Below are 1046761 nucleotides of genomic sequence, written 5' to 3' on the forward strand. Positions count from 1 at the left end.
ATTTCCTGTGAGATTTCTGTATGAAGTTATATTATTAGACAGTGCTCAATATGAGATTGGGACGCGCACGCAGAAGGTAACTAGGAACCTTGCTGTAATGACGTCATAGTGATGTACTAACTACTAACTGCTTAAAAAATTCATGTTATATATTTTCAATAGCAATCGTGAGTTTCGACCTCTTTACAATGTTTATTTATTATTATTATTATTAATGTTGGTTTAGTTCACTCGGTAGAGTAAATGTACGCAGGGTACTACTAATATACTGCTTTTAGCATTTACAGAGAAACAGCGTTGGGTGTGGTATAAAATAATGACTGACACAAAATAAAACACAAAATATAAATATATAATTTATTAAACTACAGGGATATAATGTATCAATGACAAAAATATACTCTCCCGACACATATTGTAAGTTATTTCCTTGACGAGTGACATTAAAAAAAAAACAAAATTTAAATTTTGACATTTGACGGTGTGATTAACACACCAAAAGTGTCAAAGTCATAAAGTCTAGACTATGCTTTACGGTCTGGTATTATGGTAGAAAGCCTGAAAGGTCTTTGGGGATTTAGTCAATTTAGGCTTCAGATTTAATTTAAGCTTAAGATATATTATGTCAGTTTAAGCTTCATAGGACGTTCATTTCGCAAAATTATTTTGTTTAGAATGGTTTAATTGGAATTGAGAAAAGTAAAGCAATTGTTTAATAGTAATAAAAAATGGCCGCTATTAGTAGGCTGACAAATGTGTCACTTGTCATTGGTCTAATTGAACTACAGTATTCTTTCGTCTCTTTCTGTTATATGCTATTACACTGTGATAAAAAGAGATGACTAACGATATCCGATTAACAAACCTTTATGAATCGTATATATATCTAACTCTATTGGCAAGAATCGTTAGTTTGTACGTATAACGCTAACGTGCTATCTTAGTTGTGGGTGGGAATATAGGCATTCATTTCATTACATCATTAAAATATTTTAAATCAGTAGTCCCTAAGCCCATTCTAGCTTTGTAATTTTTTTTTTGTATCGGCAAGAAGCTCATCTTATGTTAAGTTATATAGATAGATAGATAGTCAGAAGTGCATAACTGACCTTTAAATAGATAGATATATACAGATATAGATTAAAAAATACTAAAAGTTTGAACAAATTTTCACTTCACACAGTAATAAGTTATAATTTACGAACGAAAAGGAAAAAATCTATATAAATTTAATTTATGGTTTGATGGGTCAAAAATATATTTCATTTCGAAATATGGTGAATTCCGAACCACGATTAGATGCCTTAATATATAAGAAATAATTAGGAGACTTTTTACGTAATAATAAGAGAATACAGGAACCATTACAGTACATTTGGTTTGTATGTTTCCAAATAATACAAAAACTGCGGGTTTTAACCGCTATATTTAATACCAATAAAGACTATATATGTGGAATAACTGGAGTCCAAAATGTAGAGAAAGCAAATTTATTTAAAAATAACTTCATGAAATAACAATTGTAAATTAAAAATAGACCTATGTGTACACACGAAAAGCAATAGTATAACTCATTTTCGTATAACGCGATTCACATCACCAATATAACGCGAAGATTTCTGAGTAAATTTAAATTGTATTATTAAACAAAAGAACTTTATTAAATTCGTGTATCTCGTTTTTAAATTATTCAAAAATAATTACAAGAACTCTTACAACGCGATTTCTAATAACGCCGGTCCGTGTTATAGAGAGGATTACTGTATATGGAGACTAAAGTGTTACGATATAGGATTTTTTTTCATTTCAAGCGGGTTTTTCACTGCGGGTTTTTTGCGGTTAAATACTATGAAGGCATCATGCCCTGACTACGTTTCCATTGCGCTCCTTGTCGTCTATTATGGTTAGCTCTGGAAGACTTGTGTTTTTCTTTCCGATCTCTATTGTTGAGGACGTCCTTCGTCTGCCCTTGGCCTTTAGGAGCGCCTGCGACGTCAACGTTTCTGAAAAAAAAAAAATAGTTCGCTCCAGTTTAGGTAACATTATGTTTAGGTCCAGTTTTCCAATCCCAAGTAGTTCTCAATGGCAAATTACAAAAAAAAATTAACACACACTAACACTATACTAAATACACAATTATATTATTTCGAGCGATCTCTTACAGGCAATCAATATGTACTTATACATATTTAATAAATAAGTATATTTATTGTTATAATTATACGTGTGTTATAAAATTAATAAATTAAAGTGGAAGTGGGCGGGGTACATGACAAGAGAAATTGGCGTTGATTAGACCAAGTTGAAATGAACCCGCTGATGATGCATGGCAGAGTGGCACAGTGCAGACAGGAATGGTGGAATCTGAGGCGTTTTACCAAAGGGCATACAGAAACCAAAAGAAGATTGAAAAAGTAACGTGTTTAAATGTTAATATACATATAAATTAAATGCTATTGTCATATAAAATAATAATAGAACATTTTATAAATATTTAAATGTTATTTTCTGGGACACGAACGTACAACCCCAAAGAAAACTTGAAAATCACCTGGCAGGCACGGGTTTTCTCCTTCCCCTGGCATTGTTAGCCTCTCGCCTAGCTCTCATCTCTTCAGGATTGACACAGAAATCTCTTCTATCACTCTTCTCCTGACTTGGTTTCTCGTCTTCACTCTCCGATTCATCGTATTCCTGTTTTTGGGCCAAAATATGATTAAAATGCAAATGTAAATGATAATTTGGATTAATAATAAAACCCCAAAATTCCAAAATTAATTAATATATGGAAAGCTCATCTCTTGTTAAGTGATACCGCCGCCCATGGACAGCTTTTTAAGAAATGATTTTCTTTATCTTTTTTATTTTTTAAGGAAGTAAATAAAACATTAATTACATACATTTAAAGATTATATACTTCCTATCAATAAAGTATTATTAAACTTCTTACCTCAACATCCTTTTTCGTGTTGAGCAAAGCACGAGGGGTCACAAATGGTCTCCTAGTGTCATCTGTCATATCTTTAGTTGGGGCTATGCCATCTGAGTCATATGTGTCGTCATACTCATCGGAGTATAGTGCTTCTTCGTCACATACCAGACTGGAAAATATGTTTTTAAAACATTAAAAAGATGAAGTTAAATCTACAACAAAAAGGAAACTGCGAAGCAATTGGCCAGTGTCAGGCACACGAGGCTGACAAAGACGGAAACAGTTGACAAGTGTCAGGCACATGAGGTTGACATGAAGAATAAAAAGACATCAAATGCAGTAATAAACTTTTAAATAAATGATAAAAAAATATAAAAAAAAATTATAATTAATAATATTGATTTGTCACGTGACATAGCGATCACAGGTTAGTCGAAGTCGATGACGTAGCTTGCTGGTAAATCATAGCTTGAAACTGTTTTTGATTGAATACATATCAACACTTGACGTTTATTTACAAGCATTCTACGTCATGTGATGCGTCGCCATCTTGACTAAAGAAGCCTTATGGCGGGTCATTTAGATTATCAATATTTAATTTGAATTTTTAATATTGAAGACAACCAAAATAAAATCTATAGATTTTAGGATTACAGATAATTAATCTAAAGGTGAACAAGTAGTATACTCACTTGTATTTGCTGTATATATCAACCCTGGTTTTCACGTCCGTCTTGTCATTTAACATATCCTTAAGGTCTTTGTACTTCGATTTCCTCTTCCCAATATGAATCTTACTCAGGTCCACATCATCACGGGTCATTATATCAAACTGGTCTCCATCAAACACGTTAAGTCTTTCCACTCCAGTTTCTAGGAACTTTCTGTCGACTGGATCTTCTGGGATTATTGGTAGGTCTTTGTCCAATTCTGAAAAAAATTTAAATTATATATAAAATAAATTAATATATTCGAATACATACGGAATAAATATATTGTTCTCTTTGACATATTTGCCTAAGGCAGGTATTATAAATCGTCACTGTCATAATCATGAGTGCCGTCAATGTCAACATCATACAGAAAAAAAAAGTTCCACAGTTTAACAATTCCTAATTCAAATATCATACACATAACAATAAAAAATAAATCAGTGGCGGTACAACCTCTTTAAGTCTTGGCTTCAGATTTCTGAATCTGTTTCATATCATTTTTAAATCTAAATTTAGATCAGCCTCTAGTGCCTGACACACGCCGTCAACTTTTTGGGTCTAAGACATATCGGTTTCCTCACGATGTTTTCCTTCACCGTTCGAGCCAATGTTAAATGCGCACATAGAAAGAAATTCCATTGGTGCACAGCCGGTGATCGAACCTACGACCTCAGGTATGTGAGCAGTGTTGGCCTAGTGGCTCCATCGTGCGACAGATAACAATTACTGCGTTATTAAATATCATTACTTACATTACTTTAAGTCGTAGGCGATTTACAATAAATCATTTTGGTGCACATTCGTGATTCAAAAGCACAGCCTCATGGTTAAGACGTGCACACTCAAGCCCGTAGAAATAAGGCCAAACCTATATCTTAAGGAGAAAAGAACCTTCTAAAACTATACTCATACTTACTTCTTAATGGTTCCGCCAACGTATCCTCCAAAACACTATTTACAACCCTATCAACCTGAAATCCGTAGTATTCCAGACATTTCAAAACAAATCCATCTCCAAGATGCGGCAATATGTCCTTAACCTCACTAATTAAAGATTGCTCTCTAACGTTATCTGGTATGTCAATGTCTCTGGATGATGAGGGTATATCTATGGTTTCAAGATGGCCGTTCAAATGGATTCCATGCTGACATTGTCTTTGGTCACGTTCCGGTATTTCTTCGTCTAGGTTGGAGTATATCGCTTGTAATATAAAATCTGTTTTTACTGTATCACTGGATTTCAATAGGAAAAAATATTTATTTTCAAAGGCCATTTGAAAAATTATTCAAATAATCATAAATATATTTTATGTCGATAGCACAAACCATTCATTTATTGTAATAACACAATTTAAAATTAATGTAATTATTAATATCAAGTTCACATTTGACAGATTGAGCTGTCATGTAAATTTTTACGATATCTATGTATTAACGATATGATAATTTTCTTCTGGAACAAACTATCATATTTTATAGGGGCTATTATAATGTGTTCTCTTTAGAAGTCTCTGAATAAAAAAAAATTAATAGCTTTATGTGTATAAAGGATACATAGCAGGATAGGCTTGTCGCAGCATATCAATATCTTCATGTACTGGGTGGCACGAATGGTAGTCTTTTATTAGAAGTCGTTCAGACAGTGCGTCCATCATGACAGACAGATAGGCTTCAACATTGTTTGATATATTGCTTCTGTGGAAATACATAGAAGTTTTTAAATATAGAAATGTATTGAATTTTTTTGGTATGGCCTATGGGGCCGTTAAAGTATTATTATGTAAACAGATTGACTACATTTATGCCCTTCCCTCTTGTCAGCAAAAGTTAGCAAAGCTCTCAAAAATAATAGTACCTAAACATCCTAATTATTTGTAGGAATCCTCGAAAATGTGTAAAATTTGTCTTTTATTAAGGCTTGAACAGTGCTCAAATCGGTCAACTAGCCCTAGTTTAAATTAAATTGTTGGAAGAACTGTCGCTCATATGCATTTGAAAAAAATATATATTGTGGGTTGAAGCCTACTGTATCGATTGATAAAATCAAAAAAGATAAAAGCAATACCAATTTCCCAAAAAAAAATTTACCATCGAACCGTAGATTAGACATAAATTACAAATTCGCTCCAAAACGGTTTATGCGATTTATTTTAATCTTACACGTATTATTAGATATAGCATATATTATTATTTTGATAAAAAAAAATTTGTATTAATTTGTTTTCTGGGCATGGAAAGTAATAAAAGGTAAATAAACTCAAGCGCAATGGGCTTCCCTCCGCAATTTCACACCCGCGAGCCCTGCATGCGGCTTGTCTTCAGTCCACCTCAACGCTTTGCGACGGGAGGACTACGCTTGTGTGTCGAAGCCAATAATAATTAAATATTTGCGTATTTTAGTTTTTACCCGCGGATTTTTTTAGAAATGCCAAAATATAAAAAGAAATATCAAGTGAGGCGAGGACATGAACTTCGGAAATTATTGTATGTTATAAGTATATGTATATAAGTACCTACCCAAACAAAACTCAAATTTAGAGTTGTCAAGTTTCAAGTGCAACTTGTACAACCAAGTAAAATAAGTTGCTGAACCTGATACCTGATGGAATCTGAAAGTGAGTACTGGATCTCGAGGATGGTAAGCAGTAGACATACCGTCATTGAGCTCGTTGTAATCAGCTCAGCGAGACGATACTAGAAATGTGACTAAATGAACCTGATGATGGACTCCGAAGGTGGATACTGAGTCTCGAGGATGGTAAACAGTAGACATACCGTCATTGAGCTCATTGTAATCAGCTCAGCGAAACGATACTAGAAATGTGACTATATGAACCTGATGATGGACTCCGAAGGTGGATACTGAGTCTCGAGGATGGTAAACAGTAGACATACCGTCATTGAGCTCGTTGTAATCAGCTCAGCGAGACGATACAAGAAATTTTACTATATGAACCTGATAATGGTCTCCGAAGGTGGGGACCGGATCTCGAGGATGGTAAACAGTAGACATACCGTCATTGAGCTCGTTGTAATCAGCTCAGCGAGACGATACAAGAAATTTGACTATATGAACCTGATGATGAACTCCGAAGGTGGGTACTGGATCTCGAGGATGGTAAGCAGTAGATATACCGTCATTGAGCTCGTTGTAATCAGCTTAGCGAAACGATACTAGAAATGTGACTATATGAACCTGATGATGGACTCCGAAGGTGAGTAGTGGATCTCGAGGATGGTAAGCAGCAGACATACCGTCATTGAGCTCGTTGTAATCAGCTCAGCGAGACGATACAAGAAATGTGACTATATGAACCTGATGATGGACTCCGAAGGTGGGTACTAGGTCTCGAGGATGGTAAGCAGTAGACATACCGTCATTGCGCTCGTTGTAATCAGCTTAGCGAAACGATACTAGAAATGTGAGTATATGAACCTGATGATGGACTCCGAAGGTGGGTACTCGGTCTCGAGGATGGTAAGCAGTAGACATACCGTCATTGAGCTCCTTGTAATCAGCTCAGCGAGACGATACTAGAAATGTGTTATATGAACCTGATGGTGGACTCCGAAGGTGGGTACTGGGTCTGATTGACTCTGATTTCATTTTAGGGCTTAGATATAACATGCTGCACTCGTAGGTTTCAGAACCAAGAAAAATATTTAAAATTTCAACTGGAAGACGAATCGTTGAAATTGATTATTTTTTCAATAAACTCAAAGAAATATAGTGGTATTATAGTAAATATTACCTAATATTTATTTAATATTAAATATTAATAAGTTCATATAGTCACATTTCTAGTATCGTCTCGCTGAGCTGATTACAACGAGCTCAATGATGGTATGTCTACTGCTTACCATCCTCGAGATCCAGTACCCACCTTCGGAGTCCATTATCAGGTTCATATAACACATTTCTAGTATCGTCTCGCTAAGCTGATTACAACGAGCTCAATGATTGTATGTCTACTGCTTACCATCCTCGAGATCCAGTACCCACCTTCGGAGTCCATTATCAGGTTCATATAACACATTTCTAGTATCGTCTCGCTAAGCTGATTACAACGAGCGCAATGACGGTATGTCTACTGCTTACCATCCTCGAGACCTAGTACCCACCTTCGGAGTCCATCATCAGGTTCATATAGTCACATTTCTTGTATCGTCTCGCTGAGCTGATTACAACGAGCTCAATGACGGTATGTCTGCTGCTTACCATCCTCGAGATCCACTACTCACCTTCGGAGTCCATCATCAGGTTCATATAGTCACATTTCTTGTATCGTCTCGCTGAGCTGATTACAACGAGCTCAATGACGGTATGTCTGCTGCTTACCATCCTCGAGATCCACTACTCACCTTCGGAGTCCATCATCAGGTTCATATAGTCACATTTCTAGTATCGTTTCGCTGAGCTGATTACAACGAGCTCAATGACGGTATGTCTACTGCTTACGATCCTCGAGATCCAGTACCAACCATCAGAGTCCATCGTCAGCTGATGATGATGACTCGGTTTCGGTATTTTAGCAATACTGACATTAAAAAGTTTTAACCACAGAACGAATTAAACATGTAAAAAAATCATGTATGTACTAGTTAAATAATTGGCAGCCACCATTTTTTCTAGACCAATATTTATTTATAAACTAGCTGACCCGGCGAACTTTGTTCCGCCTTAATGGCAATAAATAAGCAGTTTGGGTTTTTTTATTGGAAAATATACAAAAAAATTAAATACCTACATTAATCATTCATTATTATTTCTGTATTTTAGTACATAGGTTGCTCTTCACTTAAGTACCTTGTGATACACATTTTTTCATTTTTTGTTTTATTATCAGGCGCAAAAACAAACAACGCTGATGGTCTTCCGACCCGTGAACATGCCACGTATAATTGACCATGGGAAAAACATGAATGTTCTAGATTTAAACCACAAACTTTTAAGGATTGGCCTTGTGATTTGTTGATGGTCATGGCAAATGCAAGACGTATCGGAAATTGAAGTCTTTTAAATTCAAACGGCATATCGGTTGGGATCATCGGGATCCTCGGAATAAGAACTTCCTCACCTTTGAATTTTCCTATCATTATCGTAGCGTAAATTACATTGTTCTTCAATTTTCTAACCACCAAACGCATACCATTATGTAGTTCAGGTCATCTACATCTTTATTCTTTTTCTTCTTTTTTATCAGTAAGCAATGTAACTCTCATGTTTGTTGTCAGCTGCAGTTTCGTCACATAGCGCCATAGATTTGACGATTTGAGGCAAGCGTTTATTTCGTCGACAGCCGTAGATCTTGGAATTACTGGCAGTATTTGGCGGAAATCGCCAGACAGTAAAATCATTGCTCCTCCAAAACATCTCGATTCATTGCGTAAATCTTTTAATGTTCGGTTAAGTGCTTCCAATGCACGTTTATGCGCCATTGTGCATTCGTCCCAGATGATGATTTTCGATGCCGCTAAAACTTTGGCCATTGCTGAGTGTTTTGCAATATTACACGTTGGTTCTCCAATAGTTTGAAGATTTAACGGTAATTTTAATTCTGAATGAGCCGTACGGCATCCTTCTAACAATGTGGCTGCTATTTCAGAAGAAGCAACTGCAACCGCTATGTTGGATCTCGCCCGAACAGTTGCTAAAACTAATGACATGAGGAATGTCTTGCCAGTTCCACCAAGGGCATCTAGGAAATATAAACCACCATTTTCATCATCGTTTGCCTTCATTAAAGTATCATAAACTTCCTTTTGTTGGTATTTCAACAGGGGTACATTCGTTTGAACTACTAAATCTAATTCCTGGTGATCATATTCACGTTCCCGTTCCAATACTCGATTAAATGCGTCATTCGACAACAACAACAAATAGAAACATTCATCATTCTTTGGATGAACTGTATACATACGACAATACCGAGTTTTATAGTTCTCTTCACTGTTTATACGAATGGGCAATAGCACTATCATTATAATTAAATTGTAAATTGTAAAAATAATTAAACGTATTTATTTAATAGAAATATTTTGAATATTGATTTCTTACAAATATCAAATTGTCATATATACGTCATTACACAGCTGTCATTATACGTCAATTACATAGCTATCATTTGCGTTTTATTATTCCAAGTCTGATTCTTATTTGTTATACCACTTTTTATAGTGACTGACGTTTCATGTCAAGTCCCACGGGAACGCTGTCGAACGGGATAAAAAGTATCCTATGTCCGTCTCCTGGCTCTAAGCTACCTCCATACCAATTTTCACTCAAATCTGTTCTTTCGTTCTTGAGTTATAAGTGGTGTAACTAACACGACTTTCTTTTATATATATAGATATTTATATTTAGCTAATAATTGGTTTCGTATTCACGTAGTTTTGTTAGACTATTCACTATTTTGTTAGACTAGATGGCGTTAGTAAATTATTGTTTGTAGTAGAGGTCAAATCCTCAAAGTCATCGGCGTATGTTAGAGTCTTAACATAACTTTTACACATTTAAAGAAAACACTTTTTTAAGGGATTGAAGCCATGTATAATAATAAACTTATAGTTATTGTACATAATATACATCCGCGAAACATTGGTAAAATTTAGAATTATGTAAATTAATTCTAAGTTTATAATAATATATAGCTTCAATCGGTTGTAAACGTGTTTTCTTTAAATACTATTGATATAGTCACCAAATAAGGAAATCAAAGACCTCTCTTTCCATTATGCTTACGTAGTTCTTGAACGGCCCCTAATTGAAAACAGACTACCTTTTATTGATGTTAATAATAATAATAACAAAAATCCAGTGATGCCAAAACCCTAATTGCTTCTTGGCCTAAGAGTGCATTCGTTACTTTGATCATTTTTATTTCATAGACGAGATTAACTGCAAATTTTTGGATTTGAAGCAATTTGGTTTATAAAAAGCATTCAATTATAAATGGTTCTTGTTCAATACTCACTCTCCGCTGAAAATAGCGTTCTTGTAAACAGCCAGCACCTCTCTGAATATATCAATGAGTTCTGATCTGGTGAGGTCAATGAACTCTTCGACCTCTGTGTAACTAACACGGGTGGGGTCACCGACCTCCTCTAACTTCTCATATAGATGTGGTATTCCATACTCATACACTTGAACTATACTGAAAATATTGGTTTCCTTACTTACCTTAGTGGAAAACGAGATAGCTTTTATTTTATTTTTACAAATTAACATGAAATTTACTAGGATTTTCTAAGTGCTATTTCTAAGGTCAAAATGTCTAGGTCTAATGTTAAAAAAATTGTTCAGAGTGAAGTTCAATAGGCAGTTAAAAAACCTCACCTTAAAATAAAGTTTGTACTCTTCAATATATGAACACCCTTTGAGTAGACTTCTACATATATTCTTAAGGTCATGGCAGAATCAAGCATATGGACAACCAGATCCCGAAGTGTATCAAATGTGAGTTTCTCTTGCCCTTTGGAATTTGTTGGTCGTCTTATTTCCCCAAAACCTTTAAATGTTTCAGGTAAATTTGGTGGATCCTCACAATCATAGTCTTTATTTACTTGTAAAATTATGTATTTGAAGGCCTGCAATAGATGATGTTGAAATTAAAAAGAGAATATGTGTAACATATACAGAATAAATATATAATTTGGTAGTTTTTTGCTACATCAGTGATCATTGTACTCATTGCATATTGTATCTCTATAAGGTATATATATCCAATAATATACAAAATGTCATATTTAAAACAAATTACCTCATGTACAAAAACTAGCGCTTGTGCAGTATCCCCTTCATACCTAGGCTGCAGTGTATACACAGCGTCTACCAGCCTCGAGACATGTCGGCTATTATCTACACCATATGTTAAACATATATCCCATAATACCGGTATTGTAAATATAAAATTGTCATATATTAAACTTGCCATATGTTCCTTAGTCATCCATTGTGTCTGTAATACAGTTTTTTAAACAAGTGAATATTTTAATGGTTATTATCATGATTATAGTATATTAGGAAATAAAGCTTTTTAGAACAAACAGATAATAATTAGAACAAAGAAATGTAAAAAATGATATATTGAATCATAGACTGAATAAAAAAATTCACTAAGAGTGTTTGAAAATTAAATAATGTTTAAAAGCACCTTACTCTCCTTATTCGTAATCAGTCTACTAAATGCAACAAAAACTAGCCTTCTGATTTCTTCATATAAATTTTGAATTTCTTTACATTCATGTGGTCGAATGTATGGCGGAGAGGATTCTTGAAGGAATGAAATAAGAGAATCCATACACTGGGAATGATAGAGAACTGTGCTCCAAAATCTGTAAGTGAAATGTAGGTAAATCAGTAAAGAAGACTTACTATACTAAAAATATTTATAATAAATTATTATGAACATATTTCAATGCTAGAAATCACAATTATACCCATACTTTATAACATTAACCAGGGTAAGCATCTTGGTGGATATGGTATGTAGTATATCAGATGGTTGGATATCTACTATTTATGTCATACTATTTATTGCGCTACAGGCTACTAAATAAATAGTATGACATCATATTACTATTTGCAGGTGTCACTACAAATTGAATTATAATTATAAAACTTGTTCTTTACTAAATTAACAATTAAAGCTAGTGCTTCAAGTTTATATAACTATATTACTAACTAACTAACCTATGGTGCTCTAAACTTAACAGCCATTTTAAGTTCTCTAGATACAGTGACATTTTCGATCTCCATGAGTCCAGAGCTCCTATAATCATCCCACTGCCTGTTGGCGGCTTCTCATACAGTATTAGATTCTTTTTCTCAACCCAGTATGGGTCCTATATATAAAAAAGCATAACAGTTACTTTGACAAATATTTATATGAAATTAAATGTATATATTTATGTTATAGTTTTAAACAGTTACAACAATTTTCACAATGTTTTGAAATTTTGAAATGTCAAGAAAACTATTATTGAATGTTTACAAACCAAAGCCTTTATTATCTGAACCACACCGTCGTTTGCAGCTGAAATCGTAACATTCTCAACAGGTAAATTCTCAGGATTCTGAAATAAGTTTAAACCTTTGATTATGTGGCACATTTCTGAGTTCAGAACATTCATATTATTTTATCTTAAAAACTCACCGAATACATTGTATTCATTTTTATAAAGTGAAATACACTAGGTACAAAAATGTTCTACAAACGTTTCTTGGTGATTAAAATAAATAGGAAATAATTTTAAGTATTTAATAAATATAAATTCAGATTTTTCAATTCTCAATAGTTAGTATGGTCCATCACCGTCCATCGACTATCACATTCGCACGACACACATGACACAGCTGTGAGTTGTGACCTGACACACTATAGTTAGATTTTGATTTTTGAAGTTGTCAGTTCAGAAGCCAAGGAATCTTGACATTCAAGTAAAAACTCTTGAACGACAAATGACAATTACCGCTTAACATTGAATCAAATGGCAGTAACAGTAATAAGTTAATAATCACTCTTGTTTATTCTACAGTTGAGTTTAAAATTTAAATTGAGCATTTAATTTTGTTTGATATTTCGGAGTTCAAAACAAACAATTGCTCATTGTTATGATGTAAACAGTCAATTGCGGAGTACACATTAATTACGATGAGGAAAGCTTCAGCTGACTCCAAGGTGAAAAAAACTTTTGTGCGACATGCTGAGCAAAAAATTAATAAAAGTAAGCATAAAGTTATTAGAGATCCTGGTGCGGGATCATCTAAATCGTCTATCCATAATATAGAAACGACACAGGATTTATCTCATCCCACTTTATGCTCCAGTGAGGTGTTAGCCACGTATTTATCTGAAGTTAAAAATTCCGCGCCACCGCGACTTTTACACGAAGATTTTCAAGCAGATAAAGCTGCACTCAGTGCTAAGGTAAAACGAAATAAAAACTTGCTTATTTTTTTTTATTTATACAACTTTTACTAGTAAAAGTAGTTTGAAAACCAGAACTTCTATTGTTACATTTTTTAATGGAATGTTGCAGCACACATTTATTCATTGAATAAGTATGATGATACAGAAATGTTTAATGTATTTTGCAACAAAGTGTAATTATTTTCACATATCTTCTAATAATAAACGTTTTTGTAGGTAACAAGAAAATTGAATTTCCATTTCAATGATAGAATCTACAATAATTTAGTTGAACTGAACGCAGATGCAGCTGACTTAAAGAAGAAGGACCGGAAAACAAAAATGACAACAATAAAAAAGGATCTTGAACCCAATATTGATGATTTTTGTCACAACGATAAAGCAAAAGATGTCATACCTATTATCCCTATAATTAAACCAAAATTAAAACCTTTAAAATATGTTGATACCGGAAAATTACATAAATTAGTAGGAATGTTTGAAGTTTTATGACAATAAAGGATTATTTTATAAATTAAAACATGTTTTTCACTTTTCTCATTAAATTTTTTGAAAATAACTTAATCAAAATTTCTAACATTTCAAGTGCAAACATAGTAATAGATATACTCATGGTCAGTCATTATCTACAGTAACAATGGAAAATATTCACAATAAAAGTGTTCTAATATCTTGATAGGAATGTTCTGTGATATTTTTGTCTGCTATCATGATTGGTTTTTCTTGTTTAAAAATAAATAGTATATATTTTAGTATTATCTTTTATTAACAAAGCTCTTACACATTTAAAGAATTAGTATATATTTAATTAACTGTCTGACACACAGTGCAGACTCTTTAGAGTGACGCTAAAAGGATTGCATATGTTATTTGAAAAGAAACATAACATTGTCTGCACAGCAAAAGAATCTAAGTAAAGTTGAGTGAATTGTTAAAAATTTTAGGCAGATTGATGTTACATTGTGTGATCTTTCATCGAGTTCACACATAATATGAGTTAACATATTGAGGGATAACATTATAACAAATAATCAAGAATTAATGTATATTTTAGGTGTTCTAAAGAAATATTACAAACAGCACAGTAGTATTCAATATAACTTGTATGATAGATTATTATAAATAGGTTGTGTACCAAGTAATAGACGTGTTTTAAAATATAGCTGAGCCGAAACCAATTTTAAAATTCGCGCGTCTTTGATAACATTGAAAACTATTGGTGGGGTTAACCGTGAAAGAAAACTACTTTGCTTCCTTCCTCTTGTTCACAACCTAATCATTCTTTCTCCTTCGTCAATATTACTATACTATACTGAGTGCGACAAAGATAGATGCCAGCTCTGCGACAGGCATGAACAAGTAAAGACGAATTGTAATTCACCGTCGTCGATCAGTCAATTTTCGACGCCTCTTCGAAGTGGTTGTGACCTTTATTTCAATATATTTTTGAAGATAATAATTTATTCTGACAATAAAATTATTATAAACTGAAAAACATTCGCCATGGCTGAAACGGAAATAATATCGAATAGTGATAATAATGAGCAATTTTTTGAAGGTGTCGAAAAGTTAATTGAAATATGGTTTACACCGGTCCAGCACGCTGATTTAAGAAAAATCACCCGGTAATTATTAAAATATGATATAGTAATATTATATTATTTGAGAAATTGTTATCTATGAACTATATGTAAAAGAATTAAGGTTACCGGCTCATACTAACCTATAAATTTTTATCTGGGCATACAATAGTCTCGCTTAATTTATTACTTACGTTAGTTTTACTCCACTTTTTTGTCTATGTTGCAATGTACCTAATTCCTTCCTAATAGATATCAAGGTTAAATTCAATGTTGTTTTTGTTATGGAAGCTTCTGGAATCAGCTGTTTCAGCGGAGCGCCGGCTTTTCAGCGCCCTAGCCTCTAGTAGATCCTCCTATTGGGCATAGTCATTGATTTTAATTTTGGGCGCGCGATTTAACACGTGAAAAGTAATTTCTGAAATCCTTGATTTTTTTAGTACTTTCGTACTTTCTTTTATTTATCTTAAGATAATTTTATGTTCGTGACGGGTTTGCCTTATTTCTTGCAATATCTAAGAATATTGAACAATATACTTTGGGAGTACAAACTGTATGAAATTTGTGTCATTATATTCTGAAACAGGTTGTGAGGAGTAAAAACTCCTCAAGCCTGTCCCAAATTACAGAACATGTTTCATAATAAGGCAATCCAAAAAGTATGACAGTTGTTCTTGGAAAATCTGGTAAAAAGTTCAAGATATTAACAGGTTCATTTTGTGAATATGTTATATAATAATCCATGTTATTTTGAAATTATTCAAAATGAAAATATTATAATACATAGAATCTATGTAACACATTTTTTTTAAATTAACTCACTCACACAAAATAATTTACAATTTTATTTACAGGCAACAATGGGAGAATGTTTTGAAAATAGTCCGTTGTGAGATCATATCTTTTACACAGAGTGATCAAGTTGATGCATATGTGTTGAGGTATGTTTTTAAAAATATTTTTATACTATAAAAAGCATAAAGAATATTTTTTACATGATTATCTATTACTTGCTATTTATATTTTAATACTAACAATTTGAACTATAAAAGTGCTAACCAAAAGTTTACATAAAATATTAGATGTCTCATTGATTTATAACCATTTTGAAATATGGGTTTGAATCTTTAAGTTTGACACTTAATGCAATGTTTATTGACATTCACTAAAGAAAGACTAATGCCTAATATAAGGGGTGGAAAAATTGATGAAAAAATATTATGATGGTTTTTACAATTAAAAGCAATTCTATAAAGATAATTCCAGTAAATTTTTTAAACATAACGCGTCCGCCATTACATGAATACTTGGCAGCTAAAAAATTGTGAAGAGAAGTGTTTTTTAGTTAGCTTAATGATGGTAGAAAATTTAGTTAGGTAATGATTTCTGTATAGGAAACACGAAACATACAAGTCTAAAGTAGCCATGTAGCGTGAATCTTTTATATCAAATCCATGACGTGTTTTAAAGAATGATTTGTATAAAAATCTTGATTGATATTGTAGTGTATGATAATTTATCAATGGAATTTGAGATAAAGTTAATTTTAGTTAAATATTAACTCATGTCTGCTACTCGTGCTTGATAATAATTGACCTTAGGGTCTGTAATTATCTTAAATACGATATAATTTTGAGCGTAATCGACCTTTACCCCGGAATTTGTGCAAATAGATAATGTCTTGTTAAGTCAATAGATAAAGTCCTATGAAATTAGTGTAATTTATTTTCAATTAAGGGACAAATAAGATATTGAAAATATATTATATGATACTTCAAGCGATTGCTTATTAAAGTATGAAACTACCGATTGCAGCGCAATCTGCCGGGCTGATTTGTAAATCTAAATCCAGGGCTCCACCTAAACGCATGCAAAAATCACTCAAATCGGTTCAGCTGTTTAAGAGGAGATTAGTGACATACACACATAAAGTAGAATTATATACATGTTAGCTATCCTATCCTTTAATTTGAATCAAACTGCGTGAAAATTTGATTGAAATCGGTTTAGCAGTTTAGGAATCTATAGCGGACAAATGACGTGACGCGTAATTTATTAAGATAATAATGATAATCCAGTGGCGCTCCGACTCCTTGATGGGTTTTGGTCTTTGGTCTAAGCATCTGCTAGATAATCAAAACTTTCTGAGTGTTATGCTGTACTGTACCAAAGTGCGGTAATTATTCTATTAGACCATTTAACGAAGTTGGTCTAGTAGTCTGAGATCTTCATCACTGAGATCGTATGTTCGAACCGGCTAAACACCTTTTCTTCGTGCGCATTTAACACTCGCTCGTAGGGTTAAGGAAAAAGTCACGAAAAAATCGGCGCGTGCGAGTTTTGACAGAAAAATCGACGGCGTGTGTCAGATTCAGTAGGTTCACTTACTTGTCTATTGGTGGATGGCAATGATCATGAAACATACAGAAATGTAAGGCTTGAACCGCTAAGTTTCTTTCTAAACTGTCATGCACAGATTATCTCCATTTCGCTGTTACTAAACACATGTTCATGTTCATTCATATAACGCGTTTTCGTTTAACGCGATTTCTATCGCCCTTATAACGCGGATATTCATTAAGTTATATTTATGGTGTTTGTATTTTTATTATGATTTGTCATGTCCATAAGATTTGCGTACCGTTAAAATTTTTACAATAACTTTATGAAATTCGTTTAGTCATTGAATTGTCCAAAAAGGCGTTTTACGATAATACTGCTATAACGTTGCCCTAGTCTATCGCGTTATAGGGGTGATTACTTTACTTCGTATTTATTTAAAGAATAATAATAATAATCTTTATTTATTTTCTCACAAAAACTTACAAAACTTCATACATGATATGTTACAACTATTTATTAATGTAATTAGAATTTAGAATCTCCGAAGTTTCATTGTATAAGTTTTTAAAATAAAACTTGTTGTTGAAGCATGTTACCTAATCGAAAATCATCGGACCAATTTATTTTTTCAAGTGAATAAACGTTGCATATTGTTCGGAATTGCTTCGTTGATACGCCATTATATGTAACTGGATAGGCATGTACCAACGGCTATTATATTGTGTACGCCCAAACCCATGTCATGTTTGCCTCTAAGTGTAGTGTTTGCCTCTCACATTAAAAATTGTATTTTGTGTTTGTTTGTACCAATGTGTGCCTAGCGTTATCACAATCCATTTTTGATCATTTGAGATAGACTATCTATTACATGCCAATAACCAATCGACGGATTGTAATAGCCATCTGTCGATACAATCTATCGATGGTAGGTCGGATCGGTGTATAGACCTTTGTATGAAAATGACAGTTCAACTATGCCAATAGTTTTTAAAATATTTAAAAGCTATTTCATATGTTTTAAACATAGACATGTATATTTTAATATTATTTGTACGGTTTTATTTACTTTATCTGGTTTATATTGATTATCAAATATGCGTGTAAAGAGCGAAGAGATTGCGCTCTATTCGTCACCAAAAATGGATTGTCTGCCTAGTGTTTGGTTATTGGGATGCAGATAGGAAATCGATCGACTGTCACGGTCTGATCTCAGACTGTTTTCAATCTTAGATTGTGGATTAATTATTGGATTCAGGCCTAGTATGGCATTTTTTAACTATCTACAATCAGCCTCTTGGCTTTTATCATATTTTGTGATGTGTCATATTGACGTTTTGTTTCTTTACTAGCTGCAAAATGAGACCCAGGTCAATCGGGGTTTTCTCTCTATGTTTTTTTTGTATTATCTGTTAAAGCCCGCCAAATTGTATTGTCCATCGGCTTGATCCATTGGCGTTGATTTAAGTGGAGTCTTTGCGGCCCCTTTGCCCCCCCTATAAAAACTCCTTCGGGATATATCGTAGAATAAATTTCTAAGCATATTTCATCGTTTAATCACATGATTGGATTGTAACATTGACCTGGGACCATCGTTGATAAAGATGAGTAACTAACTATTATGTAATCTTTATGAGACATTTTATGTATATAGCGATCGTAATTTGTAAATCGTGTAACTCAGCGTTTAATAATTTAATATACATTTAATGGGCATGTAATGTCTCTTGTTTTACAAGACGATTTGATAGAGATAGATTTGTTTGATAGAATGGAAATACTGGTATCTAGTTTATTTTTGAATAAGGCCGTTCAAGTGTTACATAAGTGCTATAAGACCGGAGTCCTTTGATTTTCTTATTTGGTGATTACGTCAACAGTAATGATTTACACTGATGTATTTCCGAACCAATTTGACTTAGAGTCTTTCAAGAAAAGAGCGTTGGGATTCCTAAAAGGCCGACAGCGAGTGCGAGTGGGCGGTGGTATCACTTAACATCAGGTGAGCCTCCTACTCGTCTGCGTCATGAAACATAAAAAAAAAACTTTTTGACACATATTACCCATACATTGTCTATGCTTGAAAACGAAATGCATTTTCGAGGATTCCTACAAAACGTTTCTGTACTATTCTTTTTGAGAGCTTTGCTATCTTTTCCTGACAGGGGCGGGGCAGGGAGGCGGGGGGTGATAAATTTCAGTAAATCTGCTTACGTAATAGCTGGACGGCCCCTAAGAATGGTTATTATTACTGATTTTATAAAGTGATTTGTATTCGTCACCCATCATTGTTGGCCTAGTGGCTTCAGCGTGCGACTCTTATCCTTGATATCGTAGCTTCGTAGGCTGTGTACCAATAAACTCTTTACCATGTGGGCATTTAACATTCGTTGGCACTGTGCAGGAAAACATCATGAGTAACTTCCCTTAGTCCCAGAAAACGACGGCGTGTATCAGGCACGGGTTAGAAATCTGAAGCCTAGACCTCAAAACGTTCAAGGCTCAAGGGCAGCCTCACCGCTATTACCGCTTTTACCGCCACCATGCTGTTGGAACACACCCGCCTCACCAGAGATAATGGTCGCACCAGCGCTAAGTTGAATTTCTAAGTCTAACCCTGAATGTGCTTTTCATTTCAAACTTAAATCTATCTTTGCAATAAAGTAGTGCCTCATGTCGATTTGTCATCGATCTAATGCGAACAGTTTATCTGTAGGTTATCGTACATAGTACTATGTTGCTAAGTTAAATTCGTTTTAACGCTAATTTGATAACGTTGTACATTGAGGACACGGGTTATCTTAAAAGTAATTAAATCTACGATTTTTGACCTCTACTACGTATAAGAACAGTTTAGGTATTATCACAGTCATCCTTCCCTATAACGCGGTAGATCCGGACCGTGTTATAGGAAATCGCGTTTTAGGAGTATTCTCGTTAAAAAAATTAAATACAAGAAAAAGACGTGTAAGACATGTTTCTAAATTTTTTCCTACCTTCCTCCCTCAGAATTTTCATACAAAATATGTAACGTTCCGAGACTTATTTATTTGTAATAATATGTATGTGTATATATTATATTTACAAGCACGATTGCATCGTGTTAAAGTACTAACTTCTTATCACGGCGTACTTTTGTTTTGTATGTTAATGTTAATATTTTTAATTTGTTAATATTCCATCGAAAACATAACTAGTGAAAACACGAAGTATCCAACGCAGTTCTCCACCATGAAAAGTATTGAGATCCAAGTACATACGTTAATTAATTCTTTAAATTAAGGAACTTTAAAGGGAGCGAAGTGTTTTCCTTGTTTTATACACTAACTAATAAACACTAATAGTATTCTAAATTTGAAGTTTCTGTCTACTAGAATGGCGTTAGTTTTGATGATTGGTATGTCAGCGAGTGAGTGGCAAAACTAAGAAATTTGATTAGTTATTATTCTTAAACTACTGGGTCAATTTGAATGCTGGATAACTGAAATCTCCAGGCTTCTACTTATATTTGTGCTTAAATCAGAGATTTAATTGAATTTCTAGACAGTTAATAATATATGTATCGATATTCAATCAAGTGACATATCAACAACAGAGATATTGCGGGTCGAAAATGTTAGGAACTTGCGTTGAGAAAAGAATTGAACGGCCGTGCCGCAGTTTTGTTCGACTTGGCGCACTGCCGCACCCCCAGATTTTATAAATGCATTGTTATACTCAATAAAACTGTTTTTAGAGCAGTGTTTCCAAATATTTTTAGTCCCATACCCCACTTTGAGATCTTTTAGAACATCAAATTCATTGCTTTCGCGCACCACTCCCATGTGGAACCAGGTCAAGTACTTCCGAACCAATTTGACTCTGGTCAAAGAGAAGAGAGTACCAAGTCTTAGAAAGCCGGCAACGCACTCGAACCCTTTGACATGGAGTGTCCATATCACTTAACATCAGTTGAGCCCGTTTGCCCCCTGTTTTATAAAAGAAATACGCAAAGACTGACGCCATAGAATATGCCCAAACTCGAATAGAATATAGCCACATGCTTATAAGTCTGTATCATACATATTTCAATTATCCGTTTTAAGTTATAAATTGGAAAAATAATTAGCTTGTCAAATGAAAAACAGCGTAATTAGTTGTCAAATTGATTTTTTTCACGTTTATTGTTTTAGAAAAACAATTTTATTTTTTTATATTACAACGCGTTTTCTTATGGAGTAAGCGACCACGGATCCTATCTTGCTAGGACCTCGCAATTTTAACCCCATATTAAAATGTATCAAAGATTTGGTATATGGTAACGTGGACGCCATAAAAAATTAATCATACGGCAAAAAAATCATATGACGTGACTGCTGCTGCCGAGACAGTTGCATGACCAACCAGTGACCTATTTACATACTCTGCCCACATCCTGGCTGTGTTTTTGGATTAAGCTTGTATCACGCTGTTTCATGAAGGAAACAGACAGCATTTTTATGTACATACTTGGCTGCAAGAACTCTGATCCTCTACCAAATACATGCCAGTTTCCTCACGATGTTCTTCATAGAGTTAAAGCTGTATTTACATTGAGTTCATCGTAATTTTTAACGTATGCTCGCGTGTTCATTATAAACTACGCAAAATTATCCGCATTGCAGGTTCACAGTATAGCGTTAAATTTATTTCTACATTATTTAGAAAGTGTCTTTTTCTTTCATTATGCAACTAAATATATCTCTATCTTTTTCTGTCAAATTGTGTTTACGTTGTGCTGAAAAAGGACAAAGACGGCAATGATACTGTTTTGTCCCTTGCGTTGACAAATGATTTTATAAAAATTAATTTATTGGTCTTCTGTATATTATTAAATTATCCTGCTAGTTTGTGTTGACCGAGTTGAAGGCACCGAGAGGAAATTACGAATTTCGAGTTTTAGGATGCGTGTAAACGTGACCTTATAGTAATGAAGAACATGTTTAAAGATATATGCAGTATACGCGACCTTTATATACAGTATATCTTCAAATAACAGGGGACATTTTTCAATACTCCAAAAGAACATCGAAGAACTGGAAGCGGCGGCGCACGCTCGGCCGTTTTGTTTTTTATTTCCTTGATGAACGGATGTTTTGCTTGTAAGCTCACATTGAACTGCTACTGAAATGTTCACGCGGTTTCTGAGGCATTTGCCGCAGCAGACGTTTAGTGTGGACATGCCTAGGCCGAGACAAGCCTACGAGCGCCCGAGCCATCAGCTGTCGGCTTTTTGATTTTCTCAAAGGCCGCGTACTCTGTAGGCTCGGGCTTACCGCGCGCGACCGTCTCGCGAGAAGTTTCCTCGCGCGGCAAATGCCTCGCGAGTATACTCGGTCTGTGTGGACGCGCCTATTGTCAAATAGGGGCAGTCCCGTACGAAACGTGGCGTCTGGTCACATAGATATACACATTGTAACAATACGTAACTCGATAACGAAGCGTTTAGTCTACGTATTGATAACGCTGGGCTTTAAATAGCCGTCCTACAATAGAATGCACTTACGGCCTAGTAAACTAAATACGTAAAGTGACTAACTCATTGAGTTTTGTACTGTTTTTTCGCAAACCGTACTCATTTCAAATCAAAGGATTTGTTTTCAATTTCCTAAAACCTACCAATTCAGGAGTAAAGACTCCTGAATTGGTAGGTTTTAGGAAATTGATAACGAAACAGTAACTAAATTTTCAAAACCATGATAAACCGAAATTTAAATTCCAAATATATTTAATAAATTATTAAATGGCTAACAAAACAAAACACAGTTTTAGAGCAATCATCTCGCATAGAACGTGAGTGGCAGGAGTGATAAGCCATGGCTCCTTCCAGAGTTTCCCTGACGTAAACTGTTGTATATACGCAGTTAGACACCGCGTCTTCTCCAAGGTCATTTCAATGTTTACTAATATCTAATACTGGTTATGTACTACGCGTTTGACGCGGTTACAGAATGGGCGACGCGCCAAGAGATAGTGAAAGCGTCTCGAAATATGGCAACGGACAATTTTTCGTGATGAACTCATAAAAACCGTCAACTCTGCTAAAAGGCGCTTGATTCCGATGTATTACTGCGTTATACATTTTAATCGATATCGGAAGAATTAAAATAATTTATAGTTACATAATGTTTTGAACTGCTTCCTAATGTGGGGCCCATGCCCCACAGGGTCTTGGGGCATTTGATTGTTATAATAATAATAATAATAGCCTTTTTTATCGGACATTTCGGCATATTCTTTATTTTTATTTTTCGTAGATTGATTCTTTCTTCCATTTCTGCTTGTCCGCTTGCCAGGTGGCAAAGGCTTCCTCCAATCTACTCCATTCTGGCCTTTCTAAGGCCACTCTACCCCATGTTGTTCCCTAACCTGGGTAGAGTTTGTTTACTGTTTTCTTTATAATGTTGTTTTTTATTTATTTTTGGAGGGTTTCGGTCTAATTCCCCACGGGGACCAGCCGGGTTGGGGCTTTTGTTGTTGTTTTCTCTGTTACTATTTATCTTAATCTTAATCTCGTCTTACCGGTGTCTGCTAATTTCTATAATTTATGTTGCTCAGATGGTTTTTCAGTCAAAGATGAGGATCTTGCCCTCATATACTCAAATTTGATTGTTATACCATTCGAAAATGTATTAAAATTATTTGGATTATGAATTTCGGTTTTTCATTGTTTTGAAAAATAGTTACTGTTTCGATATCAATTTCCTAGTGATTTGTTCCTAGAGCTACTAATTGAGTTTCTTAAGTCAATAATCCATTTTTTAAAATTAAATATTATGTATAACATAAGCCAATTTTAGAAGTGGTGGCATGACACAAAAAGGTTGAAAACACTGGTTTAAAGAATCTGTAAGATTAGATTATGTTACATACATATCCTTAAGAAATATATACATATATGTTACTAAGACTACAAAATATTGGGAGCTTCCCAATGGGGCATGCGTCGAAATTTTGCATCTGTTTCATTGCGTAGTCTTCTGACATTAGTTGTATAGCGATATTCTTATACATATACGGAAAAGTTGCGTACATGGAAAGAAAAATCCATCCAGTCAAGGCGGAAGCGCCTGGTCTGGAGACAGTTTATTTATTTATTTATTTATTGTTGACTATGCTTACACAATATATGTATGAGTTAATATCAGAAGAACTCATATTAGATATCAGTAATTAAATAATTTTACAACTCATTAGCAATATATTACTTCTATTTAATTTTACAAAGCAAACTAATTGTCTTTTACTGTAAATTTTTAGAAGTTTTTATATCTTAATACGTAGATAATGAGGACAATGTACCATTTCAAAGACAACAAACTCTACACGAGCATATCATTCTCCATGGTCAACACGCGTGATGCATTGGCACGTGCCATAGATTATATTAATTATTCATATAAGTGCCCTTTGTTTTTATCTATACACATCTAATGTTTTAAATTAAAAAAACTAGAAGGAAAAACTATATAACATTGAGTGCACTAGACCTCATACTAGGAATCGACACCGGGAATCGGAGATAGTCGGTTCCATTTGAAATATTATTTTAGATACACTATTATTATTGCGTATCTAATAGTTCGTATTTCTGAACCAAGTCGACTTAAGAGTCCTTCAAGGAATGAGCGGCCCAATTCTTGAAAGGCCGGCAACGCAATTGCCTTCTATTACATAAATTCTACATAGCATAAAAAACGTCTAATTAAACTACAGTTGCAAAAGAATAGTTTCGGTTTGGATAGGTTTTTTTTTTTTTTTTTTTTTATTGATAAAGATTGCCAACGCTCGGCACACTGATACATTGGTAAAAACAAACACAAAATACAATTTTGAATGTGATGAGCAATTAGAGGCAAACATGACATTCATTTAGAGCACATACAAAAATCAATCGTAACAATTTTTAAACAAAACAAACATTACAAAAAAGAAACAATTACAAAAAACTAAACCAAAATCGATTTTAAAGTGTGAGGGGAGCAACTCTGGATATCCAGACCTAACTTGTTTATCAGAATGCTTAATCTGGACACCGGAGAGCTTTGACCAAAACGCGTCCTACGGAAAGGAGGGACAAATGAAATAACGGGATGCCTAGGGGATCGAGAGGGTACATGAATCTTAAATTTAGAAAGAAGGTTCGGACAATCAATCTTATTATTGAATATCTTTGCTGCAAATGATATATCAATAATTTTTCTGCGATTCTCCAATGACATCATATTAAAGTGTGCCAGCCTGGTTTCGTACGTTGGCAACTTTTTTTTCGAGATGCCACTGGAGAAAAGCAGATGCCACAGTAACCTCTTTTGTAATCTCTCGAGTCGTAGCATGTGCGTCGCATAATGCGGCCTCCATACAACTGAACCATATTCTAGAATGCTCCGCACGAGGCTATTGTATAATAGTATTTTTGATTTGATGCTACGAAATCCTTTAGTATTTCTTATGACAAAACCAAGCATTCTAGAAGCTTTCTTAACTATAAAGTCTTGGTGTTCTGAGAACGTTAGCTTATTGTCATAAATTACCCCCAAGTCACGAATCACTCTTTCCTCTCGAAGTACTACGCTACCTATATGATAGTTGTGGATTAAAATATCCCTTTTTCTTGCAAAACGAATAAAGTGACACTTTTGGACATTTAGCTCCATACCATTAGAGACACACCATGAGGTCACTTCATTCAGATCAGATTGGAGCATCGAGCAATCATCGGAGCTACTGATAACACGGCAAAACTTGAGATCATCTGCGTACATGTACTCCTTAGAATGCTTAAAACAAGTTGTTAAATCATTTACAAATATATTAAATAGTATTGGCCCTAAATGAGAGCCCTGTGGTACACCGGAGGATATTTTATGTATTGTGGAGCTAAAGCCGTTAACGACAACGAAAAATTCGCGATTACTTAAATAAGATTCAATCCATTTAAGAAAACGCGGTGATACGCCATAGCTAGACAACTTATTTAAAAGTATAGAGTGAGGAACTCGATCGAAAGCCTTGCTGAGGTCTGTATAAATCGTATCAACTTGGAGACCACGATCCAAAGCATCACTTAGGAATTCAGTATACTCAACTAGGTTAGTTGTGGTTGATCTACGTTGCATAAACCCATGTTGTGATAAAGCAATTAACTGTTCAAAGTGTTTATAAAGATAGGGACATACTAGAGACTCAAGTATTTTAGCAAAGGAGGAAAGAATAGAAATGGGTCTATAATTAGCAACTAGCTCTTTTTCCCCCGACTTATAGATAGGTACCACTTTAGCCATTTTCCATTTGTCCGGAAAAACTCCTAAGTTAAGAGATTTATTATAAATTGTAAGTAGAGGTTCCACCAAATACTTAGCACATTTGCGTATAAAAATGGGCGGAATATCGTCTGGGCCAGCGCCCTTATACTCGTCCAAGTGTGTTAGTTTCTTAAGAAGATTTTCATAATTCAAAGCCGGCGGACACAAGTAAAGAGCACTATTATCAAGTTTAGAAAAAAAGGATTTCTGTTCCTTGTTATGCCTAAAATTAATGTTATTACTAGGAGTATATACAGTTTTAAAATGAGTGGAAAATAGTTCGCAGACTCGGTAACCGTCAGAGGCAGAAGTGTATCCATCTGACATAGCCAAGGGGTAAGAACTATTGCCGCAGCGTTTGCTTTTTACATATGACCAAAAATATTTAGGGTTTGCGTCTATTTTATTTTCTATATCGGAGATATACCGCTTATAGTAATCACTGGCCATTTTCTTGCATCTTTTACTAAGTAAAGTCAATTCTAGCCCGTCCCTTGCGTTTTTATATTTTTTATAACGTAGTCTTATTTTATTCTTCTCTTTTAAAGTTCGAATTAAATTCCGATCAAACCATGGGGGATAGCGGTTATTACTAGGTTTGCTTAAAGGAACGTAATTATTGATTATATCTCGTATCTTCAAATAAAAAACATTTACAATCAAGTTTATGTCGTCAATCCCAGCGAAAAGTTTCTCCCAATCACATTTTGTTAGCTCAATAAAGATATTGTCATAGTTAGCTTTACGGAAATTACGCTTAGTCGTGACTATGTTAAAAGGTAATTCAGGATTTCTGGACAGGGAAATTTCAATATCCAAGGGAGGATGTAGTTTATCTATAACGCTTAAAACACCACACGAATTGCTCACCTCACACGATGGCAGATTTGTAAGTACAAGGTCTAGAATTCTGTTACAATTATTAAGGATAGAATTATGTTGCTTTAGATTATTAGTGTCTATGAAATCGACAAATGGTTGACATGAAGGAGGGACATAAAATTCACCACTAGAATTGCTCCAGCGTATATCTCTTAAATTGAAGTCACCAACAATACAATGATGTACAGAGTGTTCGAAAATTTTATTGCAATTTGTGGTGAATTTTTTTAACATAGAATAGTTGACGGGCGGAGGAAAGTAAACTACACAGAAATCAATTTGATGAAGGCAACGTGGCGCCGGCAGTTCCACTCGAACCCAGATTTCTTCTAAATCAGATTCCCAACTAATCATTCTTTTGGATTTAAGTTTCTTTGAGATCGCAATAATGGTGCCACCTCCATCTTTTTTGTGGGAGTTTAAGGTCTCAGACCGATCCCGCCTGTAAACCACATACCGTCCATCAAACAGCTCTGAGCTATATATCGAGTCTTTTAACCATGATTCAGTTAAAATTATAATATCATAAGTGTTACAAAGTAATTGGGTGTAGAAAGAATGCGTTTTAGTTCTTAAACCTCTAGCATTTTGGTAATATATACTTAGATTAAATACACTTGTTATATTCGGTTTTTGGTAGTTACAATCGATTTTGTTTACATTGTGTGGGGTGCCCACTGTTCAACATATATTTATAAAACAAGCTTAGCGTACTTATGATAAGCGACTTAATATGTCTACGCTTTTAACATGGAGGAAGTTTGATTCTGCGTTTTTTCGCATGAAAACACGGCCGTTGCGCACCCATACGTAGCTGTACTTTAGTTCCTTTGCTTTCTGCCTAGCAGCGGCATGTAATACCTTATTTTCAGGCGTTAAGTGCTCCACCACATAGACAGCAGACTTCGCAATGCCACCAATGCCCAAGTGACTAGAGTTTAGTTTATTGTCCTTATTCGCTTTGTTGAACTTTATGGAAGCCGCGATAAACTCGTCGCGTAGACGCGGGCTACTAAACTTAGCTAGAATGGAGCGAGGACGATTCGATTTGCTGTCTAGTTTAGCGACTCTGGAGCAGTAGTGGATATCTTGTTCATTGACAGGGCACTCGATGACATTCCCAACTTGCTGGATAATTTTGGTTAGGTTTTCACCTCTGTGTTCCGGGACACATTGAATTTCTATATTTGCTGCGCGGGAAAGTTGGTCAAATTGGGCAAGTTTCGCAGTCAGCGTCATGTTCTCAGCTCGCAGGGATTCATTATCCCTTTTGAACTCTTGCAACATATTATTAGCCTGTGAAGCGCATTCGGACTTAATTTTCTCTAACGTGTTGGTCGTGTTGGTCACCTGTTCTTCCACTTGCAAAAGTTGGCCCTCCCAGGTACTCATACGATTTTCAAGAGATACTATGTCATCCCTGAGTTTCCGCGTCACCTCGAAAATAGCGGCGTTGAGGTCGTCCCGCCATTGCTGCCTCAGATCTGCGAGTTTACCATCCATATATTTAGTCAGCATATCAGTATCGACGTTTAATGAGGATGCTAAACTTGTTTTTGGTGACACTGATGAAGTAGGAGTAATCTTCTTGCTCTTGCAGGCCGAGCACTTCCACTTTTTCCTATTCATCGGAAGAATTCTTTTAAAATCAGATTCCGATAGATCAGCGCAGAAGAAATGCAACACAGTGAGGCAAGATGTGCATTTAATCATTTCAGCATCAGAGACATGTTTTAAGCATTTGCCACAATCCATCTTGTATTATTTAAAAAAAAAAATTAAATAATACCAAAAAAAATAAAATATAATAATGTTACAATGGTCGACGAACAGTTTTGATCTCACGTCGTATTGATTTGAGTACCACGACTTGAACGCTGCGCCACTACGGCGTTGACTTTACAGGTGAATATATAGTACAATTTCTTGAGATACTATAACACTATATAGTGACTAATGCAAGATTTATCGCAAGTCACGTTTACACTTTACATCAAGTCCCACAAGTTTTGGCAATTGCATTTATTATGTATTATTATTTGTTATGCATTTAACTAACTGTCGTAAAGTTTGAATGTTATCCTTTCTCGATATTATGATCTCAAAATACCTTTAAGGTCATTTCAAAAATGTTAGTTAGTTAAATTGAAATCACTTAGGCACAGCACAAACTTTAAACTAAGGTTTTAAAAATAACTAGAAAAACATCGCACATTCACCGTATCACAAGTCACTCACTGTTTACTTGTTTTACAAACTTAGGTTAGTTTATATTATGTCGCACGAATTACATACGCGCTCACGCGTGAACGGTTGCGAATCAACTCTGCGATAGGTTAAGATGTTGCTGAAGATTGTTAGTGTATAAAATTGTATCGATACTGAAAAGTGTGGTTTTGGAAAGTTTTTAGTATAAAGCTTATATTAATGTATTCATTTATTGCAATCATTAAGACGTAATAAACGTAATCGTTATACGTATGCTTGCGCGTCATGCGTTTAACAAAATTACGATGAATGCAGTGTATGTAGCTTTAACTCTATGAGGAACATCGTGAGGAAACTGGCATGTTTTTGGTAGAGGATCAGAGTTCTTATAGCTAAGTATGGAGATATATAAAAATGCTGTCTGTTTCCTTCATGAAACAGCGTGATACAAGCTTAATCCAAGAACACAGCCAGAATGTGATGTGGGCAGAGTATGTAAATAGGTCACTGGTGCTACCACCGCTTGTTCATGTAATTGTCTCGGCAGCAGCAATCACGTCATATGATTTTTTGCCGTATGATTAATTTTTTATGGCGTGTGTAAGATACGAACCCATGCTTAATTACTATATACTAAAAGTTTGATAGATTTTAATATGGGGTTAAAATGAGAGGAGCAAGTGGAGATCCGTCATCGCCTACTCTTTCAGAAAAAGGTGTGGTAATAAATAAACTAAAAAGAAAATAGTTTAATCAGAGAATTATATTTTTCCAAAACGATAACAATATTGGTGGAATAATTTCAATTTGACAATTAATTACTTTGGTTTTCATATGACAAGTTAATTATTTTTCCAATTTAAAATTCAATTTCTGTCATGAATACAGATAGTAATTGAAATTTGTGTGATACAGACTTATAAGCATGTGGCCATATTCTATTCGAGTTTGGGCATATTCTATGACGTCAGTCTGCCTTGTTGGCCAGACAACAGATCAGAGAGATAATTAGGGGATTTTTTTTATAAAACAAACGTTCTCAACTGATATTAAGTGATATTAATGAACAATGCCAAGGGGTTCGAGTGCGTTGTCGGCTTTCTTAGACTTGGTACCCTCTTATTTTGGAGCACCATAGTCAAATTGGTTCGGAAGTACTTGAGCTGGTTCCACATGGCAGTGGTGCTCGGCAGCAAAAAAGTTGTTCAAAAAGATCTGGCCAGACTATGGGTTGACCTACTTGCTGTGAACTGCATGAAACGTGACTGTATTTATTCGATATTGCCTGCCAAAGGGAATTTGCAGGAGGCCTTAACTCTGTCGGAGTTATGGCGTGCACTGACGTTAAATATAATAAACTTAGTGTAAGCCTTATAACAGCAATCGAATATATATATTTATTTTAATGACTGCGCTAAAATTGTGTTTCATCATTTTAATATGCCCAATAATTTGAACCATAGCCACTTCAAACGTACTGTCATTGTTGCCATGGTTACCATTTCACCAAGCATCGTAACCATGGTAACAAACACGGTTCTATTTTTGGCCTACGTCTTGTATTGGCTGATGTTTTGTCTTATTTTTTCCTGGACGATGTTCAGCTGCGTAGTACGTTATGTAATTGGGACGTGCTCGCGTCTATCGATCAATGATAAAGGTTCATTGACACTATCCCAGATTTAAAATCGTTGGGGAATTGAAATGGAAATCTTTAAATTGTGGATTTTTTGTACGGACATGAGCCTAGGAGCTTTGCGGAATTGGAATCCTCGGAACTGCGGCCGTTACTTGAAGCTTGCGAAGTGCCCAGGAAACTTCTGAGCTTCCGAAAGGAGGTATCAGGTAGGCTGTCTTTAGCCACTTTAAGCACATCGAAATTGTGGTACCACACCACATCTAGCCCATAAAGAGCCGATAAAAAGATTTTGAGGATAAACGCAAGCGCAATTTTTTAATATAACCAAAATATAGATAGTACACGAATCATCCTTACAAAACCTATGAATAGATATATTAAAAAAAAACCATACTGAACACATACAAACACAAAATACACCTATATACAATGCATATGCATCAATAAATAACAATTAGTGTGCACAACATTCAGAAGGAAGTATCCCAATGATAAAGAGAAAGTCAAAATCTTTTCATTTAAGTAACACAATGTACACTTATGAACCTCAATAAAGAAAAACATGTTAAATGCTCCTAATTTTATTTTTATTGCCAGTTCTCAAAAAGGCGTAGAACGGATAAGAAGAATGGAAAAAAAATCTCCGACACTCTTTTTTTAAAGAAATAAATAAATTATATATAAAATGTTAAATTATAAGTAGGATTTAAGTGCTTAAGAATAAATCTACGTCCAAATAGAATTATAAAAACGTTACAAAAGAATATGTTTTGTTTAAGAGTCACGTGTTTGTTCATATGATTGCGAAACATATCGCGAGAGCCCTTATAAATATCACAAGTAAAAATAGACTCACTCAAACTAAAACGGCAATGTGAAATTTTCGTCTCGAGTGCTAGCGTGTCTAAGTGCGGTGTAAGGTCAAGGTTTCGCGCATGCGTTGTTGGGTTATATCCCCACAAAATGTGCGACTCTGCATCTTCTAACGCATTTACTACGGATAGTGATAATAGTTGTTCGGATATATCCTGCAGATGAGATTTATCTGAGGAGGCTGAATAGGAAATTCTCGTATCACCTTGAAAAAACACAACGGTGTACGTCGAGATGATACGGACTATGTTGAACCAACTGCCCATTGAAGTATTTCAGAACCAAGTTTTTTTTACTCCCTTTCAAAGAGAGTAAAAAAAATAAAAAATGCCATCAATTTGTGAGCATGGGTATCATTTAACATCAGATGCCCGTTTGCCCACAGTTCTGTATAAAAAAGACTTCTGAATCTATTTCTTGATAATCATTTGTCAATATAATAGGCGATCAGCGTCCTGTGATTGACAGATGCGTTGACTTTTTGGTTCAAAAGCATGCCTCATGATGTTATCACCGTTCGAGCGAAGGTAAATGGGCGCATGGTAAGTCTATTGGTGCACAGCCGGGTATCGAACCTCGCCGATTCGCACGTTGAAACCACTAGGACAACACTGCTCGTAATAATAAATGTATCCATGACCGATACAGATGTTGCATCGAACATAAGCAGCTGTTAGGAAATTTAGCCCTGACGAAAGATTCGCATGACAACTGGCATTGCCAAGGTGAGCTAGATAACATCTTTCTAAAATAGATAATAATATTCATGGGCTTATATGGCTATGAGAAGATTACATATTTCTAGCGAAAATTTACGTATTTTATAATAATAATTAATTTGCAAGAAAATATAGAGATCGATTAGGTATAAATCCGCTCAATCAGTCATATAAAACTAGGCATGCAGATGTCATATTAATTGCATAAAAAAATTAATGGTAATAGTTGACAAAACTCATAGTCTCAATTTCTCCCTTTAAAAGGCACTTTGCTTTTACAAATTTCATCGCCTTCCACTTGAAGCACTAAACGTCAATCTATTCTGTCTGTGTATCAATTCTGAGAATTGTAATAATTCTATAATATTAACGATATAATAAATTTTCTTCAAGGAAAATATCGTTTCCGTTTTCACATCTTTACCAGACTTATCAATTCACATTCTAACAAATTCGTTACAGATCAAAATGATGCTGATTGTTTAAAAGCACTACTTTTAATTTTGTAAATAAGGCAATAAAGCAAAGTCGATATATATGATTTAGTATATTCAATAGTCTACATACAAGCATTGTAAGTGCTTCAAAGAATTATTTCTTATGTAACATTCCTTATGCAATATCGTTATAACGCGGAATAGATTTGGGAGAACGTTGATCGGATTGGTTATTTGACTCTATTTGTGAACTTAATTTCGTTTTGTTGTGCGTTTTATTGAAGCCAGGAGCTGAGAGGTTTCCTGGCCTTTACAGAGCGACCTTACTTCTCCGACGATTTCTTTTCGCACCTATATCACCGTTTACTTTATGAAGTTTGATGTCTTCTTGTAATATCTTATTTTCATTTAGTACGATAATTTAACATGACGCGGTAAGGTTGTTATCTGTTTTAAACAAAACTGTAATTACTGGTAAATTTAAATAAATAATTAGTTTTTCAATTATATGCTTTTGAAATTTTGCAAATACAAAGAGATTGCTATGTTGACGATTATTCCTACCTCTTGTGTTATCTTATGTTCATTTAGTACGCTCATTTATCATGACGTGTCAAGTTTTTTGTTATCTATTTTACATAAACTAATTATTAATTAATTATATGCTTTTGAAATTTTGCAAATACAAAGAAATTGCAATTTTAACGATTATCAATGTTCAATTGTCAATCAACATTTTATGAATTTTATATTGCAAATAAACGAACGACAAAAAAGTTCCTATACGAAAGTACTAGTAACTCTTCTGTGTAGTTCCATATAAAGTCTTATGCATCATGGCTCCTGTTTGGACCTGTGGTCTTTTGCTCGTTGATGATGCTATATAAAAACCTGGGATTGATGGGCTATCCACCAAGGATTTTCAGTTTTTTTATTATGAAATTTTATTTAAAGCCTGACTAATATCATGAAATTGCGGAAAACTGTTGGAAGTAATTTGTTTAAATGGAAATAATATTTTATTAAAATTTTATGTTTCCCAAAAAAATTTACCTTACAGGAGTTGAATATTCTGTGTGAGTTTTGCCTTGGAATTGGTTTGGGCTGAGGTCAAAGCATTCTAGATGCTTGGCTAGTTTAAGAACTTCAAGGCCGATTCAACCAAATATCCCTGTCTGTTAAAATACTACAAGATCTAATGTTTAACAGCGAAAAACCGTTCAGGCGTATTGATATCTTAAGAGATTGATGTTCGAATTGAAGAATTATTTGTGTTAGATAGAGCAGTGTTAGACGCGTGTTAAACCCGGAAATATTATCTCTGTTATATACACTCGCTCGTACAGTATAGAAAGAATGTGCAGGATTTTAAGATTATTATACCCAATACACATAATTATTACAGAACTTAGCACAAATAAAAAAGGTTGTAAGCGCCATTGGTTTTTATGCGTTAGATCTTTATCGAAGACTTGTAAATTTAATACACAGCAACTGTCTCCTTGACCACGATTGTTCAGCGGTCTATGTAAATACTATAAATATATAAAAGAAAGTCGTGTTAGTTACACCACTTATAACTCAAGAACGAAAGAACAGATTTGAGTGAAAATTGGTATGGAGGTAGCTTAGAGCCAGGAGACGGACATAGGATACTTTTTATCCCGTTCGACAGCGTTCCCGTGGGACTTGACATGAAACGTCAGTCACTATAAAAAGTGGTATAACAAATAAGAATCAGACTTGGAATAATAAAACGCAAATGATAGCTATGTAATTGACGTATAATGACAGCTATGTAATGACGTATATATGACAATTTGATATTTGTAAGAAATCAATATTCAAAATATTTCTATTAAATAAATACGTTTAATTATTTTTACAATTTACAATTTAATTATAATGATAGTGCTATTGCCCATTCGTATAAACAGTGAAGAGAACTATAAAACTCGGTATGGTCGTATGTATACAGTTCATCCAAAGAATGATGAATGTTTCTATTTGTTGTTGTTGTCGAATGACGCATTTAATCGAGTAAAGGAAGTTTATGATACTTTAATGAAGGCAAACGATGATGAAAATGGTGGTTTATATTTCCTAGATGCCCTTGGTGGAACTGGCAAGACATTCCTCATGTCATTAGTTTTAGCAACTGTTCGGGCGAGATCCAACATAGCGGTTGCAGTTGCTTCTTCTGAAATAGCAGCCACATTGTTAGAAGGATGCCGTACGGCTCATTCAGAATTAAAATTACCGTTAAATCTTCAAACTATTGGAGAACCAACGTGTAATATTGCAAAACACTCAGCAATGGCCAAAGTTTTAGCGGCATCGAAAATCATCATCTGGGACGAATGCACAATGGCGCATAAACGTGCATTGGAAGCACTTAACCGAACATTAAAAGATTTACGCAATGAATCGAGATGTTTTGGAGGAGCAATGATTTTACTGTCTGGCGATTTCCGCCAAATACTGCCAGTAATTCCAAGATCTACGGCTGTCGACGAAATAAACGCTTGCCTCAAATCGTCAAATCTATGGCGCTATGTGACGAAACTGCAGCTGACAACAAACATGAGAGTTACATTGCTTACTGATAAAAAAGAAGAAAAAGAATAAAGATGTAGATGACCTGAACTACATAATGGTATGCGTTTGGTGGTTAGAAAATTGAAGAACAATGTAATTTACGCTACGATAATGATAGGAAAATTCAAAGGTGAGGAAGTTCTTATTCCGAGGATCCCGATGATCCCAACCGATATGCCGTTTGAATTTAAAAGACTTCAATTTCCGATACGTCTTGCATTTGCCATGACCATCAACAAATCACAAGGCCAATCCTTAAAAGTTTGTGGTTTAAATCTAGAACATTCATGTTTTTCCCATGGTCAATTATACGTGGCATGTTCACGGGTCGGAAGACCATCAGCGTTGTTTGTTTTTGCGCCTGATAATAAAACAAAAAATATCGTGTATGACAAGGTACTTACGTGAAGAGCAACCTATGTACTAAAATACAGAAATAATAATGAATGATTAATGTAGGTATTTAATTTTTTTGTATTTTTTCCAATAAAAAAACCCAAACTGCTTATTTATTGCCATTAAGGCGGAACAAAGTTCGCCGGGTCAGCTAGTACTATAATGAATTCACGTCTACATCCGTTGAAGAAATTGTTTATATGTGTATTGTGTCGTTCGCGATATTATGATATTCGTATTTTTTAGTAAAAGCTACCTGTTACTGTCAATACATTCAAGTTTACGTCATATGTATAAACATGTTTCTAGAATATTATTGTATATAAGAAAAATAAATCGCAAAATGTAGACAAACTCATAAATAGCAGACGACTGGACTGATCTGAGTCCTTCTAAGTGATATGCCACCGCCCATGGAGACACACTGCTAGAAGGTTCGCAAATGCGTTGCCAGGCTTTTAAGAATAGGTATGCTCTTTTGAATAGCATGATATTTTATCTATAAATTTTTAAACATGCTTAAAACTATTTTACCTAATAGAATATAAAAATTAAAAGACATCTGTAAATCGTTGATTATGAAATAGCAGTGATGGCCCAGTGGCTACAGCGTGCCACTCTCATCTCTGAGGCCGTAGGTTCGATCTCCGGCTGTGAAGGAATGGACTCGAACGGTGAAGGAAAACATCGTGAGTAAACCGGCTTACCTTAGGACCCGACGGCAAGTGTCAGACACAGGCGGCTGACCTACATGTCTATTAGATTGAAAAATGATCATGAAACAGTTACAAAAATCTTATCTTTATGAATAGGTTTATATAAAATTTTTGTATTTATTTCCCAAATACATTTTGATTACAGGTAAATAGCCTCACCGGAAAATGTTTCTGTATTGGTATTATTATATACAAGTCTTATTCATAAAGCAACATTAGTCACTAGAGCAAATATAAATAACAAACGAGCGTTGCCAATTTCTCACCTTCCTCATTATGGGTTCCAACGTGACTGACTTAGGGTTTTTGAGAAATATACGGTATATAACGTCCCGTTTTGAACGGGACTGTCCCTTTTTCCAATTACGTATCCCGGTAGAGATTGACTTTTAGTGATAAGGCCGCCTAAATTCAAATATTTTCACCTATGCAAAGAAATTTGATTTAAATGATGTGTTCGACGGGGATCGAATAAAGACCGCGTGACTCATTGAGCTAGAGACCACATACACTTGATCTTGGCCTGAGAATGTATATTTTGTGATAAAATTTTGTAGCTATTGTTAGTATAAACCGTGACGATCGCTTTACGATACACTGAGATTACATATATATGATTGATTTCATGTCGTTGTCAGAATTTTTATTACACCGAAGTACCCTATTTAAGTATTATTTAATGATACGGTGTATTAAGCATCATCATGAATCCGTAACCTGGGGTTTTGCGCCAATATGAAAATATTGTATAAGGATCTGTTATTTTTGACTTTGTTTAAAAGAAAGGATGTTAACGCATCCCTGTATGCATTGTACCCGGCTTCCCCCAGCTTTATAAAACAGGGCGAATTGGCCGATGTGAATGGCTCTTGTTGGGCCAAGGTCCAATCGACATCATTCGTGGCTGAGGACCGTGAGTTTTAACGGCTGATCGCGTGGTTCGATGCGGAGAAGGCTAAGCTGTTAGCGTGTCCTACCTCGGGGTATTGTTGGTGGCGCCGTGGGGTTTTAGTGGGTATGCACAGTAGGCTTCCCACATAACCCTTTACCACAACCTAGCCGCGGGAGGGGTATACGTAACGCATTTTCCACGGAAAAAAAAATAATTTGACTTTCCAAAATATCTTGCATATGTACATAAATTATTACTACTGTTTCACAATGTCCGGATAAGTTCCAAATAAGCTATTTATTACTTATTGGTGGGATAAATAGTATTTTTGCGTTTCACGACTGTCAGGTAGCGCTATACGTCATGAAATGCGAAGTATCTTATTTGGAACTTTTATCTTTCGAATAATTTATGTGTCGGATAGCTATTTAGCACTTTATCCATACATTGTGAAACAGGCCCTTAATGTGTAGTAAATGGCATACATTATAATTTTAATGTTGCTGTTGTGTTGTCATTATGTCACCTGGAATATAAATATAACTATTATAGACTATTATCAACTCTGTGGTTATCGTAGCGATTCGATTTCTATCGATAGCTATGGGCTGTGGTACTTGAATCAGTATTTATTGTGTGTGGAGTTAGTAATGTAGCTGTAGGTTACACGATCGATTGGAGCCTGCGCGTCTGTCGCCTGCTACGCACTTACGCAGTTGTTTTTTTACATATTACACACCGTACAGTAGCACCATGCCTTACGCCCAAACCCAATAACCTATCTCAATCCATTTTTGAACATCTGATATAGACATCTTAATATTGATAAAAGTGTGCAAACTAACCTAACCAATTGACGGATTGTAATAGTCATCTGTCGATACAAGCAGTATGAAAATGACAGTTCATCCGTACCAATATCCTATCTTAAGGTTTTAACTTACACCAGTTTTTAAAATAATTAAAAGGCTATTTTATAGGATTGTTTAAATCCTATAAAATAGCCTTTTTATACATGTATATGATTGTGTTTCTCTGAGACAATTCAGTTGTTAAAACATTTGGTAAATGTTTCTTTATTATTATTTTATTATATTTATGACATTTTCCTTTGAATTATTGTTATGTAGAGGGAGGGTAAAACTTGCTGAGTTTCTTTCCCGTTCTTCTCAGAACAAGGCCCGTGGTAGTTTTGCGAAAGGATGGCGTAGTTTTGCTCTTTCGTGAATTTTGTAAACGTTTTTGACATTAGTAAGCATGCCCTAAGACGCATCTAAATTGAATAAATGAATTTTGATTTTGAATAGCAATATAATTATGAGTACCATTTTTCATGTCGATATAGGTGACTATTCCATTGTAACGATGTTTAACCCAGTAACACGTTCTTATCATAACAATGTTAAATCAAACATCGACAAAACGTCGCGAAGACGGTAAACAATTTTATCGTATAATGATGTTTGTTTTATGGCAGATAATTCCAGGCCTTGACTTTATACATATTAGTTCCCCTTCATACGAAATCGGCGTATTGTCGTACTGGCCACTTTGACCTCAATATCTCCTCTTTGGTTAGGAATTTCAAATTCAATCTTTACTAATTTGTTTTTTGCTGAGGGAGAGAGAGTTGAATGGTTTTTTTTATAGAACAGGGGGCAAACGGGCAGGAGGCTCACTTGACGTTAAGTAGTTTAAGAATTGGTACGCTCTTTGAGGACCCTAAGTCGAATTGGTTCTAAATTGCTTTAAATATCTAGACATATTTAAAGTAATTAAGTCGATTAACTTACAACCTAAGGAAATTCGTAGGGTTGGGGGAAGAGAGATGAATTGTTCGCTTTACGATTGGCACAGCTAGGGTTTAAGACGGGATTTTTATCTGGTATAATAAATGGCTACAACTCGGCGCCATCCTCCCAGTATTTTCTCCATACCTTGCTTTCAGTTTTGTGTGTCAAAATCGTGTCCTTTTAATATAAATAGATCTATCAAAAGTTAAACAAACTATAATTGGAATGAATACAATGATTTAATCATGTACAAATAATACGTGCTTTGTGTGATATTGCACAACGTGAATGCGGTTGAAATAAAGTAGTGTGTGAATATTTGTATTATAAACGAGTGAAGTTATTTAATTACATATGAAAAAACACGTATATATTAAATTGCAAGTGTTGAAAAACGTTCTTCATTATTGTCGTGCTAGTCTTGAAAAACCCTTATCAATACGTCGACTGCCTCTACACCGCTCTATCCTCAGCTTGTCTCTGGGCATTCGGGATGTTGAGGGTAATTGTCTTAATTTGATCAGACCAGCGGGTAGGCGATCGAGCCCGACCTCTTCTGCCATCACTCCTTCCTAACATTAATCTCTCCTGGCAAGGCCAAAGTAGCTAAGCACTCATTTGTAAACGATAGTGGTAGAAGGTGATTAGTTGGTTGAAAATGGACTTATTGCAGTCTATGGCATGTGCATGCAAAATTTACACAAATCTGTATCTAAGAGCTTTTAAGTAATAATTAAATATTGTTACAGCGAAAGCAGCATGTTTGTATCGCGTCGCCGCTGGATCTTAAAGACGTGTGGAAGGACGACACCGCTTCGGTGCGTACGAGCAGTGCTGGCACTGGCGTATGAAACTGCGGGCCATACTAGAGTGCAGAATGTGTTCTACTCTAGACGCGAGTTCGCTAGGCCTGAGGCCCAGTTGAAGCCGCACGACAATTTTGATTCTGAGGTAAGAGAGATTCCAAAATATTTATTTATTTCAGCTCAGAAACGAGACGACAAAAATGTCAAAAATGTTAACACTCAAAACCTAAGCGAAAATAAGATACTTTATATCGCCACTCTGTCTATCATTGAAAACACTGAAAAAAGGGAAAGAGGCTGACGACATAGAGTTGATAATCATTAAATCCTCACATCCTCTTCAGTAAGATGGAAATTTTTTTCTTAAATTGTATTGTAGTTGGAAGTTGCATGGGTCTGGCAAGCTATGCGCCATCTTAAGTTTTCATGTTACATATTTTCACATGTGCAAATCCTATCTATGACATAGTTTCATAAGTATCTGATTGTCCTCATTTTAACATGTGATGTTCAGTTAATGTTCATCGTACTTAAAAACGAAGGTTGATAAACTACTTGTCGTTTTTTATAGAGCAGGGAACAAATGGTCAGGTGGCTTAATGATGTTAAGTGATGCAGCTGCCCATGGACACTGTTACTAATCAGTTATAAATCAGAACAACTCCTCTGAACACTCCAAGATGCAGATGCAAAGTCATGCCACATCTTGACGCAACGCCAAGAGAAAAATGCCATTTCCCTATTAGTAAGACTAAACAAGACCGATCATTGGAGCGCCTTTTTTACTTATTCCACTTTTATTTATTATTACGATTGGGATTGGTAGCAGTGCAGGCGGAAGTGACGTCATTGTTTTGCTTCTAAGGTTTCATTTATGATTTAACAGTGGTTGCAACAAATTGGTTACAAAATTGAATTGTATAGCGCTGCTATTAAATAAAGTTATCCTCAATTAAGGCATATAGACGTTTGTGTTTTATTAAATATTTGGGGATGTTTTGGACTTAGAAATAATGTTGAAATATATAATACTAAATACATAGAGAGAGTATTTTCCTTAAGGAAAAATATTAAAAAAACATTACTAATTACTTGTAATTATGATTTTATTAGTTAGCGTATGTTTTAGGAGTTCCATACCAACATATGGAACATTTTGCTATGCTACCCTTATAAAAATTTATATATTTTTGTCATTTTATAAGTTTATCTAGAATAAATAGTTCTGATTGTAATAATATATGCTTGCACTACTGCTACAGCTCTTTCGAAAATTAATAGAAAAATTTGTGCAATTAAAAAAAAGAAATATTTTTTTTACAGAACAGTATAGTGCTGTGATACGCTTTGTGGACAAATCTTGGCGTTTCTAAGTTTTTAATGATAGTCTCATAATCATCATCTCCCTCTATCTTCTTTGCCGATGAGTAGAGATGCCTACAGGTTCGAATTTCATAACGCGGAATAAGTTATACCTGTCTATCTTTTGTTTCATAATAAACGTATTTTTGTATTATCTCTTATAAATTTAGAAGCAATCATTCTTCATGAATAAATGATAATTTGATTTCATAATTACAAACGTACAAATGAAATCTAATAACAAATTTTACACTGTAACTCAATGTTACTGTTTACTACTGTTTCTTGATTCGCAGAAGTGTCAATAACACGATTCTATGAAGAGATTAACTGGGTGTAAATAAAGGAAGTCATTATTATCACCATTAGCAAATTGTCTTCATATGTATATACTGAACACGTAACATATTTATATAATAAATAGGTGTTAGTTTATTATTCACATAGTCTATGTTAGTTATTGTAATTTCTTTTGTTGTGGTCCAATTTTGGGTAAAGGCCTACTGAACTTTCCATTTAGATGTGATTTGCTTCTACCATCCATTTCTCCCCAAAACCTTTAAGATGTCGTCAGTCTATCGCTTTTGTCTTCTTGTAATTGTATTTGAGGGTAGTCCATCCATTCATTTGGCGGTAGGTATATCTTTTCTACACACTGCAATATCCTACCCATTTTGATGGCAGTTGTCAGACGTGGTTTTACAACGTCGGTGATCTTCGCCGTGGTCACTTCGTATTTTGCGAATCTTTTCTTTTACCGCTACTCCATTGCTCTCTAGTCACTTTCCACTTCACTCTTTCCGTAACCTAATAGTTTAGCATATATTTTATATAACACCTTGTAGATTGCGCGTGCGACTCTGAACCAGTCTTATATAAATTCCATTGGATGCACATTTAACATTCGCTTGGTAAAGGGAAATATTGTGCGGAAACCGGCATACCTTAGAACTAAGTCCACAGCTTGTAAGGCATAGAAGGCTGATCGTACTTGCCTATGAGAAAAGATGATCATGTGACGGATATATAGGATAAAGGATTGTTGCTTTTCTAATACGGGCACAAATTCGTTTAGATAAATACCTGTGTGTGTGTTACATCATCGGACGTCGAAACAATACGAAATTCCATCCGTATCAGTCGAGTATTTTGACCAGGCTACATTGCGTAAATGTATGTACAATTTTCTCGGCAACTGAAAGCCTTTGATTCTTATCAGATATATCCTGCCTGTAGCCTGTTAAAGTTTAATCATTGCAGTAGCAAATTAATTAGTATTTTATCATTTCAGGTCGAACTTCTGGATTCGTTCTTCGGTGACGGACGAGCTTACATCATGGGCCCTGAGAAGGACTGTTGGTACCTTTACACGCTTCTGCCGCTTGAAGGTAAATTGGGGCATTGCATTTTATATAGAACAGAGCAAACGGGCAGGAGGCATTTGATAAGTGATATCGCCCATGGTCACTCTCAACGCTAAAGGCTTGCGCATTTCTCCTTTTCTCCTCTCGAAGAAACATTAGTCAAAGTGGTTCAGAAATACTTCAATAGACGCTCAGGGGTGGAAAGACGGACTGGGGGCAAAAGGGCAGTAGGCTCACCTGATGTTAAGTGATACCGCGACATGGACACTCTTAATGCCAGAGGGCTCGAGACTGCGTTGCCGGCCTTTTAAGAATTTGTACGCTCTCTTATTGAAGGACACTAAGTCGAATTATTGGAATTGTGGAATTTTGTATTCTACCTCGACGTCTGATGATGAAATTCAGCTGCCGGTATAAATCAGAGAAGCGACTAATACACTCGCCCTGGTAAATGCGGATCCAGTGTCAAGGTCCATAACGATGTAATAGTTTGTTGCTGAAACCAATTTTACGTGATCCTTCTCTGCCTGACTTCCGAAAGTATATAAAGAGAAGTTTTGCACAGCAGTGGTTTGAATGAACTACTTCATCAGACCAGATTACCACTTTCTAGTAGATAAGCTAAGTCTTTTACGATGTTTTACATCCTGTAATATTCTTCTTCATTTATAGGAACAGTAGACGCGCTTGAAAAGGAGCAGCGAGAAGTGACTGATCGAGAAATTCCCGAACCAGACCAAACCATAGAGATACTGATGTCGGAGTTGGACCCCGCCGTCATGGATATATTCACACGGGCTAATTCCGCTGATTCCGCGCAGGCGACTAAGGTATAATCATAAAGTCTTCAATTATATATTTTTTGTACATAGGAAAACATTCAAAGCAAACATGAAACTTTATTTATTTATACTTCACTGCCATTATTTCTCAAAAAGTAAGTAGGTAACATAAGTTTTTAGGCAAGGGGCTGCCTTATCGCTAACAAGTGATTTCTTCCAGGCAACCCTAATTTGGAACAATAAGATAACCTTTAATTTATATTATTTATTTATATGTTGCCTTAGATTATTTAGACCAACACCAGTGGTTATGGTCTAAATAATCTAAGGCACAAATTATTGACAACAATTAAAAATATCGTTACTGTTCTTATTATTATGACATTATGATAATTATTATGACATTATGATAATTATTATGACATGAATGCCTAGTTTTATATTAATCTAATTGAACCACTTTCTTAACAAATTAACGATTATTTAATATACTACAAAACAATTGTGTCAACATTCTTAGTGCGCTACTTATGGCAGATTCTTTGATTTTATTTTAAATAAAAGTGAAACATTAATTTAGAATTAAAACATGTGTAAATGTTCTTACGTTTTTCAGTTCATTTAAATTTTTTCTACAAGACAAAATCCGCAATAATATAATAATAACTTTTTTCATAATAATAGGCCCTCTGGCAAAGGCCTCCTCAAAACTCACTTCTGTCTGGATTGTGTCAATCTGCCATGTACCACCTGCTATTTCCTTTATCTGGTCTTTCCACCTTCTAAATTGTCTTTCTCAGTTGCATTCATTGAATCTTGGCCACCAGTTTAGTTCTTTATATATCATATGTCAAAATATACAGTTTCAATTGTTTATATATATGTATTGCTAATTATTGATTAACATTCGTAGTCGCACGCGTTTGTGATTTTTCATTGTATGTATAATTAAATATTTTCTAAATAAGTTGATATGCTCGGCTAGATATTCTTTTACGAACTGTGGAATATTCTCGTTACTCGTACCTTAAAGGCCGACAACGCATCAACTAAAACTGGGTGTCCGTGGGCGTTTTTGGGGTTCCCGTAGGCTTGTTTACCCGTACTATAAAAAGCGTTTATAAGTAATGTTTTGTTAACAGGCGTCGGGAATTGACCAAATAATCCCAGGAATGGTGATCGACGACTATCTCTTTGATCCCTGCGGGTATTCTATGAATGGAGTTGCTAAGGATGTAAGTTATTATTCAAATGTAATTTTTATAATAATCAATGTTCGCAAAATTATATTTTTAAAAGGCTCAATTGAATTTATAATTGAAAATATTGAAATCTAATTAACTAATCGAATGAGTCTTGGTGCAGTTTAGTACTTAATAGTGGCGAGTGAATTAGTACACAAGACTACTTCCCTATAAAAAATATTAAAAATATAAAAAAATTGCCCGCTCTACGCCCTTAACGGGTAGTAAATGTAAATCTACAATTTAATTTTTTTTGACGTTCATAAGTGTCCATGCATATTGGGCGCACCATTATTGCGTCATAGTGTGTTAGGTTATTTTCGTTACGGAATTTCTTGATTCGGTCGCCGCGCTCAATGCCCGCGATAAAATTTATGCATTAGCTTAATAAAGATATTTTGAGTTTGAGTTATAAAGATAGTAACCAAAGTCAAAATTTTGACGGTTTTTATAATCACCTGACAAATTCCAGGGCTACTACATGACCATCCATATAACACCCGAGCGGTCGTGTTCGTACGTCTCGTTCGAGTCGAACGTACCGGTCGAGCGCTACGATCGCGTATTACGGGCTGTGCTCGCCGCTTTCAGACCGGCCAAGTTTATTCTCACCATATTCCATACGCCGGTAAGTTAAAGATATCTTGGCTATTGTTTATTTATTTATCCTTTATCGCCTTATACAAAAACAAGTTTAAAAATTAAAAAATTAAAAAAAAACAGTTACAAAAGTTATAAGGCAAAGGGCGGCCTTGTCGCTTACAAGCGATTTCTTCCAGGCAACCCTAATGAGAGACAACGATAAAGAAACACTAATAGAGGGTAGAGTACAAAAAATGAAAAACAATTAACAAAAGAAATTTTATTTATTTATTTATAGCCTTATAACAGAATAAATATTATATACATTATATCTATTGTTTTTGTTTTCTATGATAACTGATTCTGTGTGCCCACTGGCAAAGGCCTCCCCCATTTACATTGAAGGTTTTATATTTTTATAAAAAAAAAAGCATTCCCCAACCCGGTTGGTCCCCGTGGGGAATTAGACCACAACCCCCCAAATGTACAATCTTGACTATTAAAGAGATACAAGTCTAGGCTTATACCATTTATACTTTATTAATATATTTATTGAAGTAATACTTTTGGCACGTTAGGGAAAAATAATGAGTATTACGATGCGCACACTGTCACAAAAAACCGACACCCTGAAGTTAGCTATAGTCCACATTTTAGATTTTTCTATAGTTGTTGACGTTTTTTCTGCAAACGTAGAATAATATTTTCGGAGAGATTTCTTTTTCCCTTGTTACGCCAAAGAAGTATAATAATATATAACTTCCAACTTTTTTTTTTAAATACGCTCATTTATAATATGTTAGGAATCTAAATTAATTTTGAGTAGACTAGCATTTCTATGTTTGCAGGACGCTCCTGGCACCGAACCACTGCCCGAGCTGAAGGCCTACCACTCCCTGAGCGGCTTCGAGCAGAAGGAAGCCCAGCACTGCCGCTTCTCGGGCTACGAGCTCCACTACGCGCTCTACAACAAGTTCCCGAGCTGAGGGCGCGCTCCACGCCGCCCCGCCCCAGCCCCGCCGCGCTTTCGCCCCAAAACCCCCGCTCGGGACATTCACACGATACTCGCCTGTACCGCGCCGCGTGTCTACGACGACCCGCCCTGCCGATTCCGCCCCACCCTGCTGAGGCGGATCGTGTCTGCGATATTGGCCTGCAAGTGCCGGGCCAGTGGGGCATGACGCCCAGAGACGACTCTTAGGAGTAGCTCTTAACAACCCTTAACATAGATGTCGTAGTGTATGGCGAGGGCAGACCTGGAATTCGTCTGGATCTGTAAATCTAGATTAAAAGGCCTAGAGTTCTATACGTGCGCTTCAATTTGCTTATCTTTCAGTTTCAGGTGTATAAAGCGATTATGAAGGATTTAAATAAAGTTTGCATCTCAGAATTGTCGCTATGACTATCGCTAACGCTTACGCTATTGGTGCTTTAGATAGTGCATTAGATTTCAAGTACCGTAGAAAGGAACGTATTATAGTTAGAATTCTGTGAGTTATTTAAGGCAAAATGTTCTATGAAAAACAATTATTCATCGCCTAGAATCAAACCTAGATTTACTATAAAAACCTCAAAATTCGTAATACCAATAGCGCTTTCTCGATAGTGTATATAGTTATGGCAGCTGACAGGCCGGTTTGACATTGACGTTTCGAGATACGACAGCTGTCAAAATGCACCCAGCTTCGCTTCGTCACTCAGCTTTCTTCAAATTCATTTGCGACAAATTACGTTGCTCAAGAGTTTTAAATAGAATAACTTTTTTTGTAGTCTTAAATTTAACCCTGCTGTGAATTTTGTAACAGGGTGCCATATTTAGGGTTCAAAATCCGATATAGTCTGATATTTGTAAAGTGATATTGACAATTCAGATTTCGTTAATTCTGCTTTTATAGATGACATTACACTAAGTCTGCGCTTAGAGTACTTTAATTATTGATAGGACAAGTACATTGTCAACTTTGCTTATTTAAAAATGCATTTAAAAATTGAATTTTTTTTTATATAATAGGGGGGCATCTACGGGACGCCAAAAAGGCAGCCGTCGCAGCCCATAGACACCCATTTTTAGTGGGTGCGTTGCCGGCCTTTAAAAAGTACGCTCGTATTTTGAATTGTTGGAGGTCGTACCGCAGACTTAGCGTAAAAGTGACAAGTTATAACGTGAAACGGAACGCATCATCCGTATTTGAAACTTGACATTGACATATGACAACGTATTAAAAAAAATATTTTACCATTCCATTGTGTTAGTGATATTGTATTAATTCGTGTTTTCGAAATTGACATACGAAAAGATGTTTCTAGAATATTTAGATATTAGAGAAATATGAATTTATATGATAATAAAAGTTATTGACGTAGCTGTGACGTTAAAGTAGTGATAGATTTGGCACAAATGTACAATATATTGTAAATAATAAGAGTAAGAGATAGATTAAGTCCATTTGTTGCGGTAAGTGATGGTGGGGAGCGTCCGAGACGCTGGCGAGCTTGGGGTGTGTTTATTTCAATAAATCATTTTCTCTCAATTAATTTTTTTCATTTATCAAACCTGCTACCCCTTTCCTACATGTCAATAGACACTTTTACGTCTGTGCAAATAATATATTGCTTTAGAAGCTCAAAATTTATTCTTCCATGTATTTTAGAAATATCCTTATTCGTGCACAGAAACATACATATTTTTAAGTCAAGAAAATATTGGCTATGCCAAGAATCAATCTAGAACTGTTTCGGAAAAATACCTTTTGTATGGCAATTAAACTTTACAATAAATTACCAAAAGAATTAAAAGATCTTACGACTAGAGTTTTTAAAAAGCGACTAGTGCATTACTTTTGGAAAAAATGTACTATTCAATGAATGATTATTTGCGTGAGACATTGTAATTGATAGATTTTATAAAGTATGATATGTACGATACAGATAATATAAGAATTGACTTTGACTAATAATGTAAATTAAGATAAATTTGCGCGCCACTGTGTGTGATAAAATATGCGAACGACTTACGATTGTAACACCTTAACATTTTGTACCATATTCTTGCAATAAATAAATTATTATTATTATAATTCGACTTCTGGCATTGGGAGTGTCCATGGGCGGCGGTATTACTTAACATCAGGTGAGCCTCCTGCCCGTTTGCCCCCTGTTCTATAAAGAAAAAACCTTCTGTGCATATTTACAAGTATTTATAATCTCGGTTCTCCATAATAATGGAAATCATATCAACGGCAAGCTCCTGGGGTATTCAGAGGGCCACCAGCTGATTTATGATGTTACGACTTTCGCTCAGCTCCCTGCACAGAGAAAGATAGCGGCAATCCCAACGTAGAGGCGCAACCGGTTAGTTCGGTTTTAGAAAAAGCCTTCGACCTGGTGAGGCATAAAGCGCTTTATTTATTTTTGAATACAGTTGCCGAAAAAGTGCGTATTGCAGGGACGTATTGCGTTCGGGATGAGGGCTATTACATACTCGTGCTTTTTATTTATCTTTCCGCACTATTAAAAAGAAAAAACCAACCACAAAGTATTTACTAAAAAAAAACAACAGAAGTTTTTATGATTCATGCAAATATTGTAAAAAGAAGCTACTAATTTGTTTTAATATCAGATTTAGTGATTGGATTCAATGAGTTAGGTTGGGTTTCTTTTTATTTCATCTCATAAATTCCATTTCATATCAATTAAAATTCTAACGAAGAATACTATGCCCAATAGTTCCCTTTGTCTACCCAGAATGGGTGAAGAAATAAAAACTGCTTATATTCTATTACGGTTGGCGCCTTTTTCCAAAAATGTTTTTGCGAGTTGAGTTGTTTGTAGCACAAACTGAGTAATATAACGATATTTGAATTAACACCACCTCACACTGTGCTTATGAAAGCTAGGTGTCGCGTAAAAGATCTTTAAATACTTTCAGCGCTTGTCTCAATGCTTCCAGCTTTTGGGTTCCTCGAGAAATTAACTTTGAGTTTTTGAGAGTAATTATTTATTTTTATACAAATATATGCATTTCCGAGGATTCTTGCACAAAATAAATACGTTTGTGTATTTTTTATGGCTTGTTTATTATTCTATCTAAAATTTAAAGATAGATGAAAAAAAAAGTGTGTTTGTTATGTACACGCGTTAGAAGTTATACTTCTTTGGCGTTTGGAAAAAAAGAAACTAAGACGCAGTTTTATTAATAATAGTATTAACGATATTATAATTAATCAAAAAGATTTAAATAAATAAATTATTAGTAACTTATTAATTACTATCACCGTCGTATATGAAATTGATTTAAAAACACCAAAATAATATTTATTTATTCACACTGTTTAATTGTACTGTTGCGAAACATATGTACTTACTAAATATAAAAATACTAGAATATACAACTTGAACATAGTTATCGATTTCCATGCCACCTAGACCTAACTTTACGATGTCGAATTCGGGTGTCGGTGTGCGCGCACATCGTAAATTTCACTCTTACATTTTTCTCCATCGCGCCAAAATAAGTAGCCAAAAAGTTGAAGGGACAACAAAGACTGACTCAAATAAAACAAAATATTAAAAAAAAAACAGTTTATTAAAATATCCAACATTACCTTCACCTCAACAGTATAAAATATATCACCAATTAGAGTATAACAAATCAATGGAGTATTGTTTAATTCATACAATTTAAAGTATTTTTACAATATAACATTTTTAATATATTTAAAATCCATTAAAAAAATATTGTTTTCGTACAAAGACTACTAGATGGCGCTGTAAACATTTTATTAAAATATAATCCTTGGCGTTACAACCTTTTAGGTCTGGGCATCAGATATATACATGTAAAATCATTATATATCTAATATGCAAATAGGGCTCACACGCCATCGACTTTTTTGGGTGTACAAACCATTTTTTCGAGGGAATTTTACACACAGAACGAGAGTCCATTGGTGTACAGTCGGGAATCGAAACTACGACCTTAAGGATAAGATTCGCACGCTGAAGCGTCAATAAATGCAGCAATAACCTTTAACCATAAGCCAAATCCAAGCCCCAATATATGCATACTATATTTTAATCATGAATAGTACAAGGCGGCACATATCCACCGAACATAGTCTGCAAATGTTTGGCAACTGTCAGGCAGAGAGTTTCTTGCCGCGGACCAGCCACCACCTGGATTCCAAGCGGAACGCCTTCCGCGTTGAGGCCCAGAGGGATCTGGAATTGGAAATATATATAGTTGTCAAAATCTATACAAAAGAAATCACTACATATTATAAAACAAAGTCGCTTTCTCTGTCCCTATGTCCCTTTGTATGCTTAAATCTTTGAAACTACGCAACGGATTTTGATGCGGTTTTTTTTTTAATAGATAGGAAGAAATAGGAGGAAGGGTCATATGTATAATAATATCCATTAAATAGTGGAGAAGTACTGTTATTTTTGAGGTTTCTAATGTGATGTCGTAAATAATTACATTTTTTCCGCATACATTGCAAACGCAGGCTGAACCCTACGAGTTTTATCAAAATAATGTACTAAGTATTGTACACATTGAAAAGGTCTACAGAAAAGTCCGTGGTATGTGTCTATCTCTTATGGATAACCCACATTTTTATATACAACGTTCACAGATTTTCTGTAGTGTATTTAGTATCAGCATTGCACCCGTGCGAAACCGGGGCGGGTCCCTAGTCTATACTAATATTATAAAGAGGAAAGGTTTGATTTTTTGTTTGTTTGTATGAATTGAATAGGCTCCGAAACTACTTGGCAGATTTGAAAAATTCTTTCACTGTTGGAAAGCTACATCATTCCTGAGTGACATAGGCTATATTTCATTTTCAAAAAAAAATAGGCATCCTTACTAAAATTACGATAACATTAACATTTGTTTATTATTTGATACAATTCTAACAGATGGCGCTGAGTTAAAGGTAGTTTAGTTTAGGTCCGTGTCGTGGTACCAACGTTTCACATAAGTTCTCCTACGGTTTCCCTTGATTAATTTACTACTATGTAATATAACAAAAACCTTAGCCACAGCAACGCTTGGCCGAGTCTGCTAGTATAATATAATTTTCAAGTCTGTGACGTGTAAAATCATCTTTCTATATACATTAAGGATTATTGCTAAAAACATTTTTTACAGATTAGTCTTGATATATATTAATTTTATTTATTTAATAGCAACATTTCGGATAAGGATTTTTTTCGAAATTACTGGAAAAATTTAAATAAAACAGATACCTGAATGGAAGGCAAATGCAGAACGTTGAATATCCCCCAGTATGAGAAATTAAATGGCCGAAGATACAGGCTGTAGTGGTATGGCGCAGGCTGAGGTGCCGATGGGAATATTAACACACCATTTGTACCAAGGGTGTTCTGAAAATAAAATATTAATTTAAGTTTCCAGAATTCGAAAAGATTCTAGAATTCGAAATACAACACATAAAAAATAGTAAGACATTTTTTAGACAAGAAGAGAAGAAGAGGGAAGTACGTTCTTTGCGCACGTATGTATACGTAAATGACGGAGTACGTCTCTGTATCAAATAATACCAAATTCCTATAATCGAACATTATAAAATTATATTTTTTTAATATACAATACGTACATTGTACATATATTTATTATCTTCAAAAAAAAAACATACCACAAGATCTTTCTTCAATTCCTCTGTAAGTTTGTCTCCCCATTCTTTGCTAACAGGTGGCAACACTTGGTCATCCAACAATTTAATAATAGCTGCAGCTGTAAATTCAGATTTTCCAAGCAACTGCAAAAATATGAAAATGTAGTGATGGGGGAAAAATCGGCATACGTTAGGAACATATGGGCTGTTTATCTAAATATCTCAAAAATTCAAATTCAAAAATCATTTATTCATCAAAAAATTCATTAAATGCTTCTAATATTACATTAATTTCCAATTCTCAAACCAAGTAAGTAGAACTGAAGAGAAGAACTGGCAATAAACTCTCCGCCACTCTTTTTAATCATCATGTTTTTTCTTTTACACAACATTCGTAAGTTTCATATGACATCTTGAGTAATAAAGAATAATAAAATAAATTAAAATTGTCCTCTATCAGCAGGAGGCATGGTGAAATAGGAGCACGCACTTACATACTCGTGAGAACATCACGCAAATACGTAGTATAAACACGAAAATAAATTTATCTAAGAAACAAAACCGAGGCAATGATTTAATTTAAATCTAAATTAAGCAGGGGCTTGAAACAAAACACTTGACCGACTTATGTATGGAAAAAAACGCCTCTGATGGCGTGACAATATTCATATAAAATTGCCTGTTGTAGAAAACTTGTCTGAAGCCCCAAATGTTAATAATTAAAATCCTATTTAATGTATCCATTGCATAAAACTCAATTTTAATAACATATTATAATAAAGAATTGCCAAATAAGAGTCTTTGCCACTACAAGTCTTAGAATGTAAAGAAAATTGTATTAAAATGTAAGTTTTGTAAAATAAATTGAAGAATTAAAAATACGTTCCGATTCAAATCGTGTTTAATTTACTAAATTTGGAAAATAGTCTCGAATACAGACATGCAATTTTTTTATATAACAGGAGGCAAACAGGCAAAAGGCTCAGCTGATGTTAAGTAATACCGCCGCCCATGGACACTCAATAGTTTCAGTGCGTTGCCGGCCTTTGTTACGCTCTTTTCATGAAGGATCTAAGTCGAATTGGTTCGGAAATGCTTGAGTAGGTGGTTCCACATAGCGGTGATTTGCAGCAAAAACTACCATAGTTTCAATGCTCAAATATACTTGGACATCCTACCTTCTTCCCCAACTCTGTTAACCCGTGAACCTCTCCCGCATTGTCGAGAAGAAGACTTGCAAAGCGTTCGTTCTCTTTGGTCATAGCATGCCTCCACAAGGAGTACATATAGTTAAACCCAGTGTGATAGTACGGTGTTGGGGAATTGGGGCTCTCGTCAGCAAGACGCTTTATTACTCTGCAATATGAGATTGAGTCTTATTCTCAATCTCATGTGTGTGAGAATATTACTCTCACACACATGAGATTGAGAATAAGTGCAAAAATATATTCGAAGCCATGAATATTACAAGATAGTTATCGTCCGACGTTTCGATTTTATTTATTTATTTATTTTATTATATTTATTTGATCTATTGAATAACAAGACTAGTTATTTAATCTTACATTTAGAAAAATGACAGCGCAGAGTTAGTTAGACACCAATATTTGTAAAAATTCTTATCTAAAAAATACAACGATTTAATCGTTAGGCTTCTTTTCTTGTATTTAATAACATCTGAAGTGATGTTCCTCGCGTTAATTTCAAACTTATGATCTAGGTAGTTGCCCACGCTATAAAAACACCTTGCCTTTAAGAACCCAATCACCTATAATAAACACTATTATATGATTATAAAAAGCACGATGAAAGAGAAACTGTACTCAATGACCGATACAATGTGTGTAAAATTTGTGTAGGCATATTTCTTGTATAATTTAACTATACATGTTCTTTTAGACTTATAAATTAACTAGCGGATTCCACAGACGTTGTGCTATCGTCTTATATACAAAAAAATATCTAATAATGTAAATCAGTCTCGACTTCAACACACAAAAAAATTCATCAAAAGTGAAACCAGCTGTTTAGAAGTTTAAGTTACCAACACATGCACAAAAGATATATATGTTCATATCAGCTGTATTTGTATTTGCTGTAACAATAAATAACCTAGATACCAACGAAGTCTACTTTAATAAAACGTTGAAATTAATTAATTCGTTTAAGTTGGAATGTTTATTTTTTATTTGCCTACACAAATTGTAATTAAACAAAACGAGTAGGGTAAATTACGATTACGAATAACTTTATTTCTCATATGAATTACAAAATTCGCTTACTGAGAAAACATTACAAGACTAAATAATTATTACTAGAACGCACAGAAGGTACCTATACAAAAATTCACAAAACAAAAGCAGCAACAAAAATGCAGGTAGACAAAAAACTCGAAACGGTCAACCAAGCAAAAACATAGGTTTAGGATTGAATTTATTACTAGATGTGGCATTGATGATATAACAGGTTTATATTAATTACTTTTTATATTTATACATTATTTAAATTTAAAAAAACACTATTATATGATTCGAAAAACTGAATAAAAATACCTTCTCATAGCTTTCCTCAGTTCAGAACAAACAGGACTCACGCGCAGATCCTTGGCACACTCCGTGAAGAAATATTTCACGTCCTACAAATGTACAAAAGATCAGTGTTGGCCTAGTGGCTTCAGGGTGCGACTCTCATACCTGAGGTCGTAGGTTCGATCCCCGCCTGTGCACCAATCGACTTTCTTTCAAAGTCAAAATTTATTTATTCATATAGGTGCCATAATGTACAATTATGAACGTCAAAAGAAGAAAAGAAATATAAAATGATTCTAATTTTACATTTACTGCCAGTTCTCAAATCAAGGGCGTAGAACGGAAGAGAAGAACTGGCAATAAACTCTCCGCCACTCTTTTTAATCGTAATAGTTTTTTTTTACACAATGTTTGTATGGAGCTGCAACCATTACACCATGTTCCATCCACCTTTCTATGTGCGCAATTAACATTTACTCGAACGGTGAAGGAAAACATCGTGAGGAAACTGACATGTCTTACACCCAAAAAGTCGACCACATGTGTCAGGCACTGGAGGCTGATCACCTACTTGCCTATTAGATTTAAAAAATGATCATGAAACAGATTCAAAAATCTGAGGCCAAGAACTAAAAGAGGTTGTAACGCCATGTCAAAAAATGATAGCTGTCAAAATTCTACGGAATTAAAAATCAGAGTATAGTATTAATGTATTAGAATATAAAATTGCAGACAAAGTACGTTCATAAGCGTATACGTTCGTATATTTACGTACAATTTATTGATTGTAATCTGCAATTCTACTAATTTATTGCGTACTGTCAATGTATATTTATAAAATTTACCTTAATTTCAATTTTCTTATCCAGGTCGAGTAGATCCGCTTTTTCTGCGGCTACGACTTTAGTGAGAGGCGCCAGATCTTCCAGGTGTTTACTTACAAAGCCAATGGATGCCATTGTAGGGTTCAGACCCGTTCGGAGTACCGATCCTTTGAATAAAAATATTCTTTAAGGAAACTTTGACCTTGGCTAAACCACTACTTTTTAACCAGTGTTGCCAGCCTAAAAACATACCTTTAAGACTAGTGTGACCAGCTGTAGGATTGAGACCATAAAGTCCAGAGAAAAATGCAGGCATACGAGTCGAACCACCGATATCGGAACCTGAATTATAAGATACAATTGTATTTCCAATGATATAATAAAATATTTCTACAATATATGAAAAAATTAAGTTATGTGGTATGCTTGCAGGTCGATAAAATAGTCTGAACAAATAAACTATTTTAAGATACTCACACAGCGATATAGGACTAGCTAGGGCTGCGCAAAGAAACTATTTTATGATACTCACACAGCGATATAGGACTAGCTAGGGCTGCGCAAAGAAACTATTTTATGATACTCACACAGCGATATAGGACTAGCTAGGGCTGCGCAAAGAAACTATTTTATGATACTCACACAGCGATATAGGACTAGCTAGGGCTGCGCAAAGAAACTATTTTATGATACTCACACAGCGATATAGGACTAGCTAGGGCTGCGCAAAGAAACTATTTTATGATACTCACACAGCGATATAGGACTAGCTAGGGCTGCGCAAAGAAACTATTTTATGATACTCACACAGCGATATAGGACTAGCTAGGGCTGCGCAAAGAAACTATTTTATGATACTCACACAGCGATATAGGACTAGCTAGGGCTGCGCAAAGAAACTATTTTATGATACTCACACAGCGATATAGGACTAGCTAGGGCTGCGCAAAGAAACTATTTTATGATACTCACACAGCGATATAGGACTAGCTAGGGCTGCGCAAAGAAACTATTTTATGATACTCACACAGCGATATAGGACTAGCTAGGGCTGCGCAAAGAAACTATTTTATGATACTCACACAGCGATATAGGACTAGCTAGGGCTGCGCAAAGAAACTATTTTATGATACTCACACAGCGATATAGGACTAGCTAGGGCTGCGCAAAGAAACTATTTTATGATACTCACACAGCGATATAGGACTAGCTAGGGCTGCGCAAAGAAACTATTTTATGATACTCACACAGCGATATAGGACTAGCTAGGGCTGCGCAAAGAAACTATTTTATGATACTCACACAGCGATATAGGACTAGCTAGGGCTGCGCAAAGAAACTATTTTATGATACTCACACAGCGATATAGGACTAGCTAGGGCTGCGCAAAGAAACTATTTTATGATACTCACACAGCGATATAGGACTAGCTAGGGCTGCGCAAAGAAACTATTTTATGATACTCACACAGCGATATAGGACTAGCTAGGGCTGCGCAAAGAAACTATTTTATGATACTCACACAGCGATATAGGACTAGCTAGGGCTGCGCAAAGAAACTATTTTATGATACTCACACAGCGATATAGGACTAGCTAGGGCTGCGCAAAGAAACTATTTTATGATACTCACACAGCGATATAGGACTAGCTAGGGCTGCGCAAAGAAACTATTTTATGATACTCACACAGCGATATAGGACTAGCTAGGGCTGCGCAAAGAGCGGCTTCACCCCCACTAGAGCCTCCGACAGTTCGGCCTGTGTGGTATGGATTGTTAGTCTGTCCGAACAACATATTGCGTGTTTCTTGCCTAAAACACATTGAAATAAAATCGTTTATTCGCTATGATAGTGTTACAATGAAATATTATAATTATAAAAATACGCAAAATCCGCCACATATATGGGCATGCAAATTTCATGTTAATTTTAAAATGTCATATAATACAAACATTAACATAATGTCATAATTTAACTAACATAATAGCTAAGTACCTGGATGGCCGAGCTTTGCTCGGTATTTTTATTTTTTTATAAATTGTGTTTTTGAAAATTATATATAAATACGAATTACATACTAATAAAATGATGAAATATGAACAATATAGATTATATATGCTGGAATAGCTTTAGTGTTGTTGCGTCATAGATGTCAGGAAGATACATTTTTCAGTTTAAATTGGGACTACTCGAACACCACCTTCTTGTTATTTTCTATCATTTAATCCTAGCTAGATCGATTTATCGCCCCCGAAACCCCCCGTATACTAAATTTCATGAAAATCGTTGGAGCTGATCCCGAGATTCCAATTATATATATATACACAAGAATTGCTCGTTTAAAGATATAAGATAAGACAAGATTTAAGTTGCATTATACAATGCCAGACTATTAATTTAGTATGTTGCGTTGACTTGAAATTACAACACTGAATAAATATTTGTGAAATTACAGAAATCAGATGATTGGACTGACTGACGCCATTACATTAATGTAGGAATAGCCCCATTATTCGGCGAAACGGCGGCATAATAACAATTCCCAAATAGGCCCACTATTCTTAGAATTGTAGATGGTAAAACGTAAAATTGATTTAATCTCGATTAACTTACGATTTATTCCAAGATTAAGATTTACTCTTGTTTGGTCGAATCCAAACCCTTAGAATTATTGACAAATTTATAATCTAGATACTCGCCCAGGCTATAAAAGCATCACGCCTTTAAAAATTTTATCACTTTCCCCTTGAAATAATTGCATGTCACTGATCTATAACTTCTAGAAAGGTGATTAAATAGTTTAATAGTCATAAATTAAATTCTTCTGTTATTACCAGAATTGGGAAATCGTTCGTGGGTTTTTGTGTTGGCATATAAACAGATATTCAGTCAATTTTTATCTCAGCTCACCATTTATTAATCTCCGGTACGTTGGTGACGGCTACGGGTATCGCACCGGCATTTCGCAATAGACGTACGCATTCCGCGTCCTCAGTTGCGCGTGCGCCGCTTCTAGCGGTCACACCGAGTGTATGTAACATACCAAGCACACCATGACTCTCTTTCGCCGTGAATGGAACACCTTAACAATAATATTATATTTATTTACTACTAAATTTATTTTTATTTATTTTCTAGACTTATAATCTATTCTGTTCTGTTATTATATTTATTCAATTATCACACTGTTCATATTTCATTTAAACATTCGTGTTTTTCTAAATATTAACAGCTGAAGATTGCACCAATAGGTTTCAAGAATAATATTATGTATATGTGAATAGATGTAAGTAGTCTGTAGTATTTAGTATTGATGTGTAACAATAAATCATATTTGAATATTGATCTGTCATATTCATTTCTTGCTTCCTGTCAAAGTGGCATAGACTTTGATAGATGATAATCTTCAATGATCTCAATTTCCATGGAGAACACAGGTCATATATGGGTTCAGATTCGGACAAAAAATTAATAACATTTGTATAGGAATAGGATGCTTTCCATCTTATAAAACTTGTAACATAAAATGACTAAATGTTAAATAATCTACACAGACAACAACTTATCACTCATAATTAATAGTTTTTAATTGTTATAGTATATTACCATATTTTAAAATGGTTTGCTTCTAGATACAAATTCTCTTCTGCTTGTACAGTTTTAATTGTCACTCACCTAGGAAGGGTTTCTTCTCGAATTCCTCGTCTGACAAGCCCTTTTCTATTATTTTATCCACCTCTTCTGCATCTTTTAAAGCATCCTCAAATCTCTCATCAGTTATTGCGTTTAAATATGGATTTACCTATAAAGTAATTACGATAATTTGTTACAAATAATTTTTTAAACAATAAACCTGATTAACTTGAAAACTTTTTCAATTACTAGCTGTCGAGGTAATTTAGGTCCAGCTAGTTAACTGGAAACTAGTTAAAAGTACTTATTATAACAATTTTACACTTTTAAAAATGTCTGTGGAACTCATGTATACATCAATTACATAAGAATGTAATTGATGTTTTATAACTTTAAAGATGTCGCTAAGTAGATATTAATTTAGAAATAAAAAACTGATAAAACTTACAATTTTAATCCTTTCAATGCAAGCGGCCACTAAATCTCTTGATTTTAATTCCTTATTTCTTATCTTTGCGGCCAAAGTCACAGCACTTTCTTTAAGCAAATTATGTTTTTTCTCCAATGATGGTATTGTTCTACGCTGTCCATCCCAGTATAATGAAAATAGAAAATCTATGAACATGTCCAGATACAAGCGAAAGCAGAAAAATAATTGCTTCAATAAGCTCATGGTGACACCTTTCAAAATCTTACTTGTTTTATTATTGCTACACTGAAAATAATACAAATTATATTAATAATTTGAGAATTACAAAGTAATGTTTGCCGCTTTGAGATATTAAATAGAAAGGAGAATATAATATTAAGTACATACAATTTCTTATTAGGAAGTTGTGTGGCTTGAATTATAAAACAAAATGGGTTCATCAAAGTTAAACTAGTAACAATAGTAACAATACTATTCACATGAGAGTACTAAACTAATCCACTTTACAACTTTTTTTAATATCAAATAATCTTTATGATATTAGCAAATATGTAGTTTCATCTTACCTCTTTCTTATTATCTGTCCTTATAGATTTATCTTTTACTAATGACATAGTACAATATATGGAATTACCTAATGAAAACAATATACCGAAGACCGGATTTAGTAGACAATAATAAAATCTAATTAAAGCAGAAATATATTCATACTAGTATGTGAACACTACAAGAAACAAAGTCCAATCGTACGACGAACAGCAGCCTTTTTAATTAATTCGTGTCTGTATTGGCCATTTGGTTAAACTCATTTACTGTAAAACTGTATATATATACGTGTTCAAAAATTTGTTTCAAAAATTCTGTTGAAAGTTAAAACTTTCCATTGGAACATCGGAATTGGAAATTATTTAAATAAACACAATCGCAATCCACAGAACCCGAAAATATAACATCACAGAATAAAATACTTTGAACCATAGTATATAAAAAATCTTCTGTATTGGGTAAAAACGTCGTGAAATAGCTGCAGTTACTATCTTACAAAGCAAGCCTACTAAACTCTACTTTATTCATCTGGGAATTTCAACGCGAAAAATTACCCCTCGCTATTCACGCCATGTTTTACAGGACAAAATATGGAGCCTTTTACTGGACCATATGGTTCATACGCCACTGCTTAAGTGCATTATTGTGTCCAATGTGGTAATTATTTAAGATTGTCAAGCGTTATAACTATGGCCAGGGTCGCTATTTTGTACCTGTTAATAACAATCTTTTTCGAGTGCCCCTTAACGGGCACGTCACATTACGTTGAACTTCACAATAGTACGCACATCTGGCATTCTAAAATTAAAAAATATATACATATATCACTGTACGATCGGAGAATATTAGCCGTGTTACCTTCATGAATTGCTAATGAATCATATACAGAGCAGTGACCTCTTACAGGATATTAAAATAATTGTCGTCCCTTACTCATTCCCTAGGTCTAAAATCAGCAATATTTTCCAAATTCTTTCTGCCAAAACCAACAAACCTAGGAGTCCAGGCACCTTTCCTTCGAATTCTTCGCGATTTTAACGGATTGAAAACTGATTTGAAAACTTGAAAACTGAGCAGGTTCACACATCACAGGTTTTAGAGAAAGCACTTTCTCGAACCTAATTCGCTGTTTTGCTGATGATTTCTGTCTGCTTGACCTAAAATTTCAGTACTTTTATTTTATTGTGTGTTTATCTTATATAATATGTTTTAATTTTTGTTTTTTTGTAACACTTATGTTTACTTTAATTGTCATACATTTTAGATGGAAGATTTTGTAAAATATGCGGTAGATTTAGTACCTACTATGTATGTTGTAGTAAACTTAATAAATATAAAAAACATGGTATGCCATCTAGTCTTCTTTAAAATGTGAGGTATTAACTTTTTCATCGATACGTCATAAATACAGTAATATTAACAGATGACGTTAAGTTCTTTTATAGGCAAAGAAAATATATGGACATATATTCCTGTATTTATGTAAAATAATAATAATAAAAGCCTTTTATTTCAATCACTCAACCACATTTATATTTCATCATCTGTGTTCCCTTTTTTGGCAAATGCCTCGTCTTAATCCCACCATTCCTGTTTGCGATGGCCCATGTACCGGTCTATCAACCTTCTAAATTGTATTCCTCTTAGACGGTTATTGTACAATGGGCACCAGTTTAGTACTTCCTTACTCCACTTTTATGTCGCTCTTATCAAGTGCTCAGCCCAATTCCACTTAATTTTATTTATTTATGTAAGTATGTGTCAAATGTGGTTTTTAAAGTATGTTTTCAAAAAGGGAAGAAAATTAGTTTAAATAATAGCCATCAATACTTTTAGAATAATTTTAAATATTTACAGCCAGATCAGATTATTTCACGAAATATACCCCTTTAACCTTACCTTAAAATCTAAGTAACAATCGACAATCACATGACATTAGATACATTTATGGCTTGCCAGAAATAATAGATAAACTAACATAAAAAAATGTTATTGACGTTTATCTATTACCTCTGGAACACAAAAAGTATCGCCTACGCTTTGTTTTTAACTGCACAAGGCATTATGGCGCCGCCAAATTCTTTTTCTAGATATTTCGCTACTTCAAGGCACACCGCATCGTTGTATGGCGTTGAGAGGACTTGAAGTCCCAATGGTAATCCTTTGCTATTGGTGCCCAGGGGAACCTGTTAAAATATTAAATTATTTTATTTATTTATTTAATTATAAGTAATCTAACAGCTTACTTAATATACATATTATTATACAAAATACTAATACAATACAGAAAACCAAAACAGATTACATAGATTAACAAATTATGTATAAAAAACAGAAAACAAGCAAGCGCATTAAAAGACAAAGATACATTTAAAAAAAAAACAAAAGAATAAAATTAAAAAACTGAAATTTGACATTTAAAAGCAACCAATAATACTAAGAATTTAAAACTACCACTTAAAAAAAAATCAGAGTCTTCCCGCTTCTCCAAGTACTTCTTGACATCTCTGTGGTGGAATAGATCTATGTCCTGACAATGGTAGTCATTTTATGAGTTTAACTTTTTTTTCATTATAACGGAGCGCCCAAAAAGGGCAGGCTACCCTTTTTACCTCCTTACCTCCAAGATTATAAATTAATACCTGAGTTGCTGGATGTTTGAGCGCATTGACGATACCAAAGTAGGCAAAGTTATAGGGTCGAAGGTAGAATGAGTAATGGTAGGGCGCCGCGTGGGGCGCGCTCGGCATCAGAAGAACTCCATTGTCGCCAAGTTTGTTCTAAATAAATAACGAATAATAAATTAACTACAATTTATTATATAACCAAAAGTTCAATCTCTATATTTATTAAGAATTAAAAAAAATAATTATAACATTAGCTCCCAAAACATCGACGTAAATATTGTAATAATCAACCCGTACATATCTAGAAAATCTAGGATATGACAATTGTAGAGGCAAAGGCGGAAAAACTTCACATCCTATACTTTGAAAATATATAAATGCTCCAAAGTTACCCTGTATGCCTACGAAATTTTTTTATATTATGTTTATGACGCAGCCAACTAGCTTAACTAGCCGTTCAATTAACAGCCTGGCCTTTTAACTAAAAGGCGCCGTTTAACTAACGGCCTGATAGATATTCAGCCGTAGCGTTTGTTACAACATTTAATAAACTGGCTGGCCAAACCCATTATTTGGCAGAAATAACAAAGATATTGCTTTTCAAATTAAATTGCTTGAGTTAAATTCACATTAGTATAGTCACTACACTCTTCCATTGTAGTTGTTATTTTTCATGATCCTTTGGAAAACACCATCAAATTGGTTTGCCGACGCCATATTGACAGTATGAAGAGTTTCGTTTCGGGTTTGAGAGTGGCAGAAAGTGTAATTAAATTAAAATTAACCGTCAACAGGCTAGGCAAGTAATGAAACGTTATTGATCCAAGTCATTTGCCTAGCTGTTTGATCAACTGGCTGAACATCTTTCAGGCCGCTAGTTAAACGGCTAGACTGTTAATTAAACGGCTAATTAAGCTAGTTGGCTGCGTCATATACACGTCTGGGTATACTCAGTATAATAATGCTAAAGCTGATAAGAGATAACTGAGAGTTTAGCACTCAGTAAAAGTGTTCGATTTAAAAGAGCATAACAAGCCTTACAGCCAGATCATCTTTCAGCTCCTGCGTGATTTTCTCCGCCCACACGCTGTCCAGTTGAGGGAACGCTCTGAGCTCCAGACACCGCAGTATCAGGAAAAGACAGTGCTTGCTCATTCCTATGAGCTGAAAAAAAACCCTTATCTTAATATATAACACGTGTCATGTTGTTTGTCCGCGATGGACTCCTAAACTACTTAACCGATTTTAAATTAAATTGGCACACCGTGAGCGGTCTTGTCCAGCTTAAGAGATAGGATAGTTCACATCTCAATTTGTACCCGCAATTATTTTATTGCAAATAATTTGTTTATTATTTGATACAATTCTAACAGATGGCGCTGTGTTAAAAGTACCAACGTTTCACATAAGTTCTCCTACCGTTTCCCTTGAATAATATTCTACTATGTAATATAACAAAAACCTTAGCCATAGCAACTCTTGGCCGAGTATGCTAGTATAATAATAATTTTTCCCAAAAGTTGTACATTAATTCTAGTTTTAACAATTCCAGATCTTGTAATGTTTTTGATTAATGGTTTTTGTCATCATCATAAATGGCTAAATCTATGTACCACAGGACTTGTTTAATATGACACAATATGTAGATACTGAAATATTTGTAATATATCTTACCTTTTTACCCATTTCAACCCAGGCATTAAGTTCTACGTCACTGTTGGTTGCCAGCTTGAAATAGTTCCCAGGCTCCTTGCTCATCCAGTAACTCCATAAACGGTACATGTAGTCAAAACCCTGGTGATGGTACGGCTGAACTTCCACTTTAAGGTTCCCTCTGAGATTCTCAACCACCCTGGAAACGAAAATCACTTAAATTAGTTTTATTTAAAAAACAACTAATCTCTCTGACAACAATTACTTCTAATGAAACCTTTTTTATGGTATGGAATATATCAACAACATATCTTAATTTATAAGTATTAGGGCCTGTTTCACAATGTCCGGATAAGTTCCAAATAAGCTATTTGTTACTTATTTGTAGGATAAACAGTATTTTTGCGTTTCACGACGGTAAAGAACAATAATACTCACTTCATTATCGCCTGTGTCATTTCAGATCGCAATGGACTGACCAGACAATCGCTGCTCGAATCCAAATAATAAAACTTTACAGTCCTTAAATTAATTTTTCTGTCCAAATTTAATTTGTCAGACTTATGGGCTGTTATTATCTTGGTGAGAGGAACTAAATCTTCCACATGCTTGGAGATGAAGCCCAGACAGAACATGGATTCTTCGTTGCCTTCACGGAAGAGGACGCCTATAATAATATTATCTTTGATTACTGTACAAACCACAAAATTACTGGTTATATCACAAAGTCACAAGGAATAGTAATAGTAAAGTTAACGAATCGAATTTACTAAACGCCATTTTAACTATTATCTTTCTGTCTCTTTTCATCTCTTAACAAAAAGTTATTAATACAGATCTTATTACCATATTTTTATCATTTTAAATTAATATTACCTCTCATACATGTTGTGTTGGCGGTGGGATGATGTCCAAACATTCCACAGTAGAAGGCCGGCATTCGGGTTGAACCTCCAATATCAGAACCTATACAATAAAACATTTTGAGTATGTACTCGAAATTATTTATGCTATTGCATAGATTTTATTGCAGGCTCTGAGCATGACGACCGAATCAAGAAATTCCGTAACGAAAATAACCTAACACACGATGACGTAATATAGATGTGACTAATACGCTTTAGAGCTGGACAGAACGCATACTGCGTCTCACATCGGTCTGGATCGATGTAGCGCAGGTGCGCTAGAGTGGGACAGAATGCGTACTGCGTATATACTTCTCTCTGACGAGATCGGTGAGCGTAAGCGCGGAGAGTGATACAGACTATATAGGCGTGTTATTTTGAGTATGGTAGAGTGGTAAATTATATTAATATTGTTACGAAGACGGGTCGACTGTAATGTTTTTAGATTTTTCCACTACTTAGAGTACTTTTTGTATGATACGCGAAAGAGAGGGAAGATCAGAACCTTCTTGAAGCTAGACCGAGAACTCTAGAACGCCGCACGACAAGCTCGTAGCAGTGTGCGAAAGAGATAGCAAGTACGCCCGTTCTAGAATTGTGCGATCGCTACTCAGTAGGCATCGAGAATTCTGGTAATATGAGTGTCCATGGTCCATGTCCATATTAAAAAAAACATGTTCTTACAAAGACTAATAGAAGTTGCGTAGGTAGCAGTGAGGGCCGCTTCAGCACCGCTGGAACCACCAGGAGTTCTGCCTGTGTGTTGGGGGTTAAGTGTCATACCGTACACTGGGTTACGTGTTTCTTGCCTGTAAATATTAATTCAATTTCTGTATTCTTAATCTGAGTTTTGAGAGTTATCTTTCGAAGTCCAAAGTGTTGGCTTAGTCAAATTCAAACTCATAATATCTTTATTCATATAGGTAAACAAGAATAAAAATTAATTGTTAATTTACATTTACTACCAGTTCGCAAGATCGTAACTACCTGCTCTACGTCAGGGGCGTAAGAAGAACTGGCAAGAAACTCTTAGCCACTCTTTTTAATCGCTAAGTTATGAGTCAATAATTGTTTGAACTGGAGCAAATCCCAAGGATTAGAATTATTTAAATAATAGCGTACCAAAAAAGGCCAGCAACTCACTTGCAAGCTTTCAAAACGTGAGTGTCCATGGGCGGAGGTATCACTTAACATCAACTTTGATTACACGTGAAATTTTCCTTGCTTTATTAATATAGGATTATCAATTAAATATAAGTACATATGTATAAATATAAACTATAGCACACATAAAATTCATACAACTAAATATTTCCTCAATACACAAATATACCTGTAAAAATTTAAATCTAAAACCACGAGTCATATTACACAAAAGAACAAATACACGTTTTTCAACATTCGTGTCGTAATCAAAACCACATAGTATGTATTGAGCAAGTTAAAAATTAGTTAAATATTGGAGCTGGCGACTGGTAGAGAATACTGGTAGATCTGATGCTTTCCTCCTTAGAGTATTAAGCCAGAAAGGAGTCGCCTTTACGCGCGTCCCCCTCTGTCAAAGTACGAACCCGCTGGACATACCCGTTATATAAAACTGTTTCTCGACCCTTCCGCGCCATTCCGGTACGACGCTTGTTAGTGTAAAGAGCTCCGACAAAAATGACTGGATGCAGTGTATTCGGCTGTAAAAAAAGGTCTGACACATCGAGTGTACAAAAAGACAACGTGACATTTCATCTGTAAGTATTTTCTTAAGTAATATTATCGTATATTATAAGAATACGTGAAAATCAAATAAATATTCATTGCCGAGTAATGCCGAGTCAATGTTGCCAGTTTATTGCAAAGTTCCGCACTATGACGTTTTTTGTGGCTTAATTTTTTATTTGCATAATTTTTTTACTAACAGATGGTACTTACATAGGGATCATATTGTTCAATGACTTAAGTAAATATGCTTTACTATTGATTATTAGTTGTCCTGTTCGTGGATTCGCTCACAAGTACTTTGAAGGTTTACCCGACACTTCAAATTTTCTTATTATACTAATGTCTTTAATTAATGAAGAAAGGGCGTGAAAAATTATAAAAATTTATCACATGAATTTATCCTAATAATGGTTATTTTCCTAAGTTGGTAGTTAGCCACACCAACGCCGGTTTACGTCATTTTAGAGAGGGGACACATTCTATTTTTTATCGATAAATTATTGAACGAATGAACAATATACTGTAATTATGGATACATTTTTTTAGTTTGAAATAAAACAGTTTTATTTTTATTATAGTATAGTAGCAATAAAAATAAATTGTTTTAATGTCAAATGATTATACAGTTACATGATGTTTTCATATTAATAAATACTTTGATTGACAATGTGTTTAGAAACCCCCTGTTGTACTTTTTAACCTCTTTGTAATAAATATTTAAGTACGTAACGTAAAACGTTAAAATATTTAAAACGTAACAACTGAATGATTGAATGAATAAATTTTATCGACATTCCTTATCGACATGGTGGTAGCTCTAATTATCTCGGGATTGTTGCGTATGTGTGCTGTACATGTAACGTGTAAAGATACGATTTCTTTAAATGTGTGCGTTGCGGTTACTCTTGTGTAAGCAAATTAGGTTTGTGTGCGTGTGTACAAACATTGTGCAATTTGTTTCTGTAGTAAAATTTTGTCTGTGTGAGTGCCTCGTCCCCCGCCGATGTTTTGGCAGAAAAATTAATTAGCATCGTTCGAGTGATGGCGTCTCCTTTCTGGCTTAATACTCTAAGCTTTCCTCGGAACAAATGCGGGCATTATGGATATGTACTCAACAAAAAAAAAATAGTTTGTAATTTTAAGCAATTATTTTTCTGTATATGTATATATAACTATGTAGTTAAGATTAAATTTCTCTGTTCGTTATTATTTTTAGTAAATAAAATTATTATTAATTTAATTTGTGGAATACTCAAACGTGTGTCATATAGGCGCAACAGGAATTGTAGCTAAAAATATCACAAAATTAAAATAATTAAAATTCCGCTATAGACATTACCATTCTCCTATAACAGGTCTTCTCACTTCAACCATAACCAACGAAAAGGCTTGGAGATACAGTATTCTTACATCGAACATACCACAGGATACGACCAATACATAAACAATAATTATAAACATGTAGTGACCTGAGTGGCTTTTTTAGGTTCAGACACGGATGACTGACGGATGCTCCGTCTGTACGCTGTGCACGTTAAATTGTGTAGAATAAAGCAGATAATATTTTGTATTAAATAAAACTTACCAAATTAAAAGTTCTGGTAGGTTAGTTGCGGCTAGAGGAATGGCACCTGCTTCCCTCAACCTTATGATGGCTTCACTGTCTTCTACAGCTCTTTCGTTCCTACGACTCCAGAGCCCAAGGGTCAAAGGCATGCCTTTCCATGCTTGACTCTCTTTCATTGTGAATGGTACACCTGTAAAAAAATCATATGACAATGATATCACTGGAACATTTTTACATGAATCCTTGTTGTTGGTGATTTTGAAGATTTCATTGAGTAGTTCAGGGATTAGGTAAGTGGCTCTGTGGTTGTAGTTTCGAAACCTAGTTATGCACTTATATATTTTCTTAATAATACTAGTCTTTTAATTATTATTTTTTTTAAATTTTATATTTAAACACGTTTCTATTTAAATCTTCTTTTCTTCGTATGTGTGTGCCATTTTTTGCCAAAGGCCTCTTCTAAATCCCGCTATTCCTCTCTGCCACGTACCACCTTCTGATATTTTAATACGACCTTTTTCATTTGCTGTATCTGGAGCCAGTTCAGTACTTGTTTGGTCCACTTTTTTGTTCGTCACGTGTTAGTTGTTTTTCTTAGGAAATGGCTTGTATTCTTTTTTTCCCTATGTTATAACTGTAGCTTTGTATGCTACTCTTTAGTTGCCGCCAAGTTTGTGATCCATATGTTAGTACAGGTAGTATACAAGAATTGAAGACCTTTCTTTTAATTAATAGATTTTTTTACAATGGCACAAATTGGTAAAACCTTTACGATATGCGAGTTAGGAAAATACCATATCCAGAACAAGAGATGACGTATGTCAGGCACAAAAGGCTTATCACCTAAAGGTACCTAAAGACCATGAAATAAAAAAGAGTATGCCTCTCATACCATTGCGAGAATTGTGGCCTAATCTATGTAAAACTACCTACCCAGAAACGGTTTCTTTGCCATGTGTTCGGAAAGGCCAGCGCTGACCTGCCGGTCTACTTCTCTAGCCTCATTTAAGGCGTCTTCATATCTTTCTGTTACAATTGCATTTAAAATTGGATTCACCTAAAAAAAGAGTTTTCGGACATGTTAGATTCTTTTTCCATTTTAATTTATGATTCATATCGGTGTAATTTGAAGAGTTTGTTTTGTCTGAAGCGAATATCGAGAGAAATTAAAAATTTATGTACATATGTACTGTGGGCTCCTAACGAGATGTTATAAAGCCCATGATAATAGCTGATAATGTCACTATGTTGGTTAAATCCTTTTTAATTTTTTCAGAATTTTTTAATATAATAGGAGGCAAACGGCCTAGAAGCTCATCGAATACTGACTTAAAGACGCTCAATTGTGAAACGACGGATGGTAATTTGTAATAATAATATTAATCCAGCTGTTTATGTACCTGCTTTATCCTCTCAATAAGGGCTTTAACCAGGTCTTCAGATTTCAATTGCTTCGATTTAATCCTCTGTGCTAAGGATACAGCACTGTCTGCGAGAAATGCATGCTTTTCATCCAAGTCTGGTAACTGTTTATTGTGGCATTCCCAGTATAAGGAGAATATAAAATCTATTATCGTATCCAGGAAGAGTCGTATACGGGAGCATAACGCTCGGAGAATTGACATTTTGATGATCTGAAAAAGTTTTAAAAACAAAGAATTTTTAAAAACTTCTTCGTCTCATTACAATACTGCATTATACAGGATTCTACAGATGCTCAGATATAGGACCATTGAAGTTATATTGATCACCAGCCTTCCATCGAGTACAGAAAAAAATGAAAAAGATTACTCACATATTATGACTAAACTAACGTAATAAACACAATAAAACTAAAGCATGTATGGTTGAGGGTTTGTGAATATGTGTATGGGTGTGTAAATTAAACGTATGTGAAAGATTTTAATTTTAAGTCGAAAATGAGCATTGGTACTCTGTAACTTTTGATAGCGATTCTTCAACGATTTATTTTATTTATTAACACTTCGTTGCATTACATAAAAGAAAAAAATAAACATAATAAAAAGCAACTGGCCGCCTTATCGCTTTCGAGCGATTTCTTCCAGAAAACCACTTAGTTTAGTTTTTGTATTGCGCGATTCCAAAGTTACGACAGCGCAACGGAATTTTAGAGAAATACATCGTTATACGTCGGGATTGGTAGACGTGGAAGTAAAATAGTATAACTGCCCGTTCTTAACAGTCAAAAAAAGTTATCAGTATATGTGCAGACTTTTTTTGAAACTAGCTACCCACGAGCATTTTCTCTTTTAACTAAATATTATTTTTTTATTAGAAAGTAACTTAATCCTAATGTAATAAACTTCAATAAAATAATAAATAGAATATTAAAATAGTTAAACAGTTTGGTCTCTGTGACATACCTTTAATGCTGGCATTTCCTCGCTGTATTTCGATAATTATTCTTTGAGCAGCTCTGGGGTCATCGGTACAACCAGGCGCAAACTTAAATATTTAATTAGCTGTGCACCATAACCCCCGGGAAGGGAACCAAATCAATGTTGGCGGAAAGACAGATTGTGATTAAACTGTCTTGTAGAACAGTCGAGCGTCAAAAGTATAACAAGTTTGTCAACTTACGCCATTGATTGACCGCTTCACCTTCACTTCAAGGAGATCAAGTTTTAACTAACTAGTCAAAACACTGAATTTAATTATCGTAAACATATCTCAGTTATAATGTGCTCGATTTGTGGGGTAATGCCAGCATTAAAGGTACATTGAAACAGGGACCAAACTTGTGTTTTAATTTTCAATTTTTATTATTACTACGTAGATTTAGACTTTAGTAAATCCTGTATATTAATAAAATTATTGCTACTGTGGTTTAGTTGATAACGAACAACGCCTAATATTATATTATTTTTTTGCGTATTACCGTGTTACGGTAATTGAATTTAAATACAACCTCTTTAGGTCCTGGCCTCAGATTTCTGAATCTGTTTCATGATCATTTTTAAATCTAATAGGCAAGTAGGTGATCAGCCTCTAGTGCCTGACACACCGTCGACTTTTTCCTTCACCGTTCGAGCAAATGTTAAATGCGCACATAGAAAGAAAGTCCATTGGTGCACAGCCCGGGATCGAACCTACTACCTCAGGTATGAGAGTCGCACGCTGAAGCCACTACTGGCTGCTTTTCAATTGAATTAAACGTTGGCGATTTTTATGAAAATTTGTGTATCTTAAAGCGGATTCAATTGGAATGGAAATATCTATTTGGTGTCCCTAATATTCCATAGAAGAACTTTTAGTACATTAAAAGGAAGAGTTTCTCGTCTTATCTACGAGCTTGATGCCATAATTACAATATTAAATTTCCTTTCTACCAATAATAACATAACCAATATATAATACATTACTTACTTACATTTTTTTATTTTAAAACTAGATTTGTTTCACAAAACTAAAGCAAGTTTAGGTAATTGCATAATCTGTGGTTGCATCGACTGCAACTAGGAGAACGTTTCTTAAGTAACGTATTAGTTCATTAACCTCGTATACTATGTAATAAGTTTCATATAAATCTATATTTTTTATAAGTAATCTTTTTTTTATATTATAAACAGTATCAAAAATATCAAATAATATCAAATTTATTCCCTACTTAGTAAAAATTTGTTTTGTTATTAAAAGGTTTAAATATTAATTAACTTTCGTAAATATTAGTAAATATCTAACTATCAATCGAAAATTAGTACGATTTGTTTTGATTCTGTCGGTTTTTAGTTATTTCTGTAGATATAGGTTTAAATGTTAATATATTTAATAATAGCTTGTCCTTGGTTTTTTTATATGTATAATCTAATCAGTTTATAAATAAATAACATTTAATCATTTAAAACACTTAATATAAAACCTAATTTATTTTTAATTATAACGATTAATTATTCAATGTAGACTACATGCTGTTGTCCCATACTTACCTATTATAACTATTAATCACTAGTTTTCTTTAAAACAATTAAGTAAGAATCATGAATAAATTAAGTCTTCAGACTATGCAAACTAAATAATTATTATGCGAACAATGTGCACAAATAAAATATCCAATGATATGTTTTTATTTAAATCTATTAATTAAGAAGTAACAACTCACTTATATTTTATGTACACTATTAATTAATATGTCATTTAACGATTTTATTCGCGGTAAAATCCTATGTACATTTATTACGTATTACACCAGCGGAATATGTAACCTGACTGACGAGAAACGGAAAGGTAAGAATATGTATGTATGACTGTCGGTATTTAACTAATATGCATAATTTCTAATAGGTAAATATTATTATTTACATATTTATTTTTATCTTTAGACAGAAAATGATGTTATGACTTTTGTGGGAGCAGAGTATAAAGGCCGTTCTGGAAATGGAAATGTAAAAGGGTACATCTGATATCGGTTTTATTTATTGACTTGATGTTGATCAAAAGTCACTACATATTTATAATCCAAGCGATGCTTGACATAACGCCACACGATTATGTCATTCCGTTTAATCGATCAAAATTCAAGTTTAATCTCGTGTTTTATTTAACATCCTGGAGACAAAAATTATAGACTTATTAGGAGGATATTAGGGAACTAATATCCACGGAGACTTAAAAAAAATGTAATACTTAAACGCAACTCCTGCAGCGAAAATAACTTGGAGGTGTTCCAATCAAGATCCCCAACAAACCAGTATTTAGACAATATTAAGTAAAAATCCCTCTCACGGCTCACCCTCACTTATTAAACAGACTTTGTGTCTGAAAGAGATTTTAAGTTACCTACTTGTATGACTCAAATGATATATTATATAATAAATAAGTACATAAAGAAATTAACGGCTGATTTATTTTTTTGACATATTTTCCTATCTTAGAAACCCGATGTATAACAATATTCTTCGTACAAATATCGAATATACTACTTAATGTTCATTATAACTAGACATAAATAAAAATTAAATAGTATCAATATCATATTTTAATCTGATTTCCCCAGTATTGTCATCAACAAATTTTTATTTCCCTATTTGGCATTTCATTCCGATAGAACTTTAACACTTTATTTTTCATACAGTCAAACAACATAGGTTATTGACAAATGACAATAGTGATTGGACAGTAAACACTTTAATACTTGATAGTGGTCTATAGATATACATAATACATAGTTCACAAATGGCAGTTGCGCCTTTGAGCCCGACCGGCGACCTTGTTTGACATTGTCCTAACAGCTGAGTGTTCTTCAACAACAACAATTATTCTTGACCTCACGAACTCAGTTATCAGATTACAACCTACGTGTAACTACTAGAACATTTAGCCGTGAAGCCACTGTAGTTGTACAAAATGTCTAGCGTTGTAACAATTAATACGAACCCTTACGAGGGCCAAAAGCCGGGCACAAGTGGTTTGCGTAAAAAGGTAAAGGTTTTTGTACAAGACAACTACACAGAAAACTTTGTTCAAAGTATACTGGATGCAAACAAGGATTCTATAATAGGTTCCACTCTTGTAGTGGGTGGTGATGGTCGCTACCTTGTCAAGGAAGTCGTTGATAAGATCATAAAGATTGCTGCTGGAAATGGGGTAAGACTTTTGCTTGGTACTTTTTCCTTCGAGAAATATTCATCTATGGTCACATGAGAATTCTCACCAAAAATTAAAGAAATATAGACATAAAATTCATAAATGTTTATTAATCCATGTATTTTAAAATAAGAAATATAAATGGATTGTGATTCGGTTATCTTGGCAATTAATAAAACCTTTACTGATTTACCATCTATTCACTTTATTAATTACAGGTTGGAAGGCTGATTGTTGGACAAAATGGTATATTATCTACCCCAGCTGTTTCTCATATCATCAGGAAGTTTAAAACTTTAGGTATATTACAAGATAATTAATGTAATTAAATTTTAACCAAAAATCACTTAATTAAATTGTTATGTATATATTAATGAAATCAGAGTATAATTTTTGTCAACAGATACTCAATAATTTAGTATAGAGATTTTTATAAATTATCTTTTTGTACTGTTCGAAAATCATTCTATTAATGATTACTTGTGTGAGATATTATAATTAATATTAAATTGATAACTAACAAATATAGTTTAATAATGTGATCATGAAGTGATAAAATAATATAAAAATTGATTGTAATGATATGACTCATAATGAAACTGTAACTTATATTCTACATATTTTACATAAATTTGCATGTCATTATGAGCGGCAGTTTGTACCACTATAGATTTTTGTACCATATTTTTGCAAGTAAATTACATATAATTAATTTAATTAATACTTTAAAATCTTGCTTACATTACAAAAAGGTTCTTAAGAACAATTTTTTAAAACAAATATATTTACTAATGAGAATGAATCAAGCTACTTTAATAAACCTACAATATTATACATAAATCTCAGATCTCTCCTACTTTCAATTTATATTAATTCTGGTTTAATGTTTCAGGTGGAATTGTTCTCACAGCTTCCCACAACCCCGGTGGCATAGACAATGACTTTGGAATTAAATTCAACTGCAGTAATGGCGGCCCAGCACCTGATCACACCACAAATGAAATATATAAACTTAGTACAGCCATCAAACAATACAAAATTGTGCCGGATATACAGTGCAATATTGATAAAATTGCTGTACAGAAATTCAAGGTAGACATTAGCTTCTAAATTAACCACTTTCATATTTATGCTTAAAAACTGTAAGAAAAATAGTTCTTCCATGTAAGGTTTTGTCTACTATTCCAAAGTTGTATTCTTCATAACGTTACTCACTGCCTTTGTGACCCAGTCTTATAAAAAATAGAAGTTGCCATCTGACAATATTATTGATGGTATATGACTCGGTTTTTGTACTTAGACGCTCAATAGGTCCGTTGTACGTAAGAGAATATTATTTTATATACTTTTAATTATAAAGACTCTTATAATGGATACTTTCCTTGAAAATATCAGTAGTGTATAACTTTATAAGTTTTTATTTTAGGTTGAAGATAGAGAATTTATTGTTGAAATAATAGATTCTGTTAAGGATTATGTTGATTATATGAAGGAGATATTTGACTTTCCAAAAATTAAGGCTCTATTGCAAGGATCAGAGCGCAGAAAGGCTTTTAATGTACTTATTGATTCCATGAATGGAGGTTAGTAAATGTTTATGTGTAGGACGTTTCTTATTATTTTCTATTCATTAACAATATTTCATTAAACACTGTTTTCAGTAACTGGTCCCTATGTGAAACGTATCTTCATAGATGAGTTAGGAGCCACAGGAAATAATGTTCGTAGAATTGTACCTTTAGAAGACTTTGGTGGTGCTCATCCTGATCCCAATCTTACATATGCGGCTGACCTTGTGAATGCGGTCAAGGGTGGGGACTATGATTTTGGTGCTGCGTTTGATGGTGATGGTAAGTACTAAGCCATTGCCAAGTATGTTCGTATGAGTGTTTATACCTCGTAGCCTTGGAATAAATGTTGTAATATAAAATATATTTTTATATTATATTAAATTATATTGATAATTTTTTATTACCTTTAGAACTAACTTTTTGTATTAAATTATTCTTTTAATAGCTAGAAACAGATAGGATTTTTATTGTATATTTATAACTGAGAATTATGTTTTAGATTTATTACTATATTATACTGTTTTTTCTCTCTCTTGTAACCGTTTCAAATTATTCCGGCAATAGACAATTTGTTAGGCCATCGTAATAATTTTATACTGATTTCTCCAGGTGACCGCAACATGATAATTGGTCGAGATGCGTTCTTCGTTACACCGTCAGACTCCCTGGCAGTGCTGGCAAATAACCTCCACCACATCCCGTACTTCCAGAAGACAGGTGTGAAGGGCTTCGCCAGGAGCATGCCCACAGCTGCAGCCGTAGATAGAGTTGCTGCTGCAACAGGAAAGGAGTTCTTCCAGGTGCCAACTGGTGAGTCAATACATTTGATTAAGGACTTTTAATTTCTGTACAGATTCTCAAATATATCCTAGTGAGTTTTTATCAGGGCAGGTAAAAATGATTTTTTTTAGGTTGGAAATATTTCGGCAACCTCATGGATGCTGGGCGTCTCTCTCTTTGTGGAGAGGAGAGTTTTGGCACAGGGTCTGACCACGTGAGAGAGAAAGATGGGCTTTGGGCGGCACTGGCTTGGCTCTCCGTTCTGGCGGCTACGGGACTCTCTGTGGAAGAGATTTTGACGAAGCACTGGCAACAATTCGGCAGAAACTACTTTACCAGGTGATTTGTCATTGTTAAATGTACATGATATAAAATTCCTATCAATGTATTATAAAAGACAGTCAGTAATAATTATATAACAAAGAATGTTTAAGTCTGTTATTAATTAATTGATTGAATATTGATCTTTAATTAACTGTCTAGAAATTCAATTAACTCTCTCACTGAACCACTTTACTGCGACATATATAAGGGGTTTGTTAACGCCAACTTTAAGAGGAAGCTAGAAATAAATATGACAGCAATATTCAAATTTAGTTTATTAAGACAATATCTTTACTACTAACATTCACATAGATAATATTATTCTTGTAAGTTGTTGCTGCATCGCATCTTCATAAGTATTACGTAAATAATTTTTTAGTTGGCGTAAAATGTTACAATGCGGGGCGGGGATTGAATTATGTGTTACTGTTAATATTATTTACGACTTTCCGATACTTTACACAACATAAATGGCAACTTTTAGGTTTAATGAGTCACTGGGTGGTATTAAAACGTTTTACTGTTGGGTCAGAAAATTATTGACACAAACCTTCTTTGTATTATGAATTTCTAATTTCCAAAGTATTCGCTATTTTTTTTATCGCTACAGGCCCCAACCGAACTATAAACATACTATTACAGGTATGATTACGAGGAGTGCCCCAGCGATCCCTGCAACGAGATGATGCAAGAACTGGAGAAGAAGATGACGGCCCCTGGCTTTGTGGGCTCCCGTTACTCTGCTAATGGGAAGGAATATAAAGTTTCTGTAGCTGATAACTTCTCCTACATGGATCCAGTCGATCAGAGCGTCGCTATGATGCAGGTATTACATGTTGTTTTAAATAGTTGTTGAAAACACTTGGATTTACTGGAAATTGTATTATATATTGATATAGGAAATAAAGTCGCAAAAGCAAAATCTATTTTATATTTGTGTTACTGTTTAGAACATTAATAACATTACGATGGTTATTTTGACAAATGTCTAGAACGTTATAATTTAAAACCTTACCAGAAATACTAGGTTTGGTGAAATAGACATATTAAGACTCATTCTTTTCTAAATTTGACTATTTGATAGAATTACAATCTAAACTAAAACTTTATATTTGTTGTTAGCTCTTAAAATGAAATTAGGGAAACGACTATTATTGACATTGTATACTAACTTATTTCCGCAGTATTATGATATCCTCATATTTTTTTTAGAACACGAATGTTTTTAAAAAGTTCTGAACGAATATTACAGTTATAGTAAATCACTCAAATAGGTCAAAAATGACAAAGCATTAAAATAGTCGTAATAGTGCTTTACGACATTCCCCGGGGCAGGCGACATATTGTACTAAATGAAGTATTTGTAATATTTTTATTAATTTCAGGGTCTCCGTATAGTGTTTGAGGACGGATCCCGGATTGTGATGCGTCTCAGTGGTACAGGCAGCTCTGGAGCAACTGTGAGGTTAGTGTACTGTGTGTAATGTGTATTCTAAATTCCTTGACACAGATAAATAAAGACAGTTATAATAATTTGACAGTTATAATTTGACATTGACAGTTTGCTTTAACTTACAATATGTTGTGCCTATTACTTACATTGTACGGCATTTGCCTATATTACTATTACAGTTATATCACATAACGTATGTCCCAGGTTCGATTGCCAGCGAAATAATTATTTATATATTTCTTTTAGATTATACATAGATTCCTATGAAGCTAAAGATGTCCTCGGCTCGGCTCAAGAAAAACTAGCGCCACTTATTAGTGTTGCGCTGCAAATATCAGAATTACAGAAGTACATCGGCCGCGACAAACCTACCGTTATTACATAAGTCTTAAATGGTCGAATCAATAAAGATAGTAACCAATTTTTTAATTAAAATAAAACCAAATTTTAATTTATTAAATTTAAAAAATAGTTTAAGTTTTATTTTTTTTTAATTTTACTAAAATTTCAGTGGTTTGTGAGTGTAAACTCAAAAAAATAGGATTTTTTTATAAGATTTGTATAATTATCTGAAATATTTTTTAATTATTTTTGGCAATAGCGCAATATAATAGTTTAGGAAGCTAATCCTATCTTGACGCATTAAATGCCTCTTTCTAATTATTAAAAAAATCATTGTTATATAGTTGGTTATGGTCTATTGTTTATTTGTTTTTAATGTGCAATGAATTACGTAATTTTAAACTAAAAATATATTTTAAATCTATACCCAAATTTTTGATCAGCCTTTAATTGTATAAATACTTTAAAAGGATTTTTGATATTTAATATAAAATATTTACTAGTTATTTCATACATCCGAATTGTTATTTTAAAACTGAATTTATAATAATAATTTATTTTTTGTACAAATTCATTTGTCGATGGAATGTTATTTAGATAATTAAGCGAAAGATTTTTATAAATGTTGTTATATCCAAAGAGAAATAAAACACAAAATTAAAAATATAGTTTTATTTATGTAATCTATGACTAGATGTTTATACAATTATATCTTAATAACATTTGAGTCCCATAAACGGGCATGGGACATACATTTAATTCAAGCTTACCAATTAACAAAGCAACACAATTAATCCCTCACTAAACCACAAGTTCTTAATATAAGCTTTCAAAAATTGTGTGGTTTCAATTTATAATTATGATATAAAGAACTGCATGCCGAGGTTGCAAACCCCAAAAACGATAATTGCCGAGTAAAATAGCCCCTTAAAGAAAGTGAGTTCTCCTCTCAGCTGAAGAGATCTCATGTACAAGAGAGATGGAAGAGTGAATACGTGCACCAAGCCGCTGACGGCACCAGTGTACCTAGAATATATTTTTATTAATTGTTATTAGTTTCGGCTTAGCAGGCAAGGTCAAACATGTATTTGTCAGTGTCAATGTCATGACCTTCAATCAGGGATGTGAAAAAGTTATCGGTTTTTATATTAACCGATAATTGTTTTCTTTTCATCGATTTACTAAATATTAAAAAAATGATATCTTTAAATGTTGAAGTATGCATGTTGGAAAACAATGTTACCAAACTACACATTTTAATAGAATTGTGGAAACAGCGTTAAATGAAATGACGCATGGACAATCGTAAAAATGAATATCACTTGTCGTTAGATATACTTTATCAGGCGTTAGATATACCTTATGATAGTCCCAACATTAGGACAAAGGCAGGCCACAAGTATGCTGACGCTAATCACCAGGAGATTGATTAATATGGTGACCTTTCCCGAATCCTTTATTGGAAGAAGGAGAACAGCTTCGGTTCGCAACATATACACCACTAGAGGATATACTGTTATTACCTGGAATTATATAACATTCAATTATATTACATAAAAAATTATATAACATTATGGAATTATGGGAATTTTTAATTGGATAAAATGTACCATAAAATCATCAAAATATTAAACACAATTTTAAAGCAACAGACGAAAAATATAATTTAAGTCCAAAAGAGTGCATTAATTTTGATTTTTTGAAAAAGGGGCAAAATTCTATTACACCGAACAGCCGGTACAAAGTTCTAATACAAATATAATATTACAAACGCATTCATCGCGATTATAACGGATTTAACAGTATTTATCAGGGGCTGGATTCGCTAAAGAGATGAGCGATTTTAATGAAAGCATTGTGCCTATTTCCTAGCTAATCCGCTGTTTGGTAGGATTATTGTTGGATTCAAAAATTTACCATTAGTTTAATTTTATTTTTTGTACCATTTATGTTTACCAAAATTGTCATATATTTTAGAAAAGGTAGCTTGAAACATAGTACATATAGTATTATGTATGTGTAACTAAAATTTAATATATTTTTACACTGGCAACAATATCATATAAAGGATGCCAAAGAAATGAAAGTACAATAGCAAATATTAAGTATTATTAGTTGATAAAAAAAAGTTTAATAATTTCACTAATTTCATTCAATTACTCACTCAGAGTTGAAATGATTATTAATTACGAAATATTAAAAGAGTCGATACAAATTCTGTTATCCTAGAGCGTAGTGAAATCTTTCAGAAATAACTTACTTGGAAAAGCAGCAATGCTCTCGCGACGACGGTCATTACATCGTGCATTTCAAAATTATTTAATATGTTCTGAAAAAAAATCTCAGTGAAAAAGTAATTGCAGAAATTTTCTTATTCATAATAGATAGTAATTTGAACAATATAAGTTAGTAAAAAAATCTACATAATAATTAAGTTATCTGCTGCATTGGTGTTTAAAATACCATGCACCTATTTTATTTAAGAATGGCAGTTTTTTTTCCCGGCCATTTATAAGTCGCATCGTACTTCAGAAAGAGATACTCGGCTAGCTTCGGCTTCGTTTAGCGCCGTCTCTGTCACCTTTATCACCCTAATAGATAACGGCCTGTTATGTACTGTTGTGTGTTTCATGTGACAGAGATGACGCTCTACAAAGCGAGTATCTCTTTCTAAAGCACGATGCGACTTATAAATGGCCTGGTACTGTATGGAGTTTGTTTCCCATTCTTCTCCATATCAAGCTACGTTTGGGAAGTGACAATTAGAGTATTTTTCTTTGACTTTGTAGTGCCCTTTTAGTAGGTCTTATTAAAATAAATGACTTGACTTTGACTTTTTGTAAAATTAATTTAGTTACTTATTGTATGTTACTTACATCTTCTATACAGCTTTTGGCCAACGGAAAACACACATAGAATACTGCCCCCACAACCGTATAAGTAATAGTTACCAGTAGGAATGCTATGGTTAAATCCCGACCCTAAAATGAAAAAAAAAAATTTAATGATGGAATTTTTTAATTACTTTTACAATGAATTGCTGCAAATGACATACTTAGGAAGATACCACATACATATTTAAAAACATACGAAAAACAAAAATTCTGGTAAATCTGATCTGCTTTTAAACCCGGAATTACTGGGTAGTAGTGGAATTAGTGATTTAATGGGTATTTTAATATGATAAGTTGACCGTAAAGATTCCGGATCGAAGGACCAATTTTAAGATTTCACTTACATTTCTATCCTGACGTTCATTATTGCTCATAATAGTAATAATAATATTGTGTATGTAGAAGGATAGTGCCAACATCCCGCTTAGTACGGCCGCGTCTGTCCCACCCCGTGGGCCAATGGGCATATTAAGGTTTATACCCCAAGATGCACCTTTAACTAGGACGAATATCAGTAAATACAGTACTGAAAGTGTACCTGGAATATTAAATATAAAATATAAATTCATTTAAGGAATCGTTTTCAGTTATTTTTATGTGATATACCTACAATATGGCGACTAAAAATGTTTTTCTTCGGTTTTGCTTTGTTTAACATTAACCATCAATATTAATAAGGTTCTTCCTCCATTACTTGTTTTAAAAAAAACTTACGATAGCAAGGCTTGTAGTTGTACCCAACAAAACAAAAATGTTATTTTAACAAAACAAAACCAAACCACGGTAGATTATATACAAAGGTTCATATATAATCACACTGCACACATGTTACAAGACAATCAAATGCTGATTGTATGTTATTGAATGGATATATAATAAAATAACATGAGAACTTAAAAAGGCGCTAATCAGATCCATGCAACTTCCTCACAATCGAGTTGCTTGCAATGTTTTACACAATTTACGAGGCAACCGCGATTTACAATGTAAATATTCAATTATGTAGGAATAAAGAACATAATAAACACGACAAGGTATGTAAAACCGCTCGGCGAAACATTCCATGGGGTTTTAAATATAAAATACTGCTAAGCCAATACTTAAATTTTAATATTAGGTTACATTCAGTAATAACACAATTTTAATGAAAACGAAACTCACCCAACGAATTAAACTTGGTAAAAAAGGTGACATTTCTAAAGTTGAGTAGTGGGAATACTAAAACAGCTACGTAAATTGGTACAGTAGTGTGCAGGCCCCAGAAGGGGGATGGATCATGAGCTTCACTTGCGGACCTGGGGATCAGCTCATGTTTGGGGCACAGCAGCACAGATGAGTTATGACTGGTTGCGTTGACAGGAGGTTCCTCTGAAAAGTTTGTTTATATATTTATATTTGTATGTTAACTCCAAAACTAATGGAACGAGATCTGTTATTATTTATTCAGTACTTTATCCATATTCCTGAGTATATTTATTTTATATTTAAAGACGCCGCTAAAGAGTGTTCTATACTCTAGCGTGCTTACTATTTATATATTTATTTAGTAAATAAAACTGTAGATATTAGTTTTTTTATTAAGTAATATTCATTTTTACGGCCCTTACACAATTTAATTTTTATGAAAATTTGGTGTTTTAAATAGCAAAGTTGTCTTTGGCAGTGATGGCTTCTTACTACCAATTGTGGTCGTGCGTTCAATCACGGCTAGACACGAATTAATTTTTCGGAAGTTAAAAGACCATGTATGTCACAGAAGGCTGATAACCTAAAAGGTTGTACCTACCACCAAATAAATATTAGAGGATTACATATGGAATGATGAAAATAAGTTGGCTAATTATATTAGTTCAAATAACTTTGGCTTCGACAACAAGAAAGGGCATTTAAGAACATTTACTTGTTAAAGCTATCGCGGAATATTCTTAAAGAAGCATCAAGAATATCCATAGCGCTGAATGATCTGCATCATGGACAAACCCCCCACACACCCAAGCTATCACACCATCACACAACACATTCAAGTCAGGTATTACGTATTTATACGTAATATTTTTTATTATTATTTTCCTTTGCTAAATATTTGAACCTTTTTGTTTCATGTAATCCATCTTTGGCTATAAGTTTAGTAGAATTATTTATCCACATAAGCGTAAATATAACCATTTTTGTATGACGAAATAAATAAATGCGTTCTCACCAATAAAGTAATTGACTGTATAATACAGAAAGTTCGTGATGAGTATCCAATACACGACGTTAGCGCCTGTTAATACGAGTAAGCTGAAGGCGTGGGCAACAGCTTCAGCCCTGGGACCAAGTAAAAGGCGGCATAGAGATGGAACCTCGAATGTATCGCCACCTATTTGTATTGTAAGTCATTGTAAGTCGTGATTTCAAGGTTATAGGTGCTGCAGATAAAAGATATATTGAAACAGAATACGAAATCCCACCAGTGGAACCTCCAAATCCTACAAGTGAGTATTTCTTGAACTATTTCCGAACCAATTTAACTAAGCGTACCAATTCTTGAAAGGATGGCAGCGCACATGCCAGCGCTCTGGCAATGAGTGTTTTTAGGCGGCTGTATCAGTTAATATCAGATAAGCCATCTTCAATAAAATGATTTTCAAAAATTTTGATAAAATTACAGTTATCACTCAAGGAAGTCAAAAATAAGAAAACATTAAAACAGTCGTAATAGTGCTTTACGACTTTGTCCCCCGGGGCATGTGATAAGTGCGTCGTACGTCGATCATATACAGGTCAAATTGATAACCTTTTTTTTAAATCGGTTAAACATAGGGATATTACAGATAATACACAAACCATGATAAGCGTTGACCCGAATTAAGAGGTAAGCTGTGAATAAGCAGAGGGCTGCCATAAACGCCACCAAGGTAAGGGCAGCTGGGAGACCAGCCCTCTCAACGCCCCACGCCATTGTGAGAAGGGATGACCCCATTATTGTGTTCCATATTGAAAAACTAGAATGTTTTGACATATGTTAATCTGTGCCAGAAAATCTATTGTCTATGAATCACATTGACAGTTTGCTATTGCATTATAGATTTGAAATTTAAATTTTGACAGTTAAATAGACACATATTCATACATTTCGATATGTTATTGGTTAAACGAGTTCGATTCCCGGTATAATACATAGCAAGCTAGGAATATGTTTTAGTTGTGCTTACATAGTAACGAGGGAGCTCTGTTTCTTCTTGTTTTGTTTATCTGGTTTCTCATGTGTTCGTTTGTATGTCTCGATAATATCTCTGTCCGATAATTCACCTGGACCCTGGAAATTTAAGAATCATAATTTAAAAGAATTACATTTATGTGGTAAAATGATTCCCGGTACTAACATCATGAAATTAACATACCTATGTTATTTACCACTTGACATATGATTCGTTAGTATTTAACGAATTAGCGAAAAAAGGAAAAACAGTCGTATTGTTTACGAGATACTCGTTGAAATTTAAATTTGTATTTGGATATAGAAAGGGATGATTTTTGATTTTGTTTGAGATCCCGCTTACTTTCGTTTCGTGCCCATGGACACTCTCAATGCCTCCAGGGTGTTGCCGGCCTTTCAAGATTTACGCTTTTTTCATGAAGGATTTAAGTCAGCAGTCCACATAGGGGTGGTCTGTGGTGCGCCGAAAAAACTGCTTTAAAAACGATGAGTGCGGAATGACGAAAGTTAAGCTCGCATGATTTTAGCAGCCTTCTATCCGGGCAAAGTATCGCAACAACACCATGACCAACTAACCCATAGAAGTAGACTTATCACAGATTTAATTACGATAAAAAAATATCTATATTATTTTTTTAAAGTCTATAGTCAGATTATATCTCTATATAGACTTTATATCTAAGCCAAATATACAAATAATTTAAGTACTAAAAATATAATAATATCTAAGTTATATATAAGCGTCTTTCCTCCAAACTTTGTTCCCTTTGGAGTTGATTCTTGGACTGTGTGGTTCAAGTGCACAGGCGCTAATTAAAGATTTAAATTATCACCTTGATAGCACAGGTGACCCCAGACCTGGTGCCTTCGTCGCATAAGGTACACTGCCACAGGAATCGAACTTTTTAAATTTGTTTTAATTTTTTATTTAAGAATATGGTAACCACTGCATATTGCAACTTTGAGTTCGTTATAATTTTGTAAATATTATTGTCAATCTTTCATCACATACCAGGGTATCAGAACTGGTGAAGCGTGTGCTTTTGTATCCTGGCATATAGGATGGGGAAAGCAGCAACGGTGCAGTCTCTCGCTCCATAACACTTTGGAAACTGGCGACGCTCGTTGACAGGGAGGGAATTTGACTGGAAAAGATTTTTAAAGGTGTGTGGTGAGATCTATATGAGTACTTGTAAGTAGGGCCGACTCATGTAATCTCTGATATAGATATGTGTTACTAACACATTACTACATTATAATATACCTACATTATAATTATAACTACCAATAAGGCTGAAATTTTTTGCGTATGTTTCAGTGATTGCTTCGGATTTCGGATCTATTTTTCGCCGGTTTTGTCAAAAAGTTAAACTTCACTAGAAAGTGCCCCCTAATTGACAGTGGCCCTCGCAAATAATTGAAAAAAAAAGCTATATCAAATTTTTTTTTAATAAATAATTAAGAACCATCAGACTTAATTCATCATACATACGATGTGTAAAACGTAAATAAAAGATAAACTAAAGTATGTCTTACTTGTATTTATACGATCCTTTCTGCCTCTCCTCGCCTTCTTCGCATTCTGAGAAGTCCGAGCAGGCACTGCCAAAAACTCTGTTCCAGATTAACACTTAATAACAAATCACAAACTTACTATTTACTTTACTATCGGATACAGCAGATAAGAAAACTCGATAAAGTCCTATTTATACCATCTCAAAATCCTTCTTACAACGTATTTAGATACGCGGGTTACTGAACTACTCGTAAAATTATCAAATGAAAGGTAGGAATACACCTACCTACTTACCTAATACAACGGTTTTGTTTGTAGCAAAAAATACATAGATTATTTAGAACATTCTCTATGGCAAGAAAAACCTTCGTGGATCAATCTTTTTGATTACCTTATTAATCTCTGATATTGGGAATAGACAATTTAAATATCCAAAATTGACAAGCCAAAAGATTAATTGGAAGGAAAATATGTCTTACATAAATGCAAAGTTAGCTCACGAATTGTTTGCAGTTCAAATATGATAGGTTAGATGTAATATGTGATTGGTTGATAAGTTTTACGTGTCATATCTTAGACCTTGGTCTGTGTTATCTAGTTAGGTATATTTATTTTGTACCCAAAGTCACTTACGTCCGGTTAAACTCTCGTTTATATAGGAGCAAAATGCACTTACTAAATAAACATTACAACTGTTACGAGTCGACCTTGATTTTTCTAATTTATCGACTTATCCGCAAAAACAAGGTGGTCTAAAAGAGCAGAAATATTTGTTTGACCCTGCTCCTATCCGCACAGAAAGATAAACGCAGCCCCAAATAACTAATGACCTACATATATATAATAAATGTATATAACTAGCAGACAAGATATATTTTGTTCCGCATAATATTTCAAGCGATTATGATATTAAACAAAGTATGAAAGTACCAACTGCATCGCCATGTGCTGAGATAAAAAAAAACTAATTTGAATCTAAACCATCCAGGGCTCCACCAAAACTCATACAAAAAACATTCAAATCAAATATGTATAATGTATATGATATATAAACGTAAGCTATCATATCTTCAAGTTAGATCAAACTGCACACGGTGTGCAAATTTGACGGATATCGGTTAAGTAGCTTGGCGTCTATAGCGGACAAACGACGTTACGCGTAATTTATATATATTAAGACTAGCGACCCGCCCCGGCTTCGCACGGGTGCAATGCCAATACTAAATACACTACAGAAAATCTGTGAACGTTGTATATAAAAATGTGGGTTATCCATAAGAGATAGACATATACCATCACGGACTTTTCTGTAGACCTTTTCAATGTGTACAATACTTAGTACATTATTTTGATAAAACTCGTAGGGTTCAGCCTGCGTTTGCAATGTAAGCGGAAAAAATGTAATTATTTACGATATCACATTAGAAACCTCAAAAATAACAGTACTTCTCCACTATTTAATGGATATTATTATACATATAAACCTTCCTCTTGAATCACTCTTTCTATTAAAGAAAACCGAATCAAAATCCGTTGCGTAGTTTCAATGATTTAAGCATACAAAGGGACATAGGGACAGAGAAAACGACTTTGTTTTATAATATGTAGTGATATGTAGTTCATTAGATTTTTTGAAGTGAAACTTCTTTAGGCGCACGAGGAGAAACTGATAACTGAAATAAAAACAACAATAGAAATGCAATTTTGTCCCGAACCCTTGTTCAAGACACATTCGGTCCAAAGATTACAATCAATTAACTCTTATCTCACAATCACTGGTCACTTATTAAGTAGTATCGGTAACTGTTTTCATAAAATATTTTAGGATTTGTACGGGTTTATTTAAACCACATTCTTCTTAGTTACATATGGCCAATTGTTCTATACGGCTGTGAAGCTTGGACAATTAAAGAAGATACCCGCCGGCGCTTAAAAGCATTTGAGATGTGGTGCTATCGTCGCATGCTTCGTATCAGCTGGATCCAGAAGGTCACTAACGAGGAGGTTCTGAGATGAGTTGGAATGGGGAAAAAACTTATGCGGAACATTAAGCAGCAAAAAGTTGCTTACCTGGGCCACGTGTTGCGCCATGACCGCTACCACCTCCTTCAACTAATAATAATGGGTAAAATCCAGGGAAAACGGCGTGTTGGTCGAAGGAAGAAGTCATGGCTTCGCAACGTCAGGGAGTGGACAGGTATTGCGAGTGCGGAGGGGTTGTTGCATCTGGTGCAGGATAATACGCGGTTCAGAGGCGGCCAACCTCCAGTAATGGAGTGGCACTTGAAGAAGAAGATTTAAACCACATAATTTGTATTGCCGAGTTGATGTAGAATTCGAAGCGCTGAATCTCATAAGCTATGAGGTATGTTGATTTTCCTACACTCCTTGAAATGAAATGAAATCGTTTATTTGCTAAGATAGTGGTACAATTAGATTACTATTATATATACATTACTTTTATGTATGTATATAGCTTCAACCAGTGTGGTTTTGTGTCTCTTGTCAAGATTTTTGGCTACCTTCTTTTTTAAATAGGTGACCGCAATATACACAACACAAATTTAATAAATGAATAGTCCAGATCGGATTTTTTTAGTTTTTCAGATATACGCATTAAAATAAACTTCCGCTTTATACATTTTATATGCATTCCTGCAATCAATCTTTATGACGAGTCAATGAAATAATCACTTTCCACTCCACAGAGACCTTGATCTGAAGATAATTAACATTACTTTGAGTTATTTTATAAACATGTCAATTAATCAGTGTTTTTAATGTCATATATTTTATTATATACGAATACTACATATTCCTTATTAAAATTTGTAGCCGAGTCGTTTATATCTTATGATTGATTACAAATATACATAAACACTGGCGTGGCTCAGCTCGCATTAATCTTTTTAATTTAATTGGAAGCATTGGATGATAAGTGATACCGCCGCCACCTATGGACATTGAATTGCCAGAAGGCGCGCAAGTGCGTTGCAAGCCTTTTAAGAATTGGTACGCTCTTTTCTTAAATAACATCAGTTGTACGGACGTCGAGGCGATACGGATGGTATTTTTTCTTGACGTAAGATAATCACACTCTGCTGCAGGTAATCCGAACAACTCCTCTCCACTCTCTCCATAGTAAATGAGGTAGAAGATACATAGAGACCCCCATATATCTACGCAAAGACAAGGGATATATAGATAGATAGCACAGAAAAAGACGTATCAATTTAGCGAACACACAATCTCTGGGTTGAATATGGCACGGTTAAGTAGGCTAAATAGTTTTGGTGTTACCACGAAAATCACTAATTATACATTACATTTAAGTATGTATATAGCTTCAACCAGTGTGGTTTTGTGTGTCTTGTCAAGATTTTTGGCTACCTTCTTTTTTATACAGAACTGGACAGATATTTGGCCATCCTACCTGATGTTAAGTGTGATGTGGCCAATTGGAGGACACGCATATCCACGCCTATTTAACCATCAAAATTGTATATTATACTGTCTAGGGAAGATAAGGCGATTAAGGCGGCAAGGAATTCCACTCTTTTCCTGTTTTTACGAACGACGAAGCAAATCATGCAGTGTTGAGATGTCTACACTGAAGAGGGAAGAACTCTAGTGCTTCTGGAGTGTTGTTTGAAATGGAATAGTGGAATCAGACTGTGCGGTTCTATAAATAATTATCTGGAGTGTAATCTATAGAAGACTGAAAAGCAGGAAGCTGACCGGCGATCGTCAAGAGTTAAGTTGATCGTTAAGAGTGGTTACCTGGAAGAGAGAAGGCTGCCAGTTGCCCACCTTTTCATTTAATGTTGTCAACTTTAATGCTTTTGCAACAAAGTATTAAAAAATAAATAAAATAAGATTCAGTGAATCGTGGTCCTCAACGTCGTCATAGACGTCTTTCGCGTATTATTACGGATATAATAATATGAGATAGACGTCGACATCAGACGTCCTAATTTTAGTCTACTAGGCTCATTCTGATTAAACGCACTAATACTTATTACGAATTCAATATCTAATAATAATTATTATTGAATTCGTAATAAGTATTACAGTTGCAAATATGTACGAACATTGCAGTGTTTTATACTAAGATATCTTTAAAAAGATAATTAGATATTAATTCCGTGCATTGCAAAAAACGTGCGTATGCTACGTATTGACATTAAGATAAATATTAAGTCATTGACCCAAACAAAAAGACTGGTCTAATTGGTAATACAATCGAATCGATGAAATTATTGTTAATTATTTCATCATACAATTCTGCCCTTTAACTTTGACCCAAACAGCTAAATTTAGAATAGGAAGTTATTTAGGTACCTTATCAGATAATATTATGTAGGTATATATGTATATATTATGTGTAACCATTGCTTAAATGGGGATTATTGTTAAAAGGATCACGATTGAAACAGAAAATATGCCGCTATACTTTATTTACCGCTTAAAAACACCGCACTCCGAATGTATGCGAGGACTTTTAGTATAATCCCAGCCCCACAGTACCAGCGTCATACACGAATGTATGCGTTATATCGGTAATATATTGGTCAATTACATAAAAATTAGAAACTAATTTTAAAATTGTTCAACCCTAATTTACAATTTAAAGTCAAAAGTCTGCATACTTTCAAGGGATTTCGAGCAACGCCTAATTAAACACATAGTGTGTATGCAGTTTGAAAGAAAATAAGAATTCCAATTTTTAAAACTTAATTTTTGTTAAAACCTCAACAAAACATAATTTTTATTCAAAAGAAATACAAAGTATTTCTAGGCTCCCATACCATCCAGATTAAATTATTTACACTAATATAATATTTAAATCCTAATTGTTCACCCCAATATATTAATTTAAGAAAAATACCGTAATTAAAAACTTACCCATAGCTATCAGCTGATTGAAAAGAACTTGCAGCAGATTCTATTCCACATTTGTTTGTATTATTTCTTTTGGAACGCATCTTACGTCCCTATACACATATCTTAATGTCTCGAACAGAGCACTGCCGGTGGCAGCTAAATCACAATTGATTATCATTTGGTTATGTTTCTCATAACGTAAGCCATGTGATAGTACATGAACTCGAACAACTGATAAAACATTTTTATTGTTACCAAGTTCACTTAACATCAATTACAGATTTTAAATTATGTAATAGTTTTGCTAAACTTATATTGCTTTTGTTTAACTAAGTAATTTTAATTATTAACATTTTTTTGAGTTTAAGACAGACACAATGTTTTATTAAAATAATGCATATATTTCTTACTTTAAATATTTATAATCTTAAGTAATTTGCTTATTTACTAGAAAATGAAAAAATGTTTATAAGAAACTAACTTTTTATTTACATAAAATACAACAAAATAAATAAGTGCAAATCACAATTCACATAGATCTTACATGAAAAAAAACTTAACTATTTTAAAACTACAATTATAATTAAACAATTTTCTTTGGCCTAATAAATAAGATTTTAAATTTAAGATGATATCAAATGAAGAATTGATAACTTTCACAATTCAAATAACTTAGGCATTCAGTACAAATGAAATATATGGCCATTTCTATTTCACTCGTACTGTAAAAATATTTATAAATTAGTATACATAAAAGAGGATTCAATACCTCTTTTTGTAACAAAAGTCTAAGGGTATGACTAGCACTCAGCAGAGAATATGGCTACCGTATGTGGAATGCATATTACATTTTAACATAGGAAAGTCATAGTCATGCTAAGTCTCAAGTCTAAATCTAACCCTAGGATATTCCATTTATAAAATTAAGTAATTTAAGTATCATACCTTGAAGTATTATACTATAAAAGAGCAATAAATATTATGGGTATGTTAAAAGACCTAGATGTTAAATCCCATTTTCCTCATGCAAGCTTTGTGTTCTTCTATTAGTGATCCACATTCTTCTTCGCCTCTTTCAATAATGCTAAAAATATAATGTCTTATTATATGATTTCATAATACAGAAATAAGTAGATTTATTCTTGTATTAATTATCATTTAATTAAATTAATCAAAACAACTAGAATTAATATGAAGGAGAGCATATAAGGTTTTGTTTAACAATCTCATTAAAAACTTGATGAAAAAGCATGTTACTTACATTACAAAAATTTAATTGAAAAATTACATATAAGCCTAGATTTTGAACTTAACAATATCAATTATATAGGGTTAATTGTTATAGTAGATCATATAATGCATAGGCCATACACATTACATAAGGATTTCGTCCAAAACTAATAACCTTACCAGGCATCTCTTGCTCTTTTGGTTTCAGGACAAGCGCAGCATGGTTTTAGCTTTGGTTTTTCAACATTAGCTGGTGCCGGCAGCTCCGGAATCTCTGCTGATTTTGCACTAGCATTACCCATTCTTATTAATTTTTCAAGACTTCTCTGCTCACTAATGATCACAATTCACAAAATATTACGAAATTTTTTAAAGGACATTTTTTTTTTTTTTTTTTTTTTTTTTTTATTATTATGGCCCGCACGGTTTGTGCATTGTGGCCCAGGGTCAAAACAGGGAAACGGGTAAAATAAATGTATCGGATGAAACGGAATTAAGGAAAGGAAAATAATCTATAAAATAAAAGATCAATTCTTATAGAGATAGATATAAAAGGAGTGTAAGAAAAGATATTTACATATATACATTCATAAGATCTAAATTTTTATATCATTACTTAAGATAAAAGCTGCTAAAAGTTTATATATATGTGGGTTCATTGTTGAAAGTAAACAGGATATGGATGAAGGGAAAGGAATTTGAAGGGAAATGAGACCGTCGATAAGAGCCGACCGTTCGCGCCGAGAACAAACAAAAATGATGTGATTCAAATCAGCTTCAGCATATCCACATTCGCACGTAGGGTTGTCAATAATATTAAACTTAGCAAGGTGAGCTGGGGTGCAGACGTGTCCCAGACGCATACGAGACAGTATTGTTGTAACTCTTTTACCGAATCTCAGTCTCCAAAACCAGGGCTTAATGGGTATAGAAGGTTGAATAGCACGATAATGGCGACCTTTTGAACGATCTTGATTCCAGGATTCAGTCCAGGAATTCCGGAGATAAATCCCAGAAAGAGCCATCAAGTCATGCGCATAGTTTCCAAAAATATCCACATCTCCACTATCCACTGCCTCATTGGCAATACGGTCGGCTTTTTCGTTTCCAGATATTCCACAGTGACCAGGAATCCATGCAAACGATACGGAATAGTTTTCTTTCAAACATTTCAATAGTAAGTTTCTAATTTCGGAAATGACAGGGAATTGATAATGTGATCCAAATGGGAACCGGGCTAGGGCATTTAAAGAACTAAGTGAATCTGTAAAAATTACAGTTTTTTGAAGTTTCAGTAGAAGGATGTATTCTAAAGCTTTGAATAGGCCAATACATTCGCCAGTGAACACGGAGGATTCAGGAGGGAGTTTAGTTTTTTGGACAATATTGTAGTTAGAATGTATTACACCTACACCTACACATCCATCACTGGAATGTTTAGATGCATCTGTAAATATTCGATGCCATTGTGGCCACTTAGTGTCAACAATATAATTAAATGTAAACTTTTGGTTTTTCTCAATTTTAACAAGACCTATGCTTGTATGTATATCAGGAGAGATTATAAGGGAATCGTAACTATATTTGAACAAAGGATTGGAAGTCGCTTGGTGAGTAGGAGCCTTAAGAGAAGTAAATCTTGTGTAACTTGTAACCAAACATGGTGTGCGTTTGTTTTTCCAAAATTGAGAAGTGTGGATTATATATGTCAGGGATGTCAGTTTAGGTGTAAGGATATGGTTACTAAATTGCATACAGCGGAAAAGGAATTTATCAGATAGAAATTGTCGGCGTAAGTTTAATGGTGGCTCTACACATTCGGTTCTCATACAATTGATTGGGCTTGACTTCATAGCTCCTAAGACTATTCTCATTGCTTTTGCTTGAATACTATCCAATTTTTTGAAAGCAGAAACATTTCCTGGTTCTAACAGGAAAGTACCGTAATCCATTACACTTCTGATTATGGCGTTGTAAATCAGTTTTAAGGAGTGTGAATGCGCTCCCCACCAGATGCCCGATAAACATCTAAGAATATTTAAATTTCGTTCACATCTCGCTGTTACATACTCACAGTGGGATACACCGGTGAGCTTAGAATCTAGAATTACCCCCAAGAATTTGACATTATTAGTTGAGGGAATCAAAACATTATCAAACTTTACCTGGATCGGGGGAGGCTTACGCATTCTGGAAAACAACACAACCCTGCTCTTGGATACAGATATGTCTAGACCATTCGAAGTCAGCCATGAGTTTAAAATTGAAAGGGAAGATGTTAGAATTTGACAATTATTTTCAATTGATTTGCCCGATTTGTATATAAGAAGATCGTCTGCATATTGTAGTACATTTGTTGATGCCTGCAATGATGTTTCTAAATCATACGTATAGATGTTATAGAGCAAAGGACTGAGTACAGAACCCTGTGGTAATCCTTTCCATACGGTCCGAGATAGTTTGACATCTTCAATAAATAAATTTATGTATCTTTCACTGAGCATATCTATAATAAAGTTTGTTAGAATTGGTGGTACGTTTAAGCATAGCAGTTTTTCCCTGAGAACCGATATAAGAACATTGTCATAAGCTGAGCTTATATCTAAGAAAGTAGCTACTACTGACTCATTATTTGAAAATGCTAATCTTATGTCTGTAGTGAATATTGCTAAGCTATCCATTGTGCTTCTACTTTTTCTAAAACCGAATTGGGTCGTTGCTAATAGATTTTTACTCTCTAAAAACCATTCTAAACGGATTTTTACTAGGTGTTCTGCTATTTTCATTAAAACAGAAGAAAGGACAATGGGTCTGTAAGAAGAAGGATCATCGGTTGTTGGCTTATTGTCTTTTAAAATAGGTATAATTGATTGAGTGATCCAAGATTTGGGAATGCACCCAGAAATCATAATGGAATTTATAATATTTAAGTACAGAATCAGCACACGGTCCGAAAGATTTTTCAAAAAAGAATATGGAATCCCATCTTCTCCTGGAGTAGAGTCTTTTACCTTATTAAGCACACCTTTAAGTTCGATCAAAGAAAACGGAGCGTTTATTCCACTTAGGTCATCAAAAATGTAAGCAGGAATAGATAATGGAGGAAATCTCTGTTCCGGTACAGAAGGGGGAGCAAGATGATCCATAAACTGATCAGCTAGAGTTTTCGGTAATTTAGAAGAAGGAGAATTATTATATGCAGATCTAAATCTACGAATATTACGCCAGACCTCTGACGGGCTGACATCTGGACTAATGGAGGCACAAAATGATTGCCAACCATCGTATTTCTTTTTCTTAAACAATTTTTTAGTTCTACGGGCAGATTCTAAATATAACTCGAAATTTTCTTCTGACATATGCTCGCAGTACTTTTTTTCGGCCTGTTTTCTTTCTTTTATTGCAGCTGTACATTCATGATCCCACCAGGGAGGTGAAGGAATTTGCGATCGGATCTTAGTTTTAGTGCAAAAAGATTCATCGGCAGCTTCAATCAAAACCTGAGAAAGAATTTCTGCGGAGATCTGGCTACCTTCTTGAGAATAAGTATTCGTTTTCTGCTCTACTATTTGGTTGAATAATTTCCAATCTGCGTTGTTTAATCTGTATTTAAAACGAGGAGAGCGATTGGTTTTGATAGGTTTGTATGAAGGAAAAGTAATAACAAGTGGAAAGTGGTCACTACCATACGAAGATGCAAGAGGGTGCCAGTCCAAAGTTGAAGCTAAATCAGGTGAACATAAAGATAGATCAGGCGCACTTGCACCTTCGCGTGGACCAGTAACACGAGTTGGCAGCCCAGTGTTTAAAATACATATACCATGAGAATCTATAATATCTAATAATTGATCTCCATAATAGTTGGAAGAAGTGCTTCCCCAAGATTGATGTTGGCAATTAAAATCACCTAGGACTAAGAAAGGCCTTGGGAGGATGGAGAACAGTTGATTAAGATGAGAAAAAATATTTACATTAGGACGAGAAAAATAAATAGATACTATACAAATTTTATTTACAATAGCAGCAATGACTGACAAGTCATCACCGAATGAGGGAAGTGGAAATAAGGAATAGGGGAGATTATTTTTAATGACTATGGCAACACCGCCATAGCCGTCAGGTCTGTCCTGTCGGAGAATAACATAACCTGGAATTCGAAATGTCAATTCCGGGCGAAGCCATGTTTCCGACAGAGTTGAGACAAAAGGTTCAAATTTATTATGCAAATAGATTAAATCGTTTTTATTGCAGATTGCGCTTCTGCAATTCCACTGGATTATTTGTTCGCGTTCGGGACGCATAAGTGGATTTTAATTGAGTTAAGGAAGCAAGTGTTGGGCGGCGTTGTTCGGTTACATTGTTGTCAGAGTTAGAAATGGATTTTATTTCAGTCAAAAGTTGGATAACATCAGAGATTGAGAACATTGTTTCATTATTGTTGTCGTTACTGTTTATTAAAGCGACCCCGTTAGGAGAAGCTGGAGCATCATAGTCCTTTATTAAACTGAAGTGTTCTGTTTTGTTATACCCCAGTCGTTTTAGTTTGGGGGTTGTTGGTTTAACAAATATGTTTTTCTTATAAGATCTACTATACGACGGAATCGAGGAAGAGGAAGGCGATACAGATGGCACAGGAGAATTAGGAGAATTATGCATGTTTGAAAACTTTACTATTTCAGCAAAAGATTTTGACACAGGATCATACACTTTGTTTGCTTCCGCATAAGATACACATTTCTGAGCCATATATAATTTAATTTTAGTCTGTCGTTCATATTCTAGACATTTCCTATTTGTAGCAAAGTGTAGACCTGAACACAGACAGCAAGATGCTGCATCATCTTGTATGTTGCATGTGTCCCCAGTATGGCCTTGGCCACACTTGAAACATCGGGGTCGAGAGTTACAATTGGACTTAGTATGACCAAATCGGCAACAAGAATAACACTGAATAGTGGGGTATGAATAAAGTTCCACGGGTAGGGCATTGTAGCATACAAACACATGTTTTGGTAGAGCTTGGCCATCAAAAGTTATAACAACAGTCTGTGATGGCTTCCACTCAGGTGGGGAGCTGTTACGCACTTTATAATTTAGGCGTCTAATTTTTATTATTCCTCCGCTGCCTACAGGTAAGGAGATATTGTCTAATATATCTTCAGGAGACCATTCTGCGGGAATACCTCGCACAAGCCCCATTCGAGTCACATTAAATGAAGGAATAAAAGCTTTAAAATTATTAATTGTCAGGCAAGGGTTATTAACAAATTCATTTGCAAATTTGTGGTCTGAAAATGATAGGGAAATTCGGTTTCTGCCTATCCTTTTAATGCTACCATTAATAATGTTTTTAAATGAATTTTTCTTTAGGAAATACCCAAATTGGACTGGGTGCAGGGAGGCGATGCCAGTATCTGAAGAAACTTTTTGCACATGAACTACAAACGGCCCTATGTCATAGGCCTCATAAAACGATCTGCCTGTAGGATTTTTTGGAGACTGAGAACTATCTGATGGGGGGTGTTGTTGGATATTAACAGTTACACTTGTTTTATGTGCTGGGTCATGTTTTTGCTGAAAACTATCTATATCGTTAGCGTTCTTAATCTCAGTACATAATGAGGGAAATTCAATATCCGGTATTTGGCACGAACAATCAGTCTCTTTTTGCTTGTTACGACGCGTCGGGTCAAATCTTTTTTTCCTCTTATTACAATGTTTGCAAATTTTACCTAATCTCATTCTTTTACGGTCACTCCGTTGATCCACATCTGTGTCTACACTGGACTCGTCCAGTTTAGAAAATCTATTTTCTACTACAATATTACATGCAACCTCGGGGGGCGAGCCCCCGATATCCGGGGGCTCGTTCATTTTTTCGCCTGATTCCAGGCCTTGAGGAAAAAGTATAAAAACTTACCAAATATTGAAGAATATATACACAAATTAAAAAAATAAACAATTAAGTTAAACTACTACATACAATTATATACAAATTGATCTTTTATATCAATTAAATTAAATTTATAAATTTTACTAAAAAACAAAACTCCCGCCACGACCAACGTTTCCCGCCTTTTTTAAAAAAAAAAAAAAAATCTAAAGGACATTCGTAATCAGGCGTGACTATGACAGTTTACAATAAAACTTCATAATTCACAGTTTGATACTTTGACTCTTTGGTGATTTTGACAACTTTACATATAGAATGGCCAAATGTCAAATATCTTGAAATATCTCTCGAAATATCTCTTATGACTATGAAATAGTTAACACTTAACTAATATAAGACATTCAGTTTTTAATTACTGATTACTACTACTAACGATAACAACACAATTTAACATGTAGTATGGCTGACGCACAAACCGTGCAAGCCATGGAATGGGAAAGAAGACGACATATAAAATTTAAAAACAGTCTGTTACCTGTAAAAAAATCCTATTGTAAAATGTATGATTTCGGCTAGTAATGGTCATAATAAAGTAATGCTATCATTACCTTCCAGTAATGGATTTCTCAGACACCAAAACCCAAGTATTGGCCCACGTATTATTTATATATCGCTTGCAGACAAATAGGCAAAGCTCATATGACCGCGTGGTAAGATAAAGTTAGTTAAGAAATAAACAACAAGTATCGTCTACATCACCGCGCGATACTGCGCGCCGCGCTCCAACTCGCGCGCTAGTTCTTGAACCGCAAGAAACCGCTCGGCACAGCGCGGTTGAAGTTCTACAAACCTATTCAGTATTCCGATGATATGCGCGCAGACGGATAGACTGAATCTATGCATTCAGAAAATAATTACCATCGAAGACAACATGGTATCTATCGATTTGCTTGCGAGATTGAAGAAAGAGATGCTATCTGGAAAATTAACTCCAAGGGATATTCGAATAAAATAAAAGATCTTGGGAACAATTAGTTTTATTTGGTGGATTTGTCGTCCAGTCTGAGTAGGATTTATCTATACTAATATTATAAAGAGGAAAGGTTTGATTTTTTGTTTGTTTGTATGAATTGAATAGGCTCCGAAACTACTTGGCAGATTTGAAAAATTCTTTCACTGTTGGAAAGCTACATCATTCCTGAGTGACATAGGCTATGTTTCATTTTCAAAAAAAATAGGCATCCTTACTAAAATTACGATAACATTAACATTTGTTTATTATTTGATACAATTCTAACAGATGGCGCTGAGTTAAAGGTAGTTTAGTTTAGGTCCGTGTCGTGGTACCAACGTTTCACATAAGTTCTCCTACGGTTTCCCTTGATTAATTTACTACTATGTAATATAACAAAAACCTTAGCCACAGCAACGCTTGGCCGAGTCTGCTAGTATCAAATAAAGACGCTGGAAAATTCTTGTCTTAGGACTTCAAACCATCTCTTGTCCAAACACTTGGTTAAATACAAATGACTTTGACAATATCATTGGCTAAATCTAGATATTTATTGGCCGGTGCAAAATTCGCCAATTGCTACACATTCCTTTGCATTCAATATACCATCGTAATTTTTTTTTTCATAAAGTCTTACACTTAAAATGGAATGCACCCAGTATCGTTTGTCTAGGGCGTGTCAGCCTTTGGTATAAAATCCGTTAGCTAATTGCCTCCTTCAGTTAGTTCCATTCTTAAGTAATGTTGAAGCTAGACTGCCGCATGTATTAGTCGTAGGGAAGCGAGGATAAAAAGGCACATGATAGTAATGTTTTTTTTATTTGGACCACAAAATTAGGATAAATACATGTCAACATTAACATATATACGAAAATATAAAAAGCGGTGTCGTCCCTAAAACTTGTGGACACAACCAGCGAAGATGAAGATGGAGCTGGTTGGAGACTTTTAAGGACTTTTTTTTTATGTTTTTAATAAATATGGCTTTGTATTATAACTGAAGTAATTTCCAACAGAATCATTTTTTCAAATAACATTTCAACACTACAATGTGGGGAAAAAATGAAACTAGCATTATAGACCTCAAAATTTAATGCATAATTTATTCAAGCAAAACTTTCAAAAAAACAAGAAAACTTAAAAAAACATCGGCCATTTCAAATCATTTCCAATCAACCAGCGATGAAATAATTCAAAATTTCGTTGATACAATAATCATTTAAACCATTCCATAATCAGTTGTTAAAATGGCGAAAAAGCTCATGATTAAAATGTGAACTTAAAATATAAAAAAAAAATGTAAATGGAATGGTGCATAATATCGTGGTATTAAAAGAAATAATTAAATGGACGCAGATATTATGCGCCAAAACATTACCACAATACTCAGATTAGATTAGTATGTTAAACTTTGTTAAAATCAAAAATGCACTTACAACTAAAAAAAATATGTTATCTGATTAAAATACGGCTCAAAGAAAAAAGATGCCGGAATATTCGGTGGTCATGTGATACAATCCAAATGTGACTTATGATTACCAAATGTCATTGATTCGCCATCAATTTGTTATTTTTAAAAGCGAGTATCTCGTAAAATCCCTCGATTATGAGAAAAGGCCAAAAATAGTCTCGAAATATTCACTTGTAAAAATAACGTTTTCCGTCCCTTAGATGAACATATTTCAATACAATATGTAATCAAAAGAGCTGATTGGCTGCAATTCGATGTTGGTGTATAATCAAAGTTTAAAAACGTGATTACAATTGTCGCAGATGAACAAAAGAAAAAAAAAATCATAATCAAAAGATAAAACATGCTATTAAAAACTTAAACTACACTTAACTATGGCCCAAGGCCCGTATTTACTTCAACAATTATTGTCTATTCGAGACTAATACACGTCTAATGCGCTCTTAGAGCTACGATTAAAAAATTCTATAAAATAACAACAATCATAGACTACAACGATGACAGTTACACGGCCATAAATCAAACTGTCAAATACTTCATCAGTCTTGAGCATTGAGGCCCGATTCCATTTTCAAATTTAAATCCATTCATACATTCAAATGGAACCGGGATTGAGATCGACGGATCGCTATTCGTTCAGCAGTGGTATCGGATTCGTAACTGAAAGGATTCCGATACGGCTTCTGGACGATAGAGAAATACTTATACATAAACGCTTATGGGATATTGTAGTCTTGCTTTAATTTAGGAAGTCTATGTATTTAAAGGTCACAATATAAATATGAAACCAGCTCATAAGTCTCATAAGCGTTTTGGGATATGATTTTACCAATTGTCCTTGGAAATAGCGTTTGTATTGTACTGTGGAGGGGAATTCATTAAGTTGCGATTGGGAGTAACGCTTCCGGATGTACTCGCCTGTTTTTGCAGCTCTGAAACAAAATTTACATTTAATACACGCTAACAATAAATCATTTTAATAATTCAATCCACAATCCATTACACAAGTTGGAGATGGGCAGGTCACTGAGCTCGTTGAACAGGAGTTGTCAAAAATTTACCAAATGGCCCAAAAGGACAAAAAAAGGCCAGAACAAAAGAGCGAGGCCATTCGTACGAAGTATGTCGCAGTAAAGATCTCAGAAGTAGTAAGAATCTCTAGAGAGTTAATTAAAAATCGATATTCAATAAAATCCCTATGTATGTATCCCTAATAAAGTTATCTATGAGTTTCAAGAATATTTTCAAATTAAAATATTAACAGTTAGGATAAAAGGTTTACTAACTTGCAATGGTTAGCAGCATCTTCCTGCGAGCGCCGAAAGCAGTTACTCCGATCTCAATCAAATCCGCGTCGTTCAGTGAAGCAAACGTCTGCATATCCAACTCGTGGGTTTTAAACAAATCTATAAAATAAAACAAATATAAATCAGTGTAACAGACAGCCATCACTGTTACTTCAAATACTAATGAGCATTCCGCATTTCGACATCGACAAGGCGTCATCAGGATATTGAGAGAACTAAATTGAACTTCCAAAAACGTTGGAATCGGAATCGCTGTTAAGTTACAGAGTAAATGAGTGGAGACTGACAGGCCTCATATTTTTCCAAATCAATAATAGTAACCATAAGTTGTGCACTAGTTGGGATTTAAAACATTTTTTCCGAAGTCTTAGTACAAAAGTACCTACAGAAATTAGTTTTGTTTTGTTAACGTTTTAAAATGCAATAAAAATATACATATATAGGCGCTATATTGTTTAAGCTTACGACAATTTTTCTACGTGGTAATTATTTTTTTTTTAATTTAATTGTTTATTTCGGAAAAAAAGTTTCCATAGCAAAGTTAGTAAATACAACTTAATAACTTAAATCTAAGTGTTAGTAGGTTTACATTATATTCCTACCGGAATCATTCATTATGAATACATATATATTTTTTAGATGGAAAACAGTAACTGACTAAATCAAACCCCAAGAAGTATCAGGATTAGATTGGCATATACATTTTACTTATTAAAGTTCACCCCATCATATAATGCTATTCTAAAATACACGACAAAAATGGTGAGCATAGAAAAGATGCAATAAATTTTAATTCCAACTGGAAATTTAAAACCCTAATTTTTTTCATCTGTTTTGTGTCACATGCAGTTGCAGATTTACCAGCAGGTATGAGAAAAACTGGATCCTAGGTGAGCAGATTTAGGGCGACAATATTTGGGTACCAATTTTTTGTTTACCACCAAATAAAAAAAAGTAATTTAAGCCTACTTACCTATATACTTCTGCAGGCCAATGTCTTGAAGCATGTCGTAGAGCTGTTGGTATCGGCATGGCTTGGCCTTGGGTGGGGTCGCGCAATTATCAACTATGCTCATTCTCTTCAGATCCAAAATGTTGCACTGTTTGTCGGGCTAAAATAATTTAGTAGTCAAAAGCCTGTTATTACAGGACGTCAGTTCTCTTACGCCACTCTTTTTAATCGCCAAGTTTTTACATAATGTTTGTAAGGAACTGCAAGCATTACACCATGTTCCATATGACATCTTGAGTAATAAATAATAAAATAAATTAAAAACAAATATTTGTCCTCTATCAGCAGGGGGCATGGTGAAATAGGAGCACGCACTTACATACTCGTGAGAACAACACGCAAATACGTAGTATAAACAACTAATATCACCGCATACACCAATTCAAGTACGACCAGTCACCACAAATAGCACCCGTTCACGAGTATGACGCATGGTCAGCCATCGGCCCCCTCGCCATATTTTAGGGAGAGAGACAACCCGACGCATATCGGCTTAATACTGTTAGGATAAAGTATTTAATAAATAAACTTACAGTGCTATGAGAACTGCCAGGTTCGGGTTCGTTCGTAGCGGGCATAGTGTTGCTGAAATAATGCCCGGACCATCTCGTTGTGGGTACGCGATACCCGCTGCCTATATTTTCGCGCATTGCCTGTGATAAACAATCAATAAAATATCCGTCTGTTGACATATTTAAGATATATTTCGTGTGCGCTTTCAGATTAGGTGATCACGTCATTGTTTTATTGGTAGAGTGCTCAAATTTTCATCATGGTAAATAGATTTAACCGACTCCAAATAAGAGTTTGATCATATAAGATATTGTCAAAATTAGACAATATTAAGGCTTCTAAATCTTCGAAATGTATGTTTGTTACATCAGCTATAAATATAATATAAATAAAGGTTTAAATAAATATATATATATGTCGGAGCCAACTAGCTTATTCAGCCGTTCAATTAAGAGCCTAGCGGTTTAACTAACGGCCTGAAAGATATTCAGCCGTAGCGTTTGTTACATATTTTAATAAACTGGCTTAGGTCATTATTTGGCAGAAATAAAAAAATATTTGATAATGAATTTGATGAAATATTGATTTATTTGATATAATAATTTTAAATTTAATATCATTATTATTGTCACAACAATCTTCCATTGTACCTACTTGTTGTTTTTCATGAAACTTTGTAAAACACCATCAAAGTTGTATTTTACAACGCAGACACAGTTAGAATAGTTTCTAATTATGTTTAAATAAACAGTCAACAGGCTAGGCAAGTAATGAAACGTCATCGATCCAAGTTATTTGCCTAGCGGTTTGATCAACTGGCTGAACATCTTTCAGTTGTTTACATAATATTACAATGCAGCGAAAATGACTTGGAGGTGTTCCAGTGTTCCAATCAAGGTCCACGCCCATTACTACATAATCAGTATCATCAAATTCGCGTATATGATTTCATACTCCAACCCGTTATTTCGTCGATTTCTTACTTTTTATTATCTTAAAATATATAAAATATTTGCTCATAGGAGTTAAATTAAAAAAAAAAAATCCATCTTAACTTCACCTTATTAGCCTCCTGCTGCAGTTTCTTGTACTCTGACAGCGGTGAGAGCTGTTTTATGGTCTCCAAAGTCTTCTTCTCGCATCCTGGAGCACGACGGTCGCTGTTCTTCAGCTCCAGTATCAGGTTCGCCAGCTCTGCCATGAATAAAATATGAATTTTAAAGTTCTGACACATTTTTCTTCTTTTTTGATAGCTTTGACAGTATTGATAGAAGAGTATCTTCAAAGGAGGTATTTGTTTTAAAATATAACAGACATTTTCTATAGAGGATTTTTTTTGTATGTTGAAGTGTAAATTTAAAAATAATTAAATCCGGTTATTCCGGCTCGAGTATGTGGTCTCGATATTCTTTATATTATTTAAGTATACTAAAATCTAACCAAGCCAGCTAATATTACAATAAAATAATGTAATAGTAAATATTATCTAGTAGTAAATAGGATATATATAGTTGCAAATAGTATATAAGTAGTATATAAATAACAATAAATAAAAATAGGATGGTATTAATTTTAATTAGATAAGTAGGCCTATGTAAAAAGTTATATTTGTAGGAAATAAAAAGGCTTTTATATTTTTTTATTTTATTTATTTTTTATTCCGGCTCGAAGGACCAAAATGGTCAGGGTTTCTGGATCAGTTTTTAATAATTATAAAATATAATATAAATTTTATATTATCAACATATTACGTTAAACAAATAATATAAAATAATTCAAAATTGAAGGGAGTGATGTAATCGGCATACTTTAAAAAGCCTGAATGAACAAAAGTACTGTTGGGTCGTTCATTCTGCTTTGATTTAAATCTAACTATCTCTTTTCAATAAAATAGTGTAATAACATAATAGTATAATTAATAAAATATATTATAGTATAATTTCATAGTGTAAAAACATGACAGGAAGAAAGTAGGCTTTACTTAAAGTTCGCAATTAAGTAGAAATTACTACTTTAATCAACAAAAGCATTACCTTGTTGTTGTGACTGATCATTTTCTGATGACTGGGCTGGACTGACCGCAGATTTGCTGATGGGAGACACCGAAGGAGACACCACACTATTCTCAGCCCCGGCTGAATAAAATATTAACGACTTAGTGATGATAGTCGCACGTAGAAACTGTTAGGCCAACACTTCTCCTAACTTATTATAGTTTTATCTAAATTGAAGGAAATCTAACCAAAATACCTCTTTAATGCAGTGGCAGACACATTTCCACGACAGTTTTATTACAAGACAAGCAGATCCACCTATGCCATCTATCTGTGGAAGTGGACATGTAACATAAATTAAATATAGGCATACCGGAGATATTCTGAGCATCTATGGAGACAGAGCTGCCGGTGAAGTTGCTCTGGTATCCACTGCTGCAGGCGGAACTGCTGTTTAACAGCTGAGTTAGAGATATCTACAAAAATACGAAAATGATGAAAATATTTAATAAACTTATACTTTAGTATATGATGAAAGTATATCGTCGAAATCCCCAACTAAATGTTTTCTATGTTACAGTTCTATAAAAAAAGGCAAACGGGCGCAAATAGAAACTCACAGTACCTCGCTTGCAAGCGCACAACCGGTCTTTTAAGAATTGGTACGTACTTTTCTTATAAGAGCCTTATTCGAATTGCCTGAATGTTAAAGAATAATGGAGTTAATTGTAACATTATTTAAATTTGATAACCGCGTACGTTATTGTTAAAATGGCCGAAGTTATAATTTAATATAAAAAAATAATGTAGTAAATAAAAAAGGGACCTTTCGCATTAAAAATCTTACTTCTACATTAAAAATCTAATAACTTTATGAAAAACTGTAGCTATTAAAAATCATAGTACATATTAATTAGTATTGCAATACAGCGAGTTATGGCAGAGTACAGGCGTAAAGCTTACTTCAGTGACCAAACATTTTAAATTTGGTTTAATTTTTATTATTCATGTGTAGGTTAAAAAAGTTTTAAATCATGAATATTTGATTGTTATGTTTAGGTATTTTTAAATTAATACAAAATAAATTATGGATATTGATATGAAAATTTTGTAGAATCGTAAGACTGCTTTATCTCGCCAAATACATAAATAGTAATCTAAAAAAACTAAAATATCACCGCGTACATGTGGCGGACACATTTCTTGTTAGTAACCACATCTTTTCTTAATCATTAGCAAACTATTCATAAATAACATAACTTAAATCGAGTTATAGTATAGGTATTATATCGGATAGTTTTCAATAGGTAATAAATGGATGTGTAATATAAATGTATAATATATTATATTATTATTATTAAATACAAATGGTAAATCTACGTAAATACAAATTATTCGAAATATAAAAGAAAGCTTTCAAAGCTCAAAACTCGAAGTTTCGAGTTCTTTTAAAGAGGGGTTTTCGGATAGTAAAATTGTAAAAAAAAATCTCTATGGGGTAGCATAGCAAAATATTCCATGTCAATAAAAAAGTATTTTTTTTTATATAAAAGGGGAGCAAACGTGCCTGCGGGTCGCCTAAAAGGGGCAGTCATCGCAGCCCATAGACACCCATTTTTAGTGGATCCGTTGCTGGCCTTTGAGGAATGAGTACGCTCGAATTTTGACTAGGTGGAGGTCGTATCTCTCAGGACAGACCCCCACCGGGAATCGACTCCACATCTTGCTAGTTCGCAAAAGAAAATGCCATCAAGGTTAACGAAAACAAACTAAGAACACTAATAATGCGGACGGAAATTAAACTTGAATTGGAATTTCAGATATTTCAGTATGTTCTAGATTTTAATATATCACCCGTTGCGATATAAATACACCCTGGAATGTCACCAGCATAATCTCACTTTAGTATATAGTTGTTGTTAAACGATTTTTTATGGATAAGTTAAAATCTATAGTGGAAATATTTGTGAATATGTTAGAATATATACATAATCTTTTAGTTATCTGGTTTGGTTTCGATATTTTTATTTTAATATAGTTTTTTTTGTTAATATAATCAAATAAAAAAAAAACAATGTATACAAAATATAGTAAAAACTATTTTTAGTTTACTTATTTTTTAGTTTCTTGTCCAGTCTTCTCCATATCTTTTGAAAGGGGCCACTAGGCATTTTTAACTTGTAATTTCACTTTCAAAAGGCCCAAACGCCAAAAGGCCTAACGGTCAAAAGGCCAAAAGGCCAAAATTCCTAATTTAATGATAAAATACTTTTTATTAGGAATAAAGGGAAAAGCTACCATTGAATTAACTATGCACTATTAATGTAACATAATGATATGCCCCACTCGCATAATATACTTATATTACCAATAATAATATAAATGAGGAAATATCTTTATGTATATAAGTGTGTATAAAGTACAGTAATCGGAAATACAATTAGGAAATTTATATATTAAAATATAATATTAAAAGTTAGTAAAAAACTTTTAACGAATTTTGATTAAAACGTATACCTATTATTAAAAATAAATCTTTCGGATCCGAGTGGTCGGCACCGCTATTATGACCCTGTTCCACTCGGATCCGAGAAGAGCACTTAATGTGTTAATTAGTACTTCAGAACTCACCCATCACGTGGAAGATGACTTCGTTTATTCGTTTTCGATATTCGTAAATGAGATCATGAACAATGTCTAAGCATTTGAGGAGCGCGACGGCTTCGCGCGGCTTTTATAGGCCCGGGAGATCGCGGTTATATATAGAAGCAAATATGCGCCCGCGCACATTGGTAACGACGAGACACGACAAAGGAACATATTTTAGTTATAATAATAAATAAGCAAAGAAAGTGAATCAGCTATGTATGTAATTTCTATGTAAAACAAAACAAATTTGCACGCCATTATGTGCCATATTAAATATGATGATAGAAAAACATTATCATATCAAATAAGTTATTACTTATTAACATTAGATTGAATTACTCAATACTAAGACTCACAAAAATTATAGTTTTTTGGAAGAAAGTTCCATAGCGGAAGTAGATTTTAAAATATAATGAAAAACTGATATACCAATTACAATATATTTTCAAATAGCCCCCCTTAAGTATCAAATTATCCCCCTCCCCCCCCCCTCTGGGTCGTGGGCTCTTCGTTGGAAAACACTGGTTTAAATTAAATACTCTCCCACGTACTATATCTTTTTGAATTGAACCCTACACTTTTGAAAACAGTTAAATGCTTTCAAAGAATCACGAAACAATGTTCTTTTTTTTTTTAATTTTTAAACCTTGGTACAGCGACTTCATAAATTTACTAAATCAAATCTAATAAAACAGTTGTCCTAAATCAAAATCACATATTTCCTTCCTCTTCAGGCCTCCACTAAGCTCTACGCCAAGAGGCATTTCCCTTTGCCCGTACTTTCGGCTTAACAGTCAAAATTTCATCAAAATCGGTTCAGTGGTTTATGAGATATCCACGCGATTTTGGTTTATATGATGGTGTAAGTAATCTAAATGGGGACATACCGGTCTGCTCTCACAGTTGGGTGGGTGGGAGTTGCCAGGATACTGCTGCATCATGTTGTTACTGGAAACGTTGCTCTCGCCGTTGCCCGATATAGCTGATTTAAATATTTCATTTTTATTATAAGCTTATCGGGTGGTAGGTTCGATTTTGGACAAAAAATTATGAAAATTGTTAAGTTTATATTATATCGGTTAGATTAGGAATTAAAAGTTGGGTTTTTCTAATATATATGCCCCATACCCCTGAGCGATCAGGATCAAATACACAATCTACAAAACATTAAAATCGATATTTGTAATTTTTTTTATAGAACAGGGCAAACGGGCAGGAGGCTCACCTGATCTTAAGTGGTACCAATGAACACTCTCCATGCCAGAGGGCTCGCGAGTACGTTGACGGCCTTTTAAGAATTGGTACGCTTTTTTCTTGAAGGATAAAAGGATTGTTTGTTTTGTTAAATAATTTAGTTTAATATTTGTATGATCTTTTCGTGTATGTCATGTTTGCCTTTAAATTAAAAAATAAAAATAAAAATGCCCCACAAATGAATAAACAACTAAGTCTTACAGTTCCAAGGTCCCTGATAAGGCGCAGAGGTGCCCGGCATGGGGTAATGGAATTGGCTGGTGCTGGGCTGCGGGGACGGGATGAGCCAGTTGCCGTACACCGGGATAGCTGGAGACATGGGTGCCGGGAACCCGCCCGGCGTGGGTGGGTGCTGCCCGTACATCGGACTGCCGTAGGATGAGAAATCCTGGAACAACTACAGTAAAGTAATTTTGGCCGATGGATTTCTTATCATTATCGAGAAGAGATTCACGAGTCCTCAACAAGTCCAGTCAGAAAGATAAATAATCAGGCAGGAGCCTGATCTGATGATAAGTGATACTGTCGCCAATGGACACTCATACCAGAGGGCTAGCGAGTGCGTTGTCGGCCTTTTTACACTCTTTTCTAGTACCCTAAGTCGAATTGGTTCGGTTATACTTCAGTGGCCATCTAGCCCCACATAGTAGTGGTGCGCGACAAAAACTGCCTTAAAAACGACGAAATGGTATTTTGGAACTCCTCTAAACTCTTTCCATGGTAAATGCGGTAGAAGATGAAGAGAGATCCCACATCGAATCACTCTTCGTTGATTACGCTCATACAGTTTAGCATCAATTAGAAGTTATCCAACATGTAAGGGTTATAATACAAAAATCACTCAAAAAGCCACACAAAAAGAGTGGCGGAGAGTTTACTACCAGTTCTTCTCTTCCGTTCTACGCCCTTGATTTGAGAACTGGCAGTTAATGTAAAATTAGATTCATTTAATATTTCTGTAAGAGTACATTATGTTACCTATATTAATAAATTATTTTTGACTTTTTCAACAAAAATCGACATGAGTGGCGACTGGAGACACTTACCCTCAAAAACGGCGAAGATGGAGAATTGGTGGCGACACTGGAGTGCGACGGCGAGAACGGATTGAAGGGCGGGAAGTTGGGCATCACGTTCGTCAGACTGGGGATGTTGTAGCTCTCCGGAATCTCGGCGTTCAGAGACGCCTCGCGCTTGCCGAGCAACTCGCGACGGGCTTCGTAGATGTCGCCTAGAAGATCACAGATGGCGCTTTAATCAATTTCTTCAAGAAATCCTTTTTGATTTGAAAGTATACCTAAAAAGGTATACTTATATATATATATATACTATATTATATACTATATGTATCTATATATATATATACTATCATTTCTGATTCATTAAATTTAAGTATTATTAATGTTTATTGTATGTAAATGTCAAAAACGTTTCATAAGAGATCGGAACAGTGGCGTAACAAAAGGGGGGCAGTGGGGGCGGTCCGCATCGGGTGTCAAATTTTTTGGGATGACATCAACCCGGTTAGTCAACTTTAAGAACAATAAACAAAAAAAATCGCTAGCATAAAAATTTCTTTTACAGGGATTCCTCCACTCATAGCTCAGATTTATGTAAAAAAAACTAAATATACATTCTGAAATATATTATATAGTTTTTTGTAAATTCATTAGCTAATTTTTACAGAATTAGAATTTAATTAATTGTAATAGAATTATTACTATCATTGTATTGTTATTATATAGTTAATAGTAATGCCTTCAAATCGAATCAACCGTGGTAGTGACAAGAAAAATATAGCGCGTAATGGAAAAATGTGACGCGTAACCGAAACATGTGACGCGTAACCAAAGGCTGTGACGGTATTTTTTTTCCAAAAATGATAAAGAAGTTTCACAAAAAAAAATATTACTTACCAGCACATCTCTCAATTCCCTTGATGACGATAGAAGCAATCCCTTGCTTCAGCTTCCTGCGCACACTGATGTAGACGTTAAACTTATTCATCAGCTCCGTCACGTTATCGTTCTCGAATCGTTGCGACATATCGTCTGGGACATCGAATATCACCACCAGGGGAAGGCTTCCCTGTAAGAAAATATATATATATACATTTCATAAAACAATTATTTGTACTCTATCAGTAAGAAGTGAGAAGATTAATTGTCCTCTATAATAAAAAAATAATAATAAAAAGTTTCTTTATTTGACCCAAAACAAATACCACATTACACATATTACAACATTCATTGTGGTCAACCTTATCTATCTATCAGAAGAAAGTTGCAGTAAATATGCTTACGTAATTACTCAAACTTCACTACTTCGGCCCTTTAGTAGTAGTGAAGTTTGAGTAAGGGATTCTAGTTGAATTAAATCCAATTAATAAAGATTCTTACCATTTATTTCTCGATATTTCCAAACTTGTAATTTAGACGTACGCATTTTGATAAATTACACAGAATACTGACTTTCTGATCCGTTATCATTGTATGAGATGTTATCTTATTTGGTATAAGATTAAAAATTCAGGTCAAATTAAAATTACGCTGTATTCTGTCTGTGTGTAGATGAAAAATATATTTAACATGGAGTGAGGAGCAAACGTTTTGTAAAACCCTTAGCGAATTAAAAGTGATGGAGAGATTTATCCTACTTCTCGTCTGTTCTACGCCATTGATTAGAGAACTGGCATTAAATGTAAATTTAGAAGCATTTTTTATAAGCGTACAGGTACATTAATAAAAATATTAAGATCTAATTTGGAGTAACTTCGTAACCACATTTCAGGGTATGACGTCATTGCACTAATTTGCAGCCGATGACAGATGACACACCTAGTATTTATTATGAATTGAAAACCATGCAACTCGAAAACTGGAGGGTAGACATACATGGGCACTTTAAAAATAAAGAGGGTAGACCAAAAAAGCTCACCACCAACTGCTGCCTAGCGGCGTACACATTCTGTATAGCCCCAGTGATGGTGACACAACTCTTGCGCAATGTGGGTATATTCGGATCTTCAGCGTCAGGGAACATTATTTGTGCGCCAGTTGTACGCATGATCACTTTCAATTGTTCAGACGAACGGCCCACCACCACCGGATGGTGCATTGGTGATATCTCCAACGTCATTTGGACGTGAGTTTGTTTCTACGTAGCATAAAAAATTATATATTTAAAATTGAGGGTAGACATAAAAAACAGTGGAACTAAAACACTCAAATTTCTTTATCTGTTTTGTAATCATTTGTGTCCTTATATAGACAAGTAAGTCAGCCTAATGCGCCTGATATTAATGCATGCCGGTTTCCTCACAATGTTTTTCTTTATACGGGCAAGTGTTTTTTTATGTAAAGGAGGCAAATGGGCCTAGAAACAGAAACATCATATAATAAGAATAATATAATAGTATAAATGTTATATAACGCAAAAATGTTTGATACCCATATATTTTAGTACCTTAATATATCCTTGATTGCGTGAAATAAAATAACGCCTTATGAAAAATTTAAGCAAATTTGTTTATTTTAGTTTTTGCCTTTGACATTAATAAATTCATTTTTTTTTTGAAGAACGCTGCTCATCACGCAAATTATGTACTGAGTAGCCGAAAGTGAAAATTGCAACAAAAAAATTATATAACAGTGGAATACACCATTTTCTGTCCATTGCTTCAACTTATATGTTGCTAAAATACGAAACTTATGTATTTTTCTATTGTCAAGTGAATCACACCAATTGCATAATTCCCACATTAGTATATGTTTATTTACGAAAACAAAAAATTACAGCAAAAATGTATGACAATGGAACATACCAAATTACTTTACAGTATTTTAAGAATTGTTACGCTGTTTTCACATAGAAGGACGGACGTCAAAAGCGGTCAGATGTAGACATATACTTACTGCATGTTGTCCACACAAGTAATTTAGCAGCAGAGTGGTAGCCTCCATGGTGGCCTGCACTTCCCATTGGACTCCCTTCACCACGACGAGATTCGCGTGTAACTTGGGACGGTTGCGAAGCATCACCTATTAATGTATCACATTAACTGCTGATATAAATAAATAAAATAATGCCTCTGACGTCCTCGCTAGAAATAATCCGTTTTTTTTTATAGAACCGGGGGCAAACGGGCAGGAGGCTCACCTGATGTTAAGTGATACCGCCGCCCATGGACACTCTCAATGCCAGAGGGCTCGCGAGTGCGTTACCGACCTTTTAAGAATTGGTACGCTGTTTTCTTGAAGGACCCTAAGTCGAATTGGATTATGGGAGTTGACTCTGCGCTGTCATTTTTCTAAATGTAAGATTTAATAACTAGTCTTGTTATTCATTATTATTACTTGTCTACGGCATCCCTTACATAATTTATAAGTGTGTCATAATTAATAAAACCAATGAATAAACACAGGTAGAAAATAAGAACTAGAACAGAATACATGTCTGAAAGGATAATAAATGTATTTATATAAATAAATAAATAAAAAATAAGATGACATTTGCATGCCTATTTATATGTGGCGGATTTTTGTAATTTATGTAACTAATTGTTAGACTATTCTAGCAAATAAACGATTTGATTTGATTTGATTTTGATTCTTACCTAGTTTCATAGGCCAGGTCAAAATCATGGGTCAGACAAAAGTCTGACACATGTCAAATCATTTATTTCAATAAAATAGTTGGCCCTTCCAAATGATAGTTTCGCGTGGAGAGGAATAGGCAAGAAACTCCACACTTACTCTTTTAAAATAGAATTTACAATATTTGTATACATTAGTTAAATATGTGAAGACAATGTACTCCTAGAATAAAAATACTACTGTCCATTTTTTTATCCGAAGCACGAATTCCCTTCACCGTACGAGCGACTGTCATACACATATAGAATGAAATTACAATAAAATAAATATATTATCAATGAATTACTACCTCTAATTTTCATTCCGTAGAATGCTGATTTTTATAATTCTATGAAATATAGATGTTTTTACTAAAAAAGTGAAAAAAATGATCCATTTGAGGACAATAAAATTAAAATGCTATGTATTTGTTATTTTTTACGTACAAACAGATAAATCTAAATTACTTACTCAAGTGACGTAATAATATCCAAATATTTCTATATCACGGCCATTTTATTGAATTAATTTTAATTAATTTTTTTTTAGCTGGCATCACTGCCTACCAATTCCGGGGTTATCTTTACTTGTTCTTACTGTTAGTGATGAAAAGGGACTTAATTATCACTCGTCGTAAAACCACTATAATTTTGGAGCACCGCACTTAATAAAATGGATACTAACAAATACTATGTATAAATAGAGACAGACGTTCATCGTATTAAAATTGAAAAATGTGCCCGGCTAATAGATTTACAATCTGTGACATGTCAAAAAATGACAGCTGTCAGAATTCTACGGAATTAAAAATACAAAATCATCATCAGACAGTCCATTAGTTGGGGATCGAACCTCTGAGGTTGAGGTCGCATGCTTAACACTGTCATATAAGTCATGAATATTAGAAAATATCAAATAGATAATAAAACTATTGAAATATGAACCAACTTGAACATTAAATTTGTCCTGTATCTGTTGGACGTAGGGCGAGGTTATTTCTGGAAGTGGGTTCGAAGCTCCTACAACTGGCAGCTCGAATGTGAAGATCAGTGGGGTTAAAGCCTGGAAAAGAAATAAATTTTACCCCTGTATACAGATTTTTTTTACGTATTTTGCTACTATTTGAACCTTACTACATCAGAGGCAAGATCTTTACGAAGTACAACTCAGTTATTTACACAAATGTAAGACAACATTGGCTGGGTACACTCAATTATAACAAAACACAAGCATTGTTAAATCCATTAAGATAAATTTGTATCGCTTAGATTTCTTTTTTTTCTGTTTCATCTTCCACACACATACACAAGTAAACTTTCATTATAATTTATTACTTTTACAGTACCCTCGTTTTTTTTTTAATTTAAAACAATTGTTTTGATTACGACTTGAAACTTTATAAATTTAAAGAAGAGCGATTATACATTTTGCTAAACAAATAAAGAATTTTATTTTTTATTATTGGTTATATTTATAGACTATAAATATATTGGGAAGATATATATATATAATAGTAATATAATTTATTAAAATTGTATATATTCTTATTATTGTTTGGCATTTATGCTATAAATAAATAAAACCAGCCAATGGATGGAAATAAAATTACGTATTCTTTAAAGAGAACTTACCCGAACCCTGGCGCGAGCTCGCTCAACCCTCTCCATGTCACCAGCGATGGACACCTGGTTGCTCTTCTCCACTGCGCTGGTCCTGTTCGAATCCGGAAAATGTATGTGGCATCCTGTCTCCTCCATTACACGCTTTATTGTGAGACCGCCCTATAATTAAATGTTCAAGATTTTTGAATGTTTAGTCCAGTCCAGCTTCAAACAAAGTGTTACATTTAACATATATCTGAACACACAACACACAACCACACACAACCGCGACCAAACTTAATTCGCGTGATGACTTTTTGAATTCGAATGTGAATGATGATCGCCACTAACATCGAACAACCGAACTGACGTTAGCTTTTTTTTTTACTTGGGGAAATGCATTGCGCATACCCTTCCGCGGCGCAACTGCTTGGTGCAGAAGGGTTATATGGGACTCGCTATTGTGCATACCCACTAAAACCCCAAGGTTCCACCAACAATCGCCTTATGCGGGATGCGGTAACAGCAGAGCCTTATCCTACGTTAGCTACGTTAACATAATCTATCTATTTTCGATTAATTTATTCATAACTTAATCTATGCCTACTATATTTTATTAACATAACTTTTACACATTTAAAGAAAACACTTTTTCAACGGATTGAAGCTATGAATAAAGGATTGAAACGTCGGGAAAGATTTAAAATTATGTAAAATAATTATAAGTTTATAATAATATATAGCTTCAATCCGTTGAACAAGTGTTTTCTTTAAAGTAAATAATCTATGTATATATTTTTATTTATTCTACATCTGCAACATAATCTCCAAGCATGGCAAGAGCACCCAAGGGCAGACTACTGTATGCGCGGGTCATCTTGGAAATATATTGGGGTATTTTTAATTTTCGGCTCCACCCACATTCGAATCCTGCCTAACTGCATGACATGCTCAAAGTCACGAGTTATTTACTAGTAATAATTCCGTTAGTAACTTGTGTATCGAGTGACCTCAAACCCCCATTAAATAAAATGTATATTAAAATCAAATGCCCGCATTACAACTTGTCGCATTACTGTCTAATGGCTGAGTGAATTTTGAATTCATATAACTGTCATGAATGACACTTTCAATACAAATATGTTATAGTTTTTAAGATGACATTGATTCCATTTGAATTAGTCTAGCTATTCAAAGGGGGAACGCTGCCAGTATCTTCGAAACCTTGCCTAAAGGGACTCCTTTTAATAATATTTTATAATTATTTAATTTTAAGGTTAGGTTATTTAAAGTAGAGACTAAAGTTAGACTATATTAGTCGAAAATATGTCGATGGGTTGTTGGGTCTAAATAGTAGCGACATTGTTATCTTTGTTGAAAGATTAATTCATAACCCGCACTAGTGAGTAGTGTTTGTACGTTGCGTTTGTGATTTATGACATTGCAGCTACCAACATCACGGCATTGAGTATTTGCATGACAATGACAGGTGTGTATTGATTTAAAAACCTTATAATGTAAATTTCATTCTGATAAATTGCTCCTTGACTTGGGGGTTACGCATATATGACTTGGAGATCGCTCATATGCCATACATAATACCTAAATATTTTGAAATTGTCAACAGGTCCAAGATTAGCCTATTTGTATACGAAATAAACTATAATATAAGCCTTTATTCCGACAAAATTTCACATAAGTTTCACTGGACATTTTGGAGTAGTTGTCGCTCAGGCCTTAAAATTTAATAATTAAAAAATATTATTAAAAGGAGTCCCTTTAGGCAAGGTTCCGAAGATACTAGCAGCGTTCCCTCTTTGAATAGCTAGACTAATTCTTTGTGCGAGGTAGCTGTGAGCTCTTCGTTCTCCTGTGATGTCGACTAACTTGTTTTATAATTCCCTAAAAAATAACGTGCTAAGACCCCACAGAACAAGGGTCTTGACACCGAATGGGACAAAGTCATATTCAGAGCCTAGACCCCTGTATTATTTTGTTGTCATAGATGATCAGTCTTTTGTGCTTGATACAAAATTTTTGGGTCTAATTTGTCGGATTCACGATCACCTCACAGTAACGGTGAGTGTGAAATGCGCAAACTGGTTCGAACCGAAGGAATCAGACTTCGCTGAAACCTATAAAGCCAATACTAACTCTTTCAGTGGTCTCAATATATATACTAATATTTCGATATCTAGCCCGTCAAATGAGTTTCTATAATCTTAATTGTATTGTGCAGTTGGACTGGCGTTACAAACAAACATATGCTAAATTAATAACTAACGGCCCCTGCCGGCTTTGTAAGGAAATACATTTTTTTAATTATTGTAGATATTGATTATATGTTCTTTAATATTGTGAAACATTTTTTTTTCTATCGTCAATAGTTTCATACAAATCTTTCCTCTTTATAATATTATTAAGTATAGATTTACAAAATTAATATAACAGACACGCTGCTTTAATACGTTCAGAGACTAAAATTCGAAATACAGTCAAAATCTATTACAACGACATCGAAGGGACTATTAATTAGCAGTTTTCAAAATTCTGTCTGCAAAAACCAACCAACTTCAGGTACCACTCACTCGAATTCTTCGCGATTATAATTTTAAATAAGATTACTCTGGCTGATCCATTTCATAACTGTATTTTGATTGTATTTTTTATAATAGCAAATTTAATGTTTATATTTTTTTGTAACATTTATGTTTACCAAAATATATCTATATTTCGATAACTGTAGATTTATGTATACTGTGGTAAACTTAAATAAATATATATCTAGAACCCTGGACGCTCTGGAACAATAGAGGCGGTAATAATAATGTTTAGACGTAATATTTTTGTGTGTCTTACCTTTCCGATGATATGCGAATGGTCTGTGTAGCTGACGTCAATTTTCATTGTAACACGGTTACTCTGAAATATGAAATATATATCAATCTATTAGAAGTAATTATCTTTGATTGTTTAGTGACTAATAATTTTTTTGTATTTATTTCATATTAAAAGTATGACGGCTATCTTTATATTCCGCATGTAATCTATGTAACGATATAATAAAGATGACTTATGTATTTTATTAACTTGACTTAAAAAATATATAATGCTCCTAAATAGGCTTTTTTTTATTCAAAACGAATTTGGGCGAATTCAGGAATTTTTAATTTATTAAGATTTATTCTAAGCACTTTGTAGATTTACTTATTTTATCTATTACTCGTATAGAGAGGCTTCAAAGAGAGATAGCATTCAAGATGCTATTAAAAACTAAATTAAGTACATGTTATAAATTGACGTGCACAAGCATTTCGCATTCAATCAGCATATAATTTATCCTTAATATAAAAGGCTAAATATTTGAGAAAGGACACAATACTATTTAGTATTCAATAAGCATTTAATACTTAAAATTGCCGTGCCAATTGCATGTCCCTTCAACCTTGATTTTCTTAAACAAATACCATGACATCGGTACATGTAAGGTTAGCCAGCGAAGGGCTTTTTTATATCTTATTTATTGATAATATATTCTATGTAATGAAAAATTATAATAATACTCTCCTACGCATATGTACCTTTACATAAAATTGGCTAAAATTACTACAAGAATTTATATAATAGAAGTTTTTAGTATTACTCACTCTAGTGTCTAGTAACTGCATTATTTTCTCTCTAGCCAGCTTCACATCTTCAGAGAGACCAGATATTCTCACGTGCGGGTCTAAAATTAATACTTCTTATAAATAATACCACTCTATTATTAACAAACACAATACCTACACGTTTAATTAAATTTTACCTAATAGATCTCTAAAATTATTATCACGCAGGTGTGTTAAAATACTATACACGATTTCATCATTATTATTTACAAAAACCATCTTAAATTAATATTGTAAACACTTAATTAAAAAAAAGCATAATTTTAACAAAGAAAATTAAAATTCATTTCAATTTCATTCGTCCCATACGACGCGCGAACGTAAAATACTCAAAATATCCAAAAAAATAATAATTCTCGAAATATAACCGCCTAGCTGGCGCCGGCTATAGACATTTTGGCGCCTATTTTAACGTTTCATTTCACGCCAATTAAAACATATTTTTTTTATAAAGGTAAACTATTAGTAAATAGTCTAATATAGGAAAGTTATAGCAAAATTAGTTAAATAAATTCATATTTTCTTAAGTAAACGTTTATAAATTAATTTTATAGGAAACGTTTTTAACGGAATTATTTGAATTTCAAGCGATTAACCGAAGTTTTTATTATTTGACTTTTTCAACTTTTAAATCCTATAAGAATATTTTAACGGTTTTTTATTTAAACTTTGTTTGGGTGTAAGTTGTATAGGTAAATGATAAGTTTTAATGCATTTGTTTAAAAAATCTTTAAGAAATAATAGAGCTTCTGGATTCTTAGTTAAACAAATATTATTTCAGCTTTGAAGGCACAGTAGGCTGATCGCCTGCTGGTTGTCTCCACTTTATTCATATTACCTTTTTTTGATCTAGCTCCAATTTTAAGGCGAGCAGGCCAGTTGATCACCGTGCGGGTCTCATCCATAACCTAAAATAATAAAAAATACTTTCACAATCGCTTATTGTAGTTATTAAGATTAATATAACTAAAATATGTATGTAGGTACAAATTTACTTTAAAAATTTGATAAAATACAGGGCCAGATTTAGGGAAAGGCAACCAGGGGCTCCAAAAAGAGTACTAACACGTAAAAAAAACCGTAAACACTTAAAAAAAATTTTCATTATCTTCACCTTTGTACATACATGTACATGTTATTTTTCTTAAATATTAATAGAAATCATTTATCTGTATTTATATGTTTGTTAAAGACTAAAATAATCTACATATTTAGTTTCATAATAAAAATATTAATTGAAAAACTCGACTGAAATATTTTTTTTATTTTATTTAGAAAATAAATTGGGGCTAGGGGAAATCCACTGAATTAAATAAAACTTACCTTTTGAAAGAACGCCTGCGCAGTCTGGGACACATCCAAATTATCTAAACATATTAAGAAAATTAAATGGCATCGCATAAATAACCTTTATTTTTTTTTATTTAGATCGTAGCTACAGATGTATAGATAATAAAAAAATACGTATACTTTTGATTGGTTTTGCCTTATTAAAGAAGCAAAGCAATTGCTTCTTTCCTTTTCTGGCAATAGCACTGGGTTGAAACCATGCTAACCTAACTTTGTACTTCTGGATTATTGTAATCTAAATCCAGTCCTATTAAACATACCAGCAAGCATACCCTCCAAACGCCGTCTGTCGACTCGAAATCTTTCTTGATGAACATCCTCAGCATTCGCAAGCCCCAATATCAATGCGACATTCTGTAGGTCTTCAGCTGACGTCACAGAATTACTTGTTCCACTTTCAGAAGCCTACGAAAACGAAAAGAATATATATAATAGCCTATACAGATTAATATTTTTTTTATTGATTAAAAATATAGATACAGGCCACTGGTATCCAGTGTCTGAAAAGTTATCTTTGAAAAAGGAAAACAAGATATACGAAAACATTGTTAAATTTAATAACAATAAAAAATCGGAAGCATGATCAAAATGGCGTTGCACACTTTCAAGCAAGGTTAATCACGAAAAAGATTATCTTTCTTTACATGAATAAGTTACACCTCCAATAGATTTTATCAAAATATCATAGATAATTTAATTTAAAAAGGTTTTACCTCACTTACTGAGTCCTTGTCGGCATTTCTTAGTTCAGACACGTGCGTTTTTACATTTAAAAAATTACTAGATTCCATTTTTATACATAAGGGATGAAATAAAATATTATCTTATTGAAACTGTCTTAAAATAAATTACTTCCACGATGAATAATTTAAAATAGCTAAAATAACGTTAATTTAAGATTAAAATTAAAACAGCTTTACTACGCCCCAACTTGTGCCCGACTATTAAAGTCATCATGGCATCTAAATTAACAAAATTATATGCTTTATGAGGGTAGTTGTAAAAAAAAATGTGCATTTAATAAAATTTACGGTACTAATTGCCTTTTGAAATTTGATCTTACGTTTTTTTAGATTAGGAGTATTTATAAAAATTTAATTTATTTGTATATTTGTACCTACAAATTATATTCATATAAACTACGCATTAAAATTTTATTAAAAAACCTATCGTTATGTCACATAGTCTGTAGATTAATGAGAAATATATAAAGTTAAATGGCCTGGTGGTATATGCTGTGGAGGCCCGTCTAGTAACAGCCAATAGGAACGCTGAATGCATCGCGCCAACCGCATTATTCGGCGAGAGCGCCACTTAAAATAATTTCAGGAAACACGTACTTGAATAAATAATATGCCACATAATAATGCCACGTTTTACCATCTTAAAATGTTGTATATATGTTAATTTAAAATTCTTGAATTAACTGTCAGTCAAATTATCAAATAATACATTACTGCAAATAGAAAAGAATATAAAATAGAGTCTGTGGTTGCTAGGTCTAAGGCCACTCGCCGTTTATATTTTTCATCTATACTAATATTATAAAGAGGAAAGGTTTGATTTTTTGTTTGTTTGTTTGTATGAATTGAATAGGCTCCGAAACTACTTGGCAGATTTGAAAAATTCTTTCACTGTTGGAAAGCTACATCATTCCTGAGTGACATAGGCTATATTTCATTTTCAAAAAAATAGGCATCCTTACTAAAATTACGATAACATTAACATTTGTTTATTATTTGATACAATTCTAACAGATGGCGCTGGGTTAAAGGTAGTAGTTTGGCAAGACGACGTTTGCCAGGTCAGCTAGTTATTTATAATAAGCTTTTCGTTATAGTAATGAATATAGAAGTCAATCTTATAATAATTGCTTATGAATGAAACCATTATTTGGCAGGAATGTACGTCTACGGATTACGGACCATATTTCATTGGCCAGACATTGAAAAGTATTTTGAGAATGCGAATACAATTTTGTAGAATCGTCGCGTGAGGGCGCATTAGTCGGGTTTCTGCGCTTGTCGGAGACGGGTGCGCGCTTATTTCCATTCGCGTTTCGATTAATTACTTTAAGCTTGATATTTATTACTAAAAACTTTACTTAAGGTTTATTTTAAGTTGTAATTTTGTGTGTTTTTAAGTTTTGTGAATTTATTTAAGTGTTTTAAATTAACGGTGAGTAATTTAAGTCTGCCTAACTTTCCCTGACTAATTTTTTTAACCGTAAAATGATCAATAAGTGTCCATACGAATCTTTAATTAAAGAATATTAGTATTTTCATAACTTAGATTTAGGCCATTTTAAACAGTAAGTAATTGTCTGAAAAATTACGTCTTAGTTATTTTGTCAGTATTTTTAACTAAGCAGTGCAAATCAATTGCGTGGCTCATACACCGTTTCTGGAATAGTATTGTATTAGAATTCTACAATTTAATTTTTAAAATCGAACTTTATATTTAAATACTTAAAGGCTAAAATTCTGTGAAATACCGAACAGCTGTCGAAAGCACCGAGCTATCAACATGAGGGTGACTACGGCACATAAAAGAGATTAAAAACTTATTTGATCTGTGAATTAACATGCTAAGTCTAGATTACAGTTAGTTGCAATCGAAAATGATAAGTTTATAAAAAACGTGAAAATATAAAACTAAAATATTTTCTATCAAATTACAGCGGTATTATACTTAATATAATAATTAGCTAGTTATATTAAGTACATTGTTGCATATTGTTTTTTTATGTAATTAAACGGCTGAAACGATTCCCGCACACATTCGTTGTCAGCTAATAAAATCCTTCAATATCCTACAAAATGTTCATAATTCATATAATTTCTTGGACCAAGGTGGATAGAATGGCGAGTTCTACGGAAGTTCCACGGTTGCTTATCTTTGGTTTTCAATATTACATTACAATTATCACAAAAGTGCCCAGTCACTAACTCATGTCCAGGTCGTTACCGGCTTGCGCTGACGCATAAATTAGATTCTGTTTTACGCGTTTGTAATAATAATGTGATTGATTTATCGCCGTAATATAAACTTAACTAAGTGTACTAAAAAGGAATTCCATCAGGGAAAGTAACTGGTTATATTGGCAGTTAAATACTAAATCAATATTTAGTAGTAGTAAACGTTAGTCCGATATAAAACTTATGTTTTTTTAAGCTACTAAAGTATATATTTAAAAATAATAAAAATATATGGCAATTAATTGAAGCAACATACATACTTAAATAGTGCAATATAGATAGATACAATTTTGTAGCAAATAGCTGTACGACAGTAGTACGTATGTATGTGCCATGCACTGGCCTGTCGTGGTTTTTTCATTTTTCTTACGTCGTTGGGGGCTTGGCTATTTGGGCGAATCCTTACAATCCGAGCACCTTATTCGCTTTTTTATGTCAACTTTGAAATGTTTTCCATAGGAAGTACCCTTTAGAGATCGATTGGTGACGATAACAATGACCTTGGTGTACGAAAATAGCGGTATTCGCAACGAATTACGCTTGGGATTTTTTCAGCCATTTTGCATGTTTATTTAATTAATATCGTCAAGCCAACACACAAATTCATACAAGATTTTAAACATTTATGATTCTCTGTGTATTCTTAGAAATAAAGAAGTAAAGATAGGTTAAAATTAATTATTAAAAAATAAATAAGACAAGTATCAAATAAATATTTTAGACGATACCTTAAAATGCACTATATACATATACTATACAAACATTACCTGTCCATAATATGGTATCCCTAAATTTCGTACTGATGTGAAACTGATCTGAAATTATCGAGATTTTTTCTCTTTCATGTGTTTTTTTAAATATTGTCATGTTAACTGTTTACATATTGACCTCCTTTTCATTTAATTATGTCAACTGTATATTTCTGTAAGCAACGAAGTACGTAAAACGTATTAATAAATACATATATTATGTATTCGTAGGTACTGATTAAGCGTTTGTTAATATAATATATAAATCTAAAAAAATATTAAAATATAATCTTAAATATAATAATAAAAACCTGAAACAAATATATGTCAAGTTCTTAATAACAATTTTTTGTGTTCTGTTCTTCAACTTCAAAGGAGGTTTTACTCCAAATAAATTTTTATTGTATTCGACGCGCTCCAATTTTAAGCATAGATAATATCAAACATCTTTAGTTATAATTCGTAACCTCAATCCAAGATTTACACATGAGTGAGTAATTAGAATTATTTGATTGTAAGGGGCCGTTATGGCGGACTGACAGTCCCGACAAGACAACGGTACGATAACCAGTTTGCAGTTTTACATGTTAGCTTTGGCGCCGCTGTATTTAATATCTGCAATGTGTACGAGAGGTTTTACTTTCTACGCAATTAACACTTGTCTAAGGAAATCATTGCGATGTAATTCGCCATGTCTTCTATTACTTGTCTATGTATTGCTTTTTGTTTGAGTGGCTCTCGTATTGTACCTATTAGACTACCAAATGCCTTCTACAAAGAGTTGTGCCCATGGGCAATTGAGTTTTGGCCTATACTGAGTCGGGACTCCAAAACATGGTTTTTTGCTGCCACAAAACAAAACAAATGTTGTGCACAGGGAAGTTATAAGAAGTTCTACAAATTAATCTTATCTCTGCATTTTGAATGGTTGTTGTTATTTTGAATACATGATAATCAAGTTTTTTCTTGGATTGATTAAAAAAATTCTTTCATTACCTACTTGAAATCAAAAATTTTTCATTAAAGTATTTTTAAATTTACTAATATCGGACATTTTCTAAATTTTGTTACGAATTTAAAATGTATTAGATAAATCGTAGATTAATATTCGTTGTAAAGTAAAATATTTAAGTGTGTGTCTAATAATCTGAAAGGATGTAATTAAAATATAAAAAATCTAAGTGAAATAAAACTTCTATTGTCCGATCAGTAGATGTTCCACTCATCACAGGATCAGAACCTATGCGAGTGAAATCGCGGGGCATTGCTAGTACATATAAAGAGAAAACTGTCCATGTTTAGGTTATGTGGAAATTCAACATAATCTATTAAAACATTGAAATACTATAGAAAGTAGTTTGTTTTAAATGTATAATTTAAAAATTAAATTTGCGTGCGTCACTTGCTAATAATTTGAATTTTCTTTAGAAATGCCTGAATAGTTAATGTGCTTTAATAATCAATATTATAATCAGTATTAGTAAATTGTCAAGTCACGGCTACTCATCAAAAGAGCTTCAAATTCTTTTCCATCGTTCTTTACGACGTGCATGCCAAAGTAATATTTAGGACGCTTAGGTGCAAATTAAATAGGGCTCTATTGGTCGTAAAAACCGATAGTCGTAACAGCCAGATGACGTTGTTATTAAGAACCTAATACCATAGAATTCAGCCGGGACCTTTGATTCTGGTAAATATAATATATTATGTTGTTCTTAAGGATGTCGTCGTTTGGCCTTATATATATTTATGGGGATTACTACATATAAAGTTTGTTATGCCATATAAATAAAGGGTTTCTAAATCTTACGGATTAAAATGAATTGGAGTCAAATGAATAAAGACTTTTTTATTTTAAAGACAAAGTGTCAAACGGCTGGATATTTTTTTAAATAAATAAAACCTAGATAATATATATTTTAAAATATATTATTATGATATAGATAATAATCTAGTCGTTTTTTTTATTTTTTATTTATGTATATTTTCTCCAAGTATCCGTCGCTTTGTGAGACGAAATGATTAAAATAACAGCGATAATTTGATACTGTCTTACTAATTAGCATGTTAGTTATTGAGGTGACCAAGTTTTTTGCACCTGGCAACAATTTGACGTTCACTTGTTTTGTTACAGACTCATTCCATACAACATGGCTAAAACAGAGAAGTCATTTACGAGAAATATTACAGGTAAGCGTTATTCTTTTGTCTATGCTAATAATTTATGGATTGGTCGTTATTTTAGTATAGTTGTTAAGTTATATTATGTTGTTGGACTCAAAATCAGACTCAATTTAAATGCATGTTGTGTGAAAAATAATGGTTGTTAATGCTATTAAAATTTTAAATAATTTGGAAATTGAATTTCAGTATTAATTACTTATATGTTTTGTTTCGTTAACATTAATTGCTTCTTCACTTATCATTTAATTCTTTCTATATTTTTGTTAAAAATAACGTATGTTACATTATTAAGGGGGAGTTTAAGAAAGGCTAAGGTAGAAGTAAAAAGCCATACTCCCTAAAAGACTGGCTATATATTTTAAAGACCATCCATGGGTTGCGGTAGCTGACTTTTGTCTCCCTATCAGATCAAAAATATATTCAATTAAAATATAAAACTAAATCTCTTTTGTTATTGATAATCGCTTTAAATAAATCAGCACAGATTTTATACAATGGCTATTAAATATTACACCTCATTATTTTATTATAGAATGTCATAAATTAAAATTTCGAACTCTCTCGAAACAATAATCTGAAAAACAATATGGCGTTATATCAATTTGAAAACCGTTCAAAATGTTTAAGTTAAGTACTACAAAAAGAAACTAAGTTTAACTTCATATACGTGAAGTGCTGAGCAAGGTTGTTAATAATCCCGCCTTATCCTCATTTAATTCTAACCATGACTTGAAGTCACGCATTTTAAAATCTCGTGACTTCCGATCTATAGGGGCTTGCCATAATCGTCATAATAAGGCCCTTATATGCAGCAATTATTTTCAATTCACTATAATTTCATATTAAGATACCTTAGTACAATCTACCACAGACCAAAGACGCCTAAACCACAATTTAGTAAGCTGTGCGGAATTTACATTTTTCGTTATTTCGACAATTGATAAGTAATTATTTTAAAAACATTTTAAGGATTAAGAAATGTAATGTCGCTAGTTAAGTTCGATGGCGGTTTTTGTATCAAATACATATATGTAAATAAAACTCTTTGTTTGAACCTGGGTGTCGACCGACTTAAATCGTTTGAAAAATCACTTATAACTAACATAAGATTAGGGGTAGTGGAGTTGCGCTGGATCAACAAAGAACTAACTTACGGGTTCTTAAGTCTGACACTTGAATATAAGTGTAGTTGGACTATATATAGGAAAATATATATGTAATTGTGTGTAACTTAAATAAATGTTACATTACATAACTCGAGCAAATAATAATATTCACACAATTATAGACTTTAGTGTGTAATTTAGATTCGAATATCTAACCAAGTATTTTTCCCTGTCATCTTGAATTGTTCTAGAATCTTTGTAGTTATTAAAGAGTTGTTGACTTCTACCCAAAGACTCAGGCAACCCCATAGTTTAAAGTGTTGACGGCCTTTAAGAAGGTGGTCGCAAGGGCTCTGTCATATCGATTTGCGAATATCTCACCATTATTCTGTTAATGTTAAACTTTTAGTTTAGCAAAGTTACGAAAATGCAATAGACTGAGTCATAGTGCCAAAAGACTATATCACAATAGACTTGATAGAATATATTAACGATGGCAACAGAAATCGGCGCGCCCACTGCACGTGTGACGTCACATTTGGCACGCGGCCATTTTGAAAATAACCGCAACTATCATGCGTCTGTAATAGTTTCCGCTGTTTGTTATATATTTTTGGATTAACTTGATAACGAAGATAGGCTTTGGGCTAGGTCTTGTGTTATGGCGGTTTTTACATTTAAGTAGTAGGCACGTTTTGATTGTATAAATTTTGTTTTAGTATTTATTTTTATAGAATTACTATATTTATGTGACAGTTAATGAACTTAATTTATACATAATTTATAATAGATTATGAACATATATTAAAAATAATTATAGTATATTTATAACAAAAAAAAGTAGGTTATGTTAATTTTGTTATAATAAAATCAGTAACATTACAGAAAGATTTGGAAGCAAGGCCTATTGATATTCTAAACGAGACTAAGTAAGACTTAGTAAAACTAAATAAGGCTTTCGTTCGCCAAAAATGTAGTGGATTTTGAAATAGTCACGCTCAATCTCAAAATAATTTTATTCATATAGATAATCAAGTACGCTTGAACGTCAACAGAAAAGATTGTAAATGGATTCTAAATTTACATTTAATACCAGTTCGCAAGCCAAGGGCGTAGGGCGGGCAAGAAACTCTCTGCCACTCTTAAATCGCCAAGTTTTGAGTCATACAAATTGTTTGAACTGGAAATCAAGCTTAAGGTTTAAAAAATGGTTGATTTATTTACGTTATAAAAGTGTTTTAAATTTATTCAGTAATAATTATTTAAGTTCGCTTGTAAGTTTGTTATAAAAACGAATACAATTTCCATATAAGGAGTGGTTTATCTTCTCGTACTCCCGTATGTCATGGACGAGTTTGATTATCTGGAATGCATAGTATACGCTTACAGTTGAGTCTGATACTCTTAAACTATGCCAGCCACAAACAGCAATTATGTTAACGGCTAGTAATGTTTGTAAACAAAATATTGCGTTTGGCCAAATCATTTGTGCCAAGGTGGACGTGTCATTACTTCCGAACATACCTTTACATAGTAGATTAATGACGTCACTTACAAAAACAATGGCTGTGAGTGCCACTTAATTTTATAGAATTTAATCATGTCAATTACGAATGTTCTGCCACTTTACGACAGCCGCTGCTAAATGTTTTGTAACTAATGACAATATAAACCCGTTATTAAAATTGAATAAATATGTTTTCATACGTCAGTCACGTGACACAAAATGGTCACAGATTAATCAAATCGAAGATGACGTAAGCACGGTTATAAATTATATGTCTATCCCAATTCATTTATAATTATAATTTTTCACATGTAACAACATCTTCTCTCATGTTTTATGTTATATATAAGTATTTGAATAAATAATCTTATGATTTGATTATAATATACAGTATTTTTTTTAATATTCTGTATATTAAATATTGTTTTTTTTTCATTTAAGTATTTATTTTATCTATTGATTTGACTGGTGGAATATCTGATTTAGTTTCATGATTATTATAAATACAGTAAATGTTAAAATAAAAATAGGTGTTGGTTATTAGATTATGTCGACGCTATAAATGAATATATTGGGTCAATGCCAACCGGGGCATAAAGATGACATTATTATATTTGCAAAACAACTCGGACATTGACATTCGAATGTTGGTCAATTTTATTTAAATGACAGCTGTCAAATTGAAAATGCAGGCTACATTTTTTATATGTTTACGACCCGTACATGTTCTATATTAGCTATGAGCTATCTCCAGTTATCTGCTATTTTATTTGTATTTATAAGTTTGCCAATGTTCGGCACACTGATATATTAAAAAATAAAATTCAAGATCTAATGGGACAGTTATAAACGAAAGAAACACGTCGATAAATAATAAATACTAAGATAAATTTGAATTTCAGCTATAAGTCGTTCACCAGAATGTCCATATTGAGCATTCTGATGAATGACTGGTTAGGTTAGGTTGTGGGCAAAACGCGTTCGATTATTTACGGAACAAGGGGCAAACCGGCAGGAGTCTCGCCTGATGTTAAGTGATACCGCCCGCCAATGAATACTCAATGCCACGCCTTTAAAAAATTGGTATTGGTCTTGAAGGACCCTAAGTCGAGGATAAACAAATAGGATGATGGGATAGATAAGAAATTTAGTTTAAAATAAATCTGAAATATATAATCTAAAGTATAGAATTCTCGTTTCACGCCGTTTGAAATAGATAATATAAACTACTCCGAAATAGCTGAACAGATTTTCGTGAAATTTTGTGTGCATATCGGTTAGGTTTGCGAATCAGACATCTGCTTTTCATCCTCCTGAATGTTTTGGGTGGGTCCACCGCAAATTTTTTATTTTTATGTTTTTAGACCAAAATAAAAATGTTGTTATTTTTATGATACAACATAAAAATACATACAATCCTTAATTTTCACCCGTCTGCGATCAACCCTTTTTTTATCATAGTAGATAGTTAATTTTATTGTATGTACTAAAAAATGTTTCCTAATAATAATATACCTGGTAAAAATTCGTTTGCCGGGTCAGGTTTTAAAATACAGACCTTATAAAAATATATATAATTTTTATTGTATTTTTTCTTTCGTACTTAAATGTTCATTATTTATAATTTTAGTTAGCATTATAAGTAAATCTGTTAAATGAATGGTCATTCAATATTTACTCAATAGCAAGGAAATAATTTACTCAATGACCAGCAAATTGACTATAAATGTAATTCAAACCGGAAATCGGCTTTAAATCAAAGTACAATAGACAAATCCTTGTGCTCCCACGCTCTTAGTGAAAGTGTAGAAATCGAACTAGTACTGAAATTATATCTAGAATGCTATCAGACACTGGACTGTATCTTTATAGGGAAACTCACAAATATGTAGCGTTTAAACATACTTAGATAATGGCAATTTTAAATAAATTCTTACACATACCTTTACACATTAACACACTACTTTTTTAGCATTTTTTTGTTTATTACTTCAGTGTCGCCATAGGAGAGCAGCTGGCCACATAGCCGTAGAGCGTCAAAAAATCGGTTGTCTGTAAAGTCGGTTTACTGATGATAGTTGAACGTGACAACGTCATAAGAAAATACTGATGGAATGGTTGCATTTTTCAAAAGAAAATTTAAATTTAATTTGTTTGATAGATATTTTGTATGGATACAGAGAAGGAGGTAAATAGAAATCACATTTGAATTGATCAAGTTACATTCATTTGTACGCATAAATACAATTATGTCAATAATTAAATTATTTTTTAACAAAGTGCCTCTTTGTCGCTCGTTCCGCGCTCTCACTTGCACTTCAAGCCTTAAATGGAACGCCTCAGAGCGAAGTAACACCGCATGCGTCAAGAGTTCCATCGAATTATAAGACGTTGTCACGTCAAAACTGCCTTCAGAAGCGCTCAATCGTCGTTGTCATCTCGACGTCCGATGATAAAACGTCTGACCTGACACCTTTCACTATTTAAATACATTCCTGAGTTTATTATATTTTTCCAAATAAAGAGAAATAATAAGATTTATTATTTATTAATTCCCCGGACAGGCGACTAAAATAATAAGATTGCCAACCCTAATGCCTCCTTTGGTCACTGGAATACCCGGAACTCTGAAGCTTTGCATTGTGTAACAGATTAACGGTGTCTAATGGCTTGCTTACCTGCACACAATGCTCTGTTTGACCGTACCTAGTCTATACGGAACGAAACGTGGGATTTGAGGTCGCCATATGTCATATGTTACATTACGACAGTAATCTTAGTTCTGCTTCTGTACTGTAAATTACTTAAAAAATCTACTTCAAAATATATTAAAAGTATTAAATTGGTAAAATTATATACAATGTGTACTTAAGTAAATAGTGTAAACTGTTAACTGCATGTGTGTGTAGTGTTTTATAATAAGCGCTATTAAATCACATTGATTGCTCACAAGAGCAATAAATTCAAATATCTCGTTTTACGTAAATAAATAAATAATAAAGCTTTTTATAAATTTGACTATTGACGAATATTAAAATGATCCTAATCCTTGGGATTGTTTTTCTCCCGTTGCAACAATTTGTATTACTCAAAACGTAGCGATTAAAAAGACTGGCGGAGAGTCGCTAGGCAGTTCTTCTTGCCCGTTCTACGCTGTAAGACTTGCGAACTCATAGTAAATGTAAATTTAGAATGAATTTTCTTTTCTGACGTTCATAAGTGTACTTGTTTTGTTTACCTATTTGAATAAAGTTATTTTGAGTTTGACTTCGATTGGTATTTTTAAATCTTCTATTGCCTCTTATAGCTTTTCTTATCTGGTTGTTGGTAGAAGGGTTAAATATATTTTCAATGCCAAATAAATTTACGATCTATTCTCGGACCCAGAGACTCGTAATACAAAAAAAAAATCATGAAATTTTGTTTTACCGTTTCGATAGATCTGATAAAATATAGTAATATTACTTCTTGATAAATACTCCACGGATTATTTACGACAAAGGCCAGTGTAAGGCCAAGTAAGATCTCATTTCTAAGAACTGCACGTTTCCGGTTACGACTCAAAATTACATGAACGTGTATTATGTGAACTATTTCAAGATTATCAGTAATATTCCATATTTCCTGTTTTAATTAGTTTTATGACGTTTATTGATCCAATTTAATCCTTTCTGAACACTGTAGACATATTTACTCAAAGATCCTAAAATCATTTCGCTACTTAACGGTTCCTGTCTTCACCGGAACTGGATTTCGACATGTTTGGGAAGACGAGACTTGAGAAAAAAAAATATAAATCGCTATTAGCTATGAAAAAGTTAAAATTTTTGTTAATAGGTGACTTGTAGTTCAAGGAAATATAGACATTTTATATGTAAATAATAAAAACAATAAGTAAATTAAGTAAACCTATATTGAAGAAATGATATAATGGTCATTATGAAGATAAACTAACCATAACTTTAGAATCACGTCACAAAATATTAGAAACTACTCTCAAAATCTCATTACAACTAATTTAATTTAACAATGGTACCCGCATTTTAGCATTACTCCTAATCTATATGAACTGTCATCACAGGAATTGTACGATTTAAATACTAAGATGAATTTAGTTTTGGACTAGAAAATAAAAATATATGTGTGTGGGTAGTTGTCGCGGCGCCAAATGTTAATGAAAAATTGACCTCGAAATGTAATGTTTGCAAGTAAGACAAGGACACGTGAAAAGTGAAAATACATATTTTATTTATACCTCTTTCAAGAGAAATAGTGCCTAACAGCGTACAACTCTCATATCTGTGGTAGTAGGTTCGAACCTTGACTATGCACTAACGGACATTCTTTCTACGTGCGCATTTAACATTCGCTTGAACGATGAAGGAGTACATAGTGAGCAACCTTAGACTGAAAAAGTCGAAGGCCTGTATCAGGCACAGAAGGCTGTTCTTTCGAATAAGTATTGCAAAAGGAAACGCCAGCATTAAAGGTATGCCACAGGGACCAAATTTTGGTCCCTGTGTTCATTTGGTTAATATGTCATATTTTTACAATAAGAATGTTTGTCCACAAATGTCTCTCAAACTCTTGTAAAGATTGAACCCGGACTGGACGGGAACCGTCGTTTTTCAAAATTGGGCACGTACAGAAGATTGATGATTAGGAATCATGGAACAATGTTAGAATTTTGATGTTATAGTCAAGTTATATAACGTCACCGATAACGCGGCGACGTTGTAGTGATACGAGATAAATGATGTAAGACTGTTTATTAAGTTATAAATAGATGATAAAAATGCGGAACATTTTTTAAAGGTTCAAGGTAGTCCTTATGTATACGGAAATACTTTAAACGTGACTGTGACAACTCTTAGCTTTTTGTTATCTCCTAAGGAGCCCTCGATTGCTTAAAGATTTCAACAAGTGCTGAATAATGACGTAGTTCTTGAAATCAATTTCTCCAAACGCAAAACCTTCCTCATTTGTTTTATTGCTTTTGTATGATTAACAAAATGAGTTGTTACTAAAAGCCAGCTATCCATTAATTTGGTCCTTCGGGAAATTGTGTTAACTCTAACCTCTTACCTGACCAAAATATCTCTTTAAAAAATTGAAGCCCAGACATCCACTCTTAGCCCTAGTAAATATATAGACAATATTTCTACCGACCCGACCAAAAAAACTAAAAAACCTGTCTTGGAAGCGCTAAATCAACTATGATAAGTAATGAAATATGCAAATTGGCATAATATTTGACACAACGCAAAACGCTCTTTTCTTGAAGGACCCTTAGAGCGCGGCCACGCGATGCGATAACAGCGCCGGAGCGGTGCCGCAACGTCATCTTACATACAAATTACTATACCATGTCACACGACGCGTTGCGCCGCCGCGCCACGTCGCACCGCAAGCGGGCCGGACTAGTGACATGCGAGACGTGGCGGGGAGGGGTAAAATATATTTCCACACCGCGACGCCCGTGTGGCACCCTATTTCCTGAAACAATTGCGGTGCGGCGCCGCATCGTTATCTGCATCGTGTGGCTGCGCTCTTAGTCGAATTGGTTTAGAAATACTTATGTGAGCAGCTGGTTTCACATAGTGGTTGTGCGGGGCAGAAACTGTCTTAAAAACGCTCAGTTGTGGAACGACATATTGACATACAAGGTTATCATTCTAGTGACGATACATTTTGCTTAATAGTCTCAACTGTATGTGATTCATGCAACCTACATTTAATCAGTCGTCTTGTTCGAATTAAATTTTGTATAATGTTTGTCAATCTACTATACAATTATACAGAGACAATTATGGGTCTTTATCGTAGACAACCTGAAGAGTGGTGTGAAGGAAAGGAAAGTCGACGTATTGGTTATGGCTTTTCAATACAGGTACAACCTTAAGTCTTATACACTCTTAGCATATTTATGATTGAAGTCTCATTACAAATTATTCACACATACCAAAACGAATATTTGACTACATATTTTAATGGTTCTTATCGCATTTCCTTGTGATAACATTGAAATTTAACTGGACGTGTTGTATCAACATTTATAGTATACTTTTCTATTATTTTTGTGGTGACATGATTATATAATCACCGTTGTTCTGGCTGTAGTCTACTTCTTTATATAGGAATGGTAGTGAACGAAGATTATTGGAGAAAATTGTGTATTAAATAAGGACCCACATCACAATCAGAGATTATAGATTTCATTTTAAAAAATGCTAATCAAGCCAGGAATACAAAAATAATTTATATCTACTTTTTATGTAGACAGATTGCGCGTAGATGACAGAAATCACTACTATATGTTCATCGTTTCATTATCTTATATACAAAGACTCAGTCTTTTTTAGTCTGCCAATGCGGTCGAGAGCCCTCTTGCATTAATAGTGTCCATGGGCGGCGGTATCGCTGAACATCAGATGAAGTCTCCTGTCTTGTTTGTAAAAAAATCTCAGTTTTTGGTATTCAATATATAATAGCCTTTTTTCGGACATAACATTATTATTATTTTTTTATTGGTTTTGGTATTCAATACTTTATTAAAAATAGTTTTAAAAAGTTGAGTTTATAACAGCTGTAAGTTTATATTCCATAAAGATAATGAAACCATTAATATTACCAAATATATAAAAAAAACTATAATGTATGTATACGAATTTGCGCATCAGATTGATAAGGAAGTTTAACAACGTTCTTTAATATTTTAATTCGAGAATTAATTAGCGTTGCGATTCTGAAGTCGTAGGTTCGATACCCATGTGCATCAATGTACTTTCTATGTGCGCTACGAGGACACCGGCATGCCTTAGACCCAAATTACGACACGTATCAGATTACTTAATTGTCTATGAAATAAAAAATATCAATGAAACTATTGCAACGTTTATTCATCATAAATCTAGCGAAGTGGTGTTGCCAGGCAGGAGAAATTTCTCACGATAGTTTTGTCCTTGACCAATACGAACTAAAATAGATAAGACAGGAGTGAATCCAATCGTAAATTCTTCTGCAATGAGTCAGGTTTATCATCTCCAAGTCACAATCTAAGTAAGATTATATATTTGCCTTTCTACATATTTCCATCACTCGGCAACGATTGACCATACCATAATTAATTAATTAATTAATTTATAAAAAAAAATATTAATGTGGCGCTACAACCTCTTCAGGTCTTGGCCTCATCATGGCATCACTTATTCCACGTCATTAAATTCGAGCCGGTTGGCATCCCTATTCATCGGCAAAGAAGACAGAGGATGTTGGCCGAGAGAAAAAGCCGGCGTAAAAAACTCTCGGTACTCTTTTTTTTAAAAAAAGCAAATCACAAACAATTCTACAATATTTAAAACAAATATAGCAAATTAATTAGAAGTAGTCTACCTAGCACTAGTCCGAGGCCCTTTTATCAACTAGATAATCACTAACTTTATAGTAAGCCTTTTTACACAGCTATACATATAATACATTTCTTAAATTTAATAAAAGGCAGAGATAAAAGAGCCTCTGGGATTTTGACAATTTGTAAAATGAAAGACACTGAGAATAAAAAGCATAAAAATTGGAGCTGTTTCAAGGTGGATCCGTGATTCGACATTACATACCCAAAAATTATATCTGATCTGTCAAACTTTGTTTTGCCATATAAAAGGCTGTTTGAAGGGTTAAAGGTTTTTGCTGTAATTGAATACATACCAAAATTTAGGTTATCACAGAATACCTCACCGACATTTATATTATTCATAAATTAATATAATAATTAAGTATGATTATATAATAATAACTATTTAGCGTTACCTGTCCACATCGCATGCTTAACTTTCGTACTAACTTATCTGAAATTATTCTGATTCATGTGCATTTTTTGTGTTTGATGTGTCCTTTTTTGTTATTGTTCTGTTGAGCGTATGTGTGTGTATTATATATCTGTATAAAAATGTACCTTTTTATTATCTAAGACAAATTTGCACGCCATTATGTTTATATGCGAAGTTAAGATTGTACCACCATAGTTTTTATATGCAAGTAAATATATAGTAAAAACAGCAGTTAACTTCTAATAACAAAATAAGTATCGTAAAATCATTTTATTTTGTTTACAACAAATCGTAAATTTAAAGAACACGTTTCGCAAATCGCCGTTATGCGCGAGAAAAATGATTTTGCGTAAAACGACCTTGGAGATGTTGTAATATTATAATTATGTTTGATTATATGACGCATTAACAGGTTATATATAGGTCATGTCAAGTTAATCAAAATATATTAAAAAACTGTTTCATACGGGAGTTAGTTGTTTAGTTTCTAAATATCAGTGTTATTTCCTAGATGTGCTCTTTAGGGTCTATTATCTATTACCATAGCTCTTTTCTTGGGGTGCCCTCTTCTTCCTTTTGGTCCAGAACGACTATTATATTTGCTGACATTTTCAAAAAATCTTCATTTGTATAATTATATTTCTTCTTTCAGATTGCCTGACATGCGTCCAAGTTTTGAACATAATGGTGCTTCTCGGGTTCATGTTGAACTACGCACTGCGCGTGAACCTCACAATTGCCATAGTGCAGATGATATACGACGAGAAGAATACACAGGTGGTGGCCAATCTCACCGAATCACTTAACGTTACAGAGGTAGGTACCGCTTTTAAACCAGAGATAAGAAAGTGAAATAAGCGTCTCGTTAAGCACGCTTAGGTAGGTTCAGAGATTTTGCATTTGTCATCAAGCTTCTATACTGTTTTTAGTACTTAGCCTACTTAGAGGGCGTCCACAATGAGTCTCCAAGCTGTTCCAGCTTTCTTTACCTCTTGGCACCTGCTTGAGACGGCCCGCTTTCGCTTTCCGCCTGCTGTATTGGAACCCGCAATCTCTTTGGAATGTATTGCCTTTTCTTCTTCTTATTCGGCATACTCTTGACAGAGTGGTCTTGATCGCTATGTGGTAATAGAAGGCGCAGATGTGATGCGCTTTTCGACGTTCCGCCATCGTTGCCTATTGGAGGTCATCCTGCTGCACTGATTCAGTGATTCTCCTACGGCAGACTTAATCTGATCAGTCCAACGTGCAGGTGACCTGCCGCGCGGTCTAGTGGCGTAATGTATTGCCCATGCATTTCCAATTGCGTCTCTTGATGTACTGGCTACGGGGTTCATTAAGAGATCCATTCCAAAATTCTATTGTACCCAGAATTTATAATAAAATAATTAAAATCGCATTAAATCTTAATAAAAAATTTAAAAAAAACTGGGCTTCTACGGAAATTTCCGATCTTATTATTGATTTAATTGAAATTGAATTTATTTGTCTGTATACTTAAATTCGTGAAACTTAATTTGCATGAAGAGTATTCTGGCAATTATTTATTAAATTTTGTTTTAATCTTTACGACCCAACAATAAAAGGCGGTCAGCAATAAAGAAAAAGAACCTTACCTAAATAACACATGTAAAAACAGCTGCCAAAAACACAGCTTCAAGCCCCCTCGGCATGCCTACCACCGATTTTAAAAACGTTTTGTGGAATACGTTCCCACCATAGACTTAGTATGGTGGCGTATATACTAAGTCTATGGTTCCCACTCTTCTGCACTGGCTCTTTTTAGCTGGTGTTTTGTGCATCAGGTCGCATTTATCTTACGTCTTATAATGAGACATTTTTTTAAAGAGTACCGAGAGTTTTTTACGCCGGCTTTTTCTTTCAGCCAACACCCTCTGTCTTCTTTGCCGATGAGTTAGGGTTGCCAACAAATTCGAATATAATGACGAGGAATAAGTGATACCATGATGATCTTATGTTCCAAATAAACGTATTTCATTTCATTTCATCTGACTGTTATCTACGTAGAAACAAGAGTACAAATTTGAATGATTCGGTACTCGCGCGTCCTTTGACATTAAGCGTGTCCATGGGCAACGGTATCACTTAATATCAGATGAGCCTCCGTTTGCCCACTGTTCATTAAAAATACAACATACTGGATCCAAATCCTACCAAATAGATCGAAGTTTAATTCGTATAACAAGATTTTTATTCTTAGAATTCTCTCGTTTCGTTAAGCATCGCCTCGCAAAACAATATTCCAAGAAAAGGCGTTGACGCAAACTACCGTGGCTAATTTGCCTTTTTGCGGTTCGTTTACCTGATATTTAAACTACAAAACATTTTCATCATACAATATGCCACTTCTCAGTGGTCGTAACAAAAAATACCAAATGTGTATGACGAAATGAAGTATTTTATTATTATTTAAAATAAACAGTGGCGGTTTTGGCCTGGGCCTCGAATGTATTGGTTTCACGATCATCTGTCAATGTAATGGGCAAGTAGGTGATCAGCGTCCTGTGTTTTCCTACACTGTTCGAGCGAATGTTTAATGCGCACCTAGACAGAAAGTCTTTTGGTGCATAGTCGGGGATCGAACCTACTATCTCAGGGATACTACAACTTTTTTGGTTCTGGGTTAGGAAGCTTCTATGCTTTTGGAAGGAGTTAGGCTGGCTTAGTTAGGCAGGACTTCACGCACAACGGACCTATTAAGAGTCTAAGTGCGGAAACTAAGTCCCCACATACATACATACATACATACATAGGTTCTGGGTTATGTGCCCCAGATTTCTGCATCTGCTTAATGATTGTTTGTCAATGTAATAGCAAAGTAACAAACTAGGAGATGATAGTCGCTGAATCCACTACTGCTACTAGAAATTAATATATAGAAAAAGAGAGGTCTTTAAATTTATTTGCACATAAACAAACCATATATCTAGAGACTAGTCACATGAAACATGTATTGTTTAGATCCATTTTTGCAACGTCTCTCACGCCTTAGACATCCGATCTCTTATTATTTAACAACTATGTACCACAGCATAAATAAACATTTAATTATAAACAATTTTATTAAATTTCTGATTGTATAAAAGCATGATCCTCTTCAAGGAATAATGTTTTATGGGGTATACCTAAAAAATAACATACCTATAAAATACCTATCAAACATGAATTTATTACAGTATTCTCAAGTTAAATTTCTGTAGTATGAAATTTATAATGATTTAAGTCCATAATTAGTTTTGCGTACCTTCACACCTGTTTTAATAACTTTATTAGATTTTGTATTACGCCCTTCGCTGCGGCGGTTATCGGTGGTCAACTGAACATCTAAAACTGTACTAAAAAAAGTAACAGAAAAATGACAAGCTTTTTTATATAAAATATATAAAAAAGCTTGTCATTGCGAGATGATACTTATATTAATATAGGGAATGATTTCTATTTCATAAATGAGAACACATACATACATGTTCCTATTTTTTCAGCACCCAGAGCATATAACACAGACCCGCTATCATTGGGATACAAAGCAGAAGAACCATCTGCTTGGTTGCTTCTTCTGGGGCTATGTTCTCACAGAGGTTCCAGGAGGTCGACTTGCAGAGGTTATAGGAGCAAGGTATGTAAAAATACAGAAAAAAAAAGTAAAAAGTATTTTAAAAGTAAAAAGTATTTTATTGAATCACAAACATTAACATACATGTAAAATTGAGGTAGCCCCAGTAAGTTAAATAATACTTGTGATGGAGCAACCTCGCAACTTCCCTTAAATTATAGATTACAATGTTTGGACCAAAACAACTGAAATATGACTTGACAAACTTAGTTACAAAATATATTATTTTTCTATTTATTTATTTTTGAATTAAAAACTAACTAAATTAAACAAATAATAACGCACGGTCTTTGCGTGCGTGCGTGTGAGTGCGTGCATGTGTGTTTGTGTGTGTGTGTGTGTGTGTGTGTGTGTGTGTGTGTTTGTGTTTGTGTGTTTGTGTGTGCGTGCGTGCGTGTGTGTGTGTGTGTGCGTGCGTGTGTGTGTGTGTGTGTGTGTGTGTGTTTATCTGATTCTCGTCAAAATTAATTCTGTTTCTTCATATGTGATAGTTTTCAACCACCCAGTTACGGTATTCTTACAATTATATAATAACATCGGATATATATTTAATTTCTGATTCAGTTTATTATAGATGTAGGCAGCCTGTGTAGTATATTGACGTTGAGCAAAAACTGTGTGCACGCGTGGGGCGTATGCTACAATATCTTTACGTCTCTTCTTTAGTTTACCTGGACTAAATGGTAGTGTTTTGTGCATACGTAGGGTGATATGCAAAATGTATAATTTTCTAACGCTCAATAAGCCACTATTTCTGTAAAGGTCATCGGTAGAGTATCTATATGGTTTGTAGTTCATTACTTTAATAAGGGCCCTTTGAGATCTCTCTAAATCTAAAAACTTAGTTTTAGTTGCTCCTCCCCATACGGGAATGCAGTATATTATAATAGATTGAGCCAGGGCTAGATAAACTTTATTAAGCAATGACGCGGGCATGACGTAGCGTAAGTTTTTAAATATCCAAATAAGTTTTCTAACCCGGGCCATAATTGTTTCGATGTGTAAGTGCCATGATAACCTTTGGTCCACTGTAACTCCAAGATATTTGGTAGAGTTGACACGTTCTATGGTCTGACAGCTACAATTCTGGGCAATCGGATCACCACACCTATGAATCCTAACTCCAAAGTCGTAACCCGGCTGAGATCTTTGATTCGCAGTAAAACATATAAAATTTGTTTTATTAACATTAAGTGAAAGTAAGTTGGTATTAAGCCAGCCAGCTACTTCAGCCAGACCTAGTTCAGCTGCGGATTTCACAGCCATCCAAGTCGCTCCCGTGTACACAATCGCGGTATCATCCGCGTATGAGTAGATCCGTCCGCCATTGCTCCGAATATTACAAAGGTCATTTATATATATCAGGAACAATGTCGGGCCAAGCACGCTTCCCTGCGGGACGCCATATTCCACGGTTTCTTCTTCACTTATCAAATTATTAATTTTAACTTGTTGTTTTCGACCTTGTAGATAACTTCTAAAAAGGGAGAGAGCTGTATCACGAATTCCTATGGCTTCCAGCCTGCGCAGAAGAATGGGAACGGAAACGGTATCAAATGCCTTTTTAAGGTCCAAGAATATTGTTACGCATTTAATACCTCTGTCTACATTATCAATTATGTCATTAGTAAGTGCAGTCACGGCATCTTGTGTAGACAGGCCCTTCCTAAATCCGTATTGTGTGTTGGATAAAATTTTGAATTTATTTAAGTAATTGACCAGTCTATTGTTCAGTAACTTTTCTAATATTTTAGAGATACATGGCAGTACGGATATAGGACGGTAGTTATTGACGTCGTTCAGGTCCCCACTCTTATGCACAGGCGTAATCAACGATCTCTTAAATACGGCTGGAAATATTCCTGTTTTGAAGCAGGAATTAGCCAGCTGGCTAATGAGCGGGACAATAAAGTCTCTGGACATTTTCAAAAACTTTGTGGGTATACCATCCCAACCAGGTGCGCTCCCAGAATCGAGACCCATGAGTATAGCATCCACCTCACGAGGACTAGTCTCAAGAAGAACAAACGAAGACACCCGAGAACAAATGTCTGTAGTTGTTGGGTTACCGAAGTTAAGTAAAATGTCCTCAGCTAAAGTTGACCCTATTTTAACAAAGAATTGGTTGATACGGTTTAGTGAGTCAAGCGGATTCGGAGTAATATTCAGTAGACATGTATTTGAGGATTTGGGGGTTTTAAATTGAGTTACTTCATTAATTTTTATCCAAAGCTGTTTAGGATTTTTAACTGAGTTAGCTATTTGAGTTTTATGAAATTGTCGTTTAAGTTTTTTAATTAAGTTTGAACAGAAGTTACGAAAGCGTCTAAATGTTATTTTTAAGATTACGTTAAAAGGATTTTTCTTTAGTTTAAGTTGCATTTTATTGCGAAGTTTAATACAGCGTAGGGCTCCTAGTGATATCCAAGGTTTAAGAATTCGCTTGCTATTAGAGATTGTCTTAGTTTTAGTGTTACAAAGTAATATGGTTTTTATTTCATGGATAAATTTATTAGCCAAGGTCTCCGGATCATTGTAAATATTGAAAAATGACATGTCTGAGTTAAATAAGTCTTTACACGCGTTTTCAAAGTCAATGGAAGTTGAATACCTATGGCAGTTTCTAGTTACAGTTTTTTGTGCTAGGTTTAATACTACCATGGCATGGTCCGTGATAGTTGTAGTCAAGACAGCCACAAAAGCAGAGCTCTTAAGTTTATCGAATTTCAGAAAAACATGGTCGAGGCAGTTCGACTCTCTAGTAGGTAGACAGTGCCCGGGAAGCAGCCCATGTCCTGCCAGCATGTTTAAATAATTTAATCTATTGTGACGCTGTTGTAAGGATTCAGACTCTCTACCTATTAGGTTGATGTTTATATCCCCAGTTATTATAATATTTTTAGGTGTAGTAATAGTATCGAGATAACTATTTAGGGAAGTTATGAAATTATCTGCACAGGCGTGTGATGGGGAACGATATATACCTATAATAACGTATTCGGCGATAATTAGCTGTATAGCCGAGGCGTGCGAGAGTGAAACTTCTGTTACCCGACAGAGATGGTTGTTTTTTATGTATGCTACAACGCCATCATTTTGATTGAGCTGATTTGTAGTATGATATGAAGAGTAATTACGGAGGAGTGGTAAGCGTTTACTATTATTTAGTCTGCACTCTGTAAGGATCATGACATCCACATCATGATTCATTTGCTGTAAATTTACCTGAAGGTCGTCAAAATTACTGTAAATACTTCTAATATTTTGTGTCAAGACAGTGAAATTATTTTGCTCAACGTAGTTACTAAATTCTTCGATGTCAATTATTTTTGAGTTACTAATTTCTGTATTATCTAGTTCCCATAAGGTGTTTAAATGATTATCCATATTCAGTTACGCGTGCAGAATGGCGTAGCTTGCCCTTTACTCTATTGAATAATTGCATGTAAGTACCGTTGCAGGATAACGATGTTTTGAGAGTACATATAGTGCTATTGAGACAGTTAAACTTATTGTGTAAGAGTGTGTATGATTTTGTGTATGTGTGTTTAAGTGTGTATGTATGTCCGTAAAAAAGGGATTTTACATTGAATAATACTTTTAGATACCGTAGATTACAACTTTTTGAACTACTGTTACTTGGTTTATCAAAACAATGTAGGTTAATTATAAATGCTAAAACTTTAAGTATGAATAGACTAATAATTATTTTCTTAATACTAATACATGCACAAAAAATAAGCGATAAGAATAGTAAGAAATAAAAAGAAGTTTCACAGAATAGTCACGTTTCCTGTAGCAAAAGGTGTACCTGGGCTTCGCTGTTAATGAGGATAACCCGAGAATTTTCATCTTTCTTGACGAAGACTCGGCCATGTTTAGTCCAGCAGAATTTGTACTCTTTTGATTTTGTAAGGTCTCGGGCCAGGAAAAATAGTCGGGCTCCTTTTGATGTTAACTGTTCCGATATAAAGACAGGGGTTTCTTCATTTTTGGTAAATCCGAGATGTTTAGCCTGTATCTTTGATTTATTTTTAATATTGTAGCTCTTGACTTTCAGAAGTAAATCCATTTTAAGAATCGATGAGGCTAGTTCGACAATTATGGGGGTGTTATTTACCCCAGACTTTCTACTCTGGATTCTGTAAATATCTTTTATGTCTTGCTGGCTCATATTAAAATTTACAGATTTTGAGAGACACAATACCATATTAATTAAGTCGTCTCTATTTTCGTATCCGTTCTTTGGCACATTTTTAATTTCAATACATGTCTTCCGAGTTGTCCTTTGCAGATCCTCTATTTTATCTTCTAGGATATTAATATACTCCCTATCTTTCTTAGTCTGTACCTCTAGTGATTCTATCTTCTTCTGAAACTCTTCTTGTTGAGCAAACAAACGCGTGATTGATGTTTCTATGTTACTGTTAGTTAATTGCATTTCCTTGAGATTGTTATTAATTTCTCTAAGTTCTTGTTGCTGAGTCTTCGTAAATGACGAAGAAAATCAATTATTATTTTTGTTTTTTGTGTAAAAGAATTAGTATTGTTTCTGAAGTGACACAAACCTTCATATACATGACAGCTGGAATTTATATTTATGCTCTGTGATTGTATTCTTTAAATAGTATATTTAAAGTAGCTTGAAAAAGTGTAATAGAATTAAAAAACTCTAACAATAAATAATCAACCAATAATTTATCACAAAAATCGATAATTTTAAACGTTGAGTTTTATAAGTCACGTGACACAAAATGGTCGGGATTAGTTGAATCGACTATGACGTAGCATGCTTGTAAATAATGTCTAGTTTCAATACCGTCGAAGACCGTTTTTGATCGGAAATGAAAGTGGTCTAAGTTTTTAAGGAAATTCTGAGTAATCCTAGTATTCAGCAAGAACTCAGTTTAATTGTACAAATTACGCTTTTGAGACGGCGGGAACGAAGGTTATTTGCAGGCATCGAATGAAATTCTAGCACTAGGCCCCCTTTACAAAGGCGAGTGCTTAAAAGTCTCCCAAGGATCGACATTTTTATATGTTCTTTATACTATGTTACGCTTATATTGTTATACAAGTATCGCATTGGCTAGTGCATATACAGTTGCCCCTTGGTTAGAATGCCTGGCGAATCCTGTGGCCTGTCTTAAGGGCGTATGAACGTATGACGGGCTGAGGTGTTTTCAGTAGGTGGGATCTTGCTCTGAATAACAGAAGGCTTTGAGTGTATACCCAGCCCCACAGTACCTATATATAAGAGCATATAAACATCATTAAATAAGTTTTATAAATAATAATCAATATAAGTATTTTACTAAATTTTGTAGATTATTCTCAGTCGTACAAAGGTATACAATTTAAACCAAAAACAATAAATTGTTAACAAATCACGACATGATATTCGATTCAATACACAATTTCCGGTGTGAACTATGCGACCGGAAACTGCTAAATGAATATCTGTATATGGCGAGAATATTGGCAGTCACGGTTAAGGATAATATGACCATCGGGTCGAGGTTTTTACTTATCGAAATTTCTCGTCACTTAAAATAAATAACCAGCTTCGAACTGGATATTTTTTTAATTAGATCCATCCAACTAAAATTAGCCATGTAATGGTCGGTTACATACTTCAAGTATTCATTATACAAGCATAACGAAAATGTGTATGACGAAGTTGACTTCAACAGTTCTGATAAAGCGTACCTTTTGGCAATAAAATTTGTTCATTAAATTCTTAATGTTTCAAAAAATAATATAATTCTTATTAAAAAACTACATACATTTAATTATGCATTTGATTACAAGAGATCATTTTCGGCTAAAACACCGCGATATACACATATTCGTGACGATAGTCATTGGGGCCTTCGGAGCAGTTATTGGCTAGACAGAAGGTCAGCAACACACCTGCGACGCCAGGGGCTAGAACTATCTGCTCGTTTACCTTCAGTCAGAAAAAAAATTGGAGGAACTCTTCTACTTCTACTATTCTAACTAGAATAGCTTCCACAGAGATATCCGTTGTAAAATGACGCCCCAAAATAACGCCTATTTGTTAGCAGTTAGTAGGATTTCAAACCAGTAGAGTTCCTGATAACACAATCAATGAGGACATACCTAATTCATGAATTTTAATGGAACCGGTTTATGAGTAAGCCGTTATCTGGGTCGTACCAAGTTCAAATGTATTATTTGAATGAAACGAGACTTCAGTCCAACATAGTATGCCTACTATCTAAAATAAAATATGTTTATTATGGAATTTTTGGTCAATTCTATTCCGCTGCTAAGATAAACTCGATGTTTGGAATCGTGATAATGCAGGCACTGCTCTATTAGCCCTAGGTGTGGAAGGCGAGATGGGATGGAGCTAAATGCTGCTTTCTGCCCCTATAGTATCGCCAGCCGTGTTATTGGCGATCCTATAATGGTAATACCCCAAGTATATAGTTAGGCGAGGCTAGAACATGGCGATTAAAAAAACTGGCGGGGAGTTCATTGCCAGTTCTTATCTTCCGTCCTACGCCCTTGATTTGATAAATGTAAAATTAAAATTTCTTTATTGACGTTCATAAGTGTAGGTACATTGTCTTGAAATAAATGATTTTGAATTAGATTTTTAAATTGAATTTGAATTAAGGTTTAACTTCTTCAACAGAACTCCATATTTTTGTGCCCTATCAAGATCTAGATCGTTGGAGATCCTTTAAGCTGGTCTTCACCTGCGAAAGGGTTCTTGCTAAATAATTAGGAAATATGTAGATATAAAAAAGTGTAATATATTTTTTAACATATATTATATAGAATTGAAAAGTTGAGGAAAGTTCTTTAGAAAGAAATATAAAGGCTTTTTATTTATTTATCCTTATGGATTAAAACATTTGATAACTTGCACAGATAAACCATAAAACCAGTTTATATGATAAGAGATAAGAGAAGAGTTTATTAAATATTATCATAGCAAAATGTCATGTTTCATATGCTAGTATGTAGCTACTCGAAGTTCTCGGAGGCAGCCAGTTAATAATTTTGTTATGAATCCATTTAATTGGACTAATAAAAATTGATTAATATAGGTTCATACTAATTAATACCGCTAAAAATAGCTGATTACTATTAAGATTTAATTACTATTATTATACACGTGTATGCTTATTGTATAAGTGTAACCTATTGTGGATGCATCTAGTGTGTTTGTTTTGTGTTTTATTTTTGACTTTGTTTTTATTATAAGGATGTTTCTGTTTGGTTTCCGAATAAATAAATAAATAACATTTATAAAACAATGTCTTCAAAAACGTAAGGTTTTTCGACCATTCAACGATTTGTATGTCTGTTTAGATTTGGCTGTTTTAAACGTTTATTAACTGTAGGTAAAAACTATTAGTTATTAGTGAATAAAAGCCTTAATGGCCAATGGCTGATGGTGAAAGAGGATAACAAGAGGAATTAGTCCAGTAATTCTTAACATTAATTAGACTGTTAAATTGTTAGCGAAATTTTTATTTTCAACATACAATAATTTTGTAATTTTTCACCGCAAATATAGATTTAAATGAATATGAAAGATATCTTAATATAAAGTTAAAATTATGAAAAGTATTTAATTAAATGAAGCCTTGCCTTGCTTAGCATTTCTCTAAATTAATTGTCGTTATAAATATTTAGTTAAATTATTAAATATATTAAGTATAGTGTCCAGTAAGACTCGGATATTATTTTATAATTAAAGTATTAAATATAGTTTAGTATCATCCCTTAGCTAATTATCAATGAATATGAATTATTTATGAATATTTTACGTGCCTACTCCTCCCTAAACTACTTAAGCGATTTTCATCTCAATTTGACTGTTTCCCATAAATTTGTGGTCAAGAAGTATACTACGCAACGCTTGGAAGCCGATATATCTTACTGTAGTACAATTGTTTACTTACTTTTTAAGTCGGTTAAAATATTTATACAAATGTTTTTTGTGTCTTGATAAATAGATCATAACTTACTATTAAATACTTCAAGGAACATTCTAGAAGCCAATGCGGGCTGAATACGCCTGCGTATGCGCAATCATGCTGCAAATATGCGTGTTTGTTTTCGCAAACAATGTGGGCGTAGCATGATATCACCAATTAACTAAACATGACTTTCTTCAGTTATTATTGAGATAATGGTATAATTACACGGTCATATTCATTAATTGCATACTCAGTCTTCAATTATCTCTATGTAAAACTGCCCTATTGAGATGTTACAACACGTCAAATAAACTTAAACACAACTGAATCCTTATCAACTTGTTTTATAGGCGAGTCTTCGGCTACAGCACTCTTCTTGCCAGCATCCTCACCCTTCTCTCCCCTGGTGCTGCCGCTCTTGGCTTCGGCTGGATAGTGGCGTTACGAGTAGTTCTCGGCTTCCTCTTGGGAGCAACATGGCCGGCCATTCTTCCCATGGCCTCCAAATGGATTCCTCCAATGGACAGATCGAAGTTCATGTCAAACATGATGGGTAAGTCATATCTCTAGAACTGTAATAACTAATAAAGTCCCTATCTCAGCATTCTTGCAGCATCAGAAAAAAATTCAGAGAAAGAAATGACAGGGACTGAATAGAGCCAAAATTATTTGTATGATAACCCGATTAAATCAAAATCAATATGCTTTACCAATGCTAACCCATTCAAGTACATAATATAATAATATTAATTTATCCACATCTAATTTACATTACACTAATATTCGGCCCGTGTCGAAAGCCTTCTCGATCCCTACAGTCTATTTTTTTAATTTTATTATATTATTAAGGTATACCAATTTGCAAAGAAATGGTTCTAGAACGTAGTAGTAATTGTAGACGTCTCATTCATATTTATTACTCCACCGCAGTATACTAACAGTAATTTAATTCCGACAATTTCGCTACTTAAAAACAATAAAGGCGTCCTTGTCACCAAATATGATCGACAATTACGGAAGAGTTACGCTTTGAACCCGCGAATATCAATCTGGAACTGCGTCATTGTTATTCAACATTATCTAAATAAAATGGCGTCGGAGGCGCGCGCAGGCGTGGTATCTGACGTCAGCAGTGTATGCTGTTGTGATTGGTCGGTCATCTGACCGCGCGAGTTAACCTTGCGCAACGGTTGCTATGCGCGCGCATGTTAATGCAACGGTATTTTAGGTCACTCTGGAACAAGGCGAACCTAATCCGATATCGAAGTTTATTTTATATTTTTGTGCTTGTGTATTATGTCAAAATGAATAATAATGGTAATAATTATACAAAACCGTTTAGCCACACAAAGACGTTTTTTTAAAACGAAGCGGGAGTTATGTTCGGCGGCGGTATGGATACGTTGAGATGTATTGTGATTTAATAAAATCTTTGTTTGGACTTGGTGTCAATTGACTTTAATGGTTTAAAACATGAGCTCAACTAACATAAAATTAGGATTAGTGGGTTTGCGACGATAACAAAAAACATAGTTGAGTTATTGTAGAGTTATCAGAAACGAGAATGTTAAATTACAATTTATGAGTGTAGTAAAAACTAAGCTAAGGCTTCAAGTGTTCGATGTTTGTTTACTATTTTTTTAAATATTTTCAATAACAATAGAGCAATCAATAGGTTATAACCTAACATTTGTTATGTTGGCCTTTAGGGTCAACCGTTTTCCTATTTTTTTTTCATCAAAAAAAAATTGCGTTATATTTGCCGAGACCCCCAACTCTCTCTAAAGTAAGATTACATGAAATTTGACTCGACCCCCCTATCTTGCAAATATTTAAAAACCCTTATACTAATATTAGGGGGGTCTTATAGGTACTTAAAAGAGAAACACGGCGTATTGTTGGCCAGTTAGCTCCAGCGTGCGAATCTCATGAAGTAGTTTCAGTCCGCGGCTTTCTATCTATGTGCGAATTTAACATTCGCTCGAACGGTGAACTGTGAAGGAAAAACATCGTGAGGAAACAGTCTTGCTTAACACCCAAAAGATGGCGCATGTCAGGTATATTAGGCTGATCATCTACGTGCGTTTTTAAAATGTAGGGAATCCCCTAATTTCATTTAATTTATTCTATTTTTATTATTCAAAAATCTCTGAGAGATAAATTAAAGGAAATTAATATTCCCTCGCAATATATTTATGAAAAAATTATGTATTTATACAAAAATAGTGATAAGTTTATTAGAATAGAACATACACACAAACAATTCCTCCGTACTGGAGTATCTAAAGTTAGTCATTATTTTTTTGGGAAAAGGGATACTGTTCTTTAATAAAATCCCAGAGGCTCTTTTATTAAATTTAAGAAATGTATTAAATTAAATTTGAACCTGTAGGCATCCCTACTCATCGTCAAAGAAGGCAGAGGGTGTAGGCCGAGGGAAAAAGCCGGCGTAAAAAACTCGGTACTCCTTTAAAAAGCAAATCAGTATACAATATACATAAATTAAACTCAATGAGAACTTAAGTTCTTCAGGTTGCAAGTCGCAACCGCGAATAAACTTTTTAAATTCATAAATACTATTGTAAAAAATATCAACGTGATTCTTTCTTTTCTCTTCTTAATAGTATTATTGCACTCAGTCGCGAAGGTGATTTCCCTCCAACTATTAGGACTCAACCGAGATTGGTTAGATTACCAATTTAGATTTGCTAACAGCATAGCACAATGTGTAACACTCCCACTGAAATATCTCCGAACCAATTCGACTTAGGGTCAAGGAAAGTACCAATTCTTAAAAGGCAATGTTAATCTCTGGCAATGTGCGTGTCTATGGGCGGCTATCACTTAACATCAGATGAGCCTCCTGCCCTTATATATAAGCCAGCACGGAGATATTTAATTCAGTTATAAATACTTTAAAGATATCACATGTGCATTTGGCAGACGATAAGAATAAAATTACGACTCAAATCTGAATGAGGTTAATAATAGAACGAATGTAACTTACACACACACACACACGATCTGCGACCCAAAAAGAGTATTGGTCTCCCATACACCAGTCCCAACAATTGCTGGTCTGTTGGTGAAGGAACCTTAAAATTTTGGGAAGGAGTCTGCCTTCGGCCTATGTATTGATAGAGTGGCTGATGACTTAAATGACTTGACTTAAATATACATGATGAACTAAATTGCCATGTATTTTATAAAGAAATCTTATCACATATACTGTAGATGTAGCATTATATATGATGTGATGAACTTTGACAAATAAATTATAAGCATTAATAATTTTTTGGTCAATAAATTTTCAAATATTATAAGGCTGCTGTAAAAATTTATAAACACGATCAGTATTGGCCTAGATGGTGGCTTCAGTGTGTGACTCTTATCCATGAGGACAAACAAAAGCTGTGAATCTATGTGCGTATTTAACAGTTGCTCAAACGGTGAAGGAAAACATCGGCAGGAAACCGGCATGCCTTCAAAACGTCGACGGGTGGCAGATACAGAAGCTCGATCACCTTGCTTATTAAAAATGATCACGATATAGACTTGAGGCCCGGACCTAAAAAGCTGTAGCGCCACTGGTTAGTAATAAATTAACAGTTTAATTAATTTTAGTCTTTTAAAGCCTGGAGTTAAAATGGTTACTATGACAACCACATTGATTATACCTACTAGTTATAAAGATTTTACATAAAAAACATACGTTTAATAGTGAAAAATTTTACCATTTATACGAATAAAAAATATTATAAAAATTTACTTGATCATTAATTCTTGCATTACTGTAATACTGAGTATAATACGGTGATATATATATTTTATTTTATTATATTTTTAAATAAAACTATTAGTAATGTTACTAGGGACTTATGAACCAACACAAAGAACACATCGTCCTAAAGGATATTTACTTTATCATTAATTCTTGCATTAAATACTATAATACTAAGTCACATAGACATAAGTATATACGTTTTTTTACATAAAGCTTATGTGAGGCGGAAATTATGAACTATCGCAAAGAACTTATTGTCCTATAGGTCGACTACACCCGCGAGCTTCTTGGAATGGCAGGGAAAGGCACTAGTTTCTATCCGAATATCCGTTTGTCATATAAAATGTTTCCTGTATGTAAAGTTCTGGTGAAGTTTGTGTATAGTTAGTTAGTTATAGAGAGCTAGCAACGGTTTCGAGAAGGAATTTCAGGGCAGCTGATTTTGTGATATGTCGTACCTTCTTGCACTTTCGGTTAGTCTGGGCTATCTGGCTGGCGGTAGCAGTTGCGTTTATTAGTGAGCATCCTATCTTAGTAATAATCCTGGATTTTAATTACATTTTAAAAAGCGATTTTTTTATTAGGTGTATAATTTTTTGTAATAATTTTTAATTTATTTAAACAAAATAAGTGTACCTGACATACTTTTCTATTGCCAGACATTTTGGACAATGTGCAATACGCGATTTTTTTTATAAAAAATTCAAAGTATTTTATAATGTCTGTAATTTTAATATTATGTTATTTAAAGATAAAAAAAAACTTAAAATACATTTTCCAGATATTAACTCGAGTGTTAAGTATTGAATTAAAATGAAAAAGTAATGAAAAGTATTGCAGTATAATGCTAGTAGTCCGAGAGAGACAGAACTGCAGAATAAGTCGAGAATGAGACAGACTCATTACTTTGTTTCGTTTTTTGGTTTGTATTTTACACAGATTTCACGTTTGAGATACGTAATACATTTTATCAGAGAGTAACAAATATTGACGTAATATTACAATAATATTTATGACGATATGTTGTAAACAGTCATGCGCAAATCAGTACAGTAACATTAGGGGTCAAGAGGGGGGCAGTTGTTGTAGGGAAGCCATGCTTCATTAAATTACTGGGACATTATAAAATAGTAGTGGCTTCAGCGTTTTACTCTCATCCTGAAGTCGTTGGTTCGATCCCTGGCTGTACATCAGTGGACTTTCTTTCTATTAGCGCAGTCGACAGTCTAACAGTCGACGGCGTGTGTCAGGCACATGAGGCAGATCACCTACTTGCCTTTTCAACTTTAATATCATGAAATGGATATAGAAATCTGAGGCCGAGACCTAATAAGGTGGTAGCGCCACTGATTTATTTAATCCATTTAATTTTTATAAAAGCACGATTTTAATAGGCTGGGGAAAAAGTTTCTTCGCATTTTTTAAAGAAAATGTATAATATTTTTTATACAGTTTACATTTGAGTAAAGTATGTAGGTACCATTTTATTAGGTAACTTCTTGCCATTTTCTACAGCATGGTTCCATAGCTATATACATTTAGGGGCTTCTGATCAGAATACCGTGAAAATTGGTTTTAGCAGTCTTCTCGTAATGTTAGGCAGTGTCAGGCCTTAAGAATTCCAGAAAGCAAGCAAGCAAAGCAAGTAGAATTCTTTATACCAGACACATTTTGGCGTCTGCAATCTATACCTGAACCTAGGACCATCATATTAAGTAACGACGGAAATCCACACAATCATTGCGATAAATTGCTATATTTTGCGTTGAAACTTATGAAAGATCAATAGAGATTGTGTCAAAAGTTAAAAGCAATATTGGTCATGTCTGAGACAAGAAGGCGATTGTGCTAATGGAAGAGTACCAGAAAATTATTAAATATTGGTCACCCTCTGACCTAAACAGCCGACGGAATCCTACTGTTCATTGATTGATATCATCGCTAAATAGGAGCAAAAGTTCACGTAAATTCATAAATCATTAGATAAATCATTAGACCTAATTATTAGGAAAATTAAATGTATATATGTATGTGTATATATAAAGAGGAAAGATTTGAAGATAAGAGGAAAAAATATTTGTTATGAATTAGCTCAAAAAGTACTAGGCTGATTTTAAAAATTATTTCACCTTTTGAATGCTAATCACTGGTTAAAATAAACTATATTAATTGCAAGAAAAAAATTAGGATCCCTAACTACAAAAATGTTAGTGAAAATATGTTTAATATCGCATGCGTTGCGAAAAGCTCTGATGATAGAATATAAAAATGTTCCACTATATAAAACATATCTACAAATATGTTTAAAATAATAAAAAAAATCCACTCGTGCATCCGGGACGGGCCCCTAGTCATATATACTTAAAGCTTTAAACATTTGTAAAACTTAGATAATAAAAATACATATGTAAACATTGAAGAATGAAAGAATTGAGCTATAAAATTTTGAGATATTATTATAGATTTTGAGAGAAGTGGGCTGGTCATATTTATTGAGATCCGATTTATTGACCGGCTAAAAATCTCCGATTTTACAGTGATATCATATAAAATTTCTAAAGTGTTTTTTAATATGTACAACTGTGTTAAAACCCACAAAGGAATCTATTAAAATAAAATATACAGATAAACAGTATGTTTATTCTGGTACTAAAACAAACTAATAATGTGATATTTTCATCCTATTCATATCAATGAGAAAATAGCTCTTATTGGAATTTATTACTTTTAAACCTATGTACCTCTTACTTTATACGTCATGTAACAAAATACTTTGGTCAAGGGTGATTGAGCAAGTACAATATAATATAAGGTTTATATAACACTAGCGAATCCGACAGACGTTGTCCTATATACGTCTTGCATTCTCGACTCTACATGAACACAAAAAAATTCATCAAAATCTGTCCATTTAGCAGTTTAATTAATAACACATCCACATAAGATTTATAGATATAAAGTAGTTAAATCAGAGAGTTAATTGAATCTCTAGACAGTTAATTAAAGATCGATATTCAATCAAGTCAGTAGCATTCTGATTTAAATATAGCAGCGTTTAAAACGTTTAACTATCCGTCTGACTGAAAGCCAGCGCGTTGATTAATAATGTAAAACAAGATGGCGGTCACGACAACAGCTGATTACTTTTAGAGTTTTTGTTTCAAATTGTGGTCTTTGTTGCACGATATACCAGCTGTTTATTTGCTGTATTAAATAATAAATAATCTAGGTACCAAATGCAGCCTGTTGCCGGGCTGATTTGTGAATCTAAACCTTCCAGGGCGCCACCCATACACAAAAAAAAATCAAATCGCTTTAAGAGTTCAGTGACACACGTTCAGTAGAATTATAAATATAAATAAATATATACTCTTTTATTTCGTAACCCTACAGATGGCTTAAACTAAAAGCTGCAGATGGAATATATGATTTACTTAAAGATGTCATGTGGAACATGGTGTAATTGTTGCAGCTCCTTACAAGAATTTTGTAAAACAAAAAACTTTAGCGATTAAAAGGAGTGGCGAAGAGTATTTTTCCAGTTCTTTTCGTTCGTTCTACACCCTGTTTCAGAACTGGCAGTAAATGTAAAATAGAAACCTTTAAATTTCTATATAAGTGTACATTGTGGTGAATGAAGGAAACCAGTCAAAGCTTAAATAGTGGTTGTTCTATGTCCGGGCTGCGCGAAATTTGAGTTTTTGGCATTGTTGATGTGAGGAACGTGAAACAAACTATGATTATGAGTCTGCTAGGCAGGAATATTATTAAAAATTCTCGTTACAATTCTTTTTTTGATTTTTTGTCTATGGTCTACCATAGATAATAGATCCTAAGTTCTTCATATTTGATTTGAAGGGGCTCAAATGTTTGTGAGAACTGAAAATATGTTCAAAAATAAAAGTTAAAATTTTCATAATTAATATGTAGTAACATTTCCTCGTGTTGACATTGGCAAAATTTTAAGGTCAAAATGTTCCTTCCTTCCTCGTCACTGCCTAGACCCAGTTCAGCAGCCAAGGGCAAGGGTGATTCGCACATCAAGGAGATGTCGTTTACCAGTTGATTTTTATAGGAACTAAAAATATATTATGACTCACAAGAATAGACAATGGCTGATAAAGATTTATTTATTGAAACAATTATCTGTTACATAAAAGGTGCAGTGCAGTGTTGGCCTAGTGGCTTCAGCGTGCGACTCTCATACCTGAGGTCGTAGGTTCGATCCCCGCTATGCAGTAATGGACTTTCTGTCTATGTGCGCATTTACCAATCGTTCGAAGAGTGAAGGAAAACGATTGACAAATTACATCTTAGGCCAAGACCTAAAAATGTGGCGCCACTGATTTATTTTTATGTGTGAACACAAGAATGGTCTCAATCACTGTTTTCTTTCAACAACGATGCTAATAATTATTATAATATTAATAACATTGTCATTAAGTTATTCAGAATGATGCTTAAAATTATACATTCCAATTTCAAAAATATTGTGTCACCATGGCGTTTCTTTGTTTTTCGCCAAAAGGCGCGAAATTTGTGACAAATTGCTGTTATCTGTGCCTTTGTTTCGCGCGTTCGATGTTAATTTATACATTACGTTACGTCATTTATAAATCGTAATTTAATATATTAAATAGTTCTACTAATAAATATTTATAAAACAGTAATTGCATGAGTTGCATAATATTATTTCTAGTAATTCTGATTTTGATATAATTTTCATTTATGTTTTATCAACAGCGTCGTCCCTAGGAGCAGCGGTTACGATGCCCATCTGCGGCTTTCTCATCGCGCACTTCGGATGGGAATCAGCCTTTTACTTTACTGGTACGTACCTAATTATGTAAATTAGTGGGCTGAGGTTAAAGATTTAAGATGGCGCCTGGTAGATAGTACCGGTGACTTCAGAGCTGGTCAGGTATCGCAATACAGCGAGGAACTGCCAGCATTATAGGCATACTCTTATAAGAACCAATGCTTTTAAATGTGTTTTAAATTTCTATTTCTTAATTATTTGTGTGGGGACTTAAGATGAACATGAGAGTAACAAGGACAAAACATTTAATAGACACGAGGCATAATTTGAGGGCGTGAGTTTATAATCTATGTTAAAGTTATGTTGAAAGAGTGATCTTAAGGTTGTGCGTTCGAATCGCCGTTGGCTACACCTTAATATCGTTATCACAGCTGATCACCTACTTACCTATTTAAAAAACTTTACCAAAACATAATATAGAGCCTTAAAGAGGGAAATAAGAAGAAAAGTATAAAACTAATATATTCCAGGTATTATCGGTATTATGTGGTCTGTCGCATGGTTCGCGGTTGTATACGATTCACCTGCCCAGCATCCACGCATATCTGATGCAGAGAGGAACCATCTCATGAAGGCACTGCCACAGGACACCAACAAAGGCGTAAGTATCAAAATATTAAATTCATTTTATTCATTTCTTATTTGGATTTCTTACTCTCTTTTTATCACTGTGTAAATACAACTGGACAGAAAGAGACGAAGGAATACTTTCAACTTTCAAAGACTAATTTGTTTTTATTATGAAAATAAGGTTTTATTACTATTTTAATTACCTCAAACAAAGATTATCATCTCAGCTGAATTTTCTGCTTCAATTTTATATAACACAGATACATATACAATGTGTACACTATATACGACACAATACAAATAAACAACAACAAAGTATGATTAACAGAATAATTAAACAATAACACACAAATCAATAATTTATTGTCAGACAAAGCACGCCACATTTCTTAAAGGCGCCAACTTATATTATATATAACAACTTACTGGTATTTTTGTTTTGTTATTGCTATTTTTTCTCCAACTTTCAAGGAGAACAGTCAGATAGTTATGGTAATACATATGTTATAGAAATACTATACTTATGAAGCCGCAGAACTAACCAGTTTCATACAACCGTTTTTGTATTGAAGAAATCGTATCGCCAAACAGCCGCATATCATGTCATAATATATTTTAGATAATGAATATTAATATAATTTAATACTATGTATTAAACAGTCAAAACCGTTTACGATGACATACCGTTTATATTAACTAAAATCAAAGGTCCCGGCGGGTAAAAGTATTAGGTACTTGATAACAACGTCATCGGCTGCTAACGGCTATCGGTTCTTACGACGTTCTTACAGAAACAAATTAACTATAAATTATCTTTTGTTATAAATTATTAAAGTCAGTCACAGAACATTCAATTATACAATAATCTATGGTACGTGTATTGATATTTTTTTATGGATCGTCATATTTACATATCGTCGACTCTAAGTCGATTTATTAAAAAAAAACTTCACAATTTTTCAAGCTATTGTAATAATTAATAAAATATTTAGCAGTAAGAAATAGTGAAGTCACGCTAAAAAATGAAAAAAAAAATTCAGTTCCAACATATTTATCATGGCTTATGCATAATTCGTCGGATGTTGTGTCTTCTATATATCAAATTTGGCAATCATTTCAAGGTGAAAAATTTACATATGGCAACAAAGAATTCAAGGTATTTCAAACAGTTGAACAAATATAAAAGATCAATAGTTTTTTTACAGTTTTCTGTGATTCTATACATTTATATTTATATATATATTATCTATATATTTATATAATTCAAAAATATTATCGTTAAGGGATTTGATTTTTGTGATTTATTTCAACTAGCCTATCCTTTTGACGAAACAGCGTCTAACTAGAGGCCTGAAAGATATTCAGAATAAAGATTTTATTAAATACATGCTATTAATTTACTGATATATATATATATATTTGATGGATTTAATGTCTTTTTAAATGATATAAAGAATCATTTAAAAAGTTTTATACCTAATTCGTATATACTACTAGTATAGAAGGTCGCTTCATTTCTAAGGTATTCTAGAACCACAATCAAACTAAAATTCTAAAGGTATTACAGTATTTGTTTTCTGTTTATTGACTGCGCTTAATAGTGACTTTTTTTCACAAGATCTTAATAGTAACAATTGAAACACTACCTTATGTACAATAGTAACATTATTAATTCAAGATTTTAACTTAAAAAAAAACATCAAATCTTTTTACAACAAATTTAAAATAAAACACACACACACAAACACACAAATTTAAAATAAACAAATTTGAAATATTTCAATTCTTTTTGCAACAAATTATGAATATTGCAATTCTTTTTACAACAAATTATGAATATCTGTGTATTATGTAATAGAGGCTGATGTTAATTATAATATATAAACTTTTCAGCACAACCCAGTACCATGGCGCAGTTTGCTGACGTCAGCACCCGTCTGGGCCATCGTGTTAACCCACGGAGCCTCTGTCTTCGGCTACTTCACCGTCGTCAATCAACTGCCTACTTACATTGAGAGCATACTCAACTATAGTATTAAGCAAGTGAGTAACATTTGTTTGACAGTTTATTTGTATGTTCAATCTGTGGGCCGGTCAAGTATGGACTTTGATTTTCCTGTTTAGTGTAAGGAATTTTATATTATTAGTCATATAGACTTATTAGTCTAAATTAAATGATTTTTATTTTTAAAAGTAATCAGCTGTTGTCGTGACCGCCATCTTGTTTTCCATTATTAATCAACACGCTGGCTTTCGGTCAGACACATAGTTAAACGTTTTCGACGCTGCTTTATTTCAATCAAAATGCTAGCGACTTGATTGAAAATGGATCTTTAATTAACTTTCTAGAGATTCAATTAACTCTCTGTTTTAAATAATTTACTGCGATGTAGGCATTACATTAAATTAGCATTAAATTAATATTTTAATGTGTGTAAGTCGATGACTTTGGAAATATAGATTTTGTTCGCTTAGACTGACTAGCTTTATGGGATAACTATTAAAGTTCTAAGTAGAAGCCAGACTTTGCCATCGCTTTGGCTAATCAAAAACATATATCGAAATTGAAAACGGCGAACCGAACTCTAATGAATGTCATAGCTTCACTCGCATAGAGTTGATCGCTTCCTGTATGAATTATTTTCAAAACTGGGATGATTTTAAATACAGCGCCATGTGCAGGTGAGATTTAATCACCTGGATTGTGCCTTGGTAGTATGCGTTACTCCTGGAAAAGCATGTTACAGCTAGCATTAGCAACCTTTGTTTTTGTTTAACAGATGAAATATGATTATCTAACAAACAATTACATAACAATAACTATATGCAATGTTAAGGAAAATTGCATACTTTGAAGTAAACAACGTAGTTAATTAGTATTATAATACGCTTTCGAGATAATCAAAAGTTAATTTAATGGATGCACACGTGTTAGGAAAAACCGTCATTATTTCTACCAAAGACAAACTAAGTAACAACTATTTTTATTGTATTTAAGGGAAAGCAAAGGATGCTGACGGCTAACGGCCGAAGCTAATAATTAATCCACAATCTCAGATTGTTTTCAACCTTAAATCAGACCATGACAGTCGATAGGAGATCTATCTGCATCCCAATAACTAAACCCTACGAATACAACCATTTTTGGAGACGGATAGAATGCAATCTCTTCGCTTTTTGTCGTTCCATTTTACCGAGTGCAGGTACATATATACATATCATATTTGATAATCAATATAAACCAAATAAAGTAAATAAAACAGTACAAATAATATTAAAATATACATGTCTATGTGTAAAACATGTCAAATAGTTCTCTAATCTAAGACAGTTTGAATAAAAATATAGAACAACTAAATAAGCGCAAGTCGATAAAAACCCTTAAAGCTCATTCCATGTAAGTTCAATGTCCATCCGTACGTTATCAAGATAATATAGTACTTCCGACTCTATTTTCATCCTTAACTCGATTCGATAAGATATTTTTAATGTCGCGTAAATCGAGAATTTCGTAGGGTAACCATGATATTGAGTTTAGCTAATATTTCCAAATCATTTAAAAAAAAACCTAGTCTGTTTTTTTAAATATCTATTAAACTATTTTATCAATATTTAATTGAGAACAAACTATGAATTTATTATTCAAGTATTACAAAAGCAATATTTGGAGGAATTGGCTGTGTAATTTTTTTTTATTTTAACTTTCTTATTTAGTGTTTATGTCAACATAATTATTTACTTTTTAACGCATATTAACCACACATTGTCTATTCTTGATAACAAAATGCATGTTCAAGGATTCCTACAAATAAATATGTTTATGCATTTTTGAGAGCTTTGTTTACTTTTGCTGATAAGAGTAAGATGGGATAGATTGAACTGCCCCAAGGACGGGTTTTAAAGCAAAGATATTTAATTAAATAAACCTCTGCTTTACAAATTAAATAAAAATGAAGGCGATGGCTTTGATTAGGTCACCTATAAATAACAGGATATATAATTATCTTTGCCTCTTCAGATTTAATCATCAGTGGCGTTTTCATAGTTATTACTGTGAATTACCTGGTATCTGATAAGATTACTGTAGTGATAATATAATTGAAGTTGTAATCGTATGTAACATAATGGCAATTATTTTTTATATAGAAATGACGTCCTCACATCTGAATAAAGAATCCTCGGATAAAGATAGGAATATGTTTTCACCATACATACATTGCATTCTAACTATTTAAGATACATGTAATATGTATTATGATAAGATATGCAAACGTTTTTTTTCTCTTTTATAATGATTCGTTTCAGTTTTTGTATTATTATAATTTTTGTATGTGGAATTTAAATTAAATTTGTTTTTTGTATTTTCAGTTTAAATATATCAAAGAATGATGCTCATCAATCTCTTTACGTCACAGACAAACTATTTGACAGGAGAGACCTAAAAATTGGTTTAAACCTTTTTCTTGGTAAATTTTATCTTTTACTTTCAAACATTTAGTGACTTTCTGTCTTGCTAAAGGTAGCTAGGTAGGTAGAGGTAAATAAAAGCTTACCAAAATGTTGTCATAAGAAAGGTCTTATGACAACATTTTGGTAAGCTTTCATTAACCTTAGATCATTAAACAAACAAATTTCATAATACGGTTTTGTAATTAAAATAATATTGTATATTTTACATGTCGTGGTTTTAAATATTTTATAGTTCCAACTCTGCGTCTTAGACGCTTAAATTGAATTTTCTTTGGCAATTCTTGAAATTGTAAGAGTAAACAAATCTCATGTAAGCATCCAGTCCTATTGCATCAGCCAAGAAGTGGTCAGCCTCAGGTATTAGTTGAAGGCAGGTTTCTACACGGTTTCCGTTATTTTAGATAGGTCGTAAAATAAGCAGATCTATTAACATTGATGATTAAATGAGTATTTTTATTAGATAATCCTCATAAGTTATCTACATTATGTTTTGATATAAATTATTTTTTATGTTTGTCTGAAAGTAATACGCAATGCAAGTTTTAACTTAGAATAGAAAAAAATACTATATTCATACTTAATAGTCTATTTTATCGCTTTAACACTACCATGTGTAGTTATAAAATTAAATATTTATCACTAGTGTTATAAAGAAGACATGTTTGTGATGAATATACATAAACAACTGAACCAGGTGTGATTTCACTATATTTTTTAAAATATTTTTTTTTGATAAAAGCTTGCCAAAGCTTGACATACTGTTCATCGGTAAAAAAATCACAAAATACAATTTTTAATATGACAAGCACTTATAGGCAAACATGACATAAACGAAGAGTAATACAAAATCAATAATCATACAAATATTAAACAAAAAATTACTAATAAAAAGAAAGAAAATACAAAAAACTAAACAAAAATCGATTTTATTATGTGAGATGAGCAGTTATGGATATCCAGACCTAGCCCGTTCATCAAAATGCTTAATCTGGATATCGGTGAGCTTAGACCAAAACGCTATCAATATAAAACAAAACTGAGTATTATTTGGGTATATAAAAAAACTTCACAATGCCAAAAATGTCAGACAGGTACCCAATTTATCCAAGGTTTAAAATAACTTACCATTAGACATATCAAAAATGTAAAATGGTATCAAACTTAAATAAATACACTATAACAAATGCAATCCGCTCCAAATGGAGGACACCGTGAGCAATTTCTGCAGAAACCTTTCATTTTTTAGTCGATACCAACCCCGGTAAATAAATACAGATAATACACTTTACAGCTGTTATACTTTTTTGACATTCAACGCCTTTTGTCTTTGGTCACCGTGACCACGCACGCTATAAAGCACGCAAAACGTCGGATAAATTTAAAATTATGTTAAATAATTATAAGTTTACATAGCTTCAATCCGGTAAAAAAGTGTTTTCTTTAAATACACTTCTGATTAATTTTCTTTAATAAGTTTTCGTCCATACCATGTTTGGATAGTTACGAAATATAATCTAAAATAAAAATCAATGGACTGGGCCTGGTACCAGTCAGCTGGTGATTTTGCGCTCGACGAATAATTATCGCAATACAGCGAGGAAACGCCAGCATTAAAGGCACATTGCTACATGGACCAAACTTCATAAAATTGTTTTAATTTTCTATCTATGCATTTTATTATATATGTTAGATGTTATGTAGGTTATGAATATGGTATATTTTTGTGTTATGCATTAAAAAAATTGCAGATTCAACTATAACAGAAAATTAAAAACAATTATTACATCAATACAAAATTAAAGCTCTCAAATATTTAAAAAGTGATTATTTTCATACATTGTGTCAGCGAGACTTTCTTATGTTTAATTTCCTAAGTGATACAAATAAATCAAAGAAAAAAATGTAAGTAACGCAATATGCGCTTGCGCATATCCCGTTTCTCTAACTAAGATGGATACCCTACGTTTGTGCAAACAGCAAACCTTTAATGGTTTTATTAGTTTGAAACGCGCCTTGGTCAACAATCTATTTGTCACATTGTGCTATTTACGGAATTGCAAGCTGATTTAAACGCTTTTTCAGTTATTAAATAAAAATGCCTTGCGTATTACTAGTTATATTTTTGGATCATAAATAAATTATAGGGAAGTAATAAAGGGTTCAAATGTAAGAATCTTCCCACTTTCCACATTTCGATTTTTTTCGAGATAGGGCCTTAAATATACACTGCCACAGGGAACCAAAGATTTTAAATTTGTTTCTTTTTTCTATGTAAGTTAAGAAGTAAATACTGTAAAAACTTTAAAGAATTTAATCTTGATTCTAGCCTTAAATTATGCGGCTAATACTAAACATTTCCTTAGTTTAATCAATAGCTTTAAATTCTAGTGAATACACTATAAAAATTTATTTATTCATGTAGGTACATTTACGAACGTCAAAAAAAGAAATGTACATTAAATGCTTCTAATTTTACATTAACTGCCAGTTCTCAAATCAAGGGCGTAGAACGGAAGAGAAGAACTGGCAATAAACTCTCCGCCACTCAATATTACTATGTGGCCATAATTATTGCATAGACTAGATTATAACTCATTTAGTCACTCTCTCTTGAACGTTATTCTAGGAAAACAAATACATCTCGTTTAAGAATACACTCAATTGAATCTACTGAAACCAGTCAACAGGAAATGGTGACAAATGACAGGATGTGTTTCGCAATTGCATTTGCATTAAGGCCTAATGCAAGCGTCCTCATTGTTAGATTATTACATATTGAGTAATGCTGTTCTCATTCGATCTCTTAAGACGTATCAGAGTCAGTTTTATTAAAGTGTAATAATAATAAACAGTATTTCATAATGTCACAAAACAAAGAATTATATGGATGGTATTATTAAAACCATTTCTTTGCAGCTTTTCAGAGATAATTTAAACATAAAAATACTATACAGAAATAGTAGTAGTATATGTGTATAGTAGCTGGCCCCGCGAATTTCGTTTCGTAAATTATTTTTTAGTAACTTCATACATATAACATATGGGATATATTTCTATGCCAGCCCAAAGAGATTCGCTTTTCCGTAATATAAACCTAAGTTCATGTAGGTATGTCGTTTATTAAAACTCAAACAAGTCGGTTTACTCACGATGTTTTCTGTGTGTAATGTTAAATACGCACCTATAAAATCCATTGGAGCACAGCCGAGGATCGAACCTATGAGAGTCACACGCTGTAGCCACTAGACCAACACTGCTTGGTAAAGTAAAGCATTTATAAGAATTAAAAAAAAGGAATACAATACAAATTAAAACAATTCTTTTTTTTCCATTTCTTGGCCTGCACGCTTTGTCAGCCATGCAAAGTTAGGAAGAGCGTTGTTAGATCTATTTTATTGTATTTGAAATTGAAGCGGAATTTAAAAAAAAACAATAAATCAAAAAAGAATTAAATTCTATTTTATAGCGGTGTGACAGGATGTTCAGGGTGACATTGTGACGATGAGAAGTCAAAATCATTTGACGTAGGATTCTTTCTTTCTGAATAACCCTAGCTATCTTTGAAAACAAAATATAACATTTTCTCAGTAACACATTTATAACTAGATTTTCTCGTTATTTTAAATGCAAATATTAATCGCCAAATACAAGCGACTTAAAAACGACGTGTGAATTACGTGTATTATCCTATACTAACACTTGGTAACTGTTTAAATTGGTTTTCAAGGTCTTAATATTTTTTTCAACATTTACGTATTAGCGTTTGAAATAATAGCATAATATGTCACTGTTATATGATTTAGTCAGAAGTGTTTTTACAAAGCACCCGAATGGAAAGAAAAAAGACGCCACCTATTGAATGTGTTGGAACATAATAGTACCTTCATCAACTTCATACGCATAAATATCGATAAAAACCCGATAAAGATTTTGTTGTGCACTCGGTTTGAGGTAATTTTAAATTCAAAAATACATTCAAAACATATAAAATGTTGCCTTTGGATATTTCATTTATAGCTACAGTTAGTTGAAGTTGGTTGATATTAGCTGCTGTGTTCTCTGGCAGAATGACCAGCGCTGTGGAACACTCTGCTCCTCAGCATAATGCTGAGTCAGGGCCATTTACAGCCACAGCACACACGCATTACACATTTAAAACGAGCCGAATAGATGATGATAGAATGAGATAGAATGAGAGAAGAAATTGTATTATTATTATTTTTTATATCTTTTTGATATCATTTTTTTTTTTATTATTGTTATTTTGTGTGGTTATATGTGTGTGTCTGTGTTTTGTTGTTATAATATTAAAGTATCCCTACAGCTACTCATTAAACAATATTGAGACAATTATATTATACACAAGAGACAAAAACGGAATACACATGCAAACATAAATCCCAGTTTTACCTCTTTATACAATAAATATAACAAAGCACGAATTCTAAATTCTAACATATAAATAATATAAATGTTATGTCTGTCTGTTATATTTGGTTAATAGGGTTCTAGGCTTAGCTATCGAGCTACCTTAGCTACTTAGATACCGCCATCACCAAAACCTTTTTGTTATTACTGAAAAGACAACTTATACACAGAACATAACCGTTGTTACTGTGACTACTGTCTGGCATATTAAAAAATAATAAAAAATCATCTTGATACATGCTGCATATCGCCAATTCAGGCTTTCAGCTACAGAATCTTTTGTCTCTGGTCACCAACCTCCCGGCTCGAGTAAGCTTCCTTCATCACCCAATTTCGTTGTAGTTTTTCCATTGTCACGCAAGGAATGGTTACTTTATTGCTAATGAAGTTGCGTGGTAACGTGCTGACAGTCATTATTTAAGCTTAATAGTTTACGACAAGGTTAACGAACAGAGTAATTCCAATAAAAAAACTAGCCCCATAATACGGCGCCGGGCGGGATTCCAGCCTAGGCTATTTATAGTCTACTATGATAACTGAGTTAAATTTAAACTTTTAAAACATTTTCCTTTAAGCTAATTTGTACATAGACTTTATTGGATTATATAGGAATTATCCACTGTGATGTTTAACCAATTTATAACTGTTTTAAATTTTGGATTGTTTTAGCATTTTTTTATTTCAATCCAATACAATGAGAACACTTGGTAGCGTAGTTAACCCATATCGTTCTCAAGCGATATCTTCCAGGCATTTTATAGTTAATTAAATAAAAATTGTCAGTCTTGGTCCCCCTTAACCCCTAGGTTAGTGCCTTTGAGCCCGAATACAATAATCTTGGCTCAGCGTTCAAAAAATCTACATTAATCAAGTTGTAAGATATAATATTCTCACATAAAGACCTTGCAAGTGATGCTACGATTCAAAATTGACTGAATGAAGAAAACCTTTATTTATTTATTAAAGCTTAACACATCATACATAGTATACATACATAGTAATATTACTAAATAGTACTAAATATACGGTATATGTTACAATCAGTATCCAATATATGACAATTTACGAAAACATACCTGTTATAAAAATACAGTTAGGTATATACAGAAATGTTTTTTTACCAAAAAACATACCAACAAAGCAAATTAGGTTCGAGGTAGATACTTAACGATGCTTTCTTTAAAATACCGAATATATAAGTAACTTTATAAGTTTTTTAATGCATGTTTAAACCGAACATGCATGGATGTCAAGAGGCGAGAGGGATATGCAAAGATCGAGGCTATGTCCTCGAAAAAAAGCCGTAAAGGTATATAAAAAATGATGCGAAGTTTTGTTAACAGATGGCACCACATGCATTCGTAAAACTAATATACACATTTATTTATTGGTATTCGATAATTTATACGATATTTGATTACTTATTCTGGTATTCGGAGCGGAGAAAAAGATAATTAACATAGGTCCAGCCAATCTTCAGTTACAAATATTGTAACTAACTCTACTTTGTTTTATATATTTAGATAGTATTGACTACCGTTCCAGAAGAATACTGTCGTCGAATTGTATAAAAAGTTATTCGTCTATAGTAAAAAAAATTGTATAAAAGTGGTTAAAGAAAGTGATAGTTTTGTAAAAATATTTCATTTAATCTTTTCAGAATGGCCTCCTGTCTTCTTTGCCGTATCTGGGTAAATACCTGTGCGCCTTAGCATCATCAGTGCTGGCTGATTCACTACGACGCACTGGCAGTCTGTCTACCACAACAGCCAGGAAACTCTTCACCGCATTGGCTGTTGGCTTACCAGGTAATTTAGTTAAGGCTTATGTATTAATCATATGGAACTTCGGAACTGGTAGAAATTGAACCATTTTTTTGTGGCTAACACACACACAATAAATTTCATAGACCACAGCTTAGTTAAATGTGTTAATAATAAATCAGTGGCACTAAAACTTTTTTAGGTCTGGGCCTCAGATTTCTGAATCTGTTTCATAATAATTTGTCAATCTAGGCAAATAGGTGATCAGCCTCCTGAGCTTGACACACGCCGTCGACTGTTCTTCACCGTTCGAGCGAATATTAAATTAATGAAGAAAGTCCATTGGTGCACAGCCGGGGAACAAACCTACGATTTCAGATATGCAGTTTACATACAGTGTAATGTAAAATGAAATATATGACAAACTGAAATGATGCCTATAGAAGGTAGAGGAGGAAATTTAACAAAAGATTTTCCACTTGAATTGCGATGTGACGTCATGGATGTAGTGTATGTATGGATGTAGATGCTTTCTTTTGCGAACTGCGGAATCGACCCGCGGTAGGCATTCATAGTTAAAGTGTACTCATCCCTCAAAGACCGACAACGTACCCACTAAAGATGGGCTGTGATGGCTGCCCTTTTTGCGCGTAACCTCGTTTGCCTCTAAATAAAAAAAAACAATTCAAATGAATCACAAGAGAAATTCCTGATGAAGACGTGCATTTCAGGTATACTTATGATCGCGCAAGCGTTCTTCGGTCACGATCGCATCTGGTCCATTGCTATCTTCACACTGGCGTTGACAATCAACGGAGCCGTCACTGCTGGTTACCTTGGCAACGGGCTGGATATTGCACCTAACTTCAGTGGTAAGTGTCTTAACATTCGTAGTATATGTCGCAGCCAACTAGCTTAATTCAATTAACAGCCTAGCGGTTTAACTGACGGCCTGAAAGTTTAGCCAGTTGATCAAACAGCTAGGCAAATGACTTGGATCGATGACGTTTCATTACTTGCCTAGCCTGTTGACTGTTAATTTAAACATAATTAGAAACTATTCAAACTGTGTCTGCGTCGGAAAACACAACTTTGATGGTGTTTTACAAAGTTTCCAAATAATGACAGCAATAAATATATTTACTTAATGAATTGAAATTAGACCCACTGCTCCAACATTTTTAGGTCCTGGCCTCAACTTTCTGTTTTGTTTCATGATCAAATAGGCAATAAAATTAGAAGGTAATCAGCCTCCAGTGCCTGACACACACACAGGCAAGCCGGTTTCTTCACCTCACTTGCACTTTACCAGTGTGGACATAGAAAGTTCATTGGTGTGCGAGGATCGAACCTACGACCTCAGAGATGAGAGTCATTTAATGTTTTTATAAGAAATTTTAAATTCTTCATCATTTTCCAGGCACCATATTTGGTATTGCCAACACGCTGTCTTCCATTGGCGGCTGGCTTTCTACTTTCATGGTTGGAGAACTTACTAAACACGAAGTAAGTTGTATTATGTTTGTCTGTATTTTACTGATAAGACAACCAAAATGGAAAAATTAAAGTAATGTTGTAAGATTCACCACATTGTATATAAAATATATGTTACAAACAATATTTTCTAAAATTATAATTGTTAATAATTAATAAAACCTAAACATATCAATCGAAATACAGTATTAACAATTTTCTTAACCTACATAGTAATAATTAAAATAATTAAAAGAAAAATACAAAATATTTTTTTTTTCAGAACACATACTCCCAATGGCAAATAGTATTCTTCATATTATCTGGGACGTATATTTTCGGCGCCTTAGTGTTTACTTTCCTTGGGTCAGGCGAACTTCAACCGTGGAACTCGCCACCGAGCGACAACGATAAGCGTGAGGAACAACCGCTCAATGAGCAGAAAGCCTAAATAATCCATAGACAATAGAAATCATAGACTATAATTGTATAACACTATTGTCAGCTTATAGTCTGTGGCTCCTAGCTAATGAATATAGTCTATGAAATCTATGCTTCAAAGATTATAGCAGTATTTAATTTATAATAGATGCAGATTCCAAATTTGAATTTAGGTGTTACAAAATGGCTGATTAAACAAATTAAAAAAGAGTCCATATAGAAAAAAATTAAATTATGCTATATCTTTGATTTTTAATTAATTAAAATGGTTGCTTAACTTGAATCCATCAAAATCTATTATAGTGCATTTAAAACAGTTTAATATGTAATATTAAACTAACCACAGATTAAACAAATTACCATCAAGTTGAGCGTCATTTTCGTAGAATAACTCGAATATCTGTTATGTACAAACAAGACAAAACTTTAGTGAAATTATTTATTTATCAAATTTCATGTTTAATCTAGTTCCAATATGTTACGACTGCTGGCATACAGGTTTTACACAATTACTACATTATCCAAATTCATTCAAATTGGTTCAAGCCTAATATAAAGCACTAACCAAATCCTGCGTCATATGTCAAACTTGACATTTGACGGCGATCAATACAAATTAAACAGATTACAAATCTCAGTTGTAAACAGATACGCAATGACTGTCAAACTTTCTCATTGACAATTGACAGAACGCAGTTTATAAAATCCAAAATAATAGACATTCCTAATTACATATACATATACCTGTATGTTTTTTAATCGTAACGTCTCCTACTTACCATATTGGTATACTTCGGTTATTTCCTTAAGGCACTGTACAGTTTAGCAGCTTTTAAGTGTAGATTTACAGACCTATGTTGTTTTTTTTACGTGACGTCTTATTAATCGATGCACGCACGAAAAAGCGTAACTCATTGTCCCGTTACGCTCATTGTACGCTTGCGCCGCATCTATCTCTCTTCCACTCGGAGACTTTTGCGATCAATGTTTTTTTTAAATTTTATGGCAATAGTTGTATTTTATCAATATTTGTCACGATAAACTAGCGTCCGTAAACCGACTTTACAGAGAGGCATTTTTTTAGTTTAACTATTTTTTTCAAGAAAAAAATTGTTAATACATCGATTTTATAATTAAATATTTCCGTTTAAATATTTTGTAAAGTTATTAAAAACGTGTCAACGCCATAAATATCAAAATTTAGTGATAATCAATTAATATTTGCTACATAGGTCTGGTATTGAAAATTCCGACTGAATTATCGAAATGGTTGATTTTAATTTTAAGTACAAGAAATTGATTTTACATTCGTAAAAATGATTCCTTGTTTGCGTCTGCCGCGCACATAAGTGAGACTTCTTAAATTACAGACAAATATTTTTTATAATTTCTCAAAATAACTTATTTCGAATCTAAGCAAATATTAAAAAAATATTTACTAAAAAGAAATATTGAAAAATATTATTTCGTTAAATCAAAACCAACGTCCGCACAGCTCGGCGGTCAAAGATAAAGTGAGAACGCGCCAATAGCTTCTACATGTTAGCTCACCTACCCTCCATTTAAAAAAAAAACGAGGATTTACTAAAACATTTTGTATAGTAATAAGAAGTTTCACTTAAATTAGGCAATATCGATCAACGTCCCGGCGCGTTACGGACTCGATTGTCTCGTGATTGGAGAAACCCGACTCAATGGCAAGTAGTTTAAGTTGGAGTAAGTGGCCCTTACTTGAAAATTATTTCAATATTAATTCAAAGGATTTATTGAAAAATACTTTCACAAAAATCAGTTTAAAATTCAGAATTCTTAACGCTTAGTATACTTTCGTTTGTCAAATCTAATACGTTTTTGACATATGGGAATCATAGCGCTAAATAGACTTTGAATTACATCTCTAGATTACGTCTAGATGCATGGCATTTAGTTTTTTGTATAGTGTATAATTAAAAATTTGATAATTCTGAATAAATTTTATTAATTATTAAGTCAGTCACTGTCTTGAGCTCTGTCAAACATGTCACACGTCACAATTTGACAGATAAGCTTGGGCGCAATTTCCGGGACCAGCGGGTCACTTACTCCATAAGTATTCATAAGTATCAATTATTTATTTTTTCTATTTCAAGTATTTAGGAATTCTACAGCCATTCATCTTATCAATGGAGTCGATTTGCGTTTGAAACATTTGTGTTATTTATGTATTAAAAAAATAGTTCGTTCAAATCTTGTCCATTCTACGCATTGTATCTTTTATAGCGGTATTTGAAAATTATATCATTTTACATAATCTGTATTCCGACCACATCGACTCCAAACCATAGACAAGTCTCGTCTAACGTAAGACATAGATATTAAGAGGAAGCCATTTTTCGCACTTAACTTTATTACAATGAAGAATGCATTGCGTTTGCATTTCAACAACTGTGATAAAGAGGTTTGTCTATGGCGTTTTGCTTAGTCTATGATATTCCCTCGAATTTAATGGCTAAAGTTCCTAAATTTCGATCAGTATTTTCGTATGTTTTTGCTAACAATCAATTGCAAACAATTATAATTTATATTTAATTCATTTTGCATTAATGTATGTATTTTATAAGTAGGTAAAATATCATTAATTAATTAAACATGTATAATTTGTAGTTTTGAAAGCTCTTTATTCGCCACACATCTATACAATAAAGATCGAAAAACTTTCGATTGTATGTAAAATAATATTAAATGGCTAGATTAAGTTTTGTAATTTTTCGATGTCTTTACCTTCAGCTAAATTTGTAAGCATTTTAATGCGTATTCTCTTGTAGTCTCAATGACATATTTGTAATTTTTTTTCAATAAAGTTTTCACAAAATGAAATGTTGTTATTATTAATAATTTTTTGACTATGCATAGTCAAATCTGATGCAGGGTGGGATCACTTCTTGCTCCTTCTTCTTTTTCTTCTTTATGTCCTATAACCCCTAGGTGGGGCAGAGGGCGTCCACAGCGAGCCTCCATCCCGTTCGGTCTTGCGCCTCGTGCTTCACCTCGCTCCAAGTCCTACCAGCTCTCTTTACCTCGTCCGCTACTGTACGGCGCCAGGTTTGTTTGGGACGGCCACGCCTTCGCTTTCCTTGCGGGTTCCAATCAAGCGCCTGTTTGGGAATATGACTGGGATCCCTTCGAAGTGTATGGCCTATCCAATTCCACTTGCGCCTCTTGATCTGCTGACTGATCGGGGTTTCTCGGCAGCGTTCCCAAAGTTGCTCGTTGGAGATTTTTTCAGGCCAGTAGATACCCAGAATATGGCGAAGACAGCGGTTGACGAAGATTTGGAGTCGGTGCGAGATGTCCCTGGTGACCTTCCACGTTTCACATCCATAAAGCAGCACAGACTTGACGTTGGATCCGAATATTTTAAACTTGATTCGACGCGTCAGCATCCGTGACTGCCATACAGGCCGAAGTTGTGCAAAGGTTGCTCGGGCCTTGGCAATGCGTGAGGCGATATCCTCCTCTGTACCTCCATTTTCAGACACGACGCTTCCGAGGTAAACAAAGTTTTTAACAATCTCCACGCTCTCCCCTCCCATCCGCAATGGGGTGCGGTTATCAACTCCAACACGCATTTCTTTAGTTTTCCGGGTGTTGATTTTGAGTCCCGCCAGTCCCGCCTCGCGTTCCAGGTCGTCTAACTTGGATTGCATGTCACGGTGCGTGTGACTTAGCAGACATAGGTCATCGGCATAATCCAGATCTTCCAATATGTTGGTTAATCCCCACTCTATGCCGCGGCGCTTGCTCTGATGTGTGCGATGCATAATCCCGTCGAGAACAACCAGGAAAAGTAGTGGCGAGAGTAAGCAGCCTTGTCGGACGCCCGCGTGTACTTGAATATCGTCTGAGACGAGGCCATTGTGAGTCACTCTACAAGAATAGTTCTGATAGCTGGCCTTTACTAAGTTGATTATCTTTGGCGGGACACCAATGACAGAGAGTCGCGACCATATGCTGTTCCAACTCAGCGTATCGAAAGCTTTTTCAAAGTCAACAAAGGTAAGATAAATCCCCCTCTGCCATTCTGATGCCTGTTCGAGGATGATACGAAGAGTATTAATTTGGTCAGTACATGAGCGATTAGGCCGGAAGCCAGCTTGTTCAATGCGGAGGAGGGGCTCGACGGCTCCAGACAGCCTGTCCAAGATAATTCTGCAAAAAACCTTGGAAGGGACTGAGAGCAAAGTGATACCTCTCCAATTGCTACAGTGGCTAAGATCACCTTTTTTGGGCACAGTTATAAGTAGGCCCCTATTCCATTCTTCCGGAAGCTTCTCGCTTGTCCAGATTTTGCCAATCAAAGGTGTCAGCGCGTCGACGGTGGTAGCCAAGTCCGCTTTTAGCATTTCTGCCGCTATCAAGTCAAGACCTGGTGCTTTACCAGTCTTAAGCCCCATGACCGCTCTCGCTACTTCATCACGTGTGGGTGTTTCGATATCGATGTGAAGTAGCCTGGGTGGTGGAGATGTGTCTTGCGGGACACCAGGAGTGGGCAATTCTGTGGGACGAAACGTTTCCTGAAAGTGCTCACGCCAGCGTCGCAGTTGCCCTTCTGATGTTACAATGAGCTGACCGCCTTTTGATTTTAGAGGCTTCTTACGCTGACTTCTCTTTCCTGCCAAAATTTTAGTTGCCTTATATAGGTCTCTCATGTTGCCGGTGTTAGCTGCAATTTGCGCTTGGTCAGCAATACCGTCAACCCACAACCTTCTGTCATTTCGCGAGCTGCGATAGATTTTCTTACGAATCTGTCGATACTGCTGCCTGAGGTCGGCTTGTAGTAGCTCGTCGTTGGTTCCTAGCAGTCTTAGGTGGAGTTCCCTACGGTCGTTTATCAGCTGCCAAGTGGCTTGTGAAATCCATTCCTCGCGCGAGTGTTTAGTGTGACCTAATACGAAAGAGCTGGTCTCTGTGTAGGCCACTTTGATGCGTTTCCACTCTTCGTCTATTGAGTCATCGTCACTGTGAAGTCCGGCGAAGCGGTTACGGAGCTCAAGCCTGAACTTGTTCATAGTTTCAGGATCTCGCAGTTTAGTGACGTCAAACCTTCTTCCAGCCCTACCAAGATCACCAGCTGGTCGCGCAATCGAAACCTTAAGTCGCATTTCGGCAACAACGAGATGGTGGTCGCTGTCAATATCAGCGCCTCTTCGGTTGCGAACATCAAGGAGCGACGAGCGCCAGGTCGAACTGATAGCAAGGTGGTCAATTTGGTTTTTCGTGGTGCCATCCGGGGAGTTCCATGTGTATTTATGTACATCTCGATGAATGAAAAGTGTCCCACCGATGGTCAGGTCATGTTGTTGGCAGAACTCTATAAACCGTTCACCATTCTCGTTTCGTGCTCCAAGTCCGTGTTTGCCCATGCTACGCTCACAGTTGCTGTTTTCGCTTCCAACCTTTGCGTTAAGGTCCCCCATGACGATCACAATGTCTTGCTTCTTAATACATTTAAGTGTGGCATTTAGAGTGTTGTAAAAATCATCCTTGGTGTCCTCCGCAGACGTGTTGGTGGGAGCGTAACACTGTACAATGGAGATCTTACGGGCTCTTGAGTTGAAACGGGCCCAAATGATTCGGTCTGAGATCGGTTTCCAGTCCAAAAGACTCCTCTTTGCGGAGTTAGAGAGGAGAAAAGCGACGCCATATTCAAGGTCATCATCCTCATTTTCCTTCCCGGAGTATAGGAGAGTTAGGCCTTTGGACGTTCTCAATTCACCAAAACCATTTCTGCGCACTTCGCTTAAACCAAGTATTTGCAGATTGTATCTAATCATTTCTGTCTCTGCTTGTGCTAGTCGAGCGTCGGTGCTAAGCGTTTTTACATTCCAAAAAGCAATTCGTGTCCGTGATTTTATGCCAAAGGTCGTCGGTAAAAGATCGGTCCGGTTTCTTCTCGCTGTTTCAGTTTCTTGAATCGTTGTTTTTCAGGCAAGCAGGAGATTAGCCCACTGTGCCCTAATCGTTGTTTTTCAGGCAAGCAGGAGATTAGCCCACTGTGCCCTAATCGTTGTTTTTCAGGCAAGCAGGAGATTAGCCCACTGTGCCCTAATCGTTGTTTTTCAGGCAAGCAGGAGATTAGCCCACTGTGCCGTTGCTCCTTCGTCCTGTCCAAATGCCGAACATATAAACAAGTTTAGATATCAGTTAGTGATCAAATTTTTGTAACCGCGAAAGCTGCAGAACTAAGTCTCTTCGCCAATCCGTCAATATGAGAGGACCACAGTTCTATCATCCAGATTCAGTTCCTTCCATCATTTATAATTGGCCTAGTATCCATAAATTAAATAGAAGGTTATTCATACTTAACCAATGGACAATCGAAGGGAGAGCATTGTTCACACCGTCAAAATTTGTTGTCTGTAGTTTGATTTAAAAATCAAGGACGTATTATCAGGAATCAAAACTGTGATGTTTTTTCTCTACTATAAAGATCATTTATAAAAACAAGAAAGAAAAAAGGTCTAAGAACCCTGTGGTACTCCCATATCTACTGCCGACCCAAAGGACCTATTACCATTCACTTCAACCTTCTGAGTTCTACCGTGTAAGTGGGAAGTCAGAAGATTCAGTGCGGTATTCTTGATGCCATACTGTGGGAGCTTTCCGATTAGCTTCGTGTTGGACACAATCAAACGCTTTGGATAAGTCGCAGGAAACAACTATGTAACTCAACACCGGCATCGGCTGTCGATCGACCCGAAAACCGAAAGAGTAAGTCAGGGCTTACAACCTAGTATACACAAAATGATGCACGTCTTCGATGTTGCCAGTGGCTAAACGTCGATTAGTCAAAATATAGAAGCCTTATTAGCATCATAATCGTTGATGATGCGTAAACAATATAATTCTTTGTAAATACAATTTTTTGATATTGAAAACACTTATTTACAAGTAAAAGTAATTATGTATACAAATTATATACATTTAAGTTTGTCATGTCATTTGTCTATTTGTATTCAATTAGTGTGTTAACAAACACAGTACGAACACATCAAAAATTGGATTGTAAATAAAAGGAGGAAATAAAACGAAACATAACTTATGATACTTTATTGAAGAAACAGTTTAGCACAGCCTAGCTGTTCCTACGAAGCTACCGTTCCCTACACAAGGCAAGTGACTTAACACATCTCGATCACTTCAAAAGCTGCAACATCTTACAGATTTGTATCTCATCGCTTGAACTATCACAGTAGTACTAATATTATTTCTGTGAATTAAGCCTTACAGTTTTAAAATACATTTTGATATAGGTTAATGAAGACAGATAACCATATTTCTATGAGCGTATTTTTAATTATAATGTTTCCCTTATATCAAAATGCAATTCAAAATGGCGAATCCATAAATATCACATGAGTGCAATATATATTATTGACATCGCTAAGCATAGTCTAAATGTGATCAAAACTTAATTATTTTTACATTTCTGCTTAAAAGCACCAATTCGCTTATACTGTTAAATGAAAAAATATATTTCGATTAATAATTGCAGTTAATACGGGTTCTTCACTTTAACTACATTTTAGGAAACTGAGAATCTTATCTTGTCTAGGAAATGTAAAAGTATGTATAGCGCAAACGCCAAAAATGAGATAAATTTAAGTTTAAAATAATGCCATAATTTGTAATTCATGTGTTCTACAGTGCCACATACTTTTCTTGGTCGGCGACTGAAATTGGAACTACCGTCGAAATTTTGAAATATTTCTGTTTTTTTTCAGTAATTTCTTGGTGCTTTCAGTAAACAATATCTAATAAAAATCGAACTAAAATGTATTTATTATTAAAGTTTTAATTATCGAACCTTTCTGGCCAGGATTCTAAAAGATATTATATTAATAGTGCAGGTAACAAAACCTAACATAATATTAGTTGTGCCTAAGTTTGTGTGTATACAGTAAACATTTATTTAAGCCTAGAACTGTATTTTCTCGATGAGTATCTAGTAAATATTGTTTTATTAAAACATTTTAAAATATAATTTTTATTTACTGGCAATACTTATCCATGACAGCGACGCCTTTACCGAAAAAAGTATGTGGCGTAACTGGATAGATAATATATAAAAATAGCTTCTGTTAATTTTAACTCAATGTCAAAATCAGATGAGATTTTCTTCTGAAACCTGTTTTTTGTAATTTAACCATTCATGATAACACCAACAATTACTTTTAATTAAACACAGTTTTAATTTACGTAAATAAAAAAGAATAAATCAGAATTTGATTGGTTTGAGAACGGTTTGAAATTTAAGAGACACTTAAGCATGAGCATTTATTTTCACACCATATACATCGTGTCTGTCTGTGCCTTACGCCAATAGACTACAAACAATTAACAATTTACTAAAACAATTTGGTCAACGCTATAATTACACAACAATTATTACATAGTTTAGCTGATTTAAACATATATCGCTTTTAAAGCAAACGCTGGGTTCATATAATTCCAAATAAAACTGTTTTACATTAACTATCAGCGATTTATTTTAATTATTAAAAAAAATTAATCCACTAAATAAATGCCTTCTCCAAAACATTTTAAAGTCAAACATCGAACAATGGATAAACAATTTGTCTTAGAAAACGAAACCAACCCAAAAAAAAACTGTAAAATGTAATAATTTAAGCTTTTCCTGATAGCACGTTAACAATGTTACTTCAATAAGTTTTTAAATTGAACTAATCTTACCTAAAGGAGCAGTTTTCACTTCAAAAAGTAAATTTATAAGTATACTGGGTATAAAGACCAAAAAGAAAATGAAGCCACAAAAATATTTTTTGGTTTAAACTTAACGATATGTATATATGTATATGTTGAAAAGGAAAAGAGAGCTAGTAGAATGACGCCTTTTTACAGATTTCCGAGTTCAAGGAAAAATAAACCTTTCCAGAACAATCCAATTCAGTCCACTTTTTCCTGTTCTCCTGTATTTAGCAGATTGAGCCCAATTATATATGCAACAGATTCCATCTATAAGATGATTCATAACGTTCCCTTCACAGTATGGACAACTTATTTCAGGTATAAAGAAATTTCTACGAGCAAGTCTGGATATGAAATACCCTGAATTAAACGTGGCCTTTATCTCTATACCCAGTATTAATTAAGCGAAAAGTATCACCAAACCTGTATAACAGGAATCTAAGCGAGAAATGCTCGGATTTCATTTATTTATTCGAAATTGCAAAAAACGAGGTAATAAGTGCATTGTATGCGTAAGGACTAGATTAAAATAAGGTGCGCGTGATTCAAATTCATGACAATTTTTCTATAATTTTTTTTTGTATATTTCTGTGAAGTGCATTCGTCGATTGAAGTTAGTATGGAAATAAAAAAATTGTCACGAATTCTTTAATATTAAATATATTTAAATAGGCACCATTTCATTTGATCCATCTTCAACCTTCCATTTTACACCGAGATTTTTTCTATAACTTTTGTTATAACTTGAAAACAAAATATATAAAAAAATTACCTGTTTCACGGCGCCTGGTTTCAAAAATGGGCTCGACGATTTTATTATTATATATTTTGATAATGTATAATATGTTCGTTTCTAGTGATTTCTTATCGGGGAAGAATTATATTTTTAATTTTAATAATTATATTCGTTTTACTCTCTCGGGTAAATTCCAAGCCGCCAATTCCTTTAGGAACTAAGTGCAAATAATCAAAAAAAGCTCAGTGCTTTAGTACCTAAACCTATACTATTCAAGGCAATGACAAGCATTTATTGTATTACTCACTATATTATATTGAAAACGTTTTTAATATTAAATTATAATATTGTACGAAGGTTTTATGATACTGACATTTTCGATTATATTCTGTCAAAACGATTTTTTCGTAAAAAATATTTTTGACATAAACTTTACTGACATTTGCCGCTTATTTTTTGACATTCTGGTATCAGCTTCTATTGTCAAAAAATCTTATAGGTATCGTAAATTATGGCAACAATTTATATGGTATTTCTGATATCTATGGAATTGACTTAAAATAATTGACAAAGGATATGAGGTAGAAAATATTACTAAATTATAAATACTTAATACAGGGTGTGACCTCAATTATATGATTCTGTTAATTCGTCTACTTTACGGGTATTCTCAATGAAATATAGATAAATAATATTTTCAAGCAAAACCATATATATTGCAAGTAAGATGTTTTTTTACATAATAATAATAAAAAATCATTTTGAAATTTCAGAAACGTATTTAACATGTACACAAAAACGTCATTTTCATACACAAAAGAAATAATTTAAAAATAATTAACAAAATATTTTTGACATTTTCATACACAGAAATAACAAATTTAAAAAATAATTAACAATATATTTTTGACATTTTGAACTCATAATTTTCATACACAAAAAAGATATAGAAGAAAAAGTTTAAAAAGTTAACAAACACCCTGTGTATCAAATCACACACTATATTCACTTTGATCACACCCTGTATAACTGAAGCTCCAACAAACCATAATGAACTTATTACAATTCGACATTATTTAAAGTGATTTAATGAATAAATATTAATAATCTAACTTTATTGAACCTGTAGACATCGGGCGGGAGAATCCGTAAATTACGGTATACGAACCGACTGAAGTACTTTACTTGCCTGGAAATATATAAGCCTTATAAACAGTAGTTAGTTAATCAAAAAAATTAAAAAGAGATAAAAAATGAAAAAGATTAAAAAGTGTGGCGGAGAGTTTATTGCCAGTTCTTCTCTTCCGTTCTACGCCCTTGATTTGAGAACTGACAGTAAATGAAAAATTAGATTCATTTAATATTTCTTTTTTTTTGACGTTCATAAGTGTACATTATGTTATCTATATGAATAAATAAATTTTGAATTTGAATTCAATGATTATTCATATGAACCTTACAACATATTTCTGTTGTATGATCATTTGTCAGTCTCCAGTGCCTGACACACACAGACAAGCCGGTCTCTTCACGATGTTTTCCTTCACCGTTCGAGCAAATGTAAAATGGGCATATAGAAAGTCCATTGGTGCACAGCCGGGATCGAACCTACGACCTCAGGCTGAAACGGCTGGTATCTATATCTAATATATTTATATAAATATTCGGTGTGTGTCACTAAACGGCTGGACTGATTCTGATGATTAATTTCTGAAATATTCTGTCTGTTAGGTCCGCTATTATTATTATTTTATAGAACAGGGGGCAAACGGGCAGGAGGATCACCTGATGTTAAGTGATACCGCCGCCCACGGACACTCTCGATGCTAGAGGGCTCGAGAGTGCGTTGCCGGCCTTTTAAAAATTTTGTACGCTCTTATATATTTATATATTTAATTCGCTATTTTGTTATATACCAAACGCAAATTTACATTTACGTACTTTTCAGCAATCATAGAGAAACGTCAAATTGACAGCTTACAATGTATTAGTAAAAAAAAAATTGATACCACATTTGCCTGACATAAAAATAGGTGATAAAGTCAGTTTTTTTTTACCTTACCTCATACTCCCGGTCATTAGAAATAAGACCGGTGACACACAAAAGCTGGTACTGTCTAGCTCTAAGTGCACTGGAGCCGCGCCTTAATAATCTCAATGCACCGGCGCACGCGCTCACACTTCCACACACTACTTGACGCACCTGTAATGGAGTGGAGTTAAAACTGCAGTTAAAATTACGGTTAAACCGCTTACACTAATATTACCTATAAAGAAAAATATTCTTTTTTTTTCTTCTAATTTTTTTTTGTTTTTTTTTTAATATTTCTAACAAATATTTTTTATTGAATTTATTTTTGTTTCATCAAATTTTAATTGAATTTATTTATCTATTTTAATTACAAATATGTATCTAAATTTTTGTTACTATTTTTTTTAATTACCTGTGCTTTTTTGTTTTGAAGTTTTAATTATTGTTGTGTTTTTACATATATAATAAATATTTTTTATTTAATTTATTTTTGTTTCATCAAATTTTTATTGAATTTATTTATCTATTTTAATTACAAATATATCTATTTTTTTTGTAAATATTTTTTTTAAATTACCTGTGCTGGCGAATGCGATGGGTCTAACACTAGTAATGTCGCCTTGCCGTCCTTGTGTTTCTCATAGCCAATTATGGTTCGCGAATGACCTAGAATTATTATAGAAAAATATATTTAATTTTATTATATATGTTTTTTTTAATAATAAATCTTTTTATACTTTAGTTTACGAAATTATCTGACTCTAATAAGTAAGAATTAATGAAAAGCGATTTGCGTTTGATTTTAGCGATTTCGAGCGATTTCTTCCAGATAACCACTGTGAGTAAAAGAAAAAAAACATGGATTAAATTACATAAGGTAGGCAAGAAGTGCAATACTTAAGTATCAAAATACCTTGATGCTGTAAGTACAAAGGCGGTTTAAATGCTTGGGGTTCATCATGGAAGTACTTGTGGACCCACTCGAAAAGGGCTGGGTGGCTTCCGTCAGCTGATGTCGGCTTATGGAAGTCTATTAGTGAACACCTGGAAAACATTTTCTTTGTTTTCTTTTATAGAACAGAGGTGGAGGGCTCATCTGGTAAAGTGTCTTTCATAGACAAGTCGGTGATCAGCCATCTGTTGTCTTTGAATTGATAAATAAATATATATATATACAGTGTAAGTTCTATATAACGACACTGAAGGGACTGCATTTTATAACGTTATAGAGAGGTGTCGTTAAATGGAGAGAAGAAAAATCCAAAGCGATTGCCAACATCACTTATCTTTTCCCCCGTTTTTTGACTGATTTTCTTTTACTAGCTATGTTTACAGTTTGACCCCAAACACCCCCAAAATTTGTTATGTAATACTTATGTTACGCTCCCCAAGTAGATGTTCATGCTTTTGTGTCTGCACAATTAGGACTTAGGGGAGAATTTCTGAGTACAGTGAAGTAAGACTTACTTTATCCTGAGTGAGGAGAGTACAGTGACCACTTCGCAAGCCCCAATCCATTTCCTCGTGTTGTGCAGCTTCGAACCCAACTGTTCGGAACCCTGTTGAAGGCTTTTAATGTAATGACGTCACAAATTTGCAATTCAATTGCGATCAAGCACTTCGTTATGAAATAAATAACCATATCGTTAGTTGTTAGTGACAGCATGGTCAACTACTGTTAGATGAAAGATATAAAAAATAAAGATCATAAGTCCTATGCAACACCTGGAATGAACTAGAAGCATTCAGTTGACCGACCATGCAAAACTATATATGACCATGCATGACCATGCAGACGTATCCGGTTTAAATAAGAGCAATATCATATGATTATTTATTAAAATGATTATATATCTAACCTGGGTATCGAAGCCGAGACTCCAAGCCCTCTCGACGAGTCGTTGTAAAGTGGGTATTGAAGGTACGCAGTCGCACTCACGTTCAGTGACCCCGCTGAGCAAAGCCGCAAATGGGGGGTGACGGAGGAGAGACGAGAGTACCATTTGCATGTTCCTGTTAAATAAGTCCAAATTTTATAAAATATAAATACAATCTAACTAAGATCCCTCTTGGGGCTTGAGTTGCAACGGCCCCCTGGCCCCTAGAAGGTCGCCATTTTTTTCTGTATTTAAAAAATAATAATCCTTATAATTACTATGTTTATATGTTTTATGTATAGCACAATCTAAACCACTGTGAACCTTTCAATTGTGTATATGTACTCTTCGACCATAGGCCGGCTATGCACTAGACACCAGTCAGATGTAGTTATATAAATTTAATTCAAACAGAAATAAGCAACAAAATCTTTTAAAAATTAAAAATTTTAAAAATTAACTCACCTATAACCACACCCCCAGCCCCTATCCCCATAAGTACTGGCATAGTGGTCCACCGCACTGCACAGATAGGTCTTCACAATACTCGGGTTCTGAGCATTTAGTTGCACTATCCTTTCCAATATTCCTAGAACATATAATTAGTGTAATCTATATGTTATTTGTATTAATTCCAAAATACACACAAAAGTTCGGATAAACTCCATCTCTTTATCATAAAAAATATATCTATACTATGTTTGTATAGTATGCATCTGTCTCTTTTTATTATAGGTTAATAACAATATAACAGAAAGAGACAAAAGAATAATAATGCGTACAGAACTATCATCAAGTTAATTATAACAAAAATATGGCAAAATTATTTTTCATCGAAAATATTATAATGTGCAATGGCTGAATCACCACAGATGAAACCGTCAAAGCTAGTTTTGAATAATAAAAGAAATCATCTACTTTTTATACTGTTGTTAAAACCAATTAACATATCTCTGGACACAATTTTTGTAAAGTAATAAACATTTAAAAAGCACAGAATTTACAGAAGGATGGCCCTCTAACAAAATAAATATTTTGCCAAATTAACTTACCACTAGTTTTAGAACACCCTGTGTCCAAGCCAGAAGCAGAGGCCCGACGAAGACCTACACTGCGTTCATAATAGCCAGCTACTGATAGGGCTCCACTGTACACCGCTCGCTTGAGACTGCTAGCTGCTCGACTACTGTAGCCTTCTTCATCTTCTTCCATACCATATTGAGCCTACAGTTAATTTATTATTTGGAATAATCAAATAATTCCATACTAGGCTTATTATATTTTTACATCTTAGCTGATTAATTATGTAGGTAACACTTTTATTTCTTCTTTTATTAAATACTTACACAGTAAAATTTAACAAATTAATTTGTTGTGTAATTCAATTTTTTATGGGCTTTATAATACTTGCCCTGATTGAATTAAAGCAAAATCAGGCATAAGTTATAGGTAAGTTTGTGTTTTTTTTTTTCAAGGAATTTATATTGTTATATGTGTTTTAATTAAAGTCAACTACTGAAATTATAGTGTCAAGTATCACATACTTAGATAAAATCAAATCTACAATGAGTGCTTTTGGTAGTACCAGGTGTTATTCCATATCTGAGTCTGATAATAATGTGGTTTTGTTAGGTTTTACTTAAATATAAACACATTGCAAGCCTACCACTAAAAATCTTCTTATTTTTATCAAAACAATAATAATTATAAAATCATATACAGACCCTAAGTAACTGAAACTCTTGTTCTTCCCGTGTCTTCTGAGCTTCTCTTTCAGCTTCTGACAATGATGAAGCACCCATATCTTCGCCTCTTTCAAAATGTTCCTCTATGTGCTGAATCTAGAGCAAAATATTTAATTTATAAACTTTATATGTATAGCAGCAGTTAAGTCTACAAATCAAAAACCTTGTATATATTACTTGTTTGGTACAGGTTACAGTAAAGTTTTAATTACTCAAGTCAATATACATGTATTTGTGAGATATGCATACCCAAAATTAATTAAGATTAAGAAAGATATTTTCCACTGCCTAGTATTTCACTCTAGTTTTAGTTGGCTAATTATTTCTTATTAGATAAAATTACCAATTCATGCTGCGAGATTGGTAATGGCTGACAACATATTGGACAATTGCTGACAGGACTCTCTTCCATCATAATCACATCATCGCAAGATGCATTGTCTACTTGCTCCTGAAATTTTAAAATTACACTTTCCCAACATATTATGATTATTAAGACTGAAATATCAAATATAAGTGAATTAACTAAAATTAAAAACAATGATAGGTACCCCAATAGCTGGGATATTTATTAAAAATTTATAATATTGCTACCAACAACTATTCTTTAACAGAAATTGATTTGTAAATAAAATACTAACTGGTTTTTGGGGACTCAAGATGTCCCGATGTTCCACATTCACATGAAGTTCCACGTCAGATCCATTCGCGAATTCTTTCTCACAAATTGGACACTGGAATGACGAGCTATGTGGTCCAGGTGACAACGCCATGGCACTCAACGCCAACGTAGGATTATCTAAGTTTATTGTAGGATTTGCGAGACCTAATGTAGGGTTCGTTAGACTTAATGTGGCATTATCTAAATTATCATAAGAATTTTCATTTCCCATAACAGAAGGAGACGTTAAATCGAAGTGTGCACGATTTATATGTTCTTCCAATTTCCTCGGACATGATGACGTAAAATCACAAAGAAGACACTGTAAGTAAATATATTATTCGATATAATGTAACGAATGTTAAGCTCAATGAATAAGTATATTTAATATAACATTAGAATTTAAAGTAGTAAAAACTAGTAAATTTAAAAAATTATGACAAGTGTACACTTTCAAATTTCAATTCCCGCCAACTATTTCAGATTTTTGACAGTTATATACAGTCGATTTACTAAAGTTTATCTGTGTGTTTTAAACACAGGCCAAAAATAATATAATTTTTGCACTTACTTGGACAGTTGGACTTGGAGTCGGTGCCAATTTTTTTGGTGTATTCGACTTTAGTTTTAAAGCTAACTGTGATCTCAAGGGTGAACCCTGTCCAGCACTTGCCATAGCTAACTTGTTATTTTTTGGTGAACCATCATAGTTATTTACGTTATTGTGCGTTGGGCTTGAATTAACACCTGCGGAAAAAGTTTAAATATAAAATTAGTATTATCTGTCGTATTGATTTATGATAACAATTATTCGATTATTCCCCTATTTTCTATACCCACTTTTCTTATCAAGGCCATTCATCAATTCCTTTTCGTTTGCAGTTTCTTTATTTTTCTTTTTAATAACTCCATTACTTATATTGTTATTTTTCACACCATTAGCTAGATTAAGATTTTTAGGCGACCTTGAGAATCTATCTTCGTCTTTTTCGCTTCTATGATTACAGTTCTCCTTTTCCTGATATCCGTTGTGATAGTAACTATTATTCTTGGATATTGCGCCATTGTGAAAAGACGTGGAGACCTCAACAGGGCTATGCCATCCGTTAATTGAACCCGGAGTGTTGTAACTGCAGCTATCTGTAGTTGTCATTTTTGAGTCTTCGTCGTAACTGAAATTATACTTTTATTATAAAAATAATTCGACATTTCTTCAAATGTCACGTGGCGAAAAAACCCACAAAACGCATTACGATTGAGATCGACGCAAAACATTCAGCTAAAACAAAATTCATTTACATGTTTTTAATTTAAAAAGTATTAATTAATTTGTGGTGTAGGTACTAATATTTTAACAAAACTGTCGATTTGAAAGAATGAATCCGAAGAAAATCACATTTATTCATTTTACTAACCCTGGACTTTGATCATCTATGAACGCCATTAGCTCTCTTTCTGGCGTGAGATAGTGTAGATGGACTCTTTGCACATGGCCTACTAGTTGTGGCTGTGGTACCGTGCAGTCACAGAAGGGGCAATCTGGTCTTCCTGCCACGTGGGCCTCCAATGTATGTGAACGCATCCCCTCATCTGTCAGGCCCTCTGCCCCGCATAGTTCACAGGTATATGGAAAAGGGCTACTTGACATTGTGCTGTAAATTTTTGCTTATGTCACAAAAAACAACATTTATTTGTTGGCGTTTTAGAAACGGATGGATAGTGAGTGTGTTAACGTTCTATGCAGTCTGTGGAATGAGAACTGATAGTAACGCGCTATTTTTTAGCTATTTAATTGAATCACGTAAAGTAAGAAGGTCGTGGAACTGTACAAAAAAGTACCATCAACATAATAAAAAAAGTTATTAAGCTTTTGGTTTACATTCCGCACCCTATAAAGTGATATGTGGAACACGATTTGAACTAGAGTGAAAGAAGGTTTTTTTAGAATGCGCCAAATACATTAAATAATTAGGTTTTTGGACAATATTGAGGGACCATAGTCTAGAAATGTCTTTTACTTTTAAAAAAATGTGAAGCCATTTAACATAACTTTAAAATATCTCGACTGCCATTATATTAAAAAATATATTTATATATCTCGATACAATAATTGTTAATTACAGTGATACAAAGTACGGATAACTAAATGTACCTACAATTAGTAGTTACGTATGCGGCAGTTTCTTGTCATGCAAATGCATATAATATACAATAATATGTAATAAATCAATCAATTGTTATACAGTCTACATTGATGATTACATTTACCTGTACCTACTGCTTGTTAGTAAATATTATACATCAGTTAAGTCTTTTTCTGCTTTGACTCAGTCAGACCTTTTACAATAAAAAATGTGTGCGTGTACTAGTGTACACACGTAAGAAGTGAAACTTCTTTAAATTACCTTATTTTCTGAAATATATTATAAATTTTTGTTAATTAGTTAACTAATTTTTACAGAATTAGAATTATAATTTCATTAAATGTAATGTAATTATTAGTATCATTGTAATCGTTATTGTATATTTTTGTTATTAATGGCTTCGAATCTCTCGAATGTTTGCATGAAGCATCCGTAATGACAAGAAAAAGATGGCGCGTTACGGAAAAATGTGACAGTTTTTTTTTCCAACGCCCGCGCCGATAAAGAAGTTTCACTTCAAAAACTATATTAACATTTGTAATAAAAGGCTTTCACAAAATACGAAAAAACATCTAGATAGGCTCCTGTAGGTGACCAAATTAGCTGTTTACGTTATGTCGTTTGATACGCGAATAAATTGTTCTGAAAAGAACAGTTGTACGTTTGCGTAAGATACAAGTGTGTTCTGAAAAGAACAGTTTTATCAGTGTTGTCGCATAGGCTGTAGGCATATCGAAGTGAGCTCAAGAGAGCACATCCGAACGCTTCAGCCGCTGCGCGCAGAAAAGGGTCAAATTTTTGCCGCGCCTCGCTTTTGTTGAAACACGAGTCAGGTAGCGAGGCGCGGCAAAAATTTGACCCTTTTCTGCGCGCAGCGGCTGAAGCGTTCGGATGTGCTCTCTTGAGCTCACCACCACTTTCGGAAGTATTTCCACTTTAGGAATAATTTCACTTTAGGAGCTGGTTGGTTGTAGATAAAATAAAACTCCCTAATAACTTGCCGAGAAGAGGTTGAAAATGGAACTGAGTATATAAGCGTGTATATTGAATCTTGAATATGGAATGAATAATATTTTACAAAAATAGATACATTTGTATAAAAAACTTAAACTATCCTTAAAAGTAGTAATGACATGTTAACTTAAAACGTTCAGCCAATACGCGCAGGGTGTGGTCGAAAGGGATCTTTCGCTACCTGACTCGTGTTTCAACAAAAGCGAGGCGCGGCAAAAATTTGACCCTTTTCTGCGCGCAGCGGCTGAAGCGTTCGGATGTGCTCTCTTGAGCTCACTTCGATATGCCTACAGCCTATGCGACAACACTGATAAAACTGTTCTTTTCAGAACACACTTGTATCTTACGCAAACGTACAACTGTTCTTTTCAGAACAATTTATTCGCGTATCAAACGACATAACGTAAACAGCTAATTTGGTCACCTACACTACTTTTGGCTACCTAGCATCTAAAATTACATAAAAGGTTTTATTAACATTTTATTACACGTGATCGTATACAGAATGTGAACCGAAAATGAGTATTAGCGCGAACTATAACTCTAGTGTGACAAAATTTATGACGTTTTTGACATTTTAAATCATATTTAGTGCTATATCTCGACACCTGCCTTTAGACTTGTTATAAAGAATATTAATTTACATTATATATAAAATAAATAAAATAAAAATAGCCTTTATTACTGATTAACCTGATACAAATATACATTAGATTTATTTCAATTTTCGGTATCAGTTTGCCTTTTGGCATAGGCCTCCCCTAGGCTTTCCCATCCATGTCTATCTGCGGCTTTTCTTTGCCATGTTGTTCCAGCTATCTTCCTAATATCATCCTCCCATCTTGTTTTTTGCCTTCCTTTCTTTCTTTTCCCATCCCGAGGATACCAGTCAGTAACATCTTTTGTCCATTTTCCCTTCTTGTTTCTTACCATATGGCCACAGTATATATAACACTTACTAAAAGTTCAATTTAAACGTAAGCACTGCTATAAATTTAAGGAAAACAGACAAAACATTTTATTTTAATATAATGTATGTTTAACATCTTACGCCACATTACGCTTGTCTTCATATAAAATTTGTTTGGCAGACAGAACACTTGACCTAAAAACCTAGACAATTCTCGAGTCTCGACTGTTTAAAGCAATAAAATTATCCTTCCTAAGCTCATGATTTATCAGTATCGATCTTTTACAAATTGCAATATGACATGCTTTTATTTCTGGCGCCAATTGTTTATTAAAAGATTAGTAGCTAATTTCTCAATGAGGTAACCTAAAGATAAAAGTATAATTTAAAATTTGACTAATTTCTTTTGACAAGTGACCATAAATTTTGTCTGTTTAAAATTTTCGTTTTTAATTTAATCTGTAATATTCATTTGTTTATTGTTTTTTAAACCCCACAAATAATTGAATAATCTCTGGTCCTACATTGCTTATAAATGAAATACCAAAATGTACAGCATGTAAACAGTATTCGTATCTTAAACCTAAGACTCAGGTTGAATATATTTATATTATTATATACAGAATAACTGTAATAGCTTTATATTATATACTACAAAAATATGTTTAACTAAAGAGATAATATGATAGAAAATATTGACATATTGTGTTGAATGATTAAAAGTACTAATACAATCAGTTACAAAATTCATCTATAATCTGGGAATAAATGAATTAATAAAAATAATTAGCGTATTTAAAGGAATACAAAAAAGTTCGCATAGTGACGATTCACAACATTGAATTGAGCGAAGTGTCAAATCAATAAAATTACCGCAGTTTTGTTTTCAAGGAAAAAGTGCCGCTAGAAAATATTTAATCTACATTTACTTTAAATATAATTATCTGATTAATATTTTAAACATATAATTTACCTTCTTAATTTTCATTCCTATAATAGATTAAGCAAAAGGAAAGATTACTTACAATTATTTATTGTCAAATTTTAGCGGGAAACCCAACGTCTTCTGTTCACAACACTATCTAATCGGTTTTTTCTTGATAATATGAGCTATTTGTTCTGACATTTTCTGACATTTAAATAATATACATTTTATTATTGTTCTATCGACTGTGAACGAGCGCCATTCATGAAATTCACGGGCATTGAAAAAAAAACAGGAAAACAACTACGCATGCGGAACTACAAAAGCGCCCCTAGTGACAGGAAAATGAACTAAATTTAAATGAATAAATTATTCGAATTACTACGAATATCGAAGGACAACTTAAGTGTAATAATTACATAAATATTGCTTGAATTTCAACTAATGTATTTACTTTTATTTTGTTTATACATATATAATTACTACGTTTTGTTATTTTCTGACATATTGTATTACATTGTTTACTCCATCTGTCGGCGGCTCAGTTAAGCACGATGTTGAGTTTCAGGCACTAGGTAATAGATACTGTATTAAAGAATGCAGTTTTCAGAGATGCAATCCAGATGGGTGTTAATTACAGGAATTAAGAAAATTGCTTGATCTAGAATTTTTTCGTGGGCGTAAAGATGTAAGATGTACACAAATATTGATATATTAGGTATGTATATGTAGGTATTAGTACAATATTTTGATAATGCATTTAATAAAGTTTATAACCAGTTAATTGATAACTTTGGTCCCGTTAGCTGATAAGATTTTTTTTAATTTTTCGATTATTTTTTGTACTACCTACCTGAGCGTATCTATACCTATTTGAGGGAAAAATGTTTTAATTTCTTGAATAAATATCTTTAAGAACTAAGTATTCGTATATTATTAATATCAGTATATTACATATTTTCAATCTGCAATATCGCGCACTGCTGGTGTAGTGGTATCATGCAAGATTCCCATTCTTGCGACCCGGGTTCGATTCCCGGGCAGTGCATTAAGTTTTTGGATGACTTTAAGGAAATATTTTTTCAAAATATTTTTGTCTATATGACATTGTTTTTGACTCAAAAATAAATTGAATACTGATAAACTTTATAGTCTAAATAAGTGTATTTATCAAATCTTATTAAATAGTTAATTCAGACATTTCTTCAAGACATTATAAAAATTGCAATAACATAGCAACAAAACACTAATTTAATGTGTGATATTATTCATAAATGATAAATTAACTTTACGATAACCAAGTCATATGAATTGCACCATGAAATAAAACGTCACTCCGGGAACACTCCCGCTCCCGAGTCTCGTAATATTTTAATATGGCAATGACAATTGACAAATGACAGCACGTACGTGAAATGGCGGGCAATATCATTAGCTTTATAGTCTGTGCATAATAGAATCCTATTTCATGCAACAAAGCTTTCTTTAACTTAGCGTACAGTTTTCCCGTCTTTTCGCCACAAAGGAGGTTTTTAAAGTCCTGGAAGTGCTTTTTAATAATAATGCAAATATATTTAATGCAGTGTGTCTTTAAAAGTCAGTTTTCTGACGGCATTATGCTTAAAGTATAAGTTTTATGTTATGTATTATCATATTGGTCCTGTATAACGCGGTATATGCCCCTATAACGTGGAGATTTCTCAAGTTATATTTCTGTAGTGTGAAATGTGTAATGATTAGTCAAGTCCATCATTAGTTTGGCGTACCTTTGCACCATAGCATTTAAATAAATAGTAATCTTGGCGATGATTTCAAAACTTCCTACATTTTAGTATAGGCATTTAGATGCATAAGTTACAGATATATACTGTCTTCGCAGTCGCGGACACATTATGATTTATAGCAATAAAATATAGTAAAGTTTGACTCTTTGAAATAAGACAGGAATAAAACGGCTTACAAATCGCTTGCCCCGGGGAACAAACTCGTAAACGGTAAATATGCTATTACTAGTAAGTATTACTGGGATACTATGTACATTACATATACAAATATATGTATATACTATTTTTTTTATTTAACGATTTAAACATTGTTATGTTTTAATATAAATAGTTAAAGAGTAACGAATGTATATTACTGTATTTTACCTAATTAGAGTAAAGAGCGTTTTACGACTTTTACACTATTTTAAAATATAATTACAGAAGACACAGTAACTGGACATTACGACGGTGATTTTAGTATAATAATTTTTACCATAGTATTCGATCGAAATATAATGAAACATAGGTATATTACCGCTCTTGATCCGTTTTTAATCTGTCACATAAATTTTATGATTATGTGGTAGAATTACAATCTAAACTAAAACTGTGATTATGGTTGCTGCTATCTATTTCAGGTAAGTTTAATTAAGTAAAAGAGTATTACTAACATTCTCCAGAAAATAATTTTAATTATAAAGACATCCTCATTCCTCGTGTTTTTTAAGTAAAATGTTTTATAACTTTTCTTGACAAAAAAAATTCCGAATTCCATAATGAGAAAACACAGTCGTAATAGTGTTTCAAAACATTGTTCTCTTGGGCAAGCGAAATTTCGATTAATTATTAAATAACCAAACAGATAAATACGCTGTACCTAGTATAATACATGGATCGAGGGCTCAAATGGAGAAAGTTAAATTGGTCAAAACAATTAAAAATAACGAACTTGCCTACTTCTAGCCCGGAATAATTTTAACGAGTTTGACGCCTCATGAATTTTCATCAAGTCCTGTTTGGATTATTCATTCGTTTTCAGTTAAGATGCAGCAATGTTGGAATTCTTAGTACATACATGGTCCAGTTCAATGTCCCGTAGGATCTTTTGAAGGTTAGGAAGAAATGTTCACGTGGAAGTGATAACTTCCGTCTTCGGTTTTACCTGATATACATAATAATGTATATTTGGGAACTTTAAAATAGGTTACATTTTTAGTAATCGTCCTGTTGATCTATGTCAGAAATAAAATGGAGAAAATAGTTGAAAAATGGTTTATTATATTAAGTTATTTTATTTTTTTATATGGCAATTAATAGTTTTAACTTATTGCCAGTGCAAGTAAAAGGGACACTTCACCCGAGAAAAATAAAGACATCCAGAGGAATATTTGTGGTTTAAATCGTATGTTTTTTTATATCAGTATTTTTTTTTAAATACTATGCAAATTTAATTTTCTTATCGCTATTATTCGTTTACTATGCAGTTTCAGAAAATTGTGAATACTGTATATATATATATATAAATAGTATTCTAAGAAAAGGTGTTAGTACATATTTAATGATATACCAGAATGAACTATTTATTAGGCCATTCTTTATTTATTTTATAACACGTTTTCTTTGCCTTGTAAAAATATAAAATTCATATAGAATTTGTAAGCTTCTCATTGGCGTACCCCAAATTGATTTTATGATTAAAAAATATATATTACCGTTATTACACTGTCACTAACCCGAAAACTACTAAAATGGAAATTGACCATCTATATATATAAAAGAAAGTCGTGTTAGTTACACCACTTATAACTCAAGAACGGCAGAACAGATTTGGCTGAAAATTGGTATGGAGGTAGCTTAGAGCCAGGAGACGGACATAGGATACTTTTTATCCCGTTCGAAAGCGTTCCCGTGTGACTTGACATGAAACGTCAGTCACTATAAAACGTGGTATAACAAAAAGGAATCAAACTTGGAATAAGAAAACGCAAATGATAGCTATTGACGTATAATGACAGCTATGTAATGACAATTTGATATTTGTAAGAAATCAATATTCAAACTATTTCTATTAAATAAATAATTAACAATTATAATGTAATGATAGTGCCATTGCCCATTCGTATAAACAGTGAACTATAAAACTCGGTATGGTTGAAAATTTGAGTTTTCAAAGACGATCGAATCTTTCCCGACAAAGCCGTAATGCAAGAAGAATTCGAAATACTGCAAATGAAAGGACTGAAGAAGAACAACAAATTGCACGTGAACAGCGCCGCGATAGTATGGCTCGACTTCGTGCTTCTCAATCACGAGAGCAAATATGCAACCTATGTACTAAAATACAGAAATAATAATGAATGATTAATGTAGGTATTTAATTTTTTTGTATTTTTTCCAATAAAAAAAACCTGCTTATTTAATACCATTAAGGCGGAACAAAGTTCGCCGGGTCAGCTTGTTTTTCTAATATAAGGAAAAACTTCTACCGGGTCAACAACTTTAAAGAAAATCCAAAAATTTTATTACAATATATTTTCGTTCAGCGTCCTTTTTCACACTGGAATAGTTTGAAAATTTTTGACTACAGTTTCAGAGTACTGATGTAATCTATATTATATTTAAATCTCTTTGTATGAACCCCTTTGTGAAGTTTCATTCGGTATTCTGGAACGCAGAGTGAATTTGAGCGGGAAGCGAGCCTTGGGGGAAATAACAAGAGTTATTGTAAGCGCGCCGAATGCATAATCTACGTTATAATGTATGTACTTGGTGCTTTTCGCACCATATACAAAACTTAACGCAACTCGCCTATCTACCGATCCAACACGGCTGTGGGTATTGTACCATGGTGTATTAAAAAAAAAATGCGTGCGTACAAAGTACACATGTCAGAAGTGAAACTTCTTTGTGAATTAATAATTACTAAGGTAAGCCGTTGGCAAGCTTTTTTATCAATAAATAAATAAAAAAAGGTAAAAGCCCTAATACTCCATGTTTGTATTTGTATATCTCTATTCACTGTACGTATAAGTGCTAAATGAAATTAAATAGTAAACGAATACACAAACTAATATAGCATGTATTATTTCTCAATATCCCTTATTCTCTCTCTCGTTCAATCTTTCTCACTATAGCTCTCTCCCACCTTTCGCTTCATGGCACTGTGCGTGATACGACAATCGCTCTATCTCACTTTTTCTCTCGATCTTTCTCACTTGCTCCCTACTCTCACTCCATCGCTAGTTGCTTCATGCTACGTTCGTCCTGTCTTACTCTCTCTCAATCGGTCTCGATCGCTCTCTCTCTCTTTTTCGACACTTCCGTTGCATACTTGCGTGAAGTTACATTTGTAAAAATTTTACCCTCATGCGCCTTAAGAAGTTTGACTTCAAAACCTGTTACGCCGTGGCTATCTAACTATTTAATCACCTTCCTAGAAGTTTACATGACTGCCGTGTAATGCTCTCATTAAATTTTTAAAGTCAGGGTGCCTTTAATGCGAGAATATTTAGACCATAAGTTTTGACATAATTAAAATATCCCAAATATCTTTACTGTAGGTACATTATGACATTATGATAATTAATATGTCATTTGCATGCCTAGTTTAATGTAGCTTGTGGGTTATTTATACTAAATCAATCTGAATGTACCACTTTCTTTGCAAATAAACGATTTGTTATTATAATTGTTAGGTCAAAATATACGTTCTTAAATGTTGAATTGCGTCTTTATGTGTATTGTACAAAGCGTACTACGGAAAGAGTTAGGAAGAGTTGTTTTATCTTACCTGCTTCGTTTCATCACCATTACGAGGAGAATTCATGAGAAGTCTTCCACGGTCCGCTTCTAAAGACAGCATCTCTTTACAAACGTTGTGTTAAACAAAAGAAAATGATGATTAAAAAAGTGGTAGAAAGTTTATTGCCAGTTCTTCTCTCCCATTCTACGGCCTTGATTTGAGAACTGGCAGTAAGTGTAAAATTTGTATTAGTAGCATTTAATGTACGTTTCTTTTTTTAACATTCATAAGTGTATATTGTGTTACCTATATTAATAAATAATTTTTGACTTTCACTTTTGATTTTGAGAATTGGCAAACTGAGGAATCGACTCCCAGTGGGGGGATCTTGCCTGATCTCCAATTGTTTAAAGAAGTATACTCTACAGTCCTCCCTCAAAGGCTGCTATGACTGCTCCTCTCGTAGGCTTATTTGCCCCCCCCCCACCCCTTAAAAAATATCTTATTCGTACTAAACACAAGTACCTAAGCTATGTAAATTATGTTTCATTTTGTGAGGGTTGTCATAATGCAGAAACAATGACTACATTTACGAGTAAATGAACAGTTTAAGTATTAGACTTAATTAATATTACCGACTTTTGGCGTCTAAGATTGCTTTCTTAACGATAGTTTCTTTCACACATTCTCTTCTTCCTAAACAGCCAACCTTTATTTATAAAGTGGCCCAGACGCCACATACTAACTACCAACTTAAGTTTCCGGGTAATTTGCACTAGAATAATAAGCACCTGGTGGATGTAATGCCGGTCCACTCCCTTACGTTCTGCAGCCACTTCTTTCTCCTACCAGCCTCTCTCTTACCTAGAATTTTGCCCATCATTAAAAACTGGAACAAGTCGTATCGAAGATGACGCAAATCATATCCGAGATATGTGCTACTGTGCTGTACTTTCCGTTTACAGTCTGCATAAACTTGTGTCGTCCCGATCGTTAAAGAACTTTTTTCTTCCCACATAATTCTTAAATGTATAAAAATAGTGATATGAATATTTTTATTTATCATTTTATTAAAGCTTTCCACATCATACATAGTGCTGAATCTACGGTATATGTTATAAAAATTTTTTTTAAAATATATACAACATATACCAGACAGAGAGAAAAGAAAGTACCAACAAAACAGAGGAACTTAGCAATGATTTCTTTAAAACCAATCACCCACTACCGTATAAGTTCTTCACAAACTTCAAATTCTTGCTGACAATTTTAATATCCTGAAGGAGGTCACTGCTTTGTATTTGATTATTTATCAATTTCTACAAAAACGTAACACCAGTTAAAGATCTCCGATCCGTGATATAATAGAGAAAAACTGTTCCCCTTTTGGATGCTACATACTTATGTTTATTATCAAAATATCAATGCCAAAGGACACCTAGTAAATTACTGATACAAGCGACATATTTTTATTGTATATTAAACCAGTTATACCTGCAATATACATAAGTTCTTTTTTTACTGCAGTGGCGATGTACCATTGAATCAAGTTTCAAACCAGATACAATAACAATATTTATAATTTAGTCCTTATTTCGTTGCATACATTGGCCGACGTCGCTTCGCTGCCTTACATAAATTTATTGTTTTTTGTGCGAAACTCCAAGGTAAGTTCAAGTTTGTATGTATTTACAAGTATCACAATTACAATTAATTAGAATTGAATTGATTAAAACGTAATGTTGGGAACTGTTTATATTAAAGGTTTTACTACGTAAATGCTAGACTTTATTTAAATTTTTTGGTCTGATATATTTTGAAAATTAACAGAAATTATTGTTAATTAATATCTGGCTGTAGTTCGATTATAAATTAGTATACGCAAAAAAATATTGGCTTCGATTAGCGGTGAATGTTTCATTATGTTTGCATAAAATTAAAATAATTATATTTACTGCATGCAAATACATACGAGACATTATGTATTTAGTCAATAAAATCATATTAATTTAATGAATGTTGTATACATATATACATTTTAATTGTTTTAAGTGATACAAAGTGTAGCTATTGAACTACAAAATGGAACATATGTGGAGTACAACCGAGTTACAGGAACGGTCTAATTTTCTCCGTCCTATCTCGAACCAATCCGTTCTGTAATTGTGTCATTAATTACTACGTAATTGAAGTAGTTGCTTCCTAGTACATATAATATGGTTAATATCGATTACAAGCGTTTTTTATAGAATAAACGCAAGGCCAACTGCATATTGTGTTCTTGGTTGACTCATCATCACTATAGAAAGTGCTTTACTAACTGTCAAACCTGTCATTGTCAAAGAACATATAATTATGACGTTTAAGTAGATAATGGCCTCTAAAATATGAATACTAGGCTATTCGGAAGCATTGTTTTGCTAGTACTATATAATTTTTTTGATTGTATAAAACGTTTATTTTGTAGACGCTTACGTCCATAAAGTGTCAATAGTTTGACGTAACATGATATGAATTATATCTAATTTTTAGGATCAAATGTCAATGTCAGAATCATTCAAGCGAATGTCAGAATAACGTCAGAATGTCAGAATACGTTACGAATAAACTTTGTCCGTAATATTATGTTTTTTTACTAGCTTATCGCTTTGTTTTTTTGAATTGTTTATTTATTTTTTCTCGCGTTTAGTTTCCCTAGCTTTTACTTGAAACTGGCATAAAGTTATAACTATTACCATATTAATAAAAAAAAAACTTTGTCCGAAGATGGGCTGATGATAAATGTAAGGCAAAAAGCAAGTATGTGTTCTGTATAGAAATGCCTATTTACATTTAAAGAAAACACTTTTTAACGGATTGACGTTATGTATTATTGTAAACTTATTTAAACATAATTTTAAATTTATTCGACGTTTCGCGTGCTTTTTACATATTTTGACTTATATTTAGATCGGAATACCTCTCTTTTCGCCTAAATATTATTACGTTGGTGAAACACGGATATATTATTATCATTCTTTATTCGTTTTTAAGCTGTCCATTGAACTTTTATTATTATTTGTTAGAATTACAAGCTAAACTAAATCAATCTTTATGGATGTTGCCATCTATTTCTGGGGAGATAAACGAGTATTACTAATACAGTGTATATGAGTATTAAAAAATGTATTTTTTAGTAATAATTAATTCACAAAAAAGTTTCACTTCTGACATGAGTACTTTGTACGCACGCACTTTTTTATCTTTAAAAAATTAGAGTTATAGTTTCTCACTCATGGAAGTCAAAATGAGAAAATATTAAAACAGTCGTAACAGTGCGAATTTGATACAAGAGATCTAGTTACCTACAACGCAGCTACCTAGTGATAGATGAATTTTGTCACAGCTTATTTCTGTGACTAATAAAGTTTATATTATTATTTTTATCTTTTGCAGGCGGCAAAGCTTCCATAACGAATATTAAGTCAAATAATGTTCAGAAAAGTCATTTCAATCGTTAGCATTGGCTTCGTTTTTTCATTTTGGACCAGTTCAATTGGTAAGCTGACCTTTTGGTTTTTGTATTAAGCATGAGTAATTCCATAATTAGATAAATATAAGGAAAACTTATCACATAGTTATTAAGAGGAAAAGTTTGTATTAATAATGGGATAACATTTTGCGGATTTTTTTTCTGCCATAATTTGCAATCAGCTCTAAGGCTATGAGCGAATTTTTTCTGTGGTGCTGTCATGTACGTGTACATATACATATACTTCTAATGGGAAGTCACTCACTTCCCATTAGAAGTGAATGTTATAGAACATATATATGTTCTTACCATCTTACGTATATACGTATACATTAGAGAGTAAGGGAGAGTTTAATACAAGTTCTTCTCTTCCGTTTTATGTCCCTGATTTAAGAACTCTGTTACTTGCATTAGCGATTCCGATTTAGTTTTATTAATATCCGTAGCACTGGTGTCACCTTGAGATCGCGGAATAAAAACTCTTTTTTTTGAACGGTTTGTATCATTAGAGTAAGGGCCCAATTAAAGTGTAAATGTTGAAGCATTTCTTAATAAAATTTATTTATTTACATTTCGTTGCGTATACAGAAATATAGTGCAAATAAAATAATTAAAGAAAATGGAGAGCAACTTGTTTCTTTTACCGGTTTAAGGTTTGATGCGATCTCTTGTGAACCACTGTGAGGATATAAAACTAGAAAAGATGAGCGCAAGAAGTGCAAACTGTATAAGTTATATGATGGTATTTTAATTGAATCATAATTTTATTCTGAATGCAATTAACGCAACCATGTGCGCACATAAATTATCCATAATACTTTGAAATAGCTTATAAATCAATTCTATCTATTATATTATTCAGATTATTGTAAATAGCTTAGGATTTCTTAGTTAATATCGAGAACTCAAAAGAATCTTCAGGTGAAATGCCCTTAAGGATGCACATAAGAATTTACGCCCAAACGGTTACGGTGTGCCAATAGCCAATCGACGGATTGTAATATCCATCAGTCGATTCAAGCTACTTTTGATACTAACCTTTGTTGAAAATTGACGGGCGAAACAATATTCAAACAAATTGTGCAAAAAAAACAATGCACAAACAACAAAACTCGGTAAAAGGAACGACAAATTTTCGCCAAAAATGGATTGTCTTCGTATTAAACTTGCGAGAAACATTATTTTTTGTTATAAAAATACTTTTTCATTCCTGTTATGTTGTAAACGACTTTTAAGCAGTATTACAGTTAAAATGAGAAAGGCGTTTATATAAAATATTTAAAAATAAAATTTTCAGGTGTTTTCATCCCGAACCTCTCAAGTGAATGCTTCAACTGTCTCTGTTATGTGTCAACGAAATGTGACACATCACATGAGTGTACGGCGGGCTACTGTGGTCCCTTCAATATATCAAGAGTGTACTGGGTCGATGCTGGAAGAGTTACCCTACCAGAAGACGACGCTGATAGGAACCATTGTAACTATTAAATTTTTATAAAAATATAAACATTAATTATCTTACGCCGTAAACGCTAAAACACAACACGTAAATCTTAGATTAATAGATTTTAATTATGAATCAAAATTAGTCGTCAATACATATTGTAAACATATTGAAACCTATATTTTTAAATAATTTGCTAAAGGCGCAAAATATAATCTATGGCATGTTACTCTTTTGTCTGTGACAGCTCACGTTTTCAAAGTCTATACCTGTCAATAATTTATTCAATTGCTATTCAATTTAGTTTTTGTTTCCGCTAATATTTATAGATTAAATTTACTACACATTTATTATTTAATTTGATATTGAAATAAATTCCGATACAGCTCTGTTATGAGGACTTAGAAAATGAAAAACTAAATTTATATGAATATTTGCATACATGAACTGTCATTTTAATACAAAATTAGTTTTTGACTCTCTACAATCTACATGCACAACCGTCATGTCATGTTGTACTATTATACAACAGTGACGAACTGTCAAATTGAATCAAGATTTTTGTTTATTATTTTCGTGTAAATTGTCAAAATTTATTAATTATTAACTTTAATTACGAGGGAGCGTAGATTAAATCATCAATCATTTTAATATTGACATTCCGAAATATGTAGCTATTCCATGTCTGTAGTAATTACAGTGATGCTGCGTATTCGGCCAATTCTAATATAATCTTGGCAAACATTACAACCGCAATTAGATCCTTTGATACCCTAACATGAAAAATTCCGATTGTCTATTATGTCTTGCGTTTGTTAACGACCTAAGATGCTCCTAAATTATTTTAATTCTATATGATATATAGAATATATATACGTGCGGCTTGTGATGCGGCTGAAAAAGCTAAAGTCTGCAAATACAGGGGTCTAGGCTCTGAATATGATTTTGTCCCATTCGGTGTCGAGACCCTTGGTCCGTGGGGTCCTAGCGCGTTAAGGCTTTTTAGGGAATTATCAAAAAGGTTAGTCGACATCACAGGAGAACGAAGAGCTGGCAGCTACCTCGCACAAAGAATTAGTCTAGCTATTCAAAGGGGGAACGCTGCTAGTATCTTCGGAACCTTGCCTAAAGGGACTCCTTTTAATAATATTTTTTAATAATTAAATTTTAAGGTTAGTTATTAGATATATTTTTATGTATTATGTTATTTGTTTTGAATTATATCTAAATATTCTATATGTATTTACATGTATATTCGAGGATGCTCGGAACCATGCAACCTTGGTCCATACAAAGTCTGTTGTGAGTTGTGTGAGATATAGCGGGCTTAGCGATTGTGAGAAAGTTGCATGGATCTGGTTAGCGATGTGGCTAACGTTCTCATGTCATTCACAAGTGTATATCTTTTCTATAACATATTTTTATGTCTCTGATTGTCCTCTTTTTAACATATAAGAGAATTCATATTTATGAAATACTATATGGATATTTAAATCAGCCACTCCACAGATTAATATTTCATTTATTTCAACATGTTGCATTTATTCTTTCACATTCGGCATGGGTAATTTTTTAGTGGCGTTTATACATAAACACTTAAAAACAATAAATAAAAATATATTCAAGAACTGTTGAGTCATGTTGACTAAATTCAATCTTAGACTTATTATTAATTATGAAATATATTTATTCTCAACCCACAAACATACAGTATTTACAATATACCTACATAGTAATATTAATAATATTAATATTATTATTATTATTAGTAATACTAAGAAACAATAAATTAACAATTGAAATAAATTTAAAAAGTTTGGTCCACAGCAGTGTACATTTAAACTTTAAAGCTCGCGCCTGGTAGATAGTACCGGTTAACCCAGAGATGATGCTTTTCTCGATCAACGAATAAATATCGCAAACAGCGATGAAACGCCGGCATTAAAATCGCACTGCCGAAGGAATCGAATTTTTTTTTTAAATTTTGTATCTATCAATTTTCAATTAACATGCATTAATTATTACAGCATGGGAAGATTGCGCCCGCGAATTCAGCTGTGCAAAACGCATCATCGAAGGATATCTATCAAAATTTGGCCAAGTGAGTGAACTATCAAGTTTTATTCCCTCATTTACTTGTTATTTGGTGGAAGGCTCCACAATATACTTTCTTTTGGGAACTAGCGAACTGTGGAATCAATTTCCGGTGGAGATCATCCCTGGGTTACGATCTCCAATTCTCATCAAAGGCTGGCAACGCACCAACTGAAATGGGTGTCCATGGAGGATTGCCCCCCCAATACTATAATAAACCATTTCTCCTCGGCTAATAAAAAAATACTTCCATATTGCTCTATTTGGAAGCAATAGCTTCTTGCTAAAAATTTTCACTGTTTATTAAAGATTTTCGATGAGTTATATGTTTTATGGACGACACCGTGAGCATTTCTGCAGAAACCCTTCATCTTTTAGTCGATACTAACTCCGGGGAAATAAATACAGATAATACAACATTTTCTACAGCTGTGATAATTTTTGACATGTAACACTTTTTGTCTTCAGTCACCGTGACCACGCACGCTGTAAAGCACGCGAAACGTCGGATAAATTTAAAATTATGTTAAATAATTTTAAGCTTACAATAATACATAGCTTCAATCCGGTAAAAAGTGTTTTCTTGATATATTTTTAATGTTTTAAACAGGACTGCAATGGCGACGGGGTCACCAACTGCTACGACTACATGATGATAAATGGGAATGGCGGCTACAACTGCCGACCTTCTTTGAACAGATCAGCCAATGGCCGACGCTGGCTGAAGAGGTTCGAAGAATGTCGGCGGTCCATACCATCACTTCAATAAATTTTGTTACATAAACGTTTTTTATTTTTACCTTTAACATTTACAATACAGATTGCTATAAAGTTATATCTCTTGTGAAAGGTTGAAACGGACATTTTTTTACAGAGTTTCCACGTGATGGAAATAGGAAAAGAGGAAGACAGAGGTAAAGATGTTCCGATAATGTAAAGATAATAGAAGGCAAAACTTAAACCAAAAGACACATTACAATATAATAGAAGCTGGAAGAGGCCTATGTGTTCAAGATTCAGTTAGGTTATGTATCTAATAAAAATGTTTATATATATTACACTGGGAGTCAGCAATAAACGCTTAATTATAATTAAATCCTTATACATATATCGGGCGGGCTTATCGCTAACAAGCGATTTTTAAAGGCAACTCTAGTAAGATATACCTACTGTAAATTGCAAGAGCATAATTAACTAAAAAATATATTTAATTTATGTCAAACAAGAATAAGGCTCGCCTATTTATTATTATTTACAGGGAAAGCGGGCAGAGGATAAAACTGGTAAAAACTCTTGGTATTTTAAGAATTGGTGCGCACATTTATTTAACAATACATAAGCAAGTTATTAATTTGAATATCTTAATAAAGGAACCCAATAATTCAATTTGTTTCTATCCCTGGGGTGTGTTTCAGCCTAAACCATGATTTACTTGAGACTGCCTAAGACTTGGTTTAGTAAATGGAACCGTTGGGAATGAAATATACGATAGGATCTTACAAGTTAATGGTATTTGTAAGGACTAAACTTAAAAATTTATTAGATTGAACACACTATGAGGGTTCGAAGCCCGGCTCAATATCAATTACCTATCAATTACTAATCTAACTCCTATGTGCACATTTGACACTCGTTTTGCTTTATCTACTTTTTAAATAAGAAAAAAATTGAAAAAAGCTGGCTTCCCGCTTTTTTAATTGTGCGTTTCTATGAAATAATAAATAAATGTCAAATCAAATCAAAATATCTTTATTCATATAGGTAAACATGTACACTTATGAATGTCAAGAAAAACAAATTAAAATTAATCAAATACATGTACCTCCATTAAAACCCCTCAAGACATCTTGGTTCCCCCTAAATTTAAGGGGAATACCCACAAGTTGGCATAATTAGCCGCTATGTACTTAGCAGAACAAAAAACACATAATACACACAAACACAGAACAGGGGAGACGGGCAGGAGTCTTACCTGATGTTAAGTGATACCGCCGCCCATGGACACTCTCAATACCAGAGGGCTCGCGCGTTGCCGGCCTTTTAAGAATTGGTACGCTCTTTTCTTGAAGGCCCCAAATTTAGTATTACTTGTCTAATCACACGTGATGATTAAAAAGTACATCTAACAGAATGTCCAAAGTATTTGCATTTTAAATATTGAATTGCTAATACTCAAGCTTAAACCGCCATTAACGAGATCTTTTAGGTGTAAAATACCTTTCTGAATGAGAATCGTTAATTATAGAAACCCAGTTCTCTAGGGTTATTCCAAATGAAATTTTAAGTCGCACAATTTGCAGCTTACTTGACTTCAACCGAATTCTTGCAGTTTTAGTGTAGTATTGTCATTTATATAATATAAAGCTGTAAACTTATATAAATAATTATAAGTTTACAATAATACATAATTTTAATCCGTTAAAAAAGTATTTTTTTTAGTGTATTTTTAAATATATATATATAATCTGTATCTAGCAATTACCACGAAGACCTGACCTGAAATACCTAACGAAGTTATTGCGGCTGCAATGTATACAACTCGACCTTAGCCACTGGGGGCAGCCACAAACTTAACGCACTAGATGATCCAATCACAGTATCGTATGATAGACCAAAGCTGCGTGGCAAAGCAAAATCACAACCAGATTAGGGCAAAAATCCTCCTTCACCAGGGAAGGCGTCCTTCACTTCGTTCTTCGCTCCAGTGAGCTTCTATTCCGCCATTCAGCGTTTGACCATACCGCGACGGCCCAAAACGAGGTCCGACCCAAGGGCATACGACGCCCTTGTGCGGGAAAATCCCCATGAGGGGCCCAGCAACGCTAGGCAAGACAGCCCGTTGGGAAGTCTGCTGTCTGCTACTGCGGTCTTCCTTCCGCTAGGAGCTCACCTCCCTAGTTCCTCTATATATATATATATACTCCTCGGCTAAATGAAATATCTGTGTTGAATTTTATACACATAAGCATTCTGTACATATATCATAGATTCTACTTGATACCCGCTCAGGTATAGACTATAGACCCAATACTAAAGGGTCTATAGTCTATAGCTGTGGTAAAAATATGTTTAAATAAGTGCAAAACTATTTTCCTAGTACTATTTTTTTGGTTAGTCTAACTAGTCGTAAATTTTACGATTAGTTCGTTCTTCGTAATAACCCTGCAGAGCTTTCAAAGGCCGGCGCCGTGTAATCTCATTAGTGTGAATGGGAAATCCACAAAAAATAATGAGACTTCAGAGAGCTGCTGTAATCTTAATGCCTGAGTGAAATAGCTTTTGGAGGATGTTTTAAAAGTATGATAATTTGTATTTAATTTAGATGTTTCGTTAAGAACTAAAGATAGCTTTCTTTTATACTTTAAATACGAATTTCGAAGAGTCTGACATTAGTGTGTTGTAAGAGACAAACACAACACAAAGTAGACAAGTAGACACATATAAAACTAGTTTTAACGCTTAAGTGCTCATAGATGTATATTATGTTTAAGATTAACCATAGTGAATATTGTATACAGAATGTAATGTTTGTTTTGAGTCAAATAAAGAAATTTTTTATATAACAGATATTGCAACGTCGAAACAGCTGTTATAATTAAGTTATTCCTTCCATGTTTGGTCTAGTTAATAAATAATTAAAAACGACCAACGGGACGGATCAGATGTTAATAGATGACGGTGCATTGTCATCACAGATTCAGACTTAATCAAAATGCTGCCTGTCCATGCAACAATACAGCAGAAGTGGCGATATTACATGTCCTTATTGTCCAATGTGCCATACATTACGTCAAATCTCAAAGTAAAAAATACAATACAATCAATACATCTTACAATTGATGTATTCATATTTTATTTATTTTTGTACACACACACAAACATAAACATAAAGCACGGTGAAACTGTGCTATTTATACACAAAATATAACAAAGCACAAATTCATACTAAATTCTAAATTATAAGTTCTTAGATTAATTGATTATTGTAATAAATATTTAATATAAAGGAAGAATAACATAGATATTATTAATAAAAGATACCAGAGTTTTTGACAGCATTTTAGTCACATTAAATATATCTATTTGCTAGTAATTTATGTTGTAATCTGAAGCTATACATACATAACATATTGCTATTAACATTTATATAATTGAAGCAATTTGGCACATTTTAGAAATATTTATTCGTAACTAGCTCTCAAGTTTGAACGAGCATACGGGTCTTGCCAACTGCTCTTTGCTAATCATATACTTGGCTCGTATCATGTTCAATTAAATATCATATTCACACATTTATATAAAAAATTTATAAATTCGGTAGATGTGAATAAAGTTTTTATTACTTAGAAAAAATGTTTTGGGCGTTCGATCTCTTGTACCTTTCAATTTCAAAGCATTTATTACAACTAATACAAGAGAAAGTTTACAAAAATATATATGTTTTTAAGAAAGTTCTTTAAGGTTTTGTTGCATAGCTGCCCTATTGTACAGCTTGCCTTTATGGCACAAAGGCCTCCTCCAGGTGTTTCCAGTGCTTCCTATCCAAGTCTTCGCCACAGAGGACCGGTAGCTTTTATAAAGTCATCAGCCCACCACGCACATGGTCTTCCTCTCCTTGTGTCCATTGAGTTACTTTTTTCGACCATTTTGCTCTCTGACCTCTGAGCAGGTGTCCTGTCCATCTCCATTAAAGCCTTTTGGCTCTCGTCATTACATCTTCCCAGTTGGTGATCCTTCGGGGATCTACAGGTCTTTTACTAAGATTCCGTGTCTAACCTACAACCTCTTGTGGGTTACAAGATATGAACTCGGTAGTTTGACAGTACCAAGTTTATATATCCTTGAAGCATTTATGACTGTAAAGTCTGAACATTAGAGAAAGTTACCCAGTGATCCAAAATGTCGGTGCCTGCGTGTGTGCACCATGTATTTAAAAACGTACGCCATGGCTATCAAACTATTCAATCACCTTCCTAGAAGTTTACATCACTACCGTATAATGCTTTCAAGGGGTAGGTGATTAAATTTTAAAAGTCAAGGTGCCTTTAATGGGAGAGTCTTTAGACATGCTTTGAGAACAATAATTATAACTTAACTGTTCTTATGATTGTGGTTAATACAACATTTGCATACATTTTTATATGGCTGATTGTGCGGATTTTTATAAATAATCGATCTAAATGTAACCAGTTTCTATGCGAATAACGACTTATTATCATTAAAAGAAAAGATACTGCACCATCATATGGGTAGCTTCAAAATTTAGATCACTCCATCGGTCTCAATTGATTAACTTGCTTACATACCACGTACTGCCCCTACGAACTAGTAGTGCGCGCAAAACAATCGCGTGACTTCCAGAATTATATGTACATATGTCGGCTGTAACTCAAGGAATGTGACTTTTGGGTTAAGGGCAAAAGGACCGCATATGCCTTGCCGCATGGTCAACGTGAATTCAACCACTATACAACAAAAATCAAGTCGCAATGTTTATGTCAAGAAAATGGCGTCATTTCCCGATAAAATAGTTTCCTTTTTCATTGACTTATGTGCATTCTGCCAATATCAGGAAATGCTTGAAACGCCTTTTTCTCTTACAATTGTTTTTCGAGAGATTTATGTTTACGAATTGTTCTGTAGGCGCGGAATTTTGTATCAGCTTTTCGTGGATTTACGTATACAGTATTAATGAAATAAAATATCGTAGTGTTTAGAACCTTTTTTGTGCCATTTCCCATCTTAGCTCTAAAATACTTAGATGAAATGAAACACATTTTTTTTATTAAAAAAAAAATATTTACTTAAGAAACTCAAATGATAGGTTTTAGAAATCACTAAGAAATTGTTAACGAACACACAGTACATTTTCAAACATATAAATGATATTCAATTAAATATTTTTAATAAAGATCATTCTATATTAATTTAGTGAGATCCTTGCATCACAGGGATTTGTATAAGGTTCCAATTTGGTTAGCTTCGTTTCAAGTCTCCACGTTGTTATACCCAGCCGATATCATTTGCCGTGTGGGTCGTCAGGCCCACGTTGGAAGACACTGATCAGTTGCTTTTAAAGTATGTTATTTAACTACTACTTGAATTTTTTTTAATTTCCATACAAAAACGAGACGTTAAATCTTTTACATTCCCTACAGATTAATAAAAGCAATACATTGTTTTGTCCGCTGTCTGTCGGACAGAATATGCCTGAATTTCCAAATGGTCCGGTATGGAGAATGCTATTTGGAAATGTCACCTGTCAACAAATGAAAAATAAAAAGGATTTCACATAATAAACAAGGATAAATACCAGGAGAACATCAATGACAGAGCAGTTTGAAATCGTCACACATGACGACCGCAGACCGCAGAAATTAAATACGCGAAACAAAATATATTCAATTGTTTGAACTAAATGAATTGTGACAAGCAATGTTTTTATTTAATTTATTCTATTTCGGAACTGGTTTGAATGTAAGATCAGGTATTAAGTGACCTCTTTATAAACCCTTATTAGGTAAATAATGTATTATTGTATTAGTCATAAATTGCGTGTAAGATTATAATTAATATTAATTTGATAACGTTATAATATATTTTAATAATGTAATATTTTCTTAATACACATCATATAAGAATTGACTATAACGATATGACTCATAATGTATGTAATGTATAATTAATTTTAAGACAAATGAACGCCCCATTATGTGTGGCAAAATATGCGATCTTTAGATTGTACCATAACATTTTCATACAATATTCTGTCAAATAAATTATTATTTGAAAGTATATTGGACAAGCAAAAAAAATGGGTGCGGCTACTGATCAGGCGGAAAATAATACAAGCTAATTTTTTTAAATTTACATTAAAAAACCGCTGTGGTTTTTATTAATGTAAATGTAAAAGTCTTTTTTCCAACTTTTGTTAACTTCAATTTTGTTTCCTGTGGAGCCTCCAGTGCCTGACACACGTCGTCGACTTTTTGGATCTAAGACGGTTTCCTCACGATGTTTTCCTTCACCATTCGAGCAAATGTTAAATGCGCACATAGAAAGAAAGATTGATGCACAGCCGGGGTTCGAACCTACGGTATGAGAGTCTCACGCTGAAGCCACTAGGCCAACATTGCTCAAAAAACAAAAAAACTCTTAAAATCTAGATAAAAATTTCAATACGTTTTGTTAAGATTTATAAATCTGTGCGAAAAGTTAGAAAGAACCTACATTATATAAAAATTTAACGTTAGTATAAATGGTATATAATATTCAGGTATTACGACAAATTGCTCAGTTATTGAAGCTAATATTCCGTTGTTTTCCTTTATTGAACTCGTAAAATTATATGAGGTAAGTTATTGTTTAGGGAGAGCTAAGTGCCTCTGTTTTTCCATTTTCCAATAACATTATTTTTATGGCGTAGAATCATAACTATGAACTACCCTCGAAATTGGACCACAATTTTATTAGATTTTTAAAAACGCCTCAAACTTATTAACACGCTTTACTACGAAAGAGAAGTGTCTCTAGCGTGCGACTGATCCCTGAGATCCTCCATCATTAAACAGGTAAAGAAATCTGAGGCTTAGACTTAAAGATGTTGAAGCCCTCACTGATTTATTTTATTTACTAAGAAAATTGGTTAAATATATATTTTACATAGTAATAATATGCAGACTTTGATGAAACAAACACCGACCACACCACATCATAAATTCAAATTCAAAATCATTTATTAATTTTTGTAACATAATGTACACTTATGAACGTCAAAAAAGAAATGTAATGTATTTAAATGCTTCTAATTTTACATTTACTGCCAGTTCTCAAATCAAGGGCGTAGAACGGAAGATAAGAACTGGCTATAAACTCTCCGCCACTCGTTTTAATCGCCAAACTCAATCAAAAGTAATAAAAAAAAATTAAAAGCTAATCATACGGATTCATGAATATCCGATACAATACAAAAGAAAAGAAAATACTAGAATGAACTGTTATTGTGTATGATAAACGATTTTTTTCTTTCTTTCTTAATAATTTTTATAATATCACGACACAAAAAAACATTAAATGAAATTTCCAGGATTTAAAAAACGAACAATAATTTTGAATTTGGAATGAATTTTGATAAAACGTTTCGTATACGTTGTGATAGATTATAAAAAAGTAAACGGGCTTTCGACATTATTACTTAAAATAAAATAAAAAATAAAATACGTTTATTTTGGAACATAAGATCATCTAGGTATCACTTATTCCACGTCAATCAATTCGAACTTGTAGGCATCCCTACTCATCGGCAAAGACAGAGGGTGTAGGCCGAGAGAAAAAGCCGGCGTAAAAAACTCTCGGTACTCTTTTAAAAAAGCAAATCATCAAACAATATTTAAAACAAATATATCAAATTAATTTTAACACAAATATATTAAATAAATCTTAACAGTATATAACAGCTGTATACATAAGTATACAGCTTGTTATAACATTATTATATTCTTATTACAAACTGTATACTTATGTAACTTATTGAAAAGCGCGTCTCTGTAAGACGGTTTAAATTAATTGTGGGGGCGCAAGACCTTTAGTGGCTGCCAATTTCACACTGAAGGCATGTGAGTAAATTCGTTGTCGCATTTGGTAGTTCAAGATGTGGTTCGTCAATATTCGTTTCTATTAGAAACAAACTATGTTCGTTCATTAAATTCGGTGGTTGTCTGGAAGAAATCGCTCTAAAGCGATAAGGCCGCCAGTTGCTTGTCATTAAATTATGTTTAATATTTTCCTTTTATGTAATGCAACGAAGTGTTAATAAATAAATAAATGATTTTTCCGTAAATGACTAAGTATTTTTTCATTGTATCGTCTTGTTACTAATTAAAAACCCTAGGTGTGTCTTTAAGTACTTTCTCCTCGTACAAAGTCGAAGTACCTGCATAATTCGCCAATGTTTCCGGTTTTATCGAACTATGACAACCATTGTCAGGACATTGATCTTTTCCACCTCAAAGAGAGAGATCAAGAAGTACTTGGAGAAGCGGGAAGACTTTAATTTTGTTAAGAAGTAGTTTTAAATTCTTAGTATTATTTGTTGCTTTTAGATGTCAAATTTCAGTTTTTTTCATTTTATTCTTTTGTTTTTTTTAAAGTATCTTTGTCTTGTTTTCTGTTTTTTATACATAAATTGTTTATCTATGTAATCTGTTTTGGCTTTCTGTATTGTCTTAGTATTTTGTATGTATAAGCTTTTAGATTACTTATAATAAAATAAATCAATTCAATTAATAAGAAACACTTGGTGCTTTTTTATTATCTTTTTGTTCGAATTATTTTTCGGATTATAGACATTTATTACGATAATTATATCGTGACATGACAGCAGTATCATTGTGTGTGCATATTTATTACATTATCTAGTAAATACCGAGTGAGTCTCAACAAAAAGTGCATCCGTTACTTTATAAAGGTACTGTAAACCATATATATTGAAGATTCTTCTGACACATCCGGAACTGCTGAATTAACAAGAAAAACCTTTGCGATACATCACATAAATAATTTTTTAAATACCCTCATATTGTTTTGTCCACAATAAATACATACATCCAAACACGTCAGTCAACGCCATTGGTTAATTTTATTATTGGCGTTTGACATCTGACACCGGCATTATTGCCATCTTAGTGGACCTGTCGGCTGGATACAAGGATTTTGGACCTAATTATTATAACATACTCTTTCGATTATTCCTACATAGGGTTTTGAGCAGAAAGAATAATAATGGATTGCCGTAAGTGTTTAAAAATTGCGCCTGATGCAGAGAGTATCAAATGTACCTCCTGCCTAGCATGGTTACATTTCTATTGTGCGGAACTGTCGGAATCAGACTTTAAAAAGATTTTACCTATGAACAGAATAAAATGGAAGTGTTCTGCATGTAAGTCTAAGAAGAAAACAACGCTCTCGACGACCAACTCACCTACCCTTAGCTCGGCTTCGCCCTTGAACGTGGACACGGAGGTGTTAACTAAATATATGGACTCAAAGTTTGCGAACTTAAGTCAACAGTGGCGCGATGATCTCAACTCGGCAATCTTAGAGGTTTCGCGAACATTTCGGAATGATATAATTGCCTTAGAAAATCGCATAAACACATGCGAAGAAAGAGTTGCTCAAGTGGAATCAGCGGCAGCGACAAACTCCTCTTCCCTGCCGTCCAACCTCATAGAAGAAAATGCGTCACTACGTCACGAGCTTGAAACCTTGAGTAACAGGCTCGACAACTTCGATCAAGCCTCTAGAAACTGCAATGTCGAGATTCAAAATGTGCCCGAAATTAAAGGTGAAAACCTTATGCAACTCTCTTTTACACTAAGCAACATTTTAAACGTCGAATTAAAAGACTCAGACATAAAAACTGTTCACCGCGTTAAGCCAGGAGTACCTACGGGTCGCCCGAGAAATATTATACTGCAGTTGACAACTCGCAGAAAACGTGATGATTTTATCGCTGCTGCACGTGTGCGTGGCTCTCTAACAGTTGATAAATTGCTGGTTGGATCTGTGGCTGCCTCTGGCAACAATCGATTCTACGTCAATGAACACCTTACCTTGAAAAACAAAATACTCTTCAGTAAGGTCAGGCAACTTGCAAGGGAAAGAGGGTATAAGTATGTTTGGATAAAAAACTGTTGTATTTTTGTTAGAAAAACTGATGAAGCTAAAGCCATCCAAGTGCGATCCAGTGATGATCTAGCCAAATTAATATGACTATATTCCCCTATTTACATTTTGTATATTTTTTGTATTGTGTTCGAGTGTTCTATATGTTTAGTTGGTATCTTCCTCTTTTTTTGTTCTTTTATTGCGGTGCGGAGTGCGAAACTGGATTTTTTTATAATCTTCATTTTCTTCCTTCATATTTTTGAGTATGGGTAATGGCTCTTAATGCCTTATCAATTTACTATCAGAACTGTGGAGGCATAAAGAGTAAAATAAATAAACTCAAAAATAGTATTCTTCTTAGCAACTTTGATATTATTGTTTTGGTAGAGACTTGGTTAGTGGATTCTGTCTTTGATGGAGAGTTGCACTCGGGCGGTTATGATATATTTCGACGGGACAGAAACCTCCAGCTCTCTCATAAAAAGAGTGGCGGCGGTGTCTTGGTCATGGTGAAAAGAGGAATTAAATCTATCAGATTGACTGAGTTTGAGGCCCCGGATTTGGAGGAAATATACATTCACCTGCCATCTCACGCTCGTCTCCTCCTCAATGCTTGTTACTTTCCCCCCGTAACTCATACTTCTGCATACATAAAATTCTTTCAAAAACTGCATGACATACACGCTAGTGCTCGATTTTCTAATTACATAATTACAGGTGACTTTAATTTACCTCATCTCATCTGGTCATCCTCTCCAGATACCCTACTACAATCTGCAAATACTGAGTCATCAAAATTATTGTTGCATACTATATCTTTTATGAATTTAAAACAAATTAATGTAGTCTACAATAACAATGCGCGGCTCTTAGACCTAGTCCTAACAACACTTCCTGGGCGTGTTGATTGCTCTGATGATCCGTTGCTTAATCCTGTTCCTCATCATCCGCCTTTAGATATACTTAGCACTGTTGATGGGTCAACTGTCATGACATCAATTATTTTCAATCAAAGAAATTTCTTTAATGCAGATTATGACTTAATAAATACTGCTATTGATCGGGTAGATTGGGTGACACTACTAGCCTCGCCCCATTCTAAAGATGCTGTTGCCATCTTTTACTCAAAAATAAATGAAATTATTGCTACTTGCGTGCCATTCTCTAGACCTAAATCCCGTAAGCATCCAGTTTGGTTTAGCAGAGGGCTGATAAGAGCTCTTAATCGTAAGAAGAAACTTTGGTGTCGTTGGAAGACCTACAAAAACTTGCTCGACTATCAAGAATTTTCTTTATTAAGGGCGCGCGTTAAGGGTCTTATGAAACTCTGCTATAATCGTTACATACAAGGAATTGAACTATCGTTAAAAACAAATATCAAATATTTTTGGAAGTACACGTCTACGCTAAAACAGACTAACTTAGGATACCCTAAACTGATAAAATATGGCAGTATTTCATCTGACGACCCTAAACAAATAGTTGAGCTATTTTCAAACTATTTTCAGTCAGTATTTGAATCTCAAACTGACTTAGGTGGAGGCACTATGTACACCGTTGATGAGAGCCTTTCCAGTAACTCTCAGATCCTTCTGAATAATTTATTTTTCGACAAAGATGAAATCAGCAAAGAATTATTTTTGCTTGATCCAAATAAAGGTCCTGGTCCAGATCAAATTAGACCAGTTTTTCTTAAGCGTACATATCGGTCATTATGTGCCCCCTTACAGATTATTTTCAATAAGTGTATGTCCAGTGGCACATTCCCTGACTGCTGGAAATTATCTTACATAACGCCTATCTTTAAGAGTGGTGAAAGGAGCGATGTCGAAAATTACCGACCGATTTCAATACTCTCTGCAATCCCTAAAGTTCTGGAAAGATTAGTTCACCAACGCATTTATTCCAGTCTAAGGCATGTTATTATAGACCAACAGCACGGATTTGCAGCTGGTAAATCTACTCTCTCAAACCTCCTTGTTTTCAGTAATTATATTTTTAACGGTTTAGATAATAACCACCAGATAGACACAATCTACACAGACTTTCAGAAGGCATTTGATAAAGTTGACCATATGATGCTTTTACAAAAGCTGTCTTTTAATGGTATTAAGGGCAATCTTTTAAGATGGTTTACAGCATACCTGCATAATCGTGTTCAATCGGTGGTTATAAATGGGTTTACTTCTTCTCAAATAGTAGTGACATCCGGCGTCCCCCAGGGCTCCATTCTTGGGCCGTTGCTCTTTTCCTTATATATTAATGACATATCCAAATGTTTCTTACACTGCAATTACTTGCTCTACGCAGACGATTTAAAGTTATACAGAAAGGTAGTTACACTTTCTGACGTGAAACTTATCCAAGAGGATCTCGATAGGCTTGATGACTACTGCCAAATAAACAAATTATTCTTGAAATATAGTAAGTGTCAGCATATCGTGTTTACAAGAAAAACACATAACACAATCACCGCCAACTTCACCCTTGGATACCATGCCCTCGAACGTGTGCGGTCTGTAAGGGATCTTGGTGTCCTTTTTGACTCCAAATTAACCCTAGATAAGCACATAGGCTTAATTATTAATAAAGCCTACCGCATGTTAGGTTTCATAACACGAGTCACCAGACCCTTCAAAGACAAAACCACATATATCCACCTTTATAAGACGTTCGTGCAATCCCAGTTGGAGTACGCCTGTCCAATCTGGAATCCGCATTACGCTATATATGTCGCATAACTGGAGGCTGTACAAAAGAAATTTTTACGCATTTTAAATTATCGGATGAATAGTGGTAGGGCTAATTACAAGGAACTTTTAAAAAGATATAAATTACCTTCTCTGAGTACTAGGCGTAATCTAATAGATTGTGTCACAGTGAGAAAAATATGCGTAAATGAAATAAGTTGTTCAGATCTTCTTGAACTCATACCATTTAATGTTCCTGCCAGGTCTCTACGCTTACATAGAACTTTTAATTTTCAGACTCCCAGAACCAACATTGGGTTCCGCGAGCCTCTTCACAGGATGTGTTCTTCCTTAGATTCAATCAAAAACATTGACCCTTTTTCGCACTCCACTACTGCTTTGTTTAAGAATAAAATAAAGAAACTCTTAATGTCTTAACTTTATATTACTATTAGTGTGTTGTTGTCATGTATTATTTTGTGTATCATATATAATTGTAACCTGATGTGGATGCATCCAGTGTGTTTGTATTTGTTTTATTTTTGACTTTGTTTTTATTAAGGATGTCTCTGTTTGGTTTCCCAATAAATAAATAAATAAATAAATAAATATTCTAAAAGTCTGAGAATTTGCCTGTCACTTCATTAATATCCGCTAGTAGCCAAACTAGTTTCATAGAGATTTCTAGTGTGCTAGTGCATTTTTTTTAACTCTACATACTTTTTATCATCTGTACTAATATTGTAAAGAGGAAAGATTTGTATGTAAGTATGATTGTAACGAATTCTTCTCCGATTTTTATAAATTCTTTCATCTTTGAATGCCACATTATCACCGATTAATATAGGTTATTTTATTTGCAATAGAAAGTAAGGATCACTAAAAAATTATAATTACGTTACCCAAGGTTTGAAAAAAAAATGTCTTTATATCTTTAATCGCAAGTAATAGAATATATCTACAAAAAATGTTTAAAAAATAAATGTCCACCATTACGAAGCTGGGGCAGGCCGCTAGTTGGTAAAGATTTTTTAAAGTGTTTAGGTAAATAAAAAACAAATATACAAAAACATCGAACTCTATATTTCAAAGTCTAGAAACAACATCAATTAATGATCGGCTTAATACAAAAACATGCATTGTGCTAAGTTCCAAGTTTTGATAAATAGAAAACAGAATTTACAAAAAAGTTCGAATGGATTTATCAATACTTTAACAAAAATCATATACGGGAATTCAAAAAATCTTAAATATATGATATGTCTCATACAATATATATTATCGTAAATAAACTCTTTTGTACGATTTTTTTAAGGAAAATATAAGTTTTTTAGGATGTAATATAATTTAACGTACTGTAATTAAAGCTAACAATCAATTTAAAGCTTATAGACTTAACTTTTAAACTAAAAACATTAAACATTATTTGTTACAAATGGTTTGTCAGAAAGGGTTCAAGTAATCATTTTAAATTCGATTTAATTTCGTGAGATTGTAGCAATATTCGAAACACGTCTATACCATGACTTATATTTCGATTCCACATTTGACATTACCTACTGTCATTTTATCAAATAATGATACCACATATAATAGTGTAGTGTTGTACACAAAAAAAATTATAAACCATCGCGATTTATGTTTATGTAATCATAATATTTTTGTGCCAATTAAAGAGTAAAATATTGATTTTTATTTAAATAAATACATAATTATTCATAATAACTATTTATTAATTAGTATTAAAGTAGTAGTTTTTTAATTATACTACTATAAACCAGAGGAATCGATCCGGAAATATTCAATTTCTGTATCGAATAATTTCGCAACGTCACTATTTTTATACTTTTCATAATATTGCAAAACTGAAATTGTCAAATCTGGAATCGAATTGAAAGTGTTAGTATAATTTGAAACACGAGTATAATTATCAACAGTTTTAAAATAGTTTGTGTTTGGGTTTGACATACCAATGACAGATTTGAATTGTGAATTCATCTTATAACTGAAACAGTGACAATTCATTAGAGTTGATTAAATAATTATGATTATACTCGCGTGAACAAATCATACAATTATTACTACACAACAGAAAGTTCTTACAAAAGCTTTTGATAACGTTACTAACCTCAACACTGTTCTTGAGCCTCTAGGCAATAAATACAATACCTAAAACATGTAACAATTACACATGAAAATGATGATACTAAAAGCAACATCAATTCACATGTACTAAATGTACAAAATCTATTCTAAAGTAGCAAAATTGGACGTGGAACTAACGATCGAGTGGACCTCCGTAATACAACAAATATTGTCCAAAATTGTGCATATTCGTTCAAATACTTACGTATTTTTATCACACAAATTATATGCTCTCGCTAAAGTAAAACAGAGCATTGGTTTTACCATTATTACATCTTAAATGCATTAATATAGAAAAACATCGATTTTTATGTATATGAAAAACACGTACTCCTCTACATAATTTCTTTAAGATTAAGTATACTTTATATTTATGCTTTTATCAAGTTTTGGGAGTGTAGAGCGTATCCTTTCTATATCATAAATTATACCAAATGCATCAGTCCTTTAACCAAATTACAATTTTTGTTATGTTTTAAAACCATAATTTATATACTTAAAATTGGCCATATTTGGTATAATTTATCTTGCCTCTATCGAACCGTATGTCATTTGCATATCACAGTCTCACGCTCTAACCCTGGGGGTTATCGACATTGCACCTTCGCTTATTATTAAAAATTAACCGAACTCTGTTCCAATAATCTAGAAACGCCTATTTCCCATTATAAAAATTTAGCACTCATCACGTTAGGAGTTCCACAAGGCTTAACGTTAGGCCCGCAATCTTTTCTTGAGTGTATAATTGGCAAATTGCTCAATTTCAAGTTTCGTCTGAAGGATGGAAGGGCGGTGGTCACCTAGCAGTCGTGCGGCCACCTCGAAGGGTGGCCGGCTACGGATCACATGACACAGCAACTCTTCGCCCGGCCCTTTAGCTCAGCCTTCAGGTCCCGTTTGCTTTTGCTGCGTCCGACTTGCTTCTGGCGAGAAAAAAAACTATACAATTATCTGGCAATATACATACATGTGCACTGACTTGATTGAAATAATACCATTTTAATATTTTACCAATTGTTAAAATCCTAACACCGTTTTAATCTCAGCGGTTTAGAGGATTATGTAAATTCACAAATTTGTTCTGAGGCTATTTCAAATTGAAAATAAAAATATATATAATAATAGTCACCTGTTGTTTAATTTGTTGTTTGTTAAGTTTTCCTAAAGCCGCTAGTGCTGCTACTTCGAATGCATCTTTCACGCCTTTACTGGAAGCCCTCGCTGATGTTTCCACGTACGTTGTGGCACCAAGCTGTCTAGCGACTGATAAGGCCTGTAAATATACGAAATAACATGTAGTCATTATATAGAAACCAGATTGAAATATACTGTTTCTGTAAAAAAAACTTCAATGTTAAAATGATCAAATAATGACCAGTGGCGCTAATCTCGTGATGCGTTATTTTTCTAATAGACAAGTGGAAGCCTTCTGTCCCTGTCAAACGCCGTAGACCTTCTTTTGTCTTATTTTCTATTTTTTCCAATTATTTCCTTTATCGTACGTCTTGAGATGAGAGTCACATTTTCAAGCCACGGCTAACCTATCTATAATCCTCTACTATGCACAGTTAAATTACTTAACTAAATTTCATTTACGTTAAAGAAGTACCCAATAAGACTTAAAATCTATACAAAAAATTGTACTACACAAAGAAACCACTATAGCTGCCGCAGAAATAATATTAGTGTACGATACCTATGTGTGATACATTATGTCAGCTCGTCTAACCACAAAAGTTCATGTTTCATTGTTACGTATAAATTCTTCTTATATTATAGTTTTAATTTAAGGTAATCTATTTGCCCTAGCTATTTCTATTTCAGCAATGCAAAATCCTTAACAATCCTCGTACGAAATACGGCAATATAAACTCCTTGTAACGACATCGAGTATCAAATGTGTACTGGAAATAATTGGATGGACATTGGGAATTACTGTTTACGACGGATTCTCACATAAACTCGATGGATGTGAGACGTACTATGCCCGAAATTGGATTGGAAGTTTTAAACTAAGTTAGTGCTCTGAATTGAATGCGTAACGGCGGAAAAGTTTTCAGTTATGCCGCGTTTATTGGTTTTGTTATTAATATTTATTTTTGCTTTCAAAATCACATGTGTTGAGGATAATTATACACTTATTAAAATATACATGTGTGAATGATATGAGAACGTAAGGTACATCGCTAACCAGTTCCATGCAACTTCCTCACAATCGAGGAGTCCGTTATATCTCACACTTCTCTTTGTGTTGGCAACGCACTGGCGAGCCCGCGTTAAAGTTAAAATTGTATCTCTTATTATATATAGCAGAATAATAATGTCATTCATACCTCTTCGCTAGTGACCGGATGCGTTCTAAGTTTGGACAGCATGGTCAAGGTCTCCTTGTCGTGTCTCAGGTCAGCCTTGCAGCCGCAGAGTAGCACCGGAGCTGATCCACCATGTGTGCGGACTTCGCGGTACCACTGAAATTGGATATTGTATGATATAGCATGGCTAAGTTGCGAATAATATAAAATGAATGCTTCTTAATTTACTGCCACTTCTCAAATCAAGGATCAAGGTTTTAATCTCCAAGTTTTTGTTTTACACAACATTTGTAAGGAGCTGCAACCATTACATCATGTTCCACATGACGTCTTAAATAATATATAATAATAAAATATGCATAGGCATATGGATGGTGAAATAGGAGCACGCACTTACATTCTCGTGGGAACAACACATAAATACGTAGTCGAAATAACTAACATCACATCAGTGCTCCTCATTATAAAACAGTAAATTATTGCAATTAAATAAAAAATAATGAATAAATAGAAAGAAAATCGATCCATCCATCGGTAATGCGCGGTGAATTAGGAGGATGTTCTTACATTACAACACAGACACAAACACAGCATCCAGGTGAATTAAGACTGAAATAAGAAATTAAAATACTTGTAGGTTTCATCTCCGGCGATAGGATAACTGTTTTTTAGTATTTAATCAAATAGACGCAAAATGTATCCATGCAATTGAATTAGCAAACAGCTGTTAACAATTCACCTTTATAAATGTGTAGAAATTAATAACTTGTCGAATGTTCTAGCAAATCTAATGAAATTCTTTGTTTTTCCAGTTTTGTTTAATATAAATACCTTTGCAGCTGCGTTATTTAGCGACTCTGGTTCAGCAATGTTGAAACATAACATAAATATTTTGGCGTCTTGATAAGCGAGTGGCCTCACTGTGTCGTATGCCGTTGTTCCTGTAACAAAAAAATATAATAAAAACGACTGCCGAAACCCGGGATCGAACCAGGGACCTTTAGATCTTCAGTCTAACGCTCTCCCAACTGAGCTATTTCGGCGATGCAAGTTAAGTTGAAATTTACTTAGTAATTTCTAAGCGTCTCTTATGCAACTACAGTCAAAATCTATTATAACATAATAATCTATTATAATAGGGACTCATATTTGGTTGTAACAGAAGATGACGTTGTTATTAAGTACCTTATACTTCTACCAGCCGGGACCTTTGATTTTGGTCAATATAACGATTTGACTGTATTAAAAAAGAGGGGTTTTATACTTTCTTACTTATATGTATAAAATCGATTTCACGATAATAATTCGAGAGAAGAGAGATTTTTGTCGGATTTAACTGTCGTTATTTTCCTTTTACAAAGGATTTCAATTCCGTTCCGTTTCATTTGTATCATAATACCTTTGGCCAATGTCCAACTCGATGCAGCAAAATATCACCCTTTAGCTACCCTGTATTGACAATATATTTTTGCGCTTCCCATTTCTCACGTAATTTAGCAACAGAATAGATTTATATTTAAGCTAAACTGTTTTTTTTTCTGCGGGTATTTGCAATAAGCCTACTAATCTGCTGCCTAGAATCTTCTACATCTAGAGTATGAAGATTTTTAGTCGTCTCACATACTGTACTTGATTTAAACAAAAATTTAATAGGTAAAAAGATACTGCTGTCTTGTTGGAGGCATTCTTAGTTTTCATTAATATTGTCCTGCTTTGTATTGTTGTGCAATAGTGTTATTATTATTATATAAATAAAATAATATGGTATATCATCATCATCAGCCTCTTTATATGATGCACTTTTTTATGGGACATCTGCAACGTCTTGCAGATGTGTTATCTTTTATAGACAGATGCACCTGACCAAAGACGGTGTGAGGTGTTCTTTCAGAGAGTGAAATTTATCAGTAGTAACAATTTAGTATTTTCTTATTAAGTTGTAAGTAATGTTTAGTTTGTTTATCTAATAATAATTGATTTATGTGTTCCGTTTCGTTTATTTTGTTCAACAATTTACTCTTTTTTGGCTTTTTATATTGTCCAAGTTTTCATTCATAATAAGATCTTTGAACCGAAGAAGTATATGTGTGGTTGTAAGATGTACCTTTAATATAAATAAATTATTAATCTCACAGCCCGCCATGGCCGATGCCCAAAGAGCATTTTATATGAACTCACTGATGGTATATTGACTCACGTAGTGTGGTTTGATTAAGTGTTAACACGAATAATCGTCGATATTGCAATTATTGAAAATCACTGACCTCATTGATATAACAATGCATTATGTATTTGACAGTTTTATCGCCATTTTCCGTTTAATATCTGCTGTTAATTTTATTGTTAACGATTGTATGGTCTATTGATTGTTCACGCTATGTATAATATTGTTTGTCTGTGACTTGATATCGGCGATGTAAACGATTGGTTTAAAGATACATTAATCAAAATGTTGTACTTCTTACTTACTTCACATTGAGATATGGGTACCAACGCTGACAGTGACAGTTAGAAGAATAGATAAAAGAACTAACCTGACGTATCCCATACAGAGAAATTAACTCTATAGTCAGCTACTGTGCAAGTGTATCCATATTTTTCAAAGCCGGTTGGTGTGTACGCCTGTAATAAGATAAACATATATTACTTTTGGAAACATAGTAAATACTGTCGATAATTCGAAGTTTCGAAATTTAAAATTTTTACAGTTGTCAAATGAAATTCCCAAATGTGATTCCATATTCAAAATGTATAGTTTTACTTTTAATTAAAACAAAATATAAATTACTCTCTTAATAATTCCGTCTCTTTCAAAATATTTTAATGTGTGATTGAAAGAGACAGAAGTACTTCCTTTAATATTTGAAAATAATATTACATTTTTATATAACTCAAAGAAAGAGTAAAGTATTAAATGAGTTTTAATATGATTATTGATTTTAATATTCTTTTATTATTATACACAATGCTATTTAAAATACGTATAAAGTTATATACAGTTTCTCGTGTTACAATATTTTTATTCACATCACAAACACATACACTCAAACACAATCTCGCGTTTTAGCTGTTTTTTTAGGTCTATTTGTCAAAATTACAAGCATTTCTTACGCGGCTTCCTCGGGTCACAAGTCTCAGCTCCACCCAACTTGGACCATAATGCAATTATTTTAGATTTTTTGATTTAAGTGTTTTATTTTTTATTTTATTTTAAATTTACCGTATTTTATACCGTAATCTACTGATATAATACTACCAAAATGTTTTGTAATGACGTTTCGATTTAGCCGTATTTCCACTTTAAATTTACTTTTGAAAGGATGCATAAAATAGTTTTATACTGGCTTCATTCTGAGTATCGAGGATGGGACTACGATTTTATGACTTCCGTAATTCCGGGGCAGATATGTTTCATTGATCAAAATAAGTTTGTTTTATAAAATACACCTTCGTAAAAGGAAACGTTAAGAAATGACGAATATTTGTAACATTATACCAGTCGATGCGTGTACAACTAAATTTCTATATCAAAAGTAATTGCATGTTTAAACGATGACTATATACAAAAACAACGATTCTCGAAATGGCGCCTAATTTATATTAAGAATTAAGGCATAAGTCAACCTGTCATTCAATCGGAACGAGGAAAAATAGAGTAAATTGTTGCCATGGTAACGTTGTTTTGTATAAAAAAATTGGTAACCACAATGCTTTTCTACATTTTATTTCCGATAATTAATTAGCCAATTCGCAGGATGCAATCAAATGGCGTTAACAAAATGTCAAATGGTTGTAAAATCTCGAATTTCGAACAAAAATTCGAGCGCCTTTTTTTTATACCCTTTTTTTTATATATGAAAGTAAAAATGTTTTCATTCGCTTTTGAATATATTTTTACTTATACTTTATATGTGCAATCTAAAATGTATGTGCATTATTTAAATACGTACGTTTATTTTATATAAGCACCCACATCCCGTATGGTCTAGTGGCTTGGATACATGGCTTTCATTTAGAGGGTGGTGGCTGTTACCATACCATACGGGTTCGAATCCAACTCCCGGATATCTTTGTTTACAAAATATGTTTTAATGTTTGATAACTCCACAATTTGGCAATTAGGAAATTTTGTTTTGCAGATATTTTTATCTAACATAAGTTTTACGGTCTGTGTATTTTTGTGATGTCTAAGAAAATATCTTAACCATTTCGAAGGACAGGAAATTCTCACGCTCCACTTGTTAAACGAAAACAGGTACATCATTTTTTGCTCGTCATTTCTTGGTAACACAAAAGACCACACTTGTAAAACCACACCCAACGCAAAAACCCTTAAACGGAATTCTATGAAAAACAGTTCATACTATAAGAAATCATAACGTTCATTGTAATCTTTTACAAGCCTATTCTAGCCAACGCTGCATGTCTTAGATACAGGCTTTTATAAGCGTGGCGATGACTAAATCGTCGCGGTTACGAGGGTATAAGCCAGATACAGACACAATAATCATAGCTTTTAATTAATAAGCATTTATAAAGTGAAACTTCTGTAGTCGCATAAGGGTAAAATTTTAACGGAACGTCACGAAGATCGTGCAACGTTTTTGTCGAAGAAAAGAGAGAGAGAGCGATTGAGACCGACTGAGAGAGAGAGAGAAAGGGAGGGAGAAAAAAATACACGCTGTAGGTTGATGTATTCTTTTAGTCGTTACATATAAAATTTTAGATGGCAATTAATATGATTCAAAGGATCACAAATGAGTATGTCATACGAGTGACTCTCGTATGACACTCAGAAGTCATACGAGAGTCATTAAGATAAATGGTAATCCCAAGGTCCCTTCGCTTCTATTCTTGTAAGTAAGTGAGGGTTCTGAGATACAATATTCTTCGACCAGAGTGATCGGGTTAATTATATGAGAAATACACCGGAAGAGAGAAAAACGTTGGTTCCAACCCTCTCCTAGATCTCTATCTGTTATTAAGGATGCTTTAACGACATGCGAGTTTGTTCCTTTTTACTAGTCTCTATGTCTCCATCAGTAAAATGTCGCAAGCCATTATTACAGCAACGTTAAAGTGTTATAAAAAATATTATTTGTGGTCTGTTTTTGTATAGTATATCGATATATATATCGTGGAAACTTATTCATGAACATGCATGTTCTGTGTTTATAATGTAATATTTTCTCTCATACTTAAATAAATGCATTAATAATGTATTACCAAATACGCAATATGTAGTATACATATTATAAATGACAATAACTGTGCTCTTTTTTCATTATTTAATGGATTTTAACATTGTGCTAGGTATGTATTACGTATGTATACAAAGGAAGCACTGCAACTATTGTGAATCGGTAAAAGTAGGAAGATTTAGATTGTTAAATGTCAAAATTCGATCTGTGGAAGTCAAAGATATTTTTTAGGAAAGCGTCGATCCGTCCGTTTCTGTAAACCATTTTTGGGAAAATATAGTAAACAGAAACAGATTGATCCAACGATTGTTTATTGAAATGTATTTTGTAAAAAATGGATTGAAATATCAAATTGAGGATAGAAAGCGGCCTTTAGCTGTAAGCTAAATAAACGATCGTTAAATTCACGCATCCACACACATACATTTACTCATGCTTTACAATACCACAGAATTTCTATGTCTCCAACAAAATTGGCACAATATTTTTATTATGTAAACTTATAAAAATAACTTATGAAACTGTATAGAACATATAAACGTAAACACAAAAAACAATTTAACATAGTCTATATTCTCCGTTTGATAAGAATAGCATATAAGCTAAATGGTCAGCGAATAAAGGGCTCTTATAATGATTATATTCTCCATAACATTCGCAAAATATCTCTTTAGTATCCTATTTACACAAACGTTAATTTGCCCATGAATATTCTGAAGTTAGCAGTAAAGTTCTTCAACGTTCAGAGCAATAAATTGTATAACTTTGAGTGGTGTTTATTTAAGTACACGTTTGTACCCATTATAAGGAGTTGTGAAGATAAGATCAACTATCTATCTATATTTGGATCAGTTCTATCTGTGCATTTTATTTATTTATTTGCACTACTTTGTAATAATACATGGCGATTAATAAGAGTGTCGGATTGTTTATTGGCTGTTCCACGCCCTTGATTTTAGAACTGGCAGCATTTAATATGTATTTTTACTACGACGTAGTGTACATTGTAAATAAATTTGATTTATAGACAACTTTTTTTGCGTTCTTGTGCCATTTTTTAGAATAAACTTAATTTCTTCATTAGTATTTACAATAAAATAAAATTCTCTTTCAAAATTTCTAAAAAGCCTTGAATACGATGCAATAGCAAATTTGCTATAATTTGAGTTACACTTTAAATTAAATTCTTTCACGATTAATTCACTCTCATACACATATTCATACACACAACCACTCATGTTTTAGTTTAGTTTTGTATTGCTGTCCGCGATGGAAGGCTGGTGACTACATCTCTGCTACAGCCCTATTATCACCAACCTCTCACAAAGATGGTCAATACTTGCAGCATGTAAACCCGTAAAACGCAATATTGTGAAGGGAAAATATAAATATTATTATTCTTTAGATGCCAAACAAAGAGATCATCTCATCACTTAGGTCGTAGGTTCGATCTCTGGCTACCTCAAATTCTAACCCTTTATAAAATATAATCAATCGAATTTCATAGTTAACCAAAATCCGTCTCTTTTAGTCACAGCGTAACATCATTTAACAGAAAGAGACAAAAGTTCTTTACTAAAAAAACAATTAGTTTTTAGCTTAAAAGGATAAAGTTATTATATATCTAAAGGGTAATCAGGTAGAAAATCACTTCCGAATTAAAATCACAAGTCAGCTGGCTGGACCACCGCGGTGTATGGGAAACCAGGCTACGAGGAGCTCTCGATAAGAAGACGTTTAACGATGTTAAAGGTCAAACGTAAATGGGCCGGAGCACCAGTGTAGGGAGGCCTTTAAGTCTACACTTGTGTGAAGATATGAGAGTTCAAGTTGAATTGGCGTAATTGAAGTTTAAAATTACTTAATTTGTTAATTTAAGACTCCTGGGAAGTTCGAACGAAACAGTTTGTATTTGACCATAAAAACTATCTCAATATTATAAAATGATTTACGAAAATATAGGTATATAAACATTTCGGCTACATGTAGGCTTTGAACTGGAATATATTAAAAGTGATTGGTTACTTCAGAAGTTATATATCTATACTAATATTATAAAGAGGAAAGGTTTGATTTTTTGTTTGTTTGTATGAATTGAATAGGCTCCGAAACTACTTGGCAGATTTGAAAAATTCTTTCACTCTTGGAAAGCTACATCATTCCTGAGTGACATAGGCTATATTTTATTTTCAAAAAAAATAGGCATCCTTACTAAAATTACGATAACATTAACATTTGTTTATTATTTGATACAATTCTAACAGATGGCGCTGAGTTAAAGGTAGTTTAGTTTAGGTCCGTGTCGTGGTACCAACGTTTCACATAAGTTCTCCTACGGTTTCCCTTGATTAATTTACTACTATGTAATATAACAAAAACCTTAGCCACAGCAACGCTTGGCCGAGTCTGCTAGTATATATATATATCCAATTAAGCGCCATTTATACGAGGCAAGTTTCTTGCCTGTAGCATTGCGTACAATAATTTCTTACAGAATTCTTGTACGCAATTATCTCTTGATTTGCAAACGTGATTTTTTATTTTTGTTTGTTATGTCCTTCGGTCCGAAACCGCTTTTTATTGTTATGTAATAACATATGACTTGAACTCTGAGGTTTATATAGAGGAAAATTCACAGAAAAACCTTACAAGTAGGAACGGGTAGCTTAGCAAAATGTTCCCTGTGTGTATGTAATAAAAGCTGGGGGCAGCCAATAGAATATGACTATTGGTGTATATACGTATGTGTGCGTGTGTGAGAGAGCAAACGTATTTAATATTTCGTTAATGATTCCTTTGTCTTCACAGCATCAAGAAGACTAGCAGTTCTGCATAGTAGATATTTATTGTATACGAATAAAGATATCTACCAACCAACTAACAATAACATTTTTTTTATAGAACAGGGGGCAAACGGGCAGGAGGCTCACCTGATGTTAAGCGATACCTTACCGTAAGTGATGGACACTCGATGCTAGAGGGCTCGCGAGTGCGTTGCCGGCCGTTTAAGAATTTGTACGCTCTTTAATAGCTAACTAAATAACTAATAATATTGAGGCTACTTTAGCCATTTAGCAGGGAGAGCATCTAGTAGTATTGATAAACTGGTAATAGCGAGGATGGCAAGAGAAGTCGTGGTCCATCCTACCCGATGGTCTGACCAAGACAATTTTGGGTATCAACATCCCTATTTCCCTGAGACATTCTGAGGGTACTATGGAGGCAGCAAGACAGGCATGAACTTCAGCAATCAAGAACCTTCTCTTCACAAACCTTCGTATGTAGAAGAAATATCTAAAGAAAGTGTAAAAGTATCTAAAATAAAATAGATAATTATTTTGACCTATTTAATCCTTGCTATGATTATTTTAGAATCTGTGCGTGGTTCAGGTTTATTTATGTTGCCACACGCGTATAGCATATGTAAGTTATTAATTAAGCATGTTAATGTATTAATGCAGAATTATTTTGTAAATCAAATATAATTATTTTCAATTAAAAACACAGTTTGAATTATTAATGGAGAAAGCTACTCTAATTTATAAATTAGGCGTTCAAATCTGAACTTAGATTTCAAAAATACATTTTTTTCTCTTTAATCGTTGTTTACAGTAGTTTCTCAATTATCACGAATTATGTATGATTCATTGGCATTCTAAGCTATAATTAGCATCTGGCAACGAGGCCAAATAAGAATTAACATCTGCTTATTTGGCAAAACAATTTTACAGTATGTATTTTCGTATGAGGGTAGCGATAAACATTACTACCGTCAAAAGTTCAAGAAATTTAAAAAGCATTTAGTTTTAATAATTTTAATGAAGTTCTATACGATCCATGTGGCAGACATTGTATATAATGTTTGACACCAGTTTTTTTTGTTTTCAGAGCAAGGTTGATTTTCATGTCTGATGATTCTAAGCAGCAAGGCAACTTTTTCCGTTTTTTTACAGAACAATGGTGGAATGCTCAATTGATGCTAAGTGACACCGGGTTTTTAAGGATTGGCGCTCTTTTCTTGAAGAAGAAGTGGAGTTGGCTCGATAATATGTCAATAGGGATCTGGTTCAACATGCTGGCGCGGGAAAAAAGGCCTTACAAAAGAGGTCGAGGTGATACAGAAAAATAAAAATGAAACAGAAGAAAAATATAATAAAAAAAAATATATATATATATATATATAAATAACGGATGTGACGTATTTTTTATTTTATTTTATAAAGGCCCAGAGGGCTCGCGAGTGTGTTGCCAGCTTTTAAACTGGTTATTTTCTTAAAGGCCCCCCAGTCGTGTCCGTTAGCAAACCATTATGTTCCCTAGAGCCTATCACATACATATAAACGTTATTTAGGCCTCGCATTCTGTGTTACCATTTAAAAACAATTGAAGCTCTAGAGACAAGTGGAATTTTCGTCCACCGGGAATCAAATTCACTACCATAAGTATCTAGTTATATCTGATACACCCTTGGTAAAGATACAATTTTAAAAATTTATCGTTAAGATTGGTTTTCAAGCATAAGTTACACAATTCAAAAGTGTTTTTTAAGCCTTAATTAAATACCATATTTTGAATTAAATAAAGGTATGGTAAATATTCGGTTAAATGGTTCATTATTAAACTATACGTAACAGACTCTGGGATTAAAAGCTTAGATCTAGTTCAAAGCTCAACATAATTAAACTTTTCAACTCGTTATATCAGTTAGATAGTTTCCTAGTTATTTAGCGATAATGGCTTTTGTGTGAGAATATACACTAAGCATCGAGTCGAGCCTTATATATCAAAACTTCCTGAATACTTCCCGTAAAAACAGCATATCATCATTTCATCATCATACACAAAGAGTGGCGGAGAGTTTATTGCCAGTTCTTCTCTTCCGTTCTACGCCCTTGATTTGAGAACTGGCACTAAATGTAAAATTAGAATCATTTAATGTATTTTTTTGGCGTTCACTAAGTTACCTAAATGAATAAAATATTTTAAATTTGAATCCCAAAGAATTCAATACAAGTATTACCAGTATTAAACTAAATGACTTTGACGTTGTTAATTTATGAGCAGTATTGTCCCAGCGTAAATATTCTATGTAGATCAAACAATAGATACAAGATATTGTTTTTCTATTATCTACCGTTTTCTAAGGCTTTGTTTAACGTAATGAGTTATTGATTGACATCTTATTAAGTACACGTTGGATAACAAATTTATATCCAACTCAGAGTTTAATCAAATAGTTTGTTGCTTTAATAACACGGTAATTTAATTCGTTTTACTGGATACACTTGGTCAGTATAAATATTAAAAATACATAGATCTTACGAAAAATCTGGTTTTAAAAAATAAATTTTAATTTTGTTAGTAGTGTTGACCCAGTGGCGTGAGGCTGACTTCTGAGGTCGTAGGATCGATGCCTTGGTGTGCCACTGATGGACCTTTCCATGTGCGCATTTAACATTCGAGCGAAAGATGACAAAATCGTGAGGAAATCGGCTTGCCAACCCAAGTTGACGACGTGTGTCTGGCACAGGAAGCAGACAAGACAAGACAGAACTCTGAGGTCCAGACTTCAGACTTAAATCCGCCACACTGGTTATTTATATCTATATATATAAAAGAAAGTCGTGTTAGTTACACCACTTATAACTCAAGAACGAAAGAACAGATTTGAGTGAAAATTGGTATGGAGGTAGCTTAGAGCCAGGAGACGGACATAGGATACTTTTTATCCCGTTCGACAGCGTTCCCGTGGGACTTGACATGAAACGTCAGTCACTATAAAAAGTGGTATAACAACTTGGAATAATAAAACGCAAATGATAGCTATGTAATTGACGTATAATGACAGCTATGTAATGACGTATATATGACAATTTGATATTTGTAAGAAATCAATATTCAAAATATTTCTATTAAATAAATACGTTTAATTATTTTTACAATTTACAATTTAATTATAATGATAGTGCTATTGCCCATTCGTATAAACAGTGAAGAGAACTATAAAACTCGGTATTGTCGTATGTATACAGTTCATCCAAAGAATGATGAATGTTTCTATTTGTTGTTGTTGTCGAATGACGCATTTAATCGAGTATTGGAACGGGAACGTGAATATGATCACCAGGAATTAGATTTAGTAGTTCAAACGAATGTACCCCTGTTGAAATACCAACAAAAGGAAGTTTATGATACTTTAATGAAGGCAAACGATGATGAAAATGGTGGTTTATATTTCCTAGATGCCCTTGGTGGAACTGGCAAGACATTCCTCATGTCATTAGTTTTAGCAACTGTTCGGGCGAGATCCAACATAGCGGTTGCAGTTGCTTCTTCTGAAATAGCAGCCACATTGTTAGAAGGATGCCGTACGGCTCATTCAGAATTAAAATTACCGTTAAATCTTCAAACTATTGGAGAACCAACGTGTAATATTGCAAAACACTCAGCAATGGCCAAAGTTTTAGCGGCATCGAAAATCATCATCTGGGACGAATGCACAATGGCGCATAAACGTGCATTGGAAGCACTTAACCGAACATTAAAAGATTTACGCAATGAATCGAGATGTTTTGGAGGAGCAATGATTTTACTGTCTGGCGATTTCCGCCAAATACTGCCAGTAATTCCAAGATCTACGGCTGTCGACGAAATAAACGCTTGCCTCAAATCGTCAAATCTATGGCGCTATGTGACGAAACTGCAGCTGACAACAAACATGAGAGTTACATTGCTTACTGATAAAAAAGAAGAAAAAGAATAAAGATGTAGATGACCTGAACTACATAATGGTATGCGTTTGGTGGTTAGAAAATTGAAGAACAATGTAATTTACGCTACGATAATGATAGGAAAATTCAAAGGTGAGGAAGTTCTTATTCCGAGGATCCCGATGATCCCAACCGATATGCCGTTTGAATTTAAAAGACTTCAATTTCCGATACGTCTTGCATTTGCCATGACCATCAACAAATCACAAGGCCAATCCTTAAAAGTTTGTGGTTTAAATCTAGAACATTCATGTTTTTCCCATGGTCAATTATACGTGGCATGTTCACGGGTCGGAAGACCATCAGCGTTGTTTGTTTTTGCGCCTGATAATAAAACAAAAAATGAAAAAATGTGTATCACAAGGTACTTAAGTGAAGAGCAACCTATGTACTAAAATACAGAAATAATAATGAATGATTAATGTAGGTATTTAATTTTTTTGTATTTTTTCCAATAAAAAAACCCAAACTGCTTATTTATTGCCATTAAGGCGGAACAAAGTTCGCCGGGTCAACTAGTTGTAATATAAAATACTTTAAAGGCATAGGAATAAAGTATGTTTACTATTAAAACTGCAGATATGTTGAGAGCAATATTTATTGCAGTCTTAGAGCGCTTAAGAAAATGTTTAAAAAACAAGAAAATTCTTGCAACATTTTCTCTTAACTTCGTCTTCATTTCCTTGTTAACTTGAATAAAGGAAAACATTTCACTACAAAGAAATATTCTTGATATATAAGGCTAAAATGGCAATTATTACGAATTCCAAAACTACCGGACTAAAATAAAGGTAAAAAAGAAAGTTAATTAATAATAATTAGTACCTTTTTTTTGCAAAAAAAAAAACCAACTATGGCGCACAGCTGTATTTAAATCGAAGCTAAGTGAATATATTAGAAAAAATACTTTTAATTTAATTAAGTATTTATAATTAATCTTTATTAATTTGTTTTAATTCTAAGATTTTTTTTTACTTTACCTTGGTTACTTTTAGTTTTAAGTTTATTGCAATCAATAAATATCTTTATTTATATAGGTAAATAAGTACACTTATGAACGTCAAAACAATTAAATTAATTGTAAATTTTTAATTTACATTTACTGCCAGTAAGCAAGTCAAGGGCGTAGAGCGGGCAAGAAACTTTCCGCCACTCTTTTTAATCGCCAAGTTTTTAATACAAATTATTTGAACTGGCACGCACGGCTATCGCTTTATTGTGATTATTTGATGAACGACTACAATGTAATGTTGACTCATGTAAGTGACATTTTTGTCTTTTTTGAGAAATAAAGTCTTAAAAACCTAAAAATTAAGTTCGGTGGCGGTAGTAGTATGGAGGTGTATAAATAAAACTATTTTTTTGAAGTTGCGTTTCATGGTTTATAAACTGAGCTTATTACAATATAATAGATAGAGGGATAGTGTCATAAATCTAAATGACACTTGTGTTTGACATTATCGGAAAGGAGAATTTTAATATGCAATTTAATTTGCCTCAATATTGGCTTTGTTACGATGGTTGTTTACATTTGGTTTACGCTTCTAATAATTAACTAAAATATTTATATGTAACTTAACTAAAATTGACTGTACTTCAGCTAAGTTATATGTAACTTAACTAAAGTCAAATATTTATAGCAAATTATTATTAGATATTGATCATATCCACTTCAAAAAAGAGATGTCTAGAAGTATGTACCTAATTGAAGAAGCGGCAACTCTTGAAGATGTTGTTTAAGTACTAATTTTAAATTCTAAGTATTATTTGTTGTTTCAAATGTTAAATTTTAGTTTACTTTAGTTTTTTTTAATGAATCTTTGTCTGTTAATGTACTTGCATGTTTTCTGTTTCATATACATATATTGTATGTAATCTGTTTTGGCTTTCTGTATTGTCTAATAAGTATAAGGTGTATGATTACTTATAATTAAATAAATAAATAATGTTCACCATAATTGTAGTATATTTTAAATAGACTGAGAAGTGTTGGCCTAGTGGTTTTAGCGAGCGACTTTCATCCCTAAAGTCATAGGTTCGATTCCCGGCTGTACAATAATGGATGTTCTTTCTATGTGCGCATTTAACATTCGTTTGAACGGTAAAGGAAAACATCGTCACGGGAGTACCTGATACCTATACTTACTTGCCTATTACATTGAAAAATTATCATTCAACAGATTCAGAGGCGTTTGATGATTAGGGGTTTCTAGAGTTACTTTATTATTATATTTAGACAGACTGTAACTATGTAATAGGTATTTTCAATTAATCAAAATACTCGAAAACTTTATCCGCAAACAGGTACAAGCCTTAAACTAAATTAACAACTTTACCGACCTTTTTCTATTGTTGGATAAATCATAATTTAGGGTTGGTACAAAATAGGACATATTAACGCAAGCATCAGTCACAGATAGACTTATAAAGACCCACAAACAATTCCGGGGAAATAAATACAGATTTATTTATTTTATTTATTTATTTTTATTTATAGGTAAATAAAGATAATACAACACTTTTGCCGTGCACCACTACATTGTGGAATCAGCTGCGCACTGAAGTATTTCCGAAGCAATTCGCCTTAGTGTTCTTGAAAAGAGCGTACTAATTTTTAAAAGGCCGGCAACGCACTTGCGAGCCTTCTAGCGATTTGAGTGTCTATCACTTAGTATCAGGTGAGCCCAGGTGGCTCACTGTTTGCCTCCTATTACATAAAAAAACCCTTATTATAAATTTCTGATTTTTGTTTCAGTGAAGTTAAGATTGATTTAGTATTGAAACATGTCGAAACAAATGTATGTTTGTACTAAGTCACATCATTCACTATGGGGGCTGTGAAATTTCATGTCAAAATATAGTTGTCTCACTCACATTTAAAACAGTTGTAAATATATTTAATTTCAAGGGGATTTAGGCAACCCTATACAACTTTTTAATTTCGTGTTCGGATTCGTAAATCCATTACAATGTAGGATGCTTTACTGAAAACCCTTTGTGATCCTTCATCAACTCCCATTTTTCATTAATGAATCGATAATTCATTAGGAGTTCAAGTTGTAATTGAATGCTCGCTTTGTAAACTGTTTCTATTGATGACAAATAAATATGTCTCTACAAATGCGCATTGACACACACATGTATGTAAAGTTTGATAATAAAAATTAATCCCTTTTTTTATTGAACAGGGGCAAACGAGCAAGAGGCCACCTGATGTTAAGTGATACCGCCGCCCATGGACACTCTCGATGCTAGAGGGCTCGCGAGCGCGTTGCCGGCCTTTTAAGCGGCCTCTTTTCCTAGGTCAGGGCATAACGCGTGAACAGTTGAACCGATTTCCCAATTTTTTTTTAGTTGTGTTATTTTCAAGAGAAGCTTCTTAATAAGAAAATTGCGCGGAATAATATTAACTAATCCACCATATTAAATAATCCTAACTGTAAAAAAATTTTTTTCACTGCTTTAAGCCTGTCCTAAAAATAAATTAGGGTTTTGTTACGCGTTATGTTTATTACGCGAGTTTAAATATTATGAAACGGACTTCATATAGAAAATCACCGCTTCTAATGCTTAAATGCTATGGGAACAGACGCTATTAAGCGGCGTGACATAGCTTAAATACCAAAAGAAAAGAATTCTAATAATTACGTATACATCCTTAAAACACTCGTAATATAAATCTTAAGGCCTTCTCCATCTACACGACACTGGCGAAGTACCTTGTGCCCAGTTGGCACACATTCAAACCATAAAAAAAAATCTTAAGGCATTTGTGGACCAATTATCACAACCCTCCTAAATTGCAAATTGTCAAAATTGTGTAATTATAACGTCTACATCACAGATGTTAAAATTAACTCGTGCAGTTTCTTTATAACTAAAAGTAAATTTAACAAGCACGTTTTCTCAACTTCGTAACATATTTGTTAGACTTCAAAGACTAGTTACGAAGTTGAATTGGTAGTTCACATGTTATGTGCATTGCCAAGAATATTAATATAATATATATATATATATATATACTAATTATGGACTTGACAAATCGTTATTAATTGCACACTACAGACATAACTTGACAAATCTAATTCATCTTTATGCATCAATCTTTAATTCATCTTTATTCGGACTTAGAGATAAACAATTATAAATAACGACATCATAAGAGGTTTATCAATTCTGCATTTTTCCAATTTTTATTTGTGTTCAGAGCGTTATAAAAACGTCTAAACTGTCCTCCAATTTGTTGGATGACACTTATCTTTTCGACATATTCGAATCCAATTCTAACACTATTTTTTTTATGTTTTAAGCTATTCACTGTATAACACTTGACATTATATACAAATTCAATTGCTTATACTTAGACTTTTAATTCCGTAGAATTCATCTTTCAAGAAAATTTTATCTAGAAAGGTTTCTAAAGTAGATTTACCACATCGATAATAATCATAAGCACCCGAGAGAGAGTAGCAGAGTCGACCTGAAGGATATATAAATGATTTTAGATACTATAAACACATGAGAGATTTCTATGTAAAGTCAAGAAATAAAAGCTGAAAAATTTCCAATCGACAGTGACTGGGTGAATGATGGCGCCCGGAATTCAGTCAATTGATGGATTGTCTTCCACTAGGGATGGTACAAAGTGATAAGGTGAAAAATTTACGACAAATTTCGTTGTAATAGTCAAGAGACTTTATTTTAGAATATATTTAAGCCGACACAATGACTTGGCGGAAGGCTATTTGTAATTAAATCAGTTACATATAGTATTTACAATATAATTAACCCACATAGTAATAATAATAATAATTGATAAATACAAGATTAAAACAAATTTAAAATATTTGGTTTCTTTAACGTAAGGAGTGTTTCCTTGCTGTATTGCAATACTTATTCCTTAACGCCCAAACCCAATAACCTATCTCAATCCATTTTTGACCATCTGAGATAGAAATCTTGGTCCAAGTATTGATATAATTGTGCCAATAACCAATCGACGGATTGTAATAGCCATCTGTCGATACAAGCTATTCATGGTACATGGACAGTTTAACTGTGCCAATATCCTATTATGATTTTGAATTACACCATTTTTTTAAATAATTAAAAAGGTATTTGATATGTTTTAAACATAGACATGTTATATATAAAATATTACGGTTTTATTTATTTGGTTTATATTGATTATCAAATATGAGTGTAATGAGCGAAGAGATTGGATTCTATCCATCGCCAAAAATGGATTGTCTTAGTTTTTGGTTATAGGATTAGATAGGAGATCAATCGACTGTCATGGTCTGACAATCCACAAACTCAGATTGTTTTCTATCTGCGATTCTGGATTAATTATTGGGTTCGGGCGTAAGCGAGGAAAACACCAGCTCTGGCGTCACTGGTTCAACCAGACGCCAACTGAAGTCTTAAATTAGCTGCTGCCCCTACTCCAAAGGGAACAAACTACAAAGGCCTGTGGATAAAGGCTATTTATATAAGGAAAAAATATATATATAAAAAATAGTTTTTAGAGAGTTGGAATCATTATATTATACATACATTACAATTGTAATTACATAGTTGTAAACGTCATCTGATAATAAACACTATCACTGTTTTAATATCTTACAAAGCAAAACTGTGATAAGCATTTAAAATTAAAATTATGTCGCGTATTTAATATTTTTGTTTTACATTTAAGAACCTACATTTTGTTAATAAATATTATATAATACATTTTTCTGATAAACAGTTACGTATTTACAGCGAATAATCCAGAACAGAAACCCCGCATCACGTTTTGAACACAGTACGAGGTATTGCTAACGTTGGGTTATTTACGAATATTATGTACTAGCCCCTCGGTTTGACATCTGTATATAATGAAAGAGTACCTGGATGACCGAGCATTGGTCGGAATTTTTTTTTAATTTTATAAATTGTGTTTTTTGGAAATTTTATTTAAGTACGAATTACATACTAATAAAATGATGAAATATGAGTAATATTTTTCGATCTTACCGGCAGAATAATAAAAAAATATGAACTGGTTATTTAAAGAAAATCATCATCATTTCTAGATAGATCGATTTATCGCCCCCGAAACCCCATGTATACTAAATTTCATGAAAATCGTTGGAGCCGATTTCGAGATTCCAATTATATATATATATCTATTAATATATATTAATTATTAAAACTAATTATATATATTAATTATAATAATTATCCTATAACTAATAATACAGCAAGCAACTGTTGTGAACTCATTCAGCGTACGAACAAATAGATCTACTTCGATAAAAATATTTTTATTAAAACAAATAATTTTCATTAATTACTTTCTAAAGTATTTTATCTAAAATGACGAATTTTGCTAAGTCAATTCTCTTTATTACGTTTAAATTCTCTCTTGCAAAGATTTTGTAAACATACTGCGTAATTTATCTATCTAAAGAGAATTATCTAAACTTCTGGAGAATATTGCGTATACAAACATAAGAAAACTTTCTTGAAAACCTAAGTAAAATTAATTAAAATTAATCCCGACTCCCGTAGGAACCAATTTAGGAATAAAATTATAGCCTCATAATGTTGAAACGCCATCTGCGGTCGGAGTAAATTGAAATTTTTAGAAGTCTGAAGCAATGACATTCCATTTCAAAAAGATGTAATGCTTTCGTGTGTACGCATAACATATAAAACACTAGCCTGTGTCCTCAATTTTTGCGCACATAATTTCGTATTATTGTTTTTATATGTAAAGCGTCTTTGACTCAAACCGGACATAGGTTTACTTTAAGTCAAATAACAAGTAGTAAATGAAAAAAGTATGTGGTACTCGGGAACTGCCTCGGTAAAGCTAGTGCATAGCATTTTTTATCAACTTCTGCAATTATATTTAATTTTTTATTTATGCAGTTTTTTTTATATTATTTCAATCTACCATTAGACTCAGCCTTACACGCCTATATAGTCTGTCTAACTTTATCGCGTATATCGTGTGTTAGGTTTATTTTCGTTACGGAATTTCTTGATTCAGTCACCGCGCTCAAAGCCCGATTAAAACTATGCAATAGCTTAAAAAAGATACATTTTTTTAAAAGTTTTGAGTAAAAAAATAATTATCACGAAATAGATGCAATTATTTACTGAAAAGAAACAAATATTTGTTGTTAAGTATAAAGCAATTTAAAACAAGATTCTTTGCGAAACAAAAGTGTAAAAAAAATAACAAGAAGCTAATTTAAGTATTGTAAAGCTCAGTAAATATTTCTCAAACAAACTTATTCTTTGTAGAAAACGTAAAGTCCAAGTCTCGGGGTTTAGTATTATGATGTTGTCTACTCTGTTCGAGGATATAATTAGAAATTACCTATAAATTAATTTAAAATTAATGTATTACTATTCGACCTCTATAAATTAAGTTATTACAAAACCGGGAGCTATGTTTACTGCTATGTAACTCAGTAGGTATAATGATGACTGAAATGGGTCGGAAAAATTCTAATTTTTCCTATTAAAATAGCATTGATTAAATTTTCTTTTTACTTGTAAGACCTTGTCTTCGCTGATATAAATTTTTATAGATATATGGCAAAAGGCTCGTGAGCACGTTGTCGGTTTTTAATACACGTCTTTTGGCTTTACCAGCTTTTTTCGTACAAAGAAGAAAATCTATTTTAGAGGTGACACAGGGACCAAACTTTTTCAATTTATTTTATTTCTTTATTAATACATTTTATTATTATTACTGTGTAGGTTAAACAAATTGTAAAACCTGTATATTTGATTGTTATGATTACTAATAAATATTTTCTAATTTTAAAAAGCATGTAATGTATTGCCAAATACAGGTAAATAATAACCGAAGATTTTCTGAACATATTTTTATTAAATATACACCCACGCCTAAAAGTTATCCCTTACGTTGCACGAAACATCGACCTGTTTATAGTGTCCTAAAATAACATCCTGTATTCGTAAATATTTGTTAAATATCATTAACAAGCAACACTTCCCAGAAGGTTCTCCGAATACGGAAATACGTCTACAAATTTCATCTATTTTTGTTGATCCAAAAACTTTGTATATGCTATTTAGCTCTCATATTAAATGAAAAGAAGAGTAAGAGGCGTTCCTCCAACTTTGGAGTAGAGACTCTTGAACCGTAGGGTTCAAATGCACAGCTAAATAAGATTTAAGTTAACGTCAGGTTGAACCGGTGACCTCAGGTGCTTTCTTCGTTCAACGAATAAGTATCGCAATACAGCGAGGATTCACCACCATTAAGGCACACTGACACACGGACAAAACTTTTTAAATTTGTTTTTATTATTATTATTAGAATGTAGGTTATGCATATTGTAAATACGGTATAATTATGTTGGAAATAAATATACCTCAATTATTAAAGCATAATTTAATAATAATAAAATAAAGCATTTTTAAGATGTACCCAACATCATTCAACAGAAAAAAACTTTAATCTCGTAAGTACATTACTTTCATACTAATTAAAATTTCTCCGGCTACAAAGGTCACCGACTTGTCAATGGAGATAAAACTTGCAGGGGCTTTTCCTTTCAGTCTGTATTGACGCAGCAAAACAAAAGCTTTAGAAAGCTTATTATGCTACACATTCATTGCACTATTATTTTCTCAGAAACGGATTTTTATATATTTAGTATTAATATTACATAGGAATAACTTATTCATGCAAATTCTCGTGTCTCGTGTGTCTTATTAAGCAAAAAATTCTAATCAATGACAAAGAACTCAGTCCGCCATTTTGTTTTACTAACTAACGAACATTTTCAAAAACAATCGAATTTCAATTTTAAAATTTCATGTAATTTGTCAAATATACTTGACAATGTACAAATGACATTTGGGATTGTCTTCTGTCATTTCGTTAAACTGCCTTAATTAGTTGACAAAAGTAATAGATTAACACGAATTACATCTGGCAAGTTTATATGGGCTTTCAGATAAACGCATTGACAGCAAGCGGAAACTCGCCGAAAACTTTTCATTGTTATGTTACAAATGACATGATCGATACAGATTTCGGGAACTGGACTCTGGTGGTTGTGCCAAATTATATATTTTATTTATCAAAGTCTACTTCCAACACTTAAATATAGTATTTAAAATATTCTTCATCAACATCCTATAATAATAAAAAATATATCTTATATCTTTAAACGAGCAATTCTTGTATATATATATAATTGGAATCTCGGTATCGGCTCCAACGATTTTTATGAAATTTATTATACAGGGGGTTTCGGGGATTAGGAATCATTTCTAGAAAATGACATTTTATTCGTGTTTTATCAACTTAAACATAGAATTGTAGTTAAATATAATTTCCAAAAAACATAACTTATATAAAAAAATCCCGAGCAAGGCTCGGTCATCCAGGTACTAATTAGAAAATTTAAACAAATCTTAAAAGTTTGGTCCTTGTGGAAGTCTTTAAAAAAATATAAAATAAGTAATATATAGAATTCTCGTGTCAGTGTTCCCATCCGAAACGGCTCGGCTCATTCTTATACATTTTTATGGATATTTAGTAACTCTACGGATCGGCTACTGTCTGAACATTTATCTGTGTTAGATAAATGTTCCATGAATGTACTAAAAGGTAGGCTAGGCATTGAGGACAAACACAGTTCGCAGGTACCTATAATATTGCGATAACAGTTAATAAACTGTCTTTATCGTGAATTCCACTCGGTATTTCAAGTGATTTTCAGTCAGTGTTCAGCGAATCTCTTGAATATTGCAATTTTAAATACGAACCTCAACGAAATTGTCAGTCACGAACCGCTGTACAAGCGATGTCTTTCCGCACTGTGTGTCACCCACTAGGACCACTTTTATCTCCTCTTCAGTGGGTGTGCCAGCGCCCCCTTCAGTCTTCTTGCCGGACCACATATTTTATCCTGAAACAATGATTTGATAAATGTAAAACCGGTATTTCACGAAAATAATACGTTCAGTAAACAAATCAGCGATATTACCGATTTACGGTAATTTATAAAAGGAAAAAATGTTTTGATTATTGTCACATATTGTTGGAACTGGTATTATTAAACACTTGTATCTTCCTTCTCGGAAACTAATTGTCATATAGGTGATTATGGATTCCAATAAATGTTTAATAGTTTTTATGATTACGTTTAACCAACACGACTATTAAAAACACATGTCTTTAATATTTTTTCCTAATCTTTCGTTATTTTATTTATGAAGATGTCTTTTAAAAATTACAAAACCAAATGTATAATTAACAAAAAAAATTAAAAAGTTCTAAACTAATTCAATTAAAATATCATTTTAACATTAGTTTATTATATGAGACGTTTAGCCAAAGAAATTGTATTTTTCTTCTTATATCTCCTTTAGCAAGCGGAAGTTTCCATTTAAAACACGCTTTTACAATAATGTTTGAGTAAAAATTGTGATTTTTCTTTTCTATTGTTGTAAGACTATATATTGTAACTGTCTTCATATAAAAAAAAATTGTTGGGAGCAGTGTTGGCTTAGTGGTTTTTCCGTGCAGTCTCTTGAAGGTTCGAACCATAACACGAATGGACTATATGAAAAGTTTATACTCGAACGATGTATTAAAATTCGTGTTAAAGCCGTACGTAGGCCCAAAAAGTTAACAACGTGTGTCAGGCACAGAAGGCTGATCACCTACTTGCCTATTAGAAAAAACGAAATCGCGAAAAACAGATCTGATGCCCAGATCTAAAGGTCTGAACGTAACGTATACGGATATATAGATTCAGTTTTTTTTTAATCTTTTCAAGTGCTCTTATGTCACACGAAATATATAAATAATTGAACTTTAATGTGGTTGTCCGCTAAGAAAACTCAAGACCTTTGACATCAATTCAGAATTGCTCGATTTATTGAAAAATTTTTATAGTAAAAGCGATTTCCAGACGTTTTATCCATTGAAACTTTTCCACTTGAAACTTTTATTAATTCTTCTACAACCTTCTCTGGATTAGTGTAGGGTGACTTTGATTTGTGGCGAAAATAATACCACTCCTCTTTTCCACCATGTCGGTGATTTTACTCGGCCAACCAGTAGAAACTATGCGCGCGAATACTATTTTTCCCTTGCTTGTGTGTATGAGCCTTATGTCGCTTTTCTTATTTCATCTCAGTTCGTTTATAACTTATTTCTTCTACGTTAATTTCAATATAAGTATTTATTTTTATGTATATATGTATTACCTTAAGAAGTTCCTCTTTCTTTATATATATAGACATAACTTTTTTTTACAAAACCGCGTTAAGAAGGCTCCGGGGTCGCTGTCGCATTCTACCGTGACCGCGATGGTATGTTACCCTCAAAAAAATTCGGTGCAATATACACTACATAGAAGGTAGGAGATGTGTATATCTTCTCCTATTAACTCCCCGTCTTCTACTCCTAGGACCTGACTTAACCTGACTACAAAACTCATACAAAATCAATAAAATATTAAGTTTAATCGAAAATTATAAGTTTATTGTATTTTTCCTGGCTTAATTCCAGACAACTAAGGAAGGACTATTATTTTTTTCTTTTGATTAAGTTGTTATTTTCTCTTTACTAAATAAAAGTATTGTAATGATTGTCGACGCTTCAGTGGAAATTGTGACCAATTCGTGTTCCGCCGTCTCAAAAAGTTTGAAGTAAATAAAAAAATAAACATTGCGGATAAGTGTCTTACATAATAACATTACCCTGTCTGTTTCGTTAATGTGCTGAATACGTAAGGTATATTTAGAAAAAAGGAAATATCTACTTAAGCTAAAAGGAAGTCCGTAATAATTCGAAAGAATGTTCACTATAGCACTATAAAAATTATGCCAGCGAAGCAAATTTACGGCATTAGGTATCACTTCTCAGATCATTTACTGCCGGACATATAACCGTGGCCGCTTTAACTCGTAAATGGTTATCGTAGATATCGTAGAATAGATAGCTAGTAGATTGGGTTTTAATCATAATAAAAGCGAGACAGCAATAGTGTTAGAGAGAACAAAAGCGAATGTCTAGTCTGTACATATTTTGTAGTTTGACTTCAGTTACTGAAGCCAAACAAATTCGTTTACATTTTAATATAGATCTTTGTTTTATACATTTGACTCTGTAGTCCTAGGTAATTGAAAATATGCTAGAAATATAATTTGCATATACTCGCGGCGAAAGATAACAGCGATAATAATCAAGTAGATTATTAAGAATAAATGATGGTCTGAGCCATAAAATTTTTGGATCTGCTTTTGAACGAGGTATTTTTTGTGTCAGTCACAAGTAATGCCAGGTGTTCCTGCTGGAAATAGGCCTCTCCTGTAAATTTTCCGCACGACCGGTTCACTGCACTCTGCCTTCCCTCTAACCTTATCAGATCATCTGTCCATCTAGTGGCAGACCGTCCAACGCTTTGCCGCCTGGCTCTTTGAATTTTTTTAACGAATAAGCTTCAAATTAAATTTCCTATATATCTCAAAAGTACTTTCACGCCGGAAAATTTATTGGTATAACATTATGAAAATTCACGTTCTTAATATTCCATAAGGATTCTTCCGTAAAAAAGGGAGCTTATAGCCCCGCAAAGTTATAACATTAATAAGGGTAGGCATTGTTAAAAACGACCCTTGCTCAAGTGTATTCCCGTGAGAGGACACAAAATCATTCTTAAATTTGACTAGTTTTAAAGCTATTGCATAGATTTTATCGCACGTTTTGAGAGCGGCGACCAAATCAAAAAATTTCGTAACGAAAATAAACATAACACACGATGACGTAATATAGGTGCAGCCAATACGCGTTAGAGCGGGACCGGACACATACTGCCTCTCACATCGGTCTAGCGTGATCGTTCACGTGGCTCATGTGCGTTAGAGTGGGACAGATCGCATACTGCGTATTCATATCTATATAGGCTTGTTAATCTGAGTTTGGTAGAGTGGTAGATTGAATTAATATCAAAGAAAAAATACAGCCAGCCAGAAGTGTGAAGCTGAAAAGAGCATTTCCTAAAAGGCCGGCACTCGCCAGTCTCACAGTTATCAGATGAGTCTTCTGTCTGTATAAGCTTCATTAAAAGCTTAATGATAAAGCTAAAATGTTTGGCCCATGCACCTACATGATATTCATGAGTTCAATGGTTAACATAGATTAAGTTATAATTACCCTATTCTGGCCAGGGGCTATGAAATCTTACATGCAACTGGGAGTATCTACATCTAATAGAAAGAACACATTCACATAGCATGCAGCAATTTTGTGCAGACATCTGGTTGTAAGACTCTCCTTGTTGTACTAAGTATTGAAAATATTTACAAAATAAAACGCAAGCAGATAGTTAAAGCTACTTGAAGAAGGAAAGGTTTTTATGGAAATATTACGTTCGGGTTTTCTGTTCGCAATAGTATGGTTAAATACTTAACAACGATGACATATGTCAGAGAATGCTAGGATTATCAGGAAATGTTATTGAATACATGAAATAGGAGGCAAACGGGCATAAAGACCACCTGATGTTAACGCGAACGTTACATAAATGATACCGCCGCCCATGGACACTCACCAAAAGGCCCGCAAGTGCGTTGCCGGCCATTCATAAATTACTCTCTTTTCGTGAAGGACCCTAAGTCGAATGTTAAGCGTTACGATCGAGTCAATTGAACTTTGTTTCTTTTGGTTATAGATTCCTTCTTTTATTTTTAAGAATCATAATTTGGTTTATTTTATTTTATTGTTTCATAGTTTGGAATCATAACTTAACGAATAAAGGTACGAATATTGTTACGACGAATCATCGCGAGTGGGATCGAGGTCTCTGTCAAAAGCCAAGATGGCGATCTTGGCTTTTGACAGTGTTTAGGGAACGCGAGACAGTATTCAGTAGAATTGTGGTGAATTGTTTAAACCGACTTGGGTGTATTGTAAAAGTGAAATCGGTGCACTGATTATTCGTGTCTTTACCGACAAGACGCTCAAAAATGACGATTGCAACATGAAGTAACGATATCTCCGACAAATTATAACAAGCCGTTATATAAATTATAACAAGCTGCAATAATTATAGTAATTATATTTTTAAATAGGATTAAATGAAAAACTAAACATGCTACGCTCCCAAAAATCAGTAAAAAACATTATTTATTACAGAAATACCCACGTTATCCTTACAGCCTATGCCTATATATACTATAATGTCAAAGACATTTAATGAAGTAACATATATATATAAATTTAACACATAATATACAAAATATCGCTAACATACAAATATGTCGATAGTGTCGGAGACAGCAGGCGCAACGTCCTGGATAACGGGGATCTGTGCAACAGACTGATTTTTGCCCTTGGTATCGCAAATAGCGTAGGCCTTCGCCGTCGCACATATGCCATAGGTACTAAGAAACCCAGTTCTTGGAGTACTCGGGTTGCACACTACACCCCTCAAGACTTTCACTACGTAGTAGATAATTTATTGTACTCTGGATATTTGCGAGCCCTCTGGCATTGCGTGTCCATGGGCGGCGGTATCACTTAACATCAGGTGAGCCTCCTGTCCGTTTGCCTCCTGTTCTATAAAAAATATAAAACACTTGTCTTAGCCATTAAAATAGTTATGGTTAAGTACCAAACGAGCGGTTTTACGTACGAGATTTGCATACGCAAATATTATCATTCCTATTTCGTATAACGTATAAATGTAACGACTCCCCGAAACGTAAAACCACAGTATGCTTCCCATATTATCTTAGCAAATATGAAGTTCGGAGCAGTTTACGTGTCATGAACTTAGATGTGCATAGTACGAGATTCTGAAAACACAGACTTAAGTTAATAATTGTCTATTGAATAAAGAGATTTTGAATTTGGAATTATGAAAGATATTGAATAAATGTTTAAGTAATTAATACAACAATTCATAAAAGTCAAGGCGAGCGCTCTGTAATTGAATTTCAATGGTCGAGTCTGCCCGTTAGACCTGTTCTATAAAAAAAATATCTGTGAACTAAACAGCTACTATCTCCACATATAAGTCTGTGCCTCTTATATTCAGATCTCAATCGAAATATATAAAAAAAACACTGTTTTTTTTAACCTCTATATGTCTCGCACAGATTTCTGTTTCTGCTTCATGATAAATTGTCAAATCAAATATACAAATGTCTCATGTCGTGTGCTTGACACATTTCGTTGACTTTTTGGGTATAGGACAAGCCGGTTTTCAGCCTTAATGCGCAAATAGTCTAAAAATTGGTACACAGCCGGGGATCGAACCTACGACCTCAGGGAGGAGAGTTGCTATACTTGATTAGCAGGTTTTATAAAGCTGGGTAAAAATCAAAACTGCCATGTTGTCAACACGTTTGAACAATGGTACGCGATTTTTTGAACTAGACATTTGTATAAACTCAACGCTAGAAAGTTAATTAGATATTATTTTCAGGGATTTAAGTTAAGAGGCGATGATAGGTAAGAATATCCAAGGCATACATTTATATTTGTTTGAATGTTTGCAGATTGTTTTCATTCTGAGATTGTGGATCAATTATTGAGTTCGTGACAGATATTTTTTATCAATTGCGCCAGAGGAGTGGGCTTACTGGCGTAGACTTTATATTTAAGATAAACACATAGAAACAATCCATAGGATCAATTTATGTCGCCTCAAAATTAGAAATAACTAATATCACCGCATACACGAATTCATGTACGACCAGTCCACAAGTAGCACCCGTTCGCGAGCATGACGCATGGCCAGCCATCGGCCCCCTCGCCATATTATTTTAGGGAGAGAGACAACCCGACGCATGGACAAAGATGTTACACTAAGATTCCAACGAAATGAAGTCTCAGAGCACAAAGTTGATTTAAACTAATTAATTACATAAATATAAATTTAATGTCTGTCCGAGTGTTTCATTACGTAAAATTTATTACTCGCCCATTCAGATAAACTGTTTCACTTGAAAATTTCTTGAAACCCCTTCTAATTTGTTACAAAGCGATTAATTTGTAAAGTTTTAATCCAAATTGCCGTCAAAATAACTTAAAGCAATATATTTCTTGGGTCCAAATTGAATACTTCACTGACCTGGCCCCTGCTGGGTCTAAACTAACAAGAGAAACCCAAGAGAGCAAAATTAACCTGCACGCATTTAGATTTAGACTCTTACCCCAGCTTCTTCTTAAGCCAGCCCTATCTTCACCAGCTATATATCTGCTTACATACTTTAACGCCCGAACCTAATAATTAATCTAAAATCTTAGATTGAAAACAATCTGAGATCAGACCGTGACAGTCGATTGTCTATCTGCATCTCAATAACTAAACCCTACGAAGACAATCCATTTTAAAGGTGCCACAGGGACTATGCCTTCATCCAGTTTGCCTTCTGTTTTTATATGAGTTTTCTTTGAATTATTACATTCATGGTTATGTCACTTTTCTATGAAATGAAAGAATGGTTTTGACAATCCGACACTCGGCACAAACATTTGCATTCTCCAGGGGTGTGATTCTGGTGTGCGCGACAAGACGCAATATCGATAATTAAGATATAATATTCTGCTTGTGTGGTGCGAGGACTTTGGAAATGAAATATCATTAAATACAAAGTTAGCTATATAGGTCTATCTTTATTTAGCATGAAAATTATTTATTTAATTGATAAAGAAATACTTCGTTGCAAGAACAATTGCGACAATTTAAAAAAAAGGTGACGGCCGCCCCATAGCTCTTGAACGATTGCTTGCTTGCTTGATCGCCATGCAACGTCAAATAAAAACAAATTGAAGGCAAGGCAAAGGCAAAAATAAGCATATAACAAATCAATTAAAGCATAGAGACAATAAAAATGGACCTGGAAATTTACTTGGTTAAAAGTAATTTAAATATCAACGAAGAGTGTTTTTACTTTTTAATTACTTAATAATAATTTAAAACATTATCAGTAACATTAGAACGAGATATCAACTCAAAATTAATATAATTTAACAGAATCCCGTGAAATACAAAATAATATCACGCATCACAGAATCGCACCCTAGTATTCAATTCGCCGATCATCGTTCCCGACACTGGCATTCGTTCAAGTGTCAAGAAACGCCATTTTGTGTTTGGCGTTTGCACTGGGAGACGCGTGGTTGTATTTTAAAGTATTCAATTGCAACATTTATTGTGTTTGTTATTATTATTTAATCATTTTTAATTCAGTGAAAATATATATATATATATAACTTATTCCCCTCACTTTGACTCAGTCGACGTATCGTCAGAGGTCAGCTCTTTTGACAAATAAACATTTACAAGGTCATAATTTTTATTTAATTTATTTTTTTTTAAATAAAAATGATTATTTATGACACGTAAGTGGGGAAGACTTAGTGTTTTTTTAATACAGTCAAAATCGTTAAGATCGTTTAGAATGTTCCGGTTATATTTTATTTTATATAATTGACCAAAATCCCGGCTGAATTCGAGAAAAGGTTTTTACGACCAAGTAAATTTTTTATAAATTATTATTATGTGCTAACAGTAAAATGTATTTATTTAGCGTTAAGGTAAGTGGTAATGTAATTCCTTTTTTATTTCAGCCAAATATAAAACCTCAAAATAACCTGGCCGGCAATCATTCAACGTCAAATCAGAAAACTGAATGACGTCCATGTACATTTTACAAATAAATAAATAAATCAATTAAAAAATGGATATACACGAAACTCAACTGAAAGAGGACTGGAGGAAATTAATAACCAATTTACAAAAGTATTTACCAAAGAAAAAAGACATATTGGTTTTAAAGCCACGGGTGACTATGACAAGATTGAGTGACGTCCACGGTGAGGCCAAGAACGTCTTCCCACAGTGCTTTGCCGGTACCAAGCTCGTAATATACAAGGATGTTATGAACAAAGTGAAACTCGTTCAGAACTACTCCTTTGGGAAATCAAAGGCTCCGCACACCTGCTACTCCCGATTGATTCACAAAGAAATGGAAGTTAAAAACTCTGAAGAGGGTCTTGTGGTCGATTTGGCGGGATCAGCGACCGCCACATACCGGGAGACGTTGGAGGACAACCTGGAAATAAGAATGACGACCAAGATTCGTGACCTGGTGTCGTCAGACGTTGAAGCAGTGCTCGAAAAGGAAACAGACCGATTCATTGGTTCCGTTTCGTTTGGCATGAAGGATGTCGACGTGAATACGTCGAAATATGTCATCCAATGCATGTATAAAGCAATGCCGGGATTAAGTTTTGGCAGTGAGTTTGGTCATAAGCCACTTTCGTTGGCTCAGCCATGGCTCTCGTTCAGTTTAAGGTACGATAAACCGTCTTTTACAGTATCTTCAACTTATAGCATGGTCGGATTCCAGACGTGTTTTTATAAACAATTTGCGCAGAAACTCCGAATAGCGACGATTGTTAATAAGAATCATGGAGGTCAGACGACTCTGAGCGTTGCGCTGAATAAGATTTGTGAGAACGGTACGGAACTGAAGATGTTTGTAAACTCCCAACTGTACAGTGGTTTTACCGTTGAGAAGGATGTGTTTTTCCAAGACGTTGATACGGAGACGCGGGTGGTTCGACTCCTGGCCAGTACACTGATTGACGGACGGAATCGGGTCCGCTTTGGATTTGGAGTTCACCTGGACTTTTAATACATTTGAAATTGCTTGTTAGTTTTTTGTAGTATTATTTGTTTGTATATAAGTATACATAGGTTTTAATAAAGGTTTTGATTCAGTGATTTTTTAAACAAATTTGTCATTGTAATACTGTACTTTTTGGATGTTAAATAATACAGCCGCCCATGGACACTTTATTACCAGGAGGCTCGGAAGTGCGTTGCTGGCCTTTAAAGAAATGGTACTCTCTTGAAAGACCCTAAGTCGCATTGGTTAGATGAAGACGTGTTCGGTGAGTCTGGGATGCGAGCCAATACCAGATTTAAATTATTTTTAATTATATATATAGGTATATTATTAAATTTTCTAATAGTGTAGGAGCACTTATATCATGTAACAGTAAAAATTGACAACATTTGTTAGTAAATGTTTTAATGTTAGAAAATGTTTACAAAGATTTTCTAACGGCAATGTGGGAGCACCATAATTGTTCTCAAGTGAAATATTAAGTTATTCAAAGTACAGAACGTAATTCGTGGTAGGTAAATAAGATTAAAAACTTTCCGAATGTAATGAAAAAGAAATAGGATATATTTCAAATAAACTTTGTACAATTTGCGGCTCAGATAATACACGAGACAGCTCGTTATCTCAACAAAATAAAATCTCAAACTTTAAGTTTACGAGTTGTACTATTTATTTTCATTCCAAGAAAAACATGGGGGCGTTTGAAAGGGAGCTAGGTTACTTTGAAGTTTTGTTCGTACTATTTCCTGATGTCTAATTATTTGAATACATGCCCGTTCTATGATGTCTATGGGGGGCGGTATCACAATATCAGATATGCCTTCAATTACCTAAAAAAATTGCTATAATAAAGTAATTTATTAAAAATCGTATAAAAAATTCAGTATTCGCGTAAAATATTCGTTCATTACTTGTCTTAAAATTTAAGAATTAAATCACGAATGGGGCATGGGGCTTTTTATATTTTTGATTTCATAAATTTTTTTAAGATAGCAGGGGTCTAACAGGCACAGTCACAGACAGGTAGGGGCTAAGTGATACCGCTGTTCATAGACACTCATATAGCCAGCGGTCTCGCTAGTGTGTTGTCGGCCTTTCGTGTTATATGCATGCACTTGCACGAACACGAACCTGTACTTAAGAGAGATTTCCATCCGGTTAACACGTACACTTAAGTATGACATCATTTCTGCGGCCATTTATCTTATTTCTTTTTACTTTGCCTATAATAATGTGAGAAAAGATTTTTGTTTCACGAAAAATAACTACTGGACCGACAATTTTTATTAGATCTATTCTTAGATAAATAGAGAATCATTACATAACTATATTGGCTATTTATTCCTAAAGTATTTAAAAAAAGGAAATGTCCTTGAAAAGTCGATAAACTTTTCTATAAATCTATTTGACTATAATTTTAACTAATGTGACGGAATGACTACCACGTGATGGAGAAGGCGAAAGACAACTTAATACATTATTACACTGCTGTCTTTTACTATTATCATTTCTACTAAGGGCCTGTTTCACAATGTATGGATAAAGTGCCAAATAGCTATGCAACACATAAATTATTCGAAAGATAAAAGTTCCAAATAAGATAATTCGAATTTCATGACGTATAGCGCTATCTGTCAGTCGTGAAACGCAAAAATACTATTTATCCTACCAATAAGTAACAAATAGCTTATTTGGAACTTATCCGGACATTGTGAAACAGGCCCTAAGTATTACATTGTTATTCTTTTTTAACGACTGAGACCCAAACTAGCTCCTGTGGTCTCTGGCAGAATGACCAGCACTGTGCGACAGTCTGCTCCTCAGCATAATGCTGAGCCAGGGTCAAATACAGCCACAACACGCATAACATACTTAAAAGGTACCTTGTTCTTAAAAAAGGTTTTTCATTTTTTTCTTGGATTATTGTTAGTTTGTGTGTATCTGTTTGTGTTTTGGTAGGAATAAATGTTATGTCTATGTCAACAGATTGGTAGAAGATATAAAGAGAAGAGGAGTCACAACTTAAAAAGAAGCTCAGTAGAAAATAACAAAGGCAGGCCTTTGTGTCAAACGCTGATCATCAAAACTATATTATATAACTATATATATTAACTAAAACAAATATTTATATATAAGACAATGTGTTGCAGACTATTGTAGTGTAAAGTATAAATATTAGGGATTTATTTGATTAAAGAAGATATAAAAATATTTGTAAAATAAATTAGATTAGTTCTCTTTAGGTGATTATAATTTAAAAAAGTTCTCTCTCCTTACTTTCACTTTTCTTTCTTTGTGAAAGACAAGGATAGAAGAAAATCGTAAAGAAACCGCCTAAAAACCCGCAAGTCACCTACAGAGGCTGATTTTCATCGATCAGCCTGATCTTCCTCCTTCATTGTGCCTGACACACGCTGAAAGAAACAGATACAGAAATCCCACCAAAGATAAAACACCAGGATTTAATTAATTTGTCCTGTCTGAAAATTATGATAACAACTGTACCATTTGCATATTTAAAAACGCCGACACGAATTTTCCCCATAAAATCTTCATATATATGGCCCTCAAAGGCTGTTACGAGACACAGGCTATACAGGCTAAGCTGCATTGAGCTTATACCACAAAATCCTAAGCTTTGTTAGATTTTCGAAAGTTTAAAAGAGGCTTTTGGGCATCAAATTTGATACTAGGTTTAGGAAAAGGTTTCGCTGTTCTAAATATTTATTTATTTACAATTCGTTACATTTATAAACAAATAACATATGTACACAAAAATTATAAGGTATGTAACGGCCGGCCTTATCCTTAAGAAGCGATGTCTTCCAGGCAATCTTATAAAGGGAAAAAACTAAAATAAAAAAAATACGATGTTTAAAATGCAATATTACTTAAGGTTCCAACATAATGTTATATCTACAGTAAGTAACGAGTATGTTATCATAAAAATATATATGTTACCATAAATTAAATATTAAAATACACTAAACATTACCAGCAAAACAACGGATTAGTTGTATATATATTATATAGGCAGATAACGATGCTTTTTTTTATTTTTTTGCCCCTACTACCTACAATTTAAATGTAATTGATGAGGGATTAAATTAATGTAAAACATATTCTTAAGGATCCAAACGTACGCGCATGGACATATTGCTTATTTGACTCTGTATGTTTACGCCTAACATCCGCCCAGTGGGGTAGTCTGAGCAGGAAATATAATATAAACTAGCCATAGCACATGCGCACGGGCATCCTTCTTCTTTGGAGTATTTTAGTAGGACCTTTATTCATTAGAATTTAAGTTATTAAATAGATATTTTTTTATTTAGAGTATTTACAATATTGTTAACCTACATATTAATAATAATAATAAAACCATTGATAAATAGAAAACTTATATATATACTTATATACTTATTCGTTGAGCAAGAAAAGCACCAACTCTCATCGATACTATTAATTCCGGGAATTCCGCTCAGTCATTCTTTTCAATTGCCCTTATCTGATGCGAAATGGAAGTATACCAGTACCGTTCAAGGCAGTGAAACTGAAAAGCCAAATGCCTGAAGCATTTTCTCACTATAAATATATTAAATTCTGGCTAAAGCATGTACTTAAAACCCATATCGAAGTTAATTGACCAGAATTGCGCTGTTAAAGCCAAGATAAGATACGTTATTTTTTTTATAATTTTCACTTTCTTGATACAGCAGGAACAAGACGCCTAAACAGAACTAAACCTAAAAACTAAACTAAGTTAAAAATGCGTGCGTGTATTAGCTATTTCAAGGTCAATTCAATTTTTTTTTAAATCGTTTACGTGCTAAGATAGTTCAATAAGATAGATTATAAAAATTAATTATAAAAATCCGCACATACAGCCATATGTCAATAGACATGCTTATGTCAAATTAATTTCTAACTCAAACTCAAAAGTGTCTTTATTCATATAGGTAAACATGTACACTTATGAACGTCAAAAAAAAATTAAATTAATTATAAATTTACATTTACAACCAGTTCGCAAGTCAAGGGCGTATAGCGGGTAAGAAGAACTATAAGAACTATCTATAATGTTTCATAGTAGGAACATTAACATAATGTCATAATAATAAGTTATTTAGGTGTGTTATGTGGTCCCCACTATATTATTAATATTTCTATTTACTATTTCTTTAACCATCTGTTTACGACATAATTTAAGATTTATTAGTTTGTTCGACGTAATTTATCCTTATTCTTAAAAGACAAAACCCAAACCCTTTTAAACATCTGTTAACGATAAGTTAAGATTTATTAGTTGTTCCATGTAATGTGTCCCTATTTTTAAACGACAATACTCAAACCTTTTAAGTGTCAAGTTACAATTTCTTTTAACCATCTGTTTACGATAAATTAAGATTAATTAGTTGTTCCACTTAATGTATCCCTACTCCTAAACGACAAGACCAAAACCTTTAAGTATCAAGCCCCGATCCTTTGAAAGACACTTCCATTCCATATTCCTATTTGAACACTAGTTTTGTAAGCATAATAATTTTAAATAAAGTTTTTATTAGTTTAAAAACAAGTTTTTGTCACTGCCTCATAACAAATTTGGCGCAGTCGGTAGGATCTACTTGTGTAGCAAGACGAAAAAAAACGTACAAAGGACAAGCATCGCCTAGTACGGTAGCCTTAGGCTTTTAATAGTTTTCGCCGATACTATGCTCTTGTGGTTCGTGTTACTGTGGTAAGTGGCAATTTACTTGTGGCTCATTCTTTTTCCTACTTTTCTATATTTTGTGTGTTATATATCCTATCCTATATTACTATATTTTATATATATTTTTTTTACACTATTCATATCTACTAACAACTACACACGCATTCTACATTTTTAATCATCATCATGTCAGTAAATACCAAAAACATAATGAAGGCATCACCAGTCAATATAACGACACTTATAAATCTAATTCCTTTATTCGACACAAACAATCATGACGAAATATACGGTTACATTCGGTCCTGTGATACTGTGTTTAAATTGTCATCTCCGTCCGAAAGGGAGACTTTGTTAATTTGTGCTCTAAATAATATTAAAGGCGTCGCGGCCTCAGAAGTTCGGTGTAAAACGTACGAAACGTGGGATGAACTGAAGAGATTTCTTATTGAAAGATTCGCGAATACTAAGACAATTCAACATTTAAATTTAGAACTGCAATCCATTTTTCAGAGACCCGATGAGTCCTTAACGCAATTTTATCATAGGGTAGATCTTTGTCGTTGCAAAATCTTAGAGAAAATACATTCAAAAATTAGTGATTCGACATTAGACGGACGTGTAGCGACTACCGAGGAAACCGCCTTAAGCATATTCCTCAACGGTCTCTCTACAGACATGGGTATAATGCTCAGAACAAAAGGTTTCAATACCTTGAGAGAAGCCGGTCGTTTCGCAATGCAGGAAGACCAAATTAGGGCTATGAACAAAGCTAGGCAATCATTATTTAGGCCAGTTCCAACCACTACGCCAGCAATAAGGAGTAGTTCATATCATAATAATTATCAATTTATTCGAGACCCAAATATTCCATTTAAGCCTCCTAACCCTAGATTTTCTCCAATTACATGTGCGTATTGTAAAAATATCGGGCATACAATAAACGAATGTCGCAAGAGGGCATACAACGAAAAAAATAAACAGCGCGCTATCCCTGCACCAATCCTAAATTTAAACTTACAAGCGACCGACAACCAAAGTCGAGTGTTACAAAGCACTGTGCCTGCATCCTTGCATAATAAACCAGCCTATCGGAGGCAATGCAAAGAAGCTTGCACACCGACAGATTTTGAAGCTAGCTTTATACAGACCTACAATCAGGGTAGCCAGTCCCAAACCTTAGGTCTCAATACAAATTCTACTATTTCTTATAAGCCCACTGTATCTTTGAATCTCACTGAATCTACTTTATCTAATAAGAACGATATATCTCCAAAACCCTCTGAATCTACACATCTCATCACATCTTCTAACCCCACTGTATCTCAAAATATCGCTGAATCTTATAAATCCACTGGTTCTCAAAAAATCGCTGAACCTTGTAAACCCGCTGTATCTCAAACTACTAAATCGAATTCGAAATACCATTCTATGGAAAATAAACGTAAGGCGAATTCGAAAAACAAGAATATTCAATCTTTTTCTATTTCCGCTTTAAATGCTCCTCCTCCAGAAAATCTGCTACAAGCTACATTCCACGTAAATAATAAACCTGTGACTCAAACCTCTAGGCCCCCAGTTTTTAACACAAATACTATTGACTTAACCTGTGACAAAAGTACTGATAAGAACGAAATCGATTCTCACGACGACTATTTACAATTAACCTACCAACACTTTACAGAAACTTCAGATTATAGTTTCGACACTTCAAATCTACATATTTCACAAAGTAAGCTGTTAGACAAACGACATAAAGACATATTTATTCCTATTTCTTGTGACATTTCCGATAAAAACAACCTTTTCAATGAAGCTCTTTCAATGTGTTCTCAAGTGGAACCACTTTTAAAAGGGTCTAAATCACTCTACGAAACTAACTTATTGATTTCGAACAAAAAACAAAACATCTACTTTAATTATTCTCGACACTTATATTTCGACCCTTGGGATTCTGAAAGTTATTTTAAGTCACTTCTTAGCTGTTTACAGAAAAACGATTTGAAATCACTGTACGTACCTGACTTAAAAGATGACACAACTTGTAAATTAAAAGGCAATGAACAACTACATATTACATCTTATTTAGCAAACATTTATAATTGTAAGATTACTATCTGTGAAAACAGTGAAGTGAAGACTCCTGATAACTAATGGAATAAACCAAATAGTGCATGCAAATCGTTTAAGACCGTTGCACGAATCATGAATCATTTAGAATAATTCCCATTATTAGATTCATTTTTATTATATTTTACAAACCAATTATTAACTCTATTTCAGTTTACAAATTGCTATGGCATTTCTCATTTTTATATACGACAGAGAGGAGAATACTCATCCTAATTATATATATTCGTTTTATACACTAATGAATAATCCTTATTTTAGTTTTATCATATATGTCTCATAATGGAAAAATATTTTACATTGTATTATACAAAATTTATATAAGAATTATAAAGAGATAAGACAAATAGGTTTAATTTTAATTCTTAAGAAGTCGTAGCCTAATTCTTGAATATTTTTATGAATAATTTCTATATCAGATTTTATAAAGTAGTTATTTCCATATTTAAGGTGGTGTCACCAGACGTAAAAGATGCCGAATACTATTATGAATGTATTTCTCTTAGAAAAGCAACAAATTTCTACGAATGATATTTAAAAATTAAAACAATACTATTTTAAAAATTTTCATACGATGAACATATAATGAACGAAAATTAATGGAAATTAATTCCTATATTAATTCCAAGAATACTTTACTCTTTAATTTTAGTGTATCTATTACAGATCTCAACTGTTTTAATACACTACAATAATTTTAGAAATCGTCACGCCTCTAGAAAACATATCGATAATATTGTTGAAAGCATTTTATTCAGCAGTTCATCCTTCGTCTTATTTTTAGTAAGTCTTTACAAATAATTATTAGCATCAAGTCACCTAAAACATCAGGTAACCTAGTAGTAACCGTGATTTTTCAAAACATCAATAAAATTCTAAACTCTGCTACAATTACATCATACATTTACATGAACAAAATTATATATATTAAATTTTCCTTTAGCCATAAATAACATATTTACCTTATACACTTTAATTTCAATTCCTATAATACATCGTCCTTTTACTCCACAATCCTACCTGAGCACATGTATCTTGCCATGAGCAAAAACAGTCAACGATACCTGACGAGGAACTCCGTGGACAAGTGTAAAGAACACTCTTCAAGCCTTCATGTATGCAGTAAGGTCACAGTCTACAACTCTAACGCACGACCTATCTGTGAAGTCTCCATCTTGTTGATGAATTCTAAAGACATACCTCAAAATTGCGCGGTATCCACATTTTCCGCGTACTTCAACACATTTTATTAATTGAATGGATTTTCATACTTTCGAAGAAAATTACATATGCTATAGAATGCAACAGAAAAACCACACATGGCGAAATATTTGGACACGGAATAATTCTGCTACAACCTACATGCAAATTTTATACACCAATGGTTACACTCATCGCTGAAGACTCGAAATCGAAGAACATAAGTCCCCATTGTTACTGTCGACGTGGAATATACCTGCATCGAAGGGACTCCAGATTTATATAATCCAGAACTCGTACCTATCCAAATCAACGATTTCTTTAGACTCTCTCAATTAAAGCCGAGATCAAATATCACTCTAAAATACTAAATCAAGATAAATATATAATTCAAGAACATCCATATACTTTCATATACGAGTTTATTATTTGGCTCAATCCTTCTTATGTATACTCTTTACAAGTTTTACTCAAGAAGAAACTCTCACAAACAAGGATGAATTCAAATATTTAATAATTGTTTCGACCAATCCCGAAGACGGCAACAAATTGAAATCCCGATATCTGCATTCAACACGACGACGACGACGACGGTTTCTATCAGCTCGAACGACGAAGAAGAAAACACCCAACCAAATTCCTCAAAAAGTTCACGCCAACAGGCGCACTATATTATTAATATTTCTATTTACTATTTCTTTAACCATCTGTTTACGACATAATTTAAGATTTATTAGTTTGTTCGACGTAATTTATCCTTATTCTTAAAAGACAAAACCCAAACCCTTTTAAACATCTGTTAACGATAAGTTAAGATTTATTAGTTGTTCCATGTAATGTGTCCCTATTTTTAAACGACAATACTCAAACCTTTTAAGTGTCAAGTTACAATTTCTTTTAACCATCTGTTTACGATAAATTAAGATTAATTAGTTGTTCCACTTAATGTATCCCTACTCCTAAACGACAAGACCAAAACCTTTAAGTATCAAGCCCCGATCCTTTGAAAGACACTTCCATTCCATATTCCTATTTGAACACTAGTTTTGTAAGCATAATAATTTTAAATAAAGTTTTTATTAGTTTAAAAACAAGTTTTTGTCACTGCCTCATAACAGGTGTCAAACTTATGGTCTAAGTACCTACTCGTATTTCGAAGGGAATATTTTTTTTGGCTTTGCTATATTTGATTTTTTTTATTTAAAACTTTATATTATGTCTATGTATGCATCTTAACTACTAAACCGATCCCTCAATGAAAATATCTATGTATCAATTATCTTTTAGCTTCTGAGACTGACGTCTGACTGAGACATACCAAAGCCAAGTCAAAGTCAAAAAAAAAATTATTAACGTAGGTACGATTATGTACGTCAAAAAAAGAAATATACATTGAATGCTTCTAATTTTACATTAACAGCCAGTACTCAAATCAAAGGTGCAGAACGAAAGAGAAGAACTGGCAATAAACTCTCCGCCACTCTTTTAAATCGCCAAGTTTTTTCTTTTACACATTTGTAAGGAGCTACAACCATTACACCATGTTCCACATGACATCTTAAGTAATAAAGAATAAGAAAATAAATTAAAAACAAAGATTTGTCCTCTATCAGCAGGAGGCATGGTGAAATAGGAGCACGCACTTACATACTCGTGGGAACAACACCCAAATAACTATAACGAAATAACGATCGTTCACTCGTTCACTTATGAACAAGGCAATGAACGAGAAATTGGCCAGAAAAGGATGGATATATGAACACAGTCAGTCTCAAATAAAATTAACGGCTTCAACCTTAAAGGAAGGTTTTTACGTATTTACAGCTAAATATTTTTATAAACGGCGGGTGTCATAGATCAAGTGGGCAACGGGATGTGACGCACAGTGGGCACAGGGCCAAACTGGGACAAAGTGTACCCCGGTCTAGAATTTATGGCCATTGTAATGCAATTTTCCGCATTGTCCTCTACCCATCCAAATTACCTGAAACAATCAAAATTATATTAAATGTTAAAAATCACATTCACACATACTTAACAGTAATTTTGTTTGATTAGTTATCCAATACTGAGAATTTGAAATTATTTTTAAGATAATCATTAATAATTCGGCATTGAATTGACGAGCCATTTTTATTATGATTGTCCATCAGGCTATTTACTAACACTTCTTTGCAGAAACATAATACAGTTGACATAGTTAAACGAAACGTTTTTTATTTTTTATTTTAGAAAAGGAGGGCAACTGGCTTATCGATTGCGAGCCATCTCTTTCAGGAACCACTATTTAATTCCTGTTAAAAAAAACTCGTACTAAACTAAATTTATCTCATATGATACACTTATTCAAATATATATAAATTTAAATAATTTAACAACGATAATAATATACCTTGCAGGCTTTTTCAGTAGCGCGTACATGTTCCATGCAAGCTAAATAACATAGGCTTCAATAATAGCTAAATGGACTCAGTCAAAAGTTTTTCAAATAAATCCTTTTTTATCGCAATGTTAAATGGTTAAGCGCTAGTGTCTGCAGCGTACGACACTCATCACGGTTTGTTCGATATCTGTCTATGCGAATGCTAGGCGAAAGAAAACGTCAAATGTTTCAAACAAATGAGGTTGACTTTTAGATTGACAAATAATCATGAAGCAAGTACAGAAATATTTCTTTTCTTACTAGGGTTGCCTGGAAGAGATCGCTTGTTAGCGATAAGGCCGCCCGTTGCATCCCTTGTAATTTATATATATTGTGTTGTTTGTATTTCTTTAGCAACGAAGTGTAAATAAATAATAAATAAATAAATAAAAAATAAGGCCTCAAACCATTGTACTGTCACTGATTTATTTTAAATAGTTTAGCAATTCAAAATACAAAAAAAAAATAACCCGTGCTTTGCACCTTGATGAACGGTCAAAAAAAGGCCATCAAAAGCTCATAACTAAATATTAACGGATGTCCAAAGAGTTTAACCGGAAATGCGAGTAATGTCGCGTACTGAAGGTAGTTTCAAATACCCCTAAGCTAAAGCTTAAGTCCGGTAGGCTGAGCCAGACCGTAATTCCTTGAACATTTTTATGGCTTGGAAAATTACACTTATGAGTTTACGACCTAACAATTTACGTAACTATTGTAGCTTTTAAATGTGAATAATAGAGATAGACACTCCATTGTGCGTAAACGAAACTATTTTTTTATAAAGCAAATTTAGATTATATAAAATATTGACAAAGTAAAAACCATTGAATTTTTTTTATGTAATAGGAGGCATACGGGCAGTAGGCTGAAGTTATGTAATTCCGCTTCCACTTGGCCGCAAGTGTGTTGCCGGCCTTTCAAGAATTATTATTTTTATGAGCAAACGCGTCTGCGTGACACCCGAAAAGGGCAGTCATCGCAACCCATAGACACCTATTTTTAGTAGTTGCGTTGCCGGCCTTTGAGGGAGGAGTACGCTCGAATTTTGAATAGTTGGAGGTAGTATCTCTAAGAGAAGACTCCCACCGGGAGTCGATTCCACAGTTCGCTAGTTCGCAAAAGAAAATGAAATGTGTGTGTTTTTTGTTTATTTTTTATTTATAAACAAATAATAAATATTAAGTAGTTATTATCGTAAAGGAACAGGGACCTATATTCGGAATTTCTCTACGTATTTAACCGGGTTTAATTTAGGTATTAACATTTATCATTAATTCAACTTAGCTGTACCATATTTTGTCAGTCACAAATGGTTTGAAATGATAGCCAAAAACAATTTCTCTCTACCTTGTCACTAAGTTGTGTAACTATCTATACGCGTAACCATTAATCATTGCGTAATGAAGCAATTTATCAAGCCCTTGTGCCAAGTTATTATGAGCGGTTTTAGGAATAGTATATAATTTAACAATTCAGCCTATATCGAAAAGTCAAAGAAAAATTCAGGCATGCTTTTAAATTAATAAACAATTTTTATAGAAGTAAGGTAGTAAATATAAATTTAGAATTAATTTAACTTCTTTTCTGACGTTTATAAGAGGTTAACGTATATGAATAGTCATTTTGACTTTGACATTGACAACAACCAACCATAGACTCCCATCATAGTTTGCGATTTACGGCTGTTCCGTAGATCCGAATCCCCATATAAAAAACTTCAGTATAAAATATTATACAAACAAACTTTGATATTTGTCGCAGCTGCTACAGATCCAATATTATATTTATTGGCATTCCCAATCCCAGAGCTGATATTTATTTAATGAAGTACACTCCAGAGACGCGTATCCACTACATATTCACGCCAAAAGCTCAAAAAAAAGCTTAATACCATTTATGTATTGACTAGCTTTCGCCAGCTAGGATTTCGTAAGAATTTTTGGTATCTCTTCAAAAATAAATATAAATAATTTTACGTGATTAATGATACATTTAAACCTTCCTTAGAAATTACCCTATCAGTGGGAACCGCTTAAAAATCCGTAAGTATTGTGACGATACAGATAGAAGAGACTTCATTTTGTATTAAGTAAAGATTTGGTGTTTTTATCTTAAATATTCTAGATAGATGCCTACAGGTTCAAATTTAATGACGTGGAATAAGTGATACCTGTCTATCTTAGATCCAAAATAAACGTATTTTTATTTGGTATTTTCGTCACATTTATAAAAAGCTTTATTGATTAATTTTAACGAGGGCTTTGAATTTTTTTAGTCATGATTCTCGAATTTCGCTTGGGAGTTTTTTGTAAAATCGTTAGTCTTTCTATAAGTCTGCGTCGATAAAAAACAAATACAGATAATTAATAAAACGCCCCAAGCCCCAAACATCATTAATAACAAGCTATTTCGTCCACTGAGCGAAGAAAATGAGAAATGTCTCTCATAATACAAGTGAACTAGTTCAAAACAAAGATTTTCCCCTACATTTCTTATACGATTTATACATTTCCAGCATCAATTGAATTATTTTATGCTTGGAAATAAAATGTGTCCTTTAATATAAATACAATATGTTCGTAAGTAATATATATTTAAGTTCTATGACCCATAATAAAAAAACAATTAATTACTAGTACACGAGCGTTGACGGGGTTTTTTCTTATTGATTAGGGGGCAAACGGGCAGGAGGCTCACCTGATGTTAAGTAATACCGCCGCCCATGGACACTCAATGCCAGGCGCGAGTTCGTTGCCGGCCTTTTAAGAATCGGTACGCACTTTTCTTTAAGGACCAAAATTAAAAATTAAAAATTGAGGACAACATATAAAATTTTACTATATTTGGTGCTTTATACTCGTTTTTTATATAGTCATAATCAATGTAATAAGAGAGGCACTGGTTAGAACCCGGTGGAAGCAGATAGTCAATATTGTTCCTGATAACGACGTTCAGACATCATCTGCCAACCGAATAAAGAAATAGATCGTCATAATTAAAAAAATTATTTGTAAAAGCTTGCTCGCTCACTGATACATTGGTACCAGAAAATAAAACACAAGATAACAACAAGACATAAATAGGCAAACATAAAAAAGAGTGTGTGTACTTATGTACACGCGTTAGAAATTATTTATACTTCTTTGACGAGTGGAAACAAATAACTAAAATGCAGTAGTAGATTAACGATAAATCTTAAAATTAATCAGAAAAAATATATTTAAATAAATAAATTATTAGTAAATATTGTAACCGTCGTATATGAAATTGATTTAAAAACACCAAAATAATATTTTTTTATTCCCTCTCTTGTACTGTTATGAAACACGTGTTCTAAATACAAAAAATACAAGAATGTACAACTTGAACATAGTTATCGATTTCCATGCCACCTAGACCTAACTTTACGATGTCGAATTCAGGTGTCGGTGAGCGCGAGCATCGTAAAAATTCACTCTCATCATTTTTCTCCATCGCGCCAAAAGAAGTAGACTTTAAAAACCAAAAATACATAGATTCATAAATTAAAACTAAATGAAAATTTCCATAGATTTTGCTTCAAAGGGCGTTTCTTTTAATAGGAGAATAAACTAGTAAACCCGGTATACATAAATTTCACATGAGTGATTAATAATTGTTGACATCGGTTGACATTTGACGTCTGTCACTTGGATGCGTGTTACACGCCATTAACTCCTAGAAACTCAGCTTATTTATTTCCACTTATTTTACACCATTTCCCAACGTGGCAATCCTACAGGGGCAATTTGATTGTATGAATTATTGAATTTTGGTTATTCGCAGATTTATTGAAATTATTTGGAATTTGAATTTTCATTATGTTTTGAACAATTTACTTTGTTTTGTTAACGATTTCCCGAGTCTTTCTTCCTAAAACCTATCATTTAAGTATATTACATGAACAATTTTTTTTATCTTAATAATTTTGTATGTTAATGTGTTGGCGGCAAAAACCGTCTTAAGTAACGCACAGTTGTGGGATCGACGGTCTTTGAAGTAATTCGGATGGTAATTCTTATTCTGTCACGATGATGAAACTCAGCTGCAAAAGCCTTTAGTGTAATATATAATAGTATATCGATCGTACAACCTCCTTTCCCAAACAAGTCAAACTCATACAGTAATCATTTATTTTCCGAATAGCAAAACTTCAGGGTATTACGTGGTCGAGTTGGAGATTAGAAAAAGTTATCGACAAGTGCCGTGCAGCTGACACAGTTTGGACAAAAGCTTACAAAACCGAACACGTAATGATCTATTGATGAGGAATCGACGATTACTTTAGAAGAGATTTCGAAGGGTCCTTCAAGAAAAGAGCGTACAAATTCTTAAAAGACCGGCAACACACTCGCGAGCCCTCTGGCATCGAGTGCCCATGAGCGGCGGTACCACTTAACATCAGTTGAGCCTCCTAACCTTTTGCCCCTTGTTCTATAAAAAAAAACCTTTTAAACTGCAAAGTCAGATTTATTAGCTTTAAAAAATGCTTAAGCAATTCATATAGGTAAATACGTATTTAGTGGACATATAGGGAGGAAACCGAGGAAGATTATATATATATAACCAAAAACTCGACTTGACAGACTGAGCACCTATGAGAAATAATAAATTGAGAATTTTGAGCCTAGTGTTTTTTAAAGCTAGTCGAACAAAGATATTGGACTTTAATCTACAGGCAAGTTAGTGTATCCTATATAAACTTTAGCACCTTTTCTTCGTAGCCTCTTCAGTCAAAAGATAATCACGTGATGGATTGGTTCCGAGCTGATAAATTGCTTTACGACTTTCGAATAAAGGTGATATTTTTCTTGTGATTATAAAAGACCCTCCTTATATAGTGCCATATTTTGCTTTTTACATTCATATATATGTAACATATAAGAAAAAACATATAGATAATCTGATTTATAACAAGGATGAAGAGCAATGTTGGCCATGTGGCTTTAGCGTGGAACACTAATCCCTAAGGTCATAGATACGATCGCCGGCTGTCACCAACTATCTGTCTATGTGTGCATTTAGTATTCCCTCGAACGGTGAAGGAAAACATCTAGAGGAATCCTGCCTTAGGCTGACAAATGATCATTAAACACACAGAATTCTGAGGTTCAGACCTAAAAAGGTTGTAGCGCCACTGATTACATACAAGACGTGCAGGCTGATATCAACCGTGTACGTACGTAAAAATCATTGGTAAAGTTTGAACTTACTATCACGGGATTCATAATGGCTAAACACTGTGTATATAAATAGATAAACAGTATCTCGCTCATATATTAAACCGTTTTATATCTGAAACACAAATATACAGTATTAACAAGCTTCTAAATCTACTAGTAATAATAATAAATTTAAAAAGTTTGGTCCCTGTGACCGTGTACAGTTCAATTTACATGTATATAACAAACAATAAAAATAAAAATATAGCCAAGTTATATACGCCATTTAAAACGCCTTTATTAAAGTTTTGTTGTTACTAAGACATCCTAACCCACTTAAACTGCTAATAAATTAGTCGCGTTGAATGCCTGATTTTGCTAAATCCCTATTGTCCAAAATAATGGGACCACACGAGGTAATTAATGGTGCACCCATTCTTCTATATTATTATCACTCATTTAAGATGTTAAAAGATAAGTTTTACGAAAATGACTGAGGCTTTGATTCAGAGACCAGATGGTTACGACTCCAGTGTGAAAAAAACGTTTTAGTTCTGTAAAACATTACATTAATGTAATTCTGTCATTTTTTTCCAAAATGGCTTGCGATAAAATAAATCATGAGATTTACTTAATATGATAAAATGAAAGTTTCTCTATTAGCATTCTCATAACTTTTAAATGTAGTATTTGAAATGACTGAAGTATTTCCGAACCATTTCGACTTAGGGTCCTTCAAGAAAAGAGCGTACCAATTCTTAAAAGACCGGCAACGCACTCGCGAGCCCGCTGGCATTGAGTGTCCATGGGCGGCGGTATCACTTAACATCAGGTGAGTCTCTTGCCCGTTTGCCCCCTGTTCTATAAAAAAAAATGTATTCCTTGTTACACACAAAGAATAAAAGCCACTATTTTTCGAGTCAGACCTAGATGTGACTTCGTCATTATGACAATTATGGCGGGCGGTTGGCACAAAGCATGTCAACACTACGTCCTGATTATACCGCGCGTGTTCCTAATGGACTGGCGTTTTTAGACTTCAAAAAAGGTTTACATTTACTTGTATATCTCGCAGCAAAGTAGTTAAATCAGAGAGTAAATTGAATCTCTAGGCAGTTAAATAAAGATCGATATTCAATCAAGTCGCTAAAGTTTCGTCAGATAAGTGGCTGAACGAAATGTTTAACAACTTTCCTAAAAGTTCTTAGCATCAAGACTAATCTAACCTAACCACTAACAATAAAACAAAACACGGAATTTCTAAGTTCTTAGTTCGCACGATCTGGTAGTAAATGTATATTTACAACTAGCAGGCTCGGCCAAGCGTTGCTGTGGCTAAGGTTTTTGTTATATTACATAGTAGTAAATTAATCAAGGGAAACCGTAGGAGAACTTATGTGAAACGTTGGTACCACGACACGGACCTAAACTAAACTACCTTTAACTCAGCGCCATCTGTTAGAATTGTATCAAATAATAAACAAATGTTAATGTTATCGTAATTTTAGTAAGGATGCCTATTTTTTTTGAAAATGAAATATAGCCTATGTCACTCAGGAATGATGTAGCTTTCCAACAGTGAAAGAATTTTTCAAATCTGCCAAGTAGTTTCGGAGCCTATTCAATTCATACAAACAAACAAAAAATCAAACCTTTCCTCTTTATAATATTAGTATAGATTAACAACATGTTTTATATTGCAGTAAAAAAATTTCAGTATTTTTTAAATCCTTTCATACTAGAATAACAAATGATCATTTCAATGCAGCCTACTTCTATTTTTAACTTTAAAAGCATCTATTGAGTTTTTAATCGCAGTTGCCATCGACTCCCATTGCAAAAGACTTTTCTATTTCCAGTAGGGTTGTCAGTTTTCAATAAATTTAATTATTCACACCAAATTTATATAAGAAAATGCCATGTCTATGTCATGAATTGTCACTAAACTTCATAATCTATCTATACTTTTATAAAGAGAAAAGTTTTCATGGTGTATACAAATTCACAACATTAAAAAGTTATAAACTCAGCAGATAATGCAAGACTTTACTAAAGAATAAACAGGGGGCAAAGGACTAAATCGAAATATAATGACAGATCGTTGACCTCGCGAGAAAGTGGAAGACTTTCGCTATCATATTATCCACCCACGTACATTATGCAACATTATATTTATTAGTTCCTTATTGTATAATTTGGTATGTAGAAGCTCATAGACAGAGCTAATTTTTCATGTCATTTCCCCCCTTTTTATAATAAATTGTCTCTATACAAAGACATTTCGATCTATACTAACATTTTATTTATAACTAAGTATATGTATAACTTCTAACGCGTGTACATAAGTACACACACTTTTTTATTTATTAATGTGTCCAAAATCACTTACTTAGTCTCTTTTAATGGAAAACACTCTGTTCTTGAGTCAATAATAAATAATAAAGCCTAGCCTCACACAGCATCTATATATTTGAATCTTTTTGCTTATAGACAAATATTTACTCTAACTCTCCCACTAAATTTGTTGTCCAAAACCTACTGTATAATTATAATTATTAATCTGTAGGATAATCGTAAAACTGTATATTTGTTTTGGAATAAAAACGATATTTTCTTTTTGCTCGGCGACAGTTTTTCGAAGAAATAATTTTATAGAATTAAATAATACTCGCTTGAATATCAATACATAGTTCTGAAGAACACAATTTAAAGATAAGTGCTGTACTCGATCGAGTCTAAGTTCAACGAGTTGGCAAAACAAAAAGATAAGTGAGGAAGTACTTGTTCACCGAACCAAGCCAACCATGTTTCTTTTTCAAACATCTATTCTGTATAGAGCTTTCAATACAATTTGTTTTAGACTTACACTAAAATAACATTCATTGTTTTTTTTATGTAACAGTTAAGCCCACCGCCTACGGATTCTTATATTGTCAGAAGGCTCGCAATCGCGTCTCCTTGTTAAGAAATATTACACTCTTTTCTTGAAGGACTAACCCAATAATCAATCCACAATTTCACATTGAACAATCTGAAATCAGACCGCGACAGTCGATCGATCTACTATCTGCATCCCAATAACCTAACGATACGAAGACAGTCCATTTTGGCGACGGAAAGAATGAAATCTCCTTGTTGCTTACACTCATATCTGATAATCAATATAAACCAAATAAAGTAAATAAAACCGTAAAATTAAAATATACATGTCTATGTTTAAAACATTTCAAATAGCTTTTTAATTATTTTAAAAACCGGTGTAAGTTAAAATCTTAAGATAGGATATTGGCACAGTTGTACTGTAATTTTCATATAAAGGTCTATACACATACACCGATCCGACCTACCATAGATTGCTTTTATCAATATTTGGATTAAGATGTCTATCTCAGATGGTCAAAACTTGAGATAGGTTATTTTGGGTTTGGGCGTAAGTCAATATAATTCTGGGTTTAAATACTAAAATAAGCGATAGCAAATCATACACATTACATTATAAATGTTAAAACATATACGGGAAAAAGCAATATAAGCCTTTAAAATGTGTTCGTAAAGATTTGTTGAACTAAAATCCCATTGTAATACTTTCAATGTTTAAATAGTCAAACATATGAAAGCTTTATTGTTTTAATGGAACGGAAATTTCGCGGTCTGTGCCACGAACAAAGGCTGGTTCTAGCCGCTAGATGTTATCTAGGTTATGTTGGTAACAACCGAGGACGGAAAACGTTCGTGCTCTGACAGGACGGGTTAAATGACGGATTTTATTTTTTATTGGACAGAGATAAAGAATATTCCCTAGGGATAGAAAGGGAAGCAAATGTACGTAATAGATATTTCATTGTAACCTATTTATAAGATTATTATGAGTCAGCATTCTGTCTTATCTTGGCTTTTAAATCAAATCAAATCAAAAAATCATTACAGTACATTTATGAACGTCAAAAATAGAAATATAAAAATGATCCTAATTAACATATACTGGCAGTTTTAAAATCAAGGACGTAGAACGGAAGAGAAGAACTGGCAATAAACTCTCCGCCACTCTTTCATAGCCAAGTTTTTTTTATTTAACTTAACGTTTGTAAGGAGCTGCAACGTATACGCTGCAAGTATGGTTCCTTCAAAAAAACAGCGTTCTTGTTGAAAGGCCGGAAACGCACTTGCGATCCCTCTGTCATTGTTTGTCAAAGGGCATTGGTATCACTTAACATCAGATGAGGCTTTGCCCTGCTCCATAAAAAAAATTAGTTCGATATCCTTATAATAATGCAATGGCGCTACCATATAAGGTACCTCAATTTTCTGTTTTCTTGTAATTCTTTATAGGGCTGTGCCCATTATTAGGACTGCTAGTTTTTGCATCACCCATATAGAGGCAAATCTATTGGTTCACAGACCGGTTCCCGTACTATGTAAATTCTAATAGCCACAGCGTTTCCGATACTAACGTTTTTGCAAGTTCCAGCATGTCGCATCGCGGAACAACTTATTGGGACCGGAATCGCTGACGGTACTGGAAGTTACAAAGATTTTAAAATACGAGTTATGTAATCACTATTAGTTAAGTTACATATATATAATGTTAATGTCACTTTTTATAGGTAACAGATGTCACTTAGTTTTAAGAGAAATAAGTAATATAAATAAGTTTTTTGTTAAAAGCTTTTATTTTAAACCATGAAAATAGATTAAAGAAAGTTGACATAGTAGCTTCAAACAAAGTATTTCATTTATTTTAACATCCATCCAAAAACCGCCACCAAACGTTATTATTATTTTTTAATTTGTCTTTCAATTCGGTTATCTAAAATGATCGTAAAACACGCAGAGGCTTAGATAGGTTGAATCATCCATGTCGTTACTCAAGCGTAAACAAAATACGATCGCAATTTCATTGATAACAGAACTACAGTCAAATGAAAAATTGGAAACCTCTCAATTGCAACTGTTTCAGCATTTACGTACGCGACTGTACTACGATGCATTAAAGGGATTAAATGGAGCACAATAGCTTAGTACTTGCGGAATGAAAAGTGTTTTTTGATACGTTTGTGTTGAAAGTTTGAAATTCACTTAAGATTTTGATTCTGACGAACTTACAGAAACTTCTAGAGATTTCAAAGATATTACATTTGTCTCTTCACAATATTGAACATTAGATATTATATCATCAAATTAACAGAAAGATTAGTGAAGAAAGAATAAGAAGGTTTAAAGACTTTATTTTTCAAAACAGACAAAAATTTAGCAATTTGCCATTGCATTGTAGTCGTTCTTAAACCAATAAAAATATAGCCGTACATGCAATAAACTTAAAACTAAAAGTAACCAAAGACTAAAGAATTAAAATTAATTACAAGAAATGAATTAAAAAGTTATTTTCTCTAACATAAAGAAGGAAAAAGTCATGCGAATGCGATGTATATGCGATAGTTTTCGAATTAATAATTAATCAATACGTTATTGGAGTTGCCCTTTTACTAGTGGCTTCAGCGTGGGACTCATCACTTGATTCTAGATTGGATTCTCTGCACCAATAGACTTTCTTTCTATGTCCACATTTAACATACTCTCTCATCAATATTGACAAATGATAATGAATCATACATCTGAGGACCCGATCTAAAAAAGTGGTTGCGCCACTGATTTCTCTAATTTATTACTGAAGTTGCAAGGTTTTGATTATATTCATAATCATTATTTATGTTAAAAGGCATTCCATTATCTTTAATACCAAAGAGACAGAAACAACTATACACACTTCCAAAAGCTACAAAAATACGTTTTAAATAGACAACAAAAGAGCTTTGTGACACGACTGTACTGCATTAACTTGATTACAGTTGAAACGGCACACGAAGAAAGTTCTGGACGTTGGAAATGTTTAAACTAAACACTATGACGTAAATAAAATCGTTTGTCTAACAATTCCGGATGTACTGCATTTAGCTGATAAGACCCGACGAAGTCTAACGACGGCTGATGAAGCTAGAAGGCACATTTATGGCAAGATTTAAAAGATTTATCAAAAAAAATTAAATATGTCTTGAAGTGAAACTGGAGTGAATGAAGTGTTTAAAAATGAAAAGACGAAAAAAATATGGCAATTAAGATTTATAATCATTTACTAAAAACATTTAAACCTATACCAGTTTTAAATCTCGTTGTAAAAATATTATTCTATTAATGATTATTTGCGTGAATATAGTTAAGTAATATTAATTTGATATCGTAAAAATATATTTTAATACTGTGATGTATTGATAAAAACTATAATATAAGAATTGACGATGATGATCTGACTTATGTAAAATTCTACCTTTTAAGAAAAAAGTGCACGCCATTATATTTATGTTTATATGTGAAGTTTAGATTTTACCATATTCTTGCAAATAAATAAATAATTATTATTATTGAGATTATCGAAGCGAACCAAAGTGAGCCTTGGCCTCCGAAACTAAAGTAGGTACGCCAACTTTGCCGACCGCGCGACTGTTTTACCGACTATTTTGTTGGGTATTATTTTATCGGTATGACAATTTTTAGCGCGAAATTCGTGAATCGTGGATGAAACGCACTTCGTTTAAATCGGTCATCAGACTAATTCGAGTAATTATATTTTTCTTTTAAACGTGGTAGTTGTAAAAATACAACATATTCTCGTGTCCTTTTATAGACAAGACATATAAGGCAACATTACTATTTGCTGATGAAAAAACTGGGCTTATTATAGTCACAAGTCATTTAATGTTTGTGAAATTGTAAACAGTGTTCTTGCTTCTACATCGATATATCTACAGTTTCATTTACAGGATTATTTGTGTCAAAACTGAATATGTACCTACATATAATTTTTAAATATACATTGCAATATACGGACTTTGACAATTTTTTATCTTAAAAAGCAAAAGACTTAAGTATTATATTTCCCATTTACTTATAATTTATGTTTCTGTTAAAACCTTTCCCGAACATCCATACATATTTTAAGTTCATCTAAGGCATATCGGTTTAGCAATTATTAGTACTATGTATATAGATTAAGAACATGGTGAATATATTTATTGGAAATTTTAAATACCAAATAAAAAATTTAATATATATCAATTCGATAGATGTAATACTTTCAAGCTAACCTACTAATACAATATTTAGTAAAAAATTGTAACTAACACATTAATAACCTGGAGTTATAATTGCTTAAATGAATAAATTATTATTATAATACTATAAACTTAAACGCTGATCCTGCCTTAACCGGGCCGAACACGGCAAATATGCCAAGTCATTATAATTACACAAATGCTAATAATTTCGGAGTGGTTCAAAAGATAACAAAAGTTTCTTAAAATAACACCCTATTCATAATAACTAAATCTCAATTTAAAGTATCTACTCATAAACAAAATTTGTTGCGACGATATTTCAGTTATAGAGTTGAACTTGTTCGACATTTTAATAGAGTTGGAGAATCAGAATTGTTACGTCTTAATAGTACATATGTATTGTCTTTTATTAAAGTAGTTTTACGCATTTAAAGAAGCGAAACGTCGGATAAATTTAAAATTATGTTTAAATAATTATAAGTTTACAATAATACATAGCTTTAATCCGGTAAATAAGTGTTTTCTTTAATTATATATGTAGTTTAAAAAGTACTTCACTAGATGGCGCTCAAGCACGAAAGAGCATTGGTTATTTCTACTTTGATTATCAATATATGGTTCTATTCCAGGATTTTAAAAAATTTAAACGTTCTATCGACTTCAACTCCATTTTTATATCCGACATGGAAGTATATTTGCACAACAACCTTTAACTTCAGAGACTCGGTGAAGCCACTTAAACCACCTCGGGTAGTTTAAATATATTTTTAAACTCTCTGTCACCTTCATTTTTTATAACTGAAGAATCTGGTATTCAGAGACAAAGTAAAACCACAAAAGCCTTGGAGGTTAGAGAGGCTCCAGGGAAGCTCTCAGATTCTACCAGGTCTATTTTTAACTCTTGGATTAGGAGTAATATTATATATTTTTTTATAGAACAGGGGGCAAACGAGCAGGAGGCTCACCTGATGTTAAGTGATACCGCGGCCCATGGATACTCACAATGGCAGAGGGCTCGCGAGTGCGTTGCCGGCCTTTTAATAATTGGTAGAATAAAAGAGAGCGTGAGCGAAAGTCGGACTGAGCCAAGTCTTTTTCCTGAAATTTATCAGCACTATGTTGATATCACATATATTTTTTTATATGTTAGAACATCTGTAATAACGGTCACTCAAACATTACGCAATATACATATTAATTTACCCTTATGCGAACACCTTTTGTTGAGGGTTCTCAGCAAAATGTTTTTTGCTATTATGTATTTTAATTATACAGACGCGTCAGCTGTTCTGCACTTATTTCTAGAACTAATTAGTTCCTACAATTTTTTTATTAATTGGCGTTTAAGCACGTTTTTAAAGTCAATAATATTAACAATGCGAATTCTTAAAATGCTAGCAACACTCACAAGCCTGGCATTACGTGTCCATGGTCCATTTCCCTTACATTGCGCCTTATTCCATTAAATACCTAAGACCGGCAACGCAATCGCTCTCTGTATATGGGCAGCGCGTTTACCGCTGTCCTATATATTTTTATTCAGTTACTAAGAACAAATTGTTGCTTATCGTCTGTACGCTTAGGTATTAAGAAACGTGTCTTAATCCCGTGTTTAAAACATCAATCACACTTAAATCTAGTTTGAGCTGTCAAACCAATTTTTTGGTACGGAGTTTGGCATCCGTGACGTCAAAAATGTATTACTCTATGACATAGGTCTGTTTCTGTATCTAAACCTGATATTTTTATATTCGTGACGGATTTTATGCTTTAATCGGGTAATGTTAACTAAATCAGGTACATTTAAACTGTTGAAATCGGGATGGGTAGACCTTGTCGTACCTGGACCGAAGCCAGATACTAAAGAAGGGCCAAGTGAAAGTCATGAAAGTGGTTGAAGCAAATGTTATGTCAGGACGGCCTACAGCTAAGAAATAAATCGTAATTAAAACAATATTTTCATATTTTTTTAGTTTTTGTTATAGTACCTACATAGTAAGTATAGGTGACCACTCGGGAGGATGATATTATGTCTCAATAATGGTTAATAGGGCAAATATAAACTTTCTTCAGGCGAATATAAACCACTGCGCTAGGGCACAGGACCTTCTCCTACAGACTAGGGCTGAATGGGATATTGACATTACTGTTGTCTCGGAGCCATATTTTGTACCTTCACTATCTCATTGGTTAGAAGATTTGACTGGCCTCGTCAGTATAATTGCTCGTCCTGGTGGATATCCTCTTATTTTAAAAGATCAGGGAATTGGTTATGTAGTGGCTGAGTGGAACAGCCTCTTAATAGTTGCAGTGTATTTCTCTCCTAATAGAGAACTATCAGAGTTTCTTACTTTTCTTGACAACTTATGTCTCCCAATTCAACGAGCACAATTGCCAGTGATAGTATTAGGCGATTTTAATGCCCGATCTCAAACATGGGGTGATACTCTTACTAATGATAGAGGTAAGGCTGTAGAAGAATGGTATATAGAATTGGGACTTTTTCTGCTTAATAGAGGGAACATTCCAACTTGTGTGCGGTCGCAAGGGCAATCCTTGGTCGATTTAACATTTGCTTCACCAAGTATAGGATCCTCTGTGCAAAATTGGAGGGTTGTGGAAGATATAGAGACTCTCTCGGACCATCGCTATATTAGGTTCAATATTTTTAAATCCCAGATATATGAATCGGATGTAAATAGACAGGTCTTCCCACGCTGGGTTCTGAGCAGTCTAAATAAGGATCTAGCAGAAGAGGCGGCAATTGTACAAGCCTGGTGTTCGCCTGCTATTCGGCCTACGGATGTTAATGAAGCAGCTAGTCATCTTCGTCATGCGGCAAAAGCGATTTCTAACGCCGCCATGTCAAAATGGAGTCGCCAGCCACCGCGTAAAATGGTTCATTGGTGGAACGAGAATATTGCCCACTTACGTCAAGTGTGCAACAGTGCTAGGAGAGCATATCTCCGCAATCGCCGTAGACATTTGCGTGATTCTACTGAAGAGCAACGACTTCACTCTCAATTTGTAGAACATAAGAAGGCTCTCCAACTAGCTATTAGTCAGGCTAAGGATAGAGCACATAATGAATTTCTTGAAAGTCTCAATCAGGATCCTTGGGGGCGGCCATACCGTCTTGTACGAAATAAATTGCAGACAGGAGGTCCTCCACTAACTGAGACACTCCGATCAGACTTTGTTGCCAGAATTGTATCTGAGCTATTTCCCGCTGACCCCAACATAGTTCCTCCTCGCATGACATCTGATATGAGACCAGTAATAGAAGGAGATATTCCCTTGGTTAGTGATGTGGAATTTTCAGATGTAGTCGATCGTATAAAAAAACGTAGGAGAGCCCCAGGTCCAGATGGTATACACGGGCGTGTATTGGCAATTGCTGTTGAATATCTAGAGGATGAAATGCGGGAAGCATTTAATGCTTGTTTTCTTACTGGACAATTTTCGCAACTATGGAAGGAGGGCCGTCTATGTTTATTGCGCAAGCCTGGCCGTCCGCAAGACATTTCTTCAGCATATCGGCCAATAGTTTTACTTAATGAGGTGGGTAAACTGTTAGAAAGGATAATAGTTTTGCGCCTAAGTCAACATATATCTGGAGTTGGTCCAGACTTAGCAGACGCTCAGTATGGATTTAGAGTTGGACGGTCAACAATAGAAGCCATTGGCGCTTTAACAGATTTTACTATGGAGGCTGTTCGTAGTGGAGGGAAGGCCCTGGCAGTTTCTCTGGATATTTCCAATGCTTTTAATAGCTTGCCGTTTACAGTCATAATGGAGGCTCTCCGTTTCCATAGGGTGCCCCTCTATCTTCAGAATCTTGTTAGAAGTTATTTAGAAGATCGTAAGATTCTGTATGTAAATGATTTAGGACAGCTGATTCGGTGGCCAATGAAATGCGGGGTTCCTCAGGGCTCAGTATTGGGCCCTCTTCTGTGGAACATGGGATACGATTGGGTGCTTAGGGGTACGTTGCTACCTAAGTTAAAAATGATTTGCTATGCAGACGATACTCTTATTGTAGCGCAAGGCAGAGACTTCCAGGAAGTGGTACGTCTAGTAGAAGTTGGGACTTCATTAGTAGTTGATAGGATTGGCCTTCTAGGACTTAAGGTTGCTCTTGAAAAGACTAACGCGCTTTTATTTCACGGGCCAAGAGGTGGCCCACCTAAAAGGGCATCAATTATTGTTAATCAAGTTAGAGTGTCGGTGGGTCGTAATATGAAAAAATTTAGGGCTCATTCTTGATGGTAGGTGGAAGTTTGAGGATCATTTTAAGGCCCTTGGTTCGAGACTGGTTGGTGCAGCAGGGGCACTGAGTCGTCTGCTTCCGAATATAGGAGGACCTGACGAACGGTGTCGGAGGCTGTACTGTGGGGTCATTTCTAGCATGGCACTTTACGGAGCCCCAGTGTGGCAAGACTCCCTTACTTTGAACAATAAAATCCTTCTTAGGAGACCGCAAAGAGTTATGGCAAGAAGAATTATTCGTTGTTACCGAACAGTGTCTTTCACCGCTGCTTGTGTATTAGCTGGCACTCCACCTTGGGAGTTAGAGGCTGAGGTTCTCACTGCTGTGTACCATTACCGGGTGGAGCTGAGGGCTGAAGGTGTTTACACTGGTGTTGGGGAAGTCGAGGATCTGAGACGATTGGCGCGAACAGCTACAATGCAGAAGTGGTACCAAAACTTAGCTGATCCAATAGCAGGGCATAGAACGGTAGAGGCTATTCGTCCAGTACTTAGTGACTGGGCAAACAGAAAAAGTGGTACCCTTACCTTTCGTCTTGTGCAGGTAATGACAGGACATGGATGTTTTGGGCGGTACCTGCATGACATAGTGCAGCGGGAACCAACAACTAGCTGCTTGGACTGTGGCGCAAATGATGACACTGCAGAGCATACGTTGGAGGATTGTCCACAGTGGTCTCAGTTGCGTCATAATCTTTGTTCTGTGGTGGGTTATAATCTTGCTTTACCTTGTGTTGTAAATAAAATGCTCGGCAGTGACGAGGTATGGAATGCAGTGGTATCCTTCTGTGAGCATGTAATGCTACAGAAGGAGTCAGCAGAACGAGAAAGGGAGGGCTTTAGGACGAATCCTAGGGGTAGAAGACGGGGAGGAAATAGGAGAAGATATGCCCATCTCTTACCTCCTATGTAGTGTATTGCACCGAAGCTTTTTGAGTGTATTATGCCGTTGAGGTCCCGGTAGAATGCGATAGCGACCCCGGAGCCTCTGTAACGCGGCTTTGTAGGTATTTGTCGAGGTGTTTTTAGTGGGTATTGTTCACCCAGTCTCTGAATAGCAGAGATTTTGGTGTGGGTCGAGTCCCACATACCCCTGTAACTTCCTAGGGCAGGGGATGCGCAAATGCATTTCCACCTCGAATAACAAAAAAAAAAAAAAAAAAGTATAGGTGACCACAATAATTCGTTTTCAGTTGTTCATCACTTTTTGTTTTGTCTTGTCCTCTCATTAAAGTTAATTTTAGGACCGTTCATAATTTATCAATAATAAGTGGAAAACACCGCGGGCGACGCACAAATGAAAGTCGCATCACTCCATCTTTATAAATTCTTCCTTTTCTGGCATCGCGGCGCGCTGGCAGTGTCGCTTTATAAGGTTCTATGTAGATAATGAAATAAACACGTTCATCTCGTATGATATTTCGTGATCTTAATAATTAGATTAGGTACATTTTTACGCTTTTGGAATAGGTTTTGTTTATTATCTGTGGTTTTTATTTGTAATGAATATTATATGGGTTTTTTTTAAATGGTATTAACAAAAAATTTAAAGCGCTGCAGTGTGTTTATTGTCTATCTTGTCAATTTAAATTTAGAATTGTGACGTTTTATTATCTATTTGAAGAAATGATATTCTTTTTTAAAAAAAATTAAAATGTTAAGTATATAATATATATATACTCAGTGACACTGACATCGCAGTCGCTTGCCATTGTCACTAAGTACATATGATAATTGAAGATTTATGCGTATTAATGTCAGATCAGACGGATTACATGGTATTAGTCATTACTTTGAAGTTCCATATTAACATGGATAATTTAATATTAGTCTACTAATATACCTCTACCGTAGACGAAGGAAATTGTAGAGATGTATCCTAGAAACGAAAGAAGACGAAGACAAGAAAGAAATGGGCGGATGAATTACTAACGAAATAACTGCTTTTTAGTAAATATATATTTAACAAAAAGTAAAATCCTTAAAAATACTTTTTGCTAAATTAAGTGTTTCTTTTAATTTTCATGTCTGAACAAAGTATGTAGTAAGTATTTTATATTTACCGCATTATTCATAAAAGCTAATTAAGTCTAATTACACTGTACTCAGTACTGCTCATTTCTATTTCTATCACAGCGTAGACACAGTTAGAGAGAAAGAGACAAATGCAATTCAGTTAAATAAAAATATTTTAATAAATATACCGTGAAACTAAAAAATAAAGACTATGTGTTTGTTTATATCAGACTTAAAGTGGTTTTAACTTTAAGTATTTATTTGTCTTCAGACGAGTTGTCTATTAAATTTACTAAAATCTTAATCATAATATCAATCATAGTCTATAATACCGCAGTGGTTAAGATCAAGTGGCCCCATAATATATTCTCTTACTTCCACTGTTAGGAGTACGAGAAAGATATTTCAAAAATTCGAACAAAACAAAGAAATGACTTTTTAAGAAGTAAGGACAGCGTTAATAAATCGATTAGAGAAGAATTTAGGAATGTTACTGGAATTGGAATAATAAAAAAATTAGTGGCTCTACAATCTTTTTCAGGTCTGGAGCTCAGATTCTTTATATGTTTCGTGATCAGCCTCTTGTGCTTGACTTTTTGCATCTAAGGCGAAAGAGCACAGAAAGTCTTGTTATAACACAGCCGGGGATCGAACCTACGACTTCAAGAATTGAGTCGCACGCTAAAACGACTAGACCAACACTGCTCTGATTAGCATTAAAAATAACACGTTAATCGCACAAAACATGAGATAAAACGCTTCATTATGTACGACCATAAATGCATGTAGCAAAAACTGGGCATTAATATTCTTGGCGCGGACCAAATCGATCGTCTGGGTACGCAATGGCATTTGGCGAGAAGTGTGACTCACTCGTATGATATTTCTATACTTGAATTAAATTATGTTGACAAAACGTGTTTTTAAATTTCGATAAAGAGCTTTTTTAAAGGAGTCTATAGTCTTTGAAGTGGGAGTATTCTAAGAATCCTATACTTTCTTTGTGCGGAATACACGCCCGTGACGGAAAACATCGTGAAGAATGCATGCCATATACCCGAAAAGGTCGACGATATGTCAGGCACAGTGACCAATTACTTTTCTCACCAATGGACTTTCAATTTTCAATGTACTGTGACGGAATCGGATATACTTACCTAAAAGATGACAGCGGCCGCAGCCTTAAAATTTTCCACAGACTGAAAAGATTTTAAGGCATCATCTTCTTTTCACGTTATTTATCTATGTATTCGTAAGTTTATTTGACATTTAAATATGCTATTTCCTTCATAAAAATAAAATATGTACGGTCAGTTTACATATACATCTTTCCTTGAGCAAAGCTAATATTAGTATTCATATATCGCTCGGGCCATATATCCTGAGAAAGCAGTTTTGCATGCCGTATCTCGTATAGCCATGACCATTCGATTTAAAACCGGTACCAATCTAGTCATATCAACTTTGGTTTTTAACTGTTCGACCCAGTTCAGCACGAAAATGCATTGATATTACCAAATAAAACATGATTTTAAAAAGTTTTTTATACATATAAAATATATATATATCTAGACAGGATTTTTGTGAAAATCCATATCTCGGAAAACTGAACCGATGTTGATGATACTTGTACAGTTTTAGCTGACCTTAAAAAATATATAATAATGTAGTAATATGATTGTTGAACAGAGATATTCTGGACAAGCCCTTCAATAGGGCACATCTCACTTTAATCAAATAGGATTGTGTCCAAACGTCCACCCAGTTTTGTACATAAACTAAATTAAAAAACTACTTTTATATGCATTTGTCGCGCTCCTAAACAAGACTGCTTTGGTTACATTAATTAATAATTAATATTTATTAATTAAATAATAATAATATGTTAAATTAAAAACCACAGCGGTTTTCTAATATAACATATTGTGACATATTATATTATTTTGTAAAATAAAGGAAAAAAATATATTTAAAAAAGTTTTCGAAAAAGTTCTGGAGACATGAAATTCAGCACACGTCCTTCTTACATAGATTATGCAAAAATATTATCCAATTACGACAGCATCATGTGATATGATAATGTCAGTTTGACATTTGACAATCTCCTTTTGAAGGCGGTTTAAAATACCAATGGTAGCCTTTTAACTGAATCAATTAAGGGTCTTAAAGTTTGGAAGACAATTGACATGTAGTGGCCATTATTAATATTGGAATAGTATTAAACAATTTAATAATATATAATTATTAGGCATTGTACATTATAATTCCAGAACAGAATACGTATTTAAAAGTAAAAGCGGCAGAAACCGGATATGACCATAGACAACTAGTTTACTGTCTATTCCATCGCTATGATTGTGAATGAGAGCGGATGATAATAATTATTTATTGCCATTCACCGCGATATGGCGGCTTCTTTTGTTTGATCATTTTGAGCATTTTGTACAACAAATACATAAATGAGATGAAAGACTTCGGCCAATGGACTTGTATCCAGGTCGTATAAATAAAAAAGATATGAGGTTTAACATGGTGTTTGGTTTGAGTCTTACAAACTTATTATTTATTTATTAAAAATTACCACATCATGTATAGCACTAAATTTACTGTATATGTTACAGACTCCTTTATCTAAAATGTATGCCAATTTAGTAAACACAAATGTTACCAAAATTTTAAAAAATACAAGTAAAATATAAACAAGATAAAATAAAATACCAGAAATTTTTGTTAAACAAAAAAAAATACGAGCAAGCATAACAGCGAATTATGATCGAGATAGGCACTTAATACTTTCTCTAAAACCGATCAGCCCACTGCTGACTACATCCAGCTTCAGACAAATACTGTTTTATCCGTTAAAATCGCGAATATTTATTGTATAATACACACCGATGTATTATATAAAGAACAAATCGTGTTTTGTTCAAGAAATTTTATAAATTAAATCGTTTATTTGCTAAGATAGTGGTTCAATTAGATAGATTATTATAAAAATATGCACAATCAGCCATATATAAATAGGCAAGCATATGACATTGATTTTTATAATGTCAAAGTATGTATAAGAACATTAACATAATGTCATAACAATAAATTAAGTTATTTAGGATTGGTGTCAAACTTATGGTCTAAATATTCACCCATGCTATAAACTCACCGTGCCTTTAAAAATTTAATTTCCTTATATATATGTATGTATATTAAATATATTTATACTACCACTTGGCTTTGTTAAAGAATGAACGTGCTTTACCAATACATCGTAATTTTTAGGGTAGGTAATACTACTAAATTCAATTCAAGCACTTTGTTTGTCAAAAGTTATCAAATTTGACATACCTCTGTTAATCGCAGCGCCAGTTACTCACAATATCATGGTTAGTTTAGGTGTCATCACACTGCACTGCCAGTCATAGCGGACTTTGTTAGAAAACCCAAGTCAGTTCAGTCGGAAATCGAACACAGGACCGACAGTTCTGAGCCTCATGCATAATTGTAATGTTTCCATATTAATACACTCAATTCAAATAAACAATATCACTTGAATTCCGTAGCGTAAATAATTCATATAAAATTCGGCAAATTATGTTAGTATGCCGATTCGTAACGAGCCCAATAATGTTACATAAGCGTAGAAAGTGTATGTAAATAACCTAATGTAATGGGGTTATATAATACGAAGTGATGCGAAAAACATTTTTAGCGAGAGGGTGAATTTATTTAGATCTTCAAAAGGAGTTATGACTTTGAATGGAAATATATTCAGGCTAGACAAGATCTAAATTTCGTATGTTATGTTTTAAATTAAAAAAATCTTAAATCAAAAGACTTCGAAATTATGCTATAATTAAATAAATATGTAGTAAATAAGATAATAGTATAATTGTTAACAAATAGACAAATAAATACATAATTTTGGGCGGATCAAAAACTAGATTTTGTGGAATTGTTGTTGAGTAATTAGATGCTCTTTATAACTGCGACGAAAATGTTAAATATCTTTGCCAATAAATGAATTATTATTAATACAATTGGAATCAAAGAGAAAAAGAGCTGACTTACAGAGGTAACTCATCTTTTTATAAACAATATTTAATAATTTGGTATTTTAAACGTTTATCTGACAACAGTTAAAGCAATTTATCACATCTTTAATCGTCTCAGTAGTTTCCCGCCAAGATATCCGTCATTTGACAATTGACAACTGACAAGACGCCATGTTTATTTCATGAGAATGCGCTCGTGTAAGCTCGTGGGCGAATGAATGTTAAATCATCTTGTAGGTGCGTAGGTTAGGAATGTACTTGACGTTTTAAAATAGTTTTACTTTAATGTTGGTAAAGCCGGAGCGCAAATATTTTAAAGGAACTAATTTAGAGAAAATCTATTTATTTCCAACACACATATATATACATACAGTAGGTATTAAGTATAAAAAATATTCTTAATCAACATACATATTAATTATAAATAATGATGATTGGTTAGGGAAAAATGATGACAGTCAATATTTACGCGCACACCGTCACAAATAAACCGACATCCTAAAGTTTGGTATAGTTAACATTTTAGTTTTTTTTTTCCATTGTTAATGTCGTTTTTTCTACAAATGAAGGCGAAAGATATTTTCTTTAAATATCTTGTTGCCCAAAAGAATCCCTTGTTATAACTTTTAACGCGTGTATCTACTCAAACTTTTTTTCGTAGTGGTTGGCTGGAAGAAATCGCCCGAAAGCTATAAGGCCATTTGCCCTCCTTTTCATTTATGTTAATTGTAATATGTTTCTGCAACGAAGTATAAACAAATAAAATAAATAAATAGAAATAATAATACTAAATACAGAGAACACTGAATTGTAAATTGATATTTTCCCAATTATAGACTATAGAATCTAAAATAAATCAATCAGTTTTATTCCCATTGTTCGCACAGGGCAACGAACGCATTTTATTGAAAAATATATTTTCACGCTTGCTTTTACTGAAACTAATTTTGTAGCCGTCTAGTACATTCAGCAAAACTGTTATGACTTAAATACTAACGAACTATAGATCGTTAGAGTTTTGCAAATTAAAATTGGCTTAACATATTCTACTGATGATAAGTCTTGAAAGGAGGAGGTGGAAAAGCAACTTGTCCACTTTACATAGAGGCCTGTATTCACTTTGATCAGTGTGAGTGCAAGTGTTTAGTAATTGACATTGCGTAGTGCAGGTGTGTAGTGCAAGTAGAGTCCAATTATTGTTTAGTGGCTCTGTTAAGTAAAGTTGTCATATATAGTTTGGCAGGCATGTTAGTAAAATATACAGATATTTTTTAATTCCTAGTTTATACTGGGTTTCATAAATAAAGGCTAAATAATAATTAAATCCTGTATATAATATTTTTTTATCCACATCATATTATACACAAATATATATATATATATATATATATATACTTATATAAGTAAAACAAATAGGTATAAGGAAGTTAAAAAGTTTTTTACGAACTGTACCCGAAAGCTTATGAAAAGCCGATTACGAGAAATACAATAGTTCTTTCGCTAGGTGAAAAATGATTCTCATTTATTCTTGATCGTTTGCTCGAAAGAATGAAAGTTGTGCTTTCTATTAAAGCTATAAAGAGCTTTATCAACCAAAACCTTCTTCCTGGTTATTTCAGTTAAAAATAAAAAAAAATACTTTATTTTGCGAACTAGCGAACTGTAGACTCGATCTCCAATTATTCAAAGTTAGAGTGTATTCCTTCCTCAAGGGCCGGCAACGCACCCACTAAGAATGGGTATTCATTAGCTGCGATGACTGCCTTTTAATGACGTAAAATTTGAGAGGTATCGATAAATATGTTGTCATAAGATTTTTACGTCATAGGTGGAAATGTTTTTATTAGTGGCACCATCTTATAATAGTAAAAAAATATAAAAAAATACTTTTTAAAGGCGATTTCTTTGCGAAAATTTTTAGTTGTCTAAACAATTATTATTAGATAACTGTACTGTTATTGATAAGAGAGTAGGGTATCAGTAGTTAAGTTATGGCAATGATAACACTTTGGAACCAATTATTGACCTATAATAATAATTGTTTATCTTGATAACAGCGAGAGATAAGTATTAAGTTGTTAATTATTATCACTTTGTTGGTTAAGAAACTAACTAGGTTTAGAAACTGTTGACAAAATTAAATGAAAAGGAGGGATTTGGCGGCTTATCGCTTTCGAGCGATTTCTTCGAGAAAAGGAAAATAAATTTGATAAGGACAGCAAGAAGTGCAGAAATACATAATACATAAATTATTAAGACAAAATTAAAATAGCAACAACAAAAAATATTCGATATAAAAATTATTTCACGATTAGAATATAACATAATAACCGATATTTATTTCCAAAATAGGTTTGGGAATACGCGGCTTGTGATTAAAATTTAATTATTAAATTATTAATCACTAGCATAGTAATTATGAAAATACATACCTTCTGTTAAAAAAAACATTTATTTTGGAACATATTATGATCATCAAGGTATCACTTATTCCACGTCATTAAATTTTTAACCTGTACCTACTCATCGGCAAAGAAGACACAGTCCGAGAGAAAAAGCCGGCGTAAAAACTCTCGGTACTCTTTTGAAAAAGCAAATCATCAAATAATACTTATTTTAAAACAAATATAGCAAATTAATTAAAAGCCCAGCACTAGTCCCAGGCCCTTTTATCAACTAGATAATCGCTAACTTTATAGTAAGCCTTTTTACACAGCTTGATTTACAAATTTTACATTGTAAGTGGTACTATACTAGTTGCAGTTGTTTTGTTGATTTTTGTTGATATATAACTATAACCGAGCACATAATAAATCAAATAACCTTTACCTACCCACATTGAAACCCACAGTTTCCTCATTATTAGCTTCATTGCATAATCTGATAATTCACACGGCTGACTCAGAACAAACAGCACATTGTCTTATCAAACTTCTTATGTAATCATCCTATAGTAGAACTTATAATTAGGAACACATTATTTCTCATTGTTTAAATAAAAATAGGATAAGCCTCTAGGAGATCGGTCTCGGGTCTGATGATCTTTATCCTAACAGTCACCAAGTGCAAGATGCAGGTATATACAAACTGGATTGCGACTGTGGCCTGTCTTACAAGGGAAACTGACTTACAACTAAACGCAATATGTCCAGTAGACTCAAAGAACACATTGCGGACATAAGACATAGACGACACACAAAATCAGCAGTCTGTGAACATACACTAGATAGGCCTATATAGCTATTATCAATAAAGATTTTATAAATCTGACGTATATTTAAATGATCTAATCCTCGGAATTGATTTGCTCCAGTTCAAACAATTTGTATTAAAAACTTGGCGATTGAAAAGAGTGGCGGAAAGTTTCTAGTTCGCAAGTCAAGGGCGTAGGGCGTAGGGAAATGTAAACTTAGAATTAATTTAATTTTTATGACGTTCATATGTGTACTTGTTTACCTATATGAATAAAGATATTTTTGATTTTATATTTTAAAAGTGCTTTGACAACAAATATAATTTAACTGTTCTTATTTCTATGACATTATGTTAATGTTCCTATTATATTAAGTACATGAAAGTTAATATGACATTTGCATACCTCATATTTTTATATGGCATGCAGAAAAGATCTCTTTGCAAATAAACGATTTATTATTAATAATAATAACAGAGATTCTATAGGGCCCACACAACTGCCAATTTCGCGGGTTCATTCTCATTCCATTTCCACATACAGAGAAATAAAAAAATACATTTATTTATTTACTCCAAAATCGACTTACGACGACAATACCGTGTTATGGCGGAGTTCCTTGCGCGTTCTACGACCTTGACTAGTAAGTAAATGTTAATTTAATAATTTATATTTTTTTTCTCTTGACGTTCATAAAATGTTTACCTATGAATAAATATTTTCGCCATTGATAGATATCTTCCATAATCAATCCTTAGCACAATCCCTCTAACTGGACACGCCCTTGAGTTAAACATAGATGTATAATTTTAACTATGACACAGCTCTTAATCGTGTATAGATCCTAAGTGAATTATCCCAAATGAGATTCTATTAAGTTCGACTCCCACTCGACTTTAATTGAATGCTTTGTAAGGGGAGCGTATTGAGTAACTGATATTGGTTGTAATTCTAGTCTATGTACGTTTCACTAATTCTCAATAGACAAGCAGATGAGCATAAACAACAGATGACACTGAACTGATGAAATAGAGTGTCATAAGTAAAAACTAATTTGAATACATTTATTTCTTTAGTTAAAAAGTCCGTTTTGTAAATTGTCATTTGTTTTAGAATATAGTTATGTTTCGAAAATATTATATATATACGTATATATACTCATTCGAGTTCTTCCTGTATATAATGGAATAAAGAATATATCCGGAGCTGGATATATTCGGAAATAGATGACTGGTTTTTTTATTTCTAATATTTATGTTTACTATAATTATCATTATTTAGAAATTATAGCTTGTAACATATACTTTAGATAGCATTATATACGATGTGTTGTACTTCAATAAATATAGTGTTTACTAGCAAGTACCAATTGGTGTAGAATTTTTGGCGCACTGCCGAAGTTTGAAGACGGTACTTTAGGTTTCTCTCGCGTTAGTTACTAACCAGGGACGCATTATAAGCTCCGTCAAGCTGGAACCCGCTTTAGAAAAAACTTGATTTTTCTAAATTTACTTTTATCTACAAACGATGCTAGTAAATGTAGTAAACTTTATTTTTTTGTAGTATCATTAATTGCGCCGAAAAAATAATTCATACCGCGCAAAGCAGGAAATATTACAAATAATTCGATAAAAAACTTTGAAACGGGTGCTAAATTGTTTGTAGTTTATTGTAGTGACAAAAAAAAATTTTTTTACCCCACTTTATTAAAAACTACGGAATAGATGCCAAAATAACGGAACTATGCAAAAAAAAGACACCGACTCAAAAACTACAAACGATGCTAGTAAATGTAGTAAACTTTATTTTTTTGTAGTATCATTAATTGCGCCGAAAAAATAATTCATACCGCGCAAAGCAGGAAATATTACAAATAATTCGATAAAAAACTTTGAAACGGGTGCTAAATTGTTTGTAGTTTATTGTAGTAACAAAAAAATTTTACTTTGTTTTATATTATTTTAAAGGTTCGCAAGAATTCTACAACAGAGAGATTTTAAATCATTAAATAACACTTATTCCGAAACTACAAACGATATAGATGATTGTAGCTGAAATCAGTTGTTTGTAGTGACTGTCGAGCTCTTATTAGTGACGAGAGGCGAACAGAATCAAATGTTCAATAAGTCAATACACCTAGGACAATAATGAGCCTTAGATTCTATATCATTTGTAATTTAAAATAAAAAAAATATTCACATCTTAATATATATATTTCTTGTGTGCGTGTGTATGTGACTGAACTCCTCCTAAACGACTGGACCGATTTAGACGAAATTTTTTGTGTGTGTTCAAGGGGATCTGGGAATGGTTTAGATTCACAGTTTTGTCCGCTGGACAATGTTTTTTTAATTAATTTTCAATTTATTAGTTGTTGTTGATTTTGGAATGTCTTACATTGGATCCGACAGACGGCGCTACCATCGCAGTGTCAAATTTTAAATAATATTCGAATTTTAATTATAGTCTGTCCCGAAATTTAAAAAAAGTTTTGTTATCATTGTGTTATATCGTGTGTGACCATGTGCTGGATCGTTAGATATTGTCATAACATTTGAATAATAATTTTCATCAAAATGGCTTATTAAAAATTGAAATTTTGAAATTAAAGACGTGTAGACAAGACAACGTCTGTCGGATCCGCTAGTATATATATATATATATGTCACCGTAAGATTGTAAACATCGTTATATTACAATCTATCCAGTAAGATTGTAAACTATCGATAGATTGTGAACCGTATCATTATGATTGCAATATTATTTTTTTTATTTTAAATTACAGATGATATGGAATCTAAGGCTCATTATTGTCCTAGGTGTATTGACTTATTGAACACTTGATTCTGTTCGCCTCTCGTCACTAATAAGAGCTCGACAGTCACTACAAACAACTGATTTCAGCTACAATCATCTGTATCGTTTGTAGTTTCGGAATAAGTGTTATTTAATGATTTAAAATCTCTCTGTTGTAGAATTCTTGCGATCCTTTAAAATAATATAAAACAAAGTAAAAATTTTTTGTTACTACAATAAACTACAAACAATTTAGCACCCGTTTCAAAGTTTTTTATCGAATTATTTGTAATATTTCCTGCTTTGCGCGGTATGAATTATTTTTTCGGCGCAATTAATGATACTACAAAAAAATAAAGTATACTACAGTTATGAGCATCGTTTGTAGTTTTTGAGTCGGTGTCTTTTTTTTGAATAGTTCCGTTATTTTATCATCTATTCCGTAGTTTTTAATAAAGTGGGGTAAAAAAAAAATTTTTTTGTCACTACAATAAACTACAAACAATTAAGCACCCGTTTCAAAGATTTTTATCGAATTATTTGTAATATTTCCTGTTTTGCGCGGTATTAATTATTTTTCGGCGCAATTAATGATACTACAAAAAAATAAAGTATACTACATTTATGAGCATCGTTTGTAGTTTTTGAGTCGGTGTCTCTTTTTTTGCATAGTTCCGTTATTTTAGCATCTATTCCGTAGTTTTTAATAAAGTGGGGTAAAAAAAAATTTTTTTTGTCACTACAATAAACTACAAACAATTTACCACCCGTTTCAAAGTTTTTTATCGAATTATTTGTAATATTTCCTGCTTTGCGCGGTATTAATTATTTTTTCGGCGCAATTAATGATACTACAAAAAAATAAAGTATACTACATTTATGAGCATCGTTTGTAGTTTTTGAGTCGGTGTCTTTTTCTTGCATAGTTCCGTTATTTTAGCATCTATTCTATACTTTTTTAATAAAGTGGGGTAAAAAAAAAATTTTTTTTGTCACTACAATAAACTACAAACAATTTAGCACCCGTTTCAAAGTTTTTTATCGAATTATTTGTAATATTTCCTGCTTTGCGCGGTATGAATTATTTTTTCGGCGCAATTAATGATACTACAAAAAAATAAAGTTTACTACATTTACTAGCATCGTTTGTTGTTTTTGAGTCGGTGTCTCTTTTTTTGCATAGTTCCGTTATTTTAGCATCTATTCCGTAGTTTTTAATAAAGTGGGGTAAAAAAAAATTTTTTTGTCACTACAATAAACTACAAACAATTTAGCACCCGTTTCAAAGTTTTTTATCGAATTATTTGTAATATTTCCTGCTTTGCGCGGTATTAATTATTTTTTCGGCGCAATTAATGATACTACAAAAAAATAAAGTATACTACATTTATGAGCATCGTTTGTAGTTTTTGAGTCGGTGTCTTTCTTTTGCATAGTTCCGTTATTTTAGCATCTATTCTGTAGTTTTTAATAAAGTGGGGTAAAAAAAATTTTTTTTTGTCACTACAATAAACTACAAACAATTTAGCACCCGTTTCAAAGTTTTTTATCGAATTATTTGTAATATTTCCTGCTTTGCGCGGTATGAATTATTTTTTCGGCGCAATTAATGATACTACAAAAAAATAAAGTTTACTACATTTACTAGCATCGTTTGTAGATAAAAGTAAATTTAGAAAAATCAAGTTCTTTCTAAAGCGGGTTCCAGCTTGACGGAGCTCGCATTATATCAACCCTTATACCTATTTACTGATAACAATACATACCATACCCTTACTAATACATATACTAGACAAAGACATATATCTGGCCTCCAATGATATAAAGGACACCAGGAGGTTTCTTAAGGCGATGGCGCGCTTCAAGAGTTGTTCAACTTCCAGTAATCAGTCTAAACTAAAATAAAGTTTTAAAACAATCCTATCAAACCTTTTTATTTCTCATCAGCCTGTATGGTATGACAGTCTTTCTAGAAGCTAATACAAACAAGTTACTAATGGATCTAAACTTACCCCCACACACATCTACACTATAAAAATTAATTACACAAATCCCATTATTCGTAAGAACATCATCCAGTTCAGTTGGTCCAGTGAATAGGCTCTTACAACTTAATTACTTACATTGATGAAAATATTGATAGATTTTCAACAATGTAAACGAAGTTACCGTAACTTCGTTTATAAATGAGATTTTAATTATCTATTTAGTTTTAGGTTTTTTTTTTCTCTCGCTAGCTTGCTTATGATCTATTATAACTGTTATGTATGTGTATAAAATTTATGATGTCATATTTTCTTGTATGATTTTATGCATACGCTTTGTTTTAGTACTAATAAATAAATTAATCAAGGCAATCACCGTACGTGTCTAATATACATATCAACTACCCTCAACATGTGTATCTAAAAACAATTAATACTGTCATAAAACAATTATAACTAATTAATAACGATTATAAACAAGAAATCACAGACCTAAAGCTCTAATACATATATACTATTTTCTATAATCCTCGGCTTTGTACGCCATGTAATTTGCAATTTTTCGAAGATAAATATAGTATGTTATTCAGTGATAATGTTGTACTTAATTAATGAGATGATTATTTTTCAAATCAGTCCAGTTTGTTTATTCCTTACAAACATTCGAAAATATTTAAAAAAATCCCTCTTAATTAATATATGTAGGTAGATAATAATAATTCAGTAGAAACTGCATTAATCTTTTCTTACCTAAAACAGTTTCTGAACCTAATAGGTAGTAAGAGGTGACAATATATATGTTGTATGTTTCCTCTGATATATTTACATCTTCATGTATTCGCTTATCTTTAAAATCTATTTTTACGAATATACTTAGAACGACCATAATTGAATTTAAATTTAATATAACGACTTTTAAAGCATATCATATCAAACATCAAGAAAATGTTTATCACTTTGGAAGAACTATAATGGATTTATCTTGTGTAGTGTATCTTCACTACACAATTAAATTAGACAAAGGAAATAAACAATTTCCGTAACGAAATCACGCAATTTTAACACCGTAAGACACCAATCACTTCCTTTGTAACAACCGTCTATTGTTTCTTCAATAGAAAGCTTGTTGCAAAACAGCATCCTAAACAACTCAACAATACAAATAAGAATTTATAAATCTCAAATACCTTCCCACGCTGGACCGGACGAAAAACTGGTCCGTGTTGCATACCAAAAGGAAATCACACAGCATCCGACTATAATTAATAACTGGTTGACATACCTGCGAGAAATGTTATCCGTACACACAAACACTAAAACACACACATAACTCAAAACTTACAACGCGAAAGTAATGTATATGGTTCGAGAATTAACACGCGGTCACAATGATCGCGCAGAGAAGAACACAACTTCTTACTTCGGTTGTCGGAGCAAAACTAAGCGAGCCGCGACCCGCGAGCTGACGACCAACCGGCGAGTCTACCGGCCAGGGTGACAGTTTGGTAAAACAAATTCCGCCAAATCTCATGCAACAATATTACGATTACTTTATTACATTATGAAGTCGACTTCAGACAGCAAATTGAAACTCAAATAATATTAGATAGCAATTATTATAACTAAATATTTTTTATATACGTCAATAAGCAGTCTATCTTGTCGTATCATATTCAAAAGACTAGTGCTTTACGGTAGTACTAATCGGGGAAACTAAGTTACGAATATAATAACTATGCAATCGTTTCCGTTATGGAAGTATGGTTAGCGTAAAAATTAAATAGACCAAATTTTATGTAGTAAAACTAGTTTTGGTTCGAATTAAAGCCGGCACCTGGAACATAGAAAATCTAGTTTCACTTATATATTATTATGCAGGTTAAGAATATACAGTATTTATATACAATTATTATAAGCAATATAATTTAAACTCAAATAATACATTTCGTCAATTTAACTTTAAGATATACCGTGGTGTATATAAAAAATATCGACCTGTACAAACTGTGAAATTGAAAACTAATAAACTAAATCCGCCAAAAGAGCAGAGAAATTTTATAAATGGTCACACTGGCCGCGGAGTACTAAGGGCGGCTGCGGTTCGGCGTTCAGTCCGGACTACTAGTGAATGCGAGATCTGGATACTACGATACGGCCATTCAGCTATGGCAACAACCTCTGACGCATTCCGTCAATCAAAATTAAACTGTAATGCATACTATTAAAGTGAATAATTCAACTCAAGCCCTGCAGTGATAAGACTGCGTCGATATCAGGCTATCAGCTAGCGTCTAGGACTCTGCAGAGCGAGATAGCAGGAAAATGTTCCTACGTAGGAAAGAGATAGATATAGTTTCTACATTAATATGATTGAATTGTGAAAATTTTATATTCACGACACGAGAACAAAAGCATTTTCAGGAATGCAGGTTGAAATTCATAGAAATGGACATCCGAAGGGCGAATTAGGTAAATAATTTATGGTGAATTTCATTTAAATTTTCAGTATATTATGTATTGCGTCAGTCTAGTTGACAGTGTATTATGAGTCATATGCAATAAAATAAATATTTAATTGTGTTTTCCTTGGCTTATTTAAAACGTGAAGGTTAATTAAGACTTAAATCTTGCTTGTCTCTTACAACAGAATCAAGTTGTATTTATAACAAGCCCCCAAGAGCTTTAGAATAAATTTAAAAAATACTCGAATCTTAGCGATTAAAAAGAGTGCCGGAAAGTTTCTTGCCAGTTCTTCTTGCCCGCTTTACGCCCTTGACTTGCGAACTGGTAGTAAATTTAAATTTACAATTAAGTTAGACTTTTCTGTAGACCTTTTCAATGTGTACAATACTTAGTACATTATTTTGATAAAACTCGTAGGGTTCAGCCTGCGTTTGCAATGTAAGCGGAAGAAATGTAATTATTTACGACATCACATTAGAAACCTCAAAAATAACAGTACTTTTCCACTATTTAATGGATGTTATTATACATAAAAACCTTCCTCTTGAATCACTCTATTCTTTTATTATTTATTATTATCTATTTAAAAAAAATCCGTTGCGTATTTTCAAAGATTTAAGCATACAAAGGGACATAGGGACAAAGAAAGCGACTTTAGAAATTAGAAATCGTTTATTTGCTAGAATAGTCTTACAATTAGTTACATAAAAAACAAAAATCCGCCACATATGAATAGGCATGCAAATGTCATCTTATATTTTATTTATTTATTTATTTGATCTATTGAATAACAAGACTAGTTATTAAATCTTACATTTAGAAAAATGACAGCGCAGAGTTAGTTAGACACCAATATTTGTAAAAATTCTTATCTAAAAAATACAACGATTTAAACGTTAGGCTTCTTATTCTTGTATTTAATAACATCTGAAGTGATGTTCCCCGCGTTAATTTCAAACTTATGATCTAGGTAGTCGCTAGTAGTTTTATAATATGTAGTGATTAATTAATAACAAAAGACATTCGTGGTCGCTTACTGCTAGTAATACGACCGTGAGTATAGTTACGAATGTGCTGACGAGGACATTTATAATACCTACTTGATTATTACTTTGTGTGAACACACAATTCTATTAATAGCCCAGTCATATTAGGGCTTTCACCTCGGAATGAAAGATAATAAGCTGCAAATTGGTATGAACCTTTGTTTTGTCATTCTAAATGTTGTCTCAAAAGTCACCATCGTTATCGTGTCCGCGTCTCAAGATATTCAAGGTCAAAGGTCACAAAAATCGGTTTTTCGCGAATATCTGGCTTCCTATCGGTTGAATGAGATTTGCATTTATTATAAAAGTTGTAGGCTATAAAATTCCCTACAACTTTTGTTTAAACTTTTTTTTCATACGACCAACCGTTTTGAAGGTAGAGCGCGAAGTGCACATCGTACAGTCATATACGGCCTAATGCAAGGTTAAGCGTGAGTTATGGTTATCAGTACGTTATAAAGTCAATTATTTACTTGGAAATTATAATTATTAAACAATGCCTATTATTTATGTACTAACTATTAATTATTTATATTTAATTAAAGTAAGTAACTTGATTATTTATATATAATTATTCATATTTAACTATTTAAGTATAAAATATTATTTATTCTGGATTATATATTTTAGTTTTATTTTAAGTTAAAATGATAGTAAGAGTATATATTTTACACATATTTTTATTTATTATTAAATACGGCATAATATACATTTATCAAAATGTGAGTTCAAATATCAAAAGTATCTTTGTTGATTTTAATTGTAATGAAATTGGAAATGGAAGCTAATTATCTTCTTCTTCATCGTCTTCTTCTTCTTCTTGTCGCTCAAAAATGTTCGATTCATTGTCATTATCCTCATTATCTGTCATGTTCATCTCCAAACCTTCCAGAATATCGGGATCATATGTATTTTCTTCATCGGGATTACTTGGATACAGTGAAGCGTTGAGGCAAGCTCGTCCGTTGCACTGGCCGCAAGCTAAAGAACATTGTAGCGCTGTTTTTCTGCATCTACAGCGGGGGAACCACAACCATTTTTGCAATTGCAAAATATTACGTTTAGTAGTTCGGCTGGTGCTGGAGGTAATAACGTTCGTATGGGCTCCAGGATTTCATTTTCAAGCATCCAGCCCCATTCTTGAGGTTCTAAGTCCTTCCCTAACCACGTTTAAATCTGGTAGTAGACACGTTTTATGTGTTGATGAGCTGCTACACTTGTTGGTGGAAGTGTTGACAGTTGTACAGGTTTATTTAGTTTTGTAAATTTGATGAATTGCGTGTAGCGGAAATGATCAATGTTGTCCTCAGATTTTGGAGCATTATATAATGCCAACAAGATGCGCACTCCATTTTCTAATAATGTTTGTTTTGGGCAGAATTAATAATATTTTATACTTAAATAGTTAAATATGAATAATTATATATAAATAATCAAGTTACTTACTTTAATTAAATATAAATAATTAATAGTTAGTACATAAATAATAGGCATTGTTTAATAATTATAATTTCCAAGTAAATAATTGACTTTATAACGTACTGATAACCATAACTCACGCTTAACCTTGCATTAGGCCGTATATGACTGTACGATGTGCACTTCGCGCTCTACCTTCAAAACGGTTGGTCGTATGAAAAAAAAGTTTAAACAAAAGTTGTAGGGAATTTTATAGCCTACAACTTTTATAATAAATGCAAATCTCATTCAACCGATAGGAAGCCAGATATTCGCGAAAAACCGATTTTTGTGACCTTTGACCTTGAATATCTTAAGACGCGGACACGATAACGATTGTGACTTTTGAGACAACATTTAGAATGACAAAACAAAGGTTCATACCAATTTGCAGCTTATTATCTTTCATTCCGAGGTTGACCCCTTTTCTTACCTAATATGACTGGGCTATAATGATTTGGACTTCAAACGTTTATCAAACTAAACAACAAACATTCTGTCAAACAGTTATCTACAAATGGCAATGTTATGTGTGTGTTATGTGTGTGTGTTAAATTTGTGATGTCATATTTTCTTGTATTTTTTGGGAATACACATTGTATTAGAATGTATAAAAATATAAATAAATACAGTATGACAACGAAATTGGCTCTAGCTTCGCCACGTGTTCATTTTCGGGCTAATTTTATGTTGTTTTACTGTAAATAAAATATAAAACAACTATATTACTCCAACAAAAATTAGTGATTTTTAATCTATGTTCATGTGGGCATTACTGACTTGTCAAGGATCGCGCCTATCGAAAAGTTATTTTGTCCCAAGCCCCAGGATCCTGTTAGAGTGACTATATTTAATAGGCCATGACTTTATGTGTTAATTTACATTATATATTTGTTTTAATCCCTTTTGATCGTGTTATGCCTAATACATTGTAGATATTTTAAACGAGTTTTATTAAAAAAAAAACTTGAATATATTTTTAAAATAACCTGTGTGTTACTTAAATAAATATATAATAGGCTTAGTAACATTATGTTTAGCTATCATAATAATGTATTGCATTATATTTTTTGTGTTGCATTGATCAGATATTTATTTCTTTATTTTGATATACTTTTTAAATTACAAAGTGCCACGAGAGTGATACAAAAGCAGATTTAAAAATTATGCTTGCTATGTAACTGGATATATATAATAAGTCGTGTTCAAAGAAATGAAACAAGTGAATGTCGCCATTAAACACTTCCAAACTTAGTTATCATTCTTTGACAGGTTTCTAAATGAATAGCAGGTACACAGTCGCATTCCTTTGGAAAAGCGATTGTACTTCACAATGAATTTATTGAATCTCCTACGGAGAATGACCCATTCATTTTTTATCTGTATTCTTTTGGCAGTTGAAACTTTGGCGCCAACGCTTACCAATATGGCCTTCTGTTGCTCGCCTTTTTATTTGAAATTCCTGTTTCGTGTAAAGGGCATAAAGATTTAAAAAATCTAATACGAATATCAGTGATAAACCTTATTTGCCATAAATTTTTGATATTTTAAATATTTATTTATATAAACTTTAGTTAAATCATGTAAATGTTTTTGCCATTTCCACGAAGAGAAGCATTAAATTTAATTTCTAGTTTATTATATTTATAATCACATAAGGCTCTATTAAAACCGAATGATATGCATTAATTACATATTGTATTACGTATCAGGTCCATAGGCGTGATATAGGCACACTGAAATTACAGATGGTAACAATATCTCATCTGTCATTAGGTACTCATTGCAATCTGTGGGAAACTGCAATGAATAGGTATAGATAAAGGTATTATTTATTCCTTTATTTTCTTTCGAAATTCCTTACTACATTTAAATACATTTTTTATTTAACCTGTTGCTTGGTGGACCAAGGAGGACCTTACTAGAACTTCGCTACTTTTGATGATCTTTCTCTTACAACCTTATTACTAAAATTGAAAAATGTTAATATATTTTGTACTTTTCACTAACGCTCAAACCCAATAACCTATCTCAGTCATTTTAATCCCATATGAGTGTAAAGAGCGAAGAGATTGCATTCTATCCGTCGCCAAAAATGGATTGTCTTCGTAGGGTTTGGTTATTGGGATGAAGATAGGAGTTCGATCGACTGTAACGGTCTGATCTCAGATTGTTTTCGATCTGAAGCTGTGGATTAATTATTGGGTTCGGGCGTAAGTTTCGGATCGCTCTTCCGTAAAAACTTGCCGGTATCTGTACCAAATCAGTTAATTTCTGTCAGTCAGTCTTAAGTTATTATTACGTAATTAGCTAGTATGACAACATCTTATAGTGTATCATTTCCATACACATGACTATGAACTTGACAATCGTACTAAGCAGTCTAATTAAATAAAACATGTATTACTTATGAGACACATTTGTATAGTGTTGCATTTGCTTTGTAACTAAAACACATCCACAACGAAGTTATATAGGGTTGAAGATGGCACTGATTCAAGAAGAATATTACGGCTCTGCTGTTAGCCCTATTTTGCCGTGTGATAAAATATTCAACGACACTTTTTTTCTTTTTAATAAAACTATATAAAAAACATTACAGCGCCTCCGGCGGCGACACGCCGAACTTAAATTGCCAAATATCATCCACAGATGTCAGCATTTGTCAAAGCAATTATTTGTTCTTCAAAATGCGCTTTGAAGTACCCGATACGTGGATAGCAAACTATGATCGTTGGATGCCTCAACTTGGGCGGGATTTAGAGACCTCGGGGCAGCAAATGAATGGAGCAGCCTACCACGAATTATTTTCCAAATGAAATTAACAATCTTATGAGACGAGTTTTTCAATTAATAATTTATTGTGAAACCAAATAGTCATAGTTTATTTTTGATATTTAACGATCAAATAAAACTATAAATACAGATAAATCATTTCTGTTAATATTTAAAAACAATATAATCATATTTGTACAATGGTTAAGATCAAACAGCGAAAAAAAATCAAAAGAAAAGTTGTTGTTAGTCGGAATTTACATTTCTTTCCGTCACCAAGCCCCTCTGTTCACTCGGGGGCTTTAGCCCCGGTTGCCCCCTTAAATCCGGCCCTGCCTCAACTTGTCAATAGACATCTTAATTACACATATTGAGTATTCCGACTGAACTCCAACATACACAAACAAACTCGTTTAAATATGAACTAAAGTTTATTTGTTTATTACGTACCGGATCCTAGATTTCCGTGAATTTACTGTACTTAATATAAACCTAGTCAATCTCCAATCTTTACAAATTATAAAAATAGAGTTTAGACATAGACATATCATTTACTATAAACAAAGACATACACATATAAGCACACAAAATAAAAATAATCAAAGAGAAAAAATTAAATAAAAGACATAATTAGAGGTATATTATATTTTCCTTTTTCCCATTCGGTTCGTCTTAAGCATTCAATGTGTGCTGTGGCTGTAAATGGCCCTGGCTCAGCATTATGCTGAGGAGCAGAGTGTTCCACAGCGCTGGTCATTCTGCCAGACCGTTTATATTTGTCAAATGCATCAATTTTTTTCTTGTTATTCCATATCTTAACTTCCATTTGTTTTAGGTTTGTTTCATGATAATTTTTCAATCTAATGGGCAAGTAGGCGATCACCTGTGCCTGACACACGCCGTCGACTTTTTGGGTCCTTCGTTGGATCTTTCCTTGACCGTTCGAGCGAATGCTAAATGCAAAAATGATTGAAATTCCATCGGTGCACAGCCGGGGATCAAACCTACGACCTCAGTTATTCTGATAAGGATATATGCAGCATTGCAACTTAAGCCAAGCCAGTCAGTGGTAAGCCTTTTAGATTGGAGTAACACGTACATTCATCAGTTCCAACTTCAACTTCAAGTGCGTTTTACTTGCAAAACATTTTGAACTAGCCCAGAATTCTCAGAAGTACTATCACCGCTATTATAGATTTTCATGACAGTTAACTTCCGAGAATATGACGCGAACAATTTAATGGCCTCTAATTGCGGCAATCAACAGCAATTGTGCGAGATGAAAGAGTGGCGATAACATTTAATTACTTTGTACTACAGCGACCCAAGGAGGAGACCTTGATGACTGGAGTTCTACTACGGTCCCCTTGACAAGATACTTTCGTCTGCGAACTAGTGAACTGTGGAATCGAATCCCGGTCGGGGTCTTCCCTAAGAAAGAGAGTCTACTCCTCCCTCCGACAACCGGGGTCCATGCCACGATGCCTGCCCTTTTAGGCGTCCTGTTTGTTTGCCCCCATTCTAAAATAAAAAAAGAGAACGCCACCTTGATTGCGCTGCTTCGAGTTGAAGTTTGCGCAAGTCCTCTTCGGCTTCTTAACAGCAAAATCTGGCCGACAAATGACCGCACCTTGGTATTCCCAGATATTCTTGACACTGATCCTCCACTCGAGAGAATAGAAAAGGATGAAACATGCAAAATTAAAATTCATTTGGGAAAATCCCACCAGATAGAGTAATAAGTAATGCTCGTCCATCATTTAATATTATCTTTGTGCTGTGGTTGTCTGAACGTTACAATCAATTGATTAATCAATTATCAATTCGGGGTATTTTATAATACCCCGAGATAATATATATAATTTTGGTAAATATCTTACATTTAAACTTTATTTAATAATAATTTTATGCACAAAAACAATGGTCGCAATATAAAAATTGACGGGCGAAAACCACCGACTTCTTGTACTTTTATCAATGAATAAAATAAATAAACCAGTTGCGCAACCACCTTTTTAGGTTTTGGCCTCATATTACTGTATCTTTATATTCCTTCGGCTTCCTTGAAACACGCCGTCGACTTTTTCGGCCTAAAGCCAGATTACTCGGGATGTTTTCCTTCACCATCCGAGCGAATGCTAAACGCGCACATAGAAAGTCCATTGGTACAGCAGGGAATCGAACCTATGATAGCAATGAACCACTGAAGCCACCGGGCTAATAATGCTATTTTTTATATTACAGGAGGCAAAGGAAGCATCTGATTTTAAGTGATTCTGTCGCCCATGGACATTCTTAATGGCCTTTTAAGAATTGGTTTGGAAATTTCTGCAGTGGGCACCATAGTGGTATTTTCCTAGAGGAATACCGGTTCATGTTTTTGTTAAAATCACGATCCACAATCCAAATAGGATCGACCGGAATGTATTGAAAAAGTATAAAATATGCAAAATCCGTAGCCCCGTTCAGTTTAATGTGCAAAATGATACGAGATTGCAGTTTTCCAATCAACCTTTGTGCCGGCTGCCAAACAGTGATTTTAATTAAACAAAGCGAACCAAATATTCGGCTTAATATGGAACTTTTAATTTTAAGTAATAACTGAGGAAATGTGAGTTTTGTGTGTATCAGTAGAGAGAACTTTACTGAGACCTACAGCCTGAGTTGTACCCTCAAAAATAAGAATTGAATTTATAATACTGTGCGACTCTCATACCTGAGGTCGTAGGTTCGATCCCCGGCTGTGCACCAATGGAGTTTCTTTCTATCTGCGCATTTGCATTGTATAGTACATAAAAATATATCTAATAACTAACCTTAAAATTTAATTATTAAAAAATGTTATTAAAAGGAGTCCCTTTAGGCAAGGTTCCGAAGATACTAGCAGCGTTCCCCCTTTGAATAATAGCTAGACTAATTCTTTGTGCGAGTAGCTGCCAGCTCTTCGTTTTCCTGTGATGTCGACTAACATTTTTGATAATTCCCTAAAAAGCCTTAACGCGCTAGGACCCCACGGACCAAGGGTCTCGACACCGAATGAATTTAATTTAACTGTTATACATTATTTTTACAGTTGACCCTTCAACTATTTGTATCTGTTCAGATGCATAGACTAGGTACAATATATACGTACATAAGTAAGTGAATATATAAGAACGGAACATATTATTCGCCTTAATTAATAATAGTTTTGTTCAAATCTCCAATTAATTATAGATAAATGAAATATTAAGTGAAAATATTTTTTCCGTATAAAATAAAATCAGTCCATTTCATTGTACAAGACACTTCCATTTAACGCAATGCGTATAATTATATTGAATATACCTTTTAGGCAGATTTTGTATTATACATATATTTGTACTTCGATACAGAGCTAAGATGTTTTAGATACGACTTTGTATTCTGTTTCCTCGTTACTCTGTCACAGCCAACGGAGCATCCAGTTTTGAATATCGTGAAGTAAATAGTTTTCAAAAAAGATAGTGTATTTTAGATATAAAACGATTATTTTAATTATGCGTTAATTTTTTTTTAAGTTAATTATAACTAATTTGCAATTGATTAATATTTGTACAAGGTATTTTTAGGTTTAAAAAGACATCGATATACGATGTCATCACAATGTTTCAGCAAATATGCAAATTATTAATTGGATAATAATACCCCGGATTCCAGCACCAAAAAGTCGAATGGTCATTTAACCGTTAAAGCCTTATTAACGTCAAGACTTAAATATAACTGGGAAACATTTCAAATAAACATAAATTCGAGCGTATTCCTCCCTCAAAGGCCGGCAACGCACTTACTAAAAATGGGTGTCTGTGGGCTGCGATGACTGCCCTTTTTAGCCGTTCCGCAGGCTGGTTTGCACCTCTATTATATAAAAACAATAAAAATAATAATAAAAAAATATGTTCTGAATAATTCTTGGTGAAATGTTTCAAATATGTCTATGATCATACAGTCTATTTGGTTGTTAGTTCTATCATGGTAATCCTGAATAAATTTACTTAGTTTTTGATATTCCATCATGAAGACGGTATCTTTAGTTATTTACCTCTTACTTTCTTATCATAACTTAGGCATAAATTCACAAGACAGTGAAAGTGACATCAATGTGCTCTTATCAAAATGTGTTGTGGAAATAGCTATTAGAGATTTAAATTATAAACCTACGATTTTAATAAACGATTTAAAAACCAAATCTAATAATGATTTGTTCATAACTTTAGTAACAGAAATACATCTTAGTGGAATACCTAGTACAATAATTAGCGAAGACATTTGGTATAATAATACTGTAGAAAATGGTGATGTACTATTATTATTAATAGTAAACGATTGTTTAGAGCTAAAAAAATTGCATTTAAAAAGCAAAGAAATTAAGTATTTAATAATTTTTCAAGATCAAATTAATTGTCATCACTTCGATACGATTCAAGAAATGATTTCTCATAATGTTGTAATAGCTGAGAAATCGAATTCTTCAGATGATTTTACTTTAAATTCTGCAATATTCGACATCGATGAATCTACTTGTGATATTATTGATGTAGTAAGACTTGAAGAGGTCAATGTGTGCATTAATGGATCGCTGAGAAGGAGAAATAAGGTATTTGCTGATAGATCGGTCATGAATTTGAAGAAATGTTCCTTAAATACTGGGATTGGAGAGTTATATCCCTATATGCAATTGAGTAACAAAACTCGTAAATATGAAAACTTAAACAGTATTTCTGAAGCAGAAATCAGAGGATCTGACGTTGTGATTTTAAAAATATTGTCCGATTATTTAAATTCTACTATAAACTTCTTCTTTATTTATAGAGACCAAGAAAATCCATATGTGGACCAAACGTTTTTGAGTTTACTTCTTAATGGCAGTTTAGACATTTGCGCTGGAGGATTATACAGAATTTATGGAGACATTGTGGACTATTCAGGTGTATATACAAGGCAGTCAGTGGTATGGGCTTACAGCGTTGAAAGAGAAACAAGATCTTGGCAGTCGTTCGTAACAAAAGTGGATGGACTTTATTTCTTTTTGATATTCTACGTTATACACGTATTGATGTGGAAGATGATCTGTAAAATTGACAAAGACATGTTTTCACTGAAGCAAACGTTGCTGTATAGTTGGGGTGCTTTAGTTGGGGCGTCATCCTTACACGACGCCAGAACTATAAAACAAAAAATTGTAAATTGCATGTATTTAATACTATGCTTACATTTATCGGCGTATATAAGTGTGCAGCTATATTCATACTTAACCATACAATCTCCGCCGCGTCTTTACAGAACAATCAACGAACTTATGGAATCCGGTATCAAACCATACTTGAAACCGACATCCAAATATTTTATAAAAGATCAAAAGTACGAAAGATTCGCTAATACTTCTGGTGATTGCGATAGCTTCATCCATTGTCAACAAGTTATTATAGAAAAGAAAGGTGCGACTGTTCTTATAGACGGACACATGCCAGGCTATCAATTTAAAACTGCAGTAAACGACGAAGCAAGAGTATTACAGTTGAAGGAAGATATCATATTTGTTTACCACGAAATGATTATTAGAAAGAATACTGTCTTCGGTCGTGCGCTGAAGAAAGTGTTGTTGCATCTGTTCGAAGCCGGTATTTGTAAGAAATCATACGAAGAGGCGGTTGGTATTTTACTGGCGGCGAAAGGCAAATCTGCTGCAAAAAATGTAATGTCTAATAGTTACAGCTGTCAGTCAGGATGCAAGATAACGTTGGCGCAGTCAGCTGGCGCTTTTTACATTTGGATTTTTGGATGTATTTTGTCTTGTGTCGCTTTTATTGTAGAGATTGTGGTTTTTAAATATAAAACTTTTTAATTTAAATAACATATCTAAACTTTTGGGTGCATGAATAATTTTTATTTTTATTGTGTGTTCACATCTTAAATTACATTCCTGAGTTGTATTGCCATAGAAATTATTCTGCCTTGATATTGTAACATAGCAAATGTTACAATATCAAGGCAGAATATTTCTAATAGAATATAAATACTAGAAATACTAGAATATAAAAGAAATGTAAATACATAAAAGCCTTTGCATAGATATTATCACAGGATTTGAGCGCGGCGACCGAATCAAGAAAAATCGTAACGAAAATAAACCTAACACACGATGACGTAATATAGGTACGACCAATACGCGTTAGAGTAGGTCAGAACGTGTACTGCGTATTCAAATCTCTCTGACGAGATCGATGACGTAGCGTAAGCGCGGCTGGTGGAGCCGGTACGCGATAGAGTGAGACAGACTATAATATATGCGTGTTAGCTGAGTCCGGTAGATTGAATTAATATAAAAAATATGTATATATATAATTTAATAAGTTCATAAAAAATGCATGCAAAAGCTTTTTTATCATAGTAGCACTCGGAGACTACTCTGAGTGCTACTAGTAATTTTTTGCTACTATTCGTTTATTTAAGTTTAATAAGGCACCCCCCTTGTGTACTCTGCCTACATGATTAATATAAATGTATTGATGTTGTTAAATAGATCAGTATTATACCAACACTTATATTAAATAGATGTTCTAAAGAGAGACGTTTTATTACAATATTATGAATGTCAAAAACGTTTACAAAATTCGCGAAAGAGCAAAACTACGCCATCCGTTCGCAAAACTACCAGGAGGCCTTGTTCTGAGAAGAACGGGCAAGAAAATCAGCAAGTTTTACGCTCCCTCTACCTTACAATAATTCAAAGGAAATGTGATAAACCACAACGTCATTAAGACGACATCAACGTCTTAATGATGAAAGTCGATATCATTCATGCTTCAAAAGTTAACTTTTATTCAATGAAACAAAGAAAATTACGAGGAACGCTTTTTTCTCTGACTATTTGTACGCGATAGAACGTGGAACGTGAAATTAAAACTCAAAGTTTGTTCACAAGTATTCGGTTAATTAAAACTTTTACCTTTTGGCACTTGTGTAGTAAATGTATTTCACTTCGAGTTAGAACCTTTTTTGATGTTGATATCTAGGAAAAACAATGTTTTAAAAATAATGATCGTCTTTTGTTTTCAATTAGAAATAGTGTATGCTTTAGCTTGAAAAACATAATTTCAACAATATTAAATCGACTTCTAATACATTACATTTCTAATACATTACTACAGAAATTTGTTAATATTCATATTTCTACAACTACTTAATCAATTTCGATGTACATATATAAGTTACATACGTTTATAAGTTTTCAGACATATTATGCATGCATTTTAGTGAACGTTCTTAACATAAATATAATCATACTATGGGCCTGTTTCACAAACACATAAATTATTATACGAAAGATAAAAGTTCCAAATAAGATACTTCTCGTTTCATGACGAATTGCGCTATCTGACAGTCGTGAAACGCAAAAATACTGTTTATCCTACCAATAAGTAATAAATAGCTTATTTGGAACTTATCCGGACATTGTGAAACAGACCCTAAATAGGATTACATAGGATAAAAAGACATTTCTATGAAACTGATGCATGAACTACCAACAAGTTAATGTTTAACTAGGAATTTTGCAGCTTAAGAAAAAGTGTAATCCTAATTTTTCCTATATATATATAATAAATAATACTTAACTTTATACTTTACAGATAAACGTGACAAAAAAATTGTTAACAAAATTAGATTTGATTTGATATAAAATTGCGAAAGCGAAAAATCGCTGATTCCAACATTTTCGCTGGGCACAGTAATTTATTTTTTAATTACATTGAGTAATATTATAAAATTGCTTGAAAAATTATTAACTCTGTTAAATAAAATTAATTCATTTATACCAGTTGTATTATTTATAAAATAATGTTTATATTTTAATTGATGAAAATATGAAAAACCACAACATTCGGCCATATAATTAAATATTCCATTGCAATAGTTATTTCACAACAAAATTCAATAACCTTTTAAATAAATTAACTGTTTAATAATCGAAAAGTTAAAAACAATATATTCATTTACAAAACAGTATATTTATTTTTATTAGATGATATTATCATGTCTATTTTAACAATTGTATTTACAATAAACATTATATTTAGTATTGTCTTTTATTAACATAACTTTTACACATTTGAAGAAAACACTTTTTTAAGGGATTAAAGTTATGTATTATTGTAAACTTATAATTATTTAAACATAATTTACATTTAACCGACGTTTCGCGTGCTTTACAGCGTGAGTGGTCACGGTGACTGAAGACAAAGGTGTTAAATGTAAAAAAGTATCACAGCTGTAGAAAATGTTGTATTATCTCTATTTATAATGTATTATTTGTTTTCTTTAAACATTATATTTTCCAAATGTAGAATATATACAGAAAAATATGAATTTATAAATTATTAATTTAGCCCATACATTAATATTTTCCAAATGTATATTTTTCTTATAGTCAAATATGTGATCAAGCTTCTGTTCTTGATTCACGCCATTGGCTGTTTAGGTCTAAGGCAGTCTGGTATCTTCGCGGTTTCCTACACTTGCACGAGCGAGTGTCAAATGCGCACACAGAATGAAAGTACATTGACAACCGGGGCTCTAAATCGACCGGGCGACGACAGTTACCTAGGGACGCCTACAATCAGTACAATGATGTCATACTTTAATTTCGTTATAAAAATATTTCTCTAAATCAGTTAGAAACATTTTCCAGAGAACATTAGGCTTTTGGCACAAAAAGTCAGAGTAGAAAAACGCGTGTACTTCATTCACCGTAATCAAAAATACAGCCTAAATAAAGAATTTTTATACTATGATCAAAAATTATTTATTTACTTCTCAAATAACAGCCAATATAGAATACGTTGATAATTCTAACAGCTATGTCTCTTTCAGTTAACCCGTGCTAGAAGAGAGCTAAGCGTAACACAGAAAGCCTAAGAAGGAAACCGTCCTTGGTACGCATTTAATCTTATTTACCACAATTGCGTTCAGTACTTTGTCATATTTCACTTGAGCATGATTTAAAAAAGTAGTGAAGTATTTCTGAACCAATTCGACTTAGGGTCCTTCTATGAATGAGCGTACCAATTCTTGAAAGGCCGGCAACGCACTTGTGACCTAATGTGAGTGTACGTGGGCGGAACTTAACATCAGGTGAGGCCCGTCTACAAAAAAGAATAAAAAAGCAAGAAAATTAATATTAATCATATGAACAACAATTAATTGATACGGACAACAATCAGATTTTTGTCAACACGCATTTAACTGATAAGATACCAATACTTATAAAAATTAATCGATTAAAAGATATCATTATTCTACCATTAACATCGTAATTATGAAGTTATTAATTCTGTTAAGTGTTTTAGCGTGTGCATTAGCGGAAATTAGTGATTATCATGAAAAAATCGGGATTCCCTTGGCACTTCGCCTGAAGCAAATTGAGCTGGCGGGAGACTTTGATGGATCAAGGATTTTTGGTGGACATGAAGCACCGTTGGGAGCTTATCCTCATATGGTACTGTCATCTTTAATACCTATAAATATAATACCTGCAGTTCAGTTCCAATATCGGATGTCAAGGCAAAATTCATAACAATATCCGTATCACCTCGACGTCCGTCATTGCACAACTGAGCGTTTTCCAAGTTAGTTTTGCCACGCACCACCACTATTTGGAACCAGCTGCTTGATGAAGTATTTCCGAACCAATTCAACTTAGGGTCCTTCAAGAAAAGAGGCGTACCAATTCTTAAAATAACGGCAACGCACTCGCGAGCCCTCTGGCATTGAGGGTGTCCATGGGCGGCGGTATCACTTAACATCAGGTGAGCCTCCTGCCCGTTTGCCCCCTGTTCTATATAAAAAAAGGTCACGTCAAACTCGTGTCAGGACCAGTTAAATATTTTTTACCCATTCCAAAAAAAAAAATCTAATTACAAAATTGATATTATCTACATCGTCATCTAATTTATTTCAGGCCGGACTCGTAATACCTCTGGGTTTTAATTTCGACTCAGTGTGTGGGGCGGCCCTGATCAGTAGCACCCGCGTATTGACCGCTGCTCATTGCATGGTCACCGATGCTCGAAACATCACAGTTGTCCTCGGATCTCGAACGATATACTACGGTGGTGTACGTGTTAGAGCAATAGAGGCCGTTAATCATCCCGAATGGGATATTTACAAGAGCCTCGCGAATGACATCGCAGTTATGTTCATACCTCCTGTTACGTTTACCGGTAAGTTGATGCGTTGTGTCAAAACTGTTATTTCTACATTTATGTCAAAGTCAGTTATTATAGAAGAATTCAGGAGAAAGTCCAACTCGGACATTATACGACGCGTTAGATCAAAGTCAAAGTAAAAAAATATTTATTCATATAAGGTAACACAATGTATACTTCTGAACGTCAAAAAGAACATTAAATGCTTATAATTTTATATTTACTGCCATTTCTCAAATTAGGGCGCAGAACGCAGAAGAACTGGAAATAAACTCTCCGCCACTCTCTTTAATCACAGTCGTTTTTTTTTTGTTTTACCCAACGTTTATAAGCAGCTGAACCATAACACCATGTTCCACATGACATCTTTATATATATATATATATGTATGTATGGGGCGTGCGTATATTGTAGATTTCCTCATTCTACAGGTAACATAACGTAATTGTTACATAATATATTTCTTGTGTCAGAATGGGTATGTTCGTGAGGGTGTGTGGACTGTGCTTATCTTGCTGAGGATTTATCGTTATAGATATTGTAAACAACAGTTTTTGAAACATATTTTGCGACAGCTTAGACAAGTTAAATACCACCACCACCATAAACAGGCTTTACGATTTTTTTTTATTGTTTTTTTATCATAGTTCGTGTTGATGTGAGGTACGTGAAACTTAGAACATTTAGAAGTGCATTTCTAGTGACATGCTCCCAAGGTTTTAGTAGCGTCTCGATGGTTTAAATCCGTTGCTCTGATATTCTGAAGATTGCGATAAAAACAACATTTCGAAGTCGTAATCGCTATAGTCACATTAGTTTAGATTTAAAATCTAAATTAATTAGTTGAAGTTAATTAATATCGACTTATCAATCGTAACATCGAACACACGCCATGAATTCTAACTGCTTTCAATATCATAAAAATTAAGTTGAAAAATTTTTTATACACATTTGTCGCGCAACTCATATACTAGCTATTGTTTGTACAAACGTAACATTAAAATGTAATATTATTATATTAGTATATTATTCTGTAATTTATTAGTAATCATGACAATTAAATATACAGTATTTACAATTCTCTTCACCAACATAGTAAGTACAAATAAATAAAAAGAAAATTATAATAATTTAATTAATATTATTAAATGAATATTACTTATCTTTATATTTATTAATTAATATATACATTCTATATATATTCTAAAACAAACAAATGTGTATGCCTAAAAAATACAAGATAAAATATGACATCACAAATTTAACACACTTACACGTACACATCAATTACATTAGAACTTAGAATTACTTTATTCATAGTATTGTACAGTTAAATTTACCTACATAAAACTTTACTTAAAATTATTTAATTAGAATTATATTGATTCGTAACACGTAACAGAATGTTGTATATACATTTATTTACAGCGATGGCCGAATTTCATCTAAAATATTATAAAACTAATCTTTCTCTCGTCTCTCAACTGTTGAACGCGGGCGGAATCTGTTTATTTTAACAAAACTTATTGATGTTTCAGATATCATCCAGCCCATTAACCTTTACACGGGAAGCAGTGATCTATCTGGTGTCTGGGCTTCAATCCCTGGATACGGATTAACAGGCGCCAGTAAGTTCATAAAAACCAGTACGTTTGTCTTTGTCTGAGATGTCTGTTGACCTCCTTTATCGGCGGTTAGGTGATCGGTCTTTTGCATGTTTGCTTCATTGTAGGTATTTGAAAGAAAGAAAATAATTTTTAATACATAGTAAAAAAGGATATTTCGTTATAAAGAAAAGACAGGGCAGTCAGCCTCTTTCTTTTGAAAAGTAATGATATTATATTAAACCAATTTCGCTCAGTAAGAATATTTTCTATATTAGCATAGATAGATTAACAAGATGTCGTTGGAGATTTTTAGTGAATGTACTTTTATCGTGAGTTTTTTATCGTTTGTGGTTAAAGATGAAAGAGAATCAGAAAGAATGTGGACTATATTTTTTCATAACCGGTGCACTAAAGTTTTGAAGTACTTAATACTATTTTTCCACGTTTAATATTAAATATATCTGACGTAACTACAAATCTTAATATATATAAACCTCCTGTCACGATGTTTGTCCGCGATGGACTCCTAAACTACTTAACCGATTTTAAATTAAATTTACATACCCTTTCCCTTGAATAGTTTACTAATATGTAATATAACAAAAACCTTAGCCACAGCAACGTTTGGCCGAGTAATAATCACAATATAATAAATAGGTTAGCCCGACGTAACATATGTCTAGAAATAGTAGGACGCTACCAGGCAATGGTTGTCAATCTCCAACGTAGGTACTACTGATGAAGCCGTCATTCTCTATCCCTACACAGAGACGATATCTCATTGCGTTTTCTACAAATTATACTATGGTGAATGTTCTGAAGAATTGTTTGGGATGAACCCTACTGTCTCGTTTCAACACCGTAGGAGTCCGCACTTTCCTTTGCTAACTAGCGAATGTTGGAATAAACTCGGTGGTGGTCTTCCCTGAGATTTACGACCTTCAACTCTTGTACTCCATCCTCAAAAGGCTGACACCGCATCCACTAAGAACGAGAGTCCATGGGCTGCAATGTCTGGCTTTTATAGGCGTCCCGTAAGCTCGATTGCCCCCCTATTCTATAAAAACACCCAGCTAATTTATTGCATTACAGGCCAAACGTTATTGCCTGATCAATCCCTTAAGCATATGCAAACGCAAGTCATATCTAACGAGGAGTGCCAAGAGGGTTTAAGACCTCAGATATTGGAATCTAACATTTGTACGAGAAGTGGTGATAACAAAGATAATGTCTGCAGTAGCGATTCTGGAGGCCCCCTGTCCCTTGGAAGCGGCCGTACTGGATTCTTGGTAAGATTTGTAAATGTACAAAAATTCACTTAAAGTATGTTATAATAATTAATCTTGTTTCGAATAATAAGTCTTAATTAGATTAAAGGCATATCCATTAAACTCGTTTTTAGAAGTCGCAAAAAATCAAAATGTCAATGTTTTGACATTTCGCTCGATGATCAGACACAATCACTTCACAGACAGAGAAGTTGTATAAAAAAATAAATACACGTTGATTTGTGAAACTGCTTAGGGTTTTTAAAGGTATATTAACCATGGAGACTATTGTGTTTTGTGATCTTAACACGGAGCCGTCTCCTCGTTTGGCTCCTATAAAAAAAACCGAAAGAAAAGCTCTTTATTCAGATCACCAGTTACACTAAAAGCCTGTAGGCAGAATATTATTAGAGAGATATCGTAATAGGTTTATTAGAAATTCTTCGGATTCCAGATGTGGTTTTTTCTACCGTGTATTTACTTCTACCTTTTTCAGATTGGAGTTGTATCTTTTGGGGCAGGCAATTGTGAGCTTGGTCTGCCGTCAGCGTTCGCTAGAGTTTCGTACTACGCTGCATGGATTAGGTCACTCATGTAAAGTGTAACTTACGAATAAACGTGATCGAATAAAATCCTATGTGTTTTTACTCACGTATAAATATATAAAATATCTGGAAAGACAGTCAATTATTTCCATATATTATATCATTTATAAGACAATAGAAACCTTCTATCGGCCGTTTCATAAGGCATTTACTTTTCTTATCAGTGGTAGTTACACTCACATCAAAAACTCTGGTTACATCACAAACTTTTAGTTCGGGCCATATTTCAGTGTATGTTTCATTTCATATAATAGACAAGAAGGCCATCAGCTTTTTATACCTGACATACGCCGCCGACATTTTTTGGGTCTATATCAGTTTTCTAAAGCTGTTTTCCTACACCGTACAAGCGAATGTATACGCAAAAGCAAACCTAAGATTGAAGGAATTAGAGTCGCACACATAACAAACACGCCAACATTACAAACACAAACCTGCATTTAAGTATGACATTGTAGTGTCCTACTTATGTCTTTGGAGCAGGTCTGAAGTATATTGAATTCATTATATAGTACATTACATACTTTTAAACATTTAAGTACTCAAGGTTTCAAAACTCTTCACAAACTTTGATGAAAGTTTCAGCTTCGTCAGAATCACTTGAGTTAAAGGGCCTATACACTCGCGATTTGATCGATTTGAAATATTTTTGCTTTTGAAAACTTGGGCCCACAATGTTCACCGGGAACACAAATTAAAACTGGGTTTACCCCATTTTTGGTTGTTTTGTATTTCATTTTTCTGTAAGGAACTTCTTTTCCGGAAGGATATTCTTTGCTGATGAGTAGGGATGCCTACAGGTTCAAATACAAAAGGTTTTCTACAAGTATACCATCTTTGCAAACACTCATAAGTAAATTTCGAAAGATAACAGATTTTATGTATTAAGTTTTCAAAGCCAATATAGACGAGAAACCTTTTTCGCATAAGTATGAAGTTGCAAAGGGTATCAATGTTTTCAAAGCTTGTCAAAATAGACCTAAATCTTGTGGTAATAAAACTCGAGTGTGTATTTTTTCTCTCTTTATTTTACAAAATAATATAGTATATTACAATATGTTACATTAGAAAACCGCTGTGGTTTGTATTAATGTAACCATATCAGTTTAAGAGCGCCATAAATGCATGTTAAAGTAGTTTTTTAATTTAGTATTTATGTTGGTTAGTGTTAGGCTATCTATTATGTGATTGGGTAGACTATTTATTAGTCGCGGTAGCGCAACGTAGACCTACGTAGACGCGTTGGAAGTAATATTTCTTTTGCGTAAATTTTTATCTTTCGCCTTATTTTACGTTTGTAGAAAAAACGACACTAAGAATAGAAAAAAATATTCTCATAATTTTCCGTAACGCGCCGAATGGATAACCTAATGAAAAAACTAAAATATAGAATAAAGCTAGCTATAACTTCAGAGCGATGGTTTTTTGTGACGGTGTGCGCGTTCATCGTAAACATTTACTCTCATTTTTTTTCTCATTTTTTTTCTTTCTGATGTTGAAAGGTTGTAGCGTCTTGTTTTGTCTTCAATGGGAAAAAAACTTGGTGATTAAAAAGAGTGTCATATTGTCTTACCTTCGAGAAGGTATATGATTAAATGATTTTTTATTTTTTTGTGAAAAAAAAATTCGGTAAGACATATAAATAAACTACTATTTTTAAATAATGCCCCATCTGGATGTCCAAGTCGTTCTTGTGTCAACGGCCTATTTAACGAATAGTTTTAATACTTAACAAGCTCTCTTACTTCACGCTTGGCGGCTTCTAGTTATTCATTTCGACATACTTTTTAAATAAAGTTTCAGTATTTCTCTAGCAAAATTATTAAAAAGACTAGTAACCCGCCCCAGCTTCGCACGGGTGTAATGCTGATGAAAAGCAGGTTTTTATTATGTATTGTTATTTCCGTCGCTGGAAAGCTCCGATAATATACGCGACATATACCATCACGGACTTTTCTGTAGACCTTTTCAATGTGTACAATACTTAGTACATTATTTAATTTTATTAATTTACTTATATTCTATTGTTGTATGCGAGTTGTCAATAAATTTATATTTCCATTTATTCTTCATCAAAACCTTGGTCTTCCCCGATTATTATATTGCCACCTTTTAAGTGCTTCCATAACATCATCATTCATTAAATGACCAAACATTTTCTTAGCAACCCAAGCTTGACCGAAAAATATATCTGCCCCATGCCCCACACTGGACGGGCGATGCCTTGATTGTGCTCTCATAAACGGAACATCTAAATCATAAATCTGATGACTGTCTACAGCTTTTTGATAATAATTTATATGCTCTTTCTCATATCTTGGTTCGTTGACATGGTATTTCCTGGATAATAACGGTTTCTTATCCGGGATAAACATAAATATTGGACGCACTGTTTGCCCGGGTTTCTCTGTGTCAATGTCGATAGGAACTGCGCATTGTATGACATCAGTTGTGTCTGGAAAGAATATTAGTAAATTTAAATTAATATTTTATTTAATGAAATTAAACTTCTTTAGGCGCATGAGGGTTAAAATTTAAGAAATGTCACGATGGTATGCAGCGTTTATGTCGAAGAAAAGGGAGAGAGCGATTGAGACCGATTGAGAGAGAGTGACATAAAATACACGCTATTGTTTGATGTATTCGTTTAGTAGTTTATAACTTTAGATGGAAATCAGTCGCATAACGTCTTGTGCAGTAAACGCAGATTTTTATTTTATTTATATTATCATTAGCACGTATACAGTGTACAAATACATGGAGTGGTCATATAGTGTGGTACATGATGATCTATTAGGGCTTTTATCTTAGAAATAATTTATTTACAAAGAAGTTTCACTTCTGACATGTGTACTTCGAACGCACGCACTTTTTTGCTGCAAAATGCCTTAACTTGTAAAAATAATTATGCGTATTATTAATATTTGTTGGCAATCCGTATATCTTTATATGCCGTAATCCCTAATCAAGACCTGCAGGCCTAGACAAATGGACATCTAATATCGTAAACGAAAGTAGAATAGAATTAAAATGTATGGGAATGACATTTGTCACGTCATCTACCTTATCGCAAATACAGCGATCGTTTTATTTCGCAGCCAAGTGGCATAGTTCTGTCATGATTCGATTATCGCATTGGATAAACGAAACGCGTCGTTCGCTACGCCATACAATTCGTAGCCAAATGGCACATTTTGACAGGTAATGTAAGCATCAATCGTATCGATTAAGCGATGACAAATCGTCCGCTAGGACCCTGTAGATAACCACAAAAATGGCGGTTGTTTAGTCAGCTGTAAATATATTATTGGTAAACCAAACCATCTCTTTATATTTATTTTTAAGAATTTATAGGTACCTTCGTGGTAGGTATATTCAAGAGTAAATAATAAATAAATAAAAATGTTTTTCCAAAACCAAATCATCTCTATATTATTTTAAAGAATTTGTACATAAGACTAAATAATAACTAAAATCGGTTCTTTTTCAAAATCAAACCATTCATATGTATTTTAACCTTCTCAGCGCCAAAGTCTGATGGGTTGCCATAACAATTACTGTAAAATCACCCGATTTAAAAAAACTTATTTCGTTTGTTAAAATAAATACAACAAATACAATTTAAATAACAAATATAGAAACATAGACGGCTAAAATCATTACTCTTCCGTTTGGCTTTGCCGTAGTCTGGTAATAACAACAGAAACTACACATTAGTCATTAGTTAAAAATTATAATATATGTAGCAATTGTCATGATAATAGCAACACCAAGATTGTGCTTGTCAACAGCTTATCAAAATGAACTGACAGCGCGCGAATATTGTGGTTTTTTCACATATCTATCGCATATCTAACGCAAATGGAAAACGATGCAACGTTAACCGAACTTAGGTCCGTTTGGCTAGGCATCGATTTGCGTTCACGACAGATCGTGCGTATTATTCGATTGCGAAACGTTTGATAACGAATGCCACTTGTCTAGGGGGGCTGGGGTTAAATTGCATCTGATTCACTCATGACCTTTCCTTATCTTTTTTCTTACTTGGAAATGCTTTACGCATACCTTCCGCAAGACTCTGCGTGCAAGATGACTAGCTATTGTGCATACCCAAAACCCCAAGGCGCCGCCAACAATTGCCCTTCCCGACAGTTTCTTCCGCCTCTACACGCCTATTGTTAGTGTGTGTGAGAGATAGAGTTCCTTTGAACTCCTGCTTCGCCATTTTCTCACTTTTTGGGTGGCGAGAATTTGGTGAGGTTATCTTATTAATCCTCACTTCATCGGTGAGCAGTCGAGGTACAAACAGACAACATCAAGGTTTTCTTGAAGTCGGTTGAGCAGTTTTAGAAGATGCAAGTAGTAAAAACAATGTATATTTAAAACATTAAAAACGATTTCAATAAAAATCTACATCAATATCACTTACAAAGAAACATCAATTTCATGTAAAAAATAGAAATGAAAATTCTTCGACCGTACATTCGTAAACTGAAATGTAAACAGACGAAATCGAATGCCTTATCGCGAACTCATTTCCTTTCATAGCCCAAATATAATTTTTCCGTGAGGTAAGCAATTCATGCATTTTCTATATAAAATTTATGTCCTTACAAATTTTCGTTCCTACGAATTTGTTTTGAAGATATAACTAACTTAATTTAATTAAATAGTAAATCACCAAAATACCGTGCCTAGTAAAATTCGTACTGATTTAATATCAAAATAAATCTAATTAAGTTAATTAATTTCACGTTTATTTGTAAAGAACAATAGAAGTTCAGGATTACTTAAGAGATAGGTAAAAAAGGATAAAGACTCAAGACCTGAATTTGTTTCAACATAAAACATACGTGTTGGTAATTACAACAGCTTAAGCATATACTAATTTAATTTTAAATGAAGACAAGAGATAATCATTATTGATTAGAGATGTAAAAGAAACTATCATTGGTTTCGAAAGATAATTGAGTCTGACCAAATGTTCTGTCAGATTTTTTAAATCTTAACCAAATTCACTTTCTTAATAGAAATATATCATACCTAGACATGGAATGGAAATAAATATAACTCAAATTGTATTAACAATTTATTTACAAAATTCGTAGCACTTATTATAATTTATTAAAATTTAAACTGTAATGTGTAAATAAATTAATATAGTAATAAATTATAAGAGCCATCATTAAATAGAACAACTATCCGATGGACTGACTAGAAGAAATTGTACCAATGACCGGTAATTATACAAATAATACAACCTTATTAGTATAAAATTAACATGTATACTCTGCCCCTTCATTAGTAGTCATAAGAGTTTTTAGTATGGTAGGAGTCACAGACAACTTTTATTCGTCCAATTTCAAGTTGGTAAATGAAGCTGGAAGAAGCTAAAGAGAAACATGAATAGTATCGTTTGACCAAAGGCCATTTAAACCATATTTATTTTCCGTTTCGAAGACCAAGAGTCTCTTTATAATAATTAATAAAGTATTAATAATAAAAAATCTCTTAATAAAGGAGTCATTTAGTATTAACATCTGAATAATATTACAAAATTAAAAAAAACTGCCCTAGTGTGGGATTTGGGATGGGACGAAATTGATTATAACAATTAAAATCGACATTTTAAAACTTTTAATCTTCTTTTCCAGCCCAAATGCTGTCTCCATTTACCTCGGCAGGTCCTCGAATATACTCCTGGATTATTGGAAGTTTGTACAGGTAAACAGAGACAATAGAACCAGCGCACGCGCCGGCCCAATAGACGGTGGCGAATTCTGACAGCGAGTGTCCATGGCAACCGGCTTTCAGTGACGTTGCTAATACAGGATTGAAGTAGCCACCCGAATAGTCGAAAGCTGAAAGAAAATATTTATTAAATATGACTATATCTGGTCGTGTCCACATGTTTTAAGGACGACACCGCGTTTTATATTTTCGTATGTATGTTAATGTTGACATGTGTTTGACCTAATTTTGTGGTCCAAATTAAAAAAAAAACTTATATTTTCTCCGTTTTTACTTGGTACTTTTTCTTAAGTCTGTAACAATGCAAGCCTTGTTTGCTCTCGGAATATGGTTAAAATGTGTATTAAGAATATCCAGAGCGCAAAATCACGTACATACCCTCACTTTTATACCCATCCATTTATTTATTTATGTGGCATCACAGCCCATGTTCTCTTTTATAAATGTTAGAACTTATAAATAAATATTATGTATTGCCTATATTTTTAGTTTGTTTTTATTTTTTTGTTAGCTGTAGGATCTCGAATAAAATAAATAATAGACAGAAATCTGACTTCAACCCCTCCAGCTTTCAGTTGGATCACCAACTGTCAAAAATAGCTATAACTACTCATTTACGTATGTCATGTAATGATATTAAAAGAGAAAAGCTCTTTTAATATCTTAAAATTATTATTATGTATAAGCTAAATTAGCTTAGCTGTATTAGATTTGTAAAAAGTACAAATCTAATACAGATCAAGCTTATACAGTATTCAAATTAAATAACTCGAGTTTTCCGCGAAAATGTATCGCAACATAAAACAAATTTGTGAGTTATTACCATAGGGGCCTTTAGAAATTCAGTGTTTAATGAAATTACGAAGTACGAATTATTCAGGGTGTATATGCAAAATATATTTTTAATCTAATTGATCGAATAATACTGTTCTATAATTTTTATATAATAAAGTTTACCTGTTCCACATTTGTATACAATGCAGACGATTATTAAAAGTTCTTTAGGCGCATGATCAAAACAATGTGATATATAGGCTTTCAAGCTTATATTTCGCGTAAAATTCTTGTTAGTACGCGAATTTATATAGTCTATATGTACTACCAACGTAGGAAACGCTCCAAGTGGTTATCAAAGGTTCTATAATTTGTCATACACACGTATATTCCTTTCCAATTGACAAGTATTTGAAATCGGTTTTTAATTACTTTTGCGAGACATGCCAGGGACTGATGGGAGCTTCTTGCTTTTTTGGGTCAGAGAGGCAAGCGGAGTGAGTTTTTGAAGTTATACTTTTTTTGGCGCGATGGAGAAAAATGATGAGAGTGAATTTTTACGAAGCGCGCGCACAACAACACCTAAATTCGACATCGTAAAGTTTGGTCTAGGTGGCATGGAAATCGATAACTATGTTCAAGTTGTATATTCTAGAATTTTTATATTTTGAACACGTGTTTGGTAACAGTACAATTAAACAATGCCAATAAATTAATATTATTTTGGTGTTTTTAAATCAATTTCATAATAGATATAGTTTAGTGATAGTATTTACTAATAATTTATTTATTTAAATAAAATCTGTTTGATTAATTTTAATATTTATCGTTAATCACTACTGCATTTTAGTTATATTTTTTTTCCATACGCCAAAGAAGTATAACTTCTAACGCGTGTACATAAGTATACACACTCTTTTTATTATTAATACACAGATTAACACAGTTAAATGTACCTCTTCCTAAATGTACTTTGCATGAAATTGACAAGTAGAAGTCAGCATTCGGATTATCTTCATAGTTGTAGGTCAAAATCGTGTTTCTATACAGAGACCCTGAAACACACAAGCTAAGCTTTGCTAAGCGAAAAACGTCAGGCTATCATATCTTTCATTTTATTGCGAAGCGGGTTATACAGTGCCGGATTAAGCGGGGGCCTGTAGCAAATTCTTTCAGGGCCTCTTCTCAAGTTTAGGGTATTTAATAAAACAAATAAATATTATTGGATTTAATATCGGGAATAGAAATAGTAACTCTTTCAATTACACTTATTTAAGTAAATCTTCCACAAAATGAGATGATTAAGACATTCTCATAATAAAATTAAAATCTGGCTGCTTGAAAGGTAGACGTGGTGTTTTGATGCTAGTCTAAATATATCGATTATAATTAAACTTTAGTACATTATGGTAAAAAGTTTGTAAAATATACTATATATGTATACTTTACGATTTAACGTGACGAATTAGATACTATTTTAAGTGGAGTTTTAAGTGAGGTAAGAAATAGTACCTACGTTGCTATGTGTATTAATATTTTTTTTTATTATAGGTACATTACGTACATTACTTACGTAGCTAATCCGGCACTGTGGTTACACACACTTTAAAAAAAAATAGTTTACTAAAATATTTTTTAGAAATTAAATTAATTGAATGAAAAATGCTTGTTTATCAAAGTTTGTTCTTCACTGTGTTATATAAATAAATAACACGTGAATAAATACTTAATTTCCTTCTTAATATACATTGGTCCTTTATAAAGAATGCAAAAAAAAAACAAAAGAAGGTGCCACGAAACTCAACATGCATTGAAACACAAAAAATCAAACTTTCGATTTTGCAAAATGCTTACCGGCTACTACCAGAGAGGTACCAATAAAGGCGTCGATAGCGGTGGCAAATCTAGGATTTAGATCACCCAAGGCCCTTGATGCCAGTCTGCATAAGCATGTCGCTATGCCCTCCACCAAGGCGCCATATAACACGGGCACCTGAAAAATAAATATATAGAGAATAAATATTGAAAATTTTGTATCGTTATGTATTGCCGGGATGTGACACCATCGCCCACTGGTGAAATACATATGACAGAGGCTTCACCATCGTAATCAGTCAACCCTCAGAGTGAGATCCGGAGCTCAAATTGGGCAAAAAGCAGAAGAAATTTGGCTATCCTTCCTTAAGAGACTCGAGGCTTTTAACTCAAAGTATGTTAGAAATATGTTTAGTTGAAGTTAAATACACACACACATTTTTTAAAGATTTTCTCGTTTATTATATATATATATAATATATATAATTAGCGGATTCGACTGACGTTATCTGTACGTTTTACATATAAATAATCTAATAATGTAAACTCGATTCCACTTGAACACACAATAATTTAATCAAAATCTATTCAGCCGTTTAGGAATTTATTAATACACGACATCGATAGAAAATTTATATTTTTACCAGCTGTTTATTTGCTGTATAGATAAATTACCTAGATACCGACTGTAGCGCCATCTGCCAAACTGATTTGTGGACCTAACCATCAAATGTGGCCAATCTAATACAAACAAAATCTTTCAAATCTTCCAGCCAGCTAGTTTAAGTTTTTTTGAGTTCAGTGGCATACTCATGTACAATAGAATTATACATATTTTTATATATAAAGATATGATAATTTTGTCCAAATATTAACTTAAATATATTAACAAAAATTAATATTTATCAATACGAAATTTTTACTGCAACTGCCAATTTAATGCTTATAAAATTGTATTGTGTATAAAATATATATCCATTATAGTTAATGAAAATATGAAAAACCACAACATTCGCCCACATAATATGAAACATTCGTCTAAAATTATCGGAGCGATTATACCCTTTTCATTACAATATTAATATTTACAGCAGAATTATTTTAATCAAAATTTATTTCTGTTCAAATAAATAACCAATAATTTAGATACAATATATACATTAAATCTATTTTAAACGAAGTATAAAACTCGGATGAATTTCCAATTCGATATTACTTTCGGCTGACAGATTTCATGCCGTATTGTAATTTGAAAACTCCGTGCAAGAAAATGGCCACATATGGGGTATTCTATACGTAGAAATAATTCTAAAATAGCTCAACCATCATTCGGATTACCACAGTTTAAACATAATTCATTGGGTTAAATGTCACAGGGTAGATATACTAAAACTAAATGAAATAATTTTTTTATGTGACACCGTCCTATAATTCGATGGAGCCGGCTGCAAACACGAAAAATCATGACGCTTATGGCGTTACCTCGGTCTAAGGCGTTTCATTTAAAACTGTAAGTGCAAGCGAGAGCGCGCAACGAGCGACAAAGAAGCACAATCGGCCGGCGCGTTCGGCAGTGTTCGTTCGTTAAAAAATTGACTCAATTGTAATTATGCGTACAAATAAATGTAACTTGATTAACCCAATTCTGATTTCCATTTACCACCTATTCTATATCCATACAAAATATCAAACAAAAAAATGCAACCATTCCATCAGTATTCTCTTATAATCGTTTAACTATCGTCAGTAAACCGACTTTACAGACAACCGATTTTTTTTAATTGAAAGTATAACATTCTACGGGTCGATACTTGTAAATATGTGAGGAACATGTATACTAACAATACAATATTAGACCTGTATAGTAGTTTTATTCCAGGAGTACATTATCTTCACATATCATTTCTAACTAAAGTATACAATATTCTAAATTCTATTTTAGAAGAGTAAGTGTGGAGGTGGAGAATGGGCAAGACATTCTTTTCCTTATGAAACAACCTTTTGGAAGGGGCAACTAGAACCATCTTTATATTTTATTTGTGTTCCAAAGTGCCATTTTAGGTGGTCTAATTGGAATAAATAATAAATAAATTCGACGATGGAGACTCACTGTGGACGCCCTCTGCCCCACTTAGGGGTTATAGGATATTAACATTAACAAGAATTAGAATAAATAATTTGATTTGATTAGATTTGTCTTTTAGGCGTCTTTTTTATGTATAACTAGCGACCCGCCAGGGCTTGTATGGGTAACCATGATCGTCTAAAACGCTCCTCCGCAAAAATTTTTTCGACAAGTTTAAATTATATTTATGATAAAATATCGTATTTCATTCACTCGCAATTGCAAGTCAAATCGCAATTGAATGGAAGCCAAAGTGACGATAATAGTTCGGGTTGTGACTTGGAAATCGATTTTGTGATTTTATTTATTGTCTTCATATCTGTGGGGTGTGAACGCATTGCGGTTTTTATATATTAACACTGCTCGAATGGTTAGGGAAAATAGACCTAGGAACTATATCGAAAATAAGCGAATTTTTAATTCCGTATTTAAACTTTCCACTGCCCTACTATGAATTTTAAAAATTAATTCTTGTCACATACTATATTTTTCTCCATTGTTCCATCAGTGGTCATAATTATTTTATTAAATCGCGCGAAATCTAAGGCCAAAATAAATACTACGCTTCATGACTGCTATTTTTTTCTAATATAATAATTCTGTTCTTGTACTTGATTGTCTCCTAACGGACTCTAGTACTGTCGTCTAGAAAAACGCAGCCTTGTCTGGAAAGGAGTTACTTTGGCACCTTTATATAAGATTAAGAGCCTTGTACACTCTTAACTTGGATTAAGGTGCCTGTGTGTTGAAATATTCAAAAGAAAACAGGTTTTATCGAATTTGTCTACATACAATATAATTTCATGGCAAATTTTAACAAGAGACGTTAATATTATTAAATATAAAGAAAGGACTACCCGTTATATGGGTGCTATAGATAGTGTAATAGAAGAAGACGCGCCCCACTATTCCTCCAAACCGTTTATAGTATATGTGTGCAAACTTCCGTCAATGCTGAGTGTTATTGATACACACGCACACTAATGAACCGATGACGGTTCGTAACTGACGTTCGAAAGAGTGTTACCAGATGGTCTTAACGACATACCCCTGGACTAATTTGATTTCCCCCCATAAATGGATGCCCCTAGGATGCCCTCACCAGTTGAGAAAGACCCTCCTCCGCCCATCATCATCATTAAGACACATGTCGTGTGTGTTTATTATAATTAATGGTAATACATATATATATATATATATATATATATATACCATTTGTAACATAACATGAAACATTTGTAAATAAATCGTGCATTTGACACAAAGTGAATTTTGGCAATTAATGAATTATTTATTACCGATGTACCCGGCCAAACAATTAGTCGACAACAGAAAATTTAACTTTTTATATTAAATAACTTAAAAATAAAGAATTAATATATTATCGAATTTAAAAGAAAGTTTTTTTAACAACTATATCTGTATAGCAATCGTACATCTTTAAATTTATTTTATATGATTCAACTCAACCAACTTACAAAATGAGATCCGCTTTTTCAACGGTAAAGTTTATCAAACGACGTCATTTACAAGTTCACCTCACTTTGCGAATTTTTCTGCATTCTGTCATTACACACACATTCTTAACAACGACATCCAAGAGTCTGCCTTTATAAACAATTACAACAGAAAGAAAAAGGCTTATTATGCTAAATAAAAAGAATGTCTAATATACAGGGTGTCCCAAAAGTCGACGTCAAGACGAAATTTTCTCATAGGTAATGCCACACCAGTGCCAAGTTGCATTTTCTGGAATAACAAAAAATATCCATAACTTCAAAAATACATGACTTATTTTTTTTTTAATTTTTCTGATAACTGGTGTGGCATTACCTATGAGAAAGTTTCGTCTTGACGTCGACTTTTGGGACACCCTGTATGTGTGTGCATAATAATATCTACATACAATTTTATAATTAAAATATGGCTGTACAATAAGACTTTTGTTTAAAAACAGAACAGGTTGAAAAAAAATAGAAAAAGAAGAGAACACATTTATCTACCTGTAGATCAGCCGAACAGTCCTCCACAGCCTTATCCTTGTGTGTGTCAGAGATCTCTAGCGCCCAATACATTTGCACGTACTTGAACACGAGCATGCCGCCGCCCAACTCCGCCCAAGTCTTAAGTAGGGCTTTGCGAACATCCCCTCGACCTGAAATATATAGTATTTAATTTGTATGTCACTGACCATCAGAGTAACTGCGCTGTTTCAAAAGTATGATTGTCTATCTCTGTTTAATTGTTTGCTCTGACAATTTGGCAGATGGATTGAGATTGAGAAGAGTCAGATTCAGAAAGGAGACAGCTAACTATTATGCCTGCTTTTACTTGAATCTTTTACTTGGCATAAAGCTAAAATTATTGCTATAAAAAAAGAAAAAACTACTTCTGTATGTCAAAATCCGATACATTTATATCAGCGCTAAAATTAATAATATTTTTTTCTTGATAATGTTTGTGTTTAGTCCATATAGCAGATTTGTATGTAAATATACAGTAAGTAATAAAATTAATGTGTAATATATAAATTATTCATAAATAGGAAGTAGTATTTAATCATGTTATTACTCATAATTGTGTTGTCTGTGCTGTTTTAAAACTAACAATGGAATTTCAACTATTTTTTTAGGTGCATAATTATTATTTTCACTAATCAATCTCCTTCGTGCCTTCTCCATCTACACGACACTGGCGAATTACCCTGTGCCCAGTTGGCACAAATAAAAGCCATTAAAAAAAATCACTTCATTTAGGTAACTCAATTAACGTTAGAAAAAAACTATATTTCGTATTTCTGTAATTGAATATATATTTTTAGTTATGTATGTGTGCTTGAGATCAAGTTATTTTATTAACATCTAATTCCCGTTTTGTTTTAAAAGAAATTATTAATTACTATTTTTACAAAACATATAAGCTTTTCAGGACAGTAGAAAATTTGAGGATCATTTTCATAATACACGGTTTGTGCATAACTTTTAGGCAACGCACGCAACGAAAGCTCTCAAAGAAATATTTTTCCTTTTATTTATGTTCCGCTCCTATTATTACCATGTTATTATAAAGCCTTCCTCAGTGAATGGAATATGTAAAGAAATAAACTTTTTTATTATAGTACCAGATACCAGACAGATTATAAATAAACTAATACAGGTAACATTAAAGATTCTTCGATTTGTATTTAGTGGTATAACAATAGACAACCAAGGAGTCGTTTGAACAAATCAATTGAAAAAACCAAAGAAAAATCAAATTTAACACAATACTGAAATCCAGGATCAAATTAATAAAATTTTTCAAAAAGTTAAATACATAAAATATGACAAAATTTTGTCAAAACATCTAAAATGTTTTGTGATAAGATTTTTACTAATTTCAACCATTTGGTGGATTCTGTTGTCAAATGCATAATAGTTTTGGGTACTAATTAATTATCATAAAATTGATGTAGACATAACATTTATTACTAACGAAATACACACAGAAATACACAATACAATAATTAAAAAAAAGAAGGTTTTAGCTGGCTGTCATTCTGTCAGAGTTAATCTGCGCCTCAGAAGGAAAAAAAAATAATGATAACAGTAGAAAAATATTTATAGTAACAATTGACAGTATAAGTAATAAAATCTTGAAAGATATTTGTGAAAAAGTACTGTAAATAAAAAAATACAATATAATAATAATCGTTAATAAATAGATCGTGTGATTTTTGTTGAATAACTAGTATAGTATAACTATGACGAAAATACCTTCAATGACATCTTCAATGTGTGTATAGGGGCAAGCTGTTGCGTCTCCCCAGCTCAATGACCACCAGATAGTTAGTGCGAAAAGGTATACCGCGTATGTGGCAACACCAAAGTTGTCAGCAACTGAAAATCATTAACGATATTGCAATTAAAGGGAAGACGATATCAAAAAAACAGCTGGTTCCAACTGGATTCAAATAGCCCAATCGAGCGAGGACTGGCTAGTGGCTATCTTTGGAGGAGGCCTTCACCTACTGAGGAGTTCTTTCAGAGTGAAGAATAATAGATTTAAAGTAGGGTTAAGGATAACACAATTAAATATAGGATACCTAAGGTAAGATAGATGAAGTCACTAGACAGGATGGCAGAGGAGTAGAGTAGAATAAAAAAAATATATGGGATACAAATTTAATTACTAACAAAACTGACAATTATAATATGTAAGTTAACTAACTTAATCCAACTTCATGTTTTATAAGCTGTAAGAATTAAAAGGCTTTTTTATTTATTTATTAATTAATGAGATTTCTTTATCGGATATTACAATTGCTAAAAAATAATGAATATGAGATTTATGTTTAAAAAAAAACCCGTAAATGTAGTATGTACTGACATGCCATGAGTTTAAGTTAATTTAGTATTTAATTCAAAATTTAAAAAGAAATGTACAAGAAGAACCAGTAACGGTAGTAGAAATCCCTATGTCATTACAACGAAATATTAGCGTTATAATGAAGCACGTTTTAATTAATCCCACATAATGTAAAATTCGCAAAGTGCACGCTATATAGGGATTATTGGGGCGCGTTATTGTGCATAATGGAAAGAGCGACTTAATCGCATTTAGATTAAACACGTGTAGTTTCATAGAAATTTGTAATAACAGTCGAATAACTTCCATTTGACTAGTCAGTGCTCAAATAACAGCAATACTTCTACGTTGTCAGAAAATATGGTCAGGATACCGATATGTCTGAAACCCAAAAATTGAGGTGTGCCAAGAACAGAACGCTAATGACCACCAATATATTTCAAATAATATTATTTGAAGACTAGCCTTTAGCCTGTCAAAATGCATTTTATACAAGAATTAGTGAAAAACTTAGATACGTTGTAAAAAAATATTCTCGGCATTAGTTATTTTTATTTGCAAAGGCAAACTTAGAAGACCTCGCCAAGTTTGTATTATGTCGCAGTAAAGTAGTTAAATCAGAGAGTTAATTGAACAGTTAATTAAAGATCGTTATTGAATCAAGTCGCTAGCACTTTGATTTAAATAAAGCAGAGTCGAAAACGTTTAAGTATCTGTCTGACCGAAAGCCAGTGTGTTGATTAATAATGTAAAACAAGATGGCGGTCACGACAACGGCTGATTACTTTTAGGGTTTTTCTTCTGGCACAGTGGTTTTTTTGTGTAAATGGTTAGGTTAGGTTAGTCTTGTTGCCTAGGAACGTTTAGAAAACTCGTCAAACGTTTCCTTTACTCATTTGTCTAATGGAACATTAGCGACTTAATTGAATATCGATGGATCTTATATCTTCAATTAACTGTCTAGAAATTCAGTGAACTCTCTGATTTAACTTCTTTACTGCTACATAAATCAAATATAAATAGTACGAAATTGAAAAGAAGAGATCTAGTATTTTCCGTGCGACTACGTAAGGTACTTACCGACTATTAACTCAAAGCAACAGCCACACAGTTCAGCTGCTGCTATTGCCTCCTCAAATAGTAATCTGATGAAAGGATCTTTCACTATATTCTGCACCAGACGCCGAGCGCAATGCGCTAGTATCGATGTCAGTAGGATAAAGAGTGTTGATACCACTAGAGGCGCGAATGTGTCTCTATTTACCTGAAAATAAATCATTTATTTAATAAAGTACACCACGTCATAGGAGTGCTGTCAGTCAGTCGTGCGACTCTCATCCCTGAGGTCGTAGGTTCGATCCCTGGCTGTGCATCAATGGACTTAATATCTATGTGCGCATTTAAAATTCACTCGACCGGCGAGAACAAAAAGAATGTCGTGAGGAAGTCGGCTTGCTTGAGACGGCGTGCAAGTAGGTCATAAACCTCCTGAGCCTGACAGAAATCTGAGGCCTAGACCTAAAAAGGGAGCAGCACTACTGATTTTTTATAAGAACATAACATCAGTAATCAGATTGTACAGTGACACCATTTTAAACTATTCTAAGTCGCTGATGGTACCCCGAGAAAGTGATATTTGAATACTTTCAATAGACGAATGGATCGTATATAAGGAATTCCATATAATGCTTCCGTATTCAATATGACTGTGCACTAGAACGTTATACAGAACTGTTTTAGTTGTACTGCCAAAATCTTGCAGGGAATATTTATTTGTAAGAAGAAATTCGAGAATCGGATGTGGTGACGGCTAGTTCAATAGGTTTTGAACTTCAATACTAATTTAACTGATCTGAACACAATGGCTACCGAACCTTATTCACTGTTAATATTTTTTAAACACAGACGTTTAATTGACAATGAAACACAATATGGTCAACAATTGATCCATAATTTGCTCCAGTTCAAACAATTTGTATTAAAAAAATTGGCGATTGAATAAAGTGGCGTAAAATATCTTGCCAGTTCTGAAACACATTAAATTAATACAAAATAATAATTTTAGGCACTCTTATTACTATAATTGAGCTTACTGTTTAAGTTTATATTACATTATAATTGTTAATAATAAAAAAATATTACAATTCCTTCACTAATTTTTTAATTAATCGAAAGTAACTTCCACCCGGGTGTCGGGTGGGGAATATTATAAAGATATATAGAAATATTTTTTCTTTGACGTTCATAAGTGTACATTATGTTACCTATATGAATAAATGTTTCTTGTTTGTTTGTTTGTTTATATGTTGCCCAATTATTATATGTTGTTCAACGTCTCTAAGCGACTCTATACGATGATATAATTATTTTTAGTCTGCTATATTATGTAATCTACACTGAGTTCTACAGAAACTGTATTTCATTTTAAACGCTTAAAAGACTTTATTAACAAAAACACTTAAAAAGTCACCCCTGGGCCTAATTTTACGATGTCAGAACTCAAACTGAAGTGAAAGCTACTTCGTTACAAATTATTCAAGACTACTTAAAGCTTTCAAATGTTGGCATTGTCCCGAGAGCACTTGGCTAACTCAATTCGACCGAATTTTCTAATTCGGCTTAATACGTGAGAATTGTAATCATTTCAATTTGATTTCATTATTTTGTTTCTTACTGGTATTTTAATTCTTAGTGGACAGTTTTATATTTTTTTATCTGTTATTTTTTTTAATGAATAAACAAATAGCCAACTTGTTATGTGGACTGCAAAGGCCGCGGTATATTAAATGTAAAAGTGTGTTGTATAATAGAAATTATTAAGTATTATTTGAGCAAGTTCAATTAAGAATATATGTATTTATGTAATTTTAAAAAAGATGCAAGATATCCGATCAACCTTTCATTCGTGCTACGGCGTAGCACCAAAACCTCAATTAGTTAAATAACGTAACGTTTTTATTGAAAATTACACATATACGTCATTTGTATACGATACACCAAACGAAGTATAATTTACTAAACAAAAAAGTAATTACAAATTGTAACCAACTTCAGTCTAACTCATAATAAAATATATGTGAAGATTTTGATTCCATTTCGACAAAACTATGGATTCAGTTGATGAAACTTATACTGTTCTCCAAATGTTTTCTTCTATAAACAGAGGCAAACGGGCAGGAGGCTCACCTGATGTTAAGTGACACCGCCCATGGACACTCTTAATGCCAGATGGCTCGCGAGTGCGTTGCCATTGAGAATTGGTACGCTCTTTTATTGAAGCACCCTAAATCGAATTGGTTCTGTAATACTTCAGTGGGCAGCTGATTCCACAAAGTGATGGTATGCGGCAAAAACTGCCGTGAAAAAAGCGCAGTTGTGGAAAGTTAGAAAATACTCGATTTTTATAAATAGCCCATCTCTCCCTATAACTTTTACTATTCGAGAACTGTGTGGAAAAGCAGAAAATTTGATAAACATACTGAAACATTACCCAAATCCAATAATCAAATACAAACCTACTTTACCAGGTAATAATTAACAGATGTTAAAAATCCATATTTCATTCAAGCATCTTCCCAGTTTGTATCAGATCTGGATATTATCATGAAACAAAACACTACACACTACACATATGTGCATTAAATTTTGACAACAATTAGTTACGCCACGAGAGAGCTATATATTTATGTATGTATGTTTGTCACAAAAACACCGGACCCACACTAAGGTTTTACCATCAAAATATGCTTCACTATAGCTATTCACGGAGACGTCCAAAGACATACTAATACACAGATATACAATACTAATACGTCGTGCATTCTATAAGTTATAATCAAATTATGAAGACAGTTATGTGACCTAACATTAGTTAACTTACATCTTACATTACATTAGCAATCTTCGAACACTTGAAGCCAAAATAAAAATTCGATTTACGATGTAACGATACGTTTTATGAGTGTGGGAAAAACTTATTTACCACACTCATAAATCGTCATAGAAAATTCTTCTAATATTAAGTGTACCTACCTGTAACTATAGAAGACTTTGCTACACGAATGTAGCAAAGTCTTCTATAGTTACAATACATACAATATACACAATTTCTTATATCGAAATATAAGAAATTGTGTACAAATTTATCTCAGATATAATGTAATGAAGTATTTGTATTTTATATAAATATTATGTATATTTATTTTATCTAATGTATTTGTGTAATTTCATGTTTTTATATCGTAGGTATAGCTTTATCAAACGCTTGTTATTTCAAAACGATAAATGTATCAAATGCAAGGAGGGAATAGATATTTAACGAAACATTAGTTAATTTATACAGGATGGTCATGTTCATCTTACAAAGAAATAAGGGTCATGGCCATAGCCCTTGTGTAATTTTCAGAATCCCTATTACATGCGCCTAAACTTGTAATACAGGGTTTCTTTTTGGTAGAGTATATTTTGTTCACAGTGAAGTATATTTTATTCAAAGTTAACAAAAAGTTATTTGGTTCATGTAGATGCAATGGACACTTAGGAACGTTAAAATAATAAATATGTAACATTGAATGATTATAATTTTACATTTACTGCCAGTTCTCTCCGCCACTGTTTTTAATCGCCAAATTTTTTGTTTTACACAACGTTTGTAAGGAACTGCAACCATTACACCATGTTCCATATGACATCTTGAGTAATAAATAATAAAATAAATTAAAAACAAAGATTTGTCCCCTATCAGCAGGAGGCATGGTGAAATAGGAGCATGTACTTTCACATTCTCGTGGGAAAAACACGCAAATACGTAGTAGAAACAACTAATATCACCGCATACACGAATTCAAGTGCAACGGCACATAGTTTTAATTTTATTATATAGCAATATGAAAAAGTTAGCAGCTCGGCTAAGCTCCAATAATAATACATGCTTATAAGAAAAACATGAAGCCAATACGTTCAAGACCAATAAAACGGCCTTCGTCAGGCACAGATGACCTATATGTAGAAAATGTACAGAATTTTATAACAACGTCAACGCTATATTATTTAACTAATATTTTCTTTCGTGAAATTGGCACATATAATTAATGAAATATCAATAAGGTTACATTTTAAGGTTATTAGATTATATTAGAATTAACTACAATTATATTTTTTATTTATTGTTAATAAACTACAAAGAACTGCACTAAAAAAACCTGAGAATATGACTTTGAAGAGAAAGAGAGAAAAGATTGGAAAATAATGTAATCCTTATTATAGTATTTGAATATAGGCCATTTTTATTTTATTTATATTTCAACTGACGACCAGAAACATCTTTGCATGGACTGATGTCGCTAAATGTTATATTAGTTCAACGGTGGTGACTCAAATGCTTTGTTTGTCTTTTCATTTATCCCCAAGGGTTCTCGAAAAAATTAAGAGTATTGCTTTACGAACCCTGAAGATGCGGTGAAAGCGTACCAAAATACCAAAGAAGAGACCCCTAAGGAAAGGTGGGCCTACTGCTTTTCTCAGTGGTTGCATCGCATGCGACGATGTGGAGAGAGGAACGGAAGATTACTTCGAAAAACAAAAGGTTTGGTAACTTTCTACATTACACACATACACAACCCGTTTTTCATTTTCTAAACATTTTCAGTATTACCTAAGTACATATATTTTATATGAAAACTGCACGGGCACGTACCAGGATAAAGGTAGCTAAGGGTTTTCATAAAAATTGCGGAATTAAAAATAGAAGCAGAAAGAATGTAAACATTTCACTGTACCGAGCGGAGTATACATACAAAGACATTTCGAATAGCTTAAACTAGTAAATCCCTGTATATATTCGTATATTCCGTAGAAATCTGGTCGGTAAACCATCTGTGTCTCATATGTTATCTGAAACGGTATTCAACTGGGCGTCCTACTGAAATCAGTTTGATTTCTGAATTCTGTAGCAAATGTTTGCGCTCACGTGTTGACAAATGTTTGAATAATACGTTGTTTGGCTATCGTTAAGTAATTTTAAGGCTGCAAAGTTTTCTAACGAATTACAAAATGAAATTTCCCTATTATTGGTATGATTAATACAATAGGTCATCTCAACCCAGTTCGTGGTTTGATTCCCGACTTTGCACCACCTTTCTGTTCATGTGCGCATTTAATACTCGCTCGTACCGTGAAGGAAAAACATCGTAAGAAAACCGGCGTGCTCTCATATACTCATCATACTTACCGTTTAGATAAAAGGTCTGCCATTGTTATTTTTATAAATCTTATCGTATACATATATTATAGAATTATATTAACTTAGATATTTATTGCCGGAATATTGTCCTATTAAATCTTTATAATTTTCTACTGCAGGTGGTAATTTATCAGTAATTGCATAGGAGGTACCAAACACTAGTACATTTTATTATCAAGTTGATAACAAGTATTATATAATTTTTGTTTTTTTTGATCAGCGTGTCCTGCGCCACATAGTTCTCTTTCAGCTGTCATTATTGTTTAATGTTAGCTTATCTTCTTCAAGTTATCTATTGCTCTGTCTTCCTCTTTTCCTTTTTCCTTTTCCCATCAATCCATCATTCTGTAATATTATTTGTCCATTTCAACCTGCTATCTCTCATCATGGGCCCGGTCCAGCGCCATTTCAATTGCCTTATTGTCTTTATATATATATATAATGTGTCTTTCAACGTCTATTAATATATTCATCGTTGAAAGTCTCAAAGGTCACTGACGATGTTTATGATATTCAAAAATTTTCTTTTTATCTCCATTAAAAGATAGTGTTAAAAATTCCCCTTGCAGTATTTCCAAGATGTTAAAGACAATGTTAACACCTATTTGAATAGTAAATGTTAATAAGAAGACAGCTCCACTAACTGTGGCAAAGCTAGTATTTACTTGGAACTACACAGAGTGTCTGAATAAATTATCACTACACTAGCAAGAAACTTTGACAGTATACATTTTTATATACATTTTTTGACGACTTGACCACATTGCTGTGATAACAAAGTATACACAAAAAAGTATACAAAAATCAAATTATTGAGCTATTCACTTTATAACATTAAAATTGGAATTTCAATTCTACTTAATAATAGTCTTAAGGCCGACAACACCCCCGCACCTCTAGCTTTAAGAGTGTCCATGGGCGGCGGTATCACTTAACATCAAATGAGGCCTTCTGGCTTTTTATATATAAAAAGTTTTATATATACCCAAAACTTTTAAAATTTATAGTAGCTTATATAATAATTCGAAATTATAAGGGTAAGCGGTTTTTTAATCATCCGTTCTATGAAAGTCTGATATTATTTGATATTTATATTATTATTTATTTATTTATCCTTTATTGCCTTATACAAAAACACACATAACAAAAATAAAAAAAAACAGTTACAAAAGATGTAAGGCAAAAGGCGGCCTTATCGCTTACAAGCGATTTCTTCCAGGCAACCCTAATAAGACAACGATAAAGAAACACTAATAGAGGGTAGAGTACAAAAAATAAAAAACAATTAACAAAAGAAACAAAAAAACTAAAAACTTAAAACAAGCGTTACTATAACTAATTGAATATAATAAAACAAAATCAAAGAAAAAATAGCAATAATAATAAATAAAAATAATTATAGACTATAAAATTATTATTATAGATCAATAAAATAAATAGTCTATCTCCCAGGTTTTATTAAAAGCAAGAATGACCCTTATATGTTTATATGTTACGTGTTTTCTTCTCTTGTTCAGTGGCTCCTCGCCAACGTTTGAAATAAACTGTGCTACTTTTAAAACTTCTATCGTATTTTTGTTATTCGAACTTTGCGAATAAACAACACTGTTTTACAAGTATATCTTAAATACCGGCTACTAAAATAAATAATTGCGCCTGGATTTATTCAATATTAAATATAAAATATTATAAATAAATATGTATATATATTTTTACTGTAATGTGTTTTTTAAAACTGAACAATCCTTATCCTTTAAATAAATATATTATAATTATGTATTTATTTGTAATCTTCGATAACATACATATAAAACGAAACACTTGGAAAATATACGCCATAACAGATTACATAGATAAACAATATTCGTGAAGCAGAAAACACAGGTAGATAAGTCAATTAATAGACAAAAATGAAAGAAAACTGAAATTTAACATTAAACAAACGACAATGAATTCTTAATATTTCAAGAAAAACCAAAATTAATATAACCAATTTCGGTCGCGGCGACTTATCGACTGAGAACAGATGAGATGAGAAGTTACACCTTAAAGGTAAATGACGCAAGCGCAGCTTGGCGTATTTTGCCGACGATATTTCCTGTACATATTTTCGCACAAAAGCGTAACAAAACAGCAATGTCGTGGTAGCTATGGACCTATTTCATTTTTATGGAGTAAATAAAATTCTTAGATGGTATTCACATTTTACAAGTCGTTTTAAGATCGTTGTAAACCTAAAAATTTATGAAGGTAATGTACACACATATCATCATCAGGCATCTTGTACGATAGATCATAGAAGACACTAAAAGAAAATTTTCTTTCTGTAGATTCGTGTTTTATGCATATTTATTTTCGGCTATTTTTTAAAATAAATCCTATGGACCGAGGAATTTATCTAAATTTGATCAAGATTTTGTCTAACTTTTCATTTTTTCGCTACAGTTTTTTTTATCCATTTTGTTGTTTTAATTAAACAAAGAGCGTATTTTGAAAAAAAGCCAAAAATACGACAACTCTGAAATGTCCACTTTTGTACGGGGTTTAAAATTATTGTTCAAATCATTATATATTTTATTAGTCCCAACTTTATAAAAACTACATCACTCTCAATCCGCTTTTTTAGCTACTCTTTCGTGTCTTTCTGTGAGATTGAATTATCACTTTATTAAAAGAGACCAAAGAGTATTTTAGTTACAACTGAAATTATTTTGTAGCGATTTCATTTAAATTTGCAATGTCTTAGTCTTACTTGACCCTATCCCCCCCTACCCCTCAGACCCGGGTTTAATATCATTTCGAATATAATACTTAACAAATTGTAGCACTACTGATTCTAAGGAGCTCATAGTTTAAATAAATTAATTATGCAGTGCAGTAATGCTTTTGACAGGTTAGCAGTCGGGAATGTTTAATTAACGAGTTTGTTTGAATTAAATTAAACGTAACAAATATGGGAAAACATTTCTTGAATTTCTATTCACAAATACTAAAATTGAAGCAATTAGACAATTAATTGTTTAATACAATAGGCAGTGTCATATCCATGGAAGTGGGTATTACTTAACATCAGTCATTTTGTTGAAGTGAAACTTCTTTAGGCGAATGAGGGTAAAATTTTTACGAAACGTCACAAATATGTGCAGCGTTTTTATCGAGGAAAAGACATAGAGCGATTGAGACTGATTGAGAGGGAGTGAGAAAGGGAGATCGAGAAAAAGTACACGCTATTGGTTATGTATTCGTTTAGTAGTTACATATTAGAACTTTACATGGCAATTCTGTCGCATAACGTCGTAAACGCGGTTTTTTTTATTTATATTATCATTAGCACGTATAAAGTGTTTAATAATTAATTATATTACCCGCCGGTGCACTCCAAAAAAAAACAATTTAATACAAACTAATTTATTAAAAAAATACAAATTAACATAGTGCTCTGAAGCGCGATGCTTACAAGAATGCAATTCTTAAAACTAAGTACGATATCGAAGCGACGCCGGTGGCTTCCTTCGTCAGCAGAAATCGTATATCGATAGGTGCAGGGCTGGCACATAACTAGTGTGTAAACAGTGTAAAAAAACAACTTTATGAGTGCAAACAAACATAAAGATACACATGGAGTGACCCTATACTGGTACACGATCGTTGGGGCTTTTACCTTAGTAATAATAAATTTACAAAGAAGTTTCACTTCTGACATGTGTACTTTTAACGCATGCACTCGAACCGCCTTATAAACCGTAGGATATTTACAATTCGACGTGCATTTTTGTATGTATGTAAGTAATTTATGCAGATATTTATTGCATATACTAGGCATGAAAAATTTCACCATAAACGCTTCTTATTTCAGTTCTAGCATTTATTAAAACACACATAAAATGTTCGGTGCAAAGATATTTTATTTCTCAAAAAAATTTACATTTTTTCGGTGTTTTGCTGATGATTTTTCTTTTTCTCTATTTTAAGTTCCAACATTCTTAGTAATTTTATTTTATTTTATTGTGTAATTATCTTATCTTGTTTACGTTTTTAATTGTATTTTTTTTAGCATAACTTATGTTTACATGTATTGTCATACATATTAGATATAAGATTTTATAATATTATCAGTAGATTTAGTAATATGTATGATGTTGTAGACTCAATAAATAAATAAATACATTCTTCTACTTAAAGGGAAATCATGTACACTATGAGACTACTTGAAAATAAGCTATATATAATAAAAATATAAATTACTTGTTAGTAATTGTATATGTACAATAATTTGCACAAAACTGCACGTAGGTCGCATCAATGTTACAACAAGCATTGTGTGAATTATTTCTTAGACGCTCGTTCACAGTTTATAAACAAACTCTAACTGACTTTTTTGATGTTTTTAAAAACATTTACTCCAGTCATTTGCATTGAACTTTTACGATTTCTTTAGACATATTGTGTATATATATGCAGCTCATGGACACTCATGTTAATAGGGGCGTTGCGTTTAAAAAATAATGCATGACATCCTAAAGGTCGCAACATATTGCTAAATAAAACGAACCGTACATAAATTTGAGCATCAACAATGACTGATTAGTATTGCGTAAGGTCATGTGTGTGGTATTTCTGTGCATTGACGCACGTGTTTCTCAAACTAAATTATTTATGACGTACTAATGATTTAGTATGTGAAATACAATTACACAACAAGAGTCAAATATAAGACTCTTTACTACAATTTTGATTTTGTTTTCTTTGGTCATATGGAACATGGTGTAATGGTTGCAGCTCCTTAGAAACTTGATTTGAGAATTGGCAGTAAATGTAAAAGTAGAAGCATTTAATATATATTTCTTATGACGTTCATAAGTGTACATTAAGTTATTAAAAGACTTTGAATTGAATTGAATTTGGAGTAGGGCCGTGGGGTTCAAATGCACAGTTAATTAAAGATTGAATATTGCGCCTGCTAGCAGGCGTTTTCCTCGCTCAACGAATAAGTATCGCAATACAGCAAGATAATACCGGCATTAAAGTTACACTGCCAAGGCACCACTTCTGATTTTTTTTTCTATTTATAACATTTTATTATTATTACTATTTAGGTTAAGAATATTGTAAATACTGTATATGTGTGTGTTGGAAATGATAAGTTTTGGAAAATTTAATACACAATATTCGTATAATGATAAATTATAATTAAGTTTGACCGAATTTCTAAAGTCGTGTATTAAAAAAACCTAATAAATAAAGTGACGTTTTTGGGGTGTGATACGGAAAAGTGACAGTAGTAAGTCTGATTTTGCATTAAAAATGTATTAGATACGAGAGTAGGTCTAATATTCGTATATTATATCAGTAGATGATGAGAGCCTTCTGACTAAAAAATAACGCCGTTGATTTTTGGGTCTTAGACATGCCGGTTTTGACACAGTTTTTTCAGTTACTATATCTCATAGTTGCACGCGTAGCACTAGTTGTTAAACGCGTTAGGTATTTACCATTTATTTTTGAACATATTTGCATAATTCTTCCAAGATACCAAATAATTGGTACCTTTAAAAAATCCATAGAAATTTGAGAGACTTAAAAAACACGTGTGAAATTTTTGAAGTGTCACAATAATTGAAAAACTTACCGATTTAATAAACTAACCTCACATATATTACATTCGTTACTGGGTTCAAAATGATACTACTTGCTTTTATAAGATCAAAATTAGGTTAATTAGATAACACTTAACCTATGCATATGTTACTAAAACAATTAAATATATAGTTTAGCTCAATTCAACGGAATGCGCTGTAGTTATTAGATTGTTTAAAAATTATTATAAAATATGAAAAGAGTGTACGAGTCACGGCAGTACATTTTGCTAACTCAGGCTTTCTTAGTTTTATAAGCGTGGCGATTGCCTAAATCGTCGAAGTTGCACCCCGACAGTATACCCAGACGTAGGCTTTTTCTTCAACGTTACATTGCTTTCATTCGTTTCATAGCAATCACCTTAATCAAGCGAGTTACGCCCTGAGTTACATTGAATTTATTTGTTTTATGAAAATTGACTAAATCGTCGGAGTTACATTTTGAGGGTATAGGCACTGTTACATAGGAACTAATATATCTTTATTTCGCTTATTGTTGTACACGATTGGTAAATATAGTAAGAATAAAATCATCTATTATTTAAAGCACCCCGATGACAAATGAACCGTACAAAGGGTATTAAATATTTCATTCTAACTATCAATAGTTGAAATATTAACAATGATCGTCAAATTTATCAGCGCTTTGGTGTCAAGTTACATTTATAATTACAAATAATAAACTAATATAAAACCCACACATGTTAATAACTTAGTGTTAATTCCAGGCTGAAACAAAATATCACTTACAAAGTGACCACAAATCCTTTATTGGATTACTATAATATCTTCATAGGAATTTAACACAGTTTCCTTTCGAAGCAAAAGGCAAGTATTGTATTTATTGTTTATTATTAAACTAGCATTACAATATAAAACAATTATAGAAACTTTAGATCCACTGATCTGATGGAATCACTATTCCCAACGTGAGGACAGGGGCGCAATTTGATTGCTAGAGCGTGCTTTTCGAATTAAATTTATTAAAATTATTTGTAATTTGAATTTCAGTTTTGAAAATTTATTCACTGTGTTTCATTAACAATTAGTAACTTCTACCACAAACCTTCTTTCTAAAGTGAACAATTCCCTTTTATAATATCAAAAATTATCTTTGTTACATGGGTATAATAATTTTCTCTCTCTGCTTTAGAGAGCTTTAGAGAAATAAATATAATAAGAATATAAAACATATTCATTGTGTAATAACATATATATGGGTAATAAGCGATTTAATTAAGCCGTAATAAATGAATGTAATAATTGGATTAATTAAAACGCATTACGCAACACTTATAGCCAAACCAAACTAGCTAGTCTCAATATCAACCTTTAAATCCTGACAATGTTGCCAGGAAGTGAAGAACTGGACTATTTTTGTTTGACAAATGACGAAGTATGTGACAAAGTGCTTTTTAAATAACAGGCAAACGGGCAGGAGGCTTATCTGATGTTAAGTAATACCGCCGCCTATGAACACTGACATTGCCAGATAGCTCGTGAGTACGTTGCTGGCCTTACAAAAGTGCGAAAAGAAAAGAAGTGTGCGTCACTCATACAAGCCGTAGAACTGAATTTAGTTTTATTTCAGGATAATTGTTTTTTTACAACAAGATCTTTTTGTCTCGATTTTAACAAATAGGCTCCACACTGCAAGAATGATAGATAGATAGATATAAAGCACCACACACCACACTGAGAACACACCAATGTGTGGAACCAGCTGCCCAATGAAGTGAATACTTCAGGAAATCCGAACTAAATCGACTTATGATCATTCAAGCAAAGAAAAGAGTGTGCTAATTCTTAAAAGGAAGGCAACGCGAGTGTCAATGGGCGATTGTGTCATAAGTGAGCCTCTGGCACGTTTGCCCCATGTTTAATAAACCATAGATGTCACAAAAGTATAGAGTATAGAGAATTGTTTTTAAGTTACAAAAAGCAAGAAGCGACTGTGAAAGCAATAGAATATCCGACTAAATAAATAAACGTTTAAAAATCTAATTAAGACAACACAGTATTAGCAGCGCCTTTCAATTTATTAAAATCTGCTGCGCGGCTTAGATTACCATTACCTAACACTTACATAACGCCACATAAAGCATAATAGTGACGTCACCAAGTCGACTTACCCTAATAACAATTTTCAAAAACACTCCAAGTACGTCAATAGAAAACTTCATGGTTGCTTCACATCACAACTGGAAACACAATTATTAATACTTTACAATACACTGCCAATCAATTATTTTTGGCAACTCACCATACTTATTTAGGTGGTCCTTTTCGTTAATTCGATTCGAAAATTATAATATGTGCTACGTTTGCGTTTTGCGCGGCGTTTGGTACTGCGCGGGCGCATCGCGAGGTCGTTTAAATTTAGATCCGAACGATTGGAAGTACAGACTCGGTGTCCCGGGTTAGATGACTGAGAGGACTATTTAGCTGTTTCTATCAGCTGGTCAACAGATGCGGTCTTCGTGTGGGATATAGATTAACAGATACACCAATAAGTATAAGCTGCAATTAATGTCTGATAAAAAAATGCAGTTACATTTTCCCAGCCAGAGTGGCGTCTGTTTCCTTGAATTATCAGTGATATATGAGTCAAAAATCAAAATTCGTTTATTCAGTTTAGATGCGTCGTAGGGCATGCTTATGAATGTCAAAAACGTTTACAAAATTCGCGAAAGAGCAGTACTACGCCATCCCTTCACAAAACTACCAGGCCTTGTTCTGAGACGAACGGGCAAGAAACTCAGCAAATTTTACCCTCTGTCTACATTACAATTATTCAAAGGAAAATGTCATAAACCACAACTTCATTAATATAAAACTTATTAAAAGTTGTGTAGCCAAGAATCTCAGTATAAAATCTTCAGTGTAGATTCACGCTACATTCATTATACGAGGCAAAATAATTTATTAGAAATCTATATTATATAACTATGTACAGTTACGTTAGCATTTAAAAACATAATATGTAATAAATTATTGGAATATAGCACATTTATTTTCAATCTTTACACATTTTTAATGTACAGCCTAAAATTGGTATATATGTCGCAGTAAAGTAGTTAAATCAGAGAGTTAATTGAGTCTCAGATATTCAATCAAGCCGTTGGCATTTTGATTTAAAAAGAGTAGCTTTGAAAACATTTACGTAAACGTAACCATATCTTATTACTCGATATCCTAACTTCTTTCACCGTTGATCAGAACCCTCGGATGAAAGCTTTTTCCAAATATCTCTTTCCATGGCTTTCTTTCTCCATTTGCTTTCTTATGTCCACAACGTTTTTTAAGGCAGTTTCTGCCGCGGAAAAGCTATGTGCCTGTTGAAGTATTGCCGAACCGTAAGAAAAGTGCGTACCAATTTTTAAAAGGCCAACAACCTACTCTAGAGCCCTTTGGCAATGACTGTCCATGGCGGTATCACCTAACATCAAGTGAGCCTTCAGTCTGTTAGCCCACTGTTATACAAAAAAAATATGGTGAACTAACTGTCCATTTTGAAGCAACAATTACACATTAATATTTTATAATCTTTGTTGCACAAATGCGAAACATGAAAAAGGATGTAACATGTGCAAAGTGCTATAAAAATGTATTCATTAGTTTGCATATAAAGTCGCACATGAGAAAAAGTTTATTAACATCACTTGACTTTGTTGACGTCGGTTATTTAATGTGCTCAAGGTATTTTATAAATAATAATCGTTGCGGGAAAACGAATACAGAAGAATAAAAAAATTGTCCTAAAAATTTATTGCTCTTACGGTATAATGCATATATTAGGTTCTTACATATAATGTTGACGTTTTATCGTACTGGCCACTTTGGCATCAAATATCTCCTCTAACCTCTTTGGTTAGGAATTCCAAATTAAATTTTCAGCAATTGACTCGTACATTTGTTTTTGGAAAACCTTGATTCATTTCATTTTTCCGTTTGAATTTTTTATGTTATATAAATTGTGTTTGGATATATCATTTTAAATTACGCTTCAATGGTATTATTATATATTTTTAATACTAAAAGATTAAGCCTAAATCAGTCAAATTCCACTGTTTCAGCTTATGTACTCACCTGTCTCTTTTCATATGGTAAACACAATTTCAGAGAAAGTGACAGACGTCAAATTTAAAGCGTTTTGTTTGCTGGTTTATAACTTGACAAACGACTAAGTCTGTGTGTATGTGTTTGTTTGTGTAAAATCCAACACCTTTTTAACATACCGAAATTTGTATGGAAAATCCTTAGCTTTTAATTTTTGTTTTATAGAACAGGAACGGGTAAAAGGATCATCTGATGTTAAGTTAAACCGTAACGGATACACTCAATGCTAGAGGGCTCGCAAGTGCGTTGCCGGCATTTAAGAATTGGTACGTTCTTGACATACGAACATAGGATAGACATGCACGAAGTGATATGTTATACTTAAAACTAAATACTACTAAATATATATTCTGTGTACAGCTTACCAGCCAGTGGACTGTGAAATATGTGTTTAAATTTATATGTATTAAATGTCAAGAGGATGTGTATAGTATGTGTGGTGTATATATGAGCAATCTGCACTAGATACCATAATATATAGGTTGAGATGAAACAATCTAACAACACTACGAATCTCTAAGCCCTGCATAATATATACACATAAATAGTGAATATATTAACAAGGACAGGATGTCTGTACTAAGAGTCCTAACATACATCATATTATTCTTGTGACTGGTCGTACTTGAATTCGTGTATACGGTCATATTAGTTGTTTATATTACGTATTTGTGTGTTGTTCTCACGAGTATGTAAGTGCGTGCTGCTATTTCACCATGCCTCCTGCTGATAGAGGACAAATCTTTGCCTTTAATTTATTTTATTATTCTTTACTCAAGATGTCATTTGGAACATGGTGTAATGGTTATAGCTCCTTACAAACATTGTGTAAAAATAACTTGACGATTAAAAAGAGTGGCGGAGTTTATTGCCAGTTCTTCTCTTCCGTTCTACGCCCTTGATTTGAGAACTGGCAGTTAATGTAAAATTAGAATCATTTAAAGTATATTATGACATAAGTGTACATTATGTTACCTATATGAATTAATGACTTTTGATTTGATTTGATTTGTTGGTGTATCACACATCTTAAGCTATTAAAGTATAGAACAACCACGTGAGCTGTGTCAGCAGTTGGTCAATGTTCAAATGAAATATGAACACTGTATATAAAAGACATATTATATCTAATCAACGCAACTTTAGCCCTCATTGCACGTAGTCCGCAGAATGCAGAATATTAAAATATTCGGTTTATATCGAAATTTCAGGGATCCCAATACCAACGGAAATATGCTGGCTCCGGACCCATTCTCTTGACTATATTTGGATCAGCAGGAAGCTTTAAATTTTTCACTTATAACATTCCTCATACAAAGATATTTATAATGAAATAATAACATCATCCAGCTATTATGTGGTATCAAGAGCGTTTAAATTAGACACCTTTGTCGGAGTTCTGTTAAAACATTACTAGTTGCTTGCTTCAGAAGAAATAAAAAAATAATCAGTGGCGTCACAACCTCATTAGGTCTTGGCCTCAGATTTCTGAATCTGTTTCATGATCATTTTTAAATCTAATAGGCAAGTAGGTGATCAGCCTCCAGTGCCTGACACAGGTAGTCGACATTTTGGGTCTAAGACATGTCGGTTTCCTCACGATGTGTTCCTTCACCGTTCGAGCAAATGTTAAATGCGCACATAGAAAGTCCATTGGTGCACAGCCGGGGATCGAACCTACGACCTCTGGTATAAGAGTCGCATGCTGAAGCCACTAGGCCAACACTGCTCGCTTCATAAGAAATTAACAAAAAAAAAACGAAATAAAAAACGTATGTATTATTTTTTTACTATTAATAATAACATATTCAAAATTTAAAATCATTCATTTAGGTAACACAATGTACACCTATGACTGCCAGCACTCAAATCAAGGGCGTAGAACGGACGAGAAGAACTGGCAATAAACTCTCCGCCACTGTTTTTAATAGCAAAGTTTCTTGTTTTACAAAATATTTGTAAGGAGCTGCAACCATAACACCATGTTCCACATGACATCTTTAAGTTATTATATATAACTATAAGAATAATAAAAAAATATTAAAAAAATAAAGAAAAATATAAAGATTTGACCTCTATCAGCAGTAGGCATGTTGAAATAGGAGCACGCACATTTTTGTGGGAGCGACACGCAAATACGTCATCGAAATAACTAAGATAACATCCCTCATGTACCAAGACGAGCAGACTGAGTGCTAAGTGTTGTGGAGGCAGGAAGTCGACATATCGGTTAGGGCTTTTCAAGGCACGACGTTGAAGACTTAGTTATATATTTTTAATTACAAATAAAAGAATCAGGGATTTAAAGGTTTATTCTCTTCTTCCATTTTCTTCTTAAGTGCAAATAGCTTCTCGTAATCCTTTGCGAGCTGCTGTGGTGAATACTCCACAGGATCTGACTTGAAGAAACCTGGACCAGCTTCCACATGGGGACGGTTGACCATTCTTCTAAAGTACAAATCGGTCATCTGGAAGAAATAAGTAAACAAAAATAACAAAAATTTCCTTTGTTAAGTAAAAAGTCTACATTTTAGTCCATCCCTTTTAATTAAGTTCTAGAACCCGTGTTAGGGATGAACGCTATTTCCTATATGTTGATACTTAATCTACTTAACAAAGTTCTATAAACAAAACAGTGTAAGTACTTAAATATTGTTAATGTTTGTATAAAAATTGTTAATGTTTTGAGTTTTCTAAAATTCATTTTAGAAAACTCAAAACATTAACAATTTTACTCGCTTCTGCACTTCTGTGAGTGTCTATACTACACTCGCGTATAGTAAAATGCAATAAATTTCTTCAATTTGATGATTTTTCTTTAAACTCTAAATATCCTTGAAAGTATTCCGTACAGCCTTCGTACGTCATTGGAATAAATACATACTTTATATCCTAAACTTAAATAGCCAGCAGGCAACAGTATGCATAATTTTCAAATCATAAGGTACAAATACACTTAAGCCCAGTACAATACTAAAGCTACCCTCTGTTTAGTATAAACAGACAATATTCAAAGTACCCGCAGCCAATCCATTGGAACATTTCTCCCTGGACCAGACACAGTAGCTCCCGCGGGGATCGTCGACAGGATTGTCTGCAATGCTATGATACTAAATAGTTTGCACATTCTGAAAACAGGGGAAAATGTAAAAATTGTCTTCGTTAGCAGAAAATCAAAAGTTCCTAAATGGGGAATGAGGTCTACCTCGTCGAGTCTAGTGTTCTTATCATTTCCTGAGACGGTACAACTCTAGACCTTGCTCTCAGATTTTTGGGGGCTACATCACTATACTATACTATACTATACTATAAAACAAAGTCGCTTTCTCTGTCCCTATGTCCCTTTGTATGCTTAAATCTTTGAAACTACGCAACGGATTTCGATGCGGTTTTTTTAATAGATAGAATGATTCAGAGGAAGGGTTATATGTATAATAACATCCATTAAATAGTGGAAAAGTACTGTTATTTTTGAAGTTTCTAATGTGATGTCGTAAATAATTACATTTTTTCCGCTTACATTGCAAACGCAGGCTGCAATGTAAGCTGTAAAAACCCTACGAGTTTTATCAAAATAATGCACTAAGTATTATACACATTGAAAAGGTCTACAGAAAAGTCCATGATGGTATATGTCTATCTCTTATGGATAACCCACATTTTTATATACCACGTTCACAGATTTTCTGTAGTGTATTAAGTATCAGCATTGCACCCGTGCGAAGCCGGAGCAGGTTGCTAGTTATATATAAATAGGCCTGTGTGCCCGACACACGCCGCACAGGTATCCTCACGATTTCTTTTACTATACGAGTGCTATGTTCATTTAGATAGATACCAATAAACATTTACTTTACCTTACATTCTTGACTCATCTCGTTGAAGAGAACATTACATGTCAATTTAATTTGAACTTTTTAATTAAAAATCCTGCAATCTGTAATCTTAAAATTGATTCATTGAGTACGATATTTCACGGTCCTCTTAAAGTCGTTCGTTATTAAGTTTTCAAATGAAAATTTTACTTAATGTTCTCTAGAATATTAACTGTATTTTATCTGACAAGGAAATTGAAATTTTATATCAGTTTAATAGCGGTGTTAAAAAGTATTTAATAACAGTCTTATAAATCGAAGACACTCTGTCCTTGTGTTCTATTTTTTTATACTGTAACACTTTTTTAGCAATTAATATTAACGTGTACTAAAACTAATTCACTAATTCAAATGGCTCTTTCCTTTTACTTAATAATAATAATGCCTGTTTTATTACCAATCATGATCAATAAATTACAGTAGTAATAATTTGCTTTTACTATAAACACTAAATAAATTTAATTAGCGTCTACTGTAATAAATTCTCACTTTCAGTACCTGATACCTCGAATGATCCAGGAAAATCAATTTCTTCGTTGTCAGTTGAAGGCAACGTTTTGCATAAATCACTGTGAGCCGCAGTAAATTCCCACAAAGCACCTTATAATGGCAAGAATAGCCCTGGCTTCATCCACTCTTCTTTTAATGGCTTTTCTAGTACATATTCGAGAGGGTAAATTATGTTGCTTTTTTAGGTCAACAATTCTTTAGTCAGGATAGTAACGGTGAGTGCTATAAGATTTACGAAGATCACTTGAGGCGCCTTCAAGTATTATAAATTAAAATTCTTCCTCGTAGGACGACGATTATAAAATATGGTGTATAAGATTTTCCTTCTGAATAATATTTAAACGATAATATTGTACAACCCTTTTAGGTATGAGCCTCAGAACAGTGGGTGTCACCTTTTTGGGGGTGACACACGCCCACAACGAAAGTCATAATAAATCATTGACGGAAACTATTGATTCTTAAGTGTAACAAGAGTTTTAGATTTACCACCAATTCACAAAACAAATGACAAAAGAATGCAAAATACTACATAAGTTACCAAAGAGTTCTAAAATTGAAATTCAAAAAGTTGTCTTTATCAATTTTTCTAAACATTTTCAGTATTACCCACGGATAAGTGTAATAATTGTATAAATAGATAGAAGATACAATTAGTTTCGTAATGAGGTATATACTAATACTAATAAGTCTTACTACTGTATCGAAAATTGATTAACTTCGTGTACTGGATACGATATATTGTATATAATAGTCAATGTAAATTCACAATTATTTTAATTTTTTTGATTTTCATAAGTAAACTTGTTTACCTAGATGAATTGATATATTTTGTTGTTGCTGTTGTTATAAGAGTGTATCTTATTGATTGATAAAATATAATTTATAGTTTTGCATTTTAGTTTGGGCAAAAGCCTCAGATTGACTGTTTCTTTTATAATTCATTAGTCTTTTTTTTTTATAAATTGTGTTTTTTGGAAATTATATTTAGGTACGAATTACATACTAATAAAATGATGAAATATGAACAGTATAGAATATATATGCTGAATTGCTTTAGTGTTGTTGTGTCGTTAAAGCAATTTAAACAAAAAATAGTATTATTATTCGCCGATAGATGTCAGGAAGATACATTTTTCAGTTTAAATTGGGACTACTCAAACGCCACCTTTTTGTTATTTTCTATCATTTATACCCAGTTAGATCGATTTATCACCCCCGAAACCCCCCGTATACTAAATTTTATGAAAATCGTTGGAGCCGATCCCGAGATTCCAAGTATATATATATATATATATTCAAGAATTGCTCGTTTAAAGATATAAGATTAATATCAAGATAATTGTCGAAATCACTATTGAGTTACTAGTAAGGGCCCAGGTGGTATAGTGTTCTTCATTTTAATCTAAAAAAGTACGAATATACGAATGTGAAATAAACTTTATAAAAATGCATCAGAGTTTATAAATGCGCCTGTTTGTCATCTTGGTTTTAATTCGCTAAGTGTAAGTGAAAAAAAATACCTTTATAGGCATATCGAAACATCAAAATTCCAGAAAATTGTTTTTTTTCTTAATACTGCTACATAATTAGAACAAGGACTATAAGTATACAACCGTAATGTACTATTTTTATTCATCTAAAATATTATAAGGATTACAGATCTTTTAGCAGGAACGCATCTGTATTAAGCCATTATTTGACAATTTAACTTGACACAAACTTGTTTGTCTATTGTCAATATTTCAACTCAGATGACTTTAGCTACAAAACAAGATTCAAATTTTAAACTTTTGTGCCGGTTAACACATATAAACGTTGTTTAATGGTCTGATTTATACAAAATGTCTATTTTCCAAGGATTCCCTGATTTGCCTGGCCCAAACGAAACTGCTTTTTGCAAAATAAATGAAGTGTATTGTTGTGGAAACGTCCGCCACGGAAATGTATCTGCATTTACAAATACGGTAAGGTTATATTTGTTAAGAGTTGATGACAATATTGCTATGTGTTATTATTATTACTTTATTTATTCTAGACAAACCATCACCCAAAAATCAATGTAACAAGAGACCTACATCATCATAGATTGTCCGATGAAAATATATCGATGTACATAAACGTTGAAGACAAGTTTCTTAAGAAAATATCAAGTGTTTGGTACAATCAAGGTTTTTTAGAAGCTCTTAGTATAGCTGCAGATCCTAGCATAAATACTGAAAGTAAAATATTAGCTGTTGCAGCTACATATGCTTTAAAAGTTGCAAATGCATTTTCAACATTTAGATACTTCCTTCAACCTCATTTAAAAGATATAGGACCAAAAATTGTGTCTAAATACTCTAGAACTCGTAGCTGGGGTGCATCTTCTGTCAAATGTATGGCTTGGCATCCACATACAACAAAAATTGCTATAGCTACAGCTGATGATGGGGTGAGAATCTATAGCTCTGATGTTTCATTTGTATCAACACTGAAGTGCAAATCACAAGGGCATGTGTCCTCCTTAAGCTGGAGACCTTACTCAGCTTCAGAGATAGCTGTAGGCTGTGAGCAAGGTGTGATAGTGTGGACTGTAGACCCTAATTCTATGTTTACAAAGCCTTCTTCAAGTAATGCAGTAGTTTTAAAACGGTAAGAGACAGAGAGAGTATATTTTTAATGAGAAATATAATACAAGAAATTAATAACTTATAATATAAATAAACTATTAACTTAAAATTACAATTTAGTAAAAAGATTAAGTAAGAAGAAGTGGTATTAATTATGTATTTTTTTAAGGTCTGGACACAGTCCAGTTACTGATGTAAGCTGGTCACCAAACGGAGATCTTTTAATTAGTTGTTGTGGTGCCGATACTTCTATGCTGGTATGGGATGTTGCCATGGAGACTGCTGTGCCATTAAGGAGGGTTGCAGGAGGTGGAATAGTATTTGCAAGATGGTCACTTAGTGCTAATAAAATATTTGCTGCTACTTCATCTATTATTTTTAGGTATAATCTAGAATTTTTTTACATTAAAAATTTATTTATAAAAAGTTTCAATCAGTTTATATATTTTATAAAAGTCCATATTTTATAGGTCTTTTTACTACTGTTTTTTTATTATAATTGTAATATGAATTACCTTACCTTTAATTACCTTATACCATTTACATTTGCGGAAGTATTCTCTGAATGTGATAAGATGTAACCATCTAATTACTTAATTATACTTTTAGAGTATGGGATACAAAATCATGGACGCCTGAGCGTTGGTGTGCGCGTGGTTGTCGCGTCGTAGCCGCCTGTTGGGGCCCTAATGATATAGTGCTGTTTGCAGCAAAAGGAGAACCACTTGTGTATGCTTTAAGAAATATTGGATTATTAAATGGTAATGTTGCATAATATATCGACGATACTGTTAACTCTAATAAAAAATGATAGACAGTATAATATATTGTATGAATCATAATTTTGAAATTAAAACTTATTTGTACAATAGTACAAATAATTTGAGTTGTTTATTAGAAAAATTCTGATAGTTTGGCTAGTTTTTTAGATAATTCTGACACAGATATAAAAAGATAACAGAAATTAATTGAAGTTCCATGTTGTATAGACTATTTTGTTTCTCTATTTAAACTTGTTTATGAAATCAACCAATTTACATACATATTTCATAAGCAATACAGTATATTCAGGGTACTTCATTACAGACTAATTAAGTTTTATAGGAAGTCATTGCCAAGTATCTAATATGTGAAATACATAAATGGATTTAAATAATTTTAGGAGCAAAAGACAGCAAAGCACAACCAGTCTTAGATGTTACAAAAGTGGAAATAGCATCAGGATATACCATTGGGGGTCCCATACTTGATATGTGCTGGGATCCATCAGGGAAATACCTTGCCCTACTGTTTGAAGAGTCCCACATAATAGCTGTGTTTTGTACTACACAGATGATGATGCAACTAAATGTTTCGCCATGGTGAGTATTTTTTTAAATCAATAGGATAAGATTTAATTATTGAAATGATAACATTTAATTAATGAAATGTGATAGCTGTAATGCACAAAATATATGTTTTCAATTTTAGAATTACAAAAACCAACTTATAAATTATCGTCATTGTTTTCATTTCAGTTGCTATATCAGTGGAATTGATAATGAAGTTCCATCGACAATAGCTTTCCAGCAAAACTTCACCGAGGGCGCTTGTCTGACTATTGCATGGTCAAGCGGTAGAGTCCAACATTTTCCAATAGTTTACACAGACTCATATTAAGCATATTTGGAACTTCTTTAATGTTTTTAAAATTTTATATTTGATGGAGTCCTTGTATGTCATTTAACTGAAAGGGTTTTTATATTTTTTAAATTATTAATCAAACCATAGAATCTTACCTCTGAATGATTTTTCTAACTTTTTCTAATGAAGACTGAATATCGACGTAAATTCAAATATAAATATAGGTTTAAAGAAATATATTACTTCAAATATTAATATTACACTTTTATTACGTTTAAGAACTTGTTTTCAAACACAGGATTGTAAAATAATTCTTCTAGGTGATTTTTTTCTGTAAATTGAAGGAAATTTATATTGTCCTGTAACAAAAATATGGTATAACTGACATTATTAAGTGTTATGCTGAGTAAGGTGATTTTGTATGTATTATAAGACAATAAAAGTGATTTCTTCTATTAAAAATTTTATTTATACATCACAAATTTAAGTGTAGTCCTCGTAACATTCATAGTAGCATAGGTATAATTTTTACTTCTCACACTGTTTTTATCACTTTTAATATCGAAGAGACGTCTAATATTTGTGAAATTAAATAATTCTTTAACTTCAGATTCAATTTTGATGTTGCTATTATCAACGTCACCGTTTCTTCTGCCTCTGTATTTACTATTGCAAAATCTGAATACAAAACAAATTCTTCCAAGTACTTCTCTTTGTAGATTTTCTAAATCTACTTTTAAGCTTATGTTCAGATCATCCTTTATTCCTGACGATAACTTGGCTTTAGTATCTTTCAATTCATTGCTTAAATAACTGTTTGCATTATTTTTTATCTCTGAAATTGTTGTTTTAACATAATTAGATAGGGATTTAATATTACCGTCCTTAGATTGTTTGCTATCCAATTTAAAGGCTTTAGTGTTTTTGATAAATATATCCACTATTGCTTTCTCCATTTTTATACTTGTGTTATTAATGGATGATACAATTCTTGGTTTTTCTGAGAAGTTATCGGTATCTCTGATGTACATTTCTGCATAATTTCTTATAACACTCACCGTTGTGTCATTAACAAAATTATAGAAATCTAACATGAAATTTTTAAGTTCCTTAGAACATATCACAAATTGTTTGCAGCCATTGTTGTGAATATCAGAATCCGAGTCGCTTTCAAAATCTCTATGCTTTCTATATGTAGGTTTATCCATATATTTACATTTAATTTTATACCTGTTAGACAGAAATCCCATATCTTTAATGATGAAGGAAAAAAATGTGTACAATCCGTCGAAAAATGACGTTAGTTCTCGTATCTGTTCTTTGTCGTTTACTTTTATTTTTTGCAGGTAGTTATTTTTTAAATGCTTCCATTCTTCATTCCATAGGTTATTCAACATTTTTGGGGTACGAATTCGTGTGCCTTTATTTTTCCAGTTACACTGACTTCCAACTAATTTAGCTATTAGATCATCTAATGTTTTTATGACTAATCCGTAAGCTTTATCTGAAATCAATTCGTTTTTTAATGCTTTATCTATTTTCTTTCTCAGTTTCATGTATTTGGCGTTATGTTTAGATTGATTTTCCTTTTGTCTCAAATCATGTTTTTCTTTGCTTATTAACTCTACAATATTCGTTTGATCTGGAAAAAGTGTATCCGTTCCAATTACTATATCATCATCTTGTAAATACGATTTAAGTTCTTCTATTTTGCTATTTATTGCCTTTTCTACTGCTGTTTCTTCAACAACATTGCTTATATCAATATGCGTGGAATTTGCTGCAGTAGGCTTTAAGCGATTATTAATAACTGATAGTAAATCTTGACTTAGATATTTGGGAATTGCGTCTCCTAGTATACCGTTAACAACGTTTGTAAATACTACAGTCATGACGGCTGCAATATAAAAAATTAACTGTTATCGGGTCTGACATGCGATGATTTTGTACTTTCTCGCATTTAACTGCCAATGACTATATATACAAAATTCAAATCGTGATAAAAACTATGTATTCTAGCTTCTTACAAAATATAGTTAAGGTTGTGTTTTATGTATTAAAGGACAGCCTTTTTTTAGATTATTTGAAGACTGAACTTCTATTTCTACTTATATTTAAGTCTAAAATAGAAGTTAGTACGTAGAACCAGCGAGCTTCCAATAACGTTAGCGCATTAAAAAGAGTGGCGGAGAGTTTATTGCCAGTTCTTCCCTTCCGTTCTACGCCCTTGATTTAACTGGCATAAATATAAAATTTAGAGCATTCAATGTATATTTCTTTTTTGACGTTCATATGGTACATTATGACATGAATAAATTTTTGATTGGATTGATTGATCAGGACCGCAATAACTTGTCTACAATTTTAATGTAGTTCCCTCAATATCCGGAACACTGATGCTGGAAGCTTCTAATCGCCATGCGATGGTATACACGCATAGATAGATTTACGAAGCCGTCGTTCATCTTTAAGATTGCTTTTGTAAAAATGAATAATAAATACGATTTAAACCTCTGCTTCAAGTTTTCTCAAACAAGTACGATCGCACACTAACGTATAAAGCACAGAATATAAATGATTATGGTAGATTTACCTCTCAGGAAGTGGTTTGAAAAATGCATTTCGTATTCCTAAAGCAATAATTTCATTTTTATCACCCAGTTTACTGCGACTTTATTCCGCGAGTGCAATTTGAATATTTTATTGAACCGCATTTGTTTATTACGAAAGAAAAACAATGTAAGCAACAGATTTTATTAAAAACAAAATAAAAAACGCAACAGAAAAGATATTTGCGAAATACAATTATTTTTTCTGTTTGCAAAGCCTGTTAAAGCTTACATACTAATATTGCAACAATGGTATCACTTGCTTGTTAGAACTTATTAATTATTCGTAATACACAAGTATAAAAATATCTTTACATTTCTTTTTGCTAACTCTAATTGGAGATTAGAGAGTCTCGTACTGAGAATAACTTCGTGAAATTCGTTAGCCTTTAAATTAAAAAAAAGGTTGGTTAAGTTATTATGTAGTCTCAAGTTAATCAGAAAATGATTATGAAGATTTCTTACATTCGGTGCCTCATAGTGGCAAATAAAATCGTTGGATCGGAAATAATATAAGTGCCCGAAACCACTTTTGGAAATTTTTGACATTTCTATGCCTTAGATTAGCTAAGGTATAAAAATAGGATAAATACAAAAAGATAATATTCGTATGGCTTACGAAAACACTTTTAACACACTTAATAAATAATCTACGAGTAAAATCTTCGTTCAATACCTTACGACTAAATTATTCAACGCAGTATTACTTGTGTACAATCCTTTTTATAAATTAATCGTCAATTTTATTATTTCATAAATTTCTCAACTATTCCAGTAAATTAAGTTTGCTGTTCGTTTTGCGGAGCTGAGCTCTCCAGGGGATAATTTTCGCTGACTCTTCTTCGCGTTCCGGTTTACCGTTTGTGTGCCCTGAAAATTAATACTTTTATTAGGTAAGGTTTATGTTTATGTATTTACATCCAGGTAACGGTAAAGGTACTACTACCGGTACTGTACCTAAATGAACTTTGCTCGGTATTTTTTTTTATTTTTATAAAAAATTACGTTTAAAGCTATGTTGTTAGACAATACTAATAGCGATAACCTTTATAGTAATAGATCACTGCCGTGTGATGATTTCAAGGGGAAGGTAATTAGGTAAAAGCTAGTAAAGGCAAGTTGCCTTTCAAGGGAGAGTATTCAGACCATAACTTTTGACAACAATTATGTTCTTATAATTATGACATTTCCATGTCTTTTTATGCTATATATGCTGCTGTACGGTTTTTTAATTTAATTATTATTATACTATTGTAACATATAATTCAATAATTTAGAAATTAAGATAGCCTATGTTACTAAGCAACAAATAAAAATCTAACAGTGAAACAATTTCTAGATTCCGTGGAAGACTATCGCTCCATCGTTATATTACAGTCAATTAAATACACATTATTAATAATATACCTAAACCTTCAGAAAAGACTTTTATATCACGTACTTTGTAGCTTATGTAGGGATTAGACAAACTTTCCTTACCATTGCAGTGTTCTGTTGAAAGTTTCATTTCAGATGGCGCGCGGGTAGGTTGCGCAGGCGCATCATAACAAAGCGTGATGTTGTCTATTGATACGGCGCGACCTCCAGCTGGATAGGGACGCCAGTCTCCATTACCGTTGTCTTCCACTTTTGGAGTGTATAAGGATTGTCTGGAAACATCATATTAATAAATATATATTTTAATGACGGTACATACTTGGTAGTAACATAACCAGGCCTTGATTACGGTTCTATATTAAATAGTACTTATTAAAAAAATGTAAACGTAAACGTAAGATCAAAGATTCAAAAATAAGACTTAGCTAGCCTTTTTATGATAATAATTAAGAGATATGTATCATTAACAGAAATAAACATTCATTTTTTGCATTCGCAGATACGGCATCGTTTTTGCCTCATATGAAATCTTTATTTTCCAACCTTTAAGTCGACAGGTTTACTAAAACAGACACTCGTATCGAGTTTAAAAAATTTGACTCAAAAACAAAATTGGTCCTTAACTAAAATAACTAAATTGTTATTGTTATTAAAACCTTCATCTTAACATTAGCAATGGTTAGGTTATACAAGAATATGTTTTACCTAAAGAAAATGTTTCCATTTTTACATCAATTTACGCAAAAGCTTTCGACATGCGACCAATTAAACTATAGTAATATAAGCACTACATCAGAAGCGCCATAGAATCTCGGGAGATTTTTCTACAGCGTACAAGAAATCAAGCAAACAAAAACAATGAACAAAAATAGTTTAGTTGCCTTTTTACAGGTTCACAAAGTTTTATAGCTTAACAGCACAAAATAAATTAGGGTGGAAAAAGATGAAGGAGGCCTTTTCCCGGACAGATGCCGCATCTTACTTAAAATTGTATTCATATCTATTTTATTTAATTATTAAAAAATATTATTAAAAGGAGTCCCTTTAATAATTAAATTTTAAGGTTAGTTATTAGATATATGTTTATGTATTATGTTATTTTTTTTTAATAAAGATTAATTTTATTTAATTTATGTAAAGAGGATGTGGAAAAAAAAATAAAAACAAATGGAAAAATATAGGCTTATTATTATTTTATTATTATTATTATTGTTTTACCTAATGAAGAACACATCTATTGTTACCAGATACAAACGAGTAACAGTCTCTTGCCAGTTATTCTCCCGCTCCTTAAGGAGTAAATGTATATTTAGAATCAATTTAATATGTTAATAAAGTTACTTTACATTTTTATTCGCAAGGTAAACATGGTTTTGTGTAAAAATTAATTCTTAATGCACTGTAAGAGTAATATAAGAGTTAATTTTTACACAAAACCAGTTAGAAAACGGTTAAACAATTCCGTCATAGTTAGTTAAACACAATAAATCATTTAACTGACTTTCGTATGAGTTCTAGACTTAGCCATAGATTATTTTGTGCACTAAATAAGACATGGTGCGTGTCTAACACATCTCAAACGTTACCCTAATTAGTTAAGATTAATTTGGCTCGCTTTAATTTTTATTGCAGAGAAAGGCATTTACAAGCTTGTTAAGTTTAGTTGAGAGCATTGTTTAAAGAACATTTTATATCTTCGTTTTTGTATTACATATATAGATGAAGATAAGTTAGACTAGGCTGCAGACAACTGACGAAGTTTTTATGTAGCGTAAGATTTGTATAAAATTGTGACTAACAGAAAAGTGAATGTTGGCGCAGAAAAACAAAAAAAACATGTGTGTGTTTATTTTTATATTTAAAGTTAAAAGTTATACTTCTTTGTCTAAACATGATATATTTTTTTTAATTGTATCTTTCGCCTAATTCTACGTTTGGAAAAACAAGGACACTAACAATTTAAATAAGTATTTAATACATTGAAAGTATTGTTATAACGCATATTCTAGTTACATAAAGTTTATTTAAATATAACAAAAAATATTTTTACTTATTTAAAGAAATAGACATTTTTTATTTTAAAATGTTGACTGTGCTAACTTCAGGGTGTCAGTTTTTGTGACTGTGTGCGGGCGCATCGTAAAAATTTAGTCTCATTTGAATCGTAGGAAGCTTCCGTAAGAGTTACCGTAATTGAAAATTTTAAAGTTAAGTAATAATAAATCAACTCGTAACTCACCTCAATCTACACTCCGCCTCTTCTCTCCGTGCCAGCAGTTGCCTTTTCCAAGCAGGCACAGCTGCAGCCCTTCTTCTCTCCGCTTCTCCCGCCAACTCTCTCTCCAGATCTCTCCTTGCCTTCTCTGCAGCTCTTCTAGCCATCATCTGCCGCTTCCAAACCGGGATAACGTTGCCAGCAGCATCACGCTCAGGGATCTGTGAATTACCCTTCCATCGACCAACCATCGTATTGAGTGTCCACATGGACGAATTTAACGAAAAGATAACTAGGGTTATTATATATATACTTATAAAACTGCAAGTGTTAATGAAAAAATATTATTTCCTGCAAATTTGTTAAGTTTTAAACGGTACATAAATATTGGAGCTTTATTCATAAAACCTGCAATTAAGGTATATGTAAAAAACACAAAAATAATCGCAATATGATAAGTTTGGCATATTATTAAAAATATCTGCTCTAGCTTAATAAATCTAACAAAGAGAACACTGTTAAAAATATCAAACAACAAACAAACATCGTACAAAGAAATGCTTGATAATTTTAAGAAAACTAGCACCTCGCACGTTCTGTAGAATTTTAATTAAATTCCTTAAGAGTTAAAATGCTTTTGTCTTTCAGTAGGAAAGTATATCTATATTTTTTTTATCGACGATGCAGTGAATGCACATCTCTTAAATACATTTTGAGAGAATCAAAGACAAAATTAAAATGCGTTTGAAAGTGAAAATAATATTAAAATAGCTATAATTTAAAAGTTGCGGTAGAAATAATTTCCTCTCCCGAGAAACTGGCTAATAGGTGAAAATATATAATGAGAAATGTAAATAAGGCTTGGAAAACATGCTTGTTTTAAATTTCTATACACAGACTATAGGTAGACAAGATATTAATTTAAAAATAGAATATTCAAATGGAAAATCGAAATCTATAATTCACCCCGGATAAAATCAGAGTTCTATATTTATTTATTTATTTATTAACACTTCGTTACATGTTAACAATTATGTTCAATATAAATTTTATAATGTTGAATGTGCTAAATTCAGGGTGTTGGTTTTTTGTGACCGTGTGGCATTGTAAAAATTTACTCTCATCAATTTTCCCGAACGCAATAAAAATGCGTAATAAGATGCTGAGCTAATTGATACTAATAAAAATCATTCATCTTCTATTAAGAAGAGTTTGATAACAGACTTTGTACTTGATAACGCCAGCTTGAGCCACAAATATGGTTTCAATACGGAAGTATCGTTATACATACAGTTAGATAAACAGTTGATTACATCACGCGATTGTCTTTCGTTTAACCGTGACCACAACGGTAAAAAGGGTGCTTTGAGTATGAGTTTGACAATCACAATAGTTAAGCATAATCAGAAGGAGACGCTTCTAGAAGTAATTTGTTTTTGTAAGTCTGCGGAAAGAGAACCGCCGAGAGATTTGTTGTCGCTTTTGTGTTTGACATTAAGTCGACACTGTTGTAAAAGTATGGTGCTGTTGATCAAACCTCAAGGGAGGGTCCAAGGTCAAACCACTGACTGGCCGGAAGGCCTCTTTTTTGACATGGAATGTCACTGTTGGATTGAACGGCATTGGCAGCTCAGCCCGGGCTGTTTTGGCGAGCATAGCTAGCGACTAAGGTCGAGAAGTTGTAAGACTAAGGGGCCGGAATAACTTCGTTCTTTCGGCATATGACGTCATTGTACATAGTTAGTAAACGCAGCTGTCGCTACACTGTCATTGTTGATATTTATTTATCAATATTAATATATTTATTCGTTTCAAATTACAAGTTAAAAATAATAAAAGAATATGATTCTGGTTATCAGTTTATAAAGAGTAGTTTCGGAGAAGAATAGACAAGAAACTCAATTGAAAAAGAATCTTTTCAAAAATAGTTTTAACAGTACTTTATACTGTAAAAGTATATATTTGTATAAACGAAATTATGCTTAACAAAAGTTCTTCCAGCTAGCTTACACTATGTATATGTATGTATGTGGACTCTGTTTCCGCACTTAGACGTTCAATAGGTCCGTTGTGTGTGATTTAATATTCATACCCTTATATATCTTAATAAAGAATTACGCTTTTGAATATGACTTTTTGAGTGTATTATACTACTTTTACGAGGTGGTCAATAAGTACCCCGTACAAGAAAAATATCGTATATATCGAATCTGAGTTTAGTTAGTCAGTCGTAGAGAAGCAAATCTACTGTCAAACTTGGTTCTGAGTCCCACCATTCGTATATTGGCTGCAAAAAAAAAAAAAACATAGACAAATGCAAAAACATAAACACATTGTTATTTTTAAAGGCAAGGTGCCATAGCATGGGCAAGTATTTAGACCATAAGTTTGACACCAATTATAAATAACTTTCCCTATTATTATGACATTATGTTTATGTTCTTATTATATGATATTGTAAAAATTTAAGACATTCGTATACCTATTTATATATGGCTGCTTGTGCAGATTTTTGATGATGATCGATCTAATGTACCACTTGGCAAATAAACGGTTTTATTATTATTATTAACATAAACGAATTCGACACAAATAAATTTCACTTTACACAATCCTAAGATAAAAAAAAGAGAAACCCAGAAGAAGAAAAGGGATGTAAATGGGAGGCCTTACTAAAAGCAGTTTCTTCTGGACAATCCAGGCATATAATACACAATTTTAATTGTAAGATGATATTTTATTTTCTTACCTAAGATTCAGAGATTCATGTGTATAGTTTAATGTATGTACACATGATTCTCAATACATGATGTCTAGTTGCATAATTATTAATTTCACACGTATGATCAATATAACTAAATCTTGAGTATTCAATCAACAGAAGTTGACCACGTGGATACAGCGTGCGACTCATCGTAAGGTCGTAGGTTCGATCCCCGGCTGTGTACCAATGGACTGTCTGTGTGCGTGTGAAGGAAAACGTAAGAAAACTTGGCTAAGACTCAAAATGTCGACGGCTTGTGTCAGACATAGGGGTCCTGAACACCTACTTGCCTGTTGGATTGACAAAAGATCATGAAACAGATAAAGATATCTGAGGCCTAGAGCAAAAGATATTGCAACCACTGATTTATTTTTTATGAGAAATATAAAACGAAAATACAAAATATGAGAACGGATAAGTAATATTCCCACTAAAGTAATAGCGACCATTTTCTTTGTAGTAAACCCTTGTTTACTTAAACAGTAAAAACTTTTTGCTAAAACTCCTAAGCGTCAAAACAAAATAAAAAACAGGGTGATTAAAGAAGTAACTGAGAGTATTGCCAGCTCTTGTCGTCCAAACTACGCCTTTGATTTGAGAACTGGCAGTTTGAAGCATTTTTGACGATCAAACTTTTATACGAACAAATTAATTGAAATAATAGTAAGTATTTTAACTCAGTGAGTGAAAGTTTATCATTTTATGCGTAAATAAGAAAACTTTTATGGATTTAGGTATTCAATATTATAAAATAAAGATAATTGGCTAATAAGTAAGCCGTAACACAGTCATATAATAATCTTAAAACCTTTATTTCCGAATGATAAGTTACATAATATAACATTTGAATAATTGTTCTATGATTTCAATTCAATGATTTTTACCTTTAACTCCGGTATAGTATGACCCCAAGGATGATAGTCTAGTAACTCTTGGATATCCCCATTTATCAAGTTTGACATACCCATACTTCAATGATAAGGAGAAAAAACAAATGAAGAAAAGGGTCTTAGTAAAAGCAGTTTCTTCTATACAACCCAGACATATAAAACACAAATTAATATGAAATTTTAATACAACAATCACTTTACTCAAAATTATATAATTCGAAAGTACCGCGCAACGTATAAAACTTTACGTATTCAGCAATATATTAAATTTTATGTCCAGAACGGTTACTTGTTATTGACTATAATAATAAAGTGTTATTTACTATGTCTAAACATTATAAACATGAATAATTTGTGTGTGTAACAGATACACTCAGAAGTATAAAAAAAACGGTTGTCTGTAAAGTCTGACGACAGTTGAACGTGTCAACGTCATGGAATGGTTGCATTTTTCAAAAGAAAATTTTTAATTTTATTTGTTTGATATATAATATTATGTATGGATAGAGAAACATGTAAATGGAAATCACAATTGAATTGATCAAGTTACATTCATTTGTACGCATAAATACGTTTGCACTGCAAGCTTTAAATGGAACGCATCAGAGGTAACGACGCACCGCGAGGTAACGCTGCATGAGTCGTGATCTTTCGTGCGTGCAGCCGGCTCCATCGAATTATAAGACGTCACGTCAAAAATAACTCAAATACTGCTATACTGCACGTTCAACTATCGTCAGTAAACTGACTTTACAGACAACCGATTTTTTATATTACATTGCTATTAGTAAAAAAACGAATCAAGCATTAGAATATAAGTATTGATTTAAATAATAAATATTCAGCCTAACAAAAATTTGATAATTTGGCGTTTGATAAATTGATTTACAGGCAATGGAACACCTATCTATGTTTCAGATGTCGATTTCTGTATTGTACTATGGTAGAAATCTTATCTTTAAATTAACGGATGTTACACGAAGAATGACTTCTTTAATATATAACAGATGCAGTCATACAAAAGTTCTCATCAAAATGTACAAGATTATGTCACAAATTCTTTCCCGTACAACAGTTTTCTTATTAAACTTTTAATCTCAGACTGTATTGTATAAGTTTATCCCCCGGTCAATTACAAAGACAATGTTAGTTCAACAAAATCTCGGAGTTTAGACGAAACTTATCTGTTAGGTCATTTAATTTTATGGTCCCTTCGAGAGATCTTGGAATATCAAACTTTTATACAGGGACTATTTGACAATTCTTTATAATGAAAATATGATACATGTTTACCGTATTATCATTTTTTTAATTCTTTATATATATAATTCTACTGTACGTGTGTATTTAAATTTGAACTCCTCTTAAACAGCTGGACCGATTTCAATGTTTTTTTTGTATGCGTTTAAGTGGTGCCTTGGATAATTTAATTAACAACTCAGCCATGCAAATGGCACTGCAGTCGGTATGTAGGTTATTTATCTATACAGCAAATAAGCAGCTGGTATATGTTTTTCTTAGTATTCATAATTAAACTCCTAAACGGCTGGACAAATTTTGATGAAATTTTTGGTGTGGAGTCGAGAATCATTTACCATATTAGATTTTTTTTTGTATGTAAGACTTGAGTACAGGATCTGTGGGATCCGATAGTATGTTATATATAAACATTTTAATATGAGTCTTATTGAAGAGGGATTAAAGAATATGATATTTACAAAAGATAAATTGGTAAGAATGGGAAGAACCTAAAAAGTAATTAATAAATATACTTTTTTGGATTAAATATATTAAATGTGGATTCGGTGGAGTGTGGACTTGCCCTGTAAATGATGAAAAATGATAAGAAATATTAAAAAAAGATCGCTTAAAAGTGATAATTATTATTAAAGTATTCTCATCTCACACACATCATATCTCTATTATTTAATATTCCAGATTTCTGACAATGTACAACTGTCATCCTGATTAGTTCAGTATGGTGTGAAATGCAACTAATAAATAAATAATTATCTACCCTTAAAAACATCAGTTACCTACTAATAAAATATATAAAATTAACATAAATAAACAAATGAAAATTACAAGCAACATAACACCAGTTTTAACTAAAACTGTATAGTTTCATCATAGCGTAACTACAATTTGGCGGAAAGAGTACTTTAGTTAGGGCAATTAGACGCATAATAGATGATTTCGTTTAAATAAATAAGTCTAACTTTCAAATACATTTGAGAGTCCGTGACTCATCAAAGTTATTGTTTATACACTTTTCTGGTCGTTTCTAAGATCTAAAATCGTGAAGAGTAACCATGATTGAATATTAATGACAAGAGATTATATTTTATAAGGCAGGCTTTTTAATAAAACCCAAAAGTCACAAATTCATTTACTGATATTTAAAATGCATTGTTGCTCAGCCGGTTCTTGAACTTACAACGTGAACTGTAGACGTCAAACTACTACAAGTATACACTAACATATATGGAATTCAACAAGCTTATTATGTATTTCGTAATAATGAAAGATCTTTTTTTTTAATTTGTGCCAACTGGGCACAAGGTATTTCGCCAGTGTCGTGTAGATGGAGAAGGCACGAAGGAGGTTGATCGGTGAAAATAATAATTATGCCCCTAAAAAAATATTTGAAATTCGAATGTTAGTTTAAAGACAGCACAGAATGAAAGATCTTAAACTTGAAAGGAATTAATTGTTACTAGAATTGACACTAACTGAACATTGACAACTGACATATCTTTGATGGCTAGGTTTTATTTTAACTAACTTTTGTTGTTTATTTTTATTGTGTTTATATGTATACTGTATTAAATTAAATACTCAAAGATTAAGCTTGCCCAGTATGGAGCAGCGTAGTCTGAAATAAGTTAGGCCTGTGTCAGATGAGACCGTAAAAGTGGTTGCTAAAAAATTAAGTAAAAGTTTTATTTATTTTGTTTGTATTACTTACAGAGAATGGCATCGTTTATAACAAATAAACTCAAATTATCTTAAATATTGAATTCCAAAAAATTTAAAATGTTGGACGTGCTGAGCCGGAACTTTATATTATTATTTCGTTTAATAGCGTTTTATCGTTTAATGAATTGATATGCGCACATGATTAATCAAAAAAACTATAAATATGCGAAAATATCGTCCATTTTTTCGCTTTATTAATTCACTACAATTTGTATTACAACAAAAATAACTTTCGTAAGTCGCCTTGATCGCGTTATAGACATTTTTCGATTACAAATCATTTTACACTTCACTAAACTAAGTTACATGGGCCTATTTGATGTTGAGAAATGGCTTTGTGTTTCTCGAATATTTAACTGGCCATTCGGGTATGTCCTTCCATAGACGATAAATATATTGCAAAATAATACTTTGGAATTCATATCATATTCGGCTTTTAATATGTTCTGTGCTCTGTTATTGTATTTATACGAAAATGGTCACGTGACAAAACGAGACCTAATATCATTCCCATAGAAATTCGTTTAGCGTTAGTGGGTCACGTCTTTAGAAAAGTGATATTGTCTCAAGCATTCCGGTGGACTAAATATCGATCACAGATTACATTGGCATTTGCGTTCCTGTTATCTGTGGTATTCTTGTAAATTGCACACAGATAATAGCTTGCATTTGACATCACGAACATAACTGTACAACTTCTTGACATTTAATATATTTAAAAAGCCCGCGAAAACATAAAGCGTAGTGCTGTTTAAGAAAACAAATCTTTATCACATTATATTACATTTCCCTATTATTTCAGATATCCCGCTAACATGGTTTGCGTGTTCCATTAGCGCAGTGGGTGGTCTTATAAATACTTAAGCAAAAACAAAAGAATCGCATATTCCATCAACCTAAAACAATTTGGTCAAAAAAGCCAGTCATCTTTCACGGGCATTAAACAGTGGGAGGGTATGTGTGCCACTGGGTCGACTTTACGGATGCAACTGCAATTTCTCAGAAAATCTTTGATATTTGTAAGACGGATAATTAGAAGCATCTTTATTTTTGATTGATAGTACAAAGTTAGAAAAAAATTGTTCTTTAAAATATCAGGATTTTTTTCTAAATAATAATTATATATAATAAATAATTATTTAAGAGTAATATAAAAGCAGTATTGTATTTTGTAATATTGAAGACAATATACTTTGGCTTCAATATTACAATATTATTTGTCATAATTACAGACTATATTACATACTACAACCTAATTAGCGCACACAGAGAACGTTTAATATAGATTTTAATGTGAAATATATATCCGTTATAGTTCTCTATACATTCACTATTAACAAGACACGCAACAAGAAAGATAATTGAGCGTATCTCTTAATTCAGCCTAACCGGACTATAGAATATTCATATTTGGCGGAATAATAAAGTTTTTAATAACGTTTCACGAAAGATGTTCACGGTGCGCAGTTCTAGTACGTATTTTGTACATAAATACTTTTAAAGACAACCAAAACAATAGTTGATAAAATTGAAAATTAAAATTCTACAGATTTTTACGTTTGCTTGTACATCTTAATCAAACCCAAAGACCTGTTCGTTCAACAAGTGATGCGCGACCAAGTAAGCTACGGGTACTGTAAATGAAGCATGACTTCATTTTATTTGTATTATTGTTTACAGAAAAAGCACTCACCTGATCAACAAAGTTATCCGCTGTGAATCGTTTTGTAAACTCCGTAAACGTCTCCTTGTCTTGCAGACTCTCGCGTCTCGCTCGTTCCACCTTCATCTTCTTAATCCCCGTTATATCCTTGGACATCTTCAATTCTTCTATCAGATCCGTTTTTGCGTTTTTGTATATCTCCGCAGCGCTAGGCAAGCATTGTAGGCTCAGCGACCGAGTAGGTGGTGCCGATACCGTCTTCGTCACTGTTGTCTTGAGCCTCACAGCCGAAAGTTCGGCGCTGCTGATCGCCGCCAGGGGTTGATTGTTTACAGGTGGCTGCGGGGGTGGCGGCGGGATGGGCTGGGGCGCGGGCGGCGGCGGGGGAGGGCGTGCCTCCGCCGCGCCTTCGTCCCTCTTGCAGGGCGCCGTGATTGTCTTCAAATACTCCGAGGGTTTGATGAGTCGGTCGGGCGCGTTGTGAGGGAACGCGGGAGGCACGAACGGCAGAGCCGGCTGTTTGTTCACGAGGTTCGGGCAACGCGGTCGGTCGTCGTCTGCGCACGTCGAGTCGCGACGCCCCCCTGCAACAATTCACCGTTAGGGGGGAGAGAAAGTGCGCGTTGACTTTTATTGAATAGCGATAAAATTTCCTGTATTTTTAAGGATCTTAATATTATTTATGTAATTAGCGGTTCATTTCCGTTGCGTATTAGAAAATTTGTAAGAATGCGTACGCGTGAGATTTGAATATTTTATCGGTACGGTTGTAAAGGCGAGAAGAAATTGTGAATAATGAATATGAATGGTGCGTTCAATGAAACAATTTAAATGCGTAATGTCGAATATAATGATTTACCAACCCAATCAAACTAATGCTCAACTAAAACTTTGAATTTAATTTCTCTGAAGTTTTTGTTTCAACAATAATAAATTATTTATATTTGCGAAAAAACTAGATTTTAATGCAAATAAATTAATACTAATTTCAAACAATTCAACTATTATACAATTCACTATATTTTTGTTAAATTGCTTTTAAATTTGTAAATATAGTTTATGCCTTCTAATTATCTTTATAAGAACCTAAGAAAAGTTTGTTTGCTTATTAATTCGCGAATCATATGATTCGAATTGAACAATTTGTGAATAATCTTAATATGCTACGACTGCATAATTAAAAGGCCGACGACGCTCTTCTAGCAATATCCATGAACGACGGTAATATTTAACATCAGAAGAGCCATTGTTAAATACCAGAAACCTATCTATAATGTTATATTAAAACGTCATATTACTGTTTAATAGTATTTAGTTTTCTTACAATTTTACATCAATCAATGTTTTTTGCTGTTTTAGCCATGTATGTACCTATATATAATGCCAGTGTTGTATTTTTCAGTATGCAAGTAGTGTGTTTTTACGCAAAGATCTATAAACGCATATCTTTGAACCTACCTACCTGGTAAATAGGTAATATAAAATTTATTTATTAAAAACACTCCTGCCTTAACAGGTGACCCTAAACTGACACAAATAACAATAATAATACACTATACAGGCGAAACACAAAAAAAAACCATTTGAAATTAGAAAACAAAAAATACAAGAAATTTACTAACTGTAGGAACTTACAAATAATATTATTTTGCCAGCTCACTTAACGGACAATGACCTATTTCATCATCATCCTCTATGTATTTTGTTAAGTCAATCAATCAATCAATCAAAATTTATTTATTCAGTTTAGATGCGACTTAAGGCATGCTTATGAATGTCAAAAACGTTTACAAGATTCGCGAAAGAGCAAAACTACGCCATCAGTAAATTAAGACACCAAATAACATGTGCAGAAGGTTAGTCCTATCTGTGGGCACATAATGTAACGGCCGAGAATGTCGCTTTCTGACGAACCCATCAGGCACATTGAAGCTAAGGTACTGAAGTTAAGAAGAACTTTAAGTTTTAATTTTCTATTTATAATTATTATTATTAAATATTTGTTAACTGTAATTATTATTAAATGTTTGCATGCCGACAACAAATATTAAAATTTTAATTTATATTATGAACCAACGTCACAATTAAATTTAAAACTGAACTGAGAAATGAAAGTAAAACTAATTTAAATAAAACTTTTATTTTACATACACTTCGAAAGGCAAACAGAACGGCACTAACAACCTATAAAATGTAGAAAGCGAATTTAATTACAGAGTACCATATATCACAATAGTACATTTCTCTTAAATTTTTAAGACGAAACTTTTTTACAAATATACACAAACATTAGTGTATTGCTTTAAGAAATGTATTAAAGAAAAGCTGTGTATAAAGGCTTACTATAAAGTGATTATCTAGTTGATGAAAGGGCCTGGGACTAGTGCTGAGCAGGCTTCTAATTAATTTGCTATATTTGTTTTAAATATTGTAGAATTGTGATGATTTGTTTTTTTTTAAAAAGAGTACCGACAGTTTTTTACGCCGGCTTATTCTCTCGGCCAAAACCCTTTGTTCTCGCCGATGAGTAGGGATGCCAACAGGTTCGAATTTAATGACGTGGAATAACTGATACCATGATGATCTTATGTTCCAAAGTAAACGTATTTTTTTTATTTTTTTTTTTATATATTATACTAGGGGCTTTTTTCGTTTGCCCTAAGAAATATCGTAGATACGCACTAAAATGAACATACTATATTGTGTAGTTTTCTCTATAAGATTTTGATGTATGTGTATATAAATACTGGACACTAAGAAAAGAAGAAAACAGACGTCACTCAGAACAGACTTTTAAGACGAGTGAACATGTATTGAGTATTTTGAGTATTTTCTATACGAATATAAATGATAAAAATTGGTTGTGATTTATAACAAGATAGAACACCCATAGCTTTAACAGTTTTATTTAAAGAAAACATCGGCGTTTTCATTTCAGAATTTGTACGGGTGTAATTACTCAATGTAGTAATGTCTCATTTCGTACAAGAAATGTGAAAGCACAGAAAGTGCCAATTCAATATTATTGATTCTATTCAACTTTCTGTAAATAAACAACTGATGCCGACCGTCTTACACAAATTGTATCTAAAGTCATTGAATTTATCGTATTGACGTGAGTTTTTGCCGCGTGGAATGTACAACTGTCGACTAAAGTCGACAATTCGAATTAGGGTCCTTCAAGAAAAGAGCGTACCAAATCTTAAATGCCTAAAATACCGTCTGGCATTGGGAGTGTCTATGGGCGTGTGCATTGATTGGTCAAATAAATGTTCTAAACAGCCCAAAATATAGTAAATTTAAATGAATTACAAAACTCAAACTAATTCATGCTCATTTATAATTAAAAAAAAATCTTGACAAAACTGTCGTAAAATGCTTATCGCAGATCTAGCTGAATCTTGGATTTTTCAGCGCTTTTTATATTGGATATTTGGTTTAGGTTTTGAGAGGAGCAAAAGCGGCCATATTTAATGCTGACTTAAGCGAATACCAAATCTAGCACTACTTCTGGACCTAATTCTTGACTTAAATATTTATTTAGATACTATCGATTTAAAACACAAGTATAACTTACCAAGCCTGCTCCTCAACTCAGACGGCTTCAGCGCTGGTTCCTCCAAAACCACAGGTGGCGGCGGCGGCGGAGGAGGCGGTGGAGCTTCATCCCCAGAACTGCCCCCAGATGAAACCCCTGATGATGCAGAGGCTTGCACCACGACTGTGTCATCTGATACTGATGCGCGACGGCTTCCTGCTGCTGATGATATACGACTTGCCTGCGATATACCAGTTATAATTACCTCTTGCTGACTGAATAAATACCCAAATAGGGTATGATGCACATGATACACATATAAAAGTAAGCGATAAGCTCTGTGTTTAAACTACGAATATTTCGTGAGGAACCGAATCTTAAACTTCCACGTACGATTTAGTTACTGAATGGTTATTTATTTCGCAATTTATCATAATTTATATACAACGAAAAATAATTTTACCAAAGATATAAGATGAATAATAATATGTATATATATATAAAGGTACAAACATTTACGAAATGAAAAAAATAATAGTAATACCTAATTCGGCTGTCCTGTATGATATTGTAAATGTGAGTGAAGATGTGTATACAAACATATTCCGTGATATAAATCAATTCAGGCTTTAATATTGGTCGTTGTATATAGATGGAAGTATGTTTATGTATTATGAGTAATCTAACAGCTTATACATATTATAATACAAAACACTATGTATGCATAATATCAAGTATTCATTTGTAACTTGAGCTAAATACTGAACTAATTTTTCCTAAATTATAAGTATGATATTTAATTATGATAACTTGTTGAACATAAAATACATAAAAAAGCATTGTGCTGGTTCGTTAATTTAGGTAAAAATATTCTGAGCGTTTAATTTTATGGAAAGTAATGGCAACATTGACTTGCACACTTGTCTGTGGAAGCCAAGGGGGAGGGGTACAAGCCAAGGCTGCCATTTTGCTCAGGCTTTTGTTTTTTAAACGTGGCGATTACCTAAATCGTCTTAGTTACGCCCCTAATGTTTAGCCAGAGACAGACACTGTCTTCAAAATTTACATAATAATCATTTAATATTCATAGTAATTTACATTTTATTATTAATTTATTCTTTTGTTTCATGGAAAATATGAAAAAAACATAATATCCTCTATTATTTATATCATCTCTCTGACTTAGGATCCGGTTCAGGTACAATAATTTTAAAGAATAGCAACATTTCATCCACTAGTGTCACTATCAAAGCAATCGAGTCAAAATAGTCGATAACCTTAAACTGTGAAGTCATTGCTAGTGTTGGGACAAACTAGTATTTGAAATACGTTTGCGATACTCTCAAAGTAACAAGGTCAAACGTATACACGTTTTTTATAGTTATATCACATTTAGCGCGTAATATATAAACAAAAACATTAAAGAAAGATAAGATAATAAATCTCGCTTTGTTATATATGTAACATGTATTGACCACAGTATTGCTAGTACGAATTATATTTGACAGTATCTAAATAATTCCTAATCGATGTTAATACTACTAGGTCTCATGTTTGCGTTCATCGTTTGATAGTAGGACTATTAACTGTATCGGGTTTACATTAAACTATGATGAAAAACGCCTTGGTGGACGTTTACGGCAACTCCATACCAATGAGTATTTTTCATTGTTAATTATTTATTATTATGGTTTTCTTTTGCTTTGTTATATTCCTACTTAATTCTTATAGTATACATTGTATATTCGCAGACCTATGTCGACTATATCGACTTCATCGATATAAAACGTCTCCTCGGGAGTTGTGTGATATGCAATATCTAGGCTTTTGAATTGTGAGGTAGTTGCATGGATCTTTTTGGTTAGCTGTTTGTTTCTTCACACGTTATTTTCACAATATATTTTCATAAGTATTTAATTATCACCATTTTAGCATGTGACTTGAAAGCCTAAATAAAATAAATTAAAAATTATCAAAACAAAACTATTACGCAAATAACATGAACAACACTACAAGTAATTATCACTGGTTCAGTACACATTTGAATTTAATCGAAACCAGACGCGCAAAATGAGCAAATCAATCGCAAAAGTTACGAAGACCATAATATCTTCGCCCAACATATACAAGCCTGTGGGGCCATACAGCCAGGCAGTATTGGCGAACAATACTCTGTATGTATCCGGTGTTTTGGGTGCCACACCAGACACAAAACTCGTATCCGGTGCTGCTGCCCAAACTAAGCAGGCTTTGGAGAATCTAAAGCATATTTTAAAAGCCGGCGGTTCGTCTTTAGCTGGTGTTGTTAAAACGACGATTTTGTTGGCGAATATGGACGACTTCGCTGACGTGAACAAAGTGTATGCGGAATATTTTCCGGAAAATGCGCCGGCGCGTGCCTGTTATCAAGTTGCTAAGTTACCGATGAATGCTGCTGTAGAGATTGAGGCTGTGGCCCTGAGTGGTGATTTAGAAATTAAGCAAGGATTATAGTTCTCAATAGGTATACAAATTGGCTAAAGAAAATAATTTATTTAAAGAAAAATATAATTTTAAAATTATTCTGTGTCTAATATTCAGTCTGTAATCTATGTAAGCAAAATATATTCATCGAAAATAACTTAAGATTAAACTGTTAACCTACCCTTAATTAAAAGACTTCTAAGAATAGATAACAATGTTGCTACATTTATTTAAATTGATAACACTGAGTTTTAAAATAAATAATTAAATATTTACTTTCGTTTTATTTAACTGTTCCTTGTGGTTTTATTCGCGTTAATTAATGATTGCGTGTGTTTTTTTTTATTTCCTACGATTTTCTAACATGAAAACTGAAATTTTCAAGACTATATATTTGTAATACATATCGTATTTTTGGATTTAAGTTTTAGCTTTGGATATTATTTATTCCGAACATTAAGCGCCGTGAAACTTTGTTTTATACGCAAGTCATTTTATAGTTACATTATGCTTTCATTCAGGGCTAGATTAAAAATTAAGAGGAACAAGTCTGTCATACATTATTTTTGCGTAACTTTCACCGTTTACGCAGAGCACGCGCGTCACAGAGGTATATTTTTTCAAGTTTTTGCAGAAATTTTGATTCATCCTGCTCTCCTTTTAATAACGTGTGCGGTCCTTGACTAGAAAAAGCATTTTTAAGCAAAAACTAAATATTATGTATCATTATATATACTTTTCAATACGCGTGAACTGGAAATGATGCTATTGCAATGTGCAAATAAATGCTAAAACAAAAGATATTCTAATTATTGACTTAAATTAAAAAAAAAAACATAAAGTATTGTCTTTTATAAACATAACTTTTACACATTTAAAGATTATGTTTAAATAATTAAAAGTTTACATTAATACATAACTTCAATCTGTTAAAAAAGTGTTTTTCTTTAAAAAACATAAATTGAATCGTCGTGGCAAAAATTATACAATTATTTTGTTTTCAACAATAAAATAACAAAGAATTAAATGATCTGATATTTATTCAAATTGCTAACCTTGAATAATTATATATGGACTTTTGTTTCATTTGAAATAATATAATACCTATCAAAAAACTATGTAATTAGTATTCAAATATTCTTATCAGTCTCTGAAAACTGTACACTAAAATAATTGTTATAAGTTTTTCGGTCTTTATCACGTTGAATAAATGCTGAATTATCACGATCATTACGATTCTGAATCGAAACGATAAACGACATTTTTTTAGTATCATGATCAGTAGCAAAATTTAGTTAATACATTAAATTTAATAGTTTTAGTACAATTTACTACAAACAAGCGCGCATTAAGAGCGCGCATTGGGCTAGCAAAATTGTTGATTTATTTGAATAACCCGTAAAATATACAATATATAAAATTGCTAGTAACAGCTCTTGGTCAAAGTAATGTGCTGAAACTCAATTAATTTTTGGCTCCATAATACTCGCTATTTAGGCAAACGAAATAAGGCAAAAGTAAATTTATGTTTTATTTGTATCAAGGAATTTATATTGTATTGTGTTTTAATTAGAGTCAAGCATTACAATTATAGAGAAGGATCAATACATATTTATTGTTTTTAATTCAAGTATCACATAAATAGATCTGAAATCTGCGAAGCGTCATTTTGGTTAGAGTCCGCTCTTTAAGAATCTAAGAGAAAATTATGTATAATGTGGAGAATATTTTGGTAGATAATGTAGTATAATGTGAGACAAGACATTATACGGTTTTTTATTTAATACTTACGAAGTTCTGCGCTTTGTGTGTCAGTGCTGCTAACTTGGTGGCAATGGTAGACTTGGTCTGTGTCTCCAAAGGTGGTGGCGAGACTTCTTCGTAGTTTTTGTTTGATCTGTGGAAATAAATATATTTCAGAAACAAGTTATGTTTAGTTTAGTAATAAAAAATCCTTTTTTTTTACAACGGAGAAAAAGGATTTTAACATCCTTTAACATTAAACCCTATAAGCCTTTCTCATATGTTTACAAAAAATAAAATAAATCAGTGGCACTACAACCTCTTAGGTCTTGACCTCAGATTTCTGAATCGGTTTCATGATCATTTTTCAATCTAATAAGCAAGTAGGTGATCAGCCACCAGTGCTTGAGCTTTTTTTTTGGGTCTAGACATGTCGGTTTGCTCACGATGTTTTCCTTCATTATAACGTTAAATGCGCCCAAGAAATTAAAGAAAGAGCATTAGTGCACGGGGTCGAACCTACGACCCTCTGATGAGAGTCGCACGCTGAAGCTACTAGGCCAATATTATGTTTATGCTATGTTGTATGCCCAATGCTGTATGCCGACCACTCGGATCCGAAAAAGTTTTTTTTAATAAAAATAATAATAAACATTAATACATATTTTCGAACATTCATATTTACTTAATCCAAATTAGCCTATTTTTTTGTTTCCAGCTATTACTTTGTATCAATTGTTTCCATGTGTTAAACAGACACATATTTAATTGTAACATTTTTGTCATTACCTTAACCTCTAAAAAGAAGTCAATAAGATAAAAACATACTATCAGCTAAATTGTTTGTTTTGACTATAAATTATTGTTTCATTTTTGATTACCTTTATATAACTTTTAATACAAGATGCAATTCCTACAATTGTTTTGCTTTGTATACTAATTTAGGTATTACCCATAATAATCTATTAACTCACCCATCAGCGGCATTATCTTTGCTGTCATAGTCTACGACTAGCGCCGCGCTGCCTGGTCTGCTGTGACTTCCGGAGTCTCTAGAACTGCTTCTAATAACGAAAAATATATAATTAAGTTTGGTATTTATTACGATGCTGTTGGACCTCACCCGTTCCTTGATTCTATAGCGAGGAACTGTACCTTCACGTATTTCTGAATCACCCTAATTTCAGGCCCACATAGGAATTATATTTTGTGCTCTTCTTGTAACAATTACTACTGGAAATACGTCACGTTTTGATATAGAGAATTTCACTGTTAGTGCTCATGGGCGCAGATGGTTGATCACCTATTTACACTTTGAATGTTAAATGTAAAAGGCAAACTGGTTCTTGTTTTGCATAAACTTTAAATCAAAGAGTTTGTTTTGTCTCTTTCTGTCAAATTGAGTTTATTGAGTAGGTAATTGAGCTGCGATAGTAGAAGATAGAAGAATAAGAAATTCTATACTTCTCCGAAAAGGCTCGGCCGATTCGTATGCATTTTTTAGCATATTCAGTAAGTCTGAAAATCGGCTACTATTATTTCAAACTCCTAAGTGATCAAGGGTGCCCGCCCGAAATTTCTTTCTTTTATTTCTTAGACATTTTTTTTTTGTTTTTATTTTTTTTCATCATACTAAAAATACATACAAACCTTAATAGGATAGATTAATTTCCATCTATCTTCTACGATCAACCCCTATTTTTTCTACTTCAACGATTACTTACCATAAAATAAAAATAAACAAATAACACACCTCTTCCTATGATGTTCATCCCTCGCTAAATAGATATCTTCATAATGGTGATCTCTGCGATTCGCATCAGCTCCACTGTCGCTGTCTGATTGTTCCTGAGCCACCTCCTTGGTTCCATGCACCTCAGCTTTCACTAAAAACATTTATTGTTTAATATACAATTTCTCACTTTTGTTCACAAGCTGCTAAGCTATCAGCTACAGTAGGCTAAGCCAAGAAGGCGTCGGTCAGGTGGGGACAGGTGCCCCCTTATCGAAAAACCTTAAGAAAATTTATTTTCATTGCTTAAATGATTTCTTTCTTAGTTCTTGAACAGATACAATAAGTCATATTAATTAATGATTATATATATTTTGTTGTATTACTAGAAATTTTACCAGTTATACATTACTTACGATGTTATACTAGGACAATATATCTAATATATAAAATTCTTGTGTCACAATGTTCGTTCCCATACCCTTCCGAAACGGCTCGACCGATTGTTATGAATTGTTTTATGCATATTCAGTAAGTCTGAGAATCGGCTACTATCTATCTTTCAGAACCGTATTATTCTTTAATTGTTAGTTAAAAACTTGAACTCTGAGAAAAATAACACGGAAAAACCTAAAAAGGTTTTATTTCCGGAAAACCGAACAGTTAGTAAAAAGTAAGGCTAGGCATGAAGGAGAAACAAAATTCGCGGGGGAAATAAATTTTCATATATGAATTTAAATTTACAATTATATGTTAAATTTTAATATATAATTCAAAAACAACATATTTGGAGACTCGGGTTGAAAAAAAGGAATGAACGAGCTGTATAGCTTAAAGCGAAAAGCTACCTGTCATAGTGGGAGCCTCCTGACCTTCAGCAGGGACCCTCGGCCCTGGAGAACGAGTGTGGAACAGGTCCCTGACTCGTTGGTATAAAGCAGCAGGGGCTCCAGACGTGTTGGTGGACCCGTGCAGGAACCAACCACCGGAGTTTGTTGTGTCTGCTTCTGATGCGGAACATCCTGCACAGATAATTATTAGATTATTAGAAACTTAGTTTCGTTCCATTTTATATAACTTACAGAATGATTCTTCATAGGTACAGATGTCTATCAGCTATGTCCAGGGCTTACAAAGATGTTTAACAAAAACATGAAAAATTTATCGTGCCATTTCGCAGTGAATAATAAAGCCAGTTTATGTGGTTATTAAAAGTAAAAGATGCTCTCAACACTGATCACTACTGGTATTTTGCCATATCTTTACGCGTCGGTGCAACTATTGTTTGGGCACCGATACAAGTGTTTCAATAAAAAAATATGTGCCGTAATGATACTTAAGTCTATTGGATTTTAACATACATTTAGTCTAACTTCTGAATTTCACCCTAATTAATATGACAATCGATTAATAATATTTTTTTTATCGCTTGCTCTGGGGAACAAAGACGAAAAGCAAATCTATTTTTTTCAAGAATAATAAAAATGCTACAAAGTACAATCGGTACATTTAGCGGTTTAAACATTGTTGTTAGGTATTAACCGTAAAGAGTTAAAAAACTAATTAAATGTAAATTACAACAATTAATCTAATTAGACCGAAGAGGTAAAATGTTTTACGATTGGTTCACTGTTTGAACAAAATTATGGACGTCACAGTAACTACACAAAACATAAAATCGGGTATTCTTATTTTTAAGTAATAAGTGTGACAAATATTCATAATAAGCAATGCATACTTGCGCGATGTTAGAATCGTCGATTCTTTACTAAAATTACAAGAAATCCGTAACACCATGAAACGTAATAATTAAAATGTTTGTATCAGTACTTCTCTAGATCTACTTCTCTTTCACTTCTCAAAGGAAACTTGAAAAACTATTGAAAATTGCCAAGAACAAACCTGAGCTTTCCTCTCCCGAAGAACTATGCTGTGCCACTGGCGCCGTTCTCTGCATTGGGTTGACGTACAAACCATCGGCTGGCCCAGATCTGGATGAGCCGATGGACCCCACGGTTGAGGAGACAGACCCACGACGCTCTCGGGTTGATGCACAACGCTCTGGTCCGTGAAGGTAGAATGGAGACCGGTTGCTCGCGTTGATGCAGCTTGAGAGAGCACACTGGAATCCACATTTCATTGTTAAGGTACACTATCTAACCGACATCAAAAAAGAAGAAAGATTTTTCAATTCAATCATGGTCAAAACCGTTTACATTCATCATTAAGTTTACATTCAACACCATACCGGTTATATTGACCAAAATCAAAAGGCTGAATACTATTGTTTCAGGTAGGTACTTAATAACGACGTCATCGGCTATTACGACGGATTTTACGACCAAATATGAGTAATCCCTTCGATGTCTTTATAACAGATTTTGACTGTATTTTTGTGTATGTACCGATTTTGTTTTAAATAAGTTATCCGTGGTACGTAAACCAGAATCTGATGATAGCGTCCCAGAGAAATCGAGGGAACCTTTAATAATCTCTTTCAAATCAAAAAATAATAAAATAATTCCTTCGAAAGTACAACAATTTTTTATTATTATTAAATAAAACAGAAGGAGAGTGCGATAACATTTTCCCACCTGGTGGTGCCTATTAGAGGGCCTTTGTACAGGAGATACCTATTTAACCACTTAAATAAACCCATATGAAACCCTTAGGCAAGATGGAGTTCCAATCCTACGCCATTACAAGATGATGATGATGCGGGGATGTCAATAACGAAGGAGCTTCTAGAAGTTATTCTAAAGGAGATGACAGAATCTAGTTTTATTTCAAAAGGCGATGACAGAATCTGGTAAAAAATTATCTGGAGAGGAATCTATTGAAGACTAATACAAGTACACTTTACTTGAATCTCGAAAGATGTTTTGTAATATATAGGTTAACATTTTCAACTTACTCTTGTTTCTCCGGGAGTACATGCGCAGGAGTGGACCGCCTTGTATGAGGATAATTGCTTGTTGTCGCCCGCTGCACCCGCCGCCACCAAAACGTTTAAACACTGAAATATTATAAAGATCATTTTAAAATTGTATTAGATTAATAATGACTAACTAACAATAAATAATTTCAAAAAATTATAATTTACAAATACGTTTATGTTCAGTCTTATATGCCGTTTATGTATAATTTTGCTTTTTTTTAACTTTACTATTCATAATAAAATATGGTGTGACAAAATGGATTTAACCTCAGTCCCCATATTAGGAAACCCATGAGTTGTGGATGACCAGAATACAGTCCTTCCGTGGTACACGGTGCATTTTAAAATTAAAGGAATATATATAAATGAAAATTAAGAAAATTTAAATGTAAATATCATCAAACAGAAAATCGTGTCATTAAGTATGCGTGAATGTATATATATGTGAAAAGGTGTGGCTGTGTGTGACCTGCAGTTGCAACCTTAGATTCATGCTAAAACATGTAGACTTCTGTAGAATATCGATTTTACCATATATATTTGGATATCGATTAAAATCGGCAAGCAATGAACTTAATTTTCTATCTGGATAGTTTGTCGTTGCGTGCTGACCCCGGTAGTCTGTTCCATAGCTTGCTAGTTCGCAAAGGATGTTTTGTGTAGTGGATCGGCAGGTTTTTAATTTTTTTTATAAATTTTAATTTTTATCGTAAATTTTATTTCTTTTCTGCTATTCTATATTCAAATCTGATTTCTCATTTGTTTATTGCGTTTTAAAAAATTAACTATTTTCTCACGACGCAGCATAGCGCAAATTAAAATTCTCCATCAAAGATGGGTTTATGATAATTTGAGATAACACAGTGCGTACATCGATGCGATTAACATTTTCTAAGCATTAAATTTCGTGAAGATTACATATTACACGCACATATCATTAGCTTATAAGGAAGATATTCGTATCGTCACGCGTAATCTTACATAATTTAAATTATTAAAATATTAGAAAGTAAACTTGCTGGAAAATTGTATGTAGGGTTTTCATATGATGATATAGGCAGTACCTGTGACCGCAAAGTTGGTGCTCGTGTTGGTTCAGTTAGCGAATAAGTATCGCAATACAGCGAAGAACCAAACTCGAATTCACTTCTGTCTCTTTTTTTTTTTTTATAGAACCGGGGGTAAACGGGCAGGAGGCTCACCTGATGTTAAGTGATACCGCCGCCCATGGACACTCTCAATGCCAGAGGACTCGCGAGTGCGCTGCCGACCTTTTAAGAATTGGTACGCTCTTTTCTTGAAGGACCCTAAGTCGAATTGGTTCGGAAATAACTTAATTATAATAATTCCTTTTGCTTAGCTCCTTCTCTATCCCTCTTTAAATCTCTACTTTTCAAGCATTACATGTCCACATCGTATCCCTAAGTTTCGTACTACCTGATGTGAACATCGTGATTCATTAGCACATTTTCTTTTTTATATGTCCTTTTTTACATAAGTTTATTATATTTATTATTATATTGTTTTGTGCTTGCGCTTGGCGTATCTACTTTTATTTCTTACATTGGTTGCCTGGAAGAGATCTCTGGAAAGCGATAACGCCTTTTCATTTAAATATGTCAACTGCATTATTTGCTTTGTATGCAACGAAAACTATTCATCTTCAAAGCAAACAGACACAATGACACTGCGCAATTTAAAACAATTTCATAACATGCTTACATCGGTTGATTGCGAGCATTCTTTAAGGGCCTATTATTAAAGTGAAATTGAAAAGTCATAAACAACACAATCGTACACTCGCGGACACTTTAAACGAAATACACACGCATACGGGCCCATACAACCGCGGTACGCGAGAATAATCAATGCGTTTCCTGGAATCAACCTTGTTATAGGAGGGATTACTGTACTGTGTATGTAAATTGACACAAAGTTTTTATTTCATACGAAAATTATTGAACTATAAATAACATAATATATGAGTCAGAAAATGTCTCTCAAAGGTAATTAGAAAGTCATATCTCTTAAGCAATACTTTTCCAGAACACCAATTTTACAATTTGTTACCTAAATTGCGTTAGCCCGAGAAAGACAAAAGATTGGCGTTTTTGAAGTGTGAACCATGAACTATATGCTATAAGTTTTACAACTATATGCTATATCATATATGACGAGAACTTATAGAAAATCACGATTGATTAGCAGATGGACTGATCAAGTCAAAGACTGAGGATGACGCCTCAAAATTATACATTGTACAAGAAGCGTAGGAACGAATTCGGTAGAGGATAATATGCACCAGGGATAATGCAGCTGATTAAATTACTCAGATCATCATCATTTAAGAGAGTGTGTAAAGAAATGAGAAGAAGATATTGCGGGTCATTAAGACTACGATTTACAAACATATTGTAAAACAAAAAACTTAAAACAGTATAGTGGCGGAATGTTTATTGCCAGTTCTCCTCTTCCGTTTTACAATTAAAATTAAAAGAATATTAATATATATTTCTTTTACTATTAATATTACTTTTGACGTTCATCAGTGTACATTATGTTACCTAAGTCAATTCATAATTTTCATTTGATTTGACCTATACAAATTGTTAGTTTTAATTAGTTAAATTTAACTAGCTTGAAGATTAAACATTAATATAAAAACAGTCCGAATTAAACCCAGTAAAACAGTATTAGGATAGATCTGTGACCGCTTTATGTCACGTGACTTATGAAAATAATTATTTTTAAACTATGGTTATTTTGATAAAACAATATTTTACGCTATTACGATTTCTATAGCTATTATACTGACCACTCCAAAAAATATTTACTATTCATATAAGTTTATGGATATTTATCTGGAAAAAATATGCTTATTTTTATTTAGGTAGCCACAACAAGTACAAGTTTTATAAAAAAATACCAAATTTATAATTTTGATTATAGTTAATAACAATGAAAGGCCTACCTTAAATATAATACACTTAATTAAATATATAATAAAATTACCGAAAAAGAATTGTTTATTCCATAAAAATCAAGGGACATAATTCTTAGCGACTGATCCTAATTAATAGTCCGCAAGTGTACGACCATAATACACTTTCATCTCCATTGTTTGTTTGTATGGAAAGTGAATTAAATATCCAGTAATTACTGAAGGTTTATTCAATTACCTCTTTATAGTAGATGTCAGCTTACTCCTACATAAATAATTAGTAAGTATATTGCTAGCTTATTTAGGTATACAATAGTAGGTGATCTGACTTCTGTACCTACTAACCAAAAATAATGATTTTTCGACGTAAATTAAATCGCAAAAATCCGATTTGTCATGTTTCGACATATTATTATCGACACTAATATTATCAAGATTTGTTTGTTAGTTTGCCTTAAGTAGGCTCTAAAACTACTGGACTGATTTGTAAAATTATTTTACTATTAGAACCATAAATATACAAATATAGTATAAATTCTATATATCGACTAAAAGGGACTGTTTACTTCAGTGCCCTATAGAGAGTTGTCGTTAAATGTAGAGAAGAAAAATCAGAATTAGAAAAAGAAAAAGTTTATTTCAAGAACTGATTTAATTAATCGTTTTTTTAGGTTCTGCAATTCTTGCACTTTACCTACAATATTCTTTTTAGCTTTTTCCTTTACTAGGGTTGCTTGGAAGAGATGTTGTTAACGACAAAACACCCATCGTATCCCTTATAATTTTTATATATTATATTATTTAAATAAATGTAACAAAGTGAAAATAAATAAATAATATTTCAAGCTTGTGTTAACGAAACAGACACAAATTCAGTATACATATATAAAGGTTTACCTCTAAATGATGATTCTCAGCAGCATCGTTAATGGGACTTTTGCCATGTCTGTCCAAATGGAGTCTTGCCCCATGTCTGAGCAGCCAGCGGACTGTGGACAAGTGGCCCCGCGAGGCTGCAAAGTGAAGAGGAGTGGCACCATCTCCATCTCTGGCATTTGGGTCTACTCCACGTTCTACGATCTGAAATTACAGGCCTTAAGATTAAGATGTGATGTTAATTGAGCAGTGGTGGTCTAGCAGCGTGTGACTCATCTCTGTGGCCGTAGGTTCGATCCCCGCTATGCTTCAATGGAGTTTCTACACCCCATAAACGAATGGACATTACGTATATGCGCATTTACCACTCGCGTGGTGAAGGAAACCATCATCTAGCATGCCTTAAGCGCTTGGCCGTCCGTAGCGAACCTGGCGCCGTACAGTGGCAGATGAGACAAAGAGAGCCGAAAAAATTTGGAGCGACGTGAAATATGAGGGTCAAGACCGAACGCGATGGAGAGTCATTGTCGATGCCCTCGGCCCTTCTAGGTTAAACGAAACGATGCCTTAGACCCAAAAAGTAAACGACGTGTGTCAGGCACAAAAGCCGCCTTGCCTATTAAAAAAATCAAATTACGATACATAAGTTATAAAAGGCATATTTTACTGTTTCAGAATCAGCCTTTCTCAACTCTTTTTTAAAAGAAATAAATACAGTCAAATATGTATCTTGTGTTATTTTGTATGTTATTTAAATGTTTCAAATCCGTATTGGAGTAATCTGTGATGATAGCTATTTGTTGTTAAATAAATAAAAATCCCAACAGCGCGATTAAGAGAAATAATGGGTTATTTCTCATAATCCTAGCAACAGTTAAACCATTACTAAAATTAAAAGACAAGTCTTCACCTATAAACTTTCTCTAATATCGCACAATGCATTTTATCATTGTCTTTTACAATGACAATGTGCAAATGCCACAAACATTTTCTATCGATCTTAAACATTTCCGTTGTCTATGAAAGCTGTCATTACATGTTTGAGATACATCAAATCATAGGTAGGATGGAATTATTTATGGAAAGTTAAATTGCTAACATTTATATGTTATGCAAACTAGCATTCATTTACTAGAGCCTGTTGCATGTCGATACAAATTAAAAAAATACAACCTTTTTTGGTTTCATCATCAAATTCAAATCATTTATTCATATAGGTAACACAATGTACACTTATGAACGTCAAAAACAGAAGTGTAGGTGTATGAAATCAAGGGCGTAGAACAGAAGAGAAGAATGCCCCGAGACATCTACATAATCTTTACTATAGGAGGTTAAGAGCAGTGTTGGCCTAGTGGCTCCAGCGCGCGACTGTCATACCTGAGGTCGTTATTCGATCCCCGGCTGTGCACCAATGGACTTTCTTTCTATGCGCATTTAACATTTTTCGAACGGTGAAGGAAATCGTGAGGAAACCGACATGTCTTAGACCCAAAAAGTCGACGACGTGTGTAAGGCACTGGAGCCTGATCTGACTTGCCTGTTAGATTTAAAAATTGATCATAAAACCAAAAGAGGTTGTAGTGCCACTGATTTATTTTTTATTTGAAGGAAATACTTAAATATATATAATAAGTAAATTAGTCTAAAGCACGGAAATAATCATGTTACATTTGACAGAGATTTCCTATTGAAATTGCTTTTATTACGAATCACGACATTAATTTCCTATCCGATTACTTATGCAATGTATAAAAACTCTATTTGTCTTTATATAAGAAAGGAATTGTCGTGCAATATTTTCTACGCGTGAACATGTTGCGTCACACTTTTCTCTGAATACCGTTATTAGAGGAATATAAAATCTAAAAGTAATTGCTTTGGAATAGTCTTTCTGTACAAAAGGTTTTTACGAAGTGAATGGTATGTTTCGAATTTGTGAACATATCTTTGCTTAGTATGAAGCAATATTACATCCCGATTTATGCTTGTTTTGTCTTCATGTGAAATTGTGTCGCCGCTGAAATATAAAAACCGATTTTGTTTTTCATTACTTTTGGTTAAAGTGATTATAAGTCTTGTCATTTATTCTTTGACTCAAAACAGAACATTGGTTTAATTACGGTAAAATTATAAGGAGATAATAAAAAAAAATACTTAAAAGTTATTTATTTAGAAAAAGTTAGTTGTCTTAAAAGTATATTTATATGTATCAGAAGAACATATTTGTTTTATATGAGATGACTATTTCAAATAAGAATTAAACTCAAGAGTTTTAATTTTAAATTAAATTAAACTTAACTTGGTGCGGTTTTTTATATTCAAATTTTCGCGCGGTTTCTGAAAACGGGACAATTTTGCGTTCCACAGCTTATTTCGGGGACAACGGGACTCGTAATTGGAAAAAGGGACAGTCCCATTCAAAAAGGGACGCCTGGTCACGTCCCTTATGGTTCGTATACTTTAAACTGTTATACTGCGATTTTAATAATAGATAGCTTCGAGAGTCAGAAAAAATGTCATAGATGCTTAGATCGTAGGTACTGGCTTGGTCTAAACTTTCGGGGCAAAACAGCAAAATTTGTCGAATCACGGCTCAAGTTTAAAACAGCTCCAATTTTGTTATTTATTTATTTTTATTTATTTATCACTACATTTTTCTATCTTAACAGTAATTACTAATACGATAGAATTCCAAAATCCCACACCAACTATTCTAGATAAAAACAATTAAAAATTAAACTTATATTCCTAAATCTATCTATCCATTACTAACAATATAGCTAGCAGTGGCGAAGAGTCCATACAAGCCGATTCCCACCGGGTTACCTTTAAAAAATCAGTTCCATATTCATACAAAAGTATTTACATTCTATTTCATTAACAAAGTATTATTAATTAAATGCCTGCGCGATTTACAATAGCAATAGTAATTCTTAGCAATACCCTAAGTATCACATTTCATTTTATAGTCGTAAATTAATCAGCGCGTCAATTTTTCGTACCTAAATTACATTAAAGGTAACTCGACGAATTACAGCTTATCTCGGCCAACGTTTTACTATGAGGCGAAAAGAGACAGAGCGTGTCAAACCATCTCTTTCTAATGCTCGCTAACTGTACGTAAAATTTAAAGAAAGATAAGGCTGATCGCGACCGGCTTGCAGTTCTCTCCTCTCCTCTATTAGAAAGAGACAAAGAAATTATTGTTATTGAACCACGGCACGGGAGAAAGAAAACACGACAAAATTAAAAAGAATTAGCGTTATAATGAAATCCTTCGCAAGTCATATTCTTTTTATTTTGGCATATTTTCGCGTTCCATTTCGTTTGGTTGAAAATAGATTATTTTTAGTATGTGACATGTGTTCCTATACCACTGGTGCGTGATAATTTCGTTTGTTATATTTTAATATTTGTGTTATTTAAACTGTGACTGATTCTGTAAGGTAATTTAATCGCAGATTTGGTTAAATACTGTGGATTTTGTTTGTTATTATGGCTTTAATTCATATAGAGTGCTGTTCAACATTTTTTTGGACCGGCTTCCCTTTGCCAAAATTTCACCCTTCGCCACTGATAGCTAGCAACTCTTGTGAACTCAGCCAGTGTACAAACAAATAGGTCCACCTCAATAGAGACTCTGTTCACTATCCGTATTGCCAGCGCGAGTGGCGTTTTGCTAACCAAGTTGGAATGTGCGCGCGGTACATCCAAAAGTTTAGACGTAAGTCTCAGGTTTCTATGTGGTACCCGTAGACCCAGCCTCTCCATTATATCCGGATTATGCACCCTACCCGTAAGAATCTTAAATAAATAAACTGTTATATATATTAATGTTAATTAATTAATTTCACAAAAAAAATTGGAGCTGTATTTTTTCATACATATATATAAAAATAATTACGTAAAAAAACAAAAAAACTTATACACAACTCACCATCCATTTGACACAGTCCAGACATCCAGTCTGCGCCGCCGCATGTATTGGCAGCATCCCATCACGAGCACGCGCATCTAATCTCCCTCCAGCTTCCAACACTAAATACTTGAGCACTGCCAGGTGACCCTCCTGCGCCGCTAGGTATACAGGAGTGACGTCATTGTCCATAGCCGTGTTCGCACTGAAACAAAAGACGGTAATTTAGTGGAGAATCCCTCGGTCCAAGCAACTGTTTCCATCAGAGGAGTAGACTAAAATTATGATGTCTATCTGTTTGCAATGTGCAAGACGTGCGTTTAATACTAATGTTCTCACATAAAAAAACCATTTTGTAATGAGACATAATGTTCGTTATTCGTTCAGATTATAATATTAACATACTTAACACAAGAGAGAAGATAAAAGAGTACCGAGAGTTTTTTACGCCGGCTTTTTTTCTCGGTCAACACCTTCTGTCTTCTTTGCCGATTAGTGGGGCTGCCAACAGGCTCGAATTTAATGACGTGGAATAAGTAATACCATTATGATCCTATGTTCCAAAATAAACGTATTTTTATTTTTATTTTTTTTTATTCAAGTATTTCAGTATTCGAATATGTTTATATTTCTTCATTATTTCCATTTAATCCACTGCAATAGTACCATACAACTTTATTGCAGAAACCAGTGTCACTACAACCTTTTTAGTTCTGGGCCTCAGATTTATGTATCTGTTTCATGATCATCATTAAATATAATATGTTTTGTTATGGAATATAAGATACAGGTATCACTTATTCCACGTCATTAAATTTGAATGGGCATCCCTACTTAACGGCAAAGAAGACAGAGGGTGTAGGCCAAGAGAAAAAGCCGGCTAAAAAACTCTCGGTACTCTTTTAAAATATTAAATCATCATACAAAATGACTATGTCAAACAACACTTATTAAAAACAAATATTGCAAATTATTTATTTATTTATCATTTTATTTATTAACACTTCGTTGCATTGCATAAAAGGAAAATATTAAACATAATTTAATGACAAGCAACTGGCGGCCTTATCGCTTTAGAGCGATTTCTTCCAGACAACCACTGTTAGTAAATTAATTAGAACTAGGCTATCTAACACTAGAACCTTTTATCAACTAGATAATCGTTAACTTTATAGTAATCCTTTTTACACAGTTTTTGTTTAATACTTTTTTAAATTTATTAATCAGCAGAGAGAAAAGAGCCACTGGGATTTTACCACAGAGAAGTATCTCTTTTGCCAAAAAGGAATTACTAACTTTAGATAGTCTAGTACGCGGAAATTGCAGTCTTGTAAGCATATTAATTTCCCTGAATTTATCACTCAGACATTCCCTGAATTTTAAATTATAGATTGCACGAATAGCCCTCTTTTGCAGGATGAAAATTGTTTCGACCTAATGTAGTTGATCAGATCAGTGCCTCACACACACCGTCAACTTTTTGGGACTGAGGCAAGCGAATCCTCACGATGTTTTCCTTCACCATTCAAGCGAAAGTTGAATGCACACGTAGACAAAAAAGTCCATTGGTACACAGCCGGGCATCGAACCTACGACCTCAAGGGAGTCGCACGCTGAAGGCACTAGGCCAACACTGCTGTCAAGTCAATGAACTCAGAGATTATCTTCTCTTCACTACATTTTAGACAGCTATTAGTCTGACATTAATTCGTCTTTTGTAGAGTCTTTTTGGAATGAGATCGGCCGTGGGATTTGAGGTCAGAGCAGTGCTAAATTACTTTTTTATAAGCTGCCAATATTGTTACGTCATTATAGTTAAAAAGTAATCTAGTAATAAAAGATTGACATAGTTTTGGGAATTAAAAAATGCGTAGCAAATATACAACAAAATGTTGCGTATCTGGGCACGAATTGCACCATCAATATTACCACCAACGAACCACTACCAAAATTAATTATAATTGCGGATGAGGTGCTGCATCTGGCACAGGACAAGACGCTTCATGTGACTGACGGCCAATGTCTATGAATAGTGACGTACCGAAAGGAGAAAAATAAACATATTTTGCATAACTTCCACGATGGTTCTCTCTGCGCACACATTGTCATAGACAAACAAAGTTTTTGTATGTAAAGTTTACCTACTAATTAGTAGTTTCTTGCTAGCCATTAACAATAGTACCAAATTTCCCTAAAAAAAATAAGACAAAAGTACTTTGTAAATTCCTCAAAACCTCAAAAAGGTATTTTTAAGCCAACCTGGGAACCTCTTGTATGTTTTAATATTGTAAGGAATTTAAAATTTGTACTCAGAGTACATCTAGAAGCGCCAAGGTTAAACCGCGTTGTCGTTGTTGGTGTAATCTGCACTTTTCAATTTATATGTACTAGTTAAAGTAAGAAAAGAATTTGCCTCTAGTTGTATAAGTATTTATTTTATTTATATATATCATTAAAAGAAAAGCAAATAGTATTAAATTCATAATCGATGCAAAGGATAGCCTTATCGCTAAAAAGCGGTGTCTTCCAGCCAACCGTATTTAAGAAAACACTGAAAAAAAATACTATGGGTAACCAAATCTTACAAGAATTATTAATTACCAAACTTACGGCCTGTTTCACAATGTATGGATAAAGTGCCAAATCGAATAATTTATGTGTAGCTATGCAACACATAAATTATTCGAAAGATATAAGTTCCAAATAAGATACTTCGAATTTCATGACGTAAAGCGCTATATGACAGTCGTGAAACGCAAAAATACTATTTATCCTACCAATAAGTAATAAATAGCTTATTTGGAACTTATCCGGACATTGTGAAACAGGGCCTTAATCTTAAATAATACAAAATCACGGATTCAAGAGTACAATTCAAAAGAGTAAGCTATACAAGTAATATATAAGTCACGATTTAGCAGGATAGGATATGGTTGAGAAATGTATGTGGAAACACATGTATGGAGCAGAATTTTAAATGATTTTAGTTTTTAGATTCGCTACCTCATATATTCCCAGTATATAAGCATCTTACGTCACATATAAGCGAACAAAAGTTTATATTTGAAAATAAACGTTTCACTCACGTAATTATGAAAACCAAATTAAAAAGTAAAAATATTACAAAATGCAACAAAATCCAGTCCAAACAACAAAAATAAAACCAATCTGTCAAACCTGTTTATGTCGTAACCGACCTCCTGACATCGACAAGTGAAAACGAAGATAAAAGTGAAACGTGAGATTTGGTTAACGGTAAGACTAGACTGTTCGTTACGTGGATGATATAATAGGCGATTAACTTAATTACAGGTGTTTACACGATAATAGCTGACCTAGAAGACGGAAGGAAGTCGATTGAAGGCATTCTGGTAGGTAATATTTGATATTCCTTAAAATCATAATTTCAAACCAATAATTTTACGTCATCTATTTTTCATAGCAGGCAGAAGATGTGTAGATGCTTCCAATGGGAAGTCACTACACATGACAGCACCACAGAATAAATTCGCTCATAGAATTAGGGATGATTGCAAATTACAGCAGAGAAAAAAAAAGTTTCATAGAAATATTTGATCCACGTAAGAAATTAATATGCCAACTCTTTCCCCACCAGAGGGGGGATGAACTAGACGCATTGTTTGGTGACGCAGGCACTTTGACGTCAGATTAGATGGAGAACAAAATGTTCGGTGTTTTAATTCCAACTGGAATTCCTAAATTATAATGGTTTTCAAATGGGTGCGTAAGTTCGTTTCCCCTGGCAAAGGGAAACCATAATGCCAAGGGAAACGAAAAGTCTCGAACAACTGGTAATGGTAGGCAGGAGTGATGGCAGGAGAAGTCAGGGGGAACACCGAAATGGTCTGAACAAATTTAGACAATTATGGGTCTCAACATCCCTTATATCCTGAGACAAGCTGAGAAGTGGTATCAACGTCGATGAGGGGTTTCAAGACAGCAGTAATGGAGACTAATAAATTAGTACTAACTTCAAAACGGTGATACACCATTCGAAATCGGTCTCGGTTTTTTCTAGATTCAAAGGTCCTATAAATAACTACGAGATATTAGTTTTATTTTGACGTTACGCGTTCAGAATTCAAAGCAATTCGTTATTTTTCCTTAGATAATTGAGGATATTAACGCACTCAATTTGCATGTTCAACGATAATCAAACGTATCAATTACCGAATCTAACTTGTTCTAACATTCACGTGATGGCGCAATAGCGGTGAAATTATTTACAGTTTCAAGGAAAATTACCTAAAGCTCCATATATGGTGTGTTACGGAGGCACGGTTAAAAAGCACGCAAAGTTCAGTTCAAACTGAAAGAATCGGTCAATTATATGAAATAATATTGCGTTTGCAATCATAACGTCAATCGACTCAAATAGTTCTTGGGCTAAGTAGATTAATTAATAGAATTGTGATAGTTAACAACATAATAAACATCTGAATAGAGGTCGTGACCACGGGGTGAATGACCCTGTTTGAGTATATACAAAAGAATTTGTTAATTCCCTTCCATTATTACAATTATTATTATTAATGAATACTTTACTTAACAGGGTTCAATTGAATTATTTTTCGTAAATAAAAAAACTGTTTGTTTGTTATAAAATATATTGATATACCTATTATATATATCAATATATTTATTACGCAGAAAATAAATTTAACAGCCATCTTTTGTAACCTAACTTGACCATTCCATGTCTAAAGATTATGAAATTCAAATCTATAAATCTATAAAAAAATCAAATCTAATATATTGTTTTACAAATGGGTCAACATGTTCGTGTTTTTGTAATTAACAGTTTATAATTGAATTTTTATTTGTTTTATTTCAATTCTCTTATAACATTATATAATATCTATTTGTAATTCTATTTTTGATATATGTATAAGACTTTACATGTTATTAAATGCGTGTTTTTTTATAATTTATTTCCTTGCAGTCCAAACCTAACTTTATCTCGAGATTTAAACATCCAATTTAACACTTCAAAGTGATATAACAAATTAATAATTTATAAGCCCCGATAAATATGTTGGATCGTTATGCAAATCCAAGATAAACATTAATGCTTTATGCATTAGATTTTGCAATCAAAAACTAGAGAAAGTCAAGAATAATATATTTAATCTCTAATAAATTAATAGAAAGCTTTTTTGTTTATTTATACTTGTTGTATATATTTACAACACAACACAAACTTATTTAAGTCTGGGCTTTAGATTTCTGTATATGAAACATGATGAATGAACATCATGAAACCTTTGTCAATCTAATAGGCAAGTAAAATTAACCAATTTGACTTAGGGTCCTTCAAGAAAAGTGCGTACAAATTCTTAAAAGGCCGGCAACGCACTTGCGAGCCCCCTGGCATCGAGAGTGTCCATGGGCGGCGGTATAACTTAACATCAGGTGAGCCACCTGCCCGTTTGCCCCCTGTTCTATAAAAAAGAAACGAAAAAAAAAGGTGATAAAGTTCCTGTCATCCTGTGCCTGCCGCCGTCGACTTTTTCGGTCTAAGGCATGCGAATCCTGACGATGTTTTCCTTAACCCAGGGATCAGGGGTCAGCCAGGGATCGAACCTACGACCTCAAGGGTGAGCCGAAAACTTCTTTATATTGGACTAATATATCTGAATCGTATACTAAGCTTGTAACTGCCAATAAAGATATCACACCGAGTTCTTTGCAATTGATGAAGCTTGGAACGCGCGGCAGAAAACACATCTGTAGGTAAACCTCCAATACAATATTACAACATCCAACATTTGATGCATACGATACATCAAAATATGTAAATGTATGTGTGCCTAGCATACACATACATACGTACATATACTAAGCGTAGTCCCGTTTTGAAATGTACATAAATTCCTTTAAAGAAATTCAAAACGCACATAACAGTGTATTAATGTTTATTATATAAACAAGCGCAAAACTCGAATACTCGAATTTGAGTATTTTTTAAATTAATTTCTAGAACTCTGAGGAAGGTTTTTATGAAAAATTGCACGGAAAATCCAGTTTTCTTTTTTTGTAATTGTGATCGCATGTAGTCTAAATGGGGTAGTATAGCAAAATGTTGCATATGTTGGTATGTAGAACTAAAAGGCTCATGAAATCATATTAAGACGAAACGAAGTTCGCGGGGGCAGCTAATTAAAATAATTATTGATTAGTTTAGTGCCAATTATATATCTGATATCACTACTACGAACTACATGTTACCATCCAAATGGTAACCATGGTAACATCTTTAATATAAAACCTATTACTAGTCGAGTTTGCTTATCTTGCCGAAGCAGCGTACAAATTATTTGAAGAAGTCTATTAAGTATGAGGGACTGCAATTATTTAATCAATAACTATCTAAAATTCGTAATAATAGCGTATTTAACCAATTCAAAATTAGATGGCTGATGGCGATGTGTATCTCGTTCGTATATCTTATGTTTCTCGTAAAAAAACATATTATGTAATGTGAAAATCAAGTTATTTAAATATTAAAATTACCGTTCTCGCCCTCCATAAGTCCCCGATTTAGTTTTCTGATATTTCTTGCTTTTCTTGCCTTTCTTCCCAAATAACTTACTCGTCACCCGACTGTACGGCGGGTGGGTGTTATTCTGCGTCATTGTAACAAATATTGAACCATAACTTCACTAATTGACTGTAATTTTTTGCATAACAAAAAGCACGTCACATTGAATTTGACACAAGCGCGGACGCAGGTTGTTCGCGATACACTGAGCGATTGAGCTTACGTTTTCACAGCGAAAGTGCATTTTCACAGAGGTTTAATGACTCAAGCTCGACGCGTGTTTTCATTTATTGATCTGTGACAGTTTTAATTGTCTGTGTTTTTTTTTCATTATTTTTAGGTGTATTTTAAATACCTAGGATTTGTTTCAAACCAGGAAAATTAATTTAACTATATCTAACTATCACCCAGCTTTTACGCTATAGTTTTATATGTATAATTATTTTATTTATATTATATGCTTCAGTAGTACTTTCCAATTTACTTAAGGACATATTTAGATCACCCAGTATTAGCAAAGACAAAAATTATTTTATCTGGATTCAGCGTGAGATTCTCATGCCTGAGGTCGTAGGTCCGATCCCCGCCTGTGGTCCAATGGCCGTTATTCCTATGTGTACATTTAACATTCGCTCGAATGGTGAAGAAAAACTTCTTCAGGAAACTGGCTTGTCTGAGACCCAAATAGTCTACGGAACAGATGAAAAATCTGAGTCCCAAACCTAAAAAGGTTGTAAGGGAGTGAAGTCCCGAAACCTTATTATTTAAAATTAAAGCAGTCTAAATGCTGTTCAACTAAAATACTTCCGTCTCTTTCTTACGATTTCTGTTTATGCTGTGATGAAAAGAGACAACTACTTTATATAAAACCTGATTTTTTTTTAAGGTTAGTGTTTATTAAGCAATATACATACAGAAACGAATCCCTTGCACAAACAAACCTTTATTTAAGGACGAGATAATATAATATATATATATATATATACATGGTTATATAACGTCCTTGAAATGTACTTAAAAGGTTTTAAGCAATATTTATAAACTCAAATCAATGAAATAGAATCAAAAAAATTATTACGAATGTAATTATTACGTATAAGTTCGTGAACACGACTCGTTGGTGCAAGTGAAAGGCGAATAAAATTACAATCTAACAATAAACTTATCTTGGTGGCCCACTTAAATAAACCCACTGGATTTGTATCGCGGCGGTATCACTAGACCCCTACTCGTTGGTCCCAGAAAAAAAATCCTTAATTCATTCGATTAGTTTGAGTTGTTGCAGATTAACGTTATTAAGTAATAAATATATCAAACATTCCTGTTAACGGTGGTTACGTCTACTGTATTATTTATTGTTCAGTATTTTAACCTATGGAGCTCAGTAATTATGTGTATTATAATGACATACCATCATATGACATATATACCATGATATTTAAATAACAAACGAAAATATAAGTAATTTAATTATAAAGTTATACTTCTTTTGCGCGTTAGGAAAAAAATATGAAACACTCCTGCCTTAACAGCTGACCCTAAATTGACACGAGTGAACATAAATAATACACTATACAAGCGAAACACAAAAAAAACAAACAAAATAAAAAATACAAGAAATTTACAACTAGTAGTATAAATTTAACATGTAATGTATAAAGATGTGACAGATAATTGTTGACCATTCAAAAGTGTTAGCTGTTGTAATTTGACATTAAAAATAAAATAATAAAATTCAATGACATATGAGACTCAGACCGGGCGTAGACTCGTTACTCACGAATAGCTCGCTAACGCTTATCACTTAAATACATTGGTTTCACCAGCATATCGACTGAACATGACATGACTCTTTCCGACTTTCGCCAATTGAATGGCCACTTGAAACTCGTTATAGATAAAGATTACTAAATATTTATTATTAGTAGATTTGATTTTTAACATTCTCTGTATCTATGTTATGATTACAGTGTCAATTAATGTTTTATTATTAAGGATTTATTTTAACTATTTCTTATTAAAGGAAAAACCTATTATAGTTATAAGTTCACTATTTGAAGGTATAGGCACTAAATAAATGTTTAATTTGTTAAAAAATTTTTTTTAAAAGTGCCGAGTGGTTTCTCGCTCTCTGTCTTCTTTGCCGATGAGTTGGAATGCCAACAGGCTCGAATACGGCTCGAAACGTGGAATAAAGGTACAGAGACCAATGTTTTTAAAATTTCTTCTATTTTCTATTTATCAATGTTTAATGATGTGTGTGTAATGTGTTTAATACGTGTGCCTCGTACGAAGTCGAATTTACTGCATAATTCGCCAATGTTTCGGGTTTTATCAAACTGTGACATCCATTATCAGGATATTGATCTTTTCCACCAAAAAAAAAAGATGTCAAGAAGCACTTGAAAAAGCGGGAAGACTTTGATTTGTTTAAGTAAGTAAGTAGTCGTTTTAAATTTTGAATATTATTTGTTGTTTTAAATGTTAAATTTCAGTTTACTTTAGTTTTTTTTTTAAATTCATCTTTGTCTATTAATGTACTTGCTTGTTGTATATAGGAACTTATGACAAAGAAAAGCATTTTACATATAATTGGTATTTTAAGGCGAACAGCTGCTTTAACAAATAAAATTTAATAAGAACTCAATAATAAATATAATATACAATTTCAATTAAGCTACAAAAACAGTACTCTATGTAAGGTGATTATACGTTTCTTTTACAAAATAAATAGTTGACAGTATTGTAAGTTATTTTCTGTATATGGTACTTATTTATATTAGTATAGTAACACATATATAAGCTGGCGGAAATGAATCATATTTATTTTAATCCATAATACATCGTATACATTTTAAACAAGCATTTACTTTTTTATAATCCTTTATATATATAATAATTATATTTCTTTTAGATTGTTAGTTATCTAGTAAAAGTAAAGTAAGCGTATACTCTTCTTCTCGTAAGTCTTCTCTTCTCTTCTCTGAGGGAAGAGCTTCACCGGGAGTCGATTCCACAGTTCGCTAATTAGCAAAAAAAGTGCCATGTGAAGCGTTCTATAGAAGACTTCCAACCAACATGGCTGATGAAATTTTGACTTGATACAGCTCGTACGAAATTAAAACGAGATTAAACAGGTGGTCTGCATCTCTGAATAATGTTACATATTCGTATATAAGTACAAATTAAAAGACAAGCAAGAGCACATGTAATAAATAAACAGTGCAAATTGCTGTCGAAAGGTGAAAACCAACAAAACAATGTCCACGTTGTAATTACATTCCCACCGTTTCTAGACAACAGATGGCGCTAAAAAACTAACATTGTTAACATTTACAACAAAAAGTATGAGCACTATTTGCATTATATTGTTCCTATGCCTGAATTATTCGGATATATTTTCGATTCTGAAGATAATTTCCGATTTTCAATTGTAACCGCTTTGATCGAGAAATATTTACATACAACACTAACTCAAGTCTTGTCAAAATTAGGCTCGGCACAAGGCTCTAAACTCCACTCCGTGTGTTAAAACCCCGGGTTTGCGAAATAGAATTTTAAAACACATTGTATCATTCTCAATATATTTTCCGACACTTTAAAATTATATAACTATCCGAATGCCTTACCATAAATTAACAATAAATCCGTCCCAAAAAAAAAAACATTAGGAAATACGATAGTAGGAAACTCATAAAAGTGTATTTGTAAGCAAATAATTAATTATAAAGTCAGCTCCATGCCTTTCAGATCGGAACGTGCGCGTCGCATACCGTTGTATTGCGTTTTTCCATTTTACTTATTAGCCAATAGGTTACACCTATATTAATGTTCCCCGATCGGAAATAAGTTAAGGCACTAGCTCTTAAAATTATAATAAAGAACACATTAAGGCTGTCTTTAGAGCGATATATTTGTTATTGTGGTGGAAAGGCGCTTACGAAGCCAGAGCTTGACGCGGGGACACGCCATTAATATGGGCTCGCTGTTTTCCCCAAGCCAGTACCCAATATTTAGAACCATATCTGTCCCAACTTCGCAAAGCTGGACATTATACATAAAACCTTTTATACATACATAAAAACTATGTTCAGAGATTAGATATTAAACTAATAGTAATTTCTGTAATCGGAAAGACGAAACAAATGTATTTTTATTAGTGTTGCTTACACAGAAAATAAATACTACATTTTTAAAACAACTTTAAAACAAGCGTATCTAAGCTTAGTTTTTTGTTTGCAATAAATAAATCAAGTTGCCAATACTGATTTTATAACTATTAAACAGAAAAGACAAATCTCTTTTTTTCTTCTTTTTTGATTTTAAAATGACTTTGTATAGTCTAAGAAAATTTAAATTGAAAATCTTAAATTGGAATTTTTCACAGAAACAAATTCCCGTCTAATCATTTTACGTGTCTTAATCTGTGTTATCTTTAACGACATTTTGTTATTTCTAGACTGGCAATGAGAGTTTTAATAGAACATAATTGCCATAATTAAGTATATTAACTTAAAAGTAGAGCATATCTTCGCGTGCATGAGGCAATACTGTCATAGTACATAAAAACTTTATTTTTATATATTCAAAATTTTATTTATCATTAATGCTATCTAAGCAATACTATTGTCCTAACAAACTTATAATAACCCTAAAATTAATTAAAAAAGGGTAATAATACATACTACAGGAATGGATTCAGGTTCAGTGTATAGGTTGTGCATAAATGGACTGTCTTTCTAAACACGCATTTAACACAAATCAATCGCAATCTTCGAATTTAAAGCATGCCTATTTTTTCCTTTATACGGAGTTTGAACACGTTTACTTAAAGTTTAAGTAGGGACGAGCTCAAACAAAACCTTGTTTAATTCGCGTAAAGAAATACATTGAACTGTTTTTTGACAGTTATCGTTTTAAGTCAAATATTTTCTATTTAGTCGAAAGCAAAACAATTTACTTAAGTTAAACCATTAAATTACCGTAAATGCCTAGTTTTCTAAAACATGAACCAGTTCTAGAAAACACGTAAATAGCATATTATAACAATCATTTTCGCATTACTTATATGTCAACGTCACCCACAGACCGCATTCCCCAGTTAGGCTAAAACGTAATTATAGTGAAATAAATATAGTCATGCTTTGAGGACTTTAACGCAACGACACAGCTGAGCATTATTTAAGGCAATCTACATGCACTATGTGGAACCAGCTTGAAGTATAACCGAACCAATTCAACTTATATTCCTTCAACATGCGTACCAATTCATAAAAGGCTGGCAACACTCACGAGCTCCGCATTGATTGTCTATGGGCAGCGGATCACTTAACATCAGTCTGTTGTTTACAATTGGTAGCGCCGGACATTCTTACCATGAGTAATTGCCAAATCTCTTATTACCTCACATACCTTATACATATTTATAATAACGTAAACATACCTAAAATGTTTTTGATGTTCTTTTTTATTTATGCCTTTAGAGTTACATAAGTATAGAGTGTATTTAATTTCACAATTATTATACATACCTGATAGTACTCGCTGGTATTGTTTTGGAATACTTCAGTCTTGCGGATGACGCCCGCAGAGGGCGCTCACGTCTTGGGCAAGTCGCCATTTTGTTTAATGCATCACTCACACTTTAATCAGTAGTTACAAATTTATACTTTTCGAAGAAAAGGTAAATTGTCTTATAAACAGCTAACTACTCTAAGAGTCAATTCGAGGTTAAAGAGATTATAAAGTACCTATTTCTTTTGGCGTAATGCATATACTGAAGGATTTTTTTTGTTTAGAAACCATTTTAATAATACGAATATTAAAACGATTAATACTAAATAAACGACACTACTTAGCACTTAGGCGTATTCCAAATACGTAAGGCCTTTATATAAGAAACCTTAGTTAACCATGAGGTTATGGTTTCTAAGTATGTAAATGGAGTCCTACAAAAAGTCTATAAAACTTGAAAGTTATGGTTTGTGATACCTATGGTTTGATCCTGATGATCAAGGGGACCAATTCGAGCTAAATCTCGGCTCTGAATTACGTAGTCTAGTCTAAGTAATGGTCTTAGAGTCATAGGCGAACTTTCCAAAGATTACTGATTGATGTTAATTACGAACGATTTAGTAATAAATAATAGCTATAAAAGGTCTCGTCTAACAATGATTGATAGGTGAACTTAAGCTGACGATAAACGATAAGCAGACAGGTTAGTATTTGAAAATGTCGAGACTTTTAACTAAAATTAACAAGGCAATTATGCAATAATGTGCAATAAATAATAGAAGCAAATATAACGCGGATTAGTAAGTATTACAGATATTTCTAATAACATGTACCTACACAATAATTTTCGTTACATGGGAAATAAAATTTAAAAAATGGCAACATTAAAATCAAAGACACGTTCCGCGGCTTCCAATTAAATTCGACATTCAAATAATAACTTAGCACAGAACATATTTTCACAGATTTCGATATTCAAATATCGAATTGCCGCCATCTTGTTTGCACCATTACAGATCCGTATTCTATTCCAAGTGCATTGACTGCATCATTAATTAACAGTTATTTCTGTGATAAATGCAATAATTTTCTTTTCCTACCAGTCAGTAAACGGCTAATTCTAAGATAAATTACTGGGAGGAACTGATGCGATGCATACTATCACGCTCTTACCGTTCTATGTCCACTTGTATTGGAATTTCAGAAATATATGCCATAGACAAAATGAATTAAGTAAAATTATTGACAGGATTATCGTCATTCTAAGAGAATAATGCAATAAAACTTATTATTCGATTTTTTTCCAAGGTAACGCACCTTTTAATTCTGGGCCTCAAATTTGTGTATCTCTTTTTATATTTGTATCGTGATCATTTTGAAATCAAACCATTATGTAGGTGATCAAAATTATGTGCCTGACACACACCAAGACATGAACGGATCCCTCACGATATTTCCCTTAATCGTACTAGCGAGTGTTATATGCGTACATTGACAGTCCATTGGAGCACAGCCAGGGATCGAACCTAGGACCTTAGGGACGAGAGTCGCACATTGAAAACAATAAGCCAACATATATTATATATTGACGATAATAAATTCTGCTATTTAACAGCCAGAATCACCACGAGTTCTACTACCAGCGAAAATATAATTAGCCCAAGTTGGAACAGTATCTATTAACACAAATTTTGGTGTGAATTTAGGGACTTTAAACTTTGAAACTGATATGCAGTGTTGGTCTGGCTTCAACGTGTGACTTACATCCCTGAGATTGTAGGTTCGATACCCGGCTGTACACCAATGGACTGTCTATATGCGTTCGCTTCAACGGTAAAGAGAAACATCGTGATTAAACCGGGTTGCATTCGGCCCTAGAGTCGACGGCGTGTGTCAGCCACAGGAGGCTGACTACTTATCTATTAGATTAAGAAATGATGATGGAACAGATACCTACAGAAATCGGAGGCCCAGACCCAATAGGGTTTTGGCGGCAATAAAAAAAAATTTAATTGATAATTAACGGTATTTTTCTTAATTGATAGAACGTTTCTAGTGCTACATTGTAATCAAGGTCTTTAAAGAGCTTAATTTTTTTTTTTTTTTATAGAACAGGGGGCAAACGGGCAGGAGGCTCACCTGATGTTAAGTGAAACCGCCGCCCATGGACACCCTCAATGCCAGAGGGCTCGCGAGTGCGTAATCTATTAGTATTAAATGTAATACATTCTGTGAATAAAATAAAATATAATAATTTCTGTGTGTCTCTGTGGATCTCGCAGTTTATTGTAAGCCAATTACCGCGCGTTTCAAATGTTTTATCAGTTTTTCTGTATAAAAACAAAATATGCTGTAATTATTAACATTGAAAACTATGCGTCATGCGAAATAATTAGAAAGTGTTCATTTAATTTTACTTTCAGTTTTGATAATGCTATTGTTACTTTCTTGAGTTACTAAGAAATATAACAAGAGTTTAAGAAAAGTCAAAAGTCGCTAAAACAATGTAAAAATCAATTCATATATAATTTTTAGATTAATTACATTGTAATTAATAAATTATAAAAAATTTGCAAACCTACGTGTGAACCCAGAATCCCGAAATATAGAACAACACATAAAACACTACTTTATAAATAATATGCAATCAATCAATTAGATAATAAATAATTATCAAAACATAATAATTCAAAAACTAGGAGCATGAATTTAATAAAATATTTAGTTACATTTTATAACTCAATTGAAACAGATACAAAGGTAGGAAATACTAATTATGCACTTAACAAATCAATTTAGAGTTCACTACTTAGAACTTGAAATATCTGTGTGTTACCTATAAGGGGGAATCACCGCGGTATATGAGGGACGGAAATCGCGTTATACGAAAACGCGGTATAGGGGGATTACGTACCAACGAAATTACAAAGGCTTTCGTTTGCTTACAATATAAACAAAACAATGGCCTATTGTTTTATAACCTTGATCTGAAATATTGAACTTGACATTTATATCCAAAAAAACATTTTATTAAGACTGAAACAGGCTTATCATATAAGCGTTTTCTTCCAACAACAAAGGATTAAACTATTGAAATGTTATTGAGGTTTTATTTAATTATATTAGGAAAGATTTTATTTATTAGTATAAGTTATATAATATTACAAGTGATACACTTTATTACTCTAAATCTTATTATTAGATTTAATTTCTTGATGTGAAATCAAATTTCCAAAATATAATTTAAGATCCGATTTAAAACGACTGTAATTAAAGATATCTCTTACCGATTTTGTTTAAATTATCTAGTACCTAACATTCCAATTACAAAAACAACCTAAAGGAACGAATATTAATCATAGACACAAAACCAAAACGAATAAATCACCAATGCCACAGAGTAAAAAACTGTATCGCGGAACTCAGATCACTCAGGCCATTTACACTCGACGCGAGCGCAAGCAGAGTCAAATCTTACTTGACTAGTGCATTTCTGGGTTCCAGCATAGTGTTGATTACGGTATACTATATGGTAATAGGCGTAGCGGTAAGCGGGAGCGATAGCGAGATTATATCTAATTTTGTAAGTGTCTAAAAATTAACAATTTAGATGAAGTGAGAAACAATTTGGTAGCTTAAATTATTTACAAGAGATGATGTTATACACGGATTTTAGTATTGAAACGTATTTTATTAATAGATATTCAGATTTATTTATAAAAAATATATACATTATAGCTATTGTTTAATAATCTTACTCTGTGACATTTTTCGTTAATTATATATATCTACGATGATGTTTTTTAAATGTACACAAAGTTATTCGAACATTGGCCAAGTGGCTTAAGCGTGCGACTCTCACCCCTCGATCCCCGGCTATTCAACTTTCTATGTGCGCATTTAACATTCGCTCGAACGATGAAGAAAAATATCGTGAGGTGAAACCGCCTTAAACCCAAAAAGGCGCAGAAAGCTAATTATCCTGTTAGATTTACAAATGATCGTAATACAGATACAGAAATCTGAGGCCTAGGCCTAGGAACAACCTAAAGAGGTTGTAGTGCCATTTTTTTTTTTAATTCTAAATATCGCTTCGCCTATACCATACCACAACTTAAGCACGTCACCTACTTACTCCTGTAAATTTTGCATAATGTTTTGTTTTCTCCTTGGGTAATGTGCCGTGAACGTTGTAATCTTAATTAAAGTTTTAATTCATCGATTTATTTACATCTAGTTGTACCATTTTACGTCCTCGTTACAAAACTGCGCAACGATTGCATATTAATTAAAATGCCAACGAGTTTTTGATTTTTATCAAGACCGAAAAGTTATTTCGTAATTAAGTTACCATTACTCGTCCCAAAAACAACATGATATAGTTATCGAAAATATTCATGGTTCAAACAAATTTGCACATATGTTAAATTATGTAACTGAATTTCATATAAGATTTATAATAATGAATTCATATTTTCTATGTACAGCAATTGAGGGAAAATTAACAACAGAGAAAATGGTTTTGATGATTTTGACCTGAGAGTTAAATACGTAAGTGAAATAGATATACTTTTCAAGACTATTTATATCCTGTAACATATAAATACTATAGACAAGTGTTTCCCGACTTGAGGCCCACGCCTCACAAGGGGCAATTTAATTGTTAGGGAGGCTATTCGAAAATTTATGAAAAATATTTGTATTTTGAATTTCAGTGTGTCATTATCATTTTGAAGATTTGCTGTATTGTTAACAATGTTTAAATTATATCTTCCTAAACCTTTTAAGATTTTTAAAGTAATAGCAAAAAGGTTAGGCGGCATCACAGGACACTGGAAGAACTGACAGCTACCTCGGACAAAGAATGAGTCTATTCAAAGAGAGAACGCTACCAGTATCTTCAGCACTTTGCCTAAAGAGACTTCTTTAAATAATATATTTTAGTTATTATATTATAAGGTTATATTGTTTTTTGTTATATTAATAACCATATATGTATTTACAATAGGGTATAACCGTCAAACTGGATTAGCAACAATCTATCAACAGCTGGTTACAAGTTGAAGATATTTTGTGAACAAAAACCTAACAAAACAGTAATATGAGTCTGGTACCGCCAAATTAATATTTAATATACTCAAATGAAAGAATTTTTTTATGTTACTTTATTTTAGAAAGTTCTAGGGCGAGCAAACACAAAAACGCCACGGACTATAAGAATCTATAAACCGCCAAAACATAATATGTTTCGCCTATTAAAAATTAAAAAAAAACATATTACATAAAAATATATATACACATTGTAAATTGGTGTAATAATTCATAAGAATAACGACTGCAGGCTTGATCAATATAAACTAATATTGATATTAATTTAATCGCTAAAACATTTCGATCCCCATCAGATTTTCTTCTATAGCATTTCTATAAATAAATTACTTGAAGCTGGGTCACAACTGGCTTAATTGTTAACAACATGTGCTAATAACTAAGATTACATTAGGAGTAGTTGGGTTGCAACGCTGGGTTAACGAACAACTAACTTGACGTATCGAAGAGTTCGTAAATCTAAGTGATATTGATGTTATTGGACATTATCGGAAAGGACAATGTTAAATTACAATTTATTAGTGTGGTAAGAACTAAAGGCCTTATATTGGTTTCGAGTGTGCCTAAAAATATATATGTAACTTAACTAATGTTAGGTCACATTACTCGAGTATTGTTTATTTTACAATCAGATCATTTTTGTAGTTTAGAGTAATCAAAATCTGGTGTAAACCAGGACGTCTGTCGGGTAATATTTATATGTATATAAAAATGAATTGCATTTCGATTGTCTCGCTAAAACTCGAAAATGACTGGACCAATTTGGCTATAATCTTAAAAGTTGGTTCCTAGCAGAAAAACTTGTGCTTCAAGCACATCACATAATGTAACTTACTACAGTTTAAGTTACAATCTATTGTTCTTAAATATATGACGATTATGGTTTCAAATAAAAAGTGAATAAAATTTTAAACCATGTAATTGATGGCAAGTGACATATTTGTACTACTTATTCAACCAGCCCTATATTAAAACATATATTTTAATTTGTGTTGCATTTAATTTGACTTTTGTTATAAACATCACGATGTTTTCAATCACCATTAAAAAAATTATTACGCACATAGAAACACGACCCGGGGGTCTAGTCAAAAGAGCTTAACAGTTGTTGTTAAGCCGTCTTGACTAGACCTCCCGGGCTGTAGTCTAATCCAAGTAGATTAGACTACCACGACCTTCAATCAGATCTGACATATAGAAATTCGAAAACAAAGCTAGTCTGTGGAGATCGCAATCCTGCCTACACAGTGTGAAGATCTGTGGCAACGATGAGCTCAATTAATTCGGTAAGTAACGCTTTCACCGCGCAATTATTTGAGATCTTAATAAAAACCCGTGCATGTGTTCTGAATGGATTTATTATGTAAGTTTTAATTTGTGCAGATTTTTACAATTAAATATAGTTTAGCGTGTATGCGTCGACGTAAATTTTGACGTAATTTCATTTCTCATTTGACTCTTAGCGATAATATTTATATAATATAAATATTAACACGGTTATCCAACACACAAATGTACAGTAATTACAATATTTAAGAAAGCGCTTTTTACCGGATTGAAGCTATGTATTATTAAACTATCCGCGAAAATGGAAAACACCGTGAGCAATTTCTGCAAAAACCCTTCTTCTTTTAGTCGATATCAACTGCGGGAAATGAACACAGATAATGTAACTTCTTCTACAGCTGTGTCAAAATTCAAAAAGTATCACGTTTTGACATTCAACACCTTTTGTCTTCAGTCACCGTGACCACGCACGCTGTAAAGCACGCAAATTTATAATTATGTATGATGATGTATTATGTACAATACTAGTTACAATATTCTTAACCTACATAAAAAAACATGATTAATGGAATAGTAAACAATTCAAAAAGTTTGGGCCAAATTACCAAAAATATTCAAAACATTTAGAGAAACTAGCCTGTTGCAACCGAGCGATCCAACATCTGTGTTGGATCCCTCGGTTGCAACAGCATTTGTATTTAATATGCCATGGCTAACGAAATATTTATTCACATAGAAGATAAATATCACTATTTTCAGACGTTGATTAATTTTTTAAAAGCAAGATGCCTTTATCGCGTGGGAGAGTAATTGGACAATTGGACAATAAGCTTTGACAACTATAATAAACAGCTTAACTGTTCTTATTATGATAAAACATGACATTTGCATGCCATGGCAGATTATATTATATGGCAGATTGTGCGGTTAATTTTATTATAAATTACTTATTTATGCTATTACAGAAGATGCTTAAAAGATGTATTAAGAATATCCAAAGCGCTAAATCACTTGCATCATAGGCACAATCACACAGCACAGCCGAATTATATATTACGTATTTAATATTTTTTGTTTGAACCTTTTTGTTTTCATTATGTATTCCATCTTTGGATATATGTTTAGTATAATAAGTTTTCTGTTGCATATAATTTATGTTAGCTGTATGGACTACGAAATAAATAAACCAATTTGAATGTGCTTTTCTTGCAAATAAACAATTTATAATATACGTATGGCACTTTAGAAAACAGCCATCTATCGGTGAAAAATAAGTTTTTTTTAGTTTCTTTAGTAAATTCACAACTTCTATCTGGATGCTGGTATTGAGAACTTATTTCACAGAAGCGTAAAAGATTACAATAACAAATCTCGATAATCGATAAGAAACTGTAGAGTTTTTGTTTGTTCATCCAACTGTCCAGTCACGATAAGTAACGGGCAATAACCGTTGTACTTAGTGGGGCAAAACTTCTTTATATAATGCCCATAAACGTAATAACTTTGTGTATGTCAGTGGCGCTACAACCTTTTTAAGTCTGGGACTCAGATTCCTGTGGGTATCAGAAAAACATCGACAGCTAACCAAGTCTGATTATCTAAGTAGGTACTTGCCTTGCCTAAGAAATAAATTTAGAGGTTTTACCGACTTTTAATTTGTTTTTTTTATATTCATACATATCATAATATTTTATTTTATTCAAAAATAAAATATTATATATTTGTCAAATCCACTTTATACTTGACGAATAAAGTTTAGAATTAATATAATTAATTTACCGGTTTAAATATACAGTTTTTAATCTGATAAATTACCTACCCCAATACCTACAAGAATTTATAAAAAAAATCGTTTTACATATTTTATTATACCTGATAATACCTGAGGTTAGTACGTTATTATTAAATAAAAGTTTGATTTGAGTTAGGAGGAATGACGCAATAATTAATACGCCCTATTTGAGTATTTATCCAACTCAAACTTGGTATTTTAAGCTCCACATTATAAAAGGTCGATCACTGTATGTTATAATTTATTAAAAACAATGTGTGCTGACATACAATCAGTAACAGTCAGGTGGCTTCCACCAAGTGAACTTTTATGACAATACAATAAATCATTATTATTTTATTTATTTACACTTCGTTGCTAGAAAGAAACACAAATTATAGCTAACTTAATCCTTATCGCTAACAAGCGATCTCTTCCAGGCAACCCTAGTAAGAAAAGAAAACAATAAATAAAAAAATGATGAGTGCAAGAAGTGCATAACCAGAAGTTATATAAAAAAACAAAATATATTTATATTAATCTAGAGAAAAAAAAAAAAAAAACAAAAAGTAAAAAGTAAAAAGTGCACATGAATCATGATAATCCAATTCAAGATATTAACTTAAAGTACTTACGATACATCAGGTGTAGTGTTCGCCAGCAAGCGCACGCAATCAAGGCAGCCCCTAGCGGCTGCGTAGTGAAGCGCCAGGGCTCCATTGTTGGCTCTGCCGCCAGGCATCGCCCTACCACACCACCAACCTTCGACAGCCAGTCTTCCGCTCCTATGACAAAACATTCTATCAAATATCGAATTTATCGAATACTTAAATAATCCAAATCCTTGGGATTGATTTGCTCCAGTTCAAACAATTTGTATTAAAACTTGGCGATTGAAAAGAGTGGCGGAAAGTTCTTTGCCAGTTCTTTTTACCCGCTCTACGCCCTTGACTTGCGAAGTGGTTGTAAATGTAAATTTACAATTAATTTAATTTGTTTTTCTTGACGTTCATAAGTGTACATGTTTACCTATATAAAGAAAGATATTTTGAGTTTCAGTTTATCATTCTTAAAGTACACTATGACATTAATATTATGTTTAAGCTATATGTTTTTTGGGCATATATATCTTATTCCCTTTTTCAAGATTCGATTTCTTTAATTAATTTAATTATACCTCTTCCCTAACATGGAAGAGACTTTATTATAGACACATTATAAATATATTCTATGCTATGACATAACTATGGTTTCACCGCAGTCTGCAAAACAATTTTTTTTAAATAAAAGTTCTATTACGGAAATAGAATTTATATACTATATTAGGTGGCTTTATAACCACTTACAGTAATCAGGTTAAGAGTTCTATTCGCGATGAAAATTCAAAATAAATATCTACAGGATAATTTTTCCAGGGTGGGGTGAAACTTTTTCTGCTGTTCACTGTTGTTCTTAAGACAAGTAATTTTAAAATAACGCCATCTACTGAGAAGCTATAGTATTATGTGTCTACAATGTGGTTGTAAAATGTTGATAGTATAACTATTCGACACTACGCGCCGCCACTTACCTTATAATCTACAACAATGAAGTTCCTTTAAATTACATCATTATAAAATATATTAGTATTAAAAAAATTAAAAATTAGTATAGGACATAACTTCATGATTTAAATGTATACTAATATATTGTAGTATTAGTTAGTTCCAACTTACCTAACTTACAAAAATGTAAAATCAGCCGATGCCCGTTAAGCATTCGATTTTTACATAATATACAATATAATTAAATTTGTATACATATACACTACCTACGCTACCTAATGACCTTATTTAACTCTTTCGGATTATCCAATATTATGACCGCCAATTGAATATCAAACACATCAACTTCAACCAGCGCCTAGAGGACACTTTTGACATATACAGTGTTATTATTATGATACCGTTTGCAACATAACTATCTTCTGTCCGTAAGCCGATTAACCTATAAATTTAAAACCGGTGTCAAATACGGGACTCCATTACGCATCGGACAACATTGTATACCCTCTATAAACACATGTCTAATTAACTTAGGCAAGCTTATTTATGGGTGATATTAAAATGACGGAAGTTCAAGGACATCGATTAAGTGAACCATTTTGAATCAAATTGTTCATAAAAAATTGTTTTGTCTAAGTAATTTCCGGCTAAGAACCTAACTGATCACAAGGAAAACCCTCTGCCCATTCTAATACATTTATTAGTTTATTATTTTCTAAGATTAATACAAAACACAAAAATTGGCTTTAGCATAATTAAACGATAACGACCTATATATTATGCAACCCAAAATCGTTATTAAATTTATTTGTAAATTGCGGGTTATATAAATTATATTTTAAAAAATATTTCGTAAAGTATCAAAAGTTTCATATCTACGATTCGATGAGGATAAATTTAGAAATATTTTTTCTAGTGTACTGGACTTTTAGAGTTTTAGGCTTTTTTCTCAGTCAACTACGGGCTCACTTGAGGTTAGTTGACATTGCCAGAGAGCTCGTTGCCGGCGTTTTAAGAATTGGTACGCTCTTTTCGAGACCCCCTGGACCCTAACGCCCAAACCCAATAACCATCAATATAATCCAAATATTGACAAAAGAGTGCCAATAACCAATCGACGGAGTTATCCGTCGATACAAGCTTTGTATGAAAATGACAGTTACTGTGCCAATATCCTATCTTAAGATTTTAAATTATACCAGTTTTTTAAATAATTAAAACGCTATTTGATATGTAACATAGACATATTTATTTATTTATTTCGTAATACTACAGGAGATAAGATAAGATACTACTTACTACAAAAATATTATTTGTACGGTTTTATTTACTTTATTTATTTATTTACACTTCGTTGCAAAGAAACACAAATAACACAATACATAAAAATTACAAGGGACGCAACGGGCGGCTTATCGCTAACAAGCGATCTCTTCCAGACAACCCTACTTTATATTGATTATCAAATATGAGTTTAAAAAGCGAAGAGATTACATTCTATCCGTCACCAAAAATGGATTGTCTTCGTAGGGTTTGGTTATTAGGATGCCATTAGGAGATTGATCGACTGCCACGGTCTGATTGATTTCAATCTGATATTGTATTGTTTTCAATTTGACAAATAAGACTAAGTACGAAGTCTTTGAAGAGATGATGTAAGATGATACCTTATAATACAAACAAGTTCTACATGATTCAACAAAGTTATAACTATAAAGTGCAATTATAAATAAAGAACTCCAAAGAGCATTAAATAATAGTGTAATCTGATCTCGCACTCCCTAATCACATAGCTCATTACAATATTGCATACACTGTAAACGGTAAATCGTGATGTTTATTTAAAAGCTTTCAAAATCTTTAAATGAATATGTTGTAAATGACTTTTTACTAGCTAATATTGTAGCCGTGAGATGCAACATCTTTTAACGAATGACATTTCGATAGCGATTGCAGAAACAGTCTTAAAACTAGTTAATGTAAAAAAATTGCTTCTTTTGTTAGAATCGCTTTGTTAATATTAACTCACATTCATAATAAACAATTCACTAATACTAATATACTAAGACATATGTGTGTTTATCTGTCACTTAAAGCAAAAAAGAAGTTTCCATAGAAATGTATTTTTGTTAAAATTATAATATTGTAAACCTTGTCTCTGTCTGGTTTGAGCTAAATATATATTCCGTTGACTATTTATTAAATACGTAAATTAGTATACCTAACTAATGAAATATTTATAAAGTTAGTATTTTTTAATATATAATTTCATAAATAAAAAAGTATATGTTATTTAACACTAGTTTAAATTGTCGGCTTCATCTTCTACCCTTAATCATTTATTATTGAAATATGTCGCAACCATCTTAAGCATCGAATAAAACATGTATGATGAAGGGTGTAACTTTTTAACTGAATGTCAAAATACACCTTTTCTATGTGCCTGAGATGTTCAATCTGAGGCCTCAAAGGCCACAAAGGGGATTCTATATATATTTTACCTCTCTCTCGAGTATGTAAGTGCGTGCTCCTATTTCACCATGCCTCCTGCTGATAGAGGACAAATGTTTGTTTTTATTTTATTTCATTATTCTTTATTACTGAAGATGTCATATGGAACATGGTGTAATGGTTTCAGCTCATACAAACGTTGTGCAAAAGAAAAAACTTGGCGATTAAAAATAATGGAGCAGAGTTTATTGCCAGAGAACTGGCAGTAAATATAAAATTAGAAGCATTTAATGTTTATTTCTTTTTTTTGACGTTCATAAGTGTACATTATGTTACCTATATAAATAAATCATTTTTAAATTTCGAATTTCGAAACAAGATTTTTAATTAAACCGTTTTAAATTTCGAACATTCACCTTTTATGTATTAAAGGGACGTCACGCTATCTACATTTGCATCCTGTTATTTCTACGTGATTGTGTGCGACCTTAAAATTGTTCAATGACACCAACAAAACAATGACTGTAACAAAGGATACTATGGATTGTTACTGGTTGTAATTTCATTAAAAACGTGAAATGATAACAATAAATTGCCTAGAAACCAATTCACACGCATACGTAATGTTTGGAGACGAGTTGGCCTGAGCTTGCGACTGTGATCCAATAGACTTTTCTTTCTATGTTTGCATTTAAAACTCGCTGGTACGAAGGAATATAGTGAGAAAATCGCCATGTTTTAGAGCTAAAAATCGACGACGTGTCGATAGACAGCTGATCCTACTATCTGATCTTTTAGCTCATTAAGAAATATAGTCTTGATAAGAACAGATAAACAAAAATATATTATATTATTTACTTAGGTTTTATGACTATCGTGGTCTGTATTGTAGGATATTTTAGGTACACTGCCACTGGGCCAATTTAAATAATAATAATTTAATTATTTAATAAAAGGCCTAATTTTGTATTATTATTAATTTTACCATTTAGGTTAAACAAGTAGTAAATACCGTATAGTCAAATATATATTCAATATATAAAGCATTTTGTTAATGATTTTAAGACAATACAAAGTTTTAAAGGTGCATTTATTTTTGAAAATAATTTCGTAATTCAAATTGTACTAACCTAAAATTTCCGGCGCGTAACGCAATATCCAACGTGTCGAGGTCTTCATCATAATTGTGGCACAGCTCCATCGTTGTATTCCTAGCCTCATGAATATCAAAGAGTACCGTCCCATCATTGGTTTTATCCGTCATAACACTTCGGTACGACCTTGTCCCAAAACTGGATGTAACAGATGCACCTCGCGGAAACTTCCTTGGTGGTACTGGGACATTTTGTATCGCACTCCGATACCTCCTCCTCACATACCGACGCATTCTCAAAGACAGCATAACTCGTATCCGAATATGACGCTTAATATTTCTATCGTAACGTAGCTGTTCTTTCATTTTCCGATTCCGCTTCTTTCGCTTCGGTACTTCGTCGATTGGTTCCAAAGTCCTATCAGCATTCAGCGTACGATTGAAGTATTCAGCATTGTTGCTCTTCCAAGATTTGCTTAGCGACCAATTCTCTCCATACGAGGAATAACTCGCTATTGGTTTCTCGTATATATCCTCGTCCAACGCGACCATGCGTCGGGATATAAGGAAGTTGTCGATGTTTCTCCGCATTGTGCTGTTCTGTGAGCTGACTGTGTTTATTATGTTCGATGTTAGCGTTTCAGATTTCTTCTCGCTCTTCGGTTGTTCTGTGACGTGTTTTTTGCGCCTTGCAATAGTCATGATGCGTCTGCGCATTGCGGACATGTTTGTTAGCTCGCTTTTTAGGAATGGCCCTTTTCTGTCTGACGTCATGTCGGGTGACCATGCTGCGTTTTCCGAGCAACTGCAAAAGTCCCTGAGAATTCTCGCTAAGGCGCTGCAACTGCTTTCTTTAGGACGATCTTTGGCCATATTCCCATAGTTAATCCATAGATTTTGCTTCTTTCACTTTTCACTAATGAAGTATCACTATTATCAATTGTCGCACACGCACTTCAGATGCAAGTTAGCCGAGTTATGAAGATGTATGTGTAATTAGTCGAGTTACATTTAATATTTCCGTGTAGTCATTGTTACGTTAGCATTACGTAAATTACTGTGAAAGAAGGTGAAATATTCATAGTGTTTTTAAAACCTACTTTCTTTAAAGTACAGAAAACTAATTAAATACGAAATTTATGTATTTTATTCGCGTCTTAAATTGTTGCAAATTTCATATAAAAGAATTAAACGCGCATGAAGCTAAATTAATCAAAATACGATAAAGGATGCCGTAAAAATAATTAGCATATTTAAATTAAATTATGCGGTTAATAATTACAAAATATTGACGCAAGTTTGTTGGTTAATCAAAATACAAAGTTTACATTATTACTCTAGATAACGGTTGATTAAGAAACATAAGTTTTTACAACAAGTTGTATTGTATTATTTTATCCAAATCTGCATATCAAAACTACCGCAATAAAAACGTTTTAATTACACATAAAAACCGTAAAATATACTTTCTCTAGGGTTTGTTAACATCTAGAATTGATGAAGACTTTCTACTCATATTGCATGCAAATATTAATTACTTAATTATTATCAACAGAACGTTACAACCATTCTATGTAATTAAAGTTCTTTATTTATGTTTAGTGTCATAAATGTCATTTTACACACGTATTTATATTTTCTATACCAAGATTTTCACAGTGAAGATAGCACAGAGACAATAAGAAATTAATGCTCTGTAAAACAAAATATTTGCAATACTAATGTATCATTAACTAGTGTTCTGTGTTCGCATATATTTATTTATTTAACCGAAATATATTTTAAATATTATGGTCTATGACAAGAGTTGCACACTGAAGATAGCATAACGACAGTATTTTTTTTTATGTAGACAGTGGCCTATCCTCGTGCAGTTAGAAATGTATTTATTAAAAGAAAAAGATTTCTTTAATATTGTCTGTTCAAATATATCATTAACAAGTGTTCTGTGTCCGCATAGATTTATTTATTTGACTGAAATATATTTTTTAATATGGTTTATGACAAGAGTTGCACACTGAAGATAGCATAACGACGGCAATAAAATCTTTAAAAAAAAGTAAGAACTCTCCTTGTAACGTAAGTAAGACCTCTCTTGTACGAATACTGAGTTGTACGAGACACTCAAGATCAATATTATTTATATATATTATGTTTACTCGATACTACATGCAGACACCATATGTACACACTAGTTTTACTGAGTATAGCTCGCCCATGTACCGGTAGTACGGGGATACATATATGTATTTCTTTAGTTTAAAAGAGGATTTTATTGTACAGGCAGAAGTGAGTAACTTATTATACTGAAAATAGCTAGATGTATAGATTGAGTAAGGGTAAAAAAATAAAATAAAAAAAAGTGTCATGGTAAATAGCAGTCGGCGATGTAATCTGAATCATCTAGTATATATTTGTAATATTATTGAGATAAAAACGACCTTATTACACAGTAGTTAAGACTTAAATTTACGAGATGAAATCTACTCTATATGATGTTTTTGTGTAAATCAATGTCATCAAACTCTGTCGATCTCCAAATCAGGCATTTGATTATGAAATGAAAGGAATTTATTATTCATAAGTGCATTGTGCATGCAATATCGCGTCGATGCTCAACTTTTTATCGCAATTTTCTACTCTAACCAAAGACAAGCGAATTTCCCATAGACAATAAAACCTGACACGCTTCCTATAGAAAATTTTATTGGTCTTAATGTTTAAATTGTGTTGTTTTTGTTGCTTACATGATTTCTACTAGTACTAAGTCAAAATGTATATAATAGTCTAAGATTGGCACCCATTTTGATCGACTTTGACTACTACACAGAATATGACACTTATGGAAATCATATTCAACATGTTCGATTCGATTATTCAAACGAGTAACATAGTTACAAATATACAATACATAATAGGTTTAAAAAAATTGTTTAGAAATTTTTTTTGCAACAACTCGTTTGAATGAAAATCTTTTAAAGATAGTTATAAATTTGAAATGTATGCCCAGAAAATTCAGTTTTAAAGGTGACAATATTTTTCCAATTGATTTAGAAAAAATTACACGTCGACTTGATAACATCCTTCAATTTATTTGAAATTTTCTAAAATTGATTAAGTTCCTTTAGCAGCATCTAATAACTATTTTAAGTTAAAAACTAATTAACCAACAAACTCAAAACAAAATAAAGCGCATAAAAAAAATATAACAAAAATTTACAGCAGTCATTGAACCTTAAACCACATACGCACTTATCAACAATACGCACTTATCACTAAATCCACAAAATTCACGACAAATTAATTATAAACTTGACCATGTCGAATTACGCGTGATGAGCAACTGAACGCCCACCGGCGTCGCTCTCACCCATTCCTATATAATGAGACTGTTATGAATTTACCAAATGGAAATAGACCACAAAAAACGTCAAAACATTATTAATTTGTCACGCTTAAAACATATTTTGCAGATATCAAAGGGGCCGATGTCACCCACTAAAGTGGAGTAATCTGCCTTTGACATGACATTTTTAAGTTGAGCGTCAAAAACATGTCAGATTTTAAAATACGGAAGACGGCATCAATTTAGGTGATTCGGTGCTCTTCGGTTTATCAGAATTAAATTTACAAGACTACATAGTTGCCATTGATTTAGTAACGAAATATATTTTTTTAATATTATTTTAACGGGCAAACTTCAATTTAACAGGTATAAAACACGAAATAACATTGCAATAAAAATGTAAATAAAAGTAATGATAAAAGCATCGAGGAACCCACTACTATATACTAATAAAATAGTTATATATGTTACTGAGTTTAAATCTCAATGAAGGCTATTGCAATTTGAGTATTTATTCCTTGAGCTCTGAGGAAGGTTTTTATGGAGAGAAAAATTGCACGAAAATTCCTAAAAAACGTTTTTTGTGTAATTGTTTGCGCAACAGTTTAGCAAATGATTTTGGTAGCTTGTCTATTCAATAATAACATTTATTTAATATATATTGGAACGGGAATAATCAGAAATTAATATTAAAATTATTTCTAAAAAAATAAAAGTAGTAAAATAGTGGAGAATTATGCACTTAATAATAATATTTAGCAATTCACATTTTTTTATAGATGCAAAAGCTCCCAAGACTCACCTCACCTTTTTTCTATAAATTTGACAAAACAGACACATTATTGTGTCTGCAGTACAGACCAAATCCACAAAGTTTCTTAACTTACCAAATCTCTAACTTTTCACACCATTCCAAACAAGTTTTCCGTGTGTGTATGAAAAGTGAAATTTTATAGAAGCAATTATGTAAATTTAAATTGCATAATACATGCAACAATTCAACTCTTAGTTTTATTTTGATTATAAATAAAACTCGTAATTAAATTTGAATTATTATAATTATTTTAATTTAATTCTGAAACTCAGATATTTGTTGTATATAAATCTAGGCCATATGAATTTCATATGGTATTACGAAAAGGACTGAAAAAGCGTACTTTGATTGACCACAATCAATTGACCAACTTATAAAAAAAGCGGGACGTCATGAGTCAATGTTGTAAATATAATATAAGATATATATATTAATAATATTATAAGAAGTCAGCTAAAAGGTTTGTTTATCGCCTGAATTTTGAAGAAACAAGTATTTGATACCCATTCGACTAAAGATAAAAACGTATATAAATAATACGTATAGACTATAGTAACATCAAATAAGCCTTCTGCCCTCCGTAACATTTAAAAAATCTATAGAAAAGTTCGATGTTTCAGTTTCAAACTACGATGAAAAAGATGAAAATCAAATGTATACACATTGACTATCAATCTCATTCTGGCAGTAAAATTTAAAACGTTATAATAAATTTATTATTTCTTGTGTGCTTTTTTGGTGATAGATTTCTGTATCTGTTGGTGATATTTTGTTTTCTCAATAGGTGACTAACCTTCTGAGCCTGTCACACGCCGTCTTTCGCATCTAAGGTATTGTTTTCTCGTGTTCTTTTCTTGATCGAGACAGTGTCAAATGCATAGAAAGGAAACTAAGTTAACACTGCTATTAACTATAATCAATTTAAGTTTTAAAAATAGCATATTTAATGAACTTTATTCTCGTGAATTTAATTTTAATGAGAAAATAATTAATAAAATTGCAGCCGAGCCGAATGAGCCTGCGAAGTGCCCAGGAAGCTTCTGTGCTTTTGGAAGGAGTTGGGCTGACTTAGTTAGCCAGGACTTCACGCACAATGGACCTATTGAGCGTCTAAGTGCGGAAACAGAGTCCACATACATACATACATGCAGTCGATAGGACACTAGTTTTAAGTTTGTAATTTATTCTTCTGGCCTCGTAATGTGAAGCCGTTTTAAATGTATTGAATACAATTTTAAATTTATTAAATAGTATTACTATATATAAGTTATATAAAAGTTATTTATATTTGCACGCCTGATGGACATAAAAAACTGATGAACATCTTGTTATGCTTTCTATCACAAGAAAGAATAGAATGCGTAGCATTTTAAATACTTATCAGATTTTAGTATTTTGTAATTCACATACATATTATTACCTGGTCCGTATCTTCCTATATCGAGTAGAAACGTAAACTTTCTTTGCTGAAGAAAGGCAAAGGACGATGAAAAACGATGCCTTTGAGATGTGGTGCTGGTGGTGAATGCTAGTATACAGTGGATTACGAAGCGCAGCAATACAGCAACCTGGCCAAACTCCGCAATCCGCATACGGAAATGCGTCTCCATATAATAAGCTGACAGCGAGTTGAATCTTATTTCGGTCATACAATGCGCAGAGGCGATGAGAACTTGGAGAAACTGATCGTAGTTGGAAAAACAGACGGCAAAAGATCACGTGGCCATTCACCAACCAGATGGACCGATCAAGTGAAAGACTCATCGTCTTCAAAACAGAACACTGTCATAACAGAGGCGGTAGACAACGGAATTCAAAAATTCAAAATTTATTTATTCATGTAGGTAACAATGTACACTTATGAACGTCAAAAAAAGAAATATTAAATGAATTTAATTTTACATTTACTGCCAGTTCTCAAATCAAGGGCTTAGAACGGAAGAGAAGAACTGGCAATAAACTCTCCGCCACTCTTTTTAATCGGCAAGTTTTTTTTACACAATATTTGTAAGGAGCTGCAACCACTACACCATGTTCCATATGACATATTGAGTAACAAAGAATAAAAAAATAAATTGAAAACAAAGATTTGTCCTCTATCAACATTTGTGCTTGGTTATACAATAATTTTAGTTTAGATAAAATCAATGTTCTACCAAACCGTCTCCAGGGGTGTGTTATGGACTGCAATAATTCTGCCAAAGATAGACTTGGACCAGATCCAAGCCAGGAAATGGTGAATAATTAAACTAAGCTCAAAAATAAAATATGGTTCAATCCTTTCTACATTTTAAAAGATTTTACCAGGAAAATACAGGACCTGTGGAAACAGACAGTCCGCTCCATTCTGAAGACGATGCTCAGACATGAGCTGCCGATTAAAAAGAAAGGTTACTTAGGTTAATATTTGTCTATGGTTTTGGCGGGCAACTCTCAATCTTAACATAAAACCATGGCCCAATGGACTTCCAGACTAAGTGGGCATTTAAGAGTTACCCATACGGTTCAGGAGAACCTCAGAATGGTATTTATAGATGTGAATACCATCGACCTAATGCTAACGTTCTGTTCTTCTGACACATCTGTGTAATCACCTAGTTTCCTATAAGAATACAGATATTGCCACTGGATTTTTTGTTAATTACCCGTGTGGTCAATACATATTTAAAGTGAATTTAGACGCACACGCAGCTTTTGGTCGATTACAATTTCGACACACATTTGTTCCTCGAACCTATATGTCCAGAAAAAGATGAGCCTGGTTTTATACCTAAAGAAAAAACTTTCGTCTAAAAATATACGGAAGGCTGATTTTTTGATGAATGGTTTGTCAAATTTGCAATTAAAATCAGCAGTTAACAAAGACTTTTCCGCTCCAAAACTCGTTCATTTAAATTTAATTTGATTATTGGGTAAGATTTCTAAAAACTATGATTACGACATTCTTTTATCAAACTAGTTATGATTATGGCTTGTCTCGCGAAGTTCTTTTAATTAACATCATATAGAAACTTCCGGTGCGAATCTTCTTAGATTTCCTATCACAATTTTTTGCAACCTCCTTATTTTTTAATATGTCAGCCAATTTACACAAAAATATAATACAGCTAAACCTTGCCTAGGAATCACATGATCTACTGAAAATCGTACCTTAAATTTTCGATTCGTTTATGTTTTTCAGTTTAATGTCTTTGAAATATACAATACCGAACACATAACAGACTGGCATAAGCATCTATAAAGATCTTCAAAACATACACACATACATAATATTACTAGTAATTTTCTAGGCTGTTACCTGTAAAATATAAGCAAGATTTTTCTATTAATTATTGTATGAAAATATAAAAAATAACTTATTCATATAGTACTACCAGTTCGCTATACAAGCTACCCATGGTAGCCGGATCGGTGTATGTGGATAGACCTTTGTATGAAAATGACAATTCAACTGTGCCAATATCCTATTATTATTTGTACGGTTTTATTTACTTTATTTGATTTATATTGATTATCAAATATGAGTGCTTAACACTCAAGCGAAGAGATTGCATTCTATCCGTCACCATAAATAGATTGTCTTCGTAGGGTAGTGGGATGCAGATAGGATAGGATAGACGATCGACTGTCACGGTCTGGTCAGATAAAAAACAATCAGAGATTGTGGATTAATTATTGGGTTCGGGGCAACACTGCTTTTCTACATCGCATTCATCACACAAAAAACGCGACATTAATTTGACAAGACAAAATGCGTCTGATGATTAAAAGTGTGTATGTTAATACACGTCAATCGAACACGTAAAGAGGAAAAAATAGACACGCGACACACAAAAAATTTATAATTGATTGTCATGACAAAATTTCAGTGAAATTCTGATGTAATTATAATATGATATTCAATGTCTTTGTTCAAATATTCGGCATTGTTTAAAGTAAAAGTCAACATGTAATTTAGATTCTTCAATACTTCAAAGATTGATTAACAGTAATTAAAAATAAAATAAATAAGTAACCTTTTTAGATTTGGACTTCAGATTTCTAAATCTGTTTCAAGAACATTTGTCAATCTAAAAAGCGCGTAGGTGATCAGCCTCCTGTGCCTGACACGCGCCGTCGACTTCTTGGGGCTAAGACAAGCCGGCTTACTCACGATATTTTCCTTCGCCATTGGAGCAATGTTATATGCGCTCATAGACTGATAGTACATTTGTTCACAGCCGAGGATCGAACCTACGATGAGACCCTCAACAATGAGAGTCTAACAATAACTATTTAATATAATGTAAATATTAAGTTATCAATATTAAATTCGTTACGATATTATAATCTATTTCAATGTAGATATCTTTTACGTATATAAAAAGGCGGGAAAATCTCAAGTTTCACTTAGATATTGTTCCACTCGTCAATAGATGTCACTGCAAAACAATGCCATAAATTTTAATTTTTAATTCTTAAAAGGAGCAACTTTCTATGATAACTTTTATTAAAATATTAATAATTCTTTTACAATTATTGCTTATAAGAATCGAAACGATCTAGATAGACATCTACCAGACATCACAAGTAGAAATCGGTTCCCACGTTATATGCAAATTAAAAAAAAAGGAAAATCATACTAACATTTGGACACACTGATGATTAAACAAACGTGGTTCCTTCCGCCGGAAATTCTCCACCAGCCATATTAAAAACAATGTCACTATTATATACCACATCACAGAGTCACGACCTTTGCACAAAAAACAGAGTAGGACGAATACAGACTACATTCAAATTTTGAATATCGAAGGTCTAAAGCGCGAATCTAAACCAGAGATAACAATAACATATACGCGTAGAAAGCAAGAAATATGACGTGCACCTCTTGTTCTTCGATAATAAGCAATGCAATCGTCTTGCGCTAGTATCTCTTAGAAAACAGTGTAGTGGGTGAATAATACTTTTTATTAAGCTCTAGTTCTGATTTGTATGATTATGATCGAGCGCGAAAGCTATAATATTGTTGTACACATTTGCTATTATTGTCTACATTATGATATACATTAGCCAAATGCCACAGATCATTTATATTTTGTAACTTGAAAGATAGTTATAGTTTGAGTTAATTTATTAAATATAAGCATATGGAGCTAAACTTGCACTTGCAAAATTTACAATATGTACTTACTTTATATTATAGACATTTTTTTTTAAATTTAAACAGACGCAAAAATGTCTGCCTTATTGGAGAGTTGAACAAAACGGTATTGTATGTATAAAAACGCCTCTACGCTGCGGTGATCTATGGAGGCGCCGAGGCGTAACCGGCCGACGGTATCAAATGATTTTGTCAGAAATATGCCTCGCTCATCTGCCACTTTCATTTGTTGTTCTCGCTTAAATACCGTTTGTAATTTCACTATCTTTTGACTTGGGTAATAATAAACTGTTTGTGATAAGTTGATAAAAATCTGTCCCGTATTGAGAACATCAAGAAAAAAAGCAGTAAAGTCTCCATGCCGGAGTCCAGGTGGTTGATGTGATACCGCCTCCCATGGACACTTAATGCCAGAGCTCGCGAGTGCGTTGCCGGTGGTATGCTCTTTCTTGAAGGATCCTAAGTCGAATTGGTTCCAATATAGTTGAGAGCTGGTTCCATATATGTACTCGTAGTAGTGGGTAAAAAACGCTAAAATGAACCATAGACGTCGAGATGACAGTGGTGGAATTTTTTATTCTGTCTCGGCGCCCGATGATGTATTCTGTCTAGTGATTATATAAGTCCTGATATCCTGTGGTGTACCGAATTGATAATTATAGTTTGATAATTTATATAGGTATATTACAATTATATTATGCACTGAAATATTGTGTGTCAAGTTCGAACGTTTGTTTCACGATGTTTCGGAAGTTTTTACATATCGATCGCCATGATTGCGCGCCAATTTTGACATCGGCATTTAACTATCATTTAACTATCGGCATTTAACAATCTAATTTGTGAGTCAACGCATTATAATTATTTAATACGAGTAGGTATTTAATGTAGACTGTAACGTGGCCAATATTTTATACCTTCATTATTTTTAATACATTATGATTTAAAAATAAAATACTGGATTTGGATAATTATTTTTATTTTTTTATAATATTAAGAAAATACATAAAATTATCAGACGGTGGACCAAAAATTGAATAGTATAAATATATATTGCGATAGTTTCGTTGTCATTAAGGTTGGTCTATAAATTATTGTTTCTCTCTTGAGCAAAATTATACTGTAATATTTTAATTTTATTTGTATAATCTCCATTTTAAAAGTACCGGTAATAAAGAATTTATTTTTATAAAATATTGTATTTGTATAAGATATTGTATTTGTATAATTCACGAGTTTAGAATAGTCTATATTACTAACAAGCTATATATCTGGATTCTGGGTGACCCTTACAAGAAGTGGCGCCACCAAGCGGGAGTTGAAACAGTTAACATAATTTCTAGTTAAATTGCGCGCATTTCACTGACAGTACTAACGGCTTTTTTACTTACCACGATAGATGGTGCTATTTGTTCTAATACGATGTAATTACTTGATTTCTTTAAAGATTTGATTGTTATTTTTAACTTTGTAAGTTAAAAGAAATACACAGAAAATGACCTAAATTTCGAATCAATACACAATACAATAATCGTTATTGACAATTAAGATGACAAAGCGCAATAAAACAAAGGAAATCTCGCCTCCACAGATTAATATTGCCGGGTGGTCAAATTAAAAAAAACTGCACGTTTTATATAAAATGTTTGATTTGTCACATGTAACAGAGATAATGCCACCTTTTATACAGAAATATCATATGGTAAAAAATTTTTAGCATCTGTGTTATTCATTTGTAAATGACATAATTTCACTAAAATTCCACTAATTCACCAATTCTACCAATTCGATTTAGGGTCCTTCAAGAAAAGAGCTTACCAATTCGCAATTACAATTTCGAGGGATCGGAAATATTTCTGGCCATATCAGTGTCTATGGGCGGTGGTATTATTTAACAGCAGAGAAGACTCGTGCCAGTTGCCCCAGTTACTCAAAAAAATCGGTCACATACATAAACTTATTAAGAAGTTTTTTGTAATGCGTAACATTTCTGTAGATTGTTTTCGGGTTTGCATACATTTTCAGCTTATAATTATGAATGAGGTATTAATATTTTTTTTTTGGTACCTGAAGTGAAAGTGCCTAGATAATAAACATTTTAATATATCTGAAAATACTTTTTGTGGGAAAAGTTGAATTTTAGTAAATTTCTAGAATTTATTAAAATTCAACACTTTCTTTTTAAGAAAGCATCTCCGATTTTCAATTTTTTTAAGGATATTAAGAATAAATATAATTGGAATCAATTAAAAAAGGATGTTTTATTATTTCTTATTCATTTTAATTAAGATACTTTTTTTTAATTAATATAAATGAAAATATATGTACATGATTTGATCCCGATAAATAACCATGGAAGAGCTCCCACCCAAGTAGTGCCAACAATTTCATGTCAAAAACCTTTAAAATAGCACTACAAACATAATATTATATTATAATGTAATAGTAATATGTATGATTATTAGATTATGTTGTTACTTGTTCACTGAGGAAATGGGGCGTTACTTTAGCCTCGCACTGTTAATACAAATCTGTGCCAATTGACCTACAAACACACGTATACACACTTCTTGCACGTTTGAGTGATAATTGTGGAAGATCGTTATATTTTTTTCAATTAGATTTCTAATACTTATAGTATTGATATATTTCTAAAGTATTACATTATTAGTATAGTATTTGCCTTTTGTAAAATACATTCTATATTTTTTTAAATTTACAACTATTGAAAATTACACGTTCAATAGTTAAGAATCATTGTTTTTTATGGGATATGGGGGAAAAAGTGCCCAAAAAGAGCAGTCATCGCCATATAATATCTATATAAGTGGGTTGCTAGCGTTCGAGGGAGGGTTATCCCCTCTTTATAAGCAATTTGAGGTCGTCAATCTCCTAAGGCAAATTTTGATTTCTTCCAAGCTTACACCCAGGTCTGGCGCCGGGAACCCCGTTAGGCCCTTGCGGGGGGTATCGCGCCCCGCTCAACGACGGGCGGTCTTTGTGTTGGGCCTGGAGCGGCCCTGGGCCTCGTTGGTGCTGCGGAGCGTCTCTATCTCCTAAGGATCTCCATCGGGAGTCGCTTCCACAGTGCTAGACATCCCTAATAAACCTGAACTGCTCTTCCCCGTTTCATTCATCATACCACCGCTTTGTTATTTCGATAAGACAAAAGTACACAGTGTGAAAGTTTGTTTTGTATCAATAACTAAGATTGAGTTTCAGAAAGGTTAAATCTTAAACGTATTGTCAAAAAAAGTAAAAAAACGTATTGTATTTTGACGTAATATGAAGGTGGTATTAAATCATTAAAAAATGCATTTTAAACGCTTTCGTTTATATATATAACGATATATTACGATAACTTATACTAGATAACCATCATCCGACTTTAACACCATCGCACAACACGAATTAGGTAATAATTAAATGGATTTTAAATCAACAATGAATAAAAAATATTAAAAAAAAACAATAATACATATATAATATTAAAATATTTGTTATTGTTTTTTCCTTTTGTAAGTGTTTGAACCTTTTTGTAAAGATGTATGTATTCTACCTGTATCTATAGCTATATCTAAAATAATAAACGGCACGAGAATTTTTCTTCCACCTTCGATTCTGTTCCACTCTTGGGCAGACATGGGCCATGCGGTTCAAGTATATGGCGCTAATTAAAGATTAAAGTTGTAAGCCTGATAGATCTTACTTGCTCAACGAATAAGTATCGCAATACAGCCAGAAAACGATATTAAAGATCAAAGATCAGTGCCACTGTTTCATTTCTCTATTTATCTATTTTTAATTATTATTAGGTTGAGAAAATTGTATATTTGTGTGTTGGCTATAATACAATTTATTTAGTATATTTATAATTTAATAATTAAAGTTATCTGTACGAAAGTACGAAATAAATAAACAATTCACTTCTGATATTGGAAAGACGCGGTTAGCTAATGATTGATCGATTTTCTCGATTCGATCACACGCCGTTATTGCTTATTGGGTCCCCGATAAATTACCCTACCATTATATAAATAAGTAGCCTTATATATCCGTCAATAAAGATATAATTTTAGTACACATATGTAGTATACAAATCTCTCTCTCTTCAGTCGGCATCTCATGTCTGGGCGTCGTGGTCAACAAGGAAACATCTGGAGCAGACAATCTGTTTCCACCGGTTTCCGTCCGGCTCCTCTGAAACTGAAGCCTTATCCGAGCCTAAAGACCATTCGTACGATAAAAATGGTATCGAAATATTGTATGACCACTATAATCGTTGTATGGCTAATTAAATCAAATCAAATTCTATCAAAAAACAGAATTCTTATACATTACGTACGTTTCAGCGGATCTCATATATGGCTTAAAAAGTAACTACAGAATATTAAAATGGACATAAGAAAATACTTAAATATCCTTCCTTAAATTAGGTTTTGTTTTTTTATGGGATAGGGGAAGCCTACGGGACTTTGAATCATCTTAGCGTTCTTGAGTGAGGAGTATGCTCTGCATGTACAACAAAAAGTTTGTTAATAAATATTACTAGAGGTTATAGATTGGTGGATTTTTCCGCACTTAGGATTATAACTGGTCCGTTGCGCGTAAAGTCCTGGCTAATTTAGCCAACCTCGCTTCTTCCAGAAGAACAGAAGTTCGTTGCTACTACACAGGCTTCACAGAGTGACCTCACTCCTCCAAAGATTTCTGCACGAGAAATATTACAATTTATATTTTATATATACACATTACCATGGACTTGACAAAAAAATCTAGGATCTTAAAAAGCTAAAAAACATCCCACGATGTTTACCTTCATCGTACGAGCGACTGATAAATGCTATATATAAAAATAATAAATCACAGCCAGGGTTCAAACCACAGAAATGAGAGTTGCCCCCTCAAGCCATTAGCCACACTGCTATAAGGTGCTGTTAATCAAAAAAGTTGAGCAACATCAAAGGTCTAAATGTCGAAAAAAATATTAATTAATAATAAAGTCAAAATATGTTATTGAATTACTCAATTGATCCATTATTAATATTAATAATAATATAATTAACATTATTTTAATAGTATGGTTTATATTTTATGAATAAATAAATTTTTAATACACTGAATACTGCAAATTTGGATTTTTTATATTACAGTTTAAATTAAATGTAGCCAAGTTATGAAGTTATATTCCGTTAGAGGAAAATTGACTTGATGACCGCAATGGGACATACATTCCTTACGGATTAATGCTGGTCACACTGACATACTATGTTACTATTATATAAACTAGAAATACTAAGCAAAATCATTTGACAGATAATATACATTCCTCCAGTCAGAAAAAATGGACTGATAAAAAGATGTTAAAAACCATTTCAGATTATTTATTAGTGAATAAAACAAATCGTTATTCAAACAAAAACCCGCCAAATCGCTTCCCTAATGCAAGATGGCGTCTATTTGACACAACTTGCATGTAGCAAGTTCATAGACAAGTATTTTACTTGTTAAATGTCATTCTTAAATTACAAAAATACTCAGAATTAGAAGACAATTAACAAGCTAGGTCGTCGTTAATTAAATTTATCTGTGACCGTTTTGTGTCACGTATTTTACACATAATTTTATATTGACGTATCAATCTATTTGGAAAATGTATGATAATTACATGTAAGTTAGTGTAAGTGCAAAAATAACACAAGTTATTTTACTGCATCACGCTTTTAATAGTATATTTCATTACAAGTGCGGAAAGCCTGTCATTGCAACGAGTTCCGACGAATGTCTACCCGAGCCGAGGCGCAGCCGAAGGTGAGGGTTGACAGTCGGGACAAGTTGCAATGATGGTACCGCACGTGTACTGAACGACTATTTTTAATACAGTTGCGAAAAAATAAAGCAATTTAATTAAACAATTTGCTTTTTTTTCTCTTCTCTCTACGGAATAAATTCGTTGCACGTGGATATGTAGCGACTTATATGTTTCCGGTAAATTCTTCTCCGAAGCATTTTGTGCAATTATACTGCGTTCGGGTGGTATTCATTCAAATAAAATATCGTCGAAATTACTCATTTTGTGCAACAAATAACTCAACTCGGAAGAACATTTTTGGAAAATGGCGCCAACCGCAAAGAATATGAGCCAAGCTTGTTTTTTCTTTTCTTCACCCATTCTGCGTAGGCAATGGCATGGCAGGCATGTTTTTTATTGATATGAAATAAAATAAACCTAACCTAACTTATTGAATCCAATTATTAGTAAACTTTTTAAAAATACGTATTTGCATATATATGCAATTACGAATTTCAATTTATAATATTATAAAATTCTTTTTAATATTTTTTAAATTGATATGAAATGAAAAGAAACCTAACCGAACTTATTGAATTCAATTATTAAAATATTTAGAAATCATATATCATAAAAACTTCTATGAATCTTTTTAATAAAACCTTCGTGGTTGGTTTTTTTCTTTTTAATACACATTGTTTTGACAGTTGGCAAAGAAAACGCACGAGTGCGGGAATGGCAAAGAAAAAGCACGAGTGTGTAATAGCCCACTTTCCGAACGCTATACCTCCCTGCAATATGCCACTTTTTGAGCAACTGTATTAAAAAGTTATTTTATTCATTCTGTACAAATTAGGTTGATATTAAATTATATATTATATTGTACCCTAGTTACCGTTTAATTATAAATAATTTGATATAGAAGATTGCCTAGAACTTAGAAGGTTCGATAGACCGATTTCATTAGTGGAAATTGTAAATTGAATTGTAATCATTTTAAAGTTTAGTACTGTCTCGGACAGCGGTAAAAATAATAAGCACAGAAGAATGATAACAAAACCGATGCAGGGTATCACATGCCCCAACATTTTGTAACAGCTCAACAATAAGCATTGAGTGCAGAAGACACTATTGGCTCTTTGTACCCATAAATAAGCAGTAAGGAATGATCACAAAACCGGTGCAGGGTATCTCATGCCCCAAAACTTTGTAACAGCTCAACATAAGTACTGGGTGCAGGAGACACAATTGTCTCTTTGTACTCTTTCCGTTAAACGCTGTGAAAATGAAAAGAGACGAGATATTCCTTTGATAATTAACAGTGGGCAAAGGGACACTAACGTGATGCTAAGATCGCCGCCCACTACTCACATTACTAGGGCGCTCGCAAGTGCTTTTCCGGCCTTTAGAGTGATATGCTTTTTTCTTGAAGTACCCTAAGTCAAATTGGTTCAGAAATACTACGGTGGGTAGGTTCCACATAGTGGTGGTTTTACAAACATAAAAATACTTGACTAAAGTATTTTTATGTTTTTTTGTTGACTAGGGTTGCCTGGAAGAGATCGCTTGTTAGCGATAAGGCCGCCCGTTGCATCCCTTGTAATTTATATATATTGTGTTATTTGTGTTTCTTTCTAGCAACGAAGTGTAAATAAATAAAAATAAAATAAAATAAATAAAGTCTACATTTATTCCCAAGATATTTTATATAATTATAGTAAGCTACTACGAGTATACAATAGGTGTATTGAAAGAATAAAAATGGTTAAAAAAACATTAATTGACTAAGCTAAAAACACCGGACTGGTACGCTCTACTTATCGCAATGACGCCTGTACATACTTTGTTCCAGCAGGGTTATTCTATATTTCAGACGCAATGATTGGCTTGAATTACCAATTCTAATATTAATAATAGAGCTTATCTGTTTTGGTCCGATCGTATTTTTAAAAAAGTTTTATCTCACATACGTTTATATAACATAACGTTATGTTTAACATTTAACATCCGTTTGCCCCATGTTCTGTAAATCGTGTTTGACAGAACATGGGGCAAACGGGCAGTGTTCTGTAAAACATGATTTATGGCACATGGAGCGATTTAATCAAATAATCGTTCTAGACAATCCAAAATATTATTAATTTAAATGAATTGCAAAACTCAAACTAAAACAGTTAAAAAATTATCATACAAATTTTCTTAAAGCTACTTAATCAGTAAAGCGTGGAAAGTGGTTTTGCATAAAACCGGTAACAGTCTCTCATTAATAGAAGTCGGTATAAGAGATGTTTTGCTACAATTAATTAAATTCATTTGATTAGTCAAGTTTTATTTCTTAAATAAAAGATCAAAATTCATGTGTTAGTCTTAGGGCATGTCAAAAACGTTTACAAAATTCGCGAAAGAGCAAAACTACGCCTTCCGTTCGCAAAACTACCAGAAGGTGTTGTCCTGAGAAGAACGGGCAAGAAACTCGCAAGTTTTACCCTCCCTCTACATAACAATTATTCAAAGGAAAATGTCATACACCACAACATCATTTTAGTTACATAAACATATCGAAACATACATAAAAAACAAGTGGCACAACAAACGTTTAGGTCTGCTAATGTATTTCATTTGTCATTCTAACTGGTAAATATGTGATCAACCTCCTGTGCGGCGAACTTTTTGGGTCTAAGTTCTAATCCTCGCGATGTCTTCCTTCACCGGTCGAGCGAATGCTAAATGCGTATAGAGACAGAACGTCCATTAGTACACAGCCGGAGATCGAACAAACGACCTCAGATATGAGAGTCGAAGCTTAAACTAAAATATAATAATTTTAATTTTATTTTAAATAAAAAACCAAACCAATTTTTGGCTCGGTTTCTGTTCCACTGTAAAGTTACTGCTGGGGTTTTTCAGTACATCATTTAATTAATTGTCTTTATTTATTTATTTAGTTAGAGTAATAGGAGTTTTAAATTTGTATTTAGGCAATATTATTCCGCTTTCTCTTTCATTAAGTTTTACTCTTCTCAGCACTTAATATATTTCAGTTTAATCAATCCGGTAATGTGTTATATAAATATTTCTTTTTTATAAATATATCATCTCTATCGATTAATATCGTAATGTATGTATTATGTATCGTATATATTTACTTATTTATAATGTATTAAATAAAAAGTTTTTAGAATTTCAGATTACAGTGGATAAATTAATATAAGTTTCTTCTCTTAGTTATTTGGAAGCCTGGGTCCTCATTGCTGTTCTAATCATTGACCTGGATGTATACTAATCCAACGAAGCTAAAAATAAATAACGAGTAATTTGCACATATTTCGTTAATTTAATTTGGCAACATCCTTTGAAGAAATTAATTCGCGAAAATCTGGAGAATGTTTAACTATCCGGTATTGCATAGTACACCATCTTAGTGATTCATTTAATATGTAGTAAAATCATACAATATATGTACTGTAATATTAATAAGTGTAAATTAATATTAAAAAGCATTGAATACAACAATGTTATTTATACGATCTGATTAAAATTATAAAATTTACATAGACACGAACACGAAGTTCCCTCCAATAAAAATCACAGATTATATTTAGATTTTTGTTCTCTGGTTAAAGACTTAGGTAACTCCGGTTAGTGAATGCGTACGCAGAATGTATAATCCCTTTAAAGTAAATTCCTTAAAAGATTGTTTAATATGAAATTGAAAATAATTTCCTCGTATTGATAATTGATAATTGGTGATACAAATTGTCAAATTAACGTAACACGAACATGCCTAAATAAAACAGGTCAAGTCACTGATTATATTTAGATTCATAGAGTTCTCTCTTTAGATTTTTTTTAAGTAGTAGATATTAATAAATTCTGAGTATTATTTGTTGCTTTTTTTTAATTTTGCAGTTTTTAATTTTATTCTTTTGTTTTTCTTTTAAATGTCACTTTGTCTTTTAATGCTTTTTTTATTTAATCTGTGTTATCTGTTTTGGCTTTGTGTATTGTATTTGTGCTTTGTATAATAATATGTGTTAAGTAGCTGTTGGATTACTTTTTATTAAATAAATAAATAAATAGATTTGGAGTCTCTGGTGTGATTTATGAAAAACAATCTGTGGAGATTGTACGGAAAAACTTGTCAATATAATTATCCCAGTCCAGTTCCTATATACGTGATGTAACTTATTGAAATCTATCATTATGAATGCTTACGTTATTATTGCACGTTACTTCGTAATCGATTATCTAAGATTAACTAACGTAAAATGCCAACAATTCTACGGGATTTCGCTTATTCGGTGGTAATTTCATTTCGTATTCCTATAGCTGACATAAATTATATATAGCCAAAGATGGAATACAAAACATATACAAAAATCATATATTTACGAAAGAAAAAATCTTTAAAAATGCGTAATACCTAATCAGGCTCTGCCGTGTGATAGTGTGAAAGTTAATTATAAAATAATGACAGGATCATTTTTTTATAATTAATGTTCATACCCTACCAGGATCATGTTTTAGACTCAAATGGGCACAGGGCACATACGTAAAAGTCTTGGTGCTGCCGGGGATCGACCCACTTTAGCTATTAGGCCCATACGGATCTGAATACCTTAACTAGTACTGCAAAGAGAGTACATTTCACCAAATACTTTAAGAAAATGCTTGAGGTTTTGTTATATAAATATAATATATATTTTGCACGTGGAACTTGACCGTGACTATATTATATATATAGGTTCTTTAAGCAGACTCAATAAATGACACCAGAACTCGGGCAACACAACCACCGGTAAGACCCATTAATTTACATAGCGGTATAAAATAAACCTTAATTCAAGGCTATAAGGACGAGATTCGCAAACAATCTTGCTAATAATAGTTATTGTTATGTATAAAAGTCGAATCTAAAAGCTCTTTGGCGGTATGGACTATGTCTTATTGAACTTTAAAGCGAGGAAAACATTAGGGCACTTGGAAATTTATTTTACTGGTCATAATATTAACGTGGTATATGTTATTTATAAATTTAAATCTCTGTTCTCCTTATACTTTTAACAAAATATTTTCACTGTAACGATAGCCTTAATTTACGCAGCTTTCGGTAATAAATAAAATATAAAACTTTTAATTTAACTTACCGGTACAGTTGCAATCCTTAAAATCACTACACATACACAGAACACATATCACAAATAAAAAACATTTTAACTATGTCATAGATAAAAGTTAAATAATAAAATGTCAAATATTTAAATTTCGAATGTGAACGCGCGCGAATATATCGTCTGCCGGCTAGTGAATGCGTGCGCAGATGATATCGCGTGTCGCGTCCGTGTGTTACGGTAATGTTTGGCTTTAGTAACACGGATTTGAAGCTTACATCGCAACCGAAACACTATCAAATTTAAAAAAGGAACACTTATGTAGAACCATTTTTTTAAAAGTAAATACCAAAGAATACTTACAAAAATATTGTTAAGAAAATGATATTGAGATGATTTCTACTAATTTTCGCTTTTAGAAAAAGGAAAACTTTCTCTAGTCTCTAGAACTATATCTAAGAACCTCTGTATATTTGATTCTGAAAAATCATTGCTTTTAAACTCATAACTGTTTGTTTAAAGTACTAAGAATCGCAGTCATAACACGGTATTGATGGCCATGGTTAAGTACTAATTGATTTTTTTTTTTGGAATATAATAGTTGAATAATATTTTTGTTTTTTTTTTACAAGAAGCTTTTTGTAACTTATTTTTTATAGAATTTGACACAAACTAGAAAAAAGAAATACACATGTCATTGCTTTCATAAAAAGCTGGGCAATAAATCTTATAATACCTGTTAAAACTTGTTTACAAAATTTTTTAGAAAATGTACTATCAACGTTGTGGCCTGTTTTGTATTTTACTCCTTATAAAGTGGAAAGTGGATTTCCAAGAACCTTAAATAGGTTTATATGCTATTTTCCACCTTTTATACCTAAGTACATCAAAGAGAAAGATATATATATTTAAATATATAGAATAGACATTGGACATATATTAAAATTCTTTTTATATAAAATAACATAGTCTATATATTGTTTATAATTTTTGATAGAATTTGCCTTCTAGAGCGATACACGAATATAGCGGTCACACATTTTTCAAAATATACATATTTAAGTTACAATACATTGCAACAAATCTATTTGTTAGTATAAGTTAAAAACTGCATATGTGTTTATAAATTTTGGAAAATTACCCAATAAAGAAAGAAAACGTCGTATCGCGCGGCGGCCTATGGAGAGTCGCACACTCTTGGCCAACATTCAAGCACTTCTTAATATGTAAAATATTAGAAAATAACTTTCGATACATTTGAATAATTGATTTAAAGTTATGTAATGTAAAAATATAGTATCGAAGACATCATTATTTAATCTTCACTCGGAAGTTGAATTACGTGATTTTCTCTCTTCAAACTGTTGGCTGCGACATAATTATATATATACTAATATCTTAATATATATATTTCTTGTGTGCGTGTGTATGTGACTGAACTCCTCCTAAACGACTGGACTAATTTTGATGAAATTTTTTGTGTGTGTTCGTGGAGATTCGAGAATGGTTTAGATTCACAATTTTGTCCGCTGGACAATGTTTTTTTTAAATTAATTAGTAGTTGTTGATTTTGGAATGTTTTACATTGGATCCGACAGACGGCGCTACCATCGCACTGTCAAGTTTTAAATAATACTAGCTGACCTGGCGAACTTTGTTCCGCCTTAATGGCAATAAATAAGCAGTTTGGGTTTTTTTATTGGAAAAAATACAAAAAAATTAAATACCTACATTAATCATTCATTATTATTTCTGTATTTTAGTACATAGGTTGCTCTTCACTTAAGTACCTTGTGATACACATTTTTTCATTTTTTGTTTTATTATCAGGCGCAAAAACAAACAACGCTGATGGTCTTCCGACCCGTGAACATGCCACGTATAATTGACCATGGGAAAAACATGAATGTTCTAGATTTAAACCACAAACTTTTAAGGATTGGCCTTGTGATTTGTTGATGGTCATGGCAAATGCAAGACGTATCGGAAATTGAAGTCTTTTAAATTCAAACGGCATATCGGTTGGGATCATCGGGATCCTCGGAATAAGAACTTCCTCACCTTTGAATTTTCCTATCATTATCGTAGCGTAAATTACATTGTTCTTCAATTTTCTAACCACCAAACGCATACCATTATGTAGTTCAGGTCATCTACATCTTTATTCTTTTTCTTCTTTTTTATCAGTAAGCAATGTAACTCTCATGTTTGTTGTCAGCTGCAGTTTCGTCACATAGCGCCATAGATTTGACGATTTGAGGCAAGCGTTTATTTCGTCGACAGCCGTAGATCTTGGAATTACTGGCAGTATTTGGCGGAAATCGCCAGACAGTAAAATCATTGCTCCTCCAAAACATCTCGATTCATTGCGTAAATCTTTTAATGTTCGGTTAAGTGCTTCCAATGCACGTTTATGCGCCATTGTGCATTCGTCCCAGATGATGATTTTCGATGCCGCTAAAACTTTGGCCATTGCTGAGTGTTTTGCAATATGACACGTTGGTTCTCCAATAGTTTGAAGATTTAACGGTAATTTTAATTCTGAATGAGCCGTACGGCATCCTTCTAACAATGTGGCTGCTATTTCAGAAGAAGCAACTGCAACCGCTATGTTGGATCTCGCCCGAACAGTTGCTAAAACTAATGACATCAGGAATGTCTTGCCAGTTCCACCAAGGGCATCTAGGAAATATAAACCACCATTTTCATCATCGTTTGCCTTCATTAAAGTATCATAAACTTCCTTTTGTTGGTATTTCAACAGGGGTACATTCGTTTGAACGACTAAATCTAATTCCTGGTGATCATATTCACGTTCCCGTTCCAATACTCGATTAAATGCGTCATACGACAACAACAACAAATAGAAACATTCATCATTCTTTGGATGAACTGTATACATACGACAATACCGAGTTTTATAGTTCTCTTCACTGTTTATACGAATGGGCAATAGCACTATCATTATAATTAAATTGTAAAAATAATTAAACGTATTTATTTAATAGAAATATTTTGAATATTGATTTCTTACAAATATCAAATTGTCATATATACGTCATTACATAGCTGTCATTATACGTCAATTACATAGCTATCATTTGCGTTTTATTATTCCAAGTCTGATTCTTATTTGTTATACCACTTTTTATAGTGACTGACGTTTCATGTCAAGTCCCACGGGAACGCTGTCGAACGGGATAAAAAGTATCCTATGTCCGTCTCCTGGCTCTAAGCTACCTCCATACCAATTTTCACTCAAATCTGTTCTTTCGTTCTTGAGTTATAAGTGGTGTAACTAACACGACTTTCTTTTATATATATAGATTCGAATTTTAATTTTAGTCTGTCCCGACAGTTAGCGCTGCGATCAAATTAAAAAAAAGTTTTGTTATCATTGTGTTATTGTAGACCATGTGCTGGATCGTTAGATATAGTCATAACATTTGAATAATAATTTTCATCAAAATGGTCCAGAATGTTTTAGCTTATTAAAAAAAGTTTGAAATTTTCAAATTAAAGACGTATAGACAGGACGTCTGTCGGATCCGCTAGTATACTAATAAAATATTGATTAAGACTCCAATAGTTTTATTATCAACATCAATGATACAAATAAAAGGTAAAAGGAACATGTTGAGAAAATTACTTTTACTACAAAACTTGACTTGCGAAATGGGCTTATAATCTTTTCAATAATTAGAAATATAATATGTCTCTTGCACCATTAGGATATTACGGGACTACAAAAACAAAAACACAGCAAATTCTTCATTATTCATATTATAACTAGTACCAGACTGAAGTAGGTCCTTCAAGAAAATAGCGTATCAATTCGTAAAAGGCCGCCAACGCACTCACGAGCACGGCATTTAGTGTCCTTGAGCAGAGGTATCACTTAACATCCGACGATCCTACTGCCGGTTTGACCCTTTTCGCTAAAACGCAGCCAATTAATATATTTTGAATTGGCGATATATACTACATCCACTAGAATATGGAGTTAGAGCTGTTAAAGACCTCTGAAGAAGAAGAATGAAGGTTAAGAAGAAACTCCAGGAAACCGTACTGTCTCTGCTATATATTAGCAGAGATAGATAGAAATATATTCCGCAGCACTATCAAATAGGCGTTAATTTGTCTCTTGCAAACAAAAAAAAATACTATAGTAATTCAATTACATTTATTAAATTAAAACGAAATACGGCAAAATCTAAAGCATTCAAATAGATACAGCGATGTTTGAGAAAGTGAAAATACCAGTTCTATGCATATTAAACAGTCTATGACGGATATAAATTGGCCGAGATTTAAAAATATTTAGGATATATAAGGTCATTTAATTTATTTCGAAAAAATAAGAAGTAGCATTATTTATTTATTTATTTATTAACACTTCGTTGCATTACATAAAAGAAAAAAAATATTAAACGTAATTTAATGAAAACCAACTAGCGGCCTTATCGCTTTCGAGCGATTTCTTCCAGACAACCACTATATAGGAATTAAAATTGAAATTAAATTAAATGGATTATCAATTCAGATCTGGGCCTTAGGTGGAATGTCAAAAGAGCTGGCTGGATTTGGATTAATACCTGCAGCTAATCATCATCAGACATCTGTATTACCTCGACGTCCACAACAGATTATTATTATATTATGTAAGGCAGTTTTTGCCGTCCACCACTATGTGGCTACCCAATGAAGTATTTCCAAATCAATTCGACTTAATTTCCTTCAAGAAAAGACCATTGCAGTTCTTTGAAGGCCGGCAGCGCACTTGCCCTTGGGCTTTGAGAGTGTCCATGGGCGGCGGTATCACTTAACATCAGATGAGCCTAAGTGTAATGTATCTGTTTCGTTATCATTTTTTTTTCTAATAGGCAAGTAAGTGATAAGCTGTCTGTGCCTGCCTCCGTCTTTCTTAAGTTGATTATTATAGTTGAAACTAGAGCCGTTACTTAGTAACACAAACCGTATTAACCTAAGCTCTTGCATTCGAGTCCCAGTGAAACAAATATTGTTTTAGCCTGGAACAGATAACTGGCATTTATTGATTTAAACGTATCGTAAACCATATATGCAAAAGCATGGTTACGTTATCACAATGTTTGGGAGAGAATAGATAAATAGAAGATAGAACTGCAAGCATCAGTATCATTAGTAAAAGAATTTTCTTACTAACAAGAAACAATATTAAATTTAAATTAAAAACATATTATTATAACAACACAAATTATGCTAAGCAGACATCATTTTCATTTCATTCTTATTCGAATTCATCCTTGTATCCGAATGAAAATTCTCGTCAAGAACAGGTTTCTTGCATCGGCTATATATGGAGCGTCAATGATTCAATTGGTTTGTGACGTTTTACGTGCATTTTCAATGGTTTAATGGTTTTAATGTTATAGTGTTATGTCCCTGGCCTCAGTATATATATATATATAGTTGGACGTTTCCTGGTGGATAGAAAAACTGTATCCAGTTTTAATTTCTACACCAACTTTTTTTCTATTTAAGTATGTATAATTTTTTAATTCCTATTTTTAGCAAAATTTATGTTTACATAGTTTGTCGTACATATTAGATAGAAGATTTTATAAAATTATCAGTAGATTTCGTAATATGCATGATGTTGTAGACTTAATAAATAAATAAATATAATAACAATAATAATAATAAAAAAGCCAGTTCAATTTCCATTCAAGATATAAAGTATATTATGTACAGCTTATACATTATTTTTTTTAGCTTGTCCTATCCTATACATCCTAATTCTTAGCTAAATTTAGTACCATCGATCGGAACCCCTTCGCGCTTTTTCTCTCCAGCTTTTTCCAACTGTTACAACTCTGTCTATGGCTTTCTTTCTCCAAATTAAAATAAATAAATAGATACATTAATCAAAGATTAAGTTTGTATTAATAACCAAATGATGTGACCCGTGATATATGCCTATTTAATAAGATATGTCATCATCGTCGGCATCAAAATACTCTTTTGAAATGTATCTGCCCAGTAACCTATTGGTTAAGGGTTAACCTCATAGTTACAATGTATTGGTATAACGTAACTATCAACGTAAGTCGTGGTAATTAGGCATAATTAATGTATCGTTATGACGTAAACGAAAGTGAGTGTTAGGCCTTCGAACCTTTTCGAAATAATTCACTGTATTTATTTCAATGAAAATGTTGTGTCAAATGTTAAGTTTAGCAATGGAACGTCTATGTTTCTGTACTTTATGGCTTTTTCATTATGGTAAATTCTTCAAAGCTTCATACAGATATTAGATACAACCTTTTTAGAGCCTCAGATTTCTTTATGTGTTTCTAATCATCAATTTTTGGGTTTAAGGCAAGCCGATTTCCTCACGATGTTTTCCTTCTTCGTTCCATCCAATGTTAAATGCGCACATAGAAATCATTGGTGCACAGCTGGGGATCGAACCTACGACCTCACGGATGACAGTCGCATGCTAAATCACCCACTAATAACTTAGGTATTTTTATTTTTATAGAACAGGGGGCAAACGGCAGGAGGCTCACCTGATGTTAAGTGATACCGCCGCCCATGGATACTCTCAATGCCAGAGGGCTCGCGAGTGCATTGCCGGCATTTTAATAATTGGTAAGCTCTTTTCTTGAAGGACCCTAAGTCGTATTTGATTCGAAAATACTTCAGCAGCTGGTTCCACAAAGTGGGGCAAAAAATGCCTTGAAAGACGCGCAGTTGTGGAACTGCGGACGTGGAGGTGATACGGGTGGAATTTCGTATTCTGCCTCGACGTTCGATGATGAAAGAGTAACAATATAAATCTTTAGTTTATGGATGGTTGATTCAACAAGCAAACCAGTTCTTGCGTTAATCAAAGCTCTTACGAGTATAGTACTTACTTTTAATTACTGACGAGATTGAGAATGGCTTAAGTGAAATTTCATTATATCCAGGAATATAATTTAAGGAAGCTACGCCCAGTATATGCGTAAGGTATTCTTAAGGCTTCTAGAAATTCTTGGTAATATAGCTTTTAAAAACATTACGCTGTTAGATAACCCAGAATGGGTTGCCAAGCCACAATCAGCGTCTATAATATTAATAATGATAGTAATAATAAAGGCTTTATTGTTGTATTTTCATATTTTGAATCAGCGTCTAGTTTTTAGCAATAGTCTTTGTCTAATCAATTTTTAGCACGATTTTTTTATTCGCCACATATTATAAATACTTACCAAAATAAATACTTTTAATGTACCTTAATCTGGTACTATCGTTGGCTAATGGAATTTTATGATTTTTTTTAATGAAACTTCTTTAGGCGCTTGAGGATAAAAAAAGGGGACGGAACATCAAAGCGATGTGCAGCATTTTTGTTGAAGAAAAGGGAGAGGGCGATTGAGAGAGTGAGAAAGGAAAAAATACATGCTTTTGGTTGATGTATTCATTTATTAGTTACATATTAGAACTTTAGATTAGATTTTGTCGCATAACGTCTTGGACAGTAAACGCAGATTTTTTATTTATTTATTTTATTGTTAGCACGTATACAAATGTGTAAACAGTGTGAATATAGATATACAAATACATTAAAATTAATTATTAATAATAAAATACTACTACCGACTACTACACTTCTGACATGTAAACTAAAAAGTTTTTTAGTTTACTTTTATCTCTACAGAGCAATATTGCTCTATATTGTCATTTTACTAATAATTTTTTGCAGGCGCAATAAATCTGTTAATTTAATATTTAAACGGATAGTAAAAACTTGTAAAATTAAAAATAGTATCAAAATATAATAATTATAAATGAAAAAGTATTTTGTTTGTAACTTTTTCATCCCAAAAAAATACCTATGTTTTTTAATTTCTTTAAAAATAAGAAACCCAACCCGAATATCGACCTCATTTTAGGTTGTGGACATGCCCCTATGTCCACAATATACAAATAATTTTAACAATCAAAGCAAAAGTAACGAATTCTATACATTTTTTAAGATAATAAATAGAGACATTAATTTTAATCGCCTTTCTAATCACTTTCTTTTACGCGGTCTGCGTTTGCCCATTTTAACTGTGCTTAACACCGTAGCGACATCTATTATCAAGTAGCGTAATTGGTGCAAAAATCGATTAACTAAAATTAATTATTATTCATAAAATATTTTCAGGCTTTAAGTTGCTTGGTATAACATTTCATCTAATTCACTAAAATAAATAATTCACTAATATTCAATTAAATAAAAATTATAACTGTCCCTATTTATGTTTTTTTCTAAACACTGGCAGCAGTGTGGCAAAGAATTCTTATTTTGAAGTCCGAATGAAATATGCATTAAAACCTTTTTTGTATATATAAGTAAGCTGACGTTTTGAAAAGTTCTCCTCAACTGCGCTACTATCGTATTACGTGAAGATGATTTTGTTATTTCGTGAGATTATTAGCAAAATCAGCACCGCATTTGCGAGCCTTCTGGTATTGAGTATCCATTGACGATGGTATCGCTATAAATTTTGTTCTATAAAAAAGTGCCGAGTAGGTATTCAATACCATAAATAGTTTTTGGCTAACACAGCTTAAAATCTAAAATTATAAGTATTGTAACGACGATATTCCTGGTTTGTAATACCTTAATTAATATTTTTTATTTTATTTATATTATGATCATAAGTTTAGTCACTATCACAAACAAATATTTTTACCTACAAATAGATATTACAGTACCAAAAAAGCTAAAGAAATAGAAAAGGAAATATCGTCGTATTAAAATAGAACTAGTAACACTAGTTAGTGAAATACCCAAGCGAGTTCATATCACGGTATATATATTTATAGGTGCAACAGAAATTTTAAATTGTATTACTAAATACAATCAACAAATTAAAAGGCTCTATAGACATTACTATCCTCCAACAGGTTGCCATTTACACCTCAAATTATCAAACTGCTTGGAAATAACCTACGTATAAGCTACCTAAAAAGCCTTCAGAGGAGCTTCAATGTTTAACCACAGTCTATAAAACAAAATTATCACTAAGAACTCAAAAGTTTATACATTTAATAATAAGCATAAACAACCTGTCTCCTTCTGAAATATTCTATAATACCCATAGGCCATCCTAGTGGGCTTATGCACTTTCTTTTTACCTATACATATATCCTTATTATTGTGTACTAGCTGACCCGGCAAACATTGTTTTGCCATGTATATTATGTCTACGAAATTTTTTAGTTTAATAAAAACAACTATCTACTATAATTAGAAAATTAAGGTTTATGTGTATGTTTGTATACTGTATCATAAAAACATAAAAACAAAAATTTTTGTCTCAGAAAAAAAATCACGAAAAACGGTCGAGATATTCCAGAGAAGTTTAATTACAAACACCAGAATTATATATATTAGATAACAAAGTTTTTATTTTCTTTACAGTTTTCTACATCGAATCACTAGCACAGGACACGACTAATAATAGTAATACATAGATATATGTATGTATGCGTACGCCTTTTTTCTTGAGGGTCAGAAGGGGCACTGATGATACACCGGTAGTTTATGTCTACAGCCCTGAGAAATAGTTGAATAGTTCATAAACAATTCACTTTCAAATTCCAATAAAATTATCCCTTTGCAGTACTTTCACGAAGTACTAAACTATTTAAATGGAAAATTGCGAGTCATGGTCTATCGAAGAATTAAATTATATAGTTTCATAGTCCATTGCTCTGTAATGCCATAACCAATGCTATCAAAACTCGTTCGTTACTATTTTCACTAAAATTATATCAGTAATTATCTAGTTGTGAGTTGTAATGAGTTTGTCAAATTCACATATTAACGTTTAAATAGCATTGTGCAACTGCTCTATAAACTGTAAAAATGAGATAATACTATACTTAAGAATTCAATATTTTTTACACAATTGTAAAATATCATATACGGTCTTCAGGGGAACGAATAACAAAATGAGATTTGGAAACTGCTTAAATATAGAACGGAGATATTATTTTATAAAATATGATTACCTCAAATGGGTTCCGTCCTTTGTTTGCTATTAGCTATTTAAAGAAATCAATCAGTGGTGGTACCTTTTTTTTGGGTGTCGTATTTATGTATCTGTTTCTAGATCATTTGTCAATCTAATAGCTAATAATGTGATCAGCCCCCTGTGCCTGACACACGCCAATTTTTTCCATCTTAGGCAAGCTGGTTCCCTCACGATGTTTTTCTTCACAGTTCCAGCGAATGTTTTATTACAATATAGAAACAAAGTGCATCGGTGTACAACTGGGTATCGAACGGGAGCATAGGTATTACATCGGAATTAGTACACAGCGAGAGAGCTAACAGCTCCCAACACATCTGCTCAAAGTCTAGCTGACTGATAAAGACTTTAAAAAAATCTGAAGGAGAAAGCATATATTGGAAAGCATTTGACTTGGACAAAGAATTGCCCTTTTAAATATGTTATTTTCCTGATGCCGAAGTGATAACTGAAGCCTCCAATGCAAGGCTGCACAATCATCAGACAAAGGAACTTTTCTCTTTTATTATCTTTCACATATTTTGCCATTCCTCCCCTAAGTCATCTTGCGGTCTAATGAATTTTAATAGAAGCGTTATAGCTAGTTTTGTGCTACGTTTTTCATGGCAGTTTTTGCCGCGCACCACCACTTTGTGGAACCAGCTGCCAACTGAAATATTTCCGAACCAATTCGACTTTGGGTCCTTCAAGAAAAGGGCGTAACAATTCTTAAAAGGCCGGCAACGCACTCGGGAGCCCTCTGGCATTGAGTGACCATGGGCGGCAGTATCACTTAACATCAGGTGAGCCCGTTTTCCCGTTTTCCCCTTGTTCGATAAAAAAGCCAATAAAATATAGGACATGGTGATACCTTACAAAGTAATTTTTATTTGTTAAATGTTGCATACAAGTATGATTTCTCGGTCACGAACTCGTCAGATCAATTGGTTTAGTTTACAGATTGTATAATCGTAAATTGATTCTTTCCATTTGGGTTAAATAGAAAACAACGTTTTGTCACAGATTAAAAATCATTATTGCTTGCAATCGTGTTTTTTATTATCTAAGCAACACTTCTCACTTCTACGTGATAGTGGAAAAGATATACTGAGGGCGGACTTTAAATTATCAATTTGATAAGATCTAGGGCTTGTACGATTTAATGTAATTTGATAAAAATAATGTGTATATATACAAACATTATTTTTACAGGCTATGCCAATACGACAATGTGGAGAAACATTTAATTAAATATAATGTACATAAAAATTAGACACATAATAATTAAAAAACCAGTGCATTTTTACAGCTTCTTATCAACGCTACAGATGTTTCCATTTTACATGGACATTTTTTTAAATGTAACAGGAAGAAGACTTTTAAGAATTAAGCTAAAGATAAGCGTTAGATATAGTGAAAAGTGAAAGACTATATTTGCGCGAAGTATAAATGCGCGACTGTGAAAATCAAATACATTTTTGAGATAAACTTTGTTGATACCTAAACCTAGCTATCTTGATACTGAGGGCTATATTGGGTAGAAATAAAAATCACTATATATTCCCTAATACCTACTAGATCAGATTTTACCCTTTAATATTATCTGTAGTTCCAAATTCAAATCTATTAATATGTTGACTGTGCGATCACATCCTCTATCAATAGCGTGTCCATTGTCGATTACACCAGAGTTCTAGATGTTCTTATTATGGAAATAGCTTCATACCGGAAAGGGGATATCAACCTAAGAAACTCCGTTCAATCACTAGAGCGTGAACGATGCGTCCAAGCCGTGAATTATGAACATGCCTTGTTTACTTGTACTCGTGTCGTCTATTGTCTATGGTATATTAATAATTTGTGCTACTCGTTTACAAAATCTATTGCATAGTAATCGAAATTTAAAAAAAAGAGCTGTGAGCTTTAAGTGTCTGAATCTATAATTAATCCTTGAAATCATTTTATTATTAAACTTGTTGACAAAGCGTGTACAAAAGGATCCTTGCAATAAAATTTAAAATACAGGGAATAATTTTTAGGCTATACCAATAATAATTATTATAAATAATACATTTAAATGATACATGTAATGGAATTCTTAATAGATCACTAGTTTGTGTTTATCTAAAACAACAAAGGAAATAATTACAATATGTACATCTTTTATATAAAAATACCCATAAAAGCTATTATAGTTATAACGAAAATTCAACAAAACTAGCAAAGACATTATGCATCTAGCTCATGGAGGTAAGTTGTAATTATTTAAATTATCGTTATATAAGGATTTCATTTTTTTGGTCTAGGCCTCAGATTTCTGTTACTGTTTCATAATCATTTGTCACCCAATAGGTATGTAGATGATCAGCCCCCTGTGCCTGCTACATGCCGTCGACGTTTTCGATCATTCGGTTTCCTCACAATATTTAATCATCGTTCGAGCGAATGTTAAATGTGGAAATATAAAACATTGGTTTACTGGAGATCGAACCTATAAACTCAGAGATAACACGCTTAATTCTCAATACTCACCCAAAATTTCCAGGATAGCAAATCGCGAATTTCCTGCATGCATGACCTTGTCCCTTCCCACTGTAATGCTGCCCACCATTGAAGATCACTTCAGAACAGCACGGAGAGGAATATCTGCCGCTATCCGAATCAGCATAAGTTCTGGAGCATTCACTACCACACCATTCGTCGCACGGATAATACTCTGGACTCGCAACCCTGCAGTTGTAGTCCCAGGGCATCGTTAGGTCCGTACATTTTTCCACATAAGCCCCGGCCAATTGCTCCATATACTGTTTGTATAATCTTTTCTGGCGTTGGCTCTGCGATACATGTAATCTAAGCACGTTCAAAAAACACATCTTGCAATCGTAACTGAACTAAACTGTCCGAATTAACTGAAATTAATTGATTGCGTGTGGAAATTTTTCATTAGACAAACTTTCTTTAAAAAAGTTAACAATGAATAACATTTTTGTTTATCTGTGCGGCTATTGCCGGCGCGCATGACGTTGTGGCACTGCCCGCCAACGCGGTAATCGACTTACAAATAATTTTCTCGAGGTGAAAAAACGGAACAGTTTACGGAGAAAATGTACCACAGATAATTACATTCAAAAACCGTGGCCAATTCTTTTATCTACGACTTGATTGCTAACTATTTGACGTAATGAGTGCAATACGTTTTCTAAATTTAAAACTATTTAATGTTTATTAGAAATTATGTATATGACGATTAGGACAAATTTTTTTAAAGAAAATGAAATTATATTTTTTTAAACAAATATATTTATCTTAAGCTTGAAACATTTATAAAATAATCAAATTTTAAAATTTATTATATAAAAATTATCTGACCATTTAAACACACATACACTAGCTTAAAATATATCCAAACGTAAATTAAATATTTCTGTTTTCAGTGCTTTGAATTAAATAACTACATGAAACTTTATATAATTAGACTTACTTAGAGTAGTTTGTAATAATCAATAATATACCAAGGTAAACCCTTAAACTTTACCTATTTGGTATGATGATGTGCAATTATTTAATCAATTACCATATAAAATTTGCAATATTGGTACGTTTGACAAATTCAAAAAGGCAGTAAAGATGCATGTTAGAGTGAACATAGTTGACTAAAATCGAGTTGGCTTATGGCGACGTGTATTCGCTCGTATATACATATTAATAATAAGTTTCTCATGTATTTTTTTGTAATGAGAAATAAAGTTCTTTAAACATTAAACATCGTAATTTATTCATGTAAGGACTCCTACACATACTCATAAGGATTAAACTCGGAAGCCCTAGAACGATTCCTGGTTATACCAAGCCACAGACGGCTTCTAATTACGTAAAACGATGCCTATCCTTCAATAACCCACTTACTATATATTTAATACTAGATCCTTAGAAATACCAATATTTTCCCGCACTCTTCTGCCCACCAGAAAAGAGATCCTCGCATTTTTCTTCCCACTGCCATTCAAAGTAGCGTAATTTTTGAACCATCTGCCATCGCAGACCAGCCCAATTTGACTTTAATTTTAAATGTTTTACGTCTGTTAATAATGTCCTGGGCTTCGTAGAACATTGCTTTTCACTTGGTCTTTTACCTTAAACCGAAGAATAAAACGCTCCAATCTCCTTATTAGCGTCTTAAAAATCCATATACTGGATATGGAACAATTCATTTACAATTCATATTCTATTAAAATTCATTAAATACATTATCAATTAAAAAACCCTGTCTTTCTCTAGCCTCACATTGGAACATATTATTAAGATAATTTAAATAAAATCCACATGTTTAATATGTAAAATAAAAACTATAATCTTTTAAACTTATTTAGTTGTATACTGTACGTTATCATATCAATTTAGTGTCGATTTCATGATATTTCGTCCTAATATAAGCGGTAAATGCACGCCAAATTACAACACATATAACAGATGAATAAAAATACTTTTATTTCGATTCGAAAAATATATAAAAAAACTATAATGAAATGAAATAAACTTCTATCTCAAGAGTGGATTGTGTTACTACTTGACCGAATGAAGACATTTCTCAAAAACCCTTATCAAATTTTCATACTCCAAATAGATTGATTCACAATTGATGCGGCTCTTCAAATACTCCAACGGGTTCTTCTCTTTTGTTAATGTATAATATAGATTATGAACGAATGTAGCATTTACAGCTTTGTGATACATTGTACACATCGTTACTTCACCGCACAATTTATTCAAGAAATTAACATGTTGCAAACAATGTTCAAATTCAGCGATATTATGCAAAATGTTACGATTAAAAATAGTTTTTAAACTTGACTCGTTTAGGTAAAACAAATCGATAAAAGCGTTCGCAACCATCACGTATCGGTCCTTTGTTTTATCACCTGTATTATGCGTCACCGCAAAATTGCTTTTCTTTAACATACCTACTTGTTTACCAATTGGTCCCAACATGAAATACGATAGCAGTATACTATAAACACCGTTTTGAAAATCTTTGTTCTTACGACTGTAGTAAACAAGAGCAATTATAATCATGTGGCAGTCTCTTGAAATACTGTCTAAGGTTACAAAGTCAAATCCATTCATTAACTCATGAATTATAACCCTGAAAAGTTCAGCAGAGTTTAAATCACTGTTGCTCCTAAACATAAGCAATGCTCTACGAGATGGTAATTTCTTTTCTATATCCCAATTGATACTCAAAGAAAATTTACGACCAATGAAAGAAATTTTCAAATCTGTAGAATTGGTCAACAGCCCCAATGCATAGAAAACTAGATCTAATGCAACTAACATTGCATCATCTCTATTCTTATCAACAATTAGCCAAGAACCGGAAAAACTGTTATTATTTTTTAAATTTATGTAGGGAATAGCTATCAGACCCGTCGCCACAGCTGTTTCAAACCACTTTGTGTTAGTGGTATCAATCCATGTTGGATGAAAGGAGTGACGATTGCAATATAAACTGTCAACTAAGCAACTACTATGCTTGAATAGTTTCTCCATATAGGAAATGGTTTCAAGTAGTTCTTGCTTATCTGTTGGTTTTAAATATTTAGTGAGTGTATTAATAGCACTTTTTTTATTTTGCTTGCGGATCCAATGCTGTGCAGAAACAAAAGTTAATTTCTCGTGGCATTTAAGTATTCCAGGGATGTGTTGGTAGTATGAACTATCTTCATCAGATATTGCTAACAAAATAGACATCATTTCTATTGAGAAAGGGAATAGTTTTCGGTTCGGTTTGTACACAGTGCATCTAATGCCGTTGTCATCAAACACAATTGAATTTGGTACAATGCATGTAACTCCAAATAGACAATACTCAAAATTATTGGTTAATAATGGCATATTATAGTCAATAGCTAAACTTATGAGAGCTTCACTATGATTATACTCACAGACAAAATATTGAATGTCTAATTCATCAAACACTTCTCTTTGTACATCTTTTGTAAAAGTAGGCTCACAATACTCATTTTCTTGGCGTCCCGGCTGTATAGAATCAGTTTTATTTATTAATTTCTGATGAATTTCTTTCCTTTTATCAACATCAGCTTTCATGGATCCAGAGAAAATAACAATTAGTTCTACACCAATGTCTGTGAATGATGTTAATAGTTTCCTTAAATAAGCTGCATATCTATCATATTCTCCACCTAAGATAAATTGACATCCACTGTTCATATATGTTGTTTTGAAATAATTACCATCAATTATAATTTTAGAATCACTTGTCCTGGTTTCAATTACTCCTACAGATTTTTTCTTTAAATAAGCTCTAACCAATTTCATCTTCATCTTTATATACTGAAAGAAAAACAGTCAAAATACATTGATATTTTGTTTTAAGATTAATTGTTTTTTGCAAGTTTGTAGATACCTAAACTAAATCTGTTAATTTATTTTATGATTAGTGTTGAATTAATTATAAAATATTATTAATTGTATGAGTACACATTTATATAGCGCTTAATATGCATTATTTTATAAAATTAGGATAGCTCTCGAAGTAAAACATTATTTGTGATTGTAGTTGAAATCAAGTTTATTAAATTTGGAATATAAAGGCATTCCAATAAAAAACATAATTAGGTTTAAAGACATATTTTATTCTCATAATAGACATTACTCACTTACATGAGAACACTTATAAGCTAACGTTAGAATTTGAAAAAAAAAAAGAAACTTGGTAGAGCTTGGATAAACTTTCATTTCCGTAGATTGGGATCACTCAATAGATGGTCTTTCAATCTTAATTTAAATATTGCTAGGCTGCCTGCACTTTTTACATTTTTTGGGAGTCTATTATACCGCAGTACTCCCCCAACGCTCAATGTTTTTTTTGCCGTAATTGGTTCTATACTTAGGTAGAATTAAATTATGAGGGCGTCGTGAACTGCGCTTTTGAATTTGATTTATTTTAGTGAATGTAATGTATTTAAAATTTCAGTAGTCATTAAAGTAGTCATTTAAAATTTTATAGATTAATAAGCTGGTATTGTATTGAAATAATTGTTTTATATTCATCAGTTTTGTTTCTGTGTAGATTTTTTGTGTGGAAGTTAAGTATGGGTAATGAAAAAGCAATTTAATTACTTTATTTTGAGCAATTTGAAGATTTGATATGTTAGTTTTAGTCGCAGCTCCCCAAATTTCAATCAGGTAAAGGTGTGATTAAGCCAAAGAATTATAAATAAGAAGACGGACTCCGAACTATATGTCTAAGGGACCCTCTTAGAGAAGATAATTTAGTTATTAAATGCTTTATGTGCGTTGCCCATGTTAAGTTATTGTCAATACATAATCCAAGATATTTTTCGCTTTTCTTTTCTATTAGAGGTACATTATTTATTGTTAAAGGCAGATGTGGTGGAATTTTAAAGTTTTTAGGTTTAAAAATTAAGTACGAAGTTTTAGCAATGTTAATAGTTAACAACTTCGACTGAAACCAGAAATATAGATGGTCAAGGTCTTTTTGCACTTGAGAAATTATTTCATGCACAGAGGAACCAGCGTAAAGAATTTATTTATCATTCGCTTTAGTTAGATTTTTCCATTATAAGCTGTACACCTATACGTAATAAAACTTGAATAAAACTTACCCAAAAGGCAATGCAATGAAACTGTGCAATACCAAAGACTAAATTTTCAACTGTAAGCAAGTGCTGCAAGTGCAATATACTAACGTATTTTAAAGTATATGTACAAACCGCCGTACGTATATACATATATATATATATATATACGTACGGCGGAAGTCCCGACCATAGAGAAAAGCGTTATGAAAGAACCTTACATAATGAAAAGCAAAGATTATAACAAATAGATTCTATAACATAAAAATATATGTTAGATTCTTGGTCCAAAATTTAAATACAATAACTATAAAACATTTATATACCCAGACATTAATTAATTTTCATTTAAAAATTTTTACTACACAGCCAACTTTTAAATCGACAAACAGTTAATTTCAAAGACGTGAAAAAGGCTAGGAAGCATAGAATTATATTATAGTATCTCTTATAGTTTAGACACTAGAACTTATATACAGTCAAGTAGACAAAATCGAGAACGTGAATCTATGTCTGTGTATAGCCTACAGATAAACTAGTCAATAGCGAGCTACGAGATTTTTAAAAGTGACAGGACACTCACCACAGACCTTAGATATAACCATTTCCCGCCAATAATTATATTAGTTATTTTTTGTTTATTTTTCTTTAAAAGTTTGTGTATTGCAATGGAATCAAACGATGAACTTGCTCAATTAGAACAACTTTTATGTGCAGACTTAACTGAAGATCATCCTACAAAAGGAAAAGAACGTCGTGTTCAGGATGTGGACTTATTCAACACACCACAAACTGACGATCATTTGCCTCCAGGTACTTCTAACTCGTCTTCAGCAGTTCATAATGGAGATACAGATTCCTCTGATGACGAAGAGAGAAAAAATTATACGGAACGCAAGTACAACAATTACGGGTCGTTAGTCAAAAAATCTTTAGATCAAAAAGATCACGAGCTGGTTGATAAACGATTAGAATTTGAAAGCAGATTACGAGATACTAATAGAGATCTAAAAATTTCCAAAACAACAGCCAAAAAGTCTACTCAAAATATTGCACATGCTGAAAAACACTTGTTTAGTCCACCAGAAAGTAAAAATAAAACACCTGCCGACATATTGACTGATCCTGTGTTTGGAATTCGAATAACAAATCCAATAATATCTAGTACAGCTCTTTTGGACCGCATGCAAGGCAGGGAAGCAGTTAATGTTTTGCGTGTAAAAAGATATGTAGAGAATGAAGATCTCTCTAAAGACTGGGTTATAGCCGGAGTCATCATTAAGAAAAGTTCATCAAAAAAGTCTCAAAAAGGTAATCAATTCATTATTTGGACTCTAAGTGATCTGAAAGATGATATAAAAACAGTGTCTATCTTTCTTTTTCGTAAAGCATACAATGACTTATGGAAAACAACAGAAGGTACGGTTGTTGCAATTTTAAACCCTAATGTTCTTGATAGATCTGAGAACAGTAAAGATCAAGCATGTCTCAGTGTTGACAATTCTGATCGTGTTATGATACTTGGCCAATCAAAAGATTTAGGAATTTGTAAGAGTAAAAAGAAAAATGGTGAACCATGTTCAGCTATTGTCAATATGAGTCAAGGTGAACATTGTATTTACCACATTAAACAGGAATATCATAAATATTCCAGACGTCAAGAGCTCCAATCCTCAACCATGGGTAAGGGTCTTGTTAATTTACAAAATAAAGTTTTTGGTAAAAATACATTTATGTATGGTGGTAAAGCATACTCTGCTTTACCATCTGGTAATAATAAAGTTGTTAAAGAGAGAGATCAAAATAGATTAATGTCATTAAGTGACTATTACAAATCTGAAGGTAACAAACTTATGACTAATAAATCACCATGTCAAGCTAACATTTTACAAAATAAAAGTGGATTATTGCATAGTCCTAAACCTCAAAAAATAAGTGACACACAGAGATTAAATGCATTAAGCCAAAATACATTGCGTGAGTCAAGTTTAGCTGAAAAAGTAGCCAATTCCCCAACATTGGGAAAAGGTTTTAGTTTAAATGGAGGAGGTACAATTGATCTTAACATGTCCTACAGCATAAAGCGTGCAGAAAAAGCTAAGCTGCATGCTGTTAGATTGATCCAGCAAAACGGGGGTATAGAAAAAATTAACCCTAATAACATAAAAGGTACTGAAATAGGAAAGAAAAGAGCTATTGAAAAACTACTGACAGAGACTGATTTTGATCAAAGTATTAGTAAAAAGAGTAAATGTAATGATGGTGGTGTCAAACCAAAGATAAATATTATCTCAGGAAGTGAAAATGCCAATTCAAATAAAAAACCTTTGTCTGAACGGTTCAAGAAAATTCTTGAAGCAACATCAGCTCACGTAAACTTAATCAAACAACACGAAGATGAAGAACAAGATAAATACTTTAATAAGTTAGAGAAGAAAGAAGCAATGGAGGAAAAAATGTTGAACACATTTAAAATAGCATGCAAGGCAGTGAGGTGTGTTAAATGCAAATATACAGCATTTTCAGCAGCAGAACTTTGTAAAACCGAGAGGCACCCAATAAAAGTAATTGATACATATAAACGATTCTTCAAATGTGCAGACTGTAATAATAGGACTATAGCCTTTGAAGTATTGCCTTTGCATTCATGTAGTAATTGTAGAGGCTCAAGATGGGTTAAAGCACCAATGATAAGAGAGAAGAAAGAAGTTATAGGAGAAGCATTGTCTATAAGAGGAGAAGAGGAAGGGTTTATTGGGGCAGTGGTAACTGCGGGGAAGAATGTGAACCTACTTGTACCTGATAGTTGAAGATTTGAAAAACTAAGTTTAATTATTAGTATTTTTAGCTTAATCATATTAGACATAACTTTGTACCGTCTGCATGTTTAAATAATATATTTTAGCTTATTATCAATTTTCAAACTTTAATTTATGTAAGGTTGACTCCTTGTTTTGAAGTTTTTAATGTTGACTGACTTTTATAATATGTAATAAAATTTATATAGAACACTATTAAAACATTTTATTAATCAATTTTGAATTATTCATATGAATTTATTGTGGCACAGCCGACGTCAATTAACTTTCAAAAATACAAGGTAGGCAATAGAATTATACTACTGTTTCAACAATTATATAAATTGAGTTGGTTAAAACTGTAAATATAATCATTGTATTCATTTGTCCATGTCGCGGGTATTTAATAGTTGATGTCTTGTCGAGTTATTGTGCCGACTCTAAATCTACCCTCAGACTGAAATTTATTGTGATTTCCTTGTATTCATTTCATTCATTGTAAAGATCCACTCAATTCAATTACTTCATAAATTCAAATTCATCTCTCAGCTGTTAAAGACAAGGAATAAATGAAAGTCAGTATGAAAATAAAGCAATAATATAATTTTATTTACGAAACCTCCAGTAAATAACACTGAATCATTCCATCAATGTGTCTGATTTCATATAAGTTTTATATTCGGAGTGCAATTTGGTTGGCTTTATATATTACACAGCCTTTGATATTTTTACTAAATACAAAACAGTGAAGCTAAATTGTGTTTCACAAATTAACAAATTCCTTTAGGGCATTTAACATAACTTAATTTCAGGGTCAAATACATGGAAAACCTTTAAAATGTTAAAGGCTTAGACCGATTTCTGTCAAAATTCGATATAAAAATTGCTAACAAATATTACCACTGCCGGTGCTTAAGTAAAAACGTCATGAACGTGGACGAAAATAGTCAATTGTATTTTAAATAGAAATTCACTGGGCGCAAACCGTATAACAATCATGCATTAAGCATTAAAACATCAAATTGATTCATCCACATAATTTCTGACAGCCACTGAAACTAGATTTCTTTAGAAAGACGATTTTATAATGTCTAATCCAACATAAAACTATTTGACATTTAACAATTGACTTAACTATGACATTTGACATTTCCGCACGTTCATAAACACATGGAACGTTCAGACATAGACAATGGACTTCACTGAAACACTGTAAAAATATAACTATAGAGAATGTACAATTAAAATGGCCACTGATATTTCCTATTTTAATTTAATAATCCTCCGCCAATTCTCTATAGTTCTATATAGATAGCTGAATAGGGCACTGCCCGTTCTCTAATTTTGACAGCCGTTAAACTTCACACATTCTCTTGTTTTGATATTTGACAACTTAACGTCATCCATTTTCTATTGTTTTGACATATAGCGGGGCCAGTCCATTCTCTATATCTACAGACGTATAGGAATCATTCCCATTCAGTAGTGGCTGGGGGTTTGGGCGTCAGATCGTAGAGCACACGAGATATTCCTGGTACCGTCATCAGCTCTTTGCGCATTTTGTCAACCACCTGGAATCATAACAAATTTATTTAATTCAAAATTACATATAATTAAATAAATAAAAAGCAAGAGCATTTCACTATGAAATTGAGAATTACATGACCGTTTTTACAATTAAATTATTTTAAAAAATCTTTGTGGTAGAGATTTTTTATGGTCAAATAAATTAATTAAGAAAAGAACTGGCTGTGCACAGGTCCTAGTTAGTGAGGTAATTATTTTTTTACTAAATTATTATGCACCATGAAAATATAATTTTAAACATACAAATATTCCCTTCGTATAATTTATACATATATCATGACCACATCATATATTTATAATTATTTTAGAAATTGTTTCAAAAAATCATCAATAACCATTCCAATTATTATCTGCAATTTAGGCTTAGTTAAATAAATTAAATCACAATTAGTCAAATGTATTAAATACTTTTTGTTTCTTTGTTGCCTTTTATAAATCTTTTTGTTGTAAAATGTATTATGTATTCCATCTTTGGCTATATTCTCAGTGCATTTATTTGTAATTATATATAATTTATGTTATCTGCAGGAGTTCTAAATAAATAATCTGTATTCCCTCTGTAGTTAGAAAGTTTTTGTTGAACCAATTTTGATGTAATTTGTATAATTAAGTTGTATACCAGATTCAAATCAAAAATATTTTAGTTCCCGACTAATTCCTGTACAAAAATACACACACAAATTTGGCACCAGGCACACAGTTTTAAAATTGTTAAAATTAAAAAAACTTGGTCACGTGACCATATCCAAACTCTTTGCAACTCACATCCTGCGGCATGACGTCACTGCCGGGCAGAGCCGCGACACCCGTCATGAAGTCCGAGGTGAGGAAGGGGCGAAGCACCAGCGAGCGTTGGCACGAAGGTGTCCGGAGAGCCGCATCTCGGTCGAAGTGGATCGGGATCAGCACCACCGGCATCTGCGCGATGCGGTTGACGCACCCGCTCGATGTTAGCACCTGCATTTCGTATTCGTCATTATTGGATAACTAATGCACTAAAGTCTAATTAATATCTGGCCAGGGAACAATAGCGCACATGGCCGTTTGCCATATTTGAAAATTGATTGGACTGTGTTGAATAACAATTTCTTTTTCGTGTCTACCTTCATATAAAATATATGATAACTAATGCACTAAAGTCTAATTAATATCTGGCCAGGGAACAATAGCGCACATGGCCGTTTGCCATATTTGAAAATTGATTGGACTGTGTTGAATAACAATTTCTTTTTCGTGTCTATCTTCATATAAAATATATGATAACTAATGCACTAAAGTCTAATTAATATCTGGCCAGGGAGTAATAGCGCACATGGCCGTTTGCCATATTTGAAAATTGATTGGACTGTGTTGAATAACAATTTCTTTTTCGTGTCTACCTTCATATAAAATATATGATAACTAATGCACTAAAGTCTAATTAATATCTGGCCAGGGAACAATAGCGCACATGGCCGTTTGCCATATTTGAAAATTGATTGGACTGTGTTGAATAACAATTTCTTTTTCGTGTCTACCTTCATATAAAATATATGATAACTAATGCACTAAAGTCTAATTAATATCTGGCCAGGGAACAATAGCGCACATGGCCGTTTGCCATATTTGAAAATTGATTGGACTGTGTTGAATAACAATTTCTTTTTCGTGTCTACCTTCATATAAAATATATGATAACTAATGCACTAAAGTCTAATTAATATCTGGCCAGGGAGTAATAGCGCACATGGCCGTTTGCCATATTTGAAAATTGATTGGACTGTGTTGAATAACAATTTCTTTTTCGTGTCTACCTTCATATAAAATATATGATAACTAATGCACTAAAGTCTAATTAATATCTGGCCAGGGAACAATAGCGCACATGGCCGTTTGCCATATTTGAAAATTGATTGGACTGTGTTGAATAACAATTTCTTTTTCGTGTCTATCTTCATATAAAATATATGATAACTAATGCACTAAAGTCTAATTAATATCTGGCCAGGGAGTAATAGCGCACATGGCCGTTTGCCATATTTGAAAATTGATTGGACTGTGTTGAATAACAATTTCTTTTTCGTGTCTACCTTCATATAAAATATATGATAACTAATGCACTAAAGTCTAATTAATATCTGGCCAGGGAACAATAGCGCACATGGCCGTTTGCCATATTTGAAAATTGATTGGACTGTGTTGAATAACAATTTCTTTTTCGTGTCTACCTTCATATAAAATATATGATAACTAATGCACTAAAGTCTAATTAATATCTGGCCAGGGAGTAATAGCGCACATGGCCGTTTGCCATATTTGAAAATTGATTGGACTGTGTTGAATAACAATTTCTTTTTCGTGTCTACCTTCATATAAAATATATGATAACTAATGCACTAAAGTCTAATTAATATCTGGCCAGGGAGTAATAGCGCACATGGCCGTTTGCCATATTTGAAAATTGATTGGACTGTGTTGAATAACAATTTCTTTTTCGTGTCTACCTTCATATAAAATATATGATAACTAATGCACTAAAGTCTAATTAATATCTGGCCAGGGAGTAATAGCGCACATGGCCGTTTGCCATATTTGAAAATTGATTGGACTGTGTTGAATAACAATTTCTTTTTTCATGTCTACATACGCTACCTTCATATAAAATATATAAATACGAATCTTGTAGTGCAAAAAAAAAGTTTTTGAAAGGAAAATGAAAAGCCAATTAAATGTAATCTAACCTGTGTGGCGAGATCATCTGCTTGACGAATGGTAGATATGACCTGTTGTGTTAAGAATGTCGGTGTAATGTCTGTTATCTGCTCCTTTATCACTCCGCCGAACGCATAACAAACCCTAAAAATTAAAAATTGTATTAATATGCAATATATAAAATATCAAAAGTTTTATGTTTTCAAGAGATCGATGGCCCATGTGAGGCATACAGCATACTTTAAGCTTACAAATGTATTATCCCACGACTCTCGCTTCAGCTTCCTATTAAGACGTATACGTAGAAAAAATTTACGTGCAACTACACACATCACATCACAAAGACACGTAAAAATTTACAGTTTTGCTACCAGATTGATGCTGCTGCAACTGTCACACAAGACAAGCGAATCGCTAAGTTTTCTCTGAAAATATGATATAAAAAATAGTCCTTCGAGCCGGAATCGTACCTATTAACATTGTGGCAAACGCGCGGAATAATACGCGCCAAGTATTGCATATCCTTCCAATCGGGTGGGTAGCGTTCTGTCGACAGGGCCACTGCGTAACTGTATGTCCGTCCGTCTCCTATAAACAATAGAAAAATACTTATAACAAACCAATTCTACGGCTATAAACGCGAATCAAATTCTTTTTTTTAGCGAAACAAAGGAATTTTTGCCTAATTAATTAATTATTGATAATTTAAGCAAACATTATATATTCTTATTTCATAAATGATAAAGATATATTACATTATAGTCAGTGTGGGTCATTTTAAAAATCCATCTCTTACCTTGTACTCCCACAGAGCGCACAGGCAGAAGTGTCGCAACAATGGGCCCAGTGGATGAGATGCGCCTTAACTCGGTTTGTTCAACTGGCGTTGTCGCGTTCGATACGCGGCCGAGTAACGCGTGACATTTGACGCACATAGACGCGTACTCCACCATTATCTTTACTATCACCTGTAATTATTTCACACAGTATAAACTCCATACACCGACAAGTGTACGTTTAAGTCCACTTTTAGGGCAAAAGAGGGAGGTGGCGCCCAAAACAAAATGGAGAAGATATAGGAGCGAAGAAAAAGAATGCCATAAGCAGAGATATTTGGAGAACGCCTTTACCAGTTTCCCAAAGGTTTCCGATCAACGGTACTAAAGCTAGGATAGTGGAATAACAAGAAAACCATTATACAATTTCCACCTCATCAAAGAGGTTGTGAGGAAATAATTGAAGAGACAAAAGAAGATATTGACTTTGTTTTGCAGTAACTATGTATTTTTTGAAATATTAAGTGATAACTGTCGTTCGTTAATGTTAAATTACAGTTTTTTTTAATTCTATTTCAAATACATAGATTGTTTATCAATGTAATCTAATTTGGCTTTGTATATTATCTCAGTGTTTTGTTTTAAATGATTAAACAAATATGTTTTAGCTATTTACATTTAAAAATGTACATAGCAAATCTAGCTGTATATTTTGTATACTTTTGTTGGTACTTAAACAGGCTCTTATTATAATTATTAAATTCGATTTAACGTGTTCCCTAAAACATAGGAATTACTCATGTCTCTTTCCCTCAAATGGCAGATAGCGTACTTCAAAAAAATCTTAAGTTTCTGTAATCATTAAATACAGTGTAAACTCCATGTAACATTACTTGAACTCTCTAAAACGTTGAAATCAATTAACTTTGGTTGGTTTGGCTTGTCTACCATACAATGATACACTCTATATAGCACCACACACACTCTCAATAACGGCAACAATTGAGTAATAAAAAGTACCTTTTAAGTTGCTAAAATTAATAAAAACTGCGCAGCTGTGTACATTTTTTGTCGTTTTATTATCATAGCCCGCAATAAACTCTACTGTCGGCGACATGCATACTGAACTTTCTTAGAAATTCATTCTTTTGTTTACAAATTGGGATTGCTAACACGTGTATCACCTAGATGCCTCAATATCACAAGATATGAATTAAATAAGTAAAAAAATACAACAAAATTACTGGTGCAGCAAAGACGTCAGATAAAAATAACAGTGTTCAAATAATGTATGGATAGATAGATTTAGGAATATAAGTTTAATTTTTTAATGTTTTTTTTATCTAGACTAGTTGGTGTGGGATTTTGGAATTCTATCGTATTAGTAATTACTGTTAGGATAGAAAAATGTAGTGAAATAAATAAAGATTCTTGTTGTGTACATAACAAAACTAGTTTTAAATATACTTCTTTTTTATTCAGATTTTTCTTCTCTCCATTTGACGACACCTCTATAACGCCATAAAATGGACAGTCCCTTCAGTATCGTTATATAGAGTGTACACTGTACTTATAAAATTCATTATTGACATACATTTGCACTGAAGCGGTTCAACGCTTGAATCTATCATTCCACAGTATATTTATTTATCACTTCGTTGCATTACATAAAAGAAAAAAAATATTAAACATAATTAAATGTAAAGCAACTGGCGGCCTTGTCGCTTTCTCTTTTTAAGGAAAAAAAATTATACCCCGTAAACGCTCCCTAAAAATTAAATTAGGTAGAGGTAAAAAAAATACTAACCTGTGTTTCGGCAAAGTCCCTATCAGCGAAGGCTTCATCCTGGCAAAGTACCCGCACGGCGAGTCCCGGTCCAGGGAACGGTTGTCTCTCTACCAGTGCCGGAGGCAGACCCAATTCTGCGCCTAGTATGCGAACCTGATAAAAATTGTGTTTATTTATTAGGGGCCGTTCATAAAATACGTCACACTAAAATCAGCTTTTTTTGACCCCCTCCCCCCCCCCCCATTGTCACGCTGTGTCATACTTTTTGTGACCCCCCCTAGAAATATTTCGTCACAAAAACTAAGACCCCCCCCTACTGAGTATGATAAATTCTAGAGAAATAGTATTTTCATTTGTTACTGAATCGAGAGCGCAGGGTACGTGGAAACGTTACTCTCTCAAGTATTGGAAAAACAAAGAAACCCGTTGTGAGCGCTCATGTCATGTAATAAACGGCGAACGTCACGCTGCCCTATACCCCCCCTCCCCCCTTGTCACACTCAGCCAGACCCCCCCCCCCCTTGTATGCGAACGTAGTTTATGAACGGACCCTTATAGCAATGGTTTCAATATATAAAATATGGGAACCCTTTTAAGTACAAAATACCTGACCGGGTTCGTAGCTCTTCAATAAAAAAAAAACAGTTAACTCCACAGCGACCAATAATATAAATAAAACCAGTCCCATTTTTTAATTGTTATGTTTTGTTTTGTATCATATTTTTGGGTTTACAATTCAATACCTTGAATTTGATTATACTGAGTATGTACGCGTCCAAAAAACGAATTATTATCTAGTTCGGTTAGGTTAGGTTAGTATATTAATATTTATTTTAAATAACTGTCCAAAAAACAGTTTTCAGTGAAACTTTTGTCCAATATATTTATTTTATTGTATACAGATGTATCTGTTTACTTTCATTAATAAATATATAAATTCAAATTCTAAATTTATTTATTCATGTAGGTAACAATGTACACTTATGAACGTCAAAAAAAGAAATATTAATGAATTTAATTTTACATTTACTGCCACTTCTCAAATCATATATATATAAACGCCTGCTACCCGCAAAAAAGCACGACTCATTGTCCCGTAACGCTAAAATATTAACAATAACGCATAATTCAATCCCCCCCCACATCATACCGTTATACCCCCCCCCCCAAACGCTCCCTTACGTATTACTTAAATTTCCCCTTAACCACAGACAATATTGCTATCATAGATATCGCTACAGTACTGTCAGTTACCTCGTCCTTATGGAAGTCCTTCAGCGGTTCCACAACTCTGCCGCGTTGCCTTAAAACGCGCACCAGTTCCGTATCATTGTGGTGTGTCTTAATTGTGGCCGCATTGCTTGAGGCCAGCGAAGAGGCCGACTCTATCAGGTCCGGACGGAGAGTTCCTTGGCCGAGGAGTACTTGGTCCTCTCTGACATTAAACATAAAATATAATATTATTATTTAATTTTTTCTTTTAAGATGTGGGGAAAGAATGTCGTGGGAGTTTATTTATCGTATTTTATAACTCGACAGTAATCATCTTATATCTCATGTATATATAATAACATCGTTTTTTTTTTTCAATTGTTATCAACACGCCTGAGTGAATGAGTGAGTGAGTGAGTGAGTGAGTGAGTGAGACAGTGAGTGAATGAATAAAGTGTGTAAAAAATTACATAGCAAAACGTCTCTTACACTGCATAGGGTGTGATCATAAGCCAATCCTTTAGTCTTAGATTGTAGACGGTGTGCGGGTAGCAGCTTATTTAATTCAAATCAAATCAAAATTTATTTATTCATGTAGGTAACAATGTATACTTATGAACGTCAAAAAAAAAAGAAATATTAAATGAATTTAATTTTACATTTATTATTATTTTTTAATTTATATTAAATTTATTATAGATATACAGTGCAACCTCGATATAACAAATCGGAGGGGTCTAGTCTGCTTTAATATTGCGTCTGGCAAAGTCAGTCCTTATGGTTTGACCGACGACAACATCCCTATTTCTTTTTAAGACCAGCTACTGTTTTTTTTAAAACTCGACATACAGCTTCCGAACAGAAAGTAATTGGCTAAAATGATAAAGCTATTCCGATGGGAATCTGTATGGACGGAACAGCATCACTTTTACAATAGCCTAGATCTAGATGAACCAATAATGGTAAATACAGGCTACACTTGACCTTAATAAAAAAAACATTGTTGCCTTTAAGATATGGAAAGTAAGACAAGGTTTAAGATGTCTGTATTTGTTTCATAAAAATTGCTACGCCATGGCCGTAAGAATATTTAATGACCTTCCTAGAAGCTATAGATCGCTGCCATGTAATGTTTTCAAGGGGAAGGTGATTGGGTTTTTAAAGGCAAGGTGCTTTTATAGCGTGGGCGACTACCTAGATCATAAGTTTGAAATTAACGCGGGGAACATCACTTCAGATGTTATTAAATACAATAAAAAAAAAAGAATGACAATAAAAAAATACTCAAGATTTTCCTACACCGCACAAGCAAAAATTACATATACATATAAAAACCTTCATTGGTGCTTGGGTGCTTGTATGAGAGTACTGAGCGAATTGAATTTAAAAAAGCTTTTTTTTTTTAATTGTATATTTACTCACTGTGCATTCAACAGATCCCTGACAGCCTGTTCCGCGACCTGCATGAAGACATCGCCGATGATCTTCCGCTTGTCCTCCGGGGCTACGGTGTGGCACAGTAGAGGCGTGTGCCGAGAGCGTCCACCCGCCTCACGGACTGTTGTACTGCCTTGTCTAAACTGTGGACGTTTTACATAATCATTAAAAACTGGTTCGATTCCTTAGAATTGTCTTTTATTAACATAACTTTTACACATTTAAAGAAAAACACTTTTTAACGGATTATAGTTATGTATTATTGTATTTAAACTTATAATTATTTGTACATAATTTTAAATTTAAACCGACGTTTCGCGTGCTTTACAGCGTGCGTGGTTCGATTCCTTTTAAAATATACAATTAGTTCCGCGAGCGAGAGATTAATTTTGATAATAAAGATGGCTTTCCTTTAATGGAGACTTCAGCATAACTAAAAACCTAATATATAATTTTAGGCCGGCAACGCACTCGCGAGCCCTCGGGCATTGAAAGTGTCCATCGCGGCGGTATCACATAACATGAGATGAGCCCGTTTGCCCCCTGTTCTATAAAAAAAAAACAAAATATTCTTTAAAACAAAATCCATACCTGATGAGCGGCATTGATGACATGTAAACGAACCCCTAACTCCCGGAGGCACCTTTCCACCTTGGAGCTCTCATTCTTACGCATAAAACCTGAAAAGAGAGACATTTCTTCATATTTTTCTATCACGTATATTAATTATTTAAAAATAAATTATAACAGAACGTCACGAAGATGTGCAGCGTTGGCGAAGAAAAGAGAGAGAGCGATTGAGACCGCATGAGAGCGAGTGAGAAAGAGAGATCGCGCCAATACACGCTATTGGTTGATGTATTCGTTTAGTAGTTACATATATCTGTCTTTGCCGATGAGTAGGGATGCCTAGTTCGAATTGATTGACGTGGAATAAGTGATACCTAGATGATCTTATGTTCCAAAATAAACGTATTTTATTTTTTATTTATTACTTAACGTCTTCTGCAGTAATCGCAGATGTTTTATTTACTAACCATTGTCGATATGAAGTGCGACGACTTGATCCTCTTTGAGCGCTGTCCGAAGCAAAGCCGCACACACTGTCGAGTCCACACCTCCACTCACCAGAACCTATCAAACACAAACACAATCAAAAACCATACAATTGGAGCTGCTAATTATCCTAATATTCAAACAAGGTGGAAGTTGGCATCACCTGTATTGATAATTATTTCTCATGTAGTTATTGCTAGTAAATATAGTAATTTTATAATTTTCTGCAACTTATACCCCCCCCCCCCCCATTCATTTCGCCTTCAAGCATAATTTGAAGTTGACGTTATCACCAAATAAGAAAATCATAGATCGTCCACGCCCACAATAGCGCGTACGTATTTTTCCCGTCCCTTGATAAATGCTCGATAAATTGAAAAAAAACTAAAAAGGAAAAAGAAAACTTAATAATTAACTTTGATTTTTCAAAGAACTTTTTTTTGAACTCATCCTCTTGGCGCTTGTTATTTTGACCTCTTGGTAATTTAAAATTTGTCTGTATACACACACACTACACATATATGCGGGACAGTGAAGTTTCTAATTAAAATATAAATTACATTATAGCTAACTTACCAGAACTTTATTATCTCCAACAGTATCCCGTATGTATTGTACGCACGCGTCACGACGCGAACGCAACGTGAACGTACGAGACATGCCCGCTATGTCGAACAGGAAGTTGGACAACATTTGCTTGCCTTTGGGTGTTAGGTCAACCTGGAAATCAAAAGCATCTAAATACTACGAACTAAGATTATATTTATAAAAAAAAATGGCTGCAAAGTAGGTTTACGAACGATAATTTTCCGTGATAACATCATAAGAAAACATAGATGTTTTTCATACTTTTATGAATAAATTGCGATTACTAAATCAATATTACTTCCAATAGACAAAAAGGAGTTAACTTAATATTACGTTTTTTTTAATTATTTGACATATATTTGCACTCGTTTATTATAATAATAAATATTAAATAAAAACGTCTGTCTACATTCACTATTATTTTACATTAACTTGTGGTAGATAAATTAAATATATTTAAATACGTCACTTTTTACGTTAAAACATAAGTTGACAGAAAATACAACTATTTAACAACAATAAACAATAAAAACCTTAGTTAAAGTGTTGAACTTAATTTATGAAAAATGGGAAATGTAGGTAGTCTTATATTCACACATACAATATTTAAAATTTTCTTAACCTATATAGATATAATTAAAAGAAAATTAAAACAAATATAAAAAATTTGGTCCCTGTGTACCTTTAACGCTGCAATTACCTCGCTGTATTGCAATACTGATTCGACGAGCGATTAAATCATCTCTGAGGTCTTTATAATATTTTTTACTAGCGACCCGCCCCGGCTTCGCACGGGTGCAATGCTGATACTAAATACACTACAGAAAATCTGTGAACGATGTATATAAAAATGTGGGTTATCCATAAGAGATAGACATAATATACCATCACCTTTTCAATGTGTACAATACTTAGTACATTATTTTGATAAAACTCGTAGGGTTCAGCCTGATTTCAATGTAAGCGGAAAAAATGTAATTATTTACGACATCACATTAGAAACCTCAAAAATAACAGTACTTCTCCACTATTTAATGGATGTTATTATACATATAAACCTTCCTCTTGAATCACTCAATCTATTAAAAAAATCCGCTGCGTAGTTTCAAAGATTTAAACATACAAAGGGACATAGGGACAGAGAAAGCGACTTTGTTTTATAATATGTAGTGATAAACAATCTAGTACTGTATGGATGGTAAATTTCTGTGAATAAATATTTAAAATATATTTACCTCAGGGTGAAACTGAACCCCGTAAAGACGCATTTGCTCGTTATAAATCGCCGCAATCAGATGGTTGGAAGATTGGGCTCCAACACGAAATTTTTCGCCAACCTTCGATACGCTATCACCGTGTGTTAGAAGTACCGGCTGTAATTTTTCTAGACGACTGCAAACAAAATTTAAATATTTAAAAAATATATATATACATATCTACCGATCCAATACAGAGCGTACACGTACGTAAGAACGTACAATGGTGAGTCCATTGTACGTTCTTACGTACTCTTGTGATTCTATTAGAAACTTATGTTAAATATCTAAATAAGTAAATAAGCTTTGAAGAAAACACTTCAACTGAAGCTATGTATTATAAGTTAATAAACTTAAATATAATTAAAGTGTAATTATTTTACATCATTTTAAATTTTCCCGACGTCTCGCGTGCTTTACAGTGACCACAATAAAACTAAATTTTAAGCTAAGGAAAATAATTATAAATTTATAATACATAGCTTCAATCCGTTGAAAAAGTGATTTCTTTAAATATGTAAAAGTTACGTTAACAAAAGACAATACATGTGCAGACTTAAATAACTTAAATTAATGCAAAAATCAATGTTAAACATTGATGTTGGGCTATCGATTATGACATGGATGTCAATATCGATGTTTTTCTAACATCGATCATCCCTAGTGAGTGCGTAAAATTGAGAGAAATTACGTTTACACTGTGTTTAAACATTAAATAGAGAAGAGATAGGGAAAAGAGGAGATATGCCTAATCGTTTTTTTTATAGACAAAAAAAGAGTATTCTCACTTGAACAAGGGACACGTGGTCTCAATCTCCACCTCATACTGTCCATCTTCACGTGCCTCTTTACGAAGAACTGACCCACCAAATTCCTTGTTCAACATCTGCATACCATAGCATATACCTACAAACAACCAAATAAAAAAAAATTTGAAACGAAAACACTTTCGATGGCGATCTAAAGCCCATGGGGTCTAGTCAAGACCGCGTAACAGTATTGTACGTAGAAAATCAAAAACTACATTTGTATGAAAATGACAGCTAATAGTTGGTACCAAAAAAAAAAAAACAAAAAAAAATTACTTGAGTAACATTTAAAATTCAATTAAAAAAACCTCATAATATGTTACCCATGTAATTAAATCTTTTGGTAGAGAATATAAAAAATAGAAATTCCTTTATTAATAAAAAACATATTTCCAATAATTCATCTTTCATCGGCGCAATTTTTTCCCATTTTAAAAGCTTTTATCACATATAACATAATTACCTAAAACAGGCAATCCCATTTTGAATATATCGGCATCATATCTCGGCGCATCTTCAGCGTACACCGAATTGGGTCCGCCAGATATGATAATCGCTCTGTACCCGGCCTCGCTGAGGTGATACGCCGGAGTGTCCAACGGCAGAATATCTGACTCCACGCATAATTCGCGGACTCTGCGATCTATCACCTGGAATTGGAAAATTAAAAATCAATTAATGATTTATATTTTTTTTAAATCTTATTGTTTTTTTTTTATAGAACAGGGGGCAAACGGGCAGGAGGCTCACCTGATGTTAAGTGATACCGCCGCCCATGGACACTCTCAATGCTAGAGGGCTCGCGAGTGCGTTGTCGGCCTTTTAAGAATCGGTACGCTCTTAATAAAATAATCTTCTCTATTGTACAAATAGTTTAAATATGGATGTGTTATGTAGAAATAGGTAAGTAAAATACTGTTTACATGTGAAAAGAAAGAGACGAGCTGCCAACAACCTAGCGTGGGCGCTAGTGCACTTTATCTAAATATTCCTGTATATTGTGTCTAATAAAGGTTTTTTTTTCTTTATTTTTAAAAATTTATTTATTAACTTAGAAAATGAACCGGATTATCAATTATAATTAAGAACTTGTTATAAATTTATGAATTATAATTGAAAATTAGGATGAGGAAGATTTTGAGGAATTTGCATAGATATCGTTCCGATCTTAAGTTATAAACTTAAGTAAATAAATAAATAAAAAATAAAAAGTTGTCATAATATTTTCACAGATGTATATCGTTTCCATAAAATATTATCATACGTATCTTGTTGTCATTTTTATGTGTGATGTTTGAGACAATTTATTTTTTACACAAAAGATAAATTGAGTATGTATTATAATATGCTTATTTCACTCGAGTCAGTTTTATAAAAACAACTAGCGACCCGCCCCGGCTTCGCACGGGTGCAATGCTGATACTAAATACACTACAGAAAATCTGTGAACGTTGTATATAAAAATGTGGGTTATCCATAAGAGATAGACATATACCATCACGGACTTTTCTGTAGACCTTTTCAATGTGTACAATACTTAGTACATTATTTTGATAAAACTCGTAGGGTTCAGCCTGCGTTTTCAATGTAAGCGGAAAAAATGTAATTATTTACGACAACACATTAGAAACCTCAAAAATAACAGTACTTCTCCACTATTTAATGGATGTTATTATGCATATAAACCTTCCTCTTGAATCACTCTATTTATTAAAACATCATCAAAATCCGTTGCGTAGTTTCAAAGATTTAAGCATACAAAGGGACATAGGGACAGCGACTTTGTTTTATACTATGTAGTGATGACGAAAGAAAAAACAAAAGAAACTGATATAGGTTACTTGGTAATAAAGTAAAACTAGGCCGTACTACACACGTGAGTTTTTTCGGTCCGTTTTTGTTTCATTACAGCATTTACCAATCATTGGTAACGTTTGCCAATTTCACAATTATTAATGTACTAATAACACAGGAAATTGTGTGTTATAATTAGGAATTTATTAGAATTATTATCGAACAACTCATTTATCGCGTCAAGGAATTCAAACTGTAATCATTTAATTATTTGAATGTCGGACAAGGCTCGCAAAACGGTTTCGTTTTTTTTTTCTTTTTTATCTTTTTGTTTCTTTGGGCGGTATATTTTTTTTAACAATATTAAAGATAAGAAGAAGAACGATCGTACCAGAAAGTTGTGATATTGAACGCTTTCTTATATTAGGGGCCTGTTTCACAATGTATGGATAAAGCACCAAATAGCTATGCAACACATAAATTATTCGAAAGATAAAAGTTCTGAAGAAAATTCCGCTACCTGACAGTCGTGAAACGCAAAAATAGTGTTTATCCTACCAATAAGTCATAAATAGCTTATTTGGAACTTATCCGGACATTGTGAAACAGACCCTTAGTATAATTAATTTATAACGAACACGATAATTCATGTACTAAAACATATCCAATTTAAATATCTAGAAAAGAACATACCAAAAATACTATATACTAAAAAGTTGCTATAACAATCACGACTGCATTCAAAACAGTATATTTAAACTATGTCTTCTCCATATCCATCTATCTCAGAAATTACAAAATTGAAAAATAAAATACAACTTTTCCTACACAAATAAGGAATTAGATTATTTTGTAAGATTGTGTAACCTTCAAAGCCGGAGTTTTAATTGATGAAGCCTTTTACTCTTAGGGTGAGAATCAGAAACGAGAGTTGGCGAACTTCAAGTAGAGTACATCAAAAATATTTACGAATTTGATTACGAAAGCACTTTAGGGGTGGGATAATATTTGATTTTCTTATTTGGTGATTACGTCAACAGTAATTATTTACTTTTTTACACATATTACCCATAGATTGTTTACGCTCGACTACGAAATGCATTTTCGAGGTTTCCTACAAAAAATTAAAACGTTAATGTACTATTATTTTTAAGGGACTTTACTTACTTTTCCTGAAAAGAGGAAATAAATAAATTAGTGGCGCTACAACCTCTTTAGGTCTTGGCCTCAGATTTCTGAATCTGTTTCATGGTCATTTTATAATCTAATAGGCAAGTAGGTGATCACCTACCAGTACACTCGATTTTATGGGTCTAATACATGCCTCACGATGTTTTCCTTCAGCGTTAGAGCAAATGTTAAATGCGCGCATAGAAGGGAGGTCCATTGGTGCACAGCCGGGGATCGAACCTATGACCTCAGGTATGAGAGTCGCACGCTGAAGCCACTAGGCCAACACTGCTCGAAAAGAGGAAGGCGGGAGGATAAATTCCTATCTCAATCCGTTTTTGACCATCTGAGATAGACTTCTTAATTCAAATGTTGTAAAAGGTATATCAATAACCAATCGACGGATTGTAATAGCCTATACAAGCTATTTAGTGGTCGGAGCGGTATTTTATTTGTATGAAAATGACAGTTCAACTGTGTCAATATCCTATCCTACATTAACAAATATGAGTATAAACTCGGTAAAATGGAACGACAAAGAGGGATGCGATTGCATTCTATCGCCAAAAATGGTTTGTCTTGGTAGGGTTTGGTTATTAGGATGCAGATAGCAGATCGATCGACTGTCACGGTGTGACAATCCACAATCTCAGATTATTTTCTATCTGAGATTATGGATACACTATTCGGTTCGGGCGTAAGCCCTTTTTTAGTTTAGTATTGACATTTCAGATCCACTACAATCACTAAAAAGACCAATGGTCAACAGCGGTTAGACAAGCCTCTGTAAACTTTGAATTACATCCTATATAGTATATACCAGTTCTTTTCATAAAAGCGCACGCAGAAAATGTGCCGCCTACTTTATACTTTACATCCTATTACGCTAAGTAGGCTTAAAAATAATCAAGATAATTTAAATCAGCAAACCCGTATTCGTAGGAAACTATTGAGTAATTCAGTATCTAAAGGTCAGATTGTACTATTTTAATCAAATTGTGGTTTTTTGACCCCCGAACGCGAATCGATAACATTACATCGTATGATGCAATCGCTTTACAATAATATTCACATTGATTAATCAAATATGCCTACTAAAACGCTAGTTCCTACACTAGGGACATTCTTGTGTGGTGTTACCAGATACACTCCCTTTAATAAGATCCCTTTAACACTGTACTTGCTTATCGAATAGAAACACCAATTGGTGAACAGGCGGAGATTGAACGTACGACCTCATAATAGCACGCTTAACCACTTAGCTCTTAAGATTTAGAAACAAAACTGAGCGCGATCTATGACTCCCGAATATCAAAGTCCAACATATATTTAACGTACAGGAGTCGAATATTTGCTCCCAGAAAGACTAGATTGGGTAAAATCCACAAAAATATCCGTATTGATATATCCTTATAAATTAAAAATAATAAAAATCTGTAAAGACGCTGTTTCTATTGACTGAAAATTACGGTTTAATGTGAACAATCCTAGATTGATGGGGTATTTAATTAAAATATAATCAGAAATATATGAAATAATATATTGAATTAAAACTTAGCAATAATAAATACAATATATAGAGAATAAAGGTCATATGGAAAAAAAATTCTCTTAGCGTATATAATGAATAAAAACCATGCAAAAGTACACTTTAAAAAACATTAAAAATTGTAAATTGATTAAGAATTCAATATAACGTTTTTACTAAAATAATCTATGACATTTATTTGAACATAATGCGTCCTTGAAAAATATTAGATTAAAATTAAATGTGTTAAAATGCTAGGATAAATTAGAATATTTTACTTATTTCTCAATATTTGTGTGAACTAAACCACATTTACAATTAAATGGCAAACTTAAGTTGATTACATAATTTAATAATAATTAAAATAACAGGAATAATAGTTCATAAGTTATCACTTACTCTACTTAGAACGGATTAAATAATTTTAATTAAATATTTTTAGTTTGGTTTAATGGTATCAGAGTTCCGACTTTAGCCATGAACACATACTCGATACGATGTAACTGAATTTAACAGCTACAGAAATGTCCGCTATACTCAAGTTACAAGATTTAAAATGCATGGACGCGAAAGATACAATAAGTTTAATAACTTACCTTTCCATACTGTGACCCTGCGTCCAATATAGCCACTTTGTCCCGTCCCAGTGCTGCTCCATTCGTCCCTCTGTACTGACCATCAGCGCCCGCCGTGTGCATTTCGCCAACTCGCCCGCAGCACTGACAGTGAACGTAAACATCGCGTTAATATTATACACCAATTTGTTGAAACATATGGTTCAAGCTAATATACGACATTTACATCAGACGACCTGTAGATTTTTGAGTAAAAATATCAAATAACAACACTTATTGCGAGCATATATATGCAATGGTCTAAACATTTATAAATTTGTGTACACTCAGAGAACCTTCTAAATAGTATTTTTAGCTACAATCAAGTTTGACAAAGAGTTCAAATTGTGAACGCAAGCTATATATGTATCTTGTTAATTAGACTTTTTCGTCCCAGTTCTAACATAAATTTCTCGAGTAGCTATTGATCCTGTTATATCTGATTGCATATATTTTTACATAATTAATGTTATTTATATAAGTAAAAAAATTCAATTGTAGAAGACAATAATTTAAGTTTAGTTAGCTAAAACTTTTTTTAGATCAAAGATTAAGTTTATCAAGCATATCAACAACTTAAAGGCAGGACATATTTATTTGAATTGCAGCATATGAAAAAAAGGTTTTATAGTAGAAACTATACTACTAGACTAATTATTAAAATGCTTGTCTAATATAATTGGATAGCAGATAGAATGATATTAACATTGAATTTGCACATCCAATAAATGTATCAATGAATATAAATACTGTAGGTATGCATGTCCCTCCACAAATAAACAAAGCACACTTTAAGAAATGTCAAATTTAAAATATAAAAGAATGTGATATACAGACCAATATACACAAAGGGCAAAAAACAACTGATGAAACATTGAACAAACCTTACTGAAGAGTTTTTTAAATCCAAACATAACACATAAATATTACACATATCATTTTCACACATTCAAGTCTTTGTTAACAATATACACATAGTTTATTTAGCTTCAAAACAGTACCGTGCACATTTGTGTCGACACTGTTAGTGGTTATTTTTAGAGCATCCCACATGATTCGTGTAAATCTATAAACATAATCCACAATGACATAGCATAGTTTAGAAGTCTTCTCTTATGTATTGTTTTGTAACTAGTGGCTTACATTATGTACAGTACTAATATTATCATTATTTCTCCATATATGAAGTAAAAATATGATTTATATGACTTTTAAATTTTTGTTACAGTTGAATTAACAAATGCTTTGCTTATTTGTACAACATGTATTTTAAGATAAATTTGTTGAGGTGAATGAAAGAAGATCCGAAGTAAAACAAGGTGGTTTAGACATTATTAACAAGACCAAGAACAAAACAGCTGTAGATCACAATGTTAAGGTGATTCATTACCATCAAAGTAAAGCTTTTAGGGACATGCAAAAAATCCTATTTAATCATGTTTCATTAGTTTAAGATTTTTCATAAATCTACATTAACATGTTATATAAACAAGATACAGATTGAATCTGTCAAATGACAATGAAATTATATATCAAGATGACTTATCTCAAATTATGGCTCAATATCTGGGAGAGGTCACAATAACATTAGTAACCTAAATAATATTGGACTAAATTAACCTTGGTTTTTATGAAATTATACCAGTTAAAAAACAATCAATGCATAATGAAAATGAATTTAATATCATTACATACCTCATTTCAAAGCAGGTTAAAACTAAAACAATGGATAACTAACCTTTCTAAATAAACAAAACATTTTTGGTGTACATTTGAGAATACTAATAAATTCTCATCTAATGATGAAAAATGCGATGATGGACATCGGTTGATAACGAAAAATGATAACATTGAGATAATTTTCAACATTTTTTAAAGAGAAGTCAGTCTAAACTGCAAGTTGAAAGACACTTGACATTGTGGTATACACGAAACAAAGTTTGAAGCAGTGTTACTGTAATTATAGAATACTTGAAAATATAATTTCAGGCCATTCCATTTATATTTGCTAATTAAAAGAAATGACATGTAGATACGAAAAAGAAAACGTGAGTAAAACCGGGACCTGACATTACCAACATTTTGGGTCAAAATAAAAGTCTATTTTCAGGTCACTTTAGAATATTCCACGCTGTGACGCTTTATTATTAATATATTATACTCTCACCTACTAATAATATTCAATATTTCAGGAATATATAATCATGGAAAACACGAATAAATGTGGTTCTCCATTCAGCACTACGAATACAAAATTATAGTACTGAAAGAAACTCAAGTGGCGCCAGTATCTACAGCCTTAGTTAATTGTCATGACGTTCACTAATCAACTTATTATCTTCTACTTACCATTTCATATATTTTATACAAAATATGTACATTATTTGAAGATATTACAGTTTCTGTTGTATTTTTTCGGGATTTAAAATATACATTTGTATAATGATGCTAGTTTTAATTATAAGCTAAAATATATAGTTTATATAAAAGTTGTTATAGATATAGTGTTGATGATTTATAGTCTATGCTTGGAGTGACTTGTAAATAATTTGACACTTGGGTTTTGATTTCAGAATTCAGAATCACTGAATATTTTTAAGTAGGTTTGAGATTGAATGATTTTCACAACGATCAAACAATAATTTATAAATATAAATAATAATAAAGGTTATTTAGTAGAGCCAAAATGCCGGACCACTTAGGTGATGATATGCGAAAAATCAAAGATGACAAAGAAGAACCAGAAAAAGAGATAAAATGTGAGTTTTTATTACTATGGTAAACTTCCTTTTTAATAAACTTACTTCTACTAAAACTATGTAATTTCGCATATACTATCTAATTTCATTTCAGCGCTCGATGAAGGGGATATCGCATTATTAAAGTCCTATGTAAGTAGACCTCTTAGGATCTTGCTTGGATTCTAAGTTGGCAATAGCTAGTCACGATTAAACCATACCTTTTTGTTTAGGGGCAAGGTCAGTACACTAAAATTATCAAAGAAGTAGAAGACGGTATTCAAACAGTAATGAAAAGGGTTAATGAACTTACTGGTATTAAGGAGTCAGATACTGGATTGGCACCACCAGCTCTTTGGGATTTGGCAGCAGATAAACAAACTTTACAAAATGAGCAACCTTTGCAGGTATGGTTTAAGTAGTAAAGTATATGTTTTTTATTAACATTGTCAATATAGTATAGCAGCTAATCTATTTATTTATTAAACTTGTAGGTAGCAAGATGCACAAAGATTATCAATGCAGACTCCAATGATCCTAAATACATTATTAATGTAAAGCAGTTTGCAAAGTTTGTAGTTGATCTGGCTGATTCTGTAGCGCCTACTGATATTGAAGAAGGAATGCGGGTTGGGTAAGTAATTTTTTTGTGAATATTAGATACGAAATTTCTCAGAGATCATTTCTTTTTAATTATTATGTTAGTAGTGATTTGAGTGACAAGCAATATGCTTAGATTTTTATATGTTTTTTTTGCTCTGCTGGACAATATTAGAATTCTGAGGTCCTTTATAGATTTAATTGTAGTATGGAGTAGAGAAAAAGTAAACTGCATTAGTAAGCTGTCTTACATTCATGCTCCTAAATTATAGTTCATACTTTCAGCTTACCACTTAAGATATGGTGTTTGAGTTATTTTATGAACGACAGTACAAACTATTCTCACTTTATTTTTAATGGTGACTTCTTGAATGGTAAATCACAATTCTGCTAATATTGTGTTCTAAGTCTTAACATGGTGAGGATAGATTTGATCGATTGAATTTAATCTGAGAAGACAACACACACAGATATATAATAATATATACAAGAGCTTAACATTATACTACAACTTATGGAGGGGAGAATCTTATAAGTTTAATTTATAATTTATTATTAATTTATTCTCTTTAGTCCAGAGGAAGACATACAACTACTGCATCTTACACAATAAACAATTAATATATCTCTATATTGTAAATACCCAATAAATCTATATATTTTGACTATAACAAGCTTTAAAAAAGGCAAATAATCAATTATTGACCATTGTATTCTAATGTATATGAATATTTCATCTTTAGTGTGGATCGCAATAAATATCAGATTCATATACCGCTGCCACCAAAAATAGACCCGACAGTCACCATGATGCAGGTTGAAGAAAAGCCAGATGTCACATACAGTGATGTTGGCGGTTGTAAGGAACAAATTGAGAAACTTCGTGAAGTAGTTGAAACTCCACTTTTACATGTAAGTTTTTGCTTTATTCCATTTTTTTATTTAGGTCAACAGATGTTCTTCTTAAGAGATTACACAATTTTTCCTTTATTTACTCAAAAGAGATAACTTCTGTACAAATAGACAATATGGTTTCACCATTTATAAAAAACATTAAACATTGAGTTCTTAGAAATTAAAACAAATTTAAAGATATATATTTTGGTTTAGATTAAAAACAAATGAGTAAAACTTACACTCTCTTATAATTGTGTAAGAGTTACAATAGTGCTACATTCTAAGTACGGAATAGTTAATAATAATTAGGTACATGAAATAACAAAAAGTCCTGGTTAATTATACTTTTATTTTTTTTAGCCTGAGAAGTTTGTAAAGCTAGGTATTGAGCCACCAAAAGGTGTACTGCTATTCGGTCCACCTGGTACCGGAAAGACACTATGTGCCCGGGCTGTAGCTAACCGAACTGATGCTTGCTTTATTAGAGTTATTGGTGAGTTTTGTATACTACATTACACATAGGAATATTACACACAAGATGGATTTTGTCGATATACTTACAATGTTTTTACTATGAAATAAAAATAAAATAAAATAGGTTTTTTTTTTGGAACATAAGATCATCATGGTATCACTTATTCCACATCATTAAAATTCAAGCCTGTTGGCATCCCTACTCATCGGCAAAGAAGACAGAGGGTGTTGGCCAAGTTATTTTTTTAAATATTAGAGAAGTATTTCTGATAATTAAATTATGGAGAGTAAAGAAAGAATACTTGTTCATAAGCTTAGACAGTATTCTGATACAACTCTCCGAAATTAAATCATATTGAACAACCTTGAAGATTTAAGTTTACCCTCAAGGCTACACAATATGTAACAAGTCAAATCAGAAATTATGCCATAGTTTAAAACTATTTTTTATTCTTGTACTGCTTTGGAGATCGGTTCCAACGGTTCCTTACAAAACATTATTTTGTGCAAATAGGCCCACACTAGCGTTATAACAAAACAAATTGTTTGTATTAAGATAAAATAAAAACAATGTTGGATTCTTCATCAGGTTTAGATTTTGTTTTTTGCTTATGTTCATTACTTAATTTAATTGTATTATATTTTTTTTCTATTTTCTTGTATAAAATACATGCATGCATTGTTTTAGAACGAATAATGCAGTTTTATAATTCAAAATGAACTTAATATAATGAATATCGAAAATCACAAGAATTTAATAATGACTTAATGGAAAAGCATAGTAGCAGAGTATACCAATGTTATGTATAAAATGTTTTACAGGATCTGAATTGGTTCAAAAATATGTCGGTGAAGGAGCCCGTATGGTGAGAGAGTTGTTTGAGATGGCTCGTAGCAAGAAAGCCTGCCTCATCTTCTTTGATGAAATTGACGCTATTGGAGGTGCTAGGTGAGTTGTCCAAAATGGTGAGGATGTCTTCCATTTCCTTAAATCATTTACGGTTTAAAGGTATCTATTTCACACTTAATTTGAACTTAACATTTCAATGCAGTTTAATTAATTATTTGTTTATTAAGAAATGAAAGTAATGAAGTTGGTAAATAAAATCCCCATCGCACATTAAAATCATTAGTACTATGTAGATGTAGTACGTTTTTTATGATGTACACGCTATTTAAAACCACGCCCTCATGGCCTAACCATGCGCACGCGCTTAAGCCAGTAGCCAATTTTAAATTTCTGTTACTTAGATCACACGGCCTGGTGTTAGTCAAAGAACAGTGAAAGTCAATTTTTTTTATAATAATAATAATTTATTGGCAAGAATATGGTACAAAAATGCTAAATCTAAAGCTTGCATATATACACATGACGGCGTGCAAATTCGTCTTATAAGAGAATAGAATTCGATTTAATATAATACAATAACTATTCAAAATTCAAGTGTACTCCTCACTCAAAGGCCGGCAACGCCAACGACAACGCCTAACCTAACCCACTAAAAATGGGTGTATATGGGCTGCGATGACAGCCTTTTTTAGGCGTCCCACAGGATCGTTTTTTTTTGTAAACAAAAATAAACTTAAAATAATTATAATGAGTCACTCAAATAAATACATTTTTCCTAAAGACAAGTCGACTTCACAGTAATTTAATTTATTGGATAGGAGAGTAAAGAAAGGGTACCCTGTATAAGCTAAACTGGTGTTCTGATACAGCTCTCCGATATAAAACACAACTAAAAACTTTATTGGTTCCATTACCAATGAGGCTATCAATTGTGGTACAGTTTTTTTATTACATTTCCTGTGTGGGGCAGACATGGTATGGTGGCATCAGTTTCCTTACTTAGACCTATGTAGTCCTGGCTAATTAAGCCAGCCTTGCTCCTTCCAGAAGCACAGAAGTCTCCTGACTTCATTGCTCTGAGTATTTCTGCTAGTTGTTTAGGCACAGTCTTGCATTCCAGGACTATGCGCTACTTCTGCGCTTAAACAGCCTCTGCTCGTGAGGTTTTCTGTCCCGAACATCCAAAAGATGTTTATTAAAGGGACAATGGCCCGTAATTGTCCCTATCATTTGGAGAGGGCAGAAATTTATTCGTTAGTTACAGTTAAACAATTAGGAGTGCAACGAGTACTTTCGCTTTTACGCTACAGAAACAACAGACATGTTTATTTCACGTCAGATTTGACAGCAAGCTGATTAGCCGTCTAAATCTAACAACCCTATATTTAATATATTGGGTCCTTACATATGAAATTGGCGTTATTCGTACAGGCCAGTTTAATAACGAATCAGAAATCAGAGAATTTAATTCTCTACAACTTTTTTAATTAACATTTTTTATACCTTGAATTGCTCTCACTTGGCGATTAAAAAGAGTGGCGGAGAGTTTATTACCAGTTCTTCTCTTCCGTTCTACGCTCTTGATTCGAGAACTGACAGTAAATGCATTAGGGCATGATTTTTCTTATGGTTTTATATTCTTCATCGACGCTTTCTTTTTAGTTCCAGTTTTGGATGTTGACATTGTTTAATAGATTCAATTCGCAGTGAAACTATTAAATACGGAGGGTTAATTCATATTTGTCATACAATAAATGTTTATAGAATTAATTTGTATCATTAGGTTTGACGATGGTGCCGGCGGTGACAACGAAGTTCAGAGAACTATGTTGGAGCTGATCAACCAGCTGGATGGATTTGATCCACGGGGTAACATTAAAGTACGTATTAATAATGCTATGCTATTTTACCTCCTTGAATGTTTGAAAATTTCTGATTTGCTTGTATTACCGACAAATACTGCCGGACCGGCAGATATGCCGAAAATCGTACACCGAACAAAGTGTTCACATTACATTACATTAATTCGACTTAGGGTCCTTCAAGAAAAGAGCGTACCAATTCTTAAAAGGCCGGCAACGCACTCGCGAGCCCTCTGGCATTGAGGGTGTCCATGGGCGGCGGTATCACTTAACATCAGGTGAGCCTCCTGCCCGTTTGCCCCCTGTTCTATAAAAAAAAAAAAAACACAGGATCCCACAAGAAAGTGGCCTTATTTATTTTTATTTATTTATTTATTTACTGTATAAATAATCTTAAATAGTACAAGTTGGTGTGATGGAAACACAAACTGGACACAGTTTTTCTGTACACCAGGACGTCGAAAATATTTAGTTATTAATAATCAACTTATTTACATACTAAGGCCAGTGACATAATATACAACAAACTTAGTGCAACCTTATCTCAGACGTAACGAATAATCATAAAAAAATAATAAACTTCAGTCAAGCTGGGAAGGATACTCTAAGGAGTTTCCTTATAAAAGCATATAATTATATACATCTGATTTTATTTATTTATTTCACTACATTTTTATATCTTAACAGTAACTACTAATACGATAGAATTCCAAAATAACTCCCACACACACTATTCTACATAAAAACATTAAAAAATTAAACTTATATTCCTAAATCTATCTATCCATAACTAACAATATAGCTAGCAACTCTTGTGAACTCAGTCAGTGTACAAACAAATAGGTCCACCTCAATAGAAACTCTGATGACTATCCGTATTGCTAACCAAGTTGGAATGTGCGCGCGTTACATCCAAAAGTTTAGACGTAAGTCTTTTATTATTATTATCTTTACAGGTATTAATGGCGACGAACCGTCCAGATACGCTAGATCCGGCCTTAATGCGTCCCGGGCGTTTAGATCGTAAAGTGGAGTTTGGTCTGCCGGATCTCGAAGGCAGAGCGCATATCTTCCGAATCCACGCACGTTCTATGAGCGTTGAACGTGACATTCGATTCGATTTATTGGCGAGACTCTGTCCCAACTCCACGGGCGCTGAGATTCGGTGAGTTTTAAATTTTTTTGACCTTTATGTCGCCAACCATAAAGACAACTTTGGTTTTGTTTTGCTATTTGTAAAAAATAATTTTAAATTAATAAAACTTGTGAAAAAATTAATGAGTATAATCTGTGGGTTAGATTCTGAAATGTTACTTACACCTGTCTTTCGTATGTTAAATACGTATTGGATTTTCATTTATACTATATTATTTTGACAATTGTCATTTGTTTTCTTACGAAAATAATTTTGTTGTGATAACTTAAGTCTTTAAAGACTATTTGCTATGTCATTTTATTTATGCACAACGATTATTTACTTTTATTATTTTCATAGCATCTAGGATTTCTGTCAAATTATAATGACCATAATAATAAATAGCAACCATAATTCCTAAATAGGTTTTCTTTCTAATGACTGAATGCCTTGACTAAGACATCTACTAGTCTTTTGACGTTATTGATGTATCATGTTCTATCTGTGTCTATGCTATTGTTTATGTACATAAATCTAAATGATATTCACAGGTCGGTGTGCACTGAAGCTGGAATGTTCGCGATTCGCGCTCGTCGTAAGGTCGCGACCGAGAAAGACTTCCTCGAGGCTGTCAATAAGGTCATCAAGAGTTACGCCAAGTTCTCGGCTACACCTCGCTACATGACCTACAATTAATATTATTATTAGAATAAAATATACCGTTTCGATGTATTGTGTGTTTTATTTTTTAAATAAAATATGCGTTTTGTTCCTACGAGACTGTGCTCCTACTGATATCTTGTTTTCACTATGCCTACTAAGCTATAGAGGCATATATATTATTATTAATTACTTAAGATTTCATGATTTCTAATAAAGCAGCACTTTCCAAACATTGTGTAAAACAAAAGACTTGGAGAGTTTATAGCCAGTTCTGTTCCGTTCTACAATCTTGATTTTAGAACTGGCAGTTAATGTAAAAGTAGAAGCATTTATCATTTAATATGTATTTCTTTTTGACGTTCCTAAGTTTAAATAATATTGATGATTATTAATGAATTTATAATTTAAAAAATGAAATTTATAAGTACAAAAACAATAAGAAATCTAAGGAGTCGAACTTGGTGCCCGAAGATCCACACCACATTACACATTACTTAAATTCATGAATACAATAAGACAAAAGAATATTAACGCAACATCTTCATGTCTTAAATTACGATTTTTGTGTTTATCATTTTCTACTCAGAGCAGAAACTCATAGTTATTTACATATGTCAGTGTTATAAAATGTATGAAAATTTAATCTGTAATATTAAATAAATTTGCAAAAAGTACGGTTAGAATTTATTTCGTGTACATTGAGGGTAGCAATATTAGGTACAACAAATATTGCGACCAAGTTTGTCGCCATTTTAGTTACTCGTGCGCTTTTGTTGTGATCTAAAAAGTGGTGATTATTAATCATTAAACAATGTCTCTTACGGTATGTATTAGAAATGCATTTTAATTACAAGAAAATTATTATTAAACAAGATGATATAATCATATCTATTGGTTATATTGAAAAAACAAATTTTTTAACTAAATTATTTATAGGTTGTTATTATTACAAGGATATGGTAGCTTACTTTCAAAGGATTACGTATTATTATCATACTTTCGTATGATAATGTAAGATATTAATTTATCCTTTATTATTTTGTTCGGTATTTGTATATTATAAGGTATACTTAGGCTAGACTCAGCTTATTGATTACATCCCATTGTTATTCTTGATTTGATTCTCAGCACAAAATTTAGATGATATGTCCTTGATAACGCTGTTAAATATTTGATTACATTATAGGACAATTTTGTGGATGTAGTGGAACTATGCACACTTTTGCAGTGTTTGGGATTCAATGTCAAATCATTGGAGACTAGAGATGTTAATATTAGTCAAGATAGTTCCACGCGCAATATTATAATAACTTGCCAGGTATGTTGTTATCATTAGGTATAGACAGGACCGCATCTAGATGTCCGCAGACCTCGTGGCAACAAAGGATTGTGGAGCCCCTAGCTTTAAATTATTTTAATAAAAAAACTTGTTGAGTTTTTTAATCAAAAATTATTGTTAAACCAAGTAGATTCTTTAACAATAACTTTTGATTTTCAAGGTCTGTTTGTTGCTGTTTTTGATATGTACTTTTCTGAGATTTTTTTTGGTAATTGAAATGTTTTTAGTCTTGTGTTCGAGTTTTATCATTTTTTAAATAATTTCCAGTCTTCTGGACTGCACGTTGTAATGGAAAGTTCAGAGTCGAGGTGCTCATGCCCCCCAGATGCGAATAAAAACAACAGTGGCTTTTGGGAGGTTTCAGGGGTTACAGGTGGAAAACAACATAATACGGTAAATACATATTGTCTATCGAATAGAAAAAAAGAGTGGCGGAGAGTTGATTGCCAGTTCTTATCTTCCGTTCTACGCCCTTGATTTGAGAACTGGCAGTAAATGTAAAATTAGAATCATTTAAAGTGTATTTTGCCGTTCATAAGTGTACATTATGTTACCTATATGAATAAATGATTTTTGATTTGAAAACATCTTAGGGGCCTTTCAAGTATTACGTAAGCAGATTTACTACTTACAATTTATTAACCTTAACATCCATAGGTTCCTCTCTTTTTCTTTAGGGACTTTTTTTATGTATGCATTTCAAAAATTGCTCAAACGGTACGTGGGTAACACTGAAAATGTTTAGAACTGGCCAGTTAGAAACATTGCTACATAAAACTTTTTTTTTTATTTCAATTTTAGAATTCTTTGATAACTTAATGTAGTATATTGCATTCATTTGTCATTAGTTTTTGTGAATTGGCGGTAAATCTAAAACTCTTGTTACACGTGAAAATGAACCAGCGCGAGAAAATTTTCGATCAATGATTTATTAAACTTTCTTCGTGGGCTTACTCAACAACAAAGCTGTGACAGGCTACTGTCTTGGGAATAATTCGACAGCAACGCCTTCGAAGCAAGATCCTTTTTCACCACGACTGTGCTTCAGCGCATTTCGCAATACGGACTGTTGAATATTTGACTATGGCATGTGTCGAGATAATGCGTCATTCGCCATACAGTCCTGCCCTGGCGCCCTGCGACATTCATTTATTCCCAAAAACTAAAGATAAAATTTGAGTGTAGAGAGGATCGGAGATTAGGTACTTCGAAAAACAAAAGTATTGGTAAAGTTCTACATGACGCCGTTTTTCATTTTCAGTGTAACTATTATTTTTACAATCATCTTTATTCCTACGCAGTGTTTAAAGCTGAAAATGATGAAATAAATTTACAGGAAAGCGGCAGCGGTCTTCTAGGATATCTATCCAAAACACATCGGGAGCAAATATCCAAAGAACTACAAAATATTGTAAAATTCATCAAAGATAACAAAACCAATGAAAAACCTAGAGAAGCCAATAGATCAGCTAGTATGTTGGAACTTAGTACGCATGAGACAAGGTAATGTATTAACGAGGTACTTCTTTATCGGAAAAAAACAACTAAAACTGAAAGCTGAAATAAAATGTAATTTATTTATTTACATATTTTATTTTATTAACACTTCGTTGCATTACATAAAATGTAAAAAAATATATTAAACATAATTTATTGAAAAGCAACTGGCGGCCCCGCTTTAGAGCTATTTTAGATTTCTTCCAGACAACCACTGTGAGTACTTATATTACAATAATAAAAATAGGAAAAAAACAGCATACTAAACAGAAACAAAAAGAAATAAAAATAAACTAAACTGATACAGGTTACATAAAACAAAACAAAAAGTAAACAGTGCACATGAATCATGATAATCTAATTCAAGATCGGTCTCACGTCAGTTAGTAGTTAGTGATAAGACGTGGACAGGTAATGTTTATACAGCAGAAGTTTACTAACTATTTGATAGCGAAGAGTTTCTTTACAGGCTAAAATTAGAAGCAGACACACCGACACGTTACCGATCTTTGGACACGTTGACAACTGTTGATGATACGTCACCATCGTTCCCCATGCCAATATCTTTTAAGCGTCAGGTAAGTTCAGAACCATCTAGTTCATCGGCTTTTTCCCTATGCTCCAATACTTTGAGAGCTTTTGAAACTAGATTTCACTTTGACATTCTAGAATATAGATTTAAAGCTGAGATTCAGCAAATGCCTCGAAAGTCTCATTTTATTATGACCTACCTACTAGAGTATTTTTTTCCTAAATTAATTTAAATTTATCAATTAAGGCCTTAATAATATCTAATAATTAAAAAAGTGTTAATAAAATATTAAAAATTTTCTTATTCCTTCATTTGCGTGGAATATTTGAATATGTATGTGTTGGTTCCTGTGGCACCTTTAATGCTGGCATCATTTCCTTGCTGTATTGAGATTTGGTGAGCTAGCGACAGTCCAAATGCCTTAACAGTACATATTGTATATTGTAGTCGAAAACTAAATTTGTATGAAAATTTGTCGACACTATCCGTCATTTTTAGTTTTGACTTTCTACATACACTATTGCTAAGGCATCTAGACGGAGGCTAGGTACCAACTTATATCTTTAATTAGCGCCTGTGCATTGAATTCCATGGCCCAAGAGTCTACTCCAAAGGAAAAGTTGGGATTACTCATATTTGATGACTTATAAACAGATCAATTATATAGTTAATTAATCAGATATAAAAACTGTAGGTTAAAAACCATAGTTTTAACGTATCGGTTTTATGTGTTATTAAGGGAGTTAGTTGATATTGTTGCATTATTATTGGGCTTCCAAGATGGCTGTGGTCTTTTTAGAATGCACCACATTTTGCTTAATTGCCTCTAAGCTGCTCAATAAATCTTGATAGCTTCATTAATATAATTCTTAGGAACAGAGTGTGGTGTCACCTGAAGTCTCTCCCCTGACTTCGCTGCCGAGAGTCTTGACGTACCTCGTACTCCCGCTTGATATCGGCGAGGTCACGCTCGGACCCGGAGACGATGATCCTGATGAGGGTCCTATCGTCGGTAAGGTAGTTAACGGGACAGGGGAGAGACTTCGGGTGACACTACAAGAGCTCACATTTTGCACATTAAACATTCCAAATTGCTTAAAAATAAATAATTTAATAATTTGATAACTAATTACTTCTATTTGTATATATTATATTTTAGTATTGTCTTTTATTTACATAACTTTTACACATTTAAAGAAAAACACTTTTTTACGGATTATAGTTATGTATTATTGTATTTAAACTTATAATTATTTGTACGTAATACTTTTTGACATTTAACACCTTTGTCTTCAGTCACCGTGACCACGCACGCTGTAAAGCACGCGAAACGTCGGTTTAAATTTAAAATTATGTACAAATAATTATAAGTTTAAATACAATAATACATAACTATAATCCGTAAAAAAGTGTTTTTCTTTAAATATTATATTTTGATTGCTATTACTGAATCATTTACTTAGATACCAAAGATCCTTGAAAGACAAAGGACGTATTCCGTGACATCTACCCCGGATAGTCTCCGTGGATGGAACAAAACATCAAGGTAATTAGAAGTAACAGCTGTGCACCAATGGACTTTCTTTCTATGTGCTCATTTAGCATTTGCTCGAACGGTAAAGGAAAACATCGTGAGGAAACAGACATGTCTTAGACCCAAAAAGTCAACGACGTGTGTCAGGCACGGGAGGCTGATCACCTACTTGCCTAAGAGATTTAAAAATGATCATGAAACAGATTCAGAAATCTGAGGCCAAGACCTAAAGAGGTTGTAGCGCCACTGATTAATTTTTTATTAATCTTAAAATATAAAATATCTAACGCTCGCGTTTTTTGTAGCCCTATTCAAGAGCCTCAAATAACGAAATATATTTTAGAAAAGCTTATCTGCGCTTCAAATTGTTGCGAGGAAACCCAAAAACATATTAAATATGTTATCCAAACAATGAGTGATAAAACTAGAAACGATTCGTCTTGCCAGGAATTAGATGTTTCCAAGATACCTGTTTTAAAAGTGAGTACATTAGAACAGATAACAAATTCTGATGTTTGTTCAGGTTTTCATGATTTGCCTTTCAGTAAATGCCTTGTATCAGATTATTTCACCATAGAATTAAAAAAATATTTTAGTTCGGTCTGTAAATTTTTATACGTTCAGATCACAGCGATAACGCAATTAATTTTTCTTTCTATGTTCAATTGATACTAGCTTGATGAATGCCTTAGACCCAAAATTCAAGGGCGTGTGCAAAGCACCAGGCCTGATTACCTATCCACCAATAAAATTAAAGTATCAAGTAATATATGGAAATCTGGACTAAAGTATTGTAGAGAGTATGACTAATATATGTACACGAAATTCATAGAAGCGATTCAGACAGAAGTTATTTATTTATAAAAATATGGCTTTCTAGGTGACAGATACACCAAAAGGTCACTTCCTGTCATGTTCCAATATACCAGCATCAGTAACACCAAGTGATGAGAAAGACAATCTTAAAAGAAGTGAATCGAGCACATCAAGCATCACTACAAAAGAGAAAACGTCTCGCCTACGCCGTCTCTCTCCTAGCCTTTTGAAGCTTAAAAAGGATAAGGATACTGCAACAAAAGTAGATAAAAAACCTAAAGAAAGTAAATTGACTAGTACGTAGTATTTTTTATTCATTCTTTAGTCCTTAGCGAATAGTTCCTAGATATTTATAGTTCGATTTTAGTTGTAAATTATAATATTATCATAATTTAACTGAAAGACAAATTATTTTTGGTATTTTTTAGGTTTATTCAAGCCAAATAAAGTTGTCCCACCGCCAAGTACATCGAGATCGAATTTGATGAGTCCAAATTTAAGTGCATCTAACAAAAAGTTCAGCCACATTAAATCAACTATACCGAAACCGTCTTCTGGAAAACCAAAAGATCAGAATCTTTAAATATTCTTTTGTGTTATTCATTTATGGCTAATAAATTTTTGTATTGAATATTGTCTTTTCATTAATACAGACTTTATGTTCCATCTGTTTCTGTATTACTTGTATTAAAGAGTAACTTTTCAACCGCTTTTTCTAGTTGATTATTCTGATTTGCTTTTTTATTTTTTTTAGATATAGATTCAGCTCTCTCTGAATCTTCTCTTTTATTTGATTTTATAACCTTTTTGCTTCTCTTTAGTTGAACTGTAGCTGGACACATAATGCTCTGGATCAAGTCGTCCTTCACGTTTCTTTTAACTGTATCTCCATTGTTCTGGAACGCCTGGCGTCGTGTACTTCTATAAAGCTTTTCTTCAGTACCAAAATTATCATCATTACTTAATTCAGAGTTAGTATCTATATCGCTGTCATTATTTTTTAAACGACATCTTATTTCTCGCTCTTGACTTTTTGTTGTTAGATCTTTTAAAGTATATCTTTCAGTTTTATTCTTTTTTCTTTCTTTTCTAGCAAGCTTCAGACATATAGTTGCTTTAGGATAGCCGGAAAATTGTTGATAACTTATGCCTTTTTCAAGAGATATAAAAGAATTCAAAAATCGTCTCGGATGAATATCCTCGGGTGTTTCATTTAATAAATAATAGGCCTTTTTTAAAAATGATTTCTTATCCAAAGGATTTTGTTTGTGAAAAAAGTTTTCTATTTGCTTGTGTGTAGTCAGTCGTCTTATGGCGTTTTTTTGAATAATGTTATATGAAACAACAGCCATCAAAATAAATGATGGTTCATTGCTCACAATATGATCCCACAAAATTAGCCATTCAGAACATGTGAGAACTTCACTAAAAGCAGTCTCTAGGATTTTTAAAGCATAGATTTGACTTGTTATACCGAGTTCACAATAATGATCTAAAAGTTGTTGGTCATGTTCTGCTAAAATGTTCTCTATTATCGCCAAAATGCTAAGTGGTGGAAAGGGTGCATACTCAAACCAAAGCTGACATTGGTTCATCAATACTGTTGCAACACACTCAAATAATAATAAAGGATCCTTATGCAATACTTTAACAAATGGGAAAACAAAGCCTGGAAGAAATTTTAAAACCCCAAATAATGGACACCAATGAGCAAGATATGACAGCAGTCTTTTCAAACTTTTCAGAGTGATTGTACTGTGAATTGTAAATTGTTTCTCAATATCTTTAAAAGCTGTATGAATTCCTTTATCAACAAGAGTTGAATAAGCTATTTTGTTTCTAGGTGTCACTAGAAGTGATCTCCAAATAACTGATCTAAATTTTTCAGGATATTCCCCATATTGCATTAGTATTCTTCTCAGTCTAACACTATCCATGCATGTGCGCATCCTTTTTTCAACTTCTAATTTTGTGTGTAAATCATTTTTAGATGGAATCTTATAAGGAGGATTTATATGAGCCGGTGTAGGTACATTAACATTATCTTTTGAAACTTTAGCCAAGTCCAAAACACATGATGTGTTATAAACATTAACTTCACCCAACTGTAAAATGCACAGAAAATATTTTCCACTGGGACTAACTACAAAATTTCTAATGCCAGATGATTCACAGCTAATGATATGTATAACTTTCAATGTCTCTACATTAATCATATAAAGTATGCAATCACTACTTAAGACACCCAGTATTTTATTAGATCCACCATCAAATACTTGCGGTATGAATGAAACAAGTTGTACTCCAGATATATTGTACTTTGTTAGATCAATAGACACAAGAGCTTTCCATGTATCCATGCTGAACAAAATTAAGGTTGGAGAGAGCCCTGCCATTGCCATTGCTCTACCATTCATAGTAAACGCTATACTTTTCATATGTTTTAATTCACTTGGTATAATCTGTTTCACAGATTTCATAGTTTCATGTCTCCATATTTGAACAGTATCATTTTGAAAACATGATACCAAATAATCACCAGCTGGTGTAAACATAATTTGTTGAATCTGAGCACCAGAATAAGTATTCAATGTAAAATATTTGGTATTATTTGTAAGTTCCCATAAAATAGCTTCAGCAGCACTTGCTGTTAGAAGATTATTCATTTTACTATTTGAATAGGAAATATGTTTTACAGGAGCACTGTGTCCAGACAATGTGAAGGATATTGAACCGCTTTCTATATCCATAAAATGTATATCGTAATTTTTGTTAGCAACTATTAAAGTATCTAGCTTATTGGGAAAAAAGTGTAGTGCCGTGCACGGTCCTTGACTTGCTAACTTCCAAAACTTCAGATCAGCAAAATCTAATATAAATATATTGCCTACATTATCCGCACATGCTAATTTTTCGTGAATATCATCGAATGAAGCTGAAGAAAATCTGATACGGCGACCGCGGACAGTGTGGTGAAGCTGTAATATAACACCATATTTGGGCTTTGACTTGACTTTTAAATCGAACTTTTCTATACCGTCGTTTGCTTCATGATTTGGGTCCATTACATCAATATTAAATTGAATTTAAAATAATGATTGTTAATATATTTCAAATTTGGCGGAAGCGAATTCAATACAAATTACAAACATCAAAATTCAAACCAAACAAACTGTGATTTAAATTTTACCACAGAGACACTTCTGGTGCATTGTAGTGTATTATCCCTCAGGGATGTTAGACGGCCACTCAGAAATCCTTGTACCGAGCTGGCTGAAAGCTGGTATTGAAAACGATAAAGTATCCCTTAAGCCGGGTCCACATTTGTAGCATGTTGACTACATATTATGATCAGTCGTATCGTATCTACTATTTGTATCATAAATATGGACGCTCATTTTGTCCATGTCGTATATTTAAGGCGTATCCTGTAAAAAACACGTCCATACTTAGCATAAGCTGTATCAAGTCAGTGTATCGGCTTTTGCTTTACAAATATAGACGCTCACTTTTCTTCCGATGTATCATTTCCTGATACGCGTGTCTTTCAGTGTACCTTTCCCTTCTCGTATGGTTCAGTCAAGTCTTCGTTCTCAAAAGGTTTAGCCATTTCAGCAATTGCTCACAGTTTGGCGGTGACTTGTCCCTGTTATATTATCATTATTAGTATTTCACAACTTGATAAGTTTTATAACACTTTTGTTTTTGATTTACAATCAAAAGCAGATACACTGATATGATACAGTATTTGATAAGTATGGACGCGTCTTTTACAAGATACGCCTTAAATACGCGACATGGACAAAATGAGCGTCCATATTTAGGATACAAATAGTAAATACGATACATGATACGTCAACATGCTACAAATGTGGACCGGGCTTTAAATATCTAAAAACGATTACTAGTTATAAAATAATGTGTGTTTTTAACACTGGGACCGCGCAAAAATAGCAAATGTAGAAAATGAAACAATGTAGTGTAAAAAACTACAAAAGGGCATCATATTTTATTATTAAAAATAAAGTAGGTGTGGTTACTCTTATTTAATAAAAGAATTGTATTTGAAAAAGTAACGTTGTGGTGGGAAATTAATGTGTGTGGGAATAGTGTGGGTATGTAAAAAATAAATTAAGTGAAATAAAAAAATATTCATTAAATATTCAAAGATAATTTATTGGTATAAAACTTACAGTTAATTTGCAATTTATTACTGATGATGTTTTCCTTAGTTAAGGCCATAGGGCATTAAATCAAATATTTAAAATATTTGTTTGATTTTCGTTTACTTCGAAAATCCAATACAATTTATGTACTGTTTTAATTTATATAAATATTTTACTTTGCTGAGACATATTTCATATATCCCAGTAGACGCCGAAACAACTTTATTGGGTTCGAGTGATTTCAAGTTTATTTAAAATTGGTTTATAAATCCGGAGACATAGACTATTAAATAATATTCGCAGGAGAGAACGTGTTTTTATATGATTATAAAAGTTAGACATACTTTACTGTCGCTATCTTGCAAATGCATTATTAACTTCTTTAACTTTTTCATTTTCGTTCGGTCGTTTTTTCTCAAACCTGAACTTACTTTGCGAACCTGACTATTATGCAAACATTTTTCTAGTTACACCTATACAGTATGATACTCACAATTGACGTGACTCTCTACTTGTATAAGAATTTTCAAAATTATAAACATGATCCAAAGAACCTACAAACTCTGTTGCGTCAGTGATTATGCCGATCACCACTATGAGTTATGACGCTGACATGGGTGCTGGTTGGAGCACGAACTTTGTGTCTAGTTTCGTACCCTATTTAATTCGTAGCAATTGGCCCACTGGTATCAGCGAGGAACTACCATCCTTGAGATGGAAGGTTGAACCAAGCATCAATTTTAAAAGGGCTTTCAATCTGTACACATTTAATTAATAATCGTTCCTACCCTGAAAAAGTCGACGGTGTTAAGCAGGTTGATCGCCTTAACAGGTTGATTAGGAAAACAATATTGTTAGTTGTTGTTGTAACAATATTGTCGTGATCATATGATCACGAAGCAGATACAGAAATTTGATTCCAAGGTACAGAAAATAGTTATGGATTTAACTATTTCCTGTTGGCTTGTTGTAATGAATTAAGAAAATAATTCACATGTAGAACTTTAGTTCATGAAATTTTTAAAGCTTTTCAAGTTTAAAAAGTTTTCTTAGTCTGCACTTATATATTATTATGTGTATGTTTATGAATGTAACAAACGTCAAAACTCAAAACATTATTTTTGTAAACATGTTCTAACCTGTGCTTTGAAGTGACAGAAAGTGTTAATTTTGGTCGCAAAAACTAAAAAGCTAATTAAAAATAAACGCCGGCTAAGAATTAAGAACATACAACGGGAGATCATTTTAATTATTTATATTGGCTAGTCGATTACAAATAAGCTAATATATATTAAACTAAAGGACCTGCTATGGCTGGTAAGTATTTATTGTAAGGTTACCTTCTTACTTGATTGGTCAAGCAAATAAGCCTACTTGTTAATTAATGTGACTTTCAGATAATATTGATACCACGGTGGCGAATAGCGATGCAAATACTGTACCTAATGGCAATGATGGAAGTGAAAACAATGGTGGTGATAAATCTCCACCTGCACCCGTAACGCCACCCCCACCTGAAGTTGAGACACAGGAAATCATTGTTTTTAATGAAAATACCGAGGAACTTGATCTTAATCATGGTAAAATCGGTAAAATTGAAAATTTAGAACCTTTGAAGAATTTAGAAAGGTATCAACTTTAATGTGATAAACATATTATTGAAATATCATTTAGAATTACATTATTTTTTCTTGTGTATTCGTTAATCTTAGTATATCTTATAGAGACATTTATTATATAATATACATTTATAGAGATATCTCTATATTCTTACAAGATTCCAATTGGTTTTTATAAGTAAAGGTATTATATGCATTCCATGTTTTCAGACTATATCTTCGTTGGAATTTGATAAAGAAGATTGAGGGCTTAGACACGCTAAACAAACTGGTTGAGCTTGAGTTATATGACAACCAGATAACAGTTGTTGAGAATTTGGATAATCTTGTGAATCTAGAGTAAGTGTAGTTTCAAGTTAATACTATTAGACATACTATTAAAATCTTATGAGTATTAAAATATAAAATTAGAGACAAAATATATGTATGCCTATATAAGAGGCTGAGAAAATTGAGGTCTTTTAATGACTAAATATTTTTTTAACTTGTAATATTTTTATTTAAGTTGAATCAGTACCTTTTAAAAATAGTGGCAAAACTAAATAAAAATTGAGAAAAAATCCTTATCCTTAAAATTTCAGAATTCTGGATTTATCTTTCAATAGAATCCATGAAATATCTGGGCTAGATAAACTGCAGAACTTAAAGAAGCTTTTTCTAAGTTCAAACAAGATCACAGAAATAAAAAATGTTAACCACCTCACCAAATTGGAACTGCTTGAGCTTGGAGACAACAGAATACGGGTAAATATAAATATTGATTTATATATTATGATTTAATTTAGTGATGGTTCTTTGATGATCTTGTGTTAATGAATCAGTCAATGTTGTAAGTGACATTTTAGTTTTAATGTTTCACCAAGTTTTATATTAAATTTTGTATTTAATTCAATTACAGAATAACATTAATCTAAGATATAAAATTAGTTTTTTCAGTATATTTATTGATTGACATTATTTATTAATAATTCATAAATTATGTTATGACTGATGCAAGTCCTTCAGACAGGACTGTCAACAAAATGCATGTTAGCCATAATAGCAGAAACACAAAAAAAAATTATGTTAAATAATGTTATAGTTACTGTAAGATATAAATAATTATTGATATAAATAAAGTGTGGCAGTTGCTGAACAAAACAAATATATATCATTGAAAATGTTGTCTTTTTACAGGAAATAAAAAACCTAAACGGTTTACGGACACTCAAACAACTGTACCTTGGTAAAAACAAAATAAACAAAATACAAAATCTTGAAGATCTGTCAAATTTAGAAATACTTGTTTTGCAAAGTAACAGGATAATAAAAATTGAGAATTTGGAGAATCTAACAAAATTAGATCAACTTTACATCTCAGAGAATGGTATTACAACTATTGAGAATTTGGACTACCAAGTGAAGTTAGAAACATTAGATTTGTCAACGAATAAAATTACAGTAATTGATAATGTTCGGCATATGGTTGATTTGGAAGAACTCTGGGTAATGTTAAATTTATTTAAAATATATAATTTGAATCTTTAATAAGATAATTTGTTGCTCAATTTCAAACAATAATGAGCTTTTCTAGACACAGCTTTACATATTACTTATTACCATGAACATATATCACTTAAATGCATAGATAATCATATCTCAAATCAAAGCATATATCAGTAAGTTTGACTGTGTATGGACCTGCGACTTCTGGAAAATCTCTGTTGCTGTTTACAGAAAGCTATATGTTCAAACATTAAGGGAATATTAAAAAGATTTGTAGTAATAAAAACTAGAGTGCATTAAACATTTAGGTCTATTCTACATTTTTGTATCTGTTTATGATCACTTATAGGCAAGTAAGCGATCTGCCTTGTTGCCTATACCCGCCATCGACTTTTGGGTTAAGGCTTGCTAGTTTCCTCACAAACAAACCGCATCAGCTAACATTTTACAATGTATATCAAATTTTCAGTTAAACGATAACCAAATATCAGAATGGTCTTCAATAGAATACCTTCAAGAGAACAAGAAACTTGCTACCATTTATTTAGAACGGAACCCTTTGGCCTCGGACCCAGCTTACAGGCGCAAATTAAAGCTAATCCTGCCATCGCTACAGCAAATTGATGCGACTCTGTGTAAATAAATGTTATGGAATCATTAGCTGGCAAATAAAATAATATTTTTTTATTTGATCTTTCATCCCTTGTTTATGTGATATTTTTCTTTAATTACTTAAGTGTTGATACATATAGTTCCGAAATTTTTGAAAAAAAAAACAAAAAGTTTTAATAATTTACCAGATTATTTTTTAATAATACTAATTATTATAAGGTTGAGATGTTTAAAAAGTCAGATACTATTGAAAATACTATACTTCAAATCTTGTCTTAGAATAATTAATCTAATATGAAAGCTATATAAAATCTCTCTAAGTCCAAATTATGTTTATTTTCATTCGCCAGCTTAGTTTCATTGTCATGTCGCACGATTGAATTAATCATTGCTAATTTTCATTTATAATTAATTTGTAAATTACGTCATTGACCAGTTTTATTCTTGTGTAATAATTGTATGTCATGTTAGCATTAGTATGGAATAAATTTTGGCTTTAGTAGTTCATAAATGTACATAAGTTATGTGAAAATATTGAATAAATTTCGTTATAGCGCTTATTTGAATCAGATGCAATATCTGCAGTTTTCATTTGCACAAATATTTTCATATCAATATGAGAAATATGTTGTATATAATAATAGTTTTTGTAATATCGCTGTTTAAATTTAAAATTATATACATCCTATTTTAGTTTAGTTAGTTGTAGTTGAGTACCTGTGTAAAATAATTATGTCGTATATTACTGTACCTCTACTCAAAACATTTTTTAAACGGCAGCTATTTTAATGTTTGGTGCATACTTCTATCAAAACCTTTATAAGTAATATTTTCCAACTATTCAATAAAACTATATAATTCAATCCGTCCCCTTTGCCTTGTGAATCATCATCATCTCATCTTTTTACCATGAAGAGGCCACCTCTGGAACTACTGAATCAAGTTTGAGAGTTCTTTCCTTACAAAACTTCATTAACCTTGATGTTTCGCAATAATATCTTTATCGATATTAATAAAAATAATTTTCTTAATTGCGTTACAGAATAAGATAAATAAAAATCAGTTTTATTCATAAACTATAGAGAAATGGTTTTCAGGCAGTCTCGGAATCTCATTCGAGCCTTGTGACCAAGCAACGCCCTCTGTTGGGCGTACTGAATAAGGTTAATTTTGAATTGTGAATAATACTTTATATTTATAATAAACATTCAACTATGTGTGTTTTCATTTTGCATTTCTTCCCTTATATTCATAAAAATATTCACAAATAATGACTACACTTTTCTCTAATTTTGAAATAGTTTTCGTGTCATTATGTAGAATTCCTTGCATGCATGCAATATAATTTATGTAAGCTGTAATATTGCGAAATCCCTGAATAGTAAACAAAACTATAACTATTATAATGGAATTGAATTTGTTAATTAAATAAGTACGAAAAATTATAGAGACGTCGATGCGATAGTTTTTAAACAATAGTTTCTATAAAATAACTAGTGACATACTAAAATTAAATGAACGATTTTTTTATTGCATTTATTGTAATAATATGCTTGTTTACAAAGAAACAAGCATATTATTACAAATTAGAGGATTTCGTATATTCGAACCATTTACCTACACATTAACATAATACATAAAAATATATCTAATAACTAACCTTAAAATTTAATTATTTAAAAAATATTATTAAATTAGAGGATTATATTCAAGATAAGAATGCTTGGAAACATGCTGGTCCTGCTCCATGTGACAATCATAGAGCCTTGACAAAATCAATTGGTTGCTGATCTATTTATTACATATTTTTTGTTGTATAATACAAACACATTATTTTATGTTAATTACACACTGTTTTATTATATTTTAATTTATAATATTCTATGGTTAGTAATATTTGTAAGTATGTAAGGAACATGTATACTTATAATACAATAGTAGAACTGTATAGTAATTTTATGCTGGGAGGATATTGTCTTCTCATATAATTATTTAATAAATGTATACAAATATTGTAAATTCTTTTTTTAAAGAGTGAGTGAGTGAGTTTCTTGCCCTTTCCTCTCCACATGAAACTACCATATGGAAGGGACAACTAGAATCATCTTTATATTTTAGCAACAGAGATAGCATGATGTAAGTCTTTTTGAAGCAGGTACCTAAAATAATAAAGGATCGGCATTTCTGTTGCATAAAGAGTTGTTGAAAAATTTATCGTTTCTTAAGAAAAACAACCACATTAAAAGAAACGAATAAATTTCTTCAGTTTTCAGCCTTTATCAAACTTCTTATTTATGGTCCATTAAAAATTAAGGCATTAATATTCTAAAAAATGAGGTAATTGGAATCCAGCGCCCTCAAATTAGTAGGTTACAGGCATACAATTCATTGCTAAGTTTTGAATCTATAGCAATTACTTTAAACTAAGCAGTGTTTTATTTCTTGTAAAAAATCACAGGCGCAAATAATCGAATGTCCTTGGGACTAAGAAATGTCAAACCTAACCTCACCACTTATCTATAAAACTCAACCGGCAGTAAACAAGTTTGTTAAGCTTATTTACATAGACTTGTTTTAGATTAATAAACGTGATTTTAGTTGTGACCCGTCAACCATACAGACGTTATGAAGTCGTTCATAGAATATTCGTCAGACACCGACTTTCCTATTGAAAATTTACCTTATGGTGTATTTACTTCGCCTAAAAATGTAAGTATTTCTATAATATCCTACATATTGCATATGTGCGAATTAAAGTAGGTAAATGTCCATCATACACATAAAATAAAATATTATATATTACATCAATGTGACCTTTTTTATCAATCTTCGTAAAAAAATATTTTTTAACTTCGCAAGTTAGTATTAAATTATACTAGGTATAATAATTATTGTACTATAATTATATAATTAACTTTTTTGTTTGTTTTATTTTATTTTTGAAAGATATATCCCTTAATAGTCAAGATAATCTAAATTATATGATATAAATTATAATCTGTGTTAAAATTATATTGACGCGGTAATTTTGAAACTGAAAATTAGCGTCTTGGTAGAATGTGCCCATACAATAGCAATAAAATCTACTTTATTATCGTAGGAACAAAAACACATAGGAGTGGCTATCGGCGAATGGATATTAGATTTGAATGTCATATCGCATTTATTTAATGGCGATCTCTTGAGAGACCAACAACATGTTTTCAAAGTAAGTATAGAATAGACTGGTTATGATAATGAAATGAATATAATTAACTTTAGAATTTGCATAACCTTTCGATAAATTCGTATTCAGGCCCTTTATTATTTTTATAATAAAACACTGTTTAGTATGACTGTTATTGTTAATAGTCAAACATTTTGATTTCCCTTTCGTATTTTTTACAGAAATGTTCTCTATTGCAACGATAGTTTTCATTTCTCACTTTCTTTTAGTTCGTTTTTTGAGTTTATTTAATTTTGTATATAATATATTGACATTCTTAATTGAAACAATAGTTAGCTATCTGTTATATGATTATAGGAAGAAAAATTAAACTCTTTTATGGAGTTGAAAAAAAGTTATTGGAGTGAAGCAAGAGCAACGATACAAAATCTATTGGATGTAAATAATCAAACTTTACAAAATGATTCACAATTACGAGAAAGGTAAAAACAAATTAATGGATTTTATTTAATTATTCATTAATGAATATTTTCATTTTGTATGTTTTTCTATAGGGCATTTGTCAAGCAGAGCGAAGCCAAAATGCATTTACCAGCTGACATCGGTGATTACACAGATTTCTATTCCTCTATACATCATGCTACCAACGTTGGCATTATGTTCAGGAGCAAAGAAAATGCGCTCATGCCTAACTGGTGAGCTTTTTATAAAACCTTTTTATTTGTCTATGGAATCTCATCATTTATATTCAATTTTTTTATTTAAAAGTGACATTTTACATTGATACACTGAACACTAAACAACCAACTATGCAATGAAACTTACTTAGTTTTGTATCGCGCAGCCCGGACATACAACAACCAATACAAGCCTTAAACTGGTTTATGCTATATGCTTAAAATGGGTGTTAAGAATATCCACAGCCCTAATGCCGCATTTACATCCAGCATAGTGAGCAGAGAAGTGGGCAGGACGCGATACTTACGACGAAGTATCGCGTTTACACACTCGTCCTGCCCACTTCCCTACTTACTACGGCTGAATGTAAATGGGGTATAAATCACCGGCACCATGAACATACCCTCACTTATACACTAGTAGTATTGAACATTTTTCTTAATATTATGTATTCAATCTTTGGATACATCTTTAGTATACCTAATAGTTTTGTATTAAATGTAAATTATTTTAGCTGTAGAATTACGAAATAATCACCAAATGTTATTGGTGGCTGGCATTGCCCTATCAAAAATTTTTCCTAAATTGCATCCTACTTTAATAAGAGTGAACCCCTCTTATTCAAGAACTTATATGTCCACCACTTCAAACGAGTTAACAATTTATTTAAGATTATTTATATAATAAATAAATAAATAAAAAAAATACTGGGGCAGTGTTTCACGAAAATTATTTTTAGGAAATATATACCAGTCGGCTACCATGGTCGATCCAGCTCCATTATTGTATCCGGAACACCGATTAGGAGACCATATGGACAAACTTTGCCAGTTGAAGGTACTTAAAACTTTCATTATAAATTGTTTGGAGATATCTTCGTGGCTTGCATCCTGCAAGTATAATTGTTTAATTATGCTTTCTATAAAGCAGTATGCTTGTGGTCGTCCTTATAATCAACATTTTACTAGAGTAAGGGTGTTTCACTATATCCAGATGAGTTCCAAATTGATTACTTATTGGTTAATTATGATGCGTACGGCCGGTCTGCCATCAGCGCTAACCACCGTGCGCGCTGATAGCCACGCATCATTCAAAAACGCTTCCTAGAAGTTCATATATGTCGACCATTAGCGCCGACGGTGCGCGTGGGGTCGGCGTGACACTAAAGCCAGCATAAAACCAGCCTGAATCAAATTTGTACACCGAGTGCAGTTCGATCTAACTTAAAAGATAGGATAGCTTAATTTATACCTACCCGCAATATTATTTTATTGCAAATTTTGTTTATTATTTGATACAATTCTGTTAAAAGTACCAACGTCTCACATCAGCTATCTACCTTTCACGTAAGTTCTCCTACCGTTTCCCTTGAATAGTTTACTACTATGTAATATAACAAAAACCTTAGCCAGAGCTTGACCCAGTCTACTAGTGCCATATATAATACAAACAATAATAGACAAGTTATGCTGTTTACACTTTGCCTTTAAAAATTCAATCACTTCTGATTTTTTGATATATTATAGTGGAGGATCAAAACATATCTATTGTTTTTAATCCAAGCAATTCTTAAATAGAGTCAAATCTACGATTAGTAATTTTGCTTAGTTGTAAGTTATAATATGTATGAATACCAGGCGCCGACCCCCATTTCGGTCCATGCAGATTGATGGATTTTGAATTAGAAATGGCCTGCTTCGTTGGTGGACCTCCTACTAAACTAGGTGAAAGAGTGACTGCCAAACAAGCTGAAGAACACATCTTCGGATTTGCATTGATGAACGATTGGAGTGGTGCGTATACACTGAACTACGTACACCATATTTTTTGTAGGCGCAGTAGAGTAGAGTAGAGTTGTTAATTTATTAATATATGTAATGATAATATGTATTAAGATATTGTGCCCTACTTTGATTTACCTGTGAATTTTGGAACTAAAAAAGCCAGTTTTCTTCTTCATTACATTTCAATATTTTTAGCTAATTGCGCGTACTAGTATCGACTAAGATACACAAAGGAATACTTGTGCCTTGTCTGATGAGAGAAAACATCCGTTTCACTGAAGTGTTTTTGAACCACTCCGAGCTAGGGTCTATAAAAAGAAGTGTAACTACTGACTTACGGCTGGCAATGCTCTTGCGAGCCTTCTAACAATTTGAGTGTCCATGGGTTGGTGGTATAACATAACATCAGGTGAGCCTCCTAAACCAACATGTCACATTAAAAACCGACATGTCTTTATAAAAGTCAATACCGGTCAGGCACAGAAAAAAGGCTAAAACGCTAAAACGATGTATCATCCTACTTTAATACCCTAATATAGAAAGAGAGAGGAAGAGCCAAAACCCAAAAAGTGTTTAAATGTGGCTTGATTATTAATAATAATAATCCCAAAACTTTCAGCTCGCGACATTCAAAAATGGGAGTACGTACCCTTAGGGCCATTTACGGCCAAAAATTTGGGAACAACAATTTCGCCTTGGGTGGTGACGGTAGACGCCTTGAGACCTTACATTGTAGAGAACTACCCTCAAAACCCGCCACCATTCCCTTACTTAAAACATGAAGATAACTTCAACTTTGATATTAAACTGGAAGTGGATTTGATATGTAAGTAATATTTAAGCGTATGTTCCTAAATCAGAAATCAACCTCGAAGTCCGTCGTCACACAACTGAGTGTTTCTTATGGCAGTTTCTACCGCGCACCACCATTATGTGGAACCAGCTGACTGAAGTATTTCCGAACCAATTAGACTGAAAAGAGCGTACCAACTTTTAAAAGACTGTTTTTTGTTATGTTATTTTGTCTGTGGAAGCGTTGTTTTTTTCCTATTTTAAGCCGTTAGAAAAAATGGATGAAGCAGTTTTGCAATTTCCATAGGTATTTCTTGAGATTAATTTTCACGATTTAATACTTAAATATATTGTATTATTTTTATTTCTCAGCTGAAAAATCACCAGTGGTCACTACGATTAGTCGTTCCAACTACCGGTTCCTATATTGGACAGTTAAGCAGCAATTGGCTCAGCAGACCATCACAGGATGCAACCTCAACCCTGGAGATCTTCTCGGCTCGGGGACCATCAGTGGTGACGTAAGTACTCAATTCGACTGGGTCCTTTAGACTGGTAATTTCTAAAAGGCCGGCCACACACTTGCAAGCTATCCAGTAATGTGAGTGTCCATAGGCAACATCAGATGATCATCCTGCCCGTTTGCCCCGATATATATAAAAAAAAAGAAATTTATGAATATATATTTATTTTTATATGTTCATAGTACAAGATTTATTTAAACCAAATATATTTAGCATATTGAAAACCTTGAATGCGTTTAACCGACTTTCGTGGAATAAAGGTAATTCGACCTGTATTTATGTGGATTTTGGACTTGCAGAATATTATGTATGATCTATTTAAATTTCCAATAATGTTTGCTAAGTTTCTGATCCCTATTATTGATTCAAAATTTCGTCAGCATCTCCATGATGGCTGGAATCAGCATTATCTTTAACGGTCCGCTCGACAAGACATTTTCTTTTGCGAACTAGCGAACTTTAGAACCCTGTGGTACCCTGTGAATTGCGCAATTCTTTAAAGAAAGAGTATTCTTCTGCCTCATAGGCAGGCTCATGGGCAAAACACCCACTATTATGTGTAACTATATGCTGCGATGACTGCCTGGGCGTTCCATAGGCTCGTTTGCCACAGTCATAGACTATACGGAATGTATCGAATAAAATATAACTAAATTGATCAACTATTTTGATAATCATTTATAACTTCACCAGCCTTTTTACCTCTTTTGAGGAATCGAAATAACGAACAAAGTTATTCTTATCATAAACGTGACTGTCATTGGATTTCAGTTGCTATCCTTTCATGATTTTTTTTTTTAATTTGAAATATTTTTTCCAGACATCTGATTCTTATGGCAGTATGCTTGAATTAAGTTGGAAAGGAACGAAACCTTTACGTCTAAAGTCTGGTGAGGAACGTAAATTCTTACAAGATGGCGACACTGTTATACTCCGCGGTTACTGCGTTAATGAAAATGGCGTTCGCATCGGTTTCGGCAACTGTGCAGGAAAATTGCTACCCGCTGTACCATTTGAATAAAATTTTCTTGTCTAAATTTATTCATCATATTTTCTTCACAATGAATCCTTATTCAAATCTATGTAGCTTAATAACGCTTAGAAAAAGAAATGATATTGAAATAGCCTGAAAAAATATGTATTATTTAAACAGATAAAGTGTTCAATTTAATTTAAAACCCTATACTATTATTTTGTTTTCAATATTCATCTATAGGTATATCATAACATTACCAGACTGTATTTGTAACTAACATTCGTATACAAAATAAACTTTAAAAGGCGATGAAAAAGTTTTAATCCTTCAGCGGCAGAATTTAAACAAAAAAAAATATTGTAAATGTAAAATAATACCATAGACTGGGACTACCATAATAATATGTATAAAGCATAGACATCATACAAAGAAGTTGCATACAAACATTTATTATGTTTATTGTATGTTATCAATATGACAGTTTTGAGTTTAGGCTGTCAACGTCAAGTGTGAAGTGTTTAAAAACAGCAATTTTCCGTATGCTGCTCTTGCTGTACAGCATTTTGCAACTTCATTTCCTACTCAAAATATCTTACCCCTAGTTTACTTCGCAGTATGGATTAATTTTACATATAAGATCCTTTGTAATTTAACGTTTTAATTAGTGCCTAAGCTTAAAGCTATAAATGACAATAGTTTTACAGTTAAAACGGAATTGATGTTAGTGCCGTCCTCGTGGATTCGCAATGGAAAATCACGACCGAAGCAATAATAAAAACGTGTCTTTAAGTTTATTATCTGAATATAATTCGGATTCAGAATCAGAATATACGCCATCGAATGAAAATGCCGCTGAGACTGACGGAGATTCGGATACTGTGGAACTAAGTGAAATGGTGTTAAAAAATAACATAATAAACGCCTGTGCTCATGGTCCTTTACCTTCTGGTGAAAGCGATGGAGAAGTTACAACACACATGATAATAGATAGTACAGAGAATGCTGTCTCACAATACGATGTAACAATGTACAGAGTTGATGATGAGGATAGTGATGACTCAGAGTCTGATAGCTCTGAAGATTCTAGTGATAGTGATGTGGATTCAATCAAGGACATTGAGGGGGCCTATAGCGGGTATTACAGCTTTAATAAAATTCATTAGTATCCTCACTGTATAATTTAATTTTATAATAAGATGATTCTATTATTTTTCTGTTTATTATGAAAAGATACCATATAAATGTTATTTTGTCTCTGCCACAAACTCAATTATTGTTAATATATTTAATATGATCAAGCTAGGCAATACCTTTTTGATTAGAAAAAAAAGTATTAATAACCTTGAGTTGTCATGGAAACATTCTATGTTAATTTGTAACCTTCACCTTGTATTACGGTAAACTTCTCTGTGTTATTGGATATACTAGATACTAATATAAATCCCATTTTGTTGGAAGGGATGAGATAAGTGGAAATCAAGCTGAGATATTGGTTCCTCCTAAGGTTCCAGGTGAAATAGGTCTTGATGAGCTCCCTCCCATAGAAGATCTTACCATAAGTATACCAGCTCAAGAAACCACTAAGATTGGAAAAATTTGCAGTATCGTAGATAGATTAGGTAAGTCCGGGGAGTTTCGTTTTCAATTTTATATTATAGAGTGCTGAATGTTATAGTAATTTTATAATTTACAGTTGTAGTTCAAGGATTACCTGAAACACCAGCTGTAGATATAGATAGTATATTGTTCTTGGAAAATGGTGCTAAACCACTTGGTCAAGTGTTTGACGTTTTTGGACCTGTAAGTACTATTTTTAAGCTACTTTAATGCTAAATACATGGCTCACTACTCAGGCAAGCAAATGTTGATTGTTCTGTTTATCTTGTTTTGATTTATAATTAACCATAGAATACTTACAGGTATCTCAGCCACATTATTGTGTAAGATTCAACTCCGCTGATCACATTGCTGAACGAGGAGTAGATGTAAATATGGATGTATTCATAGCACCAGATACTCCTCACACCAACTATGTGTTAGTTCAGCAACTTATGAAGTATGTTTTTTTGTTACTTAATTTTAAAAGTATTTGTAGTTTTATTATGTGTGTTGATTGTTATTTCAATTAAATATAGTTTCTAGTAGAGTATGATATGGAAACCTAGCATTGTATGAGGACCCTATTTTAATTCCAAACCCAAAATGTTTATGACAAAAGTTAGATTTTTTTATAAATCCGCAATTTTTTTAGGATTAATTAAGCAGATACTCTCATAAAAATAGATGTGTACTAAGTATTTAATAAGAGATATCTAAAGTTGTATGACAAACACTATCATGTACATTGCCACTATAAGTTGGATTTGTATTGAAGATGTGATTTTATATTATGGCTCTAGTATAATATTATAACAGTTAAGCAAGAATTCAGGGTCACCTGCCTGGTCTAATATGTTTGATAAAAGTGGTAATAGATGGCGCTGAACCCAATATTAGGATTGTTTATCTGTCACATTACAAGCGTTCAATGGTAATATATCCAACAGATGGCATTAATTATTTTGATATTAAAATGTTTTCAGTACATACTTCAATTTGTTGTTAAAAAATGCAGGTATATTTTAAACTTAATAATAATTCCATCGTAACGTAATAAGAAACATATGTATTAAACTAATAAATTTAAAGAGATAACAAAGTAATTCGAAACGTTTTAAAATTGCATTTGTTTTACGTTTTTTTTTAAACAAAAAATTTAATTGGTTATATTATAATACGACAACACTATTTTCAGAGTAAAAGGCTGTGACGCATCATGGTTAAACGACGTCGAAACACCACCGAATCAAGCCGAATTTTCCGATGACGAAGAAGAAAGGAGAGTGAGAAGAGAGAAAAAACAGAATAGACAAGAAAGTACAGCTGGAGAAACATCGAAGGATCGTAAAATACTTGAAGCTAAACGAAAAACACCCCAATTTAGAAATAGAAATAGTAACTACCGAGGTCCAAATGTTCCAGTTTTCCACGGCAGAATACCTCCCCCCCACCCAAATATGAATCCCCCTCCCGGATTTACCCGGCCAATGATTGCTCCACCCATGTTTGTGCGTCCAAGGATGCGATTTGGTCGGCCACCTTTTCTTGGAGCGCCCAATATGATGCCATTTAGACATAATATGCCCACATTTGGCTCCAATTACTGCAATATGCCCGGAGCACATCCCCAATGGAGACAGCCGCCTCCACCTGGGACATAAAAGTTATCAAGGCATTTTTAAAAGCCATTTTGCATGCATTTAATTATATAGTTATGCATGCTTTGAAAATATTTCATTCCTTTTCCAACAGTGAGTTCGAAATGTTAGCAGCTATGGGAACGAAACAAAAGGATTTAGGATAAGAGTCATAGTCGAATTAGCTAAGTATGACTTCCTTGTGTCAATTGTCAATTTGACATATGTAAGTCACAGCGCTAAGTCTCGACTGTGAATCTCTGGTTTAGTTCCTAAGGAAAATTTAATTAAAGTGTTGAAACTTTAAGTTGTCGATTAATCAAGTACCTATATTGCAGGAAAGATCTTCTATATTTTTTGCAAATGAAATTTATATCTGCTTTGCCGCAATGATCAGACATTGATCAATGAGACGGTATACCAATGATTAAAATGTATTTTAATATATACTCAATTTAAATTTCCTTTAACAATTGGTGCTTTTCATATGAAAAGTTAAAAATATTGTGCCTATAACTTCTATTAACAAAAATGCTCGCTCTGATTAAAGCAAGTGTTTGATATTCTAGTGTTGTTATCCAAATACCTGTATTTATCTTTAAATATAATTATGATAGTTAATGTTTGTTTTTATTTCATCCTATGACTAACAAAACTGACAACCAAGAAGTTTTCTTACTTTTTTGGTAGTGATTTTTGTGCGAAGCCGAAAGATAAAAAAAAAGCTGCCTACGTCTACTAGAGCTATGGAACGTTCAGCCTGAAAAACCTTGTATATTTAATACATAAATTTAAATAAAAAAAATATATTTAAAATTCTTTTGAACCCTGTGTAACATACACAGTAAAAATTAAATTGATCACTGAAGAAATAATATTTGAGGAAGAAATTACTAGGAAATTGTTAACTAAACACAGTAAGTATATTTACCAAAAAAGAAAAACTGAAATTCAAATTACAAATAATTTTAATAAATTATCGAATAGCCCTTAGCAATAAAGTCAAACCACTGATATAAATGGTTTAACTATATTATCACTACATAGTATAAAACAAAGTCGCTTTCTCTGTCCCTATGTCCCTTTGTATGCTTAAATCTTTGAAACTACGCAACGGATTTTGATGCGGATTTTTTTTAAAAGTACTGTTATTTTTGAGGTTTCTAATGTGATGTCGTAAATAATTACATTTTTTCCGCTTACATTGCAAGCGCAGGCTGAACCCTACGAGTTTTATCAAAATAATGTACTAAGTATTGTACACATTGAAAAGGTCTACAGAAAAGTCCGTGATGGTATATTATGTCTATCTCTTATGGATAACCCACATTTTTATATACACCGTCACAGATTTTCTGTAGTGTCAGTTTAGTATCAGCATTGCACCCGTGCGAAGCCGGGGCGGGTCGCTAGTTGTTTTTATAAAAATGACTCGAGTGAAATAAGCATATTATAATACTCAATTTATCTTTTGTGTAAAAGATAAATTGTCTAAAAATGACAATAAGATACCTATGATAATATTTTATTGAAAGGATATACATCTGTGAAAATATTATGAGAACTTTTTATTTTTTATTTATTTATTTACTAAAGTTTATAACATTGAAAAGGTCTACAGAAAAGTCCGTCATGGCATATGTCGCGTATATTATCGGAGCTTTCCAGCGACGGAAATAACAATACATAATAAAAACCTGCACCCGTGCGAAGCTGAGGCGGGTCACTAGTTCAAATATTATACTGTATTAAATGTGCGACAATAGTAGGCGTTGTATATCAATATAAAATTCGTAGTGATCCAATACTTATAAGAATAATTTACTTGGTGAAGTTAGACAGCGTATGTAACGCGTAATAGAACTAATTTGAGTGTGTGACCAACTAGGACCAGAAGATAAACCACTCTATATGGAAATTGTATTTGTTTTTACTATAAACTCCCAAGCAAAATTAGAGAATTAACACTAACTAATTTCAAAGCCCTAGTTAAAAGTAAATGAATCAATAAAGGTTTTTATAAATGTGACGGATACTTAAATGGCCCTAATCCTCGGCATTGATTTGCTCCAGTTCAAACAATTTGTATTAAAAACTTGGTGATTAAAGAGTGGCGGAAAGTTTCTTGCCCGCTTATTTTTTTTGACGTCCATAAGTGTACTTGTTTACCTAGATGAATAAAGATATTTTGTTTGTTTGTTATGTCAATGTCATTTATTTAAAAAAAACATCGTAGCAAGGAAATTAAAAGACGGATAGTTTTGTAATTTCTTTATTAAATATTTCATTGTTAGAAATTAACTAACGATTGAATTTCACAATTGTTAAAATAAAAAAAAGTTTATATAAAGACTACAGCTAAAAAATACTGCTCTCGGACTATGCAGAAATTAATGTGTCCATAACATTCTGCTGCCCATTGACAAAGTCAATTAAAATGGTCAAAATAATTTTGCACTCACATGATCACAACGTAAAATGATAGACATTTCACAAAACAGGAATAACATAATTAAAACTAATTAATATATTGTTGATGATTTGATTAAAACGAATTAGATCTCGCCGTACATGATGCGACAGAGAGCATACATTGGAGGAATAAAAATCATTATTAATAATTGATAATTTCATTGACGAGACCCTAATAAAACCTATAGGTATAACTTAAATTAAAATTGATTAAAAGCATAATCGTGACGCAACAAAGAATATTTTAAGGCAGTGATTTTTAAGTATGTCGCCAATATTATAATAATAATTAACATTTTGGCGCGAACAGCGAATTCGTCGCGAGCTAGTGAGGCATTTTATATAAAAAGGATTATAATTTGATCGATGATAATAAAAAATCATGTTTAATGAAAAATGCAAATTTACGTTATATACTCCATACTCTTAGTTGCGTCGCGGGACATAATAAAAATAAAACTTAATATAAATGCAATACAACCGGGCGCTCATACAACATTCCATAAATAATTATACAATCATTTATTGCCAAAACTTGCTGTAGTGCGATTACAACCCAATGTCGAATTGGAAAAATGACTTAAACCAACATTATTGTTTATCGGAGATTCATTATCAATTATGTTTTTTTATGTATTAAAACAATTTCAATTCATGAAATATACCATAATAATTAATAATTCATTATTTTATTAAACATTTTATAATTCATTTATTCACATTAAAAAATATATAAGATCACATAAGGTATTATGGCTCGATAAATAATGGCTATTCTCGTTAAGATTCATAGTCTGAACTTAACGATTAATGTAACTGTCCTAAAAACAGTGGACGCCATTTTTAATTTTCTTAGACACTTTTCGATACGTCATCAATATATGATAAATCTATTTTTATCATATGTTTATTAATAGCTCGAAATCTACCATGCTTCCATATAGTTCCGAATACTACGGGCTGTAAATTTTTAATAAAAAAACTTTAGTCTGTAGAACTAATAAATTTCGTGTGACAAAATGCATTCAATTTAGTCAAATTTCCTCTGTGTTCAGCATTCACGTATTTCCCAACGACAATGACTTGCAACCGCACATCAGCTGCCAATAGGGCCGTTAAAACTTAAAAACCTAACCTACCGCGTGGGACACAGATTATTCGGAAACTTATCTTTAGTATAAAAATACAGATTCATTTGTATTAAATAAACTCTCACCTCAGCTTGCCAGATGAAGCCTCTAGGGCAAATGAAAAAGCGAGCAGTCTTATTAAGTAAAGCGGACTAAAATAAACATATCACTAATAGTGAACTAATTTGATCTCGTAAACTAAAAACTTACCACTAAGTTAGTTCGAGGATTATAATTTTGATTAATCGTTAGGAACTATACTACTGTACAAATTCAAGGGAACTAATTAATACTTGTAAAACGTATGGGTGATGGCTTCTTCGATAAAAAATTATAAACTCTGTATGTGGCTGAAACATCGCCGGTTTTAAGGCAAATACCTAGGTGATCGGCCATTTGTTCCCGCTAAAGGACGCATTTTAACTGAGTCGTCGGGCTATAAATGTCAGACAGTATGTGCACGTTATGCAACCCGTTAATGATACGTAGCTGCACTCTTGACTCTGATTGGTCGTTACGAGTGAAGTTGTTTTTTTTCTATAAATATAAGATTTTTCTTATGACTATACATAACTTACGCTTCGTAATACGCGCATTGGATTTTTCTAACGAGTTTTTCAATGGTGACATTTAACGAACAAATTAAAAACTTCTGTTTTCATATAGCGAAAAATTATTTCTATTATATGCACCTCTACTGTTCTTACACACTTGTAAGTTCGAGACAGACAGATAATTATCATTTATAACCCGAACCCTCAGTTCATAATGCGACTACTATAATCGAATAGTAAATGATACTAAACAACTTACATATTTTTATTTTTGTGAAATACTTTTATTATCATAATCTACGCAAAAATAAACCAAAATATCCATAATATAGGTACATTAGTGATATGATATTTAAAACCAAGTGAAAAATCTTTAAAGAAGCCATCACGCACATAGCGAAGCGTGTAAAGGAACTCAAGAAACTTAAATAAAGTCCAATCGACTGTTTAACAGCATCAATGACTGGATAGCTGTCAGAATATACATTTGCGGCCCAATGCGCCCGACGTCTCGTTTGACAGATCGTGAATTTGACGTTGACGTTGACGGACGTCCAAGATGGCGACATTCCCGCGAGAAATCGAATTACGTACTAAGATTACACATACAGGCATAAACGATTAGAGAAATATATGTCATTAAATTATGTCCGACTAAAAATATTTAGCGCACGTATCACTTGTTCGTGTGGTGTTATGTTTTAGAATTTTTTCAAATTTTTACCTAATCACTACTCGCTACTCGCTATTCACATAGATAAGAGTAAAGGCGATACAGCTGTGCTACTACACATCCAATATATACGGAAATCTCGTTAATAGACGGCCAATCTACGTTACAAAACTACTATATCAAGTCTGGTACGGATCACTAGAAAATAAATCAGATCCACAAAGATTACGTCCGTCGCTCGAGGCGCTGACCGAAGGAAACGTCGGAAGGGAAGTGACGTTTTTTTTCATTATTAAAGCTAAAAATCTCCCCGACATAGGCCGCGCGCCCAAAGTCACACACCAAGAGCCACAACGAAGGCAACCGAGAATTCCTACCTAATTCCATTAAAATACGCGGTAAATGACTCCTCTGTAGAGTATCGCAAAATAGTTATACTTACTATAGAAACAGTGTCTTATGCGAGAACTCTGTGAGTCAAATAAAAATAGTCTATGGCAACACTGGCGGACCAGGCGGGTTCGCTGTCACATAAAACACTGTTCGCTTGTGACTTTTTGTTCCGAAACCAATTGTGTCGACTGAGTATCTCTGTTTCGTCGCGTCGGTCCGTTTCGCGTCGGGCACTTCGTACTCCGTCAGTCACATCCCTTAAAACCGAGAGTCCCCGACGCCAAACGTCCCAAAGCCGTGTAAAGCTTCCGTGATCAAATCTCAAGATCCATAAATTATTCCAATTTAAATGCATCTACAGTTACTTAATCTAATATTATCATTGTAGTAGCATTCGTGGGTGGCGACACCGCTCCGTTTTCTACTTTAAAAAAAACCTTCGTAAATCTAAAACCGAATCGCAACTTTCGAAAAATGGGGAAATTTCTACCATTAGTGGTTCGAAGCCGGCAACGCAGGTTCCAAATTGAATCGAGACATCCACTTATTAATAATAGGAAGACATTCTAGCATATGCTACAAGCACTTTGAAATAGACCCAACTTTATGCTACCACAACAATACGTCTACCCCACATAGTATAATAAGGGAAGACAGAGAGGAAAATGGAAAATTTCAGAATAGTCCGGACTCGTCCCACAAAAGTGACGCGAAAGATCCGCTGGGGTCCTTTCAATCGACCCCAAACGCTCCAAGAACTGTCTTCACTTTGACAGCACCCAAAACTCGAGAATCCCCAAAAGTCCAGACTACTGAAGAACATATCGTATGACTATGATGGGGTAAACTCTTGTGGATTATGTGTTCTCAACCGGGCGTATGGTACAGTCACCCACAGTGGTGATGGGAGTAATAGTGACCGAGCTGGGAGTGGAGACCGAAACGTTCGTATCGATCTGCGTCTGATCTTTGTCCTCCTTGTCCTCGTTTGCGGGTAGTTTCACAATTTGACAGTCGCCTACCGTCATTATTTGGGTCTCGCAGGCGACCGGCGGGACGTTCTCCTCCGGCTCCACCCTGGAGTCTTCCTCATCGCTGGAGGAATCTGACACGTCGATCGTCCTGTCATGGGTTTCGGACGCCATGTGGTCGGCGTCGATGTTCCGGTCCGGGTCTACGCTGGTCACACCGTACGAGTACGCGAGAGGGTTGTACATCATTTCCGTTAAATAGGAGAAGTCTCCGAATGGCAGGTTGGTCGCGTTATAGTTTTCGTTCGGTCGGCCGTCTGGAAATATTCGCAGATGTTACAGTTTATATATCACTAATAAAATTCTGTTATCAGGTAGTTAAAACGACTTTGACCATTTGAGAAACCTCAAAATGGCTAAATCTATATTTGGTCAACATATCAAACAGAATGTTATCATTTTTAGGGCCTGTTTCACAATGTTTGGATAAAGTGTCAAATAGCTATGCAACACATAAATTATTCGAAAGATAAAAGTTCCAAATAAGATACTTCGAATTTCATGACGTATAGTGCTATCTGACAGTCGTGAAACGCAAAAATACTATTTATCCTACCAATAAGTAATAAATAGCTTATTTGGAACTTATCCGGACATTGTGAAACAGGCCCTTAGACAATCAATTTATTTATTACATTATATACAATATATTTGAATTATCTGGAAAAGAACGCCTTTTGTTAACAACTTAAAAAGCACATAAACATGCAATTGCCCAATAATGTGAATATGTATCATGCGTATTACAAAAATAGAAGAATGGAAGCAATTATTCGTAAAAAGCTTTCGTTTTTATACGATTTATTATGTTAATTACAGCTGCAAGTTATGATCCCTTATAAAATACCGATTAGTACCGACAATTTCCCAATTGACCATGCCAAAAAGTGTATTATACTAACAAAATTTGTTTATCTCAGCAGCTAGGCCGTACTGCATCGGTATTGTCATATCCATACCTAAGAAAACACTTTATTAGCTCTGCACAACACGTTCAAAGACTACAAACTACATAACAGAGAAATAGAGCATAGAGCGTATAATCCTAGTCTGTGGCATCGGTGGCAAATTCAACTCAAATATAGATTCAAGCACTGCCAAAAAATTATTTCAATGTTTGACAGTTGACTGTGTGATATTACGTTAATATTAAGTCACATTGACGTCTAAAATATTTTGGAGCGCACTTTATGACAGAATATGCAACAGATGTCAATGCAACTTTTTGCGACGGTCAATTTCCATAAGTGAAAACTGTTTTATATCAAAGTCTAAACAACATTTCATTAGAGACTTTGCAATTAGATTAGATTTAGAAGGCTACAATTAAAAAATCTAATAAATTTATTACTTCTAAATTTATATTGATTAGTTCCCAAATAAAGGTCGAAGACCTGACCAGAAAAACTGGCAAGTTTTGTTTTATTAAATATTAAATTTTGATTTACAAGAAAATTGCAAGAATCTGCATATATAGGTTATTTGTAATTTACTTATATAAAAAAACATTATATTGAAATTTGTATCAAAAATATTTTTCTAATCAATAAAATATTAATTGGATTGTGATCACGACTTCTAGTCCAATCTTGAACCACAGAGACTCATAGACAAGGCTCCTAAATAACATAAGATGGAGCATCGGCGCAGTAGCACTTTATCTTTGTATTTATAAAGACAGGCATGTACTGCACCTTACTTAAGGTAAGATACAGGCTATAGCACACCTAAAGTATGTGCATATAGAGAACAAGTACGCAGTACGTCACGAACACGAACGAACGATCGACCAGTAGGACACGACGTTTTGCGATCACTTGTCAAATAAACTATTCGCTCTATACACTATTCTCTATGGATGTCGTTAGAACTTTTTTGTTCACCGTTCATTATACAACATAAAATTTATCTTGATTATTCATATGTAATATGTAATTACCATTTTTCTTATGGTAATTTTATTTATGTTCTTAGATTGTATATTTATAAGAGTTATATTAAAATTTAGTTGTTCGCTTGTTTTCCGATGATATAATATGCATAGAATATATGGCACAAAAAACGGCGCAAGAGTACAATAACATTAAACAAAAAAGTTCATCAAAGGCTGTAACGAAAAATAAAAAGCTCGAAGTGCTTGCACACACGGACAAATACAATGGAGTCGTGATATTATCTAGGTACAGTCACACACAAACGGCATTTGGAAAATAATTTAAATGTTCTAAAAAATAATATTAAATGTCTTTTTTATTGCGACAGACAAAATTCCAATGCTCAGTATTTAAAATTTAAAATATACAGTAAACCCCTTGAAATAGCGTAGTGTCATAAAATCATTTTTTTGAAGAATTCAAAAACTAGTTACACGAATTTAATATAGTTTAATTTATAACACACAGAAGCAGGTGCAAATGTAATTATTAACTAGTTTTTGTAAATTTCACACTACAGAAATATCCGCGTTATAGGGAAGAAATTCCGCGTTATAAGAGTCGGAAATTGCGTCAATCCCGCGAAATATATAAAGGGATTTCTGACCAAACGATTACTGTTAATTACACCATAAACACTTTTGTATTTGACTGTACTCTAAATGAGATAGTTATAAAAACTGGTGATTCATTATAATGTCATTTTGTAATATAAAAACTCGTACAAGACGGTAATTTCCAAAGTTTTTATATTCTGGTTTTAACCGTAATTTAGTGTTACAATTAACTTTTAGATTATCGTTTAAGTTCTTATCGCAATTATTAAAAGCGTTTAGCGTTTACGCGCTCGAGTCCCCGGGAAACGAATTCATCTTTGCTGACTAACATTCAAGTATGTTTACTATATGTCAATAAGTAGTATTATTTTTGCCTGACAAAAAAAAAATATTCTTATATTTTGAATGTGGACAAAATTGTGCAGTGTCACGTGACCATATAAATTTGACTGCCAAGCCCAAAACAAGTTGGAAAAACAACATTAAGTTCTATAAACTACATTTAAAACATTCAAATTTAAAGCAAGAAAATAAACATTTTTCAAAAAAAAAAAAAAACGAAAAAATATTCATGTATTTCCTACCAGGTCTGTTGGGTATCAGGTAGTTCTTGGGTGGGCGACCTCGTTTCCTCTTCAGCAGCAGCTGTTGGCCCGCGGGGGACAGAGCAGACATATGTTGGGGGCTGGGACCCATCACGGTACCACTTGTTAGCACACAACCTTCCATGTCTGGAATTTTTTTTAATTCTCACAATCTAGTTTACAATGAGTAAATTGATTACATTTCAAAAGTCAAAATTTATTTATTCATATAGGTAACATAATGTACACTTATGAACGTCAAAAAAAAGAAATATTAAATGAATCTAATTTTACATTTACTGCCAGTTCTCAAATCAAGTGCGTAGAACGGAAGAGAAGAACTGGCAATAAACTCTCCGCCACTCTTTTATTTTATTTTTATTTACATGTTATATAAATGTAATTATGTAAAAAATAATTTATTTACTGCACCGGTGTCCAGAGCTGGTGTTTTCCTTGATCATGGATTAAGTATCGGAATACAGCAGCACTACTCTACTTTGATGTCGGTTAAAGACAAATCTTTGTTATAAATTATAAACCATGTCTACAGCAGGGGTTTGTTTGGGCTTTACAGCGTCATACATTTAGTACAATGACATCAATAGAATAGAATATACTGTGTTTTATGTTGTTTAATTAATTTTGTATTGTATATATTACTAGCAGACTCGGCCAAGCGTTGCTGTGGCTAAGGTTTTTGTTATATTACATAGTAGTAAATTAATCAAGGGAAACCGTAGGAGAACTTATGTGAAACGTTGGTACCACGACACGGACCTAAACTAAACTACCTTTAACTCAGCGCCATCTGTTAGAATTGTATCAAATAATAAACAAATGTTAATGTTATCGTAATTTTAGTAAGGATGCCTATTTTTTTTGAAAATGAAATATAGCCTATGTCACTCAGGAATGATGTAGCTTTCCAACAGTGAAAGAATTTTTCAAATCTGCCAAGTAGTTTCGGAGCCTATTCAATTCATACAAACAAACAAAAAATCAAACCTTTCCTCTTTATAATATTAGTATAGATATAGTATAGATAGTCTATTTTATTGTGAGTTTAGCCATGTCTGTAATTGAATAAATAAATAAATAATAAATCAATCAATCAATCCCTGAATCGTACTAAAAAGTTATTCTATTTAAAATATGCATTTTGACATTAGCCATGCCAGTGGTTCGACTGGTAAGCCTTTTTAAATTGAAGAAACATTTCCAACTTAACTGCGTTTTATTTGCAAATACATTTTGAACTTGAGTTCTCAGAAGTAATATCACCGCTATTATAGATTTTTTTTCCAAAAGAGGAAATGCTGCCAGTGTTAAAGGAAAACTACTACAGGTACCATTTTTTTTAAATTTGATTTAATTTTTAATTATTATTGTTTTATTTAATAAATCCTCAGATAGAAAATAAATAACCATAGCGCACAAGTCCATCCATGGTGGCATGTATATAATAATAGCAAATATTGTATACTTTAATTTAGTATTCGCTTTCTGAGGTAAAAAAGGACTATGATACTATATCTCTACTGTGTGTAAGATGTTTCCTCTATTTTATGTATATCGTCCATTTCCCTAAGGGGTAGGCACAGACAACAGATCACTACGTCATATGTGACATTGTCCCTTCTCTTATTATTAACTGTATATAATAATCTACGATCGTTTAAAGTCTACACTGTGGATTCAACTAAAGATAATTCTAATTAAATTGTTAAAATTAAGTCAACTATTAATTGTCAACAACATTAATGTGAGTGAGCTATTTGAGTGTCCATGGGCGGCTGTATCAAAATTACATTAGCTTACTGCCCGTTTGCTCCCTGTTACAAAATAAGAATTTTAACAACTACATTCTACGTAATCGAAAAAAGGATCAAATGCTAAAATGCTAGCGAATTGATTGAATATCGACATTTAATCAACTCTCTAGAGATGCAATTAACTCTCTGATTTAACTACTTAACTGCTTACATGAAACAGAAATAATTCAACTAACCGAGAGACGTCTTTGGCGGCCGTCCTCTCCGCTTCTTGACCTTGGGGGTCAGGGGCAGCGGGGTCTTCCTGGGTCTACCGCGTCCCCGTCTCGGTGGGTCAGAGAGATCCGCATCATTCCTGGCATCCAGCGTGGAGTTTAAAATCACGGGCGTGGTTCTCGGGGGCAGCATGACGTCACCGCTGGGAGTGAACACGAGATGGCCGGACTCGCGATGCGTGGAACGGACCATACCCGACATTACTTCAGAGTTGTTCTCGCGTTTGACAACTGGCTGTTCGTTTGTCATATCCACCGTTGGGTCCTCCTGAAATTTGGAAATGCATTTAAAATCCTTTGTCAGCATTTACTTATATAGATCAATGTGCTTGTAAGTTATGGTAAAATACTCATAAATACTTAAATGTATCTAAAGAAACAATTAGTTGAATATATACAATCTCTTTCGTAGGTAATCCCGTTGCCTTGTGAACTTAGGGATAATATTTACGTTTCATTTACTTATATAGATATATTGATCTAAGTAACCTTGTAAGTTATGGTAAAATACTGATAAATACTTAAATGTATCTAATGAAACAATTAGTTGAATATATACAATCTCTTTCGTAGGTAATCCCGTTGCCTTGTGAACTTAGGGATAATATTTACGTTTCATTTACTTATATAGATATATTGATCTAAGTAACCTTGTAAGTTATGGTAAAATACTGATAAATACTTAAATGTATCTAATGAAACAATTAGTTGAATATATACAATCTCTTTCGTAGGTAATTCCGTTGCCTTGTGAACTTAGGGATAATATTTACGTTTCATTTACTTATATAGATATATTGATCTAAGTAACCTTGTAAGTTATGGTAAAATACTGATAAATACTTAAATGTATCTAATGAAACAATTAGTTGAATATATACAATCTCTTTCGTAGGTAATCCCGTTGCCTTGTGAACTTAGGGATAATATTTACGTTTCATTTACTTATATAGATATATTGATCTAAGTAACCTTGTAAGTTATGGTAAAATACTGATAAATACTTAAATGTATGTAAAGAAACAATTAGTTGAATATATACAATCTCTTTCGTAGGTAATCCCGTTGCCTTGTGAACTTAGGGATAATATTTACGTTTCATTTACTTATATAGATATATTGATCTAAGTAACCTTGTAAGTTATGGTAAAATACTGATAAATACTTAAATGTATGTAAAGAAACAATTAGTTGAATATATACAATCTCTTTCGTAGGTAATCCCGTTGCCTTGTGAACTTAGGGATAATATTTACGTTTCATTTACTTATATAGATATATTGATCTAAGTAACCTTGTAAGTTATGGTAAAATACTGATAAATACTTAAATGTATGTAAAGAAACAATTAGTTGAATATATACAATCTCTTTCGTAGGTAATCCCGTTGCCTTGTGAACTTAGGGATAATATTTACGTTTCATTTACTTATATAGATATATTGATCTAAGTAACCTTGTAAGTTATGGTAAAATACTGATAAATACTTAAATGTATGTAAAGAAACAATTAGTTGAATATATACAATCTCTTTCGTAGGTAATCCCGTTGCCTTGTGAACTTAGGGATAATATTTACGTTTCATTTACTTATATAGATATATTGATCTAAGTAACCTTGTAAGTTATGGTAAAATACTGATAAATACTTAAATGTATGTAAAGAAACAATTAGTTGAATATATACAATCTCTTTCGTAGGTAATCCCGTTGCCTTGTGAACTTAGGGATAATATTTACGTTTCATTTACTTATATAGATATATTGATCTAAGTAACCTTGTAAGTTATGGTAAAATACTGATAAATACTTAAATGTATGTAAAGAAACAATTAGTTGAATATATACAATCTCTTTCGTAGGTAATCCCGTTGCCTTGTGAACTTAGGGATAATATTTACGTTTCATTTACTTATATAGATATATTGATCTAAGTAACCTTGTAAGTTATGGTAAAATACTGATAAATACTTAAATGTATGTAAAGAAACAATTAGTTGAATATATACAATCTCTTTCGTAGGTAATCCCGTTGCCTTGTGAACTTAGGGATAATATTTACGTTTCATTTACTTATATAGATATATTGATCTAAGTAACCTTGTAAGTTATGGTAAAATACTGATAAATACTTAAATGTATGTAAAGAAACAATTAGTTGAATATATACAATCTCTTTCGTAGGTAATCCCGTTGCCTTGTGAACTTAGGGATAATATTTACGTTTCATTTACTTATATAGATATATTGATCTAAGTAACCTTGTAAGTTATGGTAAAATACTGATAAATACTTAAATGTATGTAAAGAAACAATTAGTTGAATATATACAATCTCTTTCGTAGGTAATCCCGTTGCCTTGTGAACTTAGGGATAATATTTACGTTTCATTTACTTATATAGATATATTGATCTAAGTAACCTTGTAAGTTATGGTAAAATACTGATAAATACTTAAATGTATGTAAAGAAACAATTAGTTGAATATATACAATCTCTTTCGTAGGTAATCCCGTTGCCTTGTGAACTTAGGGATAATATTTACGTTTCATTTACTTATATAGATATATTGATCTAAGTAACCTTGTAAGTTATGGTAAAATACTGATAAATACTTAAATGTATGTAAAGAAACAATTAGTTGAATATATACAATCTCTTTCGTAGGTAATCCCGTTGCCTTGTGAACTTAGGGATAATATTTACGTTTCATTTACTTATATAGATATATTGATCTAAGTAACCTTGTAAGTTATGGTAAAATACTGATAAATACTTAAATGTATGTAAAGAAACAATTAGTTGAATATATACAATCTCTTTCGTAGGTAATCCCGTTGCCTTGTGAACTTAGGGATAATATTTACGTTTCATTTACTTATATAGATATATTGATCTAAGTAACCTTGTAAGTTATGGTAAAATACTGATAAATACTTAAATGTATGTAAAGAAACAATTAGTTGAATATATACAATCTCTTTCGTAGGTAATCCCGTTGCCTTGTGAACTTAGGGATAATATTTACGTTTCATTTACTTATATAGATATATTGATCTAAGTAACCTTGTAAGTTATGGTAAAATACTGATAAATACTTAAATGTATCTAAAGAAACAATTAGTTGAATATATACAATCTCTTTCGTAGGTAATCCCGTTGCCTTGTGAACTTAGGGATAATATTTACGTTTCATTTACTTATATAGATATATTGATCTAAGTAACCTTGTAAGTTATGGTAAAATACTGATAAATACTTAAATGTATGTAAAGAAACAATTAGTTGAATATATACAATCTCTTTCGTAGGTAATCCCGTTGCCTTGTGAACTTAGGGATAATATTTACGTTTCATTTACTTATATAGATATATTGATCTAAGTAACCTTGTAAGTTATGGTAAAATACTGATAAATACTTAAATGTATGTAAAGAAACAATTAGTTGAATATATACAATCTCTTTCGTAGGTAATCCCGTTGCCTTGTGAACTTAGGGATAATATTTACGTTTCATTTACTTATATAGATATATTGATCTAAGTAACCTTGTAAGTTATGGTAAAATACTGATAAATACTTAAATGTATGTAAAGAAACAATTAGTTGAATATATACAATCTCTTTCGTAGGTAATCCCGTTGCCTTGTGAACTTAGGGATAATATTTACGTTTCATTTACTTATATAGATATATTGATCTAAGTAACCTTGTAAGTTATGGTAAAATACTGATAAATACTTAAATGTATGTAAAGAAACAATTAGTTGAATATATACAATCTCTTTCGTAGGTAATCCCGTTGCCTTGTGAACTTAGGGATAATATTTACGTTTCATTTACTTATATAGATATATTGATCTAAGTAACCTTGTAAGTTATGGTAAAATACTGATAAATACTTAAATGTATGTAAAGAAACAATTAGTTGAATATATACAATCTCTTTCGTAGGTAATCCCGTTGCCTTGTGAACTTAGGGATAATATTTACGTTTCATTTACTTATATAGATATATTGATCTAAGTAACCTTGTAAGTTATGGTAAAATACTGATAAATACTTAAATGTATGTAAAGAAACAATTAGTTGAATATATACAATCTCTTTCGTAGGTAATCCCGTTGCCTTGTGAACTTAGGGATAATATTTACGTTTCATTTACTTATATAGATATATTGATCTAAGTAACCTTGTAAGTTATGGTAAAATACTGATAAATACTTAAATGTATCTAATGAAACAATTAGTTGAATATATACAATCTCTTTCGTAGGTAATTCCGTTGCCTTGTGAACTTAGGGATAATATTTACGTTTCATTTACTTATATAGATATATTGATCTAAGTAACCTTGTAAGTTATGGTAAAATACTGATAAATACTTAAATGTATGTAAAGAAACAATTAGTTGAATATATACAATCTCTTTCGTAGGTAATCCCGTTGCCTTGTGAACTTAGGGATAATATTTACGTTTCATTTACTTATATAGATATATTGATCTAAGTAACCTTGTAAGTTATGGTAAAATACTGATAAATACTTAAATGTATGTAAAGAAACAATTAGTTGAATATATACAATCTCTTTCGTAGGTAATCCCGTTGCCTTGTGAACTTAGGGATAATATTTACGTTTCATTTACTTATATAGATATATTGATCTAAGTAACCTTGTAAGTTATGGTAAAATACTGATAAATACTTAAATGTATGTAAAGAAACAATTAGTTGAATATATACAATCTCTTTCGTAGGTAATCCCGTTGCCTTGTGAACTTAGGGATAATATTTACGTTTCATTTACTTATATAGATATATTGATCTAAGTAACCTTGTAAGTTATGGTAAAATACTGATAAATACTTAAATGTATGTAAAGAAACAATTAGTTGAATATATACAATCTCTTTCGTAGGTAATCCCGTTGCCTTGTGAACTTAGGGATAATATTTACGTTTCATTTACTTATATAGATATATTGATCTAAGTAACCTTGTAAGTTATGGTAAAATACTGATAAATACTTAAATGTATGTAAAGAAACAATTAGTTGAATATATACAATCTCTTTCGTAGGTAATCCCGTTGCTTTGTGAACTTAGGGATAATATTTACGTTTCATTTACTTATATAGATATATTGATCTAAGTAACCTTGTAAGTTATGGTAAAATACTGATAAATACTTAAATGTATCTAATGAAACAATTAGTTGAATATATACAATCTCTTTCGTAGGTAATTCCGTTGCCTTGTGAACTTAGGGATAATATTTACGTTTCATTTACTTATATAGATATATTGATCTAAGTAACCTTGTAAGTTATGGTAAAATACTGATAAATACTTAAACGTATCTAATGAGACAATTAGTTGAATATATGTACATCTTTTGTAGGTAATCCCGTTGCTTTGTGAACTTAGGGATAATATTTACGTTTCATTTACTTATATAGATATATTGATCTAAGTAACCTTGTAAGTTATGGTAAAATACTGATAAATACTTAAATGTATGTAAAGAAACAATTAGTTGAATATATACAATCTCTTTCGTAGGTAATCCCGTTGCCTTGTGAACTTAGGGATAATATTTACGTTTCATTTACTTATATAGATATATTGATCTAAGTAACCTTGTAAGTTATGGTAAAATACTGATAAATACTTAAATGTATGTAAAGAAACAATTAGTTGAATATATACAATCTCTTTCGTAGGTAATCCCGTTGCCTTGTGAACTTAGGGATAATATTTACGTTTCATTTACTTATATAGATATATTGATCTAAGTAACCTTGTAAGTTATGGTAAAATACTGATAAATACTTAAATGTATGTAAAGAAACAATTAGTTGAATATATACAATCTCTTTCGTAGGTAATCCCGTTGCCTTGTGAACTTAGGGATAATATTTACGTTTCATTTACTTATATAGATATATTGATCTAAGTAACCTTGTAAGTTATGGTAAAATACTGATAAATACTTAAATGTATGTAAAGAAACAATTAGTTGAATATATACAATCTCTTTCGTAGGTAATCCCGTTGCCTTGTGAACTTAGGGATAATATTTACGTTTCATTTACTTATATAGATATATTGATCTAAGTAACCTTGTAAGTTATGGTAAAATACTGATAAATACTTAAATGTATGTAAAGAAACAATTAGTTGAATATATACAATCTCTTTCGTAGGTAATCCCGTTGCCTTGTGAACTTAGGGATAATATTTACGTTTCATTTACTTATATAGATATATTGATCTAAGTAACCTTGTAAGTTATGGTAAAATACTGATAAATACTTAAATGTATGTAAAGAAACAATTAGTTGAATATATACAATCTCTTTCGTAGGTAATCCCGTTGCCTTGTGAACTTAGGGATAATATTTACGTTTCATTTACTTATATAGATATATTGATCTAAGTAACCTTGTAAGTTATGGTAAAATACTGATAAATACTTAAATGTATGTAAAGAAACAATTAGTTGAATATATACAATCTCTTTCGTAGGTAATCCCGTTGCCTTGTGAACTTAGGGATAATATTTACGTTTCATTTACTTATATAGATATATTGATCTAAGTAACCTTGTAAGTTATGGTAAAATACTGATAAATACTTAAATGTATGTAAAGAAACAATTAGTTGAATATATACAATCTCTTTCGTAGGTAATCCCGTTGCCTTGTGAACTTAGGGATAATATTTACGTTTCATTTACTTATATAGATATATTGATCTAAGTAACCTTGTAAGTTATGGTAAAATACTGATAAATACTTAAATGTATCTAATGAAACAATTAGTTGAATATATACAATCTCTTTCGTAGGTAATTCCGTTGCCTTGTGAACTTAGGGATAATATTTACGTTTCATTTACTTATATAGATATATTGATCTAAGTAACCTTGTAAGTTATGGTAAAATACTGATAAATACTTAAATGTATGTAAAGAAACAATTAGTTGAATATATACAATCTCTTTCGTAGGTAATCCCGTTGCCTTGTGAACTTAGGGATAATATTTACGTTTCATTTACTTATATAGATATATTGATCTAAGTAACCTTGTAAGTTATGGTAAAATACTGATAAATACTTAAATGTATGTAAAGAAACAATTAGTTGAATATATACAATCTCTTTCGTAGGTAATCCCGTTGCCTTGTGAACTTAGGGATAATATTTACGTTTCATTTACTTATATAGATATATTGATCTAAGTAACCTTGTAAGTTATGGTAAAATACTGATAAATACTTAAATGTATGTAAAGAAACAATTAGTTGAATATATACAATCTCTTTCGTAGGTAATCCCGTTGCCTTGTGAACTTAGGGATAATATTTACGTTTCATTTACTTATATAGATATATTGATCTAAGTAACCTTGTAAGTTATGGTAAAATACTGATAAATACTTAAATGTATGTAAAGAAACAATTAGTTGAATATATACAATCTCTTTCGTAGGTAATCCCGTTGCCTTGTGAACTTAGGGATAATATTTACGTTTCATTTACTTATATAGATATATTGATCTAAGTAACCTTGTAAGTTATGGTAAAATACTGATAAATACTTAAATGTATGTAAAGAAACAATTAGTTGAATATATACAATCTCTTTCGTAGGTAATCCCGTTGCCTTGTGAACTTAGGGATAATATTTACGTTTCATTTACTTATATAGATATATTGATCTAAGTAACCTTGTAAGTTATGGTAAAATACTGATAAATACTTAAATGTATCTAATGAAACAATTAGTTGAATATATACAATCTCTTTCGTAGGTAATTCCGTTGCCTTGTGAACTTAGGGATAATATTTACGTTTCATTTACTTATATAGATATATTGATCTAAGTAACCTTGTAAGTTATGGTAAAATACTGATAAATACTTAAACGTATCTAATGAGACAATTAGTTGAATATATGTACATCTTTTGTAGGTAATCCCGTTGCTTTGTGAACTTAGGGATAATATTTACGTTTCATTTACTTATATAGATATATTGATCTAAGTAACCTTGTAAGTTATGGTAAAATACTGATAAATACTTAAATGTATCTAATGAAACAATTAGTTGAATATATACAATCTCTTTCGTAGGTAATTCCGTTGCCTTGTGAACTTAGGGATAATATTTACGTTTCATTTACTTATATAGATATATTGATCTAAGTAACCTTGTAAGTTATGGTAAAATACTGATAAATACTTAAACGTATCTAATGAGACAATTAGTTGAATATATGTACATCTTTTGTAGGTAATCCCGTTGCTTTGTGAACTTAGGGATAATATTTACGTTTCATTTACTTATATAGATATATTGATCTAAGTAACCTTGTAAGTTATGGTAAAATACTGATAAATACTTAAATGTATGTAAAGAAACAATTAGTTGAATATATACAATCTCTTTCGTAGGTAATCCCGTTGCCTTGTGAACTTAGGGATAATATTTACGTTTCATTTACTTATATAGATATATTGATCTAAGTAACCTTGTAAGTTATGGTAAAATACTGATAAATACTTAAATGTATGTAAAGAAACAATTAGTTGAATATATACAATCTCTTTCGTAGGTAATCCCGTTGCCTTGTGAACTTAGGGATAATATTTACGTTTCATTTACTTATATAGATATATTGATCTAAGTAACCTTGTAAGTTATGGTAAAATACTGATAAATACTTAAATGTATGTAAAGAAACAATTAGTTGAATATATACAATCTCTTTCGTAGGTAATCCCGTTGCCTTGTGAACTTAGGGATAATATTTACGTTTCATTTACTTATATAGATATATTGATCTAAGTAACCTTGTAAGTTATGGTAAAATACTGATAAATACTTAAATGTATGTAAAGAAACAATTAGTTGAATATATACAATCTCTTTCGTAGGTAATCCCGTTGCCTTGTGAACTTAGGGATAATATTTACGTTTCATTTACTTATATAGATATATTGATCTAAGTAACCTTGTAAGTTATGGTAAAATACTGATAAATACTTAAATGTATGTAAAGAAACAATTAGTTGAATATATACAATCTCTTTCGTAGGTAATCCCGTTGCCTTGTGAACTTAGGGATAATATTTACGTTTCATTTACTTATATAGATATATTGATCTAAGTAACCTTGTAAGTTATGGTAAAATACTGATAAATACTTAAATGTATGTAAAGAAACAATTAGTTGAATATATACAATCTCTTTCGTAGGTAATCCCGTTGCCTTGTGAACTTAGGGATAATATTTACGTTTCATTTACTTATATAGATATATTGATCTAAGTAACCTTGTAAGTTATGGTAAAATACTGATAAATACTTAAATGTATGTAAAGAAACAATTAGTTGAATATATACAATCTCTTTCGTAGGTAATCCCGTTGCCTTGTGAACTTAGGGATAATATTTACGTTTCATTTACTTATATAGATATATTGATCTAAGTAACCTTGTAAGTTATGGTAAAATACTGATAAATACTTAAATGTATGTAAAGAAACAATTAGTTGAATATATACAATCTCTTTCGTAGGTAATCCCGTTGCCTTGTGAACTTAGGGATAATATTTACGTTTCATTTACTTATATAGATATATTGATCTAAGTAACCTTGTAAGTTATGGTAAAATACTGATAAATACTTAAATGTATCTAATGAAACAATTAGTTGAATATATACAATCTCTTTCGTAGGTAATTCCGTTGCCTTGTGAACTTAGGGATAATATTTACGTTTCATTTACTTATATAGATATATTGATCTAAGTAACCTTGTAAGTTATGGTAAAATACTGATAAATACTTAAACGTATCTAATGAGACAATTAGTTGAATATATGTACATCTTTTGTAGGTAATCCCGTTGCTTTGTGAACTTAGGGATAATATTTACGTTTCATTTACTTATATAGATATATTGATCTAAGTAACCTTGTAAGTTATGGTAAAATACTGATAAATACTTAAATGTATCTAATGAAACAATTAGTTGAATATATACAATCTCTTTCGTAGGTAATTCCGTTGCCTTGTGAACTTAGGGATAATATTTACGTTTCATTTACTTATATAGATATATTGATCTAAGTAACCTTGTAAGTTATGGTAAAATACTGATAAATACTTAAACGTATCTAATGAGACAATTAGTTGAATATATGTACATCTTTTGTAGGTAATCCCGTTGCCTTGTGAACTTAGGGATAATATTTACGTTTCATTTACTTATATAGATATATTGATCTAAGTAACCTTGTAAGTTATGGTAAAATACTGATAAATACTTAAATGTATGTAAAGAAACAATTAGTTGAATATATACAATCTCTTTCGTAGGTAATCCCGTTGCCTTGTGAACTTAGGGATAATATTTACGTTTCATTTACTTATATAGATATATTGATCTAAGTAACCTTGTAAGTTATGGTAAAATACTGATAAATACTTAAATGTATGTAAAGAAACAATTAGTTGAATATATACAATCTCTTTCGTAGGTAATCCCGTTGCCTTGTGAACTTAGGGATAATATTTACGTTTCATTTACTTATATAGATATATTGATCTAAGTAACCTTGTAAGTTATGGTAAAATACTGATAAATACTTAAACGTATCTAATGAGACAATTAGTTGAATATATGTACATCTTTTGTAGGTAATCCCGTTGCTTTGTGAACTTAGGGATAATATTTACGTTTCATTTACTTATATAGATATATTGATCTAAGTAACCTTGTAAGTTATGGTAAAATACTGATAAATACTTAAATGTATGTAAAGAAACAATTAGTTGAATATATACAATCTCTTTCGTAGGTAATCCCGTTGCCTTGTGAACTTAGGGATAATATTTACGTTTCATTTACTTATATAGATATATTGATCTAAGTAACCTTGTAAGTTATGGTAAAATACTGATAAATACTTAAACGTATCTAATGAGACAATTAGTTGAATATATGTACATCTTTTGTAGGTAATCCCGTTGCTTTGTGAACTTAGGGATAATATTTACGTTTCATTTACTTATATAGATATATTGATCTAAGTAACCTTGTAAGTTATGGTAAAATACTGATAAATACTTAAATGTATGTAAAGAAACAATTAGTTGAATATATACAATCTCTTTCGTAGGTAATCCCGTTGCCTTGTGAACTTAGGGATAATATTTACGTTTCATTTACTTATATAGATATATTGATCTAAGTAACCTTGTAAGTTATGGTAAAATACTGATAAATACTTAAACGTATCTAATGAGACAATTAGTTGAATATATGTACATCTTTTGTAGGTAATCCCGTTGCTTTGTGAACTTAGGGATAATATTTACGTTTCGGTCGTTGGTAATCTTTTAATCCTGCCGAATTGAACGCCAATACAAGGCGTTCCAGAATGGATGAATTTGCAAGGGTGTTAAATTTCTCGATTTTTTTTTCTCAATTTGTTTAATAATAATAAAGTTTTAAGTAAATTACTTTTTCCTAGTAGTGTTACGAAAATATGATTTTACATCCATTACATCGCACTACGTAAAATATCAAAACATTTTTTCCACGTTGTATATACATTATAAAGTTATATAATATAAGGGTTAATACTGATTCCTGCTATTAATTTTGGTAGAAATCTGACCTATATACAATATATATAATATAAATAACATAAAACCACATTTCACGTCCACGTACATGAATACGTACCCGCTCGCAGATCTTAGTGTGTACGCGCAGTTTGTCGGAGCGAGCGAACGAACGTCCGCAACCGCCGCACGTATACGGACGCTCGCCCGTATGCGTAAGACGATGTCGGGACAAATGGGACGAACGTGCGAACCTGGAATTTAGTAATAAATTGTACATTTTTATTATGGTAACATGTTCTACATTTTTGCTTGTGATAATGTTTTTTGTTTGTTTGTTTGTTTGTTCCTTTTTGTAAATCTTTTTAGTTATAACATATCATGTATTCCATCTGTGGCTATGTTCTCGGTGTATTTGTTTGATATTATATGTGTTTTGTGTTAGCTGTAGGAGTACAAAAAATAAAAATAAAATAATGCACAGTTTGAAAATAATTTAACAAATTTAAATTATAAAACACTAAATCGGCGGCATTATGTAACACTTGAAGTGATTTCTCTAATAAAAACAATTAAAGAAAACACTTTTTCAACGGATTGAAGCTATGTTTTATTATAATTATTATACATATTAATTTAAAATTAAACATTGAAGGGTGTTGAATGTCAAAAAGTATCACGGGTGTAGAAAAAGTTAATATCTGTTTTTATTTCCGCGGATCGACTATAATATAAAGGATTCGATTCGATTAATTAATAAAAGACAATACAAAATGATATAAGAAACAAATGATGTGATTTAAATAGCATCATTTGTTTCTTATATTATGTGTGACATAGTTATATTACAATAAAAACCAGTAGTGTATCTATGCCACACTTAATATAAGAAACAACGCAGTATTCTATTCAATGACGCAGAGTTTTGACAATTTGGGATCACATTAAAAAAGTGACAGCTACAATCTTTTAAGTCTGGGGACCTTAAAATTGTAGGCTTTTTATGAATTGGTACGCTCTTTTCTTGAAGGACTCTAAGTCGAATTGTTTCGAAAATACATCACAGCCCGCTTGCCCTCTGTTCTATAAAAAAACTGATGACCGAGTTTAAAGTCACTACTAGGCCAGCATAGCTCTAATAATAGAAATATAATAACGTAAAACTTACCTAACATCACAAATATCACATGCATACGGCCTTCCATCCTGCGAATCATTTGCCGCAGCATCAGATACTGAACCGCTTGAATCTGTTTCCTCTTCCTCGTCCATCGCTTTACCACGTTCTGTAAAGAGGTTTTAATAAAATAATTAATTAATACTAAATATCAAAAGTTTATATAGTAAGCGCTAATCTACGCCATCACAGATTCAATCTCCGCATACAAATCAAACCTATTCATAACGTCATAACTTCAGTTATTAGATCAAAGTTCTCCCCAAATCAAGGGCGTAGAGTGGGCGAGACGAAATGGCTTCGTCACTGATTTTAATCCGAATGCTTATACATGCTATAACTAAACTATAGTGAATCGGGGAAAAGCTAAGTAATTTAATTTCTCAATAAAAAGTTACTTTTATCCATTGTATTTTCCCAAAAGCAGCAGAGAAATTCTACATGAATAATTAGAATGTTGAAAAAAAAATTTTCCATCAATTTTTTTGTTATATCACGTAAATTCTACTAAAAAGATAGTTAATATATATACCGATGCTAATAAGTATCGCAATATTGCGAGAAGATGCCAGCTTTGGGACCAAATTTTTAAAATTTATTTTAGTATTCTCTGTTATTAAATAATATTTATATGTTTCGTAATCCTACATTTTATGTAACAAAAAATATACTAAAGGTGGAATACATAACATTCATATAAACACAAAAGGAATAAATCAATAAAAGTTATTGAATACTTTTATTGATTTAAACCAATAATAACTATGTACTACCTAATTGTTATTAGTTTTTGGATATGTGATGGTGTGAAAATATGGATATGTATGTAAAGGTGTATGTGAACTGATGATACAAGTGATTTAGCGCTATGGATATTCTTATTGAAAGGAGTATATTATCAGCTTCAACAAGTCAAGTTGTTATTACGATGTAGGTGTGCAATGTAAGATAATTATAATAAGTCTTGATGATCAAGTTACATTCATTTGTACTCATAAATACAATATTCATCGTCATTATTTATATACAATTACAAACTAAAAATGCATCTAATAACTAACCTTAAAATTTAATTATTAAAAAATATTATTAAAAGGAGTCCCTTTAGGCAAGGTTCCGAAGATACTAGCAGCGTTCCCCCTTTGAATAGCTAGACTAATTCTTTGTGCGAGGTAGCTGCCAGCTCTTCGTTCTCCTGTGATGTCGACTAACCTTTTTGATAATTCCCTAAAAAGCTTTAATGCGCTAGGACCCCACGGACCAAGGGTCTCGACACCGAATGGGACAAATTCATATTCAGAGCCTAGACCCCTGTATTTGCAGACTTTAGCTTTTTCAGCCGCATCACAAGCCGCACCAGCTCTCTTGTTAGTTCCATGAAGATTGGAAGGGGCCAGTCTTTATGTATGAACACATCTTATCCGGACATTTTATAAAAATAAATATAAATACAATTTTAACTATTGTCCGGGAAAATTTTAGCCAAATAGAAAATTCCAACTTTTGCGACCCTATTTTATTTTGTACTACCGTCATTATTTTTTTATATCATGTTAAACATTTGACGTATGATTGATTATTAGATGGAATGTAGGCTGTATAAAGAAACGTACAGAAACACATAGAAATTGAAGTCTTACCATCAGAATCGTCATGTTCGTTGTTGGTGGGTTTCTGTAAAACAGCCAACTGCACAACTTTAATACCGCCCTGTTTGTTGTCTTCTTTTGGCTCGCCATTATTTGTTGCACCTGAAAAAGCATTAATTATAAATTTCAACTACCATACTGTAAAGATTAAAATTCCTCTTGCTTTTGGGTATTATAAAATGTTGTTTTAGTAAGTATGCTTAATTCGTCTGTATATTTGCTCGCCTATTATTTTCGCGTGTTGGATTAAATCCGTTAGTTAATTTTATAAGGCAGATTTCTGTTGAAACCATACATATTTCTCATTCATATATAAAGCCAACATATAAATATGTCTATATTGTCGGACACAGCATTCAGTAGGCACAACCAACGTCTTTGATAACGGAGATCATCATCAGACTGGTTCTGGCCCTTAATATCACTTATCAATCGTTTTAAACGACATCCGTAACTATATTTTTATCAGTTAGTGACCACTGTTCAACTATTATATAAAGCTACCCAGGTGAAGCGCGTTAGCTTCGCGGCACATATATTCTTGTGTCTTCATAATATGATGCTAAAAGAAAACCATCTTTCCACGCAATGTAATCTTGCAAAGAAACACCGGAAACAGATATTTGATTTCATTAAATTTACCCCAAAATTAAATTATAATATGTCATAATTAAAAGACCAATAAAGTCGACGGCGTAGTCAGGCACGGCTGATAAACTAATAAATAAAATGGCGAAGGGAACAGAAATCTGTAACCAAAATCGGTATTTTTTTTATTTAATCCCCATAAAACAGTGCACAGATTTGACTAGATAACTCTATCTCTTTTTTTTACAGCCTAATGCAATTTGACAGAAAGAGCAAAAGCACTTGATGTATGTAGACAGTGTTACAACCTATTATTTACAGAAACACATACCGTTTTTCATAAGTTTACATTTAAACAATAACCATTATTTCTTATCGCATATTTTTATAATTAAACTCAATGTTTATGAATGTCGTGCGATGTTTTTAATATAATTAATACAAACGGAATTACAATGGTATAATGGAACGACTAATTAAAGTATTTTTCTTATGTAAGACTATTTTTTCTAATTAAAAGTATAACAAATGGCGTTCAACCCTTGGTATTGGCGTAAGGTTTCTTGACCTCCATTGTGATCGTTAGTTGGGAAAGTCCACTTTATTAAAACTTCGAAACATTTAAAATACAGGGAACAAATTATTAGGGATGCAACGGGCTGGCTTATCAACAAGCGGTCTGCCAGACAATTTCAGTAATAATATAATTATACAATAACTAGCTACCCCCGCTAACTTCGATTTTCCTTCGTTTCACAAAATTTCATTTATGCTTTAGCCTCAATAACACGTGGTAATGAATAATCATGATATTGAATTGTAGCTTATATGACACGTTTGTCCGTTTACCATAGCAGTGCCATCTATTGATTACTTACTCAACCAGACGAAAAGTATCGACAATTGTTAGAATCTTTTGGAGACTGTCAATTAAAATAATTTGCAATAAAATAATATACTATAATTAAAGATCTAAGCTATCCTATCTCTTAAGTTGGACCAGACAGCTCACGGTGTGCCAATTTAATTTTAAATCGGTAAGTAGTTTAGGAGTCCATCGCGGACAAACATCTTTACAGGATATTTATATATATTAAGATAAAAAAACTAGAGTAATAAAATTAATAACTAAGGTTTAGAATCACAATTTCACAGCCTGCGTTCAAACCCCCAATACTGCATGGCACATCATTAACAGTAAGATTACATAATTATTCAAGTAACGAAACTGCCTGTGGTCAACTCCTGCCCGTATTTTAACTGGTAGAAATTCTTAATTTGGCACAGTACATATTAATTAATTTATGTAAATTAAACATGATTTTTTATTTGCGTTAAAGGCTGAAAGCCCGCAAAAGATCTTATCTTACAAGTATGCCAATTAAATAAAATTGATTTTTAAATAAGAAATAAAACCTTGTAATTGATTGAAGATGTCCAAATTTTTAAATTTCCTCTTTGATAATTGCCAACGGTAATTGGGGACGAGACATTAAAAAATCCTTTAAGCAAATATATTGTTTATTACTAGGCTCAACAGTTAAACATCGTGAAGAATCGGACATGTCTTAGTCCCTGTCTTAGTGCCTTAGAAATTTTGACAGGCTGATCGTCTACTTGCCTATTTTTTATATAATAAACGGGGCGCCTAAAAAGGATAGTCATCGCAGCCCATGGATATTTAGTGGGTGCGTTGCCGATCTTTGAGGAGTACATTCAAAGAGTACTTGGAGGTCGTATCTTTTAGAAATAGCAGAAAACGAACAAACCTCAGTCTATGTAGCGACACAGAATCTATCTCCAATAATGTTTCGATTTGGAAAACAAACGGACGGATATGACGTCAGATTTTCCTATATAAATGAATTTATCAATCGAAAGTTTATGTTCTGGACATATGTTATCACAAATTATTTGAGATTTACAGAGTGATAAAAAATTATATGAAGATATCAGATGTACGATGATGTGATTTAAATTACCGACTTGTTATAATAGCGGTTAAAATAAAGTATACGACGAGAACGGAAGCAATTTTATGTTTGTAATGGAATAAATGCAAAAGGAACTGAATTGTTTCCAACATCGTTACAATACGACATTTTATTATAAAGTACTTTAATATCAATGTAATAAATCTATTATTTATAAACGATTGTTTATTCACTCTATAGTACATAGTTGCAAAATTTTAATCAAATGTAAAATTCAATCCCTAAGGTGTATTAATTAATTTATATTAATGCCAACAACCTCTTACATGTCTTACTTTGAATCGAAATTTGTAAAGATCCTCCTATATCAATGTGAGAGTATTTGAAAATAAATCCATATTGCGAAAACAACCAGGCAAGACGCTTCAATCCATGCTAGTTTCTATATGTAAGGTATAATATTAATTTATTGGAATCCGGAAGCAAACTTTGCAAATGGGGCAAAGAGAGATGGAAAAGACTTAAAGTGAAATATGAAGCCACGCCACACGGCTTAGGCAAGATGTCTTAACAGTAGTGTATGTAGAAAGTTAAAAACTAAATTTGTATAAAAAATCTATCCTGCAAACAAATTATTAAATATCTGAAGGTGGCAAACAAAAATGAAAGAACGGGTCTCGCAAACAATCGCCCATGAATATTGTAAGTAATATTACCCATGTAGCCGGGGCCGCATCTCGCGAGGCACGAATGAGAAATTAATTTATGTATCTTTTTAGTAAAAATGTAAGAGATAGAAAAATATATCTTAACACAATGGCGTAGAGTATAATTAAATAAAAGAGGAAATATTTTTTTTTGTATATTATATGAAATAAAAATAAATTTTGAAGTCGGTATTTTTATGTAAAAAGGAATTTAATAATTTTGACAATTTTTTTTAATTCTATATAATTCTTTATTCGAATTTCTATATAAAGATTTTTGACTGCTTTTTCATAGTGGTTAGCAAGTTCGTCTGCAGATCTTCAGGGTTATGCTGTTATTCGTCAAAAAAATTTAGCTAAGTTCGCCTTTACATAGATTATATTGAAAGATATATTATATCGGTTAAGAATGATGTATGAGCTAGCCCTGTGGATATTTAGTACATATGTTACGAGTGTATTACAAGTTTTTATAAAACTGGAATGTCTCAATGCATTTTAAATTAACGACTTTTTGCGTATTATATCTTTGTAACGGTAAAAATAAATTACACATATTTCATACTCCGATATATGAGTAAGCTAAAGGATAAACAAATTTTTTTTTTCACCTAATATATGTTTTAAAAAGGCTTATCTTCTCTGACGTATAGTCTCTTATATCGTGAGCCTTAAGCAGATATACATTTAGACAGGAAGTTAAACTAGTCTTACATATTTGTGTATATGGATACTAATAATAACAATTAAATTAAAATTGTATGTTTAATTAAGATAATCAATAGACCCTTTTAGCAAGAGCTGGGAAACTGATGATACGGGTTAGCCGCTTTACTACTTAAAAAAAAATTATAACTATTTTTATAATTATTGGCCTAGTGGCTTCAGCGTACGACTCTCATCCTTGAGGTCGTAAGTTCGATTTCCGTCTGTGCACAAATGGACTATTAATATTAAACATTCGCTCGAGTGATGAAGAAAAACTTCGTTAGGAAACTGGCTTGCCTTAGACCCAAAATTCGTGTGTGTGTATGAAAAATCTGAGGCCCACACTTTATGTAGTAGCGCCACTGATTATTATTATAATTACCTTACAATAGAATTTAAGTTGAAAATATACCGACAGAAGCGCGAGGGGAACAGATTCAACAAATTTTATGACTTTTCTTAAACGTTATTGATGATTATTTTCTCATCAAAATTTTAATTGGCTTGTCTGTATTAATAAATAGTCAACAACACCCCAGAGCTAACGGTATTCACGGAGTAAACATCGCGACAATATGCTTAAACAAAGTTGTTAATTAGTTTTATATTTCCTTTATAAAAGAAACCTTTTGCAAGTCTGCCAAGCGAAGATCAACGTTCCAGAAGTTTCAAATTAGTTTTAATAAAAGTAATCACTTTTTTCGATTTTGTAACTGATGCTTTTCTGTGCTATATTTTTTCTGTGTATATTATTAGGTAATCAATAAATATATCTATTAATTTAACTATGTATGTCAATTGTCATTTTAAGTAAATTTTCAATCGTTTTCTGTTAAAGCATCCGTCAAGTGAAAAGATGATGTTTCGTCGTGACCGAATCGAGTATCTGTGGACTAGAGATTCTATAGACAATAGATTTGAATTTTCAAAACAAATGCATTCCTTTTTAGTTGGGCTTAGGCGGCTTTCGTCTAATATCCTCAATTTATATCAAAATACCTTTTACAAAAACATTTTGTCTCAAGATATTTTAATGCTTGTCTATATCGCCATATTATGGTTTTGCATCCCAAATTATCTTGTGTCTGAAACTCTTGATTATATAAATTTGATTACAGCCATGGTAATACACAAATTAAGTAATAAATTCACATTATCTATACTAATATTATAAAGAGGAAAGGTTTGATTTATTGTTTGTTTGTATGAATTGAATAGGCTCCGAAACTACTTGGCAGATTTGAAAAATTCTTTCACTGTTGGAAAGCTACATCATTCCTGAGTGACATAGGCTATATTTCATTTTCAAAAAAAATAGGCATCCTTACTAAAATTACGATAACATTAACATTTGTTTATTATTTGATACAATTCTAACAGATGGCGCTGAGTTAAAGGTAGTAGTTTGGCAAGACGACGTTTGCCAGGTCAGCTATCATTTATATGATATCTAAGTAATACATTATTTTGGTACGCACCATAAAGACAGGTTTAAATTTATGAGAAAAATTTCCATTTAAATATTATTTAAATGTGAATTAATGAAACTGTTACGAAAAATACAAAATTGTTTTGGCAAATTCAATATTTTAAAGCAACGACCGAGTAATGACCTCAGATAATCAAAAAAATATTAAAGAAATACAGTTATATTGAGTAATAAAATTGTGATAAAAATATGAATTTAATGTAAGAATTTTATTTGAACTTCTATATAATATTATGTTTTAAAATATAATATGTATTAGAGATTTTATAAATATAGTAAAGTTTAGCTTGCATTCCATACAATGATACACTCTACATAGCATTCCACCTACCTTTAATAACGATAACATTTCAATACTAAAAAGTACTTTTTAAAATGAGATAAATTTGCGGAGCTGTGTACGTTGCTGTGTCGCTTTATTGTCCTAGCGAGAAATAAACTTAACTGTCGGTACTCGTCATACGTACCGAAATTTCCAAGAAACCGGCTTTTTCTTTACAAATCTGCGCATATTGCTTTATCACGAAGATCCCTCAATATCACAAGATATAAATTAAATAATTAAAAACCACAACCTAAGCACACATTATTCAAATACGAATTGTTTTTATGTAATTACTAACACTAGTCTGAAATAAACTTTCCTTTGTCTAAAACTCTCTTTCTATTTAACTATATATATATACTAGTTATACTGTCTATAACATACTTGTATTTTGACCCCTCCAGAAACAGAACCAAAACCTAAGTATGCACAGAAAGCTAATCACATAGTTAAATAAAAAAAACAAGAACACAGACCAAGACGAACTTGTTATTATCTTAAATTGTCTGTGGATGTAATGTTGCTCCTTGCAAACATCTGTAAAATCTGATCGTTAAAAAGGCGGTAAATTTAAATTTAGAATTGTGTATAAATTTTGACACATGACGAATAATTATTAACGTAAGCAGAGTAAAATACGGTTTATGATAATCTTGATTGGTATTTAAATAATATTGTTGTACTTTAGTCTGTTCTTTATTAGTAGGTAATTAAGGTAAGAAAAATAACAAATGGCTCGAAGAGTGAAGTGTGCTAGCTTTAATTAAGTATTTTGAAGAAAAAAAACTTAAAGTATAATTTAATTACATAAATACAATATTCTAAATTATTTATGCTACTGAATAAATTGTCCAAACCTTTGAATACTATAAATAAATTTAATTAACTTTATGCCCATAGAAATTATTTATATCTAAGATAAAATTGTTATTACTGCAAAATTAGGCTCTATTAAAAAAGTAATATATCTTATACTACATAAGACATAAAACTAAGCGTACCGTGAAACGCAACTTAAAACTAAAATGATCTAATTGTACATTCACTTTACGTCTTACTAAAAGCTAAAATTCAGTTAAGATAACATATGTTTGCATATATTACGTCATTAATAAATGAAATAAATCAGTGGCGCTACAACCTTTTTAGGTCCTGGCCTAAGATTTCTGAATCTGTTTCATGATCATTTTTAAATTCAATAGGTGATCAGCCTCCAGTGACGTCAAAGACAAGACTTTCATATAGTCCCATTAAGGAAAGCTTAACATACAATACAATCATATCTATTTCGTTTTACATTATCTGTATTTACGTCAAAAATCAGAGACAAACGTCATGACAATTGACTTTCCCAACGTCATAGACAATATTTTCGTATAGGTATTGATTAAATATTGAGTCTTATTGAAGATTAAATTAAATACGAACCAAATGCCTAGGAATACCTTGTTATTGAATAACTCATAGCACATAAAAAATATATATGGACTTTATATATGAACCCTTGATGATGGCAAGTACAGTTATGAAGGGTGCAACACCCTCACATAAGATAATTAGTGCTTATATGCAGATGTATAAACGCTAGCTTGATGCACCCTTGTTAAATTATAACATGAGTATAGGATGAAATTCAATTATCGCGAAAGCTAATCAATATTTTAAGGAGAGCTGTGTTAGATTAAAACGTATGGAGCCTCGCCTATACTAGCTATAGATAGCTTATCATATAAATAAAAATTACTTTAATGATCAAATATTACGCGGCTTCATTGGCATACCTTAGGTTTCTGTATCGGGGGAGACTTTCCGATACTTTACACCACATAAATGGTAACTTTTTGGTAGTCACTGGGTTTCAAGTGTTTTACTATTGGGTGCAGAATAACGTTACGGTGCGTTACGCGTTACATGGGGGGGATACATTCTCCAAAAATTGCGTGACGTAATACTTAACTTACACAATCCAATGACCACCTTGACATTATATACCTAAATCTAACTGATGGTGAAAACCGGATGAAAATCCCTGTATTTCGTGAATACATACATGAATTTTGAGTCAATCACGAACACTGACGCATACCACGCGGCGGAGGATGGTTTTGAACCATGCATGGGGCAACAAGCGAGCCTGCGGTTAGGCGATAAAGGAAAACCGTTGTTACAAAAGGTTAGGGGATGCGTTACCGGCCTTTAAGTATACTCTTTAACGACTCAATATGTTGATATTTTAGAATAGATCACATCTAAGATTTGACAATAAGTTTTTATTTCCAAATCTAGAAATATACGTGGCAATATAGTATTTAGCGAAAAAATACCTGAACTGAAATAAAATTACACAGTTTACTTGAATCATATAAAATGGCAGGTGCTTTACAAATGCCCTCGGGGCTATTATAATATTTTTTATCTGGATTTCTTGTTAATAATTATCATTTCTTGACGGAAACATCATCACATTTAATAGTTCTTAACTACTCAGAGTCATCGTTTAAATAACAGTTATGTGTGATACTTTGATACACTTGCCAACGCGCAGCACTGATACGTATAAGAAAAATTAAATAATTAATGTGAAAAGTTTATAGGCACACATACATAGGATGAGAAAAATACATCGAATCATAAATTATAAAAACTAAACGATTTCAAAGTGTGAGGGGAGCATCTATGGATATCCAGACCAGTTTATCTGAATGCTCAATCTCGATGTCGGTGACTTTTGGCCAAACGCTTACGACATAATATTTTATAGTATAATGCCTTTTAAAGGTTTAGTAGTTTAGTTCAAACTCCACCACATATATATTTTTAAAAATTTTATATTAATGAAAAAAAATTATGTCAATCTTTGAGTTCGATGTTAGATTACATTACAAGCCAGCCTGTCTTTCATTTAAAAAACAAAACGTAATTAAACTTGTTTCTTTCACAAAGTTAGAATTGAACTTTTTCAATGCTCGCTATAAATTAAGTTTTAATATAATTCATTGTTATGTTGTTTTTAATAATTAATATATTTGAAAGTACCTCCAACTTACTTTCCAAATAAACGATTTGATATTATTAATGTTTATCAAGGATTACCTACATCTCAAATATATGTCAAAATTTACCGCTATCTGGTAATTTATTAATTTTAAAATGAAAACCAAATATTATTTGAACTTATAATAAAACTTCAACCTGTTTTCGTTATGCGTTCCGAAACTTATTAGACTTGATTTTTTGACATTTAATAATGACAATAAATCACAGATATAATTCGATTTTTTTAGTAGTTTTAAATGTTAATTATGAGCTAAAAAGTTTTTTTTAAATCAACAGGGTGCAAACGGGCAAAAGTTCCATCCGCAGTGATACAGCCCATGGACATTTAATATATTTATTTATTTATATTATTTATTTATTTATTTTCTCACAAAAACAAAAACATATAAAAAAAAAAAAAACATATACAATAATTGTCATTCTTATTTGGATCACTGCTATTGCTTAAGTGAGACTGATGCCTGCTAAAGGTTGTGCACCTGAGTTACAGGTCATCAGGCCTCCACTTCTTCGAATCGACAAAATGATTATATGTAAAGAATAGACAATTATATTAATTATAAGGAAACCACATGGTGTATGCGTGTGTGTTTGTGTATGTGTGTATTTAAAACTCATACGATCTTACATTGAAGAACACGAAACCCCAATAACCTATCTCTATCCATTTTTGACCATCTGAGATAGACATCTGAATCCAAATAATGATCAAAGTGTGCCATTACCCAATCGACGGATTGTTATAGCCTGTCGATACAAGTTATCCATGGTAGGTCAGAGTTTTTAAAATAATTAAAAAATTTAAACATAGACATATTTATTTTAGTAATATTTTGTAACAACTATGTTTACTATAATTGTCATCTTTTAGAAAGACTTCGACATATATTGTAGATATATAATGTGAGAAACTTTACTGAATAAATAAATCGCCTGATCGCTGGAAAAACTATTACATATCATTTTTGAAGAATCTGTAAAAGCTAATACAATACTCACTGGGTGAAGTGACCTTATTGGGTTCTTCCATCTTCTCGTCCTGGAAGCGCACAGTCATCTTCTTTTTCGCTCGCATCCTCTCATCATCAGGTGACATAATCGAGATTCTCTTCTTTGGCCTCTCGTCTTCGGACTCGCGTTTGACGTCTGACGGGGTAGCTGTTGATGCTAAAAACCAGATTAATTTGTTTAGCGTGGACTTATTCTTTATTCCATTCTTCTTTCTAGAATATGGTTATTTCAAAATTAGGACACCAGATAATCAGTGCACAGCCGGGGATCGAACCTACTACTTCAGGCTGAAGCTAACTAACAAGCTAGGCTAACACTGCTTTCTTAAATACTGTTAAATTGAAAGCTCATTTATTAAATATACCAATACAAAAGTGACCTTATTTGGTCAAAATATGACTGAAAAGGTAAGAGAAGAAATAATATATAGAATATAGTTTCTATACATTTTTATTCATACATATATTTTAATATAAATACTCTAAGTTTTGTTACAGCAGCTTTAAAGAAATATTAGAGACTAGTCAACTAAACTTACTATTACTATCCTGCTCCGTCTGGATGCTGGCGACGACTCTATCCGTCCTGGTAGCTTGTCTGGCCTCTTCCATCTCCCTAGCTGCTGCAGCTAAAATATTGTTGACAGCCGTTTGTGTTGTTGGCATGTCTTCTCTGCGCCGCCTGCGGACTTCTTCAGCCCGCATCATGGACTGTTGGTACATGTGAATCTAGAAATTAATGTTTTGAATTAGATTCGCGAGTAGACAAAGCATCATCTTCCAACGATCCTCATTTTGGACAAAATATTTTCACTGTTTATTTTATTGCTTAGTTTCACAACAATTAAAATTACACATAGTGGTAAGGCCTTTCCTCTGTACTGGTTTAAAAAAGTAGTTTAGAAGTAAATTTATTTTGTAAAATCTTATAACTAAGGTAAAAACCTCGATAGATCATCATGTACCAGTACATAATCATTCTATATATTGTGTACTCACACAGTATACGTGCTAATGATAATATAAATAAATAAAAAATCTAAGTTTACTGCAAAAGACGTTGTGCGACAGAATTGCCATCTAAAGTTCTAATAACTACAAAACGAATAAAGAAATCATCATAATATATATATATATATATACATGATATTATACATCATATAGTTCTTAAAAGGTCGGCAACGCATTCGCGAGCCCTCTGGCATTGGGAGTGTCCATGGGCGGCGGTATCACTTAACATCAGGTGAGCCTCCTGCCCGTTTGCCCCCGATTCTATTAAAAAAAAAATCAATCAATAGCATGTATTTTTTCTCATTCTCCTTTTCCCACTGTCTCTCAGTCACTCTTTCCATTTCCTTCGACACAACCGCTGCTCATCTTCATGATGTTTCATCCGTAACATTTTTAATCTCAAGTTTCACTTCAATAATAACTATCCGTACACTCAGACATATATAAATAGGCATGCAAATGTCACATTCGGTTTAATAATGTCATAATAATAAATTAAGTTATATTCCGCCGCCGCCTTTAAAAATTTAATCACCTTCCCCTTGAGAGAATTACACGGCAGTGATCTAGCTTCTAGGAATGTGATTACTCTATCAAAAGTTTGCAATTACATTTCGGAGTAGTTGGGACAGTTACTCAATCGATTCTATAGGAATGGTGCCAAGTAGTATACAGATTACACAATTATGTTCTGTTAATACTGTCAAAAATATTTTGAGCGCATTTCCAACATAAAAGTAGTTAAACAATTATCTGTGGTGCCTGTTGCATCACGATGTATTCTAAACAATACGCCATTTTTTTATAGAGCAGGGGGCAAACGCGCAGGAGGCTCATCTGATGTTAAGTGAGTCCGCCCATGGACACTCTCAATGCCAGAGGGCTTGCGAGTGCGTTGCCGGCCTTTTAAGAATTGGTACGCTCTTTTCTTGAAGGACCCTAAGTCGAATTGGTTCGGAAATATTTCAGTACCTTCAAGAAGCTTAAACAATCACAATTTCTTGTAATATATATATATATAAATATATATGTATATATATATATGTGTGTGTATATATATATGTGTAAGCCATTGCAAATTATGCTAACATTCCAACATATAAAGTATAATAAAGCCATAATAAAATAAAATATTTTATAAGTATATTACACGGTCTTGTAAACATACAACGATTACATTATCCATTGTGTACCAAGTACTGGGCAAAAAATATTAATGAGATGAATTTTTTGCTACGACTTTACTAACGATTTAGTGGTATTTCCGACGAAATTAATTTTATTATTTTAAATGTAGTATATGTAGTACGCTATTTGATCTCTTAACGTTACTAAGCGCAGATACCAGAGAGTACAGAGGGGGGTTTTCTGCAACTGATAGCCGGGAATTGGCGGGAAGTGGACAGGGCGCTCGCTGGTAGTTTCTCGTTTCTGAGGCTCGAAAACTCAGTTTAGGTCGCAAAACCAGCGATGTGTGAGTGATATGTAGTAAGCATATTTTAAAAACATTATTAGCCATAAATTAAAGACCATTGTCAGATTTGGACTTATGGATTAGCTGATGGGTCAAGGTAGTCCAAAACAAATTAACTTAAGAAGCTTAGTAACATCTAATATATAAAATTCTTGTGTCGCGGTGTTTGTGGTTAAACTCCTCCGAAACGGCTTGATTCTCATGAAATTTTGTGAGCATATTGTGTATGTCTGAGAATCGGACATTTATTTTTCATCCCCCTAAATGTTAAGAGTAGTCCACCCTTAAATATTTATTTTTTATTTTTTATCAACTGTATCAACAGCATTAAAAAATACATACAACCCAAAATTTTTAACCCTCTACGATCAACCCCTATTTTTTATTATAAATGATATACATGGCAAAATGACGTTTGCCAGATCAGCTAGTATAATATACATATCCTTTAGTAAAAACCTTCCCGTATTTAATTAATGGTTTGTATATTATTTATCAAAATGATTTTAAATAAATTCTGATATAAATCTCAATTTAATTTAAGAGTTTTTTACTGACATAACGATATTTTAACGTTTTGAACCGTTCTAATGCTTCAAGGTTAAAGTCTCACAATTACGAACATAACATATGTATATAGATAGAGTAAATAATAACTAAAATAATATTGTAAGTTTTATTAAGATAATGTTTTTGACAAGAGATTGGTTACTATACGGGCTACACTTCTTACTATTATTTTAAAATATTATAAAGGCCGGCAACGCACTCGCGAGCCCTGGCATTGAGAGTGTGGATAGAAGTATTTAATGTGTATATTTTTTGACGTTCATAAGTGTACATTATGTTACCTACATGAATAAATTAGTTTTTATTTGATTTTATTTATAAAGCTTAAATTAACTCATAATAAACTTTTATTAATATGAAGAATCGGGATATGAGTACCTTAAACAACACAGGCCCCCATTTTAACAATGGAAAAATCCTTTAGGGATTTCAAGATGGCGGCAGATATATTCCTCATATAAGTTTTTATTGTTTAATAAAAAAACAAAGTAAAAAACACAATAGTTAAGAATTTAAAGGCTTTACATCCGGGTTGAGCAATAGTGTCTAGCGAATGAGTCACTGTTCACTCTCACTGCGAACAATGAACGAAGAAATTATTTCCAGTCTAGACAGGTCTTCGGACGTTACTCGGCCGATTTGAGTGAATTTTTGTATAGAACGTTTATAGTGCGTTGACGTTGCGTAGAGGTGTGGGGTCTCTCTTTATCTTCTACCACATTTACCATGGTTTAGAGTTGTACGGAGTTGAGTTTCATCATCGATTCGAAGGCAGTATAGGCGAACCAATTCGACGTAGGGTCCTTCAAGAAAAGTGCGTACCAATTCTTAAAAGGCCGGCAACCCACTCGCGAGCCCTCTGGCATTGAGATTGTCCACGGGCGGCGGTATCACTTAACATCAGGTGAGCCTCCTGCCCGTTTGCCCCCTGTTCTATAGAAAATAAACCTTTTTAGGCCTCAGATTTCTGTATTTATTTATTTTAGTATTTTCTTATGACGTTGTCACGTTCAACTATCGTTAGTAAACCGACTTCACAGACAATCGATTTTTTTTATATCATATATCACACCCAGACGTAACTATATACGAGTAACAAATTGTTTCTACTAATGAAATATATTCTAGAAATTTCCCCAGTGTTCTTTTGATTAACAGCGTAGATTTTATCATTTCTATGACAATTACGCTGGGAAAGACGCTTTTAACGAAGCTTTGAGACCTTTCCCATTACCTTACAAATTTATAACCTGCATTGCTTTTCTCTGTATTTCTAGTGAATATTTTATTACAAAGTTAATAAAAAACTTGTGGGATAAGGCTACCTTTACCGCTTAGGTATAACAATAGTTTTCTATTTCTACCGCATATACACAATTTGACAAGCCCTGTCGGGGCAGTTAATTAACACGACGAAAGAGTTTATATACTTTTGTCTCGTTCTTTTGTTTTCAAAGTGATAAGAGCGAGCAGGACAAAACAGTACAGCTGTTTGAGGTTATATATGGCTTTAATAGTAAAACCATTTGTGGTTTTTGTTTATTAATAGGATATTGGAGAACGAAATAAATTACAAAAATATTGATATAAATCATTTTATGTTTTCTGTGATATATGCCGCGTAAACTCTTTTATTGAAGCAATAAGGCGTTTAATATGCCTCTACCAGCTGGTTTCACATAGGAGGTGCACGGCAGAATGTGCCTTCAACAGCACATCGAAGTTTTTTTTTATAGACCAGGGGCAAACGGGCAGGAGGCTCAACTGATGTTAAGTATAAAAGAAATTTACTTAAATAACGGAAAGAAACGCAAATTCATAAAATCGTCGATTATTAATATAGCTATATAAAACGTGTTCCGATTAGGAAAAACACATAAAAATCATAACAGAAATCATGTTTGATCTCAAATGATTTCTTAGAAATAGGAGATGACGTGGCATATACAGAGGTCATTCCCATGCGGCATAGTTTTTTGTGACCAGCATAAGCTATATTTAATAGAAACAATGTTATAAGTTATTATATTCCGACATTAAAGCTATAGCATATTATATTCTTATTTATTATTAAAATCGCTTATTAAATTGGTTTTTAGTAATCGTCTTACCCCCGAACCCAATAGTAAATCCACAATTGAAAACAATCTGAGATAAAACCGCGATAGTCGATTGATCTCCTTTCTGCATCTCAATAACCAAACCCTACGAAGACAATCCATATTTGGCGACGGATAGAAAGCAATGTCTTCGCTCTTTACACTTAAATATTAAAATATGCATGTCTATGTTAAAAATATATAAAATAGCTTTTTAGTTATTTTTATAGCTGGTGTAAGTTAAAATCTTAAGATAGGATATCGGCACAGTTGAACTATCATTTTCATACAAAGGTCTATCCATATACACCGATCTGACCTACCGCGGATAGCTTGTATCGACAGATGGCTATGACCATCCGTCGATTTTTAGTTATACCACACTTTTATCAATATTTGGATTATGATATCTATCTCAGATGTTCAAAAATGGATTGAGATAGGTTATTGGGTTTGGGCGTTAGAGGCTGTGCGAACCTTCAGGTTGTAGGTTCGAATCCTAAGAATTTCTATGAGGGCAATTACAGGAGTGAAACCGGCATGTATACTCATGACTTCGCCTTGAAACATACAACGATATCTGAGGCCAGGATTACAACACTTTTTGAACTTTTGACTTTATTTTTAACCTTATGACACAAATATATTGCTTAAAGTTGGATTGAGAATTAAAGATCATATATAATATCACTTCCGTTATTAAATGAGTACAAGAGTTTCCAATCTCAGTGAAACAATTGCTTCGGATAAAGAACGCTTTTGATATAACAGAAAAACCATTTCGATATTTATATACATTTTAAAAAATATAGGGAAAGGTACAGGTAAATATAGATTTTGTGTCGCAAAGCTAATTGAGTGTGTGTGTATCTACAAAATAAACCTACTGTTTTCTCTTAAGTTAAAAAAAAATATACAAAGGATGTCAAAAAGCCTCCGCCGGTACACGGCCGTGAAACCATTAATTTCCCAAATTATACATAAAGATATTTTTGTCTGACATTTCACTCGGTCCATGGGCGAAGCATTATCTGCTTTTTTCTTAACCTTTTTCAATAATTACATATGGAACCTGTTTAAATATTTTTTTACCAACCAGTTATATGAAATGGTATGTTTTAAACGAAGACAACTTGAATAAAAAACTACAAGATTGTGAAACTATTTTTTAATACATAACACTTGTAAAATGAAATATTATTAAACTTAATTAAGTGGTGAGTATAATAAAAATAAACGATCACGCATCCGATTGTTTTTACTCAATCGTAAGGACGCCTGTCTGTGATTGGCCCAATATGGACCAATCAAAATCGAACGAAGCGCGTCATCGTGTAAAGTTGATTGGTCAACAATTATGTACATTTGACTCGGCATTAGTATAATGTTTATAACACAATATCAACGTTAAAAAAGTGAATAAAAATTTTGGACTTGGATTTTGGTTATAATCTTACTAATTCGGAGTTAGATGTTAATTAAATAAAAAAAATTGTTACATAGGTGAAAACAATATTATGAATCTAAGTTTTTCGAGTAGGAGGGGAAAATATGAAACAAAACCGCTTGTCAGTGGCTATTTGAAATACAGAGTTGAAACTTCGAGTAATGGAAGGTTTTTTTAGAGTTTTGGAGACTTTCGTCTTATAGTTTCTACTAGATTAGTTTGACCAATTATAATACCGGTCTCATCTTTGTTTACTTTTCATAACTTAATACTTAACGTTTGAGTTGTTTAGGATAAGTTTGAGCAAACTAAGCAGTACAGATGCCTATAAAGGAATTACAATATATATATATAAATATTTAAATTGAAAGTGTAACACTTACACAATTATGTAAAAACACAGTTTTGAATCGCGCAGCCCTGACATAGAACAACGACCATAATTAAGCCTCGACTTGATTAAGCTATCGCAGAAGATTCCTAAGCACAAAATCACCTGCATCATGAGCATACCACACATACACACCTTCACGTACTTACCCTCACTTTTACACCATCACACAACACAGCCAAATTAGGTATCCCTTAGTTCAATGTATTGAAGGTTTTTTGTTTGTTCTTTTGTTAATTTTTGTAGGTGAATAAAATAAAAATATAGCCAGAGTTGGAGTACCTATATGTAGAATTAATATATTAATAAATAAAAGTTTTTATAAATTTGTTCATTCACGAGTCTTGGTTATAAAGCACTATAAGGGGTCTTTGATTTTCTTATTTGTGATTACGTCAATGGTAATTATTTACTTTTTTTTACACATACATATTAAATTGATAATGTTTGAAAACATAATGCATTTTCGAGGATTCCTACAAATAATCAATATGTGTATGTACTATTATTTTTGAGAGCTTTGAGGAGAAGAGGGGGTTTTTTTGCATTAAATCTGCTTACGTAATACATGAACTTAGAACCTAGTCTCTATTTCTTTCCCTCTTTTTGAAGGCTAAAAATAATAACCTGTCTGGGCGATGAGAAGCCTTTTTTTTATTAGTCTGTTCTACTCCTAAGTAGGTTCTTTATATGCTAGTAATCTTTCAATAAAAAGTTTTTCGGTCAGGGTTCGAATACGGCATCGCGTTTGACAATCACACCATCATTCGGCTAGTTCATTCGCATTATTCATTTTAATCGCTTCATTTTATTACCGACATTTACAATTATCAAACCAAACCTAATCAAAATATGAATTATTTAATTTTATAGTCCAATAATAAAAATATTATTTAAAAACCAGAGATAATATGCAAAATAAAAATAGCTTATCGTGTGATACAAATTTTAATAAGCAAAGTTATCTAAAACATTATTTATCTTTAAATTTGTTTAATTTATTCAGATATAATTTACGACTTTAAAAAAATACCATTCCATTTAAATGGCGGACCATTAAAATTTATGTATTTTACAAAACAATTATTGAAAATACAAAAGGACCGCAGGCGATTTTGGGAACTTCTGGTCCTTTTAATTTTTTTTTGTTTACAATGTGTTTTTATTAGAGGTATTCTATTTCTTTTAAGTGCTTAAAAGCAAATTAAAAAAAACACCTGTAGAAATCAAATTTGGAATTTTCAGATATTCCAATTTTAAATTAAAATAAGAAACTAACACCTTCAATTCGTAGAAATCAAATTTAGAATTAACATATTATTCTATTTTTAAATTTAAAAAACCACCAGTTCAGAAACAAGTTTATTAACAAATGATTTAATTAAAAGCATTAGACATAATGACATTGGGATACATTCCCATAATTTTTCTTTATGTTGTGTTACATTTTTACATACATTGTATGACTACAAAGCCGGTCGCAACTACAGAGACTAAATGGTATTTAAATGTTTCAAGAATAATCATGTCCAATTGTAATCCCTTCCGCCTTCAGGCAAATCTTAAGGTGCGTCGAGGCAATTCGGATATTTATTATTCGAATTCAATAAAGTAAATGTTTCTTCTCTATATCACATATTAAACATGTTCTCATACGACCAGACCATAAGTTACGCGCTGTAAGCACTGAGTTAGTAGAATATGGTTTTAAATAAATGTTACTCTATGGCTAAGGAAATCAGTGATAAACTATAAAGTAAACTTTACGTTTTGTTTAGATATTCGTAAAGTAAACAAATCCCTTGGCAAGTATTTACATTTGCCCTTCCCTGTTATCTTAAGCTCAAAAAAGCTTCAAACTTAGAAAATTTTAATACTTGAGTGTAATGTTTAAAACGTTACGAGCCAATATATGATTCATATCAATTAAAATAACTTTGCAACTTATAAAATTTATGAACAAATTTTCAAGATATTTTTTTATTTTGGTAAACGGTTTTGCGTAATTTGGCAAACGAATTGAAACAACCCCTTTTTATACAGGCGTATTTATAAACGACTCTGAACATAGCTTTTTCATTGCGTAAGCTTTCTTTCGCAAAGCTATACATTTATAAGCTAAATTATTATAGTAATGAAAATACTATGTAATACAGACAAAATCCGTAGTTAATTTAATATTCATTTTTTTTCACAGACTATAAATGTTAAATAAACCTCGAGTTACGGGCAGACAAACAGAGTCCTTGGTTCTTGGAAATATATACACTATTCTTTTACCTGTGTAAAAGCTATTTTAGGCAATTCGTTTACCAATCTATTGCGGTGTATTGTGTGTTAATCAAAAACTTATACATCTATTGATACCTAATTGAAATTACAAATCTAAACTAAGGTGTATAATTTTATATACATATATATATTCTAAGTACCAATTCATCAACGTCTCCTGGCTAGTCACTATAGGTACCTTTTAACTCAATATCTTCATTTGTGAACAGCGTTGTAGACGCTCTTTTGTTTCGAACGATCCAGTTATATATTAATTTGACACGGCCAGAGCTCACAAATTGCTTTAATTTCTATTAATGGTTCTGAGAACATTATTCCGACTGTGATAAAAAATATCGTTATTATATCAGGCTTTAAATTGGATGTGGTGCATATTTAAGAACAGTTTTTTTATATATTTAAAACAGGTTAAAACGTTGATTAACTGATACAAACTTAGACCGTGGGTAGAAAGCTAGCGAAACGTCAGACCAATATATTTTCTTATGCACCTTAATTTAGGTATTTAATTTGAGTTGTGTTAGATTTATATTAAAAAGAAGGTATTCGAGTTAACACAAACATATCTATTATACATTCGTTACAAAGGTTTTACTCAGGTAAAAGAGCATAGACTTCCAAGAACAAAGGACTCTATTTGTCTATGCCCATCACTTGATTTAATATTCATAATCTGTGAACGATACATGCATGTCAAAAACTTAGCGATATCTGTATAATTAGCATAAACATTTGATAAACCTTTTTTGCGTGCAAAACATTTTTTCGCGCCAATTTCACAGATTATAATCGTTGCGATAACGTAGGCTAGAACTGGCAGTAAATTAAATAAATGACTAATACTTCCCGTCATTATTTCTGTTTATTAAATACGCACATGCATTGTACTCCATGGCCATTATATTAGCAAATTTGTGTAAAACTGATTTCGTCATATACATAACAATTAATGTTGGATAAAAAACTAGATACTGAGATCATGATACAAACAAAGATAGGTCCTATTTTTACTTTAAACAACAGGGTCAAATGATCAGGAAAGTCTTTGAATGTTGGAATAAGCTAATCTCTTTAGAATACCAAACAAATCTGCTTTTGTTAGCGTATGTATTGTCCACAAATTTCTCGAAAGCCGAAAGATATGATTATAAGTTCCAAGTTACATGCACATCGATCAAGTAGTTTTTGAGACTTACATTTCTGTAGTACATATTCGCTATATGACATCAGTTGAAATTTAAACAATTATTAATAAAAAATAAAATAAAAAGGGTATTTTAAATCAAAGTTAGTGGTGTTGTGACACTTGAGTATTACAACAGGCTATGTGTGAAAAGCTTATTTAAAGATTCATGATCATATGATCATGAATCTTGGAACTTAGTTTTTTATTTATTAATAATATAACTACTGTACCAATATACTTCGTAAAATTTGGTAAAACTTTTTGTTAAAATCTAAATTATTGTGTGCGTTTAACGAATATTTACTTAACAAATATATAACTGAACCATTATTGAGAGGTTTATAGGGCTCCAAGGGTAAGATGCAGACTCCCATACATAATGTAGACATACATCATACATGAGTTCATGTTTTCTCAATTTTTTTTTAGGTTACAGGAGGCAGACGGCAGGAGACTCACTTGATGCTAAGTGACACAGCCGCCCATGGACACTCGCACTGCCAGAAGACTCGCAAGCAATTGGTACGCTCTTTTCTTGAAGGACCCTAAGCCGAATTGTTTCGGAAATACTTCAGCAGCTAGTCTAACACGGTAGTTGTACGCGGCAGAATTCGCCTTAAGAATAGCTTAGTTGTGGAACTACAGACGTCAAGCTGATACGGATGATATTTTGTATTCTGCTTTAACGTCCGATGATGAAACTCAGCTGCAGGTATTAGTCAGAACAACTCTAAAAATCTCACTGAATCTCACCGTAATTAATATAAATCAAACTAAATCGCAAAATATGTTGCTAAGCGTTATTCTCGAAGACGGCTAGAGCAGTAAGTACCAGTTTTTTGAACCCTTAGGAAGGTTTTTATGTGGAGAAAAATAGTATTATTTATTACATAATTTTTTAATATGGAAAACGATATGGGGTGACACCGCCAAATGATTCATATGGAATGAATCTACTAAAAAGGAGGTAAAGTAAACATTTTTGAATGTCTTTAAATCCTTGAAGAAGGTGGCTGGACCAATTATAGTTTTGTTTTCTTTAGCTCTAAGGAAGGTACTCTAAAAATAATTGATTATTTAGCAAATATTTAATATGTTGGTATGTAGCTACTGAAAAGACTTACCAAAACCTATATTTAGGCAAAACGAAGTTCACAGGGGCAGCTATAATTTACTAAAAAGTTCGTTGTTTATATAAATTTGGAATGTCCTTAAACAAATCCTTTAATAACGACATACTATATTCAATGTTAGACTAACAACAAAAGACGTTATCCGTATTCCAGTCACCATAACACAAAATTAAATTATATTCGTGAAATGTGACTCATTGTCTTATTACATCATTTAATTCAATTTACCAATCATCTGCCAAGTGTATAAAAATGTTTAAAGCTATTAAAGACAATTTTTATTAATTAACCGTTTCCGTCACAACTATTATTAAAAAAAAGGGACTATGTTAGACTTAGATTCCTGACGCTATATTTTCACTTGCAAATATTATTTATAATTAAAGTATGAGTGAGGTAAATAAAATTAAATATTTTATTATTAAGTAGAACGAAACAAAACAAGACAAAAAAGTACTTCAAACTTTGGATCATGTTGCTGTGCGCGTAAGGAAAAAACGCTATTGGAGGATGCCATAAGACCCTTTGTAATGGGGACCAAACGTGGATTCCTTATAATCGAGGATCACAATTAGACCAATTCTATTCATTTAACTATATAAAACATATTTAATATAGAGTTTTTACACCGGCTTTTTCTCTCAGCCTACACCTCTGTCTTCTTTGTCGATGAGTAGGGGGATGGATACCGATACAAATTTAATGACGTGGAATAAGTGATACATGTATCTGATATCCCTAATAAAAATATATTTATTAACATATTTCATCAAAATCACATCAGTTTTAAAATTCATAAATATACAAAGTATGATCTATATCTGAAAATCGCTTACGTCATATTTATTTAATGATAATTTACGAGAAAACATGGCGTCATCGCAGTGGTAAAATCTAAATTGGAAAATTTTTGTACATTTAGATGTGTGTAATAATTAATTGAATTAAAAACGAGGTCGTGGCAACATTAAAAATGTTTTTGTAATTGTTTTTAGTACATACATAATAATTTAATGTGTATCTTAGTTGTTAATGAAAAATAGATTTAATTACGAGAAGAATTGAACAGCAACGCTTACACATGAACAATATTAATTAAAATTCATTTATAGCTGTGTTATAAAATAAATTTAAAATAAAATAAAAAACTCTTGAATATGTTCTAATGTACACTACACTACACTACATTCTGACTGTTTTAAGAAATTTTACATTAATTTGTAGTCTCAGCTAAATATATCATAATTATATATATAGTAATTCAAAAAATTATATAGATTTTTTAAATTTAGTTCAGTAGCTATTAAATTTTTTATTGTATATAACAGCGAGGGTTGCAAACGGGTACTCCGCCCGCGAGTGCGTTGTCGGTCTATTGAGAATTGGTACGCTCTTTTCTTATAAACTAAGTTGGTTAGGAATTACTTTCGTGGGCAGCTGGTTTCACATACAAGTAGTGCGCAACAAAAACTGCCTTATAAATTGTTCATCTTTATATTAGTATAATAATAATTATCATATTATACATACATATGTATATATATAATTTATAGAAAGTATAGCTAATATTGTTTAACTATAAATCCGTGCAAGTCATTAGCATTACTCGGGCAGAACAATGAATGTTTTATTTTAGACTTCCCAGTCTGGTTTGAGTGTTCCACAGTTCATGTTTTACTTTTTTTCAAATTTCATTGCCAATGCGCCTTTTACAGTTTACTATTTTTATTTGTTAGAAACCCTACTTTTAAACTCCTATATTTTAAAACCAGTTTTATTGTGTTGGAGATTTTATTTAAGCCAGCTATAATGAGAAAAAAGTTTGAACAATATTGTCTATGAGTGACTCTAGAGTCTATGAGAACAGTATCTATAAAAAATATATTGTTAAAAATCCTCATGCAAACCATCTACAATAATTTCATTTGTATGTCATAGATTATAACAATATAATAGTTTGCAATTCCCACGTGGGGAAAAAAATTGCCTCAAAAACTAAAGCAATCAAAGAGGTTCCAATACAGTGAACCAATAATTATTTATAACTTCCCATTAATGTACCTGTATATGGTATAGTCACACACTTATTGTATTTTAAATCATGAGTAAACCCTATTTTTAATTATAGCAAACCAGTAATTAATTTTAAACTCTATTTTATATTAATAAATTCAAGCAATTAGCCATAACAGTCTTAAAACATATTTTTTTATAAAATGTTAGCAATATTATGACTAAAATTTCACTTGTTAAACAAAATAAGCTTTTTATGATTTATTAAACTCTAGATTAGTTCTAGTCTTTTAATTAATTATGATATTCAATTTTTATGACAATTGATGTCTCAATTGTATTATATATTGTTAAGCGTTGATATATGTACAGAACATTAAAACTTGAATTCACCTATAAACCTAAATTCAATGCAATATTTTGAATCTTTAGTAAATTATAAAAAAGCAGTATTACTTCTGTATTAACTTAATGGTTATTAACTGTCATCTGTAAACTTTATTCAAAAAAATTTCTTTCACTTAAGTCAAGCTCTGATCTTTAATCACTGTCCCAATTTATTACAAAAAAAACAAATTAATTAACACATTAAAAATTTAGGTTTCTCAAATAATTTGAAGAGGGACAATGTCTTCCATAATTATTTGTCATGGAATATTAATTTATTACAACAACTACACTGATGACTATTAAGCAGTTTAACATTAAAGTCCTACAAATATTAAATATGGCAAAAAGACTTACCTGTTTTAATCTCTCGACATCTGTACGGTTTTGTTGAAATGATTGTGATGTTGTGACCGTTGAGGTGGTTGTTGTCTGTGTGTAGGCAGGGTATTCTAGATTCACATTCAGTAACTGTGCAGCATTATCACGAGCCTCATATGCCAGTCCTCTGATTTCTAGCTCAGAGGCTGTGTGCATCAAAGATTGCAAGTCCAACTCTTGGACATCCACTGAACCCTTGTACATAAACTCTACCAACAGATTGATCTCCGAGAAAGGTATACCCTTCAATATCACTGTTGGATGCTGACAGGGATTGTCCCTATGAAAAATAATTATAATAAATTATCAATTACAATTTAAATACAATTTATCAACATATTGTTGAATTACTTTATCATAATTTGATAAAATTAAAACAAATTTAATTTTATTTACTTATGTAACGAAAATATTTCCTCACAACATAAAATTTTAATTAGCAAATTGTTCATTTCTGAGAAAAATGAATGATGGCTGCGTGTTTATTGATGTGACTCACTTGAAAATTTGTTCGAAGTAAGGGCTGCAAGCCGAGAGGACCAGTTTGTGAGCCTTGAGGGTGCCATCGCGACATGACAGGGTAACGTCTGCGAGCGCCGACGACGAATAGATCGTCGTAAACAGCTGGCTCAGGTTCTGCAGGTGGTTGTTCCACTTGAGGTGGAACGTCTTGTCACTCACCAGCCCCTGCATCTGCACCACCACAAACACTTATCACTCACTAATAATTCACAACTTATGAAAAATCTACAGAAACCCCTCGGAGCTGCGACCGCTACATAAAATTATAATTATTACAACTTATTTTTAGAACGATGCCCGTAAAAAAACACTATACGTACGCGGTATGACAGTGTAATACTGTAGGTACGCGCCGACGGAATTTAGAGCTATAAAATTTTATTTATATTATATTCGGTAAAACGATAATTATGACTTAAAGCAGCCCAGTGAAAATTTCTCACCTCGTTTCCTATTTTCCACTTCCCGAATTTTTACAAATAACACCGAAACATTTCACAAAAATTTTTAAATACTTATTATGTTACACAGAAAGCCGTGTCGTAAAAAACAGAGTGGGGCACGCCGTGGCCCCCTCCTTGCCCCGGCCCCCTCGCACAATCAATATACGGAATATGAGAGCGCGGCGCGCCGCCTCGCCCCCCCGCATGCTTTATTATACCGTAATTAAATATATACAAGTATATAAATGTACACTGCTGCACGTATACATTAATAACGCGAAGTACATACTAATTTTTTTCATTTTTGTTGCGGATAACGTTACAAATTATAAACGTCTTTGGAATTTAAATACTTTTTTATAGTTACTTCTTACTTTATATTTACCTACCACTTGCTTAAAATTATTGTAAATTTGCGAATTAAGCAACCATTCTATAAAGTTACATTATAATTATTTAATACATTGTATTTTAACAAAAAAAAAATAATTTTATTAAATATACAACGATAATTGTGAAGGTTAAATTATTTTATTTCAACCCAACATGGGCCTCTTCCTAATAATAAAATTGTCGGGTGGGAAGTATGTGTGTAAAAAGTACTTGAATCTCTCCTCACAACATGCATAAAATTTTACCCACACATAGGCAATAGTTGTAATAGATGGATCCAAACCGTCTTCTTTTTATTAGATTCCATCCTTTCATTTAAGTACCTGCTGCAGAATGCATCTCTACAAACAAAACAACGTATAACAATATTACATTTAATATTATGGTGCATGGCGCGGGGAGAGGGTGAAACCAGAAATGTAACTATACGAATATGGATATAACATTAATGAAACATTTACAATATATGGGTGCAATGGTGCTGTAGCTACTAGCTATGAACTACGTAATATTGTGTTAGCTTCACATTATTTTATAATACATATTTAATATTATAGACGTGGAGAGAAGGGCGCATGAGCGGTTGCATGAATAATATTTCTTCATTATCCGATATACGGTTTACTTTGTCTGTATATCTAGTTACATAACCTTTCTTTTTTAGACTAGAACTATTTTATACGATTGCATGTTGTATAAAAATAGCAACTGCATATACAGTTCAAACTTTTTAATGCGGTTATATAGTTGAAAAATTCTTACATTTGTATACAAATTATTATAAATATTACACATTTCTTACCTATTAAGACATAAATGTATGATATTTAAAAAATACATTATTTTATTGTAATAAGAGGACAAAGACGACTAAGATTTAACAGGGACTATGTAAATAAGTATATGCATGTCGACGGCTAATACTACTACGAATCAGTAATAAAATGAACGTACATATATAAAAACCAATCTAAAATACCAAATTCTTATTTTTACTAGGTTTATTCTTAGTCGTTTTCTACTGTAGTAATCATTAAATAAGTATCATCCTTTGGCAAGTTGAGGTAAGTTTGTTCTTTCATCCCTAGCGACATTTTTTTAAGTTTAGAACGTTATTTTTTGTTAGGCTTTTTGACTTTGACGTCAACATGTTCGATTTAAAAATTTCAACTTTGCGCCATTCACAGACTACTCCGTAATAAGCGTCACTATCGAACCGATTTAGTCTAGAATCTAGCTTCAAAATTACTACAGATGGTATATGAATTTATTATCTATGACCTTTATTCACGTATCTACTAAACACAGATTAAAGGGTTGACTGACTGTTCAAATGGTTTAAACAATATTATGTTATTTAAAAAATCTACTTATACATGTCAGTTATCTTGATAACAACATGTATAAGTAGATTTTTTACACAATTAACCATGGAATCTAGAAAAGCTTATGAATAACAAGGTACAATTTTTTTTAAATTTCTTAATAATGCTAACGAAAGTGTTTTCCACAGTATGCGAATCTATCTTAATGATTATAATGATCTTGACGATGGACAATAAATGACACTTCTACTTTTGACATGTCAGTTATCAAATTTGATTCGAACAGTCACTTTCAAGTGGAAGTATTAAAACTATTTTTCAAACAAATTTGTCAATAGTCATACGTGGGTTTGTGTTAGTGATTCACGTACATCCACTTCAGTTAAATTAGCTTGTACCTAGCAAAGGAGTTTGCTTTGATAACTCGAGTTAAATAACAGAAACAAGGCTCTTTAATTGCTTGTTAAGATTCGGAAAAATATAATATTCATTTTAAATATAAATTGTTCGCTTAATTTAAGTTTCTTTCAGTTTTCCGAATTAAAATGATGGATACAACTTCTAATTTGATTGTTTCCTCACCAAATATTAAATATACTGACGATTTTATCTACTCAGACTATGAATACGAGGATACTCTTGTAACTAGAAATAAAAATGAGCTAGTGGTAAGATTATTAAAAATGTTTTGGCATGAACCGGCTGCTTTTGTCGGCGCACTATTAATTACTGCCTCAAATATTTTCGAACTTTCAGAATGCTTCTTTTTGTATTAATAATATATGTGTCTATCGTGGGCTCGTAGAAATTAACTATATAAATGAAGTGCATATATAAATTTAGTACGAAATCTAAACACGTAATATTATTTTTATTTTAGGCAAAACCATACCGAACATCACTTCAAATTAAAACAGAGAGGAAGATTGGCAGAGTTGGTGTCATGTTAGTAGGTTGGGGTGGAAATAATGGATCCACCTTTACAGCTGCAGTATTGGCCAACAGGCATCAACTGTCATGGAATACAAGGAATGGAAAACTAGATTCTAACTGGTAAGTTTGTAGTGCAAATGGATATATGGAAAATAATCAAATTACTTTAAATTTTCCACTTAAATTATGAAGTTATTTCATAGTGAATTATACTATAAATTTAATAATTTTAAACCAACACAATTTTAAACTTGACCCAGGTTTGGATCAATCACTCAAGCATCTACAGTTCGTCTAGGACTAGATGAAAAAGGGAATGATGTATTTGTCAAAATGTCCCAACTGTTACCTATGGTAAATCCAGATGATCTAGGTAAGAATGATAGTCTACCAAGATATTAAATTGTATACTAACCTGGAGGTTTTAGTCCCTGAGTTTATAGCTTCAAGCCCCAGCTGTCCATAAAGGTACTTTTTGTCTATGTGCGCATGCTTTAGATACAAAAATTCTATGTGTATGTGCATCAGACACAGAAGACTGATCACCGACTTGCCTATAACAACAAATAATCACGATACAGGAATCTAAGACCCAGACCTTAAAAGGTCATTATTAAGTCAGGAATAGTAAGCCATACTTTTTCAATTCTTAAAAGATGTGATTGCAGAAAATTATAGGGTGACCATATCAGTAAATATTCTAACTGCAAATATAAAACTTGCAGATTCTAATATCATGCCAAATTAAACAAACTAAGTAAATAATTTTGATGACTTGTCAACTTATTCATGGATATGAATTTCAAATTGAGATTGTAAAAAAAATATAAATTAAAAATAATTTAATACAATAGCATACTAATGGATACATAAAAAATTATGAGACATATGTCTTAATTTTCTTGATGTTTATGTAAAAATATTTTTAGATATATAAGACAAAAAGATTATTGAAAAAATGCAAGCAAAGTCCCGTTAATAGTCAGGATTAGGCAATTATAATCTGGTCATCAAGCTTTAAGTTCAATCAAACTTACAAAATGGTTGTTAGAGGTTGAAAGGGTGTGTTTTCATTTATTAATTCCTACAATAGTTCAACACTTCTTTATTTTTAATATGATATTAAATTACAGTTATTGATGGATGGGACATAAGTCCTTTGAACCTTGCCGAGTCAATGGTACGGGCCAAAGTTATCGACTATGATCTTCAGCAGAAGTTGAAGAAAGAGATGTCAGCTATGAAGCCTAGACCAGCTATTTATGACCCAGACTTCATTGCCGCTAATCAGGTATGATAAACTTAACTTACTAACATAGAACAGGGGATTTCCCAAAGAAATTACGATTTCAGAAATTATTTTAAAATTCCATTTTTACTAAATATTATAAAATAAATAATATTAATAAGGTATAATGCCTGTACCACATCTACTAATGTCTATTACATAAAATAAAAATGATTACTAATCGTCTTCATAATTACAAAAATACGTTTATTTCGTAAACCCTAAATAATTGAAATTGGATAGAAGAATTGAGTAAGCATTTACGACGAAGCTATACTTTATGTGGCGTTTTAAAATATATTTACAAAATGTATTATTAACGTGATTTTTTGAAATAATTTGTTTGTTTCTTTGTTCCCTTTTGTAAATCTTTTTGTTATATAATGTATCATGTATTCCATCTGTGGCTATGTTCTCGGTGTATTCGTTTGCTATTATGTATACGTATTTTGTGTTAGCTGTAGGAGTACAAAATCAATAAATAAATAATCTTTTGGTGGATCCCTGCCGTCAGTCTCGTGAAGGCTTGTTTGTACTGTGGAAGATGTAGCATCTCTTCCACAGTTTTTGTTTTCGTGGGGAAATGCGTTACGCAGACCCTGCCGCGGTACGGTTTTCTGGTTGTGCCTACCACTGCCACTGCGCATACCCACTAAAACCCCACGGCGCCATTCATGCTATCTCTTCCACTCCATTTCCATTCCAATAGTATAAGAATAAGACGACACAACTCATTGTTTTCTGTCAGGCAATTTCATTTAATAAACTGACAAAGAACTAATAGTCTATGTTATCTACTGTCTACTGAATGGGCAACAATATACTGGGAAAGAGTAGCTATTTTTATATAATAATCTTGACCACCTTGGTCTGAATACCTTACCTTAATTTGTATCTAAATTTAATTAGCATATCAAAAAAACAGAAATGATTTTTTTTCATTGCAGGAATTAATAAACTCTACTGACTTTACTTTTTTCGACAAAAGTGTTTATTTGGAAAAATATTTTGTCTCTTCAGCGTACGCATAGACATAAATTTAAATATTGTTCTAGATCCATAGAATAGATATTTAGCAATTAAATTTATATTTGCGTCACCCACTGTCTTCAATTCCCTTTCATATATTTAACTATAGTTGATATATTGAGCTTAATCATAAAAGCTTTTATAGTAATATTGTGTGGGTCTGAAATCGATACAAGAGTGCATGCGCTAAAGATTTACCGTTATATACATTGTATATCTATTGTGTTCATTTTTTTTAAAGTTTTATTGCAAAATTTATACTAGTTTCAAGTACTCGAGAAGAAATAAAAAAACATAACAAAAGAAAAAAGGGATAAGCTAGTTAAAATATAATATATCTATTAATTATTAATATTGTTATTAATTATGAATGAATTATTTATTTATTTATTTATTTATTTATTGGGAAACCAAACAGAGACATCCTTAATAAAACACAGTCAAAAATAAAACAAATACAAACACACTGGATGCATCTACAACAGGTTACACTTATATATGATACAAAAAATAATACATGACAACAACACACATAAAAGTAATATTAAGTTAAGACATTAAGAGTTGCTTTATTTTATTCTTAAACAAAGCAGTAGTGGAGTGCGAAAAAGGGTCAATGTTTTTGATTGAATCTAAGGAAGAACACATCCTGTGAAGAGGCTCGCGGAACCCAATGTTGGTTCTGGGAGTCTGAAAATTAAAAGTTCTATGTAAGCGTAGAGACCTGGCAGGAACATTAAATGGTATGAGTTCAAGAAGATCTGAACAACTTATTTCATTTACGCATATTTTTCTCACTGTGACACAATCTATTAGATTACGCCTAGTACTCAGAGAAGGTAATTTATATCTTTTTAAAAGTTCCTTGTAATTAGCCCTACCACTATTCATCCGATAATTTAAAATGCGTAAAAATTTCTTTTGTACAGCCTCCAGTTGTGCGACATATATAGCGTAATGCGGATTCCAGATTGGACAGGCGTACTCCAACTGGGATTGCACGAGCGTCCTATAAAGGTGGATGTATGTGGTTTTGTCTTTGAAGGGTCTGGTGACTCGTGTTATGAAACCTAACATGCGGTAGGCTTTATTAATAATTAAGCCTATGTGCTTATCTAGGGTTAATTTGGAGTCAAAAAGGACACCAAGATCCCTTACAGACCGCACACGTTCGAGGGCATGGTATCCAAGGGTGAAGTTGGCGGTGATTGTGTTATGTGTTTTTCTTGTAAACACGATATGCTGACACTTACTATATTTCAAGAATAATTTGTTTATCTGGCAGTAGTCATCAAGCCTATCGAGATCCTCCTGGATAAGTTTCACGTCAGAAAGTGTAACTACCTTTCTGTATAACTTTAAATCGTCTGCGTAGAGCAAGTAATTGCAGTGTAAGAAACATTTGGATATGTCATTAATATATAAGGAAAAGAGCAACGGCCCAAGAATGGAGCCCTGGGGGACGCCGGATGTCACTACTATTTGAGAAGAAGTAAACCCATTTATAACCACCGATTGAACACGATTATGTAGGTATGCTGTAAACCATCTTAAAAGATTGCCCTTAATACCATTAAAAGACAGCTTTTGTAAAAGCATCATATGGTCAACTTTATCAAATGCCTTCTGAAAGTCTGTGTAGATTGTGTCTATCTGGTGGTTATTATCTAAACCGTTAAAAATATAATTACTGAAAACAAGGAGGTTTGAGAGAGTAGATTTACCAGCTGCAAATCCGTGCTGTTGGTCTATAATAACATGCCTTAGACTGGAATAAATGCGTTGGTGAACTAATCTTTCCAGAACTTTAGGGATTGCAGAGAGTATTGAAATCGGTCGGTAATTTTCGACATCGCTCCTTTCACCACCCTTAAAGATAGGCGTTATGTAAGATAATTTCCAGCAGTCAGGGAATGTGCCACTGGACATACACTTATTGAAAATAATCTGTAAGGGGGCACATAATGACCGATATGTACGCTTAAGAAAAACTGGTCTAATTTGATCTGGACCAGGACCTTTATTTGGATCAAGCAAAAATAATTCTTTGCTGATTTCATCTTTGTCGAAAAATAAATTATTCAGAAGGATCTGAGAGTTACTGGAAAGGCTCTCATCAACGGTGTACATAGTGCCTCCACCTAAGTCAGTTTGAGATTCAAATACTGACTGAAAATAGTTTGAAAATAGCTCAACTATTTGTTTAGGGTCGTCAGATGAAATACTGCCATATTTTATTAGTTTAGGGTATCCTAAGTTAGTCTGTTTTAGTGTAGACGTGTACTTCCAAAAATATTTGATATTTGTTTTTAACGATAATTCAATTCCTTGTATGTAACGATTATATTACAATAATAGATGAAATCAGAAACGGAACACGTAGTAATTGTAAGGAATCTGTCATATTGGGAACAAGAAAAGAAAATATGGTCGAGGTTTCAGCCATATTTAAATCTTAGTTTCAGAGTAGTTGTCAGAGCTAAAAATTTAACAGAAAATGAAATATTAAGTTGCTTTAGTATAGTTACACTGATTTTAAAAGCCTAGTAATTCTGCGCTATTCAATCTAAGACAGTGCGTTTGAATGCCAGCGTGCACATACGTCTTATTGAGTAATTTTTCAACCTTTCATGATTTTATGGCAAGTCCTGTTCATCTTGTATAAAATCTAATTGTATTTCAATGTCTAGTGTTTACTAAATATTCTATTCCTGGGCGCGTGATAAATCTTAATAGTTTGCACGTGTTTAGATCCAAACATTTATGAATTCCTGGTACAAATCGAGAAGACAAAACGTAGAAATGGCAAAATCCCAACTTCATTAGATATGTATGCGCACATGGATATTTTTAATCAAATAATCTTCTTAAAGTCTTCTTATAGTGCCATCGCCTTGCGAAGGTTGGCGATCATAATCGCTATTTTAATTTTGGATGCCGCACTTCTAAACAATGACTTGGTGCTTTGACCAAACCATTGTCTCAAGTTTTCCAACCAGGACGTGCGTCTGCGGCCAGGTCTCTTTCTGCCACATTGCCTTGTATGATTAGTGGAAGGAGGTCGTATTTTTTTAAAGATTTATTTATTACTTAAGATTTTAAGTTACACCAGGTTTTAAATAATTAAAAATTGATGTTTTACACATAGACATGTATATTTTAATATTATTTATACGGTTTTATTTACTTTATGTTTTTATGTGGTTTATATTGATTATCAAATATGAGTGTAAAGAGCGAAGAGAATGACTTCTATCCTTCGCCAAAAATGGATTGTCTCTGTCACGGTCTGATCCACAATCTGAGATTGTTTTCAATCTAATTAATTATTGTGTTCGGGCGTTAAGAGACTCTTACCTAGAAAAGTATAGTTCGCTATATATTGTCCTATGAGTAAAACTTTTGTGGGCCGACAGCGTTCCGAATAACAAACTGTTGCTTTGACGGGTGGTTATCGGTTATCGATTAGTTATTTTTAGCCGATTTGTTGTGCGAGGTCAGAGTCGCCCTTGACCCATTTCCCTGAACCCGTCACGCTAGGAGGCCGTATAGATATTGCTGCGTGTAAAATCGAAAGTCGCGTACATTTACGGGGTTTATTCATTATTACGTATAGCCATATCATTCTACGCAACTCGAATAATTTCATAAAATTGATATTAAACTTAAAAGGTATTGGCCTAGTGGTTTCAGCATTTGACTGTCATCCGTGAGGTCGTAGGTTCAATACCCGACTGTGCACCAATGGACTTTCTTTCTTTGCGCATTTAACATTCGAACAACAATCAACAACACCTGTGAAGGAAAACATCGTGAGGAAGTCGACATGTCTTTGTCCCAAAAAGGCGATAGGGTGTGTCAGGCACAGAACACCTACTTGCCTATTAGATTGAAAAATGATCATGTAACAAATTCAGAAATATGAGACCTAGACCTAAAGAGGTTGTAGGGACCGTGATTGTTTTTATATATTATTACACTTAAAAATTAAAATTACATTCGTACATCTTGAAACCAAAATTTTTGAAGGTTTCACTTCTACGACGTGTGAATGTTTTTTTTATCATAATTGGCTTTATCGTTATTGTTTCCACGGTTCAATTGTTTTCGTATTGGGATAGAAGGGAGACGTTCTGGGAGTCGATTGGTTTGGTAACAATAAAAGAAAAGGCTCTTTAATAAAAAGAGTCAATCGACATGTAGAATTGTTCTGCCCCTTATAGGAAGCAGTGTTGGTCAAGTGGCTTTAGCGTGCAACTCGTTCCTGAGGTCGTAGGTTCGATTTCCGACTGTGCACCAATGGATTTGCATTAGAGCATAGAAGACGTGTGTCAGGCACAGAATTCTGACTTCAGCAGCTTCAGAAATCGTTACTGATTTATTTATTTATTTTCTCTAACAGACACTAGCCAATTTTCAATATTCACAATATCTCTGTTACTCAGGGATAATATAACTTTTTAAAGGTAAAATAATGTTTGGTATCATGCATTATATTTATAATTTTAGAATTAATATATCGTTTGTTAAATTAAATTAGCAAATTTAATTTATGCTCGTTCAGAAAAAAGAAAAATCGAGGTCATTGCAAAGAAAGCGATTCTATGAAATAGAGGTGTCTTGTTACAGATGTTTTTAAAACAACTATCGATTTCAGCTTAATCTGACATTTGACACTTCACCGGATGCCGCTGTTTGGAAAATTCCATATCCGCTTAACAATGTTTGTCTATCTATGGTTTCTATAATTTCTATACATGTGGAATTTATATACGTTTGAATATAATATGGGTTTTAGGTGTTTTAAGAATTGAGAACTAAATGCAGTAAAAAGTATTTAATTACCCTTTTTGTGAATGTAATAAAAATATTATTGTTTGTTTAGAGAAATAAATGTACAAATTTAATTAATTTATACTATTTGCCTTGACTTGTACAAAAACTTGGCTTGGAACAAACGCATGCTGCAATTTCCCCGTACTAGACTATCTAAAGTTAGTAATTCTTTTTTGGGAAAAGGGATACTCTTCTTTAATAAAATCCCAGAGGCTCTTTTATCTCTGCCTTTTAATAAATTTAAGAAATGTATTAAAGAAAAGCTGTGTAAAAAGGCTTACTATGAAGTTTAAAAAGCGATTATCTAGTTGATAAAAGGGCCTGGGACTAGTGCTGGACAGGCTACTTTTAATAATTTTTGCTATATTTGTTTTAAATGTTGTAGTATAGTTTGATGATTTGCTTTTTTAAAAAGAGTATCGAGAGTTTTTTACGCCGGCGTTTTCTCTCGGCCTACACCCTCTGTCCTCTTTGCAGATGAGTAGGGATGCCTACAGGTTCGAATTTAATGAGGAGGCATTAGTGATACCTTGATGATCTTATGTACCAAATAAACGTATTTTTTTTTGTTTAAGCCATCGCAGAAAAGGCTTAAAAGGAGTATTATGAATGTCCTTAGCGTTAATTCATGATTTCCCCCCACTGTATGTGGGGTACCTTCGTACATACCCTCACTTTCACACCATCACATAGCACAACCGTATTTAATCATTTTATTGTTTGAATTCGTAAGTAAAGTATTTATTCTTTTTATATATACATATTAATTATGTATTACAGGTTGGCGATATGTTTAGTATATTAATTGTTTTTGTTGTTTAAAGTTTATGTCAGGTGTAGGAATACGAAATATATATACGGGGTAGTTGAAGGTCTGCGTAAATTCTTCAATCAACCAGTTTGGTTGAAGGAGCTATTCTTGAACATATTATAATGCGTACATTATGTCCAACTTAGTTTTTTAACAAACGAGGCTACTGCACGCTGTTAATCAGTTAGTATGAAAATACATGTGTAGAAAATGAATAGATCTTAGCTGTGATTTTCCATAATCTATTATGTATGGTGGATGTTTAAAATTTAAATTATACACGTGTGTTAGAATGTAAATTTATTGTAATTGTTGCTGGGTCAGATTATCTGCGTCGCGTGTAACATCGAAACGACAGACAATGCATATAAAAATGTATTATTAATTTATTTCATACAGATGTATCTTAACATACATTATAATTAAAAATTGATCAATAGAATTTAAAAAGTTTGGTCGTGACCCTTTTAATTCTGGCATTTCCTCGCTATTTTGCGATACTTATTCGGAGTAGATCGCCTTTGGCATCAACGGAACTATCCCCCAACCGCTAACATAAATATTTATTACATCTGCCTCTACACTGCCCTATATTCGCATAGTCCAGGTACGACCTGGAGCAACAAATGCAGATGACTGTAGACCGTAACGGCCTGCAGGACATGTTAATAAAGCACAGACCGTGCCTGGAACGGTTCTGCGAATAAAATATGAAGTACCTAAATAAAGGCGGCAATCAATACCGAAAGAGCGGGTAACACGTAACACGCCATTTGTGAATATGTTTATTGTTTTTTTTTTAAATAATTGTGAGATATAAAATGTCCCTGGACATGATGGCAGGGTAGTATAGTATTATCGTATAGTACACTTGAACCACACGGCCAAAGTCTCCATCTCATTATCATCTCTTAATAATAGAAATCCACTGGTGGTGCAGATGAGCTTTGGATGTTTCCAGGGTTCAAAATCGCTTTACTAGTGTCAGAAAACGGTTTTTTTTTCTTAAAATAACCAGTGGCGCTAAAACTTCTAATTTATCCATATATCCTAAACAGATATATATATCTGTTTTATAATAATTTTCCTTCTTAAAAGGCAAGTAGGCAGCCTGTGCCTCACAATTTTAGATCTTTAGGTTTCCTCATGTTTTCCTAAGAGCGCGTTAATTGCGGACAAGAAAACTCTGTCAATGCACTTCTCTCTTTGGACAGTGGTTTAAATAGCTTTTTTTACAGGCAGACCGAGCAACCAACCTCATCGGTGGTACGCGCTACGAGCAGTACCTACAGATTCGTGCAGATATCAAGAACTTCCGCGACAAGAACAAATTGGATAAGGTGATTGTACTCTGGACAGCTAATACTGAAAGGTATGCTTCAAATTTTGAATCGTCTTTAGAGTTTCCTTAATGCCTTAAAAAATCATTATTAAATAATACTTATATGGTACTTATGCGATGGAATTGCCAACTTAAGTTTTAATATAACTAAACGAATACATCAAGCAATAGCGTGTATTTTTTCTCTTTAATTCTTATTTTCTCTTCTTATCTTTTTTCTCTTCTATTGTGTTTTTCTCGTTTTTTCTGTCTCACCTCTCGTAGGGCATTGTGCGTGATACGACGTTCCCTCTTTCTCACTCTCTCTCAATAGCTCTCTTCTCTCCCTTTACTTCCACCAAAACGCTGCACATCTTCGTGACGTAAAAAATTCTTTTCAAAAATTGTAAAACATGTGTATAAAATAATGTATAATATGATTAGCATTACAACAACAAACAAATATAATTGGTATAGAATGGCTATTAAAGGTATTTTATTATAAATTTATTTCTCATTGTTGACCTAAATAATGCCTATTATGTAGTGCCTAAGAATGAATTATTGTAATAATTGATTTTTATGTAATTTGAATGAAACGTCTTAAGTATTATTTCGTGTATTATTTGTAATTAATATTCAATTACAAGAAACTATAAAAATAAAATAATAATACGTTTATTTTGGAACATATGATATGATAGACAGGTATCACTTATTAAATTTAAACCTATAGATCTGATCCCTACTCATCGGCAAATGTAAATTATAGGTTCTGCGAAGTGCGACAAGGTGTTCACGATACAGATGAGAATTTGGAGAAGGCGCTCCGTGCAAATGATTCTGAGATTTCGCCTTCGACAATCTTTGCTATGGCCGCTATTGATGAAAACGTAAGTTATAAAATTCATTGCTTTGAGAAGTTTGTGTATATCTACTAATTCACATATATCACACTATATTATTAAAAATAACAACACAGGAATTATAAACTCACTGATATTCAGATTCCGGATAAACTGGTCCAGATATCCATTGCTGCCCTCAATTTGAAATCCATTGTCGTTTAATTTTTTTAATTTTAGAGCAGTGTTTTATTTGTTATTTCAGTGTTGCTACATAAACGGATCGCCACAGAACACATTAGTCGCCGGTGTGGTAGAAAGGGCGGAAAAACGTGGCGTTTTTGTTGCTGGCGATGATTTTAAGTCCGGACAGACGAAGCTTAAATCTGTGCTTGTCGATTTTCTTGTGTCTGCTGGTAAGTTGGGACTATTTTTTGAAACCCCAAGTGGACACTGCGAATCCAATGCCTCTTCCTTTCTGGCTAGAATATCTGATAGTGGGTGCCTCTAAAACCACAAAAGGCCGCGTTAGAGGATTTGAGAGAATCTACTCTCTCTCAATTTTTTTCCAGGTCACATGTCAACTAAAAATATGTCCGAATTGACATATGAATTAAAAAGTAAAATTTTATGCAAAAGAATATATGGTAGGATTCGACCCAGAATCTCTGTTATTCAGAGACTGGATGAACCCACTAGAACTACCTGCTGTTTCTGTAAGGTTGTTAGAAAAGCTTCTCTTGTTCTTGCTTCGAAAGGGCCCCTTATGGGCCCTGTATTGGGCTTAAAATATAAACGAGTTATATCAAAATTTTCGCTCAAGAGAATATATAGAAAAGAATGCAAAAATAGATTTAAGATTTAAGTTATTAAGTTGTATTTACTAACATTGCTATGGAACCTTGTTTTCCGAAATAAACAATTAAATTAAAATTAAATTAAAAGTAAATAATTGAGAATAGTTATTAGTTAGTACCTGAGATTCGAGGCTAAAATATGAAACATAATTTTTGTGGCATTTATACTCAATACCTTTAAAAACGTAAATTAGTACAAATGTAAATACGTGTTTTAATTCCGACATAGTGAATACATTATAGTAGGAAAGAAAGGATGGATTACAAATGTATTTTTCACAGGTTTAAAACCAGTATCTATCGTGAGTTACAATCACCTCGGTAACAATGATGGAAAGAATCTATCAGCTCCTAAACAGTTTCGATCCAAAGAGGTAATTTATTTATTTAAAATTATTTTGTAAAAAAAACATTAAAAAAATACGTCCACATATTTACAGTACATAAAAGCAATGTTGGTTTAGCTTCAGAGGGCGCCTCACATCTTTGAGGTCGTATGTTCGATCCCCGGCTGTGCACCAATGGACTTGGCCTGACTGACGACGGCGTGTGTCAGGCACAGAAGTCTGATCAACTATTTGCCTATTAGATCTTACTTATTTGACAATGAAAAACCAAGATGGCGCCCCCTTGATGCATTTGCTTTGTTCTCATTGGTTGGAAAAATACTTTTATTCGTTATGTAATTATTTCAAACTTTGAAACAAGTTAATAATAATAAAACCATGATTCTTACGATTCTTAAAAGTAATAGAAGAAATCTCAATGATGAATCAAACCAACACTAAAAAACAACGGCCAATTCTTTATATATATATATATATATATATTTTGTTTTAAAGGGTTAAATGTATGCTATATTTATAAATGTACGTTTTAATAGTATTCTACTGTTTATATCACAGCGTTTGAAAGAGGCGGGCGTACTATAAGACTGCAATTAGATTTATTAAATTATAAATAATTCTTTACATATCAAAGCCTGCTTCATTCATTGTTTCAATATCGTGGTCCTACTTTCGCAAAGTACAAACTTTCTGGATGAAAAACCCATTATTTTTTTTTAATATTATGGCCCGCACGTTTTGTGCATTGTGGCCCAGGGTCAAAACAGGGAAACGGGTAAAAAAATTAAACGTATCGGATGGAACGGAATTAAGGAAAGGAAAATAATCTATAAAATAAAAGATCAATTCTTATAGAGATAGATATAAAAGATATTTATTCATAGGATCTAAATTTTTATATCATTACATAAGATAAAAGCTGCTAAAAGTTTATATATATGTGGGTCCATTGTTGAAAGTAAACAGGATATGGATGAAGGGAAAGGAATTTGAAGGGAAATGAGACCGTCGATAAGAGACGACCGTTCGCGCCGAGAACAAACAAAAATTGTGTGATTAAGAAAGACCCATTTGAAATATGTAAAAACTTTTTCATAGATAACAAAGAGCAACGTTGTGGATGACATGGTGGAATCGAATCGCATTATGTACGCGGAAGGGGAGAAGCCAGATCACGTTGTTGTAATAAAATACGTTCCGTATGTTGGTAAGTTAAAAAAAAATATATTTTTTAAATAAATTGTTTAATAAACTACTTGGGAAGAAACTGCTTTTATTAGTAAGATCTCCCATTTGCATTTCCACCTGTTTTGTATTATTGTGATGTTATTATTTTGTCAATGTTTTTAAAATATATTTCGCAGTCAAGTAGTTAAATCAGAGAGTTGATTGAATCTCTAGACTAGTTAATCAAAGATCGATATTCAATCAAGTCCCTAGCATTTTGATTTAAATCATCATCGACATCGTCGAAAATGTTTAAGTATCTGTCTGTCTAGAGATTCAATTAACTGTCTGATTTAACTACTTTACTGCGAAATATATTACTTTATTATATATATATATATACAGTCAAAACCGTTTTCGACGACATCGTTTAGAACAACATACCAGTTATATTGACCAACATCAATCGTCCCGGCTGAATTCATCTGTATTAGGTTCTTAATAAATAAGTTATCGGCTATTACGACTATCGGTTATAACGACTAAATATGAGTAGTCCCTTCAATGTCGTTATAACAGATTTTGACTGTAAATATATATTTTAGTCTTAAAAGGTTTTAGCGCCACTGTATTTATATATTTAAGGTGACTCGAAGCGAGCTATGGACGAATATACTTCGGAAATCCTTCTCCACGGAACCAATACGATTGTGGTCCATAACACGTGTGAGGATTCCTTGCTGGCTGTTCCACTCATTTTGGATTTGGTGGTGCTGGCTGAGTTGTTCACTCGTCTGTCTTTCAGACCTAATGTCAATCAAGGTAAAGTTAACAAATGTATTTTTTGGAGCATTTCAAAGTTTCATACAATAATCGCGCTTCTGCTTCCGTTAAACTGTTGTAAATTAACGAATTTTGTACACAAAATATATGTAGTCTATATAACGACACTGATGGGAGCATTTTATGGCGTTATAGAGTTATCGTTAAGTGGAGAAAACTTAGATGCAAAGTCAGCCATAAAAAACCTAAAACTATTTGCCTGTACAGACTCTTAACAACAAATACACAGGAATCTGAAACTGAGTAGTTAAATAATTATCGAGTTAATATTAATCTTGACACCGCTAGGCTGAAACTATTTTAAACTTATGATATTTTGTTTTGTTTTTATTGAACTAATGATATTCTTTTTGGAACGAAGTTTCTTATCGCGCGTTGTGAATGGGGGCTAGACGGAAAAAATTCTCACGAAAAGTTGTCACGACACTTTTTGCTATAGTTGTTATAATACACCGGTTTTCAACCGATCACCGAAGTTAAGCAACGTCGGGCGAGGTCAGTACTTGGATGGGCGACCGCCTGGGAACACCTCGTGATGTTGTATTTTTTTCTTTTCTAAGAAATGAAGAAATGAAAAATGTAAAATAGTACCATCGATGCAGTTTTTTCAAGACATAAATAAAACAGAATTCCAAACATATGTTTCCTACTTCAATTACCACAAGCCAATTATTACTAAAGCCTACTACTGATTAAATTTAAATAACATTATATTTGTGAATAATAAAAAAATATATAACTGAAAAAAATTAAATTTTGTTACAATTCCTTCACTAATTATTCGAAAGGAACTTCGTTCCATTCGGGTGTCCCTTGACACCTCTCAAGTTTTTATTGTTAATATTTTGTAGGCAAGTAATGGACTTATATTAGAATTCTGTTTAGGCCATTCATGACACAATGATAATTTCCAGAATGGACCCCAATGCACGCGGTTTTGTCTCCTCTAGCCTATCTTCTGAAGGCGCCCTTAGTTCCCCCGGGAACACCCGTTGTCAACGCCCTATTCAAGCAGAGGGCCTGCATCGATAACATAATGAGGGCCTGCCTCGCACTTCCACCTGTCCATCATATGCAGTTGGAACATAAGGTAAAGATTTTTCCCCTCCAAAAGGGGGATCAATTTTATGTGTTGCGTGTCTTTTATAGATTAATACTTGGTTTGGATGAATAATATTACATATAAATTAAATTGCAAGTACATGTTGAAGAGTTGTATCAATTTGAAATTGTAGAGATTTATAAGCAGATGTACTGGAATTTATCTTTATTTAATTTATATCCTCTTGTTAATATGAGTAAGAAAACCTCTCAAAAATAATAAAAATAAACTTTTTTTTGTACGAAACTTCGAAAAAGTATATAATATCGGTAAAAAGTATATAATTACTCTTAACTTAATCACCAAATAAGAAAATCAAAGAGCTCATAGTGCCCATGCATTTCCTGAACGGTCCCTAAACTGCACAGGTATTTAATAATTAAAACTAAGTATAGCTGTTTTATATTATTTATTCACACTTAAAATAAATCAATATTCAATGCAAGCTTTTCCAAGCAATCCGTGCTAGAGTACCATCTTTTATCTAGTTATTAACAATGTAGTGGAAACAAATTGGACACAATTTTTCTGCCATTCTCAAACATGAAACGATATGGCGTCGTTGATATACAATAATCTATTGTCTATATATCTATGACAATAATATGAATAAAATTTATCCGTAAGGTTTCAGAAAAAAATACGTTTATCTAAAATACATCTTAATATTATATAGTACCAATAAACAATGAAAACTCTTTCCCAGGTCCCGTTTTTGATGTCCGATTTGAAGTCTGGCGCGATGTTCGCTTCATCACCGCCAGTGAAGAAGCAAAAATTGGCCCACGAAAATGGCGACCAGTAACTTTTTTCTATTTACATTTATTACCTAGTTGACATTTGACAGTACCATAATGTATTGTCAAATGTCATAGACTAAATTTTATACTCTATTTCTAATTTTCACAGATCTACTAACGGAATATCCAAAATTATTTAATCTCATTTCGAATCTTTAGCACAAAAGATCTTTCAGTGTTATATTTTAAGTGTTGACATATATATTATTTATTATTTTACTGTTTTTGTTATGTTCAAAGATATATTTTATGAAATATAAATATCGGCGTTGGCCGATTATTTTTATACAATATTTATGTTTCGAGTAAGACTCGTATTATTATTTTATAAGAGGTCTATTTAATAGTCGCTTTTAAAGTGAATATTTTTGATTAAAACTTTGTTTAAATGTCAATTTTCATGGCATATGTTTTTACTATTTATTTCAGTTAAAAAGCTGTATTTGGAAATATTTACATTGGTGTTTAAAATATTTAAAATTTTCAGCAAATCAGTATTACTTTTAGTGTAACCAGTATTAATTTTTATGTGATGCATTTATTTCATAATATAATCAACGTTTTGGCTATGAATAACAATTTAATTATTTGTGTGTAGATGGTAGATTTCGTGTGTAGATTTAGTTTATTTGTGCACTTTTTAATAAATATTATTTTGAATTAAACTTTAGTGTTTTATTTCTTCGTTATCATAAAACGTATTAAGTACAGTAAATTAAGCTACATCTTGGATATAAATGCCAAAGAAACCTTATGGAGATAATTTAATTTGCGTTTGGATCGTAAGATTGTTTAGTCTTCAGTAAGCATTCGTATTTTTCAACCAAAAGTGATTATGTTAGTGTTTAAATTAAGCGATTTTTGAAAAAAAAAACAGGCATTTATTATATTCTTTTATTTCAATGATTATTATAATTTTTTTAATCGATTTGTGCGATTTGAATCGATATGTGGATGATACTGATTTGTGATTACGTTCCAAATTAAAATTTGGAAATTTTTATATTGTATTGATATTGCTGGAACAATTTTTCATGACTATTCTGATTATTAAAATTTAAAACTTTAACTAATTTTTGCAAATAAAACAATTCAATCTTTACTGCACAGAGGAACGGAGTTAGATTTCGTAGAAAAGGGGACATTAACTGAACATATTGGGATCCGTCGTTTAGATTTGCCAGCTCGAAGTCCTGACCTCAATCCAATTAAGCTTGTCTAAGATGTTCTAAAAAGGCGAGTAAGAATTCTGCTTCACAAAACATCAGGGAGCTAAAAGGATATTCACTTAAAACAGAAGGATTCAAGCTACGATTTTGGCAACAGGAGGTCACACTCGTTATTAGGTTTGTACAATTGTAATTTATTTAGTTTAAAAAAAAATCTTTGGCCATGTACGTCGATTAAAAAAAATATGAATAATCCATAAAAAATTGCCAGAATTCACTACACGCTTATCTATTTTAACGATTATAAGTATAGAATACGTGAGACAATCACATTTTATTTAATTAATGCTTAATTAAAACCTTAGAAAGTGATAGGGCCATATTATGATGGCACGGTATTGTAGCAATACGTACGATCTGTAGCTACGAATCACTGCAATGACGTTATACTCTGAAACAGGCTAACGTAGTTACTAAACCACGTTTAGTTTAGAGAAACAGTACACCGTCTTTCTTCTCCATTTGTAATCCTGACGTTATCAGTGCTGTCATTTTATTCGTTACTGCTTTAATTACTTACAGTAACTAGAAATTGAGGAGTTAGGCCCGGTTATCAGCATCGGCAAGAAAAGGGATACTTCGGCAGTCCTACACAAGCGCATACCGCGGAAATTATGTCTCGGCATGCTGCAATGTTCTTAGGGATGGATGACAAGGCGTCCCCAAGCATGCCGCACCGTCCTAGCTACCCTCGACGCGCGACAGGCGACGGCGTACTGAAGGATATTCCGAAGGAGACTCACAGCTGCCGATGCAGTAGCCTCAAGCTTATTTAAGCGGTATTTTTGTTACTCCAATCATATATCATGGAAATTCCTACTTTATTTTCATGAAGTTAATGTATAATGCTTTTTATCACCTAAAATTCTCAGCCGTTCTGATGCCGATAATGAGTGCCGGGCCTTATTGTATATTTAGCAACTACAGGCAATTCAATTCATGATATATTTAACTTTAACTAGTTATAAAAAGGAGGAGTTCGATGTCAGGTTTTATTGTAATAAAAAACGTGGCTCGGATTAATCTTCTTTATTTTATTTAAGCATAGAATAGTACAGTTTCAAGTCATCCAGTCTAATTTGACAATATGTCGCAGTCACACATCAAGCAGTCACAATCATAACAACATTATCTAATCGGTGATACACAAGATACATGTATTCAAGTAATACGACACCTAAAGTAAAATGCGAAATCACAAAATAGCATTACACGTATAAAATGGCCGCTACGTTGCACGAGCTAAAACTTGCATTGTTATGCATTTAAATAATATAAAGGAAATATGTGGAACAGTTTTATTGAAATGATAAAGGTATTGTACATAAATTATTTTTAAAATAATCAGTCAAATAATCCATTCTCATGATATTTCTATCAATTATTTTAATCGCTTATTACATCCTTTACTTTATTGACGAAATTAATGCAAGCCGCCATTTGGTGCATCTAAATTAAAAATCGAACTGAATAAAACTCGTAGCGACCTCACTTTTGGTTATTTTTCATGCAATAGAATAGATAAACTCGTGATGTCATAAGTGCAAACAAAATGGAATGTTAACTTAAATAAGCCTATGAATATATTAAATACTTAATGGAAAATAACCACCGCACACAACAACGCAACAATTGCCAGCAACATTAAGGATTATCGAGGGGAAAGGCGTGTCGAACGAATCACTAAAATATCGTGCAAAATGTCTAACTCTACACTATTTAGAATAGTTGTGGACATTCGTTCACGAAGTCTTTTACCTACGTTAACAATATACTCCGATAACGATAGAATTACGATTTTATCAGTGCTCATTATTTTTTAATTTGTAAAATTCGTTGGCTACCTAACGATTTCTATAGAAGAGGATCTAAGGAAGGGATTATATTTTAAGTGCAACGCACTGAAGTAACTTTATGAGGTATTTACTTCTAAGCTAAAACGATATTGTACGCTGTACGTAATAAAACGGTGAGTATTGCATATATACACAACAGTAAATGGCAACACTGAGACAGCGGTCATATACAAAATTTACATAAGCGTACGAAAGCGTTATTTCGTGAAAAATCTTTATGTACAATAACAACAATATTTCGGTATGCGATGATTTCTAGCATTTACATAATTTATAACGTCGGAAATTTATTTACAGTATATTTTTAATCGCCTAAGGGTTATAATATTAGCCGTCTACCGTACTATCACTTTAGCTGCAAATACTTTAAAAAATCTGATTCGAAGAACCATTTATGACCTTGAAAACAATGAAAGGTCACGTCAAATTTAAATGTTTTATGTACCTTCGAATTGACCTTTCAAAATCTCAGTCGTCTCCAGGATTAACCTTCTCGATAACATCTCTCTTATCACACAATTTTATCTCTTTTCCTCTGTGTTATCACGAAAGAGACGAATCGAAAGCTATCGCTTCGTAATAAGTCAGCTTAAGCAATAATAGATAGAATGAACAAAGAAATGACGTCACAATAGCTAATAGGCTACAATCTAGCTTACCCTAGGTCTACAATCGCGCGACGCGTGCGCATATGTCACTACTTTTAATTCCTTACGTGCCTCAGAGCAGAAATCTGCCGTACTTAAATACATTTATTGCTCGAAAATTATTTTTTATTAGTGTTTAATAATGGTTATATCGACTAATTTTATTTTATTAATTTAGAATGGTTATTTTATTAACGACGATTTTCTTATAGAAAATCCTCATATATTCCTATAGTACATCAATCGTTATGTACAGCGTTATCGTACCAAAGTCCGCTTTGGTATATTTATATCGATATTATTATATAGTAGGAGTATACCTAACGTGCGATCTTGACTTTTGAAACCGCTTCAATATTTATCATTAGAACCCATACAACGAGAAATTAAGTTTAAAAAAAATATATATATGTTACCATCATCATACATACAATTTTTCTACACTGCCTGAGGTGCAGGTATTATATTATTAATAATTAATATTGTGTTGTTTTATCGTAAGAGTAACTGTTAAGATTAATTATGAGGGAAATAAATACATTTAAAATGGAACGTAAAATAAGTTTGGTTATTATAAGTTTTCTAGTCTCGATCACACTTTTAATAAACATTCTAATACTATGTTGATTCTATATACATATAGCGAATTGTCTGCCTGTTGCAACCCGTTACGCACACAATCTGTTAACGCAGGAACTAGATGGAGATAAATATTAAATATAAAATATTGTTACAATACTCTTATTCTTTAAAGAGAATGAAGCTTCCAACTTAACGCAGTCCCCACTTTTTATTTTTCAGGACACACTGAAATGGGAAGTGGCGCGTTCTAACACTGGCAACACTGATATTTGTAAATTTAATACAGCGCCATCTAGTAACGGTCCTGCGTTAACATACTCAATGAGTATTTCAATTCCATTACCACGTTTTGGAATGTTTAGGCACTATTTAAGTACTTGATATTCGAAATTACATACTTCAGGGTAATTACGGTCATAACTATAGGCTTTTAAACTCAATAAAGAATTTGAATCTTATTGTAAGATTAAAATATTAAGGAAGACATAGATAAATGTTTAAAATATGTTCATAAACAATATAAATAAAATTTACCAAATATGTTTAAATACAATAGTGTTAAAAATCAAAAGAAATTTCTTTAGATATAGTTGATAAGGATTTTCTTTGAAGCTAGAGCGATACCAATAAAGAAATATATTAATTGTCCAATTCGTCAAATTTGGCGTCGCACGCAAGTTAAACCTAAAGAATAATTAAGAGGATAAAATATTTGTTAACAATTCTTAAAAACTAAACAAAAAATCACAAAAGATCAGCATCAAATGTTACGCTACGTTTTGATGATTTATGTGTGTGTGTAAAGTCTGATTGTTCGCCCAAAGACTGTTGTGTATTAGATTCATTTAAAAGTTCACCGCGTCTTAACAATACGTTATTCAATTGGCGTATACCGAGCGATTCTTGCGTTATATCCGAATACTGCCGAGATAATGGCGGTCGATGTAATGATTGAGATAAATCAGACATCTGTCTTGTTAATGGCTTAAAAGTCTGTTGTGTATTGTAGGACAGTGTATTACAAGACGACGTATTATGAGATTGTGTATTGTAATACGCTGTATTATAAGACGGTGTATTGTAAGACAGTGTATTACAAGTCGGTGTACTATAAGACAACGTATTATGAGATTGTGTATTGTAAGTCGCTGTATTATAAGACGGTGTATTACAAGACGGTGTACTATAAGACAACGTATTATGAAAGTGTGTATTGTAAGACTGTGTGATAGGTTGTTGTGTATGTTTACCGAATGATCGTTGCATTGTGGCTTGTTTGGTTTGTTGCGTGTGTTTCGTGCGTCAGTTGAGCGGCAAGCAGAACATGTGCTGCAATAGCGTGGGCTTGCGCGAAGGTCTCTCCGAACAGACCGAGTCGTAGTCTGATGATGACGATTCCGCGCTGTACCCGTACATCTGTATGTTCAAATAAGCATATTGAAAATGGAGTTATTAAAGATCAAAATTTAGCATCAATCCTGTGTCAATTTCTAAAGTAATTCCAAATGACATCAGTACGTAAGAATATTTCATTTTGAATTCAAAAAAATAAAAGTTTTCTAACGGATTTTATCGAAATAAATACATCATTAATGTGAACGACCTTTCGAGTACTTGTCAGCAATTGTGATCAGTGATGATGATTTTAATCTCCTGTTATGTTTGTAAATAAATATATTTTGGTCCTTCAGGCCGGATTCTAACCAGCGACGTATATACACATATTTTTAAATATAATCTCATTCGTTTATGTATAAACGCTATACCTGCTTGTCGCCTGGGTGCAGCAGACAGGCGTGGTGTCACACGCAGTCCTCGAGGGACATGAGGAGTGGGTTCACGTACTCAAAGCCCTCGAACTCCGATTGGTCAATGTCCGCTATCTCGCTACTGGAATGGAATTTTTTTATTATTTATTAGCAATATAAATGAGTGCAAAAATAAAATAAGATTTAATGTCAATTTTGACCACATGTCAATTTGTCGCTGTTAACCGTTGCCTGTCCTCAATTTAATGTATAGATATTAATAAAATAAAGTGTTAATAACGTACTCTTTATCGGGCGTGAGTCGCACAGGCTCATCGGTGAACTCTGGTGGGAAGTTAGCGAGGTCCCTTTCTCCTTCGAGACGGGGTTTAAATGGTGGAACTACTTGTTTCTGCTCCAACTAAAATAACAAATTAATAAGTATTGCCATCTTTTTTAGGATTATCAATAAGATAAATCGCGGTAAAAAATAACGTTTTAGTCTTACCATAATTTTGCTAAACGTTAGTATTTATGTACAAATTTAATTCAAAACATACCATCTCCCATTCAATGCTCTTGAAGAACGGATGGTTAACGATGTCTCTGAATCCAGTGTCTCCACATCCAAGTCTCTCAACTGGATTCTTGTTGAGGAAGCCTTTCAGCACCGACGCAGCCTTCACGGATAGAGAACGAGGGATTCGAATGGTCTTTTCTAGAATGACCTGTAATAATTTTAAAGATACATTTTTTATTTTTTTAAAGACTACTTTGGAGCAAAAACTATAAGATTTTATTTTTTTTTATCATTTTCGGGTATTATAAAGTTAATTATAATAATACGCAATAGAATATGAAAATCAAAGTTAATGCCCGAACAGTGTTGCTTGTGGATAAACTACACTACAAACATAGAAAAATGAAAATCTATATTTTAATTTGTATTAGCAGAGACTGCCTATGTCTAACCCAACCCTCAAAATTACAACCGCTTGATTATCGCAAGTATTCATAGAATCACATCCACAAAGCTGGTGTTGCCAGCTACAGAAAAATGTAACACATAAATAAAATAAGGAATGAAAAATGAAAATACCTGGAAGAGATAATCCTCAGTGTTCTGATCAGGGTTGTCAGCTGCGTGTGAAATATCGAAGGGAGATCTTCCAGCCAACATTTCATATGTTAGCACCCCTAAAGCCCACCAGTCCACTGAGAAGCCATATTCCTCCCCGCGTAATATTTCTGGGGCAATGTAGTTGGGTGTCCCGCAGAAAGTCGACGTTGTGTCGCCGGGTCTTACGCCCTCCTGAAAACGTATACAATGTTTAGCGGACCACGAATTAACAATATTAAATTGAACAAATCATAAAGTTTTTTTAAATGTTTATCGGAATGATTTTAGTTGAAGATATTTAATTAATCATTATGCTATAATAGGTAGGCGGGTAGACCGTGAAACACATCGTATTGTGTCCCCAATTGTTTGTATTTTTAAAAATAATTCAACTGTTAATATCAGTTGAAAATGAGTGCAAAAAGTGGTAAACTTCACGAGATAAAATAGTATAAACGATATTCATTGTAAAACAATTAGTAATTCTTAAAATCATATCACTATATCCGAGTGACGTTTTGAGCAAAAATTTAAAAAAAATTGTCTCAGATTGTCAAAGATCCATTATCAGCAGAAGGCATCGATGGCACAACACGCAAATATGTTGTCGAAAAACTAACATCACCGCATGCATATACGAATTCAAGTACGACCACTCACCACAAGTAGCACCCGTTCACAAGTATGGCGCATGGTCATACATCGGCCCTCTACCCATATTTCAGGAAGAGAGACAACCCGACGCATGGACGCCGCCACAATAAATAACGTCGTAATTATTGTTTTGCATAAAAATTACCTTGCACATTCCATAATCAGTGAGTTTGATGTGCCCCTCGTGGTCCAATAAGACGTTGTCCAGTTTCAAGTCCCGATAGATGACGCCACGTTCATGCAAAAAGTGGAGAGCGAGAGAGATCTCCGCTGCGTAGAACCGAGCGTGTTCTTCTGGTAAACGACGCTGACGCTGCATATGGAACCTTTAAATACATATATTTACTTATTATATACATGATCCAAAAACCAGGGTTGACGCAGTCATCGTGCGACTGCGCAATCCTAGCTCACTGTAGCTGTCAAAGAAGTATGGTGTAACCCCTAAACTAAAATGGAAGATTCTCGAACTATTGGCCGGTTCCATGGCTTGGTTCGAGAATTAACTATAAGTATAACTTCAAAAAGATCAGCTCGTCTATTACAAACAGATGCTGCGACCAAATACCACAGGATTGTAGCGCCGGATTAATATATACGCATAACACGCATTTTATATTAACAACAATTGTAAATATAAAATGCGTATTAAAAACATAGTTTTTTTTATTTTTTTTTATTGATAAAGATTGCCAACGCTCGGCTCACTGATACATTGGTAAGAACAAACACAAAATACAATTTTGAATGTGATAAGCAATTAGAGGCAAACATGACATTCATTTCGAGCACATACAAATATCAATCGAAACAATTTTTAAACAAAACAAACATTACAAAAAAGAAACAATTACAAAAAACTAAACTAAAATCGATTTTAAAGTGTGAGGGGAGCAACTCTGGATATCCAGACCTAGCTTGTTTATCAGAATGCTTAATCTGGACACCGGAGAGCTTTGACCAATAGTTGATATAGTGTAGATGCCTACATATATGGCGCAATCGTTCTGACATTGCATTTATTATCTAGGTTAAAGAAGTGGAAGCATCTACATTATATTTAAAATGAATAAAATAAGGAGTCGGTTTCCAAGGCTTGTCTGAGATGGTTGTTTAATTATATTATTTCTCCTTCATATATTGTTATGTGTCTACACATACAATACCCCACAATTGGTGACCCCGACGTTAGCAAACCCCACAATTGGTGAACTTAATCACAATAGAATACTCTTAACTATTTATAAACATATGCGACTTAAAAGGCCGGCAACGCACTCGCGAGCCCTCTGGCATTGAGGGTGTCCATGGGCGGCGGTATCACTTAACATCAGGTGAGCCTCCTGCCCGTTTGCCCCCTGTTCTATAAAAAAAAAAAATACTCACATAAGATCACCACCACGTACGAATTCGATGACGAAGAACAATCGGCTTGGTGTTTGGAAGCACGAGTGGAGTCCAACCAAAAACGGATGGTTAGAGGCAGTCTCAAAGACGTGTTTCTCAGTTTGCACCCAGTCTATGTCCTCGTCGTCAGTCACCAGAGCCTTCTTTATCACCTTCATGGCGTATACGCGCTTGGTTCGCTTCAACTCCACCATCAGCACCTGAAGAATACAAATAATAAATAATAATAATAATTTATTTATTTTTCTCCCTTAAACATTAACAATAATAATTCATAATACAGTGACAGTATTGGGAGACTGGTTTCCAAACTAGGTAAGTACCTGTGATATGGATAACCAGGCTTCCATTCCATGGCAAGTCATATACATAACAAAAAGGAAGTTAGTAAATATATATTGGCCTAGTCACTGGTACCGGTATGCTTTGGATATTAGAACTGATGGCGACAGACACAGCCGGCTGAACACCAAGAAATATGATCTCGAAACACGATAGAGAAACCTGCCAAGACCTTAAAAACGACATTGGTGATGATAGAAAAGCGCTAATACCTGCATGTACCTACGTCTTTCCAGATGTTTTATATGTATTACGTCACATATATTTTTGTGTATAAGATGGAAAGTTCTTCACCCATTAACTTAAGGAAAGAAAAGATGCTAAAATCTGAAGACCATAGAGATACCACTAAATCATGATGAATAGGAAGAAATACTGAAAATTATTAGATGAAATACCTTAGCATAAGACCCTCGTCCAATGACCCTGATGAGCTCAAAGTCATCCAGCGAGTACTGCCTCTGCGAGCCCGGCTCCAAGTCTTCATTCCTGATGGTTGGAGGCAACGGCGCTGGTGGCGTTTCCGGAAGAGGAGGCTCTGGTTCCTCACGAGACCTGAAATTGCCATAACTATTTATAAACATATGCGACTGAAATCATGATATTAAATATTTGTTTATTATTTGATACAATTCTAACAGATGGCGCTGTATTAAAAGTACCAACGTTTCACACAAGCTATCTACCTTTCACATAAGTTTTCCTACCGTTTCCCATGAATAGTTTACTATGTGATATAACAAAAACCTTAGCCACAGCAACGCTTGGCCGAGTCTGCTAGTTATTTATATATTTTAAAACAAATGGTTTCTCCAGTATAATACTCGAAACAAAAATAATTTAAGCGTACGACCAACCAGGCTCCAGAAGATAAACCACTCCTTACCTATATATATGAGATTTATATACTTAGTCTGGCCATAAATACTGATACAACTATAAATAAACAAAATATTACATTTGAATTTTGAATGTGTCATTTTTATATGATTGTCCATTAAGTTTTCTCATTTTGGCGCCAATACTTTGTATAATATATTGCGATATTAAAATGCAGTGGGGTGATGAAGAGAACCGAATCGCTGTGATTGCATTACACAAAGTAGGTATGGAGCCAAATGCAATTTTTAAAACTCTCCATACGCTTGGTATAAGAAAAATATTTGTGTACTTGGCTATTAATAGGTACAATGAGACCTCCTCTGTTTGTGACAGAAAAATATCTGGCCGTCCACGTAGTGTTCGGACGAAAAAGATGGTCAAAGCAGTAAGGGAAAAAATTCGAAGAAATCCTGTCCGAAAGCAAAAGATTTTATATCGGGAGATGAAGATAGCACCTAGAACCATGTCGCGTATTTTAAAAGATGACTTAAACTTGTAGTTCATAAGAGACGTACTGGTAATTTCTTAACTTATAATTTAAAAAAGTTTAGGGTGATAAAATCGAAAAAAATCCTGAAGCGGTACGCAAAGGTAGGTCACAGAAAAATTTTGTTTACGGATGAGAATTTTTTTACAATCAAGCAACATTTTAACAAAAAAAATCACCGTATTTATTCTCAAAGCTCTAAGGAAGCTTCCCAATTAGTAGACAGAGTGCAACGTGGGCACTATCCGACTTCAGTGATGGTTTGTTGGGGTATTAGCTATGAAGGAGAGACTGAGCCATACTTTTGTGAAAAAGGTAGCAAAACTTCGGCACAAGTGTATCAAGATACCGTCCTTGAGAAGGTAGTGAAGCCCCTTAATAACACCATTTTCAATAACAAAGAATGTTCCTTCCAGCAAGACTCGGCACCGGGTCATAAAGCTCGGTCTACGCAGTCTTGGTTGGAAATGAACGTTTCGGACTTCATCAGCGCTGAAGACTTGCCGTCGTCTAGTCCCGATATTAATCCGCTAGATTATAATTTATGGTCAGTTTTAGAGAGTATGGTTTGCTCTAAACGGCATAATAATTTGGAGGCCCTAAAACAATCCGTGCGATTGGCAGTGAAGGATTTTCCCATGGAAAGAGTGCGTGCTTCTATTGATAACTGGCCTCAACGTTTTAAGGACTGTATCGCAGCCAATGGAGACCACTTCGAATAAGCTTTTTATATTATAAATTGTTTTTATTTATGTATTAAACTAATACACTGTAAAAGTAATAAATGTTATTTGCAACAGAAAAAAAAGTATTTTTCTTTGTTTCAGTAATTATGGCAAGACTAGGTATATTACTAGCTGACCCGGCAAACGTTGTTTTGCCATGTTTTTGTGCCAAAAAATTAAAGTTTATAATTAACAAAAAAACCTTAGGGATTGATTGAAAAATTCAGGGGTGGACCACCCTTAACATTTAGGGGGATGAAAAATAGATGTTGTTCGATTCTCAGACTTACCCAATACGCACACAAAATTTCATGAGAATCGGTCGAGCCGTTTCGGAGGAGTTCGGTTACTAACACCGTGCCACAAGAATTTTATATATAAGAAGATAAAGTAATAGACTATGGACTATTTAAGTGCTAGACTTGACTATACCTGACTGACGGTGCTCTTCCCAGCGTGCTTTCCCCATTAGCGTCATCCTTAATCTCGATAGGATCAACGTGTTCATTTGAACAGGGTTTCTGCACCAGTTTGTGACACTTCTTATGCACCAACAGCTTGCATTGGATGCATTTGAACCCTTGCCTGCCAAGACCCCAGATGCGGTCCTGACAGAAGGCACAGAAGGCTCGCTGAAAATTTAAAATGATTTTTGAGACGATGGTATTACGTTTACATACATACCATATTTTACATATACACAAGTAGATATGATAAAGGAAGTATCTTCTAAGTTTATTTAATCTATGTTGTATGTTCGTAATGTCTTTCCAAACCCTTTCCATTTTAGAATCATGTATTTATTTCCAATTCACTAATTAAACAAAAAAACTACTACACTACCACACTACTACTACAAATTAAGACTTCACAATTCCTGTATTTTATTTTATTTTTGCTTTCAAACATCACACACACTTATCAAAGTATTATATACAGAGTATATATACACACTAACCATATCCATGCAACTTCCTCACAATCGAGTAGCCCACAATATCGCAGCACATAATTCTCGAGAAGACTTTCTATCTTTTCTATCTATCTCATATAGTCGTATGTTTGCGCCAAGCATCCGCGCATATACGATATAAATTAATAATTATGTATGGAATATAATAAGGCAAAACATCATAATACAAATAAATAATTAACACATATAGATTGCTAAAACGACTGGGCGAAAGGTCTCTATGGAACGCCTGAAAATGTCCACAGAGTCATTTTTGATCACAGTATTATTGTATTATTAAATATACTCACTCTATTAAATCGTTTGGCTTGGAATATATGTCCGTTGACGCGGTACAATTTCCGCCACCGGCGGGCGCCACGCCTGTATATGCTTCCTGAAACACACCGCACATATTAACATCTAGTCACATCTGCCTAACTTCTGGGTGCCTGGTACTTGACTTTCAAGACATTTAGGCAATTTATAAAAATAAAAACCGGTGACTACTTTTTTAAGTCTTGTCAATCTATAAGACACAAGTAGACGATGAGGCTACTTGTGTATTATAGACATAATTGACACACACCGTTGAGTTTTTGGGTCTAAGGCACGCCAGTATCCTCACGATGTTTTCCTTCACCGTTGTAGCGAAAGTCAAAAGCGCACATAGGCATCAAGTCCAATGTCCAGGTGCACAGCCAGGGATCGAACTAACGACCCCAAGGATGAGAGTCGCACACTGAAGTGACTAAGCCAGCAGTGTTCAAAATTTTTAATAAAGGTTAATAAGGTTAATAAAATAAAGGTTTTTTTTTGTAGTTTTCATTTAAACAAATCTGTATGGTCGCTGGCTCTTTCAGTATTTAAAAACTGATAGACCCCTCTGGCTATCCAATTTTTATTTTATGTTATACAAGATATGGATGCATTATTTACACATATTTAATTATACTTTACATTACTGTAAAATAAATTATTTAAAACTATTTTAGATGTCATAGAAAATCTGGTTTACAATGTGTGTGTTAAAATTAAATAAAGCAATTGCCTCAGTTCAGTCTGCCTCAATTCAGTCGCAAATGTCTCAGGGAATTTACATTTCTTGGTGAAATATAAATTTCAAAGGCTCCCTTATGAAAATGCAAGATGATATTAAATTTAATTAAGACTAAAGAAAAGTTACCTCCGATTGTAACTTTACAAACAACATACTACAATTTCATGATTACAGTATCTACAAGAATGAATTAAATTTGAAACAGATTTTAAATTTTTAAACTATTTGATTCCTAATTATAACTTAATTAGGAATCTTAAATCAAATCTTTTAAACTACCCGTAATTATTTAATCAATTACCATCTAAAATTCACAATATTGGTGCGTTTGACAAATTCAAAAAGGGAATTAAATATGCATGTTATATATAATCAACACAGTTGACTAAAATTGACACGGCTAATGGCGACGTGTATCTCGCTCGTATATACCTTTGTATTTAGCCCAGTCATATTAGGTAAGAAAAGGGGTCAACCTCGGAATGAAAGATAATAAGCTGCAAATTGGTATGAACCTTTGTTTTGTCATTCTAAATGTTGTCTCAAAAGTCACAATCGTTATCGTGTCCGCGTCTCAAGATATTCAAGGTCAAAGGTCACAAAAATCGGTTTTTCGCGAATATCTGGCTTCCTATCGGTTAAATGAGATTTGCATTTTTTATAAAAGTTGTAGGCTATAAAATTCCCTACAACTTTTGTTTAAACTTTTTTTTCATACGACCAACCGTTTTGAAGGTAGAGCGTGAAGTGCACATCGTACAGTCATAAACCTGTACAACTGTCAACACTTCCACCAACAAGTGTAGCAGCTCTTCAACACATAAAACGTGTCTACTACCAGATTCAAACGTGGTTAGGGAAGGACTTAGAACCTCAAGAATGGGGCTGGATGCTTGAAAATGAAATCCTGGAGCCCATACGAACGTTATTACCTCCAGCACCAGCCGAACTACTAAACGTAATATTTTGCAATTGCAAAAATGGTTGTGGTTCCCGCTGTGGATGCAGAAAATCAGGGCTACAATGTTCTTTAGCTTGCGGCCAGTGCAACGGACAAGCTTGCCTCAACGCTTCACTGTATCCAAGTAATCCCGATGAAGAAAATACATATGATCCCGATATTCTGGAAGGTTTGGAGATGAACATGACAGATAATGAGGATGATGACAATGAATCGAACATTTTTGAGCGACAAGAAGAAGAAGAAGACGAAGAAGAAGAAGATAATTAGCTTCCATTTCCAATTTCATTACAATTAAAATCAACAAAGATACTTTTGATATTTGAACTCACATTTTGATAAATGTATATTATGCCGTATTTAATAATAAATAAAAATATGTGTAAAATATATACTCTTACTATCATTTTAACTTAAAATAAAACTAAAATATATAATCCAGAATTAATAATATTTTATACTTAAATAGTTAAATATGAATAATTATATATAAATAATCAAGTTACTTACTTTAATTAAATATAAATAATTAATAGTTAGTACATAAATAATAGGCATTGTTTAATAATTATAATTATTGTAAATAATTGACTTTATAACGTACTGATAACCATAACTCACGCTTGACCTTGCATTAGGCCGTATATGACTGTACGATGTGCACTTCGCGCTCTACCTTCAAAACGGTTGGTCGTATGAAAAAAAAGTTTAAACAAAAGTTGTAGGGAATTTTATAGCCTACAACTTTTATAATAAATGCAAATCTCATTTAACCGATAGGAAGCCAGATATTCGCGAAAAACCGATTTTTGTGACCTTTGACCTTGAATATCTTAAGACGCGGACACGATAACGATTGTGACTTTTGAGACAACATTTAGAATGACAAAACAAAGGTTCATACCAATTTGCAGCTTATTATCTTTCATTCCGAGGTGAAAGCCCTAATATGACTGGGCTAATTTCCGTTTCTCTATTAATAGAGACTAAGTATATTCGATAGTTGTATGTAAAAAAACCTTTTAAGTAAATTAGTTTAGTTTTAAATTACTAATTAGTCTAAAGTTAGTCTAGATCGTAATGTTAAAATGTCTTTATCCAGAGACAATTAATAAATAAAATTCTAAATGCTTTTAACTATAGTAGAGGCCAGCGTTAGTATGAAATCTTATACATAGAAATGGCAAGATCATGTCATTAAGGGTCATAACTCTATTCTCTTTGACCAAGGTGACAAAGTGAAATAGTAATCATCTTAATGGCTGGAAGCACTAAGCTCTAATGTATCATTTTCTTTTCAAGAAATGTAATATTATGATCACGTATGTTATGACCAACAACTGTGATATTTTTATATATATTATATTAGATATGATCAGTCGGCCTAATGACTTGCGTTCGTCTCTCAACCTGTGGTTACACGTTCGCATCGTCTGTGCATCAATATTTTTTTCTTTTTAAATGGTTTTTTCTATGGTGGTGAAACCTCGACAGCACGGACTGATCTACTATTAAGAAATTATCATCAAGAAACAGGTACAGAAATCTAAGTCCCAGAAAGGTTTGTAGCACCATCTAATATATAAAATTCTTGTGTCACGGGGTTAGTAACCGAACTCCTCCGAAACGGCTCGACCGATTCTCATGAAATTTTGTGTGCGTATTGGGTAGGTCTGAGAATCGAACAACATCTATTTTTCATCCCCCTAAATGTTAAGGGTAACCCCTAAATTTTTTTATTTATTTTTTAAGACAAAATTTTTCGTTTTTACAATACAAAATACATGCAACCCTAAATTTTCACCCCTCTACAATCATCCCTTATGTTTTTTTTGTTAATTAACTTTAATTTTTTGGCACAAAAACATGGCAAAACAACGTTTGCCGGGTCAGCTAGTTTCTTTATATAATTTAATATGAAGACTGCATATGTTTGTTAGAATTTTTCTGTGCAATTAACAATCCTAAAGATTTCTAGATGGATATTTTATTTATTAAGTGTAATTAGGAGATGGTGGAGCCGTTTCGGCCTAGTGGAATTAGCATGCCTCACACATCCATGGGATCGTAGACTTTCTTTCTATATGTGCATATAACATTCACTCGTACGGCCAGCCTTAGACCCAAGAAAGACAACGGTGTGTGACAGGTTGTAACGCCATTGGTATTATTTCGAGACGGTATATAAAAATGCTAAGTGAAAAGTTTATATAAATGAATAAATAAATTAAAGGCGTAAGACAGAATGAACATTCACTAATGGGATTCGCTCTGTCTCCAAGATACGTTGTTTGTGTTACAATTAGTGTATTTCATTTGCATACCGCGCGTATTTGCCATTTGAAATTTGATTATGATAATTTGTTTTTGAACTTTCCTGTACAATTGCTGTCAGGCGAACTAATTAAATATCTAGTTATTTATTTATTAGATTATTTAGACTGTGCAATCTGCTGCAGGGCTCGAAAACTTGTCATAATTTATTATATTACAACCATTGTCTATGTCACAGATATATAAAAAAAACCACAATGTCACTTGTTTTATCAGAATGGCCATGCAATATCATAGACATCTTACAGTTTGTAAGATGTCAATGTGTCAAAGTAAATATGTCAATACTGCGCAGTATCGATCAGTGAGTTTATCTCGGTTATATATGTATAAATTTTGCCTTTCCGTTTCTATTCTTATATTGAGGCGGCTATAATTATTAAAAAGACGGCTTTACAAAATATTCTACAACATATCTTTTAGAATTCACACAGTTTAAATTATTACGCATTCCCACATAAACAAGTTATACGCACACATACTAAACACATATTAAACATCCAGTGCTTAATATGCAATAAGCAACTAGTGAAATAGTGTATTGGAAGTAATGAAATGTATAATAAAAACTAGTAAAATTAATAAATTTACTAAATGTGTAATTATTTTCATTATTACTTATTGTAGGTTAAGAAAATTGTAAATACTCTATTCTTGATTGTATAAATATGCGTAGTTTGATGATTAGAATAATTAGGCAGTTTTTTCCGCGCACCACTACTTTGTGGAACCAGCTGCCCACTGAAGTATTTCTGAACCAATTCGACTTAGGGTCCTTCAAGAAAAGAGAGTACACATTCTTAAAAGGCCGGTAATGCACTCGCGAGCCCTCTGGCATCGAAAAAATCTAGTAAAACAACCTACCTAACTAACAACAAGAAAATATACATTGTCCTTGAAACTTTATCGATGTCCAGGGTTCATGGCCGTCATGAACCTCCCAAGATCCGCCATTTTGTGATACAGATTTACTATATTCCAAACGAAGGAGCTATGGACCAAATTATGTATGAGTCAATATGAGAGCATGAACAAACACGGACATTACACCATACATCTTTGATGTTTCGATTAGCTACTTCTGTTTAATTGCTTTGTTATTCATGGCTACTGTATGCTCGCAAGGCGAAGTTAACTTTGTAGATATCGTTTGGTAATATTATTACAACGAGTAATTTAAAGACCGACTTATTCGGACAACACAAAATGTACAATAGATGTCTTATTTTAACACGATTTTCCAAAAAAATTTTTGTTAATTTAAGTATTGTGTTAGACATCTTCGTGTTTGTGAAATTACATCAATGGAGCGCTGTTGAAGTGCAATTTTAAGGGACAGGAGACAGGCCGCCCATGGACACCAAATACAATTAATATATTATTTGATGTTTTGTTCAAACCTCGTGTGCCTGACACACGCCGTTCACTTTTTTTTGGTTTCAACCGGTTTCATCGCGATGTTTACCTCGTTTGATCGAATGTTAAATGCGCACATAGAAAGAAAGTCCATTGGTGCAGAGCCGGGGATCGAACCTAGGACCCTTGGGAAGACAGTCGCACGTTGAAGCCACTAAGCCACTGCTCTTCGTATTTATAATAACCAATGAATTATTATTCTAATCGTAACGAAATACGTAGTGTTAGTAGTTAAATTTTAGACTCTATTCAGTTGATATAGACTACTCAAAAAGTCAACGTAAGAGCTCCGGTAGTTACTATTTATAAGCCAGTCTTGGACCCAGAAAGCTGACTTTGACCCAGAATACGTGACATTTTCTCATTCTTCCCACTTAAATATTAAATAAGCGTACACTTTGAATAATTCTCGAGCGTAGACACTGGGTACTGAACTTACATTTTTATGATATTTCTAGTTATTTTTTTTAAATTTATTTACAGAAATCAATAGGGTAACACTATTTAATTAAATTGAGTATAATTTCTGTTTTTGGAGCTTGAAACTTATTATACGGAAATAATGATAATAATTAATAAATAACTTGTAAGTAAAGTTTATTTTAAAGAAATATATATATATATATGACCCAAGCGTTTTAAATTATTAATAAAATTTAAAATACATTACAGCAATTGTCAGCAAAAATCCAGTAGGTTAAATCACAAAAACTATTTTTTTTCCTAAACACTCGTCACTATTTATTAAACTGTGTTAACGATGTGAGAAAGAGACAAAAAATTACTACCTCAGACGTCATATTTTTCATGTTATCCTCCGCTTTAATTATTTGTACATAGAAAAATACATTGGTTGAAAGCCGCTCCTTGAACGCACATTAGATTTGTGAGTGGTGAGCCGAGACTTCTTTATCTAATTAAATAATGTTAACCTATTGGCTAATTCAGTCTTAATCAGAAATATTACAAGAATACCCAGTGTTTACGCTCGGAAATAATTTACTTTATGTCTTATTAGACCAGTATTTTCCAACTGTCCTTGTGCCCTGCCCCAACTTAGACTTTTACATACATAATATTTAATTTTAAACAAAATTTTCAGTTAAGAAACATAAATGATAGTTACTTAGTTAGTAACAAAACACAGTAAGTACATTCTTAAAACAATGAATATCTGAAATTAAAGTTCCAAATAATAATTGTTATAAATTTTCGAATAATTTCATAGGCTTGCGCTCTACGTGGGCCCCACGTTGGGAAACATTGTATTGGACTAACTTACTTATATAATATACTCAATCAGGGCAAGAGCCTGATGAGATTTCATAACCACTGACCACAATATTAAATTAGTAGCCGGAAGCAACGCTTGGAACGCATCCTGTTAGAGGCATTACACTGTCATAAACAGAACTTTGATTTTTATTAGTTAAAATTAATTGGTGATTTACGTCTTCCTTTACATTTGTCTTATTTATCGTGTTTATAATCTATATTTCTTCTAGAATAATCCTTACAATTTCATACATGTCACATTTAGAGTGCAGATATTGTAACAAGCTAAAGTGTGTTAGCAAGTTTCAGAAAACTTTGTATTGTCATCTCTATTGTCAGTGGAACTGTTTTTCTACTTGAAATGGAAACAAAAGTCCACAAATCTAAGAATGGTTATAACATGATTTTATATGATTTTTTTATATATGTCAAAAGTTAGAGAACAGAACTGAAACAGTATTAGTCTAGTAGGTAATTCATAATTTATTTTACGAAAATATACGAAGTTAATTCTAATATATTTTTCTTGTGCATGAATGAATCGCTCTCAAAAGCCAGATATATAACAAGAATACATTTGTAAAAAAACTTCGAATTTCAGAGTAATAGAAAAGAATTTTCACGCAAATGTAAAATTGTTACCCAAGGTATTTTGGAATACATTGAAATATGATATAAAATAAAATTTTGCGGGAAAACGTATGGCTACATACAACCTATGTGATTGTATATTTAACTTTTGTATTTCCCTATTTTAATAAACCACGGGATTTTATACAATCCGTATATAAAATAGCTGGTGATTGGGAAAGTAGTAAAACCTGTATTTTAACAATAAAACCGGGCGATATGTCTAATTATATGTATACTGTGTAGAGACGGAAGAATTTTCTTAATTACATTGATTAATTTTATGACATTTTCAATGTGTTTTGTGTATCTGTATCATAGATAATACTCACTGTCCTCTCCAGCACATGGCATCCCAGGCGCGGCGGGAACATTTGGGAATACTGAAACAAAGAAAAACCAGATTAATTATGGTTCCATTATATAATATTCAAAATTTAAATACAATTTAGAACTAGTATTAAATTTAAAACTAGTTCTCAAGAGCACAGACTAGGCAAGAAAAGGCTAAATACTCTCTGAAACTCTTTTGAATCGCCTAGGTTTTTCTGCTCATCACATGATTAACACACATTAAGCAGGTAATGATTGTACTAACATTATATCTGTTTAAAATATTCCAAATGTTGGTAATTATACCACCCAAAACTTTGGATTCATTTAGTATTTATAAGTTTCAGATTTATTGTATTTATTGTATGTATTTACGCATAATTTAACTTACGCATTTTAATTACTTAATCTTGACATTTGTACTTTTAATATTTAAACACTAAGAACAAAACAATAATAGACTCTCCGAAAAAATGAAATAAATCAGTGGTGCTACAACCTCTTTACGTCTTGGCCTCAGATGTCTGAGTCTGTTTCATGATCAATTTCTTTTTAATCTAATAGGCAAGTAGGTGATCAACTTAATGAGTCATTAACACCACATCTTCTGAAGGAAGAAAGTGTCTGTTTTTTCTTCCTCCGACCTAGAGAGAGGTTCCTAAATCAGTCTAACCACTGACCGGGCTAGGAGGCTCCAAAGGCTTATCGTCTGATGTCGAGAACTTCTACTAGGAAAGATTTCATTAAGAAATTCACTCATCGACTGTCGCTGCAATGTATAGGTAAAAGATAACGTATAGAAAGAAATTCTGTTAATTTTCCTTGCTTCGGATAACTTTAAGGAAAATTGCATTCCGACCTTTTGTATAAAACAAGTTATTTGGAAAGAAATGCAATCTCGAAGTGACCGTTACGACAAAGAAACTCCGCAGTTAACGAATCTCTAGTGGAGAAATTTTCGATTTGTCTAGAATAAATTCTTATATTGGCGATTGAAAAAAGTGGCGGAAAGTTTCTTGCCAGTTCTTCTTACCCGCTCTACGCCCTTGACTTGCGAACTAAAAAAACAAATTTAATTAATTGTAAATTTACATTTACAATTAATTAAATTTGTTTTTTTGACGTTCATAAGTGTACATGTTTACATATATGAATAAAGATATTTTGAGTTTGAGTTTATAGAACGCAAAATAAAATACATATATGACTGAACAAAAACTATCTTTATACAATAAACGGATCTTTTAATTATCATTTTCAAGTGGACTATCTTCCGGATATCATTATTATTAAAGGAAATCAAATGTCTGTATGTAATATGTACTAGCAGTTCCTGGGTAACACATCGAAAGCAAACCATATAGGAGAAATAAAAATCAGCCATCTGATTAGACATATAACATTTACCTTCGGAAGTCATAAACCATTTTTAATATTTCTCCACTGCAACACACTGTGGTAATATCGAGTGCCCTCGGAGCGGACAGCCAATTACGGCCATCATCCGAGCCGGGCTTTTTTAATTAGACCTCAATTTTGACCAGCCACCCGTAAGATGAGAGGTTATTGAATACCCACCTAAGCTACCGCATGCAAAATGGTTAATTTTTACGTTATTTTTCGTTGTATAAATTTATTTTAGCGTGTTTGGTTGCGAAATCGTCTTCAACAGTACTGTGTTATATAAACTATGACTTTTAATTATAAAGCGACTACTACTCGGCTGTACCAATGGACGTTTCTGTCTAAGTGCTTAGAAAAAAAACTAGTCATTATCATACATCAGGAAACATATAATAGGGGCAATCTTTGGATTCAAAGGTTGTAGCACCACTGTTTTTTTCGTTAGTGTTCAACTGATTTATTTATATACTTTTCAACTATTTGCTATATGTTTTAACATCTCGTTGAGAAAGAATTAATCTTTCCCGGACGGAATATATATAACAATAACATAGAAAACTGTACAAATAATAATCTAAAGATATCTACTTAGTTATGTTTACTTTTGGAACCTTGCCTAAAGGGACTCCTTTTAATAAAATATTTTAGTAATTATTTTTTTAGGTTAATTATTGTTTTTTGCTATATTAATTTAGGTTAGCTGTAGGTTTTACAAATAAGAAATATGTTTACATTTTAACTGTAATTAGTGACACTTATGTTAATAAAATAAATAAAAATGAACTTAGTAGGCCTATAATTAGTCAATATAAAAGGCTCATAACTTCTCAGGGTAGTCAACAAGTACAAGGCAAGCTGTGAAGCCACAAAAAAAAAAAATTTAGCAGACGTATCAAGTGTGGCGTTAATTCGGATCTGGGATTGCAGATGATAAAAAAGCCTAAAGCGCATTTTAATTAAGAAGGGTTAGTTAAGCTGCTACGTGTTTCAGTTGGATAATGGCGTGGAAAATTCGTTCATAGAAATCGTATGCAGTGATGCGGTTCGCTGAATGGTCATTATTTTATACCGCAGCTTACGCGATTTTCTCTTTAGTTATATTGGATCAAAACTTGTAATACTTTAAAAGGCATTCTTAAAGTTTTATATTTAAATGCTAATTAACTGTTGGGACGCCCAAAAAGAGCTTGTCTGACTTGTATGCGTAGCAGGTTTATAAGTAAACAATACGAAATTTTAATACAACCATTTTATAAATAATTCGCATATATTTAAAATTAGACGTTATTATAATAAACAATAATGTATAGTAATAGTAGCGCTGATGCTGCAAGTAGATGATCGCATTCAACATTGATGTCGTGATAGAGCTGTTAAGATCTACTATTCTCGAAATTGGCTTAATTTGCCTACGTATATTTTACGCATTTTAAATTGCCACGGCTAAATTTTCTTAGCTTTCAAGTTTAGAACGAATTAAAGCAGCAAAACAAAAAGAATTTAACAAACTAATAACTAAGGAAAAGCTACAACAGAAAAGATAATTATAGAGGACGAAGAAAAAAGCAAAAAACACAACTTTGCAATCTGTTTAATGTGTTTCAGACAAACAACTGCCGGCCTAAGTTTACTGTTTGTCTTTCATGTTCTTATTTTCTCCTGTTTAGAAAAACTGCATGATTTATATTCTTTTACTTTGTTACAAGTTTTATAGTAATTTACGAGGACGTGTTAAGATGCTATGTACAAATTATGTATATTCTTTATATTTGTACTAAAATTGATAATGTGATAAAGATGTGTTTTGTGTAAGCAATTCATTATTAAAAGAAAAGAGAACATTTACAATATCTCAATTTGAATATACAGATTAACATATCAAATTAAATTGCTGATGTCATTTAATTTATTATTATTTAAAAGAGATAACATATATAGACACCGTGGCTCCTTAAATTTTCAAATAAAACCAACAAAAAATAAGATACAAAATATTAATTAGGAAATATTGATCAAATATGTTTGACACGACTAAAGAATAATTAATAAACCTATAATGTATCAAGGAGCAAAAATATGTAATAAAACTCATCCAGTTTAAAAATAAAGCCTTTTACAATTTATAACACTATTTTCATGTCAATAAAAATAGTTAAGTTCATTATAACTTAATCGAATAAAGATGTATCATCGAAGCGAAACTTAAGTTGTGAATTTGATATTATATAAGTGGAATATTTAACAAAGAAATCATTTTAGACAGGACGCAAATGATCAGGATACTTTGAATATAATGATAATCTTTGCACATGCAAGGGCGGGACCTAGCGTATGAAGCCGACTTTTGTCGTGAAATGATACAATACTTGGGTTAAAAAAAGAAATGGAAAGATGATTTCAAAATAAAACTGAATTTTTAATTCATAATAAGGATTTACATATAAAAATGAAAGCCAAAGAAATGTGTCCGCGCGAAGAAGGATGATATCTAACTAACTTCATATTTTAAGAATCGTCTCACCTGGTGGAAAATGCTGACTAAATAGAAAGATCCTATCAAGCTCACACTCTACTACTGTGTGAGTTGTTGCCTGTTGTCGGCCTTTAAGCCTTATCACGAAAATATATAAAACAAAAATGTGTTTTTGAAATATGTCCATAATTCATTTGATTTATTTTAAGAATTCCCTGGAGGGTGGAAAAACTATCCGGGTATTAAGGTATTTATTGTAAAATACATAAGTAATATATTCATTATCATTTAAATCTTTTTCAAACAATCTGAATTCGCTCGGGGCGAATGCAATAAAACAAGGAAATAACGAAGAATTTTCGCAATTCCAAAACTTTTATCTTACTCTGAACTGAAAAACATTTGCTGATTCAAAAAGGGATAATTTTAAAGGATAATTTTTAATATAAAACTCAAAGTCATCATAAGAAATATAGAAATATAAAATTAATTATTAGAACGAAAAGATACGTCTTTTAATTCGGCTAATAAATGTCTACTCAGTTAGATATTACATAGCCTATCGGTAACCAACACAAATAGTAAATTAAAAAACTACTTTCTACGCAACGCACAAAAAGACTGCAATGGTAACATTTATACAAACCACAGCGGTTTTTTAATGTAACATATTATGAATTAATAATATTATTCTGTAAAATAAAGAAAAGAGAACAACGCGAAAGGTTAAATTCATGACGGAAAAAATATTACTTCAGGACCAGGAACTTATCAATTAAAACCATTTAAAGAACTTTTTTACGGATTATTGTTATGTATTATTGTATTTAAACTTATAATTATTTAAATATCGTATCATACAATACAAGAAGCAAAATATAAACGCCATGTAAAAGGTCAATAACATTTATAACCGTATCTAAACTACGTCGTAGCTCCGTAGCATCGTAGAGCCCATAAAAGCTTATTAAATAATAAATGCATCTTAGAAATGTTTGCAACATTTTCAAATAGGAGAAAATCTTTTTAATTTACACGTTAAGCTGCAAATGGTCCTCGTTTCAATTGAATTTGCCTGAAAATGCGAATTCAAAGCAATAAATTCTAAAACATATTTTCATAACGTCTTTGGTTAGCACTTGTGAGTGGCGTGTTCCCTTTATTTTATAAACGAATGAGATTGGATCCGACGCTCTTACGACTCACAATTCTTATTTATTTCTATTTTTATCTCAGCGAACAATTAAGTAAACAAAGAGCTCGATTATCGTTCTGACATCGCATTTATAATGCTATTACAGCTTTTTATGTCAGCTACAACTTTTCTGTTTTATGAAAAAGTTATTTTAACGATTAATTTAAAAATGCGAATGAACTCAATATTGTTTGAAAAATGACATTTTATATTATTTTGCGGGAGCTGAGACAGAGAAAAAAAATCTAGAATAACGCAATCACCCAGAACGTAGGGAATCTCTGAGACGTAAATTCAAGGAAATTAATATAGCTCTCCCTCGCAATATATTTATGAAAATATTATGTATGTATACAAAAATAATGGTAAATTTACTAGTATACATACGCATAATAGAAATCAGAGCAAACGCATGCAATTTCCGCGTAATAGGCTATCTAAAGTTAGTAATTATTTTTTGGAAAAGTTATACTTTTCTATAATAAAATCGGAAAAGGTTTTTTTTATCTCTGTTTTTTAAATAAATTTAAGAAATGTATAAAAGAAAAACTGTGTAACAAGACTTACTATAAAGTTAAAGACTGTAGGCTTCTTGCTATAAGGGCCTGGGTCTAGTGTTAGACAGGCTACTTCTAATAGAATTGCGAAATTTGTTTTAAAATAAGTGTTTTTCGTTCAAATAAGATTTTACGCCGGTTTTTTCTCTCCGCCTACACCCTCTGCCTTCTTTGCAGAAGAATAGGGATGTCTATTGAATGCATTTAAAGTGGAATAAGTGATACTACGTGTATCTTATGTTCTGTTAAAATATTTTTTTTTAGTCATACTAAAATGTTAACATAATGTTATAAGTAAAATTTATCATTACAGAAATCTGAGGCCCAGGCCTTAGCCGACAGAAGGTTGTACATAACAGTATTCGTGAATATATCAAATACATTTAATCTCAATATTATCATTCTTTGAATAGGATTTCTATCACGAAGATTTGAAATATGATTGTCTTTCCAATACAAAATGTCTAACTTCACATTTCATCAAATAAATCAATCCTTTTAATCATTTATTATTTGGGCCACGAAATTATTTGTCGTCCCTAATATCCATAATGGATATCAATAAAGCAAACAAAAACACGTGATATATCGTGTATAAATCGACTGATTTATGATACAATATGTTACAGTGTTTGTCGAGTTACGTCATTGATCATACCCAATCCTCTCAGACACGGAACAAACAAACAGTTTTAGATACATTTGCCTATTAAGGGAATGAAAAATGTTTTATGTTTTAAGGCTTACGCGCAAATTTTCTGTAAACAAAAAGTTATATATGTCAGAAATAGGTAGTTCCTCATCGTGCTGATGATAATATCTATAGCACATAAGACACTTAATATCACCGACGATAATATGTTTTGTGATCATTTATTTTTCCTAATAGACAGTTAAGAGGCAGAGTACGAAATTCCACGCGTATCGCCTCGACGTCCACCGTTCCACAACTGCGCGTTTTTCAAGGCATCTTTTGCCGCGCACCACCACCTTGTTGAACCAGCTACCCACTGAAGTATTTCCGAACCAATTCGATATAGGGTCCTTCAAGAAAAGAGCGTACCAATTCTTAAAAGACCGGCAACGCACTCGCGAGCCCACATGTTGAGAGTGTCCACACTTAACATCAGTTGAGGCCTTTGCCCGTTTGCCCCCTGTTTCATAAAAAAAAATTGGGTATATCACGTTAAAGAGGTAGTAAACGTTTTTATATCGAGACTTAAAATATATCTTGATGTAGGAATCAATTTTTTTGCCGTTTATAATAAAAATATTTGATACTTGTTCCTATGTACCCACGGTAAATAGTGTGTAAAAAAAAACGCATAGACCATTATCTGAAAACAGATATCAAATTTTTACAATACCGAATACTTTCTACTGTCTATATCAAACGCCAAATATTAATATTTGAATTTAAAAATGGAAGGTCAACAGACTACATCCGGCAACCTTTTAAATTAATTTAACCTTCAAAATGAATAGCAATCGTTTTCGCGCAGATTTTCTGTGGAAATCAGCGCAAATCTCAAAGGACTGGGAACGATGTTTTTAATTAATTGCCTCCTTTATTGTTTCCCATCAACCACCAACCCTTCTCTTTATTCGCTCTTGGCACGTCATAAGGGTTGGGTCACATTCATAATACACTTTCTGTGAGAGAGTTGAATATTTAAGAGAAATAAAGCTGTGTCGTGGCTTTAAAATCGCTGCTCATTTTAATGAAATTTTTAGCTGTTTCTGATATTTAAAAGTAAACTATACTATATAAGTACAGTAAAGTTTACACGACTAGTACAGTTGATTTTAGTCCAAAAGGGCCCTTTATTGTCTTAAGATTATTATTATATTAGGCTTAACACATTAAGTGCTTTTTTCTCGGATCCGAGTGGAGCTGGGATACAGTAGCGGTGCCACCCACTCGGATCCATGCGAGCGTCCCGTTCATATTTTTAAACCATTGCCATCCCAATGAGGTGTATTCCGACCACTCAGATCGAAAAATGTTTTTTGTTTCCAGTTATTACTTTGTATCCAATGTTTAATAATTATATTTATTAACAGATGTTTTATTTAATTTTGTTTGTTAGTCTGTTAAAAGCACGCTTGTTTTGTTTGTCTATTTATGTGTTAGTCATTTTAATTTAAATACGAAGTTTTGGTTGTTAGTACACTTTGTGTTTATAAAAGAAATTGGTTAAAAGTGATTTTTGACTGAAATTAAATAACTCTAATTGTGGTTCCTTAAATACATATTTTTGGTACACATTTAAGTTTCACTCCCTTATAAATATATATTCGTTAAAATTGCATATCTACATTATTTTCTTAGGTGTATAATGTGTATTGTAAGATCCAGTAGCGATCTTTTTTATACTGTATATTATTTTTTTAAAGGAAAAAAGCTTACTCTCACCTAGAAAATCAAAAGATTCAGGTTCAAACCCTGGCAACTCATATTTTGTCTATAACTCGAAATTATACCACCATTACAATATATCTACACTAAGGTATCACTTAACCAAATATTTTGTCCAGAATTAAACTCGAGCTACACATCTATCTGGCAACGAGGACAGTAAAATGAAAATGTCAAACACCACGAACCACAGAATTTTTCATGGCATTAAGCCAGTGTAAATAGCATTTTCGCTAATAAATTGGCTTACTTTAACAAGTTTTCTTTTAACTGCCGTTGATAAAGTTTTGTGATGGTTTCTGTTTTAACTTTTATTAAACGTTTTTGGCTTGTACTGACACCATAATCACTTTTACATTAATGTTGTAGTTTATTAAATAATATTTATTTTTACATAGATTTTTTAATTTAAGTAAGACAAAGGTGAGACATAACTAATTTTGACGTCATCAGTCTTACAGGCTTATACAAACTTGTTAATTCGTTATATCTTATATATAAAATTCTCGTGTCGCGGTGTTTGTGGTTAAACTCCTCCGAAACGGCTTGACCGATTTTCATGAAATTTTGTGTGCATATTGGGAATGCCTAAGAATCGGACAACATCTATTTTTCATCCCCAAGGGTAGTCCACCCCTATATATTTTCTTTTAATTTTTAGTTTTTTTTATCAATTGTATCAACAGCATTAAATAATACATACAACCCTAAATTTTCAACTTTCTACGATCAACCCCTATTTTTTATTATAAATGATATACATGGCAAAACGACGTTTGCCAGGTCAGCTAGTAATATAATAATATTGTATTTGATCTAGAGTGTATCGTCGAGGTACAAATCTCCAGAGAATGTCACAGTTGAGAATCTCACACTCAAGTATTTACAATTTACAAAAAAGCTGTATAATAAACAGCTTTTATTATTACGTCATCGCATTCAAATGTTTTTAGGTCATCAAACAAAGCTTCATTTGTTTAAAACTCAAATACTTGACATCCGTTATGAATGAACGAATTTCGGAAAGAAAAATCTCCAACTATTGCATTAAAGCTTAATCACTTCCAGTACGCTGCGGGTAAAAACAAAAATGGCGTTGATAGTTGCAATTCTTTAAAAGAGATTTATGTAAGTCGTACTTTTAACCGGACAGACCCGGGCCGAGAAACCGGGTCAAGTAGGGTAACAATGCACTCGGAAATTTCTCCAATTAATTATAAAACGTATAAGTAAACAATTTCAATTAAAAACAAACAAGCGACTCGTAGCCACGACGTTTGAACCACCACTGGCTATTTTAGGTTTTTGAAAAACCAGCAAATCTTGAAACACCAATATGCGCAGAACAATTTGCCTATATATGTCCGCTCATGATAAATTGCTTGAGTGATTTTTTCTATCAATATTTTTTTTTATAGAAAGGGGGCAAACGGGCAGGAGGCTCACCTGATGTTAAGTGATACCGCCGCCCCTACACTCTCAATGCCAGAGGGCTCGCGAATGCATTGCCGGCCTTTTAAGAATTGGTACACTCTTTTCTTGAAGGACCCTAAGTCGAATTGATTCGGAACTACTTCAGTGGGCAGCTGGTTCCACAAGGTGGTGGTGTGCGGCAAAAACTATCTAGAAAAACGCTCAGTTATGGAACGGTGGACGTCGAGGTGATACGGGTGAAATTTCGTATTCTGCCTCGACGTCCGATGTTGAAACTCAGCTTAGTTTAGTTTATTTTCGATTTAAACGATAGGTTCTCAGAAACAATGACACGGTTAAGTTTACTCTTTGCCCTTTATCCTAAACGCATTTTTTATACAACAGTTACCCTACTTACCAAGTATATGTTGCTGGGTCTGCCAAATGGCCGGCCGCTGCCCGCTAGCACTAATAAACTATTTTAAATGGAATTTCGCTCTAAAATATTGTGCTCTCACGTCGAGTTCCCAAAAGTTCACATTTATAAAGGTCACAGTTGGATATAATCTTGTGTAAGAAAGATATAAATATATAAGTATTTTACGTTAGTATAATACTTTTTTAATGGAATATAAAAAAAGAACTGCCTTTTTAGATTTGTATTTATTTAACAGAATTTTATATTTATAGTCTTATATACAATATAACTATTGTTTTTCTTAATCTATGATAACCGATTCTGTTTACCTACGGTGTTTCCAGCCATTTCCATGATTTCATCGGCCCATTTATTTAACATTTATACAAAATAAATCATTGCATATTACATTTGAAAACACAGTGGTTTGTATTATGTATGTTTGATTTTCCATAACCGTTCGAGCGAATGTTATGTTGCTTCAAGAAAGATACACAGCCGGGGTTCGAACCTACGACCTCAGGGATGAGAGTTTACTAACAAAACCATACATAATCCATGAAATGAAAAACAGAAAATTTGCTATATTATTAAGAAAACAGTTACCGCATCGAAAAATACTCGTAAATTGCTTACATAAATAACATTCGGACATAAAAACACGGGTATACCAACGCACGTTCGGTATTAAATCGTGAAATAGCCACTCGGCGTCGATGGAAAAAGCAATTAAAAGTTTTGTAAAAAAATTAAAATTTCAGCGGGTACTTCGTGAGGACGAGCGCAGTTTTTATTCATAACTACCTGCGATGGGGTGGGCTTTATTTCATCTTTAGCATTTAGTATTAAAGCTTGATACTATTAAAAAGCTTTAGAGTTTGGAAGCTTGATTCAATTACTGGAGGCAATTGTTAATGAGTTTATTAATAGAAAAATAATTAACAATCAATTAGGTCTGCCTCAGATATCTGCATCTGTTTCATTTGTCTATCTAATAACCAAGTAGGTGATCAGGCTCCTGTGTCTGACACACGCCGTCGACTTTTTGGATTTTAAGCAAGTCGGTTTCCTCACGATGTTCTCCTTCTTCGAACAAATGTTAAATGCGCTCAAAAAAAGGAAGTCCATTGGTGCACAGCCGGGAATGGAACCTACGAGCTCAAGGATGAGAGTCACACGCCAAAACTACTCGACTAACATAAACAATGAGAGAGTCAATATTTATTTTTACAATTACGAGTGCTTTAAATAAATCTATAATATTAAAATAAATCGCAACATGTGTTGGAAACCGTAAAACTCAACAACGCCTAGACCAATTTTACCAATCCATTTTTTTAAATGTTCGTTAAAATGGTTTTTACAGCGAGAAAAATTCCAATAATTTCCGGGAAAACCCTAAAAACAGCCCTTTTCTTTTTTTCATACAAACGTTTTCTAACTAAAGAAGAGTCAATTTGAACTTTATAGCCATACAATAAAGTTCATATTAAATTATCATGTCGGTTCATAACCCGTCTATCTCTATGTTGTCATTGAGGCACACAATTTTTATATATTTATCACCTTTAGGTTCCCACAGTGCCTTTACATTATTTTCCAATCAGTTTTGAACCCTAAGTCCGCCTCTTAGTTTAAAACCCTCTAGCAGACATCCCAGTCGGGGTTTTTAGTGGGTCACAGAAGGTTAGCCAAATTTCGTGGAAGCAAAGATACTTTGGTCACACGAGCTGAACCTCACACACCTATCATCAGGCTGACGGTGCAGGAGAATTTTCTGCGCCGACTATAAAATGGGTAGCAAAAAGCTGCCACATTCCAAATCTGAAGTCTGTCGGGTCCGCATATCATAAAATAACAGGTAAATGTATGTGTAATGTAGGTGTATTTAAAAATAAGTTTTAAAAAACCCAAAACCCCCTCAAGGTATGAAATAGAGTTATTCGTGGCCGCATTCTCCCGAAGCCAAACCGCGCAATCACATTACTGTAACGAGCTTCCGGTCTATAAAAATTATCATAACGAAACATTTTGAACCGAACAACAGCTCAACTTTGACTTTTAGGGTTTATTTTTATTATATGGAGGCAGCAGACTAATCAAGTCAAACCAATATAATTTAGTTATTTAACCGTGCTTAAGATAAATATATCAAATACATTATATTCATTATGAATGGTATAAAATTCTAAGTCCATATAAGTTTTGTTTAGAACTTCCAAGCTATTGATTTTGTATGCCATACATTTTTGTTAGGTTATATAAGATTGAAAGTAGTAGCTAACCGGACGACGACACTGATAGATTAATAAAGCTTTACAAGACTAAAATTAAGTATGAATCTCTTATATGCCATTTCTTAGGTTAGCCAATTCTCAATATGATTCGTTTGTTGTGTTTGTTTGTTTGTTATGTCGTTACTGTTTTCTTCATAATTCTTTTGCAATAGGCACATAGCACATATACACACTTTATCATATAAGTACTAAAATAATACAATATGTTATATTATGTAACTACGATTTAATTTAATAAAAAAAAAATTGGTAGTTTTCTGTGTCTGTCACTTATATGTTCTTTCGTATCTTAATATATATATATCCTCTGTGACTGTCCTAGAGTTTTGAATATTAATAGTTGTACGTGTCATTACGCACAAAATAAAAATCGATTGGACAGGGTCTGATCGCATCAGAACAGCTTGATTCGCATGCTGAATCACTAGAATAACACTGCTCTTGACTATTTGATTAATATTCGATACATTCAATTGTCCCGCATTGGATAAATTAGCAAGCACGTATAATTGATAATTTCCAATCGAATTACGATTGTGTGTTTATTTCATTTAAATATGTCACGTAACTATGATATTCTGATTGCAGTTATAAATTAACATACTTATGTAAACTGAGAGGCTTTATATTTAATACCATCCGATACTCATATCTAAGAATTGTTAATAAATACACATGGATTTTTTTAGAAGGGTCGTAGATAGAAAACATCGTGAGGAAACCGGCATGCCCTGAACCAAAATGTCGACGGTGTGTGTCAGGCACAGAAGGTGGACAATCTACTTGTCTATTAGAAATGATCAGGTTTACAGAATTCTGAGGTCTAGATTATTGATTTCAATGTTAAGAGGTGTTATTTGAAAATTAATTCGAATTTCAATTCTAGTTTTTCATTACACATCTTTTACTATGTTTAAGTTTTTTTAAGTTAACAATATTTTTTTATTGAAAGGCTAAGGCACAAAAAAGGTTGGGAAACATTGCTCTAGAACAACCACAGAACCTACATTAGTGACAGATGTCAGGCCTAACACAGATAACAATTTAACGTCAAAATTAAAATACTAGTTTCGCAATAAAAAAATATTTATTTGCAAGCGCAAATCAAAAGCTAGTTAATCCAAATAAACAAAGCTTCATTTCTGTAGTAATAAATATAGATTGCTTTTCCAACACGAATAATATATTTTATTCAACGCAATATTGGACTAACCGTGTCGCGAATTTTACAAACAAAATTCGTAAAACTTTAGATTTACGATTTTTATTAGCGAGAATTTTGATATGATATGAGGTATTCGATAAAACAATAGACAAGGGATTATATACGATAATATTTTACAAATTTATATATCCTGTTTTGTAATGCAAAATTATAAGAACGACGCTTAGTAGACACTGTAACTACTAAGCGTTTTTAAGGCAGTTTTTTCCGTGTATTGAGAAACTTTATGAGGAACCAGCTGCTCATTGAGGTATTTCCGACTTAATTCGACTTAGAACTTATGTCCTTCAAAAAAGGAGTGTAGGAATTTATAAAAGGCCGGCAACGCACTTGCCGGCAATTGCGGTATTCAGGTGTATATGGTCACTATACAGGCGAGCCACCTTCCACTTTTCTTAAATTAAAAAAAAACTATTTACAGGTAATTTTATTATCCTGCAATGTTTAAATGACATTTCCGATTCCGGTTAGTTAACCGTGTGCATGAATATTTTAACTCGTTCCAATTTTAAAACAAAACTCAGTGATTATGACTGAATAGAATAGCTATTATTGCACGTTTGTAATCATGAAGGGTTTACTTACATGTCAACTTAAAATTACTCTATACATTACGATAGATCATAGAGATGTCGAATGTTATCGATACTTTATCTAATGTCAATGTCAACTTTAATACATACATCTACTACACGTTGGAGCGGCGATGACGACATCTAGCGGAGGATACGCCGGCGAAAGCACATTACTCACTGAAGGCAAACGTTCACACGCATCCAACCCACAGTAAAAAGTTTGCCACGCACACTCGCGCATACATTCAGTCAAAGACCACCGCATTCGCATATTGTCAACAGTTCATAATATAAACCTTCCGTTCACAACGATTGACTATGACTGCCAGATAAGATAGTTTATCTCGGTCGAATGTCGATTCGATGTTGCGCGTGATTTTAATTCGAATCGATCTTCTATCGATACAAATTATCTTCTACCGGCTACTTATTATTCCACAGTGTTTCGTTGACTGGCTGCGTTAAGAACCGTGCACTGTATCTGATAATTCGGTTGATAACGCTATCTACTGATTTTGCGCAACGTTTTACGTGGAACATTTAACACTATTAAATATATAAAATCAAGTTCTACGTGACAAAATTAATTAAATAACGATTTAATTGTATAAATTAATATTATAATTAAACATTTTATCAGTCTTAGATATAATAAATATTGCATTTGCAAAATGATATGCATAAGCGAGGTAATCTACTTAAGTATTTCTTTAAAATTTTTAAAACACCAGTAGTTTTCTTTAGTGGTGACCAAGAAATCATCTGCAGCGGACAATCTGATGCCCCTGGTTTATGTCTAGCGCCTCTTAACACATTGAATGCTTAAACATTGGATAAAGTATTAGCCGGAATACTCGAGACCTAGGGATGGCAATAGTTTCAAAATATGAACGAACATCCGCACGGATCCGAGTGGGCGGCATTGCTACTGTGACCATTAGCAATGCCGCCCACATTGCACAATGCAGTAACATTAATGTGTTAACAGTGTATACAACCAGGATCAGTTTCTCCAAGCTCTCATTGCCTCGGCGCATTGCATATGTTTCGCGGAAATAAAATTGATTAGAACACCAATGTTAACCAATAATAATTTCTGATTAATGAGCATATTAGTGAACTGAATTAACAACCCATAACCAGGAAATATTGCGTTTTGTTAGAACGCGCAAATTGATGATCAAACTGCATGATTGAGTGTTTGTTCTGTTCATTTATCGTATGATAAAGAATAATCCATTTGCTATCTGTGGCGGACAATAGAAAACACAACAAACATCCTTTGTTATCAACACAATGTAACTAAAAGGCTGTTACCAACAGTGTGACCGGAAATGCTGTTAAAATTATAAATAAATAATTAGCCTACTGGCTTCCGCATGCGAATCTTATTCTTGAGGTCGTAGGATCGATTCTCGCCTGTACACCGATGGACCAATGGACGCTGAAGAAAAACAGTGTGAGGAATCCGTATTGAGATAGACCCCAATCAGACGGTGTCAGGCACAAGAAGCAGATCACCTATTTGCCTATTAGATTGACAAAGGATCATGAAACATACAGAAATAAAATAAAACGCCTAAAAAGGCCCACTGCTTTATGTTTGTGTTTGAAATACTTAATAAATAGTGTTCTTAAGAAACCTTACATTACATCAAAATATTAAAAATTACCAACTTTCATCGTCAAAATCGATATCGAACGGCGACACTAAATCCCCCGGAATCAGCGGAAATGGATGACTAGCCGCTGCATTCAAACACTCCAACCAAATACCCCGCATTGTCACCGTTTTATCGACAATCCATTTATCGACATATTCAAATCACTAAACGTCAATTACACTGTCACATTTTTAAACTTAGTCCGTATATCATTCTAAAATTGAATTTGTGGTTGTTATTCGATTCTCTAGTTTACAAATGGCGCGAAAGTTTCATGAATTTAAAACAGTCACAGATAAAACACGAATCATAGAATATATTTACATCACAGCGTGCGTCCGTCTCGACAGATTTTGTTTTGTGCAAGCAATGCGGGCAACTGCCGTGTTATCAATTGTTTCTATCTCGTATCAGTGATAAGCCGCACCTACAATTGGGTGAAACAACTGATAGTGTGTCAAACTAAAATTCGATTAATACATAAACAATACTTTTAAGTCACCAAAAAGTTATAGCCAACCTGCGATGTGATTGCTTGGCTCCATAAATTTAAGATACTAATATTATATATAAGGTCTATAAACATTTTCTTTCGCCCTATTTGTTGAAGTGAAACTGCTTTATTGTATTACATTAGAACTCTTAGTTTATAAGGATATTGTATTGTGTAGCCTTTCAGGCCACCAAGGTTTAAACCCCTTAGTGTTTTCTGTATTTTTATTTTATATAATAAATAAATAAATAAAAATAGGAACATATTTTTTGCGATAATCTGGAATATTTAATTCCACCAGAAGGAGAACTTCTCAAATGGGAGATCAAATTTAAGCAAAACAAAAAATATATTTTTTATAATCAATATTTTTTTGTTTTTTAACTTTTAAAAATGTTGAATTCAAGTTAACTACAACATTTTTTTGTTTGAACTGAAGTTTCTCTTTTCCCTTTCTCTGGTTTATTTTCACACAAATTTGTTTAAATTAAAATTCAATCTTTGAATATCCATGTACAAGATTCATGGATATTAACGCAATTTTATTTTAATATTTAAAAAAAAACGTTATTAACGATACTTTCATTATAAGCTATTTATTATAATGTGTAATATTTGGGATTCCCAGATATTCCATAACAAACTTAATAGTAATATTTTGAATCCTGTACTCGTCAAAAATGCACAATTTCACTAGAAATCAGTGTTTATAATATAATATTTATAGGCTTGATAAAGTCAATGACGTCGGATCAGATAAGACAACGAAGCTAGGAAGTAGGTCAAACGACTGTAGTTCTCTATTTGCGGTAACACTGCTTGAATTTCAATTAAATATTTCTATCTGTAATGAAAAATATATGGATTTTTATGTTATCGCTTTGTACGGCAAAATGTCAGGCAAATTTAAACACTATTTAAACATATTAATATCCAAAACTCTAGAACAGTGGTTCCCAACGTGTGGCCCACGCTCCAATGGGGGGCAAGTTCATTATTAAGAGACCCCTCTTAAAATTTAAAAATTTAATTTAAAATTCTATTAAAATTATTTGGTATTTTAATTTTAGTTTTTCATACTAATTATTTTACATAATAATTATATTTAAGTTTAAGTTCTTCCCTATAATTTAAGTTTCTCAAGTGAACAATATTCTTTTTATATTAAAAATTATGTATGGCATGTTTTTGTGTAGTTAGTGTAAAATTATATTTATTATAAATTGCTTTGCACGGCGTATACGATATATATCGATACGAACGGACGGTATATCGATATATATTTGCGTCTAAAAAGCACAAAGGTTAGTTATGGGGTTTCTATCGGAAAATTCTCGCGTATGCGTAACATATATATTAAAAACTAAAACCTGCGAAACGAAACAAAATAATCATTATTTCCATCCATTAACTAAGCCTTTGAATTAATCGCTTAAAAGCGTTGGCAATGTATTATAGCTAGTAAATAAGCAGCCATTAGCTCGGTACACTCAACTATGTATAACAAATCAGAATCATTGTTAAGTCCTTTAATATATATATTCTTTCCTTAATCCATATTTTTCATTTAGATTTGTTTCGTCTTTCACACACACACAATTACACGGTCATCATTATATATTTATTATTTTGACAGACCCTCGTTTAAAGCAAATTGTGTTTGTTATTATTGTTGAAACTTTGTTAATTTAAAGTAGTGCGAAGCTGCCTGTCAAACCTGAATTCTATTTTACATAGCCAGATATTCAAATAAAGAATTTCGTTTTTTTTAATTTTTGAATTTGAGCTATTAAATAAACATATCTCGGTTTTACTGGTTTTCCTGTTACATCCGGATCTCATACAAAATATAAATATATTTCTACTGTATAATACTTGAACGTTTCAGCACAGACTCAATAAGGCTCCAATGCACTCGATTGCACAAAAGTGAAAGAATTCCCACAGTGTTAGAAAATATAGCCTTTGACTTACCGTCACTTTGTCGGATCCTGTGTTTGACCGATTTTCTCTGGTCACAGAGCATCGAAAACAGATGGATGAAACAATCCTCGTTTTTGTTTCGAACCATTGTTAGTTTCGCTTTAAAACAAATTCAAAATATGTGAAAATGTATAAATTGAAAATTGGAAATAGATATACTGTATAATGTAAACAGTAATTGTTACATAAAATAATAAAATATACCTATAATTTATATGTTTAATAATATTGAGGTTTTCATTTCTTTAAATGTTTGGCAATAATATTAATAAATCAAAGATCGTATAAATAAATAGTAACCACACTCATTAGTGTTGATTAAATTCCTTCTATCATGAATAAAGTTTTGTTATTTATTATTTAAAATGGCCAATAAAATTACGAGGCGTCGTAGCGAAAATTCGTTAAGGGTCGTCAAATTAAATGGACAAAGTTTGTAATTAATGAATGCTATTGATTCCTGACTGTGATTGCTCTAAATACCAAATGGATTTCCGCATTAAAAAAAACAGGAACTAACTTTTAAAATTCGTTTTAATTTTCTATTTATTAATTTTTATTATAACTATGTAGATTCAAAACGTAAATACTATCATTTTGTCTTAATAAATGTGTAATATAATATATGTTATATGATTTATATTTTCTTATATTAATAATATCGTATCTGTATAGATCAACAAAGATTTATATGTTTTATATTGACATACTATAAATTTATATGTATTTTATTTGATTTCTTTTGTATTGATCGATAATTATTTTTTTACTGAAATAACTTTGATTGACGTACTTAAGATATTATAAGCTAATCAAAATGTACAAACAAAAACGAAATGTTACAAAATTAGGTCACACAAAACTACTGTGGAAGAAAACACATTTCAAAACACTGTTCACGTATCACTCGCGATTCATTATTCGCGTTCGAAATTTAAAATTCAATCATCGCACGCTAAAGACGGTAGCGATACTGATGCGAAATAGTGCAAAATTACGATAAAGCGTCAATATTATAATCTTTGCCCTAGTTTCCCATCGATATGGATAATGGTTCCAAGGTCTCTTCGTCTGGGGACGTCTATTAATGGAGCAGGGGGGACTCGTGATTATGTATAATCGCTTAATGTATTATATAAAGAGTTATACATTACATCGTATTCAGACAAAAATCGAAAAATGCCGAAAAGTTATTGAGTTGGCAGCCCAATCGAATACATTGGCTGGGGCATTGGGTGAACCAGTAGGTCGGCCTAGATACGATGTTAGTTGGAGAGAAGGAGAAACTGCTGAAAGCCAGCATATGGCGGCCGGTTGCAAAGGACAGGGAGCGCTGGTAGTTTTTCATTTCCAAGGCCAATACACTCATTAAAGCAATTTTGTCATTTAGATCATAGATATAAAGGTAATAAAAACCCCGCTTCCAATACCTGGTAACTAAATTATCCAGATGCTTATAAAATAACTCTATACCGTATATAACCGATTTTGATCAAACTAATACTTCCCTAAGTATTACTTGAACATCAACTCGAAAATCAGACACTAAATTTAGCAGCTGTTTGGAAGCCTAAAATGATACACAAATATTATAAAATTATCTCTCTTGATACTTCTTTTGCTTTTCCTGGTTTGCCATCGTTCCAAAATATTTTTTGTCATGGCTTTAATTTGAGTTATGGAAATTGTATTTCAAGGTTAATAACAGTTACAACGTCATACATCACAAACCTTTCTCGTCCAAGATCTCGTTTTCCTCAATCAATACGGATTTACAATTACACAAATCCAATGCTTACCTGTGAACAAAAAAATAATAATATGACTAAATGTTATAAAATATGTAAATACTGAATTATTCTGACAGTTCAAGGGATGCAAATTATACGTTCCCAGAAATGGCCGTTAGGAACGGTCGGGAACTCTCCTTCATACAAAATTCAATGACTGTTACATATTATAGGAGTAACGTTTCCCTGAGTATTGGGGAAAATATTGTTACCATGGTCCATGAGTTTTCAGGTCAACATTCCAGTCGCCTGCGGATTACGCGTATTTTGGCAAAAAAATTGCGAAGTTTTCAATATTTATTTCAGTAAACTTACATAAAATCACAGTGAATACACCTAGGCCTTACTCAAGAATCTATCCATTTCTATACGAGTATTTTATTAAAAAATAAAAAATGAATCATAATGGAGGTTAGTCAAAGTTTATTAGCATTTTAGAAAATTAATTATGTATAAAAACTGTGTATAAAACGTAGCTTTTAATTCAGTATTAAATTATTATTACTTACGGTAACAAAAATTATTTGCAAAAATCTTTAGATTACTAAGAGCCATTATTACACATTTTTGAAGTTATACTTTTGGCGCGATCAAGAAAAATTATGAGAGTGAATTTTTACGATGCGCGCGCACACTAAATTCGACATCGTAAAGTTAAGTCTAGGTGGCATGGAAATCGATAACTATGTTCAAGTTGTATATTCTAGTATTTTTATATTTAGAACACGTGTTTTGTAACAGTACAATTAAGCAGTGTGAATAAATAAATATTATTTTGGTGTTTTTAAATCAATTTCATATACGACGGTGATAGTATTTACTAATTATTTATTTATTTAAATAACATCTTTTTGATGATATTTATCGTTAATCACTACTGCATTTTAGTTCTTTTTTATCATACGCCAAAGAAGTATATCTTCTAACGCAACTCTTTAACACACACTCTCTTTTCACTAAGTGTCATAGTTAAATAAATTAAATGCCTATACATATTTTTTATATGTAATAGGAGGCAAACGGCCTGTCATACCCGAATACCGATATTCTGATTGAATAACTAGTTGAAACAGTCGCTAAGCTCGGTCGAAATCTGTTAAGACTGGTTGCAGTTCTGGAAATACTATAATTTAATATATTAACAGCAACCTCAGATCTGAGAGGTTGTTTCCGTTGGGTTGTGATAGTTGGATGTGCAAACTTCGTTTGGGCATTTGTTTAATTCAGAGAATAAGCTTAATATTAATAATTTGAGAACTAGCAGTAAATGTAAAATTAGAAGCACTTAATGAATATTTCTTATTTGACGTTCATAAGTGTACATTATGTTACCTACACGAATAAATGATTTTTGAATTTGAATTTATTCCGCTTTATGACACGGAATTAGTGTCTTTATATCTTACAAAAAACGACATACTTTTGATTGAAACAAGTAAGTTTCATACTATACAAATGTTGAATATAATTTTTAAGATAACTGAATTTACGTTCTACTGCTGGATTACTAAGTCAAATCGAGACGGTATTTAAAAGTTAAACAAAAATAGAAACTCTATTAGTGAATTATAAAAATATTACAAGTGTTATTTTAAAATGGCAGTCGATATTAGACCTTATTTCTACGGTGGCCGATGTTAGACTTACTTGAACTGTCGATGGTAGACTCAACATGATTACATTCTTACAGCTAAAAACCCATACATCATAATGATTATACTAAACTAAACAATCGTCATATTATTTGTATTAACGCTTATGGTGCGTTCTGTGTATATGCGTGACAATGTAACTACTTAGTGGGAATTTTATTAACTGTCAGTAAATGTAAAATAAGAAGCATTTCACATATATTTCTTTTTTGACGTCCATAAGTGTACCTACATGAATAAATGTTTTTTGACTTCTTCCATAACCATCTTCAGATAAACACATTTTTCATTTCGCTTGTCGAATTCTCGCGTGTTCGGAGAATTAAAGTAACGATATAATAATTAAAGCATAAAGGCGCAGACGATAAATTCCTGTATCCCATGAGATCATCATTTTATTGCTCGTCCCAAATTCGTTTACGAGCACCGCGCCGCCTGTGCGCATTTAATATAGGTCATTTCGATGTACTAATGTTCCATATCGTTAACTCAACGATACTAGTCCAAAGGTTCTTTCATTTACGATTAATTCACGCCCGGGTTCTATATTTAAAAGAATAAATAATTAGTCATATTGATAAGGTTAATAAATACGAAGTTTAGAATTAAAATTCCAAATTAATGGTGAAAATTTTCATATAACATCAAACTCTGCGCGTTGACTTTTTTGTCCATACACTGTAATTTTTCCTATATAATGACAACTCTTTATAATACTTGCAGTTTCTTCATCAGTATATATGTATATACTGTAAGTGCAGATATTTTTCTTTACTATTATGAATTATATAATAATGTTATGACTCACATGTACAAGAAATAAAACAAGCTTAAATTCTGTTCTATGGTCAATGTGTTAATTTTTACTAAAAATACCTAAATGTGTCTTTACCAATTCTTTTTAGGTTATATTAAAATATCAGATATAATTTGGCACGTTAGGGAAAAATGATAAGAGTAATTTTTTAGGATGCGCGCGCACACCGTCACAAAAAAACGACACCCTGAAGTAAGCATAGTCAACATTTAAAATAGTCCATTTATCACGATCAAGTTTATTATGTCAATTTTTGTTGCTGTTTTGTTTCGTAACTTTACGTACATATATGTACGTAATACGTACATTTGTGTGCTGTAATAATTTGTATCTTAGTTTTTATTGTTTCTCTCTTTTCATTGTGAATTATGTATGGAATTCTTATGAGAAATAAAGTTATTATTTAACTAATAAATCTTTCAATGTATTAAATACCTTTTTTTTATTGTCACTGTCGTTTTTTCTACAATCGTAAAGTAGGGCGACAGATTTAATTTTTATCTTGTCACGCCTAAGAAGTATAACTTTTAACACATAAGTGACACACAAACACACAAATGTTTTTTTACTTACCTTTTTTTTCAACGGTTACCTACATTATAGTCAATATTATCGCTCACTGATAAAACAGTGTAATATAACAGTGTAGTGTAACAGTGTATAAGTAAAAGCCAATTTTATACGTCTTGGCTTCTTTCACTGATTTCTCACGATAGGATAGGCTTGTATTGCGCACAGATAAAGAAAAATATATAGATTAATTTGACAATCGCATAAACTAACAGAAACGTATGTTGCATCCCACATTATATATCTAGTATATAAAGTTCCGAATTTTCCACATTACTTTAGCTATCTGACCTAAGATATATTATGTAATGCTACACATACATCACGAAACTTAGCGACCCAAAGTTCGTAAACTCGACAAACTCTCTCCGAGGCGGGACGTGGGCCAAGGGACAACTTATTAATCTCCTTTAAGGCCCCTGATTTACACACGGCTTCATGTTAAAAATGAGAAACTTGATGTATATATATATAATAAATTCGACTTACGTCTTTTTATCAAAAAAATATAATTTAAGAAAATATATAATTTTAATGCCACGAAATAACTCAACCACAAAAAATGCTACATTCAATAAAAGTAATCAAAACAAAATTAACTCATTTCGATACCTGAAAACATTATACGTCTCTCTCTAAAATGATCCCAATTTACTAAACCGAATACAATGAATTTTCACTGTAGGTATATAATTAAAAAAATCCTAAAAATTGTGAATACGAAACAAGCAATTTACAACGTCTTTGGAGCCTAATTATTTAATTGTTATATTTTAATCACTTCCAAAAATATCATATATCACACTGATAACTATATCGATACTATGTTTTTACACCGCTTAAATATATTTACCAAAAACAATTTTCTCTACAGAACTCAAACATCTGTGTGTATCCAGTAACAAGGAGTAGGAGGTAGAACTAAGACTCACGTATGACCGGATATATTCATTGAAGCGTGACTGCCATGCCAAAGCCTTACAACTCCCAAACTTGTGGAAGGCAAACAAGCTATGCTGCATTCGGAACTTTTCAATTAACTACTTTTACAATTATTCGAGTTTTATATGGCTTTAAATTAATTACTAAAGTCTAACATTCGAATTCGAATTGTAAATTGAGCTACAGAATTTCTATTTTATTTTAGTTGAAGTCCATTAGGTATTCCTTATCAATATAAAAATAAAATTCAACTTCCACTATCCCACCGCTGCCACCAATGTTAGAAGTATCCCAGTAATTGGGTTTTTAAAAAAAGAAAGATGAGTTCACGATACAATGGAACTTTTGATTATAAAGTTTACAGAATATTATAATGAAAGCCAACAAATGTATGTGCGCGATGAAGGATGATACCGAACTGATTTCATATTTTAATAATCTTTTCACCTGTCGGCTGGGAAAGGCTGAACTAGTATGTCAGCCAGATAGGGTGCCAGGCTATGATATCACAGTTCGTAAAAAAAAATTACGCTTTATTTAGGAGTCTTCTTTACTGGAATTTTTCGGTAGCGATGACGCAGCGCCGAACGAAACAATTTGGTCCTAACATAGGACACTGTACGCTTTTAATTGAGAGGGCTTGAGTATACGTCGACTGATGGACAGCTTTGTTCCACTTTTAACAACTTCCTATTCATGCAAGTAAAATACGATATTTTTTTTTTTTTCAAGAGCGCATCGTGCAATCAGTCTTCTGACTATGAGCAGATGAGTTGTAGGAGGACTGACGGGTGGAGACATTCCTCAATAGGAATATCTACCATAATAATATTAGCTCAGACAATGTTGCCGAGCTCAAGGGTTCTTCGTCTTTTGAGACGGCTTATACACTCGGGTAGGGTGAGTTGAACAGCTAGGTGGTTAGGATGATTTTCCAGCCTAGTCTTGTACTTCTGGGCGTACAATTTTATTTCCGCTTTAACTGTACTAACTGTAAAATACGATATAAAAATAATATATTTGACTATACATTTTACTTTTTCCTATATGAGGCAAGCGAGACTATGGAATCATAAAGGCAGGTCACACCCATATTAGACAGTGCGTTGCCGGCCATTAAGATCCTCTGTTATGCCCAGGTAGCTAAGTAAAACTACTTAGCTACCTAACACTGACTACCTATGTTTATAATTTGAAAACAACAATTTATTTCCAAATTCCAAATCTTACTAGATTTAAATAAAGAACATCAATTATAACTTTTCGAAGCTTAAACGCAAATTAGCGTTGTAAGATAACCCTTATCAATACGCGACGAATTGTGTAAATTCTGTCTCAGTCATCCATCACCCGACCAAGATCACTCACTGCGAGATCATGGCTGATGGCTGCACTGTGCTCTCTCTGATTGCATTGTCCTTTACGTTGGAGCTTTTAAAGTACTCTTATAGAGTAATGTGAGAATGTGTGCGTCTGCTATCGATTATAGTAATTTCTTTTAATTAATATCTTTGATCATGTATCATTTCTGCTTGTAACTTGAAATCTAACAGGTATAGATATTATCTGATTATTTATTGGTTTTATAATAAAATATATTTATTTAACAGTATAATGCTTTACTATTGTATATGTTGTGAGTGATTTCTCAAGATTTCCAAGAAAAATAGTGTTTGGATTCCAGACTAACTGAAGAATCTACTTGTTATAATATCATAGCAGGTTCACTCAATAGTGTGTGGTCTTTAGAACCGTATAAAAGGACAACAAAGCACCTATGAATAACAACGCATAAATTCATCCGATAAGCGAAGTCCGGTGTATATCCGGTCAAATAAGAAACCGGATGTGAAGTATCCGGCTACTGTCCGGATATCGGACAAAGATAAAACTGTACTTGTCCATTTGAATAACTCTGCATGCATTTAAAATGAAAGGAATATTTGTTTTAAATTTAGAACTGTCAACAAAGTAAGAAAATCAAGTATTCTCACAAGAATTTGGAAAAAAATTATATCAGAATCTCAAATAAAAGGTTAATCTAAATATATCACAGTCAACGCGCTGCGATGGTATTCACAATCACGTAGCAAACCTTTCTCGATTTAAAATTTTTTCTTACCTTCCGTTTGTCTCATGAAAACTCTAGTATGGCTAGAAAGATTTGGATATTCTTGTGGACATTCCAGTGGACATAAATAATAAGTAAAGAAAGATACTAATATGTCCATTGCATTTTCCAATTATCTCTGTTCCAACCTGGGAAATAAATGCTGTTTTTCTGTCTTTTTAAAAATAAAATTTGTCACTTGGTAGGCGTAGTTAAATTTGTGTTTATAATTTTTGTATTAAGTTTTGACACAAATATGTAGATACGATGTTCAACGGGTAGTATCCATTAAATAGACAAAAACTATTTATTGTGTTTATGTAATTAAATAATGTTCTTTGCCAATAAAATAATTACCAATGCCTTATAAATATCTCCGCAAAATGTTCTTAAATGAAATAAAAAAACGCATTGCAGAAAAATGGAAAAAATACTGAAGTTCTTGAAGATAAATTCTAACGAAGTTAGTGCTTGATAAAGTGGGCCTGAGCTGCGGTTAAAACTTAATATTGAGTTAGAAAATATATTGTACATTTTGCGGGTATTACACAATTTAGTATATCTTATTACTGAGTTAAATACCCTCTTATTAATCACGTTAAATTACATGCTCTACAACCTTTTTACGTCTTGGGCTCAGATTTCTAAATCTGTTTCATGATCATTTGTTAATCTAATAGGCAAGTAGGTGATCAGCCTCCAGTGCCTGACACACACCGTCGACTTTCTGGGTCTAAAACAAGCTTTCTTGGCAAGGTTCTTTCACGATGTTTTCCTTCACCGTTCGAGCGAATGTTGCGCACATATAAAAGTACATTGGTGCATAGCGGGGATCGAACCTACGACCTCAGAGATGAGAGTCTCAAGCTGAAGTAACTAGGCCAACTCCGATACTATTTTAAATCAGTCCAATTCCGAGTTTTAACTACTTAGTCGTAAGAGAACTTCCGCGTAATGAAGGCGTCCCTTTCATTCTCAATTTTTACGATGAGATGAAAAGAGACTGTATATTTAATTTATATATTTAACTTAGCTAAATGGTTAAAATAGTTAACAAACAGAACCTGTCTTTTAGCAAATTAGTTAATAGCTGTCGTCGTTCGTTTCCTTAGGTTTTAAATAGCAATCAATGGAAGCAACAAATCGTCCAGAACGAAAACTGGAATGGAGCAGTAATTATAAATCTAATCCGCAGGCCGCAGTTGGTCTAAAACAAACAGAAATAAAAACGACAATCAGAACGAAAAAGCTCGGAATAAAGGAATATCGTATTCGCCATTTGCATAAATATGCATCTTTTATGGTAGCGGTGATTTATATTCAGCGCTTTTTCTTCTATTCTTATAACGATAGAAGATTAAGGGCCAGTTGATTTCCTTTTTTATATCTTAAAAATTTTCACTGCCAAATTGTACAAATTACAGACGGGACTAAAATGCCAAATCGCATAAACCACTACATTATTTTGATAAAAAATTGCCACCGTTGACCTGACATTATTAATATTACCAATCTCTTTCTTGCTTGGTTATGGTAGTTTTATACATACTAAATCCATTAGAGTGATATCAAATGTACGGTCATGCTCATTCTAATAGTTGTTTTTGATTGATCATTTACATGCTTATCTGTCAAAACATTGTTAAAGTTAAGCTTAACTTTAACATTTCTCGTTTCAGTTTAACATTGTAAATCCGCCACGGAACGAAGCTTATACTACACTGGCTTGACGCGTTTCACACAAATGCCGTTGCAAACTCTCACCAATTTAAATGTAATTCTAGAATAACTGGAACACAAAATCCTATACTGGTACTGGTAAGAGCGTAGATGGCGTTAGAGCTAGAACGTTGCCGTCTCTAGTCAACCGAGTAAAATACAATTTATTATCGATACAAAATAAATCAGTTTCAAAGCAGCCACTCAATGTCGGCGCCTTCCCGTCGCACAGTGTACTTGCATTTGCATAATAATGCGCTGCAGCGCTACCGGCTATTTAATGAAAATCGCAACATCCATCCGCATATCTTATCGGCTTAAGCGCTGTTTGCGCTTTACGCTCGTTTCAATACAATTGTAAAATTCTTAATTTAAATAATGCTCATTGAAATGGAAATGTAAAGGGCTACTTTTTATAAGAATGTAAATGCAATGAGCAATTCGTAGAAGTGCTCCACAATTACGTAGAGGCTCGTAGCACTGTAGCGTACGTAGACTTTCGTAACTGGAACGAGCGTGACTGGCGTATAGAGTGAAATATTTTACTCGAACACTAATTGGCGCTTTAATAATTAAGTAAAATACTAATTATATTTTATACGAGTCATTATGAGCCCCGAATTTAATAAAGAAAAAGTATTTTGTAACCTTACTCCCAACGCCCAGGGACCTCTCGGACCCTTTCTGCTCAATTTATGAACTCATTAGGCATCGGCCGCACCTGTACCCACATGTAATTACCACAATTTCTTTGTTACATATGTATTAATTATTAAACGTTACACGTAAAGCAGAATATTAAACAAACATGGGTTTAGGCTGATTACAAGGTAAATGCCACTTATTAGAAACTAGTTAGAATACAAAAATAATATTTTAAATACCAACTGTATCAATATATGGACTCACCATTTGACCCTTGGGGCAAAGACATTTGCGTCTATGTCATTTAAAAACGACAGGACATTTTCATAGATAGAGTAGGCACATTTCGGCGATTTCTTTGAATGATGTAGTAGATGTAATGTAGGCACGTTACAAAGTACTCGTAATTGTTCAGTCTTCTAAGCCTAGCAAGTTACTAATTTTTTACGTCTTCGTCTTTATACTACGTCTTCAAAAAGTCACGATTATATTTTAGGTGACATTCGCTTAGTGTTCACATACTCTCTGAGAAGTTTGAACTATGACAAAAGATGTTTAAAGTGCTTTACTTTCAAATACTACGTAAAAGTTTTAAAGACAGTGGCAATATAATAACTTTTGGTAGCAATAAAATAAAGAGCGACGCTCGTTAAGCACGCTAACTTTCTTAACTCCAACAACTTTACATTCACCGCAACCATCGCTTAACGATGTTTTATTTTAATACGAACACATACACACAACTATTAGATGTTTAATAGGTACCAAGACATGACAATATATATAAGATTAATAATCCATTGCAGCTGAAACCGTTATGATCGTCATTTTGGCCCTAGATATTTGATGTTTCCTACTATCAGTTGTCATCTATCGAGTATTGCCTCCTGCTGATAGAGGACAAATCTTTGTCTTTAAGTTATTTTATTTTTCTTTATTACTCAAGATGTCATATGGAACATGGTGTAATGGTTACAGCTCCTTACAAACGTTGTGTAAAAGAAAAAACTTAGCGATTAAAAAGAGTGGCGGAGAGTTTATTGCCAGTTCTTCTCTTCCGTTCTTCACCCTTGATTTGAAAACTGGCAGTAAATGGAAAATTAGAAGCAATTAATGTATATTTATTATTTTGACGTTCATAAGTCTACATTATGTTACCTACATGAATAAATGTTTGTTGATTGATTGATATCAGTTTTCATATTTTAGTTATTTGGATACATTACGACAAATATTAATCAACTTTAGACATCATCTAGTGAACTCTGTACAGTTGTAAGAATCGCATACTTTAATTTACATATAAATCGCTTTAGTATTTAGGCAAATCTGGACAGAGGACCGGAACTGACTCTAAACCTGCAGCTTAATGCTGACAAAAAATAAAGCTTTTTATGAGTTCTAAATTTAAACTTTTAAGCCAGATGAAACGACGTGGAAAATGCTGTTTAATATTAACAGCTGACCAAACAGCGTACGTGCAGTTTCCATAAATACAGCTCCATTATGAGCTCACATTTGCTGAGTAAATATTCGGTGCAATTAAAATTTTTTTTATTCATTATTTTAATAATGCCTGGCTGTAAACGGGGCAGTTGTATTTTAAATCGTCTTTTAGAAAGTTTTCCTATATTTGTTTTTAATTTTAACTGGACTTAGTATTATTTAAATAATTAAGATAAAATATGTATCAAGTCTTACGGTTGATTGCTCTTTGAGAAGGACATTTTTATACTAAATCCAATAATTATTATAAAGTGTTCAAAGTAATACACTGAGATAGCACACAACAAGCTATTGCCCTCTCCCAGTGTGAAAACTAGCTTTAAGCTCTGTAGTATATTTGAAATTGAAGTTTAAATACAAACAATATCCTTTGATGGTTGACGTGATAAATTAAGAGGCAAGAGTTGTTCGTCGTATCTCTCTCTCTCTCTCTCTTTAGTCTGCAGCTTATGTCTGAGCGTCGTGGTCAGCAACGAAGCATCTAGAGCGGACTATCTGCTTCCACCGGTTTCTGTCCAGCGCATCTCTTATGACACTGTATAGCTTTGAAGACGATGAGTCTTTCATTTGATCGGTCCAACTGGTTGGTGAACGGCCACGTGATCTTTTGCCTTCTGTGTTACCAATCACGATCAGTTTCTCCAAGTTCTCATCGCCTTTGCGCATTGTCGTATATTGTTGCGGTTCGTCGTATATTGGTACATTAAATCTAAATATAAAGTTTGTTTGGCCTTATATGTTTATTCACCAATAAATATTATGGACACTGTATAAATTTAATACAGAATAAACATATACACAAAACGGACCAAATTTGAGTCTAATTGCGGGAAATGAGTCCACCTACCCACTGTATAAACATAGTGTATACTGTATAGATTGTAACAATGATTAATTCAGCCAATGTGTCCGTAATTCTCTTTGGGTCTGTAAAGTTGGCATTGTGTTTAGCTATTGACAATTCCGCAAGCACACAGTGGTGTAGGCGGAATACTAATGAAGTTAAAACTTTGTGTACTTGCCCTATATTAGTGGTATACTGTCAGTACTCTTACGCCTTCAATAAATCTAAAATTTTAAGGACCTGTTTCACAATGAATGGATAAAGTACCAAATAGCTATGCAACACATAAATTATTCGGAAGATAAAAGTTCCTAATAAGAAACTTTGCGTTTCATGACTAATAGCGCTATCTGACAGTCGTGAAACGCAACAAACACTAGTTTACCCTACCAATAAGTAATTAATAGCTTATTTGGAACTTATCCGGACATTGTGAAACAGACCCTTAATCTAAGACTTTTCCATCAGTTCAGAATTCGAATTGTACGTACAATCTGTTTTACAATACTACGACAAAAGGGATCTGTCAATTTGATACAAACAATTAAACAAAATTACCAACGAATAAACCGTCGTCCCAAAACTAGTTAACATACTAACTATAACAACATATTTATATAATAGTTTGAAAATTGAAGTTAATTTTTAAAAATGGTTCACATCTCTCGTTCAATCTCTTTTGCAGCAAAATTATGCTTTTTAGTTTTAATTATGATTGATTGCGAATTAAAAACGACTGCTAGTCGCATTCAAAGACGTCCATTAAATAATACACTCAAATGAATGCTAGCTTTAACAGTTTTATTTTTATTATACACATTTCTTTCTAAAAGCCTCTTATTATTAGCTTCTGAAGTAGGAAGTTCCAACTCCGGAAATATCCTACGAAGCCTGCGCGTCACAGCGTGTTTCTTTTGACAGTTTTGATTGATCTACGATGTAGTGTTTACATTGAGTCCACGTCAACTTAATGCCAGTTGTATGTGTAGCATGACGTATGGACATCGGTAGATATTAGGGCTAGCGCGCACGAGTTACTTTAACATCGTGACCTTTTCCTCACTCATACAAGTCTGTGGAAATCTATGGAGGTGGTACAAAAAATATTTTAATTCATATAGGTAAATAAGTACAATTATGAACTTCAAAAGAAAACGAGCTAAATTAAATCAAAATTTACATTTACTACCAGTTCCCAAGTCAAAGTCGTAGAGAGAGCAAGAAGCACTGGCAAGAAACTCTTCACCACTCGTTTTAATCGATAAGTTTTGTGTCATACAAATTGTTTGAACTGGAATCAATTTATCATTTAAATATTCGTCGAATTTACGAAAAGCTTTATCGATTAATTTACGTTTAACAAGAGCTTTGAATTTATTCAGTGATAATTGTGTAAGGGGTTGGATTCTAATCAGTTTATACACGGCCTTTAGTGTTTGAAGACGCACTCTCAATAAGGGCTGGCTTACTTTATTCCGAGTAGTTCCTGCTTCCTTCCTTGTCCGTTAACCAGTATTTCAGTTCAAGTAATCAAAAGAGTCTAAATCGAAATTGAGTCGCGTTCTACTTGATATAGCTCAATCAATCTTTCGAAAGGATTCACATTTACATACATAACTCGAGGCTCACTCACGCCTGTCCTTCATCACGGCCCTTTTCTAATTTAAAGGAGAATTGCCTATTACTTACGCTTGACGTATTTCCCTTTTAGTTTTCGATATAAAATATAAGGTAAAATACACAAGATGTACACGTTCTATAACGAATGTTTATCTTTAATGTATTGACGTTTTAATGTACAAATACAATAAATGTAACTATTACTATGTACTATCACGCACAACAATTTTTTTTGATTTACTTAAATCATATTAAGTCAGATTAAATAAATTCCTGAAAACTGTACATACACCCGATTAGCAGTATAAATGTATTTCGGAGCCGGGGGAACTAATAACAAGTTATAGTCTTGTGTCTAGAAATGCTTTGCTAAATATACCTTAACCTTAATATACCTTAAAAACTGATCTATTGTGTCTGGATTGCTTCATTACCTAATAAGGAATAAAGGAATGAAAAAAAAAAATAGAAGTGGATGAGTCGCCTTCGAGTTTTGCTTAGTAACATATTTTGCTATTTATTCTTATTTATATACATTAGAAATTTAATATACATTACAGTAATTTCTTTGGTTTACTCGAGTTCTATTAAACATGATACAAACATTGGTCTAATTTAAATTTATTAGAATCTGCTAAATGCTTTAAGAAATTATTGAACTATTTACTAGAATTTAAAAAAAATATAGTACCTAAAAATAATTCATAAACATGAGAAGTTCTCAAATCCTTAAGTTGGATAAGAACTTGAATTATGTTATCAAAGATCACCTTGAATGTAAGACGATAGCTAACAATTTATGCGCGTTGCGCATAACCCTAAGGGAGCCTATCCTTGTATTGAATGACATATCGTTATATCCGATCTGTAATAGTGTATATATATGTATAATGAAACAGGCACAGAAAATGTTTTAGCTCATTGAAGAGACTTTTAACAGTTTATGGAGATGGTTTTGAAGATAATTTCGGTGGAAAGTGAGGAAGGCTTTTGAAAGAAGACAAACAGCCAGCGTCGAAGTGTTTGAGTAATTTTAAATTGACTTTAATGTATAAAACCAAGGATTTCGAGCCGTCTTAATAGACGAAAAAGAAAATGACATAAAACGTTTGGTTTTTATTTAAGAGACCGATTTAACGATATTATTCAAAATCTTAAGTGTTAATATATAATTGACGATGAAACCACTGAAATTATTAGTTAGTTATTTACAATATTAAACGGGAACAAAAAATAACTAAAAAGGGATATACACGAAAAATAAAAAGTTAACATGAATCACAATAATTTAAGATCGATCTCACGTCAGCTAGTAGTTAGTACGAAAATAATTCAACTACTTTGTTTGAAGAAGAAAAAAAGTGTTATTTTACAACTAGATGCAATATGTAGGATAATTTAAGAAAAGTATGTTACAGGTATCAAAATTTAAGATAAAGCTCTTGAAGTATTCAAGTATTTTCTGAGCATCAACGACATCATATCCCGCGAGATCGACAAACTCCGAAAACCTAGTATTTTCGGAGTCGTCGACTTTAATAAATAACAGGCAATTTATTTTGACGAGAAATAAGGTCAACCGTATACTCTAGGTCTTTTATTTATTCAATTGATTGCGCGTACGTTACTTTAGAAAATGGAACTTATTTATTTACTTTATTATATATAATAATAACTTATATAACTTATTATTAAGTTTATTGATAATGTTACTACTACTGTATGTATTCAATATTAACCAACTGAAATAAATAATTTGATAAGGCACGGTAAGAATTTGTGCGATTAACAAACAAATTAATATACCAGCGAAGTATTACAAATATACATAAAAATAATAATAAATGTCATATAAAAAAAGATTGTAAAACAAACTTTCCTTTAGGTAAATGCAATTTTTTAAATGATATTTGATCTAAAATATGATAAATTTGTTAAACCACAAAACGTGTTCTCAAAAGTTACTGCAATGACAAGAATGCAGCAAAAGAAGCCAACTTCACTGCGCACATATCAAATGTGCTTGAAAGTTCTGAAATGTTCAGGTTTTAAATATCAAGCGATTCATATATACTTCCATATAATTTTAGTATATATTTCCTCGATTTTATGGTGTAAGACTATCGTAAATAGTAATAGTGATATTTTCTATCATACACGTTAATTTTAAGAGCTAAACTGTGGTAATTGAATAATATAACACAAGGAGACGTTCCCTTTAATAGCGTAAGTAAGGTTAGACAATTAGTTTAAGACATATTAAAAATAAAGCTTTTTCAACAATCATTATACTAAAGTCTGAAGCATTAGCATGTAATGCTTCAGTACCTTTAACGTATTAATCAGTAAAAGAGGCAATGGAGATACCCTCTTCATTAGAATAATTACACTCCAGTACGAAGACCGCAGAGATTGACCTAGAAAACAAGTTCTCAGAATAAATATTACATTAACTTCATGGAGCATACGGTGAAATATTATTCTAAAATGCTTTGATATAGATAAAAATGATCATCAATACCTTTAATATCACAAAAGCAATACATAAAAAATACGGCATGTATGATGAGATATGGCATGCAGTGGTACCAATAACCATTACATGCTCACAGAAGGAGACAGCAAAACGAGAGAGGACGCTTCGAGAACGAGAACGCTTCAGGACGAATCCTAGGGCTAGAGGACGGGGTGTGAATAGGAGAGGATATGCCCATCTCCTACCTTCTATGTAGCGTATGCTGCACTGGAGATTTTTGAGTGTTACATGCCGCTGCAGTCCCGGTAGAATGAGACTGCGACCCCGGTGCCTCTGTAACACCGCTTCGTAGGAAATACTCGACGTGAATTTAGTGGTTATTTCACACCCAGTCCTTAATATAAATATAGTTAGAATAGCAGAGTTGTTGTTTGGGTCGAGTCCCACACACCCCCGCAACTTTGAGGGCAGATTTTTGCATTTCCATTTCAGATATCAAAAAAAACCACACACATTCGGCACATGTGGTAAAAAGAGTCAATTTTCAAAAGCTATATTGCAAAAGTGTGAAAAAAACTTATTACAGAGGCAGTTGTGATGGTAAATATTAATTTCAATTAAAGATAAATCAAATATATAAATAGAATACTGTCAAGCAATATATTTATCTATTTGATTATAATTGGTAAATGAGATTTTGTTTGAAATTTCTCTTGCCTCTTGTTAAAAATAGTTATTTACTAGTGTTAAAAAGAGGCTCAATCCGATTGTATAATATTACGTACAGTGTATAAATACACTCATTTTAAATATTGTGTAATTTTCTTTGGAATCATTGGAATGCTTTTTGTCTGGTGGTGTAGACGATGCTCATAACACCAGACAAAAAACATGCTATTATATACCTGCAACTGCTATTATATATGTTGGCTCATAGATGATATGACAACTTTATGATTATCAAGCATAAATGTTTGCCCCACGGGAACAGCTTGCAGACAACACAGGGCTTCACCATCAAACTATCACCTGAGCAACAGAATTATCATAAAGGCTAAATATAAAAATAGACTTTTGTGCCAACGAATTTTGTGTAATAAAATTATTTCTATTCTCCCAAAGTATAATGCCATATATCATGCCATATATCACAACTGTGGAAAGGCAAAGGTTACAAATTAATGCTACACAAAGCAGTAAAACCAGGAGCAAATAAAAATAGCCGTTTCTAGGACAATATTTTATGTCCCGACGAAATTGCTTGCTTTACTTTTACTCCCGTTGAAATTTGTTTCAAATTGTGTGGTTTATATATTAATAGTGTCTTACTAAATGAGAATTAAGAATCATTTGATTACTTAATGGCAATAGTTAAATTTAAAAAATAAAGAATAGACATAGATTAATATTTTACTTAAGACTATTAATTATTAGCATATGCACTTACAATATATTTATTTATGGTTTGTCACGTTTATATCAAAGAAGCGGTGAGACAAATTATTAAATAAACTTTTATGCTATGATAGACTTTTCATATTTTTTTGCTGATGACTAAGGATGCCTACAGGTTCAAATTTTATGACGTGGAATAAGTGATACTTGTCTATCTTATGTTCCATAATAAACGTATTTAATTTATTTTTTAGTTAACACCTTAACATACGGGCCTTTCAAGTTTTAGGTAATTAAAAAATAGTAATTTATCCCCACTCCCCTCTTCTTGTCAGCAAAAGTAAGCAAGCTCTCAAAAATAATAGTATATAATCACATTAATTTTGTGTAGGTATCCTTGAAAATAAATTTTGTTTTCAAGTATAGACAGTGTGTGAGTAATATACCTATGTAAAATAGTAAATAATTACTGTTGACGTAATCCCCTCCCCATAGTGCTTACGTAATACTTTAACCCCCTTATTTAAATGAATATATATATGTGTGTGTATTATTCACGTTAAATTGAATTATATAACTATAGTCGTTATTTTATTTTCGTTAAAAATACATGTTTACCTGTGAAAAACTTTAAAACAGCAACCGAAGCTCACGTCCAAATCTAGTGGAGTTTGAAAATATTTTATTTTGCAAAGTTTGGCCTAACACACGGTAAAATCGGTTGAATCTTCAAAAAGAGCAACCCAGGAACAACCGGTGAATTCACTCGAAAAACCCGTTCACCTTGCTGACGCTTTGCACATTTTGTTTAGAGGTTTTTTCAGATTATGCCATTGTATTCACTTTTCTATCTGTATATCCTTAGTAAATGCAGGTTTTTATACAAAATATTTTTTTATATTTCTTCCCTTTTCCTCGGCGCAAGTCATATATTTTATAGAACAACAATAATTGAGATTTTTATTTACAGTCAATTGACTGATGGATTGAATTGAATTTATAATTATCAAAATCATCTCTTTACGTAGCTTGCAACAAAAGGCAACGTCTAAATGTTTAATATAAAAGTTTCTAAAAACTATTTTCACTTTAGCGCGGCGTTATTAGGTTTCATATTGACAATTCTTTCAGGGCAATAGTGCCCAACTAGGTATTATCCACACTTCCGTTCGTATAGAAACACGAAACCTATGTAGATCTCAACGCATTGATAGTGAAGCAAATTTGCGTTGTTATCAAGGTATTCTTTTCTCTTAAACGACTGTGTCTGAAGTATGCTACATGTGTACTACATCAAGTATTCTAACAAAAAATATTTTGTTAGAAGACTCAGAAATATGTAAGAGTACACACAGACATATGTTTGAAAAAGTGATTCATCATAACTCCAATTTCTCCTCCGATTCTTTAAATATATTTTTCCCTACGATCATATCGACGGCGTAGCTTAATCCAACTGGAGCGTGATTCTCGTATGGCTCTGTTAATCAAACGATTTACTATCTAACTTTAATTAATCAGTAATATAATTTAGATCAAAGTCAACTCTAAAATTACTAGAACTTAGTTGTTTAGCTAGAACAAGCCCATCAAGCGTAGATAAGATAAATGCAACGTTTCAATGCTGGTTGTAATTACTCTATTTCACCCTTTGGTTTGACGCAATAGATCGATAGTCTGGCCGAGCTGTGTACTAAAATAGAAAAGTATTTTCAATGCACACTAAGTATATAAAACATTCAATTGAGTTGTTGACTTTCGTACGCCTATAGTCTTTTCAAGAAAAGAGCGTACAAATTCTTAAAAGGCCGGCAACGCATCGCGAGCCCTCTAGCATCCAGAGTGTCCCTGGGCGGCGGAATCACTTAACATCAGGTGAGCCTATAAAAAACAAATAATATACCATAAGTAATGTGTCCGATTAAGCCAAGGTTCCTACAGAGACCACTGGCAAAAAATACACAAATTTTAATAAACTTTAATCCAAACGCTCCTGGTAACTTGAAGCAAAATTTTGTGTTCCTCTATGGCTACCATCAGTTTTGATTTGAGTTCCCTTGGTAATCTAATCTTGTAACTCCTACTCATAACTCACTGAGTCACACTCAACAGCTCACCTCATCAGACTAGTCCAGCATTTTAATTACTTTATACTAACATAACATTAAATAACTATAATATAGTAACAATTTTAGTTGATATTCTTATTTTTCTTTATACATTTTAGTATATTTTGCTTATAGTTGGTGTTATACTTTCCTGTATTTTCCATACTAGATCTATCCTCGCAGAAAATGCTTGTCAGCGACAAGACTGCCCATTGCCAAATAATTTATGTAACTTGATCTTTTATGTTTGTTTTTTTTTATAATGTACGAAGTGTAAAAAAATAATCATACATTAAATTTATTTTTAAGCGTCTAGTTACCAATTCGTATATTTAAAGTAAAGAGATAAGGATATATCTAAATCAGATAATACTATACAACTAAATTAAGTGATAAAATACAAAAATAATGAACTACAAGCTGAAACGCATCTAAAAGAAATAATCAACAGTCAAAAGCTCTCATATTAAGCGCTCCTTGACATTTGGGTGATATTTCGCCGCTTGTATGAATACGTCTTTATAAAGGACCTCTTACGTTCGCTTTGAGGAAAACACTTCCAAATACGGCATTACACGTTAGTTAAATCAATTTCCCAATTTGCATGTAATTGCTGCATTTCGCTTCGAATGTTTTTTTTAATTCAGATACAGATCTGAGCTCGATAAGTCAGAGATGATTTTACCACTTAAGGTGAAATTATATTAATAATGCTTAGGTTAATATTAAGATAAAATAAATATAATAACAATTGATTTGGCAAAAAAATAGCATTTTCAATTTATTGACTATATCTTTCATCTAGAGAAGCGATCTTAGCCAGTATCACGCAGATTATTGTGTGTAAAAGATTGCAAGCAAGTGTTACACACAAGAAACCATTTATGCACAGACGAATACATACCGAAATAAAATTATAAGGACAGAACATTTTTTAAATTATGTTAAGTCTCTAATAAGTTTATGAGAACTCCAATAAATAAAATTAAGTATAGTAAGTTTTTTAATACATTTATATGATATCTGTACAGTAGCCTAAAAATACCTTTCCACTGATTCTGGAAATTTTTATTAACGATTTGAGATACGGAAGTGACGTTTTGCAAATGATAATACATTAATTAAGATTTTCAAACTCTCGAAATTTAATAAAAACCAAACATTCGATCAATAACGCTGAAGAGATGCCATTTACAGCCCTTTAAATATAAAACAAAGAACGTAAATTTGTTGGATTATTCGTTTTCGGAGCGTGAGGCCAGCGCAGTATAAAAGAAAAAGGCGAAATTTTATGATACAACTTTACGATTGTAGCCTGTATCTGGTAACACTGAGATACGACAGCCACTGAATATTATAACGTTTTATGTAAATTGTTACATAAAAGTCACACAAAAACCTTCTACAAGCAATAACTTGTGCTTTGGGATGATTGAAAAAGTTTCATATATTTCATCACAATTACACTTTTTATGATACTGAGCGTAGATTATTTTTTTATCTCGCCCTGTCAACAAGATTATTTTTAAGGGCATTTTTAAAAATATTTCAAATCGATTATACAATTAACCTTTCAGTACCTACGTAAATAAGCAATATAAGCTGTCAGTAAATTCTATATAGTATTAGAACAACCATAGTAATAAACGAACTTTGTAAACGTTTTTGACGTTCATAAGCATGCCTGAACTCGCATCTAAATTGAAAAAATAAATTTTGATTTGATTTGAAACAATAATTCTTAACAGCTCTACGCGTAGTAGTAGAGCGCTACGTGTAGAAATAGAGCGCTACGCGTAGCTCTATTCTACGAATCCAACTAATCTACGTAGCTTAATTTCGTAGTGCCATGTCGTAGCAAACTAAAGGGCTGTAAATAACCTAACGCCTGTAAACCGCAACGAATCGACGTGTCCTGTCGATGTGCCGAGTATACACGCTTAGTGGCCATTTGCATATTCATTAGAATGTTCAACGTTAGTGAAAATTTGCATAGATTGCGCATTCCTTCACTGTGTTTGGACGACATGTATTGTTTTAAACTGATATCATTCGTATTAAACCATTTTATGGCTTTTCAATTAATTTAAATATCATACATATTAATGCCTGATTAAATTTTAAAATTAATTATTGTATCTAATAGCGATCATTTAAATAATTTGGCCTATATATAACTGCGACCCCAAAATATTTCCGAAAATAAAAATACGCTAAATAATAATGTTCCTTTGATGCAAGTATTTCGGGTAAGCAAAGCTATTACACCCGATAAGCCGTATAAAACAGTATGAAGTATCGGAATACTGCAGTGCAGTGCGGTGTGCATCGTTGACGCATTCAATCGGAAGTAAGTTTACAAAAGCACTGCGGTGCAACATCATTGCGATAACAACTTCGACTCTCGCTCTGAACTGAATTTTCAATAAGCGAAACTTTTATTTAACTTAAAACTGATGCCCGTTTGGTATGACCTAAAGTTTGACTTGAATAAGCGTAGAAAAGTTTATCAAACCAATATTTACTTAATAAAAAAATGTTTTATCTAGATTGGTATTATATTGAATAATTTTATTTGAAATACATCATATGTTTTATGCTATATTTTAAGCAGGGTTAGCCTAGTGGCTTCAGCGCGCGACTCTCATCGCTGAGGTCGTAAGTTCAATCACCGGATGCACCAATGGCCTTTATTTCTATATGTGCATTTAACATTCGCTCGAACGGTGAAGGAAAAAAATCGAAAGAAAACTGGCTTGCCTTAGACCGAAAACGTCAACGGCAGTCGGTACAGGAGGCTGATCACCTACCTGCCTATTCGATAAACAAATGATCATGAAACAGTTACTAAGATCTGAGGGCTAGACCTTAAAAGGTTGTAGTGCCACTGATTTATATATTTCTGAAGAAATTTTATCGTGCGTACACATACAAATAGAATGAAACAATTAAGGCAGGATCAGAACGCACGGTATTTTGTTTCATAGAAAGAGGCAACCAGGCTGTAGGCACCTTCCGTAATATGATAACGCCATCCACAAACTCTGCGTGCGTTTGCGGCACTGCCTGTTATTTACAGCACATTCAAAGTATACACCTAAAGTTTAATTTATTTATTCACACTTCGTCGCAAAGAAATACAAATAACACAATACATAAAAATTTCAAGGGATGCATCGAACGCCCTTATCGCTAATAAGCGATCTCTTCCAGGCAACCTTAGTAAGATAAGAAGACAAAAAGAAAAATGATGATGAGTGAAATTTAATATTTTAATACATACAAAGATTATAAGAACAAAGTCGTTTGTGAATACACCGAAAGTTTAATATTTTAAATATATACATAGATTATAAGAACAAAGTGATTTTAAAAAGTACATTTAATCTTACATTAATATTCAAACGATACTCTGCTGGAGTGATTCTTCTGTAGAGTGGCTTACGTGAGAGGGCCACTTAAATTAAAGCCCCTAAGTTTTCCAACTCGAGGTGGAGTTTAATGCTTTTTCGAATATCGATTGATCTTCATTCAACTTGTAATTGACTCGACTCGAAGTGCGTAAACGAAAACTTCACCATGAAGTATAAAAATCCGATGTATATAATCGGTGAAGACTGTTTAAGTAACAGGGAGTCTTATATTTGTTTATTTGACAGTGGGCAAACTAGCAGAACATGTGGAAGTGCTGACCGCCGACCAAGGACATCGGGAGAATTTAAGTGAGTCTTCTATTGATTCGTATCCATTCGGAAACCTCTACTTTCAACTGGAAGAAGTAGTGCGCCGTATCTTGCATTATTATTTTTAAAAAGAATGACTTAAGAAAAAAAATCTTTAACAGTCTATAAAATATTAACACAAATAAAAATCTTAAAAAAAGGCTACATAAACTTTGTAAACAATTAAATACGAATATTGTGGTTTCACCCGTAATATCACAAATATTTCAGAGCAAAATCAAAATGTAATTACCATAAATTTGCATTTGAACACTTCCATTGTGTAACTAACGTTTACATAAAAATTAATATCTGTCTGACATCGAACATGGCGGAAATAATTCACTTATTGTTCTTCGTAGAATAATTTGTATAGCTTTTAATTCATTAATAAAATACGTAAATATATTGCCGCTTTAGTGTAAAGAAGCTTACTTATGACACAAATATATATACATACGTATACACAAAAAAAATTATATCAAATTAAAATATAATTTTGATAGGGCTTGCAGTTATTTAAGTTTTGTTGAATCAAGTATGTATATTGAATTTAAACATGATATTTTTTGGTAGATGTCGTAAAAAGTGAGTTGAGAATGTGAAACGGAAGAAAAACATATGCTAGTATGTACATATGCAATCGAAGCATAGAAGAATACGTTGACACGGATATCCGTCATGTCCATTTGACCAATGACAATCGGAAGCTACGTTTCTAGCATCTTTTGTTTTATATTCTTACTCCTTTACGACATGTTATATACATAAATAAAATTTCACTTTTCAAACTCCATACGGAAAAAAATTTTAGTTAACATCACGAAAAAAAGCGCGGGAAGTGTAAAAATAGGCGGGCGTCTTTTTTTTGGCTTAACTTTTGAAAATTAAATTAAAATAAAAAATACAGGATCAGTTAAGTTATAAGGTGTATATAGTAGTAGTTATTGTTGATTATTTATATTTTTAGTTTGTCTTAATAGCCTGGTAAGTTATTTTATTTTATTGAATGTAGATAAGAATTTTTCTCTTGTCGTCCATGATGGAGCCCGAAGACCCTGGAGGGACATCCCTCCAGGTGTCTCATGTAGTTACAATCGATGCGTCTGGAATGGAAACGGAAGGTTCCATTATCGATACAGACTGTTCGGATAGCACGAAGTCTGTTAAAAGAAAAAGAGTATCTGTGAGAAATGAAAAAAAGAGAAAAAGTTCCCAAAATTTCCCTAATGATTTAAAAGACAATATAACTCCTAAAGTCATCGAGTCTGATGTTAAAACAACAGAAATACCCCCAAATGAGGCTGCCCACTCTAACAATATTTCAATTAATCCTCGCGTTGCTAGGTCGCTTTACCAGGCGTCAGACCCTGCGCCTTATGTTGTCCATGTTCAAAAAATCATGGAAACAAATCAAACCGGATCTGTTCACCCCATACAATTTGGATTTTTCCTTAAAAAAAAATTATGTAAAAAGCATTGTAGAGGGAAGTATAAAAAAAATAGGGAGGAATATGTTGTCATTGCAATTTGAGACATTTAAAGATGCTAACTTATTTTTAAATCATAAATCTCTCAACACAAATAAATACAAAGCCTTTATTCCGGCTTTCACAATCACCCGCATGGGAATTGTGAGAGGTGTTCCGTGTGAATGGGATGAAAAAGAAATTTTAGAAAACATTGAGCTTCCGCAGAATTGTGGAAGTCTTTTGAAAGTTCGGAGGTTAAACAGGAAAATCTTTGAAGGAGAGAATTCCAAGTTCATTCCAACTGAGACTGTAGTCTTAACCTTTGATGGGAAGATCTTACCTCCCAAGGTCTTTATATGCTACAACTCCCTACCTGTAGACCTTTATATTTACCCCACACTGCAATGTTTCAATTGCTGCCGTTTTGGTCACACCAAAATGCAATGCAGAGGCACTCCAAGGTGTTACAAATGTGGTGACAACCATTCAAGTATTAGTTGCAAGACTGAAAGGGATGATGCTGTGTGTATCTTATGCTCTGGTTCTCATTTTGCAACGGATAAAAAGTGCCCAGAGTATGCTAGGCAAAAAGCTATTAAAGAAACAATGGCTAAAAAGTCAATATCATATTCAGAAGCCAGTAAAGTCCATCCACCAATTTCTAAATCTTATGCAGACGTTGTTGCTTCTGCGTCATCGGCCCATTCTGGTCCGAATATTTCTTATTCCAGTCCCTATAATTTAACAAGCCCTACTAAGACTTCCACACAGTCATTTAGGAAAACAGTATTCATGAAACCCAAAGCTCGTCCTAAAAATGTAAGTAAGGGATATGATCAAAAAACGCATGCAGAGCTTATCCAAGATTACAGCAACATTCCTTCCTTTTCTAAAGGTTGTCTCAACAACTATAATGATTTGTCAGAAATAATAACAAAGGATCTCATCATTTCTATAATACAGTACCTTTCACAATCTGACATAATTAAAATACCGTCCAACGATGCCCCTTCTACAAAAAGTTTTTTAACTAATGGACAGTCAAGACCATCCTCAAAACCAGTCTCTGGTGATTCAATGGAATTGCCGGAGCATTAATAGTAAAAAAAGTGACCTAATTTTTTTATTAAATAATTACAAACCATTTGCCGTCTCTCTTCAAGAGACTTGGCTTCGTCCCGGATTCAATTTTAGAATTCAAGGACATATCTGTCTTAGAGAAGACAGAACAGATGGGTATGGTGGAGTTGCACTTATTCTTAGAGGAGGTGTGCCATTTGTTCACATACCCATCCCCAATCACAGTGATAAATTTTCTATTATTGCTGCTAGTGTAAATAATATTTGTATTGTAAATATATATATACCTCACCCTTCCACTGAAGTCTTTGACAATATTTGTAGCATTCTATCTTCCCTCCCGCGCCCTATTTTGGTCACGGGAGATTTCAATGCACAACATACTATGTGGGGAAGTTTTAAGTCTGATCATTATGGGGCTAGAATCTTGGACATCTTAGATGATTATAATTTATGCCTTCTAAACACCGGTTGTCCTACTAGAAGGACACAGCCCCATGAGGGTATTAGTGCACCAGATCTTACCCTGTGTAGCCCTTCCCTTGCTCCTACATTAAACTGGTGGACTCTATCGTCTTCATACGGAAGCGATCACTTTCCAGTAATTGTATCATTTCCTCAAAAAATTAGAGAACAGACAAAGGCTCCTCCCCGTCTTAAATATAAACTTAAGGAAGTCAACTGGTCATTATTTAAAGATAAAGTTCAACAAAATTTAACAACCATACCTCCAGTAAATGACAGCAATAATCATTTTTGTGCTGAAGCTTTAACACAAGCCCTATTACAGGCTGCTGAGGAAGTTTTTCCAATTAAAAATAAAAGTGGCAATGGGTATATTCCATCACCACCTTGGTGGGACAGTGAGTGTTCTGCGGCTGTAGCGGAGAGAAAGAAATCTGAAAGGAATTACAGAGAAAATTCTACAACACAAAATTTTAATATTCTTAGTAATCTTATAACTAAAACACGTAAATTATTAAAGCAAAAAAAAAATTCAAAGGCTGGAAATCTTTTTGTGCCTCAATTTCACCAGACATTTCTCCATCGGAAGTTTGGCAAAATATTCGGAGATTCAGATCTGCCTTTAAACCTCCTAGATCTCATTTTATGGATAGCAGTACAGTTGATTTGTTTCTAGACAAATTAGCTCCACCATATGTGCCATTTATAGATAATATTTCTTTTCACTCACAGCCTTCTTTCCTCTCCCAGCACAGAAGTAGTGATTCACTCATTTCGTTTAGCCTTTCAGAACTCAAAGGGGTTCTTTCAAAACTTAGGGACTCAGCCCCAGGTTGTGATGGAATTCCATATTCTTTTCTTCAAAACCTAAATGACTCCAGCCTTTCTTATTTTCTCAGTTTAATTAATTCAATTTTAACATCAGGTAATATTCCTCCATCATGGAAAATCCACGAAGTTATCCTAATACATAAGCCTAACAAACCGATTAATGATCCATCATCATACAGACCAATTGCATTAGCTTCAGTTATATCCAAAATTTCTGAACATTTAGTTAAAAATAGGTTAGAATGGTTTATTGAGAGTAACGGGTTATTATCTCCAAACCAGTTTGGATTTAGGAAAGGCAGGGGTACTATGGATAGTCTCAGTATATTTATGACAGACTTAAGATTGGCATTTTCATACAACAAGCCTGTGATAGCAGCATTCTTAGATGTGTCTGCAGCCTATGATAATGTCAACCTTATAATTCTGAAACAAAAAATGATTAATTTGAATATCCCACAAATTTTTATAAGTTTCATAATAAATCTTCTCTCTGGTAGAATGCTTAAAGTAATGTCAGAAGATTCCTACCAATCCCGTATTGCCTGGAAAGGTTTACCACAGGGATCAGTTTTGAGTCCCTTACTTTACAATATATATTCTCATGATCTGGAAGCCTCCCTTAAGGGTAAAGTTAACTCACTCCAATATGCAGATGATTTACTCTTATATATCTCAGGTAATTCTATTGACAACATATCTGATACTATGACATATTCCCTTCAGTTGCTAAAAGTCTGGCTGGACAATAACTCTCTAAGCCTTTCAGTTCATAAAAGTATAATAGTCTTATTTTCACGTATGAGACTTCCTCCATCAGTAACTGTATTTTATAATAATATTAGAGTTCCTGTTAAAAGTGAAGCAACATTTCTTGGGGTAATTTTAGACTCGAAACTTACAGGAAGCTCTCATTGCAAATATATAAGTGCCAAATGTGAGAAGATCCTAAATATACTGCGTTGTCTCTCTGGAGTTTGGTGGGGAGCCCACCCTTTCTCTTTAAAGCTTCTATATAATGCACTAATAAGGAGTATTTTAGACTATGGAACATTTATACTTGAACCCTGTAGTGCAGTAGCTCTCCATAAGTTAAACATTATCCAGTCTAAGGCTCTGAGAATAATTACTGGGGCTATGAGATCGAGCCCTATTAACGCTTTGCAGGTCGAATGTTCTGAAGCTCCCCTGCACCTCAGACGACAATTTCTTTGTGACAGGTTCCTGTTTAGGGCATTACAAGTCTATAATCATCCTCTTTATTCTAAGTTACGGTCTCTGTTGGAATGTATGAATTACCCGTACTGGGCTCATAAATCGCCGCCATGCCTTATTATTAGTCTCCAAAAATACTTAGCTCTTCAAGCTCCAACACACAGATCACAATTCCTTCCTATATTTTGTGTTAACTATGATGCATTAACATTAGATCCTACTATTTTGTTTGACTTCGGTATAAGTAAACAAGATCTTTCTGCAAATGCCAAATTTACTGATATTATTGACAGTGACAGCCAATGGAAACATTACCATTTAATTTTTTGTGATGCTTCCAAACCCGGTCCCGAGGAGTGTGTGGGAATTGGCGTTTTCCATCAACAGTTTGACATTGTACAGAAAATAAAATTACCTCCAGAGACTTCAGTATTTACTGGAGAATGCTTTGGTCTGCTGAGGTCTCTGGAGTACATTTTAATAATGAAGCTTAAAAAGTCAATAATTTTAACTGACGCTAAAAGTGTCCTCCAAGCGTTGAAAAGATTTCCTTTTAGCCGTAATATAAATAATCACCCAGTAATTATTGCATGTCGCGATTTATTATATCAATGCTTCATCAAAAAGTACACTGTATCTTTTGCTTGGATTCCGGGTCACTCAGGTATCTTTGGCAATACCAAGGCTGATAGGCTTGCCAAAGCTGCGGTCAATGACGGAGACCTGGTTCCATACAAAAAATTTTCTTGTGATTTAACTCTCCTTCCTAAATCCCAGTTAATAAAATCTTGGATAAACATTTGGCGTTCTTCAAGTCAGACGAAAGGACGGTATTACAACATGATTCAGGGGGATATACCTCCTAAACCATGGTTTTCTACTTTGACGCTTGGTAAAGATATTACTTCGACCCTTATACGTATGAGGCTGGGCCATGCATGCATACCCTTGCATTTGGCAAGGCTTAACCTTTTGCCTGACGACACATGTGAGTGTGGCAATGACGTTGGGGATTTTAACCATATATTTTTTGCCTGTAATAGACATGACCGTTCCGCTTTTATATCCTCGCTTTTATCCATAAATATTCCTTTTCCTACTTCTATTTCTGTCCTTTTATCTAATATAAATATTGATGTATATAAAATTTTAGCTAGTTTCATTTTTCATAACAATATAAAATTATAACCTATGTTTTATGTATATACGTACTTATAAAAAAATTTATCTGATCCTTTTCCAAATTCCGTACTAATTTCCTATCCAATAAACCTAATAATGCACTTCCTAACTTTTGTACATGGCTGACGCACAAACCGTGCAGGCCAAGAAAGGGGAAAAAAAAAAAAAAAAAAAAAAAAAACTCCATACGTCATTTTATTCACTGTACAGTAAGGTTTACAATCACTAATGAGTAGTGGGCAATTTATAAACGCCAATAGATTTATAAAATTGTCATCTTTAGGGCCTGTTTCACAATGACCGGATAAGTTCCAAATAAGCTATTTGTTACTTATTTGTAGGATAAGCAGTATTTTTGCGTTACACGAGTGTCAGATAGCGCTATTTGTCATGAAATGCCAAGTATGTTATTCGGAACTTTTATCTTTCGAATAATTTATGTGTTGCATAGCTATTTGGCACTTTATACATACATTGTGAACAGGCCCTTAAAGTCATATTTCATGTTACACTTGACATAACGTTTCCTTTGACTGCTTTCACTGCAGCATCATTAATAGTTTATACAACAGAATATCTTCATAACTACTTTCTTACGAATTTGTTCACCAAAAAGGATGGACAAAAAGTGTGAAGTCAAGGCAGCGTTTTTGCCTGACTTGACAGCGAAAAGGCGGAGTAGCGACAGAGCTGAGGAATTTAGGTCGGGATCGGCTGCTATTAAGAACTAACAGAGGAAACTTTAAGCTTTAATAAAGAACAATAGGGGTTCAAAATCATCTGCTTCTATCAGATTAATAACAAATTAAGTAATATGTGTAATCATATTTATAAAGTATATATATCTCAAAAATAAATCAAAATTTAAAAACATTTATTCATTCAGGTAATGTACACTTATGAACGTCAATGTAGAAATACATATGTTGCTAGTTTTACCTATACTGCCAGTTCTCAAATCAAGGGAGTAGAACGGACGAGAAGAACATATAATTAAAATCACCGCATACACGAATTCAAGTCCGACCAGTGACCACAAGTAGCATCCGTAAGTATGACGCATGGCCAGCCTTCAACCCCCCTATTTTATTGAAAAAGACAACCCGACGCATGGACGCCAATTATACTAATAGTCGGTTAACAGTGATGTATTTTAAGTACTAAGGTTTAAATATTTTGCTCACACACTCAACAAAAACATTTATCCAGACAGGATCTAAGATCAAACTACATACGGGCAGTTGTTTTCTATCCTTTGTTTATTTTCTTCGGAACTTCCGTTCTTTGTTACAGCGCTAAGTTTTTTAATTTAACCGTAAGTAAAAGAAAAACTTTACTTCATCAAGCCTCTTTATGGCGTATTTAAGCGAGGTCCACGCTTATTACACGACTTCTAAACAGATATAAGCCGAAAAGAGAGATATTAAAACGTTCATATCTTGAAGGCTCTTTCGAGTTAAGCCAAGCGTAATGTTGGCAACTCGCCCCGCCATTAATCTCAGTGTTGTCAGTAATCATATTTCATTTATGGACACGAAGTCTACGTTAAAAAACAACGTTAAATAAAATTGTAAGAATATATTTCTGAATGTTTCGAGGCTATATGTAAATTATTATTAAGTGCACGATATGTAGATGTAGATGAATATAAGCAAGGATGCACACATTTCAGACATTTATATATGTATTAAAACTTCGTTACATTACAGTTATAAAATAACATAACAAGCGATTTCTTTATTATTATCACATTTCTTTATTTTATAGAACAATACGCAAACAAAAGCAAACGGGCAAGAGGCTCATTAATATATGTATTAAAACTGCGTTACAGGTTAATAATAACATAACAAGCGATTTATTTATTAGGCATTTCTTAGGCCCAAAAAGCAGTCGTCGTAGCCAATAGACATCCATTTGTAGTGTGTGCGTTACCGGCCTTTGAGGAAGGAGTACACTCGAAATTTTGCACAGTTGGAGGTCGTATCTCTCAGGGAAGGCCTACCAGGAGTCGATTCCAAAGTTCGCTAGTTCGCAAAAGAAAATGCCTTGTGAAATGGACTGTGGAAGACTTCCAGCCATCAAGGTGATATTAGTGATCTGTATTTTTAGAAATATCGACACGAAAATTATCAGAAAAGGACTTCTACTACACTGCCACTAATGTCTGGATGAAACTGCTAGCTGTAAGCTTTAAATTTACAACTTTTAGTGTTCATTTATTGCAACTTATTTTTCTCCTGTTTTGTGTTATAGTGATAAGTAAACATTTATTTTAAAATTATTATGTTTATTTACCCAACTCAACACACTGAATAAAACTGAAATTTTCGACATCTTTTTAAAAGCTTATACATTTAGTATATTAAACATCCTATTACAACCGTTATCAACATTACGGAGCGAAAGACATTAACCACAAAGGACTTCCTTGTTTTGTTCGCGCGGGTTGCTTTTACGCGTTATCTACGAAACGGCCCGCCCGATATTCAGGCAAAAACTATTCAGGCATTATCTCGGGCACCTGTTGACGACCGCAGCATCCACCTTTCAGGCCTTGTTTGAAGCGAAACGCTATTAGGGGCGCGATAAGAGACGGTTTGGGTGCTATTTTTGAAGGTAAAAAGGTCTCAGACGATTTCAATGGTCGTTATGATTTCTTGTTCTATTTGTACGACGACGTGATAATTATGCTATACCTACGGTTATAATTATCAAAAATTACGGTTAAAATTTATATTCTTATATAACAATAATAATAACATAGTTTGTCCTTTATTTTTATAAATTATTAAGCTATGTATGAACTAATATTTTTATTTTAATGATTGGTAACAAAACATATCATATCAGATGTTCCTAAGTTTGCCACATTTATTGAAGCCTAGAACTGTATTTTCTAGACATAGTATACATGATTTTATTAAGATATTTCAATAAATTAGACTGACAATCAATTTTGTATAAGAAAAACCATTCTCCAACTATGATAAAGCTACAGTATGGATCGAAAGTCTTTGTTAATTTAAAGCTTTAATGACATCCGTGGCTTAGCTTACAACTGTATCTCATCTTCCTGAAGGTATTGTGTATAGAACAGTTTCTCACGTGTAAAATTAGTTAACGAAGACTTGCGCTATGTTCGACTGTGGACCAGAGTGATATTTTCAAACATGCATAGAACTATAAAACGGAAAAAGACGAGTCCTTTTTCTGGATGACATCTGGGAACGGCTCCCACGTTCCGTTTCACCAATGAATGGAATTTGTTTTTTACCCAGAAAAAGGAAGAGAAATTGTCTTTTAGCAAACATAACTACTTCAGATTGAATTGTATCATACTAATAATAAAAGCCTACTATTTCGGATAATTTATACTTGTTTTTCTTCTCTTTATTTTACAGAATAATATCGTATATCACAAATTGTTACATTAGAAAACCGCTGTGGTTTGTAATAATGTAACCATTATATTTATATTTTTATCATTATTTTTAAATATGTGGTGTGTTGGCAAAGACCACCCCCCAAATCCCTCAATTCCTGTCTGCCAAGTACCACCTGGTGTTTTCTAAATCTGGTCTATCCAACTTTTACATCGTCTTCCTTTTTTGCGTTATTCTACCTTGGCCAACAGTTTAATACTATCTTGAAACTCTTGCCATGTCCACGTAAGTTTCTTTATTTTTATTCTTCTTAATGAAAAATTCTACTAAACATAATATCGTATATCTAAACAACGTTCCAGCGATCTTTGGCAGGCAAATGCTGTATTTTTAAATGAAAAATAAAACATTATTTGTTACCATTGTTTTAATATTTGTATGGTATCGTTAGTCACATCATGACTAAGATCCAGACAAGTAGGTTCAAACTGAAATTAATGACTTCCAAAATCTCATAAATAAACTCCTATTTTTTCAAGTACCCTGAACAGTAAATGAGTTTGCAAATTGTCCGTATCGGAGCCGCGGCTCCCTTTTGTCTGCCGCTCGTTAACTTTCGCTTTTTTGCGCACTTCATTTCAACAATAAATTCTCGAGTGAAATTAATAACAGGGAGACAATTTATCGCTCTATTAGGAACAATAAATTATTGCGTCCTTTCCTGACCCTGTTGAAAGATCTACAATGTGAAAATTCATTAACGTATAAGAATTTTAATTAGCAACACGAAAACTTAGAGATAATTGCTATTTTCTACCTTGAAATCTGAGATTGTCTTTTTTTCTGGAAATTGTATAAGCAAACAAGGTGGTCCGTCAAATGTCATCTTGCCATTAGCCTACTCATTGCTCTAATTAAATTGGACCCCAATGTTTGCTGGGTGCAAATTAACGCTTGTATATATTTCTAATTTAGAATTTTGTACAAAATGGGGTTGTGAAAAATAATTGACCTTTTTCTTATTCAAAAAAAATTCATACGGAAGAGTAAAGTCACATATTTAAAATAATTTAGACGATATATTTTATTTTCCGGTTTAACCACCATGAGATTTTTAATAGGGTTACTTAGCGCCGATTTTTTTATAAAAGTGATTGTATTCTTATTATATATACATATAACACACACAATCACACATAAATCTATACGTGTGTATGTGCTTTAATAATTAAACGTTTGTACTTATTTTCGCTTAAAACAATATATGATAAAAGTGTGGCCTTAGTGTATCATATATTTATTCTATTGCATTCTCCGTAATAGATCATAAATCTTGCTTAGCGTCGACATCAGCCAGGCATTTATAATTAGACGAAACTTGTATAATTGTACAATTTGGAATGTAATTACATGATATAACGGGATTATCGAAGTACTAAATTATGCAATTCAGACTAATTGACAATTTGTGTGACCTTGTACGAGTCGTGAAATCTGACACTATGCTGATTGCTTAGTAGCTAGTCTATATCGTTATACTCGTATAGCTATATCGTAGGTTTTAACAATATAGCTTAATAAGAAATAATATTGATATGTTCGTCACGAATGTGGTGACAGCAAGGAGAGCTTTGACATAAAATTATTTCGATCGTGATGAATGATTCATTGTCAACTACTTAATTTTTCTGTTTTAACTGACATATTTTTCTTCATCTTAAAAAAAAGTATGTGTGAAGATTTTTAATAGATGTATATATATTTGATGTTATAGGTTACCGCCCATGGATTCCATGGGCTCGCGAGTGCGTTGCCGGCCGAAGGTTTTAAAAAAATGGTTCTCTTTTTCCTTGTCCTATGTAGAATTTTTAAAAATAAGCAAGCCGCTCGAAAAGAGACTCGATCGCTCTCTGTAAAATATAGTCAAGTGGAAGAGGCTGGTACTAGAGACCTGCCACCCAGAGAACAGTACTCCATATGAGGCTGCCTGTGTGTGGGCGCTTTATAGAGTTCAAGGACCTTCTCGCCTTGCTAAGCAGACCGAGCTTCTTGGAGGCTAATTAAGCCTATCCTTCCAAACCTTGGGTAGAATGCTTAGCGAACCCCGAGGGCCCATCTTAAGGGCGTGTGATGGGCTGAGGTGTTTTTAGGTGGGGATATTCTTGATGCGGGCCTGCATTAGTGCATTTCCACCTCATTAAAAAAAAAAGCCTATCCTTCCAAAAGACCGCGAGTATTCCGTGGGTTTCAGGAGAATTTCTTCGAAGAGGTTTTTAGACAAAGAATGTTTATTTAACGGATAATGCGAGATCTTGTGTCTTCATAGGATAATATGGATATCGAAAAGTGAAATCTGCTGTTTAATTTTCCGATTTCGTGACAAGCAAAAAATTGAATAAAATAAATCGAGTTCCACAGTACGTGACTGACTCACAGCGAAATGGCTTCAGTGCAATAAAAAGCTCAAAGATACTTTTATCGTTAGCGTCTATCGCCACAGGTTACAACTCAGAGGGTACTCGTAAAATAATACGATTTTAACAGGCTTAAAAACCTACGTAGGACATAAATTATTAAACGTATATTATAGGCCTAACATCCAAATATTGTTTCAAAATACCTTTGTTGTATGTGTATGTATTTTTATATCAGGTTGTATGTATAGTATAACGCGATGGAGACCCTTTCTCTAAAATCTATTTTAAATAATAGCCACTGACGGTAAAAATCCTAAAAAAGGTGACCCTTTAGCCTTACAAGATATTTAGTCTAAAATATATGTTTTGCTTAAAAAAAACCTGAGCATAGATTCGTTCGAAGGCATGTCTTCAGCCTTAGGACTTCATGCATACGAATAACATTTTTCAAATATCAAAACGTATTAATGAAAAGTTAAAAATAAATAAAAGATGATTAAAATTATAGTATATATAATAATATTTTGTTACAAAAATAATTAAACCTTGTGTCACTCTGTGTGTGAATATATGAATTTCAAACTCCAAATATATCAAATATAAAAGTAGATTCTTATACGGAATTCAATGAAGACATTAAAAGATTGATAGCGAATAGCGAATGTTCCCCAGATGCTTATTTATTACAGAATATACGGCTATCAACTTTAGAATTCATGAGATCAGTATATTATTTGAAACTTAGAGTATATAAAGTAATATATTGACTATATACCTCGTAACTTTCCAGTTTCGCTTCTGTCAGGACTTCATCAACTGAGTGCAGGTAATTACTATTAAATTAAATGGACGACTGAAGCAACTTTTTTGCCTTTTACTGCAAACATACGAAATTAATAATTCAACTTTTTTTATATTGAACAGGGAGCAAACGGGCAGGAGGCTCACCTGATGTTAAGTGATACTGTCGCCCATGGACACTCTCAATGCCAGAGGGCTGGCGAGTGCGTTGCTGGCCAGAACTGGTACGCTCTTTTCTTGGAGGGTGGAATTTTTGTGTTTTAATTAAAAAAATTGTAGTAAATGGGGGTACACAAGTAAATTTACTTATTTTTACTGTTAAATGCAAAAAATTTCATAGAAATCCTCACTGAGGACTTTAGTCACACTCTGAGACGAGAAAGTTTGAAATATATGAAAGATATATCTTTCTTTAAATGTTTTAAATAAATAAAAAACCTTATTGAATAAAATGTGTATTATGGCTATTATAATAGTAAAAGTAGTATGAAAGTAAAATATGTGAAATCTAAATTTCTGCAAAATTTGTAAGTGATCATCTTTAGAAATACTTATCCGATTTGAACCATTATTTCTGCGATCTGATATAAAGGGAATTTGTAAATTGTACATCATAAATTTTTACCCAGATTCAGAAACAAAACGCAGCGCGACGTCCGACTTTTGTACGTCCAAAACTTATAGGAGTTTGGCATACCTCCTCACTCTAAGTCCTTTCTGAACCTTCCCCCTAAAAATGTGAGCCGTCACGGGACGCCTGGTAGATGTGAAACATCGACATTATTTTGTAAAAGTAATATGCAGAAAAGAACAGACTCTGATAGGAACCAGGTAAATATGTCATAATGATAAAATAAAATATTACGATTTTTATTCCAGATAACGATGACTATTTGTTGAATAAACATTATTTTCATTAAATATTTTTTATGTGAAATTTATTTATTTATTTATTTACACTTCGTTGCTAAAGAAATACAAATAACACAGTATATATAAATTACAAGGGATGCAACGGGCGGCCTTATCGCTAACAAGCGATCCCTTCCAGGCAACCCTAGTAAGAATAGAAATAAATAAAGAAAAATGATGGGTGCAAGAAGTGCAGAAGTTATATAAAAAACAAAAAAATTTACTACTGCATTTAGAATTAATATCATATAGCGTGGCGACGCGTCGCCACGGCATGCGTCGCCACGGCATGCGTCGCCACGCCAGAAATCGGTTTTACGTGCGGCTATAGATGTTTCACATCAAAATCATGGCAGTTTCAATGGGACTTACAGTCCTTCAAGATGACAGTGTACCAATTCCTAAAAGACCAGCCTTCTGGCAGTGTCAGGGTACGTAGGCAATATCCAAGGCGGTCCATGTCAGTGTTATGTGAACTTAAAATCAGATGAGTCTCTAACGTTTGCCCCCTTTACTATATAAAAGGTTCAGCCTAAAATAACACGATTAAATACACCTCAAAACATACTTTCTTTTATCTTCCCTTAAGAAGCTCTTAAAATACCCTCACGTTCGAGCGCTTAATAAAACAGTATCTCATTTAAGCCACATTTGCAATTTATGAGGCAAAATGGCCGCGACAGTAGACAACCCTTCCAATGTCAAATTAAACAACATAAGTTAAATTCATGTTGAATAGAATACCTTTTGGTGAAACCCTTATAAGCCTAGAGGTATACTTTCGTGATATGCGACTCACATTTCACTTAAGAAATAGCACAAGAAACGTGACGTTTACCAGTTGTATTCTGTAATCTGTATAAATTCATATTCAAGTCAGTTATTCATACATTTAGTAACACAGTGTACACTTATGAACGTCAAAAACAAATAAGAAATATATACGTATAAGGGCGTAGAATAGAAGAGATAACTGGCAGAAAAACTCTCCGGAACCCTTTGTAGTCGTTAAATTATTTATTTATTTATTTATCCTTTATTACCTTATACAAAAACACACATAACAAAAAAAAAAGTTACAAAAGATATAAGGCAAAGGGCGGCCTTATCGCTTACAAGCGATTTCTTCCAGGCAACCCTAATGAGAAACAACGTTAAAGAAACACCATCAGAGTACAAAAAATAAAAAACAATTAACAAAAGAAACAAAAAAACTAAAAACTTAAAACAAGCGTTACTATAACTAATTGAATATAATAAAACAAATTAAATTAATGTTTTTCACAACACTTGTAAGGAGCTGCAACCGATTAATTAAGAGATTAATAGTTAATTAATCGCAAAATATAAAAGACGTGTCGGTTTCCCGATCACGTCATGTCATTCACGAGTCACGATGTTTTTAACTGTTAAATGTGCACATAGAAAGAAAGCCCATTGTTGCATAGCCGGGATCGAACTAACAACCTCAGGGATGAGAATTGCAGGCCGAAGCCACAACAATACGGCTCAATCTGTTCGCAAAATATTGCTTAGCGTAAAGCTATTAAGTTTTTAAATTTTCCTTGAACTACAGCAGAGCAGAGGCAGGGTTTTATGGAAAAGCGGTCAGTCTCTATGGACTAGCACAGCAAAATGTACCCTATGTAAGATTATGTATAAAAAAAAATCATATGTTGGTTACTAAAAATGTATGCTAAGTAAAAAAAATCATATGAAAGCGAAACGACGTTTATGTGGGCAGATAGTTTCAAGAAATCTATTTAAAGTAAAGTAAATATTTATAAAGACTGGTAATCGTTTTAAATTTACATATTATCAGATATTTTATTTCGGTACTTTTGTAGTGAGTCTCTCTAGTAACTTATAACTTTAGAGATGATCTACTATTCAAATAAAAAAGCTTTACAGCGCCATCTCGTTGCAGAAATAGCAACTATAAACTTGGAACCCAGGTGACATTTTCGCCTTCACTCATGTAAACATACGCCCTAATAAATTACGAACTGGAGTTTATTGGTCATAAACGTGTTTACTCCATTATCCTTAAATTTTATTGACACACGTAGACGTCACTATAAATTTCGTATTTATTGGTTGATTCAGGCGAGGTCAGTTTAAAACTCCAAGATAACAGGATTAGTATTATTTTTATAGAACAGGGCAAGCGGGCAGGCGTGTTCTGAAGTTATCGCTACCCTTAGACACGCTCAATGCAAGACGGCTCGCGAGTGCGTTGTCGGCCTCTTAAAAACTGGTACAGAGCGTAAGCGTTCTTAAAAGATCCCAAGTCGATTAGCTTCGCGGGCTGGTTCCATATTAAAGGGGTGCGCGACAGAGGCTGTTTTTAAAAACGCTCGGTTCTAATACTACCAAATTAGTATTGCCTTTTTCAATACTTCCGTTAAATATTGATTATAAAGACTTAGTTGAATTCCAATTGCAGGAGTATTCTAAATTTAACTTATTGTCTGTCTAATTAACTGCTCCGTGCTTTAAATCATTAGCTAGACGAGGTAATTTAAAATTCAAAAATTGAAATTTTGCTAAAATGAACGTTTGCTGCTGAAGTATTATGTTCTTCATTTCACGTTTGACGTGTCTATATGTACAATAGCATCATTCCTCAACGAATCTACTGATTATAATGAAAGAAGGCTGTGTTCTTTTAAACACAATCGATACAGATCTGTTCAGAACAGAACAAATTCGCTCATAGCCTTAAGGCTGATTGCAAATTACCACAGAATAAAAATAACAGCTACTACTGCCTTTTTAAAAACTACGCTCATCTGTTACGTCTTCACGAATTGTCGCTATATCTCACTCCAGTAAAACCTCTAGAACTCGTATTATATAACATAGTATATTTTCAAATGTAATCATACGCCGGGCGCGCTGCCAGCTGCCAAACCAGCGCCTACGTGTTATGTAATATTGAGAGATTCTGTAATGAGATCACTATGCTGAAAACTGTAGGCAATCTTAAAACCGGTAGATACCGAATCATACTAGGATGACCCACCTTTAGGTAAAATAAGTATACAATATTGCTATTACCATTAAGTGTAGAGAGAGAGAGAGATTAAAACTAGATAGGATAGCAATACCGTAGTCAACGTTCCGTGAAAATACAAGGCATAACATTTATTACTAACAAAACACACACAGAAACACACAAAATCTCAATAATCAAAGTAAAAAATTAAAAAGAATGAGTGATAACAAAGTTTTTTTTATTGTAAAGCACCTTGCGTTTTAAGTGCGTAATAAGTGTGTGTGTGTGTGTAATTGGCCCTGGCTTAGCATTATGATGAGGAGCAGGCTGTTTCTCAGCACATAGTGATGTCAATAAAGTAATTAAAATATGTCTTAAATACGTTTTTGGTGAATTTGAAGCACCTACTTTATCTGAGATGAAAAATAATCAAACAGCACTTACTTACAACTCTTTAGTCGTAGGAGAGTCTCAGATATCCGTATATATTGATAAGCGAACAAAAAAATACTCAATTCCAAACAATTGAATGTTAATTGCAAACAGAACATATACATATACAGCCAGTGTTTCTAATAGTAAACAAAATCTTTTGAGATGCCTTATATGAAACGTATAAAATCCAATACAATTTTTAATGTAATTTGTTACTAAATAATGTTATCTAGAGTTGAGAATCTCCAGGAAGATTGGAAAATGATATTTTCCTAGTATTACACGAGATTTCCTAGTAATATTTTTATTTCTACGCCACACATTTAAATTAACGTTGTTCGTTGAAACAGTTTTTATTTAATTAAACCAAAGTACTTACAGCTTTGAGGTATCACAAACTTGTGCAGTGTAATCATCTTCACTTACCTGAAAATTAAAAAAAAAACAATCGCATTAATATTACTACATACAGAAATATATTATATGTATTACATTTTATATATTTTTTTCTCGCCGTGGTTCCCTAAATAGAGCGCTTTTTCTTTACTGTATTATTTTAATAGTACTATATATCTGTAGTGAATCAAAGTATTATTAATAAATATAATATACCGTTTCTCATTTTCTTGCTGAGCTTTACAGCCCATGATCTATTTATATGTTTTTCCTCACTCTTATAGAACTGAAGACACCACCAACTCGACCATCAACGTTCTCTTCCACATATAATAAACGCGAGCAATCTTCTTTCTCCCTTCGTGTAAAATAGTATTTTCAAATTATTAGGTATTATTTTTGCTGTCGTAATTTAGACACCGCATGCCTTTAGAGAAACCAATGTATTTTTTTTATGTTTATTACATTTAAGTTCTTTACGATGCCGTACACAGAAATATCTAGTCTCCGTAGCGAGTTATAATTATTATTTATGGATCGTAAGGCATTCGGGCATTATATTGGCAACAAAGAGGTCTTTGAGAGTCGAGGAGCAAGTTAGAACAATGGCAAGGATGAGAATCGGCGCGTGACTGCACGTTGACTCTACCCTCGGGGGACGCTGTCATAACAAATGGTTTTAGTGGCGTGCGTGCTTTGTTCACGACTAATGATCGTTGGAATGCATACTGTATGAGATATATAAAGGATAATACTATATATTAACTCGTAAGTTAGAAACTCGTCAGTTCGAATCCCCATGACAGTATTATGTGTAGATTGGTCCGGAAAGCGGGATGATCGGTCAAATATTTATTAACTTTTACTTTTGCACTTCGTTGCAAGTACAGTACAATGTTATTGCTATAAAGCTATCTATTCCAGGTACAGCAAGGAAAAGAAAAAAAAGGTAAAGAAATAAAAAATAGGGTTTGATTGTAGAGGATAGATAAAAATTAAGGGTTGTATGTATTTTTGTATTGGGTACTATGATAAAATAAAAACAAAAAATTATGCATGAAAGATAAAAATTTTTAAGGGGAGGACACCCTTATCACATCAGGGATTTGAAAGAAAGATAGTAGCCGTTTCTCATACTTACTGAAAAAAATATCACAGGAATCGGTTGAGTCGTCTCGGAGGAGAATGTTAACAAACATTGTGACACGAGAATTTTATATATATAGAGATTATATTTTAATGCAATACAAGAAGTAACCTATTTATTGAGGTATTTAATACAACAGTGCGATTGTCTGAAATGTTAATGCATATAAATGTCAGGAAAGCGGGTATTCAGTCGCTATTGTCAAATGTTTGGCGACTAGCCAAAGGATAGCCTTAGTCCAGCCATGCCGTGTTCATGTTGGAGATTTATGCTTTGGAGACACAAAGCCGAAAAGAATATACAGGACATTTGATTGATAACGTGTTCAACGTTTAAATATGTTTGACGTCCTGGTGGAAAGAAAAACTATGTGCAGTTTGTGTTTCCACAACACCAACTTCTTTTATTTATTTATTTAATTATAAGTAATCTAACAGCTTATTTAATACAGCATATTATTAATACAATACAGAAAGCCAAAACAGATTACATAGATTAACAAATTATGTATAAAAAACAAAACAACTTTTTATGTAAGACTATGTATACAATAAATTTAAAAAAAAAAGAATGTGACAATTACACAATTACATTTGAAATCCTTAGACGTGTTGCGAATTGATTTTGTTAAATTGCAGAATTATCTGGCTTATCATATTATTGACGTTATAAGACAAATATTAAACACTAAAGACAAAAACGAACTTAAATAAAGTTACCATGGTGCACTTGCTACATTTAAAAAAAAACATTTTTTAGGTTTGAGTTTCAGATTTCTGTATCTGTTTTAGATTCATTTGTTAATCTATGCCTGACGGCTGCCATCAACGTTTGAGTCACCGTCGATGTTTTTTATTCACCGTTCGAGCGGATGTTAAACGCGCAGATAAAGATAGAAAGAAAGACCATTGTGCACAACTGGGAATCGAACCTACGACCTCAGGGATTGAATTGCTTAAGCCACTAGTCCAACGATATTTTTACTGCATGGTATGCATTCCGTATCTCAAAATGTGAAATTTATCTATATAAGTGCAGTATTTACTAAATATTCTTATTACCTGATAAGCTTTGTTGAATCACACAAAGCAGGAAACCAAGTCAATAATACCTATTAAACTAAGTTCATGATCTGTGTTGACTATGTACGTCATACATAGCAGACAATACATAAACCAATTTATATATTATAGTCCGTTTCTATACACGTAAATTTTCCTAAAAATATTTTATCGTATTTCCTATCACTATTCAATATCATTATTCTCTTTCAGAATCTATTGTCATGTGTTTGGCATCGACCCAAAGGATGCTTCGCCGAAGGTCAGAAGTTACCACAGATAAAATGAAGGGTACAAAAAACTTTTTGTCGACAGGCCGTTTTGGTCTGAATTCGGCATGGTCAGCTCGAATATACAAAAAATAAATTAATTTTAGAAACTGTCTTGTTGTCATATGAGATAACTTTTGTATGATAAGCGATCATGCTAGAGAACTTTGTTGTGTAGCACGTATTTCATATTTCATTTACATGCCTATCTGTACGCCTACATTAAAGAACCGTTCGCCGGGCCTTGCTAGGGCCCAAGACTCCTGATTATCACTTTACAGGGATAATACAATTCGATAGAAGGTGACAGTATGTATGTGGTCACGTTTTGTATCATGGCTCCTACCTCCTTCAATTAATTATAATGGATAAAAGGTGTGCTGGTAGAAATAAAAATTCATGGCAGCGTGTCAGGGAGTGTCCCGCTATTGCGACTCCATCAAGCACATGAAATCAGCATGACGGCGCTGCCAGCAAACCTCCAGTAATGAAAAGCCACAAAAAGAAGAATATACATATATGTGAATAAATAAAATATATACACATAGTATATACATATATAAAGTCAAAAGGCTTTTGAAAAGGGTTAAAGTAATTAAATTCTCCTATTTTAAGTGTTTAATTTCTACTTTAAAACAACCTCAAATATATTCAGGGGTTAATGAAAAGGCAAAAATATAAAAGTAGGCAAAACCTTTGTCCACGGGCTCTCCGGAAGATGCATTTTTACATCCACAGTATATTCTATACCTGCATAATTTTCTTGCTAAAATTAAACAACAAAATATCTGTCAAAATTACGAATAATATGACTCGTTTGTGAGCAGTGTTGGCCGAGTGGCTTCAGCGTGCGACTCTCATACCTGAGGTCGTAGGTTCGATCCCCAGCTGTGCAACGGTGTGTGTCAGACACTGGAGGCTGATCACCTACTTGCCTATAAGATTTTAAAAAAAATATCATGAAACAGATTCAGAATTCTGAGGCCAAGACCTAAAGAGGTTGTGGCGCCACTGATTTATTTTTATGACTCGTTTGTAATTATTCTTTATATTTAATCAATATCCATTTCATCTATAGTTTCAATTAGATAATCCTTTTTTTACCTGACTGTCGTCTACCATTCTTACTTTTACAAATTAATTTTCGTTCTACTATATTTTATATATATTTAATTAAATTGTTTTTTTTTACTATAAGTAGTTGTTATACTGTGGCTCTGCCCTTATAAATTCGTTCTGTCCGTCTGACCTAGATTCTTTATACGTTTCGCCAGATATGGAGATGAAATTTCGCCGGCTGATGGATGTTCCGTCGCTTTTCTTGTGAAAAATACGCTTAATTGCTACATTTGTCATTTAAACAAAGCCCTATTATGTTTTGTACGGATATTGTTACTGTTCGCAATAACACTTTAATATATAATATTTCTAGCTAGCAAATTTTAATATTAGATTAGCCTGTTTGCGTTTTTTTTTCTAATTAAATATTTACTAAATAGATTAGGAATTAATAGATTACGTAACGTTAAAACCCTTAACATACCAAATTTTTATATCATAATAGCAGAAAGATCGCTACTGAGTTAATATCAGTTCAGATCAGAGGTGCCAGCGCAGTCCATAAGTTAGACAATCCGTCTGTCACACTGTCTGGATTACCAATAAATTTATCACCCCATACCCCAGGTTAACTTACAAATAAATCACACTCAAATACGGTAAAATATCTGAAATTAATTAGAAGCATTTTTAATAGGCATTCGCTTGATAATACTTAAATGTATTTATTATACAATTTTCGTTTACATGAGCATATGAATTATATATGTTCTTAAAAAATACGTTTATTTTGGAACATAAGATCATCATGGTATCACTTATTCCACGTCATTAAATTCGAACCAGTTGGCATCCCTACTCATCGGCAAAGAAGACAGAGGGTGTTGGCCGAGAGAAAAAGCCGGCGTAAAAAACTCTCGGTACTCTTTTTTAAAAAAAACTAATCATCAAACAATTCCTGAGTAAATCAGTCCAGCCAAGAAGTTCCAGTCCAGTCCATAAGACCATATGTGAGACAACCACACCATCTCATCATATTTGGGTTATCCACTACATTTATAAAGCCATATTCAGTTACAAATTACTTAAAAATACGGCAAACATTTTTACAAGATCATTTTATACATTCAACGCAAGTACTCTACATATGAAAGCGAAATTCAAAACGAATAGCTTTATACTCGAGAAATCCTTAACTCTTTCGTCTCCTATTTAAATCATAATAAGTGCACTAAGAGAGCATTCATAGACTTACATAACCGCTATACAGACAAGCCTTGACCCGAGTTGATAAAAACTTTAAATAAAGTGGATTATTACAACGCTCGTTTCGAGTGTTCTGAAATATATTCTTGAATTTTATTTCGTGTCATGCGTACTTTTTCGTCAAATAACGCGTACTAATCGATTAGACTTTAACATATTTAAAGCTTTAGATTAATTTATTGAATAGAAAAATGAGACCTTCCAGATTTGTAGCTAGGTTTGTCGACCCGAGGTCGTATTAGTGACCGCTGTTGACAAAAACTATTTAAAATTCCGCGTATGATTTCGCTGCTTAACCGCTTCTTCAGTTGCGAAACAGCACTGGTTCATTACGTCCAACGTTATTAAAAACCAAAGAGCTAACTGATCGATAGAATTAAAGATCACTTATGGAATATACTATTATATTATATTCGTAAATGCTGTTAATTATATTAAAGGTTGGCTCTAACGTACAAGTTGTTTTTAAAACGCCTGCAACGCACTCGCGATCCCTCTGGCATTGAGTGCACATGGGCATCGGTATCACTTAATATCAATGAGTAGTAAAAGTTATTACGCAAATGTTTTACAGAATTGATTCGAAATTAAAAATTTTGTATCGACCTGTTTTTTTTTTCAAGCTGGGTGTTACATCTGTTTATATTAGTAGGAATTATGTACAGATAAAGTAAAAATCAGTCAGTTATATGCCGCGTGTTCCGGTGTCGGTATACGAACAAAGAATGTTGTGTATATCATAAAGCATTAGGATACATTGGCATTACACTTTGTTTCTGAAATATTTTTTTTAGTTAATTATACCAATTCGAAATCACAATTCATAGTTAAAACAGGACAACGTCGGGTCCGCTTGTTTCAAAATAAAAACATAAATCAGTTCTTTCAAAAACCGATCACAAATATAACCAGTGCTGGTTCGCAACTGAAGAAGTATTCATTACGTGTACAAAATTCATCTTACTATGGTAATTATGTAAAACATTTAGACACTGTTTAAACTAGGCACGCTCAAATCCTCGCTTGAAAGCAAAGTTGAAAATTAAAGCGCAATTTAGGGCCTAAGTAATAAAAACACACCTGAGCGTAATTAAAAAGTTCAGCTTAACATTTTATGTTCCAAAGTCGTAACTTATAATCGCAAGGTATTTTCATGTATACCAATATAAAGAGATTTGTAGGTCTACAGCTATCGGAATAAGCCTCAAGTGAGTAATAATTAAAAAAAGTAAAAGGCTACGTTCTCACAACTATATAAGTGCGTGCTCTATTTCACCATGCCTCCAGCTTATGTATTCCATTTTTGAATATATCTTTGTTTTTGAAGTGAAATTTCTTTATCGACGTATGGGAGAAATTTTGTAAGAAAACGTCACGTTTTTCGGTTACGCGCCATGTTGCTTTTTTTATCGAAGTTTAGTATAGTGACGTAAAGAATATAATGTAATATATGATAATAATAACAACAATATATTAGTTTTGAAGTTTGGTTTGAAATAAGAATAACAATAATATATTAAATAGAAAGTGCTAAAATAAAAAGACTTGTTCAAATTTAAGTGAATTTACAAGAAAAGTGAGAGTGATTTTACATTTCGTTTTATAAATTCAACACGTATGAGCATGATTTTAATATTTATTTGAGGTTAACCTCACTTTTTGACTGTAAGTATCAGTGAATGTATATAAATCTGTTAAAATTAGCAAGTATTAATAAATATGACTGAAAAAAATGTTTTTCTTACAGCTTAAGCGTTATCAACCCCATTTTCGTGAAGTTGCAAATAGTAGAAAAATGATATGTTGTAAAGAAGTTTCACTTCTTACTTGTGTACTCTGGTACACACACATATTTTTTGTTATATATTATTTTCTGTTACCTTCACCGCTTCAGTATTGTAGGTTTATATTTTAATTCGTGAACAAAAATAATAGAAATTATAAACAAATTTTGCATTATTTTCGATCTACTACTCTTTTTTTTATAAACACCGGCTCGTAGTCTTGTAATTTAATTTACTCTCTGAAAATTACTGTCTTCCACAACAACGACTTCATAGAGGCAACTTTTAAAGGCTTAGTTTTATCAGCAAAAATATTTCGAATGCATATCTGCAGTGCTTTGTCGAAGTTATTGCTTAAACTAGGCCTTGTCGATACTGACCTATGCATAAATTAAAACAAGATTTGAATTTTGAAATTGTACGCAGTTTATTACTTTCTTCTTTTTTCCTTAAAATAATAATTAACAAAAATAGTTATTATTTTCCAAATTCCGTTTTTTTATTTATTTATTTTATTTATAAACACTTCGTTGCATTACATAAAAGAAAAAAAATGAACATAATTTAATGAAAAGCGATTGGCGGCCTTATCGATTTCGAGCGATTTCTTCCAGGCAACCACTGTGAGTTAAGAGAAAAAAAAACATGTATTAAATTACAAAAACTGATACAGGATACATAAAAAAACATATTTTTATAGTTTTACATAAAAATCCAGTCTTCTATAAGGCAGAAACTAATTCATCCACTATGTGGTCCACTACCACTATATCAATAGAGTAGCAGAAGTATTCAATGATACAGAGATTAACTCGAAATAGATAAACGCGTACCAATTCTGAAAAGGCTGGCATTTATAGAAAAAATCTGAAATTCGAACTGTCTACTATAAAAACATGACATCTATAGGTGGGAGAACAAAATTTGACACAATTCGAGATAATCGCATTACGCTCGCGATCAAATCCAAAGTCACACGAGGCGCCCAAATTGGAGATAAATTATACGAAAAAATTTAATCAGAAGCAATTTTTACCCGTCGGGATTCACCGTCTGATTGGACTGAAATGTATTTAATACACAATTTTCTTTTACACAAGCTTATATGAATTTTTATGTCAAAATCATGAAAATTCTCTGACAATTTTAGAAAGAAGCATTTAAAAAAGGTAGTACTACTCAAACTAATGATTTCTGATGTGTATTAAAACCTAGCCAATTACAGTTTAATAAACAACATTTTAAATCAGAATATATTAAGAAACACATACTTAAAAAATAAATTTAATAATATTAACCTTATAGAAACATAAACATCGCTATAAATGAATCAACTCAGACATAGTAAAGATTTTATTATATTATTGATATTTGTAAGCATATCGCTCTGTGAAGCCTCCGAAGTGCCCAGAAAATCAGGAAAGGATCTAAGCTGGATTTAAGTACACCGGGCCAAAAAGGCTAAGTGCGGAATTGGATCACACGACAATCACTGCTATTTAAAATGCAATGCATTTTAGTGACACATTTCACTAAAAAAAGAAAACTCTCACAATAATCTACTAAAAACGCCAAAAACATAATGTTGGTCCTTCGAGCCGGATCTTCGAGAGTAAATTAATAATTCTGTAAACTGGGTATGATTAACGAAGCTATGTACATGTGTGTGATGTATTATGATAATAATGTCCATCAAGATGATCTAGTTATGCATATCAACCGACCGGACGGTACACCTGCGATTTGTGTAACAAATTACCCGGCCATTAGGCGCGATATGTAAACTTGAATAGCTCCATTGATCCAAGTATGAACAGATAGCGACTGTCCGGACATTTCATTTTAATATTAATAATTATTGATTATTTACTTTCTGTAAACTGAAACTCAAACTCAAAATAACTTTATTCATATAGGTAACCAAGTACACTTATTAACGTCAGCAGAAAAGATGTTGAATTGATTCAAAATTTACATTCACGACCAGTAAATTAAAAAAAAATGTTTACTCATAAAATTTTACGTTTATTCTTTACTCCAGACTTTAAACTATGGACAATACAACACTGCAAGTCGTTAGTTATATGCTTTGTATTTTTGTCTAGATAACTTGGACCACACGGAAATCAAGTTATCTGTAGGCGTATTATTGGAGATTCGAAAGCGGGCAAAGGTGTGGCTTGAATTAACAGGTTAGATATAGGTTATTACAATATAGAGGTGAAGCTCGTATCATAGATTCGTTAATACTATAAACAAGCACTTTTACAGAACGTATGCTTTAGACTAAAAACTAAATATTTATGTATGTTATACTAAGATAGTTACGAATTCGTCTATTGAAATTTTACTACCAACGAATCCGGAGTTTTTTTTTGATATATAACACGTACAGGTCCAGACAATTTAGAAAAACTTACTGTGACAGATGAGTGGAGGCCACTAGACTTTGATGCCGATCCCGTACTTGCTGGGCCAGTCTCTGCCGAAGACAGGGGGGAGTGCAGAAAATAGTGCAACAAGTCTAACATGACATTCAGAAATGAAGAGGCGTCTAAAGATGTATGTCCTTATAATAGGAGCTATTATATTTTTTTATATTCATTTGTGATAACAATTACTCAATAATGAGTACAAATTCTATTTTTTAGTATACTATAATTCAATCTGAAAATTTCATAGTCCTAAAAAAATAATATTATACGTTAATCCGATAAAATGTTTTATTGAAAGCAAAACATTCAGTAGAAATTATTTCAATTATGCTTAAGCCAATCTCCAACAAGAATTGGAGTCGAGTCGTAGAGACCCTTGCATCGGAAACATGCAAAGCCACTTATCAAACCTATATAAATCATAGACTCTTATGAGTTATGTGTAACGTACTTTGGCTACCTACTTTAAATGATGAATGACGTATATTATATATCAGTTACAGACAATAATAGACCTGTATAGTAGTTTTATTCTAGGAGTACATTATCTTCACATATAATTATTTATCACTTCACATATAAATATATAACTAATGTATACAAAAATTTTAAATTGTATTTTAAAAGAAGTGTAGAGTTTTTACCCATTCTTCTCCACAGGAAACTACCTTCTGGTAGAGCAACTAGAATCATCTTTATATTTTATTTAACGTTCAAAAGTGCCCTTTTAGGTGGCCTTATATATATATATATATATAACCCTGAAACAAAAGACGATGACAGAATCATTTTTTTGTTGTTGAATTCTTAGAATTACGAGAATTAGTTGTAGTCGAGAACACCTGTATTATTACTACCCCCTTATTGATAAAAACGAAACAGCCTGTATTCTATTAACAAAAATACTCTTTGGTCTCTTTCCATCAAATCAATTTAATTATTTCTATAATAATAGGGAAGTACCCAATCTTACATATGTATTTTATAGCTTAAATTGCAAATTACATATTATGACATAATAAGTTATAAAAATTGCAAGATGAAATTTAATAAAACATTGCATCAGGAATTTCCGCAATTCGATTATGGAGTGGCTAAGAAAGCACACCATATGAGAACGCTTCACTGAGCTTATACAAGAATGTTAGACAATATACTTCACTCGGTCAAGAGTAGAGTATGCAATATATGAAGTGAAAGAGAAAAATGACAGGTTGTATACAAAACTACGTATGTCTACTTGATTATATCTGTATTGTTCTATTATAAATCTAAATTATTTACAACAGCTTTCATTTTTGGAAGAATATTAAATCGTGATTAATAATAATTTGAATGATGACGTGGTGAAATTTTCTTGAAAATGTTCTAAATTCAACGATATATACCAACGATTGTTTATAAAACAGGCAAACCGTTTCATATAGTTTAAGTGCGGGGCAAAAAATATCTTAAAATCGCTTAATTCGGAAACAGCGTGCTTCGTAATGCGTTTTAAATATAACAATAACCAATTAACGTAATATACGTAATAATAAAAAAAACTTGAGTGGTGTCAAGGGACACCCGGATGGAACGAAGTTCCTTTCGATTAATTAGTAAAGGAATTGTAATACAATTTTATTTTTTTAAGTTATAATTTTTTTTTTTTATTAACAAATATAATGTTATTTAAACTTAATCAGTAGTAGGCTTTAGTAATAATTGGCTTGGGGTAATTGAAGTAGGAAACATATGTTTGGGATTCTATTTTATTTATGTCTTGAAAAAACACTTAATACTCTGTTGTTTTCATTTCTTATCCCTAGGAAAAGAAAAAAAAGACAACATCACGAGGTGTTCCCAGGCGTCACCCATCCAAGTACTAACCTCGCCCGACGTTGCTTAACTTCGGTGATAGGTCGAGAACCGTTGAATTACAACAACTATAGCAAAAATTGTCGTGACAACTTTTCGTAAGAATTTTTTCGTCGCAAGATCATTCGTGATCTGTTAACATCATATGAAGCTTTTATCAGCAATTTTAATTATATATAAAATGAAAACCTTGAACCAGTTAGGGGTTTGTAAATATAGACAAGAAACATTCTAGTAACGCGTTCACTAAGTATAAAAAAATATATAGTCTTTCACGCTACAACTTTTGAACAACTATGCTATCACATATATCATAACATCTATATCAATATCAATACAATTCATTCAGTATAAACATAAAAAACTTGACAAATTTGAACCGTTAAATTGAACTATTTTCAGTTGAGGAAATTGGACTTCCAATGTAATTAAGTCAAACAACGCTAAAACAGATAAGTACCGTACAAATAAGGTGTACTTTGGAAAGCATAAATTCCACTCGTAGAGGATTGCCCCTTCTAATTGTTTTTCGTTAATTGTGAAAAATCTTCACTGTGTCGTGAGACGCTACGCCCGACTCCATTGCTAATGCGTTTTTTATTACCACTCTCGTTTGTTTCTATAATATTCGAATGTTAATCCATAACAGACATTTTTATCACATTAAAGACGCATTAAGTTTAAAACGCATAACTATATAAAAAAATCAATGGCTAGCTGGCTAGCTTTTAAGGTCTGGAGGATTTGTGTTTCTATTTCATGATCACATGTCAAAATCTAAAAGGCAAGTAGGTATAGTACTGCCTGTGCCTGATAAACGCTGACAACATTTTCGTTCTAAGGCAAGCCGATTTCCTCCCGTTGTTTTTTTCAACGATCGAGTGAATGTTAAATGCACACATATCTATTTGTGCACGGCCAGGGATCAATGCTACGATCACAGTAATGAAAGCAAGCTGAAGCTACTATACCTACACTGCCCATATATATGTCTAAGTCGAATCTCAAATTGATGTCATTAAAATCCAGATATATTCAATTCCGAATTCTTTTCTTTAATTTAGAATACAAGAACAGAATGTCTTCCCTTTACTAGAGACTGTAAGTACTGTTATTGGTCACTTCCAAAGATAAAATCCATTTTTATTATATCAGGTTACACTTAAATTACTTATTAGTCTAAAGTTAGCCTTGATAGCAATGATGTCTTAGCGAAGACATGTATATAGAAAAAAAACCTAACCAACAATGAAATAAATAATTGTTTATAATTCAACAATATTTCATCTGATATAACTAAACAGAAAAAAACAAAACAAATATTTTGTTTACCAGTACACAACTCCCGTTTGACCTTAATAAATGGTAGCTTCAATTGAATTAATTTCTGCAAATAGGTCGTTGGTATATTTTACGTTGTACTCTATTTAGGTTGGACTGTAATTGTAATAGATAGCTTTTGCAATTTGTATTGACGTTTAGAAACGTATTTGCAAATATGAAATATGTGGTTGTCCTGAATCGTTGTTTATGTGAAAACAGCAGTACTTATGATGAATGTTTAATAATTTTGATAGAAATGTAATACTTTCAAGAAAACTTAGTCCATGTGCCCGGTTAAATTATTTAAATTTTCTTTAGTGTTTACATATATGTATATAAAGAAATACAAAAACACGATAATTTTAACCAAAAAATGGGCTCAATCCGGGGCATTATGTTGCTGTCAGCAGCAAATTTGATTAGGGTATGGGCCCATATCATGGAGCAAATAAAATAATTAAGAGACTACGATATCAGATTCTAAGGAATCACATTATTTATGTTGTGTACTCTTCTAGATTTTATTTATGTATCTTAGTGATTGTATTGATTATGAATATTAGTAATGGAAATACAAGAGCTACACTTTGCTCTATATATTTTTTTTTATATAATAGGGGAGACAAACAAGCCTACGGGATGCCCGAAAAGGGCAGTCATGGACCCATGGACACCTATTTTAGAGTGGGTTGCCGGCATTAGAGGGAGGAGTATGCTAACTTTGAATAGTTGGATGTCGTATCTTTCTCTAGTTCGCAAAATAAAATACCTAGTGTAAGAAATAACGTACGGTGTTAAAACGAGGTAGTAGGGATCAACCCAAACAATTCTTCAGAACAGAGACGCAATATCTCTGCGTAGGTAGAGAGAGAAACAAGCTGAGAAGGAGATTGATATTTCAATAAAATAAAGAAAATTAGTAGTAATGATTCAATTAGATAAAATAAAACTGGTCTTATAACATCAGAATGTCTGTTACACGTTAAAGTAACAAGAGTAGAGTTTAATCATTGTAAAGCAATTTGACACTGTTACCGTCTCTTCTATAATAAGCCAGTAACCATTTTTAATTAAACTTAATTTAAGTTTCAAGATATACACGAAACCTAATGATAATAACAATTTGAAAAGTAATTTCTATTTCCACGAATAAAATGTCGATTCGATTGACCCCGGGTTCCCCTATTCAAATGTAAATTGAAAAGCCTCTCCTGAAAGTTGAAATTCAGTTGATAGCCATGTTTGGGGCAAAAACGATAATTTATTTTGATATTTAATATCATCATTTTAAGGTGCAAATTCGATCAGCGAGTCACAGAACTTGTTGCAAAGCTATCTCGAGATTGGTATCTGAGTATATTTCATAGCTTTAAAATATTGGTCGGGTTTCGAATGGCGAAGCATTCCCGATTACACCTGAGTTATTGTCTGCATTATTTAAGTCGATTTCCATTTCATATTTTGGCACGTAGAAAGTCGAAAGCTCTTTATTGCTAAGACTCAAAGCTTTTCATTATTTTTCAACTTTATTAAATGAAGAGAAACGTCGACGGAATATCTGAAGAACGTCTGAAACTACGTGATGTGTATTTTCTATTTATCGTAATATTCTACTCCAAATCAAACATGTGCTGTCCGGGCTTTGAGTAAACTTTCGGAAAATGTTCTTATTTTAAACTTCGAAATATAAAGCTCGAAAATCCCACTGCCTTCAATTCGTTACAGCCTGTATTTTGTTTACGAAATAGTAGTTTAACATTCAGAAAAACCTGTGAAAATACTCCGAGAATTCACCACATTTGTTGAAAACTATTTCCACAACAACGTCGTTTTGATGTTAACAAGAACTCGCACCAGCCTAAGTTCTTGCAATATTAAAAACAAATTTTAAAGCGAATGAATGAGTGCGAGTTGCACTCGCAGATATGAACGAATGAATGAAAACGTTTAAGAGCGAATGTAATTATGACTTGCATTCCCTCTCGGAAAACAATTGATGCTCATATATTTTGTTGTTCATATATTTTTCCAGTAGATACTGAATTTTTTTATAAAGTCATGGCGTATTCATTGCAGGTAAGCGATTGTGACAGTCAGATTTAACTTTATATATAAATTATATATAATATTATACATATATATATATATTGTTAGTCTCTGTATCCAGGTCATATTATTCTTAAAAAGCAGCGGTTATAAGCACATATTTATATACATTAACATAGAAAAACACTTGTTTATCTACGAAGTTTATTGCTACTGTTTTAGAGGAAAAATTTTAAATTTTCACAAATACATAAACCGTATTTGCCTATTCACAAATATTTAAAAAATTGTAATATTAAAGCTTTTTAATACGAGTTTTTTGTGTTCTTTATACACATGAGCAACTTCATTTACTATTACGTGCTAACCAAAATAAACGTAAAATTTTAATACAGTTTTTATAACCTAATATTCCTAAGCATTCTAATAAGCTAACATAATCCCATTTAGAACTTTAATTCAACACATCAAGTCTTTAGAGTAATTAGAAAATGAATAGCACTCTATTAATATATTTCGTCCTAGTTAGGACATAGTGCTTTCATTTAGTGCCTAATGTAGCGTGGATGCGCCCGGCCGGCTAACGACCGACATGACTCCCAACATACGAACTACATTTATAGAGAAACACAGTTTACTCACTCGACAGTGGTTTATATTTGTTTATCATCGTTAACAAACAGTTTTTTTTAAGTAACGAAATGGCATTTATAGAAAGGGAAAAATAATTAAAAAACTGTTTTATTTATTTTTCCATTTATTATAATTTCTTTCTCACGTGAGCAGTGTTGGCCTAGTGGCATCAGCGTGCGAATCTAATTTTATATTCAAGGCTTCGCCACTAAACGTTGCATACACTTGCATGCTCGGATGCTTTTAACTTGATATGAGCTAGAATGTTTGCATCTTTACAAATGGGATCCCAAATGTCAGGTAAATTTCTTAAAAGCGTTATAAAATATATTGTGTGCCTTCTATATAATATTCTCAGTTTAATGTAGAAACACTATAGTCTATTGTAATATAATAAGCAAAAATACCTGTAGCATATGCTGGTTCCAAGTCATCCTCATCGTCCGTGTGATGTCGACTGGACGCGTGCGAGTGTGAGTGAGAGTGTGAATGGTGCGGCACACCCACATGCACAGGTTGTATCGGCTGCTCATAGTGTTTATGGTGATCCACGTACACTCTATGATGATGGGGGCACGGGACCGGGGGCAAATAGTCGGCTATTGTACCACCGCGGGTCAACGTCGACCCAGCGCTCAGCGTCCCACCACCAGAACAGGACGCTAACGCACTCCGCACTGAACCAAGATCGAGAGATGGCCGTCTTGATAGTTCCCCGTAACTTTCACCAAATAGAGCGCTCGCCGGCACAGCGTGTCTCACTTCGTGGTGATGGGAGTGTCCCCCGTTGGACGAGGAGTGGGGGGAGGCAGAATGATCCCGACTGTCGCGGGAGGTGGACGCGGTGTGGATGATGCTCTCATCCTGTGTCTCCATGACCTCTCTCGCGGTAGGAGGGTTAGGGTGGGTATGCACTACGGAGGTGCCCGCGCGGCGAGGGCTGCGTCCCCTGTCGGGGAGCACGGAAGACGCGGACCAGTATCCCCAAGCCATTGTGGCTGTTTTCGCGGAAGACTAAGTTGACTGAAGGGTTGACAATGTTAAAAGATAATGTAAATACAAATTATTTAAAGTGATGTTTCATTTCAGTTACGCTTTGGACTTATATGCTTTGGTTAGTAAATCGTTAATTAACTATAAAAATGTAAGAATGCGTTCTGGATCTCTTACTCTTATAGGCTAGTAGATCAGGTTTTTGAGTCTACGAAACAATACATGTTTTAACCCCAGACTTCCAGGTATACAACCTACACATTAACAACTAACACAGTAGGGCGTTGCCACTTTACTATAGTAGACAAATTTCATAAACTAAAATGAAACATACTTTAGAAAATTCTATTTTTTATATTAAAAAATAGACAACCCTAAGATACACAACTGTAAACGAACCTAATCTCCTTTGACGTCGTTTGGGAGCACCCGCCCGAATACGTAGTCCGGTCAAAAATATTTTGCAAGCCGAGCCATATTATTTCAGCAACGACTTTCAACAACCTATTCATGAAATATTATTTTTGCTATTAAAATGAACGCAATTTCTTGTTTTTACGACATTTATATAACGTAAAGTGCTGTGTTAACCTAGTGGTTAAGCATGCATGGCTCGACCTTGGAAATTTTTATATTTCAATAAGTGTTCATACGTTGAAGAAACCGACATTTAAATAGCCTAATGAGACAAACTTATGTCAAAGACTTTTTTTTAATGGCTTTAATTTGTGCCTACTGGAGGAGATTGATCGGTAAAAATAATAATTATGCACCTAAAAAAAATAGTTGAAATTCCATTGTTAGTTTAAAGACAACACGGACATGTCAAAGACTTAAAATCTTTGTAGACAAATATTTTTTATAACCGTAATTTCCGTCAAAAAATGTTAAAGGAAATTGGCAACTTATCTTCTAAGTTTTCTTAGCAATTGGAAGCCTTTCCAAAGCGGAAATTGGATAAATAAGTACATAACTGTTAATTTAATTTAAAAAAAGACAAAGGATTTTATCCAACAATATCTATGGAACTTAAAAACAACTCCTATATATTTAGACAAAGAAACAACATACTAGGTAATGATGTTGCCATGGTAACTACTTATAATATCAAATTTAGATTTGTTATATAAATAAATATGTTGTATTTTGTCCCAAAGCTTCGCATTTTTCACAGTGTTTGAATCAGACTCTAAGTGAAACATAAGACAACTGTTAAGAGTACTAATAGACTCAATATAAAAGATAGACTAAAGATGGACCCTATTAGTTACCATAGTAACCACGTTTTGTCCAGTAAAAATAATCGTAGCCACAAAAATAAATTTCACAAGTTCCTGTAGAACTTCCAACTGCCGTACCAGAATGAGATTCAGTCAAGACTCAACATGCAAGTGTTGAGTCTTGACTGAATCTCATTCTGGTGCCATCGAGTAACAGAACTCTGCGTGCAGTGCGATTCGAGCGCTATGCGGCTTTACATAAATCAAACATTTGCTATTGGCACTTTTACGGCTTTAATATGAAAACCATGTTGCGGCCATTATCGTAAAAAGCTTTTACATATACGAAACCCCTGTGTGATCGAAGTTATATACGAAACCCCAATGTGATCGAAGTTATATACGCAACTATGATTTACAGCATAGTATACTTTACGATTTGATTCTTAAGAAAACATCTGAAGAAGTTTCTTACGGGTGTTTTTGCCGTGCATCATCATGTGGAACCAGCTGCCCACTGTAATATTTCCGAAACAATTCGATTTAGGGTCCTTCAAGAAAAGACCATACAATTTGTTAAGAGATGTACCGAGTAGTAATGAGGCATTCTTGTATAGTTGCGATATTAGGTTGGAAGATTTGATTGTTCTCGTATATTTTGCGTGGTGGGTAGTTTCTGGTATCTTCAAATGAGGAAAAGAGCATTGTCTACATACACACACACATACACACTTATGCATTGTAAGAGAAAACAATATATTTATGAAATACGTTTAAGATTATTTTTCCTGACATTAACTATTTTATTGATAACTTCTTACTCTACGAAATATTAAAAAATGTTAAAAAATTTCATTATACGCATTTTCTCTTTGCAAGTTGCAAACAATATTAAAACTGTAAGGTCGCAGATAAATAACTAAAAATAACACAACATAACACGGTCACTAGATATTGTATTTGAGCAAACATAATGGCGTTCATGTAAGGTCAGTCAGTTTGCACTATTTATATCACTCCAAGTGTGAAAGAAGTACCTACATATCTTATTAAAATGATATTTACTTGTATTAACAAATTAAACAACTCAATTCAGACTAGAGAAAGACTTGTTGATTCTCGGCAGTTTTTATGCAGGCAAACACATGTAGCTGTTCTGAGAACGAAAATAACCAAAATCATATGATTAAGGCCAATGGCAAATCTTAAAAGCCCGGCAATTCGATCACGTGTTCTGTGGCATTAGAGTAGCCATTAGCGGTGGCACTTATCAGAGTAGCCTTCCTTTCCTTGCCCATTTGCCTATAGTTATTTAATGAAAAGCCTAAGTAGGCTAAAAAAAGCAACCTCCAGCTTTACTGAAAAGCTCTCTACATCCAAACATTAGTAAAAAAAAGCATATCACAATTACTTAACATCCATACTTCTTTGAAAAGCGATTTGACTATTATCAAAGTCTAATTCTTTAGTTTAATTGGGTCTATTAAGATGGCACTTTTAAAAGTCAAAATTACAAGTTAAAAATAATAAAAATAACTACTCAAGTTGCCAATGTAGTTGAAGAACAAGGCAAGAAACTCTGTTCTAACAATTTTAAAATCTTTTTTATCATATGTTGTATCTTTATGAACTCAATAGATATGTGTAGACCATGTACCTTTTACATAAGAATTATTTGACATAAGAAGAGAAATCACATTTTAAATATCGGTTTTATAACATTATTTTTGTATACGAGTATTATGTAGCGAAACGGAAAAATCTGTTATTTTATTAAATCCCTGGCGAGTCGGGCGTATACCGTCATATTTGAAACATTCCATATTTTAATATGGACGCATAAATTATAATCTAATGTTAAATTCATTTTCCGTGTGGCTTTCCAACATAATTGATTTTGTTTGTTGGATTTATTATAAATAAATATAGTTATGGAATAGAAACATGGAGATCTGAGTTTATTGTGGCATACTGTCTACTACGTTCAGTACAAGTTATCTAACCATACACAAAATCATTGATGAATAAATATCGAGTTACCCGGAAGCTATCGCAAAATTCAAATCAAAATCAAATCAAAATTCGTTAATTCAGTTTCGATTCGTCTTAAGGCATGCTTATGAATGTCAAAAACGTTTACAAAATTCGCGAAAGAACAAGACTACGCCATCCGTCCGCAAAACTACCAATAGGCCTTGTTCCGAGAAGAACAGGCAAGAAACATTAGTGACAAGGCCGCTCATTGCAATTCCTATATCCGTTATATGTATCCAATGAAGTTTTAAAAAAACGGTTGTCTGTAAAGTCGGTTTACTGACGATAATGACTGAGGTGATCAGCGGACAACGTCAAAAGAAAATTCTGATGGAATGAAATGATGATGAGAATGAAAAATTTATTTTATTTGTTGGATAGATACTTTGTTTGGATATATATAGAGATGGAATAAATGGAAATCACAATTGAATTGATCAAGTTACATTTATTTGTACTCATAAATACAATTATGACATTTTTTTAACAAACGCAGCCGATTGTCCGTCTTTGTCGCTCCTTCTGCGCTCTCGCTTGCACTTCAAGCCTTAAATTGAACAGAGGTAACGCCGCATGCGTCATGTTTTTCGTGCGCACAGCCGGCACCATCGAATTATAAGATGTCACGTCAAAATGTCCAAAAATATTTTATGTACGTTACGTAATTATGCCCGATCTTCGTCTTGGTAGGCGCAAGACCGTGAAGAAAGTTTTAAAAATATGTCTGCTTCGCATCACAGAATATATTTTTTAATGTCAAGTTTCTTTCGCGTTTCAAACCTTAACATATCTATATATATAAAAATCAATTGCTGTTCGTTAGTCTCGCTAAAACTCGAGAACGGCTGAACGGATTTATCTTATCTTGGTCTTGAATTATTCGTGGAGGTCTAGGGAAGGTTTAAAAGGTGAGAAAAATTCGAATAATTGCCGGGAAAATCCTCAAAACAGCATTTTTCTATTTCCCATACAAACGTTTTCTAAATAAAATGGAGAGTCAATTTGTAATTTATTACCGCTGCATAAAGTTCAAATTCGCGTGCGCGTTGGAGGACCTAATATCGCGTTCTGAAACTCAACAAAAGTGAAAGTGAATCGCGAACGCGACAAAATTGCATAGTCTCAAAATACATAGTACATAAATAAACACAATTTTAGCTAACTTCAGTTGTTACTCTGTCCGATTATTTTTTTATTTTAGCTAACTTAAGTTGTTAGTCTGTCCGATTATTTTTTTAATAAGACTATATAGAAATCGAAAGATAAATCAATAATAATAAAGACAAATTAAATTATGGTTTCCTTCAAATCAGTCGACACCGTAATGAACCAGGATGACGTAATCAACTATCCCACTGAGTTTTTAAATTCACTGGAATTGCCTGGATTACCACCTCACAATTTGCAGTTAAAAGTAGGATCAGTTGTCATCATGCTGCGTAACATTAATCAACCTCGACTATGCAATGGAACAAGACTGGCTGTGAAAAGACTGATGAATAACGTCATTGAGGCGACAATCATAAAAGGAAAATACAAAGGAGAGGATGTCTTGATCCCGCGGATACCGATGATTCCAACGGACTTACCATTCGATTTTAAACGCTTACAATTTCCAGTACGTCTGGCCTTTGCGATGACCATAAATAAATCGCAAGGACAGTTTTTAGAAGTTTGTGGAATCAACTTGGAGTTTCCCTGTTTCGCGCATGGACAATTATACGTCGCGTGTTTGCGCGTCGGAAAACCGTCTTCTTTGTTTATTTACGCACCACAAAACAAAAAATATAGTTTATGAGAAAGCTTTAAATTAATTAACAGACTGTATTTTCACAGTGTGTGTCTGTAAATATCAAATTTAAACCTTATAAATAGCCAGTATTTCAGGAAAACTCTGATTTCTAAGTAAGCAACATGATGTATCGAAAATAATAATAAAACTTCATGCTTTATTCAATAAATGCTTTTTCATTAATAATTATTTTGTTTGTTTTAAAATCATTTTATACAAAAGATTAGGTCTTTTATTTATCGATGAGGCAGTACGAAGTCTGCCGGGTCAGCTAGTAACAAATATATTATTTGACAGTTACTAAAATAGTCGATAACATAGACTCCCTTTATATATAAAGCGTACAAAGGTCGCTGATATGAAAATGGAAATAACGTGTATGTCAATATTTCTATAGTCGGTTCATTTGAGTCGGCAGCGGGCGGTTTTGTCTTTATGACGTTTAAGAACTTCGAACACACGGTAAAATAAGAGTAAATTCTAACAGTTCTTATATCTCGCTTTCTCACCAACATGAATCACACAAACTGTTGGTTTCAAATAAATTCGTGTTTATTTACGTTAACGACGAAGGTTTTCTTGTACGTTTTAATATTTTTGTTTTAGTCACGGATAAAACATAAAAAGGTTAATTGAGTGTAATACATAATTTCTAACTTACAAACACTACAAAATAAATTAATAAAATCATTATTTAGATACAATTTTTTAACACCGACTAATAAAATCTACCAAGAAACCAAAATTATGACAATTAAACAACTGTATGTATATAGCACCTGTATCTTGATAAAAAACATTTTAAATAACTCAATAGTTGCTTGTCGTTTAAAAAAATCAAACACACAACGACACGCAATACTCGTCGAGCGAGTTTGCTTATCTTACCGAAGCCGCGTACAAATTATTTGAAGAAATCTATTAGGTATGAAGGTGTGCAATTATTTAACCAATTACCATCTCAAATTCGTAATATTGGAGTGTTTGACAAATTCAAAAAGGCATTAAAGATGCATGTTAGAATGAACATAGCTGACTAAAATTGTTACGGCTAATGGCGACGTGTATCTCGCTCGTATATAATATACACATATTAATATTAAGTTTCTCATGTAAATAAATAAAACATTAATACATAAGCTAATAATACTTTCAGGGATTCAGACTCATGACGTAACACTTAAATATGTAAAATTAAATACAACACAGACATACGATAGTCTCGTTCTGTTCTATGATCATTTTTAAATCTAAACGGCAAGTAGGTGATCAGCCTTCAGTGCCTGACACACGTCGTCGACTTTTTGGGTCTAAGACATGTCGGTTTCCTCACGATGTTTTCCTTCACCGTTCTAGCAAATGTTAAATGCGCACAAAGAAAGAAAGTCCATTGGTGCACAGACAGGGATCGAACCTACGACCTCACTGCATATGAGAGGAATCAAGATTTCAATCCACTTTATCATAATTCTAACAAATGAATACATCATTAAGATTAATATTTCTGGGTAACAAAAGATATAAGCCACACGAGAATAGAATAATTCCCTAGTGACCAATGGATCTTGTGATAATGAATCGAGGCTTATTAAAATTCAAATATTAGTAGGAAATACGTATCGCAAGTGATTGATGTTACATATTAAAATGATCGTGATAAAATTATATAAAATCTTAATACACTTTTATTTGCGACCAAAAAATTTAGAAGTTTACTTCAGGTCTGCATCTTCCTTAAAATCTAATACTTCTCATTCTTTGTTAATGAGGTATATTTTTGTAGAATACTTCATAATTTTAAGGGTATATTAAAAAATACCTAGAAACCTCATGAAATTTACTTGAAATCGTATCGCTAGAACAGCTGATTCGCCACGTTATAAGTTCATGACCTTTAAAGTTATTGACCCTAACGTGAACATGTAAATTGTAATCTGTAGGTTTTTACATCGAATTAATTCCATCAATTTTTAGTTATGAATATTCAAGACCAATCGTACTTGATACTCTATTGACGCTTTCTTTATATTCTTAAACTATTTTTTTAATATTATGTGTATAACGCGGCCAATTTTCAGAAAACCGTGGACTACGTCCATACATCCTGACCTAACTCTGCATACTGACACGCCTGTCTACCATATGACTACAGCGAATTGTATCTTATTTCGGTCATAATACAGAGCAGTAATACAGAAGGCAAAAGGATCCATGGAACGATCAGGTCAAAGCCTAATCGTCCACAAAACTGTCCACTGTCACAAGGGAGGCGCTGGTCAGAAACCGGTTGTAAGAAATAGTCCGCTGTCTACAGCGGACTATTCAGTATATACAGAGATGCTTCGTTGCTGACCACATGAGCTCAAACATGAGCTGCCGATTAAAGAGAAGAGAATATCATCTGCCACTAATAACAAATTGTACTACTCTTTATCGTGTCAGCGCGTTGCCTTATTCACCGCGATATTTAATATTGATATTGAAAGAAGTCAATTAATGTTACTTGTTTGTTCACCGTCGCTTCTTATGAACTGTATAAAGGATGCATTGAATCGACTATAATGGTAGATGATGCCGAGAAATGTTTAATTGAGTTAATATTAGTTTCAATGCGGCATAGAGGAAAATTTATTGATATTTTCATTTTGTTTGCAAAACATAATTATCGTTTATTGCGAGTTATATAAACATGCCGGAGATTTTTAAAATCGGTTTGAAATTATTGCCTTGACGGGAAAACTATTTTAAGTTAAGTACATAGATTTTTTTTAAATTCAATGAACAATTTTATCAATGTTTGAACATAGCATAGAGAAATATGCTTCAAAACAAATACTACTAGTATGACCTGAGTAAATTTCGTCATAATAAAAAATATAACCAAAAATCAAAATAAAATATACAAATTATATTTAACTATAAGTTATTATGATGTGAATTTTAGTAATTAAAAACCAAATATCTACAGAACTCTAACGATGCTGGCGAAGCGGGGACAGTCATTTTGGCAAAGCGACTTCTAAGCCTCAATAGAACTATTCTCAAAACAATGATAGGGACAATTACGAGCCATTGTAACCTGGATAAACAACGCCAAGCTTAGCCACACGCCAACGAACAAAAATCCTTAGAAAATCGTCCGAAGCCTTCGAAGTGCCCAGGAGACTTCTGTGCTTCTGGAAGGAGCTTGGCTGGCTTAATTAGCCAGGACTTTCCAGGGCCAAGTAAACGGAACGGAAACTGATTCCACCAACATTTTATTCCTTAATACACCATATTGTTCTTTACATAAGTAAAGATTTTAATGTAAAAACGCTATGAGATTAAACACACAACAATGTTCACGGACTAAAAACCTAGTCCCTAACATGAATATGTGTATCAAAATTTTACAACCCCAACCATAGCACTAACCGTTAATACAAAGCGATAATAAAACAGAAGGCCGGGATAATGCGTACTTAATGAAACTACGCGAAATATAGCCAGCTATAAACTATTCGAGCGAGGCGCTAATTCGACTTTACAAGGCGCGTTGAAATAGCACTTCTAACTGCTCAAAGCTCTCGATAGCTCAGGGAAACCATGTGAATGAATTCCATCAGATTACCTGTATACATCGTTAGAATATCGACGGAGTCAGCAAGACTTGCTTTTTTTACACACTATTCTTAATGGGCGGATAGATAGCCGCTTATTGAGATCGTTAATTTCTTTTAAAATCTTTATGCGTATACATAAAATTGTTTCATGTGCATTGTATTCTCGAATTACCTTCATAATTCGCCAATGTTTCGGGTTTTATCCAACTATAACACCAGTTATCAGGATATTTCTCTTTTCCACCTCAAAAAATAATATATGAGAAAGTAATTGAGGAAGCGGGATGAGTCAGATTTTGTTTGAGTAGTAATTAAAAATTTTGTAAAATTTTATATGTACCTAATAGTAATTTCATTTCATTTGTATTGTTTATCTATGTAATCTTTTTTAGTTTTCTGTATTGCCGTATAATATTTATATAAGCTGTAAGATTACTTATAATTAAATAAATAAATAAATCGCAAGCAAAGAAAAGCTTTTAACGGTGTTAACTGAGGATACACATGAAGTAATCAATGTGCAATATGTGTAACATTGTTTATCCCCAAACAAATTAACAGCGCTTGAAATGTAAATAATGAATAAAATTCACATTCATATACGTTTAAGATTTTTTAAATGACAAAATACGTATAATTATTTTGTACTGGAAATGGAACTACAATTATCACAAATTTTATCCACTACAGTATTTTTTACAATCCTTATTTATTTTCGAATATGAAAATATTGATAATGTTTAAAGAACTTTATTTCTCATTACACAAATGTATTTTATGTCCATTCTGACATGTATCTTTTATGACTTTTTGAATTCTTTAAACGCGCCAATATTGCAAATTTTAGACGGTAATTGATTAAATAATTGCACACCCGCAAAGAGTATTAAATAGTGCTTTTATTATTTTTTGCTGAAATTTTGTTTTTGCATGCTGTACCCCTTAATTCAATAAGATGTATGAAATATATATATGACAGTATATGACGTAATGACAGTATATGCAAAGTGGATTGACTCATGTATAACGGATGAATCGTGGATGGTGAAGTCGGGTTGAGTAGACCTTGTACATAGACATATCCGTACATATCCAGTAGGTACTAAAGACAAAAGTAACCATAACCAACAAGCAGGTATGGTTAATATAATGAAAGTGGACAAGAAATATGTGAGGAGCGTAGCTCGTGGAGATCCGCTGTCTCTGCCTACCCCTACTTGAGAAAGTAGAAATGATAAATAAAAAAAATGATTTTGCATGTACACACTGTCTCATCTAAAGTCCAAAGTACAACGCATTTATTACATTATATCTACAACCCAATAGTTTCTGCAATTTCTTTGGGTAAGGACTAACAGTCATAGAACAAAATACACTTCGTATAGCAATTAAATAAATTACATCACACAATTCTAATGCAGGATAGCCTTTGAATATTCTAAACTATAACAAGCTGCACAAAACAGCACATAATTAACTAGCCAATGAATTACTGCAATAAATACAGGCCCAATGGGATTATATGTCGCTAATTAGCGTCAAATACTGCGAATGTACGGTATAATTGTGTTCGTGATGGACTAGCTGATTGTAAATCTCGCTGTGGATTAGTTATAGATTTTTACAAGCATATTAACAGAAACAGACATGGACTACAAAGGCCATTGTGAAGAGGCTTTCAAGGAAAGAAAGGTGAAGGAAGACCACTGACTCGATGGGGTGACGAGAGCAAAAGAATGACGGGTCCGAACTGCAGACAAATGGGTAAATTTAGATGAGGCCTTTACCGAATATGGGGTAATTTTCCAAAAACAACTAGATTGACATAAGAAAAAGAATATACATATATATTATAATGAAATACGAAGTATTAAATATCTTTCAAATTCAAGCCGTTACTGTGAAACTTTTAACTACAGCCATTTGTAAAGCAAATGTTTGTATTCGGATAATAGATGTAACTATTATAAACACATCACGAACCTTAGAAACTTAACATGGTGGAAGTAATGCGGTAACATTGTTTGTTATTGATTTTACTATGGGATACCGACGTTAATTTGTGTATCTTAATATCTCTAGAATACAGAGAATTCAAATAGTATAGAAGAGCAAATTACAGAAAAATATTCCATCGTGTACCACTAAGTACAGTACACAACAATTTAAAATTTATATATTTCCTGTTTTCATTGAAATAGTAACATAAAATACTTTTTGACATATTAATTTAACTAAAAACAAAAACAGGAAATTATATGGACAGTGTACATGTACTTTTCATCTACTTAGAAAAGAGTCGTTCATCAAAATGTCTTTAGCGGTAGGTAAATAATAATCAAATACCTAATGGCATTTGATAATAAATCTATGAACAATATGTTTAATATTGATTATAATCTTATTTAACCCGCTTATGAAAGGTAGATATTGCTTGTCAAAAATAGAGTAAATACACTCAAAATAATGAAACACAATTCAAATTCGGGTCGCCCTTCCAAAATGTTTGTTTATGAAAAATAATCCGTATCAAACCGAGGCCGGAATGTGTAGCATGCACTCCGTCAACGAAAATTACATAAACATTTTTCAAACGAAACATACTTCGCGAAATCAGGTCAACCGCCCAACAACCCGCCCGCCCAAACGCCGAATCAAATAACAATTTGTAACTTGTCAAGCTGATTATCATAACGCCTTAACCTCAAAACGCACTCCAGAATGTTTATTTAAGCGTCGCCGTTAAGAGTTTAACTTTTAATAACCCACCTGAAGTTTACTACGCGGTTAAGGTGAAACGGGGAAACTTAAGTCAGAAATGGTGTAGTACGAAAAACGTTGACTATATTTTTAAAAAAAGAACGTGTGATATTACGTAACGTTTTATTTTGATTGGTCAGCAGCGTCCGACCAATAGCAGTCAAGCGAGACAATCCGACTATTTTGTAATGTTTTTCTTTTATGGACATACATATATATGCTCTATTTACTAATGAAGTTACAGGTGTTACTTTGCTTTAAGAGAAACCGCGATTGAAAATGTAAAAATACATTAAGACAAATAATTATAATAATATAATTTTCCTAAAAGTGGTCATACACGCTTAACAAAAATACTTTTAAAACAATAACATCGTCAGTCAAAAGTACTTGATACACAATTGATAAATAATTTAATAAATATTTTTTTCCATCCTTCCTGTTACACTTTATATCGTTTGATGTCGTCAAGGAAAATTCTTTATTTTCTAAAAATAACTCTTTTTGATGCTCCAATTTAAAAAATAACGAAGCACGGAACGTAATTAGAACCCTTCGATTCCCCATACTCGATCACCCACCCTCACTGTGAGTGCTCTTTCAACAAAAGACGCGTGAATTGTTCGATAATTGAAGATTAAACGCTTAAATGTAATTTGTAAACGTTCTGTCGTTAAATTATATATCGGTACAATAGACAATATGCTCCGTTCCATTTTCAAATGTTTCTTTAGAATCTATGCCGAAGGACTGGGTGTGGTACGCTGGGCGTAACGAAAATATTGGTTTTATTACCCGCTGTAGTTTGATACGAAGCAGTGACAGGGTTTTTACTATGACATATTTAGGAGTAGATATATAACTACATTTTGTCGTTTTTTGTATACAGCCATCATAAGGTATTATATATTAATTTATTTATGCTTGATAATTTTCTAACCGACTTGGACTGGGATGAAAAGAAAGCTTTACAATCTTTGAAACTATTAATAAAATATATGGTGTAGATCTTTTTTTATATATTATTCGTGATACAAATTGATAATGAACCTAATATTTTATATATTATTCTACATTTTAAAGTACTCAATGGGGCTAAGACAGACATTTCCTTGATATGTTTTCATTCACCGGAATCCATCCTAGTAACATCCGATACGACTAAACAACACACGGCAACACGATAACAAGGCTTGTCTTATGCAAATTACTATGAAAACAACGTACATATCATTATTTAATATCCCTGAGAATTGTATGTTTAATCAGGCGAAGCTTTCTTAATAACTTTGTAAAGAACAATTGTTTAAGTGTCGTATCACAAAATTCACGTTGAGTTATAGAGCCTTTACGCAAATTTTGAATAATAAACGTTACATCATCAAACTTCTTTTGTTTTCAACTCTTAATTTCTAACGTTGAGCCTTGGAAAATAGCGAAATGGTTCATAAAACATTTATTACATTTATATAAAGGATCCATAAAACCGTAACAGACGATTCGATCCCATTAGTTTTTGTGTGAGATACATTGGTATTTATTTCAACAGCAGAATACTTTCAGCGACAAAAACCGAGGGGTTTTAATAAAGTTACATTAAAATCTAAGTAGATCAATAACAGGCAAACTCGCGAGCCCTCTGGCATTGAGAGTGTCCATGGGCGGCGGTATCACTTAACATTAGGTGAGCCTCCTGCCCGTTTGACCCTTGTTTTATAAAAATAATTTGAAGATTCTAGAACTTTACCGTCAAAGTAAAATAAACATTCTTAGTTTAAAAAATGTGCCTACGTTTGTACTTGTCGTGTTTTTGATTTTCGAATGATATTGTACCTCAACGATTCGTTGCCTACGTATAGTATATGTACAACCTTTTGAATGTAAGTACAAAATGTTATATTTTGGAGTCAAACAAAGTCAATTTAATTTAATATTATTAAGACGAATTAATCTATAACACTGCAGTTCAATATTCCCAGACTACATAATCTATGTATGAGCACAGAATAACAATAACTCATAGAAACCATTTATCATGTTTGAAATAGACTCTTATGATTAATACTGGATTATACATAAACCGAGAAATCTATTGGAACAGTGTCACGGAATATATGCCATAGATATGAAATGGATTGTTGCAGTCAAAACGGAGACACAGTTTTCCTTTAAATTGAACGAAATGGCCTTTGAATGTATTTCTTGGTTATATCTATGAAACCAAGGGAGTCGAGTTTAAATTTAGAATAATTTTGAATTTGGAAGTTTATTATGAATACATGAATATAGAAGACAAAGATAAGTAGACTATTTTTCTTGACGTCTACGCAGCGGTAGCAAGTGCTACGTTACTCGTTGCTAAAATCTTGGTAAAAAATAACATCTGTAGACAACATATTCATGCTGTCGACAATTATTAAGGGGTTTTGGCCTATTTTTATATTCTTTTTTGTTAGTAGATTATCAGACGCGTCTACCATATTTGATCTAAGATTTAGTCCGAATGTGACTTTCAACCCAATATTAACGCTCATAAAAAACCTAACTAACCTAACCCTTTAGGCTTGAAAAATTAACATAACCGCAATCCACACCCTGATGTGTTTATTAAGATCCATAATAACCAAAAGCAATAACTTAGCATTTACAATATTAGCATAGATTAGGCGCGACAAATAACATGAAAGTTTTGTAAAATATTTGAAATGTAAGGCCAAACACGAACGCCGAACGAGCTGTTCTCGTGACTTTGTTACATCGACTGTGCTTTCCCACTTACTCACTTCCTGGAGTAAATCCTTAAGCCTCTAGTTAGCTGTAAACATTAAATATAATTGTTATTAGTGTACAACATCGGGGCTTGATATTTTTTACTTTATTACAAACGTCTAGCTAGCTTACTGATGGGATTCCCTACTTTCAACCCGTGATATCGAAACAATTTTTATTTGTGTTACAATGGCTTAAGTTAACTCAATTTTAGTCAATTATTTGACAATTAAAACAGAATATGCACACACATGCATGGCATTTAATGGGACAGGAGGCAATCGTGCAGGCAACTTTTAAATAAAGAGAAACAGCCGCTTATGGGGACATCTGCACCGCGGGGACTGGTGTAATTTTTCTTAAGGTTTTCCTCTACTTGGATGCTCTAATATATACGTATTGTTAAGGTACTAATGGGCAACCTTTGTTTGATTTCTATTTATACACGGACTAATGTCCATTGTTTACTGGACACAGCATAGACAACAATGACGTCATTAGCTTTTAGAAATAAAGGCTAGTCTAGGACCAGTTTATGCTCCAAGAATCGAACCTTTTATAAAAGCTATAAAATTTCTCTAATTATCATATAATTCAAATCTATTTTAAACGACTCTAATATTTAAGAGTTTAGTGTATGGCGTTATCGGGACATGTCCACCGAATGGCGGACGATAAAACGACAAGACGCTTACTGAACTCAGCCTGGTGGCAAGAGAAACCCCGTTAGACCGAGATTTCGTTGGTGGGATGGAATATTGTCAATCTCTATAGTGGACGTGGACGCAAGAAGCACTAAAAAGATACAATGACGAAATATAGTTGAAGAGGCTCAGGCCCATTGAGGGCTGTTTAGCTATGATTATGATGGCGTTATAAATTCTGAACATAAGATTCATTAAGTATCTTCCTATTATCATATGATTACGAAGGTGAAGATTTGGACAATAGATAGACTTTGCTCAGGGTATACGCTATGTAGGGAAATATTTTGCCCTTAGACTTACGAAACATTTAAGTATGAAAAAGCTCATCAAAGGCCCACTAAACAAATTTAAGTATAACAGGTACAAATGTAAGTTATTACAAATGTATATTATTTAGAGAAATATTTTCTTTAAGACATCATCAAAGTCCTTAGTTAACGTTTCGTGAGGCGCCTTTCAAAGCGCTAATACAAATTTTTTGTCCAAATTTCTAATTTCCCGAGCGTCGAGGATCATTAATTAGGGAAAGAAGTCATTAGCGACGATTAAAAAAGTTTAATGGCCGCCACGAATATAAATATTACGATGAAGTCGAGTAAGAAAAGTATTTAACTTTCTGCTCTCTTTTTTTAGTGGAGGTTTTATGATTTAATTGATAGGATAAAATAGTAGTAATAAGTAACTAGTAACGGTATAATGATAGGAAGCTATGTAATGATTAAATCTATGAAGTTTTTTGGTATCCTTAAATTCTGTATTCAACATCTGTAATGATAATTACATACTTAAATACTAATTTAGTTTATTTAAAGTTATAGCTGTCACAAATTGTGAGAACCTCTTTCATATAATAAATTAAACAGAAGGAAAATAAAATGTTTATTGCTCGTAGCATTGCTATTAACCCTAAATTCAAACCTTTAAATTTTTACGAGCAATGTCAAAAGTTTCTCTCGCCGTAGTTTTAAGGTCAACCAGCACTTGCGTATTATAGGCTTAAAAGACCGCGCCCGTAGGCTCGCGGATAACAATATACAAATTCTAACCTTAAATTTAACACACAGAGGGCAACCATGTGCCTGACTTGGCACAACGGATAAACACAATCGATACCCTATTTGTTTTCTTGCGTGTCAAAGGAGATTCGGTTAGTTTTCGCGACTTACGCAACGAGATGGGCACGTGGTTACGGCGCGGCGCGGCGTCGGCTTGCCTTTCTTATATAGACGTAGCACTAACAGTGGGTAGTTAACTAGTAATACGTTGATTAATAAACGGGTTATAACAGGCAGCGTGTTAGTCGCCGCCGGGTCGCGGCCGCGTAGCGACGTGCGGCGGGCGGCGCGGCCAGAGCGGGACTGGGCCGGGAGAATCGCGCTTGCGTGCGCCGCCCTACACCCCCGATTGATGTAATATTTATCTTGGATTAAGAACTAGATAAGGAGCCAGTGAGACGCTACGAGATCGCAACTTTGATACGTTTTAACGTTAACCAATTGTCTTAATTAACGCAGCGGCCCGTTTGACCTCAATTTCAAGAGATCGGCTGTTGTAAAGATGAATAGATCAGCAACATACAGATACTGCTCAATACAATTTTGTAGTATTATCTACATTGGTGGATTGGTTTTAAAATTTAATGATTTTTACAAATACCATATGCTTTAAAGAAAACTTATGAAAGCTACAATTTTGAGTACAAAAACCTTTTAAAAAGTCTACACAGCCTCTTGGACTTTCCAAGACCGTTGTGCATAAAGTATTTTCGCATTAACCGTAAGAAAGGATGATTTGATTATTACCGAGTGTCTGTCGGATCAATCCGTCGTGGTCGGGTCGGTTCGGGCGTCTCCGATGTGTTCGCGGGCTCGTGACGTCACCGCGGGACGCACGCGCGCCGACAGGTGGGCGCACTGCGTCGCAGGTCGCACTATCATATGACCAGTGTTGCCAGCCGAAAACACTGACCGCGTCTCATATAGGTTACAATCATGAGGTTTTCTCCATTACCACACACAAAAATCGGTCGCAATAAATCTATATTTACAGTAGAACTCCAATTATCCGAATTAATGGGGACCGGGACCCATTCGGATAATAAAATATTCGGATAATCGGATTTTTTTTTTAAATTGCCATTGGAGAGAATAAAAGCTACGTTTTGATATTGCACTTTTTTTTTATTGAATTAAATGAAAGAAACATGAAATTTTCACATGTTTTAAATATAAATAAAATGTACTTATGTACAAGTTTAGAAATAAAAATCATTGTTTTTTAAACATCTCCGTCAATGTAAGCTGTTTTGCGGTCTTTTTTGTGATTCGGATAATCGGCGATTCGGATCGTCGGAGTTCGGATAATTGGAGTTCTACTGTATATTTACATAGTTTTGTTACAGTGAAAAAGACAACCCTGGCAACATATATGATTGTGACGTTTCCTATCAGCGGACGTCCGGCGGGATGCTGGAAATTGGTTGCGGTGCGATCACAGTTTCACGCCGCATATCATCGCGACTCTCTCAGGCATAAATGTTAACCTAGCCGAGTATAATGTAGGCTCTATCTAGGATTTAGATTTGTTCAGTGCAGCATTGGTGTGGTGGTTTGAAGCACAACTCCTAATTAAACGTTCGAATCCTGGATGTAATTATGTATTTTTAATTCTATTAGATCAGTTTTATACTTACGATAAACATCGGAGGGTTAATTAACCTTTCCAAGTATCGACGGCACTGTCAGGCTGATAAAGTCCGAATATCAAGAGACGTTTATTGAAATCTGAAGTTGTATGTGTTAGCAATACATATAAATTAACTATGCCGATCCTCTATTGGCAGTTTATAACAAACACTAATTTACATCATGAAATGTAATATGTCGTAAGGATCTAAGGAATAAGCGATATTTCCAGAAAACTACATCAATTCCATTACGCAAACCTGAAAACTAAAGATAACGTAATAACGAAAACATCGCTTTATATTTTATTTTGGTGAAGAAAATTGGCAAAATTACGATTTCGGACACGTCTATGTTTAAGGGTCCAACGGTAGGTGATCCAATAAAATTCGACAAAGTTTTATTTAATATCAACTTGCGAGAAGGCAGGCTAATAATACTTCACTCCCCAGCACCCTGGTCGGACCCAAAAGTTAAACACAAACCAACATTTGACCTTATTAAAACTAACAATAACTATTGATAACTATTTTCTATGATAAAAAGTATACACAAACCTAGCTATACACTATATATCAGGAATAATATACATTTATGAATATGTAGTGATTTAGGTAGGTAACAGCTACCTACACTGTGTATGTATAAACCCGATAAAGAATTGAGGACATATATCAAGAAAATCGATTTAAAAAATCCTAGACGTGCTACGAGTGCTACGCATTATTTGTTTATCAAGCTACGCTTTGTAGACTCTAGGGCCATGCCAAGACTCGGTCAAGGTTAAGTCAAAATAATATTCTTATTTCACCCACACTATATATATATTTCACACTTTTCACACTACATGTATATTTCACACTTTTCACACTACACGTTTCTCACAGTGTTTAGCCTGCTACTGAGCCTGAGCATTCGTTATTTATTTATTTATTTATTTATTAACACTTATAGTTATCTAGGTAGGATCGAGAAGCTGTACGATTTTTACTATCACGTATTAAAAATATTGTCATTTATAATGTACTTGCAAATACATCCTCCATTTTCTTTTATAGAGTTCAGGATAGGCCTGGAAACACAATTGAGGTTCACAGTCAAGCAAGTCAACCATGAAAGTGGTTTCGCATCGTTGAATACAGCGGTTTTGTCCAAAAGTTGTTTGTACTAATAAGAAGTGTTTGATATTTTCGGCTTGACTAAACTCAACAATGGCGCTCTCGTACCCACGAGAAGTAAAATCTTTAATTAAAATACACAACTACTCACTGCCAATGACCACTTAAGTATTCCCAACCCAATTCACATTAGGGTAGTTCAAGGAAAGAGCGAATACATTCTTAAAAGGCTGGCAACGCACATGGTTTTTTGACGAGGCGGAGGTATCACTTAAGATCAGGTGTGCCAGTTTTTCCGCAGTTATAAAAAAATATTACAAGTCTGTAACACTATTCCTATCAGCCCGAAAAAACATATTTCTTCAAGAATTGAACCCAAAACCTTTTTACGCGATGATCGTAAAGTATAATTATTGAAACAAAAGTTCTGTATTTTCTCTAAGTATGTACTAGAAAAAATATGACAAACGCCCTATAAATATTTGAAAACTAAGTAGGTGAATACAGTCTAAAATCTTAAAAACATAAACAACCCTTCAATACATTTAAAGCGTTTCCACGCTTATGTATAGAGTACAATTAAAGTACAACTTTGAAAATACATGTTGCCAAAACAGTCATAAACCAACACACAGTCATAAATCATAACATAATTCAGTAATAGTTTCGGGTAGAATGCGAATTTACCCCTCCAATATTAAATTTATTGGCACATCTCCACTACCGTAGTTTTGTACTCAGTGTAGATAGATTTTACCCTTATGTTTGGGATTGAAAGAAATTATTTGAGGTTGAGAAGTCTGAACAGCAGAGTTGGCCTTGTGTCTAGTATCTACTGCGCGCGATTCTCATCCCTTATCTTATTATTATTATTATAGATAATGAACTTTGTTTGACTTTGTTTCCTGTTTTCTGTGGTTCAACAAAGCTTATCCAAAAATACTTAGTTGTGACGAGGTATTCAAGTCTTAAGTTATCAGTTAATGAGTATATATATATGCGTAAATAGAGATAAATTTCACATTTCGAGATACAGAATGTTTACCATGCAGTAAAATGCATGCATCGTTGGATTAGTGGTTTAAGAAATTCAATCCCTGAGGTCGTAAGTTCGATCCCTGGCTCTGCACCAATGGAAATTATTTCTATGTGCTCATTTATCATTCGCTAACACTGTGAAGGAAAGCAGCGTGAGGAAACCGGATTGCTTGTCAGGCACAGAAGGCTGATCACCTAATCCTCTATTAGACTTCAATGATCGTGAAACATGCAAAACAGACACGTAATATCCAAAAAATAGAGTAGTAATAGCGCAAGAGAAATTACAAAAAACAGAACAAAAAATGTTAAAGAACATAAATTAATTTATCAAACGTAAAACTTAATTTATGAATATAATGTCTAATATTTCTATTTTAGAAAACGAAACCACATAAAACACACAATCTCGAGTCACTACTCGTGATAGATGGATAGATAGTCTCATTAGAGATATACCAGTGTTGTAAAATAAGAGAGACTTTTGCAGGTTATAAATATAAAAACACAATTTTAATTTTGAATGCGATAAAAGTATTAAAAAGTCGCGCTCTACGGTAATTGAGTGCCAATTAGCTGTTTCAAAAAGATCCAATTCACTCGGTCAACACAGTTTATATAAATATTACCTATTTTATCTAGACTTCACAAATATACTAAAAAGTACTATATATATCACTGACTAAATGTCTGATTTAGGTATATTGTAAAACAAAAAACTTGGCGACTAAAAAGGGTAGCGGAGAGTTCAATGCCAGTTCCTTTCTTCCGTTCTACACCCTTAATTTGGAAACTACAAAGGCAGTAAATGTAAAATTAGAAGCATTTCATATATATATTGTTTATTTATGAATAAATGATTTTTTTAAATCTGAATATATGCATAATATTAATAACCGCATCAGACATCACATTTACAAGAGAGGTCCTTGACTTAGCCTAATCTAAATAATGAATAGTATTTACTTGACATTAACTATTATGGCTGCATACTAAAACCAATTTATATCGGGCAACGTCCTTTGGCGTCTAATATTGAGCAGTAACACTTATAGACCAGTGTCGATAATTTTTGAAACAAAAAAAAATTACAGTAGGATGAAACCCATTAGAAATGCAGGGGAATATAATCAAAATGAAAGGAAAAATAAATTACGGTCGATCCGAGTTCGGGAAGTGGGAGGGGGGTGACTTTTAAGGGGGAAAAATTGTTTATCTTGATTTCCGGCGAAACTACTAGTCCTATGGAAAAAAGTTATATAGCAAAATTGTAGGTCATAAAAAGATCTACAACTTTGGTATTTACAATTTTTTCACATAACCTCAAAATTTAGGTGAAAAATTCAAAAAACCAAGTTTTTGGTTTTTTATTTATATCTTTTTTTAAAAGTTTTTTTTTTCTACGAAATTTGGTGAAAACTTACCTTCTTATGTCCCAAATATACTGTAATTTATTTGATTAAAAATATTTATTTTTTCGCCTCATTTTAACTTAATATCAAAAAAGCACCCTAATTTTCAATCGAAAATTCTGACGTCAAAATTTCAGCTTTTTTCAAAAAGTTTGGGGGCTTTTTGTTCGTTGAAATATCTACTTTCTGATGGTGTAAAAAAAAATATACATTACTATAGGAAATATTATTAGAAAATGCAAAAAATTGAAAAAACCTCAAATTCGAAAATTTTCTTTTAATTATGTACAATTTTGAGGTATTTATTAAAATTTACACTTTAATTACTCAAAAAACGTAAGATTTCATGCTTCATTGATAAACGAAAAAATTGCAAATTAAAATATACTTCTATAATTAACAAACAACTGAGTTAATAAAGTTAATATTTAATAAGACATCTACAATATTTTGAAAAAGTTGTAGAATCTTCTGTAAATAATATTTGTAGGTGCCTATTTATTGCTGTTTTAAGATAATTTATATACCTGAGTGACCTTTTGTGAATTTTAGCCCAGTGTAAGTTATTTCATTGAGAAGTGGGGATGGACCTAGGAGGGTCTGGGCCTTACTGCTACCTGCTATTTCGTAGCAGCTGTAAAAACCGTTAGCCAGTATTCGAGAGACAGAGTAGTGTACAACATCGTTTTTAAAAATACACCTGCAGGCTGAGTTACTCTAAGTGATTTGTGAGAAATTTACTTTATTCAAAGAAAAATTCAAAATTCACCGAAGGTCACTCGGGTATATAAATTATCTTAAAACAGCAATAAATAGGCATGTACAAATATTATTTACAGAAGATTCTACAACTTTTTCAAAATATTGTAGATGTCTTATTAAATATTAACTTTATTAACTTATTTGTTTGTTAATTATAGAAGTATATTTTAATTTGCAATTTTTTCGTTTATCAATGAAGCATGAAATCTTACGTTTTTTGAGTAATTAAAGTGTAAATTTTAATAAATACCTCAAAATGGTACATAATTAAAAGAAAATTTTCGAATTTGAGGTTTTTTCAATTTTTTGCATTTTCTAATAATATTTCCTATAGTAATGTATATTTTTTTTTACACCATCAGAAAGTAGATATTTCAACGAACAAAAAGCCCCCAAACTTTTTGAAAAAAGCTGAAATTTTGACGTCAGAATTTTCGATTGAAAATTAGGGTGCTTTTTTGATATTAAGTTAATTTGAGGCGAAAAAATAAATGTTTTTAATCAAATAAATTACAGTATATTTGGGACATAAGAAGGTAAGTTTTCACCAAATTTCGTAGAAAAAAAAAACTTTTTAAAAAAGATATAAATAAAAAACCAAAAACTTGGTTTTTTGAATTTTTCACCTAAATTTTGAGGTTATGTGAAAAAATTGTAAATACCAAAGTTGTAGATCTTTTTATGACCTACAACTTTGCCATATAACTTTTTTCCATAGGACTGGTAGTTTCGCCGGAAATCAAGATAAACAATTTTTCCCCCTTAAAAGTCACCCCCCTCCCACTTCCCGAACTCGGATCGACCGTAATTTATTTTTCCTTTCATTTTGATCATATTCCCCTGCATTTCTAATGGGTTTCATCCTACTGTAATTTTTTTTCATTTTTTACTATTTTTGAAGGCTTCGGCACTGGTCTATTAGTGCTTCAATGGCGTGGAAAATTTAGCTTTAGAAAGTTTCTTTTATTTCTTGTTTTCCTTTAAATACCAGTCGAAGTGAAATAAAATAATCTTATATATATGTATAGATCACCTATCTGCTTTTTATTTCATTTTAACCATTTCATTTATGTATGAAATATATCGGTTATTATTTATTCGTTACGAGCATACTTATCGCTAAATAGCAATATCTTCTAGGCAACCCTAGTAAAGAAAAACACAAAAAATATGATGGGTAAACAGCAAGAAGTGCATAACCAAATCTTATAAAAACAAAATTTTACAGTCAACAGACATAATCTAAAACAAATAAAAAAAACTTACGGATTCATGATTTGAGTGAATAAGAAATACAAGAATAACCAAAGTCACGATTTAGCATGATGGGATATAGTTAAGCAAAGCAAAAATGCAATAGGGATGCCTACAGGTAAAAATTTAATGACGTGGAATAAGTCATACATGTTTTATGTTTCAAAATAGACATATTTGTTTTTTTTTTAAGAAATGTAGATGTAAAAGAGTTTTAAGAGATGTTACGAGTCGGGCAGCCTATTCCACAACTTAATGGCGGAGATCCTAAATGACTTGCCTATGAAGGTTGAGCTGTGAGATGGAATTTCCAATAAACATTTTTTATAAGAGCGTAACATATATTTATAAAGACCTGAGAGTTTGAACTCATTCTTTAAGATAAGAGGGAATTGAAAAGAATTGTGTATAGAAGTTAAAGTAAATGACATTGTGACATTAGATTTACACGCAATGTAATACAATATACAAAATCTACTTTTTGTGCTGATTTCCAATAATTTATATTGTTTTTTTGTTTCTTTATGACTTTAATACTTTATCACATTGTTTGAATAAAAAATACATATACAATTATAACGCATACTCGCCTACTTTAGTATATTATTTATATTTGTAAAATTTTTATTCAATGAAACAGCACATACTGTTTGCAACATTGTATAAAAGTGAACAAATTATCTATGACCAAAGTATGCAGGTCAAAAAATAAAATGCAAAAACATTTTCTTTAAGACAATGGACCTATCTTTCACCTAATAAGACAAACAATAGAGTTGAAAAGAAAGGAAAACTATTGTTATAGATCTTTCAAACTTACCTTTTGAAAAGTCAAGTAATCATTGAAACTAACACTTACCTGAAAAAGAAAAAGTTTGGTTAGAGACATTCAACTTTTTACATTTAAACTTTTTACTTATAATGATCGAAGCATAAAACACTGATCCTCAAATTACGTTTAAAAATCTTTAATATACAGGTGCTATATGTACTATATAGGTGCACAAGATCCATCAAGTATTATAGAGAATAGATCATTAATATATTATAATCGAAGATAGTTTTTACAGAATGGTAGAGGAAAGTCTAAAGATGGACGCATGGGCCCACAACATATCGCGTTCATTTGTTTTTCGACTTATCGACAGCGCTAGTGGAAACTTTACTTATATGATAAACATTTTTAACAACACAAGCCGTGTTAATGAATAGCCAAAATATCATGAACCAAAACTATAACTGTGTCTGCCAAAAGGATCAATATTAGAACCACAAATATTACATTAAAACGTATTTTACAGCGTGTAATTTCAAGTGATAAACACGGCTAAATGCACTTGGAAACAAAACAAAGGCTGCACTTATCTCGATGACAAGTTATTCAATCTTTCCCTCGATGCGATACTGCAGTGGTAATTACTCGACTTACTCGAATGGCGAGTGAAATTTCTAATTGCAGTCGACAAAATACTGAGTAGATAAGGTTTGTATATTATGCGGTTAACTGCAGAAGCAAGTAGAGGCACGTAGCAACCATAAATTGGGCTTATTTTTTATATGATTACACAAATCATTGTGTCTTCTTGAACGTAATTATTACATAATTATAATAGAGCCGAGAATATCATTTACGGGATCAATAACTCTAATGACATCATTAAAATGCAATTTATTACATTACATACTTTAAATAGAATCAACATTTTTTATTAATAAATAAAACCTATAAATAAATGCAAAATAGTACAAATATTTAGTTTATAATCGTAGCAAAAATTCCGTAATCAATATAGAAACACAACGCGACGTCGTAGACATTTCTACGGCGTAGCAGTAGCTGAAAAGCTTGCTACACCAGTTACGAACATTTTCAATAGCGATACAACTATGGCGCCAAAAGAACAATAATTCACTTGAGAAACTAATATAACCGTGACTTATCCGGGGCTAAGTGGTGCGGTGCGACGCTTGGGTAATTTAGGTCACATCGACTATTTCGTATATTGTCTTCTGTATATACAAAAGTTAGTAGAAAACAAAATTACAGCACGTAATTTTAAGGGCCCTATTTCATTGAATTTCATCAATATGCTATCAGCAAAATATGACGTTAAATACAGTTAGTAGTATTAATAAAACTTATTAAAAAAGTGTTTGTTAATATGTATATCGTACGTTCCCATAGAGTCTTCTTAAAGAAAAAAGTCCCAGCAGTAAGATTGCCTGCAGATCACTGACTTTGTAATAATGCTTACGATAGATTATTTCTTCGAATAATCGATGAGACAAAATGCACGATAGAATAAGCAGGCTATAATAGTGAAAGCCTTTTACGCCGCAATTTTGTATTTTATTTTATACTTTGCCGTTCAAAGATGTAGCTTTTTATAACTTTGAATTATTCATTGCGAATTTTTTATTCAAGCGCGCCTCTCGATGGAGCAATCTCTCGTTTAAAAAAAGGGAAACAAATTAATCCGTGACAACACACACATACCGATTTGTGTTTTCTAACGTGGACTTAACGTTACGATTTCAATTCAAATGATTCGAATTTAAACTTTAAATTCATCGAGGTTTATTGATTTTATAAATAAAACAAATCACGTCGAATTGAAAACTTTTTTGGGCTTTCAAAGGTCGAGCTTTTAAAGCTTGGGCATTTTTTATCTAGGCCCACTGTCGGCGTATGTGAGATGCAGAAGGTCTATTTACCTATAAAGAAAAATTATGAACACTATATTTTTATTTATTTATTAAATTCTAGTTACATTCATAGATCTGTTTAAATAGAGCCTTTAAGTTATAAGATTAATTATAGTTAAATATGAAACCAGCTTACTCTTTTCTCTGTACGCCATAAAAATGAATAAGGCGAATATATTTTAAATAATTTTTTAAGATTTATGCAACAAAATATGATGCAATCTACCTACGGTTAGATATTGTCTTATACTGAAGCGTCTCGTTTGTCCTCATAATGACACAATGTGACCTAAAATAGGTCCTGAAATGACGAGGGCTACAGGTAACGTAGACAGACGACTCTCACTTTACTTCCCAAGAAACATTTTTCTTTAGGAAGGTACCAAGGAACCATATATTTTAGATGTGGCAATGTATTTATTATATGAAAAGTATATGATATGACTTGACACAGTTTTGATGACATTTTCTTACAGTGTTCCGTCTCTAACTTATAATACACCGTTAATTTCATAGAACTGGGGTGCTTGCCCCAAACAACGTTTATATTGGTCAAATATTTAAATAACACAATCGCAGTAACTAAACCAACAAAACAGGACTCAATTAGTTACATTAATAAAAATAAAGACCTACATACAATGATGAAGTTGACTACAAAATTGCCAAATACTTAATTCTAGTAAACAGTAAAACGAAAGCGCTAAGTCCAAAGCCTTCTTTAATTGATATAATGTTTAAAGAACTTTATTTCTCATTACAAAAACAGAAATATTTTATTTATATGATATAATTTAGATATCACATCCACATTTTCATAAATCTGTGTACCATCCGTCGTTAGACTACAAACTAGCAGGATGTAAAAGTAGGTGAGTGGAAGTGGTGGGGGGAGGGTGACACGTGCGACGAATACTCGGAAAACATCAGACGGTAAGGTAAAAATATTGCTTGGGCAAAATATTAATTTACAATCGTATACGTTTTCATATAATCCAAAGATGTTTGTACCAGAAACGGTTAGATTACTGCGGATACATTATTAACATGAAGAAAGTAGCAATATGGGAACGAGAAAAAGTTAGACCATAAGAAGAAAATAGCCTGGAAATAGTTCAATTTCTTAACAAAGGGTGTAGCAGGATAAGTATAGTGAATCGGCCCCCAATGACAACTTCTATTCAAATTCATGTTATAGCATCAACTTGATGTGCGTATGCAGTTTATATCTGCCAGAGACCACAGCAGCTAGTTTGGGCCTCAGTCGCAAAGGAAAGAAAGAAAAGGAATGTAATAAATACTTAGTAGAAAAAAAAATTCTTTTATGTAATGCAAGGAAGTGTTAATAAATATATAATAAAAGTTTCCCTTTCTAAAGTAAAGTACCCTTTCGATTGTATATTACAAACATTGGAATCATAAACAAACATTTCTGTATAGGGCTGTAATGAAAAACAGGAGCCATTTAACCTGTCATCGTAGACATCCATCGATGGAGCTTTATTATCTCGTTACAGACGACCACGCTTTGATTTCTACGGTCAGCCACTTCCCGAGCATTAATAACGACCGACACGATGTCGAGACTACCAATATTTATTGGTAAAGAAAATTTCATGCTTTGGTGGACTCAAAGTTAGCTTATTTGTAAAAGCATCATGGTTATAGCACTTCTTAAATATATTCGTCTCTTTCTGTCACATTCACAAAACTATCAACAGAGTGTACTTGCTTTAGTTGTGAAACAAGACTGACTTATAAAACCTTTTCATCGTTTTAAGACATTGAATACTTAAACCATGAATACAAAGTAATAGCTGGAAACCAACTTTTTATGGCGAATTTTGACTAAGTAAATATGAATGGATGAAAATATGTATATTATTATTTTTATTAAAAAATATCATTTTTTGGGCATTCGGCACCCAATGTGCTGTATGCCGAACACTCGGATCCGAGCGCTAGGGATGGATAAACCCTTGGTTTAAAAAAAATTACGGGACTCTCGCAGGTAACGGCACCGCTACAATGACTCCGCTCAACAGCAATAAAATCTGTGTGTCAGGCGCAGGAGACTGATCATATACTTGCCTATTAAATTGACAAATGATCATGAGACAGATACACGGCCCATATCTAAAAAAGGTTGAGCACCACGATTTTTTTACTTAACAAATAGTTACTCAGACAAAATTAAATTTGCGAATCGTACGATATAAAACTCCCTTTAGAATGCCCTCTAACGATGATTGATGTTTCTTTATAACGCTTCAGAATGTAACTGAGTGCCCACTGTCGTAGTCGCGTCTGAAATGCGACTTGCCTAGGACGTGAGTAATGAATTATGCTCTCTGAGACTTGATATCGTATATTTGAAATGAAATATGTTAGTATGAATGTATGATTTTCACTCTGTAGTTGAGTGATATTGAAAATATGGTGGCGAACTACACTTATTTTGGGTTTGGACGTTAAATAGCAATGGTCGGGGCACATTTCCGGAAGAACGGATGATGGGGCTAAAAATTCCTGGAATAGCCTATTGGACTGCCTCCCACGAGGTGGACGGATAACCTGGTGGGGGTGTAGGACTTTGGATATAAAGCGCGAGATTGATGTTCATATATATATAAAGGTAAACGTAAGTTAATAAAAGAATACAAAGCGTGGGGGAGAGGGGAAGGAAGGAATGGGAAGAGGACGCCAACAAGACAATTAAATTAAAATAAAGGTAATTTCGTCTTATTTGTAGAATTCAATCGTCTATATATTAACAAAGTAAAAATTCTGAATAACATATATTTGGAAAGTACATGAGGAAATACACATTCGTTTTCATGTATTTACATTTACTTATATATTGAAAGTCTGGTTTAGCTCCAAGTAGGTCGAACGAGCAGTGATCTACTTCCGCTACGATTCCCGTGTTCGCTAACCACTTTTCACACATCTCACTTAGCTCTGATTGATTGCGAAGAGAAAACATCTTTGATAAATCTTTCTTACTGTTAAATATTGTTTTATAATACTTGTTTCAAAGCTCAACGACTGAGTTGTTTTCCACATTATGTGGTCGGCTGTCCACCGACGTATTTTCGAACGAAACCGACTGAGGGAAATCAAGAAAAAAGCGTAACAAATCATAAAAGGCAGGCAACGCACTCGCGAGCCCTCTGGCATCGAGAGTATTCATGAGCAGTATCACTTAACATGGTGAGCCTCCTGGCCGTTTACCCCTATTCTAATAAAAAAGCTTACTTTTCAGATATTTCGTTTGTTTTCCTTATCATTATATTATTAGACGCCATTGTACTGCGACATTAATTGTATATTTTCTTAGCAATGGTTGCTCACATAATAATACATAAAATCAAAATATCCAATAGTCTAGTACTATATTTTTTGTGACATTTAAATTAACTTTATTTAACCAGATAATGCGTAGTAATAGAATATTTTTTCTAATGTTAGTGTCGTTTTTTCAAGAAACGTAGAATAAAGCAAGATTTTTGTATTTTTAAAAATATTTTTATCATTTTATGGCAAAGAAGTACATACATATAGTAATAAAAGAGTGTAACACAAAATAATCTATCACTAACACGTATCTGGTAATAGTTATAGTGGTTAGAGAGTTAATTGTCAGTTCTTCTCTTCCGTTCTACGCCCTTGATTTGAGAACTGGCTGTAAATTTAAAATTAGAATCATTTAATGTATATTTCTTTTTTTGACGTTCATAAGTGTACATTATGTTACCTATATGAATAAATGATTTTTGTTAGTTTGTTTGGTCTCACACTACTAGACATTTATTTTTTAAATATTTTGAACACTTTAAGGAATCCGTTGAAAAAATATGTTTTAATAGTACATAAACGAAGTATACAATTTCAAGATCTGGCAGGCTGTACAGGACTATCTCATTGCAAAACGTCCCAACTCATGTTAACTAATTATCTGTGCTGGGAGCAAGCCAAAATTAAACGGATAGGATTCACAAAGCTACTAAATAACAAAGAATAGTAACGTTCATATTTCGGAAATGTATGTTTTTGTATTTGGACTGTAATTAAAGAGTAATCTGAAATATGACTGCGAAAAGTTTGGTTTTTTTTTTTTATAGAACAGGGGGCAAACGGGCAGGAGGCTCACCTGATGTTAAGTGATACCGCCGCCCATGGACACCCTCAATGCCAGAGGGCTCGCGAGTGCGTTGCCGGCCTTTTAAGAATTGGTACGCTCTTTTCTTGAAGGACCCTAAGTCGAATTGGTTCGGAAATACTTCAGTTGGCAGCTGGTTCCACAGAGTGGTGGAAGGTTTTAATCGAAAAGCATTTTATTTTAACAAACTTATACGTAACTCAGTTATGTATCGTAAACCTTCAGATAACAACACAAATTACCAGCAAATAGATATATTTAATGTGACTAAAAAAATATTTAAAAAACTCTTTTAAAGAAAAACACTTTTTTACGGATTATAGTTATGTATTATTGTATTTTGAACTTATAATTATTTAGACATAATTTTAAATTTAAACCGACGTTTCGCGAGCTTTACAGCGTGCGTGGTCACGGTGACCACTATAATCCGTAAAAAAGTGTTTTTCTTTAAATGTGTAAAAGTTATGTTAATAAAAGACAATACTATAAAAAAACTCTTGTATATTTTATTAATAATGGCTTTGATATTCTTCCTTTATATTAAATATTGATTATAATGACCAATTATACTCAGAACTTATAATTCAGAATTTAGTATTATTTTACTTTACTTTATGTTTATGCTTGAATGTGTATTCCATTTTTGGTTTTTGTGTATAATTTAATTGTTTAAATTTTGTTTAATGAGTAGCTGTAGGATTACTTTAATCAAAAAAATTATTATGGCAGTTTTTTTTAATAGTTTTTTCTAACAAGATATCTCCGATAGTTAAACCGATTTCCATTGCCTGTAAAAATGTTCATTTATCAGAAGTGCATGTTTTTATCTCAAAAAGGATTCGATTCTGATCAACAATATTACAGTTTTCAATATTATAGAACAAACATATAAAACAGTTACTATATTTAGCACAAGGGCTTTTAAGCCTAAATCTCAAGGCTGGCTTGTGTCAATGGGCGATATGCGATCTTACTTAACATTTTTGAGCCTACTGCCTAATTTTATAGATCAAGTCTATATAAAAATAATCATCACAAGATCTACAAACTTTTTTACCTCTGTTAAAATCGAGAACAAAAAATATTGATATTTTCAGAGTATTTTTTTTTACAGTACAAACAAAGAATCTTTTGCCTAATTAGGTTATTTCAGTAATAAAATATAAACAAGGACAAACACATAACATGCTCCACTATCAATATCCATCTATTGTCTAGCCGTCGTAAAATTTAACAGCTGACATTAACCATTCGTAGTGAGATAACTTAGATTTACGGTCATTAACTATTAACGATATATGGCAACATAGTTATTAACGTATATTATTTTATTATTTATTTCGTAATAAGTAACATATATAAAATACTAGAAGACTCGGCCAAGCGTTGCTGTGGCTAAGGTTTTTGTTATACTATTACATAGTAGTTCAAGGGAAACGGTAGGAGAACTTATGTGAAACGTTGGTACTTTTAACACAACGCCATCTGTTAGAATTGTATCAGATAATAAACATATATTTGCAATTCAATAATATTGCGGGTATAAATTGAGATGTAAGCTATCCTATCTTTTAAGTTAGTTCAAACTGCACACGGTGTGCAAATTTGATTGATATCTGTTTGGTAGTTTAGGAGTCCATCGCGGACAAACAGGAGATTTATATATATTAAGATAACAAAAGACAATTATACTAAAGATACAGCCAAAGATTGAATACATAATAACCAATCTGTTAAATACATTAACTAAGTAATACCTAATTTGGATGTGTTGTTTGATAGTGTGAAAGTGAGGATGTGTATATGAGGTGTGCTGAGGGTTTTGTGTTACAAATAGACTATAAGCATATAGAAAATTATGCTAACCTGATGAAACAAAATCTGTAATCACTTTGCGTAAATGATTTTTGGTCTATCGTACTCAACTACTGACAGCCTTTATAACGTATGAAATGTGCAAAATCAACATTAAGAAGGCTTTTGCACGAAACCCTATCTTCTAGGCTTTTGACAAATCCTTCATGCACAAAATGTTCACAGGTTTCTTGACTATCAAACATTGAGTGTTCATCTCGTCGATACTGTACTCTCTCATTTTTAGCGGTAAGAACGAATAAAGAATTCAAATCGACAAGATATCTACTAATATATATACGAGTAATGAAAAAGGAACATATATTGTCAAGTATTACGGCGTGCGTTCAGAAATTTATTTCGTGTAAGAAAAATATATAAGTATAAAGTTCCCTACCTTTCTACAATACCTCGATGTATTGTAGAACTTTAATATTTACTTCCTGTTAATTTTGAATGTATATTCTAAATTCAAAAGTACGTTTACTAAGTTTTACTACGTAAGAAAATGTTATTGGAAAGGATTTTAAAGAGGCAATATATACAGACTACGAGCACTACGGCCGATAAAATTTTATAACCATTCCTTAAGTAAATAGTGCGCTAGTTAGCTATATGTAGTGAATAAAATACCTTTTTAACAAGGTTCCCTATACAAACATAACTTTTCAATTGTTGTTTCAGGAGCGTTAAAGTAAAAGGAAGAACATTTTAAGTTACCGGAAGAAAGGGCGTGGCAATTATACGAACGAATACAATTGTATAATACGAATAATTCGAATTCCTTTAAATAATAAATCACCAGCGCTTGATAATAACCACTTCTAAACCGCTGCACTGATTATGATGAAATTTTGAAGTTTCGAGAATGGTATATATTTACAATTTGATGTTTTTTTGTCAGGTCTTAAAACTTAAAACGTCTGTCCGATCGTATGATGACGTAAAACTGTTGTCTACTAAACAAAATTTTCCTGTAATCAAATCTGACCTTTTGTGTATATAAAAGTGTTCGTTTTGATGTATTTTATGTTGTATATCTTCCAGTTATCACAAGATCTCTGGGCCAAATCCATTTCTAAACTTCTAAAATTTTGATTTGACTAGTAGATCAATGAAATATCTTTCAAAAAGCACAATTTGCTAAATTCGGTGTGCGGATAGTGACACGTTTTACAGTTTAAAGTAATATTCTATGAAAATCTTAAATGCAGTCTTTTCCAGTTAAAGCAAGTTTCCTTACATTTCATCAAAGTTTCATTAAAGCAATAAAACCAAGAGGATTTCAACCGCCTCGGCTCCTAACTTCATGTAATATTATTTGAAACTGTTTGAACGTTGCCAGTAACAAGGATTAGACACTAAAGCACGAGAATTTTAACTGTATATTACTCATGTCTATGGTATATATGTAAATAAATAATCATGTTTCTTAAAATAGATTTTTTAGATTATCCATTACCTATTTTGATTTAATTTAACTTCTTTGCTAGTCTGTGGAAAAGACGCTAGTTTGGCCTATCATTTAATTGTTAATTCTTAAAGATTTAGATATATAAAAGAAATAGATTAAAATATTATTTTTAAGTAAGATAACAAACTCTAACTGTTGTTTCTTAAAAAACATTTAAGCAACATTTGAGTCTCATGCATTATTTAAAAAAATCTTTGTCGCTACAATCCTCACTGTTTTTTCTAATAGGAGGTGCTCTGTGCCTGACACATGGTTTTCTCATGCAATGTTCCTTCACCGTATGGTGGACTGTGTACCTTCTATGTACATGAACAGTCGCAGAACAGTCCATTGGTGCACAACCAGGGTTCGAACTTACGTCTTCAAGAATAGAAGCTACAGTATCTCTGAATGCCTCTCGATAATGTCGAGGGGCATTCGGGCCGTTAGGTTATGTAAATAGTGTTATAATTCGCGTTTATCACCGATATTATTTAAATTCATATTATTTATGCTTATCACTGAACATAAGGTGAACCTCTAGCCCGTTTGCCCTCTGTTCTATAAAAAAAAATGTAAAGGCACGCTCAGCTGAGGTCATTGTTAAATCCCTTATGCAAATACAATTTACATATTTAATTTTTCTTTGGAATCCCACCACAAGAAAATCTCTAAACAGTGGTCATCATTCAAAAGGACAATCCCGAGCGAATAATATATATATCCGTCACGAGATTTTACCATATTTAAACCATTTTGGAAAGCGACAATGTGTTTTATGAAATGTATTTCGTATTTCTGAATGCGACACGCTGTTTTTGCAGGTCAAGGCAAAACTTTCATACGTCTTGAAACGTAATTGCGGAGCGCTGAAAACGTGCTATAACGTATATTTTAAGATATTTATTTATTTAATGAGTTTACTACATCATACATTATTCTAAGTTTAATGATTATTTTACAAAAATCTTCTAAAATGTATGAAAATAATGGTAAACATAAGTTTTACAAAAAAAATTACAAAATGAAAAATACAATTAAAACATATATAAGATAAAATAAACAAACAATAAAATTACCAGAAATTGTTGGCACTTAAATCAGAAAAAAAATCAAAAGATATTAATATATCAATATAGATTGTAATCAGGAGAACAGTAGCAAAAAAAATAATCATATACAAACATAGAAAAATGGTTATAATATTTAGGAGACACATAAGATGATATAATATTATTTGTAGAATATATGAAACCGGTAAAATCACACCCCTACCCTATACCCCTATAACCTCTACCTCTAGAAGAGTATGTGAGAAAATATTTGAAGAGGCGGTAATACTCACTTTGTTTCGCAGTAACAATATCATTTGTACTTGTAATATCGTTTGTGTGTCGTCATTTATAATATATATGTTTGCTGTAAGGTTACTCATAAACTTTAATAAACAAACCGCTTGCTCTGTGACTCAAATTGGGCCACCGGAAAATAAAATTAGGTTTATTTATATTATAAGCTAAGAATAACTCAGCAGTCAGCATCCACTACAGCATAGATCGTGGCCTGATGCAAGATTTCATCCCACGTCACCTCGACGCTGTTGATAAAAAAAGCGCTTTTTAAAGCAGCTTTTGCCGCTTACAACTTTGTGGAACGTGCCTTAAAGACAACTTGTGATAAGCCTCTAGATGTTACAGGTGTCAATGTCCGTAATAAAACTTATCTCTAATATACCCTCCTACTCATAAGTCTAATATGTATCTATGTATGTGACGTCAAAATATATACACAATTAAAATTTAAACGTGAATAAAATATAAAAAAATAAATATAGGGATAAACTCTCCCTATACAATTCGTTTTCTCTCACTCCTCTCTCCCAACGAAGGATTCTACTTATTATCATCTTAAACAATCAGAAACAAGGGTCTCATCAAGCAATTCACGCCTGGGTTATCGAACAGGAATAATAGAGTAATCGTAATGGTTTTGACGGCCGAGCTTTCGTCCAAGAGTGATAATTCAAATCTTAATATATATAAATCTCGTGTCACAATGTTTGTCCTCAATGGACTCCTAAACTACTTAACCGATTATAATAAAATTCGCATACCATGTGTAGTTCGATCCAACTTGAGAGATAGGATAGGTAAGATCTTTAATTATAGTCGCAATTTTATTTTATTGCAAATTATTTGATACAATTCTAACAGATGGCGCTGAGTTAAAGGTAGTTTAGTTTAGGTCCGTGTCGTGGTACCAACGTTTCACATAAGTTCTCCTACGGTTTCCCTTGATTAATTTACTACTATGTAATATAACAAAAACCTTAGCCACAGCAACGCTTGGCCGAGTCTGCTAGTGATGATATAATCATTTAACAAATGAATGCAGACTGGTATTATACCGGAAATAGTTCCCGACGATAACAGAATAAAACGGTAGAGCACAAGTGCACTTTTTTAACAATTTCGTCGAGTGTAGGCCCTTTGAAAAAACACAATTTCAAAAAGCAATCATCGAACATTCATATCGGGGCGTTCGCTTTGATACATTTCGCATTCGATAGTTCCCATTGAACAAGTTTTGTTCAATACTGACCTAATTTCGTGTCGCGCTGTGTACGCTAAGAAGTTAAATGTACTGAAATTTTACTAAACTAGAATTTATTTTATAATGAATATAGAACTACTAAAATAATTAAATAAACAGGAGAGGCGTTATTGCTTTCGAGCATTACTTCAACACAAAAAAAAATATATTGAATTTAATTTCATTGAAAAATGTGATCATTTCAGATAAAATCAGTAAGTACAAAAGTTAGAGATGTGATGTGGACAGGTAATGCTTGTACAGATTTATTGGAAAATAAAGGAGCTAAGCGGACAGGGAAAGAAAGTGAGAGTAAATTAAAGGATTCGTCAAGAAAGGATTAGCTTCAATTCTCAACAACTGCCAAAATAACGATTGCAATAGATATTTCGTTTCCCTTCGATTGTACTTTGCTGTACCTACCTTGTTCTATTTTCAAAATGTTTGGTTTAATGGGGGCAGAGCGGGCGACAGCATTGTTGAGTGGTAACCTAGTGTATCTACTATGAGATTGTGCGTTCAAACTTTAGCTGTATACTAAAGGATTTGGGGGCAAACAGGCAGGAGGCTCACCTGATGTTAAATGATACCGCCGCCCATGAACACTCGATGCTAGAGGGCTCGCGAGTGCGTTGCTGGCTTTAAGAACTCGTACGCTCTTTTCTTGAAGGACCCTAAGTCGAATTGGTTCGGAAATACTTCAGTGGGCAGCTGGTTCCACAAAGTGGTGGTGCGCGGCAAAAATTCTTATTTGTGAAAAAAACGATACATGCTTGTGGTTAATCAAACACAACGTTTAATAAAAGCCCATACAAAAGCATACTTTTATATTTTCGGTGATTTCGTGTCTAAATGTACGACGGCGTGTAATGAGGGGACAACAAGCGAGAACTTCTGAATATGCGGCCATAGAACAATGTTATTGTTGAATCTCCGACACATTTGTGTCGAGTTTTACTTTATATCTCAATGAGAAATATTATGCTGCTAACTTTCAATAGAAATGCAACAAAACTCTTGCGGGTAGACTAAAAATTCTTTAAAGACAAAAATTATAACATTGGTTGGTTACATAGGAAATTTTCTTGCTGGATAATCAATATTCTGCCACCCAGAATATCTCATATACATATGATTTAACTGCTATACCACACATATACAGAACGTCTATGGAATTTCCAAATGAATACGAAATAGACATTGGAGTTAGCAGTGCGATATGGTTCTGAAACTTACTTACTTCCGACCGGAAGATTCTTCTATGAATCTTTCGCCCTGTTTGCAACCACTCTGTTTGACGTATTTGTATACAATGCTAACATCGACCAATTCAATTAATGCAACAGGCTCAAATAACGACAGATTCCCAAGATCCTTAATGAACTCACAACCTGGTGGTAAGAGAAAAGCGGTAGACCGAGACTACGTTGGTGGGATGGAATCGTCGAAACAATATGGGTTCCAAGTTGGACGCAAGAAGGACGACTTAGATTGCAATGGCGACATATATTCGCAAGAGGCCGTATAATCATTAATGATGATGATGACAGTCAAGCACTAACGATTATAACGATCTTATCGAACTGTTATTCAAGTAATATTTGAATTTAGAAATATTGCGAAACGTTCAATAGAACTTGATGTGGTTAAAAGTTGTTTCCTATGTGGTGTACTAACGAAAAACAGACAATATTAGTCCTTGACTGAGCCTTCGCTTATTTGAGTCTAATATATTTTACAAAACCTAATAAAATTTGACGACCTAGAAATTCTAATTAAAGACTTCCGTTACTAATACTTGCGATATTGTAGCTTATAATAACATGTCTTTAAAAAGTCTTACAAAGCCGCACCACACAGTTTCTCCATAATGAAATTTTAATCGCATTTTGCCTTTTGCCGAATTTCAACCGCCTGCAGCCTTTACTTCAGTGAAACCGTGTGCTAAAAGCTCGATAAAGGAATTAATTTTAATTAGAAAGGGATTTTAGGATAAAATTCGCCAGGTGTAATTGGACTGGATTAAACTGCCGACTTTTAAATATAATGAAACGTTTTTCATACCTTGAATTTAATATAAATTTTTGTACCTGTAATAGAATACAGTTCATAACATTTATCACGTTATGAACTGTAACCACTGTACCAACGCTATGTGGATCCAACTGCGCACTGAAGTATTTCCAAACCAATTCAACTTAGGGGCTTTTAAGAAAAGAGACTACGAATTCTTTATAGGCCGGCAACGCACTCGCGAGTCCTCTGGCATTGACAGTGGCCATGGGCGGAGATATTACTTAACACCAGGTACTATAGCCCGTTCTTTAAAAAACTAACAAAATTAAACAAAGATAGTATTATTAAAAATAATAATTTGTTGGTTTTTTAACTTTAATAAATGATAGAATATAAATAAGGATAAAAAAGTCACCTTATATATTGAAGCTAAAACGACAATCGTGTACCTCAGGCACCTAAAAGAGGCATTAATGGTAGGTACACAGTCTCAAACAATACCTTTGTTTTTGACAAGTTTCAAAACTCGTGAATCAAAGTCGAAATTATTCCTTATTTCTCTTTAGAACTGTGATAAATGTACAAAGTATGAAAGGTCTGACAATCGCCTAGTAAATGGCCGTATTGTCGGTGAAAAATGCAACCTCCTAGTTCAACGTAATGCGCTCAAAGTTGCCAGCTAAACCCGATTTCAGAAAGTTTATCTTTCAAGGAGGATTTATAGAATTTTTACTGATGGTAACCCATTTCTATGGCGTATAAATTTTGCGACAGTATGGAGCGCTCTTTTAAGTCTGTAGCGACGGTTACTTTTAGCATAATGATGTCATACACCAAAATGCGCTATCAAACTTCTTCACCCGCTAAGAATATATACCCTCATGGGGTTTCGATGCTCACAGTAGACTATCACTAGACAAGAATTTCCTCCCTTTAGGTCGGAGGAAGAGCAGCACTATCCTTCCTCCAAGTCAAAAGTAAAAAGAACCACAACTTGCTTGGTAACAAATAACATACATACATAAACTATGTTAATGAAATACCTGAATTCCATATAAAATCTTCTTCATATTGGTACTTACCTGAAAATAAATAAATAATTTAAATACAACTTACAGATGGTGTAAAAAACAATTTGGTCTGTATTGTCAGGTTGGCATGTTCAAAAAAAGAAACTAATATTGACAAATGACAATTCTCAGTGTTTTTGGACGCCATTAGAATGACGATACATGACAAATGTTCAAAAAATGACAGATTTTAACATTAAGTTATTTAGATATAAACCTTTAAAACAAAATAAATAGCAATAAATTAACATTAATTACAATTGTGATATCGCAAAAAATTCTGCTCATTTGGAGTACATATACATACTATGTATTATTTAAAATAAAATAACTTTCTATAGTTGTAATTAGAACCGTTTATTGCAATTAAAGTAAGTCAGTAAATGATCAGACACGGTGACGCTGTTGTTCAGCTCCAGTGAAAAACAATGGGGAAAGTCAGCCATTATATATCGAGTGATACCGTTTCAATGCCTTTGTTGATATGGAGCCCTGCTATTATGCGATATTACAAATGCGAGAATGAATATTACAAACTATGTAATAGTACTTGCTGTTTCGATTTTATACAGGTCCAAAGGTACGTCCACAAATGACTGAACAATTAAATATCTTTTTGCACAATTAAATTATATCAATAACAATTAACGTAAGAAATTCACGGTGTAACGTGCCTTATGTCTACTAAGAAATCTCTTCCAGGAGATTTTATGATTGTGTGTGCAACAGTGCGTAACCATATGTATTATACAAAGGTAATCAATTAAATTTTAATATTAATAAGGACTAACTGTAGTTTAACAAAATATTTGTTTACGCTCTTTCTTTTAACTAGTTTACTTAATTACTCTATCTGTCAAATTGTGTTTACCCTGTGACAAAATAAGACCCATGAGTAATTACAAAAAACGTAATAAGTCATTATTTTATAGCATAGGCTTTATGAATTGTTAAAATTATGAAATTTTAAGAAGTTTATACATATAAGTATTTCCCGAATTTTGGTACAGATATACATTACATAACACACCGCCGTAACACAATTAAAAGTCCGGATTTAATCTATTTATATTACACATTGAGGTAGCTTAATCTCTGATCGTTAATTTTGGGAAGGATCACGGCTTTCGGTTAACAACGATTATAAAATGTGTTTAAAAAAATTATATATATTGGCAACACGAAATAGTAGAATAATATTTTGTATAAAGATGTTATGAACATAATCGATATGTGGAACGTGGTGTAATGGTTGCACCTCCTTACCAAAGTTGAGTAAAACAAAACTTGGCAGAAAGAGTGGTGGAGAGTTTATTGCCAGTTCTTCTCTTCTGTTCTACGCTCCTGATTTGAGAACAAGCAGTAAATATAAAATTATAATCATATCACATTTATTTCTTTTTTGAAGTTCATAACCTATATGAATAAGTGATTTTGAATTTTGAAGGGAAAATATCACTCCCTGGTGAAGGATATATGTATATGTGAAGAAGGTTAATATAATTTTAGCTTATAATTTAGTATTAACAACATGTTAATATTGCTCATTTTAATGTTAATTCTATGTTAATGAATAATAAAAGACGTATATTGAGACTGGTGCGTTCCCAAAATTTCACATAGTCGCAAGAAACAGGTCGTTAAGATATCTTCATATAGACTTAATGTCAGATAATACATGCCGAACACGACATAATATGTATGTTGCTAATTAATCAAATTAATCAACCCTAACTATATAATTAAGCGTCTTAATAACACGCTTAATTATAGATCAAAATCTACAGATAATTCGTGTTAATATAAAATTAATAAAAGTTTTAAATTTTATTTCAAAAAATCAAAGCAACTTTTCGGTATTACACTATTTATTTATTTTTAATTAACAAATTTTTTTAGGCATCAAACAGATCCTCTTTTTTTCTCTCTGAATTTAAATTATTATACAAAGAAATTTGGGAAAACATCCATTATATGGTAACACTGGACAGGCACTCTCGAGATTGCCAGCTATTGAAACGGTTTGAAAGCCTATCTTGGGACATGGAAATTAGGGGTATTGTTAAAAGGACTCAGAAATCGAGATTAATCCGAATGTATGTCGGTTTGAGTGATTAACAATTAAAAGGATTGTATTAGAACAAAATACATATATTTTTATTGTACATACAGAGAAATTATTTTTATTACTAAATCCCTCAATTACTCAAGTAATATAACGAAGTAATAATAATTATTTAAGTACGTCTAGGGCAAAAATAATATTTTTATTTATCATAATATGTATGCTACAGAAGGCATCCTTGTCAATTAAGTAAATTTAATCGATCACGAAATATATAAATAAATCAAAGGATGTTTTAGCTCCACTGGCAAGTGAGGTCGCTGTTCATTCCTTCAAACAAACGAACAAACAAAAGTATCTTTATTCACATAGGTAAACAAGTACACTTATGAACGTCAACAAATTAAATTATTTGTGAATTTACATTTACTGCCAGTTCTCAAATCAAGAGCGTAGAACGGAAGAGAAGATGACAATCCTTGAAAAATGGACTTGGCTACACAAGAAAATAATAATAATACTAATTATACTGAAATAATCTGTTACTACATTTCACGGTTTGTTCCCACTTTTCTCACAAAGGTGTTTATGTTCGTATATACATAAAAACCTCTGAACACATGATAACATAAAACAAATGTATTTTAAGCCTTCGTGGCCTTCCGAATTAAAGGAAATAATATCAAAAAGTTGCATTACACGATCAACAATGCTAAATAAAAAAATATTAGAAATAAAGTAAAGTTTGATGAATAAACATAATTGTATTGTCACCAAAATCTAATGTGTATACAACATTTCAGATTAATCGGTTGACAGGAAGAGGGTGAAATTTGAATTACTAAATTTGACCCAAGAAAAAAGAATAAAACAAACGGTGTGAGCTAAATAAAAGCGTTTTAAAATATGATCGCGTGATAACATATGATAAACTCTGTATTCACAACCTATTTATTAAGATAATAGCTTCTGGGCTAGTTGGTTTTTATGACATATTATATTGATGCAGTATATATTTTTTTTATGTGGGTTCCATAAACAAAAAAGATATTATACTAGCGACCCGCCTCGGCTTCGCACGGGTGCAATGCTGATACTAAATACACTACAGAAAATCTGTCAACGTTGTATATAAAAATGTGGGTTACCCATTGATATACAAAAAAACCCAAGATGCACAGTCTCGAATAAAAGTAACGCTCGAAAGTGTCCCGAAACACTATTTCTGTCTCTTTCTATAAGTGACAAGCATATATCATTGCAAAATCAACCCTACGCGAATTGGTTAAAGTTGTTATTACAACGCAGGGTACTTAAAGCAATAAAATTTGACAACCGACCGTGGTCGGTAGGACAAGGTATTGAGTGGAGTCGAACATGACTTTTTTTTCATTATACATTACTATTTAGTATTTTAAGAGTATGTTAGATTGTGTTTTAAACACATAAATATACTTTGGGTAGCCTATGGGTAAACAAAAAAAAACAAATAATAACTGTTAAAATTGTTTATTCAAATATTTGGTTCAAAACGATTTAAACCTTTTCGTTAAAACATTTAACGCATTCTTTAGTGAACTAGTCTTTTTAAAATCTCGAATTCTTTTTCCTTAAGTTTTTAATGACTTTTTCCTTGCTAATTAAACATTAGCAAAAATTCGAGATGTATCCAGAACTGACCCCGTGCTTAGAGAAGTGGTAGGAGATTTGAATTTCTTTTCAATTTCTAAATTAAACATTGAACTCGTAGGACACACTTCAGTATCACCGCCATCATCCGGTATTTCAATCTGTAAGCAATATCAAAATATTTACGAACATCAAAAAAATGTTAAATTGGCTACCTCCTGACCTACACTTTATTAGTCAAAATATTAAATAACATAATAATATTTGTCATAAACATAATTATAGTTGTCAAAAACTACACACAAAGAAGTTCAATAGTACATAAATTTATTTATAATAAAAAACACAAATAAAAATAATCGACTCCACTTATTAGAACAGGGTAATTTTTATAATGCGACTAAAATAAAAAGAAGACTGTAATGCATTGTTCTAACACTAAACAAGCAGCCATTGAAGTTGGCCGTGTATAACTTTGTGCGTTGAATGAAGTTTTTAGAAAAAATAAATAAATTCACACATTGCTTGTTATAATCAGTCATAAAAACAACAAAAACTAATCAATAAAGTTTTTTACTTACCGAAAATACGATATCCCATCCTTTTTTAGCCTTCTTGACGTAATATTTTTACAATTTCTTAAAGAACACTTTGGACATTTTTGACGACTGCTCCCAGACGCGAGCGACGCGACACTATTTGAAATGAGTGCACAATTTAGAATGTTGCGCTCATTTTTTGAGGACGTTTTTTAGACGTTGAGTGTGCATCTTGGGTTTTTTGTATATCAATGGGGTTACCCATAAGAGATAGACATATACCATCAGGGACTTTTCTGTAGACCTTTTCAATGTGTACAATACTTAGTACATTATTTTGTTAAAGCTCGTAGGGTTCATTCAGTCTGCGTTTGCAATGTAAGCGGAAAAAATGTAATTATTTACGACATCAGATTAGAAACCTCAAAAATAACAGTACTTGTCCACTACTTAATGGATGTTATTATACATATAAACCTTCCTCTTGAATCACTCTATCTATTTAAAAAAATCCGCATCAAAATCCGTTGCGTATTTTCAAAGATTTAAGCATACAAAGGGACATAGGGACAGAGAAAGCGACTTTGTTTTATAATATGTAGTGATACAGCCCATTACAGCTTATTTAGCAGCGATCGAACGCGTATATTATCGGAGCTTTCCAGCGACGGAAATAACAATACATAATAAAAACCTGCTTTTCATCAGCATTGCACCCGGGCGAAGCAAAGTATGAATAAATAAATACAATTACAATACATCTCGCTTTTCTACATTCACCTCGCTCATTGTAATTAATTCTCTTCCTCATTTAGGCTATATTGTCTACGAATCAAGCTGGCCCTAAACAAATATATAAAACATAAATCTTCGTTCGTGTTATAAAGTGTAAGCTAACTCGAAATAATACCAACCTATGTCTTATTCATACTCTAATAACCCGAAAGGCTATTGGCTCTAACAATACCCCTTTGCAGTGCAATTGAGGCTTTTGATTAAAACCCCAATTGGTTAGCTCAAGACAATCGCTGGAAATTAATTATAATTGAAGATCCATTCGACACAGTTCGACTGGCAAGACCGCTGTATACCTAATATCATTTTGGGTGAATTCTAATGTATAAAAAATGGGTCATCGAGTTAGTATTATAGTATTAGCATATAGTTCAATCTTAATCAAAGCCGACGATTATGTATAACAATTAAGCTTCATTTATTCCTTAAAATTAAAATTCAACCTGACGTAAACAAACTTCAAATTTTCTCCAACTCAGGGCGAGTTGGGCATTTTGCTCCGAATTCTTTAATCAGCCCACCGCGCCGAGGCAAGAGGGCGACCTCTCTTTCTTTTCCTTGGTGGTGGCCCTTTCCACTTTGTTACCCATCTGCCATTACTCATGGGAGCGGTGTGGCCGGCCCATTTCCATTAAATTTTGTGTTTTCCTTATTTATATACTTCTGATCTTGTCCTTTACTTTATATTATATGTATATATGTCGCTGCCATATATATAATATAAAAGTAATTAATTAGCTATTCAATGAACAGCCTAGCCATTTAACTAAACGGCGCCGTTTAACTAGCGGCCTGAAGGGAACAACACACAAGGAACGCGGGATAGTTCTGATTTGGTAAGTGGAGCATTGTGATGTTAAATTTTAAAGATAAAATGTAAATTAATTATTGTACGATTCATGTAATTATTCGTGTCTTGTGCTCGCAATTGACGCCCACTTATCCCGCTAATGACGATATTAATATCAATACTCCTCTGACAAATATCTTATTTGAGTATTGAATCCTCTAAGACTCCAGTGAAATTTGACAACTTTTGTGCGCACAGGTTCGCGTTGAAGAATATTTATTTGTTATTTGTGTGGGCAATAAAATGTATATCTACCGTCATTGTTATATACATAATTTGGTAACAGTACAGTAGTTCGTGATGACATACATTGATTTACGTTGATGCGTGACTGCCTAATGCTTTCTTTGATGTCACGCCCAGTCGCGCCTGTGTTGTGGTCCATTGATTTGGGTGTGAATGTACTGAAGAAATGGAAAATCAAACAAATCTAGTGGTTCCTATACTAACCAATGTTATAAAGGCAAAAGATTTGTGTAAGTTTATAACATATTCTGAACCTATATAGTAATAATAATAATTATTATTAAAATAATTAATAATATGTCCCTGTAGCAGTTTTCCTTTAATACTGGCTGCATTTCCTCGCTGTACTGGTATACTCAAAAGCACCAGCTCTGGCTACTTACTAGTAACGACTAGGAAATTGGCTGCACCGCTTCCTCCTTCACTAAAGAGGAGTTACAAAGGGAGGCCCGTGCCACGGATGGCTTAGCTGCGACTTTTGGATTATTTTTTTATGTTGCTGTTCATGACACCCAGATGTTAAGTGATACCGCCGCCCGTAGACACTTGCACTGCCAGAAGATTCGCAAGCGCCTTTTTTATTAATACGCTCTTCATTATCTACTATTCAAGACCCCACTAAAAACATCTTAATCCTCCACACGCCCTTAAAATGTAACACCATATAACCAAAGTCTTCGTATACTCGCTTTAAAAATCCATTATTATTGTACTAAAATATCATCTCATAAAATATTCCCTCTCAATAATTCACACCGTTCAAGTTACATAACTCTTCATGACGAAGCTAAATCATAGAACCCCACAAATTGCTAAAAGAACCCCGATCTATCACAACGAATAAAAATAGTACGGAATCAATCTTTGAGTTGTCCTCTATCACGTACCGACTAAATCGAGAATGGTTTCCGCAAAAAGTTTCCCGTTAGTTATCAAAAACTTCTTATATAAGTTAATCTTCACAATATGAGCTTTTCCCAACAATATTTATTTATTTCCAGTAAATAATAAATAAATATGGTTACGTATACTAACCTATACATTGACGACAACATAAAAAGAAATTATAACTACGCCGTATTTAATTCATTCATTTTAAATATTTAATAGGTAAAGGTGTTGTATTAGTGTCCTTTGTTGTGTAATCAGGCATCAAAGTAGTAGAAAACCCAATAGCACACCTTTCTAGGTCTACTTCTGTGCCTGATACACACCGTCGACGTATTGGGTCTAAGGCAGTCCTTTGATGCTGGTTCGATCCTCACGAATGAGAGTCGTACACCATTAGGCCACTGTTTTGGCGTGCTTTACAGCGTGCGTGGTCACGGTGACTGAAGACAAAAGGTGTTGAATGTCAAAAAGTATCACAGCTGTAGAAAAAGTTATATTATCTGTATTTATTTTCCCGGATTTGATGTAGAAATGTAAAATTATCTTAGATAATTATAAGTTTATAATAATACATAGCTTCAATCCGGTAAAAAAGTGCTTTCTTTAAAGTTTACATAATAATTATTTCTTATTCTTATCGATCCGTAATAGGATTATAATATTATAAGAGAATTTAAATTCAGTATTAATACTAAATATTACCGAATTATATCCATATCCATAATAACATTATATCCATCAGTTTACACAAAACTTAAAGTAAACATTTATGAATCTATAATATTCTCTGGTCCGTTTATATCAGACCAAATCAGACCATTCGAGATAAAAACGTATTTTATTACTCTTTTTTATTTACCTTTTAAGGCATACAGATATATGATTACATATTCACATGATAAAACACCTGTGATTTAATTGATTGCAGGTGTAACTTCCGCTGAGCAAAATTGTTGTTCGCTATTGCGTATTAAAAATGAAAACTGCGCCGTGTAACACTGTTAATCAAATTTGTATGGAAATACTCAAATCTGTATGAACATTTGCATACAATTTTATATTAATTTTCGAATCCGGCTTGCGGTCAACCCACACCGGGCGGGTACCTCGGAAATCCCATTGAGTCGACCCGCGGACAACGCTACGAATCCCGCCCTGTTACAGAAGTATTTTTGCATCTGGCTTTTATTTTTATAATACTAGCTTGCCCCGCGAACTTGGTTTCTCCTTAATGAGATTTACTGAGCCTACCTGTTTAGAACATACCAACGTGGAACATTTTGCTATGCTATCCCAGACTGTTCGGTTTTCCGGAATGAAATCTTTTTAGGTTGTTCTGTGAATTTTTCTCTGTATAAACCTCAGAGTTCACAACGTAAGTTTTTAATCATGAAATAAAAAATAGCGGTTGGTTGAAAATTCAGGGTTATATGTTTTTACTAATTATCTAAAATTGGAAAAAGAATAGGGGTGGATTACCCTTAACAATTAGGGGGATGAAAAATAGATGTTGTCCGATTCTCAGACACATGCGCACAAAATTTCATGAAAATCGGGAAAGCCGTTTCGCAGGAGTTTTACCACAAACACCGCGACACGAGAATTTTATATATAAGATACAGGCAGTAAGTAGCTTTTAAAACTTTACCCGTTCATAGACTATAATATTTACGTTTAAGTGCAGGTAAAATTGGCGCAAGCAGGTCGATACCAAGCCTCTAACGTCCGCCGCCTAACGAGTTTTTAACTTTTACGATTATTAAACAGAAGATCTTAAACGACTCTAGTGCGCCTAGAAGCACTTTAAGCGTTGTGCACATACATTTATTATAGTCTTATCGTCATACAATATACAAGTACCTTTGCTTTGTTTTTTTTTTATAAATTGTTTATTTTGGAAATTATATTTAAGCACGAATTACATACTAATAAAATGATGAATTTATGATGTAATTAAACGATCAATTCTATGTTTAAACTGATAAAACACGAATAAAAAGACATTTTCTAGAAATGATTCCTAGCTAGATTGATTTATCACCCCCGAAACCCCCACTATACTAAATTTAATGAAAATCGTTGGAGCCGATTCCGAGATTCATATATTGGAATCTCGGAATTCTTGTATGTATATGTATATATATATATATATATATATATACAAGAATATAGGAATAATTATTTGCTTGTTAGGTTTTGGTTTGTCCACCGTTGGACATATTTGGACATCCACTCGCGTCTGTCGCGGGCTAGGCGCGGCCCAGGGATAAACGTACAATAGTATTTTAAACTACTACAAAAACCATATATTTTTCATCGAATATATATACATATATAGGATATTGTATCGACATAAATATATGATAAACTTGTCTGTATGTATGAGCCTGAGACATCCCTGTAATAAAAACACTCCTAAAAATATTAATACAGGAAATAAATTACATTAAAACACGTATTTTCTATTTCCGATGTACCAGTCAAGTAGCTATCATATAGAAATAGCGTCCATATAGAAACGATACTCCTATACTGACTGTAAGGTGAATGACCTCATTCTATTTCCAATTTTCGCTAATTTATTATTTGCAGTTGTATGACACCGTATCGCTTGTAGCAAGGCCAACTAAGCGTATCGATGAAGTGAACTTTCGTGCAACCCATTAACAGTCTAACCACGTAACACGATTAAATATAGCTGCATCAGATATTGATTGCAATTTCGCTTGAACGAGTTAGAATTGCGGATTAACTACCTTTTAGGTGCACCGTGTTGAAAATTTGTTAGAGCGGAGAAGGTATGTTCATAATATAATGTAATTCAGATCTGAAAAGGGGAAAAGTTCACGAGAAATCCTTACGCCCGAACCCAATAATTAATATCAGATTAAAAACAATCTAAGGTCAGACCGTGACAGTCGTCATTTTTATACAAAGGTCTATCTATCCACATACACCGCTCTGACCTACCATGGATAGCTTGTACCGACAGATGGCTATTACAATCCATGGATTTGTTATTGGCACACTTTTCAATATTTGGATTAAGATGTCTATCTCGGATAGTCAAAAGTGGATTAAGTTAGATTATTGGTTTGGGCGTTAGTAAGCACCTGGGGTCAAAAATCTATTTCGTTTTTGAAATACGGGTTTTTGAGATACTATATAGTATTGTAATTTATAGTTTTACTTACAATTTCCAAAGACACTTTCTTATAGACTATGTCCAATAAAAGTTTATCTAACTTCTGACTCTTTAAACAAAACATTTCAAATCCGATTATTTAATTTAAAAAAATGCTGATACATAATTTGAAAGATACATAGAGTAGAATTAGTCTAGCTTTACAATCTGCCAGTATTTTCAGAAATCTTCGGTCGATCATTTAATAATATATTTTAGTAATTATTTTTAAAAGGTAAAATATTGTTTTTTGTTATATCAATTTATATACATTAATAATAATAATTTACTTTATAAAACGATAATTATATTAGGTTATATTAATAAACTATGTAAATATTTGAAAGATTATCTTGTATTTTTTATATATATGTTCTGTGGAAGCAATTTTAGACCCTTACATAGAAAACAGTTTACAAAGACTGTAATCACTATTCAGAAAACGTATCGAACGATTAGAGGAAAATTTGAATCAGCGCTACAGCTTCTTTTGTACTTGTGTAATCTCCCAGTTTCATCTCGATCTTTCCATTGAATCTTCGATCAATTGTACGGAATTTTCCTGTATAAACTCTGAATGTAAAATTACAAGGCAATCATCTATGTACGTCGTGTTCTATTTTTATTAATTCTGCTCATAATATTTTTTCTTAAATTTGGACTGAAATGTTAATATTTCATATTAACTTTTAAGTGCCAAGTTATGATTCTAAAATATTAATTTAATTATATTTTAGACGTAATAAAAATTAATATAGTGAAAAACCAAACGAACAATATCATTTGGAAGCAGACTTTAGGTTAAATGTAGGAGGATTACGAGACTTTGCGTATATAATATCTATAATGTCTTTGGTTTTTACGAGTGATATCCATTGCAATAACACAATTGTGAACAAAAGGGCTAAAATTTTGGTATTGTATCTGTCCTCGCAACATATGTATTATGTATTAAATAGTTTTCGAAACAATATTTTATACATTTCCTAAACAGCTTCGGAATTATATTTTCCTAGGATTTCCTACATTTCATACAATTCCGGTATCTAAATAAAAAATGTATTTTAATAATCTTAGATTATGTGGATCCTTATTAATGAGTTTACGGGGCTTCGAGTAATTAATGTCTGTATATGTTTGTTTGTACGCACTATCAATTTAAGTATCACTGTTGATATTGATAGCGAGGTTTAAATTTAATGGTATATATATATATATATATATACCACTTATAACCATATATAATTTAAATAGATTTTTGATATTATGTGTATATATATATATATATATATATATATATATATATATATATATAATATCAAAAATCTATTTAAATTATATTTGGTTATTAGAAAATACAAACATATTTTTTCTATATTAAAAGTTGACTGGCTGATTTAAAAATAGTTTTCACGAGTGCTGGCAAATTCATTACATTAATATATATACTTATAAAGTGCTTTATATGAGTCATCTTATGAGTCTCACCGAATATGTTTATGGGATTCGAAAACTCAACTTTAAAAATTACAAAACTAATTAAGCTGCTAAGTACTAAAAACTCTTAGTTAATAGTATTAATATAAATAAGCAAATAGGAACGCAACAAAGCTACCCTACAGTAACCCAGGTGTTTAGAAGCCTATAACTTAGTTTCCACTTGGTAAGCGATACGATTGTCCATAGACAAACGTGTACATTTATTTGTTTAATCTTGTGAGAGATTTAATGATACGCCATTATTAGGGAAATCAATGAATTTATGACTGAAATTCAATTGTCCACACAAGGCCAATAAGAAAGAAAGGGTGCTTCAACTTCAGCGTACAAATTCTTATTTTACTATTTTGTTTATACTTAGTATATTTTTTTTTTCAAAAGCGTCACAAAATTGATAATATCATATAAGGACTTGAAGACTTAATTTGCTAACAGGTAGGTGGACTCATTTTCAGCAATTAAATTCAAATTTGGTCCGTTCTGCGAATTTGCTAACAGATGGAAAGGTAATTTTTTTGCCAACAACACATCACTGTTCATTTTTTCTACAAATAATTAAATTTTTCTGACAAAGAACTAATAAAATATATCTGTCAAAAACATCATCAAACATAAAATTTTATATAAGCCTACCAGACCAAAGACAATGTTAGATAAAGACAAGATAGGCCATAATTCAAAATCAAACCAATTGAATGGGACAAGATAGGATCGACGATTTTACAAGTTTACGACGGTCATCTCAGTCGGGGCGAAGGAAACAATTTGCGACAATTGAAAATAAATAAATGACGCCATTTCAATTTAATACCAGATGTTTATCGACTGATTTCAATTTGTTGTTACAAGAAATTTGAAAATTGATTTTTGTTTACACAATTATTTTAGGACTAATACTGTTTGGAGTAGAAGTTTCATTGGATTATTCTGCGATTGTAAAACCTCTAAAAACTATATTACTCTCTAATGATAGAGATTATTGTTCTACTAATAAATCGTATCCCAAGTCAAAATCTCGCCTTGATATGTCAAAACTTCGTACATCAAATATACTCTTGAAACTAGCTAGACTAACTAGAAGTTAGTAAGTTGTTTATGTATTTCCTAACATAAATTATATATGTACAACAAAAAACAATTATACTAAACATACAACCAAAGATGAGTACTATATATACAAAAAGGTTCAAATATTTTCGAACAGAAAAAATCATTAAAACTTATTTTAGGGTGTGCCTCATAATGCAGGTTTAGCGCTATGGCTATTCTTAATACTCCTTTTAAGTATTACTTAAACTTACCATTTCTCGATATGACCCTCCTTAGCAAATGGCCAAAGCGTCGAGCTCCCATACATTTCCTTTGCTCCCGTGCATCAATATCTGTACAGTCACTGATAGACGTATCCTCACTCTCTTCAGACAAGTAGGACTCTCGATTGCCAACACTGCTACTGTCGTTAAATCTCAATATAGGTTCGCTTGTTCCCAAACTCTTTGGTTGATTCCATGCATCATGGACATCATTAAAAATATCATCTAAATTAGTTTCTAAAAGACCTTTGGCACTACATATCACTTTCTCCTTTCCCTCCCTATGTGTGAGGAGAGTGTCGACACTATTAGATATACACTTTTCACTATTCACTTTCTTTAATCCGTTAGCTACAGTATCATTTATATTGTCTACAGTTTTTGTTTTCTTTTTCAATCGCAACGAACTTTGGGAGATCGGCTGCGAGTGCTTCTCTTTGTCGGTAACATTAATCTCATTTGCCATTTGGTTTTGTAGATGATTGCCGCGAAATATATTGGACAGCACAATCATTTTCACAATCTTAAATGTATCAATTTGCGTCAAAAATTCCATCACTGCATCCCTTATTCATTTCACGTTTCGCGCTAAAGTAACACGAGATGGTTTTGCATTGTAAAATTCAATATATAAAACTGTAACTGGCTGTTGGGCAAGAATGTATTCAAATGCATTTATGGAAAACTAGGCATTATTCAGGTGTAGGATATTGTGAATTGGTCCATGCTTAAGCAATATTATGCTGAGAGCTTAGCGCACGGGAGTTTGATATTTGAATAAAATATGAGCAACACTCCGCCTATACGAGCGTACACATCCGAAGTATTAAATAAATGAAAACATTTTCGAAATTTAAAACTATGTATTGTAGTCACGTGTAAATTGACTAAGGTTAGGCTAGTCAGTGGGAAAGCTTATCAGCATTGGTCAGGATTGGCTTAAAGGTGAGAAACCCATCTGTCACGAGAAATAAAGCCGGGCTGTCCCGAAGGTGTGCTGATAAACGGACCAAAGTAACCTTATCGGTGTCTTGGTTTGAATGAGTTAATACAGAAACTACCTTTCTGACTAATAATTATCATAAAAGATTAATGTGCTTCTTTACCAAATTTTTAAAAATCAGGTTAGACTTATTTAGTAATTTATGTCGGATAGTGTTCAATGTCGAGAGTAAATTCATTGAAAACAAAATATTGTATAAGAGTTTAAACCTCACGTGAATTATATCAATTCCTTGAACTTTTGTAAAGGCGATACGGTAGTCTACAAGTTAGAGTGGTTCATGAACTGAAAACACGACATCACAGTACGAGTAATGTCCACCGGAGACAGCATTGCGCTAGCCATTTAAGTACTTATTTATGAACTAATTTTCTTTTTTATAATACCTTAGCATTACGTAGAATTTTTGATATAAGTTTAGATGAAGTTCCTCAATACACAATTTGTGTAATATTAAGATTAAAACGGTCTCATTCAGAAACGTATTATATTATTTAAAGGTATCAATGTAGGATTATAGTGTGAAAAAAAATTCTATTTTACTGACACACCCAATCGTTTGTGAACATCAACCAATCCTTTACATAGTATTTATTCAGCTTTATATATATTTATAAGAAATCATATTAAAACTCAACAATAAATTACTCTACAACATATTCAACGTACAATTAAATTCATTTTATTATTCATATGTGTAAAGTGTAAATAAAAACTATGTATTGAAATAAACACGTCTAAACGGCGGCATTCAATACAGTATTTGCGGTGGTACTAAACCTGTCGTGAACAGAGAATTGTATTTTAGCCTTCAGCACGTACGAAGGCATCTGAAAGGATTCTAAAATTTCACTTCACCCCTTGCCCCAGCTACGCCGACTCTTTGTGTCCAATCGTTTGTAAAGTAAAAGAATGTTGCCTTTGTAACAAATATCAGAGATATCTTGCATGAATTTTGTGAATTCTTCGCCACTAATTTTTGTAATTCCGACAGATGAAGAGGTAAAGGATATGATAATTTTAAAAACGCGGTCTTTTAATAAACCGTATTTTTTCTACAACAGTTTTTTATATAAAGTAATAAAGAATTCACAATATTCTTTACAGAAGATGAGGGAGCTTGATAGAAGTAATTATTCAAATCAGTTTTGTTTCATGACGTCTGGGCAGTTAAAAAAAAATAGCGTGACGTTTTTATTTATATATAAATATACAGGTAACACTAATTAATTACGTGAATAAATAAATTTAATCAATAGCGCTACATTATGGGTCTAAGGCAAGCCGGTCACTATGTTTTCGTTCACCGTTCGAGCGAATATTAAAAGCACACATAGAAAGTCCATAGGTGCACAACCGGGGATCGAACCTATGATCTGTGTGTAATCTGATGTCCACCTATCTATCGTATATCGTAAATATGGTATCGATGTTTATACACACCTGATATAAAGAAAGGTCATAATAATAATTTACGTTTAGTATATGTTTTTGTTTTATGTTTAGTATAAATAGGTAAACATTGTTAACTATGATTTATGTCAATGTTTGTTTCTGTATTCCGTTTTAGACTTTTGTGTATAATGTTTGGATTTTGTTCAGCGAGTAGCTGCAGAAATACTGATACGCAAATAAATAAAACATTTGCTAAGTCTTCAATTAAAAACTTGATAATAAACCTTGTATTAACCTTGATTTTTTTAACAAGTCACATTGAACTTGAGAACATTAGCGATTAGCGCAACGTGGGAAGGCTTTGTTAGAAACATTATGCAAATTATTATATTTCTTTTTTAATCTATTATATAATATATGTATGAGGCCGTCAAATATCAGATATATTTTAAGAAATTGACGACATGTGAGTGGACGAAATTTAACAATGATCCATAGAGGCATACGACATGTTAAAATACACTGATAAATTAATTATCTTAGTTTATAATCTATCGTGTATAAAGCTGAAAAGACCTAGCGAAGTTAGTCTGAGTGAGTGATCAAATTAACATAATCTTAGAAACTAAAGGTTCTAAATAAGTAAATCTTAATCTGTGAAGGGTTAATCAAGAAGCTATAGAGCGACGACAGAACTGACCATGAAGACCGGGACTGGCTCCCACTCCAGGATGTCAGATAACAGATTCGATATTCCAGGATGCACCTAGAAAATTCACAGAGGCCTAAGAAGGCCTCAAAAACGCTAGACATACGAATGAACATATACCCATATATTACAATCTGATACATGTGAATAATTTCAAAGACAATATCGGAACAAAGACATAAAATCGAAAAGTAATCACGGTAAAGAACAGAGAAATACGTCTGAAAAAGTAATCAGAAAGAATGATTTCCTTTTCGTATAAATAACCGTGCAGAAATATGTTTTCATGAACGCCAACGATATTTTGACAATTTCGAGGCGTGGGAAAACATGTTTTATATGTTTGAGATATTTTTTTGCTTTATGAACTATATCTATAGAAAAATGAGATATTTACATTAGATCTATTTCTATTTACGAACTAGAGATACAAACTCTCTATTAAAAAATCCTTCTTCCCTCAATGCCCGCGAACGCAACCTTTTATAGCTATTGTAGTATATGTATATGTAGGTTCGCCCCCTTATCACATAATATAAAAAATAAAATTATGGTTCAGCCGTGGCGGTATTACACACATATCATTTATAGTATTTAATATATGTACCAATGACGCTACAACCGTCAAGTTCTGGGCCTCATATTTCTATATTTTCATTCCTAATAGGCAAGTTGCTGATGAACCTTCTGCATCTGACAGTCACAGTCAAATTTTTAGGTCTCAGGCATTCCGGTTTCCTGACGATGTTTTCTTTCGCCGTACGAGCGAGTGATAAATGCACAAATAGAAAGATAACTGATGCACAGCCGGCATCGAACCTACGACCCAAGGGATGAGAGCCGCACGTGGAAAGGACAACACGTAGCATATAGTATTTAATATGAGTTCATATTCTGTTAGCAGACTTTTTAATAATTTTGTCAGGTATAACGTCAGTTCCTAACAGTGTAAACGTAAAAGGATCTAATGATAACTATACCAAATGTATAGAATATCTCTATAGAGATTCTAACTTTTATTAACTACATCTATATTGTTGTATGTAGTTAATAATTATTAAACACGAATAATATTAGAATTATGTTTATTAGTTCATTTAGCATCTAATACCTTAAACCTTTTATTTATTTATTTCGTAATACATAGTACAGTATTACAAAAGTACAAAAAGGTACAAAAGCTCTTCATACGAAAAATTATGATTCCTGTTCTCTCACGATAATTTATATTTTAATTTACTAAATTTTACATATCTCAATTCATCGAATCAAACTATTTTTAATTAATATGATACTTTTAGCTCACGTAAAATTACAAGTGACTGTTGAAAAATATTCAAATTTCGAAACACATTCAAATTTCGAATCCACTATAAAGTTACTTTGAAATTCGCTACAGGCACTCGTAACGGAGACGGTATTTTAGTTCATTTACGAGCAAAACATTATCAATGTGGCCTCGGGGATTAATATTAATACAACCGATAGTGTCATTCAATTAAAACTTTGACAAATCGCTCCCCGCAGTAGGTTCGGTTATTTTTTTGAGAAGGCGATTTTATGCCTATATAACAATACAATAATAAAACTGTAATTTTATTCTGCGAGTACATTCTCTCCACATATAATTATTTAATTAATGAATACAAATATTATAAATTCTATTTTAAAAGAGTAACTGTGGTGTTTCTTTTCCATTCCTATCCACACGAAACTTTTGGAAGGGGCAACTAGAATGATCTTTATATTTTATATAACAAAAGTGCAATTTTAGGTGGTCTAATTGGAATAAATGATTTGATTGATTGATCTATGACATTAAACTTTTATTGAGTACACTTGGGTAAAGGGTTTCATTTCTAAGTAAATTACTCACTGAGGGAGCGTCATCTTATTGCCTGCTCTTGGTATGAAACATCTGCACTCAATCCTTAATAACGACCAGCATCCTCCACTGTTACACAGCGTCATATGTCGTTTCTTACTACTACTATCACGATATATACGCAAGTTTTGTAATATATAAAAAATGGTTACCATAGAGAAATATACTAGATTTTAAGTAAAACATGTAGTTATTCCATGCAAATACCAGCTTTCACTGCCGAGACGTGAGTAAGATCCTTTAAGAGGAAAATTTCATTTCACTTATCTATGACGCTGACTATAAAAACTTTGTACCAATTGCATTATTTAATAAAACTATACTGATACGAATTTATTTAAAAACCTTTTTACTGTATACAATATAATTTAATTTAATGAATAACAAGTGTATTTGTTTCAACAATACAACTTTTCCTACTTATTCATAAAAAAACAATCTAATTGCCCTGTTTTAACGTCTGTGTTCAACACAGTACAAACCATTGTGACAGAAAGAGATGAACGACTTTTTTTTATTTATCAACACGTCGTTGCATTACAATATAAAAATTGAACATAATTAAATGAAAAGGAGGTCAACTGGCCGCCTTGTCGATTTCGAGCGATGTCTTCCAGACAACCACTGTGAGAAAAAAATCACTATCTGTAAAAGATAAGGTAAACACTAAGTACATAGTACACATTACATATAGCTGTTAAGACAAAACTAAACAGGTAATCAAGACTTTAGTTCCCATCGTGTAATAAAAATTTTGTTTATATGCAAATTATATGTATTATTAAAAAAACTGACTGGGCGTCGTGTGCTCCTACAGTATTGGACGTTAGACAATCAAAAGCACTCATAAGGTCAAGATGTACTCAAATCGACATACGCAATTGTGACCAATTATCTCAGCAATCTATTACCCAGACATTCCGCTCATGAATACCGCTTGTAGTCTTACAAGGCACAACAGATAAGTTCAATGTACATGCAAAGTTTTCCCTGATATATGAACTCATATAGAAATATTGGACTGGATTTATACCGATTTAGACGTTTTAATATTTGTTATTGTTATATTTTTTAAGAAAAAAAAAGGTATTCCATGAAATGAAGCATCAATTTGTATTTTGTCATTTTCTGTCTTAGCTTATACTTAGCTTAACCTCACCGTTAAAATGTCTATAAATACTAAGCCACAGTTTATGCTTAGTGTACACTAAGCAAGTTTACAAACTAAGTACACTTTAGTTTTTCGTAACTAAAGTTTGAGCTAAAACAATGTGCGCTCTATAGATCTAGGCATGAGTGAAGTACTCATAGTACAACCACTATTCAGTATGATAAGCTCAAATAATATTAATAATACATAGAAACTCAAATATTTCAAACACAAAGACTAGACAATGTTTGTGATCAATAAGCAAAGTTTAATAAGTCTAAATTGATACGACACAGTTGAGTTTATTGCGTCATTGAATTACAGTCAAAATCTGTTATTATACGACATTGAAGAGACTACTCATATTTAGTCGTTATAACCGATAGTCCATAACATATTTTTTAAGAACCTAATACAGAAGAATTCAGCCGGGACCATTGATTTTGGTCAATATAACCGGTATGTTGTTCTAAACGATGTCGTCGAAAAAAATTTTGACTGTTTATCGAAATATAAAAACCTTTTCGATTTTATAATTATTAGTATGTATTAAAACATAGACAACTCTGACTATTATAGATAGAAGATAGACATTAATATTGATACATTCAGATCATAATACGAGTCATTAGATTATAGTATTATTATATACTACCTACTGCTATTAAATTTATAAAAATAAACATGCAAATATAGGGGTCTAAGCTTTGAACATTATTTTGCCCCATTCGGTGTCGTGACCCTTGGTCCGTGGGGTCCTAAATGCTTTATAAGGTATAAGCAAAAACGACAGTCGACATCACAGGAGACCGAAGAGCTGGCAGCTACCTCGGACAAAGAATTAGTGTAGATATTCAAAGGGGAACGCTGCCATTATCTTCGGAACCTTGCCTAAATGGACTCCGTTTAATAATTAAGTTATTGTTATTTGTAATATTTATAATGACTTTTTAATATATATCATAAAATTAAATTCATTAATTTATGTATAAAAACATCAAGAGTTAATCGCACCAAAGAAAAGCTGTATAAAGCTTCATTCAACATTATTAAAGACATTTTCTTATCAAAGACCTTTGACTAAATACAGAGTTGCTTATCACGATCTCTCAATAAACGAAATACGTTTTATTTACGACGACTACAAACAGTGTTTAGGATGTATAGGTATAAAATACGTGATGAGTTTCTAGATGTCTTGCTCTCAATTTCACCTGAACATTTGATACACGCGAGGCCAGTCAAGTTTTAATAGCTAACATGTTCCGTAAATTTAATAAAGAAAATCGTATTGCAATAAGAACGTTGAAAGCCATATTAGTATATCATTTGCGCAACTAACATTTCAACAATTGCTTGGTGGAGGAAAGCGTGAGCGTCTTTACCTTAAAAGCCGTCAACGTATCTGCAAGCCTCCTGGTGTTGCAGGTCCGACCGCGGCACTTAATTGTAAGTGATTGCTTTGCTTCTGTGTCTTTTAATAGCCGCGATATTTTCGTCGCTTTAGCTATGTATATTGGAGTATTCTTATGAACTCTGCAACTAATAGGTAATGTCAATGTAATGACATTGAGTGTTTCATGGTTCTCTGACCTCAGCTTAGAGGAAAATTTGGACGCAGTACTGATAATAAAATTTTTGTTATAAATATTATTTTTTCTATAGTATGTAGTTTTTATTGTTGCTTGTATTATCACAGTTATAAATAATTTATTTTTCTCTACGTTCGCATGTCGTAGGCACCGTTTTCAATATTTTGAACATCAATTTGTATGTTGTATCATGTGTTCAACCTAATTTTGTTGTCGAAATAAAAAAATAGAAACTGCTTCGAATGTGAATATTTAGTTTACCGCTTTAGATACTAGAATGGTATCTCAAAGCGGCTCTTTTAAAAGCCAAAAACGCTTGTCTCGAAGAGAAGTAGAAGAAAAAAGGCATGAAAATTTCTCTTACTTTTAAACCTGTTTCAAGCAACCACGACCTAGAATATGAATATTATGTATCGCTTATTTTGATAAGAGCTTAGAGACATCAATTACAAGGTGTTATTATAATATTAATGACGTCATATAATGAGGGCGACGCTTAAAATATTTTACTCCATATTCACTTCGAAATAGGTCGCATACATAAGTCATTAAAATTGATGTTGACACTCAAAGAAATCGAGGCGATTATAATAAAAACAAATATTTTATATAAATTCATTTTATAAAAGACGAAGCACACATTATATTTGATAGGAGCGCTGTTTTACGTAATGGGAGGCAAACGGGCAAGAAGCTCACTTAATGTTAAGTTCGCCGCCTATGGATACTCTGAAGTGCCTTGCAACTGCGTTGCCGGCTTTTAAAATATTGGCATGCCCTTTTCTTGAAGGACGCTAAGTTTTTAAGACACCAAGACATTTTAATATAATCAAATATAATTATTTGGTTAAAAATATAAATGGCCCTACTAAGCGTACAGTTGCTGTCAACATCACCACTTTGAGAGGATACATAGGACAGGGTCACAACCTTTAATGGCAGATTCCCCATTATGAGACAAGTTCCCAATAATATGATGAACCACAATAATTTAATGCCGCAAACTAAACAACCATTAACGTGATAATTACAACATGAATTATTCAACTTCCCATGCAAAAGGATTTCCTGTTCGGAGGTCACCCATTCAAAAGCACAAACAAATATCGAACAAAGAAAAATAAATAACACAAAGGTTAATATTGACTAAGGTGTAACGCAAGGTTTGAATATGGGAAGCTTTAGATAAATACAAAATTAAAATTTTCTTCATATTCGGTACTTAAATTAATAAGTTGTAATAACTTTTCTCAGTACTAATGATCGTGTAAAGGCCTTCACCAGCTTTTTCCAACTTTCTCTATTCATGGCTTTCTTTCCCCATTCGCTTTCTGTTGATATCTTTTATCCACCTATTTTTAAGGCGCCGTCTTCTCCTTCTTACTTTAGGTTCTTTCCATTCCAGTTTTTAAAGTGCACCATAAATAAATATTATATTAAAACGACACGAGACACACCAATATTTTAATGGAACATTTAAGTCAAACCAAATGATTAAATTCAATTAATAAATTATTCACAGTAAAAAAAAATTGTCCTTTATTTCTTTCTATCACAACCAAAATCTAAAAACCTCTCTTTGTATTTTTAAAATCCTAACAATTTAGCTTCTGAGCTTTAAAGTTTCACTATGATTATTTTTGTTAATTCCGTCATACAGTGAAAGCCCCGGACATTGATAACATTACGACTTAAGATGTTACGCAATAATACGCTATATTATAACAAAAATACGACTTAATTTCGCTTACATCTGTCGTTACATCGATTATTTAACCTTTAGTGAAAGTAATCGAGGTATTATGAACTCGATAACACGTTCTTACAAGTCTTGGAGCACGTTCTAATTGCAATTATCACAAACATTTCAGTACGCACAGGTTTATATTATATTATAAATAATAAAGTGTAGATTTATATCCCGCTATTTATCTTCTCAACCCCTAAAATGTATTAAAAAATTGGTACAAAGGAGAATACTCCTAAATAATATTTATAAACCAATAGGTTTATAAACATTATTTCTAACCAAAATCAGTCGATCCAACCACGCCTCCAGGTTTATACTACTTTAAAGGTTACTTAAACTTGATTTGGTGAACGCGATCTCAGGAATGACAGGCTCAAAAACTCATTTTGAGTTGCATATCTTTTTAATTTGCGATGAATAAAGATGATGATGGAGAAAGAAAGCCATGATATTTTTAAAAATCTGGAGAAAACCCGTGAAGATTAGATTAAGATAGTACTGAAGGAAGCAAGGATATTAGGATATCAAAAACCAATAAATATATATATATCAAACCTGAGCCGTATATTATACTTTTGTAAAGATTGGAAATCAAACTGGCTATTATATATTTAAAACCTATATAACGCTATGACCACATAAAGCAATTTGCCTTTACACCTATACCGACCTAATGTTTGTCACACCAATACCAAAAATACCAAATACCGTACATCGTTAACAATAACGATCCTATACGTTCCTCAATTCAACCGCATTTGATGAAAAAAATTTGATTAATGCGAAGGCTGCGCGGGTCTTTTGTTGGCATTTGACTGTTTCACTCAATTGAAATGTTCGCAAATGTGCATGTTCATTTACGTAGATTAAAAATCATTTATTCATATTACACAATCCAGATTCGCAATTAACAAATGCTTTAGAAAAAAAACATGCTAATCCAAAATATGATATGTGTCGCATGACGTTGCTACTGGGAGGATAAACTCAGTTGTGCTCGATGTCCGTCGTTCCACAACTGAGTTGTGAGTGAGTTTTTGCCGCGAAACTATTTCCGAACCAATTCGACTTAGGGTACCTACTGAAAAAAGACCGGACCAATTCTTAAAAGGCCGACAACGCACTCACAATCTCTCTGGCATTGGCAGAGGCGGCGGTATCATAAAAAGAAATACTGCAGACCTGTACACTTTCCATAGGTTAACAGGAAAGAAATAATGTGCACGTTATAATTTAACGCATTGTATAAAAATCTAATATAACGAACAAAGGGCAAATAATATCGTAAAAATATATTATTTTATTATTGATCTGTGCAAGATTTTACCAGACTAAACCGGTAAAGTAAGCTTATTTTGTGAGAAAAAACCTATCTTAGATCTGCAAACTGCATGTGACCGCCTGCAAAGGAACTACACCGGTAATGTTAGGTGCATAAGAACGATTTCGGTATCACCCTTTCAATGTTTGCTTTAAATTAAGGTCGGCAACTTTAGATGTTGTTACTAGTTAGAATAGCGTGTGAAGGAAAACGGTGTTTCTATAAATAAATAGAAAATCTAGATTCTAGACCTAGACTAATATTAATAATAAACATAATAAGGCACAAAATTTACGCTCGTTAGTGAAATTGGTTTAATTCGATTGAAATTCATTGTTCATTTAAAACGGCTTATGTGACATTAAATCAACGCTTCTTATGTATTTCATTCTATTAATTACTTTGTGGGTTAAGAAAATTGTCAATACTGCATACATGATTGTAATCAATAAAATTAAGGTATTCATAATTGAAGCCAATTTTATATTTAATAAAATATTAATCTACAAACCACAACCTAAAACATTAAACTTTTTGCTGGAATTAAATGTAACAAAAAAAACTCGTAATTCAACAATAGAGATTATAGCAAATGGTCCAGCGAGTTTGCATATGAGTCACCAACAGATCAAGGTCGGGTAGATGGCCTAGTAAGGTCTCGAGACATTTGCAACACCTCTTGCTGTACGCTATACGATAATCAAAACGTAATAATGCCGTTTAAGTTGAATTAATCATTTTTAGTGTAAGATACAGAAACGATTACTAACGCGAACTATTACTATATGCTAAATTTTAACTTTTATACATCCAGAAAAGCTATTGCTAAAATTATTTTCATTAAGTACGTTTTTTTAAACACAGTGTATATATTATAATATTGATATATATTCTCTTTGACATACAGGAGTAATACTTACAATAACTTAACTCTTAGTTTCATTTAAGTTATATTTATATTTTTAGAATATGGTACACACTGTTTTATTGTTTTTTTATTACTTTTTAATGGAACATGTATACAATACAATACAATAATAGTCCTGTATAGTAGTTTCATTCTAGGAGTACATTGTCTTCATATATAATTATTTAACTAACGTATACAAATATTGTAAATTCTATTTTAAAAGAGTAAGTGTGGAGTTTCTTACCCATTCTTCTCCACACGAAACTACCTTTTGGAAGGGGCATTTAGAATCATCTTTATATTTTATTTAACGTTCAAAAGTGCCATTTTAGGTGGTCTAATGGGAATAAATGATTTGATTTGATACGTGCTTGACGTAATCAATAAAATCTGTTAGAATTAATTTAAACTACTTTGCAAGCAAACACCAATACCGAACTTTGCTTTCCATCAAAGCTCCATCAGATTTCTTAAGATTCTACGGGTTTAAATCCATATAATCTCAGGAATCCAAGTACAATTTTCTAGTTCAAATAACGAGCAATTTCCTGAATAAATAGCTTTGGTGATATCAAACCGATTTCACTTTTAAACAAGTTAAGCTTCGGTCATTTCACATGAATAGTATTACGTATCTTTCTAATGGTCTAGAACATTCCACACTAAACATCTAATAACATATGAAAGTGTTATGCGACACTAACATTTTTGTGTTTAGTTATCACTATAATCGAATCAAGTGCTAATATTAAGCCAGCTACGCGTTTGTTTCTACTATTCAATATGTGAAGGAGTCAATGGAAGCAGTTCCTTACAATATCCTTGTAAACCAGGAACTTGGCGATTGATCGAGTGGCGTTAGTTTCTTGCCAGTTATTTTCACTCGCCCTACGCGCTTGATTTGGTTACTGGTAGTTTAAATTTACAACTTTTAAATTAATATTGACGTTCATAAGTGTACATACCGTTTTGAATTGACTTATTGGTTATACAATTTGCCTTCTCTTTCACATTTGTCTTATCGAAATATAATCATTTGTGTTCCTGCGGCATAAATTTGTGAAAATATAGATGTAAGCATTAGAAATAATAAAAAAAATAAATCAGTGGCGCTACAACCTCTTTAGGTCTTGGCCTCATATTTCTGAATCTACTAATAGCAACTAATATCAATTTGTTTACAAACCATTTATCTAAATATGGATCTTCAGAAATATTATGATTTATTAAAGTGGCTAGAACAAGCAAATCACGCTCTAAGCTACCCGGAAATTGATTTAAACAATTGATCTGCATGTTTACATTCACAGCTGTCTCTCGTTATATAGGCTTATCTATACACGTGATTACACACATACCAGTGATCATCAAGTCTAAAAAAATATTTTGTTTAAGTACAAGATGAACAATATTTTGTGATATGTAAAATTTATTTCATATATTATTAGTTTTGGGGATACAATCAAGAATACAGTATTTTCAATTTCCTTCAAAGTAATAATAAAAATAATTAAAAATTTATTTTAAAAAATATCAAAACAAATTAAAATAGTTTAGTCCCTGTGGTAGTGACCTGTAACCCTGGAAGCATTTTCTCGCTGTATTGCGATACTAAACTTAAATGGAGATGGGCAGGCCACGTAGCACGTTATACCGATGACAGATGGTCTAAAGCAGTAACCTAATGGACTGGTCCAAAAGGAACAAGAAACAAAGGAAGACCAATAGAGCGATGGGCTGACGAGATCGAGAGGAGGTAGCTGGAAGAAATTGGAACACAAAATAAATTAGGGTGGAAAAAGTTGGAGGAGGCCTTCTCCCGGACAGGGTCCGGATCTTAGTTAAAATTGTATTTATATCTATTTAATTTAATTTATGTAAATAGGATGTGGAAAAATAAAGGCTTGTTATTATGATTATTATTATTATTGCGATACTCATTCGTTGAGCCAGGAAATCTTGGTATTTATTATACATGGCAAATATATATCCCGAATAAAGGCGGTTCCTAACCATATTGCGTGTTTCTATATACGGAAACGTTTACTATATTATATAAATACACCGTACAATAACCGTAATTACACGCGTCAGTTAATCACGCCTTTAGATAACGCACGTTTCCAATGTTTCGTAACTTAACTATTCGTTATTAATGCTAAAACCCAACCATATAGCATACAACCCTCCATTACCATTTTCCGGGAAACGTACAAATTCTTAAAATGCCGGCAATGCACTCGCGAACCCTCTGGCATTGAGTGTCCATGGGCGACGGTACACTTAACATCACGTGAGCCTTCTACCCTTCTGTCTCATTTCTATAAAAATCCATTTGTCTCCTAATAATTGTCAGTCAAATTAAGATCCTAAAGACCGTTATAATGCATCAAGCATAGATCTCAACAAAAAAAATGTCCAAAAAAATCAAGGTACCTAGACTAAGCTATAGCTTACAGAACATAATGCTCATGCTGTAACACGGTGATGTCAATTCTATTAAGAATAATAATAAAAAAACCAGTTCCCATACTCCGTCATTTCTGAATCGTGATGTTTTTCCAATAGGGAAGTTAGTAATCAGGCACAAAGCCTGACACATGCCATCGACTTTTGGATACAGATGATGTTTCCTTCATCATACGAGCTAGTGTAGACAAGACGACCCAGTGATAAAAATCGCACGCTCAACCTAACACTGCTCTTTGTAATAATAATGATAGCTACTTCTTTATAATAGCAAATAGAGAAGAAATTGTTTTATTTCAATCTAATCTAATCTAACATTTCAAAAATCACTTTACATACTTTCACTAAAAATCTCAAAAAATATCTTGTTAAGCTGTCCTATACTGATACAGAAAATATTCTTATCGTACAAAAATAGTATAGGTATAAATTTGTTAAGTAAAATTAATTAATTAAGTAACGTTTAGATGTAAAAGGAAGAGACTGGCTGCCCACAACACAGGGAATCCTAGTGTGGGGGCCAGTGCACTCTACTTTATAGAAACATTAATGTATTTTGTGTGTAATAAAGTTATTTCTTTCTTTCTTTCTTTCTAATACTTTTTTTAGCGTTGTCATTACAAGATCAAACTGACATATTATCAAAACATCCAATCAACAGGCAGCTTGAATGCCGCAATAGTATAGAATGCCATTACGAAAGATAACAACAAAGACAGCCTTTTTGCCAACATCTATTGGGCATAATAGCACTATAGAAAATATTGATAAAATTCCACGAATGGTATAGAATGTATTATGTTTGAGACACTGGTAAAATTATATATTTATTTATTCGTCGTTTTATCTAGATTTTAATATAGTTTAGTTCTATTTTATATAGCAGACATAGTACAACGCACGCAAAGTAACACATTAAACAAATATACAAAATATTTAAAAAAATATTACAGTATTTATTTGGCCACACTCAATACGATGTTCAATTATTTTTTAACGGTCGAGCCATTTCGGATTAGGCCTTCAAATTTTACATTTACTGCCAGATCTCAAATCAAGGAACGTCGAACGGAAGAGAAGAACTGGCAATAAACTCTCCGCCACTCTTTTTAATCGCCAAGTTTTTTCTTTTCCACAACGTTTGTAAGGAGCTACAACCATTACCCATGTTCCATATGACATCTTGAGTAAAAAGAATAATGAAATAAATTAAAAACAAAGATAGAAGATTATTTCACTTGAAAAGCTATTGTAAAAATTCTGCATGTAAAATCGGTTCCTCGAAACTTTAGTCACATAAAAAAGTACAATAAACCTTAAAACAGTTCCGTGGTGAAATTTAGAGTGCATATAGGTCACTACTCTTATCGCATTTCACCGCAAAACCGGTTGCAAGAACCCGTGATTTTTTCGTATTTCTTTAAACTACACATTTTACGTTTACTATATTTCTTGTGGGTATCTCGGCGTCCCAATTAAATGCGAAAGCGGGCTTGAGGGCCGGTCAAGCGGTCGTGTTGGTACTACCCAAGGAAGTATTTGTGGGTATAACTCACACCGGTCTCTAGAGTAGCTGGAGTCTGGAGTGAGTCGATTCATACCAGAGTCCACATACCCTAAAGGCATTTCCAACTTGGTATTAAAGAAATGCATATCTCGGCACGTTTATGAGGATAAAAGTGAAAACTATAAACAAATGTGTGATTCGCTTTAAGAGTCGTGTTGGCTTTGTGGTTTCAACGACTTCCACACCAGCGCACCAATGGTCTTGTCTTTTCGCTCGTCCGGTGATGGGAGACATCGTGAATAAACCGGCATATCCAAGTAGACGGCGTATGACACGTAACAGATACAAAAATCTGAGGACCAAACCCGGTTGGAGCCCCAATCAGCCAATGACTATATTTATTTTATATATGGGATAAAAGGGTGACACTCCAAGTATCAACCAAATTCTCTTGTCCGTGTGCTCATCGATTAGAATTACGATACTCCCATAACAAGACTGACACAAGATTAATTAAAAATAACTAAATCAAATAATACAGCCATCTTGATAATGTTGGTATTTAGACTCCTTTAAAATATTGCATCGCAATTAGAATATCCTATACCTATGTGCTATAATAACTATACTACATAAATGTATATACTATGTTGATATTGAACCAATTTCCAGTCACATAGAGCTCGACCTAATCCACTGAGTGTTTCCATATAAACGAGTTAAGCTCGAACTCGCTAAGAAATGGAAAGTTATCTTCACAATCTATTAGGATGATTTACAAAACCTAAAGTCGTATGTATGCAGACGAAATCCGACAATACTTAGAATCGACTATATCCACTATAAATGGTACTATTGCAGTTCAATAAAAACAAGAGAAAATCAATGGATTACATATACAGTAGAAAGCGGCAAAACAATTGAACCGCGTCAAAACAAACAAACGACAACAAATATATTCTTTTTACAATAAAAAGTATAACACTTTCACTCATCCGTGTTAAAATTACTAGACGCAATTTCAACCAACACATTCCATACGTACACAACAAAACCATTCTCAAACAGATATTTATAACACTACAGATATTGAATACACATGTATTAGTATGACAAAGTAAATTTTGTTGTTATAATGTTTGTTTATGCAAAACCACCTCAGAATCTCCATGTACAACGGGGGTCAACGATTCCATGATCACAAAAACAATTCACTGAACGCACGATCATTGCATTGAGAATTGACTTTTACGCGAAAAACACGCGCGCGCGCAACGATTTTCACTCGGAGACTGGTTTATAAGCGGCAATTAGCGACCGCGGTTCATACGCGAACAATGGCAGACTATGAAATTTTAATACGTAACATATTAGTTGCTCACTTCGCTGATTTGATACAACTTCCAGATAAAGGACACCTTGCCTTGTAGATTCATTTTTCCTTGCTTATGCTCTCTTTTAGAAAAACAATAATAAGAAATAATCCATTGGTGATACAAAAGGGGCACCGTTTTTTTTTATTTTATTTATTTACCTTGCCGTGCAATAATGTATCTTTGATAAATATTTCATTGGCACAAAACGGGCACCTTTATTTTTTATTATTTATTTATTCATCTTGCCCCGTACTTAAATGTATCTCTTCAAGTTGAATAATAATAACAAATAAACCATTAGGAACCTGCAGCCTGAGATAAAATCTCTTCTGTACATTTTCGGTATACATATTTTATAATCTAATAAATTCCTTGCGACGTTTACCTTCTCTAGCAAGTGTTAATTGTGCACACAGAAAAATCCGTGATTAATAATAGATAAATTATAAACCATATCGCTTTAGACACTGTGCTTAATTGTTCCTTTAGATGATAAATGTTCTTCTGAGATCACAAAAATATTATTTCTCAGTTCTTATGTTTTCTAATTTGTTTAGTACGAATACAATTATCTAGATAAAAAGACACAAATTCTAAATAACTAAACTTACCCATTATTATTTATGATATTTGAATGTTTGTATATGACATTATAAAATTAATATGACATTTGCATGCCTATTCATATTGTGCGGATTTTTATAATTAAAGTAATTTAATTGTACCACTATCTTGGCAAATAAACGATTTCATTCATTCAATTAAAATTTCTACGTTTTCTAGACTTGCACATTAGACTAGTTATCAAATGCGTCCGTTTCCAGTGAAGAGGCAATAACAGTTCGGCAAGAGTAATTTTTATAGCTCAATTGTTAACAATGTCGTTACTGTTATTATATGAAGACCCAGTTAACCAAAACGGTAGTTCCTGTCCAAACAATGCTTTTGTTTGTAAGATTTTTTCCTATTTATACATTTCGCTTCGTAAAAAGATTACCATAAGTTTTTTTACTTTCATCGTAAAAGCGATATACAATATTCGTACATTTTAGAAATGATTCAATGGTAACATGGACGAAGGATAAATCCGATGATTTTTAGCAGTAGAAGACCGTGGTATGACCCCTGTGGTTTAGTCGCAGATAAGTTTCATTGCGAAGTAATTTTTTGAAGTGAATTTTTTTAGGCGCGTGAGGGTAATTTTTTTACGGAAACGTCACAAAGATGTGCAGCGTTGTCGAAGGGATAGAGCGATTGAGACCAATAGAGAGAGAGTGAGAAAGGGAGATCGAGAAAAATACACGCTATTGGTTGATGTATTCATTTAGTAGTTACATATTAGAACTTAAGATAGCAACTGTCGCATAACGTCTTGTACAGTAAACGCAGCTTTTTTTTATTTATTTACATTACGCGATGGCTTGCCTTTACAGAATTAGTAGGCTCTTTTTAGTCGAATTTGTTCGGAAATATTACAGTAAGCCTCATAGTCGTGGTGCGTGGCTTTTTTTTCGTTTGGATACACGGGAATTTAAACATTTACAGAACAATACAGTGCTCTCCATGTATTAAATTTGTATTAAATTTTTATTTTATATATTTAATATTAAATTTAATTAATTTATATTAAATTCCCGTTACGTCTGACGCGTGCTAACACTTTTGTGGCTGTCCATTCATAAGAAAATAGAGTCTAATAACATGTTTTGTCAAAAAATGTGAAAGCAAGAGTTGCAAGTTCCACATCTGAGGTCAGAGCCATTCGTTAGCCGAACTACCCGCAGTGTAATTATAGTTTCAATGCGTCTCAACTCTAATGGCCTTGAAAATAAGACCATGAATGTGGTTTCGCCTCACTGTAGAATTACGCTTTATATGAAATTCGATATTATCTTGTCACATTGTTAATAATGCACAGCTATTATGGTTCATACATTTTACAAAATACCAGTGCCACTACAACCTTTTTAGGTCTGGGCTTGAGATTTCTGTATCATTTTTTATTTTCATAGGCAAGGTGATCAGTCGTCGACTTTTTGTATCTCATCGGATTCCTTCAAAGCACATGCGATGCGAACATAGACCATTGGTGCCCAGTGGGGATCGAACTTACGGCCTCATAGATGAGAGTCGCACGTTCATACCTCTAGGCCAATATTGCTTATTATCAGAATACTGTGGAATACAAATGTTTCTGTAGCATACTTAAGGCCCCACAATATAGTCATCATATATGACCTTGTTAAATACTTAGTTAATCGTATTAGATTGTTTTGTTCATTCGACGTTCAGAGACTGTTTCATCACCGACTAACACGGAGCGTTGATGATAGTCGATGAAAACATTTTGTTGTCAAAACGATCCAAGCATGATAAATCAAAGGGGCAGGGTAGGTCCACCCAATAAACGAACTCAAGAGGAAATATCCTCATCAGTTCCACTGGAACACACACACATACAGGTAAATATCTGCACTTATTACCCCATAGTACTGTTTTTCAGTAATTAAGTTCAGAATTTATGTTATCCCATTCTGGCTGGTTTAGTCTTACGTCCGACCGTTCAGCTTGCATACCTACTGTGACTACCTGCGTTATCTTAGCCATGTTTCAGACCAACATGAGCTAAGACTATACCACTGTAATATCTCCGATCTCGAAATGGAAGATATTTTAACCTTTTATCTTGTGACCTTAAATAACTATAATGCTGCTTCTATATGAAGCTATAGCAAAACTCTCAGATTAATGAAGTAAAAAGCAATTTGTGTCAGCGAGTAAAAATATTAAATTTTCTAATACAGCGTCAGGGAACGGCGCTAAACGACAACGTAACACGCCCTGATTGAACCAATTAATAACCGCTTCCTCGTATCACTAAATCAACGCGATTTAAAATATGATTTTAAGTGAACTCTGCTAGCTAATGTGTTTGTATCACTATTGCCTGTTACATTTAGCATATTGTTACGAAGACGGGTCAACTGCAATGTTTTTAGATTTTTCCACTACTTAGAGAACTTTTCAGCAGGCTGAAATATGATTTATGACCGTTTCAGGAGAGGGTCAATCACATATTAGAAAATCGAAATTTACATAATGTTGCCGTAGTTTTCAGGAGGCTGAAACATTTTTTCAGTCGGTTTCAGAACACGTGTAGACGAATGGTACACTTTTCAGCCGACCCGTTTTCAGGCGTTTTCAGGCCTGGTTATACCCCTTTGGAGAAGGAATGTTCTAGAACGAATTTTCTAGGTGTGGGACAAGCACTGTTTGATACGCGAAAGAGAGAAAAGATAAGAACCTTCTCGAAGCTAGACCGAGAACTCTAGAACGTCGTACGACAAGCACGTAGCAGTGTGCGAAAGAGATAGTAAGTACGCGCGTTCTAGAATTAGGCGATCGCTACTCAGTAGCGCTCCCGCCTAGAAAGTTCTCGTAAACATCGGAAACATCGTTCGAGATTCTTCCCAGGGATATATAAGCGAGCCAAAACGCGATCACTCAGTTCAGTTTTGAATGCGATTCCAAGCGATAAACAGCGAAGAGAAAAAGTGCGATTAAGTGATACCAGTGATAAAGTACTGAGTGATTTAAGTGATTAGTGACAGTGTTTCATTGTGTGTGTTATTAGTGTTTTTCTGTGCGTAATTTCAAGATATTAGTGTAAACGAATTCCTCATAGATTTTATTGAAATAAACCCTTGAATAATTCGACGGCGTTTTCTATCCGATCCCCTAGCTCGTAACAATATAATAAAGCCTCTTTTAATACATCCAAAAATGGCGTACCAATTCTACTTTTTGGAAGGAGTAACTTTATATTTATTTAAAGTACAAAAGTGCCATTTTAGGTGGTCTAATGTAATAAATGATTTGATTTGCAATACACTTGCGAGCCTTCCGGAAAAGTGAGTGTCCATGGGCGGCGGTATCACTTAACAGTTAACATCAGATGAGGCTCCTACCCGTTTGCCCCATGTTCTATAAAAAAATGTCACTATTAAGTAGATTTGCTTCCTATATAACGTAAAAGTACACGTTCAAGTAGATTTTTTATTTAGAATTTTTTAATTACTGTGTATATTAAGAGTGTAAATAGCTTAAAATTTATTAGATAAGTATATAGTATCAAATAGACTACTAATGGATTTATAATCTGAAAATAAAAATTTATTTTGTTTTTTATATAACTTCTGCACTTCTTGCACCCATCATTTTTTATTTATTTCTTTTCTTACTAGGGTTGCCTGGAAGAGATCGCTTGTTAGCGATAAGGCCGCCCGTTGCGTCCCTTGTAATTTATATATATTGTGTTGTTTGCATTTCTTTAGCAACGAAGTGTAAATAAATAAAAAAATAAATAAATAAAAATAAAAATCGTAAAATGTAAATTTCAAACAATTGTATTTGGAGGTTAACTACTGAATATTGTGTAATTATTACAACAGCATTTAATACACTTATCTCTATCGAATCTCTACTACAAAAAATGTTTATTGTTTTTTATTTGAAAGCATAGAGCTTTTAGTAACTAACTTTATTATCTACGATTCTATAGCCCTTTGTGAGGCAGGGGTTATATTTCGTTCCATACGCCAAACTCAGTTACTGCTCTGGCTTTCAGAGGATTACGTTAGTTTAGACGCCTGGATCATTACTTTGACATATCTGGAATGGGAGGAACGGCGTTTATTTTGTTGTAGTAGATAATTACTATATGAATCTTAGACTAAGTATCGTATACACGGAGCAATTCGACTTAGGGTCCTTCAAAAAAGAGCGTGCCAATTCTTAAAATGCCGGCAACGCACTTGCGAGCCTTCTGTCATTGAGTGTCCATAGGCGGCGGTATCACTTAACATCAGGTGAGTCTCCTGCCCGTTTGCCACCTGTTCTATAAAATAAAAAAAGATACATTTATAAGAGAACAGGTATTTTAAAATAAAAGAAAAATTGTTATTAAAAAAGACGTGCAAAATGCAAGTTTAATGCTTAGTGCAGCCCAGGTATCTCTTTATCTCTACCCAAAGTTAGTATAAACTTGAGATGAATAACCGTCATAAAATTTAATTTCAAAACGGAAATCTTAAGTCAGATATCAAGTGAATATGGCTGAATGTAATGTGGCACTCGAAAAGCAGAGCAAAATTACACCAAGATACATTAATTAGCAAAGTTGCCGTCATCTTCCCGTAGTTTCCGTCCTGATTAAATCTCTTTACGGTCCCGCATACAATTTGCACTGTACAGTATTGGAAATTAATCTCACACTCAATAAAATAAATTATTTAAACACATCAAAACGTGATAAACGTAAAAAAGAAAATAAATGTATCCTATAGTATTGTCTTTTATTAACATAACTTTTACACATTTAAAGAAAACACTTTTTAACGGAGAGGACCTAAGGCCTAAAATAATCAAACACCTGGGATCAACACAAACAAACCGCAAAAATGGAGGACACCGTAAGCAATTTCTGCAAAAACCCCACATCTTTTAGTCGATACCAACTCCGGGGAAATAAACACAGATAATACAACATTTTCTACAGCTGTGATACTTTTTTGACATTCAACACCTTTTGTCTTCAGTCACCGTGACCACGCACGCTGTAAAGCACGCGAAACGTCGAATAAATTTAAAATTATGTTTAAATAATTAGAAGTTTACAATAATAAATAACTTCAATCCGTTAAAAAATCTTCTGATCCTTAATCCGGCAATAAAATAATTTTAAAGCCATCACAATTCGGCGACAGAAAAGCAATTAACGAACAAACAGGGCGTATTAACGTACACCAAACAAAGGCCTCACACGGGCAACGGATTCAATTAACACAAATAGGATTTCAAATCGGCTTTCATAACGCGAACAAAGTTAATTAAAATATCCCTAATTACGCAGCGACAGCGGCAATCGTCGCAAGAGCAAACTCGGCCCACAGCGGGCGCCAAAGTGTTCCGCAATGTTTGTACATTATTAGAGCAAGTTTCTCCGCCCTGTTTGCATACAAGTTTCGTACGCTACCGTTTTATTTACTCTCGGTCGGAACGCGCCGACTTTACAACGAATCCCAACGGTGCAATGCCACTATCGAACCCGTATGCAATATCCTGTTGGAGAATGGCTGCGCGCAAACGTACAATAGGTGTTTACGAAGCAGGAGCCAATCAAATTGCGTCATCACAGAGTAAAACAATCAGCGTCAAAACGAAGTTATTAGGTGAATCTACATCGGACGTGACTGGATATACGCATGATTGGTAAAAAAGCGGGAACATCGTCGCTAGAATACCAATCCCAATATGGAAATAGCGGTCGAGCGGATTCGCAATGCGGGCAGATAAGGATTTTATAGCGAAAATCTACATTCGGATGGGTAAACAGCAGAAAATAGATGTTTTCATGTTAAATTTTCCCGATAATACGGGAACGGTACTCTCATATTGGAAATAATATAGTTAAGGTGTGCTATCTTTACAACAAAATTTTTAAAAAGGTTAATATTGTTTAAGTTTTATTTTCTTTGCCATGTTCGATTAGTTTTGTCTGAGTAATTTTATGTCTTATGTTTTGCACTATTTGCGATCGCTCGAAGGCCACCTACGCATACCCACCTTTTTTATATTAAATTATTTTAATTGTACTGTATTTCTGTATAATGCGGTTTAAAAATACGTCAATAAGTTTAACACTAAACTATATTAGTAGTATGTAGTATATAGCTTTCTATATAATTCTTTACATCAAAGATTACTGAAACTTAATTTTCCTCTTCGGCTTATACAAGAATCATAAAATCATTTTTGCAGTTCTTAAGTAAATAAATCTGTAAACTTTCGTGCGGTCAGAATTGGTAATTTATGCGAATTTATTCCTTAATTCCAATATTTCAAGACAGACATCTCAACTTGCTGAAAACTTTGGCAGTCAAATAAATTATTCATTTATGTAAATACATAGTATGAAATCAAAATCACCATTTCGACTGTATTTTATCAAAATCGTTGTTATAATATCATTTTGAATAGTATAAATGAATCACTGCCTAATTTTGTTCCTAATTTAAATTAATAACTTTTTGCCAAGTATAGTTTTTACAGCAAAATTAAGTTAAATCTTAAACATTCTTAGATGTAGCGTAAATTATCAGATGTCAATTATAAATTAAATTTCAATAAAAATTTAATTCACCTTTAATGAAAACTATATGCCCTACGCACTAAGCACAACTTACATAAAATGGAAACAAATATGTACTCCATAATAATATATCTTGGTGCCGTAACTAACAACATTTTCTAATAATAATATAGTTCTAAGTTCACAATACCAATATTATACAAAAACCAAAACATTTACTTTTAAATATACCTTTCATTACCTAACTTTTATTACTAATTATTAAAAAAACCTTGCTATAAGTATCTCTACTTATTTAGCCCGTAAGAATGAAAATTTAAAAATATAATTATGGTCATGCTACTTAGGAGTAATTTTGTCATCACAATTGTAGTAATTTACCCAAATTGTTGAATGCATTACTTGTGCATACATACAACAAACATAATTAGTATAAATCACATAATTGTCTTTGTGATTAAAACCTTTTTACAAGTGCTTATTTAGGCTTCAAGTAAGTAATGCAAGTAATTTTTTTTTTAATTATCTGTGATATAAACTTGTAGATAAAGGTAATACATTCTGAAAGACATTTCAATTCATGCTCTCATGCCAAGATTAAGTTCCTAAAGTTAATACTTACCATGAACAGTGAGCTCCGAATCCCGATTCAGCTCATACAACCGCAACGCCTCATCTAACTCCAACTGTGTTGAGATAGTACAAGGATCGCCTTCTTCATCCACCCACTTCATTGTAAACACCTGAAAATATAACATCATCCATAATATCATCTTCAAGATATTAAAACATCTATATACAGAAAGAATTGGAATTATCTTTTAAATATAATTAGATAGACCAAATATAGTTATTTACATTGCTATACTATTTTTACCAAATTTACTTAATGTTGGACTAATCATGGACAAAATTAAACTGTTTAAACATAGTATGCCATGTTTAAAAAATATATTCAGGTAAGACACATATATATTAAAAAATTGAAATTTAGTTTGCCTTTTATATAAAGTATTTTTTTGTACATACTAATTCCACACTATGTCTCTATGTCTTTATATCTTAACTAGGTACAATTTATAATGAAATACCTGATCTGGTGTAAACCGACAGATGGCAATCATCTCTTGAGTGAACTCTTCAAGGGTAATATTGTGATTGATGTATGTGATCATTACATCACCACTATACACAGTCTTCACCCGCACATCATTGGCATGGTTATCCTGCCCAACCAACTGTGTTGGCATCTTTGTAGATTTCTGAAATTTTTAAATAGACTATAAATACAGCATAGACTGTGATTGGTGAATATCACTTTGTCACTTCACAATCAATATTATTTCCTATGAATATATGACCCAGATCTTTATATAAGTGTAGTAAGCAAACTACACTTAGCTACAGTTATTAACAATCTAAACACAATGTAAGTACACTCTTTTACATATAAAAGATATTTACAAGACACACAGGAAAGAGATGCATTCCAATGTTAAGCACAATATTAGATTAAATGTTATGAAAAGATAGTTTTCTTTACTAAGCTAAATGTACTACTAAAGTTATATGTTTAATACATCACGTAAACCGTATGAATGTCTAAGTATTTTAATTAGAAAACCCTGACGAGTCGTAAGGTTTCATTGAATAACCTAGGATTGTCCAATTAAGACACAATATTTAATCATAACGCTTTACAGTAGTCATTTTAGGCGGTGTAGTAAAATGATTTGCATCTTGTTTGGGCAAGTTTTATAGCCACTGAGGTGTAATATAGCGGATAACATTCCCGTAACATGAATCACAGTTATGTGAACAAAGATAACATTAACATGCCTTCAATAATGGACAAACAAAGCAGGAATAACTTTTACAGCTACTTTGAGTAGTTTCTATTTAATGTTAATTATAATTTTTATACAGTACCTATTTTTCGAAAAGTAACAACAAATTACAAAAGTTTGACACAACAACAATAAGTGAACTTTTGGGATTTGGCAGTTCTCTGCAAACATTTGTTTGAGGTGACAATTAACTTTCCCTTAGGGTTTTCGCAAAAGGCGGTAAAAACATATTTTATCTTAGATAGCTATTTAAGCTAATATACTGTATAAAATAATAATGACATCTGATATTATATTTGATATACATATTTGAACTTTTAAATATGTTCTATTACTAAGATTAACCTGTGTTTGTAAGTTTATATGCATTTATTATCTGTATTCTGTATACTTCGCGAGCTTCAGTAATGAAATATTCAGACGACAAATGTGAAATGATAGATGACACTAGACAGTTCGTTAATCAATGGTTGGTTGGTCGCCCTGTGCACTCCCAAAACTTGTAAATTCTTATTCTTGAACCAAATTATAAAATTTTATATAATTTATCATAATTAGTTATTGTAAATAAAGATATTTAATCATGGTATGGTATACATTTAGTTATTTTTATTCGTTAGCTAATGCAGACTCGTACAAGTTTGTTGTGATGACTAATGCTTATATCTGAGATTATTTTATGTTATTCTCGAATATTGTATCTTTCAGACCGAGCAGCAAATGGATTGTGCTCTAGATTTGATGCGGAGACTACCGCCTCAACAGATTGAAAAGAATTTGACCGATTTGATCGACCTAGTTCCGAGCTTGTGTGAGGATTTGTTATCATCCGTGGACCAACCATTAAAGATAGCACAGGACCGTAGCAACGGAAAAGATTATTTACTGTGTGATTATAATCGAGACGGAGATTCTTACAGATCACCATGGTCCAATACATATGATCCACCACTTGAAGATGGGTCAATGCCCTCTGAGAGATTAAGAAAGTTAGAAATAGAAGCTAATCACGCTTTTGACCAATACAGAGAAATGTATTTTGAGGGTGGTGTAAGTTCTGTGTATTTGTGGGACATGGATCATGGGTTTGCTGGTGTGTATATTAAATATTAATTATTCTCGAAATACCTTTTTTCAATATTCATAAAAGCAAATTAAAAGCTACTAAAATATGGGTTGTAATTCTAGTCAACAAAAATAAACACTGTGAATTACATCATCTCGTTTTACAGGTGTGATATTAATAAAGAAGGCAGGTGACGGCTCTCAAAAGATTAAGGGTTGCTGGGACTCAATCCATGTTGTAGAGGTGTTAGAGAAAAGTTCAGGACGTAATGCCCATTATAAGTTAACATCAACTGCCATGCTATGGCTACAAACCAATAAAGAAGGCAGTGGAACTATGAATCTTGGGGGAAGTCTAACTAGACAGGTAAAAAGTATATTCTTACATGCACATAAATATATTAATATTCTCAGATTTATGTTACACATGTTACACTTCTCTCTAAAAGCATATATTAGAAATATATGTTTTTTTGGAAATTTCACCTCACAGCCTTTTTTGCCTGTTTGTTGAGGATCTGTGACATTAAATTGTGGAACACTCTGTTTCTATATACATATCCTATCCTGCTCAAACATGAGTTTTGTAATTCATTTATTTTCTTACTCTTGAGATTCATGAACCATAAGGTCAGCTTTATGTTAATTTTTCCTTACTATGGTTGACTGGAAGAGATTGCTTGTGCAATAAGGTCAACTTTTGCTTGCATCTGTAATAATTTGTTTAAACTATAACACCTATCATGCTCCACATTAATAAAGGAACAATTTTATCCTTAAGAGGAATCGCTAGAGACTACCTGATTCAATTGAAAAACTTTGCTTGTCTTAAATTAGGTTTTTATAAAGATCCAATGTAGGTCAATCTTATAAATTAGACAAAATCTTAACTGTATTAGTTAAAAACATACTTTATTACATAATCTCAGATTTAACATGGTTAAAAAATATACCATTTAGTGTTGTAATTTAATAAAGTTATTAAATATTTGTAGGCTGAGCAAGATACTGCCGTTAGTGATGTAACACCACATATTGCCAACATTGGTAGAATGGTAGAAGACATGGAAAACAAAATACGTAACACACTGAATGATATTTATTTTGGTAAGTAAACCCTTATTTAACCTACTTCTTTGCTGATATAATTGCTATAATTAATTAGATTGATATATAAGAACTCTCATATAGATTGTCTATGGCTCAAGAGTAAATAAAAATGACATTATGGGTATAGAATATAACAATTAATAATAAATGTTGTAGTAATTTTTTTACTATAACAATTTCAGTAAAATGCAGAAAAGAGAACTGTTATGGAATTTGTGGTTGCAACAATGCTAAATTACCTTTTTTTATGACAACACTGATAATTATCAGTTTATGTCAATTAGTGAAATTATGCATAGGAAATAAGAATTTAATAGACTAGAATCTAGATGCTTGTTGGCATGACTTCTATGCTGGTAATTGTTCCGCTGAGACAAAGATAATTTGTCCTGCTATTATTTTAATATTATCTTCTGTTGATGGGTGCTTCTCTCATAGCCTCTCCTTGTTTTTCTCTGTTTTGCATTTCAATTTATTTTCATATAGCAATATTATTAAATTAATTCTAACTGATTACATTAAATCCAATGTTATTGTTTTGAAAAATTTATAATGATGCGATTTTAAATATTGAACAATATGTATAGGAAATTCTTTTATCTTCTTGTTTCTGCATGGTCTAGTTCTGCCATAAGCTGTATGCATATTATATATAGTATAAATATTTTGTCTCAGTGTTATCCTAGTTGCTAGACTTATAAGCTGTAACCCTCTGGTCATTATTTTAATGAGAGACAAAACTCGCATATGGAGATCTTTTAAGAACGAACAATTTATTAAAATAAATGAAAACATAGTCCAAGGGTTTTTACATTTATTAAAAGGTCAAACTGTAAGTCGTATGGATCATTTTTCTCTCGGCATTTGGAGAATAAAACTCGCTTGTACCATGAAAAAAAAAACACTATGCACTATGCAGCATGACTTAGGAGATAATCGTTGATATACATACACAGAAGACTAATCAGCTATAAGAATGAAATGACCACAAAGAATACAAAGAAATCTGAGGCCACGACCTAATAATTGGAACGCATTTTATTTATTTATCTATCTTGTATTTTGGACATGAATATCAGTTAATAATATTGTGTACCTTGCATTAAACTTTGTTTAATTAAATCCTGTGAGTATATAAATTAAATTTTATTCCAGGTAAAACGAAAGATATAGTAAACGGTTTGCGTTCAACTGTACCAGCTAATGTGGCTCGGCAGAAGGCAGCCCTGCAACACGATCTTGCTGAAGCTCTTCTTCAACGACGTCAATTGACACGTGCTGACTGAGACGAAGTTGAAGGTGAGTTATTCTTGCATCATAAATTGCTACTTGGCTTAAATTCTTCAAAATAATTGATTCCTTACATTTACTTATGCATATGTATGCCAGGCGTTGAGTCAGAAAGGACTATCACAAACGAATCAAGAACTTAACTCCAGCTATCGGCATTAACTTAAAAAATAAATATATAAATATAATATATTAGCCGACGAAGCGAGTAAACTAATTTTCACTGCTCTTAGTAATTTTTTAACCGACTTTAAATTGATCAAAAATTATGGCAAATTTATAATAGCAAATTTTAATTTTTCAGAAGACGGGATTCGGGGTGAAACCTAACAACGATCTTAGAAGATGGAAATATTACTAATGATTAGTGAACTATATAGAATTAAATAATTAAGTATTAAATTTATTAAATTTAGGCATCCAAGAAGGTGCTTTCAGATTAAACTAACATTCAGGCATAGAACTCCTATGTAAATAACACACATTAGTTTTTTATGTACTCGATTTGTTACTTCAAAGATTGAACATTTCATTTCTTTATTTTATTGATGGTCTGGTATTATCCATTTTTCAAACTGAATTTTTATATTTTATTGCTAAGTTATTCCCAACCCTGCTTGTATCTTTATCTATACTGTCAAAGCATTTCTAATCTTATTACAATAGATTTAATTGGCCTCTCTAAATAAAGATATATTTATCTGAGTTGTTGTTTTATTCAACATAAGAGCAGAATATATTTAAATAAGTAGTCTGTGCTGGAGGACCACCACAGATTACGTATAATATAATAATTATGAAATATCGCTTACTTGCCGCTCAAGTATTTTGTAAGCAGATTTACTAAAGGGCATCCCCCCCTCCTTCCTCTTTACAATAGGAAGTAAAGCTCTCAAAAATAATAGTACATTATTTCTTGTTGGAATCCTCGAAAAATTATTTTGTTTTCAAGCATAGACAATAATATATATTAAAATAATTTGTGTAAAAAGTAAATAATTACTGTTGACGTTGAAGTAAGAAAATCAAAGAACCCCATCAAATCCCATTAGTGCTTACGTAATATTTCAATGGCCCGAAAGACGATGACACTATAGAAGTATAGCATCTCCATCACGTATCATAATAACTGTCAGTGTTGCCAACGTAACAGAAATAGTAATTTAGGTTAGACTATAATAATAATAAAGGGCTTTAGCTAAAGCTATTCTTATAAAATGATAGTAGTTAATCTTAAATCTAATTCACTTAGCAAAATAATAAATTTATTAGCAAGACTAATAGACTTTAAATGTTAACTATCAAAAATGTTACATGTTAAATCTACCAATGTTCTCTACGACTTATCTAAATGTAACCGAGAATCGTACCGGTCATGATTCTCTTGATCCTACAAATTCCAAAGACGTAAAATATATTATATTGGCAAAGTAAGACTCGTGTTGCGGTCGAAGATTTGAACCCAAATGTGTCTTTTATGTGTTTTGCTGAGGGCTCATAAGTTTAAAGCATAAAATCCTACAACTTCAAGTCACAAATTTTTGCCTTTGTTTATTTATTATGTTTAATATATGTATATGGTTTCTCGCATGTTTTTTGTTTACCTACCACCTGCGGATATTAAAAATTACTTAGTAGAAGTAGTCTAATCAGTCGTACGCCTATTCTCAACATTATATGAGCATTGATCAAAAACTTTTTTCCACATATCCGAGAGACTTAGAAGACTCTTAATATCTCCTTGGTCCCCTTAAATTTAATGGCACCTTTTTAACCACCTTTAAATATGAATAAACCCTCGCATCGATGCTGGTCACTTTGCTATAATCTGCTACATTCTTTAATGAGTAAGTACATAGATACAATTGTTAGATATTTAATTAATCATCTCAAGAATACTACTCCATGACTTGGCCTCCGGGAGCCCAACACAATATTAAAGATATTAAGTTTTTACATATATCCAAATTTGAATCAGTTATTTCAATAAACAATATTAAAAAATACACTTATGTTGTTGATCTGTAAATATGAAAAAAATCGTAATAGAGGGTAGCTATTGCGTTATAAAGAATGAATTAATGTATGGGTTTTGTGTTAAACCAAACAAATTTATCTCATTTTTCCGTAAGTTCCAATTTCGCAAACATGGGATAAAATAGGACTGAGTTTAAACTATTGAAGAAGCTATTTGCAGACGCCGTTTACCGCCAGCATAACTGAATATCTTCATTCTAAAATCAGAATTCTAAACCAGGAAGACGGGAATTGTGGAAAAGTTTAAATCTAAATGAAACAAATATCATATTATGTCATCAATTTATTTACAAAATAGTTTCATCGCTTAAATATATATTTACATGCTTAGATATATCTTATTTCTATGTTACAACTGTACAAAGGTGGGCTTATTAGCTATGTAAATTTTCTCCGTTAGATCTTATTTTATTTAATAATATTAAAAGATTTAAAAACAAATTAGATAGTTAAATATTTTTTTAAGTTGTTGTACTGCTTTTTTGTAGCGTTTCTTTTTTGTATATCTTAGTTTTATCAAAAATACTTTTCTCCTTACATACTTTTTATTAATTATATAGGAAACATTCTTGGCAAGAATATATATTGTTGAGTTTCAAGAATAAATTGAATGAATAATATAATATTATTTAAGTACAAAATATAGGTCTACTTGACAGTATATTTACAATAAAATATCTGAATATGATAAGGCAGTGAAGATACACTTTGCGAGGTTAGGTTATTTTATACAGTCAAAACTTCTCCAGTCTTTATTAGTGGCAAGATTTACTTACAATTATTGTACAAAAATACTCTCGTAAACTATTACTACATTTTACAACTTAAACTTTAAGTTGCTAATGGCACTCTGATAACACCACAATTCTTTCTGGTCCGGTAAACTAAGAGTTAACAGACTATAACAAAATAACTGCGAACTATAGTCTGTGGCACCATCCTATTCATTAGTGAAAATTTTAAAGATCGCTGTAAATTTTTAATCGTAGGTATCTTTTAAGTTGTCATAGAATAGTTTCGCCCGCAGAGTAGTGGTAATGCCTTGGTTTACGATACGACTGTTGCTGTGGGGGTCTATACGTCGCATACTTATGTGAATGCCGGTTGAGTGTGTGTGGGTGGCCAGCATAACAATGCATAGAAAGTGGTGCAGGCGGAGGTCCAACTGGGGACTTCGCAATCACAGGTTTCCTTGGACTACTGATCCTCCTCCACAACGCCTTGAGACGCGGAGTGGCAATCCAAACGGCAACCATCACTCCCAGCACTTGCGTAGCGAATATTCTAAATAGGAACACCCAGAGAGCTGGTCGAGGCTGCGTTGAGGGTTCGCTTGACGGGACAGGTCCAGTGAGCCAATCATCTCTCCAAGTATACTCGTAAATCCACGTTGCCAATATACAAGCGGAGGGAACTGCGTAAAGCGCAGTAAACGCTCCTAATCGCAGGATGCTTTGATCTGTGTGGGGTTGAGGGTGACTTGGTGCATTCAGCAACGGCCCTGGAACGGGCACTGGCGTCGGACGGCGGAGAACTGTCCTCAATCCTGAAGCCAAGAACATGGAGCCGAGTAGCAGGCAAATCGCTTCCGGAATAATAACTAAGGCGAGCAGAGACTTGCTAGACTGGTTCCCAACAAAACATGTACCTGTAAAAGAAAGAATGTGTTGAAAAAATAAAGTCAAAATACTTTGAACAGTTTTAGCGGACACGGCTTCTTCTCGCGAGTTGAATAACATTCCGATTTCCAATAAAGCAGCTCTCAAAGCGAACACCTACACAAACACACGTCGAGAAAAAGGCTGCATTAATAAGGCAGTGGTTAAAAGGGCCGATTTAAAATTGAAATACGAGCGAGCGAAGAGGAAAGGTGTCGTATTTAACGGCTCGAATAATGGCCGCGCATTTCTTTAGACGCTATGGATAATGGATGTAGTAATAATAAAACAAAATAAACAATATACTCGCAGCATGATTGAAACTGCAATATGCCTGAGAATCAGACGGAATGGGCAGGGGAAAAAATTAAGAACAATATCCCAGTTAATATTTAAAAGACTGGCTGTTAATAAAAAAGGACAGAGACGTTCACATCAAACATAGACTATAGAAAAGCGCTTTTGCTCTATACAAAATACGATTTTAGGTTGTATATATATAAATATTTAGTATAATTCGTCTGAAGAAAGACTATATGAAGAGCGGGAACATTAATGGCTAGAATTATAATATTTAAAGTTTTATCAATGCTACCGCAACTTGAGTTTATCATAGTCGGCTCTTTTTACTCTTGAAAGGTCTTAGTTTCAGCTTAAGTACTTAAACCTTAGTTAAATTTTCTTAACAAGGCGGTATGTTACACTATCATAATCATGTTACTTAGATAACGATGTTGTGAAGTACTGTCGCTACCCTTTGTATAGAAAAAGCATTTTAGTTTAAGGACTTTTTTCCTGAGGTAAATAAACCTGATGATAAATGAGGTAAATGTTTTTATTAACGTCTGTTTTTTCGAACGTTTATAAAGCTCGATACAGAAGTAGAAAATTAAATTAATGAAAAAAAAGCATGTTTGGTTTCAAGATAATGAGACGAATATGTGTAAGTGAGTGATTAATCGATTTTTTTTTTAATCAATTACTTATGTAAATAAAATTAATAAATTTCGTCTAATTTTATAATTGAATTAAATTAAGGTCGTATTTAAATTATTTTACTCGTATTTTTTATAGAACAGGGGGCAAACGGGCAGGAACACACAAATTTCACGTTTAAACACTGTATAATGCTACCTATCTAACTTTCTTCCACGTTAAATCTTATGAATTTAAGTGTCTGGTTTTTCATTTCATCGACTTTCAAATCACAGCGATGCTTAAGAAGTTTTCACTTCAATAACATCTAATTATCCTCTAGTAAATCTATTCTCGAATCCACTTGAACACACAAAATATTTCATCAAAATCGGACCAATAGTTTAGCAAGACGCGCACAAAAGTTTTATATAACGATATTTTTTTCTTCATTAAATAGTAGCAGAAATTGTGTTACATTAGAATTGATACTAAAAGCGACCGCAAATATATTTTTTTATAGAACAGGGGGCAAACGGGCCGGAGGCTCACCTGATGTTAAGTTCTGTGAAATTTTGTTAATCTTGCAACTCAAAATGCTTGTGACGCAAGATAAATGCATAAAACTTGTTTAAGAAATCTTTTTTAACGGATTGAAGTTATGTATTATTGTAAACTTATAATTATTTAAACATAATATTAAATTTATTCGACGTTTCGCGTGCTTTATAGTGTGCGTGGTCACGGTGACGGAAGACAAAAGGTGTTAAATGTCAAAAAAGTATCACAGCTGTAGAAAATGTTGTATTATCTGTATTTATTCATCTTACTGTTGTATAGGATGTACAAGAACTTGGCATCGTGCATATCAGCAAAAAATCGTTGTTCCTATTGAGTACACGTAGGTGAAATAACACAATACCCTTTTTCACAAAACACATGAATGGGAAGGCATGAATGCCGATCCTTTGAAGAAACCGCCAATCAAAGGCGTATTAAGACGCGAATCGCCACCGTTGAAGCTCTGTTACGGTGCGCCATATTTTCATTTCTAAATCACAATCGCAATTACTAAATTGAACAATTGCGTCTACTATAATGTAAAAGTTACCTGAGATCTCATATCTTAGTTGAGTTTAAGGAAAGATACAGAGTTCGTTATTATATACAAAAATTGGGGTCTTGACATATTTTGACTTAGTTCGCGGTACTCTATCTAAACCAGGGTTTCTAAACCTTTCTGTTGCCATTATACCTTAGATTTGTCACCTTGTTATGCCCCCAAGAAACATACATAACTTTTAATTAACTAATTAAAAATTTAAATGTTCACTTAAGAAACATGATAAAAATTTAATTGAACTCACTAAATCTAGTGTCAACGAAACACAGTAAGAAAATTTTCAAAAGATATAATGGAAAGATTCAAATTTAAAATAATTTAAATAAATATTTTTCCATAACATTTATCATTTTAATTCAGTGTTCCTTGCGCTTGTGACACACAGAGGTTGTGTGGGGGATGAAACCCACATTGAGAAACACTGATCTAACTCATTTAGAGAGAAAGTAAAACTTTCTGTTTAAAAGTTCCAGCTATGGAACATTCGAGTACTGTTGGACTTAAAATGACGTTTATATGCATGATGTGATTCTAAATTATTAAGTTACTTTTAGAATCGCTCAAACATAAGCTACCATAAGACACGAGTTGCGATTGAGATTTCGGAATAACTCTACGGATGTGAATAATAATGATTCGGTACGGACGATAACGCCGTTCAAGGAAGCCAGTGTAAGCTTTAATGGGTCGTTATGTATTTGAGCTATAAACGCAAATAATTAAAACTGAAAAAATATTGTGTGATTTTTTACATATGCCCAATGTTTATTTAAGATTGTTCCCCTGTAAGGCAGCATTTCCAAGCTGTTTTGGATACTTATTCGTTGAGCTAAGAACGCATCAGCTCACTGGTACTATCACCTATGGACGCCAACTAAAACCTTTCAATATCTTCTTATATATTAGACTTGAACCTCATTTGACCCCCATACCCAAAAGGGAACAAATCAAAGTTAGCAAGACATATTTAAGTCGTTTAATATTTTCCACCTGCTCTGTGGCTGTGCCACCCTTTTTTACTAGACCGAGGCAGGTAAGAAAAACTAAAGTAATCAATCCAATCGTTGTCAGTCTCGTTCTCAGACATATTTAATTTCACAGGTAAATATATCGCCCGAGCAGTGTTGGCCTAGTGGCTTCAGCGTGCGACTCTTATACCTGAGGTCGTAGGTTCGACCCCGGCGATGCCCAAATGGACTTTTTTTTCTATGTGCACATTTAACATTTGCTCGAACGGTGAATGAAAACATCGTGAGGAAACCGACATGTCTTAGACCCAAAAAGTCGACGGCGTGTGTCAGGCACTGGAGGCTGATCATCTACTAGCCTATTAAAAATGATCATGAAACAGAAACAGACATCTGAGGCCAAGACCTAAACAGGTTGTAGCGCCACGGATTTATTTTATTTTTAAATAAACCGCCTGTGGCCATACAAAAGACTATGCAAATACTAAAGAATACTTCTTTTTCTGCACTCTATATTGCTTATCAATAAAGTTGCAGTACTAACCAGTTAGTTCATCGGCATCTACATCTCTTGTGACTAAAACAGCCGCCGCCAGTGCGGCCGGCACGCCCCAAGCAGCCAGCTGTAATAACGACGAATGTCTGTCGTTTCTTGAGGTTGCAGGTGTAACCGGTGGACGCAGCACACTCGCTCTCCACGCGCCGGCTACTACAACCCACCTGAAAATAAAGTTTTTATTAGTTACAATAAGATAAAAATAATTGAGATATTTTTGCTAAAATCATTTATATGGGATACATTTTGTAGAATAAAGTTTCTTAAGATTCGATTTCCTGATATTTTCATTTATAAAATGAATCCTTTGAGTAAATACAAAATATTTTGTTTTTCTACGGTGAATCGAACATGCAAACATGCTTTGGTCAAAAGACAGTGCCACAACCTTTTAGGTGTGGTCTGATTTCTGTCACAGTTTCGTGATCATTTGGTTTCTAACAGAAAATTAGATCAGCCATTTGCAAACGGTTGACTGTGATGTTGACGCGCGTTGACCGTAACCGTATGAGTGAGTGTTTTATGCCTAGAGAAGTTCATTAGTGCATAGCCGGAGATCGAACTTACTACCGCAGGGATGAGAGTCCATTGACCATATATAAATATACCTCTATTTAGCTAAGCTAAGCAAGAATTATATTAAATAGAGGTGTAATATTTTCATGGCGACTCTCATCCCAAAGGTCGTAGCTTCGATCCCCAGCTGTGCACCGATGGGCTCTCTTTCTATGTACGGATTTAACTTTGAACGGTGAAGTAAAGTATCTTGAGAAAACCGGCTTGTCTTAGACCCAAAGTCGTCGACGTGGGTCAGGTACTACTTGGTAGATCAACTATTTCGATCTTATTATTATAACGATTTCAATGACCCAATGAAAAATGTAAGATCCACAAGAAAGTCCAATTGTAATAGATTAATTTCAATATTAATTCCGTCATATTGAAAATCGTGCTGTAAATAACATATAAATACATAATTATATGTTATCTATACTACTTTAATAGAGGTATTGTCATTAAGCATAGCAATTATTCGAGTCAATTATTACTTAAATTATAAGCAATCAGCTGGATCTGCAGGTGGTTTGATACCATATGAGGTTAAATTGTTTTCATGATCAGTTTCGAACGGAAAAAAACATCGTTCAATAATATTGAGCGGGTTTATTTAATATTCACGCGAATCTCCCTGATTAAAATTGTTTTATAACACTATACCTTATATACTTTTATTTTCTTACTAGGGTTGCTTGGAAGAGATCGCTTGTTAGCGATAAGGCCGTTGCAACCCTTGTAATTTTTATGTTTTATTTATGTTTCTTTGCAACGAAGTGTAAATAAATAAATAAATATACCTTAAATATGAATTGAATACGAACGTTTGCACTGCGTTTGATTAAAATTATCATGAGTCAAGTGATTATTATTAAAAACCCAGTGGTTACAATCCTTGGTCCTTGACCTGAGATTTCTGAATAATTTCGTAATAGATAGATTATTATAGCTATTTAATAGCTATTTATGTCTGACCACATTTGGTTTTCGATTTAAAAATATTTTTCTTCACCTTATGAGTATTAATGCACCCGGGTATGAACCTACAATATCAGGGATGTGTTAATAATGTTGCATTTGCATTATATATAAACACTGGAAACATCTACTAATAACTGTTTTGTAACAATAGTAATGGCACTAAACCTAAACCCTGTACAACACCCCGTCAACTCGTCCTTGTATTTCCTAGTTTCACTCGAGTACAACTTGTGGATTAGTAGTAAACTAATGACAGCTCATTAAATAGACACACTTCCCTATATAGCTGGCTAGCCTTTTTCTATAATACCCGTTTTTACGGTCCGTGCGTTTGAAGCTACCGGTATTTTCTCATTCCCAATGTATTTAAACAGTTAATGGCTCTTTGAAACTTGTTCATAGTTCTAGCCATAAGTACATTTTCTAGTAGCTGTTTACTTCTGTATAAGGTTTTTATGGTGTACGCAGAGACGTTAAAACGCCAACGTATATCCAATCTTGACTCTCAGCTACTGAACTAAAACTAAAGATTAATTGGATTGAATAAAATCTGTGTTAATTTGGTATCATGTACTATAAAGCTCAATTAAAAACAAAATATATTTAAAGAGGTTAAAAGTAAGTTTATATGTGTGAACGTGTCCAGGGGTGAAAATGTAAAACGAAAAACAAAAAATGCGCGTTTCGTTCGATTGTGATTAGTCAACAGCTTCTCCAGTCCAAAAGGCGTTGACCCAGGACAGGATACGTCATGTTATGTCTGTTAGTCCATACATTTCTTCTGGCCTGAAAACTAACACAGGAACACACCAGGAAACTGGGCATTTTGATATTTTAATAAAAGATACATGTGTGTACTCATATACACACGTTAGATGTTATACTTCTTTGGCGTGACAAGATAAAAAAACGACACTAACAATAGAAAAAAGGTATTTAATGCATTGAAAGTTAATTTAAATATCACAAAAAAACGAAATGGTAAACTTCAGGGTGTCGGTTTGCTGTGACTGCGCTCGCATCGTAAAAATTTACCTTCATCATTTTTCTCTAACGCGCTAAAAGAAGTAGGTATAACTTCAAAAAGTACACATATAAACTTGTGTGGAGCAACTCCGTTTTGTCTTAACAAGACTATTTTGTATCCCATACTTTTAAAGCTATGGCCTCTTATTAACTTAAAACGGGTCCTTTTAAAGAGGCTGTCGCGCTTGGCTTCATGTAAATCACAATCTTAGTCAACCCTTACCGTGCTCGTTAAAACCCGTGACAGGTAAATCCTTCTAAGGAACAAGAAAAGGTGTCGACTCGATTCGGTCGTATGAACACCAGAATTTCAAGAGCTCCCATCTCAAAATTTCTTACATTCTATAAAGGTATATTAAAATTCGTTGGGATAAACATACACTGGTTAAAGGACTTGTCGGTGGCGTGTCGCTGGCACTTGAACAAACAGCAGCATGTATTTGAATAGTACCGAAAGTGGCGATCAAACACGAGATGTTTGTACGCCCGCTGGTGTGTTTGATGGCAACCGTTGTCCGACATTTTACTTACGTTTGTATGATTTGCATTGTGATAATTAGACTCTTGTTGAGCGGTGTTTCAAACGATGTTCTACTGTTTTCCACCTTAGAGTTTATACGTTTAAACAACGGTACACTTTGTTCGGATTGATAGATGGAATTGTATTTCATCATCGGACATCGAGGCAGAATACGAAATTTTACCCATATCATGTATTCCGCCTCATGTATTTCCGAACATACTAAGAGTCCTTTAAATAGCTTACTTTATCTTTAAAGCCTGTTTACGCACTTGTTAGCCCTCAGAGAGTCTAACGCTCGAACCCAATAATTAATCCACAATCTCAGATTACTGTGACAGTTGATCGATCTACTATCTGCATGCCATAAACCAAACCTCTCGAAGAAAATCCATTTTTGGCGACGGATAGAATGCAATCTCTTCGCTGTTTACACCCGTATTTGATAATCAATATAAACCAAATAAAGTAAATAAAACGGTACAAATATTAAAATATACATGTCTATGATTAAAACATATCAAATGGCTTTTGTAATTATTTAAAAAACTGGTGTAAGTTAAAATCTTAAGATAGGATATTGGCACAGTTGAACTATCATTTTTATTCAAAGGTCTATCCACGATACATCGACCCGACCTACCATGGATAGCTTGTATCGATAGATGGCTATTACAATTCGTCGATTGGTGGTTGTTGGCACACTTTTATCAATTTTGGATTAAGATGTCTATCTCAGATGGTCAAAAATGGATTGAGATAGGTTATTGGGTTTGGATGTTATTGTTTATCACTTAACATCCAGTGAACGTGGGCGTGGTTACAAAAATATCTAATATTTAAGTTCTAATGTTGGTACAACGTGCGAACATGCCATGCTTTGTTCGGTAGGTGGACCATTAAAAGGTATAAGTAATCAAGCTTATCGATGCCGAAGTACTTACCGTGAGCAAGATATGCAAATGTTATTACGACGAGGCGCGAATCAACTTTTAACATTTATTTTTTATTTGACTGGCGCGGCGTCATGTCGGGCACCAGTGACCATTAAACGATAATGTTATCTGGCGGGAACGATTGGTTTCACGCTATAAAATTATATTTTAAAATCCATACGACTCTCGAAACGTAATAAAAATAACATTCCGTTATGCCGTTTGTTTAGTGTTTATATTATCAGCACTTAAATTAATGTACCTAAGTGAAAAGCTTTTGAATAAATAAATATTGATATAAAATCATTAAAACAATGTTTATAGTCTAGAACCGCTACAAACCTTTATTTTTAGTTCTGTTTTGTTGATATTTTTTCTTTAAATAACAATTGGTAATGAACACATCGATTTTTATGTTATAAGGCGATTTACACACGTTGTCTTAATAAGATGATCGTTCATTTTCGAAGTTCAAATGAATCCAATTTTGACATACGGGAGTCAATATTGAATCATACCTTAAGTTGGACGCTTTATCAGGAAACAACGCTATTAAAAATCATACTAGCGGTATCCTAACTATAACTAGAATTGGTCTTTTAAAAAGTTTATATGAAACTAAATTTGATAAAGATTTTACCGATTTGTTTTTTTACGATATAAATACATATTGTGATAAGACTGCTGCGGTTACGATCCCACACGCAAGATCATATTTGTTTTTATTAGAAAATGTTCGGGCATCGTAAATGTTGACGTGATATATTATGGCATATACGGGTTAAGTTTCTACTTGTTTTGATATCGTTTTACGTTCTAAATTTAAAAATGAAAATACTTGTTTGTATTTATTAAAGTACACTAATAAAAGAATGCATTTACTATAAGCATAATCTATAGATTGTAAAAGTTTCAATAATGGTGAACATAGATCTTACAAAAAAATTATAAAAATATTACTCCAATTTTAATTTTAACTAGTAATATTTTGCTTAACAATGCGGATTAAGTACCAGATAGACGCTTTTGGTGCAAGAAGGTTTAAATGTGCAATAAATCCTCAAGAAATTTACATAAAAATCTAATCTCTCGTTTCGCTTTTAGTTGACCCATTAAACAATAAATGCAGTGTTTATTTGCATATCGATCAAGATATATTAACACTATAATTATCAGAGCGAAACTGTTTTGATAAGATAACTAAGCTGTGAGAAAATTAAATACAACCTTGTTATATAATCTTTTTAAGTTATAGGAACAAATTCTAAGAAATTCAAAGAGCAAGAAAAAACCTTTTTAGGTATGGGCCTCAGATTTCTGTAGGTATCTGTTCCATCATCAATCTAATACGGCAAGTAGGTCGTTGACTTTTTATTTCCTAAGGCGAGCCGGTTTCCTCACGATATTTTCCTTCACCGTTCGATCGAATGTCAAATGCGCCTAATATTGAAAGTAAGTCCGTTGGTGCACAGCCGGGGATTGATCCTACGGCCCCAGAGATGAGAGTCGCACGCTGAAACTGCTCTTTTAAAGAAACATACTACTTGTCACAAGTGAGAAGTAGTATGTTTTCCCCGACTAAGGGGCATATTGATGCATTTTCGATCATTTTCTTTTTAAGTAAAGCCTAATACCTGAACGACACTGATGGGATACTCGTGTCAAAATTATTGACAGACAGTACAGTCGGTCTTAATGTTAAGTTTCATTTCAGAATACTGCTTCTCTCAGGGAATCAAACTGGGACCATGTTTGCTTAAATAATCTTGAACACAAACAATTATCATACATAGTTAAAATTAATATACCTACTCATTAAGACATTTTAGTAAAAGCCGCAGAAATATTTTCCTTATTCAAATTAATTAAGGCTAATTAAAGATATCGAAATACCCGAAACAACATGATGGAGTTATTTCTGGAAATCGTAAAATCGATTATCCGATTCGAGTTCGACTTAGCGTCTGCTCGCGCGCAACACAGGATGCACTATTTCTGTAAGCTTTGACAGAGATCTGTGCACGATATTAATGTGCTGATTCTATATCTGGACGCTATAAAACGAATATAAAATACATTACGAGCCATTTTAAAATGCTCTGAAAGATTTAGATGCAGGAAACGTTTTTATTAAATAACATATGAAATCAAATTAATTTCCAACACGCAAATATACAGTATTTACTATTAAAATTTTTTTTAAATGTAGTACTCTGTGGCAGTCTACCTTCAATGCTGGCGTTTCCATGCATAATTACATGCGTTAAGCCAGGAAATCACCAGCTCTGGTGTCACTAGTATACTATCTACTACGAGCTTAAATCTTTAGCTAGACCCTGTGTACTTGAACCCCACAGCCCATCAATCTCTACTCCAAGCGGAACAAAAATGTATCTTTATTTTATTTTAAAAACACTTTCAATTCGAAGTGACGAAAGTGATGCCAATTGATGCCCTTGAAACAAATCTCTTTCTTCAAACGTATACTTTGTAATACTATATTAAAAGTTATAAAACTTATATAGATATAAGGATATATTATAATCAAATAAGGACCCATTGATCGAATCCAATCCAATATTTTAAACGTCCAAAATCATTAGACCCCTCCTTGTCGGTGAGAAATTGAACACTTCAACCCGAAACGAGGCTGTGTTATATAGATATAGATACATATATCCTTTTCTAAACACGTTGCCGCGTCATAATTTCGTCGAAATTAATGCACATATTCGCAGGGACCTAAGTTGAACGAACCGTACTTAATGGCTATTGTAATATGGCCTGCATTATACATAACACAGCCTCGTTTCGGGTTAAAGTGTTCAATTACTCACCGACAAGGAGGGGTCTAATGATTTTGGACGTTTAAAATATTGGATTGGATTGACTGGTTCTTATTTGATTGATTGAAATATACAGTACTGAGTTGTACACCAGGGGAACATACTTAGTACAGAACTCTTCACGATAATTTCCTCTTTATATCTTAGAGATATGGTATTATATAGTTTGTATGTAAATGGAATGCAGTTCGATTATATCTGTCGCACCTTGTTTAATTTACACGGACAATTATTAATGTTGATTTATTCCCCTTGTCAAGATGAGGATACAGCGTGCAATTCTCGTTTGCAAAAATAATTACAGCTGTCAAAGTGAATCATCGTCGTTATTATTCCCAAAATAAGCCTTGACCAATAAGAGTGGTCACTTGGCTAAACGTGCGTATTTCAACCCTGGGTTCCTTATTAGAATTAAAGTCTTAGACCAAAAAAGTGTGTGTCAGGAACAAAAGGACACGTAAAAAGAGAGAGAGAGAGAGACGATCAATAATAACTATGTAAAAAACAGAACTTCCAATAGATACAAACTTTCTACTAGAGTTTTTAAAATTCGACTTCCATTTACCACCGACCATTATAATTAATATTAATTTTATAACGTAGTAGTATATTTAATTAATGTGATGATGTGATAGAATATTATAAGAATTGACTATAATGACTCATGTAATTGTAACTTCTATTGTACTTTTTAGACAAATTTGCACACCATTATGTGTGTAAGATATTTGAACATTCGATTGTACCACAACAATATGTTGTACCATGCATGCAAATAAATTATTATTATTATTGGATAGCTTTTGAAAGAGGCTTTTGTATGGGATGATGCATTTCGCTTGATATCCGTATCGCAGATGATATCGGGATCGCGCGGTACAAAACTCAACTTTGCGGTCATCTAAGCCATCCTATAAATCCAAATTACTGTTAATTTTACACATTAATTATTGTTTGACTCACGTTTTTCTGTTCAATTGCGCTTAGGATAAAGACACCAGAGTTTTCATAATGTGTATAGGTAGCATACTTTTACTAAAATGAAAATAAATAAAATTTGCTTATATTCTTATTACTATTATATTGTATTATTTTATATAACACAAGAACACACATTTAATGAACAGATACAAATTAACTGGTCTTAGTTACGCGGTATACATGTGTCGTCTTTTTATTGGAATTGCATTAAATTGCTAATCAATAATCATATAAAAACAACTAAATTGTCTACATCCTTAGTTCGTTTTTAATTAGCTTTCTATAATTGATCTGAACTTATAAATATTGATCAATGTAAATACTACTGGGAACCAGTTATGCCACAGAGAATATTCTATGTTGTCTGTGCAGGAGGCCTTTTACGGGCCTATAGGGGACTAACTTCGCTTGATTAACGATGTTTATGGTTGCAAATTACTTGCCTTGTTAAAGGACTAATTGTGTTTTTATGTTTTATCTTTAGTATGTACATGTAATAAAGGTAAAAACATAGTTATTGAATTATTCATTTACTTTGAGACTTGTATATTCTACTTTGTAAAATGGAACAAGTGAGGGGTGGCTGTATGCATGTTAAGAATGCTAAGAAATCTAAAAAATTGTAACAGAGAGAAGATAATATAAAAACGGAAAAACAAAATGTTCATATCATGTCGCTTGTCGATGGGGTCAAACAATGAATCAAAGCTCACAATTGCAGGCAAGTCTCAAGAATCCTCTCCATAAAAGGGGAGGAAAGGGAATCCAAACTTTTCAGGGAAGAAAGCAAATTAAAACATTAAAAGACGAAGCCTGCTGATGTCCCAATTGCTAGAGCAACTTCGAGAAGATACGACTGGATGTAGCCGAGTTTTAGGGTAACTCCGTAGGGTAACGGGGTGTGTTATGCATTTGTCATTTCTAAACGTATACTTACAGAATTTGATAATGTATCATGCTTTACTTAGAATAACTGTAATATACTTAATAGATATCTTATTTACATAATGGTGCACTGTACCAACTAAACAATACGTAGACAGTATACAAAATGGTTATAATTAACATTTCTTTCTTGTTAGCCGCTCAACTTAAGAATTTTAAAGAGCTGTCAGGTGACTTGTTAGCGATGAGAATAGGTTTATTTTCTTAAGATAAAGTACTTTAACTTCTGAGGCCATTTTTGAATCCTTTAAAATAGTTTCAAAGCGATTGTTAGTTTAATCTATGGTTTAAGTACAGTTATTTAATAATCCTATAGCTAACATAAAATATTTATAATAACAAATAATTAAACTATATATATAAAGAAATATTTAATGTCAATTTAAACTTCGGTAATATAGATAATAAAAAATAAAAGTTGAATTCGATTTCTAAGTATTAGTACTTTTATATTGGAATAAAAATCTTGCCATTTCCGAAGCCACACAATCTTATTTGTACCAAATTGGATTGAAATGTTGTATGACAAGCAATTGTAAGTTAGAGGTCCCGTTAGAGGTAAGTACCGATAATTCCGATGAGATTTCTGAAAGCCATTTCAAACTCGTCAAATCTATTATATGGAATAACGATTTACGACACTCTGAAGATGCGTACACACTGTCCTTTTAACCTTCGAAGGACTTTCTAATCTTCAAACAACTCAAAGGAAATATCAAATTTAAAGTCCGTATATATATATCATATGTAACCAAACGTATGTAGTCAGGCCTATTCCACAACTTAATGGCGGAGATCCTCAATGAATTCCCTATTAGAAGAGCGTAACTTATAGTTAGGAGGACCTGAGAATTTAAAATGATTTTTTAAGATTCCTTTTTTTTAAAGAATTGAGTATAGAAGTTGAAGATGAGCGAAGTATTTATTTATTTATCTATTTATCCTTTATTACCTTATACAAAAACATACACATAACAAAAATAAAAAAAAACAGTTAACAAAAGATATAAGGCAAAGGGCGGCCTTATAGCTTTTTTAAAGTATTTATACTTAATAAATTAGATGCATTTAAATATATATACAAATAACACTAGACACAGATATTACGTGTAGAAATTGACTATAAAATCTTTAATACTGCTTATCTTTATAAAGTGCCAGTTGGACTCAAACAGTCACCTTCATTCTAATCAATTTATCGGAAGCTTTTGTTCTCGACCGCGGTAGCTATCTTATCACTGCAAATATTAAAGATGTCCGCTATCTTTGCATTAACGCTAATATTGATATCTATTTAATTAATTTATTACGAACAAGTTTTGGTAATCCTATGTCATACCAGCCACTGGGTTTTTTTTCGTTTCCAATTACTGAGTACTTCAACATGTGCTGTCTTAACTGAACTATACTTTTAAAACCAAGTTTTTATACATTTGAATCACTCATAATACATTCTACATACGTCGATTTTTTATCTTTACCGACCATCTTTGGCAGTGCTGTCAAGAATTGCGATTTAGCAGATTCCACGTAAGTGGAAATGGAAATGGAAATGCCGTACACTCAGGCGCTTGATTAGAAGCCGTAAGCCGCGTGGCCGTCTTAAGCAAACCTGGAGTCTAAGGATCCAGATGAGCCAGACAGGGGCGGAAAGACTTGGCAGCGAGGTGGTTAAAGAATCAAAACCCGAACGCGATGGTGGATGGATGGACTTACTGCGGACGCCTCTGCCCCATTTAAGGGTTATAGGACATTTAGCCAAGATTGTCTATGGAAGCAGATATTATACTAGAAAATGACACAGACAAGTCAGCCTAACATTGTAATTTTCATAAGGAAAGCATTGAATATAATGTATTTATTTATAAAAAAGAAATGTATATAAATCACTATACAAATTTAAAAAAAAACCTCACTCAAGTGTATACGCAGCTTTAAGCTTCGATTTGAAATAAAAATTGTTTATGGTGTGGGCGTTAAGAACGTCTAGTCCAATCTAATGGGTGATTATTGTATGACAGATTGATAAGTTACATTTCCAAATATACTTAAGTATAATCTTATTCATATAAAGTGAATCAGTATTCAATTGCAATGGTTATCCATCCTAGTATAATAGTACAGCAATACCGCATATTTTTCTGGGCCTCAGATTTCTGTATATATGTTTCATTATCATTTGTCAATCTAATAGACAAGGTTATGTCATGTGCCTGACACACGCCAACGATTTTTTGGGTCTAAGCTTAGCCGGTTGCCTCACGATGTTTTTCTTCATCATTCGAGTGAATGTTAAATGCGTATAGAATGTTTATTGGGGCACAGCCGGGGATCGAACCTACGAGCGTAAGGATCAGAGTCGGAAGCTGAAGGCACTAAATTGACACGGATCTAGTATAAAAATAATAACAATTTATTTTCACATTAACTCTGGAGAAAAATAAAATAAATGAAGACATGGGCGGCCTTACCGCTAAAAATAGTTTATTTTAAACAGTAACTTTTAGTATAAAGTAAAATTAAAAATATAATTCTTAAAAATTAAACATTAAATAAAAGTTCCTTATTCGCAATTCTTTTTGACTTGAATAATTATAACCAAAATAGCATTCAATCAATTCAAATGATTTCTATGATATAATGTTAAAAGGGAGTTAATAAAAATAAAATTACGTAAAACGAAACGCCATTTGAATTCCTTTAAACGCAGTTTATCGATAAACAGACGATTGTTAACAACTAACAAGATAAGCAGTAAATCGATTTCAAAGAAGTGCTTTTTCTTTCATGCTAAGACGAGTTCTGTTGGCTTGAACGAGATACTTTTATGACTTGGGCATTCGTTTAGCTACAATTTAACTGCTCAAAACAAACGTTTTTATTTATAATTCTACAAAGTATATAAACTATATACTTTGATATTTTATTTTTTATATGCATTTATCCGAGGAGCACTAGAAATCTTGGCAAATAGGTGAAAGTTTATTTTTATTTAACAGAGGATTTAGGCACATCAGATGTTAAGTAATAGCGCCGCCCATAGATGCGAATCTAATATTGCCAGATGGTTCGCAAGTGCGTTGCCAGTCTTTTAAAAATTGGTTCACTCTTTTCCTAAAGCACTATAAATTGAATTGGTTCGGAAATACATCGGTAGACAGCTGGTTCCATATACTAAGGTTGTGCGACAAAAACAGCCTTTAAAATCTCTTTCTCACAAAGTTTTCTTTTATCGTGGGAGCGTAAAATCATCACATGAAAGGTAAATTAGTGAACAGCCGTGATTTAACACAAAACAAATAATGGCTGTAAGTAAGTAGTCCAGCTCTGCTATCTACTTCTGTACACTGCACTAAAATCAGCTATCGTCTAAAAAGGCAGAACGTGTTATCACAAACATTTCAATATAGATTTTATATTTTGTTTATTTCTAGAATCAATTTGTAGCGTATCGTAGATACGCACTAAAAATGTACATACTTACTATATTATGTAGTATTTTCTATAAGATTTTGATGTATGTGGCAACATAAATATAGGACAGTAAGAAAATAAGAAAACAGACGTCACTCAGAACAGACTTTTAAGACGAGTGAATATACATATTTTTCCCTTGAGCGTTTCTATAAGAATATATATTAATTACTGTTGTTTGTGAAGAATAAACCAATTAACAAAGATGATGATGGGTTGTGATTTATATAAAGATAGAAATTCTCAATAAATTGATAGAGGGAGTTCGCACAATGATTCTCTTATGTCAAAATTCGATACGTTCAAATACAGGACACATTAAAAATAAAGTGTTTTTAAGTAAAGTCAAGTGAAATACAGGACTCTTTTAGCGCTAATTTTCGTTTCAGGAAATGTTCTGAAATGACATAAGAGAGATAATAAAATAATTAAATATTGACTTAAAATAAATGTCAAATGTTATAAGCGTATACACAGCTGTCGTTTTTTAAATAATTTTTTATCTTTAACATTCTCTGTAACGCTAAGAAACACCATCAATCCCATACGCTATCGCTTTTTATAATCTGAATTACAAATACTTTTTTCTCCATACAAAATCTTGTTAACTTTTAACGAGCTGACCTTGCTTCGAACCTTGAAAAGAGATACACTTATTTAAACCCATGGAAAAGAAAAAGACGGCATTACACGATCAACAATGGACAAGCGTCCAATTAAGAAGGTCCTAAACACCAATGGAGCTCGTTAAATTATAAACTCTATCTTATTTAATAACAACATAATTTTGAACAAATAATTACTGATATTGTGACTTGATTAACGAGGCTGACTCAGCTGTAAGTTTGTTATGGTAATGTAAAGCTTCTTGCTGGGAGATAGAAGTTATTAATTTTCTTTTAGATTTATTTAAATTGGATTTTTTAGTCTGGCATAGATGGCCGCGTAGCGTCGCGCCGTCAACAATGATAATATGTGTGGGATTTCCCAATAAACCTAATTTAACACATTATCAGATTAAATTAAGGAACTTATCTTATTTTAATAACATCCACGTGTAATCGCATTAAATCTTTTAATACTATAATCTTTCCTTGATAAAACATGTTAACGTCCTCGTTCGTGATACTTTCAAAGACGAAATGACGCGATTCGTTTGATTCTCATTGGTCAAACGAGCATACGAAACGTGTTTAGAAGAAAGATGTTGAGTGTCTGTTATATATTTTTTTGCCGTGCGCCACCACTTTGTGGGGCCAGCTACACACTAAACTATTTCTGAACCAAATCGACTTTGGGTCCTTCACTTAAAGAACCAATTTTTACAAGGCACCGGACTCGCGATGTCTCTGGCTTTGAGTGTACATGGGCGTCGGTATATCCTAACATCAGGTTGAACCTGCCCGTTTGCCCTTTTAATTAAAACCCCACAAAATAACAAGATGCACCATCAGGAATGAGCACATCAATATCCCCTTCTACGCATTTCACAGCTAAAAGCTATAACCCAACAAATATTATTTATAGGACAAGGATCAAGACGGTCCAACAGACTCCCCTGGTGCTACTTGACAGTGACGCCTGGAATTTGCAGTTCTTAAATCAAACTCGAATCCAATTTCCAGAAAATACCCTAAATCTACCTTCATTGTATACATGGTGATATCTTGTTAACGACTCTTGGCGGCTAAATAAATCTAAATCAGACTTATTTATATGAGAAAATGCTCGGGCGGCCACAGAGCAGGCGGATAAGAGTCTCCAAGTTCGATTTTGTTTTTGGAGAAGAGACTCTTGGGCCCTGTCAATTGTACAGGTGCTAATTAAAGATTAAGTAAGTAATTTAAGTACCGGCGATCTTAGAGCTTGAGCTTCCTAAACGAATAAGTTCAGTAATATGTCGAGGAAATGCTGCCAGTGTTAATAGTAAACTGCCACATGAACGAAACTTTTTAAATGTGTTTTATTTTTTATTAATTTTTATTATAACTATGTTACATAGTTATTATACATCTGTGTAGGTAAGGTTAGGTAGGTGGACTCATTTTCCGCAACTAAACTCAAATTTGGTCCGTTTTGCGTAAAGCCCTGGATAATTTAGCCAGCCTAGCTCCTTCCAGAAGCACAGAAGTCTCCTCGGCACATCACAGGCTTCACGGAGCGTCCTCACTGTAACTATGTAGGTTAATAAAATTGTAAATACTGTATATTTGGTTGTTATGTATAAAGTTTTACGGTATCGTTATATATATAATAGGCGATCATATATATATCACCTGTCCTAGTGCTAACAAGCATCTTATAGACACGGCGAAAGCGCTCCGATATACTAATGGGTGATTAAACCTTTGATGTCGCCGCGAAACTTCAAAGTAACCGCCAATCGAGTTTTTCTACACTATTGATCTCGTATTTTATAGCGACTACATAATTAAATTTTCAAGTTACGGTTATAACAAGCTTTCGTGCCTTCTATTAAGTGTTTAGTTTATTGGTACTTTATACACGAGCAAATAAATAAGTCGTGGTTTATTTTAGTGTATAGAGGTGAACGTTGTGACTGAATTCGATTATATTTGAAATTTTGTTACGCGATGGCTATCAAAGTATAAAATAGAAGTTATGCATACATCACAGTCGTGAAATGCTTTCTAGGGCAAGGTGTTTTATAGCGTGGGCGAGTTTGACAATATATAACTGAACTAATTATTATTTACATTATGTCGATACGACATTATTAAAATTAATGTCAGTTGCAAGCCTATATTTGTATGGCTATCGATCTAAATGTACCATTTTCTTTGCCATTAAACGATTTGATAGTATCATTTTTTATAGTATACTAGCGGATCCGACAGACGTTGTCCTGTCTATACGTCTTTAATTTGAAAATTTCAAACTTTTTTTAATAAGCTAAAACATTCTGGACCATTTTGATGAAAATTATTATTCAAATGTTATGACAATATCTAACGATCCAGCACATGGTCTACAATAACACAATGATAAGAAAACTTTTTTTTAATTTGATCGCAGCGCTAACTGTCGGGACAGACTAAAATTAAAATTCGAATATTATTTAAAATTTGACAGTGCGATGGTAGCGCCGTCTGTCGGATCCAATGTAAAACATTCCAAAATCAACAACTACTAATTAATTAAAAAAAACATTGTCCAGCGGACAAAATTGTGAATCTAAACCATTCTCGAATCTCCACGAACACACACAAAAAATTTCATCAAAATTGGTCCAGTCGTTTAGGAGGAGTTCAGTCACATACACACACACACAAGAAATATATATATTAAGATGGGGGAAAACGAGTCTAGACGAGCGACGCCAGAATCGGGCAGTCATCGTAGCGCATATACGCACAAGTTAACTAGCCACCTCACCAAGTATCATTATCGCCAAATCAGGTGCCAAGTTGAATTGTGCGTGTTGCACAATTTACCGCTTTAGTGGGTGCGGCTGTTAATGGCTGAAATAAAGAAATGTCCCATTTCTTTATTTCAGCCATTAACAGCAACATTAATATTGATACCACAAACACAAAATATATAATGAATAAGTATAATTCGAATATGATTAAATTTTTTACAGGCAAAAATTGGATTGGACACTGTCTTCTTAATAATGTTTATCGTTCGTGGCGATAGACAGTTTTGACAGAGTATGTTTCAGCGCAGAAGAATCAGTCCTATTATTCATAGCTGTGGTTTCCCAACGAACAGAAAATCTCGGAGCAGTGAGGCCGCTTCCCGAAGCCTGCGAAGTTTGAGAAACTTCTAAACTTTTGGATGGAGCTAGGTTGGTTTTTAAGCCAGGACATAACCTGGACCTAGACTAAAAGGGTGTCTTAGTGCGATAACTGAGAATACACAACATATAACTATTTTTAAGAATATGCCCCATTCTCGGACCTCAGTTCGACGTCATGGCTTTAAATAGAACAAGTTTTATGACTTCCTAACGCGTTTATTTTTGGTTACTCCACCGAAAGCTTAGAAGCGTTCCAAATATTGTATGTTCTTTGAGAATTAATTGCAGTTAGGCAATAGGTACATAGCAATAACGCTATAATCTTTTGAGGTCTGGGCCTTATATTTCTGTATGTGTTTCAAGATCTTTTATAAAGTTCAAAATTGTAATTGTATGTACAAAAAAATATTAACTTTTATATTAGAACAGATAATAAAATAAAACTGGGGTTTTATACAAGAATTTTTTTACTTAAAAGAGTTTCTAAACCTAACACATGCATTTATCGTAATGCATGAACACATTTTATTTCACAATTAATCACACTTTAAATAGAGATAGATTTTCGTGATTTAATTTCAATGTTTTGGAAAAATCCCCTAATGAACAACAACTACAGATTTCAAGTGTACTTCGGCAGCCTTCGTACTTCGACTTCTACAAAGCAAAAAGTTACTTTTAAATTCAACATTCGAGTCAGCCATCAAACTATGCTAAGTATCTCGTTACAATGAGATTTATGTTCATATAGACATTATTTTACATACAATTGGCTATTATTTGGTCGGCATGAACTGGTTATGGTTGGAAATCGTGAGATGATTATCCTATGTTGATTGCGCTTGCCTTATATGAAAACCAGATATTGTCTGATATGCAATTGTCCAGTTTAATAGTTAAGGGACATTTAAACGCCTTTTTTTGATGAACCTTCTGGCTTCAGCGTGCGACTTTAAATACTGAGGTCGATTCGATCCCCGGCTCTGCACCAATGGAATTTCTTTCTATGTGCGTATTTAACATTTGCTTGAACGGTGAAGGAAAACATCATGAGGAAACCGATATGTCTTAGACCCAAAAAGTCGACGGCGTGTGTCAGGCACTGGAGGCTGATCACCTACTTGCCTATTCGGCACCTCACTAGGCCAACACTGCTCAAACCTCATACGAATATCGTATATAATAAACATAAGGTTTGCAATTTAATCTGAAGACATACTGCGATAGTAAATTCTAATTCCACGAAGTTCTAATTATACATTTTAAGATAAAACTGTAATATACAACTAATCTCGTCTACGAAATACGAGCCCAACTTGTTAGCCGTATCTGAGATCGTAACATACGACATAAATATCTTACAGCAATAAAATAATTTGTAGATGTAGATTTAATATCCCTCTTCATCCTGTAGCCGGTCTGGAAGGAGTGAGAAGGAGGGAGATAACAATAAAAACATAGATAGTGGGATCCCGTAGCGCAGACATGTGCATCTGCTTAGGAAAGCGTGGTAAGAATAAAGGTTGCATGGAGCAGCTATTACTTAATAGTAATAATATATTCTACGTTCTTTTAATTAATTTAAATGTTCATTAAAGTTACAGTCTTAAGTATAAAAAATCGTTTTTATTCAAATTTCTTGTATATATGTAAATATAATATGTAATAAATAATAGAGTAAACTTAACTTAAAATTTAAAATTATAAAGAATATTAATCAACTGCAATCCGGTACAATATATAGTTTGGTTTTAGTTGTATATTACACAAAACTAAAAACAAAACCAATATATCAGTTGCTGATAAAATAATATTGTAAACAAAAAATAAATCATACCTGTCCAAACATTTCTCTGTCCAATGCACCAAACATTTTTGGTGCCGTGTTTAAATTACAGCCATCGGGGATTTCTGCTTACGATCAATAAATCAATAAATATATGTGCCGTCTATCCGTCCGTCCGACATTAATGGAAATCATTGTTTGTTTAGGACCTTCCCTTTGCTATTAAACGGGAGTATCTTTAGGAATTCATTTCGGAAAGTTTTTACATTTTAAAACTTTCATATCTACGTATTAAAAATATTTGTGATGATGTTGATATATGTAATTTTAAATTAATTAACTTCATGCGCCCACAGCTAGGACTAACCTTTTTCAAAGGGCATATATTATTTGGTGTATTAATTTACTTAACGAAATACATTCGATACTTTTTCATTATCCGTTGAGTGAGCTTGCAAAAGATATATTATTTGTTAATGCCTATACTTACTTAATAATAAATTACTTAGATTTTTTATTATATAATTTCACAAGTTTGTTTTTTTGTGTTTTGTCTGTAAATTATGTTACATATTGTTCACTCGTGTCAATTTAGTTTTTATAAATAAGTAAAAAAATAAATTTGTAAATTATTTATATTTAAGATCCGTATCAAAATGTTAAGTTCCCTATTTCTAGCCTGAAAACATAAATGCCTTAGAGCGAATAAAATCTCATTTTTTTTCGTTTTATAATGCACACAAATTTACTTAAGAACATTTCTAGCTTCAACGGGCTGAAATTTAAGAGCCACAAAACAGCGGTAATAAATTATGCTTCTTCGTTTGCAACGTGGTCGGGAAGCAAAAAATCCTACCTGCTATCCCGATGCTGCCTCAATTTATCAGCTTTAGTTTTACGCTTTTGGACATGAATAATTCCATTTGAACTAACAAAGGGCCCTGCTGTTTTCCAAGAACCATTTGAGTTTAAATACACTTGTGTATTTGTTGAACTCTCGTCTCGAGTTGGGGATAGACTTCAGTGTTTTAGAAATTCAATGATCAGGAACGTCGGCTCTTATATAGGAACAATTATTTATTGGAAGATAACAATTATATAATATCATTAAAAGGACTGGCGGCCTTATCGCTTCCAGGCAATAAAAGGCGCGCAAGAAGTGAAAAACTACATAAAATTATTTTCTACTTCAAATACTACGACAAATTTAAATATTGCACTAATTTTAGGCTGCTTATTACTACGAATAAAGTGAACAAATTGATTTCAAACTTGTTAATACATTCGTGTAATACAAAATTAACGTACATAGAAATTATCGTCAATTTTTAAATTCCACAAGTTTCTCGATGGGCGTGGCTTTCCATAATTATATGCCTTGCCATCATACAAAACCAACAAACAAGGTATTTCAAGACTGGCCACCCAACACGGGGATTATTTCTGACAAGTATACAATAACTACGATCGCGCTCTATCTCCACAGAATAAAAATATGATTCAGGGCAGCTAAAATCGAAGGCCTAAACACGGTCTTTTTTTATGGACCAGGGGGCAAACGGGCAGGAGGCTCATCTGAGGTTAAGTCATACCACCGCCCATGGACAATGCCAGAATTGGTACGCTCTTTTCTTATAGGAACCTTAGTCAAATTGGTTCGGAAATACTGCAGGGGGCAGCTAGTTTCACAAAGTGGTGGTACGCGGCTTTGATAGCCGCGTAACGTACGAGGCTAAAATTACATTCAAAGATGATATTTCCATATCATTTACTGTTAATAGCTTATTAATACCATATAAATCAGTTCGTCAGTATCGGAGATAAGCATTAGGACAGACTAAACAGCCTTCTTAATGATGCACGGACAGTTTTGCAATATACTAGTAATAAGTTGGAAAATGCCAGCCAATTATACTGGAAACAAAAACCTGCTTGATGACAGACCACAAATCAATCATTCAATAAATGGATTTGAGTCTTGAGACATTTTAATTTTGTATAGGCAATAAGGATCTAATTATAGCAATATATAATTAAGATATTTGCATATTTAATTGAGGTTATGAATTATATAAGATATCTGGAATTTGATTTTTAATATTTCCATACAGCTGTATATAAACGCGACATGATATGCTGTAAAATTCGTGTACAAATAAAAATTAATCAAAAGTTATGTTTCTAAAGGCAAACTCGAAGTTTGGACCAATCCGCTTTTTTTATATTTTTATATAATAATATAAGGGGTATGAAGTTTGCGGGGACAGCCAGTGCATAAAATTTAATTAACGTTTAATAAAGTCACGTACACATAGTTTAATTATTACCCCTTCGAGAAAAGCTTAAGAACGTTTTAAATGTTGGTGAACCTATTTTTAGTAGAACCTATTAAATGTGATATAGAAGAATTTCAAGTTCAAAGCCTTGAACGTGGGCGAACAATGCGAGATAATATCTGGGCGTCTACAGCCAGGGTGTATCTCGGCCATGGATCGCGGTTAACAAGCCTCCTTTGTACTGTTCCTGAGCGCATTTAATTATAATACATACGCTTATACAACGTCAAAATCTTAACGTTCTGTTATTTTATTTTATATATTTTATTTTATTTCATATTTAATTATTAATAAGAAGTCTATAATAATACTAGCGGATCCGACAGACGTTGTCCTGTCTACACATCTTTAATTTCAAAATTTCAATTTTTAATAAGCCATTTTGATGAAAATTATTATTCAAATGTTATGACAATATCTAACGATCCAGCACATGGTCACACACGATATAACACAATGATAACAAAACTTTTTTTAAATTTCGGGACAGACTAAAATTAAAATTCGAATATTATTTAAAATTTGACACTGCGATGGTAGCGCCGTCTGTCGGATCCAATGTAAAACATTCCAAAATCAACAACAACTAATAAATTGAAAATTAATTAAAAAAACATTGTCCAGCGGACAAAATTGTGAATCTAAACCATTCCCAGATCCCCTTGAACACACACAAAAAATTTCGTCTAAATCGGTCCAGTCGTTTAGGAGGAGTTCAGTCACATACACACGCACACAAGAAATATATATATTAAGATAACTACAATTATCTAAACATAATACATAAAAATATATCTAATAACCTTAAAATTTAATTATTAAAAGGAGTCCCTGTAGGCAAGGTTCCAAAGATACTGGCAGCGTTCCCCCTTTGAATAGCTAGACTAATTCATATTTATAAGTTTACAGACATTTTTGTCGAAAGTACTAGTTCATGTTCAAACCCTACATTTATTTCTAAAACAACTAACGACGATCCTCTTAGTTCTAGGTAACATTGGGCAGTCGGGATTTGACTGGCTTAAGTGTATTTATACCTTGGCAATACATAGTTTTACTGTGGTTTTGTCTTTCCGTTTCAACGTGGAAGTACGCATCATTCAAATAAGTATATATATTCACTTTGCTTAATATGTTAGTTAAATTTATTGCATTCATTATTTTTATTTTTTACTCAAAGTAAAAGATTTTAATTGTACTGTGGCCCAAACACCACCATGGTTAAACTCTGTACGGGATTTATGTATATTTTCTAATGTTTAGGCGATATATCAAGTTTTTTTAGTAAAAAAAAACATATTTTACTTTTCTTTGTAAGTTATCTACATTACTACGGTAATCCTATACTGTAGAGTTTTTATAGATACTACTCAGTCTATAGTTACGAAAGTTTAGTGTAAGCATTAAAAACATACCAATATTCTTCGTTAAAGAACCTTGTTTTTTTTTAAATTATCTACATCTCTGCGTTAATCCTAGTTTCCATAGAGACCACTCTAGCCTATAGAGTTTCTATATAGCTTGGCAATATTGTTCGTAACTTACTTGGAAAGGACCAAGAGTAAGAAGAAGAAATAGAACCGGTAACAGGAAGCGAATAGAGAAAGAAAGCCATGGACAGAGTCAGTTGGACCGGGAGGCTCCTCCAGCGACCCCTCGTTCCGGTACTAAATTAAGCTGATATAGGATATATAACAAGATAAATAAAACAATGTATCCAATGTAAAAAATATCAGCTATATATTACTTTTTAGTCATGATTGAAAATTTAATTATTATTATTAAGTAATATATTCGTAACTTACCCTTAATGGCATAACAATGAACTAAAACTAAATTTTTAATTAGGACCAATCTCAACATCTCTGAGTTGGCAAGAGGCAACAAAAGATTCCAATAAACCTTAGTAAGCGGGGCCGGCTGCGATTACGGTGAAAGATACTCGGCTCGTTTGAGTTCACAAAGGCTACCTTATATATTTCTCGTTCAACGAATTGATTTACGATAACTAAATAGCTATGCATTCGTAAGCGACACAATGTTACGTGTAATTGTATTTATTAATATTGGTAGTACATAACATCATATAACATAAATTATTAAGGAGGTGACGGTCTTATCGATAAGCGATCTCTTCCAGGCAACTCTAGTAAGAAAAAAGTAATAAGGTTAAAATGCCAAAACTAAATTTGGTAAACTAAATTGCCAGAAGTAACAAACTTTTTAAGTTTTTTTTTAAATTCTATGTTTATATATTTTTTAGCAATATGATTAGTATGTAGTATGTTAAGAATATTGTAATTACTTGTGTGTGTTGGAAATAAATACACAATTGCCAATAATAACATGTACAAGCTAACGTCTAAAATAAAGTAATAAAAATAAATGATGAATTTCAGTAAATGCTTGGATTATAGTCTCTTTTATCAGTTTTCAAATAAAATTTCACAAATAAAAGCGTTTGGCAAACAATTTTCCTCGCTTAAATGTGCTTGATAAACTTACTGGCTATTGAATGATTTTAAAAATTAAAAAAAAGAGTTATACTTTATAAAAATATAACTGTTTTCGCAAATATAAAAAATCAATTAAACAGAAATTTCAGTAACATTGTTACCTTAAATATCTGCTTTAATCTTAGTATAGTTAAGTTAAAAAGGGAAATTATTCTGCCAGTGCAAACTACAGTGATTACGATGCCCTGCGCCTTCGCCGTCAGTGCTTATTGCAGGATGATTGAAGACTTGCCTTCGACGCAGTCCTGGCGTGAAAGGGACGCACTTAGCAACTTGTCGGTGTAAGAATGGGACGGAAAGAGTTCAACATCTGATTAGCATCCCAATTACTGGAGAATCGAATCTTTGTAGTGTTGTTCGATGTCGAGATTCTCATTAAACGCGCTTTTATTGACGTAATAAAACCATTAATGCTAGCAGATTGTAAAATAACTAAGTAGTAATTCGACAATTAAAATTATTACGTGTTTTTAAAATGCATACGAAAAATATATTTAAAAAAAATTATCTTTTGAGATCTTGGCCCTAGATTTCTGAATCTGTTCCATGATTACTGATTAATCTAATAGGCTAATAAACATAGACATCATAACATTTATTACTAACAAAACACACACCTAGTAACACACAAAAAACAGTAATCAAAAAAATAATTAATAATTAATAAAAAATAGATGATGTTGACTGTTGACTTTGTGGATCTAAGGGTTCCTCAAGATGTTTTCCTTCACCGTTCGAACAAATGTTAAATGTGCACATAGAAAGAAAGTCCATTAGTGCATAGCCGGAGATCGAACCTACGACCTCAGGGATGAGAGTCGCGCTCTGAAACCACTAGGCTAACACTACTCTCTATAATATAAATATGTAGTTCTAACTACATCAATAATTTTTCGTCACACTAGTGTGAAAGAGACAAAACATTGAATAAAATTTTCAGTTTTAAATTAGTTTACGTGTGTTTCTTTTATATTTCTCATGACACACATATAGTTCCTTAATATAAATACAATTCCCTAGGATCACGGACATGATAAAATTATTTATCGATAACGATATCGATTTTCTGATAGCACAGCCCTACTAACGAGCGGGCGAGGCGGGGCCTTCGTGTCGAGATTGCATCGGCAGCAAGAAAATTTAAAATAAACAAGAAATTATGAAGCAGACTTTGATTATATGCCTCGGGTCACAAGACTAGTTGATGTTACTAAATTACTACTTAAGTAAAAGTTACTAACGGCCAACTTAACGTTTACTTAAACCATTAAGTAACAATTTAATAGGTTCAAATCCGATCGGAAGCAAGCAGTCTCTATTTGAAAAAAAACGTATAGTCTGGAGATAAACTGTAGAAGTTTTCTACTTCAGCTCTTCAAATATTTTCTTACCATATGTATTAGCGTTTTTTCGTTATAGGTTATAGTTAGGTAATTTGATAACAATACAGTATAATAGTAAACAAAATATTTATTGAAACACCTTTTTACATTAAAAAAAAATAAAAATAATCTTTAGTTTAAGTATCTTAAGTTTCATGAAATATGCACGCCGACGCACGTCCCATCACACAGAAAACCAATTTTACCACTCATTACAGCAACCACAACATGCGCCTGCGCCGTTAACTAGTTCCGTACTCGTCTGTTATTACTATAATAGTCATAAATTCGATTTCCTAGTAGTTTTCTTCACAACAAAAACGCCGTGCGTTGAAAGACATGTGCACAAATGAATCTTTGTATGAGTAATTATTAATTCTTCGTTTACTAGAGAAACATCGTGATAATCGTAATTATTAGGGTATGTTTTAGACAGATAGTCATACTTCATTAAAGTCTTTGATTTAAAAGTAACATTAGAAACGAGACTTCGGGTATGTTTCACAATGTATGGATAAAGTACCAATTAGCTATGAAACACATACATTATTCGGAAGATAAAAGTTCCGAAGAAATTTCGCGCTATCTGACAGTCGGGAAACGCAACAATAGTGTTTATCCTACCAATAAGTAATAAATAGCTTATTTGGAACTTATCCGGACATTGTGAAACAGGCCCTTAGCGTCAAGTCTGACGTCAAAAAAGCATTGGATTTTGACCGAAGTCATATTTCGCACTGAGTTTCGTTTTTGTATATCTGAATCTTGTTTGGCTTGAGTTAGATGAAGAAATCAACCACGATATAAACCTGTATAGTAATTTTATTCTGGGAGTATATCTCTTCACATACAATTATTTAACTAATGTATACAAATATTGTGAATTGTATTTTAAAAGAGTAAGTGTGGAGTTTCTTGTTCTTTCTTCTCCACACGAATCTACCTTTTGAAATAGGCAACTAGAATCATCTTTATATTTTATTTAACGTTCAAAAGTGCCATATTAGGTGGTCTAATTGGAATAAATGATTTGACTGCTCAACTTGCCTGTCCTTTGTCTGTCCCTAGCCCGTGATAAACCAAGAATACAGTCATTAATCAACGTCTTTTACAATATTTTAGACTAGTTAAAAGTAATATAAAAATTGTTCTAACTGCTAAACAAGGGCGCGCGCTGTTAACAATTAAACCGGTCCCTTTTGAAGTGTCAATAAAATGCGATAACTACATGTAATTGATGAACGGTTGGTGGAGTGTGTCGAACTTCAAACTCGTTCTACTCACGACATTTTTAATTATTTACTTAAGAAAAGAAGTACTTCCAAGTGCCAGTTTTTAGATGTAAATATTTCAATGAAAATTAAATTAGCAGGAACGAATTTACACACCCCAAGGTCTAGAGTCTTTCAGGCTTATTGGCATGGCTGATCTAGGAATTAAGTATCCATTTATTTTTATCATATTGCATAATATTTATTAATTAATCACTTGGTAAATATCAGCAACATTTTTTAGGCAAATTAATATTACTTAAGTAGCATAATTTTTGAGCAGTGTTGGGCTTCGGCGTGCGACTCTTATACCTGAAGTCGTAGGTTCGATCCCCAGCTGTGCAACAATGCACTTTCTTTCTATGTGCGCATTAAACATTTGCTGGAACGGTGAAGGAAAACATGTAGCGCCACGGATTTATTTTATGTTTAAATAAACCGCTAGTGGAAATACAAAAGACTATGCAAATACTAAAGACTACTTCTTTTTCTGCACTCAAAATATTGCTTATCAATAAGGTTGCAGTACTAATTACCTACTAGATTTATAAATGATCATAAAACAGATTCAGAAATCTGAGGCCAAGACCTAAAGAGGTTGTAGCGCCACTGATTTATTTGTATTTATTTTAGCATAGTTTCTGCAATAAAATATAATAACAATTCCACGAAGAAACGACCATCCACTGATGAAACATCGAAGTTTTCAATTTAAATATTGTATCACAAATAGTTTTAAAAAAGATATGGTGCATAACTATCAACACGAAACATTAATATCTGTCGAGCCCCATCAGATATCGTATCAAAGAATGCCGAGCACATAAATCTACGTAAAATTATCATAACGAGTCGTTTAGAAGAATTCTGGCTCTAGAAAATAAATGGACGGTTTTACGATATTTCGGTTATGTTCGACGATGACAATATTAATTGGATATTTCTACATACGCGACATTGATTAAGTGTAACTGTATTTGTATGGATTTATTTATAACTATACAATACGTTTTCAAACTTTAACGGCACACGGACTGCAATATAGCTTAAGATCCAAAGAGTATAATATGGATACTTGCTTATGAGTTATGACGTGTGGTGAAGAATATACATACAACTATACCACACTAATAATTATTATTATAACTTTACATAGTTACAAATTAAATGTAGGGAGTTAATTTCGAGTGGCACACGAAAACGCCGCTTGTAGAATTTCGTGTGAAATACAAAAAGTAATTTTCAATTATGTATGTCCGCCATTCTGGGTATCAATAAAATACTTTCGAGTATGGCAAGACCCAAATATTACCAGTTGAAACAAATTTGACTCACAAAGTGCGAAATGCAAGCTTTGTGAGGAGAATGAGGAGAGAGCAAAAAATCACCGGCTCCCCTTTGGCGAGGTATCGAACCTTGTGTTTCCCCGTAAATTTCAGTCAAAAGTAATATAATATATGTAGTAATCTGACTTGACTGGTTCTTGTATCTTTGTGAACCACCTCCTGATTCTGGGGAATGTAAGTGACGCTTTATCCATACTAATATCATGTGTCTTGTGCCAGTAATACCAGTATGCAATATTATTCATTGTAATTATAAGCCAACAGACGGGTGCAATCCATTTAGGTACTGATACTGACAGTACATAGTAACATATTAATAAAGCGTTTTTCACCTGGACCCCTCTTAGGTCAAGGCATCCTCATACCCTTTCCAGATGTCTCTATCTTTGCTTATGCTCTGACGGTATTTTGCAAATTTTCCGATTTATTATCAAAATAAAGTATACTTAAATTTTGACCATCCAGTCATCAAATCATTGACATCGACTTGACTTGATCATACATATTCACCTCTAGAATCTATTAATAACCATTATGTACTTAAAACATTCTCAAATACACGTCGTACCTTGTTTTATACATCCATTTATGAAACATTCCAGTTGAAGAAACGAACTTTAATAATGTTGAGACTATATAGATAATTTACCTAACTCGTAAGGTTAAGTATGTTTTTGCGTAAGCGCATGATTAAAGTACTATCGTTTAACAAAGATGCTGTTAGATTTAAATTTATTGAATTCTTAATAGTATAGTTGAAGGGTTTGTTTAGGCGAACGCGCTTCAGGAACTACTCGTTCGAATTGATTTGTTTTCGCTATAAAATTAACGCTAGTGAAATAGCAGGGAACATATAAATTTTAATAAATAATAAACGTAATAGGCACTAAAAGTTTCGGAGACAACTTTAAGCGTAAAGTTTTACTCCCGTTTACCGAGAACAATACGTTTTTCGAACACGTACCTAATGTACTTAATCTCAAGTCTTGATTTACTTTAATGCATAATGCAATTTATGACTTAAAAGCAATTTATTCCAGGCCAGCAATTTTGAGAGATTTTTGGAAGCATTGCGAAATATTACAAATTTTTTTCAAGATTAAACAAAGAGTGACAGAGATTATGAAAATGAATAAGCAGCTTTCAAAGGTATAACGATAATAAATAGGAAATATAATATATGAACGAAGAAAGCCCGCATCTTTTGTGGGAGTAAAAAGAAGCGAAACAGCTAGGATTTCTCTGAAAACAATTCTATTTTAAAGTGTTATGATGCGCGACCCACATTTCAGTTTCGACTAATGCATACACATCAACATTATGATTTATTGAACATCGCTTATTTACTTTTGCCGTAAAATATAGTTGGTCATAAATCACCTATTTCATAGAAGCGGTTTGGCTAGTAATGTGCGGTTTTTATTTCACAAAACCAGAAAACAACATTGCATCCACAGACGTGAGTTTTTGCTGTACTGCAGTATTCGTCAATATAAAATTCTTCTATAGATGTGTTCAACATAATTTCTTTAGGTATTTGTCTACTCAAAAGGTATACAACCATAAGCTCGATTAGATTCCAGGTTGAATATTTTTTCAAGGTTGGTATTCACAGGTTTGCTTTAAAAACTACGTAGGTTTCACAAGGAAATGTGTTAGGCCCATGCTCTATTGAGATCCTAAGGGACAATTTATAGGGTTGGCATTCATCCCAAACAATTTCACGTTTTTGTTAATAAGTCAACTTTTAATACCACGCATTCTTTTGACAAAAGTGACAGAGTACAATAGATTGGAAATACTTTGGTGACAAAAGTTGGGATGAGTTGTAAAATAGCAGGTACTACTTCGGAATTTACTTTATTGTTACGAGGTGTTTGCAAATCTATTGTCACTAATTTCTAAAGGTACCATTGCAATTTTTTTATGTTTTACAATGTTTCGGATTGTATACTTATAGTTATTATTAGAAAGTTGTGTCAACTGTGCCATCGTTTTGGGTATAGAAAATTTACCTAAGTTTTATTCATACATATTAGTAAAGACTATATATTACTAAATCACACTCAATAAGTCGTATAGACAATAAACAAGAAGATAAGCATACGACAAAAACTTACCATACAGATGCTGCCAATCCAAAATAATATAGAAGCATGAATACAACAGCGCAGTTGGGGTTTGCCAGGCCGTCATGAGCGAGCAACATTCGGGTTGGTGAGGTGGAATCCTTAGCGCATCCCGCTGCTGTGTGACCGGCCGCCGCTCTAACTCCCCAACCGGCTGCCGCAGCACACCTGCAGAGGGCGACCAATACCAAGGCTCTCTCTCCAGAGCCCCCTCGATCTCCACATGCTAACTGGGCCACCACTGCCGCCAAGGAACACACAAAACTCAACGCAGCCCATGTAGCTAGCCACACTTCGGCAGCCCTTCTCTCCCCAGCTTCCCATAACACTTCAGCGTCACAAAACTGGGCACACCGTCCCGTTCCCCTAACCCAAATCCAGTTATTGGGTTTTAATAATCTTCTACATGCGCTCCTACTGGCACTATTCGTATCGAGAGGTACTGTCCCTACTGGAGTCCGTTCTCCAGGCCCTTCCATACACATGTGCTCATGATTATTTTCCACTGGAAATAGAGAACAGTCAAGCTCAGCTGGCCACGGGAAACCGAACCCTCTCAGCACTGGATAACACCTAGAGTACACACTTTCACACAGTCCTCTACACGGCCCGATTGGAAGAGCGACTTTGTCCGTACACATTGGAACGTAAACGGAACACAAAAACAGATGTAACTGGGATGAACAACCATATTGTACGAGGGGGCTGAACGTCTGAAGAGTCACATCGGCATCTGCTTGAAGTGTATGTCGTGCTAAGTTAGGCATTCCAGTCTGGTTGTATCCAATGTTCTTGCACATAGCCACTTTTATCGGTTCACATATCCGCACGGAGGCCTCGGAGGCAGCGTTCATAGCGAGAGTGAGAAGAATTATATACTTAAACATTGTTTTTATACAGATCACACCACAGAACAAGAAATTATTTCAACGCATCGTATAAAACTTCGTATACGCGGACTAAAGTTGCGCTCACGTGCACTATACAACGAGTCTGTTGACGTTATGAAGCGCCGCGCGCCACAGCCAACCGCACCGTAGACCGCTGACAATTGACAAATCACAAGGCGCAAATAGCGATCGCCGGTCGGCCGCCGTAGCCCGTAGGTGGGGTGCGGGAGGGGCTCAGTTACAAACAAACTACAAATAAAAAAGTTCGGGCAAGTGGCAGCCACGCAGGTATGCACGATAATATTGAAGGAACTTAAGGATTTCAAGCCTCATTAACAGACTTTAACTTCCTGGCCTGGGACTTTCACACTGTAAAGTTTAATTGGTATTAATTGTTGTATCACGTTAAAATATCGTACATTCATGTTTTATACTAATATTTACTTACCATTATAAACTGGCATATCTACGGAACCCAATTTTCTTTTTAACTTTTAAAAGATATGGTAATTATTTTTTAATAAACGAAATGCATTTCTTAATTCACACCAATTACATATGTTCATAAACATCTATCAAAGTATCTAATGTACAAATATTTTTCTAATACACATAGAGAAAACGTTATATTACCTAGACATAGATAAAAACACAAAATTTATATTTTTAAATAATTTTATTATACATAGTTTAACTACTATAATATGCATTACTGTATACATTATACGAAACATAAATAGGTTAATAATGGTGAAGATTACAAAAAATTGGACCGAAATATAGATTTGTGTGTTATAAAGCTTCGAGATACCGAAAACGCATTCGGAAAAATTATAGTATTTACACGAAGGGCGTACATAACATTAAAATAAATGATAAATATTTTTTTATTTTAATATATTATACAACGCATTTTCACACTTAAACTATGCTATACTTATGTGTTACCAATCGCTAGCAAGGTAGCTCAGTGTTGCCAGCTCAAAATTTTAAAAATTCCAGACAACAAAATATATTATCTATCTACTTAAAACAATCTTGTGTAAAACACATCACATTTTTAGCCTTCCTGAGTCCATCCATTTACAACATTTAATATACAACATTCACATGCGAAATCTAATATTTTTTAGATTTTTTTTTTAATTTTCACAAAGCGTTTATAAAAAGGAATGCAAGCGCTTCTAACCATTATGAAAATTTGTTGTACTATCAAATTCCAAAATAAATGCTTCACTTACAAACATATCATGTAACAAATATTGACATACACAATATTGTATTTTATTCAATTTGTATACCTTTGTTAAATTTTCTACTTTGGCATAGTATTTGCTCGAGGATTTTGAATTCAAAATTTTGAGGTAGATTTTATAAAACCAATACATCTATAGGGGACTTTATTTTTTACTTTTATGCAATACTAAAATCGTAATTGCTAACAATATACAAACATTTATAATTGTTTAAGTAAATATTAAAAGGTGCTTGCTGACAGTTATGTGGCCTCATTAAATGTACGGTTTTAAAAAAAAATGATCTTAAACATATTCCAAATGCAAAGATTTTTTCAAAATTAAAATAACACATCTTGCTCTTTTTGTAATCTGTGAAGGACGGCAAATCGATCAATTAAACATTGTAATATTTCACACTGAGAACCAATAAGCAATGATTATATTTAAAAAAGCTAATATTTGCAGTCAAATAAAATTCATATAAATTAAAACAAAAGAATATGAGATTTCTTAGATTAATTAAACGATTATAGTGGAATATGTCTATTTACAGACAAAGGGTAGTAAAATTTATAGGCAAGGAATCTATGATCCAGCGATTAGAAACAATAGATAGAAATGAAATAGAAGTATCGAACAAGGATTGTCATAAAAGTTTCAAAATTCTTATTTTATTGTCGCATTAGAATAGCTATTTTAGTTTGTGTTTTTTTTTGTGGGTAGTATTGTTTTTTTTTAGTAGTAGGATTTATGTGATTAAGAAGCTAGACCATAGATTTCCAAGCTGTGACTAGACGGGGGTCGAGTGTGCGTCAAGTTGGACCTTCAGAGCCTCCCTTTCCCTCTGCACATCCGCCAGTTCCGCGCACAACGCCCTACAAACGCGATGCAAAACAGCATTTTGCTCCTGCAAAGATTTCACATCCGGATCCGTTTCACACGACGATTCGCGCGACGGTTTCCGATACACTTCAAACGCGCCGTGCATTTTTGGCGCTTCGTACCCATACGTTTCCCCAAACGCGTCAGGGGGAAAGTTGGGTTCATCACTCTTAGTGAACGCGTCCGGGGGGAAAGTGGGCTCCTCACTTTTCTGGTTGACTAAGCGACGAGTGGGTGTCGTTGCCGAAGGGGACATTCGGGGTGGCGGCTGCGGGGGGGGCGCGGCACTTTTGAACCGGTTTAAATCCAGGGAACTGGAACGAGTGTGGTTTCTTATAGGTCTGGGTGGCGGTGGCGGAGGTGGAACCTTCTTGGGCGCGTATTGCAACGACTGCGGACCATCGTCTGCGTGAACGGAAGACTCTCTAGCGGGTGGAGGTGGCAAGACACCAACAATTTTCACTGGTTTCTTCGGTTGTGGACGCTGAATCGACTTGATCTCGCTACCATTCGATTGATCGTTGGAATTTCGTTTTGGACTCGACAGTTCAAAGGCGTGAGAGATATCGTCCCTTCGCGGAGAAGTGCTCGATCTTAAATCTTCGTGTGGAATTGTGTTCGCTTCCGGAGTCACTCTTAATGCAACGGGGTGATAGATTTTTGGATCCCTCTCTAATGCGGACTTTTGAAAGTCAAAGTTGACAGGTTTTGGGCCGGGACTAGAAACACTGAACGTGGGCGAGTCAACAAACTTGGTCCATTCTTTATTGTTCACTTGAGGTTCTGGTTTGGGTGAGAGGGAAGGTTGTCTCTCTTCTACTTTTTTTGGTTTACTTTCATATGGATCGTTGACTTCTGGTTTCGCAAAATTGAAATCAGCAGAGGTACCAGAGTTAAACATATCAGCACCCAGATCAACCAGATCTGTTGTGACAGATTGTTGCGAGAAATGCGAGTCAACTTTTGGTATAAGCCGTGGTGGCAAAACATCTGGCACTGGGATATTGTTCCTCCTCAAAATTATGAGGTGCATGGCAATACTGAACTCCTCAAGAGTCAACATTCCATCTTTAGTGATATCAGCGAGTTGCCAGATCTTTCGTAAATCTGGAACCGACAGCCGTGACTTTTCGAAAAACATTCTGAAATTTTTATTAATAATAAGTATATTGTAATTGATAATAATTAATAACATTACTGCTTTATTTACTGCATCTTGAATACCAGTAATTTAGTACTTATTTAAGTACAGGACATATTAAAATTTAAAGACACTCAATAAGTATCTCTCATGCTATCTTCAAAATACTATATTATATGTATTTAGATATATTGTCAACATAAAGTATAAATAGATAGATAGACTACACCAAACTCTTAAGATAACTGAACACAATAACTGATAACTAACCTACTATAAACATTTTACTAAAACCATGTGTCTTTAATTATATTATAAATAATTAATAACATTACTGCTTTATTTACTGCATCTTGAATACCAGTAATTTAGTTCTTATTTAAGTACAGGAAATATTAAAATTTAAAGACACTCAATATGTATCTCTCAAGCTATCATCAAAATACTCTATATCTAGATATATTGTCTCCATAAAATATCACTAAATATAAATAGATAGATAGATTACACCAAACTCTTAAGATAACTGAACACAATAACTGATAACTAACCTGCTTTAAACATTTTACTAAAACAATTTGTATCTTTAGTTGTATTTAAGTAATTATAATACATCTTAATATATATATTTCTTGTATGCGTGTGTATGTGACTGAACTCCTCCTAAACGACTGGACCAATTTTGATGAAATTTTTTGTGTGTGTTCGTGGAGATTCGATGGTTTAGATTCACAATTTTGTCCGCTGGACAATGTTTTTTTTAATTAATTAGTAGTTGTTGATTTTGGAATGTTTTACATTGGATCCGACAGACGGCGCTACCATCGCACGGTCAAATTTTAAATAATATTCGAATTTTAATTTTAGTCTGTCCCGACAGTTAGCGCTGCGATCAAATTAAAAAAAAGTTTTGTTATCATTGTGTTATTGTAGACCATGTGCTGGATCGTTAGATATTATCATAACATTTGAATAATAATTTTCATCAAAATGGTCCAGAATGTTTTAGCTTATTAAAAAAAGTTTGAAATTTTCAAATTAAAGACGTATAGACAGGACAACGTCTGTCGGATCCGCTAGTATATTATAAATTGGTCAATTTCGGACACTTACCTAGCAGTAGGTCCCGATAGCAAGCCACGTTCAGGTCGCAGCTGCGCAAACTGTGCCGCATAATGCGTCGCCTGCGCAGGACTTATCGCAAATACGTCATCGCCACTTGCCTCGCCTTCCCCATCCTCCTCTGAGGAGTGACGGTCAGAGGAATCCTCTTCTGTGCCTATAAAACATAATTAAGTACATATATATTGATCATAAGATTTCTTTTAAAAGAGGGTACTTTTTTATATTATTATTTTATATATTGATTTTTTTATATTTAAGTAAAAATTTTGCTAAAATAGCTTTATTTCTAAGTTTGTGTAAAAGTTTTGTGCAAGCTTTCAATTATACTTATTATTTGAGCCAAAAGTTTACACACAAAAATAAGGATTTTTCAAGGGCTTATAAAAGTAAAATCTTGAAGTATGTATATATAAAGCATCTTCCTTTAATTCCTGCTCAATAATTCATACAAACTGTTGAGAAAATATGTATATGTATATCTACTTGTTGGCACCAGACCATAATTTTTTTATTGACTATTAGAAAGAATTATGAAAAAGGAAGGTTCTGGTATCAACCATTGCTTTGAATGCTAGCCACTTTAGTTGGTAATGACTACAAACAAATAATGTATTTCTATTAATAAAATATAATTGTATTTCAGAGGCAGATTATACCTAGGAGCCTAGTATGTTCCTCTGCAGTATTTGTAGGCCATACACCACGCCCAGTTGCGCTGTGTTCCCACACTGGGTGGACCCTTTCAGCTACACTGTTGGTTGGAGTAGGACTTTCACTAGCTGTACTCCATGGAGACCCCGTTTTTCCTCTTCTCTAAAGTATTTAAAATATATGTAAATTTATATTATAATATCCCAATCATGGTGCAAAGGTGATTGAAAAGGTATTGCAATAGATTAACCAAAGTAAATTAGATAAAATCAAATATAATTGAAATATCAGTAGTTATTCCAGTAGATAGTCCTTATTCTAGAACAGCACATAGTAGAATGTGTTAGTTAGAAGTTTTTTTAAATTAACCTTTTAATCGGTTTTACAAAACCTTTATTTAGAGAATAAGCTAAATCTTTTACTGTATTTATCAAAGGTAATGAGTTAATACTTTTTCACTCAATTACTTATCAAAATGGTAAACATAAGTTTTAGATAAGATAACTATAACTACTAACCTATTAAAAGTTTCTGATAATAATTAAAAACATAATGATCAATTTTTTTTACTTCAACATCACCAAGAAATTAATACCTTTCAACCTAATATTGATTACTAATCAAACAGAAATTAAGCAATTTTTCATAAATCAGACTTACCCCAATTGAACCACTTTGTGACATAGTTTCAGATTCTATCTCCGAGTCTGTACTTAGCACTTCAGCAGTATCATGTGACAGCGTTTGAGGAATGTCACTATCTGATAAATTTGATGAAACTCTTATTGGCTCATAAGCACCTAGAGTCCTTTCTACAAAAGTTCGCTCTCTCTTTGATATATGCTGCTCTTTAGGAGAATTAGATAACTGTATTAAATCTGAATTTGCATCTGAGTTTAAGGCCCATGTAAACCTTGGAAGAGGTAGATCCAAAGGTGTTAATAAAATCTCTGGTTTTAATGCTATATTTGATTGATGAGCTGCTATAAGTTTTAAGGCCGAATAAAATTGCTTTCTGTTCATATGATTTAGAGACGAACTATTAGTAGGCGATACACTTAAATCCATAATCTGAAATAAATGTATATCATTTAATTACAAAAAAGTTTTTGCGTAGCAAACACTAAACAATTGCTATTACTAACCTGCTTGAGAACATCATTTGGTATGTTAGATGACCTAAAAAGTTCTGTTGCTTTTAGGATAGGGATTTTCCCGTTGGACTCCTCGTCGCAACATAAAAACAAATCACCAAAATATCTCATCTCAGTCTCTGTCAAATTGAGATCCTCCATTATTAAAGATAGTTAAAGTTTTGTTTCGGTTCACTAAGAAGATACTTTGTATTTCAACCATAAAACACCAAAAAACATTATCTATTATTGTAAAACATATTTATTGCAAAATAAACGACATTTAAACTTTATCTTTACAATTTTACACGAAGCAGCAGATTTCAGAAATCAGACGAATTTATTTTGTTGACACTGATGAGTGACAAATTCCAAATTATGACAATTGTATGCTTTCATTGTCTGTCATTCGATAACAGATAAAGAAAAATAAAATACCTACTATAAACGTATAATGAAATATTTTAAATCAGTTCCAATTTGTATAATATGTTTCAGAACATAAGAATCTTGCAAATGAAAACAGTTGTATGTAGCCTAGGAGTTTGAAATCCTGCAGTGGAGAGTACGCATGTAGGGTTCCATCCAAAGGAAAGGTGGCGTTCCTTCTCTGCGAGAAACACCGAACAGCTTAACTGTAGATATAATCACTATTCTATAAGAACCTATAATTTTATCATTGTTTCCAGACACCTTTTCTGCTGTTGTAAACAGATCTTGGAATTTTTAATCAAATATATGTACAAAATGTGTAATATGCACCATATATACTTATATTGAATGAGCAATTGATCTATTTATATCTTAAGTATTATTTATGAGGATGCTTTCGAACACGTGTTGTGTTACAACAGATTTTTTGCTTCATGGCATTGCATGTTGTAATGTTATCTTTAGGAAACAGGCATGTATAACATCTATGAGGCACAGAAGACTGATCACTTGTGTACATATCTTGAGGGCTATATGACTGTGGTGGTTGAGTATTATTAACTTATCCAAATTTCAAACAAAATAACATCATAATCATCATAACAAATTCAAAGTTTGAGTACTAAAATACCTATTCAGCTTATTAATAGCACAGAAAGAAACAATAAAAAACTCTTACACATAATTTGACTTTATTTTTGATTCAACAGCGAAGTTCCTATACACAGAATGTTAAACAGAATTCAAAATTACACATACATAGTGCATACTACTGTCAAAGTAGCATAATAATTTAGATAAATACACAGCTATACTTAAAACTTAAAAATAAAGGTCGGTAATCTCGACATTACAATCACAATATAACATTCAACTCTATTGATGCAATTTAATCTCTGGTTTGAATGTACTTGATAAGGTCAATGACACGGCTGGAGTATCCATATTCATTGTCATACCAGCTGATAAGTTTAACGAAGTTGTCATTTAGAGAGATACCGGCAGCAGCGTCAAAGATTGAAGAATGAGAATCACCAACAAAGTCAGTTGATACAACTTGGTCCTCAGTGTAACCAAGAATTCCCTTGAGGGGTCCTTCAGCTGCCTCCTTAACCTTTTGCTTAATGGCATCATAGCTGGCAGGTTTGCCTAGGCGGACAGTCAAATCCACAACAGAGACATTAGGAACTGGAACACGGAACGCCATTCCAGTGAGTTTACCATTAAGTGCAGGGATTACTTTGCCAACAGCCTTAGCTGCGCCAGTAGCAGCAGGAATAATGTTTTGTTGAGCTCCACGACCATCACGCCACAATTTTCCAGAAGGGCCATCAACTGTCTTTTGAGTAGCTGTTGTAGCATGAACTGTGGTCATAAGACCTTCAACAATTTCAAAGTTATCATGGATAACTTTAGCAAGGGGAGCAAGACAGTTAGTTGTGCAGGAAGCATTAGAGATAACTTTAAAGGATGGATCATAGGTTTCATGGTTTACACCTACTACAAACATGGGGGCATCAGCACTAGGAGCAGAGATGATGACCTTCTTGGCTCCACCTTCTATGTGAGCGGATGCCTTATCAATGGTGGTAAACACACCAGTGGATTCAACAACATATTCAGCTCCAGCCTTTCCCCAGGGAATAGCTTTAGGGTCTCTCTCAGAGAAGACAGCAATCTTGTTTCCGTTAACTACTAGGCATCCATCAGCAGCCTCAACTGTGCCCTTAAAACGTCCATGAGTGGAGTCGTACTTGAAAAGGTAGACCATGTAATCCAAACCAATGAAGGGGTCATTGATGGCAACAACCTTGGCTCCCTTTTCCACTGAAGCACGGAGCACCAGACGTCCAATACGTCCAAATCCGTTGATTCCGATTTTCGACATGTTTGCTGAAAACAAAAATCATGTTGATCGTAATGAACACATAATAAAAATAAAATACTAGAAATATGTAAGATGTTTATAACGGCCGCAAAAAGAAAAGCTGAAATTTAATTCATTTGTTAAGATTGACCTAGGTATTGACCCTTTAGTCGAGCTATTTTACAACAATAGCCTACAAATTGAAGACCGGCTTGTAGAGGTCACATTAAGGTCAAACCTTTGTAGTTTAAATCATCGATGTAATTGACTTAATTCTTATTAATAATTAATTAGGTACTCTAAAAGTTTCCCTGACTGAAGAGTTCACTGGATAACAGTTGTATTAACATAATTTTTTGCGTTTTTTCTTTTCTACGGCCTACGTGTAATCATGACGCAAACATCAATAGCGATGAATATATAGTAAAATCTTTAATTCATAATAGATTGTGATATTTAAATAACAAATGTATACAAAAAATTAAAAAAGGGTATAATGTCGACTTACCAAGTTCTTGAAATAATTAGCGAATCACAAGCCGTACGTCCTTTACAAGATGGTGACTTGAAATGTGAAGAAAATAAATGTTCCTATTAGAAATGTCAGATAAAGGGCGGACCAGTGTTACTAATCTGTGAAATAGAAATAAGTATAGAATGTTTGTAAAATCCAAAAAAAGTTAAAAATTAACATTGATTAATTATTATGTATGATATATTCTATTTCAGCGCTATTGTAGAACTTTACCACAATTTTATTATATAAATTTCTTTAGTATTCTGTTGTCTCATGTTATCTTAAAGTAAAGAAAAACTACCGTAATATTGGGTAAGATAAAAAAATAATTAATATTCCCACAGTAAAAATGTATCTGTGAAAAATGCCAACTCGCGTCAAAGAGTAAATTACATACACAAAAAAACGTCTCATAGACAGTTTAATGGCGGGGAATATGAAATTCCAGCTAAAACTTGAAAGTCAAACTACATAATTTCAACATTACTGAAATATACAAACATTTTTAGGAGATTTTATTTTGAACTACTTGAAGATGTTAATATTTACCCCAAGAAATCACAAAATCAATTTATAAATATAGCCTGTGTAAATTTGTTATGGTGATAAAAGTCGGCATAAATGGATTTGGTCGAATTGGAAGAGTTATATTCAGAAAATGTCTTCAAATACCTGATATTAAAGTTAGTTACACTTAGAAATATCTATTAATAATTTACCTACTTATTTCCTATAATATAGCAAACTCTATTTTCCTTAGATATAATTCATACATTTTAGGTTGTTATTATAGGTTACTGCAATCAACGACCCGGCCATTGATATCGAATATATTTGTTATTTAATTAAATTTGATTCTACGCATGGCAAACTAGGAGCAAACATATCATTTACTGAAACTGAGGTTAATATTGACGGTACGTACAATATTTTCTGGCTTTATCGCAATCTTAACCCCATACGTATTATGTTTTCTTCTACGATTTTGTTCCGTAAAATAAAATTAAGAAGGTCAGTGTATTGTATTGTAGCTATAATATTAATGATGTTTTTAGGAACGAAAATTAAAATACTTCACGAGAAATTCCCTGTAAATATTCCTTGGGCAAGCGTCGAGGTTCAGTATGTTATTGAGGCTTCTGGAATGTTCACAAGTGTGGAAAAAGCTTCGGTATTGTTATATATACATACTGAAACTTAACTAGTAGCAACAATATTTATAAATGATATAAATCTAAATACTATATTATAAAGAGGAAAGGTTTGATTTTTTGTTTGTTTGTTTGTTTGTATGAATTGAATAGGCTCCGAAACTACTTGGCAGATTTGAAAAATTATTTCACTGTTGGAAAGCTACATCATTCCTGAGTGACATAGGCTATATTTCATTTTCAAAAAAATAGGCATCCTTACTAAAATTACGATAACGTAATCCAAGGTGTGAAAAAAATATCAAAAAACTACCTTACATCGCGTGCGCTGCGAAAACTATTGATGATAGAACAAAATGATATACTACATTTTTTTAGAACACACCATTATCTACAAAAAATCAGCGGCAGCATATCTCTAACTATTACAGTCATGTCACAATAAGCGTTTTTTTATTGAAAAAAAGAAATTAAAATACCACCGCTACAAAAAGCTCTTTATTTGTACCTTGGTATTAACCCTTATCAAAATAAATGATGTATTATTTAAGACTGCTTCAATATCTTTAAATTACTTTTTGAATTATTCGATTCTGACAATCCATTCAAATACTTAATAAAACGTGCTTTTCATCAGCATTGCACCCGTGCGAAGCCGGGGCGAATCACTAGTCATATATAAATTAAATTAAAGAATTAATTATTTAGTTTTATAGATGTAACATCTTAAGGGTGGGATCAAACGTAGCTGTTACCCTGGCCTTGTTATGTCCTTCAATACTTATCTTTAGAATTTGTTTGTGGTTTTACCCGCGGTCAATAATAATAGATTAGATCGGTAATAGAGACGGAATAAATTCTTCCTACCCACCTATTCTGCTCCTGAATTTTTGAGCCGAAAACATAATCAACCAATGACAGCTACGAAGGTCATGCATAAAGGGGCGGCAAAACAAGTTTAATTATGAAATAAAATGAACGATAATATATTGAAAGCCAAGGGTCAAATTGTGATAACTCTTTGTCATTGCCCAGCCCCCAAGATATTATTCACTAAATATTATCTAGTTTATTGACTTCTATTTCATATCATATAGAGTAAGGTGTAATAGTTGCAGCTTCTTACAGCATGTTGTTAAATTAATTACTAGGCGATTAAAAACAACTTATCGTAATTTAATGTCAGTTATTCTAATTCTAGCTCTATGGTTTATGGTTTATGGACTAAGGTCCGTCTGACATCTATGGTCCTCTAAGATTGGCGCTAGTTTCTACATGATTCCGTATTTTTCCTTAATAGTCTTTAGTTTCGTGAGTCGGATTATAATTGTAAATTTAGTCTTTTAATATTTTTTGGCATTCAAAAGTAACTGACAAAACTGTCTGTCATTAGCATCTAGTCCAATCATAGATAGGCTATCGTTCCGTTAGACCAATCATGCGACATCGTTAGGTCTTTTACATACTAACAAAAAATTAACTTTATAATAATACACTAAATGCTAATATCACTGTCCTTGATATTAGCTTTAGCATATGTAGCCGGGCAGCGTATTCCACAACTAAAATTATGATGAAAATGCATAAACTATGAAGGTGAGGGTATATCGTTATAAGGGCCGGAGCATTTGAAGTCATTTTTTAAGATAAAAGGTACTTTTGAGATTAAAAACAATTGAGTATAGAAATTGAATGTCGGGAACCTAGACCGAGCTGCCGGTGGAATTTGTGTCTTAATTCTTTGACCAAATATTAAGCGTAAAATCGTGTGTAGAATTTCTGCATACTCTTCTGCTAATTATTTTCTTCTAGGGTCACTTAAGCACTGGAGTCAAGCGCGTCGTAGTGACTGCACCAAGTCTTGATGTTCCTATGCTCATAGTAGGAGTAAACGAACACATGATTAGTATCGGTAAGTTATACTTAAATTACACATTGACATCAATTTATTCGCTAGTACCTAAATTTTATTTCCTTTGTAAAATATTCAGTCTAATAGGTCTGATCGTCTATATTAGTATACCTACGTCTGAGTGGAAACGTTATTATCTAACGGATTTCTAAATAACTCTTCCATGAGTTTTGAGGTTTATGTTATCGTAAAAACTTTTCAAACAAATATGTGTGACGGACGATTCCTCTTTAGTTTCATACTTTGTCAAACTAGATATGTATACCTACTCGATTTCGTAAAGAAAATATTATTTTTAACTGCTTACAATATAAGTTCATAAAAATATTTACATAATGATATCGAAGTGTTTTAAATGTAACCTTTTGGTATCTTTTGTTTCACGAAGTGTAATTACAACAATAAATTTAAGTGATAATCAATCGCAGTATGAAATGACATACATAGATGCATCATAACTGGACTAGTTAAGATTTTTATGTCCCGTTTATTTCACGATTCAGAAGAGAATATACATAAATATTTCTTGTATTAAAAGTGTTGTTGGGCTTCAGCCTGCGACTGTGATCCCTGAGGTCGTACGTTCGATCCTCGGCTTTGCACCAATGGACTATTTTATTCAATGGAAATAACATTTTCCAACCTACACCTAATGTTGATGGTGACAGGATTTTGAGAAATGTAATTAATTAATTAATTACATTTTGTTTAGAGGACAAAGTTTTGTCATGCGCGTCGAGTACCCTGTATTGTTTGGCACCAATAGTCAAGATTTTAGAAGACAAATTCGGTGTAACGGAAGGCTTTGTAACAAGTATACATGCTATGACACCTTCGTTGAAACCCCTTGATAGCCTTTGTTTAAAAGGAAGAGTAAGTCTTTAGATTTGAAATTAGTTTAGTTTAGGGAGCGTTGAAGTAATACGTAAAGCATTTTTTTTGATTTGGGGTAAAACTTTACGATGCGGTGCGGGGATTGAATTATGCGTTAATGTTAATATTATTTTCGACTTTCCGATAATTTACACCACATAAATGGCAACTTTTAGGTTTAATGAATCACTAGGTGGTATCGAAACGTTTTACTATTGGGTACAGAAAAACGTTATGGCGCGTTACATGCAGTCAAGAAACTCCAAAAATTGCGTGACGAGACTTGAACGCTCCCTTAGTTATATATATTACTTAGTTATATATAGTAATTATTCTAAGAGATATCTTTTATTATTTCTTAAAAGCATACAAATTTGACTTTGTATTCTATCATTTTTAATGTCAAATTATACGATAATAAATTTATAAAAGTATTTTTTACGCACCAAAAAGTTTAATCCCCAAGTTTGTAATACATAGAACTCCCAAGTTACTAAAAGCAAACATTTTTTCAGTATGATTTGCGTTCCCTTGACAGTCTAATTTTACTCATCCCTACTCATAAAACTGAAGTAACTCCTTTGGAATTCCTTACCGCATGACATCAGACGAGCTCAGACTATAAATTTATTTAAGAACCATCTTTTTGAGCATTTCTTTTCTGCCTCGTAATTATTTATTTATATATTAAGCCTTATGAACCCTAAGACTGACTTAACTTGACATTATTATGATTATTGTTTTTGTAGATTCTACGTTTTGTTTTTTTTTACAATTTCAGCATTGGCGGGACCATAGAAGTATTCATCAAAATATAATTCCCGCCGCCACCGGTGCATGTAAAGCACTCCATAAAATAATACCACAGATTAAAGATAAATTGTCTGGTCTTGCTTTTCGGGTCCCTATTGTTAATGTCTCAGTTCTGGATATGTCAATAAGGTAAGCAAACTGCAATGTTATCATTGTGATTCCCGGATTTAGGCAGGAAGTTACCTGATTTTTTTTCTATTTAGATTAAACAAGAGCGCATCAATAGAAGATATTGTGAAATGCATTCATCAATACAGGCATACTAGTATGCAAGATATAATAACGATATCAAACGAGGAGGCTGTATCGTCGGATTTTTTTGGTGAAAATCATTCCTGTATAGTTGATGTTAACTCCAGCTCCCAACTATCGTCAAATTTCTTAAAACTGGTTTGTTGGTATGAAAACGAGTACTCGTACGCATGTCGTGTTGTAGATACAATATTATTCTCGGAAAGACAATTCCAGCACGTTTTCATACCCATTAATATCGAATCTATATCAAGCGGCACTAAAACGGACAGATGCAAAAGTATCTTCATTCCTAACAATTATAGTTTTCAAATAAACCCTGATATGATATCGAGTGCATCGCAAGACACTGGCTTTAAAATGAAGTTATTTCCGAAAACATTAAATACCAATACACTAGGTTACCGTTATATACCCAAGCCTCAGACAACTTTAAGACGTGTTGTAAATAAAACGAATGAAGTATTAAAAAGTAACAAAACAGATGATGAAACTCACTCTCAAAATGATATTGGCCCGCTTTTTCAAAGCTGCCTACATTTGGGACCCGCTTGTGTAGCAAATAGAGAATTAAGAAATCATGAACAGCTCGAAAAGGTGAAGAAAGAGTTCTCCAAAGTTGTAAATATGACAGAAGATTTGTTAAAAAAATCAAGCCACGTTAACAACCAGATAAATAAAAGTACCAAAACTATTCCAGAAATCGAACCTGTTACATTAGATTTGGATGAGAAAAATTCAGTAAACCATCATATTAGTGATATAAAACAAGAAGCAATAGTTGAAGTTATTAATGAACCTGAAACGAATGAAACTCCTGTAAACATTACGACTGAAAATAAAGAAGTTTATAATATGTCTACGTCTGATACAACAATAAATATTACAGAAAATTCTGCAATTAATCAGATTAGTAACGTCATTGAAGATACAACAGATAATAAAATAAGCAACTGTGGTACACTTCTGGAATATGTCAAATCTGAAGCAAATTCACTTCCAAGCATTTCTGAAGTAGGAATGTCCGAAAATCATATTCCACATATTAATCTTCTAAAGATTGACAATAACACTGGAAAATTGGGACAAGAGGATATCATTTGCAATATAGTACAAGTCTCTAATAATGACAGTACAATAACGGAGAGTATTATAAAGGATACAATTACAACACAAATTACAGATGTGCAAGTAACAGAACAATGTGAACCACCTCAAACATCAGAAGCCAATTTAGGTCTTGGACATAAAAATGTTGATCCAATTGGGGAAGAAATCGTTTTTCCTGAAAAAATACACTGTGAAAATGATGAAAGCGTATCAACAAACGTATGTAAACAAAATAAAAATGATAAAAAATATGACCAAGTAAAAACAGAACGACTCGTCATTAATAACGTACCATCAAATCCGATGATGGAAAGAATTTTACATAAAATAAATAGAATGGATGTGACCACAGCAGGGACATCAAGATGCGTCAGCCCCTGTTTATCGATTAGCAATGTCAGACTGCGGAAGAAACAAGATATATACGACAAACTGGATAGCGCTTCCGGATCAGATTCAGAGACATCCTTCGAGGAAAAGAAATCCCAAGTAATAAACATAACAGATTTAACTAATTCCATCGAAGACATTTCTCGTTTAGATAAAATATGCCGCATCATTGAAATATCAGACGAACTATCAGATAAATTGTTTTCAGCGTTGAACACCGAAACACTGAATAAAAACAAAACTTGGTCGTTCAAAGACCTGTGTGAACGTATCAAATTGGATGATTTTTGTAATAAATTGTTTACTCCATAAATTGTTTTGTGAAATAAAACTAAATTTAATCATGCATTTTATTTATGTACAAAAGTTAAAAATATCACATCTCATTTACTTAAACTATCAGGTACTTGAGTATTTTCTTACCCATTATTGTGGTATAAGGAATTCTTTAGAAGCTTATAGTTAAGTTGTACAATGGTTTTAGAAAATATGGCGTTGTCTAGATCTATAAAGTCTGCAATAACGACATTAACAGATGAGCCGTTAGTTTTAGGCGGTCCTGGAGTAAACTCAGTCAGCTTTGGGTATATCTCGTTTTTAACGGGCTTAGCACATTTCTCGCGTAACGTTGATAGCCATCTGAAAGTTAATTTTATCAATAGTTAAAATTAAATTTTAGTATTATTATATCTATCCGAATGGCGAAAGCAAAGGCATGCCTATTATTCGTTTCTGGAGAAATAATAATTGTTTAGATTATAGACAGAAGGCTTATAACCTGTGCTTTAATATCAATAAAATAGGCGCTTTAAAATAATAAACAAGGCAACAGAATGGTTTTATAAATTGTAAAATTAAGTAGTCTTACAATTTATGATAAAATTTTACTATTGAAAATTACGATTTCAGTATAAAGCCAAGACAATCAACTCATTGACATTAAATAAATTAATTCGTAATATTGCAGTGAGTACCGGCTATTGCGAAAAAAAAATTAATAAGAAGGTATTTCCGAGAATAAGTCATGATAATGATAATTTTCTATTACTTCATTTGTTTTAAAAAATAACATTTTATAAGATGCGCGATGTAGGCCTTTGTGTACATTTTTTACACAGTTTCAATTTCAAAAAATTCGGCCATCTAAATGCCGTTTAGATAAGGAGTTTAATAACAAACATGCAAACAGACATAAATATATATATTTTTAAATAATTGAAAACTTCCCTAAACTTTCACCAATATTTTAAAATCAAAATAAGCCAAATCTGTCCAGCCATTCCCGAGTTTCAGGCTGACGGACGCACATCAATTCCTTTATATGTATATGGTATGGTTAAAAGCAGTATTAAGAATAACCATAGCGCAAAGTCATGAGCATACACACGTTCATGTACTATATTTTCAGTGTTATTGTTTGTTATATATATAATTTATATTAACTGTATGATAACTAAATACCTAAATAAATATATAAAAACTCACCGAAACAAAATAAAAGCTGGTGTCGGTGTCAAAACAGCCTGATGCACAAAACCTATGCCCGGGTGTCGTTTTACGTTTTGCAGAAATTGCAATAACGCACTTATACTATCTTGCTGTGGCCAAGGGGATGGTAACATATTGGATTGCCAGAATTCCCCAGTCGATTGCACTGAGGGATTACGATACACAATAACCACCTGAAACAAAAATGTGGAGCATGACGTACAGACTGGAGCGGTAACGCAACATTGGTTCTGTACATGAAGAACAAACAATGAAAACGTTGAGGTATTTGCTACCGCGACTAATAAATGGTCGACCCAATCAGACATAAATGTAAATAAAAAAACTACTTTTATATGCATTTGTCGCGCTCCTAAACAATACTGTTAAGGTTAATACAACCCACAGCGATTGTCTAATGTGATTATATTATATTACTAGCAGACTCGGCCAGGCGTTGCTGTGGCTAAGGTTTTTGATGTGAAACATCTATAGCCGCACGTAAAACCGATTTCTGGCGTGGCGACGCATGCCGTGGCGACGCATCGCCACGCTATATGATATACAGTCTAAATGCAGTAGTGAATTTCACATTAAAAATATTTAATGAATATAATGTTTATTCAACAAATAGTCATCGTTATCTGGAAAAAAATCGTAATATTTTATTTTATCATTATAACATATTTATTTCCTATCACAGTCTGTTCTTTTCTGCATATTACTTTTAAAAATAATGATGTTTCACATCTGCCAGGCTTCCCGAGACGGCTCACATTCTTTTTTTGTTATATTATGAATATAGTAAACTATTCAAGGCAAACGATAGGAGAACTTATGTGAAAGTTAGGACACAACGCCATCTGTTAGAATTGTATCAAATAATAAACAAATATTTGCAATAAAATAATATTGCGGGTATAAATTGAGATGTAAGCTATTAATAGTAGTAAGTAATTGATTTCGGTTCGGTAGTTTAGAAGTCCATCGCAGATGAACAACGTGACACGTGATTGATATTAAAGATTTTATAAAATAAAGAATAAAAAAAATATAGATAGAAACTTTTCATTAACAAGTAATTACTGTCTTAAAACCACCGCTTTTGTTGGCTTCAAGATGTTGAGTTCTTGGGTAATGTAATTTATCAAGTATAAACGATAAATGCTAGGGTTGTCTGGAAGAGATCGCTTGTTAGCGATAAGGCATCCCGTTGCATCCCTTGTAATTTTTATGTATTGTGTTATTTGTTTCTTTCTAGCAACGAAGTGTGAATGAATGAATGAATGACAAGTTTGACTAAATGTTTGTATTATATTCGTATTTAAATTTCAAATACTTTTCTAGATATTAATTCTTATGCAATTTGCTTACAGCAAAAAAAGGACTTAACTGAATGTCTAATGGCAAAAAATAAATAAAAAGGCAAATGCAATATCGTATATTCTCCATGCTGCAGTTTCAGCCAAGTTCTTGAAAGGAAATATTGATTCCCATATTGCATGTCAAATTGTTGGTCAGCTATATCAGTATCTGTTAGTATGTTATTTGCTGACAATGTCTATAGGTGAAAGAATTTTATGAAGAAGTTTTATAAAATTAATTAAATTATACTAAAAAAAAATAAAGTACCTGCTGTCCTAATCTCTGAAGTGAATTCAAGGTAATGCTTTGAAGGTTTTGTATTCTTGGTACAAGTTTTGGTCCAAACATATTCAATATATACCTTATAAGCTTTTGATGGTCATCCGCAGTAAATCCATAAAAATGTTGCAAATCCAAAATCACAACCTGATAACACAAAAATATCAATGAGTTCAAAATTCTAACTAATACATAAATACCAAATAAATTAAAGCAAGCATTGACTGCAGTCTTTGACTCTCCTCCCTGAGGTCATAGGTTGGATCCTCGGCTGTACACCAATTACTTACTACTGTGTCATTCTATGTGCACATTTAACATTCGCTCGTACAGTAAAGGAAAATATTGGAGGAAACCGACTTGCCTTAGACCTTTATGCAAAAATTTTTGGTGTGCATCTGGCCCAGGAGGCTACTTGCCAATAAGATAAACAAATGACTATGAAACAGATACAAAAATCTCAGACCCGGAACTCAAAAAGGTTGTTGCACCACAGATTTATTTTATTTTTTAATGCAATTAGATATCTTGTATGTCTTAAAATAAACATTTATTTTTAATTTAAAACTGTCCACTATGGTTTATTGTGCTTTGGTGCAAGTCAAGAGCTGACTTTATTGTTAATTCTGGTTATTGAAAACTGGGAAAGAATATCTTGTTTTGAAGTTAACTCCTAAATGTTTAATTTGGCCTTTCCAAATGCAGAAACTAAATCTTACATACTTTTTTTTTTTTTTTTTTTATGGATAAAGATTGCCAACGCTCGGCACACTGATACATTGGTAAAAACAAACACAAAATACAATTTTGAATGTGATGAGCAATTAGAGGCAAACATGACATTCATTCATTTTACTTTAAGGAATTTAAAATAAATAAATATTACCATCCATTATCTATGTTTTAACATACCTCTCCAGGGTGGGAATTTATAAAATCCTTAATTTGATGTAAGGGCTCAGTTATTTCTCCTGCATACACTCCATGTGTAAAGTAAAAATGATCAGAACCAGTTTTTGTTGCAAGTCTCAGATCAAAATATCTGAAAATAATTAAATAATCATAAGTTATCTATAAACTGTAAATGTTTGTCAGCAATAAATAATAATTGAAATTCAAAGTTTTATCAATTGAGTGCTTGTAGTGATCAAAAACATACTTAATAAAAATATATAAACAAAGAGATTATACTTATTTTTAGATAATTTTTACTATATAACTATATGTAATTCACTACCTAATGCCCATTAGAAGTTGTTGCAAGGCATCTACGCTTTGAGTTATTGTCCACCTCAATATCGTACCTTTGAACACAGGGTACAGTCTTTTAAGAATTGGTTCTGCATCAGGTGCTAAACCACTTGATCTGGTTATAGCATATGTCATTGAGTCATGGCTTCCTGAAATAATTAAAAAAATTATAACAAATATAAAATGAAAAGTGTATAATAAGGTTTCAATATTAAATACAATGTCTACAAGTAATTAAACTCTTATAACTAAGCCTCAACCATAAATAACATAGATTTTCCAGGACACATTAATCTAATAAATTAATAAAAATTTAAAGTTAAAAGCAAAATAGTTTACCTGGTATGGCAATGTATATAAATGGAGTATTTTTAATTGGTTCTGGTAGTTTTTTCATCCAATTTTCTAAATCTATTGTCTGAGCAAAACTTTGTTCTCCCATTGTGATAACTGAAACTAGTTTTAATAATTATAAGCCTTTTATAATTTATCTTATAAAAAAATTAGGTCAAGTCATGCAATCACCTGTTTGTAGGTAATAAATAAGAAACAAAGTCTTTGTCCAGCACCTACCTCCTAATCACAATGCTTTGTTTTCAAGCTAAATAAATACAGAAGTAAATTGAAGTTACAACTTGAACTTAATTTTCTAATTAAATTAATTTCCTGAATTAAATGAAATTTATACATAACTTTTAAATATATAACTATATGTAAGATTTTAGAAAAAAATTAATAAACTTCTTTTCTGTTGATAGTAACCATAACTTTAGTAGAATTTTGATCTATAGAAGATATGAATGATTTACGATTAGACTCAATGAAAAGCACAGATTACATAGAATGTACTTGACAGTTGACGAGAAATACTAACGAACAATGTTCATTCTTACTTTGTTAGAATAAAGATTTGTGTGAAATTTAAAAAAGACAAATATTATTTACCGTTGGTTTTAAATGCTATTTTATGAAAACCGCAACACATATTGCCATGGCCATTTAAACTTAACAATCTGTGAAGAAATAGGTGTGTTGTCCTACACTAAGGACTTAATTAATAAAAATAATACGCATTTCAAGAAAAAAAAATTTTGTTCTGTTGTTTTCTATGAAAATATGATAATAAATAAAATGTTTAAAATAAGTCCGTGTACTAAATGAAATTGTCCTATTTCTAATTAAAATTGTATGAGAAAAATTGTCAACTTTTTTGTCTTTTTGAACGATATTTGAGTTACAAACTTATTTATATTTACGAAATAAACCAAGGATACGTACTACTATCGTACTTTTACTACATAAAACGTACGCATTTGTTAGAAAAATACTGATGTATGTATTATTTTATAAAAAGAACTCAATTTCTCTAGACTAGTAAATATTAATACAAATACTGCACTCAGCATTTAGGATAAGGAAGATATTGTGCCAGAATTATCAGTGGTCAGTATCGCAAAACTTTTAGAGAAGAATATAAAATAGGCAATAAGTTATTATAATTTAATTTACAACTTTAACAGGCTTTATACTTAGAAAATATTGAACGCGTAAGCATATTTAGAAGCAGGTTCAACAAGTTACCTAAGCATAACTGGAATTTCATTAGTACATATAACGGAAACTTGTCAACCTGCTTAATTTTGACAGGGTTTTATTTTATTTGACAACAATTCCATTTATTAGGCACTTAGAAAAATCTCTAAAAAGGATGAAACAAATTACTTACATAAAAGCCATATTAGCGTAATGTTCATCTTGTTTCTTATCACTTTGTAAATAAAGCACACAAGCTAATTGTTATTTGCACTGGCGGATAGGTATGAATAAATCTGAGATTATGAGATATATGAACGCTACATGCGAATATTGCAAGTAATATTGTGCTATTAAAAATGTTAGAATCCTTTGTTTGAAGCTCGACGGCAATCAACTGATTTAGGTTTTAATTTTCGTATAATCGTATTTGGTGAAAGGTCTGCGATTTTTATTGAATTGTTGGTTTTACTGATTTGGTGCTGATTACATGGCCTTGTGTTAATGGGTTTTTCATTGTATTACTTGCCTTAAAAAACTAAGAAAAACAGTAACAGTTTAAAAGTTTTGTCGCTTATTTCTATACGAGTTGTCTTACTCTATTAGCGGTAAAATATTCGGCGGTAATTTAAGTACTTTGTAATGGTACAGAAACTTTTCAAATCAGTCCTTTAATTGTGTAGTCTTTCCAATGCAAAAAAACAAACACATCATCATCAGGCCTTCCTCCATCCTCCATTTTGAGTCTACATAATATTTAGTGTTGTTGGTGCAAAGGAAAAATGATTGCTAAACTTGCAAATTGTTTTTTTTATTCTCTGTATTCGAATATCCTTTGAGTATTGTTTTGACCATGTGCGCTATATGGATACCACACCTCTATTAACATTAGAATTATTCATTGAGAAGAAAGATCGTCAGAATTAGATAATCTTAAAAATATGTGAGCGCTTTTAATTTTAATGGATACTGTTAGGTCAACAGTTTCAACGTGCGACTTTCATCTCTGGAGTAGACAGAAGAAAAATTTTCAGGATACGCATTCCTCAGACCTAAAAAGTCGACAGCCTGTTAGAAATTATGGATCCTATATAAAAATCTGAGTCCAAGACCTAAATGGTTGTAGCACCATTGGTATTTAGTTTTTAATATGCGCATAACAATTACAATGCGTCAAGGAAAATAACTATTGTGGATCTTCAATTGTGCGTGCGTCACGAACTTAGTAATTATTGAAAACGTTTCCTTATAAAAACAAATTAGTTAGCCTTACGTGGGGTTTAATATGAGTCTCAGAAAATAAATATATAATTTAATATTTATCTAGCGTTTTCTTGGTGGTTCAACAACAATAATTGTACAAACAATATTGGGCGAAAACGCTCACCAATGCGTTAACCCACGCCTTACAGAATAAAGATGGCCTGACGAAGCCACGTTCAAAAAAGAAAGGTGGGACCACAAAAGAGATGGGCTGACGACATAGGACATCCAAATGGAACGTTCAGGAGGAGGTCTTTACCCAAAAGGGGTCGATGGGGTCCATACTGCAACAAAGAAACGCAAATAATAATAACTAACGTAGACTAAGAGTGTAATACAACTCACATCCATTTGATATGTATATATTAAAAGTATGGCACTAAAGTAGCTTTATTATTATTAATAATAATACATTTATTATTATGATTAGAGCAGTGTTGGCCTAGTGGCTTCAGCGTGCGGCTCTCATACCTGTGGTCGTAGGTTCGATCCCGACCCAATGGACTTTTTTTCTATGCGCATTTTCTTCAACATTCGCTCGAACGGAGAAGGAAAACATCGTGAGGAAACCGACATGTAAGTATTAGACCCAAAAAGTCGATAACGTGTGTCAGGCTTAGGAGGCTGATCACCTACTTGCTTACTTTGGCAACCTTTTATCAATAAAAAAAGGGTCGATGATATTTTAACTTAACTCACTGGAATGGCAGCCCTCCACCTGGACTAGCGCACATCCCCTCTCATCTCATTTCAGTCCTTGACAACTTATAGAACATAGGGCTATAGGTTCACATAGCCTTTTTTGTTACAAACTATTTTTAGATAGAAATAGAAATGAATAAAACAGTGTTGAGTTAGACAAAATGAAGCGGACCGCTTTAATTCAAAGGACAAACAGGGACGATACAAATAATACAGATTACGGTGACAAATGACAATCTGTATAATCATAGACTATGTAGGTAATGTTAAGTGGTTACGTTCAGTTTAACATATATAATAAATCAGTCAGTGTTTGCATGTAGGAATTAAACTTAAAAAATAATTATATCCTTTCATTTCCTACACTGGTCTCCAAATTAGGACAATCCTGAGAATCGAACCGTTCCTAGATACAAAATTTTACTGCGTTCGAATTCGTCAAATGTATCGTCGAAGCTGAAATATCTGACTCCAAAGTATTTTATCGTATGCCTGACACGTTACAAATGTGCTTTTTGACCAAACATTTGTTTGTAATTTACAATTATTATCTTTAAAATAATAGTTAGTTATTAAATATATATAATAGTTAGTTAATTAATTACCTAGAATAATTCGTATTCATTGAATCCCTGCAAAAAGTACCTATGAAAAATATACACTAAAAGAAAAGCAATTGAAGTTAAATTAGTTTTCAATATTGCGTATAATAGCTTCGTTATTCATAATATCTGTCAAAGATAGCTTGAAACAACAAGGCCGCGTTGCTATCATAAGTTTCCTTAATGTACTGGTTTTGCAATGCTAATAAATATATCTTTAACGTTAGTTATGTAACATAACATTAGTTAAATTGCATCTATATTTAAGTAAATAATTCTAAGTGTAAACAAACATCGCATCGTAATTTAACATTCTTGTTTCCGATAATGTCCAATGACATAAGTGTTACTTAGATTTACAAACTCTTCTTTTTTTAATTTGACTTAAGTTAGTTTTTTGTTAATCCAGCATCGCCATCTCACTACCCCTAATGTTATCTTAGTTATAAGCTCATGTTTTACACAATTAAAGCCAGTTGTTACCCAGCTTCAAGAACAAAGTGTTTCATTTAAGCTAAATCCGAACATATCCATACAAAAACCGCCACACGATTTGGACATCTTTCTTATTATAGTTCCGTAAATATACGATTATGTTCGTCAAATAATAAATAAAAATGCAATTATAAGGCATGCATTTGATTGGATATGGTGTCTGTCTTTTTAATTACTACACTATTTAACGACAATTTTAATTGAAATTTGAGTGGCGTAAATCTTAAGCCATGCTAGTCTATCTATAGACTATATATGATATCGTTAGTGCAAAGACAAAAATATATAGTTATATACCACCTTTGATGTCAAAATAAAAATTAATTCAGTTTGAATGTTCCTCTGTTATGTAAAACGCTGCAAAGAGAAATGATTTCAATTTTTTTTAAAGATAATGGTAGTATATACAGATTTTGTAATAACAATTCGAATGGGTGTCTAACACAAACCTCTGTGGCCCCATTCTGTTATACCTACTCTATAAAAGTTTGATATGAAAATTACAATTTTATACGGTTAGAATAACTTTATTTCTCATATGAATTAAAAAATTCGCTTACTGAGAAAAACATTACAATACTAAATAATTATTACTAGAACGCACAGAAGGTACCTATACAAAAATTCACAAAACAAATACAGTAACAAAAATGCAGGTACACACAATATATAATGCACAACAAACTCGAAACGGTCAACCAAGCAAAAACATAGGTTTAGGTTTAGGTTTATTTACATAAAAAGTATGTAAATATTAGATCAATAAAACCTACCCTTTATATCATTCTAATAAATAAAGGCAGACTATATTTTTATAATAAGATGTCCTTCGTCCTTTGTTGTGACGGGGACTGGCCATCGACCTGAAAGGGATCCGCATGTCGCATTGTTTGTTTATTTACGAAGCTGGTAAAATGTATAGTTACGCGAGAATAACAAGGATGGAGCTACAAATGTAACACTAACATGAAGTTGTCAGAGAATCAATATTCCCAACCAATCGTATCTAATCGTTGTGCGTTTGCTCCGTTGCCCGTTCACACTTCACGGTTCATCAGGCGGCAAACAACACATTTCATTCATATTTCATTCAATGCTTCGTGTACATTACAACTCGCGGCTCGCAGATCGTGCCTTCCCACATTTTGCTTTCGCTAAGCCACAAGTGCACTACGTCATTTAATTGTGCGCATCTTAACAAAACGAAGTCTAGCAAACAAAATAAGCGAGACGTATTATTAAATTGTAGATCTCAGTAAATCTTAGCTAACGATCGTTAATTATTTTTTACAATGAGCAAAATACGCTCCGGTGTGAAGTAAACTGCGTGTGAACTGTGGTGACTGGTGGTCTCAAATTTGCGAATCGTCATTTCATAGCATTGGTGTTGTCGACGGCACAAAACTGTATAATTACTGTGTTATAAAACCTGTGAGATGTTGGGGAAGAATATTAATTGATAAATTGGACTTTTACGACTTATTGGACTTATTGCGAATGTGTATTGAAACGTTTATCGCTATCCACGGGCGCACTGCTATGCGCCACGATTTGGTCCACTTTATAAGGCATACATCTTCAGATCACTATTGCGAAGGAGCCCTTTAGTTGCTGGAACTGGTAAGAAATTCCTACCGCATTTATATAAAGATAACAATTATACCTACCGAGTCCTAAATAAATACGCAAGCTGCCACTAAATGGGTAGTAAGTTAACACCAAGTCAGTAACAACTCCAGTTATTTCCACATATACCTTTAATGCATAGTATTGCAATTTGCCTACTAGCCTAATATACATGATCATGATACATGATCCATCGAGTACAGTGGAAAATAACGTGAACACTACACATCCATTGAATACAACACGACATTTCCATTTCGCATTATCTAACTTCATCCAAAAGTCAATCGAGTCAAATTATTTCAGAATAAAATTACAAAATATTAATTAAACGTGTTCCTAAATGTTATGATTGTGCCAGTTGCAACCGGTTTTGAACACGAGGCCACCACAAAACCAATGATGGATAGAAAGCGACTTCACGCTGCTTACAAGCGCTTGACTCTGGGGTTATCATATTTAGTCTCGGAATACAGACAATTTGAAACAATGACATTGTAATAAATTATAATACCTATTATTAAACGCAGTCTATTCAAGAAGGTTCTACAATAAAACGGAACAATTGCAAAATGTTATAATAGAACACCAATCGAGCAAAAGTAAAATATTATGACCTGATAAATTAATAATAAGTTTACGTAATAATATTATCGTGGCGTTTAGATTAGGTAGACTTATAAAGAAATAAACAGAGAAAAACTTGTATTATTTTCTTTACCCAAACCTACAATTCAGCTATTTTTTTGCGTGTACAATTTCGTGAGCTTAATGGGGGTTTGTCATGAATACGTTTCTATTTATATCTGTTATGTATATATTATGTACATAACTGAGTATATATCAGGAAAACAACTGCATATTACACCAATATCCATGCATATTTACTTGCCTCGTTTATACATTTGCATTCGTATTTATATCGGCGTTGTTTACCAAAGAGAGAGAGAGACCACTCATGAATTATAGATAACACGGCAATTGTGATGTAAAATGAACTTAGTTGTTTTTACATTACGTCTTTATATAACATTACCATGAGTAGTGACATCGTTGTCAGTACACATATAGGACAAATTATTGAAATTATTATAATGTAATCAGTAAAAACCATAAACTAGTGAATGATATATACAGATAATGACAGTTGAAAAAAGAGGTGTGTTTTAACAATATCGTTCTACACACCCCTTTTAGGGTAACTATTGTTTCTGGGCTTTGTTTAATAAATGACGTAAAACAGATAACTATATTAATATTGGCAAGGAAAATTAAGTCCAATTCTCAGAAGTTGCTCGGCATCCTCAATTTCACCTAACATCGAAATACTATTATTACGTTTATTATATTTTACTGGGGATACGCCGTCGATTTCATAGACATGCTAGTCTCATGAGCTAATATTAATAGCCCACATGGACACGTCCATTGGTTCAGGGTTAGTCGCCTAGCCACTGTAACACACCTCAATAACATTTTAAGAGCCGAAAAATATAGTTCAATATTTTTGCCGTCCTATAATTTGTCCGTCATCTGTTATTTGGCTGACATTTTTCCCTGCAGGTGCGGTAATTTCGATGACCGCAATATTTTTCTTCGAAATCATTACGAGTTTATACTTTCTTCAACTTATATTTTGATGTATTTTACTTCGTTACATATGCGTTGTTGTAAGCCGGCTTTTTTTTTTCTTCCTTTTTTTTTTGATATCCGAGGTGGAAATGCTTTTGCGCATCACTCAAAAGTTAGTATATGGGACACGACCCACACCATACTCTCTGCTATTCAAAGACTGGGTGAACAATACCCACTATTACCATCTGGAGAAATTTCTACAAAGCCGTGTTACAGAAGCTCCGCGGTCGCTGTCGCATTCTACCGGGAAAAACGGAATGTTGAATTAGTAGCAACTTGTTATTTCAATCCTCGGCCTAGAACGTATTAATAAATACATTTAAAACCAACACATTCTCCTTTCTATAGTTATAAATCGTGCCCTCCATGTACGGTTTAAGCTCTCGCCCGGTACGGCACAACCCTACCAAAGGCTGAGAACAAACTTTAATTAAATTAAAACACTCGAACCGGGAATTGAACCCAGTACCCCTCACCATAGCAGACACAATATGCAAATACCGCTAAGCTATAAGGCTCTTGGCTTTGCTAGGCCCAAAGGCCTCAAGAAATTAAAGATCAATACAGTTTCATCATTTAAATACTACTTTTTAAAATGATAATTTTATAGAATATTTGTTTTTCTATTTTAAATCGATTGTTTCAGGTCGCTGTTCATGGCGTTACTCAGTATCAGAGGCGACTGGTATTTGTTTTTTTGGATTATATACTGCAAAATCTACTCGGCCATTATAAGGCTGGTTAGCAATCACTGCCACGGCGGTGATAAGGCTCGATCCGTGATAAGCGCCGGCGGCCATTCGCCAGGAGGCCTCCACAGAGTGCGCACGCGTCGCAGGAAATATCGTGTGAAGCACACAGTTGCACTAGTGAGGAGACCTTCCTTGAGAAAAGTTGTGATGGCACCAGGAGCGAGTCCAGTTGAGGCAATGATGGAGGACAAGGAGAAAACACTGCACTGTGCTCTTGCGAATGGTGAGTGTTTTTTTGTTTGTTAAGTGACAGGTTTACATATAAATTTACGTTTTTACTTTGGCTGTGAAATATCGATTGTATTTTAAAATATAGCTATCACAAAATAATTATTTATAGTGATACTTCCGCGGGTTTTGGACCGCCTTGGCGCGGAGGTCATTGTCAATGAAATGAAATCGATTTCATTACCAGCATATTGACTTACACAACGATAGACCGTAGTCATAGATTTTTCAAAATGTTTTTCCACCGGTTTCTGTTCGGCGCCAGCAGGTACAGTGGACGATGAGGCTTTTACTTGATGGTCCATCTAGCTGGTAATCGGCCACATGTTCTTCTGCTTTCAGTCTTACCAAACACGAGCTATTCCAAGTTCTCGCCTCTGCGTACTGTATGGCCGAAATATGATAAAATTCGTTGGCTTGTATTGGCCATAGAACCTCTTCATTTTAAATATTGGGTGCCTATGTTCTCAATCATCGTACTATTTTTTTCGGCTTGTTTTATGACTATGCTTTGCCGTTCGTTTAATTTTAATTTTGCGAAATATAAAATTAAACTCCGAGTACAGCATAGACCTTGATGTCCGTACCGACCGATTGAATGTTTCTTAAAAACCTGGCGACGCATTCGTGAGCCCTGTGCCATAGTCCATGGGCGGTTCTACAAAAATAAGTAGGCTAGTATTTATACATAGTTCCGATGAAAACTTTAAGCATGCATATATTTCCTGTCACATATGTCAACACATTGGCTTTGTACCAGAACGTGTCTAGAGAAATTTTTTTCAACGTGAAATAGAACCAAAAGAAATTGGAGCTGAAAAAATATTTCAATGTTGAGTTAAATTTTTTACTCAATTTTTTGTGCTTGGATATTGACCTCACAGTTATATTATAGAACTTGGAGAAATAGTAATTTTAAATGGAATACACATGTATACAGTATTGCTTTTCACATTAAAAGAGCAAATTTTAAAAAGACTTTTTTAAGAACATTTTTGTCTTTTTTGAGAAATAAAGTCTTTAAACCTTAGTGTAATGCTTCAGTTTGGATCTTCTGTTAACTCATGGTGAACGTGAAAGACTAGTACGTACAGAAATAGTAGCAAAGCCAAAATAGTATAATTAATAACATATAAAATATTAAATAAAATCCACCTGAAATTTAATCATGGCCAGATATAGCAAAAAACAATGTAATACAACCTCTACTGGGGCGTAAATCGACAAATGAAACGGACGATTGTCGTACGAGCTTACAACGAGCAACTTACTATTTTTTGTCGTTTGTAGAAATTATCTAGACGCAGTTATATGAGTAATGGCTACGTAATCTGTATGGCAGATAGCCAGACGTGGCCAGAGGTCTTAGGAAATCTGTTACACGCGGAAAATTCGTGATATTACTGCGGGACTTTAATTTTCCCTTATTATCGTTTGATAGAAATAACGATTATAATACAATATTTTCTACTGATGTGATACTTTTTGACATTTAACACCTTTGTCTTCAGTCACCGTGACCACTCACGCTGTAAAGCACGCGAAACGTTGGTTAAATTTAAATTATGTTTAAATAATTATAAGTTTACAATAATACATAACTTTAATCCGTAAAAAAGTGTTTTCTTTAAATGTGTAAAAGTTATGTTAATAAAAGACAATACTAATAACGATTATTATAAATTATGTATTGTATTAGTATAGTGTTTATAAAGCATCTAATAAAAAGACTTGGATAAAAGATGAAAAGTTAATGTTTCAATTCTTAAAAGCTGGCGTAATGTATAACCAATATAAAAAGTTTTTTTTTATTCAAGAATATTATATGATAATTAATAATAATAGTAATCATAAAAGCGTCATAAAATCATATAGCGTGGATTTGTTGTATTCTTTTTCTTGTTCTCCAATGTATCCTATATCCTAGTGACCTTTACCACCGGTGATCGGAACCCATTCACGGGTTAAACCTCCTTCAGCTTTTTCCAAATATCTCTTTCCATGGTCTTTCTTTCTCCATTCGTTTCCAGCTTCTATCTCTTCAAACCACATTTTCTTTGGGGCGGCCTCTTCTTTTTCCCTGTGGTCCTTTCCATATACTTCTTCGTCTTGACAGTCCACATGCAGACAAATGATTTATTGAAGTTATTCTTCTTTTCGCGTGATGGAGAAAAACGATGAGAGTGAATTTTTACGATGCGCGCCAACACCTAAATTCGACATCGTTAAGTTATCTCTAGGTGGCATGAAAATCGATAACTATGTTCAAGTTGTACATTCTAGTCAGTATTTTTATTTTTAGAACACGTGTTTCGTAACACTACAATTTAACAGTATGAATAAATAAGTATTGTTTTGGTGTTTTTAAATCAATTTCATGTATGACGGTGATAGTATTTACTAATAATTTATTTATTTAAATGAAATCTTTTTGATTAATTTTAATATTTATCAATAATCTCAACTGCATTTTAGCAGATTCCATACGCCAATTTTTTTTATATGTACCTAGTCCTCTATTGTTCTCAAGTAAAAAAAAGCCTAAAGGAAGGAAAACAAATTGTTATTATGTATTTTGCCACATAATGCAACGTTGTGGTTTTATGTGCGTGAATGAATTTACGCTACGTAATAGAAACGTAAAAAAATTTGGGCCTACTGTCCTTATTAGTATGCCACGTAGAGCCTTTTCAATCATTTCCGTTTGTTTTTGTTTGTGCACTTTAACATACTTTTACTTCGAGCAATTCAAATAATCAACAAAATTTTTGTTGAGGTAGACTATTTGTTTGTATACTGGCTGAGTTCACAAGAGTTGCTTGTTATAGATAGTAATAAGATTTAGGCATATAAGTATAATTTTTTAATGTTTTTTTATGTAGGATAATTGGTGTGGGTATTATTTTGGCGTTCTATCGATTAAGTAGTAACTGTTACGATAGAATAATGAGGTGGAATAAATAAGTAAATAATAAACTCTAAAATACATCATTTTTCAAAATTAATGGCTGCTGTCTGTGAACACGGTAAACTGAAAAACTCAAAACGTGTTGAACAATTGATAGATAGTTAATTCCTGAGGAATCAAATCAATCAATCAAATAAAAAATCATTTATTCTTATATATAACATATGGTATAGGTAACTAATGTACACTTATGAACGTCAAAAAAGAAAAATTGTATATTAAATGCTTCTAATTTTAGGTTTTGATATGAAATATAGTTTACATGAATTGATTGATAAAATTATTATTGTGAAAGAGTTTCAAAATAATCTTGCCAATATTGAAATCCATGCAGCTGCGGGTGAAAGGTAGAACACAATTTTATGTTAATGGTTTATCACATCTTCTGGTACCGCATTGTTGCTAAAGATTAGCTGTTCACCATTTGAATGCCCTGGTATGTCACGCTAGTCTAAAAAGCTTCTCTGTGGATTTGATGTAACTCTCGTATATTCCGAAAACCGCGAACTCTTGAACCCCCAGCCCGACTCTTGCCTTGAATTTTCCCATCATTATAAGCTGTACCAAGTAGTATCAATGATGACACAAAATGTATCCGAGATATTCGACCTTAAATATAAACCCATCTTAAGGTTTTTTTTATCATTAATTTATTGCAAGAAGGACTAATTGATTCTAATATTAGCTTAAGTGACAATATCACGAGGCCGGAATTGAGTTTGATGAACGATTTCATCAACAAGGCGCAAACTGACATAACGAAACAAGAATTATGATCTTGTGACGTCGGACCACGCCCACAGCAAACCTGATAGTGTGAATTGTCTCGAGATAGGTGGCTCAAATAAGATAATAAACAAATGTTATTTGAGAATGATTTTAATTGGAATTTTCGTAGAAAAATCTTATTTGTATAAATAATAATAATAATAATAATAATTTATTTATTTTTCTCCCTTAAACATTAACAATAATAATTAATAATACAGTGACAGTATTGGGAGACTGGTTTCCAAACTAGGTAAGATACCTGTGATATGGATAACCAGATTCTCAACATTTAAATACAACAATTTATTACATTATGTACACTTTTCGAGAGCGATTCAAATTCAATTCAATTCTAAATCATTTATTTATTTAGGTCACTCAATGTACACTTATGAACGTCAATAAAGTAATACATGTTATATGCTAAATGCTTCAAATTAAACATTGACTAATGTAGTTAAAATAATTCTGTGGCGCAACAATCTTTTTAGGTCTGGCACTCAGATTTTTCTATCTGTTTCGTAATCGTTTGCTTCGCTATGTATTATTATTAACTTATAATTATTTTACATAATTTTAAATTTTTTCGCCATTTTTGACGTTTCGCGTGTTCCACAACGTGCGTAGTCTCGGTGACTGAAGACAAAGGGTGTTGAATATCAAAAAGGAGAAAAAGTAGCAACTGCAGAAAAAGTTATATTATATGTATTTATTTCCAGAGTTGATATCGACTAAAAGATGAAGTCGATATCCGGGGTTTTTTTAAACTCTTTTTATAAACTCCGGGGTTTGGTGTTAGGTATATACATATACATAGCTTTAATCCGTTAAAAAGGGTTTTTTTTATAGAACAGAGGGCAAACGGGCAGGAGGCTGACCTGATGTTAAGTGATACCGCCGCCCATGGACACTCAATGCCAGAGGGCTCGCGAGTACGTTCCCGGCCTTTTAAGAATTGGTACGCTTTTTTCTTGAGGGACGCTAAGTCGGAAATACTTCAGTGGGCAGCTGGTTCCACAAAGTGGTGGTGCGCGGCAAATACTGCCCAGAAAAACGCGCAGTTGTGGAACGGTGGACGTGGAGGTGATACGGGTGGAATTTAGTAATCCGTCTCGAAAAAAATTTGTAAAACAATTTGTTTTCTTTAAATGTGTAAATGTTATGTTAATAAAAGAATACTAACTGCAATTATCTTGGTGTTATAGATTTCGTGGGACCACCCACCTCGATTGTTTTTGTCATTTAAATGTCAAAACCATTTGCACTATCTACATAAACATTTTAACAAAAACAAGTTTATTGTTCTGTCCTCTGAATTTTTATCGTTATCGATGTTCGTGTTATCGCTTCTGATGAAACAACTGAGTTTCTAAAATTAATTATTATCGTCTTAAAGGGATTTAATTTTGCGATTGATTGATACCGCAATATAATTGATAAATTTATAAATATCCTGTTGGCTAATCATGGATGACATAAACGTGATGGACTTTGATTTTGTTTTTAATAGCAAGTAGGTGATCAGACTTCTGTGCCTGAGTCTAAGGCAAGTTGGTATCCTTACGATACTACATATAGAAGGTTTGACATTAGGATTTGTATCTCGTTTTGCTGTCTCCTATAGCATAAGTTGTTCCAAAAGTACTGAGTTTCATACTTCGTCATTATCGAACAATTTTTGGATAAGGCATAGCAAGGTATAACTACCACATAACGGAGTTTATAACAAGACTAGCCACGGATCAGTTATAAAATCTATATGAAAATATTTTAATAAGCTTTATTTTATTTTGCAAATACGCCTATTTAATTTGATACTTTGTCTTAGGGCCTGTTTCACAATGTCCGGATAAGTTCCAAATAAGCTATTTATTACTTATTGGTAGGATAAATAGTATTTTTGCGTTTCACGACTGTCAGATACCTAGCGCTATACGTCATGAAATTCGAAGTATCTTATTTGGAACTTTTATCTTTCGAATAATTTATGTGTTGCATAGCTATTTGGCACTTTATCCATACATTGTGAAACAGGCCCTTAGTATTGCAATTCTGTGAGAAATATGGAAAATTTTACGTCTGTATAAATAGCTCCAGTTATGACTTGTGTATGCATTTCATGCACGTGACAAGCGTGTACTTGACGTCATTCATTGATCGCATAATCTATGGTTAATCTAGCATAACTCTACAAAACAAATAAAAGTAATTATAGTCTAGACTTAACCATAATGACACAATAACCGTATCATAGGCTTGGATATACCTGCAGCTGAGTTTCTCCAGCGATCGCCCACTAATAAGCACTATATATATATATATATATTTATTTATTAACTTTTCACTTACTAACGTGTGAGCCTTTTGACCCCTGTTCTATAATTGATACTCTTACCCTGTTATATATTGAACTTTTGAAAGTATATGTCTTTAGTATGTTAATAACGTATTAGATTTGACATATGTAAGTCGAACTAACTTAAATGTTAGTCTCCCGTGTGTCAAAATCATAAATGTTTGTTAAAAGTTACACAACATTTATTCTAACTATAAATAAATGTTAGTCATTATTGATTTTTCACATACAAAACAATTAAATTCCTTTACTCTACTAATATTATAACAGCTGAGTTGGAGACGTAACCTTAAAACTATTAAATATTTAGCAATGTAAGCAAATACAAAATATTTTAACGTGAAATCCGTAGAAATTCAAATAATTACGCACAACAATTTTAAACATTTTTTTAAATATTACAATTAAATATCTTTCTTCAACATAAATCCCGTTTAAATTACGTTTTATCAGGATAGTTATACAATTATGTATAATTATAAAAACAAACATATAGCGACAGAACACAGTGTTTAAGTGTTCATACTCTAATAATACCTACTTGAGTATCCTAATAGTACATTACAGTAATCTTTTTTATAATAAAGAAAAAAGATACAAGGCTTCGGACATTAATTGTTTTAACTTATTCTTAAATGAATAGAGAGAGAGGAGTGCGAAAAAGAGTACTTGCGTATACCTCAATAAACAGTAACTTTTGCTATATATGGACTTATTTTTCGAGGTACTCTTCTCAATTCAAACCAAATGTGCGTATATTTATTTCATACTCCTACAACTAACATATATGATATTTTATACCAAGAGCCGTTTCATTATTTCGTAAGCAGATTTACTGCAATTTATCCCCCCCCCCCCCCCCCGTTCCTCTTGTCAGCAATAGTAAGCTCTCTCTCAAAGACATACCTATTAATTTTTATAGGAATCCTCGAAAATATATTTCGTTTTAAAGCATAGACAATTTGTCGGTAACATATGTAAACAAGTTAATTACTGTTGATGTAATCACCAAGTAAGAAAATCAAACACCCCCCTCCCCCCTTTAGTGCTTACGTAAAACCTGCACGGCCCTAAAAACAATTTTATTAAACATATAGTAAATATGGAATACATAACTACTGCATTCCATACTTCGGTTTAAACGTTCAAATATCATAAATGTAAAAAAAATATAAATTACTTATTCAATACTATAAAACTAATTAATACCTTTTTAGGCTGTGCCGTGTAAAAGTGAGGGTAAATTATCTGTATAAAAATTTGAATGTAATTTGTTTGTAGTATTTCATAGGCCTCGATATGGGGTCAGGGGGTCTCTACAGGGGTCTGTAACTCTGTATACTCGGGTTAGTTAGAAACCGTATAAGCGAAAATGCGATCGCGGTCTCTTGAGCTCTCCCATCGCTTATTTTCGATCCTGAAATAGCCTCAATTGCATAATTTGATCTAAATAAATCTCCTTAACCTATATCTGTGTATCAAAGTGCGCTGGCTAGAGAATGGCTGATATTTCCTTGAGTTGGGTACAAAGTCCCTTCTATTGGCAAGCGTACGTTCACCGAACATTTATCTACGTAACCAACGACACGATTTAATCGTTGTATATACGATTCTAAATTTTTTGTCATTAAACATTATATGCCAAGATACACATTTTCTTTATTCACAAAATAAATAAGTTTTGTATGATTTTGTTCGTCTGTCTGACTAAAAATTATTCATATACATTCTTTGTCTCTCAATCTACTCACTTATAAAAATAGCTCTATGTCGAAATTCTTTATAATCAACTACATAGTTTCATATTGTGTGTCTCCCTATAATTCCCTCTAGTATCAAAAAAATAATAATTTTTAATAGTATAGAAATTTGTATTAAAAGTGAGGCAAGAATCTTATGGCATCCTCCTAGGACTTTTCTGGTTATCATACTTAGTTACGACTCTTTAGGTTAAGTTCATATCTGACAATATGTAGGTAATTACTTTAAAATTAATAACTTGGTAAGAGATAACTTTTGTTTGCTGCGGCAAAACACCAAATATTATAGCCTATAACCCAAGCGGATACGTCGGTTGTTAATCTCTGATGACGTCATTTATGTTTTTAATTTATGCCTTGCCACAGATAAACAAAAGGCGCGGCAACTAAAACCTCATCGTATTGGTCGATTTGGTTTGTGGTACGATTGATATTCCGTGTCGCTACGTCAGCCATTTTGATGTTTTTATAAACGATAACGTTTTTAGGTGGAAATATTATTCTGGGGTCATAGATATTAGCCAATTTCTACATAAATAAAGCTTTGAACTGAATAATGTGTGGATTCCCTTAACCATATAAAGGGGGCAGTCTAGTGTCTGTGTCTATTTCTACAATATTTTTCTTTACCAGTAGGTGATCAGCCTTCCGAACCAGACAAACCTGGAGTCTGTAGAAAACTATGCTTTGTGTGGCATAAACCAGAAACCAGAAAATAATGTATAGATAACATATACTGACCCGGACTTATGTAAGCTTGTGTAAGTGAAGGTTAGACGATAGATACGTTTTAACTTACGCAACAAATTAATCATGTATTACCAATTACAGATAAAATACGTTTAACTATGGAATTTATTTATTTACTTGAAAAATAACCTACTTAAACAGATAACTCTTATGCGGCAATTGTGTACATTTATATCACATATACAGAAAAAAAAACTCAATATTAAACAGTAAATTTAAATATTTATAAAAAGACAATTTCTTACAGTATAGGAACTGAGTAGATCTTTTGTCAGTTCACTCAACGGAAAATTAGAAACGTTAATCAATGCAATTCGTTAATTATATGCATACATTCTGTGATGTGTGCCCTTTTTGATTTTATATGCCTAATAAAATTTTACGTGTATATGAAAATAATTGTAATTAATTGATATTTTTTCTTTAAGTAATTCATATTTCAAGTTCAAGGTTCACTCTCTGAATTTTTTATTAGAAGGCCAAATGTGCCACGAACCGCATCCCTTGGACACGACTTTGTTAGTGTGCGTTGCGGGCCTTTGAAAGAGTATTTTTTATTATACTAAGCTCATATATATCATCTATACATAGTTAATATTGTTTCAGTGTCGCTCCGTACAAGGCGCGTCAGCCAGTTTGCCCCATTATTGATCGCGCTGGTGGGCCTACCTGCGCGCGGTAAAAGTCAGCTCGCTCATCGCCTCTCCCGACATCTTAACTGGAATGGAGAGAGCACTAAAGGTAATACAATTAACTTATCATAAGGTGAAGAGAACACTGTTTTGCGGTATGACATTTTCTCAGCGTTCTTTATTGCGATTATATTAGTCCATATCGCAATCAAAAGCAGTTTCATCTTTTGTTAGGCTGGCTGTGGCTTACCTAGAGTGTGGTTATCCTCCCGAAAAAAAAGACTAGCTAGAGCCCTTTGCGACATGTGAGGAATCACCGATTTGAACCAATGAACTCATCTTTTTATTTATTTATTTATTGAGTTTACGACATCATACATAATTCTAAGTCTACTGAATATTTTACAAATCTTACATATAAATGGTAAACATAAGTTTTACAAAAAAAATACATTTAAAACATATATATATATGTATAAGAAAAGATAACAATAAAATTACCAGAAATTGTTGGTACATAACTTACAGAAAAAAAGAAATCATCAGCAAAATAGCAAATTAGGTTCGAGAAAGGCACCCAACAATGCTTTCTCTAAAACCTATTTTCTATGAAGGATAATAATGAGGTAACCGTCTTGCCTTAGATTTGAAATGGACGGCATGTCAAATGGAGAGAGATCTATTAAGAAATAAATTTTTTCGAAACGCATACAGAAACCTGAGAGTTAGAAGTAGTGGCGCAACAAACGCAAACAAACTTGGCGAGTACGTTTATGGCATTCAGAATATGCTGACAGTTGCATAATCTGAATAATGCCTACAAATAAAAAGCAATTTTATTGCTTGTAAATCATTCGATTTATTTGTTTGTTTAAAAGAAAGTTCTTTATAGTATAGTAGATTGTGTTTGTTAGTTTTGACCGTAAATAATATAAAGTACATCTGAAATATTGCCACTAGATTTTAGAACGGTGTGTTGCTGTGTATTCACGATAGATGGAGGTTAAATTAAAAAAAACTTATCAATATCACAAAAGCAACTTAAAGATAAAGTTTTTAATAAGTACATAGAGCGCAATTTTACAAGTTTAACCTGTAATATACGAGTATGAAATGAAGTTACCTCTCCCCCCCGTAACCCACCCCCCACCCCCCGTATACCCCCCCCCCCCGTAACCCCCCCCGTAACCCCTTTTCCAGTTAAATAAATAACTATATATTCCCAGAACGGGGGGGTCACGCTAATAAGATGACACTGATAGTACAATCGTTTAGTATTTTGGAATGTTTTCTATTAGTTGTGGTGATTATAGATTTCTATGTTCGAAAATCTATGTAGTACTCTTAGTTTTGACGACATCTTTCAAATAAAAAAAAAACATCCTTTCAGGAATTAGGGATATGATTAAATCTTCTGTACAAATGTAGTTTCATAACAGACGCGAACACCACAATGTGTGTTCTATATGTCAAAGCTTTATAAGTATGTATATGTCTACACTAAACATAATTCAAAACTTCCTTTATGAGCTCGCTTAATAAAAGCAATTGATATTTACTTCCTTATATCGGTAAAACGTGATGGGTATGGCTTATGTATTATCACTCGTAAATACTGCACTTCATAAAATAAATGTGTTCTAATAATAGACCATTGTTCGCGATAAACCTCTTTTTGATAAGTCATCATCACTGTATCATCGCATATTAAAAAGCGATTGTAGCTCACTCCTTTTTGATAGAGTTTACAAAATTCACTAAGGAAACTTAAACATATAGTTATCGCTATGTTGTAGTGTGTTTTAAGTTTAATAATCAAATAATAGTAACTTTATTAATTTATAATTTTTAAATACTTAGACAATATAGATAAAGCACAACATTTATTAATCATGTCAATACATTAAACCAATAAAAAATATAATTGTAGTTAATTCTAATATACCTAATACCTAACCTTAAAATGTAATAAATTAAATATATTATTAAAAGGAGGGACTCCTAGGCAAGGTTCCGAAGATACTGGCAGCATTCCCCCTTTAAATAGCTAGACTAATTCTTTGTCCGAGGTAACTGCCAGCTCTTCGGTCTCCTGTGATGTCGTTTAACCTTTTTGATATTTCCTCAAAAAGCCTTATAGCGCTAGGACCCCACGGAACAAGGGTCTTTACACCGAATGGGACAACATTATATTCGGAGCCTACACCCTTGTATTTGCAGGCTTTAGCTTTTTCAGCCGCACCAGCTCTGTTGTTGGTTCCATGAAGATGGGAAGGGGCCAGTGTGTCAGAACAGGTGGCATTCCATACTATAATAATATAGATCATATATATTTTACAAATAAAAAGTTATTTTTTCAATACTCGTATGTAGGTAAAATATGTATATTGTAAACTTAAAGGTCACAATATCAGAATAATTTTATAATTTAATATTTATTACATTTATTCAATAAAATTTTCTATACACCAGATTTATTTTAAATGTCTAAATTATTAGCACTTATTTAGTTTCATGCCCATGATAACTATTCTGCCTTGACCTAGTTGAAGCCAGGTATCTATGTACATATATCTTATATTATGCTTTGCACTAGAATGTAGGACACATTGCTGTTTACAGAATATATTTCTTATGTATAAAGTTATATAATAACACACAAAACGCACAGGTTTTTAGCGTGTAATAAGTACAGATAAAAACAAACATGTGGTTTTAATTAGTCGAGCACTTTTTTCGAGATGATATAAAGAACGAGAGCATGACGCACAGACCCCAGCTGTGTATTTACTTTGATTAGTGCGAGTGCAAGTGATTAGTAATTGAGGATGATTAGTGTAGTGTGTGTAGTTCAAGTAGTGTCCAATGATTGTTTAGTGGCACTGAAATTAGTGCCGTATAGTTTAGCAGGTACGCTGCGAGTGAGGGGTAAGGGACGCCGACGACGCCGAAGCGACGTTACCACTCGCAGTTCACTCGGAAAAAAATAGAATATGTTTCTCAATTATATCATCTTCGCAATCACTTTACTACGCAGCCAACTAATCACCTGTACTAATCACTAATCATAGTGAATTAACACACACAGGCCTTAACGCAATTTCGGCTCTGTACATTGAGACCAAACGTATCTTAATATATATAAATCTCGTGTCACAATGTTTGTCCTCAATGGACTCCTAAACCACTTAACCGATTATAATAAAATTCGCACACCATGTGCAGTTCGATCCAACTTGAGAGATAGGATGGTTTAAATCTCAAATTATAGTCGCAATTTTAATTTATTGCAAATTATTTGTCTATAATTTGATACAATTCTAACAGATGTGTTAGACTGTGTTAAAAGAAAAACCTTAGCCGAGTCTGCTAGTATGACTATATATATTTATCACATATGAAAGAACGTTGATGTATAGTGTACCGCGGGTAATAAATTGAATACCTATTCAGTTAATACGTAGCCTAATGTTAACCAACATTACATTTATACAAACCACAGCGGTTTTTTAATATAAACTATGTTTCTAACATATTATTCTGTAAAATAAATAAATTTAAATTAAAAGAACATAAGTACCTGTATATGCTTTATTTTTGAATGAAATTTATTGGATATAAAGCTAAGACAATAATGATAATATAACAAAAATGTGTATTTGTGGGTGAAATGCGAAATCCTCTCGAAACCGCCTAGGATTTGAAGACGTTTAGGAAGGTGACGTGGTCATCGGTTTACCAAGTCGAGCTGAGTCGACCATCATAAGGTACTTCGTAAGGTACGAAGTCAGTAATGGACAGGTGCTCAAACTCGTTCATATATAAAAAATGGAGAACCCTTTCTTCATTTAAGCCTGTTGATGTCTACTGTTGGACATAAGTTTCGAGTACGACTGGTTCCCCGCGCTCTGCATCCAACGCTTTTCCTACACCCTGGTCTTGACTTCACCGACTAGTACTCGGCCTCCCTTCCAGAACTTCTTTGTCCTATCCACCATTCGTTCTTCGGGCAATGTGCCCCTGTGCACCCTTTTAATAAATAGGAAAACAATAAGAGTAATATTTGTTCCAGTATTCGACTGCAGTGAATATCGTCGACGCCACATGGCCTTGTACGGCACTCACGACATCTTCAGGGCGGATAACCAGCAGGGATCGGCTATACGCCGCCAGAGTGCGCAAGAGGCGGTACAAGACGCAGTATTGTGGTTGAAGGAGGGTAATGGTGTTGCTGTAAGTAGTTTTCACTTAAATTTCGATGACGCTTGATGTAATCAAAATTGTAGTTAGATGTAATTAAAAAGTACTAAGGTACTCTCTCTCTCTCTCTCTCTCTCTCTCTGTGTGTGTGTGTGTGTGTGTAAGTGTGTGTGTGTATGGTTGATGGACTCAATTTCCGGACTTAGGGTCGTACTCGGTCCGTTTTGCGTAAAGTAAAACCTTTCACAAGCACGGAAGTCTCCTGGGTGCTTCACAGGCTTCACGGAGCGACCTCACTACTCTACTCCTGCACGTTGTTTAGCCATCAGCCTCACATTCCACCACTATGGGCGACTCATTCCTCTGCGCTGAAACAGCCTCTGCACATGGGGCTGTCTGTCACGCCTGGGACCAAATGTTTATTAAGGAGGCAATGGCCCGTAATTGCCCGTATCATTGTTTTGAGAATAGTTCAGTTTAGGTTTAAATGTCGCTTTGTCATTGCTGCATGCTGGTATAGCGGGTTAGCTGCTTACAGAACCAGTACTATATGAATTTACAGTTAATGCAGATTCAGAAGATGCGTGAAGCGCGGAGTTTATGAATTTGAACAATTTCGTATATAAATTAAAACATGCGCTGTTTTCCTTTTAGATATAAGTATGTATTTTCTTTCAGTAATCAAATCTATACTATTATCATGTATGGTATAATATTAAGAGCAAATGTTTTGACATAAGCCGTGAACATAACGAAGTGTTTGCTAGGTGACATCTGCCAGCGATCTTAAAATAGAATGCATTTGAATGTTTCTCAGAATCGTTTAATTTGAATATTTTTACTCTCTCAGCCATGGTTGCACACATGTACAGCCGATATTAGTCTGTCATAAATTATTAACTTTGTATTTTTATCTTTTTTATTTTCGTGCACTCATAACAGTAAAGTTTGTAGGTGATCTTTGATTATTCCTAAAAACTAAATATACACCCTGTTGACTAAAGTACTGTCTCTTTTTCACTGCGAAATTACAATTTGACAGTTGACAACAGACTGACCATTTGATTTTTATATCGAGAACTACATAAAAATAATACATATCGTTGTTTTAAATTAAACTTATCCCTTCCAGATATTCGATGGAACCAACATAACTCGCGACCAACGCAGAGAATTGAATGAATACGTCTCCGAAATGGGGTTCAGAATTCTGTTCATTGAATGCGTCTGCGAAGACCAGAACCTTCTAGAGAGGAACATCATTGAAATTCTACACTACTCAGCTGATTACAAGACAATGAGCGAAGAGGAAGCTGTAGATGACTTGAGGAAGAAATTGGAACATTACATGAGACAGTACGAGCCAATTGATGGATCCGTGGAGAACATAGGTTTTGTGAGGGTGGAGGATATGGGGGAGATTGTCACAGCGCACAAGGTGGCCGGGCAAAAGGAATCGGGGATACTTGGATACTTGTCTGGAATGCGAGCTTTTCCCCAGACCATATATTTCACCCGGGTAAGTGAATTCGATTCTTGAGTTTCTAGAAGCTAAGTTGTAGTGTAAGAGTTTCTAGAAGCTAAGTAGTAGTAGTTTCTAGAAGTAAGTGTAGAAGTTGTAGCAATGATAGCTCGGTGCTCAGCCGTGTAAATCTATTGAACGGATTTAGTTCTCGCGTGAGACCTAAATTAAAATTATAATATTTTGAGCAAAGGTTCATTGTTATTTGTAACTGCTGATGCGCACTTCGTTTCTCCATAATATGTTTTCCATTATTTGTTTCCTTAGTAGCTACATACTTTAAAATATGGATTATTTACTATTCTACCCAATCGATTCTGAATAAGATTTCCGAAATAAAAACCTAAGTACTAAATTTCTCAATTAAAAAAACCCTTCTCAGAGTGCAACAAATAAATAAATAAAAACCTCGCATTGATTCAGTCGTCTTCGAGTTAAGCAATATATTTTTCGATTTATTTTTATTTATGTAGTTGTTTTGAATATACGAAGTTAAATGCTATTAAAGATGAACAATGATTTCACAAAATATAAAACGTCTGCGGTTTTCTCTGGTGTTTACTAGCAAATGTTATAATATATTTATTTTTTATAACATTTTTAACAACAATAAAAGTTTGTTTTTTTAAAAAAAGACACCGCACACAGAGTACGTATATCACGTAATTCTATCGAATAAACTATTGTGTCTATCGAAAACTTAACGTATAAGTTACTTTGCATTTATTTACAGTCCCAACAAATATTTATAATAGTGACATTACGATAACATCTATTATCCAAGATGTCAACATGTTTTCCCAAGAAATCCGGCTTCTTATTACTTGATAATAATTATTTATAATTGCAATAATTGTAAACACATTTGTTTATATTGGATGCATCCCAATTGCTTTAAACCTGATATTTTGTAAATCCTTTGTGATGTCTTGGGACGATAAAATTAGTAATTGTTAATTTAGTGCGAGAACACGGCACATGAACCATTGTTATAGTAAATGTGATATGAATTTTGCGCCTCGTAAAATCAAAGCAAGGTTTTTCATTTTCTTGGAATTTATATACATACGATTATTGAGTCATTATATTATCTACATTAAGAAAATATAGATGATATATTGTTTATTTATTCCTTGAGCAATAGTTTTTAGTACAAAAATAAAGTTCGTTTTATTTAGTGCTTAAGGCGAAACGAAATTAGTTTGCGGTTGCTATTTTTATATGTATTATATACGTAAAAGTACCTATGACAATTTATAATAAATGTTAATAGTAGAGCAGTCTCAGTCAGTCGGTAACTTGATTTATTGGTAAAAAAAATATTGAGAGGAGAATAGAGAAGTAGAGGAGCAGTGTTGGCCTAGTGGCTTCAGCGTGCGACTCTCATACCTGAGGTCGTGGGTTCGATTCCAAGCGGTGCACCAATGGACTTTCCTTCTATGTGCGCATTTAACATTTGCTCGAACGGTGAAGGAAAACATCGTGAGGAAACCGACATGTCTTGGACCCAAAAAGTCGACGACGTGTGTCAGGCACTGGAGGCTGATCTCCTACTTTCCTATTAGATTTAAAAATGATCATGAAACAGATTCAGAAATCTGAGGGCAGGACCTAAAGAGGTTGTAGCGCCACTGATTTATTTTATTTTTATTTTATTGAGAGAAGAAAATAACCACTATACTACAGAAGACCACAGTTAAGTTAAGATATAATATACATAAATATAGAAGGTTAGACAAACTAATTACATACATATGTAATGACTTTAAACGTTTCAAACTACCTTGCAATTTAGATGGTTTTGGTTTTAAAATTTTAATTATACTCATAAACTGTAATAATTCAAAACTAATTTTAATTAATTAAAAATTGTTTATCGGCTGCATTCACGAACTAAACTTAGGAGTTTTAGTTTTTCCAATTACCTAGCTGTTTTTGTCATCTGTTTCTTTTTATCCCAGTGCAAAGGTATCATAATAGAAAGAGACGCAAACTAAGAATAATAATAAAAATGATTTCTACAGCACGGCGAGAGCGAGTACAATGTCCTGGGCCGCATCGGTGGTGACGCGAACCTGTCCCCACGTGGTGAGCGTTACGCTCACGGATTAGCTGAATATATGAACAGGATCGCAGGGCATGAACCAATGGCGGTATGGACATCGGAAATGAGGCGCACAAAGCAGACGGCAGCTGAAATTATGGCCCCGAAGAGAGCTGTCAGGGCGTTGAATGAGTTGGATGCGGTAAGTGACTTGCTAGAACTGTGTGGCAGTGGCAGTGACAGTGGCCTTGGATGTCACTTAACAACAGATGCGCAAGATGCAACAGAGCCTCTGCCCCATATGGTACTCTTAAAAAAAGATTATCTCCCCTTAATCAATAATTTAATGGTTTAAGTTAAAACAATTCAATTCAAAATCATTTATTCATTTAGGTAACATAATGTACACTTATGAACGTCAAAAATAAAATATACATTAAATGCTTCAAACTTTACATTTACTGCCAGTTCTCAAATCAAGGGCGTAGAACGGAAGAGAAGAACTGGCAATAAACTCTCCGCCACTCTTAATTGCCAAGTTTTTTCTTTTACACAACGTTTGTAAAGAGCTGCAACCATTACACCATGTTCCATATGACATCCTGAGTAATAAGGAATAAAAAAAAATAAAAAAAAAGATTTGTCCTCTATCAGCAGGAGGCATGGTGAAATAGGAGCACCCACTTACATACTCGTGAGAACAACATACAACGTAGTAGAAACATCTAATATTAGATGTAGTGTGTGCGGAAATTTATATGCTTTGCTTTTGGTAATGTGAATAAATTATTACGAACTAAATGATGTAATTTAGCATAGCAATGACCTTAAATATGACGCCACTTCTGAGATGCCAATATAATATATTATGTCAAATAATGATAGTACGTCTTTTTTGACATCAAATTAATGCTGTGACGGGAATAATAACGATTATATAAAATCACAAGTAAAAACCGAAGATAAATAAATGAATTTTGGTATGAAATTTTCATAACAATTGTAAGATTTTTTTGACCTAGCAACAATAAATTATGACTTGTATTTCGGATTGCTCCTTGTTGATAGTGCTGATTTAAATAATCTGTGAATACATTATCTCAGATATAAATAAAATGTATGTTTATCTATTTATATTGAATCGTGATCCGTGGCATAGATAAATTCTTTTGTTATGATTTTCTTCAAGGTGACTTTTTTTTTATTTCGAAGTGAATTACACAAAAACACTGTACTTACAATAATCCTAACATTCGGCAGCTTTTCCTTCATTGTGTTTTACTCTTCTTGTGAATTAGTTTATTAAATACAATTTTATATTGTCTTTCTATAAGCTAGAGGGGCCGACAGACGTCCTGTACAAACGTCTTTCATAGACAGAAAGTGCGTACATACAAAGTACACATGTCAGAAGTGAAACTTCTGTGTATATCAATCATTTCTAAGGTTAAAGCCCCAATAATTGATCATGTACCAGTATATGATCACTCCATGTATTTGTATATCTATACTATATATATTGTATTCACACAGTATTCGTGCCAATGATTATATAAATATATAAAAATCTGCGTTTACTGCATAAGATGTTATGCGACAGAATTTTAATTTAAAGTTCTAATTTGTAATTATATTATATCCAGAATACTCCCTGTATTCAGGATATAGCTTCCGGCCACCAGGCCACACACCTGTTTCAAACAAATGACACAAATCTAAATCTAATAGCCCTTGGATTTGTCTATATAAATAAATAATACAATTTTCTGAATAATACAATTTTCAACTGAGCTATGTTAAAGTAGTTTTAATAATTAAATTACGTTGCATTCATAATGGATTTACCTTGTGATAAAAATTCTGACGAAAGAATCATATGATTTATGACATGACGGGTATTATATTCGTTTTTTTAATCACATTGATATGGCGATAAAAAAATATCGTGGATATATACCATTAGATGTTACCTGTTTTGGAGCTTTGGTTTGGATACAGAAAACATATAGCAGCCCTAAAAGTTACAGCGATACTGATTTATTTTTTTATATCTGTTTCCATGGTTACCATTACCGATTAATCTTTGTCAATTATATTTTATATTATCTTTTTTTGTATGAGTGACCGGAATTTGAGCAGACAGTAATAAAGCTTATACTATATATAGCTTTGGCTAAAATATTTACTCAACTTATCTTTGAGTGCACTTCAAACAATATGTAGTGTAATACAGATAAAGCAATTATATTACACTAGTAATGCCATTTTCAGCTGTATGGCGTAATTTGCAGTTTACAATATCTAGCAATTCAAAAGAGTGCCGGAGAGTTTCTTTGCCACCTCTTCTCACCGTGGCCTTGATTTGCAAATTATATTTGGTTTTTTTATTGACGTAACATCAGTACACGTCCATATTTATATTGTAAAGACGAAATATTTCATTGTTTGCACAGAATAGGCTCCGAAACTGGAAGGACTTGAAAAATAATTTCACTATTAAATACTTCTACTACCTACCTACTACGAACAATTAAAATTCCTATCTTGTGTAGTCTGCGGGAACTATGGACAATGGAGCAAAGTTATGTATAACAGTTTTATAGATGACTTCAGTCTACAAAAAAGTTTGCGATACAATATGTCTACCAAAAAAATTTAATTTAAAAATCTATTTACCGACAAAACCTTTTGAGCTGTAGGCTATAGAACATTGTGCTTCGATCTAAATATTGCGGGTGAAAATGGCCTATGGCTACAATTTAGCTAATTACTAGTTAATATTAAAAATGATTAATGTTAAGGCAAAATTAATTTTAATTCCATCTACCCAAGATGCTTTCAACCAAACAATTTTAGTTAATGTATTTATAACATTTACGTATTTTGTGTTAGTACAATGAGTTGCAATAATTGTATTGATTACTATCGTATATTAGGATTTTCCTCAAAATAAATTTGAATGAAATCATCGTTCCGCACACTCACGACATAGGTATTAAATTGAGCCAAGTAATTGGCAATCTTACAAGATATGTTTAGACATTAAGAAAAGGATATTTAATAATTGTTCATTAATAGACATATAGCGTATTTACAATATTCTCAACCTACATAGTCATAGTTAAATGAATAAATAGAAAAGCTAACCTTTTTTTATATAAATTTTAGTTCCTAATTTATCGTACGGTAGGCTAGCAGAGTGGGCTGAAATAAGTATATGTTGGACAATTGAACCATATAACTGGTTTCTAATAGAAGAGTTTTCAATTGTTTTTTTACCAAATGTGTGAGCCAGCGGTGAATCCAAAAAAAAAACAAAATCATTTAAATTACTTTAATTAATTACTACTACAATAATTGAGACTTAACTAAATATTACTATTAGTCATCCCGATATAAGGTGCACGCTAAATAATCTCTACGTATATTATATATTATTAGTAATTGAGAATTGACCGGTCTCATGTGAGGTATTCGATCAAAGCTGTCGATTTCTGTGGTCCGCTTCTTTTTATAATGGTGTTTTATCAGAGGGGTACAAGTATTGCTTATGCGGGGAAAAGGGAGTGCAATGGATATGTAACACAATAAAGGTTATTTATTGATTATTATCGTTCACAGGGCATTTGTGAGGGTCTAACATATGAAGAGATGCAAGAAAGATTCCCACAAGAGTTCGCCTGGCGTGATCAGGACAAATTGCGGTACAGATATCCGTGGGGGGAGTCCTATATTGACATTATGACACGACTGAGGCCAGTTCTCTCAGCCCTGGAGGATGAAGATCACGTAGTGGTGGTGGGGCATCAGGCAGTATTGCGATGTATGCTCGGATACTTCTTGGATGCTAAGCTTGGTAAGTTGGTCGAATTTTTCGTTATATGTTAGCTTATGTTACAATTGCTACGGCTGAATGTCATAGAGGCCGCTAGTTAAATAGCGCTGTTTGGTTAAAAGGCTAGGCCGTTCATTGAACGGCGCCGTTTAACTAACGGCCTGAAAGATGTTTAGCCAGTTGATTAAACAGCTAGGCAAATGACTTGGATCGATGACGTTTCATTACTATGGACTGTTAATTTAATTTAATTCCACTTTCTGCCACTCTCAAACTCGAAGCGAAACACTTCATAATGTCAATAGGGCAAACTTTGACGGGGTTTTCCAATGTTTCATGTAAAACAACAAGTACAATGGAAGAGATTAGTGAAATTAATAATTTAATTTTCAAAGTTTTATTTTTATGTCATATGTTTCATCTTTTAAACATTAGCTAGCAAGTTTATTCAATGTTGTAACAAACGCCTTAATGTCTGAATATCTTTCAGGCTGCTAGTTTAACGGCGCCGTTTAGTTAAAAGCAGTTATATATATAATTATAATTTGAAGAACTCGTTCCCTATTAATTACCCCGTCTAGTAACGTTAATTAAATGTTTATATTAATTCAATTTGCCTTGCTGTGTAGTGAAAATGTACACGACATTTATGATAAATAGGTAAATGTTTTTATCTTATCATTTCAGTGTAAACATCAAATCATACGATATTTTTCTAGAATGAACGTCTATATGTATAGTGAAAAACATATATTCTATTAATATTACATGCAGTTCAATGTAATAAGCTCCTTTTTAAGTATATGTGTCAAAAATTAATCTGGAATTGTATACAAAACATAACACACATAACGAAACACTTCTTGTAAGGCAACTAAGATTTTTACCAAAAACATTAAATGATCTTCCTAGAAGAGTTTTTAAAAACCGAAATTTCGGAAAAAATATTATTCTATTAATGGTTATATGGGTGAGACATCGTTAATAATACTATTTGATAAAGTTTTAATATATTTTATCACTACAAATAATATAGGAACTGATTATAATGATATCACTTTAATATTCAAACTTCAATGTAAAATTCCCTTTTAGACAAATTTACACGCCATTATGTTGTAGTGTATGCGAACTTTTATAACTCCTTGGAAATAGTTACATCTCTGTACCATATTCTTGTAACTAAATTATTATTATTAAAAAGAAGTTTCATAGGAGTTGTGGTAAAAACATGTAACAATATTACAAACAAGCAAGACAGACAGGCACACAGAAAAGCGAATAAAAGTTTTGGCAAAAATATTTTTTTTTGCATCTTATTTGTATAAAGGTTAAGTTGTATAAAGCTGAAATCAGATAGTTTGCTTTAAATTTAAAATAAAAAAAAATTATTTTTTCATCTTCACTTGGCAACTATCGTATTTGAATTGGATTCTGACAATACCTAATAATAGTATGTACGACATTTTGAATTTGTTACGGTACGGATATAAAATAATATTTATTAATTTATAAACACTTGGCACACTGAAAAAAATAAAATACATTTTTTTATGATGATGATATTATATTTTCATTCATAGGCAAACATACGCGAAGAGATCTCAATGTCACAGTGTTAGGGGAGCAACTTAAAAAAATTATATATTGCTATATAATATATATTTGTATGTAGTAGGATGCTCTACAGCGTCATTACATTTCATAAGCAAAAATGGTTTCCTCATTTCACGGAAGCGACGATTAGTTTAACAATCAATCATCGGTGATATATCACGACCTACATTGTTTATTCATAGATCGTGATTCTAGAACGTTATAGTTTTATGTAGGGCATTCTGACATGTATTGTGGCGTACTAAATTTTCGCTTTAGAAATTTAAAACTGTTTATTTTATTATATAACTCGACGTTTCTAGCGCTTTCTAGCGTCATTTGATAACCACGTGTTTTCATCAGTTAAAGCTCTAGAACTCACATAAACTAAAGATTTTTATGGATTGTGGTTTAACCGTCTTAAGAAATGTATTAATACTAAAATAAATTGGTTGGTACGGTTTTAAATAAAGTTATGATACAAAAGGGTATAATATCGGCTATTTCTTTGAGCAGTATTGGCCTAGTGCGATTCTCATACCTGAGGTCGTAGGTTCGATCCCCGGCTGTGCACTAATGGACTTTCTTTCTATGTGCGCATTTAACATTTGCTCGAACGGCGAAGGAAAACATCGTGACGAAACCGACATGTCTTAGACCGAAAAAATCGACGACGTGTGTCAGGCACTGGAGGCTGATCACCTACTTGCCTATTAGATTTAAAAAATGATCATGAAACAGATTCAGAAATCTGTAACACTAAAGAGGTGGTAGCGCCACTGATTAATTTTATTTATTTCTTTTACAGATGAGCTGCCTTACATGAATGTACCGCTGCATACAATTGTTAAGCTGACATCGTATGGGTATAAATACAAGGTGGAAATGATCAAGCTGCCCGTAGAGTGTGTGGATACACACCGCCAACAACCCAAGGTAATATATTAAATCAATAGAATGATGTCTATGACAATGATGTGAATATCTAACAAATCACAACTGTGATAAATCACAGTCTGCTAAATAGCAGGCGTAAAAGAATAAAGTGTAATAGTAGTTTCAGCTGCTCTCATCCCTGTGGTCGTAGGTTCGGTCCCCGGCTGTGCATTAATGGAATTGCATTATATGCAAAATTTGCTCGAACGGTGAAGGAAAATATTGTGATAAAACAGAAAATTACTTTAGATCCAAATAGTTGACAGCGTGTACAGGAATTCGATCGATAGGCAAGTGCCTATTAGATTGACAAAAATATAAAAAATCTGAGACCCCATACTTAAGAAGGTGGTAGTGCCATGGTGGTAGATTTATTATTTATTAAATTTTAATTGAACATAGCGTCTTACATACATGCTATTTTCAATTAAAATTGTTTGATTGTTGCTATATATTTATGAGTTAAATGTTCTAACAAGTAATGTTGACAGAAATTATTAATCACTGTCTTTAAAAAATATGGCCATATTAAACACTTTGTAATTGGTTATTAAATTATTGTGTATGTGTTAACAATTCGTGTTGACATATATGATATAATCACTTGTGTGTTGTACAATAGTGATAAAATAATGAGAGGTGACTTAGATGTCGACAGATAAATTATTATCTTAACTGTAAATCAATGGAATTTCTTGGTTATACATTGTGCTGTGACAATTATCATTTTATCTTTATGTTTGTATTACCTTTAAAACAGAGTATGATAAGTATACATAAATTTACATTAAGGTGATTAACAATCGTTAATCATTCGTAAAGTTTTTGTTATTTTATAAATTTTATTGCAATGATAACGCCGTTTTAACTCTATAATGTTTTAAGAGTACTTTAATATTTGCAAGTAAACCTTATTGTATATACATAGTTACATAAAATAATACTTAATATGTATAAAGAAATAACTTTACACATTCAAAACACTGATACCTTTATTTTGGTAATTATCAATTAATATTCAAAAATCTTTTATCCATTTTATGAACGTTCATAAAGAAATACATATGAAATGCCAAATGTTTCCAGTAATACATTTACTACCAGTTCTCAAAAGGGCGTACAACGGACGAGAAGAACTGGCAATAAACTCTCCGCCACTGTTTTTAATGATCAAGTTTTTTCTATATACACAACGTTTGTATGGAGCTGCAACTATTACATCATGCTCCACATGACATCTTAAGTAATACTCAATCATTTCTTTATTACAAAAAAAATAAAAGACAGATTAGTCCTCTATCAGCAGTAGGCATGGTGAAATGGAAGCACGTCACCTATTTAAATGTTAAAGTATCCTAATCTATTTATGTTTAATTACAGAATTGTTCGATAAGCAGAACAACTGCGGATGCCTTGTTGACGGTTCCATCCCACTACGACACGCTACCATCAAACCTCTGGCAGAATCCGACAGAAGCACAACTTTAGGCCTCACTCGGCGCGGATTAGCCGTGCGGGTGACGCTATCTCAACATTAAAGGCCTTATTAGGCCTCTTCGAGTCCCAGACCTCAAATATGGCCCATTAATTCGCGGTTGTGAAAAACCCCGAATAGCAGTGATTTAGACGCGTTATTTCACAGTGATTTTGTAGTGACTTTTCACAGTGATTTTGACGTGTAATGTCGCAGTGGTCGCACAATGTGGAAGTGAAGACTGACAGTTTATATTTGTGTCCCTGTCATAAAATTATTTAGCATTATTTTTTTTTTACGTATGTTTCAAGTAATTCTGTAGTCTAGGAATCGAAAGTTAAATTGTTAGAAAACGTAGGTACACCGTAAAATTAAGGATTTTGTTATCACACTTGCTGGTAGTCACTGATAGTAGTAGTTAATATGACGCATGTTATCCAGTTAAAATTAGTTTTATATTTACTTTAGTAACATTTTTATTTCGAGTAGACTATTCGACTGAAGGACTTGTATGTAACGTCTTTTAAAAAAAAAGAAAAAAAAGAGGGTATACTCTTGAGTTATACCCGCATTAAAAAATAAGTGGATCTGAGAACGTACTAGTTGTATTTTTTAAGATTATGGACATCTTGCATTTGCCCGAACTGCCGGCTTTCAGCAATTTTTATGTTAGGACGATGTTTTTAATTATAAGTTTACTTTGGATGTAATGGAGTATTTTTAAATAATTCCTATCACATGACAATTACGACCCATTGTACTTAGTCTTACAATAAAGAATACGGTATTAATTAGTGGTTTAATTTTGTCAATTTTTATTTTATTTATGTTCTCAAACATCATACATGTTAAAGTAAAGACAATCAGACACTTATGAAAGCATGCCATAGAAAGGAAATACATGGGTGAAAATTATATGAGAACTTAAGAAGAATCAAATAGACTGCAATATCGCAGCACACAGTTTACGAGGAGACCTTTTTTATCGAATAAGTCGAATGGGAATATCTATATAAAATTCTCGTGTCACAATGTTAGTTCCCATACTGCTTCAAAACGGCTTGACCGATTCTTATGAAATTTATTATGCATATTCAGTAGGTCTGTAATCGGCTACTATCTATCTTTCGAACCCCTAAGGTTTTTTATTTTCTCGTTTTTTTTTTGTTTTTATGATACGGCATACACAAATAGATGCAACCCTTAATTTTCACCCAAATAAAATTAACCCCTATTTTTTATTTCTTTATTAAAAGCTTATCTGAGTCCGAGGTTCATATAGAGAAAAAGTAGTAACAGCAAAATGTTCCATGTTGGTATGTACTAAAAAGGTAGGGTAGCCATCAAGGAGAAACGAAGTTCACGGGGGCAGTTATATATATATCTATACTAATATTATAAAGAGGAAAGGTTTGATTTTTTGTTTGTTTGTTTGTATGAATTGAATAGGCTCCGAAACTACTTGGCAGATTTGAAAAATTCTTTCACTGTTGGAAAGCTACATCATTCCTGAGTGACATAGGCTATATTTCATTTTCAAAAAAATAGGCATCCTTACTAAAATTACGATAACATTAACATTTGTTTATTATTTGATACAATTCTAACAGATGGCGCTGAGTTAAAGGTAGTAGTTTGGCAAGACGACGTTTGCCAGGTCAGCTAGTTTATAATATAATAAAACCAACCCTACAATCCTTAGTCTTGATCTCATGATCATCATTCTGTGCCCGACACGAATTCTTTCAGTGTACCAGCAAATATTGTACGCACATAGTAATAATAGGTGACTAGAAAGATTTGCAAGATCGTAAAGATTTAAATATAATTTTTATGTATTTTGAAGTGTTTGAAACAATAATACTGCTTGGCTGGTTACTAGAGATAAATTGACCATATTTAAAATCTAAATATAAGAAAACTTCAGCCTTATTACAAAATTATGATAGATGAGACAAGATAGTGTCAAGGTAATTCAAAGGTAAGGACAAACTCCAAATTTGATTAGATGTAAAAGAAAATACAATGTATGGAAACATAATTAATTTCTCTTTATTGTATGGTTGTTAATATTTCACATTTATTTTTGACGCAAATTTTATTATCCGTAAAAATTCAGCAAAATATTTGCGTTGAAAGTATTTAGTTTTAACCCCCAAGTGATATTTTTAATTTTTTTAAACAAGAGATCGAGTTTATACATTTATATTTTATAAAATTAAGGGTTTGTGAAGTATGACGCGTGTTTAAATTCAGTGTGTTGTTTACGGGATTCCTAATTAGATCTAAAGGTCCACTCCACTATGTCGATCCTGCGGACGGATGCCTGCCTTCTTATTTACAGGAATCATAGTAACATTCAGTCAGTTTTTACTGTCACTAGCATCTTGGGAAGCGACACAACCCCTTGTTGTTACCGCATCTCTCCCGCGAGTGTTGCTGATACTCAGGGAATTAGTGGAAATGCACAAAAGGACAGGTTTTTGGCGAGTGTTTTTGAGAAGACCAAGAAGTCGCTCCGTGCGAGGGCAATATTGCCCCAGCTAATCTGTTAAACTAATTAATAAATAAGTAGGTCCCTTATCATCTGTTCTGTGCTTCTCTTATTACGGTTAAGAGTTTTCAGGACGATATGTCTGTCGCTTGGAAAATGGAACGTATGGTTACCGCTAAGTTGCAAAATAGACTCTTCCCGTAGAAGCTCTATTGAAGTGTATCTCTAGTAGATTTCTAGCTATCATTACTCGTTTGCCATTCGTTGAAGGGAAGGTCAAAATATCTAAAGAAATAAGAGATCAAAAGTGTATGTTAGGACATATTGTTAACGTGTTCGCAAGAATTCTACAACTCGTAAACTTTTTTATACGCTAATGATTCCTTGATTAAATTGATTTAACGCTGGCTTTGTTTGACTTTCAACTAAATAAAACAACTGCGTCATAATATGTTCCAATTAGTTGTTAAAACCCGTCATTATTCGTCATGAGTGTGACGCGCAAGTTTTATTCAAGATAGGAGGAACATGTATGTATACTAACTACAATAAAGACCTGTATAGTAATTTTATTCTAGGAGTACAATTTCTTCACATATAACTATTTGACTAACGTATACAATGTAATATGTATAATGTTTAAGTGTGGAGTTTCTTGCCCATTCTTCTAAACACGAAACTACCTTTTGGAAGGGCAAATAGAATCATCTTTATATTTTATTTAACGTTCAAATTTTATTTGCTGCAAACAAAATAAAATGTTGGTATTAAGTAAGATGGATAGTCTTGTACCTGCACACCAAATCCAGAAGGTAATAGAGAAGACAAACAAATGAACACTATCTATAACCAACGAACTTGCATGGTCAGTGTCATGTACATGAAGCGAGAAAAGTTTGACAGGACCGTAGCAATTGGTGGCGATCTCTACCTTTTTTTTTTTTTTGTTAAAACAGACAGACGGCTCATCCGATGTTAAGTGATACCGCCGTCAATGAACACACATATTGTCAGAAGGCTCGCTCTTTTCTTAAAGAACTCTAATTCGAATTGGTTCGGAAATACTTCAGAGATCCCAGTGATAATGCGCGGCAAAAACTACCTATAGAAACGTTTCGATGCGATACCGAACTACTATTCTACTTTCCGACGATGAAAAGGCGTGATGATATAAATAAAGAAATAAAAAAATATCCAGGTAGATAATGAGAATTTAGATAAAAACTTTAATAAGACACTTAAGTATTGATTATTAGCTATGAATGAGGTGAGAGGCTCAATGGCCGTGACTTACTTCATTGACAGATGCTGTACCTAACCGACCCCTAGCAAAAATAAACGTATGGCCATTGTAATACAAATCGCTCTCATGCGCACACGTTGTTTTCCAATACGTGTTTTATATACTAATTTCTAAAACGTGTTTTTAAATTGTATTATGTGAAGTGTTTGTGGTGTAATCAAGCAGGTAACTCGAAGATAAAAATGTTAATTTAAAATTAAATGTTAGGACATGTTTTTGGTGTGGTATTATCATTTGTTTAGTTTTTTTTACAATTATGTGAACAATCAAAGAATTCATATAAATAAAAGTACCTTACCGCCAACAAGCGGTATCTTTTGTATTTCAGTCCTCATTCTAAGGCTAGAAATCTCTATCTGTCTGTATCTTTCTACAGAAACATATTCAAAAAAATATATTTTAATATAATAATAATATAAAATATAGGTATAAAATTTGATGGACAATCTAATTCTGGGCTTTAAAAATAAATAAAATGATAATTAAATAAATTTAAGAATTTGGTCCCTATGGCTATACCTACCCCACAGCCCAAGGGTCTCTTCTCCAAAGGGTACAAAATCGATGTTGGAGGAAAGATTTATATTTGAACCGCTTACCGCCCTAGTTTTTAATAATTCAAGTAATAGTAAAAATACGAAGCAATACTATCAAAGGTTTTAAAGAAACATGTAAGTCATAAAACAATATCTATCCTCCAAAATATGAGATAATTGATATTCTTACTATGTCGTATGTCCATTCATATATTGTAAATATTCTTAGTAAATATTTATAATAATAAAATTTTATTGTTTCTCAAATTTTTATATTGATTTTAAAATCTTTTATCTTGATTATGGTAACTAAAAAAGATTTAGCCGTCGCGTCGGTATTTTTTTTCCTTTGTATTATTAAAATGCTGGCAACGAGTCCTCTAACACTGATAGAATCCAATTATCACTGTTTGCCTCCACTTTTCTAAAGTATCACATATTAATAACACCGATAAAGAGAATTAAATTTAAATCATACCAATTGCTTTAATTTCGTATCAGCAAAACATGTTTCACAAACACGTAATTTTATTAGATTCCTGATTCAGTTGATAAAATTGTAAAAACTAACAAAATTATTCAATTTGAATCCAAACAATTATCCTGTTGGCTGTGCCTTTGTAATACTTTGATCTGGTGTAGTATATTTATACCATATTGCCCTTTATAGTCTTATGTAATAATAATTATTCTATGATTTATTGAATCAGTGCTCTCAATTCTCTAGTTAACCTTCAGACAGCACGAACATTTCTTCATCGCTAACCAAACCACTTTTACCGATATGTATATGTAATAATAATAATAAAAAAGTGTTTATTCAAGTACATTGTCATTTCTAGGTGTAAGATTTGGAAACCCTTGAAAAAAAATACCTGTGGTTCCCAGCTCTTCCATAAACAAACTTACTTCTAAATAACTTAAAATAATGACATTATTTAACCTTATTTAATATGTACTTGTTATTTTCTTATTTAAAAGCCCATCTTCGCCAAGTGTTTTCGCGCGTTGTGATAATAAAAGAGGAATACCAGTATTTGGTTCCAATTTTAAATTTTTATGTTTTAAGAAATAACTAATAATTTTTAAAGTCGAGAGATAAAACTATGTTAGATTTTTTTTATATATGTATATGACAGAGGCGAATGCTCACCTGATGTTAATTGATACCACCATGGACGCTTAATGCCAGAGCTCTCGGAAAAGGAAAAAAAATATATAAAAATGTCTTTTTTTTTTCTCTTTTGTCTTCGTTTTTTCTCTTTGTGTGTATGTTTTGTTTGTAATAAATAATATGTCTATGTCTATGTCTAAAAGCGTAAAAGATTGGGAAACCTAAATCTATACTTTAAATCCTACCTTACAAACGAGCCTACATATACATTATACATACATATTAGATACTAACAATTTACAGTTTACCTGGAGATAGTATCATTAAACAAGATAAGAAGAACAAATATATAAAACAACTTCATTTTGCTCTTGGTCTTAGAATTTTCAGGATCAACCTCATATAAGTACTTTTAGTTCTAATCATCTCTCACGATGTTTTCTTTTAAAGCAACATGGCTCTTGTTTGTTACATCTGTAACGTCTTCAAATTTAACTATAGTTTTATAAAAATCTAGTAACAGGAAATTATTCTATTCCATATTTTTAGCATAGCTAAAATATGACGTGATTTCGTAATATTTGCGTATTTTTAAGATAAACATTTACATATTTAAACACTTAAGAAGCTTAAACACGTGTTTGGTTAAGTATATATACCTATTTTTGTTTAATTAGTACTAAACATGAGTTTACAGTATATTTAGAATGAAATGATTGTTAGATTTCAACTCACGACAGTGAGGGGCTGAATCTTTGGCGGTTTTAAAATCAGATTATCTAATTTTTGGTTTGAAAACCACAGAGTAAATAAAATCTTTAAAGAGGTTTTATTATATCTTATTATTGCACAGATTCTTGACGAAATAAAGTCGTTTCTTGAATAGGTAGAAGGCTAATTTACCAGCTTAGCTTATTATATAGCTATTAAAAATTACGCAGAAATGTCTCTGTCCCATATTAATAATGGAACTCCATAGATTAATCCTCCATAGGTGGTTATTAAATAAATTATATTAATATATGTGTACGTGGTTTTAAACGTGAAATGATAAGCTTGGTAAGGTTTCAATGTCATCGTATCATTGAAGCTATCTTAATACTAACTTGAATTTAGAACGATTAAGAAATATTAAATATGAAAATTATATACATTTTGTTTTTATTGCGCTGTAGCCTTGAGTAAAAACACAGCTAATCTTAAATGTACAACGGCGGATCCAGAGGGGGGGGTCATGGGGGTCATGAACCCCCCTGAGCTGGTTCTAGTACTTAGGTGGACCACTTATAGAACATAATGATTTTATTTCAATATTTTGTCACCATCCAGATTCTAATTTCATTCATCAATATTTAATTAATTTAATATAATGTGTAAAGTAAATGTAAATGTAAGTTCTTGATTTGACCACGACTATTTGATCCCCTCCTGGCGCCAAAGCTGGATCCGCCATTGCAAATGTATTACCTCAGAGCAGTGAGTCTTACCTATGCTTAACAATTGATCTTAAAAGGTAAAAAAATATTTTGAAATGTACGTTTCGATAGTTTTTACAGAATGTTAAACGAACAAGACTTGATGGTTGCAAGGGCCCTTGCGGCGGAATCCCGAGATAGCTCACCTGGTGGTTCACCGGGACCTCTACGTAAAAATCCTCTCAAAAATATCGCTGAGAAGCTGAATACATTCCGGTAAGTTAAATTAAGAATAGTAATACCAATAAGATTTACATGAATATGGAATAGTTTCAAACATCATAACCATATATACGTTTTAGAATATGATCCTTCACATTTTTTTATTAAATAGATTCGAATATTTCTGAAATTCATAAAATCTTTACTTCATCACCGAAGGATTACACTTCGTAACGCCTACACAAAAAGTTAAAAGCAAAATGCTTTGACGGATCATCGATTTTCAATACAGGGGTATTAAAAGTTAATTTTAATAATTTGAAAATCGAATAAACCGAATTTTTAATAGTCCTAATATATTAACAAGTTATGTTTTCACCACATTTCCGAAAACCGGTTAGGTATCAATAAGATACTTTAAAAAGTCCGTGATATTATGACATTCTTATAAAGATGAGTAAGATGTATACAGTATAAACATTTATGTGTAAGACTTCTAGCAGGTCTAAAGAAAGATTTTGCTTCTTTCCTCAACACGACTTCATGCACAGATACACAGAAAAATTAAATATTTGTGCTCTGTGCACCAAACTAGTGTACATATAGCGTTCTGACACTTGACAATAGTGAAATTGATAATTGACATCAAATAAATTTTATTTTGAAATATTTTGATTACGAATTTTTGTCTTTTAAAATGTTTTTTTTGTATGTTTTTATGTACAATTAAATTATTGCAGTTTTGCTTAGTGAAATCAGTATTTCTTTATTATTCGAAACAAACGATGATAAATTACGTACGACATGGGAACTAAAATTTAATATCATTAATTATGGTTCTAATTCAGTGCTTATTGTATAGTGTGTGGTTTGAAGATGGATAAAAAAAGTAAAAATCCTTGTACGAGTAAAGAGACGTCAGAAGAGGAAGACAGGTAATGCAAATATTTATATTGTTATTTATCCCGATTTGATTTAATTTGTGTGTAATCATAACCTATAAGAGTAAACAAACCAATATTATTTAATTATGTATTTTTTTCTTTTCTTTTATATTTTGTTCATTATAAATAAATATTTTTGTTAATTTCAGTTTCTATGAATCTTGTGTTATAAGTCTATATCTGCTTGGGTAAATAGATGGCAGTATGAATATTTTAATATAGTACCATATTTTAATATCTTTAGAATGATATATATGGATAATAGCACCGATTCTATGATTTAAACATTTGTATCAATAAAAATCAGTTTAATACTATCCTTCGTTGTTAAAATGAGACAAGTAAGCAAAAGCTTTATCTTTACTCTTCTTTTAAGACCTGCTTAAATAATAATTTAATTATTAAGTAATTTAATGAAAACAAAACACATTGTTTCCAAAAATAATTTAATTAATCTTAATTTTTGATTAGTGAGTTCATAGCATTATGGTACTAATTAATATGTAATTTGCATTGTAGATAAAAACAATTTATATTAATTTGCTAAATAAGTTCTAAAAATATTTTACTTTAAAAAATTTGATTGTTTATAAGCAAACAAGTTTTCGAAATACTTAGTAAAATGTTGGTTACTTTCACTCAATCACTGGTACTGAAATTATACAAGTTTTCAGTGATTGTTCTTACATGCATGATGGTCGCACTTTCTCCTTGAGTTAGCTGAAATACTAATGCGTTTAAGAAAGTGCTGTACGCATATAAATTTTTAGATTATAATCATGGTTGAGATAATGTCTTCATTTACATGTATGACACATTTAATAGAAAACATTTTGTAGTTAGCGAAGTAAAATGAACAGCAATGATTGGTTTAAGCCAATATGTCAATTTTCTTATACATATTTGTATGAGAAATTTTCTCAAGTTAAATAATGACATTGTTTTACTTTAGCACATTCAATGGTTGTTCATAAACTTAAAACATTGTAATTTTGCACACGCACTTATATCGTGTTTCTATCACGGCCTATAGTTGCAATTTGCTATCAGTCGTCAGTTGGTTAGTCACGCCAGACGCGTTAAGTCGTGCTCTTGGTTTACTGCCGCTCGGATTCCGTAACTTTCGATTTCCCCATAACAGGGCAAAATTGCAACATTCGCATTGCCGTGCCTTGATATTAAGCAATTTCGAAAAATTCGCGCGATGTATTAACAATCAGTCGTCTCGAATTTTTTTCTTGATTTTTGTTGCGTTAACAATGTTGTCGATGGAATCGTTATGGTGTAGTTCAGAGTCGGAAGTGTCGGCCCTGAGGATGTGCAAAAGTGTGGAGAGGTCGGAGTATAGATTTAAGAGGAAACCTTCGAAAAGTTTAATCCCCCAAGCTCTATTACACGCGGAGCCGCAACCGCAGCTTCGTCATCATAGACAACGACGATCAGGCACTTGGCCGTGAGTATTCTGATAATTGTTTATTTAAATAATTATCTATATGATTGTAAAAAAAATTGTTTAATTCTGACTTGCGAATCATTGTTTCTGAGTTAGCCCAAAATTGGCGGCTTCTCAGAATATACTATGCGTGTTTATAAATTAAGTAATTCCAACGAAGTCTCACTTCTCAGTAGCTTACAAATAAAGTAGAGCAACCTTAATTATCGTTCATGTTGTGATAGGTAGGTCGGTTGTTGACCCCCGTGGGTCTCAAAGTAGGTCTACAAGAATATTGTCGTCTGTCAAATGCGATAACAATAGAACATAAGTCTATGGTTTCTGGTTTTTCCATTATTGTTTTCATATATAGAATATAATTTATTCTCATCATGTTCTGTTGAATTATCAACTTAACGTAAAAGCAATCTAACTAATGGTTTTATAAAAATAATGTCATGTACAATGAAATTATTAATTACGTAATGAATGTTTCATTTATAATTGATTCACACAGTTATGATTGATTTTTACTAATGACTTTCACCATACAAAATGGGTTTTGGAGAATCTTTTTATTGAGTAATATAAATATGATTTAAAATCTATACGGTTTTAGTCGGTATAGTCTATTGCTTTTATTTTTATGGTTATATTTCGAATTGTCACTTGTTAAAAACACTGAATATATTAATATTATATATAAATAATAGCGGTTGTATTATAGTCTTCAGATTTTCTTTAGTTCCCAAAAACGCCAAATTTCCACAGGTTGACCTCTAGTGACTTAGGGGTCAACCCTTTTCGCTCTATAAAGCATATCACGCTCTCATAACCATGGCACTGCATTCTGCATCCGTTACCCTGAATTTAGGGTAATTTTAATACTCCATACAAGTGTTATAAAGTGGAAATTATTTATGAGATACCCAGATTGTTCTTACAGCAAGTGTATATCAGACGAGTTTTCTTAATTAAATATTGCTTAACTCAATTTATTAAATGGTATGTCGAGTTATGAACATCGGTTAGCACTGGTATATTATGCTGAAAAATAATATTCATAATGCTGATGAATTGAGAAACCATGCTGTGTTAAGGTATTTATTTGTTATTTCTTGTATTCCTACATAACGACCCATTTCCCATTCGACTTCTTGAATTTTAAGAGTCCCATCGTATTATGGGCTAATCGATTATGAGGAAGTTCTGCTGCTTGGTGTTGCTTCCTAAGTTCTATTGTTATTTTTATACATGTATATTATATATACACTTACTTAATGTCCTATAACCCTTAGATGGGGCAGCGAGTACACATTGAGTCTCCATCGCCTTCGGTCTTGATCCTCGTATTTCATCTCGCTCTAAAAGTCTAGTAAATATTTTTATATATAACAGTAATAAAACTCTAATAGATGCATGTCCAATAACGGCTTGCGGATGCGTAATTTAAAATTGTTATTTAAGTACAAGATAAGCAATAATAATTGTTTGTTGTGGGTAATGTTCATGCTTGGCAAATAATATGTCTGTTTGCATTTTCTGTCCATATATCACTAGTACTACTCGAAACAGAACAAATATAAGTGTACGACCAGGCTACGGAAGATAAACCACTCCTAATTTTGAAATTGTCTTCGTTTTTACAGCAAAATTAAAAAATTATCACTGAATAAAATCCGTTAATTAACCAATAAAGCTTCTTATCAATTTGACGATAATTTAATGGATCCTCATGCTTGGGATTGATTTCTTCCAGTTCAAACAATTTGTGTGACCAAAACTAAGAGAGGCTGAGAGTTTCTTGCCCGCTCTACGCCCTTGACTTGAGAACTGGTAGTCAATTTAAATTTAGAATCAATTTAACATCTATTCCGTTGACGTTCACAACAGTACTTGCTTACCTATATGAATAAACTTATTTAGATTTTTTTTTGCATATTATGACTGTATTAACTAGCTTCCGCCCAGAGCTTCGTTCGCGTTGAAATATTTTATGCAAACAGTATTTGAATTATACACCTAAGCCTTCCACAGAAATGATACTATCTTTTAGTGAAAATCGTACAATGATTCGTTACGTAGTTTTTGCGTTTATCGCGTTCAGACATAGTTGTTTAAAATTTCTACCGTCATGTTTGGTCACCGGAGTGACCTAAAAAAATCACGTTATGGGTATTACTTTCGCTTTATTTCCTGTAATTTATTCAACATACGACCGTAACTCTAGATATTGTTTAATACGGCGACGCCCCAAATTCTTAATCTTCATTGATAGTGGAAGTGGTGGCAATTATCAATAGGACTAATCGATTCTGATAATAACTGTGCAAGTTCTGAAACTAAATTGATTTTATAAAAGAGATACAAATAAAAATCATTGGCGCTACAACCTCTTTAACTCTGTTCCTCAGCTTTATCTGTTTCATGATGATTTGTCTATCTAATAGGTAAGTAGGTTATCAACCTCATTTGAGTCTAAGGCAAGCCGGTTTCCTCGCGATGTTTTCATTCACCGTACGAGCTATACTAGTGCACAGCCGGGATCGAATCTACGACCTCAAACATGAGAGTCGCAAGCTGTAGGCACTATACCAACACTGCTCTTATCAAATTGTCTAACACAAAATAAATAAACATTGGTAGTATTGGTTATTATTTCTCATTTATCGCTTATTATTAATTGTTGGGATGACGCATCATAAACTAATTAGTTCACGATTCCTATAAATACCTTATAGATGAAATATATGTTAATTTTCAATCAGGGTAATGTTTGGTTTCTATTTGTTTGTCTGTCTATTTATGTGTCAAACATAAACTTAAATTTTAATGTTTTGTGTCTAAACAAACGATTTAGTTAATTTCCTGGTTTTTATCGCGACAAGAGTTTTTGTTATGTTTATTTATTATCAATCTGATAGTATGCTTCTAATGTGCTTTGTCATTATGTGTATATGATATTTATTTTAAATGTATTTTTTAGTAACATTTAAAGAGCTTTATGTTCATTAAGGCCTGTATTCACTATGATAAGTGATTAGTGCAAGTGATAAGAGATTAGGAGAAAACAAGTGTGGACGGTGATTAGTGCAGGTGATTAGTTGGCTGCGTAGTGAAGTGATTAGAAGCGTGTTCTATTTTTTTGCGAGTGAACTAATAGTATGACGTCGTGTGTGCCCTCCCTTGTCCCTCACTCGCAGCGTGCCTGCCAAACTATATGACTTCTTAAAAGGCCGGCAACGCACTCGTGAGCCCTCTGGAATTGAGAGTGTCCATGGGCGGCGGCATCACTTAACATCAGGTGAGCCTCCTGCCCGTTTGCCCCCTGTTCTACAAAAAAAAAACATATGTGCAATTCACACATGGTAGAAGTGAAACCTTCAAAAACATTTTTTTTATTATTAATCATATATAAATTAATCATTTTCCATTATCTAAATGTGTGTGTTCTTTTAAAACAGTATATTTTAATGATAAATTTTAATTTATAAGTTTAATATAAATTTTTAATTTGGGAAAAACTAAAACATCGAAAGTTTGAAATTCGATCAAATGAAAAAGCGGCAGTAAAGAGAGGCTGTATAATGCCTGCTATCTCATTTTCTCCCACGTTAAATCATATGATGAATTGATGTTTCTGTCTCTCTTTACCGCTGCATCCGGTTTGAAATCACGACGATTCGAAAGAAGTTTATCTATCTCATTTTCTCCCACGTTAAATCATATGAATTAATGTTTCTGTCTCTTTTTACTGTCGCTTTTTCGTTGCATCCGGTTTGAAATCACAACGATTCTAAAGAAGTTTCACTTCAAAAACTTAATTTACTAAACAGAACCAATAAACAATAATTGAACACTACTTGCACTACACATCTGCACTAATCATCCTCAATCACTTGCACTCGCACTAATCAAAGTGAATCGAAGGCCTTTACCAATAATGTTAATAGTTTAACACCTGTCGAAGTAGCAGTTGCCACGTAATGTCATATTATGTAACGAGCTTATCTAACCAACAAGTGGTTTGAGTGTTTTTTCTAAATAACGCAAAACGTCGGTAACATAACATAGCTGATTTTAAACCATTTTCATGAAACGTAACTTTCCCGATATACATATTATGTTATAGATATATTTACTTTTATTGTATAGGATAGATTGTTTGCCCCCTGTTCTATAAAAAAAATCATACGTTTGAAACAGTTTTAATTATAATAAGTGCATCAAAAATTCAAATAATGAAGCCCTATGTTGATTGAATTCCAACATAATGTTGGATGTAGTTCAAAGTATGGAAGCGACAAACAGGCTTAGTATTAGGTATCTGGGCTAATGAATGCTTCCACCATATGTACAGGATTTCTAAGTTTACAAGTCGAGCTGATTTCCATTAAAGCTGCATTATAAGTAAATGTATTGCAGTTGATTTGTGAAAGGTGACTTTCTATAGCAAATGTCATGATAACTTTTTCGCTGGCCGGGAAAATATTCTCATTTTATGTTTTAATGAATTGCTCATGGCCACTTTTCAATGTGACACATTGTTATCTTTACAAACAAATCACCTTTAGTTTAGTCAAGTGGAAGCTCATTACATTTATAAAAGCACTTCTACAATGTGAGGGAGTAATAAGATTTATTAAGAATATACAATGAAACTCAACGCAAAATAACTTTATTAATATAGGTGAACAAGTATACTTATGAACGTCAAAAAAAAATTTTTACTACCAGTTCGCTAGTCTAGGGCGTTGATTGGGCAAGAACTTTCCGCCACACTTTTTAATCGCTTAGTTTTGAATATCCGTAGTTATTATGAATATGCGGAACGCAAAATCACCTGCATTGAGCACACCCCATACATACCCTCACTTTCACACTATCACACAATATTAACAATTTTTTTTTTGTTTTTTTTTCATTCTGTTATATTTGAACCTTTTGTTTATAATATGACATAGACATATTATTTATTACAAACAAAACACACACACATAAATACACAACACAGCAGTAATCAAAGAGAAAATTTTAAATAAAAGATATAAAGAGAGGTATATTATTTTTCCCTTTCCCCTTCGGTCCGTCTCAAGCATATATTGCGTGTGTGCTGTGGCTGTAAATTGCCCTGGCTCAGCATTATGCTGAGGAGCAGAGTGTTCCACAGCGCTGGTCATTCTGCCAGAGACCACATCAGCTAGTTTGCGCCTTAGTCGCAAAAATAAAAAGAATATATTAATACTTAGTAGGAAATGATAATAATAATATTAGTGAAACTTAGCAATATCGGTAACAAAGTCTTGTGTAATGTAGTGTGAAGTAAATATGTATTCCATTCATTCACCTGTATGTTAAGTATCATTGTTTTTTAATAATATAATATACTAGCTGACCTGGCTAACGTCGTTTTGCCATGTATATCATTTATAATAAAAAATAGGGGTTGATAGTTGAGGGTTGAAAATTTAGGGTTGTATGTATTTTTTAATGCTGTTGATACAGTTGATAAAAAAATAAAAAATTATCTAAACATTTAAAAAAAAATTAGGGGTGGACTACCCTTAACGTTTAGGGGGATGAAAAATAGATGTTGTCCGATTCTTAGACATACCCAATATGCAAACAAAATTTCATAAGAATCAGTCAAGCCGTTTTGGAGGAATTTAACCACAAACACCGCGACACGAGAATTTTATATATAAGATGTTAGCTGTGGAGGTAGGGGAGGAGTACGAAATACATAAATAAATACTCGTACATCATAGTTTTAACAGTAAATTGGAATTGTTAAAGACAAAAGTCAAGGTTAGCGAGTTGTTTTTGTAAAATGCATCATGGTCACGGGAAAACCCGTAACGAATATCATTAAAGCTATAGCTCGATAAAAATAAAGACAGTAGCAAAAAATATTTTAAAATCTTGAAGATGGAGTTGTATGCCAATTAGACTAACGTACACTGTAACTCTGGGAGACAAAAAAACACTCTACCTATATTAGATTCTCAAACTCCGATGTTCGTCTCCTGGGTCTTCTTTTTTAGCTGCCGTGAACAGGCTAGGCCTTTAAATCTTTATTTACTTCAAGAGCCTCTGTGTGCGGAGAGAATTCATTAATTTATTTCGTTTTCATTCAGTTGACTTATCAAAAATCAATTATAATATATTATAGCCAAAGTACATTATAAAATGTACTCCATGTACATTGTATAATGTATTCCATCCATACATGTACATGAATATGGTTGTATGGGGTGGAGTATGCGTTCGTTCGTTAGTAGTATGGATTCAGCGCTATGGATATTCTTAATAACCCTTTTAAGATATTCCGCGATAGTTTAAATGAATGAAGGCTTAAATATTAGTGTTTGTATGTCCGGGCTGCGCGGAATGAAACTGAGTTTTTTTCCATACTTGGTGTACCTAGATGTGTTGGAACATGAAACGTTTATTTGGATCATATCCAAACGAATAAAAAAAATTGACATTTCTTTTCCCATAGAAAACCTACGGTTTTGGATAATAAAATTAAAGTAAGCGTTAGGAGGACATTCTACAATCACTGTTAACGAGATATATGTACTCTTATTCATAAGGTGTCGCTACCATATACGCGACCTTTTTGAGTAATTTTACGATGCAATTACTGTAATTGTTTATAATTAAATTAGGTATTTCTCAGGTGTCGCTGGTCATTGACTTTATGACTACAACATACCAATACTGCTTCTGGTTTTTTCCGATAAATATCCCATAAATTAAGTATTTTTTATTTAATTGCGTAGTAGGAAATGTTTTAATTATATTAAGAATATGAAAGATTAATTGCCAATTAACATATCTTCTTGTTAATAAGCCTTATAAAGATAAATAATGTTTTGTCATGTTATTTTCGAATGACAAAAGCGCTAAAAAGTAAGATAGAAAGGACATTTTTTCAACAATACAAATAATCATTTCTCGTCTAGTCTCGTCATCTAGCTCGTTTATCAGAATTCTCGGTCTTAATATAGATGAGTTTTTGCCAATTCGCACGTACTGTAAGTTACTTAATTCAAAACAACATTTTATTTGAAATATTGGCTGAATGTATATAGGTAAAGCTGATTTCCTTCCTTATAGGCCCCGTGCGCATCGCATGTGGCGCCGCCCTCGCGACTAAATCGGAAAGTTAGTAGATGCCCGTGTGGCCATGTGGTGACAACAGTCGTTCGGAGTGAGCTCGTGTATACGGATTGAACTTGTGAAAATAACTAAAAATATGGGAAAATCATACCTGCCAAAATAATGCGACATAATTGAGAGTTTATAAAGGCCTGTTTCACAGTGTACGGATAAAGTACCAAATAGCTATGCAACACATAAATTATTCGAAAGTTAAAAGTTCCGAATAAGATACTTGGCATTTCATGACGAATAGCGCTATCTGACAGTCGTGAAACGCAAAAATACTGTTTCTCTTACCAATAGGTAATAAATAGCTTATTAAACTTATCCGGACATTGTGAAACAGACCCCGAATCTGACAAACAAAAGTACAACTTAATGCTAAAATAAAGTATTTATCAAACTGGAACTAAAAGACCTGTTTTTATACATTTGTAAGCCCAAAATGAGCACATAAATTCCAAGCAATTTTCAATTGAAAGAAGTGTGTACCACTTCATATTTGATGTTATCTTCGGTTATTGCTCTATAGTATTATGCTCAATATAGATCCTTTTGTCGCTTTGCAGACTTCCGCTTGGTAACTATACATGTATATACCGACATATATGTACATAAAGATATGTCAAATTTTGTTTAATTTACTCCGGCTTTTGGCTTTCGTTTTTGTTTGAAATCTCACACACTTATTGTTTTTTTTAATTACTCTTTAAATTTTACGGTTTCGATATTTGTAAATATGTGGGGAACATGTATACTAACAATTCAATAATAGACCTATATAGTAGTTTATTCTAGGAGAACATCTTTATATATAATTATTTAACTAACGTATACAAATACTGTAAATTCTATTTTAAAAGAGTAAGTGTGGAGTTTCTTGCCCATTTTTCTACACACGAAACTACCTTTTGGAAGGGACAACTAGAATCATCTTTATATTTTAATTGACGTTCAAAACGCCATTTTAGGTGGTCTAATTGGAATTAATGATTTGATTGGTTGATTGATGATATAATAAAAAAGGATGTTTAGTTAAAAGAGAAAGTGCACACGTGACCATGTGACAAGCTTAGTCTGGTGCCATTTGACATTTAATAAATATATAAAAAACATTAATAAATATATAATTAAACTATTGTTGCGCAGTAACTTATATCAGCATAAAGTTAAAAACTTGTTGCATTTGTGTAGTACATTTGTAAATGATTAACAGTAGTGTAGTGTATTCGCTAAATAAAGTACCGGTATCACTTAACATCAGGTGAGCCTCCTGCCCGTTTGCCCCCTGTTCTATAAAAAAAAGTGTTGTTTGGTTGTCTCATGCGCCTACTTCACATCACAATCACATGTGACCACTGTCCAGTCGTAAACGGACACCCGAACGCAGCGGTTGTGTTTAGGACCATTGCACAGGTGTTGTGGTGTTTGTGAGCCGAAAATACTCCAAGAAGTTGGACATTACAAGTAGGCTAACAGACTTATTAAATAGAAAGAAATTTATAATATTGCTTATCTTGCCTTAGCCCCGTGCAAATTATTTGAAGAAGTCTAGTCCATCCATATCACCACAACGTCCGTTGTTCCACAATTGAGCGTTATTTTAAGGCAGGTTTTCCCGCGTACCACCACTATGGAACCAGCTGTCCCCTGATGTAACCAATTTAAGTTAGGGTCCTTCAAGAAAAGAGCGTACCAATTCTTAAGAGGCCACCATTGCGATCCACAAATAAAATAAATACTTATTTTATATACACATAGGTACATAGAAAAACCGAAATTAGAATTTTGGTCGGATTCAGTTAAGAATTATTTTACATTTTTGTTTGCGTACGCTGTTATACAAGAACATATAAATATAATTCAGTGGCGCTACAACCTTTTTAGGTCTCGGCCTCAGATTTCTGTTACTGTTTCATGATCATTTGTTAACCTAATAGGCAAGTTGGTGATCAGCCCCTTACACCCCGTCGACTATTTGGGTTTAACGCAAGCGGTTTTTCTTCAACGTTCGAGCAAATGTTACACACACATAGAAAGAAAGTCGATTGGTGCACAGCCGGGGATCGAACCTACGATCTCAGGTGTGAGAGTCGCACACTGAAGCTATTAAGCTAACACTAACATACATCTGTAATAAATAGTATATTGACTTTAATATTACAATTTATATAGAAAAGCTGTCACCTTGCTCTACTTATACATAATTTCTTCGAACTTCTAGTGTTTGTGGCTGGTTGCCATAGATACGCGTTATTTTTTAGATCTATAACGTAAGAATGGTTTTTAGAATTCTTTGCTAATCTATGGGCTATAGTAGTGCGTAAACATATCTCTTGCATCAAACGATGCTTTGAGAACAAGCGAGGCTGATCCATTCTATGACAGTCTATGTTAGGAGTTCTTACTCATGCTTCAGCCATAGTTACGTCACTAATAACAATAATTGCAAAGAGGAAATATTACATTTTTAACTTGCATATTTATATTTCATAATCTAATTGTCGTTTATTTTTATTGTATTATTTATTTTCCTATATAAAGTTGTCTTTTAAATGTCGAGTTTCGGTAGTGTGCCTTTAAAAAAATAGGTCAAGTTTTCCATTAACAATTTTTTGGCTCAGTGACGTTCTACTTGAAACCAAACAATTTACGCAACTTATCATTGTTCTGAGGTGTATAACCAGATTTTTGCATTACCACATTGGTTATTTGTGGTACTAAACTTGATGAGGTGGTTTCGGTTGTAAGTGGAAGAGAATAGTCCATAATGGCGCTCAGATGTTCTTAGTTTTAATACGGCGTACCAATTTACGCTCCGATAGAATGTTCAGATAAGAATATCTTCGGCATTGTAATAATATAATGTTAATCAAACGAATGTATCATATACAATAATATTGTTTGGACAAAAAGTTCGTATTGATTTTCTTTAACAAAATTATAAACAATTAAATATTACTCCAATGCGACAAATATTAAAGTTTATGTCAAGTACAAATAAATACACATAGATCAAAACAACATTAAACAGTAATGGATTGAAATATTTATAAAAATACTATTTTTTACAGTACAGGAACTGAGCAGATCTTTTGTCAGTTCACTCAACGGATAATCAGAAACATTAAACTATGCAATTCATTGTGTCATGTGTGCCCTTTTCGTTTTTACGACAACCAAACGAAATTAGAGAATTATCACTAAATAAATTCAAAACACTCGAAAATCAAACAATGAAACTTTAAAAAAATTTGACTACTTAATATTTAAATGATCCTAATCCTTGGGATTTATTTGCTGCAGTTCAAACAATTTGTATGACTTAAAACTTGGCCATTCAAAAAAGTGGCGTAGAATCTGCAAGAGACGTCGTTGGCGGCAAGAGAAGTCGAGCCAGTTCTTCTTGCGTCTTCTCTCGTCGTTCTTCGTTCTACTCTACGCCCTTGACTTGTACTTGTTTACCGATATGAATAAAGTTATTTTGAGTTTGAGAGGTATCATAAAATAGTAAGTCATATCGATATCTTGTAGAAAGTGTTTATATAAGATATAATGTTAATTGCAATGTCATTATCACAACGTGAAAGGTTTGATAACCTATGAACTATAGCATTTAATTTATCGCTTTAAGTTCATTTAGTTTACTATGTGTCACGTTATGATCACGAATGATAGATTTCAGTGGTTAAGCTGGCATAAGACGAAGGAAGTTTTATTGCGAGTATTACGCATTATTATATATTATTTACTAGCTGCCCCCGCGAACTGCGTTTCTCCTTAATGTGATTTTACCTTATTAGTATGTGCTATGGTTGGTGGACTCATTTTCCGCACTTAGACTCATATTTGGTCCGTTTTGCGTTAAGTCCTGGTTAATTTAGCCAGCCCAGCTCCTTCCAGAAGCACAGAAGTCTCCTGGGCACTTCGCAGGCTTCACAGAGCGAGCTCACTGTTCGGAAATTTTTATAAATGCTTGCATCCGCATCAGCTTGATGGCTGTCTTTCACGTTCCGCATCACGAGACATTTTCTTTTGCGAACTAGCGAACTGCGTAATAATCGACTCCCGGCAATACGACATCCAATTATTTAAAGAAAGAGCATACTTCTTTCTCAAAGGTCCGAAAAGGCCTGTGCCTGACACACAAGTAGAAGAAGTATGTGTAAGTGATCCTGTAACCTAGAAGAGAACGCACCCACTAAAATCTGTGTCCATGGGCCGCGCTCTATAACTTCCAAAAGCATTGCAAAACAGTCATTTTTGAGATTGGCAACACGATAAACTCGAAATCGGACAGATTTTTGTACAGTGTGATACTTAAAAATATATATATACGTGTATAATGCGTTATATCAGTATATTGGCTGAGATAGAACGAGTTTATTGTTAAGGAGGTCGCAATACACGAAATCCACGCGAGCGATTCTGTGGAAGATTGAACATACACAGAAGTCAATTTTTTATTGTACATAACAGGAGGCATGCATGAATACATGTTTGTTATGTACAAAACAATGGAAAATTGTCGCGAGGAATAGGGACAACTGGAAGAATTTGGAAGAGGACTCGAATTTCGTCGGATGTCGAGTACTAGTGAAAACATTAATGACATGGACTTAGTGTTACTAACTTTAGTTTACTCGAATAAAGGCTATTTTTATTTAACAGGGGTCAAACGGGCAGGAGGCTCACCTGATGTTAAGTGATACTGTCGCCCGTGGACACTCTGCCCGATTCGTATGATCTTTTCTTGAAGGACCCTAAATTGTTTTGCTTCGAAGAAAACCTTAGCAGCTGGTTCCAGATAGTGGTGGTGAGCGGCGCCCGATAAAAGTCAACTGCAAGTGTCCGAAAAAGCCGTCTAAACACTGTCCACGGTAAATGCGGTAGATGATGCAGAGAGACCCCACATCTATACCCAACGCCAAGGGACCGAGTTTAAACGTGTTAATAATAGAGTAGCAAATTGATAATACCTAAGACAGAAATCTACGGACTGAAATATTTGGAAAATCTATATAACGTTTATGTAAATGATTATACAATGTCTTCCTGTTATGTAAAGCTTATCACTGGTCACGGTTGTTTGATTATATAACAATATCTACGTTATTACAAAAGTGTGAATGTTTCAATGTTAATTTGATAACATTTTTAGTTTCGTCTGTTTGACCTAGACCTCAAATCGCAAGAAAACATTAATCTTGACCGAAATTCTGTTGTTCTTCTGTCGATGTATACGACAAGCTATTTGATTGGACGATAATATATATCATAATTATTATACCATATTTATATTTATTAATTAGCGCCTTTAACAAATAAATAAACTTCATATTATTATTATAGATTCATAACTTTGGTTATTGATATCGTACGCATTTAACACTCGCTCGTACGGATTAGTCGACGGCGTGTGTCAGGCACTTGATCACGTACTTATTAGATTGACAAATGATCATCTAACAGATAGAGAACTCTGAGGCCCATATCGAAAAAGTTTGGTGAGGCGCCACTGATAAAAAACATCCAAATAATTTGATAACAAGTACTAAATTAACGTACACTTAGTGAATATTCTTCGAGAAATGAAGTATCTTTCTTTATGCACTATGTATAGGTATATAAATAAATAATAGATACGTTCTCAATAGTCTTACAGCTTCAATCTTTGTAAAGATTCTACTTGATTCTGTCTAAGTGGCACGGAATGACCTAAAACTGGGCAGTCGGGTAAACAAGTTTCATAGTCGTTTTGAAATCGGCGATGTCGGTCAATGCCGTGTTGACATTGTTACGATCGATACGCTGATTAGCCGTTTTAACCACCAAGGCTTAGAAACATTGTTTTACATATGCATTATGTTATTATCGCCTTCGTGGCCTAATTGGTGAGGCATGTAACGTATAGCTCGGAAGGTTTCTGCATCCTTTGAGTGCTTTTAATTTAAGCCGATAGAATTAGCCTTGGTGGCTGGAAGTCTTCACAAGAAATTTTCTGTGGTTTCGACTCCTGAGACCGTGTGTTCTATTGTTTAAAGAAAGAGTAACTCTTCCTTTAGGCCGGCAAAGTACCTATTAAAATGGATGTCCATGAGCTGCGATGCCTAGAGGCTCGTTATCATAGGGTAATTCCTTTTTTTATAGAAAAAAAGGAATTAATCGAATTGGCTTATTCTTTTGAAGCAATGTTTCGAACCTTAGACAACTTAGTTGTTTGGTCAGTGTTGTAGCATACATAATTTACATATGAAAAGATCGAATTGTTCACTTAAGAAATTTAAATAAGTTTTTTAAACATACTGAAAACATGAAATTTCAATTTTTTTATAGAAAAAAAGGAATTAATCGAATTGGCTTATTCTTCTGAAGCAATGTTTCCTAACCTTAGACAACTTAGTTGTTTGGTCAGTGTTGTAGCATATATAATTTACATATGAAAAAATCGAATTGTTCACTTAAGAAATTTAAATAAGTTTTTTAAACATACTGAAAACATGAAATTTCAATTTTTTATATTAATATAGTGAGATCCTTGCACTTGATGCTGACACAGAGATTTTATATTGGGTTCCAATTGGGTTAGTTTCGTTGTGTTATATCCACTGATTTTGACCTGGACCTCCTCTAAAGGTTTAAATGCAGTCAGATTTCACTATCATTTGTTGTGTGTTTAAGCTTAACATAAAGTATTATTTTATTGCAAAGTATCGATTCTAAGACCCCTTGGTTGCTCTGTGTTAAATATACTGAGCAACGGATATGTTCCTCGTCATAAATTATGTGAGCATTATTTATCGCTACTTAATGGTATTGCAATTAAAATAGTCATCACAATGCGGTTCTCATTATCGACACGTGTTGTACGTTCGTTTCGATTTATAAAATGAGTTAGCATTTATTCGTACCTATACGTCAAAGTTTAAACGTCAAAATGTCATGGCAAACTTTAATGTCAGTTTTCAAATTAAAATGTGTAATATACGCTATATAATATAACAACATATATACATATACTCTATGTATAACAAAATTTGGTTTAGCTGCCACAATTTATGTAAATGGTATGAATTGTGATTAATAAAAAATGAAATGTTTAACTAACGATTTAACTTTATATGTATTTTTATGCATGTCAGCATTATGACTTTTAACTTACTTGACTTAAAGTCCTGTGTATCCCAAGTGGGGCAGAGGGAATCCAGCGTAGAAAACCAGTGCGTCTTTATTTAACTTAATTTAAACAGCTGGCTTAGCCTCTGAAAGAATAATTCGTTCAGGTCTGTTTTGGGCAGCCTCGTTTCCTTTTGCTAGTCTTGTGATTTAGTTTCGGATCGACCCTCCCTTTTTCACTTTTTCCGTTTCTTATACCTGTCTCTTAACACCGAGACATTTTATCTCATAAGAGCTTTGTTTTAAGCTTTTTTTAAAGAGCTTGATTTGTTTTTATTCGCGGTCTAATGTCACAATTTGTTGCGCTTATCTCAGTAATTAAAACTACTACAAAATTGAAATTGCTTCATGTTCAATTGTATGCATGTATTTAACGAGACGTATACAGTAAAATTTTTGCGCATATTACGCAGGGATTACAATCGTTATATGTGGGTACTGTAACATTATTTTTACGCACATTTTTTTCATAAAATAGTTTAAAATAATCGATTTAAATTAAACGAAAAATGTTAGACGTGAATCATTATACATAACGCGCTATAGTAGCGCGTAGGGTTATGCAGGCCTATGTGAAAATACTCTTGTATTTTTGAAAGGATTATTGTATATAGAAACAAATATTTTTTTCATAAAGAAATATACATTGTAGTGTTTTAAAGAGATTAGAATTATGGATATCTTTTAAGTCTTTTTACATTGACTAAAGAGCCAAATTATTTTCCAATTTTAACACTTCAAGTGTTACGTATTATATGTAAGAGCCACTGTATTAATAATCTTATCGCTAGTTTTAGCCCTTCAATGCTCTCGAATTGTTCGTTGTTATTGATTAGTATATTGCACAACTTTGCACAAACACTTATTTATTCATTTAAGTACTTATTTCCAGAAGCAGAAAACATGCTAACCATTCTCTACATGTTACAGTCCTAACATATTTCTTCACTGGTATGATATTCACCATGTTATGGGTAGTTTGACCTATCACTTCTCTAGTACGTCCTGGATTTGGTCCAGATAGACCTACCCCGCCCGTCGTCATATAGAATTATTCTGCAGTTCGATATTGCAGCGTCATCGTCGTTGTTCTTTTTTTTACCTATTGATGTGATGGAATGTCTTTTTCACCTCTTTCTGCCAATTTGTGTTTGACTGTGTCGCTGTGAGAGACAATGTGAGTGCTTCATTTGAAACGGTGCAATTAGACTAATAAATTATTTATTAATAATACTAGCTTATTGAATAATCTAGGGATGTCATGTTGGATGGATCATGTTTCCATCAGGCCTCAGTAAAATTACTTGCCTTTTAAATTTGATACACACTTGATTTTTATTAATTCAAATAACCTAACCTAACCTGTGTTAATAGTTTTCGATATCCCTACCACAGTTGTGAGAAAATTCACGATGTAGTTTAAAGTAAACTGTCAAAGTGACATTTGACAGCGTGTATTGCGTTGGCGCCAAAGAATTAACTCTCCAAGTATGTCTCCATACTCATAATAAAATCACCAGTAGGTGAATTTATTTATTGCGCCCAGCACTACAGTGCATTAAAGTAGCATCGCATTTGATGTTTTTACAGTTGTAATTTTTGCTTATTTTCGTAATGAAGTATATCCGGTTGGTTATGTGACGCATGTCGGCTCTTTTTTATTGTTTGACCACAGATTTTAATTGTTCAATCATAACAATCAGATATACAGTATCGACACTTTTCTTTACCTAGTAATATTAAAAAGAAAATTAAAACGAATTTGAAAAGTTTGGTCACTATGGCAGTGTACCTTTAACGCTGGCAACATTTTCTAGCTGTATTGCAATTTCTTAAAACTTATTCCTTAAGTGAGGAGCTCTGGGTGATGTTGCACAAATAACATTGTATACAATAGATAAATAAATACTGACATACGGGAGTGGTAGAGCGCTCTGAGGCCCGTTTCTTTATATTACCCTAAGAATTACAAACTTCCATTATTATAATTTATTGTAATATAATATAATAAAAATATTTTGTAATAAACACCAAGGTTAATATTTTATATGATCACGAACATTATAAATGATACAAAAGTATTTAATTTTTTTTTTGTTGCTTCGTGCGTAATTTTCTTAGTACAATTAACAAATAACACTTGTTCCTGAATACATACGGCCAGAAGAGTTAGATCCATACGTGGTATGCACAGACTACTTAACAGTAAAAAATAGGTCGGTGTTATCCTTTTTTCGATAAAAAAAATAAAACATTTGTAATATCCAAGACTTTTAAAGAATTGTATTGTCACTAATTATATATGTATTTTATAAAAATAACTAAGTGTAATTCATCCTTTGAAACATTTTCAAAATATGTATACACACACTTAAATATTTTTTTTTGTCTTCAAAGGTCTCTCAAAACCTATAGGCATCCCCCAATTGGCCCTTTTTAATCTGTCTTTAGCTTTCTCCCAATCTTCTCTGCCAACTTTCTTGAGCAAAGTTGTATTTCTGGTATCTAATTGAATATAATATAGAAAATATACCTTAGGAACAAACGATTACAGTTTGTGTCTGTGCTTAGTCTAGCTAAAATTTTACAAGATTACCAAGACTAAGTCGTAACAGCCGATAACGTTGTTAGTAAGTAGAATACAATAGAATTCAGCCAGTATTTTGGTCAATATAATCGGTATGTTGTCCTAAGCGATGTCGTCGTAAACGGTTTGGACTGTATAGTCTATATACCTAATTACCACAGTACCCATAAGTCAAAACATGTTTTAAATACAAGTTTGTTCACCCTACAGAGATTCCGTGTTGGAATTTGAAAAGGCTAACGATAAGATCGGCCATGAATCTCAGTAATCGCGAAATCAAGGTCGCGATTGTCACAAGTCTGAGATGCGCAAGCGATTCCGATGCCAGTCCTCAGTTTGGACGGACCTCGGTGGTGTAATGTTACTTGCTTACGTCAGTGTTTGTTTGGTGTAACACAAGTGATAACATATAGTTGTGATGCTTCGTCGTCAGTTTTCCCATGAGTCGGGGAAGGCAGTGTTGCTGCAAGCGCGTGAAGAATACTTGGATCGAAGGTTGAATTTTTTTATATTTGCTTGAATGGTACAACTTACAATGTATATGCATAGCTTTTTAGTAGCTACAATTGTTTTGTTCTGTTATTTTCCGGTTATTGTTATTAAGTTATAATTATACCAATATTTATGAGCATTGTTAGCCTCTACTGGCTTTTGCTTTAGTTTTGCAACTCTCACCCCCGAGGTCATAAGTTCGATCCCCGTGTTAACTTAAATCTTTATAAATATAAATCTGTGTGGGTATGTAATTAAACTCACCCTAAACGGATGGACCGAATTATGTGTGAAAGCGGATTCGAGAATTGCTTGCATTTACAATTTAATGTTTTTTTATTAACACGTTGGGAGGACAAAGCCTGTTCTGACCACTAGTAATCTCTATATCTTTAGACACAAACGGTTTCAGGTGTAATACAGTCTATATTAGAGTCCCTTCCTTTTTCGTGTGTGTGTGTCTTGACTCTTCTGGAGCTCAGAGTAATCATCTTGACTGTGAAAGTATTTTATTAGTTTAGTGCAGATCTGTGTAATCTTTTGTATATTAAATATAAAGCTATGTATCTATTTTTAGCAGTCTGTGACTATCATTGGGAATATTTTAATTATTGATTATAGCTTAAATACAATGACGCGTATTTTAATCAGAGGTTAAAAGTCAATGCATTGCGAGCGTAGAATGTTCGTTTATGTACCTACAGTATGATCGGAAATTACACAATGACGTTAAAAAATTAATTAGGCTTAGTTCCTGTTTGTAACAGGTTACAAAATCCGTGAAATCATTTTCTGAAGCAAGTATGAATACTTATTGAAAACGGGAAATATTGTTTGACAGTTCCATTAGTGCGATGTCGGGATCTGAGGAACTACGGGTTTGAATTGAAAAATCCTTATGTCCTGGATTGGCCCCGATATAGTACTACTGAAACGTCCCCAAAAAGACAGCTCAGCAATCTACGATCGAGCGCAAATTTGGCCCCACATGGACTACTATTCTCACCTAAGGCGGACCTAGGGAGCATCGTACCAACTTCTTCCAGTTAACCGCTGTTCGAATCGTCGACGACCTGAAGATTTTTAAGGTTATTATTTACAACCACTTTGTGGAACCAGCTGCCCATTAAAGCATTTGTGAACCAATTAGACTTGAAGGCCTTTTAAGAGCTGCCAATTCTTAAAAGGCCTTCAACGCACTCGCGAGCCCTTTGGTATTGAGAGTGTCCATGGGCGGCGGTATCACTTAACATCAGGTGAGCCTCCTGCCCGTTTGCCCTCTGTTCTATAAAAAAAAACGCACTTGCGAACCTTCTGGCATTGAAAGTGTCCATGTGCGATAACCCTGTTATATAGAAAGAGTGCTTTTTAATACACTTCTTTCACGCACCGTCGCTTATATAGAACCAGCCGCCATTATTTTATTCCGAAGTGTGGAGCCTTCTGAACTTACTGAACAGCAACACACTTGCAGGTGTCCATGGACGGCGGTAAGAAGTTAAGTGACTTCTCGCTCGCCTGTCCCTTAAAATATATGCTTAATAGGTTTATAAATACATACATCTTCGATAGTGTTTGTTAACTTCACAATTCTTGAGCATGTGTGCGTATTATTTACTTTACACACTGCCGCGAATTAACATCATGTATCGTTTAATATAAAACGACCCATTCAGTTTTAATTTATTCAGTTTACGTAAGACGTTAACAGTCGTTTTATTTATCGCGATGCGTTCAGGTAATTATTGTTGGTATTAATGTATTTAATTGTAAACTGTGGAAAAATAATTATAAATACGTGCAAGTGAATATTAAGGTTGGAAGAAGCTTTGGTCGAATTCTAGTGTTATATTAGTAACAAAATCTAGTTGGGTTATGTGTTTGTTTTAACTCCTTATTTATTGTTGATCAATTAAATGGGTAAATCGTGACTAAGGAAGTTTTTGTGTGTTTACGCTAAGGCCTGACAAAAGTTTGTGAAGATATTTAAAAAAATGTTTGTGTTATTCAAAGTACCTACCGACTAACGCCCAAACCCAATAACCTATATCAATCCATTTTTGACCATCTGAGATAGACATCTTAATACAAATGCTGTAAAAAGTGTGCCAATAATCAATCGACGGATTGTAATATGCATCTGTCGATACAAGCTGTCCATGGTAGGTCGGATCGGTATCTGTGGAAAGCCCTTGTATGAAAACAAGTGCCAATAACCTATCTTAATTTTTTTTAATGTCGCCATAAATGGATTGTCTTCGTAGGGTTTGGTTATTGGGATGCAAATAGGAGATCGATCGACTGTCACGGTCTGATAATCCACAATCTGGGATTGTTTTCTATCTTAGATTGTGGATATATTATTGGGTTTCGGTGTAAGGGTGACTCCCATTTGTCAAAATTCAATATACATGTATTTTTGAAGTATGGGAGTAAGAAAAAGCGTTATCTCTATTAATGACATCTAATACAATCGTTAATGTATATTTACAAAACTAGTAGTTAATGGTAGAAGAATTATAAAAGAATTAGTAATATTACTTCAGAAACTAAACAATAATAAAAATCAAGTAAATTTACATTTTAATAGACAGTAGTTTAAGTTTTTATGTTATCCTTAATAATTATTTGGTGTAAAAATAATTGAGTAATTCTAAATTGGCCACTTGCGTGAATGTGAAGTGAATGCCAAGAATATGTTAATTTGTAAGAGCAAAATTTTGGAAAAATTTTGAATCACGAATGCAAGTTTTTGCTCTACCGGATATAATGGTCAGTGAACACAACATAACTCTTCAAAATTGTTGATAATTCCACTTCTTAGTCAGTATAATTTGCGTTAAGCCTGTGAGAGGTTGCAAATGAAGAGCGATTATGTTTTAATGAATTAGTAAGAATTAAACTTAATCATATAAACGTGAATTTAATAACATAGTACAGTCAAATAATTTTATTTGTCTAAAGAATGTTCGTTTTGTTTCCAGGCGGACGAGGTCCCTGAACGCGCCCTCACCGATCCAGCAGTTTGGACCATGTGGCAGAATAATGAAGAACTCGGCAATGGTTATGTAAGTATAGTTATATAAAGATGTCAAAATCTAATGGATTTTTGACGTACGGGAGTCAAAAATATTATATCTACTTGTCTTACCATTCTGCTGTCATGTTTGTTAATAATTATCATGTATTTTTTAGTATAATTGTTTTAAATGACATCTTAATCCTATTATGTATTTGGTTGTTTCCTATATACGCTTTGACTTTTATTGCTAGTCCATGTTTAGCACTTAAGAAAATTCAAGTATGAACGAATTTATGAATTTCTCTCTTAGAACAGTGACATAAGACAATAAATTGTATTACTTATGATGGAAACATAGGGACCGATAGAATGTGTTTATATTTGAAAATTAATAAAAACGTCCTTTAGAAATCAGTCCAATGAAAAAAAAACATAGACTTGGCCAATCTGAATTTCTATTAATATCATTAAGTATGTAGCTTTTCAATCTGATCATTTATTTTACTGCAATATATAAACCCCTCCCGCTTCTCAGAAAAAGTAAGCAAAACTGTCAAAAATAATAGTAAATAAACGTATTATTATTTGGGAATCCATGAAAATGCATTTCGTTTTCAAGCATTAACAATGTGTAAAAAAGTAAATAATTAATGATGACGTAATCACCAAATAAGAAAATCAAACCCCCCCCCCCCCCCATGTAATGTCAATATACAGTGTCTTTACCAAATGATGCTGACTGAAAATGGGCTTAAACAATTCCAGGCAGATCCAAGATCCGGCGTCCCAGAGGCTGACGTGGTACAAGCCGCCGTTGACTGTTCTCGTCATCAAGAAGATACACGACGCTACCATCATCACACCATTCGTACAATTAGTACACTGGCTTGTACATGTAAGCAACTACCAATTACTTATTTTATTAGAGACTAGCAGACTCGGCCAAGCGTTGCTGTGGCTAAGGTTTTTGTTATATTACATAGTAAACTATTCATGGGAAACGGTAGGAAAACTTATGTGAAACGTTGGTACCACGACACGGACCTAAACTAAACTACCTTTAACTCAGCGCCATCTGTTAGATGTATCAAATAATAAACAAATGTTAATGTTATCGTAACTTTAGTAAGGATGCCTATTTTTTTTGAAAATGAAATATAGCCTATGTCACTCAGGAATGATGTAGCTTTCCAACAGTGAAAGAATTTTTCAAATCTGCCAAGTAGTTTCGGAGCCTATTCAATTCATACAAACAAACAAACAAACAAAAAATCAAACCTTTCCTCTTTATAATATTAGTATAGATTTAACAAAGCCATAGCAATAATAATCGAATAATGCCCGTGTGTATGTGCCACTATTCAATTATTTAATCCCTACTCTTCACTTTCGGCTTTTCGGCAATTCATAAACAACAGAACGAGTAAAATGACCAGCATGAAATATGGCATATGCAGTAAACAAGCTTATGGCAAAATTCTTAAGGGGATATTTACATATATGTATTTCATTCAAGTAAACGTTAATAAAGTGCAGTCAATATATATATTACTGCTATGTAAATCTTCGTGTTATATTTGGAAAAACTCAGGTTCAATCAAAATGTCGAACGAGTATTTACATTTCTTAATATTCTTTTCTTAGCTGTCCAGAATTCTGAGTATCTGCCTCTAACACAATTATCACGTTGTTTGATCTAAAAACCCATCACTAAATCTTATTATTATTATCTATACTTATTATCTTTATCCATTGTTATGAAATCTTATCATAAGTGATAAGTCCAAATATTGCTTTCGAAAATTGTGATATTATAAAATGAATTTAATTTTATCTACGTAAGTTTCAAATGTCATAGTAAATAATAAGAAGATTATCAAATTTGAGTTATGCCTTTGTCTAAAAAACGCATACCCCAAAAATCACATATATAATATAAATATAATATATAGCCTTAGATTACGCATTATACCCAAGAATATCTCGAAATATCGAGGTACTTTTACTTAACATTAAATCTATTTTTCTCGCCACAATGTCCTGTACCTGCAGGTATTGCATTGTGGCCACACCATATATATTTACAAGTATATAAGGTCTGTTAATGCCAATTATTTTAAATTAAGGCAAATATCATTTTATCTACAGATAGACTTTAATTATTGTTATTAATAAAAATAACGTAGGTATATATTTTTACGTCGCATAATATATCAGATTTTTTTTGTATAATTATAAATGCTAAATCGTGAAATGGCTAAAAAACTTTTTATTTTTAAAGTTAAATTTATCATAAATGTGACTTTAATTTCGTCGTTTTTAACAAATACACTCATATTGATTTTTGTTACATGTAGCCAACTAGATAATTGAACTAATTGTTTTTAATATGTTTTTTTAGGACAAAAGTATGGTGGTATTTGTGGAGGCGTCTGTGCTAGAAGATAGGATACTTTCAGAATATGGAAACTTCAATGCGGTGAAGGAGAGATTGATGACGTTCCGCGCAGGCACAGATGACCTCACTGATAAAATTGACTTTATCATTTGTTTGGGTGGTGATGGGACTTTGTTGCACGCTAGCTCATTATTTCAGGTAACCTTTTTAACATATAAAAATTATGGGAATTTTTGTTTTGAAAAATATATGTTACAAATCACTAAAGTCGTTATTAATATGATTTATTTTATTGGTTTAATATTTAATAAAACTAAATACTTGGCGATTAAAAAGAGTGGCGGAGAGTTTATTGCCAATTCTTCTCGTGTAATCTACGCTCTTGATTTGAGAATTGGCACTAAATGTAAAATTAGAAGAATTTAATATGTATTTCTTTCTTGACGTTCATTGTACATTATGTAACCTAAATGAATAAATTATTTTGAATTTGAATAAAATATATGATTTGATATGATATGGCACTCTTTTGTTGATATTAATGTCTACTAAAACATTAATATCAACTCAACAATGTAGTACTGTTATACTCATTTTATTGGTATTTTTTAGATTAGTTTATCGACGGTTTTGTCTTTTTTTGAAATATCCTGAATCCTTCAACAGAGGTAATCCTCGATTTCGGAGTCTATTTAATTCAAATAAAAAAATATTTCCTGGTTATATAATACTAGAGTATTGTTTAAATAAAAACACAAATACATATAGCCTTTTATCTTTGCATGTAAAAGATTTAAAAATCATAACACAAAAACAGAAATAATTGTCGAAAAATACACATTCAATCAAAGGAATGAAGACGCCAATACAATTTACGAAATATTTCTCATTTTATTCAAATTTCAATATCAACTAGTAGACGCAATTTTACGTATGTTTTGGGTTTTTCTTTGAATAAGACTTTAGACATATTTTACATTTGAAATACATCAATGATAAATCTGAAGCCTAGATTTTAAAGGGTAAAATCTGGTCTTCAGATTTCTGGATCAACCTTCTGTGCCTGACAAATTTATTTATGGCATTATCACGTTATATTCCATACGAGTGTTGTATATTTTATTTGTTTATTTCAGCAATCTGTACCACCGGTGATGGCCTTCCACTTGGGATCGCTGGGTTTCCTCACGCCTTTCGAATTTAATAATTTCCAGGACCAAGTTATGAATGTTCTAGAAGGTAATACTTTTTCATTTAATATTAAATGCTAAGTATCTATGACTGATAGTTTGGATACTCAGCTGGTGTAAAGAGAAACTATTGTTTAAGACAAACTGTTGTTTAATAGATGGACTATTAAATATAGATTGTCCGTGTCACGATGTTTGTCCGCGATGGACTCCTAAACTACTTAACCGATTTTAAATTAAATTGGCACACCGTGAGCAGTCTGGTCCAACTAATGAGATTAGCTTAGATCTTTAATTATAGTCGCAATATTATTTTCTTGCAAATATTTGTTTATTATTTGATACAATTCTAACAGATGGCGCTGTGTTAAAATTACCAACGTTTCACATAAGTTCACCTACAGTTTCCCTTGAATAGTTTACTATGTAATATAACAAATCCTTAGCCACAGCAACGCTTGGCCGAGTCTGCTAGTTTAAATATAATTAAAATTTAAACTAAAATGAATTTTAACTTTCAGGTCATGCGGCGTTAACTTTACGCTCCCGTCTCCAATGTGTGGTGTTAAGAAAGAGAACGGAAGACAAAGACAAGAAGAAACCCACGACAATTCTGGTGCTGAACGAAGTAGTCGTGGACAGGGGTCCTTCGCCCTATATCTCTAATATCGATCTCTTTTTGGATGGAAAACATATAACCTCGGTGCAGGGTGATGGTAAGAAATTTTACTTAAGAATTTTTGAGACGGGTTCAATATTTTTTTTATGTTTTGACATGTTGCCTAGTATAACTAAATACTTTAAATATAATTCTTCAGAATGAATTTCACTTGTCAATATTTTTTTTTTTAATAAAAACAATCTTCTTTTTCATTAGCTTTTGCAATGTTGTTAATTTATATATTGTTAATATCGGTGTGCAGTATTCCCGTAAACATATTCCTTCTAAAGTTTTATTAATTATAGAAAAATTTACTGATTTAATCACTCTTTCTCTTGTTAGCCAAAGTAAGCAAAGCTTAATATCAAGGAATTTAAAAATGCTTCGTATGATATATCAATATGTATTTTTACTCATAATAACCTCTTATTAAGTTTGTTTTAAAATAAATCTTACTTTTTTATTTAGAATAAACATGGTACTTCGTAGTACCATGCTTTTTTTTTAATTTGAAACAAATTACTTTTGATTTCAATAAATATCACAGAAATTAATTAAAATATATATAATATAATAAATTCAAAAAACATGTGATTATTTTTTTTATTAACAATTAAAACTCTTGGGGCAGTAGACATGCATTGTTTTTTTTCCAGGCCTTATAGTGTCCACTCCTACTGGTAGTACAGCATACGCGGTGGCTGCAGGTGCCAGCATGATCCACCCTTCGGTGCCTGCCATCATGGTCACGCCCATCTGCCCACACTCGCTCTCTTTCCGACCGATAGTGGTTCCAGCTGGAGTTGAACTCAAGGTATTTGAAGATTCTTCTAACTTTTCTGACACAGTATTTATTTATATATATATATTTATATATATATATACGTATAAAGTTCTTATGTGCGTGTGTTGTTTATGTGTGTGTGTGTGTGGATTTACAATTGGATGAATTTTTTTCTTTTCTTTTCTTTTTCGACGTGTGTGCAAGACGGACAAGACGACTATCGGGTCCGCTGTTTTAATATATATAAAAAGGCGTGCGTACAAAGTACACATGTCAGAAGAAAACTTCTTTGTAAATTTATTATTACTTAGATAAAAGCACCAATAGAGAATCATGTACCAGTATATGATCACTTCATAGCGGTAATTTTTCTCGCTCTCCCTTTCTCACTCTCTATCACTCGGTCTCAATCGCTCTCTCCCCTTTCAACAACAACGCTGCATATCTTCGTGACGCTAATATTATTGTTGAGTTTCATCCGCAAAAAAATTACCCTCTAAAGAAGTTTCACTTCAAAAATATAGAAAGGATATATATATACACAGATATTCCATTAAAAATAATATTTCGAATTGAATTAAATAAGTTTTATAATTTTAAGAATAATTATTAAACTTATTTATTTCTTAAAGTTTCACCCGCAAAAAATTTACCATCCAAAGAAGTTTCACTTCAAAAATATAGAAAGGATATACAGATATTCCATTAAAAATAATATTTCAAATTTAATTAAATAAGTTTAATAATTTTAAGCATAATTATTAAACTTATTTAATTTTAATAATTGCGGTTTTTTATTGAAATTGTTTTCAGATTTCCTTATCCCCCGACGCAAGGAATGCAATGTGGGTATCGTTTGATGGAAGAAATAGACAAGCGTTGCAGCATGGCGATAGGTAATTCTTTTTTAATATTACATATAATAAAAATAGCTAATTTTAGATAGTAATGGAAATTAAATAATTATTATAATAATTTTTTTCCATATATCAAAACTGTCGAACTATAATGTAATAATCATCATCATAACAAAGAGAAACGTCAAATCCCTCTTTGAAAATATATTCTAATAAATTTAAGCTTATGACAGTTTATCAGTATTTACAATTTTCTTAACCTATAATATAGTCATAATAAAAATTAATAAAAAGAAAATTAAATCACATTTAAATAGTTTGGTCTCTATGGCAGTGTACCTTTAAAGATTTTTCTTGCTGTATTGCGATACTTAAATCTTTAAATAGCGTCTGTGCTCTTGAACCCCGCAGCCAAGAGTCTCTACTCCAAACGGCACAAAATCTAAAAAAGTTGAAGGAAAGACTTATATATATGAGTCGTTTATTATCAACATTTAATATGTATTAAATCTGTCATGTCCTTCTATTATTTGCTCTGTATCGGACTATTATGTCCTATACAGAGCAAAAAGATTTGTTGATTGTTTTCTCTTGTGTTGCTCATGGGCTCTACAAGCATATTCCCGCTGTCAAATACGAAGCACCAAGTCATGTACAGTGTTGACATTTTGATTAAATTATTACTTCCGTAATTTTTTTTATATTTGTGAGTTCGACAAGGAATCAAATCGAAAATTTTCAGATTATTTTATGTTATATTCAAACTTTGCATAAAAGCATGTTTTATTATGAAAAGATATGCCATATTTATATACAGTCAAAACCGTTAACGACAATATCGTTTAACTTATAACCGGTATGTTGTTCACATACCGGTTATATGAATTAGGTTCTTAGTAATAACGTCATCGGCTGTTACGACTTTTATAACAGATTTTGACTGTATTTTTATTTAATTACATTATGTTTCAGTTTATACGTAACAACATCAGTGTACCCTGTGCCGTCAATATGCGCGCAGGACCAAATATCGGATTGGTTCGACTCACTTGGAGAATGTCTTCATTGGAATGTGCGAAAGAAACAGAAGCAAATGGATGAGCTTAGTGACGTAACGCACTCCTCTAGCGACACGCTTGACGACATAGAGAACAACCACGACGAGAGGCCATCTGACACGTGACATTGACAGTCGACAATTACCTCTGTACAAACTCTGACAATATATTTTTACGATTTTTTATCTGTCATTAAATTAGCAGTAAAGACTGTTTAATGCGTGATGCTAGTTTTATGTTAAAACTAGATTTATCTATAGCAGGTGGAGACTTTAAATTTAATTTTGGCTTTTAAAACTGAAATTGTTATTAAATTGTGCAATATTGAAATTATGCTTAGCGACATCTGTGCTGACATTCCTGTATTGTTACTGTATTATTATATAAATAAATTATCCCAAATTATAAGTAATTTTTGGGGAATGGGAATCATAAAATAAAATAAAATATACATAGAAATGATCTATGCTATCGATTCAGTCGTAAAATCTTTTGGCACTAACAAATGTTTGTATACAATAATGAACCTCAACACATATGAAATAAGATCTTATTTCAATCTAAAGTTCTTGTCTTTGAGAATGGTCGCGTTATTTACTACTTATATCTATTTCGCCGACGCCTTTATAGATTTTTTTATAGTTTTGCTGCGGTGCTTTCCGTAACTATGTGTGCCAAGAAAATATGAATAAATCACAATATTTGTAATTGCACAAAAATGTCTGAAAATGTGACGGAAATTTTTATTATCTTGTTTAAATGTACAAAGTGTTGTTACAGCATTTTGTTTGAAAGTAAATAAATATTGAATATATATTTGTTTCAATTATTTGTTTGTAATGTTGGCTGGCTGATACAAATGTTTTTATTCATAAGAGGAAATACCAATATACAATTTTGAATTTTTCTGAATGCATTTTTTTTACATTCCCGAGGATCGATATAAGCAATCGCTAGTATATGTTTCTTATTTTTTTTATTATTATAAAACTACACTACCATTTTGTTGTAAGAAATAAGAACCATATGCACTATTGTTAACAGGGGCGTAGCTACCGCCGTATTTGCCGTATCAATTATACGGGGCCCCCGGGCAACGGGGGCCCCCAAAGTGTGTAAGGAAAAAGAATAAAAACTTTCTAATTTATTTTATTTTACAAATGACAAAATTCTATAAAGCAATTCCTTTTTTTCCCGCCGCGTGCGTTCAAAAGTTGGCTCACTCTCTTATAATAATTGGTTGCAAGGAAATACCAACGATTCTCTATTGAAAAGTGAAATCGATAGTAAAATTACATTCTGGAGAGATGTACTGCATTGTATAATTAATGTTATAATTACTTTAGTATCTACCTTTGAGGGGGTATGATTCTGATTCTGGCAATTTTATGGCAATTTCACGTCTGCTATGTAACTATGATGCAACTTTTAAAGAACTTTTTCTAAAACCGAAAGGTGAAATAAATTATTTAAGCCCTACGATTCAAAACGAAATTATTAGTTTGCTTGGTACTAACGTTAGGAACTATTTAGGTCTGCTAAATACAGTAAAGACATCTCACTTAATCTTTGTGACCAATTAAAGGCTCTAAAAACATGCTTAAATTCTGAAATTAAAAAAATTTATTCCATTAAAGAACTCATTGAATTATTGCTAGTAAAATTCAATAGTCTTGCATCCAGTTTTCCCGAGGTAATCACAGCATGCTTTTTATTCTTGACCCTTCCAGTTACAACCGCAACGGCAGAAAGAAGTTTTTCCAAATTAAAACTAATAAAAAATTACTTAAGAACTTCGATGGGACAAGAACGGCTGTCAGACATCTCACTATTGTCCATAGAGGCAGAAACTTTAGAAAAACTAAAATCATCTGATGATGATTTTAGTTTTTGATGGCTGATGCCATAAATGATTTAATAAATCAGTTTGCCGATAAAAAGGCAAGGAGAGTGAATATTTAAAATTCGATTTTTATTTGTAAAATGGGTAAATTATGTGATAAATAAATATTACTTCTCACAATATTTTTTTTCTTTTGTGAAAAATCTTTACCTCCATATAAGGGCCTCCAAAAAAATTTTTATACGGGGCCCCGACAAGGCACGCTACGCCACTGATTGTTAATATAGGTAAAACATAAATGACCAAGAAAATTTATTAATGATAAAAGATAAAACATATTTTGTTTTCAATAATACAATATATTAATAGATACAGTTCGGATACAAATATTAATATATAATTTAGAAACTAGTTTCTGATACACATACTTAGGATAAAATTTAATTTCGATTTGACGAATACGCTAGATAGTCCACTGCACCGTCAATGTCAACTATATATTGCTTCCTCCACGCCACACTGCGTCAAAGCAGAGCGCATAAAATAGAGTTCTAGTAGCAAACACAATAGTTCTACAGTTGATTACCCTAATGGTTTATAGACAGAGTTCTGGAAAACGTAAATTGCCAGCGCGAACTGCCAGAAAAATAAGGTGGTAAAATTTCAGTTTAAGTACACTCTAACAGACTACAGGTGGTATGCTGAAATACTAAATGGATGAGATTACATTAAAAATAAGCATTGAAACTTCGATAAAATATCCAATGAACATAATTTCGCATGTTGATCATTTATTTTCATCCATATCTGCGTGAACCTAATGGTTAAAAAATTTGTTACTTGAATAATTTTTTTTATAAATCTCTCTTCATTGACGTGACGTTTGACTCATGTTATAACTTATAACTCATAGTAATGTCAATCTTCACTTGGTCTGACATGTTTGGTGTATTTCCAAAATATAACCTTAAACCTATCGCTAATAACAATTTTTTTTTTTTAAGAAAAGTTACATTTGTTTGATAATATTAAAAACACATTAGGTATGTCCAAAATTGTTCCATTCATCAATTCGATATCAAAGAGATGGATTTCTCTCTCCGCCCCAAGGGAGGGAAAGAGAAATTTTAGGAAATTTCTTACTCCGAACAAAAGAGGCTCAAAATTCCACAAATTGCGACAAATGGGGCCAAATCGTGAGCTACCGATAGACAAACGAGGTGTACGTGATACAGGATATGAATTAAATGGAAAATTTGTGCCTGTACCAGAAATGATTCCTGAATTAATTGTACCCGACTTAAAAGATTGCACTTTTAAACCTTATGTCTCATATAAAACTGAAGACGTTATCCAAAGTGAATTTACATCCCAACAACTATTTGATGCAGTTTATAGTAAGAAGATTGTTTTGGACTTTCAGCAAGGTAAACTGGATGAAAATGACCAACCCATTGAACCATCGGAGGAAGAAAAATTACAGCCTGATGAGGCTGTAGTCAGAGCCAAGAGAACTGGTTCTGATATATTTTAGTTGTGATTATAGTTATTGTGTTATTATAGTAAAATAGATATTGTAGGAAGTAAGGTAAAGTTTTATTTAATTCCCCTACTTGTAAAACTCCATTGTATATAAAGCTTAAAATTATATAACTATATGTTATAAAAATATGACATTATTCTTTTATATTACATCTCATTAATGCCCAAATACTTTCCCAATTTATTTGGTTTATATTGATTATCAAATTTGAGTGTAAAGATCAAGAGATTGCATCTTCACCAAAAATGGATTGTCTTCATAGAGTTTGGTTATTGGGATGCTGATAGCAGATTGATTGACTGTCACGGACTGATCTCAGATTGCTTTCAATTTAAAAGTGTGGGTTCGGGCTTATGTAATCAAAATTTTAAATAGTGTAATATAAAAACAAAAAAAATACTGTATCAAATGGATCATAAATATTAAGTTAGTAGAATATTGAGGGTCAAAATTACAATAATTTTCATTTAAAAAATCTGATATTAATAATAAATTATTTTTTCCAAAATAAACATGTAAAGTATTATCTCATTACATTGTTAAAAATATAAAAAGTGTAATATGAAATTACTATGCCATTTTAATTCATAATAAAAATAAAGTCTATTTAAAATACACTTTATGTATTACTTCTAAGTTTGTGGAAGGTACTGCAAGATTATAAAATTTATTACATTTTTATACATGATAAAGGACCATAACTAGATGCACTGTCAAGGTGGATGATAGGATAATCAATTTGACCTCTCAACCATATGATAATATTTTTAACCACTGTTATTAATATATACTTATCATTGGTTTAAATGAGAAATGTTATATTTGTCATTCAATCAAGAATTATCGGTACCCGCGGCTGTGCGCGTGCGCATAAACTGGTATTGTAAATCTACGTACTATATCTATACGATAGGATGGGAGGTAATTATTCAGCAATGGATCCAATGGACGTGCCTGTGCCTGATATTGAAAAATTATTCGAACGAGATGGGTATTTGAAGCCTTACGAAAGAGAAATACGCAGAAGGTGATATATATGTTCTTAATTTAAAGAAAGATTGTGATGAAATGTTGTAAATTAGATGATATCAAGCACAATTTGAATTTCGTAGTAACTCTAGGTTATGTTGTGTATTTACAATAATTTGATAACTCAGCGCTGTTAACGCTTTCGTATTTTATTTCGATTATTTGTCATTATTACTTAAAATAAGCAAAATTATAATATCTTTTAGCAAAAATTACAATATATTCACTTATATATCAATACTGTTATATTTAGTGTTTCTTTCATCATGTACTTATTTAAAATTTAGAATTTAAAAAACTCTCCAAAACTAAAGCACTTAAAGCGGCAGATTTTACATCTACAATGTCACACCAAAGGTCAAACCTGTCAACAGCACAATTTCCAAACGTGAACCGCGAAAATCGAATTTCGGAATGTAAATCTTATTTCAATTGGATAATAAATTGTTATTTGATAGTTAGTTAATATATTAAAAATTTATGTTGCTCAAGTGTAGTCAGTAATTACTAATTGGGATCTTACATATTAAAATTGTCTATTGGTACTACTTTACTTTTAGGTACTTGGCATAGTTGGAACTTGGAGTAACTTTTATTTCACCTTTCAAGGTCATTAGAAAAAATAATAATTACAAGATACTTGATTTTGGTTGTTGTCAGTTAAGTATGAAATACCTACTTATACAAATGTCTTCACAGATATGGCTGCTTTAAAGATATTTGGGATAAGATGGAGTCATGGGATGGCGGATTACAAGGATTTACATCAGCTTACAAATACTATGGTCCTCAGTTTGGCGCTGATGGGTCTGTCACTTGGAGGGAATGGGCACCTGGTGCTCATTCAATACATCTTCAAGGAGATTTTAGTAAGACTTATACCAACTTAAATTTATTATAACATAAAGTAAAGCCTTGACTTTAATTCCTATCTCATTTATTTGTCTCTTTAATCAGGTGTTTGTAATCATAAAATTTAGGTGAGATGATTCTTTTACTAATTTCAGATGGTTGGAACACCAAAAGTCATCCCTTTAAAAAGTTAGAATTTGGCAAATGGGAACTGTATATTCCACCCAATGCTGATGGCAGCTGTTCCCTACACCATCAGAGTCGTGTACAAATTATTGTTAATGATAATTTATACCGTGTATCTCCTTGGGCAAGCTATGTGAAGCCATTTGAGGGGTTCACATATCAACAGTTTATTTACCGACCAAATGATGTGAGTAATTTGTATTATTTTACAGTATTTTCTGGTCCTTGAAAATAAATTTGGAATTCATTACCTTAAATTTGAATAGAATAAACTATAATTTCAATAATCCAACTGTTACTATATTGGAACTAAAATGATTAAAATGAGGGTTGTATCTATTTTTACTACTAGTATTTAGTACTTATTCAGTTAATATTAAAATATACTATTTACTTTGATTAACTACTGTGTTTTAAAAGTACATCTTCTAATATCATAATAATTATATTCTTTCCTAGCCATATAAATTCAAACATCCAAAAGTTCCTAGACCAGCCTCTCTTCGTATATATGAGTGCCATGTGGGTATTGCCACTCCAGAAGGAAGAGTTGGGACATACACTGAATTTAAGGATAACGTTTTGCAACGGATTAAAAACCTTGGTAAGTATGTACACTGTATCATCAGCATGCCATGGGTGTAACATGTTTCAAGTCTTTTCATGGATTAATCTGATGTATTACATCAAAGCATTAGTTTTGAAATAGTACGTATCTGAAGTTCTAGAAAGATCTTTATACGCCTGTTGCTTATTTGGCCTAGCCCAAACTCAAATTTGATTTATTTTATTGGTAACAAATTTTGGGATTCCTTTTGACCTATTAGTATTTAAATATGAAAACTATAGTAGATTAAAATCTTTACTTTACTTTAACCGCAACACTGTTCCTAAAATTACTATCTACTTGTTTGAAGACTTTTACATCAACAAATTATTATTATTCTCTTAAAATAAACCACATTGATATTCTAAGTTTTTAAGGATTTATAAAGATTTTAAAATATATTTCTTTCAGGGTATAATGCTATCCAGTTAATGGCAATTATGGAGCATGCATATTACGCATCCTTTGGATATCAGGTTACCAGCTTTTTTGCTGCAAGCAGGTACTGAAAGACATACTTCTTGAAACAAAAATATAGACTGTACATAAATTATATGAAAATTAAATAATGATTCAATTAAAAGCAAAATACATTTAATAACTAGCTGTGCCCTGCGGTACTATCTGCATAAATTTTTTCATAGCATTATATGTTATTAAGAAAAATAAACAGAAATATTTATTTTATTATCAAATCTCATAATAGTAAAGCATAAAGAGCTACTTTTTTCAACGTTAACAAAATAGTTTTTTTTAAATTTCCAGCAATTTCTAATTTTTTTTTTCAACTTTCGCAATCTACACATTTATATAAATTTACTAGAATTTACTAGAATTTTTTTCAACATTAAAAATTTTTTTTTTCCTACCATTTACAAAAAAAAAATCAAGTTTCACAAAATAGCAAATTCAGTTTATAAACTTCTCCATTTTTAAGCAATTAACTAAAAACTAAATATTTTTCCTTTTTTTATATTTTAGTCGTTATGGGACGCCCTGCGAACTAAAAGAACTAATTGATCGGGCACACGAATTGGGCATATACGTATTATTAGACGTAGTACATTCGCACGCGTCCAAAAACACGTTAGACGGTCTCAATGAGTTCGATGGCACCACGGCGTGCTTCTTCCACGATGGTCCCAGGGGAACCCATTCCTTATGGGATAGTCGGCTTTTTAATTATTCAGAGTAAGTTGTATTTAACTAAATAAAAACATTGTTTTCCAATTTTCACATCAACCTAACATTTGTGTTGACAGCTCTATCTGCATTCGGTTCTGATGTTATAAAATAATTCATATATAATAAAGCCCGGTAGGAAACGGGATTTTTATATTTATATTTTTTTCTTAGAAACTTCCTTCAGCATCAATGTACCTCTCCATCGCCAAAGGCTTCGTCCTGCTTCATCCGGATTTCTCTATCCATGACTATCTTTCTCCATTCGTTTCCTGCTAACTAAATATCCTCTATCATGTAATATCGCCTATAGAAAATATCTGTCGCGCTTCCACCTCTAGGTTTTGGCGAATCTATTTTTCTTAGTAAGCAAATAATATAAATCCTTCCCAAAAAAAACTTTTAATAACGGATTACTATATACTTATTATAATCTATTTTACAGAACCGAAGTGCTAAGATTCTTACTGTCGAATCTCCGTTGGTATCAAGAGGAATATCAGTTTGACGGATTCAGGTATTAGTTTTAATATTTAACACACAATATACTCTATACTTAATAATAGATTTTAAGAATTAATAAAATTGTTTATTTCTGTGTGTTGACTTCAAAACAAATGTATGTCCTAAAACTATATTGACTATAGTCGACGCATTTTAAACTGAGAAACAAAGAAAATCATTAATCACAGAGTTTGAAAAATATCTGTCATTCAGTCTCCTAAACACAAAAACAAACTTTTCCGTGTCATTTTTTTCGTTCAATCGGAATTTCATTTTTAAGTCTAGATCTAATTTCCTACAATTATTACCCGTGTCAATAGGTTTGATGGTGTAACGTCAATGTTGTACCATAGCCGTGGTATTGGTGAAGGCTTTTCGGGACATTATGACGAATATTACGGTCTTAATGTTGATACAGAGGCACTCGTGTATTTGATGTTGGCTAACGAACTCGTCCATGGCATAGACAATAGAGCTATAACTATTGCGGAGGTAAGACACGAACAAAAAAATTATTCAAAATACCAATATATATTATGCAAATTTTTTTTATGTATTTATAGAAGAAATATTTTTGTTTATGTACGTACAAATACAAATTGTATAAATATATATTTAAGTATTGAAAACAAAGAATAAACTATAAATAAAATAAAACTTTTTTCTGTAAAATCCTTTAGTATTTTTAATTATATAAAATAATTTAGCAATTTTATTATAAAATAAATAAATACTGTAAGAAATTAATTTTATAAGAACTTGTCCAGCGAGTACATATCCTCTATGGTTTTATTTAATTGGTTTCTTCCAGGATGTATCTGGAATGCCGGCAACGGGTCGGCCAGTGAAGGAAGGTGGTACCGGCTTCGATTACCGCCTAGGCATGGCCATCCCCGATATGTGGATAAAGCTGTTAAAAGAAGAGAAAGATGAAAACTGGAAAATGGGACATATCATTCATACTCTCACTAATCGAAGATGGATGGAGGGAACGGTGGCATATGCTGAAAGCCATGATCAGGTAATTTGATCGTCATCAAGGAAAGTCCAATTCAGTTGCATCATCATGTATCTTCCCTCTCGATTATTTCAAGATCAGCCTTCAGTCTAATTTATTGCATTAAACTGTTTACATTAAATCCCAGGCTCCTGATAAACATTACTTCAGGAACCTGTTCCAGTCATGGAACCTGTTCCAATTATGGAACCTGTTCCAGTCATGGAACCTGTTCCAATTATGGAACCTGTTCCAGCCGCGGCGCCTGTTCCAGCCATGGACCCTGTTTCAGTTATGGAACAGCAATATAAGCTGCTTATAAAACTCGTATTCGTACATTGTTTCATGTTACTCACATGAATACTAATTACCCAAAAAACTCGAGTTTTGTATCGCGCTGCTCGGACATACAATGACCATTATTTAGGCATTGACTTGTTTAGGTTATCGCGGAATGTGGTTAAAAAATGTATTAAGAATATACATAGCGCAAAATCATCTACATCATAAGCACGACCCACATACACACCATCACGTACACACCCACACTTTTACACCATTACACAACACAACCAATTTAGGCTTAAGTAATTAAATTGAATCAGTTAGTTAATTGTATTGAATACTTTGTTTGTTTGTTCCTTTTTGTAAATCTTTTTAGTTATAACATATCATGTATTCCATCTGTGGCTATGTTCTCGGTGTATTTGTTTGATATTATATGTATTTTGTGTTAGCTGTAGGAGTACAAAAAATAAAAATAAAATAAATTAAGTTTTGTTCGGAAATTCCAGGCACTTGTAGGCGATAAGACAATCGCATTTTGGCTTATGGACAAAGATATGTACACCCACATGAGTACACTGAGTGACTCTAATCCAGTGATAGAGCGAGGACTTGCCTTACACTGTATGATAAGACTTATCACACACGCTTTGGGCGGGGAGGCGTACCTCAATTTTATCGGTAAGTTACTAAATAAATTACTGAAGTGAAACTAAAGTAGTTCGGCAATAAATCGGCGCTGGGAAAAATTTACGCGTCACATTTTTCGGTTACGCGTCACATTTTTTTCGTTATGCGCCATCTTTTTCTTGTTAATTCGAAGAACAACAAAAATATATTATAACGATAATGTTAGTAATAATTATATTACATTGAATGATATTCTGTAGTAATAAGGTAAACTGAAATAATTGTATTATTTGTATTCATGTCTATGATAATAAAAAAAGTTTTGATAAACCTTATCACATTTAACTTTATTTTACCAATAAAGTGCAATTAGGGGCGTAACAATTCTTTAAAGGCCGGCAACGCACTCGCGAGCCCTCTGGCATTGAGAGTGTCCATGGCGTGTAAGCCTCCTGCTCCTTTGCCCCCTGTTCTATAAAAAAAAATATTTCCACGCGTTCCGTTTTTGTCTATGACTATTTTTCCAGGTAACGAATTCGGTCACCCCGAATGGTTGGATTTCCCTCGAGCGGGCAACAATTCGTCATATCACTACGCACGAAGACAGTGGCCGTTAGTTGACGATGAATTACTCAAATATAAATACCTGAACAATTTTGATAGGGACATGCAAATGCTTGAGGAGAAATATGGCTGGTTGAGGTCGAATCCGGTAAGTTTATCTATTCGTATTATTTGAATGTCAAACTTCAAAACTAATGTCAAGGAGGTACTGTCGAAAGGCTTAAGCTTGCCCTTTGGGCGAAAAAAATCTTTAATGACGTATTCAAAACATATACGGCCTCGTTATTAAACGTGAATTTAATACCATGTGTTACCATGGTAATATGTTAAGCATATAAAAAAATGGTTATGCTACTAGTTTATGACTACATTTTATGTATTATTATTTTTTTATTAACACTTTGTTGCAAGTATACAGAAAAATAGCACACTTTAAGACAACCACTGTCAGAAATAAAAATTAGATTAGCACAATAAGTGCCAAACTACGTAAGATATAGTTTTTTTGACATTTTGTGATAAGGTCGAGAATGTCTAAAGGAAATAATTTATTGCTCTAATGAAGTAATAATATTCATAAGGTACTGGGGCCTGGAAAAAATACACTTTGAAACAGGCATGAACAACCAAAGTCAGACAATTGTATTGAAATGGCCGAAGTTATTTTCAAAGACAAAATATTTAGGGCACTTATGAAATCAAGTAGTAAAATCTAAATTTTTGGGGATTGTCATCTGCGAGTGGACCGAGTGATACAAAATGAGATCTTCTATTCTTTTTACTGTTTAATATTGTGTCGATAAATATTTCTTTCTTTTTTTATATATATATAATAGGTGGGCAAACAAGCCTGCGGGACGCCAAAAAGGCAGTCGTCGCAGCCCATAGATACCCATTTTTAGTGGGTGCGTTGCCGGCCTTTAAGCGATGAGTACGCTCGTATTTTGAATTGTTGGTGGTCGTATCTCTCAGGGAAGGCCCCCCGCAGGTAGTCGATTCCACAGTTCGCTAGTTCACAAAGGAAAATGCCTTGTGAAATGGACCGTGGAAGATTTCCAGCCATCAAGGCGATTGGTGAAATTCAGCATTCATGCGAATTCTTTATAGTATAATTAATGTTTCAGGGTTATGTTTCTTGCAAACACGAAGGCGACAAGGTGGTAGCGTTCGAGCGAGCTGGATTACTCTTTGTCTTCAACTTTCATCCCTCACAAAGTTTTACAGATTACAGAGTTGGGGTGGATGTGCCCGGAAAATACCAGGTAAGAGCTTGCTATATTGTTAGTTATAAGATTTAGGAATTTAAGTTTAATTTTTTAATGTTTCTATGTAGGTTAGTTGGTGTGGGTAATATTATGGAATTCTATCGCATTAGTTGTAACTGTTAAGATACGAAAATTTACTGGAAATAAATAAATAAATAAATAAATAAATAAAAAAAAATAAATAAAAAAGAATGTGGTTTATCAGCACTCTTCGGCTTTTCATACAATTCCAGTATCAAGATTCAGAAACTTTACAAAGCGACAAAGATCAGCGAAATCAGATGTGCTGTTATCAAATCAATTTAAAATTATGTCAAACAACTAATAATTATGGTGAAAAAACAAAGAGAATGAAATAATTAATTAGGTTAAGGAGTTTTCTCTGTAATTTTAAGATGGATAAAAGAAAAATCCCAATTGTTTTGAGGATGGCCTTTTTAGATTTTTAGTTTTCTTTTATTTCTTCTAAGAAACATTGCGTACATAATTTGATAGCGCTTTTACCAGGGATACAGATGTATGTTAACAAAACCAGTGGCGCTTCAACCTTTTAGTTCTTGGCCTCAATATCTGTTTTGTGATCATTTATTTTTCTTATCAAGCAAGGAAGGCCTTGTCTGCTGTACCTGACTTTTAGGTCTATGGCAAACATTTTGTTCGATGTTTTTCTTCGCCGTATTAGCGAGTGTTAATGCGCCCATGAAAGCAATAGTCTTAATGGACACACGGCCGTGATTGGTACTGACCAACTCGGCAGTGGCGTAGCTAAGGGGCGGTCCGCATCCGGTCTCTCAATTTTAAGAACAATTTAACAAAAAAAAAATCACCAGCATAAAAGTTTCTTTTTCAGGGATTCCTCCACTAGCACTAGCTCAGCTCTATGTAGAATTCGGGGATTCCCGCAAAAGAGTCTGATGCTGTCGTGGGGGATTCCCCGTCTCTTACTCTCCATTTGATAAATGATTTTTTTTAAATAATGCTTTTTACTTTTTATTGACGTTCATAAGTGTACATGTTTACCTAAAATCTAAATGAATAAAGATATTTTGATTTGATTTATTTATGCTTTTTACTTTCGATGGAGTGACACTACGCCACTGCATCTCGGTTTCCAGTCACATGCTAAATCACATGCCTTTGTTAATATGTGATGATTATTTTTAGGCGGTGTTATGTTCTGATAGTAAGAAATATGGCGGCTTTGGTCGCGTCGAACCGGACGGCGAATTTCATTTCACCTTAAATAGTGGATGGGGTAATAGGAGAGACTCGGTTCAGGTACATTCCAAATAATAATTGTTAGATATTTCGACTATGTATTTGCGTGTTGCTCCCACAAGAATGTAAGTGCGTGCTCCTATTTCACTATGCCTCCTGCTGTAAGAGGATCTTTGATTTTGTATTATTTAAGATGTCAATGGAACATGGTGTAATGGTTGCAGGCCCTTACAAACGTTGTGTAAAACAACAACAAAAAATTTGCGATTAAAAAGAGTGGCGGAGAGTTTATTGCCAGTTCTTCTCTTCCGTTCTATGCCCTTGATTTGAGAACTGGCAGTAAATGTAAAATAAGAATCTTTTTATGTATATTTCTTTTTCGACGTTCGTGAGTGTACAGTGTTACGTATATAAATAAATAACTTAATATATATAATAAATAACTTTGACTCGTGGCAATATTTTTACCGAAACATCGGAAATCGTTATCAAACCCGAGGTTTATCGTTTCCGTGTCGTGACATCTAAGTCACGGTATGAAGGTGCCACTTCTATAGTCTATACCTAAATTAAATGCTGACAAATAGATGGTTGATATTTTTTTGATTTTGATAGAACAATTTATTTCAAATTTTATATAAGACTTCCATTTTCCAGCTTCAGCCATGTAGGAGACTATTTTTTTTAATTAGAGTAGTAATTTAGAATCTTCACTTTATAATACTGCCTTTTCATTTAACAGTTAGCAAGCTGACTAACTTTTGTCTATCTAATACGCTAGATAAGCAAAGGAAGTCTATATCAAAACAAGCACGAGCACAGTTTAAAGACACCTCTATTTCCGTTTTCTTAGTTATTTATTTAAAAAAAAATTAAACTCGCTTAGGATATATCAATATTTAAGTAGTTCTCATATTATATTTTGTTTTTTTTTTTCAGGTATATATTCCATGCCGCACAGCAATTGTTTATGCCAAGTGTGATTGATATGTACAATGATTTTATGAAAGTGTATCACAATTTATAATCAGCCAAAACATTTGTGATTACAACCTTGCCATATTTTTAGAGAATTTGTTTACTATTTACTGCCATGTTATGTATTTTTAAGCTAGACTGTTGATAATAGCACCGGTACTCTGTAACTGTAACTTCACTTCTCGTTTTTCTGCAGCCTGTAAAGCTCAAGTTATACTTACATTGAAGAAGAGATCAAAATCAATATTCAGTTACAGAGTACCACTGCAGACAGTTGTGCTCGGACTTGGTTGCTTTGTTTTTATTTCATACCAGTCTTTATATGCGAGGCATTAAAAGATATGAGGAAATATTATTAACAATGTAAAACATTTAACTAAAAGTTAAAGTGTTTAAAAGACTTATTTGTAACAAATTGTATATTTAATAAAGCATGTTTATATACAAGAGTTTTATTTCATGAAGGTACACCAATTAGGAGATTATTTTTTGGAGTACAAGATAGAGGTTTTAATTTAGATAATATCACTTTATAGCCCTGTTCCTCAGCTAACCTTCCACGATCCGAGTCAATAATAGCCATGCAACGGGCACCTCTTTCAGTAAGAGGATGATTGTCATGAGTCTGATCGGCAGTATGTCCAATACATAAATAGTTATCAATAGAAATACCACTAAATCTCTTACTCCTAGGATAATTCAGTCGATCTGTGGCATGCAGAGACCCATAGCAGCAAGGACATAGAACAAATTTTGCTTTGGCCATTAAGCATTTATCCAATACCAGATCACTTGCTATGCCACATGCATGTAAAGCAACACCAATATCGAATTTGCCTACAAAAAAGTCTAGGTTACACTGAAAGAAGAATACATTTGTTAATCCCATCTCATGTACTCTGTTCCTAGCTCTTAGCAATGATAGCTCTTTATTTTCTAAAAGTATAACAGTGCATTTAGGTAATAGATGTGCTATTAGTATTCCCAAGTGTCCACTACCACTGCAAAAGTCTACAATCACATCTCCATCTTGAGCCATGGATGTAACTGCCAATGTTAAATTTTCAAGTTGTTGTGATTTTCTATTCACCCTAACATCAGGTAAGTGCCCCGCTGATGGGTTTGCACCATCAGGTACAGTTTGCCAATTTATACTGGTATTATTTTCATTTAGCAATATATTTAGTTCTAAGTCACTTGTGAGAGTATTTATTGCATTTTCAATATGTTCAGGCTTAGTAAATAACCTCTTTTTTGGATTATATCTCTTTGGATCCGATTTATATAAACTTACATCATCTGTTTCAGGACAAAGTACCAAATCATGTATTGATACAGTTGTTATATTTTTTATTTCATTTAAAATAAGTGTTACTATTTTCAACTCTGGTAAACTGCTCAAGTTTTTGTACCATTTAAATGAAAGTGGTAAAAACTTTTCTATGATATTTTCCCCTAGTGACTTATGTAATATATAATAAGATGGAAACAATATTATGTCAGCTAATGTTAAGAAGGGACCTTCTGCAAATTGGTGACTTATGCCTAATTCTTCAGTTTTTAAGGAACAGTTTATTTCAAAATCTTTTTTTAGATTAGACTTCCACTTTCTAGGTTTAGGGTTTCTAGGATTACCCAATGTGTCAGTTGTTTCATTCTGCTCAGGTAAAGATGAAGTCTTTTTACTTTCCAAACCCTTGTCCCTTTTCATATCCCTAGCTACCTTATACACATTATGAATCCAAACTGGTTTACTTAAATGGTTCTCAAATCGGACCATATGAACTGGTATTTTACGCAGTTCTGATAGTTCCAATATTTTTGAAACAGTTTTTATACAATCAATTTCACAAAATTTTGTCCAGATGGAAACTTCATTTGGTGCTTGAAGGCAACTTTTTCGGAATCCTAGCAAACCTTGTTCATGTTCAATAGTAGCTTGTTTCGAGATTCTGTACTTGCAGATATGACGGGCTACTGCGCACAGACCTGTAATTACGGTGTCCTCAAAAAGTACCACGGGAAACACACAGGATGCAGCTTGCCAAGGAATATCTAACGGATCTACAAAGCTTATGTCCTCAACACATAACTCAAGACTCACACGGCTTGCAGATTTATTAGTGTTAGTAAAATATAACTGGACATTATCTGGACAACAGTATTTGTAAATACAAAAAGAAATCAGTGATTCTATTGGCAGTTTTAAGGTTAAAGTTTGTTTATAGTTATCATAGCTATTAAATGTTTCCAGATAAATATAGTTTGACATTTTAACCACTTTTAATAGTTTTTAGATGTTTGTTGATAAGAATTTATTGAAAACTAAAGTAAACTATTTATTTTCGAAGGCTCACGCTTGTATATGTCACCGGAAAAAACGAAATCGGGTTAAAAATTTTATAGAATATAAATAAAACCTTCGAATTTGGCGGGCGCGATTTTTCGTTGAATTTGCCGTAAAATAATATTTTTAATCTATAGGTGATCGGACTAGTTAAACCGTGTATATTTGTATTATTATTTTTCTTATACTTTCTTTGAGTTGGGGTAAGCTCATCGTATTTTTAGGAATGAGCCAACTTAGTAAAAAAAATATGAGCAAACAGTAGGTTTTCACTTGGCTTTTGTTGTGATTTGTTAAGTAACGATTTCCAAATTACAAAATATTTGGTAAAACTTATTTAATGATAGAAAAAAAAATATCTTTCTTCATAGGTAAACAAGTACACATAGGAACGTCAAAAAAATTAAATTAATTGTGACTTTACATTTAATACTAGTTCTCAATCAAGGGCCTAGAACGGAAGAGAAGAACTGGCAATAAATTCTCCCCCACTCTTTTATCGCCATGTTTTCTTTGTTTTACACGTTTTTAAAGAGCTACAACCATTACACCATGTCATACGTAGTAGAAACAACAAATATCACCGCATACACGAATTCAAGTACGACCAAACACCACAAGTAGCACCCGTTCACGAGTATGACGCATGGCCAGCCATAGGCCCCCTCGCCTCGCCCGTTTTATCGAGAAAGACAACCCAACGCATGGACGCCGCCACAAGCAATGACATTTAAGTGAGCATAACGATCCTTGAAATGTGGACTTGGCTACACAAGAAAATTATAATAATACTAATTATACTGAAATAATTTGATGCCACATGAATCACCGTTTTTTCCCACTTTACATTCAAAAAAGTCATAGATGTCGACGATCGCCCCATAGTCTGAAAATGCAGCCGAGAGATTCAGTCGCGTTACCTCTTTATGATTTTCGATTTTGTTGAAAAAACGTATGTTTTTGCGTTGGAAAGAAGTACTCGTTTTATGCAGCCGTTAAAACTCACGGTCCTCTGCAGCCACGAATGATGTCGAATGGAACTTGGCTCAGCAAGGGCCATTTACATCGGCCAATTCGCCCTATTTTATGAAGCTGGGGGAGGCCACGTACAATGCTTGCAGGGATGCGTCAGCATCCCTTCTTTTAGACACATGAACCCCTGTTCTCCCGCTGAGGCGACGGCGTGCTCAGGATTACACACGGGCTTGCACAGTGCAACGGCTGCGATCGAACTCCCTGGCCCTCTCCGCCTCTTCTTTATGGCGCATGATGGCTTCGCAGAATTTATGGAGGATTTCCCACCTGCCGTCACTATCCGAGCTTGTAACTGCTACTCTCACAATGTAATCGAGAGTAGCGTCCTCGCCCTGTAGCACGCCCTGTAGCACGCCCAGTAGAGGTCTCCTTTCCACTTCCCAAGCTAGGCAATCCATACCTCATCTAAGGCCCAACTTAAAGAGTAGAGACTGTAAAACTCAGTCTGGTCATACTGACTGCACTCTGTTGGGAGTTGGCCGGCTACTTAACAATTGACATTATCCTATGACTTTCATCTGACAGTCGATAACAGAGCAACATTTCGTGTTGTCATTTTAATTCTTATCAATTGTCAATGCTCTATGTTTTTTAGTTCATTTTTCATGTTTGTTCGACGCGGCGTACGTGACCGGCAGATCGATTAATCCTTCTTCAAAAAGCAAGGAAATTTTTAGTGTATATATAGTGTTTTTAACGACAACATCCAGTGTTATACTTCCATATATTCCCTTTGTGGAAAATAATACCAAACTTGTTTATTGAATTTAAAATAAGTGTAGTCATTTTCGAAGTGGCAGTGGTGCATTTGTTTATTTTTAGACTTGCAGTCATGTTGTTATTCTGGTGGCGCTAAAATGTCTCAAAGGGATACAGCAATTCATCTGGTTGCCGGAGGGTGGGTTTAACTTTTATGAATTAGCTTATAAGAATGCCTAACTTATTTGCATATTTTGATATAGACCTTCGTATTTTGGTCGATACATGTGCTCAGATACGGCGTCATATCTTTATTGACAATAGTTGCTTGATTTACATAAATAATTTAATAAAATTTGTTATTAAGAACTGTTTTTTTTATAAGTTATTACTGGCAATTAAAAATTAAACGAGAATTAACATGCAAAATACATTCAGAACGTTAGTTAATGAGGTGGTATTTTTGGGTAAGACATCCTTCTTATTGAATAATGTAAATTTAAAGTCCAATGTTGCTATAAAATATATATATTATAATTAATTATATTCTATATAAAAATAAGGTTATAGTTTTGCAGCAAAATTGTTGATAAGTTTCTATATAGATTTACTTGAGTTTTAAAATGTCTATATAGTTTTACTTGAGTTTTCTATATAAAAATAAGGTTATAGTTTTGCAGCAAAATTGTTGATAAGTTTCTATATAGAGTTACTTGAGTTTTAAAATGTTCAAAAATAAGTTTAAATCCACAGGGTAGCGGGTACAGCTGGAGCAGTAGTTACCTGCCCTCTAGAAGTAGTTAAGACACGTCTACAATCATCTAAAGGTGTGGTCATTCCACCACCACCCCCGCCGTCCTCAAATACTACCAGTTCTAAAAGAGTCTGTTCTAAAATCCCAAAACACCAGGTAAGGTTATTATTTGTAGTATTTAGTTATTGCAGTTAAAATGACAACAAACATGTAATTTTTAGTGTTGATATATAACTCGTATTATACAGATTCATTACCATCGTTCAAGGTTCAGTAATGATGATGAATTAATAAAGATTAATGTTATCAGTATTAAAGTTATATCATGCGGAAGTACTTTTGGAAAAGGCAAATAGAGAATCAAGTCAAATTATGATATTGTTTTCTTTATAATTCTGTAAATTCAATGCCAGGCAACTAAATATCATTTTCATTAGCAAAGGTATAATAAATGTTGAAGTGGTAAATCAGTTAATAGTGGGTAGTTTACAGGAAAATATAATTTTCCTTAATGTTAATGGATGCATGCAATGTTGCATGTTTGGTTACTGTTTACTAAATAGACATAATTAGAAATGCAAAATTACACATTGAGGAGATAAAATTCGTGAGAATTGATTCATGTTGAGGGTTTAGAAGCAATTAATTAAGTAATCATACTTTTAAACATTCTTTGTGCAAAGAAACATGGATAATTAATTTTTTTAGGTCTTTCTCATTAGAGTACTTGGTTTTTAATAAATAGCCATTCTGTTATTTTGAGAGAGAGACATAACCTGGGTTGGTTGAATTCTTCATAATGTCAGTTAGGAATGTATTAACTATGTATTTACATTATCACATTTATGTTTTGGAAAAATAGAAAAAAGCTATCTACTGTAAAGTTACTAACTATTATGGAATTAGTAACGTAAACGGTAAAACATATGCTGTTTATTTATAGTAATATAATAATCTGTTTTAATGTTATTGTATCCCTAACGGTAATATAGCACGCGTCTCCGCATATATTAACCGCAACTTCGCGTCAGTGTAAATAAAATTGTTTGAAGTATATGTAGTTCTCTCGTAAAACATCTACTCGAACGATAAAATTTTGGTATAAACGTTTCACAATCGTACTTTAATGAATTTTTGAGTAACTGGCGTTTATTTAAAAAAGTTTGTGATATTAATTCAGACGGTACAAAAGTATTCTTATGTCAGCCTGACCCTGATACACATGTGCAAAAATAAAAAGTGGAACAACTTCTTAAAATATAGTACATACCTCACGTAGCAACATAAACTTCTCTCACTGGTTGTCATAGATCCGGGTTTCTAGTGATAATTGACGACGAAATTCTCTAACTATTCAATAAAATAGTCACCTAACTCGTTTGTCCATTTCCGTGCCGTTGGAAATCGTGTTAATTCTACTGTACTGTGTCTGGGGTATATTCAGATTTTGGAAACATTTTTCCCAGTATACTTAAATTTGGGCTTTTTTAGCTATCATGTGTTTACATCTATATATATAAAAGAAAGTCGTGTTAGTTACACCACTTATAACTCAAGAACGAAAGAACAGATTTGAGTGAAAATTGGTATGGAGGTAGCTTAGAGCCAGGAGACGGACATAGGATACTTTTTATCCCGTTCGACAGCGTTCCCGTGGGACTTGACATGAAACGTCAGTCACTATAAAAAGTGGTATAACAAATAAGAATCAGACTTGGAATAATAAAACGCAAATGATAGCTATGTAATTGACGTATAATGACAGCTATGTAATGACGTATATATGACAATTTGATATTTGTAAGAAATCAATATTCAAAATATTTCTATTAAATAAATACGTTTAATTATTTTTACAATTTACAATTTAATTATAATGATAGTGCTATTGCCCATTCGTATAAACAGTGAAGAGAACTATAAAACTCGGTATGGTCGTATGTATACAGTTCATCCAAAGAATGATGAATGTTTCTATTTGTTGTTGTTGTCGAATGACGCATTTAATCGAGTAAAGGAAGTTTATGATACTTTAATGAAGGCAAACGATGATGAAAATGGTGGTTTATATTTCCTAGATGCCCTTGGTGGAACTGGCAAGACATTCCTCATGTCATTAGTTTTAGCAACTGTTCGGGCGAGATCCAACATAGCGGTTGCAGTTGCTTCTTCTGAAATAGCAGCCACATTGTTAGAAGGATGCCGTACGGCTCATTCAGAATTAAAATTACCGTTAAATCTTCAAACTATTGGAGAACCAACGTGTAATATTGCAAAACACTCAGCAATGGCCAAAGTTTTAGCGGCATCGAAAATCATCATCTGGGACGAATGCACAATGGCGCATAAACGTGCATTGGAAGCACTTAACCGAACATTAAAAGATTTACGCAATGAATCGAGATGTTTTGGAGGAGCAATGATTTTACTGTCTGGCGATTTCCGCCAAATACTGCCAGTAATTCCAAGATCTACGGCTGTCGACGAAATAAACGCTTGCCTCAAATCGTCAAATCTATGGCGCTATGTGACGAAACTGCAGCTGACAACAAACATGAGAGTTACATTGCTTACTGATAAAAAAGAAGAAAAAGAATAAAGATGTAGATGACCTGAATGAACTACATAATGGTATGCGTTTGGTGGTTAGAAAATTGAAGAACAATGTAATTTACGCTACGATAATGATAGGAAAATTCAAAGGTGAGGAAGTTCTTATTCCGAGGATCCCGATGATCCCAACCGATATGCCGTTTGAATTTAAAAGACTTCAATTTCCGATACGTCTTGCATTTGCCATGACCATCAACAAATCACAAGGCCAATCCTTAAAAGTTTGTGGTTTAAATCTAGAACATTCATGTTTTTCCCATGGTCAATTATACGTGGCATGTTCACGGGTCGGAAGACCATCAGCGTTGTTTGTTTTTGCGCCTGATAATAAAACAAAAAATGAAAAAATGTGTATCACAAGGTACTTAAGTGAAGAGCAACCTATGTACTAAAATACAGAAATAATAATGAATGATTAATGTAGGTATTTAATTTTTTTGTATTTTTTCCAATAAAAAAACCCAAACTGCTTATTTATTGCCATTAAGGCGGAACAAAGTTCGCCGGGTCAACTAGTTATCTAATAAGTATAAAAGCGATGAACTTTCAGATTATATTAAACGCACTGTGGTACCAGTGTAGTAAATAACGTTAAAGGATAAAAATTCAATGTTAAAACATATGCTAATTCATCACATAACGTTCGGATCTTGTTTACGTTTTTTATCATGAATTCGCTTTATTGGCATTGTATTGCGCAGAAATAGCAGACCAATCATTCAACAGAGAATAATGAACCTTAATTGACTTAGGATGTTTGATGTTTGCGTTTTAACACTATTTTTGTATCCTATTAATTTAAGCAGTGTTCGATGCAGCTAAGCTGAGATCTTATGTTGTCTATGCAAATGATCTGTGCGCGCGTTTTTGTTTATGTTTTAAAACATGTGACATTTGATTAGTATATCCGCCATTTTGAATATTTCTAATTTTGGAAACGATGGTTCGATGATATGATATAGAAGTGCGGAATACAAGAACATGTGCCGATCAAATATTACGGATCAAATAAAACTTTTCTGTTCAGGCTGTGTATTAGTGCCTTAGATAAGTAATATTTGACCTTGTCCAATGTCGTTTATGAAACTAACGGAGTACCAAGGTCACTCTACAAATAACTTCATATCACAACGTATTTTCTTTGCTTCACAGTAGTCAATTAGATACGGCGCAGTATGTGCATTTGGTAACCATATTTTGTACAAAAATAGGATGGCAATATTTTTGTTTTAAACAATAAAGGTTGGTCACGTGCTGTTGGGCGACAAAACATTTAAGGCCTTTCTTTTAACTGGTTGTTATAACCGCAATTTCGCGATTAATCGTAGGTTCGATCCCCGGCTGTGCACCAATGGACTTTCTTTCTATGTGCGTATATACATGTGTCAGGCACTGGAGGCTGATCACCTACTTGCCTATTACATTTAAAAATGATCATGAAACAGATTCAAAAATCTGATGCCAAGACCTAAAGAGGTTGTAGCGCCACTGATTTATATTTATTTTTTATAGATATATTTGATTAATTAAAATATTAGTTATTTTTCTTTTATGTTTAAATCAGCGTCATTGGAATTTATATGAGTTGCTGAAGCATATATTTCTATGTCATATGCCGCATTTATTGTTATTTCAATCTGGGTTTGACGAGCTTATTTCATAATTTTTGGACATTGTAAGACTCATCTAAAGACCGATAAGTGACAAGTGAATTTCCTACGTCGTTTTGTGTTCACAAATGAATCATTTTATTATCATATGTACACAAGTTTGATGCTATTATAAGTCTAGATTTAGACTTGGTCGTTATGACATTAGATATTTTATTATGCCTTTGACCTTGGAATCAAGGTGTTTTTTATCTTGCTTATTGAATATGCCTTGAATGATAATACATAAAAAAAGATATGGAGTATACAATTTTTTTTACAATAATATAAACAAACGTGTCTTATATAATCAAAATCGATATTTTTTTTAATTGTCTTTAACTTCTTAAATAAATTATTTAATTACTCTTGACACTTATGTATTATATGGACGTTAATTTGGTTACGATACGCTATATTATTTTCAGAGTGACATACGTTTTAATACATTACTATGTAACTGTTGTTAGTAAAATGTAAATTCTATTTAATAATTAAATGTTAACATAAATTATGTGTAACCTACAGTAATTGTATTGTAATCTGTAAAATACTGCGTGCGCTTGTATAAACGACATACATTATTGTCCATTTGTATTCGTTCAGTATTAATGAGTCATCTAAGTATCAATTATATCGTAGCTACCAATATATTTACTCCAAAAAGGATTTATGAAGCCGTCAGCTTTTTAACATAGCGCCAAGACTTACGATGTTACTTATGTCTCATATTAAAAAATCTTTAGCTAATAAGGCAGTGTTTTGGACTTTGACCGAGCAACTGATAGTAAATTCGTCAGGTCACAATTCATTCATAATCTGTGCTCTGGCCGGAAATCATCCGAACCTATTTAACCAATAGGTCGTTGCTACTACATAATATATATTTTGATAAAAACATTTTTTTTATATATTGCTGTAGTTATTTCTAGGTGCAACTAGTGTTAAATATTTGAGAACATCTTACTCAATTAGAATAGAAGAATCGACTGTTTATGCTAACGAAACTTTCCGTTGTTTTGATTGCTCCTAAAGTGTGATAAGATAATTCGTTACTGACGAGAACTTATTAAGCTTTTTATGTTATCCAAGTACACTGAAAGTTTTTAAATGTAACTTATGAAATTGCTTATTATTTAACCGATTTAATATGAGAAAACCGCCTCAACTATGCTACTGTTTGAGGGACCTCGGATTTATGTATGTATATGTTTCATGATTATATGTGTTTTCTGATTGGCAAGTCTGCGTGACACAAGCCGTGAACTGTTTTGGGTCTAAGACCATGGGCTATTTCATTACCATGTTTTCCTTCGTACGAACGGTTAGCGAATGCAAAATGCGCACGTAGAATGCCCATTATTGCATTAACCGGGGATTGAATCTACGACCTCAGAGATGAGAGTCACGCTAAAGCCAGTACTGTACTGATTTAGTTGTTTTTCCATTTCTCCTAAAAACATCGTAAATCTCATAAAACAGTATTATTTGAATATTAAATAATAACATGAGTAAATTAAATATGAATGGCGACGGCAATTTTTTAATAAATATCGATCGTTGAATGATATGCAAGTAACATAAAAGAACCTTCTTAGTCATTAGACACTAAAAATATATTTATCGATTAAAAATTAGTTAAGTTTTGATTGTAACATTCACCTTATCGTTTCATCATCCATACGACTAAAACTAAGAGGCGTATTGCATAAGAATTTCGCTAGATATCTTTGAAATTGGAACATATATTTTTATTCAGTTTATGAATAAGACCAGACCACAGACTCTCGTTGTCTATGAATGTTGTATTGTAAAGGGTATTTGTCTGTCGCGCCACCCATTTGCGGCTAAGTATAGATGTGTTTGCGTTGTATTGCATAATATCTGAAGGGATTTCATTACAATACAATTACTCTGTGAGAATAATAAATCTTATTAGTAATAGTGTTCGCAAGAGTTTTTTGTTTGCCTTTCTCATGCTTCCTGCGTATATATAACGTTATTAAAGTTTTTTATTTATTTCATCATTCCACTTTGCCACAGTAGTTGAGTTATATTAGTATTCATATGTTTAACAAGTGTATGTGACATTTAAACAGCTGAAAAATTGATAATGATTTTTTGAAATTCAGTTCGATTACTAAATAATATGATGAGTAGTATAGAGCATTGCTAATAACATATCTTTAACACGTTGAATGTATTGGTATCTTAATTTTTTATTTGGATTTTGACTGGGATTCAGTTGATGAGAAGAAATAATTGTTTTAGTTAAACAAGATTTCAACGTATCATTGTTTGAAATAAACTTTTTTTATAATACAGATTGATCTTATTTCCATTTAACGATAGCTCTATGTAACATAAAAATATGCATAGTCCCTTGAAAATCATTATATAGAGTTTACACTGTATTTAAAGCAATCATATGTATTATGATTATGGTTAAACTAGGATTGAAACCACGACTTTCACAACGATGTTTTAAATTACAAACGTCAAATATTTATATGGAATGGTTACCAGAATCTTATTAAATCAATCCTAATAAAAAATTTCAGAGGTATACATTTTTATAAAAATTTTATTCCAATGGATTCGAGAATGGTATCATGTGATGAATTTTATTCAGTGAGTGCCCATGGGCGTTATCACTTAACATCAGCCTCCTGCCCGTTTGACCCCTGTTATATAAAAAATATCATACCAATACGTTCTCATGCGATTTGCTGTATGCGGTTTTTAATAATATTATTTACGGATCGGGATAAAATAACGCTACAATACCCATATGCCTATATACCAAAAACAAATAAAATAACAGTTAAATCAATATTGCATTATAATATAAACATTGTGGTTTTTTTATTGATACATACTTCAAGGACTACAAATTTTTTCGTAAATTTATATTTTAAATTAGGAGCTGTCAATTTTACCTACTTCTTTCCGTCACATTTGTATGGGATACATTCACTTATGCTAGCCTTCCACTGCGAGCGTAACAGAACCATTACGGACTCTGCTATACTCGTAACGATGATTTTCAGATTCAAAGATTGGTGGGAGCACATGTATGAAAAATAATCGTTACGAGTATAGCGGAGTCCGTAATGGCTACATTAGCTCGCAGTGGAAGGCTAGCATTAGAGCTAAAGGGACTCAGCTTTTGGGTATTGTAGTTAGTTTACCAGCCCTAATAAATACTAATTGGCCATATAACGCAGGAGGCCAAATGGGGCTACAGACGTACGATGGGCGCAATGTTCGCCTACAGCAAGCAAGCAGATCGCATGCTGATGTCGTACAATTACCAGGTGCAGCAGTGCGCGCGAGCAGGCCACGCGAGGACGGCGCAGAGGATGAGCCTTATTCAGTGCATCAGGTGAGATTTTTCAAATTGTTTGGACTATATTTAGAATATAATGCTCTAAATAGCGATAGATCACGTTCATGGTACACCAGGCGCTATTTCGACAACCCAATTTTGAAAATTATAAAAAAAAAATTAAAAAAATTATATACAGAAAAGTTTCTTAAACAATTGGTTTAAAAGTTTTATTTATTTATTTATAAGTTATTTTATGGCTACACATACAGAAAGAAAACACTTAGATTGACAACAAAGGCAAAACCTAGATTACATTGTTAATTAAACAAAATATGCTAAACGGAACACGTAAGTAACAGTAATATATACAAAAAGAAAACTGAAATTAAGCAATCTACAGCGTAATATTTAAATTGGTACTTCTGCTAAATAAATTCAAAGCCTCTTCAAAATATCTTCTCATTCTCATTGGAAAGGTGGAAAATATTTCATTATATATTTAAAGCTATTGAGAAAATATATATAGTACACTTTAAGTAGAGTTTTTTTTAATATTTCTAGTTTAATACTTGAATTCTTTTCTTTAAAAGTTTTCCACCCAAAAGGGTGGAATTTGAGTTTGGTTTTTGCAGACGGAATTTGGAAAAATTCCGCTGATTATGAACAATACTTATAACTAAAACTATATACTGGTCAATGATAGTTACTAGTTAGTCTTATCTTACAAACTCAGCGTAAAATGTCTATTTGAATATCATGTAATTTGTGTCGCGACTCGAATGAACTCGATTACAATGTAGCAAATTAAATGCAATTACACAAGTCTTGTTTACAAATATTAAATTCCGTTATAGTAACAGTCTTTATGCAGTTTCGATGCGTTAAGTACTTATTATATCGAGAAAACGTGTGTGTATTTCAGTAATTGGATCAATGGTATTATCGCTGAGTAAGATAGGATATTTGTAAAGGATTTAAAAATTAAGATATACCAATTTCGGAGTGAAATTCGCGTATTTCCCTTCCCTAACTTATAGATAGATAGATACTAGATAAGTTAAAAGTTCTCATAGTCGATAAGATTGCATGGTAAATGTCATGAAAGTAGATGAATCGAGCGATATATGTTAGTACTGTATATTTATATTATAAAGAGAAAATCTGTATGTTTATAAACTCAGTAATCGGATCGACTTTAATAGTTATTCCACCATTACAATGGTATTATCGTTAGTAATTTCTAAAATATTTAAAAGTTCATGTTCAGCAATGTGAGTAGTGTAAAAAAAGATTTCTATAAGCTGATTTCAGATTGATGGAATTTTAACATAAAATACGAATGCGTACGTGAACTGCACGCAATGCGTACGTGATGACGTGCACGTATACGCTCCGTACGCACTTAAGTTTGGAATGATTTTTGTATTACCTCTAGAATTTAAGAGGTTTTTTATGCAATTATTTATTGACTAGATTATTAAAATAAGCTATCTTCTGGCTTCAAATGTCTATGATGATTTATTCGTAAAAATAAATAGAACTATGGATCGCTGACTGCGCCTGAAATGCATTCAGATATCAACGCAAAATGTGAAATTCCACAACGATTTGTTCCAGAAACATGGAAAAGACTTACCACTTTATAAATACTTCTTAACACTGTTTAAGATGGAAGACCATGATTTTTCTAAAGAAAAGAACGTCTAAGACCTTTCGTTAACTATATTAAAACGCATTCTATCTTAGAAACAATTTGCGTATGCACTTGGAACTTGTTATTCATACAAACATAGATTTATTATAGTTGGGAAATTTAAATATAGACGGACCGGTTTGTACAGCGTGAACGTATGTATGTAATTTCACATTGGTAAAGGTTTGTTATATTAAATAGTATTTTTGTTATTATAATGCGCGTGATTCGATGTAATTTTATTTATTATTTTGTATATCACGTGTCAATTAAAACCTTCATAAAAATAAAAACCCGTCGCCATTTTATGCACCCTAACAAAATGTCGGATTGTGAATATTTATCGATGACATATCTATATTTATTTTAAAAACATGTAGCTTTTTACGACGAGCAATAGCAATTTTCAAAAACATTTTTCTAAGTCAGAAGTCAGCGTAGTTGTGGAGTTGAGTTTTAGGATAATTAATAATATTTTCTTGTAGTAAACATGTCTTAATAAATTGTTTACTGAAATGTTGGCGAAATGCCACAGCGCTATTATTGTGTTGAAGCGGTGTGGTATTGATTTTGCATGTTTTAATCTAATATTGAATATTGGAAAAATGAACAGCATTTTCATATAAGTGAAAGTTTTAAGTAATTTGATTGTCACGGTTACATTAAGTAGAAATAATTGAAAATTAATAGCTGCTTTCAAGTAGGACCAGTCAAACGTGGATGGTAAAGTTGAGCTGGGTAGTCCTCATCGCATTTATCTGGCCCAAGTCTAGGAGGTTCTAGAGAAGGGACAAGTTAATAAATAGTTCCCATAACCAACGAACATTGTAACTGACTGAGAGTGGAAAAAGAGGTCAGCTCCGTGGGTATCTTTGCCCCTTCGGAAAAAGGTGTTTGTTACGAGAATTCTGTATATAGAAACCAGAAGATATAATGAAGACAGTGTGTATATATTTTTGAGTGATAAAGTTTAAAGAATTGTATGTTTCATACAATATCCTAATAAATTGAATGAATAAATCAGTGGCGCTATAACCTCTTTCGGTCCTGGCCAACACTGCTCTGTGCAATCATAATTAATTAATATTGGTAATTTATAGGGATTCGACGTTTTTTATATGTCAAACGTCAAAATAAATTGCAATAAATCTTCTTACGTAATACCTGAACGGCCCCTTATTGCTAGTCGATTACAGAGTTTATCTTCAAAATGTTGAACTGCAATAGTCTTTTAAATACATTATTACAAAGGTGCTGTTTCCGGCGAACCGTTTGTTTTGGGTTAGCAGATATCAAAACTATAACGTTCGACTTATATAGTATATAATCATATAAATATTTTACAAACAAACGTTTTAATACTAGCAAGTTATCCTTAATGGAGATTTTAATAAAATTTGACATCTCACGTGTACAAGACAAATTATTATCGACTAATTTCGATGACACGGAAAATTGTGTATCGTTTAATTATATAGAGGATTTAACCGGCTCTAGTAGTTATCGCGCATGCGCTAATGATAAGAACATGCTCCCACTGAGTATCACGCGAGACGTGCGTGAGACAGATTCGCACTTCACCTTAATTTACGTCAATCATTGGCTTATCAGTTTGTTTTTTCATCACAATATTATCGGGCATGCGTTTCATTACGAAATATCGATTTATGTATCGAGGGCCTATGAGTACATGTGAACGACAAAATATTTTTTTTTTAAATAATGTACGATCTTCTTGTCCGTTCTTCGTCCTTGATTAGAGAGTTGGCAGTACTTAGTTGTATTTGAATTTTTATCGGTCGTAAATGTTATGTTATCTAAATAAATAAATGATATTTATTGTTATGTATTTATAGCTACAGCAGCGTTCGTTTCGCCGTAATGTGATCTTTTTACATAGACTACCTTTTTAGTAGCTATGTATTATTTTAGACCTATAATTATTTAACGTAATTTTAAATTTATCCGAGCCTTCATCTTTTAGTCGATATTCAACTCCGGGGAAATAAATACAGATAATACTTACAAAACTTTTTCTACAGCTGTGATACTTTTTGATATTCAACACCTTCTGTCTTCAGTCACCGTGACCATGCACGCTGTAAAGCACGCGAAACGTCGGATGAATTTGAACTTATGTTAAATAATTATAAGTTTACAGTACACCTATGTATATGTATTAAAATATTCCATATTTTGTTCTGCTACCCTATAGAGTCTGTCCGCTATATCGGAATAACTCAGTTCTCAGCTGAAAAACAATTTTTTATACACTTTAAATTTCTTCATAAAAACCTTCCTCAGTGTTCCAGTATAAAAAAAATACTCGAGAATATCCAGCTGTCTTTGAGTTTTGAGCTGCCTACAAAATATTTTGCGGCTCAGTTTTTTCATATACATTGGGTGCCTTATTAATTCCCACCTCTGCCACAATAATGCTGATTTAACACTCACTCGAACGATGTAGGAAAACATCGTGAGGAAGGCAGGCCTTTGACACAAAAAGCTAACGGTGTGTGTTATGCACACAAGGCTGATACTATCCTATGAGAAAAAAACGATTGATTCGTGATCACAGATACACAAATGAATTTAGGGCCATGTGTAAACACTTTAACAGATTTGTAACAAATATAACATCAAATAACTGGTATTAGTTTTACGCTGCTCAATATTTTTGAATCAATAACATGACTGTTTAATAATAGTACTCACGTTGGCGCAATAATAAATATGTTGATACAATATCTTGTTAGGTCGCATACCGTATATGACTTGATAACACAATATACATATTGTAAGTATAGACGGGCTTCATGTCAAGTAGGTTGTTGCTCCGATTTAATTACAAGATACTAGGACTTCATAGAATCATTCGGCCTTTAATTTTATTGGTATCCTATGGAATAATACGCAATAGTATTATAGATTTTAGTTAAAGTACTGCTGTTTCAATTTTGTAGCCTCAATTGTAGGAATACGAAAGAAATAAATGACGGTCGCTCATTTATTTCTTTCGTATTCCTACAGCTAACGTCAAATTATTATACTAAACAGTAAAGAACATTTACCATTGAAAAAGGAAAATGATAATGAAATTATTAAACACGTAATACTTAATTCGGTTGTGCTGTGAAAGTTAGTTTACGTGAGGGTGTTATTAATATTTTTGAACTGTTAGTAAGGGGCCGTTTAGGTACTAGGCACTAAGGGGCGGGGCACTACCTTTTTTTTGGGACCCTTACTTAATACTTGAACCCTTAATACTTGAACTAATATATACTTGTAATTTTTATATAAATGGCTATGTAATAAGGACCCAGTTGCGCCACAAGCCTCTATGGCCGCAGATTTATTTATTTATTTGTAAGTTATAAAACGCACATACACATCAATTATATTTAAACATAAGCAAGGGAAAATAAGAAACAAGCATCTACAAAAAAATAAATAGAAACCAAAACCTCGTTAAGAATAAACAAAGTTACGGTAAGTTGGAAGATTGTTGTAAAATATGTCAATATTTCCATCAATGTTAGTAATCAAGTTGTAAGAGCGAGATAGCCTATTTAATGGACCATGAACACTAGCAGATAAGAGAGCCGTATAGAAGATTTTTAGCTCTAGTAACTCAAGGATTAGAAAGAAAGTAAATTACGTATTTTGTTTTTTTTTTATACGCACGTTGGTGATCAGCCATATGTATATTTTTGTTTGACTGAGTTCCGCAAGTGTTAATTAGGCTTTTTTTCGATCATATGTGCTACTAGGTCAGCAATACTTACGGAATATGTATGTAATGTAAAAATAAATTCTTGACTTAAAAGGCGTTCATAAGATATTGAATAAACCTGTAATAACCATCGCCAAAATTGGCGAAAAGGCCACGCCGCGACCCAATGTCGGGATATTTATAATTTATGTTTACATTCAGTTATCGAGAGATAGCAATGTACGTCATACGATTTATTGACGAATATCTCTATTGGAAGGTGATTAATAACAGGAGATTGAAATACGTGGAATATTTTAATACCTTTTAAAATCTATTTTGTTAATGCTCTCAAACGAGGAAACAAAGATTTTATAAGAAAAGCAATACCGAAACGGTTTGGTTTTAGTCTTTTAATTTTTCTAAAAAAATATTCGTTTGAAGTTCATTGGCACGTCAGCTGTTACTTAGCCGTGAATTAAATTTACAAAATTATAAACACATTCAATGCACCGTACAATAGGTTATTAAACTATCATGAAACCATAAAGAATGTTGATTGGCTACCCATTTTATTGCTGCGTAAGATGTTACTTAAAGCAAAATGTTATGTTCCTCTCTGGCGGTATTTTTGATTTGCGTTCCTAAGGAATTGAATCTCCAAAACTTGAACGCTCAAGTTTTGGAGATTCTTAACTTGGTTGGACTTAACCCCCCCCCCCCCCCCCCCCATGTAACGCGTAACGCCGTAACGTTTTTCTGTACGTAATAGTTAAACGTTTCGTGACTTATTGTACCTAAAAGTAACCATTTATGTGTGTCCGAAAGTTGAAAATAATATTAGCATTATTCAATCCCCGCCCCACATCTTAAAGTTTTACACTAAACCCCCTCCCCCCCTCAAATTCGTTACGTTATTCTTGAACGCTCCCTTAGACAATCTAATTTTTGAAACTCATAAATCTGAATTATATCACTCCTACTTTTAATCTGGGCCTCAGTTGTGTATCTGTGATCACGAATCAATTTTTTTTTCTGATACGATAGGATCAGCCTTCTCTGCATGACACACGCCGTTGACTTTGGGTCTAAGGTCTTCCGGTTTCCTCACGATGTTTTCCTTCATAATTCGAGTGAGTGTTAAATCAGCATGTGATCAAAGTCCAATGCTGCCAGGTTTAGCCTGAGGTTGTAGCTTCCAACTTCAGGGATGAGAATTGCGCCCCGGCTTATTGTATTTGAATATTGTAAATAAAAATATTACTGATGTATTACGTATTTCGACGCGTAGCTCGCCATTCGTGAAATAGTGTATTGAAATTAATTAAATGTATCGATTTTTTTTTAAATTGTGCGATAGAAAAGGACACGATGGCAGTAAAGTAAATAAGAATAAAAAACTTCAGGGATAAGTCTCGCACGCTAAAGCAAATACGTCTCACAAATTTAGATACAAAAATGTAAAATCATGCCTGTTTATCGTGCTGTATGTTCTTAAGAATTATGTCTATATACACTGGTGGTTTTTATTATTTTTTGACATGTTTTGGCAACCGAACAGTATCTGCTCGTTTCGTTATTAATTCCCATAAAGCTATATTGGCTCAGATGTTGTCTCGCATGCATTAAAATAAAGCAAAGTGTATTTTAAATATCAAACTATACACAGTTATGATTTGTTTGAGACATCGATCAAGATTCAAGATAGTAAGATTCATTAGAAATTTTCCATCACTCAAAAATAAAATTTTTGTAAAAAAGTGTGTGCGTACAAAGTACACATGTCAGAAGTGAAACTTCTTTGTTAATTAATTATTAGTACAAGCCCCAATAGATGATCATGTACCAGTATATAATCACTCCATGTATTTCTATATCAATATTCACACTGTTTCAAATTGTATACGTGCTAATGATTATATAAATAAATAAAAAAATCTGCGTTTACTGCACAAGACTGCAAAGTTTTAATATGTAACTACTAAACGAATATATCAACCAATGGCGTGTGTTTTTTCTCAATCTCCCTTTCTCACTCTCTCTCAATCAGTCTCAATCGCTCTCTCCCTTTTCTTCAACAAAAACGCTGCATATCTTCGTGACGTTTCATCGGTAAAAATTTCATCCTCATGCCCCTAAAAAAAGTTTCGTTTGATATGGGTTATCAGTTCATCGTCAAAGTTCGATTCTCTTTATCTTATCTATAGTAACATTAAAGAGCAAAGATTTTATTGTTTGTTTGCTCGAAGACTCCTGGAATGATATGAAACATTCTTTCAGCATTAGACTTCTACATTATCTCTGATGAATGTTTTTGTGTTGTGTTGTTACTAAGCACCAGACTAAAGTACATTCTAATTAAATTTGGTTGCTCATAATAATTATTATAATTTAAATGGTTTTTCCAGGATTTAATAGTGGTAATAATTACCAAATTAGAATACTTACGATTTTGTAGATTTTTTTTGTCTTGCGTCATATTTCAATCCTCAAGACACTTTTCAATTAAACTAAGTTTAAGTTTCTTATGTAAATATTTTTTTTATGAGTAATAAAGTTCTTTAAACATAAGTTTTCAACCATAGACAATGTGTGGGTTATATGTGTTATATAGTAAATAAATTTTTAATGTTGAATTTAAAACCAAAGAAGAAAATTAAAGACTCCTCCTATAGGGCTTGCATAAAACTTGAACGGCCTCTTTGATGTGCTTATCAGACCCTAGGCAAACTTTGCGATTTGCAATAAATAACTCTTAAGAAATAGTCATTTGACAAAGCCTGACCTAATATAATAATTATAACATTTTACGTGTCGCTTGCGTGTATTCAGGTAAATGAGTTCCTCAATCGCAGTCTAGCGGGCTGTTACCATAGTTACCATACTTTTAAACATATTTAAATGAAATCAAATCAAAATTTATTTATTCATATAGGTAACATAATGTACACTTATGAACGTCAAAAAAAAAGAAATATTAAATGAATTTAATTTTAAATTTACTGCCAGTTCTCAAATCAAGGGCGTAGAACGGAAGAGAAGAATTGGAAATAAACTCTTCGCCACTCTTTTTAATCGCCAATTGTTTTTTACACAATGTTTGTAAGGAGCTGCAACCACTACACCATGTTCCATATGACATATTGAGTAATAAAGAATAAAAAAAATTAAAACAAAGATTTGTCCTCTATCAGCAGGAGGCATGGTGAAATAGGAGCACGCACTTATATAGTCGTGAGAACAACACGCAAATACGTAGTATAAACAACTAATATCACCGCATACACGAATTCAAGTACGACCAGTCACCACAAGTACACAATACGGGTGTAATAATATTTCCTATACGTTTCAGATATATAGTGAAGAATGAGGGTGCGAGGGCGCTGTTCAAAGGCTTAGGACCGAATATCGTTGGCGTGGCTCCGTCACGTGCGATTTACTTCTGCACGTACTCCCAGGCTAAAGCGATACTCAATCAGCATATACCACCGGACACGCCTATTGTGCACTTGTCAGCGGCAAGCGCAGCTGGTGAGTCCAAATAAATGACTGTTAATCCACCCGATGTTTAAGAGTAGAGGAAATGAGTATCTTTTGGGGTAAGATTCGTAAACGATACTTAGGTAAAAATGTATTGGATTTTGACATACGTACGTAGTCAAACGTATAGTTCCCGCTAAGTATCTTATCAAAATCTGATCTTTGAAAGAAGTATTTGTTTGAATGTACCAATTTCTAAAGTACTGGTTCGAGTTGAATAAGTGTTCATAACATATCTATTTTTGTTTATAAAATATTAATACAAATAACAGTGAGGCTTTTTGACATTTTACTATTTAGTTACAAAATACAAAAGTAATGGATGTCTTACATTATGTCATGTAACAAAAGTGACAATGGGGGGGCAAGTAGCAAGATGAACAGATAAAAATATAGACTTGAAAGATAAAGACAACCAAGGAAAAGATGAGTGCGCCCTAATAAAAGGTGGATAGAAGATATAGAAGTGTCAGCAGGAAGCGAATGGCTAAGAGTCTAATTGAGAAATTTGGAAAAAGCCTTTATTCGGGTTCCAATCATCCGGTACAGAAGGAAGTTACGATATATAGTGAAAAAAAAAGTATAATATAACAAATCTAAACTTCAACATTTGGATATAATTTATCGTTATTTAACTGTAACCTTGTTGTCTAAAATGACTATTCAACATAGAAAGTGTCCAATAAAAATACTTACAGCCTCTATTAAGGGGAATACATTGTTCTCGTGTACTATTTTTCCCATGTACACTCACACGAATTCCCTAATTAGGATTCTTTTCAATCCTTATCAATCTTCGAAAATATGAACTTAAAAACTATTTTCCATTTATAATCTGTTGCCTATATATTTATAGAATGACTCAATTGGCAAAAAAACAAAATAATCAACTGTGGTTTGTATGTCTCAATTAAGATTCTATTTCAGGATTCGTCTCATGTACGATGACAAATCCGATATGGTTCGTGAAAACTCGGCTGCAACTCGACGGACAAAATATCACAGCACTGGAGTGTATTAAGAGGATATACGCAAAGCATGTTAGTATAATTTTTAATTAATTGCAATATCTCTTTGTATCTATCTATCGTTATAAAGCGTTACTTGTATACATATAAGGTAAACCAACCCAATTAGAGAAATTTCCTCAATTTAGGGAGTTTTGTCATTTATTATTCACAAATAACATAATACATAAAAACTTAAAAGATAGCTTTCATCTCAATTTATACCCGCAATATTATTTTATTGCAAATATTTGTTTATTATTTGATACAATTCTAACAGATAGTTTGTGTTAAAAGTACCAACGTATCACATAAGCTTACCTTTCACATAAGTTCTCCTACCATTTCCCTTGAATAGTTTACTTCTATGTAATATAACAAAAACCTTAGCCATATCAACGCTTGGCCGAGCCTGCTAGTAATATTATAAAGAGGAAAGATAATATTGTATGTTTGAATTAAATAGACTCCAAAATACAGAAGCTATTTAAAAAGTATTGTCACCATTAGAAATCCCACATTATCCCTGAATAATATAGGCTGTAAATTTTTTTTGGTAATGTTAACCTAACCTAATAAATATATAATACAAAAGTTGTATAGAAAACATCAAAATCTACAGATTCATTAAAAACTGCAGCCGTGTGATGCTGGCACTGAATAATAATAATAATAATGATGTCAAATGTGTTTTGAAACATTTATGTTTTCTTAATTCTTTAGAAACGGGCGTTTTAAAATTAATCAGTTATTGATAAGATAGAAACAGTATCGCATATACTATTACAAAGTTCACTAAACAATTTTCTTAACTGTGTGTATATTTACTATGAACTGATAACAGTAATAGGTTTTGTGTGAAGGTTTGAATTTTGAAATGCTTACACATCTCTTGTATTGTGTTTCTTGATACTAAATAGTGATTCTTCTATTCTTTTCTTTTCTATTTCAGGGTATTAAAGGTTTCTACAAAGGTATAACGGCCTCATACATGGGCATTAGTGAGACGGTTGTCCACTTCGTTCTCTACGAAGGCGTTAAAGCCCGATTGATGGCTGCCAGGAGCAAAGATGGCGTCGTCAGCGACACTCGCTCGCCGAGAGATTTCCTTGAGTTCATGGCTGCGGGGGCCTTTTCCAAGACGATCGCTTCTTGCATCGCTTATCCACATGGTGAGAATAAAAATTTAATAAACGCGTATTTATTACATTGTTTGTGAGGCAAAGAGTAAAAAATAACTTTATTAAATAATTACAGTTAATTAATTCTAAATTTACTGTTACTAGCAAGTCAAGGGCGTAGAGCGGGTAAAAAGAACTGGCAAGAAACTCCGCCACTCTTTTTCATCGCTTGCGTGGCGGTTATGATAATATAATTATTATTTGAATGACAAAAATTATATTCTTTTTGTATATTACGTATTAAGATTAGTGCCGAACTAAGGCATAAGAATATTTATTAACATAATAAAAAAATTACCACTGCTGTGACCTCAAATCCCGCGACAGTTGTATTTTCTTGAATAAAGACATTTATTACCACGATGTTTGTATAAGTAATCTGCAAGTCTAAGGGCCTGTTACACAATGTATGGATAAAGTGCCAAATAGCTATGCAACACAAATTATTCGAAAGATAAAAGTTCCAACTAAGATACTTCGCATTTCATGACGTATAGCGCTATCTGACAGTCGTGAAACGCAAAAATACTATTTATCCTACCAATAAGTAATAAATACATTATTTGGAACTTATCCGGACATTGTGAAACAGGCCCTAAATTTTAAAACCAAACTCCTCTCAGTCATAGCTGTTTTGGATTGTGCCACGGATTTCTAGATAATAACAAACGAAATATCTTATATACTGTCAATGACAGTTTGACAGCGTTTTTGTTAATATTTTAGTGTCCCTTAAATAGATAGCAAATTTCTGAAACGACTTTTTATGGAAAATCTTTCAGTGAAGTTTATTTATTTATAAACATATTGTTTCATTAATAGTTCTGTATCTGATAACTTAAATTATTCGCCAGCCTTATCCGCTGACAAGCGATCTCTTTCAGGCTACCCATGTTAAAAGAAATAGTAAGGGTACAGTTAATAACATATTATGCAAACTGATTGCGTTATACCAACCGTTGTTATGACTTCGTAAAGATTCTTTGTTGTGTAAATCTTGAAACAAGCTGGAATATTAAAGTGAAGTTTTCATATGAAACAATTTTTAAAATGTTACATGTAATATTCATTTATAACTTACTAGCTGACCTGGCAAACGTCGTCTTGCCAAACTACTACCTTTAACTCAGCGCCATCTGTTAGAATTGTATCAAATAATAAACAAATGTTAATGTTATCGTAATTTTAGTAAGGATGCCTATTTTTTTTGAAAATGAAATATAGCCTATGTCACTCAGGAATGATGTAGCTTTCCAACAGTGAAAGAATTTTTCAAATCTGCCAAGTAGTTTCGGAGCCTATTCAATTCATACAAACAAACAAAAAATCAAACCTTTCCTCTTTATAATATTAGTATAGATAGTATAGATGTGTAAATTGAGTGCCCTTACCAAAATGAGAAAATGAAAACAGAGTACAGTCAAAATCTGTCATAACGACATCGACTACTGATATTTAGTCGTAAAAACCGATAGTCGTAACAGCCGTTTACATAATGTTTTTGTTATATGTTTAAGTAATTGATAAAGTAGTCTTGGTCATGGGCGGATGCAATGTTTTGTTCATCTGTAAACAGTTGCCCCTGTTCAATCACAATCAATCAGCTCTCAGTAAAAATATCATAATTCCTCTTGATCTTTCTATTATTAGTAGTGATAAAATTAAGTCTAAAGTGAAGAATTACTTTTATAGACCCATGCCTAATATTAGCAATACTTTTTCTAAAATACGTCGTTATTTAGCCTTAACTTTAGAGATTTTTTTTTTGCCAAATGTCAATATTAGTTAATATGAAAATGTTTTTTTTTTGTTATACCTATCTCGCTGGAATATTTGTAAATAATGATTCAATATTTCTAGGACGAGCTTATCATTTGCAATCAGAGTTGACATACTTTTGATAACAGTTGTATAAAATAAAGGTCATAGTGATCAGTTCATAGATAGGATGTTTCTAAGAAATGTATTATTAAAATATATTCTTAAGTGGATTGTCTATAATGTTTATAATAATTTCAGATCATATTTGTTTTGTTTAACGTGGACTAAACATAGTACTATATCTTGTGGAATAAAAAACAGTGAGCAAATATGAAAAGAATCTCATTTTATTGGAAGTAAAAAAAGAATTCAAAAGGTTCATACTTATAACTCTTACAGTAATAACAGATTTAATTTTATTTTAAAACAAAATCTAGGATTTTATACAACCATTATATTTTAAAATTATATAGTACTACTATTTATGTTTCTCCTTTTTTAGATGATAACTAAAACCTCTTTTGAAAGAGGTAGAGTTTTGGAATTGGTGCCTTTGAAGGGAGAGAGACTTTCAGTTGTTTATATGTATATATCCTTTCCTTAATATATTCCAAATCCTTTATGGTATACAAGTCTCTCTCTTTAATCGTCAGCTCATGTCTGAGCGTCGTGGTCAGCAAGAAATCCTCTGGAGCGGTTAATATCTGTTACCACCAGTTTCTGTCCACCGCCTCATGAGCAGCATTGAGGACGATGAGTCTTTCAATTAATCGGTCCATCTGATTGGTGAACGGCCACGTGATCTTTTTCCTTTTGTATCGTATGGTGTAAAAGTAATTGTCATAATTTAAAAATATTTGATATTTTTTTGCGATTCCAAATATATATTTTACCAGCTGAACTGGCAAACGTCGTTTTGCCATGTATATCATTTATGGTTATTGTGCCTCACTCGACATATGTAGGTATAGTGTGTCGCGGACTTTTTTGTAGATATTTATAACATCTACAATTACTTAGAACATTTTATGGTTCTATCTTTAATAGTTTAGGCAGGGTACGCAAAATAAGTAACTTTTTGGTTGATTTTTTACACCTTGTGTCCGAAAAACCCTTTTATCTTACGGAACCCTATATTACTGGCGGATAATATAGCTTTCGAATGGTGAAAGAATTTTTAAAATCGGTCCAGTAGTTTATGAGCCTATTCATTACAATCAAACAAACAAAGTTTTCCTCTTTATAATATTAGTGTAGAAAAAAAAGAGTGAGATTGACTTTCGCACTACTTCTAAGCTGATCTTAGTAGAAAGACAATAGTCTTTTGAAATACCTTGCGCATTATGATAAAAGTAACTGGTTATCAGTATATGCATTGCTAAATGATATGTAATCAGTTATCGTGTATATTTTTTTATATTTATGATATAATTTGGAGATGACTTTCATATATTTAGTATTATGACATGTATCCGAATATGTAAGTCATAATTATGTCTTTGCTGTCGGAAATAGTATGCTATATATGATTCTATATATAAGTTTCGCCCTTATCATTTTGTAATAAAATTGTCATTATCTTACAAACTTCCTTTCCAAAACTATTTAGGTATTGGTTTTCCTTTAAATCGTTAATTTTAATAATTTAAAAGTTAATCCTTGTCCAAATTGTATTATTTTATGTCGTGTCGCACCTTTAAACAGAACTATTTTGCACATTAAAAATATTTTGTCGATGGCTCATTACTTTTTTTATTAGTTTTGCGGGTATGTCACAAAAAAGCGTTTAACATAAAGCAAAATATCTTCTTTGTAGAAGTGGCAAGAACGCGACTTCGCGAGGAAGGTGATAAGTACAGAAAATTCTGGCAAACATTGCACACTGTTTGGATGGAAGAGGGGTATCGTGGTGTTTACAGGTGAGATAAATTTTTTTGAACAAAGATTTTATTATGCTTCGAACGGTATCATTAGAAACATTTTGAATAACTTGTTATCAATTTTCATTGTCGACGATCAATCCTTTTCCGAGCGACTTGATCCCTGGGCGTAGAGATATGAAGTCACTCTGCAGCTTCTACTGCATTTACCGCGGAGTATTCAAAGGAGTTTTTCAGATTAATACATGCAGCTGAGTTTAATCATTGGAAGTAAAGGCAGAATACGATATTCCACCCGTATCACCTTTTTTTACAACTAGCTGTTTCATGTAGTTTTTACGACGCCCCTCCAAGCTACCCATTTAAATAGTTCCGAACCAATTCGACTAAGGGTCCTTCAAGAAGCATGACAATTCTTAAAACGACTACGCTAGCCGTCTGGCAATGTCCATCTCTCAACATGAGATGAGCTTACCGCTTGCCCCGTTTGATAAAATGTCGTTTAGTCATTAATACTATATCAGGTATTAATTTGTCAAAGTTAAATACTAAACTCTTCACATGGAGCGCCATTTTTAAAATTGTTTTATTTTTCTAGGGGCCTTGGCACACAGCTAGTCCGTCAGATACCGAACACAGCGATAATGATGTCCACATATGAAGCAGTGGTATATCTTCTGACCACACACTTTAATAGTTCCTTCTACGAAAATACCTAGCCATTTATCAAATGTTCGAGTTGATCACGTTAGACACTCGATGTGGCGAACCCACTGACAGTTAGATGCCATTTAGTTAGCGAGGCTCTGATACCTCTGGCCCCTGAGATCTTTTAGCCGTGCGTGGGTGCGGAAACTCTGAATAAACATTGTACGATGGTCATATGTCGACAACTTTTAAGAGAGCATGGTCACGTGACTTGCAAATTATATGAGGAATGGTCATATGTCGACAAATTGTAGGAAAGCATGGTCACGTGACTTGCAGTTTATATGAGAAATGGTCATATGTCGACAACTTGTAAGAAAGCATGGTCACGTGACTTGCAAATTATATGAGGAATGGTCATATGTCGACAACTTGTAAGAAAGCATGGTCACGTGACTTGCAAATTATATAAGGAATGGTCATATGACCGACTTGATACTGGCAGTAGGCCGTCACACGAAGGCTTTCGTCTAACTCAGATTAAGAGGAAGTTCAGAATTTAGTTGCGCCCTTTGGTAGGTTCATGAAAATTTTGTTGTACATTTTTGAAGGTATAACACTCTTTTGGTTATGGAGTTTCGTTTCTATTGCGGTGTAAATAACGGTTTGGAATATTCCTACAGCCGCCTACTTACTCGCAAGATAGTCATTAGGGTCTAGTCTAGCATCGAACACGATTCTGCCCGATTTTTGTGAGGCAAAATGGAAAGACTGCTGAAATAATATTGCTTTACTTGTAAAACTAATCGCAAAAGATTGCCGACTTTCAACTGTCAACTAAAAAGAATCATTATTTGTAAAGTTTTTATTTTACTAGGTATATAGTAATGTAGATACATTACACACATATAGATATTTCACATATTCTGTAGAGATATTTTCTTAGTTGGAATATACCCATTGAAATAAATTTAAAAATTTGTGCCACCTCTTATGAAGTTGGTTTAAATTAGGGCTGCCATCTGTGAAACCTGTAAGTTCCCCAGATTTTGGATCTTTCACCCCGGACATTTCAATACATACTTTTTTTATTCTCTTACATCTTGATTAAAATATATTATACTCCGTATTTGATAGAAGAAGACTTTAATTAAAGTGTATTTTTTTATTATTATTATTATTAATCATACAATCAGTCTGCGACTATAAGCGGAGCCTGCCTTTTCTTGTTTGAACTTTTGTAGTCGAGTAGTTTCTGGTATAGTTAGCTGTCCTGCTAGCTGATTGGGGTGCTTTTCGAAGTCTTAGTTTGTAGTTATACCCATGTGTGATTATTTCCTCTTATACCATGGGCATATTAAGAAATTCATGGGGTGTTTGATATTTGCTTGAGTATGTAATTTTGAGCTCTTTGTATTATGTTTGAGGCACTAGCAGATCACCAAAACTATAGTCCATAATATGTCCATATTGGTTTTAAAATAGTTTTGTATAAAAGCAACTTTTTGTCTTTCTTTGAATTTCGTCCCATTAGCCAGTAGAGACCATTGTATTTATTGATAATTTCGTCCAGAATATTTTTTTTAAATAAATTAATAACGGGATCTGATCAAAAACCCAGACTACAATTCAAACCCCACTCGGACGTCTTCCAAATTAGGACAAATCCGGGGAAACCCGGATGGATGGCAGCCCTAGTTTAAATAAGTGTTTTAATCATATATTGTCCTATTCATAATAAATAGTAGAATATATGCAAATTGTCTTGAATTCTTTTTTATAAGTTTGCTGGGATAACTTATTGTCCATTGATTGATTAAAACCAGTTGTTTAGTCATTTTGTCTCAAGTAAAATAAGAAAACTAAGGGATTTTTTATTATTTTATTTTTCTTAATATTTTTTTTATTATATACTGTTACATTTGTATAAGATTGGCTATGAGAAAGGATTAAAATGGAGACATTCAATATTTTTATAAAATAACTCCAGCACAAAATACATATTGAATAACCTATATATAGAGGAATTATAAAATCCCTTGGTTAAATAGTTAGTTGTGAGCTGTGATATAGCGCTTATGTTAGTCTTGTGAAGATTTGATAGGTTCATTGGTAATTTCTTATCAGCAAAAGGATTTTCTAAAAACATGGAAAGCCTGTACTGAAAATTAACTAAAAATAAAACATCTGAAGTTTTGATGAAGTCAAATAATGATTGAGTCAATTTTTAAGTGCCGTTTCATATTTTTTTGAAAATCCAGGATTATTGTTGTCATTCTAATCTTAGTGTTATGTTCCAAACTATGGAATGCATAGAATATATATTAATTTTGTAGATGTTGAGTTTTATATGTTAAGGCGGGCAGATCCGGTTGTTAGAATATATTTTAGAGATATAATTGGACGTATGTCAGACTGAGTATAAGATACACTTAAATTTGTTTAACAAATAAATCATTAATAATAACTTTGTTTTATTTAAACCATATGTATAGGGAGACACGATTATCCTCATAACCTACTAAAAATATGGAGCCAAACCCATTGGGTTATACATTTATAAAAAAACAGTTTTGTTATAATTAATGAAAAACTGTTTATGGGGACAAAATTTATCTATATTTGCAATAGTAATATATTCATTTCTCTGATTTTTGTTCTTTTCTCAAATTATTACTTAAAATGGAATGAGTTGTTTCTCATCAAAAAACCCTACATTTTATTTAAACAATAAATTGTTATCATAGACATTTTGGTAATGGATACATAGTTAAAACTGTAATTAAATAATTTACAATATAATTATTATATGCAATTAAAATTTAAGAAATCATAGGCTTCAACAGAGCTCTAATTGAAACATTTGATATTATAACCCACATATGTGTTGAAATAGCATTTGGTGTATCACTTGGGTATTTTAGAAGTGTTGAAAGTGGAAAAAGGTCACCTTTGAGGGCTACTATGGGTTCTCTCCTGAAAAAGATGACTGAAATGATTATTATTAAACCAATGACCACTTGCAGTACCATATGTATAGTTCCCTTTATTGCCAAGGTTTTGCTTAATCGATCCTGAGAATTTTCGTTTAATTCTGCTTCCAGCTTGATTATTCGCCTTTGAAGTTTGGAATAAGCAGCAAATTCATCTTTCATAGAAATTTGCTTTTGCTGACATTTAAGCATTACAATTTCATCCCATAGTTTGCGTTCTAGTTGCGAGGGCCTTGAAAAACACGCGACAATCTGAAATGAAAACATGTAGTTATAACGCAAAATGCAGTCTTAAACCAAAATGTAAAAGGTTTATGATTTACCGGTTTGACTAGAAGAGGAACTAATGCACTAATAGTACATAAAACTAAGAAATAACCCAGAAGAAATCCATTTAAAACTTCCAACATTGTATAAAAAATATTTTGATCAGCATTAACTAAATTAATATAATATTTTATCAAATTTTTGTATTCCTGTTGTAATGCATTATTTCATTTAGTAAATAGTAATTAGCATTTAGCAATTAACGCAACCTTTTTTACACAATAATGGTTGACAGAAGACACTGACAATTCACAATTCAAGAATATCATTTTATAGTGTCATAGGTCACTACTCACTAGTCACTAGTCACTTTTACAGTCTTGCCTTTACGTTTAACCTTGGCACTTAAGTAGCGACTAGCGAAAAATTCCTATTTGCCATTTTATTGCATAATAGGAACTATTTTGAAGATTCCTTGTATATGTACCTATTCATTATTGTTTAGTTATTGAATTTGGCATCTTGTACCATATTTTTCAAAGAACCGCTTTTGTCAATATGTACGCTATCCGTAGAATCGGCACTAGGCTGTAAGTATTAGTAGTGTTATTATTTTAAGAAGCCCTAATTATGTTTACTACAATCGATTATTTGTCTCAATTACTTTCTTTTAATATTATTTTTATCAGTAAAAATAAAAATTTTATGCAAAAATATATTTCAGTCAGGCCGTAAACAATGTTCGGCAAAAGCACACTCTTCCTGACCTACCTTACGAATACAGCGCACTTGAGCCTGTCATCAGTCGCGAGATCATGAGCTTGCATCACAGCAAGCATCATGCCACTTATGTAAATAATTTAAATGCTGCTGAAGAAAAGTTAGCGCAGGCTCAAGCAAAAGGTTTGATTTTTTAATGTTTAAAAGCAGCTTTTATAATTATTTCTTTGCTTCTTACATTTAAATTAACATTGACAGCAGCAGACATGAACACAACCTTGTCCATAATGTGTGCAATAAACTTCAATGGCGGTGGACATGTAAACCATTCAATTTTATGGCAAAACCTTAGTCCCAGTTCTACCCAACCATCTCCTTCTCTTTGCAAAGCTATTGAAAAGTAATTTTAAAATATTCAAAGTAGATAACCTTAGTTTCAAGTAAAGTACAAAATAGGATATTACAAATATATTTATAGCATACTTAATAAATCTATTTATATTTTTTATTTTTACCTGTATCTGTAGACTGATATAATGTAATAGTACATAAATTTTTGTGTAATATTGTATCTCCAGGTGACATTCAAACAGTCATCACCTTAGCCCCAGCACTTAAATTCAATGGAGGTGGTCACATAAACCACACTATTTTCTGGCAGAACCTTTCTCCCAAAGGTGGAAAACCATCTGATGCCTTAGTTCAGGCTATTGAGAAGTAAACACATCATATAATTTGAATGCAAAGGCTTGAAAAAATATTTTTTTTGCTTAAATCTTTGATTTTTGATTGTTTGAATGCTTCATATCTTAGTTTTTCATTTAGCAATCATGGTTACTAAAAAAAATTACTCAATTCTATAAATATCTAATACTTTGTAATGTAAAGACTAGAGCTTAATACATTTAATTAATGGATTATCTTTTTAGACAATGATTCATCTTGTTAATTATTTGCCTTATTACAGAGACTTTGGTTCTATGGAGAACATGAAGAACCAATTAGCTGCATCATCAGTTGGAGTCCAGGGTTCAGGCTGGGGTTGGTTAGGTTACAATAAAATGATGAAGAAATTAGTAATTCAGACATGTCAAAACCAAGATCCATTGGAAGCAACCACTGGTATTTTTCATCTTTCATGAGTTCTTTGTTTTCACCTGTTTTTTTTTGGCATTGCATGGCCTATATCATCTTTTAAATTTGTATTAATATGATGTTTGTATTGTAACAGGATTGGTGCCTCTTTTTGGAATAGATGTGTGGGAGCATGCTTACTACTTGCAATACAAAAATGTCCGTGCTGATTATGTAAAAGCAATATTTGATGTTGCTAACTGGCATGACATCTCATCGAGATATGAAAAAGCTCTGAAGTGAATAATCTCAGCATTTAGAAAGCCTTTAGATGCAAAGGCATACATTTTGGTCACTTAGTGATTCAAGTTGCATTATATAGTCTGCTATTGTGATGCCTTTATAAGTTAAAACCTTTACATTTTTGTTAATTCTTAAATATAATTGGAAAAAAACAGTTGTAAATTTTTTTGCCTCTCATAATTAATTGGATTATAGTTGAGTATCTTTTCAGGTTTCCTGTATTTTTAAGCTATTTCATAGATTTTATCGCGAGCTATAAGCGCGGCTACCGAATTCCGTAAAAACTAACAGAAGAGGATGTAATATAGCAATATTTAGAGTGGGACAGAACACATCGGTCTGGCGTGATCGTTGACGTAGCGAAAAAGCAGCGCTTTAGAATGAGACAGACTATATAGGCATGTTAGTCCGGTAGCATTATTAAAAAAAAGAAATATATAATAGCTTATGTTGATAAAAATGCTAGCCTTACCGTAGCAGTCTCCGAGTAATACACGTTTTTAAATCGAGTTTAGAAGTGATACGTTAGATATTGACAATTCAGCTCAGATATGTGAGCAGTATGTCATATGAGCTTGTAATAAGACCTTGTAAGTTGTAGAGCTGCATACGTTGTACCTCTGAAATATTGCTTACACCTACCCAAAACACCCAGCTTTTTGAAAGGCAATTTTGTTTTTTCTTCCAGTTAATTACAGAATTGGACTTCGTTCAATATGTCAACTCTAAGCATACTGAGGCTGCTTAGAGTTGACATATTGTGTGGCGTGAAGTACTAAGGAGAGCGCCTTGAAATTGAGGATACTTGACAAGAATCATACTTGGCAGAAAAACCAACTAACCTGAGTCTTTGTAGGGTTAAACTTTACATGGTTGCTACTACCCCACATTTATTTTACTCAAGGATCCTTTCAATTTTGGAAACAAGTTTGCTACGGTTCTCATCAACTTAAGATCGAGACATGTTTGGATGGTCGGAATATGGTGATGATGTGTGGTTGATACTATCGACCCATTCTTAAAATGCTAGCAACGCACTCGCGAGTCCTCTGGCATTGAGAGTGTCCATGAGATATCACTTAACGAGAAGGAACCTCCTGTCCCTGTTCTAAAAAAATGGGCGAGAAATCACAACCTTGCGAAACGCCTGCATTGATGGATTGGAGTGCATGCTCAGTCAACTAGGACTGCGATGCTATGTCCTACAAAAAAAAATACAGTTTCGGCCCACCAATGAGTCAAATAAGCAGGAAGATCATCAGCCGAGTGACTTTGGCGATAGCCATACCGACAATCACTAATTAGGTGGGGCTCCTCTAGATATTGCAAGAACTACCTATTGATAATATACTCCATTATATGTATTTTGTGGAAACTTATTATATTAAAGATTTCTAAATCTGTGATAAAAATAAATATCCTGTAGCAAAACGTAGTTGAATGTTAACGTCAGTCATTTATATCTAGAATTTAGAAATGTCAAAACAAAATTGAGTAATTTATGTCAGTTTCCATTAATCGCTGCGTAAGAATCGAGTGTGAAATAAATAAATATTAAATTTATTATTGTGTGAACTCCAATATTGTTAACAGAAGCTTCGTCTCAAAGGTCTTTTGCCATCGATTGAGATTCCGTAAGTTGACTTTCGTTTTTATTAAACCATTAATCTTTACAAAATAAAACAACGAAGGCCCATGTTATTGATTTTTCATTCTCTGTTCAGTGTCGTTTCCGATATTAACGAAGGATTTCTTGAGCTACTCGTTAATTTAATAATTAAAGTATAGCGAAAATGCTTCATATACAAAACTAACTAAAAACGTCTTTGTTTAGCAATATTACCTTTCGTGTATGAAGGTCGCTTATTAGGAAATTATATTACTGTAACATACATTATATTACAGTTCTATATTTGGTTTTTATATCTTGAGATTTATTTTATTTACTTGGAAATTTTATTTAGAACAAATCAAAATATTTTAAATTAATATAACATATGTACTTAAGTAATAACAGAATACTTAATATATAAAAAGTTGTAAGAGAAGTATATGTTAGTGCCTACCTAGATGTATACATAAAAATAGATGTTAATTATATTTATAGATTAAATTTGTCAACAAAATTTTAATCTCAAATTTTAAATAATAAAATCGAGTGACATGATCAGTTTTATGAACATTTAATTAACATAACAAAATCAAGATCAGATGTTTTTTTATAGACTGTGATTTCTTTAAAGGAAACTCCTAAAGTGCACTTAAATAAATACATCCTATTTGTTTAACATGCACTGTTTTGACAGCATGCAAATATACATTTGGGTGAAGCATGTTACTTGGCAAGGGTCCTTAACAGCTGTTTCACAAATTTTAGGCAATTAACGGGATAGGTCAGGTCTGAAAGAAAGGGGCATGTTCTATATTTGACATTACATGTTAGTTTTATGACTTACCACAATAGTAAAAGGGCAGTCTTTTATACAAGGTATGTTTTGCATAAAATGTAAAAGTCATCAGCTACTTAAACATTTAATAAAGATACAATCATTGTAAACAGAATATAGCCTTTTCATTAATTGATTTAAGTAACTGAACTGAAAATCATATAAATAAATGTTATAAGTGAATAAATAGTCAAAACCAGGAGTAAAATTTACTAAATATTATACATATTTAAAATTGTACAATGTTTGAGAATCAAGATAATAAGTAAATTTCTCTAAAAGTAAAACTAGAGAAAAATATATATTTATTGGCCTAAGCCCATTATAGACTTCATAGGAAAATAAATAAATGTAATAGGAAAGTAAATAAGTGGTTGTTAATAATTTGAACAAAAGCTATGGGTGTCTATAGTGTTACGATGGATATCAAGAGTGGCGCCGCACGCGATACTTCAGTCGGTGAATGCACTATTCACCATTTTAATGCAACGGCTTTGTCTTATCCTACTACAGCCTTATCCTTAATTCTTAATTCAGTTAGAGGTTTCTTTTGTTTTTCACTCTACACGAAGACGGATATAAAGAAAATGAATAATTTTAAAAGACTTGAATTAAAATAGTACTTAATATACGTTGGATCGCGTAAGGGGTTTCGTTGTTTAGCGACGTTTTACATGAAAAATTGGGATTTTTTTTTATTGGCTTTTTCATCCGGCTTAGTTTAGAAAGTTAGCGTATTATATAAACAAACTCTTTAGCTGTGTTATTATTATCAATTAGTACAGCATTGATTAATAATATGATTTTATTCTTGTATAGACGGTATCAAAATTTATGTTTTTTTAAACATATAAATATTTGTTACTACTTTTAATGGTATTTTTATTAATACCAATTTTGAATATAAATTAAAAGTTATGCGGTTCGGCTATGTATAGAAATATAGTTATTGTTTGGTACTGTCACCGACATGTTACGTATTCTTTAACTTAAAATATTTGAAACAAAATTGTTGTTTATTTTTTCCTATTCCGGATAATAGCAACATAAGGAATGGAATGTGGCTTTCTACTGTTGATGATGAAACTACAGTTTGTTTAATATATTTAAGGAATTAGTACGGTTATCTTGAATTCAGCATGTCTTGGAATCCAAAATTGAGACTTTATTTCATTTTGTTGGTTTTTATGTGATGTTTCGGGGTGCGTATACATATTAATATGTATATTAGAATACTGTTTTAAAGTTTTTTGTTTGTGTGTAGCTTACAATAGATTACATAATTAGTATAATAATTTTAATTTTATTTCAGTTACTGTATGTTATTTTCGGTATTTACGAAATTTTCTTTATAAACAAATCTCCATGTATTCAGTGCTAATAATTTAACCGAAATTGTTTATTAGCAATCAATCAGACTTACGACCTCGTGACAATAATCTCCCGTCGAGAGCCATTTCGCAGTGCGTTGCCCTTTGACTTTGATGCCCTTTGTACCTGCTGTCTGATGACCTTCTCCCGAATTTATTATTGATCATTTTGTATCGTCCCTAACTTGAGAGGATAGATTTGTAGATTTTAATAACATGTGTCTCAAAAGAAAATTTACATTTATTTATTTAGCGTTATGTGAAAATGTTAGACGACTTCTTGGTGCCTGAACTTCAAAGCTTTCCTGGCTATATCCAAAGAACATGGTTCCTGCAGGACGAAGCAATGTCACACATGTTCAATACGTCTCTGTCACGAGTTCGTGAAATTTTCTCAGGAAAATTGATCTTCAGGAGAGGTGACATAAATTGGCCTCCACGTAGTCCTGATTTAACCTGTATGGATTCACGAAATGTCAGCCGTCACTGGGTCCACCTGCCAAGCCGTCATAAGCAATTTTATTTTACGATTAAGTAAGTGCCGCGAACGCGATGTAGTCAACATTTGGACGGTTTATTTTTAAGAAAAAAATTCTCAAAATGTGTACTTTTATAATGAATAAAAACGTTTTTAATACACGTCTTACTTTTTTTATCGATCAACTTAATATGAACTTACTTTTGAGACACCGTGTATTATGAATACTTACTTAGTTATTTTCTTTACAGAAATTCAGTTTGTCATAGCCAATTACTTGTAGCTGTGATCTGAAATTCACTGATGTCATATTTAATTTTTTTATACGCCTAAAGCAAGTCGCTTAAACTTTAAGCAAATAATCAAAAGACTTTAAAATCTTTTCTATTTTTATTAATGTTAATATTAGGTATCAACCCAATAAATATATATAGAATCTGTACCTAAAGTCGCATACACATTTTGCAGTGAAAATCGATAGTACCTGGAATTTCCTAGCATAATTGAAATGGATTTCTAGGAAGCCCCAAAACACCTGTCATGCTTTTTGTTAAGTCAAAATAATGTTCTATTCTGGCAGCCTGCTTTTGAAATTATTTCCTTTGTGTTCCTGCAAGTGAAATCGACAGACTGGACAATGGAAAATTTAATACTTTAAACTTGCGAGCTTGTCTGTTAGATGATGGCAGCTTTAAAATACGAGTATTACTTCGATTATCCACTTTAAAGAATCAGTGGCCTATAAACTTGATCTAATCTTAGATTACCGTTTCATTCAGTATGATATATGGGTTTATACAACTTTGAGCCAAACCACTTGTGCTGATGACATCTTGTTTTAAGATAATGGTGTCATATCTTCTTAATATAAAAAAAATTGGGTTTATTCGAACTCATTTTGATTTGTTGTATTAGTCTCCAAATAGCAAAATAACTATTAAAAACATTGGAAAATTTATGTATAAATAAAATAAAAAATATTTATAAAAAAAAAGGTTCTTGGGTTTCGAAACTGTCAAAAAAATGTGTCTGTCAAAATTGATCCTATATCCCGATACCATAAAGTAGATTAGCTACATTTTAGGTCTGGGCCTCAGATTTCTGTCCGTCTGATGACTGATCTAATAGACAAGTAGGTGATCAGCCTTCTGTGCTTGGCGCACGCACTTAACTTTTCGGTTCTAACGATGTTGTTCTCTTTCACCGTTCGAGTGAATTTTAAATGCACCTAGAAAGCCCATTGGTGTACTGGCGGGTATCGAACCTACGATCTCAGGGATGATAGTTGCATGCTAGGCCAACAATGCTTCAGAATTTATACAGTACGCTAATTTTTATTAATTTAGTAAACAATTGCACACAATATACCACCTCAAGTTTAGTTATTCTCCAACTAAGGAATATTTATACCTTGCCTTTGTGTATCGTCTGAAGATCACTTAAATGCTCCAAAAGTTTAATATTAAAATACCGTTTAATATCACGAAACAAGAGTATTTGACAGCTTAATAACGCTGGCGTTGTAATTAATTACTCAATTATTAACGCTGGCTTAAGTGTTGCAGTAAAACTGTTATGGCCTAGCTCAATTTTGCAGTTGATCCTACACAATACAAATGTTTTAGATGCTGTAAATTATGGTTTAGACTGAAGACATTACGAGAAATGTAAAGGTTTAATTCACTGGATACTTAATACTCTGGTTTAATCAAATGAAATCAAAATTCATTTATTATTACTTATGAATGTCAAAAACGTTTACAAAATTCGCGAAAGAGCAAAACTACGCCATCCGTTCGCAAAACTACCAGGAGGCCTTGTTCTGAGAAGAACGGGCAAGAAACTCAGCATGTTTTACCCTCCCTTTACATAACAATAATTCAAAGGAAAATGTCATAAACCTGTTAAAATACCTGCCTAAAAATCTGTTCTGTGATTTACCACATTCACCATCACATACGATATTCACAACACTTCCAAGATAACAAAACAAATTATAACAATATATTAAAACTAGTTCTGCACCGCGTCTGTCTGTCTGTCTGGAATTTATTGCGGTTTTACCAATATCTAGTATGATTCATGCGGGAGTTTATATGGTTCACCGATTCACCGTGCAAAGCCGGGTCTGGTTGTTAGTAATATATAAATGTTTAACCGTAAAAAATCTGACCAAAATTTAAGACTTTCAGTTAGCATTGTTTTGTTTTAAACAAAAGGTTTTTGTACTGAAATCACTATGATATCGGGGTATATTTACCGTGATGTTGAGTTGTGACCTAGATCTGGAGCATGTCTGAGGTGAAGTTAAAAGATATCGGCCCAGTCTTTATAGCCAAAGTAAGACTGTTGTATTACCTGCTAAATATTAACCAATCTCGATATCAGTATACTTTTATATAATAAAACATATTGAAAAGCCTTTATATATTAACCAAATACATAACGTATATTTTCCAATTAATATCAGACGAGCTCAGTCTTTAAATTTATTTAAAAATCTTTTTGATAATTTTTCTTCTGCCTCGTATTCAGCTACTACTTATATATTATGTGTGACTTAATAAACCTTTGGCAGACCTTTTACATCTCTGTTTATACATATTATTATTTATATTTTGTCCTTAGATTTTTTTACTTAATATTAGTTATAGTAACCTATTTTTTGAGTTTCTTTTTGTTGTTAATTATACACTTGTAATTTACCCTATGTAGGTGTTTCTTTTTTTATTGTTCCATATTAGGGTTGGAAGAAATCGCTTATCGCGATAAGGCCGCCCGTTGCCTAATAACTTATGTAACCTGTTTATTTCCTGTTTCTTTTTATATATATTATTATGTAAACTATGGTAACGAAGTGGGAATACGTAATAAATAAAATGAATTTGACTGACTGACTTTTTTTGTGTGGATACCTCAAACATAACGTCTACATGAACCATCCGAGAAACATCAGTCAGCTATAAGAAATTATTCGTGGGGAAATGGCAGCTATGACCCCAGATTTATTGACAAGAATTTTCACAAATGGACGTTCGCGTTTAGAAGAAAGCCGTATTCGAGAGTGTCGTTATTTACACGATGTAATTAAAAAAATGAACTACATTTAATTACCTAATCATCCTTTATTTTATTTCAACTTTACCTTTTGTATTTATTTTTTTATCCTAATCTTAATAAATGTGCTAACCGATATAATTTCGTAAAGTTTTGCTCGAACGCCAAAATAGCGCATTGCATCCCAAAATTTCATTCCCTACATTCTAATAAAGAAGGACAAGACTAATAAGAGACCCTTCTAAACCCACAAAACGACTTTTACTGAAGCGGCTGTGCTACACAAAATCCTACCTTAATTATTTGCAATAAGGTTATATTTAATTTGAGTTCTGTTATAAGTATCAAAACAGGAATTCAGTAAAATGTTAGAGTACGTAATGGGATTATTTAAATAACATCGATTTGTTCCTAATATTGTTGGGTTTTTAAAACATAATAAGTCGATATGATATATGTCTAGGAACTTCAGCCTATATTTAATGTATGTATATCTTAATTCTCTCACCAACAGCGATAATTCAATTCTGAGTTCTAAAACAACGTGTTTGTAATACACAAGAAAATATGACATCACAAATTTTACACTTTACACACACACATTAATTTAATTAGAACATAAATAGGTTCTAAATCTTTATATATAAGTATTAACAAAAAACTATGCTACCTTTAGTGGTCCATGTTGTTTTTAATGAAATATAATTCTACTGTATACACTCAATTATTTGTGTTATTGTAATTTCTAGTGAGGGCTAGAAATTTTATGAGGGTTGATTTAGAGGGATGTTTTTCGAAAATACTATGTCGATTGCGCCAGCTTTAAAAAAGACAAAAAAAATTAGTAAAATTTAGGTAAAAAATAATAATAAAGGCCGGCAGTGCACTTGCGAGCCTTCAGGCAGTGCGAGTGTCCATGGGCGGCGGTGTCACTTAACATCAGGTGAGCCTCCTGCTCGTCTGCCTCCTGTAATATAAAAAAACAAAAAAAAAGTAGGTGTCTTCCAGTCAAGCACTTTTTTCGAGATGACTTTATTTGCTCCCACGGCGAATATATGGACTACCCGTCTATATCAGTTATTAGATAGTTTTATATTAAGTAATAAACAAAACAAGTTGAAGAATTATTTTTATATGCATTTTTCGCGTTATGGATAAGACTTTTAATTGTAATATAATATAATTTAGATTGTATATTCTCTTAAATAAATTTTAAAAGTTATAAGCATTCTCTTTGAGTTAAAAATGCCGCGTATTTGAAATGAAAGGAAGAACGTTTAAATAGTATTCGCGCAGTTAACCAAATGTTCTGAAAAAAGATACTTACTCGAAAAAGTTTTAGCTCTAAGTTAAGATGATCTGGGTTTTCTTCGACCTAAAGAGTAAGGATTGATGTCTTAAATAATATATAACATATTTCATTATTTAATACTAGCGATGCGTCCCTGTTTCGCGTGAGTGGACATTTAAAAATTGTGTAGATATTAATATGTTCTTTTATATCGTGGAACATTTTTTGTGTTCCATCATCAATAGTTTTCCCAGCGCATGGAATGATAGATATTTTATAGGCATTTTTTTACACCAAGAAAAACATAATGGTTGTTTTAGCAGGGATCCTATCTGGCCTATATTAATCAGTGATAATGTAGCATTCGAAAGACAGAAAGAATTTTTAAAATCGGTCCAGTTTTTGAGCCATTTCGTTACAATTATACTTACATACAAATCTTTTCTCTTTATAATATCAGTATAGATATGATTAAAACCTCATGGGATGTCGTGTGCATGTAACATTTTAATTTTAAGACCTTTCAACGTTATTAATTTTTTTGCGTTACAATACTGTAATGAAATATTTAAAGTATGATATCCCGTAACATCTGCTGCGTTGATATTGTTTTAGAAGAGTAGGTGCGTAACTTGGTCGATTTTTGCATCCAGATTGTATGCGATGTTTTACTTATGAGAAAGTACTTAAGTATACACAAGGAAATTGTAGTATAACTGATATTCAAACACGCGTCCGTAAAGCGAACGAGCATGCGGCAGTACCTAAAGATTACCGCTAGGAGAGCAAGAGTATTGTCGCCCATTATCAAAGATCTAAATTCGTTTATTCAGTTTAGATGCGTCTTAAGGCATGCAAGCAAGACTACCAGGCCTTGTTCTGAGAAGAACGGGCAAGAAACTCAGCAAGTTTTACCTTCCCTCTACACACACTGTACACGTTGAGACACCGGTGTTATTTGTATTTTGATAGGCACTAAATCTTGCCGAACCTCAGGTTTATTACTTAATTGGATATTATGTTACTGCGACATTCTTAAGCGTTGATATTTATACGTACTCTGAGCAAGATGGTCTCTTCTGTAGATAGAAGTTGATGTATAGTCATTGTTTGGTTAAATTTTTAAAATAATTAAATTTAAAAAAAGAAAAAAATTACAAATGAAACGCAATAGTATTAATATTAGCGTCACGAACATGAGCAGCGTTTTTGTCGAATGTCAATGTCAATTACTAATCACTTGAACTCGCACTAATCAAAGAGAATACAGTCCTTAAGTGAGTGGTTACTTGAAACAATTACAATATAAATGATTAATTATACCAAGGTAACATTTTCCTAAATATTTAGCCAGACTGATTTGTTTAAAAGCTCCGGATATTGAAGGGAGTCTGGAGCTGGGTAAGTAATTTCCTCTGCAGACAATTACTTTATCGCTTCACTCAATCTGGAAAATTACCAGCCAGTATTTTTTTTAATAAAATATTCGATCTTTGAAAATATTGTTTATTTATGAATATCGGAATTTTGATTTTTTTTAAACTGTGCCGTAGATAACATCTTGGGCACAGTATATACTTGCGTAGTACGTACGTAGTACTTGTTACTTGTTTCTTACATTGTTTGTATATTTAGGGACAATCACCAGTGTACGAGTCAGGGCTGTCTTCCACTTCCACTCTCTTTAACAGTTATTCATTCGTTACATAGCAATGAACATTACACTATTTCGCTTATATTGATATACGCGAGTGATTAATATGCAGTAACAATATCTAATATTTAAAGCATTGACAGACTACTAGATTATTAAAAGAATATTTTGACAGGTTTGTTTTGGAAGGTAAAAAGGACAAATACACTAGCTTTTACTACGAAAATGGGCATTGAATTGAATAAACAGAGATCTTTTCTTTATAGGTGTAATGTTTGGCTTGAATCGCTTTGTTTACAAAGAAGATGTTCCTTTATTTCGTCTCATGGAATATTAAGCAGCAATGACCCAGTGTTTCTGCTTCGTGTAACAAGACACGTATTTGATTCAAAAAGTTAATGATTTAGAATTAATAACGTTAGAATTTATATTCCTGTCACCTTGGCTTATAACTTGGTATATGGGTTTGATTCTTAGGAAACCAAGACATTACATGTGGCTTAATAGGGGTCACACCTGCCGAAGAGATGCCAACTATGTAAAAAGCGTAAACATGTAATAAATATAAGATAATTAAACATTAGAAGACATTACCCAAAACATTTAAAACTACAAATTTTGGAAATTAAAACTATAAAATCACGTGTTTTAATCTGGCTCGAAATTCCATTGCCCGGGGAAAGCCTCGCCCGGGGTGTAGGCTATTAGGTGAAAAAAAAAGAGCTGCCACTTGAAGGAATCCATGTTATACCTACTCCTTAGGAAATACTAAAGGGTACGACAAGTTCACTCCTTCGCTGTTGTCACGTGAAACGATGATCCAAAAACTGTAAGGCAGGCAACTGGACGGCGATGGTCAAAACTTACATGTGTGTCTTTCTCAGGATTTTGCGCTGATCAATTTTGAAAATAATTATAAAATAGCCTTACTCCAATGACACTGGATGTCTATAATAAAGCCCCAGTGTAAGAATTTATTTATTTGTCGTGTTTGTACGCCATACTTATAAACGCACTATATGCGGCGAATACTTTGATCTAATAAATTAACAAAGTATTTTTTAAGTTATACTTCTTTTAGCGCGTTAGGGAAATTGATGAGAGTAAATTTTTTCGATGCGCGCGCACATCGTCACAAAAAAACCGACACCCTGAAATTAGCTATACTCTAAATTTTAGCTTTTTATGATATTTAAATAAACTTAATTTAACTAGGTAATGCCTTATAGTAAAACTCGTTGTTTCTAGAAACGTAGAAAAATTTATTCTAAAGAATTTTATCTTGTTTTTTTTTACAGATTGATATGTTTACAAGAAACAATTCATTGTATTCCTTAAATATAACCCCATAAGTACATTAAGAAATAAATTTAGTTACAAATTATTTTATGAATATGGGACTATAAAAATATTGCTTATGTATCAAATATTATTAGCAATAACTATATTGTTTACGGTGTTCAGAGTTTACTGATAACTCCGATACAAAGAAATAACCTTTCGACTTTCTTGTTAAATAATAAGCGATAATGCATCTCCGTCTCAACGGGTCTTAATCAAATTTTCACTAATGTTATTTGAAGACATATAAGAAAATTTGGCTTGGTTCAACCACGAACAATAGAATCGAAAATACCATTCCAAATTCGTTATATAAAACTCTAGATAGCGATTAATATTTTGTACAAAAGTACCAGGAATAAAAATAAGTATTTCATCATTCATTCTTGTTTTTAATTGAATTTTCAAATTAATTGTCTTATTCATAAACTTAATACTTTTTAAAATTATTGAAATGTTACAGCGTTCAAGAAAATTCCAAATCGAGACTGTTACGTTTCTATATATATTAAAGCATTTTCACAGTAAATAATAATTAAAATAGAGTTTAATCATCGCACGTCGAGGCAGAATACGAAATTCCACCCGAATCACCTCGGTCGTTCCACAACTGACTGTTAACGCATTTTTTGTCGCGTACCACCACTATGTGGAACCAACTGTCCACCGAAATATTTCTGAACCAATCCGAAAAGAGACTAACTTTTAAAGTCAGCAACGTATTAGTGAGATCTCTGGTATGGAGTGTGTCCATGGGCAAATCACCTAACATCACGTAAGCCTCATGCCACCTGTTATATAAAAACTTTGAGCGAAAGAAATATGTATAAGTTTTTTAGAAAGAAAAGAGCGTACCGATTCTTAAAAAGCCGGCAGCGAGCTTGAGTGACCTTCTGGCAGTGCGAGTGTCCATGGGCGGCGGTGTCACTTAACATCAGGTGAGCCTTCTGCTCGTCTGCCTCCTGTAACATAAAAAAAAAGTTAAAACGTAACCTTGAACTGTGTAACGAGATATCGAAAAAGCTAAAAATATATAGATCCCATTAATATTCGAATTTCTAGACTTTGGTGTAAAAATATTTCAGCCCGGTCAAAAGGACGAATATTACGTAACACCAGTAGGCGGATTTGGATGAATTCACGAGGCGATACACGTCAATGCGTGGGTTGGTAACTCTAACCAGAAACAATAATCTATCATAAGTTTCGATATATTTCCATAATTGCGGTTCAAAGATACTTTTTGTCAAAGTTTTTTCTGTAGTCATTAGAGGAGCTTTTAATGCGCTTCTAAAGTTCACTATCAAAAGTACATACTTCAACAGGTATTGATTGATGGCCTACATAAGGTTTCACGAAATACAGCACTATGCACTCGCGATTCTATGGAAAACGCTCATTGTGCACGCATTCGAATCTGGGTTATTTAAAAAGGATTTTTGTGAATTCGAAAAAATTAAACGCTGCGTCATGGTTTTGTTTGTCTTACGGTAGGTGTTTTAATTTGTAGTACTAGTCGCATTTCTATAATATTTGAAATAGTTCCCTAGCGTGAACAATAATACGATTTATTATAAAACAGGATTTATTATTTACTAGATGTCCTGATGAACTTCGTATCGTCTACATATATTTGTGTTAAAAGAGATTAAGATCTCATACTAAAGCTATGACATAGAAATTTGTAAAGGCTTTCTAAATGTATGAAAACCAAGTGACAATATTTTATTTCTAAAATGACAGAATTTTATATTTCCCAGCTAGGAGCAGGTTTTATTAGAAAATTTAATTGTCGTTTTCTAAATTTTTTTTACTTATTTCGTTTATTACAGTTTTAACCTTCCCTGAACTTCCACAAATATGTCAGTAAACAAGTAAACAATTTGATACAAGCGTGGGTGGTGAATTTTGATTGGATAGGATAATCCAAGAGGGAACAGACAATTTAAAAAATCCTACAATCGACGATGCAAGAGGTATGACAGGTCTGTACAAGTGGAGATCAGTAGGCTCTGTCTACAGAAAAAGGCTTGAATATTGTATGAATAGATAAATCTATACGATTGTACGTATCTATAAGGTTGATGCAAAATCCGCGTAGCGTAAAGCTACGTCGTAGCAACAACTTTCAACCTGTTCGTTAAAAACTTTTTTAAAGAAAAGGAAGCTCATCTGATGTTAGTGTCACCGCCGCCCACGAGATAGTTTCAATGCTAGGAGGCCCGCGAGTTCGTTGCCGGCCTATTAAATATTGGTACGCTCTTTTCTTGAACCTAAGCCGAATTGCTACGGAACTTGACACTCCGTGGTAAATGCGGTAGTTCATGTTCGATTTTTAAAAAAGTTAATTTGTTTTATGTAAACAGTAGACAAAATACAGTTGCGTGTTTATAAAATCGTATAAATTTAATAAACGTTTAACATTCACCGGGGTCGACTTCTTGGCGCCTTATAATGAAGGGCGACATTTAATCTTGAAAATGTATAACATATTAAACATTTCCATGTTTATGACATATTTTCTGTAAACTGTTGAAATAGTAAAGAGTCTCAGACGCTTCTTGACCTATTTCCCTGGTTATTGGTTTTAGGCTGGTCTAAGTCAATAAATATTTTTATAGTATTGTCTTTTATTAACATAACTATTACACATTAAAAGAAAACACTGTTTTAACGGATTGAAGCTATGTATTATTATAATCTATAGGATACTTTAGAGGACACCGTGAGTCATTTTTATGCAAAAACCCTTCATCTTTTAGTCGATATCATCTCCGGGGAATTAAATACAGATAATATAACTTTTTGACATTCAACGCCTTTTGTCTTGAGTCAACGTGACCACGCACGCTGTAAAGCACGCGAAACGTCGGGAAAAATTTAAATTTATGTAAAGTATAAAAAGTTTATATAATATATATCAATAATACTTATCTGCTCTCCGTTAAAAAAGCGTTTTCTTTAAATATTTGTTTGTCAAATTACATATTGTTCTAGCAATCGCTTGCACCGTTTTAACGTTTCTTAATACACACTGTTATCTACAGACTGAATTCAACCATTCGAAATTCAAAAGTTCAAAATATATCCTTTTATTTTACTGTTTGCAGTTGTATCTATAATTTATTGCCAGTGTATAAAGTATTCTGTAGCTGATTGTTTGGGGAATATTTCAAAGTATGCTCGCTCTCTCGCTGAGCAATGCATTTTTGATTTAGATGCCGATTGCTGATATGAATAAACGAGATATCTCATGTTTACGATACAGTTGTTTGTAACGTCTTATAAATTACTTTCGCCCGCAGCTTCTCATACTAGACTAGATTTCATTTTGTTATTAAGCGGATGATCTCAAATTCTTTTGTGTAGTTAGTTTATTCGAGGATAACTTGTGGCTCTAGTCTATGGTGTATTTCCAATTGAGTGGAGCTGAATATTCAAAAATGTAATTTCGTTTTTGTATTAAAAGGTACCTTCACAACTATCGTATAGGTGACATGGTTCAAGAAGTTTGAAATTAATGTATCTTTAGTTTTTATAAGTTATGATTTTTTTCTTTTGGCGTTAGTTTTGTTAGCCTTAGCTTTTGTTAATATAACTAAATAGAATAAAATATTTTAGGAATTTTCCTTGTTATCGATGTGTCTATCGACTTAATGAATTTGGGAAAGATATTTTGTTCTACAAATCACAATACAAAAGAATACATTGTAACTTATTGCATAGGCAATGCAAAGTCGTTGATGCAAACCCTGGCTGTGCAATTGTCTTTTCTAATTATCGCTTGTACAGTGAAGAAATACTTCGTGAAGAAACCGGCATGCCTTACACCGAAAACTAAACGGCGTTTGTCAGTGACAGCCTGACCACCTACTTGCTTACTGAAACAGCTAATGAATACGAAGCAGTGGTAGCACTTTTATATACCTAAACAAACAATTATGCTGTATAAAAGTTATTTATTTGACGTTTGAAGTATCTCAGGGAGTCGCAAATTCAAAGAAATCGCTAATAAATTGTAAGCAACGCGTCCCGAGCGAGTTATTAGACATACGTTCACTAGACCCTTAAATTCTGTATTTACGTAGGGCAAATAGATATATTCAACCTCAAAGTGAGTTTATAGTCTCTCTTATGCTGTTTTATTATCTATAAAATATATTTGAGCAGTGCTAGACTAGTGGCTTCAGCGTGCGACTCTCATACCTGAGGTCGTAGGTTCTGTCCCCGGCTGTGCACGAATGGACTTTCTTTCTATGTGCGCATTTAACATTTGCTCGAACGGTGAAGGAAAACATCGTGACGAAACCCACATGTCTTAGACCCAAAAAGTCGACGACGTGTGTCAGGAGACTGATCACCTACTTGGCTATTAGATTTAAAAATGATCATGAAACAGATTCAGAAAGGTGAGGCCAAAAACTAAAGAGGTTGTAGCGCCACTGATTAATTATTTATTTATTTATAAAATATATATTTATTATTTATTTATTTATAAAATTTATTTTTATTATTTATTTATTTATAAAATATATTAACGTGTTGTATTTCATCACTTTAAAGTTTACAGAGACAACTATGCTATGCTCTCTATCTCATTTTTTATCAGTGCAATAGTTTTTGTGGATGTATTTATTTTATAGAGATATATCTGTTTTGTTTGCTTAATAAATAAGAAACACTTTATTTACATGACAATAAAACAAAAAAGAGAAAATATAAGGAAAAAGGGTGTAAATGGGCGGTCTTACTGCTAAAAGCTTCTTCCCATCCAAACATAAAAAAAATATAAGCTAATGCAAAGTACTCCGTATAAAATTTGGACACATCCTTTCACAATCAAATATATTAGAGGGCTATAGAAAGGTCAGCTCAACGACTTTGGAATTAGAATCGAACCTTTATTACAATCGGTTACGGAATGTTAATAAGGGATTTGCGAATTAACTTTGATAGTAATCTATGATCATTATTATTTGAAGCAAGTCTATAAATGTTACGTTTAGTCGTTTTTTAAAGGCTACGACTACATACACTCCTTATTCCAGCGGTGATTAATAATATATTATGTTTCGTGTCGGTATTTAGTAAATTTATACTTCAGTATATTAGAATTGTTATTTTCTACATAAATAAAAATAATCGCAAATTCTGGACCAATTCCAGTATTTTTCTTTTTTATTCTAGAATGGCTGAGGAATTTATTTTTTTATTTAGTACTTGGGGTAAAGCTAACAGTCTCTATAGGGTAGTGTTGCAAAATGTTTCATATTATGTTGGTATTGGTTGTATGGTATGTAGCCACTTAAAAGGTCTGCTAAGTAAAATAATTATATTAAGGTGAAACGATGGGGCATTTATTAATTTGTGAGCTAAGAAAATGTTGATTCGCCATTCTCAGTAGGTACCTTCACAAACTATATTTCTCTTTATCGAAATTGTCAGTACCTATTGGCTATCCGTGCTTCTTTTATATGTTCATCAAGTTTAAGGTTTGGGTTGTATTAATATTTATTTTTCCTTTCTTTTATATGTGTAAAATTTTCTTATCTGTTTAGTTAAAATACTATGAGTCATTGCTAAGACTACGTTTTTAATTTTAAAACTGAATATTCTTTTAATCTAACCTACTTATATAATTGGACTAACACATCAATACGCAATAATGTTTGAATAAATAAATAATAATAATAATTAATGCTACTTATCTAGTTAATGAAATTTTCCGCCCAAAAAGTTTCAGACAAGATTTTATTGAATACATGTTTTCTTAGAACAAGATGGCGCTTGAGAGATTACGAATTAATTAATTCTAGTCTAGTCTGTGGATTAAGGGATTTTATATGTAATTGTAACTAACCTTTCCCAACAAATTATCTGTTCAAATTTAAGCTGTATATCAATTTAATTGCATTGGTAATTTATGTTGAAATGGGGTGCATGAGGCCTACGGCGGCAAAGTGTCGTGTCACGCAATCTTGTAATCATGGGCTATTGAAGTACTGTACTGGATTATGGAAACTTACATTTGTAGAAACTTTAAATGCATATAAAGACACCTATTATACTGAGAGTAACAAAAATGTTGTGTAATATCCTTGATTACGATAAACGTACTTGGTTATAACATTAATAATAGTAATAATCTTTATTTATTTTCTCACAAAAACTTACAAAACTTCATACATGATAAGTTACAACTATTTTTTAATGAATGTAAATAATTGTCATTCTTCTCTTGAGGGATAGTTATTGTTTATGTGAGACTGATGCCTGCTAAAGGTTACAGCACTTGTGTTACAGGTCATCAGGCCTCCACCACTTCGGATCGACAAAAGATAATAGTAATAGAGAATAGACAATTATGGTTATAGTAGGTTGTAACGTTAACAAAATTTGACGTTCGTTTAAAACAACAAACATTGATAGTTTAAACAAACGATGAATATATCACTACATAGTATAAAACAAAGTCGCTTTCTCTGTCCCTATGTCCCTATGTATGCTTAAATCTTTGAAACTACGCAACGGATTTCGATGCGGTTTTTTAAAAGATAGAGTGATCAAGAGGAAGGTTTATATGTATAATAACATCTATTAAATAGTGGAGAAGTACTGTTATTTTTGAGGTTTCTAATGCGATGTCGTAAATAATTACATTTTTTCCGCTTACATTGCAAACGCAGGCTGAACCCTACGAGTTTTATAAAAATAATGTACTAAGTATTGTACACATTGAAAAGGTCTACAGAAAAGTCCGTGATGGTATATGTCTATATGGTATATGTCGCGTATATTATCGGAGCTTTCCAGCGACGGAAATAACAATACATAATAAAAAACCTGCTTTTCATTAGCATTGCACCCGTGCGAAGCTGGGGCGGGTCACTAGTTTGAAATATATTTGATAGATGCGAAGATCTCCCTACTACTACGAACTATGATGTTGTATTTTCTATGGAGTGATAATTGACAACCGTTTATTACAATAGTTATCGTATATAAGTATAATAAGTTCGCCTTCTAGAAAGGTTAGCAGCAGACCCGCTAGTCCCCGGGGTTGCAGTTTCATGGTCGGCGGTGATCACTTTATTCAAAGTGCCACCTTTCTCATAAATAAAGTAAGATTATTAAAATTTGATGTTTTTATATGTGAGTAGAAACAACCAAGTTTTTTTTATGGCCCGCACTGTTTGTGCATTGTGGGCCAGGCTAAAAACAGGGAAACGGGTAAAAAAATATAATTATCGGATGGAACGCAATTAAGGAATGGGGAATAATTAATAAAATAAAATATAAATTCTTGTATAGATAGATAAGAAAGAATTGGAAGAAAAAATGTTTACATATATACCACGTTCATATTGTATAATTTTTATAGCATTGCTTTACATGCTGCTAAAAATGTACATACGTAGGTAATTAAATATCCGTCATTATGTATTTATATCGAACTTGACAGACAATTTAACAAAAAATTTCAACCCAATAATCCGGTTCAAAACAAACGAAACCGTACATTTACTTTTGATATCCAGGTGAGCCAATCACGACGCAGTTTGGCCGCACGCGCATGCGCGCCCGTGGGCGGGCGGTCGATACGTGTGACGTCACAGAGTCTAGCCAATGGCGCCTTGCCGTCGCTTATCAATCGATTTGTAAGGCTATACTTCCGAGTTCCGACGTTTATCTATGATTGTAACTCTATTGTCTACACTTACAGCTAAAGAAGTAGAAATTCTTTTGTTTGCTTCCCATCAAACTCTCGAATTATTAGATTTAACGCTATCGGAATTGATAGGTGAAGGAACGATATTTAGTATGACAAGTACTGGATAAGATACAGATTATATTATTCAAAACATATATTTGGACTTATATAGGGATATATACAAATACAAAAACCGTGACTGAAAATTTCTAGTGAAATTCTTCTAATAGAAATCTTTTTTCTTAATGAAAATAGAGATTATGCTGATGAATTAATTTTAATATCTGAATTACAAGAGTAACATTAGTCTTTCTTATTTAATTAAGATATTTTCAAAAAAATCTTTGATTAAGAATTTTAATGGATATACGCGCTCAGCGTATAATGAAACAAAAAATGTCTATTATTGGTTTGTAGTATTATATAACTTTCGCCAATTCAATGAAGATATTCCTAAACATATCAGTTATGTCCTGTGCTGGTTTATTTTTAACTGATAACCAAATTGAACCGCATTCACCTTCTTTGAACATTTTGACGACTGCGTTAACAGCTGATTCCACTCTGAAAATAAATGGTAAAATTAGAAAAGAGCGTACCAATTCTTAAAAGGCCGGCAACGCACTCGCGAGCCCTCTGGCATTGAGAGTGTCCATGGGCGGCTTATCACTTAACATCAGGTGAGCCTCCTGCCCGTTCTATAAAAAATAAATGGCAAAATTTCTAATTCACATCACATTTAAGACTTATAACAAATTTTCGTTATTGGGAATTATAATGAAATTTTAACTGATGCTAAACATAGGTTTACTTAGCTTCTGAGCTACGAAATGTTTGTGTCACTCAAAGCGCAATATTTTTTCTAATACATAAATGTAAAATGTAAGCAGTGTTGGCCTAGTGGCTTCGTGCGACTCATACCTGAGGTCGTAGGTTCGATCCCCGGCTCTGCACCAATGGTCTTGTTTCTATAGGTATGTGCGCATTTAACATTTGCTCGAACGGTGAAGGAAAACATCGTGAGGGAACCGACATGTCTTAGACCCAAAAAGTCGACGACGTGTGTCAGGAGATTGATCACCTACTTGTCTATTAAATTTAAAAATGATCATGAAACAGATTTAGAAATCTGAGGCCGAGACCTAAAGAGGTTGTAGCGCCACTGATTTATTTATTTTAAAATGTAAAAACTTACTCCTGGGTGTATGTTGGGATAGCAGCATAGAACTCCTCAGCGTATTTCTTGTCAAAGGCTTTATCTACAAGATTGTGTAATAGGGGCGTATCTGTTGGCCCTGGGCACATAGTCAAAATGCGGACACCCGTACGTTCGAAGAATGGTGGTTCCTGTAAAAGAACTTATATTTAGACTGAATCTTTATAAAACCATTTTTTTTAAAATTATATTTAGAATTTTAAAAAAAATGGCTTAATGGTTCTAATTCCTTTAAACTAGTAAGGAAGATGTCACAGAGTCTCTAACGGCCCCTTTCTATACTTGATGTATAGTCAAAAAATTATTATCAATACAGATTTTCGAAAATTTAGATTGATAAATGTCAAAATTTGATCTGTCGAATTCGAATATATTAAGAAACGGATTGAATTATCAATCTCTAGCAGTAAGAATGGATTGGCATTGAGATTAGAAAGCGGCCTTTGGTGTATGAGTTATCGCATCGCATATACATATAATGTTTTATATATTACATTAATTATTAAGGGCCTGTTTCACAATGTCTGGATAAGTTCCAAATAAGCTATTTGTTACTTATTGGTATGATAAATAGTATTTTTGCGTTTCACGACTGTCAGATGGCGCTATACGTCATGAAATTCGAAGTATCTTATTTGGAACTTTTATCTTTCGAATAATTTATGTGTTGCATAGCTATTTGGCACTTTATCCATACATTGTGAAACAGGCCCTAAGGCTTTATACGATACAAAATGCATAGTTTAAATACTATGAAAACACTTATAATATAATTTTAATTACCGCAAGACTCTGACTAAAATGTAGGACGGCCAGTTTGGATCCGCAGTAAACTGGCATTGTAGGTAACTTGAAAAGTGCAGCCGTGGATGCAATATTGATGATTGTTCCACCGGCGCCTCCTTCGTCTGTCCGCATGGAATCAATCCCTTTCATGGTGAACGAAACTAAACCTTGCTGAAAGATGTTAAGGTTTTTTATCAAATAACTATTCATCGATGTGTCACAGGATGAAGATATCGCAAGTCTTCGTAGATATATACTACGTATTTCAGGCTCACAATATTTATGGTATTGTACCTACAGTCTGCACCAAATATTTACAGAGATACTACACGAACAAATTGACTTGGCACCTGATTTGCATAATGACAAGGTGCCTAGATAACTTTTGCGTGTAGTATGGAAAATTATTTGTCAACACCAGGAGCGTATACGTACGCTTAGCCTGTTGGCGTCGCGTGAGCACAGTGAGTCAAAATGTGCCTTGGCCTCTGAAATTAGAGAATTTGCATCCCGTAGGTAAGTCTTTCACGGCATAATAACATCTAATCTACTAACGATGTTATATATTAACTTTTTAATTTATTAAATTTAATTAATTAATTTATTAAAAAACGATTAACGATTATCTTAATATATATATTTCTTGTGTGCGTGTGTATGTGACTGAACTCCTCCTAAACGACTGGACCGATTTAGACGAAATTTTTTGTGTGTGTTCAAGGGGATCTGGGAATGGTTTAGATTCACAATTTTGTCCGCTGGACAATGTTTTTTTAATTTATTTTCAATTTATTAGTTGTTGTTGATTTTGGAATGTTTCACATTGGATCCGACAGACGGCGCTACCATCGCAGTGTCAAATTTTAAATAATATTCGAATTTTAATTTTAGTCTGTCCCGAAATTTAAAAAAAGTTTTGTTAACATTGTATTATATCGTGTGTGACCATGTGCTGGATCGTTAGATATTGTCATAACATTTGAATAATAATTTTCATCAAAATGGCTTATTAAAAATTGAAATTTTGAAATTAAAGACGTGTAGACAGGACAACGTCTGTCGGATCCGCTAGTATTATATAAAAACGATGTTTTTAACGATCTATACATTCCTGATCGTGTGTTTACATATTTTTTATATTGGGGTATACTGACGTATTTCCAAACGATTTAGAGTCCTTCAAGAAAATAGCGTACCAATTCTTAAAAGGCCGGCAACACAGTCGCGATCCCTCTTGCATTGAGTGTCCATGGCGGTATCACTTAACATCAACCAACCTGCCCGTTTGCCCCTGTTCTATATAAAAGTTGTATGTAAAAGTTTCCTACCCAGTTAACTTCACATGATTTCCTCCATTGATCAGGGTTATCGCTCATAATCCCTGCATTATTGATGATCACGTCCAGCCTTTGCAAATCGTTTAGTGCTTTATGAAAAGCGCCCTTAATGTCGTCTTCGTTGCTGACATCGCATTTTATGAATACAGCTTTCCCTGGATATGTTTCATTGAGAGACGCCACGAAGCTCAACCCGACAGACTCGGCGATGTCTAATATTGCTACTTTCTGCAAGTAATATATTTATATATATATTTCAATGAGTAGTGTTCGCCTAGTGGCTGCAGCGTTAAGTGGATAAAGCTCTGCCGCAACGCATCCCGCATAAGACGATTGTTGGTGGCGCCTTGGGGTTTTAGTGGGTATGCATAATAGCGAGTCCCACATAACTCTCCCGCACTAAGCATTCGCGCGGTGGTAGGGTATGCGCAATGCATTTCTCCAAGGAAAGAAAAAAAGAAAAAAAAAGTGTCTTCAGCGTGTGAATGTCCCTGAGGTCGCAATACCCGGCTGTGCACCAAGCTGCACCAGCTGTGGAATCTCTTTATATATGCTCATTTAACATTCGCTCGAACGATGAAAACATCGTGAGGAAACCGGCTTGCCTTAGACACAAAAAGTTGATGGCGTGTTTCAGGCACTGGAGGCTGATCACCTACTTGCCTATTAGATTGACAAATGATCATAAAACAGATACAGAAATCTGAGGCCCAGACAGGAGATGGTTATTTTTTTTCACTACTCAGTGGTAGACTAGTTAATATCGATTGTATGTAAAAAAAATAAAAACTACTGACAGCGTCAGCAAGTCAACACGTCATCTTTAAGCATGAGTTATACAATTTATTTTCTTAATAAGCCTAATAGTCATTTCAGATATCAAAATTTGTAATTAATTGCCACAGGTAATTAACATGTATACATAGTAAAATACTAAACAAAATATATTTTATATGACCAAACATCATATTTCTGTTACGGTAAACTTAAAAAAAACCCTATTTTAGTACTTATATAAAAGTGCATGAACAAAATCACTAACTCAGATACTATTAAAGTTTATATTATTAGTATTTTTAATATTTCTTGTATAAATAAATTTATCGTCTTATCGATACGAAATCTAATAAGTCTAGGCAAGTGGGACTTAGAGAAGTAGCGTCAACGCAGTTTAATAAGAAAATCTTTACCTTAGCTCCGAGTTGTAAAAATGTTTTTGCATACTGTGCTCCTAAACCCGACGCACCTCCGGTGATTAGAAACGTTTTGTCTTTGATATCCCACATTGTTATATGAACAATGATGTGTTCGTGGAATGTATTGTATCTTTATAGTTTTCATATCTTTTATCAGATTGATAATGTTTACGATTCAATTGTCCGGACGGTTATATGTGAAATGTTTTGAATGATATGAATTTTTAAAGCAGAGGGCAGGCGAAATGGCTTTGGTGTGTGGGATTGTGTTCAAAGGACTAGGTACTTTGGTAGTGATTACTCGAACGAAATAAATAATAATAATAATTAAAATGCTGATGAATTATTATAGAAAATATGGAGAAGGCTTTTACCATAATATTCATAAGTTAAAAGAAAAAATATCAAGATGTTTTTATAATTTGTACGATTGTAATCAAGTTACTGGCAACTACATATTATACATAGAGTTGCTTAAAATAGTCTCATTTTATGCGTCCATATAACCTGTCGGTGTCTTTACGGGATCACTATACTATCCCGGTACTTAGGCCGGCCATAATTGTGACCCAGAATCAAACGATTATTTGATACTTGTCGGTCGACCTCTATCGCTGTCATCGGCTTTCGCCCCAATGTTAATGTTCATAACTGGCTATTTGAGTCTGAAGTTTAGCTACGCTGTTCTTCAGAACTTACGCCGAATATTTAATGTTAACGATAGGCGATAATGCAACTCTGGGCACTGCTATTCTTATTCCAAAAATGTCTTAATTGGATGGGACGAGAAGAATGTCAGAACAAATGCATTTAATATTGTATTAAATAATCTTTAGACCTTGATTGACATTTGAGTTGAATTATAGCTACTTTATCGGTATACAGTGGCTAATAAATTTCATGTGAGATTCCTTGAAAATTAATAAAATGAAAAGCGCCTTGTGTGGGATGGTACGCCCACGTTGTGTTCCAGATATTTCTCATCGGTAGATATAATAAAGATATATAATTCTAAACTTGTTCCAAGTAAGTAGATCTATTTTAAACAGTTTTAAACGGGTTGTCAACATTGTATTGTTGAACATCTATGATCATTACGTATTAGATAAATTATTTTCGTTTGAGTACTTGAACCGCAACGTTTTCGACTCAATGTCTTAATTTTTTTAAGTAGCGTTTATGGTATGTAAGACTAGGATTAAGTGCAGTGTGTGGCAGATTTATGTTACATTAAAAAAATAAAAATAAAATACGTTTATTATGGAACATAAGATAGCCAAGTATCATTTTTTCCACGTCATTAAATTTGAACCTAGGTAGTAGGCATACCTACTCATCGGCAAAAAAGACAGCGGGTGTAGGTCAAGAGAAAAAGCCGGCGTTAAAAATTCTCGGTACTGTTTTAAAAAGCAATATTTTAAATAGTAGTGGTGATATTAAATATACTTTAAAGGTACCTTCGCGAAGCAGACCATAATTACGTATATATAAATAAAACGTTTAGTTAACTTTCTTTAATAGAGACCGTAAGTTATTGGCCAATTTATTATGTTAAATATCCTTTTTATTTAGCCTTGAGTTAGCTTAGATCGAAATGTTTTTTGATGTTTCAGTGAGAAGATGTGTACACAAGGGAAGATTTTTTTACTACATTTGTTTGCAATCCAAACAAAAGATAAATGTAAGAAGATCAGTCTTAGATCTTAAGTTTTTTCATATTCTTTAACATAAACATAACGATTATAGTAAACATTCATATATGTTGATAGGGGGAAGGTGTTTAGGATGAAATAGTGTTCCTATATTTCTCCTATTTATTTAACATCGGCGGGCGAGTATCGATATAAATAAGAAAGAGAAACAAAGGCTTGCAATATAGCTGAAGGCTGTAGCCTTGTGGCCCGACTGTGAGGGATAAATCTCAAGGATTATTGTGACTGCAATATTTATCCGGTATTTCGTTGCGGTTATTTGAATTTTAGATGATTATTCGTATTGGTTAAGAAAGTAACACAATCTTAGTATTGTCTTTTATTAACATAACTTTTACACATTTAAAGAAAATACTTTTTTAACGCGGTCACCGTGACCACGCACGTCGGATAAATTTAAATTTTATTCGGATAATTAAAATTATGTTTTAATAATTTTAAGTTTACAATAACACATAACTTCAATCCGTTAAAAAAGTGTTTTCTTTAACACTAACTTGTTTGAAGAAATTTTACATAGTATTTTTAATTTATAAATAAGATATTTTATTGAGCCAAATTTTAAATAAAGAGCATGAACATACTCTGAATTTCTATATAGTTCTTATATAATTCTTTAGATAATTCGTGTGGGTTTTAGATAAGATTAAACTTGTTCGATAAAATGTGTATTCAATCAGATTTTAAACTGATATTTATTTTTGCCGCGCACCACCGCTATGTGGAACCATCTGCCCATTGAATTGTTACATACCAATTCTTGAAAGGCCGGCAACGTACTTGCGAACCTAGGTAGTAGAAGGTATCACTTAATATCAGGTGAACGTGCCCGTTTGCCTCCTATTACATAGAAAGAATGATATGGCAGAGATATGTAATTCTATATTTTCTCAAAAGAGCCTTGTTAAGTGACGTTAGTAAAATTTATTAATTTGAGAACGAAAAACTTAGAAAAATATACAGTGTAATCTCACTAATCCGGTACTATTAAAAACTGGTGAGCCGGATTATTGGAATGTTCGGATTACTATATTATAGTGAAAATGTCAAAGGTAATTAATAAAATAAAGGATTTTATAGAGGGACTTAGTGAGATTATACTGTATTTCAATAAATGAGCGTACCAACTCTTAAAAGGCCGGCAACGCAATCTGGCATTGAGAGTGTCCATTATATAACATCACATGAGCTGACCGATTGCTACCTGTTCTATAAAAAATACTCTGAAGAATTAACTTGAATGGTTATACATACATATGTTACTTTTTTAATATAAAAATCTTTGATCAGGTCAAGTCAAGCAAATTACAATTAGGCTTAGCTGTTATATGGATGTGTTGTTTTTGGAAGTAAATTTTTAGTAGGCGTTTAAAAAGAGTTAGCCGCTCAGAAATTTGTTGGATTCATTTCTTTCAAACGCAGCAAATGTAAAATTATAATACAAATAAATTTATACACGATAATATTTAAGCTTATTTAATTTAACTGCGTTAAATGGATTTAACTATAACAACTTACATCACCCACATACATTAACAAGTCAAGGTTAATTTGGCTGTGATGGCTTTTATTGATCACTGATTGTCAAATCTGTATTCATTCCCCAGGCGTGGCTAAGGTTTAAGCATTCAAGGTCTCAGTATTATTACGATATTTGGTTGAAAGTAAGAGATAAATAATATATATAGTAGCTGCCAGTGATCAACTAAATGAAAGTCCAGGTGCATCGGATGTCCTGTAGCTCTTTTAGTACTGCAGTTCAAAGTTCTGTAGTTGTGGCCATTTACGCAGAATATTTATATTTAATTTAATTTACGTAAATAGGATGTGGATGAATAGAGGCTTATTATTATGATTATTATGTAGTGTGGGTAGACGCAAGTCTAATTGTTTTTCTATCACTTTCATAACTCGGAGTTTATCAAGACTAGCGTAGTCATTCAGCGAGGCACGGGCTTCAAAAAGAACGCAAATTTTTTGCGGTTTCACTTCGGTAGATCGTGTTTACCTCTGTTATAAATGATTAAAGAAGTGACGGGAACATATTTTATACAAATATCACTTTTTTATATATTCACTGTAGGAAATAAATAAATGTTTAAAAAGTATATAAGATTTTCTTCATTTTATAATTATAATCCTACGTTGGGTCACAACAATCTAAAGAAAATTGAGTTCAAGAAATCTTTATTGAAGAAAATGTTATTGGAAAAGTATTGTTTATCCTGTTTCTCCATGGGGATCGCGTGTTCTAGGTCGCACTTCAAATTTATTATAAAATCCCAAGGCGTCCATTCTTTATAGATGTGAAACAGGCGCTAGAAAATTGCGAACTTGACCTCAAGCTTTTTTTTCTGTAGAGCAGGGGGTAATAATATATATATTATATAACGTTTCTTGATTTTTAAAAATATTTATTATTATATGATATTTGAAAAATATTTTAATATATCTTTTCCGTTTCGATAGATTTTTCATGAATAGAACCTATATATCTACAGTATTGTCTTTTATTATCATAACTTTTACACATTTAAAGAAGACACTTTTTCGACGGATTGAAGCTATGTATTATATATCAGTAAAGTTATAATTATTTAACATAAATTTTAATCTTTCCGACGTTTCGCGTGCTTTACAGCGTGCATGGTCACGGTGACTGATGACAAAAGGTGTTGAATGTCAAAAAATATCACAGCTGTAGAAAAATGTTATTATCCGTATTGTATCAGGCCTTTTGAAAAAAATTATATCCATAATACTAAGTTATATAACACCGATTTAAAAACAATCAAAGGTCAAAAAGCTGTTAACAAATTATTTTTCAGACGTGAATTATTTTGTCTCACTAAAGACCGCTTTTCCTTCATCTACTGTAGACGATTTAATCGACATCCAATCGCTCTACGTCAAGCGTATTACTAAAGTAGGTTCAAGGAACTAGTTTGAAGTGTACAAATCTATGACGCAGTTGTATCGATTGTCGACTCACAGATGTCTGAGAGAAAGAAGGCTTTAACTGCTGTGCATTTGGTTTAAAGTTCTATCTAGTATCTCGTTCTATAATAGAATACCGGGTTTTTACGTCGGCTCTATCCTCGGCCCTTTGTCTTCTTTGAGTAGGGATACCTACAGGTTCAAATTTAATGACGTGGAATAAGTGATATCTTGATGGTCTTATGTTCCAAAATAAACCTATTTTTTTATCAATTAGGGCGTTTCGAATATTAAATTCTTCTAAGCAATTAAGCATAAGCGTGTTTTATTATTATTATTTTTATTTAAGTAGTTTAAAATTTACACGCAGGAGTCCGATAACCTCCTTGTCGATGAAGCAATTGCATATATAAGAGTTCAGTCTTGTAAAGGATTAAAGCGGGAATAATAAATCTTGCAAAACTATTATTTTTTCCCTGGGATCAAATCCGACCCCTCCGTTTCATCTTGTGCTAAATTGGTCCGAAATTTAATATTATGTAACATTACTCGATTTTCTAAAGTCTACTTGGTTTTCTTTTAATATTTAAATGAAGATTGTTCATAACAGTTAGTGTTTTCATATGTTGAATATATAAAATGTGGGTAGGTAATGAAGAGATTTTCACAGAATACCCACTGTTTTATTGCTAACGGTTGAGGCGATAAATTGTAATGATTGTCTTTTAAGGACCTCAATTAACCGTTCGGTAACAAATGAATTTAACATAATGTACTAAAGAGTAACGTTGCAATTGCAAGTGGTAGTTTCAAAAATTAAATGCAATAAAAACATCTAAAATGTCCATAAATTGTTAAAATGTGATGAAATTAGGACTGAACTCTGAATCAGACGAACATTCATCGTTCAAGTTGTATATAACGTTATTTGCGGTATGGGATGCGCGGTGACATTTTCGCGCACCACGGCCCTAGATCGAAGGCCCTGGAAAGGCAGCGCGCATGCGCGCCACCATTCCACCAATGCCTTGGCCGTCCTCCCGCAGTCGCATCGCGCACCCGACGGCGACGCTATGCCGGCCCCAACTGCGACTTGACCTGAGCACCACGCTCCAAACGTTAAACCAACGCATCTACTCCACACCCTCGTCCGCGAGACCAGGGTAAGTTTTCACCTTTGCAGCCGAGGTTCCAGGATAGGTGGCGCCACTGCGCGATGAGTCATCTCTGCGACGACGTTTTATGGCTGCCCCTTCGATCTTGTGTTTGCAGGCGGTGTTAGATGTGGGTTGCAGCGCTGATTACGTAAGTGCATCGGCCGTGGCGGCCACTTTCAGTTGTGTGCAGTCGTTTGCGACCGTGGAGCGCTTTGAACAGTCACTTCGCTCCTACATTTTGTGCTAAGCTGTGATTTCGTGAGATGTGCTGTGAAAGTGTTAATTGAGTGTTTTTGGATTTTGCTTTTATTGCGTCATAGGTAGGTGATGTTTTTGCTATAAGTGCGAGTGTGTGCAACGTGAAATAAAATCGATGATTTGTGACCTTTCCAAATGTTGTGAGTCGCCGGCGCATTTGGTTTAGTTGTCTGTCAGAGCGTAACGGGCCGTTACGGCAAACATTTTATAAACGTTCAACTAATATTAAATCCCAGTTTTTTAAACACGTTAACGCAAGTATTGATTTATTTAGTACATAGTTACGTAAATTGTTGAACAAGATATTTATTGCTATCATATATTAATTGTTTTAATTTATAACACCGAACATTATACATAGTAAGAAACTTTTTAATTTACTAATATTTTTTATAGTCTACATAGAGTTACATCTCCAAATTACAAATAACAACGGGTGTATTAATCGTTAAAAACTAAAGAAATAAATAAAAACACAACACACGTTTTATAACATACCTAACGCCATCTAGTGACAGTAAGATATAATTAAAACATATTATTAATTCTCAAAACAGATTTAGACGGCATTTTATGTCGAAAAATAACAATGAAAAGTGACAGGAAATATACGGGAAGTGTTATAATAGATCAAGTTGGAACATCTTGGAAGTAGGTCAAGGAGACATGAATTTCTTTACATCTTGTAAGCATAACGCTACTTGAGAATATATTGATTGAACTCCGTACTAGAAATTTAAAAAAATCATAATAAATAATTGTCGATACAAATTAGTTTAAAATTAGTTTGAGTTTGGCCGTATTACGCCATTTATAAAATAAAAACAAAACTTAAAAATCGTTACAATTTACAACTGTCTTCTATTAAAAATTTTAAAACATATACTGTGTGATTTCAAAAATTATATGTAAGCTGAAAATAAAGCAAAAACCGTTTATGAAATTAATGACTATAACCCATTGCTAGTTTGAAATAAATATTATTATATCACTATCTGATTTCCAACATTTTCTTCTTTAGAAGTTATGTTGAAACTTGCCTTCAATACTTTATGTAGCCATATATGTGTGTATTTGAAATAGTTATGTTTAGTCTTTTGTACACATAATATCTTTTTATCATAACAAAGCGTAGAAAATAGTTAATTATTATTTCTGTTCGTACATACTAAGTCAACAGCATAATCGAGATTAATTTTTACTTTTTTTATAGAACAGGGGGCAAACGGGCAGGAGGCTCACCTGATGTTAAGTGATACCGCCGCCCATGGACACTCTCAATGCCAGAGGGCTCGCGAGTGTACTTAAAATACATACGCATTATTAAACACTAAAGTCTAGTCTTATTAAAAAAAATAGTAATTGCACACTTTTTAAATAATCGACTATAATCACAGTTACACAATTTAAGAGCGATTCAGTTTTAGTATTTGTTTAAGAAAAGTACAATGTTCAATATAATAATTGTGACATACATAAGTATATTTTTTATACATGTGTATATGACATCAATTAACGTCTAGCTAAGACGAATAAGTTATTAAAGTGTAATCTAATTTACCGATAGTTATTGACATTTAAAATAAGAAAGTGTTAAAGTCTTCTATTAAAGGGAAGATATATAGCATAGATAGAGTGTTCTTGTGTTATAGTTTTTCACTCACTTAGGTACTCAACTTTTACTGAGTTGCTAAAACCCATGTAATTTACTGTAATAATAAAATCCAGTTCTCATATAAACTCTTGTTCCAGGCACAAATCGGCACTAGTACCGATGCTGTAAGGAGCAGACGGTTAAATAAACAGCCGCCATGTCGTCTGTGAAGGTGGCGGTGCGGGTCCGCCCCTTCAACTCGCGGGAGATTGCGAGGGAGAGCAAATGTATTATAGAGATGTCCGGAAATACCACAGGTAAGAATTCATTCTACTAGCTAACCTCACAGACGTTGTTCTGCACGATATTTTATTGATTAGAATATTAAACAATGTATGAAAGTACTGCAGCGCCATCTGCCGGAATAATTTGTGAATGTAAACTATCCAGGGCGCCTCCTAAATGCATACAGAAACCATTCCAATCGGTCCAGCTGTTTAAGAGGTTTTCAGTGATATACACGTACAGTAGAATTATATATTTATGTAAGCTATTCTATATTTTAGGTTAGATCAAACTGATGGTGTGAAATTCGATTGAAAAGCGGTTAAGTAGTTTCGGGGACTATAGCGAACAAACAGCGTAATGCGTAAATTGTATATATTAAGATTGTATGAGTATGTATTTCTTGGACAAACATTACAATATCTGTCTCATTTCGTTAATCAGTTATTTGACTTTGTAATTAATCTGTATATTATAGTATATATTAGCCTAAATATTATAAAAAAAAGTAATTGGCTGAGTCGGACGGGCTGTATGGACGATTGTGTAATGGTCGACGATTACATTATCATTGATTAAAATAGAAATATTGTTGATATGATCACTAACAATCGTGATAAAAATCGACGCGAAGCGAAAGGTATGACGTAAGAAAGAATATTAAATAGAAATAGCCATTAGAAAAGTACTTTTAAGTTATTAGAAATAATTTATATAGGAGTCCTTGTTAATTCTCAAGATGTCATATGGTGTAATGGTTGAAGCTCCTTACAAACATTGTGTAAAAAAAACTTGGCGATTAAAAAGGGTGGCGCAGAGTTTATTGACAGTTCTTCTCTTCCGTTCTACGCCCTTGATTTGAGAACTGGCAGTAAATGTAAAATTAGAATCATTTATGTATATTTCTCTTTTTGACGTTCATAAGTGTACATTATGTTACCTATTTATTATATTTTTGTTTTTGAATGACAGAGTAAATCATTCTATGCAAAATAAATTTTCACATCGATACAGCCTGATAAAAAAGTAGTTATTTTTTTTAATGTGAGATTTATGTGATAAAAGTCCCAAAAAGGCCATTACAACGCAAATAGCTACCAAATGAATGTTTATGAGTGCCTTATTTAATTTATCAGTCCGTCTTTTTAAGTTAGCGGTGCGCCATAATGAAGAGTGGCATTTATTACGCCGTAAAACCTTTTGAAGAGCCTTTTCGACTCTTAAGATATTGTACTTAAAGCTAATTTTAGAAATGTTTATGTTGGAATATTGAAGAATTTACACCGATTCTAATAGAAGCCCTGGCTTATTAGTTGACATTGATATTCGATTAGAAATTTTCTAAGCATTTTCGTAAATACTATTTGTAAGATTTAATGTATTTGATATATACAGGTAGACAAATATTGTCTTGGTCGACAATTTTTTTTATAGAACAGTGGGCGAACGGGCAGGAGGCTCACCTGATGTTAAGTGATGCCGCCGCCCATGGACACTCTCACAATAATAAATCAACACTTAATAATAATTAAGGTAAACATTTATGTGGCAGCAGTATTTGTGTAGTATATCAGTGTGTATATGCAAGCTGCTTTTAAGAATGAGATATACGAGTATGAGAGGGACCACCTAAGAACCCTACCTATCCCTACGCCCTACAGTTATATATACATATATTATATATATAAATTATTACGTGATGTTTGCACTAAGACACCTAAGGTAACAAAGGATTATGATCAGAGGTTCACCGTGGTGGGATTTTTGTAATGCTTTCGGGCAGGCCCACCACGATAAATTTTGAAAGAGTGGTCGCCGCTTTGAGACGAAGCGAATAATTCCTATTATTAATTAATCAGTCTAGTTAATTTCCTACTTCGGTTAATATGAAATGATAAATAATAATTTAATGATCAAGTCAGTTATTGACGTGCTAATTATTTTTTATTATTGGTGAAATGAAAACCAGTATCTAAAGACAACTAAATGAAAATATTATTACATAATAGTATTGTTACCTATACAATTAACAATAGACTTAAGTATCTAAATAAATAATTATTATTAATCCAAGTTTTATAAATATTGCCGCTTCAATCGCGTCGTCGTATAATTTACAAATATTGACCGGACATACATACATACTTTTGTGAATAATTGAAGGGGTGACAGCGCATCTGGACGTGTATGATTCATTTTACATTTAAAGTCTTATTCCCTATTAAAACAATGACTAAGTCCTGTTCATAAAACAATTTGACAAACCGGAACACGCGAGGTTTTTCATGGTGAAGTAACCGGCGTAGATTTCAAAAGTCGACGTGTGTCAGGCAGAGAAGGCTGATCACCTATTTGCCCATTAGAAGTGAACCTGTGTTACAAATGAGAAGTCCTGGAATATAGTTTTCTCTACATCAGGAAACCATAATCTTTTATTATTATATATTTTTATTGGTTCCACACCTTCACACAGGTTGAAAAGAATGTTAACACAATAGACACACTGATAATTCGCCAAGTCGATTGTCGAGTACTTAGATATAGGCTTAATTCGTTTGCCACTCTGTATAGACAAACTAGTTTAAATGAATATTCCCATAGATTCTTTAGACACAATATCTCTGTTGCAAGTTATTTCTTTATGAAAGTAACACATCAAAATAAATGTACTTACTATGAATGATTAGTAACAGTCCTTGAAATCGCCTATTAAAAATCTTAATATATATAAATCTCCTGTCACGATGTTTATCCGCGATGGACTCCTAAACTACTTAACCGATTTAAAATTAAATTAAATTGGCACACCGTGAGCAGTCTGGTCCAACTTAAGAGATAGGATAGCTTAGATCTTTAATTATAGTCGCAATTTTATTTAATTGCAAATTATTTGTTTATTATTTGATACAATTCTAACAGATGGCACTGTGTTTAAAGTACCAACATTTCACATAAGTTCTACTACCGTTTCCGTTGAATAGTAAACTACTATTTAATATAACAGAAACCTTAGCCACAGCAACGCTTGGTCGAGTCTGCTAGTAATATCATAAAGATATAATCTAATAGAATTTCTCCGTATAGCCTTTGATTTGATTTTTAAGTTTATGGTTTAATACTATGAAAGCTCGTTTATTTCCAATATTTACAGTTCCTAATAATATACAGTTTTTATGTATTTGTCATATTTATATGTTTTTTTAATAGTCGTTAACCTTCCTTCGGATCGGATCGTGTCGGAGTGATAGGCATTCAGCATGTCTATTGCTGAATATTCGAATCCGAAAACTAGGGATGGCAATGCTTTAAAAAATCAATGGGACGCTCGCACGGATCCGAGTGGGCGGCACCGTTAATATGGCCCCGCTCCATTTAGATCCGAGAAAAGAGCACTTAATGTGTAAATATAAAACAACACAGAATATTTTAGAATTTAACGCGTCAGCGGACTCATGGTTACTATAATTCTTTGTGTTGCGTGTATGTTGGTAATACAAGTTTGTTTATAGCAACAATTCAGGAAATTCGCGATTGGTATTTTCCGTAACAGGAATGATTTTATAACGATTTGGTGATAAACTAGAGTTGTAACATATATATCTATGTTATCTATGAATACAATTGCTTATTATAGAGTCTGTATTTTTAATTTTTTTTCGGACATTGAACAGTGGTCTAGTGGTTTTTGTGTCCCTTATCCCTGTGGTGTTAGGTTTGAATCGTGAATCTGAGACCCAGACCTCAATACTCAATAGGTTGTAGTGCCACTGGTTTTTTTCAGTCTCCATTTCACAAACTACTCCAGAGTTGAGCATTGTTCAACTGCTTTGTTCACAGTATTTCGTGATACATAATTCCATTTACGTACCTAACAGCCGGCATACATGCAATATAAACACATAATTTGAGGAAATTTTTTCTTCGTTAACATTTTTCTAAATATTATTATTTCGTAAAATGTAGGACAGAACACACAGTGTGTAACTAAACTTCTTAGTTTCTTTCATTAAAACATTTTAATTAAACATTTCTACTTCGATAACGAGATCAGGAAATGTATAAGCAGTATATAAATATGTTTTTGAGTATATGAAAATTAGATTTTTTCTTAGATTTGTTCTATTTTGTTTCTTCAATTTGGACATTGGACAACAATTTAAAGCCTGGGTCAAGTATTTGCACCAAATGTAACAAATTAACATAATATAATCCAAGTTCACTGTCTTAAAAGCTTGGCCGAGCTTTCAGATTCTAGGACATGACGTCATTACGTGCGTCAAGCTTAATTGTTAGTATGCATATTATTAAAACATTGACGTCACTTGTGAAAGGGTATGTTGGTTAGATTGGAAAAATACTATATAAAAATTAAATATACTTAAATAACATTGTTATTAAAAATGTATATTTTCGAATAAATTAAGTGAGTCATCACAAAAAAAAACAAAATGTATTTAACTATATAAGAAAATTGACACGGGCCGATATTAGTTGCACGATCAATTATCTATATTATAGACTTATTACTACTTGAGAATTGACCGATCCGATGTTAGGTATCCGAGTGAAAATGCTGGTATATTTTGTCCATTCCCTTTTATAACGGTGTTTCGTCAGAGGGGTGAAGGTATTGATTATGCGGGGTACAGGGAGTGTAATGGATATGTTACAAATATTTGACATATTATCATTAAAACTCGAAAATAAATAAACAAGATTTGTGGCGCCAGTGAAAAAGATAAAAATATTTAAGCCTTGGCTTACTAGTACTCCTGTCTATAACGCCGAGGACGCTATATACAAGAGTCCACTTACACTGATTAAGTTCCTATAATTAAGGAAATTTACTTAATTTACCATTAGATATAAACTAAGAAACGACTCTTACGACTATATAATGCTAAAAGTCACCGAAGAATTGCTCTGCGGTTGTCCCAAAGGAGCGATTTTGGTTGAATTAATAACACGTGTACAAATGGAACGATTCATGAAATTCACTGCATTTTCTGATAATTGGCTTAACAATGTTTTGTATAGGCTACATATTCAGAATTTCCTGATAGACCTTTAAATTTTTTTTAAGGGACACACTTATTTTTAAACCATATTACATGGGGTTTACATCAGAACGGTTATAATTAATTAGTGCTAATAAGAAATATATACTATGTTTTGGCGGGGTAATATTAGCAATAGAAAAAAAGCATGTAAAAGATTTCATATACTTTTATTGGATTTAATATCGTAATTTATTTTAGAATACAGCTCCTTAAGCGCCCTTTAACTGTGACTTTAATATTAAATATGTCCAAAGCTTATCAAAAAGTATATTACAAGACGCTATAAACTTTGACATAAAACTAACCATAAACTAAAGCTCTAATGCGAGACGTGTCTGTGGTCACCGTTTGTGGTTTAAAAGTTTACGACATTCTGAATTTTATTTCCTCATCCATATTTCGGAAAGAGCACTTCCGAAACTAAATATTACTTATGAAACACCATTTATTTTATTTATTTTTATAAGAAATGTTTTAAAACTCTAAAACTTTTACTTCTTATGTTAGATATTAGTAATAGACTAAATATAATAAATATAAAATATAGAATCAACTAATAAAGATGAATTAAGAATAAACTTTCATTTGATTTATTGTTTATAAGTAAGTATAACTCAGTGAGCAATTTTAGAATAGGCTAGTAATGTAGGTACATCGTGTTATGAAATTATTTGAAAATAAGCTATAATTTTTTTTACAAAAGTGCGGGTAGGTCGCATCGATGATACAACAGGCATTGTGTGACTAATTCATAGTAATAATTTTTTTCACTCTCGTTCACAGATGTAAATTAATGCTAGAAGTGACTTTTTTGATGTTTTTAATGATTATTCATTATATTAATTTATATTGCACTTCTAATATTTTTGTAGACATATGTGTGGATTTATTTTGATATTTTATATCCGTTCTTGTACTTGTTTTTAATTAGTAAAAAAGTTTTATTTATGAATTGAAACTGAGTCTGCAACTGAATTGCAATTTATTAAATATTTGAGTACATTACTTCTTGTCCTTTTTAGTCCTTGGTTGTATTTAACATAATTGATCAATATTTTTAATGAATATTTGGTATCTGATTCTTACGTAAAGTATGATTTAATTAATTTTGTACATTCAAATTGAGATTTTGTAGCTGCTTTGTAACATAAATTTGGTATGTATTGTTTTTCAGTTGGAATCAAATCCTGTAATCCTTTAAGTCCTTTGACAAATAGTAAAACAATGTCTTAATGCCCTTTTTGCTGACTGCCACCACTATGTAGAATCAACTGTCAATCGAAGTATTTCCAAACCTTTCAATCGGCAACGCATTCAAGAGATATCTAGTATATAATATAAACTTGTTCTTATAATTTCTAATTTACTTTTTTTTAAATCAATTAAATTATTATGCTTGCTAAACTGCCAACGTGAGCTTTCACGGTGTAAACGCGCGTATATTTCTTAACTTTAATTAGAACGCTGAAAGAAACTGTGACCTGGGAAGTGAGGTCAGAGCTCAAAGCGAATGATCCTTTTGTTATAAAAACGGTAGCCATTTGCATAATTAGGGAAAGGATTCGACTAATTGTGTGTTTGGATTCAATGGATTGGATAACTATACTTATTTCTCGGTTTTTCATCTTTTGATGTTGACTTAGTTTTCTATTGTATACGGTTTATTCTTAATTGAAACAAATACAAGAAATTGAAATCAGTTTGCTTTTAAAATAAACAATTTCTTTTTATGAAAATCTTATATAAAGTTAGCAAAATCAATATTATTACGAAAGTTTATCTTTATATATATATTATAAAAAAAAATACAATTTATTATATTATATCGTTTATTAAAACCTAAATATAACAATCAAATATACAGTATATAAAATTCTCTTTACTTACATAGTAATAATAAAAAAAATAAAAATTAATGACAAAAAAATTAAAAAATTATAGGGTCCCTTTGTCTGTGTACGTATTACAGCGATACGATATTTGAGCCGTCTATTATAATACGTTACAAAACATGAAGGTTTCATAAGAATTCCATTTCTTTTAAAATATTTATAGCCTTATAATGTAGGAGTCTAATAGTTTGAATATGCCTTCTTCCGTATATATAGGTCTTAAATAAAAGAAATTCTAAGTTTAAAGTTTTACTGCACGTTATTTTTGCCATAAAAATATGTTGGAACATGCATTTAGCGAAGTATACGTGAAAGGCAGCACTCGTAAAACATACTCTTGAGTTTTAAGTATAACAGGAATTGATGTAGTACCGTTTCACTGCGCTCAAGGGAACCGCGTTTCTAATACTTGTTTTATTACGTTTATATGTTCATATAACGAGCAATATTATTCTGCTTTTCGGTGTGTTTGGAGTAATGACGTCAACACATTAATAAAATAAATCAACACACTTTACAATCTTTTTAGGACTGGGCCGTGATCATTTGTCAAACTGTTCTGAAGTGTTATACTATGACCCATAGAGTAAAATTAACACAGCTAGTGTCAACATAAAATTACGCAGTTGCCTCGCACCACAATGTGGAACCAGCTACCTCCTGAAGTATTTTTGGAGACCAGACCAGAATAGCTTGCAAGTAGCTTTCTAGCAATGTGGATATCCAGGCCCGTTTATCCCCCGTTCTTTTAAAAAAGAATTATAAATGACAGATGATGGAAAGCCAGGCAATGAAAATGGTATATAAATTAAAAGATTAATAAGTTTATACGGAAATTGAATTCTGGACCTCATTATATGTACTACTATATTACTCGTTATACTTTAGCTTTGCGAGGTTTAGTGTGAACACGTTGTTGGAAAAGTGTGTAAAGAAATCCTTTATACGTCAGTCTTTAAATGTCAGTATAAGAGGTTACTTTGAAAGCGTCTGGGAACAGCTCGGTCGATACGACGAGACAAGAAACGGTTGAATTAACAAAACACACTCATCGCTGTGCGAACGTACGTAACGAATCTTAACTGTCAAGAACCCGTAGAATGCGTAGTGAAACATCAAAGCTAATTTCACTGATGTTTTGTGATTTTAAACGTTTTACTTATGCTTATGAAATTCTAGGGTTCAGTTCAGGCTGAATATTTATTTATTTATTTAGTGCTCCTACGTCTAACATAAATTATATATACCAACAAATACACTGAGAATATAGCCAAAGATGGAATACATGATACATTTTATAACAAAAAGATTTATAAAAGGGAACAAACAAACACAAAGTATTTAATACATTTAACTAATTGTGATTTAATTTAATTAACTAAGCCTAAATTGGTTGTGTTGTGTGATGGTGTGTATGTGGGGTGTGCTTATGATGTAGGTGATTTTGCGCTATGGATATTCTTAATACACTTTTTAACCACATTCCATGACAACCTAAACAAGTCAAGGCTTAAATAGTGGTCATTGTATCTCCGGGCAGCGCGATACAAAACTGAGTTTGTATAGTTAGTATTGATATGAGGAACATGAATACTAATGTTTATATTTTATTAAATATGTTTTCTTTAGACTTCGAAATTATTATGTCTTTATAAAACTGTAGTATATAACTTTCGTTTCTTTGTAATAGTTTCTGCAGGGTACGCGATATTCTTTCTCACCTTACATTATCGAAGTTTTCACGGTTATCCCGTACATTAAAAACATTCCAAAGCCTGATAATGTAGGATTCTAACAGTGAAAGGTTTCTAATTGGTTTCGTAGTTATGGAGTTATTTTAAAGTAAATCGTATACAAAATTGTTATTAATTAAAACCTTTTTATTATTTATATTCAAATATTTATTTAGGTTTGGGAATTACAAAAGAATTAGCGTTTTGTGTATTCTTGTACATATATTGTTTTGAAATATTTGTTTTATTTTGGGAATCACAAAAGATTGTGTATTAATTGTACATGTATTTCTATGATTGGTTTTGTAGATAAACTTAGAAAATATTTTACAATTAAGATCGATACAATTATTAAATTGTGATTTAGTGTTTATGTTCTAAACCACAGCAATTCATTTACTAGATGTTTGGCCACTTACAAATATGTATTAAATGATGCAAGAGAGATCTCTTTTATACTTTATCAGGACGTATGATATTCGTCCTGACTGAATTATTAAACTTATACTAATTATAAACGTCCCATGAAAATTGTAATATAAATTTTAACAATGGTTCTTTGTTGCAGTAATCGTGAACCCAAAGGTTCCGCCGGGCTCCAAGGAGAGTGCAAAAAGTTTCAACTTTGATTTCTCGTATTGGTCACATAACGTAAGTACTTAAGAAAATAAGTGTCATCTCCGCTTGTTTTTTACAGCCGCCATTTTGTTTTTAATAAAGGCCTCTCATGTTAAGCGGCGATTGACATAATTCATGTTATATATAAAAGAAATAGTATGTTATATAAATTGTATATGTATAAGTAATAAGAGGAAGAAGAAAAGGAGATTTTATTCATCAACCAAGTAAGTTAAGAAGCGACAAGTTTGCGCGTTTTCCAGTTAAAAACTGTTCAGAGGACTTGTTCGGACAACACCTGCAGAAACTTTCATCATCGTCAGGTAGAATACAAAGTACCGTCCGTATCACCTTGATGTCCCATGTTCCACAACTGAGCGTTTCTTAGGCAATTTCTACCGCTGACCACCATTATGGGGAATCAGATGCCCACTGAAGTATTTCCGAAACAATTTGACTAAGAGTCCTTTAAAAAAAGAGCGTACTCTTAAAAGGCTGACAGCTCACTTGCGGGCCTTTTGGCAATGTACATAAAAAAAACACTCTTTGCTTTTCCGAATTAAAAAGAAATAGTAATAATGAAAAATGTCTTAAAGTTTTGCGCTTAGCAATATATTTATTGAAACATTTTTATTTATAGCTAACTTAATTTATTCAATCTGTGAAATTGACTTTGCGTTGGTGGACAAAGAAATGACTTAGTATCGAGCAATTCAAATATAAGATTAAATTGCTTCTATAAAAACTTGGCTTTAAAGAAATACGTCAGACTTTTAGACGTGTAGGGGTGGGTGGAATCAATAATCTCGACTCGAGTTTCCTCAGCAAATGGCGTCTAGATGGAAAACTTAATTGTGCTGCGTCATGTTGTTTTTCCATTAAATAAATCTTGTTTTTTGCATACTGGGAGATGTTGTGCTATTAAATGACTTAATACCTTGTTGATTGTCTTTTATTTTTTAACGTGGATTTAGTTTTTAATTAATATATATATATATATATATATATATATATATAAATTAATTAATATAAATTCTTGGGTTGCCCCAATTAAGTCGTGGCAGACACGTTTTCGTGGTTAATTGATAGGTAGATACCCTAAATGTCCCCTTTATCCTCTATATCTTAGTTACTCAACATAATGGCAAAATATATAATTTACGACGTAATACGATATTTATAATCATGGAGAACGTTTTAAGGTTCTTAAGAAATTAATTGAATCGGGCATTATTACGCTGTATATTGTTCTAACGCGAATAAAATGTAACATGCTTGCTGAATGAATTATAAATAATGTGATAAATGCGTGTTTAATGTTAAAAATACATTTCAGATAACGTAAGACAAAGCGCACAGCGTTAGATGGGTTTTGACATAACGGCCATATTGGATTTAAGTTTATCAAACGGATTACGGGATTAGTTATCTATGGTGTGAGGATCGTGTTGTTTTCATTTAATTTTTAAGGTTTCCTTTGAAGGTAAATGACAGTTTAAGGTTTTACGTTCAAATTCATATAAAATTAAAAGTATCCGCGTCAAATAATAGGAATAACCTCGCCAGATTATTAGGGTCTTTCAAGAAAAGAACGTACCAATTCTTAAAAGGCCGGCAACGCACTCGCGAGCCCTCTGGCATTGAGAGTGTCCATGGGCGCCGGTATCACTTAACATCAGGTGAGCCTCCTGCCCGTTTACCCCCTGTTCTATAAAAAAAAAAGATTATTAGGATTTTCACACTACGAAAGAAAAAACTTTATTATACACAATATACGAATAATCTAGTCACATTTAAATTATTAATTTATTTAAATTACTAGGATTTTTACATTGGCAAAGAAAAACTTTATTATACACAATATACAGGATTTTTGGTAAAGTGCGCTAGCCGCCATACTAGGCTTCCCTGTGTTGTGGGCAGCCAACTGTATACCTGTGTATAAATGTAGAACTTAGCTAGTCGCTAGCCTAACATTCTATCGGGGTTAAGGTTATATACATGGTTTACATATGTTTACACGTTATCAAAATGCTTCCTTAGAGCCCTTTTTGCGGTAATAAAACCCAGGTCAGGTTTATCCGTTGCACATGACGGTAAAATGAGTAAAGTTTTCAAATAGACAATTTGAACCCTCTTCAACAAACCACAGACCACGATGCCATTTGATAATTAATTTCACTCTCCTCTCCCTCGATTGTCTGTGGTTACGGAAATAGCGGCAAAATTGACCTGTTTAAATTTTAATTACGATCGCAGTATTGGTAAATGATTAGTTTTAGATCACTGATATAAAACGAAATAGGTTTTGGACAAATGTCTGATGTGTTTTTATTGTGTTTGTATTATAGAGAGAACAAACATTTTTCTATACATAATGAAGTATGTTTGTTTTCTTTTACGATACCATATTAAACATATTTGGAACGATTTAATTCAATCACTGAATTTCTAAAGTTTGTTTTAGCACTAGAATAATACGTTATCCCAGACTAAAATCAAAGCCATATTTTATTTTCTTTATATTATAAATATCATGAAAGAAATTATTGATTAGAAACATATATACATAGCTTTAGCACCAAAAAACCTTGATACCTTAGTGCCAATTTAAAATACTCTTTCGTCTCGTCATAGTATTGACGCTAGATTGCCAAAAATAACAATAATAATAGCCTTTACTGCTGTAAAGATCTTAGGACATAAAAATAAAATGTACTATAAACACTAATAATACCGGTTAATTTCAATTTTACAAGTTGTCCTTTGACATAGGCCTCCCCCAAGAGTTTCCACTCCTCTTGGTCTACATAGCCATATAGGGCCAGCTTCTCCACTGATATCTTAACATATTTGTATTAGTCTTCCTCCTTTTCTTTTATAGTGAAGAAGCCATTCTGTCGCTTTTGTTGTCCATTTATCTTTGTCTTCTCACATAATGTGATATGTCTATTATAATATATATATTTCTATTATAATCCTTTACTGATGTAACTGTATTTCTAAACTTTGTCATGTCTTTTATGTCTTCTAGTTTTACTCTATATTTCAATTTCCTACAACACTAATTGTTTAATAAAAAATAATACATATAAGTCTGAAGGCATGATTACCAAGCTCTTCTATGGTTTTGGTATCAAAGATGTTTATTCAAACAAGATGTGTATGTATGTTTAGAAATCCGATTAGCATTCGTAATTAATTATGCATATTTATTTAAATTTACGCGACTCTCAACTGTAATAACAGAATGCATTAATTTTATGTAAATATTCAAGTTTAATTTCGTCCATTAATTTTAAAATTAATATAAATCTGTTTCAATTACTATTTGGTTATTAAATATGGCAGATGTTAAATTAATTAATTTTTGTAGTTGGACTGCCATCATGATAATTCTTCGCAAGGTTACTGCATCATTACTGTGAATTCTTGTCAGTTGTAATTTCTTGCATTTTTTTCTATGTATGTGTATTTACTTATATTTATATTAAACAGTTAGTTTAATATGATTTTTTTTTGTTGTAGCCAAGTGATCCCGACTTCTCTGACCAAGTGATGGTCTACAAGGATATCGGGGAAGAGATGCTGCAGCATTCTTTTGATGGTAAGAGCTTGATTTAGATGTAATATCTGTGTAATATAATATATGACATGCCGTCGACTTTAGGTATAAGTCATGCCGGTTTTCTCACGATATTTTGCTCTACCATAAAAGTATTTAATGCGCACTTATAGAGAAGTTTATTTATTGCACGGCCGTGATTCGATCGATCAGGCCTCTAGAACAGTTCTCTAAGTTGATGACCATGACCATACTTTTTCGTCACTTTGAAGTCTATATAATACAACTAGTATTTTTACATTGTGACATGTTTTAATATAATATCTATTAAATTATATAATTGACTTTGTGGAACCAGCTGTCCACTGAAGTATTTCCGAACCAATTCGACTTAGGGTCCTTCGAGAAAAGAGCGCACCAATTTTTAAGAGTCTGGCAACGCACTCGCGAGCCCTCTGGCATTAAGTGTCCATGAGCGGCGGTATCACTTAACATCAGGCGAGCCTCCTGTCCGGTTGCCTATAAAAAAAAAATAAGGATGGTTGTTTGGAAAATCGAACGAACGACTTACCGCTGTCAGTGGATTTATAAGTAAAATAAAATTTTACGTTTCTACCATTTTTTATATAATAATGGTTTTCAGGCTACAATATATGCATATTCGCATACGGCCAGACCGGAGCGGGGAAGTCGTACACAATGATGGGTCGTGGCGAGGACGGACAAGAGGGTATTATCCCTCAGATATGCAAAGATCTCTTCCGGCGAATAAAGCAGACTACGTCAGAGGACCTCACTTATTCGGTAATGCCCCTTTTGCTAGTATTTTCTATTCTTGATACAATAAAAAGCTCCTTGGTATCTGTATCCTGCGTGTTAACACGGTAATTCGGTTTTATTATGTTATATAGCCTTTCCTTCTTTTTAATTATATATTTAATATAAGTTATTGATTACCATATGTAGGTTTTTCAGGCTTTCACATTCGGCTTTCCAAATAGAGTTAACGTAAGACAATGCGAAAACCTATGTTACGTTTTTGAATGTGAACTTCGTATGTATTTCTTTTACTTCGTATTAAATATTATTATTATTATTAACGAATTGACGATTTTTCTGGTGTTAGATTATAAATAAAGCAGTTAATTCATAAATTAGTCTGGGATTTTTCATTGTAATGGTATAAAAAAAATATTCATAGAAAGTCGATTTATACGCTTTCGTTATAAGCCTGAATCAAAAGCACACATATGAATAGGCTTAACTGTAAAAGGTCTACGACTTTACACTACTTACTACTAATGATTTCGTGGTGCGTAGCTTTGCTAATTGCGTGGCGTGTGCTACGCGCCTACGGCGTAGCATGGTGATGTAATACTATTTCCTACTTACAAGCTTTTCAGTACGGCTATTCACAACTTGATGTTGCCATGTTGCCTTATCAATAGGGCTCACAGGAGGTTCTGGGCTATTTATATAGACCTGGTTGAGTTCTTTAATGTTTTTCACCTTTCAGAATATGAACCTTTTACATTCACATTTAATTTAAATTTCAACTATTAGTTTTTATATTAATCAAGTGTATTTTTTATTAGGTGGAGGTCTCATACATGGAGATATACTGTGAGAGGGTACGCGATCTATTGAACCCGAAGAACAAAGGGAACCTACGGGTTCGTGAGCATCCAGCACTGGGACCCTATGTAGAAGATCTCAGCAAATTAGCTGTCATGTCCTATCAAGACATTTATGACCTTATCGATGAAGGAAATAAGGCCAGGTAAGAACATCTATTCTTCGAAACATCTTGTGGCCCAAATGATGTTTTATTTGTTTTTTTTGTAAATTAATTATTACTAAGGTACAAGCCCTAATAGATGATCATGTACAAGTATATTTGTATATCTTTATATACACTGTTTATACACTGTATACGTGGTAATGATAATATAAATAAATAAAATCTGCATAAGACGTTATGCGAAAAATGCCATCTATATTTCTAATATGTAACTACTAAACCAATAGCGTGTATTTTTTCTCGATATCCCTTTCTCACTCTCTCTCAATTAGTCTCAATCGCTCTCTCCCTCTTCTTCGACAAAAACGCTGCAGATCGTCGTGACGTTCCGTAAAAATTTTACACTCATGCACCTATAGAAGTTTCACTTCAAAAAAAACTTATCTTCTATTGCATTTTTCATTTGTATATAATGTCGTGTTGAAATCGTTACCAATAAATCAATTTCCTACTTAGTTTCGAGGAAAGATTATTATTACAGATCAAAGAATACATTTTGGAGTTAAGATCATAAGTATGTATTTCTTTTGAGAGATTTAAGATCATAAGTATGTCGCAATGCAAACAAAACATAAAGCTTAAAGCTGTTTGTACTATAAACGTGAATTTTCATATATAAGTAAAACGTTCCCACTTAATTCAATAATGATGCAAATAACGGCTTAACTCGCATAACCCCTGGGATTATTCAAACTGTACGATGTGATTGTGACCTTGACACAAATGTGGGGGTGCTTTCGTTATTTCTTTCATAAAACTATTGAATGTCCTTTGTATCACAAAGGTTATTTAAATGTGTATACTTTAATTTAAAAGCTTATTTTTGAAGCCTTACAAAATTTCATGATTTATATACAATTATTTCTCTGTATTTTTCATTGTTTAAATTTAAGTTTAAATATAATAATAATAATTTAAATTTTCATTGAATAAAAGTTTTCTAAACTTCATGATAGTTCCACGGCGTTTGCTTAACACAATCAAATTCCTGCATTTGATACTTTCTTCTTCAAAACCAAAGATAATTCTTCTCAAACAAAAAGAAACTATAGCTTAGCGTACACACGCCCGGGCGGCGTATACGTTGCAACGTAACGGGCCTACACTACCCCAGATTAAGCTTTGTAACACAGAGTCATAATTGAATTTAATATATTTTTATAGATTTAAAAATAACAAGTTATTCGTTCATTCATTACAAGTATTCATTACAATTGTGAGATTTGTGTCCTGTGTCAGGGTTTCCAGCCGTTCCAGAACTAATTTAATATTTTTTTTAACAATTTAAATTCATTAACGCATTAATCATTTTAATTGTCCGTCTCATCTTCAAACATTGTAACATATTTTACGGAACTTTGAAGTATGTAATTAAATGAAAACTTTTTGCTGCAATACTTGTTTGAAATAATCTATATATTTTTTGCAGAACTGTGGCGGCTACTAACATGAACGAGACATCATCTCGATCGCATGCAGTATTCACAATATTTTTCACACAACAGCGATACGACAAAACCACTAATTTGGTTTCTGAAAAGGTATTTAAAACTAATGTTATTGTTTTTTTTTTATAAAACAGGGGGCAAACGGGCAGGAGGCTCACCTGTTAAGTGATACCGCCGCCCATGGACACTCTCAATGCCAGAGTGCTCGTGTGTGCGTTGTCGGCCTTTTTTATTGTGGTGGAGTGGTTTTCCTATATCTTTTAAATTTTATTTATCTACTATTTTAGTGAGCGTTACTGAATTATTTTGGAAATTGCTTCGCTCCATACTTTGATCGTTCTTGGATTTACCGATAATTTTGGTTATAACTTAGTAGTAATGAATCTTTGTAAAACAATTATTGTTTAGTTAATATTTAATTGTTTATCTATATAACCTGTTTTGGCTTTCTGTATTGTCTTAGTGTTTTGTATTATAATATGTATAAGTATAAACAGCATATACCTATAATTAAATAAAAACAAATACTTAACCATAAATAAGGTTTTGTGATGTGGGTAAACATGCTTCATATGAAATATTGTTAATTTTTACAGGTGTCGAAAATATCTCTAGTGGATTTAGCTGGTTCGGAAAGAGCCGATTCTACAGGAGCGAAAGGGACGAGGCTAAAAGAGGGCGCGAATATTAACAAGTCCCTTACAACGCTGGGGAAAGTTATATCCGCTCTTGCTGAAATTGTAAGTTACATACAACTTAAAGTTATTATCATTTACTTAGGCCCTGTTTCACAATGTCCGGATGAGTTCCAAATAAGCTATTTATTACTTATTGGTAGGATAAACACTATTGTTGCGTTTCACGACTGCTAGGAAGCGCTAAATTTTTTCGGAACTTTTATCTAACGAATAATTTATGTGTTGCATAGCTTTTTGGTACTTTATCCATACATTGTGAAACATACCCTTAGTCTTATTAATAAACATATTTTGTCGAATATAAATATACTAGCGATATAGCTTTTCGTTCCTCGTCTTAAATAAAACTGTGCTTGAATCCAATTAAAGACGTAAAACATTTCATCAAAATAGGTTCAGCTGTTTAGGAGGATTACAAGCACACGCACAGAAGTTTTATATTTATATATCTTTCTGAGATCATGAATTATATAAAAATCATGTTTACTGCCATTATCACGTCATATCATAGGCACCTACTTCTTAAGATTCAGTCATTATATTGATGTTGTCAAAAGCAGCTAATTGTACATGTTCAAAGCCTGTGTGTAAAGATATTGCAGTCCTCATGGGTAATACGAGACAAAATTTGTTTTGTTTTTCACAGGATGAGTGAGGCCTTATAGTTTAGCCCAAATGAAATCCTATTATTACTGAACTTAATGGAATTAAAAAAAATATTTCTTGAACTCTGAATTTATGCAAAAAAATAGTTTTAGTTCTTTGTTTTGTTTTGTTCGCTTTTTTTGCGAAAAAGCGAACAGTCTATCTGGATTTGCAAAATATTATATTATTTCTTGTCTACTAAAACGGTAAAAGTGCAGTAAAAAGGCAAACCAAAATTCACGGGGGCAGCTATATAATAATATATACATACTATATAATAGCCAAAAACGGAAGATCACAAACATAATACACAAAATAGAGATTTATAATACTTCATTTATAAGTGACAAACAAAACAATACTGATTACGGACAACGTATTAAAATTGATTTAATTACATTAGTACTTTTAGCTGTTTAGTTATGAATTGTTAATATGTGTGATTGAATCATTGTAAGCTAGCTAAAATCTATTTTCGAATGTTTGATGCATCTTGTGTGGATATCTATAGTCGGTAAGTTGTATGTTTGATTGCGTGGTTTCCCATTTACAGAATTATTAGTAGCATTATTGCACAGTGTAGAGCGAGAGAGAGAAAGAAGAGAGAGAAATATGAGATATATTTCATTACATCTATTAGCGGTCTCGTCCCCAAGTTGAACCCAGGGCAAGACTGGTTAAATGTATTCCGCTTGCTTAGGACTAATAATTCTGTGAAAATTAATATAATTTATAACACGATTCACTTTTAATGCATCGTTTAGCTTAGCTATTTTTTAATAATTTTGATGAAATGTGCACATGTTAAAATTACTCTTTAGTTATGCTTTCGCTAAAACTACAGGACTTGTAATAGCCCTCTTCAAAATGCATTTTTGCTCATCTATATATCTCATACATTATATACTATATGTACACTATATAAGTAACAGACTAAATCGTTTCATAATATTTGATTGAAAAAAATTATTAAACTCTAATTTACATATTTTGTAGGATTTAATAAAACTAACGATATAACACAATACAATTCGAATTCCTTATACTAAAAAGTTATTTAATACGAATTCTTAACAATTCAGGCGTCCAAGAGCAAAAAATCAAAGAAAGCCGACTTCATACCGTACCGTGACTCTGTTCTGACTTGGTTGCTTCGTGAAAATCTTGGCGGGAACTCCAAGACGGCCATGATAGCCGCCATTTCGCCAGCTGACATCAACTATGATGAAACATTAAGTACACTCAGGTATGGCATATTGAATATTCTGAACTGAAAACTAGGTTGCAACTCCTTACAAACGTTTATACACAAAAAAATGGCGATTAAAAAGAGTGGCGAAGAGTTTATTGCCAGTTCTTCTCTTTCGTTCTTCGCCCTTGATTTGAGAACTGGCTGAACTGGAGAAAAATTAGAAGCATTTAATGTATATTTATTTTTGATATTCACGAGTGTACATTATGTTACCTATATGAATAAATGATTTTTGACTTTGGTAAAGGAATTTGTAAATTGTGAGACCGACAAATTTATTAGATACAACATTTTGAGGCCAAGACCTAAACGGTCGGACTGCGTGTTTTGGCTGACAAGGGCGAGACTTGCCGCACTCTGACAGTTTGCCAATTACGGAGGGAATACAGATTCTTTTCATTCCCTAATTGCCTCAAAATTATGTCATAAAATCTAAATGAGAAGAAGAGAGAGGAGATGGTAAAAATGAACAAAAGAAAGACCAAAGAAAGGTGCCAGTGATTTTTTTCAAACAAAAAATCCTAAACTCAGTATTTTTTTATCAATTCAATGTTAGGTTAATTGACAATTTGTATTTGTATTATTTGTTGTTTCAATAATTGATTTATAAATACCGAATGCGAGTAATATTGCTTGCGTATAAGAATTTTTTTGAGAAATTTAACATCTCTTACAACTTGAAATCCCATTTGTCTATAGATATGCCGATCGCGCTAAGCAAATTGTCTGCAAAGCCGTGGTCAACGAAGACGCGAACGCGAAACTCATTCGAGAGCTCAAAGAAGAGATATTCAAGCTCCGGGAGCTACTCAAGGCTGAAGGCATCGACGTTGAGGAAGGTCAGTTTATTATTACTCTGCGGCCATTTGATTGATCGATTATTGACAGATTCGTACGAACTGTACGTATACGTAACCGTCTTTTGTGACCGTATTATGCGAAATAAAGTTATGTTATATTTTTATTATTTATTTTTTTAGTCAAATTCATGTTATATTTGTCAAATATATTTCAAATTGAGGCTGCCTCTTCAAGCCAAAATGATCTTATTTTTATATAATGTTTTTATTTATTTAATTTCAGTATTCCCACAGTCTAGACACATACATATAATTTAAAAAAAACGGACTACACATTTATACACCAACATGGCACACACTTAACAATTGTTTAATAAACTTTTTTTTAAAGAAATTAGTAAGTACTGGCCAAAAATAGAATTTCCGAAAAAAAAATTGCTATGAAAGGTACGGTCTAAATTCGTCGTAAAAACTATTAATTGCCCGTTAAGATAGGGAGTTAAAGACATTGGAATGTTTTTTTTTTATAAAAAAACAACTGAATCGTGACAATTGTTCTGATATATACCCTGAAAAGAGCATTTACGATGTCAAGTTTGAATCTGTCAAAAATCGCTTAATCTGTGGCGATAAGCTTAGTCATGTGAGTATTGTGATTGTGTTAGTATAGTATCGCCACAACATACCCGATATTAACTAACCATGGTTAATTTTGTTTTCAAACGCGAAGGACCTGACGGTAGAGTCGTTTATGAAAAGAAAGAGACCAGTAAGTAAAGAGGCTTTTGCATATGTACACCCCACCTGTACCGCTTTGCCTCATGCCAGGGAAATAAAAAAAAAACTGGCAACCCACAAAGCAAAACGCACTCCAATGCTTGTGGCGTTTTAGAATTATCATTTGGTATTGGGTATATAGTATCGAATTGTGTTTTTCTGATTTTGAACAAAATATTTCTAAACGCTCTATTCAATTTCGTTCGCGGCTTTATATTTTGAAAACTTTTGGAAGCCTTTTGATGTTAACTTTTGGATCGTTATATCGATATCAAGTCGCTAACGAAATCATTTCCTATCTTGTGTCGTCGCTTCAATGGCTCTAAACATATAATTGCATGATGATGCTTTAGGTGTACCGACATTTTTAGATATGTCACTTTACAAGTGACGTCATATCCGCTTACTGTGTGGAGATTTTTTCTTTATAGCTCTGACTGATGAATATTAAATTTTTTATCTTTGTTGTTGAGACGAAATCGTGTCGTTTCAGTGTGATTCGATCTCTAAACACAATGAAGCGACGCAAATTGCATCTTCAGAAAAAAAATCATATACTCGTAAAAGTCTTATATTTGTTCATCAACAAACTTTCTACCGTCTCTGTTTTAACAGGGGAACCTTCACCGATGCGCAAAAAGAATGAGGAAGAAGTGTCGCCGAAACTTTCCCGTGCAGCAACAACGATTGCAGAGGAGGCGGTCGATCAGCTGCAGGCTTCTGAGAAACTTATTGCTGGTAAGTTTTAAGAAATATACAAGTATGTAAATGAGTACATTCGATCAGATTTATCTCTTGTAAATAAGTGATATATTAGATGGAAGTCTTTAAGTAATATTTTCCATCGGAATTAGTTTTTCATTTTAAGCTTGTCAATGTTTATGAATGTTTAAAGAAAACATTTTTCTAACGGGTTGAAGCTATGCATTATTATAAACTTATATATATTTTACATAATTTTCACCGACTGAACAGAAAAGGTGTTGAATGTCAAAGAGTATCAAAGTATTTATTTCCCCGGAGTTTACTAAATGTTTTCAGAATATCATTTTAATGTTATCAGGAAAATTGTTGACTCTTAAAATATTTTCATAGTTGCAATATTCATCAGCAAAACGAAACCCTCTTCAAAACTTTTGTAACAGAACCTTCGACATTTTATTGACGTTTCATTAGAACTTTCGATATTTCAACTAGTTTAGAAGCGTTCTTCAAGTTTGTAAGTATCAAGTTGAACATGATATTTCTATTAAAATGAACCAGTAGAAATCCCGATAGAACACTAGAACTTCTATGAGCGTATGACTTATCACTGACATCGTGTATAAATCGTCACCAAGGGACTTTTCTGTTCTTAATGCACGTACGTTGAATGAAAACATCGTGATGAATCCGGAATGTTCTAGAATAAAAATACTTAGCCTTGTATCAGCTGAGGTCGGGGCTAATACTTACACTGCTACAGGATTTATATTATGCATTGTTACTGTTTACTCATCTTTTTTTACTACAATATATTTCGATAATTTTTGTATTCCTATATTGTTCTGTAGTTTATTATAGTTTTGTTGCATTTCAAGATAAGTACATATAATGTAAGTCCATAGGTTGCGAATGAATGTTTGTCATGTCTCGTATGATTTCTGTAATAGAAAATACAACTGCAATCAATAACATTATTCCACATAAAAAACTAAATTGTATGTACTCTGTATTTTTTAGAACTAAATGAAACATGGGAAGAGAAACTTAAACGTACCGAGCAAATCCGGGTGCAACGTGAAGCCGTGTTTGCTGAAATGGGTCTCGCTGTCAAGGAAGGCATTACAGTTGGTGTTTATTCGCCTAAAAAGACGCCACATTTAGTGAATCTGAATGAAGACCCGAATTTGTCCGAGTGCCTCATTTACTATATCAAAGACGGTAAGTTATTTTGTATTAAATGTCTTGATTGAAGACAAAGTATTAATATCGTCATCATCATATATCCATCCAATCCAATGATTATTGTTTTCCATCTGAAAATAATAATCACTGGATTTACTTCTAAATAGTTCTAAGCTAACTTTCCTTTTCTTCAACGTTTTCAGCCATGTTATACCTTAAATTTTCAATTAAATGCTAAGAAATAAATAATTTATGTGTACCAAGAACTCTAAGCCACTTACGCAAGATAACATTTTTATCAACAAGAATGTTTCACACCATAATGTAACTTTGAAGAACTAACAACAAAATTCACGCAGGAGAAACAATCCAAACTCTTTGTCCACTCTTATATATTACTATTTTGTTTTACTTCGTAATTCAATAAATGATAACTTTTTTAACAGGTTTAACCCGCGTGGGAACAGCCGAAGCGAATGTACCACAGGATATACAATTATCCGGATCTCACATTGTCAGTGAACATTGTATTTTCGAGAACACAGATGGCGTTATCTGTCTTATACCGCATAGCGGGGCTCTTGTCTATGTGAATGGAAGAGAGGTATTTGTACTGATAATAATGATTTCGAATTATGAGATATTTTTTTATGTAGTCAGAGACTTACTAAGCGATTTAGAAGGCTTGAAAGATCTCATGTCACATATATAAATTGATAATCGTTGTAAGTAGAAAGTCAACTTAACTAGAAATTATTTTTGCGGAAATCGAACCTAGTATCTTGACTTGTATAATTTTTAAAATTCTAGCAATCCACTATATATTTTTGGTGTATTGAAATTTTTCTTATTGTGTTATTGTTGTATTTAAGGTGACAGAACCCATAATACTAAAGACAGGATCCCGAGTAATTCTGGGCAAGAACCACGTATTCCGTTTCACTGATCCAAGTCAACCCCGGGAGGAACCGGTTAACAACAAAAAACTTGCTGATACACCCGGAGTTGTCGAGAGTAAGTATACAATCATATTTATGGTAAAATACTATGATTTTTGAAATATTCGTCGAATCGTTCTAATCGAAATCGAAATCGTTTGATAGCCTTTTATGACACCAATTTTTCTATCAAATTTTCGATTGCTATCTGCATTTTTTATATATACTGAAACATCATTAATAAAGAGGATTAGTAGTATAGGACATAATTAAAATCCTTGGGGCACACCTACCGTAAAGTGTGGTTAAACAATAAACTGAACTTGAATTGTTAAGTCTGATTCCATCACAATAACTTAGCTTAATGCAAGCGACTTCAAGTATTACCCTAACCCCATATTGAAGATGAGAAATTTTGTTTCGTAGAAGACAGTGACACCACCGAAAATCAAAATGTGGATTGGGACTTCGCCCAGTGTGAACTGCTTGAAAAGCAAGGCATTGATTTGAAGCAAGAGATGCAGAAGAGGTTATGTGCGTTGGAAGAACAATTCCGTAAGGAGAAAGAACATGCTGACCAGCAGTTTGAGGAGCAGAGAAAGGTTTTTCTTTTTTTTCATTGATATTTTTTTTATTTAAAGAATCTATATGTTGCTCTATCCCCATCTGTATAGGAATCAAAATTTGGTATTTCCGGTTTAAAACCACATTTCTTTTTAAATGGTTATTGATATCAAAAAAATAACAATTAATAGAGCACAGTTAGTAATAAATACATCAAATATACCAGCCATGATACGGTCAACGGTTTTGGGACAGCCTATCTGATACTCCTTTTGTAGAATTACGATCATATTCCACACTGAACTTACGATACGTCCTTGAATGAGATCCTTAAATATTTCAATTTTACTTGACAAAAGATCCGCCAAATCTATGAATGGTTCAATACTAAAAATACCTTACTAATATACGAACGCAGATATGAGAAATAACTACAAATTCTTACCTGTTTTTCAGAACTATGAAGCTCGTATAGATGCTCTTCAGCGTCAAGTGGAAGAACAGAGTGTGACCATGTCAATGTACAGCTCATACACCCCCGAAGATTTCCACAATGATGAAGATATATTTGGTAAGTCACGGAAAATGTCACAGCTCATTTGTCACTTAGGAAAAACACTTTTTTATCAAATTCGTTATTTATTTCTTCATTTTTCTCCTCTTTGTTTTTTTTTTTAATTTCATAAGTTCTATCGTGTGTTTTAGGCGTAAGCTTTTTGTTTTCCTATCTTAAAGAACAAATTTAAGAAAGGTTGAAGTTGTACATATTGATCAAACGCTAGTCCTCTAACTAGTTTTGACAGTTAAAAAATTTCATTCAACAAATATTTTTTTATCATTTTGGTTTTCATTAGCAATCCCCTTTTTAGTTTTCCATCTTCGTAACATACATTTATGTTTATAGTGAACCCATTATTCGAGACAGAGTGCTGGTCGGCTCGCGAGGTGGGTCTGGCCGCGTGGGCCTTCCGCAAGTGGAAGTACCATCAGTTCACATCGCTACGTGACGATCTCTGGGGCAACGCGATCTTCCTCAAGGTATTTATTTAAAATTATTAATTTTCCATGTACAGATAGTGCAATCCACGAAGACTATCCAGTATTCCTCCTAACCGTTTACAGTATAACACGGTCACATTATCTCGAGACCTCGCTGGAATGCGGACCTGCCCCCCCCTTTCTCCTTTCAACTACCCGCGCTCGCCCGCTGCTTGTTTTGCGCCCCATATCAGAGCGCCGATGCGACGTGACGTCATCGACGCCAGGTCTCGAGATAATGTGACCGGGTTGTATATGTGTGCAAGCTTCCGCCAATGTCATCGGTACACACGCACACTACAATGAACCGCTGACGGTTCGGAACTGACGCTCGGAGCAACCTCCCCGCACCCCGCGATCCCCTCAACCAAAAATTGGAGGGGCGCGTCTTCGTGAATTGCCTATCTATATGTAGAATATTCTTTGGATTCAAGAAGCTTTTTTTTCTGAAATGGAAATTAAACATTATTACATTATTGAGAGTAGTCTCTTTGACATGGCTTTAATAGCGTTATTAATATGTTGTAAGTGATTGTATTTGATTAATATGAAGTAAATAAGCGAATTGAAAAAAATAAATATTGATAAACTGTTAAATAAATGTTTAATTACTCTAAAATAAAAATATAATTTTCACAGGAAGCGAACGCGATATCGGTAGAACTACGCAAGAAAGTCCAATTCCAATTTACGCTTCTTACCGATACACCATTTTCACCTTTACCCGCGGAGTTGGCACCGCGTGATGACGCAGATGACGAGTATCGCCCCAGTGCTCCAACTGTGGTGGCCGTCGAAGTCACTGATACCAAAAATGGGGCAACGCACTATTGGACATTGGAGAAACTGCGGTAAGTGCAAAATTTATAGTTCAAATTTTTAGTTTTATTCACTCCCATATGAGAGACATTTTTACATAGATAAATTAAAAGCAAAATATTACATTGTTGAAAAAAAAATTTTTTTTCAAAAATCTTTTCTATTCTTTTGTTTATTTATAGTATAGTATATCTTTATAGATTTGTAGACATTATTAATTAAATTAAGAATGTTTGGTTTGACGGTAAGTAGAGTTTGTCTAAACTTAGTTGTGTGATCTAGTTGTAATTTAACTTAGAATTTAACCCTTATTACATACATAGAAAACTAAATTATCTGATACCAAAGATATTTTTATTCATTCGTAACACATTAGATTATTTATTTACAATATTTTTGTTGCATTTATTTGTATTATTCTATTATTTTACTTTAATATTTTTACGTATAATACTTATTTAAAGCATTTTATGTTTCAACGAATATCAATGCACTTTACATTAAAGTTCGTTCGTTTGTTCGTTCGTTCGTTCGTCTACAAACCCGATATCGGCACTGATTTTAGGGCCATGTGTAGACGCTTTTATCATATAATATTGGTATACATGTATAAGTCTTGCTCTAGCGACGCCTGATAGCCCTGATTTATTTGCCGCTTCTTTTCATTTAAACGCTTTATCTTGTATATATTGGTAAGGCATAAACATGATTAACACAATTACATTGGCAAGCGTTAGGAACCTTCAACAAAACTCCTCCGTGTTACGTTGGTTAGGTTAGTTAGCAAAGATATTGTTCGTAGACGTCGTCTGGAGCTAATGCGTCAAATATACAACATGAACGAGTCGACATGTTCTGAAGATGACGAGCCGACACCGACGATTCGTCCACCGTCGCCCCCCATACAAGCGAAACAAGACGATCTATTGCAGTGCATTTCTGCGTGTGCGCAACAGACAAGACTGTCACTAGCCAACCTGTTACCTTCGAGGTTTGTGCTGCCTCAGGGGAGAAACAATACAGCGGATGCATTGGCATTTCGACAGACGCTGGATGGGTTAGATATGCGGTCGCACTGCTGGTGAAACATTCTATAGTACGGAGCACGAAGAATTTCGTACAATGACCTTTGGGCCTACTGCCAGTGGTTAAAAACATTTTTTTTATAAGTACGAATATTAAAAACGGTAGTTTTGATTTTTATTTAGACTAAACGGCTTGATGGATTTATAAAAAGGAAAAGTTATGATTGCGACTAAGATTTGGTAAAAAGAAACAGAAATACTCTTAAAAAAAACATTTAATTTTAGTCAGAGGCATCTATTTCTAATGAACTATCAGATGTTTCGCCAGATACGTTACTACTTATATACTATACTATAACATATATACTACTTATAACAAAACAAACCAAAGTACATGTGCACCACCACATAGCTTTATGGTTATGACTAAAAGGTTTACAATCTCTGAATACGGCGGTCACTGCATCTGTGTGAGCGCAACGGCAATATGTTTATGCGCGAACGACAAAGACATAAGGTGAGGGGTCATTCTACGAAATTCTTCGTGCTCCGCGTCCGTACTATAGTCTAGCGCTTCTAAGTCAATTTATACTTTGAATACAGCAGTGCGGCCGCATTAATATTTTTAATAAAATAACCTCATGGGAGCCGCATAGTGGGGATCGAGTAGGCAAAATTGATACCTGTTTTGTTTCTACCTGCTCAATGTTATCCATTGCACAGTGCTCGAGGCTTGGCTAACTGTCTACCAATCGGATCTTGTATATACTTAAAATGGCTTCTTAGGTTATAAGCACGTGGCGTCATGAGGAAAACATATTTTGGGAGATAAAGTCCAAATTGTTTGCAATGTTTGTGTTCATTTATGTTCGCATGTGCCTTAACTTAGCTAGACTGTACTTATGCATGTACCATTCTAGAACGTTCCCCAAAATGGCTAAATATGTTAAAGTAAATGAAAAAGCTAAATGGAGGCTAATACAGGAACTTTTTTTTGTCCCGGACCATTGTATTGGCTAATATATTGTTGACTAGAGTCTTCCACAACTGTCTGTTATTGCACAAACATTTTCTATAATTGTGCTAAGGCATTCAATTTGTTTTCTTTCTGCAAATATGACGAATATATTAGTAGTTATATAGTCAGATCATAATTTAATATGTTTAGCCTAGAGGATCATGTGGAACCAAATTCAATTAAAATCTATTAAAATTAAAAAATACCTGTAATATTCTAGTAATCCGAGCTCAAATTAAGTTTGATTCCTGATCAAAGCCTTAAATTAGCTTATAGCTTTTGCTCTCATCTGTCAGATTCAGAGAGTTAGTTTCAACTTAAGCTTGTCTCTAATTTGAGCTGCTGCATTTGATTTTAAATTGTTGTATATTAACAGACAACGATTGGAGTTGATGCGTGAGATGTACCACAACGAGGCAGAGCTCTCGCCGACATCGCCTGATCACAATATCGAATCTGTGACCGGTGGAGATCCATTCTACGATAGATTCCCCTGGTTCCGTCTTGTTGGACGGTAAGGCTATAATAATGTTTTCTATACTTTTCAACTACTTCTTTGAATTACGTATATATATCGATCTCGGCCGTTCTGTAGTTAATGATAATATAATTCTTGAATTGAAAACAAAACTGGTCGAATTCGGTGCTGCCATCGAAATATTTACTGAATCAGCGCAACTGATATATTTAAATTTTTGACTTTATGTCTACTAACCTATATGATATTATAATGTTTGGATCCCATATTTAAATAACGGTCATGTGAACCCTACTTGTGCTACAAGTACTTTTTCTTGCTTATCATATAGCTCATACATTTCTCTTTTTGCAGGAGTTTTGTATACCTCTCGAACCTCCTGTACCCGGTTCCGCTCATTCACAAGGTCGCTATCGTGAACGAGAAGGGAGACGTAAAGGGCTACTTGAGGGTTGCCGTGCAGGCGGTAGTCGACGCCGAAAAAAGTAAAGCATTTTATACTATAGAACCAGAAAATCTTTAAAAATTCATCAGCAAATAACTTAATATTTTTTTCAACGGAACATGTATTCTTAACATTACAATGCTCTCAATGTCGATTTTAAATTATGTCTACGTACAGCATGATTCATCATAATTGGTCCGGTTTCGTCATCATCATCATTAATGGTTATACAGCCCTTTGTGTCAAGTACACATCGCCATCTATCTAGTGCTTCCTACTTCCAATGCGAACCCATGTTTCGAGGCCCTACACAACTCCATTCCACCAACGCAGCCTCGGTCTACCGGGTTTTCTCTTGCCACTGGATTGGGAGTTCAGTAAGGACCTGGCTTCTGGTTTCTTTTTTTTTTTTTAAATAAAAAAAAAAAAAAAAGAAACTCTTGGTCGCGTAGAGTATTTATTTATTTATTTATTTATTGGGAAACCAAACAGAGACATCCTTAATAAAAACAAAGTCAAAAATAAAACAAATACAAACACACTGGATGCATCCACAACAGGTTACACTTATATATGATACAAAAAATAATACATGACAACAACACTAAAAAAAAATATAATAAATAGTAAATAATAAATAGTAGTTAAAAAACTATTCTGCTATAATTTTAGCCAAAATTCAGCTATTTGCTTTTTTTACAGAAGAATAATTTGAAAATTATTACAGATAACGCAGATTTCGTAGCGGGCGTCAAACAGTCCGCTAAGATTTCATTCGATGACGACATCGTGCCGACCCGGTCACGATTGAAGACTTTGTCAACCATAGACAAGAACAACGCGATTAATTTAGAAGATAGACCTGACCAGGACTCCAACATTAAGATTGAAGGTGCTATTAATTGTTTTGATTATAAGAGTTCAAAAATGCGGGTAAATAAAATATCGCGTCTTGGAGTGGATAATTGAAACTGATTTCGTTAGATCGAATTGAACTGAAGTTAGTTAGAAGTTGATTACATTAATATCTTATAAGACCCCCCACAGTTCATAGGTTAGATAGTCTACCAGCCATCTCGAATTAATAAAACTCCTGGAAATGAATCCTAGGGCTTCCAGCACCCTATGTTTTACCAGGGAAGACAAGTTTTCTCGGCGATAGTTTAGTAACTGAAAAAAAGTAAAGTTTGATGATTGTTATACTGTTGGTTGTCCATGATGTATATGGACTCCTAATTGTAATGAAAATGAAAAAAAAAAGAAAACTTTATGATACATAAAAAAGCATGTTTTTTAAAAAAAATAAAGTTATAGTTATATTAAAAGAATATACATATGCCCATATATATACATCTGTATAAGGACAATCATCATCGTCATCACAGATGCGAACTTGAAAATATGCATCAAAATACCGACTTTAAATAATTATTGAGAGAATGATTGATAATTAATTTCATTAAAAATCAAATCATGACTAAATATATTTAGAACTAGCAGCTGCCGAGTGCGATGCAGACAGCGGACGCGGAGACAGTTCTCTCGCGTCTGAGCTGAAGGATGACGAGCTTCCAGAGCACTTGACCCCGGGCAAGGAGTTTACCTTCCGAGTGACAGTACTTCAGGCCCATAGCGTGTCCACAGATTATGCTGATGTATTCTGTCAGTTTAAGTACGTATATCAATCACAGACGAGAACGAGCGGTAGTTTTTTGCTTTTAGAAGAATACCTATACGTTTACGTTAGTTCGTAAATGTCAGTTTTTGACAGCTAAAACTTTAAACTTTTTAACTCCAAATATACCTCAAAATGACTTTTCCATTCTATTCTATTAAGATATCAATAATGAGTTTAAAGCATAAATAATATTATACTACAAATAAATTAAATTATTCATGAAAATCGATCATTACCAATTTTGATATAATATTTTTATTAATAAATAGTTTTTAATGGAGGTCTGTTGAAATGTTCGATATATTTTTTATTCCACTTACATCATTATTTTTCACCACGACGCCATCACTAAATATCCATATGGATCCGAATCGATGGATTCGGAACTCGAAACTACAGTATTTGCCGCCTGTTTCTATTAAAAAAAAAAAAAAAAATTAAAAAATACGTTATTATACGTACACGTACGTATAGTAACGTATTTTTAATAATACATATATATTGAAGAAAATATGTAATTTCAGCTTCTTGCATCGAAATGAAGACGCCTTTTCAACGGAGCCTGTCAAAAATGCTGGCAAGAATACGCCTCTTGGTTTCTACCACGTACAAAACGTAAGATCAATTCAGTATTACTTTGATTTTCGAGTTAATGAGTTTTTTGCGTGTTAAGATAAAACATACAATAAGACAGACAGCATTAGGTTAGATTTATAAAATCTAATTATTATTAATATATGTATTTAATACTTAGAAATTCCAATACATGTACGGTGTAAGAGCGTGCTCCTATTTCACAATGCCTTCTGCTGATAGAGGACAAATCTTTGTTTTTAATTTATTTTATTATTATTTATTACTCAAGATGTCATATGGAACATGGTGTTATGGTTGCAGCTCCTACAAATGTTGTGTAAAAAGAACTTGGCGATTAAAAAGAGTGGCGGAGAGTTTATTGCCAGTTCTTCTCTTCCGTTCTACGTCCTTGATCATTTAATGTATATTTCTTTTTTTTGACGTTCATGAGTGTACATTATGTTAAGTACCTATATGAATAAATGATTTTTGTTTGTTTGTACAAAGATGGTATATTTTTCAGATTACCGTTCCAGTAACGAAATCATTCGTTGAATATATTAAAACCCAACCAATTGTCTTTGAAGTTTTTGGCCATTATCAACAACATCCTTTACATAAGGTAAATGTAAAAATATGTAGTTTTTTTTATATATTAATATGGTTCGAATTAAAGGAATATAGATGATTTTCTCGCACTTTTTATTATATTCTTCAATTAATTTTTTGTTGATTTTTTTTTAATTTTAGACCAAGTACAGTATTTTTTATCGTAAATATTATTTTAGGATGCCAAACAGGATGGCCCAGTGGCGGGTCGTACGCCCCCTCGGCGAATGTTGCCACCCTCCATCCCGATATCTGCCCCCGTGAGGAGCCCCAAATGGGGGGCAGCCAGTGTGGCGCCCCCTTGCTGCTCCTCGCACCTGCACTCCAAGCATGACTTGTTGGTCTGGTTCGAGATCTGCGAACTGGCACCGAGTGGGGAATACGTACCTGCTGTGAGTACATAAGAAATTTAAACGCGTTTATTATTCTTTTTATATAAATAGAGTAACCGGGCAGTAGGCTCACCAGATGTTAAGTGATACGCCCATGGGCATTTAATGACATTAAATTTTACATACTTAGGTATTCGAACATAGCGACGATCTCCCATGCCGTGGGCTGTTCCTCCTCCATCAGGGTATTCAACGTCGTATCCGCATAACAATTCTCCATGAGCCATCTTCAGACCTTCAGTGGACTGATGTCAGGGAGCTTGTTGTTGGTAAGAAAATAATTTGATTTAGGGATCAACCCTACGAATATATGATTAAAAATAGATTAATACAAAATCTTTATTGATAATATATGATTAGTCTTAAAAGATAAGGACATGTGAAATTGAAATTGAAATTACATTTTTCCCCAGTAGTCTGATTTATACAATTAAACATGATCTTGAAAAATAAAATAAAAATATGGGGTAGAATTTATTAAAATATTTGATTGTATTTATGTTCTTCCCAAAATATATATCGAATATAGAGTGAATCAAACGGGTATTAAATTCATGTTACAGTGCGCACTGACACGCACTACTTCCAAGCTTATTAAGTTTATATATTTTTAAATTAATAAATATATATTATGTGAGTGCTTTATTACTAACTAGTAAATTACCGTCGCAGGTCGTATACGCAATAGTCCTGAGGCGAACGAAGACACCACAGATGGTGATGAAGATGGAGCCCTTTCCCTAGGCCTATTCCCAGGGGAACGACCCAATTTAGACGATCGAGCCGTATTTAGGTATATAATTTAAGGGTAAAACTGCTTAATGCATTAAGAAAAGATATTAAAAGTCGATTATTTTTAAGGTTTGAAGCGGCATGGGATAGCAGTCTTCACGGGTCCCCGTTGTTGAACCGGGTCAGCGCCAATGGAGAAGTTGTCTATATAACACTGAGCGCTTACCTTGAGGTATTATTAAAAATATAAATTTTACCGATATTTTAGTAAGATTTCAAAAATTTTATAACATCATAATTTTAAGATTTATTTTTACTTTGTACATGCAATATGAATATTATATTAAACACATTATCGCTATTTTTAACTCACTTTGCGAACATATAAATATGTCGTTTGTAAACGCAACGATCGAACGAACGCACAGATCCCGTTATCTCTTTGATATAGACTATGATCTGTGCAATAGACTGGTTCTAGCCCTTGGTACTGTAAACAACTTCAGACATATTCCATAGCGGGCTGATGGCCAAAGAAACCCAGTTCTTTGTTTAGTGTTGTACACTTGGGTAGCACACAACCTACCCTCAATATATGATATATGTTCTGATTTAAAAATCTTAACTAAAAAGCCTAACAAAGTTAATTGTCATAGTATGGATACCACGTACAAAGTGCGCCAGTTTTTTAAAAAGTTAGAGTTTACTTAGAAAGTTCAACATAATTTTTCATAAAACTATATTATTGATGAGACTATTAAAGACAATTTCAAACTATTAAATATATTCTATTAAAGAGCCTCTACCGATTTATTTGTGTAAGTAAAACTCTTAAAACCCTACAAAAAACGTGATTTCTGAATTAAGCGTAATTAACCAAACAAACCATATTCAATATTAGTATGGATATTTTGAGTCATTCAAATCAAATCAAATCAAAATTTATTTATTCAGTTTAGATGCGACTTAAGGCATGCTTATGAATGTCAAAAACGTTTACAAAATTCGCGAAAGAGCAAAACTACGCCATCCGTTCGCAAGACTACCAGGAGGTCTTGTTCTGAGAAGAACGGGCAAGAAACTCAGCAAGTTTTATCCTCTCTTTACATACAATAATTCAAAAGAAAATGTCATAAACCACAACGTCATTTAAGTTACATAAGTAAAAATAAAATACAATCTGTTCTGTGATTTACCACATTCACCATTACATTACATTACATTATCATACTACATAATATCTATATGTATATAGATCGAAAACTGCGGTCGTCCAGCGATAGTAACAAAAGACCTGTCAGTGGTTGTCGTTGGTCGTGAAGCTCGCACGGGTCGTTCGTTGAGACGCGCGTTGTTTGGATCCAAGATGGCGCGGGCTGACAGACTTACGGGCGTCTACGAACTTAGCTTGCATCGCGCTCTTGAACCAGGTATGTTTTTAATCATTACTAACAGCTCTTCAGTAATTATACAGTAATTAAAAATTTGTCAATATTAAAAAATAAAGAAATACAGTCGATCCCTGATATGGTTTTTGTGGAACACAGGTCGACCTAGGGCCTATTTCTCAGCACTAATATTTTTAAAGGAATTAACGGAGTACATAGGTGCAGACTTCAGAGAGTGATAGTAAACTTGTCTCTTGACATGGTAGGACATTTTTATCTTTTATATTTACTGAGTAGAGTTGAACTCCAAAACTAGCGTAAGGTGAAGAAAATCATGGTAAAGAGATCGCCAACTAACCGCAAATTGACATCGTGTGCTATGCACAGAAGGCTGATCACAACCAGGTCTTAATATATAGTTATTTATTATAGGCGTACAACGCAGACAGAGACGCGTACTCGATACGAGTGGCACGTACGTACGCGGAGAGGAAAACCTACATGGATGGCGACCTCGCGGAGACTCCCTCATATTCGACCATCAGGTACGGATTTCTGATGCTGTAGTGGTCTGTGTCTTGATATGTGCATGTTGTTTACTCTCACATTCACCGATGCTTAATTTTGCAAAGGGAATTGTAGGAATTGATTGTACGCAAAAGTTCTCAAAAGTTTTTTTATACCAACCATAGGAAGAAAATAATCGGGAGAGAATAATTTTGTCTAATATATCAATAGGACAATGATTTAGTAATTTCACCGTTCTGTTTATATAAACAGATGTATTAACTGATATTACAAGAATTGTTAAAGTTTTTGAAATATATTTTGTCACATATATTTTCGGTGAATGTGATAATGCAATAGGGCTGTGAATATGCACTATAAATATTTTTTAACTGTCGGTCAAATATTAAATTATCAGAAATATATTGAACCCATTTAATAAGCAAGTTTATGGCTACGTCTTGACCGGAAGCTAGTAGTGTTAGCGTTGTTGCTATGCTATAACCGTAGTGCGAATAAAGTGTATATTGATACTTGTTTGGCATGACAACGTTTGTGAAGCTTTCAGTGGTACGAAGCTCAGAAAACTTAAGTTTCCTGTTCAATCACAATCTAGAAAATAAGCAGAGATTGATGTGATTTATTTTGTTAAAATATTAGTTGATTATTTGATTACTTTATGTTATTGAAGGAAATAGACCAAATAGGTGTTAACATACTTACACGATCGAATTAGGGTGCGCATTCATGAAGCGCGTGACAATTCTTATAAGGCAACGTACTGGTGAGTCCTCTAGCATTGTCTATTTGGTATAATCACGGAACATCAAGTGAGACGTGTTAAAAAATGACTTTTACTCTAAAACAATACAAACGAAATTGGTCTAGTCTCTTTTACACTGTAAAATTCTTTGTATCTACAAATATTGTTCAAAGTATGCAAATTTACAGTATCTGTAAAGTAAACGTTGTCACGTCATCGACGCATCGACAGTTTGCAGCACCGACGTGCATTAACGATGTTTTTTTCTCTCACTCGTACAGAAACGCATTTGGCGCAAAGTGATGTATGATTGGCCCCTCAACGTTATCGATAGATTTCAGGTCCACAATGTTTTCTTAGCTATTTAGTATGTGCGCAATCACTCACTCGATGTTCCTCATTCATACTAAATAGCTATTGAAAATTTGTGTACTGGGCATCTCATACGGGATTCGTTTCATCATACATTATTAGCTTATTTGTAGATTTTGCTTATCATTGTAAAGTACTGTCTTTTTGTTTCGTGCCTTTGCTCTGATATCTGCTTTTGACTGTGGATCGTTTCTTGCTTTGTTGCTAAGCATGTGTGATAATTATTAGAAAATAGCGTGCTTTAATACTATCCTGAAAAGTATGGCTCAACATTTGAGGGTAGTTCTGAAAATTCATATATGTTTCAGTGGGAGTTGGAGAAAATGACCCGACTGGAACAGGTGGGACGTACAAGACACCTGCTGGCTCTTCGTGAACGTCTGAGGCATGGGCATGAGAATACTGTAGCTCCAAACGACTTTACTAAGACAGAAAAGGTATATAATCCGGATTGAAGGACCAAATTGTGTTTTAAAACTCTCATTCCTCCAAAACGTTAAATGTCTTTCCTGATTTAACTTTTTGTTTCTTATAAATTCTTTAAGATACAAAAAAAATTTGTTTTTATGATAGTTCAAAATGTGTGCCCTACAGGAGGTATGCAACATGGCGGCAAAGGCAGCATCTGAGTGCACACACACTCGTGACGAGTCACTCTATGAGCCATGGGAAATGTCACCGAAGGAGAAGGAACTAACCACTAAATACATCAAATTGATACAAGGTATTGTGATAGGATAAATATAATTGTTAGTGCTGACCTGATAGTCCTGGCAATTTAGACCAAAAAATTAGAGTGAAGGTACATAAAGTCTCACCAAGCTGAAAAACAGTAAAATTGTTCAAAACATAATAATAAATAATATTTAAAAGTTCACCATCATTACCGTGTATGGATTTTTTTTATTCAATGTAAGGGTAAAAAATGTTTTTCACGATTTCCAGCAAAACGGTAAGTTTTATCATAAAAGTACAAAAATGTAGATTATAAAATTATCTATAAACAATGTATCAATACTTTTTTCAAATGTCTAAATTGACCGGGCTATTAATAGTTTATTGTATATTTTAGATATTTAGAGGAAGAATAGGTGAAAGGATTTCTATATACTAGATATATAATGCATAAATAATATATAAATTAATTAATAAAAATTTAAAATCTTTGTACTTCAAAGTAGTTGTTAGTAAGATAAAGAAATATTAAGATGTTTGTTTAACTTAACTTCTTCAGGACGAATAGGCACAAACACGAACAAAGAAGTAGAAACAGCAGTTTCTCCTGCGACTCCGGTCGACGAAGGCGTGTCTGCGGATATTTCAACTCCAAGTCTTCTTTCTTCTATTCACAGTGCTAGCAGTTTTGAGTGAGTTAACGATCTTATTGTCTATAAATATTTCTTATTTGTCTCTGATTTTAACAACTTGTTTTGGATTTTGACAACTTTATTTTTATACCCAAAATTTTTTTTATTCATTTATTTTGTCATTGAAGATTTCCTCTTTACATTGCGTCTTGACAAAAAACTAAAACAAAGTGTCTTTCGGTATTTTCAATCATAAATCACATACAAATACTACTTAACAAACAATTGTTTCTATAAAGTTTGACGTTTCTCCGAATACAAAATTATGAATTTGAAAAAAAATGAACAGGATTTTGGGAACTTATTATTTTAGGCTCTGCTCTCCCGAGCGCGCTCTTCTCGAGAAATCCATATCGGGCTGGGGCTGCGGCGTAGGTGCGCCCATGGGCCCCATGTCCGTCTCGGGAGTGGGAGGCGCCCTCTATGTGCCCGAGTGCGAGGAAGTACGCGTATCAGCCGCAGTGGCCCGACGCGGGTATCTTAACGTACTCCAACATGGCACGCACGGCTGGAAGAAGCGGTGGCTGGTAAGTTTACAAAGTTAAAATAAGTTATCCATTTTAGTTATTTTTGTCTTAATTTTTAGTGAAAAAAAAAACAAATCGAAATTAATGTTTTAATTATTTTTTTGTCTTCTCTTCTCTTCCATTAATATATAAGCAAGATTTTTATATGTGACTCACTAATGCTATGTATACTTCAAACAGGGACAAATATTTAATATATAAGTATAATATACTAAATTAATTTCAGGTGGTGAGACGGCCGTACGTATTTATGTACCGTGACGAACGCGATCCCATTGAACGTGCGCTCATCAACCTCGCGAACGCGCACGTTGAGTACTCGGAAGACCAGGAACAAATGGTCCGCATGCCCAATACATTCAGGTTAGTATAATGATTCATTAGAGTTCAACAGATATTGGTTTTTATCTCCTATTTACCACTTAATCGAGATAATTTCAGAAGTAACAAAATTACCATTAAAAATGACTCATTAATGTGATTTGGACCATCGATCAATTGACTTTTCTTTCTTTAATTATTAATAATTAAAAATCAACAGCACCCGGCAGAGAAAAATAAATGTACATATTATTAAGAAACATAATTTAAATGTTTACATATTTTTTAATGCATGCAGATAAATGTGCCATGTATAGTAAATTATTAATAATCTTCGTATTAATCTCAATATCTTGCACGGCAGTGTGGTGAGCAAGGAGCGTGGCTACCTTCTCCAGACCTTGGGTGATAAAGAGGTTCACGACTGGCTGTACGCCATCAACCCATTACTGGCTGGACAAATCAGGTGAGGATATATTCAAGTCAAGTATAAGATATTTACTCTCTGTGTAAATAAATTTGTAAATTCATATCGACTACAAAGCTATAATTTACAGTTATTATATTTGGAAGTATGAAAGGTTAAAAATTTAATGAAAATAATTTCAAACTATAATAGTCTAGTCAACAAGTTCAAAAACGTGAAAAATAGAGATAAAGGTTAATATTTTTAGAAAAATGTTTTTGAATAATTTTGGTGCAGGTTAAAAATTGCAATTGTTATTAACAACATAAGATGGAAAAAATGATATTTCGTTTTTTGTTAATAACACGAAAAATATTAACGTTTAAGCATTTTAAAATTATAAATAATGGAGATATAATTCCGGGAGTTTACTTTTTTATTGGAAATTTCCTCCTCTTTAACGAGCTTTTTTCAAAATTGCTTAAATGTTAATAGATTTCGAGTAATTAACAAAAAAGGAAATATCATTCACATTTTTCTAGAGGTGATTCCGAATCGCTCACATTTTAGGACCAATAAATCAATTTTTCACGTTTTTGAACTTTTTGACTAGACTAAAAGAAAAAGTGTAAAAAGTTTAGCTAACCAAAATTCATTCAATTTTGTGTTTTCGATAACCTTATTCCGGAAGATGCTTTTGCGTCTGTATCTTTATCTAGAAATCCAACGCAGAACCGGGGTTTAGCCTGATGATAAACGCATTAGAAATGTATGAAAGATGTTATAAATTCTAGGTTAGTTGCTTTTAAACTTGAAACCTTGCTAATGTCCTTTTACTGAAACTTTTCAAGTGGTTCATACTATTCAAGCCAATGCAAGCATTCAATTGTTTAAGAGCATTAGCCTAAGTGAAATCCCGAGCTCTGCCCAATAAATACACGTATAAAGGTGTGCGCGCACAGGTCGCGTTCGTCCCGGCGCACTACTGGGGAAAAGGGGTCACCTAACAAAACCTCACCCGAGAAAGGACAGCTCGCAGCATGAGACCTCACAATGGAGTCTATACTCGTTTATTAAAGGCGTCGCCGACGGACGAATAGCGCATAGACCTCTCAGAGCCGTTCGCTCCGCCAGATATTGAAACCGGCCTTTGAGTTCCACTTACGTCCCACTTGATGTTTGTCCGACTAGGGTTTATGAAAGAATTGTCACGGCACATTGTGTTAAAGAGCGGGAGAATTGTTACTGGTAATATGGCCGCGGTTACAAGAAATACAAATCTAATATTACTTAGAATTTGGTAAATTAATATCGCTAAGTCACTGCTGAGAGTAGTTTCTTTTAGATTTAAATTGTTATTAAATTCAACAATTTCCTAGACCTAGACCAGATATTATTTTCTAACGTTTTCTTGAAAACATTATTCAATCTCAAGTATTACGTACCAATATGGTATAGATAATATAGATGGATAGGTCATCTTGGATTTGTGTTCTTTGTAACTGCTTGACACAATTGACCTGTAAACTGTATGTGTCAAACCTATTGTTAAAATAAAGTGCGGAGTAGTGATGCTTTTTATACATAAAAGTATCATAAACTTTGAAAAAAGGAACTCTCCAAAAATGGAAAACCCGTGGGACGAAAGTGGATAGAAAAATTCCGTGACTGGTTTGGTAGAAAAGAATTTACCAAAAATTATTTGCTTACCTTAGTAAGATATTTTCCAAAGACTTAAATCTGAAATTCTATATATATTTTAAAATAAGTTGTATATTTATGTGTTATCGCTATTTTCAGTATTAATTGCATTTGATGCGACGGTTCTATACGTAATTATAGATTTTATATTTTCGACTTGCTATGGACAAGTGTGAGTTGGGACCAAACCGGTGCACAGACGAGAGATATTTACAGATTGTGGAGAACAATAATGTTTGTATATGGTAACATTTGGCTGGCTTTAATATCTGCGGGACGCACATTGTTTTGTAATCTTTGAATTGTATTTGTAATCGATTTTAGACAAATTGTTAGCGTTATTGTCTTTGCATCGATGTTGTAATTTTCTTGCCAAATTTTTTGAACAATATCGTCAGGTTAGTATTGGTTTTAAGATTATATGGATATGATTGTGATAGTTGCCATTAATAAATAATTTTATCATTATCAATGTGTAGATAATTTTCTAACTTAACGCTTAGTCGAATTATTATCTGTGGTAGCTGTAGTAAGGTATGCAAAGACAAACTAACATATACAACACTTATAAATGTAACAAGAATATGGTCTAATGCTGCGCACAAAAATAATCGGCGAATTCGAGTGGACTCCATAAGTGAGGCGACTTACACCAAACCGACATGTTAAAGGAAGTATCTAGATTTTCGTCTAATGTTTCATAATTTATTAATAACTTATCTTGTATATACGTATGACCGAATGCTAGTGGTTTAAGTTTGAGGCTCAAGGCCGAATCAAGATGGCGGTTGTCCGTTACGTCATACGTGGTATTCTGTTCTATTGTCGTTGAATGTGCTAGCCTTGCGATAATGTTTATAACGATTATAAGCAACAAAATGTGGTGGTGTTGACTTCAAATATCAATCATATGATCTGCTTAAGAGTCTATGTCAAATGATGGATGGAGAATGTAGTCAGTGAGGTTAGCACATTTCGCAATACAGTCCATTAGCATCCCCGTTGTTCCATACAACACTAGTATTGATTGTAAATACATTATTATTATAATATTTATAGTTAATATAGTATATGCGTTCCAGATTATTTACCCTTTATGTGTCCAATTTTATTTACGGATTATTTATATATCACGATTGAATTTGATTGTATAAAGTAGGTTAATGTTATGGTAGGAATGGTTTTGCAACAGTTCATTTTGGAAGTGTCCAAAGTCACAAATCGTTTGGGAATATTCTAGTCATACGCGGCGTAGGTTTTGCGTGATAGGGTAGTTCATACAAATATGCTGTGCATACAATCACAACGTAGTTTGTTAATCTCGGTGTTATTTTCTCATAGTTCTACCCTTGCCCTTTCGTTGTATCATCGTAGGTAGATAAATGTGACGGTAGGTGTTAATTTCTCGAATGTCCAGTTTTAATCTTGTTACAGCTTCGATGAATGTTGAGTAAATGTCACTGTCCTATCGCTTCTAGGTGACTTTCGATATTATAAAATTATTGAGCGTAATTTAAGATCTTGAAATTTTTAAGCTTAAGTGAATTTTGGTCGTTGTACATAAATCTAAAAAGTTTTTTTCGGTCACAGTAATCAGATTGCTTTTTAACTTAAACCGAAGGATAAACCACGTTTTTTTGTTACGAATCTGATCACAGGCTTGCACACTGACGTAGAATCATTGATCATGCAGTTACTTAAGATTATAATAGGGATGTCATACCTACTGCAGGCATCGGGAGAAGTAGGCCTGTGCCTTGCAGGGTTAGCAGAGCTAATAATAGTTTTAAGATCAAAAGTATTATCCAAATTAGGCATGCTATGTGTTATTTCTGAAATTACAATATACTTAGTGTTGGATACTTGCTGATCTGTTTGTTGGGACATATCGTCAACTATTTCGAATATTTAAACTAATGCTTGAAAATCTCTTACCGTAGCCACCTCTGCATTAGATGTGATGGTATGTCTCGATATTAATTGCGTTGAATTGTTAATTATTTCGCAATCTTTTGTACCTCACATATTTTATGGATCTCAATAATAATGTTTAATGCGTTCTTTTCTAGTCATTTTTATAACATTCCGATGAGTTTCTTTCGAATAGGATATGTATTTTGCATAGCAAAATTGTGTTTACGTAGAAATAGCTACAGATGGCGCGGTGGTGTCGTGAATTGGTAATATATTTTCTATTTCGTTTTTAGGTTTGCGGAGCTTCTTATGTATTTTTGAAATTTCGAAAGATCTTTTTAAATTAGATAATATAGCAGCTTTAGCTGGATTATATATTATATTTTTATAGAGTATACTCGAAAGCTATACTGTTATTTTTATAGAGTAGCGGGTGTTTGATTTGACTGTTCTTCAAAACTTTGTTTTATATTTGGGGGAGCTTATGTTTAGTGCTTTTTATTATAGTGATGTGAGAGGGCTCCTTGTGATTCGATAGAGATTGTTTGTTGGGCGAGAATGATTATGAAATTATATATATTCTATATATAATTTATGGATTTCATTCAATTTATGAAAATAAGAACAATGTAATTGGTAATATTACTCATTGCTCTAAATGTACTATCAAATATATTATACACAGTGTTAAAGGTCATAAATAAAATGCTTTGAAAATTTCCAAAACGTTGTTTTAATTCTACCCTAGCCCCTTTCTATAGCCCTGAGAACTTTCTACACATAATACTTTTTAGTATAGTATATTTTTATGATAACAATGATACACACTTGATCTTTTCTGATTCTAGCTAAAGACACTAAACCGGGTACATTTTTTTTATTTGGAAATAAAAATAAATCAGTGGCGCTACAAAGTTTGTAGGTCTACTTCATGATCGTTTGTAAATCTAATAGGCAATTAGGTGATCAGCCTCTTGTGCCTGACACACGTCGTTATTAGGAAAATATGAACTCTATATAATATATCATATAATAAAATCCTTTTTATTAATGATTTATAAATCGAAGTTTTCGAATCATAATTGCTAGTGGAAACAGTTATTCGCCCTTTGACAAACAGCAGATTTAATAGCTTATGAATGGCCAAACTTATTCTCTGTCAGTCTGAACAAAATTGCGATAGGATTGTTTTTTCCGATATGAGACGTTTTGTCGAAGCAACAAACTCAGGTAAATGAGTTAAAAATATATTGAACTGTGTAGAGTTTCTTCTGGAGTTCCTGATGACTATAGGGTTAAACAGAATCAGTTGGGCACTCTAACGACATCTCTTATAGCACGATTATCAATTAAGAAATTCAAGTTTTTACAGACTTGACAAATTCATATAGCTCACTATTAGTTGGGTCTACTTTTAAGAACATTGGCTGTTTCCACATAGGTTCTATGGAGTGATTGCGTTTTGAATTCCTGCCTTCGATGGGTTGGATTGGAGAGTTAATCGATTTCATTGCGATTGGGGACTATTTCCATTTACTCAAATTCGGTTTTCTCTATTAAAACTTCAAGAATATAAAACGAATAAGAAAAATGCTTTAAATAAAATAAATTAGTGGCGCTACAACCCATAGGTCTTCGCCTCAGATTTCTGAATCTGTTTCATGATCATTTTTTGAACCTAATAGGCAGGTAGGTGATCAGCCTCCAGTGCCACACGTCGTCGACTTTTTGGGTCTAAGACATGTCGGTTTCCTTACGATGTTATCCTTCACCGTTCAAGCAATGTTAAATGCACACAGAAAGAAATTCCATCGGTGCACAGCCGGGGATCGAACTTACGACCTCAGGTATGATATGAGAGTCGCACGCTGAAGCCACTAGGCCAACATTGCTCCTAAGAAAAAAAAGAAAGAAAAATGCATTAAATCGTTAAATATCATTTATTACAGTATCACAAGAGTACCAATTACTTAAAACTAGTAAATAACTTACTGGAACGATAACTCAATACAGATGAGATCTCACCGTTAACAATAAATATATCAGTTGGATTGATAACTTATAATTAGGGCCTGTTTCACTATGTATGGATAAAGTGCCAAATAGCTATGCAACACATAAATTATTCGAAAGATAAAAGTTCCGAATAAGAAACTTCACTTTTCATGACGAATAGCGCTATCTTACAGTCGTGAAACGCAAAAATACTGTTTATCCTACCAATAAGTAATAAATAGCTTATTTGGAACTTATCCGGACATTGTGAAATATACCCTTAAAATAATAAAAATATAATTGTCTATACATTTTTGATCGTTGTAAACAAGTTTATTCCAAGCGCCAAATAGCGACAATACTTTTATTCACTTTCGTACATATAGCTTTAAAAATAATCGATTTGCCAGGTATTTATTATAATATTAACAAATAAAACTATTTTTTAAAGGTTAATACTTAATAAACCGTATATAATTCCTTAGGCAGTTTATTAAACAAAAATGGAAAATTGAATAATGTATGGGGATTAACCCAACGCCCGTCCTAGAACACGGCGACCATTAATAAATCTCATTGCACTAAAGTCTTTCGTCTCTTTCTATCAAATTGTGTTTATGCTTATGAAAAGAGAGTATGAAGATGCAATTTTTACATTCCGAAGCAGCTAATTTATGGAAAATCATATTTTCACGACGCAAATGGATTCAATTTTTTATCATAATCATCATTCTCAAAGGGATTGGTCGGATCGCTTTCATCTGCAAATGGATTTTTCGCTTCGTCATATTCCTCAAAAGGGTTGCCGTTGGAGATTGCGCTAGAGATTGGGGAATCTCTTTCTCTTTGAACCTGTACCGGTTCTAAACGGGTTAAATGCGCTTCGAGGCTCGAACTATACTTCTGCTGTTCAAGGACGCGCATACGACCTTCCGGAACTGGAACTATTGATGAGCCTTTGGGAGGTATTTGCTTTGCCGTGTTAGAGACGAAAACTGTAATATTAGATTTAATCATTGATTCGAATATCAATACTTTTTGGACAGACAAACCATTAATGTTTAAATCCTCTTCAATGTTATATAAAATTCTACATATTTTAGAGATACCAAAATTTAAATGGACACTGCCAAAAAGCTCGCAAGTGCGTTGCCGGCCTTTAGAAAATAGTACGTTTTTAACGGATTAATTCCGTGATACTTACAAAAAATTTATGTTTAAATAAAAATTTAATATATCAGACACTTGTGTAAAGATAAAGCAACTTATCAATTTAGACAAACACAGTTTGTCAGTACTAAATTACTTTTAAAATTACACCGAAACGTATTATTTAAAATGCTTACTCTGCTTGCTTTGCCCTTCCTGCAGTCTCAGTTTAGCCTCAGCACCTGGTCCATAGGAGAGTGTCGCAGTCTCAGAGACTGAGCTGGATTGCGGCGGACTGGGAGTGGGGGCCTCAGTCACAACCGTCACCTTATTGAATAGACCTCGGCCGAAGTATTCAGAGACTACTGCAAATCTGAAACCAGAAACTCCCACTTCAGACTAAGCAACAAACATTAATTTAACTGGCCTTAGGAGAATTAAACAAAAATGAATGTGGTTCGGGGTTGTAAGTATTTTTTAACTGACTTTGGTGACCGTACCGTACTATACTAAATATCCTAATTTTTTGACGTGACAACGTCTTATAATTCGATGAAGCCGGCTGCACGGAAAACATGACGCATGCGGCGTTACCTCGCTCTGAGGCGTTCCATTTAAGGCTTGAAGTGCGGAACGAGCTACAAAAAAGGCACAATCGGCCTCCGAGTTGGGCAGTTCATTCGTTAAAAAATTACATAATTGTATTTATGCGTACAAATAAATGTAACACGATGGGATACAAGGGATAGCGGGGCATGATTGGAAAATTTTCGCGAGGATAGTGGAAGAAGTGGAAGAATTCAGAGGAGGCTACCACGCCATCGGAGGTCAACTACTCGTGTAATACATAATAAAGGCTTTTTTTTTTGTTTAGAGTGCTCCGAGAACATACAAACATATCGAATCGTAGTTTCGGATACAGTATAAGGCACTCGCTACGCATTTTTTAAAAGGGCCTGGTGCCCATGCTTCTTCGTTTGGCTTAATTAGGGTTGGTATTATAAGGGGCCTTCGCCTCTAAACTACGAACATTTTCATTATTTTTTATTAAAGACTTTAATATTATTAGATATTCGATTAAGGATTAAAAAAAAACTGGTTTCCTGGCCAGTCTTTCGACACAAAATATTAATAACTTTGCATTTATCAAACCAGTTCAATCACGTAGCTAATTTGCTTTTGTGTTTATAATGAGAATTGTTTATTAAGTGGTTCATAAATTATTTATTAGTGTGTTTAGCCCTGATAAGATTTAATTGTAATAAAAAGCGTATTAAACATCTACGTACTTATACTATTGTGCTTTATTAGTGTCTAATATATTTGCATTAACTCTTGCTATAAAAGGAAAAAACATATTTTCCATCAAGTCTCGTACACAAATCCTTCATATTGATTTTTTTAATTACGTATTTGCATATTTAATTATGATTTTTGATTATTTTTTATGATTCATTAACACAGCCTATAACTTTCGGGTTAAATAAAAACTTTAACAGTTCAAGCATTTCACAGTTAAACATGATGATGTAAACCATTAAAATGGTGTAGACCGAAAACACCTAAGGACATGTAACAGCGAGTGTCTAGAATCTTCTGCGACCAATTTATTAAATATGTATAGGAAAAAGAAAAACGGTTCGCCCATAAAAATTGTAAATTAAATTACCGATGTAGCCGGGAAGTATCTCGCGTAATACAAATGAATTTATGATATGTTGTTTATGTACAACTATTTACAAATAACACGTATGGAAGAAAATATTAGAGATGGAGAAAAGTACCTCGATAACCATTGCAGTTGGGGGGGTAGACAAAAAAAACAGTAAAATGGGAAATAGAAAACCATAATTCTCACGATGAAAACTATGACGCGCAAGCGATTACAATACACACACAAATGTCACACATACTTACACGTAACAATTTTTTAAACATTCCGAAGGTCACGATACAAAATTTTACACATTTCCAAAACATATTAAAATAATTTATAAAATCTATACAACCTCACATACCCATCTTCGGACGTATTTTTGAAACAGCAAGAGAACGGTGGCAACATGTCGCCTACAATGTGTTATCAATAATTGTAAATATTTTGATAACACTGCGCCCGCGCAAATACAACTATGACATTGACGTGCGACCGTGGCCACCTGTGCGTATAATTTCCTATCCGTTCTAATTAATTTCGTTTGGTAAATATTAATCGAGTTGCCATCATAACTAATGTATTATATCGTTGAGATTAATTTTAAGAAAACAGAGTTGCCATCTAAATAAGAGCAATTTAAGTTGGGTAAGATATTAATATTTTTTAAAGGTTTGTCATTCTGTGACGGATTTAAAAATATAATTTATATGCCAACGATAAGATATTTACCAATTTTAATCTATTAGTAATTTAGGATAATTTTTCCAAAGGAAAGATAACACGAATGACGATAAGAAATAAAACATGTTATTGCTTTTTAATGTTAATGATTACCGTAAGTTGTTTAGCAATAAAACGAAATCACTCATAATTTGAATTTTTGTTAAAATAAAATTACCAAAATTTGTATAACTGTTTGTTCAAAGATAGTAAGATTTGGATATTGATGCCTTGGGTTATATTTGATTTAACAGCATTGCATTATAAATACACAAAATAAATAAATAGCTTTTTACCGGAATGTGAATCGAGGTCGATGGGATTTATAAAATAATTAATTATCCATTGTTTTGTTATGACTTTTTAGGTAGAAAGCTATTTTTCGGAAAGTGTGACTAGCTAATAGAAATGTTATTAATAATGTGTTATCAACAGTTTTATATTATGAGCTGTCTAGTGTAATATATTTGGTCGTATTTTGCCTCCAAATAATCTAAAACAGTTGTCTAAACTCTGCCATATTATAACGTTTTGGATAACAATTAAAAGAGCATTAATAAACCTAAATTTTTTGTCTGTTTTGTTAAATCTCAGCTTTTAGTTAGTACATTTATGTCTAAAAAAATTCGTATTAAATGAGGCAACGACGCGTCAAAGTTTTAATTTGCTGTAAAGATCATTTTGTTTAAAATCTGGGTCTCCTGTATTACCTACATATGCAGAGACGTAGAAACAAAAATAATGTGCAAAAATAATTAATATTCACAGTGCAATATTTTTTTTAAACTTCTTTTATATCTCAATAAAAACCAAAAATGAGGGGATCAGCTGTACCTCTCTCTAGTCCCTGGTCATCGCTCTTGATTGGAAGTAACAAATAAAATAAAAACACACCCAATGCCATCAAAAACCATGTCAAAAACAAAAATGAGGTAGGAAGGTAATTTTTCGATCTGAAATCGCTGTAAGCACCATGAACATACTATGGTCATAGTAATCAGTTTACGGTAATCTTAATAAATTCAAGGATAAAGCTACGCCACCCTATTATGTACCGCATAAATATGGTATTCCTAATAGAACGAAACATAGGTAAATATAAATTTCTCTAAGTTACTTGCATTGAGTAAATGCATCTTGTTATACGCAATGATTTATTTAGGTCACAGTGGTCACACATTTTTCTTTACCGGCCCAATTATTTACTAAAGAAAAAATAGAAAACAAATAAATTTGAAGATTATTTTGATATAGCAGGGACGAGTTGAATTCCTTAAATCAAAGGAAATGTCAAACTTGTATACGCTCGTTTATACGCGTGTATATACGTTCATTTTCGGTTAGTCACGAGTTATAAGTATGTTTTATTATAACTGAAAAATAAACTACAGTAGTAGCCTTCTATATACGCCGTAAAGTTTTTCCTATAAATATAGCCAAGCGAAGGAGAGGAAGACCATGTGCGCGGTGGGCTGATGACTTTATAAAAGCTACCGGTCCTCTGTGGCAAAGACTTGCCAGGGATAGGAAGCACTGGAAACAGCTGGAGCCTTTTTGCTCCAAAAGCAAGCTATACAAGAGGACAGCTGTGCAACATAACCTTAAAGAACTTTCATAAGAAAGTATATAAATACATATATATTTTTGTATAATAAACTTTCTCTTGTATTAGTTATAAAGGCTTTGAAATTGAATATAAAACTTAAGATTTTATACATAATACGACGGCTTCAAACAGACACCGATCATTGAAGCACGAAATAATGCACTTGAGCAAAAGCAAGTACTATTTTCAGCTCACTTATAATCGCAATAAAATTTTTAACGGAATTTGAATAATAAATAATACATACGGATCGTGTTGCTGCTGCAATCTCGAATGTAGGGCTTCGGCCGCGTGGGGCAAAGCCTCCGGTCTCCGGGATGGGGCCGCACAGGCAGGACACTCCCTTTCCGTTTCGCTATACGTTTGGAAACAACTGCAAATAATTGTTAAAATAAATTTCATTAAATATTCAAATAATTTTACAGACAACCATTTTAACATAATCTGCCTTTGTTACTTTAGTTTGCCTTGCTTTAGTTTAGAAGTAAAAACAATACACAAATCTGTTTGGTAGTTTTTGACTTAACGGCGTATATTGACGCTGCCGGGATCTTAATTACATTTGTAAAGTAATCAGTTTAATAAAACATATGTGTAGTACCTGTATAACTGTAGACAAAATAAAATGTATTTTTTCTTAAAACTTACTATATTGAAGCTTATTTTCAAACACTAAGGGCCTGTTTCACAATGTATGGATGAAGTGCCAAATAGCTATGCAACACATAAATTATTCGAAAGATAAAAGTTCCGAATAAGATACTTGGCATTTCATGACAAATAGCCCTATCTGACAGTCGTGAAACGCAAAAATACTATTTATCCTACCAATAAGTAATAAATAGCTTATTTGTAACTTGTCCGGACATTGTGAAACAGGCCCTATGAGTATTTTATAAATTATGTAGGGTAGTTAACTAAACTACCCACACTTTCGCCAAAGCAACAAAAAATAATTTAAAAAAATACTCACTCTTGGTGATAGGAATGTTGGCAGAGGAAATGTACAGTGGGCAGTTCTAGAGGTCGATTGCAGGCTGCACATCTGGAAGATTGGAATGTCACTGGTTCATGCTGGATCACCTGTAGATAATAGTGACTCTTAAAATTATGTTTTACTGAATAACATACAGTTTTTAGTCACTTCTCCTTCTAAGTCTGCTTTAAATGCTAATTTAGTTATTTTTTTACTTAAGTCATATGTACATTTTCTATGTATACCCATGCATTAATTTTAAATTTTTAAAGATTATTTGCAACAACAATAATAAAACCATTTCTATTAAGTTTTAAAGTAAAAGTAAAACTGTAGTAACTTTTTGGAAACATTTTTGTATAAACAAAACCGTTCAGTATTGAAGTTTTAGTTAATTACTAAGCAATAGAAATGAAGATATTAAAATATTTTTAGCGCATATTACATATCATATATAAGGAGGATCTCAAAAATAAACGTATTAATTTTTTGTAAGAATACTCAAAAATGCATTTCATTTCAACCATAGACAATGCGAGGGAAATTTGTATAAAAAAGTAAATAAAAATACTTAATGTAATTGTTAATACTAGGAAAGTCTTTCACAAGTCACCTGAATATGAGCCTTCATCTTCTCAATCTCTTTCTTATATTTCGTGGCCAACTCTTGTTCGCGGGTTATAACTTCATCTTCCGATTTCAGAACGTCCATTAGGTATCTAAAAAACCCTTCAGATAAGCTATGTATTTGATTCGAAAATTTTATATATATATATATATATATTTAAATTTGGGATTCTTGTGGAGATCATACTTTACATACTTCATGAAAAAGCCAAAAATGGCTCCAAATGATGAACATATTAGAGGTTCAAAAACTATTTAGAATTGTTTATTTATTGCACATATTCAAGCATTTATTTATTTTATTTAAGCATTCGTAAACGTACGTATATTATACAGAGGAAATATTTGTGTTTTAGAGGCAATTTTAAAATCAGTCTGGTAGTTGATTAATGAAACTAGAAATAATAACATACACTATTTAAATTATCGATTAGTTTAAAACATTAGTACATATCAGTGTACGTACTTTCGAACGTCCCCCAGCGTATACGTAGGCGTGCTCGCTAAGCAATTTACGACTAGAATTGGTGACATGAGCTTTTCAGTCGCTGTAACAAAACCGTTTCAGTTGTTAAAGGGAAGAATATTTTTGTAATTAAATAATTAAAAAATAATAATTAAATAATTCCTCACCAACAACATGCAATAAATCAGGCAAGCACTGAGGCGGAGGTGGCGTCCATAGAACGTCCAACCACAGACGTGGACAAACCGCGCCCCGCCTTCGACAAACGGCCAACGCCAGATCGGCTTCACCACTGCGCATGTGCAGGGATACCTGAGCACGCCATCTATTGGGCATTTGGGGATTATTTGCAAAAAATACTTTATCGCTGAAGGCAAGGGGAAACCAGTATTTTAGTAGTATGTCAGACACAGAAGGAAGACAACACTTTAATAGGTCATTGCGTGCTATCCACAAAGTGGATACTCTCAATGCCAGATAGATCGCGAGTGCGTTGCCGGCCTTTTTAACGCTCTTTTCTTACCTTTCGTTTTATTAATGACTGCTGTTACAGCTTTAAGGTAGTTTTTTTATAATTTTTTATTGTTATTGGCGAATCTAATTTACTACATAAATATATTTAATTATAAAGCTTTTAATTAAAGAAGATATAAATAGAAGGGGGCAAACAGGCAAGAGGCTCTCTTGACGTTAAGTGATAATACCGCCCATCGACACAATGCCAGAGGGCTCGCGAGTGCGTTGCCGGCCTTTTATGTGACTTATAAATCTATAAGACTCAATTAGGTAACAATTACTAACAGAATAATGTTAAATTAAATTAAACGTCGCAATGTTTAAAGATTAATTTTAACTTACAATTTCTTCTCTTCATACAGATGTAATATGCCAGCTTTGAATCCCAACATTTGGCAAATGATCAGGGTGTGGTCTTTATCATAGTTAGACTCTGGATCTTTGAGTACACTCAATATTTTCTGTTCATATATTACTTTTTCACTATTGGGTGATTTCGCCCTGCAATATGATTAACTAGATGATTTTGTGTGGTTATCTCAAGAACATTGGAAGTATCGCATTTATCTCGCGTTTAAAGTTTTTGCCACATTATCATCATACATACAGACATATTTCTGCACCTTTTTAGTCATTATTTTGTCATGAATCCTAGGAATCAAACCCATCATAATTTTGTATTCTTAACATAAACAAACAAACAAAAAAATGCTGCTTCGTGAAAAATTATTATTAATTAAATATAACAATAATATATTCAGTCAGGCTAATTATTACTATTAATATATTTTATTATAAAAAAATCTTCAAAATATTGGTCCTTCGATCCGGAATACTCACCATACATGAATATAATGTTCAATCAGGGCATCAAAAACCAGAGTAGAGCATTTGACGTCCGTTGATATCATGTGTTCCAGGAAATTGATCAATTTCTCAGAATTACTAAGGAACATGTGAATAAAATCGTCAGGAATAGATCGATCGGGTTCCCTATATCTACCGACAAGCGACGATTCGTCAACTAATGGTTTACTTCGTGGTTTGTAGTCTGTACACATTACTGTAATGATATGAAAATGAGTTAATTTTTTAAAATAATCATTTTTATGATTTGTTGTAAGTTTTTTTATTATTCATTTAAAACAATGAAGCCGCTTTCAGAGTTCAAGTCAGCGAATGTTGTTTAATTGATATTAGAATCTATAAAAGTCTTTGTCTTCTTTACCACTAAGTAGTAGGAGGGTAGTTTTTAAGGTGTTTTTAGTTATGCTGGGATTATATCTCACGATATCCTTTAAGTCCTTGTATTGTATATGTATATAACATGAGCTTATATATAGAGCCACCGTGTCGCAGTGTGCGTCGGTGAACGTCTACGCGCGGAAACTCCGATACATATGTACCGGTTATAGTGGTAGCGTTTACTTATAAAAGTATACATCATATGTAATAAATTTTAATCTAATTTTCAAAGTATCTTCTATTCTAATCTATCAATTTTAAAATACAAGACAAATACGATGAACATAAATTTTACATTTAATATTAAAATATGACATTTTAATTAATACTTACATTTTAACAACTCCGTACTCTCTTCCGGCTTATGTTGTATTAATTTATGGCCGTATTTCTTCATATAACAATCGGCATCGTCAAATTCCAACTCCGCTATATAATCGAGGGCCTGTTTGAATTCTTTTTTGTCTTCAATCATCATTTTGAGATACCAATCATGTCGGTTATGATTCGCTGCTAATGAGAGGGCATCGTCTATGCTTACTTGACGGACTACCTATGAATTTGTGTATTTTTTAGTAGTATAATCATAACATACAAAATGATTAGTATATTATTTTTAGAATATGTATTTAAAGAATTTGTATTGTAGGTTAAGTGTATATATATTCAATACAAAAACTATGTTTATCATCTATAGATGATGAGAGTTATTAATTATATACTTAATGATCCAACAGACGTAGTCGTCCTGTCTTAAATAAAAATTTAAAAAAAAACGAATTGTATATTTAAACCGTTCTTGAATACACAAAAAATTGATCAAAAATCCTTTAATTTCAGAAGATTATATATATAAGTATTTGAAAAAAAAACGATTTATGCATTATTGATATTACCTACTTTAAGAGTAATTGTTGTTAATATATACGTTAATAGTACATTTGACGTTTTTTTATAGTACAGAGGGCAAACGGGCAGGAGGCTCGCCTGATGTTAACTTAAGTGAGACCGTCGCCCATGGACACCATCGATGCTAGAGGGCTCGCGAGTGCGTTGCCGGCCTTTTAAGAATTTGTACGCTCTTTTCTTTTCTCTATCGTTTGAAATACACAACAATGAATTTTTGTAAGAAAATTATTCTAACAAATCAAATTTAACGACCATTAAAAATGGTTGGATATGTGACTTATAAATCTCGTAAACAAAACACCAACGCTACAGATTCTTAAGAAGCCATTACATATTTGAGAACGATATTAGTTGTTTATTATTTAATATACAACATACCTTTATAGCGACATCCACATCAAAATCTATGGCCTTGTCCTTAGAATTGATGAACAGTTTCAATTTCCCTTGTTGGTCGTGTTGATCTATTTTGACGTAACACGTCAATAATAGAGTAGTATGGTCCTCTGTTGCAAATCCCTAAAAGAGATTTCTAGACTTCTAAGTATAAACAATTTTAAAGAAGTAATTTTTAAAAGTTTAACTAGCTTGCGAAATTCGTACTAAATTAGTTAGTTAATTACTAAAGGACTGGCTCATGAACACACCGTATGGAGTGTTAGAGTTGCTTCTGAGATCTAGTATGTAAATACACACTTTATTCAATCACTCACACACATTTGAACCCACACACTCACTCATGCACTTATGCATGCATGTTGATAACAGTTGAAAAAATAAAAATAAAGAAAACATAATTTATTCTATTGAATAAAAAAAAAATATTTATATGATAATTTAAAAAATATATATATATATAAATATATATTAAAAATATATATATATATATACATAAAATATATTTATATAAATTTAAATCATAATAAATATATTTATTATTATTTAAATAATACCTATAATAATATATAATTTAAGTTATCTTATTAGATATAAATATATTTTAAGGATTTTATAACAATGTTAGTTATGGAAACCCTGAGCAGGTATTTCTTACTTAAAAGGGTTCCCAAAGTTACACTTTAAGTACATAATATGCATTACAGTACACAATGATGCCTACAGGTTCAAATTTAATGACGTGGAATAAGTGATACCTCTATCTTATGTTCCATAATAAACACATTTTTATTTTTTTATTTAAAACTGTTCACGAGATTAACTTTCATTATTTATTGGACAAATTTAAAGTACTCTTCCGTCTCATTTTCACAAAACAGTATTTACAATGTGATGAATAGGGACAAAAAAGATCAATATGATAATAAAACGAAACGGCGTACCGCTCCGGACAACCAATAACAAAATAAATTCTTACGAAAATTTTCAGAAATTTTTACCTTTTTATGTAATTCTTCTAAATATTGTATCAGCGGCTCCAAGTGTCTCGGCTCCAAATATTTCCGTATAACATAAGATGTCTCGAGCCAACCAATCGTTTTTACGTACTGATATATTGCGCCTTTAAGATCACCCTGAAATTTGTTCAAAATACTTATATAAGAAAACTAGCTGACCCGACAAACGTTGTTTTGCCATGTTTTTGTGCCAAAAAATTAAAGTTTATAATTAACAAAAAAAACATAAGGGATGATTGTAGAGGGGTGAAAATGTAGGGTTGCTTGTATTTTTGTATGGTGTATCGTAAAAAAACGAAAAATTTTGTCTAAAAAATAAATAAAAAAATTTAGGGGTGGACCACCCTTAACATTTAGGGGGATGAAAAATAGATGTTGTTCGATTCTCAGACCTACCCAATACGCACACAAAATTTTATGAGAATCGGTCGAGCCGTTTCGGAGGAGTTCGGTTACTAACACCGTGACACAAGAATTTTATATATAAGATTATTGTTTTAAAAATACTGTACTTTTGGAGCATCTAGGCCTTTAGGTTCAAACTGGACGACTCAAAAATCTTGATAAAAATTCTAAATCATTTATTCATATAATGTACACTTGTCAACGTCAAAAAAGAAATATATATGAAATGCTTTTAATTTTACAATTACTGCCAGTCAATCAAGGGCTTAGAACGGAAAGGAAGAACTGGCAATAAACTCTCCGCCAATCTTTTTCGCCAAGTTTTTTGTTTTACACAATGTTCGGAAGGAACTTTAACCATTACACCATGTTCTACATAACATCTTAAGTCATTAATAAAAAGTTTTTAACAAATTGTTGATATTACGTCTTTATTTGGTTAGGTTACGGCCTTTAAAAAAAAAAGAAAGCTTCGGTGGCATGAATGGCTGCACTTATTTAGCTAATTCTATTTTTGTTGTGTTTGGGAGAAGGTTCTTATGAAAAAAAATATTAAGAAAATTGCGCGGTATATCAGAAAATTTAACATTCGTGCTGCAAAGCGTCAAAGACGATGTAAGAAAAATGAATATCGTTTAAAACAAATGCTTTGATCGGAGTTATTATTGATAAAATATGATTTCTAAAAAAAACTGAATTTCTTAGTGCATATACCATTGAGAGCTATCACGCCTAATAATAAAAGTTCAATTTAGTTTTGGTATAGACTAAAAACGCGTTATTAACACAAAACTTGGTATACTTGGTTAAGAAGAATGAAGACAAGACATCTTCAGTGGGGTTCGCTAGTAATAAAACCAATTCCAAATACCTTGCTATACAAATGATCCCCATACTGTTTATATATCTCCGTAAGCCCCTCAGCATCATAATGCTGACTACTCGCAATCCTTATCGCAACATCATATAGATTCTTCTTGAACAGCAAAGACAACTTCGACTGCAGATCCTTCTCATCCAAATATATCATTTCCTTTTTCTTCGTCAGAATATAGAAAGATCCCCATTCTGTCAGAACTGCATCAATTTCCTCGAATGTCTTCGAGAAGACGATGAATTTGTTTTGTATGTCCAGAATTGTGACATGGTGGGACCGGGGAGTGGTGGATGAGCCGGAAGGCTTCGTGGAGGTTTCGCTTGTGGTGATGACGAGGTAACTACGGAACCAGTTGAGGCGGAGCTTTTCACCTTCTAAAGCGTAGCAGGGACCACGCCCTTCGGTAGTATAACAGTATATTGCCTACAATTTATTCATTCAAAATTAGTATGACAGACATAATATTGTATTATTAAAGTAGATTTTAAATTTAAATTTTAAACACGTTTTTATTTCATATGTACAGAGCAGTGTTGGCCTAGTGGCTTCAGCGTGCGACTCTCATACCTGAGGTCGTAGGTTCGATCCCCGGCTGTGCGCCAATGGAGTTTCTTTCTATGTGCGCATTTAACATTTGCTCGAACGGTGAAGGAAAGCATTGTGAGGAAACCGACATGTCTTGGACCCAAAAAGTCGACGGTGTGTGTCAGTCACAGGAGGCTGATCACCTACTTGCCTATTAGATTTAAAAAAATGATCATGAAACAGATTCAGAAATCTGAGGCCAGGACCTAAAGAGGTTGTAGCGCCACTAATTTATTTATTTTAATATGTACAGAGAAAATGTATTACAAACATAAAACCATACAAATATTGTCTAATTAAATATCCTTAATCTCTCTCTTTGATCAGTAGCTCATGTTAGTTAGAGTCAGCAAGGAGCGGACTAGTTTTTTTATTCACCAGTAAACTAAAATAAATGAACTAACACTTATGTAGTCAACAGAAAAGTTAAATTGATTCTATAGAACTCTCCATTACTAATTTTCATCACAATGTTTTGAGTCATATAAATTGTTTGGACTCGAGAAAATCGATCCCAAGAATTAGGATCATTTAAATATTCACAAAATTTATACAACACTAAAGTCAAAAAATCATTAATTTCTATCTTATGAAGGAGAAAAGAAGGAAGAGGAACTTGTGATTTTTGTATATCACTACATATTATAAAACAAAGTCGCTTTCTCTGTCCCTATGTCCCTTTGTATGCTTAAATCTTTAAAACTACGCAACGGATTTTCATGCGGTTTTTAATAAATAGAGTGCTTCAAGAGGAAGGTTTATATGTATAATAACATCTATTAAATAGTGGAGAAGTACTGTTATTTTTGAGGTTTCTAATGTGATGTCGTAAATAATTACATTTTTTCCGCTTACATTGCAAACGCAGGTTGAACCCTACGAGTTTTATCAAAATAATGTACTAAGTATTGTACACATTGAAAAGGTCTACAGAAAAGTCCATGACGGTATATGTCTATCTCTTATGTATAACCTACATTTTTATATACAACGTTCACAGATTTTCTGTAGTGTATTTAGTATCACCATTGCACCCGTGCGAACCCTAAGGTAGTAAATAATTCCAGAAATTATCACATTCAAACAGTTTTCAGCTATAAAGATAACTAACCTCACTTGTAGCGACAGTGAGTCTATGCCTATCAGCCAATACACTGCAGCCGGCCACCGCACCCATAGAGTCAAGAACAACACATTTGTCACTATTCACATAGGACACCATAATGCAATTACGGGATACTATGAATAATTTATCAGTGTCCCTGTAAGAGAAAATTAATAATTTTAGTATGTTTTTTTTTAAGTTCTACTGAATAAAACTGCCTGTGGCACAGCTATCTGGCATTTACTGTCCAGGGGCAGGTATCAAATCAAAAAATCATTTATTCATATAGGTAACATAATAATAATAAAAAAATACACTTATGAACGTCAAAAAAAGAAATGATTCTAATTTTACATTTACTGCCAGTTCTCAAATCACAGGACGTAGAACGGAAGAGAAAAACTGACAATAAACTCTCCGCCACTCTTTTTAATCGGCAAAACTTAACATTAACAACATTGTTTGCCCTGTTCTTTAAAAAAACATTTTCTACTACACTACAATCATAGCTATTTGCTATTCAAATTATATTTAACTTTGGTACAAATAACATTTGTTATTTGAGAATAGAAGCCGACATAATTACTTGAAAGCAAGTCCTGTGATGGGGCTAGTACCGGTGTCTGTCAATGTTTTCATTTTACCACGGTGCCTTGCTATATCTCCACGAAACAGTGACACAGAGCCGTCTTGAAATCCTACAGCTAGAAGATTCTGGAAATTTTTGTTTTTCTGTATATTTTGGTGTTTATTGCACATGTGAAACCAACCTTTTATGTTTATGTATAGTTTTGAAAATCTAGATATGTTTTGTTTACAAAGGATTTGAGCCATTAACAGTTTAGCTAATTATGTATGTATGATACCTTATTATCATGTACGGCCAATGCTGTAGCTGGAGTGGGAAACATATGTGAGGGCACAGCCCTTGATGTTCTCACACATTTGGGGTTCCCATGCCGGTCAACCCTGGACCAATCCCATACTTTAATTAAAGGAGTTACACCAGTTTCATCCTCCTGCAATTTTTATTATTACACAACAATATCAGAAAAGACTTAATGAAATATCAATTTATGGACTAATAGACATTTTAACAGTTTTAATAAATCTTTTTAGTCTTAATTTATAGATTTCTACAAATATTTTGGAGGTAGTTTTCTATTAGAAATAATATAATTACCCCTATTGTTACCAACAGAGTATCATGTGGTAATTGTTGAGCATGTGTTATTATGAGTTCATATGCTTTGAATGATGTGATCTCCCATGAACGGGAGATTAGGTGGGCCCAGCCTGTCAAGTCACAGAGTATGACATGATTATTTCCACTTGTAGCTACTGTAACATGAGTGTCCTGGAAATTAGAAAGAATAAAATTATATGACTTAACCTTATCAAGAATGTTTACGATTGATTTGTGCAGTAATTGGATTTAATTCTAGTACAAAAGCCAATCCTTAAGTGCCGAGTTTTCAAAAAGGCAGTAATAGCTTTGTTTGCAACCCAACATATATACAAGACTTGCTTTGGCACCTTTAGTATCTGCTATTGAATTCAGAGCACTGTTAATAGAAATTGAAGTTGAATTTACATGATTACATTCAATTGAGATAACTTATCTATATTTTGTTATGTGTGTATAATATAATAAATTATTCATGTAAACCAAAGTAGTATGTATGGCTTCATGTAACTACATTATACTGTAATAATCTTTAAAAAAACTGTTTACATACCTGTAGGCACTCTGCAATTTTTCCATTATCTATATTATTATGGACATCAAAAAAGGTAAATCGTCGCCACTGTAATTAATATTAATCATATATTTAATATTGTTAATTAATTAGCCTATTTATTATGTAGCAGCAGAATATTATGGGATTAACAAAACACAAAATATTGTACTTATAAAAATAGCTTAGCTTGTAAATATTTATAAAATATTTTAAATTTATAAATATAATAAAAAGTGTCTTAAGGTTAATAGTGCCAAAATCTTATTAAAGAGTTACAATTAAAATGGTACCAAGAAGGAACATATAAATTATTATTATATTTCATAGAAGCAAACTAGTGCCTATTTAATAATAAAATTATAATTGTACCTCTAAAAATGCCATATTATTCGTCTATTATTAGGCACAGCATGGAGAGAGAATAAACAATTATTTTGTTAAGAACCAATTCCAATTTTCTCACAATAAAAATAGAAAATTTATTTAATCAACAATTCACCCACAAAAATAAATTAACGATGTCATTATTGTCAATCTCGATTCGATGTCATTTGTAATTTGACAGATAGGGTGTAGTGATAGTCAAAGTCAGTACTATAGTGAAAAAGTCATGTTCTGAAATTAGCCACTCAAGTAATTTAATTCCTTCTTATGCATAGTTCTTTTAAAAGTGCTATTTCTAAGTAAAACAATTATTTTCACATATTGTTTATTCAACAATTGTTACCAATGTATAAAGTTGGTGATACTCTATGGACATTATTGTTAATTTAATGTCGTTTAGTCCTTCGTTTAATTTTTTTAGACTTGGTGTTGTTTGCTTTCTTCTTACGCTGTAAATGAACATATAGGCGTAAGTATTAAAGATGCTAATCTGAGTATTGGTGTTGTAAATTTAAACAAAAACGATACTCACGTTATATTATTTGTTTGCTTTAGATACGGTAAAGAAGAATATTTTCCTATTGGCGCCTTATTCGATTCTAATGAAATATTGGCTACGATCAATCTGAAATATGTTCGATTTCTAGTCATGAATTAGCCTTTGTTCCTAAAGCAATGGCATGTCAAAACAATTTTACCTTCGATACATATCTATGTAATCATCATCATCATTCCAAGCAAGATTTGAAAATCCGTTAGCTTTGGTAAATTTTTCCGGCTGAATAGAAATGGCACCACCAAATCTGATGAAAATAATAATTCAAGTGAACCTGCAGATATTATAATGATATTAATTATTTTATCCAACCTTGGAGGCATACGTTCATCAGCCACCAGTCTTTTAGGTCGGCTCCCACAACGGTACAGGTTCCTCGTATCTTCAGGAACCAAGTAAGGGTCATGGAATATGAAGCACATCCAACCCTCTGCTCGCTTCGTTTGAGCCACTTCGAAACCAATGTTATACAATTGACCGCGCTTGTATGGAGTCGTTGCGTTTACTAGAAAAATAAAAATTATGGCCCAAATAGTCAAGTATCAATAGGACAAATTCATTTTCTTTGATTAAGATTAAATTCAAGCTCATGGTCCCCGGTTAAAAGGGTTGAAAGAGTTTCCTTATTCGTTAAACTTAAAATATGACAGTTTTACATAAAAATAAAACCGATATTATGTGCCGAGAACGAAAACATACATCATTGTATAATGAAGAAGCAATGTATCTATTTAATGACATGGAATAAGTGATACCATGATGATCTTATGTTCCAAAATAAACGTGTTTTATTTATTTATTTTTTACCTACGTACAAAAGTACCATTATTATTCTTTGTTTGATTGAGATTAACAATTAACATAATAATATAAATTTCCTATAATCATAACAAGGTAATTCTATAATAACGCTGGTAAAATTGTATATCAGAGACGCAGATTTCTCTACGAGAGCCTATCTCGCGGCAGTAATGATCAAGGAATGTATTTGAAGATTTCCAATTACCCCGTGATAAAATTTCATCTATTGGTTGATTTGTGATCCAAACCAAAGAAACTACTGCTGTTCTAGAACTCCCTGGAGTTGCATAGATTCCAGTATCTTCCAGAAACATGCTCACCCAATTTCCGATTATGGTTCACGAAGCATTTATTTTACTGTTGATATCTTCGTTGAGGTCTTCATGTATTAGGTACTCATAGTAGGGCATATGTTTTATCGTGGTGTTTAAAAAGCTTCCATGTTAACTGGCGTCTTGAGTGTGTCCGTCTTAATTCCGAATGCCGGTGTAAAATAAATGTTATAACCACTTTCACGAAATGCAAATTTTTAATAAAGTAAGTTAAACCCTGAGGCTAATGCTAAAAGCAATACTGTGGCAGTTCTGATAGCCGTATCACATAAAGTGTCCCTAGGAGGGTTGGAAGAAAGCCTAGAGTTATCCGCGGGTCCAACGTGACGGAAGGTTTCACGACTTGAGGTTTAGCCACTAACCTCCTATTGCCCTGAGGGTGAGTTTAATAATAAATTTTGAAAATGTTTGTTGTTCTACAAACGGTTCTAGTGACCGCAAAAAGTTAAAACTGCCGTTTTGTGAACAAGGATGGTTGCATAGGGGATTTTTGGTTCACTTGAGTTGTCACACCATGACAGCCATCTTTTGATTGATAGGTGAACAAGGTGGAGTGACGCCAACTCTTCAAAAGTAGATATTTTTCCTGTGTGGACCAGTCTTTTATTTGGGCACTCTACCCTCAATTTTCCAAAGTTTGAGGGTCAATCCTTGTATTTATGGAGGATGCAGTGCAGTTGTCATAATATCTTGGTGTGTCTTTGATAGGTATTCCATTTCGTGTAGGTGATCTAGAGATATCTAGATTTTAGGCCCTGAAGCCAGAAACCGCGCGGCCAAATCAGGAGCCAAGGTGTGGTGTTGACCCTAGCCCAAAAGGAAGGCGCGTCATTTCATGTAACTGTCCTTTAGCCGGTGTCTGTGGCCGATTCTTAAGAAAAGTCGGTATAATCTTACTGCCGGTAGATGGAAAAAGTGCACGCGACGAAAGTACAACCTAGCTGGTAAAGATAAGTATGAAGTTGAGGCGATTACAGCACCATCTATTGTATGTATTTAAAAGGAACTATTTCAGTCGGTATGTATCGCACTTCATGGCTATTATAGTAAGTATATTGCTTCTTTATTATACAATGCTGTATGTTTTCCGAAGGCCCATCAATAGCTAAATAATATTGTGTCTCGTTTTATCATTTTCAAAGGGACTCGAGAGCGATAAGAATAAAAAATTCTGATATAGAATTGGAATTGGAAATAGTTTTTACATTTCCCTGCATAATGTTTTAATATTAAAATATATGATTTGACTAACATTTGCTGATTACAAATATCTGGTAGGCAAGTTGTTGTTTCATCAAAAATGGATGCATGTAATATAGAAAACTTGTTAAATATTTTCGCATATGTCTGTAAAAGATATTTTTTAACAAAGGTTGAAGGTTCCTTTTAAGAGCCAGTCATATTTTTCTATATAACCAAGAACCTAGTTTTAATATCCAGCCAATAAAAACTTATTTCCTCGAATTAAAATCAAGAAAGCGGGCCAGCGGTTAAACTTTATCACTTAAACTAAAAAAAAAAATTGACAGCGTGTGTCAGGCACAGGAGGCTGATCACCTACTTGCCTATCAGATTCAGAAATCTGAGGCCCAGACCTAAAAAGGTTGCCGCTACTGATTTTTTTATTCTTTTTAATAATATTTTACGTGTCAATATCAATCTTATATTTCAATAATTAGACAGGCATACATCCGCGTTATATAGTGAACGATTTATCTGTCAAATCTTATGGGCATTAACTTTTTGACAGATGGGAGAATTCGAATTTCGAACATAAAAGAGTCACCCCTATTGGCCTAGGCTAGTCTATAAGCAAGTTGTAGCCATAGATATATTTAGAAATTACATATCTATAAAATAGAGTCTATACTCTATAATAATACTTATTAGTCTCATGCAGTGGTACAATTATTGCGGCGTTTTGTCTCGCAATACACGCAGAGGGTGAGTGTATACCGCCCACCACGATATCAATATGCATATTTTCAATACCATACAAACCAATAATTGATTTATCACCCGGCACAGGTCCTGAAAATGGTTTTTATTAAAAAGTGCACACATCTATACGCTATAGATGAAGTTTAAATAAATTACGTGCGTAGAAAGCAGACATGTCAGAAGTGAAATTTCTTTGTAAATTAATTATTATTAAGGTAAAAGCCCCTTTTTTACACACTGTATACGTGCTAATGATATTATAAATAAAAAATCTACGTTTACTGAACAAGACGTTATGCAACAGAATTTCCATCTAAAGTTCTTATATTAGGCAACTACTAAACGAATATATCAATGTATTATTGTATCGTGTATTTTTTCTCGATCTCCCTTTCTCTCTCTCTCTCAATCGCTCTTCCTTTTCCTCGACACAAACGCTGCACATTTTCGTGACGTTCCGTAAAACTTTTACCCTTATTCGCCTAAAGTTTCTGTAGTGTTATGACTTTGTCTAATACGTCAAAAAAGGTTGTGTGACGATATTTTAATAACATGATTTCGACGTCTGATATCGAACACCAATTAAGTTTACATACTAGGCAATGAAATGTGTAATTTAAAAAAAAAAAAAAATTGTGAGATAGTAAAAGTCCCTAGACACGATGGCAGGGGAGTAAGTAAATAATAATAAAAAAAGTTTGTATACTATTATTATTAATAATGTATATTCAGATACTCAACACTAGGTTTGGTATTATTGGTATAATATTAATTTAAGAGTGAATAAATGACTTTCAGCAAATTCATTATTGTTTAGATGATTATGAAGCCAAAATAAAAAATACTTTTTAATTATATTCTAACAAATCCGGTGTAACTTTTTAATACTTAAACAGAATTAAAAACTTTACGCCGGATTAATTAACCTTTTCCTATAATAATAGGAAAAGCTACGCTAATAAGCGTACTTGCTTCCGGTGTATTAATTACGTAAAAATAAAATTATTACCAAGATGGGGCGGAACCCTTGGACACAATTCAATCTTTTCGTTTTCATAATTTTGAAAATAATCTAAAAGCCCGTCTTTAAGTTCTCTATTCGTTACATTTTTGGAATTTTCCCTGGTAACATTTTTAACACAGCTAAGAGTATTTTGTAAAACTTTCTTGTTCCAGTCTATATTTATTGTTACCAGCTGAGAATCTTCAGTTCTGAAATATTTTTAATCATGGGTTAGGTTAATCTTGTACAAACTAGAGTTTGGGGCATAAAACTTGATTTTTTTAATAGAAATCTGCAAACGGGCAGGAGGCTCACCTGATGTTAAGTGCCCATGGACACTCCATGCCAGAGGGCTCGCGAGTGCGTTGCCGGCCTTTTATGAATTGATTTGGAAATACTTCAGTGGGCAAGCTGGCAAGCATTGTTTGAACCCCAAGCCTGACAATGACTATGTATGTACTACGTTTTGTGTTTTTTATAATTTAACGTCCTGACGGACATTTAAACAAACTATGTGCATTGTATAGTTTGTACTTCTACAAAATATATACTAATAATAATCTTATGTCAAGGCCTAAGGGCTATAGTTCCATACCTACGTATTAGGTATATATGTAATTTACGTTACCATCTGATATAATAGCAATTTTTAATAATAATTATAATAAATCATTTATTTGCAAGTAAAATGGTTCCATGAATCCAGATTGATTAATTATAAAATAAAAAATTAGGTATTACTTACCTACTTAATAGTTAGCAAGCGTTGTTAACCTAAAGCTATTTTACTTTTAAAGTGTTTTGATGTCAATAACTTAGGTTTACGTTGTCTTTAAATTGTTGTATAAGTACCAAAATTCGCACATGCAGCCATATAAAAATATGCATGTAGTACTACTACTATTTTTTACATATTAATTATATAAATTAATCAACGTAAAAATATTCCTCGTAGGATATAAATTCATTCATTCAGTTTGGCTAACATAAAAACTATGCCTTCTTTCTAAATTTGTGGACAGCGTTGATTTGTTTATTACACATTAACTACATACAATCATTTACACGCATTTTCATAAACGTTAATTAGAATAAATGTTTTGTCATGTTTATTTATTACGAAGACACGAAACTGAATCATTTATTAGCTTATAGGAAATATGTCTATATATAGGAAAACATTTAATATACTTAAAAAACAATCGGAATACAATTTTGAGGTCTGGAGGGGCAATAAAAGAGTGGAGGCCCTATGGTCCGAATTATTTTCCAAAAAGATTAAAAAAAACAATATTGTCGAGTTTAACGTTCTTAGGTGCACCTTGTGATACCTATAAGAATAAATGATTTTAGGCTTATTGTAAAAGTAAGCTATATTTAATTACTATAGAATCCCCCATACATGATATTGGTTCCATACATTGGTTCCAGCCCCATAAACTTTAGTGTTAATTTTGACCTAATATAAAATAGTAGGACGTTTTTCGTCTTAATACTACATTTCTATTTTATAATGGACCGTAAAATTCTCTTAAAGACTTACTCGTTTATATATAAATCATTTTTCATTTTAAAATTTCCGCCATTTTCATTCCTTATGATGTAGTTAATTGTATATGAAGTGTGGTACATAAAACTTAATATCGCAGCAATTACAAATATAAATACGATTCGCCGAGATTTATAGTGTGTTTGAGACATTTTTCTTCTCAGATGAATTATTATTCAAAATTAAGCAATTATATTACAATATAGTGTCTTCATAAAATTGTATATGTCAAAGGTAAAATGTAAAGTGTCTATTGTCAATGACAATAGACACTTTACATGAATGTTTGATATGACCTTACGCGTATACTCTGTGTTAATTAAGTCACCATAAAAAAATATATAAAATTATACATAAGTTAAAAATTACAATAATTAAAACTGTACGTATTCAGTAATATAAAATAATTATTTATGTTATAAATAAATATTACAATTAATATATGGTAAAAAGTATCTTAGCACAAATTTAACAATATGTTTCTAACGATAGAGGGTAGTTTTAATTTTGCGTCAATTAAGTCAAGTGTCAAACGTATCGTAACACATTGTGCATTTTTATTAGTTCTACAAAATTATTTAAGTATGCCGAAATACTATAGGTTCCGACCAAATACACGACCAAGAAACTTAAAAAGGAAAGAACGAGAAGTCATGGAAGAGTAAGTACCGAACAATAATTCTAAATAATATTTTAAAATAACAGAACGTAAACGTGAGTACTACAATTATAAAACTTCATTAGAGGAATGCTAATTTAATTTAAATTTTGTGCATAACTCGGCAGTTTCGAGGTATTTCTCATGACCACGCCTGATGGCAACGAAGTTTTTTTTTTGTTATACATACACGATCTCTAGTAGTTTTAATGTAATTTACAAAGTATTAGACATAAATAGAACATTGCTAAGACAGCGAGTTCTTATATAGCATTTCACGTATGTTTTAAATACTATATTTCAAATATCCTGACTAGAAATTGTGCTTCAGAATATGTGTATCTCATTTTAATTCATTGCGAAATGCTTTTGTTATCAAATATAATCTTTAAAATAGTAAGTATCATTGCCTAATACATATAAAACTGAAGTCACAACCTACTTACGTCCATTTTAAATCGACATAAAAGGTACGAAAATTATTAATATGGCGTGTTTATTTCTAATAGTTTTAAGAACTGTTATACCATGTTAGTTTAATTACATTGTTGATAAAGCTCGCGATAATATTGGGACTCAATACGATTTAAAATCTAATATAATTAATATACTGAAATGTTGTTTATCCTTTCTATGGAAAGTGGCAAACGAGCACGCACATACAAATATGCTTACCGCCCATGGACACCCGCAAAGACAAGAGGTGTGCAGGATGTTCGCGCTCTTCTCTTGAATACCACAATTGACAGCTACCAGAAAGTGGAGGGCCGCAGTAAGGCCCTTTGTGGAACCAGCTGCCCACTAAAGTATTTCCGAACCAATTCGACTTAGGGTCCTTCAAGAAAAGAGCGTACCAATTCTTAGGCCGGTAACGCACTCGCGAGCTCTCTGGCATTGAGTGTCCATGGTTGGTGGTATCACTTAACATCAGGTGAGCATCCTGCCCGTTTGCCCCCAGTTGTTTAAAAATGTGTAGAAAATTAAAGCAAAAATATAAAAAAATACACCAAATGTCCAACCTTGAATCTATGATTTTATGATACTATAAAAAAAAATTTCAGACGCTTGTTTGGAGTACACAAGGAGTGGATTGACTTGATACCAACACCAGTGAAATGTTGGTACCTTCGACGCATTGCTTGGCGCCACCCGCTTTATACTTACGTTGCACTCTGCAAAAGCTATTTATGGTCTATCTATATGCAATGCGAATTGGTAATCGTTCTGTGACGCCCGATTAAGATTCTTCGGTCTTTTGATCGATTATATGTATATTGTCAATGTCTAAATCTACACTGTTTTGGTAGGAAAATTGTATGTTTTGACAATTGACTTGGAAATATATTTTTTATAAAATGTAATTGGTTTTTTATTAGTATGCTCTGTATGTTACGAGACACTCGGACTAACTATAAAATTTTTCTAAAAATCTGCCTTCGTGACTTTTTTTCTTTACTACAAATTTGTACAACGATGGTATTGTATACAGTAATTATGCTTTGGGCCAATGCGACTCTCATCCTTGAGATTGTACTGTTGCAACCCAACAAATTTATCGATTTTTATTTCTATACCCAGAGTATCGAGAAATCTATCTAGGAAAGCATTTAATATACGAGACAAACAGGCACGAGGCCCATGGATACTTAATGCTCAATGCACGCGATTGCGTTGCCGTCTTTTTAAGAATTTCTTGAAGGACATATTTATGATATTCAGCATATTTATTTAGCATATTCAGAAACCAAAATACCTAAGAAAAAATCAACGCTTCATTAGGGCGTTATAAGGCATCGAATATTGATCGAAAATCAACAAACAATAGACAATTATTTGATTTTATTTCATCATTATTCGTCTACAAATTGAGAAAATTTCCATTGAATAGGGAGAAAATATGGCGGCCACCGTTAATTTAATTGAGTGCTAGTAAACAGCGGGAAAAACTGCAAAAAGACGTAAATGCAAACACTGAGGCATATCGATTTAATCTCTCCGATAGGAGGCTTAAAAGGCTTGTATAGTGTGTATGTTAAAACTAGCTAAGTACTTACGGAAAATTCCACTTACCGAGCAAGGTATATTCAGTGTAGCGTGCCTCAAGAATAAAGCATAAAACGTTCATAGAGAAACAAAATAATGGGACAAACCTGTTGTTCATAGAGAAACAAACCCATCTCTATCTCAATCCATTTTTTGACTATCTAAAATAGATATCTGAATCCAAAGGTTGTAAAAATCGACGGATTGTAATAGCCATCTGTCGATACAAGCTATCCATGGTAGGATCGGATCGGAATCTATGGATAGAGCTTTGTATGAAAATTACAGTTCATCTGTGCCAATATCCTATCTTAAATTTTTTAACAGTTTGTTTGACGATAGAAATAATGTGCATAGGACATAGATGTATGCCGAGTTGTACTGTAATGTTAAATTTTTCAGCTAAGCAATTGCATTCTATCCCTCGCCAAAAATGGATTGTCCTCGTAGAGTTTGGTAGAAAGAATATCGATCGACTGTCACGGTCTGACAATCCACAATCTCAGATGGTTCTCTATCCGAGATTGTGGATAAATTATTAGGTTCGGGTGTTAGTTATATGGTTCTATATAGCTATTTCATAATGGCAGTCGATTTAAAGCTTAGTTAATGATGCATTTTTTTAATCACGCGGCATGGTATAATCATTTGATCATTTGATAGTGACATAGATCGATCAATAAAAAACCTTTTAATTATCAAAAACCCCGCAAAGGTTTCTTAAAATCCCAATCAAAACTCATACAATGTTGATTTATAAGTCAAATCACTTGAAATTCCTTCCCATCTTTATAAAATCAACTTCAATTTTCTGAAAAAGAAAATAATAGTGAAGAGATTAGAAAATGTTTTGACTTTACTCGATTACGACACTGTTATAATTGATATTTCGGCTATATTCTGGGATAATGGTCAGCCAAAATTGGTTTAGCACAAGGCACCATTTTAATCGAATCTGTGACCCAAATATTGCGATATTTTTAAGGAATTTGGCGCATGTCCAAACTGCAAATAATGCGACTGCAATTGCATAATCTCTATATAAAATACTCTCGTCACAATGATCGTTCCCATACTCCTCCGAAACCCCTCTACCGATTTCTATGAAATTTTATGCAAAATCAGTAAGTCTGCGAATGGGCTACTATCTTTAAAATCCTTAGGTGAAATTGCTGTCTATAAAAAACATTTTTTTGAGAACAATTTTTTAATATACAGCAAAAAAATATATACAATTCTTAATTTTAATGTAGGGTACATTCCTAGGCCATTAAGACCTCTACGCCCTTGACTTGCGAACTGGTTGTAAATGTAAATTTACAATTAATTTAATTTGTTTTTCTTGACGTTCATACGTGTACATGTACGTTTACCTATATGAATAAAGATATTTTGATTTGTTTGTTTTCATACCGGAAAACCGAAAAGTGTCTGGGGTAGCATAGCAAAATGTTTCATATTTATATGAACTGAAAAGGTAGGCTAGGCCAATGCTTTAATAGAAGAAAGAAACTTCGAGACATTTGTCTAAATGACTATGATTAAATCACTTGCAAACTCATTTCTCAGAACGCGGTGGTCCATTACGAGTCTCCGGACATTCGCAGAGCTAATGATGTAAGGTCACAAGTAAAATCGATCATTTACAAAAGAATGTTAGCCGCTATTTTACATTCACACAGATTCTGTGCCATATATAAATGATATTTAGTTAGTTTCAGCGTTTCTAATTCCGCCATGATAATTCTGATGCAAAGCTTCACTTGGTCTTACACATTAAGTGATCTTTTCTCGGGTCCGAGTAAAGTGGGGTCATAGTAGCGGTGCCGCCTCGGATCCGTGCAAGCGTCCTGTTAGTTTTTTAAAACATGGCCATTCTTAGCTCTCGGATCCGAGAATTTGGCAATGTTTTTTTTTTTTCATAAAAATAATAATATACATTCATATTTTGGTTATGTTACATCAAAGTTTTGGTTTCCAACTATTACTTTGTTGTTATTGTTAAAGCATTCAATGTGTTGACAGCGTGGTTGTCGATGGATAAATTATGAAACCAATCTTAGAAATGGAAGTATCAATTGAATTATTAAAAAGTTAATAAAAACGATATATTTGGGTTGAATCAATCCTAAGGAAGTAAGCCTCCATCTCAGTATATATGCTTCTTATTTACTTAATCCCCTTTTGTGTGTAAACAGTCAAATAGAAAGGATATTAAACCACATTCAAGCCATTGGCCTTTTATGAAAACCGCAAATGTGTGTAATAAATTTGATTCGACATTCCCATTTGAGATCAATTCAGATAGTATGTTTAGGTCGAAGGATAAAACGACAAAAGGGGATTATTTTTCAATAATAATTGGTTTAGTTAATCTAGTAGAATGTGGTTTTATATATTAAATAAAAAAATCTTGAGGATACGTATCAGAGGCTATGTCTGTGTAAGATACAATGTAGAACTGAATAAACGTGAGAAAAAAAAATTTTTTGTATGGAATTAATAAGGAAAAAATATTAAAATTAATTAGGAACAAAAAGTATTTTTTTTAATATAATATACTTAAGTGAGTGTATCATTAGGTGACATTTTTGTGCATGTATCTCTAAAAAATAACAATTCTGTATCACTTGTGTGTCATGTGACACAGAATTGCGTCGTTGTTATCCCAGATTACGGATCTTAGTCATTTAAACTCAAACTCTTTTGAGTTTGAATGACTAAGATCCGTAATCTTTATTCATGTATCTTTATTCATATAGGTAAACATGTACACTTATGAACTTTAAAAAAAACAAATTAAATTAATTTTAAATTTACATTTACAACCAGTTCGCAAGTCAAGGGCGTATAGCGGGTAAGAAGAACTGGCAAGAAACTTTCCGCCACTCTTTTCAATCGCCAAGTTTTTAATACAAATTGTTTGAACTGGAGCAAATCAATCCCAAGGATTAGGATCATTTAAGTATTCGTCACATTTATAAATGGCTTTATTAATTAATTTACTTTTAACAAGGGCTTTGAATTTATTTACTGATAGTTCTCTAATTTCGCTTGGAAGTTTGTTGTAAAAACGAATACGATTTCCATATAAGGAGTGGTTTATCTTCTGGAGCCTGGTTGGTCGCTCACTCATATTAGTTCTATTACGCGTATTATACTGGTGAAAGTCACCATTTGTTTTAAAATCGTTTAAGTTTTTTTTTATATACAACAAGGCAAGTTATATAATGTTTTGTCACGTTGATCAGTTCACATTAACACGTTCGTTAAAAAGCACATTCAATAACACGCTTATGAAAAGGGGTACAATATAAAATACCATTAAAATATACCGAAAATTCCTTGCAAAGTTGTAAGTACTCCAAATTAAGATTTTTACACCGATCTCGAACAAATTCCACGTTATATAAATGTCTTCAGGCAAAGGCTGGTATGCTCGAACGCGATACTAAAAGTACAAAGAAAAATCTAGAGAAGATAGCCAAGTGAATATTTCCATTCAAAATGTGTTGTTTGGTTTCCTGAGTCAGTCCTGAGCTGGTCTTTTGTCTGTGTACACCTTAAACTGAAAATTAAAGACTTAATTATGATATTTATTTTTAATAGTGTTTATATATGAAATAGCGCAGAAGGGAGCTGGGTACGCAAAATCTACTTACAGAGTTTTTGCTTCATAAGGTTTAATAATTTCTCAATATTTATGGATGACGGCTCAATCGTAAAAAACCGGCGTCACTAGCATACTTGACTCAAAGCGAATAAGATAAGCCAAAAATAAAACTTTTCGGAATACGATTCGGGTTTGCTTTCGAAAAAGTTAATTCGTCCACGAACTGACATGAAACATTTCTGGATTACATTTTTTGGATCTGGATCTGGATTACATATTTCGTTGCTTTCTTTATCAGGACTCGGCTGATACGTGTGGATCCCAATTTGTTAATATGACATGCTTAGTTTGTAATTAATAATTTAGTGAGTTAATTTGTTTACTTTAATCCTAACGAAAAACAATCCAACTAAGTTTCTTGGTTGTGATTAGTTTTAAATAAATAACAAAAAAACAGGGGCGCTACAACCTCTTTAGGTCTCGGCCTCAGATTTCTGAATAAGTTTCATGATCATTTTTAAATCTAAGGCAAGTAGGTGATCAACCTCCAGTGACACACGTCGTCGACTTGGGTCTAAGATACGTCGGTGTCCTCACGATGTTTTCCTTCACCGTTCGAGCAAATGTTAAATGCGCACATAGAAAGAAACTCCATTGGTGCACAGCTGGGGATCGAACCTACGACCTCAGGTATGAGTCGCACGCTGAAGCCACTAGGCCAACACTGCTCTGAGTGATAAGTTTTAGTTCATAATAATTTTATTCTAAAATTTCAGTGAACAAGAAACAAACCCTAATATTATTCCCAAACGCATTCAACTAGAAAACATCTTGTTAAGTGGGTAGCTGACGTTGTTGGAAATTGACGTCATATAGACTTAGAACAACCCACACAGCCTTTAAAAAGACTTTATCAAGAGCGAATGGTAACGTAACGTTATACATTAGAACTTCTAAGTAACTTATGTAAGTAATAATCTTACTGCAGTATTTTTATATAAAGTGTTTTAACTCTAAAGAACGTCATACCAGTGTGATAATCTTAATTTAAAAACATTATTGATTTATATAACAGTGGAAACGGGCAGGAGGCTCACATTGTCAGAGGACAAATAATAATAATAAATAATAAGCAAATATTTGCTGGCTTTTTAAGAATTAGTCCGCTCTTCTTCTGAAGGACCCTAAGTCGAATTGGTACGGAAATACTTGAGTAGACAGCTGGTTTCATATAGCGGTGGTGCGGAGTAAAAGCTACTTTAAAAACGCTCAGTTGGGGAAAATGAAAATGCTTCATTTGCTAAGAACGAGATGAAATCACCAAAGATTACACATCTAAATTACGATTTTTATACAAATACGAACCCAATAGACTTAAATTAAGTTAAATAAATTGTTTTAGCGAATTATAAGAAACCGTTAATAATTTGAGTTGTTATAGACTGTTTAGATGGTCATAGATTATAAAATATTGCGCAATTATGTTTATTTCTATAAATTTTGAATTTTTGTAAAGTTTTAGTTTAGAATGATTACTAATAAATTTAATAATCATCCTAAATATCATTTCTTAAGTAAAATAGTTAGTAAATATGAGATAGTTTAATATTTTTAGTTTATCACTAGCTTCGTTACGTTACTTAGCCAACATTTTAAGTAGCTACATGGATAATTTTGCTGTGCTACCTCAAATATATTGATTGTTTTTTGGAATAAAAACCTAAGAACTAAAGAAAACACCTGCATAAAAACTTCTTCAGAATTCAAGGAATAAATTTAAACAAAATACTCGCCTTTAAGAAACCTTTCTCAAGATTTCCAGTATTATTAAATAAAATGTAATAAAGTATTCATTTCATTACCATGTTAGATGGTTACATCTATATATAATTCTACTGTAAGGGTCACTGAACTCGTCTAAAACGACGCACCAATTTGAATGAATTATTTCGGTGGTGGCGAGGGTTTTAGTCCGGCAGATGGCGCTGCAGTCGGTACTTTCATGCTTTGTTTAATGTCCTAAATGATATTCGCTTGAAATATCATGCAGGACAACGTCTGTCGGGTCCGGTAGTTAATAGTAACAACACTAGGTAAACTTCGTATCGCCTATATGTATTTGTGTTTAAACAAATAGACTAACAGACCTTATAACACAAATTTCTGAAGGTATATTATATACATGACAACCAAGGGACATTTTTTTTATTTAACAGACAAAATACATCAAATATTTCGCTTTTAGTAGTCTTTATTTATGTTTTAAATCTCTCTGAACTTCAACAAATATTTCAAGATCATACTTAGCCAAAGTCTAGACGTGTTTTAGCGAGATAATGCGAAAAAACATTTATTCATGTAGGTAACATTGTACACTTATGAAAGTCAAAAAAGAGATATACATTGAATGCTTCTAATTTTACATTTACTGCCAGATCTCAAATCAAGGTCGTAGAACGGAAGAGAAGAACTGGCAATAAACTCTCCGCCACATTTTAATCGCCTTGTTTTTCCCTTTACACAACCTTTGCTGCTGCAATCATTACAAATGAACAGCAAATTCATTTTTATACACAATTCAAAAACAAATGTATAAAGGTGATAGATATTAAAATTATTATGCGGATGGTTGAAACGAAAGTCTTGCCACTAATGGACCCCGGTGTTCTCAAACAGCGTTTTTCTCGCTTTCACTCGAATCGACAATTGTGATATAAATTCTGTCTTTTATCGGAAAATAAAATCGTATGAAAACGGAACGAAGCTGAATCAGCGATTCATTACCTCAAATGGTTTTATCTCGTTTAAATCCAGTCTGTATATTAATCTATTGTTATATAGATGGCTAGATGGTTGTACATCGGCGCTGTATCATTTGATTTTGTTTAACAAGGGTATATTTTCATGCAATGACAACACGGAACTAAATGTGCAATAATACTTATATCACTTAACATCAGGTGAGCCTCCTGCCCCTTTGCCCCCTGTTCTATAAAAAAAATGGAATTTAAAAATTATTTGATACAAAACTAATAATTGTAAATTTGCATGTTACTGTGTTCGAAAGATAATATTATAACGAGGTAAGATTTGTATGTTGCACAGAATGAAGGGTTTGATTCTAAAATTTTCTAGGAATTAAAGTCTAGTTGGAGAAGCCGAGAGAGGTCGTTAGTAACATACAAAGCTACAATAAGCAGAGGCGGACTTTAATATGTTAAATGAATTGTTAATGGTAGGTACGCTTTTGGCCAAAACTCACCGATATAATATAATATAGCATTCTGTTAACCGAGCTAGGTCTGGATATCCACAGTTGCTATCACACTGTGAAATCAATTTGTAATATACATAAATCAATGTTTTTTTTTCTCTTCACGTCGGTTATGTTAGCGTATTAGCGATTGTCACATAAATCTTTATTTTTTCCTAAGTGGCAATGTCATCGATCAGTGTGGCGAGCATTGGCTAGTTTTTCGTAAATAAATGACTAAAATGTTAGAGTAATAATCAAACGTTTCTGTTATTTCATCAACATGAGTCTTTTTGTAAACACCTACTGGTATATTGAAAAACTAAAAATGCGATGCAGTTAAAAGAAAACTTTGAGAGGAAATAGTTATTGACTCAAATGACGTTCTATTTAATCACCTACTTGTCAAGAAAAAATAACAATCAATAATCGGAGGCTGAGACTAACTTAGGTCTTTCAAATGATATTCGTATAAATTATGCTACATTTTTGCATTTCAGTTCCAAACGTTGTCACTATGCGGAAATCATTTTTCAAACACTCTTTTACGTTACCGGCTGGCTTGGCAATAAACTCCAACTTTTTAGTTAACATTAACTTTTCTGTTTTCCAGACGAGTTCAAGTACCTATGCATGAAACTCTGCAAAATAGTGGTTATTAAACGAATGTTTCAAAAATAAATCAGTAGCGCTACAACCTCTTTAGGTCTCGGCCTCAGATTTCTGTATCTGTTTCATGATCATTTTTAAATTGAATTGGCAAGTAGGTGATCAGCCTCCAGTGCCTGACACACGTCGTTGACTTTTTGGGTCTAAGACTTGTCGGTTTCCTCACGATGTTTTCCTTCACCGTTCGAGCAAATGTTAAAGACGCACATAGAAAGAAACTCCATTGGTGCACAGCCGGGGATTGAACCCACGACCTCAGGTATGAGAGTCGCACGCTGAAGCCACTAGGCCAACACTGCTCTATTTATATTTTATGAGATAAAAACGGATGTTTTAATCTCATAAAATATTAATGCAAAAATTAACAATATAGTTACAGAGAATGCATAAAGGCATTCTAAACGTTGTTAATGTAGCAAATTTGCGTTTCTGTTTTCTTATATAAAAATAGAATAAACAAATCAGTGGCCTCCAACCTTTTTAGGTCTGGGGCTCAGATTTCTGTATCTGTTTCATGATCATTCGTTATCTAATAGGCAAGTAGATAATCCTGTATTCACACGCCGTCGACTTTTTTGGGACTAATGCAGGCCGGTTTCTTCACCATGTTTTCCTTATCGTACGAGCCAGAGTCCATTGGGGCACAACCGGGGATGAAACCTACGACCTCAGGGATGAGAATCGCACGACTGCTTTGAAGAAAAAAGAAAGAAATAAAAGAAAAGAAAAAAATAAAACTTAGTCATTTAAATATTTGTTTATTAACACATATTTTTAAGAAACACGTTAGTCCCTACTAATTTTATTTTACTTGGTAATATTTATGGATTGAATTAAGGTGCACTTTCATATAAATAAAAACCACAAAAAATACATTGTAGCATTTACGGTGATTTTAACCCGCGCGAATAATTTATAGCTTACTTATAGTAATATTTTCTAGTCTTAGAAGTAATTAATCCGGGCGTTGTGCCAGGACAGTACTTCTCAGTTGCACTTATAAGATCCTTCAGAGACATAAGTACGTTTGGTGTTCAACAGCGCGGAAGGCTAATAAGGTTGTATAAGTTTAACTAGTTAAATGTGTATATAATAGCCATACAACCTGCTAAACTTGGGTCCTTCAAGAAAAGAGCGTACAAATTCTTAAAAGGTCGGCAACGCACTCGCGAGCCCTCTAGCATCGAGAGTGTCCATGGGCGACGGTATCACTTAACATCAGGTGAGCCTCGTACCCGTTTGCCCCCTGTTCTATAAAATAAAATAAATTGTACCTAAATATTAACTAAAATTCAGTTTGGAATTGCATATTACAGAAAGTTGGTTATGATTACTAAGTGCTATAATTAAATTAGAATAAATAATTGTGATCCCTTTAGAAGACGGTTAAAAATGCTGGAGAATGAAGTAGTCAGGTCGACCGGGACAAGTGATAGCTTCCGGCATGAAACACTGAATCTAGGTCGCTGAGTCACTAAAAATATTTTCTTGCAAGTTTCGCAAACATTTATGTGACTATAGTTCTGTACTCTATGCAAAGAATATACTTATAGATTTTTCTTAAGAAAGTAACAAATTTCATACATATAGACTTTTCTTAAAAAAGGAACAAATTTCATATTTATAGATTTCTAAAGAAGAAACGAATTTGTTGCTTCAGGAAATATAGAATGTAAAATTTTATGTTTTTAGTTTCATTTAATATGCTAGGTTATTAAGAAAAAAATTATGCTTATGAGTAGCCCTTTCAAACGCTATTATAAAATACATGTAATTTTACTGTCACATTTGGCGGGTTCGATTCCCGGTTGAGGTAGGCGATTTAAAAAAAAACTGTGAATGCAGTTCTACTTATTATTAAAAATTAAATGATGTCTTCTTTCAGTAAAATGTCCTATCATTAATATTTAAGGTACTTTCCCTCCGTGTGGCATCGCCGTGGGACGCCCTGTATACATATCCGCCTAATTATATAGAAATATTTATTTAAATGTTTTCTAATTAAATTATATTAAAATTAAATAAGATTTTTATTAGAAGTTTTTAATCTAGTTGAAGTGAATTACTTAAATCAATACTTTATGCTAAATATTTAAGTTAAAGGTTAAAAATCCAATCAACGAAAGCGGCCATGACGAGGGATCTTATAAAGCCATTTTAGTGACCTATCTCTGCATATTGGACGATAGAGGCTGAGGAAAATAGTATCAGACCTATTTCAGGAACAAAAGATCATTGTCCTTAAAGCAATTACAAGATAGCGATTTTTTTAGAATTAAATTTCATATAATTGTGGTATACACGCGTAACATATCGATTATAATATTCTGTGATTTAATTATATAAATCCCTGCATAAGTTAAATTATACAATTATGAACGCATTGTCGTTATAATTAACGTGTGATTAGGGAAGCAACTGAGGATTATATACTAATATAGGTTGATTAGCACAAAGTCCACAATTCACGGGTAATCACACAGATTAAGCCTGGAGCTATATTTAATTCGTAATTAATTGTTGACAGAACATGTTAGCGTCAAATTAAATTTAGTATTTGTATTGAAACTGTACGTTTGGATATATCTAGCCACTGTTCTAATACTGTATAGGACGACAAAAAAAAGATGAAAAGACTACGTTATAGACGTCCGCGACATCTCTACCAGCTGCCCACTGAAGTATTTCCGAATTAATTCAACCTACAAGACGAGAGCGTAACCTGCCAGTTTGCACCATGTTCTATAAAAAAAGAAAAAACCAGAGATTTTCAATATGGAAAAATTTATAAAGTTAAAAAAATTGTTAACTAAAAAACAAATTAATAATTAATTAATTTAAAAATGTATTTGTATATACATATATTTAACAGTGGTGTAAATAATGCCGGTTCCTGTGTAACAATTAGCAAAATAAACCAAGAATACTACAACAAGGTGAAAACTTAACGGAACTCCGTACATTTGTACTTTCATAAATTTTTCACCCTGTAAGAACACAAAGGTGAAAATTACAACCGTCATTATCATCGTTCAGCATAATAATTTTCCTCGAAAATAAATCTAATTTAAATAGGATTGTTTATTATCACACCGTAATGAAGAAAGATAAAGTTTTTATCATTTGTCGCAAAGGAATGGCCACCTAATGTCCTCGTCCCACTCACTTTTAGTAAAAAGTTTAATTGCCTTAGTCTTCAAGGCGTGAGATTTGTAAAAAACGGCGCAAATTACCGTCCAAAAAAATTACTCAACGGAAACGAAAAGACTTTTGTTTAATTCTAAATGACCGAGTACCTTATCTTATCCCAGGAGAACAAATACATTTATTCCTGTTCTTTTTCTAGATTCTTATTAAATTAATGTTTGTGAAAACAGTTCTTCAGTGGGTTCACTTGGCTTGGCTTCTTGACCCTCAATTAGTTTTTAAGATTTGTATTCCAGTTCTATGTCTATACCTATCTATCTATCTTCACAATACAACATCCATTGGTAATCTGTAACTGTCGGCCGCCAGCTTGATCCCAGGTTACTGTATCTGTTTTATTAATTACTAGTGACCCGCCCCAGCTTCGCACGGGTGCAATGCTGATGAAAAGCAGGATTTTATTATGTATTGTTATTTCCGTCGCTAGAAAGCTCCGATAAAATACGCGTTCGATCGCTGCTAAATAAGCTGTAATGGGCTGTATAGATCTATATTAAATGAACAAGTATTCAAGGTATTTAATTGGTTAAGGATTAATGCTGTATTGGTTAAAATCGCTTCGAAATTTAGCCATTATTTGTCGTAAAAAGTAAATGACAAAAAAAAGTTATTGTGGGTTATCCATAAGAGATAGACATATACCATCTCGGACATTTCTGTAGACCTTTTCAATGTGTACAATACTTAGTATGTACACATTGTAGTAGTACATTAGACGCTTATTATTTTATAAAAATAATGAAATACTTATGAAATGTAATGCAACGAGCAACTATATCAAACCTTATTAAATAGATTCTACAATCCGTTGATCTCAGGTGCTACGTGCTACGTTGCTACGTTGCTACGTTGCTACGGCACCGACTACAGACTACGGGCGCGCCGGAGCTTTAACGAGGCTTAAATATAAGCTCACTATTATTAAACCCGAGGAAGATAAAACCCTTTGAACAAGAAAATATTATATAAATGTATATAATATTAGAGTAAAATTAAATTATTAGTTTAATTACTTGTGGCTATTCTAATACATTACTTATTTTCGTATTAGCTATAGCTAAAGCAAGCCTTCGAGTCTTCATAAATAAGTTTCAACAGACATTAATTGAACGCATTGTTGCTTATTTGAGTGTTTTTGAGATCTTAGGATCAATTAGGTGAATAATAATGGTTTTAGGTTTAAAGGCACAGAACAATTATTATTCGGTTAATGATTATGAAGTATATATTATGAAGACACTATGTTAGTACGAACAATAATGTAAACACGACAATTAAATGAGACAAGTTAAACCTTAAGCAGAATTAATTTACGACTCCGTCAGTAATAAGGGTGCGAGTGCAGTATAGAAGTAAGAGTGAAACAAATTCTTTATTTCTTAAATAATCTTCTTTATATAGAATTTTAATTGAACACTAGAATTCAGAGTCGAGACTTAGCTCTAATTACGGCTAAACGACGAATCTAGAATTTTGCTCTAGCCTTAAAACTTTTATAATATCCTTTTCCAATGGTTTTCATCCTACTATTATTTTTTTGGTTTCAAAAATTATCGACCATGGACTACTAGATGAATAAATTACTTTTAAATTTGTATAAGCCTCAGTAGGTGTTTGTCATACTTAGTCGCTCGCTTAACCTGTGTAACCCCTTGTTTAAGATAAATAAGTAGAATGTTGAATATCCCGTCTCAACTCGATTCGGAATAAACTTCAGTCCGCACCATTAAAGTAAAAGACTCATTAAACATCACTACGACATTCCTCGTTCTATCTTAATTATTGCTGTGACAAATTTAAATGTGTTTGTTTAATGTAAGTATTATTGATATTTGTGATATTTTATTTACTGTAAGTGGAATTAAGATTAAATACAAAATGTGGATCTGTAATATGTCGTTTTTTAATGTGGAAAAAATTTATTGGAAAACGAAATACTTATTACAGATTTCATTTTTCATATTTCTCATTATTCCTACGAGTGATTTTTTATTAATTCTTTATAATATGTTTCTACTTGCATTGCATTGTGTTTTTGTTTAACATGAACTAGATACTGCGTATAAACACTTAATTTATATACATGATATCACAAATATAGGCAGAGTTTCATCATCGGACATCAACAATGCGAAAGTCGACCGTATCACCTCGAAATCAGTCGTTCCACTATGTGGAACCAGCTGCCTACCGATGTACTTTCCGAAAATATTCGACTTAGGATAAGAGAAGATAAGAGTAAGAGACTATATTTTAAGTACTACAGCGCACTTGCGAGCCCTGAGTGTCCATGGGCGGCGATATCACTTAACCTGAGGTTAGCTGCCAGCCTGTTTGACCCTGTTTACATAAAATAAAAAAAAACAACTAACATGTATAATTATTTCACATTTAAGCATTTAAATCCATAAGGCTTTAGTGATTGTTTCTGGGTTCGTTCGTTTAAATGAGTTGAAATTAACAATTATTTTTGTGTGGTATATAATATTATTTTATTTATTGAAGACGTGTGGGTTGAGAGAGATGAGAGTATCGTGCCGCTGGTGAGTTGCAACGCACACACATGAACACCACAGATGAACTTATCACAACGCAACTTAACGCAGACGCAGCCTTAGGTTGTTTTTCTCCTTTATAGCCTCTTTATCCACGAGGAAAATGGAAAAATGTGCTTTTGTTTAACAATAAAAATAAAACTTGTGAACTCACGAACATAACTCTTGTTTATTATATGTAAATTCAGCACAGGAGTTGAATTTCAAATGAAAGTTCGAGTGAAACATTGAAAATGAAACTTAAGCCGTCCGTGCATTTTCATGCAAATATGGTTTTCCTTGTTACCTGGTGACCTGCATACGTTGTTATCAGGAAGCAATATAGGCACGTCTCAGTATTAATTAAAGCCCTTTGTCAATGCTTGTGGTGTACCAGAAACTATTAATAGGTATTGTTTCCGCTTCCTCCTCTATTTACATTGCACTCAACTTTGATCTTATGTGGCACAAGACTAAATGTAAATAAAATATTAGCTAATCAATATAGCTGAATAAAGTAAATACTTATACATTTATTATAATTTCATTTATATTTTAATACAACAAACAAAATCTCAACAAACAAATTCCGGTGTTTTTATTTTATCTTGTAAATATTTAATGGTTTTTTATACTAAATACATTTTAGATAAAAGAGATTGTAACATATACCATAGATATAGTATTGTGTATGTGGTAAAGTTTAACTAAATAACTTTAAATGACACCGTATTCAGAATATTCTTAATCTACATAGTTTAATCAAATTATAGTTAAAACAAATTTTAAAATTTTGGTCCAGTCAGTCTTCGAGATATGTCAAGTATAAAGTGCAGAAGTAACAGATACCCCTACCCTACCCCCCCTACCCCAAAAACTACCACACGCGCTTAGGAAATCCCCCTCTGGGAATGTTAGCATCTGGTGATGGAAGCACAGGTTGGTCTTCGTGTTCTGAGTTCAATTCGGCTTCAACCGGTATTGAATTTGCTAGGATATAGGATTTATAACAAGATAAATAAATGTGTTAAATGTAAGAAATCTTTTTTGTCAAAATCGGAAATTAAACGAGTTTTATTAATATTATAGTTGTAAACTGATAATTGATTTAAATCCGTATAAGATTGCGGTTAATTTAATTAAAATCAAGCCCCTTGTAATTAACTGCAGACGCTAATAAAAAAAGGATGAGAAAATTCGTACATTGCACCTTAATCTTAGTTTCCATCTAGAAATTGCTTGTGTTGCTGGAATTACACAAGATAGCATTAATTAGCCCGTCTAGCGGGGAAGGCAGTAGCTAAAATCTATATTTACATAATCTAGTTCAGATGTATTTCCAGCTCTTGATATGAGAGTTATTTGAATTAAGAAATATTAGGAAAGGTGAAATAAAACATTTGCATACTAATATATAATTTCGCACAAAAACGTAAATAAAAATACATGAGTAAAAAACTAAAATTTGCACCTAAAAGTTCGAGCTAAAGCTGGAGGTCAAAGCCTAAGAATCTCTACTTCAGAGGGGGCGAAATCAAACTTGAAGGAGACTTGTATTTTGCAGATGTGAATATTTCCAGCTAAAGATAAATAAAGTATTTGCTATGCTAATGTAATGCTTATATAAAAATGATCTTTAATTCAGTCAGGTAATTACGGATATTTATCACTTGTAAATTATTATTTAATAAAAAAAATAAATAAGAATCCGGAACGTGGGAACATACTAAAACACGTAATAATTTTTTAAATAAAAATTAAAGGAAATGTTACGACTTAATGAGTTTGAATGACTGCCCTATAACCCCTAGATGGGACAAAGGTCCACAGTGAGTCTCCATCGTTTTGTTGGGACGGGTCTCCTTTTCCTTTCGGGTTCCAATCAAGCGTCTTGAAGATATGATTGGAATTTCTTCGGAGTATATAACCTATCCATTTTCACTTGCGTAGCCTGATCTGCTGTTAAATAATACATAATTATTTAACTTAAATTATATTTAATTGAAGTCTATAAAGCGTATGCAACATATACATAGCAATCGTATTGTACTAGCTGTTCTTCTTTAAATTACACGCTAACGTAACAAAATAAAACCTCTTGAGGATAAGTTATGCAGTATGGGCCATGGTATCGGAAAGTCAATATATTTTACTTGGAAACCAGAAGGAATACAAACGACAGTATTATTCTATTGCTCACAATAATGAAAGAATAGGTTTGCTAAGCAAAATTATTCCTTAGCAAACACTTTCATATATTATATTTCTGTTCAACTACTTACATCAAAAATAGTAATACAAATAGTATCTCAGATGAAATAATGAATATGATACATATTTTATATTTAATTTATTTCCACAAACAAATTTATTCTTAATGTACATGGTAATAATAATAATTAAAAATTGATAAATAGGAAAGTTAAAAAGTTTGGTCTCTGTGGCAGTGTAGTTTTAACGTTGGAAAAAAATATAACAGTAAGTAATCGTGCAGATACACATAATCATATAATAAAAGAAAACAATTCATATACAAAACAGATAACATTTTTAAACAAAATATATGAAACAGAAATCAAACACATATTAATAAAGAAAATAATACTTAACTTAAATATTAAATCAAATTAATGTTTTAAAGATTAACTAAATTCCTATTACTCCTAATAAAGGCCAGGTCTTCCTGCTCCTTAAAATATTTCCTGACATACTCCTTGGGTTAGGTGGAACGCCATCTTCATAATTTGAGTTAAAGTAAGCTAAAACCAGAAACAATATCGAATCACACAGATAATTTAAAGATTTTTTATAATTCTTTTGCTCATACGAGAAAAACCGTGTTTAAAAACTTAATGATACAAAAGCTTTTGGGATATTATTCTAGGTTAAAGAACTTTGAAGTTGTTAATGAACAAATGCGAAAAGTTGTCTTAACTTGACAATACAGTGAAGTTACGAACTTGTCAACATTTCCTAATATTTAGTAGCAAGCAGCTAAGAAATTTTAAATTGTTTATTTTGTATTTTTTTGCATGTTTTACCGCATTTACCTATACGGTGTTCAGATTAAAACCTGCATCTGAGTTTCATCATCGGACGTCGAGGTAGAATACGAAATTTTCACAAAGAGAATACGAAACACCCTGAACTCCGTCCGTACTGAGCGTTTTTCAAGGCGGGTTTTTTCTGCGCTTCACCACTATGTGGAAGCTGCCCACTGTATTTCCAAACCAAATCGACTTACAGTCCTTCAAACCAGGAGCGTACCGATTATGGTATTGAGGATGTCTACGGGCGGCGGTATCACTTAACATCATATGAGCCTACTGCCTATTTGCCACCTGCAATAAAAGCAATTAATCTACATACTTGTTCGTTTTTCTCGCTCAACGAATAAGTATTGCAATATACCGAGGAAATGCTGCCAGCGTTAAAAGTTTATACTGCCACAGAGATCAACCTTTTAAAATTTGTTTTATATTTCTACTTATTACTATTAAAGTAGTAATTTTTCGGATTAAAATATAAATAGGTTTAAAATATTGTACCTAAATACTGTATATTTGTGTATTAAAACAAACAGTATATTTATCTGTTATACTTGATAAAAATGGATAATGAAATGTATTCGATTATACGATTCATTATTTTTGATATGTATTTAAAAATATAAAAAAAATTTAAACGTTCTGAGGTTTCTTGTTCATAATTGCAGCGTAAAGTGCTCGGAGCGTTGAGCGACGATTGCGTACATTTATAACTTTCGTGCATTAAAGCGAAGTGTCTTTTTAATGCTAAATGTGGCACAGAGCGCGCCAATTTTTGTACACTTTCGAAAAGCGAAATTTCAGAATAGTTTTCCCGGACAATTCTTCTGTTGAGAATGAGGAATGAATGAAGAATGAGAACGAACGAAGAATGTTTTAAATTTATGACGCAATTTTCTATGATGCTAATGAATAAGGAAGGAATGTAAAAATCGGTTTCATCATCACAGCCTAAACACAATTTAAACGATAAACCATTATGATGGTTGACGGTAACATCGGAACAGTTTTTAAGTGTTAAATTGTTTAAAAAAATTAAGGGTTGGCGCCTAGTAGTACCGGAGAG

The 1046761-nt window shown here is 32.9% G+C and overlaps 51 protein-coding genes, 2 long non-coding RNA genes and 2 other non-coding genes across 105 annotated transcripts; 28 read left to right on the top strand and 27 right to left on the bottom strand.

Annotated features, from left to right (window-relative positions):
• Positions 1-343: 343 nt before the first annotated feature.
• LOC110996125 (activating signal cointegrator 1 complex subunit 2) lies at positions 344-15426 on the bottom strand. Of its 2 annotated transcripts, none has more exons than XM_045632794.1 (13): positions 15352-15426; positions 12643-12720; positions 12338-12489; positions 11799-11979; positions 11406-11603; positions 10982-11232; positions 10620-10799; positions 5200-5340; positions 4562-4878; positions 3625-3862; positions 2951-3101; positions 2552-2694; positions 344-2003 (listed from the first exon to the last, which is right to left on the bottom strand). In XM_045632794.1, exons 3-13 carry the CDS (start codon positions 12424-12426, stop codon positions 1847-1849), a joined length of 2046 nt encoding a protein of 681 aa, XP_045488750.1. In that variant the 5' UTR covers positions 12427-12489; positions 12643-12720; positions 15352-15426; the 3' UTR covers positions 344-1846. The 2 variants fall into 2 exon arrangements, with proteins under 2 accessions (XP_045488750.1, XP_022119347.2); XM_022263655.2 differs by lacking the exon at positions 15352-15426 and adding an exon at positions 12801-12986.
• LOC110996124 lies at positions 13125-14329 on the top strand. The gene is made up of 2 exons (XM_022263654.2): positions 13125-13574; positions 13794-14329. The coding sequence occupies exons 1-2, from the start codon at positions 13299-13301 to the stop codon at positions 14067-14069; spliced, it is 552 nt and encodes a 183-aa protein (XP_022119346.2). The 5' UTR covers positions 13125-13298; the 3' UTR covers positions 14070-14329.
• On the top strand, positions 14922-48644 carry LOC110996130 (S-adenosylmethionine decarboxylase proenzyme). The gene is made up of 8 exons (XM_022263664.2): positions 14922-15202; positions 16012-16098; positions 40723-40924; positions 43433-43529; positions 44178-44335; positions 45430-45522; positions 46004-46159; positions 46962-48644. Exons 1-8 carry the CDS (start codon positions 15081-15083, stop codon positions 47097-47099), a joined length of 1053 nt encoding a protein of 350 aa, XP_022119356.1. The 5' UTR covers positions 14922-15080; the 3' UTR covers positions 47100-48644.
• LOC111001778 lies at positions 28401-30024 on the bottom strand. Its single transcript, XM_045632795.1, has one exon. The coding sequence runs from the start codon at positions 29455-29457 to the stop codon at positions 28417-28419; it is 1041 nt and encodes a 346-aa protein (XP_045488751.1). The 5' UTR covers positions 29458-30024; the 3' UTR covers positions 28401-28416.
• Positions 48645-50683: 2039 nt separating the features above from the next.
• On the bottom strand, positions 50684-61103 carry LOC110996132 (fatty-acid amide hydrolase 2-like). Of its 2 annotated transcripts, none has more exons than XM_045632893.1 (12): positions 60805-61103; positions 60189-60455; positions 59783-59909; positions 59018-59189; positions 57794-57918; positions 56359-56448; positions 56128-56273; positions 55307-55389; positions 53933-54110; positions 52776-52898; positions 52366-52503; positions 50684-51333 (listed from the first exon to the last, which is right to left on the bottom strand). In XM_045632893.1, exons 2-12 carry the CDS (start codon positions 60411-60413, stop codon positions 51187-51189), a joined length of 1554 nt encoding a protein of 517 aa, XP_045488849.1. In that variant the 5' UTR covers positions 60414-60455; positions 60805-61103; the 3' UTR covers positions 50684-51186. The 2 variants fall into 2 exon arrangements, with proteins under 2 accessions (XP_045488849.1, XP_045488848.1); XM_045632892.1 differs by having other exon boundaries at positions 60737-61103.
• A 1440-nt stretch (positions 61104-62543) lies between these two features.
• On the bottom strand, positions 62544-73425 carry LOC110996122 (fatty-acid amide hydrolase 2). Of its 2 annotated transcripts, XM_022263652.2 has the most exons (12): positions 71652-71767; positions 71566-71617; positions 70582-70815; positions 70115-70238; positions 69200-69371; positions 66586-66710; positions 65873-65962; positions 65435-65663; positions 65018-65195; positions 64385-64507; positions 63359-63496; positions 62544-62902 (listed from the first exon to the last, which is right to left on the bottom strand). In XM_022263652.2, the coding sequence occupies exons 2-12, from the start codon at positions 71578-71580 to the stop codon at positions 62750-62752; spliced, it is 1581 nt and encodes a 526-aa protein (XP_022119344.2). In that variant the 5' UTR covers positions 71581-71617; positions 71652-71767; the 3' UTR covers positions 62544-62749. The 2 variants fall into 2 exon arrangements, with proteins under 2 accessions (XP_022119344.2, XP_022119345.2); XM_022263653.2 differs by lacking the exons at positions 71566-71617; positions 71652-71767 and adding an exon at positions 73302-73425.
• Positions 73426-74357: 932 nt separating this feature from the next.
• LOC110996120 (phosphoglucomutase) lies at positions 74358-79728 on the top strand. Its single transcript, XM_022263650.2, has 10 exons — positions 74358-74785; positions 75004-75085; positions 75678-75877; positions 76212-76368; positions 76447-76635; positions 76966-77166; positions 77268-77475; positions 78103-78286; positions 78846-78925; positions 79160-79728. The coding sequence occupies exons 1-10, from the start codon at positions 74546-74548 to the stop codon at positions 79296-79298; spliced, it is 1680 nt and encodes a 559-aa protein (XP_022119342.2). The 5' UTR covers positions 74358-74545; the 3' UTR covers positions 79299-79728.
• A 184-nt stretch (positions 79729-79912) lies between these two features.
• On the bottom strand, positions 79913-91932 carry LOC110996135 (sodium-coupled neutral amino acid transporter 9 homolog). Of its 5 annotated transcripts, none has more exons than XM_022263673.2 (12): positions 91773-91932; positions 86888-86953; positions 86364-86496; positions 85347-85450; positions 84979-85136; positions 84350-84511; positions 83311-83517; positions 82494-82687; positions 82132-82236; positions 81516-81584; positions 80615-80778; positions 79913-80281 (listed from the first exon to the last, which is right to left on the bottom strand). In XM_022263673.2, the coding sequence occupies exons 1-12, from the start codon at positions 91850-91852 to the stop codon at positions 80113-80115; spliced, it is 1611 nt and encodes a 536-aa protein (XP_022119365.2). In that variant the 5' UTR covers positions 91853-91932; the 3' UTR covers positions 79913-80112. The 5 variants fall into 5 exon arrangements, with proteins under 5 accessions (XP_022119365.2, XP_022119364.2, XP_022119366.2 ...); XM_022263672.2 differs by having other exon boundaries at positions 86888-86965; XM_022263674.2 differs by having other exon boundaries at positions 86888-86981; positions 91773-91878.
• Positions 91933-100963: 9031 nt separating this feature from the next.
• On the bottom strand, positions 100964-122286 carry LOC110996134 (protein bicaudal C homolog 1). Of its 4 annotated transcripts, none has more exons than XM_045632926.1 (21): positions 122062-122286; positions 121600-121744; positions 121313-121356; positions 120828-120897; positions 119969-120048; positions 119181-119243; positions 116352-116501; positions 115669-115782; positions 114001-114126; positions 113024-113242; positions 112003-112174; positions 111133-111317; positions 110288-110483; positions 109720-109814; positions 106557-106659; positions 106223-106324; positions 105250-105383; positions 104210-104329; positions 103638-103776; positions 102644-102763; positions 100964-102289 (listed from the first exon to the last, which is right to left on the bottom strand). In XM_045632926.1, exons 1-21 carry the CDS (start codon positions 122128-122130, stop codon positions 102183-102185), a joined length of 2553 nt encoding a protein of 850 aa, XP_045488882.1. In that variant the 5' UTR covers positions 122131-122286; the 3' UTR covers positions 100964-102182. The 4 variants fall into 4 exon arrangements, with proteins under 4 accessions (XP_045488882.1, XP_045488883.1, XP_045488881.1 ...); XM_045632927.1 differs by having other exon boundaries at positions 121612-121744; positions 122053-122286; XM_045632925.1 differs by having other exon boundaries at positions 110288-110474; positions 122053-122286.
• A 1047-nt stretch (positions 122287-123333) lies between these two features.
• LOC110996127 (sialin) lies at positions 123334-171228 on the top strand. The gene is made up of 12 exons (XM_022263658.2): positions 123334-123517; positions 127201-127256; positions 138342-138505; positions 141193-141326; positions 149635-149837; positions 157812-157898; positions 158358-158488; positions 160351-160500; positions 169016-169163; positions 169850-169990; positions 170539-170624; positions 170875-171228. The coding sequence occupies exons 2-12, from the start codon at positions 127217-127219 to the stop codon at positions 171040-171042; spliced, it is 1452 nt and encodes a 483-aa protein (XP_022119350.1). The 5' UTR covers positions 123334-123517; positions 127201-127216; the 3' UTR covers positions 171043-171228.
• A 10202-nt stretch (positions 171229-181430) lies between these two features.
• LOC110996136 (zinc finger-containing ubiquitin peptidase 1) lies at positions 181431-192076 on the bottom strand. The gene is made up of 15 exons (XM_022263675.2): positions 191925-192076; positions 188247-188483; positions 187672-188003; positions 187403-187578; positions 186812-187153; positions 186514-186621; positions 186150-186266; positions 185478-185649; positions 184891-185014; positions 184408-184561; positions 184016-184107; positions 183462-183592; positions 183126-183214; positions 182579-182719; positions 181431-181705 (listed from the first exon to the last, which is right to left on the bottom strand). Exons 2-15 carry the CDS (start codon positions 188477-188479, stop codon positions 181670-181672), a joined length of 2247 nt encoding a protein of 748 aa, XP_022119367.2. The 5' UTR covers positions 188480-188483; positions 191925-192076; the 3' UTR covers positions 181431-181669.
• Positions 192077-192801: 725 nt separating this feature from the next.
• Positions 192802-192872, top strand: Trnag-ccc. The gene has a single exon. It is a non-coding gene; the product is annotated as a tRNA-Gly (tRNA).
• Positions 192873-198883: 6011 nt separating this feature from the next.
• LOC110996133 (lysozyme 2-like) lies at positions 198884-205165 on the top strand. Its single transcript, XM_022263666.2, has 5 exons — positions 198884-198999; positions 200768-200870; positions 202141-202320; positions 204315-204388; positions 204992-205165. The coding sequence occupies exons 2-5, from the start codon at positions 200804-200806 to the stop codon at positions 205148-205150; spliced, it is 480 nt and encodes a 159-aa protein (XP_022119358.2). The 5' UTR covers positions 198884-198999; positions 200768-200803; the 3' UTR covers positions 205151-205165.
• Positions 205166-218798: 13633 nt separating this feature from the next.
• LOC110996129 (rho-related GTP-binding protein RhoN) lies at positions 218799-295413 on the bottom strand. Of its 3 annotated transcripts, none has more exons than XM_022263663.2 (7): positions 295200-295413; positions 243969-244111; positions 224728-224815; positions 223025-223134; positions 222215-222349; positions 221011-221154; positions 218799-220801 (listed from the first exon to the last, which is right to left on the bottom strand). In XM_022263663.2, exons 2-7 carry the CDS (start codon positions 244101-244103, stop codon positions 220724-220726), a joined length of 690 nt encoding a protein of 229 aa, XP_022119355.1. In that variant the 5' UTR covers positions 244104-244111; positions 295200-295413; the 3' UTR covers positions 218799-220723. The 3 variants fall into 3 exon arrangements, with proteins under 3 accessions (XP_022119355.1, XP_022119353.1, XP_022119354.1); XM_022263661.2 differs by having other exon boundaries at positions 218799-220804; positions 295200-295412; XM_022263662.2 differs by having other exon boundaries at positions 218799-220804; positions 295105-295202.
• Positions 223164-223236, bottom strand: Trnaf-gaa. Its single transcript has one exon. It is a non-coding gene; the product is annotated as a tRNA-Phe (tRNA).
• LOC110996128 lies at positions 251270-252996 on the top strand. The gene is made up of 2 exons (XM_022263659.2): positions 251270-251509; positions 251794-252996. Exon 2 carries the CDS (start codon positions 251904-251906, stop codon positions 252861-252863), a length of 960 nt encoding a protein of 319 aa, XP_022119351.2. The 5' UTR covers positions 251270-251509; positions 251794-251903; the 3' UTR covers positions 252864-252996.
• A 10882-nt stretch (positions 295414-306295) lies between the features above and the next one.
• On the top strand, positions 306296-307522 carry LOC110996117. The gene has a single exon (XM_022263647.2). It carries the CDS (start codon positions 306296-306298, stop codon positions 307520-307522), a length of 1227 nt encoding a protein of 408 aa, XP_022119339.2.
• Positions 307523-310958: 3436 nt separating this feature from the next.
• LOC110996126 (collagenase-like) lies at positions 310959-315391 on the top strand. Its single transcript, XM_022263657.2, has 5 exons — positions 310959-311173; positions 311636-311897; positions 313421-313510; positions 314582-314778; positions 315254-315391. The coding sequence occupies exons 1-5, from the start codon at positions 310994-310996 to the stop codon at positions 315353-315355; spliced, it is 831 nt and encodes a 276-aa protein (XP_022119349.2). The 5' UTR covers positions 310959-310993; the 3' UTR covers positions 315356-315391.
• A 5047-nt stretch (positions 315392-320438) lies between these two features.
• On the bottom strand, positions 320439-344459 carry LOC110996119 (aquaporin-11). 3 transcript variants are annotated; one of them, XM_045632941.1, is made up of 8 exons: positions 344315-344459; positions 344184-344252; positions 331255-331438; positions 329583-329705; positions 327831-327982; positions 323742-323880; positions 322844-322942; positions 320439-321223 (listed from the first exon to the last, which is right to left on the bottom strand). In XM_045632941.1, the coding sequence occupies exons 2-8, from the start codon at positions 344232-344234 to the stop codon at positions 321000-321002; spliced, it is 972 nt and encodes a 323-aa protein (XP_045488897.1). In that variant the 5' UTR covers positions 344235-344252; positions 344315-344459; the 3' UTR covers positions 320439-320999. The 3 variants fall into 3 exon arrangements, with proteins under 3 accessions (XP_045488897.1, XP_045488899.1, XP_045488900.1); XM_045632943.1 differs by lacking the exon at positions 344184-344252; XM_045632944.1 differs by lacking the exon at positions 322844-322942 and having other exon boundaries at positions 344184-344453.
• A 7850-nt stretch (positions 344460-352309) lies between these two features.
• On the top strand, positions 352310-355245 carry LOC110997717 (aladin). The gene is made up of 6 exons (XM_022266004.2): positions 352310-352522; positions 352594-353189; positions 353337-353549; positions 353777-353928; positions 354330-354528; positions 354685-355245. Exons 1-6 carry the CDS (start codon positions 352400-352402, stop codon positions 354824-354826), a joined length of 1425 nt encoding a protein of 474 aa, XP_022121696.2. The 5' UTR covers positions 352310-352399; the 3' UTR covers positions 354827-355245.
• LOC123690095 lies at positions 355246-357513 on the bottom strand. Its single transcript, XM_045632857.1, has 2 exons — positions 357384-357513; positions 355246-356687 (listed from the first exon to the last, which is right to left on the bottom strand). Exons 1-2 carry the CDS (start codon positions 357409-357411, stop codon positions 355255-355257), a joined length of 1461 nt encoding a protein of 486 aa, XP_045488813.1. The 5' UTR covers positions 357412-357513; the 3' UTR covers positions 355246-355254.
• Positions 357514-357530: 17 nt separating this feature from the next.
• LOC110997712 (espin) lies at positions 357531-448036 on the bottom strand. Of its 4 annotated transcripts, none has more exons than XM_045632856.1 (15): positions 447537-448036; positions 410316-410465; positions 389459-389642; positions 385540-385722; positions 381678-381779; positions 380666-380885; positions 379612-379785; positions 378785-378917; positions 378006-378095; positions 377080-377185; positions 372865-373066; positions 369318-369871; positions 361016-361224; positions 358879-359048; positions 357531-358269 (listed from the first exon to the last, which is right to left on the bottom strand). In XM_045632856.1, exons 1-15 carry the CDS (start codon positions 447875-447877, stop codon positions 358166-358168), a joined length of 2922 nt encoding a protein of 973 aa, XP_045488812.1. In that variant the 5' UTR covers positions 447878-448036; the 3' UTR covers positions 357531-358165. The 4 variants fall into 4 exon arrangements, with proteins under 4 accessions (XP_045488812.1, XP_022121688.2, XP_045488811.1 ...); XM_022265996.2 differs by lacking the exon at positions 447537-448036 and adding an exon at positions 414806-415812 and having other exon boundaries at positions 361016-361212; XM_045632855.1 differs by lacking the exon at positions 447537-448036 and adding an exon at positions 414806-415811 and having other exon boundaries at positions 379636-379785.
• On the top strand, positions 374842-375561 carry LOC110997713 (rutC family protein C23G10.2-like). The gene has a single exon (XM_022265997.2). The coding sequence runs from the start codon at positions 374896-374898 to the stop codon at positions 375316-375318; it is 423 nt and encodes a 140-aa protein (XP_022121689.2). The 5' UTR covers positions 374842-374895; the 3' UTR covers positions 375319-375561.
• Positions 448037-448370: 334 nt separating the features above from the next.
• On the bottom strand, positions 448371-452752 carry LOC111001921. The gene is made up of 3 exons (XM_045632951.1): positions 452651-452752; positions 451256-451355; positions 448371-451147 (listed from the first exon to the last, which is right to left on the bottom strand). Exons 2-3 carry the CDS (start codon positions 451344-451346, stop codon positions 449568-449570), a joined length of 1671 nt encoding a protein of 556 aa, XP_045488907.1. The 5' UTR covers positions 451347-451355; positions 452651-452752; the 3' UTR covers positions 448371-449567.
• Positions 452753-453219: 467 nt separating this feature from the next.
• LOC110997705 (protein MCM10 homolog) lies at positions 453220-456327 on the top strand. Its single transcript, XM_022265976.2, has one exon. The coding sequence runs from the start codon at positions 453292-453294 to the stop codon at positions 455431-455433; it is 2142 nt and encodes a 713-aa protein (XP_022121668.2). The 5' UTR covers positions 453220-453291; the 3' UTR covers positions 455434-456327.
• On the bottom strand, positions 456004-476031 carry LOC110997703 (GMP synthase [glutamine-hydrolyzing]). 4 transcript variants are annotated; one of them, XM_022265975.2, is made up of 16 exons: positions 475896-476031; positions 473711-473833; positions 469086-469272; positions 468602-468719; positions 467793-467949; positions 466546-466689; positions 465951-466047; positions 465505-465593; positions 464899-465056; positions 463519-463699; positions 462283-462417; positions 460496-460667; positions 460170-460287; positions 459729-459843; positions 457774-457965; positions 456004-456992 (listed from the first exon to the last, which is right to left on the bottom strand). In XM_022265975.2, exons 2-16 carry the CDS (start codon positions 473810-473812, stop codon positions 456891-456893), a joined length of 2067 nt encoding a protein of 688 aa, XP_022121667.1. In that variant the 5' UTR covers positions 473813-473833; positions 475896-476031; the 3' UTR covers positions 456004-456890. The 4 variants fall into 4 exon arrangements, with proteins under 4 accessions (XP_022121667.1, XP_022121666.2, XP_022121665.2 ...); XM_022265974.2 differs by lacking the exon at positions 475896-476031 and adding an exon at positions 475467-475502; XM_022265973.2 differs by lacking the exon at positions 475896-476031 and adding an exon at positions 474613-474762.
• A 251-nt stretch (positions 476032-476282) lies between these two features.
• LOC110997706 (26S proteasome regulatory subunit 7) lies at positions 476283-483016 on the top strand. The gene is made up of 10 exons (XM_022265977.2): positions 476283-476487; positions 476582-476619; positions 476700-476873; positions 476961-477100; positions 477810-477978; positions 478324-478456; positions 479260-479386; positions 481071-481167; positions 482106-482314; positions 482836-483016. The coding sequence occupies exons 1-10, from the start codon at positions 476415-476417 to the stop codon at positions 482978-482980; spliced, it is 1305 nt and encodes a 434-aa protein (XP_022121669.1). The 5' UTR covers positions 476283-476414; the 3' UTR covers positions 482981-483016.
• Positions 483017-483655: 639 nt separating this feature from the next.
• On the top strand, positions 483656-489248 carry LOC110997727. Its single transcript, XM_022266014.2, has 9 exons — positions 483656-483770; positions 484134-484265; positions 484554-484679; positions 485623-485789; positions 486253-486361; positions 487779-487861; positions 488155-488329; positions 488730-488961; positions 489094-489248. The coding sequence occupies exons 1-9, from the start codon at positions 483759-483761 to the stop codon at positions 489246-489248; spliced, it is 1191 nt and encodes a 396-aa protein (XP_022121706.2). The 5' UTR covers positions 483656-483758.
• LOC110997725 (TBC1 domain family member 31) lies at positions 489115-491864 on the bottom strand. The gene has a single exon (XM_022266013.2). The coding sequence runs from the start codon at positions 491728-491730 to the stop codon at positions 489322-489324; it is 2409 nt and encodes an 802-aa protein (XP_022121705.2). The 5' UTR covers positions 491731-491864; the 3' UTR covers positions 489115-489321.
• A 2101-nt stretch (positions 491865-493965) lies between these two features.
• On the top strand, positions 493966-497764 carry LOC110997714 (protein phosphatase 1 regulatory subunit 7). Its single transcript, XM_022265998.2, has 6 exons — positions 493966-494148; positions 494229-494460; positions 494661-494789; positions 495032-495194; positions 495627-495935; positions 496405-497764. Exons 1-6 carry the CDS (start codon positions 494142-494144, stop codon positions 496576-496578), a joined length of 1014 nt encoding a protein of 337 aa, XP_022121690.2. The 5' UTR covers positions 493966-494141; the 3' UTR covers positions 496579-497764.
• Positions 497765-499050: 1286 nt separating this feature from the next.
• On the top strand, positions 499051-504532 carry LOC110997723 (fumarylacetoacetase). Its single transcript, XM_045632872.1, has 9 exons — positions 499051-499256; positions 499648-499755; positions 500071-500195; positions 500268-500408; positions 501131-501228; positions 502029-502184; positions 502795-503001; positions 503340-503488; positions 504312-504532. Exons 1-9 carry the CDS (start codon positions 499173-499175, stop codon positions 504510-504512), a joined length of 1269 nt encoding a protein of 422 aa, XP_045488828.1. The 5' UTR covers positions 499051-499172; the 3' UTR covers positions 504513-504532.
• Positions 504533-504964: 432 nt separating this feature from the next.
• Positions 504965-508324, top strand: LOC110997722 (H/ACA ribonucleoprotein complex non-core subunit NAF1). The gene is made up of 5 exons (XM_022266010.2): positions 504965-505602; positions 505926-506086; positions 506161-506267; positions 506387-506523; positions 507262-508324. The coding sequence occupies exons 1-5, from the start codon at positions 505214-505216 to the stop codon at positions 507725-507727; spliced, it is 1260 nt and encodes a 419-aa protein (XP_022121702.2). The 5' UTR covers positions 504965-505213; the 3' UTR covers positions 507728-508324.
• Positions 508325-509961: 1637 nt separating this feature from the next.
• LOC110997724 (zinc finger and BTB domain-containing protein 44) lies at positions 509962-558870 on the bottom strand. Of its 3 annotated transcripts, none has more exons than XM_045632870.1 (12): positions 558715-558870; positions 558249-558442; positions 557726-558029; positions 543905-544094; positions 543355-543522; positions 533539-533649; positions 531890-532007; positions 530843-530975; positions 519043-519349; positions 517032-517178; positions 514859-514915; positions 509962-514213 (listed from the first exon to the last, which is right to left on the bottom strand). In XM_045632870.1, exons 2-12 carry the CDS (start codon positions 558440-558442, stop codon positions 513783-513785), a joined length of 2160 nt encoding a protein of 719 aa, XP_045488826.1. In that variant the 5' UTR covers positions 558715-558870; the 3' UTR covers positions 509962-513782. The 3 variants fall into 3 exon arrangements, with proteins under 3 accessions (XP_045488826.1, XP_045488825.1, XP_045488827.1); XM_045632869.1 differs by having other exon boundaries at positions 530831-530975; XM_045632871.1 differs by lacking the exon at positions 514859-514915 and having other exon boundaries at positions 530831-530975.
• Positions 558871-560761: 1891 nt separating this feature from the next.
• LOC110997718 (inositol-3-phosphate synthase) lies at positions 560762-577276 on the top strand. Its single transcript, XM_045632915.1, has 12 exons — positions 560762-561100; positions 561313-561485; positions 561626-561738; positions 562499-562656; positions 570568-570701; positions 571423-571543; positions 571761-571911; positions 572635-572726; positions 573798-573906; positions 574512-574688; positions 575624-575799; positions 576518-577276. Exons 1-12 carry the CDS (start codon positions 560978-560980, stop codon positions 576614-576616), a joined length of 1626 nt encoding a protein of 541 aa, XP_045488871.1. The 5' UTR covers positions 560762-560977; the 3' UTR covers positions 576617-577276.
• Positions 577277-578857: 1581 nt separating this feature from the next.
• LOC110997707 (atypical protein kinase C) lies at positions 578858-750993 on the bottom strand. 6 transcript variants are annotated; one of them, XM_022265981.2, is made up of 14 exons: positions 750913-750993; positions 750075-750245; positions 749606-749726; positions 597251-597301; positions 589554-589639; positions 588723-588922; positions 586595-586751; positions 585834-586054; positions 584593-584773; positions 583773-583985; positions 583234-583401; positions 582979-583094; positions 582692-582815; positions 578858-582341 (listed from the first exon to the last, which is right to left on the bottom strand). In XM_022265981.2, exons 2-13 carry the CDS (start codon positions 750231-750233, stop codon positions 582728-582730), a joined length of 1761 nt encoding a protein of 586 aa, XP_022121673.2. In that variant the 5' UTR covers positions 750234-750245; positions 750913-750993; the 3' UTR covers positions 578858-582341; positions 582692-582727. The 6 variants fall into 6 exon arrangements, with proteins under 6 accessions (XP_022121673.2, XP_022121672.2, XP_022121670.2 ...); XM_022265980.2 differs by lacking the exons at positions 749606-749726; positions 750075-750245; positions 750913-750993 and adding exons at positions 724755-725354; positions 741615-741732; XM_022265978.2 differs by lacking the exons at positions 749606-749726; positions 750075-750245; positions 750913-750993 and adding an exon at positions 672161-672761.
• On the bottom strand, positions 715313-716131 carry LOC123690099. The gene is made up of 2 exons (XR_006750904.1): positions 716030-716131; positions 715313-715609 (listed from the first exon to the last, which is right to left on the bottom strand). It is a non-coding gene; the product is annotated as an uncharacterized LOC123690099 (long non-coding RNA).
• Positions 750994-751259: 266 nt separating the features above from the next.
• LOC110997708 (F-actin-capping protein subunit beta) lies at positions 751260-755000 on the top strand. 2 transcript variants are annotated; one of them, XM_022265987.2, is made up of 6 exons: positions 751260-751416; positions 751539-751923; positions 752063-752262; positions 752891-753002; positions 754161-754304; positions 754600-755000. In XM_022265987.2, exons 1-5 carry the CDS (start codon positions 751414-751416, stop codon positions 754289-754291), a joined length of 831 nt encoding a protein of 276 aa, XP_022121679.1. In that variant the 5' UTR covers positions 751260-751413; the 3' UTR covers positions 754292-754304; positions 754600-755000. The 2 variants fall into 2 exon arrangements, with proteins under 2 accessions (XP_022121679.1, XP_022121680.1); XM_022265988.2 differs by having other exon boundaries at positions 751281-751299.
• Positions 755001-756600: 1600 nt separating this feature from the next.
• On the bottom strand, positions 756601-791377 carry LOC110997711 (frizzled-4). Its single transcript, XM_022265989.2, has 3 exons — positions 790336-791377; positions 761541-761716; positions 756601-757980 (listed from the first exon to the last, which is right to left on the bottom strand). The coding sequence occupies exons 1-3, from the start codon at positions 791229-791231 to the stop codon at positions 757337-757339; spliced, it is 1716 nt and encodes a 571-aa protein (XP_022121681.2). The 5' UTR covers positions 791232-791377; the 3' UTR covers positions 756601-757336.
• A 1431-nt stretch (positions 791378-792808) lies between these two features.
• Positions 792809-797768, bottom strand: LOC110997720 (ralBP1-associated Eps domain-containing protein 1). Its single transcript, XM_045632898.1, has 5 exons — positions 797417-797768; positions 796932-797342; positions 796277-796433; positions 795609-795774; positions 792809-794496 (listed from the first exon to the last, which is right to left on the bottom strand). The coding sequence occupies exons 1-5, from the start codon at positions 797564-797566 to the stop codon at positions 793263-793265; spliced, it is 2118 nt and encodes a 705-aa protein (XP_045488854.1). The 5' UTR covers positions 797567-797768; the 3' UTR covers positions 792809-793262.
• Positions 797769-798506: 738 nt separating this feature from the next.
• LOC110997728 (glyceraldehyde-3-phosphate dehydrogenase 2) lies at positions 798507-800336 on the bottom strand. The gene is made up of 2 exons (XM_022266015.2): positions 800212-800336; positions 798507-799729 (listed from the first exon to the last, which is right to left on the bottom strand). Exon 2 carries the CDS (start codon positions 799722-799724, stop codon positions 798726-798728), a length of 999 nt encoding a protein of 332 aa, XP_022121707.1. The 5' UTR covers positions 799725-799729; positions 800212-800336; the 3' UTR covers positions 798507-798725.
• Positions 800337-800800: 464 nt separating this feature from the next.
• LOC110997721 (glyceraldehyde-3-phosphate dehydrogenase) lies at positions 800801-805052 on the top strand. The gene is made up of 5 exons (XM_045632826.1): positions 800801-800903; positions 801014-801137; positions 801276-801391; positions 803184-803283; positions 804938-805052. The coding sequence occupies exons 1-5, from the start codon at positions 800820-800822 to the stop codon at positions 804952-804954; spliced, it is 441 nt and encodes a 146-aa protein (XP_045488782.1). The 5' UTR covers positions 800801-800819; the 3' UTR covers positions 804955-805052.
• Positions 805053-807057: 2005 nt separating this feature from the next.
• Positions 807058-813493, bottom strand: LOC110997715 (PI-PLC X domain-containing protein 3). 5 transcript variants are annotated; one of them, XM_022265999.2, is made up of 7 exons: positions 812831-813493; positions 811444-811560; positions 811091-811253; positions 810766-810895; positions 809842-810000; positions 808207-808403; positions 807058-807360 (listed from the first exon to the last, which is right to left on the bottom strand). In XM_022265999.2, exons 1-7 carry the CDS (start codon positions 812856-812858, stop codon positions 807141-807143), a joined length of 1014 nt encoding a protein of 337 aa, XP_022121691.2. In that variant the 5' UTR covers positions 812859-813493; the 3' UTR covers positions 807058-807140. The 5 variants fall into 5 exon arrangements, with proteins under 5 accessions (XP_022121691.2, XP_022121695.2, XP_022121693.2 ...); XM_022266003.2 differs by lacking the exon at positions 812831-813493 and adding an exon at positions 811678-811879 and having other exon boundaries at positions 811444-811554; XM_022266001.2 differs by lacking the exon at positions 812831-813493 and adding an exon at positions 811678-811879.
• Positions 813494-816790: 3297 nt separating this feature from the next.
• LOC110997702 (6-phosphofructo-2-kinase/fructose-2,6-bisphosphatase) lies at positions 816791-845575 on the top strand. Its single transcript, XM_022265971.2, has 9 exons — positions 816791-817319; positions 819607-819935; positions 829152-829286; positions 833250-833410; positions 834510-834896; positions 836924-837145; positions 840565-840799; positions 843183-843310; positions 844691-845575. Exons 2-9 carry the CDS (start codon positions 819617-819619, stop codon positions 844796-844798), a joined length of 1695 nt encoding a protein of 564 aa, XP_022121663.2. The 5' UTR covers positions 816791-817319; positions 819607-819616; the 3' UTR covers positions 844799-845575.
• Positions 845576-848656: 3081 nt separating this feature from the next.
• Positions 848657-882450, top strand: LOC111001523 (NAD kinase). 5 transcript variants are annotated; one of them, XM_045632881.1, is made up of 10 exons: positions 848657-848746; positions 851788-851922; positions 874651-874734; positions 875454-875583; positions 877090-877284; positions 878223-878325; positions 878798-878992; positions 879594-879751; positions 880535-880617; positions 881551-882450. In XM_045632881.1, exons 2-10 carry the CDS (start codon positions 851789-851791, stop codon positions 881759-881761), a joined length of 1293 nt encoding a protein of 430 aa, XP_045488837.1. In that variant the 5' UTR covers positions 848657-848746; position 851788; the 3' UTR covers positions 881762-882450. The 5 variants fall into 5 exon arrangements, with proteins under 5 accessions (XP_045488837.1, XP_045488838.1, XP_045488836.1 ...); XM_045632882.1 differs by lacking the exons at positions 848657-848746; positions 851788-851922 and adding an exon at positions 852575-852803; XM_045632880.1 differs by lacking the exons at positions 848657-848746; positions 851788-851922 and adding an exon at positions 853858-854265.
• A 1945-nt stretch (positions 882451-884395) lies between these two features.
• On the top strand, positions 884396-885066 carry LOC111001522 (39S ribosomal protein L41, mitochondrial). Its single transcript, XM_022271447.2, has one exon. The coding sequence runs from the start codon at positions 884525-884527 to the stop codon at positions 885011-885013; it is 489 nt and encodes a 162-aa protein (XP_022127139.2). The 5' UTR covers positions 884396-884524; the 3' UTR covers positions 885014-885066.
• A 772-nt stretch (positions 885067-885838) lies between these two features.
• Positions 885839-895761, top strand: LOC111001514 (1,4-alpha-glucan-branching enzyme). Its single transcript, XM_022271440.2, has 14 exons — positions 885839-886049; positions 886751-886920; positions 887059-887276; positions 887549-887693; positions 888108-888198; positions 888678-888887; positions 889324-889395; positions 889703-889874; positions 890194-890403; positions 891174-891345; positions 891822-892006; positions 892983-893120; positions 894288-894401; positions 895281-895761. The coding sequence occupies exons 1-14, from the start codon at positions 885937-885939 to the stop codon at positions 895326-895328; spliced, it is 2058 nt and encodes a 685-aa protein (XP_022127132.2). The 5' UTR covers positions 885839-885936; the 3' UTR covers positions 895329-895761.
• Positions 895762-895776: 15 nt separating this feature from the next.
• Positions 895777-897680, bottom strand: LOC111001516 (glutathione S-transferase C-terminal domain-containing protein homolog). The gene has a single exon (XM_022271441.2). The coding sequence runs from the start codon at positions 897589-897591 to the stop codon at positions 895777-895779; it is 1815 nt and encodes a 604-aa protein (XP_022127133.2). The 5' UTR covers positions 897592-897680.
• Positions 897681-899290: 1610 nt separating this feature from the next.
• On the top strand, positions 899291-924004 carry LOC111001517 (mitochondrial carrier protein Rim2). The gene is made up of 8 exons (XM_022271442.2): positions 899291-899599; positions 900154-900310; positions 907644-907801; positions 916508-916686; positions 917623-917735; positions 918655-918874; positions 922461-922563; positions 923123-924004. Exons 1-8 carry the CDS (start codon positions 899559-899561, stop codon positions 923241-923243), a joined length of 1092 nt encoding a protein of 363 aa, XP_022127134.2. The 5' UTR covers positions 899291-899558; the 3' UTR covers positions 923244-924004.
• Positions 924005-925300: 1296 nt separating this feature from the next.
• On the bottom strand, positions 925301-926721 carry LOC111001520 (guided entry of tail-anchored proteins factor 1). The gene is made up of 2 exons (XM_022271446.2): positions 926489-926721; positions 925301-926417 (listed from the first exon to the last, which is right to left on the bottom strand). The coding sequence occupies exons 1-2, from the start codon at positions 926573-926575 to the stop codon at positions 925995-925997; spliced, it is 510 nt and encodes a 169-aa protein (XP_022127138.2). The 5' UTR covers positions 926576-926721; the 3' UTR covers positions 925301-925994.
• A 76-nt stretch (positions 926722-926797) lies between these two features.
• Positions 926798-928678, top strand: LOC111001519 (superoxide dismutase [Mn], mitochondrial). Its single transcript, XM_022271445.2, has 5 exons — positions 926798-927022; positions 927157-927335; positions 927731-927869; positions 928120-928274; positions 928384-928678. The coding sequence occupies exons 1-5, from the start codon at positions 926991-926993 to the stop codon at positions 928527-928529; spliced, it is 651 nt and encodes a 216-aa protein (XP_022127137.1). The 5' UTR covers positions 926798-926990; the 3' UTR covers positions 928530-928678.
• Positions 928679-928822: 144 nt separating this feature from the next.
• On the top strand, positions 928823-1002836 carry LOC110995457 (kinesin-like protein unc-104). 14 transcript variants are annotated; one of them, XM_045632810.1, is made up of 40 exons: positions 928823-930163; positions 960230-960388; positions 969610-969692; positions 973188-973266; positions 973868-974028; positions 974820-975004; positions 976455-976566; positions 977070-977213; positions 978328-978330; positions 978899-979062; positions 979768-979907; positions 980599-980637; positions 981261-981383; positions 982368-982568; positions 982979-983136; positions 983405-983546; positions 983897-984072; positions 984491-984605; positions 984939-985072; positions 985712-985923; positions 986694-986882; positions 988311-988448; positions 988767-988897; positions 989585-989749; positions 990349-990529; positions 991060-991150; positions 991635-991733; positions 991900-992112; positions 992243-992381; positions 992785-992905; positions 992974-993076; positions 994100-994274; positions 994665-994777; positions 996183-996311; positions 996469-996598; positions 997109-997241; positions 997555-997768; positions 997995-998131; positions 998454-998555; positions 999444-1002836. In XM_045632810.1, the coding sequence occupies exons 2-40, from the start codon at positions 960289-960291 to the stop codon at positions 999634-999636; spliced, it is 5367 nt and encodes a 1788-aa protein (XP_045488766.1). In that variant the 5' UTR covers positions 928823-930163; positions 960230-960288; the 3' UTR covers positions 999637-1002836. The 14 variants fall into 14 exon arrangements, with proteins under 14 accessions (XP_045488766.1, XP_045488765.1, XP_045488774.1 ...); XM_045632809.1 differs by lacking the exon at positions 928823-930163 and adding an exon at positions 958108-958225; XM_045632818.1 differs by lacking the exon at positions 928823-930163 and adding an exon at positions 958108-958225 and having other exon boundaries at positions 999458-1002836.
• On the bottom strand, positions 948278-952556 carry LOC111001518 (15-hydroxyprostaglandin dehydrogenase [NAD(+)]). Its single transcript, XM_022271443.2, has 5 exons — positions 952408-952556; positions 951209-951445; positions 949878-950051; positions 949074-949225; positions 948278-948442 (listed from the first exon to the last, which is right to left on the bottom strand). Exons 1-5 carry the CDS (start codon positions 952501-952503, stop codon positions 948298-948300), a joined length of 804 nt encoding a protein of 267 aa, XP_022127135.2. The 5' UTR covers positions 952504-952556; the 3' UTR covers positions 948278-948297.
• Positions 1002837-1004316: 1480 nt separating the features above from the next.
• LOC110995431 (vacuolar protein sorting-associated protein 11 homolog) lies at positions 1004317-1020626 on the bottom strand. Its single transcript, XM_045632873.1, has 19 exons — positions 1020475-1020626; positions 1020103-1020171; positions 1019547-1019720; positions 1019230-1019382; positions 1018950-1019077; positions 1018370-1018520; positions 1016668-1017096; positions 1015374-1015508; positions 1014355-1014495; positions 1013401-1013620; positions 1012663-1012885; positions 1012165-1012323; positions 1011474-1011631; positions 1011307-1011388; positions 1010827-1010932; positions 1010211-1010320; positions 1009485-1009610; positions 1005452-1005627; positions 1004317-1005100 (listed from the first exon to the last, which is right to left on the bottom strand). Exons 1-19 carry the CDS (start codon positions 1020487-1020489, stop codon positions 1004796-1004798), a joined length of 3060 nt encoding a protein of 1019 aa, XP_045488829.1. The 5' UTR covers positions 1020490-1020626; the 3' UTR covers positions 1004317-1004795.
• A 143-nt stretch (positions 1020627-1020769) lies between these two features.
• Positions 1020770-1026858, bottom strand: LOC110995450 (beta-1,4-galactosyltransferase 4-like). Of its 2 annotated transcripts, XM_022262617.2 has the most exons (7): positions 1026666-1026858; positions 1025129-1025331; positions 1024180-1024209; positions 1021358-1021550; positions 1021188-1021292; positions 1021022-1021114; positions 1020770-1020938 (listed from the first exon to the last, which is right to left on the bottom strand). In XM_022262617.2, the coding sequence occupies exons 1-7, from the start codon at positions 1026821-1026823 to the stop codon at positions 1020815-1020817; spliced, it is 906 nt and encodes a 301-aa protein (XP_022118309.2). In that variant the 5' UTR covers positions 1026824-1026858; the 3' UTR covers positions 1020770-1020814. The 2 variants fall into 2 exon arrangements, with proteins under 2 accessions (XP_022118309.2, XP_045488830.1); XM_045632874.1 differs by lacking the exon at positions 1024180-1024209.
• A 334-nt stretch (positions 1026859-1027192) lies between these two features.
• Positions 1027193-1028690, top strand: LOC123690101. The gene is made up of 2 exons (XR_006750907.1): positions 1027193-1027332; positions 1028391-1028690. It is a non-coding gene; the product is annotated as an uncharacterized LOC123690101 (long non-coding RNA).
• The last annotated feature ends 18071 nt before the right edge of the window (positions 1028691-1046761 follow it).

The sequence above is a fragment of the Pieris rapae genome, chromosome 21 (genome assembly GCF_905147795.1).
Source record: "Pieris rapae chromosome 21, ilPieRapa1.1, whole genome shotgun sequence".
Lineage (NCBI taxonomy): Eukaryota > Metazoa > Arthropoda > Insecta > Lepidoptera > Pieridae > Pieris > Pieris rapae.

Coding starts and splice junctions, on each gene's coding strand:
- LOC110996126 (XM_022263657.2), top strand. CDS start 310,994: ATGAAGTTATTAATTCTGTTAAGTGTTTTAGCGTGTGCATTAGCGGAA. Junction 311,898..313,420: donor ACCTCCTGTTACGTTTACCG/GTAAGTTGATGC, acceptor TTGATGTTTCAG/ATATCATCCAGCCCATTAAC. Junction 314,779..315,253: donor GCGGCCGTACTGGATTCTTG/GTAAGATTTGTA, acceptor TACCTTTTTCAG/ATTGGAGTTGTATCTTTTGG.
- LOC110996127 (XM_022263658.2), top strand. CDS start 127,217: ATGGCTAAAACAGAGAAGTCATTTACGAGAAATATTACAG. Junction 141,327..149,634: donor GCAGAGGTTATAGGAGCAAG/GTATGTAAAAAT, acceptor CTTGTTTTATAG/GCGAGTCTTCGGCTACAGCA. Junction 170,625..170,874: donor GAGAACTTACTAAACACGAA/GTAAGTTGTATT, acceptor TTTTTTTTTCAG/AACACATACTCCCAATGGCA.
- LOC110996129 (XM_022263661.2), bottom strand. CDS start 244,103: ATGTGGTCCGGCAAGAAGACTGAAGGGGGCGCTGGCACACCCACTGAA. Junction 223,135..224,727: donor CTCTGTATGGGATACGTCAG/GTTAGTTCTTTT, acceptor TTTTTGTTACAG/GAACAACGGCATACGACACA. Junction 221,155..222,214: donor ATCCGGTCACTAGCGAAGAG/GTATGAATGACA, acceptor GTATATTTACAG/GCCTTATCAGTCGCTAGACA.
- LOC110997711 (XM_022265989.2), bottom strand. CDS start 791,231: ATGTTTAAGTATATAATTCTTCTCACTCTCGCTATGAACGCTGCCTCC. Junction 761,717..790,335: donor GGATTGGCAGCATCTGTATG/GTAAGTTTTTGT, acceptor CTTTATTTTCAG/GTGGGTTGTAGTAGCCGGCG. Junction 757,981..761,540: donor AGATGCCGATGAACTAACTG/GTTAGTACTGCA, acceptor TTTCTTTTACAG/GTACATGTTTTGTTGGGAAC.
- LOC110995450 (XM_022262617.2), bottom strand. CDS start 1,026,823: ATGTCTCAAACACACTATAAATCTCGGCGAATCGTATTTATATTTGTA. Junction 1,024,210..1,025,128: donor AAGGGTTCCGCCCCATCTTG/GTAATAATTTTA, acceptor AACCATTTTCAG/GACCTGTGCCGGGTGATAAA. Junction 1,021,551..1,024,179: donor GGGTGATAAATCAATTATTG/GTTTGTATGGTA, acceptor TTATTTTTCTAG/TAAACGCAACGACTCCATAC.
- LOC110996135 (XM_022263672.2), bottom strand. CDS start 91,852: ATGCGTTCCAAAAGAAATAATACAAACAAATGTGGAATAGAATCTGCT. Junction 83,518..84,349: donor TACAGTCAATTACTTTATTG/GTGAGAACGCAT, acceptor CAAACTTTTCAG/AGGAACCTCCTGTCAACGCA. Junction 80,779..81,515: donor GAGCATTGCTGCTTTTCCAA/GTAAGTTATTTC, acceptor ATATAATTCCAG/GTAATAACAGTATATCCTCT.
- LOC110997706 (XM_022265977.2), top strand. CDS start 476,415: ATGCCGGACCACTTAGGTGATGATATGCGAAAAATCAAAGATGACAAA. Junction 476,620..476,699: donor TCGCATTATTAAAGTCCTAT/GTAAGTAGACCT, acceptor CTTTTTGTTTAG/GGGCAAGGTCAGTACACTAA. Junction 477,979..478,323: donor TTGAAACTCCACTTTTACAT/GTAAGTTTTTGC, acceptor TATTTTTTTTAG/CCTGAGAAGTTTGTAAAGCT.
- LOC110996133 (XM_022263666.2), top strand. CDS start 200,804: ATGTTCAGAAAAGTCATTTCAATCGTTAGCATTGGCTTCGTTTTTTCA. Junction 200,871..202,140: donor ATTTTGGACCAGTTCAATTG/GTAAGCTGACCT, acceptor TAAAATTTTCAG/GTGTTTTCATCCCGAACCTC. Junction 202,321..204,314: donor CGACGCTGATAGGAACCATT/GTAACTATTAAA, acceptor TAATTATTACAG/CATGGGAAGATTGCGCCCGC.
- LOC111001522 (XM_022271447.2), top strand. CDS start 884,525: ATGTCCAAAATTGTTCCATTCATCAATTCGATATCAAAGAGATGGATT.
- LOC111001519 (XM_022271445.2), top strand. CDS start 926,991: ATGTACGCTATCCGTAGAATCGGCACTAGGCT. Junction 927,870..928,119: donor TTAGTTCAGGCTATTGAGAA/GTAAACACATCA, acceptor GCCTTATTACAG/AGACTTTGGTTCTATGGAGA. Junction 928,275..928,383: donor TCCATTGGAAGCAACCACTG/GTATTTTTCATC, acceptor GTATTGTAACAG/GATTGGTGCCTCTTTTTGGA.
- LOC110996119 (XM_045632941.1), bottom strand. CDS start 344,234: ATGAAGTTTTCTATTGACGTACTTGGAGTGTTTTTGAAAATTGTTATT. Junction 331,439..344,183: donor TTTTGAAAATTGTTATTAGG/GTAAGTCGACTT, acceptor ATTTATTTTCAG/GTAAATAGAGACACATTCGC. Junction 322,943..323,741: donor TACCTCTCTGGTAGTAGCCG/GTAAGCATTTTG, acceptor TGTGTGTTTCAG/GGTCTCTGTATAGAAACACG.
- LOC110997702 (XM_022265971.2), top strand. CDS start 819,617: ATGGCGTTACTCAGTATCAGAGGCGACTGGTATTTGTTTTTTTGGATT. Junction 829,287..833,249: donor GAATGGAGAGAGCACTAAAG/GTAATACAATTA, acceptor TATTTGTTCCAG/TATTCGACTGCAGTGAATAT. Junction 834,897..836,923: donor AGACCATATATTTCACCCGG/GTAAGTGAATTC, acceptor TGATTTCTACAG/CACGGCGAGAGCGAGTACAA.
- LOC110997725 (XM_022266013.2), bottom strand. CDS start 491,730: ATGGACCCAAATCATGAAGCAAACGACGGTATAGAAAAGTTCGATTTA.
- LOC110997727 (XM_022266014.2), top strand. Junction 485,790..486,252: donor CTTAGTACGCATGAGACAAG/GTAATGTATTAA, acceptor GTTTCTTTACAG/GCTAAAATTAGAAGCAGACA. Junction 486,362..487,778: donor CAATATCTTTTAAGCGTCAG/GTAAGTTCAGAA, acceptor TCATTTACTTAG/ATACCAAAGATCCTTGAAAG.
- LOC110997712 (XM_045632854.1), bottom strand. CDS start 415,641: ATGGCCAAAGATCGTCCTAAAGAAAGCAGTTGCAGCGCCTTAGCGAGA. Junction 380,886..381,677: donor GTACTCCCGGAGAAACAAGA/GTAAGTTGAAAA, acceptor TGTGGATTCCAG/TGTGCTCTCTCAAGCTGCAT. Junction 377,186..378,005: donor AAAGATAATGCCGCTGATGG/GTGAGTTAATAG, acceptor TTATTTCCACAG/ATCAAACAAAAACTACGAAG.
- LOC111001778 (XM_045632795.1), bottom strand. CDS start 29,457: ATGGATTGTGGCAAATGCTTAAAACATGTCTCTGATGCTGAAATGATT.
- LOC110996122 (XM_022263652.2), bottom strand. Junction 70,239..70,581: donor TTATTGAGAGGATAAAGCAG/GTACATAAACAG, acceptor CTCTTTTTTTAG/GTGAATCCAATTTTAAATGC. Junction 64,508..65,017: donor GGGTTGAAATGGGTAAAAAG/GTAAGATATATT, acceptor GTTTTTTTTCAG/CTCATAGGAATGAGCAAGCA.
- LOC110996130 (XM_022263664.2), top strand. CDS start 15,081: ATGGCTGAAACGGAAATAATATCGAATAGTGATAATAATGAGCAATTT. Junction 15,203..16,011: donor GATTTAAGAAAAATCACCCG/GTAATTATTAAA, acceptor TTTTATTTACAG/GCAACAATGGGAGAATGTTT. Junction 40,925..43,432: donor ACGACAATTTTGATTCTGAG/GTAAGAGAGATT, acceptor TTATCATTTCAG/GTCGAACTTCTGGATTCGTT.
- LOC110997723 (XM_045632872.1), top strand. CDS start 499,173: ATGAAGTCGTTCATAGAATATTCGTCAGACACCGACTTTCCTATTGAA. Junction 499,257..499,647: donor TATTTACTTCGCCTAAAAAT/GTAAGTATTTCT, acceptor TTATTATCGTAG/GAACAAAAACACATAGGAGT. Junction 503,002..503,339: donor ACTGGAAGTGGATTTGATAT/GTAAGTAATATT, acceptor TTTATTTCTCAG/CTGAAAAATCACCAGTGGTC.
- LOC110996124 (XM_022263654.2), top strand. CDS start 13,299: ATGAGGAAAGCTTCAGCTGACTCCAAGGTGAAAAAAACTTTTGTGCGA. Junction 13,575..13,793: donor AAGCTGCACTCAGTGCTAAG/GTAAAACGAAAT, acceptor ACGTTTTTGTAG/GTAACAAGAAAATTGAATTT.
- LOC111001514 (XM_022271440.2), top strand. CDS start 885,937: ATGGGAGGTAATTATTCAGCAATGGATCCAATGGACGTGCCTGTGCCT. Junction 889,875..890,193: donor GAGCTATAACTATTGCGGAG/GTAAGACACGAA, acceptor GGTTTCTTCCAG/GATGTATCTGGAATGCCGGC. Junction 893,121..894,287: donor ATGTGCCCGGAAAATACCAG/GTAAGAGCTTGC, acceptor GATTATTTTTAG/GCGGTGTTATGTTCTGATAG.
- LOC110997720 (XM_045632898.1), bottom strand. CDS start 797,566: ATGGAGGATCTCAATTTGACAGAGACTGAGATGAGATATTTTGGTGAT. Junction 797,343..797,416: donor CAAATGATGTTCTCAAGCAG/GTTAGTAATAGC, acceptor CATTTATTTCAG/ATTATGGATTTAAGTGTATC. Junction 794,497..795,608: donor CTATCGGGACCTACTGCTAG/GTAAGTGTCCGA, acceptor TAAAAATTTCAG/AATGTTTTTCGAAAAGTCAC.
- LOC111001520 (XM_022271446.2), bottom strand. CDS start 926,575: ATGTTGGAAGTTTTAAATGGATTTCTTCTGGGTTATTTCTTAGTTTTA. Junction 926,418..926,488: donor TTCCTCTTCTAGTCAAACCG/GTAAATCATAAA, acceptor TTTTCATTTCAG/ATTGTCGCGTGTTTTTCAAG.
- LOC110996117 (XM_022263647.2), top strand. CDS start 306,296: ATGAATTTGAAGAAATGTTCCTTAAATACTGGGATTGGAGAGTTATAT.
- LOC110997714 (XM_022265998.2), top strand. Junction 494,461..494,660: donor CCTTTGAAGAATTTAGAAAG/GTATCAACTTTA, acceptor CCATGTTTTCAG/ACTATATCTTCGTTGGAATT. Junction 494,790..495,031: donor GATAATCTTGTGAATCTAGA/GTAAGTGTAGTT, acceptor TTAAAATTTCAG/AATTCTGGATTTATCTTTCA.
- LOC110996134 (XM_045632924.1), bottom strand. CDS start 122,130: ATGGAATCTAGTAATTTTTTAAATGTAAAAACGCACGTGTCTGAACTA. Junction 114,127..115,668: donor AGGACAAATTTAATGTTCAA/GTTGGTTCATAT, acceptor ATACATTAATAG/GTGATGCTTCGCAACCGTCC. Junction 102,290..102,643: donor GATGCTGCTAACCATTGCAA/GTTAGTAAACCT, acceptor ATTTTGTTTCAG/AGCTGCAAAAACAGGCGAGT.
- LOC111001921 (XM_045632951.1), bottom strand. CDS start 451,346: ATGAAGATGAAATTGGTTAGAGCTTATTTAAAGAAAAAATCTGTAGGA. Junction 451,148..451,255: donor TTCTAAAATTATAATTGATG/GTAATTATTTCA, acceptor CATCATTCACAG/ACATTGGTGTAGAACTAATT.
- LOC111001523 (XM_045632880.1), top strand. CDS start 854,072: ATGTTGTCGATGGAATCGTTATGGTGTAGTTCAGAGTCGGAAGTGTCG. Junction 875,584..877,089: donor TAGTACACTGGCTTGTACAT/GTAAGCAACTAC, acceptor ATGTTTTTTTAG/GACAAAAGTATGGTGGTATT. Junction 880,618..881,550: donor GCGTTGCAGCATGGCGATAG/GTAATTCTTTTT, acceptor ATTATGTTTCAG/TTTATACGTAACAACATCAG.
- LOC110997713 (XM_022265997.2), top strand. CDS start 374,896: ATGAGCAAATCAATCGCAAAAGTTACGAAGACCATAATATCTTCGCCC.
- LOC110997705 (XM_022265976.2), top strand. CDS start 453,292: ATGGAATCAAACGATGAACTTGCTCAATTAGAACAACTTTTATGTGCA.
- LOC110997721 (XM_045632826.1), top strand. CDS start 800,820: ATGGTGATAAAAGTCGGCATAAATGGATTTGGTCGAATTGGAAGAGTT. Junction 801,138..801,275: donor AACTGAGGTTAATATTGACG/GTACGTACAATA, acceptor TGATGTTTTTAG/GAACGAAAATTAAAATACTT. Junction 801,392..803,183: donor CAAGTGTGGAAAAAGCTTCG/GTATTGTTATAT, acceptor ATTTTCTTCTAG/GGTCACTTAAGCACTGGAGT.
- LOC111001516 (XM_022271441.2), bottom strand. CDS start 897,591: ATGTCAAACTATATTTATCTGGAAACATTTAATAGCTATGATAACTAT.
- LOC110997715 (XM_022265999.2), bottom strand. CDS start 812,858: ATGAACATTACGCTAATATGGCTTTTAT. Junction 810,896..811,090: donor CAACTTCTAATGGGCATTAG/GTAGTGAATTAC, acceptor AATTATTTTCAG/ATATTTTGATCTGAGACTTG. Junction 810,001..810,765: donor TAAATTCCCACCCTGGAGAG/GTATGTTAAAAC, acceptor TTGTGTTATCAG/GTTGTGATTTTGGATTTGCA.
- LOC110996128 (XM_022263659.2), top strand. CDS start 251,904: ATGGATATACACGAAACTCAACTGAAAGAGGACTGGAGGAAATTAATA.
- LOC110997728 (XM_022266015.2), bottom strand. CDS start 799,724: ATGTCGAAAATCGGAATCAACGGATTTGGACGTATTGGACGTCTGGTG.
- LOC111001518 (XM_022271443.2), bottom strand. CDS start 952,503: ATGTGGGATATCAAAGACAAAACGTTTCTAATCACCGGAGGTGCGTCG. Junction 950,052..951,208: donor AATCATGTGAAGTTAACTGG/GTAGGAAACTTT, acceptor AACATCTTTCAG/CAAGGTTTAGTTTCGTTCAC. Junction 948,443..949,073: donor ATCCCAACATACACCCAGGA/GTAAGTTTTTAC, acceptor ATTTATTTTCAG/AGTGGAATCAGCTGTTAACG.
- LOC110995431 (XM_045632873.1), bottom strand. Junction 1,014,496..1,015,373: donor TAGAAGAATTACATAAAAAG/GTAAAAATTTCT, acceptor AATCTCTTTTAG/GGATTTGCAACAGAGGACCA. Junction 1,005,101..1,005,451: donor GGAAGGGCAAAGCAAGCAGA/GTAAGCATTTTA, acceptor CTAATATTACAG/TTTTCGTCTCTAACACGGCA.
- LOC110996125 (XM_022263655.2), bottom strand. Junction 11,980..12,337: donor TTAAGTTTAGAGCACCATAG/GTTAGTTAGTTA, acceptor TTTCACTTACAG/ATTTTGGAGCACAGTTCTCT. Junction 4,879..5,199: donor CGACAAGCCTATCCTGCTAT/GTATCCTTTATA, acceptor ATTGAAATCCAG/TGATACAGTAAAAACAGATT.
- LOC110997724 (XM_045632869.1), bottom strand. CDS start 558,442: ATGCAGGGGCTGGTGAGTGACAAGACGTTCCACCTCAAGTGGAACAAC. Junction 544,095..557,725: donor ATGTCGAGAGATTAAAACAG/GTAAGTCTTTTT, acceptor ATTAATTTCTAG/ATTCACATGTACCAACAGTC. Junction 514,214..514,858: donor TGCTGAGATAAACAAATTTT/GTTAGTATAATA, acceptor GAATATTTCCAG/ACGGCCGACCGAACGAAAAC.
- LOC110997717 (XM_022266004.2), top strand. CDS start 352,400: ATGTCTATTTTCCAAGGATTCCCTGATTTGCCTGGCCCAAACGAAACT. Junction 352,523..352,593: donor TATCTGCATTTACAAATACG/GTAAGGTTATAT, acceptor TATTTATTCTAG/ACAAACCATCACCCAAAAAT. Junction 353,929..354,329: donor AAATATTGGATTATTAAATG/GTAATGTTGCAT, acceptor AAATAATTTTAG/GAGCAAAAGACAGCAAAGCA.
- LOC111001517 (XM_022271442.2), top strand. CDS start 899,559: ATGTCTCAAAGGGATACAGCAATTCATCTGGTTGCCGGAGG. Junction 900,311..907,643: donor CTAAAATCCCAAAACACCAG/GTAAGGTTATTA, acceptor CATATAACGCAG/GAGGCCAAATGGGGCTACAG. Junction 907,802..916,507: donor AGCCTTATTCAGTGCATCAG/GTGAGATTTTTC, acceptor TATACGTTTCAG/ATATATAGTGAAGAATGAGG.
- LOC110995457 (XM_045632810.1), top strand. CDS start 960,289: ATGTCGTCTGTGAAGGTGGCGGTGCGGGTCCGCCCCTTCAACTCGCGG. Junction 984,073..984,490: donor AGTTTGAGGAGCAGAGAAAG/GTTTTTCTTTTT, acceptor CCTGTTTTTCAG/AACTATGAAGCTCGTATAGA. Junction 997,242..997,554: donor CACAGTGCTAGCAGTTTTGA/GTGAGTTAACGA, acceptor TTATTATTTTAG/GCTCTGCTCTCCCGAGCGCG.
- LOC110996132 (XM_045632892.1), bottom strand. CDS start 60,784: ATGTCATTAGTAAAAGATAAATCTATAAGGACAGATAATAAGAAAGAG. Junction 60,456..60,736: donor GGACAGATAATAAGAAAGAG/GTAAGATGAAAC, acceptor TATTATTTTCAG/TGTAGCAATAATAAAACAAG. Junction 57,919..59,017: donor GTACCGGAGATTAATAAATG/GTGAGCTGAGAT, acceptor AATGTGTTTTAG/GCAAGAAACACGCAATATGT.
- LOC110997718 (XM_045632915.1), top strand. CDS start 560,978: ATGATGGATACAACTTCTAATTTGATTGTTTCCTCACCAAATATTAAA. Junction 571,544..571,760: donor TGGCCGCTATTGATGAAAAC/GTAAGTTATAAA, acceptor TTGTTATTTCAG/TGTTGCTACATAAACGGATC. Junction 573,907..574,511: donor AAAATACGTTCCGTATGTTG/GTAAGTTAAAAA, acceptor TATATATTTAAG/GTGACTCGAAGCGAGCTATG.
- LOC123690095 (XM_045632857.1), bottom strand. CDS start 357,411: ATGCATTTTTCAAACCACTTCCTGAGAG. Junction 356,688..357,383: donor TTCAAACCACTTCCTGAGAG/GTAAATCTACCA, acceptor TTTATATTGCAG/CCGTCATGACTGTAGTATTT.
- LOC110997707 (XM_022265978.2), bottom strand. CDS start 672,746: ATGGCTTGGGGATACTGGTCCGCGTCTTCCGTGCTCCCCGACAGGGGA. Junction 597,302..672,160: donor GGAACCAGCATATGCTACAG/GTATTTTTGCTT, acceptor TCTTTGTTTCAG/TATTCCCAAATGTTCCCGCC. Junction 583,095..583,233: donor AGAGCATTGAATGGGAGATG/GTATGTTTTGAA, acceptor TTGTTATTTTAG/TTGGAGCAGAAACAAGTAGT.
- LOC110997722 (XM_022266010.2), top strand. CDS start 505,214: ATGGAAAATCACGACCGAAGCAATAATAAAAACGTGTCTTTAAGTTTA. Junction 505,603..505,925: donor ATTGAGGGGGCCTATAGCGG/GTATTACAGCTT, acceptor TTTTGTTGGAAG/GGATGAGATAAGTGGAAATC. Junction 506,268..506,386: donor TGTTTGACGTTTTTGGACCT/GTAAGTACTATT, acceptor GAATACTTACAG/GTATCTCAGCCACATTATTG.
- LOC110997703 (XM_022265972.2), bottom strand. CDS start 474,677: ATGTGTGAAAATGATATGTGTAATATTTATGTGTTATGTTTGGATTTA. Junction 466,048..466,545: donor TTGGAGATAATAAAGTTCTG/GTAAGTTAGCTA, acceptor TGTGTTTGATAG/GTTCTGGTGAGTGGAGGTGT. Junction 457,966..459,728: donor CAGATGATCTCGCCACACAG/GTTAGATTACAT, acceptor TACGAAATGCAG/GTGCTAACATCGAGCGGGTG.
- LOC110997708 (XM_022265987.2), top strand. Junction 751,924..752,062: donor CATGGATCATGGGTTTGCTG/GTGTGTATATTA, acceptor CTCGTTTTACAG/GTGTGATATTAATAAAGAAG. Junction 752,263..752,890: donor GGGGAAGTCTAACTAGACAG/GTAAAAAGTATA, acceptor AAATATTTGTAG/GCTGAGCAAGATACTGCCGT.
- LOC110996120 (XM_022263650.2), top strand. CDS start 74,546: ATGTCTAGCGTTGTAACAATTAATACGAACCCTTACGAGGGCCAAAAG. Junction 75,086..75,677: donor CAGGAAGTTTAAAACTTTAG/GTATATTACAAG, acceptor TTAATGTTTCAG/GTGGAATTGTTCTCACAGCT. Junction 78,287..78,845: donor AGAGCGTCGCTATGATGCAG/GTATTACATGTT, acceptor TATTAATTTCAG/GGTCTCCGTATAGTGTTTGA.
- LOC110996136 (XM_022263675.2), bottom strand. CDS start 188,479: ATGTCAAGTAGCCCTTTTCCATATACCTGTGAACTATGCGGGGCAGAG. Junction 184,108..184,407: donor GTCTCGGCTTCGATACCCAG/GTTAGATATATA, acceptor AGCCTTCAACAG/GGTTCCGAACAGTTGGGTTC. Junction 183,215..183,461: donor TTTGTACTTACAGCATCAAG/GTATTTTGATAC, acceptor TAATAATTCTAG/GTCATTCGCGAACCATAATT.